General features: G+C 46.2%; 3 protein-coding genes across 4 annotated transcripts; all 3 read right to left on the bottom strand.

The window, feature by feature from the left end:
• Positions 1-154,820: 154,820 nt before the first annotated feature.
• On the bottom strand, positions 154,821-155,786 carry LOC134958739 (Y-box-binding protein 1-like). The gene has a single exon (XM_063941486.1). The coding sequence runs from the start codon at positions 155,784-155,786 to the stop codon at positions 154,821-154,823; it is 966 nt and encodes a 321-aa protein (XP_063797556.1).
• Positions 155,787-282,771: 126,985 nt separating this feature from the next.
• On the bottom strand, positions 282,772-909,954 carry TRABD2B (TraB domain containing 2B). Of its 2 annotated transcripts, none has more exons than XM_063939587.1 (7): positions 909,425-909,936; positions 907,612-908,172; positions 650,564-650,710; positions 560,262-560,436; positions 424,365-424,455; positions 347,214-347,453; positions 282,772-283,561 (listed from the first exon to the last, which is right to left on the bottom strand). In XM_063939587.1, exons 1-7 carry the CDS (start codon positions 909,533-909,535, stop codon positions 283,342-283,344), a joined length of 1,545 nt encoding a protein of 514 aa, XP_063795657.1. In that variant the 5' UTR covers positions 909,536-909,936; the 3' UTR covers positions 282,772-283,341. The 2 variants fall into 2 exon arrangements, with proteins under 2 accessions (XP_063795657.1, XP_063795658.1); XM_063939588.1 differs by lacking the exon at positions 282,772-283,561 and adding an exon at positions 342,009-342,310 and having other exon boundaries at positions 909,425-909,954.
• A 164,931-nt stretch (positions 909,955-1,074,885) lies between these two features.
• Positions 1,074,886-1,128,640, bottom strand: LOC134957585 (protein kinase C delta type-like). The gene is made up of 10 exons (XM_063939589.1): positions 1,128,354-1,128,640; positions 1,125,605-1,125,705; positions 1,122,805-1,122,975; positions 1,122,330-1,122,421; positions 1,114,511-1,114,573; positions 1,112,437-1,112,575; positions 1,108,452-1,108,574; positions 1,094,953-1,095,081; positions 1,090,237-1,090,451; positions 1,074,886-1,075,020 (listed from the first exon to the last, which is right to left on the bottom strand). The coding sequence occupies exons 1-9, from the start codon at positions 1,128,616-1,128,618 to the stop codon at positions 1,090,278-1,090,280; spliced, it is 1,257 nt and encodes a 418-aa protein (XP_063795659.1). The 5' UTR covers positions 1,128,619-1,128,640; the 3' UTR covers positions 1,074,886-1,075,020; positions 1,090,237-1,090,277.
• Positions 1,128,641-1,153,433: the final 24,793 nt, after the last annotated feature.

Here is a 1,153,433-nt window from a genome sequence, read left to right as displayed (position 1 = left end):
AACGAACCCATCATTTCAGTGACAGGGTCTGCCACACGACTGTGACTGAAATGACTGGTTGGTTTGGGCCCCCACCAAAAAAGAAGCAATCAATCTCTCCTTGCACAAACTGGCTTTACAGAGGCAAGATGTCCACCTCCTCCTCATCCTCCGATTCATCACCCCTTTCACTGTGTACATCCCCCTCCTCACAGATTATTAATTCGTCCCCACTGGAATCCACCATCTCAGGTCCCTGTGTACTTTCTGGAGGCAATTGCTGCTGGTGAATGTCTCCACGGAGGAATTGATTATAATTCATTTTAATGAACATCATCTTCTCCACATTTTCTGGAAGTAACCTCATACACCGATTGCTGACAAGGTGAGCGGCTGCACTAAACACTCTTTCGGAGTACACACTGGAGGGAGGGCAACTTAGGTAGAATATAGCCAGTTTCTGCAAGGGCCTCCAAATAGCCTCTTTTTCCTGCCAGTATACGTACGGACTGTCTGACGTGCCTACTTGGATGCGGTCACTCATATAATCCTCCACCATTCTTTCAATGGTGAGAGAATCATATGCAGTGACAGTAGACGACATGTCAGTAATCGTTGGCAGGTCCTTCAGTCCGGACCAGATGTCAGCACTCGCTCCAGACTGCCCTGCATCACCGCCAGCGGGTGGGCTCGGAATTCTTAGCCTTTTCCTCGCACCCCCAGTTGCGGAAGAATGTGAAGGAGGAGCTGTTGACGGGTCACGTTCCGCTTGACTTGACAATTTTCTCACCAGTAGGTCTTTGAACCCCTGCAGACTTGTGTCTGCCGGAAAGAGAGATACAACGTAGGTTTTAAATCTAGGATCGAGCACGGTGGCCAAAATGTAGTGCTCTGATTTCAACAGATTGACCACCCGTGAATCCTGGTTAAGCGAATGAAGGGCTCCATCCACAAGTCCCACATGCCTAGCGGAATCGCTCCATTTTAGCTCCTCCTTCAATGTCTCCAGCTTCTTCTGCAAAAGCCTGATGAGGGGAATGACCTGACTCAGGCTGGCAGTGTCTGAACTGACTTCACGTGTGGCAAGTTCAAAGGGTTGCAGAACCTTGCACAACGTTGAAATCATTCTCCACTGCGCTTGAGACAGGTGCATTCCACCTCCTTTGCCTATATCGTGGCCAGATGTATAGGCTTGAATGGCCTTTTGCTGCGCCTCCATCCTCTGAAGCATATAGAGGGTTGAATTTCACCTCGTTACCACCTCTTGCTTCAGATGATGGCAGGGCAGGTTCAGGTATTTTTGGTGGTGCTCCAGTCTTCTGTACGCGGTGCCTGAACGCCGAAAGTGGCCCGCAATTCTTCGGGCCACCGACAGCATCTCTTGCACGCCCCTGTCGTTTTTTAAATAATTCTGCACAACCAAATTCAAGGTATGTGCAAAACATGGGACGTGCTGGAATTTGCCCAGATGTAATGCACGCACAATATTGCTGGCGTTGTCCGATGTCACAAATCCCCAGGAGAGTCCAATTGGGGTAAGCCATTCTGCGATGATCTTCCTCAGTTGCCGTAAGAGGTTTTCAGCTGTGTGCGTATTCTGGAAAGCGGTGATACAAAGCGTAGCCTGCCTAGGAACGAGTTGGCGTTTGCGAGATGCTGCTACTGGTGCCGCCGCTGCTGTTCTTGCAGCGGGAGGCAATACATCTACCCAGTGGGCTGTCACAGTCATATAGTCCTGAGTCTGCCCTGCTCCACTTGTCCACATGTCCGTGGTTAAGTGGACATTGGGTACAACTGCATTTTTTAGGACACTGGTGAGTCTTTTTCTGAGGTCTGTGTACATTTTCGGTATCGCCTGCCTAGAGAAATGGAACCTAGATGGTATTTGGTACCGGGGACACAGTACCTCAATCAAGTCTATAGTTGGCTCTGAATTAACGATGGATACCGGAACCACGTTTCTCACCGCCCAGGCTGCCAAGGCCTCAGTTATCCGCTTTTCAGCAGGATGACTGCTGTGATATTTCATCTTCCTCGCAAAGGACTGTTGTACAGTCAATTGCTTACTGGAAGTAGTACAAGTGGTCTTCCGACTTCCCCTCTGGGATGACGATTGACTCCCAGCAGCAACAACAGCAGCGCCAGCAGCAGTAGGCGTTACACTCAAGGATGCATCGGAGGAATCCCAGGCAGGAGAGAACTCGTCAGACTTGCCAGTGACATGGCCTGCAGGACTATTGGCTTTCCTGGGTAAGGAGAAAATTGACACTGAGGGAGTTGGTGGTGTGGTTTGCAGGAGCTTGGTTACAAGAGGAAGGGATTTACTGGTCAGTGGACTGCTTCCGCTGTCGCCCAAAGTTTTTGAACTTGTCACTGACTTATGATGAATGCGCTGCAGGTGACGTATAAGGGAGGATGTTCCGAGGTGGTTAACGTCCTTACCCCTACTTATTACAGTTTGACAAAGGCAACACACGGCTTGACACCTGTTGTCCGCATTTGTGTTGAAATAATTCCACACCGAAGAGCTGATTTTTTTTGTATTTTGACCAGGCATGTCAATGGCCATATTCCTCCCATGGACAACAGGTGTCTCCCCGCCTGTTTGTTTGACTTAAACAAACCACCTCACCATCAGAATCCTCCTTGTCAATTTCCTCCCCAGCGCCAGCAACACCCATATCCTCATCCTGGTGTACTTCAACACTGACATCTTCAATTTGACTATCAGGAACTGGACTGCGGGTGCTCCTTCCAGCACTTGCAGGGGGCGTGCAAATGGTGGAAGGCGCAAGCTCTTCCCGTCCAGTGTTGGGAAGGTCAGGCATCGCAACCGACACAATTGGACTCTCCTTGGGGATTTGTGATTTCGAAGAACGCACAGTTCTTTGCTGTGCTTTTGCCAGCTTAAGTCTTTTCTTTTTTCTAGCGAGAGGCTGAGTGCTTCCATCCTCATGTGAATCTGAACCACTAGCCATGAACATAGGCCAGGGCCTCAGCCGTTCCTTGCCACCCCGTGTCTTAAATGGCATATTGGCAAGTTTACGCTTCTCCTCAGACGCTTTTAATTTTGATTTTTGGGTCATTTTACTGATCTTTTGTGTTTTGGATTTTACATGCTCTGTACTATGACATTGGGCATCGGCCTTGGCAGACAACGTTGATGGCATTTCATCGTCTCGGCCATGACTAGTGGCAGCAGCTTCAGCACGAGGTGGAAGTGGATCTTGATCTTTCCCTATTTTTTTAACCTCCACATTTTTGTTCTCCATATTTTAATGCGCACAACTAAAAGGCACCACAGGTATACAATGTAGATGGATGGATAGTATACTTATGGACGACGAGTGACGACACAGAGGTAGGTACAGCAGTGGCCTACCGTACTGCTATATACAGTATAATGGACCTGGTGGACACTGTCAGCAGACTGCTAAACTAGTACTACTAGTATAAAGAAAAAAAGGCACCACAGGTATACAATGTAGATGGATGGATAGTATACTTATGGACGACGAGTGACGACACAGAGGTAGGTACAGCAGTGGCCTACCGTACTGCTATATACAGTATAATAAATGGACCTGGTGGACACTGTCAGCAAACTGCTAAACTAGTATAAAGAAAAAAAGGCACCACAGGTATACAATGTAGATGGATGGATAGTATACTTATGGACGACGAGTGACGACACAGAGGTAGGTACAGCAGTGGCCTACCGTACTGCTATATACAGTATAATAAATGGACCTGGTGGACACTGTCAGCAAACTGCTAAACTAGTATAAAGAAAAAAAGCCACCACAGGTATACAATGTAGATGGATGGATAGTATACTTATTATTATTAATGGATGACGAGTGACTGACGACACAGAGGTAGGTACAGCAGTGGCCTACCATACTGCTATATACAGTATAATGGACCTGGTGGACACTGTCAGCAGACTGCTAAACTAGTACTACTAGTATAAAAAAAAGCCACCACAGGTATACAATGTAGATGGATGGATAGTATACTTATGGGCGACGAGTGATGACACAGAGGTAGGTACAGCAGTGGCCTACCGTACTGCTATATACAGTATAATGGACCTGGTGGACACTGTCAGCAGACTGCTAAACTAGTACTACTAGTATAAAGAAAAAAAGCCACCACAGGTATACAATGTAGATGGATGGATAGTATACTTATGGACAACGAGTGACGACACAGAGGTAGGTACAGCAGTGGCCTACCGTACTGCTATATACAGTATAATAAATGGACCTGGTGGACACTGTCAGCAAACTGCTAAACTAGTATAAAGAAAAAAGCCACCACAGGTATACAATGTAGATGGATGGATAGTATACTTATTATTATTAATGGATGACGAGTGACTGATGATACAGAGGTAGGTGCAGCAGTGGCCTACCGTACTGCTATATACAGTATAATGGACCTGGTGGACACTGTCAGGAGACTGCTAAACTAGTACTACTAGTATAAAAAAAAAGCCACCACAGGTATACAATGTAGATGGATGGATAGTATACTTATGGACGACGAGTGACGACACAGAGGTAGGTACAGCAGTGGCCTACCGTACTGCTATATACAGTATAATGGACCTGGTGGACACTGTCAGCAGACTGCTAAACTAGTACTACTAGTATAAAGAAAAAAAGCCACCACAGGTATACAATGTAGATGGATGGATAGTATACTTATGGACGACGAGTGACGACACAGAGATAGGTACAGCAGTTGCCTACCGTACTGCTATATACAGTATAATAAATGGACCTGGTGGACACTGTCAGCAAACTGCTAAACTAGTATAAAGAAAAAAAGCCACCACAGGTATACAATGTAGATGGATGGATAGTATACTTATTATTATTAATGGATGACGAGTGACTGACGACACAGAGGTAGGTACAGCAGTGGCCTACCGTACTGGTATATACAGTATAATGGAGCTGGTGGACACTGTCAGCAGACTGCTAAACTAGTATAAAAAAAAGCCACCACAGGAGTGTTTTTCAGGCAGACAAACGTATACTGGTGGTCACTGTCAGCAAAACTGTGCACTGTACTCCTGCTATAGCTGCTCCCCAGTCCCCACAATTAAGCAGTGTGAGCACTCAGCACAGATATATCATGCAGCACACTGAGCACAGATATGGTATGGAGCATTTTTTTCAGGCAGAGAACGGATAAAAAAAAACTGGTGGTCACTATCAGCAAAACTCTGCACTCTACTCCGAGTCCTAACAGCTGCTCCCCAATCCTCCCCACAATTAGTAATAAAACAAGCAATCAACTGTCTCTTCTACAATTATAAACGGAGAGGACGCCAGCCACGTCCTCTCCCTATCAATCTCAATGCACGTGTGAAAATGGTGGCGACGCGCGGCTGCTTATATAGAATCCGAATCTCGCGAGAATCCGCAGCGGGATGATGACGTTCGGGCGCGCTCGGGTTAACCGAGCCATACGGGAGAATCCGAGTATGGCTCGGACCCGTGTAAAAAGGGTGAAGTTCGGGGGGGTTCGGTTTCTCGGAAACCGAACCCGCTCATCACTAGTTACTAATGGTAACCTTTGTGACTGTGGTCCCAGCTCTCTTGAGGTAATTGACCAGGTCCCCCCGTGTAGTTCTGGGCTGATTCCTAACCGTTCTCAAGATCATTGATACCCCACGAGGTGAGATCTTGCATGGAGCCCCTGGTCGAGGGAGATTGTCAGTGATCTTGTATTTCTTCCATTTTTTAATAATTGCACCAACAGTTGATCTTTTCTCACCAAGCTGCTTGCTTATTGTCGAGTAGCTCATCCCAGCCTTTTGCAGCTCTACAATTTTGTTCCTGGTGTCCTTAGACAGCTCTCTGGTCTTGGCCATGGTGGAGAGGTAGCAGTCTGACTGTTTGAGGTTGTGGACAGGTGTTTATTACAGATAACCAGTTCAAACAGATGCCATTAATACAGGTAATGAGTGGAGGATAGAAGAGCTTCTTAAAGAAGAAGTAACAGGTCTGTGAGAGCCAGAAATCTTGCTGCTTGGTAGGTGTCCAAATATTTATTTTCCACAAGAATATACAAATAAATTGTTTAAAAATCATACAATGTGATTTCCTGTTTTATTTTTCTTCAGATTATGTCTCTCACAGTTGAAGTGTACCTATGATAGAAATTACAGACCTCTCTCATCTTTTTAAGTGGGTCAACTTGCACAATCGGTGGCTGTCCAAATACTTTTTTGCCCCACTGTGTATATATATACATACACACACACACACACGCATGCGCGCACGCACGCATACATACACACATACATATATATGTACGCAGGCAGGACAGCACTCAGAGACTGGTAAACCATAGAAAATCAGCACAGGACCCTGAAGCTGTTTGTCAACATTTCAGAGTTAGGCTCCTTTAAAAGAGTCTAACTCTGAAACGTTGACATAAATAGGCGGCACGCCACGGACTTAAATAAGGTCAAACTGTATTCCAAAAATGTTTTTCATGGTGCAAAAAACAACGTTTCAAGGCTCTACGGCCTTTTCATCAGGTTATGCATCAAAGGTGAGGTGAAAAAAAAGTATTTTGTTTATTGTATTTCACCGTACAGTCTTGAAACGTTGGCCCTCATTCCGAGTTGATCGCTCGCTAGCTGCTTTTAGCAGCAGTGCAAACGCTAAGCCACCGCCCTCTGGGAGTGTATCTTAGTTTAGCAGAAGTGCGACCGAAAGATTAGCAGAATTGCTTGAAATTTTTTTCCTGCAGTTTCTGAGTAGCTCCAGACCTACTCCTAGATTGCGATCACTGCAAACTGTTTAGTTCCTGGTTTGACGTCACAAACACGCCCTGCGTTCGCCCGGCCACTCCCCCATTACTCCAGCCACTCCTGCGTTTTAGCCTGACACGCCTGCGTTTTTAAACACACTCCCGGAAAACGGTCAGTTTCCGCCCAGAAACACCCACTTCCTGTCAATCACTCACCGATCAGCAGAGCGATTGAAAAGCGTCGCTTGCCCCTGTGTAAAATTGCTTAGTTTTGTGTGAAATTGCTTGGAGTGTGCGCCCTGCGGCCCATACGCATGCGCAGAACAGCTGATTTTTAGCCTGATCGCTATGCTGCGAAAAACGGCAGCAAGCGATCAACTCAGAATGACCCCGTTGTTTTTTGCATCATGAAATTTTTTTTTCTAGAATACAGTTTGACTTTATTTAAGTGCATGGAGTGCCGCCTATTTTTCTTCAATAGAGGTTCTATCACAGGACCCAAGGATTACCAGTTCATTTTATATATATATATATATATATATATATATATATATATATTACACATTTATTTATACATACACAAACTCACACATGTAAACATACATACATACATACATACATACATACATATCATACAAAAACACACATAAACAAAGATGTAAAACTTACATACAGTATGCAGCGCTCTACACCAAGGCTGGGAGCAGAGGGGCGGCCGCGGCAGTGTGAGGACGGAGGGAGCTGCTGTGGCTGAGCATGCGCAGCCAGCAGCTCCTCCGGCACCCGGGACATAATGTAAGCAGGGAGCTGCATAGCTCTCTGCTGTTGCTACAGCTCCCTGTCCGCGATCGCGATTGCGGTCGCGGCTTTTGCTGAGACGGAGACAGCTGTGTCTCCGTCTCAAAACATTTTTTGGAGTCATTGCTGGTGGAGATGCCAGAGCAACCAATCAGATTCTATCTGTTATCTTCTAGAAGTAGCTAAATAAATGTTAAGTAGAATTTGATTGGTTGCTATGGGCAACATCACGAGTTCTAAAAAAAAAACTCTGACCTTAGTAAATGTACCCCTCTGTGCACCACTCTTGTTAAGCTCCTAAATTTCCTGCACGCTAATTTAATAAATGCCAATCTCACCAAAGTTGTTGGATTTTCATGTCTGTGAGGTTTCCTGACCATTACACAGCGGATGTTTCCCGTCTCCCATAAAATAAACATTTTAAAGTAAGCCAACTTCTGCAACTAGATTCACACCTGCAGAGCCTTGTAAACCTGCACGCTATAAACCGTCTCGTAAAAGCAAAAACCAACACAAAGCTTACACAATATTTATTAAGCCATTTTATAAGCCAGGTTTGACATTGAACTATGAGACTGAGTCATGGCACACAATTAAAATCCAACAATGTTAGCTTGTTTAATTATTACAGGAGCGATTTAGGCCTTTATAGATGATAATGGATGTTATGCATGTTCATATCATTGTACCGTCGGAGGAAAAGAACGACGTCATTGTGATTCACAAATTGTTTTCCCTTTAAATTGTTCTTATTGTTACAGATCGTAAAATTCTCTGTATCAATTTATCTTTCTCTTCTTTTATAGGTATTCGGATTAGCTTGTTTGGATAAACTATCCCTGCTTTTTAGTGCTTTGGATGGGGAGGGGTGGATAAGTGTTTTTAGGCCAAAAGGCATAGGATCATTAAAAGTGCTTTACAGCTGAGTACTTAACTGCTACAGCATCGGATAACAAGATGTCAGGGTTCAAGGATCTGAGTTAGGGGGTCATTCAGAGGTAGACCCAGGTAAAGCGTTACCTCTTCGGCCAGGACGCACTGTGTGTGTGTTGCGATGGTTGTAACCAGGAGGGAGAGATTCAGATTTGCATAGTAATCCATGCAGTTTCAATAGGAGATTCTGAGTGGTAACTGGGGGTAAGGAGGCGTGCTAACATTCAGGGGCGTATTGTGGTCAGTGTCATAAAGATGCAATTGCACTGACCGGCGGGGCCAGGGTTAACCCCCCTCCCCCCCCCCCCCCAATGTCTGATGGCCTGGCAGATGTTGCGCTGATAGTGCGTCTTTGTATGCACATTGGCGGTTTCATACCACAGCTGGTGGGCATCTCAATAGGACACCGATTGCCCGTGACATTAGCATAAAGCCACAAGGGTGCTGCAACAAAAGTCACAGCTATTGATAAAGCGTCCACCTCTGAAACCCTTAGACTGTTCTCCAAGAGATGAATACTTCTACTAAAGGGCCGAAGCCAGAAAAATGTTGGGAATGATGTGTGTGCAGGTGTTGATATTGCTAAGTTATATGGATGACTCAAACTGTGAACAGCCCAGTTACTTATCTAGTGGTGTTGAAGTATAACAGATACAGCTGTACTCACTGTTGTATGCATATACACTTTGGTGATGGTTTTGAAGCTTTGAGCAACATGAGGTTCTATAAAGCTCACCAGCCAATGAGTGGATACTGCAAATACGTAACAGGGCAGGTTTGCTGGAACAGCTTTATGTTGCAGGTCTCTCTGAAGCCAAGTGGGAGACTTGTGTCACCACCATATTGTTCCTCAAACAGTCTCTCACTGTACTTTGGGCCGTTCGTGTTTGCATACAATTGCAATTGCGATTTTCTAGGCTATGGAACTACTAATGGTAGTAAGTGCTGCTGCCGCCGAGAAATCAAAAGAGGCGCCCACCGGAGCCTTCGGAAACCCAATCGCAATTGCGTACACATTAGCAGACTATAAGGCTAATTCAGGTTGGATCGCAAATTCGCGATCCAACCGGATTTTTTGCGGTGGTCCAGCGGTCACATGCGCATGCACCCGCACTTTCTACGGGGGGTCACACAAAATGCGTTCGCCTCTGCCTGTCACTCAGGCAGATGCAGTCACGAGGCAGGAGGGGGCGGCAACGCTCCGTTTCCAGGGAGGAGACGGAGCGCTGTGGGGGCGGGGCGACCCGAATGGTAGGCAGTGCGTCGCGAATGGGGACGGATCAGGGGAGTGGTCACGGCGGCTGCGTGACATCACACGCAGCCGCCTTGACAGGTAAAATGGCGCTGGGACTCCTGCGGACGCAGCTAAGCTGCGCCGGCAGGAGTCATCTTTAATTTCTGCTGACAAGCAGAAATTGCAAAGCAATCGCAATTTCTGCTTGTTGAAGGTGGGGGAGGCGCCGGTCAGTATGCTGGGCGGCCTTGCGCAGCGCTGGGCTGCCCCCAGCATGCGAGCAAAAGTATAGCAAATTCTGCTGATTAGCAGCATCTGCTAACCTTACTGAATTAGCCGCTACACGCAAATACAAGGAACATTGAAACTAAAGGTAGACCTATGGCTCTGCAGACTGGGCACACAGTACAGACACCGACACCATGTTACAGCATGTATGAGCTTGCAGCTGACGGCAGATACATGGCCATACACACCTACGTTTTTCCAACCACTTCCGTAAACTCTCCTTTAACACCTACAAATGGTCACTTGGTGTTAATCTTTTCCTTGAAATTCTCATTGCGAGCGAGAGCACAGTGGCACCTTGGCGCAAGCACATTGCGATTGCAGCACATACACAGTCTGCCGATAATCGCTTCATTGCATGATAATCGGCCATTGCGGCCCTAAGTAAAGATCTACAACATGGCTGCAGCACATGTGCAGTAATACATCAGATTGGAGGACAGACCTCACTGGGTCCTAGTGCCCAGCATGTATACACAGTAAGGAGACAATGCAGTAGCACTCTTCTTTCTTTCTTTTTTTTTTTTTGAGAAAAAGTTTTTATTGAATTTTGTAGTTTTAACAAGATATTCGTAAAGTAGGTATTACAGGTGTCACACATTGGCATATAATGCAGTCAATAAGTAACTATCAGTGACAGAGTATCAACTCAGGTACAACAGTGAGTGAGTGGTAGATCAAACAGACGTGTATGTCTGTGTATGGAAAGCCATTAATAGCTAGTGTTATACGTCTGGTATGTACCATAGCTAAGGGTGAAGGAATATCTCTTAGTGGAACAATATAGCTTATAAAAGAGAAGCAGAAAGTGAACTTAGCAATAGAGGTAGAAGAGAAAAAAAGGAAAGCAAAAAAAATAGAAGGGGGGGGTGAGAATTGGGGAGGTAGGTAGGGGGGGATGGTCGGACGGTCCCAGCCGCCCAGGCAGTGCGTCAGATTATCCTAAGTTGGATAGGGTATCGTGATGGTTCCCATCATCTTATATGGTAGTTAGCGGAGGTTCAGCACCGAAGTGTGACGTCCAGGGTGACCACGTAGTGGTAAAGTTATCTGGGGTATCCCGGAGAACCGTGGTTATACGTTCCAATCTATAAGTTTGCCATATAGCATTAGTGGTAGCAGGGATTGTGGGGGGTGACAGAGATTTCCAGTTAGCCGCAATTTGGCATTTGGCCGTATTTAGGATATGCTTAATTAGCTTCTGTTGGTGGCGAGGGGTGTGAGGTACTGGGCGAGAGAGCAGGGAATAGAGAGGTGACATCAGGATCGTCAGTCCAAGGACCCTAAAAATAAGTCTATGGACCCTAGTCCAATATCCCTTAATCTGCGGGCAGTTCCACCAAATGTGCAGCAGGGTACCGCGTTGACCACACTGACGCCAACAGCCATCCGAGCAGGAGGGATAAATTGAATGGAAACGCAATGGCACCAGGTACCAACGATAATATAATTTGTAGGCATTTTCTTTAATTCGGACCGAAATGGAGCTCGTGGAGACTTCCTGCCTAATCTCAGACCACTCATCTGGCGTCAGGGTTTCACCCACCTCCCGTTCCCATGCCATTTCGTGGGGTTCTTTCAGGGGCGAGTTGTGAGCCAACAAGATTTGGTATATAGTTGAGAGCAAGTCTTTAGTTGATCGGCAAGTGCAACAGAGGGATTCAAAGGTCGATTTACCTCCCATGGGCAGTGATCCGGGGGTAGAGGCAAAAAAGTGGCGTATCTGTAAGAATTGATAAAAGGTTGAGCGTGGGAGGGAGAAACGGGATTGCAAGTCGGCAAATGTGGGGAACGTATGTAGCGGAGCAATGTCCAGAAGGAAGAGTGTGTTATGGTTGGTCCATGAACCAAAAGCCAGATGGTTCTCCCCTGGCGGGAAAGCTGGGTTGTTCCACAGAGGGGTGAGTAGAGGATGGAAGGAGCGCAGCCGGTAAAGCCGTGAACAAAGGTCCCATATGGAAAGGGTAAATCTCACTGTGGGCAACAGCGAGGAAGCGGGGGGGGGGACTGTTCGGTCGACACCAGAGCAGGCTATAGGGGGAATATTTGAGGAGTGTGGTAGCCTCCAAATGTGTCCATATTCTGTGTCCAGGTTTGTCGTGCCAAAGAACACACGTGGTTAGGTGAGCAGCTCTATAGTATTTAAGGAGGTCAGGAACCCCTAGACCCCCCTCTAGGCGATGCTTTTGGAGGATTCTCATCTTTACTCTGGGCTTACGCCCTACCCAGATAAATCTGGTAAGGTCTGCTTGGAGATTTTTAAGGATTGAGGTGGGAACGTGGATGGGGAGAGTTTGCCACAGATATAACAGACGGGGCAGTAGAGTCATCTTAACGGCCGTCATTCGTCCAAACCAGGACAGGATATATTTATTCCACTTGGTCATATCGTGTTTAATAGAGGTTAATAATCTGGGGAAGTTGGCAGCATAGAGACCAGAATAGGACTTAGTTAAATAAATGCCCAGGTATTTGAGTTTATCAGCTCGCCAGGCACATGGGAAGGAGGCCTGTAGGAGCCGAAGGTCTGGGTCCGCGACGTGCAGGGCTAGGATTTCGGTTTTGTCTGAATTAATGTTGTAATTTGAAAACCGGCTGTACGTAGCTATCTCCTCCATCAAATGTGGGAGGGAGGTCGAAGGGTCAGTCAGGGTGAGAATGACGTCATCGGCATATAGTGCAATTTTGTGATCGTGGTTTCCCGACATGATACCAGATATGTTACGGTTCAGCCTAATTCTAGCTGCCATTGGTTCCATAATGAGGGCGAAGAGTAGGGGGGAAAGGGGACAGCCCTGTCGGGTGCCGTTACGTATGGGTAGAGGGTCGGAGGAGAGGCCATTGATTAAGATGGAGGCTGAGGGGTTCTGATACAGCGACGTAACGCCTTTATAAAAGGCGCCATGTAGGCCCATATTTAGAAGTGTCTGTTGCAGGAATGGCCAGGCCACCCTATCGAAGGCCTTTTCTGCGTCGAGGGCCACGACTAATGTCGAGAGAGACTTGTCTTGTGCCAACTGGATAAGGTCGATGAGACGTCTAGTATTATCTGCGGCCTGTCTGGATGGAATAAAGCCGACCTGGTCGGGGTGAATGAGGGAGGGTAAAAATGGAGCTAGTCTGTTAGCCAGGATTTTAGCGAAGAGCTTTAAGTCGACATTTAGGAGCGAGATGGGTCGATAGTTCTTCATCTCAAGCGGGTCCCTGTCTGGCTTCGGAATGAGGATAAGGTTGGCCCTCGTGGTGGCTGCATCGAATGAGCCCCCATCCAGGATTGCGTTAAACATAGATTAGAGCATGGGGAGTAGAGAGGCTGTAAATTTTTTATAATATAGAGCAGTGAAGCCATCAGGGCCAGTGGCTGCGGTACGGCGTAGCTGCTGGATGGCCACTGAGATTTCCTCTGTGGAAATGGGGGCATTGAGCGTCGATATGTCCGAATCGGAAAGCTTAGGGAGTTTGCAAGCGGATAGATAGTCTCGGAGCTTAGAGACGTGGTCTGGATCAGCATCTAGAGTGGAAGGGAGGTTGTACAAGGATGTATAATAATCCCGAAATTGGGAGGCCATTCGTGACGGGTCAAACGTAGTGGACCCGTCCGCACAGCGTAGAGATACAACGCGATTTTGAGTACATTTCGCTCTGAGTTTCTGGGCCAGCAGAGTGTCAGCCTTATCTGATTTTTCGTAGAACCTCTGGCGTGCCCATAAGAGTGCCTTGACTGCCTTTTTGGTGAGTATTTGGGATAGCTGACCCTTAACTGCTAGGAGTTTGGAGTACGTTTTCTTTTTGGGGCGGCGTTGGTGCAGAAGGGTCAAGGCAGCAAGTTCTGATTCTAAGACTCGGATTCGTTGAGCTTCAGTTTTCTTCTGGGCAGCCGAAAGGCTTATAAGGTAGCCTCGGATGGTGGCCTTATGAGCCTCCCATATCAGGGAGGGAGGGATGTCTGGGGTCGCATTTTCTGCATAATAGTTAGCTAATGCGGTAGCAATATCAGCTACGGTGCATTTCTTAAGCAGGAGAGATTCATTTAGGCGCCAGAATCGGGTGGGGGGGGGTGAGGAGGATGAGATCTCGAGCAGAACGGCAGAGTGATCTGACCAGGAGATAGGGAGCGTCTGGGCACTGAGGAGTTTACGGGTAGTGTCTCGGTCAATGAACACATAGTCTATACGGGTATAGAGATCATGGGGTGGGGAGTAATGAGTAAATCCTCTCGCTGAGGGATACAAAGTCCTCCAACCGTCATATAGATTATAAAGTGATAAATGTGCTTGTAGACGCTTGGCCAATTTGGCGGGAGTAGAAGCTGTTGGGGCGGGGCGAGATCTGTCTTGGAGTGGGTCCAGTGTGACATTGCAGTCTCCACCAATTATAGTCATGCCCGTAGGGTAGCGGGATAGGCTGTCGAAGAAGGCTGTGAACAGAGAACCCTGCTGCGCATTAGGGGCATATACGGAAGCCAAAATCAGAGGAGCTTGGTTATAGGAACATGAGAGGATAACGTAACGGCCTTGGGGGTCCGAGATAGTATCGTGAACAGTTATAGGGAGGCCTCGACGGATCATAATTGCGGTTCCCCTTCGTTTGGTAGGCATGTTTGAATAATATACATGTGGGAATTGTTTGCAGGACATAGAGGGGTGTGGGGGTTTAAAATGGGTCTCTTGGATCAGTACCACATCAGACTTTTGTCTATTGAATAATTGGATGGCCATGGCTCGTTTGGTGGGAGAGTTAAGGCCGTTAGCATTAGCCGAGATAATTTTCAAGGTCATGGTGGGAAGAACGGTGGGCGACGCAAAGTGAGGGGCGGGGAGGGACCAGACCGACCATGGGGATGGAGAGGAGGAAAGGAGGGATAGGGGAAGAGAGAGAAGGGGAAAGAGTCTGTATGAGAATACAGAGGGGGAAAACCTTTTCCTGTAGAAAGGCCAGGTTTAACACGAAAAGGATAGTCGCCGTCCTGGCGTATCCTTCGGGGGGGGACGTGGAGTCGTGACAGAACGATAAGGAGGGTGAGGAGGAGCATAGGGGGGAGAGGGTATGATAGGAGCGACCAAGTGACAGGGGGAATAGAGGAAGCTGGTAGGATTGCATTATTGAGATAGTTAGGAATAGTATGAGCAGTAGAAACAGAATGAGGAAGAGGGATAAAATATGCAATGATATCAAATACGAAATCGACATCAGTCTAAACAGGAGATTGTGAATAATAACAATAACAAATGTGCACCATGCTAATCATGAACCAACATGAACAAACATGAAAACATACTATAGAAATAAAAATAAAAATAAATAAATAAAATAAATAAAAATAAAAATAAAAAACTGTTTGACTCTCACGCGTAACCAAGTGGATAGCACCGCCCATGGCGTCGCAGCCAGTAGGCCACGCGGAGAGCCTGAAAAATATATATGAATACATGGCAAACCGAGGTATGAAAGCATTCAGTAATTATAGAGAGCACATTTAACAAGGGTAGTAGCATGGAATGCCTGAGATCGTTCAAGTAGAAGACCATTCCGGGGCTGGGGCCCTTGGGCTTGAGATTGAGGGTGACAGCTGATCTTGGGTTGATTCAGGGAGATCTTCAAAAATGCTGAAAGTTTTAAGTAGATCAGCCCCTTGCGTTGGGGTCTTGACTGTGAAAGTCTTCCCATTCTGCGTTACCTGCAGTAAGAAGGGGAAGCCCCATTTATATTTTATGGAATGGGCTCGGAGAACCTTGGTAATATGTGCTAGGTCTCTGCGCTTTTTGAGGGTAGAGGGGGCAAGGTCCTGGAACAGCTGTAACTGGGAGCCCGCATAAGATACCGCCGGTAGACCTCTAGCCGCCAGCATGACTCGCTCTTTGGTGGCGTAGTAATGAAAACGTATAATTACGTCACGTGGCGGTTGTGTCGGAGGCGGTCTAGGGCGGAGGGCCCTGTGGGCACGGTCCAGCTGGAGAAGGGCCTCGGGGACATCCGGCGTCAGTTGTAAAAAAAGGTTCTCCAGATACTCGGGGAGAGAGCTAGAGGACACACTTTCAGGGATGTTGCGGACTCGGATATTATTCCGACGATTGCGGTTGTCCATATCCTCTAGTTGTTCTTTGTACGCTTCCATATCTGCCCGAATATCCAAAAGTTCCTGTTCCACCACCGTTTGAAATTGGCAGACATCGTCCACTTTGCGCTCCAGTGTATCTGTGCGGGAGCCCAAGTCGGCTATTTCGGATCTGAACTCAGTTAAAACCGACCTCATTTCTGACTGGATCGTTTTCGTAACGATAGCCACCACATCCTGAGTGGTCAGTGGGCTGCTGGAGGTGGCGATGTCAGCAGGATCAAAGGATTGTTCAGTTGATGGGGAGCTCCGGGTGGAGGAGCCGGACTTCTCCCAAGCATGCAGAATACCAGCTTTAGGTATCTGAGAGTTCTTGCGGTTCTTTTGCAACATTGTAAATAAGGCGCTTTGTATCAATGTAGTAGAGTAATGCAATATGTACGGCAGAGCCCCCTGTCACTTCGTGGTCGTTATGCTTAAGGAGCCATGAGCTCTATGTGGCTCAGCGAGCGAGGAGAGAAACTTGGTTTGGTAATAGGGTGCAGGTCACACTTGCAGGTCGCTCTTGCGGTGGGTAGGTGGGGTGAGGGCTATCTAAGCACCCGTACTGTGGGACCGCAGCTTTCCTCGTGGTTATCCGCCGGACTCAGGGCGAGGGGGGCAGCCAGGTGTGTACGAGGTAGGACAGGTTGTTATCCCGTCCTAGAGGCCCGTAGAGACCCGGGCAGGGTGTCCCAGGGAGCGGGGAGTGCCTATATTTGACAGGGAGGCACCACCACTGCAGGTTGGGTGAGAGCGACAGCGGGGACCAGCAATGAATGCAGCCCAGGAATGGAGGCCTTCCTTCCACTGATCGTAAATGTGAGAGTTTTAGGAGGGACTGTTGCTGCGTGCAGCCGGATCCCAAGAGATGCGGGGGACCAGGGATTCAATGCGGGGAGAGGGTGGAGGGTAGGCGAATCCGTGCCTCTAGAACGTGGGCTCCCCCCAGGTATACGGCTCAGGATGCTGTGACGTAGGAGGCCCAGGAGTCCTGTGCCGCCGGCCTCGGACAGGCTATTGCTCGCGGGGGTGAGAAAGAGGAGTCGCGGGTCCCACGATAGGCAGTGGGCCGCGTGAGGACTCACCCGTCGGGTCCGAGGGCGTCCAGAGGCCGCTTCGTCCGTCAGAAGGTAGCGAGGGTGGCCGGGGACCTCAGCGGGATCCGACAAGATGGCCGCCGCGCGTCTCCCTCGTCTGTCACGCCGGCTGGAGCTCGTCGTCCACCGGGACGGTAAGCAGGGCTGAGGTACTACAGGTGCCTCCAGGCAATGCCCGCGGCTGTGAGGGGTCCAGGGAGCGGCACCAGTGGACGTCGAGCAGTTTCGCGTCTCTGGGGGTCAGCGTCGGCAGCGTGCAGAAATCGAGGCCCCGGGCTAGGAGGAGCGAGTGGGCCGCAATCCGCAGGAGCTCCAATTTTGCTCCCCGACTCCGCAGCCCACACACGGACAACTCAGAGGGGGACGGAGGGTCTCCAGGTACCTCCTGGTATCAAGAAATATGCAGGAGAGTGGTATATTATTAGCAAGTGCTGCAGGAGCTCTCTGCATGCACATCCACTCTCTTCAGCAGTTAGGCCACGCCCCCAGCACTCTTCTTTCTAACAGAAAATATAGGTTGCCTTATTTATAAGAACAGGGCCGTATTGAGGACACCTATAATCCTGACCAAATACCCCATTCCATTTGCTGAAATGCAGCCCCAAACTTGCAGGAAACCTTCACCATGCTTCACTGTTGTCTGCAGATATTCATTATTGTACCGCTCTACAGCCCTTCGGTGAACACACTGCCTTCTTTTATAGCCAAATATTTCAGTTTTCATGAATAGTTATTTATTATTTATTTATTACCAGTTATTTATATAGCGCACACATATTCCGCAGCACTTTACAGAGAATATTTGGCCATTCACATCGGTCCCTGCCCCAGTGGAGCTTACAATCTATATTCCCTACCATATGTACATGCACATACATTCACGTTAGGGTTCACTTTTGTCAGGATCCAATTAACCTACCAGTATATTTTGGGGGATTGTGGGATGAAACCGTAGTACCCGGAGGAAAACCCACACACGAACAGCAAGAATATACAAACTCCACACAGTTAGGGCCATGGTGGGAATCAAACCCATGACCTCAATGCTAACCACTACACCATCCGTACTGCCCTATTTGAATCGCTTGGCCTTGTTTTCATGCCGAAGGCATGGCTTTTGAGCAGCAATTCTTCCATGAAGACCACTTTTGGCCAGACTTCAGTAAATGGGTGTACATGGGTCCTGCTGGTTTCTGTCAGTTCTGAGCTGATGGTACTTCTGGACATCTTCCAATTTTGAAGGGAAGTCAGCATGATGTGTCTTTCATCTGATGCACTAAGTTGGATCGACCACTACATCTACGTCTACGGTCCTCATAGTTGGCCGTTTCTCTGTGCTTCAATGCTGAGAAATAAAGGCAGGTACTTATCCATCTTGCAATACCATCAGGGAAGCGTCTGCAGGAGGACAATGACCCCAAACATATAGCCAGTGTCATTAAGAACTATCTTCAGCATAAAGAGGAACAAGGAGTCCTGGAAGTGATCATATGGCGAAACATATGAAGAAGAAGCAAGCCTAATCCTCCTGTCTCCTGCCAAGAAGATCTGTGGTTAGTTCTCCAAGATGTTTGGAACAACCTCCCTGCCGAGTTCCTTTAAAAACTACGTGCAAGCGTTCCTAGAAGAATTAATACTGTTTTGAAGGCAAAGGGTGGTCACACCAAATATTGTTTTGATTTAGATTTCTCTTCTGTTCATTCCCTTTGTATTATGTTAATTGATAAAAAGGGACTATTAACACTTCTATTTTTGAAAGCATTCTTACTTTGCAGCATTCTTTCCATACCTACCTATAACTTTTGCACAGTACTGTACCTTAAAGTTCCCATGCCATCATGGAATTTGAGATATTGCATTTACAATTGCTGCGTAACTTATCCACAGCTATTCTTTTCTGTAACTAAACTAGGCTGCCTGCAGTCTACAGTGTTTGGAAAGTCACACTGTACGTGCCCGTTTTCATGTTGAGTCCACTCATAATAACAAGAGGTGGGTGTGTCATCAAGTGGGTGGAGCAAGTCATATGAGGACAATTTGCATCATCAAAACACATCATCATCCACTTCATAGCTGTATTACAAAATCCAGCACACAATCTAAATATATGTTTCCATAAGAGTAAAAACAGATAATTGTTTTTCTCGTAACTACAGAAGGTGGCAGCTGATACAGGGCCTGACTGTAAACCACATGTTCTAGGCTCTCTTATTTCACTGGACCCATAGCAGCCTCATCATTTCGCATCTCAGGAAGGCCTGAAATTCATCTTATAGGTTTTATTTCCCTTCTATCGGCACCAAAGTACACACACAGGTCCCTGCGTGTGTACGGGCCAGCCAATGCAATCACATCGCATTGTTTGCGAACGCCTCTGCTTGATTGACAGGCAGACCCCGCTCGCGGAGCAGCAACGCGGGTTTGTGGGGGCGGGTTGATGCGAACGGGGGTGGGTCGGCACCATTTGCAGGGCAGATGCATGACGTCATATGACTCCGCATTGGGGTCGTCCACATTTGCTTCGACTGCAATTAAATTGTGGTCACAGCCGCTGGGCAGGACATTCAGCATGCTGGGCGGCCTTGCCCTGCTATAGGCGGCCCATAGCTGGCGAAATAAAGGATTGCAGATTCTGCTTTTTACCAGACTCTGCAATCCAAACTGAATAACCCCCAATGTATTAAAGTAAGGCTATTATTTGCTCACATCCTCAAATCAGCCGTATATTTTAATGTCAAAAAGTGGTTGAGTGAAATTTTATTTTGGTGCCAATTTTTATTCTCCCTGAACTATCTCAAGGTCCCCAGTTTTCAGTGTTCTGTTGCTGCACAATAATCACAAGGAAACAGCCTGCACTGCCACTTATTCACAGACTGCTCCTGAATTGCACAATTATGGCAATTATGGGAATTTGAGACTGATGGAGAACATACAGTAAGTAACAGCAATAAGTACAGTAGTAGTGGGCTGGGGCCAGAGGAGCTGAATTCTTCAAATTCCCAGAAGGAGTGGCTAATGAGAATGTAGGAGTGGCTAATGAGAATGTAGGAGTGGCTAATGAGAATGTAGGAGTGGCTGATGAGAATGTAGTAGTGGCTGATGAAAATGTGGGAGTGGTTGATATTATTATTATTATCCTTTATTTATATGGCGTCACAAGGGTTCCGCAGAGCCCACTTACAGAGTACATAAACAAATAAAACAGGAAAACAGCGACTTACAGTTGATGACAGTATAGGACAAGCAGGGGTGTATCTAGGGGTCCGAGCGCCCCTGGCAAAGTGGCTTCCCCCCCCCCCCCCCCCCCACACACACACACACATACACATATTTGAAATAAGGGAGGCGTGTCAAAAAAGTAATGTGGCCTTGTGGGGAAAGCGCATGGCCACTAGAGATGAGCGGGTTCGGTTTCTCTGAAACCGAACCCGCACGAACTTCATGTTTTTTTCACGGGTCCGAGCAGACTCGGATCCTCCCGCCTTGCTCGGTTAACCCGAGCGCGCCCGAACGTCATCATGACGCTGTCGGATTCTCGCGAGACTCGGATTCTATATAAGGAGCCGCGCGTCGCCGCCATTTTCACACGTGCATTGAGATTGATAGGGAGAGGACGTGGCTGGCGTCCTCTCCATTAGAAATTAGATTAGAAGAGAGAGAGAGATTGTGCAGAGTCAGACAGAGTTTACCACAGTGACCAGTGCAGTTGTTGTTAGTTAACTTTTATTTATTTTAATATATCCGTTCTCTGCTATATCCGTTCTCTGCCTGAAAAAAAACGATACACAGCAGCAGCCAGTCACACAGTGTGACTCAGTCTGTGTGCACTCAGCTCAGCCCAGTGTGCTGCACATCAATGTATAAAAGGCAAAGCTTATAATAATTGTGGGGGAGACTGGGGAGCACTGCAGGTTGTTATAGCAGGAGCCCCCAGGAGTACATAATATTATATTAATTTAAAATTAAACAGTGCACACTTTTGCTGCAGGAGTGCCACTGCCAGTGTGACTAGTGGTGACCAGTGCCTGACCACCAGTATAGTAGTATATTGTTGTATGTATTGTATACTATCTCTTTATCAACCAGTCTATATTAGCAGCAGACACAGTACAGTGCGGTAGTTCACGGCTGTGGCTACCTCTGTGTCGGCAGTCGGAACTCGGCAGGCAGTCCGTCCATCCATAATTGTATTACAATATATACCACCTAACCGTGGTATTTTTTTTTCTTTCTTTATACCGTCGTCATAGTGTCATACTAGTTGTTACGAGTATACTACTATCTCTTTATCAACCAGTGTACAGTGCGGTAGTTCACGGCTGTGGCTACCTCTGTGTCGGCAGTCGGCAGGCAGTCCGTCCATCCATAATTGTATTATTATTATAATATATACCACCTAACCGTGGTTTTTTTTTCATTCTTTATACCGTCATAGTGTCATACTAGTTGTTACGAGTATACTACTATCTCTTTATCAACCAGTGTACAGTGCGGTAGTTCACGGCTGTGGCTACCTCTGTGTCGGCAGTCGGCAGGCAGTCCGTCCATCCATAATTGTATTATTATTATAATATATACCACCTAACCGTGGTTTTTTTTTCATTCTTTATACCGTCATAGTGTCATACTAGTTGTTACGAGTATACTACTATCTCTTTATCAACCAGTGTACAGTGCGGTAGTTCACGGCTGTGGCTACCTCTGTGTCGGCAGTCGGCAGGCAGTCCGTCCATCCATAATTGTATTATTATTATAATATATACCACCTAACCGTGGTTTTTTTTTCATTCTTTATACCGTCGTCATAGTGTCATACTAGTTGTTACGAGTATACTACTATCTCTTTATCAACCAGTGTACAGTGCGGTAGTTCACGGCTGTGGCTACCTCTGTGTCGGCAGTCGGCAGGCAGTCCGTCCATCCATAATTGTATTATTATTATAATATATACCACCTAACCGTGGTTTTTTTTTCATTCTTTATACCGTCGTCATAGTGTCATACTAGTTGTTACGAGTATACTACTATCTCTTTATCAACCAGTGTACAGTGCGGTAGTTCACGGCTGTGGCTACCTCTGTGTCGGCAGTCGGCAGGCAGTCCGTCCATCCATAATTGTATTATTATTATAATATATACCACCTAACCGTGGTTTTTTTTTCATTCTTTATACCGTCATAGTGTCATACTAGTTGTTACGAGTATACTACTATCTCTTTATCAACCAGTGTACAGTGCGGTAGTTCACGGCTGTGGCTACCTCTGTGTCGGCAGTCGGCAGGCAGTCCGTCCATCCATAATTGTATTATTATTATAATATATACCACCTAACCGTGGTTTTTTTTTCATTCTTTATACCGTCGTCATAGTGTCATACTAGTTGTTACGAGTATACTACTATCTCTTTATCAACCAGTGTACAGTGCGGTAGTTCACGGCTGTGGCTATCTCTGTGTCGGCAGTCGGCAGGCAGTCCGTCCATCCATAATTGTATTATTATTATAATATATACCACCTAACCGTGGTTTTTTTTTCATTCTTTATACCGTCGTCATAGTGTCATACTAGTTGTTACGAGTATACTACTATCTCTTTATCAACCAGTGTACAGTGCGGTAGTTCACGGCTGTGGCTACCTCTGTGTCGGCAGTCGGCAGGCAGTCCGTCCATCCATAATTGTATTATTATTATAATATATACCACCTAACCGTGGTTTTTTTTTCATTCTTTATACCGTCGTCATAGTGTCATACTAGTTGTTACGAGTATACTACTATCTCTTTATCAACCAGTGTACAGTGCGGTAGTTCACGGCTGTGGCTACCTCTGTGTCGGCAGTCGGCAGGCAGTCCGTCCATCCATAATTGTATTATTATTATAATATATACCACCTAACCGTGGTTTTTTTTTCATTCTTTATACCGTCGTCATAGTGTCATACTAGTTGTTACGAGTATACTACTATCTCTTTATCAACCAGTGTACAGTGCGGTAGTTCACGGCTGTGGCTACCTCTGTGTCGGCAGTCGGCAGGCAGTCCGTCCATCCATAATTGTATTATTATTATAATATATACCACCTAACCGTGGTTTTTTTTTCATTCTTTATACCGTCGTCATAGTGTCATACTAGTTGTTACGAGTATACTACTATCTCTTTATCAACCAGTGTACAGTGCGGTAGTTCACGGCTGTGGCTACCTCTGTGTCGGCAGTCGGCAGGTATCCAATACTAGTATCCAATCCATCCATCTCCATTGTTTACCTGAGGTGCCTTTTAGTTCTGCCTATAAAATATGGAGAACAAAAAAGTTGAGGTTCCAAAATTAGGGAAAGATCAAGATCCACTTCCACCTCGTGCTGAAGCTGCTGCCACTAGTCATGGCCGAGACGATGAAATGCCAGCAACGTCGTCTGCCAAGGCCGATGCCCAATGTCATAGTACAGAGCATGTCAAATCCAAAACACCAAATATCAGAAAAAAAAGGACTCCAAAACCTAAAATAAAATTGTCGGAGGAGAAGCGTAAACTTGCCAATATGCCATTTACCACACGGAGTGGCAAGGAACGGCTGAGGCCCTGGCCTATGTTCATGGCTAGTGGTTCAGCTTCACATGAGGATGGAAGCACTCAGCCTCTCGCTAGAAAACTGAAAAGACTCAAGCTGGCAAAAGCACCGCAAAGAACTGTGCGTTCTTCGAAATCCCAAATCCACAAGGAGAGTCCAATTGTGTCGGTTGCGATGCCTGACCTTCCCAACACTGGAGGTGAAGAGCATGCGCCTTCCACCATTTGCACGCCCCCTGCAAGTGCTGGAAGGAGCACCCGCAGTCCAGTTCCTGATAGTCAGATTGAAGATGTCAGTGTTGAAGTACACCAGGATGAGGAGGATATGGGTGTTGCTGGCGCTGGGGAGGAAATTGACCAGGAGGATTCTGATGGTGAGGTGGTTTGTTTAAGTCAGGCACCCGGGGAGACACCTGTTGTCCGTGGGAGGAATATGGCCGTTGACATGCCAGGTGAAAATACCAAAAAAATCAGCTCTTCGGTGTGGAGGTATTTCACCAGAAATGCGGACAACAGGTGTCAAGCCGTGTGTTCCCTTTGTCAAGCTGTAATAAGTAGGGGTAAGGACGTTAACCACCTCGGAACATCCTCCCTTATACGTCACCTGCAGCGCATTCATAATAAGTCAGTGACAAGTTCAAAAACTTTGGGTGACAGCGGAAGCAGTCCACTGACCAGTAAATCCCTTCCTCTTGTAACCAAGCTCACGCAAACCACCCCACCAACTCCCTCAGTGTCAATTTCCTCCTTCCCCAGGAATGCCAATAGTCCTGCAGGCCATGTCACTGGCAAGTCTGACGAGTCCTCTCCTGCCTGGGATTCCTCCGATGCATCCTTGCGTGTAACGCCTACTGCTGCTGGCGCTGCTGTTGTTGCCGCTGGGAGTCGATGGTCATCCCAGAGGGGAAGTCGTAAGCCCACTTGTACTACTTCCAGTAAGCAATTGACTGTTCAACAGTCCTTTGCGAGGAAGATGAAATATCACAGCAGTCATCCTACTGCAAAGCGGATAACTCAGGCCTTGGCATCCTGGGTGGTGAGAAACGTGGTTCCGGTATCCATCATTACTGCAGAGCCAACTAGAGACTTGTTGGAGGTACTGTGTCCCCGGTACCAAATACCATCTAGGTTCCATTTCTCTAGGCAGGCGATACCGAAAATGTACACAGACCTCAGAAAAAGAGTCACCAGTGTCCTAAAAAATGCAGCTGTACCCAATGTCCACTTAACCACGGACATGTGGACAAGTGGAGCAGGGCAGGGTCAGGACTATATGACTGTGACAGCCCACTGGGTAGATGTATGGACTCCCGCCGCAAGAACAGCAGCGGCGGCACCAGTAGCAGCATCTCGCAAACGCCAACTCTTTCCTAGGCAGGCTACGCTTTGTATCACCGCTTTCCAGAATACGCACACAGCTGAAAACCTCTTACGGCAACTGAGGAAGATCATCGCGGAATGGCTTACCCCAATTGGACTCTCCTGTGGATTTGTGGCATCGGACAACGCCAGCAATATTGTGTGTGCATTAAATCTGGGCCAATTCCAGCACGTCCCATGTTTTGCACATACCTTGAATTTGGTGGTGCAGAATTTTTTAAAAAACGACAGGGGCGTGCAAGAGATGCTGTCGGTGGCCAGAAGAATTGCGGGACACTTTCGGCGTACAGGCACCACGTACAGAAAACTGGAGCACCACCAAAAACTACTGAACCTGCCCTGCCATCATCTGAAGCAAGAAGTGGTAACGAGGTGGAATTCAACCCTCTATATGCTTCAGAGGTTGGAGGAGCAGCAAAAGGCCATTCAAGCCTATACAATTGAGCACGATATAGTAGGTGGAATGCACCTGTCTCAAGTGCAGTGGAGAATGATTTCAACGTTGTGCAAGGTTCTGATGCCCTTTGAACTTGCCACACGTGAAGTCAGTTCAGACACTGCCAGCCTGAGTCAGGTCATTCCCCTCATCAGGCTTTTGCAGAAGAAGCTGGAGGCATTGAAGAAGGAGCTAACACGGAGCGATTCCGCTAGGCATGTGGGACTTGTGGATGCAGCCCTTAATTCGCTTAACAAGGATTCACGGGTGGTCAATCTGTTGAAATCAGAGCACTACATTTTGGCCACCGTGCTCGATCCTAGATTTAAAGCCTACCTTGGATCTCTCTTTCCGGCAGACACAGGTCTGCTGGGGTTGAAAGACCTGCTGGTGACAAAATTGTCAAGTCAAGCGGAACGCGACCTGTCAACATCTCCTCCTTCACATTCTCCCGCAACTGGGGGTGCGAGGAAAAGGCTCAGAATTCCGAGCCCACCCGCTGGCGGTGATGCAGGGCAGTCTGGAGCGACTGCTGATGCTGACATCTGGTCCGGACTGAAGGACCTGACAACGATTACGGACATGTCGTCTACTGTCACTGCATATGATTCTCTCAACATTGATAGAATGGTGGAGGATTATATGAGTGACCGCATCCAAGTAGGCACGTCACACAGTCCGTACTTATACTGGCAGGAAAAAGAGGCAATTTGGAGGCCCTTGCACAAACTGGCTTTATTCTACCTAAGTTGCCCTCCCACAAGTGTGTACTCCGAAAGAGTGTTTAGTGCCGCCGCTCACCTTGTCAGCAATCGGCGTACGAGGTTACATCCAGAAAATGTGGAGAAGATGATGTTCATTAAAATGAATTATAATCAATTCCTCCGCGGAGACATTGACCAGCAGCAATTGCCTCCACAAAGTACACAGGGAGCTGAGATGGTGGATTCCAGTGGGGACGAATTGATAATCTGTGAGGAGGGGGATGTACACGGTGATATATCGGAGGGTGAAGATGAGGTGGACATCTTGCCTCTGTAGAGCCAGTTTGTGCAAGGAGAGATTAATTGCTTCTTTTTTGGGGGGGGTCCAAACCAACCCGTCATATCAGTCACAGTCGTGTGGCAGACCCTGTCACTGAAATGATGGGTTGGTTAAAGTGTGCATGTCCTGTTTTGTTTATACAACATAAGGGTGGGTGGGAGGGCCCAAGGATAATTCCATCTTGCACCTCTTTTTTCTTTTCTTTTTCTTTGCATCATGTGCTGATTGGGGAGGGTTTTTTGGAAGGGACATCCTGCGTGACACTGCAGTGCCACTCCTAGATGGGCCCGGTGTTTGTGTCGGCCACTAGGGTCGCTAATCTTACTCACACAGCTACCTCATTGCGCCTCTTTTTTTCTTTGCGTCATGTGCTGTTTGGGGAGGGTTTTTTGGAAGGGACATCCTGCGTGACACTGCAGTGCCACTCCTAGATGTGCCCGGTGTTTGTGTCGGCCACTAGGGTCGCTAATCTTACTCACACAGTCAGCTACCTCATTGCGCCTCTTTTTTTCTTTGCGTCATGTGCTGTTTGGGGAGGGTTTTTTGGAAGGGCCATCCTGCGTGACACTGCAGTGCCACTCCTAGATGGGCCCGGTGTTTGTGTCGGCCACTAGGGTCGCTTATCTTTCTCACACAGTCAGCTACCTCATTGCGCCTCTTTTTTTCTTTGCGTCATGTGCTGTTTGGGGAGGGTTTTTTGGAAGGGACATCCTGCGTGACACTGCAGTGCCACTCCTAGATGGGCCCGGTGTTTGTGTTGGCCACTAGGGTCGCTAATCTTACTCACACAGCTACCTCATTGCGCCTCTTTTTTTCTTTGCGTCATGTGCTGTTTGGGGAGGGTTTTTTGGAAGGGACATCCTGCGTGACACTGCAGTGCCACTCCTAGATGGGCCCGGTGTTTGTGTCGGCCACTAGGGTCGCTTATCTTACTCACACAGCGACCTCGGTGCAAATTTTAGGACTAAAAATAATATTGTGAGGTGTGATGTGTTCAGAATAGGCTGAAAATGAGTGTAAATTATGTTTTTTGAGGTTAATAATACTTTGGGATCAAAATTACCCCCAAATTCTATGATTTAAGCTGTTTTTTAGGGTTTTTTGAAAAAAACACCCGAATCCAAAACACACCCGAATCCGACAAAAATAATTCGGTGAGGTTTTGCCAAAACGCGTTCGAACCCAAAACACGGCCGCGGAACCGAACCCAAAACCAAAACACAAAACCCGAAAAATTTCAGGCGCTCATCTCTGGCCACACAATAGTACTTCCAATTCAAATTATGCCACACAGTATCACATTACACCACACAGTAGTGTCTCTTATTCACGTTATGCCACACAGTCATACCCCTATAGAAAACACAGTCTATAAAGGGCATATGGGGAATGCAAATAGAAAATGGAAATGTGGACCAGTGCTAATAAATATATTCCTAATTTTATATCGGGAATGCGGTCAAACCACATTTGCCATTAGTATATGTGATCCTGCCCATAGGCACACACATGTACACTTACATACATAGTCACACACAAAACACATACATATGATATACAGTACAGTCACACATGCAGTATATACAAATACAGTCCCATACATACTGTACATTGTTACACACTTATTCACATACATAGTCACACACTAAAACACACATAAATACAGTAAATACTTATACACACACAAACATGCATTCATATATAGTCACACACTAATACACACATAAATACAGTAAATACTTATACACACACAAACATGCATTCATACATAGTCACATACATACATAAATTCAGTCACAGACACACATACCGACAGACTATATAGTATCCCCCCACCCCCCACATTACAGACAGGGTACGCTGACTGCATGTACTTTAGTAGCTCATTGTCCTCTCTCCCTCTCCTCCATGCTGCTGGGCTGCCTGGCAGTGAGTGTCGTGTAGTCCTACCCCTGTGCTTCCACTCCGTCCATGGCCCTAGCCCAATACAGGGCAGTGCAGTCCTGTGCCTTGACCCTCCCCCCCTTCCCCCCAATAATCCAGCCCTGACTGTACCTGGTGACTGTCTGTCACTGCCGGCGCCAGTGTCCAGCGGCACAGCTCAGCACTAGTGATCAATCAGACTCAAAGTAAACTACAGCTCCTAGCAGCCCTTGGTGCTAGGAGCTCCCAGCAACAAGGGCTGCTGGGAGCTGAAGTTTATGTTGAGTCTGATTACAAGCGAGGTGCAGTGCACTGCTGCCGGACACTGACGCCGGCACTAACAGACAGACACCAAGTCTAACAGTACCACTTGGTTTTACCCCCTGGCCATGCATGGCACAGCCGGACGGCGCCCCCTCCTTGCCTGGCGCCCCTGGCGAGTGCCATCCTGGCCAATAGGTAGATACACCCCTGAGGACAAGTACAGAGGAAATAAAACATAGCTATATCAGCAGATGACACTGAAATAAGGATCAGGTGGCAGAAGACTGCAGGATGTGGTACAGTTGAAGATTATTAAAGTAATAAAAAGGATAAGTATGTGTGGGAAGAGGGCCCTGCTCATGAGAGCTTACATTCTAAAGGGGAGGAGTAGACAGACAGGGGTGACACCGATAGGCTACATAGAGAGCATGGAACAGAGGGCTGGGATGAGATTTGGCTGGGTTTGGTGAAGAAGTGGGTCTTGAGAGCCCGTTTGAAGTTTTGTAGAGAGGTGGAGAGTCTGAGGGGGAGAGTATGAGTGATAGGAATGTAGGAGTGGATAATGGGAATAAGGGAGTGGTTGATGGAAATACAAATTATATGTTAGGCAGCTTTAGGTGGCTGCCTATTGGTTCCGGCCCCTGGAGGGCACCACTGATCTCATCTAGCAAAAAACTTCAGCATGTCTCTGTATGCAACCTCCTTTTATACTGCGCTGATCGCTGCTGCGGGTCTAATCGGGTGCAGACGCTACTATCAGGCTGTACCACATAATGCCTCAGCGCTTCCTCCGTGCCCACACACAGTGTCGGACTGGGGCAACAAGGGCCCACTGGGGAAATGCAGTGGAAGGGGCCCATGCTTAAGGATGTGGCCAGGCAATAGTGGAGTGGAGGTGTGGCCAACCACCACAGAGGCCCACGTAACAGTAAGAGAGTGCATGGGCTGGTCCCATAGTCCTGTGCAGTATAAGGTAACATATGTATAATTAAAGTGCACTAGGATCCAGCCTGGAACCTAGTCCCTAGAGGAGGAGGTGAGCCCACAGGCAATGGGGCCCACCAGTGGTTTCCCCTGTGGGCCAGTCTGACCCTGCCCACACGTGTAACATTAAGGCACATAGGAGGTGGATGTAACTTTGGCTCCCGAGAAGTGCCCCCACGTCCGCTCCTCATAGCCCTGATACACCTCCTCTAGACCTCTGGATCCATCATCATATATACACCATAGAAATAATGAATGTTGCAATAATAATCTTTACACTTTTACAGTGTTTCTTTTTCTTTTTCACATTTTTTATTTTTAAACAGGGACATGAGGCAAACAGTCACATGATTAATAAAGACATGTTCCTGATCTCTCCAGTTTTCAACAATAAATTTTACACCTTTACATTGTTTCTTTCTCTTTTTCTTTTAATTTTTTTTATTGTTTTATGTGGTTTTTTTGTGTTTATAAAAATTAACAGAAAGGAAAACTGGGGATTAGGGCTACTAAAAAAAATTACACTTGGCAGTCACCTCATGGGAGTGTTGGAAGAGCTGTTACGCTGCTAATGGGAGTGATGGAAGAGCCACTAAGCTGCTAGTTATTTTTAAAATGTGGACAGTTACATCTAACTCATTGATAATGTAATAACCTAAACCCAGGCAACGCCGGGTACTTCAACTAGTAACTTATAATTCTTAATTAATCTTATAAAGAACAACAGTAACTAAGAAGAGGAAAAAGAAGAAATAAAAGGCAGGAAACAGAAATGTAAGGAGCGTAAATTGGTAGAAAAAGCATAAGGGAGGGTCAGCCGCCATGGCAGAAAAAAAAAAAGAAAGAAAGAAAGAAAATGTCTGCAGTCCATGAATATAAGGGAGAAGAATGGAGTGAATCAAAGTACTTAGGAACTCAGATCATGTGTCTTGTCAGATTGCAGTCATGTAAGTCTTATAATCAGCTGATGACTTCTATTCCAACCAAGGGAAACAGGTGCTAGCAACATCACTGGGCTTGTCTTTTGAAGCGATCAAGATTTCCTTCATTGACATAACATAATCAATCTTATGGAGCCATTCCTTGCCTGTGGGAGATTTGGGAAAGTTCCAAAATACCGGGATTAAAGACTGGCTGAGTAACCAAAACGCGGGGTCTTTAGTTACTTCGGTACCTAAAATTTGCTGCAAGGTGGCAATGACATCAGCCCAGACATTTTAGAAATGAGGCCAATAGTAACTGGTAGAGAGCAGATACCGTGTGAGAGGGAGATTGGGGCGAGATGCAGAGTTTCAAGAAAGAGGTAAGATCCCTCTTGGCAAGGGTTGTCCTGTTTTCTGAACTTGAAAAAATGGCACCTTTGTAGGAACTTCCAAAAATCAAAATGTAGAAATCCCATTTTGCTTGAATCTCTGAAAACTGTTTAATATCGGTATCCTTCACCAGCTGACCGACTCTAAAGAGACCCACAGACGTCCAGCTACAAAAGATACAGGGATTGATAACTGGTAGGAACCTAGAGTTAACCAAAAAGAGGTGAGAGGGCCAATGACCGATGAAATAATTAGTGATGTGCACCGGACATTTTTTTCGGGTTTTGTGTTTTGGTTTTGGATTCGGTTCCGCAGCCGTGTTTTGGATTCGGACGCGTTTTGGCAAAACCTCACCGAAAAATTTTTGTCGGATTCGGGTGTGTTTTGGATTCGGGTGTTTTTTTCAAAAAAACCCTAAAAAAACAGCTTAAATCATAGAATTTGGGGGTCATTTTGATCCCATAGTGTTATTAACCTCAATAACCATAATTTCCACTCATTTTCATCTATTCTGAACACCTCACACCTCGCAATATTATTTTTAGTCCTAAAATTTGCACCGAGGTCGCTGGATGGCTAAGCTAAGCGACCCAAGTGGCCGACACAAACACCTGGCCCATCTAGGAGTGGCACTGCAGTGTCAGGCAGGATGACACTTCAAAAAAATTGTCCCCAAACAGCACATGATGCAAAGAAAAAAAGAGGCGCACCAAGGTCGCTGGATGGCTAAGCTAAGCGACCCAAGTGGCCGACACAAACATCTGGCCCATCTAGGAGTGGCACTGCAGTGTCAGGCAGGATGGCACTTCAAAAAAATTGTCCCCAAACAGCACATGATGCAAAGAAAAAAAGAGGCGCACCAAGGTCGCTGTGTGACTAAGCTGAGCGACCCAAGTGGCCGACACAAACACCTGGCCCATCTAGGAGTGGCACTGCAGTGTCAGGCAGGATGGCACTTCAAAAAAATTGTCCCCAAACAGCACATGATGCAAAGAAAAAAAGAGGCGCACCAAGGTCGCTGTGTGACTAAGCTAAGCGACCCAAGTGGCCGACACAAACACCTGGCCCATCTAGGAGTGGCACTGCAGTGTCAGGCAGGATGGCACTTCAAAAAAATTGTCCCCAAACAGCACATGATGCAAAGAAAAAAAGAGGCGCACCAAGGTCGCTGTGTGACTAAGCTAAGCGACCCAAGTGGCCGACACAAACACCTGGCCCATCTAGGAGTGGCACTGCAGTGTCAGGCAGGATGGCATTTCAAAAAAATTGTCCCCAAACAGCACATGATGCAAAGAAAAATTAAAGAAAAAAGAGGTGCAAGATGGAATTGTCCTTTGGCCCTCCCACCCACCCTTGTGTTGTATAAACAGGACATGCACACTTTAACGAACCCATCATTTCAGCGACAGGGTCTACCACACGACTGTGACTGAAATGACTGGTTGATTTGGGCCCCCACCAAAAAAAGAAGCAAGCAATCTCTCCTTGCACAAACTGGCTCTACAGAGGCAAGATGTCTACCTCATCATCATCCTCCGATTCCTCACCCCTTTCACTGTGTACATCCCCCTCCTCACAGATTATTAATTTGTCCCCACTGGAATCCACCATCTCAGGTCCCTGTGTACTTTCTGGAGGCAATTGCTGCTGGTGAATGTCTCCACGGAGGAATTGATTATAATTAATTTTGATGAACATCATCTTCTCCACATTTTCTGGAAGTAACCTCGTATGCCGATTGCTGACAAGGTGAGCGGCTGCACTAAACACTCTTTCGGAGTACACACTGAAGGGAGGGCAACTTATGTAGAATAAAGCCAGTTTGTGCAAGGGCCTCCAAATTGCCTCTTTTTCCTGCCAGTATACGTACGGACTGTCTGACGTGCCTACTTGTATGCGGTCACTCATATAATCCTCCACCATTCTTTCAATGGTGAGAGAATCATATGCAGTGACAGTAGACGACATGTCAGTAATCGTTGGCAGGTCCTTCAGTCCGGACCAGATGTCAGCACTCGCTCCAGACTGCCCTGCATCACCGCCAGTGGGTGGGCTCAGAATTCTTAGCCTTTTCCTCGCACCCCCAGTTGCGGGAGAATGTGAAGGAGGAGATGTTGACGGGTCACGTTCCGCTTGACTTGACAATTTTCTCACCAGCAGGTCTTTGAACCTCTGCAGACTTGTGTCTGCCGGAAAGAGAGATACAACGTAGGTTTTAAATATAGGATCGAACACGGTGGCCAAAATGTAGTGCTCTGATTTCAACAGATTGACCACCCGTGAATCCTGGTTAAGCGAATTAAGAGCTCCATCCACAAGTCCCACATGCCTAGCGGAATCGCTCTGTTTTAGCTCCTCCTTCAATGTCTCCAGCTTCTTCTGCAAAAGCCTGATGAGGGGAATGACCTGACTCAGGCTGGCAGTGTCTGAACTGACTTCACGTGTGGCAAGTTCAAAGGGTTGCAGAACCTTGCACAACGTTGAAATCATTCTTCACTGCGCTTGAGTCAGGTGCATTCCCCCTCCTTTGCCTATATCGTGGGCAGATGTATAGGCTTGAATGGCCTTTTGCTGCTCCTCCATCTGAAGCATATAGAGGGTTGAATTCCACCTCGTTACCACCTCTTGCTTCAGATGATGGCAGGGCAGGTTCAGGAATGTTTGGTGGTGCTCCAGTCTTCGGCACGCGGTGGCTGAATGCCGAAAGTGGCCCGCAATTCTTCGGGCCACCAACAGCATCTCTTGCACGCCCCTGTCGTTTTTTAAATAATTCTGCACCACCAAATTCAATGTATGTGCAAAACATGGGACGTGCTGGAATTTGCCCAGATGTAATGCACGCACAATATTGCTGGCGTTGTCCGATGTCACAAATCCCCAGGAGAGTCCAATTGGGGTAAGCAATTCTGCGATGATCTTCCTCAGTTTCCGTAAGAGGTTGTCAGCTGTGTGCCTCTTCTGGAAAGCGGTGATACAAAGCGTAGCCTGCCTAGGAACGAGTTGGCGTTTGCGAGATGCTGCTACTGGTGCCGCTGCTGCTGTTCTTGCTGCGGGAGGCAATACATCTACCCAGTGGGCTGTCACAGTCATATAGTCCTGAGTCTGCCCTGCTCCACTTGTCCACATGTCCGTGGTTAAGTGGACATTGGGTACAACTGCATTTTTTAGGACACTGGTGACTCTTTTTCTGAAGTCTGTGTACATTTTCGGTATCGCCTGCCTAGAGAAATGGAACCTAGATGGTATTTGGTACCGGGGACACAGTACCTCAATCAAGTCTCTAGTTGCCTCTGAATTAACGGTGGATACCGGAACCACGTTTCTCACCGCCCAGGCTGCCAAGGCCTGAGTTATCTGCTTTGCAGCAGGATGACTGCTGTGATATTTCATCTTCCTCGCAAAGGACTGTTGGACAGTCAATTGCTTACTGGAAGTAGTACAAGTGGTCTTCCGACTTCCCCTCTGGGATGACGATCGACTCCCAGCAGCAACAACAGCAGCGCCAGCAGCAGTAGGCGTTACACTCAAGGATGCATCGGAGGAATCCCAGGCAGGAGAGGACTCGTCAGACTTGCCAGTGACATGGCCTGCAGGACTGTTGGCTTTCCTGTGTAAGGAGGAAATTGACACTGAGGGAGTTGGTGGTGTGGTTTGCAGGAGCTTGGTTACAAGAGGAAGGGATTTAGTTGTCAGTGGACTCCTTCCGCTGTCACCCAAAGTTTTTGAACTTGTCACTGACTTCTGATGAATGCGGTCCAGGTGACGTATAAGGGAGGATGTTCTTAGGTGGTTAACGTCCTTACCCCTACTTATTACAGCTTGACAAAGGCAACACACGGCTTGACATCTGTTGTCCGCATTTGTGTTGAAATAATTCCACACCGAAGAGGTGATTTTTTTTGTATTTTGACCAGGCATGTCAACGGCCATATTCCTCCCACGGACAACAGGTGTCTCCCCGGGTGCCTGACTTAAACAAACCACCTCACCATCAGAATCCTCCTTGTCAATTTCCTCCCCAGCGCCAGCAACACCCATATCCTCCTCATCCTGGTGTACTTCAACACTGACATCTTCAATCTGACTATCAGGAACTGGACTGCGGGTGCTCCTTCCAGCACTTGCAGGGGGCGTGCAAATGGTGGAAGGCGCAAGCTCTTCCCGTCCAGTGTTGGGAAGGTCAGGCATCGCAACCAACACTATTGGACTCTCCTTGGGGATTTGTGATTTAAAAGAATGCACAGTTCTTTGCTGTGCTTTTGCCAGGTTAAGTCTTTTCATTTTTCTAGCGAGAGGATGAGTGCTTCCATCCTCATGTGAATCTGAACCACTAGCCATGAACATAGGCCAGGGCCTCAGCCGTTCCTTGCCACCCTGTGTCGTAAATGGCATATTGGCAAGTTTACGCTTCTCATCAGACGCTTTCAATTTTGATTTTTGGGTCATTTTACTGAACTTTTGTTTTTTGGATTTTACATGCTCTCTACTATGACATTGGGCATCGGCCTTGGCAGACGACGTTGATGGCATTTCATCGTCTCGGCCATGACTAGTGGCAGCAGCTTCAGCACGAGGTGGAAGTGGATCTTGATCTTTCCCTATTTTAACCTCCACATTTTTGTTCTCCATTTTTTAATGTGTGGAATTATATGCCAGTATCAATAGCAATGGCCTACTACAATATATACTGCGCACAACTGAAATACACCACAGGTATGGATGGATAGTATACTTGACGACACAGAGGTAGGTACAGCAGTGGCCTACTGTATCGTACTGCTATATATTATATACTGGTGGTCAGCAAACTGTGCAAAAATGAAATGCACCACAGGTATGGATGGATTGTATACTTGACGACACAGAGGTAGGTACAGCAGTGGCCTACTGTCCCGTACTGCTATATATTATATACTGGTGGTCAGCAAACTGTGCAAAACTGAAATGCACCACAGGTATGGATGGATAGTATACTTGACGACACAGAGGTAGGTACAGCAGTGGCCTACTGTACCGTACTGCTATATATTATATACTGGTGGTCAGCAAACTGTGCACAACTGAAATGCACCACAGGTATGGATGGATAGTATACTTGACGACACAGAGGTAGGTACAGCAGTGGCCTACTGTACCGTACTGCTAAATATTATATACTGGTGGTCAGCAAACTGTGCAAAAATGAAATGCATCACAGGTATGGATGGATAGTATACTTGACGACACAGAGGTAGGTACAGCAGTGGCCTATTGTACCGTAATGCTATATATTATATACTGGTGGTCAGCAAACTGTGCAAAAATTAAATGCACCACAGGTATGGATGGATAGTATACCTGACGACACAGAGGTAGGTACAGCAGTGGCCTACTGTACCGTACTGCTATATATTATATACTGGTGGTCAGCAAACTGTGCAAAACTGAAATGCACCTCAGGTATGGATGGATAGTATACTTGACGACACAGAGGTAGGTACAGCAGTGGCCTACTGTACCGTGATGCTATATATTATATACTGGTGGTCAGCAAACTGTGCAAAACTGAAATGCACCACAGGTATGGATGGATAGTATACTTGACGACACAGAGGTAGGTACAGCAGTGGCCTACTGTACCGTAATGCTATATATTATATACTGGTGGTCAGCAAACTGTGCAAAACTGAAATGCACCACAGGTATGGATGGATAGTATACTTGACGACACAGAGGTAGGTACAGCAGTGGCCTACTGTACCGTACTGCTATATATTATATACTGGTGGTCAGCAAACTGTGCAAAACTGAAATGCACCACAGGTATGGATGGATAGTATACTTAACGACACAGAGGTAGGTACAGCAGTGGCCTACTGTACCGTACTGCTATATATTATATACTGGTGGTCAGCAGCCTGTGCAAAACTGAAATGCACCACAGGTATGGATGGATAGTATACTTGACGACACAGAGGTAGGTACAGCAGTGGCCTACTGTACCGTAATGCTATATATTATATACTGGTGGTCAGCAAACTGTGCAAAACTGAAATGCACCACAGGTATGGATGGATAGTATACTTGACGACACAGAGGTAGGTACAGCAGTGGCCTACTGTACCGTAATGCTATATATTATATACTGGTGGTCAGCAAACTGTGCAAAACTAAAATGCACCACAGGTATGGATTGATAGTATACTTGACGACACAGAGGTAGGTACAGCAGTGGCCTTCTGTACCGTACTCCTATATATTATATACTGGTGGTCAGCAAAATTATGCACTGTACTCCTACTATATACTGTCTACAATGCAGCACAGATATGGAGTGTTTTTCAGGCAGACAACGTATACTGGTGGTCAATGGTCAGCAAAACTCTGCACTGTACTACTCCTCCTATATAATATTATACTGGTGGTCCCCAGTCCCCACAATAAAGCAGCACACTGAGCACAGATATGGAGTGTTTTTCAGGCAGACAACGTATACTGGTGGTCACTGTCAGCAAAACTCTGCACTGTACTCCTGCTATATATACAGCTGCTCCCCAGTCCCCACAATTAAGCAGTGTGAGCACAGATATATGCAGCACACTGAGCACAGATAAGGAGTGTTTTTTTCAGGCAGAGAACGGATAAAACTGGTGGTCACTGATCAGCAAAACTCTGCACTGTACTCCTCCTATATTATACAGCTGCTCCCCAGTCCTCCCCACAATTAAGCAATAAAGCACAATCAATCAAGTTCAACAATAAACGGAGAGGACGCCAGCCACGTCCTCTCCCTAACATTTCTAATGCACGAGTGAAAATGGCGGCGACACGCGGCTGCTTATATAGAATCCGAATCTCGCAAGAATCCGACAGCAGGATGATGACGTTCGGGCGCGCTCGGGTTAACCGAGCCATACGGGAGAATCCGAGTATGCCTCGGACCCGTGTAAAATGCGTGAAGTTCGGGTGGGTTCGGTTTCCGAGGAACCGAACCCGCTCATCACTAGAAATAATAGAGAGACATTTTAGGGTCTTCCAAAGAGAGAGTGTGTGGGGGATAGCTTAGGATGGGGTGGAGAGAACGTGGGAAGGGAGGGCCGCTACCGCACTATTTCAGGGTGTTGTTTCATGGGGTGGTCTTCTGTTTGCCGGCGGTCGGGCTCCCGGCGCTCAGTATACCGGCGCCGGGAGCCCGACAGCCGGCATACCGACACTTATTTTCCCTCGTGGGGGTCCACGACCCCCATGGAGGGAGAATAAAATAGTGTGGCGCGCGTAGCGAGCCACCGTGCCCGTAGCGTGGCGAGCGCAGCGAGCCCGCAAGGGGCTCATTTGCGCTCGCCAAGCTGTCGGTAAGCCGGCGGTCGGGCTCCCGGCGCCGGGATGCTGGTCGCCGGGAGCCCGACCGCCGGCCAGCCGTAGTGAACCCGTTTCATGCAATAGCCTTCTATTGCAACTTACTGCTTTATGGAGGTCATTCCGAGTTGTTCGCTCGCAAGGCGATTTTAGCAGAGTTGCTCACGCTAAGCCGCCGCCTACTGGGAGTGAATCTTAGCATCTTAAAATTGCGAACGAAGTAATCGCAATATTGCGATTACACACCTCGTAGCAGTTTCTGAGTAGCTTCAGACTTACTCGGCATCTGCGATCAGTTCAGTGCTTGTCGTTCCTGGTTTGACGTCACAAACACACCCAGCGTTCGCCCAGATACTCCTCCGTTTCTCCGGCCACTCCTGCGTTTTCTCCGGAAACGGTAGCGTTTTTTCCCACTCGCCCATAAAACGGCCTGTTTCCGCCCAGTAACACCCATTTCCTGTCAATCACATTACGATCGCCAGACCGATGAAAAAGCCGTGAGTAAAATTACTAAGTGCATAGCAAATTTACTTGGCGCAGTCGCAGTGCGGACATTGCGCATGCGCATTAAGCGGAAAATCGCTGCGATGCGAATATTTTTACCGAGCGAACAACTCGGAATGAGGGCCTATGTCCCTATTCTGGTCTATTCAAGAACTCTGTTTAGAAATATGGCATGATAATGTGTTTTCATGTCCAGCAATTGAAGACCACCCATCTGGTTTGGGCATTATTTTTTATTTTAAAGCAGGAGTGACATGATGTTAACAGTCAAATGATTGAGAAAGACATGTTTCTGATCCCTTCGGGTTTGAATGATTTTTACACCTTTACAGTGTTTTTCCCTTTTTCTTTTTCTACTTTTTTATTTTCATTCAAAATGTCGGGATTATGGTGGTCGGGTGCTGCTGCCAGTATTCTGACCGCCGGCATACCCATACCCAACCCCAAATATCCTCACCAGACCCCATGTATAGCATGTAGTTATATGTATATATATATATATATATATATATATATATATGTATGTATATAGATACTGCTCAAAAAAATAAAGGGAACACTAAAATAACACATCCTAGATCTGAATGAATGAAATATTCTTATTAAATACTTTGTTCTTTACATAGTTGAATGTGCTGACAACAAAATCACACAAAAATTATCAATGGAAATAAAATGTATTAACCCATGGAGGTCTGGATTTGGAGTCACACTCAAAATTAAAGTGGAAAAACACACTGCAGGATGATCCAACTTTGATGTAATGTCCTTAAAACAAGTCACAATGAGGTCAGTAGTGTGTGTGGCCTCCACGTGCCTGTATGACCTCCCTACAACGCCTAGGCATGCTCCTGATGAGGTGGCGGATGGTCTCCTGAGGGATCTCCTCCCAGACCTGGACTAAAGCATCCGCCAACTCCTGGACAGTCTGTGGTGCAACGTGGCGTTGGGGGATGGAGCGAGACATGATGTCCCAGATGTGCTCAATTGGATTCAGGTCTGGGGAACGGGCGGGCCAGTCCATAGCATCAATGCCTTCGTCTTGCAGGAACTGCTGACACACTCCAGCCACATGAGATCTAGCATTGTCTTGCATTAGGAGGAACCCAGGGCCAACCGCACCAGCATATGGTCTCACAAGGGGTCTGAGGATCTCATCTCGGTACCTAATGGCAGTCAGGCTACCTGTGGCGAGCACATGGAGGGCTGTGCGGCCCCCCAAAGAAATGCCACCCCACACCATTACTGACCCACTGCCAAACCGGTCATGCTGGAGGATGTTGCAGGCAGCAGAACGTTCTCCTTGGCGTTTCCAGACTCTGTCACGTCTGTCACATGTGCTCAGTGAGAACCTGCTTTCATATGTGAAGAGCACAGGGCGCCAGTGGCGAATTTGCCAATCTTGGTGTTCTCTGGCAAATGCCAAACGTCCTGCACGGTGTTGGGCTGTAAGCACAATTCCCACCTGTGGACGTCGGGCCCTCATACCACCCTCATGGAGTCTGTTTCTGATCGTTTGAGTAGACACATGCACATTTGTGGCTTGCTGGAGGTCATTTTGCAGGGCTCTGGCAGTGCTCCTCCTGTTCCTCCTTGCACAAAGGCGGAGGTAGCGGTCCTGCTGCTGGGTTGTTGCCCTCCTACGGCCTCCTCCACGTCTCCTGATGTACTAGCCTGTCTCCTGGTAGCGCCTCCATGCTCTGGACACTACGCTGACATACGCAGGAAACCTTCTTGCCACAGCTCGCATTGATGTGCCATCCTGGATGAGCTGCACTACCTGAGCCACTTGTGTGGGTTGTAGACTCCGTCTCATGCTCCCACTAGAGTGAAAGCACCGCCAGCTTTCAAAAGTAACCAAAACATCAGCCAGAAAGCATAGGAGATGAGAAGTGGTCTGTGGTCACCACCTGCAGAACAACTCCTTTATTGGGGTGTCTTGCTAATTGCCTATAATTTCCACCTGTTGTCTATTCAATTTGCACAACAGCATGTGAAATTGATTGTCAATCAGTGTTGCTTCCTAAGTGGACAGTTTGATTTCACAGAAGTGTGATTGACTTGGAGTTACATTATGTTGTTTAAATGTTCCCTTTATTTTTTTGAGCAGTATATATATTTTTTTATATGTATTTTTATGTGCCTGGCTTTTTAGTTGTGATCAATTCTTACTCTGCCTGAATGTTTATACAGCCACTCATATTTTTACCTTCCCTAACCTATATATATTATGTATTGTCTCACTAACTAATTATGCTTCCTTTCTACATTATTACATATTTTTATATTTCACTCTATTATAAAAATATTTATCATCTTGACACATTACCTCCATTAATCTGTGAAAAACCAAGCTAAGAACTATGCGAGTACACATATTTCAGGATCAATGCATTTACACAACAATATTGTCTTGTTTAATGTTTACTGAGGTTACTGCATAGCAAATTTTCAGCTTGTTTTAATTAAGTTTTCATGTGTTATTTTGCACAATAATGAGTATCTATGTTTACAGTATATAATTGAACTTGGGCATCTCTTTACTTAAACAATTACGGTGACTACTGTCAAATTAACACTGCTATTTTTTGCCCAATCCTATTAGTGTTTCTAACATGTTTCGTTGGTCTCCAAAAACATGGCGCTGTTCCTGTGCTGACACACATCCTGAGCTATCCTGTTTCCGGGGGAGTGTCCGGGCGCGGCGAGGTAAGGCTGCACTGTGATCGGCCGAACCGGCGCATGCGCCATGGGCGCTCTGAAGTCAGGAGCAGTGGGGGGCGGAAGTGACGTACGGGCCGGCCGTGACTTATGGCGGTCGCGGCGGGCCGGGGGAAATGATCGCCCACACTGATGGCTACAGAGTAGTGTGGCACGGGTCACTAGCGCCATGGGATACCTAATGTCTATTCGAATACATTTATCTATTCCCTTTCAATTTATTCCTATACACGTATTATTTTAATTCCGGCCGGAAGTGATGTCGCTCCCGGCAGGAAGTGATGTCATTTCCTGTAACATGAAGATTCTGGTCCAGCCCATTATTAGGACTAATTAACAGGGTATAAATACATGCACAGTGGACACAGTCCACTACACTCCTGAGGAAGTCCAGCTACATGCATCGGACGAAACGCGTTGAGTGAGGTTTATCCTGTGGACTGAGACTACATTTTACAGATAAGCTGATTTTATTATTTCATATGGTACAGGCAACTACATACCTAGGAATTTTGTTTCAATAAATGTGTTTTTAAACGTATTACACTATTGGTGCTCCTGCTTTTTATCTTTTATGCATGAGACTAGTCATATGTCAGAACACCACCAAGTTATTTCCTGCCTAGACGATACTGATACCAAGGGAGATAACAGATTCATGACAGAGTGATACACAACTTATCATCAGGTGGTTGGAATTCCACCTAATACGGTACTCCTTCAATTCACTAGAGTGTGGCTATTGGTGAAGGGTACCTAAGATTTGACAATATTACACTAGGACTCACCTATTTTCATTTGTTTTTTTCATATATATATATATATATATATATACAGGGTGGTAACTAGGGGGGGGGCTAGGGGGGCATGCGCCCCCGGGTGCAGGATTTGAGGGGCGCCAAGAAGTTACAGAGGAACAGGGTTGTTTTTTTTGTTTTTTTACTGGCAGTGCTGTGCTGCTCCAGTGAGGCAGCAGACAGCACCCTTGACAATGTCTCTGACCCACCTGTCTGCCCACGGCTGGCTCCAACGCTGTGCGGGTGAGCTACAGTACCTGGGATCTCTTCTATGCCGGCTACTGTCTTAAACTCTCTTCTTTGCCACACAGTGCTGCGACTAGCGTGCGGTGCACTGTACAAGCTATAGAAGCGCACTGTGCTCTGTTAGCAGTATCAACCTCCGCTTTGCCTCCCAGATGGAGGAATTTGATGTAGCTTATAGGGGGATGTAATGTAGTGATGTAGTGTACCATATAGGGCATGTAGTGTAGTAATGTATTGCAGTATATAGGAGCATGTAGTGCACTGACGTGGTGTAGCATATAAGGGGATAAGGGGATGTAGTGTAGTGATGTAGTGTAGCCAGGGGTTAAAGTGAGCCGGAACGGGGCGGAACTGCGTTCCGTCAGTTCCACCAGGAGACGGAACGCAGTTCCGCCTCCCCCGGCTCACCTAACCCGATGTCCCGGGCGGCGCTGCAGGGAGATGCCGGGCGCCCGCTGAGATCGCGTTACCAGCGGGCGCCCGTCTCCCTCTCCGCAGCGGCAGCCGGAGCTCAGTACTGAGCTCCGGCTTCCGGCTCTGTCAGTGCGCGCTATGGGAGAGACGTCATGACGTCTCTCCCATAGTGCCGAGGAGCGGGCAGCGAGAGAGGACTGCGGCAAGAGCGGGGCTTGGTAAGTATGGTGCTCCCCCCCCCTCCCTCCTATATGTGTACCACTAGCGGCGTTTCTACTGGGGGCTAGTTACTGGGGGGCTTTTACTACTGGGGGGCTTTACTACTGGGGCAAACTACAGAGGGGCAAAACTACTGGGGGGGCTTTACTACTGGGGCAAACTACAGAGGGGCAAACTACTGGGGGGCTTTAGTACTGGGGAAAAACTACTGGGGGGCTTTACTGCTGGGGCAAACTACAAGGGGCAAACTACTGGGGGCATTACTATAAGGGGGCAAGCTACAAAGGGGCAAACTACTGGCAGCATTACTACTGGGGGCTAAACTACAAGGGGGCATAATTACAGGAGCTAAACTACTGGGGGTATAACTACAAGGGGGCAAACTACTGGGGACATTACTAACTTTGGCAAACTACATGGGGGCTAAACTACAGGGGCTAAACAACTGGGGGCACAACTGCAGGGGGCATTACCACTGGGGGATAAACTACATGGGGCAAACTACATGAGGGCAAAACTACTGGGGGCATTACCACTCAGAGGCTAAACTAAAGGGGGGGTGGGGAGTAAATTGCTGGGGTCATAACTGCAGGGGCATTACCAGTATGGGCATGACTACTGGGGCTAAACTACAGGGGCTAAACGACTAGGGGCAATACTACACAGGGGCATTACCATTAAGGGCATTACTGATGGGGTGCACAGCTAATGAGGGCATTGTAAAGGGGGCACTTCATAAGGGGCACTACTGTTGGGGGCATTGCATAAGGGGCACTACTACTGTGGGCATTGTATAAGGGGTGCTACTGCTGGGGGCATTACTGTATGGGCCGACAAAGAAGCTGCATTCCCGGTCCGCCCTCCGTCGCTCCACCCCTACCATCGCCGCCGCACTGGAAGCCCAGGTTCCAGACTCCCAGCTGCAGCGGATCTGGGACCAGGCCGGCTTTATTATCCCTGCCGCTGCATCGAGCTCCTGTGACCGCGGCGCTACTAGTTCAAATCTGTCACTGATTGGCTGCCGGTCCGCAGCAGTTTTGAAATATTAGCGCCGTGGTCACAGGAGCTCGATGCGGCGGCAGGGATAATAAAGCCAGCCTGGTTCCAGATCCACTACAGCCGCCCTCAGCCTCTTCTGCCGCCCCGCCCTCGGACCTCTGCGCACCCACAGCCTCCTCCTCCACACTATCTCCGAGGCCCACAGCCTCCTCCACGTCACGCCTACCACAGCCTACTCATCCACAGCACCGCAGACCACCGCCGCTGCTAAACAGGTAATCTAACCTGCTGCCTTTCTCTCTCCCTAGTCCCTACTGTATTCCCTTGCTGTCACTTTCCATGTCCCTGCTGTCACTTTCCATGTCCCTGCTGTCACTCTCCCTGTCACTCTATAATGTGAATTTCGGCTCATACCGTGTGCTATAATGTGAATTTCGGCTCATACCGTGTGCTATAATGTGAATTTCGGCTCATACCGTGTGCTATAATGTGAATTTCGGCTCATACCGTGTGGTGTAATGTGAATTTCGGCTCATACCGTGTGCTATAATGTGAATTTCGGCTCATACCGTGTGGTGTAATGTGAATTTCGGCTCATACCGTGTGGTGTAATGTGAATTTGGCTCATACTGTGTGGTGTAATGTGAATTTGCTTCATACTGTGTGGTGTAATATGAATGTGGCTCATACTGTGTGGTATAAATGTGAATTTCGGCTCATACTGTGAGGTATAATGTGAAAGGGGTCCTACTATTGTGGTGCATAATGTGTATAAGGGGTATATGGTGTGGTAAACTACACTGAAGGGCACGCCCCCTTTTGCGTGGCCACGCCCCCTTGTCAGGAGTGCGCGCGCCTTCGGCGCGCACATAATTGCACCCTTCACTTTTCCATACCCCCACTTCAAAATTTCCACTTGGGTACTACTACTGTGGGCATTATTACTATTGTGTGACCACGCCCCTTTCTTTTTGAGGCCACCCCCCCTTTTTGCTGCGCGCGCAATACCTTTATTACATGGGCACCGTGGGGAGGGGGGTGAGTTCCACCACCTCTCTAGGACCACTTTAAGCACTGAGTGTAGCATATAGGGTATGTAGTGCAGTGCATAGGGCAGTGCCAGATTAAGGTCCACATGGGCCTGGAGCTGACATTTATGAAGGTCCTATTGTGTGCCCCGCAGGGAGGTGTGACCAGCGTTGCGGTGGTGTAACTAGTGATGTGATATGCAGAGCCGGCCCTAGGCATATGCAAACTAGGCAATTGGGGCACAATCAGCCTCTGCTGATTAAAATGATATGCAGCATGCCTATATTCTGTGTGTAAATGCGGCTGTATCTGCATACGAAATGCTACGTTACAGTGTATTCCTGGAAATCACTGTAACGTACCATTCCATATGCAGATACAGCCATAGTCGCACACAGAATATAGGCATGCCACATATTATTTTAATCAGCAGAGGCTGCTTGTGCATCCTAGCCACAAAGTAATGCAAATAAGATGCATTTTCATCAAAAAAAGGTGCCTGACGTTAGCAGAGCAGCCAGCTGACTCATGCCAAGCATCTCCTGCTGCATGGTGTATTGAGGCAAGATGGCTGTGGACACATCTGTATCCAAGCAGAGGCAGCGGTCACAGTGTTAGCAGCCATGTGAGTGCTGTGTGTGGCTGGGTTGGTTGTGCAGTAGTCATGTGTATAAATGCATTAATAATGGCCCTGTGACAGCATATACTGTCCAAGGTCCATTCTGACTATGTTGTAGTAGCTATTGTTCTTAAACAGGGCCAGGTGTGATGTGTTATGCTGGACCAGTCACTAGACACCAATAGCAGGAAGCTGAGAGCAGTTGGAGCCCTCTGAGGTCACATACTGTATGACTATAAAAGGATAAAACAGGGAGTGACTGGCTATCTTCCCCCATCACCAAGGGATTCATTGTGTCAAGATCCCATTGTTCTCCCCTAGGACTGTCAGACACTGGGGCATGCGAACAGCAGGGGGGATCTCCTCATGACTCATCTCTTTTACAGACCTTCATGGAACTCTTCCAATCAGGAGGGACTTTTGGTGGTGGAAATTAGAATGTTGTTTAAAAAGGGAAGGCAAGAGATCACCAGGTGTGTGTGAGTTTGGCTTCTAAAAGCTACTAGTCCTGGAGTCTCAGCTCCTGCTAGTGTGCTGAGGATTTGGCCTGGGAGCATTGTGACTACTGGATTACCCACTTTTCTCTGGATTTGCAGACTTGTTGGCTCTGCTGTATGAACACTGCTTGAAACTCCTGTGATCCTCCACAATTATACTACATCCGGACAAGAGCATGTGGGAAAGTGCTGGGAAGTCTGACGGTAAACTGCTGTTTATTGGGACCTGTTGTTCTTGGGTTAATTTCAACTGTGGTTATCTTATAGTTGATTTAGAGAGCTTGTACTAAGTAAACACCTAATAAATATATTGTTATATCTTTATCTGTCTCCTGTCTGCGTGACCTGACCCAGAAGTCCTGGAGTACACTCTGAGTTTATGCTCTAATACTCCTGGTCTTCACAATTGGTGGCAGACAGTGGGGTCACGCAGTCCCGTCCAGTGGGAAGAGCATAAGGTGCTGTATAGAGATACACCAAGCTCTACAGGAACAGGTTTTAGTAAAAAGTAGCCAATTAACATCAGTCCCATCAGATAACCCAAGAGACATCTCAGGAAGAATGGCTAGTGAAGCTGCAATAGGAGATTTGAGGGAAGCAGAGACATATTACAGGAGGACTAGGAAACAGCAGTTGTTTGAGTTCTGCAAGCTAAAGAAGATCCCCTGTAATGGAACTGAACAAACGGATGTGTTAATCAATCTACTATTGGAGTTTGACAGAGCTCACCCAGGGGAGATTGCTCTAAGTGATGAGGAGGAACAGCAAATCCCAGCAGTGGGGACAAGAATGGGGAGAATGCAGAGACCAGAGGCAACTCCTGAAACATTGGAGCGGTGGATGAAAGCCTTAGGGGACAGAGCTACCTCTAGGGAGAGGGCAGGAGTAATACAAACTGTGCTGGGAGTAAATATCTACCCGGAGGGACCAGCTAGACAGGCTGTGCAAGAAGAAGAAAGCAGAAAGCCACGTCTAAGATATGGAGATGTGCCCAGATTTAAGGAAGAAGAGACAGACATTGATACTCATCTGCAGGTGTTTGAGAAACTGATGACCGTGCACCAGATTGATGAGGAGGAGTGGGCTTGTTATGTGGGACCCAGTTTAACAGGCAAAGCTCAGCAAGCCTATCAATCGCTAGCAAATGAGGATGTGGGAAACTACCAACTCGTGAAGAAAGCCCTGCTGGCAAAATTCCAAGTCACCCCCGAATCCTATCGGGCAAAATTCCGGACACTAAATCGTGGGGGGGATGACTCCCATGCTGAATTTGCCAGACAACTGAAGAGAGCGTGCCAGCAGTGGTGGGATGGACGACATGTGTATTCCCCTGAACAAATCCTGAATGAAGTGGTACTGGAACAATTATTAAATAAAATGGCACCAGAGGTTCGAGAGTGGGTGGCTGACCGTAAACCTCCAAACCCAGAGTCAGCAGCCCGAATGGCAGATGAGTATCTTGCTAACCGGGTCAGATGGAAGGCACCCAGTGTACAGCAACCAGGAACACAGAGAATGAGAGAGACCCAGAAAACCAGACCATTATCTGCCCCCGCTTACCAGAGGGATGCCGCACCTCGACACTCATTAGTGCAACAGTCCTATCCCCACAGATGTTACAGATGTGATCAGCCAGGGCATATGCAGAAGGATTGCACCCGGTCTCGAGGACCTTATGTGGGAGCTCGTCCTGCCCCAGTTAATGTGGTCTACCAACCAGTGGGGGGATTTGAAAGGGAATATCCCCATCCTGATGCACCAGAGGTGATGGATGGTGTATATGTGGTGGACCTGGTAGTGGAGGAGGGACGCCAAACTCCCAGAAACATGAAAGGTCATTTGCAGTCTGTCTGGGTGGATGACCAGGAGGTCCAGGGTTTGAGAGATTCAGGAGCCTCCCTTACCCTCATAGAACCTGACCTGGTGTCGGTAGACAAGATCCTTGAGGACCAAAGGGTTAGAATCGCCACAGCAGGGAATCAAGTTCGAGATATCCCAGTAGCCCGAGTGCATCTGGACTGGGGGGCAGACCATGGCCCTGTGGATGTAGGAGTTCTTAGCGGCCTGCCAGCAAAAGTCATTCTGGGGAATGACCTAGGACAGGGACTGGTCACACATTTTGTTCAAGTGGTGACCAGGAACCAAGCCCGGAGAATGACCCTCTCAACAGAGACAAACTCTGCATCTTCGTCCACCCTGGGGCCCACTCTCACTCAGATCCAACACACTACTGCTTCTGAACCCAATCCACAGGTGGTGAGTATGCCTATCACTGAGAAGGATATGTTTAGAAATAGGAGTACTGTAGTTGACTTGGGGGAGGTAGATAGAAGTGAATTCAGAAAGCTACAGAAAACTGATCCCACTTTAGCCAAACTTCAAAGTGCAGCAGATAGTGGGTTTTCTGACTCTGAAGGGTATAAGGTAGGATGGGTGAACGGGCTGTTGTATAGAATTTCTCCTCATAGTGAGGATCTGGACCATGGCAGTGCCTTAAAGCAATTGGTGGTTCCCCAAAGATATCGACAGCAGCTGTTGACCTTAGCCCATGACATACCAGCAGCTGGACACTTTGGTGTCAGGAAAACTCTTGCTCGAGTTTTGAGAAGTTTTTTTTGGCCCAAGGTATCCCATGATGTGAAGCATTATCGAGCCTCCTGTGATACCTGTCAGAGGTTAGGAGGTGTACCACAAAGAGCCCCTCTACATCCTTTACCTATAATTGGGGAACCCTTTCAGCGGGTAGCCGTAGATATAGTCGGGCCTCTTAAGATTCCTAGTCATTCAGGAAAAAGATATATTCTGACCCTCATAGACTTTGCAACTCGATATCCCGAGGCTGTAGCACTCTCCTCTATAGATGCAGAGCATGTAGCTCAGGCCCTGAGTGACATATTTAGTAGACTGGGCTATCCCCAAGAGATTGTAACGGATCAGGGGGCCCAATTTCAGGGGGAATTGTTACAGACATTATGGGAAAAATGGGGAATACGTCCATTAAGGACCACCCCCTATCACCCACAGACTAATGGATTATGTGAGAGATTTAATAGAACCCTCAAACACCTGTTGCAGGCTTATGTGCAGTCAGTGGGGAGGGACTGGGAAAATGCACTACAGCAGCTCCTGTTTGCATATAGGGAAGTGCCACAAGACTCTACTGGGTATTCCCCCTTTCAATTATTGTATGGCCGCAGGGTCAGAGGACCACTAGATCTAGTCCGTGAAAGCTGGGAAGGAAGTTTTATTGATCATGGTCAACCCATCCTGCAGTATGTGGCACAGATGTGGGAAAGGATGGCGAGGTTAATGGCCTTAACACAAACAAATCTCCAAGGGGCACAGGCCTGCCAATCTGAATGGTATAATCAGAATGCCAGACTCAGGGAATTACACGAGGGACAGAAAGTAATGGTGCTTATTCCTGTACGTAAGAATAAATTACAGGCTACCTGGGATGGCCCTTATACTGTGGTAAAACAGTCAGGCCCAGTGAATTACATTGTGGCCCTGGATAAGGCTGGCCGACAAGTCAGAAATTTCCACATTAATCTTCTCAAAGCTTATGTGGAAAGAAATGTAGCAGCAATGGTAGTATGTTGTCCCCCCATGGAGGCCCCTGAGTTAGACCCCTTACCTGATTTGTTAGAGGAATGCAAGAAGGGCATAGGATTGGAGGCAGTCCAATATGGGGAAAAACTTAGTGTTGCCCAGCGTCAGGACATGGGGGAGGTGTTAATGGCCCAGGTTTTGCAATTTACATGTATTCCAGGGACCACAACCCTCACTCAGCATGTGGTAGATACAGGGGAGGTCAAGCCCATCCGGCAAAAACCATACCGAGTCACGCCTGAGGTAGCAGGCAGCCTAAAAAGGGAGATTGATGAGATGCTGGCATTAGGGGTTATTGTGAAGTCCAATAGTCCATGGGCAGCCGGGGTAGTGTTAGTTCCCAAGAAGGATGGGACCACCAGATTTTGTGTGGATTACCGACGTTTGAATGAGGTGACTGTCACAGATGCATATCCCATGCCCCGGGTGGAAGAGTTGTTGGAGAGATTAGGGGGAGCAACCTATGTAACCACTCTAGATCTTAGTAAAGGATACTGGCAGGTCCCCTTAAGTCCTGAGGCTCAAGAAAAATCTGCGTTTACCACTCCATTTGGGCTTTATCATTTTTTGGCGATGCCCTTTGGCATGAAGAATGCCCCGGCCACTTTCCAAAGAGCTATAGATGTAATGCTGGAAGGGTGTCAGGATTTTGCACAAGCATACCTAGATGACATAGCTATATTTAGTTCTTGCTGGGAAGACCATCTATCACATGTGGCCGAGGTCCTCAGGCGTATTCAGCAGGGTGGGTTAACCATCCGTCCTGATAAATGCCAAATAGGAATGGCTGAAGTGCAATATCTGGGTCACCGAGTGGGAGGTGGTAAGATTAGACCAGAGCCAGCTAAAGTGGAAGCCATTCTAAACTGGCCAAGACCTTCCAATCAGAAACAAGTTAGAGCATTTTTAGGACTAGCTGGCTACTATAGGAGGTTTGTTCCCCAATACAGCACATTGGCCAAACCTTTGACTGACATGACCAAAAAGAAATATGCTAGACAGGTTGCATGGTCCCCTGAGTGTGAGAGTGCATTTGTGGCCCTGAAAGAAGCCCTCTCCAGTGCCCCAGTACTAGCTGCCTCCGACTTCTCCAAGAAGTTCATTGTTCAAACTGACGCCTCTGGTTGTGGTTTGGGAGCAGTGTTATGCCAAGTGGGGGAGGATGGCCGTGACCACCCTGTGGTATATTTGTCCCGTAAACTGGTGGATCGGGAAGTGGCTTATGCCACCATTGAGAAAGAATGCCTGGCCATTGTGTGGGCCTTGAAAAAGTTACAACGGTACCTTTATGGACGAGAATTTACAGTGGTGACTGACCACAATCCACTTCATTGGTTACAAAAGACAGCTGGGGACAATGGGCGATTACTACGATGGAGTCTTGCCTTGCAAAGTTTTAACTTCTCCATCTCTCACAAAAAGGGCCGTGAGCATACCAACGCTGATGGATTATCTAGGAGAGAAGAAGGAAACAGCATCGCACCTGGTAAAGGTCACATGGCTGGTCCAGGAAAAGGATCCAACCCTGCTCCCTTGATTTAAGAAGAGGGAGGTATGTGACAGAATATACTGTCCAAGGTCCATTCTGACTATGTTGTAGTAGCTATTGTTCTTAAACAGGGCCAGGTGTGATGTGTTATGCTGGACCAGTCACTAGACACCAATAGCAGGAAGCTGAGAGCAGTTGGAGCCCTCTGAGGTCACATACTGTATGACTATAAAAGGATAAAACAGGGAGTGACTGGCTATCTTCCCCCATCACCAAGGGATTCATTGTGTCAAGATCCCATTGTTCTCCCCTAGGACTGTCAGACACTGGGGCATGCGAACAGCAGGGGGGATCTCCTCATGACTCATCTCTTTTACAGACCTTCATGGAACTCTTCCAATCAGGAGGGACTTTTGGTGGTGGAAATTAGAATGTTGTTTAAAAAGGGACGGCAAGAGATCACCAGGTGTGTGTGAGTTTGGCTTCTAAAAGCTACTAGTCCTGGAGTCTCAGCTCCTGCTAGTGTGCTGAGGATTTGGCCTGGGAGCATTGTGACTACTGGATTACCCACTTTTCTCTGGATTTGCAGACTTGTTGGCTCTGCTGTATGAACACTGCTTGAAACTCCTGTGATCCTCCACAATTATACTACATCCGGACAAGAGCATGTGGTAAAGTGCTGGGAAGTCTGACGGTAAACTGCTGTTTATTGGGACCTGTTGTACTTGGGTTAATTTCAACTGTGGTTATCTTATAATTGATTTTGAGAGCTTGTACTAAGTAAACACCTAATAAATATATTGTTATATCTTTATCTGTCTCCTGTCTGCGTGACCTGACCCAGAAGTCCTGGAGTACACTCTGAGTTTATGCTCTAATACTCCTGGTCTTCACAGGCCCTCATTCCGAGTCATTCGCTCGGTAATTTTCATCGCATCGCAGTGAAATTCCGCTTAGTACGCATGCGCAATATTCGCACTGCGACTGCGCCAAGTAATTTTACAATGAAGATAGTATTTTTACTCACGGCTTTTTCTTCGCTCTAGCGAACGTAGTGTGATTGACAGGAAATGGGTGTTACTGGGCGGAAACACGGCGTTTTCGGGGCGTGTGGATAAAAACGCTACCGTTTCCGGAAAAAACGCAGGAGTGGCCGGAGAAACGGGGGAGTGTCTGGGCGAACGCTGGGTGTGTTTATGACGTCAAACCAGGAACGACAAGCACTGAACTGAACGCAGATGCCGAGTAAGTCTGAAGCTACTCTGAAACTGCTAAGTAGTTTGAAATCGCAATATTGCGAATACATCGGTCGCAATTTTAAGAAGCTAAGATACACTCCCAGTAGGCGTAGGCTTAGCGTGAGCAACTCTGCTAAATTCGCCTTGCGAGCGATCAACTCGGAATGAGGGCCAATGTGCAGCAAATGTGTAAGTGGCACTATGTGTGTCATTATGTGTATAAGGGCATTAATAATGTGCGGCTTATGTGTATGGTGCATTTCTGTGTGGTATTATGTGTATAAATGCATTACTAATGTGTGGCATTATGTGTATAAGGTGCTCTACTGTGTGGCGTAACGTATAGAAACGACATTACTGTGTGGTCTAATGTGAATAAAGAGCAATATGGTGTGGTGTAATGGGAATAAGGATTAATTCAGTGTGATGTAATGTGAATAAGGGGCACTACTGTATGGCGTAACGTACATATAATGTAAAGTGGTGTACAGTGTGGTGTAATGTGAATTAGGGACACTATCGCATAATAAAATGTGAACACCAAAATGAGGATTTCTATGGGTGAGGGGTGATGCTGCTGGGAAAGGGGGCACTTGCTTACACACTTTCTGGCAGACACCACTTACCAACACATCCAACCCTTAGTAATACAGATTCCACTTACTTACACCAACACACTGCTAGACAGACAGACACACACACACACACACACACACACATACACACCACTTATTGACACACACCACTGACAGCTTACTGGCAAACTCTTACTGATGCACACGTTTAATGACACAAACACCACTTACTGACAGATACCCCTTACAGACATCACTTATTGGCACATACTGTACATACTTAATGACAGACACCCGTTACTGACACAGATACAACTTACTGATACAAATACACAGGCACAAACACCATTTACTGACACAAACAGCCCTTACTGACACAGATACCACTTACTGACACACACACATACTGACTCAGACACCACCTACTGACAAACACAACACACACTTACTGACAGATGCTACTTACTGACACAGACAACACAGATAAATTTACTGACACAGACACCACTTAAATATGGGAGAGGAAACCCACGCGCCTGGTGTGTACTGTAACTTGCCGGGTTTTGCACTCCAGCTCTGCTCTGACATCCATGGAAGCAGGGGCAGATTGGGATGGAAAGCCAGTTGGGGAAATTTCTGAAGCAGACCTAAATAAGGGGGTAGAGCCTATGAGGGGGCGGGGTCCTGATGGCATATCTAATTGGATCTAATGGTATATAAAGAGCATGTGGAAGAGTGTAATGACTTATACAGGCATATGAAGGAGTCTGAAGGCATATTGGGGGCATCTGGATGGTCTTATGGCATATAAAATGTGCTTGGGGGTGCAAGTTGAGACTTTGCCTTGTGACCCACATATCCCCCCACTTCCATCTACTCCAAAACAGCAACTCTCGAAACCAATACCGGATCACACCTTATTATTAGCATTAGCTACTTAACTTCAAACTGTGCTCTCAATCTTCTTTACAGTGCTTTTACAGTGCTGGTGACTGCCCCCTTCCAGCTCCTCTACACTGACATTCCTCCCACTCCGGACCCTCCTCTCCTCCATCATTCTGCTCCTTCCCTCACACTCCGGTCCCTCTTCTCCTCCATCACTCTGCTCCATCCATCACACTCCGGCACCTCCTCTCCTCCATCACTCTGCTCCATCCATCACACTCCGACCCCTCCTCTCTTCCATCACTCTGCTCAATCCCTCATACTCTGGCCCCTCCTGTCCTCCAATATACTGCTCCATCCCTCACACTCCGGCACCTCCTCTCCTCCATCACTCTGCTCCTTCCCTCACACTCCAGCACCTCCTCTCCTCCATCACTCTGCTCCATCCCTTACACTCCAGCACCTCCTCTCCTCCATCCCTCACACTCCAGCCCCTCCTCTCCTCCATCACTCTGCTCATTCCCTCATACTCTGGCCCCTCCTGTCCTCCATTACTCTGCTCCATCCCTCACACTCCGACCCCTCCTCTCTTCCATCACTCTGCTCAATCCCTCATACTCTGGCCCCTCTTGTCCTCCATTACACTGCTCCATCCCTCACACTCCGGCACCTCCTCTCCTCCATCACTCTGCTCGTTCCCTCACACTCCAGCACCTCCTCTCCTCCATCACTCTGCTCCATCCCTTACACTCCAGCACCTCCACTCCTCCATCACTCTGCTCCATCCATCACACTCCGGCCCCTCCTCTCCTCCATCACTCTGCTCCTTCCCTCATACTCTGGCCCCTCCTGCCCTCCATTACTCTGCTCCATCCCTCACACTCCGGCACCTCCTCTCCTCCATCACTCTGCTCCTTCCCTCACACTCCAGTCCCTCCTCTCCTCCATCACTCTGCTCCATCCATCCGACTCCGGCACCTCCTCTACTCCATCCCTCACACTCCAGCCCTTCCTCTCCTCCATCACTCTGCTCCTTCCCTCACACTCCAGCCCCTCCTCTCCTCCATCACTCTGCTCCTTCCCTCACACTCCAGCACCATCCTCTCCTCCATCACTCTGCTGCTTCCCTCACACTCCAGCCCCATCCTCTCCTCCTTCACTCTGCTCATTCCCTCACACCCTGGCCCCATCCTCTCCTCCATCACTCTGCTCCTTCCCTCACACTCAAGCCCCATCCTCTCCTCCTTCACTCTGCTCCTTCCCTCACACTCCAGCCCTTCCTCTCCTCCATCACTCTGCTCCATCCCTCACACTCTGGCCCCTCCTGCCCTCCATTACTCTGCTCCATCCCTCACACTCCGGCACCTCCTCTCCTCCATCACTCTGCTCCTTCCCTCACACTCCAGCCCTTCCTCTCCTCCATCACTCTGCTCCTTCCCTCATACTCTGGCCCCTCCTGCCCTCCATTACTCTGCTCCATCCCTCACACTCCGGCACCTCCTCTCCTCCATCACTCTGCTCCTTCCCTCACACTCCAGTCCCTCCTCTCCTCCATCACTCTGCTCCATCCATCCGACTCCGGCACCTCCTCTACTCCATCCCTCACACTCCAGCCCTTCCTCTCCTCCATCACTCTGCTCCTTCCCTCACACTCCAGCCCCTCCTCTCCTCCATCACTCTGCTCCTTCCCTCACACTCCAGCACCATCCTCTCCTCCATCACTCTGCTGCTTCCCTCACACTCCAGCCCCATCCTCTCCTCCTTCACTCTGCTCATTCCCTCACACCCTGGCCCCATCCTCTCCTCCATCACTCTGCTCCTTCCCTCACACTCAAGCCCCATCCTCTCCTCCTTCACTCTGCTCCTTCCCTCACACTCCAGCCCTTCCTCTCCTCCATCACTCTGCTCCATCCCTCACACTCCAGCCCCTCCTCTCCGCCATCACTTTGCTCCTTCCCTCACACTCCAGCCCCTCTTCTCCGCCATCACTCTGCTCCTTCCCTCACACTCCGGTCACTCCTCTCCTCCATCACTCTGCTCCTTCCCTCACACTCCGGCACCTCCTCTCCTCCATCACTCTGCTCCATCCCTCACACTCCAGCACCTCCTCTCCGCCATCACTCTGCTCCTTCCCTCACACTCCAGCCCTTCCTCTCCGCCATCACTCTGCTCCTTCCCTCACACTCCAGCCCTTCCTCTCCTCCATCACTCTGCTCCATTCCTCACACTCAAGCCCCTCCTCCTTCACTCTGCTCCATCCATCACACTCCAGCCCCTCCTCTCCTCCATCACTCTGCTCCTTCCCTCATACTCTGGCCCCTCCTGTCCTCCATTACTCTGCTCCATCCCTCACATTCTGGACCGACCTTTCCTTCATCACCCTCCTTACTTTACAGCCGCGATGCTCACTAAATGTCAGAGAGAACAGGTCTACAGTGTTGCAGCCGCTCCTTCTCACGTTTCCATGCATGCCCTCTCTACCCCTGCAGGCTGCGCAGCCAGTGTGAAAAATAAGAGAAAAAAGAAAACGGCGCTCCTAGAAAACTATTTTTTTTTAAAGTCTGCCGGAATGCTAATACTGGTTATTAAATAAGCTCTCTGGAAACACAAATTAGGTTAATAAATTAACATTGGCCTCTCTCTGGTAATTCACTTTTTCTACGCCCAGGCATCTACAGGTGAGCAATTTATGACTCTTTGAGCTACAAGTGTGTTGGTGGGGGTGGGGGAGTAGCTATCAATCCATAGCCAGTGCTCCCCGCCGTCATACACAGCACACACTCCTTGCACTTTGTTGTGTTTTCCTGCTCAATGCAGGTCAATAAAAATGATTTTTAACATTACCAGTTATTTATATAGCTCACACATATTCCACAGTGCTTTGCAGAGAGTGTTTGCCTATTCACATCAGTCCCTGCCCCAGTGAAGCTTATAATCTATGTGCCCTACCACCAGGGATGTGCGGTGAGGAAAATGGCTGAGGAAGCACTGGCTAGTACAGGGGTGGGCAATTATTTCAGCTGAAGGGCCACTTAACACTTTCCAATGAGTATTCGAGGGCCGCCATAGGCATGTGCCAAAAATATAGGGGTGTGGCTTCATGGGGAAGGGGCGTGGCCACAAAACAATACAGATTCATATTAGGCTGCACAACAGCCTCTATTATTCAAATTACTCTGCACAGTAGGTAGAGGTCCCTTTTACACATTACGGCAGGTAGAGCCCCCTTTTACACATTACGTCAGACAGAGCCCCCTTTTACACATTACGGCAGGCAGAGTCCCTCCTTTTACATATTACAGCAGACAGCCCCCTTTTACACACAACTTTGAGAGGAGGGGGGTAATCGGGCGTTACAGACATGGCTCTCTGTCAGCTTTGGTGGGGGTGGACTTTAAGTTGTGGCAGGGAGGAGTGGGGGCGGGTGTGGGGCATTACAGCCCACAGGTCACTATAAGCTTTTGGGGTGGGTTGGATTTTAAGATGCTGCGCTGGCAGTGAGAGGGGGAGTGGGCTCAGGCATAACGGCTCAACCTCACAGTAAACTCCTGTGGCTGCGGGGGGGATCGGGCGTTACAGCCTGTGGGTCACATGCTCAAGATCAGGAGGACGGCTTTAAATTGCAGCAGCGACATGGAGATGGGAAGGGGGGTCGGGCATTACAGCCCGCGGCTCACCATTAACTCCGGCGGCAGCAGGGGGATCGGGCAGTATTGCCCGCGGCTCACACTCCATCAGGCGTAGGGGGTAGTCACTGGTCAGGCTGCACTGTAAACTGCGCGCCTGTTGTTGGGACGCTCAGTGTAACCTGAGGGGGTGGTGTCTGGGCTCTGGCGGCAGAGTGGGTGGGATCGGGCATTCTCTATCCCCCCCCCTCCCCTGAACTTATATGGCACCCCACCCCCCTCCCCTGGACCCATAAAGCAGCTTTTAAACAACAGACTCCCTCCCTCCCTGGACACAGGTTGCTGTTTACTCCCCCTACTCGGGACCCCAGCCCCCTCAACAGGCAGCGCCAGCTATGAATCTACCAACCTTTGAGTTGTTTCTTTTTTAAGGACAGATCAGCTCCCGCTGCCCAGATGATCCGCTGCCCGCTGGAGAGCTCAGCTCCCGCTGCACACTGCCCGCATGAGAGATCCGCTGTCCACTGTACAGATCCACAATCTTCTTGATGTGGATCCGCCCCCCGCACCGCCCAGCGCCTGAGACGTCGGAAAGGAAATCCCGGTCAGCAGCCCCTGTGACGTGACCGTGATTTCCTCAGCGGCGCCGCGTCTCTCGGAGCTGCTGTAGCGCAATGAGAAGCGGCTCAGCCAGTCGGGCCGCTTGTCATTGCGCACTGGTGGGGGACAGCGGGCCAGGCAGGATCGGTTCGCGGGCCACATCCGGTCCGCGGGCCGCATGTTGCCCACCCCTAGGCTAGTACCAGAGCCAGATTTACACACAATAAATGAGTCCAAGGGTGCATGTGGGCATTATACACAGGTGCAGCAGTATATACATGTGGGCATTATACACAGGTGCAGCGGTATATACATGTGGGCATTATACACGGGTGCAGCAGTATATACATGTGGGCATTATACACAGGTGCAGCAGCATATATATGTGGGCATTATACACAGGTGCAGCAGTATATACATGTCAGCGTTATACACAGGTGCAGCAGTATATACATGTGGGCGTTATACACAGGTGTAGCGGTATATACACGTCAGCATTATACACAGGCGCAGCAGTATATATACGTGGGCCACAGGTGGAACTACCGCCAGTGCAACCAGTGCGTTGCACTGGGGCCCGCCACTGTCCAGGGGCCCAAAGCATGTAATGAGTCAAACTGACTCATTACATGCCGCTGTGTGCTGCGGGCAACCGCTGCCCGCAGCACACAGCCACCCGGACAGAGAGGAGAGGAGCAGCGGTACGGGGGAGAAGGAGGAGGAGGGAGCCGCAACAGCGCTTTACTACTGGTTGAGGCGCTGCTGCTGCTGGCCCTCTGCTTCACTATAGGCTGTCTTCCGAGAACAGCCTATAGTGAAGCAGAGGGCCAGCAGCAGTAGCGCCTCCACCAATAGCACAGCGCTGCTGCGGCTCCCTCCTCCACCTCCCTCCTCCTCAGTGCCGGCCTGACGCTGAGTAAGGCGCCGCGCTGAGGAGGGCGCCGGGTAGCAGGAGTCAGTCAAACATCGCTGACGGAATTTCAAATGTGGCGCCAGGGGCGGGCCTTAATCACTCAGCTGCTTTAGCGGTCCGCAGCGTTTAGATGCCCTCACTACTGATTCCAGCACCTGAAGTGTGGGACCCTTTCAGCAGCTCCTTACCTCCCCCGAAGCTTCTCCCTGTGTACCGCCTGCACACCCCAGCTGAGCTGAGGCTTCCAGCAGTGACGGAATTACTCCTACAGAGCGGCTTCCCTGCGTAACGCGGACCGGCACCTTGAGTGACGTCACACCTCCGGCTCCCAGGTACAGATCTATACCGCAATCTATACCGCTGTGTATCCTTGCTGTGGCCAACCATAGCTGCCTGACGTGATGTGTAAAAAGGGGGAATCTGCCTGCCGCAATGTGTAAAAAGGGGGAATCTGCCTGCCGTAATGTGTAAAAAGGGGGAATCTGCCTGACGTGATGTGTAAAAAGGGGGAATCTGTCTGCCATGATGTGTAAAAAGGGGAGGCTGTTTGCCGTAATGTGTAACAAGGGGGATGCTGTCTGCCGTAATGTGTAAAAAGGGGGACGCTGTCTGCCGTAATGTGTAACAAGGGCACGCTGTCTGGCGTTATGTGTAAAAAGGGGACGCTGTCTGCCGTTATGTGTAAAAAGTGCACGCTGTCTGCCGCTATGTGTAAAAAGGGCACGCTGTCTGCCTTTATGTGTAAAAAGGGGGACGCTGTCTGCCGTAATGTGTAAAAAGGGGACGCTGTCTGCTATAATGTGTAAAAAGAGGAATCTGTCCACCGTAAGGTGTAAAAGGGTCTCTACCTGGTGTAGTGGTGCTACTGTGTGGCGTAATTTGAATAATGGAGAATACTGGGCACCGTTTTATGAATTGGTATTATTTTGTGGCCACACCCCTTCCCCACGAAGCCACGCCACTATGTATTTTTGCGCGCGCACTGCCCCTGTTTTGCATGCAGGGGTGGGGCTCCGATGCCAATTCTTGCACACAGTACTAAAATGTCTAGTTACGGCACTGTTGCTAGGTATCCATTTCTCTGGCCCTGAGCTGGTCCCCCTCACCAGATCCTCTCCAGGGCTGAGGGGGTGGACTTGGATGGGATGGGGGGGGGGGCAAAGCATTTTGTCGCACCTGGGCCCACCACTTGCTAGTTCCGCCACTGACGTTGGCATTATACACAGGCGCAGCGGTATATACATGGGGGCATTATACACAGGTGCAGCACTATATACATGTGGGCGTTATACACAGGCGCAGCAGTATATACGTCGGCGTTATACACAGGTGCAGCAGTATATACATGTGGGCGTTATACAGGTGCAGCAGTATATACATGTGGGCATTATACACATGCAGCGGTTTATACTGATGTTAATATGTTTTTATTAATTTATGCGACATGCCCCCTTACATATTTAGTTATGATGTCACCTACCCCCATTATATATATTATTTACATTGTACCTATATCCTCCCTTTAAGTTGTGCCTCCTGACCCCCTTTATATTGAACTTTGGCCCTGTTCCTCCTTATATGTGTATGTAACTTTTGCCCACTAACCTCCCCCTTTATATGCAGTATTTCTATGACTTGAGCTGCCTGTCCCCACCCCTTTTATAATATCATTAAATTATGCTCCCATTCCTCTTACTTAATAAATGTATGGATTGACATTGTGACCACTGCTGCACCTACCTTGCTCTTCTACTTTTACTGTTGTACAGTTTGTGACTTTGTGCTGCTCCACACCAGACTGTGTAACATCGGATGCGGGGGCGGGGCTTCGGGTCGGGATGGGGGCGGGGCATCGGGCGGATCCGGGGGCGGGGCCTCGGGCACATTCAGACAGTGGCAGCTACTGTAGTTTTGAATATGCCCACGGGTGGTTGGGACTTCAGCCGGCCGGTTCGGGGTGGATGTGACTGGGCGGCAAGGAGGTGAGTGTGCTGCTGCTGCTGCTGATGATGACAGGATTTTTTTCCTGTCATCACTGGCTGCACTGGAAGGGAGCTCTGTGGGCCTATTTTCAATGGGTGGCCTGGAGCTGCAGCTCCATCCGCCCCATTGTTAATCCGGCCCTGGCATAGGGGCATGTAGTATAGTGATGTAGTTCAGCGTGTAGGGGATGTAGTATAGTGATGTAGTGCAGTGCATAGGGGCATGTAGTATAGTGATGTAGTTCAGCGTGTAGGGGATGTAGTATAGTGATGTAGTGTAGTGATGAAGTGTTATGATATAGTGCAATGTACGCTGGCAGGGCATGTGACGCATTCTGTAGGGCATTTGAGGCACACAGGGGCATATTGTCCAATAGTATCACCTTTTTCAAATTTCCTGGTAATCTGATATTTTAGTCTGACAGTTTGTTTTACTGTTGTTGTTGTTGTTGTTGTTGTTGTTGTTGTTTTTTGTTGTGTGTATATATATATATATATATATATATATATAAAGTGAAATTGGCCTCAGTATCCTATACGATTCCTAACATGCTGGCTAGCATGTATACATAGAGGATAGATGGCACTCAAGGACTTTTAAAGTGGAAGTAAGCAAAGTCACAAAATGTTGTATATTAGCTTGCAATATTCTTTAGCACTTTAAAAGTCTTTGAGTGTTGTTCCTTTTCTCTGTATACTTATAATTATGCAATTCATCCCAGCCCACCTAGTGACCACCTACATCTCCCCTCCAGTAGGTTTTTTTTTTGGGCTGGTTATGAGTGTGCTAGGCTGAAGCTTTGCCTAATTGAGTTTATTAGTATTTAATTTAATGTTCTATGCTCAATGTGACTTTTATGTTTATTAATAACAGTTTCATAATACTGTTCTCTTTAGGTATATAGCACTTAATTAGATAATTCATGCTACTTGTACTTTTACTATTAACACTCTTTATTCTACATTTGTAGCAGTAATATAACTTTTTTGGGAACTTATATGTTTCAGAAGTTCAGATAAATAAGGAACTGTGGCCCAGATTTATCAAGCAGGTTAATAAATGGAGGCCTGTGTGTCTGAGGGCTGATAATTACCCTGCAAACCTTATGCTTATGTATTTGCCCCCAACGTCTGGTGAAACAGTGAGAAGTCTGTATAGCGTTTCCCTTGAGGATTTCACACTGCTAAGATATGTGACTAGCAGTACAACAGATTCTGTAGAGGGATAATTCCAGATATGACCGCTTTTCTCCTAATGCGTTTCATCCAGGATACTTAATAAACCCTTGATTTCATAGATGCCATCACTTTCATTGTGCACTTGCACCATTCCTTTCCTTGGTACTATAGACTTGTCTGAAAATATATCCCTGCATATCAGCAATGCAGAATAGCACACAGTTCCATCTGCACACCCTCCTAAGCTTAACTGCCCCGCTGCCACGCACTAAGGGCCTAATTCAGAGATGGACACAAATTCAATGCGGCATGTAAGCAGCTTTGAATTTCCGTCCAATTTAAAAGAGGAACATGCAGGCGATGTCTCCGAGTCCATTAGCATCTGCAGAGGCTGCGGGCGGCTCTGGGACTGTGTCTTGCGGGATAAAATCCTACGAGACTGAGTGCAGCTGAGCTGCTGAAGAGAAGAGGGAACAGAGACACAGCTAAATACTGTACTCTGGTTCTAATAGACGCGCAGGATTCTGACACCTGTTAGGTAGGTACCCTAATCTCCAACCCCCACTAACCGTAACCCTCGCTGCCAGCAGCCTGACCCTAACTCCCCCCCCCCCCCCTCCTGTGCGTGCAGCCTAACCCTAATCCTCCTCGGTGTTACCTAACCCTAACCCCTCCTCCCCGCAGCCTAAACCTAACCCTCTCACTCCCACATCTTAGCCCTCCCCGGGAATGCCTAAACCTGACCCTCCCCCCCTCCTGCAGCCTATCTATAAACTCCCCCCCTCCCACGCAGCCTAAACCTCCCTTCCCCCCTTCCCACGGCCTGACCCGCAGCAGCCGGCATATATTTACGTGTGGGATCTCAGTGTTCAGGATTCTGGCACCGGCATTGTGATCCATGTCACCATCCAGGGTCGAGATTCCAAGCAGTGTAGGGATTCGGGCATCAGTATTCTGACTGCCGGGATCCTGCCAGGATCCCAAAGAATTCTGAATGTGACTCAAGGTTACAGTAAGTATGCTACAATATAAAAATTTGTAATAGTATTATAGTAATGGCAGCATGCCATTGATATAATAAAGAAAAGAGATTCCGAGAACTACAGCTTTATCGTACAATCACAATTTTCGCTCCTATATGAAATTGACAAGCAGGCACAGATTAATAGAAAAAACCCCAACGACCCAGCCCCGGGGTGGCAGAGGTACAGGGTGCCACTCTGATCACTCTTTTCTGGTATTACATATATATATATATATATATATATATATATATATATATATACACTGCTCAAAAAAATGAAGGGAACACTAAAATAACACATCCTAGATCTGAATGAAGGAAATATTCTTATTAAATACTTTGTTCTTTACATGGTTGAATGTGCTGACAACACAATCACACAAAAATTATCAATGGAAATCAAATGTAATAACCCATAGAGGTCTGGATTTGGAGTCACACTCAAAATTAAAGTGGAAAAACACACTACAGGCTGATCCAACTTTGATGTATAGTCCTTAAAACAATTCAAAATGAGGCTCAGTAGTGTGTGTGGCCTCCACGTGCCTGTATGACCTCCCTACAACGCCTGGGCATGCTTCTGATGAGGTGGCGGATGGTCTCCTGAGGGATCTCCTCCCCGACCTGGACTAAAGCATCCGCCAACTCCTGGACAGTCTGTGGTGCAACGTGGCGTTGGTGGATGGAGCGAGACATGATGTCCCAGATATGCTCAATTAGATTCAGGTCTGGGGAACGGGCGGGCCAGTCCATAGCATCAATGCCTTCGTCTTGCAGGAACTGCTGACACACTCCAGCCACATGAGGTCTAGCATTGTCTTACATTAGGAGGAACCCAGGGCCAACCGCACCAGCATACGGTCTCACAAGGGGTCTGAGGATCTCATCTCGGTACCTAATGGCAGTCAGGCTACCTCTGGCGAGCACATGGAGGGCTGTGCGGCCCCCCAAAGAAATGCCATCCCCACACCATTACTGACCCACTGCCAAACCAGTCATGTTGGAGGATGTTGCAGGCAGCAGAACGTTCTCCTTGGCGTCTCCAGACTCTGTCATGTCTGTCACATGTGCTCAGTGAGAACCTGCTTTCATCTGTGAAGAGCACAGGGCGCCAGTGGCGAATTTGCCAATCTTGGTGTTCTCTGGCAAATGCCAAACGTCCTGCACAGTGTTGGGCTGTAAGCACAACTCCCACCTGTGAACGTCGGACCCTCATACCACCCTCATGGAGTCTGTTTCTGATAGTTTGAGTAGACACATGCACATTTGTGGCTTGCTGGAGATCATTTTGCAGGGCTATGGCAGTGCTACTCTTGTTCCTCCTTGCATAAAGGCGGAGGTAGCGGTCTTGCTGCTGGGTTGTTGCCCTCCTACGGCCTCCTCCACGTCTCCTGATGTACTGGCCTGTCTCCTGGTAGCGCCTCCATGCTCTGGACACTACGCTGACAGACACAGCAAACCTTCTCGCCACAGCTCGCATTGATGTGCCATCCTGAATGAGCTGCACTACCTGAGCCACTTGTGTGGGTTGTAGACTCCGTCTCATGCTACCACTAGAGTGAAAGCACCGCCAGCTTTCTAAAGTGACCAAAACATCAGCCAGAAAGCATAGGAGCTGAGAAGTGGTCTGTGGTCACCACCTGCAGAACAACTCCTTTATTGGGGGTGTCTTGCTAACTGCCTATAATTTCCACCTGTTGTCTATTCCATTTGCACAACAGCATGTGAAATTGATTGTCAATCAGTGTTGCTTCCTAAGTGGACAGTTTGATTTCACAGAAGTGTGATTGACTTGGAGTTACATTGTGTTGTTTAAGTGTTCCCTTTATTTTTTTGAGCAGTGTGTATATATATATATATATATATTATAGAGGTGGGATGCAGCCAAGACAGAGCGGTAGGGGGAAATGGTATCAGGGTCATACCTATGGGCGGGTGAGCGATGCCGCTGCCGGAGGGGCATGGCATAGCAACGGCACTCTCAATCCTACAACAGCATCTGGCATACAGAGTGCCTGGAGGGGCACTCTGCAACCTAGAAATCCTAAGGATGCTGCAGGTGCGGTTATGGCTAAATCCAGGTTGGGGAAAGGACCTCAGACATCACCAGGGGGAGGAAGAAGGCATGAACATGGTACCCGAAATGTACCTTTGCAGGCTCACTATGCTCGCCACGCTTCATGCTCGATTGCTCGTTTCACTCCTCACTACAACAGTAGTTGTTGGTGGGGATAGTGAAAGTGCTTCCCCATCAGCCTTGCTCCTCCCCCTGACATCTGAGGTCTTTTAACCCACTTGGCTCTAGCATCTACCCTGCAGGTGCTCATCTTCTTCCTGGTCACGGGGGCCACGCCCCCTCATCATGACATCATTATGTCAAAGGCACAGGGAGGAAATTAGTCCTGCAATAGCCCTGGCGTGGCTCAGAAAAAGAAGATTGAGGATCACACACACAAAAAACCTGCTAGCATGCAGTTTGTGCACATTATCCTAAAGCTGATATAGGAACCTTTGGATGCATTATGAGTCTTATTTATTTTTTAAGTATTTTTAATGAAATATTGGGGTAGTAATATTGGGCAGTCTTGGGAAAACAGGGACACATGGATGACCTACAGATATTTTTATTAGGCAGACAGATATTTTTGTTGCCCACTAGGGGGTGTAAGGGCCCCGGACTGAGTGGGTTATTCAGAGATGGACACAAATCTTGCTGTCAGCAGCAAGATCTGCGTTCATCTCCTCACATGCTGGGGGTCACCCAGCACAGGGCAAGGCCACCAAGCATATGTGTGGCGACGCCTCACGATTAGACATTGACCCCTGTCTGTGCAGCTTGGCTGTGCTGGCAGATGGCTCACTACCCTTTTTCTTTATCGGAGCGTCTGCTTGTGACGTCAAGCAATCACCCCAAAAACGCTTACGACGCCCCCCGTTCTTCCACCACCATGCACCTGCAATGCAGAAACGCCGCCCCTCCCCCAAACGCCTGCCAATCACCCTGCGGCCGCATCCTTCCCAGATGCAGCCGCAAGCAGAAGGGTCGCGCATGCGCACTGGGGCGGGTGTTCATGTGCAGACCAGATGGACATGCTCGCTGCATACAGACGCACAGCTGCAATGCACATTTATTGTCAAGCTGCTCAATCAGATTGTGATGTCACTCAGGTGCTATAAGGGAGGGGTAAATCTGAGGAAGAAAAAAACGTTTTGCTATCCCTAATGCACACTGAGTGAGAAATAACACTACATAATAATCAGATAATACAGAGATCTTGGTTGCATATATCTGCAGATATAGGGTTAAGCCTACTGGCGTGGCTGGGCTGCTTCAGGTCGGCACACCCTAACACTTTATTAACACTTATTAACACTGGGGTGGCCAGCTTGTGCCAACATGATGGGGTCCTGCATCCCGGTCCCATACCTAGTGTTAGGGTCCCCCAGTGACAGAGACGCCTTGCCGTTCGGCCTGTGGGCTTAACCCTACATCTGCAGATATATGCAACCAAGATCTCTGTATTATCTGATTATTATGTAGTGTTATTTTTCACTCAGTGTGCATTAGGGATAGTAAAATGTTTTTTCAGATGCGCAGCTGCATCCATCTCTGAATCGCCCTCTTAAAATGGTGCTACTATAGTAATACAGCTGGTTCTTTGTTCTGTCAGCGCATTACATGAGCTAAAAGTACAGGGTGTTCGGAAAGTCACTGTGCACTTTTCATAAAGCAGTAAAAACAGTGGAGAAGTGAAACAGTGGAGAAGTTGCCCATGGCAACCAATCAGCATTGAGGTAACATTTCTAATTTGCATATTATAAAATTATACGGAGCAGCTGATTGGTTGCCATGGGTAACTTCTCCACTGCTTCACTTCTCCACTGTTTTCGCTGCTTTATGAAAAGACCCCATATTTTGTTCGGAAAGTCACTGTGCACTTATCTATACAGAGCAGGGCCGGCTCCAGGCATGTTCGAATAGAGCGGCCGCGCGGGGCGCCACCCTTACTGGGCACCGCACGCTGAAGCGGCCATATTCGTGCCTGGAGCCTGGTCCTGTGTCTGTGTGTGCCTCCAGGATCCTGCGCTGCAGCATCCGTCCGGTCTGTCCCTCCCAGCCAGCAGTCAGCACAAAACTACTCAGTATGCGCTATGCGCGCATTGTATAGTTTAGGAAGAGTCCGTCCGTGGCCCTCAGCACTCCCCCTCTCAGCACAGCAGGTACTGTGGGGGCATTTCTGGCACTGTGGGGTCATATCTGGCACTGTGGGGTCATTTATGTATCTGGCATTGTGGGGGCATTTATGTATCTGGCACTGTGGGGGCATTTATGTATCTAACACTGTGGGGCATATCTGGCACTGTGGTGGCATTTATGTATCTGGCACTGTGGGGGCATATCTGGCACTGTGGGGACATTTATGTATCTGACACTGTGGGGGCATTTATGTATCTAGCACTGTGGGGGCATTTATGTATCTGGCACTGTGGGGGCATTTATGTATCTGGCACTGTGGGGTCATTTATGTAGCTGGCACTGTGGGGGCATTTATGTATCTGGCACTGTGGGGGCATATCTGGCCCTGTGGGGGCATTTATGTATCTGACACTGTGGGGGCATTTATGTATCTAGCACTGTGGGGGCATATATGGCACTGTGGGGTCATTTATGTATCTGGCACTGTGGGGGCATTTATGTATCTGGCACTGTGGGGGCATTTATGTATCTGACATTGTGGGGGCATTTATGTATCTGACACTGGGGGGGCACTACTGTAGACGTGTATCTGGCAATATACTGGAGACATTGTGTGTAAGGAACACTACTGTGTTATGTGTAAGGCTGCTAATTATGTGCGTAGAGGGGGTGTGAAAATATATTTATTTATAATGTGATAATATGAAGTTGCAAGGCCACGCCCACTTTCCCAGAGGCCACGCCCACTTTCCCAGTTGGGGGATGGGGGCGCTTTGACATTTTCTCGCTCAGGGTGCTAGTAGGCCTGGAGCCGGCCCTGATACAGAGGTGTTTAGAAACAAAATAAAAAGTATCCAAGTCTGTCTTGATGCTAACGGTGGTCATTTTCAACATTGTTTTTAATTATCATTCGTGTTTACATCATCTCCTATATAATAGCCCTGTGACTCTGTGCCTGGACCTCTAACGCTGGGCGTGGCTATGAGTTCTCATTGGGTTAGCAGCAGGTCTATCACACCCAGTCCACAGCTGATTGGGCGAGAAACACCCTCCCACACAGGTTACATCCAATGGGAGGCTCTGCTTTTGGCTGCTGTGTTTTCACAGAGCAGGATTAGCAATGGGACTGATAGAGCTGCAGCTCCAGCCCCACACCCCAAAATAGTCCCACTGCATCTGCAGCAACACACCCTCCAACAATGTACACATAAACATTGATACACATTCGAAAAGGGAGCGTGGCCACGGGTACAGCAGCGTGACCACACCCCTTTTCATATACTTTCAATGGAAATAATAAAGAAAATCACCCAGCGCTAGCTGATAATATTTAAATATTTGCAGCCTCTGTAGTGGGTATGCTCCTCCCACAATATAGCAAAAAAACTGGAAAAGTTTTTTCCACGAATGGAAAAAGATAGAGGCGCTGATATAGAAATATTATTAATAAACACACAGTATAACAATGTATATAGTTTTTAATTTATTTAAGCAATAAAAATGATTATTTATATTAATACCGGCCGGTAATTATAATCAAAAATATGTCATTATTTGTACAATCCTGAAAATAAACACTTAAAAACAGATAAATTACTGTATCTAAAAATCTATAACAGAGCTACGGTACAGAATGTCCTTTAGAATAAACACGTATCCAGGTGCTAATGATTTGTTACACCAATGCGTGTGCCCAATTTTGTAATTGTAATCACTCTTCCCGTCTGCTGGCAGCAGTTCCTTTATATGCGGACATATCTGGAAATCAAGTGGGTATATTTAATTCAAAGCTGTTTTGTAAGATGCCCAGAATTAATATTGGCTTGTCCAGTGAGGTTCACTGTATGACAGTTTCTTAATCACTGTAACATAGGAGGGGCACAGTTTTTCTTTTTCTTGAAAAGATAGTTATTTAATTAATAATGAGGGAGCTTGTCAGCAGTATTTCCATTGGAGCGAGTTGTATAATGCAGTGCTCACCTCGTTTTCTATGTTGGGCTGTGCACCGCTCCCGGACTAAGCTGCCGGCGCTGCTTCAAGCACTCGTCTCTCCTGCAGCCGTCTCGTAGCTCGCTCCCTCTGTGCTATGGTGTCAGGCTCCACGCTACACGTGAGCCGCACTGCAAGTGTTGCTCCCAGTGCCGCTCGCTCCCGGACTAAGCTGCCGGCGCTGCTTCAAGCGCTCGTCTCTCCTGCAGCCATCTCGTAACTCATTCCCTCTGTGCTGTAATGTCGGACTCCGCACTGCACGTGAGCCGCACGGCAAATGCTGTTCCCAGTGCCGCTCTCTCCTCGGATATCGGTTTACTTTCAGGACATGTAAACCCTATTCATCTCCTCGTATGATGAAATAAATGAAATGCCGGCTTGTAATAAAACGTTTAAAAAGGTTTACGCGTTTCTCTGCCTTTAGATCAAATCGGCAGCTTCCTCAGAACATAGTGAGGTTGTCTGTATAGAGGTGTGTTTTTAAGACATTCATGATTCCATACACCTGTATGGAATTTAAATTTAACCCCTCCTATTTTAACTCTTAAGGTAATCTCCTCAGGGGGTATATTCCCAGTATATTATTACCAATACAGACAGCCTCACATTGCTTATATCTATACACATTAAAACCACAAAAGTACATAGTGTATATATTTATAGTTTCATTAAGATGTGCTTCAATGAACTAAATTATTATTTATATAAACAACATAGATTGTAATATATTCTAAGCAGAGGGGAAGTGAATAATTATAATATCGCCTACCGCTGAATTTAGAATAAATTCTAGTATAAAGAAAAAGAGAGAGACTTCCAAAAGTTAGAACAATTATTTCTTGTGTAATGCCATTATAATATAATTATTTTATAGGAAAACATAGCAGATATAGAGTCTTATTACGTGTATATATATATATATATATATATATATATATATATGGGTATATGGGTCGCACTCACGTTTTAATCATAGTCCATCCGCTGGGGTGTCATCCAAAGAGGTTCTCACGAACATCCAATTGTATATAGCAAAGAAATGGAGCACTCACCAGTCTCAATGTTTAAATATGCACCAGAATTAATATGTTGACAGCATAATTCAGTTGTGCCTATACAGCCTATACAATAACAGATGTACCTTCCAGCATACATGGTATCTCAAACGTTTTCGGTCCTTGCAGACCATCATCAGGAGATTTTCAATAATATTCAAAGAAAGCTGTCTTAACCATTCAACAATCCATCAGCTGCATATCTGGCCATGCCTCACCGGCTCCTTAAATACCCTAAAGTTCAAAAATTCGCGCCAATACGGCGTCATAGTGACCTCATTGTGTGGGCGGAGCCACCCAATCCACACTGAACTGTCACCATTACATATATGTCCAATATATTAGACCTTACCTATTATGCCTTACATATAGCGTTTACGCCAGCATATAATAGATGGACACGTCAAAATCAGACCACATCTTACCCATTATTGTTACCTTTACCTACAGGTGGATTTTACCCACCGCCGGAGGACGCATCGCTGCTTCCTGGAACCCGTGAGCCGCAACACGTGACAACAAGTCACGTGATAGCGGAAGTGACGTTCCGCTTTCGGTTACTAGGTAACCGAAGGACGCTATACTATTTCACAGACCATGTAAACCGCTATATATCACAACAAGACACATAGTAACGGGAGTACCGAGCTACAATAAGTTGCCAAGTAGCCACCAAAACGATCAATTCGTAAAGACTTTGAGTGTGCAAACATTGTTGGTTGCTTAACAACCATACCATTAGATCAAATCTAAGTCTCACAGCAGGTCACATAGTAACGGAAGTGACGAGCTGCATTAAGTAGCCAAGTAACCACCCAATCAATCGACCTGTCTGGACTTTGAGTGTATAAACACTATTAGTTGCATAGCAACCATACCAGTTGATACAATATCACAATCTTAAACGAGGCTACTTATCAAAAATGGACGTATGTCTTATTCATTTCTTAAAGGGGCAAGGACATAATTATTCAGTAATTAAAAGGGAAAGGAGCCGGTGAAACATCGCAGACAATATAACACACATATCCAAAAAAAATTCTTAACCACTAAATAAATCCTTAGACTAAAGAATATATCATCAGACGAAAGACTATATCATACGCCTGTGACCTATCCAAAACTCAATATATATCTTTAGTCTAATACTATAAAAAATACATAAATATTTTTTCTCTCATTTTTTATCTTTTTTTAAATTTTTAATATTTATTTTTTTATTTTTTTATTATTTTTATATTTTTTTTATATATTTTTCTAAAAGTATTATTTAGAAGTGCATTGGTCCTATCTACATTATCTCAAGAACACCCCTAATGGGTTGTTTTCATTAAGTCCATGCGGGGCCAGTGTCCCCAACCTAAAAATCCATCTGGCTTCCAGTTTCTTAAGGATCATAGCTCGATCGCCTCCTCTTATGGGGTCTGGTACCCAATCGATCAATCTGCATCTTAGTGCGGAAACCTGATGGCCTGCTATCAAAAAGTGTTGGGCCACAGGTTTGTCTGTCCGTCCTGAGATCACTGCTTGATGAATAGAGCTCCTGTGGTTCGCCATTCGTTCTCTAAAACTACAAGTGGTCATTCCAACGTAGGCTAAGCCACAGGGGCATAAGAGCATGTAAACTACAAAACTCATTCTGCAGTGCAATTTATAGCGGATCTGGATTGGACTTCCAGTGTGTGGGTGTGGAAATGTGCTCCCAGGCAATAATGATCGACACGTTACACATCCCGCACATTTAAAACATCCAGGTTTTCTAGAATTTAGCCATGTGCTGTCTTCACGTGGTACGAAGGATCGTCCCGGCTGCATCAAAATCTGCCTGAGGTTCCTACCACGCTGGTAGGCCATCATTGGTGATTTATTCATAGTGCCCTTAAACTTTGGCTCAGATTGAATAATCGGCCAGTGTTTTTTGATGGTTTTAGCAATCACGGGAGACCTATCGTCATATTGCGTTACAAAGATCATTCGTCCTTGTTGACGATCTCGTTTCTGAGTCAGTCTCAACCATGCTTTGTTTAGACAGCTTTCTATGACATTCTTCTTGTATCCCCTCTCGAGGAACCGCTCTTTCATCTGTGTGATCTGCAACTCAGCCTTTGCAGAATCCGTATTGTTGCGGAGTACCCTCATGAACTGGGATACAAGAAGAATGTCATAGAAAGCTGTCTAAACAAAGCACGGTTGAGACTGACTCAGAAACGAGATCGTCAACAAGGACGAATGATCTTTGTAACGCAATATGACGATAGGTCTCCCGTGATTGCTAAAACCATCAAAAAACACTGGCCGATTATTCAATCTGAGCCAAAGTTTAAGGGCACTATGAATAAATCACCAATGATGGCCTACCGGCGTGGTAGGAACCTCAGGCAGATTTTGATGCAGCCGGGACGATCCTTCGTACCACGTGAAGACAGCACATGGCTAAATTCTAGAAAACCTGGATGTTTTAAATGTGCGGGATGTGTAACGTGTCGATCATTATTGCCTGGGAGCACATTTCCACACCCACACACTGGAAGTCCAATCCAGATCCGCTATAAATTGCACTGCAGAATGAGTTTTGTAGTTTACATGCTCTTATGCCCCTGTGGCTTAGCCTACGTTGGAATGACCACTTGTAGTTTTAGAGAACGAATGGCGAACCACAGGAGCTCTATTCATCAAGCATTGATCTCAGGACGGACAGATAAACCTGTGGCCCAACACTTTTTGATAGCAGGCCATCAGGTTTCCGCACTAAGATGCAGATTGATCGATTGGGTACCAGACCCCATAAGAGGAGGCGATCGAGCTATGATCCTTAAGAAACTGGAAGCCAGATGGATTTTTAGGTTGGGGACACTGGCCCCGCATGGACTTAATGAAAACAACCCATTAGGGGTGTTCTTGAGATAATGTAGATAGGACCAATGCAATTCTAAATAATACTTTTAGAAAAATATATAAAAAAATTATAAAAATAATAAAAAAATAAAAAAATAAATATTAAAAATTTAAAAAAAGATAAAAAATGAGAGAAAAAATATTTATGTATTTTTTATAGTATTAGACTAAAGATATATATTGAGTTTTGGATAGGTCACAGGCGTATGATATAGTCTTTCGTCTGATGATATATTCTTTAGTCTAAGGATTTATTTAGTGGTTAAGAATTTTTTTGGGATATGTGTGTTATATTGTCTGCGATGTTTCACCGGCTCCTTTCCCTTTTAATTACTGAATAATTATGTCCTTGCCCCTTTAAGAAATGAATAAGACATACGTCCATTTTTGATAAGTAGCCTCGTTTAAGATTGCGATATTGTATCAACTGGTATGGTTGCTATGCAACTAATAGTGTTTATACACTCAAAGTCCAGACAGGTCGATTGATTGGGTGGTTACTTGGCTACTTAATGCAGCTCGTCACTTCCGTTACTATGTGACCTGCTGTGAGACTTAGATTTGATCTAATGGTATGGTTGTTAAGCAACCAACAATGTTTGCACACTCAAAGTCTTTACGAATTGATCGTTTTGGTGGCTACTTGGCAACTTATTGTAGCTCGGTACTCCCGTTACTATGTGTCTTGTTGTGATATATAGCGGTTTACATGGTCTGTGAAATAGTATAGCGTCCTTCGGTTACCTAGTAACCGAAAGCGGAACGTCACTTCCGCTATCACGTGACTTGTTGTCACGTGTTGCGGCTCACGGGTTCCAGGAAGCAGCGATGCGTCCTCCGGCGGTGGGTAAAATCCACCTGTAGGTAAAGGTAACAATAATGGGTAAGATGTGGTCTGATTTTGACGTGTCCATCTATTATATGCTGGCGTAAACGCTATATGTAAGGCATAATAGGTAAGGTCTAATATATTGGACATATATGTAATGGTGACAGTTCAGTGTGGATTGGGTGGCTCCGCCCACACAATGAGGTCACTATGACGCCGTATTGGCGCGAATTTTTGAACTTTAGGGTATTTAAGGAGCCGGTGAGGCATGGCCAGATATGCAGCTGATGGATTGTTGAATGGTTAAGACAGCTTTCTTTGAATATTATTGAAAATCTCCTGATGATGGTCTGCAAGGACCGAAAACGTTTGAGATACCATGTATGCTGGAAGGTACATCTGTTATCGTATAGGCTGTAAGGCACAGCTGAATTATGCTGTCAACATATTAAATCTGGTGCATATTTAAACATTGAGACTGGTGAGTGCTCCATTTCTTTGCTATATATATATATATATATATATATACATGTAATAGACAGCGTGGGCCGCACAACACCGAGAATTTTCAAGAGGGTGCTCGGTCAGAAACTTTTCAATACGAATATCACCACATCATGAGGCTCCAGCTGGGGCTATGTTGTGGATGAGACCAGCACTCCAAAATAGTCAAACAGTTTGTGCCATTTATTGTGCAAATTCAGCAATAATGTACCATCACAAGCGGGTTTGTCTGTGCAAATTCAGCAGTTTTGTAAACATCATTCAGATATATTCAAAGTATCTCACATATCCTGTTAGTGCTGGGGATCCAAATCCTACCCAGCCTGATCTCCCAACAGCTGTTTCGGCTGTCGCCGTCGTCAGGGGAGTGTTACCGCCAGTCTGCTACCCTTGTCACTTTATAACCCCTAAATAATTAAAAACCCGTGCTCACCTGTTTCCGTATTCTTCATTATCCCCGCCAGCTGGAGCCGAAAGGCGCGTCCGCCCCGCCGCCCAGACACCCCGGCGCTCAGTGCTGATGTCATCCGGCTCAGTCCCCTGTTGCCGGGCCACTCCCACTGTTTAGCTCCGTCGCCTCGGTAACAGAGAACACTGTCTTGCCGTGCCACCCCTTCGTGACGCAAGTCCAGTGTTCCCCGCCCTTTTGACGAACGGAGGCAAGCTCATTGGTCCGCCTTTACAAGGGATCCGCCTTTAGTGACGTCAGTCCCCCGCCTCCTCGTATCTAGGCAACAGAGCCCCAGCGCCTGGCGACACCTTCAGCGGGGATTTAGAAAAGAAGAATAGCGGAAACATAGTAGTATCTGCATCCATGAAAATCTAAATATTGAACAATATGTTTCCCTCAAAAATAACTATATACACCATATGGCCAGAATTATTGAATACCCTGTTCATATCAAGTGTTTGCTGAATATTGGTAATCTATAATCCCATCACTATATATCATCAGTCATACATTGTATCTCATGAAATGGGATTTACTGTCCCCACTATTTGACCATCATGTTATCCCATATAGACAACACTCCCGACCATATCGGTAAATAGGTATACATTATATCTTATGTGGAGAAGGTATCCGCTCAAGGAATTCAGCTACCTTGAACAGCAGGCCTGATCCAGACCCACATTGTTTACAAAAAACAAGACAAAATTAATTCCTCATTTAACCCCGCTGGGGCCATTGCATTCAATTGGTAGATCCACCGACTCTCTTGTTTCAGTAACAACTTGTTACGATCACCGCCTCTCCTGAGCGGTGGTATATGGTCCAGCGGCATACACTTAAAGTCCTTTAATTTGTGTCCACAACTCGCAAAATGTCTGGCTACCGGTGGTGTGTTAGTTTCCACTGATTGAAGAGCTTTTTTAATTGAAGACCGATGCATGGAAATTCGTTCTTTTAGCATGCGAATCGTTTTGCCCACATAGATCTTTTTACATGGACATACAATGATGTAGGTCACATATCGGGTTTCACATGTCATCCTGTGTCTCAACACATATTTATCACCCATTGATGGGTGTATAAATTCGTTCCCCGTCAGCATAAAAGTGGGGTTATAAAGTGACAAGGGTAGCAGACTGGCGGTAACACTCCCCTGACGACGGCGACAGCCGAAACAGCTGTTGGGAGATCAGGCTGGGTAGGATTTGGATCCCCAGCACTAACAGGATATGTGAGATACTTTGAATATATCTGAATGATGTTTACAAAACTGCTGAATTTGCACAGACAAACCCGCTTGTGATGGTACATTATTGCTGAATTTGCACAATAAATGGCACAAACTGTTTGACTATTTTGGAGTGCTGGTCTCATCCACAACATAGCCCCAGCTGGAGCCTCATGATGTGGTGATATTCGTATTGAAAAGTTTCTGACCGAGCACCCTCTTGAAAATTCTCGGTGTTGTGCGGCCCACGCTGTCTATTAGATTAACTTCCATGAACTGGATTTGGACTGCACCACGGTTTTAATTACATGTTGTTTTAACCACATGTTGTTTATATTTATTGGGTGTTTATTATATGTAATTTATGGTGTTGGAGCACATTAGGTTGTAGGTGTGTCTTACCTGTTTGTGTATTTGCATAAAACTATGGAATTTAATGCCGGCGACCTTACTGGAACCAAGAGATTTCTGGATAAAGATGCATCTAAAATACTTTTCTCTAATACTGAACAACTAGCTTTTGATTTAGACAGTCCACAAGAAATACATGCTGATCTTTTAAGATTGCGTAAAAGATTGGTAGAACTTGAGCTGCATGGACTGACACTGTCGCAGTACCATAAAGATAATTTAATTCCCAGAGGTTTTAGAATTAAAAATCAACCCACCCTGGGACGTAATTGTAAAGAGTTCTGCAGACAGTGGTGTCTGATTTTAAATCAGTGCAGCTTTGATTTAATGCTCTTGGTTATCCAGCAGGTGAACGCCGACATTAAAATTGTGGAGAAGGACATTCGCTCTTGTGAAACAGCAGGATTAGAGATCATTAAGGCTGACAGTGACACTGATTGGCTATCCAAATTAGATGAAAGTGTATCCACGTTTAAGACAGAATTATTAGCATTCAAAAAGGGTAAATATAAGAAGGTAAAAGAGGACTATAGGGACTTTCGTGTATACCCTTGGTTGATTCCACAGACTAATAGACGCCAGTGGCAAACCAGTCACACATTTAGAAAACGACAACCTAGACAATTCACAGATATTGAATCCAACACTTCACAGAGCGACTCTGACAACTCCGGGAAAACTAAACAACATTTTTTAGGGGGAAAAACGACCACTCGCAGCAGGGTACCACCAGACAGAGATCTGGAAAACCCTGTCGGAGAGGGGGTATCAGGCACAAAAAACCAAAGAGAGAAGAACAGGTCGACCCGCAAATAGCATTGTTCAATCTATCATCCCATGCATTGACTGAGTCGGAGGTTAGTGTGCTTACTAAGGGGTTATCATTTGTTCAAACTCATCGTCAGAAGCCCTTTGACTTTGAGGTTGAGCTGTACAGATTCCACAGACAGCTACGTCTGAAAGAATTTTTTAGTAAACGGGCTACAGCTGAATTTAAGCATACCCCTTTCAAAGTTTAGAGCACCTTTGATCCTCCCTCATCAAACGCATCTATTGAAACATTCATGCGGTTGGTGAGAATGGATACACTACCTATTTTACGAAAGAACAGAATCAAATACTCTAATGTAAAGAAAGAGGAAGCAGCTGCAATTAAAACATTGATAGACAATGCTCAGATTGTTATACGCCCCGCCGATAAAGGCGGGGGCATTGTAATACTTGATAAAACCAAGTACATTAGTGAGGTTATGAGACAGTTGTCAGATACAACTTGCTATAAACAACTACTATTTGATCCGACACTGAACTTCAAAAAAGAAATAGATTCCATCATACAATTAGGACTCAACAATGCATGGATTGATGAACAGACTGAGAAGTTTCTTATCCAGGACTACCCGAGGATCCCACTCTTGTACATCTTGCCAAAGGTGCACAAGAGTTTAGTGGATCCTCCGGGTAGACCTATCATCTCCTCTAGAGGTTCGCTAGGACAACCCCTGTCCCAATATGTAGATTACCACCTACAACCGGTGGTACAACATACTCCCTATTTTGTTAAAGACACGACAGATTTCATTAACAGACTGAAAGAGTTTGGCAGGCCGCCTAGTGACTGCCTTCTGGTGACTCTGGATGTGTCTAGTTTGTACACAAGTATTGATCACACTGATGGCATTGAATCAGTGAGGAAAGCTATTACCACCAGTCCACACTATGTAGGTCCACCAGTTGATTTCTTATTATTATTAATTGAAGTTATTTTGCACAAAAATAATTTTTTGTTTAATAATTCTTTTTATTTACAGTTACACGGAACGGCGATGGGGTCTAACATGGCCCCGTCGTACGCAAATTTATTTATGTATGATTATGAACAGGAAAAGATCATGAATGATTCAATTTTTTCAAATCACATAATTTTTTATGTTAGATTTATTGATGATCTCTTCATGCTGTGGACTGGTGGTGAAAAAACTCTTGTAGAATTTGTAGAGAAGTTGAACAGCAGGCCTGATTCGATTAGATTTACTTATCGTTTTAGTCGGGTGAACATGGAGTTTCTTGATGTTATGGTGGGGATTGAGAAGGGATGTTTTACCACCAACATTTTCAGAAAACCAACCGATAAAAATACGCTCCTTATGGCGTCCAGTTTTCATCCACAACCTTTAAAAAAGGGACTTCCCTATTCACAGCTATTAAGGGTGACTCGCATCACATCGGATCGAACCAAACTGCCGGAGGCTCTGGCGAATATGGGGCAGAAGTTCATTGACCGTGGATATAATCCGGTGGAGGTAAAAGAGGCTGTGACCAAATGTTTGGGACTGAAACGGGAGGATCTATTGATCCCAAAGATCAAACAAGGAGAAGCTGAGCGGCTGGTATTCACAAGCACCTATGCCATCACATCGGGTTTGGTCAAGAAATCGATACTCAAGCATTGGCACATAGTCCAGACTGACCCGTCCTTAAATAGATTCTGCGCCAATACACCCCTCTTCAGCTATAAGAGGAGTAGGAATCTGAAGGAACGTATCTCACATTCAGATGTCAGTCCTGGAACGGTGTCTAATAGCAACTGGCTCAGCTTGCAAAAGGGAGCCTTTAAATGTGGCAGTTGTGCTAACTGCACTTTTATGCTGACGGGGAACGAATTTATACACCCATCAATGGGTGATAAATATGTGTTGAGACACAGGATGACATGTGAAACCCGATATGTGACCTACATCATTGTATGTCCATGTAAAAAGATCTATGTGGGCAAAACGATTCGCATGCTAAAAGAACGAATTTCCATGCATCGGTCTTCAATTAAAAAAGCTCTTCAATCAGTGGAAACTAACACACCACCGGTAGCCAGACATTTTGCGAGTTGTGGACACAAATTAAAGGACTTTAAGTGTATGCCGCTGGACCATATACCACCGCTCAGGAGAGGCGGTGATCGTAACAAGTTGTTACTGAAACAAGAGAGTCTGTGGATCTACCAATTGAATGCAATGGCCCCAGCGGGGTTAAATGAGGAATTAATTTTGTCTTGTTTTTTGTAAACAATGTGGGTCTAGATCAGGCCTGCTGTTCAAGGTAGCTGAATTCCTTGAGCGGATACCTTCTCCACATAAGATATAATGTATACCTATTTACCGATATGGTCGGGAGTGTTGTCTATATGGGATAACATGATGGTCAAATAGTGGGGACAGTAAATCCCATTTCATGAGATACAATGTATGACTGATGATATATAGTGATGGGATTATAGATTACCAATATTCAGCCAACACTTGATATGAACAGGGTATTCAATAATTCTGGCCATATGGTGTATATAGTTATTTTTGAGGGAAACATATTGTTCAATATTTAGATTTTCATGGATGCAGATACTACTATGTTTCCGCTATTCTTCTTTTCTAAATCCCCGCTGAAGGTGTCGCCAGGCGCTGGGGCTCTGTTGCCTAGATACGAGGAGGCGGGGGACTGACGTCACTAAAGGCGGATCCCTTGTAAAGGCGGACCAATGAGCTTGCCTCCGTTCGTCAAAAGGGCGGGGAACACTGGACTTGCGTCACGTAGGGGTGGCACGGCAAGACAGTGTTCTCTGTTACCGAGGCGACGGAGCTAAACAGTGGGAGTGGCCCGGCAACAGGGGACTGAGCCGGATGACATCAGCACTGAGCGCCGGGGTGTCTGGGCGGCGGGGCGGACGCGCCTTTCGGCTCCAGCTGGCGGGGATAATGAAGAATACGGAAACAGGTGAGCACGGGTTTTTAATTATTTAGGGGTTATAAAGTGACAAGGGTAGCAGACTGGCGGTAACACTCCCCTGACGACGGCGACAGCCGAAACAGCTGTTGGGAGATCAGGCTGGGTAGGATTTGGATCCCCAGCACTAACAGGATATGTGAGATACTTTGAATATATCTGAATGATGTTTACAAAACTGCTGAATTTGCACAGACAAACCCGCTTGTGATGGTACATTATTGCTGAATTTGCACAATAAATGGCACAAACTGTTTGACTATTTTGGAGTGCTGGTCTCATCCACAACATAGCCCCAGCTGGAGCCTCATGATGTGGTGATATTCGTATATATATACATGGATACCTCCTATACATGCAAACTTAGTATCAATATACATATGTGTATATACATAATTATGACCATGTATGCGGAAAATAAAATATAGGTTTGTATATATTCCATATTTACATAGACATATAGTTATTTAACACAAATATCCCTAATTATGAAGAGAATATATGCAGATACATGTGCACACATACACACATACGTGGGTGACGCGTGCCCATGAATATAGCTGCCCCCAATAGATATATTTACACCAATACAGGTATCAGATGTTATTCAGCTCTACTGTATCATTAAGTCCATAGGGTACTAGCGTTTCAAGTCTATAGATCCAAAATGCTTCTCTTCTACATAGCATATTGAATCTATCGCCACCCCTTTTTGTACATTTGATGGATTCTATTGCCCTAACATTTATTCTACTGAAAGTATCTGATTTCATGCATTGTGAAATGTGACTTGAAAGGGGATGGGTCTTAATTCCCTTATTTATATTCCGCCAGTGTTCCATGAATCTGGTGTGCAACATACGAGTAGTTCTTCCCACGTATTGCTTGCCACAACCACATTGGATTATGTAAATGATATATGTAGATCTACAATTCATAAAGTTTTTAATAGTAAATATTTTTCCATTACTACTTGAAGTAAAGTCTGTGGTTTTTCTTAAAGCATGTTTACAGGTAGTGCATGTGGATTTCCCACAAACATGGAAACTCTTTGGACGTTCCGGTATCCATGTTTTATTAATAACCTGTTCTTGTTGGTAATTACTCTTAACTAGTAATGATTGTAGATTAGTGGACTTTCTAAAAATTACTGTACCTTCCAAGTCCACATTTTCACGTAGTATATTATCTAATTTAAGTAGAGCTGAATTCTTCTTTATAATAGACCTAATTTTAAATGCACAGTTGTTATATTGCGTAGTAAACAGAGCAGTCCTATCTGTATTGCCCTTACTATCAGGTTTTTTGGAGGTCTTCAAAAGATTTGCTCGATCTATTTGGTTAACCTCTGTTAAGGCCTTTTGTAGTATACTATCCGGATATCCCTGTTCTAGAAATGATTGGTATAATTTAGCCGCCTGTTCCTTAAAACTACTGTCTGTACCACACTTCCTTTTTATCCTTATAAATTGCCCCTTTGGGATATTGATTTTCCATGAATTTTTATGTGAACTGGTGAAATTCAAGTAGCGGTTTTGATCAACCAGCTTAATGTATGTTTGTGTAGTTAATTTGCCCTCGGTAACATATAGCGAAATATCCAAAAAATGTATAAACGTTTCATGTATATTAAACGTAAAATGCAAACCAAACTCATTATTATTTAGATTAGAAGCAAATTGTTGTGCAGAAAATAAATCCCCATCCCAAATAAAAAACAAATCATCTATAAATCTGCCATAGAGGGCGAGGTTCGCTTCATATGCCCCCCCCCCCCCCCCCCAAATATGATGTTCTTCAAATCTACCCATAAAGAGATTTGCTAGGCTCAGAGCGAACCCCGCCCCCTTCGCAGCACCCCGTGTCTGTAAAAAAAACTGAATTAAATGTGAAACAATTGTGACCCAAAATAAATTGTATAGATTGTAAAATAAAATTCCGTAACTGTGTTGACATGTTGATATCTTGTAGGAGGTAGTATTCTACTGCTTTTATTCCCAGTGTATGTGAAATATTTGAATACAATGCCTCTACGTCACACGTCATCAGCAAATAATTTTGTTTCCATGAGACAGTATTCACTAAGTTCAAAAAATGAGTGGTGTCTTTAATATAGGACCGAAGATTTCTTACATGGTCCTGTAAATAGTGATCAACGAAAAGTGATAAATTACTAGTGAGGGACCCCACACCAGAAATTATAGGACGACCCGGGGGTGTGGTGAGGGACTTGTGAATCTTGGGTAAATAATAAAAAGTGGGAATAATAGGATGTGCATTGAATAAAAAATAATATGTTTCCTTAGTTATTGCGCTGTCTTCCAGGCCCATAATTAATAGGTCTGAAAGTTGTTTTTGGAAAAGGGGGGTGGGATCGCGATCCAATTTCTTATAATAGTGTTCATTAGAAAGTTGTCTATTGACCTCGGAAAGATAATCATCCGTATTGAGTATCACGATCCCACCCCCCTTGTCCGCTGGCTTAATGATGATAGTTTTATCAGAATATAAGGTTTTAATTGCTTTTCTTTCACCTTTATTAAGATTATCCTTAAACTTTTTCTTTTCTGACAGTTCACACATGTTTTAAAAATAAGATTTTACTTATCGATAAATCTATTTCTCGTAGTCCGTAGTGGATGCTGGGACTCCGTCAGGACCATGGGGAATAGCGGCTCCGCAGGAGACAGGGCACAAAATTAAAAAGTTTGACCACTAGGTGGTGTGTACTGGCTCCTCCCCCTATGACCCTCCTCCAAGCCTCAGTTAGGATACTGTGCCCGGACGAGCGTACACAATAAGGAAGGATTTTGAATCCCGGGTAAGACTCATACCAGCCACACCAATCACACCGTACAACTTGTGATCTGAACCCAGTTAACAGTATGACAAACGGAGGAGCCTCTGAACAGACGGCTCACAACAATAACAACCCGATTTTTTTTGTAACAATAACTATGTACAAGTATTGCAGACAATCCGCACTTGGGATGGGCGCCCAGCATCCACTACGGACTACGAGAAATAGATTTATCGGTAAGTAAAATCTTATTTTCTCTGACGTCCTAGTGGATGCTGGGACTCCGTCAGGACCATGGGGATTATACCAAAGCTCCCAAATGGGCGGGAGAGTGCGGATGACTCTGCAGCACCGAATGAAAGAACTCCAGGTCCTCCTTAGCCAGGGTATCAAATTTGTAGAATTTTACAAACGTGTTCTCCCCTGACCACGTAGCTGCTCGGCAGAGTTGTAATGCCGAGACCCCTCGGGCAGCCGCCCAAGATGAGCCCACCTTCCTTGTGGAATGGGCCTTGACAGATTTAGGCTGTGGCAGGCCTGCCACAGAATGTGCAAGTTGAATTGTGCTACAAATCCAACGAGCAATCGTCTGCTTAGAAGCAGGAGCAACCAGCTTGTTGGGTGCATACAGTATAAACAGCGAGTCAGATTTTCTGACTCCAGCCGTCCTTGAAATATATATTTTCAATGCTCTGACAACGTCCAGCAACTTGGAATCCTCCAAATCGCTAGTAGCCGCAGGCACCACAATAGGCTGGTTCAGGTGAAACGCTGAAACCACCTTAGGCAGAAAGTGAGGACGCGTCCGCAGTTCTGCCCTGTCCGAATGGAAAATCAGATATGGGCTTTTATACGATAAAGCCGCCAATTCTGACACTCTCCTGGCTGAAGCCAGGGCCAGTAGCATGGTTACTTTCCATGTAAGATATTTCAAATCCACCGATTTGAGTGGCTCAAACCAATGGGATTTGAGAAAATCCAAAACTACATTAAGATCCCACGGTGCCACTGGGGGCACAACCGGGGGCTGTATATGTAGTACTCCTTTTACAAAAGTCTGGACTTCAGGAACTGAAGCCAATTCTTTCTGGAAGAAAATCGACAGGGCCGAAATTTGAACCTTAATGGACCCTAATTTGAGGCCCATAGACAATCCTGTTTGCAGGAAATGTAGGAATCGACCCAGTTGAAATTCCTCCGTCGGGGCCTTCCTGGCCTCACACCACGCAACATATTTTCTCCAAATGCGGTGATAATGTTGTGCAGTCACCTCCTTCCTGGCTTTTACCAGGGTAGGGATGACCTCTACCGGAATGCCTTTTTCCCTTAGGATTCGGCGTTCAACCGCCATGCCGTCAAACGCAGCCGCGGTAAGTCTTGGAATAGACACGGTCCCTGCTGAAGCAGGTCCCGTCTTAGAGGTAGAGGCCACGGATCTTCCGTGAGCATCTCCTGAAGTTCCGGGTACCAAGTTCTTCTTGGCCAATCCGGAGCCACGAGTATCGTTCTTACTCCCCTTTGCCGTATAATTCTCAGTACTTTTGGTATGAGAGGCAGAGGAGGAAACACATACACTGACTGGTACACCCATGGTGTTACCAGAGCGTCTACAGCTATTGCCTGAGGGTCTCTTGACCTGGCGCAATACCTGTCCAGTTTTTTGTTGAGGCGGGACGCCATCATGTCCACCATTGGTCTTTCCCAATGGACCACAATCATGTGGAAGACTTCTGGATGAAGTCCCCACTCTCCCGGGTGCAGATCGTGTCTGCTGAGGAAGTCTGCTTCCCAGTTGTCCACTCCCGGGATGAACACAGCTGACAGTGCTAACACATGATTTTCTGCCCAGCGGAGAATCCTTGCAGCTTCTGCCATTGCCCTCCTGCTTCTTGTGCCGCCCTGTCTGTTTACGTGGGCGACTGCCGTGATGTTGTCCGACTGAATCAACACGGCTGACCCTGAAGCAGAGGTTTTGCCAGGCTTAGAGCATTGTAGATTGCTCTTAGCTCCAGTATATTTATGTGAAGAGACGTCTCCAGGCTTGACCACACGCCCTGGAAGTTTCTTCCCTGTGTGACCGCTCCCCAGCCTCTCAGGCTGGCATCCGTGGTCACTAGGACCCAGTTCTGTATGCCGAATCTGCGGCCCTCTAACAGATGAGCACTCTGCAACCACCATAGCAGAGACACTCTTGTCCTTGTGGACAATTTTATCCGCTGATGTATCTGCAGATGCGATCCGGACCATTTGTCCAGCAGATCCCACTGAAAAGTTCGTGCATGGAATCTGCCGAATGGAATCGCTTCGTAAGAAGCTACCATTTTTCCAAGGACTCTTGTGCATTGATGCACAGATACTTTTCCTGGTTTTAGGAGGTTCCTGACTAGATCGGATAACTCCCTGGCTTTCTCCTCCGGAAGAAATACCTTTTTCTGAACAGTGTCCAGAATCATCCCTAGGAACAACAGACGTGTCGTCGGGATCAGTTGGGATTTTGGAAAATTCAGAATCCACCCGTGTTGTTGGAGCACTACTTGTGTAGGAGGGGTACCTTGACTATCACCTGCTGAGAATACAGCTTGTGAATGGCCTCCAATACCGTCGCCCTGTCGGAGGGAGACGTTGGCAAAGCAGACTTTAGGAAACGGCGAGGAGGGGACTTCTCGAATTCCAACCTGTAACCCTGAGATACTACCTGCAAGATCCAGGGGTCCACCTGCGAGTGAGCCCACTGTGCGCTGAAATGTTTGAGGCGACCCCCCACCGCCCCTGAGTCTGCTTGTAAGGTCCCAGCGTCATGCTGACGCCTTTGTAGAAGCCGGGGAGGGCTTCTGCTCCTGGGAAGGAGCTGCTTGTTGCAGTCTCTTACCCTTTCCTTTGCCTCGGGGCAAATAGGAATGTCCTTTTGCTCGTTTGTTCTTATAGGAACGAAAGGACTGCGGCTGAAAAGCCTGCGGCTTTTTCTGCTGGGAGGTGACCTGGGGTAAAAAGGTGGATTTTCCGGCCGTTGTCGTGGCCACCAGATCCGATAGACCGACCCCAAATAATTCCTCCCCCTTATACGGCAACACTTCCATATGTCGTTTGGAATCCGCATCACCTGACCACTGGCGCGTCCATAAACTTCTTCTGGCAGATATGGACATCGCACTTACTCTTGATGCCAGAATGCAAATATCTCTCTGTGCATCTCGCATATAAAGAAATGCATCCTTTAACTGCTCTATAGTCAGTAAAATACTGTCCCTATCCAGGGTATCAATATTTTCAGACAGTGACTCCGACCAAGCCACGCCAGCACTGCACATCCAGGCTGAGGCGATTGCTGGTCTCAGTATAACACCCGTATGTGTATATATACTTTTTAATGTATTCTCCAGCCTCCTATCAGCTGGATCCTTGAGGGCGGCCGTATCAGGAGACGGTAACGCCACTTGCTTTGATAAGCGTGTGAGCGCCTTATCCACCCTAGGAGGTGTTTCCCAGCGCGCCCTAACCTCTGGCGGGAAAGGGTATAATGCCAAGAACTTCTTTGAAATTAGCAGTTTTCTATCTGGGGTAACCCACGCTTCATCACACACTTCATTCAGTTCCTCTGATTCAGGAAAAACTATCGGTAGTTTTTTCACACCCCACATAATACCCCTTTTTGTGGTACTTGCAGTATCAGAGATATGCAAAGCCTCCTTCATTGCCGTGATCATATAACGTGTGGCCCTACTGGAAAATACGTTTGTTTCTTCACCGTCGACACTGGATTCAGTGTCAGTGTCTGGGTCTGTGTCGACCGACTGAGGTAAAGGGCGTTTTACAGCCCCTGACGGTGTCTGAGACGCCTGGACAGGTACTAACTGGTTTGCCGGCTGTCTCATGTCGTCAACCGACTTTTGTAGCGTGCTGACACTATCCCGTAATTCCATAAACAAAGCCATCCATTCTGGTGTCGACTCCCTAGGGGGTGACATCACCATTACAGGCAATTGCTCCGCCTCCACGCCAACATCGTCCTCATACATGTCGACACACACGTACCGACACACAGCAGACACACAGGGAATGCTCTGATAGAAGACAGGACCCCACTAGCCCTTTGGGGAGACAGAGGGAGAGTTTGCCAGCACACACCCAAGCGCTATAAATATATATAGGGACAACCTTAATAAGTGTGTTCCCTTTATAGCAGCTCAAATATTATAAATATCGCCAATAAGTGCCCCCCCTCTCTGTTTTTACCCTGTTTCTGTAGTGCAGTGCAGGGGAGAGTCCTGGGAGCCTTCCTCGCAGCGGAGCTGGGCAGGAAAATGGCGCTGTGTGCTGAGGAGAATAGGCCCCGCCCCCTTTTCGGCGGGCTTCTTCTCCCGTTTTTTTTTGGAACCTGGCAGGGGTTAAATACATCCATATAGCCCCAGGGGCTATATGTGATATATTTTAGCCAGAATAGGTATATTACATTGCTGCCCAGGGCGCCCCCCCCAGCGCCCTGCACCCTCAGTGACCGCTGGTGTGAAGTGTGCGGAGAGCAATGGCGCACAGCTGCAGTGCTGTGCGCTACCTCATGAAGACTGAGACGTCTTCTGCCGCCGGTTTCTGGACCTCTTCTCTATTCGGCATCTGCAAGGGGGTCGGCGGCGCGGCTCCGGTGACCCATCAAGCCTGTACCTGTGATCGTCCCTCTGGAGCTAGTGTCCAGTAGCCTAAGAAGCAAATCCATCCTGCACGCAGGTGAGTTCACTTCTTCTCCCCTAAGTCCCTCGTTGCAGTGAGCCTGTTGCCAGCAGGACTCACTGAAAATAAAAAACCTAACAAACTTTTTCTAAGCAGCTCTTTAGGAGAGCCACCTAGATTGCACCCTGCTCGGACGGGCACAAAAACCTAACTGAGGCTTGGAGGAGGGTCATAGGGGGAGGAGCCAGTACACACCACCTAGTGGTCAAACTTTTAAATTTTGTGCCCTGTCTCCTGCGGAGCCGCTATTCCCCATGGTCCTGACGGAGTCCCAGCATCCACTAGGACGTCAGAGAAATGTTCTAACGTGCTGTTATAGAAACTCTCAATGAAGGGACCTCTATATTGTAAAGGGTAGAATTCTGATTTTTTTCTTTGTGAAAAACTATTTTTAGTGTCGTATATTTTTATAATATCATCATTATTAGGACCTCCCTCTTTTTGTAGGAGCTCTAATGCCTCAATCGCTACATTATCCTCCTGATCTAGAATAATTGGTGTCCCTACAATTTGTTTCTGTTTAATTGTTTTCAGTGCAAAATAGCGTTTGCGACTGAGAGTTCTAACGTACCTGTTAAGGTCGACAAACAGGCTAAAGAGATTAGGTCTCATAACCGGGGCAAAATTCAATCCCTTTTCAAGTAGGGCAAGTTCATATTCATTTAAACTTTTATCAGATAAATTAAAGATTCCTTTACCAGTAGATTTTATCTTGTGCACAGACTTTTTGTAGGATTTTCGTCTCTCTCCCCTAATCCCCCTTTTCCGTTTTCCCTTGGTCTTTTTTGTCCCCCTCCTGTTAGAAACCTGGAGTCGGGTGGGAAGCGTTTCTCTAAAAAAACTTCACTACGGGGAGACATGTCTAGATCGTCTTCAGTTTCTGACTGTCTGAAGTTTTGATAATATCTCAGTGAGGGCTGGTGAATGGGAGATTCATAATCATTAAGGACCTCATATCTATTTTTGTGCATGAAGTTCACATGTCTATGTGCATCCCTGGGGGGTCTTCTATTTTGAGGACCATAGGCTGATGGTCTTTCTGATTGATTTTTTCTATTATTAGAACCATATCTAGATCGCTGTTTCCACTGTGTATGATATGGTTTTCTATAAACCTCATTGGAGATATTGTAATTTCTCCTATACTCTGAATGGCCCATATTGTTCCTCCTATTGTAACTATGAATTTCCCCTTTTTGGTAATCTTGTCTATCCCTGCTAATTTTGTTTTCCTTACGTGCCACAAGAATTTGTTCATAATTCTCTATCTTTTTATTCACTCTAATGTCTCTCTCTACAAAGTCTGAATTATTATCGAACACTTTTAGTGCCTTCTGTGTAGATTCTATTTCAACCTGTAATTCTTTGACTTTTTCCTCTCTATATTGAATAAGGAGTTTCATGAGATTCTTTGAGCAAGTATCTAAAATCTGATTCCAATCTTCCGTAAATGGTTTATCTTCACTAAAGGTGGATGTTTTTAAGATTCTTAAACCTCTAGGTATTAGGTTGTTATCCAAGTATTTTTGTAAAGTAACTTGGTCCCACCAATGTCGCATCTCTGCTATGCAGAGATGTTCCAATTTGTTAAACAAACTATGCATGCCCAAAGAATCTCCCTCAATCTCCGTAGTTATAATAGATGCTGTATCTTTAAGGGTACCACTTCTCCTTTGCATCCTATCTGACACACATCTCAATGAAGCCATATTGGATCAGCTTGCAGCTAGGTTTGAGCAAACAACCAAAGAAAATAATAAAGAAAATCACCCAGCGCTAGCTGATAATCTTTAAATATCTGCAGCCTCTGTAGTGGGTATGCTCCTCCCACAATATAGCAAAAAAACTGAAAAAGTTTTTTCCACGAATGGAAAAAGATAGAGGCGCTGATATAGAAATATTATTAATAAACACACAGTATAACAATGTATATAGTTTTTAATTTATTTAAGCAATAAAAATGATTATTTATATTAATACCGGCCGGTAAGTACAGTATAATCAAAAATATTTCATTATTTGTACAATCCTGAAAATAAACACTTAAAAACAGATAAATTACTGTATCTAAAAATCTATAACAGAGCTACGGTACAGAATGTCCTTTAGAATAAACACGTATCCAGGTGCTAATGATTTGTTACACCAATGCGTGTGCCCAATTTTGTAATTGTAATCACTCTTCCCGTCCGCTGGCAGCAGTTCCTTTATATGCGGACATATCTGGAAATCAAGTGGGTATATTAATTCAAAGCTGTTTTGTAAGATGCCCAGAATTAATATTGGCTTGCCCAGTGAGGTTCACTGTATGACAGTTTCTTAATCACTGTAACATAGGAGGGGCATAGTTTTTCTTTTTCTTGAAAAGATAGTTATTTAATTAATAATGAGGGAGCTTGTCAGCAGTATTTCCATTGGAGCGAGGTGTATAATGCAGTGCACACCTCATTTTCTATGTTGGGCTGTGCACCGCTCCCGGACTAAGCTGCCGGCGCTGTTTTAAGCGCTCGTCTCTCCTGCAGCCGTCTCGTAGCTCGCTCCCTCTGTGCTATGGTGTCAGGCTCCACGCTACACGTGAGCCGCACGGCAAGTGTTGCTCCCAGTGCCGCTCGCTCCCGGACTAAGCTGCCGGCGCTGCTTCAAGCACTCGTCTCTCCTGCAGCCGTCTCGTAACTCATTCCCTCTGTGCTGTAATGTCGGGCTCCACACTGCACGTGAGCCGCACGGCAAATGCTGTTCCCAGTGCCGCTCTCTCCTCGGATATCGGTTTACTTTCAGGACATGTAAACCATATTCATCTCCTCGTATGATGAAATAAATGAAATGCCGGCTTGTAATAAAAAGTTTAAAAAGGTTTACGCGTTTCTCTGCCTTTAGATCAAATCGGCAGCTTCTCAGAACATAGTGAGGTTGTCTGTATAGAGGTGTGTTTTTAAGACATTCATGATTCCATACACCTGTATGGAATTTAAATTTAACCCCTCCTATTTTACTCTTAAGGTAATCTCCTCAGGGGGTATATCCCCAGTATATTATTACCAATACAGACAGCCTCACATTGCTTATATCTATACACATTAAAACCACAAAAGTACATAGTGTATATATTTATAGCTTCATTAAGATGTGCTTCAATGAACTAAATTATTATTTATATAAACAACATAGATTGTAATATATTCTAAGCAGAAGGGAAATGAATAATTATAATATCGCCTACCGCTGAATTTAGAATAAATTCTAGTATAAAGAAAAAGAGAGAGACTTCCAAAAGTTAGAACAATTATTTCTTGTGTAATGCCATTATAATATCATTATTTTATAGGAAAACATAGCAGATATAGAGTCTTATTACGTATATATATATATATATTAGAGATGAGCGCCTGAAATTTTTCGGGTTTTGTGTTTTGGTTTTGGGTTCGGTTCCGCGGCCGTGTTTTGGGTTCGAACGCGTTTTGGCAAAACCTCACCGAATTATTTTTGTCGGATTCGGGTGTGTTTTGGATTCGGGTGTTTTTTTTCCAAAAACACTAAAAAACAGCTTAAATCATAGAATTTGGGGGTCATTTTGATCCCAAAGTATTATTAACCTCAAAAACCATAATTTACACTCATTTTCAGTCTATTCTGAATACCTCACACCTCACAATATTATTTTTAGTCCTAAAATTTGCACCGAGGTCGCTGTGTGAGTAAGATAAGCGACCCTAGTGGCCGACACAAACACCGGGCCCATCTAGGAGTGGCACTGCAGTGTCACGCAGGATGTCCCTTCCAAAAAACCCTCCCCAAACAGCACATGACGCAAAGAAAAAAAGAGGCGCAATGAGGTAGCTGTGTGAGTAAGATTAGCGACCCTAGTGGCCGACACAAACACCGGGCCCATCTAGGAGTGGCACTGCAGTGTCACGCAGGATGGCCCTTCCAAAAAACCCTCCCCAAACAGCACATGACGCAAAGAAAAAAAGAGGCGCAATGAGGTAGCTGACTGTGTGAGTAAGATTAGCGACCCTAGTGGCCGACACAAACACCGGGCACATCTAGGAGTGGCACTGCAGTGTCACGCAGGATGTCCCTTCCAAAAAACCCTCCCCAAACAGCACATGACGCAAAGAAAAAAAGAGGCGCAATGAGGTAGCTGTGTGAGTAAGATTAGCGACCCTAGTGGCCGACACAAACACCGGGCACATCTAGGAGTGGCACTGCAGTGTCACGCAGGATGTCCCTTCCAAAAAACCCTCCCCAAACAGCACATGACGCAAAGAAAAAAAGAGGCGCAATGAGGTAGCTGTGTGAGTAAGATTAGCGACCCTAGTGGCCGACACAAACACCGGGCCCATCTAGGAGTGGCACTGCAGTGTCACGCAGGATGTCCCTTCCAAAAAACCCTCCCCAATCAGCACATGATGCAAAGAAAAAGAAAAGAAAAAAGAGGTGCAAGATGGAATTATCCTTGGGCCCTCCCACCCACCCTTATGTTGTATAAACAAAACAGGACATGCACACTTTAACCAACCCATCATTTCAGTGACAGGGTCTGCCACACGACTGTGACTGATATGACGGGTTGGTTTGGACCCCCCCCAAAAAAGAAGCAATTAATCTCTCCTTGCACAAACTGGCTCTACAGAGGCAAGATGTCCACCTCATCTTCACCCTCCGATATATCACCGTGTACATCCCCCTCCTCACAGATTATCAATTCGTCCCCACTGGAATCCACCATCTCAGCTCCCTGTGTACTTTGTGGAGGCAATTGCTGCTGGTCAATGTCTCCGCGGAGGAATTGATTATAATTCATTTTAATGAACATCATCTTCTCCACATTTTCTGGATGTAACCTCGTACGCCGATTGCTGACAAGGTGAGCGGCGGCACTAAACACTCTTTCGGAGTACACACTTGTGGGAGGGCAACTTAGGTAGAATAAAGCCAGTTTGTGCAAGGGCCTCCAAATTGCCTCTTTTTCCTGCCAGTATAAGTACGGACTGTGTGACGTGCCTACTTGGATGCGGTCACTCATATAATCCTCCACCATTCTATCAATGTTGAGAGAATCATATGCAGTGACAGTAGACGACATGTCCGTAATCGTTGTCAGGTCCTTCAGTCCGGACCAGATGTCAGCATCAGCAGTCGCTCCAGACTGCCCTGCATCACCGCCAGCGGGTGGGCTCGGAATTCTGAGCCTTTTCCTCGCACCCCCAGTTGCGGGAGAATGTGAAGGAGGAGATGTTGACAGGTCGCGTTCCGCTTGACTTGACAATTTTGTCACCAGCAGGTCTTTCAACCCCAGCAGACCTGTGTCTGCCGGAAAGAGAGATCCAAGGTAGGCTTTAAATCTAGGATCGAGCACGGTGGCCAAAATGTAGTGCTCTGATTTCAACAGATTGACCACCCGTGAATCCTTGTTAAGCGAATTAAGGGCTGCATCCACAAGTCCCACATGCCTAGCGGAATCGCTCCGTGTTAGCTCCTTCTTCAATGCCTCCAGCTTCTTCTGCAAAAGCCTGATGAGGGGAATGACCTGACTCAGGCTGGCAGTGTCTGAACTGACTTCACGTGTGGCAAGTTCAAAGGGCATCAGAACCTTGCACAACGTTGAAATCATTCTCCACTGCACTTGAGACAGGTGCATTCCATCTCCTATATCGTGCTCAATTGTATAGGCTTGAATGGCCTTTTGCTGCTCCTCCAACCTCTGAAGCATATAGAGGGTTGAATTCCACCTCGTTACCACTTCTTGCTTCAGATGATGGCAGGGCAGGTTCAGTAGTTTTTGGTGGTGCTCCAGTCTTCTGTACGTGGTGCCTGTACGCCGAAAGTGTCCCGCAATTTTTCTGGCCACCGACAGCATCTCTTGCACGCCCCTGTCGTTTTTTAAAAAATTCTGCACCACCAAATTCAAGGTATGTGCAAAACATGGGACGTGCTGGAATTTGCCCATATTTAATGCACACACAATATTGCTGGCGTTGTCCGATGCCACAAATCCACAGGAGAGTCCAATTGGGGTAAGCCATTCCGCGATGATCTTCCTCAGTTGCCGTAAGAGGTTTTCAGCTGTGTGCGTATTCTGGAAAGCGGTGATACAAAGCGTAGCCTGCCTAGGAAAGAGTTGGCGTTTGCGAGATGCTGCTACTGGTGCCGCCGCTGCTGTTCTTGCGGCGGGAGTCCATACATCTACCCAGTGGGCTGTCACAGTCATATAGTCCTGACCCTGCCCTGCTCCACTTGTCCACATGTCCGTGGTTAAGTGGACATTGGGTACAACTGCATTTTTTAGGACACTGGTGAGTCTTTTTCTGACGTCCGTGTACATTCTCGGTATCGCCTGCCTAGAGAAGTGGAACCTAGATGGTATTTGGTAACGGGGGCACACTGCCTCAATAAATTGTCTAGTTCCCTGTGAACTAACGGCGGATACCGGACGCACGTCTAACACCAACATAGTTGTCAAGGACTCAGTTATCCGCTTTGCAGTAGGATGACTGCTGTGATATTTCATCTTCCTCGCAAAGGACTGTTGAACAGTCAATTGCTTACTGGAAGTAGTACAAGTGGGCTTACGACTTCCCCTCTGGGATGACCATCGACTCCCAGCGGCAACAACAGCAGCGCCAGCAGCAGTAGGCCTTACACGCAAGGATGCTTCGGAGGAATCCCAGGCAGGAGAGGACTCGTCAGACTTGCCAGTGACATGGCCTGCAGGACTATTGGCATTCCTGGGGAAGGAGGAAATTGACACTGAGGGAGTTGGTGGGGTGGTTTGCGTGAGCTTGGTTACAAGAGGAAGGGATTTACTGGTCAGTGGACTGCTTCCGCTGTCACCCAAAGTTTTTGAACTTGTCACTGACTTATTATGAATGCGCTGCAGGTGACGTATAAGGGAGGATGTTCCGAGGTGGTTAACGTCCTTACCCCTACTTATTACAGCTTGACAAAGGGAACACACGGCTTGACACCTGTTGTCCGCATTTCTGGTGAAATACCTCCACACCGAAGAGCTGATTTTTTTGGTATTTTCACCTGGCATGTCAACGGCCATATTCCTCCCACGGACAACAGGTGTCTCCCCGGGTGCCTGACTTAAACAAACCACCTCACCATCAGAATCCTCCTGGTCAATTTCCTCCCCAGCGCCAGCAACACCCATATCCTCCTCATCCTGGTGTACTTCAACACTGACATCTTCAATCTGACTATCAGGAACTGGACTGCGGGTGCTCCTTCCAGCACTTGCAGGGGGCGTGCAAATGGTGGAAGGCGCATGCTCTTCACGTCCAGTGTTGGGAAGGTCAGGCATCGCAACCGACACAATTGGACTCTCCTTGTGGATTTGGGATTTCAAAGAACGCACAGTTCTTTGCGGTGCTTTTGCCAGCTTGAGTCTTTTCAGTTTTCTAGCGAGAGGCTGAGTGCTTCCATCCTCATGTGAAGCTGAACCACTAGCCATGAACATAGGCCAGGGCCTCAGCCGTTCCTTGCCACTCCGTGTGGTAAATGGCATATTGGCAAGTTTACGCTTCTCCTCCGACAATTTTATTTTAGGTTTTGGAGTCCTTTTTTTTCTGATATTTGGTGTTTTGGATTTGACATGCTCTGTACTATGACATTGGGCATCGGCCTTGGCAGACGACGTTGCTGGCATTTCATCGTCTCGGCCATGACTAGTGGCAGCAGCTTCAGCACGAGGTGGAAGTGGATCTTGATCTTTCCCTAATTTTGGAACCTCAACTTTTTTGTTCTCCATATTTTATAGGCAGAACTAAAAGGCACCTCAGGTAAACAATGGAGATGGATGGATTGGATACTAGTATACAATTATGGACGGACTGCCACGGTTAGGTGGTATAAAAAAACCACGGTTAGGTGGTATATAATACAATTATGGATGGACGGACTGCCTGCCGAGTGCCGACACAGAGGTAGCCACAGCCGTGAACTACCGCACTGTACACTGGTTGATAAAGAGATAGTAGTATACTCGTAACAACTAGTATGACGACGGTATAAAGAATGAAAAAAAAACCACGGTTAGGTGGTATATATTATAATACAATTATGGTTGGACGGACTGCCTGCCGAGTGCCGACACAGAGGTAGCCACAGCCGTGAACTACCGCACTGTACACTGGTTGATAAAGAGATAGTAGTATACTCGTAACAACTAGTATGACGACGGTATAAAGAATGAAAAAAAAACCACGGTTAGGTGGTATATATTATAATACAATTATGGATGGACGGACTGCCTGCCGAGTGCCGACACAGAGGTAGCCACAGCCGTGAACTACCGCACTGTACACTGGTTGATAAAGAGATAGTAGTATACTCGTAACAACTAGTATGACGACGGTATAAAGAATGAAAAAAAAACCACGGTTAGGTGGTATATAATACAATTATGGTTGGACGGACTGCCTGCCGAGTGCCGACACAGAGGTAGCCACAGCCGTGAACTACCGCACTGTACACTGGTTGATAAAGAGATAGTAGTATACTCGTAACAACTAGTATGACGACGGTATAAAGAATGAAAAAAAAAACACGGTTAGGTGGTATATATTATAATACAATTATGGATGGACGGACTGCCTGCCGAGTGCCGACACAGAGGTAGCCACAGCCGTGAACTACCGCACTGTACTGTGTCTGCTGCTAATATAGACTGGTTGATAAAGAGATAGTATACAATACTACTAATATACTGGTGGTCAGGCACTGGTCACCACTAGTCACACTGGCAGTGGCACTCCTGCAGCAAAAGTGTGCACTGTTTAATTTTAATATAATATTATTTATCATGTACTCCTGGCTCCTGCTATAACAACCTGCAGTGCTCCCCAGTCTCCCCCACAATTATAAGCTTTATATACAATACATTGATGTGCAGCACACTGGGCTGAGCAGTGCACACAGACTGAGTCACTGTGTGACTGTGTATCGTTTTTTTCAGGCAGAGAACGGATATATTAAATAAAACAAACAACTGCACTGTCTCTGGTGGTCACTGGTCACTGTGGTCGTCAGTCACTAAACTCTGTCTGCACTCTCTTCTAATCTACAGTATCACAGCAATCTCTCTCTCTCTCTCTCTTCTAAATCTAATCTAAATGGAGAGGACGCCAGCCACGTCCTCTCCCTATCAATCTCAATGCACGTGTGAAAATGGCGGCGACGCGCGGCTCCTTATATAGAATCCGAGTCTCGCGAGAATCCGACAGCGTCATGATGACGTTCGGGCGCGCTCGGGTTAACCGAGCAAGGCGGGAAGATCCGAGTCGCTCGGACCCGTGAAAAAAAAAGTGAAGTTCGTGCGGGTTCGGATTCAAAGAAACCGAACCCGCTCATCTCTAATATATATATATATATATATATATATATACATGGATACCTCCTATACATGCAAACTTAGTATCAATATACATATGTGTATATCCATAATTATGACCATGTATGTGGAAAATAAAATATAGGTTTGTATATATTCCATATTTGCATAGACATATAGTTATTTAACACAAATATCCCTAATTATGAAGAGAATATATGCAGATACATGTGCACACATACACACATACGTGTGTGACGCGTGCCCATGAATATAGCTGCCCCCAATAGATATATTTACACCAATACAGGTATCAGATGTTACTCAGCTCTACTGTATCATTAAGTCCATAGGGTACTAGGGGGCATTTATGTATCTGGCATTGTGGGGGCATTTATGTATCTGACATTGTGGGGGCATTTATGTATCTGACACTGGGGGGGCACTACTGTAGACGTGTATCTGGCAATATACTGGAGACATTGTGTGTAAGGAACACTACTGTGTTATGTGTAAGGCTGCTAATTATGTGCGTAGAGGGGGTGTGAAAATATATTTATTTATAATGTGATAATATGAAGTTGCAAGGCCATGCCCACTTTCCCAGAGGCCACGCCCACTTTCCCAGGAGGGGGATGGGGGCGCTTTGACATTTTCTCCCTCAGGGTGCTAGTAGGCCTGGAGCCGGCCCTGATACAGAGGTGTTTAGAAACAAAATAAAAAGTATCCAAGTCTGTCTTGATGCTAACGGTGGTCATTTTCAACATTGTTTTTAATTATCATTCGTGTTTACATCATCTCCCATATAATAGCCCTGTGACTCTGTGCCTGGACCTCTAACGCTGGGCGTGGCTAGGAGCTCTCATTGGGTTAGCAGCAGGTCTATCACACCCAGTCCACAGCTGATTGGGCGAGAAACACCCTCCCACACAGGTTACATCCAATGGGAGGCTCTGCTTTTGGCTGCTGTGTTTTCACAGAGCAGGATTAGCAATGGGACTGATAGAGCTGCAGCTCCAGCCCCACACCCCAAAATAGTCCCACTGCATCTGCAGCAACATACCCTCCAACAATTTACATATGAACATTGATACACATTCGAAAAGGGAGCGTGGCCACGGGTACAGCAGCGTGACCACACCCCTTTTCATATACTTTCAATGGAAGTTTGGAGAGTCAAAAAACGGTCCAGACCACAAAAAAAGGGACTGTACCTGCCAAAAAGGTACAGCTGGAGGGTATGCCACTGCATCTGCAGCAACTCTCTGTGCTGCAGACAGGGGGGGGGGAAACATCCTTTTACTGCAGCATCCTATATCCTGCTGCCAGTCCGCCTGCCCCCTCCGCCATCAACAATCCCCACTCCCTAGCCGCGGCGCAGGTGGAACAAAAGCTGCTTCGGCCACCGGCATAGATGTGTATGAAAGCTGCACAGCAGAAGGCTTTCATAGCCCTCCCTGGGCCGCATACTCTCTGAGCCCCGTAGCCTTCTCTGCGTGTGATGTTACAGAAGTGCCTGCCAGCCACAGCCGCGCCCAGATCCCCAGAGGCCCTGACTCCGCAACACAGCACCTGGGATGCCGCCTGGAAGCCCCGAGATAACTAATGTAACGGATAGAGTGGGTGATGTCGCGGAGGGTAATGTCTGGACGCTGAATCAATGTAAAAGGTGACAGTGCTGTGCAGTGCAGTGGGTGTGCAGTCAGGGCCGCTGCGGCGGTGTTCGGCGCCCCCCTACAAACTATAAATTTGCACCCTCGCATACTTTACAAAGGCACAGCGCACCTAATACCCCCTGTAGTAGAGACACTTACACATGTAATGCCCCCTGTACCAGGGACTCTTACATATGTAACGCCCCCTGAACCAGTGATGAATACACATGTCATGCCCCCCTGTACCAGTGACGCTTATACAAGTAACACCCCCTGTAGCAGTGACGCTTACACACTTAACACCTCCTGTACCGGTGACGCTTACACACGTAACGCTCCCTGTACCAGTGCCGCTTACACACGTAATGCCCCCCTGTACCATTGACGCTTACAAACTGTAAACACTGGTTTACATACAGGACTAAAGCAACACTTTAAAAAGACATTTCATACACTTTAAATGAAGCCACTGTGGCCGCTATACTTAATCCACAACCTACGTACCTATTACACCATTAGCCTACAGAGTCCCGTACCGTGTACGGACTTTGCGTACAAGCGCCACTCTGACAGTACAAAGTACACTCAGCGCGTACATACCCAAAGATACACCGTGAACCCTTAACAGCTATGCATGCGATAGTAATACACTTTAAACCTTAGCAGGGAAAGGAAAACATGACACCAGATTGTATTTAAACTGCTGGGTTCCGACACCACAACATATTATTACTGAAAGGGGGTTACAATCACAAAGCAATACAATACAAAAGAATAATGGCTACAGTCAATGGTACATACTTTTGGTTTCGCCTGCGCTTCCCGGTCCGGTCCTCAGTCATCAAGGGGGATGACCTTCGGTGTCTGTGATAGTGATCTGGCATGCAGCTGGCTCTTCATACAGTAGATCAGAACATAATACAATAGACACTGTGTGCTCTTCTTCCATTGGTTCGGGGGTGGGACATATCCTGTGCACCGGGGATCATTGGTCAGCTCAAGAAGTGGGCGATAGCTAAGACTTGAGATGTGATTTCTGTTGTTTGCATCTGAGTTCCCGCCCTCTGACCAGTTAAACCCATCACATTAATCATACATAAATCTGGTATTATTAATAACTTAATGTGGTAATATATAATAATATTCTTATTCCCACCAGATTAATGTTTACGTGACTCTGAACAATATGATCCCACACATGATATGATTATCTATTTCCATCCTCAAGATATACATATATCCACATATATCCATATACTCATATATAGGAGTTATATATATATATATATATATATATATATATATATATATATATATATATACAGTATATATACAAACATATACATCTCCAAGAGTTTAGACTATGAATGTTAATATCTCAGATTTCTAAATGTCTGGTTTGTATTTTTGTTAGCTATTGCTAATTGAGTTTCTCCCAGCCTAGGTTCCTGGGTATTGTCTCTTTGTTTGTTTTGTCTTCAGGTGAGACAATGACAATCCAGTACTTATTGCTTTCAATAGAAACTCGGCTACCCTAGTAAACAAAGGTGTTTGCCTTCTTCATAGAATTTCAAAGCTTAGTGTAAATAAGGCCATTGTATTTTAGTCTCTGGGAGTTTTAATTTATGTGTGACCGATCTTCATGCTATTTAGAAGAGGAAGCATTTAGTGTGGGATTTATGCAGTGTATAGATTAGATTTATGATATGTCTTTGTGGCTTTTCCATGCGAGTACAAATTCCACTGTAATTACTCATACCACGCTCTAATGCGCAGGACCGCGGGAGCGACCATACTCAATTTGCGAATATGTGCACGCACAGCCGAATACGTACGCACACGGAGGCCATCTACGTGGTGTTTGTACGTAATGTGTGTGTTGTAATATTTTCTGACTTCGACAGTCCACCCTTTGGCAGTCATCAATAACTGCCACTAACTAATCAATAAAATATTACCTATACAATATATACAAAAGCTTGGATGATCGGGGAAGAGTTGTAGGTGGGAAATGTACGACCTAGTGGGATAGTAAAAAGCATGTATGTATGAATCCATGTCTGAGGGGCATGTATCATTGTGCCGTATATGTTCTAGATAAGCTTCAAGGTATTGCGAAGTATACATTAAATCCTTCTCATCCCATATTAAGGGTCTGTAAATGGGCCAACAACACTACAGAGCTCTTTTTGGCTTCTTGTTCCATCAAATGGGGTGCACATTTAGTTGATGATACATGGAGGGGGAAACATATGTGAGTGCTAGTATATGTGGATATCACCTGTCGACTATGTGTGCAATTAGCTGGAGGTTGCAGAGATGAAGATAAGACACATATATAAAAATACATTCACATAAACATTTTGGGTAGGGCTGACGTCTTTTCCGGATGGATGTATCTGGGCAGAGGGGGAGACAAAGAAAAACGGGTGAAAGAAACAGGTCATGAAATTCATTTGCAATCCTTATCATAACACTGTCTCTATGGATGGGTCATAAATTAAATCTGCTGCTATAACAGCGCCCTCGCTCCTTAGACTCATCAAGTTTGTGCCGTGTTTGCACCGCATTAGAATTTGAACACACCTAAATATCGAACCAATAATTATGACGACTCCCAGGATACAAAGTAGAAACTTCCCCACACTCATAATGACATTCTGAGCCCACTCTCCCAAACCTGAGAACCATTTGCGTGTGTTCAACCATGAGACCCAGCCGGTCAGTTCATTACTCACAGTCGCTAAGGCAAGGTTTTGCTACCTCCTGAACTCCCACTTCAACTGCAAGATATCGTCCATCTTTTGATCGATAATCTCCATTGGGTCGTCAGTGCTGTTTGTAATATAAGTACAGCACTTCACACCATATTGAGATGCCAGGGTAACACAGTACCCACCTGTCACGGCTGTGACATAATTAAGGACCATTCTGTGCTGAATCAGTTCCTTCTTGTAAGCTTGTAACTCCCTTCCCGTATACCTGAAGGTGATGTCATACATCTCAGTGATATTATCTATCAAGTTCGCTAGCGCACGGATATACCTATAATTTATAGTTCCTCTGGTAGTACGAGTAATGTCTAATGCAAGAAGGAACTGAATCCCGGTGGATTCGTGGATCAAATCAGAGGCTGCGTGCTCTGCCCTATCTATGAGGTGTCTCTTGATGATGTGTTCATAGTGAGTATGAGTATAAGGAGCCTGAGCACTGCGGTGAACGTCTTTCATTTTATCATGGGTTATGGTCATGACCTCTGGTAGTACTCTCCCAATATAACACAATCCCTCTGAGCTCGGGGCAAGCCACTTGTACGTCTTCCTCCCACATATGAAATAGGCATCATCTGGGAGAACATAGGGGACATAATATAACATCACCATATTACAAATTTTCCAAGTAAAGAAACCAATCTCTAGTTCTCCCATCTGCTCAGTACAAGTATCGGGCTGGATGATATGAGCACAATACCCTGACGATACTTTTCCAACCCACATGGTCTTGCTTCCACGAGTATAACTATACCGGAAATACCTCCCACTGTTGGCTATTTGGCGTACAAGTTCAGAGTCTATGGGTATCCTATCAGCTCTGTATGAAAAGGTCATTGTCTGGTTATTCCACGTCACTTCCAATTACCGGTTTTCGGTAATTGGACATATTAAAACATAATAAGGACCTGTCTACATGATACTGGTGGAGCTTCATACTAGGAGGCCTAGAGATATTGAATTTCTTGTCCACCGTTCTCCCACTCCGCAATTCGAGTACTTCATCTATTGCTAAAGGGTATGGTACTAATCCTGACTTACTCTGACCTTGAGGTACTTGTGAGCACACCCAGCATTCTGTCTGGTTTAAGACCTTACCCACTAGTGAGTGGTAATCACTCAACGGATGACGGTCCATGTTGATATTAAGGTTGGACTGACATCTCTGGATGCACCCATCTTCTACTATATTCTCACAATTCCTACAAATACAATATTCATCAGACAATAACCCCTCACAGTGCCTCCGAGCTCCCTGACTACCAGAGCGCTTACTGATGCCAGCCTTTACTAAAGTGATGTGCTGCCCCTGAGATCCTACAAATTCATACTCGCCATCAAAACCCATTCCAGATCCCTGCTCAACCTCTTTGGGACCCTCACCAAAACAAACTGTCCTGATCAAAACCAGAATTACTAACAGAACCCGAAACGCAGTCTCTTGTGATCGATCCATTTCGTTTGGGGAAAGAAGGAAAATAAGAAGGAGAAAAGAAAGGAAAATGCAGGGGGAGGTGAAAAAAAGAAAATGGTGCGACAACCGTTCTAGATCTTGTTACTCTCTGTGCTCAGATGCCCTTCAACAGTCCTGCCTCTCAACTTTCCCGGAACAAACACTCCAGTGATACGAGATTCTCTATACTCTGCTCTTTGTTACGAGTTCTCTCCGGGTCAGCGAACTTCTTGCAGTGGGACGAGTGGACCCAAGTCTCTCTTTCGGTGACCTTCAGTGCTGTCATGCTGGTTAACAAGACTTGGTATGGTCCTTCCCACCTGTCTATGAGGCAACCAGAGCGTAAGAAATTTCGAATCATCACATAATCCCCAGGCTCAATGTCATGACAATTATTGTTCGGTAGGTCAGGGATCACCAGCTTTAAATTTCTTTGTTGATTTCTCAGCTGCTGGCTCATCCCAACCAAATATTTCACAGTCACTTCATTATTACATTTCAAATCATCCTGGGGGTCTATCATTACATGAGGTTGTCGACCAAAAAGAATTTCAAAAGGTGATAAGTTAAGGGGAGACCTGGGAGTGGTTCTGATGCTGTACAACCCTAGTGGCAAAGCTTCTGGCCACAGCATTCCAGTTTCAGCCATTAATTTGCTCAGCTTGTTCTTAATAGTGCTGTTCACTCTCTCTACCTTTGCACTTGCCTGTGGACGGTACGGAGTATGCAGCTTGCTATTAATTCCCATCAGTTTGCACATGACCTGAAAGACTTCACCTGTAAAATGGGTACCCTTGTAACTTTCAATTATTCTAGGGATACCATATCTACACACAAATTCCTGCACAATTTTCTTTGCAGTGAACGTAGCAGTTTTTGTGGCAGCAGGAAACGCTTCTACCCAGTTGGAAAATACACCAATACAAACTAACACATATTTCTCTAACGTCCTAAGTGGATGCTGGGGACTCCGTAAGGACCATGGGGAATAGCGGCTCCGCAGGAGACTGGGCACATCTAAAGAAAGCTTTAGGACTATCTGGTGTGCACTGGCTCCTCCCCCTATGACCCTCCTCCAAGCCTCAGTTAGATCTCTGTGCCCGAACGAGAAGGGTGCACACTAGGGGCTCTCCTGAGCTTCTTAGTGAAAGTTTTAGATTAGGTTTTTTATTTTCAGTGAGACCTGCTGGCAACAGGCTCACTGCATCGAGGGACTAAGGGGAGAAGAAGCAAACTCACCTGCGTGCAGAGTGGATTGGGCTTCTTAGGCTACTGGACATTAGCTCCAGAGGGACGATCACAGGCCCAGCTTGGATGGGTCCCAGAGCCGCGCCGCCGGCCCCCTTACAGAGCCAGAAGGCAGAAGAGGTCCGGAAAATCGGCGGCAGAAGTCGTCCTGTTTTCAACAAGGTAGCGCACAGCACTGCAGCTGTGCGCCATTGCTCTCAGCACACTTCACACTCCGGTCACTGAGGGTGCAGGGCGCTGGGGGGGGCGCCCTGAGACGCAATAAAAACACCTTGGATGGCAAAAAATGCATCACATATAGCTCCTGGGCTATATGGATGCATTTAACCCCTGCCAGAATCCATAAAAAAGCAGGAGAAAAGTCCGCGAAAAAGGGGCGGAGCCTATCTCCTCAGCACACTGGCGCCATTTTCCCTCACAGCTCCGTTGGAGGGAAGCTCCCTGGCTCTCCCCTGCAGTCACTACACTACAGAAAGGGTTAAAAAAGAGAGGGGGGCACTAATTAGGCGCAGTATTAACTATACAGCAGCTATAAGGGGAAAAACACTTATATAAGGTTATCCCTGTATATATATAGCGCTCTGGTGTGTGCTGGCAAACTCTCCCTCTGTCTCCCCAAAGGGCTAGTGGGGTCCTGTCCTCTATCAGAGCATTCCCTGTGTGTGTGCTGTATGTCGGTACTTTTGTGTCGACATGTATGAGGAGAAAAATGATGTGGAGACGGAGCAGATTGCCTGTAATAGTGATGTCACCCCCTAGGGGGTCGACACCTGAGTGGATGAACTGTTGGAAGGAATTACGTGACAGTGTCAGCTCTGTATAAAAGACAGTGGTTGACATGAGACAGCCGGCTACTCAGCTTGTGCCTGTCCAGACGTCTCATAGGCCGTCAGGGGCTCTAAAACGCCCGTTACCTCAGATGGCAGATATAGACGCCGACACGGATACTGACTCCAGTGTCGACGGTGAAGAGACGAATGTGACTTCCAGTAGGGCCACACGTTACATGATTGAGGCAATGAAAAATGTTTTACACATTTCTGATAATACGAGTACCACCAAAAAAGGGGTATTATGTTCGGTGAGGAAAAACTACCTGTAGTTTTCCTGAATCTGAGAAATTAAATGAGGTGTGTGATGATGCGTGGGTTTCCCCCGATAACAACTGATAATTTCTAAAATGTTATTGGCATTATATCCTTTCCCGCCAGAGGTTAGGGTGCGTTGGGAAACACCCCCTAGGGTTGATAAAGCGCTCACACGCTTGTAAGGGCTCTACCTTCGCCTGAGATGGCCGCCCTTAAGGATCCTGCTGATAGAAAGCAGGAGGGTATCCTAAAAGGTATTTACACACATACTGGTGTTATACTGCGACCAGCAATCGCCTCAGCCTGGATGTGCAGTGCTGGGTTGGCGTGGTCGGATTCCCTGACTGAAAATATTGATACCCTAGATAGGGACAGTATATTTTTGCCTATAGAGCATTTAAAAGATGCATTTCTATATATGCGTGATGCACAGCGGAATATTTGCCGACTGGCATCAAGTCTAAGCGCGTTGTCCATTTCTACCAGTAGAGGGTTATGGACACGTCAGTGGTCAGGTGATGCGTATTCCAAACGGCATTTGGAAGTATTGCTTTATTAAGGGGAGGAGTTATTTGGGGTCGGTCTTTCAGACCTGGTGGCCACGGTAACAGCTGGGAATTCCACGTTTGTACCCCAGGTCGCCTCTCAACATGAGAAGACGCCGTATTATCAGGCGCAGTCTTTTCGTGGACAAGGTTCCTCATTTCTGCCCCGTGACAGAGGGAGAGGAAAAAGGCTGCAGAAATCAGCCAGTTCCCAGGAACAGAAACCCTCTCCCGCCTCTGCCAAGCCCTCAGTATACGCTGGGGCTTTACAAGCAGAATCAGGCACGGTGGGGGGCCCGTCTCAATGAATTTCAGCGCGCAGTGGGCTCACTCGCAAGTAGACCCCTGGATCCTTCAGGTGATATCTCAGGGGTACAAATTAGAATTCGAGACGTCTCCCCCTCGCCGTTTCCTAAAGTCGGCTTTACCGATGTCTCCTTCTGACAGGGAGACAGTTTTGGAAGCCATTCACAAGCTGTATTCCCAGCAGGTGATAATCAAGATACCCCTCCTGCAACAGGGAACGGGGTATTATTCCACACTGTTGTGGTACCGAAGCCGGACGGCTCGGTGAGACCGATTCTAAATCTAAAATCTTTGAACACTTACATACAGAGGTTCAAATTCAAGATTGAGTCACTCAGAGCAGTGATTGCGAACCTGGAAGAAGGGGACTACATGATGTCTCGGGACATCAAGGATGCTTACCTTCATGTCAAAATTTACCCTTCTCACCAAGGGTACCTCAGGTTTATGGTACAGAACTGTCACTATCAGTTCAGACGCTGCCGTATGGATGGTCCACGGCACCCCGGGTCTTTACCAAGGTAATGGCCGAAATGATGATATTCCTTCGAAGGAAGGGAATTTTAGTTATCCCTTACTTGGACGATTCCCTGATAAGGGTAAGATCCAGGGAACAGTTGGAGGTCGGTATAGCACTATCTCAGGTAGTGTTGCGGCAGCACGATTGGATTCTCAATATTCCAAAATCGCACCTGGTTCCGACGACGTGTATTCTGTTCCTAGGGATGATCCTGGACACAGTCCAGAAAAAGGTGTTTCTCCCGAAGGAGAAAGCCAGGGAGTTATCCGAGCTAGTCAGGAACCTCCTAAAAGCGAGCCAAGTCTCAGTGCATCAATGCACAAGGGTTCTGGGTAAAATGGTGGCTTCCTACGAAGCAATCCCATTCGACAGATTCCACGCACCAGTGGGACCTGCTAGACAAATGGTCCGGGTCGCATCTTCAGATGCATCAGCGGATAACCCTGTCACCAAGGACAAGGGTGTCCCTCCTGTGGTGGTTGCAGAGTGCTCATCTTCTAGAGGGCCGCAGATTAGGCATTCAGGACTGGGTCCTGGTGACCACGGATGCCAGCCTGCGAGGCTGGGGAGCAGTCACACAGGGAAGGAATATCCAGGGCTTATGGTCAAGCCTGGAGACATCACTTCACATAAATATCCTGAAGCTAAGGGACATTTACAATGCTCTAAGCTTAGCAAGACCTCTGCTTCAAGGTCAGCCGGTGTTGATCCAGTCGGACAACATCACGGCAGTCACCCACGTAAACAGACAGGGTGACACAAGAAGCAGGAGGGCAATGGCAGAAGCTGCAAGGATTCTTCGCTGGGCGGAAAATCATGTGATAGCACTGTCAGCAGTATTCATTCCGGGAGTGGACAACTGGGAAGCAGACTTCCTCAGCACGACCTCCACCCGGGAGAGTGGGGACTTCACCCAGAAGTCTTCCACATGATTAAAAACTCGACAGGTATTGCGCCAGGTCCAGGGGCCCTCAGGCAATAAGCTGTAGACGCTCTGGTAACACCGTGGGTGTACCAGTCAGGGTATGTGTTCCCTCCTCTGCCTCTCATACCCAAGGTACTGAGATTGATAAGATGGAGAGGAGTAAGCTCTATATTCGTGGTTCCGGATTGGCCAAGAAGAACTTGGTAACCGGAACTTCAAGAGATGCTCACGGAAGATCCGTGGCCTCTACCTCTAAGAAGGGACCTGCTCCAGCAAGGACCCTGTCTGTTCCAAGACTTACCGCGGCTGCGTTTGACGGCATGGCGGTTGAACGCCGGATCCTGAAGGAAAAAAGGCATTCCGGATGAAGTCATCCCTATCCTGATCAAAGCCAGGAAGGATGTAACCGCAAAAACATTATCACCGCAATTGGCGAAAATATGTTGCGTGGTGCGAGGCCAGTAAGGCCCGACGGAGGAAATTCAACTGGGTCGATTCCTACATTTCCTGCAAACAGGAGTGTCTATGGGCCTGAAATTGGGGTCCATTAAGGTTCAAATTTCGGCCCTGTCAATTTTCTTCCAAAAAAGAACTAGCTTCAGTCCCTGAAGTTCAGACGTTTGTAAAAGGGGTACTGCATATACAGCCTCCTTTTGTGCCTCCAGTGGCACTTTGGGTTCTCAATGTAGTTTTGGGTTCCAAAAGTCACATTGGTTTGAACCACTTAAATCTGTGGAGTTAAAATATCTCACATGAAAAGTGGTCATGCTGTTGGCCCTGGCCTGGGCCAGGCGCGTGTCAGAATTGGCGGCTTTATCCTGAAAAAGCCCTTATCTGATTTTCCATTCGGACAGGGCGGAATTGAGGACTCGTCCTCAGTTTCTCCCCAAGGTGGTTTCAGCGTTTCACCTGAACCAACCTATTGGTGGTGCCTGCGGCTACTAGGGACTTGGAGGCCTCCAAGTTGCTAGACGTTGTCAGTGCCCTGAAAATATATGTTTCCAGGACGGCTGGAGTCAGGAAATCTGACTCGCTGTTTATCCTGTATGCACCCAACAAGCTGGGTGCTCCTGCTTCTAAGCAGACTATTGCTCGTTGGATTTGTAGTACAATTCAGCTTGCACATTCTGTGGCAGGCCTGCCACAGCCAAAAATCTGTAAATGCCCACTCCACAAGGAAGGTGGGCTCATCTTGGGCGGCTGCCCGAGGGGTCTCGGCTTTACAACTTTGCCGAGCAGCTACTTGGTCAGGAGCAAATACGTTTGTAAAATTCTACAAAATTGATATCCTGGCTGAGGAGGACCTGGAGTTCTCTCATTTGGTGCTGCAGAGTCATCCGCACTCTCCCGCCCGTTTGGGAGCTTTGGTATAATCCCCATGGTCCTTACGGAGTCCCCAGCATCCACTTAGGACGTTAGAGAAAATAAGAATTTACTTACCGATAATTCTATTTCTCATAGTCCGTAGTGGATGCTGGGCGCCCATCCCAAGTGCGGATTGTCTGCAATACTTGTACATAGTTATTGTTACAAAAATCGGGTTATTATTGTTGTGAGCCATCTTTCAGAGGCTCCTCTGTTATCATGCTGTTAACTGGGTTCAGATCACAGGTTATACGGTGTGATTGGTGTGGCTGGTATGAGTCTTACCCGGGATTCAAAATCCTTCCTTATTGTGTACGCTCGTCCGGGCACAGTATCCTAACTGAGGCTTGGAGGAGGGTCATAGGGGGAGGAGCCAGTGCACACCAGATAGTCCTAAAGCTTTCTTTAGATGTGCCCAGTCTCCTGCGGAGCCGCTATTCCCCATGGTCCTTACGGAGTCCCCAGCATCCACTACGGACTATGAGAAATAGAATTATCGGTAAGTAAATTCTTATTTTCGAATTCCTACAGGGTGGTAACTGTATGAAGTCGATTTGTATTACCTGAAAAGGTCCATCTGTAGGAGGGATATGGGATGGCTCTGTTGGTATTGTCTTTCCAATATTCTTCCTCAAGCAAGTAAAGCATGTCATTGCTCTCTTACCTGCATGAGAAGAGAATCCTGGCGCACACCAGTAGGCTCTCATCAGCCTGCACATACCCTCTTTGCCTAGATGAGTCAGACCATGTGCCACCTCAGCTAGACTTGGAAGATATGCTCTTGGGGCTACTGGCTTACCGTGTCCACCTGCCCACAGTCCTGAGGACTCCTGGCCATTCCCTTTGTCCTCCAGACTGCCTCTTCCTGTAGGGAACACAAATTTTTCATTTTAGTTTACTATCGTGTGTTATCAGTTGTGTGAAGTAAACCGTCTCTGGATGAGAGGAGAGAGGGGAAAATAGTAAATTTAAAAAAAAAGAAAATGTCAGGTTTGGCATTCACCAACAGGCTGTCACACCATCATGCATATCGGTGTCTGTGCACAGTCTCCCTTCACCAGTATTCTCATTCTCCACCCTTTGTGCATGACCAGGCACACTGCATTAATACTGGTGTCCTTATGTCCTTATACTGGTAAGATATACTGGATTTGGGCAGAGCTCTGAAGGACCGAGTAGGCATGTGGCGTTTGAACTGTAATCGGGTCCATGTGTTGTACCCGCCTGTCGGTGAACGTAAGAGATGAGGAGGAAACTTTGAAGAAAAATCACATAGAGGTTAGTAATAGGTAAGTTTATAGAGGCAAAGAGGATTTTATAAAATTTGACAACTGGATTGGGCACTATGGGGAAGTGATTCTCTACTGTCTATACCCCTAAAAAAAATTCTATGTGTCATATCTCTACTGGCGCTATCCCAGCCATCAATCCAGTGTCCTGTCCATCCTAAGTTCATAGGGAACCCGGTATCTGTGAGATGATTTCCTCTACCTGTTATGGACATGCATCTAGAACAGTGAAATGCAATATTAGTCTTCGTGGGTATCCAACATACTTTGTGCTTCCTGGGCGGGAGCACGCAATATGTATACCATCTCTAACAAAACTCCTGTTATGTTAATCAGGGGCCATTTCTGCTAAAGAAAGAAGCAAAAGTTTAGAGGCCTCCTCTTAACCCCAGCAAGTTCTGTCAAAAGGGTAAAGTTCCATTTATTCTGTTCTTCCTATTAACCGAATCTGTGTTTTCTATATGGCTCGTGATTCCTTACTATATGTCCCTTGATCCCGTCTATGTGTTTAATACTGTGGCTTGTTTTCTCTGTCTAGGGGTCTATATTGACTATGTGTTCTACTATACCTACAATCTTTGGTAAAATGCCCTTCCTTCCTACAAGTGTAACATATTCTAGGTCTTTTCTTACTACCCGGGTTTTGGGGTTTTGGTTGATGAGACTTTGCTGCAAGGGCCTGTAGACTTATTGTCATCAGCTTTTCCTCCTGTTGTTTTCTACGCCTAGCAATATTCTTATGATGTTCAATTGCGCACGCTCTAAGACAAGCTACTGTGGCCCCTCTCCAGTTTGGCAAAGATGCTTGTACCCTGTCCCTAACTGCCTTATTGAATCCGTCCATTAGCACGGAGACAGCCATCTCCCTGTAATTCGCATCGTTCCCTGTATATGATACCCCAATGTATCTATCCATTATTTGCAGGGCCCGATGGAAATATTCAGATGCCATTTCATTTACCCTCTGTTTTATGGAGAAAATTATTTTCCACTTAACAGTAATGGGGAAACACAACTCTAGTTGCCTATTAATTCGTTCTATATTTTCCTGATTGTTTCCGTCAGTCATAGGACTATGCGACTCTAACCTACAATCAGTGATAAATTTTTGGGTGTCAATATTAGGGGGTAGGCACGCTTTTAAAAGTATCCGCCAATCTTTATTAGCTGGTTAATAAGCATTACCCAGATCTTTGATAAACTTTTGACATCTGGCTAAATACTCCCGGGAATCGGGGAATTCTGAAATGATTGACCCCAGCTCAGCTCTGGACCACGGGCAATACATTGCAATATTCCTGGTGAGGATTACTCCCTGACTATCGGTTCCCCCATTGGGAGTTACTATTTCCAAGACAGGATGTAATCCAACCATTCCGTTTCTAATCTGTTTACTGTAGGGTGTTGTTGTCTCTGTGCAATGACCCGTCTCACACTTACCGGTAGCTATGACCTCACCAGTTCTTTCAGTGGGGAACACCGGTACTGCTCTAACTGGGTGGACAGGCCCCACCTGAGTTTCCTGCAAAGCGACTGCCTGAATGAGAGCTGTGATTTGGCTGGATCCTTCATCTTCCTGTGACCTATGACCTTGAAAAGACTTCAAAACAGGATACAACTTGCAAAGGTTAGGGTTAATACATTGCTCTTGCATACTACTATCATTTACAGATGTACCATTGATTATAGCCATCTTATTCCCTTCGACCTGTGTCGGTAATGGTGATTTTGTGTCTTTATTCCTGCTAGGTTTGGAACCTGCTTTACGAGTTTGTTCCCTTTGCATCTCCCCTTCTTGCTGCCATAAATTTAAACAATCCTACATTCTGCAGTACCTCTGGTTCAAACCTGCCCACCTTAGGGAATAGTACCCTATCTTTGTCAGTCATACGTAACCATTCATTGCAAAAAGCCTCTGTGTGTGAACCATTCTTTTCACACATAATAAACCTTGCTGACCCTCTCGGTCGCAATTCTGACCTTTTCGGTCCCACTTCTTCAGCCTGAACCCTAGCTACCAAATGCCCACTGCTTGTGCAATTGGATCCCATCGCGGACTTTTTGCCAATAAACGCAATCCCCAATGCACACTGCAGATAGACATCTAGTGCTTTCAATCGCTCATTCTCCACTGAGTACCACGACTCACTCCAATAGTGAACACCGTGTACCCAGTGAGGCCCTATTGGTTTCTATTTACTGGAAGTGTTAGGAGTGACTTACCTTTTCCAGTAAATATCTGCTGCTGGAGATTTTCCTGAGAGAGACCAGCGAAAACTCCCTATACACTTATACACAAATCACACTTGCGTATGCTCTATACAGCGCAAATGATACAGCGATTCTACGCAAAAAGCTAGTAAAAGGGGTATCAAGTTGCGCTATATATCGCACCCACAAACGCGTGGTCCAATTGCACAGCGTATTGGTACTTGTTACCTATCTGCCGTACAACCACGGGTCGATGTACAAACTGCGACCCTCAGCTCGGAGCGTAACAAAAAACCTTTTTACTTCAATACTACACAATGCACAATTCCCAATTACGCTCCTCTACAAATCTCCTCACGATTTGCGTATTTCAATCTATATTAACGTGAGTCAGCCACCTCACGCCACCAAGCCTCCACTTACTTGGTGTACCACGGGACAGATTTCCGGGGTTCAAATCCACACACACCTACGTTCGCTCACTCAAAAACACTTTGTTTTTTCTGTACAGAAAATTTTAATTCATTCAGATAGGCAGCCTTACCCCAGAGGCAATACAGTGTAAACAAAAGTTTTAGTCTTATGGCAACAATGTGAGAGGGTATGCAAAGTATGGGTGTCTTTGTGTATGCTTTTTGGCGCCCCAAAAAAATTTCACAGATTTTTAAATAGCTTTTTTCCTGTTGTTTTACGGTTTCTACCAGCACCTCTGCAAACCATACAGAGCAGACGTCATCTAATCAGCACACAAGTAGGGTTTTCAGTGTATCCATCGACCACGAAAAGGTTACGTAGGATACTTTCTGTCCACCCTTTTGCTGATAGATTAAGTCTGCTATGACCTGTTAGGCTGTGAGTATGTGGAAATCGGATGAGCCCCCAATTGTAAACGCTGGTTTACATACAGGACTAAAGCAACACTTTAAAAAGACATTTCATACACTTTAAATGAAGCTGCTGCGGCCGCTATACTTAATCCACAACCTACATACCTATTACGCCATTAGCGTACAGAGTCCCATACCATGTACGGACTTTGCGTACAAATGCTGCGCTGACAGTACAAAGTACACTCAGCGCGTACACACCCAAAGATACACCGTGAACCCTTAACAGCTATGCAAGCGATAGTAATACACTTTAAACCTTAGCAGGGAAAGGAAAACATGACACCAGATTGTATTGAAACTGCTGGGTTCCGACACCACAACATATTATTACTGAAAGGGGGTTACAATCACAAAAGAATACAATACAAAAGAATAATGGCTACAGTCAATGGTACATACTTTTGGTTTCGCCTGCGCTTCCCGGTCCGGTCCTCAGTCATCGAGGGTGATGACCTTCAGAGTCTGTGATCGTGACCTGGCATGCAGCTGGCTCTTTATACAGTAGATCAGAACATAATACAATAGACACTGTGTGCTCTTCTTCCATTGGTTCGGGGGTGGGACATATCCTGTGCACCGGGGATCATTGGTCAGCTCAAGAAGTGGGCGATGGCTAAGACTTGAGATGTGATTTCTGTTGTTTGCATCTGAGTTCCCGCCCCCTGACCAGTTAAACCCATCACATTAATCATACATAAATCTGGTATTATTAATAACTTAATGTGGTAATTTATAATAATATTCTTATTCCCACCAGATTAATGTTTACGTGACTCTGAACAATATGATCCCACACATGATATGATTATCTATTTCCATCCTCAAGATATACATATATCCACATATATCCATATACTCATATATATATTCATTGAACCTGTCTCCAGTGCTGTGATTTGTGAGAGATTTATGTTGGATTACACTGGCACGGGGACCTGTTGTGATCTCAGAGTAGGAGTGCCGGCTACGATAAACAGTATGTATTTATGCTCACACTGAGCAGTTGTTGGCAAGGCACCCTCAACCATTGACTGTTATTTTGAAATATCTGTGGACAAGAAAAGCGTAACTCTGATGCTGCGGTTATCCATGCAGGACACATCATTATTTACAGTGACTTCTATGTACTGGGCTGTAGCATAGTCTGGTGTAGTGTTGGTATTATCCACTGTGACTGCAGCAGTGCAATCCAGGTAGCCCCTGAGTTTATCAATATTGCATTACAAACAGAGTGGTTCTCTAACAATTCATATTATTGACAAGATGGAACAAGAACCCATAGTATTTCAAGATCCTCCAGGATGCACGGTGATGCAGTCAGTAAATCTCAGTGAGACATTTGGCTTCACTCCAGCCCAGATAGAAAGTATTTTATATAAGGAAACCATACCTATGAAGGATCAGGCCATGAAAGCTGAGGATTATTTTTTCCAGGTTATGCGATTGAAACGTCGTGAAATTGACTTTGTGCTACACAGTATCTCACTGTCTGAATATTACAGGGAACATAAAATCCCTTGTGGATTTCGGGTACGGAACGTACCGACCATTGGTAGACATAACCCCGACTTTGTCAGAGAATGGTTGGGAATTCTTAACCGTTGTGGTTTTGACCTGATGATCCTTGTAATTGAAGAGGCGAATAGAGAATTAGAGATAACACGCACTAAAATTGCAAATCTGGAATGTGAGAATAAAAAAGTACTAGAAAAGGATACCTCACAGGATTGGATATCCAAAATTGACAAACAATGTGACCAATACCGACGGGAGCTCTTGAAATTTAAGCGGAACAAGAAGGCAATGGTGGACCAGGATTATGATGAAAACAAGGTTTATAGATGGCTAACTGGGGCAGAAACCGATAGGAATTCAAGATCAGCCATGAGAAGGCGACCATGGCAGAATTTCAAACGTAAGGGTGACAAGAGCGGAATGTCCAGCAGTGACAGTGAATTTGTTTTCTCCGAGTCGGAGGACAACTCTATTACAAGTGGGGCCCCTTTAGGCCAAAGGGCCCAAGATGGGGCCAGGGGCTCCAGAAATCTGCCACCCGCAGGGGTGGCCAGAACAAAAGGAATAAGATCTGTCACGCTCAAGAAGAACACCTGATTTTTAACCTTTCAAAAAGTTCTCTTTCTGCTACCGAAATTCAAGTGCTTAACAAAGGGTTAAGCTTTGTACCTACAAACAATGTCTTTGATTCGTTTCTTTATAGTATGTCCAGGTCCCGGTTTGACCCTCCATCACATAACGCCTCTAATAGAACCTTTAGTCGTTTGATGGACGACTCAGTCAATAGATATCTGGCAGCTCCAGCTAGAATTAAATTTAACCTCACGAAGGCGGAACGTGAGGCAGTAGACCAGCTATCCTCCTATCAGGACATAGTGATTAGACCCGCCGACAAGGGCGGGGCTATAGTTGTTCTGGATTTGGACTACTATAGAAAAGAAATTCAATCACAACTGGCGGAGGTGGGAGTCTATCAGAAACTCAAGGGAAATCCGGTCCTGGAATATCAGAAAGAGCTGATGGACATCCTAGGAAGAGCTAAAGAAAAAGGCTTACTTCCTGACAAAGTATTTAAAGCATTATGAGTGGATCACCCCAAGAATCCAGTACTATACACACTGCCCAAGCTTCACAAACATGACTCCCTGCCGCCCGGTAGACCTATTATTTCCGCAAGGGATTCCCTGTATCAGCCAGTGGCACAGTTACTGGATAGCATTCTGCAGCCGTTACTGACTACCCAAGAGACGTTTCTGAAGGACACCACTTCGTTTCTACTCAAGTTGGAAGCTCTTCGAGACATTCCTCCTAACACGTTGTTATGTTGTTTAGATGTTCATAGCCTATATACATCAATCCCGCATCATGAGGGGATGCGAGCTATGAAAGCATTCTTAGGAAGGAATCTTGCTTCTAGTATATTTGATCATGAATTGTTCCTGACCCTGCTCGAGCTTACTCTGTATCGTAATTACTTCTTGTTTGACGGGGAATTCTATCTACAGCTGCGAGGGTGCACGATGGGATCATCGGTAGCACCCTCGAATGCTAATGTATATATGTTCGATCAAGAACACAGGATGTTCTTTAGCAACCCTGCAGTGAGAAGTAAGATACTGATGTATACTCGATACATCGATGACGTGTTCCTACTGTGGGGGGCGGTCTTGAAACCTTTGAGTCCCTAATGTTGGAGATTAATAATTTATCGTTTCCGATCAAGTTCACGTATTCATGCAATAACACTGTGGCTAATTTTTTGGATGTTAAAGTGATGTTGGTTGATGGGGATTATATTCAGAAATATACTCCAAACCCACTGATCGGAACACACTATTGATGGCTTCTAGCCATTACCCTCCCGCTTTGAAGAAGGGCTTACCGACATCACAAATGATGCGGGGGGCCCGTATTACTAGTGACCATGCCAAGGTACCTCAACTGTTGGACGAAATTATTTCCAAATTTGAGCACCGAGGGTATGATAGACAGCTCCTCCAGGTGGACTCTTCTATGTTGGGAAAACGAGCAGATGTGCTAAAGTGAGATGGGCTGAACACATCTATAACATCCGTAAAGGTCTGGATACACAGATGGTTTCGGCCCATTTTAAGAAAATGCACCATTCTAAGGAATGTTTTCTAAAATCTTTCTGTGGAATACAAATAATCCTTCCTAAATGGAGAACGAGGGACGTTGATAAAAGGCTATCACAAACAAAGATGCGCTGGATTCACCGTTTGGGCACTATGACACCAAGGGGGCTGAACGGTGAATTTGAGCTTAAATGTTTTCTGACGTGACCTCTATTCTCTGTGTGGCTTTTCTTCCTCTCTATCCCCTTTGCTATTTGCACATTTATTGATTTTTTTAGTAATAATGGACTCTTGTTTTTATGAGTGATTTATGGTATTCTGCTGATCATGTTTTTTATTGTGTCTTTTTTTGCATGTAATTTTTGGATTTAATGACTTGGAACAATGTCATTACTATATATATGGATTCATAAAAGTTTTTACGGACATTAACTAATAATGAAGTTTGATGGAGCTTTAAGAACTGTGGACGCCGCGGAAACCCTTGTGGAACGCATGACATATGTAGGTGGAACGCACAGGAGGATGTGCCGTTAGTGTGGAACGCAAGTTACACGGACTTCCGCTATGGGTGAACCGCACGGACAACTTCCGCATCCGGCGGAGAGAGTCCGTACGCAAGCGCAGTTTCAATGCGGCACTGGTGAACGCTGATTGAGTTCAGCTGTGGACACTGCCTGAGAGGGTTTAAATACCCAGTGTTAGGATGTTTTGGCCATGCTTCTGACGAAGGACGGATCCCGTCCGAAATGCGTTAAGCGTGGTATTTGTGTTTTTAGATCCCTGGGGACGCATCCGATTACTGGAAGGGTTTTTTTGGTGTTGATTGTGAGCATCCGGAACTCATTCATCATATTCATCCGAAACATCTGGTGATATTCCATTTCCCCTGAGAAAAAGATCCCAGTGATGGTGATGTGCCCCTTGGGGATTGTTTTATGCCAATTTTCGTTTATATTGTTGTAAGTGCAAATCTGTTTAAAATAAATGTGTTCGTTTTAAATACTGCTACACTATGATTGGTTTCTCTCCAAGTGCTTCCCACTAATTCCTATGTTAAGAGGAATAGGGGACACGTTTTACAGATCTTTCCTTACAATCCTTGGTGCTGACCGTCTTCTTTAAGAAAAGCGTCCATGAAGGTGTTCACACTCTATGGAGACTCTGATATGCTGATTTCCTAAGGTGTCTTTGTAAGTGCAAATTTATAAGCAAACAAATGTGCCCACCTTCAAGGACTACTACACTATGATTGCCATTTTTTGAAGTGTATCCTAATTCCTATAAAAAGGAATAGGAAACACGTGTCTTTTAGGTTCATCATACAGTGTGTATAATCACGATCTACATCCATCGGTTGGTGTGAAGATAAATAGAGGATATCATATCTTCTTTTTTTGGTGAATCAAAAATTGTTTTTTCTTGTGGTGTTCATGGTGTTAAGTGTTAACATGGGTCTTGGGGAGCGCTACTATTGATGTACAAACTATATTTCTCCAGCTCCTCCAGGTACAAAAACAGAAAGTGCTCGGGATGCCCCGATGCGAATTGTTGAAGTCAACTAGTAGTAAGGAGAGTACCATTTTACCCTGGAGTAGCGATTATTCGGTAGCTAGTCCCATCATCCACAGGGCCTCTAAGGCTCTTTGGCCCATAGTGGCATCTGACCCTGAACTCCCCGGGCTTAAGAAGATCAGACCAGTCGCGGCGTTTAGGAGGGGTCGGAATTTAAGGGACCGATTGGTACGTACAGATATCACGGGAATGGGGAAGGCGGACGCACCGAATGTTTATCATAAAGCCCCTGGTTGCTACAGATGCCCCAAATGTGCCACATGTCGTCACATGGCGGCGTGCAAGGACTTTAAGCACCCACATAATAATGAAAAAAAGTATAGCATCGGACATGTGATTACGTGCAACACTTCCTTTGTAGTATACGCTATTGTCTGTCCGTGTGGTATTTACTACATAGGCCAGACTACGCGTAAGTTAAGTGAAAGGATGGCGGCACATCGATTGGCCATCAAACTGACACTTGAAGGGAAGACGGTTGACCAACCGGTGGCGCGTCATTTTAAATCAGCTGGTCACAAACTATGCGACCTTAGATACTTTGGCATAGACCACGTACCACTCACGTTGCGGGGAGGTGATAGGGCTAGATGTTTGCTGGAGAAGGAATCAAGGTGGATCATGAGGTTGAATACGTTCGCTCCTTTTGGTCTGAATGACAAGATCAATTGGAATGCCGTATAATTATGACGTTAGTAGGTGCAGGGCTTGATTGTAGGCTATTTGTGCCCCAGCTTTATGGTATAGTGGGGGTGCATCATTAATGATGGGGGTGGCTTGCTTTGCTAGTAGTGCTGTTCTCTGTATTTGGGAACTGCACCTAAGCATTAGCTCCAAATAGATAATGGGTACACGCTTATAATGGTCCACACTGAGTAGTGGCAAGATGTTATGGGGTATGGTAACTGTTTATTTTGTGTATACTGTATTTGTTGTATTGTTTGTGTGTTGTTTGTTTTCTGTAGTTTCTCAGTTATGCTTGGTTTTTGTTCTAGGTCCCTGCCAGGCTTGCGCTGAAAGCCCCGGGGGAACCAGTTTCGGAGCTGCAATACTGGCGATGTCCTGCTCTGCAGACAGTGGGGCTGGTGACGCGCAAGCTGTGCGTTGCCTGGGCAACATGACGTCAGGAGCGGAAACGGAAGTGACTGCAGCAGCCGTGAACGGGAGCCAGGGGGATGGTGGCGGAGTTTGGCCTATACAGGTATTTAAATGTGTGTTTGTCTGTGTCATTTTATCTTGTATGGTACTGAGGACGGAGCGGAAGCTCTGAAATGTGCGTCTACCTGTAATACAAGCTGTGTTGCTTCATTGAACCTGTCTCCAGTGCCGTGATTTGTGAGAGATTTATGTTGGATTACACTGGCACGGGGACCTGTTGTGATCTCAGAGTAGGAGTGCCGGCTGCGATGGACAGTATATATATATATATAGCATGTGGAATCCTGCACTCACATCAGAAGGATAGACAACAATGAGGTGCTCCCTAGTGGGGATCTCCCTATGCGGGTAGACCCACAGTATTTAAACAAAAAGTCCAACAATGTGGAGGTGCACTCGTCGATTTCAAGTAGTCTGCAACTTCATTTTGTTCACAACAACTTTATTTCAGTCGATATTCGGCTCTTTAGGTCGACGTTTCGATCCTCATTCGAGGATCTTTATCAAGACAAGCTTCATTTTATACATAATATTTTCAAAGCATCATACATTGATTACTACAAAAGAACAAAAATGAATAAAATAAATACATACATAAAGCGAAAACAAAAACAAAAAACAAAAAACATGAATGGCTACCACGCCCTCAAAGCATTTGGATATAAAATTCTATTAGCACCAAGTGTGGTACAAAAAACAACAAACAACACCACGTCTCTGTCCATATCCACCAGATGAGCTAAGTGATTGGGTGCAGGTATGCTCATCTGGTGGATATGGACAGAGACGTGGTGTTGTTTGTTGTTTTTTGTACCACACTTGGTGCTAATAGAATTTTATATACAAATGCTTTGAGGGCGTGGTAGCCCATTCATGTTTTTTGTTTTTTGTTTTTGTTTTCGCTTTATGTATGTATTTATTTTATTCATTTTTGTTCTTTTGTAGTAATCAATGTATGATGCTTTGAAAATATTATGTATAAAATGAAGCTTGTCTTGATAAAGATCCTCGAATGAGGATCGAAACGTCGACCTAAAGAGACGAATATCGACTGAAATAAAGTTGTTGTGAACAAAATGAAGTTGCAGACTACTTGAAATCGACGAGTGCACCTCCACATTGTTGGACTTTTGTTTATATATATAAATATATATATATATATATATACACACACACACATACTCCTGCTATTACAATTTGTTAGGAATTATATATATATATATATATATATATATATACAAACACATACATCTCCAAGAGTTTAGACTATGAATGTTAATATCTCAGATTTCTAAATGTCTGGTTTGTATTTTTGCTAGCTATTGCTAATTGAGTTTCTCCCAGCCTAGGTTCCTGGGTATTGTCTCTTTGTTTGTTTTGTCTTCAGGTGAGACAATGACAATCCAGTACTTTTTGCTTTCAATAGAAACTCGGCTACCCTAGTAAACAAAGATGTTTGTCTTCTTCATAGAATTTCAAAGCTTAGTGTAAATAAGGCCATTGTATTTTAGTCTCTGGGAGTTTTAATTTATGTGTGACCGATCTTCATGCTATTTAGAAGAGGAAGCAGACAGTGTGGGATTTATGCAATGTATAGATTAGATTTATGATATGTCTTTGTGGCTTTTCCATGCGAGTACAAATTCCACTGTAATTACTTATACCACGCTCTAATGCGCAGGACCGCGGGAGCGACCATATGCAATTTGCGAATATGTGCACGCACAGCCGAATACGTACGCACACGGAGGCCATCTATGTGGTGTTTGTAAGTAATGTGCGTGTTGTAATATTTTCTGACTTCGACAACACGTAACGCCCCCCTGTACCAGTGATGCTTATACAGGTAACGCCCTCTGTGGCAGTGATGTTTACACACGTAATGCCCCCTGTAGCAGTGCCACTTACACACGTAACGCCCCCTGTAGCAGTGCCGCTTACACATGTAACGCCCTCTGTAGCAGTGCAGCTTACACAAGTAACCCCCCGTACCAGTGACGCTTACACACGTAACGCCCCCCCCTGTACCAGTGACACTTACACACATAACGCCCCCTGTACCAGTGACGCTTACACAAGTAACCCCCCGTACCAGTGACGCTTACACACGTAACGCCCCCCCCCCTGTACCAGTGACACTTACACACATAACGCCCCCTGTACCAGTGATGCTTACACACGTAATGCCCCCTGTAGCAGTGACGCTTACACACGTAACACCCTCTGTACCAGTGCCACTTAGACACGTAACGCCCCCTGTACCAGTGCCACTCATACACGTAATGCCGCCTGTACTAGTGCCGCTTAGACATGTAACGCCCCCCTGTACCAGTGATGCTTACACACGTAGCGCCCCCTCTACCAGTGCCACTTACACACGTATCGCCCCCTGTACCAGTGCCGCTTACACACGTAACACCCCCTGTAGCAGTACCGCTTACACATGTAACGCCCCCTGTACCAGTGCCGCTTACACACGTAACGCCCCCTGTACCAGTGCCGCATACACACATCTCGCCCCCTGTACCAGTGCCGCTTACACACGTAATGCCCCCTGTACCAGTGCCGCTTACACACGTAATGCCCCCTGTACCAATGTCGCTTACACACGTAACGCCCCTTTACCATTGCCGCTTACACACGTAACACACCCTGTAGCAGTGCCGCTTACACACGTAACGCCCCCTGTAGCAGTGATGCTTACACATGTAATGCCCCCTGTACCAGTGCCGCTTAGAGACGTAACGCCCCCTGTACCAGTGCTGCTTAGAGACGTAACGCCCCCTGTACCAGTGCTGCTTAGAGACGTAACGCCCCCTGTACCAGTGCCCCTTACACATGTAATGACTCCTGTAGCAGTGACGCTTAGACACGTAACGCCCCCTGTAGCAGTGATGCTTAGACACATAACGCCCCCTGTACCAGTGACGCTTAGACACGTAACGCCCCCTGTACCAGTGATGCTTAGACACGTAACGCTCCCTGTACCAGTGACGCTTAGACATGTAATGCTCCTGTACCAGTGACACTTACACACATTATGCAGCAGTCACACATACACACACATACACACACAACAGATAGATATATATATATATATATATATGTATATATATATATATATATATATATATACAAACACACACACATGCATACTGTACATACATTACACACATACACAGTCACACATATATACAGTATACACAGACACTGTATATACACACACACATTCACTCTCTTTCCAGACACTTTTCTAATGAAGTCTGGCTGGCCGAAGCTGTAGCAGCTCATCCTCCTGTTGCAGAATGGTCCCATCTAGCTCCGCCCCCTTTGGCTCCCGTCCGGCCACTGAATGTCACACAGGAGAGGGGAGGGGGAGAGGAGGCTTTGTGCTGCCGGCGCCGAGGGGGAGAGGAGTTTTTGTGCTGCCGGCGCTGCTGCATGTGTCACAGCAGCCGGCAGCAGCAGCAGCAGGGATAGCAGCTGCAGCTCAGCATAGGGATGCAGAGCAGGGAGAATGCCTCTCCTTCCTGGTGCCTCCCTGCACTGCATCCCTTTGCTGAGCGGCTAGCACCGCACCTGTGTGTCACTGACACTGCACAGCACCGTCACCTTTTACATAGATTCAGCGAGTCAGTCAGTTCTGCCAGCCAGTCACTATTGTTAGTGCCAGTGTCCCAACGCGCCGCATTACAGGGAAGTAGACGCACTAAATAAACTACAGCTCCCAGCAGCTCTTAGCGCCGAAGCATTCCGGCCCTTAGGGCTGCTGGGAGCTGTAGTTTATTGTGTACATCTTCTTCCCTGTAATGCGGCGCATTGGGACACCGGCGCTAACAATAGTGACAGCCTGCTGTGCGAGTCTCCGGGAGAGCCACTGCCAAAGGGAGGACAGCAGCTTAGCTGCTGACAGGAGGAGAAGCAGGATAAGCATTACCCGCCCCTCCCCGACTCACAGTACCGTCGGGCCCCATCCGCGCCACCCCCACACACACCCTCCAACACCCGCGGTAGCTCCGGATCCCCTCCCCCACCCACAGCGCACCCGTACTTCCCGCCGCACCACTGCATCCGCCCATCCCCCACCCGAGGGCAACCCCGCAACTGCTCCTTCCCCACCCGCAGTGGCTCCGGAGCACCACCCGAGGCACCCACGCACACTTCCCCACCTGCGGCACCACCGCACCAGCCCCTCCCCCACCTGCGGCACCACCGCAACCGCCTCTTCCGCGGCACCCCGGGATCCCATCCGCCTCTTCCCCGCACCCCCTACTCCCCCAACCAAAGCACTTACTAGGTGATTCACCAGGCCCTGCATGCACTGTTCACGCCGTTGCAAGGGGCTTCCACCCCTTAACCATTGCACGCCCTTTGTCCGTGCAATATTTAACCACTCACACAATTTTGATTGGATGTAATACTCCATGTAATAAAAATATTGCACGCCACAAGGGTGTGCAAGGGTTAAGGGGGCTTAGCCCCTTATGACGGTGTGAAGAGCGCCCGTAGGGCGCGATGAATCACCTTGTGTATTATATATTGAAACTTGTGTGTTAATAAATATACATAAGTGCACAGTGACTTTCTGAACACCCTGTATAAACACAGCAAAATCAGTACTAGTTAGTATAAAATGGAGATTTGATAGATTGACTTGTTGTTAGCAGGTTTTGTTGCTGTATCTCCAGTAAAGTTCAAGGATTGCTAGAAATAATGACAACGAGAGAAGCATCATTTATGTACTTCCAAATCTCTGACATTAGCTTTCTGAGTACAAGTTTGCTATTACTCATCTGTCAATTTCTACTGGTTGATGTTAGCCAACATTTCTAAACATACTGTAAGTACAGTACAATGAACTTAGCTAAAATATTGTATCAGCGGTATATTTACTAAAGGTCAATTAAATGGGGGTCAACTGCTATCCTATAACATAGATGAAACTCGATCCAGAATGGTGGCCGACTGCCAGCATTCTCACCCAATCAAACTTGAACGATAAACTTGAGCGACTAACCTCCCTAAGTTAGTAATGCCCCCTCTCAGTACTGGGCAGTGGCGTATCTAGAGAGGAGGAGACCCGTGTGCAGTCTCTGGGTGTGGGCCACCTCCTCTCCCGTCCCGTAGCCGGCAGCAGCATTATTAGCAATCTCTCTGAGCACTAGAGACTCTGGCACAGTGCCAGAGTCTACAGCGCATGTGCAATTCTCCCCCCAAAAATGGCGCAGGGCCATTTTTCCAGAGACCTGCGCATGCGCTGTAGACTCTGACACTGTGCCAGAGTCTCTAGTACTCAGAGTGCTAACAGCGCTGCTGCGGCTGCCGGCTACAGGACTCGGGAGTGGATGGGACCCACACCCGGACACCAGAAAGGTAAGTATATAGAAGAAATGGGCGCAGTGTGTATGGTGTGGGCCCCCTTTGGACCCAGGGGCCCGTGTGCACCGCACACACTGCACCCATTATAGATACGCCACTGGTACTGGGGCCCAGCAAAGCTGTTGGTGGCCCTGCCTATAGTAATGCCTTAGTTTACATTATGTCATATTGTAGTGCCCCCATTTAGCAGTCGTAATTACCATAATCTGCTCTACTGTATAAGCATACATAACATACCATAGCGTGCACACTCCTCAAAGGGCTTCAGACTGCGATTGCGGCTGTTGCAGCGATCAGGTCTGAATTAGGGCCTATATCTGCCACAGGCTTCTATCAGATACCCACATGCTATTATTAATCACAGTTATTCCCCCACTGTATGGACAAAACCCTGCTACTACGCAGTAGTACCCAAAGTAGGACTGCAGCAAAGAAGGCTAATAAGATATTAGCATGCATAAAACGGGGTATTGATGCTAGGGACGAGAGTATTATACTCCCATTATATAAATCACTAGTGAGGCCACACCTTGAATACTGTGTACAATTCTGGGCACCATACTACAAAAAGGATATCCTGGAGCTAGAAAAGGTACAGAGGAGGGCGACCAAACTAGTTAAGGGTATGGAGACGATGGAATACAAGGAAAGGCTTGAAAGACTAGGCATGTTTACATTGGAAAAGCGGAGACTAAGAGGGGATATGATCAACATCTACAAATATATAAGGGGACAATACACAGAGCTTGCGCGGGACCTGTTTTTGGTTAGATCAACACAGAGGACTCGTGGACACTCGCTCAGGTTAGAGGAGAAGAGATTCCGCACAATACGTCGTAAAGGCTTCTTCACGGTAAGGACAATACGTGTTTGGAATTCCCTGCCTGAGGGAGTTGTAATGGCGGAATCTGTCAACACCTTTAAGAATGGGTTAGATAAATTCCTAATGGATAAGGATATCCAGGGGTATGGTGCATAGTCATGCATTATAGTTACTATAAATAGGGATAAAATGCAACGGCTGACAGCAGCATCAGTCAGAAATTTTAGTCAAATCATCATGCATAGGAGACCACAAATAGGTTGAACTCGATGGACAATTGTCTTTTTTTCAACCTCAGATACTATGTTACTATGTTACACAGCCTGGGCAATGTCACTGCTGCCCATACACAGATTGCTTGCATTTCCAGCACATAAGAGACTCATCTGATGCACTGCACTAAGTCACCCACAGCAGTGACCTGGCAATCTCATCCGAAACAGACCATACATATATAACTTACCTGAACAGGGTCCAGAGTCAATATTGTTAAATAGGGCTCTCATTGGTACAGTATTTTCTCCTTTATAAGCTCACAATTATTTCCCCTCTAATTATTCCAAGGTTAAATGTTTTTTTGCTCAATTTTATAGTCTGTTAACTTAATCACATTACAGCCCCTATGTATTACCAAAAATACTGTGGTAGAAGGTTTTATATTTTTACTCACAGTTTATTTTTCAAGGCAAACATTCAAGAGCTCTGCAATATTCTTCATTTAAACAGCTTGATGTAAGATTGGCGCTTTTGAGAGAGTATTGATAAATACTTCTAGCACTTTGCTACATTGTACTGTGAAGATACACGTTGCTTCTGAAAAGGGAGAGATCAATAGCAAAATATAAATACATGAAGTAAGAAAAATAATGTGTTAAGCCCCCCTACCTGGCCACCCATATGCATCATGAATATAAGGCCACTCCTCCTACCTGACCACCCATTTGCCTCATGAATATAAGGCCACTCCTCCTACCTGGCCATCCATTTGCCTCATGAATATAAGGCCACTCCTCCTACCTGGCCATCCATTTGCCTCATGAATATAAGGCCACTCCTCCTACCTGGCCATCCATTTGCCTCATGAATATAAGGCCACTCCTCCTACCTGGCCACCCATTTTCCTCAAGAATATAAGGCCACTTCTCCTACCTGGTCACCTCATATGCCTCATGGATATCAGCTCACTCCCCCTATCTGGCCACCAGATACATATGCATCATGATTACAAGGCCACTCCCTCTTCCTGGCCACCGTATTTACCTGGTGAATTTAAGGCCACTCCCTGCTACCTGGCCGCCAGATTACTCATGATTACCAGGCCACTCCCCCTACTTGGCCACCAGATATGCCTCATAAATACCAGGCCACACCAGGTGCTTTGGGTGAATTCTGGTCAGCTAGTTAGTTGATGGATGGTGTTGGTTTTATTGGATCTATCTGTTAGTGAAGGTAGGAATTACTTTGATGTTTCACTTGACATAAATTTTAATGACTGCTTTAAGATACTCCCTGCTGCTTATTTGGACCTTCTTTGCCAGATTTATCTGTTTCATTGCACACCAGCCAAAGTGGGGAACTGGTAATCCCACCACATACAGACAGCACACAACCGGACTCCTCCAACTTGTGAGAGGAAGAAGGACCGTCAAGTCACCCCCTGCAGCGTTTGGCAGTATGATTTGGGTGCAGGAGAGGCAGGACCTGGGGTCGCTCGGCTCCAGGTCATATAGCAGCCGCCAGTGATGTGCAGTCAGGGTAAGTAGAGCTTCACATGTCATAGACCAGTATACGCCAGAGTTTTGATGATAAAAATGATTTTAAAAAATGCAAAGATGATCTTATAAATATTTTCATCATTTTTATCATCAAAACTCTGGAGTATACTGGTCTATGACATGTGAGGATCTGCTTCCCCTGCTTCTTCTGAGTGTTGGTGTGTGTGTGTGTGTGTGTGTGTGTGTGTGTGTGTGTGTGTGTGTGTGTGTGTGTGTGTGTGTGTGTGTGTGTGTAGATAGATAGATAGATAGATAGATAGATAGACAGACAGACAGACAGACAGACAGACAGACAAACAGACAGACAGACAGACAGACAGACAGACAGACAGACAGACAGACAGATAGATAGATAGATAGATAGATAGATAGATAGATAGATAGATAGATAGATAGATAGATAGATAGATAGATAGACTAACCTTACTATCCCATTAAACCGGGACACTCACGAATTACAGTATACCGTTTCTGTGGCTAGCTGACTTCAAGTCTGCATTTCACCTGGTTTATTCAATACCAGCGTATATAAAACTGTAAGGCGGGCCTGCAAGGTGACATTCACAGGGAATAGGTAATGACATCCACTCGACTTGTTCACACCCGCTGGACGTGTTGGAAAGAGGTTGAGTGGATAGTGAGCGTGGCGGTGCCCTGTGGCACCATTATACCGACAGCCGGACTGCTGAGAACGGAACGGAACTTTTTGGTTTTCATTTCATCTCATCACATTCCACCCAAACCTACTCTTCTGGTTATCCTATCAACTAGGACAACAATGAAGGTGACTCCATACCATTTCTTCCATTGTTTTTCCATTTCACAGAAACATTGCCTGTGTGTTACAGGTGACCATCCTAAGCATCTCTCCTTCACTTCACAGTAATGTCATTGTTAGTGATACATTATTTGGATCAAGCATCAATAGGAAACTTAGGTATAAGAGTCTGGCTGGCATATCACTTATTGCATGACGACCTTGTGCCTGCGCTGTACAGTATGTAGACGGAGCATTTGGTTTTGCTAATGACTTACATAAGACTCCATAAGACTCCATAAGAGGGCATGCCGACATAGCATATTGTTGAATGTTAACATGTATGATCTTAAACTCCATCTATAAATGTTCTGTTGCGAGACTTCCAATGTGCTCAGAAATTTTCTACTGTGTGACAGATGATTTAGTGTATATATATATATATATATACTTGGAGTTCACTATGATATGTATCTGTCATACTTGGCAACATTTTATAACAAGTTCCAGGGATGCTTGGTGGCTGAGCCCCGTACATGGTGGAATGTCATATGTGGATCTTTCTAGGAGGACCTTGGTGCACTACAACTCCCATTGTGTCATGTTTACTGGACTTCATTGTAATGTGATGATTTGTTTTTTATTCATGTTAATTACTCATGTTCCACACGTTTTCATTTATACCACTTAATGTGCACATAACACAGTGTTTATAGATCCTCCAGAAACCCCATGGGGCTGTTTTACTGGTCCATGTCAGGTTTGGCCATCCAAGTGTGAGGTCAAATTGATCAGTAATCCTAGGCCGCAGCTCCAGAGGCGGGATGGGCCTGCGTGTGGCCAGCTGTACAGTGGAGACATCGGATAACAGCCCATGTCCTCTCATGCTTTACAGTGTTTAGTTGCAAAATTGGTGGTGGTGGTGGGTGTTTGGTAGGCTAAAGCACTGGGGCTCATTACAAATATTGGAGTCTATTTACTAAGCCTTGGAAAGGGATAAAGTGGACGGAGATAAGTACCAGCCAATCAGCTGCTAACTGTCATATTACAGAGTCAGACTGGGTTTAAAAAATGACAGGAGGTGATTGGCTGGTACTTTATCTTCATCCACTTTATCTCTCTCCAAGGCTTAGTACAAAGATCCCATTGTATGCAGTGGATGTGGTGGTGATGAAATGGTTAAAAATAGATACTTTTTTGCTGGTGAACTACAGGGCCCAGATATTACACACTTTCCAACTTCCTGGCTGCCAGTTGGGAGGGGTATGGCGCAACCATGTGGGCGGAGCAGATTACATCATTGTAAAGCAGGGGAAAGGGCCATGATGATGGGATTCAGCAGGAATAGCGCCATAAGCTCGTCTGGACTTGTCACTGCACACAGGAAGTGGGCATCAGCGTGTGTGGCACTGAGGCGCTTACTGGAGAGATGCCTACACCTTGGTGCCTGCTACAGTAGCGGATCTTGCTACGGGCACGCAGGATTTTTGCCCAGGGCGACACCTTCCAGAGGGCGCTGCCGCCGTCCGGAGGGCGGCGCCGCCGTAGCAAGATCCACTACCAGTGCCCCCAGTCCTCGGTAGATGCAGTGCAGTGCAATGCGCGATGAAGTCATCGCACACCGCACTGCATTGTGGGAGCGGCACATAGACATTAGGGGTCATGATTGACCTCTAGTGTTTGTGCGGTGCTATGGGAGAGATGTCATGACATTGACGTCTCTCCCATAGATCAGAGGAGCGGCGCCGGCGGCCAGAGACGGAGGGCAGCAACGGTCGGGAATCAGGAGTGGGGATGGTGAGTATTAATTTTTTTATTTTTTATTTTTGTAAGCGGCACAACTCTACTGGGGGCACAAACGGGGGCACAACTCTACTGGGGGCACAAACGGGGCACAACTCTACAGGGGGCACAAACGAAGGCACATCTCTACTGGGGGCACAAACGGGAGCACAACTCTACAGGGGGCATAACTGATCACGCCCCTTTATGAAGCCACGCCCCTATTTTCGCCCAGGGCGCCACAAGGGCTAGAACCGGCCCTGGCCTGCTATCCTTGAGTCTCCAAGACATTGCGGGAGAATAGGCAAGTACTATATGCTCTATCATGGGTTGGGATCGTGTGACCGGCGGTTGGGATCCCAGCGGTCAGCATCCTGATGCCGGGATCCTGGCTGTCAGATTGTTGGTGAGGGTACGAGTGCAACAGAGCCCCATGCGAGCTTGCCAAAGGCGTAGTTACCATAGGTGCAGGAAGTGCAGCTGCTATGGAGCCTGGAGCTGAGAGGGGCCACCTTCCCTGTCACAGTTACATGTGTTATATACAGAGTGTACAGTAGCTACCATAGGTGCAGGCAGTGAAGCTGCTATGGGGCCCAGTGCTGAGAGGGACCACCTTCCCTGTCACAGTTACATGTGTTATATACAGGGTGTAGCTACCATAAGTGCAGGGTGTGCAGCTGATATGGGGCCCAGTGCTGAGAGGGGCCATCTTATCTGTCACATTTACATGTGTTATATGCAAGGGCATAGCTACCATAGGTGCAGGAAGTACAGCTGCTATGGGGCCTGGAGCTGAGAGGGGCCACCTTCCCTGTCACAGTTACATGTGTTATATACAGGGTGTAGCTACCATAAGTGCAGGGTGTGCAGCTGATATGGGGCCCAGTGCTGAGAGGGGCCATCTTATCTGTCACAGTTACATGTGTTATATACAAGGGTATAGCTACCATAGGTGCAGGGAGTGCAGTGGCTATGGGGCCCAATGCGGAGGGAGGCCACCTTTCCTGTCACAGTTAAGGTGGGTACACACTGGAAGATATATCTGCCGATCAATTGATCTGCAGATATATCTATGGACGGATCGGGCAGTGCGTTGAGCATACACACTGCCCGATCCGTCAGGGACTGATGTCATGAACTGGCTGGGCATGTACACACGCCCGCCCAGTTCAGCTGTCAATCACCACCGGCCACCGCAGCATGTGTACGGGCGGTCGACCGACCGCCGTGCACACACAGCGATGCGCCAATATATCGGTAGATATATTGGCTGTCGGCTGTGCTGCAGGGCCGACACGATACGTCTGTGAACGACGGAGTTCACAGACGTATCGGCCGTACACACTGGCTGACGGACCCGCGATATATCGGCCGTTCAAGACCCACGATATATCGGCCTGTGTGTACGGGCCTTTACATGTGTTATATACAACGGTGTAGCTACCATAGGTGCAGGGAGTGTAGCTGCTATGGGGCCAAGTGCTGAGAGGAGCCCACCTTCCCTGTCAGTTACATGTGTTACATACAAGGGTGTGGCTACCATAGGTGCAGGGAGTGCAGCTACTATGGGGCCCAGAGCTAAGAGGGGCCCACCTTCCCTGTCACAGTTACATGTATTATGTACAGGGTGTAGCTACCATAGGTACTGTGACTGCCTACCAGTGCAATGCCTCACCTACTGGTGTGATCTCCACCTCCTGTGACACGATCCTCCTGCTGGTGCTGTGACTGCCTACCATGCTGCATTAGCCTTGCTTACTACCATTGTGGCCAATGCTAACAATTTGCTTAACCCCAATTTGTGTTACATGAGGCCACTTTACTTTCCCAATCCGCCCCTGTCTGGCATGGAAGAAATGTGAATGATAAATCAATGTAAATGTACCAGGAGGTATTGACAAGCCACTAGAAAGTTATCGGAAGATGGAAAACCTTTATAACGTTATCTTATACCGTGAATTTCTTACCCTGTTTCCAAGACAATTTATTAATTTAACTTGATAATTAGGTGAAAAGAAGACATGATATTTTCCAGGAGATGTATCAAGCCGTGGAGAGAGATAAAGTTGAGTATTTGCCCAAATCAAATGAAGCTTCTAACTACAGGTTTCATTTCATGTACTGTGCTAGATAAGTGACAGGAGATGATTGGGTGGTTTGGACATCTGCACTTTATCTCTATCCAAGGCTTGATACATCTCCCCAAGAGTGCTGTATATAAAATTTGTCAAGCTGCTATACAGCAGGCCAGGAGCACCAGCAGGACAGTAGAGTAACAGTCATATCAGTAATAATTTGCGGACCCTGTGAAATTAGCATTCAGTAAAGATGGGAGACTCAGTCAATGAATACATAAAAAATTTTTTAGTTTATGTTAAAATATAAAAATTTTATTATGTGGAATATTTAAAAAATAATATTTGCGAAACATCTCCAAAAACAGTTGGTTTTGGAGGCTGCCCACAAATATTAAATAGCCCCTGAATGTATTTATTGGGGACTGCAATGGATATTGGGGATATCTGTTGCGTTCCTCCTATTTTGATCACAAAAGCAGCCACCAAAAGTTTCTACGCAGTTGGTAAACTGTGAAACTCGCCAAGCTCCAGAATGTAAAGCATTTCTGAGTTTGGCCCGGCAGCTAATGCCATTTCTAAATGGCTTTTGTAGCCTGTGGGCTACATTATGCAATAATTCCCAGGAGAAGGACTTGGGATCCCTCTGCATTACTGTCTGCTCTCACATACGCAGTCTGACGATTGTACATGTGAACTAGCACAGCCGGGGGCTAAACCCAGAAATAAAGTGATCAAATTAGCAATTATTTTACTTCTTATACATTGCAGGGATGGGCATGAGATTGGTACTCATTATGGCATAAAAGCTACACCTCTGGACTCACAAAGAGTCATCCTTCAGCACTCAGGAGAGGAAAACCCCCTTGGGGGGAAACCTCTGGAGAACCATGGCCTCAGGATCGCCCTTCCCTCTGGGCATTAAGAGGTGTACTAATAGAGGGGTCAGTGTAATATCCGAGTGCATGGGATCCCAGTGATTGTAATACCAATGCCGGTATCCCAGTGCAGAAAAGACCGACAGGGGTAAGGGATGTTCTTCCCCCTCCTCACCCCCCTAACCCTGCCTGTCCGCAGTCTAACCTTAACCTCTCCCCTTTGTGCCTAACCCTCTCGCAGAGGTGCCTAATCCTAACCTCCGTCCCTGCTGCCTAAACCTAACCCTCCGTCCCCCACATCCTAACCACTCCCGGGGGTGCCTAACCCTAACCCACCCTACCCGCAGCCTAATCCTAACCTCCCCCCACCCACAGCCTAATCCTAACCCCCCCGTCTGAAGCCTAAACTTAACCCCCGCCTGATGCCTAAACCTAACCCTCCCTCCCCCGCAGCCTAATCAACCCCGGGGGTGCCTTACCCTAACTCACCCTACCTGCAGCCTAACCCTAACCTCCCCCCACCCACAGCCTAAACCTAACCCCCCTGTCTGATGCCTAAACCTAATCTCCCCGCTTGATGCCTAAACCTAACCCTCCTTCCCCCGCAGCCTAACCATCCCAGGGGTTGCTTAACCCTAACCTATCCTACCCGCAGACTAACCCTATCCTCCCCCTACACATAGCCCAACCCTAACCCTCCACCTGATGCCTAAACCTAACCCTCCCTCCCCCGCTTCCTAACTACCCCCCCTCCATCCCTGCTGCCTAAATCTAACCCTCATTCCTACGCAGCCTAACCACTCCCGGGGGTGCCTAACTCTAACCCACCCTACCCGCAGCCTAACCCTAACCTCCCCCCACATGCAGCCTAAACCTAACCCCCTCACCTGACGCCTAAACCTAACCCCCTGCCTAATGCCTAAACCTAACCCTCCCTCCCCCGCAGCCTAACCACCCCAGGGGGTGCCTAACCCTAACCCACCCTACCCGCAGCTTAAACCTAACCTCCCCCCACCCGCAGTCTAAACCTAACCCCCCAGCCTGATGCCTAAACCTAATCCCACCGCCTGATGCCTAAACTTAACCCTCCCTCCCCCGCAGCCTAACCACCCTCGGGGGTGCCTAACCCTAACCTCCCCCCACCTGCAGCCTAAACCTTACCCCCCCCACTTGATGCCTAAGCCTAACCCTCACCCACAGCCTAACCACCCCCTCCTCCATCCCTGATGCCTAAACCTAACCCTCCCTCCCCACAGTCTAACCACCCCCCCCCCCCTCCATCCCTGCTGCCTAAACCTAATTCTCTCTCCCCCACAGCCTAATCACTCCTGGGGGTGCCTAACCCTAACCCACCCTACCCGCAGCCTAAACCTAACTCCCCCGCCTGACGCCTAAACCGAACCCCCCCCCCCATCTGATGCCTAAACCTAACCATCCCTCCCCCATAGCCTAACCACCCCCTGGGTTTGCTAACCCTAACCCACCCTTCCTGCAGTCTAACCCTAACCTCCCCCCACCCACAGCATAAACCTAACCCCCCTGCCTAACGCCTAAATCTAATCCCCCCGCCTGATGCCTAAACCTAACCACCCCGGGGGTGCCTAACCCTAAGCTCCCCCGACCCGCAGCCTAAACCTAACCCTGATGCCTAAACCTAATCCTCCCACCTGATGCCTAAACCTAACTCTCCCTCCCCCACAGTCAAACCACCCCCAGGGTTGCCTAACCCTAAACCACCCTACCCGCAACCTAACTCCCCTCCCCTAAACCTAAGATTGTGGGGAGACGGGCGTCAGTATCCTTGCCCATTCGGAGTTCCAACGTTGGTATTCTGAAGAATGTCGGGATCCCAGTGTCAGTATTCTGACTGCCGTAAACCCGACAGCCGGCATCTTTACCGCATCTCCTAATAGGTAATGCATATGTCCCAACATTTGGATCACCATAGCTATTCAGGGATCACCCACTGCGTGTAGACGAAGAGGAAAAGATGAAAAAACATTGTTAGTGGATGAACAAGCAGAGAGACAAACTGCAAACAGTGGTGTGGTTGTGTAGAGAGAAAAATCTCTTTATATAAATGTGTTACTCTAACTATTGAGGACATGGAAAATGCCTAAAATAAGGACAATTATCCCTAAGGGCCCATTGTTTTTATACAATACACACACTGGGGTAGGGGATACATTTTCTTTCTTATAGTAATAAGCGGGTACCTTCAGAAAATAAATTTGACCAGTAAATAATAAAAGCTGTAAATTGCTAACATTTAGGGAGTCAATCCAATTAGGTATGAGTTACCATTGCTGCAACGTTTCGTTTCAACACCGGCAACGAAACCCAAACTCACACCCTTCGTGGCCAGATTTCAGACTATGGGGCTGCGGGCACTTTTGAGCGAGTTCGGCCTGCCGGAAAGTGTGGCCTGTTGTAAGACAAACTCGCACCTAATTAAATTGACTCCTTAGTTGTTAGATGCGATAAAATGGACAGTACGGATGGTGTAATGGTTAGCATTACTGCCTCACAGCACTGAGGTCATGGTTTTGATTCCCACCATGGCCCTAACTGTGCGGAGTTTGTATATTCTCCCCGTACTTGCGTGGGTTTCCTCTGGGTACTCCGGTTTCCTCCAGCAATCCAAAAATATACTGGTAGGTTAATTGGCTCCCAAGAAAAAAATTAACCCTAGCGGGAATGTGTCTGTGTGATAGGGAATATAGATTGTAAGCTCCACTGGGGCAGGGACTGATGTAAATGGGCAAATATTCTCTGTACAGTGCTGCGAAATATGTGTGCGGTATATAAATAACTGGTAATAAATAAAATAATAATAAATAATAAAATAGTAAAATATAATGGTGTAATTGTGGGCCTGATTCAGTTGTGGTTGTTGAAGCGATCGCTGCTAGGGGGGCATGTGTGGGGCCATCAGAAACCCCACACATGACCCCCAAACCTGTATGTTCAATATTGTGCCCTCCCCCAATCTGTATTGTTCTTCTCCCGATCTGTACATTCTGTATTGTGCGCTCCCCACCCTTCCGATTTTTCTGTATTATGTTCTACACCTCGCAATCCCCAAAAGTGTATGTCCTTCCTCTGTATGTCTTATAGAGTACACCACCATTTCTATGTTTTTGTATTGTGCCCCCACACCATCTGTATGTGCTATACCAAGTTGCCACCTTCTGCATGTTTTGTATTGTCCGCTCTCCCCCACCATAGTCTCTGTTTTGTACTGTGCTCTCAATACCCCGCACCACACACACAATTACACAAGTATGGTAACTTACCTCCTGCATGTTATTCTTCAGTCCTTGCTGCCTCTGCGACCCCTCCCGTCATTTTCAACTGACACTTTGCAGATCTCTTTGCCGGTCACCCGACACTCTGCAAATCTCTTTGCCAGAACTTTGTGAAATGATGATCTAAGTAACCAGAATTTCTTGGTCAGACATACTATGTGCAGAATTGTACTACTACATTTTGTTACGTACTTTCATTTTTATTCATTTGCAATTTATCTATTTTATTGACTTTTTATCCAAAACCAAGATCCTGCCTCATAGAGACTCAAGTTATCTGCTCCAGGGTTTATCTTTCCTAGTGCTAGGACCATGTTAGCATCATACACTGGGCCTAATTCAGACCTGATCACAGCAGCAAATTTGTTCTCTAATGGACAAAACCATGGGGGTCATTCCGAGTTGTTCGCTCGCAAGCTGCTTTTAGCAGCTTTGCACATGCTAAGCCGCCGCCTACTGGGAGTGAATCTTAGCTTCTTAAAATTGCGAACGAAAGATTAGCAATATTGCGATAAGACATCTCTGTGCAGTTTCTGAGTAACTCGAGACTTACTCTGCCAGTGCGATCAGTTCAGTGCTTGTCGTTCCTGGTTTGACGTCACAAACACACCCAGCGTTCGCCCAGACACTCCTCCGTTTCTCCAGCCACTCCCGCGTTTTTCCCAGAAACGGTAGCGTTTTTTCACACACACCCATAAAACGGCCAGTTTCCGCCCAGAAACACCCACTTCCTGTCAATCACATTACGATCACCAGAACGAAGAAAAAACCGTGAGTAAAATTTCTAACTGCATAGCAAATTTACTTGGCGCAGTCGCACTGCGGACATTGTGCATGCGCATTCGCGACTAATCGCTCCGTTGCGGAAAAAAAATAACGAGTGAACAACTCGGAATGACCCCCCATGTACACTGCAGGTGGGGCAGATATAACATGTGCAGAGAGAGTTAGATTTGGGTGGATTATTTTGTTTCTGTGCAGAGTAAATACTGGCTGCTTTATTTTTACACTGCAATTTAGATTTGAACACACCCCACCCAAATTTAACTCTCTCTGCACATGTAAAATCTGCCCCCCTGCAGTGCACATGGTTTTGCCCATTAGAGAACAAATGTGCTGTTGCGATCAGGTCTGAATTTGGCCCAATACCCAGTGTCCAGGTTACAGTCATAATGATAGAGCTACTGTAACTATTGTTTATATTAGAGATTACATTATGTTTATAAGTGGCACTATTACTGTGGATATTATGTGTATAAGGGGCACTACTGTGGTCATTATGTATAAAAATCACTACTATGGTGGGCATGGAATATAAAGCATTATGTATAAAGAGCACTACTGTGTGGCATTAGGTATATAAGGGCCACTACTACTGTGGACATTATGTGTAAAGGGGACACTACTACTATGAGCATTATGTGTATAGGGGCACTACTACTGAGGGCATTATGTGTATAGGGACACTACTATTGTGGACATTATGCATATAAGGAGGACTTCTTATGTTGACATTATGCTTATAAGTGGCACTACTACTGTGGACATTATGTGTTTTAGTGGCACTACTACTGTGCACATCATGTGTATAAGGGGCATTATTACTGTTGACATTATGCATATAAGGGGCACTACTGTGGGAATAATGTGTATAAGCAGCACTACTACTGTGGGCATTATTTGTAAGGGGCATTACTGCTGTGGGCATTACAGATTGAGCCACACTAATCGTGGCTCCATTTGTGCCTGGGCACGCCCGGTGAGGCGGACCGCCGGGAGTGAACGGGGCCGCATGCGTCGTAGACGCACACACGCCACATTCAAAGTGAATAGGAGCGTCTGTGTGCGCTCAGCAGCGGGCCGAGGCGCAGGCACACCGCTCGCACCTGTCTGGGATGTAGCTATGCTCAATGAGCGTGGCTCCATCTGTATGTGAATAATAGGCAATACTGTGTGACGTAATGTGACTAGGGGGCACTACTGTGTGATGTAATGTGAATAAGGGACACTACTATGTGGCATACTATGAATCAGTGGCACTACATGCGGTGTAATGTGAATAAGATTATGCTTTTGTGTGGGGTAATTTGAATTAGGAGTGCTATTGTGTGGCCACACCCATTCTATGTGAGAGCACACCCCTTTTTTCAGGCAGCTCGCTGTCACTTTACAAAGTATGGGAGGGCTCAAATTTATAGTTTGCAAGGGGGCGCCAAACACCCTAGCACCGCCCTTGTCCATCCTATACCATCTGTATGTCCTATACTGAGCTGCCCCCTTCTGCGTGTTTTGTATTGTCTGCTCTCTCCACCATAGTCTCTGTTTTGCACTGTGCTCTCAATACCCCCCACCACACACACAATTACACAAGTATGGTAACTTACCTCCTGCATGCTATCCTCCAGTCCTTGCTGCCTCTGCGACCCCTCCCGTCGTCTTCAACTGACACTTTGCAGATCTCTTTGCCGGTCACCCGACACTCTGCAAATCTCTTTGTCAGAATCCAAATGATGATCTAAAAAACACAGAAGACCATCATTAAGCATAGTACTAGTTTAAGTACAATGAAATGACCATGAGTCAACCAGTTTCCCACATTTCCTTAAACCAAACAACATACTTTCAAAGTTATCAATATCTCATTAATCTATAAGTCACCCATATGTTTTATTATTATGCAAACTAGAACCATAACCTAGAAATAATGACACGTACAACTGTATAGATTGGAAAAAATGGAGGTCACAGCCAAATTTATTAAATTTGAATCAGAATTGTTAATCACCGGTGGCGAAAAAAGCAGTGCCAACTCGGCCATGGCTTAAACTTTTGAATCTTTAAATAAATGGGGCGGAGTTTCCGCCCCTTGCGCAGTCTGTCCTGGGTAGAACCATCTCCCCTTAATTAGCACAGTGCTGGTCCCTCCTTAAGATGGTGACCTGGTCCTCCCCTGAGGTAGTGACCGACTCACCTTTCTCAAAGGGAAAATGCTAGCCAAGCTCTGCTGCGCTAAATTGAGCCGCCGAATAGCACTGCTTTCCGCCCGCTGCGCCTCGCACTTGCTGGAATAATTATAGCTTAATATTCCAACGATAAAAAACTTTCAAAGCACAATTAAAAAACACAATTTTACGAATTTAACTTGCTGGGTGGGTGGGTGGGATCACAAAATGGCAAGAGGAATTTGAAATCCTCTGCCAGCACTTAAATAAACTAATCTAACCCGCCTACCTAACTACTCCCTATTGGATAATGTTTGATTGACATACATCAACAACCTATTAGAAAATATCAACACAAAACCAGATCCAACTAGCTTAGCTACATAACAAACAGGGTGCTTATATTCACTCTATCCTATACAGTCTCTCGTTCTTTTTAAGTCACCCATATGTTTTATTATTACATATATTTGCACACACCATATTCCCCGATATTGCACAAGGACTCCGGTGTATACAAAGAAAGGGCGCTGGATTACCTTATGGAGGAGATTTCTACCCCTATACTAAGTGGATACTGCTGCTCTTTGGTTAAGGATAATTGCATTCCTTATACAAGACAAAATTGAAAAAACATACCCTCCAAGATATAATCTTGGGAGTATACCAAGAGCGCTGTTTCCACCACAATTCCTACTATATTATTTCACAACCGGTTTATATTCAATACTTTTTTATTTTAAAAAGAATGTTTATATAAACATAGTACTTTAAATAGACACAAAGAAATTCATCACATACAATACATGCTGCAGCATAACAATTAATATTTAAAAAAACAAAACAAAAAGACCTAAGAGGCTTATTTGTATCCAAATGAGGCTTGTAATAAAATCAATTTAGCTGGGTAATATCTACATTAAATCAATATGTCCCAGTAGAATGTAGAAACTTTTCATTTCATAGTGATCCAAGATTTGATTAAGTTGATACGTGTATTATCTTCAAAAGTGTCCCAATTTACTTGGATTCCTAATAATGTGTGCACACATACAGTTCTTTATATTCACTGGTGTTTACCATACAGCTGTTGATTTCACCTCCAATACTGGACTCCTTGCTGTTACGGCTCTTTTGGTAGTCGCAAACCATCAGTCATCATCTGTTTCTACTCACAGTGCTCAGGCTCCCTCCGCTGGTATAAGCCCGTATTGCAATTTGCACTGTATGATGCTGTTGCCGACCCCGTATTTCAGCTGAGGAAGCCGCTGAGGGAGCATCAAGGCGGAGAAACGCGTTTTCGTGTGACCGTGGTAACTGATTTCTACCTCCGGAACGCTGAAATACGGGGTCGGCAACAGCATCATACAGTGCAAATTGCAATACGGGCTTATACCAGCGGAGGGAGCCTGAGCACTGTGAGTAGAAACAGATGATGACTGATGGTTTGCGACTACCAAAAGAGCCGTAACAGCAAGGAGTCCAGTATTGGAGGTGAAATCAACAGCTGTATGGTAAACACCAGTGAATATAAAGAACTGTATGTGTGCACACATTATTAGGAATCCAAGTAAATTGGGACACTTTTGAAGATAATACACGTATCAACTTAATCAAATCTTGGATCACTATGAAATGAAAAGTTTCTACATTCTACTGGGACATATTGATTTAATGTAGATATTACCCAGCTAAATTGATTTTATTACAAGCCTCATTTGGATACAAATAAGCCTCTTAGGTCTTTTTGTTTTGTTTTTTTAAATATTAATTGTTATGCTGCAGCATGTATTGTATGTGATGAATTTCTTTGTGTCTATTTAAAGTACTATGTTTATATAAACATTCTTTTTAAAATAAAAAAGTATTGAATATAAACCGGTTGTGAAATAATATAGTAGGAATTGTGGTGGAAACAGCGCTCTTGGTATACTCCCAAGATTATATCTTGGAGGGTATGTTTTTTCAATTTTGTTTTATTATTATGCAAACTAGAACCATAACCTAGAAATAATGACACGTACAACTGTATAGATTGGAAAAAATGGAGGTCACAGACAAATTTATTAAATTTGAATCAGAATTGTTAATCACCGGTGGCGAAAAAAGCAGTGCCAACTCGGCCATGGCTGAAAACTTTTGAATCTTTAAATAAATGGGGCGGAGTTTCCGCCCCTTGCGCAATCCATCCTGGGTAGAACCATCTCCCCTTAATTAGCACAGTGCTGGTCCCTCCTTAAGATGGTGACCTGGTCCTCCCCTGAGGTAGTGACCGACTCGCCTTTCTCAAAGGGGAAATGCTAGCCAAGCTCTGCTGCGCTAAATTGAGCCGCCGAATAGCACTGCTTTCCGCCACATTCGAAGACTCCAGACTACGAAACCACCACCAACAGCCTACCTTCAAAATTCATTTAAACCTTTCAATAATGCTGTGACAAACAACTCCAAACCAGCCTCAGATAAATGCACTCCATCTAATCTGTACAATTCTACCCTCTCGTAACGCAAATCTGGGTGCTTAACCACTTTCCCCTTTAAACTAATAACCAATCTGGAGGTTGCGGCATTGAGCTTCCTTCTTACTTTATCTAACGCCGCTCCCCCTTGGGTGCCCCTCCAAAATCTATGCGGTACTACTTCTGACCACACCACCTTAACCAACGGCCAATGTTCCGCAATTATTTGAAAATCTTTCTTTATGTTGTTAATTAACTCTATACCCTTACAAGTACCTAAATCATTGCCTCCTAAATATTAGAGATGAGCGGGTTCGGTTTTACTCGGTTTTACTCGGTTCTCAAAACGGCATCTAATTGGCTCACGGATGTCACGTGTTTTGGATAGCCAATAAGGGTCGGTTTTGAGAACCGAGTAAAACCGAGTAAAACCGAATCCGCTCATCTCTACTAAATATATCAACAAGCAATCAGGGGCACCCCAATTCTTTTCGCAATCCCAGAGCACACTCAATAAATTGCTCCATCTCATTCCCCGTAGACCTATCCACCTCACTTTAAAAGGGAACGACTTAGATGCCTTGTGCCTGCTGGCCCAATAGACATATGAATGACCCACAATCCACACCCGGCTTCACAATGTCAAAAAACCTGCAGAAAAAACAGCAAAACAAATAAAATTTTATTTAAATTATGATTCAACAACCTTTTAAAACAGGGAGGGATAAAACTTAGTTATTTCGGCGACCCAGATGGAGGTGAACGACACCAAACCTCAAAAATGTTTGTGAGGGAAAAGGTGAAAAGAACTCCAATCCCCCTTTAACGGCGGGTAGCTTATGGCCCTGGGTTTCCTAAATAACAAACTCGCAGGATGCCTCTATTAATGCAACTTATCCCCTCTAATATAGCGCTTGTAAGCATCTGACTTCCACCTTCCCAACCTCTTAATCTCTTCCTTGGAAGAGCCTGCCGCTGCTGCACAAGTCGCTGCTCCTATCCTGAAAGAATGCGTCCCGTAATGCTCTAATGGAAGGCCCAATGCTATTAAACACTTATTAAAAATACTTGTGAATTGAAATTTAGATAAAGGATTCCGATCTCTATGTACCAACCACTGATCCCCCCCCTTTCGGACGAATTCGTCCGTAGGCCTCAGCTATTCTTACTGGGCAGATGCTCGGCTCCAAATGCATAGGAACAGAAATCCATTTACCCCTTCCCAACTGATCCGTTTTGGACCGGTGTATCTTGATAAGAAGCTTATCGCTCCTAACCACTACATTACTCAACAATATACCCGTATCAACTGAACCCTTGTTTTTTGCAACTAGTTCACCTACTCTTAAGGCACCAAAAAAGGCCACTGCAAATGCCAAACTAAAAAGGTTAATCTCGAACTCTCCTATCGCAATACCCGAAACAGCAATAATTAGATCTCCCAAAAGCTCGATGTCAATTGGCCTACGCTCATCTCCTATATTTGCCTGCTCTTTAGACCACCCCTTCATCGCCTTTGATAACATAAAAGATTTAGTTGGGTCGATCAACCCCTCTAAACGTGAAAAATACGAAATTCCTGCTAAAGCTCCTGACATAGCCGCTTTAGAATGACCCTTTTCATGTCCTAACCATACAAACGCTAACATAGCATCCTGTACACTCTTACCACTACCTTCCGAATTCATGTACGCCTGCTAATAATTCCATGCTGCAGAATACGATCTCAACGTCCCAGGTGCCAATGCCTTCAATGCTAACGCTTTCATGCCGGTTTGATGATCTGCCATACAAATTCAGGACATGACAAACCCTCCAATCTAGCCGCTGGAGCTAATGCTCTAAATCTATCCCATTGAAAACGGGACAAAGCATCCGCTATCTCGTTCCTCACCCCAGGCACATGCCTAGCACTTAACTCTATATTCTTCTGCATACACCTAAGGGTTAAATGCCTTAACAACTTCAATACATGAGAACATGAAGACTTTTGATTGTTGATCGCTTGAACTACCCCTAGATTATCGCACCAAAACAAAACCCTTTGATTACCGAGCTTATAGCCCCAGATCTCAACCGCGACAATGATTGGAAAAAGCTCAAGTAGAAGCATGTTATTAGTAAGCCCTTTCACACGCCATTCTTCAGGCCAAGCATCCGCACACCATTCACCTTCAAAATATGCACCGAAGCCTAGGGACCCTGATGCATCTGTGAAAAATTGTAAATCTCTGTTGTTTACTTCTTCTTGCAGCCAAATACAAACCCCATTAAAATCTCTCAAAAATTCTAACCAAACCTTACAATCTTCTTTCAACTCCAATAAAATGCGTATAAAATGGTGCGATTTCTTAACCCCTGCAGTGGCTCTTTCTAACCTACGACTAAAAACCCTTCCCATCGGAATGACCCTACAAGAAAAATTTAATAACCCCAGAAGTGATTGGACCTGTTTCAGAGTCATCTTTTTTGCAGAAATAAAATTCTCCAATAAACTCTTTAAACCATTCACTTTTTCCGCTGGCAATCTACAAAGGCCTGCTTCAGTATCAATTTCTATACCCAGATAAGACAAACGGGTCACAGGCCCCTCTGTTTTTTCCTTAGCTATGGGTACACCCATTACTAAAAAAAGGACTTGAACCGAAAACAGCAATTCATGACATGCCGAGCTACTCGCAGGGCCTGCTAACAAGAAATCATCCAAATAATGAGCTACTCCTGTCTGACCTGTGGCGGCCTTTACACACCACTGTAAAAATGAACTAAAACATTCAAAGTAAGAACACGAAATTGAACAGCCCATCGGCAAACACCTGTCCACATAAAATTGACCTTCAAGCTTGAAACCCATGTATTTAAATGAATCAGGATGTAGCGGCAACAATCTAAAAGCCGATTCTATATCCACTTTTGCTAACATAGCTCCTACACCAAAACCTTGAACCATAGCAACGGCTTCCTCAAAAGACTGATACTTAACGCTACAGAAAGAAGGGTCCAGAGCCTCATTTATTGAGCCTCCCTCCGGATAGGAAAGGTGCTGAATTATCCGAAATTTACCCGGCTCCTTCTTTGGAACTACCCTTAATGGTGAAACACAAAAATCAGCTAAAGGTGGACTTTTAAAAGGTCCACACATACGCCCCAAACTAACTTCAGCAGCAATTTTGGCTTTTACTATTTCTGGATAATCTCTAGCTGATTTAAGATTCCTTCTGGCTAAAACTAATACTGGCCTAACTATTGGCAATTTAAAACCGAACTTAAAACCTTGCAGCAAAAATGCCGCCTCCTCCCTGAGAGGATAGCGGCCCAACCAACGCTCTAAAACTACTACAACTACTGGGGACTCTGCTTTACCTATTAGCGGCCCTCTGCTCCCCTCTACCCACTGATTGAGTTGCGGGCCTGCTGCAATCTTTTGCTGCGTGACCTCCGCCACACAGCATGCAGATATGTCTATATCTACATGTTGTTCCCCTACTGCATTGCGCGTTATTGAACGCGTAACATTTTCCTCTTCCTGCTGTGTTAAAGCCTGGTCTAAACTGAAAGGGCTGTCTACGACCCATCGACTCCGCGAAAGACCTATTACTATGAGTTACCTCCAACCATACCTCTACATCAGTGATTTTCATCCTTCTTTTACTCGCGGCACACCGAACAATATTTTATAATTGCCAAGGCACACCATCAGTTCCCCACAGAAAAAAAACAAAAAACACACATTGGCCCTCATAGTAAAAAAAAAATCACATTGCTCCCCACATAAATCATATTGCTCAGTACAGAAATCCTATTGCTCCCACATTAATTATTCACATTGTTCCCCCCATAAATCCTTATTCTCCCCACATAAATCCTATTGTTCCCCACAGGAGAAAAATAAATAAATATTAGTCCTCCTCCCTGTCCCTCAGTGGCGGGGGTTGTTCATAGTGGAGTGCTGCGAATACTGAGCAGTGGGCGGTCGGGCAGGTGTGGATGTGGGTCGGCAAGGAAAGCTGTGTATGCAGGCAGGAACTGGAAAGATGTGTGTGCAGGTGAGTGGGCTGGCTCGGTGGTGAGAAGCGACGGCCGTGAACTATGATATCACACCGCCGCGTCTTCAAGGCATACGTCATGGCCGGAGCATGACTTATCCTCTAAGAAGAGCCCGGGCACACAGTTCACTCTGAAGGTGCAGGAAGCTGCTCTGGCTCCGCGGCACACCTTGCAACTGGTCGCGGCACACTAGTGTGCCACGGCACACTGGTTGAAAAAGCCTGCTCTACATCTTTAAAACCTAAACTTAGCAATTTCTGACCGTCTTGCTTCTTCCTAAATAATTAATCGTACTGACGCCAAACATTATGCCTAGCCGTCAGAAACATATTATGTATAAGATGCAGATATTTAATTACGCTGAGAAACTCTGATGGACGAGATTCTATATAATAAGCCGCAAAAATATACATCCCCGTAAGCCAATTGGGATAACTCCTCCTTGCCTCTTCTGCAACCGGCCCCCCGGCCTTTGCTGTATCTAGAGCCTTTTTAGCGTTGTGTGTAATTGCGAACATATCTACGAAGCGTCCTTTCTTTATACGCTCCCTCACCTTAGACCTTACTCCCCTCAATATTGCCGTATTTGCACAATGCACACTATCGCCTGACGCATCTGGAGCCGAACTGCCCGCCAAACTGCGCCCTCCCTTTGAAGCCTTACGCTTTCCCCTAAGATGCTGAACGAATGTCCGCATAAATTTACGCGGATTCTCTAGCGAGCTAGACGTATCCGATGACTCGTCAGAATGCGAAGATTTTGCGCTAAGCTGAATTTCTGTAATTATCTTACCAGCTCCTGATGTAGAAGGACCTTCGCCTGCGTCTCCTGCGACCTCCTGTCCCACGTTGTGCGACGCGCCCGCCGCAGCTTGACTTGATGATTGTTGATCCTGCGAAATCCCAATGACTGCTGTCGAATCTAACGAAGCTGTGTGAGATGCTAACACCTGCGGACACAGAGCCGGCCATAGGCATAGGCAAACTAGGCAATTGCCTAGGGCATTTGATATGCCTAGGGGCATCAGCAGCTTCTGCTGATTAAAATGATATGCGGCATGCCTATATTCTGTGTGTAGCATGTTATATGCAGAAACAGCCGTCTCACACAGTATATATATGCATGTTGCATATCATTTTAATCAGCAGAAGCTGATTGTGCATCCTAGCGACATAGCAATGCAAATAAGATGCATTTTCATTAAAACAAATGTGCCCGACTTTAGCATTGAGGCAAGATTTATGAGGACACATCTGTATTCAAGCAGAGGCAGAGGTCACAGTGTTAGTGTGAGTGTTGTGTGCATGTGAGTAGGTTGGTTGTGCTGTAGTGTTCGGAATATGTGTAAGCAGCATTATGTGTGTCATGTAAAAATGCATTAATAATGTGCAACATATGTGTAAGGGGCACTATGTGTGTCATTATGTGTATAAGGGCATTAATAATGTGCGGCATATGTGTAACAGGGTACTACTGTATGTGTGTCATTATGCGTATAGGGGCACTAATAATGTGCAGCAAGTGTGTAGGGGGCACTATGTGTGTCATTATGTGTATAAGGCCATTAACAATGTGCGGCATATGTGTAAGGGACATTACGTGTAAAAGGACATTAATAAAGGTTGTCATAATGTGTAAGGTGCATTATGTTTATAAGGACATTAAAAATGTGTCTCATATGTGTAAGGGGCATTACTGTGTCACATTACGTGTATAAGGTGCTCTACTATGTGGCGTTGCGTATAGAAAGGGCACTACTGTGTCATAGAATGTGAATAAAGAGCAATAGGGTGTGGTGTAATGTGAATAAGGAGCAATTCAGTGTGATGTAATGTGAATAAGGGGCTCTACTGTGAGGAGTAATGTTTATAAGGTAAAGTGATACTACTGTGGGATGTAATATGAATTATGGACACTATCGCATGATCAAATGTGAATAAAGTTGCAGTACTGAGTGGTTTAATTGGAATTGGGGTTACTATTGTGTGGCCATGCCCCTTGCCAGCAAAAACACACCCCTTTTTGGGCTGTGCGCCAAATGTGCGAACTGTTCCTATTTAAAATATAGGGGGTACAAACCCCAAAATAAGGACTGCTATGGATGAGGGGTGATGGTGCTGGGAAAGAGGTGCAAGGTCAGAGGCGGAACCAGCGGTGGTGCTAGGGGGCACCAGCCAAAATCTTGCCTAGGGCATCATATTGGCTAGGGCCGGCTCTGTGCGGACTCATTAAAACAGCGTTACTTCCTGCTTGACCCGCCCCGTCTGACCCATCGGCTGCTACCGACGGTGCCGGCGCTTGAGATTGCACGTTTGGCTGACTCTCTGACTGCATTGGTGATGGGGGTCTAGCTGGTGGAGGAACTTGGGGCAGAGGCGGCAGCCCTATCTGATGAACACCCATAAACTGATTAGGCGCAGGCTGCAACCAATGCCCATATTGAGGGCCTGCCTGCGGGGGGCTCGAAAACTGCATAAACTGCGGAAAAGCAAACGGCTGATATAAATGACTTAACTGCTGGTTATATTGAGGGTTAAAGAAATGCTGTTGCCTTGTTAAAGGCAGATGCGCGACATTTTGCTGGGCCCCTTGACTGAAATACGGGGACCATGACCCTTGCTGGGGTTGAAAATTACCACTTGCCTGCAAATTAACTTGATGGGAAAAAGGGGGAGGGGGGGGGGGTTGCAATCAATCCCCTTGTCCCATCTAAACCTGCCACTGCAGGTCCTGGGGAACTCCTTATACCCCCTGCTGCCCCCCACCCACATTCATGATATTATTATTTTCACCCCCTATGGGAGAGGCTAATATGCTGCCTCTCCCTTGGGGCTCTAATGGTTGTCCGCCCGTCCCTGCAGCTGCGATCCCCTCCCCAGCTCCTAAAGCTGTGGGAGAGGGGCTAACGGCCGCCGTGTCCACCTCCATGGAAACGGGGGCGGGGCTTGCAGCAGCGGGTGCCGATGCACCGGACCCGCTGCTTAATACTGGGGATGGCCGGCGGGGTGTGCTCGCAAGGCTGGCTGGCGCTCCCGACAGCCAGGCCCGCAGCACTGAAGGAGACGGAGAGGGAGGCGGGTGACTCGTCACCGCTACCTCCGTCCGGGCCGCGCGAGCGCTGAGAGCCGCGTGACCGGCTCCCCTTACAGTGAAACACCGCGCTCCCCTCACCGCCGGAGAGGCAGCAGCGGCAGAAAGAGGTCTGGATACCTCAACCAAGCGGCGGGGAGGGGGCGCACTGCGGCGGGGGCGAGGAATATTAATATCCTTGAGGGACTTAGTGGCAGCAGAAATCCTACTCAAGCCTAACCCCCAAAATCACCTCACAAATTTTACTTTTACTAAATACACTTCAAATATATAAGCCACCAGAATAATATATGATTTAACTAAGTTAATTGTAATACTATTAATGAAGGAATAAACTTTTCTTAAAACAATTAAACAGTTTATGAAACACCTGTGGAGTGATACCGAATACTTTACCAGCCCCAGGGATCACAAAATGGCAAGAGGAATTTGAAATCCTCTGCCAGCACTTAAATAAACTAATCTAACCCGCCTACCTAACTACTCCCTATTGGATAATGTTTGATTGACATACATCAACAACCTATTAGAAAATATCAACACAAAACCAGATCCAACTAGCTTAGCTACATAACAAACAGGGTGCTTATATTCACTCTATCCTATACAGTCTCTCGTTATTTTTTTTAATAACTTTTTCATCCCAAAGCTACGATCCTGCCTCATAGAGACCCAGGTTATCTGCATCCCCTGTATGTGTGCTTATCCTCCATACTGCCCTCTTTATTCCTGTAACGCCACATTTTTATTCCTAAATATGTCGTTCCTTCCTGAGCTTCTCCTATTTATGTGTCCTTGTACCTGTATTCCCTGTTCTGTCTATCTTGTCTTGCCTTTCAGTACTGCACTCTGTCTTACTTACCATCATACCCTGCTATGTAGGACTCACCTCCTCCTACCTGTCTTCCTGCATGGAAACTGGAAACGTCAGCAGCTGTAGATAAAATGTTACAGGAAGAAGCTTTGTGATGTCACGGGCTAGTGATGTCACAGGCTAGGTGTGATGTCACAGTAACCAGCAGCAAAAATACAGAGTTACAGCTATCTTACATATACATTTTATACATCAATTATAACTAGAGATGAGCGGGTTAGGATTTACTCGGTTCTTAACGCCAGAATTATCGCAAGTTCTTTTTTTCTGGATTTTTCTTATTGGCTAACCAAAACACATGACGTCCGTGAGGCAATAACGAGATTCGGGTAAATCCGAGTAAAATCGAACCCGCTCATCTCTAATTATAACTGGATTTACATGAGTTTCTAGTTTAAAAAAATGAGACCAGTGTAGAAAATGAAGTATAAGGCAATGTTGTGCAGAGTGCCTCAATATATAGGTAAAGGGAAAACATAAGTGACAGGAATTTCTAGACTAAATCACCACTTATATTTTATAAGGAAAGAAAGCTCTTTATCTAACTGGCTGAATGTAAATCTAGCTCTGATACTCAGTGTCGGACTGGGGCACGTAGGGCCCACCGGGGGAATGCAATGGTAGGGGCCCATGTTTAGGGGTGTGGCCAGTCTGCAGAGGGGGGGTGTCCTGCCACATCATTGGTTTGACAGTGACTAACTATTAGAGAGTGCAACATCTGGGCCCCTTCATAAATATATACAGTAAATTCAGCTGCTGCATGCATGATAATGTACCAGATTAATAACAGCAATGCACTGTAGAAAATACACCATAGTCCAGTATAAGGTAACATATGTATGATGTATAATTCAAGTGCACAGTCTGGAACCTGATCCTCAGAGCAGGAGGTGGGCCCCCAGGTAGTAGGGCCCCCCGGTGGTTTCCCCTGTACCCCTGTGGGCCAGTCCAAGCCTACTGATACTAGCCAGTGCCTCCTGAACCATTTACCTCACTGCATGTCACTGCCACCACACCCCTGCCTTTTTTTAAGTTACATCTTATGTTGCACCCAGCACTGGAAGCCTCCTTTCAGACACATTTTACAGTTGTGTTTGTTGCACAAAATATGTCTTAAGTTAGTGCCACACTGTATGACATGAACGATGAACGATGTTGGGATCTATTTACTAAGCCTTGGATGGCGATACAGTGGACAGAGATAAAGGCCCAAATTTATCAAGCCTAGGAGAGGGATAAATAGCACTGTGATAAAGTACCAACCAATCAGCTCTTTAATGTCACAGGCCGTGTTTGAAATGTTAGGAGCTGATTGGTTGGCACTCTATCACCGTGCTATTTATCACTCTTCAAGGCTTGATACATCTGGGCCAAAGTACCAGCCAACAAGCTCCTAACTGCTATTTTTCAAATACAGCCTGTAACATGGCAGTTAGGAGCTGATTGGCTGGGGCTTTTTCTCTATCCACTTTATTTCTGTCCAAGACTTAGTAAATAAACCCCATTGTTCATTATTTTCCCTTGAACTTCACGGACTCCTGTATGAACGATAATGAATGAGATAGAGCGGCCACACTGAGCGATTTCATGAACGACTGAACGATATGCACCATGTCGTCAATGATATTGCCAGAATTGAGCTGCAGGGACAGACGACAGACTACCTAGTTTATGACCTGCGGTAGCACGCATTGTTCATCATTCGCACCTGGGCGATATACTAAACTATGTCACTCAAAAGGGTGAAAATGAGCGATATAGTTTAAAATATCTTCCAGTGTGGCATTGCCTTAACTCTACATTAGCCTCTCATTATCCATAACACCAATGAACACTGCATGCGTCGTTTGGTTTCTTAGGATCATCACACAGGGGCAGATGTATTAAGCCTGGTGCAGTGATAAAGCAGTGATCAGTGTAAAGTGATAAGGTACCAGCCAATCATTACAGGTTTGAAAAATTAACAGTTAGGAGCATATTGGCTGGTGCGTTATCACCTTGTACTTATCACTGCTTTATCACTTCTCCAGGCTTAATACATCTGCCCTATAATTTTTTAATTGATCCAAATCCATGTAACATTAGATATCATTGTAGTCACAATATTAGCATGAGGCTTAATACAATTATGCTGGGTAAACACTACAACGATATATTGTTTGTTTGAGCAATGAACGATATACCTGTAACAGGCCAGCGGGCGTGTACACCTGATATGTCTATGAACAATGTAATTCACAGACATATCACCCCGACCCTGCAGCACAGCCAATGGTGATATATATATTGCAGATATTGTCTGGCTGTGTACACGGGTGACTTATCAATCACCCGTACACAGGCTGCAGGGACTGATATCACAGCTGTGCGGGCAAATTCAAATGCCCACCCAAGTGTGACGTGTAGCCCAACATATCGAGCAGCTGCTGGTAAGAGTGAATGCTTACCTAATTGGCCACTCTGCCGGCACAACGATGGGTCGTGCCCTTTGTCACCCAGGTGTGTTCCCACTTTTCAAATTTAACAGCTGAATGAACAATAGCCATGGTAAGCAGCCAATCACTAGTGTAATCCTGGTTTTAGCATAAACATTGCACAAACTCTAACACCAACAACAGCTTTATAAGAGCTCAGGTATGTGATTATGCTTTACCGACGTTCGGGATTCCGACCAAAACAGGTGTAATATCTGGTGAAGCGTACCTTGAGTTTCCCGTCTGTCCTGTTCAGCTTGTCTGTCGACCCGTTCCCAGGTGCGGCTCTTGCCGGCTCCGCGTAGACCACCTGTATAGGATTTGGGCAGAAGGGCGGAGATACCCCAGTATGGACAACACCCCCCCCAAAGTGTGTAAGGACCACTACGGTGGGATACAGTAACACAGATTTATTGTAGTAAGATGGGATATATTACACTATCAACATAAGCGCTCCTCAGCATGTCAATACACAGATTATCGTCAGGAAAGCTGATGCAGTAATATTCAAACAATATTTATATTAGTAAGTCACTAGATGGTGCTGTGGATCCAGCAAAAGGAGCCTCAGTCCCTATACACAATCCGGAGAAGTTCAAACGCGCGTTTGCACGGTAATGTTACTGCAGTGATATCTGTTCTTGCACCAAAGGGGAGGCAGGTTAGTGGCTCTTACTCCGTTAAGGTCAGTGTGTCCCTGTAGTCGGGTAGCTGCTGTGCAAGTGGTAACTCTGGCTCAGGGTTATAGTGACCGAGGCACAGTGATGGCTCAGAATCCTGCCTTTACACGGTCCTTGTGGCTGCAAAGGACCTACTCATTAAGGGGTGCAACTCCGGTCATATCAGTGGCATATATATGTATCTGAGGGTCTCTAGGTGGGTATTCTCTGACCAGCAGTGGACAAAAGGGGGGTGGAATACTGTAAGTGCTGGGTCTACCTGTGAGGTGACGATGTCTCCTCCCTCCAGCTCTTCCCCTCCAGTACAGCTGTCCCGTGCTGTGGCTCTTGTCTCCTCTCTGTGCGGTGCCTCCCTCCTTGCAGGCAGCGGCAGGGCGTCTCGGCGCCAGCGGCACTGGCGGTGGTGTTTGCGCCGCTTTCCAGCTCCCGTCCACGGCTCTCCTTACACGCTGGCCGGCGGCTCTCTCTCTCCGCGGGGCTCCGTAGCGCGCGCCGCTGCTCTCGCGTCACTCCCCTTCCGTCCCTCTCTTCAGTGCAGCTGCGGGGCGCGCTCCGTCTTCTCAGCCGCTGCTTCGTCCGTCTCGTCTCTCCCGCCGGAGCTCTCCTCCTCGCGCCAGTCCCGCCTACTCTTCTCCCGCTCTCTGGGCCGCCAATCCCCTCGAGCCTGCAGATTCTTCCATCCTGGGTCCTAGTGCCCTTCCATCAAATCGTCCGGCCAGCTGGGGTTGCCTAGCAACCGGCCAATCTATTAACCCCTGCGGGGACAGCGGTTGCGTTTGCAGTTAGCAGGGATCAGGGGACAGATACTGGGTATCACATATATATCCCCTCTGGAAGATTGTGTGTCCTCACGCATTAGGCAACATGGCAAAAGTTAATGTTACAGTCCTTCAGGACGCGTACAGTAGTAAACAGGTGATCATAATCAAGTTGGGTACCAACACACATATACATTTCAGAACAAAAACATATTTACAGGCCTAGTCACTTAAGGGTATGGCCCCCGAGGATCCCCGCCATTCTGCCACAGGTGGATCCTCCATCTCTGGTACTTTATATCATGGCGTGCAATCTGCAAGGAGCACGTGGGACACCTTTGTCACGTCTCATTGATCTTTGTATAGCCTGCTGTATCCTGAAGGCGAATTCTTCTCCCGTTATAGTTGTGTACTCACTGTTGGTTACAGGCTTCACTTCAGTGGAACAGATCTCGGACTTCTCAGCTGCCTTTGGGATCTCTATCGTGGTCTTTGGTTCAGATGGTGGTATAGCTAGTTCTAGGCTTTTGGATTTCAAGGGCTCCACTATCTTTGTCACTGCCTTGTGGCCCACTGCTTCAGTGCCCCTTTTCTGGTCGGTCACACTGGCATCTGTGTGCTCGAGATTCGCTGCACGGTAACCCACGTCTTTGCTTCTTGGGATGTACTCCCGCTTTGGTTGAGGAGGAAACTGAGGCTTAATCACTTTTTGAAGGCACTGTTGCACTGTCTCACTCTGACCCTTCACAACTGGTCTCTCACTTGTTTCCAGCAGTTCTCTTTGTTTTGGGACTTCAGGTTCTGGTGGTCGGGGCATCTGGTCAGATTGCGGAGTATCTGTGTTAGGCCTACCGGTCTCACTATCACCGTCTTTTAGTTCCTCTCTGCTTCTGCTGCACCAGTAATCAGGCTGATAGTAGAGTGTAGGCTTTCTATAACGTGGATAGCGCCAATACTGGTAACTCTCTGTGGCATGTCTGTTGCCTTGCACTGGAACACCATCAGGACCTGTGACGTTGATGGCCTTTACGCCCCTTTTTCCATTGGTCACTTCAAATTCGACCCATTCCCCGCTTCCTAGGCTTCGGAAGTACTTGTTCCGATGAGTTTTCTGAATGCCTGTATAGTGAACGTATATGGTTCTCTTAGTGTCTGTTCTCCTTATGAAGCCATAGCCACGCGTTGCACTAAACCACAATACTTGGCCTGTTGTCTTTCTTGTTCTGGTTCTTCGATCATCCCCACCAGATGGTACACCCATCACTCCGACTTGATTCTACAACACCAGTCTTGGTCCTGCTTTTCTGGGTCGTTCCTCCCATGGTAGATCTACTATCTCCACTCTTTCGGAGGTCTGTTGACATACGGTGCCTTTCGGAGCATGGAATTGATCGGTCAATCGTCGGCCCGATTCTCTTACTACCTCCCAGCGAGGACGACTCTGCCAACCTTGCTCTTGACGCCATTCTCTGTGTCTATTCCTATCTGGGTCCCTGTCGAGCTCTTCTAATCTCCGGCTCATTTGGGAGAGATTCAATGTCATCTCCGTCAGCCTCTGATTGAGCGTTTCCATAGGATCTGGTCCCGGTGGGGCTTGTGCTTGCTGGAGAACTGCTCCCACTTGGGCTAGTCCGTCTGACTTCATGGGCAGTGTGGTTTCTCTGTAGCTGTCATCTTCACTCCACTCTGAAGACGCGTCTTTCTCGACATTATTACTCTGGTTTTTCCCAAGAATCTGCAGCACCGTCTCTTTGAATTCGGAGAAGGAGCTCCCTGGTTGCTGTCGTCTCTCCATACGCATTTGAGATCGAATCGTCTCTCCTCTTGCCCCTTCCACAAACAGGTCTGTTAACGTTCTGTCTATCCCTTCGACCTCTAGTTCATCCAGAGCCCATATAGTCTTTGCAGCTTCTAGTAGGGCCAGCGCGAAGTCACGCAGTGATTCATCGGGTCTTTGTTTCCTCGCATAAAGGCGGCTCTTTAATTCCACTATGGTCTGGCAGTTGAATATGGTCACCAGCTTCTTGAAGATGCATTCGACGGTCTTCTTTTCACTGTTTTCCCATGCCTTCACTTCCCGTAGTGCCAAATCCGTCAATTGACCCATCACGATCCCTATTTTCTGTTCTTCGGTTAGTGAGTACAGGCGGAACATGGAGTAGATCTTGTCTTTAAATTCTTTGAATGTACTCGAACCCGGCACTTGTTTTCCTGCAAATGTTGGTAACCATGGTGCTCCAAAATAATATGGCATAGTCAACGGTGATGCCGCCATGGTGGTCGTGTTTCTTTGTCCGGGTGACAGTGGTAGCATCCTCCTGCCAGATGCTGATGTGGGAGTAGCGGGAACCTGTGAATCCGTCATCTTGTTCGTATCCTGTTCGCGGACACCAAATGTAATATGTGGTGAAGCGTACCTTGAGTTTCCCGTCTGTCCTGTTCAGCTTGTCTGTCGACCCGTTCCCAGGTGTGGCTCTTGCCGGCTCCGCGTAGACCACCTGTATAGGATTTGGGCAGAAGGGCGGAGATACCCCAGTATGGACAACACCCCCCCCCCCAAAGTGTGTAAGGACCACTACGGTGGGATACAGTAACACAGATTTATTGTAGTAAGCTGGGATATATTACACTATCAACATAAGCGCTCCTCAGCATGTCAATACACAGATTATCGTCAGGAAAGCTGATGCAGTAATATTCAAACAATATGTATATTAGTAAGTCACTAGATGGTGCTGTGGATCCAGCAAAAGGAGCCTCAGTCCCTATACACAATCCGGAGAAGTTCAAACGCGCGTTTGCACGGTAATGTCACTGCAGTGATATCTGTTCTTGCACCAAAGGGGAGGCAGGTTAGTGGCTCTTACTCCGTTAAGGTCAGTGTGTCCCTGTAGTCGGGTAGCTGCTGTGCAAGTGGTAACTCTGGCTCAGGGTTATAGTGACCGAGGCACAGTGATGGCTCAGAATCCTGCCTTTACACGGTCCTTGTGGCTGCAAAGGACCTACTCATTAAGGGGTGCAACTCCGGTCATATCAGTGGCATATATATGTATCTGAGGGTCTCTAGGTGGGTATTCTCTGACCAGCAGTGGACAAAAGGGGGGTGGAATACTGTAAGTGCTGGGTCTACCTGTGAGGTGACGATGTCTCCTCCCACCAGCTCTTCCCCTCCAGTACAGCTGTCCCGTGCTGTGGCTCTTGTCTCCTCTCTGTGCGGTGCCTCCCTCCTTGCAGGCAGCGGCAGGGCGTCTCGGCGCCAGCGGCACTGGCGGTGGTGTTCGCGCCGCTTTCCAGCTCCCGTCCACGGCTCTCCTTACACGCTGGCCGGCGGCTCTCTCTCTCCGCGGGGCTCCGTAGCGCGCGCCGCTGCTCTCGCGTCACTCCCCTTCCGTCCTTCTCTTCAGTGCAGCTGCGGGGCGCGCTCCGTCTTCTCAGCCGCTGCTCCGTCCGTCTCGTCTCTCCCGCCGGAGCTCTCCTCCTCGCGCCAGTCCCGCCTACTCTTCTCCAGCTCTCTGGGCCGCCAATCCCCTCGAGCCTGCAGATTCTTCCATCCTGGTTCCTAGTGCCCTTCCATCAAATCGTCCGGCCAGCTGGGGTTGCCTAGCAACCGGCCAATTTATTAACCCCTGCGGGGACAGCGGTTGCGTTTGCAGTTAGCAGGGATCAGGGGACAGATACTGGGTATCACATATATATCCCCTCTGGAAGATTGCGTGTCCTCACGCATTAGGCAACATGGCAAAAGTCAATGTTACAGTCCTTCAGGACGCGTACAGTAGTAAACAGGTGATCATAATCAAGTTGGGTACCAACACACATATACATTTATGAACAAAAACATATTTACAGGCCTAGTCACTTAAGGGTATGGCCCCCGAGGATCCCCGCCCTTCTGCCACAGGTGGATCCTCCATCTCTGGTACTTTATATCATGGCGTGCAATCTGCAAGGAGCACGTGGGACACCTTTGTCACGTCTCATTGATCTTTGTATAGCCTGCTGTATCCTGAAGGCGAATTCTTCTCCCGTTATAGTTGTGTACTCACTGTTGGTTACAGGCTTCACTTCAGTGGAACAGATCTCGGACTTCTCAGCTGCCTTTGGGATCTCTATCGTGGTCTTTGGTTCAGATGGTGGTATAGCTAGTTCTAGGCTTTTGGATTTCAAGGGATCCACTATCTTTGTCACTGCCTTGTGGCCCACTGCTTCAGTGCCCCTTTTCTGGTCGGTCGCACTGGCATCTGTGTGCTCGAGATTCGCCGCACGGTAACCCACGTCTTTGCTTCTTGGGATGTACTCCCGCTTTGGTTGAGGAGGAAACTGAGGCTTAATCACTTTTTGAAGGCACTGTTGCACTGTCTCACTCTGACCCTTCACAACTGGTCTCTCACTTGTTTCCAGCAGTTCTCTTTGTTTTGGGACTTCAGGTTCTGGTGGTCGGGGCATCTGGTCAGATCGCGGAGTATCGGTGTTAGGCCTACCGGTCTCACTATCACCGTCTTTTAGTTCCTCTCTGCTTCTGCTGCATCAGTAATCTGGCTGATAGTAGAGTGGAGGCTTTCTATAACGTGGATAGCGCCAATACTGGTAACTCTCTGTGGCATGTCTGTTGCCTTGCACTGGAACACCATCAGGACCTGTGACGTTGATGGCCTTTACGCCCCTTTTTCCATTGGTCACTTCAAATTCGACCCATTCCCCGCTTCCTAGGCTTCGGAAGTACTTGTTCCGATGAGTTTTCTGAAAGCCTGTATAGTGAACGTATATGGTTCTCTTAGTGTCTGTTCTCCTTATGAAGCCATAGCCACGCGTTGCACTAAACCACAATACTTGGCCTGTCGTCTTTCTTGTTCTGGTTCTTCGATCATCCCCACCAGATGATGGTTCTTCGATCATCCCCACCCATCACTCCGACTTGATTCTGCAACACCAGTCTTGGTCCTGCTTTTCTGGGTCGTTCCTCCCATGGTAGATCTACTATCTCCACTCTTTCGGAGGTCTGTTGACATACAGTGCCTTTCGGAGCATGGAATTGATCGGTCAATCGTCGGCCCGATTCTCTTACTACCTCCCAGCGAGGACGACTCTGCCAACCTTGCTCTTGACGCCATTCTCTGTGTCTATTCCTATCTGGGTCCCTGTCGAGCTCTTCTAATCTCCGGCTCATTTGGGAGAGATTCAATGTCATCTCCGTCAGCCTCTGATTGAGCGTTTCCATAGGATCTGGTCCCGGTGGGGCTTGTGCTTGCTGGAGAACCGCTCCCACTTGGGCTAGTCCGTCTGACTTCATGGGCAGTGTGGTTTCTCTGTAGCTGACATCTTCACTCCACTCTGAAGACGCGTCTTTCTCGACATTATTACTCTGGTTTTTCCCAAGAATCTGCAGCACCGTCTCTTTGAATTCGGAGAAGGAGCTCCCTGGTTGCTGTCGTCTCTCCATACGCATTTGAGATCGAATCGTCTCTCCTCTTGCCCCTTCCACAAACAGGTCTGTTAACGTTCTGTCTATCCCTTCGACCTCTAGTTCATCCAGAGCCCGTATAGTCTTTGCAGCTTCTAGTAGGGCCAGCGCGAAGTCACGCAGTGATTCATCGGGTCTTTGTTTCCTCGCATAATGGCGGCTCTTTAGTTCCGCTATGGTCTGGCAGTCGAATATGGTCACCAGCTTCTTGAAGATGCATTTGACGGTCTTCTTTTCATTGTTTTCCCATGCCTTCACTTCCCGTAGTGCCGAATCCGTCAATTGACCCATCACGATCTCTATTTTCTGTTCTTCGGTTAGTGAGTACAGGTGGAACATGGAGTACATCTTGTCTTTAAATTCTTTGAATGTACTCGAACCCGGCACTTGTTTTCCTGCAAATGTTGGTAACCATGGTGCTCCAAAATAGTATGGCATAGTCAACGGTGATGCCGCCATGGTGGTCGTGTTTCTTTGTCCGGGTGACAGTGGTAGCATCCTCCTGCCAGATGCTGATGTGGGAGTAGCGGGAACCTGTGAATCCGTCATCTTGTTCGTATCCTGTTCGCGGACGCCAAATGTAATATGTGGTGAAGCGTACCTTGAGTTTCCCGTCTGTCCTGTTCAGCTTGTCTGTCGACCCGTTCCCAGGAGCGGCTCTTGCCGGCTCCGCGTAGACCACCTGTATAGGATTTGGGCAGAAGGGCGGAGATACCCCAGTATGGACAACACCCCCCCCCCCCCAAAGTGTGTAAGGACCACTACGGTGGGATACAGTAACACAGATTTATTGTAGTAAGCTGGGATATATTATACTATCAACATAAGCGCTCCTCAGCATGTCAATACACAGATTATCGTCAGGAAAGCTGATGCAGTAATATTCAAACAATATTTATATTAGTAAGTCACTAGATGGTGCTGTGGATCCAGCAAAAGGAGCCTCAGTCCCTATACACAATCCGGAGAAGTTCAAACACGCGTTTGCACGGTAATGTCACTGCAGTGATATCTGTTCTTGCACCAAAGGGGAGGCAGGTTAGTGGCTCTTACTCTATTAAGGTCAGTGTGTCCCTGTAGTCGGGTAGCTGCTGTGCAAGTGGTAACTCTGGCTCAGGGTTATAGTGACCGAGGCACAGTGATGGCTCAGAATCATGCCTTTACACGGTCATTGTGGCTGCAAAGGACCTACTCATTAAGGGGTGCAACTCCGGTCATATCAGTGGCATATATATGTATCTGAGGGTCTCTAGGTGGGTATTCTCTGACCAGCAGTGGACAAAAGGGGGGTGGAATACTGTAAGTGCTGGGTCTACCTGTGAGGTGACGATGTCTCCTCCCTCCAGCTCTTCCCCTCCAGTACAGCTGTCCCGTGCTGTGGCTCTTGTCTCCTCTCTGTGCGGTGCCTCCCTCCTTGCAGGCAGCGGCAGGGCGTTCTCAGCGCCAGCGGCACTGGCGGTGGTGTTCGCGCCGCTTTCCAGCTCCCGTCCACGGCTCTCTTTACACGCTGGCCGGCGTCTCTCTCTCTCCGCGGGGCTCCGTAGCGCGCGCCGCTGCTCTCGCGTCACTCCCCTTCCGTCCCTCTCTTTAGTGCAGCTGCGGGGCGCGCTACGTCTTCTCAGCCGCTGCTCCGTCCGTCTCGTCTCTCCCGCCGGAGCTCTCCTCCTCGCGCCAGTCCCGCCTACTCTTCTCCCGCTCTCTGGGCCGCCAATCCCCTCGAGCCTGCAGATTCTTCCATCCTGGGTCCTAGTGCCCTTCCATCAAATCGTCCGGCCAGCTGGGGTTGCCTAGCAACTGGCCAATCTATTAACCCCTGCGGGGACAGCGGTTGCGTTTGCAGTTAGCAGGGATCAGGGGACAGATACTGGGTATCACACAGGCATCCTGATGCTAAGAATCCCGTATACTTCCCCACCCCCCTATCCCTCTAACCCTAACCCTCCCTTCCACAGCCCTCAGGCCTGACCTTTGTTAGCCTTGGGCCTAGTGCCCGCCTACTGCATCCACAGGTCAAAGGCCTGAGATTTCCTCATGGGCCTAGCCCCTGATACCTGGTGGTCTCTGGGTTATAAATAGGCAATAGTGGCCCACTGCTACCTACCCTGCTGGGTGGGAGATCCTGCAGTGAGAAACTTCGTTAAGCTCTTTTCCCTTTCCACAACTGCAGAACTCTCTGGTCCTCAGCTTCTGCGCTGGCCTGCACGACAGTCGCCATCCTCTGTGATTTGCCGCCTGCTGGCCTGATCTTGCTGGCTTCTGGCCTCTTCCGCGGCCGCTGGAGCTCTTCTCCTCTTCTGGAGCTCTTCTCTGCTCCCTCTATGCCAGCGTACTGAGCTCTTCTGCTAGGCAGCGTCTAATATAAGACGCTGGGAATGGGCAGAGCTATAAAGTAGCAAGCCCTTATTGACTCACCATGGCCACTTCTCATTGGCTGCCACTCCGCAAGCTGTGATTGGCTTACGGAGGGCGCCAGTTTCAAATCCCCGCAGCCTGATTGGATGAGCTTGAATCCTTTCGGATGCGAGAATATCCACACCAGCATCCCAACGCCACTCCTCCGCCGCAGCTCCTCCGCCTCCCACCAGACCCAACGATGCCACGCACTGGTGAGCAACCCCCGCTCTCTCTTCAGCTGGGCACCCTTCCACATACATTTGATGACAGCTGACCCACTATGATGGAATCCAGGCTCCTGACATTATCGATACTGTACAAATGCATTACTTTATTCTAATCACCGGCAATAGGGAACGATTCAACCTTCTCCATTTCTTTGACACTGGCTTTGAATCTTGTTTTGCCTCCCTTAAAAACACAGTATATACCAGAGCCTGATTAATTTGAAATAAATCAGTATAAAGGAAAATAACTATTAATAAAATTAAAAAATAAATGTAATTGGAAGAGATGACAGCTCAGATCAGCTAATTAATGTATAAGATTATTCCTGCAACCCTGAAGCTTCCCCATGCCTGGAGGACCAAGAATAAATCTCCAAGTTGTCGCTATCTGAAGAGGGATCCAATCAGGGCGGAACTCCCGGAGGCAACGGAGTCCGTTGCCGCCGGGCTCCAGTCCTGAAGAGGGCACCTGGCTCCAACACTGTCCCCCTACCATGCCCTTTCTGCCATCGCTTCCATAAAAGAGCTACCCACCGAGCGGAGGTGGAGCGGCGCCGATCAGCATCAGCGCGGCGCTCCGCCTCTGTGACTGCTGTGCTGTGTGGTCGCGGAGGACCACACACACAGAATAATTTACCCCGAAACTCCGCAAGCCTACCCGTCCGTCACCAGGAGTCCCCAGCAGCCACAGGCAGATTGGCTGGCCCGGCCGTAGACTGCAGATGGCTCCAGGACACATCACCGGGGCTGCCTCCAGCAGCTCAATATACACTTGCGGGTGGTTGGCCACTCCTCTGGGACCAGCGGCCGCCTCAGCTGTTCTAATCCCGGATGTCAGACAGAGGGTTCTGAGCTGCAGGTGCTGCGCATCACGTTACAGGAACCCCAGCATGGGACACAGGAGGCCGTGGGCAACAGGGCTGGCGCTGCTGCTTCTTCTGCAGGTCAGTCACTGTCTGCTTGCCTTGTGTACATCTGCAGGTTACAGCTCCAGCCTCATGTCCTGCGAAATGCTTCACCCCATACCTCTCACCTGCTGGCCCTGACTGCTCCCTATGCCCCATGACTGCTCTATGCCCCCTGACTGCTCCCTATGCCACCTGACTGCTCTCTATGCTCCCTGACTGCTCCCTATGCCCATTACTGCTCTCTATGCCCCATTACTGCTCACTACGCCCCCTAACAGCTCCTTATTCCCCTGACTGCTCCCTATGCTCCCTGACTGCTCCCTACGCCCCATGACTGCTCCCTATGCCCCCTGACAGGTCCTTATTCCCCTGACTGCTCTCTATGCCCCCTGACTGCTCCCTATGCCCCCTGACTGCTTTCCATGCCCTCTGACTGCTCCCTATGCCCCCTGACTGCTTTCCATGCCCTCTGACTGCTATCCATGCCCTCTGACTGCTTTCTATGCCCCTGGATGCTCTTTATGCCCCCTGACTTCCCCTATGCCTCCTGACTGCTCCCAATGCCTCATGACTGTTCCCTATTCCCTTTATGCCCCTGACTGCTCCCTATGCTCCTTGACTGTCCTTTATGCCCCTAGACTGGCCCTATGCCCCCCTGACTACTGCCTATGCCCCTGATTGCTCCCTATGACTCTGGCATACCCCTGACTGCTCCTTATGCCCCCTGAATGATACCTATGCACCCTGACTGCTCCCTATGTTCTTGAAACACTGGCTTATGAGTGCACCTTATGCCCTCTGACTGATCCCTTATGTCTGTGACCGATCCCTATGCCCCTGACACACCTTTGACTGCTCCCTATATCTCTGAGGCACTGGCCTCTGACTGCACCAGATGTCCCCTTTTTCCTGTACCTCAGACCTAGCAGGAAAACTGCCTGACAGCCTCTCCCTCACTGCCTGTCATCATCTCTGTAGCGTCATCCACTGTCTCACCCAGTATCCCACTCCCTGTCACCAAATGCCACTCTGTCGCCGACTATCTATTCATGTCACCTCTCTCTTGCTTGTCAGCCTCTTCCTGTCATTCAGTGCCTCTCCCCATCATCCTCTACATCATCCACAGCCTCCCCCCTGGTGTTATACACTGCATCCACCTATCATACATTCCCATACCCTCCAACATTTTACACTGAAAAATTGGTACAAATTGGAAAAAGGGGCATGGCTGCGGGTAAAGGGGGCGTGGCCACGCCCATTTTCCTATACTTTCAATGGAAGTTTGGAGAGCCAAAAATCGGTACAGACTTTGAAAAAAAGGTACTGTACCTATTAAAAAGGTACAGTTGGAGGGTATGCATTCCCTGGTATCCCCCACTGCCTCTCCCTGGCATCACCGACTGCTTCTCCATCTCCCACTATCTCTCCCTGTCAGTTCTCCCTGTCATCTACTGCCTCACCCCGTCATCCTCTACATCACCCACTGTCTCTCCCTTGGGTCACCCACTGTATCGTGGTGAGAGCATGATGAAAACGAGGGCACTGGGGAAAGGGGGACATGGCTCATGTGAGGGGGGGGGGGGAGGACATGGCTCACATGGGGGAAGGGGTGGACATTGCTAAAACACACTGGGGAAAGGAGGATATAGCTCACACAGGGGAAGGGGGGAAATAGCTTGCAAAAGGAGTAAGGAGGGCATGGCTCACACAGGAGAAGGGGCAGCATATCTCACACATGTGAAGGGGGATGTGGCTCACTAAAGAGGGAAGGGGTGATATCACTCACACAGGGCAAGGGGGGAACATGGCTCACACAGGGGGAAGGGGGACATGGCTCACACACGGACCAGGGAAAGGTGTTATATGGCTCTCACAGGGGGAAGGAATGGGACATGGCTCACACAGGGGCCAAGGGAGGGAGGACAACACATGGGCCCCTAGTTATAATAAAAGGGAAAGACCCGCCAAGCAGTCATGTGAGGGACGCCACAGCCTCAGACATACAGTAATTGAGTTTGTATGTCTTAATTTTCCTATCAGTGCCGATGTGTGTGTTATTTTTCCTATCGGCGCCATTGTGTTTATTATTTTCTTAATAATGTGTTTTATTATTTTTGCTGTAGTGACCTATTTTTTTCCCATTATTTTCACTGTGGTGACCTGTTTATTTTTGTTCGCTGTGGTGGCCTATGTGCTGTATTATTTTCCTGAGGTGGCCTATGTTCTGTATTATTTTTCTATCAGTGCCAATGTGTTTTATTATTTTCCTTCAGGGGCTTATGTGCTTTTTGTGGTGGCCTATGTGCTTTATTTTATATCAGTACCAATGTGTATGGTTTTTTTTCCTATCTGTGCCAATGTGTGTGTCTGTGTTTTTTTAACTACAATGGGGTCTGCAATGTAGTGTAGGGTACAATGGGGTCGGTAATGTAGTGTAGGGTACAGAGGGGTCAATCATTTAGTGTAGGGTGTAAATGGGTCAATAGTTTAGGGTATAGAGGTGTCAGTGATTTAATGTAAGGTATAGAGGGGTCGGTGATGTGATGGCGGGTATAAAAGAGTCAGTTAAAATACTATTTTTTGAGGGGGGGGCACAGCATTTTATCTTGCCTCCGGGCAACTGGGATGAAGTTACGCCACTGGATCCAATAGTGATCGACCTTGGACATATTCCACAGTACAAGGTCTCAAAATACAAATGTTGTCATAGTAAAAGCTGCAAGAAACAGCCATCTTCACCGTTGTCATCTGAGGAACAACAGTCATTGTTGACCTTCCAAAGTTGACCTTTCATCCTTCCATTGTGTCTGAATCTTTGTAACGGCCGTTAGCTCCAGGTTCTGGGACTTTAACACCCTTCCATGATTTTGTTTATAAATGTTGTGTTAATTGTAAAAAAAAATTATGCGTTATGCAGAATGACCTATAAAAGTCAGAAAAACTACTGTGCAAGAAATACATTAAAATAAAAATTTCAATTGCAGCAAGTATCTACAGAACTTCTTATAGTTGGCAACACGCAGTATGTAAATAACATTTTTGGAGTGTCATCATGTGTATCCATTACAGAGGGGACAATACAGTGATATTATGTTTGTTAGCAAGATGTGGCTGGCTTTTAATATAATGCATGTCAAGTGCACAGCTTTCCCTCCATCAGATATACACAGAATTTTGAAGAGGAACTAGAAAAAAAGCCTCCAACAAGACCTTCTTTTGTCTGTGTCGCTGTAGGCTTTTAAAAACATCATTTTGCCTCAAAAAGAAGTTGCAACTTTCTCCTTATCTGCCATTATAATACAGATGAGTGTTGCAAAACAGAGGTGTAAGTGCCAACAAAAAAATCTAACAAGTAGCAATAAAAGAGGGATATATAATAAATTAGTTTCCAACATCTTAGAATGATTTCCAAGGACACGGACCAGGGACATCTCATTTTAAAAGAAAATTTCTTTTTGGGTTTTTTTTTTTTGCATTTTGCTCCTCTGCTAAATGTGAACTGAAAGAGCCTAGAGGCCATTCATATATGGTAAAACTTTTGCTGTATCTAGCCTACAAAATAGGACATTTGTATTGTACTGTATATCTCAGATATATTTTGATTCCACTGGTTGTCACAAGTGTGGAAGGACTTCTCATTTCATGTCAGCATCTGCATGTGAAAACATTGCTGTTTGTTACTATACTAACCTCGCTAGAGATCAACAACCTTTCTTGTCCAGTTAGTAGTGATGTGCACCGGAAATTTTTTGGGTTTTGTGTTTTGGTTTTGGGTTCGGTTCCACGGCCGTGTTTTGGATTCGGACGCGTTTTGGCAAAACCTTACCGAAATTTTTTTGGCGGATTCGGGTGTGTTTTGGATTCGGGTGTTTTTTTCAAAAACCCTCAAAAACAGCTTAAATCATAGAATTTGGGGGTCATTTTGATCCCATAGTATTATTAACCTCAATAACCATAATTTCCACTCATTTTCAGTCTATTCTGAACACCTCACACCTCACAATATTATTTTTAGTCCTAAAATTTGCCCCGAGGTCGCTAGATGGCTAAGCTAAGCAACCCAAGTGGCCGACATAAACACCTGGCCCATCTAGGAGTGGTACTGCAGTGTCAATCAAGACAGGATGGCCCTTCCAAAAAATACTCCCCAAACAGCACATGATGCAAAGAAAAAAAAGAGGCGCACCAAGGTCGCTGTGTGACTAAGCTAAGCGACCCAAGTGGCCGACACAAACACCTGGCCCATCTAGGAGTGGCACTGCAGTGTCAGACAGGATGGCACTTCAAAAAAATAGTCCCCAAACAGCACATGATGCAAAGAAAAAAAGAGGCGCACCAAGGTGGCTGTGTGACTAAGCTAAGCGACACAAGTGGCCGACACAAACACCTGGCCCATCTAGGAGTGGCACTGCAGTGTCAATCAAGACAGGATGGCCCTTCCAAAAAATACTCCCCAAACAGCACATGATGCAAAGAAAAAAAGAGGCGCACCAAGGTGGCTGTGTGACTAAGCTAAGCGACCCAAGTGGCCGACACAAACACCTGGCCCATCTAGGAGTGGCACTGCAGTGTCAGACAGGATGGCACTTCAAAAAAATAGTCCCCAAACAGCACATGATGCAAAGAAAAAAAGAGGCGCACCAAGGTCGCTGTGTGACTAAGCTAAGCGACCCAAGTGGCCGACACAAACACCTGGCCCATCTAGGAGTGGCACTGCAGTGTCAGACAGGATGGCACTTCAAAAAAATTGTCCCCAAACAGCACATGATGCAAAGAAAAAAAGAGGCGCACCAAGGTGGCTGTGTGACTAAGCTAAGCGACACAAGTGGCCGACACAAACACCTGGCCCATCTAGGAGTGGCACTGCAGTGTCAATCAAGACAGGATGGCCCTTCCAAAAAATACTCCCCAAACAGCACATGATGCAAAGAAAAAAAGAGGCGCACCAAGGTGGCTGTGTGACTAAGCTAAGCGACCCAAGTGGCCGACACAAACACCTGGCCCATCTAGGAGTGGCACTGCAGTGTCAGACAGGATGGCACTTCAAAAAAATAGTCCCCAAACAGCACATGATGCAAAGAAAAAAAGAGGCGCACCAAGGTCGCTGTGTGACTAAGCTAAGCGACCCAAGTGGCCGACACAAACACCTGGCCCATCTAGGAGTGGCACTGCAGTGTCAATCAAGACAGGATGGCCCTTCCAAAAAATACTCCCCAAACTGCACATGATGCAAAGAAAAAAAGAGGCGCACCAAGGTGGCTGTGTGACTAAGCTAAGCGACCCAAGTGGCCGACACAAACACCTGGCCCATCTAGGAGTGGCACTGCAGTGTCAGACAGGATGGCACTTCAAAAAAATAGTCCCCAAACAGCACATGATGCAAAGAAAAAAAGAGGCGCACCAAGGCCGCTGTGTGACTAAGCTAAGCGACCCAAGTGGCCGACACAAACACCTGGCCCATCTAGGAGTGGCACTGCAGTGTCAATCAAGACAGGATGGCCCTTCCAAAAAATTGTCCCCAAACAGCACATGATGCAAAGAAAAATGAAAGAAAAAAGAGGTGCAAGATGGAATTGTCCTTGGGCCCTCCCACCCACCCTTATGTTGTATAAACAGGACATGCACACTTTAACAAACCCATCATTTCAGCGACAGGGTCTGCCACACGACTGTGACTGAAATGACTGGTTGGTTTGGGCCCCCACCAAAAAAGAAGCAATCAATCTCTCCTTGCACAAACTGGCTCTACAGAGGCAAGATATCCACCTCATGATCATCCTCCGATTCCTCACCCCTTTCACTGTGTACATCCCCTCCTCACAGATTATTAATTCGTCCCCACTGGAATCCACCATCTCAGGTCCCCGTGTACTTTCTGGAGGCAATTGCTGCTGGTGAATGTCTCCACGGAGGAATTGATTATAATTCATTTTAATGAACATCATCTTCTCCACATTTTCAGGAAGTAAACTCATACGCCGATTGCTGACAAGGTGAGCGGCTGCACTAAACACTCTTTCGGAGTACACACTGGAGGGAGGGCAACTTAGGTAGAATAAAGCCAGTTTGTGCAAGGGCCTCCAAATTGCCTCTTTTTCCTGCCAGTATACGTACAGACTGTCTGACGTGCCTACTTGGATGCGGTCACTCATATAATCCTCCACCATTCTTTTAATGGTGAGAGAATCATATGCAGTGACAGTAGACGACATGTCAGTAATCGTTGGCAGGTCCTTCAGTCCGGACCAGATGTCAGCACTCGCTCCAGACTGCCCTGCATCACCGCCAGCGGGTGGGCTCGGAATTCTGAGCCTTTTCCTCGCACCCCCAGTTGCGGGAGAATGTGAAGGAGGAGATGTTGACAGGTCGCGTTCCGCTTGACTTGACAATTTTCTCACCAGCAGGTCTTTCAACCCCAGCAGACTTGTGTCTGCCGGAAAGAGAGATCCAAGGTAGGCTTTAAATCTAGGATCGAGCACGGTGGCCAAAATGTAGTGCTCTGATTTCAACAGATTGACCACCCGTGAATCCTTGTTAAGCGAATTAAGGGCTCCATCCACAAGTCCCACATGCCTAGCGGAATCGCTCCGTGTTAGCTCCTCCTTCAATGTCTCCAGCTTCTTCTGCAAAAGCCTGATGAGGGGAATGACCTGACTCAGGCTGGCAGTGTCTGAACTGACTTCACGTGTGGCAAGTTCAAAGGGTTGCAGAACCTTGCACAACGTTGAAATCATTCTCCACTGCGCTTGAGTCAGGTGCATTCCACCTCCTTTGCCTATATCGTGGCCAGATGTATAGGCTTGAATGGCCTTTTGCTGCTCCTCCATCCTCTGAAGCATATAGAGGGTTGAATTCCACCTCGTTACCACCTCTTGCTTCAGATGATGGCAGGGCAGGTTCAGGAATGTTTGATAGTGCTCCAGTCTTCGGTACGCGGTGCCTGAATGCCGAAAGTGGCCCGCAATTCTTCTGGCCACCGACAGCATCTCTTGCACGCCCCTGTCGTTTTTTAAATAATTCTGCACCACCAAATTCAAGGTATGTGCAAAACATGGGACGTGATGGAATTTGCCCAGATGTAATGCACGCACAATATTGCTGGCGTTGTCCGATGTCACAAATCCCCAGGAGAGTCCAATTGGGGTAAGCCATTCTGCGATGATCTTCCTCAGTTGCCGTAAGAGGTTTTCAGCTGTGTGGCTATTCTGGAAAGCGGTGATACAAAGCGTAGCCTGCCTAGGAACGAGTTGGCGTTTGCGAGATGCTGCTGCTGGTGCCACCGCCGCTGCTGTTCTTGCTGCGGGAGGCAATACATCTACCCAGTGGGCTGTCACAGTCATATAGTCCTGAGTCTGCCCTGCTCCACTTGTCCACATGTCCGTGGTTAAGTGGACATTGGGTACAACTGCATTTTTTAGGACACTGGTGAGTCTTTTTCTGAGGTCTGTGTACATTTTAGGTATCGCCTGCCTAGAGAAATGGAACCTAGATGGTATTTGGTACCAGGGACACAGTACCTCAATCAAGTCTCTAGTTGGCTCTGAATTAACGATGGATACCGGAACCACGTTTCTCACCGCCCAGGCTGCCAATTCCTCAGTTATCCGCTTTGCAGCAGGATGACTGCTGTGATATTTCATCTTCCTCGCAAAGGACTGTTGGACAGTCAATTGCTTACTGGAAGTAGTACAAGTGGTCTTCCGACTTCCCCTCTGGGATGACGATCGACTCCCAGCAGCAACAATAGCAGCGCCAGCAGCAGTAGGCGTTACACTCAAGGATGCATCGGAGGAATCCCAGGCAGGAGAGGACTCGTCAGACTTGCCAGTGACATGGCCTGCAGGACTATTGGCTTTCCTGGGTAAGGAGGAAATTGACACTGAGGGAGTTGGTGGTGTGGTTTGCAGGAGCTTGGTTACAAGAGGAAGGGATTTAGTGGTCAGTGGACTGCTTCCGCTGTCACCCAAAGTTTTTGAACATGTCACTGACTTATGATAAATGCGCTGCAGGTGACGTATAAGGGAGGATGTTCCAAGGTGGTTAACGTCCTTACCCCTACTTATTACAGCTTGACAAAGGCAACACACGGCTTGACACCTGTTGTCCGCATTTGTGTTGAAATAATTCCACACCGAAGAGCTGATTTTTTTTTGTATTTTGACCAGGCATGTCAATGGCCATATTCCTCCCACGGACAACAGGTGTCTCCCCGGGTGCCTGACTTAAACAAACCACCTCACCATCAGATTCCTCCTTGTCAATTTCCTCCCCAGCGCCAGCAACACCCATATCCTCATCCTGGTGTACTTCAACAGTGACATCTTCAATTTGACTATCAGGAACTGGACTGCGGGTGCTCCTTCCAGCACTTGCAGGGGGCGTGCAAATGGTGGAAGGCGCAAGCTCTTCCCGTCCAGTGTTGGGAAGGTCAGGCATCGCAACCGACACAATTGGACTCTCCTTGGGGATTTGTGATTTTGAAGAACGCACAGTTCTTTGCTGTGCTTTTGCCAGCTTAAGTCTTTTCTTTTTTCTAGCAAGAGGATGAGTGCTTCCATCCTCATTTGAAGCTGAACCACTAGCCATGAACATAGGCCAGGGCCTCAGCCGTTCCTTGCCACTCCGTGTCGTAAATGGCATATTGGCAAGTTTACGCTTCTCCTCAGACGCTTTTAATTTTGATTTTTGGGTCATTTTACTGAACTTTTGTGTTTTGGATTTTACATGCTCTCTACTATGACATTGGGCATCGGCCTTGGCAGACGACGTTGATGGCATTTCATCGTCTCGGCCATGACTAGTGGCAGCAGCTTCAGCACGAGGTGGAAGTGGATCTTGATCTTTCCCTTTAACCTCCACATTTTTGTTCTCCATTTTTTAATGTGCGGAATTATATGCCAGTATCAATAGCAATGGCCTACTACTATATTTACTGCGCACAACTAAAAGGCACCACAGGTATACATTGTAGATGGATGGATAGTATACTTAATGGATGACGAGTGACGACACAGAGGTAGGTACACAGCAGTGGCCTACCGTACTGCTATATACAGTATACTGGTCCTGGTGGACACTGTCAGTAAACTGCTAAACTAGTCTATCAAAAAAGGCACCACAGGTATACAATGTAGATGGATGGATACTAGTATACTTAATGGATGACGAGTGACGACACAGAGGTAGGTACACAGCAGTGGCCTACCGTACTGCTATATACAGTATACTGGACCTGGTGGACACTGTCAGCAAACTGCTAAACTAGTCTAAAAAAAAAGGCACCACAGGTATACAATGTAGATGGATGGATACTAGTATACTTAATGGATGACGAGTGACGACACAGAGGTAGGTACACAGCAGTGGCCTACCGTACTGCTATATACAGTATACTGGACCTGGTGGACACTGTCAGCAAACTGCTAAACTAGTCTAAACAAAAGTCACCACAGGTATACAATGTAGATGGATGGATAGTATACTTAATGGATGACGAGTGACGACACAGAGGTAGGTACACAGCAGTGGCCTACCGTACTGCTATATACAGTATACTGAACCTGGTGGACACTGTCAGCAAACTGCTAAACTAGTCTAAAAAAAAGGCACCACAGGTATACAATGTAGATGGATGGATAGTATACTTAATGGATGACGAGTGACGACACAGAGGTAGGTACACAGCAGTGGCCTACCGTACTGCTATATACAGTATACTGGACCTGGTGGACACTGTCAGCAAACTGCTAAACTAGTCTAAAAAAAAGGCACCACAGGTATACAATGTAGATGGATGGATAGTATACTTAATGGATGACGAGTGACGACACAGAGGTAGGTACACAGCAGTGGCCTACCGTACTGCTATATACAGTATACTGGACCTGGTGGACACTGTCAGCAAACTGCTAAACTAGTCTAAAAAAAAGGCACCACAGGTATACAATGTAGATGGATGGATACTAGTATACTTAATGGATGACGAGTGACGACACAGAGGTAGGTACACAGCAGTGGCCTACCGTACTGCTATATACAGTATACTGGACCTGGTGGACACTGTCAGCAAACTGCTAAACTAGTCTAAAAAAAAGGCACCACAGGTATACAATGTAGATGGATGGATAGTATACTTAATGGATGACGAGTGACGACACAGAGGTAGGTACACAGCAGTGGCCTACCGTACTGCTATATACAGTATACTGGACCTGGTGGACAGTGTCAGCAAACTGCTAAACTAGTCTAAAAAAAAGGCACCACAGGTATACAATGTAGATGGATGGATAGTATACTTAATGGATGACGAGTGACGACACAGAGGTAGGTACAGCAGTGGCCTACCGTACTGCTATATATAGTATACTGGACCTGGTGGACACTGTCAGCAAACTGCTAAACTAGTCTAAAAAAAAAGGCACCACAGGTATACAATGTAGATGGATGGATACTAGTATACTTAATGGATGACGAGTGACGACACAGAGGTAGGTACACAGCAGTGGCCTACCGTACTGCTATATACAGTATACTGGACCTGGTGGACACTGTCAGCAAACTGCTAAACTAGTCTAAAAAAAAGGCACCACAGGTATACAATGTAGATGGATGGATACTAGTATACTTAATGGATGACGAGTGACGACACAGAGGTAGGTACACAGCAGTGGCCTACCGTACTGCTATATACAGTATACTGGACCTGGTGGACACTGTCAGCAAACTGCTAAACTAGTCTAAAAAAAAAGGCACCACAGGTATACAATGTAGATGGATGGATACTAGTATACTTAATGGATGACGAGTGACGACACAGAGGTAGGTACACAGCAGTGGCCTACCGTACTGATATATACAGTATACTGGACCTGGTGGACACTGTCAGCAAACTGCTAAACTAAAATGCACCACAGGTATAGGAATGTAGATGGATAGTATACTTAATGGATGACGACACAGAGGTAGGTACAGCAGTGCACTCTGCACTGTACTTCTCCTATATAATATTAATTATACTGGTGGTCCCCAGTCCCCACAATAAAGCAGCACACTGTGAGCACAGATATGGAGTGTTTTTCAGGCAGACAAACGTATACTGGTGGTCACTGTCAGCAAAACTCTGCACTGTACTCCTGCTATAGCTGCTCCCCAGTCCCCACAATTAAGCAGTGTGAGCACTCAGCACAGATATATCATGCAGCACACTGAGCACAGATATGGTATGGAGCGTTTTTTTCAGGCAGAGAACGGATAAAAACTAAACTCTGCACTGTACTCCTCCTAACAGCTGCTCCCCAATCCTCCCCACAATTATAGTAATAAACAAGCACAAGCAATCAAATCAACTGTCTTCTACTAAACGGAGAGGACGCCAGCCACGTCCTCTCCCTATCATCTCCAATGCACGTGTGAAAATGGCGGCGACGCGCGGCTGCTTATAGAATCCGAATCTCGCGAGAATCCGACAGCGGGATGATGACGTTCGGGCGCGCTCGGGTTAACCGAGCAAGGCGGGAGGATCCGACTCTGCTCGGACCCGTGTAAAAAAGGTAAAGCTCGGGGGGGTTCGGTTTCTCGGAAACCGAACCTGCTCATCACTACCAGTTAGTATTGCAAATGAACACACAACAGATCATTTATGTATAATAAACTAATACAAAGTTGTGACTGTTCTGGTGGAGAGAAAAAGAACTTAAAGAGGAACACTTGCACTAAGAACCTCATTCAGGTTCCGGAGCAGATTCTGCTACTGCTCCCTATCGCATGCAATATCCGGACTCTAGGTTGACACCCCTTGGTCGACAGTGGATAGGTCCGGACTACTCCCCCAAAATGCTGCATCGATGCCCCTACCCCCCCCCCCCCCCCCCACCTTCCCCGAGACAGCCGTCACTGTCAATCACAGTGCGATCACATCCTTCCGGGCCCGTTTGCAATTTTTGGACTTCTGTGATCCAACCTGAATAAGGCCCTCTATACACATATGTGCAAGTAAACATGTTTATGACCCACTTTGGCATTTAGTAAATTAAATATGTACTGTAATTAAGTATACATATTTGGTATCATTTTTAGTGCAGTGGAAGTTGATTGTTTACTAACGTTTCTTAAAACTTTAAATCATCAACTTTTTTTTTTAGAAAATGTCTGATGGCTGTTCTAGCCTCCTGGAGGTACAGCAGATGCCTCCTTTGCACCACAGTAAGCTTTTGAGAGCAAAGTCTCAAAGAGGGAAGGGGACACCCGGCATGGCTGAGACCCCATCACCCCCAAGCCCCTTAACCTCCTGTAGTTCTGTCGCTGCTCTGTTTAAAATAATCAACATTATTTTTAATGGAGAAAAAAAGATAAAACTTTGACAAACATAAAAAACTAACAGGAAAACAGTATACATATAAAATTTAAATAAAATAATTAGTCAAATTTTGCTGCTTCCTAAGCTGTGCTATGTATGTAATTATAGGAATGCTGTTCCCAACTAATAAAGCATAACCCCAATTACATTTAATTTTACACAGCATATTAAATTCTGTAGGCTAGAACTTTGTTATTGCATGTTTACTTTAATATACCTTTATTCTGCTGAAACCTTGCACTTTGTTCACAGTTAACTGATTTTTATATCATGTGTAGTTAAGTATACAGTCTAACATTTTATAGACACACATTACTTTAGGTTATTACAGTGTTAGTATAAGTGGGAAAGAAATATTTTTGTTGCATGTTTCAGTTCTCCTGATGTTTTACAGAGTGATTTCGGGCAGTCATCTTTACAAAAGCACTGTAAACTTCACACACCAAGTGAAGTAAACACTTTATGGGTTATCTTCCTAACTTATTGATGGTAAAAACTAACAAACCAGTGTTAGATGGTCTCTTTTACATGTTGAACTATCTCTCCTCATGTAAAACAGTCACTCCTTCGTGTTGACAATTCTCTCAGCAGTTTCAAAAAAGGTTCCTCTTTTGAGAATTTTTACTGTCCTATGTTGGACATTTTCTTCTCCATGTCAAAAAAAAGTGTCCACATTGAACATTCTCATTCATGTTGAATATTGTCTTATTTATGTTGTGCATTCCCTCTTGTATGATGTACAGTCGCTCATCCATGCTAAATAGTCAGTCATCATGCATGATGGACAGTCTAAGGTATATTGTTCAACCAACCTTGTTTACTATTTCCTCCTCTGTGTTGAGTAGTCTCATCAGTGCTGAAAATTCTTCTCTTCACATTAACCTTTCCTTCCCCCATGTTGAATAATCTCTCCTCCATATTGAACAGCTTCTCATTACTATTGAACAGTCTCTTAAACATGTTGAACAGTCTCTCCTACTCATTGACCAGTCTCTCCTTCATGTTGACCTTTCTCTTCTCCATACTGAGATTCTCCTGTATACAATCTGTCCTCAAATCAAATACTCTCACAATATTCTTTCCTGAATGTGAAAAAGTATGCATATATATTGAACATTTGTCTACATTTTGAACTTTCTGTTTTTTTTTATGTTGAACATTATCTCCTCTATGTTGATTCAACCCTTATCCATATTAAAAAGTATTTCATTCATGTTGAAACGTCTCATGCAAGTTGAACAGTCTATTTCCCATGTTTACCATTCACTTCTTCATATTAATAATTTTCTCCTCTATGTTGAGTATTCTCTCCGCCATGTTGAGCATTTTCTCCCCCATTTTGATTATTCTCTCCACTATGTTGATCATTGTCTCCTCCATGTTGATCATTCTCTCTTCCATGATAAACAGTCTCCCCTACATTTTATGAATCCTCATCTCCATGTTGAACATTCTCCCCTCCATGTTGAGCATCCTCATCAGATGACCATCGACTGATCTACAAACTACAAATGATAAATCAGTGCAATTCAGATGCGCTACTTTAAGAGATATTTGTACACACATACCAAATAAACTCACTTGAAAAGTCCTAGCAGAACTTTTCAATTTACTTTATTATTTACTTGTTTACTCATACATCTAATTTAAAGCAGTGCAGCTGAATACCATTGATACACTCGCACAATGTTGATTCCTGCCTACCGTCTTAAAACATAACTGTCTGCGCTAATTGATTACTTGGTTTCAACAGACGCACTCGTCTATTGATCCAGTTGTGGAGCTCAGCTAGATATGCATGCCAGCTTGGCCTCACTCCTGGTAGACTGGGGTGGTTGTAGAGTTGGATTTCAAAAAAATTATCACCACAACACTGGCATATTTCCACCCATGTGCAGATCTTGTGATGCAACGGTAACATATGCAAAGTATGCACAAGGGGTGTGCAGGGTGTGAGCCAATAAGCAGCCCCAACTGGAATTTGTACTGACCAGATTGTCAGAAACTGATCCCGACCGTGTATCTGGGGGCACAGTAGAACATGCAGTAATGTTGATGGGTGCTCCAATCCAGCGCTGACATGTCATCGCCTCCAAAACGAAGGGAGTGGATTGAGTTGGGGGTGTGGTTATCTGGGAGCATGGCTATGCCACCCACATCCCTAAAAGAAAACTGCTCATGCCTATGAACATAAGCATGTGGCTGGCAACAGGAACACATCACAGACACTTACATCCCACTTGCTCTCATGTTGCAAACCATTTATTTATGTGCAACAAACACATTTGCTATTAGGCATCAATTAAACCACTAAAATATCTTGTGTACAACAGAAACAAAGTCCATCTCATGTGCGCAAAGAGGAAGAAAAATTCTCACAAAAGAATCCTTGGCCGATCAGCAGAGGAAGCACCAATCAGTGTCAGCAGACCGTTTACGAACAGCCAATCACAAATGGTTCCCCAGTACTGGTGACTGTTATCATCATTACCTGCTATTTCCACCTGCCTCTGACCCTCCACAGTTAATATGGCTCCCCAGGCATATATTATATGTGTCTTTTTTCCGGGCTGCATCTATTTACAAATGCGCAAACATGTACTTATGCGAGCATTGTCACCGATACTTTACCTCTGCCAACATCTGTTTGCTGAATAGTTTTTGGGTTACACAGCCATTCTTCTGCCAGGGGACAGAGCTATACTGCCTCCCTTATTACCCCCATACAATAACTGTTTTTATAGTGAGGCATACATTGGCAATTTCATAAATATAAATGTTTCTAGCTGAATACTCGTGCTTCGCTACAGAATTTCAAGTACCGTATATACTCGAGTATAAGCCGACTTTTTCAGCACGTTTTTTTGTGCTGAAAAAGCCCCCTTGGCTTATACCCGAGTCAGTGGAAGGAGGGACGCGGAGGGCACAGCGCGCGGCTCTCCTGTGTCCCTCCTGCGTCTCCGTCTCCGGCGGCGTGTGTGTGTGTGTGTGTGTTAAATGAACTGCCCGTTCGTGAGCTCTGATTGGCTCACGAACCGGCACTTTATTTAATACACACACGCCGCCGGAGACGGAGACGCAGGAGGGACACAGGAGAGCCGCGCTGTGCCCTCCGTGTCCCTCCTTCAGAAGACAACGCGGGAGCGATGGAGGGTAAGTACCCTTCCTGGCACTGTGGGGCATATCTGGCAGCATGAGGGCACATCTGGCACAGTGGGGCATATCTGGCAGCATGAGGGCACATCTGACACAGTGGGGCATATCTGGCATATCTGGCAGCATGAGGGCACATCTGGCACTGTGGGGCATATCTGGCAGCATGAGGGCACATCTGGCACTGTGGGGCATATCTGGCATATCTGGCAGCATGAGGGCACATCTGGCACAGTGGGGCATATCTGGCATATCTGGCAGCATGAGGGCACATCTGGCACTGTGGGGCATATCTGGCAGCATGAGGGCACATCTGGCATATCTGGCAGCATGAGGGCATATCTGGCATATCTGGCACTATGGGGCATATCTGGCAGCATGAGGGCATATCTGGCACTGTGGGGCATATCTGGCAGCATGAGGGCACATCTGGCATATCTGGCAGCATGAGGGCATATCTGGCACTGTGGGGCATATCTGGCAGCATGAGGGCATATCTGGCACTGTGGGGCATATCTGGCAGCATGAGGGCATATCTGGCACTGTGGGGCATATCTGGCAGCATGAGGGCACATCTGGCATATCTGGCAGCATGAGGGCATATCTGGCAGTATGAGGGCATATCTGGCAGTATGAGGGCATATCTGGCACTGAGGGCTGTGTACGGCTAGAGCTGCATTTCCCACCCTAGGCTTATACTCGAGTCAATGAGTTTTCCAAGGTTTTTGTGGTAAAATTAGGTGCCTCGGCTTATATTCGGGTCGACTTATACTCGAGTATATATACAGTATTTCTGTGCATACAACTTTAATTTTGAAGGACTTCCTGGTAAACTAATTATACTTACAACAGGACATGCTCCACCCGCCGCTGCCAATCTTTGTCAGGCCACACCTCCGGATAGGCCTTCCCCGGATTGATGCTTTCAAATTGCTGGCGCTGAGGAAAATAATCCGCCTCCTTCTCTGCCCCGTCCTGTCTCTGATGCTGTAAATGCTGGGATGACAGGACAAGCTTCGCCCGCTGTATGTTAAATATGTAAGGTTTGTAGGGATAGGCTGACTCTACTCCAAAGGACCCCAGGTGTCCTTGCTCAGCTTCTCGCTCTCCTTTGGGCTACTCTTTTGAGGTAAAAAGGTAAAGATTTTCGCACAACACTTAAGGTCACTGGGAGAGCTGCCTGTACACTTTACACAGCAGATAAGCAGCTGCTGACTATCAAGCTTCCCTTTAATGCATTTAAGAGTCAAAATATCTATGTCTTCTTTCCTCCTATTGCTCTCTAAGAGGTTCGGCAATGTTTAGTTCAAGTGACAGGTTAACCTCTGATAATTGAGACACTATCCTCTCCTGACTGGAAATAGGTTGGTTAAGTACTTATTTCTGAAATAAATATATATATATATATATATACCTGATGAAAATGCCGTAAGATTATAGGCATTGAAACGTTGTGGTTCAGATACGTGGTCGTGTGAAAGTCATTGGAGTGCCGCACCCTCTCTAGTCATATATATATATATATATATATATTATATGGAAACGGGGCCTGGACTGCACACCCTAGCTTATTATAATGGGATGTGCTACCTTGCTGGGACTAAGTACTGTAATACTACAACACAGGAACAAAGGGTGCAGGTGCACCATACACCATTAAAAATGATTATAACCATAATATACCTCAAATATTATATTATGGTTATAATAATTTTAATGATGTATGGTGCACCTGCACCCTTTGTTCCTATGTTGTAGTATATATATATATCCTGACGAAAATCTGTGAATAAGATTGAAACGTTGAACTCTATGCTGGGGTCCGTGTGATTCTTACAAGTCGTTCTGAGTGCCGCCTATGCCTGGTATATATATATATATATATATATATATATAAATGAAGACTACGGCACTTAGGTGCAGTTTTGTGATATCTATACCATAAGTATAAGTAACCCTTAACAAGCAGATAAATAACACTTCTCAATATGTTATATGAGCGGCAGCTTATAGTACATACACATGTGCTTGGCATGCACATGTAATTAATTACAGGAATTAGTGAATACAAGCGCCCAAGAGTGTGGTTGGTATATCAAGGTGGATGAAGGTGTCAAGGAAGAGTGTGGTAAAAACTGGCTTAGACCACTTATCTGATAACCAGAGAAGCTTTGCTCAAGCGATACTTCTTTGTTGCTTAGTACATGTGAATAAAGCAAAAGAAAGCAAACATAGTGTGTACCGTTTAAAATTAGGCTCAATTAGGGAACCAGCATATTCCCAGAACGCAATCAATATATAGCCTGAGCAGTGTATATATAAAAAATACAAATATTTAATACACGTAATGACATAAAAATACATAAAAGTACATAAATAGCTGTATAGCATGCGTACAGAATAAGAAATTATATCAAGCTTATCTGTCCATAAACAGCTGAAAAACATGCGTACAGAGTTCAAATTGTATATGGCTTATCTGTCCATAAGAGGAGATGTCCGCAGCTAATCCCAACGCGTTTCGTCCGTCAGCAACAGGACTTCATCAAGGGGATATATATATATATATATATATATATATATAAAAGGCAAATACCACTGATTCATCACAAAATATCCTGAACCATAAGGCTGCACTTCCTTGCCAGTGGCAGTTTTAGAGCAGTTCATTATTCAAATAGGGGATCCACACTCAGCAATGTTTGACAGTGTTTAGGAGTGGCAGTTGATGTGGCTCCGCTATTTGAATAATGGTCTGGTATTTGCCTTTTAATAATAATAATAATAATTTTATTTATATAGCGCTCTTTCTCCAATAGGACTCAAGGCGCTTAACAGATACATAGCATAATATAGTACAGAAAATAAAGAAGTATAGAAAAGCTTTTCATAAAATACAGAAGCATGTAGATACTAAAGGGACATTATGGAAATGCTTGAGTAAACAGGAAAGTCTTGAGTCTACTTTTGAGGGATTCTATAGTTGGGGCCTCTCGCACTGTGCGGGGAAGTGAATTCCATAGAGTCGGAGCCACATGACTAAAAGCTTGACCCCCAGATGAATTGCGGCAGGTTCTAGGCACTGCTAAAAGTCCTTCATCTACAGATCGCAGTAATCGAGTGGGGCTGAAGCTGCTGCATGTACCTTGGGCCCTGGTCATGTAATGCTTTGAAACTAGCGCCTTAAAACACGGGTAAATGCGCGGGGGGCGCGCATTTACCCGTGTTTTCCCTAATTGAAAAGGGTCCCCCTGCAAATTCCCGGGTCAAGTGATCCAGGAATCCTACTCGGGAAGCTTGCCAGGTTGAACACGTGTTCAACCCGGTAAGCTGTCTAGTGTGAACGGGAGCCGTGTCGAGGCGACACAGCTCCCGTTCACAGTGTATGGGAGGGCGGCGCTGGGAGATTATGTGATTTCCCAGCGCCGCCCCTGCCGTGTCACTAGCAGCGTCACCAACCCAGCAATATGTCGCGTTGGTGAGCGCTGTGGGAAAGGGGGCTGTAGCACGGGACGCAACTGTGTCAGGCGACATGGCTGCGACCCGTGCTACAGTGGAAAAGGGGTATCAGTAAGCCAATCTTGAAGATGATTCGCCATCTAACAGGCAGCCAGTGAAGGGAGTAGAGTATGGGTGTTATGTGGCTAGAATGGGGCTGGTCGGTTAACAGCCTGGCAGCTGTGTTTTGCACCAGCTGTAAGCGGTGCAATTCTATTGCTGGGAGACCAAGGTAGAGGGCATTACAGTAGTCTAAACGAGATGATACAAATAGATAGATAGATAGATAGATAGATAGATAGATAGATAGATAGATAGATAGATAGATAGATTAGAGATTCACAGTTTGGTTCTCCAGAAATTCAAATCCACCCAAATTCTTATACATTTTGAAGAAAAAAAATACATGTTTTTTTTAAAAACAAACCAAATCACCTGAGGGTGTTTTTTTTCCCAAAACCAAGACCAAAACAAGATGATAAATTATAACCCAAACCAAAACATTGGGGTCCGCACACATCTCTAATTATAATGGGTGTGGTATATTTTGTCGACATTCACAATGTCGAGATTAGAATGCTGTATATGTAATGGATAACCCGCGCTTTAGAAATAATGTGGAGCTGCTCCTTTAAAAAATGGTAACAATAAAACGGAGTGAAAGGAGCGCTTAAGATGTATGAAAAAAAAAAAAATAATAATAAGGGAAAAAGAAAATAATAATAAATTTAAATGAAAAAGAATTTTTCTGCAAACACCTGTGAAAAGAAAAAATGGTTAGTGAGAAATGTTTACAGCACTTTCGTGCTAATGTGAGTAGTCCTGTGTGGGAGTCCTTTTTATAAATGCCGGCACTTTTGTCCGTACTGCGGCTGCAGTTGGGACGTCTAGCTAACTATCCCTATTGCTGCCTACCTTTCAGTCACGTCCAGACTGTAATTCTTTCTTGCGGATCGCGTCCTGCCGGCTGGTCCCAATGCTGGTGCACGCGCTCCCGTCTTTACACCTGTTCGGCGCAGGTGGGATGACGTCAGGGCTTCACTCACAGATTGTTTGCCAACGCGTTTCGGACTTGCTGGTCCTTAATCCTGCCAGGATTAAGGACCAGCAAGTCCGAAACGCGTTTGCAAACAATCTGTGAGTGAAGCCCTGACGTCATCCCACCTGCGCCGAACAGGTGTAAAGACGGGAGCGCGTGCACCAGCATTGGGACCAGCCGGCAGGACGCGATCCGCAAGAAAGAATTACAGTCTGGACGTGACTGAAAGGTAGGCAGCAATAGGGATAGTTAGCTAGACGTCCCAACTGCAGCCGCAGTACGGACAAAAGTGCCGGCATTTATAAAAAGGACTCCCACACAGGACTACTCACATTAGCACGAAAGTGCTGTAAACATTTCTCACTAACCATTTTTTCTTTTCACAGGTGTTTGCAGAAAAATTCTTTTTCATTTAAATTTATTATTATTTTCTTTTTCCCTTATTTTTTTTTTTTTTTTCATACATCTTAAGCGCTCCTTTCACTCCGTTTTATTGAGATTAGAATGCTGAGCATACAGCATACAGATTTGCGCACAAATCCAATGGTTTCCAGACAAATCCGATGGTCGTTGCACTGCACATGTGCAGAACAAGTTCTGTGTGATCGCTCACAGTCCCCCCTTAGCCACAGCATGATTGACATGGGGGGGTGGAGCGGGACTGGCAATTGAGACCGTTCTTCAAACGGGGTGCATATTGCACCTCAATTATTTATTTTGGTTTCTACTTTATTGTAACAGCTTTTATACTGCATGATATTATCGGGCAGTACAGATGGTGTAATGGTTATCATTACTGCCTCACAGCACTGAGGTCATGGGGCAGGGACTGAGATGAATGGGCAAATATTCTCTGTAAAGCGCTGCGTAATATGTGTGCGCTATATAAGTAATTGGTAATAAATAAATAATAAATAAATAAATAAATAATGATATGTCTTATACATTGCTGTCATATTTTGTGGCGCTTCAATAAAAATGTTTTTGAAAAATTCTGCAAGATCAGTCTTTGGATCCATGCACTGGTCAAACTGCGCAGCTGGGACCTGATTCAGGTCCAGTCACGTTAATATTAAAATCGCAATGTACCGATGTTTGGTACATTGTGTATGTGCCAGACCTGTACTGCACATGTGCAGTACGGGTCCTGTGTCGTCGGACATACAGTAGTACGACTGCAGATGACAGATTTTTGACAGTTTACAGCCGTTTGGGGCCGGGGAGGGGGTGGCAACAGCCTTTGTTTACCAAAACAGAGTGCAGAGGCCAGGATCTCCAGGAGATTTCCTGTCTTCAGCTACAGAACTGCTGCAGCCAGTCTGTGACTCCTCCCGGGTTACTCAGCCGGCCAATGGTGTTGCAGTTGATCTGATGCTGTGTCCTTGGACGCAGCAGTGGATCACACAAGTATGCAGGCAGTAGCGGATCTTGCCACGGGCAAGCAGGACTTTTGCCTGGGGCGTCGCCTTCCGGAGGGCGCCGCACCATGACAAGATCCGCTACTGTGCCCCCCGCTGTGTCCGCTGTGTCCGCCACTGGTCCCCCGCTGTGAATGGAACTAGACGCTACCCGTCTAGTTTCCCTTCGCGGAGAGGACCTTTGCTGTGCGGTGCGCGATGATGTCATCACGCACCGCACAGCATTGTGGGACTGACACAGACGCTAGAGGTTATAATTGACCTCTAGTGTGTATCTGTCCCATAGATCCGAGGAGAGGAGCGACGCCGGTGGAGGTCTGCAGCGGTCGGGAATCAGGAGTGGGGATAGTAAGTATTTATTTTATTTTTTTGTGTAAGCGGCGCTACTCCTACAGGGGGCACAAATGGGGGCACAACTCTACAAGGGGCGTAACTGACCACGTCCCCTGTATGAAGCCACGCCCCTATTTTCCGCCCGGGGCGCCAAAAGGGCTAGAACCGGCCCTGTATGCAGGAGGTGTCTACTTATCCCAGACTTCTCCTGCTGTATTACCAAATCTATGCTCAATCTGAATCACCGCCCTAGTGCCAATAATCCAAAACAGTTCCCACTTATAGGTAGCGAAACGATTGCAACTACTTAGTGATATCCTGGAATCAAATAACTATTTTATGTGCGAACACTGGTATGTACAGTATTTCCCCATCTCTCGAGGGCCCCATAAAAATGTTCTCCTAGATAGTGACTCAAACAAACATTTTTTCAGTCATTACCTTGCAGAGATTTATTGTCTTGAGATAGGATGTTTCAACCTTTGTATGCACGCACAGTAGTTATGGTTTCAGCACTGCCCTTTAAAAAATACAAGAGGACTGTGAGCGCAGCAGCAGATTTATTGCTGTTTTGTGATGATCATATCATATTTAGCAGTTACTCATCAAACTTTGTGCAATAACACACAAATAATACAAGTCACTTCAATAGTACTTCCCGTGCAATTGTGACATCTCTGTCTGCAGTAGTGACCAATTAACTTGCAATAGCTGCAATTACATAACAGAATATAGATAGTGAGGCGCCAAGTGAGTGGCAGAAATATTAACTTGTTTTATCCAAGCGGCAGAGTGGATTAACTAAACATATTCATGCATTATGTTCTGTACGTATGTTATATTGCAGTGATCAATAATGCAATGTAATAAACTGCTTTCAATATCAAAGGAATGGAAAACTGCGTGAAAGAGGAACTACAGCCAGAGAAAGGTATTAGATATGGTGATTTTGTTGGCATATTTGTGTATAGATGGCGGTGGCATGGCAGAGTGATGGCACACACCAGCGGATGCCCTGAGTCAGTAAACAGCCCGATACTATTTACTGTATCAGCAGTAACGTGATTTGTGCATCCGTACTCACAGTTACGCATATACAAATTTTCATCATGGAGCAGAGTATACAGGTCACCAGCCAGTGACAGAATGTGGGTAGCGGTGCAGGATGCAAGTGGTACTATCGGGTGTAGCAAGATGGATTTAGCGGTAAGGGGCTCTCTGGAGCTAACTGCAACACATCCGTGCTCCACTGTGGTGCTCTAACACAGTAACAAGATGGCACAATGCATGCACAGCAGCCTCCCCCTCACTCTGGTCCTTCAGACACTCCCTCACTCTGTGTTCCTCAGCCTCCCCCTGTGTCTCTCAGCCTCTCTCAGCATTCCCCTCTGTGTCTCTTGGCCTCCCCCCCAGGGCAGCCTCCCCTATGTCAGCCTCCCCTCTGTGTCAGCCTCACATTCTGTGTCTCTCACCCCCACCCTCCGTGTCTCTCAGCCTCCCCCTCATTCTGTGTCCCTCAGTCTCCCTCTCACTCTGTGTTCCCCAGTTTCTCTTGTACTCCCCTTCTGTGTCTCTCGGCCTCCTCCCCTGTATCAGCCTCCCCCTCTGAATCTTTAAGCCTTCCCCACTGTGTCTCTCAGCCCCCCATGTCTCTCAGCCTACCCCTGCCTCTGTGTCTCTCAGCCTCCCCCTCACTCTGTGTCCTTTAGCCTTCCCCTCACTCTGTGTCCCTCAGCCTATCTCAGTCTCCCCGTTTATCTCTCAGACCCTCAGTATTCTGTGCTGTCTCTCGGCCTCCCTGTGTCTTCCAACTTTTCTAAGCCTCCCCTTCTGTGTCTGTAATCTTCCCCCCTGTGTCTCCTAGCCTCTCCTTTTGTCTTTCAGACTTTCTCAGCCTCCACCTTTGTGTCAGCCTCCCTCTCTGTGTCTTTCAGACATTCTCAGCCTCCACCTCTGTGCCTCTCGGCCTTCTCCCCTGTATCAGCCCCCCCCCCCCTCTGTCTTTCAGCCTTCCCCTCTGTGTCTCTCAGCCCCCCATGTCTCTCAGCCTCCCCGTCCCTCTGTGACTTTCAGCATCCCCGGACTCTGTGTCCCTCAGCTTTATCCTCACTCTGTGTCTCTCAGCCTATCTCAGTCTTCCCCTTTATCTTTTGGCCTCCCACTCAGTCTCGGTGTCAGCCTCCCCTTCTGTGTCTCTCAGCCTCCCCTCTGTGTCTCCCAGCCTCTTCCTGTGTCTTTCAGACTTTTTCAGCCTCCACCTCTGTTTCCGCCTCCCTCTCTGTGTCTTTCAGCCCCTTTTAGCCCCCCCCCCCCCCCCCCCTCTGTGATAGCCTCCCCCTGTGTCTTTCAGACTTTCTCAGCCTCAACATCTGTGCTCTCGACCCTCTCCCCTTTATCAGCCTCCCCCTCTGTGTCTTTCAGCCTTCCCCTATGTGTCTCTCAGCCCCCCATGTCTCTCAGCCCCCCTCCCTCTGTGTCTCTCAGCATCCCCCTCACTCTGTGTCCCTCAGCCTATCTCAGTCTCCCCCTTTATCTTTTGGCCTCCTACTCAGTGTCTTTCAGCCTTTCTAAGCCTCCCCCTCTGTGTCTCTCAGGCTCCCCTCTGTGTCTCGTAGCCACTCCTGTGTCTTTCAGACTTTCTCAGCCTCCTCCTCTGTGTCAGACTCCCCCTCTATGTCTTTCAGCCTCTCTCAGCCTCCCCTTCTGTGTCAGGCTCCCCCTGTATCTTTCAGACTGTCTCAGACTCCCCCTCCGTGTCTCTCAGCATGGCGCCATCATCCTCAGCCCCCAACCCATGTATCCCCAGTTCAGCCCACACTTACCTTGTATGGCAGGATGCTGAGCTGCTCACTCTCCACAGGTGGCTCGGCACCTCTTCAGTGTCCAGCGGCACGACATCATGATGTCACGGCACTACATCTGCAAAAAAAACTTTATTGTGGCGCTGCCGCAAACTGGCGGCTGTCCGTGCTCTGTTGCCTCCTCTCTCTCTCCTGCAGTGTGTCTGACATGAAACGTAACAAACTGTGGGGCAGATTTATTAAGCTTGGTGAAGTGATAAAGTGGAAGGTGATAAAGGACCAGCCAATCAGATCCTTACTGCCATGTCACAGGCTGGGTTTGAAAAATGACAGTTAGGAGCTGACTGGCTGGTGCTTTATCACCTTACACTTTATCACTTCACCGAGCTTAATAAATCTGCCCCTGTGTTCCGCCTGCTGTAAGGAGGTCAGGCGGTATGGCATACTGGCTACTAATTTCTTAATGGAACGCCATACCGCTTTGTACCGCCCCATACCACCTTACTTGCTTTAACTGCAACTATGGGTGCATGATTCTTTAGATATACTGTGCTAAACACTGCTTCTGCCTTTTTGAGGCCTCCGTCACTCACAATAGTCCGCACTCTCACTACAATTGTGGGTTTACACTCTCCCTGACACCATTCTACTCTGTTGTGTATGCAATGGTTAGCTGGTGCTCATGCCGTATTTCTTCAGGAAGATGGCTACATTTCTATTTTCAGATTTTCCACCATGTTCAGATCTCAAGATTTTTAGCTTCTGACCTGTTTGAGATTTCTGAGTTTTTTGAGTTCTACTGCAATTTTGCTTATTTCTTCACTTTTGGCTTTGCTGACGTAAACGCGCGTCATATCATCGATGAATGTCAGGAAGTATCGGTATCCACTTCTCAATTCCACCTACAGTATATCAGGCCACACACTTCTGTATACATCAGTGCTGGGGTGCCTCAGCTCTGGTTGCTGACTTTGGGAAGGGACAACGGGGTGTGACTGGCCCACAGGGGCACAGGGGATACCCCCAGTGGGTCGCACTGCCTGAGGGCCTATACCCTCCCTAGGGATCAGGTTCTAGAGTGTGCACTTGAATTATACATTATATATGTGATAAATTACACTGCACAGGACTACAGTGTATTTACTACAGTGTATTGCTTTTATTAATTGGGTACATTATGAAGCATGGACTGACAGTATTTACTATATACATTTATCAAGAGACCCAGACCATGCACTCACTAATGGTTAGCCAAGCATCTATAGGAGCTGACCACACACTTAAGCATGGGCCCCTACCATTGCATTAAGCATGGGCCCCTACCATTGCATTTCCCTGGTGGATCCTTCATGCCCCAGTCCAACAGTGCTAGCTCTTACCCATTATATAGCATTCACATGCCAGTCTCTCTGTATTACTCACAGCTATTCGTGCCACCTTTCCGTCACTATCTGAACGTTATCATACCCCAGGTTCAGTTTTCATGAGGCACATATGTGTGCAACATACTGTACACTGCCGTCACATAGAGGACACCAGCTATAGGAAAACACATTATACAGACACCCTTTAACCAGACGGAAGACATGACTCCAACTTTGAGCAACACATGTGCCTATAATCATGACCAATAGAATTAGGTCAATAGAATTTAGCAGACAATGAGCGCACGTAGACTTAATTACCACACACATGGGAAATCAGGGAACTTGTGAAGCTTGTATGCATGAAGCACTTATGTCATGATCTCAGCAGTCGTCAGACTTCGAACGCTGTACTTAGTAACATAGGCCACCAGAGGGCAAACTAACCAAAGCAATGTCAAGCACGTGCAATTTTACACTGACCAAAAACTTCAACGTGAGAATATTTTTCCCCATATTTATTATTATTATTATTATTATTATTATTATCCTTTATTTATATGGCGCCACAAGGGTTCCGCAGCGCCCAATTACAGAGTACATAAATAATCAAACCGGAAAACAGCAACTTACAGTTGATGACAGTATAGGACAAGTACAGGGTAAATAAACATAGTTACATCAGCAGATGACACTGGAATAAGTATCAGGTGGCAGAAGACTGCTGGATGTGGTACATCTGAAGATTATTAAAGTAAGACAAAGAATAAGCACATGAGGGAAGAGGGCCCTGCTCGTGAGAGCTTACAATCTAAAGGGCTGCAACATATAAAGATATTCCACCCTCCCTTTTTAAAATAATACAACAGTGATGACAATTGCTTTTGATTATCATTTATAAATGACATGACATGTCTGTATATACTAAACCTCCCCCCTGCGTTTGCCTATGCAGAATGCACCAGGGCCCAGCTATGGGGGTAATTCAGATCTGATCGCTAGGCAGCGTTTTTTGCAGCCCTGCGATCAGATAGTCGCCGCCTACAGGGGGAGTGTATTTTCGCTGTGCAAGTGTGCGATCGCATGTGTAGCAGAGCTGCACAAACTGATTTTGTGCAGTCTCTGCGCAGCCCAGGACTTATTCAGCCGCTGCGATCACATCAGACCGTTCAGGATCGGATTTGACATCAGACATCCTCCCTTCAAATGCTTGGTCCCGCCTGCGTTTTTCCAGACACTCCCTGAAAACGGTCAGTTGACACCCACAAACACCCTCTTCCTGTCAGTCTCATGCAAACACCCGTGAGAATGGATCCTTTGCACAAACTCGTCACTGACCAGCGATCCCCTTTGCAGCCATCCATCGCGCCTGCGCATTGCGGTGCATACGCATGCGCAGTTTGGATCTGATCGCCCGCAGTGCGAAAACGCACAGCAGAGATCGGATTTGAATTACCCCCTATATCCTGTACTACTCCGTACATAGGCGTGCGCACGGGGGGTGCCTGGTGCGCACAGGCACCCCCTAATATCCGGCACTCCCCATACGCCAGGAGGTCTGAGCCCTGAGGTTAACATTCACAAATGACAAAATAAACTGATACAAGTGTGAAATACAAGATAAATTAGAAGCCCTCCACACCTCTGATTCAGTGGCGTAAGTTTGTCCCAGTTGCCCGGAGGCAAGAAAAATATTGGTGTGTCCCCCCCCCCCCCGGTATCCGTTCAGATGGTCGACCATGTTATGGTCGACAGTCATTAGGTCGACCACTATTGGTCGACATTGACATGGTCGACATGGACACATGGTCGACACATGAAAAGGTCGACATGTGTTTTTTAACTTTTTTTTCTTTTGGGGAACTTTTCCATACTTTACGATCCACGTAGACTATGATTGGAACGGTAATCTGTGCCGAGCGAAGCGAAGGCACCATGCCCGAAGCATGGCGAGCGAAGCGAGCCATGCGAGGGGACGCGGTGCACTAATTGGGGTTCCCAGTCACTTTACGCAAAAAACTACACAAAAAAGGTAAAAAAACTCATGTCAACCTTTTCATGTGTCGATCATGTGTCCATGTCGACCAATAGTGGTCGACCTAATGACTGTCGACCATAACATGGTCGACCATTCATACCGGAACCCCCCCCCCCCCCCCATATATCAACCGTGAGCCAATAAGATGCCGTTTTGAGATCCGAGTAAAATCGAACCCGCTCATCTCTTATTCTAACTGTATGAAGCTACTACAAAACCGTTGCAACTAAGCAGATCTATGTAGGGGTCCAGCCACACACTACATATATCTGCTCAGTCACTCACAATGCTGATTATTTCTCTGACAATTAATTTGCAAGTGTCATATCCAGGATTAGAACCTACAACCTATTACACTGGAAGCATGCACCTTACTGGTGGAGATATCTGCTCTTGCATAGGAAGTATGAGAATTCTAACTACAGTATATGAAGTAGAGATGAGCGGGTTCGGTTCCTCGGAATCCGAACCCGCCCGAACTTCAGCTTTTTTTACACGGATCCGAGCGACTCGGATCTTCCCGCCTTGCTCGGTTAACCCGAGCGCGCCCGAACGTCATCATGACGCTGTCAGATTCTCGCGAGGCTCGGATTCTATCGCGAGACTCGGATTCTATATAAGGAGCCGCGCGTCGCCGCCATTTTCACACGTGCATTGAGATTGATAGGGAGAGGACGTGGCTGGCGTCCTCTCCATTTAGATTATAAGAGAGAGAGATTTACTGGAGCTTATGACTAGGAGGAGTACTGTAGAAGTGTAGAGAGTGCAGAGAGTTTACTAGTGAGTGACCACCAGACAGTGCAGTTTATTTAATATATCCGTTCTCTGCCTGAAAAAAGCGATACACACAGTGACTCAGTCACATACCATATCTGTGTGCACTGCTCAGGCTCAGCCCAGTGTGCTGCATCATCTATATATATTATATATCTGTCTGACTGCTCAGCTCACACAGCTTATAATTGTGGGGGAGACTGGGGAGCACTGCAGTGCCAGTTATAGGTTATAGCAGGAGCCAGGAGTACATAATATTATATAGTGAGTGACCACCAGACAGTGCAGTTTATTTAATATATCCGTTCTCTGCCTGAAAAAAGCGATACACACAGTGACTCAGTCACATACCATATCTGTGTGCACTGCTCAGGCTCAGCCCAGTGTGCTGCATCATCTATATATATTATATATCTGTCTGACTGCTCAGCTCACACAGCTTATAATTGTGGGGGAGACTGGGGAGCACTGCAGTGCCAGTTATAGGTTATAGCAGGAGCCAGGAGTACATAATATTATATTAAAATTAAACAGTGCACACTTTTGCTGCAGGAGTGCCACTGCCAGTGTGACTGACCAGTGACCTGACCACACTGACCACCAGTATAGTTAGTAGTATACTTATATTGTGATTGCCTGAAAAAGTTAAACACTCGTCGTGTGACTTCACTTGTGTGTTGTTGTTTTTTTTATTCTATAAAAATAAAACTCATTCTGCTGACAGACAGTGTCCAGCAGGTCCGTCATTATATAATATATAATATATACCTGTCCGGCTGCAGTAGTGATATATATATATTTTTTATATCATTTATCATCCAGTCGCAGCAGACACAGTACGGTAGTTCACGGCTGTGGCTACCTCTGTGTCTGCACTCGGCAGGCAGTCCGTCCATAATTGTATACCACCTAACCGTGGTTTTTTTTTCTTCTTTATACATACATACTACTACGACATCTCTTTATCAACCAGTCTATATTAGCAGCAGACACAGTACAGTACGGTAGTTCACGGCTGTGGCTACCTCTGTGTCTGCACTCGGCAGGCAGTCCGTCCATAATTGTATACCACCTAACCGTGGGTTTTTTTTCTTTCTTCTTTATACATACATAGTTACATAGACATCTCTTTATCAACCAGTCTATATTAGCAGCAGACACAGTACAGTACGGTAGTTCACGGCTGTGGCTACCTCTGTGTCTGCACTCGGCAGGCAGTCCGTCCATAATTGTATACCACCTAACCGTGGTTTTTTTTTCTTTCTTCTTTATACATACATAGTTACATAGACATCTCTTTATCAACCAGTCTATATTAGCAGCAGACACAGTACAGTACGGTAGTTCACGGCTGTGGCTACCTCTGTGTCTGCACTCGGCAGGCAGTCCGTCCATAATTGTATACCACCTAACCGTGGTTTTTTTTTCTTTCTTCTTTATACATACATAGTTACATAGACATCTCTTTATCAACCAGTCTATATTAGCAGCAGACACAGTACAGTACGGTAGTTCACGGCTGTGGCTACCTCTGTGTCTGCACTCGGCAGGCAGTCCGTCCATAATTGTATACCACCTAACCGTGGTTTTTTTTTCTTTCTTCTTTATACATACATAGTTACATAGACATCTCTTTATCAACCAGTCTATATTAGCAGCAGACACAGTACAGTACGGTAGTTCACGGCTGTGGCTACCTCTGTGTCTGCACTCGGCAGGCAGTCCGTCCATAATTGTATACCACCTAACCGTGGTTTTTTTTTCTTTCTTCTTTATACATACATAGTTACATAGACATCTCTTTATCAACCAGTCTATATTAGCAGCAGACACAGTACAGTACGGTAGTTCACGGCTGTGGCTACCTCTGTGTCTGCACTCGGCAGGCAGTCCGTCCATAATTGTATACCACCTAACCGTGGTTTTTTTTTCTTTCTTCTTTATACATACATACTACTACGACATCTCTTTATCAACCAGTCTATATTATTAGCAGCAGACACAGTACAGTACGGTAGTTCACGGCTGTGGCTACCTCTGTGTCTGCACTCGGCAGGCAGTCCGTCCATAATTGTATACCACCTAACCGTGGTTTTTTTTTCTTTCTTCTTTATACATACATAGTTACATAGACATCTCTTTATCAACCAGTCTATATTAGCAGCAGACACAGTACAGTACGGTAGTTCACGGCTGTGGCTACCTCTGTATCTGCACTCGGCAGGCAGTCCATAATTGTATACTAGTATCCATCTCCATTGTTTACCTGAGGTGCCTTTTAGTTGTGCCTATTAAAATATGGAGAACAAAAATGTTGAGGTTCCAAAATTAGGGAAAGATCAAGATCCACTTCCACCTCGTGCTGAAGCTGCTGCCACTAGTCATGGCCGAGACGATGAAATGCCAGCAACGTCGTCTGCCAAGGCCGATGCCCAATGTCATAGTACAGAGCATGTCAAATCCAAAACACCAAATATCAGAAAAAAAAGGACTCCAAAACCTAAAATAAAATTGTCGGAGGAGAAGCGTAAACTTGCCAATATGCCATTTACGACACGGAGTGGCAAGGAACGGCTGAGGCCCAGGCCTATGTTCATGGCTAGTGGTTCAGCTTCACATGAGGATGGAAGCACTCAGCCTCTCGCTAGAAAAATGAAAAGACTCAAGCTGGCAAAAGCAGCACAGCAAAGAACTGTGCATTCTTCGAAATCCCAAATCCACAAGGAGAGTCCAATTGTGTCGGTTGCGATGCCTGACCTTCCCAACACTGGACGTGAAGAGCATGCGCCTTCCACCATTTGCACGCCCCCTGCAAGTGCTGGAAGGAGCACCCGCAGTCCAGTTCCTGATAGTCAGATTGAAGATGTCAGTGTTGAAGTACACCAGGATGAGGAGGATATGGGTGTTGCTGGCGCTGGGGAGGAAATTGACCAGGAGGATTCTGATGGTGAGGTGGTTTGTTTAAGTCAGGCACCCGGGGAGACACCTGTTGTCCGTGGGAGGAATATGGCCGTTGACATGCCAGGTGAAAATACCAAAAAAATCAGCTCTTCGGTGTGGAGGTATTTCACCAGAAAAGCGGACAACAGGTGTCAAGCCGTGTGTTCCCTTTGTCAAGCTGTAATAAGTAGGGGTAAGGACGTTAACCACCTCGGAACATCCTCCCTTATACGTCACCTGCAGCGCATTCATAATAAGTCAGTGACAAGTTCAAAAACTTTGGGTGACAGCGGAAGCAGTCCACTGACCAGTAAATCCCTTCCTCTTGTAACCAAGCTCACGCAAACCACCCCACCAACTCCCTCAGTGTCAATTTCCTCCTTCCCCAGGAATGCCAATAGTCCTGCAGGCCATGTCACTGGCAATTCTGACGATTCCTCTCCTGCCTGGGATTCCTCCGATGCATCCTTGCGTGTAACGCCTACTGCTGCTGGCGCTGCTGTTGTTGCTGCTGGGAGTCGATGGTCATCCCAGAGGGGAAGTCGTAAGACCACTTTTACTACTTCCACCAAGCAATTGACTGTCCAACAGTCCTTTGCGAGGAAGATGAAATATCACAGCAGTCATCCTACTGCAAAGCGGATAACTGAGGCCTTGGCATCCTGGGTGGTGAGAAACGTGGTTCCGGTATCCATCATTACTGCAGAGCCAACTAGAGACTTGTTGGAGGTACTGTGTCCCCGGTACCAAATACCATCTAGGTTCCATTTCTCTAGGCAGGCGATACCGAAAATGTACACAGACCTCAGAAAAAGAGTCACCAGTGTCCTAAAAAATGCAGCTGTACCCAATGTCCACTTAACCACGGACATGTGGACAAGTGGAGCAGGGCAGGGTCAGGACTATATGACTGTGACAGCCCACTGGGTAGATGTATGGACTCCCGCCGCAAGAACAGCAGCGGCGGCACCAGTAGCAGCATCTCGCAAACGCCAACTCTTTCCTAGGCAGGCTACGCTTTGTATCACCGCTTTCCAGAATACGCACACAGCTGAAAACCTCTTACGGCAACTGAGGAAGATCATCGCGGAATGGCTTACCCCAATTGGACTCTCCTGTGGATTTGTGGCATCGGACAACGCCAGCAATATTGTGTGTGCATTAAATATGGGCAAATTCCAGCACGTCCCATGTTTTGCACATACCTTGAATTTGGTGGTGCAGAATTTTTTTAAAAACGACAGGGGCGTGCAAGAGATGCTGTCGGTGGCCAGAAGAATTGCGGGACACTTTCGGCGTACAGGCACCACGTACAGAAGACTGGAGCACCACCAAAAACTACTGAACCTGCCCTGCCATCATCTGAAGCAAGAAGTGGTAACGAGGTGGAATTCAACCCTCTATATGCTTCAGAGGTTGGAGGAGCAGCAAAAGGCCATTCAAGCCTATACAATTGAGCACGATATAGTAGGTGGAATGCACCTGTCTCAAGCGCAGTGGAGAATGATTTCAACGTTGTGCAAGGTTCTGATGCCCTTTGAACTTGCCACACGTGAAGTCAGTTCAGACACTGCCAGCCTGAGTCAGGTCATTCCCCTCATCAGGCTTTTGCAGAAGAAGCTGGAGACATTGAAGGAGGAGCTAACACGGAGCGATTCCGCTAGGCATGTGGGACTTGTGGATGGAGCCCTTAATTCGCTTAACAAGGATTCACGGGTGGTCAATCTGTTGAAATCAGAGCACTACATTTTGGCCACCGTGCTCGATCCTAGATTTAAAGCCTACCTTGGATCTCTCTTTCCGGCAGACACAAGTCTGCTGGGGTTGAAAGACCTGCTGGTGACAAAATTGTCAAGTCAAGCGGAACGCGACCTGTCAACATCTCCTCCTTCACATTCTCCCGCAACTGGGGGTGCGAGGAAAAGGCTCAGAATTCCGAGCCCACCCGCTGGCGGTGATGCAGGGCAGTCTGGAGCGACTGCTGATGCTGACATCTGGTCCGGACTGAAGGACCTGACAACGATTACGGACATGTCGTCTACTGTCACTGCATATGATTCTCTCAACATTGATAGAATGGTGGAGGATTATATGAGTGACCGCATCCAAGTAGGCACGTCACACAGTCCGTACTTATACTGGCAGGAAAAAGAGGCAATTTGGAGGCCCTTGCACAAACTGGCTTTATTCTACCTAAGTTGCCCTCCCACAAGTGTGTACTCCGAAAGAGTGTTTAGTGCCGCCGCTCACCTTGTCAGCAATCGGCGTACGAGGTTACATCCAGAAAATGTGGAGAAGATGATGTTCATTAAAATGAATTATAATCAATTCCTCCGCGGAGACATTGACCAGCAGCAATTGCCTCCACAAAATACACAGGGAGCTGAGATGGTGGATTCCAGTGGGGACGAATTGATAATCTGTGAGGAGGGGGATGTACACGGTGATATATCGGAGGGTGATGATGAGGTGGACATCTTGCCTCTGTAGAGCCAGTTTGTGCAAGGAGAGATTAATTGCTTCTTTTTTGGGGGGGGTCCAAACCAACCCGTCATATCAGTCACAGTCGTGTGGCAGACCCTGTCACTGAAATGATGGGTTGGTTAAAGTGTGCATGTCCTGTTTTGTTTATACAACATAAGGGTGGGTGGGAGGGCCCAAGGACAATTCCATCTTGCACCTCTTTTTTCTTTTCTTTTTCTTTGCATCATGTGCTGATTGGGGAGGGTTTTTTGGAAGGGACATCCTGCGTGACACTGCAGTGCCACTCCTAAATGGGCCCGGTGTTTGTGTCGGCCACTAGGGTCGCTAATCTTACTCACACAGTCAGCTACCTCATTGCGCCTCTTTTTTTCTTTGCGTCATGTGCTGTTTGGGGAGGACATTTGGAAGGGACATCCTGCGTGACACTGCAGTGCCACTCCTAGATGGGCCCGGTGTTTGTGTCGGCCACTAGGGTCGCTAATCTTACTCACACAGCTACCTCATTGCGCCTCTTTTTTTCTTTGCGTCATGTGCTGTTTGGGGAGGGTTTTTTGGAAGGGACATCCTGCGTGACACTGCAGTGCCACTCCTAGATGGGCCCGGTGTTTGTGTCGGCCACTAGGGTCGCTAATCTTACTCACACAGCTACCTCATTGCGCCTCTTTTTTTCTTTGCGTCATGTGCTGTTTGGGGAGGGTTTTTTGGAAGGGCCATCCTGCGTGACACTGCAGTGCCACTCCTAGATGGGCCCGGTGTTTGTGTCGGCCACTAGGGTCGCTAATCTTACTCACACAGCTACCTCATTGCGCCTCTTTTTTTCTTTGCGTCATGTGCTGTTTGGGGAGGGTTTTTTGGAAGGGACATCCTGCGTGACACTGCAGTGCCACTCCTAGATGGGCCCGGTGTTTGTGTCGGCCACTAGGGTCGCTTATCTTACTCACACAGCGACCTCGGTGCAAATTTTAGGACTAAAAATAATATTGTGAGGTGTGAGGTATTCAGAATAGACTGAAAATGAGTGTAAATTATGGTTTTTGAAGTTAATAATACTTTGGGATCAAAATGACCCCCAAATTCTATGATTTAAGCTGTTTTTTAGTGTTTTTTGAAAAAAACACCCGAATCCAAAACACACCCGAATCCGACAAAAAAAATTCGGTGAGGTTTTGCCAAAACGCGTTCGAACCCAAAACACGGCCGCGGAACCGAACCCAAAACCAAAACACAAAACCCGAAAAATTTCAGGCGCTCATCTCTAATATGAAGTTACGTGTAATTGTCTGAGAAATAACTTCATATAGTTAGAATTCTCATGCTTCCTTTATAGGAGCAAATAGCTTCATCAGTAAGGTGTCTGCTTCCAGTGTATCTATTATAAAGAGGGTGTGATTTGTAAGGTGCAGTGGGAAGTCGGCTACGGAAGAGATACCGGCTGCTGTCAATTAACTTAATTGATTAATGTTGCTGAACACACAGAACCGGAGGAGAAGTGCCCCCCTTCAAAGCAGGAGCCCGGCGGCAGGTGACTCCATTGCCTCCTAGAGTTCTGCCTCTGCTCTGATTACCCCGTTACATGTCATGGTCCAGTCTGTGCGCTTCTATGAATGACATCACAACGTCATTACATGGGACACTGCGCCGGCCCTCCCTGTTGTATCCTATACTTACCGCTGCGTCTAACTAAGAGGAGCGGGAGCTGCCAGCATGGCGAGTGGGAGTGAGACCGCCGGGCAGAAGCACACTGCTGCACAACTGTCCGCTCCCTACAGACACCTTTCTCACACTTTTGGCAGCCGTAGCAGAACTCAATCAGGGATGGAACTGACACTCACTGGCAGCATCCTGCAGTGTGGTAAGCAGCTATGTGTGGTAAAGTAACTCAGTGTATTCTTTATTTATTTTCCATTTTAAAGAAATCCTCTCTGTGTGTAACTCTCTTTCTGTCTCCCTGTCTCTCTGTCTATGTATGTGTGTGTCTCTCTCTGTTTATCTGTCTCTATATATCTGTGTCTCTATCTCTATCGCTGTGTCTCTGTCTGTCTATCTGTGTCTCTGAGTTTGAAGTCTGTCATATTGCTGTCATGACGGTGAGAGGCAATGTGAAGAATAAGGGGAGGGTGAGAGGTAATGCAGAAAATCAGAGGAGGGGGAGAGGTGATGCGGAGCAGCGGGGAGAGGTGATGCGGAGCAGCGGGGAGAGGTAATGCAGAGTATCGGGGGAGAGGGAGAGGTGATGCGGTGCATCTGGGGAGGGTGTGAGGTGAAGCAGAGCACCAGGAGAGGGTGTGAGGTGATGCGGAGCATCGGGGGAGAGGTGATGCGGAGCATCGGGGGAGAGGTGATGCGGAGCATCGGGGAAGAGGTGATGCCGAGCATCGGGGGAGAGGTGATGCTGAGCATCGGGGGAGAGGTGTTGCCGAGCATCGGGGGAGAGGTGTTGCCGAGCATCGGGGGAGAGGTGATGCCGAGCATCTGGGGAGAGGTGATGCCGAGCATCGGGGGAGAGGTGATGCCGAGCATCTGGGGAGAGGTGATGCCGAGCATCGGGGGAGAGGTGTTGCCGAGCATCGGGGGAGAGGTGATGCCGAGCATCGGGGGAGAGGTGTTGCCGAGCATCGGGGGAGAGGTGATGCCGAGCATCGGGGGAGAGGTGTGAGGTGAAGCAGAGCACCAGGAGAGGGTGTGAGGTGATGCGGAGCATCAGGGGAGGAACAAGAGGTGAAATTGTGGGCGGGAGGAGGATTTGCGAAGCTATGTGTAGGATCGTCCACCTAAGAGGAGCAGCTGTAGGAGGAACAGGCGTGACAGGATGGAACCACAGCTAGGCAGGATTAGCACACACCAGTCCAGCACCATTACTGACATAATCATCTGCCAGCCCTCACTGTACTCTATTTAATAACATTTCCTATATTATTTAGTTTGCAGTGAATGCCAATAGGCGGCGAGAGACACGCCTGATGGGCGGCGCTAGACACGCCCAATGGGCGGTGCTAGTCACACCCCTCCAACGGTGCACCCCCTAATAAAATGTCCTGCGCACGCCTATGACTCCGTACACCCACAACTACTGTATATGACCTGGTAGTTGTTACAGTATGTTCTTTGTAAAGTCTGGCAGGAAGGGTGAATTCAGGTTGGTTATGCAAATATTAATCAGGATTCATAATTCATGCATATATGGACCTGGTCAGAATCAACACAAAGACCACAGCAATGTAATCAAGCAATGCTAACCACTCTGTCACAGTGATGCATTTACCCTACGCTCACATAATTTATTTATTTTTAGTTGCTATTAGTAACAGAATGGTCTGCCACATGACACAGCCACAGGCATCTAGATAGGAGGTGACCCATGTTCAGACTCCATCTGGGCCCCCTTCTCTCTTGCTGGCAGCACTGTATACTCTGGGCACTAGGGTCACTAGGGAACCCTAGCGATGTCCCAGAGTCTAGTGTGCATGCGCAAAATGATGGTAAAATGTCAGCCGCGCCATTTTCCTGGTGATTTCTGCAGCGCTGCTGCTGCCGACGACGTGAGACTCCAGAGGGAAAGTATTAAAGAAACGGGTGCAGTGTGTGTGTGGTGCATGTGGGCCCTCGGGGGACTAGGATCCTCTAGGGACCCTAAAGCCCAGAGCTGTACAGCACAGCCGGCTAGAGAGGAGGGGGCCCAGACAGAGGCTGCACATGGGCCTCCTACTGCACCCATTATTAATATGCCAAGGGCCACAGATCACGTGCCACGGTCATGTGGCTAGAGCTGAACTGAAAACCACACTTACCATTGTTTTTCCAAAGGTCTCTGGGAAATTCCGGGGGACTGATGCAGGTGGGTGAGTCACAGGGCATAGTTAATTGCATCACTGATGCCCCCACTCCTGCTGTTCAATGCCATAATTTGGGGTAATCACTGTTCACAGGGAACTGCATCATCAAGCACCTAGACCACCTCACTAGTGTGAGGGCGGATGCTGGGAGACTGGTTTTCCCTCTGGGGAGTCTGGGAGAGCTCAACAATGTTCCTTAATCTCCTTGTAAACCCTGTGTTCACAATGTACATTGGCCTTCCTACTGTATTACTATGTTCTTTGTAAGCATTGCAGCATACTGTATCTGCCGACTTTGGGTCAGCGGTGCGGGGAGACAGGGCGGCTCTTGGAACTGCCAAGTGGTCTGTTCAGGAGTGAGATGTTGAACTTGTATCATCCTGACCCTGCTTCTACTATACAATGACGCAATGACCTGCTTTGGGAGGTGGGTGTCCGCGGGAGCCTCCAGGAGACTTGCCAATTATTTCAGGTGTCCAGGAGAGCCACCCGACACCTTGGAGTCTCCCGGACATTCCAGGTGAGTAAGCAAGTATAACAGGAATAAGACAGCGCTGACTGAGATGGATTGTCAATAAAATTACAATAGTATTTAATGAATTAAGATTACAATAAAATATTTAAAAATAGGTCTCACTGCACTAATGAGTTTTCTCTGACGTCCTAGTGGATGCTGGGAACTCCGTAAGGACCATGGGGAATAGCGGCTCCGCAGGAGACTGGGCACAAAAGTAAAGCTTTAGGACTACCTGGTGTGCACTGGCTCCTCCCCCTATGACCCTCCTCCAAGCCTCAGTTAGATTTTTGTGCCCGGCCGAGAAGGGTGCACACTAGGGGCTCTCCTGAGCTTCTTAGTGAAAGTTTAGTTTTAGGTTTTTTATTTTCAGTGAGACCTGCTGGCAACAGGCTCACTGCATCGAGGGACTAAGGGGAGAAGAAGCGAACCTGCCTGCTTGCAGCCAGCTTGGGCTTCTTAGGCTACTGGACACCATTAGCTCCAGAGGGACCGAACACAGGCCCAGCCTCGGAGCTCGGTCCCAGAGCCGCGCCGCCGGCCCCCTTACAGAGCCAGAAGCAAGAAGAGATCCGGAAAAATCGGCGGCAGAAGACATCAGTCTTCAACAAGGTAGCGCACAGCACTGCAGCTGTGCGCCATTGTTGCTCAGGCACACTTCACACTTCGGTCACTGAGGGTGCAGGGCGCTAGGGGGGGGCGCCCTGAGCAGCAATGTAAACACCTTGGCTGGCATAAATACACCACATATAACCCCCAGGGCTATATGGATGTATTTTAACCCCTGCCAGAACTCACCAAAAAGCGGGAGAAAAGGCCGCCGAGAAGGGGGCGGAGCCTATCTCCTCAGCACACGGGCGCCATTTTCCATGACAGCTCCGCTGGAAGGACGTCTCCCTGACTCTCCCCTGCAGTCCTGCACTACAGAAAATGGTAAAAAAGAGAGGGGGGCACTAATTTGGCGCAGTTTTGATACTAACAGCAGTTATAAAGGGAAAAGCACATTTTATAGTGGTATTCCTGTCTATATATAGCGCTCTGGTGTGTGCTGGCATACTCTCCCTCTGTCTCCCCAAAGGGCTAGTGGGGTCCTGTCCTCTATCAGAGCATTCCCTGTGTGTGTGCGGTGTGTCGGTACGATTGTGTCGACATGTTTGAGGAGGAAAATGAGATGGAGGCGGAGCAATTGCCTATTATAGAGTTGTCACCCCCTAGGGAGTCGACACCTGAGTGGATGAGCTTATGGAAGGATGAGACAGCCGGCTACTCAGCTTGTGCCTGTCCAGGGGTCTCAAACGCCATCAGGGGCTTTAAAACGCCCGTTACATCAAATGGCAGACACAGACACGGATACTGACTCCAGTGTCTATGATGAGGAGACAAACGTGACTTCCACTAGGGCCACACGTTACATGATTGAAGCAATGAAAAATGTATTGCATATCTCTGATAATACAAGTACCACTAAAAAGGGTATTATGTTTGGTGAGAAAAAACTGCCTGTAGTTTTTCCTGTATCCGAGGAATTAAATGAAGTGTGTGATGAGGCGTGGGTTTCCCCCGATAAAAAACTGATAATTCCTAAAAGGTTATTGGCATCGTACCCTTTCCCGCCAGAGGATAGGGCACGTTGGGAAACACCCCCTAGGGTGGATAAAGCGCTCACACGCTTGTCTAAACAGGTAGTACTACCCTCTCCTGATACGGCCGCCCTAAAGGAACCTGCCGATAGAAAGCTGGAGAATATCCTAAAATATTGATACCCTAGATAGGGACAGTATATTACTGACTATAGAGCATTTGAAGGATGCATTTCTATATATGCGTGATGCACAGAGGGATATTTGCCGACTGGCATCAAGAGTTAGCGCGCTGTCCATTTCTGCAAGAAGAGGTTTATGGACGCGGCAGTGGTCAGGTGATGCGGATTCTAAAAGGCACATGGAAGTATTGCCTTATAAGGGGGAGGAGTTATTTGGGGTAGGTCTATCAGACCTGGTAGCCACGGCAACTGCTGGAAAATCCACATTTCTCTGACGTCCTAGTGGATGCTGGGAACTCCGAAAGGACCATGGGGAATAGCGGCTCCGCAGGAGACTGGGCACAAAAGTAAAAGCTTTAGGACTACCTGGTGTGCACTGGCTCCTCCCCCTATGACCCTCCTCCAAGCCTCAGTTAGATTTTTGTGCCCGAACGAGAAGGGTGCACACTAGGTGGCTCTCCTGAGCTGCTTAGTGAAAAAGTTTAAGTATAGGTTTTTTATTTTCAGTGAATCCTGCTGGCAACAGGTTCACTGCACCGAGGGACTAAGGGGAGAAGAAGCGAACTCACCTGCGTGCAGAGTGGATTGGGCTTCTTAGGCTACTGGACATTAGCTCCAGAGGGACGATCACAGGCCCAGCCATGGATGGGTCCCAGAGCCGCGCCGCCGGCCCCCTTACAGAGCCAGAAGACTGAAGAGGTCCGGAAAATCGGCGGCAGAAGACGTCCTGTCTTCAATAAGGTAGCGCACAGCACCGCAGCTGTGCGCCATTGCTCTCAGCACACTTCACACTCCGGTCACTGAGGGTGCAGGGCGCTGGGGGGGGCGCCTTGAGACGCAATAAAAACACCTTAGATGGCAAAAAATACATCACATATAGCTCCTGGGCTATATGGATGCATTTAACCCCTGCCAATTTTTCCTTAAAAAAGCGGGAGAAAGGCCGCCGAGAAGGGGGCGGAGCCTATCTCCTCAGCACACTGGCGCCATTTTCCCTCACAGCTCCGTTGGAGGGAAGCTCCCTGACTCTCCCCTGCAGTCCTGCACTACAGAAACAGGGTAAAACAAGAGAGGGGGGGGGGGGGGGGGGGGGCACTAATTTGGCAGATAAATCTATACAGCAGCTATAAAGGGAAAAACACTTATATAAGGTTATCCCTGTATATATATAGCGCTCTGGTGTGTGCTGGCAAACTCTCCCTCTGTCTCCCCAAAGGGCTAGTGGGGTCCTGTCCTCTATCAGAGCATTCTCTGTGTGTGTGCTGTGTGTCGGTACGTTGTGTCGACATGTATGAGGAGGAAAATGGTATGGAGGCGGAGCAATTGCCTGTAATAGTGATGTCACCCCCTAGGGAGTCGACACCTGACTGGATGGTGTTATGGAAGGAATTACGTGATAGTGTCAGCACTTTACAAAAGACTGTTGACGACATGAGACAGCCGGCAAATCAGTTATTACCTGTACAGGCGTCTCAAACACCGTAAGGGGCTCTAAAGCGCCCGTTACCTCAGATGGTCGACACAGACACGGACACTGACTCCAGTGTCGACGGTGAGGAAACAAACGTATTTTCCAGTAGGGCCACACGTTACATGATCACGGCAATGAAGGAGGTTTTGAACATTTCTGATACTACAAGTACCACAAAAAAGGGTATTATGTGGGGTGTGAAAAAACTACCCGTAGTTTTTCCTGAATCAGATGAATTAAATGAGGTGTGTGATGAAGCGTGGGTTTCCCCCGATAAAAAAACTGCTAATTTCTAAAAAATTATTGGCATTATACCCTTTCCCGCCAGAGGTTAGGGCGCGTTGGGAAACACCCCCTAGGGTAGATAAGGCGCTCACACGCTTATCAAAACAAGTGGCGTTACCGTCTCCTGATACGGCCGCCCTCAAGGAACCAGCTGATAGGAAGCTGGAAAATATCCTAAAAAGTATATACACACATACTGGTATTATACTGCGACCAGCAATCGCCTCAGCCTGGATGTGCAGTGCTGGGGTGGCTTGGTCGGATTCCCTGACTGAAAATATTGATACCCTGGACAGGGACAGTATATTATTGACTATAGAGCATTTAAAGGATGCATTTCTATATATGCGAGATGCACAGAGGGATATTTGCACTCTGGCATCAAGAGTAAGTGCGCTGTCCATTTCTGCCAGAAGAGGGTTATGGACGCGACAGTGGTCAGGTGATGCGGATTCCAAACGGCATATGGAAGTATTGCCGTATAAAGGGGAGGAGTTATTTGGGGTCGGTCTATCGGACCTGGTGGTGGCCACGGCTGGGAAATCCACCTTTTTACCCCAGGTCACCTCTCAGCAGAAAAAGACACCGTCTTTTCAGGCTCAGTCCTTTCGTCCCCATAAGGGCAAGCGGGCAAAAGGCCACTCATATCTGCCCCGGGGCAGAGGAAGGGGAAAAAGACTGCAGCAGGCAGCCTCTTCCCAGGAACAGAAGCCCTCCCCCGCTTCTGCCAAGTCCTCAGCATGACGCTGGGGCCTTACAAGCGGACTCAGGCACGGTGGGGGCCCGTCTCAAAAATTTCAGCGCGCAGTGGGCTCACTCGCAAGTGGACCACTGGATCCTGCAGGTAGTATCTCAGGGGTACAAATTGGAATTCGAGACGTCTCCCCCTCGCCGGTTCCTGAAGTCTGCTTTACCAACGTCTCCCTCCGACAGGGAGGCGGTATTGGAAGCCATTCACAAGCTGTATTCCCAGCAGGTGATAATCAAGGTACCCCTCCTACAACAGGGAAAGGGGTATTATTCCACGCTGTTTGTGGTACCGAAGCCGGACGGCTCGGTGAGACCTATTTTAAATCTGAAATCCTTGAACACTTACATTCAAAGGTTCAAATTCAAGATGGAGTCACTCAGAGCAGTGATAGCGAACCTGGAAGAAGGGGACTTTATGGTGTCTCTGGACATCAAGGATGCTTACCTCCATGTCCCAATTTGCCCTTCTCACCAAGGGTACCTCAGGTTTGTGGTACAGAACTGTCACTATCAGTTTCAGACGCTGCCGTTTGGATTGTCCACGGCACCCCGGGTCTTTACCAAGGTAATGGCCGAAATGATGATTCTTCTTCGAAGAAAAGGCGTCTTAATTATCCCTTACTTGGACGATCTCCTGATAAGGGCAAGGTCCAGAGAACAGTTAGAGGTCGGAGTAGCACTATCTCAAGTAGTACTACGACAGCACGGGTGGATTCTAAATATTCCAAAATCGCAGCTGATTCCGACGACACGTCTGCTGTTCCTAGGGATGATTCTGGACACAGTCCAGAAAAAGGTGTTTCTCCCGGAGGAGAAAGCCAGGGAGTTATCCGACCTAGTCAGGAACCTCCTAAAACCAGGCCAAGTGTCAGTACATCAATGCACAAGGGTCCTGGGAAAAATGGTGGCTTCTTACGAAGCGATTCCATTCGGCAGATTCCACGCAAGAACTTTTCAGTGGGATCTGCTGGACAAATGGTCCGGATCGCATCTTCAAATGCATCAGCAGATAACCCTGTCTCCAAGGACAAGGGTGTCTCTCCTGTGGTGGTTGCAGAGTGCTCATCTTCTAGAGGGCCGCAGATTCGGCATTCAGGACTGGGTCCTGGTGACCACGGATGCCAGCCTGAGAGGCTGGGGAGCAGTCACACAGGGAAGAAATTTCCAGGGCTTGTGGTCAAGCATGGAAACGTCACTTCACATAAATATCCTGGAACTAAGGGCCATTTACAATGCCCTAAGTCAGGCAAGGCCTCTGCTTCAGGGTCAGCCGGTGTTGATCCAGTCGGACAACATCACGGCAGTCGCCCACGTAAACAGACAGGGCGGCACAAGAAGCAGGAGGGCAATGACGGAAGTTGCAAGGATTCTTCGCTGGGCGGAAAATCATGTGATAGCACTGTCAGCAGTGTTCATTCCGGGAGTGGACAACTGGGAAGCAGACTTCCTCAGCAGACACGACCTCCACCCGGGGGAGTGGGGACTTCACCCAGAAGTCTTCCACATGATTGTGAACCGCTGGTAAAAAACCAAAGGTGGACATGATGGCGTCCCGCCTCAACAAAAAAATGGACAGATATTGCGCCAGGTCAAGGGACCCTCAGGCAATAGCTGTGGACGCTCTGGTAACACCGTGGGTGTACCAGTCAGTGTATGTGTTCCCTCCTCTGCCTCTCATACCCAAGGTACTGAGAATCATAAGAAGGAGAGGAGTAAGGACTATACTCGTGGCTCCGGATTGGCCAAGAAGGACTTGGTACCCGGAACTTCAAGAGATGCTCACGGAGGACCCGTGGCCTCTACCTCTAAGAAAGGACCTGCTCCAGCAGGGACCCTGTCTGTTCCAAGACTTACCGCGGCTGCGTTTGACGGCATGGCGGTTGAACGCCGGATCCTGAAGGAAAAAGGCATTCCGGATGAAGTCATCCCTACCCTGATCAAAGCCAGGAAGGATGTAACTGTGCAACATTATCACCGTATTTGGCGTAAATATGTTGCGTGGTGTGAGGCCAGGAAGGCCCCTACAGAGGAATTTCAACTGGGTCGTTTCCTGCATTTCCTGCAAACAGGACTGTCTATGGGCCTAAAATTAGGGTCCATTAAGGTTCAAATTTCGGCCCTGTCGATATTCTTCCAGAAAGAACTAGCTTCAGTTCCTGAAGTTCAGACGTTTGTCAAGGGGGTACTGCATATACAGCCTCCTTTTGTGCCTCCAGTGGCACCTTGGGCTCTCAATGTAGTTTTGGGGTTCCTAAAATCACATTGGTTTGAACCACTCACCACTGTGGACTTAAAATATCTCACATGGAAAGTGGTAATGCTGTTAGCCCTGGCTTCAGCCAGGCGTGTCTCAGAATTGGCGGCTTTATCCTATAAAAGCCCTTACCTAATTTTTCATACGGACAGGGCAGAATTGAGGACTCGTCCTCAATTTCTCCCTAAGGTGGTTTCAGCGTTTCACTTAAACCAGCCTATTGTGGTACCTGCGGCTACTAGGGACTTGGAGGATTCCAAGTTGCTGGACGTAGTCAGGGCCCTGAAAATATATGTTTCCAGGACGGCTGGAGTCAGAAAATCTGACTCGCTGTTTATCCTGTATGCACCCAACAAGCTGGGTGCTCCTGCTTCTAAGCAGACTATTGCTCGTTGGATTTGTAGTACAATTCAGCTTGCACATTCTGTGGCAGGCCTGCCACAGCCAAAATCTGTAAAAGCCCATTCCACACGGAAAGTGGGCTCATCTTGGGCGGCTGCCCGAGGGGTCTCGGCTTTACAACTTTGCCGAGCAGCTACTTGGTCAGGGGCAAACACGTTTGCTAAATTCTACAAATTTGATACCCTGGCTGAGGAGGACCTGGAGTTCTCTCATTCGGTGCTGCAGAGTCATCCGCACTCTCCCGCCCGTTTGGGAGCTTTGGTATAATCCCCATGGTCCTTTCGGAGTTCCCAGCATCCACTAGGACGTCAGAGAAAATAAGAATTTACTTACCGATAATTCTATTTCTCGTAGTCCGTAGTGGATGCTGGGCGCCCATCCCAAGTGCGGATTGTCTGCAATACTTGTACATAGTTATTGTTACAAAAATCTGGTTATTATTGTTGTGAGACATCTTTTCAGAGGCTCCTCTGTTATCATGCTGTCAACTGGGTTCAGATCACAAGTTGTACGGTGTGATTGGTGTGGCTGGTATGAGTCTTACCCGGGATTCAAAATCCTTCCTTATTGTGTACGCTCGTCTGGGCACAGTATCCTAACTGAGGCTTGGAGGAGGGTCATAGGGGGAGGAGCCAGTGCACACCAGGTAGTCCTAAAGCTTTTACTTTTGTGCCCAGTCTCCTGCGGAGCCGCTATTCCCCATGGTCCTTTCGGAGTTCCCAGCATCCACTACGGACTATGAGAAATAGAATTATCGGTAAGTAAATTCTTGTTTTTTACCCCAGGTAGCTTCTCAACCTAAGAAGACGCCGTATTATCAGGCGCAGTCCTTTCGGCCCCATAAGGGCAAGCGGGCAAAAGGCGCCTCATTTCTGCCCCGTGGCAGAGGGAGAGGAAAAAGGCTGCAACAAACAGCCAGTTCCCAGGAACAAAAGCCCTCTCCCAACTCCGCAAAGTCCTCAGCATGACGCTGGGGCTTTACAAGCGGACTCAGGCACGGTGGGGGCCCGTCTCAAGAAGTTCAGTGCGCAGTGGGCCCACTCGCAAGTGGACCCCTGGATCCTTCAGGTGGTATCTCAGGGGTACAAATTGGAATTCGAGACGTCTCCCCCTCGCCGTTTTCTAAAGTCTGCTTTACCGACGTCTCCCTCAGACAGGGAGGCAGTATTGGAAGCCATTCACAAGCTATATTCCCAGCAGGTGATAATCAAGGTACCCCTCCTACAACAGGGAAAGGGGTACTATTCCACACTATTTGTGGTACCGAAGCCGGACGGCTCGGTGAGACCAATTTTAAACCTAAAATCCTTGAACACTTACATACAAAGGTTCAAATTCAAGATGGAGTCACTCAGAGCAGTGATTGCAAACCTGGAAGAAGGGGACTATATGGTGTCTCTGGACATCAAAGATGCTTACCTACATGTCCCAATTTACCCTTCTCACCAAGGGTACCTCAGGTTTGTGGTACAGAACTGTCACTATCAGTTTCAGACGCTGCCGTTTGGATTGTCCACGGCACCCCGGGTCTTTACCAAGGTAATGGCCGAAATGATGATACTCCTTCGAAGGAAGGGAGTTTTAGTTATCCCTTACTTGGACGATCTCCTGATAAGGGCAAGATCCAGGGAACAGTTGGAAGTCGGAGTAGCACTATCTCAGATAGTGCTGCGCCAGCACGGTTGGATTCTCAATATTCCAAAATCGCAGCTGATCCCGACGACACGACTTCTATTCCTAGGGATGATCCTGGACACAGTCCAGAAAAAGGTGTTTCTCCCGGAGGAGAAAGCCAGGGAGTTATCCGAACTAGTCAGAAATCTCCTAAAACCAGGCCAAGTCTCAGTGCATCAATGCACAAGGGTCCTGGGAAAGATGGTGGCTTCTTACGAAGCAATCCCATTCGGCAGATTCCACGCAAGAACCTTCCAGTGGGATCTGCTAGACAAATGGTCCGGGTCGCATCTTCAGATGCAACAGCGGATAATCTTGTCACCAAGGACAAGGGTGTCTCTCCTGTGGTGGTTGCAGAGTGCTCATCTTCTAGAGGGCCGCAGATTCGGCATTCAGGACTGGGTCCTGGTGACCACGGATGCCAGCCTGAGAGGCTGGGGAGCAGTCACACAGGGAAGAAATTTCCAGGGCTTGTGGTCAAGCCTGGAGACATCACTTCACATAAATATCCTGGAGCTAAGGGCCATCTACAATGCTCTAAGCCTAGCAAGACCTCTGCTTCAAGGTCAGCCGGTGCTGATCCAGTCAGACAACATCACGGCAGTCGCCCACGTAAACAGACAGGGCGGCACAAGAAGCAGGAGGGCAATGGCAGAAGTTGCAAGGATTCTTCGCTGGGCGGAAAATCATGTGATAGCACTGTCAGCAGTGTTCATTCCGGGAGTGGACAACTGGGAAGCAGACTTCCTCAGCAGACACGACCTCCACCCGGGAGAGTGGGGACTTCACCCAGAAGTCTTCCACATGATTGTGAACCGTTGGGAAAAACCAAAGGTGGACATGATGGCGTCCCGCCTCAGCAAAAAAACTAGAGAGGTATTGCGCCAGGTCAAGGGACCCTCAGGCAATAGCTGTGGACGCTCTGGTAACACCGTGGGTGTACCAGTCAGTGTATGTGTTCCCTCCTCTGCCTCTCATACCCAAGGTACTGAGAATCATAAGAAGGAGAGGAGTAAGGACTATACTCGTGGCTCCGGATTGGCCAAGAAGGACTTGGTACCCGGAACTTCAAGAGATGCTCACAGAGGACCCGTGGCCTCTACCTCTAAGAAGGGACCTGCTCCAGCAGGGACCCTGTCTGTTCCAAGACTTACCGCGGCTGCGTTTGACGGCATGGCGGTTGAACGCCGGATCCTGAAGGAAAAAGGCATTCCGGATGAAGTCATCCCTACCCTGATCAAAGCCAGGAAGGATGTAACCGTACAGCATTATCACCGTATTTGGCGTAAATATGTTGCATGGTGCGGGGCCAGGAAGGCCCCTACAGAGGAATTTCAACTGGGTCGTTTCCTGCATTTCCTGCAAACAGGACTGTCTATGGGCCTAAAATTAGGGTCCATTAAGGTTCAAATTTCGGCCCTGTCGATTTTCTTCCAGAAAGAACTGGCTTCAGTTCCTGAAGTTCAGACGTTTGTCAAGGGGGTACTGCATATACAGCCTCCTTTTGTGCCTCCAGTGGCACCTTGGGATCTCAATGTAGTTTTGGGGTTCCTAAAATCACATTGGTTTGAACCACTCACCACTGTGGACTTAAAATATCTCACATGGAAAGTGGTAATGCTGTTGGCCCTGGCTTCAGCCAGGCGTGTCTCAGAATTGGCGGCTTTATCCTATAAAAGCCCTTACCTAATTTTTCATACGGACAGGGCAGAATTGAGGACTCGTCCTCAATTTCTCCCTAAGGTGGTTTCAGCGTTTCACTTGAACCAGCCTATTGTGGTACCTGCGGCTACTAGGGACTTGGAGGACTCCAAGTTGCTGGACGTAGTCAGGGCCCTGAAAATATATGTTTCCAGGACGGCTGGAGTCAGAAAATCTGACTCGCTGTTTATCCTGTATGCACCCAACAAGCTGGGTGCTCCTGCTTCTAAGCAGACTATTGCTCGTTGGATTTGTAGTACAATTCAGCTTGCACATTCTGTGGCAGGCCTGCCACAGCCAAAATCTGTAAAAGCCCATTCCACAAGGAAGGGGGCTCATCTTGGGCGGCTGCCCGAGGGGTCTCGGCTTTACAACTTTGCCGAGCAGCTACTTGGTCAGGGGCAAACATGTTTGCTAAATTCTACAAATTTGATACCCTGGCTGAGGAGGACCTGGAGTTCTCTCATTCGGTGCTGCAGAGTCATCCGCACTCTCCCGCCCGTTTGGGAGCTTTGGTTTAATCCCCATGGTCCTTACGGAGTTCCCAGCATCCACTAGGACGTCAGAGAAAATAAGAATTTACTTACCGATAATTCTATTTCTCGTAGTCCGTAGTGGATGCTGGGCGCCCATCCCAAGTGCGGATTGTCTGCAATACTTGTACATAGTTATTGTTACAAAAATCGGGTTATTATTGTTGTGAGCCATCTTTTCAGAGGCTCCTCTGTTATCATGCTGTTAACTGGGTTCAGATCACAGGTTGTACGGTGTGATTGGTGTGGCTGGTATGAGTCTTACCCGGGATTCAAAATCCTTCCTTATTGTGTACGCTCGTCCGGGCACAGTATCCTAACTGAGGCTTGGAGGAGGGTCATAGGGGGAGGAGCCAGTGCACACCAGGTAGTCCTAAAGCTTTACTTTTGTGCCCAGTCTCCTGCGGAGCCGCTATTCCCCATGGTCCTTACGGAGTTCCCAGCATCCACTACGGACTACGAGAAATAGAATTATCGGTAAGTAAATTCTTATTTATAGTCACCATACAAATATAGAGATTAATCACTTGCCGCTTAATCCAATGTCCCCATGGGACCCGCACAATTGGAATGTCCCTTATCCTGGGTTGTTGCACAATCCCCGTGCCGAATACTTGTAATAACGCTGGAGGAATAACTGTCCCAGTAGTGTGGCAATACAACAGGAAAGTCCTCACCAGTAGTGCGTAGTTGTAATGATGTTCGGTCCGTGTCACCCTTTCACTGAATATTCATCACCGCTTGGACCTCTGTGGACTCTGCCAAAAACCCGCTGCTATTTGTACCCACATCCATATAACAAGGACCGAACATCATTACAACTACGCACTACTGGTGAGGACTTTCCTGTTGTATTGCCACACTACTGGGACAGTTATTCCTCCAGTGTTATTACAAGTATTCGGCCCGGGGATTGTGCAACAACCCCAGGATAAGGGACATTCCAATTGTGCGGGTCCCATGGGGACATTGGATCAAGCGGCAAGTGATTAATCTCTATATTTGTATGGTGACTATAAGCTCATTAGTGCAGTGAGACCTATTTTTAAATATTTTATTGTAATCTTAATTCATTAAATACTATTGTAATTTTATTGACAATCCATCTCAGTCAGCGCTGTCTTATTCCTGTTTTTCTTGTTTGTATGTATGATGTTATAGGGGTTACTAGCTTATCTAGACAACTGCTAAATACACATTAATTGGAGCTACAGCTTGAGCGCCCCTTCCAACCCAGTTGGTTATTTCTGTTCTTGAGTAAGCAAGTATGCACTGCAGCCAGGGCAGCCATCAGGGGGGAACTGTGGGGACTGGTGTCCTGGGCCCTTACAGAGAGGGCCCCCCCCCCCCCTGGCTCCTACCACTAATACCTGGAGAGCTGCACCAGGCTGTGATACAGCAGCGGGCTGATGCATAGGAAGGACTTCTTATAACAAGCCTTCCATTACACATCAGCGCTCTGAACCGTTCCTGTAGGTCCACCTATATGTAATATCACACTGTATGACGTCACATAGGGGGTGAGGTGGTGCCGCAGAACCTTTTTTTTTCTTTTTTTTATGTGTGTGGGGGGAAGGGGCTATCTCTTTTGTCAGTCCCGGGCCCCACAATTTCTGATGGCAGTCATGACTACAGCCATTCACAGTACCTACTGATACTTCCACACAGCTCTTTGTATATGGGGGGTCATTCTGAGTTGATCGCTAGCTGAAAATGTTTGCTGCGCTGCGATGATGTAAAAAAACAGCACTTCTGCGCATGCATATGCGGCGCAAAGCGCACGCGCGACGTACTTTCACAACGGCCGATGTAGTTTTACACAAGGTCTAGCGAAGCTTTTCAGTCGCACTGCTGGCCGCAGAGTGATTGACAGGAAGAGGGCGTTTCTGGGTGTCAACTGACCGTTTTCAGGGAGTGTTCGAAAAAAAGCAGGCGTGCCAGGAAAACGCAGGCGTGGTTGGGCAAACGCAGGGCGTGTTTGTGACGTCAATACAGGAACTGAATAGTCTGAAGTGATCGCAAGCGCTGAGTAGGTTTTGAGCTACTCTGAAACTGCACAAAATTATTTTGTAGCCGCTCTGCGATCCTTTCGGTCGCACTTCTGCTAAGCTAAAGTACACTCCCAGTGGGAGGCGGCATAGCGTTTGCACGGCTGCTAAAAACAGCTAGCGAGCGATCAACTTGGAATGACCACCTTGGTCCCATATATGTTTACAATGACATTTTAGGTAAATAAATGACACTAATAATTTGACTAAATACTATGTACTGTATAGGTATGTGGTAGCGAGTAAATAAACTCTTGGATCCTGCAGTCCCCATTATGTTGTATGATGTTGCTAAGACTTAGTATATAAACTATATATCCATCCTCAGCTGACTGGTATGTGCGCTAATTCTCTACAGTGCGAGCACCCAGTGCCGGAGTCTTTTGATCAGGGCACAATTTTGTGTTATAAGAGGAGCAGAATGTATGATAATGCCACCGGCAGCATCTCTTCACATTAAATAGAGTGCGCCCATCTGGTGACTGGGAGATTTGCAGCCACTAATAGGCCGTGCAGACTTAAAAGCAAAACTTATACTTTGGTTGTGAAACAAACCGAAAAATGTAAGTAAAAAAAAGAACATTTCTTTTAAGTTACAATATTACTTTGTAAAGAGCAGGATTTAGCTTTATGCACACATTAACTATTAAAATGTACAGTCCTGTCCCTGGTCTGTCATAAAACACTTTCATCCAGTAATAGTAGGACTTAGAGGCAGATGGCGGCATTATATAAGTTATAAGTAAAGTCGGAAATTGGACAATGGGGGTTATTCAGGTTTGTAACAAACCAAAAAAGCACACTTAATGGGCAAAACCATGTTGCACTGTAGGTGGGGCAGATGTACAGTAACGTGCAGAGTGAGTTAGATTTGGGTGGGTTATTTTGTTTCTGTGCATAGTAAATACTGGCTGCTTTATTTTTACACTGCAATTTAGATTTCAGTTTGATCACACCCCACCCAAATCTAACTCTCTCTGCACATGTTACATCTGCCCCCCCTGTAGTGCAACATGGTTTTGCCCATTAGTGTGCTTTTTTGGTTTGCTAACAAACCTGAATAAGGCTCAATAGCAACAATCTGAGCATGTAAGGAGGGGTGTAGTACGGTATCCCGGCGCTCGGGCTCCCGGCGACCAGCACACCGGCGCCGGGAGCCCGACCGCCGGCATACCGACAGCGTGGCGAGCGCAAAGGAGCCCCTTGCGGGCTCGGTGGCGCGCTAAGCGCGCCACACTCTTTTATTCTCCCTCCATGGGGGGTCGTGGACCCCCACGAAGGAGAATAGTTGTCGGTATGCCGGGTGTAGGGATTCCGGCGCCGGTATACTGTGCGCCGGGATCCCGACATTCGGCATACAGAAGACCACCCGTATGGAGAGAAGACCACCCATATGGAGAGCTGACAGAGCGTCATTACCACCTTTCCATTCCACAAAATTATTATATACCCTATACTGTACAGTATCACATAAATACTTTGCCGCAACACGTTTTAGATAGTATACACAGGCTTGGACTGGCCCACAGGGGTACAGGGGAAACCACCGGAGGGCCCCACTGCCTGGGGGCCCACCTCCTGCTCTAAGAATCAGGTTACAGACTGTGCACTTGAAGTATACCTTATACATATGATACCTTATACTGGACTATGGTGTATTTTCTACAGTGCATTGCTGTTATTAATCTGGTACATTATCATGCATGCAGCAGCTGAATTTAATGAAGGGGCCCAGATGTTGCACTCTCTAATGTTTAGTCAAACCAACGTGGTGGCAGGCCACACCCCCTCTGCAGACTGGCCACACCCCTAAGCATGGGCACCTACCACTGCATCCCCCCGGTGGGCCCTACATGCCCCAGTCCGACACTGAGTATACATATGTGCAGTACACACTGATCTGGTAAAGTGTGCAAATAACATTTACTATCGTTACAAATAAACCTGCCTGCATATGATGGGTTAACCCTTTCGCTGCCAGAGAGGCTATGCAGCGCAGATAGACAACATTTCACGAGTTTTGCATATCTTGTTTTCCTTCCTGTGAATGCGTTCCTATCTAGGCACCAAAAGCTGGATTTAGAGTTTTATTTATTTCTAAACAGATATTTATATAGCGCACACATAATCTGCAGCACTTTGAAATATTTATATTTGGTTAAATGAGGGATTAAAATAAAGGAAAGGTTTTTGCAAATGCATCCAACTTTCCATGAGCCCTGTTGGTGATTGCATGCAAGTGCGTTCACATATAGCACACCAAATCCTAGCTTGAGGCAAGCGCAAAGCACTGTCCCATGAGGTATAATGGACAGTCCTTAAATGGTTGTTAAAAGTATATAACACAATTTCTGTTACGTCCTAGGGGATACTGGGAATCCACTTAGTACCATAGAGGGATATAGACGGGTCCACTAGGAGCCATGGGCACTATAGAAGTTTGATTAGGTGTGCTGGCTCCTCCCTCTATGCCCCTCCTACCAGAATCAGTTTAGAAAATGTGCCCAGAGGAGCCGGTCACATCTCAGGAAGCTTTTCTGCATTTATTTTATAAGTTTGTTATTTTCAGGCAGGACTGGATGGCACCAGCCTGCCTACTTCGTGGGACTTTGGGGCGGCCCAACCTCTCTCAGGGTTAATGGTCCCGTTCCCCGCTGACAGGATGCTAGCTCTTGAGGGAACTATTCGCAAGTCCCACCGCGGCGAACTTACATTCTTGCAGCACACCGCCACCCTTAACAGAGCCAGAAAAATGTAAAGTGGTGAGTACTAAGCTGGCGTCCCGGTTAGCGAGTCACCGGCCATTATGGCGGCATGAGGATACGGAGATGCACGGCTTCTAAACGGGGCGGACTGCATCTCCCAACCGATATCCAACGAAACGCGTTGGATATCGGTATCTCCCAGCCGATATCCAACGCGTTTCGAGATCTCCAATCTCTTCATCAGGGCTTGATGGTGTTACATGTCTCCAGAGATGGCTTTAAAAGCCATCTCTGGAGACATGTAACACCATCAAGCCCTGATGAAGAGATTGGAGATCTCGAAACGCGTTGGATATCGGATCCATTAGGAACTCGAACCTTTCATCTATTGGACATCAACCTTGTGGTTAGCTTAGGAGCCAGAGCAGGGTGAAGTCTGGACCACCCTGCTTGTTATAACACCTGCGGCTCCTTAGCTACCTCTCTGGTATGCTTTCTAACATTTTTGAATTGCGATTTGAGCTGTTTTGAATATTTATCATCACCTATCCAGGGGTTTGTGACCCATCAGTAAGCTTAGGAGCCTGAGCAGTGTGTATCTTTGACCACCCTGCCCCTTTTAACACCTGCGGCTCCTAGCTTACCCATATGGTATGCTTTTACTTATTGTTATATGTTTATGAATGTTTATTGTAATAAATTATACGTATTTTATTGAGACTCATCGGAATTCATATCAGCATATCGATATTGTGTTCACTATTTATTAGATAAGGTGACCATTGCTTTGGTCTTTACATACGACCACGGAAAGAGGGTGCCCCGGTTACACCACTTCACACCATACTCTGGGGTAAAAATGACTATCTGACTGAATTGACATTTTCTGTACAGAAAAACCAAAGTTTATTCGAGTGAGTGAGTGAGCGAACGAACGAACGAACGCAGAAGTGAGTGTATTTGAACTCCGGAAGTCGGGTCCCGTGGTACATCAAGTAAGAGGAGGCTTGGTGGCGTGAAGTGGCTGACTCACGTTAATATAGATTGAAATACGCAAATTGTGAGGTGATTTGTAGTGGAGCGTGATAGTGCATTGTATTGCGAAGTATTGAAGTAAAAAGGTTTTTGTTACGCTCCGGGCTGAGGGTCACAGTTTGTACATTGACCCGTGGTTGTACGGCAGATAAGTAACAAGTACCTATACGCTGTGCGATTGGACCGCGCATTTGTGGGTGCGAGATATATAGCGCAACTGGATACCCCTTTTACGAGCTTTTGCGTAAAATCGCGGTACCATTAGCGCTGTATAGAGCATACGCAAGTGTGATTTGTGTATAAGGTTATAGGGAGTTTTTGCTGGTCTCTCTCAGGAAAATCTCCAGCGGCAGATATTTACTGGAATAGGTAAGTCACTCCTAAACATTTCCAGTAAATAGAAACCAGATTGGGCCTCACTGGGTACGCAGTGTTCATTATTGGAGTGAGTTGTGGTATTCAGCGGAGAAGGAGCGAGTGAAAGCACTAGGTGTCTTTCACCGTCTATTGTATTGTGCATTTGGGGATTGCGTTTATTGGCAAAAAGTCCGCGATGGGATCCAATTGCACAAGCAGTGGGCGTTTTGTAGCTAGAGTTCAGGCTAAAGAGGTGCGACCAAAAGCGTCGGCAAGGTTTATTATGTGTGAAAAATATGGATCACACATGGAGGCTTTTTGCAATGAATGGGTATGTATGACTGATAAAGATAGAGTACCATTCCCTCGGGTGGGCAGCTTTGAACCAGAGGTGTTACAGAATTTTAGGATAAGGATATGTCTGATAAAATCCAAGAAACAAAGAATTAGACATACAGATTGTTTAAATTTATGGCAACAGGAGGGAGATGTGCAAAGAGAATTAGCTCACGCAGCAGGTTCCAAACCTAGCGGGAAAACAATGGCGACAGCACCACCACCACCATATATTGTAAGGGAGAAAGTGGCTACAGACAATGGTACATTGATACAGGATAGGAGAGTAATTGATAAATGTACTAACGCTAACCCTTGCCAGTTGTATCCCATTTTGAATTTTCCCCAGGACTGCGAGCAGGAAGATGAGCCCAGCATGATATCGGCACTCTCTCTAGCAGCCACCATACAAGACACTCAGGTGGGCACAGCCCAACCAACAAGAGCAGTAGTCAGGCCCCCTAGCGGAGGGATAAGTGAGGTCGTGTCCACAGGTAAGTACGGTACCGTACATTATGCAGAAACAATAGCACCTCATATTGTAGAATCAAACCAGAATGATGTCATTTAATTAAATCCTGTCAGGGTGATTGCAGTCCCCAATGGGAAGACTGACGCTCAGGGAGTCACTCCCATCAGGAACATTGCCATGCATTGTCCTTGGTCCCGGGCAGAGATAAGGTCAATTATGTCAGAATTTCCCGATCCCAGAAAAGATCTAGTCGCATGCCAGAGGTTCATTAAAGAGTTAGGTAATGCCAACGAACCCACGAACAAAGATTGGCGAATAGTGCTACGGGTATGTTTACCCTCAAATATTGACCCCGCAAAATTCATAACCGATTGTAAGTTAGACGCAGAAGTACCCCTCACTGATGAATACAATCAGGAGAATGTACGGCAAATCAATCTGCAATTAGGAGTATATTTCCCTACTGTTGTCAAATGGAACAAAATCTTTTCCATAAGACAAAAGGAAGGTGAAACGGCATCCGAATATTTCCATCGAGCACTGCAGGAAATGTCTAGATACACTGGGATCGAGGACATAAAAGATAATGTGCACCATAGGGAGGTAGCTGTTACTGTATTAATGGACGGGTTAAAAGAGGCATTAAGAACAAGAGTACAGACCTCTCTACCAAACTGAAGAGGTATCTCGGTGGCTGCATTGAGAGAGTCCGCTGTTGAGCATGATAGGAACATCATTAAGCACAGGGAGTTACAGGGGGAAAGGCTGATGACAGTGAGTATAGACGCACTTACAAAAAGGCCATATCAGCCAAAACCCCAGACCCCTGATGGTAAGTCACGTGTAGTAACATGCTATACTTGTCACAAGGTAGGACATTTTGCAAGGGACTGTAGGAATAAAGGTACATATAATGTATACCGACCCCCTAGACCAGGATATGAACCACACTACAATGCACATAATTGGGATCAGGGACCACCTAGGAGAAATTATGAGCCACATACAGGGGAAACAAGGAGGTACCCACCAAGGAGAGACTGGCAGGCCTCCGAAAACTCACAGCTACCCCCCCACATATTGTAGCTGCCAATGCGCTGCGGGAGGGTCTCACCACACAATAGGGGTTGGGCCATACCTGTAGTCTGCAGCCAGTGAAGTTGATTGCTAGCCTTGGTAGTGAACCTGAGGTCACGGTTGATGTAGCTGGTGTACCATTACCTTTTCTTGTAGATACAGGGGCGGCCATGTCAGTGTTAAATTCGACAGTAGGTATAAAAACCACGGGTAAAACAATTTCGGCAATGGGAGTAATAGGAACGGTGCAACACTACCCTTTGAGTAGACCGGCAGAGATTACGATAGGGCTCCTGCAGACCAAACACTCTTTTCTGCTGGCTGCATCGGCTCCGACTAATCTGCTCGGCAGAGATTTATTGTGTAAAATGCGGTGTGTCATATATTGTACTCCTGAGGGTGTCTTCTTGGATATACCCGAGAATCACGTTCAAGAAGTGCAAGATATATTAGACACCCCTCAAAGGCTAATGTCGCACTCTGCTGTTATAGACAAGTGTCCTTCAAAGGTAGAGGAAATGATCTCACAAAAAACTGGGTTCCCTTTGGACCAAAGATGGACAAGACACTGGATTGATGGCGAATGTAGCTCCAGTAGTAGTGCAAGTAAAAGATGGTAGGATAGCTCCAAAAATCCCTCAATATCCTCTGAAGCCAGAGGTAGAATTAGGAGTGTACCCCGTCATAGAACGGTTGCTACAACAGGGCATCCTAGTCAGGACGTCCAGCACTGCTAATAGTCCCATCTTCCCTGTGAAAAAGAGTGGGGGGAGGGGTTACAGGCTAGTGCAGGATCTAAGGGGGATAAACAAGATAGTTGAGAGCCAATTCCCCGTAGTGCCCAATCCAGCTGTCATCCTCATGCAAATTCCCTCTACTGCAAAATTCTTCACTGTCATCGACCTCTGTTCTGCCTTCTTTTCTGTCCCTCTACACCCTGACAGCCAATATCTTTTTGCTTTTACATACAGGGGATTACAGTACACCTGGACTCGTCTTCCCCAAGGCTTCATTGATAGCCTGAGTATTTTCTCCCAGGCTTTGCATGACTGTTTACAATCCTTTCAACCTGAGAGTGGATCAGTGCTAATACAGTATGTCGATTACTTATTGTTGTGTTCTGACTCACTCGAATCGTCCTTGAAAGACACGAAACAGCTTCTGTTTCATCTTTCCCAAACGGGACACAAGGTTTCAAAGGATAAGTTGCAGTTATGCCAGACCAGGGTAAAATATTTGGGACATTGCTTGACTCAAGGACTTAGAAACCTCACCGCTGATAGAATACAGGCGATTCGCGACATGACTCTGCCACAAACTCAGCAACAGATCCGCACTTTCCTTGGAATGTTTGGGTACTGTAGAAACTGGATCCCAGGGTTCTCCATACTGGCTTTACCTTTGCAAGAAATGGTCCCTTCAAACAAACCAGAACGGGTCTCGCACACAGATGAGTCCGAACTGGCATTTGAGAGACTCAAACAGTGCCTAACACAGGCACCTGCATTAGGTATGCCAGATTATGGGAAGCCCTTTGAATTATACGGTACAGAAAGTGCAGGGTGGGCGGCAGGAGTTTTAACACAGAGACATGGTGATGCCAGCAGGCCGGTAGCATACTACAGTGCACAGTTGGACACTGTAGCAAGGTCTCTCCCCACTTGCTTGCGAAGTGTTGCAGCGATAGCTTTGCTGGTAAATAAAAGCGAGGACGTAGTGTAAGGACATGACCTGACCATCCATACACCTCATGCAGTATCAGCCTTACTGAACTCCGCCCAAACCAGACATGTCTCATCTGCTCGGTTTACAACGTGGGAATTATCACTGATGGCCCCTTTAAACATCACCATTAAGAGATGCAGCTCACTAAATCCTGCAACTTACTTGCCAAGTGTGCCTGGACAGGCACAAAGGGTGGAGGATGAGAATGATGGTGAAGGAGGATTTAGTATAGATACTGATACGCATGATTGTATGGAGTACCTGAATCAGACTTTCACAGCGAGACCTGACATCAGTGACAACCCACTGGAAGGAGTAGACTTTACATTCTACACTGACGGTAGTTGCCACAGACAGACAGAATCGGGAGACTTGTGCACTGGATATGCAGTTGTAGATGACGAAGGTATCATAGAAGCTGAACCCCTGGGCCCACCACACTCAGCACAAGTTGCTGAGCTGGTCGCCCTAACCAGAGCGTGTGAATTGGCCAAGGGTAAGTCAGCTAACATATACACAAATTCTAGGTATGCCTTTGGAGTGGTGCATGATTTCGGGGCCCTATGGCGCCTCAGAAATTTCATGACGGCAGCTGGCACACCTGTAGCGCATGCGTCCCACATAAAAAGACTTTTAACAGCGATACAAGAACCAGACAGAGTGGCTGTTATCAAGTGCAAAGCACATACTTACAACCAAGACCCAATTTCACTTGGTAATAGCCGGGCAGACGAAGCTGCTAAATCAGCAGCCAGCACCCCCATACAAATGAACATCACACCACTGATGACATTTAACACAATCAACACACAACAATTAAATTGAAATGCAAGATTTGTGTTCATTACAGGAAAAGGCAGTCTGGAGGTCAAAGGGATATGGCCAGGAATCCTCGGGACTGTGGACAGGTGGACAAGGTAAGCCAGTAGCCCCCAGAGCATATCTTCCAACCTTAGCTGAGGCGGCACACGGTCTGACTCATCTGGGTAAAGAGGGTATGTGTAAGCTGGTGAGAGCCTACTGGTGTGCGCCAGGACTCTCTTCTCATGCAGGTAAGAGAGCAATGACATGTTTTACTTGCTTGAGGAAGAATATTGGAAAGTCAATACCAACAGAGCCATCCCATATCCCTCCGACAGACGGCCCTTTTCAGGTAATACAGATCGATTTCATACAGTTACCACCCTGTAGGAATTTAAAATATGTGTTAGTTTGTATTGACGTATTTTCAAATTGGGTAGAAGCGTTCCCTGCTGCCACAAATACTGCTACGTTTACTGCAAAGAAAATTGTGCAGGAATTTGTGTGTAGATATGGTATCCCTAGAATAATTGAAAGTGATAGGGGTACCCATTTTACAGGTGAAGTCTTTCAGGTCATGTACAAACTGATGGGAATTAATAGCAAGCTGCATACTCCGTACCGTCCACAGGCGAGTGCAAAGGTGAAGAGAATGAACAGCACTATTAAGAACAAGCTGAGCAAGCTGATGGCTGAGACTGGATTGTCGTGGCCAGAAGATTTGCCACTAGTGTTGTACAGCATCAGAACCACTCCCAGGTCTACCCTTAACCTATCACCCTTTGAAATCCTTTTTGGTCGACAACCTCATGTAATGATAGACCCCCAGGATGATTTGAAATGTAATAATGAAGTGACTGTGAAATATTTGGTTGGGATGAGCCAGCAGATGAGAAATCAACAAAGAAATTTAAAGCTGGTGATTCCTGACCTGCCGAACAGTAATTGTCATGACACTGAACCTGGGGATTATGTGATGATTCAAAATTTCTTACGCTCAGGTTGCCTCATAGACAGGTGGGAAGGACCGTATCAAGTCTTGTTAACCAGCACAACAGCATTGAAGGTCGCCGAAAGAGAGACTTGGGTCTACTCGTCCCACTGCAAGAATGTCGCTGACCCGGAGAGAACTCGTGACAAAGAGCAGAGTGTAGAGAACCTCGTATCACTGGAGTGTCTGTTCCGGGAAAGTGAGAGACAGGACTGTCGAAGGGCATCTGAGCACAGAGAGTAACAAGAGCTAGAACGGTTGTCGTACCACTTTCTTTTTTTCACCTCACCCTGCATTTTTCCTTTCTTTTCTCCTTCTTATTTTCCTCCTTTCCCCTAACGAAATGGATCGATCACAAGAGACTGCGTTTCGGGTTCTATTAGTAATTCTGGTTTTGATAAGGACAGTTTGTTATTGTGAGGGTCCCAGAGAGGTCGAACAGGGATCTGGAATGGGTTCTGATGGCAAGTACGAATTTGTAGGATCACAGGAGCAGCACATCACTTCAGTAAAGGCTGGCATCAGTAAGCGCTCTGGTAGTCAGGGAGCTCGGAGGCACTGTAAGGGGTTATTGTCTGATGAATATTGTATTTGTAGGGATTGTGAGACTATAGTTGAGGATGGGTGCATCCAGAGATGTCAGTCCAACCTTAATATCGACATGGACCGTCATCCGTTGAGTGATTACCACTCACTAGTGGGTAAGGTCTTAAACCAGACAGAATGCTGGGTGTGCTCACAGGTACCTCAAGGTCAGAGCAAGTCAGGATTAGTACCGTACCCTTTAGCAATAGATGAGGTACTCGAATTACGGGGTGGGAGACCGGTGGACAAGAAATTCAATATTTCTAGGCCCCCTAGTTTGAAGCTCCACCAGTATCATGTAGACAGATCCTTATTATGTTTTAATATTTCCAATAACCGAAAACCGGGAAATTGGGAAGTGACGTGGAATAACCAGACAATGACCTTTTCACACAGAGCTGATAGGATACCCATAGACTCTGAACTTGTACGCCAAATAGCCAACAGTGGGAGGTATTTCCGGTATAGGTATACTCGTGGAAGCAAGACCATGTGGGTTGGAAAAGTATCGCCAGGGTACTGTGTTCATATCATCCAGCCCGATACTTGTACTGAGCAGATGGGAGAACTAGGGATAGGTTTCTTTACTTGGAAAGTTTGTAATATGGTGATGTCATATTTTGTCCCCTATGTTCTCCCAGATGATGCCTATTTCATATGTGGGAGGAAGGCGTACAAGTGGCTTGCCCCGAGCTCAGAGGGATTGTGTTATATTGGGAGAGTACTGCCAGAGGTCATGACCATAACCCATGATAAGATGAAAGACGTTCACCGCAGTGCTCAGGCTCCTTATACTCATACTCACTATGAACACATCATCAAGAGGCACCTCATAGATAGAACAGAGCAAGCAGCCTCTGATTTGATCCACGAATCCACCGGGATTCAATTCCTTCTCGCATTAGACATCACCCGTACTGCCAGAGGAATTATAAATTATAGGTATACCCATGCGCTAGCGAACTTGATAGATAATATCACTGAGATGTATGACGACACCTTCAGGTATACGGGAAGGGAGTTACAAGCTTACAAGAAGGAACTGATTCAGCACAGGATGGTCCTAAATTATATCACAGCCGTGACAGGTGGGTACTGTGTTACCCTGGCAACTCAATATGGGGTGAAGTGCTGTACGTATATTACGAACAGTACTGACAACCCAACGGAGATTATCGATCAAAAGATGGACGATATCTTGCAGTTGAAGTGGGAGTTCAGGAGGAAACACAACCTTACCTTGGCGGCTGTGAGTAATGAACTGACCGGCTGGGTCTCATGGTTGAACCCACGAAATTGGTTCTCAAGTTTAGGAGAGTGGGCTCAAAATGTTATTATGAGTGTAGGGAAGTTTCTCCTTTGTATCCTGGGAGTCGTCATAATTATTGGTCTGATATTTAGGTGTGTTCGAATTCTGACGCGGCGCAAGCACTGCACAAATTTGGTGAGTCTAAGGAGCGAGGGTGCTGTTATAGCAGCAGATTTAATTTATGACCCATCCATAAAGACAGTGTTATGATAAGGATTGCAAATGAATTTCATGGCCTGTTTCTTTCACCCGTTTTTCTTTTGTTTCCCCCTCTGCCCAGATACATCCATCCGGAAAAGACATCTGCCCTACCCAAAATGTTTTTGTGAATGTATTTTAGATATGTGTCTTATCTTCATCTCTGCAACCTCCAGTTAATGGCACACATAGTCAACAGGTGATATCCACATACTAGCACTCACATATGTACCCCCTCCATGTATCATCAAATACATGTGCACCCCATTTGTTGGAACAAGAAGCCGAAAAGAGCTCGGTAGTGTTTGTCGGCCCATTTACAGACCCTTAGTACGGGATGAGAAGGATTTAATGTATACTTCGCAATACCTCGAAGCTTATTTAGAACATATACGGCACGATGATACATGCCCCGCAGACATAGATTCATACATACATGCTTTTTACTATCCCACTAGGTCATACATTTCCCACCTACAACTCTCTCCGATCATCAAAGCTTCTGTAGATATTGTATAGATATTTTTCTGTTTAGTGATTAGATAGTGGCAGTTATTGGTGACTGCCAAAGGGTGGACTGTCAAAGTCGAAAAATATTACAACACACACACCAAGTACAAACCACACACAGATGGCCTCCATGGGCGTACTTGCTCTGCTGTGCGTGCACATATCCGCAATTTGCGTATGGTCGCTCCCGCGGTCATGCGCATTAGCGTGTGGTATGGGTATTTACGGTAGAGTTTGTGAACGCATGGAAAGCTAGCAAAACACATTACATATTTAATCCAAATAGTGCACAATGTACACATAGAATCCCTGCACCACATCAGAAAGTAACAACAGTTTGAATGGTTTCAGAACAAAGAGATTCACCTTTACAGAATAGGAGGGGACAGAACAAGGTCATAAGGTGGTGTTTGGTATCCAGCTGAAGGGTATTTTAAGGGTAAAATTCTGGTGTTGGTTTGAGAAAGATTGCATGTTCCTGCGGATAGTTATGTGCAGGAGCAGAATATAGATATAAACTGTATTTACTTTACATTATGTATGCGGCGGGAATCCAGAGGAGACCACCCACAAGAGCAGTTGGGAAAGACATCGCCTACCTATTCAAACCGACCTATGACCTCTCCTGTACTGTATATGTGCATTCCTGTGTCCAATGGACAAAGAGATTACAGTATCCATTGTATTGCTTTTGGAAGAATTGTATAAAGAGAGCCTGTTGCAGGCCTGGTCAGACACAAGACTCACAAAGTTATCTATCAGATGACCGAGGACCGGCCGGGTTGCGCGAGCTTGTCCACTCACGTATGTACCATTGAATGTAGCCATTTACTCTGTTATATTGTATTGTATTATTTGTATAGTAACCCCCTTTCAGCAATAATCCACTGTGGTGTCGGAACCCAGCGGTAAAATCACAATTGGTGTCGTGTCTTCATTGCCCTGCTAAGGTTTAAAGCGTATTTTCAGTGCATTGCATAACTGTTCAGGGTTTGTGGTGTATCTCTGGGTGTGTACGCGCTGTGAGTACTTTGTACCGTCAGCGCGGCGTTTGTACGCGAAGTCCGTACGCAGTACGGGACTTTGTACGCTAAAAGCGTACAAAGTGCGCAGAGTGTGTGTTAAGTACAGCAGCCGCAGCGGCTCCATGGTAAAGTGTATTTAAGGTGTGTTTAAGGTATAGCTTTCTTTCCTAAGGATATTTCAACATTATCAATATATATATATATATATATATATGTATATATATATATATATGTATCTATCTATCTATATATATATGTATATATATATACATACACGCACACACATATACAGGTTGCGTCCCATGTCTAAAATGACAAAATAGTACGTAATATTATGAAATACAATATTTTTGGAGTGCAACTAAGATAATGACACCTTTGCTTTGTGATGGTTTAATGTACACAAACTTTGTTTAACTTGATCTTCAGGCTATATGTACAATATACGGTGTATCTGAACTAAATGACTTTAGTTTCAGTACACATACTTGGTTTCATGCGTAAAATTATTAAAAATATTGGATACCTTCAGGCTATTAATGAAACATGCTGTAAATGCAATCTGTGTTTAGACTTGAGTCCCATTCCAAAGATATTTCATTATGGTATGCAAATATTCCAAGATACGGAAAAATCCAAATCCAAAATACTTCTGGTCCCAAGCATTTTATATATGGGAGACTCAACCTGTCTTGTATATATCCATACCTCCCAACATTCAGAGGAGGTAAAGAGGGACATTCTGTGCGGCGGAGCACCAAAAAGGGTGCATGGCCTGTGAGAAAGGGTGTGTGGCTTTGCGGGGATGAAACGATCATGGGCCATGCCTCCCATTTTAGTTATATTGGGGTCACAGCCAGTGCTCTGTGAGCTGCTGGCCATGCAACCAGTGCCTCTGCCTCCCAGGAATAAACGCTGTGCGCATGAACTGAGCAGAACAGCGAGTGTGGGAGACTCCCAACGTTCCCCACTGTGGGGACCGGGAGGGATAGCGGGTCAGACCAAAAAAAACGGGACTGTCCAGCGAAAATCAGGACAGTTATGAGGTATGTATATCCATATATATATTTCTATATCTATCAATCTATCTGTCTATCTACGTTAGGTAGGAAATGCCGGCAGTCGAGATGCCGGCAGTCAGAAGACCGACCACGCATCCCAATGCTTATAATCCCGATATGGGGAAGGTACGTTTACTTACTTTACCCCAATACCCCCCTAACCCTCCCTCCCTGCAGCATAAACCTAACTCCCCACCCCACCCCGGAGCATAACCCCAACCCCCTCCAGTGATGCCTAAACCTATCCACCCCCTTCCCACAGCCTAAACCTAACATCACCCCTGATAATTTATTATAATGTACTGCTGCTTATAGGCTATAGTGGCTAATGGCATCTAAAGATGCGTTAGCTAAAGGAGCCAAGATCCAGAATGCTTGGTAAAACTGACACTTTTTCAGTATTAGGAACCCACCTGATGACTTTTACCGTGGCATGGTAGATGGGCATACATTTTTGGCCAGTTGTGCTAAGAACCTCATTTGTACTCCATGTTAAATAGTAGAGATGTGCACCAGAAATTTTTTGGGTTTTGGGTTTTGGTTTTGGATTCGGTTCCGCGGCCGTGTTTTGGATTCGGACGCGTTTTGCAAAACCTCCCTGAATATTTTTTGTCGGATTCGGGTGTGTTTTGGATTCAGGTGTTTTTTTACAAAAAACCCTCAAAAACAGCTTAAATCATAGAATTTGGGGGTCATTTTGATCCCATAGTATTATTAACTTCAATAACCATAATTTCCACTCATTTCAAGACTATTCTGAACACCTCACAATATTATTTTTAGTCCTACAATTTGCACCGAGGTCGCTGAATGACTAAGCTAAGCGACCCAAGTGGCCGACACAAACACCTGGCCCATCTAGGAGTGGCACTGCAGTGTCAGACAGGATGACAGATTTAAAAAATAGTCCCCAAACAGCACATGATGCAAAGAAAATAAGAGGTGCAACGAGGTAGCTGTGTGACTAAGCTAAGCGACCCAAGTGGCCGACACAAACACTTGGCCCATCTAGGAGTGGCACTGCAGTGTCAGACAGGATGGCAGATTAAAAAAATAGTCCCCAAACAGCACATGATGCAAAGAAAAAAAGAGGTGCACCAAGGTCGCTGTGTGACTAAGCTAAGCGACCCAAGTGGCCGACACAAACACCTGGCCCATCTAGGAGTGGCACTGCAGTGTCAGACAGGATGGCAGATTTAAAAAATAGTCCCCAAACAGCACATGATGCAAAGAAAAAAAGACGTGCACCAAGGTTGCTGTGTGACTAAGCTAAGCGACCCAAGTGGCCAACACAAACACCTGGCCCATCTAGGAGTGGCACTGCAGTGTCAGACAGGATGGCAGATTTAAAAAATAGTCCCCAAACAGCACATGATGCAAAGATAAATTAAAGAAAAAAGAGGTGCAAGATGGAATTGTCCTTGGGCCCTCCCACACACCCTTATGTTGTATAAACAGGACATGCACACTTTAACAAACCCATCATTTCAGCGACAGGGTCTGCCACACGACTGTGACTGAAATGACTGGTTGGTTTGGGCCCCCACCAAAATAGAAGCAATCAATCTCTCCTTGCACAAACTGGCTCTACAGAGGCAAGATGTCCACCTCCTCCTCATCGTCCGATTCCTCACCCCTTTCACTGTGTACATCCTCCTCCTCACAGATTATTAATTCATCCCCACTGGAAACCACCATCTCAGGTCCCTGTGTACTTTCTGGAGGCAATTGCTGGTGTGAATGTCTCCACGGAGGAATTGATTATAATTCATTTTGATGAACATAATCTTCTCCACATTTTGTGGAAGTAACCTCATACGCCGATTGCTGACAAGGTGACCGGCTGCACTAAACACTCTTTCGGAGTACTATTTAGGTAAAATAAAGCCAGTTTGTGCAAGGGCCTCCAAATTGCTTCTTTTTCCTGCCAGTATACGTACGGACTGTCTGACGTGCCTACTTGGATGCGGTCACTCATATAATCCTCCACCATTCTTTCAATGGTGACAGAATCATATGCAGTGACAGTAGACGACATGTCAGTAATCGTTGGCAGGTCCTTCAGTCCGGACCAGATGTCAGCACTCGCTCCAGACTGCCCTGCATCACCGCCAGCGGGTGGGCTCGGAATTCTTAGCCTTTTCCTCGCAGCCCCAGTTGCGGGAGAATGTGAAGGAGGAGCTGTTGACAGGTCACTTTCCGCTTGACTTGACAATTTTCTCACCAGCAGGTCTTTGAACCTCTGCAGACTTGTGTCTGCCGGAAAGAGAGATACAACGTAGGTTTTAAATCTAGGATCGAGCACGGTGGCCAAAATGTAGTGCTCTGATTCAACAGATTGACCACCCGTGAATCCTGGTTAAGCGAATTAAGGGCTCCATCCACAAGTCCCACATGCCTAGCGGAATCGCTCCATTTTAGCTCCTCCTTCAATCTCTCCAGCATCTTCCGCAAAAGCCTGTTGAGGGGAATGACCTGACTCAGGCTGGCAGTGTCTGAACTGACTTCACGTGTGGCAAGTTCAAAGGGTTGCAGAACCTTGCACAACGTTGAAATCATTCTCCACTGCGCTTGAGTCAGGTGCATTCCCCCTCCTTTGCCTATATCGTAGGTAGCTGTATAGGCTGCTCCTCCATCCTCTGAAGCATATAGAGGGTTGAATTCCACCTCATTACCACCTCTTGCTTCAGATGATGGCGGGGCAGGTTCAGGAGTGTTTGCTGGTGCTCCAGTCTTCGGCACGCGGTGGCTGAATGCCGAAAGTGGCCCGCAATTCTTCGGGCCACCGACAGCATCTCTTGCACGCCCCTGTCGTTTTTTAAATAATTCTGCACCACCACATTCAATGTATGTGCAAAACATGGGATGTGCTGGAATTTGCCCACATGTAATGCACGCACAATATTGGTGGCGTTGTCCGATGTCACAAATCCCCAGGAGAGTCCAATTGGGGTAAGCCATTCTGCGATGATGTTCCTCAGTTTCCGTAAGAGGTTGTCAGCTGTGTGCCTCTTATGGAAAGCGGTGATACAAAGCGTGGCCTGCCTAGGAACGAGTTGGCGTTTGCGAGATGCTGCTACTGGTGCCGCCGCTGCTGTTCTTGCTGTGGGAGGCAATACATCTACCCAGTGGGCTGTCACAGTCATATAGTCCTGAGTCTGCCCTGCTCCACTTGTCCACATGTCCGTGGTTAAGTGGACATTGGGTACAACTGCATTTTTTAGGACACTGGTGACTCTTTTTCTGACATCTGTGTACATTCTCGGTATTGCCTGCCTAGAGAAATGGAACCTAGATGGTATTTGGTACCGGGGGCACACTACCTCAAGCAATTCTCTAGTTCCCTCTGAATTAACGCTGGATACCGGAAACACGTTTAACACCACCGAAGCTGCCAAGACCTGAGTTATCCGCTTTGCAGCAGGATGACTGCTGTGATATTTCATCTTCCTCGCAAAGGACTGTTGGACAGTCAATTGCTTACTGGAAGTAGTACAAGTGGTCTTCCGACTTCCCCTCTGGGATGACGATCGACTCCCAGCAGCAACAACAGCAGCGCCAGCAGCAATGGGCGTTACACTCAAGGATGCATCGGAGGAATCCCAGGCAGGAGAGGACTCGTCAGACTTGACAGTGACATGGCCTGCAGGACTATTGGCTTTCCTGTCTAAGGAGGAAATTGACACTGAGGGAGTTGGTGGTGTGGTTTGCAGGAGCTTGGTTACAAGAGGAAGGGATTTAGTTGTCAGTGGACTGCTTCCGCTGTCACCCAAAGTTTTTGAACTTGTCAATGACTTCTGATGAATGCGCTCCAGGTGACGTATAAGGGAGGATGTTCCTAGGTGGTTAACGTCCTTACCCCTACTTATTACAGCTTGACAAAGGCAACACACGGCTTGACACCTCTTGTCCGCATTTCTGTTAAAATAATTCCACACCGAAGAGGTGATTTTTTTTGTAATTTGACCAGGCATGTCAATGGCCATATTCGTCCCACGGACAACAGGTGTCTCCCGGGTGCCTGACTTAAACAAACCACCTCACCATCAGAATCCTCCTTGTCAATTTCCTCCTCAGCGCCAGCAACACCCATATCATCATCCTGGTGTACTTCAACAGTGACATCTTCAATTTGACTATCAGGAACTGGACTGCGGGTGCTCCTTCCAGCACTTGCAGGGGGCGTGCAAATGGTGGAAGGCGCCACCTCTTCCCATCCAGTGTTGGGAAGGTCAGGCATCGCAACCGACACAATTGGACTCTCCTTGGGGATTTGTGATTTAGAAGAACGCACAGTTCTTTGCTGTGCTTTTGCCAGCTTAAGTCTTTTCATTTTTCTAGTGAGAGGATGAGTGCTTCCATCCTCATGTGAAGCTGAACCACTAGCCATGAACATAGGACAGGGCCTCAGCTGTTCCTTGCCACTCCGTGTCGTGAATGGCATATTGGCAAGTTTACGCTTCTCATCAGACGCTTTTAATTTTAATTTGTGGGTCATTTTACTGAACTTTTGTTTTTTGGATTTTACATGCTCTCTACTATGACATTGGGCATCGGCCTTGGCAGACGACGTTGATGGCATTTCATCATCGTGGCCATGACTAGTGGCAGCAGCTTCAGCACGAGGTGGAAGTGGATCTTGATCTTTCCCTATTTTACTCTCCACATTTTTGTTCTCCATTTTTTAATGTGTGGAATTATATGCCAGTAATATATCAATAGCAATGGCCTACTGTACCGTACTGCTATATATTATATACTGGTGGTCAGCAAAATTATGCACTGTCCTCCTACTATATATACTGCGCACAACTAAAATGCACCACAGGTATGGATGGATAGTATACTTGATGACACAGAGGTAGGGAGAGCAGTGGCCTACTGTACCGTACTGCTATATATTATATACTGCTGGTCAGCAAAATTATGCACTGTACTCCTACTATATATACTGCACACAACTAAAATGCACCACAGGTATGGATGGATAGTATACTTGATGACACAGAGGTAGGTAGAGCAGTGGCCTACTGTACCGTACTGCTATATATTATATACTGGTGGTCAGCAAAATTATGTACTGTCCTCCTACTATATATACTGCGCACAACTAAAATGCACCACAGGTATGGATAGATAGTATACTTGATGACACAGAGGTAGGTTTAGCAGTGGACTACTGTACCGTACTGCTATATATTATATACTGGTGGTCAGCAAAATTATGCACTATACTCCTACTATATATACTGCGCACAACTAAAATGCACCACAGGTATGGATGGATAGTATACTTGACGACACAGAGGTAGGTAGAGCTGTGGCCTACTGTACCGTACTGCTATATATTATATACTGGTGGTCAGCAAAATTATGCACTGTCCTCCTACTACTGCGCACAACAACTAAAATGCACCACAGGTATGGATGGATAGTATACTTGACGACACAGAGGTAGGTAGAGCAGTGGCCTACTGTACCGTACTGCTATATATTATATACTGGTGGTCAGCAAAATTATGCACTGTCCTTCTACTACTGCGCACAACAACTAAAATGCACCACAGGTATGGATGGATAGTATACTTGACGACACAGAGGTAGGTAGAGCAGTGGCCTACTGTACCGTACTGCTATATATTATATACTGGTGGTCAGCAAAATTATGCACTGTCCTCCTACTATATATACTGCGCACAACAACTAAAATGCACCACAGTTATGGATGGATAGTATACTTGACGACACAGAGGTAGGTAGAGCAGTGGACTACTGTACCGTACTGATATAATATTGGGGGTCACTGGTCAGCAAAATTCTGCACTGTCCTCCTACTATATACTACAATGCAGCACAGATATGGAGCGTTTTTCAGGCAGAGAATGTATAATACTGGTGGTCACTGGTCAGCAAAACTCTGCACTGTCCTCCTACTATATAATACTGGTGGTCCCCAGTCCCCATAATAAAGCACACTGAGCACAGATATTTGCAGCACACTGAGCACAGATATGGAGCGTTTTTCAGGCAGAGAACGTAGATATTTTCAGCACACTGAGCACAGATATTTGCAAGCACATTGAGCACAGATATTTGCAGCACACTGAGCACAGATATTTGCAGCACACTGAACTCAACTGAGAGAACGCTGCACGTCCTCTCCCTATCATCTCCAATGCACGAGTGAAAATGGCGGCGACGCGCGGCTCCTTATATAGAATACGAATCTCGCGAGAATACGACAGTGGGATGATGATGTTCGGGCGCGCTCGGGTTAACCCAGCAAGGCAGGAAGATTCAAGACTGCCTTGGAACCGTGGAAAATGGGTGAAGTTCGGGGGGGTTCGGATTCCGAGGAACCGAACCCGCTCATCTCTATTAAATAGTAGAGTTTATTATAATCTTTCTTACTAATATTCTTAGTGCTAAAGAGTGTGCACCAGCATTTTTCTTTTTCCTGCATGGCACTACAAGTCTCAGCATGGTAGCACCTCCTATTATGTATAAAATCAGGATGTGCAGTCCAACACCCTCCACCCACCTTATTCGAAAATTGTCACTTTATCGCCCCACCCTCATTGAAAGCTATGGAGGCAGCTTTTGCGATCGCAAAGAGAATCTGCGGCAGACCTTTCATACACTGTAGATCCTGGGATGCTAATATATGAAGGTGACCCCTGATAACACCCATTATTGCACAATTATTATTTTTTATATATAAATATAATAATAAGAATAAGAATAATGATATATAATGCAATAACCCATACTAGTTAACTAAAAGAGAATGGAAAACAGTGTTAGAAGTATAAGGGACGGACATGTTTACTGCAATTTAAATATATGTTGTGCATTAATGTCACCGATTTGATAATCTGATAATATTTTGCGGTTTTGTATAAATGTCTACATTCTCAGTTTAAAAGTAAAAAATGTTGATTTTTCTGTGATTAAAATATTTTTGCAGACTGCTTATTGGAGTTATGAACAAATGGAACCAGTTCTCCTTATTTAACAGGAAATCTGAGCAGTTTAATAATTCTCCTAGTTATTTTAAATCTGTAAATGCCTGGGATTAAGTACGCAGGTGATGTGCCAAAATTAAAACATTAGACTTTCTGCACTACAACGCATTCTGTGTGTATTCTAGCGTCCACAGAACCCGGCGCAGTATCTGAGAAGGCTTTTGGTTGTTAAATGTCAACTGTTTACTGGCAAGCGGCAACGTGTTACCCAGTAGGCCTGACATTTTACTATGTCCAAAGACTCGGTTATTAGACATGGTGGGAAATGAGAGGCTCTACACCGATGGAAGGCATTAGGCTAAAACAAGCAAAAAGCCCATCCAAGTATAATAGCTAAATGTCTCCTAATAAGTGCAACACATACCATTAGTAATGAAGCTTACGTAGTGAGTGCTAATGTTTCCCCAGACTTGTGTTTCACACTGGATATTACTGTAAGCACATAAAGTACAAGCCTCCGGTAGCTTGTGAAGGGACGGCACAGCTGCAGTCTGCCAGTACTGTTTTCAATACACCTACGGTGAAGTTAGGAGATCTGGAACCCTGTAGACCATCCAAGAAAAGCATCAGTGTGGCCTTGATTTTGCGGTCAGTGACCAATGCTTACTGTATATATCAAGGGATCCAAAACAGACACATCAGCCGGTGTCTTATTCCCAGTAATGGAATTGCTACTATAACACTACTTCAGAATATTATTTCTCTATATTTTCCAGTAGTAAATTAAAATGTATTTTCAGAATTATTTCCCTTATTGGCGTCTACATGTACTTACAGTATGTAATTTTTATCAAGTACATCTCTTTTATTGGGACTTATGTAATAGCCCAGAGGTTCCCAAACAGTGTGCCGTGGCTACCTGGGGTGCCTCGGGACACTTGCAGGGGTGCCCTGGGTTGGTGGTCCAGGACCAATTCAAGTTATTCATGGTCAATATAATAGGCAAAACCAGTGCTGGTGGCTGCCAGTCATAAAATGTGGCCAAACAGAAGTAAATCTTGTCCCTAACCACACAACTGACCCTAAGGATGACATATAAACGCGATCTACTTAATGTAATATTTATTTCTAAATTTCTCAATAAGAAATTTTTGGCCTAAGGGTGCCATGAAAAAAATTCTGATATTCTAGGGCGCCGTGATTCAAAAAAGTTTGGAAACCACTGTAATAGCCTCTGATTTGCAGTCACGGTGCTATTCCGGCCAGTCATCTCGTATTTTTACAGTGGCTATAATTTAAAACCAGGTTGATATTGCTTTTTAACTAAACAGGGATAAAGGCTGTGATGAGAATGGCCAGAGGGAATATATGAATAGGCCCCTTTCTTTATGTGACGTTTAATTATCATGGTGATAAAATATATTAATGAGGCAGCTTAGCAACACCCAGCCACCTTAGCTGTGAAGGTATGGGGAAGCAAGGGTTAACTTACTGCCTCCCCAGGTAGGTTCTACATAGCAATTTTATCAATGGCAATAACCCTTGTAATGATGTATAGGGCAAAACAAAAACACCCCTATACACATAGATGGATCAGCCGCAACATTTGGCAGCATTATTGTGTTTTCACATGGAGTTGTGCAATAACAGCATTGTAGCCTGGCACATATCAAGAGGTCCCGCAGCTAAAACCTCCATTAGACATAAATGTCAATTATGAGATAGTCGATTGTGCATACCTCCCAACTTTGTAGATCACCGATGTGGGACCCTTCGCGTCCGAAAGGCAAACGCGTCAAACATCAATCTCAAAAATACATATAGGAGAGCTGTGTTTATATTCACATTTATTAGTATCTATGAATAAAATATCTATCAAGCCAAATAAAATATATTGGCAAAATAATGCAACATAGAAAGAAACAATAAAACACTCAGATATTTTACTGTTTGCCTTTATTTGTGTGGTGCCTGGGGAGGTTTGGCTGGAATAGTTTGAGGGGTGCCCTGCGCCACCATAGGTGAACCTCTATAATGTTAGGGTCCTACCCCATGAGGTTACCTTGCCCAATTTATGCCAATAACCTTGTATATAATGTATAATTATTACATTTATTATAATTCTAATGGTTGTAATGGCCTAGATAGGTCTAGAGCACCTGCTCTTTTGTTTCTATGTTGTAGTACTAAGTCTCAGGTAGGTAGCACATACCATTATAAGTAGCTGGGGTGTGCAGTCCAGGCCCCTGCCTCCTAATATACAAACTAATACAACCTAAAAGGTGCGTTTCTCATAAAGGTATTACAGTAAAAGTATTACAGTATATACAGTATTCCTGCATCATCACTACATGTGTTATTATAAGCAGGGGGAAAAAAAGTATTAAAAACAAAGTATTTTGCAATGTTAGTAAAGCTCTTCTTTCCAGATCCAATTAAGTGTGCAATAAGTAAATGCCTAAATAATAAGTCACACAGTATTAACATGCAGATTGGTATGATTAGTATCCAAACGTTAGTACTTGTTAAGCAGCTTTACAGTGGGTACAGTTATATATCTCTCTCACAGCCGTGGGTATAATAGAAGCACGATTAGATATTATAGCAATAGATCATCATGCCCATTTTGAATGGGGATTTCCCCAAAAGCTCACCAGACAGTGTTCCAACTGTGACAGAGGAGATTGCACAAATCCTTCTTGTGTGCTTTATGTTTTAAGCCTTGTGGCTTGTTGCTTACAGTAGACCGCGGGGAGCTGCAGCCTTGTAAGTCTGTTGAACAGCGGCTGTCAAATTCTGCAATCGGCATCCAGGGGAGAGGAACGTGGCCTTGACGCGTTTCTCAGCCTATTGGACAAACAGCTGTTTCATCAGAAGTGGTTTCTCCTTCGCATGAGACTACTATTTAATCTGTACACAACTATTAGAAATCCTCACGAGTTTAACATCACAGCTCTATCGAATCAAGGAGTATGTTTCTGATGCATCTGAGTTCTATGGTTCAAAACATGAAAATATTTTGGTTGTCCTCCACTCAATAATCCCACTTCAAACACCAAAAGATTGACATGATCTTAAAAAGGATATCCCACCACAGCGCTCCTGTATGTTCTTTTAAGATTGTACATAAGAAAATGGTCTGACAGAAACTTTCATGAACAAAAATAATGCTTGCAACCAGCATCCGATCCAATTCCAGGCACGATTTCCCTTCATTTCCCCCAGCAGCTCCGGACACACAATTTGGGGCTCTGGGCATGCGACGGGTCTTTAAATGATCGATGGTGTGCCTCATCAAAAAAAAAAAAAAACCCAGCAAAATGACACTCAAAATCGTACAATGCATCGTATGTACATCAAACATGGTACGATGTGCATACGATTACAACGGATAATATGGGCTGCACATATGATCATTTGATGTGACGTGCGACCCGTGAGACCATGCTTTGCATCGTAATCATGTATAAAACATGTACTATGTGCACACAATGCGTCAATTGATGTGTCAACATCGTGTATTTGTACACAATATCGACCTGATGTATGGCCAGCACAAGTCTTATGATGTAACTGCAGGTAGCTCCGCATTTTTGTTGAACACTTTTCTTATGAGGAAGATTTGAGAATCATCCTGCCCATGGCAGACATTTTGGGAGTTACTGTGCATGGCAGTGATAGCTCTAGAGCACAGCAACAATATGGTGAGTATAGCACTGATTTACATATAAAAGGATGTGCAGCAATATTCCTTGTCTATGACATATTTTGAAGTCATTGTGCGTACTTTGGGCCTAATTCAGACTTGATCGTTAGGCTGTGTTTTCGTACAGCCTGCGATCAGTTTTGAACTGCGCATGCATATGCACCGCAATGAGCAGGCGCGTCAGTCCGCAGCGACGGGGATCGTGGACAGCGACGGGATGTGCAAGAAAACCGAATGCACAGGCGATCGCAAGGTGACTGACAGGAAGAGGCCGTTTGTGGGTGGCAATTGACCGTTTTTAAGGAGCGTCCGGAGAAACGCAGGAGGGACCAGGCGCTTGAAGGGAGGGTTTCTGACGTCAGCTCCGGCCCCGATCATCGCACTGGAAGAGTAAGTCCTGGGTTGTGCAGAGACTCCACAAACTTCTATTTGTGCAGCTCTCCTGCACATGCGATCGCACCCCTGCACAGTGATTTCCCCCTCCCCCTGTAGGCGGCGACTACCTGATTGCAGGGATGCAAAAAACGCACCCCAGAGATCAGGTCTGAATTAGGCCCATTGTTTAATATGTCCCCATGCTTCAATGATCATAGAAATATCACTGAGTCAACTAAATGTACCAGCAGATAAAGAGGATGGTGAGCAACATATCAAACAAATATGTGTATGGCATCAATATATTTAAAAAAGATATTTACAAAAAATGCCAGTGGGTCAATAAGTGTATTCATTTCCTGTACATGACAGGAACAGAGAGGCAAAATACAAATACAAAAAGAAACAAAGTCTACAATATGGGGTAAGTCTTTCCGACACTTTCAGATGAGAATATCCATATACACTTATGAGGTGTGGCTATTAAATAAGAAACTGATGCTATAATTTATGTTTAATTATATTAAGTATATTTTAAAGCCATTCCCCTTCTATGTACTCCCCTTCTTCATCCACACACCTCTGTATTCTTATTTTCCATTGGTCTAAGCCGTGCTGTAGCGGGATCAGTATGATATCCCGGCTGGTGGGATCTCGGCGGTCAGGAGACCGATGCCAGGATCCCAACAGCCAGTGGTGGCAATCACAGCGTGGTTCCTTGTAGTCTCGCTGTGCTCATCATGCTTTGGGCCCGTTGGCGACCTTAGGTCACCACAGGTTTATATTTCCACTCGAATGGTGGCGTGGACCACCACCCGAGTGAGGGATTTCAGCCGGTGGTCGGAATTCTACTGGGTGTCGGGATTCCGACGTTGGTCTCCTGACAGCCGGGATCCCCACAACCAGCAAATTGAATGCAAACCACTGTAGCTCGTTATCTGTCAGCTGTCTCAACAGCTTGTCATTTTCTTCTTTACCTCAGTAACTGATGAAAAATGGGTTTCTTAAATACAGATTTGACTTTAGGGAAAAGAAAGAAGTCACACGGTGCTGGGTCTGGCGAGTATGGAGGGTGTTCTAGCACTGCAATCTGTTTCTCGGCCAAAAACTGCTACAGAGAGAGATTGTGCGTTGTCCTAATGGAGGATGAAACCATTTTTCCACAACTCTGTCCTTTTTCTTCTGATTCTTTCCCACAAAGTTTCTAGAACATTTGTGTAATATTGTTGATTCGCTATTGCGCCTTCTAGTACCCAGTTTGCCAAAATTACACCCTTGATATCAAAGAAGACAATTAACATGGCTTTGAATTTGGATTTGCTTTGATGTGCTTTAAGCAAACTATCTGTGTGAGAGGGGTGAAACTTGCAAAACCGTTTTGGGATAGTCCAAAGTCAATGTTCCCCCAATCCCTTTTAAATTACACACAGTGTCAGACTGGGTCATGAAGGGCCCACCAGGTAGACGTAATCACAGGGACCCACTAAGGGGCATTGCCATATGCTGGAAGGGGTGGGGCCAAATGACCAAAGAGGAGTGTCGAGCCATTATAGGCGCCACCTAGCATAGTACATAGAGATCAAGAGCTCTACCTCGCTGCCCACTTCAAGCTGTTGTATATGTGCCTGCATTACACTGGGAGAGAACAGTAGTATATGCACCTGGGTTACACCAGGAGAGAACAGTAGTATATGCACCTGGGTTACACTGGGAGAGAACAGTAGTATATGCACCTGGGTTACACTACGAAAGAACAGTAATATATGTGCCTGGGTTATACTGGGACAGAGCAGTAGTATATGTGCCTGGGTTACACCGGGAGAGAGCAGTAGTATATGTGCCTGGGTTACACCGGGAGAGAGCAGTAGTATATGTGCCTGGGTTACACCGGGAGAGTGCAGTAGTATATGTGCCTGGGTTATACCGGGACAGAACAGTAGTATATGTGCCTGGGTAACACTGGGAGAGAACAGTAGTATATGCACCTGGGTTACACTACGAAAGAACAGTAGTATATATGCCTGGGTTACACTGGGACAGAGCAGTAGTATATGTGCCTGGGTTACACCGGGAGAGAGCAGTAGTATATGTGCCTGGGTTACACACTGGAGAGAGCAGTAGTATATGTGCCTGGGTTACACCGGGAGAGAGCAGTAGTATATGTACCTGGGTTATACCAGGACAGAACAGTAGTATATGTGCCTGGGTTACACACTGGAGAGAGCAGTAGTATATGTGCCTGGGTTACACCGGGAGAGAGCAGTAGTATATGTACCTGGGTTATACCGGGACAGAACAGTAGTATATGTGCCTGGGTTACACACTGGAGAGAGCAGTAGTATATGTGCCTGGGTTACACCGGGAGAGAGCAGTAGTATATGTGCCTGGGTTACACCGGGAGAGAGCAGTAGTATATGTGCCTGGGTTATACCGGAACAGAGCAGTAGTATATGTGCCTGGGTTATACCGGGACAGAACAGTAGTATATGTGCCTGGGTTACACACTGGAGAGAGCAGTAGTATATGTGCCTGGGTTACACCGGGAGAGAGCAGTAGTATATGTACCTGGGTTATACCGGGACAGAACAGTAGTATATGTGCCTGGGTTACACTGGGAGAGAACAATAGATACACATAAAGACCCCAGTAGAGTGCCAGATACAAATACTGACCACAGTAAAGTGCCAGATACAAATAATGACCCCAGTAGAGTTCCATATACAAATAATGACTCCAGGAGAGTTCCAGATACACATAATGACCCCAGTAGAGTGCCAGATACACATAAGTCCCAAGCAGTGCCAGATACACAAACACCCCCAGCAGTGCCAGATAAACATACGACCCCAGCAGTGCCAGATGCACATATGCCCCCAGCAGTGCCAGACACACATATGCCCCAAGCAGTGCCAGACACACATATGCCCCCACTGTACCAGTTACTCATATGCCCCCACTGTGCCAGTTACACATACTGCCCCCACTGTGCCACCTACACATACTGCCAGCACTGTGCCAGTTACATATACTGCCCCTAGAGTTCCAGATACACATATGCCTCCACAGTGCTGCTCACAGCCACTGCTGCTCTGCTGCTGCTCCTGTGTCTGAGGGCTGGGCAGCGCGCCTCTCCTGCCCCTCAGTCTGACTCTGCTACACACAGTCACCACTGCCGCCCGGGCTCAGCTGCTGCTCCCATGCTACTGCTGCCAGCTGCTCCGTCTGAGGGCCGGGGAGGAGAGTGCAGCGCGCCTCTCTTTGCCGCTCAGTCCAACTCTGGTAGGCTCTGCCCTCACACAAAAGAGGGCGTGGTTAACAATCAGTGGGGCCTACTGGTGATCTCCCCGGTGGCCCAGTCTGAACCTGCTTACACAGTATGGATAAGTAAAGTCTTGTTATTTAATAACCACACCTCATATGTCTTTATTCATTTATAGCCCAAATTAAGGGAAGTAATGTGAAAGCGCCTACATATGCTTTCATTCACAGGACCATCATCATAGTATGGGGAACATACTCAGCAGCAGCAACATCTGCAAGAATGTGAGGCAATGGCGACAGAGGAAGATCATACACTACAACATACAGTAGGTTCAGAAGCACCTGCTGAGGAATACACACTAATGCCAGCCTCAAGGTTCATTGTCCAGATATTCAACCACCACAACAGATCCCTGTAGAGCCAGTGGTAGAGCCATACACAAAAATCCCAAGTATTGTGTATTTACTTTTGTTTAGCCTTTCTCTCCTTCTGTGAATTAGTTACCTCATCTACTGATGACGGCATCCTTGCTTCCTCACTGACTACTGGTATAACAAAAGAAAGAATTAATAAAAATAAAAACACAGCGCTTATTAATCCACCAAAAAATCTATACACATATACCACTTCAATAAATAACAAATCTCTGCAGCTCCTACTGGCGGTGCTGTTCCACCCATTACAAAACAGAGGACATTCCTCTGATGAAACCGCTTGCCCTAACGGCGGAGAAACTCGTAAGGAGGGCATTTTTGCTGGGATTCTACTGACCATAGTCCAACCATCTTCCTTGTGACTGCACGGCGGGCCGACGAGCCGTTCTGATTGGGGACACAGCTGAAGCGGTGCCAGGCTAAGGAGGTCCACTCCCCTTGCAAGAGAAGCTAAAGCCGTGAACAACCGTGACAGCCGTGAGTAACAAGCTCTCCATATTACGGCTGCAAAAACTAGGGGTCGTAGCATACCGCTGTGGTTATTCAGGCAGCCACAGCACTCTCCCCCGTGCTTGGATACAAATTTAAGTGGTAAAACAGAGACTGTAAAAAACTGTTACATAAAGGGATTTGGTGTCCATTGGAGCACTGAGACACAAGTCTGTTACAAACAGTCAGTTGGACTGGTACATATATAGCCTTTTGAGATGGCTTTTTTTAGGAGATATGGACATGGGCCCTCATTCCGAGTTGTTCGCTCGTTCTTTTTCATCGCATCGCAGTGAAAATCCGCTTAGTACGCATGCGCAAAGTTCGCACTGCGACTGCGCCAAGTAACTTTACTATGAAGAAAGTATTTTTACTCACGGCTTTTTCTTCGCTCCGGCGATCGTAATGTGATTGACAGGAAATGGGTGTTACTGGGCGGAAACACGGCGTTTTAGGGGCGTGTGGCTGAAAACGCTACCGTTTCCGGAAAAAACGCAGGAGTGGCTGGAGAAACGGTGGGAGTGCCTGGGCGAACGCTGGGTGTGTTTGTGACGTCAACCAGGAATGACAAGCACTGAACTGATCGCACAGGCAGAGTAAGTCTGGAGCTACTCTGAAACTGCTAAGTAGTTAGTAATCGCAATATTGCGAATACATCGGTCGCAATTTTAAGAAGCTAAGATTCACTCCCAGTAGGCGGCGGCTTAGCGTGTGTAACTCTGCTAAATTCGCCTTGCGACCGATTAACTCGGAATGAGGGCCATGGGCTTGAATCAAATTGCACAATTTTAAAGTATTTTTATTTTGTCTTATGAATGTATTTAAATAAAACTACTATTAAGTAATTGAATGACATTTTTTCAGCGCTCCTATAAATTCTTTTTTGGTATAACAAAAGGCTGACCTTGAAAGGCTTGAAGTAACGTTAAGTTGTGCAGTAGACAGGAAAGGACAGTAATATTAGTAGCAGGAGCATGAAGAACACCACCTGACCTATCATGCCACCTGTATTACCACTTTAAAGGTCCATGTCTGCCACCAAGTTTACATTACCTTTAGTTTGCTCATATAGATTTATGGCTCTATTAATCAATATATCTGTTATCACAAGAAAAAGTCAAATATTTTACATCTGGAAAATTACTATTCTCCATTATTAGCTGCCACATAAAAAACTTTATGGAAAATTATGAGTAAAAATAATAAATAATTGTTTGCAACGATACTGCTGAGCCCAACAAATAGGCTTCTACTACAACAAATACTTCAACAATCGTTGGCAGATCCACAGAACGTCTTGTCTTTGAACCAGTGGCGTAAGTTTGCCCCAGTCGCCCGAATGCATGATAAATGTTGGTGCCCCCCCATATATAAGTTAGCCATCACAATAAAATAGACACCAGCATACCTCTATAGCTCTTCGACAGTGCTCCCTCACCTACCAGCAGGTTTCGATGGAGATGCTTCGACCCAACGGTATGACAATATATACAAAAAACACACATGACTCTTTCACTTACACATACATACACACACACACACATGCTTCTTTCGCTCAAACACACACATGCCTCTTTCGCTTAAACACACACACACGCATGTCTCTTTCACTCACACATGCCTCTTTTGTGTAAACACACACCTGTTTCGCTTAAGCACACACACACACACCTCTTCACTTACACACACGCTTCTTTCACTCACACACACATACCTTTCACTACACACATGCCTTTTTCACTTAAACAAATGCACATGCCTCTTTCGCTTACACACACATGCCCCTTTTGCTTGCACACACACACCCCTTTTAGTTACACACACACACCTCTGTCACTGACACACACGCCTCTTTTATTAACAGTACGCACACCTCTTGCTTGCACACACATGCCTTTCACTTACATACACATCCTTTCACTTACACACACCTCTCGCTTACACACACCTCTTTCACTTACAAACATGCTTCTCGCTTAAACAAACATGCTCTTTCACTTACACACACGTCTCTTTCACTTACACACATGCCCCTTTCACTTACACACACACATGCCCCTTTCGCTTGCTTACACACACACATGCCTCTTTCGCTTACACACAAACACATGCCTTTTTTCATTTACACACACACACTCGCCTCATTCACTTACACACACACGCCTCTTTCACTTACACACACATGCCCCTTTCGATTACACACACGCGCGCTTCTAGCTTACACACATGCCTCTTTCACTTACACATGCCTCTTTCTCTTACACACACACGCCTCTCACACACGCCCTTTTCACTTACACACACATGTCTCTCTCACTTACACACACATGCCTCTTTCACTTACACACATACACACACATGCCTCAACACACATGCCTCTTTCACTTAAACACTCACACACAGGCATGTCTCTTTCAATTAAACACACAACTTTCCTTAAAAACCGCAGACATGCACTTACACCTCACTTAAATTAACACAGTGCTGCCAACATTTATTAAAGTCACCACTGGCACCCCCACATGCACCACACTTGCACAGTGCACCTTGAGGCAGGTGCTGCCAGTGCCTTTCTGTGACTATCAGCCTGGACGGAGGCAGAGTCAGAGAATGCTTCACTCTGCCCTTTCAATTGGATGGGCCTGCGAGGAGCTGTGCGCTGGAGCTCCCCCTAGCTGCAGGCAGTGCCGGCTCCCTGCAGAGATGAGGAGGCAGCTGCCATGTCACCGACACAGCTCTGCTCCTCCATCTGAGAAAATAATACAGCAGCACAGAGGCGATGGATCAGCGGGCAGTGGGAGACAATGGAGGAGAGGTGCCCCCTTCAGATCAGGAGCCCGGCAGCAGCCGACTCCATGCCTCTTAGTTCCACCACTGCTTTGATCAATTTCCACTGGAATGAGATGTACATATATTATTTGCTGTTTTGTCTGTGCTGATTTACAAACTAAGTTTCCCAGCCTGTTAAACCAGATGTGGGGTTCGAGCTTATGAGGTTTTATTCTGTGCAATGTGACGTGTAGCTTTTCCTTTAATACTTAGCACAGACAAGATAGTGTGAAAAGAACCTGTTCAACAACTTTAATATTTGCTGCATGATATCATTATTGTACAGTCTGAGAGTCAGTCTTTACCTATAGACCTTTAGCATTATCGCCCACATTCGCGGAATGCCTGAGACACCTGTCAGAGTGCAGGTAACACACCAACATAATTGCAAGGTGACCATGGGGGTAATTCTGAGTTGAACGCAGCAGGAACTTTGTTAGCAGTTGGGCAAAACCATGTGCACTGCTGGGGGGCAGATATAACATGTGCAGAGAGAGTTAGATTTGGGTGGGTTATTTTGTTTCTGTGCAGGGTAAATACTGGCTGCTTTATTTTTACACTGCAATTTAGATTTCAGATTGAACACACCACACCCAAATCTAACTCTCTCTGCACATGTTATATCTGCCCCCCTGCAGTGCACATGGTTTTGCCCAACTGCTAACAAAGTTCCTGCTGCGATCAACTCAGAATTACCCCCCATGTGTATGATGTTACAATGCTCGTCACAGCATCAAGACACAGCAACCTAACTGGGGGAGGTGATAATACACTGGCCATTATTGTACATCATTTCACATGCCCACTTGAACACACAGATCTTTTTAAACCTGTTCTACGCATTTGCCAGGGGTCTGTAAGCATCTCTGAAATTAATATACTCCAACCTGGCATTGGGAGGTATATACAGTATGCACTAAATCAGTGGTCTCCAACCTTAATTGGGGTGTGACCTATTTGAGAAAAATAAAACCTCTGTAAGAGCTACTAACATTTTTGAAAAATAAAACCTGCCTAATAACGGAATGTTCCTTCTGCTGCTGCCTCTCGCTTGCTCGTTGGATAGGGAAAGTAATCCCTAAGTGCGGGTCCTGCTGTGCAAAAGGTGTGTACAGAACACCCACAGTAGTAGTGCCATACATAATGCCCACGGTAGTGCCACACATAATGCCCACAGTAGTGCCAGATACACGTGATGTCCACAGTAGTGCCAGATACAATGCCCCCAGAAGTGCCAGATACAATGCCTCCACCAGTGCCAGATACAGTGCCCCCAGCAGTGCAAGATAAAATTAACCCAACAGTGCCAGATACAATGCCTCCACCAGTGTCAGATACAAAGCCCCCACCAGTGCCAGATACAGAGCCCCAGCAGTGTCAGATACAAAACCCCCAGCAGTGCCAGATATAATGCCTCCACCTGTGCCAGATACAATGCCTCCATCAGTGCCAGATACAATGCCTCCATCAGTGCCAGATACAATGCCTCCATCAGTGCCAGTTACAATGCCCCCAGCAGTGCCAGATACAATGCCCCCTGCAGTGCCAGATACAATGCCTCCATCAGTGCCAGATACAATGCCTCCATCAGTGCCAGATACAATGCCTTCATCAGTGCCAGATACAATGCCCCCTGCAGTGCCAGATACAATGCCTCCAACAGTGCCAGATACAATGCCCCCAGTAGTGCCAGATACAATGCCCCCAGCAGTGCTCACTGCTGCTGGCTTCTTTTTCTTCTCCTGTAAGAGGTACGGAAGGGGAGGAGAGCAGAGCGCAGTGCATGCCTCTCCTGTGATGTACAGTGAGCGGTGACAGAGTCTCCTGCGGCCATTTGAAATATGGCGCCATTTCGTGAGCCAATCAAAGCTCATGGTCCGGCAGCCAATCAGGTGCTGCCGCTGCCGGTCCGCGAGCTCTGATTGTCTGACGGCCAGCAACATATTAGAAATGAAGGGAGCAGTGCCAGTGACTACCCAAGCTCGTGCGCTGTGCGAGCTACCGAAAATGCTGCGGAGAGCAACTGGTAGCTTGTGAGCGACGGGTTGGCGATCACTGCACTAAATGTATTACATGTACATATGAAAATACGCTACAGGCTTGCAAAACATTGGCGCAAGATGGTGTCCTTATCGCAGTACACTGTCTCACTCTATGGTGACTCCCTGCAAACAAAGTCAAGTGAGGACACATCTGTAAGGGGTGAAACTCCACTCACTGTGCAACCTCTTTAAAGTGCATTTAATATCGTCTTGCTACACAAAATGTATTTTCTTCATCCGGCAACATTTGGGTACAACAAAAGACTTTGTAGGATCTCATAACAGAAGAAGATAAATTGTGCACCCCAAGCTACAAACACACAAAGCCATTTATTTCCTCAATCAAATAGGCACATTATTTTAAAATATACATTACATCACCAAGTAACATTTCAGCTGTGGAGTACAATTTTTAAGAGAAGCATGTTCCCTGTGCCCTTTCTCAAACTGTCCACAAGAGGGAGCGCTGGGGCTTTTCCTTTACACTGTTCTTATTGCTTCCATATGGACCATGCTGCGTTCTTTATAAGACTTTCTTTTTCCCGTTCTTTAATAGCCTACAAAATGAGACACTGTCTTATAGGATTTGATGTTATGGAGATGTTGTTAGCACACTACATACAATAAAATGATGCAGAATTAACATTTAACACATTTATTTGGTATGACAGCAGGTACACCTGGTTGTCATTTATTGAGGTGAAATTGAGTTTGATTTGGTTCTTACTCAGCAAGATTTCCACATTGTTTAGCAAAATGCTGCAGTAAGCAGAGTCAGAATCCTCTGGGGATGCTGTCTCGTGCCATATATAAGCCCATGTGTTTAATATCTATTATCAGTTCATTTGCTGTATATGGTGAGTACAGTACTTGTAACTGGCTGACAGTTTGTAAATTCAATCCTAAGTGTTGCTATGGAATACAAAAATATCCTTAGCTCAGTGTGAAAGATTCAGGCATCTCACCTGTACAGACCATGTCTGTGTAATTATTAGTCATGCCTTGATGATGCTTACCTTGTTCTAGATTCATCAGGGATGGTTGTTTGCCACGGTTATTGCACATTTATATTTTATTAGTTTACTGTGGATATTTTGTATCTAATAATTTAGGTTCAACATCTTACAGGTGATTTAAGTACAGGTTGAGTATCCCTTATCCAAAATGCTTGGGACCAGAGGTATTTTGGATATCGGATTTTTCCGTATTTTGGAATAATTGCATACCATAATGAGATCTTATGATGATGGGACCTAAATCTAAGCACAGAATGCATTTATGTTACATATACACCCTAAACACACAGCCTGAAGGTAATTTTAGCCAATATTTTTTATAAGTTTGTGCATTAAACAAAGTGTGTCTACATTCACACATTTCATTTATGTTTCATATACACCTTATATACACAGCCTGAAGGTCATTTAATACAATATTATTAATAACTTTGTATATTAAACAAAGTTTGTGTACATTGAGCCATCAAAAAACAAAGGTTTCACTATCTTACTTTCACTCAAAAAAGTCCGTATTTCGGAATATTCCGTATTTCGGAATATTTGGATATGGGATACTCAACCTGTATGTGTAAATATAGGTCAATACATAGATCATTCTATTGAGCTTTGCACATTGCCTTTTGCAATGCATTTTTATGGCAAATAATGATACACATACATTTGTTTATGTATATTTGTGTTAGATTGTACGCATGCCGTCAAGCAGTACTCTTTTGCACAATGAGGGCTCAGTGGAACCGGCTGTCCAATTTTTATTACTGGTCATTGCCTTGAATTTGATTATACATTTTTTCAAATGTGAGTCAACGGCACTGCTATGGGAACAAGCATGGCCACAGCACAGGGTAATTTTTTATGTACGGTATGTTTGAAATTAAATATATATTTAATTAACCTGTTTGGTTCTGCTATTATTATTGTTTCCTTATAATATGTAGCTTTTAGACATTCTGTCCGTATGTCATCATTTATTGTATTGTATTTTAAATAAACATGTTAAATGTTATGGTATATGGTTGCTCCAGCTATAAAAGACTGGGAGACGCTATAAGGAAAACCATGATGTTACACCTGAGATCCGACTCTATAATAAACACCTGCAGGTGCTCCTAATTGTCGGAAGACAATGATAAAATCCCCGGAGAGACTAAGGACGTTTACTCTGCCTCTTGACAAAGCCACCCTGTGTGCGCAGAAACGCGTTGAGGACGCAGAGGACATGATTCCTGGAGCCATTGGTGTTTGCATATGATACATTGGTCGATGATATACCATTATGGGGCTCATACACTACTGCATTTGCTTTCTGTCATCCAGCGGCTTTTTGCACTGCCGCACTTGCCGTATAACACCTAGCGGCTACAGAACACCCGCTGAGTCGGGTTATCATCTCCCGCTTTTGCTACCCTTGCCTGTGAGCTGTAGAACAGTGGACAGAGACAAATATTCAGGATTTCATGCCATGCATGCATGCATATTACTAACCGATGACCGAGATAGAGACACACACAGAGATTCCTCCTGAGTCCTGTCCCAGTGTGTAAGTAGTACACTATATAGTGCTGGTATTCTTGCATGTGACAAAATAAATTATTTTATTTTTCTATGTGTATTTTAAGGTTAAGTTGTCTTTGTTACACTACAATACAATTTTATATAATAGTTGTCTTTCAATTAGGTGGAGCTATAAACAGTACCCAACCCATATTAAACTATTAGTTTAAAACTAATATACACCATTGGTTTAAATTTAATATACACAATCCATACTTCCCAACATTACCCATTCCACGAAGGACAAAATGCTCTCTACCTGGACTTCCTTCTTAATTTATGATTGCAATCACCTGTGTTGAAGTACCTTTCTTATCAATTAAATAGTTCAACACAGGTGACGCCAATCATATATTAAGTGTGAAGTCCAGGTAAAGAGTATTTTGTCCCCCCTGCAATGGGACATGTTGGGAGGTATGCACAATCTAATATACACCCTCCACCCTCCACCGGGCCCCCCTGTCTTAAGTGCCCCGGGCCCCCGCAAGGCTTAATCCGGCCCTGCCTACTACGCATATGAAAATAGTTTAGTATATCGCATCTAAAAAGTGATGCATAGCACATCCTGCCCTCAGTTCTTTAAAAAAGTTTTAAACCTGCTACACTCTAGTGCTACACTCTTGTTGGCTTAATTAATGGTCCAGCCATTCTGAAAATACTATACTATGCTACTGTATTTATTGTCTTTCCTGGTGTATATATATGTATAGTGCAAAAAAGAGCCATGCAAAAACTTGAAAAAGTTTATAAAATAAGCATCAATATAAATGGCATAAATACATAGTGCATTTCAGTATGCATAAAGGCATGACACTACACATAACATCAATACTTAGCAAAATACAGCCAGGGTAGTCAGAAAAACACTGTCAGCTCGTGATCCTGTAGAAATGCACAGTCCCATGGCCAGTGATATTGTATCTGTGCATCTGGCAGCCCAACCCACTCTGCCCCCTCCCACTCCGCACCCTTACATTCTCAATCGATCCAATGTGGTCCCTCCATTCCCTGCTCTGGCTCTCCATTTATGTGCCACCTGTACCGCTGCAGCTCTTCCCTTTTTCCCTTCCCAAAATGTCCCATAGACATCTCTGTGCCTCAGCTCTGTTGAGCTTGCTCCAAGTGTCATTGCTGCTGCTGCAGCAGCACTGTGCTTGATGTTGCAAGTATTTGCAAAAATATATGGTGGACAAGGAAATATTTACTCAATAAATAAACATATTTCAATACTCTTATTTATTCAATAAAGAGTTATAGTCTATCTGCTTGGAACCCAGCAAATGATGGTTCAAGAATACTAGTAATGATGAATAGATATTAGATATATAGATACAATTAAATATCAAATAAATATATATATATATATATATATATATATATATATATTACAATACACAAATGTACCCTTATCCTGCGCTCAATAGGGGCTGCACCTCTAGAATAACCCTTCTGCTAGCACAGGGTTCAAGAAACACATAGACAACCAGATTCACAGTGTGCACAGTGATATTAAAAGGTTAAAACAATATCCTATTGTCATTAGGAATCAACCAGCAACCAATGTAAATATATACATAAAAATTTATTAAAATATAACAAATGGACAAAAATAACCCCTATAATACTGTTAATTTCTGGGGCTTGTTGTCCTTATGGAAGAGAGTTCTGATCCCGACGCATTTCGTCCTTAAAAGGACTTCATCAGGGGAAATCAATTAGGAGCTGGTTGAGTGAAGAGGAAAAAAGGAGAACAATATTTTTTTATCCAATATTGGAGATACATTATTACAATATTACATCACAACATAAAATAATTGAATGTACAAAGATAATTTTCCAATTTTTCAAGAATAATTTTAACAAGATCAGATCAATTTAATTATAGAAAACTGATACAGTATAAATCCCTTAATTGGGCTATAACAAAATCACTTGTAATCAATTTAACAATTAAGACCACTAGAGGAAACCATTTAACAAGGTAAGTGGTTACAGATGAAAATTAAACATTTAACATACATAGGGGTATATTTACTAAGGTCCCGATTTTGACCGAGATGACGTTTTTTCTTCAAAGTGTCATTTCGGGAATTTACTAAGCAAAAATCTCGGCAGTGATGAGGGCATTCGTAATATTTTGGAAGTCCTAGGAAAAAATCACGAATCAATACACCATCGGTCAAATACGCCTGCAATTTGGTAGAAATCGGTAATTTACTAAAAAGTGCAAATCACAAACACTGCCGACAATAGCCAAACACTGCCGTGCTGAAATACAATTCGTGAAAAAGTGCTAAAAAAAAACAGACCTGCTTTTTTCCCCCGTGTTTGGATAGGCATGCACGGATCCATGAGATCCGTGCATATTTATCAGTGGGAAGGGATGGGAAAGTGTTTTGTTTTTTTTAAATTGCGTGGGGTCCCCCCTCCTAAGCAAAACCAGCCTCGGGCTCTTTGAGCCGGCCCTGGTTGAAAAAATATGGGGGAAAAAATGACAGGGGTTCCCCCATATTTAAACAACCAGCACCGGGCTCTGCGCCTGGTCCTGGTTCCAAAAATACGGGGGACAAAAAGCGTAGGGGTCCCCCGTATTTCTGAAACCAGCACCGGGCTCCACTAGCCAGATACATAATGCCACAGCCGGGGGACACTTTTATATAGGTCCCGGCGGCCCTGGCATTACATAACCAACTAGTCACCCCTGGCCGGGGTACCCTGGAGGAGTGGGGACCCCTTCAATCAAGGGGTCCTCCCCCCTCCAGCCATCCAAGGACCAGGGGTGAAGCCCGAGGCTGTCCCCCCCATCCAAGGGCTGCGGATGGAAGGCTGATAGCCGTTTTGTCAAAAAATGAATATTGTTTTTAGTAGCAGTACTACAAGTCCCAGCAAGCCTCCCCCGCAAGCTGGTACTTGGAGAACCACAAGTACCAGCATGCGGTGGAAAACCGGGCCCGCTGGTACCTGTAGTACTACTACTGAAAAAATACCCCAATAAAAACATAAGACACACACCTTGAAAGTAAAACTTTAATGCATACATCCACACCTCCATATACACATACTTACCTATGTTCACACGAGGGTCGGTCCTCTTCTCCATGTAGAATCCATGGGGTACCTGTTGAAAAAATACTCACAAAATCCAGTGTAGATGGCTCCTCTTGTAATCCATTTGTAATCCAGGTACTTGTCAAAAAAACAAAACGGATACCCGACCTCGCACTGAAAGGGGCCCCATGTTTTCACATGGGACCCCTTTCCCCGAATGCCAGAAACCCCCTCTGACTTATGTCTAAGAGGGTTCCATCAGCCAATCAGGGAGCGCCACATTGTGGCACCCTCCTGATTGGCTGTGTGCTCCTGTAGTGTATGACAGGCAGCACACGGCAGTGTTACAATGTAGCGCCTATGCGCTCCATTGTAACCAATGGTGGGAACTTTGTGGTCAGCGGTGAGGTTACTTTCGGTCAACCGCTGACCACAAAGTTCCCACCATTGGTTACAATGGAGCGCATAGGCGCTACATTGTAACACTGCCGTGTGCTGCCTGTCATACACTACAGGAGCACATAGCCAATCAGGAGGGTGCCACAATGTGGCGCTCCCTGATTGGTTGATGGAACCCTCTTAGACATAAGTCAGAGGGGGTTTCTGGCATTCGGGGAAAGGGGTCCCATGTGAAAACATGGGGCCCCTTTCAGTGCGAGGTCGGGTATCCGTTTTGTTATTTTGCCAAGTACCTGGATTACAAATGGATTAAAAGAAGAGCCATCTACACTGGATTTTGTGAGTATAATTTTTTCAACAGGTACACCATGGATTCTACATGGAGAAGAGGACCGACCCTCGTGTGAACATAGGTAAGTATGTGTATATGGAGGTGTGGATGTATGTATTAAACTTTTACTTTCAAGGTGTGTGTCTTATGTTTTTATTGGGGTATTTTTTTAGTAGTTGTACTACAGGTACCAGCGGGCCCGGTTTTCCACTGCATGCTGGTACTTGTGGTTCTCCAAGTACCAGCATGCGGGGGAGGCTTGCTGGGACTTGTAGTACTGCTACTAAAAACAATATTCATTTTTTGTCAAAAAGGCTATCAGCCTCCCATCCGCAGCCCTTGGATGGGGGGGACAGCCTCGGGCTTCACCCCTGGTCCTTGGGTGGCTGTAGGGGGGGACCCCTTGATTGAAGGGGTCCCCACTCCTCCAGGGTACCCCGGCCAGGGGTGACTAGTTGGTTATGTAATGCCAGGGCCGCCAGGACCTATATAAAAGTGTCCCCCGGCTGTGGCATTATGTATCTGGCTAGTGGAGCCCGGTGCTGGTTTCAGAAATACGGGGGACCCCTACGCTTTTTGTCCCCCGTATTTTTGGAACCAGGACCAGGCGCAGAGCCCGGTGCTGGTTGTTTAAATATGGGGGAACCCCTGACATTTTCCCCCCCATATTTTTGCAACCAGGACCGGCTCAAAGAGCCCGAGGCTGGTTTGGCTTAGGAGGGGGGACCCCACGCAATTTTTTTTTTTAATTTAACACTGATTTCAGTTTTAACAAAGGTGCACAATGAAGCCCAGCACGGATCTCTCAGATCCGGCCGAGATTCATTGTATTAAAGTCTGCAGAGTTTTACAAGACACTCACGTAAAACACTGCCAAAAAAAAACGAATGACATCGACATCGGTAAAACCGAAAATGCAGAATACGACAGCTTAGTAAATTAGTCGTAATAAATTCAAAAAGTTGCAACTTTACACTTTCGATGTCATTCGTGATTGAACTTTGACCTCAAACGGGAAATTACGAATTTTAGTAAATATACCCCATAGTCTTAGATCATTGAAGGAAGAAAGTATGCATACCATAATTTACTCACAGAGAGCTAATTTAATTGGTCAACATCCAATAGGTGGAGTAATTCTTTCGTAAATTGTGAAGTAAAACCACAGTATACCTTGGTGATATAGTGCTGCCTATAAATGATAATTAAATATCATACAGTATCTAATTTTTAGGACTAATAATTAAGAAAATTTTGTAATTTAATTTACTTACTAAGGAAAAAGAAGATGATCATAAAAATGACCTCACTTCACCGGATAGGAGATTTTGTAATGAACAGTGGACGGTACTAAAAAATAGGATTTTAATACCTACCGGTATTTTCTCCTAGTTCGTAAAGGATGCTGGGGTCCACTTTAGTACCATTGGGTATAGACGGTTCCACAGGAGCCATGGGCACTTTAAGATTTTTCGAGGGTGTGAACTGGCTCCTCCCTTTATGCCCCTCCTCCAGACCTCAGTTATAGGAACTGTGCCCAGGGAGACAGACATTTCGAGGAAAGGATTAACTTTTATACTAATGGTGAGATTCATACCAGCTCACACCTCAACCATGCCGCACAACATGGCATTCAACATAACACACGCCAACAGGCATGAACCATTTGCAGCAACATGCTGAAAACAAATGAAACACAACTTGTGTAACTATAATGAACAAACTGCAGGTAAAGTACGCACTGGGTCGGGTGCCCAGCATCCTCTACGGACTAGGAGAAAAGGATTTACCGGTAGGTATTAAAATCCTATTTTCTCATACGTCCTAGAGGATGCTGGAGTCCACTTCAGTACTATGGGGTTATACCAAAGCTCCAGTACGGGCGGGAGAGTGCGGATGACCCTACAGAACCGATTGACCAAACTTGAGGTCCTCATCGGCCAAAGTGTCAAACTTATAAAATTTAGCAAATGTATTAGACCCTGACCAAGTAGCCGCTCGGCAAAGTTGTAAAGCCGAGACGCCCCGGGCAGCCGCCCAGGATGAGCCCACTTTCCTAGTAGAATGGGCCTTCACCGACTTCGGTATCGGCAATCCTGCCGTAGAATGAGCGTTCTGAATCGTACCTCTGATCTAGCGCGCAATAGTCTGCTTAGAAGCAGGACACCCAATCTTGTTGGGAGCATACAGGACAAACAGAGCCTCTGTTTTCCGTATCCGAGTTGTTTTTGCGACATAAATCTTCAAAGCTCTAACCACATCTAGAGACTTTGACTCAGTGAAAGTGTCAGTAGCTACTGGCACCACAATAGGTTGGTTTATGTGGAAAGATGAAACCACCTTTGGAAGAAAATGTTGGCGAGTTCACAACTCCACCCTATCTTCATGGAAGATCAGGTAAAGGCTCTTGTGAGACAAGGCCCCCAACTCAGACACTCGCCTTGCGGATGCCAAGGCCAAAAGCATCACCACTTTCCAAGTGAGAAACTTCAATTCTATCTACTGCAGAGGTTCAAACCAATCTGATTGAAGGAACTGCAACACCACAATAAGGTCCCATGGTGCCACTAGAGGCACAAATGGAGGCTGGATGTGCAGAACCCCTTTCACGAACGTCTGAACTTCTGGAAAGGCGGCCAATTGTTTTTGAAAGAAAACTGATAAGGCCGAAATCTGGACCTTGATTGACCCCAATCTAAGGCCCGCATCCACACCAGCCTGGAGAAAAAATTTAGAAAAACGTCCCAATTCAAACTCTTCCGTAGGAGCCTTCTTGTTTCACACCAAGACACATATTTTCTCCAAATACGGTGGTAATGTTTAGACGTTACTCCTTTCTTGGCCTGAATAAGAGTGGGGATGACTTCCTTGGGAATACCCTTTCGGGCTAGGATCCGGCGCTCAACAGCCATGCCGTCAAACGTAGCCGCGGTAAGTCTTGATACACACACGGCCCCTGCTGTAGTAGGTTCTCTCGAGGAGGAAGAGGCCGAGGATCTTCTATGAGCAACTCCTGAAGATCTGGATACCAAGCCCTCCTTGGCCAGTCTGGGGCAATGAAGATTGCTCGAACTCTTGTTCTTCTCCTTATTTTGAGAACTTTGGAATCAGTGGAAGTGGAGGGAACACATATACCGACCGAAACACCCACTGGGTCACCAGTGCATCCACTGTTACTGCTTGAGGGTCTCTCGACCTGGAACAATATCTCTGAAACTTCTTGTCTAGACAATGTGCACTCATGTCTACTTGAGGAACTCCCCAAAGACTTGTCACCTCTGCGAAGACTTCTTGGTGGAGGCCCCATTCTCCTGGATGGAGATCGTGTCTGCTGAGGAAGTCTGCTTCCCAGTTGTCCACTCTCGGAATGAAAATTGCTGACAGAGCTCTTACATGTCTTTCTGCCCAGAGGAGAATCCTTGTCACCTCTGCCATTGCCGCTCCGCTGTTCGTTCCGCCTTGCCTGTTTATGTACGCGACTGCTGTTACATTGTCCGACTGGATCTGCACGGGATGATCTTGAAGAAGATGTACCGCTTGTAGAAGGCCGTTGTAAATGGCTCTCAATTCCAGAACGTTTCTGTGAAGGCAGTGTTAGGGTCTCCTGCCCTGTGCTGCCACGTCGTCATGGCAACCGGGAGACAAGTGCTAGCGGAGTAACCTGAGCGCAGCTGATACTCCGGTTCGGGTCTTTTGCTGTGCAGTGGTTATAGGCTCTGTGCATGGCAGGGGATCCGGTGCTGGTTTTTGTGCTCACAGTCTGTGAGGTCTGAGTGGGGCGTGGACAGCACCTGCTTTATAAGGCCTCTTTTCAGGGTAAGCAGATGCTGCTGAATCTTTGTTGGTTAGTCAGTTTCTGAAAGTTAGCCAGTACTGTGTAGCTTTGTATTTGTTTGTTGCTTACTGCAAATAGGCCTGGGGATTTGGTATTACACTCTGCCAATCCAGACCTAGCAGTAAGACTGGAGTCAGTCGTTTAGCTTGCTGGGGTTCTGTTACTACTCTGTGAACTTAGCAAGTTTGCGGCTGTATTCTAAGACTTGCCTGTCTAATCCTGTCTCACTGTGCTAGGTGTCAGGGGTCAGTTTAGTGGCAGAAAGCTGAACCTGTGCACTGCAAGTGAGAATTAGGATTGTGGAGATTCTCCTTGTGTCTATCATTCCATCTCTGACCAAGGAGTTTACTGCCACACCCGTTGGTAACCCTTTAGGGTTTTGCTGTTGCCCTTAGCAACAGCATTTCGGGTTCTCTATGTATTAAAACACAACATCTTGCTTTTCACATCTGAGCAGTTCTAATACAAGGGAGATACCCAGTTCCTTAGCCTCTGGGCTTCTCTGTTCACTTTGTGTGTATTTTGTTACCCTACCACCTTCTGTGTACGTTATGTCATATTCCCTAGTCTGTCTGTGAGTCCATTTGTTTTGCATAACAGTTCAGACACCAGTACTTTCCTGCAGGCACTGGTGTGCATAACATATTCAGCAGCCAAATACTCCTGTTGAAATTTTGTGGGAATATGGAGCATACCCCACAAAATACGTTGCAACAGGTGGTTGATCAGGTGCAGGTCCTGACTCGAAAATTTAATGATTTGTCCATTAAAATGCACACCTCCCAGGCTGCTGGCGGAGCTCCCGCAGCAGCAGCAGCACCTGCAGGGGTTAAGGAGCCGAAAGTAAATCTCCCGGATCGTTTTTCTGGAGATCGCTCGCAGTTCTTTTGTTTCAAGGAGAGCTGCAAGCTATACTTCCGGCTTAGGCCTCAGTCTTCTGGGTCGGAGATTCAGCGGGTGGGCATAGTGATTTCCTTGCTACAAGGAGACCCACAGGTCTGGGCATATGGGTTGCAGCCTGACTGTCCGTCGCTTAAAAGTGTTGATGCTTTTTTTACGGCACTGGGCATGTTGTATGATGACCCTGACAAGACGGCCTCAGCCGAGGCTCAGATTTCGATCCTTAAGCAAGGGCGAAGGCCAGTTGAGGTTTACTGTACGGAGTTTCGGAGGTTCGCCCATGATACCCAGTGGAATGACCCAGCCCTGAGACACCAGTACCGAAGAGGTCTCTCTAACCAGATAAAGGACCAACTGGTACAATATCCCTTGCCTGATAGCTTGGATCAGCTCATGCAGTTATCCATCCGGGTGGATAGACGGCTGAGAGAGCGTAGGCTTGAAAGGGAGACTGAGATTTCCTTCCTTCCCAAGGGAACCTCAGACTCTGAGGAATTTTCCGAGGAGCCTATGCAGATTGGGGCTACCCGCCTCTCCTCGCGTGAGAAGACGCGGAGGAGACAGCAGGGGTTGTGTTTGTACTGTGGGAATAAAGGTCATGTGGTAGTATCATGCCCAGAAAAGCCGGAAAACTTCAGGGCCTGAGGGTGATGGGAAATATCCTGTCAGGCCAGAAGTCAGAATTTCCCAAGAAGACTTTTATCATTCCGGTGACCTTGAAGATCCTCGGTCAAACTGTCAAGACTGAGGCCTTTGTGGACAGTGGGGCCGACGGGGTTTTTATGGACCGCCAATTCGCCCTGAAACACTCTGTTCCCTTAGTACCCTTGGCATCGGAAATTGAGATTTGTGGGTTAAACGGGGAACCATTATCCCAAGGTAAAATTACCTCTTGCACTAGCCAGATTTCTTTGTTTATTGGAGCCACACACTCTGAAAAATTTTCCTTTTATGTGACTGTCTGTACTTTTGCCCCATTGGTGTTGGGGTTACCCTGGTTAAGGGCCCACAATCCTCAATTTGACTGGGTCTCTGGGGAGATTCTTAGTTGGGGTACTGATTGTTTCAGGAGTTGCTTGAGCCTTCCAGTCAGGTTCTCGCAGCTAAGTTTGCCAGGATTGCCAGGGTGTTATGCAGATTTTGCGGACGTGTTCTCCAAAAAAGTTGCAGAGGTACTACCTCCCCATCGCTCCTATGACTGTGCCATTGATTTGTTGCCAAATGCTAAGCTTCCCAAGAGCAGGTTGTACTCCCTGTCACGTCCTGAGACTGAGGCTATGGCAGAGTACATTCAGGAGAACTTGGCTAAGGGATTTATCAGACCTTCACAGTCTCCAGTTGGGTCGGGGTTCTTCTTCGTGGGTAAAAAGGACGGTTCGTTGCGACCCTGCATCGACTTCAGGGAATTGAACCGTATCACGATTAAAAACTCATACCCACTGCCTCTCATTTCGGTCTTGTTTGACCAGCTTCGTACTGCCACCATTTTTTCTAAGATTGACCTACGCGGTGCGTACAATCTAATCCGAATAAGAGAGGGGGATGAATGGAAGACTGCCTTTAATACCCACTCGGGGCATTATGAATATTTGGTGATGCCTTTTGGGCTCTGTAATGCCCCGGCAGTCTTCCAGGATTTCATGAATGATGTGCTCAGGGAATATTTGGATAGATTCTTAGTTGTATACTTAGATGACATCCTAATCTTCTCCCATTCCCTGGAGGAACATCGGAAGCATGTACGCTTAGTCCTCCAGAAACTCAGAGACCACCGGCTTGGGGCGAAGCTGGAGAAGTGCGAATTTGAAGTTCAGCAAATCGCATTTCTAGGATATATTATCTCCCCAGAAGGTTTCAAAATGGAGGGTTCCAAGGTACAGGCAGTCCTGGATTGGGTGCAGCCCACTAGTTTGAAGGCGCTTCAGCGTTTCCTGGGCTTTGCGAATTTTTATAGACGATTTATCGCTGGATTTTCGTCTATAGTGGCGCCCTTGGTGGCACTCACTAAGAAAGGGGCGGATGTTGCTCACTGGTCTTGTGAGGCTAAAGCGGCTTTTGCCCATCTCAAAAGGACATTTGTTTCGGCCAAGGTGCTGCGACACCCAGATCCAGAGCGTCCTTTTGTGGTGGAGGTGGATGCCTCTGAGATGGGTATTGGGGCAGTGCTTTCTCAGATGGGAGTGTCTGATAATCGCCTTCATCCCTGTGCTTACTTTTCCCGTAAATTTTCGCCTGCCGAGATGAATTATGACGTGGGTAACCGGGAATTGTTGGCTATTAAGGATGCACTCGAGGAGTGGAGACACTGGCTTGAGGGGGCTAAGTTTGTGGTCTCAATTCTCACTGACCATAAGAATCTGGCATATTTAGAGTCAGCGAAGCGTCTTAATGCCAGGCAGGCACGATGGGCTTTGTTTTTTGCTCGCTTTAATTTTTTGATAACATATCGCCCTGGGTCAAAAAACATCAAGGCTGATGCGCTCTCGCGGAGTTTTGCTCCAATCCAGGAGACCACCGAGGAGCCGTTGCCCATTGTTTCCCCATCATGTATTAAAGTGGGCATTACCCAGGACCTCTTATCATTAGTCCTTAGAGCACAGGAGCAGGCTCCTCCAGACCTTCCGGTAGGTCTTTTGTTTGTGCCTCCTAGGTTAAGACAGCGAGTGTTCCTGGAATTCCATGCCAAGAAGTCGGCAGGTCACCCGGGTATTGCCAGAACTCGGGAGTTGCTATCTAGGGCGGTGTGGTGGCCCTCGGTGGCTAAGGATGTGGATCAGTGGGTTCGGGCATGTGACATCTGTGCCCGAAATAAGACTCCTAGAGGGGTTCCTGTTGGCCCATTACATCCACTCTCTATCCCATCTAAGCCATGGACCCACATTTCAATGGATTTTGTGGTGGACTTGCCCAAATCCTCGGGGATGACAGCCATCTGGGTTGTCGTTGACAGGTTTTCGAAGATGGCGCACTTCGTTCCACTGGTTGGGCTGCCATCGGCCAGACGCCTGTCTGAATTATTTATGCTGCATGTTGTGCGTCTCCACGGGTTGCCACTTGATGTGGTCTCTGACCGCGGATCCCAGTTTGTGGCCAAATTCTGGAGGGCATTTTGTTCCGATCTCCAGATTTCTGTCAGCTTGTCGTCGGGCTACCATCCGCAGTCTAATGGGCAGACTGAAAGGGTGAACCAGTCCTTGGAGCAGTTCCTCAGGTGTTATGTCTCCAAGTGTCAGACTGACTGGGTTGCTCATCTGTCCATGGCGGAGTTTGCCTATAACAACGCGGCTCACTCTGCTACAGGGATCTCTCCCTTCCTTTGTGTGTATGGGCATCATCCTAAGGCCAATTCTTTTGACCCCCTGGACTCCACGCCTGGTGGTTCCTCTGTGGTTTCGGTCCTTAGAGGTATTTGGCGGAAAGTGAAGAAAGCCCTTGTGTCTGTGTCATTAGTGACCAAAAGGGTTTTTGATAAGCGGAAAAGACCCTGCAGCTTCAAATTAGGAGACTTCGTCTGGTTGTCTACCAAGAATTTGAAGTTGAGACAGCCATCTCATAAGTTAGGCCCCCGGTTCATCGGCCCTTATAAGATCACCAGGGTTATCAATCCGGTGGCATTTCAGTTAGATCTGCCTCGTTCTTTGGGTATCAATAAGACATTTCATTGTTCCCTTTTAAAACGGGCGATTAGTAATCCTTCTTCCAGTGGAAGACCTTCCCCTCTTCTGATACGTGGCCAGAGGGAGTTTGTTGTTGAAAGGATTCTTGACTCCAAGGTGGTTCGGGGTCGGCTGTCATTTTTGGTGCACTGGAAGGGGTATGGCCCGGAGGAGCGGTCGTGGGTGCGCTGTTGTGATCTTCATGCCCCCAGACTGATACGCTCTTTCTTCTCGCAGTTCCCCGATAAACCCGGTGGTAGGGGTTCTTTGACCCCTCGTCAGAGGGGGGGTACTGTTAGGGTCTCCTGCCCTGTGCTGCCACGTCGTCATGGCAACCGGGAGACAAGTGCTAGCGGAGTAACCTGAGCGCAGCTGATACTCCGGTTCGGGTCTTTTGCTGTGCAGTGGTTATAGGCTCTGTGCATGGCAGGGGATCCGGTGCTGGTTTTTGTGCTCACAGTCTGTGAGGTCTGAGTGGGGCGTGGACAGCACCTGCTTTATAAGGCCTCTTTTCAGGGTAAGCAGATGCTGCTGAATCTTTGTTGGTTAGTCAGTTTCTGAAAGTTAGCCAGTACTGTGTAGCTTTGTATTTGTTTGTTGCTTACTGCAAATAGGCCTGGGGATTTGGTATTACACTCTGCCAATCCAGACCTAGCAGTAAGACTGGAGTCAGTCGTTTAGCTTGCTGGGGTTCTGTTACTACTCTGTGAACTTAGCAAGTTTGCGGCTGTATTCTAAGACTTGCCTGTCTAATCCTGTCTCACTGTGCTAGGTGTCAGGGGTCAGTTTAGTGGCAGAAAGCTGAACCTGTGCACTGCAAGTGAGAATTAGGATTGTGGAGATTCTCCTTGTGTCTATCATTCCATCTCTGACCAAGGAGTTTACTGCCACACCCGTTGGTAACCCTTTAGGGTTTTGCTGTTGCCCTTAGCAACAGCATTTCGGGTTCTCTATGTATTAAAACACAACATCTTGCTTTTCACATCTGAGCAGTTCTAATACAAGGGAGATACCCAGTTCCTTAGCCTCTGGGCTTCTCTGTTCACTTTGTGTGTATTTTGTTACCCTACCACCTTCTGTGTACGTTATGTCATATTCCCTAGTCTGTCTGTGAGTCCATTTGTTTTGCATAACAGTTCAGACACCAGTACTTTCCTGCAGGCACTGGTGTGCATAACAGGCAGGCTTCCTGACTTGACCATTTTCCTTGGAAGCTTTCCCCCTGTGTGACAGCTCCCCAGCCTCAGAGACTTGCATCCGTGGTTACCAGGACCCAGTACTGAATCCCGAACCTGTGTCCCTCTAGTAGGTGAGAACTGTGTAGCCACCACAGGAGCGTAATAGCCTGGACAGGATTATCTTCCGGTGCATGTGTAGGTGGGATCCGGACTACTTGTCCAACAGGACCCACTGGAATACTCTGGCATGAAATCGACCACACTGTATGGCCTCGTAGGCCGCTACCATTTTCCCCAACAACCAACTGCATGGATGGATCGACACGCTTGTTGGTTTCAATATTTGTTTGACCATTTTCTGGATTTACAGAGCCTTTTCCACTGGAAGAAATACTCTCTGTACTTCTGTGTCCAGAATCATCCCTAAAAAGGACAATCTTGTCGTTGGTTCCAACTGAGACTTTGGAAAATTCATGATCCAACCGTGTTGTTGGAGTATTGACAGGGAGAGTGCGATGTTCCGCACCAACTGTTCCCTGGATCTCGCTTTTATCAGGAGATCGTCCAGATAAGGAATTATATTGACTCCTTTTTGACGGAGGACCATCATCTCCGCCATCACCTTGGTGAATACCCTCGGTGCCGTGGAGAGACCGAACGGCAACGTCTGGAACTGGTAATGTCAATCCTGTACTGCGAATCTCAGATAAGCTTGGAGAGGAGGATAAATGGGAACATGCAAGTAAGCATCCTTTATGCCTACTGACACCATGAAGTCCCCTTCCTCCAGACTGGAAATCACTGCCCTCAGGGATTCCATCTTGAACTCGAACCTTTTCAGGTAGAGATTCAGATTTTTCAGTTTTAAAATCGGTCTGACCGAGCCGTCCAGCTTCGGAACTACGAAGATGCTTGAATAAAAACCTTCTCCTCATTGTGACAAAGGTACCAGGATAATGACCTGATCCTGACATAGTTTTTGAATTGCCGTTGTTACTGCCTCTCTTTCTGGAAGAGAAGCTGGCAAGGCCGATTTGAAAAATCGGCATGGGGGACGTCTTGAAACTTCAGTCTGTACCCTTGGGACACTATTTGTAAGACCCATGGGTCCAGGCCAGATGTAATCCAAATTTGACTAAAAAGTTTCAGACATGCTCCCACCCGAGCGGACTCCCGCAAGGGAGCCCCAGCGTCATGCTGCAGATTTGGCAGAAGTATGCAAAGAAGGGGGAACCTTTGGCATTTTTGTATTTGTTGGGCCGAAAGGACTGCATGTGAAAGTGATGTGTCTTTTTCGCCGGTGCAGGAGCATAAGGCAAGACTGTCGACTTACCTGCGGTAGCCGCCGAGACTAACGCATCCAGCCCATCACCAAATAAGGCCTCACCTTTATACGGGAGAGCCTCCATATTTCTTTTGGAATCTGCATCAGCATTCCACTGGCGAATCCACAACACCCTCCGAGCCGATACTGCCATGGTAGCGGCTGTTGAACCCAAGAGTCCAATATCCTTCATAGCTTCCAGCATGTATGCGGCAGCGTCTTTGATGTTACCTAACGTTAGGGGTAACTCGTCTCTATCAATCGTGTCAATTTCCGATGACAAGTTATCAGACCATTTTTCAATAGCACGACTCACCCCCGTGTAAGCAATGGTGGGTCCGAGCAGCGTACCATTGGCCACATAAATAGATTTTAACGTGGTCTCCATTTTGCGGTCTGCCGGATCCTTTAGTTAAGCCGTCCCAGGTGCAGGGAGAATCACCTTTTTTGTTAACCTTGACAGTGCACTGTCTAACACCGGGGGTGACTCCCATCTTTTCCTGTCCTCTAAAGGAAAGGATAAGTAATCTGAATCCTTTTGGGAATATTAAATTTCTTGTCAGGATTCACCCAAACTCCCTCAAAAAGAGTATTGAGCTCGTGGGAAGGAGGGAAAGTTACCTTACATTTCTTTTCCTTATAGAAATAAGCCTTCTCCTGAGGTACAGTAGAGGCTTCCGTAACTTCTAAGACCTCCTTTATAGCAACAATCATATATTGTACGCTTTTTGCCAATTTGGGATCTATCCCCCTGGAATCACTATCGTCGACACAGGAATCAGAGTCCGTGTCGGTATCAGTATGTACCATGTTTGTCTTATGTCACCCAGAGGAGTCGCCTGCGGATGAGAAAGCAGAACCCTGAAAAATCACATCTTTCACTGATTTTCTCCAGCTTTCTGCATGAGACTCAGACTTATCTAATCTCCTACTGATATGATTCACACTATCACGTATTTCTTTCACCCAGTCAGGCTCGTGGTATGCCTGCAGCGTCACCACATTACAACTCTGTGTCCCTAAAATGGCTTCCTCAGGGGAAGAACTCCCTGCCTCAGACATGTCACACACGTGCACAAACACACCACAGACACTCCGGGACTTATAGGGGACAGACCCACAGTAAAATCTGTCAGAAGGACGCAAATAGGAGCAGCCAGTTCACAAACCCAGCGCCAGTAACACAATGCCTGTGAAACATAAAATGCCCACTGACATGCAGGGCTTTTTTATAATGTTAATACACAATGTAAAGCACCAATTTCACTGTGCCCCCCCCCCCCCCCCCCCGTTTTGCACCCTGATACATGTATTCAGTAGTGGAGGAGGACCAGCGTTGTCTCTGCAGCCTGAGGAGAGAGAGAAAATGGCGCTGAGCAGTGTGCTGGCTGACTGAGGAGGAAGCTTCGCCCCCGTAATGGCGCGTTTCTCCTCAGCATTTGAGGTAAATTTTTATACTGGCTGGGGTAGGACTGTGCCTCAACATCTTATGCCCCTTCATTTGCCAGTTTTATTAGGTTTCATGCTGCCCAGGGCGCCCCCCACCCCCGCGCCCTGCAGTGCCTGTGTATGTGTGGACAACATGGCGCGCTGCGCTCCTGCCAGCCGCGCGGTACCTTTAGCCGTCACCTTGATTGAAGATCTCTCTTCTAACACTCACCTGTCTTCTGACTTCTGGCTCTGCAAGGGGGGTGACGGCATGCTGTGGGAGTGAGCATCTAGGCACAGCTAGCGTTTACTACCCTTCAGGAGCTAATGGTGTCCTATCAGCCAGAAGCAGAGCCATGAAACTCTTTAGGAAGCTGGTTCCTACTTCTGCCCCCTCAGTCCCAAGAAGCAGGGAGACTGTTGCCAGCAGTCCTCCCTGAAAATAAAAAACCTAACATAAGTGTTTTCAGAGAAACTCAGTAGCGCCCCCTGGAGTGCATCCAGTCTGCCTGGGCACATTTCTAAAACTGAAGTCTGGAGGCGGAGCATAGAGGGAGGAGCCAGTTCACACCCTTGAAAGGTCTTAAAGTGCCCATGGCTCCTGCGGAACCGTCTATACCCCATGGTACTGAAGTGGACCCCAGCATCCTCTAGGACGTATGAGAAATATATGAATTTAAAACTTAGAAAAACATAAATGACTATAATCTTAATAATATTAGATAATGATATTACTTACACAACAGGACTCTGCACGCACGTTTGTATTAAAAGATAGTTACATGCAATACGGATTATGTAATTTATAAGATAGATTGCTCTTGCAAACTATCTTATGTAGGGAAAACAAAAAGGAAAATAAAAATTCGTATCCAAGAGCATCTAAGAAATATTAAAAATAAAGTATTGTCACACAGTTTACCTAGACACTTTTCAGAACATCATAATTCCAATGTGAATGAACTAACTTTTGGGGTGTTTGAACATGTAAAAACTAACGACAGAGGCGGGGATAGAGATCTACTGTTATCCAAACGTGAGGCATATTGGATTTATACTCTTAATACTTTATTTCCCAATGGATTAAATGAAAGTGTAGACATTGTTGCTTTTCTAGGGTAATTTTGGTTCTTTAATTTATTTATATGCATCTAAAGTGTTAATCTGTATAATACAATGTAAAGGCATTGAAGGAATATTGTATTATACCCTTTGGCTTCTCCCCCTTCCAATTATACCATCTGGCTTCCCCTCTTTCCAATTGTAACACTATTGGATGGGGTTAATTTCATTTAAAAATGTTTTTATAAAACCCATTAATTATAATCGCTAAAAATATACGGTTAGATCTTGTTATTTATTACTATTTGCCCCGTTGTGCCCCATTAGGTATATTCTAACTCAATGCGAGGGTGCGAGTCCTGTTGTGCTCCACGATCTAAGTGTAGTGGAGTGCATAGGACCGCGGTGGGCGCATGCGCGGTTAATGCCGTCCACCGATGGATCAGGTGGAACGCAAGCCGCGGCCTGCTTAGGTGAGGTGGAACGCACCTCACACGCGGGACTTGTATAACTAAGGGGAGCGAGTTATGGCTTCCTCAATGCACTGTGCACTATTTTATTAGTATATTTATCACACCCGATTTGGTTACGTATTCTGGAGAGTGTTACCAGCCATGCGTTCCACCGGATTTTGCTGGAACGCATGGCGGAAGTGACACAAGCAGATCTATTTTTTTGTCATTATTAACGTTTTTAATATATTTTCAGAGTTTCACTTTATAGTACTATATAGTAGGCATAATTTTGCACTTTCCATGTTGCGACTACCTTTTTAGTAGGTCTTATTATACTCAGATTTCTTCCAATTGTATTGCACACCTTCTCATTGGTTAATTGCCCCTAAGGAAGTGAGGTAATAAACTAAAGAGTTTAAATAGAGTGGTTCTGTCTCCTTGAGTTCATTATCCATTTGAGAAGAGACAGACACACATCCTATTGGAGCCACACTTTGTAAGTAATTATGATAGGAATACTGCACTTATATGAATTAGTATTATTTAATACATTAAATTCACTTTGGAACAGTTACATTTATTTAATTATCTTTTAAAATTTATAGATATAAATTAATTAAATATTAAAATGTATTTACTTTTAGTGGATGATTATTTGTGATATCCAACATAAAGGACACAATCCTATTAAATACATTGTGTAAGTAATATCATTATCTAATATTATTAAGATTATAGTCATTTATGTTTTTCTAAGTTTTAAATTCATATATTTTTAGTACCGTCCACTGTTCATTACAAAATCTCCTATCCGGTAAAGTGAGGTCATTTTTATGATCATCTTCTTTTTTCTTAGTAAGTAAATTAAATTACTAAATTTTCTTAATTATTAGTCCTGAAAATCAGATATGATATTTAATTATCATTTATAGGCAGCACTATATCACCAAGGTATACTGTGGTTTTACTTCACAACTTACGAAAGGATTACTCCACCTATAGGATGTAGACTAATTAAATTAGCTCTTTGTGAGTAAATTATGGTATGCATACTTTCTTCCTTCAATGATCTAAGACTATGGGCTAGATCACAGGTTCTCAAACTCGGTCCTCAGGACCCCACACAGCGCATGTTTTGCAGGTCTCCTCACAGAATCGCAAGTGAAATAATTAGCTCCACCTGTGGACCTTTTAAAATGGGTCAGTGAGTAATTAATACACCTGTGCACCTGCTGGGTTACCTGCAAAACATGCACTGTGTGGGGTCCTGAGGACCGACTTTGAGAACCCCTGGGCTAGATGCATCATCGCTTGGAAAATGACAAAATGGACAGTGAAAAAGTACCAGCCAATCAGCCCCTAACTGACGTTTTTCAAACACAGCCTGTGACATGGCAGATAGGACCTGATTGGCTGGTACTTTTTCACTGTCCATTTTATCACTTTCCAAGCGATGATGCATCTAGCCCCATGTATGTTAAATGTTTAATTTAATCTGTTATCACTTACCTTGTTAAATGGTTTCCTCTAGTGGTCTTAATTGTTAAATTGATTACAAGTGATTTTGTTATAGCACAATTAAGGGATTTATACTGTATCAGTTTTCTATAATCAAATTGATCTGATCTTGTTAAAATTATTCTTGAAAAATTGGAAAATTATCTTTGTACATTCAATTATTTTATGTTGTGATGTAATATCATAATAATGTATCTCCTATATTGGATAAAAAATATTGTTCTCCTTTTTTCCTCTTCACTCAACCAGCTCCTTATTGATTTCCCCTGATGAAGTCCTTTTAAGGACGAAATGCGTCGGGATCAGAACTCTCTTCCATAAGGACAACAAGCCCCAGAAATTAACAGTATTATATGGGTTATTTTTGTCCATTATTTTAATACATTTTTATGTATATAATTACATTGGTTGCTGGTTGATTCCTAATGACAATAGGATATTGTTTTAACGTTTTAATATCACTGTGCACACTCTGAATCTGGTTGTTTATATATATATATATATATATATACACACACACACATACACATACTGGGGAAGTGTGCTGGTAGCCACTTTGATTTGCACTGTCCAGGAAGTCCCAGGGCCCACGGCATATGTTAAATCGCAACATAGCATTGGTGAGTGACAGCTTGGCAGGAGAGGCTGCTCTCTCCCTTCTCCACGTTTCTCAGCTTCTCCCCAGTAACAGGCTGCTGTTGCCAGGGCCTGACGTTACAATCTACTGTAGGTGACTGGCCCCGGCACAAAACCCTAAAGAGAGGAGCCTTCCTTGCCCCAGATGACGGTTAGTTCATAGCATTCATTCTATCTCTCCCTCCATTCCTCCCTCCCTCTCATTCTCTCTCTCCCTATCCCCCTTATTTCTCTCTCCCTCCCTGTCTTGCTATCATTCTCTCCCTCCCACTATCTCTCTCTCCCCTACCTCTCTCCCTCTCTGTTCCTCTGTCTTCCTCCCTCTCTTCCCCTCCCTCTCTCGCTCCTACCTAGCATTCGTTCCTCAGCTCTCTTGTTAACCTCCTTGTTTTTTTTCTGCTCGTCTCCCCAGTGGAATTTTCCCTTCATGTCCCAGGGAACCCTTTAAACCAAATTTACCCCCTTTCCTCCCTCCTATAGCGACCTCACATACTCTCTTCCTCTACCCTTTACCCTCTGCCTGTCACCCACACCTCTCCCTGTCACCCTCTTCCCGTCACCCGCTGCCTCTCCCCATTACCCTGTCTCTCCCGTTCATCCTCTACCGGTCATCCAAACTCATTCACTCTCTGTTTCTCCCTGTCACCTACTACCCATCACTCACTGTCTCTCCCCATCACTGACTCTTCATCACCCCCTGCCTTTCCCGATTACACTTTCCCTGTCACCCTTTCACCCTCTGCCTCTCCGTCTCCATCACCAACTGCCTCTCCATTTCACCCACTCTCCATCACCATCTCCCTTTAACCCACTGCTTCTCCTTGCACCCTCTGCTTGTCATCCTCTAATCACACTCTGCCTCTCCCTGCAACCCACTGCTTGTCATCTGCACCCTCTCCCTATCATCCTCACCCTCTCCCCATCACCCTCTTACCCTGCTGTCAACTATTTTCCCTTTTCACCCACTGCCTCTCAGTCACCCACTACCTCTCTCTGTCACCCTCTACCTTTCCAGTAACCCATTGCCTCTCCTGCTGTTACCCGTTGCCTTCCCCAGCCACCACTACCTCTCCTCTGTCTTTCTTGCAGCCATTGCCATGAATGACACCTAAGCCTCACCACTCCAGTCTGCCTCACCGTCCCTGTCCTCTTGATGACATGCCTCCTTTTAAATGACCACTCCCCCTTTTCCAACACTTGTACACCCTTTATATTTTCCATGCTCCCATTTAAAAATGTCCACTTTGACCACTTTATATTATCTATATATATGTGTGTGTGTGTGTATATATATATATATATATATACACACAATAGTATAATCCCTTAATGCGCTCTTAGTATATACTACTGAAGTTTTGTTTTCTTGATGTCAGTTAGTAGGTTCTAAATTAGCCAAAATCAATAATGTTATATTTCAAAAAAAGGGCAAGCTTCAACACAGAACGGATCCCTTGTCGATAGAGATCAAAAAGAATAAAGATACAAAAAATATATCTGTGGAGCGCACTTATTTTAGAAACTAATGTAAATAGATTTTTTTACCGGATAGTCTATAAAGAGAGGATGACCTTACACATATAAACACCCATGTTTAAAAAACATACATCTTTTTATTGTAAGAACAATGGTGGTCATTCCGAGTTGTTCGCTCGCAAGCTGCTTTTAGCAGCTTTGCACACGCTAAGCCGCCGCCTACTGGGAGTGAATCTTAGCATAGTAAAATTGCGAACGAAAGATTAGCAGAATTGCGAATAGACACTTCTTAGCAGTTTCTGAGTAGCTCCAGACTTACTCGGCAACTGCGATCAGTTCAGTCAGTTTCGTTCCTGGTTTGACGTCACAGACACTCCCAGCATTCGCCCAGACACTCCTCCGTTTCTTCAGACACTCCCGCGTTTTTCCCAGAAACTGCAGCGTTTTTTCACACACACCCATAAAACGGCCAGTTTCCGCCCAGAAACACCCACTTCCTGTCAATCACATTACGATCACCAGAACGAAGAAAAAACCTCGTAATGCCGTGAGTAAAATACCTAACTGCATAGCAAATTTACTTGGCGCAGTCGGAGTGCGAACATTGCGCATGCGCAATTAGCCGAAAATCGCTGCGATGCGAAGAAAATTACCGAGCGAACAACTCTGAATGAGGGCCAATGTAGTTTAAATTGGCATTTGCATTAAAAAGAATTGATAATGAACATTTCTTTTACATTGATAATACAATTGTGTATTTCAACATTATTTATGTAAAAAAAGGAATAAAAGCGCCAACGCGTTTCGTATTAGCGACTTCTTCAGGGGTGTTTATTTTGAAAAGCTGTATCATTCATAAAGGGTAAGGACTTTAATTAAGCCAATTATTATGCTAGGAATTGTTTATAAAATAGATTTGAAAACTTGAGGAAGGAGACTCCCATGATATGATGACATTTAGTGGGGTTCCTTATTTTAGTCCACCTAATGAATTATACTTTTCTCCAAAATACGTATATATAGGTTGTTTATCAGGCCTCGTTGGATTTATATTCCCACAGTTTTTCTATATGTCTGTATAGCAAAAAAGGATCCACCTATGGGCTGGATGTAAACAATTCCCTTTTGTTTTCCAGCAGTAGTCCTATAGGTCTGCATACATAGGGATTATTGGATTATTTAAAAAACACCCCCGAAGAAGTCGCTATAAGATGAAACGCGTTGGGTGAAAGCTCTTTTATTCCTTTTTTTTACATAAATAATGTTGAAATACACAATTGTATTATCAATGTAAAAGAAATGTTCATTATCAATTCTTTTTAATGCAAATGTCAATTTAAACTACATTGTTCTTACAATAAAAAGATGTATGTTTTTTAAACATGGTTGTTTATACGTGAAAGGTCATCCTCTCTTTATAGACTATCCAATAAAAAAAATCTAATTACATTAGTTTATAAAATAAGTGCGCTTCACAGAGATTTTTTGTATATATTATATATATATATATATATATATATATATACACACACACACACACACACACACACACACACACACACAAAAACCAGAGGGTACTATATAGATGAAAAAGATGATGGTCCTTAAAAATACCCTCTCACCAAAGATCACCTAACATGAAAAAGGCGCAATGGCTGACCAGTACATAATATATATATTTATTTTTTTATTAAAATAAAACATAATTCACAAAAATTGCTTACAGCATAGACAAGGTGACAAAGTATACACAATCACTATACAGTGGAAGTGATGGTATATTCCTGCCTCCATGCTTACGGGTGTGAGCTTAATTAGTAGTGTATGGACATGGCACCAGAAACTGTGCACGTTTCATCCATAAATGGGCTTCTTTAGGGGTAAGAAATATATATGACATAAAATAATTATAATGCAATGTCATAATTGATGTACTGGAAATCATTCATAGCTCATTCATAGTAATAAACCCAAATAGGAAAAATGGCTGGCTGCACAAAAATGGGAATTGGCATCCAGTGGATAAGTGGATCCCGAAAAATGGACTGGATTACTGAAGCAGTAATTTTGAACAGTATGAAAGCGCCCTCCAGGCATATCTGTTCTCCAAGTGCCATATATACATACAGTATATTTTCAGACTGCAAATAACCTAAATTTGCTAATACTGTACATAATTCTAACACTGTATAAACCACTCGAAACAAATAATTTAATCAGATATAACCTGTTTATTTTATTACCACTTAGATATTTTACGTCTTTGTATAAAACAACATTAATTTTGCATGTGTTTGTTTGATAAAGTTGTGCAATAAAGTCATATGAAATATTAATTTAGGTATTTTAAGGCACTACTATAGAATGTTATTGTACACAAGAAAAACAACAAGAATAAATACACTTTTTTCTTTAACAAAGTAATTTACATAGCCCCATAGCACCATGGGAAATAAACGATCCTTCTAGAAAAAGAAGATGTTAAGACAATATATGTGATTGTATTGTGAAAATGTACCCTTCCAGTACTAATGGAGGCCTGAAAATAATAATTATATATAATACTTTACATTGTAACTCCTCCGGCAGTCTTTTTGGTTAGAGCCCTACAAAACTTTTTCTGTTTTCCCAACACATGAGTTTCTCTTTGTCCTTTTATCAAAGGTGGAATTTTGGGCTGGTAATTTGGAAAGCAAAGCAAACGAAAAAATTTAGGAAAACATCTGCACCTGTAATCTGTTGCAGACAAAGAAGTAAATTTACTAAGGGTCGATTTTCTGTTTCATTCAGTTTTGAGGTGATTTGTGGTGATTTTGACAATCATTTACTACAGGCAAAACAGACTCAAAATCTCCTCAAAATCGCCAGAAATTCAACTTCACACACAAATAGAACCTCAAATAGACCATCGGTCCATATACATCAATAGGAAAAGCTCATTTACTAATAGTTTATTTGAAAATAGAACATTAATAGAACCAAAAATTGGCCCAAAAAAATCATAATTTTCAATAGAACCATCAGAAACAGTTCTAATTGATTTTAAATCATGTGGAATTGTCTGAAACCTCAAATTGATGGGAAAAAAAACGTGGGAGAGAAGCATATGGCATACTTTGGCTGTATAATCATGGCGTTTAAAAGGCACAGCAATGATAAAAAAAAAATCATGGATATACAAATTAGCACAGGAATGAAGGTGCTTACAGAGGTTATACAGAGCATGTGACATGTTTTGGCCAATAGGGATGCATTTGTTTAATGAAGTCGATTTTGAGTCGATTTGTGTGTGAATTCAACAGATTTAGAACTTCAAATAGAAATCACAGCACCCTGCGATTTTAAAATGGAACTCAAAATCGACTTTTAGTAAATGAGCTATTTGGAATACAAATACTTTAGTTGATTTTGTGGGGATGTTGGTTCTATTGCGGATGATTTAAAAAGAATTGAATTGACTTTTAGTAAATATATCCCGAGGTGTGACTTAATTCACTCTCTTTCATAAAAGGAGGCATGGTTTATTAGAGCACCAGGCATTCACACATTTATGAAAAAATCCACATTTGTTTTTTTTTCCAAGAAACTTGCACAAATACTGACACTGATTGCCTCGCACAGAACATTACTTAGATAATCCCATTTTAGTCATTTAGTAGCCCCAAAGCACTTACAAAATGGCCGAAGTTAAGGTTGATCAGCATCCTGTAGGCACACAATGAGGTGAGGCAACTGGGCAGAGGAGGCATTGAATGTGCATTTATGATTCAGTCCCTGTAAATTGAAAGGTAATTCTCACTGTCCGACGTGAATGAATACTGAATGTACATAGCATTAGAACTATATATACTGAAATTTGTTTACTATACACATAAGGGGAACTAAGGGGTAGATTTACTAAAACTTCCATATAGGAAAAGGGTTGGTGTTGCCCATAACTACCAGCAATGGCATATCTATATTGGGTGCCGATTGTGTGGTGCACACGGGGCCCTTGGCCAAGGGAAGCCCTGACTGCACACCCTGCACCCAGGTAATTATATTACCCCTCTTCTGTCTCTGCATTCCTGCATTGGCTGGCACTGCAGATTGGCAAAAATCACTGGGAAAATGGCGCAGCGGCCATTTCCTGGTGATTTGCACATGCACAGTAGAGGAATCCCAAGGATCAAGGTACGGGCTCCATCTTCCTGGAGACCTGCCCATGTGCAGTAGACTCTGGCATAAAGAGTCTACTGCGCTGCCAGAGAGCAGGGGGACAACACGGGGACTGCACACAGGTCCTCTTCCCTCTTAAACCTCCTCTGGCATCCAAAGAACATAATAATAATAATAAAAAATGTATTTATATAGCGCTCTTTCTCCAACAGTACTCCAGGTACATAGTATAGACTATTCTAAAAACTGATTGCTATAATCTGATAGTTTGCTATCAGCATCAATTTCATTTTTTCTTTTTTAGAAGTTTTAGTAAATCTACCCCTAAGTTACCAAGCACTTTTTAAAGCAGCAACACTTTTTTTCCCACACAACAAACATTTAAATTTTTGCTCTATATTTAGCGATTGATCAGCTAAGAAAAAATAAGAATTTACTTACCGATAATTCTATTTCTCATAGTCCGTATTGGATGCTGGGGACTCCGAAAGGACCATGGGGAATAGCGGCTCCGCAGGAGACTGGGCACAAAGTAAAAGCTTTAGGACTAGCTGGTGTGCACTGGCTCCTCCCCCTATGACCCTCCTCCAAGCCTCAGTTAGGATACTGTGCCCGGACGAGCGTACACAATAAGGAAGGATTTTGAATCCTGGGTAAGACTCATACCAGCCACACCAATCACACCGTACAACTTGTGATCTGAACCCAGTTAACAGCATGATAACAGAAGGAGCCTCTGAAAAGATGGCTCACAACAACAATAACCCGATTTTTGTAACAATAACTATGTACAAGTAATGCAGACAATCCGCACTTGGGATGGGCGCCCAGCATCCACTACGGACTATGAGAAATAGAATTATCGGTAAGTAAATTCTTATTTTCTCTAACGTCCTAGTGGATGCTGGGGACTCCGAAAGGACCATGGGGATTATACCAAAGCTCCCAAACGGGCGGGAGAGTGCGGATGACTCTGCAGCACCGAATGAGAGAACTCCAGGTCCTCCTCAGCCAGGGTATCAAATTTGTAGAATTTAGCAAACGTGTTTGCCCCTGACCAAGTAGCTGCTCGGCAAAGTTGTAAAGCCGAGACCCCTCGGGCAGCCGCCCAAGATGAGCCCACTTTCCGTGTGGAATGGGCTTTTACAGATTTTGGCTGTGGCAGGCCTGCCACAGAATGTGCAAGCTGAATTGTACTACAAATCCAACGAGCAATCGTCTGCTTAGAAGCAGGAGCACCCAGCTTGTTTGGTGCATACAGGATAAACAGCGAGTCAGATTTTCTGACTCCAGCCATCCTGGAAACATATATTTTCAGGGCCCTGACTACGTCCAGCAACTTGGAATCCTCCAAGTCCCTAGTAGCCGCAGGCACCACAATAGGTTGGTTTAAGTGAAATGCTGAAACCACCTTAGGGAGAAATTGAGGACGAGTCCTCAATTCTGCCCTGTCCGTATGAAAAATTAGGTAAGGGCTTTTATAGGATAAAGCCGCCAATTCTGATACACGCCTGGCTGAAGCCAGGGCTAACAGCATTACCACTTTCCATGTGAGATATTTCAAGTCCACAGTGGTGAGTGGTTCAAACCAATGTGATTTTAGGAATCCCAACACTACATTGAGATCTCAAGGTGCCACTGGAGGCACAAAAGGAGGCTGTATATGCAGTACTCCCTTGACTAGTCTTTACTCCTCTCCTTCTTATGATTCTCAGTACTTTTGGTATGAGAGGAAGAGGAGGGAACACATACACTGACCGGTACACCCACGGTGTTACCAGAGCGTCCACAGCTATTGCCTGAGGGTCCCTTGACCTGGAGCAATATCTGTCCAGTTTTTTGTTGAGGCGAGACGCCATCATGTCCACCTTTGGTTTTTCCCAACGGTTTACAATCATGTGGAAGACTTCTGGGTGAAGTCCCCACTCCCCCGGGTGAAGATCGTGTCTGCTGAGGAAGTCTGCTTCCCAGTTGTCCACTCCCGGAATGAACACTGCTGACAGTGCTATCACATGATTTTCCGCCCAGCGAAGAATCCTTGCCACTTCCGTCATTGCCCTCCTGCTTCTTGTGCCGCCCTGTCTGTTTACGTGGGCGACTGCCGTGATGTTGTCCGACTGGATCAATACTGGCTGACCCTGAAGCAGAGGCCTTGCCTGACTTAGGGCATTGTAAATGGCCCTTAGTTCCAGGATATTTATGTGAAGTGACGTTTCCATGCTTGACCACAAGCCCTGGAAATTTTTTCCCTGTGTGACTGCTCCCCAGCCTCTCAGGCTGGCATCCGTGGTCACCAGGACCCAATCCTGAATGCCGAATCTGCGGCCCTCTAGGAGATGAGCACTCTGTAACCACCACAGGAGAGACACCCTTGTCCTTGGAGACAGGGTTATCCGCTGATGCATTTGAAGATGCGATCCGGACCATTTGTCTAGCAGATCCAACTGAAAAGTTCTTGCGTGGAATCTGCCGAATGGAATCGCTTCGTAAGAAGCCACCATCTTTCCCAGGACCCTTGTGCACTGATGCACTGACACCTGGCCTGGTCTTAGGAGTTTCCTGACTAGGTCGGATAACTCCCTGGCTTTCTCTTCCGGGAGAAACACCTTTTTCTGTACTGTGTCCAGAATCATCCCTAGGAACAGCAGACGTGTCGTCGGAATCAGCTGCGATTTTGGAATATTTAGAATCCATCCGTGCTGTCGTAGTACTATTTGAGATAGTGCTACTCCGACCTCTAACTGTTCTCTGGACCGTGCCCTTATCAGGAGATCGTCCAAGTAAGGGATAATTAAGACGCCTTTTCTTCGAAGAAGAATCATCATTTCGGCCATTACCTTGGTAAAGACCCGGGGTGCCGTGGACAATCCAAACGGCAGCGTCTGAAACTGATAGTGACAGTTCTGTACCACAAACCTGAGGTACCCTTGGTGAGAAGGGCAAATTGGGACATGGAGGTAAGCATCCTTGATGTCCAGAGACACCATGTAGTCCCCTTCTTCCAGGTTCGCTATCACTGCTCTGAGTGACTCCATCTTGAACTTGAACCTTTTTATGTAAGTGTTCAAGGCTTTCAGATTTAAAATGGGTCTCACCGAGCCGTCCGGCTTCGGTACCACAAACAGCGTGGAGTAATACCCCTTTCCCTGTTGTAGGAGGGGTACCTTGATTATCACTTGCTGGGAATACAGCTTGTGAATGGCTTCCAATACCGCCTCCCTGTCGGGGGTAGACGTTGGTAAAGCAGACTTCAGGAACCGGCGAGGGGGAGACGTCTCGAATTCCAATTTGTACCCCTGAGATACTACCTGCAGGATCCAGGGGTCCACTTGCGAGTGAGCCCACTGCGCGCTGAAATTCTTGAGACGGGCCCCCACCGTGCCTGAGTCCGCTTGTAAGGCCCCAGCGTCATGCTGAGGACTTGGCAGAAGCGGGGGAGGGCTTCTGTTCGTGGGAAGAAGCTGTCTGTTGCAGTCTTTTTCCCCTTCCTCTGCCCCGGGGCAGATATGAGTGGCCTTTTGCCCGCTTGCCCTTATGGGGACGAAAGGACTGAGCCTGAAAAGACGGTATCTTTTTCTGCTGCGAGGTGACTTGGGGTAAAAAGGTGGATTTCCCAGCCGTTGCCGTGGCCACCAGGTCCGATAGACCGCCCCCAAATAACTCCTCCCCTTTATACGGCAATACTTCCATATGCCGTTTGGAATCCGCATCCCCTGACCACTGTCGCGTCCATAATCCTCTTCTGGCAGAAATGGACATCGCACTTACTCTTGATGCCAGAGTGCAAATGTCTCTCTGTGCATCTCGCATATATAGGAATGCATCCTTTAAATGCTCTATAGTCAATAATATATTGTCCCTGTCCAGGGTATCAATATTTTCAGTCAGGGAATCCGACCAAGCCACCCCAGCACTGCACATCCAGGCTGAGGCGATTGCTGGTCGCAGTATAACACCAGTATGAGTGTATATACTTTTAAGGATATTTTCCAGCCTCCTATCTGCTGGCTCCTTAAGGGCGGCCGTTTCTGGAGACGGTAACGCCACTTGTTTTGATAAGCGTGTGAGCGCCTTATCCACCCTAGGGGGTGTTTCCCAACGAGCCCTAACCTCTGGTGGGAAGGGATATAGTGCCAATAATTTTTTAGAAATTAGCAGTTTTTTGTCGGGGGTAACCCACGCTTCATCACACACTTCATTCAATTCATCTGATTCAGGAAAAACTACGGGTAGTTTTTTCACACCCCACGTAATACCCCTTTTTGTGGTACTTGCAGTATCAGAGATGTGCAAAACCTCCTTCATTGCCGTGATCATGTAACGTGTGGCCCTACTGGAAAATACGTTTGTTTCTTCACCGTCGACACTGGAGTCAGTGTCTGTGTCTGGGTCCGTGTCGACCCACTGAGGTAACGGGCGTTTAATAGCCCCTGACGGTGTTTGAGACGCCTGGACAGGCACTAACTGAGCTGCCGGCTGTCTCATGTCGTCAACAGTTTTCTGTAACGTGCCGACACTGTCACGTAATTCCTTAATTACGGCCATCCATTCAGGTGTCGACTCCCTAGGGGGTGACATCACCATTATAGGCAATTGCTCCGCCTCCACATCATTTTCCTCCTCATACATGTCGACACACACGTACCGACACCCAGCACACACACAGGGAATGCTCTGATAGAGGACAGGACCCACTTAGCCCCTTGGGGAGACAGAGGGAGAGTTTGCCAGCACACACCAGAGCGCTATATATGTATAGGGACAACCTTACAATAAGTGTCTATCCCTTATAGCTGCTTATATCTGTTATTTTGCCAAATAAGTGCCCCCCTCTCTTTTTTACCCTGTTTCTGTAGTTGCAGGATGCAGGGGAGATTCTGGGAGCCTTCCTACCAGCGGAGCTGTGTGGGAAAAATGGCGCTGTGTGCTGAGGAGATAGGCCCCACCCCCTTCACGGCGGGCTCTTCTCCCGCTTTTTTCTGGAAAACTGGCAGGGGTTAAATACATCCATATAGCCCAGGAGCTATATGTGATGTATTTTTTTTGCCAAATAAGGTAAATTCATTGCTTCCCAGGGCGCCCCCCCCCCAGCGCCCTGCATCCTCAGTGACCGAAGTGTGAAGTGTGCTGAGAGCAATGGCGCACAGCTGCAGTGCTGTGCGCTACCTTATGAAGACAGGAAAGTCTTCTGCCGCCGATTTATGGACCTCTTCTTGCTTCAGCATCTGTAAGGGGGCCGGCGGCGCGGCTCCGGGACCCATCCATGGCTGGGCCTGTGATCGTCCCTCTGGAGCTAATGTCCAGTAGCCTAAGAAGCCCAATCCACTCTGCACGCAGGTGAGTTCGCTTCTTCTCCCCTTAGTCCCTCGATGCAGTGAGCCTGTTGCCAGCAGGTCTCACTGAAAATAAAAAACCTATTTAAACTTTTACTCTAAGCAGCTCAGGAGAGCCACCTAGATTGCACCCTTCTCGTTCGGGCACAAAATCTTAACTGAGGCTTGGAGGAGGGTCATAGGGGGAGGAGCCAGTGCACACCAGCTAGTCCTAAAGCTTTTACTTTGTGCCCAGTCTCCTGCGGAGCCGCTATTCCCCATGGTCCTTTCGGAGTCCCCAGCATCCACTAGGACGTTAGAGAAACTATATTTCCGTGCTGTGCTCTTATATCCAGCCTTTCTGACTATATACACTACACACAGACACTGAGGTTCATGGCTATTTATGTTGTAATAATTCAATACTGTAACACAGGGCACCGATTGCCAACAACACAGTGGACGCAGCCATTTTGTGGGCTTAAGTAATACGATCACTGAGGTAGTTGGCAATTTGTGCTACATTTCTCAATGCTGTCACTGTTTCCCAATGGTGTCACTGTGAATGTATAGTTCACATTCTCATTAATATCGGTTAAGCACTCAAAACAAAATGGCCGTCTCCACTCTGAACTGTACGAAGGAAAAGTCTTAACTGGAGGCAAAACAATAATTATTTTCTCTTCCATTAATACTATTATATATTTTTTTAATTGGTTGCATTGACTGATTTTTATTTTCTTTCATTGCGAATTTATCCAGGCAAAGTTCATGGCAGGATTATACGTTGAAGAATGTGCCGACTGGATCTGCAGAGCTCCGTGTCAAGACGTAATTCTCATCACTGTGATGATCCATAATGTTAATATAACAGGTAAAATGGAGGAGAGAGCCGGGATGCGCTTGCAGTCTGTACTGCTTCGTACGTTCGACAGCTCCACATACACATCAGTCTGTCCATCTTTCTGCTTGGTGAGCCAAATTAGTGACTCTGCAGTCTCCTCTCCATTGATATTTCTGGTGTTCGAAGGCATTGTGGTTGTACTAAAAAAAAAAAGTGACAGAGTTAATACCAGAATCTTCTCAATCAGCAAAGTAACCGATCTCTTACAACAGGCATGTCCAAACTGCGGCCCTCCAGCTGTTGAGAAACTACACATACCAGCATGCCCTGACACAGCTATAGCATTCTCTGACAGCAAAACTGTGTCACGGCATGCTGGGATATGTAGTTTCACAACAGCTGGAGGGCCGCAGTTTGGACATGCCTGTCTTACAACAAAACAGATAAAAAAATATAGCGTCACAGCTTTAGCCGAAGACATGTAAAGGGCTAAAAATGATATTTTGTTAAACCTGTGCTTCGAAAATAAAGGTCACAATTCTGCTCAAATTTGACAAAGGGCGGGATGTATTAAAATACATCGCCGGCCCCCACCACCTACCGCAGCGATGCTAACCACATATGTACTAATATATGCAATTAACATCACAATGCGGTGACAGAGACCCCCCGCAATACCTGTGAGGTGGTGTGCGGGGGGTCTCTGTGGGTTTAGTCACCTCCCAGACCCGGGAGGTGACGTGTGCAGGGAGTCCCCTGGCTCCTCCTTCTCACCCCTGCAGCCGGAAGGACAAATAGCTGTGCTGCGGGGGAGGAGGAGGGGGGGCCGTACCAGCATCACGAAGGCAGCAGTTTACTGCACACAGGTATGCCGGGGGGGTCGTCGTGAGCAGGGTGGCGCTGGATGCGTCGGCGGCTGCGGTAAGAAGCCCATAGGCTTCTATAGGGTATCGCCACCAAAAGATGGCGAAACCCAAGGCAGCGAAAACCACATTTTCTCTTTAGTACATCCCGCCCAAAGACAGACTGTATCACACAAGTGAATTAAAAAGATATTTTAATTTCATTTTAAAATCACCAACTTGGAGCTGGTAACAACTTTCAGCAACTGTAAGACAAAATAAGTACTTTTAAGAAAGTCAACAGAATAAGTTGGGTAAACTTCATTTTATATAAGGGTAAGTGGTTTGACATCACAATCTTCAAGCAAAACAGGATCCTCACATCAGTAAGGTACTGTGCTACTGGGGAACACTGCTCCTTCCACCATCTAAATTTCAGTCTGGTGCTGGCACTCATTCCCCACTCATACCATGACACTGCCCTTGTTAGATGAAGCCCTATACTATTTGCAGAAATAATTTTGAATCCTTTATTTGGCCGATCAGCTGCTGGGCATCCTAGACCAACAAGAGATAAAGATAAATGAGGTGTTCTGTGTTGGAGTATAGCAATAGCTAAAGGTTAAGCTTTACCTGAGTGAGTTTACTGGAGGGATAGCAGATGGCTCTTTATCGTACAATGGTGGTCATTCCGAGTTGTTCGCTCGCTAGCAGTTTTTAGCAGCCGTGCAAACGCTATGCCGCCGCCCACTGGGAGTGTATTTTAGCTTAGCAGAAGTTCGAACGAAAGGATCGCAGAGTGGCTACAAAGTTTTTTTGTGCAGTTTTAGAGTAGCTCAAAACCTACTCAGCGCTTGAGATCACTTCAGCATATTCAGTTCCTGTTTTGACGTCACAAACACGCCCTGCGTTCGCCCAGCCACGCCTGCATTTTTCCTGGCACGCCTGCGTTTTTTTGAACACTCCCTGAAAACAGTCAGTTGACACCCAGAAACGCACACTTCATGTCAATCACTCTGCGGCCACCAGTGTGACTGAAATGCTTCGCTAGACCCTGTGTGAAACTACATTGTTCGCTGCAATAGTACGACACGTGTGCGCATTGCGCCGCATGCGCAGAAGTGCGTTTTTTTGCCTCATCGCTGCACAGCGAACGGATGCAGCTAGCGAACAACTCGGAATGATCACCAATATCACTGTAAACACCCTCTTTACTATGAAAGTGTACCGTCTTATAAATTATTAGTTAATCCTCCATGTTAAGCTTGCCCTACAAATGGTCCTTACATGTTTGATACTTGTACAAAAAAGAATATTTAGCAACATCTCAACCAATCAAACACATCCTATACAAAACATGTATAAGGCTGCAGTAATACTGAGATTATGTATAATCTTGAATCTCAGGACCAAACCTTGATAGTTACCAGGGGACGTAGTTATGTGACCGGTCAGGAGACCGCCAGTCAAATTACCAACCCCTACATCCTGCACGCTCCAAATCCTGTCAGTCGTCATGCCGACTAACAGGGACTATTCCCACTTGTGGGTGTCCACGACACCCATAGAGTGAGAATAGAACCTGTGGCCAGTGCAGGGGGCTTCGTTGTGCTCACCCTCCCCTCCCGCCGGCATTCTGCAGCCGGGATCACGGCATCGCAATGCTGACCGCCGGGATCCTGGCAAACGGTAAGCCATACCCAACGGTAAGCCATACCCAACCCATTACCAGTGCCTCTGAAGTAATTGTGGAAATAAAATCAGACATCAGTGCAATTATTATCATCAGTTAGATATAATATACTCAACATTTGTATGATTTTATTTGTAAAGGGAAACTTTCTGCTCTACCAGTTGACCTGCTATTATCCTTGAGATAACAACATTACTACTGATAGAAGGGTACTACATAATAAGCTTGTACCTCATACAAAAAGGATCATAATAATACAAATATTATGCTTTGTGCCTGGGCTCCAAGGATAAGTACATGTTCCTATCATGCATCCTTAATGTCTAGTGTGATGCAAAAGCAGCTGCCATATTATCATAATTGCTTTATCTGATTTCAAGTGCTGTGAAAATATGTACAATATGTGGCAATTCAGAACAGAGGATTCTGGGAAAGGCTCCACAAACTGAGGTGAAGTGCATGTCACAACCTAACGTCACAATAATGTTTTTTTTACATTTGGCTGAATCACCAGTAGAGCAGGCCTGGCCAACCTGTGGCTCACCAGCTGTTGTGAAACTACACATGCCAGCATGCCCTGCCAATATGTTATAATAGCAAAACTGTGACATGGCATGCTGGGACACGTTAGCCAGGCCTGCACTAAATGCCAGGCCTTCAATAGAGCATACCTCCCAATATTGCCATTTATAACATCGGGACATTGTACGTGCTGACGCTCTGCGTGCCTGAAAAATGGGCAGAGGCTCACAGGAAGGGGCATGCATCACTGTGGGGGCGTGGAAAATCATGTCAGCCCCCAAGCTCTTCCTGCACTGTGAATAGATACCGTGCTATGCAGAGCAGCGGTGACAGTGGTCCCCACCACACACATACACTTTTCCCTCTTCCCGCTGGACAATGCAGCCTGTGGGTGGGGCAGTCGCAGAAAAGCAGAACTCTCCTGCCAAAAGTACGACCAAGAGATGATACACATTCCAAGTGTCTCACTTTACGCCAGACAGAACTGATTTGGAAGCTTCTTCCTATTTATTATATGGGAGGGGAAATGGATGGGATCAGTGTTGGAGTAGGGCTATTTTGTGCCCTGTGAGCCCTGCCCCCTGAATATATTAATATGTAGTGATGTCACACGGGGGGTACAGTATCACCAGGAAGTACAGCACTGTCTGGAGCTTCTTTAGGATTCAGCACTCCTCCGGCATCCATTCTAGGCACCTTGGAAGTCAAAATCAGGTTCCTTGGGCAGTGGCAGTGCTGCCCCCAAGGCCCTGCGTCCTGGGCAAAGACACCGCTTAGCTACCCCTAGTTACGGCCCTGGATGTGATGGTACAGCGCACCAACAGCACTAGTCACTTCCTAGGAAACATGAACTCATTCTTCGTCATGTACAGCCTACTGCTTTGTGGTTGCGCATGCGTGTTTGTCCAAATTTACTGGTGTGCATTGGAGGTGTGCAATGTACATATATGCAGATGTATAACCATGTATTCAAGAGAAAATATAAAATGTCACTTACAGTAAAATATTTCAACCAATATAACCATATATAAGGGTAAAATAATGAAGGGAGTGTGCCAAACATGATGGTACAGTAGGTGTGCATAGTGCTGATAAATGAAATAAGCATTTGAACACTTATGCAAACGACACAGGATCAACCATCATAAAATCCTGTTGTTTTGTCTCTGTCCCTCTTCAGAGACCTGCAATTCGCTGCGTTATGCATGAGGGGTCACAGAGTGCCCAGCCCAACCCGCAATAGCTGTTAGCTGCATCTATACTCTGGGTAGACCGGTAATCGCAGGTCCGTAAAGTGATGCGAATTGCAACATTTTAGTCCCACCCCTTCCCATGGATTCACAATTTTCTGCATTCTGCCATAACAGTGATAGGACCTAATGACACAAAGAGCCCAGCTCCGCACCCAAATGGTCACAGTTATATCCTCTCTGGGTTTCTCCCAAAAAGGAGCAATCAAAAGTTAGCATGTATGCCTCTGTGACACAACAAAAGCTGGTTAGTAATAGTATGCATACCTCCCAACTGTCCTGATTTTCGCTGGGCAGTCCCATTTTTTTTGGACTGTCCCGCTGTCCCACCCGTGGACAGTCCCCCAAAAAATACTAGAGACTAGAATGTGTCATCACGGCCCCCCCTCCTGCTTTACCATGCTCAAATTACAGGCATTGTAAGACAGGGGGCGGGGCTACGATGACGCAATTTGTCCTAAATGATATAATGGTCCCACCCCCTTTCCGTCAGCATGCGGTTGAGTGTGAAAAAAGAGGGGGGTGTAGGTGAATGCAGGGGATTGTGGGCAGCAGACTCCTCTCTGGGAAGCAGTGGCGGATCTAGACTTAACTTTTAGGGGGGGCGGTTTAAGAATGATGACTCCTCCCCATAATCATAGCCCCTCCCACTTAGTAATGCCCTTCCCGTTCGCTTCTAAAATTTCCTATTGTTGCCATTACTAATAAAATGTTGCCAGTTAGTGGAGAGAACCCTGCGCACTGGTGATACAGACTGGCGAATCGCCATTCCTTCCATCAGGGGTGGTAGAGGATAAGACAGTAGGGCAATTTAAACATGCATGGGACAGACATAAGGATATTCTTACAAAGAAATAAGGATCAGATAAGGTTAGAGATAAAAATAATGTAAAAAAAAAAAAAAAAAAAAAAGGGGCAGACTAGATGGGCCAAGTGGTTCTTATCTGCCGACAAATTCTGTTTCTACAGCACACAGAATGAGCCGAAATTCACATTATAGCACACTGAATGAGCCGACATTCACATTATAGCACACAGAATGAGCTAAAATTCACATTATAGCACACAGTATGATCCGAAATTCACATTATAGCACACTGAATGAGCCGAAATTCACATTGTAGCACACTGAATGAGCCGAAATTCACATCATAGCACACTGAATGAGCCGAAATTTACATTGTAGCACACTGAATGAGCCGAAATTCACATTATAGCACACTGAATGAGCCGAAATTCACATTGTAGCACACTGAATGAGCCGAAATTCACATTGTAGCACACTGAATGAGCCGAAATTCACATGATAGCACGCAGAATGAGGGAAAATTCACATGATAGCACGCAGAATGAGGGAAAAATCACATTATAGCACACTGTATGAGGCAAAAATGACGTTATAGCACGCAGAATGAGCCGAAATTGACATTATAGCACGCAGAATGAGGCAAAATTCACATGATAGCACGCAGAATGAGGCAAAATTCACACGATAGCACGCAGAATGAGGGAAAAATCACATTATAGCACACTGTATGAGGCAAAAATGACATAGCACACAGAATGAGGCAAAATTCAGCCAAATAATGCAGGGAGAAGAGGGGGGGGGGGATAGAAATGGGAGACACACACACACACACTCACACACACACTCACACACACTCCCACCTCATAGATGGAGGCCGGGTCCCGCCGCGGTATTGGGAACGGGGTGCAGAGCGGTGCAGCGCGGCGGAGGACGAAGACAGAGAGAGAGCGTCCTGACGCGTGTACAGGAAGGAGGGGGCGTGGTCAGAACAGAGGTCGCTGTACGCGCGTCAGGACGCTCCTCTCTCTCCTCGTACCCCGCCGCGCTGCACCACTCTCCACCCCGTTCCCAATACCGCGCCGGGACCCGGCCTCCATCCCGGTGCCGGTATATGTAGGGGGGGGGCGTTCGCCCTAATCGCCCCCCGCTAAATCCGCCACTGCTGGGAAGCTTGCCTGTTTTTCCTAGGGGGCCGGGAGTATCACTCGAATTTTGGGAACCTCCCGGCCGCTCTGGGAGAGTAGGCAAGCATGCCTTAGTCCCCCCCCCCCCCCCCCACCCCCCATCCACTCAACCAGCAAGACACTTCGTTTCCTGGGTAGGACAGTGTCCGAAAATTAGGACTACCACACTGCACCACAGATGTGTTCTTAAATAAATCTAAGAGTGGAATTCCCCTTTGTATGTGGAAACCTATTTAACAAGTATCCCAGTGATATATATCAGTATAGCAGTGATATTTGTATTTTACTCTCTCTGCTGCACATAAACTAGCTGGCTCACAGATGAGCATAATTTCCACTCTGGACAGTATCACCAGAGCAGCTGAGTATCTTGTCCTGTCTATTTTTTACACACACCTTTATGACAGCCACGTTCTATGTACCGATATTGTGGCACTTTAGAGCGGGTTAGTGACAGCCTGTAAAGCACCTTGCACAGACTGGCAGGCCTAGTTGTCAGAGCTATTTGTGCACAGGCAGATAATCCAGTTATCTAGTGAAGGGCATGTATTGTAAACACAAGCTCTCCAGTCTATCTTATCCAGCTCTTGTGGGCTATGTGTGAGAAAGAATGTTCTTCCTTACAGAATTTAGTAGCACTTCATACAATGTTACTGAGATGAGCAGTGAGCACAGGACACGGTCAACTTTCACAAGGTCAGACAGAAGCATTTATTGAGTAACATTTATTGCTCCTAAATGACCGCTTCATGTTTTATTTATTTTTATATATTTTCTATCTTCTGTTATGTAAATAAACTCAACAGTGATATAAAAGTACACTTATATTCAGACATGAAAATATAGCTTTAAAATTACATTTGAGATATATATATATATATATATATGGTACATGTCAGCACGGCACTGCATATATAAATAACTGTCCCCGTTGCCCTCCATACTGCTGAACCACAGCCGGTCACCCAGATGTGTAGAAAGATGTAAATGGCGACACTCAGGTAAAGAAACACACACGACAGCCGATGTGAATAGCCAACGTTCAAATGCGGGAGCATTGTATGCCCTGATGAAAATGCTTCCGCATTGAAACGTTGGATGTTCACAACGGCTGTCGTGTGTGTTTCCTTACCTGAGTGCCGCCATTTACATCTTTTTATATATATATATATATATATATATATATATACGAAAGCCCTCACACACTCACTAACTGACTGGCTCATCACTAGTTCTCTTACTTCCCGATATGTTAGGAAACTGAATGTAACGTAGGTATACTTCAGGTGGGAAATAGCAAAACTACGTAAATAAAATTTTAATAAACCTCCCCTAAGGGTATGAACAGGGGGTTGACGTCATTACGTCACTACCAATGCTTGGCTTGCGCTGCGTGAAAGATAACCCCCATACAGACAATCGGATCAAAATTTAAATTGCACCTCCAATGTGTAGAATTTAATAATCAACAAAAATGGTCCTGTCACTTGTTACCGAATCTGCTACGGGTGCTCCTCGAGTAACGCCAAGAACCATGGATTAATATTTACTTACATTAAGACGTCTCAAATTTACATTTCTATAGATTTACCAAATTTCTAACACTCATTTATATGTTCAACCGTGAAAATCAGAAACTCCCGTGCGAAGAACGGGTATAACAGCTAGTAGAATGTAGAAAGATAGTGTAAGTACATCACCCATCTACCAAGAAATAATAAGCATATTCTGGTGATTACAATGCCAACACCGCAATACCAAATTTGATAGTAAGTTGCAGGAGGGGGGCTGAACACATGCCATCTGGCAGGATGCGGGGGCTTAAGGGAGTGAGTTGGGGACTCAGATAGGATCACCCAAGATCCCATAACCTGCGGTCTGCAGCAGCCTGAGCCCTGAACCCATAATAATTCCATCACTGGTCACCTACATAGCAACACAACAACCCATACTTGTCTAGTCTTTCGGAACATCTGGGAGACTCCCAAATCTCCGGTGGCTCTCCCGAACACCCAGAAAAGTGAACAAATCTCTTGGAGGCTACCTGAGGTTGCCAGCTTCTTCATTTCCCAAGTGAAATGGGCGGTTCGGGCAGTTTAATTCAACTATTTGCGCTGAATCCTGTCTTCATGGTCCTGCATTACAATGGCGGTAATAATGACACTGTGTAGAGCAAGGGGGCAGGTCCATGAAGATGTAATCGCAGCCTCACACTCCCTATACTGCCCTCTTAGCTGCGCAATGGAGATTGGCAGATTTGATATAACCACACTAGATAATTGTTTTCGCCACAAATACATTTACATGCAGATGACGACTTGCTCTATCTGTCTACCTGACACTTTTTTTTAGCAATCAGGGATTATAAAACTAGCAATGTAGTTACCTACACAAGGGCCCTCATTCCGAGTTGTTCGCTCGGTAAATTTCATCGCATCGCAGCGATTTTCTGCTTAGTGCGCATGCGCAATGTTCGCACTGCGACTGCGCCAAGTAAATTTGCTATGCACTTAGTAATTTTACTCACGGCTTTTTCATCGTTCTGGCGATCATAATGTGATTGACAGGAAATGGGTGTTACTGGGCGGAAACAGGCCGTTTTATGGGCGTGTGGGAAAAAACGCTACCGTTTCCGGAAAAAACGCAGGAGTGGCCGGAGAAACGGAGGAGTGTCTGGGCGAACGCTGGGTGTGTTTGTGACGTCAAACCAGGAACGACAAGCACTGAACTGATCGCAGATGCCGAGTAAGTCTGGAGCTACTCAGAAACTGCTACGAGGTGTGTAATCGCAATATTGCGATTACTTCGGTCGCAATTTTAAGATGCTAAGATTCACTCCCAGTAGGCGGCGGCTTAGCGTGAGCAACTCTGCTAAAATCGCCTTGCGAGCGATCAACTCGGAATGAGGGCCAATGTGCGTGGTGGCAGATTGCCAAAGAAAAAAACATGTCACAAGCAGCAAAAGCAGTACACCCATTGGTGGTCACTCCGAGTTGTTCGCTCGCAAGCTGCTTTTAGCAGCTTTGCACACGCTAAGCCGCCGCCTACTGGGATTGAATCTTAGCATAGTAAAATTGTGAACGAAAGATTAGCAGAATTGCGAACAGACACTTCTTAGCAGTTTCTGAGTAGCTCCAGACTTACTCGGCAACTGCGATCAGTTCAGTCAGTTTCGTTCCTGGTTTGACGTCACAAACACACCCAGCGTTCGCGCAGACACTCCCCCATTTCTTCAGACACTCCCGCGTTTTTCCCAGAAACGGCAGCGTTTTTTCACACACACCCATAAAACGGCCAGTTTCCGCCCAGAAACACCCACTTCCTGTCAATCACATTACGATCACCAGAACGAAGAAAAAACCTCGTAATGCCGTGAGTAAAATACCTAACTGCATAGCAAATTTACTTGGCGCAGTGCGAACATTGCGCATGCGCAATTAGCGGAAAATCGCTGCGATGCGAAGAAAATTACCGAGCGAACAACTCGGAATGAGGGCCATTGGGCCTAATTCTGAGTTGATCGCAGCAGCAATTTTGTTAGCAGTTGGGCAAAACCATGTGCACTGCAGGAGGGGCAGATATAACATGTGCAGAGAGAGTTAGATTTGGGTGGGGTGTATTCAGTGGTGCAAGTGTGTGGGTACGGGTGGGTACGGCGTACCCGTAAGAATTTAGCCGTGGGTACGCCGTACCCACACCGACGGGCCGCCGCTCCTCTTCCCTCCCTCCCTCCGCCGTCCCCACCGCACCGCCGCTGATGTGAGGGAAGGAGAGCGCAGCCTGCACCTCTCCTTCCCCTCAGTCTCCGGCGGGTGTCTCAGTTTAATTCAGCGCCGATCCGTGAGCCAATCAGAGCTCGCACCCGCGAGCTCTGATTGGCTCTCGGATCGGCGCTGAATTAAACTGAGACACCCGCCGGAGACTGAGGGGAAGGAGAGGCGCAGGCTGCGCTCTCCTTCCCTCACACAGACAGGACGGCGACGGCAGCGGTGAGCAGGGGAGGGGGGGGCATGTATACCTGACACTGGGGGATATCTGGCACTGGGGGACTTGTGTACCTGGCACTGGGGCATATCTGGCACTGGGGCATATCTGGCACTGGGGGATATCTGGCACTGGGGGCATATCTGGCACTGGAAGGACATGTGTATCTGGCACTGGGGGCATATCTGGCACTGGAAGGACATGTGTATCTGGCACTGAGGGATATCTGGCACTGGGAGCATATCTGGCACTGGGGGACATGTGTACCTGGCACTGGGGGCATATCTGGCACTGGGGGGCATATCTGGCTTTGGGGGGACATGTGTATCTGGCACTGTGGCCATATCTGGCACTGCGGAGACATATGTATCTGGCACTGGGGCATATCTGGCACTGGGGGCATATCTGGCACTGCGGAGACATGTGTATCTGGCACTGGGGCATATCTGGCAATGGGGGCATACTTGTGTATCTGGCACTGGGGGCATTTCTGTATCTGGCACTGGGGGATATCTGGCACTGGGGGCATATCTGGCACTGGGGGGCATATCTGGCACTGGGGGCCATATCTGGCACTGGGGGGACATGTATATCTGGCACTGTGGCCATATCTGGCACTGCGGAGACATGTGTATCTGGCACTGGGGCATATCTGACACTGAGGGCATATCTGGCAATGGGGGCATACTTGTGTATCTGGCACTGGGGGCATATCTGGCACTGTGGGGGCATTTCTGTATCTGGCACTGGGTGGCAATGTATATTTGACACAGTGGGGGCATTTGTGTATCTGGCACTGTGAGGCAATGTATATCTGGCACTCTGGGGGCATTTGTGTATCTGGCACTGTGAGGCAATGTGTATCTGGCACTGTGAGGCAATGTGTATCTGGCACTGTGAGGCAATGTGTATCTGGCACTGTGAGGCAACGTGTATCTGGCACTGTGAGGCAATGTGTATCTGGCACTCTGGGGACATTTGTGTATTTGGCACTCTGGGGACATTTGTGTATCTGGCACTCTGGGGGCATTTGTGTATCTGGCACTGTGGGGCAATGTATATCTGGCACTGTGTGGCAATGTATATCTGGCACTATTGGGGTCATACGTGTATCTGCCCCTCCCCCCATATGTGTATCACGCCCCCATTTTCATTGGCCACGCCCCATGTGGCATTTGGCCACACCCATTTTTTCTACTTGCACCACTGGGTGTATTCAAACTGAAATCTAAATTGCAGTGTAAAAATAAAGCAGCCAGTATTTACCCTGCACAGAAACAAAATAACCCACCCAAATCTAACTCTCTCTGCAAATGTTATATCTGCCCCCCCCTGCAGTGCACATGGGCCCTCATTCCGAGTTGTTCGCTCGGTAAAAATCTTCGCATCGCAGCGATTTTCCGCTTAATGCGCATGCGCAATGTTCGCACTGCGACTGCGCCAAGTAAATTTGCTATGCAGTTAGGAATTTTACTCACGGCTTTTTCATCGTTCTGGCGATCGTAATGTGATTGACAGGAAATGGGTGTTACTGGGCGGAAACAGGCCGTTTTATGGGCGTGTGGGAAAAAATGCTACCGTTTCCGGAAAAAACGCAGGAGTGGCCGGAGAAACGGAGTAGTGTCTGGGCGAACGCTGGGTGTGTTTGTGACGTCAAACCAGGAACGACAAGCACTGAACTGATCGCAGATGCCGAGTAAGTCTGAAGCTACTCAGAAACTGCTACGAGGTGTGTAATCGCAATATTGCGAATACATCGTTCGCAATTTTAAGATGCTAAGATTCACTCCCATTAGGCGGCGGCTTAGCGTGAGCAACTCTGCTAAAATCGCCTTGCGAGCGAACAACTCGGAATGACCTCCATGGTTTTGCCCAATTGCTAACAAACTTGCTGCTGCGATCAACTCAGAATTACCCCCATTGAGTATACTCAGCTACTAAGTCCCCAGCAGCACGCCAAATAGCAGATGTGTAACCATCAAAGGGTAAACACAAAGTACACAACTGTCATGATGCATATATCATAATACAATTAAATGAAAAGCAAAAAATAGGATTTTGGTACTTACCAGGTAAATCCTTTTCTTTGAATCCATAGGGGGCACTGGAGTACTCTTGGGATATGGACGGCTTAGCAGAACAAAGGCACTGAATATTTAAATTTAGAACTCTCCACCCCTCCATATCCCAGAGTACCTCAGTGTACGACCTCAGTGTTTTTTACTGAGCGAACAGGAACTATATAGAGAGGTTGACAATGGAGAATTCCTATAACATAACGGACAACCACAAAGTTGACACATAACGTTACTGTCAACTAAACAGTTGACACCATAACCGATAGACATTTATAATTTGAACCAATCGGTGAAAATGTGTTACCATAAGCTCCTCTGAGCTTAATACAACCCAGGTAAAACTGCTCTGGGTGGGCGTCCAGTGCCCCCTATGAATTCAAAGAAAAGGATTTACCTGGTAAGTACCAAAATCCTATTTTCTTTTTCATCCACTAGGGGTCACTGGAGTACTCTTGGGACGTACCAAAGCTTCCCTCGTGGGCGGGAGAGCTGTTTGACACCTGTAACAGTAGGCGGCCAAAGCTAGATGCTGATGCCGCAACCGTTTCATAACGTGTAACCGCGCACAAACGTGTGCACTGAAGACTATGTAGCCGCGTCGTAGACGCTTCACGACCAGCTGATCATGACATTCCCACAGAACCTGTGGGATGAGCTATTACTGACGTAGGCGACTGTAACTTAGCCTTAAAGTAAGCCTGACTTGTAGTCATTTTTATCCAACTGGATAATGTCTGCTGAGAAACTGGCTAACCCCAGTTGGCAGCATCATAGAGAACAAACAACGTATCCGTATTACGAACTGTAGACGTTCGGGACATATAGACGCGTAATGCGTGTACCACATTCAGAATTCTAGAATGTGCTGTCAACACAGGAACCACTATTGGTTTATTGATGTGAAAAATAAGAAATCGGAATTCGTCCGAAGTTCTGCTTTGTCATGAGAAAACCCAAATACGGTGGCTTGGAATACAAGGCACCCAAATGTGAAAACAAAACCCTTGCCGAAGCTAAGGCTAGAAGAAAAACGTTTTCCAAGTGAGAAACTTAATCCCCATTTGTTGTAAGAGTTCAAAATATGAAAACTGTAAGAAATCTGAACCCAGCTTCAAGTCGCATGGCGCTGTAGGTGGGATAAATGGAGGCTGCACTTTGATGACACCTTGTAGAAAAGTGTGTACCGACGCAATAGAGTCAAACGTCTTTGAAAATAAATTGACCACACAGATACCTGCACCCTTAGTGCAGATAAACGCAGTTTTTCATTCCACCCCGTGTGTAAAATAACAGAATACGGGTAACTTGAAAGATGAAGTCGGAAACTTCCGAGCTTCACACCCACCTATATAGGCACACCAAATTTTGTAATAATGAGCTGCCGTAAGCGGCTTCCTAGCTCGTAACATGGTTGGTATAACCGATACTGTAATGCCCTATCTCTTTTCTTAAGAGGGCGGTCTGAACCACCACCCCGTCAACCGCAGCGGCGGTACATAGGTAAATAGGGGTAAAAGAACGGTCCCTGTTGTAACAGGTTTGACGTATTATGAGCGGGCAAAGATCGTGTGCGAGTATGATTAGAGAAGCAAGCTCTCCGAAACCCATGAGATATCACTAGTATGACTGTGACGAACTGTCTTATGATCCGTTTTAGCAACGGAGAGAGGCGCGGAAAACGGTGGAGCCAGATACACGAGGCTGTACGACCACGCGAATGTGAGAGCCTCCACCGCCACTGCCCTTGTGATCTGTCGTTCTGTACACATACTGAGCGTTTGTAATTGTGGCAAGATGCCATCATGTATACCTGAGGGTAACCCCACCTGTGTATCCACATGTGAAACACCTCTGGATTTAATGCCCAGTTTTCTGGATGAAAATCCCGACGGGTGAGATCATTCTGTCTAACAGATGTCCACTCCCGGAATGAACCCCGTCGACAACATCACCTTATGGTGTTCTGGGCACTTGAGGATTCGAGCTACCTCCCGCATTGCGATGCGGCCTCTCGGTCCTCCCTGGTTGTTGTGTATGCAACTCCCGTTGCGTTGTCTGACTGCACTTGGACAGACTGAAAGCGAAGCATGTAGTGCATTGTAAATTGCACAGAGTTCCAGGACATTTATAGACAGCAATCTGTCGTGATCCGTTTTAGAACCCCTGTCGCTGACCTTTTTAACTACAACTCCTCAACCTCTGAGACTCTCGCCCAGAGTATAGACACCCTCGCCCCCTGTGGGAAACGCGAGTGAAACCCGGCGAACTAAAGCGCCTTGAAAACACATCATTGTTGCTAATAGGCGAATACACCAATGTATCGATAGTGTGCGTGGCTTTTGCACTAATTGTACTAGATGGTCTGTTCTTTCTGGTGTAGTAGGTAAATCTCTTTGATTGACCGTATGTAAAATCATGCCTAGGAATTGAAGTCGTTCAGACGGAATTAGATGCGATTGTTTTTGAACTTGCACTGCAACCGTGGTGTACGTTAGTAGCGCAAGTAAGAGGAACCTCTGTTGAGACAGAGTTCATATGAGCAGATCGTCTAAGTATGGAACGATTGTCACTGCCAGGGCTCTGAGATGAGCTATCATCACCAACATCACTTTGGTGAATACCCGAGGCGCTGACATGAGGCCAACCGGTAGAACCTGAAACGGGTAATGGTTGTGGCGTATTGCAAAACGCAAGAACCTGTGATGCGGTGACCAAACCGGAATGGGTAAATACGCATTCTGAAGATCAAGCGCAATCATGCAATCTTGTGGCTCCAAATATGCAAATACTAACCGCAGAAATCCATTGTCAAACTGTAGTAAGTGACCTGCAGATTGATACTGCGACGGAGCCCTCCGGCTTTGGTACCCCAAACAGAGGGGAATAAGTAACCCTGACTCTGGTGGTGTACCAGGCCTGGAAATAAAAACAGCTGAAAACAGCAGAGACTGAATGGCCACCTGCCAAAACTCCTAATTTCGTCCGACAGAGGCAGTCTTTTAACCTTTAAATAGCGGATACATCCATGAGTGGATGCCTGGAAACCCGGCAAATGTGTAAAGGCGCACTTCCACAATTGGAAAATCGAGATGGCCTAAGAGGCCGTCAAGCCACTGGCTTGTTGACTTTAGCGCCCTGGCGTTACAAGTCTTGACTGTTTTTGTACCACAGCCTTGAAAAGACTGGATTCTAAAGACTTTAAACGCCGGACCAAAGTATTTCCGTTTTGATACCGGAGGAGGCAATGTTAGACTTTACCAAACAACTTCTGGCCTTGTCGTGCTGAAACTAGCGACGCTAAAAAGCGAGAATCGAGGTAACAGCCGTCAGCAGAAGCTTTACAGAGATACTCTGCAGCTTTTTATTAACGATAAGTGAAACGTGATCGTCATTGTTTCCATACATAGAGCGCCTAGTGACCCAAATGTATCTTGGGTCTTTATAATGTTTGACACAGACGAATTCACCAATGGCGGATTCTCCCATTTAGATGTGGAAACGGGTAAATAGACTTAAATCTTAGTCAGATATTCTAAATAAGAAACTCATTGAAAATCTGTCGTTTATTAAATTCGACGGATTAGATGTTAGAGTCTCCTTAGTCTCTGTAAATTTGAGACATTGACTCACTGGTCATTAGCAATGTATGGTTGCCCAAACCCCGCACTATCTGACTGCTGGTTTAATGTGCCCTGTGAGGTCTGACATAGAATTGTCAGACTGCATTAAATTATAAGACCAGTTAAATTAACACCTTGGTACCCAAAGGGAAATTGTACCTTTGGAAAGACTGAGACTCCTTTGTTAGAGCTTGCGGAATAACTTCCGTCGATCTTACCGCTCCTGTCGAGCGGAGTTAATTTGAATTGCCAATGTTTAACATAGGATCTGGGATTCTGAAAACCTACAAACATAGTGAACATGTGGTAGATTTATGTCTAGTTTAAAAGTATTTTTAGTCTGCGCTGGAGCCTTACTCCCTATGCAGACAGACAACACAATAGGCAACGGACAGACACCTGCACGACTTAGTAAAGTTATTATCTGAAGGTGTGTAATATATATTTATTTATGGCTGAAAACAGTTCACATGGGCAGCCTATGTGAAACCCGAACCAAAATTCCCACTAACACCCCTGCGCCTCTGGTGGCGTAGAGATGTATGGCAGGAATGTTCCGGAATTACAAACTGTAAAACAACAGGAAGCATGGTTAAAATGGCCCCTTTGCCATGCTGACCCTGATAATCACAGAACAAGTTACAATTGCTTCAGTGTTAATATAGCCTATTATACAATGATAATCACAGGTAGGGTACAACACATGCTCTAGTGTGAATAATATATAGGCTCAATAGCCTATTATACAGTGATAACCACAGACATTAATATAGGCTCAATAGCCTATTATACAGTGATAACCACAGACATTAATATAGGCTCAATAGCCTATTATACAGTGATAATAACAGACATTAATATAGGCTCAATAGCCTATTATACAGTGATAATCACAGGGCATGTTACAATACATGCCTCCAGTGTTACAATACATGCCTCACTATCATTAATATAGGCTCAATAGCCTATTATCTAGTGAATACATGTCACATATATATATACATAAACTGTGGCTGCTGTTTTTTACATAACCTTGCCGCTGTAATCCGCCAGATTCCACCGCCCCCCTTCCCCCCGTGCTCCCTGTAACGCTGTGTCTCAGCGGGAAGCCCGGGAAGACTTGCAGGGAGGCTTTCTTGCCGAGCAGCGGAGGTCACCAGGAGCGCTCCGCTTCTCAGCGCTGGTGACTGACGGAGCGTCTGCGGGTGGACGTTGCTAGGCAGCCGGACGGAGCGGCGGCCCGGTTGTCACCCTCTTAGCGCTGGCAACTGATGGAGTGTCTGCGGGTGTGCTGGGCGGCCGGACGTAGCGGCTGGGATGGGCGGCCGGACGCTGTATGGAGCGGCTGGGCTGCCAGACGTAGCGGCTGGGACGCTGTGGCGGGCGGATGTATGAGCGGCGGGAGCGGCATTACAATACTGACCCACATAGCGGGGCGGCAGCCTACGCTGACCGCCCCGTTCCCCAGCCTACCTTACGCTCTGTATCTCCGATCATGGCTGCGACGGGCTTCTATGTGTAAGCTCCGTCCAGCTCTCCAGTCATGGCTGCGACGGGCTTCTATGTGTAAGCTCCGTCCAGCTCTTCAGGTCATGGCTGCGACGGGGCTTCTATCTGTAAGCTCCGTCCAGCTTGCAGGAGACAGTGGACTGCCTGTGGCTGTGAGGGTGCTCTTTGTGAGGACCGACACGCCATGCGCTGCCTTGCAGCGGCACCATCCCGGACCCATGTTTTTCAGAAACTGGGAAGGGATGTGTAAAAATGAAAAAGTAAAAAGTAAAATTAATAAAATCTTCCACAAAGTGTGGGAACTCCCACAAGCCGATGTTAGTGCTGTGAGCACCGAAAAAACACTGAGGTCGTACACTGAGGTACTCTGGGATATGGAGGGGTGGAGAGTTCTAAATTTAAATATTCAGTGCCTTTGTTCTGCTAAGCCGTCCATATCCCAAGAGTACTCCAGTGACCCCTAGTGGATGAAAAAGAAAAGAACAACATAGACATGCCACAAGTAATAAGAAACATTCCACGCATGACTTACAGTAACTAGAAATAAAGACAAATTATTAAATCTGTCCCTATAGATACGCTGCTCATTTAAAACTGCTATGATTTAAAAATTCTAAGCATCACTAATAAAAAGTGCAAATCTGGACTGGCTTTGCAATTAACATTAGTGGCGCTTTAAAATTTGAGGTCAAACCCGCAGAGTAGTGACAGCTTGATTTGTTAATATATCTATATATCTAAATATACAATTTCCAACTGGAAAGTACTTAGAAGTCTATTTCTGATGCGGGATCTGGGTGATAGGTCGACAGTTACTATGTCGACAGTCAACAGGTTGACACCATATGGTCGAGGTGCAATAGGTCAACAGTGACAAAAGGTTAATATGACAATGGTTGACAACACACTAAAAGGTCGACATGAGGTTGTTGTTGTGTTTTTCATTCTTTTAACTTTTTCATACTGGACTCCAATTAGGAATAGAAAGCTGTGCCGAGCGGAGCGGTGTACCTTGCCCGAAGCATGGCCAACGAAGCGAGCCATGCAAAGGGATGCGGTACACTTATTGGGGTTCCACGTGCTAATACGGAGAAAATTACACCAAAATTAACTAAAGAAAAAAACCTCATGTCGACATTTTTTCACACGTCAACATTTTCTGTGTCGAACTTTTGTCAATGTCGACCTCTAACAATTCTAGCAAATGCGACTAGGACCGATGCGCCAATCCTGTCATCTGGAGCCCTGTGCAAACAGCTCTGTCACCCAAAGTGCTGTTTGTCCAACAGGCTTTCTTTTAAACTAGGGGAGCCGCTCAAAGATAGGGCGTAATGAGAGGCCACGCCCCAGTGACTCGTAGCCAATGGATGTGAGTCACTGGGGCATGCGGAATGCGCATGGAATGGAAGCCGGGGCTGGTTGTTAGCTTCACTCCGTCCCTGTTGGTATGTAAGAGGAAGCGATTATAAGATGATTCTGCCAAAAAAAGGTTATCACTGCTTCATAAAAGTCTATTATTACAGCTTAGTGTACTATAAGTGCAGCAATTGAGCTCTAATGCTAATGTAAGGCTGATGTTAAGGTTATTAGGCTAATACCTCTTTCACATCTAAATCCCGGGTCTAATCCGGATAAAGTAAACGGATTGGATATGAAATCACGGTAGTCGGGATCCAGACAATCGGAAGCCTGACAGCAGAAGCCCAACAGCGGAATCCCGACATTCAGAATGCCAATAGATCCCAGTAAGTATTTTCACCCTACTCCTAATCCTAACCCTACTGTAACTCACCCCTCCTGCGACCTAACCCTAACTTTCCCTGCCGCAGCCTATCCCTAACTTCCCCTCCCGCAGCCTATCCCTAACTTCCCCTCCCGCAGCCTATCCCTAAATTCCCCTCTCTCAGCCTAACCCTAAATTCCCCTCCCTCAGCCTAACCCTAAATTCCTCTCCCTCAGCCTAACCCTAACCGTCCCCTCCCTCAGCCTAACCCTCCCCCCCCCCCAAGTGCCTAACCCCAGCCCCAGTACTTACCTCTGTGATCAGTCGAGATTTTGACTGTCCGGACTCTACTGTTGATCTTCTATCGGGATCCCGACTGTCTGTATTTTGACCGCATCCCAAGTGCATGCATTTTCAAGCCACGTCACAGCTGCTCACACCCATTTCTCAATGCATGTTGGACCTGCATTATTCTCAGGTTGTCGCCTTTACACTGCACCCGTGTCTGCCCTGCATGTCACTCCCTTGAGGCGGGTCTCTGCATACACAGCCAATCAGCAGCTCTTAAACATAACCTGGGTAAAATAACCCGTGTCGCACCTTTCACACTGCAGCTTATCAGGGTTGGTCCTGGGAATATCTGGCTCAGCATGAAAGGGGAATAAGGAGTTTAGTATCTTTTTTTTAACACGGATTCTTGACTCTGGAAAACACTGGATTATCTTTGTTCATCAGTTCGCTTAAATACATTATACTCTTTGAACATTAGGGTCTCCTATTTACCAGGATGTAGTGAGGACCCCAGTGGTTGGGAGGCTGGCAGTCGAGATCCTGGCGGTCAAAATACCGACACCGAGATCCCGACCACGCAACCACAGCTATTCCCACTCCGGAGTGTCCACGACACCCGTGGTGTTGGAATGGTACCAGTGGTGAGCCACCAAGCCCGCAAGCGGCGTTGTTGTGCTCGCCACCCTGCCGGCATTCTGGGAGTTGGGATCCCGGCATCAGTATTCTGAACACCGGGATCACGTACCCAACCCTATTTACCATCGGGGGGGGGGGGGGGGGACTGAGATAGAGTCTCTTTTAGAGGATTTATTACCCCATTTAGCCCTTTATTAAAGGAACCCTAATATGCTTTCGGCGTGGAGTTTTGCAGAGTAAAACGGTGCTCTCATAAAAGCCACAGTGCTCTGAAGAGTTACATCTCGTTCATATGAATACCAGGCAAACATTCTGCAAGGTTTTCACGTCACTGCCCACGATGGGTCCTTGTGTAATTGGTAAGCATTTAACTTGGCACACCAAGGAATGGCAACTCCCACTTATATTGAAAAATGGAAAAATACAGGTCCCTGCAGAACAACTAGGCCCATATGTTTTACTAAACAATAATAATATAAGTGGAACTAAATCTTTATTACAAATAGAATATGATTTTCCTTGAAGGAATTATTTTGATTGCACTATTTACAAGTACAAACCTTGAATAGCTCAGTTATCCCATTTATTGTTCTCCGCAATAAATTTACAAGAAACCAATTAAACATTATTAGTGGAAGAATACATAAAACTTAACAGGGCACGTCTCACTCTTTACTGGCAATTGTATTATAGCTGGATTTAAACTGGGCCAAGTATCAGTTACCTTCCATTTATGTTCCTGCCTCCAAATGTCTTCTGTATATATTTTCTCGCCAAACCTTCAATTTACTCATTTTCTGGAAAATAACTTTTATAAACAGGGTGTTGCAGAATTCTAATGTGCCTGGCTACAAGACATCTTTAGCAGTATCTCCCGGCACAGTTGGGTGGCTTCTTCTGTAGGTCCTGATGTCTCATCTGCCTACCAGCCGCTGGGGCATTTAGAGACACTGAAAAATGGTAAAGCACTATCTCTAAAGATCTAATGCCGACACAGATGAAATGCTTTAAATTACATCCCTACTGTGTCGGCACGCCATGTTCAATATTCCGATATCCACAGTGAACTAATACCAAACATCTGGCTTTCCAGGGTACTGTAGGCAGTCTTCGTTTAAGGCTGCATCTTGTCTAAGACTGCAGCCCTTATTTATCAATGAGTAATAAATGTCACTGTGAGTGATAAATTGCACCAGCCAATCCACTCCTGTCATTTTTCAAACACAGCCTGTGACATGGAAGTTAGAAGCTAATTGGCTGGTGCAATTTATCACTCACAGTGAAATGTATCACTTTTGATAAAAAGGGCATACATTCCCCAGAGTACAAACCCTAGACAATGGAGTATATGGGGTGTGAGTTCCTTGAACTGGTGCAAATTCGGGGTTTAAGGATAATTTAAAAGGTAAGACCAGGTTCATTAGGCACCTACAAAGCAATCAGAGTCAAGGAGAGTGTGTTAGCCCTGTTTACTCCAGTGTAAAACAGCTTAAATGCTGGCTATGCTATTTTACTACTTAAATTTTAAATAAAGAATACTTGATTTTATCTAGAATGTAGAGCCGTTAAGTGGCATGAGCCTTTGAGGCTTGAAACAGCTTGAGTTCCTTTCAAAGGCTGCTGTGCAGAGGCGTAGACAACTTTTGATATGAGCGGGAGCAAACATGGAAAATTAAGCTCCTTGGGCCCAGGTGTTTTCTCAAGTGCCCTTTACAAGCCAACCAGAGATCCCACAAGCCACAGCGTTACCCCTCCCCCAATCTGCTTGGGACCAGGGTGCCAAACAGGTACCACTGCAGCAGTGGTGCAGTAATGCACAGATGTATTAAGTCTGGAGAGATAAAGCAGTGATAAGTGGAAGGTGATAACGCACCAGCCAATCAGCTCCTAATTGTCATTTTTCAAACCTTAATGATTGGCTGGTGCATTATCAGTTTCCACTTATCACTGCTTTATCACTTTCTCCAGGCTTAATACATCTGCCCCATTAAGTGTAGTGCACTGCTGACTGACATAGGCAATGATCAAATGCAAATTTCCAGCTGGGAGAGTGGTTGTACCCCTGCACCCCCATTGGCTATGCCACTGCTGCCATTCTTTTCCGATATCATCAGTTACTATATAGTTTAAATATTACTTTATGATTAATTTTGACTTTTTCCTCTCTATTGTTTTATGGGATCCGGTCTCTAGGTCAACAATGTCTACGTCGACCACTATTGGTCGATAGTAAGTAGGTCAACATGACAAAAGGTCGACATGAGTTTTTAACTTTTTTTTATTTTTATTTTCTTAACTTTTTCATACTTCTCGATCTACGTGGACTACAACTGGGACCGGTAACCTGTGCCGAGTGCAGTGGTAGTGGAGTGAGGCACCTGGCCCAAAGCATGGCGAGCGAACACGGTGCACTAATTGGGGATCCCGGTAACTCTATGAAGAAAACGACACCAAATTAAAAAAAAACATCATGTCGACCTTCTTTCATGTCGACCTAGTACATGTCGACCTAGAGTCCCTGTCGACCTACTTACTGTCAGCCAATAGTGGTCGACCTAGACACTGTCGACCTACGTCTAGTCTATCTAACATACCACACCCTTGTTTTATAGTTACTTTATCAACATGTGATATAATGACTGTCTTCCATTACAAGCTGCAATTCAGATAATGCCTGGAGGAAGACGCTTGTTGTGCGTATGCAGGCTACAGTTCCACAGTTCCTCATTTCAAGGACTATGGGGGAAGATTTATCAAACCGAAGAGAGAGCTAAAGTACCAACCAATCAGCTCCTAACTGCCATGTTATGGGCTTTGTTTTGAAAAATGACAGGAGGTGCCTGCTATTTTATCTCTCTCCGTGTTATTTCTCTTCAAGCTTTGATAAATCTCCCCCACCTTGTCGTGGAAAACCACATATTTCAAGATGTGCTATATGGGAGGGTAGAATCATCTATGTTTATGAATATGGAAAGTGTTTTCTGTCATCCAGAGGTACACATTACACAGTTACATATACTAATATCACCAATTAACACAGAGTAAAAACTATTCCACTTCTATCTCCATTGAATCACCTCACAGTTTCCTGGAGTGATGTCAGATTTTTACCATTAAGAAGGGAGGAGAACCAGACAGAATACTGTATTAGCCACCATCGAAGGATGTTTTATTCCCTCAAATAACTGTACAATAGCTGTCATAACCTGGATAAGAATAGTAACCTATAAACTGCACAGGCTCATGCATATAGCCCGTGCCAAGATTTACACTTTATCAGAAGTTGTTAGGAAACAACCAGGTGGTCACCTTAATTTGTAAATCACTGGGTCATATAAAGTGAAAAAAAGTTTTTTTTTTACAGTTATTACACAATTATATATTGGACGTCCAAAACGAAGTCATATAAAATGAAGTTATTTTTGGGGTTTGCAATGTAAAATGTGGCTCTATCTTTTAATAGCTACTGGGGGTAAAATGCAGCCTGCCTGAGTATGAAAAAGCATCTTGAATCATTCAAAAAAAGGTCTATTATTGGGTCTGTAGCCCTAACAGTGTGTGACGCTGTATGAAACTGGTCAGTCTATTTTTGCTCAAAAAGGTAACACTTTGTAACCTCCAATTAGGATACTGGCACAAAGTGTGGCCAACACGCACAGAGACATGACATCCATTGCTAAGCAAAATCACTTAATAGTTGGTGAGTTTTGATGAGATTCAATGGGGAGAATTCAAATGTTTGAAAAGTCAGTTGGCAGGGGCAAACGCAGGATTTACTGGGGGGGGGTTTCCGTAGGAGTGTGTTTGTGTCTGTATATATATATATATATATATATATATATATATATATATGTGTGTGTGTGTGTGTGTGTATAAAAAATATGTATCTGTTTTGTATATTTGTCACACACACACACACATACACACACACACGTATACATTACACATGCACAAAACACACCACTAACATACTATACACACATACTGTACCCGAGGCCAGGCTGAGAGGAGAAAACCAGGTCCTCTGGACAGTCTATGCCAGTGATTGTTTAACCTTTTTAAACTTGTACGTTTTTTTTTTTTTTTAAATCAAATATATCAACAGAAATAAAACAAATACATTCACCCCCACAGTAATAAAACAAAGAAATAGTAATTCCACACACTGTCCCCCGCAGTAAATACACCACTGTCCCCTAAAGTAATTCCACACATTGTACCCCCCTCCACCCACAGTAATTCCACACACTGTGTCCACATAGTAATGCCACACATTGTACCCCCCTACAGTAATTCCACACACTGCCCACATCGTAATTCCACTCATCTTAACCCCTCATAGTAATGCCACACATTGTACCTCCCTTCCCCCACAGTAATTCCACACACTGTGCCCACATCGTTTTTCCATACATTGTAAACAAACACAACAATAATTCCAAAACTATCAATCAATAAAAATAAAAAAATAAAAAAACACTGGCTCCAACCTCAGTTTACAGCTCAGGTTTCCATCTCAGTATTACAGCAGTGAGGAGCAGCACAGAGGCAGAGCATTCCCTCCCAGCATCCTGGTTCCAACCACAACGAAGCAGGACTGGCTGGGCGGGCTAGCTGGCAGGCGACGTAGCGTTCGTGACCTGTGAGTCACATCCGCATCACCATACAAGAGGTCACAGCCGGCTGCTGCGGTGCCCGAGCCCAATGGCAATGACTGCGGCAGCTGGCGTCTCTGGTGGGCGGGCGGGCAGGCGGTGGCCAGGGCCGGGGTCAAATTGTTTGGTAAGCAAATATTTACTTAAGCAAATATGGCGCCCCATGGATTACTCGTGGGAAAAGTCCAGTTGTAGTGATCCTTACATATTATGCCCACAATTGCAGTGCCCCTTACACTATGCCCACAATTGCAGTGCCTCTTATACTATGCCCACAATTGCAGTGTCCATTACACTATGCTCACAATTGCAGTGCCCCTTACACTATGCCCACAGTAACAGTGCCCCTTACACTATGCCCAAAGCTGGAGTGCCCCTTACACTATGCCCACAGTTGCAGTGCCCCAGGATGAGGAGCAAAAGTCACATGGCCCCTTTGCAGCATTACAGCTGGCACAGGCATAAGCATCAGCCCAGTCATATAACTCACCCACAGCTGCAGCTCTGACACAGGTACTCCATCTCCCAACGGGGAGCTTCCAGAACGTTATGATGCTGGGGATAGGCGGCAGCTCAGTACCTTTCTGTCCTCCTTTGACACGCTCAGCAGCAGGTGTCCAGCAACGCACTACAGTAAAGTGAAGTAAGTACAAATACACTACAGCTCCTGGCAGCAAGGGCTGCTGGGAGATGTAGTTTATTTGGAGTTTCTTCACTTTACTGCAGTGCATTGCCGGACACCTGCTGCTGAGCGTGTCAGACGTCTCCGCTCGTGGTGGGCAGGTACTATCCTGGGGGCAGAAAAAACGGACCTGGCGGTGGCTCATCTGACAGCGCTGCTCTATGCAGCGAGCTCTGCCAACAAGAGCTCCCTGCAGCAGCTCTGATCGCGATCGCGGTTTGTAGTAATACGGAGACACAGCTGTCTCCATCTCTTAAAAGAATTTGGCCGATCAGGGGGGGTTTCTGGGTACTCGGAAACCCCCCCTGCGTGCGCCACTGGTTGGGTGTCTGTTTTTTCCTATCTAATAGACAGGAAAAAACAGATACCCAACTGACTTTTCAAACAATTGAATTTCACCCAATGTGTTGCATACTAACCCCTGCTCTGCAGAGCTGCTGAGTTTCACGTGTGTAGCAGCTTTGCCTTTCCTGGCAGCAGAGCCGACCCTAACCAATATGATGCCCTAGGCAAGATTTTGGCTGGTGCCCCCTAGCACCACCGCTGGTTCCGCCTCTGACCTTGCACCTCTTTCCCAGCACCACCACCCCTCATCCATAGCAGTCCTTATTTTGGTGTTTGTACCCCCTATATTTTAAATAGGAACAGTTCGCACATTTGGCGTACAGCCCAAAAAGGGGTGTGTTTTTGCTGGCAAGGGGCATGGCTACACAATAGTACCCCCAATTCCAATTACACCACACAGTACTGCAACTTTATTCACATTTGATCATGCGATAGTGTCCATAATTCATATTGCATCCCACAGTAGTATCACTTTACCTTATAAACGTTACTCCTCACAGTAGAGCCCCTTATTTACATTACATCACACTGAATTGCTCCTTATTCACATTACGCCACACCCTATTGCTCTTTATTCACCTTAGACGACACAGTAGTGCCCTTTCTATACGCAATGCCACATAGTAAAGCACCTTATACACATAATGCCACACAGTAATGCCCCTTACACATATGAGACACATTATTAATGTCCTTATAAACATAATGTGCCTTACACATTATGACAACCTTTATTAATACCCTTTTACACATAATGTCCCTTACACATATGCTGCACATTATTAATGCCCTTATACATATAATGACACACATAGTGCCCCCTACACATTTGCTAGACATTATTAGTGCCCCTATACACATAATGACACACATACAGTAGTACCCTGTTACACATATGCTGCACATTATTAATGCCCTTATACACATAATGACACACATAGTGCCCCTTACACATATGTTGCACATTATTAATGCATTTTTACATGACACACATAATGCTTCTTACACATATTCTGAACACTACTGCACAACCAACCCACTCACATGCACACAGCACTCACACTGCCACTAACACTGTGACCTCTGCCCTCTGCTTGGATACAGATGTGTCCTCATAAATCTTGCCTCAATGCCAACGTCGGAAACATGTTTTTAATGAAAAGGCATCTTATTTGCATTGCTATGTGGCTAGGATGCACAAGCAGCTTCTGCTGATTAAAATGATATGCAGCATGCCTATATACTGTGTGAGACTGTGGCTGTATCTGCATATGAAATGCTACACACAGAATATAGGCATGCCGCATATCATTTTAATCAGCAGAAGCTGCTGATGCCCCTAGGCATATCAAATGCCCTAGGCAATTGCCTAGTTTGCCTATGCCTATGGCCGGCTCTGCCTGGCAGCTTGTACTTATTCTGTATCAGAGAAGCAGCAAAATAGGTATAGAAAATGTTACTTTCAAAGACCTTTTGTGAATAGTACCCATATCCAGGGCTGCAAAGAGATATTGTGGTCCCCGATACTAAGGGGAATGTGGTTATGTCCCATTGTAAATAACGGCGTCTCCAGGAGTGCACTTTGAAGTGTGGTTACACCCAGGGGCGGATTGGGAACAAAAAGCGGCCCTGGAAAAATTTGTCCTAGTGGCCTCACATGGGCAGCACCAGAGGTGTAAGGTCTAGCCATGGGCCATGGCAGCAGCACCCTCCCCACAAGACTTTCCAGATAGTGGACATGTCCAGCATCAAGGGGGAGGTTAAAAAGAAATAAAATGACATATTATGAACACATTATATGATACACCTTTAGAATTTAGGAAACTATATCATTCTTTAGAAAGATATATTTTCTTGCTTATTACACCAACCATATCCCAATCACTATTCACTCAGGCCCTCATTCCGAGTTGATCGCTCCCTAGCTGCTTTTAGCAGCAGTGCAAACGCTAGGCCTCCGCCCTCTAGGAGTGTATCTTAGCTTAGCAGAAGTGCGAACGAAAGGATCGCAGCATTGCTACTAAAAAAGATTGTGCAGTTTCTGAGCAGCTCGAGACCTACTCCTAGCCTGCGATCACTTCAGACTATTTAATTCCTGTTTTGACGTCACAAACACGCCCTGCGTTCGGCCAGCCACGCCTACGTTTTCCCAGCCACTCCTGCGTTTTTATCCGTCACGCCTGCATTTTTACACACACTCCCCGAAAACGGTCAGTTACCACCCAGAAACACCCACTTCCTGTCAATCACTCACCGATCAGCAGTGCGACTGAAAAACGTCGCTAGACCTTGTGTGAAACTGCATCAGATTTTGTGAAAGTACGTCGTGCGTGCGCACTGCGCCCCATACGCATGCGCAGAAATGCCGCTTTCTTTACCTAATCACCGCGCTGCGAACGAAAGCAGCTAGCGATCAACTCGGAATGAGGGCCTCAATCTTATATGTCAGCCAAGCAGGCAGACAGAGCATGCACTAGATCATCTGCAATCACAGGCTAAGTGGCAAAGTCATTTTCATATATGCAAATTATTTTGCATCTTATTCATTATGTCTATAAAAAGGACCACATGTCCTCAAACTAAACAGGCCCCACGGGTGCGTCGGCCCACTGGGGATCTTCCCTGTAAACCCTATGGCCAATCCACCTCTGGTTACACCTCCCCGACAGGTCTTAAGGGTCCTACACACTGGCAGATAACACTGCACGATATGAACGTTCTCGTTCATTAATGAACGAGAACTTGTTCATATCGTGCAGTGTGGAGGCACCAACGTTGAACGATGCGCAGCCCCGCGCTCGTTCATCGTTGGTGCCCCATCGCTTATGCATGCAGGCCAATATGGACGAGATTGTTCATATTAGCATGCACTGCTATGGAGCCGGGTAACAGGGGGAGTGAAGAAACTTCATTCCCCCCGTCACCCCCGCCCCCTGCTGTCGGGTCGCCCGTCTGCCGTATCGGCAGTCGGGCAGCTCGGCAGCAGGTCGCCCAGTCTGTAGGGCCCTTAACCCCAGGACAGACAAAGACACTTTTCCCTCACCTCACATCTTGGCTTCCCTGCCCATATCTTGCTTTACTCTTTATGTTAGCCATGGAAGCTGTGCGGGATGCAGACGTTTTTATAAAGGGACAATCACTTACTTGGTTTTGCCTTGTAAGTGATTGCCCCTTTAAAAAAACGTCCGGGTTCGGCCGGAATCCTGCACGGCTATTACATCCAGACCCAGGGTCCTATCTGTATATAGTTTCTGTATTCTCAACATAGCTGAGTGGGTTTCCTCCCAGCACTCCAGTGTTCTTCCATACTTAAAAGATACTTATAGGTTCACTGACTTTTGATGAAACCGACCCTAGACCGTACACCCAAGTGAATACAAACTGAATGATGATTAAATATTCTCTGTTAATGATAAATAATTAATTGTTAATTCAACATTTGATGTTTTGTAATTACTACTTATAGGGCCTAATTAAGACCTGGTCGTGGCAGCAAATTTGTTAGTAGATGGGCAAAACCATGGGGGTCATTCCGACCTTTTGGCTAAGATCAAGTGTAGTATCTGTTCGAGGGAAACACGGGGTGGAGTACCTGTTCTTACACTAGGAGCGTGAGAGGTTCCTAGATGTGGAATGGAGAAACACCTTGTGGAGTAACATGCTGGGGTGTGGCAAGGCCCATGGTTGAGGGTGGAGAAAAACTGGGCCGAGTATCCCTACTTCGTATGGGCCTAAGGAACCCTTACGTTGGATAGGGAACGGCCTGGTCTAGTATCTACTCTCGTACTGGGGGTGGACCCTGGCATAGAGCAGGTATGAAGCTTGGTCTGGTTGAGAGACTGGGAGCGGCTCGAAGCTCGAGGTGTCGTGATCTAGGGGTTGCACTGGTGGTATCGGCACACCTTTGCACTTTGCACTTTGATGGCACAAGCACCGGCACCTCCCAACTTCTGGCGCACTTTATCCTTTGCCCTGGCCTTTTGGCTAGGGCAAGGACAATTTTTTATACCCCCCCCCCCCCCCGGCCTTTTGGCTGGGGCTTATTTATTTATGCACTAGCACTTATTTTTGTATAGTTTTGTCACGTCACGGTTTTTTGTTTGGGATTTAGGTGAGACCCTTATGGGCCACCCTCTCTCCTAGAGTTGCTGAGGTCCTCTCCACGGGGGGAGGACCAGACGCTGTTTTCGGTCCCCAGGGGGAAGCTTCGGCCAACCCTGGGGACACACGAGGGTCCCTCTGCGCTGCGACAAGGGGGGACCCACAGTTCCTTTTTTCCCCTCAGTAGGCCTTTCGGCTCTGAGGGGTAGGGGAGTAACGGGGCCCTTCTCCTTTTGGAGAGGGTCCAAGAACCTATGCCCCCAGCACGTTTGGCACAGATACTGGGTGATGAAGCACCGCACCTCGGGCTTCAAGTAAAAAACAAAAAACAAACCACAGGTGATGGCAATCATACATTACCAGGAAAGTCCAGGAACAGAGCATTTTCTACCTCATGGAGAGGGTAAGGTAGGCAAATATAGTGCAGTCACAGCAGGCAGGGCCTCACCTTTCATACTCCAGTATATTCCAGAGTTTTGACTATATAAACTATAATTTAGAAGTAAAATCTTTGTATTATTCTAATAATTTTTATAGACAAAACTCACCAAATTTGCAGAGTTTCACTTTGTAAAAATCCACATGCATACCTCTCAACATGACCCTCTCCAGGAGGGACACAATGCTCTGCTTCTGGACTTTTCTCTTAATGTATGATTGTCTGCACCTGTGTTGAACAGGTTAATGGATAAGAAAGGCATTTCACCACAGGTGATGGCAATCATAAATTAAGAGGGAAGTGCAGGAGCAGAGCATTGTGTCCCTCCTGGAGAGGGTCATGTTGGGAGGTATGTGCATGAACTATTGGGTACTTACATGTGTGTGCAAATCTGGCTTTGATACTAGCCAGTGCCTCCCCTGCCATTGACCTCACTGCACATCACCGCACTTTGGGGGTCATTCCGAGTTGTTCGCTCGTTGCCGATTTTCGCAACAGAGCGATTAAGGCAAAAATGCGCATGCGCATGGTACGCAGTGCACATGCGCTAAGTATTTTAGCACAAAACTTAGTAGATTTACTCACGTCCGAACAAAGAATTTCCATCGTTGAAGTGATCGGAGTGCGATTGACAGGAAGTGAGTGTTTCTGTGCGGAAACTGACCGTTTTCTGGGAATGTGCGGAAAAATGCAGGCGTGCCAGAATAAAACGCGGGAGTGTCTGGAGAAACGGGGGAGTGGCTGGCCGAACGCAGGGCGTGTTTGTGACGTCAAACCAGGAACGAAACGGGCTGAGCTGATCGCAGTGTAGGAGTAAGTCTGGAGCTACTCAGAAACTGCTAAGTATTTTCTATTCGCAGTTCTGCTAATCTTTCATTCGCAATTCTGCTAATCTTTCATTCGCAATTCTGCTAAGATACACTCCCAGAGGGCGGCGGCTTAGCGTGTGCAATGCTGCTAAAATCTGCTAGCGAGCGAACAACTCGGAATGACCCCCTTTGAGTGAGCAAACACACTAGTCTATTATGTCACTAATTCTTTCCTCTTCACCCCGTCTGCTCTTACTTTTCAGATACGATTTAAAATAAAACTACTTTATCACCCATACACACTGTCATTATAATGAAAGTATTATCCTGACTGATTATAAAAGTATAAATAATATCCTGCAGATCTGTATAGTGAATGACCAGTGTTCCACGGTGGCCCCAAGCCTGGGGACAGAGCAGGATTAAGGCTCCTAGGGGCATGGAGTACTTAAGACTAGGGGGCCCCATAGAACTAAATATAGTGTATTTACTTAGGCGCTGTAGTACTCAGCTGGACTACGAGGATCGGACGTTGCAGCTGGTCTGCAAAGGACAGGGTCACCCCAAACTTGTCACACGGTAGGTGGTGAAAGTATGACAGTCTGCTAGTGTCTGTGAGCACACTAGCTGCTGGTTACAACAGTACAGGTCTATATAATCTGGCTACACACATACATACACACAACACACATACACCATACAGCATACCTACAATCACACACACATACATCATACAGCACCTATGATTTGCTAACGGTCCATTTATGCCGGGACAATGCTTAGAGGTCCCCGGTTCTCTGCACTTGCAACTACATTCACCGATGCAGGTAGCGGGTGTAAAGAGCCAGGTGCTTCTAAACATTGTTCCGGGCAGAACTGGAACGGAAGCGGTTCCCCTGTCACCCAGTCCAATGCTATACAGCACTAGCCAAGATAGGATAAGAGGAGGAGATTCAGTCACTGCTGGAGTCCATGTGCGTGGAGCTGCTGCTGCTGCACCTGCTCAAGAGCTCCCTTGGCTGTGTGTATAATGTATCCAGTGCAGAGAGCTTTGCTGATCAGACATCTCTGTGCATGCGCTCCGATTGTGCCCACGGACAGGGCCGGTTTTGACCATGCGCTGGTTACGCAGCTGAGTAGGGCACCACATAGAGGAGGGCGCCCTGGCTCAGCCGCGCTAGCGACATGCTACCTGCAAGGCCTGCTGGGAGCTGCAGTTTATTTTGAGTTTCTTCAATATACTGTAGTGAAGTGTGGTGCCGTACACTGGCGCCAATAACACTGCCTGCTGTGCCAGTTTCCAGACAGGAACTGCCAGGGGTGCATACCAGGTAATACTACTTTGGCCATAATGTGTAAGGGGCACTACAACAGTGGGCAAAGTGTAAGGTGCATTAAAACAGTGAGCATAATGTGTAAAGGGCACTACAACTGTGGGCATAATGTGTAAGGGGCATTACTATGATGGGCATAATGTGTAAGGGGCACTACAACTGGGAGACCATGCCCCCATAATTTTTTCAGGCAGGCACTACAAAAGTACTTCAGGGGAAGCTGAAATAATGAGATTTTACTCACCGGTAAATCTATTTCTCGTAGTCCGTAGTGGATGCTGGGTACTCCGTAAGGACCATGGGGAATAGACGGGCTCCGCAGGAGACTGGGCACTTCTTTAAAGAAAAGATTAGGTACTACATCTGGTGTGCACTGGCTCCTCCCTCTATGCCCCTCCTCCAGACCTCAGTTAGGGAAACTGTGCCCGGTAGAGCTGACATTACAAGGAAAGGATTTGGAATCCAGGGTAAGACTCATACCAGCCACACCAATCACACCGTACAACTCGTGATAACTATACCCAGTTAACAGTATGAACAACAACTGAGCCTCATTAAACTGATGGCTCAGAACAAAAAACCCTATAGTTAAGCAATAACTATATACAAGTATTGCAGAATTCCGCACTTGGGACGGGCTCCCAGCATCCACTACGGACTACGAGAAATAGATTTACTGGTGAGTAAAATCTTATTTTCTCTGACGTCCTAGTGGATGCTGGGTACTCCGTAAGGACCATGGGGATTATACCAAAGCTCCCAAACGGGCGGGAGAGTGCGGATGACTCTGCAGCACCGAATGAGCAAACTCAAGGTCCTCATCAGCCAGGGTATCAAACTTGTAGAATTTTGCAAACGTGTTTGATCCCGACCAGGTAGCAGCTCGGCAAAGTTGTAAAGCCGAGACCCCTCGGGCAGCCGCCCAAGAAGAGCCCACCTTCCTCGTGGAATGGGCTTTGACTGATTTAGGATGCGGCAGTCCAGCCGCTGAATGTGCAAGTTGAATCGTGCTACAGATCCAGCGAGCAATAGTCTGCTTAGAAGCAGGAGCACCCAGCTTGTTGGGTGCATGCAGGATAAACAGCGAGTCAGTTTTTCTGACTAGTCGTCCTGGAAACATAGATTTTCAGAGCCCGGACTACATCCAGCAACTTGGAAGCCTCCAAGTCCCGAGTAGCCGCAGGCACCACAATAGGTTGGTTCAAATGAAACGCTGATACCACCTTAGGGAGAAATTGGGGACGAGTCCTCAATTCTGCCCTGTCCATATGGAAGATCAGATAGGGGCTTTTACATGACAAAGCCGCCAATTCTGACACACGCATAGCCGAAGCCAAGGCCAAAAGCATGACCACTTTCCACGTGAGATACTTCAACTCCACGGTCTGAAGTGGCTCAAACCAATGTGATTTTAGGAAATCCAACACAACGTTGAGATCCCAAGGTGCCACTGGAGGCACAAAAGGAGGCTGAATATGCAGCACTCCCTTAACAAATGTCTGAACTTCAGGCAGTGAAGCCAGTTCTTTTTGAAAGAAAATAGACAGGGCCGAAATCTGGACTTTAATGGATCCCAATTTTAGGCCCATAGTCACTCCTGACTGTAGGAAGTGCAGAAATCGACCCAGCTGAAATTCTTCTGTTGGGGCCTTCATAGCCTCACACCAAGCAACATATTTTCGCCATATGCGGTGATAATGTTTTGCTGTCACATCCTTCCTAGCTTTTATCAGTGTAGGAATGACTTCAACCGGAATGCCCTTTTCCATCAGGATCCGGCGTTCAACCGCCATGCCGTCAAACGCAGCCGCGGTAAGTCTTGGGACAGACAGGGCCCCTGCTGTAGCAGGTCCTGTCTGAGAGGCAGAGGCCAAGGGTCCTCTGAGATCATTTTGTGTAGTTCCGGGTACCAAGTCCTTTTTGGCCAATCCGGAACGATGAGTATAGTTCTTACTCCTCTCTTTCTTATTATCCTCAGTACCTTTGGTATGAGAGGAAGAGGAGGGAACACATAAACCGACTGGTACACCCACGGTGTCACTAGAGCGTCCACAGCTATCGCCTGAGGGTCCCTTGACCTGGCGCAATATCTTTTTAGCTTTTTGTTGAGGCGGGATGCCATCATGTCCACCTGTGGCCTTTCCCAACGATTTACAATCAGCTGGAAGACTTCTGGATGAAGTCCCCACTCTCCCGGGTGGAGGTCGTGCCTGCTGAGGAAGTCTGCTTCCCAGTTGTCCACTCCCGGAATGAACACTGCTGACAGTGCTATCACGTGATTTTCCGCCCATCGGAGAATCCTTGTGGCTTCTGCCATCGCCATCCTGCTTCTTGTGCCGCCCTGGCGGTTTACATGGGCGACCGCCGTGATGTTGTCTGACTGAATCAGCAGCGGCTGGTTTTGAAGCAGGGGTTTTGCCTGACTTAGGGCATTGTAAATGGCCCTTAGTTCCAGAATATTTATGTGTAGGGAAGCCTCCTGACTCGACCATTGTCCTTGGAAGTTTCTTCCCTGAGTGACTGCCCCCCAACCTCGGAGGCTTGCATCCGTGGTCACCAGGACCCAGTCCCGTATGCCGAATCTGCGGCCCTCGAGAAGCTGAGCACTCTGCAGCCACCACAGCAGAGACACCCTGGCCCTCGGGGACAGGGTGATCAGCCGATGCATCTGAAGATGCGATCCGGACCACTTGTCTAACAGATCCCACTGAAAGATCCTTGCATGGAACCTGCCGAATGGAATTGCCTCGTAAGAAGCTACCATCTTTCCCAGGACTCGCGTGCAGTGATGCACCGACACCTGTTTTGGTTTTAGGAGGTCTCTGACCAGAGATGACAACTCCTTGGCCTTCTCCTCCGGGAGAAACACCTTCTTCTGTTCTGTGTCCAGAATCATACCCAGGAACAGCAGACGCGTCGTAGGAACCAGCTGCGACTTTGGGATATTCAGAATCCAGCCATGCTGTTGTAGCACTTCCTGAGATAGTGCTACTCCGACCAACAACTGCTCCCTGGACCTCGCCTTTATAAGGAGATCGTCCAAGTACGGGATAATTATAACTCCCTTCTTCCGAAGGAGTATCATCATATCGGCCATTACTTTGGTAAATACCCTCGGTGCCGTGGACAGACCAAACGGCAACGTCTGGAATTGGTAATGGCAGTCCTGTACCACAAAACGGAGGTACACCTGGTGAGGTGGGGAAATGGGGACATGTAGGTAAGCATCCTTGAAGTCCAGTGATACCATGTAATCCCCCTCTTCCAGGCTTGCAATAATCGCCCTGAGCGATTCCATTTTGAACTTGAACTTCCTTATATAAGTGTTCAAGGATTTCAAATTTAGAATGGGTCTCACCGAACCGTCTGGTTTCGGTACCACAAACATTGTGGAATAGTAACCCCGTCCCTGTTGAAGGAGGGGAACTTTGATTATCACCTGCTGGAGGTACAGCTTGTGAATTGCCGCCAGTACTACCTCCCTGTCCTGGGGAGTAGCTGGCAAGGCTGATTTGAGGTAACGGCGAGGGGGAGACGTCTCGAACTCCAGCTTGTATCCCTGAGATACCACTTGTAGAACCCAGAGATCCACCTGTGAGCGAACCCACTGGTCGCTGAAGTTCCGGAGACGGGCCCCCACCGCACCTGGAGCCCCAGCGTCATGCGGTGGACTTAGTGGAATCAGGGGAGGATTTTTGTTCTTCGGAACTGGCTGTATGGTGCAGCTTTTTCCCTCTACCCCTGCCTCTGGGCAGAAAGGACGCGCCTCTAACCCGCTTGCCTTTCTGAGGCCGAAAGGACTGTACTTGATAATACAGTGCTTTCTTAGGCTGTGAGGGAACCTGAGGTAAAAAAGTCGACTTCCCAGCTGTTGCTGTGGATACGAGGACCGTCCCCAAACAATTCCTCACGCTTATAAGGCAAAATTTCCATGTGCCTTTTAGAATCAGCATCACCTGTCTACTGCCGAGTCCATAATACTCTCCTGGCAGAAATGGACATTGCATTAATTCTAGATGCCAGCCGGCAAATGTCCCTCTGTGCATCTCTCATATATAAGACTACGTCTTTAATATGCTCTATGGTTAGCAATATAGTGTCCCTGTCAAGGGAAACAATGTTATCAGACAGGGAATCAGACCACGCTGCTGCAGCACTACACATCCATGCTGAAGCAATAGCAGGTCTCAGTATAGTACCTGAGTGTGTATACACAGACTTCAGGATAGCCTCCTGCTTTCTATCTGCAGGCTCCTTTAAGGCGGCCGTATCCTGAGAAGGCAGTGCCACCTTTTTTGCTAAGCGTGTGAGCGCCTTGTTCACCTTAGGGGATGTCTCCCAGCGTAACCTATCTGTTGGCGGGAAAGGGTACGCCATTAGTAACCGCTTAGAAATTCAAATTACTAGTTTCTTATCTGGGGAACCCCACGCTTCTTCACACAATTCATTTAATTCATCAGATGGGGGAAAGTCACTGGCTGCTTTTTCTCCCCAAACATAATACCCTTTTTTGTGGTAACCGGGTTAATGTCAGAAATGTGCAACACATTTTTCATTGCCGTAATCATGCATCGGATGGCCCTAGTGGATTGTATATTTGTCTCATCCTCGTCGACACTGGAGTCAGACTCCGTGTCGACATCTGTGTCTGCCATCTGAGGTAGCGGGCGTTTTTGAGCCCCTGACGGCCTCTGAGATGCCTGGGCAGGCGCGGGCTGAGATGCCGGCTGTCCCAAAGCTGCGTCATCGAACCTTTTATGCAAAGAGTTGACACTGTCGGTTAATACCTTCCACATATCCATCCACTCAGGTGTCGGCCCCGCAGGGGGCGACATCACACTTATCGGCACCTGCTCCGCCTCCACGTAAGCGTCCTCATCAAACATGTCGACACAGCCGTACCGACACACCGCACACACACACAGGGAATGCTCTGACTGAGGACAGGACCCCACAAAGTCCTTTGGGGAGACAGAGAGAGAGTATGCCAGCACACACCAGAGCGCTATATAACAGAGGGATATACACTAGACAGAAAGTGAATTTTCCCCCTATAGCTGCTTATATCACAATTTTGCGCCTAAATTTATGTGCCCCCCCTCTCTTTTTTACCCTTTCTGTAATGTATACTGCAGGGGAGAGCCTGGGGAGCGTCCTTCCAGCGGAGCTGTGAAGAGAAAATGGCGCTGGCTGTGCTGAGGGAGATAGCCCCGCCCCTTCAACAGCGGGCTTCTCCCGCTTTTTATAACGTTAATGGCGGGGGTTTCTGCACATATACAGTGTTAAACACTGTATTATGTGCTTTTTATTGCCAAAAGGTATATTAATTGCAGCCCAGGGCGCCCCCCCCCCCCCCCCCCCAGCGCCCTGCACCCACCAGTGACCGGAGCGTGTGGTGTGCTGTGGGAGCAATGGCGCACAGCTGCAGTGCTGTGCGCTACCTTATTGAAGACCGAAGTCTTCAGCCGCCGATTTCCTCCGGTTTCTTCCGTCTTCTGGCTCTGCAAGGGGGACGGCGGCGCGGCTCCGGGAACGGACGATCGAGGTCGGGCCCTGTGTTCGATCCCCATGGAGCTAATGGTGTCCAGTAGCCTAGAAGCACAAGCTAGCTGCAGGCAGGTAGGTTTGCTTCTCTCCCCTAAGTCCCACGTAGCAGTGAGTCTGTTGCCAGCAGATCTCACTGAAAATAAAAAACCTAACAAATACTTTTCTTTTTAGTGAACTCAGGAGAGCCCACTAAGTGCATCCAGCTCAGGCCGGGCACAGATTCTAACTGAGGTCTGGGAGGAGGGGCATAGAGGGAGGAGCCAGTGCACACCAGATGTAGTACCTAATCTTTTCTTTAAAGAAGTGCCCAGTCTCCTGCGGAGCCCGTCTATTCCCCATGGTCCTTACGGAGTACCCAGCATCTACTAGAACGTCAGAGAAATATATTCACTTATCAAACAAATTTGGCCCCTGGCTAGCCCTGCCCGCAGGTGTGCCCGGGTGGTGCAGTGATGGAGACAAGGCTATCTGCATCCCTGGAAAACAAATTTGGTCTGCCAAGGGGTTTCCGTACCAATGCTACCAATGGCAGAACTTCATTACAAAACAAATCATGCAAACGACCAATGCTTGATGGCAGGCCTGGGGGTGCCCTCAGAAAAGGGAGGCCCGGGGTAAAGTGTCCACCCCCTTAACCCGGCTCTGCCTGGGGAGCTACAGTATAACCTGACCACTAAATCCGGCCTAGGCCTGCCCACTAGTGTGTATTTCTGTCACTGACCATTAGTACATTATACCATGTATGCGTATGTAAGTAGCCAGGTCCAGGAATGTAAGAATTTACCATGGCAAATGTGAAGAGTTACAGGGCGTCTTGTATCCATATCCATATTCTCATTTCTCTGACGTCCTAGTGGATGCTGGGAACTCCGTAAGGACCATGGGGAATAGACGGGCTCCGCAGGAGACTGGGCACTCTAAAAGAAAGATTAGGTACTATCTGGTGTGCACTGGCTCCTCCCTCTATGCCCCTCCTCCAGACCTCAGTTAGAATCTGTGCCCGGCCTGAGCTGGGTGCTCCTAGTGGGCTCTCCTGAGCTTGCTAGAAAGAAAGTATGTGTTAGGTTTTTTATTTTCAGTGAGATCTGCTGGCAACAGACTCACTGCTACGTGGGACTGAGGGGAGAGAAGCAAACCTACCTGCGTGCAGCTAGCTTGTGTTTCTTAGGCTACTGGATACCATTAGCTCCAGAGGGTTCGAACACAGGGCCTGACCTCAATCGTCCGTTCCCGGAGCAGCGCCGCCGTCCCCCTTGCAGAGCCAGAAAACAGAAGAAGGAGATGAAATCGGCGGCAGAAGACATTAAGGTAGCGCACAGCACTGCAGCTGTGCGCCATTGCTCCCACAGCACACCACACACTCCGGTCACTGTAGGGTGCAGGGCGCTGGGGGGGCGCCCTGGGCAGCAATAAGAATACCTTTTGGCACTAAATACACATAATACAGTCTGGAAAACTGTATATGTGTAAAAAAAAACGCCATTAAGCTATACAAAACGCGGGAGAAGCCCGCCGCTGAGGGGGCGGGGCCTTCTTCCTCAGCACACCAGCGCCATTTTCTCTTAACAGCTCCGCTGGAAGGACGCTCCCCAGGCTCTCCCCTGCAGTATCCTGTACAAGAAGGGTAAAAAAGAGAGGGGGGGGGGGGGCACATAAATTTAGGCGCAAATAGGATAATAAGCAGCTATTGGGAAAAATCACTCATAGTGTAAATCCCTGTGTTATATAGCGCTCTGGTGTGTGCTGGCATACTCTCTCTCTGTCTCCCCAAAGGACTTTGTGGGGTCCTGTCCTCAGTCAGAGCATTCCCTGTGTGTGTGCGGTGTGTCGGTACGGCTGTGTCGACATGTTTGATGAGGAGAGTTACGTGGAGGCGGAGCAGGGGCAGATAAGTGTGGTGTCGCCCCCGACGGGGCCGACACCGGATTGGATGGATATGTGGAAGGTCTTAACAGACAGTGTCAACTCCTTACATAAAAGGTTCGATGACGCAGCAGCCTTGGGACAGCCGGGATCTCAGCCCGCGCCTGCCCAGGCGTCTCAGAGGCCATCAGGGGCTCATAAACGCCCGCTAGCTCAGATGGTAGACACAGATGTCGACACGGAGTCTGACTCCAGTGTAGATAAGGATGAGACAAATGTACAGTCTACAAAAGCCATCCGATGCATGATTACTGCAATGAAAAATGTATTGCACATTTCTGATGTTAACCCGGTTACTACCAAGAAGGGTATTATGTTTAGGGAGAAAAAGCAGCCAGTGACTTTTCCCCCATCTGATGAATTAAATGAATTGTGTGAAGAAGCGTGGAGTTCCCCCGATAAGAAACTAGTGATTTCTAAGAGGTTACTGATGGCGTACCCTTTCCCGCCAACGAACAGGTTACGTTGGGAAACATCCCCTAGGGTGGACAAGGCACTCACACGCTTATCAAAAAAGGTGGCACTGCCGTCTCAGGATACGGCCGCCCTAAAGGAGCCTGTGGATAGAAAGCAGGAAGCTATCCTGAAGACTGTGTATACACACTCGGGTATTATACTGAGACCTGCTATTGCTTCAACATGGATGTGTAGTGCTGCAGCAGAATGGTCTGATACCCTGTCAGACAACATTGATTCCCTCGACAGGGATACTATTTTGCTAACCATAGAACATATAAAAGACGTCGTCTTATATATGCGGGATGCACAGAGGGACATTTGCCTGCTGGCATCTAGAATTAATGCAATGTCCATTTCTGCCAGGAGAGTATTATGAACTCGGCAGTGGACAGGTGATGCTGATTCTAAAAAACACATGGAGGTTTTGCCTTATAAGGGTGAGGAATTGTTTGGGGACGGTCTCTCGGACCTCGTATCCACGGCAACAGCTGGGAAGTCAACTTTTTTACCTCAGGTTCCCTCACACCCTAAGAAAGCACCGTATTATCATGTACAGTCCTTTCGGCCTCAGAAAGGCAAGCGGATCAGAGGCGCATCCTTTCTGCCCAGAGGCAGGGGTAGAGGAAAGAAGCTGCACCAGGCAGCCAGTTCCCAGGAACAAAAATCCTCCCCCGCTTCCACTAAGTCCACCGCATGACGCTGGGGCTCCACAGGCGGAGCCGGGTGCGGTGGGGGCGCTTCTCCAAAACTTCAGCAACCAGTGGGTTCGCTCACAAGTGGATCTCTGGGCTGTACAAATTGTATCTCAGGGATACAAGCTGGAGTTCGAGGTGATTCCCCCTCGCCGTTACCTCAAATCAGCCTTGCCAGCTGCTCCCAGGGAAAGGGAGGTAGTACTGGTGGCAATTCACAAGCTGTACCTCCAGCAGGTGATAATCAAAGTTCCTCAGGGTGAAAGAACCTATGTGTCCCGATCGCCATCTAAAGAAACCGCTATATGAGGATCATAACAGTTTTAACTGTGAGTGCCAGGTACATAACTGCCTATCGACGTTTCCATTATAGACAACTGTTTTTGAAATTTCTACAATATTGGTCTATATGATTGGGGAAATATCAAGAAAGATACCTTTATATGTTTTCTCATACCTCTGCTTGTGTAAGTAAGGTGTGTTTCCATTAGCCTCTCATTATTTACAATACATCCACCCTGGGTTGACTATCCTTCACAGTATATTAAATACCTACCATTTGTTTTAAAAAGACCTCACTACACATTGTTCTGTTTGGTTTTTTTTCTCCACGCATACTGGAGCATCCGGACAGGTCATCTGGAGCAGAACATCTCAGACCTCAACCTTAAGCTAAGTTTAAGCGTTTTTTCTCGCTCTCCCCACCTTCACTACTTGAACGGTAGCGCCATCTAGTACACACAAACACAGATCTTTCTATTACTTTTACCCTTCGGGATAGGGTTACCCGTGTACTTTGCAGGCAGCAACCGTTACACTAGAAGCGCCAAGAAGGACTTCTCCACACCATTTTTTGTCCCCTCCTTCAACAGGGACGGGGTTACTATTCCACAATGTTTGTGGTACCGAAACCAGACGGTTCGGTGAGACCCATTCTAAATTTAAAATCCTTGAACACTTATATAAGGAAGTTCAAGTTCAAAATGGAATCGCTCAGGGCGGTTATTGCAAGCCTGGAAGAGGGGGACTTTATGGTGTCGCTGGACATCAAGGATGCTTACTTGCATGTCCCCATTTACCCACCTCACCAGGAGTACCTCAGGTTTGTGGTACAGGATTGTCATTACCAATTCCAGACGTTGCCGTTTGGTCTGTCCACGGCACCGAGAGTATTTACCAAGGTAATGGCCGAAATGATGATACTCCTTCGGAAGAAGGGAGTTATAATTATCCCGTACTTGGACGTTCTCCTTATAAAGGCGAGGTCCAGAGAGCAGTTGTTGGTCAGCGTAGCACTCTCTCGGGAAGTGTTGCAACAGCACGGCTGGATTCTGAATATCCCAAAGTCGCAGCTGATTCCTGCGACGCGTCTGCTTTTCCTGGGCATGATTCTGGACACAGAACAGAAGAAGGTGTTTCTCCCAGTGGAGAAGGCCCAGGAATTGTCATCTCTGGTCAGGGACCTCCTGAAACCAAAACAGGTGTCGGTGCATCACTGCACGCGAGTCCTGGGAAAGATGGTGGCTTCTTACGAAGCAATTCCCTTCGGCACGTTCCATGCAAGGATCTTTCAGTGGGATCTGTTGGACAAATGGTCCGGATCGCATCTTCAGATGCATCGGTTGATCACCCTGTCCCCAAGGGCCAGGGTGTCTCTGCTGTGGTGGCTGCAGAGTGCTCATCTTCTCGAGGGACGCAGGTTCGGCATACAGGACTGGATCCTGGTGACCACGGATGCAAGCCTCCGAGGATGGGGGGCAGTCACTCAGGGAAGAAACTTCCAGGGACAGTGGTCAAGTCTGGAGACTTCTCTACACATAAATATATTGGAACTAAGGGCCATCTACAACGCCCTGAGTCAAGCAGAACCCCTGCTTCAAAACCAATCTGTACTGATTCAGTCAGACAACATCACGGCGGTCGCCCATGTAAACCGCCAGGGCGGGACAAGAAGCAGGATGGCAATGGCAGAAGCCACAAGGATTTTTCGATGGGCGGAGAATCACGTGCTAGCACTGTCAGCAGTGTTCATTCCGGGAGTGGACAACTGGGAAGCAGACTTCCTCAGCAGGCACGACCTCCACCCGGGAGAGTGGGGACTTCATCAAGAAGTCTTCACACAGATTGTAAATCGTTGGGAATTGCCACAGGTGGACATGATGGCGTCCCACCTCAACAAAAAGCTAAAAAAATATTGCGCCAGGTCACGGGACCCTCAGGCGATAGCTGTGGACGCACTAGTGACACCGTGGGTGTACGAGTCGGTTTATGTGTTCCCTCCTCTTCCTCTCATACCCAAGGTACTGAGGATAGTAAGAAAGAGAGGAGTAAGAACTATACTCATCGTTCCGGATTGGCCAAGAAGAACTTGGTACCCAGAACTACAAGAAATGATCTCAGAGGACCCATGGCCTCTGCCTCTCAGACAGGACCTGTTACAGCAGGGGCCCTGTCTGTTCCAAGACTTACCGCGGCTGCGTTTGACGGCATGGCGGTTGAACGCCGGATCCTAGCGGAAAAGGGCATTCCGGATGAATTTATTCCTACGCTGATAAAGGCTAGGTAAGACGTGACAGCAAAACATTATCACCGTATATGGCGAAAATATGTTGCTTGGTGTGAGGCCAGGAAGGCCCCTACAGAGGAATTCCAGCTGGGTCGATTCCTGCACTTCCTACAGTCAGGAGTGACTATGGGCCTAAAATTAGGTTCCATAAAGGTCCAGATTTCGGCCCTATCTATTTTCTTTCAAAAAGAACTGGCTTCACTGCCTGAAGTTCAGACGTTTGTTAAGGGAGTGCTGCATATTCAGCCCCCTTTTGTGCCTCCAGTGGCACCTTGGGATCTTAACGTTGTGTTGGATTTCCTGAAATCACACTGGTTTGAGCCACTTAAGACCGTGGAGCTAAAGTATCTCACGTGGAAGGTGGTCATGCTGTTGGCCTTGGCTTCAGCTAGGCGTGTGTCAGAATTTCTCCCAAAGGTGGTATCAGCGTTTCATTTGAACCAACCTATTGTGGTGCCTGCGGCTACTCGGGACTTGGAGGCTTCCAAGTTGCTGGACGTAGTCAGGGCTTTGAAAATCTATGTAGCCAGGACGGCTGGAGTCAGGAAAACTGACTCGCTGTTTATCCTGCATGCACCCAACAAACTGGGTGCTCCGGCTTCAAAGCAAACTATTGCGCGCTGGATCTGTAACACGATTCAGCAAGCTCATTCTGCAGCAGGGTTACCGCATCCTAAATCAGTAAAAGCCCATTCCACAAGGAAGGTGGCTCTTCTTGGGCGGCTGCCCGAGGGGTCTCGGCTTTACAGCTTTGCCGAGCTGCTACTTGGTCAAGTTCAAACACATTTGCTAAGTTCTACAAGTTTGATACCCTGGCTGAGGAGGACCTTGCCTTTGCTCATTCGGTGCTGCAGAGTCATCCGCACTCTCCCGCCCGTTTGGGAGCTTTGGTATAATCCCCATGGTCCTTACGGAGTTCCCAGCATCCACTAGGACGTCAGAGAAAATAAGAATTTACTCACCGGTAATTCTATTTCCCGTAGTCCGTAGTGGATGCTGGGCGCCCGTCCCAAGTGCAGACTCTCTGCCATACATGTATATAGTTATTGCTTAACTAAAGGGTTATTGTTATGAGCCATCTGTTACTGAGGCTTAGTTGTTGTTCATACTGTTAACTGGGTATGGTTATCACAAGTTGTACAGTGTGATTGGTGTGGCTGGTATGAGTCTTACCCTGGATTCCAAATCCTTTCCTTGTTGTGTCAGCTCTTCCGGGCACAGTTTCCTTAACTGAGGTCTGGAGGAGGGGCATAGAGGGAGGAGCCAGTGCACACCAGATAGTACCTAATCTTTCTTTTAGAGTGCCCAGTCTCCTGCGGAGCCCGTCTATTCCCCATGGTCCTTACGGAGTTCCCAGCATCCACTACGGACTACGAGAAATAGAATTACCGGTGAGTAAATTCTTATTTTCATACTCTGCTTATTTTGCATAACTGCCTGTTTTAGGTAAAATTTACTGCCCAATCCAGGCTTAGCGCACTATTCCTGGCAGGCTCCTTCAGTTCGTTTTTCCATAGAAAAGATTTAAGGTTGCATTGCTTCTAATAAAGACATAATAAAAATTGTTCCTCACACCTTATAATAAGTAAATCATCTTAATGTCTGTACTTAAATCTTTGTGCCCCATGACACTCATCTCACGGAATAACTGGTAGCCAGCAAGTTAACCCTCAATACACCGGCATAACCCTAGTAGGCAGCTCACTGTTGTATGTGACAGTGGAGACTAGTGGGCAGCACGGATGGTGTAATGGTTAGCATTACTGCATCACAGCACTGAGTCTTGAGTTTAGGTGGTCATTCCGATTTGTTTGCTAGCTGCATTCGTTCGTTGTGCAGCGATGAGGCTAAAAAAAGGCACTTCTGCGCATGCGTACACGGCGCAATGCACACGCGTGACGTACTATTACAACGAACAATGTAGTTTCACACAGGGTCTAGTGATGCTTTTCAGTTGCACAGGCAGCCGCAGAGTGATTGACATGAAGTGGGCGTTTCTGGGTGTCAACCCACCGTTTTCAGAGAGTGTTCGAAAAAACGCAGGCGTGCCAGGAAAAACGCAGGCGTGGCTGGGCGAACGCTGGGCGTGTCTGTGATGTCAAATCCGGAACTGAATGGGCTGAAGTGATCACAAGCGCTGAGTAGGTTTGAAGCTACTCTGAAACTGCACAAAATTATTTTGTAGCCACTCTGCGATCCTTTCGTTCGCACTTCTGCTAAGCTAAAATACACTCCCAGTGGGAGGCGGCATAGCGTTTGCACGGCTGCTAAAAACTGCTAGCGAGCGATCAACTCGGAATGACCCCCTTAATTCCCACCATGGTCCTAACTGTCTATAGTGTGTGCATTCTCCCGGTGCTCGCGTGGGTTTTCTCCAGTTTCCTTCTGTGTGTGTATATGTTATAAGGAATATAGATTCTCTGTAAAGTGCTGTGAAATATTTATGTGCTACTGTATTTAAAATAACTGTTAATAAATAGTAATATAAGTGTTATGTATATGTTTAAAAGTGACAGTGTACAGTACCTAAGAAAGCGCAAAGAGTGGCAGACCGTATGAGGACAGTTTTCAGTGTTGGAATTTCGAATCATGGTTAGAAATATATACATGTTTATAAACAGTTACAGATGCCAAAAACAAATAGTTTATTTTCTCCCTTTAGATGTTTGGTATAAAAAAATAAAAATTAAAAAATAAATAACTTTAGAGCTGTCTATTTTTACAGAGTTTTCATTGCTCCTGGCAACCTCATTGGTGTGAGGAGAATTTATATATACACAATGGCCCTCATTCCGAGTTGATCGGTCGCAAGGCGAATTTAGCAGAGTTACACACGCTAAGCCGCCGCCTACTGGGAGTGAATCTTAGCTTCTTAAAATTGCGACCGATGTATTCGCAATATTGCGATTACTAACTACTTAGCAGTTTCTGAGTAGCTCCAGACTTACTCTGCCTGTGCGATCAGTTCAGTGCTTGTCGTTCCTGGTTGACGTCACAAACACACCCAGCGTTCGCCCAGGCACTCCCACCGTTTCCCCGGCCACTCCTGCGTTTTTTCCGGAAACGGTAGCGTTTTCAGCCACACGCCCCTGAAACGCCGTGTTTCCGCCCAGTAACACCCATTTCCTGTCAATCACATTACGATCGCCGGAGCGAAGAAAAAGCCGTGAGTAAAATTACTTTCTTCATAGTAAAGTTACTTGGCGCAGTCGCAGTGCGAACATTGCGCATGCGTACTATGCGGATTTTCACTGCGATGCGATGAAAAATACCGAGCGAACAACTCGGAATGAGGGCCAATGTTGCTCCTTCTTTCTCAGTTCTTTGGATGGTTCTGGATTAGAGACCACAAAGTAATTAACTCTTTTTGCTACCGGAATGGCTGAAAGAGCAAATGTTTTTATGTACTTCAAAACTTTTAGAGAAAGGATGGGAAAGACGGCTTGCTAACCTTCATATATGTTTAATGTACTGACTTACACACACACCCTTCCATTATTGGTGCACAGAAGTGCAGCACGGATGGCGTAGTGGTTAGCATTACTGCCTCACAGTTTGATTCCCACCATGGTCCTGTGTGGAGTTTGTATATTCTCCCCGTACATGTGTTGGTGTCCTCTGAATATTCCCGTTTCCTCCCACACTCCAAAAATATACTCTCTGTAAAGCATTGCAGAATATGGGGTATATTCAATTGACGTCGAAAGCTGCCGTCTGTCGAAAAGACGTCAGTTTTCGACTTTTTTTAGGTCGGAAGGGGTTCCAACCTATTCAATATATTCGACAAGGAATAGCTGCCGATCCACATGCTTGTGTTTTTCGACCACCTCAGTCCGACATAAAAAAATGTCGGACTGAGATATGGGACCGGGGGCAGGAGAAGGGGAAGAGCCGCAGGGAGAGACGGGGGACAGCCGCGGGCAGACGGAGGAGATCAGCGCTACAGCACAGCGCTGCAGCAGGATGTCTCACAGCCGCGCCGCTCACGGCAGCTTCCACCCGGCTCCAGCAAGTGAGGTCACGCTTGCTGGAGCCGGGTGGACCCTGCCGGGAGGTCAGGTGGCTGTGTGACATCCTCCTGCAGCGCTGCTGTAGCTCTGATCTCCTCCGTCTGCCCGCGGCTGTCCTCGCCGGTCTTCCCGCGGCTACCCTCCCCCCCTCCCCCCTCTCTCCTCCTCTGGGTCCCTCATCTGAATTCGACTTTTTAAAAGTTGAATTGAGATGAGATTTGAATAGGAGTTGTCGGATCCATTCCGACAAATGCATGTCGGAATGGATCCGACCCTAATTGAATATACCCCTATGTGTGCACTATATAAATAGCTGGTAATACAAATAAACAATGTCAACTAAAGAGAGATTATTCTGTATTGAACCATTATATTTATATTATTATATTATATTGTATTTTTATATACTACAGTTATTAATGCAGCTAGATTTACTCTTCAGACAAGTACAGTCATATTTAGAAATGTAACAGTTTCAGCCATATTACAACAGAAGTTCCATTTTTTTAGCGGCCAAATGCTGAACGAAGCAAAATATGTAGCTGAACATTTTTTTTTATTTTTTTTTAATATCACTTATCTTTAAGCAAATTTTGGAAAGAATCTGTTATCAAGAACTTCTTGATGTTCTTCGCTTGGCATTTGCAAAAATGATTTAAAGGTCTGCAATCACAAAATTGAAAAACTAATAGTAGCTTTTTAGGACCCCACGCCATTTTTTTTCGGGTTTTTCCCGTTTTTTCCCGTTTTTTTAAAATCGCGGCAAAATCCATCAAATCGGCCGTTTTTCGCCCGCGGGACTGTCGAATCCGTTTTCCATTGAATATGGTGAATTTCGCCAACCACTTGCCGAAATTGGACGGTCGAATTGTGTCGAATTTAAAAACGGCGATAATTTGCCGCTAATTGCATATACCCCTTAGAGGCTGATTCTGAGGGGTATATTTACTAAGGGTCGATTTTGTCTTCCTGGTGATTTTAAGGTGAATTTAAAAATCAGGTACTATATTTACTAAAGCCAAAACCGACTCAAAATCCCCCCAAAAAAGCAGCAAATAGACTTTATACTGGAAAAGAACCTCAAATAGACAATCAATAATTTTCTATAGACATCAATAGAAAACGCTCATTTACTAACAGTCAGGTTCAAAATCACAGCAAAATCAACCAAAAACAGCGATTATGAGTATATACATCAGAAACAGGTCTATTTGATTTCTAAACCATGCGACACTGCCTGAAACCTCAAAACAAGCCTATAACATAATTTTTGGGAACATGCAAATTGACACTATAATGAAGGTTTTGTGGGTAACACGGTGCATGTGACCAGTTTTGGCCAATAGGGATGCTTTTATATAATCTGGGCGATATTGGAAATGACCAATTTCACAGAAAGACTGATCTGATGAGTTCCATACGACGAGTAAATTCTCATCTGTGCTTGCGTCGTATGCAAAAACTCGCCAATCGTCTCTACGCACAGAGGTCCGACTGTCTCAGGATCAGCCCTGTAGGCTGTAAGAATAGGAGTCTTTAGCATACTGTGATTAAAATCAATTTTAATATTTTAAACCAGGCCTGGCCAACTTGTGGCTCTCCAGCTGTTGTGAAGCCATATATCCCAGCATGCCCTTCCACAGTTTTAGCATTTCCTAACATTTCCTAACAGCAAAACTGTGGCAGGGCTTGCTGGGACTTGTAGTTTCACAACAGCTGGAGAGCCATAGGTTGGCCAGGCCTGTTATAAACGATTCTGGCATATCATTTTTCTATTTTGTATAATAAAGTTGTTAGTTTTTCAATCATGTTATAGTTGTATATTACCTGGTTTCAACACGCCTGGGGAAGTAGACGTAGCAGCGGATACCAAAATGAGTTTACATCTTCTCTTTTGATCTTACCATCCCTTATTTCTACAATAAACATCAGTACAAATACGACAGAGACAGCGCAATAGGGACAGCAGGAGAAAACGCAGACCAGGGATGCCGAAACTGCCGTTGGCCTCAGGTACACAATTTAAATCTAATTGTGATTCTATGTTTTTACACATACAAAGATTTTTATATTAGTTTGGACAAATCTTTTAGAATTACCTCTTCAAGGTGTCAAAGTGACTTAAATCCGTATATATGGATACATTTCAAGTTGTTATTAGAAATTCTACAACACACCCTAATTCATGTGTAATCGCTTAAAGATGTCTTTCCGCGCTGGAAAGAGATGCAATTATGTTTAAACTATTCCACACAGATCAGAACTATGTAATTCTAAAGAGAAACCTGGACATTATTACATGCCAAACAAGGCAAATCCATCCTAAATTGCTAAAACCAACTCTCATTTACAAAGACAATTTGTTTGGGTGGTCTTGTGTGGGATTTAAAACAAGATTACAAGCAAAGCATCTTCTCTACAACAAAAGCCCAGGTTCCTGAAAACATCCCAGAGCAATAGGATTACATGGAGATGATTTTTGTCAGCAAGCATCCTAAGCATAACGGCAATAATTCAATTATAGCCAGACAAAAGAACGCAGTTAACCAGAAAATCCTAATGTTGCAGAAGGAAGTAAATAATTATGAAAGCCAAATATTATATCTAAAGGCCCCGATATATTAGCGATATATTGACGCAATTTTCTGGTCCCCCGGCGGCTGGGACGGGACATTGGGAATATTAAACAAGTTCAAGTCTGCAATTAATAATTTCCCCAATTGTCGATTTCCAGTTGGGTCTTGGAATTGGGGAAACAGGGCTTATACTGTATGTATGCAAAGCTGTATTATCCATAAGGCTGACTAGGCTGAAGCCTAGGGGCCCCGCAGGAACTAGGTGCCCGTAATTTCAGTGTCTGTGTGGCTACTGAAAGTGTAAATGACGGTATAAGCTCTGCTTCCCTAACGTCAGCTGTAGTGGGGTAATAGCATGAAGTGCTGAAGGGGGCCCGAAATACCTGAAAGCCTAGGGGCCCGACCATGGGTTATTTTGGCTCTGGATGTATGGGGGTCCTAAGAAGATACAAATCCAATCCTCAACTATAACTATACTAACTTCTAAGGGGGTTTATTTATTAGTGGTGGAAGTGGGACTCAGAAAAACAGAATTCTTAATGCTGATATCAAGACAACATATGTGTGTATATATATATATATATTTTATATATACATATATATGTGTATATATATATATATATATATATATATTTTATATATACATATATATATATGTGTATATATATATATATGTATGTATATATATATATATATATATATATATATACATACACACACATACAGGTTGAATATCCCATATCCAAATATTCAGAAATACGGAATATTCCAAAATACAGATTTTTTTGAGACTGAGATAGTGAAACCTTTGTTTTCTGTGGCTCAATGTACTCCTCAAACTTTGTTTAATACAAAAAAGAATTAAAAATATTGTATTAAATGACCTTCAGGTTGTGTGTATAAGGTGTATTTGAAACATAAATTAATTGTGTGAATGTACACACACTTTGTCTAATGCACAAAGTTATTAAAAATATTGGCTAAAATGACCTTCAGGCTGTGTGTATAAGGTGTATATGAATTATGAAACATAAATGCATTCTGTGCTTAGACTTTGGTCTCATTGCCATGATATCTCATCATGGTATGCAATTATTCCAAAATACGGAAAAATACGATATCCAAAATACTTCTGGTCCCAAGCATTTTGGATATGGGATATTCAACCTGTATATATAATTTTTTTCCGTTGGGGTGTGGTGAATGGCACTATCATTTTGTGATGGGCGCTGGTAAAGGATCACAAAGGGGTCAATTCTATTCGGCAACTAAAGAATAGCGCCGGGAATTAGCTCCCGACGCTATTCAATTCAGCTAAAGCTAAGTCGGCGATGTCCCGTTCTCGCCGACTTAACAGGTAGTTTTGTCGGGAGAACGGGCATTCTCCGACTTAACTACCCGGCGCGAGGCTGATTCCCGACAGAATCAGCCTCGCGCCGGCCGCGAGGCAGCACTTTTGTCGGGTTTCTTCTCTCATCCCCCGGGGATGAGAGAAGAATTCCCGACAATTGCGGGCAACTAGTAGCAGAATTGAATAGCGTCGGGAGCTAATTCCCGGCGCTATTCTTTAGTTGCCGAATAGAATTGACCCCAAAGTCCATCTCTGACTATGTTCTACCCACAGAAACAGAGCCACTAACCTCATAAGGAGGTGGACTTGCTATTATGGCCAAGTTCCAAAAAATCCAAGCTTTTCTGAGCTATGTGGAAGATTTATCAAATCTTAAAAAAAGAGATCTAATGGAGAAGTTACTCATAGCAACCAATTTCTAGCATAGTCTGTAAAATGACAGAAGCTGACTGATTGCTATTGGGCAATTTTTGCACGTTCTCTCTGTCCGAGATTTAATAAATCTCCCCCTAATGCCGTCTACACACGGTGCGATGCAGGCTAACGGCCGATATTGACTACAGGTATATTGTGCCCGAAGGCATGAACCTCCGATATATATATGGTATCCGGACTCCAGGTCGACAACAAAAAGGTCGACACACCTTAGGTCGCCGCCAATTGGTCGACACACCTTAGGTCGACGTGGACAAAAGGTCGACAGGAACAAGGTCGACATGGAAAAAGTTCGACATGAGTTTTTCACGATTTTTTTCTTTTTTTGAACCTTTTCATACTTAACGATCCACGTGGACTACGATTGGAACGGTAATCTGTGCCGCGCGAAGCGGTAGCGGAGCGAAGGCACCATGCCCGAAGCATGGCGAGCGAAGCGATCCATGCGAGGGGACGCGGTGCACTAATTGGGGTTCCCGGTCACTCTACGAAGAAAACGACACCAAAAAAACATTAAAAACGCATGTCGACCTTTTTCCATGTCGACCTTGTTCCTGTCGACCTTTTGTCCATGTCGACATTTTGTCCATGTCGACCTAAGGTGTGTCGACCAATTGGCGTCGACCTAAGGTGTGTCGACCTTTTTGTTGTCGACCCTGAGTCCCAGACCCTATATATATTGTCCCTGCCTGCACACTGTATTTTTCCTTGCGATGCATAGCAAAGTGTTACCGCACTGTGAAATATACACTGTGTTTTCTATCGATATGGACTATACAGTCCATATCTGCAGATATATCGCACCGTGTGTAGGCCCCTTTAGTTAGAAGGGCCAGACTATAGGCCCCTTTGAGAATAATGGGGACTGCTGTCTGCTTTGTTAGTCTGTGTAAAGCTGCGTACACACCTTTAGGCTGATTGGGTTAAAACTCCCGATCAACCCAGCAGTGCGTCCCCAGCTTGACCCCCTGTCAGCCGGCTGCGAGCGCTGTGCACACTATGCTAGAACTATCTCTGTGTGTACAGGCTTCTATGGGATAGAGATAGGGGCGGATTGGGAACAAAAAGCGGCCCTGGAAAAATTTGTACTAGTGGCCCCACTTGTACTAGTGGCCCGACTTACACCAGAGGTGTAAGGTCTAGCCATGGGCCATGGCAGCAGCACCCTCCCCCCAAGACTTTCCAGATAGTGGGGATGTCCAGCATCAGGGGGAAGTTATAAGGAAATAAAATTAAATATTATGAGCACATTATATGATACACCTTTAGAATTTAGGAAACTATATCATTCTTTAGAAAGATATATTTTCTTGCTTATTACACCAACTAGATCATCTGCAATCACAGGCTAAGTGGCAAAGTCATTTTCATATACTGTATGCAAATTGTTTGGCATCTTATTCATTATGTCTATAAATAGGACCACATGTCCTCAAACTAAACAGGCCCCGCGGGTGCGCCGGCCCACTGGGAATCTTCCCTGTATTCCCTATAGCCGATCCACCTCTGGATAGAGAGGTCCGGCCGACAAATATTAAACAGCACATGAGATGTGATCTCCAGATCCCGGATGTTGCAGGAGCATTATCTAAGCTGTTTCTCGGCTAATGCTCCTGCAATGGTACCTCATACACAGTGATAAAGATGGAAGCCATATTTGTTCATAGGACTCCATTTTGATGTGCGGTGGGGTGAGGCAGAGCCTTTCCTGTCATACCATCGTATACCCAGAGTTTTGACTATATAAAGTATATGATAAATACAAACAATTTATTAGAAATATCTTCTTTGTATTATTCTAATCATTTTTATAGTCAAGACTCTGGAGTAAACAGTCTATGGCAGGTATCTATCTTTTTAACACAGCTCTGATCAAAACTTACTAAATTTCCAGCAGTATATATATACCACTGTACCTGTGTATAATGCCCACATGCACCCTTTGGCTCATATATTGTATGTAAATCTGGCTCTGGTACCAGCCAGTGCCTCCTGAGCCATTTACCTCACTGCACGTCCCTGATGAATACCTATACAATCGTCACGCCATTCACCTGATATTGAGTGATCATGCCGAAGATTGTATACTGTAAGTGTGTACCCAGCTTAGTGCAGGAGATACTGTACAGCTTCTCTTTCCTGCATTAGGTATCTGTTAAATAACATGGATACTGAAATCGTGCAGAAAGTGCCATTTCCGCATAATTTGGGGAGGAGAAAGACATTGATAAATAGCCCCCAAAAGAAGTGAACTAGCAACATTTTTTAGAGGATTAGCCCACTTGAAATGGGAAAATGTAAGTGGGTGGAATGAAGTAAAGAACATATTATTATCAGTCAGAGGATATGACTAACATAACATTGCAACGGACAGTAACTTTAATGTGAATTTTGCAGATATTTGTTTAGAAGAAAGGACTGAAAAAGTAAGATAAACCGTCTAATTTTTAACAAGAAGCAGCTCATGTCTATAGAACGCTGCTACGACTGTTTATCTAGGACAAACAACTGGAAACAACAGAAATACATTATCCCACTATGTACACAGCTGGCAGTATACATAAACACGGTGTTGTGTCGCCCTGAGAAAAGGGTCTATTAAGGACAGTTCCAAGTGCTTGCATGAAGTGCTGACTATCTGGAAGACAGAAAAGTCTGCAGCGGCAATGCAGACAGACATTATTTATACTGACCTAGACAGGCCTATGGAGACCTAACCAGGCTTGTCAGTACACAGCTGCCTTGGGGCAACTAGAGAATACGAATTGCACATGTAATTGTGATACCCTGAAACTGCAGCCCAAATCAACTGTGGCACTACAGGTGCCAGCATGACTTTAATAAAAGTAAAATGTTTGCTGGAGTTGCATAGCACTGTGCCAGCAGCCTACGGCTTGCAGCACAGAAGGAGTTAACAGCACAGCTCATAGCTATACAGATTAGTCTGCAAAATGCAAAGGGCATGACTCACTCATTTGCAGACTCAGAGCGGGAAACACAGAGCGGGAAATCCCAGATAGAATGTGTACCTGGGAATGCAGGGTTATAAAAAGGTTGTCCTGCAGCAGCCTAGAGAGAGGACAGTCAGTGAGGAGAGTGAGCAGACAGTGAGGTGGATTTAGCCAGAAAGATGTAGCCCCAGTGAGGACTCCCCACATGTTTAGGTGGGGAGTGATGCCAGCCACAGCAAAGCACTTGATGACAGAGGGAGACATCGCAGTGTAAGAGCAGCAGTATGCAGAATCCAGTGAAAGGGTGATGCCAGGAGAAAAGTGTGCTAATGGTGTGAGTCTCAAGAGGTATCTGGGTGAAGTGGTCGGAAGCCACGTGGCGTGAGTAAGCGCCCCCATGGAAAAGTATCTCGAGAGGTATCTGGGTATAGTGGTCGGAAAGCCACGCGGCGTGAGTAAGCGCCCCCAAGGAAAAGAATCCTCGCTAAGTAAGAGAGAGAGAGACGGTCACCTGATGTGTAGCACTACTGGTCACAGAATGCCCTGGTACGTAATGCTGTTTGCCATGTATATGCTGCTGCGACTAAGCGATGCGCTGGAGGAGGTGCCCTGATGTGTGATCCACTGTAACTTATGCTTTGTGCTGGAGGAGTGTTCACAAGTTATCCCTGCAATATCCCTGTTTGATGTTTAAATAAACTTTATGCTGTTTATCTGAGATGGCCTGGCGCCCAATTCTTTATGCGCTGCACCGACACCTGTAGTCCACACCCACAATGTACTTGTAGTTAAAGACCTGATTCTTCAGGGGACCCTCTGGTAACTGTGCCTGAACCCATGACAAGCCGGGGCAAGGTAAGGGTGATGTACTATACACAGTGACTGTAGATCTTGCATACCTAATACAGGTGGGCTATTACATTTGGCGTTCACGAACAGGATACGAGCAACCATGGTTACCAACGTGGGGCTCTAAGGGCAATATTTGTGGAGGTGGAACTCATGTAACAGGACATCGGGACTATGCAGTGCACCCGGTCGGAGCAACACCCTTGGGGGCACTGTGTTTGGCCATTTTTGAGTGTCCGAAAGAGCCAAGGATCGCAAGGGGAATGTAGTCCCCTATATCTATTTTCCTAAAGTTGGAGAAACTTGTTTAATGGGAGGGGCCCACGAGAGCCACCTGTCTCTTTTGACCCAGACGTGGGGGGAGACAAGGGCAGGCGAGGGCAGGTTCTCTGTGTTTGGCGCAATTGCCACAAGATGTCTGGAACATTTTACTATCACATGTGACTCTGGACTGTAATTCATTTCAAAACCGCAACAGAATATGTGATTTGTATGTAATGTGATGTTTGACATGCCATGTTTTCCTGAATATGTGATTGTTGTTTTTTCTGTCACATGTACTGTCATTATATGTTATGTTGAAAACTGCTGTTGCGTGAGGACACGCAAGATTTCAGCAGGGGTGCATGCGATACCCTGAAACTGCAGCCCAAATCAACTGTGGCACTACAGGTGCCAGCATGACTTTAATAAAAGTAAAATGTTTGCTGGAGTTGCATAGCACTGTGCCAGCAGCCTACGGCTTGCAGCACAGAAGGAGTTAACAGCACAGCTCATAGCTATACAGATTAGTCTGCAAAATGCAAAGGGCATGACTCACTCATTTGCAGACTCAGAGCGGGAAACTGAGAGCGGGAAACACAGAGCGGGAAATCCCAGATAGAATGTGTACCTGGGAATGCAGGGTTATAAAAAGGTTGTCCTGCAGCAGCCTAGAGAGAGGACAGTCAGTGAGGAGAGTGAGCAGACAGTGAGGTGGATTTAGCCAGAAAGATGTAGCCCCAGTGAGGGCTCCCCACATGTTTAGGTGGGGAGTGATGCCAGCCACAGCAAAGCACTTGATGACAGAGGGAGACATCGCAGTGTAAGAGCAGCAGTATGCAGAATCCAGTGAAAGGGTGATGCCAGGAGAAAAGTGTGCTAATGGTGTGAGTCTCAAGAGGTATCTGGGTGAAGTGGTCGGAAGCCACGTGGCGTGAGTAAGCGCCCCCATGGAAAAGTATCTCGAGAGGTATCTGGGTATAGTGGTCGGAAAGCCACGCGGCGTGAGTAAGCGCCCCCAAGGAAAAGAATCCTCGCTAAGTAAGAGAGAGAGAGACGGTCACCTGATGTGTAGCACTACTGGTCACAGAATGCCCTGGTACGTAATGCTGTTTGCCATGTATATGCCGCTGCGACTAAGCGATGCGCTGGAGGAGGTGCCCTGATGTGTGATCCACTGTAACTTATGCTTTGTGCTGGAGGAGTGTTCACAAGTTATCCCTGCGATATCCCTGTTTGATGTTTAAATAAACTTTATGCTGTTTATCTGAGATGGCCTGGCGCCCAATTCTTTATGCGCTGCACCGACACCTGTAGTCCACACCCACAATGTACTTGTAGTTAAAGACCTGATTCTTCAGGGGACCCTCTGGTAACTGTGCCTGAACCCATGACAAGCCGGGGCAAGGTAAGGGTGATGTACTATACTCAGTGCCATGCAGATTGGCATACCATATACCCGTGGGTATCACATAATTGCTGAGTGTCTTCCGCTTCAAGGAGCGAAGCTTTCTGCGTGCGATCCCCTACACCACCACTCCCCCAACTCAATAGGTTAAATTTTTCGGAATTGCCATTGACATGGCACATGAGTCCAGATGTTGTTTTAAAGGTCTACCTCCACAAACAGAACAAGTGACCCAGATACAATGCCATTGCCAGAAAACCTCAAGAAAGATGTCTGACACTAGGAACCACACTAAAAACAATTCACCTGAAGAGGTAACCAGACCAAAGACACCAGCTGAAATGTGACTACAGATGCCTTTAAGCTACCGTTTTCTATTTAAAATTATGGGGGAGCTCTATCAACTCTTGGAGAGAGACAAAGTAGAGAAATTGCCCATACCAACCAATTGGCTGCTGTTATTTTACAGGCAGTTCTAGGAAAATAACAATTGGTTGGTATGAGCAACATCTCCGCTTTATCTCTCTCCACGATTTGATAAATCTTCCCCTATGTGCTATGGTAATGTTTTAAAAGGACTCCACTTAGCAGAAGTCCTTTATATCGTTGATCAAATTGGCAGGAACACTCCTGGTTGAAATTAAGTGGAACACCCATGTTAGGTCTACTTAGGACCAACTCACCTCATAAGGTACCCATCCTACAAGTCTGCGGGGTCACCAGTATCCCGGGACTCTGAATACACATCCCATTCCATCTGGGAGGGTAACGCCGGCTGCTAAGCGTTTAGAACCCTCTGTCCACTATTTTGTAGTGATAAGCTATTTTAAAGATTTTACTTAGTGAGTATGATATTATAATAAAAATCTTTGTCTTCCACCTTACTCTTTTTGAGATATTGGGCATCATCTTTGGATCATGAATGTGCGTACCTATGAACACATCAGCATTGACAAACCAGAAGAAAGACTCAAACTGTGTTGAAGGGAATTGAACTCTTGAATTATTACACAAAGAGTAAGGACCTCTCATATTCTATAGGTGATTGCAGCATTTTAGAAAATTTTTTTGTATTTAAAGTGCGCGGGGGCACCAGTAACAACAAAAAATAAAAATAGCAGCCTGTTGTAGGTTGGAGATATCGTGCTGATACGTAGGAGTTTTACAAACCTGAAACGTTTTACCAGAGACCATCATAATCACACATCGCCCCATTTGTAATATAATATTTAAAGCGTGTGTCCATGTTGCTTTTTTGGGCTTACACGTATTTATGCTCATTTCCCGTTAAATATTAAGCACAAACATGTGAGCTGGTTGGACTCTCAACAAGATCCATTGCCATCCCGTGCAGGGGCTGATCAGAACATTTGCAGAGCTTGATGACGACAGCGGCCATTTCTCAAATACTTTCCACTGTAAAAAGAAAAACAGTGAACATAAAAAAAAATAATAAAAAACCTCAGCTGAAAGCAGTTTTCCCAACTGGAAACCATTACGCTCACAGCTGTCTCGCTTGATAAATAACCTATATGATGTGAGAGAGTTTTAGAAAATAGTAAAAACACTCAAATGATCAGAACACGTTAAATGGAAAAAGACCATTGAGACTTCTCTGTAGTTAGATCTGTCAAAAAAATGCTGTGTTCATTAAAAATAGAAAACATGAGCAGTAGTGCTTTACAACGCTACTGACACCACATAGCAAATGTATTGCACTGTTCTAAGTAATCAGTCACTGTACCCACTAGTGCCTACAATCCAAATTCCTTTCCACGCAAAGAAACACACACACAGACACGCAACACACTAGGGTCCATTTGTGCCAGAAGCAGTTATGCTACCAGTACGGTTTTGATTGGTGGAACCAAAGCACGCAAACACAGGGAGAACATAACAATTCCAGAAAGGGCCTTTTTTTGGGAATTGAACACAAGACCCCAGCACTATAAGGCAGAAATGTTGATCACTGTGCCGCCACGGTGATTTATGAGCAAGTGTGTTATGGTGAGGTTTATTTCAGTAGGTTAAAATAATTATTAGCCAATAATATGGTCAACTTTGCTTTGTTAACAAATTGCCTAGAAATGATCTCCCAAAAAGTGTGGTAAGACTAAGTACCTTGAGTCCTTGTGAAGTAAAGCACTATATAAATATAAATAGTTATTTTTATTATTAAGACTTATTTTTGCATCGAAGATAAACACACTGTGATCTATCCCTTTGAACACGTGATCATACGGTTTTGCGGCCACCAAAGTTAAATGTGTTTAGACAACTAGAAATTAATCTTAAAAGAGACAGAAAACAGGATATGAATCCTTCTGCTAATATGTAGCAGAGAACACAGAGTGTATTCATAGCTTACTCTACAGCCTACCGTTCACTTTCACAGGTATTGTTTACATCATGGAAACACCAATGGAATGAATGGGCCATTGAAATAAATGGGAAAAGATCACTGGTGAAATCATACTTATTAAACTGACTGAAATCACTACACATAGCATGAATTTGAAGGAAAATTGTTGTCTACTAATAGAACTCAAAGCACTTTATATTATTGCAGAGAGTGTAGGCAGCCATTTTGGGCATGCTCAGTTGAAATTCTACGTAATCAGTCACTGCATCCATTATAGCGTACAATTTTAATTACCTACCACACAAACACAGACAGAGAAAGCCACACTAGGGTGCATTTGTTGCTCAAAGTCAATTATGCTACCAGTATGTTTTCAAACTTTGTGAAAGGAAACTGAGGCGCCTGGAGCAAACCCACCCAAACATGGGGCGAACATCATACAGATAGGACCTTGGTGGGACCTCAGTGCTGGAGGTACAAATGTTGACCACTATATCACCATCATACCACCTTGGTAATTTATGGCCAAGTGTGTTATTAAGGGTAAATTCAATTATATTAAATTCAGTTGAATATATTTGGACAAATAAAAATTATTCTTAATAGAGACAGAAAACAATATATGAGTCCTTCAGCTAATCTGAAGCAAAGGGAGACACAAAGTGTATTCATAGCTGACTCTACAGACTACTGTACCTCTAGTTCTTTTTCATATGTATAGTTTACATCATGGAAAAACCAATGTAATGAATGGGCGGTTGAAAAAAAATGGGAAAAGATCACTGAGTAAACCGTGTTTATTAAACCGATGGAAAGGATTAAAAATAGCATGAATCTGAAGATTTTTTTAAATAACATATCAGATAGCTTGAACAATTAATTCATTTTTCTTTTGGGGAAGGGGGGGGGGGGGGTGATTGGTGTCGATTTTGAGCTGGGGAAAACAACCAATAGTAGAGTTCCCACCAACATATCTATCATTCTCCTTGAATATTAGGACTATACATCAAGTATACTGTAGGTTCTATTTTGAGACTGTCTGAAATGGCTTTATACAACTGCAGCAGATTAAACCACTCACTTTGAGCTTTTCTATAGTAAAAAAAACCTAACATTTTAGCCAGATTTTTTGATAGTTCATGCTGAAAATGTAAAGCGTCAAATCCGCCATATGGCAAGAAATGAGCTCACCGCAAACTCCCGGTTAGAGTCGTGCCGTCTGGCTTTAAAGAGGAAATTATTTTTCTATGTTAATGAAAAGGTATCACATTCCATCTCTGTTATGGAAACAGATCTGATTCATACAGGGAACTTTACCTTTCAGATGCAGTCAGAGGAAATTAAAAGTTTAGTTGTAATGGCAACATTTAGCAATTTTAAATGGACTAAGAAACATTGGGGGTCATTCCGAGTTGTTCGCTCGTTATTTTTTTCTCGCAGCGGAGCGATTAGTCACTAATGCCCTGCGCAATGTCCGCAGTGCGACTGCGCCAAGTAAATTTGCTATGCAGTTAGGTATTTTACTCACGGCATTAAGAGGTTTTTTCGACGTTCTGGTGATCGTAATGTGATTGACAGGAAGTGGGTGTTTCTGGGCGGAAACTGGCCGTTTTATGGGAGTGTGTGAAAAAACGCTACCGTTTCTGGGAAAAACGCGGGAGTGGCTGGAGAAACGGAGGAGTGTCTGGGCGAACGCTGGGTGTGTTTGTGACGTCAAACCAGGAACGACAAGCACTGAACTGATCGCACTGGCAGAGTAAGTCTCGAGCTACTCAGAAACTACACAGAGAAGTCTTTTCGCAATTTTGATAAGCTAAGATTCACTCCCAGTAGGCGGCGGCTTAGCGTGTGCAAAGCTGCTAAAAGCAGCTTGCGAGCGAACAACTCGGAATGACCCCCATTGTGTGACTATATGATATAATGGATTGTGCGAACATATGGTATAATGGATTGTAATGGATTGTATGACCATCATATGATATAATGGATTGAGAGACCAAATTATATAATGGATTCTATGACCATAGGATATAAGGGATTGTGTGACCATGTATCATGGTTGAAAGAGTAATACTTGCATCAAGATCCAATTTCATTATTATTATTATTATTATTAGTAGTAGTAATAATAATAGTAATAACAGCTATTTATATATCTCACATATTTTCCGCACTGCTGTACATAGAATATTTCAGTATTTCACATCATTTCTAAGACCACCCCTTAATTAATTGAAACAACTAAACTCTTTTTCTAATATACAGTACTGCTTGGTTTAGCTACATATGCATCATAAATGAATCATTAGAATGAATGCACATCAGGACTGTATATTACCTATTACTTAAAAATGCCATTAAATATGTACTTTTCTGCAGAAATGTAACAGGAAAGTGCATAGTGCACCCCATGAAAATTACAAGACCCCAAAAAAGTGTCGCTCCATGTAGAAAAGGGCTAGAGGCGCGTAAATCAGGGACTGCACCTGTAAATCTATGTTCTCCATTCCGTTATCTCACTGAAATAATCACATCCCGTGAAACAAAGTCTTGCAGCTGCAAAAGTTGGCGCAATCATAAACATAAATCCATAGACTGCAAGGAACACCCCCTGATCCACCAATTCCACCCATCAGAATTAAAGCCAAAAGGTCGTACTTTAGATGTTATTCCATGCTTGCTGTGTAAGTTGTGAAAGTACTGTAAGTTCACTAATGTTACCTTCCACGTTTGTCACAGTCACTTCCGTCTCCACTACCCCCCCCCCACCCCCCACCCCTTGGAGTGAGGGCTCATCTGCCTATTCACACACAAAGCTCCCTTTGAATATATACTGCCAGTAACGCAATGGTACATTTCAATATTTCCTGCAATGTCTTCCCAATACCTTCTGCCTCTATGATAATGCTCCCTCACCAGCAGCTACTGCCTCTACCAGTGCTACCTAAGTGCACAACACAGAATCATTTCCTTCTCAACCATTGCTAGCTCATAGCTTCTCATAGTGCCATCATTCTTTCCATCAATCTTGTCTCACAGCATATCATAGTATCATCCATGTCTCCAACAATGATGTGTCACAGTACGTTATGGTATGATTGATGTCTCCACCAAATCTGTTTCACAGCATGTCATAGTATTAACATTCTTTCACTCAATCTTGCTTCAAAGCATGGCACAGTATCATCGATGTTTCCACCAATCCTGTCTCACAGTATGGCATAGTATCATCATCTTTCCACCAATCCTGTCTCACAGTAGGTCATAGTATTGGGTGATATTCAGTATGCCGGCTGTTGGGATCCCAGCGCTCAGTATACCGGCACCGGAATCCCGACACCCGGCATACCGACAACTATTTTCCCTCTTGGGGGTTCACGACCCCCCTGGAGGGAGAATAAATAGCCCACAAGGGGCTTATTTGCGCTCGCCCAGCTGCCGGTATGCCAGCGGTAGGGATCCTGGCGCCGGCATACCATACTACACCCCATAGTATCATCATCTTTCCACCAATCCTGTCTCACAGCATGTCATAGTCTCATGATCTTTCCACCAATCCTGCCTCACAGTATGTCATAGTCTCATGATCTTTCCACCAATCCTGCCTCACAGTATGTCATAGTCTCATGATCTTTCCACCAATCCTGTCTCACAGCATGTCATAGTCTCATGATCTTTCCACCAATCCTGTCTCACAGTATGTCATAGTCTCATGATCTTTCCACCAATCCTGACTCACAGCATGTCATAGTACCATTGATCTCCTCACCAAGCTTCTTTAGCCTACATTAAAGATGGACAATTTCTCTCTGTCTTTGTATATCTTCCTAAAATAAAATTTGCATACCAAAAATCTATATAAAGGGATCTGCCAAGGTCTACATGGAATTCCAAGAAATACTGATACCCCAATTCTGCAGACATTCCATATTAAGGGAATACAGAATAATTACAAACCTGTCATCCAAGCGGACCCAGAGGTCATTAAACTGCCGCCTACGCTGGTTTCTGTGGTATTTCCGGTGCCAGTTGCTCTGTTTCCCAAATTCTTCCAGCTGGCTAATACTGTCTGGTAGAAGGAGGTGAGGTGGCAGTAGCTCATCATCTGAATCTTCAGGGAAAGATGATGTGAAGGGCATGTGGTCAAAGTACCTCAATGAAGGGGCATCTGTCACCAGCTCATCAGCTGTGTTTGTACTGAAAACAAATAAAATAAGACAATAAATTGATTTTTGAAAGAGGCAATTCTCCTGTTCTCACAGCCGTGTGATATGCTCGCTTAGACATATCCATATTACTGTTTACGTGAGCTAGACACAATGAACCGTACAAAAAATAAATCTAAAAAATGTTGCCCAATTTGGGTTTCTGTAATAAGCTGCTTTTAATAGTAGTCAACCGGCTCCTGGACACCTGCATCTGGAGAAAGTTGGGAACAAATCTACTGTGACAGGGACAGTATGAACATACCTGGCATGGAGATAGAACAGCAGGGTGGTTGTAAAGAATCCAGGCCAGGTATTCTGTGTGGTCAAGTCTAAGAAACAGCAAGCCTGATTGCAGACACCTGTCAGCTTGTTTTAAAAGGTGTCATACAGAAGGAACAGGGCTCCTGATGGTGAACAAGTCGCCCAAGTGATAGGCCAGGGGGTGGTTACTGTTAGGGGTCCTGAAACTTATTGGGCTCTGGAGAAGTTACACCCTGTTTGCAAAAGACCTGCTGTGAACTGCTATGTGACCTGTGCCTTGGTCCATTGCCGCGGACATTGAAGAACTGCCTGTCTGTGGAAACTGTGGAAAATAAACCTTTCATTTGGAACTTTTACCCGATGTATGCAATCCTTGTAACACTAGATACCGTAACCGTACACCAATAGAAGTCAAGTATGTAGTGTATTGTATAAACCCATAGGGCAAATGTTCAGTTGTAGCATTATGTAGTTACAGTTCCGTGAATGCACTCAGTTTTATGCAGAAGCGCACGGATTTGAGGACGGGAGGTGTTAGCGGAATTCTCCATGACATGAATCAGCAAAGGCTAGACTTCAAAGTGACGATTCAGTATTTCCTCATGGACAAATTTGCTAAACTAAGTGTATAATTTTTTTGCGGTAACAGTTTAAATGACCATGCATACCAGTAGGGAGTCACAGCCTAGGGCAGGGGTAGCCAACCCTGGTCCTCGAGAGCTACCAACAGTTCACGTTTTCCAGCTCACCTAGCAGGTGCACAGGTGCAGTCATTACTAACTGACACATTTTAAAAGATCCACAGTTGAGGAGACCTGGAAAACGTGAACTGTTGGTATCTCTTGAGGACCAGGGTTGGCTACCCCTGGCCTAGGGCATCCTAAGCATATTCTGGGCGCTGAACTTGTCCCTGGTCCGGCAGAAAGCCACCCGTAAAGCTGCCTGGAGCGTCCTTTGCAGCACCAGGTGGTGCAGGACAGCTGGGCGGGAGGGGGGGGGGGGGTCTGAGTTGAGGTCCTTTCTATATTTTGCTCCGAGGACTAAATATGTTTAATTACACCCACGGAACACAAAGCAATATTGAGTCATATATCTTAATTAACTCCCACGTACAAGCTTTAGGCATTAATTGCCTATTTTTGATAATATATGTCTGCCACTAATAGGTTTGTAACGTCAGCACAATTTTATCGATTATGTTCTCTACCCAAAGTCTGTCTACCAGATGCAAGCACCAAGAGCTGGCCTGTAAATGTATCACTTGTTCTTGCATGATTACGCATGTGGTTGTGTATGTTAGCGAGGGTCAAAATGAAAATATGAAATGTATTATATGACATATGTCAAGGTTTCAACACTTCACCTTACAGTATTTATATGACACAAATCAATCTTGCTTTCCACTTATAATCATAAAAAATCAAAACGTGTTTCAAAAGTCTTACATTAATAGCTTACACTCTGTGCACCTTTAATCTCATGACTAATTCAAACCCGATGTCATTCTGTTTATAATTCTCCTTCAGAATGTTTCTTACTAAATCTTAGATCAAGGTATTAACACTCATGGCTTAGGCTCATGTCTAACACTCATACTGTCAATTCAGTCCCACTTTGGTCTTACATTTATTTCTCCCTAAAGATAATCAATTACATGTGTAACGGAAAAAAATAAATGATTGCAATAGGACAAGTTAGCCGGATCGCCTTTTCCTGATTGTATTTCGATTTTTTGGGAAATTTGTATTTAGATTTGATCATAAACATTTTTGAACAGTACTGCCATATTATGGCAATGGGGGTTGATTCTCCAAGTTAAGATACAAACTCTAAAATCATATTACTAATTACTAATATAACCTTAGTTCGGTAGTGTAGTGTTAGTGGCTAAGTATCATAAGTCGGTCTTGGTAGATTTAAAAACAAGGAAGGCTAATGGGCCCTACACATTTACCGATTACACTGAAAGATATGAACGATCTCGTTCCTTAATGAACGAGATATCGTTCATATCTTTCAGTGTGTATGCACCAGCGATGAACGATGCGCGGCCCCTGCTCGTTTATGCCTGTAAGCCAATATTGACAATATCGGCCACATTAGCATGCAGGGCTATGGGGCCAAGTGACCAGGGGTGTGAAGTTTTGGGGCCAAGTGACCAGGGGAGTGAAGAAACTTCACTCCCCCCGTCACCACCTCCCCCGGCTGCTGGGTCATCCTCGGCGGCCAATCGGCCAGTGTGTAGGATCCTTAAGTCTGCAACTTATACTCACAGTGCGACTATCATTAGCAGGGTGATCTATCAGGCCCTGGTACATAGCAAGGGGGGGGCAGGGTCAACCATGAGTGGGTATGGCCATGCCTCGCTTCAGTATCAGGGGCCCTTTGTACTTGCCTTGTGCCCCTATGGAGGGTAGCATAGCCACGCAATCTTGGGGACATGGCTACACCCTTTTTACAGCTCCAAGCACCCAGGCAGGGTAGTATCTGAGTATTTTATACCCATCTAACCCCCCCCCCCCCTTCCTGGTTATGAGCGCTCATAGACTAGACTTGCTTTCTCTTTCCAGGAAGTTCTCTACCACAGCATACAGGCCTGTTTATCAGAGGCTTGCAGGCTTATGTACATCAAGCAAGATACACCCCCCCCCAATATTATATATTCAGGAACTGCCAATGTTTCTGTATGGCAATAGGAACGCGGTCCTACCCACCCCCCTTAATTATCTCCCTTCCTCTCCAATCACCCACACTGCCTTGCAGAGCAGCAATGGCGTACTATACCTCCCACCTTTCCAACTGTGTGACGGACATGTCCGTGAATACAACAGTGGGACAAAGTTCTGAAAATACTGGCTTGCCACGATCAGGACAGTTTGGGGATACAGGATGAGTGTCCAACCAAACAGGCCGCTGATCCCTTTTCTACGGATACCAGCAAACCAACATATTACTTATATATGTACATGGAAAGTACACTCTCTTGTTTCTAAATATCAGGACATAAATTACAATCATATAGGGGGTCATTCCGATTTGGTCGTAGCTGTGCTAAATTTATCACAGCTACGATCACCCTAGTCCGCCCCGCATGTCAGTCCGCCCCCCCCCCCCCCGCACAACCGCACAAGTACAAAAGCATCGCACAGCGGCGATGCTTTTGTACTTGAAGAGTAACTCCCGGCCATCGCAGCTCCTGCGGCTGGCCGGGAGTTGCTAGTCGCTACCCTGGGCCGCAGCAGCTGCGTGTGATGCAGCCACTGCGGCCCGCCCCCCGCATAGTCCGGCCACGCCTGCGTTGGCCAGACCACACCCCGAAAACGGCGGCTAAACGCCGCCATGACGCCTCCTCCCGCCCAGCGTCCGCCTCTGCCTGTCAATCAGGCGGAGGCGATCGCTAGGTAACGACGGCCTTCGGCTGTCTGGCATGTGCTGGCGCACTGCGGCACCACGCATGCGCAGTTCTGACCCGATCGCTGCGCTGCTAACAACTGCAGTGTGCAATCAGGTCGAAATGACCCCCATAGTCCTCACCAAGTCTACGGGGCTCAATCATCATCGGGGGCCAAGTCTCAAACTCACCGCACGTTGTGGTGGCAGATACTTAACTACCAGAGAGATTCAGTATTGCTCCAGTGCTGGGCAGCTGTTCCGAAATGTAGCTGTCACCGCGATCATTATCACTGCTGCAATTCCGGCCGACTGGTTACGCACGCACATAGACAAAGGTTGCTCTGTACCGTGCCAGTGGAGGAGTCTGCACAGATCCCGTTTCGCAAACCCAGGACCTCCTTTCCATAGGAAGGAGCAGGGATCCGAGATCCAGCGCCATCTGTAGAGCAAACTATATACTAGGCCCTAATATTGAATGGGTCCATTTCATAAATCCTGCGGAAACTAGCATTTAATAACAAGTAATGAATGTGCCCCTATATACCAGAACACTAACATATACATATACTGCAGATACAGCTTAGGTTTTAGTTTCCATTAAATTGCAGTGTACTTTTTAGTAAAAGACTAACAATCTTGAAAAACCAACATTTTAATATTAACTAACAAGACTTAAGCTGGCCATACATTGGCCCAGATTTAACAAGCTTTGGAGAGTGATAAATTGCCCAGTGATAAAGTACCAACCAATCAGCTCTTAACTGTCATTTTTCTAACACAGCCTGTGACATGGCAGTTAGGAGCTGATTGGTTGGTACTTTATCACCGTGCAATTCATCACTCTCCAAAGCTTGATAAATATGGGCCTCTGAACGATAATCGTGCAGGTAAGCCTATGAAAGAACTGTCCTAAATGATTATCATTCTGTACATGGACCTGAACGATCATCATTCAAAGCCTGACAATGGCTGGATAATGTTCAAGATCATTTGGTTGTCATACCTGTCCAGGGCCAGACTGCCCATCCGACACTTCCGGCAAATGCCTAATTCAGACCTGATCGTAGATGTGATAAATTTAGCACATCTACGACCAGCTTCAATGACATGCGGGGGGACGCCCAGCACAGGGCTAGTCCGCCCCGCATGTCAGGCCCTACCCCACCGCACAATTACAAAAGCATTGCACAGCGGCGATGCTTTTGTACTCGAAGAGTAGCTCCCAGCCAGCGCAGCTCCTGCGCGCTGGCAGGGAGCTACAAGTCGCTGTCCGGGTCGCAGCGGCTGCGTGTGAGGTCACGCAGCCGCCGCAGCCCGCCCCACGTATGGTCCAGGCACGCCTGCACCCCTAAAATGGTGGCCAAATGCCGCCGGCCCACCCCCTCCCATCCAGTGACCGCCTCTGCCTGCCAATCAGGCAGAGGCGATCGCAGGGCTGAGATGGCCGTAGTTCAGACTTGATCGGCTGCTGTGCGCACAGCAGTGATCAGGTCTGAATTAGGCCCATAGTGCCATTGCTAAGTAATATGGAGGCGTGCCGCGACTCCACGCTCCCCTGACTCGCAGAATGCCTCACGAGCAATTACTGAATGCCCTTTTTACGCTGTGCGTGCCCCGTTGCTAAGCAATATGGGGGTGTGGACTTACGGCACGCCCCAATGAGCAGTGTTCGCGCGCCCCTTTTATGCATACGCCGAAGGTGCAAGAAGTGAAGAACGCACATGGATGCCAGGGCCGTAAAGTAGCCCCAGTCCATCCCTAAACCTGTCTAATCCTCCTGAGCGTCATTCAGCTGACACCAGGCAGTGAATAGCGGCGCTCTGATAACCATGCTGTCGCTCCTGCCCTCATCTATGTTGGCTGGTCATCTACAATAATTGTGCAATTTATGGTCAGCATAACAACCACCTCCCATCTGTCCAGCATTCAGTGGGAAAAGCCTGTTTTCTGGGGCTGTCCTGTTCTCCCACCTGTGGGCTGCAGTGTCCCACAGGGGAAAAGATGGGGAATGGGGAGGTGAACAGAAGACATGGGCACACATCATCTATCTCGGAGAGAGTTGGACACCACCAAACTACCCCCCCCCCCCTCACTAGTGATGCAAATGGGGAGTGAGGTTCCACCGCTTTCCCCAAGGCTCCACCCAATTTTTATGTACTTTACATATGTACATTCCATATTTGAAAGTGTAGCCACATCTGTCTACAGACCTGGAAAGTTTGGTGCATGCCGACAGCAGTCTCTTAATTTGGTACTTTGTATACAGTTCATATGTAAATTATGTGCATGACGCCACCAAAATCAGCACAAGAAATGAATATATAAAAATGTACTCCTTGAATGTTCTAAGGAACATTTGCCATTCATTTGCTTTAAAATCATTACCCGTTGTTTGATTTCTTTGTAGAATTTATTACACCCGTCATTCTTTCCCTTGAAGACTTGCAAGAAGTAATTTAAAAAATGTAGAAAGTCATTAAGTTTAATTTTTTGCAGTATTTATAAAAATTAAATGCACATTTTTATAAACGAAGAAAAAAACACTTTCTAATGTAACCGTTCTGCGGATGTTGAAAATCTGTTAGACAGATCCCAATTAAATCAGAGAAACAAAGATTGTGTAAACACAGTGCGCTAGACAGCCGGGCACTGCACGCTCTGGGACCGGCTGCAACTTAACCCAGTTTATAGAACTTTCATTCAAGAAAGCTTTGAGTCTCCAACTGAGCGCAGTTCACACAGTATAGGAATCCTAATGGTAACAATTAGCAAGCAAATAGTCATGGTTGGTAGACAATGTTCATACAAACGTAACGCTGAGCTCAGACAGCTCCCACTTCACACATACACACAGAGTGTTGGAATTGGGATGAGTGAAAGGTTTATTTACATTACAGGCAGAGTGAGAGCAGGGTAAGACAGTAAAGATGACATCAATTTGCAAATATGTTCCGGTGTGACAAGCCAGGGCTTTAACTGCAGGTTTATGTAAATGGACAGCCTGTCTGAAACACTGCAATTAGAGGTTGTGATTGTATAAGACACATGGTTAGCACGGCTAATACACTTCATGGTCTTTGTTTTTTTTAACAGCCGGAGACCTGGAGCCTTTAATAGTAAACTTGTGAATCTGTTCTGTAAAGTGGAACAGAGGAAATGTATGAAGAGGACGTGGAAAACCTGTACCTGAAGAAACAATAGATAATCACCTGACGCCATCATTTATTAATAACATATAGATGAGACTGGTCTGAGGGGAAGCAGTCATGTGACCGGCGCTCGGAATCCCGTCGGTCACCGTGCCAACGCTGGAATCCCGAGCCCTCAAAATGCCGGCAGTCGTAATTCCTACCCACAAGGTCTACTCCCACTCATGGATGATCCATGACACCCATAGAGTGGGAATAGAACCTGTGACGAGCGCAGCGTTCCACTGCCCCCACAAGGGGCTTTGTTGCGCTACCCCCCTTCCGGCATTCTGCTGCCGGGATCCTGCGGTCGGTATGCTGACTGCCAAGATCCCAGCAGCCGGCAATGCATGCCCAACCCGTTCTGAGTGTATACTGTACGCATGATCCAGGTTTTCACTACTGCTAGTTAAAAAAAAAAATTGTAACAAATAAATTCAATTTAAAAATATATATTCTAAGACCAAAGGATGTTTTAGTTCATTTACTATTGTTGTTGCAGTTCTGAGCTGGAAGTAACAGAAGAAGGAGTGCTTTATATGATGAATGCGGGCCATACAGCTAAGCGCAATTCCCTCTTCTGCCGATGCCGGAGATTAGCAATTATCTTCAAAATCCTACATATTAAAAATTCCCATCTCGCCAATTCCGTTCATTTTTGGGTCAGAATCAGCGAATCAAGGATTTTCCAACATGTTTGATTTTGACAACGACTCAACCCAGTCATCGGCAAAATAGGAATTTGCCGCAATTAATCACAGATGTATGGGCCCTCTAAAATATTGGCACCAAGTAAGGCAGTATTCTCTACCTGCCTCCCAGCCTACAGACAGACAGTGAAGGGCTGTCAGCACGCTGATTGGTGGATGGCTGGAGCTATCTCACTGCTGAGAGTCATACACTGCATGAAAGCATAGGGAGAGAAAGCGCGGGACCGCAGGAGGGTAAGTCCTGATTTTTTTTTAATACGTTCCTGTGGATGGATGGATGGGTGGGTAGGGGCCTCAGTGCATTGCTTTGTCCAGGGCCTACAATGCTGTTAAGGTGGCCCTGATTGGCGAGTGGTATTTCTATACAGCTATTGTGGGTCATCATATACTGGCAGCTGTGATGTCCTTCACTATGTTCATGAAATAAATGAAATGTTCTGGCCCCGGAGATGGTGTTTGTTATCATGAAGTCCATATGCCATTTCCCCAGTAGTTGGGAACACAGCGAGAGATGCAGCACATGCCCCAAGTCTGCCCTCATTTTCTTTTTTTGTAAATAACTTTTTATAAATTCTTTCAGAAAGCATAAAAATGACGCGATGGTTGGTCACATGCTGTTGTAATCAAGTGAAATACTGTAGATCAGAGGTTCTCAAACTCGGTCCTCAGGACCCCACACAGTGCATGTTTTGCAGGAAACCCAGCAGATGCACAGGTGTATTAATTACTCACTGACACATTGTCAAAGGTCCACAGGTGGAGATAATTATTTCACTTGTGATTCTGTGATGAGACCTGCAAAACATGCACTGTGTGGGGTCCTGAGGACCGAGTTTGAGAACCTATGCTGTAGATCATTAGTATCCCTTTCCTACCAAGGTTTGTCTCTTAGGATCACTAATGGTTCTTGAGACAATGTCTACGCAGATTTTAGGGACTTGAGTTATGCTGATAATTTGCTGTTAGAAAACCTACCACTTATATTTGGAGATTTTCACAATAATTAGTCCTTAGGGAAATACAAAAGGTAAAGTGATTTGAATGATATATTTCAGTCCAACTATGGGGGTCATTCCAAGTTGATCGCTCGCTAGCAGTTTTTAGCAGTCGTGCAAACGCTAACAGCCTCCCACTGGGAGTGTATTTTAGCTTAGCAGAAGTGCGAACGAAAGGATCGCAGAGCGGCTACCCAAAAAAATTGTGCAGTTTCAGGGGTATATGCAATTGCGGTCTAATTGCCGAAAATATCGAAAAATGGGTAATTTTCGACACAAAAAACCTGTCGAATTTGATTCGACAATTCAATACAGTACTTTTCGACAAAAAACCTGCCGTTTCATTTTCGACTTTTTTCAATTCGACATTTTTTTCAATTCGACATGTCTGCAATGTTAAAATGCGGCTTTTCGACAAAAGTATATTCAATTGAAGAATGTCGATTCGACAACAGTGCTTTTCGACAGTCATTTCGTCAATTTCATTCCGCCTCATTTTTCTGTCGTGATCTAATAAATTTTTTTAAAAACATGTATTTTTTGGTGCTTTTTTTATTGCTAATAGCATATCTATTTATATTTGAAGGGATTATCTACTTGGTTTGTCTATTTAGGAGCCACAAGTATTATTTAATCAATTTTTTTAAAATATTTTTTTTTTTTTTTTTTTTACTAACTACAATAATATGGAGAGATCAGTGCATGTTTTTCAGTTGGAAGGGGTGTGAAATGGTTAAAAATACTGAAAAAAAAATGCGTGGGGTCCCTCCTCCTAAACATAACCAGCCTAGGGCTCTTTGAGCCGGTCCTGGTTGCCAAAAAACGGGGGACAAAAGACGTAGGGGTCCCCCGTATTTTTAACACCAGCACCGGGCTCCACTAGCCAGAGAGATAATGCCACAGCCGGGGGACACTTTTATATTGGTCAATGCGGCCGTGGCATTAAATCCCCAACTAGTCACCTATGGCCGGGGTACCCTGGAGGAGTCAGGTCCCGGCGGGAGGGTTTCGCCTGTCGAATTGTGTTGAATCCAAAAACGGTCGAATTCCAGACGGAGTTCGACTGCAATTGCATATACCCCTCAGAGTAGCTCCAGACCTACTCCTAGCTTGCGATGACTTCAGACTGTTCAGTTCTGGATTTGACGTCACAAACACGCCCTGCGTTCTCCCAACCACGCCTGCGTTTTTCTTGGAACGCCTGCATTTTTTCGAACACTCCCTGAAAACGGTCAGTTGACACCCAGAAACGCCCACTTCATGTCAATCACTCTGCGGCCAGCAGTGCGACTGAAAAGCTTCGCTAGACCTTGTGTAAAACTGCATCGGCCGTTGTGAAAGTACGTTGCGCGTGCGCATTGCGCCGCATGCGCAGAAGTGCCGTTTTTTTTTGCTTCATCGCTGCGCAGCGAACATTTTCAGCTAGCGATCAACTCAGAATGACCCCCAATAAACCATACAACTATTGTGGTGTGTAAAAAAAAATATATATATATACTATCACTAAAAATTAATGGGAATTTGTGGAAGTAAACAGCAGCACATTGTGCCTCACATGCCAGAACAGCGGTGTCACTTTGCAGCCCTCCATGCCCCCATTGGCCACCTGCAGCCCCCCAAAATGTTTAGGCACTTATGTGCTATTGCAGCTGGTGTTTTCCACCCGGCGGTTTCCCCGATTCTGAACCATGTGCACCACCATCTAGGGTTGGATCATATGACCCGTTCTGCCTACTAGCTTTCAGCAACAAAATGCACAATAAGTATTATATTTACAAACAAAGTGAACATTACATTTTTTTTTAAGGATTCGGGATTCGCAGGAGTCTTTGCAAAGTTTTATTCACTCAAACCACTTGGTAAAGCAGCTGGACCAGTACAAAGCAGATATGTCTTCTACATGCTGGATGAAGGTCTTCATTGCAGCTTCCGGTGACTCAAAACGAATCCCATGCATCTTGCACTTGATTTGTGGGAACACAAAAAAATCGCTGAGGGCCAGGTCTGGACTGTATGGCGGATAACGAAGCTCCTGGATGCGTTCATGGGCTAGAAAATCCATCACTTTCCTGTACTTGTGGGCAGGTGCATTGTCGTGATGGAGAAGGGCACGACCAGCGGGAGTTCATGGACAGCATCTGGAAATGGCTTCTAGCACTTGCAGTAGGCACTGGTTGGCGTACTAGTCCCCAGTCATGGTGTGCTGCTGCATGAGTGGTACGGTAGCTACATGACTAGTATGGCCACAAAAAACAGCAAACATCTGTTTGGCCATGCTGTGCTTATGTCGGAACTTCTGTGGCTGCACACCTCCAACTGGGGTCCACTGGGCCGGCTGTTGTTTGGTCTCGGGGTAGAAACTGTAGATCCAGGATTCATCCCCACTGATGATCTCCCAGACAGAGTTTGAGTGACCACCATCAATCTGGCCGGCATGTTGGCTGATGGGGCACCCAGCGTGCAGAAACCTTGCTCACGTCAATCTTTTCATTGAGTATCATGAGGGTGGATCCCAATGAAATCTAACTCTAACTGAGCCATGTTCACCCTGGTGTCCACCTCACCTATGACTTGCAGGGCACCAACATTGTCCCTCATGATAGCAGACACAGATTGGCTGCAGTGCTCCTCGTCTGAAAAACACTCAAACACAGTGGTTCGGGACGGTGCTTCTTCCCCAAAAGCAGCTCGCAGTCAGTCAAAACTCTCCTGCTGTTACAGACCACTCATGTAGTAGTAGTAGATCATGTCTCTCCAGTGACTTCTGTTGAGCTCCACAATGGGTTTGTGAAGGAAGTGAATGTGCTGACATCTTCGGTGTGCAGAGCTGCTTATATACGGTACTGTGCCTTAACATTTCACAAGAACTTTAGTCAGAGATTACAGTTCACAACCAGACAGTCAGATTGTGTCTATTTACCTATATCCGGAAACTTATTACACACCCCTTGTACTGCTACAGCCACAGGCTATCCTGTTAACCTTCACCTGTCCTCAATAACTGTTCTAGCCATTCTGCAACATCAATCTCCTGCCACTATGAGTGGCCTGCACGAGGAATAGCATTATTAAGCATTCCTGCTTCACTCATACTCCAGCACATACATCTAGCTCAGGGAGCCCTGACCCGAATCCGCAAACCTGTAGTGCTGTGATAGCATGGAATCGTTGTTATGCTGCACAGAATGTTTAGAGACAGCTCTTGATCTCTAGAAGATCAGCTACAGCCATAAGAAATGTAGAATGGAGCCCAGGTGAAGCCTGACATGTCCAGTGCATATAAAAATATTTAGTAGTGGAGAAGTCTAGGTTGCATTCTTCTTTGTTCCATAATTTAAAGTCTTCCTTCCACAGAAGTTGTGAGTTTATAACAAAGTAATATTTATATTTCGGATCCTGATATACTCAATAAAAAGAGAGAATTTAAACAACCTTGCAGCAATAAACAAAGTAATAATTATAATTGAAATGTTGACTTATATTGAATATTATAACATCACAACATAGTTTTTTCTCTTTTTTTTCTTTGGGTTCATTCGGTTCATTATTCAAGGCGATTGGTTTTCAGAAGTGCCCAGCCAGGACTTCTGCGGTGAGTATTCAATTGACATGGGTAGGGTTGCCTTCCACTCTGCTCAGCCCTGCCCAATGGTGGCTTTCCCACTAGGCAGATGCCTAGGGACGGCACCAGCTCTGGGCAGTACAGCGGGCCTCCCTCAACAGCAAGCAAGACAGAAATTCTTCCAACGCTTCTGTGCCTTTCAGTTATGGTACTGTCAGTGTTCCATGGTGCCAGTGCCAAAACTGAAAGGCACAGAAATGTTGGAAGTATTCCTGCCTCGTTTGTTTATTCGCCAGGAAGGGCACCTTCTGGTGGTCTTATATGCTGCTTATGTGGAGGCTATATTAAAGTTAAATATATATTTATATAGATCATCCAATGTGACGCACCTCAACCTTTTTTCAGATAAGCCATTGACTTTCCAAGACTAGAGAGTTGGGAAGTTTGCATTGCCATAAAAAAGTGCTTTCCCTCACCCCCTGGCTGATGTCAAGGGAAGCTGCTTTGCACGTAAATATATATATATATATATATATATATATACAGTTGTGCTCATAAGTTTACATACCCTAGCAGAATTTGAGATTTTCTGGCCATTTGTCAGAGAATATTAATGATAACTCACAAACTTTTCTTTTACTCATGGTTTGTGGTTGGGTGAAGCCATTTATTGTCATACAACTGTGTTTACTCTTTTTAAATCATAATGACAACAGAAACTACCCAAATGACCCTGATCAAAAGTTTACATACCCTGGAGATTTTGGCCTGATAACATGCACACAAGTTGACACAAACGGGTTTGAATGGCTACTAAAGGTAACCATCCTCACCTGTGATCTGTTTGCTTGTAATCAGTGTGTGTGTATAAAAGGTCAGTGAGTTTCTGGACTCCTGAAAGACCCTTGCATCTTTCATCCAGTGCTGCACTGACGTGTCTGGATTCTGAGTCATGGGGAAAGCAAAAGAATTGTCAAAGGATCTGCGGGAAAAGGAAATTGAACTGTATAAAACAGGAAAGGGATATAAAAAGATATCCCAGCAGTGTTCAAACTCTAATTAAGAAGTGGAAAATGAGGGATTCTGTGGAAACCAAATCACGGTCAGGTAGACCAACAAAAATTTCAGCCACAACTGCCAGGAAAATAGTTCTGGATGCAAAGAAAAATCCACAAATAACTTCAGCTGAAATACAGGACTCTGAAAAAAAGTGGTGTGGTTGTTTCAATATGCACAATAAGGAGGCATTTGAAGAAAAAATAAGATTTTACTTACCGGTAAATCTATTTCTCGTAGTCCGTAGTGGATGCTGGGGACTCCGTAAGGACCATGGGGAATAGACGGGCTCCGCAGGAGACATGGGCACATTAAGAAAGAATTTGGATTCTGGTGTGCTCTGGCTCCTCCCTCTATGTCCCTCCTCCAGACCTCAGTTAGAGAAACTGTGCCCGGAAGAGCTGACAAGGAAAGGATTTTGGGAATCCAGGGTAAGACTCATACCAGCCACACCAATCACACCGTATAACTTGTGATAACTTTACCCAGTTAACAGTATGAACAACAACAGAGCATCATCAACCCTGATGCAACTATACCATAACCCTTATTTAAGCAATAACTATATACAAGCATTGTAGAAGAAGTCCGCACTTGGGACGGGCGCCCAGCATCCACTACGGACTACGAGAAATAGATTTACCGGTAAGTAAAATCTTATTTTCTCTAACGTCCTAGTGGATGCTGGGGACTCCGTAAGGACAATGGGGATTATACCAAAGTTCCCAAATGGGCGGGAGAGTGCGGATGACTCTGTAGCACCGAATGAGCAAACACAAGGTCCTCCTCAGCCAGGGTATCAAACTTGTAGAACTTTGCAAAGGTGTTTGAACCTGACCAAGTAGCCGCTCGGCAAAGCTGTAATGCCGAGACCCCTCGGGCAGCCGCCCAAGAAGAGCCCACCTTCCTTGTGGAATGGGCCTTAACTGATTTAGGCAGCGGCAACCCAGCCGCAGAATGAGCCTGCTGAATCGTGTTACAGATCCAGCGAGCAATAGTTTGCTTTGAAGCAGGCGCCCCAAGCTTGTTGGAAGCATACAGGATAAACAAAGATTCTGTTTTCCTGACCTTAGCCGTTCTGGCTACATAAACCTTCAAAGCCCTGACCACATCCAGTGACTCGCAAATCCTCCAAGTCAGTAGTAGCCACAGGCACCACAATAGGTTGGTTTATATGAAAGGATGAAACCACTTTCGTCAGAATTTGTGGGCGGGTCCGCAATTCTGCTCTATCCGCATGGAAAACCAGATAAGGGCTTTTATGTGACAAAGCCGCCAATTCTGACACACACGCCTAGCCGAAGCCAAGGCTAATAGCATGACCACCTTCCACGTGAGATATTTCAATTCCACCGTTTGAGTGGTTCAAACCAGTGTGATTTCAGGAAACTCAACACCACGATAAGATCCCAAGGTGCCACGGGAGGCACAAAAGGGGGCTGAATATGCAGCACTCCCTTTACAAACGTCTGAACTTCAGGCAGAGAAGCCAGTTCTTTTTGAAAGAAAATGGATAAGGCCGAAATCTGAACCTTAATGGAACCCAATTTAAGGCCCAAAGTCACTCCCGACTGTAGGAAGTGAAGGAAACGGCCCAGCTGGAATTCCTCCGTAGGGGCATTCCTGGCCTCACACCAAGCCACATATTTTCGCCATATACGGTGATAATGTTGAGCCGTCACATCCTTCCTAGCCTTTATCAGCGTAGGAATAACTTCCTCCGGAATGCCTTTTTCTGCTAGGATCCGGCGTTCAACCGCCATGCCGTCAAACGTAGCCGCGGTAAGTCTTGGAACAGACAGGGCCCCTGTTGCAACAAGTCCTGTCTTAGAGGAAGAGGCCACGGGTCCTCTGTGAGTATCTCTTGCAGATCTGGATACCAAGTCCTTCTTGGCCAATCCGGAACAATGAGTATTGTTCTCACTCCTCTTTTTCTTATGATTCTCAGCACCCTGGGTATGAGAGGAAGAGGAAATACATAGACCGACTGGAACACCCACGGTGTCACCAGTGCGTCCACAGCTATCGCCTGAGGGTCTCTTGACCTGGCGCAATATCTCTGTAGCTTTTTGTTGAGGCGGGATGCCATCATGTCCACCTGTGGCAGTTCCCACCGACTTGCAATCTGCGTGAAGACTTCTTGATGAAGTCCCCACTCTCCCGGGTGGAGGTCGTGCCTGCTGAGGAAGTCTGCTTTCCAGTTGTCCACTCCCGGAATGAACACTGCTGACAGTGCGCTTACGTGATTCTCCGCCCAGCGAAGATTTCTGGTGGCTTCTACCATCGCCACCCTGCTCCTTGTGCCGCCTTGGCGGTTTACATGAGCCACTGCGGTGATGTTGTCTGATTGAATCAGAACCGGTTGGTCGTGAAGCAGGGACTCCGCTTGACGTAGTGCGTTGTATATGGCCCTTAGTTCCAGGATGTTGATGTGAAGGCAAGTCTCCTGACTTGACCACAGCCCTTCGAAATTTCTTCCCTGTGTGACTGCCCCCCACCCTCGGAGGCTTGCATCCGTGGTCACCAGGACCCAGTCCTGAATGCCGAATCTGCGACCTTCGAGAAGGTGAGCACTCTGCAGCCACCACAGGAGAGACACCCTGGCCCTGGGGGATAGGGTGATCAACCGATGCATCTCAAGATGTGATCCGGACCACTTGTCCAACAGATCCCATTGAAAGGTCCTCGCATGGAACCTGCCGAAGGGAATGGCCTCGTATGATGCCACCATCTTTCCCAGGACTCGCGTGCAGTGATGCACCGACACCTGTTTTGGTTTTAATAGGTCTCTGACCAGTGTCATGAGCTCCTGAGCCTTCTCCATCGGGAGATAAACCCTCTTCTGGTCTGTGTCCAGAATCATGCCCAGGAAAGGCAGACGAGTCGTAGGAATCAACTGCGACTTTGGAATATTTAGAATCCAGCCGTGCTGTTGTAACACTTCCCGAGAGCGTGCTACGCTGATCAGCAACTGTTCTCTGGACCTCGCCTTTATGAGGAGATCGTCCAAGTATGGGATAACTGTGATCCCTTGCTTCCGCAGGAGTACCATCATTTCCGCCATTACCTTGGCAAATCTGAGGTACGCCTGATGAGGTGGATAAATGGGGACATGAAGGTATGCATCCTTTATGTCCAGAGACACCATAAAATCCCCCCCTTCCAGGCTTGCGATGACCGCTCTGAGCGATTCCATCTTGAACTTGAACCTTTTCAGGTATATGTTCAGGGATTTTAAATTCAATATGGGTCTGACCGAACCGTCCGGTTTCGGTACCATAAACATGGTCGAATAATACCACTTTCCTTGTTGAAGGAGGGGAACCTTGACCACCACCTGCTGAAGATACAATTTGTGAATTGCAGCTAACACTATTTCCCTCTCTAAGGGGGAAACTGGCAGGGCCGATTTGAGGTATCGGTGAGGGGGCATCTCTTCGAATTCCAGCTTGTATCCCTGAGACACAATCTCTATCACCCAGGGCTCCACCTGGGAGTGAACCCACTTGTGGCTGAAATTTCGGAGACGCGCCCCCACCGGGCCTAGCTCCGCCTGTGGAGCCCCAGCGTCATGCGGTGGATTTAGTGGAAGCCGGGGAGGACTTCTGTTCCTGGGAACTAGCTGTGTTGTGCAGCTTCCTTCCTCTGCCCCTGCCTCTGGCAAGAAAGGACGAACCTCGGACTTTCTTGCCTTTTTGTGATCGAAAGGACTGCATTTGGTAATACGGTGCTTTCTTAGGTTGTGAGGGAACATATGGCAAAAAATTTGACTTTCCAGCAGTAGCTGTGGAGACCAGGTCCGAGAGACCCTCCCCAAACAATTCCTCACCCTTGTAAGGTAAAACCTCCATATGCCTTTTTGAGTCGGCATCACCTGTCCATTGCCGAGTCCACATGACCCTTCTGGCAGAAATCGACATTGCATTTATTCTAGAGCCCAATAGGCTAATGTCTCTTTGAGCATCTCTCATATAAAGGACAGCGTCTTTAATATGCCCCAGGGTCATTAATATAGTATCCTTGTCTAAGGTATCAAGTTCCTCAGATAAGGTATCCGTCCATGCTGCTACAGCACTACACACCCAGGCCGACGCAATTGCCGGCCTTAGTAAGGTACCTGAATGTGTATAAATGGACTTCAGGGTACCCTCTTGCTTTCTATCCGCAGCATCTTTTAGGGTGGCCGTATCCTGTGACGGCGGCAGGGCTACCCTCTTGGATAAGCGTGTTAAAGCTTTGTCCACCCTAGGGGAGGATTCCCAGCGTAACCTGTCCGTTGGCGGGAAAGGATACGCCATAAGCATCCGTTTGGAAATCTGCAGTTTTTTATCTGGAGATTCCCAAGCCTTTTCACATAACTCATTTAGCTCGTGTGAAGGGGGAAAGGTCACCACCTGCCTTTTTTCCCCATACATATGAACCCTCTTGTCAGGGACTGGGGTTTCCTCTGTGATGTGCAACACATCGTTAATTGCTATAATCATATACCGGATGGATTTAGCCAATTTAGGCTGTAACTTTGCATCATCGTAATCGACACTGGAGTCAAAATCCATGTCGGTATCTGTGTCAACAATTTGGGATAGTGGGCGCTTCCGAGACCCTGACGGCCTCTGCGATATAGGATCAGGCACGGGCTGAGTGTCACGATCCGAGTACTGAGACACTATCTCCCTTCTGGTTGTACGCCCTCCGCGGCCTCCACTGCCTTCCACGTGTCTCAGCATGCACTTGTTGTTTGGCGTCTCCTGTCCTCTGCGGCCGGAGCCGCCATTACTACTATGTTTCTACATTGTGTTCCAAAACAGGTTTTCCATCTTACTTCCAGCATGGGCGCAGCCATGTTGGATGCAATCACATGTTCCAGCTCCTCCAATCTACTGGCTCTGAAATCTGCATAATTGCCCAGCCAATGCCTGAATAGCTGCAGGTATAAGTATCCTGTGTCTGGGCCAGATAGATGTCAGTGCTTCATTTGTCTCCAGTGGTTCCTGTGTGCAGTCTTCTACAGATTCTCCAGTGAACTCTCCTGCATTCAAGCCTGACTCCTCTGTGTTACACTCTGTGGTGTAACACGACACCTCTGTGATTAACCCTCTACAACATCACCTTACTCACCTGTGTCTGTATTCCGGCTTTCCAGCAGCCACTCTTCAACAACTACAGTATTCCAGCGAACCCTAGCTTCATTTACAGTTTACAGAACTTTTCTCTACATTCCAGGTTACTGGTATTAACCAGTTGCACACCTAAATTTCCACTTGTGACTTTCTATTGGTTTTGCACGTTTTATGACTTTTCATTTAATAAAATCACTGAAAGATATTTCCAGTTGTCGTGGTCACGCCTTCGGGCATCCTTGCTACTGTCTTTACGCATGTCCAGGAGTCCCATCGCTCCTCCAAAATTCAGGTACCCGTCAACCCCTACAACTGAGGCTCCCAGTCACGGTCATCAGCCCTCAGTTGTGACACTGAGACCCTGACTGTCCTAAGGCTTCAGCTTTATCCAACCTTTTATGCAAGGAATTAACATTATCATTTAAAACCTTCCACATATCCATCCAATCAGGTGTCGGCGCCGTCGGCGGAGACACCACATTCATTTGCTCCCGCTCTGTTTCCACATAGCCTTCCTCGTCAAACATGTCGACACAAGCGTACCGACACACCACACACACAGGGAATGCTCTTTTTGAAGACAGTTCGCCCACAAGGCCCTTTGGAGAGACAGAGAGAGAGTATGCCAGCACACACCCCAGCGCTATATAACCCAGGAATCACACAGTACCTTAGTGTTAACCAAGTAGCCGCTGTAATAATGATTTTTGCGCCTAATTATGTGCCCCCCCTCTCTTTTTTACTCTCTTCTACCGTGTATCTGCAGGGGAGAGCCTGGGGAGCTTCCTCTCAGCGGAGCTGTGGAGAAAAAATGGCGCTGGTGAGTGCTGAGGAAGAAGCCCCGCCCCCTCAGCGGCGGGCTTCTGTCCCGCGTTTCTGTACAATATTATGGCGGGGGCTCATACATATATACAGTGCCCAACTGTATATATGTCCAACTTTTGCCAAGAGGTCCTAATTGCTGCCCAGGGCGCCCCCCCTGCGCCCTGCACCCTTACAGTGACCGGAGTATGTGGGTGTATATGGGAGCAATGGCGCACAGCTGCAGTGCTGTGCGCTACCTCAGTGAAGACTGGAGTCTTCTGCCGCCGATTTCGAAGTCTTCTTGCTTCTTATGCTCACCCGGCTTCTGTCTTCCGGCTCTGCGAGGGGGACGGCGGCGCGGCTCCGGGATCGGACGACGAGGGTGAGATCCTGTGTACGATCCCTCTGGAGCTAATGGTGTCCAGTAGCCTAAGAAGCAGGACCTATCAGTAGAGAGTAGGGCTGCTTCTCTCCCCTCAGTCCCACGATGCAGGGAGTCTGTTGCCAGCAGAGCTCCCTGAAAATAAAAAACCTAACAAAATACTTTCTTACAGCAAGCTCAGGAGAGCTCACTGAACAGCACCCAGCTCGTCCGGGCACAGATTCAAACTGGAGGAGGGACATAGAGGGAGGAGGCAGAGCACACCAGAATCCAAATTCTTTCTTAAGGTGCCCATGTCTCCTGCGGAGCCCGTCTATTCCCCATGGTCCTTATAGAGTCCCCAGCATCCACTAGAACGTTAGAGAAATAGGCTGCATGGTCAAGTCGCCAGAAGAAAGCCATTACTATGCAAATGCCACAAAGCATCCCACTTACAATACTCCAAACAGCACAGAGACAAGCCTCAAAACTTCTGGAACAAAGTCATTTGGGGTGATGAGACCAAAATTTAACTTTTTGGCCACAACCATAAACATTACATTTGGAGAGGAGTCAACAAGGCCTATGATGAAAGGTACACCATTCCTACTGTGAAACACGGAGGTGGATCGCTGATGTTTTGGGGATGTGTGAGCTACAAAGGCACTGGAAACTTGGTCAAAATTGATGGCAAGATGAATGCAGCATGTTATCAGAAAATACTGGAGGAAAATTTGCACTCATCAGCCCGGAAGCTGCGTATGGGACGTACTTGGACGTTCCAACATGACAATGATCCAAAACACAAGGCCAAGTCGACCTGTCATTGGCTACAGCAGAATCAAGTGAAGGTTCTGGAGTGGCCATCTCAGTCTCCTGACCTCAATATCATTGAGCCACTCTGGGGAGATCTCAAACGTGCAGTTCATGCAAGACAGCCCAAGAATTTACAGGAACTGGAGGCTTTTTGCCGAGAAGAATGGGCAGCTTTACCATCTGAGAAAATAAAGAGCCTCATCCACAACTACCACAAAAGACTTCAAGCTGTCATTGATATTAAAGGGGGCAATACACGGTATTAAGAACTGGGGTATGTAAACTTTTGATCAGGGTCATTTGGGTAGTTTCTGTTGTCATTATGATTTAAAAAGAGTAAACACAGTTGTTTGACAATAAATGGCTTCACCCAAACACTAACCATGAGTGAAAGAAAAGTTTGTGAGTTATCATTCATATTCTCTGACAAATGGCCAGAAAATCACAAATTCTGCTAGGGTATGTAAACTTATGAGCACAACTGTATATATATACTTTGATGACAGCATTGCACACACTTGACATTCTCTCAGTCAGCTTCATGAGGTAGTCTCCTGGAATGGTTTGAATTAACAGGTGTGCCTTGTCAAGAGTCAATCTGTGGAATTACTTGCCTTCTTAATGTGTTTGAGACCATCAGTTGTGTTGTGCAGAGGTAGGGCTAGTATACAGTGAACACCCCTATTTGACTACTGTTGTAATCCATATTATGGCACGAACCATTCAACTCAGCAAAGAGAAATGACAGTCCATCATTACTTTAAGTCATGAAGGTCAGTCGATACAGAAAATTTCACGAACTTTGAAAGTATCCTCAAGTGCAGCTGCAAAAACCATCAAATGCTATGATGAAACTGGCTCTCATGAGGACCGCCCCAGGAAAGGAAGACCAGGAGTAACCTCTGCCGCAGAGGATAAGTTCATTAGAGTTACCAGCCTCAGAAACCACTACTTCACAGCACCTCAGATTAGAGCCCACATAAATTCTTCACAGAGTTCAAGTAGCAGACAAATCTCAACATCAACTGTTCAGAGAAGACTGCGTGAATCAGGCCTTCATGGTTGAATTGCTGCTAACAAGCCAATACTGCGGATGAACAACAAGAAGAAGAGAATTGTTTGGGCCAAGAAACACACGGAATGGACATTAGACCAGTGGAAATCTGTACTTTGATCTGATGAGTCCAAATTTGAGATTTTTGGTTTCAACCATCATGTTTTTGTGAGACGCAGAGAAGGTGAGCGGATGGTTTCTGCATGTGTGGTTCCCACTGTGAAGCATGGAGGAGGAGGTGTGGGGGTGCTTTGCTGGTGACACTGTTGGTTATTTATTCAAAATTCAATGCACACTTAACCAGCATGGCTACCACAGCAGTCTGCAGCGCCATGCCATCGATCCTGGTTTGCGCTTACTGGGGCCATCATTTGTTTTTCAACAAGACAATGACCCCAAACACACCTCCAGGCTATCTAAGGGCTACTTGACCAAGAAGGAAAGTGATGGAGTGCTGCGTCAGACCTGGCCTCCACAATCACCCGACCTAAACCCAATTGAGATGGTTTGGGATGAGTTGGACCGCAGAGTGAAGGAAAAGCAGCCAACAAGTGCTCAGCACCTCTGGGAACTCCTTCAAGATTGTTGGAAACCCATTCCAGGAGACTACCTCATGAAGCTGATTGAGAGAATGCCAAGAGTGTGGAAAGCTGTCATCAAAACAAAAGGGGGCTACTTTGAGGAATCTAAAATATAAAACATATTTTGATTTGTTTAACACTTTTTTGTTTACAACATAATTCCATATGTGTTCTTTCATAGTTTTGATGTCTTCAGTATTAATCTACAATGTAGAAAATAATTAAGATAAATAAAAACCATTGAACGAGAAGGTGTGACCAAACTTTTGACTGGTACTGTACATTATATATATATATATATATATATATATATATACACACACACACACTAGCTGAATACCCGTGCTTCGCTACAGATTTTAATGTATAATACAAATCTTTGACAGGCCATAACTCCAAGCGGGCCTTTCCCGGATTGATGCTGACAAAAGGCTGGCGCTGAGTAGAATAATCCGCCTCCTTCTCTGCCCCGTCCTGACTCTGATGCTGCCCTGCTCAGTGCTGTAAATAACGGGCCAAGCTCCGAACGCTGTATGTTAACTATGTAAGGTTTGCAGGGATAGGCTGACTCTATTCCAAAGGGCCCCAGGTCTCCTTGCTTAGCTTCTCACTGTCCTTAGGGCTCCTCCTTTGAGGTAAAAAGGTAAAGATTTTTGCACAACTCTTAAGATCACTGGGAAAGCTGTCAGAACCCTTTACACAGCAGATAAGCAGTTGCTGACTATCAAGCTTTGCTTTAATGCATTTAAGAATCAAAATATCTATCTCTCTTTTCCTCATATTCCTCTCTGAGAGGTTCGCCTATGTTTAGTTGAAGTGACAGGTTAACCTCTGATAATTTAGACACTATCCTCTCCTGACAGGAAAAAGGTTGGTTAAGTACTTAAAAGACAAATACCACTGACTCATCACAAAATCTCCTGGACGATAGATTAGATAGATAGATAGATAGATAGATAGATAGATAGATAGATAGATAGATAGATAGATAGATAGATAGATAGATAGATAGATAGTAAATTTGGTACTGTAAATAAGGACTCACGAAGCAGGTCTTCCGGTTACAACACAGTGTCTTTACTGGCCTCAGACACTGTAGAGCAGCATATTCAGGCTTGGGCCTGGTCACGCAGGTAGATACAGAAAATAAAGCAACAAACATAAAAAGTCCTAGCACTCCTTATGCTCAGTAGTTATTCTGCTGCCATGCCAATGTCCACAGTCCCTGGCATTGCAAACTGTTCCCTACTCACCAGCCTTTAACAGGAATCAGCGCAATGCACTGTGGGTGTTTGGGAGTTTTAAACCCCTCTCTTGCACCTGATTTCCTGCTGTCTCTGGGTGAACTGGAAAACCCAGATCTGTTTCTCCAGTTGCAGCTGAGCAATTCAGAAAGACCGGAATTATAAATCTGCACTGCAGGTGCAGGTCTTGTATTCCTCTCTCTTAAAGGGAGCTGATCCCACAGAAGTGTGGGCAATTGTGGTGAGACACAAGCCCTCTCGCCACTATATATATATATATATATATATATATATATATATACATGCACTATATAGATAGATAATTATTTTGGCCTAGTCTAGTGTGAATAAATCTAGGCTGCTTTTCTAACACTGTATCCTAGTGTATTAGTGGGGACTGGGGGGGCGTCACCGCCGCTAGCCAGGAACCATCCCTTATACCTACAAGCCTCACCTCTGGGTGGGCTGCACGTGTCTGCTGTGACCATTCATTCGCTCCTGTACCACTCTGCCAACTCCTGCACTGAAGCTGCTTTTGTGTCCGTCAGAAGCGATATTTACAAAACTCTACAAATCTATACGTCCTGTTGAACTTTTTCCCCCTGGAAACATGTGCGGAGTAAAATAAATAACAGATTTAATCTGACTGCAGAGATTGTATTCTTTTCAGAGGACTCATTGAGGAAATCACTTTCCCAAAATGTTTGATATTGTCTGCAGCCGGTGCCCACTAGAATGTATGTGTTTGTTTTTGCTCATTCTGTTTGGTAAGACATCAATATATCTTCTGTAAGACCCTTGTAAAAGGTATTCAGATGATTTTTTTTTTAACCCAGTTGTAAAAAGTTTTCTATATCAAAGGGCGACAGCAGATGCATTAAGTCATTTACAGTACAACACTTACCAAACTGTTATAGACTAGGGGGGAGAAGTTGAGCATAGTAGCCAGCTTCTGTCATTTTATAGACTGTATTAGATGAATGATAACTGGAAAATGATTGGTTGCAATAGCACAATTACTACCACATTACTATATCTTACTTGAAGGTTTGGGATCAGTTTGAGATCCCGGCGGTCAAGAGACCGATGCTGGGATCCCGGAGGCGAGTGCAGTGTGTCCCCTTGCAGGCTTATTGCGCTCACCACGATTCGGGAACGGTGGCGACTGAAGGGTTCTATTCCCCTTCGGGTGGATGTATGGAACACCACCTGTCTTGACCGCAGATTTTGCAGATGTGTCGGGATTCCAGCGTTGATATATTGACCGCCGGGATCCCATCCTGCGGCCAATTGACTGCCTTCCGAAGGTTTGATACATCTCCCCTTTTGATCTGCAGATATATCTATGGACGGATCGGGCAGTGTGGGCTGGTCGCCCGTACACACACAGCGATGCGCCAATATATCGGTAGATATATTGGCCGTCGGCTGTGCTGCAGGGCCGACGTGATATGGCTGTGAACGATGGAGTTCACAGACATATTGCCCGTACACACTGGTCGACGGACCCGCGATATATCGGCCGTTCAATAGAACGGCCGATATATCGGCCAGCGTGTACGGCCCTTTAGAAATCAGTCTACTTAGAAAATTGCTCCCCCCAATTCAATAAATATATTCTAAAGGATGCTTTGGGAAAAAAACATAGTTGTCTATTGTTCCGGAATATCCCTCTGAGACTCCCAAATTTGTGGAATACTGACCAACTTGTGAGGGCGTAATCAAATCTCTGATTACTTGCTGCAAGGGCTATGGCGAGAACTGACCCTACTACTTTATGTACCGAGGTGGACGACACTTGGTAATGTGACTCCCTCGCACGCTACTTACCACTTCTCTGTCCGCCTTGCCTCTGTATGTCCCCAAAACAATGTTTGAAAAGTAAACAAATATTAAATAAGGTAAAATAAAAAAAATCTAAAATAATTCTTATGGTGTCTATTCAATTTCAATTTAATTCTCAACAAGTTTTTTGGCCCATTTTCGACAATGCTGATTCGACTTTAAAAAAGTCGGATCGGCATTGTCAGAAAAGGGACTAAACCTGTCGTTGGAGAGCATCCAACACTAAGGGCGGGATGTACTATAGGGAAAATGCGATAAAAACCCAGTTTTCGGGGGTTTTACCGCATTTTCGTATGTACTATCACCCGACCGCCGCATTTTCGCCCTTGAGGGTATCGCCATCTCTGGATGGTGATACCCTATAGAAGCCTATGGGCTTCTTTTCGCCGGCCGCCGCAACCCGCCGCCTCTGCCGCAGGCGCCTTCCCCCTCCCCCCGGCCTACCTTCCTCCAGGCAGCCTGGACCTGGCTGTCCCCGGCTGCAGGGGGGAGGAGGGGGCGCCGGGGACAGCCTGCTGCCTGCCCAGGGATGTGACGGAGCCCCCCCGCACACCACCTCACAGGTATCGCAGGGGGCCTCCGTCATCGCATTGCAATGTTGACCGCATACGTTAGTACATATGCGACCAACATCGCTGCGATGGGCGGCGATGTATGCCCTATGTCTTTGTATACTTATTCTTCAACTGCATAATAGCAGAGGAAATACAATATAATATATAATAAGTATATGAAGTCTCATGGGTGCCCTCTTCCACAGGCCTTTATATATATACATGACGAAAAGTAGCATACTAGTGCAATAATGACATAAATATGCTCAAATTGTGTTTCCCAAATAATTGTATGGTGTTGTTATAAACTATACAGTGATTACCATTATTTTTCTTTTCATTCTATTTTAGATTTTACCTTGTTATTATAGCAAGGCTGCACAAATCATGGGGCTCCTAAATCAGGCAGAAATCGGGGCAACTCCCCATTTTGTCAACGCCAGGGGATTGGAGAAATCCAATGTTGGATTTTTAACATGTGTTTTTCCATGAACCACAACTGCCAACTGATCGGCAGAACAGGGAATCGGGGCTGCAGACGTATGGCACGCATTACCTTAAAATATGCGTATACTGCTATAACGTTTATACCCTTAAGAAATCACAAGATTGCCCATGATGAAAGCAGTGAATGGTTGCCTTAGCATATAGGGGGTCATTCCGAGTTGATCGCTAGCTGCTTTCGTTCGCTGCGCAGCGATCAGGAAAAAAAATCAGCACTTCTGCACATACATATGCGGCGCAATGCGCAAGCGCTTCGTATTATTACAACAAACTATGTAGTTTCACACAGGGTCTAGCAAAGCTTTTCAGTCGCACTGCTGGCCGCAGAGTGATTGACATGGGCGTTTCTGGGTGTCAACTGACCGTTTTCAGGGAGTGTTCGGAAAAACACAGGCGTGCCAGATAAAAAACGCAGGCGTGGCTGGGCGAACGCAGGGCTTGTTCGTGACGTCAAAACAGGAACTGAATAGTCTGAAGTGATCGCAAGCGCTGAGTAGGTCTGAAGTTACTCTGAAACTGCACAAAATTATTTTTTTGCCGCTCTGCGATCCTTTCGTTCGCACTTCTGCTAAGCTAAAATACACTCCCAGTGGGAGGCGGCATAGCGTTTGCACGGCTGCTAAAAACTGCTAGCGAGCGAACAACTCGGAATGACCCCCATAGTATATTTAAGCTGTTTGTATTGAGGGATAAATAGGCTGGTCTGTGGGGGAAGTGTCATCAAATCGCTTTCTCTATACAGTCATCTTAAATACAGCTGCATGTGTTATAAAGGTATAAACTTATGTGGACAACTCCCTTTATAAAGAATTAGTTTTATATCAAGTAATTGTCCAGTTACCATATGTTCACAATGCACAAAAGACCTGATGGAAAAACCAACAGGGAAGAACAAGACATGACAGAACATTGTTAATACATCGGTGAATTAGCGTTTTAGCAGCGGGGATTACAGAGATGTACCTCTTGTTCTGCTCTATCTCCGCTAGCAGTTATGACCTCACCACATAGGCAGCAATAAAATGCTATTAAAAAAAATCCTGTTAATATCCTACTGTAATACAGAACTACGTATGTTGGAGCCATATACTGTACTGTAGCTACAAGCAACGGGTCAAAAAGTTTATTTCCCTCAGTATTACAAGATTTTCTGAAAACCAAAATAAACATTTCAGGCTGTACACCTCATACCGAAAAGAGAAAGAAAAAAACGACAAGCTTTTTCTTTAATTAAGAAAAATTTCCTCTGGCCTAAAACAGAAGTAATTGAGCCAAATGTATTTCAGATTGTTCATTTGGGCCAAGTTACACACCAATGAAAATTGGAAGTTGTAATTAAAGTTTATACAGTGTGCGGTGGCTCAGCCATGATTCGTGTTTTCACTTCTCCGCTCTGCAGGAGCGCAGTCATTTCATAGCGCTGGCCAAGATCTTCTGTGCCGCTCTTCCACTAAACACGCTGACAGTACTTTCATTGTGTACTATATAAATCTACAGACTGCATTAATGGGGCATGATAATTAACATTAAATATTTCACCTTATTAAATACATTCAACATGCATGTAACACTTCAATATATATATATATATATATATATATATATATATATGTTATAAAAAATGATTATTAGTGATTAGTTATCACTTATAACCCATGATTGTCACCACTTATTTACTAACTGGAAAGACCTGTGTGTTTGTAAGGAATGACATACAACACTCCTAATGGAGATGCTACAGTTCTAGGACTAGAGTGTTGGTGTTACCGATAGCAACCAATCATTTGTCGATCATAACGTCTTAGATATATGATGGCTAAAATTTGACTGGTTGCTATCGGCAACATCTCCTTTGTAGAAACGTTAGTAAATCTACCTAATAAGCTTCCAGTTATTAAAGAACTTTAGCATTTTATGCTGTAGTCACGTCTGTGGCTAAAGGGGTCTATGTACTAAGGGCGACATTTACTAAGCAGTGATAAGAGTGGAGAAGTGAGCCAGTGGAGAAGTGGCCCCATCAACCAATCAGTAGCTCTGTATCATTTTATAGTAAGCAAATTATAGATGTTACTTCAGTGCTGATTGTTTGCCATGGGCAACTTCTCTACTGGCTCACTTCTCTGCTCTTATCACTGCTTAGTAAATGTCCTCCTAAGTCTTGGAGAGAGATAAAGTACCGGCCAATCAGCTCCTAACTGCTACAGTATGTTACAGGCTGTGTTTGAAACATGACAGTTAGGAGCTGACTGGCTGGTACTTTATCTCCATCTACTTTATCACTCTCCAAGGCTTAGTACATAGACCCTTCAATGCTAATGCTGGTAAAAACTAGTGCTGAGCGGGTTCGGTTCGTCGGAATCCGAACCCCCCCGAACTTCACCCATTTTACACGGTTCCGAGGCAGATTAGAATCTTCCCGCCTTGCTCGGTTAACCCGAGCGCTCCCGAACATCATCATCCCGCTGTCGGATTCTCGCGAGATTCGGATTCTATATAAGGAGCCGCGCGTCGCCGCCAATTTTCACTTGTGCATTGGAAAATAAGAATTTACTTACCGATAATTCTATTTCTCGTAGTCCGTAGTGGATGCTGGGAACTCCGTAAGGACCATGGGGAATAGCGGCTCCGCAGGAGACTGGGCACAAAAGTAAAAGCTTTAGGACTACCTGGTGTGCACTGGCTCCTCCCCCTATGACCCTCCTCCAAGCCTCAGTTAGGATACTGTGCCCGGACGAGCGTACACAATAAGGAAGGATTTTGAATCCCGGGTAAGACTCATACCAGCCACACCAATCACACACCGTACAACCTGTGATCTGAACCCAGTTAACAGCATGATAACAGAGGAGCCTCTGAAAAGATGGCTCACAACAATAATAACCCGATTTTTGTAACAATAACTATGTACAAGTATTGCAGACAATCCGCACTTGGGATGGGCGCCCAGCATCCACTACGGACTACGAGAAATAGAATTATCGGTAAGTAAATTCTTATTTTCTCTGACGTCCTAGTGGATGCTGGGAACTCCGTAAGGACCATGGGGATTATACCAAAGCTCCCAAACGGGCGGGAGAGTGCGGATGACTCTGCAGCACCGAATGAGAGAACTCCAGGTCCTCCTCAGCCAGGGTATCAAATTTGTAGAATTTAGCAAACGTGTTTGCCCCTGACCAAGTAGCTGCTCGGCAAAGTTGTAAAGCCGAGACCCCTCGGGCAGCCGCCCAAGATGAGCCCACCTTCCTTGTGGAATGGGCTTTTACAGATTTTGGCTGTGGCAGGCCTGCCACAGAATGTGCAAGCTGAATTGTGCTACAAATCCAACGAGCAATAGTCTGCTTAGAAGCAGGAGCACCCAGCTTGTTGGGTGCATACAGGATAAACAGCGAGTCAGATTTTCTGACTGCAGCCGTCCTGGAAACATATATTTTCAGGGCCCTGACTACGTCCAGCAACTTGGAGTCCTCCAAGTCCCTAGTAGCCGCAGGTACCACAATAGGCTGGTTCAAGTGAAACTCTGAAACCACCTTAGGGAGAAATTGAGGACGAGTCCTCAATTCTGCCCTGTCCGTATGAAAAATTAGGTAAGGGCTTTTATAGGATAAAGCCGCCAATTCTGAGACACGCCTGGCTGAAGCCAGGGCTAACAGCATTACCACTTTCCATGTGAGATATTTTAAGTCCACAGTGGAGAGTGGTTCAAACCAATGTGATTTTAGGAACCCCAAAACAACATTGAGATCCCAAGGTGCCACTGGAGGCACAAAAGGAGGCTGTATATGCAGCACCCCCTTGACAAACGTCTGAACTTCAGGAACTGAAGCCAGTTCTTTCTGGAAGAAAATCGACAGGGCCGAAATTTGAACCTTAATGGACCCTAATTTTAGGCCCATAGACAGTCACGTTTGCAGGAAATGCAGGAAACGACCCAGTTGAAATTCCTCTGTAGGGGCCTTCCTGGCCTCGCACCACGCAACATATTTACGCCAAATACAGTGATAATGCTGCACGGTTACATCCTTCCTGGCTTTGATCAGGGTAGGGATGACTTCATCCGGAATGCCTTTTTCCTTCAGGATCCGGCGTTCAACCGCCATGCCGTCAAACGCAGCCGCGGTAAGTCTTGGAACAGACAGGGTCCCAGCTGGAGCAGGTCCTTTCTTAGAGGTAGAGGCCACGGGTCCTCTGTGAGCATCTCTTGAAGTTCCGGATACCAAGTCCTTCTTGGCCAATCCGGAGCCACGAGTATAGTTCTCACTCCTCTCCTTCTTATGATTCTCAGTACCTTGGGTATGAGAGGCAGAGGAGGGAACACATACACTGACTGGTACACCCACGGTGTTACCAGAGCGTCCACAGCTATTGCCTGAGGGTCCCTTGACCTGGCGCAATACCTGTCTAGTTTTTTGTTGAGGCGGGACGCCATCATGTCCACCTTTGGTTTTTCCCAACGGTTCACAATCATGTGGAAGACTTCTGGGTGAAGTCCCCACTCCCCCGGGTGGAGGTCGTGTCTGCTGAGGAAGTCTGCTTCCCAGTTGTCCACACCCGGAATGAACACTGCTGACAGTGCTATCACATGATTTTCCGCCCAGCGAAGAATCCTTGCAACTTCTGTCATTGCCCTCCTGCTTCTTGTGCCGCCCTGTCTGTTTACGTGGGCGACTGCCGTGATGTTGTCTGACTGGATCAGCACCGGCTGACCTTGAAGCAGAGGTCTTGCTAGGCATAGAGCATTGTAGATGGCCCTTAGCTCCAGGATATTTATGTGAAGTGATGTCTCCAGGCTTGACCACAAGCCCTGGAAATTTTTTCCCTGTGTGACTGCTCCCCAGCCTCTCAGGCTGGCATCCGTGGTCACCAGGACCCAGTCCTGAATGCCGGATCTGCGGCCCTCTAGAAGATGAGCACTCTGCAACCACCACAGGAGAGACACCCTTGTCCTTGGTGACAAGATTATCCGCTGATGCATCTGAAGATGCGACCCAGACCATTTGTCTAGCAGATCCCACTGGAAGGTTCTTGCGTGGAATCTGCCGAATGGGATTGCTTCGTAAGAAGCCACCATCTTTCCCAGGACCCTTGTGCATTGATGCACTGAGACTTGGCCTGGTTTTAGGAGATTTCTGACTAGTTCGGATAACTCCCTGGCTTTCTCCTCCGGGAGAAACACCTTTTTCTGGACTGTGTCCAGGATCATCCCTAGGAATAGAAGTCGTGTCGTCGGGATCAGCTGCGATTTTGGAATATTGAGAATCCAACCGTGCTGGCGTAGCACTATCTGAGATAGTGCTACTCCGACTTCCAACTGTTCCCTGGATCTTGCCCTTATCAGGAGATCGTCCAAGTAAGGGATAACTAAAACTCCCTTCCTTCGAAGGAGTATCATCATTTCGGCCATTACCTTGGTAAAGACCCGGGGTGCCGTGGACAATCCGAACGGCAGCGTTTGAAACTGATAGTGACAGTTCTGTACCACAAACCTGAGGTACCCTTGGTGAGAAGGGTAAATTGGGACATGTAGGTAAGCATTTTTGATGTCCAGAGACACCATATAGTCCCCTTCTTCCAGGTTTGCAATCACTGCTCTGAGTGACTCCATCTTGAATTTGAACCTTTGTATGTAAGTGTTCAAGGATTTTAGGTTTAAAATTGGTCTCACCGAGCCGTCCGGCTTCGGTACCACAAATAGTGTGGAATAGTACCCCTTTCCCTGTTGTAGGAGGGGTACCTTAATTATCACCTGCTGGGAATACAGCTTGTGAATGGCTTCCAATACTGCCTCCCTGTCTGAGGGAGACGTCGGTAAAGCAGACTTTAGAAAACGGCGAGGGGGAGACGTCTCGAATTCCAATTTGTACCCCTGAGATACCACCTGAAGGATCCAGGGGTCCACTTGCGAGTGGGCCCACTGCGCACTGAACTTCTTGAGACGGGCCCCCACCGTGCCTGAGTCCGCTTGTAAAGCCCCAGCGTCATGCTGAGGACTTTGCGGAGGTGGGAGAGGGCTTTTGTTCCTGGGAACTGGCTGTTTGCTGCAGCCTTTTTCCTCTCCCTCTGTCACGGGGCAGAAATGAGGCGCCTTTTGCCCGCTTGCCATTATGGGGCCGAAAGGACTGCGCCTGATAATACGGCGTCTTCTTAGGTTGAGAAGCTACCTGGGGTAAAAATGTGGATTTTCCAGCAGTTGCCGTGGCTACCAGGTCTGATAGACCTACCCCAAATAACTCCTCCCCCTTATAAGGCAATACTTCCATGTGCCTTTTAGAATCCGCATCACCTGACCACTGCCGCGTCCATAAACCTCTTCTTGCAGAAATGGACAGCGCGCTAACTCTTGATGCCAGTCGGCAGATATACCTCTGTGCATCACGCATATATAGAAATGCATCCTTCAAATGCTCTATAGTCAGTAATATACTGTCCCTATCTAGGGTATCAATATTTTCAGTCACGGAATCCGACCATGCCAGGCCCGCACTGCACATCCAGGCTGAGGCGATTGCTGGTCGCAGTATAACACCCGTGTGAGAGTATATACATTTTAGGATATTCTCCAGCTTTCTATCGGCAGGTTCCTTTAGGGCGGCCGTATCAGGAGAGGGTAGTGCTACCTGTTTAGACAAGCGTGTGAGCGCTTTAGCCACCCTAGGGGGTGTTTCCCAACGTGCCCTATCCTCTGGCGGGAAAGGGTACGATGCCAATAACCTTTTAGGAATTATCAGTTTTTTATCGGGGGAAACCCACGCCTCATCACACACTTCATTTAATTCCTCGGATACAGGAAAAACTACAGGCAGTTTTTTCTCACCAAACATAATACCCTTTTTAGTGGTACTTGTATTATCAGAGATATGCAATACATTTTTCATTGCTTCAATCATGTAACGTGTGGCCCTGGTGGAAGTCACGTTTGTCTCCTCATCATAGACACTGGAGTCAGTATCCGTGTCTGTGTCTGCCATTTGAGGTAACGGGCGTTTTAAAGCCCCTGATGGCGTTTGAGACCCCTGGACAGGCACAAGCTGAGTAGCCGGCTGTCTCATGTCGTCAACTGTCTGTCGTAAAGAGCTGACACTGTCACGCAATTCCTTCCATAAGCTTATCCACTCAGGTGTCGACTCCCTAGGGGGTGACAACTGTATAATAGGCAATTGCTCCGCCTCCATCTCATTTTCCTCCTCAAACATGTCGACACAATCGTACCGACACACCGCACACACACAGGGAATGCTCTGATAGAGGACAGGACCCCACTAGCCCTTTGGGGAGACAGAGGGAGAGTATGCCAGCACACACCAGAGCGCTATATATAGACAGGAATACCACTATAAATGTGCTTTTCCCTTTATAGTTGCTGTTGTTATCAAACTGCGCCAAATTAGTGCCCCCCTCTCTTTTTTACCCTTTTCTGTAGTGCAGGACTGCAGGGGAGAGTCAGGGAGACGTCCTTCCAGCGGAGCTGTGATGGAAAATGGCGCCCGTGTGCTGAGGAGATAGGCTCCGCCCCCTTCTCGGCGGCCTTTTCTCCCGCTTTTTTGGTGAGTTCTGGCAGGGGTTAAAATACATCCATATAGCCCTGGGGGTTATATGTGGTGTATTTATGCCAGCCAAGGTGTTTTACATTGCTGCTCAGGGCGCCCCCCCCTAGCGCCCTGCACCCTCAGTGACCGGAGTGTGAAGTGTGCCTGAGTAACAATGGCGCACAGCTGCAGTGCTGTGCGCTACCTTGTTGAAGACAGATGTCTTCTGCCGCCGCTTTTTCCGGACCTTTTCTTGCTTCTGGCTCTGTAAGGGGGCCGGCGGCGCGGCTCTGGGACCGAGCTCCGAGGCTGGGCCTGTGTTCGGTCCCTCTGGAGCTAATGGAGTCCAGTAGCCTAAGAAGCCCAATCCACTCTGCACGCAGGTGAGTTCGCTTCTTCTCCCCTTAGTCCCTCGATGCAGTGAGCCTGTTGCCAGCAGGTCTCACTGAAAATAAAAAACCTAAAACTAAACTTTCACTAAGAAGCTCAGGAGAGCCCCTAGTGTGCACCCTTCTCGGCCGGGCACAAAAATCTAACTAAGGCTTGGAGGAGGGTCATAGGGGGAGGACCCAGTGCACACCAGGTAGTCCTAAAGCTTTTACTTTTGTGCCCAGTCTCCTGCGGAGCCGCTATTCCCCATGGTCCTTACGGAGTTCCCAGCATCCACTAGGACGTCAGAGAAATGATAGTGAGAGGACGTGACTGGCGTCCTCTCAGTTTTATTCAGGTGGCTGCAAATATCTGTGCTCACTGCTTTATTGTGGGGACTGGGGACTCGGGAGCAGCAGTATTATACAGGAGGAGTACAGTGCAGAGTTTTGCTGACCAGTGACCACCAGTATACGTTGTCTGCCTGAAAAATGCTCCATATCTGTGCTGCATTGTAGTATATAGTAGGAGTACAGTGCATAATTTTGCTGACCACCAGTATATAATATATAGCAGTACGGTACAGTAGGCCACTGCTCTACCTACCTCTGTGTCGTCAAGTATACTATCCATCCATACCTGTGGTGCATTTCAGTTTTGCACAGTTTGCTGACCACCAGTATATAATATATAGCATTACGGTACAGAAGGCCACTGCTCTACCTACCTCTGTGTCGTCAAATATACTATCCATCCATACCTGTGGTGCATTTCATTTTTGCACAGTTTGCTGACCACCAGTATATAATATAAAGCAGTACGGTACAGTAGGCCACTGCTCTACCTACCTCTGTGTCGTCAAGTATACTATCCATCCATACCTGTGGTGCATTTCAGTTGTGCGCAGTATATATAGTAGTAGGCCGTTGCTATTGATACTGGCATATAATTCCACACATTAAAAAATGGAGAACAAAAATGTGGAGGGTAAAATAGGGAAAGATCAAGATCCACTTCCACCTCGTGCTGAAGCTGCTGCCACTAGTCACGGCCGAGACGATGAAATGCCATCAACGTCGTCTGCCAAGGCCGATGCCCAATGTCATAGTAGAGAGCATGTAAAATCCAAAAAACAAAAGTTCTGTAAAATGACCCAAAAATCAAAATTAAAAGCGTCTGAGGAGAAGCGTAAACTTGCCAATATGCCATTTACGACACGGAGTGGCAAGGAACGGCTGAGGCCTTGGCCTATGTTCATGGCTAGTGGTTCAGCCTCACATGAGGATGGGAGCACTCATCCTCTCGCTAGAAAACTGCAGTGTCACTCCTAGATGGGCCAGGTGTTTGTGTCGGCCACTTGGGTCGCTTAGCTTAGTCACACAGCTACCTCATTGCACCTCTTTTTTTCTTTGCATCATGTGCTGTTTGGGGACTATTTTTCTGAAGTGCCATCCTGTCTGACACTGCAGTGCCACTCCTAGATGGGCCAGGTGTTTGTGTCGGCCACTTGGGTCGCTTAGCTTAGTCACACAGCTACCTCATTGCGCCTCTTTTTTTCTTTGCATCATGTGCTGTTTGGGGACTATTTTTTTTGAAGTGCCATCCTGTCTGACACTGCAGTGCCACTCCTAGATGGGCCAGGTGTTTGTTTTCGTCCACTTGGGTCACTTAGCTTAGTCACACAGCTACCTCATTGCACCTCTTTTTTTCTTTGCATCATGTGCTGTTTGGGGACTATTTTTTTGAAGTGCCATCCTGTCTGACACTGCAGTGCCACTCCTAGATGGGCCAGGTGTTTGTGTCGGCCACTTGGGTCGCTTAGCTTAGTCATCCAGCGACCTCGGTGCAAATTTTAGGACTAAAAATAATATTGTGAGGTGTGAGGTGTTCAGAATAGACTGGAAATGAGTGGAAATTATGGTTATTGAGGTTAATAATACTATGGGATCAAAATGACCCCCAAATTCTATGATTTAAGCTGTTTTTGAGGGTTTTTTGTAAAAAAACACCCGAATCCAAAACACACCCGAATCCGACAAAAAAATTTCAGGGAGGTTTGGCCAAAACGCGTCCGAATCCAAAACACGGCCGCGGAATCGAATCCAAAACCAAAACACAAAACCCGAAAAATGTCTGGTGCACATCACTAGTAAACTAAAAACCCTTTCCCTGGTGTACCAGCGTGCACCTGAATGTGCAAGGGCAGCGACTCCCACTTTGTGCGTTTGTAGTCGCAACCTTTGATTGCACCATCAGGATTTGCACCAGCCCCATGCAACAGTAGATGCAGAATCTCCTACAGAATATGGCCACCAGTGTATGCGGTTACACGTCTAAAGGGGGGTACTCACGGAGCGATATTCTAAGCAATCTGACTAGATTGCTTAGAATTTCAGCATTATCGCTCCGTGTGTACCCCATACAGCGATAGCGATACGCAGCCCCGCGCATCGCTATCGCTGGTGCTAGACTGGCCTGCATGCAGGCCAATATAGCGGGACGCTCACTTCACCCGCTGGGTGAAGTGAGCGCCCCCCCGTCTCCCCCCCGCACGCTCAGCACAGATCGTGCTGTGCTGAGCGGCGGGAGAGATGTGTGCTGCGCGGTTCGCTCAGCACACATCTCTCCTGCATCGGCCCGTCTATATGGACCTTAAGAGGGACATTTACTAAGCAGTGATAAGAGCGGAGAAATGAGCCAGTGGAGAAGTTGCCCCATCAACCAATCAGCAGCACTGTATAATTTTATAGTTTGCAAATTATAGATTTTACTTCAATGCTAATTGGTTGCCATGGGCACTTCTCCACCGGCTCACTTCTCCGCTCTTATCACGGCTTAGTAAATGTCCCCCTAAGTCTGAAAACCACTCCTGCAACATGCCCATCAGGCCGGAATATCATCATGCATCTGAACAGTCACCTCCCAGTCCTGTCCAAAACATTTCTAGACTCAGGGGGCTTCAATTGGTACTGCGACCCTGTATGTAGACACCGCGGGACCCATGCTCCAGGTGACTTTTTAGTAGAGATGTGCAGTTCGGTTCTCCAGAAATAGGAATCCACCCAAATTTTGTGGATCTGAACAGAACCAAAACCCGGTCCGGACCTCCGGAGAAGATCCATTCCGTGAGTTCTGGTTTGGATCTTCCTGCGGAAGAATTTTAAATATGAATTTTGGGTTTTGGATTGCGAAAATGACATGACTTTAGCTGTTCTTATTGATTTTTATCAATGATTATAGATTTTTAACCAAACCAAAAACCGAATCCAAACCGAATTGAGGTTGGATTTGCCATAACCAAAACCAAAGCACGATGATGAATTAGAACCAAAAGCAAAACACTCTGTCAAAGCACATCTCTACTTTTTAGCAATCTAGATGCACGCGCAGTCGCAAAAACACTACTAATTTCTGTGAACATCGGCATTGCGCACGATGCAGAATCAGACCCTTGTTCTCTATGTTTACGGAACTCTTTATTAGCTTCTCCTATAATCATTTAAAAAAACTGGGAAATATATTATCCAATATTAAATCTGGCAACATTTCTGATTTTGGTGGGATGAGTTTGTCTGGATTTGCAGGGGCATCGGGGTGGCTGCAGGCAGTATGTGGTGGGCACAGGTGCCTCCGCTGCATGCAGCAGTAAAAATAGTATGTGTGATAATGATGGAGACAGGGATAAGCCACTCCCCCTTATTAAAAATTGTGATGCCTCCAGTTTGATGCGTCCATGCTCATCATTCTGATTTACACTTGGCAATGTCGGGAGGTATGCCAATGTACAGTTACGCAATCTTAAGTGGAATGCTTGGGAATAAGGGTTCTAAGGGATTTGTCGCTGACATCTTTTATACTGTAAGTCTTACACTTTATGTAAATATACTTCTGAGTTAGTGTGCCTGCCTTTGCATTAGACGCATGCTTGAGTACACTATTACTATATGCGTGCATTTGCCTACAATGATTTTGTGGTCTCCTTTCCACCATTATCATGTACTGTAGGTTTTCTATTAGCGCCTGTTCACTATTTGCACAGGTTTTGAAGAGGTCTATGTACTAATCCTTTGTCTACTTTTTATCTCACGAACTGGGATATTAAATTTGCCCCGTCACTGTCGGGTGATAAGTCTCGCCGGGGGGGCTATCTAATTGGCCATGATAAGCCGATGCGTGCTGTGGTTTACCAGGGATTTTGATTCACATGCCTCTGGCAGGCGAAGCAAAACCCCGAAAACGGGGCTATATCACCCGAAAACACACAGGTTTCAGTGAACCTGTGTGTTTACAGGTGTAAAAAGCACGTTTTATCGGCCGAGCTAATCAAATAGCCCGACCGCAACACCCGAAGAAACATTATTTTTTTTTACTCCCGATGTCTCTTCGGGGGCAAATTGAATATCCCAGTACGGCTTAAAACATAGACCCCTTAGTCTACTCTCATCATCAACATTTCCTTAATACTCACATTTAGCTGTTTGTTTTTTAGAATTAAATAACCCAGGGATATAACAAGGATTTTGCTACAGTAAGAATCACACTGAGTATCACACCCACACAATTTCTAGAGCTGCACCTACATGCACTTATAACACTACTCTTCATTACTAATTTTTCTACTCCGGCATCTTTAGGGGTGCGATATAGACTTATGGAACAGTGTGGACAATTATCCGCAACGTGTTACTGTGATGTGCGGCTATGGTCATTACAGAAAGGAATTTTTGCCTGTTTTCCAGCACATGTGTATGGGGTACAAACAACGATACTTCGTTATAGAGTTCCTCCAAAACCGGTTTGGCAGCACGTCATGGAGAGTCCAGGTGTCCATTTATACATCACTCATAATAACACAAATCTTTAAATTGCTTTCGCATGCAGCAGCATACACATAGCGACTATTTACACCTAATACTCATCATCATTTGTAGGATGCCAGAAAACTGCAGTCAGATGGAGCAGTTTCTGGTGGGAGAGTTCTTGAAAGATTGAAGGTTGGGTTGAATATGGTCTGGCAAGGGGGAGCTCCATATGTTGGGATTGTACTTAATTCAATCTCCCACTAAGTATAAGTTCTGCAAATAGTCTACTGGGGATTCTCTACTTCACTGGCCAAGTATTCTTATGTGACTTCTGGCTGTACAATTAAAGCTTAAGTTTAACAGCCTTATTTATCAGCCAGCCAAGCATTTGGCCAGTCAGCTCCTGGATACATACTAATCAGCGCACAATTCGTCTTGTATAAATCATGTCAACAGTTGCTGGAAACATGTGAATGCAAACTGGCATCCAAATGCACTAAATAACTACGTGTGCAGCAATTGCTCTATTAAAAACCCAACTGGAAAACTATAAACCATAGAGTGCATCACTACAGGAGATTAAATGCTAGCAAATGTTCAATGGATAACAGTTATTACCAAAAGATGAGTGGGCTGATCTGATCGGTGTGAGGAGAGGTATCCTGGGCTGGTGTGATATGGCTAGTGCAATAAGCTCAGTTGCTGCAGAACCTCCATGGACGGAGGGGTCTGGGACTCAAGGTTGACACCAATTAGGTCGACACCACTTAGGTCGACTCCAATTGGAAAAAAGTTGGCATGAGTTTTTTATGTTTTTTTTGGTGTTATTTTCTTCGTAATGTGACGGGGAACCCCAATTAGTGCACCGTGTCCCTTCGCATGGCTCGCTTTGCTTGCCATGCTTCAGGTTACTGTTCCCAACTGTAGTCCACGTGGATCGAAAGTATGAAAAAGTAAAATAAATTGGAAAAAAAAATGAAAAAAAGTGAAAAACTCATGTCAACCTTTTCCATGTCGACGTTGTTCATGTCAACCTTTTGTCCACGTCGACCTATTTATGGTGTCGACCTAATTCGTGTCGACCTGGAGTCCTGATACCGGACAGAGAGCCGCCTATTACAGTTAGGCTACACGATCCTAAATAGAACATCCCCCTCCCAACTGTCCCGATTTCAATGAGACAGACGTGATTTCATATAATGCACCCCTGTTCCACCACCAGCGTATCTGTCCCAGGTGCATCCAGCAAGTCAAGAGTGATTTAGGAAGAGAGGGAGGTCGGGTGAAGCATATAAATACAGCAGCAGGGCCAAATCAAGGCTGGTGGGGGCCCAGGGGCAATGAATTTGTGGGGGCCCCCACTAGTACAAGTGGTGGCAATTCATGAGCGCGCGCACACACCGCACTGCATCGTGCCACACCTTCTTACCTGGACACTGCAGCATGGACAGGGACAACACGCCACCACACCACCGCACTGCATCAGCAAGAGATGCAGCTGGCTCAAGGGTTGCTGTCTCACAGGATTTTACATCTCTATCACGCGGGACTCCCTCTACACTTATGACATCCTCGGCGGCTGAATAGCTGAGTCACCACAGTGGACTCCTTCTTCAGCATGTGCTGTCTGACTGACTTCATACAGCACTATGTGGGGGCCCCGGGACGACCGCCCCTGTCGCCCCCTCCATGAATCTGGCTCTGTACAGAAGTACGTACTAAGCATAACCACTGTGGACGTGGCCTCACCCACTACGGCATGGGCACACCCATAAAGTGCCGGAGCAATTGTTCTGTGCTCCAGTCCAGACGTCCATAATATTAGGAGGTATAAAGGGATGTGCAATTGCTAGGCCTTCCTCCCCTGCGCTGATCTGCTGCCATCATTTATGGATAATTATATCTTTATTATATTATTTATATATATTACATCATTGGCATATTTCTCACCAGCTTTCATGTGAAAATTGTCATATTAACAATCGAGTTCCAGCTATAAAAATATGGGTAGACATGAAAAGTCCAAATCAATATGTAAAACTGCAGGCCACAAGTCAGAAGCTGCCGCAACGTTTCCACATCATCAATTTTTATGTCACAACACTAAAAATGTCATCGCACTCGCCAATAATCCTGGTTTTCCCAGGTCACACCAGAATTTGGCAGCCAGAAATAGCTTGGTATTCCAGAAACTGAGCAGCGTGGCCAGAAAAGAAGCTGGGCCTATTTCACACCAATTTTCCAATAGGAAATTCTGTATCAAGAGGAATGTATGGCCATACAGTATAGAAAGTTAGTTGGCGTGCAATGACAGATAGAGACAGATGTCTACACAGTAGAGCAGCCAAGTGTCCTACTGCCCACATAATTGTCTCACACTTAAAAAGCGGGTAAAGTTTGCGGAACACAAGTGGGAGATGGAAGAAAAATGGTGGCTGATAGCAACACATCAAGGAGAAGGGTCCACTATAGTTATTGCTATATGATTCCCTGATCCACTATATGATTCCCTGATCCTTCTAAGGGGGTATTCTATTCAATTGTTTGAAAAGTCAGTTGGGTGTCTGATTTTTCCTATCTAATAGACAGGAAAAAACAGATACCCAACCGACTTTTCAATCAAATGAATCCCCCCCTAAGTGTCTGAACCCGTGCACAAGTCTAACCTCACTTTCGAGAAGTGCTTGGAAGCAGTACAAGGTGATTCAGCATGTCCACTCCCATGCACTGTGGAAAGATATCGTCCAGAGAGATATTCAAGTTCCCCTTGCTACGGTATAGTGCTACCAGACCTGGCTGATAAAGTCTCAGGGCCGGATGTACTACATACCTCCCAACTGTCCCGATTTTCGTGGGACAGTCCCGTTTTTTGTGTGTCTGTCCCGCTGTCCCTCTCGCAGGCCGCAGTGTTCCGCGGTGGGGGGCAGTTGGGAGGCTCCTGATAACTCGCTGCTCTGCTCAGTTGAGAGAAGAGCAGCGGTGAATAGATGATGTGAGCATGCGCACAGCGTCTATTCCAGTGAACTAGAGGGACTGGGTGCATGGCCAGCAGCTCACAGAGCGATGGCCGTGCCCCCACTGTGACGAAAATTGGAGGTGTGGCTCGCGATTGTGTCATCCACGCAAAGCCATGCCCCTTTTCATTAGGCCACGCCCCCTTCCCGGCGTCATGCTGATTAGCCGCACAAGGAGTCCCGCTTTCCACAAACAGAATGTTGGGAGGTATGGTACTAGAGCACGAGTTCTGCGGCCATGCGGGATGTTTTTTTTTAAAGGGGCAATCATGTACAAGGCTAGACCACTGAGGGAAGCCAAAAGACAATGACTAAAACCATGAAAGGCATACTAGGGTATTCAATTATCCGCAAATTCACGGCAATTTTTCGCCCGAAAATTTTTTGCGGCAATCGGCCGAAAATTGCCGCGAAAACGCTCCATTTTTCGACCTATTCAATTCCGACCGGGTTTCACGTGAAAATTCTTGCAGTGAAAAGTGCAGGTGAAAATGGGAAAATCAGCCTGTACCCCAAAAAATGCTAAACTAACATAGGAAAACAGAAGAGAAGTGTGTTAGAGATCACATTAGAGAGTTTTTGGGGACTTAAATTGTGTGAAATGGCGGTTATATGCATTTTTTTTAAATGCAAAAAAATGATAGAAAGCAAGTTTTTTTGAGCAAAATAAATGCTCTCATTAAATTTGGGGTACATGAAAATGGGTATAAGTATATATTTGGGTCATTTTAGAGTACTTAAAAAAAAAGTGGAAACAGACCGATTACGCCCATCTGCAAGCCTAAAAAACACCAGTCCCACTCATAAAGCACCCCAATATACCTGTCCCATACCTTGAACCCCAATTTCCATCACTTTTTACTTTTTCACCCCAAAAATGACATGTCATTATTGGCCAATTAAAAATAATTAAAAACTTCAACGTGCCTAATTAGTCATAAAGGGGGGTGTCCCAGGAGTTCTGTACCATATCCAAACATTTTTACCTTAAAATAGTGACTTTTCCCAACTTTTCACCTGCTTCAGAGAAGGTGAAGTGAAATTAGTGAAAACATGATCACCGATAAATTTTCCAGGATAATTGAATAGGCTGTAATTGCATTTCACGTGAAAAGTCCGGTTTTTCACCCGAAAACCGGACTTTTCACGTGAAAAGTCCGTTATCACTGCTAATTGAATATGGCCCATAGAGTGAGCAAATTTGACTGGCATGGCTTTTATTGATGGACAGGATCGAAGGCAGAATCTGAAGCAGATAATAACCACTTGGGCCATCTAGCCTGCCCATGTACATACAACACTTACACACTAGGGTTCATTCTTTTATTTATTATTTTAGTCGGGAGCCAATTTACCTATCAGTATATGTTTATATTGTGGGAGGAAACCAGAGTAGCCAGAGGAAACCCACGCCAAGCACGGGAAGATTAGTAGTGGGAATTGAACCCATGACCTCAGTGCTGTGGGGCAGTAATGCTAACCATTACACCATCCGTACTGCCATCCTAATGGCTGGCTAATGGTCAATCACCATGTACAGTATGTACTTAGATTGGATCCCTTTAGTTAGGGCTAAAACTGCATTGTGTGTTTTTCTTCAAGTGTATTTCTTTTATATGCAATATTAAGATTAGTAATTTGTAATTAAGTATTCAGGAAATGAAGAGTCAAACTGAAATGGAGGAAACTTTAGCACTCTCCCCTATTTATTTATGCAGTCCTATCTGCAGTGCACTGCAAAGATGCTCACCTATTCACTGTTCCCCACTCTGCGCCCCTGATCCCCACTTTATTTTTGCCAAAGAGCCCAAAGCCTCAGTTATAGTCTCACCCTCTTGTACATGCTGTATTAGGAAAATGTGACCAGCTGTAGTGTTGTTTCTTATTGCGACCTCATTTTCAAGCCACTGTAAGTCCGTATAGCATAAGCCTTCCCTCAGGTGTACACTTTATGTAGTTATTCATCCAGGTTTACTTAAAAGATTTGCACTTTCTAGTGAATGTTGGTGGTAAGTGCTAATTACATGTCCCCGGCTACTCGTAAGCCCAACAGATGATTCATCCATGCTTCTCCTAAATGGGGTCTATATAACGGTCTGGTAACTTCTTTCTCCTGCCTTATGGCTGGAGAGAGATAATTACCGCTTCTACTGATCTACCCACAGGTAAACAGCAGATAAATCACATGACTGCACATGTACCAGATATATGGCAGTGCATGCGCTATATAGAGCATTCTGTATCACTTGAACAACTTACCTTTGTTACATAAACATGCTTTCTTTGAAAACTTCTATCTGTGTGGAGTTTGTATGTACCCCTCGTGTTTGCATGGGTTTCCTGAAGTCATCGCGGTCCTCCCATAAGCCAACATACTGGTAGGTTAACTGGCTGTTGCCAAAAGATAACCCTAATGTGTATTATGTGTCCAGGTGATAGAGAATATATATTGTAGGTTCCCAGTAAGCTCCACTAGGGCAAGGACTGTCGTAAATGACAAAACATTCTCTGTAAAGCGTAATATGTGCTATATAATTAACTGTTGCCAATGACATAATAAACTTCTGTCATGTGGCTCTAGTGAAAACATGTTTAGAATTATGCTGAGTAGTGCCTTTTGGGCCTGATATGCAGCTAAAACGGGCGGCATGGCTTTCAGGTATGGCATTTTCTGAGACCACGTTCCTTTCCGCAAGGGCGCACCTCCTTTTCTGCACCAGGCCCTTTGTCCACAATTAGGTCCACTACGTATGATTTATCCATGAAATGACCCTCAATGTACGTCTAGAGGGTGAATTAGGTTATAAATACATAAACTGAGAAGAGGCAGTATGCTGCTGTATGATGGACCAGTAATGCTATCCTCCTGCTAAATAATATACACTGTTATTTACTCCTAAAGCCTTGAGGGGAGAACTACTATGTGAACAGAGACATGGCCCAGTGGGTATTTGCAACTATAAATTTAAAAAATAAAAGCCCAATGGATCTTCTCTTCTCTCAGACTGACCTAATTTGTGAGAGGTAGACCAGGGACAAATGTCCATTTGCCTCTGATTTCCATCCCTTCTGTCAGGGATAAAAAAAATTTTTAATAGAAATAGTAGTAGTAGTAGTAGTAGTAGTAATATTAATAATAAAATAATAATAATAATAATGTTTATTTTCTTATGTAGCACTTTACTGCAAAAGCACTCAAGGTACTTTACATTTGCAGGAAGCAACGCCATATCACAGAGGAGGCAGCCATTTTGGGTGCCCTACAATGATTACAGTGTGCCTGAGTCACATGTAACGCAGTCACAGTTTTGTCCGTTTTCAGCAATGGGAAGCCCTATGTAAACATCCGCCTGTCTACGGACCGCACCACCCTCTGCCCCCTGTCTGTGAGATTAGTCGTCACCACTAATGACACCAATTACACCTATGCAATGCGTGGTGCAGGATCCGGCTGAAAATGGAGTAACCTCTGCATGTGCTCAACCCAGGACAGGTCGCAACACTACACACCCACAACTTGCCCTAGGGGGTAATTCCAAGTTGATCGCAGCAGGAATTTTGTTAGCAGTTGGGCAAAACCATGGGGGTAATTCTAAGTTGATCGCAGCAGGAATTTTGTTAGCAGTTGGGCAAAACCATGTGCATTGCAGGGGAGGCAGATATAACATGTGCAGAGAGAGTTAGATTTGGGTGGGGTGTGTTCAATCTGCAATCTAATTTGCAGTGTAAAAATAAAGCAGCAAGTATTTACCCTGCACAGAAATAAAATAACCCACCCAAATCTAACTCTTTCTGTACATGTTATATCTGCCTCCCCTGCAGTGCACATGGTTTTGCCCAACTGCTAACAAAATTCCTGCTGCGATCAACTTGGAATTACCCCCCATGTCATGTTTCTCCTATGAGTGAATGTCTCGCTGCCGACCAACTACCATGCACATTCAGCCATCAGAAGCTCTAAGTTGCGTGTGTAGGCCGCGATGCATGTGCAGTTTGCTAAGAATCAAAAGATGCTGCCGCATTCAGAATTCCATGCAAGCTCAATGTGTATATAGAATACGAAATATAGAGTGCAAGAAAATCATCCTACCCGTGAAAGTACCAGTGCCGTAAAAGTAAGTTTTTATGATCGTAATGTGCCTCTAACAGAACATCAGATCCCTGCAAGGCCCACGTGATGCACTAATGTACTCCCCATTTACCTGTTCTCTGTAATAGCAATACCTGCTGAGCTGCTACACTGAATGGAAGTGTTGTTACATCACACGATAATGCATTTCTCTATAGAGCTTTCGTTGCTGAAAAAGGAAAAAAGAGAAATCCTTACACCTCCTCAGTGGGGAAGAAAGCCAAATTTCCCCCTTTCCCTCAGTAGAAAGAGACGGTCGCCGGCTGCCAGAGTAATAAAAACTCTGCATGTGACCTGGCAATGTGGCTTCTCTCTACACGCTGCCAGGGCTTGGAGAACCCCGGCTTCTCACCACATCACGCAGGCTAGCAACGTTCCCAAAACTGAAACTCAAATCAATTTACAGCATATTTCCGCAGTCTCACCCCCTGCCAGTGGTGCAAGTAGAAAAAATGACTTATAGGTACTGTGTGCATGCCAAAAAATGTGTGTGGCCAAATGCCACATGGGGCGTGGAAAAATGAAAATGGGGGTGTGATACACATATGGGGGGACCAGATACACATATGACCCCAACAATGCCAAATACGCTCCCACCGTGCCAGATATGCTCCTACAGTGCCAGATGCACAAATGTCCCACGGTGCCAGATGCATAAATGCCCCCACAGTGCCAGATACACATATGCCCCCACAGTGCCAGATATACTCCACAGTGCCAGAAACACATATGCCCCCACAGTGCCAGATATGCCCAAACACTCCAGATATGACCCCACTTTGCCAGATACACATGCCCCCAGAGTGCCAGATATTCCCACCAGAGTGCCAGATATGCCCCCACAGTGCCAGATATTCCCCCACAGTGCCAGATACACATGCCCCCAGAGTGCCAGATATTCCCAACAGAGTGCCAGATAAGCCCCCACAGTGCCAGATACACATGACCCCAGAGTGCCAGATATTCCCCCACTTTGCCAGATACACATGCCCCCACAGTGCCAGATATGCCCCCACTTTGCCAGATACACATGCCCCCAGAGTGCCAGATATGCCCCCACTTTGCCAGATACACATGCCCCAAGAGTGCCAAATATTCCCACCAGAGTGCCAGATATGCCCTCACAGTGCCAGATATGCCCCCACTTTGCCAGAAACACATGCCCCCACAGTGCTAGTTTTGCCCCCCACAGTGCCAGATACACATTTGCCCCCAGAGTGCCGCATATGCCTCTTCAGTGCCAGATATGCCCCCACTTTGCCACATACACATGCCCCCAGAGTGCCAGATATGCCCCCACAGTGTCAAATACACATGCCCCCAGAGTGTCAGATATACCCCCACAGTGCCAGATATGCCCCCATAGTGCCAGATACACATGCCCCCAGAGTGCCAGATATGCCCCCACTTTGCCAGATACACATGCTCCCAGAGTGCCAGATATACCCACACAGTGCCAGATATGCCCCCATAGTGCCAGATACACATGCCCCCAGAGTGCCAGATATGCCCCCACTTTGCCAGATACACATGCCCCCAGAGTGCCAGATATGCCCCCACTTTGCCAGATACACATGCCCCCAGAGTGCCAGATATGCCCCCACTTTGCCAGATACACATGCCCTTAGAGTGCCAGATATGCCCTAGCAGTGAAACTCACCTTTGTTGGTGCTGCCTAGGGCAGGCATTGTCGTATTCTTCTGCTGCTGCTGGGGAGGGGAGAGGAGAGCACAGCATGCACCCCTCCTGCCAACACTCCTGCCCTCAGTCCGGTCTCCGTGTCCTCCTGCGGCAGCGGCATCCTGTAAATTAATTAGATCTGGCGCCTGTCCACGAGCCAAACTGGGCTCGCGGCCTGGCAGCGGCAGCTCCTGATTGGCTGCCGGTCCGCAATCTCTGATTGGCTCACGAACCGGCGTTTCAGTGCACGCCGCGCTGTCCTCTCTTCAACACTGGCGGCTCACTGGCTGCAATGTGTGCGGATGGAGGAACGGCGTACCCACTGTTATACCCGAACACTTGCACCACTGCCCCCTGCTAATATTAAAATGTTTTTAGGTCAATGCATTGTTTACGCACAATGGAGCTGAGGCAGAGCACAACGTACCACGTTTATAAAGCATTTGTGTCCATTTGCACTGCACATTCCCTGGAACCAAGAGTGCACTAGTATGGGCAACACAGAGTCGCACCCATTTCATTAGCAAGTGGAGTCTGCATCATCCGTACCTGCGTACTCTTGGTTCTGAGCATACCTTACACAAATAGAACAGAACAGAACAAGTCTGTAAGGGGGTGTTCCCATGTACGGTGTGCACAGGCGTGTGGAAGTGTAAATACACCAGTTTCCAGACATATCTTTAACAGTGAGTGATAGATCGATCCAGTCATTTGGTCAAAAGTTACCATGTCGACATTCATAATGTCATTTGTTGACACCACCAGTAGAATTTCTACATAGTTCAATATGTCAACTAGCAGCATGTCGGCATCCTCAGGATGTCGACAGGTTCACAATATCACCATGTGAAGGCACAAGGGGGAGGGTAAAGGAAAGGGGTAAAATACTCACCCAAACCGCTGCTCCATCAAATGTCTCCGCTAGAAGTGCGGATCATATAGCCACTGCAGCTAGCGGGACTAGATAAGTGACCGCTGGGCCACCAGGAACATTCAGTCAACATATGTCTACACTGACTGCTCACTGTCAACATGCTAAGCATGTCGACATTTCTCATGCCAACCTGATGAATATCGACATGAGAGCTGTCGATCTAACATACCACATATAGCTGGATGGATGGATGGATGGATAGATAGATAGATAGATAGATAGATAGATAGATAGATAGATAGATAGATAGATAGATAGATAGATAGATATTGCACTTATACAGATTTCTCCTTTCTTCTACGGAACATGTGAAAACAGACCTGGCAGTGGTTTGAGCAGAGCCCCTTCCTATACACCCATACATGTGTTACTCCTTATGCCAGCTATAAGACACTAATGATCTGTTAGATGTGAAGTTTGTGTGCTAGAACAATAATGAGATCTTTTCGGCATGTTCTTCTACTTATTTCAGACCCAGTAAAGTAAACTAATAAACAGGAATCCAACTACTGCAATAAAACCCCAAAACGGTTTGGCTTTTGTCAGCTTCATTTGGAAAGACGGAGCATTCCACGGCAAATCTCCGGCCCGCTCTATCTGCTGGTTTTGAAAGACTTTCACTGGCGGATTCCAATTGCTTGAATACATCACATACTCCAGCTGCTGTTAATTTAGCTGAGGGCAGCTACACCGAACAACAGCAGAATCGGAGGCACCTGTGACCAATGTGTTGGACTTGTCCGATATAAATACTAACATATATGAGCGCACGTATATGTATGTACACTGCTCAAAAAAATAAAGGGAACACTTAAACAACACAATGTAACTCCAAGTCAATCACACTTCTGTGAAATCAAACTGTCCACTTAGGAAGCAACACTGATTGACAATCAATTTCACATGCCGTTGTGCAAATGGAATAGACAACAGGTGGAAATTATAGGCAATTAGCCGAACACCCCCAATAAAGGAGTTGTTCTGCTTTCTGGTTGATGTTTTGGTCACTTTTGAAAGCTGGCGGTGCTTTCACTCTAGTGGTAGCATGAGACGGAGTCTACAACCCACACAAGTGGCTCAGGTAGTGCAGCTCATCCAGGATGGCACATCAGTGCAAGCTGTGGCAAGAAAGTTTGCTGTGTCTGTCAGCGTAGTGTCCAGAGCATGGAGGCGCTACCAGGAGACAGGCCAGTACATCAGGAGATGTGGAGGAGGCCGTAGGAGGGCAACAACCCAGCAGCAGGACCGCTACCTCCGCCTTTGTGCAAGGAGGAACAGGAGGAGCACTGCCAGAGCCCTGCAAAATGACCTCCAGCAAGCCACAAAAGTGCATGTGTCTACTCAAACGATCAGAAACAGACTCCATGAGGGTGGTATGAGGGCCCAACGTCCACAGGTGGGGGTTGTGCTTAAAGCCCAACACCGTGCAGGACGTTTGGCATTTGCCAGAGAACACCAAGATTGGCAAATTCGCCATTGGCGCCCTGTGCTCTTCACAGATGAAAGCAGGTTCTCACTGAGCACATGTGACAGATGTGAAAGAATCTGGAGACGCCAAGGAGAACGTTCTGCTGCCTGCAACATCCTCCAGCATGACCGGTTTGGCAGTGGGTTAGTAATGGTGTGGGGTGGCATTTCTTTGGGGGGCCGCACAGCCCTCCATGTGCTCGCCAGAGGTAGCCTGACTGCCATTAGGTACCGAGATGAGATCCTCAGACCCCTTGTGAGACCATATGCTGGTGCGGTTGGCCCTGGGTTCCTCCTAATGCAAAACAATGCTAGACCTCATGTGGCTGGAGTGTGTCAGCAGTTCCTGCAAGATGAAGGCATTGATGCTATGGACTGGCCCGCCCGTTCCCCAGACCTGAATCCAATTGAGCACATCTGGGACATCATGTCTCGCTCCATCCACCAACGCCATGTTTCACCACAGACTGTCCAGGAGTTGGCGGATGCTTTAGTCCAGGTCTGGGAGGAGATCCCTCAGGAGACCATCCGCCACCTCATCAGGAGCATACCCAGGCGTTGTAGGGAGGTCATACAGGCACGTGGAGGCCACACACACTACTGAGCCTTATTTTGACTTGTTTTAAGGACATTACATCAAAGTTGGATCAGCCTGTAGTGTGTTTTTCCACTTTCATTTTGAGTGTGACTCCAAATACAGACCTCCATGGGTTAATAAATTTGATTTCCAATGATAAATTTTGTGTGATTTTGTTGTCAGCACATTCTACTATGTAAAGAACAAAGTATTTAATAAGAATATTTAATTCATTCAGATCTAGGATGTGTTGTTTAAGTGTTCCCTTTATTTTTTGAGCAGTGTATTTTAGGGACATTTAATATGTAGCTTAGTACAGGTACTTAAAGTGATAATTTTAACTCATTCAATTAATAATGCATATTGATGGCTAATAATTTAGAAATTATTTGTGAATGAATGCCCTAACAACAACATTTTTATGTAATTTTATGATCAGAAATTGACCCAGTAACATATAATGAACAAGCTGAACAGTTCTTTCTTATATTTGTCAAAATCAATAGACCAAGGAAAAGTTGCGTTCACACAAACTCCTGGTGGAAACTCATACTTAGGGACTATTTCAAACGGGATTAATATGACATCCCGACTGTCGGGATCCCTTCGATCAGGAGGCCAACGCCGGGATCCCAACAGCCGGAGTACCGCAGGTGACAATGGTTCCTGCTGGTGACACTGACTATGATTCCTGCAGGTGACATTGACTCTGGATCCTGCAGGTGACACTGACTATGATTCCTGCAGGTGACACTGACTCTGGTTCCTGCAGGTGACACTGACTATGACTCCTGCAGGTGACAATGAGTCTGGTTCCTGTAGGTGACACTGACTATGACTCCTGCAGGTGACACTCACTCTGGTTCCTGCAGGTGACACTGATTATGGTTCCTGCAGGTGACACTGATTATGGTTCCTGCAGGTGACACTGACTATGACTCCTGCAGGTGACACTATGATTCCTGCAGGTGACACTGACTCTGTTCCTGCAGGTGACACTGACTATGATTCCTGATGGTGACAATGACTATCTGATAATGCTGAAATATCCTTAGGAAAGAAAGCTATACCTTAAACACACCTTAAATACACTTTACCATGGAGCCGCTGCGGCCGCTGTACTTAACACACTCTGCGCACTTTGTATGCTATTAGCATACAAAGTCCCGTACTGCGTACGGACTTCACGTACAAACGCCGCGCTGACGGTACAAAGTACTCACAGCGCGTACACACCCAGAGATACACCACAAATCCTGAACAGTTATCCAATGCAATGAAAATACGCTTAAAACCTTAGCAGGGCAATGAAGACACGACACCAATTGTGATTTTACCGCTGGGTTCCGACACCACAGTGGATTATTGCTGAAAGGGGGTTACAATACAAACAATACAATACAATATAATATAACAGAGTAAATGGCTACATTCAATGGTACCTACGTGAGTAGATTCGCTTGCGCTTCCCGGCCCTCGGTCATCTGATAGATAACTTTGTGAGTCTTGTGTCAGACCAGGCCTGCAGCAGCTCTCTTTATACAGTTCTTCCAAAAAGCAATACAATAGATACTGTAATCTCTTTGTCCATTGGACACAGGAATGCACATTTACAGTACAGGAGAGGTCATAGGTCGGTTTGAATAGGTAGGCAATGTCTTTCCCAACTGCTCTTGTGGGTGGTCTCCTCTGGATTCCCGCCGCATACATAATGTACCGTAAATACAGTTTATATCTATATTCTGCTCCTGCACATAACTATCCGCAGGAACATGCAATCTTTCTCAAACCAACACCGGAATGTTACCCTTAAAATACCCTTCAGCTGGATACCAAACACCACCTTATGACCTTGTTCTGTCCCCTCCTATTCTGTAAAGGTGAATCCCATTGTTCTGTTACCATTTAAACTGTTGTTACTTTCTGATGTGGTGCAGGGATACTATGTGTACATTGTGCACTATTTGGATTAAATATGTAATGTGTTTTGATAGCCTTCCGTGCGTTCACAAACTCTACCGTAAATACTCATACCACGCGCTAATGCGCAGGACCGTGGGAGCGACCATACGCAAATTGCGGATATGCGCACGCACGACAGAACAAGTGCACGTAGGGAGGCCATCTGTGTGTAGTTTGTGCGTGGTGTATGTACTGCAATATTTTTCGACTTTGACAGTCCACCCTTTGGCAGTCACCAATAACTGCCAATATCTAATCACTAAACAGAAAAATATCTATACAATATCTACAGAAGCTTTGATGATCGGAGAGTTGTAGGTGGGAAATGTATGACCTATTGGGATAGTAAAAAGCATGTATGTATGAATCCATGTCTGAGGGGCATGTATAATCGTGCCGTATATGTTCTAAATAAGCTTCGAGGTATTGCGACGTATACATTAAAACATTCTCATCCCGAACTAAGGGTCTGTAAATGGGCCAACAAACACTACCGAGCTCTTTTCGGCTTCTTGTTCCAACAAATGAGGTGCACATTTATTTGATGATACATGGAGGGGGAACATATGTGAGTGCTAGTATGTGGATATCACCTGTTGACTATGTGTGCCATTAACTGGAGGTTGCAGAGATGAAGATAAGACACATATCTAAAATACATTCACATAAAATACGTCAATACAAACTAACACATATTTTAAATTCCTACAGGGTGGTAACTGTATGAAATCGATTTGTATTACCTGAAAAGGGCCGTCTGTCGGAGGGATATGGGATGGCACTGTTGGTATTGACTTTCCAATATTCTTCCTCAAGCAAGTAAAACATGTCATTGCTCTCTTACCTGCATGAGAAGAGAATCCTGGCGCACACCAGTGGGCTCTCACCAGCTTACACATACCCAATTTACCCAGATGAGTCAGACCGTGTGCCGCCTCAGCTAAGCTTGGAAGATATGCTCTGGGGGCTACTGGCTTACCTTGTCCACCTGTCCACAGTCCCGAGGATTCCTGGCCATATCCCTTTGACCTCCAGACTGCCTTTTCCTGTAGAGAACACAAATCTTGCATTTCAATTAATTGTTGTGTATTGATCGTGTTAAATGTCATCAGTGATGTGATGTTCGTTTGTATGGGGGTGCTGGCTGCGGATTTAGCAGCTTTGTCTGCCCGGCTGTTACCAAGTGAAATTGGGTCTTGGTTGTAAGTATGTGCTTTGCACTTGATAACAGCCACTCTGTCTGGTTCCTGTATCGCTGTTAGAAGTATTTTTATGTGGGACGCATGCGCTACAGGTGTGCCAGCTGCCGTCATGAAATTTCTGAGGCGCCATAGGGCCCTGAAATCATGCACCACTCCAAAGGCATACCTAGAATCTGTGTATATATTAGCTGACTTACCCTTGGCCAATTCACACGCTCTGGTTAGGGCGACCAACTCAGCAACTTGTGCTGAGTGCAGTGGGCCCAGGGGTTCAGCTTCTATGATACCTCTGTCGTCTACAACTGCGTATCCAGTGCACAGGTCTCCCGAGTCCGTCTGTCTGTGGCAACTACCGTCAGTGTAAAAGGTAAAGTCTACCCCTTCCAGTGGGTTGTCACTGATGTCAGGTCTCGCTGTGAAAGTCTGATTCAGGTATTCCATACAATCATGCGTATCAGTGTCTGCACCAAATCCTCCTTCACCATCATTCTCATCCTCCACCCTTTGTGCCTGTCCAGGCACACTTGGCAAGTAAGTTGCAGGATTTAGTGAGCTGCATCTCTTAATGGTGATGTTTACAGGGGCCATTAGTGATAATTCCCACTTTGTAACCAAGCAGATGAGACATGTCTGGTTTGGGCGGAGTTCAGTAAGGCTGATACTGCATGAGGTGTATGGATGGTCAGGTTGTGTCCTAACACTACGCCCTCGCTTTTACTTACTAGCAAAGCTATCGCTGCAACACTTCGCAAGCATGTGGGGAGAGACCGCGCTACAGTGTCCAACTGTGCACTGTAGTAAGCTACCGGCCTGCTGGCATCACCATGTCTCTGGGTTAAAACTCCTGCCGCGCACCCTGCACTTTCTGTACCGTATAATTCAAAGGGCTTCCCATAATCTGGCATACCTAATGCAGGTGCCTGTGATAGGCACTGTTTGAGTCTCTCAAATGCCAGTTCGTACTCATCTGTGTGCGAGACCCGTTCTGGTTTGTTTGAAGAGACCATTTCTTGCAAAGGTAAAGCCAGTATAGAGAACCCTGGAATCAAGTTTCGACAGTACCCACACATTCCAAGGAAAGTGCGGATCTGTTGCTGCGTTTGTGGTAGAGTCATGTCACGAATCGCCTGTATTCTATCAGCGGTGAGGTGTCTAAGTCCTTGAGTCAAGCAACGTCCCAAATATTTTACCCTGGTCTGACACAACTGCAACTTATCCTTTGAAACCTTGTGTCCCGTTTGGGAAAGATGAAACAGAAGCTGTTTCGTGTCTTTCAAGGACGATTCGAGTGAATGAGAACACAACAATAAGTCATCGACATACTGTATTAGCACTGATCCACTCTCAGGTTGAAAGGATTGAAAACAGTCATGCAAGGCCTGGGAGAAAATACTCGGGCTGTCAATGAAGCCTTGGGGAAGGGAGTCCAGGTGTACTGTACTCCTCTGTATGTAAATGCAAAGAGGTATTGGCTGTCAGGGTGCAGAGGGACAGAAAAGAAAGCAGAACAGAGGTCAATAACAGTGAAAAATTTCGCAGTAGGAGGAATTTGCATGAGGATGACAGCTGGATTTGGCACTACGGGGAATTGGCTCTCAACTATCTTGTTTATCCCCCTTAGATCCTGCTCTAGCCTCTAACCCCTCCCCCCACTCTTTTTCATAGGGAAGATGGGACTATTGGCAGTGCTGGACGTCCTAACTAGGATACCCTGTTGTAGCAACCGCTCTATGACGGGGTACACTCCTAATTCTACCTCTGGCTTCAGAGGATACTGAGGGATTTTTGGAGCTATCCTACCATCTTTTACTTGCACTACTACTGGAGCTACATTCGCCATCAATCCAGTGTCTTGTCCATCTTTGGTCCAAAGGGAACCCGGTATTTGTGAGATCATTTCCTCTACCTTTGAAGGACACTTGTCTATAACAGCAGAGTGCGACATTAGCCTTTGAGGGGTGTCTAATATATCTTGCACTTCTTGAACGTGATTCTCGGGTATATCCAAGAAGACACCCTCAGGAGTACAATATATGACACACCGCATTTTACACAATAAATCTCTGCCGAGCAGATTAGTCGGAGCCGATGCAGCCAGCAGAAAAGAGTGTTTGGTCTGCAGGGGCCCTATCGTAATCTCTGCCGGTCTACTCAATGGGTAGTGTTGCACAGTTCCTGTTACTCCCATTGCCGAAACTGTTTTACCCGTGGTTTTTATACCAACAGTCGAATTTAGCACTGACCTGGCCGCCCCTGTATCTACAAGACAAGGTAATGGTACACCAGCTACATCAACTGTGACCTCAGGTTCACTACCAAGGCTAGCAATCAACTTCACTGGCTGCAGACTACAGGTGTGGCCCAACCCCTATTGTGTGGTGAGACCCTCCCGCAGCGCATTGGCAGCTACGATATGTGGGGGAGGTAGCTGAGAATTTCCGGAGGTCTGCCCATCTCTCCTTGGTGGGTACCTCCTTGTTTCCCCTGCATGTGGCTCGTAACTTCTCCTATGTGGTCCCTGATCCCAATTATGTGAGTAGTAGTGTGGTTCGTATTCTCTGTCTAGGGGTCTATCTTGGCTATGCACTCTACTACTCTTACAGTCTTTGGCAAAATGCCCTTTCTTCCTACAAATGTAACATGTTCTAGGTCTGTCCCAAACAACAGGGGTCCGGGTTTTTGGCTGATGGGGTTTTGCCGTAAGGGCCTGTATACTTACCATCATCAGTTTTTCCCCCTGTGACTCCCTGTGTTTAATGATGTTCCTATCATGCTCGATAGCGGACTCTCTCAATGCAGCCACCGAGATACCTCTTCAGTTTGGTAGAGAGGTCTGTACCCTTGTTCTGAGTGCCTTCTTCAACCCGTCCATTAATACTGAAACAGCTACCTTCCTATGATGTACATTGTCTCTAATGTCCTCGATCCCAGTGTATCTAGCCATTTCCTGCAGTGCTCGATGGAAATATTCGGATGCCGTTTCACCTTCCTTTTGTCTTATGGAAAAGATTTTATTCCATTTGACAACAGTAGGGAAATATGTTCCTAATTGCAGATTGATTTGTCGTACATTCTCCTGAGTGTACTCATCAGTGAGAGGTACTTCTGCGTCTAAGTTGCAATCAGTTATAAATTTCGCGGGGTCAATATTGGAGGGTAAACATACCCGTAGCACTGTTCGCCAGTCTTTGTTTGTGGGTTCGGTGGCGTTACCTAACTCTTTAATAAACCTCTGGCATGCGACTAGATCTTTTCTGGGATCGGGAAATTCTGACATAATTGACCTTAATTCTGTCCGGGACCAGGGACAATGCATGACAATATTCCTGACAGGAGTTACTCCCTGAGCGTCACTCTTCCCATTGGGGACTGCGATCACCCTGACAGGATTTAATTCAATTACATCATTTTGATTTGACTCTACAATGTGAGGTTCTATTGTCTCTGCATAATGTATGGTACCGTACTTACCTGTGGACACGACCTCACTTATCCCTCCACTAGGGGACCTGACTACTGCTCTTGTTGGTTGGGCCGTGCCCACCTGAGTGTCTTGTATGGTGGCTGCTAGAGAGAGTGCCGATATCGTGCTGGGCTCATCTTCTTGTTCGCAGTCCCGGGGAAAATTTAAAACAGGGTACAACTGGCAAGGGTTAGCGTTAGTACATTTTGCAATTACACTCCTATTCTGTACCAATGTATCATTGCCTGTAGACATTTGCTCCCCAACAATATATGATGGTGGTGGTGCGATCGCCATTGTTTTCCCGCTAGGTTTGGAACCTGCTGCGCGAGCTAATTCCCTTTGCATATCCCCCTCCTGTTGCCATAAATTTAAACAGTCTGTATGTTTAATCCTTTGTTTCTTAGATTTTATCAGACATATCCTTAACCTTAAGTTCTGTAATACCTCTGGTTCAAAGCTGCCCACTCTAGGGAATGGTACCCTATCATTGTTAGTCATACATACCCACTCATTGCATAAAACTTCTGTGTGTGAACCATATTTTTCACACATGATAAACCTTGCTGAGCCTTTTGGCCACAATTCTGCCTGAACCCTGTCTAAACGTCTCTTACTTGAGCAACTGGCTCCCATATTTGTGGGTCTCTTCTAATAATTTTAAAAAAACTTCCCACAAACACCAAAATACTCAATATAAGTAGACGGTGGAAGTATACCCGAGCGCCTTCCACTCGCTCTCACCCACGCTGGCCAGTACAACGATACACTGTTGGTAGCGGATCGCAAAATATACCCAACTTAGGGCTCCTATCAGACCTTACACCGTAATTTCTTTTGGTGGAAGTTCTGTTTGGAATATTTTCCTGAGAGAGGCAGTGAAAATTTCCTTTTCGGTATCTTTCAACTGGAATTGTTTGTAGGGTGAAAAACAGAGAAATTAGATAACTATCTTTCACCCTTTCCAGTGAAGCCCACCAGGGAGATTTCCTGAAGTTATCAAAGAAAAACCCCTTTGTCTATACAATCACGTCTGCGTATGCTCTTCCACAGCGCATATGACACAATAATATCACGTTGCGCTGTGCAGAACAAACGGACATGTGATGCAATAGCACAGCCTATAGATACTAGTTATCTATATGCCCTACGATTGCTGTAGACCACCTAGCCTAGACCACTTCAGACCACTAAGAGTTGTATGGGATACCACTCAGTCCACTAAGACCACCTAGTTAATAACGCAGGGTTGCGAACCCTACTCCATCGGGCCTTTACTAACCCAGTGTGTCCACCTAGACCACTTCAGTTCTTGGGTTCAGTATCCACTCATTCCTGCATTCGCTCACTCAAATACACTTTATTTTTCTGTACAGAAAATTAGGATTCATTCAAGTTGGCAGCTTTACCCCCAGAGGCAATTTAAAAAAAATATTTATACTAAATTTTGTTTTTATACTAAATTTCTTTAGAAACCGGGTGGTTTGGTGCTATTGTAGCGTGGCTACTGTCCCACCTTTAAACTAAACGAACCTATCGTGTGGTTTTATTATGCGCGCACAACACTACGCAAGCTTGCGTAATTACACAACCGTGCGTACCTCTCTGTCACGTGGGCGGCCTTGCGCTACGTGCACGTTTTTGTACGCTGTCCTCACGTTCCGTACCACGTATACCAATGTGCGTACGCAATAAAACAGATCACACAACTTCTATAAATGTGAGCAATAAAACTACTATTGCCCACTAAACACAACACAGTTTCTTTCTGTATAAACCTTTACAACTAGGCCAGACTGTGTTTGTGCTTTACGCTTACTTCCTTAAATATTTTTTTTATTTTTTTTAACTATATAGCAACAAATATCTCCGGTTTCACACAAGTCTAAATGAATCTAGCAATCTGAATGTTATGGCAACAATGTGAGAGAGTATGCAAAGAGTATGGGTGCTGTGTACAGTTTTGGCGCCAAAAAGAAATTCACAGATTTTAAATAGCTTTTTTCCTATTTACCTTACGGGTTCTACCAGCATCTCTACAAACTATACAGAGCAGACGCCATCAGCAATCAAGCAGGGTTTTCAGCATCCATCGACCAAGAAAAGGATACGTAGGATACTTTCTGTCCACCCTTTTGCTGATAGATGAAGTCTGCTGTGACCTGTTAGGTAGTAAGTATGTGGAAAACCGGAGAGACCCCAATTGATAATGCTGAAATATCCTTAGGAAAGAAAGCTATACCTTAAACACACCTTAAATACACTTTACCATGGAGCCGCTGCGGCCGCTGTACTTAACACACACTCTGCGCATTTTGTACGCTATTAATGTACAAAGTCCCGTACTGCGTACGGACTTCACGTACAAACGCTGCGCTGACGGTACAAAGTACTCACAGCGCGTACACACCACAAACCCTGAACAGTTATGCAATGCAATGAAAATACGCTTTAAACCTTAGCAGGGCAATGAAGACACGACACCAATTGTGATTTTACCGCTGGGTTCCGACACCACAGTGGATTATTGCTGAAAGGGGGTTACAATACAAACAATACAATACAATATAATATAACAGAGTAACTGGCTACATTCAATGGTACCTACGTGAGTAGATTCGCTTGCGCTTCCTGGCCCTCGGTCATCTGATAGATAACTTTGTGAGTCTTGTGTCAGACCAGGCCTGCAACAGCTCTCTTTATACAATTCTTCCAAAAAGCAATACAATAGATACTGTAATCTCTTTGTCCATTGGACACAGGAATGCACATTTACAGTACAGGAGAGGTCATAGGTCGGTTTGAATAGGTAGGCGATGTCTTTCCCAACTGCTCTTGTGGGTGGTCTCCTCTGGATTCCCGCCGCATACATAATGTACAGTAAATACAGTTTATATCTATATTCTGCTCCTGCACATAACTATCCGCAGGAACATGCAATCTTTCTCAAACCAACACCAGAATTTTACCCTTAAAATACCCTTCAGCTGGATACCAAACACCACCTTATGACCTTGTTCTGTCCCCTTCAATTCTGTAAAGGTGAATCCCTTTGTTCTGTTACCATTTAAACTGTTGTTACTTTCTGATGTGGTGCAGGGATACTATGTGTACATTGTGCACTATTTGGATTAAATATGTAATGTGTTTTGATAACCTTCCGTGCGTTCACAAACTCTACCGTAAATACTCATACCACGCGCTAATGCGCAGGACCGCGGGAGCGACCATACGCAAATTGCGGATATGCGCACGCACGACAGAACAAGTGCACGCAGGGAGGCCATCTGTGTGCAGTTTGTACGTGATGTGTGTACTGCAATATTTTTCGTCTTTGACAATTCCTGCAGGTGACAATAACTATGACTCCTGCAAGTGACACTGACTATGGTTCCTGCAGGTGACACTGACTATGATTCCTGCAGGTGACACTATGATTCCTGCATGTGACACTGTCTATGGTTCCTGCAGGTGACACTGACTATGGTTCCTGCAGGTGACACTGACTATGATTCATGCAGGTGACACTATGATTCCTGCATGTGACACTGTCTATGGTTCCTGCAGGTGATACTGACTCTGGTTCCTGCAGGTGACACTGACTATGATTCCTGCAGGTAACACTGACTCTGGTTCCCGCAGGTGACACTGACTCTGGTTCCTGCAGGTGACACTGACTATGGTTCCTGCAGGTGACACTGACTATGGTTCCTGCAGGTGACACTGTCTATGGTTCCTGCAGGTGACACTGTCTATGGTTCCTGCAGGTGACACTGTCTAAGGTTTCTGCAGATGACACCATGATTCCAGCAGCTGGCACTGACTATAGTTCCTGCAGGTGACAATGACTACAGTTCCTGCAGGTGACACCGACTATGATTCCTGATGGTGACACCTACTATGGTTCCTGCAGGTGACACTGACTATGATTCCTGCAGGTGACACTGACTATGATTCCTGCAGGTGACACTGACTATGACTCCTGCAGGTGACACTGACTATGATTCCTGCAGGTGACACTGACTATGATTCCTGCAGGTGACACTGACTATAACTCATGCAGGTGACACTGATTATGATTCCTGCAGGTGACACTGACTGTGGTTCCTGCAGGTGACACTGACTATGATTCCTGCAGGTGACACTGACTGTGGTTCCTGCAGGTGACACTGACTATGATTCCTGAAGGTGACACCTACTATGGTTTCTGCAGGTGACACCTACTATAGTTCCTGCAGGTGACACTGACTATGGCTCCTGCAGGTGACACCTACTGTGGCTCCTGCCAGAGCCGGCCCTAGGCATAGGCAAACTAGGCAACTGCCTAGGGCATTTGGCATGCCTAGGGGCAACAGCAGCTTCTGCTGATTAAAATGATGTGCGGCATGCCTATATTCTGTAGATACAGCCACAGTCGTACACAGTATATAGGAATGCAGCATATAATTTTAATCAGCAGAAGCTGCATGTGCATCCTAGCCACATAGTAATGCATTTTCATCAAAAATAGGCACCTGCCGTTAGCAGAGTTGCCAGTTGACTCACACCAGTCATCTCCTGCTGCATTGCGCACTGAGGCAAGATCTATGAGGACATATCTGTATCCAAGCAGAGGCAGAGGTCACAGTGTTAGTGGCCATGTGAGTGCTGCGTTTTTGTGAGTGGGTTGGTTGTGTAATAGTGTTCGGCATATGTGTAAGGGGCAATAAGTGTGTCATATCTATGAATGCATTAATAATGTGCGGCATATGTGTAAGGGACATTATGTGTGTCTTTATGTGTATAAGGGCATTAATAATGTATGGCATATGTGTAAGGGACATTATGTGTATAAGAGCATTAATAAAGGTTGGCATAATGTGTAAGGCGCATTATGCTTATAAGGACATTAATAATGTGTGTCATATATGTAAGGGGCATTACTGTGGTATTATGTGTATAAATGCATTACTAATGTGTGGCATTATGTGTATAAGGTGCTCTACTGTGTGGCGTAACATAGAAACGGCACTACTGTATGATGTAACATGAATTAGTGTGAATAAAGAGCAATATGGTGTGGTGTAATGTGCATAAGGACCAATTCAGTGTGATGTAATGTGAATAAAGGACACTACTGTGAGGAGTAACATATATAAGAAAAATTGGTACTACTGTGTGATGTAATATGAATTAGGGACACTATCACATGATAAATTGTGAATAAAGTTGCACTACTGTGTGGCATAATATTGTATTGCCATGCCCCTTGCCAGCAAAAACACACACCTTTTTGGGCTGTGCGCCAGATGTGCGCAATGTTCCTGTTTAAAATATAGGGGGTGGGAACACCAAAATAAGGACTGCTATGGGTGTGGAGTGATGGTGCTGGGAAAGGGGGGCAGGGTCAGACGTGGGACTAGCGGTGGTGCTAGGGGGCACCAGTCAAAATCTTGCCTAGGGCATCATTTTTGTTAGGGTCCCTGCAGGAGACACCTACTATGGTTCATGGTTCCTGCAGGTGACACTGACTATGGTTCCTGCAGCTGACACTATGATTCCTACAGGTGACGCTGACTATGATTCCTGCAGGTGACACAGACTATAAATCCTGCAGCCTGCAGGTGACACTGACTATGGTTCCTGCAGGTCCTGTGCCAGGACAGAAACACTGAATACTCAGTAATACCGCCGCAGTTGTTTTTATAGAAAGAGGTCTCTTCTTGGACTCATAACATAGTGTTATTGGGGGTGAAAGAAAGTGAATCATAATGTTTAGGAGCCCCAGAAGGTCTGTGAAAAGTTACCACAAAGTATTTAAACCTAAAACATAAAACTCTGAATCACAGAAAGACAAAAAAGAAACCTCCCTACAGACAATAATATCTGCTATTGCTGAGGTTCCCTCTAAAGAAGGGCGTAAACAATACATTGATGCAAAAATCAGTGTGGAATCTGATTGTTATAGATCCACGACTATCTGGACAGATTTCTGTGGCGGTATATGGAACAGTACTGTATATTCATTAAAGTACATTGCTGGGTTCAAAAACCACAACATTGTTTCATAATGCACATGGAAGGAGAACAGCATAAACTGGTCATGCATTTTACAAGTACGCTGTTTATGCAAGTGAAGGGGAGCTGTGAGATCAGAGCAGCGGCATTCCGTCCTCTTATGCTGACCATACACTAGACCAACTTTCATCCATGCTTCCAACTAGTTGGCTGGTGGGAAGGAAAATCTTTGAATGTATGGAAGCTAATGACAAATCAGTCATTTGCTCCAAAACCTCAGAAAACAGTAAAAAATGGTCGTTAATAGGTTAAATATGATAACAACTTGTCTGAAAGGCAGTGTTTATCCATTTTTCAGGGTTTGGGAGCAAATTGCTGATTGTCATTTGCTCCCATACTTGAGAAAAATTGGAAGAAAGTCTGAAGGAGAAGGCAGAGTACCTGTTAAACGCATTATCCATTTATCCTATTATTCTTCTACAGTATGGGGGTCATTCTGACCCGATCGCACGCTGCGATTCTTCGCAGCCGTGCGATCGGGTCGGAACTGCACATGCGCAGTGGCCACATTGCGCAGGCGCGTCATAGCCCGGCGACGGCCGTCGCCAGGTACCGACGCCGCTAGCGAAGAAAGCAGTCGCAGCGGCGACCGCAAGAAGATTGACAGGAGGAAGGTGGATCCGGGCGGCAACTCACCGTTTTCGGGGAGTGGTGAGTCCAACGCAGGCGTGTCCAGGCGTTTGGAGGGCGGATGTCTGCCGTCAATTCCGGGACCTGCATCGCTGGATTGATCGCACAGGGTAAGTAACTCTTACCCTGGTCTTCTTTTACAGGAAACTTTTTTTGCATAGCAGGGCTGCACAAGCGTTCGCAGCCCTGCTATGCAGAAATACACTCCCCCATAGGCGGCGTCTAGTTGATCCCATGGGCAGCAAAAAGTTGCTACGTGCGATCAACTCGGAATGACCCCCTATATCCTTTATGCAAGTAGTGATGTGTGCACCGCACTATGGGGCAGATGTATTAACACGGAGAAGGCATAAGGAAGTGATAAATCAGTGATAAGTGCAAGGTGATAAAGGCACCAACCAATCAGCTTCAATATGTAAATTAACAGTTTGGAGCTGATTGGCTGGTGCGTTTATCACCTTGCACTTATCACTGGTATGTATCTTCCTTATGCCTTCTCTAGGTTAATAAATCTGTCCCTATGGGTCTTATTCAGGGTTTGCTATCATACCAAATATTTTTGCAATTGAGCAAAACCATGTTGCACTGCAGGTGGGGCAGATGTAACATGTGCAGAGAGAGTTAGATTTAAGTGGGGTGTGCTAAAACTGAAATCTAAATTGCAGTGTAGAAATAAAATAGCCAGTATTTACCCTGCACAGAAACAATATAACCCACCCAAATCTAAGTCTCTCTGCACATGTTACATCTGCCCCACCTGCAGTGCAACATTGGAGGTAATTCGGACTGCGCGTGCTCCCCAGGAGACAGTGAGATGCTATCAGCATCTCACTGGCTGCGATCGCCTCTGCCGGATTGACAGGCAAAGACGGTCGCAGGGTGGGAGGGGGCGTGCCAACGGTGTTAGAATGCTGTTGGCGGGGCGCGGTCCAGACAATGGAGGCATGTCCGGACCGTTGAGGGGGCTGGCCGTGGCGGCTGCGTGCAGGAGCTGCGCTGGCAGGGATCTACTCGTAAGGTACAAACGCATCGCCGCCGTGCAATGCTTTTGTACCTGTTGGGGGTGGGGGCATGGCCTGACATATTGGGCAGACTAGCCCTGTGCTCGGTGTCCTCCCGCACGTCAGAGTACATGATCGTAGATTTAGCACATCTACGATCAACTCTGAATTACGCACATGGTTTTGCCCAATTGTTAACTTTTTTGGTTTGCTAACAAACCTGAATAACCTCCTATATGTGTATGCAACAGCTCAATAAAAAGATACAATGTATAATATAAAAATGAGCGCTTAATATGAAGAATTATTAGTGTGGCGCCTGTGGAAAAATAGGTTAGATAAATGTTTAGGCTCTTTAATTGAAAGAGTAGTTTGTATACTGTGAGTGAGTCCGCAGCTTTGGCTGCACCTATTTTGACCTTACTAGCCCTACCTCTATACATAGGTGCCATACTAACATTTCTTCATATTAAGCGTTCATTTTTATATTATGCTTTATGCAAATGTTGCTTTCCCTGCCACCTGTCTGAACTAAATTTGAAGCCATTTATAAGAAGTGGTATATATTATTGACTCTTTCTATTGGTAGAACCCACACCAAAAAGGAACATCCCTATTCATACAATGCTGTTACTCACATCATCAGGCCAATTTCAGCTGTGTGCTGATGTCATTTACTACTTGCCGAATTGCGCCATCATGACCCTGTCATCTACTATGAGTAATTTCTCCTGCACTCATCAGAGGCTAGCCTCAAGAATCATGCTCACTTTCACATGTAGATATTAATCATGTCTACATGGATGATATGTCTACATTATTATCCATTGACAAACCATCCCTGGTGGTCTAGTGATGTCTTACCTTCTCCTTGTGGCTGTAGCACTCCAGAGTCTTCTTCTAAGTCCCAGTGGTCATGTGAAGTGCAGTTCCGGAACAAGCATTGGGGAGCGGTGTTCCCGTAAGTATTCTCTCCCTATCCCTAACTATGATCCCTACTCCTCCCCGTAGTGCCTAACCCTAATGCCACCCCATGGCCTAACCCTAACTCCCCCCTGACACACACACACACACACACACACACACACACACACACACACACACAGTCTAAGACTACCCTCCAGTGGCGCCTAACTCTATCGGAATTCTGAGAATGACATTTCACATGGCGGCATTTCAGATATTGTGGACAATGTTGACGTTATGTGGATGTCAACAGGGTGCCTGCTGACATGTTGAACCATGTCGTCAATCCAGTGTCGACATTGTGGTGTCAACCATATGAATGTCACTATAGTAACGGTCAACCATGTGAATGGATCCCCTGTAGCTAATGAGAGCACGTCTCATGCCATGAGAGCAGTGTTGAGGAGCTCTGAGTGGCCAAAGACTGCTAAGTTGCATCTGACACGCCAACTGCTTGGACCTGCATCAAGGTCATCCAGCTTGGTAGTCGAAGGTGGCAGGACCCACTGGACTTGCCCTCTGATATCCCTGTTAACAGAATCTCCCAGAGGAGTAGTCATAAACATCAGAAAATTTGGGAAGAATTAAGAACCTACGGCCACACCCGTACACTTTGTGGCCAGACAAGTAGGGCAATTATCAGAGAAGCTACTGTACTGCAAGGTCAACTGTGACAAAGAACAAACTACAGATGTCAGAGGCTGTGACGAAAGATAATGTGCATGGATCATCCATTTCAAAGCATTCCAGAAGGGACTTTTATGGGGGCGTCACATAAAAGAAGTCCTATACAAAATAAAAAAAATAATAAACCATATATATGCAACTCTTTATGACGAGCAATGTTTTGACCAACCATTATTACAGCTCTTCCCACAGATTCCTTTCCTGCTTTTGGAATCTCTCACAACTGTCCACTAATTTGTTATACATGCGGTTTTGTGCGTAAACTTTAAAACCTTTATTTTTTTAATAGAATGATGTTGTGGTCACGCTGCCTATAATTATGGTCAGACCATTTCTTGTTAAGCCTCTGATGTCTTTCATAATACTTTTAGGAACATTATCCTTGTGATCCAGACAGAACCTGGAAAGTTTAGAGGAATGCAACTGTGGTGGACCTCTAGACATTAGAGGTTCAAATTCAGCCTGTATTGTTCTTGGTCAGAAAACAACTGAGCGTTTATATACTGTATTCAATGTCGGTTGTCAATAAATATTACAGAAAGCGATGACCTGGTGACCACAAGCTCTTGTAGGAAAATAAATGTGTGCCCAATAATCCTTCTTCGCTTTCCTAATTGAATCTTTCACAAAATAAAATACTATAGTCCAACGTTTTACTCCAACATCCCTCTTGGTCTCTGCCTTTCAAATACAAAGGAATCTTTCTGGAACTACAATAAAAAAAGATCACTAGTGTACAATACTGACTTGTTAAACTTAAAGCATCCATGCACATCCAAAATCAATAGCTTGCTTTTTAAATGGCTTGGGCTGGAATTAGACACCGGAGTATGCACTATCGGTGGGGCTCGTTTTAGGTTCAAAAAGTCATCCGAAACGCTGGCTAGACTTATGAGACCACTTTCAGAGCAGCGCGTTTGCCAATATCGGTTGATTCTTAAAAAGAGGTATAGAGCTATGGAATTTGGAAAATAACATGTGGTTAAAAGTATTCTTTAAAGATTTCTGACTGGAAAATAAGACCTGATAGTAGGGGTATACAAAATGTTATTAAAAATGTAAATACATTGAATGAGCCAAAGAGAATACATAACAGATGAGAGACAAGAAAAATGTTAAAGGGATAGTAAAAATAAGAATTTACTTACCGATAATTCTATTTCTCGTAGTCCGTAGTGGATGCTGGGAACTCCGTAAGGACCATGGGGAATAGCGGCTCCGCAGGAGACTGGGAACAAAAGTAAAGCTTTAGGACTACCTGGTGTGCACTGGCTCCTCCCCCTATGACCCTCCTCCAAGCCTCAGTTAGGATACTGTGCCCGGACGAGCGTACACAATAAGGAAGGATTTTGAATCCCGGGTAAGACTCATACCAGCCACACCGTATAACCTGTGATCTGAACCCAGTTAACAGCATGATAACAGAGGAGCCTCTGGAAAGATGGCTCACAACAATAATAACCCGATTTTTGTAACAATAACTATGTACAAGTATTGCAGACAATCCGCACTTGGGATGGGCGCCCAGCATCCACTACGGACTACGAGAAATAGAATTATCGGTAAGTAAATTCTTATTTTCTCTGACGTCCTAGTGGATGCTGGGAACTCCGTAAGGACCATGGGGATTATACCAAAGCTCCCAAACGGGCGGGAGAGTGCGGATGACTCTGCAGCACCGAATGAGAGAACTCCAGGTCCTCCTCAGCCAGGGTATCAAATTTGTAGAATTTAGCAAACGTGTTTGCCCCTGACCAAGTAGCTGCTCGGCAAAGTTGTAAAGCCGAGACCCCTCGGGCAGCCGCCCAAGATGAGCCCACCTTCCTTGTGGAATGGGCTTTCACAGATTTTGGCTGTGGCAGGCCTGCCACAGAATGTGCAAGCTGAATTGTACTACAAATCCAACGAGCAATAGTCTGCTTAGAAGCAGGAGCACCCAGCTTGTTGGGTGCATACAGGATAAACAGCGAGTCAGATTTCCTGACTCCAGCCGTCCTGGAAACATATATTTTCAGGGCCCTGACTACGTCCAGCAACTTGGGGTCCTCCAAGTCCCTAGTAGCCGCAGGTACCACAATAGGCTGGTTCAGGTGAAACGCTGAAACCACCTTAGGGAGAAATTGAGGACGAGTCCTCAATTCTGCCCTGTCCGTATGAAAAATTAGGTAAGGGCTTTTATAGGATAAAGCCGCCAATTCTGAGACACGCCTGGCTGAAGTCCAGTCCACAGTGGTGAGTGGTTCAAACCAATGTGATTTTAGGAACCCCAAAACTACATTGAGATCCCAAGGTGCCACTGGAGGCACAAAAGGAGGTTGTATATGCAGTACCCCCTTGACAAACGTCTGAACTTCAGGAACTGAAGCCAGTTCTTTCTGGAAGAAAATCGACAGGGCCGAAATTTGAACCTTAATGGACCCTAATTTTAGGCCCATAGACAGTCCTGTTTGCAGGAAATGCAGGAAGCGACCCAGTTGAAATTCCTCTGTAGGGGCCTTCCTGGCCTCGCACCACGCAACATATTTACGCCAAATACGGTGATAATGTTGTGCGGTTACATCCTTCCTGGCTTTGATCAGGGTAGGGATGACTTCATCCGGAATGCCTTTTTCCTTCAGGATCCGGCGTTCAACCGCCATGCCGTCAAACGCAGCCGCGGTAAGTCTTGGAACAGACAGGGTCCCTGCTGGAGCAGATCCCTTCTTAGAGGTAGAGGCCACGGTTCCTCTGTGAGCATCTCTTGAAGTTCCGGGTACCAAGTCCTTCTTGGCCAATCCGGAGCCACGAGTATAGTCCTTACTCCTCTCCTTCTTATGATTCTCAGTACCTTGGGTATGAGAGGCAGAGGAGGGAACACATACACTGACTGGTACACCCACGGTGTTACCAGAGCGTCCACAGCTATTGCCTGAGGGTCCCTTGACCTGGCGCAATACCTGTCTAGTTTTTTGTTGAGGCGGGACGCCATCATGTCCACCTTTGGTTTTTCCCAACGGTTCACAATCATGTGGAAGACTTCTGGGTGAAGTCCCCACTCTCCCGGGTGGAGGTCGTGTCTGCTGAGGAAGTCTGCTTCCCAGTTGTCCACTCCCGGAATGAACACTGCTGACAGTGCTATCACATGATTTTCCGCCCAGCGAAGAATCCTTGCAGCTTCTGCCATTGCCCTCCTGCTTCTTGTGCCGCCCTGTCTGTTTACGTGGGCGACTGCCGTGATGTTGTCTGACTGGATCAGCACCGGCTGACCTTGAAGCAGAGGTCTTGCTAGGCTTAGAGCATTGTAGATGGCCCTTAGCTCCAGGATATTTATGTGAAGTGATGTCTCCAGGCTTGACCACAAGCCCTGGAAATTTCTTCCCTGTGTGACTGCTCCCCAGCCTCTCAGGCTGGCATCCGTGGTCACCAGGACCCAGTCCTGAATGCCGAATCTGCGGCCCTCTAGAAGATGAGCACTCTGCAACCACCACAGGAGAGACACCCTTGTCCTTGGTGACAAGATTATCCGCTGATGCATCTGAAGATGCGACCCGGACCACTTGTCTAGCAGATCCCACTGGAAGGTTCTTGCGTGGAATCTGCCGAATGGGATTGCTTCGTAAGAAGCCACCATCTTTCCCAGGACACTTGTGCATTGATGCACTGAGACTTGGCCTGGTTTTAGGAGATTTCTGACTAGCTCGGATAACTCCCTGGCTTTCTCCTCCGGGAGAAACACCTTTTTCTGGACTGTGTCCAGGATCATCCCTAGGAATAGAAGGCGTGTCGTCGGGATCAGCTGCGATTTTGGAATATTGAGAATCCAACCGTGCTGCCGCAGCACTATCTGAGATAGTGCTACCCCGACTTCCAACTGTTCCCTGGATCTTGCCCTTATCAGGAGATCGTCCAAGTAAGGGATAACTAAAACTCCCTTCTTTCGAAGGAGTATCATCATTTCGGCCATTACCTTGGTAAAGACCCGGGGTGCCGTGGACAATCCAAACGGCAGCGTCTGAAACTGATAGTGACAGTTCTGTACCACAAACCTGAGGTACCCTTGGTGAGAAGGGTAAATTGGGACATGTAGGTAAGCATCTTTGATGTCCAGAGAGACCATATAGTCCCCTTCTTCCAGGTTTGCAATCACTGCTCTGAGTGACTCCATCTTGAATTTGAACCTTTGTATGTAAGTGTTCAAGGATTTTAGATTTAAAATTGGTCTCACCGAGCCGTCCGGCTTCGGTACCACAAATAGTGTGGAATAGTACCCCTTTCCCTGTTGCAGGAGGGGTACCTTGATTATCACCTGCTGGGAATACAGCTTGTGAATGGCTTGCAATACTGCCTCCCTGTCTGAGGGAGACGTCGGTAAAGCAGACTTTAGGAAACGGCGAGGGGGAGACGTCTCGAATTCCAATTTGTACCCCTGAGATACCACCTGAAGGATCCAGGGGTCCACTTGCGAGTGGGCCCACTGCGCACTGAACTTCTTGAGACGGGCCCCCACCGTGCCTGAGTCCGCTTGTAAAGCCCCAGCGTCATGCTGAGGACTTTGCGGAGGCGGGAGAGGGCTTTTGTTCCTGGGAACTGGCTGTTTGCTGCAGCCTTTTTCCTCTCCCTCTGCCACGGGGCAGAAATGAGGCGCCTTTTGCCCGCTTGCCCTTATGGGGCCGAAAGGACTGCGCCTGATAATACGGCGTCTTCTTAGGTTGAGAAGCTACCTGGGGTAAAAATGTGGATTTTCCAGCAGTTGCCGTGGCTACCAGGTCTGATAGACCTACCCCAAATAACTCCTCCCCCTTATAAGGCAATACTTCCATGTGCCTTTTAGAATCCGCATCACCTGACCACTGCCGCGTCCATAAACCTCTTCTTGCAGAAATGGACAGCGCGCTAACTCTTGATGCCAGTCGGCAAATATCCCTCTGTGCATCACGCATATATAAAAATGCATCTTTCAAATGCTCTATAGTCAGTAATATACTGTCCCTATCTAGGGTATCAATATTTTCAGTCAGGGAATCCGACCACGCCACGCTCGCACTGCACATCCAGGCTGAGGCGATTGCTGGTCGCAGTATAACACCCGTGTGAGTGTATATACATTTTAGGATATTCTCCTGCTTTCTATCGGCAGGTTCCTTTAGGGCGGCCGTATCAGGAGAGGGTAGTGCTACCTGTTTAGACAAGCGTGTGAGCGCTTTATCCACCCTAGGGGGTGTTTCCCAACGTGCCCTATCCTCTGGCGGGAAAGGGTATGATGCCAATAACCTTTTAGGAATTATCAGTTTTTTATCGGGGGAAACCCACGCCTCATCACACACTTCATTTAATTCCTCGGATACAGGAAAAACTACAGGCAGTTTTTTCTCACCAAACATAATACCCTTTTTAGTGGTACTTGTATTATCAGAGATATGCAATACATTTTTCATTGCTTCAATCATGTAACGTGTGGCCCTACTGGAAGTCACGTTTGTCTCCTCATCATCGACACTGGAGTCAGTATCCGTGTCTGTGTCTGCCATTTGAGGTAACGGGCGTTTTAAAGCCCCTGATGGCGTTTGAGACCCCTGGACAGGCACAAGCTGAGTAGCCGGCTGTCTCATGTCGTCAACTGTCTTTCGTAAAGAACTGACACTGTCACGCAATTCTATAATAGGCAATTGCTCCGCCTCCATCTCATTTTCCTCCTCAAACATGTCGACACACTCGTACCGACACACCGCACACACACAGGGAATGCTCTGATAGAGGACAGGACCCCACTAGCCCTTTGGGGAGACAGAGGGAGAGTATGCCAGCACACACCAGAGCGCTATATATAGACAGGAATACCACTATAAAACGTGCTTTTCCCTTTATAGCTGCTGTTATTATTAGAACTGCGCCAAATTAGTGCCCCCCTCTCTTTTTTACCCTTTTCTGTAGTGCAGGACTGCAGGGGAGAGTCAGGGAGACGTCCTTCCAGCGGAGCTGTGATGGAAAATGGCGCCCGTGTGCTGAGGAGATAGGCTCCGCCCCCTTCTCGGCGGCCTTTTCTCCCGCTTTTTGGTGAGATCTGGCAGGGGTTAAAATACATCCATATAGCCCTGGGGGTTATATGTGGTGTATTTTCGCCAGCCAAGGTGTTTACATTGCTGCTCAGGGCGCCCCCCCCTAGCGCCCTGCACCCTCAGTGACCGAAGTGTGAAGTGTGCCTGAGTAACAATGGCGCACAGCTGCAGTGCTGTGCGCTACCTTGTTGAAGACAGATGTCTTCTGCCGCCGATTTTTCCGGACCTCTTCTTGCTTCTGGCTCTGTAAGGGGGCCGGCGGCGCGGCTCTGGGACCGGACTCCGAGGCTGGGCCTGTGTTCGGTCCCTCTGGAGCTAATGGTGTCCAGTAGCCTAAGAAGCCCAAGCTGGCTGCAAGCAGGCAGGTTCGCTTCTTCTCCCCTTAGTCCCTCGATGCAGTGAGCCTGTTGCCAGCAGGTCTCACTGAAAATAAAAAACCTAAAACTAAACTTTCACTAAGAAGCTCAGGAGAGCCCCTAGTGTGCACCCTTCTCGGCCGGGCACAAAAATCTAACTGAGGCTTGGAGGAGGGTCATAGGGGGAGGAGCCAGTGCACACCAGGTAGTCCTAAAGCTTTACTTTTGTGCCCAGTCTCCTGCGGAGCCGCTATTCCCCATGGTCCTTACGGAGTTCCCAGCATCCACTAGGACGTCAGAGAAATATAGGGTATGTTCTTCTCATGTTACTATGGTGGCCAATCCAGGGATTAACGGGATCGCAGAATGTCGGCAAAAAATTGCCCGGGATTCAATCCCAGGACTGGAAGCTCTAATAATGGGGATTTCAGGATTAGCCAGCACCTTCATTTTTTCAACGCCGGGAAGCGCTGAGCTTCCTCAGGAGGCTCAGACGCTGCTCAGCTCCCCCTGCCCCCCTGGACCTCATCACCTGCACTGCCCCACACCTAACCTCCCCTCAGCAAGTGGTGTTCGGAGGAGGGTGAGTTATGAGGGCTGGGCTGGGCAGGGGGAGAGGGGGGGTTTGGAACAAATTGAGAGAAATCCAATACCAGGTATCACAGGATTGTTTTTTTTTTTTTTTATCCTGATTCCCGGGATTGAAAAAATGGTCCAGTTTTGGCCACCCTACATGTTACTGTGGGTTTAATCTTGGTGTTCAAGTTTCCTCTCACAATCTAAAAACACAATGATAAGTTAATTGGCTGCTGACAAAATAGACTCTAGTGTGTTTTTGTCGTAGAAAATTTAGAATGCAAGCTCTAATTGTTGAAGCCAGAAGAGCACTATTGCGCATTCTCCATGTTGGCTTGCTTAGGGAGGCTTCATTTCCTAGCCAAGATGGCCACTGACTGTACTTCTGTGCATGCACGGCGCCATATTGTCATTGTCAATATAGCTCAGCAAGACCTAGCAATATACTGCATCCACAGCACTGCTTACATCCTGCATGGCTACCAACATACTGTAACTGACTGGTGGTCTGTATGCTCCGCACCATACTGAGATTCTGTACTGTACTGTACATTCATGTTACTGCTAAATAAACTACTGCACTGGTTAAGTACTTGGCTGTTCAGTGACTTCAAGGCATCCGCTGGTGTGCACATTAACTCTGCCATACCATCGCCAACAGTTCACACATATTCCAACACAAATAGGGCAGGATAAAATAGTGTATGCAAAGCGCTGCGCACTATGGCCCTCATTCCGAGTTGTTCGCTCGCAAGCGGATTTTAGCAGATTTGCTCACGCTAAGCCGCCGCCTACTGGGAGTGAATCTTAGCATCTTAAAATTGCGAACGATATATTCGCAATATTGCGATTACACACCTCGTAGCAGTTTCTGAGTAGCTTCAGACTTACTCGGCATCTGCGATCAGTTCAGTGCTTGTCGTTCCTGGTTTGACGTCACAAACACACCCAGCGTTCGCCCAGACACTCCTCCGTTTCTCCGGCCACTCCTGCGTTTTTTCCGGAAACGGTAGCGTTTTTTCACACACGCCCATAAAACGGCCTGTTTCCGCCCTGCAACACCCATTTCCTGTCAATCACATTACGATCGCCAGAACGATGAAAAAGCCGTGAGTAAAATTCCTAACTGCATAGCAAATTTACTTGGCGCAGTCGCAGTGCGAACATTGCGCATGCGCATTAAGCGGAAAATCGCTGCGATGCGAAGATTTTTACCGAGCGAACAACTCGGAATGAGGGCCTATATACATAAATGATAATGGTAAATATAAAAAAGCTTAGCAAACATACAGGAAAAGGTCATTCTACAAAAATAACATTCATTTATCTGCATGTTTTTATTGAGCCGGTTGTATGGACAGTGGAAGCAGCCATTTTGTGGACTGAAGTAGTCATGAAAATGCTGGATTCACTAGAAACTATAACTATCCCAGAGACATGAAGAGGACTATGATGGGCAAATAACTGCTAACTTAATTTTAAAATAAAGAAAGATAGACAGAGTAGAGATTTCCATATCTCTTAATGGTCTATTTTCTCACTGGACTGTTTAGCTTTCCTGGAGCAAAAGAGAAATTGGTCTGTTGGATTGGGGTCAGGCCTTGGCCTTTATGTTCTTACTCTTCTGACAATTCCAGGAGGCCTGAACTTTGAAGACCTCTCCCAGAGACTAGACCAGCCTTTCAGATCCCAGCCACTTTCCCAGTGATGTGGGTAGTCTGGAGGCTTGATGAGGCAGAGTGAAGCAGCAATGGCGCATTCATGGCACCAAGCAATGCCGCTCCCACTTTGACGTCACCCTTTGGGGTCTCCTGGGAAGAGTACTAAAAAGATAGATTTAGTGGCTACTGGCTAGGTTTAATATTGGGGTATGACTTGGAGGAAAAGGGTCATGAACTTGTTTTATCCTAGAACGTGGGAAGGTATAGAGGTATGAAGTACCATTATAATGTATTCAGCTTCTATGAAAGAGAATTATCAAACCTTCTAAATGGACAGCCTTCTAAAGACTGCCCACAGCAGCCAGATTCTAGCTATCCTTTAGTAGAATGTACTACATACAGGATTGATTGATTGATTGATTGATTGATTGATTGACTGATAGATATGAGCAACAGCTTCAACTTGTTCTCTTTAGAAGGTTTAGATAAATTTCCTTCTCAGTCTCAGTATTGTCCAATTGATAGCTATCATTATGGCATCTCTATGCCAGCAACAGCTAATATTGTAGAGCTTATGTATTACATTAGTGTACGCTACATTACCCATATAGCAATTTTCATTGGCATGAATAGATGCCTCCTAAATGGAGTTTTATTGTGAGATGTTGTTTTTCTTGGGATTTCTTTCACTTTAACTATCCAAACCAAGTGGTTTTGCAATACCACAGTGGTTTTCAAACAGAAAAATATTTCCCTTCAAAATAGTAATTTCAAAGCAATATTTTAAGAGTGCTGGACCAGTGCTGAGTTCCTCTTCCAAAACTTTGTCTGTACTGAAAAGAAACTTTATGACTGGTGTATATGAGTGCAGACACTTCTGTGGTAAGACCACCAACACTGCGACAAAGAAGCATCTACTCGTTATAGTACCCGCGGCTGGCTGTCGGAAAGTCTTAGTACCAATGTCTCATTGTCCAACCCGATGGAGGAGAGATGGAGTAAATGGTTCTATCTATCTATCTATCTATCTATCTATCTATCTATCTATCTATCTATCTATCTATCTATCTATCTATTTCTATTTTGTATGTGTCAGTATATGCACAGAATATTTATCTAAATACAACTAAAATATCTACTTTATGCGTGTTGTGGGAGAATTTATTGAATGTATGCTGCTGAATAAAAAAATTCACTCATAGGATTGTAAAGTAACATACTTGTCCCACCAAGCAGCACAATTGTTGTGTCCAATGATTAAGACCCCAGCCATTTGTGAGATATTTAAGACTTCTTCTGTGCTGCTCCTCACCTATAGAATTCTCTATTTTGTCTGAGACTATTCCACATTCATCGAATATTCAAATGGTCCCTAAAAACGCACTTTTCTTAATTAGGAACACTCACACGTGTGGCAGCAATGCTAGCCACCATGCTCCAACACCTTCACAGTTCTATGGACAACTTTCATGTAGAACGTGGGTTGACACTACTTGTGTGAAGAGCTCCATTTTGCCGTTTGCTTAACAATCTACTCAGCATGATCAACAACCGTCTTTCTCCTGTATGAAGGATTATAACCTACAAGGAGTGAAATACCGGCACAGTTGGGGAAATAAGAGAGTTACCAAACCATTTTGATTTTGGCTCCCATTCTTCTTTAACACAAAGGAACACTTTTAACACAATGGCCATAATTTGAAGAAAAAAAAGACAACAATAAAACAAAGCCCAGAAAACCGTGAAACTAAATGGTCTTACTTCTTAAGCGGATGTCCTGCCGGGGTATGCTCCACCTCATATCCAACTTGTTTTAGAACATCAATCACAGTATTATTTCCAAGGAAATGTCCTATGGATGAAAAATATAAAATGTTGTTAGAGCTTGGAATAATTAAAGGGGTCACGGCAGAAAGTTATTATATAGGCTTTAAATTATACCGTCATATAGGAGAACATTAAATGTCACTCAAACTACACAGACTGCTAAAAGTGCTGGAGGATGACGGTCAATGACTTTATGGGAAACTGTAGCTAAATAAACTATGGACACATGCATTAAGGGGTCTATTCATGAAGCAGTGAAGAGAGAAAAGAAGTGAGCCTGTGGAGAAGTAGCCCATGGCAACCAATCAGCTGCTACATATAAGTTTCTAGAATGCACTTGACAAATGTTACTTAAAAGCTGATTGGCTGCCATGGGCAACTTCTCCACTGGCTCACTTCTCTAATCTTTTCACTGCTTCATGAATAGACCCCTTAATCATTCAGCTGAAGAGTTGATTGTTTTGTGCGAGGGCAGGTGAAGAGTAAAATGAGCTTATTTACAGTTCATGGGCCCTCATTCAGCTTCAGTTGCAGTTTTACGATTGCTGCGATCGCATGCTGGGGGCTGCCCAGCACAAGGCAAGGCCACCCAGCATGTGAATGGCCGACATTGTTGTAATCGCAATTCATCGCTGATTTGTGGATGCCCCCTACCTCCGCAGCCAGGCTGCGAAGGCAGAAGCATTTTCAAGCTAGCAGCGGCCGCTCCGAATCCGCCTCCGTTTCCCACTCAAAGCCCACCCAACGCTGCATCACCGCCCCCGCAATGCCTTTCAATCAGGCATAGGCGTTCGCTTAACTGAGATGCAATCACATCTCCCCGCATGTGCACACGCAGAGCGGGTCCTGCACGTGCGCACTGTGGTGGGAATCAGGGGGATGAGGTCGCATCTACGTAGCGACTGCTACTGAATACCCCCCACCATGGTTTGCCCGACATCTTCAGATGGTGTTACTCTACACCCTCCAATGTTGGACCTGCAAGTGGGCATCTCAGAATTTATAAAACCGTCCTTGGCATTACTATAAGACGCAGCTGTGGCAAATGATGAGTCTACACGAGTCTATGAAACAGGCCCACTATTTTGATATATTCGGGTGAATTTTTTTTTTTCTTCCTATGCCATGATATCCTGCAGGGGAAGAAAAAGACTTTTTCAGAAGATATGCGAGAACATTAATATATGTGCCACTGTGACTCTGTAATAATTCTAGGTTTAGGGCTGACTTGTAGAACAGTTTAAGCAGTCTATTCTCTCCACCATTCTCAGTGATCATTCCCTTCATTGTCCTATATGCAATAAAACATAAAAGCCACAAAACTATTATCCTAATTTATTGTGACAGATGGTGAAAACTCCGGCAAAGAGGAGGTCACCGTGTCTCCTTCCATGGGAATGCCGCTGTAAATGAGAGAACAGATGTAGCACACACACACACACACACACACACACACACACACACACACACACAATCACCTTTATTGCTAATGGAGAATTTCACTAACACATAATCACTACACTCAGAGATGTACAGTATGTATAAAGACAACTGGTAACCCATTCATAACCAGATGTTCATCCAAACTTGCTAAACAAAATCAGCCTTGTGTTCCTAATTGAATATATATTTCAAAGTTCCTTGTTCTCCCACAATGTCTGGGAGACTCCATAACTTTGGGGATCCCTCCTAGACTCCCCGCAGAGTACACAAGCCTCCCACACCCACAGTAAATTATGTCATCGTGGCCCTGCCCCAGATGATGTGCATTTCCCACCTGTGCCTCATCCTATCAAATTGCATCCACTCTGCACAGTCCACACATATCCTCACATGTCTTCTCATTCTTCACTTTCCCTTCCTCTCGACCCCGGTTCATCATTGCTGTGTGACCATATCATGCAGCCCACCAAGAACCTTTGCAATCTGGAGAACAACTATGCAATAGGTAGCACCTATCCTTGTGTATCCATGCCTATTTCCCTACAGATTGTAAGCTTACGAGCAGGGCCTTCCTACCTCTATGACTGTTTGTTATTACCCAGTTTTGTTATATCATTGTTATTTCCAATTGTAAAGCGCAACGGAATTTGCTGCGCTATATAAGAAACTGTTAATAAATAAATAATAATGCCGGAGAAACGTTTAGGAAGATATTGGCAAGTATAATATACAGTATTTTGGTTTGTAATGTCACATACTGTAGTTAACACTGAAAAATATCCCAAGTATATTTGTGTAATGTGCAAAGTTTATTGTCCTCTCTAGAGACCTGAAGACCAGGATCCTATTCCAGCTACCAACAGGCATTTCATTTCTAAAATAGTTTGCCCTAGGACTCAAGAATAAACCATTTTGATACTATACTTCCCAAACATCTGTAATTCTCTTCGGTCATGTAAATAATTTCTTTCAAAATACACAAAATCTACCTGTTCTTCTTTAATTGCATCACTGGTTATATTAACTCTGTGGTTGAAATCATTAATAAATGACATGAAAAAAGTACGGCCGGAACTGTCCTAAAGCTGTCTTCAGTTTTACAAACACCACACTACTCTGTATAATTCTATACGTGAGGGGGAATCACATACAAAAATGAACAGATACAACTGGTTCTAAATTCGGAATCTTACTGTATGTAACCAGACTTTAACAAGACCTCCCCCTATCCCCCCCAAAATTCACAAAATGTCATACAATCCTCACAATGGGGCAGATGTATTAACCTGGAGAAGGCATAAGGAAGTGATAAACCAGTGATAAATGCAAGGTGATAAACGCACCAGCCAATCAGCTCCTAAATGTAAATTAACAGTTAGGAGCTGATTGGCTGGTGCGTTTATCACCTCCTTATTCCGTCTCCAGATTAATACATCTGCCCCCCTGTGAACTCTTGGTGCCAAATGTAATAGAGTGAGAGTTTCAAAAAGTGAGAGATTTGGTATTGCAGTTTTTTTTTAAGTGGCAATCATTTACACAGCAAGATCAACCTGGTTTTGCAGTGTAAATGATTGCCACTTTAAAAAAACACTGAAAAACCTTACCAAATATCTCACTTTCTGAAACTCTCATTGCAAGATGTGGATTTTACAGCTTTAGCTTCAGGTCACGTGGGTATCATAACTTTTCATTTCAGCATCATGTAAGCCCAGTTCCTCAGTGCTACTACTGTAGAATATTTAAAAATATTTCATGTTCTGTGGGACAGCATTCATTCCCTTATTTACCATCTGCATCAAAGGGCTAAAATGTATATTTATTACCAGTGTACACATGTCTACATGAATGTCTGATAAAAGTTAGAAGATTTTGGTTTTAGGTCCTAATTCAGTAAGGACTACAATTGCAATCCTTTGCATGTTCATCTGCGACAGCATGCTGTTATCTGCGACGCATGCTAAGTAAGCCTGAGATTGCCGTCACAGTGCGCCTTGCGGGACCAAGGAAACTGAATGTGCGATGCAGTCATTGGCCTCACCACTCCCGGAAAATCTCACTCCCGATGCAGTTCTTGGCTCCGCCACTCCCGGAAAATCTCTCTCCCGCTGCAGTCCTTGGCTCCGCCACTCCCGGAAAATCTCACTCCTGATGAAGTCCTTGGCCCCACCACTCCCGGGGGCCCATCACACATGCAGCCTCCAGCATGTGAGGAGATGGATGCAGATCTGGCTGCATATGCAGCGATCTGCTTCCATCTCTGAATCAGGTTCTTAGGGGCAAATGCATAAAGTCTGGAGAAGTGCTAAAGCGGTGATAAGTGCTAGGTGATAACGCACCAGCCAGTCAGCTCCTAACTGTAAATTTACATAATGGAGCTGATTGGCTGGTGTGTTATCACCTGCTTGCACTTATCACTGCTTTATCCCTTCTTTATCCCTTCTCTAGGGCTAATACATCTGCCCCCTTGTTCCTTATCCAAGTAAATGATGGTGCTGAAATGGCTTCCAACACCTCAACTGAGTTGACTGGACCGGTATCCAGGATGATAGGTCAACAGTGATGAGGTCGACATGAATATGGTCAACACATGAAAAGGTGTACATGATTTTTTTGGAATATTTTTAAATTTCAAGACTTTTTTTTCCATTCTTTACCATCCACTTGGGAAATGCACTAATAGGGTTCCACATGCTAAAAATAAGATTTTACTCACCGGTAAATCTATTTCTCGTAGTCCGTAGTGGATGCTGGGGACTCCGTAAGGACCATGGGGAATAGACGGGCTCCGCAGGAGACTGGGCACTCTAAGAAAGATTTAGTACTACTGGTGTGCACTGGCTCCTCCCTCTATGCCCCTCCTCCAGACCTCAGTTAAGGAAAATATGCCCAGAAGAGCTGACATTACAAGGAAAGGATTTTGGAATCCAGGGTAAGACTCATACCAGCCACACCAATCACACCGTATAACTTGTGATAACATACCCAGTCAACAGTATGAACAACAACAGAGCATCAGACAAACCTGATGCAACCATAACATAACCCTTATTTAAGCAATAACTATATACAAGTATTGCAGAAGAAGTCCGCACTTGGGACGGGCGCCCAGCATCCACTACGGACTACGAGAAATAGATTTACCGGTGAGTAAAATCTTATTTTCTCTAACGTCCTAGTGGATGCTGGGGACTCCGTAAGGACCATGGGGATTATACCAAAGCCTCCAAACGGGCGGGAGAGTGCGGATGACTCTGCAGCACCGAATGGGCAAACACAAGGTCCTCCTCAGCCAGGGTATCAACTTGTAGAATTTTGCAAAAGTGTTTGAACCCGACCAAGTAGCAGCTCGACAACGCTGTAATGCCGAGACCCCTCGGGCAGCCGCCCAAGAAGAGCCCACCTTCCTTGTGGAGTGGGCTTTCACTGATTTTGGATGCGGCAATCCTGCCACAGAATGAGCCTGCTGAATCGTGTTACAGATCCAGCGCGCAATAGTTTGCTTTGAAGCAGGAGCACCCAGCTTGTTGGATGCATACAGGATAAACAGCGAGTCAGTCTTCCTGACTCCAGCCGTTCTGTTAACATAAATCCTCAAAGCCCGGACCACGTCCAGCAACTTGGAATCCTCCAAGTCACGAGTAGCCGCAGGCACCACAATAGGTTGGTTCAAATGAAAAGATGACACCACCTTCGGCAGAAATTGCGGACGAGTCCGTAATTCTGCCCTCTCCATATGGAAAACCAGATAGGGGCTTTTACATGACAAAGCCGCCAATTCTTGACCACTTTCCACGTGAGATATTTTAACTCCACGGTCTTAAGCGGCTCAAACCAGTGAGATTTCAGGAAACTCAACACCACGTTAAGATCCCAACGTGCCACTGGTGGCACAAAAAGGGGCTGAATATGCAGCACTCCCTTTACAAACGTCTGAACTTCAGGTAGAGAAGCTAGTTTTTGTATGAAAGAAAATGGATAGGGCCGAAATCTGGACCTTAATGGACCCCAATTCTAGGCCCAAAGTCACTCCCGACTGTAGGAAGTGAAGGAAACGGCCCAGCTGGAATTCCTCTGTAGAGGCATTCCTGGCCTCACACCCAGCAACATATTTTCGCCGTATACGGTGATAATGTTTAGCCGTCACGTCCTTCCTAGCCTTTATCAGCGTAGGAATAACCTCATCCGGAATCCCTTTTTTTCTACTAGGATCCGGCGTCCAACCGCCATGCCGTCAAACGCAGCTGCGGTAAGTCTTGGAACATACAAGGTCCCTGCTGCAACAGATCCTGCCCTAGAGGCAGAGGCCATGGGTCCTCTGTGAGCATTTCTTGCAGCTCTGGATACCAAGTCCTTCTTGGCCAATCCGGAACAATGAGTATTGTTCTCACTCCTCTTTTCCTTATGAATCTCAGGACCTTGGGTAAGAGAGGAAAAGGAGGAAACACATAAACCGACTGGAACATCCACGGTGTCACCAGTGCGTCTACAGCTATCGCCTGAGAGTCTCTTGACCTGGCGCAATACCTCTGTAGCTTTTTGTTGAGGCGGGATGCCATCATGTCCCCCTGTGGCAGTTCCCACCGACCTACAATCTGCGCGAAGACTTCTTGATGAAGTCCCCACTCTCCCGGGTGGAGGTCGTGCCTGCTGAGGAAGTCTGCTTCCCAGTTGTCCACTCCCGGAATGAACACTGCTGACAGTGCGCTTACGTGATTCTCTGCCCAGCGAAGAATTCTGGTGGCTTCTACCATCGCCACCCTGCTCCTTGTGCCGCCTTGGTGGTTTACATGAGCCACTGCGGTGATATTGTCTGACTGAATCAGAACCGGTTGGTCGCGAAGCAGGGTCTCCGCTTGACTTAGGGCGTTGTATATGGTCCTTAGTTCCTGGATAATGATGTGAAGGCAAGTCTCCTGCATTGACCACAGCCCTTGGAAATTTCTTCCCTGTGTGACTGCCCCCCACCCTCGGAGGCTTGCATCCGTGGTCACCAGGACCCAGTCCTGAATGCCGAATCTGCGACCTTCGAGAAGGTGAGCACTCTGCAGTCACCACAGGAGAGACACCCTGGCTCTGGGGTATCGGGTGATTAACCGATGCATCTGAAGATGTGATCCGGACCACTTGTCCAGTAAGTCCCATTGGAAGGTTCTCGTATGGAACCTGCCAAAGGGAATGGCCTCGTATGACGCCACCCTTCTTCCCAGGACTTGAGTGCAGTGATGCACTGACACCTGTTTTGGTTTTAATAAATTCCTGACCAGTGTCACGAGCTCCTGAGCTCTCTCTATCGGGAGATAAACCCTTTTCTGGTCTGTGTCTAGGATCATGCCTAGGAGAGGCAGATGAGCTGTAAGAACCAACTGCGACTTTGGAATATACTGTATAGAATCCAGCCGTGTTGCCGTTACACTTCCAGAGAAAGTGATACGCTGTTCAGCAACTGCTCTCTTGATTTCGCTTTTATGAGATCGTCCAAGTACGTGATAATAGTGACACCTTGCTTCCGCAGGAGCACCATCATTTTCGCCATTACCTTGGTGAATATTCTCAAGGCCGTGGAGAGACCAAACGGCAACTCTGAAATTGGTAATGACAATCCCGTACCGCAATTCTGAGGTACGCCTGATGAGGTGGATAAATGGGGACATGAAGGTATGCATCCTTTATGTCCCGAGTCACCATAAAATCTCCCCCTTTCAGGCTTGCAATGACCGCTCTTAGCGATTCCATCTTGAACTTGAACCTTTTCAGGTATATGTTCAGGGATTTTAAATTCAATATGGGTCCGACCGAACCGTCTGGTTTCGGGACTACAACATGGTAGAATAATAACCCCCTCCTTGTTGAAGGAGGGGAACCTTGACCACCACCTGGTGAAGATACAATTTGTGAATTGCAGTTAACACTGTTTCCCTCTCGTGGGGGGAAGCCGGCAGGGCCGTCGGTGAGGGGGCATCTTCTCAAAGTCCAGCTTGTATCCCTGAGACACAATATCTATTGCCCAGGGATCTAACAGGGAGTGAACTCTAACAGGGAGTGAACCCACTTGTAGCTGAACTTACGAAGGCGTGCCCCCACCGTGCCCTGGATTTTTGTAGAGGCCTGGGAGGACTTCTGTTCCTGGGAACCAGCTGTGTTGTGCAGCTTCTTTGCTCTGCCCCCGCCTCTGGCAAGAAAGGACGCACCTCGGACTTTCTTGTTTCTTTATTTGAAAGGCTGCATTTGATAATGTCGTGCTTTCCTAGGCTGTGCAGGAATATAAGGCAAAATATCAGAATTACCAGCTATAGCTGTGGAGACCAGGTCCGAGAACCCTTCTCCACGCAATCCTCAGCCTTCTATATGCCTCTTAAGTCGGCATCATCTGTCCATTGCATATTCTACAGGACACGTCAAGCAGAAATCGACATAGCTTTGACTCTAGGACCCAGTATACTCATGTCTCTTTGGGCATGTTTTATATATATATACATATCTTTAATATATATATATCTCTATATATACATATATATATATATATCTATATGCATACTAGGGTCTCAATCTCTGCTGATAAGGTACCTGTCCACGCTGCCACAGTGCTATAAACCCATGCCGACGCAATCGCCGGTCTGAGTAGTGTACCAGAATGTGCACGCTATCTGAAGGATCCCTGAGAATAGCTAGTGCTACCTTCTGGGCAAACGTGACACCCTAGGGGAAGATTCCCATCATATCCTGGCCCTAGTGGGGAAAGGATACTGCCTGAGAATTCTTTGTGGGAAGCTGCAGTCTCTTGTCTGGAGATTCCCGCTCTTTTTCCTCATGAGATGAGGGAAATTTACCTCAGCTTTCTTCCCCTTAACATGTGTACCCTTGTGTCAGGGACAGATGAGTCATCAGTGATATGCAAATCATCTTTTATTACAATAATCATATATTGAATACCTTTCTGCCATTTTGAGTGTAACTTTGCATTATCGTAGTCGACACTGGAGTCAAACTCCGTGTCGATATCAGTGTTTATTATTTTGGATAGTGAGCATTGTGAGACTCTGAAGGTCTCTGTGACATAGGGACAGACATGGGTAGATTTCCTGTCTGTTCTCTAATCTTTTGTGCAACAAATTCACCTTAGCACTTACACATATCCAAACAGGTGTCGGCGTTGTCAACGGAGACACCCTCTCACACACATATTTGCTCTATCTCCTCCTTAGGGGAGCCTTTTACCTCAGACATGTCGACACACACGTACCGACACACCACACACACAGGGGATGCTCTATTTGAAGACAGTTCCCCCACAAGGCCCTTTGGAGAGACAGAGAGAGAGTATGCCAGCACACACCCCAGCGCTATATGACCCAGGAATCACACAGTAACTTAGTGTTAACCCAGTAGCTGCTGTATATATTGTTTTTACGCCAAATTTATGTGCCCCCCCCTCTCTTTTTCACCCTCTCTATCGTGCTTCTGCAGGGGAGAGCCTGGGGAGCTTCCTCTCAGCGGAGCTGTGGAGAGAAAATGGCGCTGGTGAGTGCTGAGGAAGAAGGCCCCGCCCCCTCAGTGGCGGGCTTCTGTCCCGCGATTTTGTGTAAAAATAATGGCGGGGGCTCATGCATATTACAGTGTCCAACTGTATATATGCTGCTTTTGCCAGGAGGTACTGAATTGCTGCCCAGGGCGCCTCCCCCTGCGCCCTGCACCCTACAGTGACCGGAGTGTGTGGGTGTAATGTGGGAGCAATGGCGCACAGCTGCAGTGCTGTGCGCTACCTCATATGAAGACAGGAGTCTTCTGCCGCCGATTTTTACGTCTTCTTGCTTCAACCCGCCGGCCTCTGTCTTCTGGCTCTGCGAGGGGGACGGCGGCGCGGCTCCGGGAACGGACGACCAAGGTTAGGTTCCTGTGTTCGATCCCTCTGGAGCTAATGGTGTCCAGTAGCCTAAGAAGCGCAACCTAGCCGCAGTTAGTAGGTTTGCTTCTCTTCCCTCAGTCCCACGTAGCAGAGAGTCTGTTGCCAGCAGAAGCTCTCTGAAAATAAAAAACCTAACTAAAATACTTTCTTATTAGCAAGCTCAGGAGAGCTCACTAAAATGCACCCAGCTCTGTCCGGGCACAGATTCTAACTGAGGTCTGGAGGAGGGGCATAGAGGGAGGAGCCAGTGCACACCAGTAGTACTAAATCTTTCTTAGAGTGCCCAGTCTCCTGCGGAGCCCGCCTATTCCCCATGGTCCTTACGGAGTCCCCAGCATCCACTAGGACGTTAGAGAAAGGGAAATTTTGACACCAAATTTTTTTTTTAAAAACGCATGTCGACCTTTTCGTGTTGTGACCACTGTCATGTTGACCTAGGAGACCTTTTGACCATGTTGACATTTGCATGTCGACCATTTGCTGTTGACCTAGACACTGTCAACCTTCTGACTTTCAGCCCATTGGTCCATAACCGACTGGACCCACCTGGATTTTCCATACTCTTCCGGACTGGCCGGGAAGATCCCGCCATTGTCAGAGTCCGGGAGTTCAGATGACGCGATTCACGCTAAATCGCATCATCATGGACCCCCACCCCCTGCCAGACAGCTATGATTATGGGAAATGTAATTATTACTTGTTCAATCCATGTGCACTGAAATTTTGTATAAAAGTCAGTATAAATATAATACAAAATAATATGCTTGGAAGATGTCAGACATTGCCTTTTGTGTTATTCAATTATACCTTCCTCCTGAAAATCTTTAAATGAAGTGATAGAAAAAGTGTATCTGCATAAATTAAATCCCTGGCAGTTACCATGCCCTGCTAAAGTATTCACCCCCCTTTGCATTTTTTCATGTTTTGTTGCCTCACAACCTGGGATTAAGATGGATTGTTTGTAGGTTTGCATCATTTCATTCACATAACATGCCTACAACTTTGAAGATGTTTTTTTTTTTTATTGTGAAGCAATCAACAAATAGGACAAAATAACAGGAAACTTCAGTGTGCATAAGTATTCGCCCTCCCTAAAGTCAGTACCTTTTGCGGCAATTACAGCTGCAAGTCGCTTTGGATAAGTTTCTATGAGCTTGCCACATCTTGCCACTGGGATTTTTGCCCATTCTTCAAGGCAAAACTGCTCCAGCTCCTTCATGTTGGATGGTTTCCGCTTGTGAACAGGAATCTTCAAGTCTGATCACAGATTCGCAATTGGATAGAGATCTGGGCTTTGACTAGGCCATTCCAACACATGTAAATGTTTCCCCTTAAACCACGAGTGTTGCTTTAGCAGTATGCTTCGGGTCATTGTCCTGCTGGAAGGTGAACCTCCGTCCCAGTCTCAAATCACAGGCAGACTGAAACAGGTTTTGCTCAAGAATGTCCCTGTATTTAGCACCATCTGTCTTTCCCTTGACTCTAAACAGTTTCCCAGTCCCTGCTGCTGAAAAACATCCCCACAGCATGATGCTGCCACCACCATGTTTCACTGTGGGGATGGTGTTCTTGGGGTGATGGGATGTGTTGGGTTTGCGCTAGACATATCGTTTTCCTTGGTGGCTGAAAAGTTACATTTTAGTCTCATCTGACCAGAGCACCTTCCTCCATACATTTGGGGAGTCATCTACATGCCTTTTAGCAAACTCAAAACGTGTCTTCTTATCTTCAACACTAAGTAATGGCTTTTCTCTGGCCACTCTTCCATAAAGTGGGTGAAAAAAATACATGGATAAAATGACACACTTAGGAAATTATATCTAATTTTAAAACACTTTCTACACTCCGTAACTACCTATGCTTCTCTTATACTTTATTACACCTCACGACTTTCCACTAGTGTGATGCCTTGGGGGGGTTCGTGGCTGGGCTGATTTGGGGGTGCCCTGCGTCCCAGTGTGAACCCCAAAAGTGTTAGGGACTTGCTCGATAGAGGTGACCTCGACGCGGTGAGCAAGCCCATATCATTGGCCAATTATATGCTGACAACCTCTTAGTATATTATATACTGTAATTTATAGTAATGATTGTATAGTGCATCTGCACCCATTTCTTCCCCTGTATTACCATAAAATCTCAGCAGATAGCACCTTTCATTACAACCACTAGGGTGTGCAGTCTAGACCCATTTCCTCTGTATAGTCTATACTATGTGTATAAATACACACCTGAAGTCTGAGATTACTTCATTCTGACTAGCACCCCTCCCCCACCTACCAAACTGATTTTAAGCAGGGACCTACATCTGACTGCACATCAATGATTCAGGCGTAATACAAAGTAAGTCCTATTATTTTCATACAGTGTCAGTCTATTTGGGGGTAAGCATTGGGACGTGGGGTCCCCTGAACTGTTCTGTCTGGGCCACTCCAGGGCATCACACCCTAACACTTATAGTCACTATTTTTTCACTATCTCCTAAGTGTGTCATTTTATCCATGTATTTTTTTCACCCACTTTATATCTAATTTTAAAACACTTTCTACACTCCGTAACTACCTATGCTTCTCTTATACTTTATTACACCTCACGACTTTCCACTAGTGTGATGCCTTGGGGGGGTTCGTGGCTGGGCTGATTTGGGGGTGCCCTGCGTCCCAGTGTGAACCCCAAAAGTGTTAGGGACTTGCTCGATAGAGGTGACCTCGACGCGGTGAGCAAGCCCATATCATTGGCCAATTATATGCTAACAACCTCTTAGTATATTATATACTGTAATTTATAGTAATGATTGTATAGTGCATCTGCACCCATTTCTTCCCCTGTATTACCATAAAATCTCAGCAGATAGCACCTTTCATTACAACCACTAGGGTGTGCAGTCTAGACCCATTTCCTCTGTACACTCTTCCATAAAGCCCAGCTCTATGGAGTGTACGACTTATTGTGGTCACATACGCAGATACACCAGTGTCTGTTGTGGAACTCTGCAGCTACTTCAGGGTTTCCTTTGGTCTCTGTGCTGCCTCTCTGATTAATGCCGTACTTGCCCGGTCTGTGAGTTTTGGTGGCCGGCCCTCTCTTGGCAGGTTTGTTGTGGTAATGTGGTACCATGTTCTTTCCATTTGAAGATGATGGATTTGATGGTGCTGCGGGGGATCATCAAAGATTTGGATATTTTTTTATAACCCAACCCTGACTTGTACTTCTTAACAATTTGTCTCAGACTTGTTTGGAGAGCTCCTTGGTCTTCATGGTGTGATGCCTCTTGCTTAGTGGTGTTGCAGCCTCTGGGGCCTTTCAGAAAAGGTGTGTTTATACTGACAGATCATGTGACACTTAGATTACACACAGGTGGACTTCATTTCACTAATTATGTGACTTCTGAAGGTAATTGGTTGCACCAGAACTTTTGAGGGGCTTCATAGCAAAGGGGGTGAATACATATACACATGCCAATTTTCAAATGTTTAATTATACAAATTATTTTTTATATAAATTTTTCTCATTTCACTTCTCCAACTTAGACTATTTGGTGCATATCCAGCACATAAAATTCAGATAAAAAATAAATAAATTAAATTACAGGTTGTAATGTAACAAAAATAGGTAAAAAGCCAAGGGGGTGAATACTTTAGCAAGGCACTGTAGTACCAGAAGTTAATACAGTACATTAAGATGAAACTATGGTCTGATAATCTTGCTCTGTGAGCTGTCTGTAGTGTTAACATTTGTAAAACATTTAAAAGAATCATATAATAATTATAGTAAGAAAAGGTCTCAGTTGAGCCCTGTTTTATATTTGCCTGCGAGTCTCTCCTGACCCCACTGGGTTCTCTAACCTGGCTGGCATTCTCCAGAGTCAAGTTGCACATTATCCATCACAAGGACGCTATCACCAGGAAAAGAAACAATCTCGAGGCTTTTCTGAAAATGTAAAGAGCCATGCTGAAAAGAAACAGCTCTGTGAAAGTGTTACATGCGTTATCAGAGGACGGCTTGGCAGACTCTCAGCAATCTTGTGCCAGCCAAAGACTAACAGGTCACAGCAAATTCTCTTCTCCTTTCTCACAGACAGGACTGATAATGAAAGTGCTCAGAGTTACTGGATTACCTGCACACACTTCTACCATTCTACCCACCATGGGGACAGAGTATTGTATTCAAGTAGAATCAACCCTATCGTTTATGCCACTTGAATACTAAATCTGGGTACACACTGTCAGATTTTTTTGGGTCGGCCTGACAATCGGACGATTTTTTGGGAAATTGTAGGCACCAATATCGAGTGTAGTATGGTATGCCGGCGGCCGGGCTCCCGGCGACCAGCATACCGGCGCCGGGAGCCCGACCGCCGGCATACCGACAGCGTGGCGAGCGCAAATGAGCCCCTTGCGTGCTCGCTGCGGGCACTGTGTACGCGCGCCACGCTATTTATTCTCCCTCCAGGGGGGTCGTGGACCCCCACGAGGGAGAATATGTGTCCGTATGCCGGGTGTCGGGATTCCGGCGCCGGTATACTGTGCGCCGGGATCCCGACATTCGGCAACCAGAAGACCACCCCCAATATCTGAGCTACACACTTGATTTTTTTTTTTTTAGTTACCAATTTTCTGCCACATCACATGCATTTGCATATGTCCACCCACAAAGATGATAACATAGTGACATGTAAACAAAGGAAATATGGGCAGATTATTCAGAATGCACACACACTGGTTGATATCGGTAGATTGTGGCCAAGATTTTTGGTTTGGGACGACAGATCGGAAAATCGATCGTTTGTATGTGTGGGCATGATTTTTCAGAAATATCGGCGAAACACCGAAACGATTGTTCGTACACACTATTCAATAACTTTGGTCATTCTTCCAATTGTTGGCAAATTGGTCAAATAATTGTATAATGTGTACCTAGCTTTACTGCTGCACTTCCATGTATGCAGGGACCTGTATCTACCCTCTTCTTCACTTTAACCTGGGAAACGTGATACATCTCACCACCTGCTTTTTCTGTTTAATGCCTCCCCACCAAACACATACACACAGGGCCTAATTCAGACATGATCGCACCTCTGCGATTTTCACATGTTAGCTATCAGATTGATGCCACCCAGAGTAAAATACTGCCCCGTGCAAGTCTGCGTACACCGTGCAAAGCTTTGCAAACGCTGGTCAGCTGCAAATCCGTTCGCAACTCACTCACCATCTAGTGATTTTTCCAGTCTGTGCAGCCTGCGCGTAGCCCAGGACTTCCTCCTAGAGTGTAAAAGAAACAGGCGGATCGGGCCGGAGCTGACGTCACACGTCCTCCCTGAAAATGCTTGGGAACGCCTACGTTTTTACAGGCACTCCCAGAAAATGGCCAGTTACCACCCCTAAACGCCTGCTTTCTGTCAATCAGCCTGCGTTTGCCTTACGATCCAAAAAAACGCAGGAATTTTTTGCAGTTTGCCCTCGCGACTACATATTACAATCCATACACATGCGCAGTCGTTCGATAATCGGCCACCGTGCGATTTCGTTCAACAGCGATCAGGTCTGAATTAGGCCCACCGTCCGCAACCATAAAGAGTGGTGAACATAAATTAGATTATTTCAATTAAAGTTCATACTGACCTATTTTGTTGGACCATCCCTCTAGAAGATTCTGGAGAGTGGGTTCAAAGATCAAGTGCAGAGAGCGTGATCTGTGCCATCAGAACCCCCTGCCCCTCGCTGCCCTTGATGGTGTGTATCACATCATTGTGTCACAAAACCATCTTGGTACACATCACACCATCTACTGATACCCACTTTCTATAGGGATAAGTAGCGGAGTCAATGTCTGTCATTCATAATTTTATACGTTTATAACCGTACTATTGTTAGATTCTGATTTTCTGAATCGTGTCTTCGTGCTACAACATTCTACTATGGATGTGTTTTAACGAGTACTATTAAAATCTAAGTTTTAGTTTCACTTGTGTAGGCCCCAAACGATAAAGTACCTTTCTCTTTCTACAAACTATTTTACTCTCACGGGTGCACTTCCATTATTGAACTGTCTTACCTGCATCGGGTGCTAATATTCATACATCTTGGATAGGACCTACCCTCTATTACAATAATCCTTCCTGTGCTTCGGGTGATCCCCTTCCCTCCCTCTACTTGAGGCACAAAAAAAACATCAGGATCATCTAGGCCCCATCCTATTCCTGCTACCAAGAAGTAGAGACGGGTTCCAGGATAGTGGACTACTCTTAAGGGCCCCATACACTAGAACGATATGTCTGAGGCTGAGGTCTGGGCGATTTCCCTTTAACTCTCCCGGGAGCTTTCCGGGAGTGGTTCCATACGATTCCAAACGATTTGGTACATTTTGCATGCGATATATCGTATGCGGTCCCAGCCATGCCTGCGGGAACCAATATATCACGAGTGCAGCACTAGCGATCTAGGGGATCTGATGCATGCGGGGCCGCGCATCGGATTGGATCGGATACACTGCCAAAATGCCCAATTTCACCCAATATATCGGGCCGAATGCTTGAATTGGGCTGAAATCGGGCATTTTCGTTCCAGAGTATGGGGCCCTTTACACCTAAGGTTTGCTGAGTATAGTACTAAAATTGGGGCAGTGAGTGTGTGCTACAAAGTTATTGGGGTGCACCTCGGGAAGGGGAGTATTTAACGCCCGCCAGAGGTCACGCCTAGTGCTTCTGAAGTATTATCATCCTCTAGAATGGGCACTGTCCCATCTAACTTGGGACTATTATGATGCATGGGTATGTGTTTAGGTTTAGCAATAAAGATCTATCCAGAAGGGTAAGTTTTTACATGATTCTCAGGATATGTAGATGCGGAAAGAATACTATACTTTTGTACTGTATCAATTAGAAATTGGAAAGAATATGCTGGTGCTATATACTGTAAGTTAATGTTAATAATACAGATGGAGTATCTCATATCCGGAATGCTCGGAAACAGGAGCATTCCGGATAACAGAATACCTGTTATCCAGACAGGTCTCGGGGGTCCGCAGCGGGTCCGGCACAGCGGCGGCGGGGTCCGGCATGTCGGCAGGTCCTTGGAGTAGTGACGGAATGGCTGCAAAGTCACTCCCCCACCTGTCTGTAATTGGCCGTGGACTCAGTGATGTCATGATGCCGGGCGCGTCGTGACATCACTAAAGGGCTGAAATATTCTGTTTTTTGGGAATATTTCGGTTAACGGGTATCCAGATAACGAATACCCAATCTGTAATATTAATCCACAAAACTGAGAAGAACATTGCAATGAATTCCTTGTTTTGAGTTTCATAAACCTATTTACAATGAGATGTAACCCTTACAGGGGCATTCGTTTTAAACTAAAAGGAATAACTCCGAATCCTGTATTTTGCTTCTACGGATAAAACAATGGGAGTTATTGAAGCAGATGTGGACTCGATGTTCTTGTGTTACATGGATTAGATGGTTTCTTGAGAAATTGCGACTTATCATCAAAGCCCTTCGGTATGGTTCCTGTCCTTGATCATCTACTCAGTGTAAGTATTTGCTATTAAAATAAGTTTTTGTGTAATCATAAACTCAGGTTCTGAATTGGAACAATCCCATAATGTTTTCGGAGAAATCTGTTTCATATGAACTCATTGGAATCCATTGTAATGTGATCAAAGCCTGGCCTACAGTATGTGTAGAAGACTGGTAAACATCAGGCCTAACAAGCGCGTATACAGTACCTACAAACCACAGTAACGCAGAGACAGTTCTAGTAAATGCTTAAGTTGCATTACCATGTTTGTACACAATATAATAATATAGTGAAGAGCCACATACACAAGACATAATGTTGTCTGGACAGTGTTATTACAAATACATTACCTCCAAACTGTCCCGATTTTCCTGGGCATGCCCCCTCAGTGATGGAAATGGGTGGTGTGGCTCGCGGCTGCGGCACTCCTGCGAAGCCACGCCTCTTTGATGAGGCCACACACCCTTTCCCCGGCTGGGCGCGACCACGCCGCGCCATAAGTCCCTCTTTCTCCCATTCCAAAGTTGCAATTTCAATATTAAAGGTAACTAAATACATAGTACAAACAGCTCTTTTCCCCTTTAAAGCTCTCAAGGGAACCGTCTTTCCTGCAGTAGTCCTAACAGACATCTCATTTAACCACTTAACTGACGATTTATTCCGCCAAAAACCGCCCCCGAAATTGTTGTGTTTTTTTATGAGTGAATTAGGTGAAGAATATGACTTTAACCCCATCCCAAATGATTTTAGTTAAAAAAAAAAGGAAAAAAAAGATATATATTTATTTATTTATTTTTTAATCCCCCCCCCCCAAACATCGAAACATCGGTCGGGAACATCGCGACCATCCCGGCTTTCATTTTGAAAGCCGGGATAGCCTGCAGGTATACAGGGTGGGTCTGGGGGTGGCTTGGGAGGGTTCATTTACTCTCCCCAGCGGCTGCCATTGTCTGCAGCCACTGGAGGGGGGAGGGGGGGGATCCTGCCGTGCTGACCGATCAGCAGTGAACGGCAGCATAGCAGACACAGGGGGAGAGTGCAGGGAGGCAGAGGGACCTTACGGTTCCTCTGACACCAGCAGCGGAGGGAAGTTTCTCTTCCCTGCCGCTGCTAACACTCTCTATCTGAATGGTCGCATCCTGTGCGACCAGGTCAGATAGAGCACTTGCAGGCATGGTCGCATCAGCCAGGCAAGTGGTTAATTCATGTGAAGATGGCCATAACTTCATATAATATATAGCTGTAATGATTAGCAGCATGAGGGATCCCTAAAGGTGCATACACACTGAGCGCTTTTCCCCCCTGCCCAGCGATGTCAGCGGGGGTGAGCGGCTTTCCATAGCAGGACGCTATGGAAAGCCGCTCATTCCGCCGTTCATCTACTGGTAATACCAGTAGATGAACGGCGGCCGCCAGCGATGAAGCGGGAGCGCGCATCAGCGCTCACCGCTCATCGTTTGTGCATACACACTGGGCGGCTTTGAGCTGAAAGCAGCTCAACACACCAAAAGTGAGCTACTTTCAACAATTCCACTAAGACATTTTAGCTAAATTAGTTCTGGTCAGTTCGACTATGTTCTAGCCAGACACACACAGGCTGCACCAGTTGGAAGACATACTGTATCAGCTTACACAGATACAATTGAACATTTTTCTAATGTGAACTGCGAACGTGAGCTGCCAATTTAGACCTGCAAAATCCAATAGCCATATATTGCAAATTATCCAGTCAGCAAGTTGAAGACCCTGTGGACAGACTGGGCCAAGCTGACAGAACATCGAACTGGTACCAAGTATTTCAGTATTTCTAATCAGGATAGATGACAGGACAGCGTCTTGGGCAGCCAGCACTGCCTATAGGCAGTCCTCCACTATACTACACTTTATCAGCAATAATTCTTACAAGTGCTTCAAGGGTACTTGCTATGGCTTAGCGTTAGAGAGCTATTCATCTGGGGATTAGTGCTCGCTAGTCTAGGTCATGGTTGGAAAGAGAAGATTTTTTGTTCCTCATTAGGAACATAAGAAATGAATGGGGAAAATGTAGTAAGCAATAAAATGTGACATCCAGCTGTAATTAGTAACATTTCATAACCTGTATTGTACCAGTGTTTGGCACTCAGTGTTTTGTTTTTTTTAAATGTACAGTGGGGCAAAAAACTATTTGGACAGCCACTGATTGTGCAAGTTGACCCACTTAAAAAGATGAGAGAGGTCTGTAATTTCCATCATAGGTACACTTCAACTGTGAGAGACAGAATCTGAAAAAAAAACTAGGAAATCACATTGTATGATTAAACAATTTATTTGTATATTCTTGCGGAAAATAAATATTTGGACAATCAAAAAGTTTAACTCAATACTTTGTAATATAACCTTGGTTGGCAATTACAGAGGTCAAACGTTTCCTGTAGTTCTTGACCAGGTTTGCACACACTGTAGCAGGTTTTTTGGCCCACTCTTCTATGCAGATCTTCTCTAGATCTGTCATGTTTTGGGACTGTCGCCGGGCAACACGGACTTTCCACTCCCTCCACAGATTTTCTATTGGGTTGAGGTCTGGAGACTGGCTAGGCCACTCCAGCACCTTGAAATGCTTCTTACGGAGCCACTCCTTAGTTGCCCGGGCGGTCTGTTTGGTGTCATTGTCATGCTGGAAGACCCAGCCACGTTCCATCTTCAATGCTCTTACTGAGGGAAGGAAGTTTTTGCCCAAAATCTCATGATACATGGCCCCATTCATCCTCTCCTTAATACGGGTCATTCATCCTGTCCCCTTTGCAGAAAAGCAGCCCCAAAGCATGATTTTCCACCACCATGCTTCACAGTGGGTATGGTGTTCTTGGGATGACATTCATCATTCTTCTCCCTCCAAACACGGCGAGTGGAGTTTATACCAAAAAGTTTGATTTTGCTCTCATCTGACCACATTACATTCTCCCAATCCTCCTCTGGATCATCCAGATGGACACTTGCAATCTTTAGACGGGCCTGGACATGTGCTGGCTTAAGCAGGGGGACCTTTCGGGCGCTGCAGGATTTCAATGCATGAAGACGTAGTGTGTTACTAATGGTAACCTTTGTGACTGTGGTCCCAGCTCTCTTGAGGTCATTGACCAGGTCCCCCCGTGTAGTTCTGGGCTGATTCCTCACCGTTCTCAAGATCATTGATACCCCACGTGGTGAGATCTTGCATGGAGCCCCAGGTTGAGGAAGATTGTCAGTGATCTTGTACTTCTTCCATTTTTTAATAATTGCGCCAATAGTTGATCTCTTCTCACTAAGCTGCTTGCCTATTGTCAAGTAGCTCATCCCAGCCTTGTGCAGCTCTACAATTCTGTCCCTGGTGTCCTTAGGCAGCTCTCTGGTCTTGGCCATGGTGGAGAGGTAGCAGTCTGACTGTTTGAGGGTGTGGACAGGTGTCTTTTATACAGATAACCAGTTCAAACAGGTGCCATTAATACAGGTAACGAGTGGAGGACAGAAGAGCTTCTTAAAGAAGAAGTAACAGGTCTGTGAGAGCCAGAAATCTTGCTGCTTGGTAGGTGTCCAAATATGTATTTTCCACAAGAATATACAAGTAAATTGATTAAAAATCATACAATGTTATTTCCTGTTTTTTTTTCCAGATTCTGTCTCTCACAGTTGAAGTGTACCTATGATGGAAATTACAGACCTCTCATCTTTTTAAGTGGGTCAACATGCACAATCAGTGGCTGTCCAAATACTTTTTTGCCCCACTGTAAGTACTTTATCCTCCTAAATGTATTTTACTTAAGGGACCTACACAGTGGACGATATTTAAGAACGATGTGAACGATTTTGTTAAAAAATGCACAATATATCATTCACAGCGTTCAATGTGGAGGCACCGACGATGGACGATGTGCGTCCCCGCGGTTGTTCATCGTTGGCCTTTCATTGTTTATTATTGCAAGCCAATTTGGATTATATAATTGTATGCAATGTGCCTTATTGCTCAGTGTAGATGTAATCAATTGCGAACGATATGGTCAATTCCCGGACACTCCCTTTACAAACTACAAGAGGAACACAGCACAGGGCTGAGGAGCGAGGTGCAGTACTTTAAAAAAACAAAAAAGTAATTAAAGCACACTGTTTTACCTCACTGGTCACTAATGTTTACCACTGACCACCAATGAATACCACCGCCCACCATTAATTACTCGCCTCTTTATAATAAGGCTTACAAATCACCACTACCCACCAATGTATTATCTCCCCAGTGCTACAGAGCAGGTATGCAATGATTTAAAATGGCTGCTGCTATTTACTGGACCCAGAAGTCCTGCAGATGTCCTGCCCACCTTCCTATTAAAGCATGCCCAGTATTTAAATGAACCATAATCGTTCAAATCGTTCATACAAATCGTTTAGTGTGTATGCTCAAAATCTTTACCAAAAACTACCTGAAATATCGTTCATATCGTTCATCGTTCAAATTGCTCAGTGTGCAGGGCCCTTTAGCCAGACAATAAATTGTTTGGTGTCGGTAATGTGTTTTGCCATAGTGGGGTCACACAGGAAATAACAAATTAGATAAATGTAAAAGTGCGCTGTCAGCAGCCGCTGGTAGCGGGATGGTCAAATTTCCTTGGATAAATATAACAAATAAACAGTATGAGAACCAGCGCTTGCTGTAGAATTTAAAACAATCTGGATGGTTTGTTGCAAAATGGATAATAAACAATTTATTTGTCAATACATATTCAAAAGAGTATATATAAAAGGGCATACGTATCAAATAAAAACTGTTAGTAAAATAGACAATGTCATCAAACTGCTAAAATTGATAATGCCAGCAAATTCACACAGGAAATACATGCCAAATTGTAATAATTGCTAATTATCATGTGTGGTTATATTTAGGGCTTTGTAACCGCTGATGGCTGCTTCCTACTGTACCACTATGATCTTCTACAATGACCTTTCCATATCAGTCCCTATAGGTAGTGTGCATCTATCTCTGGTCCCTACATGGAGATGCACTATAGTATGTGCAGATCTACCATCATAAATTATGTTGTTCAGTACAAACAGTGCAAACACCTATATTCCATTGATGGCAGCTCTGATCGTGTCCCACCCAAGTTCTAGCGTAGAAATTCTACCCTTGATATCTCCATGGAAGGTTTCTGTCCTCCCTCAGCTCGCCTTTGGACACCTGCATTTTGGTTTGAAAAGTAACCCACACTAGTCAAACCCTCCGACCAATTGGATATCTATAATAAGTACAGGGTGTGCAGTGCACGTGGTCCCCAGGGTCTGGGGAGACCACGCTACACACCCTGCACCCATATAATTATACTTACCCCTCTGGAGTCCTGTTTCAGCCAACACTAGAGACAGAAAGCACCGGGAAAATAGTGCAGAGGCCATTTTCCTGGTAATTTGTGCATGCACAGTAGAGAAGTCTCCAAGAATAAAGCGCAGGTGCCATGATCCCGGAGACCGGCGCATGCACAGCAGACTCTGGCACAAAGCCAGAGTCTTCTGTGCTGTCAGAGAGGAGGGGGCCTGCACGGAACCTGCACACGGGCCCTCTTCTCTCTTAAACCGCCCCTGCCTCCGGCCTGCCACCTTCCATCCATTCAGACTCACTCTACACATTTTAGCTGAAAACTCCATTTCAAGCATATTACATGCAAATTCCTTTCTATGCATGGTATTCAGCCTATGAATTCTCTAGGACAGTGGAGAAGTGAGTCAGTGGAGAAGTGGCCCATGGCAACCAATCAGCTGCTCTGTATACTTTTATAGTATGTAAATTTAAAATGTTACTTCAATGCTGATTGGTTGCCATGGGCCACTTCTCCAATGGCTCACTTCTCCACTTTTATCACTGCTTAGTACATGTCCCCCTTTGTCCGCTGTGTCTCGGTGATGTCACTGTTTCCCACTGAATTGATTTCTGCATTCTAATGAATATTAGTTGTAGTAATACTCTCTATACATATTCATACCTATTTTTTTAAAGTTAGAACATAACGATATTACCACAGTGAAATAGAAATATGACAAGTCAATATAACATTCGTGTTGAATATACGTTGAGAAACTACAGGAATTATACATCGTTAACTGCAGTTTGCCAAAACATACGTGATAATAACTCAATATTATTCTGCTGTGTCGGCTCCAACGCCAACATGCTACACAAATCCACCGCATTCTTATATAAATATTAGTGGAACGGAAAGTAAGGTTCCTCCCCAGTAAATGGTCTGGTGCATACATATTATTTCCCTATAAGAGCTCTTCTACGTTTGAGTGTCCTCAGCTATTAAAACAAGCTTTTTTGTAAAACAGAGTTTACATAAGGATTTGGTTCCTACACTTATGGAAAGGCTGTTTCTGCTAAATACAGACTTTTCATTTCACCCTGAAATAAGTCAATGTGAATTTAACGTATACAGTAATTTCTTCTGAAAACTAAACCCAGGACCGATATTTAAATTGTCTCAAAAAGGGAAACGACAGGATAGAATAAATAACTATCTGCATTTAACAATAAACAATACCAATTTTGGTACTTGGTAATTAGTAAACAAGTTATGCAGGACGAAGGTCATAAACTGGATCTTAGACACTATGGGGTATATGCAATTCACGGCGAATCGCAGCAATTTTTCGCCGTTTTTTAATTCGACTAAATTCGCCAGGTGAATTCCGGAAGGTGGCTTCCGGAATTCACCATATTCAATGAAAAACGGATTCGCCAGAATCGCGGACGAAAATCGGCCGATTTGGCGGATTTTGCCGCGATTTTAAAAAACGGGAAAAAACGGGAAAAACCCGGGAAAAAAAATGGCGTGGGGTCCCCCCTCCAAAGCATAACCAGCCTCGGGCTCTTCGAGCTGGTCCTGGTTCTAAAAATGCAGGGGAAAAATTGGGCAGGGATCCCCCGTATTTTTAAAACCAGCACCGGGCTCTGCGCCTGGTGCTGGTGCCAAAAATACGGGGGACAAAAAGAGTAGGGGTCCCCCGTATTTTTAACACCAGCATCGGGCTCCACTAGCTGGACAGATAATGCCACAGCCGGGGGTCACTTTTATGCCGTGCCCTGCGGCCGTGGCATTAACTACCCAACTAGTCACCCCTGGCCGGGGTACCCTGGGGGAGTGGGGACCCCTACAATCAAGGGGTCCCCCCCCCCCAGCCACCCAAGGGCCAGGGGTGAAGCCCGAGGCTGTCCCCCCCCCATCCAATGGGCTGCGGATGGGGGGGCTGATAGCCTTTTGTGATAATAAAAAGATATTGTTTTTTCCATTAGTACTACAAGTCCCAGCAAGCCTCCCCCGCAAGCTGGTACTTGGAGAACCACAAGTACCAGCATGCGGGAGAAAAACGGGCCCGCTGGTACCTGTAGTACTACTGGAAAAAAAATACCCAAATAAAAACAGGACACACACACCGTGAAAGTAAAACTTTAGTTCATACGCCGACACACAATAAAGTTACCCCACGCCATTTTTTTTTAGGATTTTACCGTTCCAGCAATAAAAAAATAAATAAAAAAAAATAATATTTTAAAAAATATATAAATAATATTTGTGCCTCCAAAAAAAAAAAGTACCTAATCCCTTCTAATATAAATAGATCTGCTATTCCCAAAAAAAAAAACACAAAAAAAAACATGTTTACATTTTTTTTATTTGTTTTCACCCTCCAAAGTGTGGCGGATTGAAAATGACGAATTTGCTGTCTAAAAGCACTGCTGTCGAATTTCCAAACTTGAATTGAATATGCTTTGGTCGAATTGCAGCACTTATATCATTGCAGAAAAGTCGAATTTGCAAAAATTCGAATTTCAAAAAGTCGAATTTTGAAAGTCCGTTTTTTGGTCGGAAAGCACTGAATTGCATAGGCGAATTTTTTTTTTGGTCGAAAATGACCCGAAATTCGACAATTTCGGGAATTCGACCGCAATTGCATATACCCCTATGTTTATTAATTTAAAACATAATTCCCGAAAGTGCTCAGGTGACCTCTATATCGATTTAATAGGTACGGGGATCCAGGGTTGGACTGGCCCAGAGTGGTACAGGGGAAACCCCAGGTGGGTCCCACTGCCTAGGGGGCCCCACCTCCTCCTCTAGGCATCAGGTTCCAGACCATGTTCTTGAATTATACATTATATATATATATATATATATATACATACATGTTGCCTAATACTGCACAGGACTATGGTTTATTGTCTACAGTGCATTTATGTTATTAATTTAACAGTATCTACTAAATATATTTATCAAAGTGCCCAGCCCATGCATTCTCTAATGGTTAGGAAAATCAATGTGGCCACTGACCACAACCGTAAATATGGGCCCCTACCACCGTGTTCCCCCGGTGGGCCCTTCATGTCCCAGTCTGACACTGCAGGGACCTTGGTATAAATGCTGACTTTTTGGGACTCCCCTCTGGGAGATCCTGGAGTGGGTGGGAGGGGTCCCTGGTGCAACTGCAGGAGGCATGGCAGTGCGAGTCACCCCATTACAGCTCCGTCCCACTGCAAAGGTAGTTGCAACCTTGTTAACCTGATACGTGACTGTCCAACAAAGAAGAGTCCTCGGTATGCAGTTAAGTTGCCGCCAGCCGGGATGCTTGCGGTCAGGATACCGACGCCAGGATCCCCACCGCTGACAATGCTGACTGCCAGAATCCTGGCTAACAGTGGCTATCCCCACTCGTGGAAATAGAACCTGTGGTGAGCGCAGTGAGTCACGGAGCCCGCAACGTGGCAAGCGCACAGAGCCTGCAAGGGGGCTCTTTGCGCTTGCCTCACTGCCGGCAAATTGAAGATCGGGATGCCATTGTCGGTATACTGACGGCCGGCATCCTGATCGTCGGTAAGTCCTACTGATCCCTCCTTAATAACCAAGAATTGTTGGACAACAGAAAATACACAGGTATATGGAAAATACGTCATATTAAAATCGGAGTGCAGTCTGTCACATGCAACTTGGATTTAAACATTAATTTGTTTGACTAGCATTAAATGCTGACTACAACTTCAAGTTTTCTCAACTTGTATGGCTCAACTTCTAGCAATCATATGTATAAATGTAATGATGGGTGTCTTGTTATGTGTACTGGGTGTAATTATCATTACCTAGGGACTATTTATCAAGCCCCATTGAGGGGGTGGGGTGAACAGGGGTTCTCTGCAGCCAATTCATTAAAAAAATGGCATCCGACCTCCTGACAGCGCAGCCAGGCTGCGCTGACAGGGGTCAACCCTAGTTCTGATGCGTCTGCGCATCAAGAGGCAGCCTCACACATGCTGGGCGGCCCCCAGCATGTGAGGAGATGGACGCAGATCTGGCTGTGTATGCAGCAATCTGGGTCCATCGCTGAATAAGGCCCTATGTCCTGCAAAAGTTAATTATAGCAAAAACTGCAGTCCCCGTTATTCTCAATAGGGACTGCGGCCTGGCCCCTATTTAACAAGCTTTCTCACGGCAACTTCGAGCGTTATACAGCGGTATAATATACCAACACTTCTTTTCTTCTGTATCAATAACGTACCACTTGGTGATCAATTGTCTCTAATGCTGAAACCATAGTGGCCTGAGCTATTTTTACAGGTCTTAATAAACTTTGGTCTCCAGAACCATGTCTGTAACTTGTATTTTATCATATACTGTTAAAAAGCATCTAAGATTAAAGCTAAAATAAATGTAAACCTATGAAAATCCCTAAAATTGTCAGTCAGGTAATTTTATCAAATGAAAAAAAGGAGGAGGTTGAAAGGCTCTCCTACTTGGCGCAAAGCAGCCCGTACACTGAAAAATATCAAAATAGATGTCACCACATCTAAACAACAAAATAAAAAAGAAGAAGCTATTCATCTGCCTCCAGAGTGCTCTAACATCAAATGTCACTACATATAAAATAGAAACAAGTGAGAATACATCCCTTTGTACAAAAGATGATTGATGAGTCTCGTTAATCTTCAATCCGAATAAGGGTTCAACTTGGATCTTGAGTTTGTCAACTCGTCAGGGTGGGCTTCTCCAGGCTCATGCAGAAAGGGAAGAACATAAAAAAACAACACACGTGTAGGCCTGGCTTCATAAGCAATGGAGACATAAAACCCTTGGCATATCCAACAAAACGGAGCGTACCCCACTCACACAGATTTTGGTTAATATAAACACATCAGGGTATCTTTAGATAAATGGAAGGGATGCTTCATACACTATTCATCAGGCTATATCAACCTTATCCCTCAATTCGGAATACTTAATTTAGGTGAGATTCAGTAGTTTAGCGTACCTGACACTCACACAGGGTTTAGCTGAAGACTCATATAAAGGTATCTTTATCACTGGTATGAAATGGCAAGATGCGTACCCCAACTCACATGAATCATGAATTGTCGAATCTCATCAAGGTATCTTTTGTTTTCATTTGTTGGATATGCCAATTATGTTTCCATTGCTTATGAAGCCAGGCCTACACATGTGTTGTTTTTTTTATGTTCTTCCCTTTCTGCATGAGCCTGAAGAAGCCCACCCTAACAGGTAGAGAAACTCAGAATCCAAGTTGAACCCTTATTCGGATTGAAGATCAACGAGACTCATCAATCATCTTTTGTACAAAGGAATGTATTCTCACTTGTTTCTATTTTGTATGTAGTGACATTTTATGTTAGAGCGCCCTGGATGCAGATAAATATCTTCTTCTTTGTTTTTATTCTGAGGTAATTTTATCACCCAGCTGCCTGTATCACATCTGATGATCTTACTAGATTGTAAGAATAAGAATTTACTTACCGATAATTCTATTTCTCGGAGTCCGTAGTGGATGCTGGGGTTCCTGAAAGGACCATGGGGAATAGCGGCTCCGCAGGAGACAGGGCACAAAAGTAAAGCTTTCCGATCAGGTGGTGTGCACTGGCTCCTCCCCCTATGACCCTCCTCCAAGCCAGTTAGGTACTGTGCCCGGACGAGCGTACACAATAAGGGAGGAATTTTGAATCCCGGGTAAGACTCATACCAGCCACACCAATCACACCGTACAACTTGTGATCTAAACCCAGTTAACAGTATGATAACAGCGGAGCCTCTGAAAAGATGGCTCACAACAATAATAACCCGATTTTTGTAACTATGTACAAGTATTGCAGATAATCCGCACTTGGGATGGGCGCCCAGCATCCACTACGGACTCCGAGAAATAGAATTATCGGTAAGTAAATTCTTATTTTCTCTATCGTCCTAGTGGATGCTGGGGTTCCTGAAAGGACCATGGGGATTATACCAAAGCTCCCAAACGGGCGGGAGAGTGCGGATGACTCTGCAGCACCGAATGAGAGAACTCCAGGTCCTCCTTAGCCAGGGTATCACATTTGTAGAATTTAGCAAACGTGTTTGCCCCTGACCAAGTAGCTGCTCGGCAAAGTTGTAAAGCCGAGACCCCTCGGGCAGCCGCCCAAGATGAGCCCACCTTCCTTGTGGAATGGGCATTTACATATTTTGGCTGTGGCAGGCCTGCCACAGAATGTGCAAGCTGAATTGTATTACACATCCAACTAGCAATAGTCTGTTTAGAAGCAAGAGCACCCAGTTTGTTGGGTGCATACAGGATAACAGCAAGTCAGTTTTCCTGACTCCAGCCGTCCTGGAACATATTTTCAGGGCCCTGACAACATCTAGCAACTTGGAGTCCTCCAAGTCCCTAGTAGGTGCAAGGCACCACAATAAGCTGGTTCAGGTGAAACACTGACACCACCTTAGGGAGAGAACTGGGGACGAGTCCGCAGCTCTGCCCTGTCCGAATGGACAAACAGATATGGGCTTTTTCGAGAAAAAAACCACCAATTTGACACTCGCCTGGTCCAGGCCAGGGCCAAGAGCATGGTCACTTTTCATGTGAGATGCTTCAAATCCACAGATTTGACTGGTTTTAAACCAATGTGATTTGAGGAATCCCAGAACTACGTTGAGATCCCACAGTGCCACTGGAGGCACAAAAGGGGGTTGTATATGCAATACTCCCTTGACAAACTTCTGGACTTCAGGAACTGAAGCCAATTCTTTCTGGAAGAAAATCGACAGGGCCGAAATTTGAACCTTAATGGACCCCAATTTGAGGCCCATAGACACTCCTGTTTGCAGGAAATGCAGGAAACGACCGAGTTGAAATTTCTTTGTGGGGCCTTCCTGGCCTCACACCACGCAACATATTTTCGCCACATGTGGTGATAATGTTGTGCGGTCACCTCCTTTCTGGCTTTGACCAGGGTAGGAATGACCTCTTCCGGAATGCCTTTTTCCCTTAGGATCCGGCTTTCCACCGCCATGCCGACAAACGCAGCTGCGGTAAGTCTTGGAACAGACATGGTACTTGCTGAAGCAAGTCCCTTCTTAGCGGCAGAGGCCATAAGACCTCTGTAAGCATCTCTTGAAGTTCCGGGTACCAAGTCCTTCTTGGCCAATCCGGAGCCATGAGTATAGTTCTTACTCCTCTACGTCTTATAATTCTCAGCACCTTAGGTATGAGAAGCAGAGGAGGGAACACATACACCGACTGGTACACCCACGGTGTTACCAGAACGTCCACAGCTATTGCCTGAGGGTCTCTTGACCTGGCGCAATACCTGTCCCGTTTTTTGTTCAGACGGGACGCCATCATGTCCACCTTTGGTATTTCCCAACGGTTTACAATCATGTGGAAAAAACTTCCCGATGAAGTTTCCACTCTCCCGGGTGGAGGTCGTGCCTGCTGAGGAAGTCTGCTTCCCAGTTTCCATTCCCGGGATGAAACACTGCTGACAGTGCTATCACATGATTTTCCGCCCAGCGAAAAGTCCTTGCAGTTTTTGCCATTGCCCTCCTGCTTCTTGTGTCGCCCTGTCTGTTTACGTGGGCGACTGCCGTGATGTTTTTCCCACTGGATCAATACCGGCTGACCTTGAAGCAGAGGTCTTGCAAAGCTTAGAGCATTATAAATTTACCCTTAGCTCCAGTATATTTATGTGGAGAAAAGTCTCCAGACTTGATCACACTCCCTGGAAATTTTTTCCTTGTGTGACTGCTCCCCAGCCTCTCGGGCTGGGCTCCGTGGTCACCAGCATCCAATCCTGAATGCCGAATCTGCGGCCCTCTAGAAGATGAGCACTCTATAACCACCACAGGAGAGACACCCTTGTCCTTGGATATAGGGTTATCCGCTGATGCATCTGAAGATGCGATCCGGACCATTTGTCCAGCAGATCCCACTGAAAAGTTCTTGCGTGAAATCTGCCGAATGGAATTGCTTCGTAGGAAGCCACCATTTTTACCAGGATCCTTGTGCAATGATGCACTGTTTTTAGGAGGTTCCTGACTAGCTCGGATAACTCCCTGGCTTTCTCTTCCGGGAGAAACACCTTTTTCTGGACTGTGTCCAGAATCATCCCTAGGCACAGCAGACGTGTCGTCGGGATCAGCTGCGATTTTGGAATATTTAGAATCCACCCGTGCTGTTGTAGCAGTATCCGAGATAGTGCTACTCCGACCTCCAACTGTTCCCTGGACTATGCCCTTATCAGGAGATCGTCCAAGTAAGGGATAATTAAGACGCCTTTTCTTCGAAGAAGAATCATTATTTCGGCCATTACCTTGGTAAAGACCCGGGGTGCCGTGGACAATCCAAACGGCAGCGTCTGAAACTGATAGTGACAGTTCTGCACCACGAACCTGAGGTACCCTTAGTGAGAAGGGCAAATTTGGGACATAGAGGTAAGCATCCCTGATGTCCCGGGACACTATATAGTCCCCTTCTTCCTGGTTCGTTATCACTGCTCTGAGTGACTCCATCTTGATTTGAACCTTTGTAAGTGTTCAAAAAAAATTTTTTTAGAATAAGTCTCACCTAGCCTTCTGGCTTCAGTACCACAATATAGTGTGGAATAATACCCCTTTTCTTGTAGTAGGAGGGGTAATTTAATTATCACCTGCTGGAATACAGCTTGTGAATTTTTTCCCATACTGCCTCCTTGTCGGAGGGAGACCTTGGTAAAGCAGACTTCAGGAGCCTGCGAAGGGGAAACGTCTCGACATTCCAATCTGTACCCCTGGGATACTACTTGTAGGATCCAGGGGTCCTGTACGGTCTCAGCGCCATGCTGAGAACTTGTCAGAAGCGGTGGAACGCTTCTGTTCCTGGGAATGGGCTGCCTGCTGCAGTCTTCTTCCCTTTCCTCTATCCCTGGGCAGATATGATCTTATAGGGACGAAAGGACTGAGGCTGAAAAGACGGTGTCTTTTTCTGCAGAGATGTGACTTAGGGTAAAAACGGCGGATTTTCCAGCAGTTGCCGTGGCCACCAGGTCCGATGGACCGACCCCAAATAACTCCTCTTCCTTTATACGGCAATACACCTTTGTGCCGTTTGGAATCTGCATCACCTGACCACTGTCGTGTCCATAACATCTTCTGGCAGATATGGACATCGCATTTACTCTTGATGCCAGAGTGCAAATATCCCTCTGTGCATCTCGCATATATAGAAATGCATCCTTTAAATGCTCTATAGTCAATAAAATACTGTCCCTGTCAAGGGTATCAATATTTTTAGTCAGGGAATCCGACCAAGCCACCCAGCTCTGCACATCCAGGCTGAGGCGATCGCTGGTCGCAGTATAACACCAGTATGTGTGTATATACTTTTTATGATATTTTCCAGCCTCCTGTCAGCTGGTCCTTGAGGACGGCCCTATCTATAGACGGTACCGCCACTTGTTTTGATAAGCGTGTGAGCGCCTTATCCACCCTAAGGGGTGTTTCCCAACGCGCCCTAACTTCTGGCGGGAAAGGGTATACCGCCCATAATTTTCTATCGGGGGGAACCCACGCATCATCACACACTTTATTTAATTTATCTGATTCAGGAAAAACTACGGTAGTTTTTTCACATCCCACATAATACCCTCTTTTGTGGAACTTGTAGTATCAGAAATATGTAACACCTCCTTCATTGCCTTTAACGTGTGGCCCTAATAAGGAATACGTTTGTTTATTCACCGTCGACACTGGATTCAGTGTCCCTGTCTGTGTCTGTGTCGACCGACTAAAGTAAACGGGCGTTTTAAAAACCCCTGACGGTGTTTTTGAGACGTCTGGACCGGTACTAATTGTTTGTCGGCCGTCTCATGTCGTCAACCGACCTTGCAGCGTGTTGACATTATCACGTAATTTCCTAAATAAGCCATCCATTCCGGTGTCGACTCCCTAGAGAGTGACATCACCATTACAGGCAATTGCTCCGCCTCCACACCAATATCGTCCTCATACATGTCGACACACACGTACCGACACACAGCAGACACACAGGGAATGCTCTTAACGAAGACAGGACCCCACTAGCCCTTTGGGGAGACAGAGGGAGAGTTTGCCAGCACACACCAAAAGCGCTATATATGACAGGGATAGCCTTATAATAAGTGCTCCCTGTATAGCTGCTTTTATAATATAATTTTTGCCACTATTTTGCCCCCCCTCTCTTGTTTTACCCTGTTTCTGTAGTGCAGTGCAGGGGAGAGACCTGGGAGCCGTCCTGACCAGCGGAGCTGTGTAAGGAAAATGGCGCTGTGTGCTGAGGAGATAGGCCCCGCCCCTTTTCCGGCGGGCTCGTCTCCCGCTCTTTAGTGTATTCTGGCAGGGGTTAAATATCTCCATATAGCCCCGGAGGCTATATGTGAGGTATTTTTTAGCCAAATAGGTTTTCATTTGCCTCCCAGGGCGCTCCCCTCCCAGCGCCCTGCACCCTCAGTGACTGCCGTGTGAAGTGTGCTGAGAGGAAAATGGCGCACAGCTGCAGTGCTGTGCGCTACCTTTAGAAGACTGAGGAGTCTTCTGCCGCCGATTCTGGACCTCTTCTTGTTTCAGCATCTGCAAGGGGGCCGGCGGCGAGGCTCCGGTGACCATCCAGGCTGTACCTGTGATCGTCCCTCTGGAGCTGATGTCCAGTAGCCAAGAAGCCAATCCATCCTGCACGCAGGTGAGTTCACTTCTTCTCCCCTAAGTCCCTCGTTGCAGTGATCCTGTTGCCAGCAGGACTCACTGTAAAATAAAAAACCTAAGCTAAACTTTCTCTAAGCAGCTCTTTAGGAGAGCCACCTAGATTGCACCCTTCTCGGCCGGGCACAAAAATCTAACTGGCTTGGAGGAGGGTCATAGGGGGAGGAGCCAGTGCACACCACCTGATCGGAAAGCTTTACTTTTGTGCCCTGTCTCCTGCGGAGCCGCTATTCCCCATGGTCCTTTCAGGAACCCCAGCATCCACTAGGACGATAGAGAAATACTATTAGCAGGGCCCTCCTCCCTCCTGTTTTCACAACCCTCTTCTCTAGCACTTCACTGGGGATGTAGTTGGCATCTCGACACCTCTCTGAATGCAGACTCCAAAATCCTGACAGCTAGAATCCCAAAACTTAACTATGCCAGGGAGGGTAAGGGTAAGGCTGCTGGGGATTGGGAAGAGGGGGGGGGGGAGGGTATTAGGCTGCGATGGGGTTAGGGTTAGGCTGTGGGAAAGGAGGGATAGGCTGCAGAAAGGGAGGGTTTGGTTTAGGCTGCGGGAAAGGAGGTTAGGGTTAATTTAGTTGCACGCTCCTGTCAGGATTATGGCCCCTTCATTGACATCCTTTGCCTACTCAGTCTCCATTTAGCCTGGAAATTCTCTTGCTCACAGGTGTTTGTCTCTTTCAGCGGCTCTACTCTTGCTAGTTGTTCCACCATTCACCAAATACTCCCTCTCTCTGCTTACTTCACAGCTGTATTGTGTACTGAGAATTGTGGTGCTAATTGTTACTTGTGCTCTGTTTATGTTTTGCTTACTATAATGTAATGTAATGTTCTGTGTACCCTGTACCCTGTACTGTTCTACTGGTGTCAGATGTACGGTGCTGTGGACCACTTGTGGTGCCTTATAAATAAAATGTGATAATAATAAATGGCTGAATTTTATGACACTATGGAAAGGCCTATTAGTTATTGTAACTGCAAAAAAACACACACACACACACACACACACACACACACACACACACACACACACACACACTGTACTGCCAAAGAAACAAAGACAAGTTGATATATTTATGAATAACGATGTTCTTATCTACTGTAATATTTCACACTGAAAAGCAACATTCCTTTGAGTAAAAAGCTTAAGAAGAAATATAATAGCATAATAGACTAAGCCATTCCAACTGCTAGCTAATTGGTTGAATTTGTTTTAGGAGAGAGAAAAAAAAAAAGAAGATCCACAGCATAAAAATGCCACAATTTTATGTGCTTTGGCCGACCATTTCCCTGCGTTATATAAGACCTTTGGCATTCACATTAGAGATTACTTCCAGCCTGTGAAAGTCTTCTCACAGCCAAGTCCATGCAGGAAACAAAACACTTTTCATTGAGGGCAATTAACTCAAAAACATCAAAAAGAAATGGGGGAAAAATCATTAAAGTGCTGGAAAGTGTGTGGAATGAAAGGACTATACTTGGAGATGTGTCTAGGTCACGGATTCCCATTGGAAAACAGGCTGTGTGTGCAGAGATGCGGAGTCACCCTGACGCCAACATCCAAAGCAGACAAAGGCCTGAGTCAGTTTGAGCAGTGTCAGCAAATTACGGGGTCCTTTTAGGGAGGTGGGTCAGCAATGTCAGGAAGGGGTCTCCTGGTTCGCCAATTTTGAGTTCAAAGGTGATCTGCATGTTCACAGGCACCATGGATAATGTGATGGCTGAAAGGGGCATTGCTGCCCTGCTGGCGGCAATCACGAGCCAGCGTTTCATCATCAGCTCTCAGGGACAAGTCAATGCTATTCACATCCCCTTGGCAACACATGGGTTAAAAAGATTAACCTTTGCACAACGTACGTACAAACAGAGCAATCCTTATTTTGTCAGCCAAGCGTTTTTGTTCTGCTTGCAAGTCTTGTCAGAGGAAAAAAGAAGGGCTCATTCACAAATATTTAGAAATAAGGATGTACAGGTGTGTTGTGCATCATTAACATTTGTGGGGTGTATTCAATAAGAGTCGGGTCCATTCCGACATGCAGTTGTCGGAATGGACCCGACAACCCATATTCAAAGAGCGGCCAAATCCAACTGTCGGATTTGGCCGTTCCCTGTGTCCTGTCCTGCTGCTGCTGTTAGCGGCTACCGGGTGCATTGACAGCAGCAGTGGGGGGAGCAGAGAGCGGCGGCCGGCGGGGGGAGCAGCGTGCGGTGGCCGGCGGGAGGAGCAGTGTGCGATGGTCGGCGGGGGGAGCAGCGTGAGGGGTTTCCCGACTTGTCGGAAAAAATGTGCCCCTATTGAATAGATCGGAACCCCTTCTGACGTAGTCCAGTCGGAAACTGTTGTCTTTCCGACAAGACTGCAGTTTCCGACTGTTATTGAATATACCCCTGTGTTTTTGTAAGGTGGTGCACTGCTGCCCCGCATGTGTGGCATGTATGGTACTGCTGCATACGCTCGTTTCCTGAAGCATGAGCAGTGAAAAAAACACACAATATGTTCCGTCGATAAGCATATCTTCTACTCAACTTCTCCCTTGCCCGTTTGCCGCTCCCCTAGATTGTAAGCTCTCACGAGCAGGGCCCTCTTCCCTCATGTGCTTTTCCTTCCCTCATGTATACCATCATCTCTTCACCACTACCTACAGTGGCTCCAAACCTTTGGGTTCTGCCATCCTGCTGCTTATTAGGGAACTCTGACTACAGATGCAGCAATGTTTATAAACTTTGCCCATGCTTTGCAATGTTCTGTACTGTTAAAGTGGGTACACACTAGGCGACGTACTCTATGAGCAACGTCGCCTAGTGTTTCACCCTCCCAGGCTGGATGGTCGGCCGTACACACTGAGCGATATGACGTTCATATTGCTCATTGATGTCATGCAGCAGTCGGGCCGTGCAGGAATCTCTTGGATGACAGTCCAGATTGAGCTGCCTGCACAGCCAACAGCGAGGGTCTTTAACGACCCGCGGGGCCGCGCATCGCTGGTCGGCGGCGGCATACACACTTGCTGAGAAAATGAGCGACGTCGCTCAGGAAGGGTGAAAATGAGCGACGTCGCTCAGGAAGGGTGAAAATGAGCGACGTCGCTCAGGAAGGGTGAAAATGAGCGACGTCGCTCAGGAAGGGTGAAAATGAGCGACGTCGCTCAGGAAGGGTGAAAATGAGTGACGTCGCTCATTTTCTTGCCAAGTGTGTATGCACCTTAAGTCACTTCTTTCTTCTTCTGTTAATACTGTGTATGTACTTTATAAGGTGCTGCAGACCCCTTGTAACGCTATATAAATAAAGGATAATAATAATGTGCAAAAGCATGTTTGCACATATTGGAGTATATGCAATTGCGGTCGAATTCCGGCTGGAATTCGACCGTTTTTGGATTCGACACTATTCGACCGTCGAACCCCGTCTGCCGGGACCCGAATTTGACATATTCAATAAAAAACGGATTCGACAGTCCCGCTGTCAAAAAACGGACCAATTGACAATAGTGTGCATCCTGGATTCGACTTCATGGACGGCACAAAAGTGTTAAAAAAACCCTGAAAAAAATTGCGTGGGGTCCCCCCTCCTAAGCATAAACAGCCTCGGGCTCTTTGAGCCGGTCCTGGTTGTAAAAATACGGGGGGGGGGGGAAATAACAGGGGTTCCCCCTTATTTTAATAACCAGCATCGGGCTCTGCGTCCGGTCCTGGTGCTAAAAATACGGGGGACAAAAGACGTAGGGGTCCCCCGTATTTTTAACACCAGCACCGGGCTCCACTAGCTAGAGAGATAATGCCACAGCCGGGGGACACTTTTATACCAGTCCCTGAGGCCGTGGCATTAAATCCCCAACTAGTCACCCCTGGCCGGGGTACCCTGGAGGAGTGGGGACCCCTTAAATCAAGGGATCCCCCCCTCCAGCCACCCAAGGGCCAGGGGTGAAGCCCGAGGCTGTCCCCCCATCCAAGGGCGGCGGATGGGGGGCTGATAGACATGTGTCAGAAAAAAGAATACTGTTTTTTGTAGCAGAACTACAAGTCCTAGCAAGCTGGTACTTGGAGAACCACAAGTACCAGCATGCGGGGGGGGGGGGGGGGGGGGGGGGGGCGGGCCCGCTGGTACCTGTAGTTCTACTACAAAAAAAATACCCAAATAAAAACAGTACACACACACCGTGACAGTATAACTTTATTACATACATGCACACCGACATACACACATACTTACCTATGTTGACATGACGTGTCGGTCCCCTTGTCCATGTAGAATCCACGGGGTACCTGTAAATAAAATTATACTCACAACAATCCGGGGTAGATCGGTCCTCTTCAGAGTTTGTAATCCACGTACTTGGCAAACTAAAAAACGCAAAACACGGACCACGCACTGAAAGGGGTCCCATGTTTACACATGGGACCCCTTTCCCCGACTGCTGGAACCCCCCGTGACTGCTGTCAAAGAGGGTCCCTTCAGCCAATCAGGGAGCGCCACATCGTGGCACTCTACTGATTGGCTGTGCGCATCTAAGCTGTCAGGCGGCGCATAGGCGCTCCATTATATTCAATGGTGGGAACTTTGCGGTCAGCGGTTGACCGCGAGTAACCTCAACCGCTGACCGCAAAGTTCCCACCATTGGATACAATGGAGCGCCTTTGTGCTACAGTGTATCTCGAGTGCGCCGCCTGACAGCTCAGACGCGCACAGCCAATCAGGAGAGTGCCACGACGTGGCGCTCCCTGATTGGCTGAAGGGACCCTCTTTGACAGCAGTCACGGGGGGTCCTGGCAGTCGGGGAAAGGGGTCCCATGTGTAAACATGGGACCCCTTTCAGTGCGTGGATCGTGTTTTTATGTTTTTTTATTTTGCCAAGTACGTGGATTACAAACTAAGAAGAGGACCAATCTACACAGGATTGTTGTGAGTATAATTTTATTTACAGGTACCTCGTAGATTCTACGTGGACAAGGGGACCGAGCCTCGTGTCAACATAGGTAAGTATATGTGTATGTCGGTGTGCATGTATGTAATAAAGTTGTACTGTCACGGTGTGTGTGTACTGTTTTTATTTGGGTATTTTTTTGTAGTAGAACTACAGGTACCAGCAGGGCCGTTTCCCCCTGCATGCTGGTACTTGTGGTTCTCCAAGTACCAGCTTGCGGGGGAGACTTGCTAGGACTTGTAGTTCTGCTAAAAAAAACAATATTATTTTTTTTACCCTTGGCTATCAGCCTCCCATCCGCCGCCCTTGGGTGGCTGGAGGGGGGGACCCCTTGATTTAAGGGGTCCCCACTCCTCCAGGGTACCCCGGCCTGGGGTGACTAGTTGGGGATTTAATGCCACGGCCGCAGGGACCGGTATAAAAGTGTCCCCCGGCTGTGGCATTATCTCTCTAGATAGTGGAGCCCGGTGCTGGTGTTAAAAATACGGGGGACCCGTACGTCTTTTGTCCCCCGTATTTTTGGTACCAGGACCGAATGCAGAGCCCGGTGCTGGTTGTTAAAATACGGGGGAACCCCTATCATTTTTCCCCCCGTATTTTTTCAACCAGGACCGGCTCAAAGAGCCCGAGGCTGGTTATGCTTAGGAGGGGGGACCCCGTGCATTTTTTTTCAGGATTTTTAACCCATTCCCACCCCTTCCCACTGAAAAACATGCTCTGATCTCTCCATATTATTTTAGTCAGTAAAAAAAAAAAAATATTCTTTTAAAAAATATATAAAATAATACTTGTGGCTCCTAAATAGACAGACCAAGTAGATAATCCCTTCTAATATAAATAGATATGCTATTAGCAATCAAAAAAACACAAAAAAAAAACATGTTTTACATTTTTTTTATTAGATCACCACAGCAAAATGAGGCGGACTGAAATTGACGAAATGACTGTCGAAAAGCACTGCTGTCGAATCGACATTCTTCAATTGAATATACTTTTGTCGAAAAGCAGCATTTTTACCATTTTAAAAATGTCGAATTGCAAAAAGTCAAATCTGAAACGGCAGGTTTTTTTACGAAAAGTACTGTATTGCATTGTCGAATCCAATTCGACAGGTTTTTTTTTGTCGAAAATGCCCCATTTTTCGACATTTGCGGCAATTCGACCGCAATTGCATATGGCCCATTGTCTAAAAAACAGAGATTAACATATCTGTCACATAAAATATAGTAAGCTATCAAATCATATTTGAGAGAGATCTCCTAAAATCACCTGTTTTCGAGGATAACCACAAATATTAAGTGACCCCCCCCACCCCCCACCCACCCCCACACACACACTTTATTCCTGACTGATAGCAAGAATGCCGGTCTGGCGGCTCAGTAATGATACATTCACGTGATCAAAGATCAAATTGCGGCAATAAGGACTTTTTTTTATAATTGGTGAAAACCGCAAACAATAATAAATAAGCCACATATACTTTTCACTTCAGTGATTTATTGAAAAGCAGGGATAAAGCTGCTTTCACCAACTGTACACATCTGCTAATGGGTAAACAGGTGTGTGTGTATATTGGAGGGGGAGGGGGGCACTAATTTAATTTTAAAATACTAATTAAAATAAAGTCATCTTCTTAACAATGACATACAGCCGGCACTGTGCCCCCTCCTAGTGACGTTCCTCCTGTACACAGTAGCTCTTGAGCTTGGTGATGGAAATCTAAGTTCAACGTACAGAACAAGAGAGATTTCTTCTCCATCTGTCTGAAATGTGAAGAATGTACACATCTGCCTTCTGACATCTGACACAGATCATCAATACAAGGAATTCCGACCAAGTCAGGACTAGCGCAGCTTTTTGAGCAAAAAAGAGAAACCTTACAGTAATAAAACGGTGAGTGCAGCTGCTTTAGCGGAGGATCCATTCTCCTTTGAACTGTGGTGGGACCATGCTTGAGGACCCCTGTGGTTTTTCAGAAATGCCCAGCTCATACCAGCATTCACTGGGGAGGGAACTTTTTAGATAATGAAGTATTTTTTCATGTGTATCCCAATAAAGACTGAGGGTTTTTTTTAAATTATTACGTCCATGTTTGTATTGTATAATATAGCGACTCTGACGGACTATGTGGTTATATAATTTACTAGTATTACAGACTCGTCAATCGCTGGGTCGCTAGTTATCCCCACACACAACTCCATCCAACTCTATCCTGCCTCTGTCTTCCCATTCCTACCCATCCCACCATGTCCACTCTTTCCATCTCTCGAGCTCCACCCCTCTTCCCATCTCTCTCTCTCCCCCTCCTGCCTCTGATTTTTCCCCTGTCTCTCCCCCATGTGACCACCTGCTCCTGACTACGCATGTCAGGGACAGACATTATATTAGTATTTACTTCTTTTTTAAGTTGTACAGTTGAAGTTGTGTAGTCAAGTTAACTCCGCACAGAAAAAAAAAATCAGGGAATTAGCCAACAACAACAAAAAATTAACAATATATGCATTAAGAATGTGTTAATGTAGCTTTTTAAATTAAAAATACATTCTATGAGCCAGCTGGGTGCTACCATTATTTATTTATTTATAGTTTTACAGTAGTTTTTGGGTTCCGGGAATCTAGAAGCACAAAGCGCCCAAGAACATGAACTGTGGAATTTTGGTGTATACCAGGACCTCTAGAATCTATTTCAATGTCAAACTAGACTCTGCAATTTTTCTTCTTTAGACCTTGCCATATTTCTGTAAAAAACTGACTCATACCTCAAGTCATTACTAATAACAGGAAAAAATACCCCATCAGATATTTAAGGCTGATTTAAATAACTTTATGGTGGTCATTCCGAGTTGTTCGCTAGCTGCATTTGTTCGCAGCGCAGCAATCAGGCTAAAAACCGGCAGTTCTGCGCATGCATATGCGGCGCAATGCGCACGCGCGACCGGGAACAACGGACGATGCAGTTTTGCACTGGGTCTAGCGATGCATTTCAGTCACACTGGTTGCCGCAGAGTGATTGACATGAAGTGGGCGTTTCTGGGTGGCAACTGACCATTTTCAGGGAGTGTTCAGAAAAACGCAGGAGTGCCAGGGAAAACGCAGGCGTGGCTGGGCGAACGCTGGGCGGGTGTGTGATGTCAAATCCGGAACTGAATAGTCTGAAGTGATCGCAAGTGCTGAGTAGGTTTTGAGCTACTCTGAAACGACACAATTTTTTTTTGCAGGCACTCTGCGATAAAAACGTTTGCACTTCTGCTAAGCTAAAATACACTCCCAGTGGGCGGCGGCATAGCGTTTGCACGGCTGCTAAAAACTGCCAGCGAGCTATCAACTCGGAATGACCCCCTATGTACGGCTGTACCATTTTTTTGCACAAGCCCTACTACATCTGTGTACCTTACAGAGCTCAGTCAGACAAAATACGTTCTGCAAATGTACAGTACTTGCGTTTAACGCTAACCTTGTTTTTTTTCCCTGGGCTCACATATGTGTGTTTCAGGATCGTCTAAATGCTCAGCTTTATTTTCCCTGCTCTGCGATACGGCACAAAGTCTATCTGTGGATATAACGGTATTCCATGCGGAAAGCACAGCACAGCTGTGTCACATCACCTGAGAGTTCTACAATGAACCATGAAATATGAACTCATTCTCTAACAACAAAATGCTTAACTCAAGAAATTCTAATGGGGTGCTGGAATGTGACTCACTTTATATTCCCAATTCTGGGACGTGGCTCATAGTGTTTCCCATATTAACGACAAAGATTTACAAAAAAAATTACATAATAAAAAAAGGCAAGAAAATAAATGTAATTTCAGGATTATTTCTATTTTCTGGGTATTATTATTATTAAAAAACTAAGTTAAATAGTTCTACTGTAGTCCTAAGATTGTGTAGTAATTCCTTACCACATGAACATGGGACAATTAGTCAGCAGGTAATTAACCTGCCAGTACTGTATGTTTTTGGAGTGTGGAAGTAAACCCGGAACACGGGGATGAAATCCACTGACACACAGGAAGAACGTACAAACTCCACATAGGTTTGGCCCTGCTCAAAAATAAATGCATGTCCTTGGAGCAGTGAAGCAGCAATGCTAACCACTGTGCCACCTCAGGCCTGATGTCACGTTGAAATGATGCCGGTATGCGGAGCATATCTTGCGTGTTTTCACACCGTACATGCTCCAGCACCGACCGTACACAAGTACAATTGCTGCAGAGTGCAGACAGTTATATGCATTTCAGATGCATCTCTACTTATAGAGGCGTAACTGGGCTGTAACAGGTACTGTTCACGTAACTCAAATTCAGTGAGGGCATGTTGAAGGAACTGCATAGGATGGTGCAAGCACACCCGATGAGCATGACAAGTAGTTAACCAATTGTACAGATAGGGAAGGTTACTGCAGGGGCAGATCCCGGGAACCATCCACCCCTGCCCATAACCACTGTATAGCTGAGCAGGAGCAGTGTCCTTCTCACGGCGCATGATGTGCCATTGAAGCTGTGCTGCTATACAGTGGCCAGTGGTAGTAGGCAAGTGAGAAGTGTTACAGGGGTGAAGGGGGACATCTCACTGATTGCCCTACTCCCGGATCCGCTGCTGGGGTACTGCAACATCGGTATAACTGTGCACCGGCATCGGTATAACTGTGCACTGGCGAAGACATTTATTTATTTTTGAGCGCACAAAACAGGAAGAAGGGGTCTATTCATGAAGTAGTGAAAGGAGTGGAGAAGTGAGCCTGTGAAGAAGTTGCCCATGGCAACCAATCAGCTGCTCCGTACAATTCTATGGTATGCAAATGATAAATGTTACTTCAATGCTAATTGGTTGCCATGGGCAACTTCTCCACAGGCTCACTTCTCCACATTTTTTCACTGCTTCATGAATAGACCCCAGGAAGGTACAAAAAATTGTGTGTTCAACTCAGCATTGAGTGTATTCAAAATACATGAATTCTGCAAGGTTGATAGGATGGTGGAGGAGGGTAATATACTACAAGTCTCTTCAAAAGTTGATAAACTAATAATCTGTAAATGGCTAATTAAAAGAAAAATAACGACCTATATATATATATATATATGGTCAGCAAGAAATAGGAAACTACAGCATGTTACTAGTCTGGATTGTTCACAGATCAGGAGGAAGAGTCTTCTTACACTGATGAGTGCCTCCATGTCTAGTGCGCCAGACTCCTCATGGAGTGAATAAGTTAAGTGCTCCACTTCTAGGAAAAGCCTTGCCATTGGTAAAGACGTCGCTGTAAGGCTGAGTGCTTTCTCTCTTTCAGCACCAGCATGCCTTCTTGCATCTTTTAAATCTCAGCTCTGAAGTACATGTGTGAGCAGCAAATGTATCCTAAACCCATTGGCCCTCTCTTGACAAGGCCTAAATGTATTCTCTTTGGTTTCATTTCAGTTGCCATGGACATGAATGAGGCAATAAGAACTATCCCAACATTCCCTTTATGGGTTCTCATTGGAACTTCTCAGATTCACTTCAAAGTAACTAAATTCCTGAGTACTTTCAGCTGCCAAGCACTTGTAAGGACGGACATGAATCAGCCAAGACGTGGGCCCACAATTCCCACATCAAAGGATTCCCAACAAGACACTCTCTCCTTGGAGTGTAATTAGCATGTTGTAATCTAAACATGCCATTTCTCTTCAATTTATTTTAATTTCTCCCAAGGTGACAAAAGATGTAATTATAGGAGACTGGGGGAGTGTGATGACTGTTTAGAACTCATGGTAAACTGATTACCAAAGTCCATAAGGGTTCTCAGCCTCCTGAAATCCGCTGAAGAGCTGGCACCACGTCTGTGATAATGGCTATTAAAACTGGCTGTGCTATTGAAGCCTCGCCATCGTTTCTTATCACATTCAAATTGGGATTGAAACTAGTAGAAAATATGTTGACAGACAATAGCGTAATGCACCGTTTTGCCTTTTCTACAATGCCAGCTTTGTTTATTCCGGGACACAATAAAATAAATCAGTTGTTAGTTACATGTTGCTAAATTTCTGTGGATGTCTATCCCACATCCCAATTCATATCAAATTACAAACTGCTTTGTTAACAGCAATGCTGATTATGTTGGTATTACCTTTTTATATCCTGTTTATAAAATGAAACAGTAACAGCAGTGGAATTCCATTAATCATGTCTTTTAATGTAAAATGGGCAGCTCGCAGACACCAAAGCCTAACATTTAGATGCAGAGCAGAGAATACCAGAATCGAGTGGGGCTGGGCCCTGAAGGCTGACCTGGCAACTCAAGCAGGGAGCTCGGATTTTTTGGAATTAGGTTTATTTATTGCAGCGTATTTTATTTTTTACACTTTATTGCTGCATCATTACAGATATAATGCATTTTCTATAAGTGCAAAACATACTTCCCAAATCTCCCTGATTGTTAGTGTTAGGGAGACTCCTTGAAACAGCAGCGATCTCCCTGACTGCTCAAAGAGTCTAGAAATCTCCCTGATTGCACCTTACCCCCATTATGTAGCTATTATATACTTGGGGAAAATAAATCAGAGCTACATACATATGGTGTTCACATAACATTGTTTAAAGTCACAATTTTCTTTCTTTTGCTTCGTTTTAGTCAAGATTTAGTCAGTGGATCTCAGTTTTAATTTTAGTCTAATTTTAGTCAATGTTTTAGTGATAACTTTTAAAAACGGTTTAATGATACTGCAATGGAGTTTGATGAAGAACATTTCTCTAAAATTCCCTTGAGAAGTTTGCATACCTTTAACTATGTGTTTCGTAACAATGGTGCACGCAGGGGGGTTTCCGAGTTCCTGGAAATCTCCCCTGAAAAGATAATTTTCTATTTTGAGATGGAGACAGCAGTGTCTCCACCTCAGTAAAAGCCACGATCGCGACCGCGGAGTGCTGCTGAGCCGCGGGCACTAATCCCCCCCCACCCCCCATCCCGCTGGAGACCTGACCTCCCGCACCTGAGCATTCAGCCGTGGGTACTTAGACCCGACACCCCCCAGCCGTGGATACTAAGAGCCCACCGCCGGAGCATGCAGCCGTGGCCAGCATGGATCATCCTTCCCTGGATCTTCTTCCATCACTCCCTGGAGCTTACAGCCGCAGACAGTGGGAGACAGTAGGAGACAGCTACTATACTCACCGCACAACACTGGTATAAATAAATAAATATATATATATATATATATATATATATATACACACACATTAGAGATGAGCGGGTTCGGTTTTACTCGGTTCTCAAAACGGCATCTTATTGGCTCACGGACGTCACGTGTTTTGAATAACCAATAAGAAACATCCGGATAAAACCGAACTGGCGTTAATTCTGGCGTTACATCCGAACCCGCTCATCTCTAATATACTTTTATATATATATATATATATACTAGGTGATTCATCCCGCCCTACGTGCGCTCTTCACACCGTCGTAAGGGCTACGCCCCCTTAACCCTTGCACGCCCTTGTGGCGTGCAATATTTTTATTATATGGAGTATTACATCCAATCATAATTGTATGAGTGGTTAAATATTGCATGGACAAAGGGCGTGCAATGGTTAAGGGGTGGAAGCCCCTTGCAACGGCGTGAACAGCGCACACAGGGCCTGGTGAATCACCTAGTAGGTGCTTTGGTTGGGGAAGTAGGGGGTGCGGGGAAGAGGCGGATGGGATCCTGGGGTGCCACGGGAGGGGCGGTTGCGATGGTGCCGCGGGTGTGGGGGTGTGTGTGGGTGCTGCATGTGGTGGTTCGGAGCCGCTGGCAGTGGGGGAGGAGCAGTTGCGGGATTGCCCCGGGTGGGGGAGGGGGTCCGGAGCTATTGCGGGTGCTGGAGGGGGTGTGTGGGGGTGCAGCAGATGGGGCCCGGAGGTACTGTGAGTGGGGGAGGGGCGGGTAATGCTTAACCTGCTTCTCCTCCTGTCAGCAGCTAAGCTGATGTCCTCCCTTTGGCAGTGGCTCGCCCGGAGACACGCACAGCAGGCAGTCACTATTGTTTGCGCCGGTGTCCCAATGCGCCGCATTACAGGGAAGATGTACACAATAAACTACAGCTTCCAGCAGCCCTAAGGGGTGGAATGCTTCGGTGCTAAGGTTTGCTGGGAGCTGTAGTTTATGTAGTGCGTCTACTTCCCTGTAATGCTGTGCGTTGGGACACAGGTGCTAACAATAGTGACTGGCTGGCAGAACTGTGTGACTGGCTGAATCAATGTAAAAGGTGAGAGGGCTGTGCAGTGTCAGTTGACACTGCACACAGGCCCGGCGCTAGCCGCTCAGCAAAGGGATGCAGTGCAGGGAGGCACCAGGAAGGAAAGATGTTCTCCCTGCTCTGCATCCCTGTGCTGAGCTTCTGCTGCTATCCCTGCTGCTGCCGGATGCTGTCGCACATGCAGCGGCGCCGTCAGCACAAAACCTCCTCTCCACCCTCCCCTGTGTGACAGTCAGTGGCCGGGAGGGAGCCAAAGTGGGTGGAGCTAGATGGGAGTAAGGGGCGGAGCTACATGGGATCATGCTGCAGCAGGAGGATGAGCTGCTACAGCTTCGGCCAGCCAGACTTCATTAGATAAGTGTCTGGAAAGAGAGTGAGTGTGTGTGTGTATATACAGTGTCTGTGTATACTGTATATATGTGTGACTGTGTATGTGTGTAATGTATGTACAGTATGTGTGTGTGTTTGTATATATATTAGAGATGAGCGCCTGAAATTTTTCGGGTTTTGTGTTTTGGTTTTGGGTTCGGTTCCGCGGCCGTGTTTTGGGTTCGAACGCGTTTTGGCAAAACCTCACCGAATTTTTTTTGTCGGATTCGGGTGTGTTTTGGATTCGGGTGTTTTTTTCAAAAAACACTAAAAAACAGCTTAAATCATAGAATTTGGGGGTCATTTTGATCCCAAAGTATTATTAACCTCAAAAACCATAATTTACACTCATTTTCAGTCTATTCTGAATACCTCACACCTCACAATATTATTTTTAGTCCTAAAATTTGCACCGAGGTCGCTGTGTGAGTAAGATAAGCGACCCTAGTGGCCGACACAAACACCGGGCCCATCTAGGAGTGGCACTGCAGTGTCACGCAGGATGTCCCTTCCAAAAAACCCTCCCCAAACAGCACATGACGCAAAGAAAAAAAGAGGCGCAATGAGGTAGCTGTGTGAGTAAGATTAGCGACCCTAGTGGCCGACACAAACACCGGGCCCATCTAGGAGTGGCACTGCAGTGTCACGCAGGATGTCCCTTCCAAAAAACCCTCCCCAAACAGCACATGACGCAAAGAAAAAAAGAGGCGCAATGAGGTAGCTGACTGTGTGAGTAAGATTAGCGACCCTAGTGGCCGACACAAACACCGGGCCCATCTAGGAGTGGCACTGCAGTGTCACGCAGGATGTCCCTTCCAAAAAACCCTCCCCAATCAGCACATGATGCAAAGAAAAAGAAAAGAAAAAAGAGGTGCAAGATGGAATTGTCCTTGGGCCCTCCCACCCACCCTTATGTTGTATAAACAAAACAGGACATGCACACTTTAACCAACCCATCATTTCAGTGACAGGGTCTGCCACACGACTGTGACTGATATGACGGGTTGGTTTGGACCCCCCCCAAAAAAGAAACAATTAATCTCTCCTTGCACAAACTGGCTCTACAGAGGCAAGATGTCCACCTCATCTTCACCCTCCGATATATCACCGTGTACATCCCCCTCCTCACAGATTATCAATTCGTCCCCACTGGAATCCACCATCTCAGCTCCCTGTGTACTTTGTGGAGGCAATTGCTGCTGGTCAATGTCTCCGCGGAGGAATTGATTATAATTCATTTTAATGAACATCATCTTCTCCACATTTTCTGGATGTAACCTCGTACGCCGATTGCTGACAAGGTGAGCGGCGGCACTAAACACTCTTTCGGAGTACACACTTGTGGGAGGGCAACTTAGGTAGAATAAAGCCAGTTTGTGCAAGGGCCTCCAAATTGCCTCTTTTTCCTGCCAGTATAAGTACGGACTGTGTGACGTGCCTACTTGGATGCGGTCACTCATATAATCCTCCACCATTCTATCAATGTTGAGAGAATCATATGCAGTGACAGTAGACGACATGTCCGTAATCGTTGTCAGGTCCTTCAGTCCGGACCAGATGTCAGCATCAGCAGTCGCTCCAGACTGCCCTGCATCACCGCCAGCGGGTGGGCTCGGAATTCTGAGCCTTTTCCTCGCACCCCCAGTTGCGGGAGAATGTGAAGGAGGAGATGTTGACAGGTCGCGTTCCGCTTGACTTGACAATTTTGTCACCAGCAGGTCTTTCAACCCCAGCAGACCTGTGTCTGCCGGAAAGAGAGATCCAAGGTAGGCTTTAAATCTAGGATCGAGCACGGTGGCCAAAATGTAGTGCTCTGATTTCAACAGATTGACCACCCGTGAATCCTTGTTAAGCGAATTAAGGGCTGCATCCACAAGTCCCACATGCCTAGCGGAATCGCTCCCTTTTAGCTCCTTCTTCAATGCCTCCAGCTTCTTCTGCAAAAGCCTGATGAGGGGAATGACCTGACTCAGGCTGGCAGTGTCTGAACTGACTTCACGTGTGGCAAGTTCAAAGGGCATCAGAACCTTGCACAACGTTGAAATCATTCTCCACTGCACTTGAGACAGGTGCATTCCACCTACTATATCGTGCTCAATTGTATAGGCTTGAATGGCCTTTTGCTGCTCCTCCAACCTCTGAAGCATATAGAGGGTTGAATTCCACCTCGTTACCACTTCTTGCTTCAGATGATGGCAGGGCAGGTTCAGTAGTTTTTGGTGGTGCTCCAGTCTTCTGTACGTGGTGCCTGTACGCCGAAAGTGTCCCGCAATTTTTCTGGCCACCGACAGCATCTCTTGCACGCCCCTGTCGTTTTTTAAAAAATTCTGCACCACCAAATTCAAGGTATGTGCAAAACATGGGACGTGCTGGAATTTGCCCATATTTAATGCACACACAATATTGCTGGCGTTGTCCGATGCCACAAATCCACAGGAGAGTCCAATTGGGGTAAGCCATTCCGCGATGATCTTCCTCAGTTGCCGTAAGAGGTTTTCAGCTGTGTGCGTATTCTGGAAAGCGGTGATACAAAGCGTAGCCTGCCTAGGAAAGAGTTGGCGTTTGCGAGATGCTGCTACTGGTGCCGCCGCTGCTGTTCTTGCGGCGGGAGTCCATACATCTACCCAGTGGGCTGTCACAGTCATATAGTCCTGACCCTGCCCTGCTCCACTTGTCCACATGTCCGTGGTTAAGTGGACATTGGGTACAACTGCATTTTTTAGGACACTGGTGAGTCTTTTTCTGACGTCCGTGTACATTCTCGGTATCGCCTGCCTAGAGAAGTGGAACCTAGATGGTATTTGGTAACGGGGGCACACTGCCTCAATAAATTGTCTAGTTCCCTGTGAACTAACGGCGGATACCGGACGCACGTCTAACACCAACATAGTTGTCAAGGACTCAGTTATCCGCTTTGCAGTAGGATGACTGCTGTGATATTTCATCTTCCTCGCAAAGGACTGTTGAACAGTCAATTGCTTACTGGAAGTAGTACAAGTGGGCTTACGACTTCCCCTCTGGGATGACCATCGACTCCCAGCGGCAACAACAGCAGCGCCAGCAGCAGTAGGCGTTACACGCAAGGATGCATCGGAGGAATCCCAGGCAGGAGAGGACTCGTCAGAATTGCCAGTGACATGGCCTGCAGGACTATTGGCATTCCTGGGGAAGGAGGAAATTGACACTGAGGGAGTTGGTGGGGTGGTTTGCGTGAGCTTGGTTACAAGAGGAAGGGATTTACTGGTCAGTGGACTGCTTCCGCTGTCACCCAAAGTTTTTGAACTTGTCACTGACTTATTATGAATGCGCTGCAGGTGACGTATAAGGGAGGATGTTCCGAGGTGGTTAACGTCCTTACCCCTACTTATTACAGCTTGACAAAGGGAACACACGGCTTGACACCTGTTGTCCGCATTTCTGGTGAAATACCTCCACACCGAAGAGCTGATTTTTTTGGTATTTTCACCTGGCATGTCAACGGCCATATTCCTCCCACGGACAACAGGTGTCTCCCCGGGTGCCTGACTTAAACAAACCACCTCACCATCAGAATCCTCCTGGTCAATTTCCTCCCCAGCGCCAGCAACACCCATATCCTCCTCATCCTGGTGTACTTCAACACTGACATCTTCAATCTGACTATCAGGAACTGGACTGCGGGTGCTCCTTCCAGCACTTGCAGGGGGCGTGCAAATGGTGGAAGGCGCATGCTCTTCACGTCCAGTGTTGGGAAGGTCAGGCATCGCAACCGACACAATTGGACTCTCCTTGTGGATTTGGGATTTCGAAGAATGCACAGTTCTTTGCTGTGCTGCTTTTGCCAGCTTGAGTCTTTTCATTTTTCTAGCGAGAGGCTGAGTGCTTCCATCCTCATGTGAAGCTGAACCACTAGCCATGAACATAGGCCAGGGCCTCAGCCGTTCCTTGCCACTCCGTGTGGTAAATGGCATATTGGCAAGTTTACGCTTCTCCTCCGCCAATTTTATTTTAGGTTTTGGAGTCCTTTTTTTACTGATATTTGGTGTTTTGGATTTGACATGCTCTGTACTATGACATTGGGCATCGGCCTTGGCAGACGACGTTGCTGGCATTTCATCGTCTCGGCCATGACTAGTGGCAGCAGCTTCAGCACGAGGTGGAAGTGGATCTTGATCTTTCCCTAATTTTGGAACCTCAACATTTTTGTTCTCCATATTTTAATAGGCACAACTAAAAGGCACCTCAGGTAAACAATGGAGATGGATGGATTGGATACTAGTATACAATTATGGACGGGCTGCCGAGTGCCGACACAGAGGTAGCCACAGCCGTGAACTACCGCACTGTACTGTGTCTGCTGCTAATATATAGACTGGTTGATAAAGAGATAGTATACTCGTAACTAGTATGTATGTATAAAGAAAAAAAAAAAAACCACGGTTAGGTGGTATATACAATTATGGACGGGCTGCCGAGTGCCGACACAGAGGTAGCCACAGCCGTGAACTACCGCACTGTACTGTGTCTGCTGCTAATATATAGACTGGTTGATAAAGAGATAGTATACTCGTAACTAGTATGTATGTATAAAGAAAGAAAAAAAAACCACGGTTAGGTGGTATATACAATTATGGACGGGCTGCCGAGTGCCGACACAGAGGTAGCCACAGCCGTGAACTACCGCACTGTACTGTGTCTGCTGCTAATATATAGACTGGTTGATAAAGAGATAGTATACTCGTAACTAGTATGTATGTATAAAGAAAGAAAAAAAAACCACGGTTAGGTGGTATATACAATTATGGACGGGCTGCCGAGTGCCGACACAGAGGTAGCCACAGCCGTGAACTACCGCACTGTACTGTGTCTGCTGCTAATATATAGACTGGTTGATAAAGAGATAGTATACTCGTAACTAGTATGTATGTATAAAGAAAGAAAAAAAAACCACGGTTAGGTGGTATATACAATTATGGACGGGCTGCCGAGTGCCGACACAGAGGTAGCCACAGCCGTGAACTACCGCACTGTACTGTGTCTGCTGCTAATATAGACTGGTTGATAAAGAGATAGTATACTCGTAACTAGTATGTATGTATAAAGAAAGAAAAAAAAACCACGGTTAGGTGGTATATACAATTATGGACGGGCTGCCGAGTGCCGACACAGAGGTAGCCACAGCCGTGAACTACCGCACTGTACTGTGTCTGCTGCTAATATAGACTGGTTGATAAAGAGATAGTATACTACTAATATTATATATACTGGTGGTCAGGTCACTGGTCACTAGTCACACTGGCAGTGGCACTCCTGCAGCAAAAGTGTGCACTGTTTAATTTTAATATAATATTATGTACTCCTGGCTCCTGCTATAACCTATAACTGGCACTGCAGTAGTGCTCCCCAGTCTCCCCCACAATTATAAGCTGTGTGAGCTGAGCAGTCAGACAGATATATAATATATATAGATGATGCAGCACACTGGCCTGAGCCTGAGCAGTGCACACAGATATGGTATGTGACTGACTGAGTCACTGTGTGTATCGCTTTTTTCAGGCAGAGAACGGATATATTAAATAAACTGCACTGTGTGTCTGGTGGTCACTCACTATATAATATATTATGTACTCCTGGCTCCTGCTATAACCTATAACTGGCACTGCAGTAGTGCTCCCCAGTCTCCCCCACAATTATAAGCTGTGTGAGCTGAGCAGTCAGACAGATATATATAATATTATATATAGATAATAGATGATGCAGCACACTGGCCTGAGCCTGAGCAGTGCACACAGATATGGTATGTGACTGAGTCACTGTGTGCTGTGTATCGCTTTTTTCAGGCAGAGAACGGATTATAAATAAAACTGGTGGTCACTATCAGCAAAACTCTGCACTGTACTGAGTACTCCTAATGCTCCCCAAAATTAGTAAATCAAGTGTCTCTCTAATCTATTCTAAACGGAGAGGACGCCAGCCACGTCCTCTCCCTATCAATCTCAATGCACGTGTGAAAATGGCGGCGACGCGCGGCTCCTTATATAGAATCCGAGTCTCGCGATAGAATCCGAGCCTCGCGAGAATCCGACAGCGTCATGATGACGTTCGGGCGCGCTCGGGTTAACCGAGCAAGGCGGGAAGATCCGAGTCGCTCGGACCCGTGAAAAAAAACATGAAGTTCTGGCGGGTTCGGATTCAGAGAAACCGAACCCGCTCATCTCTAATATATATGTGTCTGTTGTGTGTGTGTGTGTGTGTGTGTGTGTGTGTGTGTGTGTGTATGTGTGACTGCTGCATAATGTGTGTAAGCGTCACTGATACAGGGGGCGTTACGTGTGTAAGCGGCACTGGTACAGAGGGCGTTACGTGTGTAAGCGGGACTGGTAGAGGGGGCATTACGTGTCTAAGTGGCACTGGTACAGGGGGCGTTACATGTCTAAGCGTCACTGGTACAGGGGGCGTTACGTGTCTAAGCGTCACTGGTACAGGGGGCGTGACGTGTGTAAGCGTCACTGCTACAGGGGGCATTACGTGTGTAAGCGTCACTGCTACAGGGGGTGTTACTTGTGTAAGCGTCACTGGTACAGGGGGGGTGACATGTGTAAGCGTCACTGGTTCAGGGGACATTACATGTGTAAGCGTCTCTGGTACATTGGGCATTACATGTGTAAGTGTCTACTACAGGGGTCATTATGTGCGCTGTGCGTTTGTAAAGTATGCAAGGGTGCAAATTTATAGTTTGCAGGGGGGCACCGAACACTTTAGCAACGGCCCTGACTGCACACCCACTGCACTGCACAGCACTGTCACCTTTTACATTGATTCAGCGTCCAGACATTACCCTCCGCGATATCACCCTCTCTATCCGTTACATTAGCCATTTCGGGGCTCCCAGGCTGGCAGGCCAGGTGCTGTGTTGCGGAGTCAGGGCCTCTGGGGATCTGGGTGCGGCTGTGGTGGGGAGGCACTTCTGTGACATCACGCGCAGAGGAGGCTCCGGGGCTCAGAGAGTATGCGGCACAGGGAGGGTTATGAAAGTCTTCCGCTGCGCCGCTTTCATACACATCTATGCCGGTGGCCGCAGCAGCTTTTGTTCCACCTGCGGCATGGCTAGGGAGTGGGGATTGTTGCTGCTGGAGGGGGCAGGTGGACTGGCAGCAAGACATTGGTGGTCATTCCGAGTTGATCGTTCGCTAGCAGTTTTTAACAGCCGTGCAAACGCTATGCTGCCACCTGGGAGTGTATTTTAGCTTAGCAGAAGTGCGAACGAAGGGATGAGAGAGTGGGTACAAAACATTTTTGTGCAGTTTCAGAGTAGCTTCAGACCTACTCAGCGCTTGCAATCACTTCAGACCATTCAGTTCCTGATTTGACGTCATGAACACTCCCTGCGTCCAGCCAGCCACGCCTGCGTTTTTCCGAACACTCCCTGAAAACGGTCAGTTGACACCCAGAAACGCCCTCTTCCTGTCAATCACTCTGCGGCTGCTAGTGCGACTGAAAAGCATCGCTAGACCCTGTGTAAAACTACATTGTTCGTTGTAATAGTACGCCGCACGTGTGCACTGCGCTGCATGCGCATGCGCAGAAGTGGCGAGTTTTTGCCTGATCGCTGCACAGCGAACGAATGCAGCTAGCGATCAACTTGGAATGACCCCCATAGGATGCTGCAGTAAAAGGATTGTTTCCCCCCCCTATCTACAGTGCAGAGACTTGCTGCAGATGCAGTGGCATACCCACCAGCTGCACCTTTTTGGCAGGTACAGTCCCTTTTTTTTTATGGTCTGTACCGTTTATTGACTCTCCAAGCTTCCATTGAAAGTATAGGAAAAGGGGCGTGGCCACGCCGATGTACCCGTGGCCACGCCCCCTTTTTGAATTTGCATCAATGATTATGTATAAATTGTTGGAGTGTATGTTGCTGCAGATGCAGTGGGACTATTTTGGGGTGTGGGGCTGGAGCTGCAGTTCCATCAGTCCCATTGCTAATCCTGCTCTGTGAAAACACAGCAGGCAAAGGGCAGAGCCTCCCATTGGATGTAACCTGTGTGGGAGGGTGTTTCTCGGCCAATCAGCTGTGGACTGGGTGTGATGGACCTGCCACTAACCCAATGAGAGCTCCTAGCCACGCCCAGCGTTAGAGACCCAGGCACAGAATCACAGGGCTATTATATAGGAGATTTGTACATATATATATATATATATATATATGTACATACATATATACAGGTTGAGTATCCCATATCCAAATATTCCGAAATACTGACTTTTTTGAGTGAGAGTGAGATAGTGAAATCTTTGTTTTTTGATGGCTCAATGTACACAAACTGTTTAATACACAAAGTTATTAAACATATTGTATTAAATTACCTTCAGGCTGGGTGTATAAGGTGTATATGAAACATTAATTAATTGTGTGAATGTAGACACACTTTGTTTAATGCACAAACTTAGAAAAAATATTGGCTAAAGTTACCTTCAGGCTGTGTGTATAAGGTGTATATGTAACATAAATGCATTCTGTGCTTAGATTTAGGTCCCATCACCATGATATCTCATTATGGTATGCAATTATTCCAGAATACGGAAAAATCCGATATCCAAAATACCTATGGTCCCAAGCATTTTGGATAAGGGATACTCAACCTGTATATATATATATATATATATATATATACTGTACATATGTGTATGTATGTATGTATGTATGTATGTATGTATGCGTGTGTATATATATATATATATATATATATAAAATGCAGTGGATAAGGTGTTTCTAAGCGACCAATGGTGTCATAGAAATTTAGGGAGACTATATTAAAAAGGTAATATAAATTTAATCAAATACAATTGGCACCAGTAAAAAGTGAATCACAAAGCCACATATAAAAAGAAAACCAATAAAAAATAGGTAAACATATCTCTGGAGCTACATACAAGTACACAAATTCATATACAAAGTAGCACTAAAAGTTGATGTAAGACAGGAGGACCAAATTCCTACTGATAGAAATTGGAGAAAGATCAGCATAAATAATAAATTTCTTAACTTTGAGAAGGTGGGTATATGTCTGGTAGCACCCAACGCGTTTTGTCCTATCTGGACTTCATCAAGGAGGCTATCTATTTATTAATTTAATTTATTTGTCTTATACCTGCACTAACACTTTTGTCTGTATACTAGTACTGAGTGGTTATCGCAGATTGGCGCTGTTAAGCTTTCCTTCTACACACACTTATATATATATATATACAGTACACATACATGGACATATACATACACCCACCCACGGAAACCCCCCTCGCTACATCCTGCGTTTGCCCCTGCGTAATCCAGGCTCAGAAGGCTGAGAATGTGTCACATAATGGGGGGAATTCAAATGTTTGAAAAGTCAGTTGGGTGTCTTTTTTTCCCTGTCTAATAGATAGGAAAAAACAGTCACCCAACTGACTTTTCAAACAATTGAATACCCCCCACGGAGTCTGACTTACCGTAGTACTTCCATAAATCATACACAAATGAATGCCTTATGTTTGTTAGAACAAACAAGAGCAATACACAATCCAATTTCCTTCACAGAAGGTCATATTTACTTTCTGCAAATATCAGAACACATAATTGTTCTTTAAAAATGTAACACCCTATTTCCACTGTTAAATTTTATTTAGTTTTAGTCTTAGCCACTTTTTTTTTTTTTTTTTTTTTGCTTTGTTTTAGTTAAGATTTAGTCAGTGGATCTCTGTTTTTTGGTCTAATTTTAGCCCTGAAAAAAACTAGTCAATGAATACTTTAAGTTAAAATTTTCGTTTAAAAAATTAACACTGGAATATACAAGATTTGGCCTAAAGAAAACAGACAAAAAAAACTTGAGTCAACCATTTTTTATGTGTCGACCGTTGTAATGTCAACCTTTTCACACTATCAACTTTTACCAGTGTCGTCCTTTCATCTGTCGACTTTCAGTACCTGTCGACCTAAACCTGTCGACCTATGGACTGTCTACCTAGACATTGTAGATCTACTACACCACACCCTCCAGACACTCTGACGATCAATAGGCAATAACAAGTGTGGAAAAGGGGACTGAAAGCTTGCTCATTATACCACAAGGTGGGGCAGACATTTACTGGGATCGACGAAAAATGTATCAGCCCAGTTGACAGGGAGAAAGCGAAAAATCCTGGATTCAGCAATGGGAAGAGGTAATTAGTTGGGATGAGATGTGTCAGTCATCGGGGAGGAGATAGCAATAGTCCAATCTAGAGATGACCAGTGAGTGGCTTAGGGTCATCTCTAGAAAGAGGGTAGGGTAAGAAAGAATCATCTATTCCTGAAGATGTATTACAATAATCAACAAGAATGGGAGAGGACCTAAATGAAGAGTTTGTAGGAGAGGGTAGATTCAAGGACAGCAGTTTGCTAGAAAGGAGAGATGGTAGTCAATAATGAGAAGGAGAATGGGAAGGTGATGAGCTCAGTACTAGACAAGTGTAGTTTAATGGGCCCTACACATTGGCCGATCCGCCGCCGAGCTGCCCGACGGCGGATACGGGGCCGCGCATCGTTCATCGCTGAAGCCTCCACACTCAAAGATATGAATGGTAACTCGTTCATTTATGAACGAGATCGTTCATATCTTTGACTGATGTCGGCCAGTGTGTAGGGCCTATTAGAAAGCATTGTAACATCTTGGAAGACATGGCAGAAAGACAGATGGAAGCATGCATGAGATGAGAGGTCAGGGAAGGAGATCTAGATCAGAGTATCATCATCTTAGAGATGGTACTAGAGGCCAAAAGAGCTGATGAGCTCACCAAGGAAGGAAGCATAAAGGAAGAAAAGAAGGGGCCACAAGTAAGGCCTGAGAGATGACAACAGTTAGTGGAAAAGGAGGATTTATGACAGAGACAGAGAAAGAGCAGTCAGAGAGGAAGCATGACTGCCAGGAGAGAGTAGTGTCAGGTAAAACAAGGGAATGAAGGATTTGGAGGAGAAGAGGGCAGTCCACAAGGTCAGCGGGGAGGTCAAGGAGGAAGAGTAAAGAGTAGTGGCCAATTTCAGTAAAATGGAGGGAACAGAAGCCATACTGAAGGTCAAGGAGGGGATAGGAGGAAATATAGGTGTAATGCAGCTGTAGGTATGCGTTATCATGTATATTGCTGAGCCCACAAATTGGCTACAGATAAGCTGTTAAATGTATTTTTTAACATACAAATAAACAAATTGGTTTCCGAAACCTTGAGATAGCTTAAAAGCAGTTTATACCCTATGTTATAAAGAACAGCATAATGTACTTGCTCCTGAAATGTCTAATGAGTAAAACCACATTGTTCCCAAGGGAAATTATCCCTTAATTATGGCTATGCAGTCTTCAGCCTGCAAAATGTGGAGTACATTTATCCTACAAAATATGCAGAACATTTGTCCTACACAAGACGGAGAAAACATGCCTTTGTCCGCCACCCACAACACAATGCAACATACAGCATGGGAGATTTTTCAAGAAAGCAATTATAGCAAGATTTCAGTTACTTATATATTGATGCAAACTGTCCGTTAAGCATCATTTATTTTGAAAATACTTTGTGCTAAATTGGGCAACATAATTAGCTCTAAATGGAATGTTGCTGTATATTGTTAAAGTTTAGAGGGTTACATAAGAAGATATTATCTCCCAAAAACAGGCCCCTAAAGTTTTATTTTTTAAAATATATACAACAAAGTATGCAGCCAATGGTTTATCCCACGGAGACCAAGACCAAAGGCTGTATTTACATTGAGTCTGGGATTAATGCAATGGCATCTTTTAAATGGTAATATTGTGGAGAAGAAGCAACGTGAGGTGGAAGGAAGGACTGCTTTGTGATTCCTGCTTATTTTGTGGAGGAAAAAGGTACCCTGGTATACTTTATTATTAACACGCTTAAAGGGCCAAAGTGCCTACAGTAATCAAAATCAACTGTTTCAGTTATAAAAAGAAGCCAGTTTGGACAACAGTTATGTTAATATCTGTGGCAATGGAGGGGGTATCTGCGACCATATTCATTGAACATTCTAAATTAAATTATGGGGCAAGTGGGATGAGAAGCAGCCCCTACCTACCTACCTGTAGGTACCTTGGCAATACGGATGGTGTAATGGTTAGCATTACTGCCTCACAGTACTGAGGTCATGGGTTCGATTCCCACCATGGCCCTAACTGTGCGGAGTTTGTATATTCTCCCCGTACTTGCGTGGGTTTCCTCCGGGTACTCCGGTTTCCTCCCACAATCCAAAAATATACTGGTAGGTTAATTCGCTTCCAACAAAAATGAACCCTAGCATGAATATGTGTGCTGTACATGTGGTAGGGAATATAGAGTATAAGCTCCACTGGGCAGGGACTGATGTGAATGGCCAAATATTCTCTGTAAAGCGCTGCGGAATATGTGTGCGCTATATAAAATAACTGGTAGTAATAATAATAATAATTATACCTGACATTGCAAAATAAATTGCATTAAAGGGAAAGTATGCAGATGATACAAAGGTATGCAACATGGTAGACACACCAGGAGGGGTAAAACAAATGATTGAGGATCAAGGTAGACTAGAGGATTGGTCAAGAGTCTGGCAATTACAGGTTAATGCCAAAAAAAGCAAAATCATGCAATTGGGTCTCAAAAATCCAAAGGCTAAATATAGTGTTAATACATACCTCCCAACTGTCCCGATTTTCGCAGGACAGTCCCGTTTTTTTGGGACTGTCCATCTATACCACCCGCGGGCCGCAGTGTCCCGCTGTGGGGGATGGGGGCAGTTGGGAACTATTCAGTGGAGACAGAAGGAGAGGGGGCATGCCAGAACCTCAGTGACGAAAACAGGGGCATGGCTCATGATTGCAGGTCCTCCTGTGAAGCCATGCCCCCTTTCCACGGGCCATGCCCCCTTTTCGGGCGGGCGCGCGCAGATGTCCCTCCTTGCCATAGACAAAAGTTTGAAAGTATGTTAATGGCACTATACTAGAAACTACTGAGGAGGAAAGGGATCTAGGAGTCACTATTTCAGGAGACTTAAAGGCAGGTAAGCAATGTAACAAAGCAATGAGGAAGGCTAGTCAGATGCTTGGCTGCATTGGGAGAGGAATCAGCAGCAGAAAGAAGTAATAATGCCACTGTATAGGTCATTGGTACGGCCTCATCTAGAATACTGTGTTTAATTCTGGAGGCCATATCTTCAAAAGGATATTAATACATTAGAGACTGTACAAAGAAGAGCAACTAAAATGGTGCATGGCCTACATCACAAAACTTACACAGAAAGACTAAAAAATCTCAATATGTATAGTTTGGAGCAGAGAAGGGTAACAGAGGACATGATAGAAACTTTCAAATATATCAACGGTTTTAACAAAGTCCAGGAGGGAAACATTCTCCAAATGAAGAGAAGCAATAGGACACAAGGACATGTACTGAGACTGGAGGGGGGGAGGTTCAGGGGAAATTTGAGGAAAAATTACTTCACAGAAAGGGTAGTGGACAAGTGGAATAGCCTCCCATCAGAGCTGGTAGAGGCTAAGACAGTAGAGCGATTTAAACATACATGGGATAGACATTAGGATAGCCTTACAAAGAAATAAGGATCAAATAAGGTTTAAGATAAAAAATATTGTAAAAAAAAAAAAAAAAAAGGGCAGACTAGATGGGTCAAGTGGTTCTTATCTGCCATTAAATTCTGTTTCTATGTTTACCTAGTTACATCTTCAGAATGCATTAAGCTCCCTTAACGACCTACGACTTACCATAAGACATGGACCTGTAACACCAAAAACTTACTAATAATACCAAATAATAACAAATAAAGAGACAATTATTGTTGTTAAAAAAAAATTGTGTTTTTATCAAACTATTAAGGAAAACTAGGAGAGAATAGGGAGGTATGGTGGCGATTAAAGAACGCCAAATAAAACAAACTGACAAATAAACAACCAACACATTCGCTGGTGAACCAACCTCTCTTTGCGAGAGCTAAAGGTGGTCCCACCCAGGCGAGTGGTGCAGCCAAACCAGCAGGGGGTCATCAGCAACCACCAAACTAAAGGAGGGCACGCACATTTAAAAACATAACTAAAAGCAGCTTATAGTTATAGCACAGCCATTCAAACAGCCTAAAACCAAAATACCCAAGCTGAAAACACACATAAAATATCAATAAAACTAAGAAAGTAAACTAGGGCTAGTGGGAGGGAAAACCTCAAGACAAAGAGGCATAACAGGATGTCGAGCTAGTAGATAAGTGATGAGAATAAACACGACCTTTCCTGAAACAACCAATCACAGACACAATTACAACAAACAGTCCACCCACACATAATGCAGAACACCTCTATTTACCATAACCCTGCCCATTTTCTATGATGCCACACCTTTATTGTAGATGGTTATGCTGCTTTTGGTTGCAGAACTATGTGACTCTCCAGGGAAAATCAGCACCGTTGGCGTGTATGCCATGGGCTAGATCTGCTGGGGGGGGGGGGGGGGGGGGGGGTTCTTAATTGATTTTTTTTCCTTGAGGGATAAAACATGTCTAAACAACAGAGGGTTAAAGTGACATCAGACCAGTATATCAACTTCAAGTACTGTAAAACCAGTACTCCATATACAGATGTCTTCTTCTTCAATACAACATGCCAAGGGTTAGTCTCATCGCTGAAAGACATGTTTCATGAATTCAAATTGACCTTTGCCCAGAGCAAAAGCAGTTCAGGAACTGCAGCGCACATTCAGTTTGTGTTGCTGCGCATAGATTTCTGCCGAGGAGCATTGGGTTTGCAGACTACAATGGTGGTCTTTTAACTTATAGGATACTAATAGGGTTTAATTGTTGATGTTTGACCTAAAGCTGACTTTTTAGTTTTGGGTGGAATTGTTCTTTAAATCCATTACTATCAGGGCTCATACACACAAGAGTCTTTCTGATCCTTTCAATGTTCTGCTGTATATTGCACTGCACGTGAACGCAGCTCTGTGCCGGTTTTACCAATATCCATCAGATAATGAATGATGGGGCAGATGTATTAACCTGGAGAAAGCATAAGGAAGTGATAAACCAGTGATAAGCACAAGGTGATAAACGCACCAGCCAATCAGCTCCAATATGTAAATTGACAGGAGCTGACTGGCTGGTGCGTTTATCACCTTGCACTTATCACTGGTTTATCACTTCCTTATGCCTTCTCCAGGTTAATACATCTGCCCCAATGTACACTGGTACAACACATGTAATGCAATGGATCATTAATGGTGCAAAATGACGCTAATGCACATGAACCCTTAGGGGGTAATTCAGACCTGATCGCTTGCTAGTGTTTTTTGCAGCGATGCAATCAGGTCAGAACTGCGCATGTGTATGCAATGCAATGCGCAGGTGCGTCGCACAGGTACAAAGCGGATCGCTGCTCAGCGATGGGTTTGTGCGATGAATCCATTCGCATGGGCGTTCGCAAGGAGACTGACAGGAAGAAGGCATTTGTGGGTGGCAACTGACCGTTTTCTGGGAGTGGTTGGAAAAACGCAGGTGTGTCCAAGCGTTTGCAGGGAGGGTTCCTGACGTCAATTCCGGTCCTGGACAGGCTGAAGTGATCGCAGTGGCTGAGTAAGTCCTGGGCTACTCAGAGACTGCACAAGATCTATTTGTACAGCTCTGCTGCACATGCGTTTGCACACTTGCAAAGCGAAAATACACTCCCCTATGGGCGGCGACTATCTGTTCGCAGCAGTGCAAAAAAACCCTAGCGAGTGATCAGTTCTGAATTAGGCCCTTAGTGCAGTGATTCCCAAACTTTTCTGATTCATGGCGGCAGGGGGCGTCTCTGGAGAGGAGGGGACCCGTGTGCAGACTCCGTGTGTGGGCCCCCTCCTCTCCCGTAGCCGTTGCACTGCTGCTTGCTCACTGACCACTAGAGACTCTGGCACAGTGCCAGAGTCTACAGCCCATGAGCAGGACTCCGAAAAATGGCCGGCGCACGTATGCGCTGTAGACTCTGGCACTGTGCCAGAGTTTCTATTGGTCAGTGCGCTAGCATCGGCGTGACGGCTACGGGAGAGGAGGGGGCCCACACACGGTCAGCGATGGACTCCGGAAAGGTAAGTATAGGAGAAATGGGTGCAGTGTGTGTGCGGTGCGGGCCCCCCTGGACTCACGGGCCCGTGTGCACCGCACACACTGCACCCATTATAGAAACGCCAATGCATGGCAGCCTAGAGCATCAAAATTTCTTTCATAGCACCCCTAAGCCAAAAGTTTCTTATTGAGAAATTTAGAAAGAAATGTTAAGTAAATTGTGTTTGTATGTCATCCTTAGGTTCCATTGTGTGGTGTGGGGACAAGATTTGCTTCTGTTTGTCCCCATATTTTATGATTGGCAGCAACCAGCACTGGGTTTGGCTATTACATTGACCACAATTAATTTTAATTGGTCCTGGACACCAACCCAGGGCACCCCTGCAAATGCCCAGAAGCACCCCAGGGTTGCAAGGGACACAGTTTGAGAACCACTGCCTTAGTGACATCTTGTGCAAAATACCACAAAGCAGATTACATTGTACTTATTGAAAAAATTGCACAATCACATTAAACCAGTGGCTTCCAAACTTTTTTGAATCACGGCACCCTAGAATATCAGAATTGTTTTCACGGCACCCCTAGGCCAAAAATTTCTTATTGAGAAATTTAGAAAGAAATCTTACATTAAGTAGATCGCGTTTATATGTCATCCTTAGGGTCAGTTGTGTGGTGAGGGACAAGATTTGCTTCTGTTTGGCCACATATTTTATGACTGGCAGCCACCAGCACTGGTTTTGCCTATTACATTGACCATGAATAATTTGAATTGGTCCTGGACCACCAACCCAGGGCACCCCTGCAAGTGTCCCGAGGCACCCCAGGGAGCCACGGCACACAGTTTGGGAACCTCTGGATTAAACACATACTTGACAACACTCCCTGATTGTCGGGGAGACTCCCTGAAAAGCAGCAATCTCCCTGACTCCCTGAAGAGTCTAAATTCTGAAGGAGCAGGGGTAGGGACTGGCGGTAAGGCTGCACTGGAAAACAATAATATACAGTAAACTTAAATTTAAAAAAATCCCCATAGATGGATGGTGACAATACCACAGAAGAGGGTGCTCCCTGAGGTCAGTCCCATAGGGAAAGTATTAGGCAGAGGTAAAGAATAAGTACTCCTATTAGTGAAGAACACCTCTCTATATAAAATACATAACTTTATTAACCAAATCTTAAAATACGAGGAACTAAAATGGCATCTTACTGTAGCTCTCTGTCCAGTACATGAGCTTAAGTGAAAATCATAGACAATCGTATACAGAAAACACTAATATGTTGTAGTAAATTTAACAATAAATAAATGAAGGATAAGGAGAGTATACACGAATTGTGTATACCTGGTGAGGTAATAAGGTGAAATATGTGTAAACAGTGGGGGGAAAAAATACAGTACAGTTTTTGTCAGGTCCAAATTAATAAAGCCACATATGCTTATAGACTATAGATCAAAATATCTGTTCTCAAAATAGTTTTTGAAAGCAGGATAACAGAGGCTGTGTACATATAACTGCTATAGGGCTTGTTTACATTTGTATGTAGGTTACTTTTAGGACGCACCTATCAGTTGGAGCAGTATATGTCCAATTTACCTCTGCGCTCTAGGAAAAAGTAGGCAAGTATGATTAAACGGCACATGTCAAAAAAAGCTGTTAAAAATAAGTTCCCAAGCTTCTCATTGGCTTAATTTTTTTTAGCGGAAAGCAAACCACCCTAGTGACCTGCAGAATAAGACACTTTAGCAGTGCCAGATTAAGGTATTCCGGTGTTGGGATGCTGACCTGGTCGGGATTCCGTAGTCTGCGATCTGACGGGCGTCAGGATTCTGGCATCATATTTCAACTGCCGGGATCCAGACAGCAGGGATACTGAATGTATCCCAATAGACATGCAAAAAAAAATAAAAAATAAAAAAATAGGATTTTGATAACCTACCGGTAAATCCTTTTCTCCTAGTCCGTAGAGGATGCTGGGGACGACATAAAGACCATGGGGTATAGACGGGATCCGCAGGAGACATGGGCACTCTAAAGACTTTTCATTGGGTGTGAACTGGCTCCTCCCTCTATGCCCCTCCTCCAGACCTAAGTTGTAGGAACTGTGCCCAGGGAGACTGACATTTCGAGGAAAAGAATTACTTAACTAGTGGTGAGATATCTACCAACTCACACCCTCAACCATGCCGCACACATGGCATTCAACATAACACACGCCAACAGGCATGAACCAATTGCAGCAACATGCTGAAACCAAGAAAACACAACTTGTGCAACTCTAATAACTAAACTACAGATTAAGAACGCACTGGGACGGGCGCCCAGCATCCTCTACGGATTACGAGAAAAGGATTTACCGGTAGGTTATCAAAATCCTATTTTTTCATACGTCCTAGAGGATGCTGGGGACGACATCAAGACCATGGGGTCTATACCAAAGCTCCAGTACGGGCGGGAGAGTGCGGATGACCCTGCAGCACCGATTGACCAAACTTGAGGTCCTCATCGGCCAAGGTGTCAAACTTGTAGAACTTAGCAAATGTGTTTGACCCTGACCAAGTAGCTGCTCGGCAAAGTTGTAATGCCGAGACCCCCCAGGCAGCCGCCCAGGATGAGCCCACCTTCCTAGTAGAGTGGGCCTTTACCGACGTCGGTAACGGCAAACCAGCCGTGGTATAAGCTTGCTGAATCGTATTTCTAATCCAACGTGCAATAGTCTGCTTGGAAGCAGGACAGCCAATCTTGTTGTGAGCATACAGGACAAACAGAGTCTCTGTTTTCCGTATACGAGCCGTTCTAGTGACATAGATTTTCAAAGCTCTAACCACATCTAGAGATTTTGAATCAGTGAATGTGTCAGTAACTACTGGCACTACAATAGGTTGGTTTATGTGGAAAGATGAAACCACCTTCGGAAGAAAATGTTGACGAGTCCTCAACTCTGCCCTATCTTCATGGAAGATCAGGTAAGGGCTCTTGTGAGACAAGGCCCCCAATTCAGACACCCGCCTTGCGGATGCCAAAGCCAAAAGCATCACCACTTTCCAAGTGAGAAACTTCAACTCTATTTTTTGTAGAGGCTCGAACCAATCCGATTGAAGGAACTGCAATACCACGTTAAGGTTCCATGGTGCCACTAGAGGCACGAATGGAGGCTGGATGTGCAGAACCCCTTTCACAAAGGTCTGAACCTCTGGAAGAGAGGCCAATTGTTTCTGGAAGAACACTGACAAGGCCGAAATCTGGACCTTGATTGATCCCAATCGGAGGCCCGCCTCCACACCATCCTGCAAAAAATGGAGAAAACGTCCCAACTCAAACTCTTCCGTAGGAGTCTTCTTGGATTCACACCAAGACACATATTTTCTCCAAATACGGTGGTAATGTTTTGACGTTACTCCCTTTCTGGCCTGAATAAGGGTGGGGATGACTTCCTCGGGAATACCCTTCCTGGCTAGGATACGGCGCTCAACAGCCATGCCGTCAAACGTAGCCACGGTAAGTCTTGGTACACGCATGGCCCCTGCTGCAGCAGGTCCTCTCGAGGAGGAAGAGGCCGAGGATCTTCTATGAGCACTTGTCCAAAAGGTCCCACTGGAATACTCTGGCATGAAACCTGCCAAACTGTATGGCCTCGTAGGCTGCCACCATCTTCCCCAACAACCGAATGAACTGATGGATCAACACACTTGAGGGTTTCAATATCTGTTTTACCATTTTCTGGATTTACAGAGCCTTTTCCAGCGGAAGAAATACTCTCTGAACTTCTGTGTCCAGAATCATCCCGAGGAAAGACAACCTTGTCGTCGGTTCCAACTGTGACTTTGGGTAATTTATGATCCACCCATGTTGTTGGAGTATTGACAGAGAGAGTGATATGTTTTGTAACAACTGCTCCCTGGATCTCGCCTTTATCAGGAGGTCATCCAGATAAGGAATTATATTGACTCCTTTCTGACGAAGGAGAACCATCATCTCCGCCATCACCTTGGTGAATACCCTTGGTGCCGTGGAGAGACCGAAAGGTAATGCCTGGAATTGGTAATGGCAATCCTGAACCGCGAATCTCAGATAAGCCTGGTGAGGAGGATAAATGGGAACATGCAGGTAAGCATCCTTTATGTCCACCGACACCAAGTAGTCCCCCTCCTCCAGACTGGCAATCACTGCCCGAAGTGATTCCATCTTGAACTTGAACATTTTTAGGTAACAATTCAGATCCTTTAGATTTAGGATCGGTCTGACCGAGCCGTCTGGCTTCGGAACTACAAAGAGGCTTGAATAAAAACCCCTCCATTGTTGTGACAAAATCGGCATGGGGGAACGTCTTGAAACTCCAGCTTGTACCCCTGGGATACTATTAGCAACACCCAGGGATCCAGGCCAGACAGAATCCAATCCAGGCTGAAGAGTCTGAGACGTGCCCCCACCCGACCGGCCTCCCGAAAGGGAGCTCCAGCGTCATGCTGGGGATTTGGCAGAAGTAGGGGTAGTCTTCTGCTCTTGGGAATCTGGAGCCACTGTGGGCTTCTTTCCCCTTCCCCTACCTGCAAAGAAGGGGGAACCTCTCGTCTTTTTGTATTTATTGGGCCGAAAGGACTGCATTTGTGGGTGATAGGTCTTTTTTGCCGGTGCAGGCGCAGAGGGCAAAAATGTCGACTTACCTGCGGTAGCCGCCAAGACTAACGCATCCAGGCCATTGCCAAATAAGGCCTCACCTTTATATGGGAGAGCCTCCATGTTTCTTTTGGAATCTGCATCCGCGTTCCACTGGCGAATCCACAACGCCTGCCTAGCCGATACTGCCATGGTAGCGGCCTGTGAACTCAAGAGTCCAATATCCTTCATTGCTTCCAACATGTAGGCGGCAGCGTCCTTGATATTCCCTAACTTAAGGAGTATGTCATCTTTATCAATCGTGTCAATTTCTGATGACACGCTTTCTGACCATTTTTCAATAGCGCGACTCACCCATGCGCAGGCAATAGTGGGCCTGATCAGTGTACCATTGGTAACATAAATGGATTTCAATGTCGTTTCCATTTTGCGGTCTGCCGGCTCTTTAAGAGAAGCCGTGCCAGGAGCAGGGAGAATTACCTTCTTTGTCAACCTGGAAAGTGCACTGTCTAACACAGGGGGTGACTCCCACTTTTTCCTGTCCTCAGCCGGGAAAGGATAAGCTATGTGAATTCTTTTGGAAATACGAAATCTTTTATCATGATTCACCCACATCCCTTCAAACACAGCATTTAGTTTGTGTGAAGGAGGGAGCGTGACTTTGGACTTCTTATCCTTACATAAATACGCCTTCTCCTGAGGTACAGGAGTGGTTTCTGTAACCTCCAACACGTCCCTTATAGCCACAATCATATATTGTATATTTTTTGCCAATTTATGATCTATCTCTCTGGATTCACTATCGTCGACACAAGAGTCAGAATCCGTGTCGGTATCAGTGTTTACAACATTTGCAAATGGTCTCTTATGTGACCCAGAGGGGCCGCCCGCATAAGGAATAACAGCATCCTGAAAAATCACATCTTCCACAGATTTTCTCCAGCATGCAGCCTTAGATTCAGATTTATCTAATCTACGGTTAATCAGATGCATAATGTCACATATCTCTTTCACCCATGCAGGCTCTTGGTGTGCCGGTAGCGCCACCACATTACAACTCTGTGTCCCTAAAATGGCTTCCTCCGGGGAGGAACTCCCTGCCTCAGACATGCCTCACACGTGTACAGCACACCAACAGACACACTGGGACTTATTTTGGGGACAGACCCACAGTAAAATCTGTCAGAGGGACACAGGATAGGAGCAGCCAGTTCACAATCCCAGCGCAAGTATTTTCTGTGAACAAAGTATGTCCACAGCCTAACAGCGCTTTTTAAATAGTAATATACTTATCAAATGCACCACAATCGCTTTGTGCCCCCCCCTTAATAGCACCCTGTACTTGTCAGAAGTGGAGGAGAGGACCAGCGTGTTCTCTGCAGCCTGAGGAGAGAGAGAAAATGGCGCTGAGTAGTGTGCTGGCTGCCTGAGGAAGAAGCACCGCCCCCGCAATGGTGCGTCCTTCAACTTATACAAACACTTTAATATTTATACTGGCGAGGGTAGGGCTGTGCCAGCGGCAACTTATGCCCCCTTTTAGCCAGTTTGAGGTATGTTTCTTGGTGCCCAGGGCGCCCCCCCCTGCGCCCTGCACCCTGTAGTGCCTGTGTGTGGGCAGCAATGTCGCGCTGCGCTCCCGCCATCCGCGCCGCACCTCAGCCGTCACTTACTTGATAGAAGATCATTCTTCTTATACTCACCTGTCTTCTGGCTCTGTGAGGGGGGTGACGGCGTGCTGTGGGAGTGAGCATCTAGACACGGCTAGCGTTCAGTTCCCTTCAGGAGCTAATGGTGTCCTGTCAGCCAGAAGCAGAGCCATGAAACTCTGAGGAAGTTGGTTCTGCTTCTGCCCCCTCAGTCCCACGAAGCAGGGAGTCTGATGCCAGCAGATCTCCCTGAAAATAAAAAACCTAATATAAGTCTTTTCAGAGAAACTCAGTAGAGCTCCTCAGAGTGCATCCAGTCGACCTGGGCACATTTCTAAAACTGAGGTATGGAGGAGGGGCATAGAGGGAGGAGCCAGTTCACACCCAACGAAAAGTCTTTAGAGTGCCCATGTCTCCTGCGGATCCCGTCTATACCCCATGGTCTTGATGTCGTCCCCAGCATCCTCTAGGACGTATGAGAAATATATATATATATATATATATACACATATATATATATATATATACATACTGTGTGTGAGTACACGGCTGGGACACTCCTGGGGAATGCACCTGAGTGACATCACGAGTGCTGGGCTGTCACGAGGCGTGGAGGAGGTGTCGGGAGGGCTAGGGAAGCCTCCCACTGCGCCGCCATCATAGGTAGAATACCAGTCACAGCAGCAGCATTTGATCCACCGTCCTGCGGCTGGCGATGGGGGGTGGGGGGTGGCAAGGTCTCAGACTGTCATTAGAGACTGCAGAAGAAGGAATTTTATGTTTCCTGTCTACTGCAGCACAACATAGCGCACTGCGCAGATGCTGTGGGCCTGTTTGGACAGTGGGACTGGAGCTGCAGCTCCATCGGCCTCATTGTTAATCCGGCCTGGCTGAAGATGTGCGAAGTAGAGGACATCACGTAAATGTCCCAGAAAATGTAAACAAACGCTAGGCTCAAATCTTACCCATTCAGAGAGTCCAGAATTGAGTTTGATCACAAGGGTTTCTGCTTTTCTAACTGCACTTCTACATCAACAACTAAACTGTTTAATGGCTTCTTTAAAATAAGCATATGCACTAACGTTTTAATCCCACGATTACTTTTTTTAAGCCATGTTTGTATTTTATCAAATATTTAGGACAGAATTATCCTCAAAATATGCACAATACCAATTATTCTCTAGAACAGATTACCATACCTCCCAACTGTCCCGATTTTCGCGGGACAGTCCCGTTTTTTGGGGACTGTCCCGCTGTCCCACCCGCGGGCCACAGTGTCCCGCGGTGGGGGGGTCAGTTGGGAGGCTCTAGCGCATGCGCACAGCGTCTATTCACTGGAGACAGAGGGAGAGGGGACATGCCAGCGGCTCACAGAGCGCTGGGCATGCCCCCTCAGTGACGAAAACGGGGGGCGTGGCTCGCGATCGCGGGTCCTCCAGCGAAGCCACGCCCCCTTTTCGGGCGCGAGTGTCCCGCTCCACGAAGTATCAAAGTTGGGAGGTATGGATTACTAGAATACTGTACAGTATACATTAATTTGAGAAATAACTTTATTGCACCCGTAGTACATACATTCCAACTGTGTCGGTTTATACAGCTTGAAAGTGGGTGTTTTTGTGTACATCAGGTGGGGTTTGGGCAAAGCGAAAGTGTGGCTTATTTTTACCGATGTGTAAATGTTGGGAGGTCTGAGATTTTTGCTTTTTCAGGAATGCCTGCCAGTGCATTACAATTACTACATCACACTTATAGATAGCACAAATAAAATATAAGCGGATAAGGATCCATTTTTTTTTATAGATACCTCTGTTGCACTACATATGCCTAAAAAAGCCCCACCTACAATAACAACTCCACACCCACATTTTCATGAAGCCAATCAGCTTTGTAAGTGGATGGATCGGTACTGTTGGGAGTTATGATGTAACCCATAACATAAATGCGTTGGGTATGGGATACCGGCAGACAGGATGCCGACAGTCAGAATACCGACACAGGCAACCCGACTGTTTGAAATCCCGCCAAGAGTGATGCAGTAATCTAACCCTAATCCTATCCTCCCCCCCTCCCATAGCCTAACCCCAACACTCTCCCCAGCAGCCTAATCCTAATCCTCCTCTTGTAGCCTAACCATCCCCTTTCACAACCTAACATTAACCTCAACCCCACCCTCGCAACCTAACTCCAACCCTGCCCTCGCAACCTAACAGAGTCTGCCATGTGGGACCCCCTGAACCCTGGGGCCCCGTGTGCACCGCAGGAACTGCACCCATTATAGATATAACCAGTGACTCTGCATCATACGTACTTTTGTATGCTCAGCTCCCGCAGCATGTTCGGTGGAAAAAACAGGATTTTAATACCTACCGGTAAATCCTTTTCTATAAGTCCGTAGAGGATGCTGGGGACACCAAAAGAACCATGGGATATAGACGGATCCGCAGGAGACATGGGCACTTTAAGACTTTCAAAGGGGGCGTGACCTGGCTCCTCCCTCTATAAACCCCCCCCAGACTCAGTTTGGAACTGTGCCCGGAGAGATGGACATTTTGAGGAAAGGAATTAACAACAAGGTGAGCATCATACCAGCTCACGCCATAAACATGCCGAATAACATGGCATTCAACTGAACACATGCCAACGGACATGAACAAAATTCAGCAACAAGCTGAAGAAACCATAACACAACCTGTGTGTAACCAGAACTAAACTGCAGATACAGTACGCACTGGGACGGGCGCTCAACATCCTCTACGGACTTATTGAAATTTATTTACCGGTAGGTATTAAAATCCTGTTTTCTATTACGTCCTTGAGGATGTTGGGGACACCAAAAGAACCATGGGATTATACCAAAGCTCTATAACGGCCGGGAGAGTGCGGATGACTCTGCAGCACAGATTGACCAAACTCTAGGTCTTCATCTGCCAAGGTATCAAACTTGTAAAACTTAGCAAACGTGTTTGACCCCAACCAAGTAGCAGCTCGGCAAAGTTGTAATGCCGAGACACCCCGGGCAGCCGCCCAGGACGAGCCCACCTTTCTAGTGGAATGGGCTTTTACCGATTTAGGTAACGGCAAACTTGCCGTGGAATGAGCCTGCTGAATCGTGTGACATATCCAGCGGGCAATGGTCAGCTTGGAAGCAGGATACCCAAGATTGGGGGTAATTCCAAGTTGATCGTAGCAGGAAATTTTTTAGCAGTTGGGCAAAACCATGTGCACTGCAGGGGGGCAGATATAACATTTGCAGAGAGAGTTAGATTTGGGTGGGTTATTTTGTTTCTGTGCAGGGTAAATACTGGCTGCTTTATTTTTACACTGCAATTTAGATTGCAGATTGAACTCACCACACCCAAATCTAACTCCCTCTCTGCACATGTTATATCTGCCCCCCCTGCAGTGCACATGGTTTTGCCCAACTGCTAAAAAATTTCCTGCTGCGATCAACTCAGAATTACCCCCTTTATTGGGAGCATATAGCACAAACAGAGACTCTGTTTTTCTAACTGGAGCCGTTCTGGCAACGTAAATTTTCAAAGCTCTGACGACATCCAGAGACTTTTCCTCAGCCAAAGTGCCAGTAGCCACTGGCACTACAATAGGTTGGTTAATATGAAAAGAGGAAACCACCTTTGGCAGAAATTGTTGCTGAGTTCTCAATTCTGTCCTATCTTCATGGAAGATCAAATAAGGGCTCTTGTGAGACAAGGCCGCCAATTCAGACACCCTCCTTGCGGATGCCAATGCTAACAAAATGACAACCTTCCAAGTGAGGAATTTCAACTCCACTTTACTTAAAGGATCAAACCAATGTGATTTTAGGAATGTCAAAACCACATTAAGATCCCAAGGTGCCACAGGTGGCACAAAAGGAGGTTGGATGTGCAGGACCCCTTTTACAAAGGTCTGCACCTCAGGAAGTGAGGCCAATTGTTTCTGAAAGAAAATTGACAAAGCAGAAATCTGCACTTTTATGGCGCCTAATTTAAGGCCCGCATCCACTCCATTTTGTAGAAAATGGAGAACACGTCCAAGGTCAAACTTCTCCACTGGAGCTTTCTTGGACTCGCACCAGGAAATATATTTCCTCCAAATACGGTGATAGTGTTTCGACGTCACACCCTTCCTAGCAAGGATAAGAGTGGGGATGACTTCATCGGGAATACCCTTACGGGCTAAAATCTGGCGTTCAACCGCCATGCCGTCAAACGTAGCCGCTGTAAGTCTTGATAGACGAACGGCCCCTGCCACAGCAGATCCTCGCGAAGAGGAAGAGGCCATGGATCTTCGACTAACAACTCCTGAAGATCCGGGTACCAAATTCTCCTTGGCCAGTCTGGAACTACAAGGAGCGCTGGAATCTGTGATTTTCTTAGGATTCACAGAACCTTTGGAATGAGAGGAAGCGGATGCAACACGTACACCGACGGATACACCCAAGGTGACGTCAGTGCATCCACTGCCGCCGCCTGAGGGTCCCTGGACCGGGAACAATACTTTAGTAGTTTTTTTGTTGTGGCAGGACGCCATCATGTCCATGTGGGGAACCCCCCATAGATTTGTTAGTAGGGAGAAGACCTCCTGATGGAGGCTCCACTCTCCTGGATGTAGATCGTGTCTGCTGAGGAAGTCTGCTTCCCAGTTGTCCACTCCCGGAAGGAAAATTGCAGACAGAGCGCTTACCAGAGTCTCTGCCCAGCGAAGAATCCTTGTGGCTTCTGCCATTGTTGTTCTGCTCTTTGTGCCGCCTTGGCGGTTTATGTACGCTACTGCTGTCACATTGTCCGATTGGATCAGGACAAGCCGGTTTCGAAGAAGATGCTCCGCTTGTAGAAGACCGTTGTAAATGGCCCTCAACTCCAGCACGTTTATGTGAAGAAGAGTTTCCTGACTTGACCATCTACCTTGGAAGGTTACCCCTTGTGTGACTGCTCCCCAACCCCGGAGACTTGCATCCGTGGTCACTAGGATCCAGTCTTGGATCCCGAATCTGCGTCCTTCTAAGAGGTGAGAGCTGTGTAGCCACCACAGGAGTGAGATTCTGGTGTTGGGGGATAGAACTATCCTCCGGTGCATATGAAGGTGGGATCTGGACTATTTGTCCAACAGGTCCCACTGAAACACTCTGGCATGGAACCTCCCGAATTGGAGGGCCTCGTATGCCACCACTATCTTCCCCAGCAATCGAATGCATTGATGAATGGAGACAGTTGGTGGTTTCAGAATGAGTTTTACCAAACTCTGAATTTCCAGTGCTTTCTCCGGAGGGAGGAACACTCTCAGCTGGACCGTGTCCAGAATCATACCCAAAAATGCCAACCGGGTTGTTGGAATTAAGTGTGATTTCGGCAGGTTCAAGAGCCAGCCGTGCTGTTGTAGAAGCGACAGAGACAGTGCAATGTCCTGTACCAGTTTTTCCTTGGACGTCGCCTTTATCAGGAGATCGTCCAAGTACAGGATAATTGTAAGTCCTCTTTTTCTGAGGAGAACCATCATTTCTACCATGACTTTTGTGAAAATCCTCGGAGCCGTGGCCAGGCCAAACGGCAACGTCTGAAATTGGTAATGAGTATCCTGGATTGCAAACCGGAGATAACTCTGATGAGAGGGATAAATGGGAACATGAAGGTAGGCATCCTTTATGTCCAAAGACACCATGAATTCCCCCTCCTCCAGGCTGGAGATCACCGCTCGGAGAGACTCCATCTTGAATTTGAATTTCTTCAGGAAAAAATTTAGAGATTTTACGTTGAGGATTGGTCGTACCGAGCCATCCGGCTTCGCCACTACAAATAGGCTTGAATAAAACCCTTTCCCTTGTTGTGCCCGGGGTCCGGGATCACAACCTGATTTTGACATAATTTTTGTATTGCTCCACAGACTAGAACTCTGTCTGGAAGCGAAACTGGTAAAGGTGATTTGAAAAAACGGCGAGGGGGAACGTCTTGGAATTCCAGTTTGTACCCTTGGGTAACAATTTAACACCCAAGGGTCCAGGTCCGAGCAAACCTAAACCTGACTGAAAAGCCTTAGACGTGCCCCCACCGGTGCGGTCTCCTGTAAGGGAGACCCGGCGTCATGCTGTGGATTTGGCGGAAGCCGGGGAGGACTTCTGCTCTTGTGAACTCGAGGAGGCGGAAGTCCTCTTGCCCCTTCCTCTACCTCTGGTAGCGAGAAATAATTTACCTCGGCCTTTTCTATATTTATTGGGCCGAAAGGACTGCATTTGATAGTGCGGTTTCTTCTGTTGCGCAGGAGCATTAGGTAAATAAGTAGATTTACCCGCTGTGGCCGCTGATACTAAATCAGTAAGGCCATCACCAAACAGTTCCCCACCCTTAAAGGGAAGGGACTCCATATTTTTCTTGGAATCAGCGTCAGCATTCCATTGATGAGTCCATAGCGCACGCCTAGCCGCAATTTGACATAGCATTAGCCTTAGCCCCCAGGAGGCCAGCATCTCTTGCAGCCTCTTTCAAGTACGCAGCCGCATCCCTGATATAACCAAGCGTCTCTAGGATGTTATCCCTATCCAGAGTATCTAAGGGGGTAATTCTGAGTTGATCGCAGCAGGAACTTTGTTAGCAGTTGGGCAAAACCATGTGCACTGCAGGGGAGGCAGATATAACATGTGCAGAGAGAGTTAGATTTGGGTGTGGCGAGTTCAATCTGCAATCTAAATTGCAGTGTAAAAATAAAGCAGCCAGTATTTACGCTGCACAGAAACAAAATAACCCACCCAAATCTAACTCTCCCTGCAAATGTTATATCTGCCCCCCCTGCAGTGCACATGGTTTTGCCCAACTGCTAAAAAATTTCCTGCTGCGATCAACTTGGAATTACCCCCTAAATCCGCAGATAAACTTTCAGCCCATTTTTCAATGGCGCTACTAACCCACGCTGACGCAATAAGCGGTCTAAGCTGCATCCCCATGGTAGTAAAAATAGCTTTTAAAGTAGCCTCCTGCTTACGATCAGCCGGCTCCCTAAGAGTCGACGACTGAGCCGCAGGGAGCGCTAACTGTTCAGACAAGCGTGCTAGGGCTTTGTCTACTGTGGGTGGTATTTCCCACTTATCCCTATCCGCTGTCGGAAAGGGGTATGCCACCTTGATCCTATTAGGAATGAGAAATTTCTTATCAGGTGTATTCCAAATGCCATCAAAAAGGTCATTTAGTTCAAAACAAGGAGGAAAAGAAACCGAGCATCTCTTTTCTTTGTAAATAAGGACCCTCGTTTCTGGTGTAAAGGGGTCCTCGTCAATACGTAATATGTCTTTGACAGCCACAATCATATATTGAATACTCTTAGCCAATTTAGGATCTAATCTAGAATCAGCATAATCGGCACCGGTATCAGAGTCCGTGTCGGTATCTGTGTCATCTAATTGGTCAACACCACGTTTTAGTGACCCTTGTAATAAAGCGTCATCTACTGATCTCTTCCAAATCTGCAGTTGAGAGTCAGATTCAGTAAACTTTTGATTTAATAGAGTAACATTAGCATTTAAAGCATTTAAAGCAGTTAATCAATCAGCAGTACAGGACCCCCAAAACATTTGGTGTCCCCAATAAATTATCCCCCTGAGAGGAAAATTCTGCCTCAGACATGTTGTCTCTCTAACAGCACCCAAAAGAAAGCCTGTGAGGGAACAAAAGGAAAGGAGCCAGCTCACACCCCAGCGCCAAAGTGCAGGTCTGAAAAACACCCTCAAGTGTCACAGAGCTGCAGCGCTATAATATGTATGTAAATAATCTGCCCCCCCCCCCCTCGTTTTATAGCCCCTGGTACTTGCTGCTGTGAGGAAGGACCAGCGCTGCTGCTTGGAGGAGGAAATGGCGCCGACTGAGCCTGGAGGAAGAAGCCCCGCCCCCCAACATGGCACGCTTCTTCCCGCTTATTTTTACATGTTTATCCTGGCGGGGGTTTGCGGGCAGTGCCAGGGCACTGTACAGATATACCAGCCTTATTTATGAGGTATTTTTAGCTCCCCAGGGCGCCCCCAGCGCCCTGCACCCAGCGGTGTGTACAGTCCGGGAGCCTGGCGCGCACTGAGCAAATCACGTTGCGTGGTACCTCTATATGCCGTCTTTGTTGAAGAGAAGATGTCTTTTCCTCACATACTCACCTGTCTTCTGACTTCTGGCTTGAAGAGGGGGGGGGGCGGCAAGCTGTGGGAGCGAGCATCCAGGAGAGCCCGGCGTTCATCTCCCCTCAGGAGCTGAAGGCATCCTGTCAGCAGCAGCAAAGGCCTGAAACTCATTAGAAGTGGGTCTAGACTGCTCTCCCCTCTTTCCCACGAAGCAGGGAGTCTGTAGCCAGCAGATCTCCCCAAAATAAAAAAACTAACATTAAGTCTTTTCAGAGAAACTCTAAGAGCTCCCCCGAGTGCCTCCATCTCGCAGGGCACATTTTCTATACTGAGTCTGGGGAAGGGATTTAGAGGGAGGAGCCAGGTCACGCCCCCTTTGAAAGTCTTAAAGTGCCCATGTCTCCTGCGGATCCGTCTATATCCCATGGTTCTTTTGATGTCCCCAACATCCTCAAGGTCGTAATAGAAACATACAAGATATGCTCTGCAACACCATATATCAACTCTGCATGAGCGCCTCGTGGTTTCTCAGGATTACCGCTGTTCTATTAATGCTCATTAATGAATCTATGTTTTGCTTCTCCTGAACAAACACAAAATAAACATGGCGCCTCATATTTATATGATCATACTTACAGTATATAAATAAACAAACTTTAACACATTCTCCCAATAAACAAAAAACATTAATAGACTTGTGTCAATGCCTATAAGAGGCAAAACTAGTTTCATGCCCAGAAGTGGGTGCCCAGACCTAACCCTCCCCCTTCCCACAGCCTAAACCTATCCCCCTCCCCCCCCCCCCCCCCCTTGGTGCCTCCCACTCCTACCTCCAAGATTTTTCACGTGCTGCACCACTTCTCTGGAATTCCCTACCTCTCCCCCTCAGACTCTCCACCTCCCTACAAAACTTCAAACGGGCTCTCAAGACCCACTTCTTCACCAAACCCAGCCAAATCTCATCCTAACCCTGTGTTCCACATTTTCTATGTACCCCATCTGTGTCACCCCTGTCTGTCTACCCCTCCCCTTTAGATTGTAAGATCTCACGAGCAGGGCCCTCTTCCCTCATGTGCTTATCCTTGGTCTTACTTTAATAATCTTCAACTGTACCACATCCAGCAGTCTTCTGCCTACTGATACGTATTCCAGTGTCATCTGCTGATATAACTATGTTTGTTTACCCTGTACTTGTCCTATACTGTCATCAACTGTAAGTTGCTGTTTTCCTGTTCGATTATTTATGTACTCTGTAATTGGGCGCTGCGGAACCCTTGTGGCGTCATATAAATAAAGGATAATAATAATAACCCTAACACTCCCCTAGTGGTGCCTAACCCTAACTCCCGCTCTCTGCAGCCTAACCCTAAACTTCCCCACCCTGCAGTCTAACCCTAACCCCCCCTCCTGCAGCCTAACCCTAACCCCCGCTCTCTGCAGCCTAACTCTAACCTTCCCCACCCTGCAGCCTAACCCTAACCCCCCCTCTCTGCAGCCTAACCCTAACCCCCCCTCTCTGCAGCCTAACCCTAACCTCCCCCACCCTGCAGTCTAGCCCCCCCCCCCCCCTCCTGCAGCCTAACCCTAACCCCCACTCTCTGCAGCCTAACCCTAACCTTCCCCACCCTGCAGCCTAACCCTAACCCCCTCTCCTGCAGCCTAAACCTAACCCGGCAGTGCATACATATCTTCGGGATCCTGAATGTCGGGATATCTTCGCCGGGATCCTGATCTCTTCTGGATGCCGACGGCGGTATTCTGGCGGCTGTCGGGATTCCGGTGTCGGTATTACAGCTGCCAAGATCCCAACAGCCAGGATCCTGAATGCATACCGCTTAAAAGGGACCATATAACCCCAGAAATTCTATTTCCATAATAATGTATAATATGGGGCAATGTATACAGTTCTGTAAGTAGGGGTGTATGATTGGGGTACAATGGCAATGGAGCAGCCCATCGCCTCTCCTGGTGGCATATGGATGCGCACAACACTCAACTTCCTATGTTAGAAATAGTTCTATGTTACACCTATGCATACTATGAGCAACCAGGAGGGAAAGTTATTGTGTGAGGCTTATCGGACCGCAACAATATTAACAGGATGGCTATGGGAGGAGATACAGCTTATTCAACTAGTGGTCTGCCAGCCAATTGCGTCCCATGAGCCGCTGGAATCTGGTCCACGACCTGATACACTGTATACAGCAGTAAGATCTGCATCAATCTACTTAAATGCAGCGGACTGCCGCCCAGAATGTGTGTGGCGTCACCCCGCGATGCGTCTGCAATTAGCGATTTAAGATCGACCCCTGCCTGCGCAGCCCGGCTACGCTGGCAGGCAGTCCAGCGCCATTTTTTTTTTCTCAGAGCGGTTGCGTGTGACGTCACGCAGCTACCCCAAAAACAGTACGAAAACACCTACATTTTCCGGACCTCACCTGCGAAACGCTACGTTGTAGTCAAGTCCCCCAAAGCCTGTATGCAGCTGCCCAAGTGAAACTGTGGCCCTGCCCCCCTCCTCCCACTTGCCAGGATCAGTAATCGCGGCATTGTAAAGCTGGGGCGGGACCATGATTACGTGATTGTGCCATCAACCCCCCCCCCCCGCTCTGTCCACTTCTGCTGCAACGCTTACACCCCCACCCCCGGCCCCTCCTCACCAACCCTGCTGGAGGAGGCAGAACAGAAGTCGTCAAGTATGGCATTGCGACATGTGTGACAAGCTGCTGTGCATGGAGACATGTGCGAAGGGATGTGTGACAAGATAGCGGGCACGGGGATACGCGTGACAAAATCTGCAATGGAGGAGTCTGATGGCATGTAAAGAGGCATGTGTGGCTCTGATGGCATGTTTAATACACAGTATTTTAGACTTTACTTGTTTTATTGTAGTAAAAAGTCCGGTCCTGCAAATTTCAATACAAACAAATGATAGATAGAAGTATAAGAAGATAACATGAAGAGGTAAGAATTTAACAGGTGCACTCATCTACATATCATCAGTCATATGTATACTAGGCATACAAGATGTCAGGCAGAGCTACAAAGCCCAGTCTCCACAGACACTTAACATCCTGGCAAGCACAGATATACATCTAACAGTCATGAATATTCTTTTTATTCCTCTTCCAGTCCATGGAAAGAAAAAATAAATATTAGGAGAAAGACGGGTTTTTTTTTATTTCTTGAGGTGGGGTTGTCTATTTCGGAGGGACTCATATAATACCTTTACCATCCATGCTTTTTCCAAACTAAACTATCAGCATTTTTTTTTTGTATTTTTTTTTTATTTCATTTATTTTTTAAAAAGGAAAATATGTCTTTCTTAAAACAGAATGATATATTTCTTCATAAATGACGAACATTTCAGAAATCCCATAAAACATCTGGGCTCCGCAGAAATGAATTTTATGAACTTTAATAACAAATTGGAACGTATTTTTTGATGATGATTGTGAAAAAGCATTTCTGGAAATTAAACTATGAGTCCAGACAGGTTAAAAAAACGAAAGAAGAAAGAAAGGAAGAAAAAAAAAAGAGAACTCACATCTTTAAATAACCTCTTTGAAATAAACGAATTCCCCTGGGTTTCAACTTAATTAAGAAACAACATTTTTTTTTTTTTTAAACAAATCAAACATTTTGTTGCTAAAAAGCATTTAAAATAAAATGTAATTTCAGATATCCCAATGGGAAAGCATATTTTAGTAATGAAGTATGTTGCTATAAACTCAGTACTCTGGAAAAATTATATATTCTCAGTTTATTTACACTTCAACAAAGGTACTTTTTAAGAACTGCCAAAACTTCAGTAACATAGGAAGCTACTTAACCCTTTCCAGGCACATGACTAGGGATTCCCCTCGGCCTGTAGGTTTGGGACCACCTCCATAAAATACAGTAGTTGCACCTACCACGTGCACAGTATATTAAAACATAAATTAACAAAATAGGAAACGTATAGTTATTACCATAATCATGGAGCAAAAGTATAGCAAATAGCTTCCATAAATCAATTTAAAAAAATGCTATTTAAATAATATTTTTTTGGCTGAGCTTGAGACTGGGCCTGACCACGTTGGAACAGAACCACGGCCGTGGGAGAGCTATAGGTTGCCTACCTGGCAATATGCAGTGGCTCTATAACTACAGTATGTAGCCCTGATAAGCTTTGTCCTAGGCATGTTTACACAAAATGTAATCATTTGGAAATTCAAACAGGTTTAAAGGGAAGCTAGAGAAAAAAGCCACAGAGAGTCAAACAGAGGGGATGTTATAAACTGCTGTGCACTCCCATAAAATCTGTTTTATAGCAATTCAGTGGCTAATTGAGTTTAGCAATAACACATACTTAACAGCTTGCACTGAAACAAGGGCGATCACTATCTTAGTCAAAGGCTGACTTGACTGGTCTAGCAGATTGTATTTAGTTACTTCGACCCAAGATTAAACGTGACAGTCAAGGTCACATCAAACCTGGGGTGTTTGCTTAAATTATTTTTTTTCTTCAGTGGTGAACATCTGAAAAGTGTTGTGTCTTTAACCATTTCACATAAATGTATCTTACAGCTGTTCCTAATCTCCAGTTTCCACCATTCTTTCAGTGTCTGTTATTAGCAGGCTGATAATACTTATATGTTGTACAGGGGATATGTACGATTAACCGGTAGACGGGATGCCGGCTGTCATGTTTCCAACAGCGGGATCCTGTCTGCCAGAATGCCGACAGCGGGGCGAGCGATAGAAAGGGAGTGATATTCTCCCTCCATGGGTGTCATGGACACCCACAGAGGGAGAAAAGCCTGTGTCGCCGGTATTCCGGCTGTGGCATTTCACCCCTTGTCGGGATTCCGGAATCGGTATTGTGACCGCCGGGATCCCGACTGGTTGTATTTTTAACCACTCCTGTTGTGCAGTTATTCTGCTAAGCAGACGCCTGAACTACTGCATCTCCAATCCCATCTCTGAAATGATAAAATAAATATGTGTGAGTATATATATATATATATATATATACATATACCAGTACGTATATATATATATATATATATATATATATATGTCACATTTTTTGCTGTATAGTCAGCAGCCCCCCATGTGACACAAACCCAGCATTGTCAAGTTTAAACCAAGGAGTATGATTTTCACAAATGCGGACTTTATGGTAATATTTTCTTTTCAGCTGACCTTGGCTTGCAATGATGGCATCTTAATGCGTTTTGGCATTAGAAGTGGATTCAAGAATCACAATGATTTAAGATAGATAGGTCTATAATCAAGAGTGCCACCTGCATGAACTGTGCAATAATGGGCCATTTACAACCGGTTCTAGTACTGAATTAAGAGTTTCCATGCAGCTGCCCAGATTTGTACATTTACTTACTTTTTTTGTATTAAAAAAAGAAAAGAGAAGGAGATTGTGACATTTTCGCTAATAATACAGAATATGCAGCTAAAACTACTGGTGGGCTAGAGTGTGACTACGCACCATAAAGACTCTTCTCCAGATTTGGGACCTTAGAAGGTATGAATGGCTTTAGCTGTTGAGAACTGGCTTATAAATCGGATGGCCGTGTGGATATTTAATATACTGGCCAATCTAATTCACTCTGCACAACATCTTTTTTCCATACTTATTTTTCTTTGAGTTGCAATGTGCACTATAGTATACCTTTCGAAGTAAGTATATATTTTTATGGTCATACCACGTATGTCAAATATTTGCATTTTTCCAAACTTATTTTTTTTTATATATTATTTCTACATCGTACTAAATGAAACCTTATTTATATTTCATGCTAGGTATTTGAGAAAACAATATGGGATGATGAATTTACAGTTTATAACGTGGACACAAGGAAATATCCTATGCAACTTTGGGCCTGATTCAGAGATGAACGGAACTGCGTATTTGGACGCAGTATATCTGAAAAAAATATGCTAATGATGCACCCGCTGGGATTTGTACATAGATGTCCACTGGCGCCGTCTGTGATCCGCCGCTTGTGTACAAGTCGTAAAATTGGTTGCACCATCAGACCTCTGAGCAACCCATCAGAAATAAGATGCCGGAGCCTTTACAATTGGAGATTGAGACACATCCCTAAAGCGTCCACAATACACCTGCGTTGAATATGCCCCATCCCCCGTTACCTTCCACTATGTCGATCAATTGGTAGAACAATTTGCTTTACAACCCCTCTGTATCACCTTTGTATTAGGACCTTTATTTTTTAACCAGGTTGCAACCGAAAAGCAGGTAACGCCTGAACTGTACAATTGACATTCTCACATAGAAATCTAAATTTAGGGTTTGCACTTTCTTTTGACAGCAGTCTTGACATTTTTTATTTTTTACTAGGGCAAATTAATCAGATTGGCCCAGATATATGTCCAAAATATCCCTTACATTGCCATTATAGATAGGGCTGAATAAACACGTTTAGCCAGCCTGACTGACAGCTGCGGAACCCACTGCTGAACCTGAGCTGTCACTCACCATTCAGCCTTTTGATGTTGCTCACCATTGATTCATGGAGCAAAATAATGATTGGCCACGTAACTTAGAAGAGATTGTCCAGCTGCCGTGGATCCATTGCAAAACCTGTGCTTTCCATGGACTAACTTCCCATAATAACAAATATTCAAGTGCAGTTTCTTACAAGTAATCATCTGCAGCTTCGTACAAATGATGAAAAGCAGATGTAGAGACCCCCAAGAGATCTGTTACTTTTGCACTCATCCTCTTTCTCTTTGTTAATTTGCATTGTATGTTTGCAGCTTTTTCCTGTGTTTTGTTTTATTATATGACAATTACACTGTGACTATCCTTACACTGATGTAATATTCTAGGGACCAGTGAATGTCTTTTCACTGCACCCAAGCTGTCCTCATCTTTCCTTTGGTAGACGAAGAAGAAGGGCAGGTGATCACACCTCTCACAAAGCCACTGGAAGACTCAGTGGGAACAGTCCACCATGTACCCTTGACAATGACGTTCCCCGCTCCTTTGCATTGCAGAGATTAAGCTAATAGTATTACATTTACATGCAATATGGAAATGCGTAGGATTATATATTACAAAGGTCTTGCAATGTAAACATTATCCAGCTGTTGTACTCCTCAGTAGAGACTTAGACACTTCTGGGGCAAACCTCCCACAAAGAGGAGCATTCATATGCCTGAAATATGTTCCTATTAACGCTACGAAAGGCCATCTTGTAATTCCCAATTACATCTGCAGTATACTGTTAACAATATCAAGGATAATTGGTCAGTTAAACAATTCAAAAACTGACGTATTTCCTGTATTTAGGCCCTCATTCCGAGTTGATCGCTCGCTAGCCACTTTTTGCAGCCGTGCAAACGCATAGTCGCCACCCACAGGGGAGTGTATTTTCGCTTTGCAAGTGTGCGAACGCCTGTGCAGCCGAGCGGGACAAAAAAGTTTTTTGCAGTTTCTGAGTAGCTCTGGACTTACTCAGCCCTTGAGATCACTTCAGCCTGTCCGGGCCCGGAATTGACGTCAGACACCCGCCCTGCAAATGTTTGGACACGCCTGCGTTTTTCTAAACACTCCCTGAAAACGGTCAGTTGCCACCCACAAACGCCCTCTTCCTGTCAATCTCCTTGCGATCGGCTGCAAATGGATTCTTCGTTAAATCCATCGCCCAGCAACGATTCGCTTTGTACCCGTACGACGCACGTGCGCATTGCCGTGCATACGCATGCGCAGTAGTAACCTGTTTTGGTGCACTGCGAAAAACGGCAGCGAGCGATCAACTCGGAATGACCCCCTTAAAACGGTGCTGAATGTGTTTGCTGAACGACATGTAACATGTTCGCCAACGATGATCAACATATGTGTAAGGCATATAACATGTTTAATGAACGTCTTACATGTCTGTCACAAGTACACAACAAACATGTTTCAACAGTTTGAGGCTTTCTGGACAGTCTGGATAGAACATGATCAAACAAATCTGAACTCTGATCGAATCTTCCAAACTATTACAAATTTGAGAATTTCTGGCAGTTTCTCAGAGTTTTGTGAAGATTTGCCAAACTAAATTGAGAAATATTTTCAAATATACCATCTTTTGGGGTTCAGTATGTTTTGTCGGCATTCACAATTTTGACATTCATTATATAGACGCCGTAATGTCGACAGGTACACTGTGTCAACAGATGAAATGTCAACAGGTTAAATATGTCGACAGGTTCATAATGTTGACAATCATAAGGTCGAGTTTCGAAACGCTGACACAGACAAAGGGAGGCACAGCATATTCTCCATCTTGAACCAAACTCCATCTTGAACCAATGAAACTAATATGATTGGATAGTATTATTTATTATTATTACATTTTATTTATAGGGCGCCACAAGTGTTTCGCAGCGCCGTACAAAGGACAGTACAGGGAGACAAAACTTAGCATAACAGTAAATAAATAACAAAAATGGAGTGCAGGTAACAAAGAGCAACACAGTTCTCAAAACATAATACAGCTTAGATGTAAGTAGCGAAGGAGTAATCATTGTACTACTTGGGGCTGGCGGCCATAGATAGAGATGAGCCTTTACCAGCAGGAGAGAAAGCAGGTAAAGATGGTCGCTGAGTGAAATGTGTCAAGAAGAGGGTTTAGACAAGAGGAAAGAGGGCCCTGCTCTGAAGAGCTAACAATCTAGTGGGGAGGGGCAACAGACAGATGACATGAGGTGCAAGCAAGCAGGTAGAAGCCTGATGGTGGTATGCAAGCAAAGCAGAGATGTCCAAGGCATGGGGCAGGGGGATGGAGGAGCAGCCTAAGGATAGTATGAGATGGAAGAAATCCAAAAGGACACGCACACTGACACATGCACGCACACACGCACGCACGCACGCACACACATAGTGATATGGGATTTTCTTTTAATGCATTTTATCTCTCATTATCCTAATACATTTTTCTGTAAGAATGCGCCACAAAAGGAAGTCTTCTTTCTTTATTTGTTGTTACACCGGCAAACTGTTGACATATTCAAAATGTTGTCAGCCAACATTTCAGCAGGTACATGATGTCAACACCCAATTTTAACCTTAACGCTAACCCTAAAAATGCATACACACTGAGCGTTTTTTGCCCAGCATATATGCACAGCGATGATCGCTGACATCGCTGGGCTGAAAATCGCTCAGTGCATACACACTGAGCGCTTTTTCCCCCTGCCCAGCGATGTCAGCGGAGGTGAACGGCTTTCCATAGCAGATGAACGGCGGCCGCCTGCGACGCGGCCGTACGCGTCAGCGCTCATCGCCGGGGCATACACATTGGGCGGTTTTGAGCTGAAAGCAGCTCAACACACCAAAAGTGATCTGCTTTCAGCTCAAAATCGCCCGGTGTGTATGGGCCTTTAATCCTAACTGTAAAACTTCTATTGTTGACATTTTAACTGTGTCGACATTTAACATGTCTGTATTTTAATTTTGCCGACATTTGACCATGTTGCCATTTTGCAGGTGTAGAAATGTTGGGTGTCGTCTAGAGATGAGCGGGTTCGGTTCCTCGGAAACCGAACCCGCCCGAACTTCAGGTTTTTTTTACACGGGTCCGAGCGACTCGGATCTTCCCGCCTTGCTCGGTTAACCCGAGCGCGCCCGAACGTCATCATCCCGCTGTCGGATTCTCGCGAGGCTCGGATTCTATCGCGAGACTCGGATTCTATATAAGGAGCCGCGCGTCGCCGCCATTTTCACACGTGCATTGAGATTGATAGGGAGAGGACGTGGCTGGCGTCCTCTCCGTTTATAGAGAGTGAGACTAGAGTAGAGAGAGATACACTATTATTTACTTTAGTAATTTTGGGGAGCATTAGGAGGAGTACTACTACTTGCTGAAGTGATAGTGTGACTGTATATCTGACTTGTGGGGGAGACAATGGGGAGCAGTTAGAGTCTGAGAGCAGGAGTACATATTTTAACGTACAGTGCACACTTTTGCTGGCACTCTGCTGCCAGAGTGCCACACTGCCATTGTGACCACACTGACCACCAGTATATATTGTGATTGTCTGCTTAGGAGTACTACTTGCAAGTTGCTGATAGTGTGACCAGTGACCTGACCACCAGTTTAATTAATCACCACCAGTTTAATATATATAATTGTATATAATATATATATAATTGTATATGTATACCACCTACCCGTGTTTTTTTTCTTTTTTCTTTCTTCTTGATACATACTACTATAGTAGCTTACTGTAGCAGTCTGCGGTGCTGCTGAGCTGACAGTGTCCAGCAGGTCCGTCATCAGTCATTACATAATAAATATATATACCTGTCCGGCTGCAGTACTAGTGATATTATATATATATATATATATATATATATATATATATATATATATTAATTTCATCTCATTATCATCCAGTCTATATTGGCAGCAGACACAGTACGGTAGTCCACGGCTGTAGCTACCTCTGTGTCGGCAGTCGCTGGTCCATCCATAATTGTATACCACCTACCCGTGGTTTTTTTTTTTCTCTTTCTTCTTGATACATACTACTATAGTAGCTTACTGTAGCAGTCTGCGGTGCTGCTGAGCTGACAGTGTCCAGCAGGTCCATCATCAGTCATTACATAATAAATATATATACCTGTCCGGCTGCAGTACTAGTGATATTATATATATATATATATTAATTTCATCTCATTATCATCCAGTCTATATTAGCAGCAGACACAGTACGGTAGTCCACGGCTGTAGCTACCTCTGTGTCGGCAGTCGCTGGTCCATCCATAATTGTATACCACCTACCCGTGATTTTTTTTTTTCTCTTTCTTCTTGATACATACTACTATAGTAGCTTACTGTAGCAGTCTGCGGTGCTGCTGAGCTGACAGTGTCCAGCAGGTCCGTCATCAGTCATTACATAATAAATATATATACCTGTCCGGCTGCAGTACTGGTGATATTATATATATATATATATATATATATATTAATTTCATCTCATTATCATCCAGTCTATATTAGCAGCAGACACAGTACGGTAGTCCACGGCTGTAGCTACCTCTGTGTCGGCAGTCGCTGGTCCATCCATAATTGTATACCACCTACCCGTGTTTTTTTTTTTTTCTCTTTCTTCTTGATACATACTACTATAGTAGCTTACTGTAGCAGTCTGCGGTGCTGCTGAGCTGACAGTGTCCAGCAGGTCCGTCATCAGTCATTACATAATAAATATATATACCTGTCCGGCTGCAGTACTAGTGATATTATATATATATATATATTAATTTCATCTCATTATCATCCAGTCTATATTAGCAGCAGACACAGTACGGTAGTCCACGGCTGTAGCTACCTCTGTCGGCAGTCGCTGGTCCATCCATAATTGTATACCACCTACCCGTGGTTTTTTTTTTTCTCTTTCTTCTTGATACATACTACTATAGTAGCTTACTGTAGCAGTCTGCGGTGCTGCTGAGCTGACAATGTCCAGCAGGTCCGTCATCAGTCATTACATAATAAATATATATACCTGTCCGGCTGCAGTACTAGTGATATTATATATATATATATATATATATATTAATTTCATCTCATTATCATCCAGTCTATATTAGCAGCAGACACAGTACGGTAGTCCACGGCTGTAGCTACCTCTGTGTCGGCAGTCGCTGGTCCATCCATAATTGTATACCACCTACCCGTGGTTTTTTTTTTTTCTCTTTCTTCTTGATACATACTACTATAGTAGCTTACTGTAGCAGTCTGCGGTGCTGCTGAGCTGACAGTGTCCAGCAGGTCCGTCATCAGTCATTACATAATAAATATATATACCTGTCCAGCTGCAGTACTAGTGATATTATATATATATATATATATATATTAATTTCATCTCATTATCATCCAGTCTATATTAGCAGCAGACACAGTACGGTAGTCCACGGCTGTAGCTACCTCTGTGTCGGCAGTCGCTCGTCCATCCATAAGTATACTAGTATCCATCCATCTCCATTGTTTACCTGAGGTGCCTTTTAGTTGTGCCTATTAAAATATGGAGAACAAAAATGTTGAGGTTCCAAAATTAGGGAAAGATCAAGATCCACTTCCACCTCGTGCTGAAGCTGCTGCCACTAGTCATGGCCGAGACGATGAAATGCCAGCAACGTCGTCAGCCAAGGCCGATGCCCAATGTCATAGTACAGAGCATGTAAAATCCAAAACACCAAATATCAGTAAAAAAAGGACTCCAAAATCTAAAATAAAATTGTCGGAGAAGCGTAAACTTGCCAATATGCCATTTACCACACGGAGTGGCAAGGAACGGCTGAGGCCCTGGCCTATGTTCATGGCTAGTGGTTCAGCTTCACATGAGGATGGAAGCACTCAGCCTCTCGCTAGAAAAATGAAAAGACTCAAGCTGGCAAAAGCACCGCAAAGAACTGTGCGTTCTTCGAAATCCCAAATCCACAAGGAGAGTCCAATTGTGTCGGTTGCGATGCCTGACCTTCCCAACACTGGACGTGAAGAGCATGCGCCTTCCACCATTTGCACGCCCCCTGCAAGTGCTGGAAGGAGCACCCGCAGTCCAGTTCCTGATAGTCAGATTGAAGATGTCAGTGTTGAAGTACACCAGGATGAGGAGGATATGGGTGTTGCTGGCGCTGGGGAGGAAATTGACAAGGAGGATTCTGATGGTGAGGTGGTTTGTTTAAGTCAGGCACCCGGGGAGACACCTGTTGTCCGTGGGAGGAATAGGGCCGTTGACATGCCTGGTGAAAATACCAAAAAAATCAGCTCTTCGGTGTGGAAGTATTTCAACAGAAATGCGGACAACATTTGTCAAGCCGTGTGTTGCCTTTGTCAAGCTGTAATAAGTAGGGGTAAGGACGTTAACCACCTCGGAACATCCTCCCTTATACGTCACCTGCAGCGCATTCATAATAAGTCAGTGACAAGTTCAAAAACTTTGGGCGACAGCGGAAGCAGTCCACTGACCAGTAAATCCCTTCCTCTTGTAACCAAGCTCACGCAAACCACCCCACCAACTCCCTCAGAGTCAATTTCCTCCTTCCCCAGGAATGCCAATAGTCCTGCAGGCCATGTCAATGGCAATTCTGATGAGTCCTCTCCTGCCTGGGATTCCTCCGATGCATCCTTGCGTGTAACGCCTACTGCTGCTGGCGCTGCTGTTGTTGCTGCTGGGAGTCGATGGTCATCCCAGAGGGGAAGTCGTAAGCCCACTTTTACTACTTCCACCAAGCAATTGACTGTCCAACAGTCCTTTGCGAGGAAGATGAAATATCACAGCAGTCATCCTGTTGCAAAGCGGATAACTGAGGCCTTGACAACTATGTTGGTGTTAGACGTGCGTCCGGTATCCGCCGTTAGTTCACAGGGAACTAGACAATTTCTTGAGGTAGTGTGCCCCCGTTACCAAATACCATCTAGGTTCCACTTCTCTAGGCAGGCGATACCGAGAATGTACACGGACGTCAGAAAAAGACTCACCAGTGTCCTAAAAAATGCAGTTGTACCCAATGTCCACTTAACCACGGACATGTGGACAAGTGGAGCAGGGCAGGGTCAGGACTATATGACTGTGACAGCCCACTGGGTAGATGTATGGACTCCCGCCGCAAGAACAGCAGCGGCGGTACCAGTAGCAGCATCTCGCAAACGCCAACTCTTTCCTAGGCAGGCTACGCTTTGTATCACCGGTTTCCAGAATACGCACACAGCTGAAAACCTCTTACGGCAACTGAGGAAGATCATCGCGGAATGGCTTACCCCAATTGGACTCTCCTGTGGATTTGTGGCATCGGACAACGCCAGCAATATTGTGTGTGCATTAAATATGGGCAAATTCCAGCACGTCCCATGTTTTGCACATACCTTGAATTTGGTGGTGCAGAATTTTTTAAAAAACGACAGGGGCGTGCAAGAGATGCTGTCGGTGGCCAGAAGAATTGCGGGACACTTTCGGCGTACAGGCACCACGTACAGAAGACTGGAGCACCACCAAAAACGCCTGAACCTGCCCTGCCATCATCTGAAGCAAGAAGTGGTAACGAGGTGGAATTCAACCCTCTATATGCTTCAGAGGTTGGAGGAGCAGCAAAAGGCCATTCAAGCCTATACAATTGAGCACGATATAGGAGGTGGAATGTACCTGTCTCAAGCGCAGTGGAGAATGATTTCAACGTTGTGCAAGGTTCTGCAACCTTTTGAACTTGCCACACGTGAAGTCAGTTCAGACACTGCCAGCCTGAGTCAGGTCATTCCCCTCATCAGGCTTTTGCAGAAGAAGCTGGAGGCATTGAAGGAGGAGCTAAAAGGGAGCGATTCCGCTAGGCATGTGGGACTTGTGGATGGAGCCCTTAATTCGCTTAACAAGGATTCACGGGTGGTCAATCTGTTGAAATCAGAGCACTACATTTTGGCCACCGTGCTCGATCCTAGATTTAAAACCTACCTTGGATCTCTCTTTCCGGCAGACACAAGTCTGCTGGGGTTCAAAGACCTGCTGGTGACAAAATTGTCAAGTCAAGCGGAACGCGACCTGTCAACATCTCCTCCTTCACATTCTCCCGCAACTGGGGGTGCGAGGAAAAGGCTCAGAATTCCGAGCCCACCCGCTGGCGGTGATGCAGGGCAGTCTGGAGCGACTGCTGATGCTGACATCTGGTCCGGACTGAAGGACCTGACAACGATTACGGACATGTCGTCTACTGTCACTGCATATGATTCTGTCACCATTGAAAGAATGGTGGAGGATTATATGAGTGACCGCATCCAAGTAGGCACGTCAGACAGTCCGTACTTATACTGGCAGGAAAAAGAGGCAATTTGGAGGCCCTTGCACAAACTGGCTTTATTCTACCTAAGTTGCCCTCCCACAAGTGTGTACTCCGAAAGAGTGTTTAGTGCCGCCGCTCACCTTGTCAGCAATCGGCGTACGAGGTTACTTGTACTCCAGAAAATGTGGAGAAGATGATGTTCATTAAAATGAATTATAATCAATTCCTCCGTGGAGACATTGACCAGCAGCAATTGCCTCCACAAAGTACACAGGGAGCTGAGATGGTGGATTCCAGTGGGGACGAATTGATAATCTGTGAGGAGCGGGATGTACACGGTGATATATCGGAGGATGATGATGAGGTGGACATCTTGCCTCTGTAGAGCCAGTTTGTGCAAGGAGAGATTAATTGCTTCTTTTTCGGTGGGGGTCCAAACCAACCCGTCATTTCAGTCACAGTCGTGTGGCAGACCCTGTCACTGAAATGATGGGTTGGTTAAAGTGTGCATGTCCTGTTTATACAACATAAGGGTGGGTGGGAGGGCCCAAGGACAATTCCATCTTGCACCTCTTTTTTCTTTCATTTTTATTTGCGTCATGTGCTGTTTGGGGAGTGTTTTTTGGAAGGGCCATCCTGCGTGACACTGCAGTGCCACTCCTAGATGGGCCAGGTGTTTGTGTCGGCCACTAGGGTCGCTTAGCTTACTCACACAGCTACCTCATTGCGCCTCTTTTTTTCTTCTTTGCGTCATGTGCTGTTTGGGGAGTGTTTTTTGGAAGGGCCATCCTGCGTGACACTGCAGTGCCACTCCTAGATGGGCCAGGTGTTTGTGTCGGCCACTAGGGTCGCTTAGCTTACTCACACAGCTACCTCATTGCGCCTCTTTTTTTCTTCTTTGCGTCATGTGCTGTTTGGGGAGTGTTTTTTGGAAGGGCCATCCTGCGTGACACTGCAGTGCCACTCCTAGATGGGCCAGGTGTTTGTGTCGGCCACTAGGGTCGCTTATCTTACTCACGCAGCTACCTCATTGCGCCTCTTTTTTCTTCTTTGCGTCATGTGCTGTTTGGGGAGTGTTTTTTGGAAGGGCCATCCTGCGTGACACTGCAGTGCCACTCCTAGATGGGCCAGGTGTTTGTGTCGGCCACTAGGGTCGCTTATCTTACTCACACAGCTACCTCATTGCGCCTCTTTTTTTCTTCTTTGCGTCATGTGCTGTTTGGGGAGTGTTTTTTGGAAGGGCCATCCTGCGTGACACTGTAGTGCCACTCCTAGATGGGCCAGGTGTTTGTGTCGGCCACTAGGGTCGCTTAGCTTACTCACACAGCTACCTCATTGCGCCTCTTTTTTTCTTCTTTGCGTCATGTGCTGTTTGGGGAGTGTTTTTTGGAAGGGCCATCCTGCGTGACACTGCAGTGCCACTCCTAGATGGGCCAGGTGTTTGTGTCGGCCACTAGGGTCGCTTAGCTTAGTCATCCAGCGACCTCGGTGCAAATTTTAGGACTAAAAATAATATTGTGAGGTGTGAGGTGTTCAGAATAGACTGAAAATGAGTGGAAATTATGGTTTTTGAGGTTAATAATACTTTGGGATCAAAATGACCCCCAAATTCTATGATTTAAGCTGTTTTTTAGTGTTTTTTGAAAAAAACACCCGAATCCAAAACACACCCGAATCCGACAAAAAAAATTCGGTGAGGTTTTGCCAAAACGCGGTCGAACCCAAAACACGGCCGCGGAACCGAACCCAAAACCAAAACACAAAACCCGAAAAATTTCAAGTGCACATCTCTAGTGTCGTCACTTTAACTATGTTGACATATGACGTTCGACAGTATTTGACTGTCTACACTGAAATAGCTGACACCACGACTACACTCCCATCCACAGTCATGATGTCAGTACCACCTACTGCTATACACTGACACTACTGTAGCTCTGACTCGTAATGAGGGACAATTAAGAGCTGGCAACATCATTTATACGATCTCAGCAAAACATTATATTTGGGCACATGTAATTACTCTGTATAAATGTTTAGCTTGATGAGAACTGAACCATCCTGCTGCAGGACGTGAATGATTGCCAACATTTTACAGGAACAAGAAATAAATGGAAAAATTGTTTAAAACGATATAGAGTTATTTAAGTCTTTGACTTTATGTATAAAGAGCCTGGCTGCACCCCTGGGTTTCACACAATAAAATGTGCTATAAAGGTTAAAGCAGCATCTTAATCTGTGAACATAAGTGATTTATGTTGCTCTTGTTTACCGTCCGTCTAAAAATATCTTTATAGTTTATTTCAAGCGCCTTCAAACAAGTTTGTAAGAGTTGTTAAAAAAACATGATTATCTCATACCAAAAGTAACAGGAAAAACATACACACAGGAATCATTTACAATGGGCAGGAGTACAAAAATGCTGGTCTTGTACATCTGTGTTTGCACGCACATTTCTGTATATCCCTTCAGTATGTACAACTTTGCATGATACTTATAACCATTCTCAGACGGCATAAGCAACCCCTTTGTGAACTGCACATGTACAATTCAGTAGTTGTGTAAATACTGTAACTTGGCTGGATGCAACCCAATTAGACTCCGGCATATGGACTACTGTACATCAAAGTGATGGAGTACAGAGAAGCCGCACCCTTATAAGGATGGTCACAGAACATCGATTGACCGCCATTGATGGTTTGCCACTTATGGTCGATAGTTTTGTCATCAATGGCAGAGATTGTATGGGTTTCTGCCATCGATTCTATTGAATGTTTTGGATCAGAGTTTTGACCGCTCCCAGCTGCCCACTAAACCCCGCTTATATGGACAGAGCTAATCCAGTGAAGTCTCCATATACCTCCCACATATCCTGATTTTCAGACCTTGAAAGGTTAGAGGACTGCCCAAAATGGGGCATTTTGGGGGAATAGAGGACAGGGTATGGGCCGATTGGAGGAATTACTTATTTTGTACCAATTAAATGTTGAACGGTTTGCTTAGGATTAGACCGACCAGTGAGGGCCTGATTCAGAGATGGGCGCAGTGCCAATGTTTGCCCAGTTGAGCAATTCTTTTTGTACTGCGCATGCGTCAGAGCCGCACTGCACACATGTGGGATTGATTAGCAATGACAGACACAGGCATGAGCGTTACTAGGAAATAATGGTGAGATGGTGCGTCAAACGCATGTTTATCGGGACCGTTTTGGGAGTTTGTCTGAGTGCGGTCTGGACAATGATCGACACAGTCTTGAATAGATAGTCAATAAGTCAACGACGTAAGGTCAACAGGCATTAGATCGGCAGGCCAAAAGGTGTCAATGGTCGACACATGTTTTTTTGGGGGAGTTTTCACATATTTGACAACTATTGTTTGATTTATCATCCACGTAAAATAGGATTGGGAACAGTCATCTGTGCCGAGCGCAGTGGTAGCAGAGTGAGGCATCTTGCCCAAAGCATGGCGAGTGAAGTGAGCCTGCGAGGGTCTATGTTACCACTAATTGGGGTCACAGGTGATGAAACTTGTGTCAACTTTTTTTTGTGAATGACAATTTTCATGTCAACTTTTTGTCCCTGTCGACCTTTTGTACTTTCTACTTTTTACCTGTTGGTCTTCTGATCCTGTTACCCGTTTGACCGTGTCAACCTAATGCCTGTTCTCAGTACAAATACCAGCGGCTGCGGCATGAGCATATTGCAATGCAAGGGATGCAAATGCATACTTTTTTGCATATCGGTTATGCTGACTGCTTTTGGGGTATGGATCATTAGGTTGACCCTAATTAGGTCGACAGTCTAATAGGTCAACCCCATATGGTCGACAGGGAAAAAAGTCAACATGATCAATAGGTAGACGATGTAAAAGGTTGACCGGTACAAAAGGTCGACACATGAAAAGGTCAACATGGAATATGGTCAACACAAAAAATGTTGACACATCATGTTTGTTTTTTGGTGTCGTTTTCACCGTCAAAGCACAGGGAACCCCAATTAGTGCACCGTGTCCCTTTGCATGACCCGCTACACTTGCAACAGGCCTCGCTCCACTACCGCTGCCCTCAGCACAGGTTACTATTCCCACTCATAGTCCATGTGGATGGAAAAATATGTAAAAGTTGAATGAAATGCAAAAAAACTTTAAAAAGTTGTGTCGATCATATACGATAGATGGAGAATTGAAATGAATGGTCAACAGTCATGTTGACTGTTTGAACCTGTCGACCTTTAGTAACTGCCGACTATAAGCACGGTTGAACTTTTACATGTCGACCTAATGCCCACGCCGACCGAATGCATGTCAACCATTAGTGGATGACCTATTGACTGTCGACCTTTTTACTGTTGACCAATAAACCGGATATCCTGCTTTTGCATGTAGCCCACAAATCCAGGAAAACTTAATTTTTATACTTCAATTTAGATGTGAGTTTGCCTCAATCCCTCTTAAATCTGAAGCCGTGCACACTCCTCTACAATCATCGACCCATTCTCCCGATGTCGAGTGATTGGACCAACCTTTGTATAGGTGTGTATGCTGTACTGTTGCAGGAGCGTTAAACGATAAATGGCCTTTAACGGTCCTGAACGGCCGGGATCGGAGACCGCATCTCATGTACTGTTCAATATTTGTCAGGCCGACCTCCCGACACCCATAGAAGCCTGTACAAACTGACCTATTTTATCACAGTGTGTATTGCGCTGCGAGGGGGTTATCAGGAGGTCAAGATATGGGCACACTGATCTGCTGATTGGAAGCGTTCACCCGATCAGCAGAGTGAGCATTAAAGTGTGTACCCAGCTTAATTCTCTGCACATTTTACATCGGCCCCACCTGCTGTGCAACATGGTCTTACCAAGATGCAAAGTTACTTGTTCTTACACCTCAGAACCAGACCTATAAACCATTAATTTCAATTCTCCATCCAGAACTTGCAAAGGTGTCAAGAGCATGTTGGTGGAAGGCCATTTTCTGATTGGACAGAGCCATCCACAAAATCTCTCTGTCTGCTGATAAACAAATACAGCTGGATCTACAGATGGATAATGGAGACAACACTACTCAGATTTTTTTTTTTTAAATTGTCCGGAAAAGTTTTTGAACCAAAATTTAAAAGTTTCCAGTTTATAGAGCAACTCCGACGTCTTGTGTGCAATGCTCTATATTTTTCATATGTAAAAACTTGAATTTTTTTCAAAATTATACAGCAATGTTTTTGATCTTTTATTTCATCTTCCAAACAGATTACTGTCTATTCAGCCTAAAAAAAAACATTAACATCATTCGAACAATCTCTAGTTAAATTCAAAGGCGCTGCATTCCACATGTAGAGATTGGGATGTCCTAGGAAGAGTAATGGTGGTTTGTAAGGAAAACAGTTTATAGAAATTGCGTGACTGGAATAAGCAAATCTGTTCCTTGTAGTGGGAAAGGAAAACAAAATTAAAATGTCCTTCTGGCATAACATGTAATTAATTTACCACGATCATTTGCAGGAATAACAATTCCCCATCCAAACTACACAATGTGGCTTGTAAGCATAAATAATAGTTTGGTTTAAAAGTCTGTCACTGTTCAGCGCGGCTTTGAACATCTACATTGGGCGCCAGGGACATTCTTTCCTGCACATTGGATGAGACTAAAGGACTTTCCAAAACACAAAAGCAATTATCAGTAAGAATGAATCAACAATGACACAATCCATGGGCATTTGCTGCCATTGCCAAGAGACATAGCATATGATTACTGCACCCATTAATCTGGCATCAACCAAGATCAGGATCCCCATTTATGAGGACCGCAGTCCAGCTCCTAAGCTTCAGCAATGCCATTAAAAACTGAGGTGTGATTTTTAACGTACAGTAATATACTGTGTCAGGCTATAAGAAGGGAGTTTGTATTTATCATTTTTATTTGGCTTGGTTCTTCAGGCTGCGATTGATTATTTATAATTCTGCACACTGTCATGAGCTACAATACAAACCAGAGGCTTTGGAATGCTACTCTGAGCTCTGCTTTGCATACTGTATTATCTTCTCCTTCCTCTTCAACACTTTGCATGACATGTTGAAAGAACGTGCCCTTGTAACTGGAAGAAAAATTTTATTTTTACAACCACCAGAGAGATTTTGAAATGGAGATAATGATTTGTAGGAGGGTAGCTAAGAAAAATCACTATCAGAAGCAAATTTAAAGGTACATAACTAACTATTTAAAGAGACAAGATAAGTAAATAGGGTGTGGATCATAGGGTCGACCACACTTAGGTCGACAGTCACTAGGTCAACCACTATTGGTCGACACCTGAAATAGGTCGACACAGTCATTAGGGCGACATGAACAAGGTCAATATGAAAAAAGGTTGACATGAGTTTTTATTTTATTTTTTGGGTGTCGTTTTCTTCGTAAAGGGGAGGTCATTCCGAGTTGATCGCTAGCTGGCTAGTTTTAGCATCCGTGCAAACACTATGCCGCTGACCATTGGGGAGTGTATTTTAGCTTAGCAGAAGTGCGAACGCTTGTGCAGCCGAGCTCTGCAAAAACAGTTTGTGCAGTTTCTGAGTAGCTCTGAACCTACTCAGCGCTTGCGATCACTTCAGCCTATTCGTGTCCGGATTTGACGTCATACACCCGCCCAGCGAACGCCCAGCCACGCCTGCGTTTTTTCAGACACGCCTGCGTTTTTGCAAACACTCCCTGAAAACGGTCAGTTAACACCCAGAAACGTCCCCTTCCTGTCAATCTTCTTGCAGCCGCCAGTGAGACTGAAAACTTCGCTAGAACCTGTGCACAACCACAACGGGCTTTGTACCCGTATGTTGCGCGTGCGCATTTTGGAGCATACGCATGCGCAGAAATGCTGGTTTTTAGCCTGATCGCTGTGCTGCGAACAACGGCAGCTAGCGATCAACTCAGAATGACCCCCAGTGACCGGGAACCTCAATTAGTGCACCGTATCTCCTCACATGGCTCGCTTTGCTCGCCATGCTTCGGGCAAGGTGCCTCGCTGCGCTTGGCACAGGTTACTATTCCCATCCGTAGTCCACGTGGATCATAAAGTATGAAAAAGTTCAAAAAAAGAAAAAAAAATGGGGAAAAAACTCGCGTCAATCTTTTTCCATGTCAACCTAGTACATGTTGACCTAGCGACCATGGTGACCTAATGCATGTCGACAAATAGTGGTTGACCTAATGACTGTCGACCTAGAGACCAGATACCAGTAAATCCTCTACGTAGGAAGTCTCCTAATAATTTTGAAACAGAACATTTCTCAGTCCGTAAAATGGTAGTAAAACCACTATATAAACTTACTCCAAATGCTACTGAGTGCCTCAGAGATCTCAATTCTATACGCAGGGATTTCACAAAGCATGTATATCTGAAGTTTAAAAAAACTAAATCAACTATTTGACATTGCTATACACTACAGTATATTAGATCCTGTATATTACAGCGTTGAGAGTGACAGGCTTACAGATTTGCTCTAAGAAACACATCGGCTACATTGTGGATCCATACATACTGTACTTACATGAGGTTGAGATTTCACAACAAACTTAGAGATGTCTCTGACCTTATTGCGAGATGCGGTCATTAGGTCGACAGTCATTATTGGACGACATGCATTAGGTCAACATGGTCACTGGGTTGAAATGGTAATTAGGTCGACATGTACTAGGTCGACATGGGTTTTTCATAATTTATTTAAAACATAATTTATTCTAGTTTATAATAAGGCTGTAACATAACAAAATGAGGAAAAAGTGAAGCGCTGTGAATACTTTCCGGAAACACTGTACATATTCCAGCATGCCCTGATTCCGTTTTAGCATGTCCCAATAGCAAAACTGTTGCTGCATTCATCTTTACCTCTATCCTGACTAGTCTCCCAGTTCCTGCCGCTGAAAAACATCCCCACAGCATGATGCTGCCACCAACATGCTTCACTGTAGGGATGGTATTGGCCTGGTGATGTGCGGTGCCTGGTTTCCTCCAAACATGACGCCTGGCATTCAAGCCAAAGAGTTCAATCTTTGTCTCATCAGACCAGAGTATTTTGTTTCTCATGGTCTGAGAGTCCATCAGGTGCATTTTGGCAAACTCCAGGTGGGATGCCATGGGATTTTTACTAAGGAGTGGCTTCCATCTGGCCACTCTACCATACAGACCTGATTGGTGGATTGCTGCAGAGATAGTTATCCTTCTGGAAGGTTCTCCTCTCTCCACAGAGGAATGCTGTAGCTCTGACAGAGTGACCATCCGGTTCTTGGTCACCTCCCTGACTAGGGCCCTTCTCCCCTGATTGCTCAGTTTAGACGGCCGGACAGCTCTAGGAAGAGACCTGGTGGTTCCGAACTTCTTCCATTTATGGATGATGGAGGCCACTGTGCTCATTGGGACCTTCAAAGCAGCAGATATTCTTCTGTACCCTTCCCAGATTTTTGTCTTGAGACAATCCTGTCTCGGAGGTCTACAGACAATTCCTTTGACTTCATGCTTGGTTTATGCTCAGACATGCACGGTCAAGTGTGGGACCTTATATAGACAGGTGTGTGCCTTTCCAAATCATGTCCAATCAGCTGTATTTACTGTACCACAGGTGGATTCCAATTAAGCTGTAGCAACATCTCAAGAATGATCAGTGGAAACAGGATGCACCTGAGCTCAATTTTGAGCTTCATGGCAAGGGCTGTGAATACTTATGTACATGTGATTTCTTAGTTTTTTTATTTTTAATAAATTTGCAAAAATCACAAAAAACTTTTTTTCACATTGTCATTATGGGGTATTGTGTGTAGAATTTTGAGGGAAAAAATTAATTTATTACATTTTGGAATAAGGCTGTAACATAATAAAATGTGGAAAAAGTGAAGCGCTGTGAATACTTTCAGGATGCACTGTAGTTTTCACAGCAGCTGGATGGCCGCAGATTGAAGACCCATGCTCTAGAAGAAGCAATTACTGCAGGAATGGTTGGCAAATATACAGTACATACTGTGAGACTTCATTCAATGTGGTGTGTGAAGTTCTAAATGATGGTGCATTGTCTAGTATGTGTAGACCAGGGGTTCCCAGCTACAAAGCAAACTAGCAGTCTAGGCCATATTTGCCTACCTGACCCTCTCCATGAGGGAGAAAATGCTCTGTTCCTGGACTCTCCTGGTAATGTATGATTGCCATCATCTGTGGTGAGCTAGTTAATTGATAAGAAAGGTGTTTCACCACAGGTGATGGCAATCAAACATTACCAGGAAAGTCAAGGAACAGAGCATTTTCTCCCTCATGGAGAGGGTCAGGTGGGCAAGTATGGTCCAGGCTTTAAGGATAGCTTGCGCACAGGTGACCTAATTACTGCAGTTATTTTGATTTAACCATCTGTGTTCAAGCATGGATATCACTAAAACCTGGACTGTTAGTATGCCTTGAGGACCAAGATTGGGAAACACTGGTGTAGACTCATACTTGCCTACCTGACCCTCTCCATGAGGGAGAAAATGCTCTGTTCCTGGACTTTCCTGGTAATGTATGATTGCCATCACCTGTGGTGTGATAGTTAATTGATAAGAAAGGTGTTTCACCACAGGTGATGGCAATCATCCATTACCAGGAAAGTCCAGGAACAGAGCATTTTCTCCCTCATGGAGAGGGTCAGGTAGGCAAGTATGTGTAGACTATAGGCCTGTTTGAAAGTTGTTTGTATGTAAAGGTGAGGCTTGCCTGGCTTATACTGTATGTCCCTTTAACGCTTATATCAGTGTCTGTGTTAGTAAAGTGTGTAGAAGGTTCATGGGTGTAGCAGTGAAGTGGTTAAGAGCATCTCCTCACAACTCTTTAGGACTGGTATTTGCTACTGAAATGTCAGAGGTCCTATGATTCTTCTCTCCTGTGCAGGAATTCCACCATACAAAGAGGGAATTGTTCCAGGATAATTCCCGTGAGTTTATTGCAGGATACTTAGAGTAGATGGGGGTTAAAAGGCATTTCTAATGGGCCCAGTTTGACACTGCAAGCACTTGATATTTCAAGCCAGCTACCATAGGTGATGATAAATACACATGAATTGCAGAAGGTTCAGTGGAATGTCAGAGGTGCCTCAATCAAAGATCCCATTGTATGCTGGGTGACAGGTCACGTGACAAGAGTACATTAACCAATCCTGGGGCTGGAAGATGTTAAGGGGGATAATTATGTGACCCCTCTGAAACCACAACAATCTTTCAGCAGCACTTAGCATGAGATTGACGGACAGTATGAAACACAAACAATAAGAGCAGGGCAATCTGAACCCTGAACTTTATGTGATGGTAGAAAATAATGAGAAAAATAAATATTAGCTCTCAACATGAAATGTAGAGCTGTATTTACTAAATGAGGAGGCCAGCTCCTAAGATAACACTGTTCAGAGGGCAGCGAGAGAATATTTTATGCTTTATTGTTCCTTCTGTCTGGTCTCAAAACCATGGAAGCAGGGTTGTAGGGCAGTGCTGTTGAGACATACCGTACAACTTTCGCAAATAAAAAAATAGGGACAATTTGCATGCCCCTCTCTATCCAGACCAAGCCCCTTTTAAAGATGGTTATCTGAGTAGATTAGCAATTGAGTGAATATTGTGAGAAGTATACATATGAAATCACAATATAGCCAAAACACAAACAAAACTCTGGGTATGAACTCTGGAATTCAGGAATGAACTCTGGAATGAAAATCTAGTAATGTATGGGAGCAAATGACAATCGACCATTTGCTCCTAAACACTGGAAAATGGACAAAATCTGTCCTTCAGATAAATTGGTTAACTCTGTGATTTAAGCATAATATACAGATAAAATACCCGACCTCTACCACTCACCTTAACAATTAAGAACTAGAGATGAGCGGGTTCGGTTCTCCGAGATCCGATCCCCCCCCCCCGAACTTCACCCATTTTACACGGTTCAGAGGCAGCCTCGGATCTTCCCGCCTTGCTCGGTTAACCCGAACGCGCCCGAACGTCATCATCCCGCTGTCGGATTCTCGCGAGATTCGTATTCTATATAAAGAGCCGCGCGTCGCCGCCATTTTCACTCGTGCATTGGAGATCCCTGAAAAGCTCCGTAATCTGTGCTCAGTGTGCTGCAAATATCTGTGCTCAGTGTGCTGAAAATATCTACGTTCTCTGCCTGAAAACGCTCCATATCTGTGCTCAGTGTGCTGCAAATATCTGTGCTCAGTGTGCTTTATTGTGGGGACTGGGGACCACTAGTATATAATAATTATACTTATAGTATTACAGTACAGTAGGCCATTGCTGTATCTTGCAGCTCTGTGTCACTGCAAGTATCCATTCCATATCTGTGCAGCATTTTTGTGAGCAGTATATATAGTATTACAGTGCAGCATTTTGGTGACCCAACAGTATATAGTTGTGTACAGTAGGCCATTGCTGTATCTTGCAGCTCTGTGTCACTGCAAGCATCCATTCCATATATGTGCAGCTTTTTTGTGAGCAGTATATATAGTATTACAGTGCAGCATTTTGGTGACCCAACAGTATATAGTTGTGTACAGTAGGCCATTGCTGTATCTTGCAGCTCTGTGTCACTGCAAGTATCCATTCTATATTTGTGCAGCATTTTTGTGAGCAGTATATATAGTATTACAGTGCAGCATTTTGGTGACCCAACAGTATATAGTTGTGTACAGTAGGCCATTGCTGTATCTTGCAGCTCTGTGTCACTGCAAGTATCCATTCCATATGTGTGCTGCATTTTTGTGAGCAGTATATAGTAGAACAGTGCAGCATTTTGGTGACCAGCAGTATACATATATAGTACAGTACAGTAGGCCATTGCTCTATCTTGCAGCTTTGTGTCACTTCTAGTATCCTGATCAGTGCTCAATATCTGCTGCATTGTTGTGACCAGTATGTATACTGTACTGTGCGACTTGTGTTATACACCTGGTTATTATACATCCTGTAATCTGTACTGAGCGATGTGTGAGATACACCTGGGGATTATACACCCTATATACTGTACTGTGTGATGTGTGAGATACACCTGGGGATTATACACCCTATATTATTATTATTATTATCCTTTATTTATATGGCACCACAAGGGTTCTGCAGCGCCCGATTACAGAGTACATAAATAAACAAACAGGAAAACAGCAACTTACAGTTGATGACAGTATAGGACAAGTACAGGGTAAATACACATAGTTACATCAGCAGATGACACTGGAATAAGTATCAGGTGGCAGAAGACTGCTGGATGTGGTATAGTTGAAGATTATTAAAGTAAGACAAAGGATAAGCACATGAGGGAAGAGGGCCCTGCTTGTGAGAGCTTACAATCTAAAGGGGAGGGGTAGACAGACATGGGTGACACAGATGGTGTACATAGAGAACGTGGAACAGAGGGTTAGGATGAGATTTGGCTGGGTTTGGTGAATAAGTGGACCCCCAGAAGGCACAAGGCAATACTTAACATTGCAACATTTTACTGGGCTATGCAGGAGAAAATTAAAAATAGGGGGGGGGGGGGAAAGAATCGATGATAATAATAATAATAGTAATAATTTTATTTATATAGCGCTCTTTCTCCAATAGGGCTCAAGGCGCTTAACAGATACATAGCATAATATAGTACAGAAAATAATGAGGTACATTTTCATAAAATACAGAAGCATGAAGATACTAAAAGGGACACTATGGAAATGCTTGAGTAAACAGGAAAGTCTTGAGTCTACTTTTGAAGGATTCTATAGTTGGGGCCTCTCGCACTGTGTGGGGAAGAGAGTTCCATAGAGTCGGAGCCGTATGACTAAAAGCTCGACCCCCAGATGAATTACGGTAGATTCTAGGTACTGCTAAAAGTCCTTCATCTACAGATCGCAGTAATCGAGTGGGGCAGTATGGGGTCAGAAGCTGTTTCAGGTACCTTGGGCCCTGGTCATGTAATGCTTTGAAACTCAGTAAGCCAATTTTGAAGATGATTCGCCATCTTACAGGCAGCCAGTGAAGGGAGTAGAAGATGGGTGTTATGTGGCTAGAACGGGGCTGGTTGGTTAACAGCCTGGCAGCTGTGTTTTGCACCAGCTGTAAGCGTTGCAATTCCTTTGCTGGGAGACCAAGGTAGAGGGCATTACAGTCAGGGCCGGCGCTACCACTAGGCAGCTTTAGGCAGCTGCCTATGGGCGGCGACCACTGGAGGGCGGCACCGCACAGTGAAGTAAAGAGAACACTTTTTTTACCATGTGCCTCCCTCAGCCCAGCCAAACTCCTCCTTTTCTTTAAGACTCAGAGGAGCAGCTCGTGGGCGACGCGTCTGTCTTTCTTCAACGTGAGTGACATGACTGATTGTGTAACTAAGTCCCTAATTCATTCTGCAAGTTCTGCAACGCTGCCGTGCCGCCCCTCCACCTCTGCGATAGCCCGTATAGTGTAATGTAATGTTATATTCAAGCTGCTGCCGCCCGCCGCTTGTATGTGCTCCTGAGTCCGGTGTCTGTCCCACATTATCATTATGAGCAGCTATCACTGCCGCTCCCACCCGCGATGGTCTCCCGCGCCATGATAGCCGCTCCGTCATCCGCATCCCCCCATCTCCTCTGCTTTGGGCACATGAAGCAGACCAGTCACCCGCTGGCCTGGTCCGCTCCGCTGCCCGATCGTGTTACCGCTCCTGTGCCGCCTCCCCCCCTACGATCGTCTGCAGCTTCTTATCCGTGCTACCCCCCTCGGCACTCGCGACTCGCTCCCGCATCTGACGCTCACTGAATGGTACCTGCTGCTGCCTCCCCGAGTCCCCCCCTCAGCTATTGTGCTCCCGCTGCCGGCCCCCCCACCGCATCTTGTCCCTAGGATCATCTATTCTCCCCCCCCCCCGCAATTGGGCTCCCACATGATGCCGCCCCCCCTTTCCTTCATCTTGTTACCAGCTCCCCCCATAGCTATTGGGCTCCTGCTGCCCCCCCCCCCCCATCTTGTCCCTAGGTTCATCTCTTCTCCCCAACCCCCCCCACCCCCCCCGCAGCCAGCTCCCCCCCTTGATCAGGAGCACCCAGGGCCAGGAGAGTACTAGGAGGACGTCTCACACACTCCCCCATAGCCTGACACACACATACTGCCCCATAGCCAGACACACACCCACACGCTGCCCCGTAGCCTGACACTCACACGCTGCCCCGTAGCCTGACACTAACACGCTGCCCCGTAGCCTGACACTCACACGCTGCCCCGTAGCCTGACACTCACACGCTGCACCGTAGCTTGACACTCACACGCTGCACCGTAGCCTGACACTCACACGCTGCCCCGTAGCCTGACACTCACACACACTGCCCCGTAGCCTGACACTCTCACACGCTGCCACGTAGCCTGACACCCACACACTGCCCCGTAGCCTGACACTCTCACACGCTGCCACGTAGCCTGACACCCACACGCTGCCCCGTAGCCTGACACCCACACGCTGCCCCGTAGCCTGACACCCACACGCTGCCCCGTAGCCTGACACTCACACGCTGCCCCGTAGCCTGACACTCACACGCTGCCCCGTAGCCTGACACTCACACGCTGCCCCGTAGCCTGACACTCACACGCTGCCCCGTAGCCTGACACTCACACGCTGCCCCGTAGCCTGACACTCACACACACTGCCCCGTAGCCTGACACTCACACGCTGCCACGTAGCCTGACACCCACACGCTGCCCCGTAGCCTGACACCCACACGCTGCCCCGTAGCCTGACACCCACACGCTGCCCCGTAGCCTGACACCCACACGCTGCCCCGTAGCCTGACACCCACACGCTGCCCCGTAGCCTGACACTCACTTGCTGCCCCGTAGCCTGACACTCACACACACTGCCCCATAACCTGACACTCACACGCTGCCCCATAGCCTGACACTCGCACGCTGCCCCATAGCCTGACACTCACACGCTGCCCCATAGCCTGACACTCACACGCTGCCCCATAGCCTGACACATACACGCTGCCCCGTAGCCTGACACTCACACGCTGCCCCATAGCCTGACACACACACACGCTGCCCCATAGCCTGACACTCACACGCTGCCCCATAGCCTGACACTCACACGCTGCCCCATAGCCTGACACTCACATGCTGCCCCGTATTCTGACACACACACAGTGCCCCGTAGCCTGACACTCACACGCTGCCCCGTATTCTGACACACACGCTGCCCCGTAGCCTGACACTCACACGCTGCCCCGTATTCTGACACACACACTGCCCCGTAGCCTGACACCCACACGCTGCCCCGTAGCCTGACACCCACACGCTGCCCCGTAGCCTGACACCCACAGACTGCCCCGTAGCCTGACACCCACACACACTGCCCCATAGCCTGACACTCACACGCTGCCCCATAGCCTGACACTCACACGCTGCCCCATAGCCTGACACTCACACACGCTGCCCCATAGCTTGACACACACAGTGCCCCATAGCCTGACACACACACAGTGCCCCATAGCCTGACACTGACACGCTGCCCCGTAGCCTGACACACACACGCTGCCCCGTATTCTGACACACACGCTGCCCCGTAGCCTGACACTCACACGCTGCCCCGTATTCTGACACACACACTGCCCCGTAGCCTGACACTCACGCGCTGCCCCGTAGCCTGACACCCACACGCTGCCCCGTAGCCTGACACCCACAGACTGCCCCGTAGCCTGACACCCACACACACTGCCCCATAGCCTGACACTCACACACGCTGCCCCATAGCTTGACACACACAGTGCCCCATAGCCTGACACACACACAGTGCCCCATAGCCTGACACTGACACGCTGCCCCGTAGCCTGACACACACACACGCTGCTGACTGGGCAGTGGGTAATTGATGGTGTTGGGGGGGCAGTAGGCAGAAGTTTTGCCTAGGGTGCCGAGTAACCTTGCACCGGCCCTGATTACAGTAGTCTAATCAAGATGATACAAATGCATGTATGACTTTTGGCATATCATCTGAGGGAATTAAGTGCTTGATTCTGGCTATGTTCCTCAGGTGAAAGAATGAGGATTTGATTGTGGCTGATATCTGATGTTTAAGTGTCAAGCCACCATCCAGGACAATGCCAAGATTCCGCACACGATCACTGGTCTGTAATTCTGAATCCCCGAGTGTAATTCCAGTTGGTTGGCTATGCTGCAGTCTTGTCCTTTGATGTTGCGGTCGTATCATAAGGACCTCTGTTTTATCCGGGTTCAGTCGCAGCCAACTGGCGCTCATCCACTCCTGTAGCTCAGCTAGACAGCCATTTAGGGTTGCTATTGGGTTATCAGTGCCCGGAGCAAAGGACAAGTACAGTTGTGTATCATCTGCATAGCAGTGGTAGACCAGGCCATGGCGCCTAATTATTTCGCCCAATGGGAGCATGTATACTGCAAAAAGCATGGGAGATAGTATAGAACCTTGTGGGACACCACATGGCAATGGCACTGGTGGTGATGAGTATAATCCAGACGATACTCTCTGTGACCAGCCTGTGAGAAATGATTTGAACCAGCTTAGGACTGTGCCATCCAGACCACAGAAATGTATCAGTCGCTTAATTAGAAGCCCATGGTCCACGGTATCAAATGCTGCCGAGAGATCTAGAAGGATTAATATTGAACAGTCACCTCTGTCTCTTGCCATCAGAAGATCATTTAACACACACACCAGGGCTGTTTCAGTGCTATGTCTTCTCCTGAATCCTGATTGAAATGGATCATAAATATCATGGGTTGTCAGGTGGGTTTCCAGTTGATTTACAACCACTTTCTCAATAACCTTTCCTAGGAAAGGAAGGTGTGATACCGGTCTGTAGTTGGTCATGCAGTCAGGATCTAAATTAGGTATTTTAAGAAGCGGTCTAACAATTGCTTCCTTTAGGGGTCCAGGAAAAATGCCTGTCTGCAAAGAGCATTGAACAATTTTTGCAAAGACAGGACCAATTATATCCATACAACCTATTAGAAGCTTGGTTGAGGCTGGGTCCAGATCACAGGTGGTGGGACGCAAAATCCGAGCAATTTCAGCAGTGTCCTTTACATCCACTGGGTCAAAGCTGGTCCATGAAGGCAGGTAGCTTATATTTGCAGGCTTTGTAGTTTGGCACTCCTTTGATGGCACTGTGGAGATTCCAGACCGGATGGTGGATATTTTATCTGCAAAGAAGTTTGAAAACTCGTTGCATTTTGCCTGGGAGAGGGTCTCATCAGTCTGCAGGCATGCTGGCTTGCAAAGCATCTCCACTTCTACCACTTTCAAAAAGGTCAATGGAAGCTGAAATAATGGACAACTACCTCATGGAAGCCATATACAGTATACCAAACAGTACTTAGCAGAGTTAGGAATGAGTGCTTATGAAATACAGTAGTAACATTTTGTCATAATATTTCAGAAACTGCATGGCTGGTCTCTTGCACTCTTTTGCTCCAATACACCACCTGCTTTAGGATTTATATTCAAAAACATTATGTCTCCATAATCCCAAAAACGTCAGTCTTCTTGGAAAGTGGTTAGTTCCTTTGTAAGGGAAAGAGAACAAACTTTCTCAAACAACGGTTTCTCAATTTCTTTTTCCTCTGGGAAGGGATTGTGGATTCGCAGGAATACTGTATCTGAGCATTTCTGTAATCAGAAAGCAGAGACTTTCTACAAATGTTTACGAATAATTCCAGTGATTTTGTCATTTTCTTCCAGTGATTTCGACCAATAATACCATTGATTAGAATGAATAATTCCAGTGATTTTGTCATTTTCTTCCAGTGATTTGGACCAATAATACCATTGATTAGAATGAATAATTCCAGTGATTTTGTCATTTTCTTCCAGTGATTTGGACCAATAATACCATTGATTAGAACGAATAATTCCAGTGATTTTGTCATTTTCTTCCAGTGATTTGGACCAATAATACCATTGATTAGAACGAATAATTCCAGTGATATTGAGGTGTTTGTGTCGCTTAGCTTAGCCGTCCAGCGACCACAGTGCACCTCTTTTTCTCTTTTCTTTGCATCATGTGCTGTTTGGGGCTAATATTTTGAAGTGCCATCTTGTCTGACACTGCAGTGCCACTCCTAGATGGGACAGGTGTTTGTGCCGCCCTCTTGGGTCGCTTTGCTTAGTCATCCAGCGACCTCGGTGCAAATTTTAGGGCTAAAAATAGTATTGTGAGGTGTGAGGTGTTCAGAATAGACTGGAAATGAGTGGAAATTGTGGTTATTGAGGTAAATAATACTATAGGATCAAAATTACCCCCAAATTCTATGATTTAAGCTGTTTTTGAGGGTTTTTTGAAAAAAAAACACCTGAATCCAAAACACACCCGAATCCGACAAAAAAATTTCAGGGAGGTTTTGCCAAAACGCGTCCAAATCCAAAACATGGCCGCGGAAATGAATCCAAAACCAAAACACAAAATCCGAAAAATTTCCGGTGCACATCTCTATTAAGAACATATCTAAGTCTAGTTATGTGTAAATTGTTTAGCGAATAAGTCAATGTTCTAAACAAAAACATGCCCTTTTTGTACAGAAATTGGGTCCTCCGTCACCCAGAGCCACAGCACAAAACCACTCTCTCCATGTGGCATTGGGTTCTCGCAGTGGGATCTCTGTATTTGCTGCATGGATGGGTCTGTATTTCTATAAAGTGTTGGCCCAAGGTGTCTAGCTATAAATAGGCAGAGCTAATCGATTGCTCCCACTCTATAGGCTCCTATTGATAGCTGTCTTGAGTGCCTCATAATAAATCTCTGAACGCACTTTCATCATTTGCTTTTACCTAGCACTCTTTTCGATTCTAGATTGCAGAATATATATATATATATATATATATATATAGACACTCTTCCTCCCATCATGTGCTGGCTTAACCGATATCCATGAGACAATTCAGTAGTATACTTTGTGCCTTACGTTTCAATGATTTCAAGGGTTCAAAGGTGAATAACCGTAGGTTGGCCACACAAAATGGCTGCCATCGCTGTGTTTAGCAGGTATATGCACTTTAAGATGGTTAAGTCACAGAGAATCTTGTGTTGTTAACTGGAATATCGGTCCATATTGCAAAAGAAACAAAAAACAGGAATCACATATTGCGATAGCTGCCCAGACCCACTGAGATAATAGGATTTTAGTACCTACCGGTAAATCCTTTTCTCCTAGTCCGTAGAGGATGCTGGGGACTCCAAAAGGACCATGGGGTATAGACGGATCCGCAGGAGCTTGGGCACACTATAAAGAATTAAACTGGGTGTGAACTGGCTCCTCCCTCTATGCCCCTCCTCCATACCTCAGTTAGAAACTGTGCCCAGGAGAGACAGACATTTCGAGGAAAGAATTTATAATTTAAACACAGTGAGTGTTATACCAGCTCACACCACGAACATACCGCAAGACCTGGCCTTCAACAGAATACCAGCCCACGGTATGAAAAACATACAGCTATATGCTGAGAGAATATGTAACACAACCTGTGTGTCAACCCAACCAATAATAAGAAACCACATGCCATGGCATGAACAATGTCAGTGACAGCCTGACAGAGAAGAAACACCACAAAGTGCAACCAAACTCAATAACTGCAGACACAGTACGCACTGGGACGGGTGCCCAGCATCCTCTACGGACTAGGAGAAAAGGATTTACCGGTAGGTACTAAAATCTTGTTTTCTCTTTCGTCCTAGAGGATGCCGGAGACTCCAAAAGGACCATGGGGTCTATACCAAAGCTCCAGAACGGGCGGGAGAGTGCGGACGACTCTGCAGCACCGATTGAACAAACATGAGGAGATTGGATGTGCAGTACTCCTTTCACGAAAGACCGAACTTCCCGAAAGGAGGTCAATTATTTTAAGAAAATTCACAAGGCCAAAACTGCACTGAAATGGAGCCTAACTTTAGGCCTGCATCCCCAACTGCTTGCAAGGAATGGAGAAGAACGACCCAGCCGAAAATCTTCCGTAGGAGCCTTCTTGGATGCACACTAAGACATAGCTTTACGCCAACTACGGTGGTAAGGCTTTGCCGTTACTTCTTTTCTAGCCAGAAGAAGTGTGGAAACGACTTCACTGGGAATACCCTTTCTGGCTAGGATATGGCATTCAATCGCCACGCCGTCAAACGCAGCCACGGTAAGTCTTAATATACGCCCGGATCTTTGTAACAGTTCCTCGCGTAAAAGAAGCGGCCGGGAATCTTCTATGAGTAATCATGAAAACCTGGAAAACCAAGCCCTGCTTGGCTAGACCGGAACAACGAGGATCTCCTGAACCTTTGTTCTTCTTCCGGAATCACCTTCAGAAAAAGCGAAACGGAGGAGACACATAGACTGACTTAAAACGCCCAAGGTGTCACGAGGGCGTCCACTGCCATAGCTTGAGTGTCTCTTGACCTGGAACAATATCCCTGAGGCCTCTCGTTGAGGCAAGACGCCAACATGTCTAATTGAGGTACTCCTCAAAGACTTGTCACTTCTTTGAAAAATCCTCGATGACGACTGTATTTCTCCCGGAAGGGGATCTCGTCTGCAGAGGAAATCTAATTCTCCGTCGTTTACCTCCGGAGCGCAGACCGCTAATATAGCGTTTACCAGTCTTTCCATCCAGCGGCAAACTTTTGCATCTTCTGCAATTGGCGCTGTGCTCCTTGTTCCACCCTAGCGGCTTACTCACGCCACTGCTGTCAAGTCGTCCGAGAGAACTAACACGGGCAGACCACGAATGATATGTTCGTCAAAATTAGCTCCTAATACAGGAAAGCATATTACAGACAAGCTTCCCAACTTGACCTTTTCCTCCGGAAATACGTCGGAGATCTGCATGCATGAACACCAGGATCTAATCTTGGATCCCGAATCTTCGTCCCTCTAGAAGGTGAGAACCGAGCAGACACCACAGGAGCGATGTCTTGGCCATTAGAATCATATTCTGGTGCATGTGCAGGTGAAACCCGGACCACATTTCCAACTGGTCCCTTGAAAACCACTCTGGCATTTGACCTGCTCACCGAAAAGGCCTCTTAGGCCGCACCCATCTGCTTCATTAACGGAACATATTGATGGATTGCCACTGCAAATCTGATCCGACTCTGGGTCCTCAGATCTCTTTCCACAGGAAAAACACAGAACCACAACCGTTCAGTATCTACTCTGATACCCACCTCCAACATCTGCGTCGTTGGGAACCACAGCCATTCCCTGTATTGAAGAATAGTCAGAGAGAAACAACACTTTGCACCACTTGTTTCTTGACCTCGCCTTGAGAGCGTCTCAGTACAGAATAACAATGGCTCTTATTATTGAAAGAAACCATCATACTGCCATCACTCCGGTGAATTGGCAAATACAATCCTGGATATCCAACCAGGTAATCTAAATGCGTAAAACAACGCATTTAAAAGTTTTTTTGTTTTTTTTTAACAGGGGACAGCAGGACAATGTCCTGAACCTGACGCCCTCTGGTATGGCGTCGCGTATTACCTCCCCTTCCAGAGGGGAAACATTAGAAAATCAGTGAGGGGAAACATCTGTAACTCCAGACTGTCCCCCTCTGGATTCTATAATTAACTCACGGGTCCTGGTCTATTCCCGGACTAACTGAAAAGTAGTAGATGAGTCCCCACCGGAGTGGGGTCCAGTCAGGTAGACTCAGCACCATGTGGTGGATGTGTGAGAAACAGAAAACGACATCCGCTTCTGCGAACCTAACAAGGCTGCAGAACACTTACCTTTTCACCTTCCATCTGAACAGAAAAGTAAAAGAGAACGGTATCAAATAAGTTAAAGCGACCGCATCCCACAAAAGAATGCATCACCAACCGTTGTGAGGGTATCTAACTCACGAAGTTAGATTTACCAGCAGTATCCGCCGAGATTGACTGAATAAGGCATCCCCAAACAGCGGCACACCGCCCCAGGGAAAAAAACTCCAGTATCTATCTCTCGGAGTCAGCCTCAGCATTCCCCATGCCACCTGTATACGCACTGCAGCCTGCCGCGATGTATAGAGAAGACCCAACATAAGGAAAATCCCCTATCTCTGTAGGCTAATTCTATCGGATGTCCTTCCAAATATAAACACTCCCTCATGTGCATGTAATGCAAATAAGTCCAAAGAATAGAAATAAAAATAAGATTTTAAACCTACCGGTAAATCTATTTCTCCTAGTACGTAGAGGATGCTGGGGACTCCGTAAGGACCATGGGGTATAGACGGGCTCCGCAGGAGATAGGGCACCTAAAAAGAACTTTGACTATGGGTGTGCACTGGCTCCTCCCTCTATGCCCCTCCTCCAGACCTCAGTTAGAGTACTGTGCCCAGAGGAGATGGACAATACAAGGCAGGATTTAGCAATCCAAGGGCAAGATTCATACCAGCCCACACCAATCATGCCATGTAACCTGGAACATACATAACCAGTTAACAGTATGAACAAACGACAGTAACGGTCCAAGACCTATTCCAACTGTAACATAACCCTTATGTAAGCAACAACTGTATACAAGTCTTGCAGAGTTTCCGCACTGGGACGGGCGCCCAGCATCCTCTACGGACAAGGAGATATAGATTTACTGGTAGGTTTAAAATCTTATTTTCTCTTACGTCCTAGAGGATGCTGGGGACTCCGTAAGGACCATGGGGTTTATACCAAAGCATCCAATCGGGCGGGAGAGTGCGTATGACTCTGCAGCACCGACTGAGCAAACGCTAGGTCCTCATCAGCCAGGGTATCAAACTTGTAGAATTTAGCAAAAGTGTTTGACCCCGACCAAGTTGCCGCCCGGCAAAGCTGTAATGCCGAGACGCCTCGGGCAGCCGCCCAAGAAGAGCCCACCTTCCTAGTGGAATGGGCTTTAACCGAATTTGGTACCGGCAATCCAGCCGTAGAATAAGCCTGCTGAATCGTATTACAGATCCAGCGAGCAATAGTCTGCTTAGAAACAGGTGCGCCAATCTTATTAGCAGCATACAGGACAAACAGAGCCTCTGTTTTCCTAATTTTAGCCGTTCTGGCTACATAAATCTCTAAGGCCCTGACTACATCCAGGTATCTGGAATCCTCCAGGTCACTTGTAGCCACAGGCACCACAATAGGTTGATTCATATGGAATGAAGAAACCACTTTAGGCAAAAATTGCGGACGTGTCCTCAATTCAGCTCGAACCACATGAAAAATCAAGTAGGGGCTTTTGTGTGTTAAAGCCGCCAATTCAGACACTCGCCTTGCTGATGCCAAAGCCAACAGCATGACCACCTTCCAGGTAAGAAATTTCAACTCAACCTTGGTAAGCGGTTCAAACCAGTGTGCAACACCACGTTCAAGTCCCATGGTGCCACTGGAGGCACAAAAGGGGGCTGGATGTGCAGCACTCCCTTTACAAACGTCTGGACTTCTGGAAGAGAAGCCAATTCCTTCTGAAAGAAAATCGAGAGGGCCGAAATCTGAACCTTAACAGAGCCTAATTTCAGGCCCATATCCACTCCTGTCTGTAGGAAGTGGAGAAAACGACCCAGATGAAAATCTTCCGTAGACGCATTCTTGGACTCACACCAAGACACATACTTTCGCCAGATACGGTGATAATGTTTTACCGTCACCTCCTTCCTAGCCTTTATTAAAGTAGGGATGACCTCTTCCGGAATCCCCTTTTTCGCTAGGATTCGGCGTTCAACCGCCATGCCGTCAAACGTAACCGCGGTAAGTCTTGAAATACACAGGGCCCCTGTTGCAACAGGTCTTCCCTGAGAGGAAGAGGCCAGGGATCTCCTGTGAGCATCTCTTGTAGATCCGAGTACCAGGCCCTTCGAGGCCAGTCTGTCGTCTGTACTCTTCTTCGTCTTATGATCCTCAACACTTTTGTGATGAGAGGAAGAGGAGGAAACACGTAGACCGATTTGAACACCCACGGTGTTACCAGAGCGTCTACTGCTACTGCCTGAGGGTCCCGAGACCTGGCACAATACCTCCGAAGCTTTTTGTTGAGGCGTGACGCCATCATGTCTATTTGAGGAGTTCCCCAAAGACGCGTTACGTCTGCAAAGACTTCTTGATGAAGTCCCCACTCTCCTGGATGGAGATCGTGTCTGCTGAGGAAGTCTGCTTCCCAGTTGTCCACTCACGGAATGAAGACAGCCGACAGAGCGCTTACATGATTTTCCGCCCAGCGAAGGATCCTTGTGGCTTCCGCCATCGCGACTCTGCTTCTTGTCCCGCCTTGGCGGTTCACATGAGCCACTGCTGTGACATTGTCTGATTGAATCAGAACCGGTAGGTTTCGAAGAAGACTCTCCGCTTGTCGAAGGCCGTTGTAAATGGCCCTGAGTTCCAACACATTGATGTGTAGACAGGACTCCTGGTCTGACCAAAGACCCTGAAAATGTTTTCCCTGTGTGACAGCTCCCCATCCTCGGAGGCTCGCGTCCGTGGTAACCAGGATCCAATCCTGAATTCCGAACCTGCGACCCTCCAGGAGGTGAGCACTTTGCAACCACCACAGGAGGGACACTCTTGCCCCTGGGGACAGAGTTATTTTCCGATGTAAGTGCAGATGGGACCCGGACCACTTGTCCAGAAGGTCCCATTGAAAAGTCCTTGCATGAAACCTTCCGAAGGGAATGGCCTCGTAGGCCGCCACCATTTTTCCCAGAACTCGAGTGCATTGGTGAACTGACACCCTTTTCGGTTTTAGCAGGTCTCTGACCATGCTCTGGATGTCCTGGGCTTTCTCTATTGGGAGGAAGACCTTCATTTGTTCCGTATCCAGTATCATACCTAGGAACGGTAGTCGAGTTGTCGGAATCAACTGTGACTTCGGTAGACTTAGAATCCAATCGTGTTGCTGGAGCACTCTCAGAGAGAGCGCCACACTGCTCAGCAATTTCTCCCTTGATCTCGCTTTTATCAGGAGATCGTCCAAGTATGGGATAATTGTGACTCCATGCTTGCGAAGGACCACCATCATTTCCGCCATTATCTTGGTGAAAATCCTTGGGGCCGTGGAGAGTCCAAACGGCAACGTCTGAAATTGGTAATGACAATCCTGTACAGCGAATCTCAGGTATTCCTGATGGGGGGCATATATGGGGACATGAAGGTACGCAACCTTTATGTCCAGAGACACCATAAACTCCCCTTCCTCCATGTTGGCTATTATCGCTCTGAGAGATTCCATTTTGAATTTGAATCTTTTTATGTACAGGTTTAGGGATTTCAGATTTAAAATAGGTCTGACCGAACCGTCCGGTTTCGGGACCACAAATAGGGTTGAGTAGTACCCTCTTCCCTGCTGGTGCAGGTGAACCTTGATTATCACTTGCTTTATACACAGCGTCCGAATTGCCGCTAACACTATATCCCTTTCCGATGTGGAAGCTGGTAGGGCCGATTTGAAAAATCGGCGCGGGGGCACCTCCTCGAATTCCAATTTGTAACCCTGGGAAACTATGTCCAACACCCAGGGATTCAGGTCTGAACTGACCCAGGCCTGACTGAAAAGTCGAAGACGTGCCCCCACCGGTGCGGACTCCCTCAGGGGAGCCCCAGCGTCATGCTGTGGGTTTTGGAGCAGCCGGGGAGGACTTTTGTTCCTGGGCACCTGCCGAAGCAGGTGCTCTTATGCCTCTGCCCTTACCTCTGGCGAGGAAAGAGAATCCCCGACCTCTTCTGGACTTGTGCGACTGAAAGGACTGCATCTGATAGGGTGTTACTTTCTTTTGCTGTTGGGGAATATATGGTAAAAAATTTGATTTACCTGCTGTAGCTGTGGAAACCAGGTCCGTCAGCCCATCCCCAAACAATACATCACCCTTATAGGGTAGTACTTCCATATGTTTTTTGGAATCCGCATCACCCGTCCATTGGCGAGTCCATAAGGATCTTCTCGCTGAGATAGACATGGCATTGGCCCTAGAAGCTAGCAATCCAATGTCCCTTTGAGCATCCCTCATAAATAAGACTGCGTCTTTTATATGGGCTAGAGTTAAGAATATAGTATCCTTATCCATATTATCAAATTGATCTGTCAGCTCATCTGTCCAAGCTGCAATTGCGCTACACACCCATGCCGACGCAATTGTCGGCCTTAGCACAGCACCTGTATGAGAATAAATACACTTTAAAGTAGTTTCTTGCCTGCGATCTGCAGGGTCCTTAAGGGCCGCTGTGTCAGGAGACGGTAGCGCCACTTTCTTGGACAGGCGCGTCAGGGCCTTGTCCACAGTGGGGGGTGATTCCCAAATCTCCCTGTCCTGCTTAGGGAAGGGGTATGCCATATAAATTCTTTTGGGGATCTGCGGCCTCTTTTCCGGAGTCTCCCAAGCTTTCCCAAAGAATTCATTTAATTCATGAGATGTGGGAAAGTTAATAATCTGTTTCTTTTCCTTAAACATGTGTACCCTTGTGTCGGGGACCGAGGGTTCATCCTCAGTATGCAACACATCCCTTATTGCCACAATCATACACTGAATGGTTTTAGTCACCCTAGGGTGCAATTTTACTTCGTCGTAGTCGACACTGGAATCAGAATCCGTGTCGGTAGTAGTGTCTTGTGTTAAGGGACGCTTTTGAGACCCCGACGGGCCCTGTGAGTCGGTCCAATCCGAGGATTGACCCCCTGATGTCCCCCCTAATTCAGCCTTATCAAGCCTTTTATGTAAAGATGCCACACTTGCATTCAACATATGCCACATGTCCATCCAATCTGGAGTCGGCACAACCGACGGGGACACACCACTCATTTGCTCCACCTCCTCCTTGGAGAAGCCTTCCGCCTCAGACATGTCGACACGCACGTACCGACACCCCACACACACAGGGATTAACTTATAAGGGGACAAAACCCCAACCAGGCCCTAAGAAGAGACAGAAAGAGAGTATGCCAGCACACACTAGCGCTTAAAAACACTGGAAAAAATATGACCAGATAGCGCTTTTCTATATATAATGTACCAATTCCCACTCACTGCGTCGCTAATGTGCCCCCCTCCTCTTTTTTTCCAGCCTGTGAAGTTCAGCAGGGGAGAGACCAGGGAGCCAGCGTTTTCCTCATGCAGCTTCTGTGGAGAAAATGGCGCTGGTTAGTGCTGAGGATCAAGCCCCGCCCACCCAACGGCGGGCTTCGGTCCAATTAAAATGGCGGGGGATCATAGATTTACTGCCTCCGCAGCCTAATCAATCAGCATGTGCCCAAATGTGAGGTTTATTGCTGCCCAGGGCGCCCCCCCCCGCGCCCTGCACCCTTCAGTGCTGCTCTGTGTGTGTGTGACTGGGAGCAATGGCGCGCAGCTTACCGCTGCGCGCCTTACCTCATGAAGATCTGATGTCTTCTGCCGCCTAAGATGTCTTCTGCCTTCTCATCCGGCTTCTATCTTCGGCATCTGTGAGGACGGCGGCGCGGCTCCGGGACGAACCCCAGGTGAGACCTGTGTTCCGACTCCCTCTGGAGCTAATGGTGTCCAGTAGCCTTAGAAGCAGTGCCCAACTTGACAAGCCAGCTCTGCTTCTCTCTCCTCGGTCCCACGATGCAGGGAGCCTGTTGCCAACAGGACTCCCTGAAAATAAAAAACCTAACAAAATTCTTCTTCAACAGAAAACTCTGGAGAGCTCTCTGCAGTGCACCCATTCTCCTCTGGGCACAAGATCTAACTGAGGTCTGGAGGAGGGGCATAGCGGGAGGAGCCAGTGCACACCCATAGTCAAAGTTCTTTTTAGGTGCCCTATCTCCTGCGGAGCCCGTCTATACCCCATGGTCCTTACGGAGTCCCCAGCATCCTCTAGGACGTAAGAGAAATATCATTTAGCTTCCTGTATCCGATCCTTTGTGACAGGACCCCATGTCGACCAGGAGTTGACTTTCACAGTATTCTCTCCGCCGCGGGAAAAGAATAAACATTCGGACTCCTTGATAGGATGTGAGACCCACTCTTCACGGCCGACCTAGAGCTTTGTCAACAGAGCGACCAGCACATGAGAAGGAATACTATTACTTCAGCATTCATTATAAATCATAATATGAATATACATATTGTAATACACATATACACACGGGATTGGTATGAAATCCCGCCAATCATAATCCCGACGGTCTATATACCGACACCCATTGACCGATGGTCGAAATCCCGACAAGGTCTAAATACCGGCACGGACTAAATACCGACATGTAAAATACCGACAAGGTCTAAATATCGACATGTAAAATGCCGACAGGTCGAAATACCGACATGCATTTTTTGATGTTTTTTTGTGTGTATGTCGACATAAATCAACATGGACACCATATAAAGTGCACCGCGTCCCCTCGCATGGCTCGCTGCGCTCGCCATGCTGCGCTCGGCACACTATTATATTCCCCCTCCAGGTCCACTGGGACGGTAAAGTATGAACAAGTCGGTTTTAATGAAAAAAATCATGAAAAACTTGTGTCGGTATTTCGACCTGTCGGCATTTTACATGTCGGTATTTAGACCTTGTCGGTATTTTACATGTCGGTATTTAGTCCGTGTCGGTATTTAGACCTTGTCGGGATTTCGACCATCGGTCAATGGGTGTCGGTATATAGTCCGTCGGGATTATGATTGTAGGTAAAGTGACTGCATCCCATACACACGTCCCACCTATATATACATATAACATACATATAAGCGGATTTTTCGGAGCCTTCGGGACCCTAGTGACATTAATGTGTTCTGAATGTGTATGACCATGTACTGAATGCCCCAATTGTGGATCTACCAGGAAACATTATAGTCGACCGAAAACCTAGTAATCGTCGACAGCAGGGAGTAGTAACCAGGCAAAATAACATTCTTGCGACCCCGAGGGGTCCGAGGGAATTATACATATATAATTTTAATAACATTCCCCCACAAATATAACCATGTCTGTGCTTGAGCTACAGGCTCATAAAACTGAACCATACAAATGCATATAAAAATATATACAGGTATAAGTTATATATAAGGAAGGCTAGTCAGATGCTTGGCTGCATTGGGAGAGGAATCAGCAGCAGAAAGAAAGAAGTAATAATGCCACTGTATAGGTCATTGGTACGGCCTCATCTAGAATACTGTGTTCAGTTCTGGAGGCCATATCTTCAAAAGGATATTAATACATTAGAAACTGTACAAAGAAGGGCAACTAAAATGGTGCATGGCCTACATCACAAAACATACCCAGAATGACTAAGAAATCTCAATATGTATAGTTTGGAGCAGAGAAGGGAAAGGGGGGGACATGATAGAAACTTTCAAATATATCAAGGGTTTTAACAAAGTCCAGGAGGGAAACATTCTCCAAATGAAGAGAAGCAATAAGATACGAGGACATGCACTGAGACTGGAGGGGGGGAGGTTCAGGGGAAATTTGCGGAAAAATTATTTCACAGAAAGGGTAGTGGACAAGTGGAATAGCCTCCCATCAGAGGTGGTAGAGGCTAAGACAGTAGAGCAATTTAAACATGCATGGGATAGACATAAGGATATCCTTACAAAGAAATAAGGATCAAATAAGGTTAGAGATAAAAATAATATTAAAAATAAAAAAAAAGGGGCAGACTAGATGGGCCAAGTGGTTCTTATCTGCCGACAAATTCTATGTTTCTATGTTTCTATAAGTTAGGTACAGCATGTCAATTTACACCCGGTAATAACAGTTGGTGCCGACAGGGTCACCCACATACTACTGTGTCTAACATACCGTGTTTACTATGAACAAGCATAACATAACAGATCTGTTGACTCAGTATCTACTGTAACAAGTACCAAATAGGCGTCGGCGATGCCGACAGTGAACCCCAGAGTCGTTTGTGACAGAACATTCACACATGTCGACACAAGTGTATATCTGACAGGGAGCACACAGAGAATATACACAAACATGAGTACATGCCCATTTCCAAATCAAATAGTGTTATACATTCCTCCACATAACACTAACAGTATGTGCCCCCCCTTATTTGTGCTGTACACATGTTTTGGCGGGGACATTGAGAATAAATGGCGCTGTATCTTGTTGTGAGGGCTAAGCCCCTCCCCTTATCGGCGCGCGGTAGCCCGCTAATAATATAACCTTTATATGCAGGGGACCATATACAGTGGCTACACACTGTATATGTGTTCTGGAATAGTCAAATAATGTAAAACTTACTGCCCAGGGCACCCCCCTGCGCCCTGCACCAGATACCAGCCGTTGGTGTGTGGGAGCAATGGCGCGCAGCGGGACCGCTGCGATATGCTGGCGGGGGTAGCAGACACGGTGCCCGGCCACCGAATAACAACTTAAGCCAGCCTAAAAGACCTTCAGTAACTTGCTGCCCAGGGCGCTACCCCCCCAGCGCCCTGCACCCTGTGAGTGTGTTGGTGTGTGGGAGCATGGAGCGCAGCGCGACCGCTGCATGTTACCTCCGTTACTGAAGTCTTCTGCCGTCACTGAAGTCTTCTGTTCTTCTAATACTCACTTGGCTTCTGTCTTCTGTGAGGGGGTGACGGCGCGGCTCCGGGAACAAGCAGCTAGGCGAACCAAGTGATCGAACCCTCTGGAGCTAATGGTGTCCAGTAGCCTAAGAAGCAGAGCCCTTAAACTAAGAAGAAGTAGGTCTGTCTTCTCTCCTCTCACTCCCACGATGCAGGGAGCCTGTAGCCAGCAGGTCTTCCTGAAAACAAAAAACCTAACAAAGTCTTTTAGAGAAACTCAGTAGAGCTCCCTTAGTGTGTGTCCATTCATTCCTGGGCACAAAAGTCTAACTGAGGTCTGGAGGAGGGGCATAGAGGGAGGAGCCAGTTCACACCCAGTTTAAATCTTTATAGTGTGCCCAAGCTCCTGCGGATCCGTCTATACCCCATGGTCCTTTTGGAGTCCCCAGCATCCTCTAGGACGTAAGAGAAATTGCACGCGATACCGGAAAATTGACAAGGAGGTCATGTGAGTATCATCTGACAGAACAGCGTTCTGGTTCTATCCCTAACCTGAAACCGTCTCCCTGTCCCAACCTCTTGTGTCTAACCCTAAACACCCCCTTGTAGCCTACTCTTACCTCCCCCCTGGTACCTAACACTAACCATCCTGTCCCGCAGCATAATCTCAATGATGACATTCGGACAATGAGGGATATTCAATTAGTGCCAAGTTTTCCGACAGTTGGAAAATCGGCACTAATTCGACCGTTGGGTATTCAATCGCGGGCGTTTTCAACAGGTTTTTGCTCCGTCTTCGCCATGCCTTTTCGATTTTTTTTTTTGTGGGATCAGTATGGGTGAAAACGGACCAAAAACTGTCGAAAATACCAGCAAATTCGACAAAACGCATGGATCAGCTGCAAATTCGCTGATCCAAGTGGTTTTCGTCCGGCAGGATTTTTCGACAATTCGAAAAATCGGGCCGGCTTTGAAAAGGTCAAATGTGAATTCAACCTGCAAACTGGTGGAAAGTGCCATTTTTTCTACAGGTTGAAAAAACGGTACTAATTGAATACCCCCCCAATGTCTGCATTTCACATGTTGACATTTTGAGCATGTCCAACCAGTATCACTGCGGCAGTGCTGTGCGTAACTTTCTTTGGACGTTAAAGGCAGGCACCCTGCCATGTGAACCACTGCTCGGGGCATCTTCAAGATGCTCTAGGAACCACTGCATTTCCAGGTTCTGTCAGCACCACCCCCTATGGCAACATCACGATGTCATGTGCAAAGAGGGGGCGCGGCTTGCACCTGTTATGGCGCTGGTGTGGCCATCTTATGCCCATGAGAAACAATGACACATCCATAGTAGAGAGTGCAACAGGTAGGCAATAATTCACCACCTACTATTAAAATGACCTTTAAGTTTAATTCATAGCGTTTAATTCACAGCGTTTAATTCAACGCTAGCATTCATAGCATGTAATTAGCACCTGTATGTCAATGCTGACGTGACCTGGTTTCTCCAGACTGGGCGCTTAGGGATGATTTTACCTTCCAAATCTAAACTTTTAGTTTTCTCTTGTAACTGCTCTTATACATACCTCCCAACGTGACCCTCTCCAGGAGGGACACGATGCTCTGCTCCTGGACTTCCCTCTTAATGTATGATTGCCATCACCTGTGGTGAAAAACCCTTTCTTATCCATTTACCTGTTCAAAACAGGTGACAGCAATCATACATTAAGAGGAAAGTCCAAAAGCAGAGCATTGTGTCCCTCCTGGAGAGGGTCATGTTGGGGGGGTATGTCTTATATAGAGTGACCATTTTATCCCTTTTACCTCATATTGGCCTACCTGACCCTCTCCATGAGGGAGAAAATGCTCTGTTCCTGGACTTTCCTGGTAATGTATGATTGCCATCACCTGTGGTGAAACACCTTTCTTATCAATTAACTAGCTCACCACAGGTGATGGCAATCATACATTACCAGGAAAGTCCAGGAACAGAGCATTTCTCCCTCATGGAGAGGGTCAGGTAGGCAAGTATGTTTTACCTGGGACGCTCATGAATTACACAGGTTCTGTGGCTGATTAAAACCAGCTGAAATGTAGGCTTGAAATCAGTCAGCCACAGAACCTGTGTAATCCTTCAGCGTCTCAGGTAAAAGGGATAATATGGTCACCCTATCTTATAACATTATTTAAACATAAAAATGAAACGTACCAGAATTGAGCATTGGTTTAACTTCTGAGCATAGAGGCCTTGTGCCAGAATATTAATTTCCATTCTAACAGCTTAAGTGTACTTGGCTACAATTCAAATTGACAAATGTAAAGATTTCTCTTTAGAAAACGAAGTGTATTCTACTAAAAGGCACTAACGAGGCACACGGCATGGTAATAAGGACAGGCATTTTCAGGCTGTAAGACTGTGTAATCAATTTTAATTTGCTACATATCAAGAGCCAGAGTGTTTTGGCTCGCAGCTACAACTGTGCAAGCCATCTGGACGGTCCACAGTGAATCAGAAAGATTTGCTTGTCTATATTGAGTTTTCCAGCACTGTATCTAACCTGTAATATTCTAGGCAATTTATAACCATTCAGTGAACTAAACTAAAATTGCAGGAATGTAAGCTACACAAAGCATTGCTGCGCAAATCACTTCAAAAGACAATGGTCCTCATTCCGAGTTGTTCGCTCGCTAGCTGCTTTTAGCATGCTGTCATGGTGATGGGCCAATTTTGTGTGGAGGCCTGGAGCTGAAGCTCCATCCGCCCCATTGTTAATCTGGCCTGCCTTTACCAGCCACAGATGACAGCAGGGCCGTAACTAGGTGTGGATGGATGGTGCTTAGCACACAGCGCACATGCGCTGTGGGTGCGCCATCTGCCCTGATTGACAACCACCAGCTGGGGGACAATAGCCGCGGAGACGAACGTACCTTCTGCCCTCTTCTGTTCCCCTATTTGAAGCTGGAGACTCAATTCCCACTGAAAGCAGGCACCCGGAGCCGCGACTTCCGGTAATGATAGAGGAGCTGCGTATGTCAGTCCCTCCAGCCTCCCCTCTCCATCTCCTCCTCTGCGGACAGGACGGGCAACGGCAGCAGAGGGTCACTGATGTGTGAAGCTGTCCTCTGTCTCGGGCACGACGGCTCCCGCTCTGGACCTCTGGCGGACTCTGGTGCAGGGCTGTGGGGACCTTCCCTGTCCATCTCTCTCCCCTCCAACTCGGCACACCCAGGGCTGCTGTGGCTTACACTACCCGTGGCCATTACTGACCCACCGCCCTCATTCCCTTTAGCTGCCCTCCTTCTCTCTGGAAAGTGCTGGGAGATCTTGTTCCCCAGCAGATTGTTTCTCCCTGCTGTCAGCTGGAGCTGGCTCAGTGTCTCCCTAAGCCTCTTGGCTCCCTGTGTGCCTCACAGTTTCCAGTGACTTTACCATCAGTGGAGGCTCCCCTGACTCTCCAGTCAATTTACTATTAAGCCTTCTTTCTGTGAGCGGCTTGCTATGTCATTAACTTGGTGACGTGAGTACACTGAATTCGTTATAATGAGTCTGGTATCCCGAGTTGAAGCATCTTTTGTACAGGTCGCTGGTCTCCGATATCTACCTTCCTATTTACCTTATTGTCCCCATGTCGATCCCCCTCTGTAGCTGAGATGTCCGCCATGACAACCGCTAGCTGCAGCGTTGCCCGCTATAACAGTAGCATTGCACACGGCTCTTCTGCTGATGTACATTATAGCCGGAAGCGCAGCTCGATCTCCATGTGTGCTCCGTCTCGCTCCTCTCCTCTCATGCAGCAGCGGCTCTGCACCAGCCCGGGCCGGAGCCGCGCAGGGCATGCCGGGAGCCGCTGCCATCGTCACATAGGTAGAGAGTGTGTGTGTCCCATGTGCTCCACCCCTCTCTCTCTCTCTCCTTCTCCCCACTCTCTCGGTCTCTCTACCTACCACCTTTCTGTTTCCTTCCCTCCCAACCATATGTCTCTCTTCCTTCCCTATCTCTCTCCCACCCCCTCTCACTTGTGACTCTACCTGCCGTATTGTGTCGAATGGGACTCTACCTGCCGTAATGTGTAAAAGAGAAATCTACCTGGTATAATGTGTGACAGGGGCTCTACCTGGCGTAATGTGTAAAAGGGGCTCTACCTGGTGTAATGTGTGTAAGTGGCGCTACTGTGCAGCGTAATACGAATTGGTATTATTTTGTGGCCATGCCCCTTCCCCATGAAGCCACGCCCATATATTTTTTTTGGGGGGGGCGCCAATGCTGTTTCTTGCACACAACGCTAAAATGTCTAGTAACAAATACAACACGTGAAGATCCACTGCAATACCATCTACAGACAATTGGGCGCAGCACAACCTCATCATTTGCAACTGCATTGGATCCACTGTAATACCATCTACAGATGACAAGTGGCAACACTGACAACTACACACTGTCCTCTATACAGCCTTCTTTGCAAGAACAAAACTGTAATTTCATTTACCTTCTGGTGCTTCATTATCTAGTATTGTTTGCATATTTATTGCTTCGTCCACCGCAATTATACTAGAGATGCGCAGGTTCGGATTTATTTGGTTTTTAACGCCAAAATTAACGCGAGTTCAGATTTATCCAGATTTTTTTTATTGGTTATCCGAAACATATGACATCCGAGAGCCATACATCTGGCCACCGTTTCACCCATTCCCTGACCCAACCGGAGCTGCCGATCGGCGGCCATGAACAAGCGTCAATTCATTCAGGAATCTGAGAAATGCTTTCCTTAGAAACCCCTGATTTTCTGATCCTGAACATTTTTAAGTCAGGATCGGGGAATAAAGATGTTTAAACCTATGGAATATGCCCGATTTCCTACAAGGTGTCAGGGGGATTGGGAAATTGCGACAATCCATGGCAGATGTATGGGGGCCTTCAGACAGGAATCAGTGGCGGTTCTTGCCACGGGCAAGCGGTACTTTTGCCCGGGGCGCCGGCGCCATCCGGAGGGCGCCGCACCAGGGCAAGATCCGCCACTGTGCCCCCCGTAGTGCCCTGCTGTGCCCCCCCCCACTTTGAAGGGAACCAGACGCGTAGCGTCTAGTTTCCCTTCATGGAGAGGACCTTAGTTGTGCGGTGCGCGATGACGTCATCGCGCACCGCACAGCAAAGGTCCTCTCCATTAAGGGAAACTAGACGCTACGGTCTAGTTTCCCTTCGTCTAGAGGACCTTTGCTGTGCGATGCGCGATGACGTCATCGCGCACCGCACAGCATAGTGGCACAGACACTAGGGGTCATAATTGACCTCTAGTGTCTATGCTGTTCTATGGGAGAGACGTAATAACGTCTCTCACATAGATCGAAGAGAACAGAAGAGAGGAGGAGAGGAGAAGAGCGGCGCCGCCGGCGGAGGGGGTCTGGATCAGGAACGGGGATGGTAAGTATACTTTTTATTTATTTTTATTTTCTCTTTCAGCGCGCTGACCACGCCCCCAATCGAAGCCACGCCCCCCATATTTTGCCCGGGGCGCCACAAATCATAGAACCGGCCCTGACAGGAATGTTCCAGATGGGAACAAACTTTAAAAACAGGATTTTAAAAAATAAATTCCAGTGAGAATTTGTACATTTTTCTATATTTTTAATGATTAAATAGTGCGACTGATCTTACTTTTCGCTTCAGATTATGTGATATTTGCGAATTGTTTACTATGGAAATCCCCACATGAGAGACGAATCTGGCAAAATGTCCGTCAGTCTTTTTAACGGCAATACTCTTCTGCCACAGCTGCAAGCTAACATCAGGTACGGAATATACACAATGCGCTGAGATATGAGAGCACAAAGAGTGTGCACATTGTTCCACTCAAAATAGTAAAACAAGCAAAATAATCATGAAGAGATTAAAAAGAGAAGAAAAATCAACAAAGTGCATAAGCTGTGGATTCTGAGGAGGATTGTCAAGGCTCTGACAGTCCCAACTCTGTCTAAATAATTAATCCGGAGCATCTGGAGGGGATAAATGGACTCGGAGGCCCCGGGAAGCTGTGTTTGGAGAACTGGCTCAGTAGTGAGTATCTAGATTCGCAGAGGCAGGGTGTCACTTTCTGCACATTCAGTGCTAGGAGCACCAGCTGTATATATGCCAATATGCAATGCCATTTGCTGCACTGTCACAAGGCTCCCGCCAGCAAAAGGTGCAGAGCAGCTACTGTAAGTGCTAAAACACACTACCCGGCATTTGCCGGCCGGGAAAAAGCCGGACGTCTTTTTCCCGTGCCGGCATTGTAGTTAACAGTGTGAGGGCTAGGGTCCCTTCACACTGCACGGCCCCGGCCCGGCTGCCGGGTTGCAGCCGGGTCTCACCACTGGAAGGTCCAGCGGCCGCCGTGCCGTCTTTGCAGCCAGTGAACCGTGTGTGTGAAGGGGAGCTTTCACACACAACGGTTTTTTCGGAAGCCGTGTCTGATGCTGCACATGCGCACAGCATCACACACGGCTCAAAGCCGTCCTGTGTGAGCGACTCTGCCGGTTTCTCCCGAATGGCAAAAAGCCGGACAAAGTTTGTCTGGCTTTTTGCCATCCGGGAAAAACCGGAGTGTGTGTTACAGCCCTAATAGCACAAGTTATGTGAGTCTGGTAAATGATTCTGGGGTTGATGTATCAAAAATGTGATAGGTTTCAACATTTTTTTTAGTCACTTATAGTGTGTCTTTTTCGATTTTGTTTTCCAAAGTATGTATCGTGGGGTTTTTTTAATCGAAAATGCGATTGTGATAAAAGCCCAAAAATGTGATAATTATCGCAATCTACTTTTCGGTCGTTTTATCCAATTTCGAAAAAATGAAATGAAGTGTGCACGCTCTGTTTCAGAGCTGGACATGTGCAGTGAGTTCCTTGGTGGCGTTCAGCACTTACCTGACCTACTGCAGAAAAGAACAGCTACAGTAGTTTACTATGGGGACACTTGTTAGAAAACTGAAAGGGGAAGGAACTTTTACAAAGACAATGACTGTTATAAACATGTTACTAAGATTAAATTCCACTGGCCTTTAGTAGTGTGTGCTGTTTGGGTGTGGTATGGAAGGTCGACCATACTTGGGTCGACAGTGTCTAGGTCGACCAGTATTGGTTGACAGGGTTTCAAGGTCGACAGGTCAAAATGTCGACATGAGGTTTTTGTTTTTTTAAATGGTGTCGTTTTCTCCGTACAGTGACCGGGAACCCCAATCAGTGTATCATAATCTGTGCCAAGCGCAGCGGTAGCGATCCACATGGATCGTTAAGTATAAAAAAGTTTAAAAAAAAAGAAAAAAAATTGTGAAAAACTCATGTCGACCTGCTGGCCTGTCGACCTAGAACATGTCGACCTAGAGACCCAGTTGACCTAGAAACCCTGTCGACCTAGTTGCTCTCGACCAATAGTGGTCGACCTAAGTGTGGTCGACTTAGAGACCGGATACCATGCTGTTTACTTCCAACAGAACTATTAAGAGTCTCACACACAAAACATCTATATACTGTATACACACATACACATACAGGTTGAGTATCCCATATCCATATATTCCGAAATACGGCATATTACGAAATACGGACTTTTTTGAGTGAGAGTGAGATAGTGAAACCTTTGTTTTCTGATGGCTCAATGTACACTAATTTTGTTTAATACACAAAGTTATGAAAACTATTGTATTTGTCAGTCTATGTGTATAAGGTGTATATGAAACATAAATGAATTGTGTCTATGTACACAAACTTTGTTTAATGCACAGTTATTAAAAATATTGTATTAAATGACCTTCAGGCTGTGTGTATAAGATGTATATGAAACATAAATGCATCCTGTGCTTAGACTTGGGTCCCATCGTCATGATATCTCATTATGGTATGCGATTATTCCAAAGTACGGAAAAATCCGATATCCAAAATACTTTTGGTCCCAAGCATTTAGGATATCAGATACTCTACCTGTATCTATCTATCTATCTATCTATCTATCTATCTATCTATCTATCTATCTATCTATCTATCTATCTATCTATATATCTATCTATCTATCTAATCTACATATATATATATATATATACACAGTATATATGAGATATTTTTTATAAGCATATAATATAAATTTAAACCAAACAACATTAGAACATTTTTAGACTAGTTCAATATATAAAAGTATAAATTCGATACAGGGAGATATTTTTAGCATATTCTTTTTGTAAAAAAAAGTAAATTTAGAGGTGGAACTACAAGAACAATCATGGCCTATTGCTAAACTCGCCAGTAAAAGCTGGTGAAAAAAAATATATGAAAAGTTACAGTCTATTTTCACGATAATCCAATGATGCATAAGGTTCCCATTAATTTTCAATAGAAGTTGGAAACATTAGAAAAAAACAAAAACAGAAAAGTATAATTTAGCGAAAACAAAAACTATAAATAAAATAGAAGAACTTACATACATTCAGATGATACTTAAAAAATGCGAAAAGTATAGAAAAGTGAAATTTATCTCTTTTTTTTTAATAACTGTGGCTACATCAGGCCCTCTGTCTCTGAACCAGGTTACGTGTAATGGCCAACTCTAGCTCACTTTAAAAAGTGAAGAGTGCACTTATATTAACCTATCCCAGGGGTAGGCAACCTGTGGCACTCCAGCTGCTGTGGAACTACACATGCCAGCATGTCCTGCAATAGTTTTGCTGATAAGACATGATAAAAAATGTGGCATGGCATGCTGGGATGTGTAGTTCTACAGCAGCTGGAGAGCCGGAGTTTGCCCATGCCTCTGACATATCCACTCATTGTAAAAGTTAATGTATCATAAATACAGTAGTCCTCTTTTCACAAAGTTATTGCTCATTTCTTTTTTGGAACATAAGGCCTCATTCATGTCTGTACGCTATGGGTGATATTTACGCAAGTGAGCGATTATCGTCAGACTGCGCGTGTGCTGCGATCGCTCTGTACATGTGTCAAGGAGCAATTAAATTGCGGTCTCAGCTACTGCGCCAGCCATTCAGCATGCTGGGTGGCCTTGCCTTGCGCAAGCGATAGAAAGGATTGCAGATTCTATGGAAATGCGATAGCATGCGATAGAAAGGATTGCAGATTCTATGGAAATGAAATAGCATGCGATAGAAAGGATTGCAGATTCTATGGAAATGCGATAGCATGCGATAGAAAGGATTGCAGATTCTATGGAAATGCGATAGCATGCGATAGAAAGGATTGCAGATTCTATGGAAATGCGATAGCATGCGATAGAAAGGATTGCAGATTCTATGGAAATGCGATAGCATGCGATAGAAAGGATTGCAGATTCTATGGAAATGCGATAGCATGCGATAGAAAGGATTGCAGATTCTATGGAAATGAAATAGCATGCGATAGAAAGGATTGCAGATTCTATGGAAATGAAATAGCATGCGATAGAAAGGATTGCAGGTTCTGCTTTTTATCAGAATCTGCAATACTTGCTGAATAACCCACTAGGTGCAGAGAATTTGTATTTTTGTCGCAATCAAGTTGGCATTACTCGTATTGGCAACGGCATTTAAGTTGCACACTGCTGTTGCATGCAAATCCAGCATCTGTATTCAGGGTACCCGCAGACTGTGCTGATGTCACAATCTGGGTGTAAATAGTTGCATTTTCTGTGGCACCTGCAATTTGACCACAAGTTAAGGGCCCTACACACTTGCCGAGGTGCCCGACGGCCGATACGGTGAAGTTTCTTCACTCCCCCCGTCACCCGGCCCCATAGCCCTGCATGCTAATATGGATGAGATTGTCCATATTGGCCTGCATGTTTAAACGAGCCGGCACCAATGATGAACGAGCGCGGAGCCGTGCATCGTTCATCGTTGGTGCATACACACTGAAAGATATGAACGATATCTTGTTCATTAATGAACAAGATCGTTCATATCTTTCAGTGTAATTGGCCAGTGTGTAGGGCCTATTAGTAGTACCAGTATACGTCTCCAGGATTAGGGATACTGCAACTTTTTTTTTTTTCAATTCTTTATTTAGAGTGCTCAAGTAGACAAGAAAAAAATAGGTACTGTACAATGAGCAATGCAAGTGAACTATTTTTGCAGATAGGATAAATACTATTGTAAAGTTGAATGGAAAATAGTAAATAAATAGGGGGTTGGAGAGAAGGGGAAGGGTACAAGGAGAACAGCACTACAGGAAAAGGAAAAGTACCATAAAGAACACCAGATGTTGAACAGAAGATATTAAAGAAAAAAAGGGGGTGCCTATGTGGTAAAAGAAGGAAGATAAAGAGAGATGAAAACAAACAAGTCTGACAAGAAAAGAGTAGGAGCAAGCAAAGCGTACAGTACCATCCAGTTGCACATGGGTCAAACGAAGGTTGAGTGTGCAGGAAGCTAAGGTGAAGGGATGACTTGGGAAAGGCAACTTTTAAAAAATAAATTTTCCCCATTGAAACATTTACCTTAGCCATACTAAGGGGAGATGTATCAAGACTTGGAAGAGATAAAGAAATCGCCCAAAGCAACCAATCAGCAAACAAATGTCATTTATCTAGGAAAGTCTATGAAATGACAGAAGCTGATTGTGCAACTTCTCCACTTTATCTCTCTCCAAAGCTTGATGCATCTCCCCTTAATAATGATAAATGTTTGAGCTTCTTGCAAACACTCTGCAAGCTTGCTCCTACTCTAAAGGACAGACACGTTTAGCTCGATAGAGTAAACATATAGCAGACCTAGCAATTCATCTTGTTAAATGTGAATGTATCCACTGCTAGCACAATTAAATCAGCTCTAATGGTAGGAAGTGCCAGATCAGCCGCTCTGTGCGATATGAGCGTTTTTTTCCCCGAGAATGAGCGCTCTTGTGAATGTCTGGACAGCACTGCAGGGATCACGCATGACCCACGGTCTCAGTCTATAATCTAAACAAGGAAACATTCTGTGTGAACGTATTCTGAATTAATTCTATAATTAATATTAATGGATCTGCCTGTACTGCTTCCGTCAGACTAACGGGGAACAGAAAATTCTTTGTCCGCAGGACGGAGATGAAAGGGGAAACGTTTTGTCAAGTCCTGTAATCCAGCAAATGTATAACATGAGCTTGCTCATGCTCCCTATTTGCATATGGTACCTCCAGCTGGGACAGTGGCCCCTGTGAATGACGGTTGTTACCATCTCAAAGGGCTGGGGGTATAATCTTCCTTTGCAGTCAGCTCTGGGTGTCTGATTTGCATTCAGAAGTGGATTTCAACCTTACTGCCTTTGAAGTGGGTAACGCTGAGTTTAATCCCACTATGAACGCCTCATTGTTTTTTTGGCAGGCCATCTTCTTTCCATGGGGCATGATAACAAAAAATGGTTTCCATGGCATGAAGCAAAATTTGGCTGCTTTATGAATAAACTTTTTTTCCTCTCATCATTCAGGAAATATGCTAAAGAAAGAAATCGCCATCTTGCTTGACGTTCTGCTCAACAGTGTGTCACGATTTGCTTAGTCTCAAAATAGTAAAGTGCGTTGAAATATTCTCACAGCCCTCCACAGCCAACAGCACAAAACCACATCCCAAAGCTTTAGTCAATGATTGACCTGCCAGAGAGATCTCAACAGAGGGGCCTATCAAAAGAGGAGGAGGCCTGTGTGCAGACTCCATCTAGGCCCCCTCCTATTTTGCTGGCAGTGCAGTAGACTCTGGGCACTAGGGTCATTAGGGCATGTGCAGGTCTCTGGGAAAATGGCGCAACAACCATTTTCCCTGAGATTTTTTCTTACAGCGCATGTGCGAAATGCTGGGAAAAATAGCCGCCGTGCCATTTTCCTGCTGATTACTGCAGTGCTGCTGCTGCTGACGTGGGCCTCCGGAGGGTAAGTATTGAAAAATGGGTGCAGGGTGTGCGGGGTGGCCCTATCAAGACCCTTGGGACCTGTGTGAAACGCACACACTGCACCCATTGTAAATACGCCACTGTCTCAACAAGATCTTTAAATGTGAATCTTTAATGTGGGTAAAATACAACAATGGAGTCAATGTATTAACATGCCCGTTATCCTGTGCTAAAAGACATCCTGAATTGCCGCTTATCGCAGTGCTACAGGGTGACTCAGAGTTGAAATATATTAAAAAGGTAATTGTGATCGCACTGCAATTTCTGCTTAATCGTTAAATTTAAGGTTCCCTAATGCCGACGCAGCCCGGTTGCGCCCGCAGGAGACCCGCCGCCATCTTTCTGATGTCATGCAGCCACCCCGATCATGCCCCACCTTCGCTCCGGCATGACCCCGTTTTATAGCAACGCCCCCACAATGCTCCGTCTCTACCTAGGAAACGGAGGGTTGCGCCCCCCCCCCCCCTCGCGTCCACCTCATTTTAGTAATTTTAGCAATTGGATGGCGATTAGCAATCCAGTCTCAATCAGGCCCATAATGCACTGATGAGATCTAATAATACTGAAACATTTGAAGTTGTAAGGTGAATTTAGCTTTGGCTTTTCTGGCTTATATTATCTGTTAGTATGTTATTTACATTTTCCTAGTTTATTTGTTAACATTTATTTAGATATTGCTAACATATGAACCTTAAAAGGAAATAGGTAACCATGTGCATAGCTCTACCTACAATTTGTTTTTGTTTTTTTGTTTTTTTTTTGTAAAGAAGACTTTCAGTGCAAATTTACACAAACACTGATTTATTAGAGTACCACTGTCTTTTTCTCTGTCCCATAATCCATATAACTGCTCCCTGAACCCCCTTGTGTGTATATTTATATGTTATAATCCTACCGAAATACAAGTAGGCAACAGCGAGATACAAAAACTTGGTCTATTGTATGTATTTCTCTGTACAAAACGAAACAAATAAATGTTTTCTAATGAAAGTGCCTTTAAACATTCACAGAAAGAACTATTCACCAAGGAGCCATTACTATGGCTGACATTTGCAAAGACTAATGAAGGTTGTAGATGTCCTTGTTATGGTTCCGGTATGAATGGTCGACCATGTTATGGTCGGCAGTCATTAGGTCGACCACTATTGGTCGACATTGACATGGTCGACATGGACACATTGTCGACACATGAGAATGGTCGACACATGAAAGGTCGACATATGAAAAGGTCGACATGAGTTTTTTAACTTTTTTTGGTGTCGTTTCTTGCGTAAAGTGACTGGGAACCCCAATTAGTGCACCGCGTCCCCTCGCATGGCTCGCCATGCTTCGGGCATGGTGCCTTCGCTCCGCTACCGCTTCGCTCGGCACACTTTACCGTTCCAATCGTAGTCCATGTGGATCGTAAAGTATGGAAAAGTTCCCCAAAAGAAAAAAAAGTTAAAAAACTCATGTCGACCTTTTCATGTGTCGACCATTTTCATGTGTCGACCATGTGTCCATGTCGACCATGTCAATGTCGACCAATAGTGGTCGACCTAATGACTGTCGACCATAACATGGTCGACCATGTGAACGGATACCCCTTGTTATACAGGGAGTGCCACAGTATCTATGGATCAGCATGACTGCAGCTAGTAAAGTCACACTTCTGCAGCTCTCCAGAATCCTCTGGTAATTTGCATACAGATCACTTTACAGGTGTCAGACATTATTTTCCCACAACACAAACAGTATATTGGGAATATTCAGCATTCACTGACAATCCCATGACAACCAGATATTTAATGTAAGCTTGAGACTCGTGGGTTATAATAATACAGACCAAAACAAGCTATACTGGCTTTGTATATTTCATACAAATGTAAATCACAATTCTGTATGTGATAAAACTCAAACTGTACCTGCACCAAATGCAAAGAAGAAACTCTTGTCCTGGTTTTCCCTTAGGAGTCCCATCACCCTTCTCGCCATCCTTTCATTCCTTTTATAAATAAGCTCCTGTCTGAAGTACAGGTCTATCTCCTGAGCAGTAACCTGATCGTTTGTTGGGAGAGTGGTGTTGATAAAATTTGGGACCTGCAACAAAAATAAGGGGGAGGGAATATGGTGAAAATGATAAACTGGCAATAACTTTTTAAACTTGTAATTATTATACCTATTATTATTGAAGCATCACATGTGTCAATAGGAAACAAAAAGATACAAAACGAACAGTCAACATCGGAGACAGACAATGTGCACATCAGTCAATGAAACAACAAATAGAGCAAGAACTCTCAACAGAGAAACTTTATAGTGTATTAGACCATTTGACATAAATCATACCTGCCTACCCTCCCGGAATGGCCGGGAGGCTCCCAAAAATCGGGTGGCCCTCCCGGCCCCCCAGAAAAGTGGGCAAGCCTCCCGCTTACCCTGCAGCCCCTCTATGACCCTCCTCTGCCAACCCACAGCAGAGAACAAGTGGGTGGTCCGAGGGGGTCCGATGACGCGACTCGCGCTGAATCGCGTCATCGTAGCTCTGCTCCCCGCTATACAGCGCCTCTTTTCTCTGCACTGCACAGCAGGGGGCGGACCCACAATGACGCAACCCTGATGCCACGCCTCGGACTGTCCACTTCCCTGTTGGCCATGCCCCCGAACCGCCCATCCTGCTGCCGGCCATGCCCCCATGCACCTACAACGCTGCCTCCTCCCGGAGGAGGGTGCAGCAAAGTAGGTAAGTATGACATAAATATAAGAACAAACAAACAAAAATATTATATCACTCGTCTCCTTTCCCTCCCACCCCAGAGGGGATCTCCCCACACTAATGTTAGGCCACAAACCCATACTAGAATAAAAATATGAAAAACACCAGCCACTTCGTGGGGTAGATACCAAGAGGCAGAATGTAACTACTATGATTATGGAGGGTTATTCAGAGTTGTTAGCAAACCAAAAAAAGTTTGCAATTGAGCAAAACCATGTTGCACTGTAGTTGGGGCAGATGTAACATGTGCAGAGAGAGTTAGATTTGGGTGGGTTATATTGTTTCTGTGCAGGGTAAATACTGTCTACTTTATTATCACACTGTAATTTATATTTAAGTTTGAACACACCCCTCCCAAATCTAAATCTCTCTGCACATGTTACATCTGCCCCACCTGCAGTCAATATGGTTTTGCCCAATTGCTAACTTTTTTTTATTGAATTACAACTCTGAATAACCCCCCCTGGTCTTTTATTGCCATAGATAGGGTGGCAATATAGCTCTCACACATATCAAAAATCAAGCCGTTCAAGATTCTTTATCCAGAACTACTTCTTCCATCCATTTCATACAAAAAAGGTAAAATGTTTTGCCCTGAAAAGAGCAAGGGTGGGGGAAGCAGGGTGGTTCCATGTTTGGAGAATGGCCTTCAGTCATCAGCAAACATCTGCTTCCAGGGGTGATACGGGGATAAGCAGGAAGATTTCCGAAAACGGTCCACATGGGTGTGAGTGGCAGCAAGTTGACCAAGAAACCCTCCACGTACACTTTGACCTGCAGCCAGAAACTGCTAATTTAGGGGCAATGCTAGAGACAGCATCTGAAATGATAGGGCATGGCCTTGTGGCTAGGGGGCATAGCCTCGTGGGCCAAGACCCAGTTTTCACCACTGTGGGTGCAAGCCCAGCTCTCTGTGATCTGCTGACAATGTCTCCTGTCCCCTCTCACAGTGAATAGATGCTGTGCACATGCGTCTATTCACAGAAAGGGTGAGAGAGGGTCTCTCGCCACCCACACACACACACACACACACACACACACACCTCTGGACACGTGTCTCTTATTAATGGTCTTTCTTCCAGTAACAGCAGCTGTAAATTTACTAACCAATAAAAATCACCTCCAACAATAATGTATGGGGCAATTGGAGACAAATGTTTAAGGCAGTGGACATCATATCATGGCCAATGAGGAGTTCCTGCTATACAGCTTGTCATTTCCTAAATGACCCGCAGTTTGTACTTTATTCTATAACTGTAGTGAATAGCAGAGCCAGCCCCTACACCCACCTTAAAATCACATTCCACCCAAAACAGACTATTCATCTTGTGTAGTGTTGAAATTCAAAGCTTTCTACCATGACAAATATGATGTACAGCCGAGTGCAACAGTCATTGTTGGAGCTTTTAAAGCAGACAAGCGCAGAAACGCAGACATTAACTGCGCACAATAACTGTCAATTTACTTTAACTCACAGGAAAACTGTCAAAACATTGGGGACAGAGCACCCAGTAGACCTGTGTAATCAGTCTCTGCAGAGTTTGTTTGATGTAAAAGGACATTTCTTTATGTTCCATAAAACAAACCCTAATTATGATTGATGGAGCCGTGTATAGACCGGCTCATACCCCGCCAGCATGCAGTGCATGTAAAAGGTAGCCATTCACATTATCTAAACATCTGACAAAAAATGATCACAATCAGCACTCATTATACCATATATAGTGCCGTCAGTTTAAATATAGCATTACTCATTCTGCTTTTGTGTTCCTATAGGCAATTAACCCTCTCTCTGACAGACATCTCCACCCCAGCAGTATGGTTATGTTTTCTGCGTAGTTGCATACTCTTTCTACACGTTTATTATTATTATTACAGGTTGAGTATCCCTCATCCAAAATGCTTGGGAAGAGAAGTATTTTGGATATCGGATCTTTCTGTATTTTGGAATAACTGCATACCATAATGAGATATCATGGCGATGGGACCCAAGTCTAAGGGTGTGTACACACGGTGAGATATTTTCTTTCGATTTTGACTATATAGTCAAAATCGCAAGAAAAGTTAGTGCAGATTGCAAGGTGAAAGTCGCCTTGTGATCTCGATTCGATCCCGATGCGCGGTCCCACCAGGTCGGCATCGCAAGAAAAGATAGACTGTGCAGGCAAGTCAATCCTTACTAGATCGGTGTACTATCTAGTTCATCTCACATGTCAATGACATCTCACATAAGCCAAAATCTCACATAAGCCAAAATCGTAAGCACACATAGTACAGATCTCAAGAAAAGTTAAGGTGTGTACACACGGTAAGATCTTTTCTTCCGATTCTGACTATATAGTCAGAATCGGAAGAAAAGATAGTGCAGATCGCAAGGTGACAGTCACCTTGCGATCCCAATCCGATGCGCGGCCCCACGCGGTCTGCATCGGCCGAAAAAATAGGCTGTGCAGGCAAGTCAATCCTGACTATCTCTATAGAAGAGATAGTCAGGATTGACACTTAGCCAAAATCGCACAGAACCAGGATCGCAAGCACACTCATTATGTGCTTGCGATACTGGCTAAGTGCCGACCCGGCCCCCCGTCGCACAGTGAGAATCGGATAAGTCCGAATCTCACCGTGTGTACACGGCCTTAGTCAAAATCTGTGGTATCTGGGCTCCGGGGAGTTCAAGGGAAATCGGGCATAGCAAGGATCTCACTGTGTGTACACACCCCAAGCACAGAATCCATTTATGTTTCATATACACCTTATACACACAGCCTGATGGTCATTTTAGCCAATATTTTTAATAACTTTGTGCATTAAACAAAATGTGTGTACATACACACAATTTATTTATGTTTCATATACACCTTATACACACGGCCTGAAGGTCATTTAATACAATATTTTTATTAACTTTGTGTATTAAACAAAGTTTGTGTACATTGAGCCATCAGAAAACAAAGGTTTCGCTATCTCAGTCTCTTTTAAAAAATTCCGTATTTCGGAATATTCCGTATTTCGGAATATTTGGATATGGGATACTCAACCTGTATTATTATTATTATAAAAAAAAATTTATGAGACGCCACAAGTGTTTCACAGCTCTGTAGAAAGGACAGTACAGGGAGACAAAACTTAGCATTACAGTAAATAAATCACAAAAATAGAGTACAGGTAACAAACCATAAATCCAATCCAAAAATATACTGATAGGTTAATTGGCTCCCAACAAAATTAACACTAGCGTGAATGTGTCTGTGTGTACATGTGATAGGGAATATAGATTGTAAGCTCCACTGGGGCAGGGACTGATGTGAATGGGCAAATATTCTCTGTACAGTGCCGCGGAATATGTGTGCGCTATATAAATAACTGGTAATAAATAATAAATAATAAATCACAAAAATAGAGTACAGGTAACAAACAGCACCACAATTCTCGAAACATAATACAGCTAAGATGTAAGTAGTGAGGGAGTGATCATCGTACTATTAGGGGCTGGTGGCCATCGATGGAGATGAGCCTTTACCAGCAGGAGAAAATGCAGGTAGAGATGGTCGCTGAGTGGGAGAGAGCTGCGAGTGAAATGTGTCGAGAAGAGGGCTTTGACAACAACAGAAAAGAAAGCCGTGCTCTGAAGAGCTGACAATCTAGTGGGAAGGTGCGACAGACAGATGACATGAGGTGCAAGCAAGTGGGAGGTAGCCTGATGGCAGTATGTAAGCAAAGCTGAGATGTTCAACACACTGACGTAATGACATTCTCTTTTTGTCGTTTTGCCTTTCAGCAGGAATAAACTCCAGTTATTACGTTGCCCTTGGCTACCACTTTGGATTAAACATTTTGCAATGAATTGGAATCCAAAACAGCAATGCGCTATTTTACAGTCTGACACTATCAGTTACTGCTACATTACAGAATGATTCTGCATAGTATTAAATCCCCATAAATCTCTGTACAATTAGGGACTTACAACTCACAATCTTTAAAGGGGTCAAAGAAAGTAAAATTGTAAAAAAAAAAACTAAAATAGGCACTCTACTGTGTGTAGGGCACCTTAGTATGTAAAGCAGACGTTGGTGATGACCATGTCATGGTGTTCATCTAATAGTTGGTTTGTAGTAGTTTTGCAGAGTATGATTTTAATAAGAGATCCTTTCTTTAGAATCCTGTTTGTTTACCTTATTTACAGATGTACTGTATAGTCACACGTTTAACAATATACTTGTTATTCAGTGCATTGCCTATACATATACTTTATATAAGGGGCATCAAATTGCATATACTTTATATAAGGGGCTCTACTGTGTGGTGTAATGTGAATTGCTATTCTGTAGCTGCCCAGCTTCCCCACAAAGTTACGGCCTTTTTTTTTAAGTCACGTGCCTGTGGCGCATGCTATCCCTGTTTCGAATAATAGGGGGGGGGGGTGGCACCAATTCTCTATGTGGGACAGGGCACCAAAATGTCTTCTATTGCACAGGCTATGGTCCCATTCCCTGTTGCCAGTGCCTTATATAACAGGTAGGGCTGTAGTGCTGAGCCCCTGCATCTCCCATATCTACCTTCCCTCCAGAATCTCCCAGAGGGTTTGCTTTAAAAGTAGGCATATACAGTATAATAATGACGCAGGACTCAGCTGATAAACTAAAGCCACAAATGAGCAGGGGTTAAAGTGAGTCGGAAAGGGGAGACGGAACCAATTCTGCCTCCTCCGGCCCTCGTAACCCAGGATGTCAGCCTGGCACACAGGGAGATGTCGGGCGCCTGCTGAGATTTTGTTACCAATGGGCGCCCGGCTCTTTCCTCACAGAGGCAGAAGTTCACTCCTGAGCTCCGGCTTCTGGCTCTCGCAGTGTGCAATATGCGTCTCTTTCATAGTTCCGAGAAGAGTATGGCCAGATGCATGGCAGAGGTTGGACGCAGGAGCGGGGCTTAAGGTAAGCATTGTGTTTTAGTATGTGTAAGGGGCACTACTACAGGGGGCATTACTACAGGGGACATTTATACTGGGGACACTACTATACAGGGTACATTATTAAAGGAGGCATTACCCAGGGAGCACTACTACATGTGGAATTACTACAGGGGTCACTCCTAACGGGGCAATACTACAGGCATTACCACTGGGGGCACTGCATAAGGGGCACCTCTACTATGAGCTCTGCATAAGGGGCACTACCACTGTGGGCATTGCAAAAGGGGCACTGCCACTACAGTGGGCTTTGCATAAGGGGTACAACTGCTGTGGGCATTGTATAAGGGGCATTACTGCTGTGGGAATTATTGTATTAGTGGCATTACTACTGCGGCCATTGTGTATAAGGAGCACTAATGTGGGTAATGTGTAAAAGGGGCATTACTGTGTGTCATAACATGAATAAGAGACAATACTGGGGGTGATTCCGAGTTGATCATAACCCTGCAAAAATTTTAGCAGTTTTAGCGTGCTGGCCGGGAGCTACTCGTTGCTCCCCGGCCCGCTGCGGCTGCGTGTGATGTCACACAGCCGCTGAGGCCCACCCCCCATACGGTCCCAAACACCGCCGTTCCGCACCTCCCCCCCCCCCCCGCGCCCAGCGACCGCCTTCAGCCGGTGCATGCGCAGTTCTGTCCCGAACGCACTGCTGTGATAAACTGCAGCATGCGATCGGGTGCTACCGTGCGGCGTAATTTGAATTGGGGATACTATTGCATGACCACGCCCCTTTCTTTTTTAGACCAGGCTCCATTTTAGACCACCCGTGTTTTTTTTTTTTTTTTTTTGGGGGGTGGGGGTGGGGAGTTCCGCCACCTTTCTAGGACCACTTCAAGCACTTCAAATGAGACTAAGTGAGAAAAACAATTGAATGGGCCTGGCATACTAGTACAATAGGCTGGGTGGGATATGAAGTAACATTTTTATTCTTTCCACCAGGCACATGTCCAGCCACACCCACAATTCTGCTAAAGTAGGTGAAGAATGATTTCTCAAGATCAATTTCAAAAATCGTTCCTATAAAAACACTAGGTAAAGAAAAACTTGGCACGCCTGTAAATATTGCATTTCCGCAATTGACATTTACTATTGCTACTTACTATGCATACTTCCGGGCAGGTCCATTTGTGTTGCTGGAGCGCATGCAAGTGTAGAGAATATTCCCATACTTGCTCACTCTCCAAAAATAACACAGGTACCAGAGTATCTACTACAACTGCTGGCGCTATAGAGAACATATTATATTTTATAGGAGAGATTATCACCTACTGCAGGGGAGTACAGGCCTCGCTAGGAACAAGAAAACCCTTACGCTGAAAAAACTTTAATAATCACCGCTCTAGGTGACCTCACATTAAAAATATACATACAGTATATGTATAGATAGATATTATATATATATATATATATATATATTAGAGATGAGCGGGTTCGGTTCGGCGAGATCCGAACCCCCCCGAACTTCACATGGTTTACACAGGTCCGAGGCAGCCTCGGTTCTTCCCGCCTAACACGCAAAACCCGAACGGGGGAAAACATCATCATCCCGCTGTCGGATTCTCGCGAAATTCAGGTTCCATATAAAGAGCCGCGCGTCGCCATTTTCACTCGTGCATTGTACATTGAGCGGAGAGGATGTGGCTACGTTCTCTGCCTGAAAAGCTCAATATCTGTGCTCAGTGTGCTGCATTGTGGTGACCACCAGTATATAGTAGTACAGTACAGTAGGCCATTGTTGTATCTTGCAGCTCCGTGTCAGACTCAGTTCTATTCTACTGATCAGTGCTCAATATCTGTGCTGCATTGTGGTGACCAGTATATAGTAGTACAGTGCTGCATTGTGGTGACCACCAGTATATAGTAGTACAGTACAGTAGTCCATTGCTGTATCTTGCAGCTCCGTGTCGCGTCTAGTATCCTGAACAGTGCTTAATATCTGTGCTCAGTGTCAGTGCTGCATTGTGGTGACTAAAAGTCCAGTGTCTTGTGCTGCATCTTGCTGCTGTAGGGTGCTGTGGTAGTGTCCTGTCACTGTGCATAGGTCATCATCATTCCAGTCACAGTGGTATCTGGTATCTATCTAAATCCAGACATTACTGCCGTCTAATTCCAGATATATTACTGGCATATAATTCCACACATTAAAATATGGAGAACAAAAATGTGGAGGGTAAAATAGGGAAAGATCAAGATCCACTTCCACCTAGTGCTGAAGCTGCTGCCACTAGTCATAGCAGAGACGATGAAATGCCATCAACGTCATCTGCCAAGGCCGATGCCTAATGTCATAGTAGAGAGCATGTAAAATCCAAAAAACAAAAGTTCAGTAAAAATCTAAATTAAAAGCGTCTGAGGAGAAGCGTAAACTTGCCAATATGCCATTTACGAGACGGAGTGGCAAGGAACGACTAAGGCACTCTCCTATGTTCCTCATGACTAGTGGGTCAGCTTTACATGAGGATGGAAGCACTCATCCTCCCGCTAGAAAAATGAAAAGAGTTAAGCTGGCAAAAGCACAGCAAACAACTGTGCATTCTTCTAAATCACAAATCCCCAAGGAGAGTCCAATTGTGTCGGTTGCGATGCCTGACCTTCCCAACACTGGATGGGTAGAGGTGGCTGCTTAATTTTCTCCCGCCACTGGAGCTGCCAGGAAAAGGATAACATTTCAAAAACCACTGGTGGTGATGCAGGGCAGTCAGGAGCGATAGCTGACATCTGGTCCGGACTGAAGGACCTGCCAACGATTACTGACATGTCGTCTACTGTCACTGCATATGATTCTGTCACCATTGAAAGAATGGTGGAGGATTATATGAGTGACCGCATCCAAGTAGGCATGTCAGACAGTCCGTACGTATACTGGCAGGAAAAAGAAGCAATTTGGAGGCCCTTGCACAAACTGGCTTTATTTTACCTAAGTTGCTCCCCCTACAGTGTGTACTCCGAAAGAGTGGTTAGTGCAGCCGGTAACCTTGTCAGCGTTCGGCGTACGAGGTTACTTCCACAAAATGTGGAGAAGATGATGTTCATCAAAATTAATTATAATCAATTCCTCCGTGGAGACATTTACCAGCAATTGCCTCCAGAAAGTACACAGGGACCTGTGATGGTGGATTCCAGTGGGGACGAATTAATACTCTGTGAGGAGGGGGATGTACACAGTGAAAGGGGTGAGGAATCGTACGATGAGGAGCAGGTGGACATCTTGCCTCTGTAGAGCCAGTATCACTGACCTGGTTTGAGGAGGTTGTGGACTCGGGGTTTCTTCCGATGACCGGGAAGTGGAACCGCAACTGGGCCGCAGCAGAGATGGCCAGATGTAAGTCTTCCTTATGCAGGATCTGATCGGCGGACAGGAGGCACGTGCGGACACTGAAGGTCTCCTGAAAGAGAGAACTTGACAGGTGCTGGTAAATCACGGAGGTGCTTGGAGGCACGGAGGTGCTTGGAGGCACGGATGTGCTGGAGGCACGGAGGTGCTGGAGGCACGGGGGTGCTTGGAGGCACGGAGGTGCTTGGAGGCACGGATGTGCTGAAGGCACGGATGTGCTGAAGGCACGGAGGTGCTTGGAGGCACGGATGTGCTGGAGGCACGGAGGTGCTTGGAGGCACGGAGGTGCTTGGAGGCTTGGAGTGCTTGAAGGCACGAATGTGCTGGAGGCACGGAGGTGCTTGAAGGCACGGATGTGCTGGAGGCACGGAGGTGCTTGGAGGCACGGAGCACTGGAGATCACAGGTACAGTTGAACGATGATACTCAGGCGCCGGAGCACTGCCCGGCGCCTGAATTTAAACTTCCCGCCAGGGCCTGATTGGAGGACGGGCTGATGACGTCACCCGTAGCTCCCGAGGACGTCGGACGTGGAGGCCTGCTAGACGGAGCGCCGGACGCCGGGACCCGCCAGCGAGGACGGCCGCACGGAGACCCAGCGCGCCCGGAGAGGTAAGTATGAAGACCGCGGCGCCGTGACAGTACCCCCTCCTCTAGGAGTGGCCCCTGGACCCTTTCCCGGCTTCGTAGGATGTCTAGCATGGAAGATCCGGACTAGTCGAGGAGCCGAGACCTCAGAAGCCTTTATCCAACTTCTCTCCTCAGGACCATATCCTCTCCATTCCACCAGATATTGCAGATTCTTGTGAAGGTAACGCGAGTCTAGAATATTTTTGATCTCGAAGTCTGTTCCTGTTTCAGTCTCCACTGAGGTGGGGCTAGAGGTCTTTGAATGGAAACGATTAAGGACGAGAGGACGAAGAAGAGAAACATGGAAGGCGTTCGGTATACGTAGGTGCGAAGGTAAACCCAGCTTGCAGACCACAGGATTCAGGACTTGTAGCACAGGGTAAGGACCGATGAATCTTGGAGCAAACTTCATGGTGGGCACCTTCAACCGGAGATTACGTGTGGACAGTCATACCCTGTCGCCAACCTTGTATTGTGGAGCGGCTCGCCGTTTCTTATCCGCAAAGAACTTGTACCGGACTGAAACCTTCTTAAGATTAGCATGAACCTTACTCCAAATTTGTCTGAAGTGTAGTAGAGTGGACGTTACGGCTGGAACCTCTTCCATCGGAAGGCTTAGTAATTCTGGAACACTTGGATGGAACCCATAGTTGATGAAAAATGGAGATTCACCAGTGGAAGAATGAAACAAATGATTATGGGCAAACTCTGCCCAAGGTAACAACTCCACCCAGTTGTCCTGTGAAGGGGAGAGATAAAGACGGAGGAAAGTCTCTAGATCTTGATTGACTCGTTCCGTTTGTCCATTCGTTTGGGGATGATAAGCGGAGGAAAACTTAAGTTTAATCTGTAGAGTCGAACAGAGGGCTTTCCAAAACCTTGCGGTGAACTGTACCCCACGATCAGAGACTATTTCCTGTGGCAACCCATGCAACCGAAAATGTTCTTGGATGAACAGTAGAGCTAGTTTCGGGGCTGTTGGTAGACCAGTCAAAGGAACGAAGTGTGCCATCTTCGAAAAACGGTCGACGATTACCCAAACGGTGTTGCAACCCTTGGAATGGGGCAAGTCAGTGATGAAGTCCATGGAAATATGAGTCCAGGGTTTCATAGGAATGGACAGAGGACGAAGCAACCCAGCAGGAGGTAAACGGGGAGATTTATGCTGTGTACACTGGGGACAGGAATTAACGTAATCCTGTACATCCTTCCTCATGGAGTCCCACCAGTAAGATCTTTGCAGAAACTTGTACATCTTCTGGGCGCCGGGATGACCGGAGAATTTGGAGATATGGGCCCACTGAAGTATCCTCAACCGGAATTTGACCGGTACGGACATTCTTCCAGGAAGAGGACCTGGAGTAGTCGAGGCAGCAGAGACAGAAATTGGATTTAGAATTAAACTCCGTTCAAAGGAATCCTCATCATCTGTGGGAGTTTGTGAACGGGACAGTGCATCCGCTTTGGTATTGAAAGTCCCGGCTCGGTATTTGATAATGAAAGAAAATCGAGTGAAGAAGAGTGCCCATCTAGCTTGGCGAGGATTCAAGCACTGTGCGGTTTTGATATACAACAAATTTTTGTGATCAGTGTAAATGGTAGTCACATGTTTGGCCCCCTCTAAGAGATATCTCCACTCTTCCAAGGCAGATTTAATCGCCAAGAGTTCCTGGTCTCCAATAGTGTAATTCCGTTCAGCTGGAGAGAATTTACGAGAGTAAAAGCCGCACGGATGTAATTTCTTATCTGAGGCATACTGAGAGAGAACGGCCCCAACTCCGACCGAGGATGCGTCGACTTCTAGGAAGAAAGGTTCCTCGAAATTTGGTTGTTGGAGTACTGGAGCGGACATAAAAGCTGATTTCAAGTGGGAAAAGGCCTCTATGGCTTCGGGAGGCCACAACCCCGGGTTGGAACCCTTTCTCGTTAGGGCGGTAATGGGTGCAACAATGGTGGAGAAACCTCTAATGAACTTTCTATAATAGTTCGCAAAACCCAGGAACCTTTGTATTGCTTTCAAGGAGAGTGGCTGTGCCCAGTCCCGAATGGCAGAGAGTTTCTCCGGATCCATGCGAAGCTCCTTCCCCGAGATAATATAACCGAGGAACGGTATTGATGTTACTTCAAAGGTACACTTGGACATCTTGGCATAGAGATGATTCTCACGTAGACGGCGGAGTACCTTTTTGATTTGTAATCTGTGTTCAGCAAGGTCTTTTGAAAAAATCAGGATGTCATCCAAATACACCACGACACTTAGATATAACATGTCTCGGAATATTTCGTTGACGAATCCCTGGAAGACTGCAGGAGCATTGCTAAGACCGAACGGCATCACCAGGTACTCATAATGCCCATCCCGGGTATTGAAGGCGGTCTTCCATTCATCTCCCTCTCTGATGCGTATAAGGTTATAGGCCCCCCTCAAATCGAGCTTGGAAAAAACATGGGCACCACGAACTCTATCAAATAACTCTGTGATTAGAGGCAAGGGGTATTTATTTTTGATGGTAATATCATTTAAGCCGCGGTAGTCGATACATGGTCTTAACCCTCCGTCCTTTTTTTTCACGAAGAAAAAGCCTGCTCCAGCCGGGGAAGTAGAGGGGCGGATGAATCCCTTGTGAAGATTGGTTTTGATATAGTCAGACATAGCCTGTGTCTCTGGGAGGGACAGAGGATAAATGCGACCCCGAGGCGGCATTTTTCCAGGGATAAGGTCAATGGGGCAGTCCCAAGCTCTATGGGGTGGTAACTGGTCGGCTGCTTGTTCCGAAAACACATCTCTAAATTCTTGGTATGCCTCTGGAAGAGGTTCCTCCTCCGCCTTAGAAGAAACACGAAGCGGACAAACAGGGGTGAGACAGTTAACGTGACAAAAAGAACCCCAAGACCGAATCTGTGCGGTCTTCCAATCGATATGGGGATTGTGACTTTTGAGCCAAGGTATTCCGAGAACCAGATCGTGATGCATTTCCGGGATCACCAGGAACTCCAAGTATTCTTGATGTAGAGCCCCGACCTGTAGTTTAACTGGAACCGTGCGTTCTGTTATGATACCCTTGGATATCCTAGTACCATTGATGGCTGTCAAGGAAATAGGCCGTTCGATGGACCGTACTTCCAAATTCAGGCTTTGAACACAGAGGGAAGAAACGAAATTCCCTGCAGCTCCAGAGTCCAACAGGGCTTCAAAAGACTTGGAAGTGGCCTTGGTGATTAACGTTACAGGAAGCAAACAGTCCGAAGTGGGAGAAGATTTGGTCGTAACCCCCAACTTGACTCCTCCGGAACAAGCTAGGCCTTCTCGTTTCCCGGACGGGATTTGCAGGACTTGATGAAGTGACCCACAGCTCCGCAGTACAGGCAGAGCTTACCCTCATGACGACGTTGCCGTTCCTCCGGGGACAATCGGGATCGGTTAATCTGCATGGGTTCGTCTGGACTTGGACCCACCGCTTGCCTTGCAGGAGGAAGCCGGAACCTAGAACGATCCGATCGACTACGTTCTCCTCCAAGTTCCTGCATCCGGAGATCTACCTTGACACAGAGGGAGATCAATTCCTCTAAAGAATCCGGAAGCTCCCGAGTGACCAACTCGTCCTTCAGGCGATCAGAAAGACCGTTCCAGAAAGCAGCTCTTAGAGCCTCATTATTCCAACGAAGTTCAGAGGCAATGGTTTGGAAATGAACCACATACTGACCCACGGATCGGGAGCCTTGACGGATGCGGAGTAAGTCAGAAGAGGCCGAGGTCATCCTGCCGGGCTCGTCAAAAATTCGTCGAAAAGACGTGATGAATTCGGAGTAATTGGAAACCAGTGAATCAGAACGTTCCCATAATGGAGACACCCAGTCCAAGGCAGGTCCTTCCAGCAGAGAAATAATATATGCTACCTTGGACCGGTCTGTAGGAAAGTTGTGAGCTAGTAGCTCGAAATGTACCTCGCATTGGTTTAAGAAACCACGACAATTCTTAGGATTCCCATTGTAACGGGATGGCGTAGGCAGCTGAAGGCGCGGAGTGGCACCGGCCGATGGTTGTACATTGCTGGAGGTGGCAAGTGGTGCAGCTACCGGAACTGGTGCCAGAATTACTGAGGCTAGAGACGCCTGAATCTGATCCAGACGTCCGGACAACTCCTGGAGGTACTGCATCACCTGACCTTGTGCCGCTTCCTGACTTTGTACACGGGAAGCCAGGTCCTAGATGGCACTTGAGTCCGTGTTCCGATTCCCCGGGACCATGAGGCCTGAGTATACTATCACTGACCTGGTTTGAGGAGGTTGTGGACTCGGGGTTTCTTCCGATGACCGGGAAGTGGAACCGCAACTGGGCCGCAGCAGAGATGGCCGGATGTAAGTCTTCCTTATGCAGGATCTGATCGGCGGACAGGAGGCACGTGCGGACGCTGAAGGTCTCCTGAAAGAGAGAACTTGACAGGTGCTGGTAAATCACGGAGGTGCTTGGAGGCACGGAGGTGCTGGAGGCACGGGGGTGCTTGGAGGCACGGAGGTGCTTGGAGGCACGGAGGTGCTTGGAGGCACGGATGTGCTGAAGGCACGGAGGTGCTTGGAGGCACGGATGTGCTGGAGGCACGGAGGTGCTTGGAGGCACGGAGGTGCTTGGAGGCACGGAGGTGCTTGGAGGCATGAAGGTGCTTGGAGGCACGAATGTGCTGGAGGCACGGAGGTGCTTGGAGGCACGTATGTGCTGGAGGCACGAATGTGCTGGAGGCACGGAGGTGCTGGAGGCACGGAGGTGCTTGGAGGCACGGAGGTGCTTGGAGGCACGGATGTGCTGGAGGCACGGATGTGCTGGAGGCACGGATGTGCTTGGAGGCACGGATGTGCTGGAGGCACGGAGGTGCTTGGAGGCACGGATGTGCTGGAGGCACGGAGGTGCTGGAGGCACGGAGGTGCTGGAGGCACGGAGGTGCTGGAGGCACGGAGATGCTTGGAGGCACGGAGCACTGGAGATCACAGGTACAGTTGAACGATGATACTCAGGCGCCGGAGCACTGCCCGGCGTCTGTATTTAAACTTCCCGCCAGGGCCTGATTGGAGGACAAGCCGATGACGTCACCCGCAGCTCCCGAGGACGTCGGACGAGGAGGCCTGCTAGACAGAGCGCCGGACGCCGGGACCCGCCAGCGAGGACGGCCGCACGGAGACCCAGCGCGCCCGGAGAGGTAAGTATGAAGACCGCGGCGCCGTGACAGCCAGTTTGTCCAAGGAAAGATTGATTGCTTCTTTTTTGGTGGGGGCCCAAACCAACCAGTCATTTCAGTCACAGTCGTGTGGCAGACCCTGTTGCTGAAATGATGGGTTTGTTAAAGTGTGCATGTCCTGTTTATACAACATAAGTGTGGGTGGGAGGGCCCAAGGACAATTCCATCTTGCACCTCTTTTTTAAATTTATCTTTGCAGAGCTGGCCCTAACCAATATGATGCCCTAGGCAAAATTTTGACTGGTGCCCCCTAGCACCACCGCTGGTTCTGCCTCTGACCTTGCACCTCTTTCCCAGCACCATCACCCCTCACCTATAGCAGTCCTTATTTTGGGGTTTGGACCCCCTATATTTTAAATAGGAACAGTTCGCACATTTGGCGCACAGCCCAAAAAGGGGTGTGTTTTTGCTGGCAAGAGGCATGGCCACACAATAGTAACCCCAATTCCAGTTACGCCACATAGTACTGCAACTTTATTCCCATTTGATCATGCGATAGTGTCCATAATTCATATTACATCCCACAGCAGTATCACTTTACCTTATAAACTTTACTCCTCACAGGAGAGCCGCTTATTCACATTACATCACACTGAATTGCTCCTTATTCACATTACACCACACTCTATTGATCTTTATTCACATTAGATGACACAGTAGTGCCCTTTCTATATGCAATGCCACATAGTAGAGCACCTTATACACATAATGCTACACATTAGTAATGCATTTATACACCTAATTCCACACAGTAATGCCCCTTACACATATGAGACACCTTATTGTCCTTATAAACATAATGCGCCTTACACGTTATGACAGCCTTTATTAATGCCCTTTTACACATAATAGGGATGTTCACTCGTTGCCGATTTTTGCAACGGAGCGATTAAGGCGAAAATGCGCATGCGCATGGTACGCAGTGCGCATGCGCTAAGTATTTTAGCACAAAACTTAGTAGATTTACTCACGTCCGAACGAAGAATTTCCATCGTTAAAGTGATCGGAGTGTGATTGACAGGAAGTGGGTGTTTCTGGGTGGAAACTGACCGTTTTCTGGGAGTGTGCGGAAAAACGCAGGCGTGCCACGATAAAACGCGGGAGTGTCTGGAGAAACAGCGGAGTGGCTGGCCAAACGCAGGGCGTGTTTGTGACATCAAACCAGGAACGAAACGGGCTGAGCTGATCGCAGTGTAGGAGTAAGTCTCGAGCTACTCAGAAACTGCTAAGAATTTTCTATTCGCAATTCTGCTAATCTTTCATTAGCAATTCTGCTAAGCTAAAATTCACTCCCAGAGGGCGGCGGCCTAGCGTGTGCAAAGCAGCTAGCGAGCGAACAACTCGGAATGACCCCCAATGTCTCTTACACATATGCCGCACATTATTAATGCCCTTATACACATAATGACACACATAGTGCCCCTACACATTTGCTGCACATTATTAGTGCCCCTATACACATAATGACACACATACAGTAGTACCCTGTTACACATATTCCGCTCATTATTAATGCCCTTATAGACATAATAACACACATACACATTACACATATGTTGCACATTATTAATACATTTTTACATGACACACATAAATCTCCTTACACATATTCCGAACACTACTGCACAACCAAACCACTCACATGCACACAGCACTCACACTGCCACTAACACTGTGACCTCTGCCTCTGCTTGGATACAGATGTGTCCTCATAAATCTTGCCTCAATGCTAACGTCGGGCACACCTTTTTTATGAAAATGCATCTTATTTGCATTGCTATGTGGTTAGGATGCACAAGCAGCTTGTGCTGATTAAAATGATATGCAGCATGTCTATATACTGTGTGAAACTGTGGCTGTATCTGCATATGAAATGCTACACATAGAATATAGGCATGCCGCATATCATTTTAATCAGCAGAAGCTGCTGATGCCCCTAGGCATATTAAATGCCCTAGGCAATTGCCTAGTTTGCCTATGCCTATGGCCGGCTCTGTATCTTTGCATCATGTGATGTTTGGGGCCAATTTTTTAAGTCCGATCCTGTCTGACACTGCAGTGCCACTCCTAGATGGGCCAGGTCTTTGTGTCGGCCACTTGGGTCGCTTAGCTTAGTCATCCAGCGACCTCGGTGCAAATTTTAGGACTAAAAATAATATTGTGAGGTGTGAGGTGTTCAGAATAGACTGGAAATGAGTGGATATTATGGTTATTGAGGTTAATAATACTATGGAATCAAAATTACCCCCAAATTCTATGATTTAAGCTGTTTTTGAGGGTTTTTTGAAAAAAAACACCCGAAACCAAAACACACCCGAATCCGACAAAACATTTTAAGGGAGGTTTTGCCAAAACGCGTCCGAATCCAAAACACGGCCGGGAACCGAATACAAAACCAAAACACAAAACCCGAAAAATGTCCGGTGCACATCACTAATATATACACACACACAAAGGTTACAGGTGGCACTCAGACTTTAGAACCAGAAAGTTAGAAAACATGGTGCATTTATTTGGTGGTCTGACCACCAAATAATTGCACCCAGTTGAGCTTTCACGGTTCTAAATTCTTTGAGTGCCGCCTGTTACCGTAGTCTACATATTTGGGGGTGCTCACCCCAGTGGACGGCACAAGAGTAAGGTACTGTGTGTGGATGTGGGAGTGTCAGGGATTTGTGTAGACTATATATATATATATATATATGTATATACTGTGTATATATATTTATTATCAGTTATTTATATAGCACACACATATTCCGCAGCACATTTACAGAGAATATTTGCCCATTTACATCAGTCCCTGCCCCAGTAGCTTTCAATCTAGATTCCCTACCACATGAACACACATTCACTAAGGTTAATTTTTTGTTGGGATCCAATTAACCTACCAGTATATTTTTGGATTGTGGGAGGAAACCGGAGTACCCGGAGGAAACCCACGCAAGTACAGGGAGAATATACAAACTCCACACAGTTAGGGCCATGGTGGGAATCGAACCCATGACCTCAGTGCTGTGAGGCCGTAATGCTAACCATTACACCATCCGTACTGTACCGTATATAAGCGCACACATACACACACACTAATACATATATGTGTGCTTGCTCCCAGTGGCGTCGGAATGGAGGGGCGGGGGAGGGGGCAGCATGCCCCCCCCCAAAAAAAAATATATATATATGAGAGCGGCGCAGATGCTCGGGAGCGCTTACCTCCGATTCCTGCGGTGACTTCTCCCTTAAGAATTGTGCTCTGAGCTGCCGCAGCGTGCTATACCCATAATCTCCTATCTAGCCGGCTCTTCACAGATGCATTACTGGGAGGAGACGGAGCTATCTTAGCACTCTCAGCATGGCGACACCTCCTCCCAGTAATCCATCTGTCAAGAGCCGGCAAGACAGGAGATCATGGGTATAGCACGGGACCCGGGGGTAATCGCTGCCCCGCACTTGGGGTGGGGGGGGGGGCGGATGTAATTTTTTTGGCGCCCCCCTCCCCCAACCTCAAACCATTCTGGCGCCCCTGCTTGCTCCTTATTAAGTGATGAGACTTGTTTGTTAAGATTAGTGCAGGAGCTTGTATTGAATATTGGATACATAACAATGACTAATCCTTGCTGGTATCTATTTATATATGCATACCATAGACTGAAACAATGTATTTTAATCTATTTTCCAAAGTCTATTTATGTTGTGTAACAACAAGACTTTTGAGTATTAGTTTTAAACAGAGATGTGTGGGTTCGGATTTACTCGGTTCTTAACGCCAGAATTAAGATTTACCCAGATTTTTGTTATTGGCTTATCCAAAACACGTTACCGTCGTGAGCCATAAGATGCCATTTTGAGATCCGGGTAAATCCGAACATCTCTAGTTTTAAATGTTTTTATTGAATTGCATATTAATTTATAAAATGTGTATTCATATTACCAAATAAGCCTTTTTAATAGGGAACAAGAACACTATTCTATATATATATATATATATATATATATATACACACACACACACACACACACACACACACACACACACACACACACACACACACACACACACACACACACAGTGTTTCCAGGTTTGTGGAGGGGCCAATCAAATAAAAGGCACGTGGGTGTACAACCAAATCACTTATTTATAAAGTTCATAGCTTCAGTCGACGTTTGAATTCATCCACTGAATCTTTCTGAAGACAAGCCTCACATTCACATTAGATTTATCCATTAGACAAAAGCTATATGTACATAAGAATTGATATGCAATAGATACATTGGAATCCACTGGGAGCACCCCAGCCAGAGCCGGATTAAGGGGGGGGGGGGGGGGGGCCCAGGGGGTCAGTACCCCGGGCCCCCCGTCATAAGGGGCCCCCCTACCAAAGCTGCTCTGTCCCGCTCTGATACAGGCAGCAATCTCCAGCCTCCACTGCCAGCAGCAGCTCTCCTGGCAGCAGCGGAGGCTAGAGATTGCTGCCTGTATCAGTCCCGGACCCGTGCTACCGGTGAGGAGGGAGCCGCACGCACAGTCGCGAGCGGGACATTGCACGCCCGCTGGCAGTGCGGAATCCTCCCTCCCTGGCAGCCGGGAGTCTTTCTCCTCCCCGCTGCTTTGTGTGCGTGCGGCGGGGGGGGGGGGTCGGGGGGAATTTGGGTCGGGTCGGGGGTGGTCCAAAGTTTTTTTTTCAATGGCCATGGTCCTACGGCCGGCATTCGGAGCCCCGCCCCTTCGTGGCCGTGTGCCGCAATTCACGGGACACAGCAGAGATAGCGGCGTTAATATGAGAATTCGTGTAGAATCACGTCAGAATGGTGAACTGTGCCCCTGGCTCCCTCCCAGCAATATGTCCTGCGGCATCCTCACCCCTTTCCTCAGGGCAGGCTTCAGTGAGTGTAAGTGTGCACACAGTTTGTGTTCTATATGTGTGTGTGTTTGTGTGTATATGTATTTGTGTATATGTTCTATTCGTTTATATGTATGTGTGTATATTTTGCTATATGTGCATATGTGTTTTATGTGTATGTATTTGTGTGTATGTGGGTGTCTGTGTGCATTTGTGTATATGCGTTCTATGTAACGTGTGTGTGTGTGTGTGTGTGTGTGTGTGTGTGTGTGTGTGTGTGTGTGTGTGTGTGTGTGTGTGTGTGTGTGTATATATATATATATATATACTGTGTGTGTGTATATATAATAAGAATTTACTCACCGGTAATTCTATTTCTCGTAGTCTGTAGTGGATGCTGGGAACTCTGTAAGGACCATGCTGGGAACTCCGTAAGGACCATGGGGAATAGACGGGCTCCGCAGAAGACTGGGCACTCTAAAAGAAAGATTAGGTACTATCTGGTGTGCACTGGCTCCTCCCTCTATGCCCCTCCTCCAGACCTCAGTTAGGGAAACTGTGCCCGGAAGAGCTGACACAACAAGGAAAGGATTTGGAATCCAGGGTAGGACTCATACCAGCCACACCAATCACACTGTACAACTTGTGATAACCATACCCAGTTAACAGTATGAACAACAACTGAGCCTCCTTTTACGGATGGCTCATAACAATAACCCTTTAGTGAAGCAATAACTATATACATGTATTGCAGAGAGTCCGCACTTGGGACAGGCGCCCAGCATCCACTACGGACTACGAGAAATAGAATTACCGGTGAGTAAATTCTTATTTTCTCTGACGTCCTAGTGGATGCTGGGAACTCCGTAAGGACCATGGGGATTATACCAAAGCTCCCAAACGGGCGGGAGAGTGCGGATGACTCTGCAGCACCGAATGAGCAAACTCAAGGTCCTCCTCAGCCAGGGTATCAAACTTGTAGAATTTAGCAAATGTGTTTGAACCCGACCAAGTAGCAGCTCGGCAAAGCTGTAAAGCCGAGACCCCTCGGGCAGCCGCCCAAGAAGAGCCCACCTTCCTTGTGGAATGGGCTTTCACTGATTTAGGATGCGGCAGTCCAGCCACAGAATGTGCCAGCTGAATCGTGCAACAGATCCAGCGAGCAATAGTTTGCTTTGAAGCAGGAGCACCCAGCTTGTTGGGTGCATGCAGGATAAATAGCGAGTCAGTTTTCCTGACTCCAGCCGTCCTGGAAACATAAATTTTCAAAGCCCGGACTACGTCCAGCAACTTGGAATCCTCCAAGTCCCGAGTAGCCGCAGGCACCACAATAGGTTGGTTCAAATGAAACGCTGATACCACCTTTGGGAGAAATTAGGGACGAGTCCTCAATTCTGCCCTGTCCATATGGAAGATCAGATACGGGCTTTTACATGACAAAGCCGCCAATTCTGACACACGCCTAGCTGAAGCTAAGGCCAACAGCATGACCACCTTCCACGTGAGATACTTTAGCTCCATGGTCCTAAGTGGCTCAAACCAGTGTGATTTCAGGAAATCCAACACAACGTTAAGATCCCAAGGTGCCACTGGAGACACAAAAGGGGGCTGAATATGCAGCACTCCCTTTACAAACGTCTGAACTTCAGGCAGTGAAGCCAGTTCTTTTTGAAAGAAAATAGATAGGGCCGAAATCTGGACCTTTATGGACCCCATTTTTAGGCCCATAGTCACCCCTGACTGTAGGAAGTGCAGAAATCGACCCAGCTGGAATTCCTCTGTTGGGGCCTTCCCGGCCTCACACCAAGTGACATATTTCCGCCATATGCGGTGATAATGCTTTGCTGTCACATCCTTCCTAGCTTTTATCAGCGTAGGAATCACTTCATCTGGAATGTCCTTTTCCGTTAGGATCCGGCGTTCAACCGCCATGCCGTCAAACGCAGCCGCGGTAAGTCTTGGAACAGACAGGGCCCCTGCTGTAACAGGTCCTGTCTGAGAGACAGAGGCCATGGGTCCTCTGAGATCATTTCTTGTAGTTCTGGGTACCAAGTTCTTCTTGGCCAATCCGGAACGATGAGTATAGTTCTTACTCCTCTCTTTCTTACTATCCTCAGTACCTTGGGTATGAGAGGAAGAGGAGGGAACACATAAACCGACTGGTACACCCACGGTGTCACTAGTGCGTCCACAGCTATCGCCTGAGGGTCCCTTGACCTGGCGCAATATTTTTTTAGCTTTTTGTTGAGGCGGGACGCCATCATGTCCACCCGTGGCAGTTCCCAGCGATTTACAATCTGTGTGAAGACTTCTTGATGAAGTCCCCACTCTCCCGGGTGGAGGTCGCTCTGCAGCTACCACAGCAGAGACACCCTGGCCCTTGGGGATAGGGTGATCAACCGATGCATCTGAAGATGCGGTCCGGACCATCTGTCCAACAGATCCCACTGAAAGATCCTTGCATGGAACCTGCCGAAGGGAATTGCTTCGTAAGAAGCCACCATCTTTCCCAGGACTCGCGTGCAGTGATGCACCGACACCTGTTTTGGTTTCAGGAGGTCCCTGACCAGAGATGACAATTCCTGGGCCTTCTCCACCGGGAGAAACACCTTCTTCTGTTCTGTGTCCAGAATCATGCCCAGGAAAAGCAGACGCGTCGCAGGAATCAGCTGCGACTTTGGGATATTCAGAATCCAGCCGTGCTGTTGCAACACTTCCTGAGAGAGTGCTACGCTGACCAACAACTGCTCTCTGGACCTCGCCTTTATGAGGAGATCGTCCAAGTACGGAATAATTATAACTCCCTTCTTCCGAAGGAGTATCATCATTTCGGCCATTACCTTGGTAAATATTCTCGGTGCCGTGGAGAGACCAAACGGCAACGTCTGGAATTGGTAATGACAGTCCTGTACCACAAACCTGAGGTATTCCTGGTGAGGTGGGTAAATGGGGACATGGAAGTAAGCATCCTTGATGTCCAGCGACACCATAAAATCCCCCTCTTCCAGGCTTGCAATAACCGCCCTGAGCGATTCCATTTTGAACTTGAACTTCTTTATATAAGTGTTCAAGGATTTTAAATTCAGAATGGGTCTCACCGAACCGTCCGGTTTCGGTACCACAAACATTGTGGAATAGTAACCCCTGCCCTGTTGAAGGAGGGGGACCTTGATTATCACCTGCTGGAGATACAGCTTGTGAATTGCCGCCAGTACTACCTCCCTTTCCCTGGGAGCAGCTGGCAAGGCTGATTTGAGGTAACGGCGAGTTGGGAGTCGCCTCGAACTCCAGCTTGTATCCCTGAGATACAAGTTGTACAGCCCAGAGATCCACTTGTGAGCGAACCCACTGGTTGCTGAAGTTTCGGAGACGCGCCCTCACCGCACCTGGCTCCGCCTGTGGAGCCCCAACGTCATGCGGTGGACTTAGTGGAAGCAGGGGAGGATTTTTGTTCCTGGGAACTGGCTGCCTGGTGCAGCTTCTTTCCTCTACCCTTGCCTCTGGCCAGAAAGGATGCTCCTCTGACCCGCTTGCCTTTCTGAGGCCGAAAGGACTGCACTTGATAATACGGTGTTTTCTTAGGCTGTGAGGGAACCTGAGGTAAAAAAGTCGACTTCCCAGCAGTTGCTGTGGATACGAGGTCCGAGAGACCGTCCCCAAACAATTCCTCACCCTTATAAGGCAAAACCTCCATGTGTTTTTTAGAATCAGCATCACCTGTCCACTGCCGAGTCCATAATACTCTCCTGGCAGAAATGGACATTGCATTAATTCTAGATGCCAGCAGGCAAATGTCCCTCTGGGCATCCCGCATATATAAGACGACGTCTTTTATATGTTCGATGGTTAGCAAAACAGTATCCCTGTCGAGGGAATCAATGTTGTCTGACAGGGTATCAGTCCATGCTGCTGCAGCACTACACATCCAGGCTGAAGCAATAGCAGGTCTCAGTAGAGTACCAGAGTGTGTATACACAGACTTCAGGATAGCTTCCTGCTTTCTATCCGCAGGCTCCTTTAGGGCGGCCGTATCCTGAGATGGCAGTGCCACCCTTTTAGATAAGCGTGTTAGCGCCTTGTCCACCCTAGGGGATGTTTCCCAACGTAACCTATCCGTTGGCGGGAAAGGGTACGCCATCAGTAACCTCTTAGAAATCACTAGTTTCTTATCAGGGGAACTCCACGCTTCTTCACACAAATCATTTAATTCATCAGATGGGGGAAAAGTCACTGGCTGCTTTTTCTCCCCAAACATAATACCCCTCTTGGTGGTAACCGGGTTAATATCAGAAATGTGCAATACATCTTTCATTGCAGTAATCATGCATCGGATGGACTGTACATTTGTCTCATCCTCATCTACACTGGAGTCAGACTCCGTGTCGACATCTGTGTCTACCATCTGAGCTAGCGGGCGTTTATGATTCCCTGATGGCTTCTGAGTCGCCTGGGCAGGCGCGGGCTGAGACCCCGGCTGTCCTAAGGCTGCTGCGTCATCGAACCTTTTATGTAAGGAGTTGACACTGTCGGTTAAGACCTTCCACATATCCATCCAATCAGGTGTCGGCCCCGTCGGGGGCGACACCACACTTATCTGCCCCTGCTCCGCCTCCACGTAACCCTCCTCATCAAACATGTCGACACAGCCGTACCGACACACCGCACACACACAGGGAATGCTCAGACTGAGGACAGGACCCCACAAAGTCCTTTGGGGAGACAGAGAGAGAGTATGCCAGCACACACCACAGCGCTATATAACACAGGGATTTACACTATAAAAAGTGATTTACCCAATAGCTGCTTAAATATCTTATTTGCGCCTAAATTTATGTGCCCCCCCTCTTTTTTACCCTTCTTGTATCAGGATACTGCAGGGGAGAGCCTGGGGAGCTGCTTCCAGTGGAGCTGTGAAGGGAAAATGGCGCTGGTGTGCTGAGGAAGAAGGCCCCGCCCCCTCAGCGGCGGGCTTCTGTCCCGCGTTTTATGTAACTTAATGGCGGGGTTTTTTACACATATACAGTTTTCAGACTGTATTATGTGTATTTTAAGTGCCAAAAGGTATTATAATTGCTGCCCAGGGCGCCCCCCCCCCCCCCAGTGCCCTGCACCCTACAGTGACCGGAGTGTGTGGTGTGCTGTGGGAGCAATGGCGCACAGCTGCGGTGCTGTGCGCTACCTTAATGAAGACAGGAGTCTTCTGCCGACGATTTCATTGCTTCTCTTCTGTCTTCTGGCTCTGCAAGGGGGACGGCGGCGCGGCTCCGGGAACGGACGATCGAGGTCAGGCCCTGTGTTCGAACCCTCTGGAGCTAATGGTGTCCAGTAGCCTAAGAAGCACAAGCTAGCTGCAAGCAGGTAGGTTTGCTTCTCTCCCCTCAGTCCCACGTAGCAGTGAGTCTGTTGCCAGCAGATCTCACTGAAAATAAAAAACCTAACAAATACTTTCTTTTCTAGCAAGCTCAGGAGAGCCCACTAGGAGCACCCAGCTCTGGCCGGGCACAGATTCTAACTGAGGTCTGGAGGAGGGGCATAGAGGGAGGAGCCAGTGCACACCAGATAGTACCTAATCTTTCTTTTAGAGTGCCCAGTCTCCTGCGGAGCCCGTCTATTCCCCATGGTCCTTACGGAGTTCCCAGCATGGTCCTTACGGAGTTCCCAGCATCCACTAGGACGTCAGAGAAATATATATATATATATATATATATATATACACACACACACACACACACACACACACACACACACACACACACACACATAGGTGCGTGCATCAAAGGAAACCCCCCTTCCCAATCCTGCATTTGCCCCTGCGGGGGGAGGTTGCTGGTGGGGCCCCCCCTGTCTTTGGTGCCCTGGGCCCCCCGAGGGCTTAATCCGGCCCTGACCCCAGCATTTGAATTATACTGATGTGAGTGCAGGATCTACGTGGAGATATATATATATATATATATATATATATACACACACACACGTATACTGTATATATATATATATATATATATATTTATTCTTATACTGTATGTGTGTCTATAACTGTAGGTGTACATTTTTTTTATATGATACATTAATGTGAGGTCATCTAGCACAATGATTATTAAAGTACTCCCCAAAAATGTCAGGAAACTCCAGAACTTCGAGGAGCTCTCCCGGATCCTTGGAGTTTGGACATCCCTCCCAGATCTCGTCCACTTCTGCGCAATGATGCAAGCAGGGCTGTGATAATGGGGGTCATTCCGAGTTGTTCGCTCGGTAAATTTCTTCGCATCGCAGCGATTTTCCGCTTAATGCGCATGCGCAATGTTCGCACTGCGACTGCGCCAAGTAAATTTGCTATGCAGTTAGGAATATTACTCACGGTTTTTTCATCGTTCTGGTGATCGTAATGTGATTGACAGGAAGTGGGTGTTTCTGGGCGGAAACAGGCCGTTTTAGGGGCGTGTGGGAAAAAACGCTACCGTTTCAGGGAAAAACGCGGGAGTGGCTGGAGAAACGGAGGAGTGTCTGGGTGAACGCTGGGTGTGTTTGTGACGTCAAACCAGGAACGACAAGCACTGAACTGATCGCACTGGCAGAGTAAGTCTCGACATACTCAGAAACTGCACAGAGATGTCTTATCGCAATATTGCGAATCTTTCGTTCGCAATTTTAAGATGCTAAGATTCGCTCCCAGTAGGCGGCAGCTTAGCGTGTGCAATGCTGCTAAAAGCAGCTTGCGAGCGAACAACTCGGAATGACCCCCAATGTGAGTCAGTGTTAATGCAGTCCCATGCCAGCAGCAAAAAGCAGCATTCCATAACGGTGAATCGGTTCTCGGCTCCAGGATCTTCCAGAGTTAAATCTCACAAAGTCGTCAGTTATTGATTATTCCATGTGAGAAAATGAGTGATCGTTTATATGGGTAAAAATTGACATATCTGCTTTATAGACAACCCAATGGGTAAAAATGGACCTTTACAGACACGCCAACCAGTGATGTGCGGTTGTAACACTGCCGGGGATGGCAGGGTATGTCTAAGTGGTTGAGAGCCAGTGGCGTATCTATAATGGGTGCAGTGTGTGCTGTGCGCACGGGTCCCCTGGGTCCAGAGGGGCCCACACCACACACACTGCACCCATTTCTCCTATACTTACCTTTCCGGCGTCCATCGGTGACGGTGTGTGGACCCCCTCCTCTCCTGTAGCCGTCACCCCCGATGCTAGCGCACTCAGCACTAGAGACATGAGCAGGACTTCGAAAACATGGCGCGGCGGACATTTTTCGGAGTCCTGCGCATGCGCTGTAGATTCTGGCACTGTGCCAGAGTCTCAGTGCTCAGAGCGCTAGCAGCGACGGCAGACAGCGTCCCCTTTTTTACACATTACGGCAGACAGCGCCCCCTTTTTTTACACATTACGGCAGACAGCGCCCCCTTTTTTTACACATTACGGCAGACAGCGTGCCCTTTTTTTACACATTACGGCAGACAGCGTCCCACTTTTTTTACACATTACGGCAGACAGCGTCCCCTTTTTTTACACATTACGGCAGACAGCGTCCCCTTTTTTTACACATTACGGCAGACAGCGTCCCCTTTTTTACACATTACGGCAGACAGCGTCCCCTTTTTTTACACATTACGGCCATGTCCCCCTTTTTTTTAACACATTACGGCAGACAGCGTCCCCTTTTTTACACATTACGGCAGACAGCGTCCCCTTTTTTTTACACATTACGGCCATGTCCCCTTTTTTTTACACATTACGGCAGACAGCGTCCCCTTTTTTACACATTACGGTAGACAGAGTCCCCTTTTTACACATTACGACAGATAGAATAGATAGACAGACAGATAGACAGAAAGCAGTCAGGCTCCTCGGTGCAGCTGCCAGATCCCGGGCAGGGGAGAAGGAGGAGGAGAGAGGGGGACTCGGGAGGCGCAGCAGCGCACAGTAATTGGTGGCGGCGCCGCTGCAGCTGTCCCTCCTCTTCCACATAGGCTGGCCGCCGCTGTGAATGCTGGGATGCGCTTCCCTCATCCCAGCATTCACAGCAGTGGCGGCCAGCCAATGTGGAAGGAGAGGGACAGCTGCAGCAGCGCCGCCACCAATTACAGTGTGCTGCTGCTGCTCCCGAGTCCACCTCGATCCTCCTCCTTCTCCCCTGCTCCCGGAGCTGCTGCTCCTCACCTGGCACACAAAGGCGGCTTGTAATGAGTCAGTTTCACTCATTACAATGCGGCCAGTTGCGCCCTCAGGGCGACTGCGCTGTGTGCCAGGCACACTTGGCACACACATAGTTACGGTCCTGCTTGTAGCCCATCAATTATTAGGTGGTGGAGACAGAGGCTGATTTGAGCAAGAGAGACATAATAGCCAGTACACTAGGTTGCAGTGAAGGGACATTAAACAGGTGGTACTGTATTACTGTATCTGCCCTCTCATTATTTAGTCAGTACATACACCTGTAACACGAGCAGGAACCTCTTTCTACACCAGTGTGCTGCAGCTTTCACTGCCCAAATAGAACAAGAGGGATCAGTACCTTACTGGACTAATGGGCCCAACACACTGGCAGATTTCACTGAATAATATGAACGTTCTCGTTCATTAATGAATGAGAACTCGTTCATATCATTCAGTGTGAAGGCAGCAATGATGAACGATGCGTGGTCCCGCGCTTGTTCATTGTTGGTGCCCCGTCGCTTATGCATGCAGGCCACTATGGACAATCTCGTCCATATTTGCTTGCACTGCAATGGAGCCGGGTGACGAGGGAGAGAAGAAACTTCACTCCCCCCATCACTGCCCCCCGCACCCGGGTCGCCCGCTGGCTGTATCTGCTGTCGGGCACCTCCGGCACATCGCCATATGTGTAGGGTCCTTAACATTTAGATTGAACAAAGCACATATACTACTCCAGATTACCATCTGCAAACTTTCTAGCCAATGACCTTGTGACCCCTCACACACACACTCACACACTCAGCCTGTCCCCTACACACACAGCCTGTCCCCCCTCCCCCCCCTACACTGCCTGCCCCCCCAACACACAGACCCACAGCCTGTCCCCTCCACACACAGCTTGCCCCCCAACCACACACAGCCTGTCCCCTACACACACACACAGCCTGTCTCACCCCCCCCCCACACTAAGCCTGTCCCATACACGCACAGTCTGTTCCTCAAATCCACACACGCACTCACTCACTCTCCCCACCCTCCCCTGTTCCCACTGTGTTACCTCCGACAGAAGTGCAGAGGCCAGGGAAGCGCAGACAGTCACTACAGACCACAGGCAAAGTCGGGGCGTGGCCTAATCACGGACCCATGGTCACGCCCCCTTTGAGGGGAAAACCGATACAGCAATTGAGAATAGGCAGCCTGGCAGGGGAGGTGCTGTACAGGAGCGGAAAAACAGTGCAAACTCACCCGGCTTCCGCTGACGGGCGCTGCACTTGCTGAAAGTTCCGCGGACAGACAAAGCAGCGTGGACCTCCTGCAGGTGTTGCCGGCAGTCCTGCGCCCTCAGTGCACATGCGCTGTGTGCCGGGCACCGCTGGCACACATCTAGTTACGGCTCTGCTAATAATAGAGGTAGGAAGGTCCTGCTTGCAAGCTTACAATCTATAGGGAAAGAGGCATTGATACACAAGGATAGGTGCTTTTTATTGCATAGTTGTCTACCAGATTGCAAAGGTTCTAGGTGAGCTGCATGATATCACAGCACAGCAATGATGAACCAGCGTCAGAAGGAAGGGAAAGTGAAAAAAAGAGAAAATACTTGAGGATATGTGTGGACTGTACAGTGGAGATATAATTGGATAGGAAAGCTTATGAAGGTAGAGTGAGCGGTTCTGGAATGTGATAAACTAGCCTGAAGAGGTGAGTTTTCAGGGAACGCTTGATGGTTTGGAGACTAGAGGAAAGTCTTATTGTATGTGGTAGAGAACAGGTTCTCAAACTCGGTCCTCAGGACCCCACACAGTGCATGTTTTGCAGGTCTCCTCACAGAATCACAAGTGAAATAATTAGCTCCACCTGCGGACCTTTTAAAATGGGTCAGTGAGTAATTAATACACCTGTGCACTTGCTGGGTTACCTGCAAAACATGCACTGTGTGGGGTCCTGAGGACCGAGTTTGAGAACCCCTGTGGTAGAGCATTCCACAGAGTGGGTGCTGCCCGAAGAAAGTCCTGAAATCGTGCATGGAGCGAGTAATGAGTGTGGATGAGAGACGCAGATCTTGTGAAGAGCGGAGAGGTCGGGTTTGGAGATACTTTTGAGATAAGCGAAGAGACGTACGTTGGTGTAGTTTGGTTAATGGCCTCGTGTGTGAGTAAAAGTATTTTATATTGAATACGGTAGAATACAGGTAACCAATGGAGGGACTGACAGAGTGGATCTGGAGACGATGAACGTTTAGCGAGAAAGATTAGCCTTGCCGCTGCATTCAGAATGGTTTGTAGTGGTGAGAGTCTCTTTTTGGTAAGACCAGTAAGAAGACTATTATGTACTCAGTTCATTATTCAAAGAGGTTGTAACTAGCGAAGGAATGGTAGGATCCCCTAACAACGGCAACTCACTCACAATGAGGGGCTTTTGGGTAGAACAAGCTTAGCCTCCCTCAGTTGCAGGGCTTGATCTATATTTGCATAAGTAACTCAGTCCCAGAAGTAAATTCTGCGCTTACATAAAATTCAGTCCTTCAGAACACATCTCTCCCCCGGATTTGTGTTAAACTCAGTCTTTTAGCACCACTTGTGTGGTTTTAATTTGCACAATATGGCGCTTCTGGCTGCGCCCTTTTAAATACTGGTCAGTCTGTGACAAGGGTGGCGGAGGTGGAAGTGCACACTTGCCTGTGGCTGGGTTGTTAATTTCCTACAGTACTTACTCAGACCCAAGCATCGGAGGTATATGCTAGCTGCACCTGCTGCAAATGGCTCCTCGCTGCCTCAAGATGGCCTAGGCATCCACGCCTTCCATTCTCACCATGACTTGTGGTGTACAGTCTCCGGCTACAGTGTCTCAATGCCCGCTCTCCAGCATTTGGGTTCCCGTCAACAACCCGCTGATCTCCTTCAGCAGCACTGCTTTTATCGCCCAGCGTCCTGCGGCTGTCTCCTGAACTCAGCTACAGCTCTGCTCCCCATTCCCCTGCCTTCCAACACCTTCTCGCTCCAGCTTTTTCTTCTTCCCAACAGGCCCCTCCTTCTCCCAGCTGTCCCTGTCCAATCAGCTCTCGTCCCCGAGATCACGTGACTGGACCATGGGCCACACACAACTCCTTCTTTGCCAGCGCTTTTCCCTGCTGCTGCGGTGCTGCAAGCAAGACTCTCTTAATAGCCACACACGCCATTTGTCCGGGGTGCCACACAGTGAGCTCAATGGCTGGGGAGACCCTGGCTAGTATCACAGCCAGATTTACACACACATACAGATGGGTCCACATTTATCTTGACCTTTAATAGGATTAACTGAGACTGGCCACTCGGACTTAATCCCCTGCTGTAATGACTTAATCCCCTGCTGTATTGTTCTCTGTATTGTATTGCATTTGAGAACAATAGGTGAAGGGTTTATGCTAATAAATCATGTTGTGCCTAGGTGCAGAAAACTAGTCAAAATAACTGTGGACCCATCTGTATATGAACTCAATGGCTCTGCACAAATCTATATATTGCAGAACTATAAAAATAATTAGAATCATTTATGTTATAAATATAGTCTTTGTATTATTGTAATCATTTTTATAATCAAAACTCTGGAGTATACGGGAGTATGACAGATAAGGCTCTGCCTCCCCTGCCTGCATGTTACTGAAGCCAACAGTAATTTGGTGAAATAACAACATAAAGCACATGATGAAGACATCTGTCAGTTCAGAGGTGTCTCTCAGTGCGGGATATCTGCAATATGTCCACAAAGGATATACAGACGATGATTCTGCCCTGCAATGTTGCCTATAGTAGTACAATGAAACTACCGACTGTTTGACGCCTGTTGCATTAATCATCGTAACTACATGTAGTTCAATCCCATTCTTAGCATGTGACATTCACCATGATTCACTGCAGTATGGCAGCTGTTGTTACACTGATTTATTTAGGCCATTTGCCTCCTTAACGACCAGACACAGATCAGGAACTTAAGACAAATTCCAAGGCAATTAGCAGCCTGTTAACCACAGTCACAGCTTGAAGCTGCGCTCTAAAAGACTTCATGTCAGGACTACACAGATCTTCCCCACGTGTCTTGTGGATGACAGGCCAACTTTCCTCTTCATTCGTTCAAAAGAGTGAAGGGCTGGTGGTTGTGACTTTAAATTGTAAAACTGGGGCAAGAAATAGTGCAAATGCGCATCATCAGAATAAATACCATCTAATAATCAGGATAGACAACACTTATACCCCTTTCAGACCTAAAACCCCCGGACCCGGGACACTGAGCATTGGTTGAACCCAGGGTTTTTTGTACTTACCCTGTTCACACATAGGTGATGACCCTGGTTATCACCCGGGTTGTCACCATTCACACCATACTCATACCTCCCAACTGTCCCGATTTTCACGGGACAGCCGTTTTTTGGGAGACTGTCCTGCTGTTCCACCCATGATGGGGGGATGCAGTTGGGAGGCTCTGCCACTGTTGGGAGGCATGCGCACAGAATCTATTGATGGAGACAAGAGGGACTGGGGGAATGCCAGCAGCTCACAGAGCGCTGGCCATGCCCCCATAGTGACGGTAAATGGGGCGTGGCTCAAAATTGCAGCTTTACCATGAGACCACGCCCCCTTTTCTGAGGCCACGTCCCTCTTTCTACCTCACAAAAGTTGGGAGGTATGCATACTTACCTACTCTCCCAGAATGGCTGGGAGACTCCCGAAAATGTAGTGGTGCTTCCGGCCACCCGGAAGAGTTGGCAGGTCTCCCGGCCGGCAGCCAAGCCCCCGCAATCACTCAAGTATCCCCCACAGTGGGGGCTATGATGATGCGATCTTGTTGCCACGCCCCCTGCTCCTCCCAATTACACCTCCCTTTGCTGCACTATAAACCGTGCTGAGCCAACCTGGCTGCCTCCTCCCGGTGGAGGCAGCCAGAATGTTGGCAACTATGATTCACACTGGACCCAGGTCTTCCAAAAACCCGGGTCTTCCAGCTTACAATGAGCACTTGGATATAATGTCATCTTCAAGTGCTACTGTCCCCCGCAAATTAATTTAATTTACACACAATCTAGGGCACTGACCCAGGTTGCAAGTGCTGGGAATAACCCTGGTCGGCTGCAGGGTCACGGACCCAGTACTGTCAACCTTGGCCAAACCTTTCAGACAAAAGTTGACTCGGATCAATGTGCATGCACCCGAGGTGTTGGCTTCAGTATTGCTCTATTTTGATAATCATCCTTGTTTACAGACATTGGTCCTGATTCAGAGGGGACTGCTTTTCTTGCCACAACTGCGCTTGTGTATTTATGGCACGACTGCTTCTCAGCCTGAGAAACCCACTGGCATCGGTGCTACTCCATCACGGCATGTTCTAAGACACATCACCATGGCACCAGGGCACTACTGCCCTATGGCAGGAGCAATGTTGTCATCTGAACACGGCCGCCTGTGTCAGTGCAACTGCGTCTTTGGATGTAATTGCTGATTGTGACGTACACCCCCCCTGTTACCTCCCAGAAACAGCCACTGACTGTCACTCTCTCTACGTGCAAGTTCAATTTGCATCTCCGAGCAGTAACCATTGGGAAGCATTGCGCAGTGCAACTCGGACACATGCGCAGTGCAATTGAAAACATAATCCACGCGTGATCTATCAAAGCTACATGCACCTCTGAATCTGGTCCTGTGTGCCTCCAATAGTCCTGATGTGCCAAGTGGTGGGTTCCTGAAAGGGGTGGGGTAGGTCACTAAGTGGTCAGCTGAGACTTAAGATTGTCGGCGAGTCTTGGGCACTTTGGGGTATATTTACTAACATTCGTAATTTTCGGAAAAAGGTCAAAGTTCAATCACGAATGACATCGAAAGTGTAAAACTGCAACTTTTTGAATTTATTACGCCTAATTTACTAAGCTGTCGTATTCGGATTTTTCATTTGTTCCGATGTCGATGTCACTCGTGTTTCTTTACCGTTTTTTACGGCAGTGATTAGCAAAACACTGCCGACTTTATCACAATGAATCTCGGCAGGATCTGTGTGATCCGTGCTGGGGTTCATTTATTTTTTATTTTTAAAATAAACACTGTAAAACGGAGAAAAAAAATGCGTGGGGTCCCCCCTCCTAAGCATAACCAGCCTCGGCTCTTTGAGCCGACCCTGGTTGCAGAAATATGGGGGAAAAAATGACAGGGGTTCCCCCATATTTAAGCAACCAGCATCGGGCTCTGCGCCTGGTCCTGGTTCCAAAAATACGGGGGACAAAAAGAGTAGGGGTCCCCCGTATTTCTAAAACCAGCACCGGGCTCCACTAGCTGGACAGATAATGCCACAGCCGGGGGTCACTTTTATATAGTGCCCTGCGGCCGTGGCATCAAAAATCCAACTAGTCACCCCTGGCCGGGGTACCCTGGGGGAGTGGGGACCCCTTCAATCAAGGGGTCCCCCCCCAGCCACCCAAGGGCCAGGGGTGAAGCCCGAGGCTGTCCCCCCCATCCAATTGGCTGCGGATGGGGGGCTGATAGCCTTTTGTGAAAATGAAAAGATATTGTTTTTAGTAGCAGTACTACAAGGCCCAGCAAGCCTCCCCCGCATGCTGGTACTTGGAGAACCACAAGTACCAGCATGTGGCGGAAAAACTGGCCCGCTGGTACCTGTAGTACTACTACTAAAAAAATACCCAAAAAAAGACAAGACACACACACCTTGAAAGTAAAGTTTTATTACATCCATCCACACAAACATGCATACATACTTACCTTATGTTCACACGAGGGTCCGTCCTCTTCTCCAGTAGAATCCAAGGGGTACCTGTTGAATAAATTATACTCACCAGCTCCAGGGTCCCAGGCTCCTCGTAGCATCCATTTGTAATCCACGTACTTGAATAAAATAAAAAAAACGGACACCCGAGCCACGCACTGAAAGGGGACCCATGTTTGCACATGGGTCCCCTTTCCCCGACTGCCAGAAACCCACTCTGACTGATGTCTAAGTGGGTTTCTTCAGCCAATCAGGGAGCGCCACGTTGTAGCACCCTCCTGATCGGCTGTGTGCTCCTGTACTGACTGACAGGCGGCACACGGCAGTGTTACAATGTAGCGCCTATGCGCTCCATTGTAACCAATGGTGGGAACTTTCTGCTCAGCGGTGAGGTCACTTTCGGTCAACCGCAGGGCAGAAAGTTCCCACCATTGGTTACAATGGAGCGCATAGGCGCTACATTGTAACACTGCCGTGTGCCGCCTGTCAGTCAGTACAGGAGCACACAGCCGATCAGGAGGGTGCTACAACGTGGCGCTCCCTGATTGGCTGAAGAAACCCACTTAGACATCAGTCAGAGTGGGTTTCTGGCAGTCGGGGAAAGGGGACCCATGTGAAAACATGGGTCCCCTTTCAGTGCGTGGCTCGGGTATCCGTTTTATTTTTTAAATCAAGTACGTGGATTACAAAAGGATGCTACGAGGAGCCTGGTACCCTGGATCTGGTGAGTATAATTTATTCAACAGGTACCCCATGGATTCTACTGGAGAAGAGGACGGACCCTCGTGTGAACATAAGGTAAGTATGTATGTATGTTTGTGTGGATGGATGTAATAAAACTTTACTTTCAAGGTGTGTGTGTCTTGTCTTTTTTTGGGTATTTTTTTAGTAGTAGTACTACAGGTACCAGCGGGCCAGTTTTTCCGCCGCATGCTGGTACTTGTGATTCTCCAAGTACCAGCATGCGGGGGAGGCTTGCTGGGCCTTGTAGTACTGCTACTAAAAACAATATCTTTTCATTTTCACAAAAGGCTATCAGCCTCCCATCCGCAGCCAATTGGATGGGGGGGACAGCCTCGGGCTTCACCCCTGGCCCTTGGGTGGCTGGGGGGGGGACCCCTTGATTGAAGGGGTCCCCACTCCCCCAGGGTACTCCGGCCAGGGGTGACTAGTTGGATATTTGATGCCACGGCCGCAGGGCACTATATAAAAGTGACCCCCGGCTGTGGCATTATCTGTCCAGCTAGTGGAGCCCGGTGCTGGTTTTAAAAATACGGGGGACCCCTACTCTTTTTGTCCCCCGTATTTTTGGAACCAGGACCAGGCGCAGAGCCCGATGCTGGTTGCTTAAATATGGGGGAACCCCTGTCAATTTTTTCCCCATATTACTGCAACCAGGATCGGCTCAAAGAGCCCGAGGCTGGTTATGCTTAGGAGGGGGGACCCCACACAATTTTTTTTTAGAAAATAACCACTTACCACACCTTCCCACTGATATACATGCACGGATCTCATGGATCCCTGCATGCCTATACAATCACGGATTAAAAAAGCAGGTCTGTTTTTTTTTAGCACTTTTTTACGAGTTGTAATTTTTCACGGCAGTGTTTTATTTATTTTTGCTTTGCACTTCTTAGTAAATGACCGAGATTTATACTTAAACAGCCGCGTTTTGACCGATGGTGTATTCATTCGTAATTATTTTCATGGACTACCCAAAAAATACGAATGCCCTCATCACTGCCGTGATTATTGCTTAGTAAATTACCGAGATGACACTTTGATGAAAAAACGGCATCTCGGTCAAAATCGGGACCTTAGTAAATATACCCCTTTGTGAGCAAACGTATTTTATTTCCAATTTTATAAAATAAATAAATAAAATAGTCTCCAATGAGAGAGGGGAATATCCTTCTACTCCCCTTTGTACGGTACTACGGAACCAACGTGGTTCCTTATAAATAAAGGATAATAATAGAAACTGCCCAACCCAGTCATGCCAAACAACTGGGTGGGATTTATATTTTTATCTTGGCCAAACCAACATTGTGATATGACCCACTGAATGGGGATATAATTATGTTTATGTAGAGACAAATACATAGAACTGTTATAGGTATCCGGATGATAGGTCGACAGTAAAAAAGTCGACAGTCAACAGGTTGACTGCCCATTTCCATGTCAACATTTTGAACGTGTCAACCTTTTGACTACATCGATCTTGTGCATATCGATCATATGGTGTCGACCATTTGACTGTTGACCTTTTGACTGTCGAACTATTAAACCATAGCCACTGTTACAATGGTACAATAAGATGTATTGCCAATTGGAAAGTAATTAATATAATAAGATTTTAAACCTACCGGTAAATCTTTTTCTCCTAGTCCGTAGAGGATGCTGGGACTCCGTAAGGACCATGGAGATAGACGGGCTCCGCAGGAGACATGGGCACTAAAAACAACTTTAGATATGGGTGTGCACTGGCTCCTCCCTCTATGCCCCTCCTCCAGACCTCAGAGAAACTGTGCCCAGAGGAGACAGACAGTACGAGGAAAGGATTTTTGTTAATCTAAGGGCAAGATTCATACCAGCCCACACCATCCACCGTATAACATGGAATATATGAACCAGTTAACAGCATGAAACCAAACAGCATCAGACTGAGACTGATCAAAACTGTAACATAACCCTTAAGTAAGCAAAAACTATATACAAGTCTTGCAGATGTAGTCCGCACTGGGACGGGTGCCCAGCATCCTCTACGGACTAGGAGAAAAAGATTTACCAGTAGGTTTAAAATCTTATTTTCTCTTACGTCCTAGAGGATGCTGGGGACTCCGTAAGGACCATGGGGATTATACCAAAGCTCCAAAACGGGCGGGAGAGTGCGGATGACTCTGCAGCACCGATTGAGCAAACATGAGGTCCTCATCAGCCAGGGTATCAAACTTGTAGAACTTCGCAAAGGTGTTTGAACCCGACCAAGTAGCAGCTCGGCACAGCTGTAAAGCCGAGATACCTCGGGCAGCCGCCCAAGAAGAGCCCACCGTCCTAGTGGAATGGGCCTTTACAGAATCTGGTAATGGCAATCCAGCCGTAGAATGAGCCTGCTGAATCGTGGGACAGATCCAGCGAGCAATAGTCTGCTTCGAAGCAGGAGCGCCAACCTTGTCGGCTGCATACAGGACAACCAGTGCCTCTGTTTTCCTAACCCGGGCCGTTCTGGCCACATAAATTTTCAATACCCTGACCACATCAAGGGACTCGGAATCCTCCAAGTCCCATGTAGCCACAGGTACCACAATAGGTTGGTTCATGTGAAAAGAAGAAACCACCTTGGGCAAAAATTGAGGACGAGTCCGCAACTCTGCTCTATCCACATGGAAAATCAGATAGGGGCTCTTGTGAGATAAAGCCGCCAACTCCGACACTCGCCTTGCCGATGCCAAGGCCAACAACATGACCACTTTCCAAGTGAGATATTTTAATTCCACCCTTTTAAGAGGTTCAAACCAGTGAGACTTAAGGAACCGCAACACCACGTTAAGGTCCCAGGGTGCCACTGGAGGTACAAAAGGAGGCTGGATATGCAGAACTCCCTTCACAAAAGTCTGGACTTCTGGGAGAGAAGCCAATTCCTTCTGAAAGAAAATGGATAGGGCCGAAATCTGAACCTTAATAGAGCCTAATGTTAGGCCCAAATTCACTCCCGTTTGTAGGAAGTGAAGGAAACGGCCCAAATGGAATTCTTCCGGAGGAGCATTCCTGGACTCACACCAAGATACGTACTTTCTCCATATACGGTGATAATGTTTCGCTGTCACGTCTTTCCTAGCCTTTATCAGAGTAGGAATGACCTCATCCGGAATGCCCTTTTCCGCTAGGATCCGGCGTTCAACCGCCATGCCGTCAAACGTAGCCGCGGTAAGTCTTGGAACAGACAGGGCCCCTCTCTGAGAGGAAGGGGCCACGGATCTTCTGTGCGCATTTCCTGCAGAGACGGATACCAGGCCCTTCGCGGCCAATCTGGAACAATGAGAATTGTCTGTACTCCTCTTCGTCTTATGATTCTCAATATCTATGAGATGAGCGGAAGAGGAGGGAACACATAGACCGACTGAAACACCCATGGAGTCACCAGGGCGTCCACCGCCCCTGCCTGAGGGTCCCTCGACCTGGCGCAATACTTCGGTAGTTTCTTGTTGAGGCGTGACGCCATCATGTCTATCTGAGGCAGTCCCCACTGACCTGCAATCTCTGCGAAGACTTCCTGATGAAGTCCCCACTATCCTGGATGTAGATCGTGTCTGCTGAGGAAGTCTGCTTCCCAGTTGTCTACTCCCGGAATGAAGACTGCTGTCAGGGCGCTTACATGATTTTCCGCCCAGCGAAGAATCCTGGTGGCTTCCGCCATTGCCACTCTGCTCTTTGTTCTGCCTTGGCGGTTTACAAGGGCCACTGCGGTGATGTTGTCTGACTGGATCAGAACCGGTAGGTCGCGAAGCAAATTTTCCGCTTGTCGAAGGGCGTTGTATATGGCCCTCAACTCCAATACGTTGATGTGAAGTCAAGCCTCCTGGCTTGACCAGAGACCCTGGAAGTTTCTTCCCTGTGTGACTGCACCCCAACCTCGGAGGCTCGCGTCCGTGGTTACCAGAACCCAGTCCTGAATGCCGAACTTGCGACCCTCCAGAAGGTGAGCACTCTGCAGCCACCACAGGAGAGATACCCTGGCCCTGGGGGACAGGGTGATCATCTGATGAATCTGTAGACGTGACCCGGACCACTTATCCAGAAGGTCCCATTGAAACGTTCTCGCATGGAACCTGCCGAATGGAATGGCCTCGTAAGTCGCCACCATCTTTCCCTGAACTTGAGTGCAGTGATGCACCGACACCCTCGTTGGCTTCAATAGGTCCCTGACCAAAGACATGAGTTCTTGGGCCTTTTCCATCGGAAGATAAACCCTTTTCTGGTCTGTATCCAGAATCATGCCTAAGAAGGGCAAACGAGTCGTTGGAATCAACTGTGACTTCGGGATATTGAGAATCCAGCCGTGCTGTTGCAACACCCTCAGGGAGAGTGATACGCTGTTCAGCAACTGTTCTTTCGATCTCGCTTTTATTAGGAGATCGTCCAAGTACGGGATAATTGTGACACCCTGCTTGCGCAGGAGCACCATCATTTCCGCCATTACCTTGGTGAAAATCCTCGGGGCCGTGGAAAGCCCAAACGGCAACGTCTGAAATTGGTAATGACAATCCTGTACAGCAAACCTCAGGAACGCCTGATGAGGCGGATATATGGGGACATGAAGGTATGCATCCTTTATGTCCAGGGACACCATATAATCCCCGCCTTCCAGGCTGGCGATGACCGCTCTGAGCGACTCCATCTTGAACTTGAACCTTTTTAAGTATAGGTTTAAGGATTTTAAATTCAAAATGGGCCTTACCGAACCGTCCGGTTTCGGGACTACAAACAGGGTTGAGTAATACCCCATCCCCTGCTGCAGCAGGGGGACTATGACCACCACTTGTTGAAGACACAATTTTTGAATAGCCTTTAACACTCTCTGGGGAAGAAGCCGGCAGGGCCGATTTGAAAAACCGTCGAGGAGGCACCTCTTCGAATTCCAGCTTGTAACCCTGGGAAACAATATCTATTGCCCAGGGGTCCACCTGTGATTGAACCCAGACGTGGCTGAAAAGTCATGCGGTGGATTTTGTAGAGGCCGGGGAGTACTTCTGCTCCTGTGAACTAGCTGTGGCTGGCAGCTTTTTCCCCTTGCCCTTACCTCTGGCAAGAAAGGAAGCTCCCCGCACTCTCTTGGGTTTATGCGACCGAAAGGACTGCATCTGATAATGTGGCGTTTTCTTAGGCTGTGTGGAAACATAAGGCAAAAAAGTTGATTTACCTGCCGTAGCCGTGGAAACTAGGTCCGTGAGACCTTCCCCAAATAATTCCTCACCCTTGCAAGGTAAAACCTCCATATGCCTCTTCGAGTCGGCATCGCCCGTCCATTGTCGGGTCCATAGGGCTCGCCTAGCCGAAATCGCCATAGCGTTGGCTCTGGTACCCAGTAGGCCAATGTATCTCTGAGCATCTCTCATATATAGGACAGCATCTTTAATATGACCCAGGGTCAATAAAATGGTTTCCTTATCCAGCGAATCTATATCAGCAGATAAGGTATCTGTCCACGCTGCTACAGCGCTACAAACCCAAGCCGACGCTATCGCCGGTCTGACTAAGGTACCAGTATGTGTGTAAATAGACTTCAAGGTAGTCTCCTGCCTGCGATCAGCAGGATCCTTGAGGGTTGCCGTATCTTGAGATGGCAGCGCTACCTTTTTGGATAAGCGTGTCAACGCTTTGTCCACCCTTGGGGAAGATTCCCACCGTATCCTGTCCTTAGCCGGGAAAGGATATGCCATAAGAATCCTTTTGGGAATCTGCAGTCTTTTATCTGGAGATTCCCAAGCCTTTTCAAATAATTCGTTCAGCTCATGAGATGGAGGAAAGGTTACCTCAGGTTTCTTTTCTTTAAACATGTGGACCCATGTGATATGCAACACCTCTTTTATAGCAATAATCATATAATGAATACTTTTAGCCAATTTTGGCTGCAACTTTGCATCATCGTAATCGACACTGGAATCAGAATCCGTGTCGGTATCAGTGTCTACTATTTGGGATAGTGGGCGCTTTTGAGACCCAGAAGGTCCCTGTGACATAGTGAAAGGCAGGGCTACAGTCCCTGTACAGTCCCTGGACTCAGCTTTGTCCAACCTTTTGTGCAATAAATTCACATTTGCATTTAAAACATTCCACATATCCAACCAGTCAGGTGTCGGCGTTGCCGACGGAAACACCACACTCATTTGCTCCACCTCCTCCCTAGAAGAGCCTTCTGCTTCAGACATGCCGACACATGCATACCAACACACCACACACTCAGGGAATTCTCTATCTGGAGACAGTTCCCCCACAAGGCCCTTTGGAGAGACAGAGAGAGAGTATGCCAGCACACACCCAGCGCCAATGACCCAGGGGGGGGGAAAAATTACCCAGATAGAGCTTTATTTCTTAAATATATTACACTGCGCCAAATTATGTGCCCCCCACCCCCCCTCTTTCCAACTCTCTGTCACCGTGTTCAGCAGGGGAGAGTCTGGGGAGCCAGCTTCTCAGCGGCGTGCTGTGGAGAAAATGGCGCTGGTGAGTGCTGAGGATCAAGCTCCGTCCCCTCAGCGGCGGGCTTCGGTCCCGCTCGATTTCGTTTAAAACTGGCGGGGGATGTTAGACTATACAGTGCAGAGCCCATATATGTCCTATATAGCCAGAACAGAGGTTTAAATTGCTGCCCAGCCCCCCCCCCCCGCGCCCTGCACCCTTACAGTGCCTGCCCTGTGTATGTTGTGTGGGAGCAATGGCGCACAGCGTTACCGCTGCACGTTACCTCTATGAAGATCTGAAGTCTTCTGCCGCCTCTGAAGTCTTCTTTCTTCTTATACTCACCCGGCTTCTATCTTCCGGCTCTGTGAGGAGGACGGCGGCGCGGCTCCGGAACGAACAGCTAGGAGAGACCTGCGTTCCAACTCCCTCTGGAGCTAATGGTGTCCAGTGGCCTAAGAAGCAGAGCCTAGCAGTTAAGTAGGTCTGCTTCTCTCTCCTCAGTCCCTCGATGCAGGGAGCCTGTTGCCAGCAGGCTCCCTGAAAATAAAAAACCTAACAAAAATGATTTCTTTTCAGGAAACTCAGGCGAGCTCCCTGTAATGCACCCAGTCTCCTCTGGGCACAGTATCAAACTGAGGTACTGAGGTCTGGAGGAGGGGCATAGAGGGAGGAGCCAGTGCACTCCCATATCTAAAGTTCTTTTTAGTGCCCATGTCTCCTGCGGAGCCCGTCTATCTCCATGGTCCTTATGGAGTCCCCAGCATCCCCTAGGACGTAAGAGAAATTGTATTTATACAAAGGAAGATGGGTTCTTGAGGAAAATAGAGGGCCTACATGTGAAGTCCAGAAGACATAATGATCTCTTTACTCTACATTGTCTCCAAGCCTAGAGTATATAGGGGCAGATGTGCTAAGCCTTGTAGAGAGATAAAGTCGAGAGAGATAAAGTACCAGCCAATCAACTCCTAACTTCCATGTCACAGGCTGTTTGAAAAATTACAGTTAGAAGCTGATTGGTTGGTACTTTATCACCGTGCTATTTATCACTCTACAAGGCTTGATAAATCTGGGCCAATTAGCTTGTGTCATTTTTCAAACACAGCCTGTAACATGGCAGTTAGCTGATTGGCTGGTAGTTTATCTCTCTCCACTTTACCTCTTTCCAAAGCTTAATACATCTCCCCACCGTATGTGCCTGTGTTTATCAAAACTTGTGGAAAAGTGAGTCAGTGGAGAAGTTACCCATGGCAACCAATCAGCTGCTCTGTATATGTTTATAGTATGTAAATGATAAATGTTACGTCAATTCTGATTGGTTGCCATGGGCAACTTCTCCACTGGCTCACTTCTCCACTTTTATCACTGCATAGTACATGTCCCCCTTTGTTTGTTATCTGTGGGATTACTGTGCTAGATTGGGCCGCACACTCGCCTGACCTGAGCCCCATAGAGAATCTATGGGGCATTGACAAGAGAAAGATGAGAGACATGAGACGGAACAATGCAGAAGGGCTGAAGGCCGCTATTGAAGCATCTTGATCTTCCATAACACCTCAGCAGTGCCACAGGCTGATAGAATCCATGCTACACCGCATTGAGGCAGTAATTCATGCAAAAGGGTTCCATACCAAGTACTGAGTACATACGCAGGATTATACTTTTCAGTTAGCCGACATTTCTGTATTTAAAATCCTTTTTTTATTGATTTTATGTAATATTCTAATTTTCTGTGATTTTGGATTTGTTTTTTTTTTATGCTGTAAGCCACAATCATCAAAATTACAACAAATAAAGGCTTGAAAATTCTCACTTTGCATGTAATGAGTCTGTAATATATTATTTTCACCTTTTAAGTTGAATTACTGAAATAAATGAACTTTTGCACGATATTCTAATTTTCTAAGTTGCCCAATAGTACTGAAATATTAGCATAAGGCATCACACTTCTAAGCCCGCCCTCAGGCTACCATTGGCTAGTTTCACAGGAGTCCAGGGGTGGGCTTAGAAGGAGTGTGATGTCTTATGCTGAGTCCCGGCTGCCGCATAGCACCTAATATACACAGCACTGCCGATCCCCAGGGGAACCAGCCAGCACTTATAGTACATACATCAGAACCATACTTGCCTACTCTCCCGGAAAGGCTGGGAGGCTCCCAAAAATCAGGTGGCCCTCCCGACCCCCTAGGGAAGTTGACAAGCCTCCCGCAGCTCACAGTGCTGCCAATCCCCGGGGGGAACCAGCCATGGTTATATGTGCTAAGTCCTACATCATATGGTCAGCATTGCGGCCCAGGGGCTGCAGCTGCTGCTGCTCCCCTGGTACCTCCCACAAATGCCCACCTGCCTCTCACTCATTTTGCAAATAAATCCTCACTGCGGCCGCCATCGCAAGAACATCAAAGCACATTGGCCGTGCAACTGATACGCATGACAGCGGCAATAAAATCGCTCTACAGAGTACAACATGGACATTGCAGGCCATCTGTGAATCAGCCCCAGAGCCCCAGACTGGGACAGTTGGCAAATATTCATATACATAGTTTCCGTCATCTCAAATACAATGAATGTGCTGCAAACAGATGTATCCGACCATCTGAAATCCAGCTGTATTTTTATCTACATATATATATTATTTCAATGCATTCCTCCTGGAATTTTTCCACATATAAAGTACCCCAGCAGCTGTTTTGCTGCAGACTTATCCGATCGTCTCCCATACTTTTTATCTTTCATCTGATACGGAGCGTCCTAGCTATTATACCTCATGTCTCGTTATCTTTTTATGAAGAAAAAAAAAAAGCATTAGCATCCAAATCAAACCTATTTTATCATTTAAAAGCATTTTGAAGGATTTCAGCAAGGGATTACAGCAATATCCACAACCATTTCTGCATACCATAAAGATTTCTCCTTTGGTCTACTTGACATTATTCCAAAAAGAGACATTTTTTGTTCTACTGTATATACGTACTTTCATATTTACCTTCAAAACAGAGACAGCTAACATTTAACAATGTGCTTCCAGCATACCTGCCTATATACTCCCTAAACGTCTGGGAGACTTGCACATTTCGGAAGATCTCCTGCACTCCTGTGAGAGTACACTAACGTCAGGGATCCCACAGATATCCCCGGTGAAGCTGGTGGTCCGCAGGCTTGATGACAAGTAGCAACATCGTTAACAGGGCGCAGTGTCGGACTGGGGCATGAAGGGCCCACCAGGGGGATGCTGCTGTAGGGGCCCATGCTTAAAGGTGTAGCCATGTTCCAGTGGGGGCGTGGCCAGCCACCACAGAGGTTTGTATAACCATTACATGTTGTGTGCCCCTTGGTAAATATATAATAACCCAAATTCTTGTGAAGTATAATGTAACATATGTATAATGCATACATCCAGTGCACTAGGATAGTCTGGAACTTGATCCCTAGAGGAGGAGGAGGGCTCACAGGCAGCAGGGCCCACCGGTTGTTTCCCCTGTGTGTCCGACCCTGACAGGGCAGCACAGCACAGCACCCTGTGCTGCCCCACACCCTAAACCTTTGATGTCATTATGTCATGCCGGGGGGAGGGGGGGGGGGTGCAGAGGTGTCGGCTCTGGCAAATATAGCATTGCCTGCACCTCAAGCTGCAGGGTGCCTGCCCGGAGTGTCCATTGGATGCTCCTGTGACTCTGCAGTACTGCTAATGGCTGCAGGGTGCTATTTAGGCTCCCTGCAAGCAACATACAGGTGATACTGTATGTGTCAGCGATGGTGCCACTGCCAGGGTCCTGCACCCTGTGCAACAGCACCGTTTGCCCCAACCCCCCCCACCACCACCACCACCACCCCAGTTACAGCCCTGAAAAGTCGCAAAGTACAGTAAGGAGGGGAGCTGCGATTAGGCGATTTACAGACCAGCAACACATCCATCACACCTCTAACCTATGCAACCCGTCCAAGCACGCATAAACAAGTTAAGATTGAAAACAACAGAAAACAATGTTTTTCATATACAGCATGTAAAATGGACAGATGTTACTAATGTGAGAGAGTAGATTCTCAAATAAGCAGTGTTTTTAATTGCAATAATAAAATTCACAGTATTTCCCTACTGCATTCCTCATCCCTGTGCAAATATTTGGCTGAATAATAAATCACGAGCTCTGTGATACTTATTGCTGCATATCAAAATGCACTTAGTAAATTAAACACTCGCTGAGATACAATTTGTTGATAATCAATTGCATATGTGGACGAGACTCTCGAGCAAGCGTTTGGCCTCAATTACACCAGGACTGATGTGGGTTAAGAGCCTCTCAAATAGGAACGTAAAATCAGAGGGCGATTTCATTACTGTCACTTAAAAATTAATGATACAACGCAGTTAGGAAAGTTTATAAATTTGTATTTAGGAACTGATACAGTACAGTATCCAAGGGTTCATAAGAGAGGCTTTCTGAGCTCCTGGTGGATGAACCTAGATCAGAAGCCTCATTTGCTAGTGTCCTCCATACTAAACAGAGGCAGCAAACTTTATACGTCCTCCAAAAAATGTGTCTTTCTCTTACGTCCTAGAGGATGCTGGGGACTCCGTAAGGACCATGGGGATAGACGGGCTCCGCAGGAGACATGGGCACTTTAAGAAAGAACTTTAGGTATGTGTGTGCACTGGCTCATCCCTCTATGCCCCTCCTCCAGACCTCAGTTTACTACTGTGCCCAGAGGAGACTGGGTGCATTACAGTGAGTGAGCTCTCCTGAGTTTCCTGAGAGAAAGTATATTTGTTAGGTTTTTTATTTTCAGGGAGCCTGCTGGCAACAGACTCCCTGCATCGAGGGACTGAGGAGAGAGAAACAGACCTGCTTTAATGTTAGGCTCTGTTTCTTAGGCTACTGGACACCATTAGCTCCAGAGGGATCGATACGCAGGTCTCAGCCTCGCCGTCCGTCCCAGAGCCGCGCCGCCGTCCTCCTCGCATAGCCGGAAGATAGAAGCCGGGTGAGTATGAGAAGAAAGAAGACTTCAGAGGCGGCAGAAGACTTCAGATCCTCACTGAGGTAACGCACAGCAGTAAAGCTGTGCGCCATTGCTCCCACACAGCACACACAAATGGCAGTCACTGTAAGGGTGCAGGGGGGGCGCCCTGGGCAGCAATAAAACCTCTCTTTCTGGCAAATGTGTATATATACAGCTGGGCACTGTGTATATAAAGAGCCCCAGCTAGGTTTTTTCGATATTTGAGCGGGACAGAAGCCCGCCGCCGAGGGGGCGGGGCTTCTTCCTCAGCACTCACCTGCTCCATTTTCTCCACAGCACAACGCTGAGAGGAAGCTCCCCGGACTCTCCCCTGCTTATCCATGGTGAAAGAGGGTTTTAAAAGGGGGGGGGGGCGCAATATACAGATTACAGCGCTATCTGGGTAAACATATTGTGTGTTTTTTTCTGGGTCATTAGCGCTGGGTGTGTGCTGGCATACTCTCTCTCTGTCTCTCCAAAGGGCCTTGTGGGGGAACTGTCTTCAGATAAGAGGATTCCCGGTGTGTGTGGTGTGTCAGTACGCGTGTGTCGACATGTCTGAGGTAGAAGGCTCTCCTACGGAGGAGGTGGAGCAAATGAATGTGGCGTCTCCGTCGACAATGCCGACACCTGACTGGATGGATATGTGGAATGTTTTAAGTGCTAATGTGAATTTATTGCACAAAAGATTAGACAAAGCTGAGGCTAGGGAACAGCCAGGGAGTCAATCCATGTCTGTCCCTATGTCGCAGGGACCTTCGGGGTCTCAAAAGCGCCCACTATCCCAAATAGTAGACACTGATACCGACACGGATTCTGACTCCAGTGTCGACTACGATGATGCAAAGTTACAGCCAAAAGTGGCTAAAAGTATTCCATATATGATTATTGCAATAAAAGATGTTTTGCATATCACAGAGGAACCCCCGGTCCCTGACACGAGGGTACACATGTATAAGGGAAAGAAACCTGAGGTAACCTTTCCCCCTTCTCATGAGCTGAACGAGTTGTGTGAAAAAGCGTGGGAATCTCCAGACAAAAAACTGCAGATTCCCAAAAGGATTCTTATGGCGTATCCTTTCCCGGCAAAGGACAGGATACGGTGGGAATCCTCCCCTAGGGTGGACAAAGCGTTGACACGCTTATCCAAAAAGGTAGCGCTGCCATCCCAAGATACGGCTACCCTAAGGGATCCTGCTGATCGCAAGCAGGAGGTTACTTTGAAGTCCATTTACACACATTCTGGTACTTTACTCAGACAGGCTATTGCGTCGGCTTGGGTTTGTAGCGCTGTAGCAGTGTGGACAGATACCTTATCAGCGGAGATTGAGACCCTGGATAAGGATACTATCTTATTGACCCTAGGACATATAAAAGATGCTGTCTTATATATGAGAGATGCTCAAAGAGACATTTGTTTACTGAGTTCTAGAGTCAACACCATGTCGATTTCTGCTAGATGAGTCCTATGGACCAGACAATGGACAGGTGATGCCGACTCCAAACGTCATATGGAGGTTTTACTTTACAAGGGTGAGGAATTGTTTGGAGAAGGTCTCTCGGACCTGGTCTCCACAGCTACAGCTGGTAAATCAAATTTTTTGCCTTATATTCCCTCACAGCCTAAGAAAGTGCCACATTATCAAATGCAGTCCTTTCGGTCACAGAGAAACAAGAAAGTACGTGGTGCGTCCTTTCTGGCCAGAGGTAAGGGCAGGGGAAAAAAGCTGCACAACACAGCTAGTTCCCAGGAACAGAAGTCCTCCCCGGCCTCTACAAAATCCACCGCATGACGCTGGGGCTCCGCTAAGGGAGTTCGCCCCAGTGGGGGCACGTCTTCGACTTTTCAGCCACATCTGAGTTCACTCACAGGTGGATCCCTGGGCAATAGAAATTGTTTCTCAGGGTTACAAGCTGGAATTCGAAGAGGTGCCTCCTCGCCGGTTTTTAAAATCGTCCCTACCGGCTTCTCCCCCAGAAAGGGAGTTAGTTTTAAATGCAATTCACAAATTGTATCTTCGACAGGTGGTGGTCAAGGTTCCCCTACTTCAACAAGGGAGGGGATATTACTCAACCCTGTTTGTAGTCCCGAAACTGGACGGTTCGGTCAGACCCATTTTAAATTTAAAATCCCTGAACCTATACTTGAAAAGGTTCAAATTCAAGATGGAATCGCTCAGAGCGGTCATTGCCAGCCTGGAAGGGGGGGATTTTATGGTATCCCTGGACATAAAGGATGCATACCTTCATGTTCCCATATATCCACCTCATCAGGCGTACCTGAGATTTGCGGTACAGGATTGTCATTACCAATTTCAGACGTTGCCGTTTGGGCTTTCCACGGCCCCGAGGATTTTCACCAAGGTAATGGCGGAAATGATGGTGCTCCTGCGCAAGCAGGGTGTCACAATTATCCCGTACTTGGACGATCTCCTCATAAAAGCGAGATCAAGAGAGCAGTTGCTGAGCAGCGTGTCACTTTCACTGAAAGTGTTACAGCAACACGGCTGGATTCTCAATATCCCGAAGTCGCAGTTGGTTCCTACGACTCGTCTGACCTTCTTGGGCATGATTCTGGATACGGACCAGAAAAGGGTTTATCTTCCGATAGAAAAAGGCTCAGGAACTCATGACCCTGGTCAGGAACCTATTGAAGCCAAAACAGGTGTCAGTGCATCAATGCACTCGAGTCCTGGGAAAGATGGTGGCATCGTACGAGGCCATTCCCTTCGGCAGGTTCCATGCGAGGACCTTCCAATGGGACCTACTGGACAAGTTGTCCGGGTCACATCTACAGATTCATCGGATGAGCACCCTGTCCCCCAGGGCCAGGGTATCTCTCCTGTGGTGGCTACAGAGTGCTCACCTTCTAGAGGGCCGCAGGTACGGCATCTGGTGACCACGGACGCGAGCCTCCGAGGTTGGGGAGCAGTCACACAGGGAAGAAACTTCCAAGGACTTTGGACAAGTCAGGAGGCTTGTCTTCACATCAACATCCTGGAGCTGAGGGCCATATACAACGCCCTTCGTCAAGCGGAGACCTTACTTCGCGACCTACCGGTTCTGATTCAGTCAGACAACATCACCGCAGTGGCTCATGTAAACTGCCAAGGCAGCACAAGGAGCAGAGTGGCAATGGCGGAATCCACCAGGATTCTTCGCTGGGCGGAAAATCATGTAAGTGCACTGTCAGCAGTGTTCATTCCGGGAGTGGACAACTGGGAAGCAGACTTCCTCAGCAGGCACGACCTGCATCCAGGAGAGTGGGGACTTCATCAGGAAGTCTTCGCACAGATTGCAAGTCAGTGGGGACTGCCCCAGATAGACATGATGGCGTCCCGCCTCAACAAAAAGCTGCAGAGGTATTGCGCCAGGTCAAGAGACCCTCAGGCGGTAGCTGTGGACGCCCTGGTGACACCGTGGGTGTTCCAGTCGGTTTATGTGTTTCCTCCTCTTCCTGTCATCCCAAAGGTGTTGAGAATAATAAGAAATAGATGAGTACAAACAATTCTCATTGTTCCAGATTCGCCGCGAAGGGCCTGGTATCCGGATCTGCAGGAGATGCTCACAGACGATCCGTGGCCTCTTCCTCTAAGGCAGGACCTGTTGCAACATGGGCCCTGTCTGTTCCAAGACTTACCGCGGCTGCGTTTGACGGCATGGCGGTTGAACGCCGGATCCTAGTGGAAAAGGGCATTCCGGATGAGGTGATTCCTACTCTGATAAAGGCTAGGAAGGACGTGACAGCTAAACATTATCACCGTATATGGCGAAAGTATGTTTCTTGGTGTGAGTCCAGGAATGCTCCTACGGAAGAATTCCATCTGGGCCGTTTCCTTCACTTTCTACAAACTGGAGTGAATATGGGCCTAAAATTAGGCTCCATTAAGGTTCAGATTTCGGCCTTATCCATTTTCTTTCAGAAAGAATTAGCTTCTCTCCCAGAAGTACAGACTTTTGTGAAGGGGGTGCTGCATATTCAGCCTCCTTTTGTACCTCCGGTGGCACCTTGGGACCTTAATGTGGTGTTGAGTTTCCTTAAGTCGCACTAGCTTGAACCACTTAAAACGGTGGAGTTAAAATATCTCACTTGGAAGGTGGTCATGTTGTTAGCCTTGGCTTCGGCTAGGCGAGTGTCGGAATTGGCGGCTTTGTCTCATAAAAGCCCCTATCTGGTTTTCCATATGGATAGAGCGTAATTGCGGACCCGTCCTCAATTTTTGCCTAAGGTGGTGTCATCTTTTCATATGAACCAACCTATTGTGGTGCCTGTGGCTACGCGAGACTTGGAGGATTCTGAGTCCCCGATGTGGTCAGGGCTTTGAAAATTTACGTGGCCAGAATGGCTAGAGTCAGAAAAACAGAAGCACTGTTTGTCCTGTATGCAGCCAACAAGGTTGGCGCTCCTGCTTCAAAGCAGACTATTGCTCGCTGGATCTGTAACACGATTCAGCAGGTTCATTCTACGGCTGGATTGCCGTTACCAAAATCGGTCAAGGCCCATTCCACTAGGAAGGTGAACCAACCTATTGTGGTGCCTGCGGCTACTCGTGACTTGGAGGATTCCGAGTTACTAGATGTGGTCAGGGCTTTGAAGGTTTATGTAGCCAGGACGGCTAGGGTCAGGAAAACTGACTCGCTGTTTACCCTGTATGCATCCAACAAGCTGGGTGCTCCTGCTTCAAAGCAAACTATTGCTCGCTGGATCTGTAACACGATTCAGCAGGCTCATTCTGCGGCTGGATTGCCGCATCCAAAATCAGTAAAAGCCCATTCCACTAGGAAGGTGGGCTCTTCTTGGGCGGCTGCCCGAGGGGTCTCGGCACTACAGCTGTGCCGAGCTGCTACTTGGTCGGGTTCAAACACCTTTGCAAAATTCTATAAGTTTGATACCCCGGCTGAGGAGGACCTTGTGTTTGCTCTATCGGTGCTGCAGAGTCATCCGCACTCTCCCGCCCGTTTGGGAGCTTTGGTATAATCCCCATGGTCCTTACGGAGTCCCCAGCATCCTCTAGGACGTAAGAGAAAATAAGATTTTAAACCTACCGCTAAATCTTTTTCTCGTAGTCCGTAGAGGATGCTGGGCGCCCAACCCAAGTGCGGACTACTTCTGCAAGGCTTGTATATAGTTTTGCTTACTAAAGGGTTATGTTATAGTTTCATCGGTATCGGACTGATGCTATGTTGTTTCATACTGTTAACTGGTTAGTATATCACAAGTTATACGGTGTGAATGGTGTGGGCTGGTATGAATCTTGCCCTTGGATTAACAAAAATCCTTTCCTCGTACTGTCCGTCTCCTCTGGGCACAGTTTCTCTAGCTGAGGTCTGGAGGAGGGGCATAGAGGGAGGAGCCAGTGCACACCCATACCTAAAGTTCTTTCTTAAAGTGCCCATGTCTCCTGCGGAGCCCATCTATCCCCATGGTCCTTATGGAGTCCCCAGCATCCTCTACGGACTACGAGAAAAAGATTTACCGGTAGGTTTAAAATCTTATTTTTTAAACTACCCTGAATAATTAGGGTTTTACTGTGTGTGTACATAGAGATACACTTGTTACATTTCTGGGTTCCAATTATCCTTTTTAATTATGCTACTGTCCCGACAGGTGTGGTATATTTTGTCGACATTCACATTATCGCATTTAACATCAGGTCAACACTGAGCATGTCGGCATGATCACCATTTCGATTATTGACCATTTTTACTGTTTGACCTTCATTGACCATAGTAGCCCTAAGGCTAGAAGAAATGTCAATGGGGGTAATCTCTGACATGCGGGGGGACGCCCAGCACAGGGCTAGTCCGCCCTGCATGTCAGGCTCTATTCTCCCCCCCCGCACAAGTACAAAAGCATTGCACAGCGGCGATGCTTTTGTACTTGACAAGTAGCTCCCTACCTGCACAGCTCCTGTGTGCTGGCAGGGAGCTACTTGTCACTTCCCGGGTCCAGGCGGCTGTGTGTAATGTCACGAAAGCCTCCGCGGCCCACCGGCCGCACGGTCCTGGCACGCCTGCGTTGCCAGGACCGCACCCCTAAAACGGTGGCCAAACGCGCCGGACCGCCCACTCCCACCCAGCGACCACCTCTGTCTGTCAATCAGGCATAGGCGATCGCTGGGCTGAGATGCCGATAGCATCTATGGCATGCACATGCGCACTGCGGCACATGCGCATACGCAGTTCAGACCTGATCACCCGCTGTGTAAAAATGCACCGCTGCATCAGGTCTGAATTAGCCCCAATATTATGAGAATATTTCATATGTCTGTATTCTGTCAATGCTGACATTTTGCATGTTGCCAAAAACATCAGGCATGTCGACATTCTGCTGTCAGGACTGTGAATGGCAACATTTCGACTGTATATGGTGTTGACATGATGGTTCTGCGCCGGAATCACACACTCAACCGAACGAGGCCGCATCTAGTGGGTTTTAGCAAGCAGTACATGCGCCATAGCGCACATACAGTACACATATCTGTGTATCTCCTGGCCATTCTGAGAGTATAGTTGCATTGGCAATCCGTTTGCAATCCATCCACATTCGGACATCCATGCCACTCACAATCAGGCCTTACATATCAATGGGGGTATTCAGAAATGAATGTAGATCGCTGAACACAGATCTGCCTTTATGTCTGCACATACTGGGGGCCGCCCAGCACAGGGCAAGGCCCTCAATATACCCTCAATATGTACTAGCTGTTAATGAGTTGCAATTTACGTATGGACCCATTTATCATTGAATATTTGTAGCTTATTCTATGAAATCACCCATTTTCATGGGGTAAAGGCAAATAATAAGATTTTACTTACCGGTAAATCTATTTCTCGTAGTCCGTAGTGGATGCTGGGGACTCCGTAAGGACCATGGGGAATAGACGGGCTCCGCAGGAGACAGGGCACTTTAAGAAAGAATTAGGACTACTGGTGTGCACTGGCTCCTCCCTCTATGCCCCTCCTCCAGACCTCAGTTAAGGAAACTGTGCCCGGAAGAGCTGACAGTACAAGGAAAGGATTTTGGAATCCAGGGTAAGACTCATACCAGCCACATCAATCACACCGTATAACTCGTGATAAACTTACCCAGTTAACAGTATGAACATCAACAGAGCGTCAGACAAACTTGATGCAACCATAACATAACCCTTATTTAAGCAATAACTATATACAAGTATTGCAGAAGAAGTCCGCACTTGGGACGGGCGCCCAGCATCCACTACGGACTACGAGAAATAGATTTACCGGCTGTTCCCCATGGTCCTTACGGAGTCCCAGCATCCACTACGGACTACGAGAAATAGATTTACCGGTGAGTAAAATCTTATTTTTCTCTAACGTCCTAGTGGATGCTGGGGACTCCGTAAGGACCATGGGGATTATAACAAAGCACCCAAACGGGCGGGAGAGTGCGGATGACTCTGCAGCACCGAATGAGCAAACTCAAGGTCTTCCTCAGCCAGGGTATCAAACTTGTAGAACTTTGCAAAGGTGTTTGAACCCGACCAAGTAGCTGCTCGGCAAAGCTGTAATGCCGAGACCCTTCGGGCAGCCGCCCAAGAAGAGCCCACCTTCCTTGTGGAATGGGCTTTTACTGATTTTGGATGCGGCAATCCAGCCGCAGAATGAGCCTGCTGAATCATGTTACAGATCCAGCGAGCAATAGTTTGCTTTGAAGCAGGAGCACCCAGCTTGTTGGATGCATACAGGGTAAACAGCGAGTCAGTTTTCCTGACTCCAGCCGTTCTGGCTACATAAATCTTCAAAGCCCTGACTACATCTAGTAACTTGGAATCCTCCAAGTCACGAGTAGCCGCAGGCACCACAATAGGTTGGTTCAAATGAAAGGATGACACCACCTTCGGCAGAAATTGCGGACGAGTCCGTAACTCTGCCCTGTCCATATGGAAAACCAGATAGGGGCTTTTACATGACAGCCGCCAATTCAGACACACGCCTAGCCGAAGCTAAGGCCAATAGCATGACCACTTTCCACGTGAGATATTTTAACTCCACGGTCTTAAGTGGCTCAAACCAGTGAGATTTCAGGAAACTCAATACCACGTTAAGATCCCAAGGTGCCACTGGTGGCACAAAAGGGGGCTGAATATGCAGCACTCCCTTTACAAACGTCTGAACTTCAGGAAGAGAAGCAAGTTCCTTTTCAAAGAAAATGGATAGAGCCGAAATCTGGACCTTAATGGACCCTAATTTTAAGCCTATAGTCACTCCCGCCTGTAGGAAGTGAAGGAAACGGCCCAGTTGGAATTCCTCTGTAGGGGCCTTCCTGGCCTCACACCAAGCAACATATTTTCGCCATATACGGTGATAATGTTTTGCTGTCACGTCCTTCATAGCCTTTATCAGCGTAGGAATAACCTCATCCGGAATGCCTTTTTCCGCTAGGATCCGGCGTTCAACCGCATGTCAAACGCAGCCGCGGTAAGTCTTGGAACAGACAGGGCCCTTGTTGCAACAGATCCTGTCTGAGAGGCAGAGGCCATGGGTCCTCTGTGAGCATTTCTAGCAGTACCGGATACCAAGTCCTTCTTGGCCAATCCGGAACAATGAGTATTGTTCTCACTCCTCTTTTTCTTACGATTCTCAGCACCTTGTGTATGAGAGGAAGAGGAGGAAACACATAAACCGACTGGAACACCCACGGTGTCACTAGTGCGTCCACAGCTATCGCCTGAGGTTCTCTTGACCTGGCGCAATACCTTTGTAGCTTTTTGTTGAGGCGGGATGCCATCATGTCCACCTGTGGCAGTTCCCATCGATTTGTAATCTGTGTGAAGACTTCTTGATGAAGTCCCCACTCTCCCGGGTGGAGGTCGTGCCTGCTGAGGAAGTCTGCTTCCCAGTTGTCCACTCCCGGAATGAACACTGCTGACAGTGCTTGCACGTGATTCTCCGCCCAGTGAAGAATTCTGGTGGCTTCTGCCATTGCCACCCTGCTTCTTGTGCCGCCCTGGCGGTTTACATGAGCCACTGCGGTGATGTTGTTTGACTGAATCAGCACCGGTTGGTTGCGAAGCAGAGGCTCCGCTTGACTCAGGGCGTTGTATATGGCCCTTAGTTCCAGGATATTGATGTGCAGACAAGTCTCTTGACTTGACCACAGCCCCTGGAAGTTTCTTCCCTGAGTGACTGCCCCCCACCCTCGGAGGCTTGCATCCGTGGTCACCAGGACACAGTCCTGTATGCCGAACCTGCGGCCCTCGAGAAGGTGAGCACTCTGCAGCCACCACAGAAGAGACACCCTGGCCCTGGGGGATAGGGTGATCAGCCGATTCATCTGAAGATGCGATCCGGACCACTTGTCCAACAGATCCCACTGAAAGGTCCTCGAATGGAACCTGCCGAAGGGAATGGCTTTGTATGATGCCACCATCTTTCCCAGGACTCGCGTGCATAGATGCACCGACACCTGTTTTGGTTTTAAGAGGTCTCTGACCAGAGTCACGAGCTTCTGGGCCTTCTCCTCCGGGAGAAACACCTTCTTCTGGTCTGTGTCCAGAATCATGCCCAGGAAGGGCAGACTCGTCGTAGGAATCAGCTGCGACTTTGGAATATTCAGAATCCAGCCGTGCTGTTGTAACACCTCCCGAGAGTGTGCTACGCTGATCAGCAACTGCTCTCTGGACTTCGCCTTTATGAGGAGATCGTCCAAGTATGGGATAATTGTAACTCCTTGCTTTCGCAGAAGCACCATAATTTCTGCCATTACCTTGGTAAATATTCTCGGGGTGCCGTGGACAGACCAAACGGCAACGTCTGGAATTGGTAATGACAGTCCTGTACCACAAATCTGAGGTACTCCTGATGAGATGGATAAATGGGGACATGCAGGTAAGCATCCTTTATGTCCAGAGACACCATAAAATCCCCCTCTTCCAGGCCCTGAGCGATTCCATCTTGAACTTGAACCTTTTCAGGTAAATGTTCAGGGATTTTAAATTCAATATGGGTCTGACCGAACCGTCCGGTTTCGGAACCACAAACATTGTGGAATAGTAACCCCTTCCCTGTTGAGGGAGGGGAACCTTTACCACCACCTGCTGGAGATATAATTTGTGAATTGCCGCTAACACTACTTCCCTTTCTATGGGGGAAGCTGGCAGGGCCGATTTGAGGTAACGGTGAGGGGGCATCACTTCGAATTCCAGCTTGTATCCCTGAGACACAATCTGTATAGCCCAGGGATCCACCCGTGAGCGAACCCACTGGTGGCTGAAATTTCGGAGACGCGCCCCCACCGCTCCTGGCTCCACCTGTGGAGCCCCAGCGTCATGCGGTGGATTTAGTGGAAGCCGGGGAGGACTTCTGTTCCTGGGAACTAGCTGTATTGTGCAGCTTCTTTCCTCTACCCCTGCCTCTGGCAAGAAAGGACGCACCTCTGACTTTATTGCCTCTTTGTAATCGAAAGGACTGCATTTGGTAATACGGTGCTTTCTTAGGTTGGGAGGGAATATATGGCAAAAATTTTGACTTCCCAGCCGTAGCTGTGGAAACTAGGTCCGAGAGACCGTCCCCAAACAATTCCTCACCCTTATAAGGTAAAACCTCCATGTGCTTTTTTGAGTCGGCATCACCTGTCCATTGCCGAGTCCACAGGACCCTTCTGGCAGAAATTGACATTGCATTTATTCTACAGCCCAGTAGGTAAATGTCTCTCTGGGCATCCCTCATGTATAGGACAGCGTCTTTTATATGCCCCAGGGTCAGCAATTTAGTATCCTTGTCCAAGGTATCAAGCTCCTCAGACAGAGTATCTGTCCATGCTGCTACAGCACTACACATCCAGGCCGACGCAATTGCCGGCCTTAGTAGGGTACCTGAATGTGTATAAACGGACTTCAGGATACCTTCCTGCTTTCTATCCGCAGGATCTTTTAGGGCGGCCGTATCCTGTGACGGCAGGGCCACCTTCTTAGATAAGCGCGTCAACGCTTTGTCTACCTTAGGGGAGGATTCCCAGCATAACCTGTCCGTTGGCTGGAAAGGATACGCCATAAGTAACCGTTTGGAAATCTGCATTTTCCTATCAGGAGAATCCCAAGCTTTTTCACATAACTCATTTAACTCATGTGAAGGGGGAAAAGTCACTTCTTGTCTTTTCTCCCCAAACATATAAACCCTCTTGGCAGGGACAGGGTTTTCCTCTGAGATGTGCAATACATCCTTCATTGCTATAATCATGTAGCGGATGGCTTTAGCCATTTTAGGCTGCAACTTTGCATCATCGCCATCGACACTGGAGTCAGAATCCGTGTCGATATCCGTGTCAACAATTTGGGATAGTGGGCGCTTCTGAGACCCTGACGGCCTCTGCGCTGTAGGATCAGGCATGGGTTGGGACCCTGACTGTCCCAAGGCATCAGCTTTATCCAACCTTTTATGCAAGGAGTTTACATTATCATTTAACACCTTCCACATATCCATCCAATCAGGTGTCGGCGCCGTCGGCGGAGACACCACATTCATCTGCACCTCCTCTGCTTCCACATAGCCTTCCTCGTCAAACATGTCGACACAAGCGTACCGACACACCACACACACAGGGGATGCTCTATTTGAGGACAGAACCCCCACAAGGCCTTTTGGAGAGACAGAGAGTATGCCAGCACACACCCCAGCGCTATATGACCCAGGAATTACACAGTAACTTAGTGTTTACCCAGTAGCTGCTGTATATACTGATATTGCGCTAAATTTATGTGCCGCCCCTCTCTTTTTACCCTCTTTCTACCGTGAATCTGCAGGGGAGAGCCTGGGGAGCTTCCTCTCAGTGGAGCTGTGGAGAGAAAATGGCGCTGGTGAGTGCTGAGGAAGAAGCCCCGCCCCCTCAGCGGCGGGCTTCTGTCCCGCGATTTTGTGTAAAATAATGGCGGGGGCTCATGCATATATACAGTGCCCAACAGTATATATGCCCTATTATGCCAAGAGGTACTTAATTGCTGCCCAGGGCGTCCCCCCCCCCCCCCTGCGCCTTGTACCCTACAGTGACCGGAGTGTGTGGGTTTGATGTGGGAGCAATGGCGCACAGCTGCAGTGCTGTGCGCCACCTCATATGAAGACTGGAGTCTTCTGCCGCCGCTTTTGACGTCTTCTTGCTTCACACGCCGGCTTCTGGCTCTGCGAGGGGGACGGCGGCGCGGCTCCGGGATCGGACGACCAAGGGTGCGTTCCTGTGTTCGATCCCTCTGGAGCTAATGGTGTCCAGTAGCCTAAGAAGCATGACCTATCCGCAGTTAGTAGGTCTGCTTCTCTCCCCTCAGTCCCACGTAGCAGAGAGCCTGTTGCCAGCAGATCTCTCTGAAAATAAAAAATCCTAACAAAATACTTTCTTATTAGCAAGCTCAGGAGAGCTCACTAAAGTGCACCCAGCTCGGCCGGGCACAGATTCTAACTGAGGTATGGAGGAGGGGCATAGAGGGAGGAGCCAGTGCACACCAGTAGTCCTAATTCTTTCTTAAAGTGCCCTGTCTCCTGCGGAGCCCGTCTATTCCCCATGGTCCTTACGGAGTCCCCAGCATCCACTAGGACGTTAGAGAAATTTAGTATCCCCCGAATGTATCACAGAGGGACGGCAGTAGGTATCTCAGATGTTTATTGCGAACCTTCCATTCCCGCCTGCTGCTGCAACCCTCATAGGTTTCTAAGGAGGATGCCATGCTGCCAGATTTACCAAGCTCCAGAATGCAAAACATTAAGAAGATCAGCCCCTGCAGCTAACGCCATATAAAGATGGCATTAGCACACCGTAACCCAATGGTTGCCATGCATGCATGGTCAGTAGGACTGTACAACAGCCACCCAGCATACGTGGTCAGCAGAACTGCATGTGCGCAGAAGCCCTAGCACCACACTGTGCGCAACGCTGGGACTGACTCCTTCTGACTCCTTCCAGAGCCCCTGTCCATGCTGGTGTAGATTAGTACATCCCGCCAAAATAATCGCATCCTGGAACGTGATTCTGGGCACTAATATAGAGCCCAGATCGCACTGCAAATGCGATTCCTGATAAATGGGCCCCTTTGTGTTCCGGCAGCTAATAAGAGTCTGTTTTCCTGCCCGAAAGACAGACACTATTCCTGCTTACAGTATCTCTTCCCCTGCTCCAGCTTTACTGCGCTACTACAGTAAATGCCAGAAGAATTTGCATGACGGCAAGATAAGCTACAAATACTCTGCTTATTTTTCCAGTTATCATTTATCTTTAATAAATGTACTAATGCGCCATGAGAAGGGCCCTCTCAGTCTCATTAAGTCTCTTTATCCCCGTAGGTATCATCTGATTCTCATTTTGTGTTTCATTTAGTGGGGATCATGCTTTCGTTTCAACCTGGCCCCGGAACATCTGCTTCTCAGATTCCAGGTTTCTGCTTCCACTTCTAGTAAGAGTCGGATAGGTGCTTAGACACACTGTGGAATTTTGATTAAGGGAGATCACACGGTATATGCTTTGACATTCTCCTATCCTTCATGTAGCATTATTTTACATTACTCATGAGTTTTGTGTTTTATCACAATTCTTATCGTGATGATACACATTGAGATTGATCAGACAGAGCTGTGACTGTGACCCTATCCATAAAGAATATATTTTTTAAATAAAACATAATGCTTTTAAGATCCGGGGAATTATTTGTATTCTTTAAACCTTCATTAAGACACAAATTAATAAACTCATTTAAGTCCGCAATGTGGATTTAAGCTCCCATTCAACAAAGGAATAAGCATACGGTTTGGAAGAGTAAACCCGTTACCATATCTATTCTTATCTGCTTTCAAAATTATATTTGCCTACTCTCTTGAAATGTCTGGGAGACTCCCGCATTTCTTGGCCTCCTGGATAATTTGCTTCTTCAGGCACTGCCTTCAATGAGCGAGGATGTTCCTTTTAAACACTCCATCTATGACCTCTCAGATAGAAGATCCAATAGTAACCAAGTACCAGTGCCGTAACTAGCTATGTGCGAGAGGAGCATTGCACACAGCGCAATGCGCTGTGAGGCGAAAAAAATCTCTTCATGCACCCGCCGCATAGCTTGTTACGGCACTGCTTGAGTGGAGAGAACTGCTAGTGCGGGTGCTCCCTTATCCATCCTCCTCTCCCTCCGCCCTCTGCACCCCAGCTGCACCGCCGCTGCTCCAGCGTTACTAATGTGCAGGGCCAGCTCGCCCGTTACGCCGAGTACGAAAGCGAGTAAGGCGCCACAGTGAAGAGGGCGGCGGGGAGACAGACAGTGCCGGCGTGGACTGGCAGTAAATCAGGCAGCAGGGATTATTGTCCTGAAGTAGCAGGGGGAAGAGGAGAGAGAGAGCAGTCCATGAGAGAGGTTTGGAGGAGGAAGGAAGCAGGCAGCGGCGGGGAGAGCCTTTTGATGTCAGGCAGTAGCTGCTGCAGGCAGTGAGGGACAGAGCCACCCAGGAGACGGAGAGGCTCTTACACCTGCCCGCAGCCCTCCTCACCTGTCCAGTGCAGCTTCCAGCATCAGAATCGGGCTCCGGAATCCACTGTAGGCACACAGGCGTCTGAAGCAGATAGAGGTCGGCTTGGGAAAGATTAGCTGCCCGGGGTCAGCATCCTGCTGCTTCCCCTACTGCACCTGGCACTGAGTAAGTGGCTCCCATGTTGGGGCGCTATCATTAACCTGTTACTGTCTTCAGATCAAGGGGCTCAGCTCTCCTGATTGGCTGAGTAACTAGTACATCATGGTATACTTCCCCCTATCTGTGTGTGACCCTCCCCCCATATATCTGTTTGTGACATATTACTGGTATGCAAGCAGTTGTCGTTCTCTTACAGTTGGTTGCTAGCTACACTGCCTCCCTGTAACCCCTGCCTCAGTCACCCCTGCCTCCATGGTCACCCACTATCTCCCAGTCACCCCTACCTCAGTCACCCACTGTCTCCCTGGTCACCTATTATCTCACTGTCACCCCTGCCTCCCCGGTCACCCACTATCTCCCTGTCAACTTTGCCTCAGTCACCCACTGTCTCCCTGGTCACCCACTATCTCACTGTCACCCATGCCTCCCCGGTCACCCAATATCTCCCTGTCAACCCTGCCTCAGTCACCCACTGTCTCCCTGTCACACCTGCCTCAGTCACCCACTGTCTCCCTGTCACTCACTGTCTCACTGTCACCCCTGCCTCCCAGGTCACCCACTATCTCCCTGTCACCCCTGCCTCCCCGGTCACCCACTGTCTCTCTGTCACCCCTGCCTCCTCTGTACCCACTATCTCCCAGTCACCCCTGCATCCCCGGTCACCCACTATCTCCCTGTCACCCCTACCTCAGTCACCCACTGTCTCCCTGGTCACCCACTGTCTCCATGTCAACCCTGCCTCCTCTATACCCAGTGTCTCCCTGTCCCCCCTGCCTCCCTGGTCACCCACTATCTCCTTGTACCCTTGGGGGGTACTATTGTGTGAACCTTCTTTGTTTACACACCCATTTTTGCCCTTTCAAACATTTATCCTTTTAAGGGGTGCCAAAATTTATATTCGCTTACCAAAAAAATTAAGCTCAGGCCGGCCCGGCTAATGTGGACGACTGGAGGCGTCACGCGGCAGCAGCTGATCTTGAGGGGAGGAGGCTGATGCGCTGAACATGCTCTTCAGCAATCCCTTCTCCCCTCAGCTGCGCTACTCAGCACCAGGCGTGACGTCACCATGTGCCCCCGGTGCAGCCAGCCAGGAAGCCTCTTCCTCTGCCAGCGTTAGGCACCTGACACGAGGAGCTGCAGCCACGAAAGAGCCGAGGAAGACATGGAGCAGGGACCCTACACCAGTGCCTGTCAGCGCTGGACTCATCCATCCAGGAGTCGGACTTACACCGGCGCACACCACCACCACAGGTTAGGGACAGATAGGGACTTATGAAAGACCCCCTTCCCCCGCATTTCTCTCACCCCTTAAACCTCCCCCCATGTTCCTCCCACTTGTTCCTCACTCACTCTCTCCCTAAACCTCCCCCTGCGTTCCTCACCTGCTCTCTCCCTAAACCTCCCCCTGCGTTCCTCTCACCTGCTCTCTCCCTAAGCCCCCCGCGTTCCTCTCACCTGCTCTCTCCCTAGCCCTCGCCCCACATTCCTCTCACCTGCTCTAACCCTAGCCCTCCCCCAGTGTTCCTCTCACCTGCTCTCTCCCTAGCCCTCCCCCCGTGTGGTCCTCACCTGCTCTAACCCTTGCTCTCCCCTGCTCTAACCCTGCCTAATGTGTAAAAAGGGGCAATCTGCCTACCTAATGTGTAAAAAGTGGACGCTGTCTGTCGTAATGTGTAAAAAGGGGACGCTGTCTGCCGTAATGTGTAAAAAGGGGAATCTGTCCCATAATGTGTAAAAAAGGAGGCGCTGTAATGTGTAAAAAGGGCACGCTGTCTGCCATAATGTGTAAAAAGGGGGACGCTGTCTGCCGTAATGTGTAAAAAGGGGACGCTGTCTGCCGTAATGTGTAAAAAGGGCACGCTGTCTGCCGTAATGTGTAAAAAGAAGGCGCTGTCTGCTGTAATGTGTAAAAAGGGGACACTGTCTGCCGTAATGTGTAAAAAGGGCACGCTGTCCGCCGTAATATGTAAAAAGGGGGACGCTGTCTGCTGTAATGTGTACAAAGGGGACGCTGTCTGCCGTAATGTGTTAAAAGAGGACAATGTGTAAAAAGGGGACGCTGTCTGCCGTAATGTGTAAAAAGGAGGCAAAGAGGCGCTGTCTGCCGTAATGTGTAAAAAGGGGAAGCTGTCTGCCGTAATGTGTAAAAAGGGGACGCAGTCTGCCGTAATGTGTAAAAAGGAAGCAAAGAGGCGCTGTCTGCCGTAATGTGTAAATAGGGGAAGCTGTCTGCCGTAATGTGTAAAAAGGGGACACTGTCTGTCGTAATGTGTAAAAAGGGGCTCTACCTGGTGTTGTGGCGCTACTGTGCGGCGTAATCTGAATAATGGAGACTACTGTGCAACATTATGAATTGGTATTATTTTGTGCCCACACCCCTTTCCCGTTAAGCCACACCCCTATATTTTTTGCACGCGTCTACGGCGCGCACTGCTGCCGGTTTATGTTAGGAGGGTGGCGCCGATGCCGTTTCTTGCACACAGTGCTAAAATGTCTAGTTACGGCACTGCCAAGTACTAACCAATTAAATCCTATAAATTGTAAGCTTGCAAGCAGGACGTTCCTACCTCTATGACTGTTATTACCCAGTTTTGTTTTATCGCTGTTGTAAAACGCAACGGAACTTGCTGTGCTAAGTAGGTAATTCCAAGTTGATCGCAGCAGGATTTTTGTTAGCAATTGGGCAAAACCATGGCCCTCATTCCGAGTCGTTCGCTCGCAAGCTGCTTTTAGCAGCTTTGCACACGCTAAGCCGCCGCCTACTGGGAGTGAATCTTAGCTTCTTAAAATTGCGAACGAAAGATTCGCAATATTGCGAAAAGACTTCTCTGTGCAGTTTCTGAGTAGCTCCAGACTTACTCTTCCAGTGCGATCAGTTCAGTGCTTGTCGTTCCTGGTTTGACGTCACAAACACACCCAGCGTTCACCCAGACACTCCTCCGTTTCTCCAGCCACTCCCGCGTTTTTCCCCAGAAACGGTAGCGTTTTTTCAAACACTCCCATAAAACGGCCAGTTTCCGCCCAGAAACACCCACTTCCTGTCAATCACATTATGATCACCAGAATGAAGAAAAAAACCTCGTAATGCCGTGAGTAAAATACCTAACTGCATAGCAAATGTACTTGGCGCAGTCGCACTGCGGACATTGCGCATGCGCATTAGCGACTAATCGCTCCGTTAATAACGAGCAAACAACTCGGACTGACCACCCATGTGCACTGCAGGGGAGGCAGATATAACATGTGCAGAGAGAGTTTGATTTGGGTGTGGTGTGTTCAATCTGCAATCTAATTTGCAGTGTAAAAATAAAGCAGCCAGTATTTACACTGCGCAGAAACAAAATAACCCACCCAAATCTTACTCTCTCTACACATATATCTGCCTCCCCTGCAGTGCACATGGTTTTGCCCAATTGCTATCAAAAATCCTGCTGCGATCAACTTGGAATTACCCCCTATATAAGAAACTGTTATTAAATATATTGTTATCATACGCAGGGTCAGTATACTAAACAATGATATAAAAAAATATTTGGCTGATTAGTTTTAAGGATAAGCACTTGTTGTTGCAAGTGTGAAGTAGGTAGGGGGAGGTTCCATTCTATCTGACGTCCCACCATGATATTTAGCAGCACCCATCAATGTATGGCTTACTGGTTGTGATGTATCTTTGCCTGAACATTCCAGGAGGCACTTCTTGGCCTTCACTGAGAACTGAATCTCCACCACAGTGTCTATCTTGCAAATATAACCCCTATCCTATTTGCTACATTCACACATGAAGGTTATGAAGTGCAAGCCCTTCTCTGCTCTGGGCAAAGGTGGCGATATTGCTGGGTCTCCTATAACCTCTGTACGGATCAACTGAATAATGCAACATGCTGTCACCCCAGCATCTTGTGAGCACATGTACGGAATGTGCTACTTACATGCACAATGAAAAAGACTGAGGAATAGAGCAAAGCAGACACTAATGTCACTTTGTCAATCTATCGAGTAAACTGTCCCTTTCTAACAAAGGGAAAGATTCATCATAGGGTGAAAAGCCTGTTTTCTCTGGTGATAGATAATAAGAATTTACTTACCGATAATTCTATTTCTCGGAGTCCGTAGTGGATGCTGGGGTTCCTGAAAGGACCATGGGGAATAGCGGCTCCGCAGGAGACAGGGCACAAAAGTAAAGCTTTCCGATCAGGTGGTGTGCACTGGCTCCTCCCCCTATGACCCTCCTCCAAGCCAGTTAGGTACTGTGCCCGGACGAGCGTACACAATAAGGGAGGAATTTTGAATCCCGGGTAAGACTCATACCAGCCACACCAATCACACCGTACAACTTGTGATCTAAACCCAGTTAACAGTATGATAACAGCGGAGCCTCTGAAAAGATGGCTCACAACAATAATAACCCGATTTTTGTAACTATGTACAAGTATTGCAGATAATCCGCACTTGGGATGGGCGCCCAGCATCCACTACGGACTCCGAGAAATAGAATTATCGGTAAGTAAATTCTTATTTTCTCTATCGTCCTAGTGGATGCTGGGGTTCCTGAAAGGACCATGGGGATTATACCAAAGCTCCCAAACGGGCGGGAGAGTGCGGATGACTCTGCAGCACCGAATGAGAGAACTCCAGGTCCTCCTTAGCCAGGGTATCAAATTTGTAGGATTTTACAAACGTGTTTGCCCCTGACTAAATAACCGCTCGGCAAAGTTGTAAAGCCGAGACCCCTCGGGCAGCCGCCCAAGATGAGCCCACCTTCCTTGTGGAATGGGCATTTACATATTTTGGCTGTGGCAGGCCTGCCACAGAATGTGCAAGCTGAATTGTATTACACATCCAACTAGCAATAGTCTGCTTAAAAGCAAGAGCACCCAGTTTGTTGGGTGCATACAGGATAACAGCAAGTCAGTTTTCCTGACTCCAGCCGTCCTGGAACCTATATTTTCAGGGCCCTGACAACATCTAGCAACTTGGAGTCCTCCAAGTCCCTAGTAGGTGCAAGGCACCACAATAAGCTGGTTCAGGTGAAACACTGACACCACCTTAGGGAGAGAACTGGGGACGAGTCCGCAGCTCTGCCCTGTCCGAATGGACAAACAAATATGGGCTTTTTTGAGAAAAAAACCACCAATTTGACACTCGCCTGGTCCAGGCCAGGGCCAAGAACATGGTCACTTTTCATGTGAGATGCTTCAAATCCACAGATTTGACTGGTTTTAAACCAATGTGATTTGAAGAATCCCAGAACTACGTTGAGATCCCACAGTGCCACTGGAGGCACAAAAGAGGGTTGTATATGCAATACTCCCTTGACAAAGTTCTGGACTTCAGGAACTGAAGCCAATTCTTTCTGGAAGAAAATTGACAGGGCCGAAATTTGAACCTTAATGGACCCCAATTTGAGGCCCATAGACACTCCTGTTTGCAGGAAATGCAGGAATCGACCGAGTTGAAATTTCTTTGTGGGGCCTTCCTGGCCTCACACCACGCAACATATTTTCGCCACATGTGGTGATAATGTTGTGCGGTCACCTCCTTTCTGGCTTTGACCAGGGTAGGAATGACCTCTTCCGGAATGCCTTTTTCCCTTAGGATCCGGCGTTCCACCGCCATGCCAACAAACGCAGCTGCGGTAAGTCTTGGAACAGACATGGTACTTGCTGAAGCAAGTCCCTTCTTAGCGGCAGAGGCCATAAGACCTCTGTAAACATCTCTTGAAGTTCCGGGTACCAAGTCCTTCTTGGCCAATCCGGAGCCATGAGTATAGTTCTTACTCCTCTACGTCTTATAATTCTCAGCACCTTAGGTATGAGAAGCAGAGGAGGGAACACATACACCGACTGGTACACCCACGGTGTTACCAGAACGTCCACAGCTATTGCCTGAGGGTCTCTTGACCTGGCGCAATACCTGTCCCGTTTTTTGTTCAGACGGGACGCCATCATGTCCACCTTTGGTATTTCCCAACGGTTTACAATCATGTGGAAAAAACTTCCCGATGAAGTTTCCACTCTCCCGGGTGGAGGTCGTGCCTGCTGAGGAAGTCTGCTTCCCAGTTTCCATTCCCGGGATGAAACACTGCTGACAGTGCTATCACATGATTTTCCGCCCAGCGAAAAGTCCTTGCAGTTTTTGCCATTGCCCTCCTGCTTCTTGTGTCGCCCTGTCTGTTTACGTGGGCGACTGCCGTGATGTTTTTCCCACTGGATCAATACCGGCTGACCTTGAAGCAGAGGTCTTGCTAAGCTTAGAGCATTATAAATTTACCCTTAGCTCCAGTATATTTATGTGGAGAAAAGTCTCCAGACTTGATCACACTCCCTGGAAATTTTTTCCTTGTGTGACTGCTCCCCAGCCTCTCGGGCTGGGCTCCGTGGTCACCAGCATCCAATCCTGAATGCCGAATCTGCGGCCCTCTAGAAGATGAGCACTCTATAACCACCACAGGAGAGACACCCTTGTCCTTGGATATAGGGTTATCCGCTGATGCATCTGAAGATGCGATCCGGACCATTTGTCCAGCAGATCCCACTGAAAAGTTCTTGCGTGAAATCTGCCGAATGGAATTGCTTCGTAGGAAGCCACCATTTTCTACCAGGACCCTTGTGCAATGATGCACTGTTTTTAGGAGGTTCCTGACTAGCTCGGATAAATCCCTGGCTTTCTCTTTCGGGAGAAACACCTTTTTCTGGACTGTGTCCAGAATCATCCCTAGGCACAGCAGACGTGTCGTCGGGATCAGCTGCGATTTTGGAATATTTAGAATCCACCCGTGCTGTTGTAGCAGTATCCGAGATAGTGCTACTCCTACCTCCAACTGTTCCCTGGACTATGCCCTTATCAGGAGATCGTCCAAGTAAGGGATAATTAAGACGCCTTTTCTTCGAAGAAGAATCATCATTTCGGCCATTACCTTAGTAAAGACCCGGGGTGCCGTGGACAATCCAAACGGCAGCGTCTGAAACTGATAGTGACAGTTCTGCACCACGAACCTGAGGTACCCTTAGTGAGAAGGGCAAATTTGGGACATAGAGGTAAGCATCCCTGATGTCCCGGGACACTATATAGTCCCCTTCTTCCTGTTCGTTATCACTGCTCTGAGTGACTCCATCTTGATTTGAACCTTTGTAAGTGTTCAAAAAATTTTTAGATTTAGAATAAGTCTCACCTAGCCTTCTGGCTTCAGTACCACAATATAGTGTGGAATAATACCCCTTTTCTTGTAGTAGGAGGGGTAATTTAATTATCACCTGCTGGGAATACAGCTTGTGAATTTTTTCCCATACTGCCTCCTTGTCGGAGGGAGACCTTGGTAAAGCAGACTTCAGGAGCCTGCGAAGGGGAAACGTCTCGACATTCCAATCTGTACCCCTGGGATACTACTTGTAGGATCCAGGGGTCCTGTACGGTCTCAGCGCCATGCTGAGAACTTGTCAGAAGCGGTGGAACGCTTCTGTTCCTGGGAATGGGCTGCCTGCTGCAGTCTTCTTCCCTTTCCTCTATCCCTGGGCAGATATGATCTTATAGGGACGAAAGGACTGAGGCTGAAAAGACGGTGTCTTTTTCTGCAGAGATGTGACTTAGGGTAAAAACGGTGGATTTTCCAGCAGTTGCCGTGGCCACCAGGTCCGATGGACCGACCCCAAATAACTCCTCTTCCTTTATACGGCAATACACCTTTGTGCCGTTTGGAATCTGCATCACCTGACCACTGTCGTGTCCATAACATCTTCTGGCAGTTATGGACATCGCATTTACTCTTGATGCCAGAGTGCAAATATCCCTCTGTGCATCTCGCATATATAGAAATGCATCCTTTAAATGCTCTATAGTCAATAAAATACTGTCCCTGTCAAGGGTATCAATATTTTTAGTCAGGGAATCCGACCAAGCCACCCCAGCTCTGCACATCCAGGCTGAGGCGATCGCTGGTCGCAGTATAACACCAGTATGTGTGTATATACTTTTTATGATATTTTCCAGCCTCCTGTCAGCTGGTCCTTGAGGACGGCCCTATCTATAGACGGTACCGCCACTTGTTTTGATAAGCGTGTGAGCGCCTTATCCACCCTAAGGGGTGTTTCCCAACGCGCCCTAACTTCTGGCGGGAAAGGGTATACCGCCCATAATTTTCTATCGGGGGGAACCCACGCATCATCACACACTTTATTTAATTTATCTGATTCAGGAAAAACTATGGTAGTTTTTTCACATCCCACATAATACCCTCTTTTGTGGTACTTGTAGTATCAGAAATATGTAACACCTCCTTCATTGCCTTTAACGTGTGGCCCTAATAAGGAATACGTTTGTTTATTCACCGTCGACACTGGATTCAGTGTCCCTGTCTGTGTCTGTGTCGACCGACTAAAGTAAACGGGCGTTTTAAAACCCCTGACGGTGTTTTTGAGACGTCTGGACCGGTACTAATTGTTTTTCGGCCGTCTCATGTCGTCAACCGACCTTGCAGCGTGTTGACATTATCACGTAATTCCCTAAATAAGCCATCCATTCCGGTGTCGACTCCCTAGAGAGTGACATCACCATTACAGGCAATTGCTCCGCCTCCTCACCAACATCGTCCTCCTACATGTCGACACACACGTACCGACACACAGCACACACACAGGGAATGCTCTGATAGAGGACAGGACCCACTAGCCCTTTGGAGAGACAGAGGGAGAGTTTGCCAGCACACACCAAAAACGCTATAATTATATAGGGACAACCTTATATAAGTGTTTTCCCTTATAGCATCTTTTTTATATATTTCTAACGCCAAATTAGTGCCCCCCCTCTCTGTTTTAACCCTGTTTCTGTAGTGCAGTGCAGGGGAGAGCCTGGGAGCCTTCCCTCCAGCCTTTCTGTGAGGGAAAATGGCGCTGTGTGCTGAGGAGATAGGCCCCGCCCCTTTTTCGGCGGCCTCGTCTCCCGCTCTTAACGGATTCTGGCAGGGGTTAAATATCTCCATATAGCCTCCGGAGGCTATATGTGAGGTATTTTTAGCCAAAATAGGTTTTCATTTGCCTCCCAGGGCGCCCCCCTCCCAGCGCCCTGCACCCTCAGTGACTGCCGTGTGAAGTGTGCTGAGAGGAAAATGGCGCACAGCTGCAGTGCTGTGCGCTACCTTTAGAAGACTGAGGAGTCTTCTGCCGCCGATTCTGGACCTCTTCTTATTTCAGCATCTGCAAGGGGGCCGGCGGCAAGGCTCCGGTGACCATCCAGGCTGTACCTGTGATCGTCCCTCTGGAGCTGATGTCCAGTAGCCAAGAAGCCAATCCATCCTGCACGCAGGTGAGTTCACTTCTTCTCCCCTAAGTCCCTCGTTGCAGTGATCCTGTTGCCAGCAGGACTCACTGTAAAATAAAAAACCTAAGCTAAACTTTTCTAAGCAGCTCTTTAGGAGAGCCACCTAGATTGCACCCTTCTCGGGCGGGCACAAAAATCTAACTGGCTTGGAGGAGGGTCATAGGGGGAGGAGCCAGTGCACACCACCTGATCGGAAAGCTTTACTTTTGTGCCCTGTCTCCTGCGGAGCCGCTATTCCCCATGGTCCTTTCAGGAACCCCAGCATCCACTAGGACGATAGAGAAATGTATTAGTTCTCTCTATCAATTAAATGGATTCCCTTAAGAGTTTTACCATACAGCAAATACAAAAACCCTCACTGCACCCACAGGTCTCTGATGGCGGAAAGGGTAACATTTCTGTAAACAAAAACTGACAATTTTCACTGTGATCCATTTATTTGTCAATACCAGTGGGAGAAAGGTGAAATTCAATCAGCAGATCTACCTAACTTTACCTTTGCTCCAAGCTCCTGCTATTCTGCATATTGGCCCTCATTCCGAGTTGTACGCTCGCTAGCTGCTTTTAGCAGCATTGCACACGCTAGGCCGCCGCCCTCTGGGAGTGTATCTTAGCATAGCAGAATAGCCAACGAAAGATTAGCAGAACTGCTACTAAATAATTTGCTGCAGTTTCTGAGTAGCTCCAGACCTACTCCTAGACTGCGATCACCTCAGTCCGTTTAGTTCCTGGTTTGACGTCACAAACACGCCCTGCGTCCGGCCAGCCACTCCCCAGTTTCTCCAGCTACTCCTGCGTTTTTACCTGGCACGCCTGCATTTTCTAGCACACTCCCTGAAAACGGCCAGTTTCCACCCAGAAACACCCACTTCCTGTCAATCACACTACGATCACTCTAGCGATGAAAAAACATAGCTCGAGCTTGTGTAAATCTACAAAGTTTTGGGTGAAAGTAATTAGTGCATGCGCGCTGCGTACCATGCGCATGCGCATTTTTGTAGTTTTTTCACTTGATTGCTGCACTGTGAAAATCGTCAGCGAGCGAACAACTCGGAATGACCACCATTGTACAGTATGGATACTTATTATATAATGTGTGCGCTTTTCCCATGGTTCCATAAGCCACAGGCAAGGTTAAGTTGTGATGGATTATATGGACTATTCTGTAAAATGGGGTGCTCATGGGATCGTATTTTAAGTCTCCTAGTGCAGGTCAGTACTTATCTGGAGCAGTTGGGCTGTGGGGCCCGGTGTTCTGAACCTGAACCATTTAGAATGTTAGGAACCCACCTGATTATAACACCTGGCCGTGGTAGGTGGGCCCTTATTTTTGGCCAAAAATTATGCTAAGAATCTCAATTTTACTCTATATTAAATTGCAGTTTATTATAATTGTTCTGATTGTCAGTTCTTAGTTTTTAGAGTGTGCACCAGCATTTTCTTTATTTTTTTCTGTGCAGTACTTACTGTGTATGTACTCACATAGATGATAACACTGCAAAAAGGACCAGTCTGATAAGTTTAAAATTCCATTAACTTGCTTATTCTCTCGGAACGCCCCAAATTATGAGAAAGCAGGCCACACTCCTGCATCCAGCTGGCTGTTATGAGGGAGTGGTCTCAGCAAAACGTGGGTATGGCTGAAAGAATGAGATATAGTTGGGCAAATTTGGAGAATGACTGGCAGATTGCAGCTCTGGCCAAATAATAATGTCCTTGGTCCTGCCTAAAGAAGAACACTGACTGAGCATTCATTACATAGCAACGAGACCAGCAGCAGATGCCACAGATTGGGGTTTGTTTACACTTAGAAATATTCTTTTTTAACTCGCACTGGATTAATCAAAGAAAATTGAGGCAGATTTTAAATGAGATATCTCATACTCTATTGTATCTCTTAAAGGTTTATCATGCTTAAGATTGGCTGTTGCATCTTAAGATATATCTACTAATGATGCGGCATACTTAATTGGTGCTAAAATTATATATATATATATATATATAATCCAAGTGTTTTCTGCATGCAGCAGAACAGAAAACACGGCACTGCAGGATCGGGTTCAGTAATCAATATTTACTCCTGCAGTGCCGTGTGTTGTGTTCCGCTGCATGCAGAAAACACTTGGATTTTACATAACTATACAAGGGCACGCAGGCAGATGAACTTTTGTATTGGAGTGCCGAACCAACTTGCAAACTATATATATATATAAATATATATATATATATATATTTATATATATATATATATATATATATATACACTGCTCAAAAAAATAAAGGGAACACTAAAATAACACATCCTAGATCTGAATGAATGAAATATTCTTATTAAATACTTTGTTTTTCACATAGTTGAATGTGCTGACAACAAAATCACACAAAAATGATCAATGGAAATCAAATTTATTAACCCATGGAGGTCTGGATTTGGAGTCACACTCAAAATTAAAGTAGAAAAACACACTACAGGCTGATCCAACTTTGATGTAATGTCCTTAAAACAAGTCAAAATGAGGCTCAGTAGTTTGTGTGGCCTCCACGTGCCTGTATGACCTCCCTACAATGCCTGGGCATGCTCCTGATGAGGTGGCGGATGGTCACCTGAGGGATCTCCTCCCAGACCTGGACTAAAACATCCGCCAACTCCTGGACAGTCTGTGGTGCAACGTGGCGTTGGTGGATGGAGCGGGACATGATGTCCCAGATGTGCTCAATTGGATTCAGGTCTGGGGAACGGGCGGGCCAGTCCATAGCATCAATGCCTTCGACTTGCAAGAACTGCTGACACACTTCAGCCACATGAGGTTGATGTCTAGCATTGTCTTGCATTAGGAGGAACCCAGGGCCAACCGCACCAGCATATGGTCTCACAAGGGGTCTGAGGATCTCATCTCGGTACCTAATGGCAGTCAGGCTACCTCTGGCGAGCACATGGAGGGCTGTGCGGCCCCCCAAAGAAATGCCACCCCACACCATTACTGACCCACTGCCAATCCGGTCATGCTGGAGGATGTTGCAGGCAGCAGAACGTTCTCTTTGGCGTCTCCAGACTCTGTCACGTCTGTCACATGTGCTCAGTGAGAACCTGCTTTCATCTGTGAAGAGCACAGGGCGCCAGTGGCGAATTTGCCAATCTTGGTGTTCTCTGGCAAATGCCAAACGTCCTGCATGGTGTTGGGCTGTAAGCACATCCCCCACCTGTGGACGTCGGGCCCTCATACCACCCTCATGGAGTCTGTTTCTGATCGTTTGAGTAGACACATGCACATTTGTGGCTTGCTGGAGGTCATTTTGCAGGGCTCTGGCAGTGCTCCTCCTGTTACTCCTTGCACAAAGGCGGAGGTAGCGGTCCTGCTGCTGGGTTGTTGCCCTCCTACGGCCTCCTCCACGTCTCCTGATGTACTGGCCTGTCTCCAGGTAGCGCCTCCATGCTCTGGACACTACGCTGACAGACACAGCAAACCTTCTTGCCACAGCTCGCATTGATGTGCCATCCTGGATGAGCTGCACTACCTGAGCCACTTGTGTGGGTTGTAGACTCCGTCTCATGCTACCACTGTGAAAGTGAAAGCACCGCCAGCTTTCAAAAGTGACCAAAATATCAGCCAGAAAGCATAGGAGCTGAGAAGTGGTCTGTGGTCACCCTCTGCAGAACAACTCCTTTATTGGGGGTGTCTTGCTAATTGCCTATAATTTCCACCTGTTGCCTATTCCATATGCACAACAGCATGTGAAATTGATTGTCAATCAGTGTTGCTTCCTAAGTGGACGGTTTGATTTCACAGAAGTGTGATTGACTTGGAGTTACATTGTGTTGTTTAAGTGTTCCCTTTATTTTGAGCAGTGTATGTATATATATATATATATATATATATATATATATTGAATGGACAACCCCTTTAAGACCTCCTGATTTTGGGCAATAATCAGTAAGCTGGCGAGTGCCAAACAACTCAATGATCCTAATATGAGAGAGCACGTTAGTGCAGTGACTTGTTCTGATAATCGTTAAACTACCAGGCCATATGGTGTGGCCCCCTTTGAACATAAACGAAGAATTGCTCTTAAGCTTCCAGTTATGAGAGGAATTATGCGTAAAGACTCTGGAAGTCCATATAATTGGGCTTTGTTGATACACATTCCTTTCAAATCTTTTCAGACAAACTAACAAGCCTCTCACTCACGTGGGCCAACCGGGAGGACGTGGCTGTAATCCCATTATTTTTCTGGGCAAATGAGAGCCACGTGTAGAACGATGGGGAGGAGTGAGGGGGTGAATGTGCATCGTTTGGTGACTAGAGGGAAGGTGACCAATGCAGTCAGAATGACAGAAGATTAGGTTCAGGGAAAGACTGCTACGCGCAGAAGTGACTGAAGATACAAGCAGTTTTGCCAGCCCTTAAATATATATTTTTACTGATATCGTGCAAATATAAAATGCATCATGATGTAAAAGCTCCAATATATTATTGCACAGTGGAAAATAATGGACTGCTTGAGTCAGACCAAACTCTGACTCAAAACCTGTGGTGTAATGAACGCTGTTTATAATGTGATAGTGCCGAAAAGCTCTAATTTTAAATCATTTTTTGGATGGGCAAAAATATAATTCATTTTTTACGATCAGTAAACTTACAACCGTTCACTCTTGGATAGAGGTAAATGGTGAAAAACTGTGTATTATATGGCCGTGTTGGGTTGGTAGCACATGAGACTGCCGGTCACCATACCGATGCTGAGAACCCGGCACATAACTAATGTACATCCCGCTGTGTCAATATTCAATAAATATATGTTTGCAACTGAGTCTAAATACGAAGTGCTACGATGCAAAGGCAGCTGCTTTCTGCAACACCAATTAACTTTGTGTTTCGTATACAGATTCAGACTCAGTTGCACACACAGATATACAAGAGTCGCATATCAAAGTACCATGGCCCTCATTCCGAGTTGTTCGCTCGCAAGGCGATTTTAGCAGTATTGCACACGCTAAGCCGCCGCCTACTGGGAGTGAATCTTAGCTTCTTAAAATTGCGAACGAAAGATTCGCAATATTGCGATTACACATCTCGTAGCAGTTTCTGAGTAGCTTCAGACTTACTCGGCATCTGCGATCAGTTCAGTGCTAGTCGTTCCTGGTTTGACGTCACAAACACACCCAGCGTTCGCTCAGACACTCCTCCGTTTCTCCAGCCACTCCCGCGTTTTTTCCGGAAACGGTAGCGTTTTTTCCCACACGCCCATAAAACGTCAATCACACTACGATCGCCTGAGCGAAGAAAAAGCCGTGAGTAAAAATCCAAACTTCATAGCAAATTTACTTGGCGCAGTCGCAGTGCGGACATTGCGCATGCGTACTAAGCGGAAAAACGCTGCGATGCGAAGAAATTTTCCGAGCGAACGACTCGGAATGACCTCCCATGTCACATATTAAATGAATCAGTGCAGTCTTGTGAAGCAGTTTTGTAGCATCGTACTGAGATTAAGGGTGGAATTCAATTATCTGTAATAACATGGAAATTTACAGCGATTTAACTTTTCGCGGCTATCCACAAAAAATTACAGCGCACGCTCCTGTGATTCACCAGAACCAGAGAAAAGGATAAGAAAAAAGGGGAGAGCTGCCTGTACTCCCCCAAAAAAAGCAAAAATCAGTTAGGAAAACAGTATAGAAGTCTATTAGTGGTCATAATGAAAAGATTTGTGGCACTTAAATTGGGTCAAAACATGACAGAAAGCAACTGTTTTTCAGCAAAAATGGTGCTAAAATTAAATTAGTGGTACATAAAAATGCATATAAATATATATTTGGGTCATTTTAAGCCACTTTAAAAAAACAAAACTTTAAAAAACAATTACTCCCACCTGCAAGCCTAAAAACACTTGTCCCACTCATAAAGCACCCCAATATACCATTCCCATTGTACCCCAGTTTACATCCTTTTGCATTTTTTGACCCCAAAAATGACATGTCATTATTGGCTGATTAAAAATAATTAAAAACTTCTTAGTGCTTAATTACTCCTGGAGGGGTAATCCTGACATTTTTACCTTAAAATAGGGATTTTTTTTCCAATTTATCACCTATACATGATAGGGAGAAAAGAAATTTGCAGTAAACCTATGGGGAATTATCACCAATAATTTTTCGCGGACAATTAAATGGGAGCACAGTTTCTACAGCAAAAACAGTATTTCACAGCTAATTGAATTTCCCCACTAAGAAGCAAATTCCTCACTTGCGCCAGGAATCTCGCCCCACATAGTTTATTGAGGCTAGGTGTATGAAAACACATCTGTAATATACCTATGATATTCTGGATTGAAAAGCTTTAAATAGTTTTTTATTTTTTTTAATTTTCTCATACATCCTAGATGATACTGGGGACGACATCAAGATCATGGGGTATAGACGGGATCCGCGGGAGACATGGTCACTCTAAAGACTTTACATTGGGTGTGAACTGGCTCCTCCCTCTATGCCCCTCCTCCAGACCTCAGTTTTAGAAATGTGTCCAGGTCGACTGGATGCACTCTGAGGAGCTCTACTGAGTTTCTCTGAAAAGACTTATGTTAGGTTTTTTATTTTCAGGGAGATCTGCTGGCATCAGACTCCCTGCTTCGTGGGACTGAGGGGGCAGAAGCAGAACCAACTTCCTCAGAGTTTCATGGCTCTGCTTCTGGCTGACAGGACACCATTAGCTCCTGAAGGGAACTGAACGCTATCCGTGTCTAGATGCTCACTCCCACAGCACGCCGTCACCCCCCGCACAGAGCCAGAAGTCAGGTGAGTATGAGAAGATTGAACTTCAATCAAGTAAGTGACGGCTGAGGTACGACGCGGCTGGCGGGAGCGCAGCGCGCCATTGCTGCTTACACACACAGGCACTGCAGGGTGCAGGGCGCGGGGGGGGGGGGGCCTGGGCAGCAAAATACCTCTATAAACTGGCTAATAGGGGGCATAAGATGCCCAGGCAGAGCCCTACCCCCGCCAGTATAAATATTACAAACAGTCTCTGAGGTAAAAAGGGCGGAGCTTCTTCCACAGGCAGCCAGCACACTGCTCAGCACCATTTTCAATCTCTCTCCTCAGGCTGCAGAGATATAGCTGGTCCTCCTCCACTTCTGACTGCAAGTATTCAGGGTGTAAATAAGGGGGGCACAAAGCGATTTGGGTGCTTTACAAATAGGTTTTACTGTGTAAAGAGTGCTGCATGTCAGTGGGCATTCTATGTTCACAGACATTAAATACAGGCGCTGGGGTTGTGAGCTGGCTGCTCCTATACTGTGTCCCTCTGACAGATTTTACTGTGGGTCTGTCCCCAAATAAGTCCCAGTGTGTCTGTGAGTGCTGTACAAGTGTGAGGCATGTCTGAGGCAGGGAGTTCCTCCCAGGAGGAAGCCATTTTAGGGACACAGAGTTGTAATGTGGTGGCGCTACCAGCACACCAAGAGCCTGCATGGGTGAAAGCGCTACGTGACAGTGTGCATCTGATTAACCGTAGATTGGATAAGTCTGAATCTAAGGCTGCATAATGGAGAAAATCTGTGGAAGATGTGATTTTTCAGGATGCTATTATTCATTATGCGTGCGGCCCCTCTGGGTCACATAAGAGACCATTTGCAAATGTTGTAAACACTGATACCGACACGGATTTTGATTCTTGTGTCGACGATAGTAGGTAGGGGAAGGGGAAAGAAGCCCACACCAGCTCTAGGTTCCCAAGAGCAAAAGTCTACCCTAATTCTGCCAAATCCTCAGCATGACGCTGGAACTCCCTTGCGGGAGGCCGCTCAGGTGGGGGCACGTCTCAAACTCTTCAGCCAGGGTTGGATTCTATCTGGCCTGGATCCCTGGGTGTTGCAAATAGTATCCCAGGGATACAAACTACAGTTTCAAGACGTTCCCCCATGTCGATTTTTCAACTCAACCTTGCCATCTTCTCCGCCAGAGAGAGAAGCAGTAACAGCGGCAATCCAAAAATTATGTCAAGACCAGGTCATAGTCCTGGTACCGTTTGTCACAACAAGGGCGGGGTATTTATTCAAGCCTCTTTGTTGTTCCGAAGCCGGACGGTTCGGTCAGACCGATCTTAAATCTAAAAGATCTGAATTTCTTCCTGAAAAGGTTCAAGTTCAAGATGGAATCACTTCGGGCGGTGATTGCCAGTCTGGAGAAGGGGGACTACTTGGTGTCGGTGGATATAAAGGATGCTTACCTGCATGTACCCATTTATCCTCCTCACCAGGCTTATCTGAGATTCGCAATTCAGGATTGCCAATACCAATTCCAGACGTTACCTTTCGGTCTCTCCACGGCGCCGACGGTATTCACCAAGGTGATGGCGGAGATGATGGTCCTCCTTCATCAGAAAGGAGTCAATATAATCCCTTATCTGGACGATCTCCTGATAAAGGCGAGATCCAGGGAGCAGTTATTACAAAACATATCCCTCTCCCTGTCAATACTCCAACAACACGGGTGGATCATAAATTACCCAAAGTCACAGTTGGAACCGACGACAAGGTTGTCTTTCCTCGGGATGATTCTGGACACAGAAGTTCAGAGAGTATTTCTTCCACTGGAAAAAGCTCTGGAAATCCAGAAAATGGTAAAACAGATATTGAAACCATCAAGTGTGTCAATCCATCAGTGCATTCGGTTGTTGGGGAAGATGGTGGCGGCCTACGAGGCCATACAGTTTGGCAGGTTCCATGCCAGAGTATTCCAGTGGGACCTGTTGGACAAATGGTCGGGGTCACACCAACACATGCACAGAAAGATAATCCTGTTGTCTAAAACCAGGATATCGCTCCTGTAGTGGTTGCACAGCTCTCACCTGCTAGAGGGACGCAGGTTCGGGATTCAGGACTGGGTATTAGTAACCACGGATGCAAGTCTCCGAGGCTGGGGAGCAGTCTCTCAGGGAGAGAACTTCCAGGGACGTTGGTCACAACAGGAAGCCTGCCTTCACATAAACGTTCTGGAGCTAAGAGCCATTTACAACGGCCTTCAACAAGCAGTACATCTTCTTCAAGACCGTCCCGTGCAGATCCAGGCAGACAATGTAACAGCAGTTACATACATAAACAGGCAGGGTGGAACGAAAAGCAGAGCGGCAATGGCAGAGGCGACAAAAATCCTCTGCTGGGCAGAAAAACATCTACAAGCTCTGTCGGCAATATTCATTCCGGGAGTAGACAACTGGGAAGCAGACTTTCTCAGCAGACACGATCTCCATCCAGGAGAGTGGGGCCTCCAGCAAGAAGTCTTCGCAGAGGTGACAAGTCTTTGGGGATTTCCTCAAATAGACATGATGGCGTCTTGTCTCAACAAGAAGCTTCAGAGATACTGTTCCAAGTTGAGAGACCCTCAAGCAGTAGCAGTGGATGCACTGGTGACCCACTGGGTGTTTCCGTCAGTGTATGTTCCCTCCACTTCCGCTGATCCGAAAAGTACTCAGGATCATAAGAAAGACAAGGGTTCAAGCAATCTTCATTGCCCCAGACTGGCCAAGAAGGGCTTGGTACCCAGATCTTCAGCAGTTACTCATAGGAGATCCTCGGCCTCTTCCTCCTTGGGAAGACCTGCTGCAGCAGGGGCTGTGTGTGTACCAAGACTTACCGCGGCTACGTTTGATGGCATGGCTGTTGAGCGCAGTATCATAGCCAGGAAGGGTATTCTTAAGGAGGTCATCCCCACCCTTATTCAGGCCAGAAAGGGAGTAACGTCAAAACATTACCACCGTATTTGGAGAAAATATGTGTCTTGGTGTGAATCCAAGAAGGCTCCTTCAGAAGAGTTTCACTTAGGACGTTTTCTCCATTTTTTGCAGGATGGTGTGGAGGCGGGCCTACGATTGGGATTGGGATCAATCAAAGTCCAGATTTCGGCCTTGTCAGTGTTCTTCCAAAAACAATTGGCCTCTCTTCCAGAGGTTCAGACCTTCGTGATAGGGGTTCTGCACATCCAGCCTCCATTCGTGCCTCCAGTGGCACCATGGGACCTTAACGTGGTATTGCAGCTCCTTCAATCGGATTGGTTTGAGCCTCTACAAAAGATAGAGTTGAAGTTTCTCACTTGGAAAGTGGTGATGCTTGTGACATTGGCATCCGCAAGGCGGGTGTCTGAATTGGGGGCCTTGTCTCACAAGAGCCCTTACCTGATTTTCCATGAAGCTAGGGCAGAGATGCGAACTCGACAACATTTTCTTCCTAAGGTGGTTTCTGCTTTTCACATAAACCAACCTATTGTGGTGCCAGTAGTTACTGACACATTCACTGATTCAAAGTCTCTAGATGTGGTTAGAGCGTTGAAAATCTATGTTGCTAGAACAGCTCATATACGGAAAATAGTGGCTCTGTTTGTCCTGTATGATCACAACAAGATTGGCAGTCCTGCTCCCAAGCAGACTATTGCACGTTGGATTAGAAATACGATTCAGCAAGCTCATACTACGGCTGGATTGCCGTTACCGACGTCGGTAAAGGCCCACTCCACTAGAAAGGTGGGCTCATCCTGGGCGGCTGCCCGGGGGGTCTCGGCATTACAACTTTGCCGAGCAGCTACTTGGTCAGGGTCAAACACATTTGCTAAGTTCTACAAGTTTGACACCTTGGCCGATGAGGACCTAAAGTTTTGTCAATCGGTGCTGCAGGGTCATCCGCACTCTCCCGCCCGTACTGGAGCTTTGGTATAGACCCCATGGTCTTAATGTCGTCCCCAGCATCCTCTAGGACGTATGAGAAAATAGGATTTTGATAACCTACCGGTAAATCCTTTTCTCCTAGTCCGTAGAGGATGCTGGGCGCCTGTCCCAGTGCGTACTTTACCTGCAGTTTAGTTATTACAGTTACACAAGTTGTGTTATCTTGGTTTCAGCATGTTGCTGCAATTAGTTCATGCCTGTTGGCGTGTGTTATGTTGAATGCCATGTGTGCGGCATGGTTGAGGGTGTGAGTTGGTAGATATCTCACCACTAGTTAAGTAATTCCTTTCATCGAAATGTCAGTCTCCCTGGGCACAGTTCCTACAACTGAGGTCTGGAGGAGGGGCATAGAGCGAGGAGCCAGTTCACACCCAATGAAAAGTCTTTAGAGTGCCCATGTCTCCTGCGGATCCCATCTATACCCTATGGTCTTGATGTCGTCCCCAGCATCCTCTACGGACTAGGAGAAAAGGATTTACCGGTAGGTTATCAAAATCCTATTTTATGGACCTCTCATCACAGAAAAAAAATAAGCAGAAAGAGTACATCCCAGAAACGTTTTTGCTGTGCTCATTGGGCCTGATTCATGTTTGTAAGTAGAGCAAAAAAAGGAAGCCACTTTGTGTCTGGAACAAACCATGCTGCCATGCAAGGGGAGCAAATACATTTACATTTTTTGTGTGCAGGGTAAATACTGGCTGCTTTTGCATGCAGCCCACAAATGTTAGACAGCTTTATTTGTACACTGCAATTTAGATTTCAGTTTGAACACATCCCACTTAAATCTAAATCTCTTTACATGTGTTACATCTGCCCCACCTGCAGTGCAACATGGTTTTGCCCAGTTGCTTGCTTTTTGCTTTACTTACAAACATGAATCAGGCACATTTTTGCAGCAAAAACAGTGGGAATACTTGCAACATATGCTCCACATACGGGCGTATTTTCAACTCTACATCAGCACCACTGTGTAAAAAAAAAAATGCAGCAGTATACTGTAACAATACATCAGACTTGCCTGCTCTCCCGGAATGGCCGGGAGGCTCCCGAAAATCGGGTGACCCTCCCGGCCCCCCGGAAGAGCAGGCAAGTCTCCCGATTACAGGGGTCCCCCCCTGCCCGGCAGCCCACTTAGCGAGTAAAGTGGGCGGTCCGGGCAGGCGATGACGCGATTCTTGTTGAATCGCGTCATCATAGCCACGCCCCCCTGCTGTATAATGCCGGTAATAGCGGCATTACACAGCGGGGGCGGGGCTTACACGGGACGATCCCGTAGTCACGCCCCCGGCCTGCCTCCGACACCCCACCCCCCGGCCCGCCTACGCCACGCCTCCAGTCCGCCCCCCTCTGCACTCACATCGCAGCCCGCCCCCCTGCCGAACCGACCTGGCTGCTCTCTCCCGGAGAGAGCAGCCAAAAAGTCGGTAAGTATGCAATACATAAAAGAACAATGTGAAACTGTTAGGAGATTGTCCAATTCTTTTTGAATGTGCACTACTATATAAGTACTGTAAACTGCATGGCTGCGGAAGGAGATTGCTAATAATACCCCTTTTACACCTACGAGCACGGGTCGCAGCCGGGAGCCTGACACGGGAGCTGCCCCCTGCTGCGACCCGTGCTCGGTCCCTTTCCCATTAGCAGTCACAACCCGGCATATGCCGGGTTGGTGACGCTTCTAGCTACACGGCAGGGGCGGCGCAGGGAGATCACATGATCTCCCAGCGCCGCCCATCCATACAGTGTAAACGGGAGCCGTGTCGCATCGACACGGCTCCCGTTTACACTACACCCTACCCGGATCATTCCCGTGTCCTACCCAGGTAAATAGCCGGGTAGGATTCACGGGTCACTTGATCCGGGTTTACCCTTTTCCACTTGCCAAAAACACGGGTAAATGCGCGCCCCCGTGCATTTACCCGTGTTTTTTGAGCTAGTGGAAAAGGGGTATAAGAGGACAAACCAGAAGCAGCAATATCTGTAGGGCTAGGACCACATATAGCGGCCAAGCGGGTCCCACTGAACAGGACCCGCTTTGCCGGGAGGAGGGTTTTGTGTGCACACAAATTCTGTTCTGCGATATGCCGCAGAGCAGGATCTGATCAGTGACACACGGGATTTCAATAGAACACAGCACATTGAAATGTATGTGTTCTCAGTGAAATCCCGCCGTCCTGTCATCTGGCTCAACTGCAGCATGCTGCGGTTGGATCTGGCGGCGGCGGGACTGCCGCACGTGTGGATGCCTGCATAGGCGCCCATGTGCAGTCTCCTTACGGTCAAGCTGAACGGGACCTGCTTGGCTATGTGTGGCCCTACCCTAACTGTCACTCATCACCCAATCCTTTCACTTGGGACGGGCCACAAAATAATGGCTGCATGGAGGAGTTGAAGCTATTTAGCTCTAGATGGAAATACAGCTTTAAAATAGATCAGCTAAAAATAAGAATTTACTTACCGATAATTCTATTTCTCGTAGTCCGTAGTGGATGCTGGGGACTCCGTCAGGACCATGGGGTTTAGCGGCTCCGCAGGAGACAGGGCACAATAATAAAAGCTTTAGGATCAGGTGGTGTGCACTGGCTCCTCCCCCTATGACCCTCCTCCAAGCCTCAGTTAGGATACTGTGCCCGGACGAGCGTGCATATTAAGGAAGGATATTGAATCCCGGGTAAGACCCATACCAGCCACACCAATCACACCGTACAACCTGTGATCTGAACCCAGTTAACAGTATGATAACAACGAAGGAGCCTTTGAAAAGATGGCTCACAACAAGAATAACCCGATTTTTGTAACAATAACTATGTACAAGTATTGCAGACAATCCGCACTTGGGATGGGCGCCCAGCATCCACTACGGACTACGAGAAATAGAATTATCGGTAAGTAAATTCTTATTTTCTCTAACGTCCTAAGTGGATGCTGGGGACTCCGTCAGGACCATGGGGATTATACCAAAGCTCCTAAACGGGAGGGAGAGTGCGGATGACTCTGCAGCACTGAATGAGAGAACTCCAGGTCCTCCTCAGTCAGGGTGTGCCCCTGACCAAGTAGCAGCTCGGCAAAGTTGTAAAGCCGAGACCCCTCGGGCAGCCGCCCAAGATGAGCCCACTTCCTTGTGGAATGGGCTTTTACTGATTTTGGCTGTGGCAAGCCTGCCACAGAATGTGCAAGCTGAATTGTACTACAAATCCAGCGAGCAATCGTCTGCTTAGAAGCAGGAACACCCATCTTGTTGGGTGCATACAGGCTAAACAGCGAGTCAGATTTTCTGACTCCAGTCGTCCTGGAAACATATATTTTCAGGGCCCTGACAACGTCAAGTAACTTGGAGTCCTCCAAGTCCCTAGTAGCCGCAGGTACCACAATAGGTTGGTTCATGTGAAAAACAGAAAACACCTTAAGGAGAAATTGAGGACGAGTCCTCAATTCTGCCCTGTCAGAATGAAAAATTAAGTAAGGGCTTTTATATGATAAAGCCGCCCATTCTGACACACGCCTGGCTGAAGCCAGGGCTAATAGAATCTTCACCTTCCATGTGAAATATTTTAATTCCACAGTGGTGAGTGGATCAACCAATGTGACTTTAGGAAACTCAAAACAACATTGAGATCCCCAGGTGCCACTGGGGGCACAAAAGGAGGCTGTATATGCAGTACCCCTTTTACAAACGTCTGAACTTCAGGCACTGAAGCCAGTTCTTTCTGGAAGAAATTCGACAGGGTCGAAATTTGAACCTTAATGGACCCTAATTTTAGGCCCATAGACAGTCCTGTTTTCAGGAAATGTAGGAAACGACCCAGTTGGAATTCCTCTGTAGGGACCTTCTTGGCCTCACACCACGCAACATATTTTCGCCAAATGCGGTGAAAATGTTGTTCGGTTACATCCTTCCTGGCTTCGACCAGGGTAGGGATGACTTCATCTGGAATGCCCTTTCAGGATCCGGCGTTCAACTGCGATGCCGTCAAACGCAGCCGCGGTAAGTCTTGGAACAGACAAGGCCCCTGCTGGAGCAGGTCCTTTCTTAAAGGTAGAGGCCACGGTTCTTCCGTGAGCATCTCTTGAAGTTCCGGGTACCAAGTCCTTCTTGACCCATCCGGAACCACGAGTATCGTTCTTACTCATCTCCTTCTTATGATTCTCAGTACTTTTGGTATGAGATGCATAGGAGGGAACACATACCCTGACTGGTACACCCACAGTGTTACCAGAGCGTCCACCGCTATTGCCTGAGGGTCCCTTGACCTGGCGCAATATCTGTCTAGTTTTTTGTTCAGGCGGGACGCCATCATGTCCACCTTTGGTTTTTCCCAACGGTTTACAATCATGTGGAAGACTTCCCGCTGAAGTCCCCACTCTCCCGGGTGGAGGTTATGCCTGCTGAGGAAGTCTGCTTCCCAGTTTTCCACTCCCGGAATTAACACTGCTGAGAGTGTTATCACATGATTTTTCGCCCAGCGAAGAATCCTTGCAGTTTCTGCCATTTCCCTCCTGCTTCATGTGCCGCCCTGTCTGTTTACGTGGGCGACTGCCGTGATGTTGTCCCACTGGATCAATACCGGCTGACCTTGAAGCAGAGGTCTTGCTAAGCTTAGAGCCTTGTAAATTGCCCTTAGCTCCAGTATATTTATGTGGAGAGAAGTCTCCAGACTTGATCACACTCCCTGGAAATTTTTTCCTTGTGTGACTGCTCCCCAGCCACTCAGGCTGGCATCCGTGGTCACCAGGACCCAGTCCTGAATGTCGAATCTGCGGCCCTTTCATAGATGAGCACTCTGCAGCCACCGCAGAAGAAAACACCCTTGTCCTTGGAGACAGGGTTATCCGCTGATGCATCTGAAGATGCGATCCGGACCATTTTCCCAGCAGATTCCACTGAAAGGTTCTTGCGTGAAATCTACCGAATGGGATCGCTTTGTAAGAAACCACCATTTTTCACAGGACCCTTGTGCAATGATGCACTGATACTTTTCCTGGTTTTAGGAGGTTCCTGACTAGCTCGGATAACTCCCTGGCCTTCTTCTCCGGGAGAAAACATCCTTTTCTGGACTGTGTCCAGAATCATTCCTAGGAACATTAGACGTGTCGTCGGAAAAAGCTGCGATTTTGGAATATTTAGAATCCACTCGTGCTGTCGTAGAACTACTTGAGATAGTGCTACTCCGACCGCCAACTGTTCTCTGGACCTTGCCCTTATCAGGAAAGCGTCCATATTTCTTTTAGGAAGAATCATCATTTCGGCCATTACCATGGTAAAGACCCGGGGTGCCGTGGACAATCCAAACGGCAGCGTCTGAACTGATAGTGACAGTTCTGTACCACGAACCTGAGATACCCTTGGTGAGAAGGGCAAAATTTGGACATGTAGGTAAGCGTCCCTGATATCCAGTGACACCATATCGTCCTGGTTCGCTATCACTGCTCTGAGTGACTCCATCTTGATTTGAACCCTTGTATGTAATTGTTCAAATCTTTTAGATCTCACCGAGCCGTTTGGCTTCAGTACCACAATATAGTGTGGAATAATACCCCTTCCCTTGTTGTAGGAGGGGTACTTTGATTATCACCTGCTGGGAATACAGCCTGTGAATTTTTTCCCAATACTGCCTCCCTGTCGGAGGGAGACGTTGGTAAAGCAGACTTCAGGAACTTGTGAGGGGAAGACGTCTCGAATTTCCAATGTACACCTGGGATACTACGTGTAGGATCCAGGAGTCCACTTGCGAGTGAGCCCACTGCGTGCTGAAACTCTTGAGATGACCCCCCACCGCACCTGAGTCCGCTTGTATGGCCCCAGCGTCATGCTGCGGACTTGGCAGAAGCTGTGGAGGACTTCTGTTCCTGGGAATGGGCTGCCTGCTGCAGTCTTCTTCCCTTTCCTCTAACCCTGGGCAGATATGACTGGCCTTTTGCCCGCCTGCCTTTATGGGTACGAAAGGACTGAGACTGAAAAGACTGTGTCCTTTTCTGCTGAGATGTGACTTGGGGTAACAAAAGTGGATTTTCCAGCTGTTGCCATGGCCACCAGGTCCGATGGACCGCCCCTTTATACGGCAATACTTCCATGTGCCGTCTGGAATCTGCATCACCTGACCACTGTCGTGTCTATAAACATCGTCTGGCAGATATGGACATCACATCTACTCTTGATGCCAGAATGCAAATATCCCTCTGCGCATCTCGCATATATAGAAATGCATCCTTAAAATGCTCTATAGTCAATAAAATATTGTTCCTGTCAAGGGTATCAATATTTTCAGTCAGGAAATCCGACCAAGCCCCCCCAGCGCTGCACATCCAGGCTGAGGCGATTGCTGGTCGTAGTATAACACCAGTATGTGTGTATATACTTTTTAGGATATTTTTCAGCTTCCTATCAGCTGGCTCCTTGAGGGCGGCCGTATCTGGAGACGGTAACGCCACTTGTTTTTATAAGCGTGTGAGCGCCTTATCCACCCTAAGGTGTGTTTCCCAACTCGCCTTCACTTCTGGCGGAAAAGGGTATACCTCCAATAATTTTCTATCGGAGGAAACCCACGTATCATCACACACTTTAATTTATCTGATTCAGGAAAAACTACAAGTAGATTATTCCCACCCTACATAATACCCTTATTTGTGGTACTTGTAGTATCAGAAATATGTAACACCTCCTTCATTGCCCTTAACATGTAACGTGTGGCCCTAAAGGAAAATACGTTTGTTTCTTCACCATCGACACTGAAGTCAGTGTCCGTGTCTGTGTCTGTGTCGACCAACTGAGGTAAATGGGCGTTTTTACAAGCCCCTGACGGTGTCTGAGACGCCTGGACAGGTACTAATTTGTTTGCCGGCCGTCTCATGTCGTCAACCGACCTTGCATCGTGTTGACATTATCACGTAATTCCTAAATAAGCCATCCATTCCGGTGTCGACTCCCTAGAGAGTGACATCACCAATACAGGCAATTTGCTCCGCCTCCTCACCAACATCGTCCTCCTACATGTCGACACACACGTACCGACACACAGCACACACACAGGGAATGCTCTGATAGAGGACAGGACCCCACTAGCCCTTTGGGGAGACAGAGGGAGAGTTTGCCAGCACACACCAAAAACGCTATAATTATACAGGGACAACCCCTTATACAAGTGTTTTCCCTTATAGCATTTTCACATATGTAATCATATCGCCAAATAAGTGCCCCCCCTCTCTGTTTTAACCCTGTTTCTGTAGTGCAGTGCAGGGGAGAGCCTGGGAGCCTTCCTCACAGCAGAGCTGAGCAGGAAAATGGCGCCGTGTGCTGAGGAGAATAGGCCCCGCCCCCTAAAACGGCGGGCTCTTCTCCCGGAGTTTGTGAGATCTGGCAGGGGTTAAATACATCCATATAGCCTCAAGGGCTATATGTGATGTATTTTAGCCATAAAAAAGGTATAATACATTGCTGCCCAGGGCGCCCCCCCCCAGCGCCCTGCACCCTCAGTGACCGCTGGTATGAAGTGTGCTGACAACAATGGCGCACAGCTGCAGTGCTGTGCGCTACCTTATGAAGACTGAAAGTCTTCTGCCGCCTGTTTCTGGACCTCTGGACCTCTTCAACTTCGGCATCTGCAAGGGGGGTCGGCGGCACGGCTCCGGGACGAACCCCAGGGTGAGACCTGTGTTCCGACTCCCTCTGGAGCTAATGGTGTCCAGTAGCCTAAGAAGCAAATCCATCCTGCACGCAGGTGAGTTTACTTCTCTCCCCTAAGTCCCTCGTAGCAGTGAGCCTGTTGCCAGCAGGACTCACTGAAAATAAAAAACCTAACTTAAACTTTTATTCTAAGCAGCTCAGGAGAGCCACCTAGATTGCACCCTTCTCGGCCGGGCACAAAAATCTAACTGAGGCTTGGAGGAGGGTCATAGGGGGAGGAGCCAGTGCACACCACCTGATCCTAAAGCTTTTATTATTGTGCCCTGTCTCCTGCGGAGCCGCTAAACCCCATGGTCCTGACGGAGTCCCCAGCATCCACTTAGGACGTTAGAGAAACACTATTATATAACAAGCTACTGTGTCATTCTAGCAACAGCGCAGCAGAAAGCTGAAAAAAGGCCCCACCTCCACTTTCCAGCTCTCCCTAGATGCTTGACTCCCACAAAGCCTCTCTTCTCCCCACAACCCTGTTTGGTCACACATGACTGTTCCATGAGTTTTGTCATCACTGGGAGCCGGCACCAAGTTGAAGTTGTAATCATTAGATATTTTGTCAAGAAAGTATGGATAATCATCATCCCACCTTCTCCTACAAGGATCAGGTTCCAGACTGTGCGCTTGAATTATACATTATACATATGTTACCTTGTGCTGCACAGGACTATGGTGTATTCTCTACATGCATTGCTGTTATTAATCTGGTACACTATCATAATGCATTGCCATATTTACTATATATATTTATCAAGGGGCCCAGACCATGCACTCTCTAATGGTTACCCAAGGCTCTGTGGCAGCTGGCCACACCCCCTCTGGAGAATGGCCACCTAAACATGGGCCCCTACTACTGCATTCCCCCGGTGGGCCCTTCATGCCCCAGTCTGACACTGAGTGGACAAAACAAATCCCTGAACATGACTGGGAAGGTCCTAGGGAAAACCTAATGTGCGGCAATGTTCAGCAGTACTGTTGTACACTATTTTATATGAGATGATTTGGTATTTGATGTCACACATTCATTCTCAGCACAAACCTGGGAAGTATCGTGGTTGAAGATCACGGAATTAAGGTCTCCGCAGTTGTAATGTTTTATGAGGTCGTCCGTCGTGTAGGGGGCTTGGAAGCTTCCCGCCCTCAGACTCTCATGCTGCAGTAATGTCTGGTTTAAAGCAAATAAAACCTGAGAATAAAGAAAATATTACAATGTTAGAGCTCTGACTGCTTCCATGCATTTCTGTAACAAACAATGGGCACATCTGTGAGACTGTTGCCATACCAACCAACCAGAGTCTTTCTATCATTTTTGTTCTACAGATTAATGAAAGCAAACATCTCATTGGTTGCGATGGACAACATTCCATTAATGTCTCCCATCATCAAGATCCAATAAATACAGTAGATACGTAAATACTGTTTCTCTGGACACCGTTCTTTTTGATGAACACAGCTGCTATCACTGAAATTAAATAACCAAGTTTACCTAATAATATTCAATATAAAAAAGAACAAATATGTAACGCACGGCAACCAATCATTTAGTGGGCCAAATCAGTACATTGCGAGTTGTACTAACAAAAGTCTGGTTGCTATGAGTTACGGTTCACGAATGCGGCTTACACAATATTATTAATTAAGCTGCATTGTAGAGTAGTCTCATCTTGCTGGATTGTAGTCCTGCAGCAAGGCAAATGTTTGTAAAAGGTTATTAAACACAGATAGTCCCTGACATTTGACAGCTGAGTCCTGACATTTGACATTTCTAGGATTAATGGTGTGGATTGGTGCCAAGGCGTGTCCAACAACTGGTAGCTAATTATTTTGTAGGGCTGATCTGAGGGGGAAAAAAATGTGTTTTGGACTGCAATGTCAAGCATCTTTCCCATGGGGATTATGTACATCCATATCTTTAAAACATAATATTACCAGCAAAAAATATCTGCATTGTTGCATTATTATGCGGCAACTCAGAGGAACAAGCCAGCCATCTTGTTTAAAGGGCTAATTGAAGTAGCTTTATGTGACAGATTTTTTGCTTACAAGAATCAAAGTACAGTATGCACACCAAACGGCCAGCCACAGCGGCGAGCATTATGGGAACTGTAGTTTAACAGATGGGGCGTCACAGCTGGCTAAACTTTGGATTGTAAGTGAAATATAAAAGTATGATTAAAGTGAACCTGATTGGATTTGTAACACCCCGGTCCGAAGGTGTAATGCCCACAAATGCGGTGCCGGAACTTAAACTACATGGGATTTAAATAAACCTGGTTCGGTTAAGATCAGAGAGGCAGACCTGCTTTACCCCTCAGACACAATGACAATACAAAGATCAGGAACCAACTCCATTTTATTATTATTTGTTAAAGGTGACAGAGTAGTAACAATTAGATTTAGAACTCTTTGTTAGAATACACAACATAAGGAAAACTTGAAATAGGCTGGCATTGTCTCAGCATAACCCAGTCTCGTATAACCAGCAATAACAATAGGCAGGTGAGTTGTGGAACAGGTAAGCAAGCTGGCGTTGTCTTTATAATATCACAGTCTCGTATAAGCTTTAAACAGGCACTGCTGGGCGGAACTTGCATAAAACAGTCAATAATAAGGCCGCCTTTGAAGTAATAAGCACATCTCTGACGGAACACGCTAATTTCTCTGCGGAGTCCGGCAGCGTCGCGGGCAGCCCTTTCTTCTAGCCAACGTCTTCTGGGGTTGGCGACCCTTTCCAAGCTCCCGTCTCTTCTCCCGCACTCTGGACCTCTGGAACCTTGGTGGGGCAGCGCCGTCTCGGATCAGCAGGTGATGTTGGCGCTCCACGCGAAGCAGGTAAACGATCCGGTCCCAGTCACCTTCTCTCGCCGCTCTGGGCTCACACAGGTCCGGCAACTACATGGCTGTGCTGCTCCGGCTTTGTTTTTCCCATACTCCGGGGGCTTTCTTCTCCCACGCTGTGGGGGTCCTAATAAAGGTTCGGGGTTCTCAGTACCACCCCCGTCCTCTCCAGGCACTGGTTCCTGGGGCCCCGGCAACAGCCCGCCCCAAGGTTCTTCTGCCCTGCAACCTGGGGGCCAATCAAACGGGCCATTTTGCTGGGCAAAGGGGGGGGGGGGGAAGGATTTCACTTGTGGTGTCAATCTACCCATCAGAGGCTGGGTCAGCAGAAGTTCAGATCAACATTCTATTATGGGCTTTGTAGTTCCTCTGTACAATGAGGGGCTAATTAACCTAAGGTGAACTCCTGTGATTTACAAACGTGTAAGGGGTCAATGTTTACACAGGGGAACCCCTATATGTACCCGCACACGTACCAAACACCTAAAAAAAAATATTGCATATACATAAATGGGGGTATTACAGATTTTAATAGCAAAGAACTATTTCACCAGTAGGATTCCATAACTGATAGTTATATAACAATATTTCCTGAGGACACTATACACACAATAATACATATACACACACACACACACACACACACACACTACACCCCCCCTTCATCTGAAAAGTGCAAATCAAGCGCTTGAAGTGCAACTTAAAAGAGTTTTTACAGCTCTTACTGGAAGCACATGAATGTCAACCCTACAAATCAACCCTGACCCTTGTTCATCTAAAGCACATTTCATTCCCCTCACAATTCAGGGTGTTACTCTCCTTTCCAGCTTCCCATGTCCACAACATTACTTACAAATTCCCACTTTGACATGAACAAAACATATCCTGGCTTTGTTCTTTGGAAATGTAAAAGCTGACACCAATTGACACCCAATAATGATAAATTGTGACTGAAAATCTGCTGTGCGTATGGATGTAAAACAAGTGCATCCCTCTGGAGCACACCTTGTGTCACTCTTTGGCTGTTTGAAATATTAGGAGGAATACAGAAATTATCACTGAGATATCAGAATGACTGATATAGCGGATACAGACTTAAAAGGGAGATTTATCAAAGCATGGAGAGCAATAAAGTACCAACCAATCAGCTCCTGTAATTTTTCAAACACAGGGACATGTACTAACCAGTGATAAAAGTGGAGAAGTGAGTCAGTGGAGAAGTTGCACATGGTAACCAATCAGCTGCTCTGTATACTTTTGTAGTATGCAAATTATAAATGTTACGTCAATGCTGATTGGTTGCCATGGGCAACTTCTCCACTGACTCACTTCTCCACTTTTATCACTGCTTAGTACATCTCCCCCACAGCAGCTTGTAAAATGGCAATGAGAATGGTTGGTACTCTCTCTTCAAGGTATGATATATCTACCCCATAATGACAATCACGCAAACTTGGGTAGATGGATACAAGCATACTGAAAGGGCTGCACATGACCCTTAAAATAACGGTTCGCTATGAAACAGCAGATTAGCTTCAGTAATACTGATGTCCAAAATCAATTAATCCAGCAGTTAAAAAATAAATAAAAAGATTTTGCCACATTGATTCTTTCCACCCAATTAAAATAGTTCAGTTATCAAATGAAGATAAAGAATTTGAAAATCTCTGGGAATAAAGAGATTTATTTAAATACTAGAAATGGCAACAACTACACAAAACCACAATTAACTCAAATCACTAATATGAACATATCTATGTTACATTTCGAAGTAGACATTAAACACTGAAACACTAAATACTGATACACTAAAAACTGTAGACAAACTGGATAGACAACGTTATAATATGGAGAGCGTCCATTAACCACTTAACTGACATTTTATTTTGCCAAAGACCGCTCTGAAATTGTCAGGGGGGTGGGGGTTATGAGTAAATTAGGTGAAGAACATGAATTTAACGGGTGTAGTATGGTATGCCGGCGGCCGGGCTCCCGGCGACCAGCATACCGGTGCCGGGAGCCCGACTGCCGGCATACCGACAGCGTGGCGAGCGCAAATGAGCCCCTTGCGGGCTCGGTGGCGCGACACGCTATTTTACTCTCCCTCCAGGGGGTCGTGGACCCCCACGAGGGAGAAAACGTGTCGGTATGCCGGCTGTCGGGATTCCGGTGCCGGTATACTGTGCGCTGGGATCCCGACAGTCGGCATACTGAAGACCACCCAATTTAACCTTATCCCAAATGATTTTAGGAAAAAAAATTAAATAAATATATAGTTTTTCAAATATTTTTCTAAACATTGAATCATTCATCAGGTACATCGCTACCATCGGAACATCGTGAACATCGTGACCATCGCAGCTTTTATTTTGAAAGCCGGGACAGCCTCCAGGTATACAGGGGGTGTCTAGGGGTGGCTTGAGAGGGTTAAATTACACTCCCCAGCGGCTGCCATTGTCTGCAGCCACTTGAGGGAGGGATCCTGCCGTGCTGACCAATCAGCAGTGATCAGCAGCACGGCAATCAGTGGGGGAGAGTGCAGGGAGGCAGAGGGACCTTCCGGTTCCTCTGACAGCAGCAGCGGAGGGAAGTTTCTCTTCCCTGCCGCTGCTAACACTCTCTATCTGACTGGTCGCATCCTGTGTGACCAGGTCAGATAGAGCACTTGCAGGCATGGTCGCATCTGATGCGACAATGCCAGGCAAGTGGTTAAAACATTTTGGGGCTTATTTATCACCATTTGCATCTTGGATGCGGATGTCATGTGATAAAATTGCCCAAACTCGCACTGTGATAACTGATTACATCGCAGGGATGTATCAATTATCACATGCAGGGACAGAGCTTGCGGTTAAGCTCTGTCCCTGCGATGCCTCTTCGCAGCATCATCGGGGTATTTTATCATGCTGCGCATGCGCCGCCCCTTCCAACATCGTCGCTACCGCTGCCACCCGATCGACCCCCCCCCCCCGTCGCGACACCCCCCTCCCCCCCCAGCAGGATAATATACTTTCCAGTCCAGGGAGCGGTGCAGGAAACGCAGATGTGTCATGCCCGTTTTCGGGGCAGCCAGATGACGTCGCCTGAGTTTCCTGCAACGGGAAACATGGTGGCCGTGTGCCTGTATACGCAGCCTGGCCGAATTGCGATTGCATCGATGGGTGATGCTACGAATGTTGGGCGGCCGTGCCCTGTGCTGGGATATTGGGGGTCATTCTGAGTTGATCATAGCTGTGCTAAATTTAGCACAGCTACGATCATTCACACTGACATGCGGGGGGACGCCCAGCACAGGGCTAGTCCGCCCTGCATGTCAATGCCGCCCCCGCCCAAGTGCAAATGCATCGCACAGCGGCGATGCCTTTGCACTTCCAGAGTAGCTCCCGCCCAGCGCAGCTTTAGCGTGCGGAACGGGAGCTACTCGTCACTCCCCGGCCCGCAGATGCTGCGTGTGACATCACGCAGCCGCCACGGCCTGCCCCCCAATGGTCCGGCCACGCCTGCGTTGGCCGGACCGTGCCCCCTAAACGGGGGCTTAACGCCGCTGTCCAGCCCCCTCCCACCCAGCGACCGCCTCTGCCTCAGAGGCGATCACTAGGCAATGACGGATGGAATGCGCCGGCGCACTGCGAGAAACTGCAGCGAGCGATCGGGTCGTAATGACCCCCATTATCAGTAGCAGTTTTCGAATTTTTTTGCAAAACTGCTACTGACTCTAAATAACCCCCTGTATCCAGTTTCATCTTGTGTCTTATTTCCTACTGTACTGGGTCAGAGACAATTGAAACCACAGTCATATTTCTCATTACTATTGCTGAATGGTGAGCAATGCCATCCCAAGAGAGACACTGACCTTGGACCTTTCATATCAAACCAGCTCTCAGTTACAATTTCCTCAAAGACTATTCAGTCTCTCACTTCAAAATAAATACACTTATTAAGTCGGAGTACCCTAAGAAAATGCCACCTAATAAATAAAATGCATGTTATTTACTCAAGGAAATGATGGAAAATTATTACTCAGTCTTTGGAAAATAACGTTTTGATTCCTAAGATTTATGATCCTTCCACGCATGTCCTTCTGAAGCCATTTTTTTCCCCTGAAGTACTGTTCTGTTGCCGAATTTGGTTTTGAAAGAAACCTTTTAAGAGAAGGGTTTCAGCAAACATTAACTGGTGGCAGGCATAATCCAAGCTACTAACAGATTTTGTCAAATGACCTCTTCAGTTTTCTTTTTGCAGCCATAATTAACATGACCTGCCATTAATCAGGACACAATAATGGCAATGTGTGCTTGTGTGGGAGGGAGGAGGTCAGACCTCATTAGTGACGCCTTTGGATTTTGATCACCCGGCTTGGATTAAGGGATATGGGGAAAATATACGCAGCTACTCTTTTGGTGCAACAAGTTTGCTTAATCTAAGATTGTATTTTTTGGCGCACAGTACAGCTGTGAAAGGCAGACAGGTTTAAGAAATACCTAGGATTATGGGATTGATACAGAGCTGAACGTACACTGTGGTATGGAGCGCACATTGTGTGGTTTTCGCACTGTGCAAGCTCCGCAACTGAGTACATGCAAATAGGGGTGATGCAGATGTTGAAAGTGGATTGCGCTACTGCCTAAACTCCATGTGGCTACTCCTCAAGAGAAGCTCCATTTCCTATAACAAGATGGCCTCCGAGGCTACTACTAAGCATATGCAAAGCCATCTTGGGCCTGTGCTAGAGTGCCACAGTGGAAGACGGGGGGCTTCCAGTGAGACCTGTGATTGCCTGAGATATTACTGATGTTTCAGCATACTGCACCGACGTGTATATACACTCACCGGCGTGTGACACCCTGAACCGCTTCATCTACCAATGTATATAACAGTGAGTACGGCTGTAATTGCTTTGCCCTCACTAAAACAACTCCACTGGTTAAGTAACTGGGCTGTTTGTAGTTGTAAGGCATCCGTTGGTGTGTACAGACTTTGTGCTACATTGCCAAGCCTTGCGTACATAGGGGATCATTCCGACCCGATTGCTCGCTGCAGTTTATTGCAGCGCAGCGATCGGGTCGTAACTACACCGGCACTGGCGCATGCCAGCCGTCGTTGCCTAGCGATTGCCTCTGAGGCAGAGGCGGTCGCTGGGTGGGAGGGGGATGGACAACGGCGTTAAGCTGCCATTTAGGGACCGTTGGGGGGGCGGGCCGCGGCGGCTGCGTGACGTCACACGCAGCCGCTGCGACCCAGGGCAGCGAAGAGGTTCTCCCGGCCAGCCGCAGGAGCTGTGCTGGCTGGGAGTGACTCCTGAGATGCAAAAGCATCGCCGCTGTGCGATGCTTTTTCATTTCTGCGGGGGGGGGGGGGTGACACTGACATGCGGGGCGGACTAGCCCTGTGCTTGGCGTCCCCCCGCATGTCTGAGTGCCTGGTCGTAGCTCGGAATGACCCCCATATTTTTGGGACTGTCCCTCTGTCCCACCTGCAGACAGTAGTGTCCCGTGGTGGGTGGCCTTTGGGAGGCTCTTGAGTGTCAGTCGCGATATAAGCCTCCCTTTTTCGTCACTGAGGGGGTACACCCAGCGCTCTGTCCCTCTGTGTACTGTGAACAGACGCATTGCACAGCGTCTGTTCACGAACACAGAGGGACAGAGAGCTCCCACGAAGTCATGCCCCCTTTTGTATAGGCCATGCCCACTTTCACAGCCGCGTGATGAAGTCCATCTTTGCAGACACCTGATGTTGGGAGGTATGCAGCATTGGACATAAGAGTAAACACACCTGTTTTGCAAGTATGTATTTATCTTGTAAGTATTACTCATTGATTAAAACCTGTCGTATTCATGAGATGACTCAAATTTCTTTCCATCATGTCCATAAACCAGGCAGAAGAATGATGGGTTTAACAAGTGATATTCTTGTTATCACTCGTTACGAATGTTAATTGCTGCTCCAACCATTCACCTCCTAACTGTTGTGTGTTTGAAAAAATGACAAGAGATGATTGGTCGGAACACCATTTAACGAGTGACAACAAAATATCACTCGTTGCTAAATCTGCCCCTATGTATCTACAGCTGTCATAGTGAGATATAGGTGTAACACCTGGAGAAACTCTGGTTAAACATACATTAATGTACCAAGTTTAGGACAAATTGCCAGAGCACCGACTATGAAAAACAATGCAATCTAATTCTTAAGCTACACAGCGTTCCTACAGTCTGGGTGATACAATCGGTTGAAAATTCAGCCCCGTCCTCATGTCTTTCCTAATGAGGTTAGACAGTCTGTTCTTAAAAAGGCTAAACAGTTTAGAATAACATGCTATTAATAAGACATACTGCTCTAGTCCTATTTTAATGAATGCCTTGGCTGCCGCACAAATACAAATTAAATATTTAGTTTGAATAAAAATAGTACTGTTGTTTGTTTTATGCGGCTAAAGAGAAACAGTGGGCAATGTTTCTTCTATAAAAATACGGATGTCTTTCTTCTCACATACCCCAGAGAGAAGACAGCTTTGTGTGGTTTGTTTTTAGAGATGAGCGGGTTCGGTTCTCTGGGAACCAAACCCCCCCGAACTTCACTACCCGAGCCCGGATCCGAGTCCGGCTCTGATTTTTCTGCCTGACTCGTAAACCAGAACTAAGCAAAACGTTATCATCCCGCTGTTGGATTCTCGCGGATTTTGGATTCTATATAAGGGGCCGCGCGTCGCCACCATTTTCACTGTGGGATTGGAGAGTGTAGCGAGAGGACGTGTCTCCGTCCTGGGAGGGAAAGTGGGGTGGCGATTCCAGTGCTGTCTTGTGCTGCTCAGTCCAGTGTAGTGTCTCATGCTGCATCAGTCCAGTCACAGTGGTGGTGTCCTCTGCTGCCATATGTCCAGTGTAGCTGTATAAGTCCAGTCCAGTGCAGTGGTGCTGTGTTGTGCTGCATCAGTACAGTGGTGGTGTGTTGTGCTGCATCAGTCCAGTCACAGTGGTGATGTCCTCTGCTGCCATATGTCAGGTGCTGCTGTATAAGTCCAGTCCAGTGGTGCTGTGTTGTGCTGTATCAGTCCAGTGGTGGTGTCTTGTGCTGCATCAGTCCAGGCACAGTGGTGGTGTCCTCTGCTGCCATATGTGCAGTGCTGCTGTATAAGTCCAGTCCAGTGGTGCTGTGTTGTGCTGTATCAGTCCAGTGGTGGTGTCTTGCGCTGCTGGTGTCCAGTGGTACTGCCGTACATGTCCAGTGATACTGCCGTATAAATCCAGCCCAGTGATACTGCAGTATATGTCCAGTGGTACTGCCGTATAAATCCAGTGATACTGCCGTATATGTCCAGTGGTACTGCCGTATACATCCAGTGATACTGCCGTATATGTCCAGTGGTACTGCCGTTTAAATCCAGTGGTACTGGCTTATAAATCCAGCCCAGTGATACTGCAGTATATGTCCAGTGGTACTGCCGTATAAATCCAGTGATACTGCCGTATATGTCCAGTGGTACTGCCGTATACATCCAGTGATACTGCCGTATATGTCCAGTGGTACTGCCGTTTAAATCCAGTGGTACTGGCTTATAAATCCAGTCCAGTGATACTGCCGTATACATCCAGTGATACTGCTGTATATGTCCAGTGGTACTGTTGTATAAATCCAGTGGTACTGTTGTATAAATGCAGTTCAGTGAGACTGTCGTATATATCCAGTGGTACTGCCGTATAAATCCAATCCAGTGATTCTGCCGTATATGTCCTGTGGTACTGTCATATAATTCCAGTGATACTGCCGTATATGTCCAGTGGTACTGCCGTATAAATCCAGCGGTACTGGCATATAAATCCAGTCCAGTGATACTGCCGTATATGTCCAGTGGTACTGCCGTATAAATCCAGTGGTACTGCTGTATAAACCAAGTCCAGTGGTAATGCCGTATATGTCCAGTGGAACTGCCGTATAAATCCAGTGATACTGCCGTATATGTCCAGTGGTACTGCCGTTTAAATCCAGTGGTACTGGTGTATAAATCCAGTCCAGTGGTGCTGCCGTATATGTCCAGTGATAATGCCATATATGTCCAGTGTTACTGCCGTATAAATCTAGTGTTACTGCCGTATAAATCCAGTCCAGTGATACAGCCGTATATGTCCAGTGGTACTGCCGTATATGTTCAGTGGTACTGCCGTATAAATCCAGTCCAGTGATACTGCTTTATATGTCCAGTGGTACTGTCATATAATTCCTGTGATACTGCCATATATGTCCATTGGTACTGGCATATAAATCTAATCCAGTGGTACTGCTGTATAAGTCCAGTGGTACTGTTGTATAAATCCAGTGGTACTGTTGTATAAATGCAGTTCAGTGAGACTGTCGTATATATCCAGTGGTACTGCCGTATAAATCCAATCCAGTGATTCTGCCGTATATGTCCTGTGGTACTGTCATATAATTCCAGTGATACTGCCGTATATGTCCAGTGGTACTGCCGTATAAATCCAGCGGTACTGGCATATAAATCCAGTCCAGTGATACTGCCGTATATGTCCAGTGGTACTGCCGTATAAATCCAGTGGTACTGCTGTATAAACCAAGTCCAGTGGTAATGCCGTATATGTCCAGTGGAACTGCCGTATAAATCCAGTGATACTGCCGTATATGTCCAGTGGTACTGCCGTTTAAATCCAGTGGTACTGGTGTATAAATCCAGTCCAGTGGTGCTGCCGTATATGTCCAGTGATAATGCCATATATGTCCAGTGTTACTGCCGTATAAATCTAGTGTTACTGCCGTATAAATCCAGTCCAGTGATACAGCCGTATATGTCCAGTGGTACTGCCGTATATGTTCAGTGGTACTGCCGTATAAATCCAGTCCAGTGATACTGCTTTATATGTCCAGTGGTACTGTCATATAATTCCTGTGATACTGCCATATATGTCCATTGGTACTGGCATATAAATCTAATCCAGTGGTACTGCTGTATAAGTCCAGTGATACTGCTGTATATGTCCAGTGGTACTGCCGTATATGTCCAGTCCAGTGGTGCTGCCATATTAGTTCAGTGGTGCTGTTCTGTGCTGTATATTATTTACTCCAAATAAAGGGGTTATTAATATTTAATCCAAATAATTTTTACGGGGTTTGCCCTGTGTGATGTAGAGATGCGCTCTCCTTTGCTGCATTTTGTTATTTAACTCCAGAAAAATAATGGGAGAACAAAAATTTGGGGGATAAAATAGAGAAAGATCAAGAACCACTTCCTCCTACTGCTGCTGCCGCTGTTGTTGCTGCTGGGTGTCGATCGTCATCCCAGAGAGGAAGTCGGAAGATAACTTGCAATACTTCAACTAAGCAAATGACTGTCCAATAGTCCTTTGTGAGGAAGATTATATATGACAGCAGTCATCCTGTTGCAAAACGGATAACTGAGGCCTTGACAGCTATGTTGGTGTTAGACGTGTGTCCGGTATCCGTCATTAGTGCAGTGGGACTGCAGTGCCATTCCTAGATGGGCCAGGTGTTTGTGCCGCACACTTGTGTCACTTAGCTTAGTCATACAGCCACCTTGGTGCAACCTTTTGGCCTAAAAACAATATTGTGACGGTGTTCAGAATAGACTGGAAATGAGTGGAAATGAATGTTATTGAGGTTAATAATACCGTAGGATTAAAATTACCCCCAAATTCTGTGATTTTAGCTGTTTTTATGTTTCAGAAATCATCCAGATCCAAAACCAAAACACGAAAGGGTGGTTTTGGCAAAAACAATTCAGATCCAAAACACGAGCATGGAACCAGAACCAAAACCAAAACACGAAAAGTGCCGGCCACACATCTCTAGTTTTTTTAGTTCTTTGGACAGGTCACATGACTTTATTAGTCGTGGCATCTTCAGTGCTTATACCTAACATCCTAAATATTTAGCCGCACCCCTCTCTTCCCTGCACAGGCCACACCCCCAGGCACCAAAACTGCACCTCAGAATATGAGCCTCCGCCCCTTGAGGACAGCAGTACGTAAGCCAACAGCTCTCCCCATATTGAAGGTGAACAGGCATACCAAGGATGTAAAAAGGACAACCTCTATGGAGAGAGTATTGACTGTATAGGAGAGGAAAGAGTTAAACATCTGGGGAGGGGTGGACCTAGCTGTGAGGAAAGTACAGCCTTCTTTAGGGGGAGGGTTTGCTATATATAGGGAAGGCGAGGCCATCTTAAATCTCTTGGTGATTTGCTTTAGGTGAGTGCTGCAGTGCAAGCAAATCTTGTTTATTGTGCGACTATTGCTGTGACACTAGTATATAGTGTGACCCTCACTGTGGTATTCTCATCTCCAGTATCCCCTTACTATTTAATTCTACTTCTCCCCTCCCGGTTTTGTGTCTGCTGGTATGTCCGCTCGCCCCCAGCGCGTGCTAAGGGCCCCGGCTCGGTACCGTGGGTCGGACGGCCGAGCGGGCCCTGAGGCGGCAGGGGCCGGCATGAGGGACGGGGCTCCGTCCCTTAGGGCCTCATCAAACGCGGCCGCAGGCAGCGCTGGCGGGGTCCGGGCGGACTCGCCGCCGGGTGCCGAGTCGGGCACTCCGGCCGAACGAGGGCGGCGTGGGGGACCAGGGGTCCCTTCGGGCCGCTCGAGTATCGGAGGGCGGCGGCCGTCCCCTCCGGGAGCCGACGAGCCCGGGATCATGTCGGGCGCCCGCGGGCACGCGCCCAAGAGCGGCAGACACTGACTCTCCTTCCTCGCCGCGGCCGCCTGTTCGTGCCGGGCGGGGGGGGAGGACGGTTGTGGGAGCTGGCGGTCGCCGCGCGGGGACTATGCAGGAGCCTCGCGCGGCGGCCGAAGAGGAGGAGCAGTGCGGGAGGCCGTTGGCGGGAGGACGTGGGACGCGCGCTCGAGGTGGTCTGTGTGATGCTGGCGCCGCTGCACGCGCACGTGTGCGGCCAGCGGCGTCCGGAGCGAGCGTGGGCGCGCGCAGCGGCGCCAGCATCACACAGACCACCCTCTGCTTCTCCCCGGATGCCAAAATCCGGCAGGGGGAGAGAAAGTTTTAGGGGGGTGCAGCGTGTGCCTCGGGTAGGCAGCGCTGGGAGCATGGACAGGGCGATAAGTGAAGGGGGCACAGCAGGATCAACAAGGGGTGGCCGCCAGCAGCATGCGGGTTCACTCTCCGCTGGTCAGGTGACACGCGGGGGAGCACGCGCGGGGGGGCAGCAGGTCCCTGTGTTTACCGCAGGGCGCAGCGGGTCCCGCGGCGGAAGGGGAGACAGGGAATGGGTCAGCGGCCGCAGGGCCGCGGCACGGGCCGTTGCACACGACAGAGGGTCCTCCCCAGGACCAGGGGATTCTTCTGCTTCCCTGGATGGGGAAGGGGAAGGATCGGAGATTGAGAGCGGCTGGGCCGGCCGGGGGGAACTTGCCTTCGGTTTAGAACATGAGGGGCATGGTCCCCGGGGCGCATCGGGCGGTCGGTGGGCGCGGGCTCGCGCCCAACCAAGGACCGGTCGTACTTCGGGCGGCGTTTCAGGGGGTCGCGCCGCACGGGATCCTCCTGGGGCCATAGCGTCAGCTCTGGCCACGGTGGTGGAGGCTCTGGGGCCATTAGCTGCAGTGGCCTCCCCTAGGGCGATGGCGGATTTCGGCCAGGCTGCGGGACGCGGGGGGTCTGGCATTCGAAGGGCATCAGCGGCGCAGCGAGTGGCACGAGCATGCCGAGAGCTAGGAGCCGCCGCGGCGGAGCTGGAGCGAGGGCCAGACTGGGAGCAGCAGAGGCGCACGGTCGCTGCGCATTCCACGCGGGGTGCCCGGCGTACGCCGCAAGCGCGGGTCGGGCCCTCTTCTGTTTTGTCTTCCACAGAGGGCCGAGGTGAAAAGGATTTGGCAGATTTCGTGGTGGACGATGATTGGACCGAAGAAAACGAAGAATCCGGGTCGGAGAGGTCGATGGCATCCGGTGAGTTGGTACAGTCTATATCAATTTCCACCGCGAGCTCGAGTTCGCGTAGCTCTTCGTCCTCCGCCTCCTCCTCTTCTTTGGCGTCGCAAGCGTCCGACGCTGATAGTACTGCTAGGGCATGGAAGGAGACGAAAAGCTTGCCAAAAGGGCAGCAAAACAGCAGAAGAGGCGTAAGCGGCGCAGGCGAATTAGTGAGGAGGAGCGTAGGGCAAAGAAGCGGCGAGATCTGCCGGGGGTAGTGCGCTGCGAGTACACCGCAGTTATGCGGGGGCTGCGAGACAGCTGCCGCAAGAAGATACGTAGGGGTGACTTTGTGGACTTATTCGGTTTGACTAAGGCCATGAAGAAGGATTACAAAACGGCGGCCGCTACGAAGGGCATGGGGGCAGAAGCTTTCAGGTCTTTTGATAACTGGCTGGCCGGTTTCTGGGTGTTTGCGGCTTGTTATTTGGAGGACAGGCCGGAAGAGCACATGAATATCATCCGATACCTTCATCTCGTGCACGACATGCAGCGCACATCCTCGGGCTCGGAATGGCGGCGATATGACCAAGAGTTTCGGGAGAAGCAGGACGGGCTACGGGTTATGGATTTTGGGTTCAAAGACGTGGAGGTCTGGCTCAAAGTGACCCGGGCATCCCAGCGGGAGGAGGAAACCCAGAAACAGGGAGCAGGTGGGCGTCGCGGGGGGTCCTCAGCGCAGGGAACGGGCGCGGACGGGGGATTTGCCAAGACAGGCGGATTGGCCGTTCGCATGGGCGGGCGGTCTGCCCCTCGAGGGAAATGCTTCGCTTTTAACAGCGGAACATGTTCATTTGGCAAACAGTGTCGTTTTCGTCACTCTTGCCAACAGTGCGGTGGAGCCCACCCAGCCTCCTCTTGTTTCAAAGGGGGGCGACAGGGAAATCGGGGGAAACAACCATACCCTAAGCAGGTCGCGAGCGGGACCGCTCAGCAGAGCACCAACGCCAGTTAAGTTGGAAACGATGGGTAAATGGTTGGGGCTGTATCCCAATAAAAGGGATGCAAAATTTTTGTTAGACGGTTTTAAGTTCGGTTTTCGCTTGCCTGTTGCAAGCGAAGTGTCCGTGCGCGCGCACAGGAACCTTCAGTCTGCCCGAACCTTGCCGACGGTGTTACGGGAGAAAGTGGATAAGGAGGTCAGGTTGGGTAGGATGGAGGGGCCATTTAAGTCACCCCCGGTGGATGACTTGGTCATCTCCCCGGTCGGGGTGGTACCAAAGAAGACTCCAGGATCTTTTCGGCTCATTCAGCATCTTTCTTACCCGCCAGGGGCATCGGTCAACGACGCAATACCACCGGCTTATTGCTCGGTGGTGTATCAGTCATTTGACGAGGCGCTGGAGATGGTCCGCGGCTACGGGAGCGGGGCCCTCATGGCTAAGATTGATGTTGAGTCAGCTTTTAGATTACTGCCATTGCATCCGGACTCATTCCGTTTTATGGGTTTCCGGATTGGGGCGGAGTATTTCATCGACAAATGTCTGCCGATGGGATGTTCCGTTTCATGCTCGTTTTTCGAGCGCTTTAGCACTTTTCTTCATTGGTGCGTGGAGTCGACATCAGGCGGTCACGGGGTTGCACATTACCTCGATGATTTCCTGTGTGCGGGACCGGCCAATGACACAAGGTGCGGCGACTTGCTGTTTAGCACGCGGGCTCTTTTTTACCACTTCGGTGTCCCGGTAGCCAGGGATAAAACGGAGGGTCCGGCCTCCTGCCTATCATTTTTGGGGATTGAAATTGACACCGTGGCGGGAGAGTGTCGCCTGCCCCAGGACAAAGTGTCAAAGCTCCGCGAAACTATTTGCCGTTTCAACGGCTCCCGTAAAGTCACGCTGCGGCAGGCGCAGTCCTTGCTGGGCATGCTGAACTTTGCTTGTCGGGTAATACCGATGGGCAGGGTTTTCTGCCGAAAGCTCGAAAGGGCAACGGCGGGGTGTGCCAGGCCGCATCATTTCGTTCGATTGTCCTCTGAATTAAAAAGGGATTTGGCCGTCTGGGCTTCGTTCCTGGAGGATTTCAACGGGGTGAGCATATGGCAAGCACCAGCCGTTGACAGCGAGAGTTTGCAGCTTTTTACCGATGCTGCAGGTGCCTCTGGATTCGGTTGTTTTTTGGAGGGATCGTGGTGTGCAGCATCTTGGCCGGGAAACTGGCATAGCGAGGGTCTTACAAGAGATCTGGTGCTGCTGGAGCTTTTTCCCATTATGGTAGCGTTGGAAGTTTGGGGCGATCGGTTGGCTAACCGCAGCATAGTGTTCCGGTGCGATAATCTGGGCGTGGTGCATGCGATTAATAATCAGAGGGCGAAATCGCTAGTGGTGCTGCGGGTGCTCGGACAATTGCTTTTGACGTGCTTGCGTAGGAACCTATGGTTCCGGGCGCAACACGTGCCCGGTTTGGAAAACGGAATCGCAGACGCGTTGTCGCGTGGACAGTGGGAGAGATTTTGGGATTTGGCACCTGAGGCCGAAGAGCAGGGTTTTCACTGTCCTGGTTATGTTTGGCAGGTGATCGGGCCGGACTGGAGGGTCTAGCGTTGCGGTCAATCGCGCCGGCCACGCTCAAGGCTTACGGACAAGCTTGGAGTGAATGGGAGGAGTTTGTCCAAGGGCGTCAGCATCAAGGTAAGAGCAGGCATCGGCTGATGCTTTCTTTTATGTGGCAGCTTTACGTCTCCGGTAGGTCACGAGCAGTGGTATCGCGGTATTTGGCAGGCATTTCATTTTTCTGCAAGCTGCGAGGCGTCCCTGACGTAACGAAAAGCGAGGTCCTGCGGAAGGCAATGAAAGGGTGGGCGCGAGTTGCGCCGTCGCCACCGGATAGTAGGCGGCCCATCGATGCGGCTTTGTTGCCGGCCATCATCGAGGCGGTAGGGCGAGTCGCGTCGTCCAGGTTTGAGACGCTTTTGTTCAGTTTGGCGTTCTCAATGGCTTACCACGGGGGCCTTTAGAGTTTCTGAGTTGGTAGCGCCTTCCAAGAGAGCAGATTCGCGCATGCTGGTCGGGGACGTGGTAGTGGGTGAGAGGTCCTTGCTGTGCAGGTTGCGACGCTCCAAGACGGATCAAGTGGGGAGAGGGCGCTGGGTTACAATGGTTCCAGCGCTAGAGGAGAGCGTTTGCCCAGTTGGTCTGGCAAGGCAATATGTGGTGGTGCGACCCGTTAAGGAGGGGTCTTGGCTGTTGCATTATGATGGGCTGCCAGTCACGAAATACCAGTTTCGTTGGATGCTGAGTCGTTGTTTGGCGGGCTTGGGCCTCCCACCCACTGCTTTCGGTACCCATTCCTTTCGCATAGGTGCAGCGACGTCGGCTGCAGCGGCGGGTTGCTCCAGAACTGAAATCCAGGCGGTGGGGCGATGGAAGTCGTCAAGTTACAGACGATATATTCGCCCCGTCACATGAGAGGTCGGTTTGCGCTGGGTGCTTTGTTTAAATGGCAATGTATTATGTTGTTCCAGTTCTGTGATTTTATGGTGTTGTGCGTCTGTTGGTGTTCCCCCTTTTTTATCCTACTCAGGGATTAGCTACTCGCCGTTGCTGGCATGAGTCGGCAGCGGGGGTCTGGAGTTATTTGCGATTTTTTGCCTGACTTGACGGACTGAATTCTAATCTATAATTCGGCTAATTTGGTCTAATCAGAGTCCCTCAGCAGGTCTTTACGTTTCACCTCCAGCTGAGTTATTACATGTGTTTCCCATTTTATACCCCCCCCCCTCCCCTCCCCCCCCCCTTTTTATTTCGTTTGTTTTATTTGATCTTTCCCCTTTGTGTCTTTAATAGCGCTTTAAATTGGCAACGGAACATGGTGCAGTCGGCTAGGCCGTGACTGCTGCAATGGCGAGATCTAAAGTTTTCTTTTTTGGCAGATCCTTCAGTATAAACAATTAATAAGCCTCTTAGTAATCAATTCTACCCCTCTTTTTCCCTTCAGGATGGTTCGAAGACTATTTGCCCGTTTGGGTGGTTGGCCACTCTTACATTTACTGGGCGGCCAGGTTTGTGGCCTCGGAAGGGTCTCAGGCATTGCTAGGAACACAGGGTGTCAGATGGCTTGGCTGGCGAGGAATGATGTGGGGTGAGCTGAGGAGTAGGTTAGTGAGTCAGGCCAGCAAGCATGGAGTCCCTAGGGTTTTGGTTGTCCATCTAGGTGGCAACGACCTGGGGAAGAGGACATCCTTGGATCTGCGGTGGGCCATGATACAGGATCTGGCAAGTGTGACCGCAGCATGGACCAATTGTGTGTTGGTTTTTTCCATGATGGTGCCAAGATTGTGTTGGAGGGGTGTGGCGGATGGTCGCCAGATTGATGAGGCCCGGAAAAAGGTGAACGGAGCGGTGGCAAAGTGGGTGCTGTCCCACGGTGGGAGGGTGGTTCGCCACCCGAGGATACGGTTCAGAGACAGCCACCTTTTCCGGCGCGATGGAGTACATCTATCCAATGAGGGGATGATGTTTTTTCTGGAGGATCTAGGTTTCGCTTTGCAGGAGTTAGGGTAGGTTTATGGTGGCGGTGCGAAAGACTTTGGGGATGAGTCTTTCGCTGTTGGCGGAAAAGAACGGCAGTTTTGTATTGTAGGGAAAACTGTAGTGTTTTTACAGTTTGTTGTGGTTTAGGTGCACTCACCTCCATCGACTTATGGCCGCTTGACCACCCGTCCGGGAAGGCAGCGGCAGGGCACCCAGGAGCGGTGGGTAGTCACTGTGGGGGTTGAGTTGTCACCTATTACCGGTTTATAGTAAGTTTTAGTAAATTTATAGGGTTAGTTATTTAAGGTTAATTCAGATTAATTGAGCCGTTCTTTTGGGCCGCCACCATATGCCAGCTGGAGCGGCATATTAAATTAATTTCTTTATTACAGGTTTCCTAATGGATAGGGACAAATAAATAGCTAGCAATTTTCTGCCAAAATTCAAGTCTCAGTGTCGTTATTTCTGGTTCTAGGTTATGAATGCTTTACTTTCAAAGAAAGGGGTCCACCAAATATCACTAAGATGTTTAAAGCATTCACATATGTGGTTCATACTGTATATCATGTTTCAGCTGACCTTCCTTTTTACAAAAGATCATTTGCAAATGTATACGGCGGAGCATTTATGCACATATAAATTAATGATGTTACTAGATGCCATGATGTCATTACGAGCTGTGATGATGTCACTAGATGCTCATGTATCCTATGCAATGGTTTATTGGTCATCTGTAGTACTGCTAGCCAAGAGTAATTCAGTTTTTGAATCCTATGGTGTTTTTCATACTGTGAAGCAATAGTGTAGCAAAAAGTTTTACAGCAGCTGTGATTGTGACTAGGCCTCAGGAAGTGATCCAAAGTAAAGGCAGCTGATGACCTGTGACAATGGGGGTGCACTTGTCATCACCTCCGCAGTCACATACCGCTATGCGGGTATCCATCCTCTTTCCATTAACTTCGGGGAGTTATTCCATAGACATTAGGCCAGGCTCGGAGGCGGAACTAGTGAGCGGTGGGCCCTGGTGCAACAATATGCTTTGCGATTATCATAATTTACAGTTTATTGTTAACAAATGTTCAGGTCCTTGTCATGAAAGAAATTGCACTGTAGTCCCTAAACCAGGGTTGGACAAACAGTCGATCGCGATCACGTTGCCCATACAGCTGCATTCAGTAAGAATCAGTGACATTACCGGTGGGTGCAGCCCCGCGGATGACCACCATATTTCTTTGGCCCAGTGTTCTTCAGTAGCCAGTAGGAATCAAGGTGATTCCTACTGGCCGCTGTCCCTCTGCGGTCATGTGGTTCAGCGCCAGCCAATAAGAATCAGCGGTCATGTGGTTCAGCGCCAGCCAATAAGAATTATTCTTATTGGCTAAAGCAGTCAGATGATCTAGTCACAGTGACTGTGTAGTACGCCTGTAACAGCGGTACTGCCCGCCATTTACTAGTAATGCGTCGCTGACAGAGAGCAGACGTGTTAGGAGAGCTCTCCATGTGTCACCTTCTTGGGGGGAGGGGCGGGGGGGGGGAATTATAATTCTGGGGTGGTTCTGGAGGCTTAATTGAATAGCAGCTGTAGCTGCAGAGATCCTGTGCCTGCTTTAACATTTATCTGCAAAACTGCAGCGTGCTATGTACTATTTAGCATCATTAAACTCATTGTCCTGTGCCTGCTTAATATCTATCCATAAAACGCAGGGTGCTGTGTGCTAGGGTAGTACATTTTATTTGTTCAATGCCTCATAGCCCCCTAAAAAGTATTGCATTATGATGATTTTGTATTATGGTAGCTCACAAAAGATTTTTGAAATCTAGCGTAGATCCCCAAGTCTGAAAGTCTGGCCACCCCTGCCCTAAACTATTTTCTTGTTAGCTAAAGATTCCATGTAACATGTATCAATTAAGTTGTGCTCCCCACGCTCACACAGCCCACCCCCTGACTTCCCATTTCACTACAACAGAACTTGATAGGTGCTTTTATAACTATAGGGGTATATGCAATTGTGGTCGAATTCCCGAAATTGGCGAATTTCGGGTCATTTTCGACCAAAAAAAAAAAATTCGCCTATGCAATGCAGTGCTTTCCGACCAAAAAACGGACTTTCAAAATTCGACTTTTTGAAATTCGACTTTTTGCAAATTCGACTTTTCTGCAATGATACAAGTGCTGCAATTCGACCAAAGCATATTCAATTCAAGTTTGGAAATTCGACAGCAGTGCTTTTAGACAGCAAATTCGTCATTTTCAATCCGCCACACTTTGGAGGGTGAAAACAAATAAAAAAAATTTAAACATGTTTTTTTTGGTGGTTTTTTTTTTGGGAATAGCAGATCTATTTATATTAGAAGGGATTAGGTACTTTTTTTTGGGGGGGGGGAGGCACAAATATTATTTATATATTTTTTAAAATATTATTTTTTTTTTTTTTTTCTTTTATTGCTGGAACGGTAAAATCATAAAAAAAAATGGCGTGGGGTCCCCCCTCCAAAGCATAACCAGCCTCGGGCTCATTGAGCTGGTCCTGGTTCTAAAAATGCGGGGAAAAAATTGACAGGGGATCCCCCGTATTTTTAAAACCAGCACCGGGCTCTGCGCCTGGTGCTGGTGCCAAAAATACGGGGGACAAAACGAGTAGGGGTCCCCCGTATTTTTAACACCAGCATCGGGCTCCACTAGCTGGACAGATAATGCCACAGCCGGGGGTCACTTTTATGCCGTGCCCTGCGGCCGTGGCATCAAATATCCAACTAGTCACCCCTGGCCGGGGTACCCTGGGGGAGTGGGGACCCCTTCAATCAAGGGGTCCCCCCCCCCAGCCACCCAAGGGCCAGGGGTGAAGCCCGAGGCTGTCCCCCCCCATCCAATGGGCTGCGGATGGGGGGGCTGATAGCCTTTGTGATAAAAAAAAGATATTGTTTTTTCCATTAGTACTACAAGTCCCAGCAAGCCTCCCCCGCAAGCTGGTACTTGGAGAACCACAAGTACCAGCATGCGGGAGAAAAGCGGGCCCGCTGGTACCTGTAGTACTACTGGGAAAAAAATACCCAAAGAAAAACAGGACACACACACCGTCGACAGTAAAACTTTATTTCACACTACCGACACACACATACTTACCTATGTTCACACGCCGACATCGGTCCTCTTCTCCATGTAGAATCCACGGATACCTGAAAAGCAAAGTTCAATATACTCACCTCAGGGTCCAGAGATAAATCCACGTACTTGGCAAAAAAAGAAAACGCAAATACCCGCTCCAGAACGGACTGAAAGGGGTCCCATGCTGACACATGGGACACCTTGCCACGATTGAGACCTGTCAGTGACAGCTGTCACTGACAGGTCTCTAAGCCAATCAGGAAGCGCAACTTCGTTGCGCTCACCTGATTGGCTGATCGCTGTGACAGCGCATCGCACAGCTCCCTCCATTATATTCAATGGTGGGAACTTAGCGGCTAGCGGTGAGGTCACCCGCCAGTCAGCGGCTGACCGGCGGGTGACCCCACCGCTAGCCGCAAAGTTCCCACCATTGAAAGTAATGGAGCGGCTTTGCGAGGCGCTGTCAGAGTACAGACGGCGTCCAGCCAATCAGGTGAGCGCCACGGCAGTAGCGCTTCCTGATTGGCTGAAGGGACATCAGTGACAGGAGTCACGTGATGTCCCGGCATTCGGGGAAAGGAGTCTAATGTGAAAACATTGGACCCCTTTCATTAGTCCGGTGGATCGTGTTCGGTTTGTTTTTTTACAAAGTACGTGGATTTACCTCTGGACCTGGACCTCTGGACGCTGGAAGGTGAGTATAATTTTTTGACAGGTACCCTCGGATCGTCGGAGATCGTTGCAGTCGGCGTGTCAACACAGGTAAGTATGTGTGTGTCGGCGTATGAAATAAAGTTTTACTATCAAGGTGTGTGTGTCCTGTTTTTATTTGGGTATTTTTTTCCCAGTAGTACTACAGGTACCAGCGGGCCCGTTTTTCTCCCGCATGCTGGTACTTGTGGTTCTCCAAGTACCAGCTTGCGGGGGAGGCTTGCTGGGACTTGTAGTACTAATGGAAAAAACAATATCTTTTTTTTTATCACAAAGGCTATCAGCCCCCCCATCCGCAGCCCATTGGATGGGGGGGGACAGCCTCGGGCTTCACCCCTGGCCCTTGGGTGGCTGGGGGGGGGACCCCTTGATTGAAGGGGTCCCCACTCCCCCAGGGTACCCCGGCCAGGGGTGACTAGTTGGATATTTGATGCCACGGCCGCAGGGCACGGCATAAAAGTAACCCCCGGCTGTGGCATTATCTGTCCAGCTAGTGGAGCCCGATGCTGGTGTTAAAAATACGGGGGACCCCTACTCTTTTTGTCCCCCGTATTTTTGGCACCAGCATCAGGCGCAGAGCCCGGTGCTGGTTTTAAAAATACGGGGGATCCCTGGCCGATTTTTCCCCTGCATTTTTAGAACCAGGACCAGCTCGATGAGCCCGAGGCTGGTTATGCTTTGGAGGGGGGACCCCACGCCATTTTTTTTTCGGGTTTTTCCCCGTTTTTTCCCGTTTTTTAAAATCGCGGCAAAATCCGCCAAATCGGCCGATTTTCGCCCGCGACTCTGGCGAATCCGTTTTTCATTGCATATGGTGAATTCCGGAAGCCACCTTCCGGAATTCACCTGGCGAATTTGGTCGAATTGAAAAAACGGCGATAATTGCCGCGAATTCGCCCGCTATTGCATATACCCCATAGACTCTTAAGGGCTGATTCAGTTAGCCACAAGACTCCAATAGTAGTGTCACTTGTTATGTTTCCGCGTAATGTTTTGTAATGATCCATACTTCATAAGGGTGCATACAAAAATTAACCATGTTTTCAATACCCAGTTTGCTGGTAAGGTTAAACTGAAAATCCTTCCTTACTCCTGAAGACAAACTTATTAAATAACAGAAAGTTTTTCTATTGGTTCTTGGACGGAGAAAGCCACACGGTTCTATAAATAACAAAGCAATTATATATCCGTATACAGAAACCTATGTTTAGTTCAAAAGTCAGTTTATCTTGAATCAAAAGACCAACGATGAACAACAAATAAGAATCTTAATGATGAATGGTTACTTCAGTTATGTTTGTGTTTGTGCATTATTTCCAGATACTAAATAACTTGTAATTTAGCTATATAGAGAGGCCCGAACTGTTGTCCCAATCAGATAATGATATAAATAGACAAGATAAAGATAAATAGCATTTAATCAAATGACATAATAAGGCATGACCTTTGACCTTCCCTAAATGCTATGTTTAGGAGTTTGCTCAATAGAAGACATCACAAATTCCTCACAGCTAATTTGCTGACAGTGTTTGCAAATTGTGGCCTGATTTAAACCAGATTTTTAGGGCCTTCACTTTCAGGATCACAGCAAGTCAGAGACAAGATACAGCTACTTGCGTGATGATTACTGATCAGAAAGTAAACATGATATAAAGTATTTATCATATTGTGTCAGGCCGGGGGGGCAGCTTTAGGTGACCAGTGGATTACTGTTTATGTAAATATCATTAGCACGCGCTGTCACGAATGGATCACAGTACAACTGGGCTCAATGCTATCTCCATACTGATTATCTCGTTTGAGGGGTAGAGCATTAAGAGATATACATCACATGAATATAAACCGAAGCGTTATGTACAACTATCCGTAAGAATATGAAAGAGGATTTTGTTGCATACAGTTTGTAGAATGCGAGTTCACATGGTTTAACATCCAGGTATTTTAACATTTTATTGTAAATATACTGTAATGATGCATCATCTACTACTATGTACTATGTAAGGTGCTGCGGACCCCTTGTGGGGCCATATAAATAAATTATAATAATAAAAAATAATCCACAGATTTTAATTAATCCAATGAGCTATTTATCAAATTATTCTAAAAATAACAGATTTTGGAATGGCATAACTAAGGAACAACTTTCACCTGGATTTTATTTAGCGTACTGCGGTTTAACTGAATCAGCAAATGCAAAACCAGATCAATGCAATTTGGCCAACAGGCCTAATTCAAGGTTGATTGCAAAATAAAATTTTCCCCTAATGGGCAAAACCATGTGCACTGTAGGTGGGGCAGAAATAACATGTGCCAACCTGGTTTTGTCTTGTAAACGTTTGCTACGTTAAAAAAAATGTACGAGTTCGGCCGGAGTCTCGGAGCTCCGGCAGGTTTCGCAATCCATTACATCCAGTCCCATAAATCAATAGTATATCTGGTATCCGGACTCTAGGTCGACACTGTATATGTCGACACACATTAGGTCAACGCCTGTTTGGTCGACTTTGAGTAGGTCGACACAGGGCATATGTCGACGCGGCCATTAGGTCGACATGAAAAAAGGTCGATATGAAAAAGATTGACATGAAAAAAGGTTGACATGATTTTTCCACATATTTTTATATATTTTTTTAACTTTTTCATACTTTACGATCCACGTGGACTACAATTGGGAACAGTAACCTGTGCGGAGCGCAGCAAGGCACCTTGCCCGAAGCATGGCGAGCAAAGCGAGCCATGCGAGGGGACACGGTGCACTAATTGGGCTTCCCCGTCACTTTATGAAGAAAATGACACCAAAAAAAACATTAAAAACTCACGTCGACCTTTTTCCATGTCGACCTAATGGCTGTGTCGACATATTTCATGTGTTGACCTAGTCGCTGTCGACCAATAGGTGTCGACCAAATGTGTGTAGACCTAGACACTGTCGACCCTGAGTCCCATAGCCGGCATATCCATCACGTTGCCGCGACAAGTATAGCACTAATATATAAACGTGTCAATGCCCCCTGGAGGGGAGATTTATTAAAGCTTGGGGAAAGATAAAGAACCAGCCAATCAGCTCATTTTTTTAAACACAGCCTATAAAATGACAATTAGGAGCTGACTGGTTATTACTTTATCTCTCCCCAAGCTTTGATAAATCTCCCCATTGGTCCTCAAGTCATTCTAATAGTCAAGGGGTAGGATGAAAATGCGGCAAAACCTCAGAAATTGCCGTTTTCTGAGATTTGCCCACTTACTGCATATGTACCAAGCTCCGGAATGTGATATATTCCGGCGCTTGGATGCTGTGGGCAGCACCATCTGCAGATGGCCTTACCCTATAGAAGCCTATGGGCTTCTATTCCAAATTGCCCCCTGAGAGGGATCCAATCAGATCGTTCCCAGCACCCACCGCGGCGCATGTGTCACTCGGCATATGTGCACAAGGAGTCCCAGGTTAAAACAAGGAATACTGGATCCTAAACCTGGATCCTAAACCCGGATCCTAAACCCAGATCCTAAATCCTTCTATCGCAAAGGACAGCACTTACCGGTAGAGCTGTCCTTTGTGATGCTTTTCACGCACACGGCGCTAGCAAACGCTGGTATACTTGCGATGAGTGGTAGGATGCATCGTAAGCAAGGATGGGTTTTAAGGCTGTTCGTGCTTAAGGACAGGTGACTCAATATAGTACCTCAGTAACTTTAATTTAGTCATCTGTATTCAAGCAAGGATAGCCTTAAAATCTGGGACTGTTAGGGTACCGTGAAAAGAGAACTTGGAAAATCCTGGGTTGTTGTGTATTTAATAAAATCATTTAAAAATGTCGCCCTGAGCCAAATAAATCACCAGCATAAATTGTGTTTTTATATATATATATATATATATACAGGAAAAAAGCATCCGGCACTCTGATTAAAAGGACAAATTGCCTGGGTGCCCTCCATGTAATCGTATACACAAAGTATCCTTCCCCACCTGTTTCTCAGGTGTTTTGCGGCGAAGGAACAGGCGGCACTCCAAGGGCTTGTGTAAAAGCTGGTTTAGTATTCAAAACATGGTGACAAAAAGCAAAAAACAAAATACAGGTATCTTACAACGTTTCAAGGCATGGCAGCCTTTTCATCAGGTAAGTAAACCCTGGTTCGTTTTTGTGTTTTTCTTCACAGCACCAGGGTTTACTTACCTGATAAAAAGGCTGCCATGCCTTGAAACGTTGTAAGATACCTGTATTTTGTTTTTTGCTTTTTGTCACCATGTTTTGAATACTAAACCAGCTTTTACACAAGCCCTTGGAGTGCCGCCTGTTCCTTTGCCGCAAAACACCTGAGCCACAGGTGGGGAAGCATACTCTGTGTGTATATATATATATATATATATATATATATATAAACACACACACACCAACGGGCGGCACTCACAAGACCTGTTGTTAAGAATAATCAGACGGACAGCGTCCCTGCGTTCAACGTTTCAGTCGTGAGACTTTTATCAAGAACAAGTGTGAAGTGACATAAACATACCTTAAATAGTGTGCTCTGTCCAGTGCCCCCGGTTGCGCTTCCGGATGCCGCCTGGCCCCGTCGGATGACGTCACTTCAGCGCGCGCCCACAGTCCGCCCCAGCGTCTCCGGTCACGTGCTGCCCAACCCACGTGATTGCGTCGACAGCCGGCGGGTGGAACGCATCGCCTGTTCCGCTCTCCAGTTGTCAGGGAAACGCCGGGCGGTAACCATGGGGATCTGTAAACAAAGCAGCATAATACACACACAGAGAAATAACAAAAGTGACAACAATGTAACACATACAAAATCACATCAAAGGCAACCCAAAACAAAGTGCGCATGGAGTGTGCATTATGAACGTAAACTGAGCTTCTTGTGACAAATTAACATATTGGGATAAGACCACATAGCGTGGATGTATTGTAAAAGAGTGCGTCTGTAAGAATCAAAAATGATAAGTGCTGTATGAATGCTAAAAATGATAAAAGTGTAGTGCACAGCACTACCTGGTGCAGTAGATTATGCTGAAAATATGATAATACTGTATCAAAATATCCAATGGCCGCAACTGGCTGACCCAGTATAATTAACAGTACTACTTCTGGTAGAGACATCAGAAGCGGCACACCAACATGTGCTGAATGTATATTTATCTAAAAGGTATGGTACATGCGTGGAAATCCCACCCACCTTGTACCTGCCTTTACTTATATTCTAGATCCACTTACTTGTTGCTAATGGTGTTGACCCTTATAAATTGACCCCCTGTGACCCTATAGCATTAAGCTCATCAAGATGTCAATCAAAGGGTTATTACACATGAAGAAAGCAAAAAAAATATCATAACCAATATCAACTACAGCTGTTCTTCTAGAATATGATGATAACAACCTCTTAATGTCTCTGATTTAAAGAAAACAGGAAAAGGACAGAGTCTCGTTCAGACCATAAGGGACGACAGAATTCATTCGGTGGATCCACTTCGCCTCCAATTGTAACAGCTTCCTATCCCTGTCCCCTCCTCGGAGAGAGGGCGGTACGTGATCAATTAACTTGTACACTAGGGAGGATAACGTATGTTTCTTCTCTTTAAAGTGCCGTGCCACTGGTTGGTCAACCGATTTTCCCTCCAGGGCCATACGAATAGCTGATCTGTGATGTGTCATCCTCTCTCGTAGGGTGCATGTCGTCTTCCCAATGTAAACAAGACTGCAGGGACAGCGAATCAGGTACACAACATATCTCGTAGTGCAAGTCAGGACGGGATGGATAGTCATTTTCTTGCCCGAATATGGATGTAGCACATAACTCCCGGTTTCCAAATATCGGCAAGTTGTGCACCCGATACACCTGTAGCCGCCTGCCTTTTTGGTAAGGAAATGCTCTTTGTTGCTTTCAGTTGGAGTCTCAATGTTATTGTGAACTAACCAGTCCTTCAAATTCTTATTTCTTCTGTATGCCATCATGAGTCTTGACCCTTGTAAAGCCTTCAGGGAAGGATCCGAGTTGACGATCGGCCAGTATCTCTTGGCAACTGTATTGATAAACTTAGATTCCGTGTTGAAATTGTTGACAAATATTGTCGTCCGTCCCTTCTCCTTAGATAGGGGCTTCCTCAGCTGTTCTCTACTTAACTGCATGACTTTGGTTTTGGCACAATTAAGTTCCTTCTTAGTGTAACCTCGTGCCATAAACTTTGAACTCATCCGATCAATCTCTACAAGCGCCAGACTATCGTCCGTGGTGATTCTCCGAATTCTCAGGAATTGAGAATACGGAAGACCCTTCTTTAAGGGTACCGGATGGTGACTTTGTGCATGCAGTGCATTGTTGACATCAGTGGGCTTGATGTAGATTGATGTGCTCAATTCGGTCCCATCCCAATGAATGTTGACATCCAGAAAATGGATTTGCTGATGATGACATTCATACGTGAACTTTATATGGGGATGAGCACCATTGATGTCTGACATCATACTTTTGAAGCTGGTTTCCGATCCTGACCACAATAGGAAGAGATCATCAATGTATCTCGTGAAAAAAAGGCAATGTTGCTGGAAAGACTGATGCTGAAAGAACAGGGATTTTTCTATCTGGAACATATAAATGTTCGCATAAGAAGGTGCCACATGCCTGCCCATGGCACACCCTCTGAGTTGAACATAAAATTCCTTATTGAACAGGAAATAATTCCGAGTGAGCGTCTTCTCCATTAGTTCCATGAACAGCTGCACTGGAGGACCATCGTACTCCACTTTTTGTGTAATGAACTCTTCCAGATACCTCAACCCTTCTTCATGCGGGATACTTGTGTACAGCGAGACAACATCTACTGGGGGTAATTCCAAGTTGATCGCAGCAGGAAATTTTTTAGCAGTAGGGCAAAACCATGTGCACTGCAGGGAGGGCAGATATAACATGTGCAGAGAGAGTTAGATTTGGGTGTGGTGTGTTCAATCTGCAATCTAAATTGCAGTGTAAAAATAAAGCAGCCAGTATTTACCCTGCACAGAAACAAAATAACCCACCCAAATCTAACTCTCCCTGCACATGTTATATTTGACTCCCCTGCAGTGCACATGGTTTTGCCCAACTGCTAAAAAAAATCCTGCTGCGATCAACTTGGAATTACCCCCACTGTGCAGAGCATCATGGTCTCTGGGAGCCGATCCAAGCTGCGCAGTTTGTCCAAAAAGGTGTTGGTGTCTTTGAGGTACGTTTTCTCACTCTGAACCAGAGGTTGAAGAAATTGATCTAGGTATTTTGAAATATTGCTGTACAAAGAATTTCTGGCTGAGATGATAGGGCGGCCCGGTGGGGCTTGTAATGACTTGTGAATCTTCGGCAAGCTGTAAATCAGGGGTACCTCAGGAAATTGTATGGTGAGTGCCGCTAGCGTGGTATCTGAGATGCTGCCCTCGGATGCTGCTGAGGTTAATATACGTATCAGCTCTTCTTTGAAGATGTTGGTAGGGTCACCTGATAATTTCCTATACACTACTGGTACATTGAGCTGTTTGTACATTTCTCCCAGGTAAGATTCTGTGTCTTGTACCACCAGGGCACCGCCTTTATCTGCTGGCCGAAATACAATGGTGTTGTCTTTACTCAAAGATCTCAACGCTTGAAATTCATCTTTGGACAAATTCTGATGTATTGTGCAGTTGCCTCTTTTGAAGCGGTCCAAAACGTCCTGATCGACTAACCGTATGAAGCTTTTGATTGACGGATTGAAAGATTGAGGTTCAAAAGTTGATTTTTTTCGGATTGAAGGCACCGGAAGTCCTTGTGTGTCGTCAGATTGTGGAAAAAATTCTCTCAATTTAAGATTTCTGTTGAATTTCCAAATTTCCTTCTTCCACTCAAAGGTGTCGAAAGATGCAGTGGGTATAAAATTCAGTCCTTTGTTCAGAACCCTGAGTTCCAAAGGAGAAAAAGTTCTTTTGGACAAGTTAACCACTATGTTTTCCTCCTGCTTGTGCCTTTCCCTTTCGCACTGGCCGCCGCGCCTCGTGCGCGCCCTCCGCCTTTTGTGGCGCGCGTGATAACCCCTAAAGGGGGTTTCTTTGTAGAGGATGTCTTCATGCTGTCAGCATCACTGTTAGACGTGTTGGTGTCCCCTGATAGATCACTATCGTGTCTGTATTGGCGCCTTCTGTGTGGATACTTGAGTCGCCCTTCACCTTGTGAAGCCCTTCCTGAGATCCAAGAATACACCCTCTCTTCTTGGTAATCTGCGTTGACCTTTGAGAGTTTTTCTTTTTTGAATTTAACCAATTCCCTTTTGTACTCATCCACTTGTGATTTTATTTTCTCCATCCAGTCACATGAGGGATCTTCAAGGAGGGTCTTCTTATGGGCTGCTTCAAAAGATTAAATCTTTTCTTTCACCGGCGGGTGGAACGCATCGCCTGTTCCGCTCTCCAGTTGTCAGGGAAACGCCGGGCGGTAACCATGGGGATCTGTAAACAAAGCAGCATAATACACACACAGAGAAATAACAAAAGTGACAACAATGTAACACATACAAAATCACATCAAAGGCAACCCAAAACAAAGTGCGCATTTAGTGATTCTGATGCGGAGGCCCTGTACTTCAAAGACACACTAACAGAAACAGCCGGGACTGACACGCCAGGTGAACTATTTTCCACTCTTTTTAGACTTAAGAAAAAAGAAGTCGATTATTATTTACATGGTGTCACCCTGACAGATTATCACAAACAAAAGAAAATCCCGCGTGGTTTTAGGGTTAAAAATGTGCCCACCATTGGACGCAATAATGTCGAGTTCTGTAAACGTTGGATAGCCGTGCTTAATAAGTGCGCATTAGATCTAATCCTCCTGGTGATAGAAGAATCTGCCAGGGAGATGAAGGTGGTGAAAGAAAAGATTTAATCTTTTGAAGCAGCCCATAAGAAGACCCTCCTTGAAGATCCCTCATGTGACTGGATGGAGAAAATAAAATCACAAGTGGATGAGTACAAAAGGGAATTGGTTAAATTCAAAAAAGAAAAACTCTCAAAGGTCAACGCAGATTACCAAGAAGAGAGGGTGTATTCTTGGATCTCAGGAAGGGCTTCACAAGGTGAAGGGCGACTCAAGTATCCACACAGAAGGCACCAATACAGACACGATAGTGATCTATCAGGGGACACCAACACGTCTAACAGTGATGCTGACAGCATGAAGACATCCTCTACAAAGAAACCCCCTTTAGGGGTTATCACGCGCGCCACAAAAGGCGGAGGGCGCGCACGAGGCGCGGCGGCCAGTGCGAAAGGGAAAGGCACAAGCAGGAGGAAAACATAGTGGTTAACTTGTCCAAAAGAACTTTTTCTCCTTTGGAACTCAGGGTTCTGAACAAAGGACTGAATTTTATACCCACTGCATCTTTCGACACCTTTGAGTGGAAGAAGGAAATTTGGAAATTCAACAGAAATCTTAAATTGAGAGAATTTTTTCCACAATCTGACGACACACAAGGACTTCCGGTGCCATCAATCCGAAAAAAATCAACTTTTTAACCTCAATCTTTCAATCCGTCAATCAAAAGCTTCATACGGTTAGTCGATCAGGACGTTTTGGACCGCTTCAAAAGAGGCAACTGCACAATACATCAGAATTTGTCCAAAGATGAATTTCAAGCGTTGAGATCTTTGAGTAAAGACAACACCATTGTGTTTCGGCCAGCAGATAAAGGCGGTGCCCTGGTGGTACAAGACACAGAATCTTACCTGGGAGAAATGTACAAACAGCTCAATGTACCAGTAGTGTATAGGAAATTATCAGGTGACCCTACCAACATCTTCAAAGAAGAGCTGATGCATATATTAACCTCAGCAGCATCCGAGGGCAGCATCTCAGATACCACGCTAGCGGCACTCACCATACAATTTCCTGAGGTACCCCTGATTTACAGCTTGCCGAAGATTCACAAGTCATTACAAGCCCCACCGGGCCGCCCTATCATCTCAGCCAGAAATTCTTTGTACAGCAATATTTCAAAATACCTAGATCAATTTCTTCAACCTCTGGTTCAGAGTGAGAAAACGTACCTCAAAGACACCAACACCTTTTTGGACAAACTGCGCAGCTTGGATCGGCTCCCAGAGACCATGATGCTCTGCACAGTGGGGGTAATTCCAAGTTGATCGCAGCAGGATTTTTTTTAGCAGTTGGGCAAAACCATGTGCACTGCAGGGGAGTCAAATATAACATGTGCAGGGAGAGTTAGATTTGGGTGGGTTATTTTGTTTCTGTGCAGGGTAAATACTGGCTGCTTTATTTTTACACTGCAATTTAGATTGCAGATTGAACACACCACACCCAAATCTAACTCTCTCTGCACATGTTATATCTGCCCTCCCTGCAGTGCACATGGTTTTGCCCAACTGCTAAAAAATTTCCTGCTGCGATCAACTTGGAATTACCCCCAGTAGATGTTGTCTCGCTGTACACAAGTATCCCGCATGAAGAAGGGTTGAGGTATCTGGAAGAGTTCATTACACAAAAAGTGGAGTACGATGGTCCTCCAGTGCAGCTGTTCATGGAACTAATGGAGAAGACGCTCACTCGGAATTATTTCCTGTTCAATAAGGAATTTTATGTTCAACTCAGAGGGTGTGCCATGGGCAGGCATGTGGCACCTTCTTATGCGAACATTTATATGTTCCAGATAGAAAAATCCCTGTTCTTTCAGCATCAGTCTTTCCAGCAACATTGCCTTTTTTTCACGAGATACATTGATGATTTCTTCCTATTGTGGTCAGGATCGGAAACCAGCTTCAAAAGTATGATGTCAGACATCAATGGTGCTCATCCCCATATAAAGTTCACGTATGAATGTCATCATCAGCAAATCCATTTTCTGGATGTCAACATTCATTGGGATGGGACCGAATTGAGCACATCAATCTACATCAAGCCCACTGATGTCAACAATGCACTGCATGCACAAAGTCACCATCCGGTACCCTTAAAGAAGGGTCTTCCGTATTCTCAATTCCTGAGAATTCGGAGAATCACCACGGACGATAGTCTGGCGCTTGTAGAGATTGATCGGATGAGTTCAAAGTTTATGGCACGAGGTTACACTAAGAAGGAACTTAATTGTGCCAAAACCAAAGTCATGCAGTTAAGTAGAGAACAGCTGAGGAAGCCCCTATCTAAGGAGAAGGGACGGACGACAATATTTGTCAACAATTTCAACACGGAATCTAAGTTTATCAATACAGTTGCCAAGAGATACTGGCCGATCGTCAACTCGGATCCTTCCCTGAAGGCTTTACAAGGGTTAAGACTCATGATGGCATACAGAAGAAATAAGAATTTGAAGGACTGGTTAGTTCACAATAACATTGAGACTCCAACTGAAAGCAACAAAGAGCATTTCCTTACCAAAAAGGCAGGCGGCTACAGGTGTATCGGGTGCACAACTTGCCGATATTTGGAAACCGGGAGTTATGTGCTACATCCATATTCGGGCAAGAAAATGACTATCCATCCCGTCCTGACTTGCACTACGAGATATGTTGTGTACCTGATTCGCTGTCCCTGCAGTCTTGTTTACATTGGGAAGACGACATGCACCCTACGAGAGAGGATGACGCAGCACAGATCGGCTATTCGTATGGCCCTGGAGGGAAAATCGGTTGACCAACCAGTGGCACGGCACTTCAAAGAGAAGAAACATACGTTATTCTCCCTAGTGTACAAGTTAATTGATCACGTACCGCCCTCTCTCCGAGGAGGGGACAGGGATAGGAAGCTGTTACAATTGGAGGCGAAGTGGATCCACCAAATGAATTCTGTCGTCCCTTATGGTCTGAACGAGACTCTGTCCTTTTCCTGTTTTCTTTAAATCAGAGACATTAAGAGGTTGTTATCATCATATTCTGGAAGAACAGCTGTAGTTGATATTGGTTATGATATTTTTTTTGCTTTCTTCATGTGTAATAACCCTTTGATTGACATCTTGATGAGCTTAATGCTATAGGGTCACAGGGGGTCAACTTATAAGGGTCAACACCATTAGCAACAAGTAAGTGGATCTAGAATATAAGTAAAGGCAGGTACAAGGTGGGTGGGATTTCCCCGCATGTACCATACCTTTTAGATAAATATACATTCAGCACATGTTGGTGTGCCGCTTCTGATGTCTCTACCAGAAGTAGTACTGTTAATTATACTGGGTCAGCCAGTTGCGGCCATTGGATATTTTGATACAGTATTATCATATTTTCAGCATAATCTACTGCACCAGGTAGTGCTGTGCACTACCCTTTTATCATTTTTAGCATTCATACAGCACTTATCATTTTTGATTCTTACAGACACAGTCTTTTACAATACATCCACGCTATGTGGTCTTATCCCAATATGTTAATTTGTCACAAGAAGCTCAGTTTATGTTCAAAATGCACACTCCATGCGCACTTTGTTTTGGGTTGCCTTTGATGTGATTTTGTATGTGTTACATTGTTGTCACTTTTGTTATTTCTCTGTGTGTGTATTATGCTGCTTTGTTTACAGATCCCCATGGTTACCGCCCGGCGTTTCCCTGACAACTGGAGAGCGGAACAGGCGATGCGTTCCACCCGCCGGCTGGCGACGCGATCACGTGGGTTGGGCAGCACGTGACCGGAGACGCTGGGGCGGACTGTGGGCGCGCGCTGAAGTGACGTCATCTGACGGGGCCAGGCGGCGTCCGGAAGCGCAACCGGGGGCACTGGACAGAGCACACTATTTAAGGTATGTTTATGTCACTTCACACTTGTTCTTGATAAAAGTCTCACGACTGAAACGTTGAACGCAGGGACGCTGTCCGTCTGATTATTCTTAACAACAAGTCTTGTGAGTGCCGCCCGTTGGTGTGTGTATGGCTGAGTCTTCACGGTCTCATGGAGGGCACCCGAGCAGAATGTTTCATTGGTCAGTGAAGTGAGTGCCGGCATAACGATTCTGCTATATATATATATATATATATATATATATATATCTATCTATCCTCTCACCACTCGGCGGCACTCCGGACGAATAAATTAGAGACTACAACGTCATCTTGGATTTAATCCAAGATGACGTTGTAGTCTCTAATTTATTCGTCCGGAGTGCCGCCGAGTGGTGAGAGGATATTGTGGGCCGCTGCAATACGGCCGTCACGGAGGGCACCTGGCAAGTTTTTGTTCTGGGACAACAAGAGTGCCGGATCTGGTGGATGTATATATATATATATATATATGCACAGTGTCCACTCAAGTGGGGGTGCACTCTCCAAAGAAGACGTCTTCAATTCAGATTAATAGGATAAAAGTTTAATTCAGTCAAACTTCAGCCTTGTAGGAGTCGACGTTTCGATCCAATTCTTTGAATCTTTATCAAGACCAGCCTATATGTCAACATATTTAAAGGTACATCCATAGAATAACTATATAGGGCTAAATATAAAAGGAAGCCCCACTTGAGTGGACACTGCGCATATTTATGTGGCGCCACCATAGACAGGAGGTTAACCACTGGGAGCACCCCTTGGTTGTTGCGAGTGCAGTATCTTCGCAGATACATATATATATATATATATATATATATATATATTACACATATATGTATGTTCATACATACATACATACATATATATATATATATATATATACATAGACACACACACACACATATATATATTTCTCTGACGTCCTAAGTGGATGCTGGGGACTCCGTCAGGACCATGGGGATTAGCGGCTCCGCAGGAGACAGGGCACAAAAGTAAAAGCTTTAGGATCAGGTGGTGTGCACTGGCTCCTCCCCCCATGACCCTCCTCCAAGCCTCAGTTAGATTTTTGTGCCCGGCCGAGAAGGGTGCAATCTAGGTGGCTCTCCTAAAGAGCTGCTTAGAGTAAAAGTTTGTTAGGTTTTTTATTTTCAGTGAGTCCTTTGGAACTCAGGGTTCTGAACAAAGGACTGAATTTTATACCCACTGCATCTTTCGACACCTTTGAGTGGAAGAAGGAAATTTGGAAATTCAACAGAAATCTTAAATTGAGAGAATTTTTTCCACAATCTGACGACACACAAGGACTTCCGGTGCCATCAATCCGAAAAAAATCAACTTTTTAACCTCAATCTTTCAATCCGTCAATCAAAAGCTTCATACGGTTAGTCGATCAGGACGTTTTGGACCGCTTCAAAAGAGGCAACTGCACAATACATCAGAATTTGTCCAAAGATGAATTTCAAGCGTTGAGATCTTTGAGTAAAGACAACACCATTGTGTTTCGGCCAGCAGATAAAGGCGGTGCCCTGGTGGTACAAGACACAGAATCTTACCTGGGAGAAATGTACAAACAGCTCAATGTACCAGTAGTGTATAGGAAATTATCAGGTGACCCTACCAACATCTTCAAAGAAGAGCTGATGCATATATTAACCTCAGCAGCATCCGAGGGCAGCATCTCAGATACCACGCTAGCGGCACTCACCATACAATTTCCTGAGGTACCCCTGATTTACAGCTTGCCGAAGATTCACAAGTCATTACAAGCCCCACCGGGCCGCCCTATCATCTCAGCCAGAAATTCTTTGTACAGCAATATTTCAAAATACCTAGATCAATTTCTTCAACCTCTGGTTCAGAGTGAGAAAACGTACCTCAAAGACACCAACACCTTTTTGGACAAACTGCGCAGCTTGGATCGGCTCCCAGAGACCATGATGCTCTGCACAGTGGGGGTAATTCCAAGTTGATCGCAGCAGGATTTTTTTTAGCAGTTGGGCAAAACCATGTGCACTGCAGGGGAGTCAAATATAACATGTGCAGGGAGAGTTAGATTTGGGTGGGTTATTTTGTTTCTGTGCAGGGTAAATACTGGCTGCTTTATTTTTACACTGCAATTTAGATTGCAGATTGAACACACCACACCCAAATCTAACTCTCTCTGCACATGTTATATCTGCCCTCCCTGCAGTGCACATGGTTTTGCCCAACTGCTAAAAAATTTCCTGCTGCGATCAACTTGGAATTACCCCCAGTAGATGTTGTCTCGCTGTACACAAGTATCCCGCATGAAGAAGGGTTGAGGTATCTGGAAGAGTTCATTACACAAAAAGTGGAGTACGATGGTCCTCCAGTGCAGCTGTTCATGGAACTAATGGAGAAGACGCTCACTCGGAATTATTTCCTGTTCAATAAGGAATTTTATGTTCAACTCAGAGGGTGTGCCATGGGCAGGCATGTGGCACCTTCTTATGCGAACATTTATATGTTCCAGATAGAAAAATCCCTGTTCTTTCAGCATCAGTCTTTCCAGCAACATTGCCTTTTTTTCACGAGATACATTGATGATTTCTTCCTATTGTGGTCAGGATCGGAAACCAGCTTCAAAAGTATGATGTCAGACATCAATGGTGCTCATCCCCATATAAAGTTCACGTATGAATGTCATCATCAGCAAATCCATTTTCTGGATGTCAACATTCATTGGGATGGGACCGAATTGAGCACATCAATCTACATCAAGCCCACTGATGTCAACAATGCACTGCATGCACAAAGTCACCATCCGGTACCCTTAAAGAAGGGTCTTCCGTATTCTCAATTCCTGAGAATTCGGAGAATCACCACGGACGATAGTCTGGCGCTTGTAGAGATTGATCGGATGAGTTCAAAGTTTATGGCACGAGGTTACACTAAGAAGGAACTTAATTGTGCCAAAACCAAAGTCATGCAGTTAAGTAGAGAACAGCTGAGGAAGCCCCTATCTAAGGAGAAGGGACGGACGACAATATTTGTCAACAATTTCAACACGGAATCTAAGTTTATCAATACAGTTGCCAAGAGATACTGGCCGATCGTCAACTCGGATCCTTCCCTGAAGGCTTTACAAGGGTTAAGACTCATGATGGCATACAGAAGAAATAAGAATTTGAAGGACTGGTTAGTTCACAATAACATTGAGACTCCAACTGAAAGCAACAAAGAGCATTTCCTTACCAAAAAGGCAGGCGGCTACAGGTGTATCGGGTGCACAACTTGCCGATATTTGGAAACCGGGAGTTATGTGCTACATCCATATTCGGGCAAGAAAATGACTATCCATCCCGTCCTGACTTGCACTACGAGATATGTTGTGTACCTGATTCGCTGTCCCTGCAGTCTTGTTTACATTGGGAAGACGACATGCACCCTACGAGAGAGGATGACGCAGCACAGATCGGCTATTCGTATGGCCCTGGAGGGAAAATCGGTTGACCAACCAGTGGCACGGCACTTCAAAGAGAAGAAACATACGTTATTCTCCCTAGTGTACAAGTTAATTGATCACGTACCGCCCTCTCTCCGAGGAGGGGACAGGGATAGGAAGCTGTTACAATTGGAGGCGAAGTGGATCCACCAAATGAATTCTGTCGTCCCTTATGGTCTGAACGAGACTCTGTCCTTTTCCTGTTTTCTTTAAATCAGAGACATTAAGAGGTTGTTATCATCATATTCTGGAAGAACAGCTGTAGTTGATATTGGTTATGATATTTTTTTTGCTTTCTTCATGTGTAATAACCCTTTGATTGACATCTTGATGAGCTTAATGCTATAGGGTCACAGGGGGTCAACTTATAAGGGTCAACACCATTAGCAACAAGTAAGTGGATCTAGAATATAAGTAAAGGCAGGTACAAGGTGGGTGGGATTTCCCCGCATGTACCATACCTTTTAGATAAATATACATTCAGCACATGTTGGTGTGCCGCTTCTGATGTCTCTACCAGAAGTAGTACTGTTAATTATACTGGGTCAGCCAGTTGCGGCCATTGGATATTTTGATACAGTATTATCATATTTTCAGCATAATCTACTGCACCAGGTAGTGCTGTGCACTACCCTTTTATCATTTTTAGCATTCATACAGCACTTATCATTTTTGATTCTTACAGACACAGTCTTTTACAATACATCCACGCTATGTGGTCTTATCCCAATATGTTAATTTGTCACAAGAAGCTCAGTTTATGTTCAAAATGCACACTCCATGCGCACTTTGTTTTGGGTTGCCTTTGATGTGATTTTGTATGTGTTACATTGTTGTCACTTTTGTTATTTCTCTGTGTGTGTATTATGCTGCTTTGTTTACAGATCCCCATGGTTACCGCCCGGCGTTTCCCTGACAACTGGAGAGCGGAACAGGCGATGCGTTCCACCCGCCGGCTGGCGACGCGATCACGTGGGTTGGGCAGCACGTGACCGGAGACGCTGGGGCGGACTGTGGGCGCGCGCTGAAGTGACGTCATCTGACGGGGCCAGGCGGCGTCCGGAAGCGCAACCGGGGGCACTGGACAGAGCACACTATTTAAGGTATGTTTATGTCACTTCACACTTGTTCTTGATAAAAGTCTCACGACTGAAACGTTGAACGCAGGGACGCTGTCCGTCTGATTATTCTTAACAACAAGTCTTGTGAGTGCCGCCCGTTGGTGTGTGTATGGCTGAGTCTTCACGGTCTCATGGAGGGCACCCGAGCAGAATGTTTCATTGGTCAGTGAAGTGAGTGCCGGCATAACGATTCTGCTATATATATATATATATATATATATATATATATATCTATCTATCCTCTCACCACTCGGCGGCACTCCGGACGAATAAATTAGAGACTACAACGTCATCTTGGATTTAATCCAAGATGACGTTGTAGTCTCTAATTTATTCGTCCGGAGTGCCGCCGAGTGGTGAGAGGATATTGTGGGCCGCTGCAATACGGCCGTCACGGAGGGCACCTGGCAAGTTTTTGTTCTGGGACAACAAGAGTGCCGGATCTGGTGGATGTATATATATATATATATATATGCACAGTGTCCACTCAAGTGGGGGTGCACTCTCCAAAGAAGACGTCTTCAATTCAGATTAATAGGATAAAAGTTTAATTCAGTCAAACTTCAGCCTTGTAGGAGTCGACGTTTCGATCCAATTCTTTGAATCTTTATCAAGACCAGCCTATATGTCAACATATTTAAAGGTACATCCATAGAATAACTATATAGGGCTAAATATAAAAGGAAGCCCCACTTGAGTGGACACTGCGCATATTTATGTGGCGCCACCATAGACAGGAGGTTAACCACTGGGAGCACCCCTTGGTTGTTGCGAGTGCAGTATCTTCGCAGATACATATATATATATATATATATATATATATATATATTACACATATATGTATGTTCATACATACATACATACATATATATATATATATATATATACATAGACACACACACACACATATATATATTTCTCTGACGTCCTAAGTGGATGCTGGGGACTCCGTCAGGACCATGGGGATTAGCGGCTCCGCAGGAGACAGGGCACAAAAGTAAAAGCTTTAGGATCAGGTGGTGTGCACTGGCTCCTCCCCCCATGACCCTCCTCCAAGCCTCAGTTAGATTTTTGTGCCCGGCCGAGAAGGGTGCAATCTAGGTGGCTCTCCTAAAGAGCTGCTTAGAGTAAAAGTTTGTTAGGTTTTTTATTTTCAGTGAGTCCTGCTGGCAACAGGCTCACTGCTACGAGGGACTTAGGGGAGAGAAGTGAACTCACCTGCGTGCAGGATGGATTGGCTTCTTAGGCTACTGGACACCATTAGCTCCAGAGGGAGTCGGAACACAGGTCTCACCCTGGGGTTCGTCCCGGAGCCGCGCCGCCGACCCCCCTTGCAGATGCCGAAAAGTGAAGGTCCAGAAACGGCGGCAGAAGACTCTTCAGTCTTCATAAGGTAGCGCACAGCACTGCAGCTGTGCGCCATTGTTGTCAGCACACTTCATAGCAGCGGTCACTGAGGGTGCAGGGCGCTGGGGGGGCGCGCCCTGGGCAGCAATGATAGTACCTTATTCTGGCTAAAAATACATCACATATAGCCCCTGGGGGCTATATGGATGTGTTTAACCCCTGCCAGGTCTCAGAAAAACGGGAGAAGAAGCCCGCCGAAAAGGGGGCGGGGCCTATTCTCCTCAGCACACAGCGCCATTTTCCCTCACAGAAATGCTGGTGGGAAGGCTCCCAGGCTCTCCCCTGCACTGCACTACAGAAACAGGGTTAAAACAGAGAGGGGGGGCACTTATTTGGCGATATGTATATACAGGTTGAGTATCCCATATCCAAATATCCGAAATACGGAATATTCCGAAATACGGACTTTTCTGAGTGAGAGTGAGATAGTGAAACTTTTGTTTTCTGATGGCTCAATGTACACAAACTTTGTTTAATACACAAAGTTATTACAAATATTGTATTAAATGACCTTCAGGCTGTGTGTATAAGGTGTATATGAAACATAAATGAATTGTGTGAATGTAGACACACTTTGTTTAATGCACAAAGTTATAAAAAATATTGGCTAAAATTACCTTCAGGCTGTGTGTATAAGGTGCATATAAAACATAAATGATTTCTGTGCTTAGATTTAGGTCCCATCACCATGATATCTCATAATGGTATGCAATTATTCCAAAATACGGAAAAATCCAATATCCAAAATACCTCTGGTCCCAAGCATTTTGGATAAGGGATACTCAACCTGTATATATTAAAATGCTATAAGGGAAAAACACTTATATAAAGGTTGTCCCTGTATAATTATAGCGTTTTTGGTGTGTGCTGGCAAACTCTCCCTCTGTCTCCCCAAAGGGCTAGTGGGGTCCTGTCCTCTATCAGAGCATTCCCTGTGTGTGTGCTGTGTGTCGGTACGTGTGTGTCGACATGTATGAGGACGATGTTGGTGAGGAGGCGGAGCAATTGCCTGAAATGGTGATGTCACTCTCTAGGGAGTCGACACCGGAATGGATGGCTTATTTAAGGAATTACGTGATAATGTCAACACGCTGCAAGGTTGGTTGACGACATGAGACGGCCGGCAAACAAATTAGTACCTGTCCAGGCGTCTCAAACACCGTCAGGGGCGGTAAAACGCTCATTTACCTCAGTCGGTCGACACAGACACAGACACGGACACTGACTCCAGTGTCGACGGTGAAGAAACAAACGTATTTTCCTTTAGGGCCACACGTTACATGTTAAGGGCAATGAAGGAGGTGTTACATATTTCTGATACTACAAGTACCACAAGAAGGGTATTATGTGGGGTGTGAAAAAACTACCTGTAGTTTTTCCTGAATCAGATAAATTAAATGAAGTGTGTGATGATGCGTGGGTTTCCCCCGATAGAAAATTATTGGCGGTATACCCTTTCCCGCCAGAAGTTAGGGCGCGTTGGGAAACACCCTTTAGGGTGGATAAGGCGCTCACACGCTTATCAAAACAAGTGGCGGTACCGTCTCCAGATAGGGCCGCCCTCAAGGAGCCAGCTGAGAGGCTGGAAAATATCCTAAAAAGGTATATACACACATACTGGTGTTATACTGCGACCAGCGATCGCCTCAGCCTGGATGTGCAGCGCTGGGGTGGCTTGGTCGGATTCCCTGACTGAAAATATTGATACCCTTGACAGGGACAGTATTTTATTGACTATAGAGCATTTAAAGGATGCATTTCTATATATGCGAGATGCACAGAGGGATATTTGCACTCTGGCATCAAGAGTAAGTGCGATGTCCATATCTGCCAGAAGATGTTTATGGACACGACAGTGGTCAGGTGATGCAGATTCCAAACGGCACATGGAAGTATTGCCGTATAAAGGGGAGGAGTTATTTGGGGTCGGTCCATCGGACCTGGTGGCCTCGGCAACAGCTGGAAAATCCACCTTTTTTACCCCAAATCACATCTCAGCAGAAAAAGACACCGTCTTTTCAGCCTCAGTCCTTTCGTCCCCATAAGGGCAAGCGGGCAAAAGGCCAGTCATATCTGCCCAGGGATAGAGGAAAGGGAAGAAGACTGCAGCAGGCAGCCCATTCCCAGGAACAGAAGCCCTCCACAGCTTCTGCCAACTCCTCAGCATGACGCTGGGGCCGTACAAGCGGACTAAAGTGCGGTGGGGGGTCGTCTCAAGAGTTTCAGCGCGTAGTGGGCTCACTCGCAAGTGGACCCCTGGATCCTACAAGTAGTATCCCAGGGGTACAGACTGGAAATTCGAGACGTCTCCCCTTCGCAGGCTCCTGATGTCTGCTTTACCAACGTCTTCCTCCGACAGGGAGGCAGTATTGGAAACAATTCACAAGCTGTATTCCCAGCAGGTGATAATCAAAGTACCCCTCCTACAACAAGGAAAGGGGTATTATTCCACACTATATTGTGGTACTGAAGCCAGACGGCTCGGTGAGACCTATTCTAAATGGGAAATCTTTGAACACTTACATACAAAGGTTCAAATCAAGATGGAGTCACTCAGAGCAGTGATAGCGAACCAGGAAGAAGGGGACTATATGGTGTCCCTGGACATCAAGGATGCTTACCTCCATGTCCCAAATTGCCCTTCTCACCAAGGGTACCTCAGGTTCGTGGTACGGAACTGTCACTATCAGTTTCAGACGCTGCCGTTTGGATTGTCCACGGCACCCCGGGTCTTTACCAAAGCAATGGCCGAAATGATGATTCTTCTTCAAAGAAAAGGCGTCTTAATTATCCCTTACTTGGACGATCTCCTGATAAGGGCAAGGTCCAGAGAACAGTTGGAAGTCGGAGTAGCACTATCTCAAGTAGTTCTACGACAGCACGGGTGGATTCTAAATATCCAAAATCGCAGCCGTTTCCGACGACACGTCTGCTGTTCCTAGGGATGGTTTTGGACACAGTCCAGAAAAAGGTGTTTCTCCCGGAGGAGAAAGCCAGGGAGTTATCCGAGCTAGTCAGGAACCTCCTAAAACCAGGAAAAGTGTCAGTGCATCATTGCACAAGAGTCCTGGGAAAAATGGTGGCTTATTACGAAGCGATTCCATTCGGCAGATTCCACGCAAGAACTTTTCAGTGGGATCTGCTGGACAAATGGTCCGGATCGCATTTTCAGATGCATCAGCGGATAACCCTATCTCCAAGGACAAGGGTGTCTCTCCTGTGGTGGTTACAGAGTGCTCATCTTCTAGAGGGCCGCAGATTCGGCATTCAGGATTGGATGCTGGTGACCACGGAGGCCAGCCTGAGAGGCTGGGGAGCAGTCACACAGGGAAAAAATTTCCAGGGAGTGTGATCAAGTCTGGAGATTTTTCTCCACATAAATATACTGGAGCTAAGGGCAATTTACAATGCTCTAAGCTTAGCAAGACCTCTGCTTCAAGGTCAGCCGGTATTGATCCAGTGGGACAACATCACGGCAGTCGCCCACGTAAACAGACAGGGCGGCACAAGAAGCAGGAGGGCAATGGCAGAAACTGCAAGGATTTTTTCGCTGGGCGGAAAATCATGTGATAGCACTGTCAGCAGTGTTCATTCCGGGAGTGGACAACTGGGAAGCAGACTTCCTCAGCAGGCACAACCTCCACCCGGGAGAGTGGGGACTTCATCGGGAAGTCTTCCACATGATTGTGAACCGTTGGAAAAGACCAAAGGTGGACATGATGGCGTCCCGCCTGAACAAAAAAAAACTGGACAAGTATTGCGCCAGGTCAAAAGACCCTCAGGCAATAGCTGTGGACGTTCTGGTAACACCGTGGGTGTACCAGTCGGTGTATGTCTTCCCTCCTCTGCTTCTCATACCCAAGGTATTGAGAATTATAAGACGTAGAGGAGTAAGAACTATACTCGTGGCTCCGGATTGGCCAAGAAGGACTTGGTACCCGGAACTTCAAGAGATGCTCACAGAGGACTCATGGCCTCTGCCGCTAAGAAGGGACTTGCTTCAGCAAGTACCATGTCTGTTCCAAGACTTACCGCGGCTGCGTTTGACGGCATGGCGGTTGAACGCCGGATCCTAAGGGAAAAAGGCATTCCGGAAGAGGTCATTCCTACCCTGGTCAAAGCCAGGAAGGAGGTGACCGCACAACATTATCACCACATGTGGCGAAAATATGTTGCGTGGTGTGAGGCCAGGAAGGCCCCATGAAGAAATTTCAACTCGGTCGTTTCCTGCATTTCCTGCAAACAGGAGTGTCTATGGGCCTCAAAATGGTCCATTAAGGTTCAAATTTCGGCCCTGTCGATTTTCTTCCAGAAAGAATTGGCTTCAGTTCCTGAAGTCCAGAAGTTTGTCAAGGGAGTACTGCATATACAACCCCCTTTTGTGCCTCCAGTGGCACTGTGGGATCTCAACGTAGTTCTGGGATTCCTAAAATCACATTGGTTTAAACCGCTCAAATCTGTGGATTTGAAATATCTCACAGGGAAAGTGACCATGCTGTTGGCCCTGGCCTCGGCCAGGCGAGTGTCAGAATTGGCGGCGTTTGTCTCAAAAAAGCCCATATCTGATTGTCCATTCGGACAGGGCAGAGCTGCGGACTCATCCCCAATTTCTCCCTAAGGTGGTGTCAGTGTTTCACCCGAACCAGCTTATTGTGGTACCTGCGGCTACTAGGGACTTGGAGGACGCCAAGTTGCTAGATGTTGTCAGGGCCCTGAAAATATAGTTTCCAGGACGGCTGGAGTCAGGAAAACTGACTTGCTGTTATCCTGTATGCACCCAAAAAACTGGGTGCTCTTGCTTCTAAGCAGACGATTGCTAGTTGGATGTGTAGTACAATTCAGCTTGCACATTCTGTGGCAGGCCTGCCACAGCCAAAATATGTAAATGCCCATTCCACAAGGAAGGTGGGCTCATCTTGGGCGGCTGCCCGAGGGGTCTCGGCTTTACAACTTTGCCGAGCTGATACTTGGTCAGGGACACACCCTGACTGAGGAGGACCTGGAGTTCTCTCATTCGGTGCTGCAGAGTCATCCGCACTCTCCCGCCCGTTTGGGAGCTTTGGTATAATCCCCATGGTCCTGACGGAGTCCCCAGCATCCACTTAGGACGTCAGAGAAAATAAGAATTTACTTACCGATAATTCTATTTCTCGTAGTCCGTAGTGGATGCTGGGCGCCCATCCCAAGTGCGGATTGTCTGCAATACTTGTACATAGTTATTGTTACAAAAATCGGGTTATTATTGTTGTGAGCCATCTTTTCAGAGGCTCCGCTGTTATCATGCTGTTAACTGGGTTCAGATCACAGGTTGTACAGTGTGATTGGTGTGGCTGGTATGAGTCTTACCCGGGATTCAAAATCCTTCCTTATTGTGTATGCTCGTCCGGGCACAGTATCCTAACTGAGGCTTGGAGGAGGGTCATGGGGGGAGGAGCCAGTGCACACCACCTGATCCTAAAGCTTTTACTTTTGTGCCCTGTCTCCTGCGGAGCCGCTAATCCCCATGGTCCTGACGGAGTCCCCAGCATCCACTACGGACTACGAGAAATAGAATTATCGGTAAGTAAATTCTTATTATATATATATACACACACACACACACACACACACACAATATATATATATATATATATATATATGATTATATATATGATGGAAAAAGTGTATATAAAATCTTTTGATGGCAATTCTAATTGTTAATGTGCTTGTTGTGCGGGCTACATGTTCAGTAAAAGATTCAACTTCACTCCCATCCAGTAAAACAGACCTTGTTTTCAGTGTCCTGTAATGTAAAAGCCATTCCTTCTCCATGGGGCTTGCCCGATTAATATTGATGCTGTGTAAATATACATATTTGGGGACCAAATTGGCACATGCGGCCATTTCCCTAAACACTTCATAAATTCCTCCCCGGTCCTCTGTTCCTAGAGCCGCATGATGCAGGAAATTTGTGCAGCCACAGACAGCTCTCAGTGTTTGGGAGGCAGCCTTAACACGAGTGGGGGACCCAGCACAGGATCTACTGGTGTGCGAAGCAGCTCTGACTATTAAATGAAACGTGAAAAGAAACATTACTGAGAGAATTCCGATTTCAGATCTGGGGTTTAGGAGCGTAAGGTTTGAATGGGAAGGTATGCTAGTTATTCCTTTATGTGAATTATGAATAGTGATGGTGTCTCAAAAGAGTTTAATGATGGAGGGGTGCCAACCCGACTGTCCTTATAGACAAATAAATTAAACCCCATGTTTCTAAGTATGCATTTAATTACCAGCAGCAGTGTTTCCGAGTATAGTAGTCACCTGCTCTGTCTGGCCAGAGCCTGAGCCAATAACAGCGGGAGGAATATAGAGTAAATACCGCCAGCCTTTCTTTGTAGAACAGTCCTGCTCTGTTCAGAGTCCAATATTACACTTTTTATGTATTAAGAAAATCAAGTAATCATCTGCTGAAAATCAATGGTGTAGTCAGAGGTAACACACAGGAATGGCGTTCCTGCAAGGCTTTTGTTTCAGAAACAAGCGTTCTCTTAAAAATGGCTGCTGTTCATGAAGTACTGTATGTGGTAACTCTTGGTCAACCAGGTCAATCCACCGCCCCCCTTCCTGCATGTGGTCATATTGCTCCCTGAGCCAAGGTAGCAAACAGCTGGATTGCAACGTGTGTGGCACCAAAAGAGGTCACAAATATTTCAACTCAGTGTTTTCAGCAAAATATATGACTATGTACCAGTCTCCTGGTGGCAGTGTAAAGGCAAGGTCTGCAATTATCTGCAGATTATTAGTAAAACAGAAAAGATCTGCTTTGCAAAAGAAGTGAGGGCCTAGTGGTGACATATCTATAATTGGGAGTGCGGTGTACATAGGGGCCGACACTGCACACCATGCAACCCATGATCTTAATACTTATCTCTTCCCGTGATGGCAGTGGAAGCACTGCAATAACTATGATTTGCACAAGTGCAGTAGAAGAACCACTGGGAATATGGCCGCCCTACCATTTTTCTGGAGACCTGGGCATGTGCAGTAGACTTTGGCACAGAGCCACAGTCTATTACCTGGCTAGAGAGGAGGGGACCCGGATGGAGACTGCACAGGGGCCCCTTCCTTGCTTAATACATCCCTGGGGCCTAGAATGGATAAAATGACATGCTGATGTATGCTAAGGACAATATGTAGTCAGCATGGCTACAGTCAAAAGGATGACACCAGAATTTTGAATATATCCACGTCGACAGGGTTAAACATGTCAGCATGACATGTCTACACAGTCAAAATGTCAACAAATGTTATACAGAAATGTTATGTTTAGTTTTAGCATTAGGGTTAAGTTTAGTGTTAGGGTTACAATTAGGTGTTGACATATTGAACATGTTAATGTTTTGGCAATGTTGACATGTTGCATATTGACATTGTGCTTGTTGACATTAATCTGTTGACATTATGTAGTCTACATAACAAAAGTTAACATTAACATACTGATCAATTAAGGTGCGCAGTGCCAAGACAACACTATAACTCCAAACAGTATATATTATAAAATCACTTCATAAATTGTGCATGATACAGTTCTTATATATTTACCTTCAGCAAACAAATGCATAATATATACTGGGATCCGGTCTCTAGGTCGACACTATCTAGGTCGACCACTATTGGTCGACAGTAACTAGGTCGACAGGGTTTCTAGGTCTACGGGGTCTCTAGGTCGACATGTTCTAGGTCGACAGGTCAAAAGGTCGCCATGAGTTTTTAACTATTTTTTTCTTTTTTTGAACCTTTCATACTTGACGATCCACATGGACTACAATTGGGAACGGTAACCTGTGCCGAGCATTGCAAGGCACCTTGCCCGAAGCATGGCGAGTGAAGCGAGCCATGCGAGGGGACACGGTGCACTAATTGGGGTTCCCGGTCACTCTACTCTAAGAAAACGACACCAAAAAAACATCAAAAACTCATGTCGACCTTTTGACCTGTCGACCTAGACCCTGTCGACCTATAGACCCTGTCGACCTAGTTACTGTCGACCAATAGTGGTCGACCTAGACACTGTCGACCTAGTTACTATCTACCTTCCATACCACACCCCTATATACTGTAGGTAAATGCAGACCCATGGACTACATTTTGAAAATAATTCTTTTAATAAAGGGTTTATTTATTATACTTCATCGATATAGAGTTCAGTAGGCCAGAAGTACCAAAGCAAGTTAAACCAAAGGGCCTCAAGTATACTGCCCGAATCTCTGTATTAAAGTATTCAATACATTGTGTTTGGTATTAAACGTTTGCAGTTCCAAATTAATGGAACAATGAGGTGGATCTGTGTCACCTTTAAAATAAATAAAATATAAAGTAATAAATATATATATAGTGTGCAATGCAGGATGAGGGGAAAGTTAGGAACCGATTCAGGTTTACTGCCTGGTGCTAAGCTGTGTAGACTGAATGCATGGCGGGACATTCTCACTGTGCTGCAAAAACTATGTCTGAGTAAGGGAGAAAACATTATTAAAAACAGGCACACTGACTGAGCCAGATGGGCCCTTGGGGCACTAATAACCTCCCTGTCACTTGTTTTGTACATGACCTTTATCCTTTAGAACACTTGTGGTTTCCATGACAGTCAGTCACTTGGTTGATTTTGGAGGACAGTGTCTCACTAACACAGAAAATTACAACAGCCTAACTAAAAATAGATGGTTAAAAATGTGAACTACCCAAAAACAAAAACAGGCGCATCTATAAAGATCAGTTTACTCCAACTGTCACTCTATCAAAAACTGGGTAGCTGAGACTCAAGCAGCATACAAAAAGGGGGATAAACCACAAGGGAGAGAAGAGCACAAATGGGGGTAAAAATAACATATTTATTATCCCTAAAAACAATAAAATACAGATTTTACATACACATACTGTATACAATCCACAAATAAAATACTATAAAAAGTCTTTAGAAGTTAATTACATTTGTCAGTTACTTTAGATGTGCTTATTCTACATTAAAATACCCATCTTACCGTGGACATGTTCTAAAACACGGTCTAGATTAGGCCGAGCGAATATATTATTACTAATGTTTATTATGTATAAAATACAGTAAAAGGTTACAAGGGGACAAGGCTTTAAGATAACTTACTGCAAAGATTTAATTCTGCAAATGAGCAGTTAGGAATACCCTGCATTTTGTACCTGCCATTGGGGCTAATTCAGGTCGGATTGCAAATCGCAATCCGGCCGGAATTTTTGCGGGGGTGCCGCGGGTGCATGCGCAGCGGGCCTTACTGCGCATGCTTCCGCATTTTCTGCGGGGGCCCGCAGAAAATGCGGTCGCCTCTAACAGTCAATCAGGCAGAGGCGATCACGGGTGCGAGGGTGGTGGAAACGCTCCGTTTTCAGGGAGGAAACGGAGCGATGCGGGAGCGGGGCAACCCAAATGGTGGGCTGTGTGGCGCAAACGGGGCGCGGTCGAGGCGGCTGCGTGATGTTACACGCAGTTGCCGTGACAGGTAAGGTGGCACTGGGACCCCTGCGGCTGCAGCTAAGCTGCGCAGGCAGGAGTCAACCTTAGTTTCTACTGACAAGCAGAAATTGTGAGGCGATCGCAATTTCTGCTTGTAGCAGGGGGGCGGCGCCGGTCAGCATGCTGGGCAGCCTTATCCAGCACTGGGCGGCCCCCAGCATGCGTGCAAAAGGATAGCAAATTCTGCTGATTAGCAGCATCTGCTATCCTTACTGAATTGGCCCCATTATGAGTTGTGTAGCATTAGTGCATTTCCCATTTATATTATTCAGCTATATTTGACATAACTTTGGAAAAGTTAAATAGGAAATAGGCTGTGCATAGTTATTTTACCTTTTAAAGGTTGTATTAAACCTACAAATGCTTGTTCTACAGTATTTTTTCCTATTATACTGTGGTTCAGGTAAGTAAAGGACCATCAGGGCACCCTTTGACATATATAAAGTAACAGACTGGTGCACTCGCCAGACCAAGTGTAAGGATCGGCTCATTTCTGCCCACATTAAGGGGCTGATTTATCACCATTCGCATCCAAGGAAGCGGATGGCATGTGATAAAATTGACAGAATCCCCACTGCGATAATTGATAACATTGCACGGATGTATCAATTATCGCATGCAGGGACTGCGCATGCGCCACCACTACTGCCAGGTCAACCCCCGCCGCAACTACACCCCCCCCCCCCACGCACACCGCGGACCCCGCCACGGTAAATATACTTACCAGTCCAAGGAGCCAGTGATCGCTGCTTCTGCAGGGCTGCCTTATCCTGTGCGCTGATGTGACCCCCGGTGCTGTAAAGTGAGCTGTCGTTTTGCAGCGTCACTTTACTGCACCGGTGGTCACAAAGCAACACATAAACCCATAAGCCCGGACCAAAGCACCAATCACCGGCTCCCTGGATTGGTAAGTATGTTTTTGTTTTTTTTTACTTTTTCTTTTGGTTTTAACCAGTGATCAGCTTATGTGTCCATCAGACACACAGAGCTAATCACACTGTCCGGGTCCCACGCAGAGAAAGCTGGGCAGAAGGCAGCATATCACAGGGCACAGTTCGGTGTTTATTTACATTTTTTTTTTTTTAGTAAATTCGGCCACATCGCATTTCCCATTATAAGTATGGGGAATACGATGTGGGTTTACGTTCACGAAAACTGCTCCAAAAGCCCTTTAATACATTTCAGTGATACTAAAATAATATGAAAACGGTGTTAAAACACAATTTTTCTAATTTTTTGAAAAATAATGTTAATAAATAGGCCTCTAAAAGTGATGAATACCTTGGAATTTCTCTTGGGCCATATATGCTACGTGGTTACTGAGTCCTCTGATGAATAAATATTGCAAATCTCTCAATCATTGAACCTAGCGCCTGATTTACAGATTTCTGTAAATTTAATATTTAAGTTAACTCTGATGTTTTGTAAATCTGCGCATACTGTATGCAGGTCTGTTCTACGTCCATCGCAGTGCCTCAAATGACGCAGCATGAATGACTTGGAACGATGCAGAAAACATCGGCCCTGTTTTCTAGGTGTGGCTGGCTCCTTGGATTCACTGGCTTCAGCAGCGTGAACCTTATCCAGGTGGCCCATGTTCACGCAGATGATACGATACTGCGTTTTCGAACACAGCAGCAGCTCAGAGAAGCCGACAATGGGAATCTTTTTACTTGGCGCCTACTACGGCTTTTGCATAATTTAGCACAGCTGCTGCACACAAAGACGTAACAGCTATGCTTGTACCATATTGAACATTGGGGGTAATTCAGAGCTGATCGCAGCAGCAAATTTGTTAGCAATTGGGCAAAACCATGGTCCTCATTCCGAGTCGTTCGCTCGGTAATTTTCTTCGCATCGCAGCGTTTTTCTGCTTAGTACGCATGCGCAATGTTCGCACTGCGACTGCGCCAAGTAATTTTGCTATGAAGATAGTTTTTTTACTCACGGCTTTTTCTTCGCTCCGGCGATCGTAATGTGATTGACAGGAAATGGGTGTTACTGGGCGGAAACACGGCGTTTTATGGGCATGTGGATAAAAACGCTACCGTTTCCGGAAAAAACGCGGGAGTGGCTGGAGAAACGGGGGAGTGTCAGGGCGAACGCTGGGTGTGTTTGTGACGTCAAACCAGGATCGACAAGCACTGATCTGATCGCAGATGCCGAGTAAGTCTGAAGCTACTCTGAAACTGCTAAGTAGTTTGTAATCGCAATATTGCGAATACATCGTTCGCAATTTTAAGAAGCTAAGATTCACTCCCAGTAGGCGGCGGCTTAGCGTGTGTAACTCTGCTAAAATCGCCTTGCGAGCGAACAACTCGGAATGAGGGCCAATGTGCACTGCAGGGGAGGCAGATATAACATGTGCAGAGAGAGTTAGATTTGAGTGGGTTATTTTGTTTCTGTGCAGGGTAAATACTGGATGCTTAAATTTTACACTGCAATTTAGATTTCAGTTTGAACACACCCCACCCAAATCTAACTCTCTCTGCACATGTTATATCTGCCCCACCTGCAGTGCACATGGGTGGTAATTCAGAGTTGGTCGCAGCAGCAATTTGTTAGAAGTTGGGCAAAACCATGTGCACTGCAGGTGGGGCAGATGCAACATGTGCAGAGAGAGTTAGATTTGGGTGGGTTATTTTGTTTCTGTGCAGGGTAGATACTGGCTGCTTAATTTTTACACTGCAATTTAGATTTCAGTTTTAACACCCCCCACCCAAATCTAACTCTCTCTGCACATGTTATATCTGCCCCCCCCCCTGCAGTGCACATGGTTTTGCCCAACTGCTAACAAATTTGCTGCTGCGATCATCTCTGAATAAGACCCATCGTACTTACACACTTAAATGCTTCAGTATTATAATTCGGGCAGTTTACAGCTTCTATTGTAAACCTGTTTACTTTGAATAGTGGACTCACAAAAATAATTAGAGGATCTTAATTTACTATTCCAACTCTGCAATTTTTGAGATTAAGTTTTCTTTATTAATTACGATGTCTTAACTTATCAAAAGCACCTTCAGAATCCTGCACTTTCCATCCATCTTCACTAAACATAGCAGCACACAGCTCATTAGATGTAGTTACATGTGACTGCTGTGGCTTTGGGCAGCCTAGTGGCAAAAGCCACCACTTACCAAACCGCCGGCATGTAAATTAAAGCCTATTCATCACATCCTCAAGCCCCAAACTCACCTTAAATGAATACCAGCTACTTTATTCCCAAATATTTATTGCTTCTAGCTCGACTTATAAAGAAACCACACACTGAAAAAGATCAGTAGTCTGAACAGGCTGTGTTTGTGGAGAAGGAGAAGTGTAGATGAACTAAGGTCAGAGCATGACGTCTCCACACCTTCTAGATCAGCAGTTCCATCACGTAAGGGGACGGCTGTCACTGGCCGGGAGTTTCTGGCATGCAACTGGGATCTTAGAAAACTATAGTTACAAAAAGAAACCGCCGGTTAGGCTGGAGGAGTAATGGCAGCTGCAGAACCCTTTCATTAACCAACTGTACAACACTGAAAATAATACAAACATTGATCTACGTATTATCGGGTATTTATATAGCGCACACATATTCTGCAGCGCTTCCCAGAGAAACTTTCAGTCCCTGTCCTAGTGGACCTTACTTTCTCTGGGGCAGATATAACTAAGTCTTAGAGAGAGATAAAGTACTAACCAACCACCTCCTGTAATTTTTAAAACACCACCTCTAACATGCCAGTTACAAGCAAGCTGATTGGCCGATAATTTATCTCCATCCACTTTATCTCTCTCCAAGGCTTTAGTACATGGGTGTGGTATGGAAGGTAGATAGTAACTAGGTCGACAGTGTCTAGGTAGACCACTATTGGTGGACAGTAACTAGGTCGACAGGGTCTTTAGGTCGACTTGGTCTAGGTCAACAGGTAAAAAGGTCGACATGAGGTTTTTATGTTTTTTTTGTGTCATTTTCTTCGTAGAGTGACCGGGAACCCCAATTAGTGCACCGTGTCCCCTCGCATGGTGAGCGAACTTCGGGCAAGGTGCCTCGCTCCGCTACCGCTTCACTCTGCACGGATTACCGTTCCAATCGTAGTCCACGTGGATCGTTAAGTATGAAAAGGTTAAAAAACAGAAAAAAATTGTGAAAAACTCATGTCGTCCTTTTGACCTGTCGACCTATAACATGTCGACATAGAGACCCTGTCGACAGAGTTACTGTCAACCAATAGTGGTCGACCTAGATAGTGTCGACCTAGTTACTGTTGACCTAGAGACCGGATCCCTTAGTACATAGACCCCCTATATTCTCTACATAGTACATAGATACACACTATGCAACCCATGCAAACATGGCTAGAACATACTAATTTCACACAGTTAAGGCCCTGGTGCAAATCGAACCCATTAACACATTGCTTCGAGGCAGTAATGCTAACCATTACACCAACCATGCTGCCCATATTGATCAGCATACACATTGAAACCAGTTAAATATTCCCTCTAGGAATGCAAATACTTCATATTTCACAAAACACTTTTTCTGACAATATTTTCTCATTGTTACACAAATTATCCAGTTTTTATGTTTAACATGGAATTAGCGTGTCAGAGCGGTCGAATCAGCAGTGAGGTCAAAAGCTCGACATGAGTTTTCCACATTTTTTTTTTTTTCATACTTAACAATCCACGTGGACTACGATTGGAACGGTAACCTGTGCCAAGCTAAGCGGTAGCAGAGCGAGGCACCTTGCCCGAAGCATGGCGAGCGAAGCGAGTCATGCGAGGAACATGGTGCACTAATTGGGGTTTCCCGTCACTTTACGAAGAAAACGACACCAAAAAAAAGTTTAAAAAACAAACAAAAACATTTTGACCTGTCAACCTAATGACCATGTCGACCTATTGTCCCTGTCGACCTGATGCATGTCGACCTTCCATGGTCAACCTAATGACTGTCGACCTAAGTTGTGCCTACCCAATGACCCATACCCTCCCAATCATAGTCCACTTGGACGGTAAATTATGAAAAAGCTGAAAACATTTTTTTTTTTACATTTGTGTCATGTGTCATGTCAACCTTTTGAACCTGTCGACTTTAAGATCTGTCTACATTTTACCTATCGACCTTTAGCGTATCGACCATTTGGAGTCGCCCTATTGACTATTTTTTTACTGTAGATCTAGTAACAATGTTGGATTGTTGATGGTCTGTAATGGCAGTCAGACATCTCAGTTCGTACATTTTGCTGTGTAACTGAGAAGGTAAACAAAATGGGGAAAAAAAGTGCACACTGGGGGGTATCCATGTGTGGACGCAATGGGGGAAAAAATGCGCAAACTTTCATTATGCGATCGCATCTCGGAAGGATGCGATCACAAAATGACCGACAGGTGTCGGGCGTGCGGGGGTGGTGGCACGACGTTGGGGGGGGGGGGGGAGTGGAGCAGTAAACTCGTGTCATGAGCGTTTTTGGGACGGCAAGATGTCGTCGCCTGCGTTTCCTGTGACAGGAAACATGGCGGTGGTGCACCTGTGTACGCAGAGGTCATCATCTATTTCCCGAATCTGCGATGCGATTGCAATATAATTGTGTTTGCAACGCTGGGCGGTGCCATACATGCTGGGCGGCCTTGCCCTGTGCTGAGCGGCCCCCAATTTAGCAAAAACTGCTAAGGACTCTGAATAACCCCCACTGGGCGTTATAAAATGTCCTTCAAATGATGCAAACTAGCCCTCATGCATAGTGCTGTGATGGAAGCCTAGCACAGTACTACACCAATGTCCACTGGGGAGTTGTTGTTTGGAGTAAGGAAGCTTATGGGATGTTTGGCCAATGTGATGCAAAAACCAGAGTGTCTTTTAGTTGTTATAACTGGTAAAGCAATTTAGGGAGAGGCACTATGTACACTCGAAATATGCTAGCGCAATATGTATAAGTAAATATTACAATTACATTTAGGCACAATACATGCACACAGGGGCGGATCCAGACAAAAATGAAAGGGGGGCACCATGATATGGGAACGGTAATAGTTATATTTACATGCACCTAAAGCACGCATGCTCCCAGATAAGGGGTGCGGTATCACAGGGGGCGTGGCCTCACAGAATACGCCATCAGGTAATGATTGGCTGTAGGAGCGCATCCTGGTTTATTGCCAATGTCTCACCCTGATGAAAAGGCTGATTGGGCCTTGAAATGTTGGTCACCTGTTCCATTAGTTATGGGAGCCTGCAAGGCACCCCAGCACAATATAATTATTATAGTTTTTAGTTGGTGGTGGCAGGTGCAGCATACCTTGTTTTGGGCACTGCTCTGAGACTCAGACTGCAGGACACGAACTGCCCATCTTTGATTAGCAGAAGCAGCCAGCTGGATCTCCAACAAGCAGCATAAGACATCTGCAGGACAGCCCTGTTACAATCACACGGGCCGCCTTCTCACAGCTGAGGCTGTGTGACTGCACCTAGCATGGTGGTAAAGGAAGTAGAGATGAGCGGGTTCGGTTTCTCTGAATCCGAACCCGCCGAACTTCAGATTATTTTACACGGGGCCGAGCAGGCTCGGATCTTCCCGCCTTGCTCGGTTAACCCGAGCGCGCCCGAACGTCATCATCCCGCTGTCGGATTCTCGCGAGGCTCGGATTCTATCGCGAGACTCGGATTCTATATAAGGAGCCGCGCGTCGCCGCCATTTTTCACACGTGCATTGAGATTGATAGGGAGAGGACGTGGCTGGCGTCCTCTCCGTTTAGAGTGACTAATAGTACTAGAGAGAGAGAGACACAAATTTTGGGGAGCATAATATAGGAGGAGTACTACTTGCTGCTGATAGTGTGACCAGTGGCAGTGACCAGTGCCACCAGTTTAATGAATCCGTTCTCTGCCTGAAAAAAAACGATACACAGTGTGACACAGTCACACATACCATATCTGTGCTCAGCCCAGTGTGCTGCATCATATACTGTATATCATTATCTGAGTGCTGAGTGCTCACTGCTCACACAGCTTAATTGTGGGGGAGACTGGGGAGCAGTTATAGCAGGAGTACATATTTTAAGTACAGTGCACACTTTTGCTGCCAGAGTGCCACTGCCAGTGTGACTGACCAGTGACCACTGACCACCAGTATTGTGATTGTCTGCTGACCACCAGTATATTGTGATTGTCTGCCTGAAAAAGTTAAACACTCGTCGTGTGGTGTTTTTATAAACGCATTCTGCAGACAGTGTCCAGCAGGTCCGTCATTACATAATATATACCTGTCCGGCTGCAGTACTAGTGTGATATATATATATTTTAATTTTATCTCATTATCATCCAGTCTATATTAGCAGCAGACACAGTACGGTAGTCCACGGCTGTAGCTACCTCTGTGTCGGCAGTCGCTCGTCCATCCATAATTGTATACCACCTACCCGTGGTTTTTTTTTCTATCTTCTTGATACTAGTAGCTTACTTTAGGAGTCTGCAGTGCTGACAGACAGTGTCCAGCAGGTCCGTCATTACATAATATATACCTGTCCGGCTGCAGTACTAGTGTGATATATATATATTTTAATTTTATCTCATTATCATCCAGTCTACATTAGCAGCAGACACAGTACGGTAGTCCACGGCTGTAGCTACCTCTGTGTCGGCAGTCGCTCGTCCATCCACAAGTATACTAGTATTCATCCATCTCCATTGTTTACCTGAGGTGCCTTTTAGTTGTGCCTATTAAAATATGGAGAACAAAAATGTTGAGGTTCCAAAATTAGGGAAAGATCAAGATCCACTTCCACCTCGTGCTGAAGCTGCTGCCACTAGTCATGGCCGAGACGATGAAATGCCAGCAACGTCGTCTGCCAAGGCCGATGCCCAATGTCATAGTACAGAGCATGTAAAATCCAAAACACCAAATATCAGTAAAAAAAGGACTCAAAAATCTAAAATAAAATTGTCGGAGGAGAAGCGTAAACTTGCCAATATGCCATTTACCACACGGAGTGGCAAGGAACGGCTGAGGCCCTGGCCTATGTTCATGGCTAGTGGTTCAGCTTCACATGAGGAGAGCATGCGCCTTCCACCATTTGCACGCCCCCTGCAAGTGCTGGAAGGAGCACCCGCAGTCCAGTTCCTGATAGTCAGATTGAAGATGTCAGTGTTGAAGTACACCAGGATGAGGAGGATATGGGTGTTGCTGGCGCTGGGGAGGAAATTGACAAGGAGGATTCTGATGGTGAGGTGGTTTGTTTAAGTCAGGCACCCGGGGAGACACCTGTTGTCCGTGGGAGGAATATGGCCGTTGACATGCCTGGTGAAAATACCAAAAAAATCAGCTCTTCGGTGTGGAAGTATTACAACAGAAATGCGGACAACATTTGTCAAGCCGTGTGTTGCCTTTGTCAAGCTGTAATAAGTAGGGGTAAGGACGTTAACCACCTCGGAACATCCTCCCTTATACATCACCTGCAGCGCATTCATAATAAGTCAGTGACAAGTTCAAAAACTTTGGGCGACAGCGGAAGCAGTCCACTGACCAGTAAATCCCTTCCTCTTGTAACCAAGCTCACGCAAACCACCCCACCAACTCCCTCAGTGTCAATTTCCTCCCTCCCCAGGAATGCCAATAGTCCTGCAGGCCATGTCACTGGCAATTCTGACGAGTCCTCTCCTGCCTGGGATTCCTCCGATGCATCCTTGCGTGTAACGCCTACTGCTGCTGGCGCTGCTGTTGTTGCTGCTGGGAGTCGATGGTCATCCCAGAGGGGAAGTCGTAAGCCCACTTTTACTACTTCCACCAAGCAATTGACTGTCCAACAGTCCTTTGCGAGGAAGATGAAATATCACAGCAGTCATCCTGTTGCAAAGCGGATAACTGAGGCCTTGACAAGTATGTTGGTGTTAGACGTGCGTCCGGTATCCGCCGTTAGTTCACAGGGAACTAGACAATTTCTTGAGGTAGTGTGCCCCCGTTACTAAATACCATCTAGGTTCCACTTCTCTAGGCAGGCGATACCGAGAATGTACACGGACGTCAGAAAAAGACTCACCAGTGTCCTAAAAAATGCAGTTGTACCCAATGTCCACTTAACCACGGACATGTGGACAAGTGGAGCAGGGCAGGGTCAGGACTATATGACTGTGACAGCCCACTGGGTAGATGTATGGACTCCCGCCGCAAGAACAGCAGCGGCGGCACCAGTAGCAGCATCTCGCAAACGCCAACTCTTTCCTAGGCAGGCTACGCTTTGTATCACCGGTTTCCAGAATACGCACACAGCTGAAAACCTCTTACGGCAACTGAGGAAGATCATCGCGGAATGGCTTACCCCAATTGGACTCTCCTGTGGATTTGTGGCATCGGACAACGCCAGCAATATTGTGTGTGCATTAAATATGGGCAAATTCCAGCACGTCCCATGTTTTGCACATACCTTGAATTTGGTGGTGCAGAATTTTTTAAAAAACGACAGGGGCGTGCAAGAGATGCTGTCGGTGGCCAGAAGAATTGCGGGACACTTTCGGCGTACAGGCACCACGTACAGAAGACTGGAGCAACACCAAAAACGCCTGAACCTGCCCTGCCATCATCTGAAGCAAGAAGTGGTAACGAGGTGGAATTCGACCCTATATATGCTTCAGAGGTTGGAGGAGCAGCAAAAGGCCATTCAAGCCTATACAATTCAGCACGATATAGGAGGTGGAATGCACCTGTCTCAAGCGCAGTGGAGAATGATTTCAACGTTGTGCAAGGTTCTGCTGCCCTTTGAACTTGCCACACGTGAAGTCAGTTCAGACACTGCCAGCCTGAGTCAGGTCATTCCCCTCATCAGGCTTTTGCAGAAGAAGCTGGAGACATTGAAGGAGGAGCTAACACGGAGCGATTCCGCTAGGCATGTGGGACTTGTGGATGGAGCCCTTAATTCGCTTAACAAGGATTCACGGGTGGTCAATCTGTTGAAATCAGATCACTACATTTTGGCCACCGTGCTCGATCCTAGATTTAAAACCTACCTTGGATCTCTCTTTCCGGCAGACACAAGTCTGCTGGGGTTCAAAGACCTGCTGGTGAGAAAATTGTCAAGTCAAGCGGAACGCGACCTGTCAACATCTCCTCCTTCACATTCTCCCGCAACTGGGGGTGCGAGGAAAAGGCTCAGAATTCCGAGCCCACCCGCTGGCGGTGATGCAGGGCAGTCTGGAGCGACTGCTGATGCTGACATCTGGTCCGGACTGAAGGACCTGACAACGATTACGGACATGTCGTCTACTGTCACTGCATATGATTCTCTCCCCATTGAAAGAATGGTGGAGGATTATATGAGTGACCGCATCCAAGTAGGCACGTCAGACAGTCCGTACTTATACTGGCAGGAAAAAGAGGCAATTTGGAGGCCCTTGCACAAACTGGCTTTATTCTACCTAAGTTGCCCTCCCACAAGTGTGTACTCCGAAAGAGTGTTTAGTGCCGCCGCTCACCTTGTCAGCAATCGGCGTACGAGGTTACTTCCAGAAAATGTGGAGAAGATGATGTTCATTAAAATGAATTATAATCAATTCCTCCGTGGAGACATTGACCAGCAGCAATTGCCTCCACAAAGTACACAGGGAGCTGAGATGGTGGATTCCAGTGGGGACGAATTGATAATCTGTGAGGAGGGGGATGTACACGGTGATATATCGGAGGATGATGATGAGGTGGACATCTTGCCTCTGTAGAGCCAGTTTGTGCAAGGAGAGATTAATTGCTTCTTTTTTGGTGGGGGTCCAAACCAACCCGTCATTTCAGTCACAGTCGTGTGGCAGACCCTGTCACTGAAATGATGGGTTGGTTAAAGTGTGCATGTCCTGTTTATACAACATAAGGGTGGGTGGGAGGGCCCAAGGACAATTCCATCTTGCACCTCTTTTTTCTTTAATTTTTCTTTGCGTCATGTGCTGTTTGGGGAGTGTTTTTTGGAAGGGCCATCCTGCGTGACACTGCAGTGACACTCCTAGATGGGCCAGGTGTTTGTGTCGGCCACTAGGGTCGCTTATCTTACTCACACAGCTACCTCATTGCGCCTCTTTTTTTCTTTGCGTCATGTGCTGTTTGGGGAGTGTTTTTTGGAAGGGCCATCCTGCGTGACACTGCAGTGCCACTCCTAGATGGGCCAGGTGTTTGTGTCGGCCACTAGGGTCGCTTAGCTTACTCACACAGCTACCTCATTGCGCCTCTTTTTTTCTTTGCGTCATGTGCTGTTTGGGGAGTGTTTTTTGGAAGGGCCATCCTGCGTGACACTGCAGTGCCACTCCTAGATGGGCCAGGTGTTTGTGTCGGCCACTAGGGTCGCTTAGCTTACTCACACAGCTACCTCATTGCGCCTCTTTATTTCTTTGCGTCATGTGCTGTTTGGGGAGTGTTTTTTGGAAGGGCCATCCTGCGTGACACTGCAGTGCCACTCCTAGATGGGCCAGGTGTTTGTGTCGGCCACTAGGGTCGCTTAGCTTAGTCATCCAGCGACCTCGGTGCAAATTTTAGGACTAAAAATAATATTGTGAGGTGTGAGGTATTCAGAATAGACTGAAAATGAGTGGAAATTATGGTTTTTGAGGTTAATAATACTTTGGGATCAAAATGACCCCCAAATTCTATGATTTAAGCTGTTTTTTAGTGTTTTTTGAAAAAACACCCGAATCCAAAACACACCCGAATCCGACTAAAAAAAATTTGGTGAGGTTTTGCCAAAATGCGGTCGAACCCAAAACACGGCCGCGGAACCGAACCCAAAACCAAAACACAAAACCCGAAAAATTTCAAGTGCACATCTCTAAAAGGAAGTGGAGGAGGAAGTGCTGGGAAACTGTGCGGTGCAGTGAGGGCTAATGAAGCCTTCTGCGCCGTCATAAGTAACAGTCTTACTCAATGCTGGCATTTGAACCCCGCACCTGGGCTGGACTCTGGAAGGCTGGCAGTGGGGGAGGAAGGTTGCGGTGTGAGCAGGGGGAGACTGGTTACCACACTGACTTGCTGTTAGAGCCACGGCGGGTCCTAGTGCCTGCCGGCTCTTTTATCAAATCTAACTGACGGAAATAGCAGTAGTGCTGCTGCTGTTCTCCCTTTGAAAAAAATAAGTGCACCCCCCCCCACCCCCTGGATCCGCCTATGCATGCACATAAAGAATTAAGGGGGACATTTACTAAGCAGTGATAAAAGTGTGAGAAGTGAGCCAGTGGAGAAGTTGCCCATGGCCACCAATCAGCTGCTCTGTATACTTTTATAGTATGCAAATTATACATTTTACATCAATGCTGATTGGTTGCCATGGGCTCACTTCTCCAATTTTATCACTGCTTAGTAAATGTCCCCCTAAATACTGTATTAGCCTCACATATATACTTGTATCAGGTCATCTACTTATTCCCTTATTTATTAACTTTTTACCAAGTCCTAGAATGACACCTTCATCAAAGTGATTATGCACATATTTAATGTACAGTAGGTACATTTATCTAGCATGCCAGTTCTTGTGTGGAATTATGTGTGTGTATACAGTACGAGTGTGTGCGAGCGTATGTGTACGGTATATGTATTATGTGACTAGCATATGTATGTACGTATGTATGTATATATATATATATATATATATATATATATATATCCATACATACAGTATCTATCTATCTATCTATCTATCTATCTATCTATCTATCTATCTATCTGTGTGTGTGTGTAGAAATATACAGACACTAGAAGCTACTGTATTATACTCTCCCCATGATCGAATATTAGCAGCACTAAAGAGACAGAAAACTCATTCTTTCCAGTACAGAACCCCTGTATATATGACATTTTGGACAGGACTGAGAAAGTGGCACACTACAAATTAGCAGCAGTTCATTTTAATGGTTCCCAGGAGTATTTATTTACTGTATATAAAATATTCGCTGTGTGACATCAGTGGAATGAAACGGCAAAAAAAGAAGAAAAAACCCTACGTAAAGAATGATTATTTATCTTGCAGGGAATATTGAATTTCATTTTTCATGTTTCATTCAGCTTGTAAATATAAGCTGTGCGATGTTATATACACTGGTTTTGTTGTAGAAACATAGGATTTGACAGCAGTTGAGAGCAATTTGGCCACCTAGTCGGCCGGCTCCTCATACCTACTATAAAACCTTATATAAACTTTGACTGCTGTGTTCCTGTCCACCCCCTGCACTCTTGTCATTTTTTAGTGAGTTTGTGTTTTTGTATAACATTTCTGATGACGGACTTCTATTTTAGTCATTATCTAAATAAAAGGTCCAACACTGTTGGGCATATAGGGTGCAATTCATGTTAATGCACCATCACGATATCTGTCTGCCCCCGTCCTTTTCTCCTTTTTCTGTATAGATGTGGTGCAAATACAGTTAGCAAAGTTACACTGACATGGAGTACTATTGTGACCATTTAAGAGACACGTTTGGAGAATTGTATTGCCCTTAAGCCGTCAATAGAAACGAGTTAACTACTGTTGATTTTATTAATTACATACCTAATGCTAGAATAAATAAAGGGCAAAAACACCAAAATGCGCAAACCAGGAATGTTTTGGCTATAGGTTCTGGCATTGAGCCCAGCAAGTACCCAGACACTATTGGACTAATGTCCCGGGGAGACACTACTGGACTAATGTCCTGGGGATACACTACTGGACTAGTGCCCTGGGGAGACACTATTGGACTAACGTCCTGGGTATACACTACTGGACTAATGTCCTCGGTATACACTACTGGACTAATGCCCTGGGGATACACTACTGGACTATTGTCCTGGGGATACACTACTGGACTAATGCCCTGGAGATACACTACTGGACTAACGTCCTGGGGATACACTACTAGACTAATGCCCTGGGGAGACACTACTGGACTAATGTCCCGGGGAGACACTACTGGACTAATGTCCTGGGTATACACTACTGGACTAACGTCCAAGGTATACACTACTGGACTAATGTCCTGCTGATACACTACTGGACTAATGCCCTGGGAATACACTACTGGACTAATGTTCTGGGGATACACTACTGGATTAATGCCCTGGGGATACACTACTGGACTAATGCCCTGGGGATACACTACTGGACTAATGCCCTGGGGAGACACTACTGGGCTAATGTTCTGGGGATACACTACTGGACTGACTTCCTGGGTATACACTACTGGACTACGATGTCCTGGTTATACACTACTGGACAAATGTCCTGTGTAACTGTATACACCACTGAACTAACGACCTGGGTATACACTACTGGACTAATGTCCTGGGGATACACTACTGGACTAATGTCCTGGGGATACACTACTCGACTAATGTCCTCGGGATACACTACTCGACTAATGTCCTGGGGATACACTACTGGATTAATGCCCTGGGGATACACTACTGGACTAATGCCCTGGGGATACACTACTGGACTAATGCCCTGGGGAGACACTACTGGACTAATGTCCTGGGCAGACACTACTGGACTAATGTCCTGGGGAGACACTACTGGACTAATGTCCTGGGGATACACTACTGGACTAATGTCCTCGGGATACACTACTGGACTAATGCCATGGGGATACACTACTGGACTAATGCCCTGGGGATACACTACTGGATAGGAGAAATCTGCACTGCTCCCCTGTCACTGTGTACAGTATGTATAAATGTGATTACAAGAGACTGCCCATTGGTGAAAAACAAAGGCTCCCTTTTATTATTTGTGTAAGGGTGCAGATTAAAATATAGCTCCCTTGGTAACTTTTGATATGGATAAATGGGTATCCGGTCTTTAGGTCCACACTCATTAGGTCGACCACTATTGGTCGACATGCATTAGGTCGACATGGTCACTATATCGACATGGCAAAGGTCTACACATGAAAAGGTCGACATGAGTTTTTCAAAATTTTCTATTTTTTTTTTACTTTTTCATACTTTACGAACCATGTGGTCTACAATTGGTAATAGCAACCTGTGCCCGAAGAATGGCGAGCGAAGCGAGCCATGCGAGGGTACACAGTGCACTAAATGGGATTCCTGGTCACTTGACACAGAAAACCACACCTCAAAAAAATAAAAACCTCGTGTAGACCTATTTCAGGTGTCGACCTAGTCACTGTCGGCCAATAGTGGTCGACCTAATGACTGTCGGCCTAGTTACTTTCGACTCAACTATCCACACCCGGATAAATGTGTGTATGAACTAAGGATCACAGTGCAGTGCAGAATATGTTAAACAATGTATTTAGGTAAAATATCAACAAAAATTCAGTAAAATTGTGCACAACGCATTGTTGGAGAGGTTTTAGTCCCCTTAATGTAATGGGCCCTACTGACACGACGATACGCCGCCGAGCTGCCCGACCGCCGATACGGCAGATGGGCGACCCGGCAGCAGGGGGGGGGGAGTGAAGTTTCTTCACTCCCCCCGTCACCCGGCTCCATACCAATGCAGGCAAATATAGACGAGATCGTCCATATTGGCCTGCATGCACAGGCGAAGGGGCACCAGCGATGAACGAGCGTGGGCCGCGCATTGTTCATCGCTGGTGCTTCCACACTCAAAGATATGAACGGTATCTCGTTCATTAATGAACGAGATCGTTCATATCTTTGAGTGATATCGCCCAGTGTGTAGGGTCTATCATACTGTGGGAAGAGTTTATACATCTTCAGTACGTACAGATGGAGCTTACATGGTGTATAAGTTACTATAGCATTTGTCTTACATTGATAGCCAATTGGCTAAATCTTCAGATCTAATTTTTTTCTCCATTGAAGAACAATGGTTGTATACGGTCATGTGTTGACTTTCCATAATACAAATGAGCCCCGAAAAAGCAATACCTTATCCGCATGGACATATTAAAAGATTACATAGAGAATTATATTATAGAGGCAGCTGCATGATTTAACTCATTATGGGGCTCATATAATACAATATTTATTGGTACTATTCCATCTTTTCTACATGTATCATTAAGGTTAACATTGACCAAAAAGGTGTGACCTTGGTGCATAGACACAGCTAAGTTGGATCACAGACAGACTTGTGTTTCGGAGGCACCGTGCGAGACTTCCCAGCCCCAGATTGTGGGAAGGATGTGCAGAAAGTTCCCGCTGAGAGGAAATCAGAAAAGGTTTGACTTTAATGGGCTGTTTATAAAGTGACGCTGCGATAAGCACTTGGTATAACGGGACACCGCAGCACTCACTAACAATACAACTATTGTATTTCAGTGTATTAAAGTCACCTCTAATAAACACATGATGCTGATCCCATTGCACAGTCTGTCAGCTGCCCATAAAATAATCGCTGATAATAAAACCAAACCATCAGGCCGAGGAATGAGGGGGTTTCCCGGAGAGAAACAACAACATTCCTCTAATTTGCTTGTGTTCTCGATCTCACGCATTCATCCGGATAGCGTTATATATAGCTCATTAACCATTTGGAAGAATGGCTGACTTAGTGGTTAGCATTACTACCTCACAGCACTAAGGTCATGAGATCAATTCTCGGTTATAGCTTTTTCTGTGTAGAGTTTATATGTTCTCCATGTGTTTGCATTGCTTCCCTTTTAGGTACTCCAGTGTGTTCACACACTCCAAAAATACATACTGGTAAGTTAATTGGCTTTTAACAAAATAAATAATCATTGTGCGTGTGATGGAGTACATTTCAGTGTGATAAATGGTGCAATAACCCAACTCTGCTCTACTGAAATCAGATAGATCTCTGCATAAGCTCAATATTCGGCAATGCTGATTATAAGCTAACGACGTGCCGACATGTCAAAGTATCCGACATGTGAATGCCAAGTTACGCCCATTGGTAGCTGCAAGTGGATTTACAATAGAGATGCAGTAGACAGACAAAATTGCTCTTAGTTGCGTATGGTCGGCTCGGGAGCATGTTCAGTGCGAAAGACATCCAGAGCCATCCGCAAAACGGAGTTACGTACAACTCTGAAACAGCCACATTGGGTCTTATCCAGAGATGTGCATTACTTCGATATTAACTCACATCTCCAATATTTTTGGCTCTGCAGATGCGCAGAAGCTGTCCTGTGCGTGTGGCGTTTGTGGATGGCAACTGCAGCATTGCAGAAAACGAGGGCATGTCAGCCCCGTTATCTGGGTGCGCTGAAGACGGTGGCAGCATCCTTGGGTGCAGCTTCACTGACTTCAGCAGCGTGAGTTTCCCGGCAATCCCAAGTAACCTGAGGCTTTCTCAGGTGACCAATGTTCATGCAGATAACCCGACGTTACATCTTCAAAAGCAGCAGCGGGTCAGAAGTCAACAAGAGGCGTCTATTGACACAAGACACCTCCTCCAGTATTTGCATATTATCACACCGCCAAAGAAGCAGCAGCAGCGTCCATGTTTGAATAAAGCCCAAAGGGGGTATTAAATTAAGTGCCATTTTTTCGATTGGTCGAAAAAACGGCACTAATTCGACACAATTGCGGGCATTTTTGCCCATTTTTGAATCCATTTTCACCCATGCCGTTAAACTTTTTTTGTCGAATCAGCATGGGTGAAAATTGCGTCAAAAATGGGCGAATTCGCCAAAACATGTGTAACTGTGGCGAATTCGCCAATAGACGTGGTTTTCGCCAATGCTGGATTTTTCAAAAGGTCGAATGTAAATTCGACCTAAAAACGTGCGAAAAGTGCATTTTTTTCGACTGGTCGAAAAAGCGGCACTAATTGAATACCCCCCATAGTGCGTAACCGACCTAGACACACGGAGCTAAGCAGCAACGTACCTCCTAAAACATAATGTATGTCAACATTTTGGCAATTATGAAAAATTACCAACTTATGTGTACTAACCATATTTCTTTTTAGATGCAATTGTAGCATAATTATTTTGCTATCACCCAAATCTTCATAAATTGGTCAAAATGCTGTATATGCTGTGTTCCATATTACATCTTATGTCAGTTAACGGCTGGTAATAGATAATGCAGGGAACGTTATGCTGTCTGCTGGGTGCACTCAGGAAGATGTACGAGGAACCTTCAGCTGGTAATGAAAGGATATTAATAACATGTCACTATTTCAGAAAACTGCTCAAAAGCACATTTGAATTTAAGATTAATAGGTAATTAAATTGTGAATAATCTTTGTTCCAATTTATATCAGAAATAAAACAAAAACCCAGACCCTGTGCTACAGTAGCTAGCCTAGGGTCATTGTGGTGCCGCACCATGGAACCAAATGTTTGCGCTGCTCAAGAACTCCTAGTTCTTTCAGTTACATCTAGGGGGTAATTCCAAGTTGATCGCAGCAGAATTTTTTTTAGCAGTTGGGCAAAACCATGTGCACTGCAGGGGGGGGCAGATATAACATTTGCAGAAAGAGTTAGATTTGGGTGGGTTATTTTGTTTCTGTGCAGGGTAAATACTGGCTGCTTTATTTTTACACAGCAATTTAGATTGCAGGTTTAACTCACCACACCCAAATCTATCTCTCTCTACACGTTATATCTGCCCCCCTGCAATGCACATGGTTTTGCCCAACTGCTAACAAAGTTCCTGCTGCGATCAACTCAGAATTACCCCCCTAGTGTAGATCTGTAGGCCCACATATGAAAAGTGCAGGAGTACTTCCTGACCATCCTGGTGCTTTAGGAATATCTGGCATATTTCATCTTTATATTTTCATCTATATATTTCATTATTTCTTGGTATTAAAGGTATTGAATGCTTTACTTTTGAATAAGGGTCCACACACTATCATTAGGAGGTTTAGGAGAGCGAAATGACAGCATAGGAATGGAGAGAGTTAAACCTCCTGTGAGGGGTGGACCTAACTGTGATGAAAAGTACAGCCAATGTTAGAGAGGGGAGGGATCAGTATATATAGGGATGTATAGCCTAGCTTGGTCTCTCTTGCTGCTGGTTTTCCTTCCCGCCCTCCCACCCCAATTGGTAGAGGTTTTGGCACGGAGTGCCTTGGCTCTGAATTGTTAGCGTGTGTTATCGTTGGCTATTTATCGGCGGAAAAGAACGGCAGGTTGTAATTTGACTGGTTAGTTGCAGTTGTTTGCAGTATTTGTGTGGTTTAGGTGCACTCACCTCCATTGACTTTTAAGGCCGCTAGATCACCCGTCAGGGGGCAGCGTCATCACCCATCCGGGTGGGCAGTCAGCGTGGAGGTCTGAGTCGGGCACCTATTACCTACTTATGTTTTGTGGTAATTAAGGATCGTTTGGGTTTGAGGTTTTTTGAGGTTATCGTCAGTGGAATATAGCCGTTCTTTTTTCTGCCACCATATGCCGGCTGAATCGGCATGTTAATTTAAATTTTACTTAACAGGCAGGGCCGGCCCTAACCAATATGATGCCCTAGGCAAGATTTTAGCTGGTGCCCCCTAACACCACCACTGGTTGCACCTCTTTCCCAGCACCATCACCCCTCACCCATAGCAGTCCTTATTTTGGTGTTTGTACCCCCTATATTTTAAATAGGAACAGTTCGCACATTTGGCGCACAGCCCAAAAAGGGTGTGTTTTTGCTGGCAAGGGGCATGGCCACACAATAGTAACCCCAATTCCAATTACGCCACACAGTACTGCAACTTTATTCACATTTGATCATGCGATAGTGTCCATAATTCATATTACATCCCACAGTAGTATTACTTTACCTTATAAACATTACTCCTCACAGTAAAGCCATTTATTCACATAACATCACATTGAATTGCTCCTTATTCACATTACACCACACCCTATTGCTCTTTATTCATATTAGATGACACAGTAGTGCCCTTTCTATACGCAACGCCACATAGTAGAGCACCCTATACACATAATGCCACACATTAGTAATGCATTTATACACATAATTCCACACAGTAATGCCCCTTACACATTATTAATGTCCTTATAAACATAATGTGCCTTACACATTATGACAACCTTTATTAATGCCCTTTTACACATAATGTCCCTTATATATATGCCGCACATTATTAATGCCCTTATACACATAATGACACATAGTGCCCCCTACACATTTGCTGCACATTATTAGTGCCCCTATACACATAATGACACACATTATTAATACCCTTATACACATAATGACACACACAGTGCCCCCTACACATTTGCTGCACATTATTAGTGCCCCTATACACATAATGACACATACAGTAGTACCCTGTTACATATATGCCACACATTATTAATGCCCTTATACACATAATGACACACACAGTGCCCCCTACACATTTGCTGCACATTATTAGTGCCCCTATACACATAATGACACATACAGTAGTACCCTGTTACACATATGCCACACATTATTAATGCCCTTATACACATAATAACACACATAGTGCCCCTTACACATGTGTTGCACATTATTAATGCATTTTTACATGACACACATAATGCTCCTTACACATATTCCGAACACTACTGCACAACCAACCCACTCACATGCACACAGCACTCACACTGCCACTAACACTGTGACCTCTGCCTCTGCTTGGATACAGATGTGTCCTCATAAATCTTGCCTCAATGCTGACGTCGGGCACCTTTTTTTATGAAAATGCATCTTATTTGCATTGCTATGTGGCTAGGATGCACAAGCAGATTCTGCTGATTAAAATGATATGCAGCATGCCTATATACTGTGTGAGACTGTGGCTGTATCTGCATATGAAATGCTATACAGAATATAGGCATGCCGCATATCATTTTAATCAGCAGAAGCTGCAGATGCCCCTAGGCATATCAAATGCCCTAGGCAATTGCCTAGTTTGCCTATAGCTATGGCCGGCTCTGTTTACAGGTTTTTCTAATGGTTAGGGTACAATAAATAGCTAACAATTTTCTGCCAAATTCATGTCTCCGTGTCATTATTTCTTGGTATTAAAGGTATTGAATGCTTTACTTTTGAATAAGGGTCCACACACTATCATTAGGAGGTTTATGGAAACGAGGTTACAAAGCTAACATCACAATGCATATAGGTGGTCATTCCGAGTTGTTCGCTCTGTAATTTTCTTCGCATCGCAGCGATTTTCTGCTTATTGCGCATGCGCAATGTTCGCACTGCGACTGCGCCAAGTAAATTTGCTATGCAGTTAGGAATTTTACTCACGGCATTACAAGGTTTTTTCTTCGTTCTGGTGATCGTAATGTGATTGACAGGAAGTGGGTGTTTCTGGGCGGAAACTGGGCTTTTTATGGGAGTGTGTGAAAAAACGCTACAGTTTCTGGGAAAAACGCGGGAGTGGCTGGAGAAACGGAGGAGTGTCTGGGCGAACGCTGGGTGTGTTTGTGACGTCAAACCAGGAACGACAAGCACTGAACTGATCGCACTGGAAGAGTAAGTCTCGAGCTACTCAGAAACTGCAAAGAAATTTCTATTCGCAATTTTGAGAACCTTTCGTTCGCAATTTTGATAAGCTAAGATTCACTCCCAGTAGGCGGCGGCTTAGCGTGTGCAATGCTGCTAAAAGCAGCTTGCGAGCGAACAACTCGGAATGAGGGCCATAGTGACGTTATGTTTGTAAGTAAAGCAAAAAAGCAAGCAATTGGGCAAACCATACTGCACTGCATACTGGGGGTAATTCCAAGTTGATCGCAGCAGGAAATTTTTTAGCTGTTGGGCAAAACCATGGCCCTCATTCCGAGTTGTTCGCTCGCAAGCTGCTTTTAGCAGCTTTGCACACGCTAAGCCGCCGCCTACTGGGAGTGAATCTTAGCATAGTAAAATTGCGAACGAAAGATTCTCAAAATTGCGATTACACACCTTTTAGCAGTTTCTGAGTAGCTTCAAACTTACTCGGCATCTGCAATCAGTTCAGTGCTTGTCGTTCCTGGTTTGACGTCACAAACACACCCAGCGTTCGCCCAGACACTCCTCCGTTTCTCCAGCCACTCCCGCGTTTTTCCCAGAAACGGTAGCGTTTTTTCGCACACACCCATAAAACGGCCTGTTTCCGCCCAGAAACACCCACTTCCTGTCAATCATACTACGATCACCAGAACGATGAAAAAGCCGTGAGTAAAATACCTAACTGCATAGCAAATTTACTTGGCGCAGTCGCACTGCGGACATTGCGCATGCGCATTCGCGACTAATCGCTCCGTTGCGAGAAAAAAATAACGAGCGAACAACTCGGAATGACCTCCCCATGTGCACTGCAGGGGAGGCAGATATAACATGTGCAGAAAGAGTTAGATTTGGGTGGGGTGTGTTCAATCTGCAATCTAATTTGCAGTGTAAAAATAAAGCAGCCAGTATTTACCCTGCACAGAAATAAAATAACCCACCCAAATCTAACTCTTTGTGCACATGTTACAGTATATCTGCCTCCCCTGCAGTGCACATGGTTTTGGCCAACTGCTAACAAAATTCCTGCTGTGATCAACTTGGAATTACCCCCATTGGGCAGATGTAGCATGTGCAGAGAGAGTAAAGGGGGTACACACGGAGAGATCCGTGCTTAAAATCTAAGCAATCTTGCTAGATTGCTTAGATTTTAAGCACGGATCTGCCGTGTGTATGCCCTCCAGCGATAGCGATGCGCGGCCCCGCGCCTCGCTATCGCCGATGCTAGATTGAGCTGCATGCAGGCTCAATCTAGCGGGTCGCTCACTTCACCGTTGTGTGAAGTGAGCGGCCCCCCCGTCGGCTTTCCCCCTCGCTCAGCACATCGCGCTGTGCTGAGCGGGGAGAGAGATGTGTGCTGAGCGGTCTGTGTTAAGATCGCTCAGCACACATCTCTCCCGTGAGTACCCCCCTTAAGATTTGGTTGAGGTGTGTTCAAATTGAAATTTAAATTGTAGTGTAAAAATAAAGCTGTCTAACATTTGTGGGCTACATGCAAAAGCAGCCAGTATTTATCCTTCACAGAAGAAAATATAAATTTATTTTATTTTATGTTAAATTTAAAAATAAAGCCCAATGGGCTAAATGAACTCTACAATTTCATCTAAGCACTATACAATATACCAAAAAAAATCAAACATCACAATGTTTACAATATAGGACGTGACAGCCCTTGAGCTTCAAACATCTCCTTCGGAATCATTGTACGTAGACTTCTGTCTGGCGTTTTTGGAGTTAACTCCGCTATACAAATACATTCCATGTTGCCCATAATTCAGCACTTAACTGGTATCGTGATGACTGCAAGTGGAACTGGAAAAAATGTATCATAACCATATGTTCAGTGATAAACTATGGATATGCCATAAGATTAGGGACCATTTCATTCTCCTTTTCATCTCATAAAATAAACATTAACCTTGTTGAGAAATAAAACAAACACGAACAAATGAGCTAATGGGGGTTTGATTATAGATGCATGTGGAACCGCTACTCTGCATTTCTTTCTTCTGCTTCCAAAGTCATAATGACTGCCCTGATTTGACTTATTTGATCAAGATGAATGTCATATGTCTGAGTGTGAAGAATAATTCACGGTTTAAATGGGAGATGGGCAACTGCTGCTGAATTGCAATTTCCAGGACCCTCAGCCTACTCAAACGACGTTGCCTACTCAAATATTAAAGCTTCTTTTGGGGCGTCACGAGCCCAATAGCAAAATTGTACTAGGGGGCTTGTAATATTGCTTTAGCCACCTGGTCTGCCCACTCTGCTTTAAAGGTGAATACACACTTGCCGATAAAATGAACGACGTTGCTCATTTGCACCCTTCCTGAGCGACGTTGTTAACTTTCTCGGCAAGTGTGTATGCCGGCGACGATGACCCTCGGCGCCGGTGGTGCATGCATGCTCAATTTGAACCATCGTCCAAGAGCTGCCTGCGCGGCCTGGCCGCGGCGTGACATCACTGAGCGATATGGTCGTCATATCGCTCAGTGTGTACGGGCGGCGGGCCGACCGCCCGGCCTGTGAGGGGGAAACACTAGATGACGTCTATTGTGTATGCACCTTAAGAGCGTGGACCTCTTCTAAGCACGCAAGCGCTCTTTCAGAATAGCAGAGGAACCCATAAGGGTGAGATAATGACCCATAGCATCCACACCCCCTATCGTTCCACCACAATATCCAGAACTAGAGGGACCCACCGGGGGGCTGTGCTCATATCTTTTACTGGGCTGTGATCATTTACTGGAAGTATAGATAGTAGATAGAGAGGTGAGTAGTAAGCGAAGGAGATTCAATCTACTACCCAGTTATGTCATAATATGGGTCTAAGACAGGAGAAATGAATGACCTGCATCTTCAGCAGTATTTGGCTGCTTGATTTAAAGGGGTAATAATATTTAATACAAAACCAGGTGTCTTTTGTTTTCTATATTATTGCTCCTTTTAATCCAGTAGCCATAACCGCCGAAGACGTGGTGGCTTTCAAAAGCACTGCTTCGTAAATTTACCCCAGGTTGTCATTGTTGCTGGACCCACAGATGTGTTGGTGTCTGGATGGAAGATAAGAGAGTAAATAGATAGTTAATAGGTCGACACAAGGTGGTCAACAGTCAATAGGTTAACAGAGTAAAAAGGTTGACAGAGTCAAAAATTCGACAGTTAAATGATCGAGATAGACTTAGGCCGACAGGGTGAAAATGGCTACAGATTCAAATGGTCGTCATGCAAATGGTCAATATATAAAACGTTGACACATGGTTTTCGGCACTTGAGGGAGAGTTAGGATTAGGCTGCTGGAAGGGACGGTTAGGGTTAGACACCAGTGGGAGGTTTAGGGTTAGGCAACAGGGGGAGGGTTAGGATTCAGCAATAGGGGGAGGGTTAGGATTCAGCAATAGGGGGAGGGTTAGCTTTAGGGTTAGGGTTATGATTAGGGTTCAAATAACAAAAAAAATGTATTGACCTTGTAGGTGTCGGCCATTTTCACATTAGTCTTTGGACCCTGTTGACCTAATTACTCTGTCGACCTATTTAATGCCGATTATCTGGTGTTGAGTGTCAACCTATTAACTGTCTATCGATATACTATCTTTTAATCCACACCCAATGCAATCTAGTAAAAGTCTAAAAGTCTGATACTCCCATACTACTATAGCGCTCTGCAGTTTTAACCCCCCTACTGCATCATACGTGTTGAAAATAATAAGAATTTACTCACCGGTAATTCTATTTCTCGTAGTCCGTAGTGGATGCTGGGACTCTGTAAGGACCATGGGGAATAGCGGCTCCGCAGGAGACTTGGCACAACTATAAAGAAAGCTTTAGACTACTGGTGTGCACTGGCTCCTCCCACTATGACCCTCCTCCGGACTTCAGTTAGGATACTGTGCCCGGAAGAGCTGACACAATAAGGAAGGATTTTGAATCCAGTGTAAGACTCATACCAGCCACACCAATCACACCGTATAACTCGTGATACAATACCCAGTTAACAGTATGATAACAACTGAGCCTCTCAACAGATGGCTCAACAATAACCCTTTAGTTAAACAATAACTATATACAAGTATTGCAGACAATCCGCACTTGGGATGGGCGCCCAGCATCCACTACGGACTACGAGAAATAGAATTACCGGTGAGTAAATTCTTATTTTCTCTGACGTCCTAAGTGGATGCTGGGATTCCGTAAGAACCATGGGGATTATACCAAAGCTCCCAAACCGGCGGGAGAGTGCGGATGACTCTGCAGCACCGAATGGGCAAACTCTAGGTCCTCCTCAGCCAGGGTGTCAAACTTGTAGAATTTTGCAAATGTGTTTGACCCCGACCAAGTAGCTGCTCGGCAAAGTTGTAGAGCCGAGACCCCTCGGGCAGCCGCCCAAGAAGAGCCCACCTTCATCGTGGAATGGGCTTTCACTGATTTAGGATGCGGCAGTCCAGCCACCGAATGTGCAAGCTGAATCGCACTACAGATCCAGCGAGCAATAGTCTGCTTTGAAGCAGGTGCACCGAACTTGTTGGGCGCATACAGGATAAATAGCGAGTCAGTCTTTCTGACTCCAGCTGTCCTGGAAACATAGATTTTCAAGGCCCTGACTACGTCCAACAACTTGGAAGCCTCCAAGTCTTTAGTAGCCGCAGGCACCACGATAGGTTGGTTCAGATGAAAAGCTGATACCACTTTAGGGAGAAACTGGGGACGAGTCCTCAATTCTGCCCTATCCATATGGAAAATCAGATAAGGGCTTTTATATGACAAAGCCGCCAATTCTGATACACGCCTGGCCGAAGCCAAGGCCAACAACATGACCACTTTCCACGTGAGATATTTCAAATCCACGGTTTTTAGTGGCTCAAACCAATGTGACTTTAGGAAATCCAACACCACGTTGAGATCCCAAGGTGCCACTGGAGGCACAAAAGGGGGCTGAATATGCAGCACTCCCTTAACAAAAGTCTGAACTTCAGGTAGTGAAGCCAGTTCTCTCTGGAAGAAAATCGATAGAGCCGAAATCTGGACCTTAATGGAACCCAATTTTAGGCCCATAGTCACCCCTGACTGTAGGAAGTGCAGAAAACGGCCCAGCTGAAATTCCTCCGTTGGGGCCTTCCTGGCCTCACACCACGCAACATATTTTCGCCATATGCGGTGATAATGATTTGCGGTTACTTCTTTCCTAGCTTTAATCAGCGTAGGAATAACTTCCTCCGGAATGCCCTTTTCCTTCAGGATCCGGTGTTCAACCGCCATGCCGTCAAACGCAGCCGCGGTAAGTCTTGGAACAGACAGGGCCCCTGCTGCAGCAGGTCCTGTCTGAGCGGCAGAGGCCATGGGTCCTCTGACATCATTTCTTGAAGTTCCGGGTACCAAGCTCTTCTTGGCCAATCCGGAACAATGAGTATAGTTCTTACTCCTCTTCTCCTTATTATCCTCAGTACCTTTGGTATGAGAGGAAGAGGAGGGAACACATAAACCGACCGGTACACCCACGGTGTCACTAGAGCGTCCACAGCTATCGCCTGAGGGTCTCTCGACCTGGCGCAATATCTTTCTAGCTTTTTGTTTAGGCGGGACGCCATCATGTCCACCTGTGGCCTTTCCCAACGGTTTACAATCATTTGGAAGACTTCTGGATGAAGTCCCCACTCTCCCGGGTGGAGGTCGTGCCTGCTGAGGAAGTCTGCTTCCCAGTTGTCCACTCCCGGAATGAACACTGCTGACAGTGCTAACATGTGATTTTCCGCCCATCGGAGAATCCTTGTGGCTTCTGCCATCGCCGTCCTGCTTCTCGTGCCACCCTGTCGGTTTACATGGGCGACCGCCGTGATGTTGTCTGACTGAATCAGTACCGGCTGGTTTTGAAGCAGGGGTTTTGCCTGACTTAGGGCATTGTAAATGGCCCTCAGTTCCAGAATATTTATGTGCAGGGAAGTCTCCTGACTTGACCATAGTCCTTGGAAGTTTCTTCCCTGTGTGACTGCCCCCCAGCCTCGAAGGCTGGCATCCGTGGTCACCAGGACCCAGTCCTGTATGCCGAATTTGCGGCCCTCTTGAAGATGAGCACTCTGCAGCCACCACAGCAGAGACACCCTGGTCCTTGGAGACAGGGTTATCAGCCGATGCATCTGAAGATGCGATCCGGACCACTTGTCCAATAGGTCCCACTGAAAAGTTCTTGCATGGAACCTGCCGAATGGAATTGCTTCGTAGGAAGCTACCATCTTTCCCAGGATCCGCGTGCAGTGATGCACCGACACCTGTTTTGGTTTTAGGAGGCCTCTGACTAGAGATGACAGCTCCTTGGCCTTCTCCTCCGGGAGAAACACTTTTTTCTGTTCTGTGTCCAGAACCATCCCCAGGAACAGTAGACGTGTCGTAGGGATCAGCTGTGACTTTGGAATATTTAGAATCCAGCCGTGCTGTTGTAGCACCTCCCGAGATAGTGCTACCCCGACCAACAACTGCTCCCTGGACCTCGCCTTTATCAGGAGATCGTCCAAGTACGGGATAATTAAAATTCTCTTCTTTCGAAGGAGTATCATCATTTCGGCCATTACCTTGGTAAAGACCCTCGGAGCCGTGGATAGACCGAACGGCAACGTCTGGAATTGGTAATGACAATCCTGTACCACGAATCTGAGGTACTCCTGGTGAGGATGGTAAATGGGGACATGCAGGTAAGCATCCTTGATGTCCAGTGATACCATGTAATCCCCCTCGTCCAGGCTTGCAATAATCGCCCTGAGCGATTCCATCTTGAACTTGAATTTTTTTATATATGTGTTCAAGGATTTCAAATTTAAAATGGGTCTCACCGAACCGTCCGGTTTCGGTACCACAAACATTGTGGAATAGTAACCCCGTCCTTGTTGAAGTAGGGGCACCTTTACTATCAACTGTTGTGAATACAGCTTGTGAATTGCCTGTAACACTGACTCCCTGCCTGAGGGAGTGGTTGGTAAGGCAGATTTGAGGAAATGGCGGGGGGGAGACGTCTCGAATTCCAGCTTGTACCCCTGAGATACTATTTGAAAGATCCAGGGATCCACCCGTGAGCGAGCCCACTGATTGCTGAAATTTTTGAGACGGGCCCCCACCGTACCTGGCTCCGCCTGTGGAGCCCCAGTGCCATGCTGTGGACTTAGAGGAAGCGGGGGAGGACTTTTGCTCCTGGGAACTGGCTGTATGCTGCAGCTTTTTCCCCCTACCTCTGCCTCTGGGCAGAAAGGACGCGCCCTTTACCCGCTTGCCCTATTGGGCCGAAAGGACTGTACCTGATAATACGGTGCTTTCTTTGGCTGTGAGGGAACATGGGGTAAAAATGTAGACTTCCCAGCTGTTGCTGTGGAAACGAGGTCCGAGAGACCATCCCCGAACAACTCCTCACCCTTATAAGGCAGAACTTCCATGTGCCTTTTGGAATCTGCATCTCCTGTCCACTGCCGAGTCCATAACCCTCTCCTGGCAGAAATGGACATTGCACTAATTTTGGATGCCAGCCGGCAAATATCCCTCTGTGCATCCCTCATGTATAAAAGTGCGTCTTTAATATGCTCTACGGTTAGCAATATAGTGTCCCTGTCTAGGGTATCAATATTTTCCGACAGTGAATCTGACCACGCAGCTGCAGCACTGCACATCCATGCTGACGCAATAGCTGGTCTCGGTATAACACCTGTGTGTGTATATATAGACTTCAGGATAGCCTCCTGCTTTCTATCAGCAGATTCCTTCAGGGCGGCCGTATCCGGAGACGGTAGTGCCACCTTCTTTGACAAGCGTGTGAGCGCTTTATCCACCCTAGGGGATGTTTCCCAGCGTGACCTATCCTCTGGCGGGAAAGGGTACGCCATTAGTAACCTCTTAGAAATTACCAGTTTCTTATCAGGAGAAGCCCACGCTTCTTCACACACGTCATTTAACTCCTCAGATGGAGGAAAAGCTACTGGTAGTTTTTTCTCTCCAAACATAATACCCTTTTTTGTGGTACCGGGGGTAACATCAGAAATGTGCAACACATTTTTCATTGCCTCAATCATGTAACGTGTGGCCCTATTGGAAGTTACATTAGTCTCATCGTCGTCGACACTGGAGTCAGTATCCGTGTCGACATCTGTGTCTGCCATCTGAGGTAGCGGGCGTTTTAGAGCCCCTGATGGCTTTTGAGACGCCTGGGCAGGCACAGGCTGAGAAGCCGGCTGTCCCATAGTAGGTATGTCGTCAAACCTTTTATGCAAGGAGTCGACACTGTCGCGTAATTCCTTCCACAGAACCATCCACTCAGGTGTCGACCCCGCAGGGGGTGACATCACATTTACAGGCATTTGCTCCGCCTCCACATAAGCCTCCTCATCAAACATGTCGACACAGCCGTACCGACACACCGCATACACACAGGGAATGCTCTGACAGAGGACAGGACCCCACAAAGCCCTTTGGGGAGACAGAGAGAGAGTATGCCAGCACACACCAGAGCGCTATATAATACAGGGACTAACTGAATTATATCCCCTTATAGCTGCTATATATATATATATATATATATATATATATATACTGCACCTAAATTTAGTGCCCCCCCCCCCCCCTCTCTTTTTTACCCTTCTGTAGTTGTAGACTGCAGGGGAGAGTCAGGGAGCTTCCTTCCAGCGGAGCTGTGAGGGAAAAATGGCGCCAGTGTGCTGAGGGATTTAGCCCCGCCCCTTTTTCGGCGGACTTCTCCTGCGTTTTTGAAACTCTGGCAGGGGTATTAATTTACACCTATATAGCCTCTGGGACTATATATGGTGTATATTTGCCAGCCAAGGTGTGTAATATTACCCTCAGGGCGCCCCCCCCCCCAGCGCCCTGCACCCATCAGTGACCGGAGTGTGAGGTGTACATGAGGAGCAATGGCGCACAGCTGCAGTGCTGTGCGCTACCTTGGTGAAGACCGAAGTCTTCTGCCGCCGATTTTCCGGACCTCTTCATGCTTCAGGCTCTGTAAGGGGGACGGCGGCGCGGCTCCGGGAAGGTAACATCAAGGTCGGGTCCTGCGGTCGATCCCTCTGGAGCTAATGGTGTCCAGTAGCCTAAGAAGCCCAAACTACCACCTGTTAGGTAGGTTCGCTTCTTCTCCCCTTAGTCCCTCGCTGCAGTGAGTCTGTTGCCAGCAGATCTCACTGTAAAATAAAAAACTTAAATATACTTTCTTTCTAGGAGCTCAGGAGAGCCCCTAGTGTGCATCCAGCTCAGCCGGGCACAAGATTCTAACTGAAGTCTGGAGGAGGGTCATAGTGGGAGGAGCCAGTGCACACCAGTAGTCTAAAGCTTTCTTTATAGTTGTGCCCAGTCTCCTGCGGAGCCGCTATTCCCCATGGTCCTTACGGAGTCCCAGCATCCACTTAGGACGTCAGAGAAAAATGCTTTGAGAAATGCTTATAATATGCAAATAATAATAATGTAATACTGTAGAATAAACACAATGCATTGCAGTGTTCTGCCATAGATCCAAGTTGGCTTGAGGTAAATGTGCTTAATTAAAGCAGCAATACCATATGTTTTTTTTTCTTTAAATATCATTACATTTCATCTTTTAAAAATACATCTGATAGTCACTGTTCTTAACGATTATGCTACAAATCATTACCTCCTTTTCAAGGTATACATTTAAGTTGCTGGCTGTCGAGATCCCGGCATTCAGGATGCTGGCGCCGGAGTCCGGACAGCTGGAACTTTCCCACTTGTGGGTGTCCGTGACACCCTAAGAGTGGAAATAGTACCTGTGGTGAGCGCAGCGAGCCACTGAACCCACAGCGTGCTCGCAAGGGGACTCTTTGCGATCGCCCTGCTGCCGCATACTGGTGGCCAGTATGCCGTTGTTGGAATACTGAATCACTATTCAGTAACTCTATGGAGGCCAAACAAAACTATAGCAGCCACAGGTTCATGGAGCTCAGCTAGTTATGTGAAGGCAGTGGGGGCAGAAAGAGGTGGACAATATCATAGTTAAAACAGAGCTCAGAGGTACATTCCACGCCTCTCTGCTCACTACATAATATGCCATGTGACTGGGGTTGCCATGATAGTCATATGAAACACTGGAAAAATCTGCAGAATTATCAATCTATAATAGCTGTCTGATGAAACAAACCAAGGAGAAAAGGATTATTTTTTTTCATGGTAGAACACTTTCTCAAAGGAAATGGAAGGATAGGCAGCGCTACAAGTGAAGTGATTGAAATGGACAATAATACATTTTATATCAATTTATTAAAAAAACTATAAAAACTATAATTCTTATTCTCTCCTCAGAATAAGCTAATAATAAAATGCATGCACCTTAATCAGTTCATATACATCTATATAGAATTAGACCAATTTGTGTCTGTTCCTGAATGTGTACCCAGGTAAGTCCACAAGTCCCACAGAGGATTTCTAGTATATCAGCACAGTTCGGTTGTTGAATATTTACCGATCACCGTATTAGAGGTGGAAAGGCTTCCGTATGAGAGGTTCCATGCTGGAAATTGAAGGATAGTTCCTTTGATAAAGCTGCAAACTTTTGGGGAGCAGCGAAACGCGTTAGAACCCCTCTGTTCTGCACCACTTCAGTTTCCAAAAATATTCAGTTTCCGGTAAATATTCAACAACCGAACTGTGCTGATATACTAGAAATCCTCTGTGGGACTTGTGGACTTATCTGGGTACACATTCAGGAACAGACACAAATTGGTCTAATTCTATATAGATGTATATGAACTGATTAAGGTGCATGCATTTTATTATTAGCTTATTCTGAGGAGAGAATAAGAATAATAGTTTTTATTGTTTTTTTAATAAATTGATATAAAATATATTATTGTCCATTTCAATCACTTCACTTGTAGCGCTGCCTATCCTTCCATTTTCTTTGTGCATATTTTCAGGAGTGACTTCCCTGGTTTCTTGGCAGCTGCTTGGTGCAGCAACTAATATTGAGCGCCTGTTATTCTTGATAAGAAGTTTACTTGCATCCACACTTTCTCAAAGGGGTGCAATACTGGATCACTACTTGTGTGGGAAGATTATGCTCTCACAAACTTTATTTAAATAGTGTCCCATGACAGAATGCATATTTGACAGTTAAGGGAACGCTCGGCGGGGCCGAGGTCCCAGGTCTGATGGAGGGGTCCAGTGAGGGACTGGGGCCCCCCCGCCCCCGCCTTCCCCCTTACCTGGCAGCAGCAGCTGCAGCTCTTCTCCTCAGCCCAGGTGCAGTGTGGACAGGGAGGCACTTAAAATACAACTTTTTCAGGGTTTTTTGTTCTTCTAAAGATGCATGGCCACACCTCCTGTGATTAGGCCACGCCCTCTGAAAACTACCTGGGCCCAGCCAGTCTCTCTACTGCCCTGGGAACGCTCACCAATACACAAAAAATAATATGTAAAGGGAAGCATTTACTGCGTTTTCATGAAGTGCAAGGGAGGATTCATAATCTAGGTTTACCAGCTATTACTTGACAATGTTCCTCTCAGCAACTGAAAGGAGCTGGTTGTTACACTTTCTTAGAAAAGGTAATATCCTCCTGACAGAAACTGAAAACAAACAAAAAAAATCTTTCAAATATCTTTGTGTTAGACCAATGCAACTGGGAAAATAACACAAGGCCCTTTTACTATTCAGATCTGTACCTTATTCCACCTGGATAAAGGAACTACAGTATCTTGATATATTAATTATTTGGGATCCGATTTGACTCAGTGTGAGCACTCCGCCTGCCCTGTGGTTTGACTGCTTGCAATGAATAAAGTTATTCCTTAGTGTACTGCAATTTTATGACTATTTCCTGATAAACTTTATACAGAGAATCTGCTCTGATTTCTTGGTTTAATGGGGGGGAAGCAATAAGATAGTTTGTAGAAATGCAAACCAGCTACACGGAATGACCCCAAATGCTGAAAAGCTCTTTATATAAAGCATTAATACCACCTTCTCAGTTAAGTTTAGACAGGCTCCCAGAATGGCCGTGTTGGGATTGAAATTGAAGGGGAACATTAAATCATGTGATCTGAATTTACCACACATCTCCTCAAATTAGCACAGAACATGTAACAAATGCCTGACAGTGAAGACTGTCAGCCACTGCAGTTGAGGACATGGCCGTGTGACCCATCAATGTTTTCAGTACGACTAGGTTATCTAAAAGACTGAGGGGTAGCTATATAAACTCTTGGAGAGAGATAAAGTACCAACCAAACTTCTGTCATTTTACAGGCTGCGCTTGAAAAATTACAGAAGTTAATTGGATGTTACATTATCTCTCTCCGCTTTATCTCTCTCCTGAATCCTGTCAGGCGCACAAAGGGCCTGATGCTGAATCTCACTCAAAGCACCTGCACGTTCCCACCCCATTTCACAGTCAGAGCAAACTCAGCAGAGATAGTGCGCATGTATGAACTGCGGTACACACTGGCAAAAAGGGTAGTTTGCCACAGACTGTTAACGGAGAGACTAAGGGGCCCTACACACTCGGCGATGCGCCGCCGAGGTGCCCGACGGCCGATACGGCCGACGAGCAACCCGGCGGCGGGGGGGCAGTGACGGGGGGAGTGAAGTTTCTTCACTCCCCCCGTCACCCGGCTGCATTGAAGTGCAGGCAAATATGGACGAGATCGTCCATATTGGCCTGCATGCACAGCCGACGGGAGATCAGCGATGAACGAGCGCGGGGCCGCGCATCGTTCATCGCTGGAGTCTCCACACTGAAAGATATGAACGAGTTCTCGTTCATTTATGAACGAGATCGTTCATATCTTTCAGAATATCGGCATGTGTGTAGGGCCTATAAGGCTTCCCCTGAGAGTCTGCAGGCTTATGCTGCAGACAGGGTTAAACCTTCACATTCTTCTGCACACACACAGGACAGCTTCACAGGTGGACCACATGGGTGTGATTATTCAGCTAGTGAGTTCTTGGGAGAAGGTATACGTAGCTGTTCTTGTGTTGGGGGTGGGGCAACCAACGCAGAGTTAGTTGGCCGGTGACTAGAGAGGTAACAACAGTGTCTAGTCAGTGTCAAGGCCGCGGGAATACTGATGGTGTGATGGCTGGAATCAGAGACTTGTGCCACAGTATGAAGAAGCCGGCATCCAGCAGATGGAGCCAAAAAGGAGTGGATGGATCCAAAAGGATCCCTTTTCACAACCCGAACATACTTCCTACAGGTAGGAGTAGGGGTCTGGGAATGAGCTAGAAAATTATATAGGACACATGAATACTGTAAATTTGGTATGTATTGCTTATATATGTATATTACACAGTATAATAGTCATATACTTTATGGAGAGTGCAATAAGTACATGTAGGAAAATAATGCAGGACAGTTTCTCTATTGATGCAAGTCAATACGGAACAGAATTTCACAGAAATACGGCACTGGACAGTGACCAACGTCTGAATCACTTTCTAGAAGTTCTCACATCAAAGGAAAGTTAAGTCATTAAAATTGACCCTAATATTCAACACAATAAAAAAATGTACTGATGTCTTGTTGCCCTTTAGGCAAAGTATAATCTAATAACTGATGTGTTTACACTTTAACGCTGGATTAAGACATATCTTTGCCAAGAATTGGAGCAACACAATACTAACCTGGCAGGCAGAACTCAATTATCTGGTCTACCTATTTAAAATAATATTTTTGCAACCTGCATAATTGATCCCTAATGAGCAGGGCCGGCCCTAACCAATATGATGCCCTAGGCAAGATTTTAGCTGGTGCCCCCTAACACCACCACTGGTTGCACCTCTTTCCCAGCACCATCACCCCTCACCCATAGCAGTCCTTATTTTGGTGTTTGTACCCCCTATATTTTAAATAGGAACAGTTCGCACATTTGGCGCACAGCCCAAAAAGGGTGTGTTTTTGCTGGCAAGGGGCATGGCCACACAATAGTAACCCCAATTCCAATTACGCCACACAGTACTGCAACTTTATTCACATTTGATCATGCGATAGTGTCCATAATTCATATTACATCCCACAGTAGTATTACTTTACCTTATAAACATTACTCCTCACAGTAGAGCCCCTTATTCACATAACATCACATTGAATTGCTCCTTATTCACATTACACCACACCCTATTGCTCTTTATTCATATTAGATGACACAGTAGTGCCCTTTCTATACGCAACGCCACATAGTAGAGCACCCTATACACATAATGCCACACATTAGTAATGCATTTATACACATAATTCCACACAGTAATGCCCCTTACACATTATTAATGTCCTTATAAACATAATGTGCCTTACACATTATGACAACCTTTATTAATGCCCTTTTACACATAATGTCCCTTATATATATGCCGCACATTATTAATGCCCTTATACACATAATGACACATAGTGCCCCCTACACATTTGCTGCACATTATTAGTGCCCCTATACACATAATGACACACATTATTAATACCCTTATACACATAATGACACACACAGTGCCCCCTACACATTTGCTGCACATTATTAGTGCCCCTATACACATAATGACACATACAGTAGTACCCTGTTACATATATGCCACACATTATTAATGCCCTTATACACATAATGACACACACAGTGCCCTCTACACATTTGCTGCACATTATTAGTGCCCCTATACACATAATGACACATACAGTAGTACCCTGTTACACATATGCCACACATTATTAATGCCCTTATACACATAATAACACACATAGTGCCCCTAACACATGTGTTGCACATTATTAATGCATTTTTACATGACACACATAATGCTCCTTACACATATTCCGAACACTACTTCACAACCAACCCACTCACATGCACACAGCACTCACACTGCCACTAACACTGTGACCTCTGCCTCTGCTTGGATACAGATGTGTCCTCATAAATCTTGCCTCAATGCTGAAGTTGGGCACCTTTTTTTATGAAAATGCATCTTATTTGCATTGCTATGTGGCTAGGATGCACAAGCAGATTCTGTTGATTAAAATGATATGCAGCATGCCTATATACTGTGTGGGACTGTGGCTGTATCTGCATATGAAATGCTACACACAGAATATAGGCATGCCGCATATCATTTTAATCAGCAGAAGCTGCAGATGCCCCTAGGCATATCAAATGCCCTAGGCAATTGCCTAGTTTGCCTATAGCTATGGCCGGCTCTGCTAATGAGGCTATTTAGTAAAGGAAATTGAATTAAGGAGGAATGCGAAGCAGAGTGCGGGTGCATGGTGGAGGGTTTACATGGGAGTCTGACCATGACAGCTTTACTCTATGATTGTTAACAGTTCATATTTCTATACTGTACCCTATTGCTGATAGACCCACCATTCTGTTGACAGTCAATTACAAGGACATACAAGTGTATTAATGTGCATGGTCTTTTTATAGTGCACTTCGGTAGCCATTGCGCTGCAGCTTAGCACTAGTTTCCCGATTTAATGGCCATATTTTTCCTTTTGAATGTAAAACAACACCCACAATCTGTCTGCATACAAAATATGACGGGCACAGTAGTGCAGGCAGTAGTGAACTATTATGTAGCCTGCATGAACTATTATGTCTTCTAGATATAATATGGTCCAACAACTACAAGAGGACCAATTTTAGCATTTGAGCTCATGATTTACACAGAAAAAAACATATGCAGTAATAATGCATTGCCAGGTACCGTATGTTTGCATTGTAATTCTGTTTTAGTGGATGTCCAAAGTAAGGGATAAAACATTCCTCATTGCCATAGGTACACACTGATGATACTGGTATTTCAAATAGGAAATAGGAATTAAACTAATCGCTTGAGTTGCTCCTACACTTATCCTTACAGGCCAATGCTGATAATATCTGAATCTTTCAGATGCATCTCTTACAACATGCGACAGACATATCATGTTGTCACCAGCTACAGCAAGGGAAAAGAGTCTGAAGAAAGTAACATATCCAGAGACATCCTTTTTTATAATTCCATGCAGGATCAGTGGGCCCCCTTTCTCTGTCCGGGCCCCGGGAGTACAGTCCTGGAAGACCCCCCCCTGATGGCGGCCCTGCATGGACTAAGGGGGTCATTCCGAGTTGATCGCTAGCTGTTTTCGTTCGCAGCGCAGTGATCAGGCAAAAAATCGGCACTTCTGCACATGCATATGATGCGCAGTGCGCACGCACAACGTACTTTCACAAAAGCCGATGCAGTTTCACACAAGGTCTAGCGTCGCTTTTCAGTCGCACTGCTTATCGTTGAGTGATTGACAGGAAGTGGGTGTTTCTGGGTGGTAACTGACCGTTTTCGGGGAGTGTGCTGAAAAACGCAGGCGTGCCAGATAAAAATGCAGGAGTGGCTGGGAAAACGGGGGAGTGGCTGGCCGAACGCAGGGCGTGTTTGTGACGTCAAAACAGGAACTAAATAGTCTGAAGTGATCCGAAGGTAGGAGTAGGTCTGCAGCTACTCTGAAACTGCACTTTTTTTTTGTAGCAGCGCTGCGATCCTTTCGTTCGCACTTCTGCTAAGCTAAGATACACTCCCAGAGGGCGGCGGCTTAGCGCTTGCACTGCTGCTAAAAGCAGCTAGCGAGCGATCAACTCGGAATGAGGGCCTAATATTCTACTTCCTAATCACTGATGGTTTAAGGACGATGTTGAATGGTTTTGCCATTGATGGGAGAGGACCAGATGGTATTCCCCCATCAATGGCTTAACATAAACGAATATTTTTATTACTATTTTTTTACTGAGCTTAGCTCCGCCCCTGACACCCATGAAGCCCCGCCCCCATGTTGTGATTAGCCCACGGGTCATTCACTGTAATAACAGGGATGACCATCGATGGGTGAAACCAACGATAATCAAATATAGCTTAGTTGGTGACCATCCATGGTCACTCCCCGTTTCACCACACCACTCTGATGGCCATCCCTAGTATCATTACGAGGGGTGTGCAATACATTTCCGGATGTGCAGTGCATATGTAGAGTAGACACAATCTGACTGTCTTGTTGTGAAATGTAATCTCTGACTAAATTTCTTGTGAAATGTCATGGCACAGAACCGTATATAAGCAGCACACCAAAGAAGTCAGCACATTCACTTCCTTCCCAAACCCGTTATGGAGCTCAACAGAGGCCACTGGAGAACCATGATCTTCTATAACTACAAGAGTGGTCTGTGACAGCAGGAAAGTTTTAACCAACTGCAAACTGCTTCTGGGTAAGAAGCACCGTCCCAAACCACTGTGTCTGAGTGGTTTGCAGAATTTTGGCATGGGAAATGGACCCTGGAAGCTGAGGAGCGATGCAGCCGACCTGTGTCCACCATCACCAAAGACAACGTTGCAGCCATGCAGGCCATAGTTGAGTTAGACGCCAGGGTGAATGTGGCCCAGCTAAAGAAGGAGATATGCATGTTAATGGAATCCATCCACTTGATAGGTTAGCCGGAGCAAGGTTTCTGCATGCTGGGTGCCCCATCAGCCGACTCGATAGCAGAAGGAGGCTTGGGTGACTTGGTGCCGCAACATGCTGGCCAGGTTTGATGGTGGTCGCTCTCTGTCTGGGAGATCATCAGTGGCGATGAATCCTGAATCTAGAGTTTCAACTCCGAGACCAAACAACAGTCAGCCCAGTGGACTCCAGTTGGAGAATTTCCGATGTGAGCGCGTCGCGCCCAAGCAGATGTTGCTGAGGCCAAGCCTGGTTATGTAGCTACCATACCACTCGTGCAGCAGTGCATTGTCACCGAGGACCAGTGCCTGCCGCATGTGCTAGAAGCCATTTCCAGGCACCGTCCAAGAACTTGCGTTTGTGGTGCCCTTCTCCATCATGACAATGCCCCTGCCCAGGAAAGTGGTGAATTTTCTGGGCCACGAACGCATCCAGGAGCTTTGTCATCTGCCATACAGTCCAGACATGGTCCCCTCCAACTTCTTTGTGTTCCCACAAATCAATCGCAAAATGCGTGGGATTCGTTTTGAGTCACCTGCAGCTGCAGTGGAGACCTTCATCCAGCATGTAGAAGACATTCCTGCTTCGGACTGGTCCAGCTGATTTACCAGGCGGTTTGAGCGCATGCAACTTTGCACAGACTCCTCTGGCAAATACTTTGAAAAAATGTAATGTTCACTTTGGGCCTAATTCAGCATGGATCGCTAAATTGTGAGCGCACTGCATATGCGCAAAGACCAAAGTGCAATTGTTGTGCGTTCGCAGTCTCAGTAAGATGCAATTACAAAGTGATTAACAGGGAGCGACCATTTGTGGAAGGCAACATGGAGTTTGTCTGGAGTGGGGAGTGGTTGGGAAAATGCAGGCGTGTCATGACCATTTGCAGGACATGCATCTGACGAGCTGTGATTGCTGCATTCTCATTAATCTGAGTAGCCCTAAGTCAACCGCAACTGTCAATAGTGCTCGATTTCTGCGCATGCATCGCAGTTATGCGACTGCATACGCATATTTGTGAATGCAGCGGCATGCATCTTTTTGTTTTCTGGGCAGCTCTTCACATGCGTTTTTAGTAGAAGCAGGATTGAGAAAATTACAATTTCTGTCTCAATAGCGATTCCATACTTTTTGTGCATCTGGAAACGTATTGCACACCCATTGCATTATTAAGGACACTGTTGCTTTTGGTGTATATGACAAGCCTTTTATTATGTCTATCTGCTGTTAGATTAATGATAGTAAACTGTAAAGATATGTTAGGATGCCAATATACCAAAAAAACATTGTTGCCTGCATAACATCGGTTGGACCCGCAAAACTGGTCAGTAGTTATTCCAAAGAATCACTGAAGATATGTTACACAATAAATAAATAAATAAATAAATAAATAAATAAAGGGTCTATTTATCAATACTCGCCATTTATTGGCATTACGCGCCTCGCAATTTCGCTATTTTTCTCAGCACTACTTTGTATATATATTTTTACTACATGTTTGGTGTTGCATTAACTTACCCCTCTGGCCTAGCTCTGCATTATGCTGAAGCAGTGCTCCCTTGGGCATAATACTATGAGCAACCGGTAAGTGTGCATAGCACCATCCAGAGATGGGGTCATGTTTCTGAGACAAGCAACGAAAAGTCAATAATAAAATAAATTGCGTGCACACACGGCCAACATACTGTCGCAGGCTAAGGAGGAGGTATTTTATACAAAACCAAAAACAAGACACCAATGGAGAGAGATGAGATTTTTCCACGGGCTGCCTATTTATACTTTTTGAGAAGCAGAAAAAAATAGACCCACTTACTAAAACCAACCCTGAACCAATAAAATAAAAATGATTAAAATTCCTAAAATGGGAAAGTATACCCATGTGTCATATAAAGCACAATTCCTCCGTGAGGGTGGGATCACAGGTTTAAGAGAGGAGAACAGTATTCAATGCATATCGCATACCAAAGGAGAAAAACAAGAGGACGGAGTGCAAAGGAGGTAAGTATCTGCAAGGCATTAAATAATTCCCTTAATCTTTTTTAGAATTACAGCATCCAGTCTCCCCTGGTGGTCTCCCATCCAGGTACTGATCGTGCCCAACAGTGCTTAGCTTCCAAGATCGGCCGGAGTTGGACTTATCCAGTGTGGTATGACTGTAATAATGGTACGGAATCAGAGGTATACTTGGAATGAGAGAGGAGTCATGGAGCTAGTGTGAGAAACCTGCTTACATTATAGAAAAGGTGCTATCTCATATCCTTCGTTGAAGCCATCTGGATGAAAAGTATTCAGTTTGTAGATCCAGTACATCTCCCTCCTGGAGAGAAGGTTGGAAAGATCTCCTCCTCTGTGTCCTAGTGATACCAGTTTCGATGCCCTTGTACGTTTGGTCATCTGGATCTGAGTGGTGACACTGGTGGAAGTGTTTCGATAGCGCATGTGTTAGAACATTATTTCTTATGTTTCTAATGTGTTCTTGAATGCGTAGTTTTAGTGGTCTCTTTGTTTTCCCAATGTACTTCATCTTGCACGGACATTCCAGGAGGTATATCACTGACGATGTGTTGCAGTTAATAAACTGCTTAATTCTGTATTTTTTTTATATCCTATATATTCTTTGTGGTTTTTTTAATATTTTCATTTTTAATGCTTATGTCACTTCATTGTAGTTGTCTTTATCCAATAATACTCCATTTTTATTGTTACGTTCTGTAATAAACTACTGTACAACTTTTGTAATCTTAATTGTCTAGTCCCATACTATACAAGAAATTGTTGACACCATAGGTCGCTTCTAATACCTCACTCTTTTTCCCCTCTATATATATATATATATATATATATATACTGTGTTTTTTTTTGGGGTTGAATCTGCACTTTTCAGTGTAAAGAGAACCAGTGACCAATTCATAAATATCACATAGTGACTTTAGCAGGAGCTGTTCCTGGCAATGTGCAATAATTGGAATGAACTGAGTCCACAATTTATCCCTCACAAGTTGTCTTTATTTCCAGAAAGTAGTTTTCCCTTCGCCCATGCTGTATGTCCAATACTAACAATGCTGCTCCTTAGCTCCATCTTATCCATAGAGACGGGCACTCTGAAAAGCCTCCGTTATGCTGACTGTCAGGTGAGAGATAGATTTGATGAAAGTCTGCTCTGTGTTGTCCCAGGAACTGAGCAAACACAGATGTTACCGTGTCAAGGAGCTCTTTGCTGGGAACACATAGATAAATATTGATCAGCTATTGAGCAGGGAGAGCTGCTCTGGAGTGTCGAGAGGAGAAAAATGAGGAACAGAATAAGGGAAGAAAAGAAGGAATTTTAGAAACTAAAGAGATTTTATTTGCTGACCACAGGAGAGCATGAAATTGCTGCTAATCCCCCCGGCAGCCCGGTCATGGTGGTTTAGCTTTAACAGATTTCTAATTAAATCTGTTTACAGATAAGTGCTGTGTTTACACAATATTCATTACAGCAGCCTTTTGCTATAACTGGTAGTCAGCGAATCTATGCCTGCTATGAGGTCTATGCGGTCCAGCTGTGAATGCCATAAAAGTAATTACGAGATAGTGACAAAGAGCTATTTATCACAAGAATTAGAAATATATTTATTATGAGAGGCAAATTCTTCCAGTCATTCTTTTTGTGCGGTTGGAGCTCATCTTTAGGGAAGACCATCAACGGTTAGCAGCTATTGATGGGCCATAGTTTTGCCATTAATGGTGGAGCTCTACTGGGTGTCAACCCTCAATGGCAGAGAGTCAGCAGTGCGGTGTGTTATCCGGCACAGGTGCCACAGAATTTAGGCATGAACTCGTTAAATCACTCAAGCCTGTCTCTTTTCCTGATTGGCCTGCCACTTCTCTATGTCAGTCTGTTCAGCCCGCTCCCCCTTCCCTGATTGGCCCACTGCATCCTACAGCAGGGAAGAAGATCAATGGTTCAGTCAGTGGTTTCCTGTTCTCCGTTCAATGCCATCAATGTAAAGCGCTAATGGAGACCATCTATGGTGAAACATTTGATGCCCATCCCGATCCGTTTTACAGAGTCTTCTGGATGGATTGGTAATAGCAATCGACCAATAGGAACCAGCAAGAGAAATAACCTATCCAATGAGTGAGACCTGCCTACAGTATGGAGCCAAGTCATTTTGGCTCAAGGTTCTGCTAGGATTTCCAGTCATTTCTGTATGATCATTTCACTGTTGTGGGCTAAAACAAGAAAGATGCTCCTCTCTAGATATCCTGCAATGGGGTTTGGAATGATTTGTAGACATTTCTAATATCGAGGGTCATAATTGTCAGGACACTTGCCCAGCGCTGGCGTCCTAAACACTCACCAGTGTCAATGCGGGTGCAGTGGGGGGTCCGTCGGGTCCTCTGACAGTCTGTGATGATCCCCTGCAGGGTTCCCGGGGTCTCCAGTAACTACTGTGCATACTACTTTCCAAACTGCAGCACCTTCCCAGGCAGATTGCACAGGTGCACAGACTTTAGATTGCAGCAGTCTTCTTAGACCAGTTGGTAACTATTTGTGTGCCTGAGGATTATTCAAGGTCCTGTGTGCAGTCTATGATATTCTCTGACATTGCTGCATTCCATGATTTGCATCCGATCTCCACTTCACCAACCTAAGCCTCAGTCCAGTCAGCCAGTTTCCCTGCAGCCAATCACAGCCCGGCAGGGGGTTTAAAGAAAATCCAGCTGCATGGAGTCTTTCTGTGCATTTTTTGTTGTTGTTGCAGAAAATGCGTCTTTTTTGGCATCGCTATGTGAATAAGACGCACAAGCAGACTCTGCGGCTTAAAATTACTGCAGCTGTATCTGCATCCGAAATGCTATATTACAGTGTGTACCTGGAAAACAGCCATAGCATTTCGTATGCAGAGTCTTCCCCCCATGGAAATATGTTGAGGAATCTGCAACTGTAGCTTATAGTAATGTTGTAGCTTACTGTAGATATATAAAAGAGATAATCATAGCCACTGCCACGCTACCGAGATGTGCGGGGAGGAAGTGGAGGGGGGTGTTCAATGATTTAGTCATGATGACATCTTCATGACAACCTGATCTGGCTCGACCGACTGGAGGGGAAATGCAAGTGGTAATAGGGTCACTGTAGCTTAATGCAGACTGATAGTGCAAGGAAAATAGCACAGGGAGGTTATCGCTGTAACGCTCCATTATCTCAAATCCCACACAATAAATCATTTCGCTTTAATTCACCTCATAGTTAAACATGGATAATATCTAAACAGTCATTATTAATGTACTAAATAACAAAACCAAAAAGAGTGATGTGTGAAGTGACCAGAATCTTCCCCTATCTGCATTCCACACGAAATAAGAGGATATGCGTGATTTCCCAAAATCTGGGCCTCACTACATTGTAACCCACAGCAATTGCTTAACGTGTTCATGTGCTAGACTCTACTGTAGAAAAGTGAAGAGCCGGGCACATCCGTAAAATTGCTAACAGCTTCTGTTTGAGTGACTGTGTGACTTGTCCAATCAGGAGGAGGATGGAATTTTTAGCTCTGCATTACATCTCAAGTGGGACTCACGTACTGTTGCAGAAGGTGTCCAACAAAGGGCACTTTGTGCGGAATACAAACGTTTTACCGGCGTCTGGGATCCCAGCTATCATGATCCAGTCGGTGAGATCCCAGCCATCAGTACGCCGGCAGCGGGGGGCGAGCACTAGAAAGCCTCCTGCGGGCTCACTGCGTTCGCTATGCTGTGGGCACGGTAGCTCGTTGCACTTGCCACAGGTTATATTCTCCCTCTATGGGTGTCGTAAACCCTTTAAATCCCTTTAATGTCTAACTTTGGTGTAGTGGTCATGTAACAGCAGAAATATCAAAGTAAAAAACATTGGGCCTAATTCAGATATGACTGGAGGTGCGCCTTCTGCCGCAAAGTACTGTTTATCGGTGAATGGGTCCTACGACACAGGACAGCAGCAGACTGACAGTGATTGACGGCCTCAGGACTTGGGGAAGTGCAAGAGCCTCAGTTTGTGAAAACGGAGGTGTGTCACTGCCTTTTAGGAGGATAGAAGAGGAGTTGGGCGGAGATTTCCTGGCCCTAGCAACGGTCGGCCTGCACCGCACCATTGGTGCTGCAAGCCACCCAATGGTAAGTCAGTGATCTGATGCTAAGTTCTAGGGCGCAGGTCAGATCACTTCTGCAGCAGGAGGCGTCTGCTTGTAATAGACGCCTCCTGCTGCATTACCATTCAGCACTATCACTACTGCTTCCGAGAAAGTGATAGCAACTCCAACCACGTCTGAATCAGGCCCATTCTGCTTATCACATTAACGGGGACATTTACTAAGCAGTGATAAGAGCAGAGAAGTGAGCCAGTGGAGAAGTTGCCCATGGCAACCAATCAGCACTGAAGTAACATCTATAATTTGCATAGTATAGAATTATACAGAGCTGCTGATTGGATGATGGGTCAAATTCTCCACTGGCTCACTTCTCTGCTGTTATCACTGCTTAGTAAATGTCCCCCTAAGTAAACTACAGTATAATGAAATAATAGAAATCCAAGCATCATTTCACAAGGATATTCTGGAAACGATGGTGGCGATGCAAAGTGGAAGTTAAATCAGCTATAATTGCATATTTCCTCCTGTAAGTTGTGCGCATCTCTGTGAGCAGACTTTTGTTTTATACCTATCATCATCATCATCATCATCAGGGCACATTTGCACCAGCCCAATCTAAGATGGAAAAGATTAAGTTTATGCTTCTAGCGATAGAACAACATCTACGTGTAAGCGCCTCGTCACAGCCTTGTTGGGCTTTCCGGTCGCAACAGGATATCCGACAGAAATGTGTTAAATTTTGTATCATCCATACTTGGATATGCTCAAAAAACAAGATACATGTATGTTCAACTCTTTGGGCCTGAAACCCGATGGTTTGCGCACTACTTTGATGCTATAGATTGTCTGTTTTTACACAGTTTTGTTCTATTACTGTTGTTCAATTTTTAAAGCGCAACAGAATATACTGCACTTTATAAGAAACTGTTAATAAATAATAAATAAATGTTGGAAGACCAGTGCATGCGCCAGAACTGAACTGCGCATGCAACGGTCTTTTACTGCGAGGTCTCTCAGTTCCCCAAAGCTGCTGTCTGACTGACAGGTCACAGCCATTTGGGCGCAGGGTGGGGGTGGGGTGGCCAGTGTTCCCGTTCCCTAGGAGTGCCGAGGACAGGATCATTGGGGCTGATGTATTAACCTGGAGAAGGCATAAGGAAGTGATAAACCAGTGATATGTGCAAGGTGATAAAGCCACCAGCCAATCAGCTCCAATATGTAAATTAATAGTTAGGATCTGATTGGCTGGTGCCTTTAACACCTTGCACATATCACTGGTTTATCACTTCCTTATGCCTTCTCCAGGTTAATACATCTGCCCCATTGTCTTCTGTTGCAGATTTCCTGGCCTCGACTACAGAGCTGCTATGGCCAATCTGAGTAGCCACAGGCTCACTCCGATGACCGATGTTTTTGCAGAGTGATCCGTGAATTGCATCCATCTCTGAATTAGGCCTTTTGTCAGCCTCTATATAAGACATGTAACTTTGAACATTTTAATCCAAAGTATCCACCAACATGCAACAATACTGAACCAATTGTGAAAATATATTTTCACCTTTGGTTCACTATTGTTGCTGTACGTTGGTGGATACTTTGGAAAGGTCCAGCTCATAGACCCCCAGAATGAACATATTCTTAATTAAGTAACCACCACCCACCTTCAATCAATACAAATGGGTAATCTTGTCCTTACCTATCTTTGAATGTGTATCCTATTTTTAAAATATAATATTAAAAGTTAAAATTTAGCAAACTCCTAAGTGTGCCCCAACGTAGGACTCTATTCAGTAAGGATTGCAAATATTGGGGGAGATGTATTAACCTGGAGAAGGCATAAGGAAGTGATAAACCAGTGATATGTGCAAGGTGATAAAGGCACCAGCCAATCAGCTCCAATATGTAAATTAATAGTTAGGATCTGATTGGCTGGTGCCTTTATCACCTTGCACATATCACTGGTTTATCACTTCCTTATGCCTTCTCCAGGTTAATACATCTGCCCCAGTGTTTTTTTAGCAGAATTTGCAATCCTTTTGCTCGCATGCTGGGGGTCGCCTATTGCAAGGCAAGGCCACCCAGCATGCTACCTTGCGCATGCGCCTGCATCATCATTGTATTTTTTGCGGTTGGATCACGAGTTGCAATCCAACCTGAATAGGGTCTGTAGTCTTTCTTTTTTCTTTTTGTTTCACTTACTGTGATATTACTCTGGGAGCACCACCAACCATAGCTATCATTCATATCCCTGTGGCGTCCTATGATTCCTATCCATTGTTGGTTTCCTATGACAACAGCTTTAACGAGAAGCTGTGTCATTATTGTCAGGTGCGGAACCAACCCCGTAACAGTCGCCAAACATTTTAATTGAAGGAGCTAAAATACTATTTAAATTGACAATACTTATCTTTAACTAAGCAAATGGGCACGGGGCCACTTACTCGTGTGTTTGGTAATTCACTCACGCCATCTGTTTTATATCAGATGCTCCCTATTGTTTAACATATCAATGATAAAATGTTCCATATTTATCTTCATTCAAATAAATGTCATCACCAGAGTTCGGAATCCAACTCAAGCTTGAAATTTGGACATCTGCCACGCTTACATCACCAAAACCCCTAAATACTTCTCCATACACACACACATTATATATATATATATATATATATATATATAAAAATACAATGTCCGCACTCCATACAACAGGGGGTCCAGCAGCGGGGTGCTCCAATTTAGATTGTGAATCCAAATATAAAATTTTTTTGAATTGCACACTCACCAATTGATGAATAAAAAAGTTCTTTATTAATAGGCAAATACTCACAAAAATTACATAGCTAACTTCAAGCAACAGAACATCCTTAAGGCAGCTCAGCAAAAAACAGTTTTTTGCTGAGCTGCCTCAAGGATGTTCTGCTTCTGTTGCTTGTCCTGAAGATTGTCCCTAGTGGACCGAAACGTCGACTTTACACATATGCACTTCAGGTATGTAATTTTTGTGAGTATTTGCCTATTAATAAAGAACTTTTTTATTCATCAATTGGTGAGTGCATATATATATATATATATATATATATATATATAGCATGCCGGATGTATGGGATGAGGAAGCGATAAACACAGTCAGACTGAGCGAAAGCAATTATAAAATAAATAATATTTTAAAGTGGCGCAAGTATAAATTTATTAACAGTGTAAATTTACATAAATATACAGTGTAAGATTTCGCTATTAATGTATTTCTGACATTTTCGGAAAATGTATTTCTCTTAATAGTTAAAAAGATAAAGTGGGATTCACTTTCATTTGCACTTATATGTCAGGCAAATTTCTATTCAGCATTGTTCTGGGACATTGAAAAGGGCCACTCCCACCATAATGTAAGGCATATTTTAAAATAAGGGGCCCCAAAAAATGATTCTTTCAGCTCTGACATATCTGTTGTCTCTGCCTTGTATAGAATCTTCCTACCTTTATGCCTGTCTGTTATTACCCAATTGTAGTGTTTAATGTGATCTGCATTACATAGTGATGACCAATGAGTTCTGCTGGACATCAGTAGGTTCTGTATGGCAGACTACAGTTGATCCAATAGACTCTACATCATAATAGTGGTCACCACTGGGCTTTGCATTGTACAGTGGTCAGCTGAGCAATAGACGATAAACAGTTTCTAAACAGGCTCCCATGTGCCTTAAACTCATACTTGCCTAACCTCCCGGAATGGCCGGGAGGCTCCCGAAAAACGGGTGACCCTCCCGGACCCCGGAAGAGCAGACAAGTCTCCCGATATCCGCGGGTCACCCCCTGCCCGCCGCCCACTTAACGAGTAAAGTGGGCGGTCCGGGCAGGCGATGACGCGATTCTTGTTGAATCGCGTCATCGTAACCATGCCCCCTGCTGTATAATGCCGGTAATCGCGGCATTACACAGCGGGGGGGGGGTGGCTTAAATGACGCGGTCCAGAAGCCACGCCCCATTCCGCCTCTGGCTCGCCCCCCTGTCACGTCACCTCACTGCCCGGCCCCCCTGCTGAGCCGATGGGCTGCTCTCTCCCGGAGAGAGCAGCCCAGAAGTCGGCAACTATGCATAAACTCCAAATTCTAAAAATAAAATAAAAAAAATCAACTAGAGCTTTGCATGATGAATTTGTGATGTTGAAATACTCTCCCTATATATAATGGGTTATGGATCAATGGGTGAACCTATATAAGGTCAACAGTCAATAGGTCGATCATTATTGTTCGACATAGACAATGTCGACATGGGAAAAAGGTTGACATAGTAAAAATGTTGACACATGAAAAGGTGAACATGATTTTTTACAATATTTTTGGGAGGTCATTCAGATCTGACCACTGGGCCGCGTTTTTTGCAGCCCTGCGATAAGAGAGTCGCCGCCTACAGGGGGAGTGTTTTTTTTTTTAATAATAGTATTTATTAAATTTTTAGAGAAACAGAAATAAAACTAAGAAGTACAGTACATTTCACAGCAAATATCGACAAAGGTAACCAAAGTGAATGAACTGCAAAAGTTTACAAAATACTTTGACATTTAGAACATAGCGTGCAGGTCGTCCATCGCGTACTCCTAATCTTGGCACCACATCAACAGACAAATAAAATACATAACAGATACAAAACAGAAAAGCACAACTAATAATGCAGAAAAAGAAGAAGGATAGGGAAAGATACAAGACAAAGACACACAAGGGGTAACATAAATACAAAGCTCTTCAATAACCGTGTTCCTAGAGACGGCACAACCAGAGAATGGTATAGAGGATTAGACATAGGTGACTGGTACTATCAGTTAGAATCCGAATGTAGGGAGTGCAATTGTGACAGGTCTGTGGAATCCGTAACAGATATAGTATGACCCTGCCGAACCGAAATTCCCTCCATTTCAGCCAATTCCTCTGCGTTGAGGGAGGTGACATAGAATATACACCTCCCGCTGTTTCAAATAAGAAGTGTTTGTGGGTGTTATTGATAATAGTTCGGATAAGGGGTATTGACTGCGATTTCCACAGCTGTCCGATTACTGCCTTAGTGGAAATAAGGATATGACCAGCCACATATCTATCACAGTTCAGTAAGGGACATGATGAATAATGAAATAAGGCGAACATGGGATTCATTGGCCCCTCCACCCCCAACACCTCCCACATAAGGGAGAACACTTCCATCCACAGCGGTCTCAAAAGCGGGCATTCCCAGAAAATATGTAGAATATTGCCCACCTGTCCACAGTTCCTCCAACAGAGTTGGGAAATCGAGGGCCAAATGCTATGAAGCCGCTGCGGAGTAAAGTACGCCCTGTGACATAATTTATAATACATTTCTCTAACGTCCTAAGTGGATGCTGGGGACTCCGTAAGGACCATGGGGAATAGCGGCTCCGCAGGAGACTGGGCACATCTAAAGAAAGCTTTAGGACTAACTGGTGTGCACTGGCTCCTCCCCCTATGACCCTCCTCCAAGCCTCAGTTAGATTTCTGTGCCCGACGAGAAGGGTGCACACTAGGGGCTCTCCTGAGCTTCTTAGTGAAAGTTTTAGTTTAGGTTTGTTATTTTCAGTGAGACCTGCTGGCAACAGGCTCACTGCATCGAGGGACTAAGGGGAGAAGAAGCGAACTCACCTGCGTGCAGAGTGGATTGGGCTTCTTGGCTACTGGACACTAGCTCCAGAGGGACGATCACAGGTTCAGCCTGGATGGGTCCCGGAGCCGCACCGCCGGCCCCCTTACAGAGCCAGAAGAGCGAAGAGGTCCGGAAAAATCGGCGGCAAAAGACGTTCCTGTCTTCAATAAGGTAGCGCACAGCACTGCAGCTGTGCGCCATTGCTCTCAGCACACTTCATACTCCGGTCACTGAGGGTGCAGGGCGCTGGGGGGGGGCGCACTGAGACGCAATAAAACACGATAAAAATACCTTACATGGCAAAAAATGCATCACATATAGCTCCTGGGCTATATGGATGCATTTAACCCCTGCCAGAATATACAGAAAAACGGGTGATAAGGCCGCCGAAAAGGGGGCGGAGCCTATCTCCTCAGCACACTGGCGCCATTTTCCCTCACAGCTCAGTTGGAGGGAAGCTCCCTGGCTCTTCCCTGCACTACAGAAAGGGTTAAAAAAAGAGAGGGGGGCACTAATTAGGCGCAGTATTAAAACATACAGCAGCTATAAGGGGAAAAACACTTATATAAGGTTATCCCTGTATATATATATATAGCGCTCTGGTGTGTGCTGGCATACTCTCCCTCTGTCTCCCAAAAGGGCTAGTGGGGTCCTGTCCTCTATCAGAGCATTCCCTGTGTGTGTGCTGTGTGTCGGTACGTTTGTGTCGACATGTATGAGGAGAAAAATGATGTGGAGACGGAGCAGAGTGTCTGTAACAGTGATGTCACCACCTAGGGGGTCGACACCTGAGTGGATGTACTGTTGAAAATTACGTGACAGTGTCAGCTCTGTATAAAAAAAAAAAAACAGTGGTTGACATGAGACAGCCGGCTACTCAGCTTGTGCCTGTCCAGACGTCTCATAGGCCGTCAGGGGCTCTAAAGCGCCCGTTACCTCAGATGGCAGATACAGACGCCGACACGGATACTGACTCCTGTGTCGACGGTGAAGAGACAACCGTGATTTTGACAATGCCAAATTCCCTTGTCGTATAAACAACCCTTTATGAAGCTAAGAACACTGTACGCTGTTTGCTTAAGAAATACCGTATGGGTACGCTATCTGCGTAACGATCGCTAAGCCGTAGGCGAGACGCTCAAGCGTCACGTTCGCTCACGGCCCAGTGATCACAGGACACGTTATTGGTTATGTCTAGGGGAATGATTCGCTGTAGCGTAGCCTACGCTCGAGACCACGAGGAGGTCACCAGCGATGCAGACGCTCACAACACTATACCTTTATGTTAAAACCTTATACCAATGAAATACACTGAATACCTTAATGTGAGTACAGGGTGTAAGTGCAACCTTGTGTAACCTGACTAACTACAAAGCTGCTTGAGCGTCACCGACGCTCAAGTGAACACTTAACACTATAGAAAATACACAGATACTGGTTTAGGTTCCAAAGCCTATTAACTATGTATTATAACTAATATACTTGCAAAAAGGAATCACAGTACAAATGATACACTACAGTATAACATAAACCACCTAACCAGATAACTATACAGGAAACACACTACAATACAATACAGTTAAGTTTAAGGAGAAATAAGAGAAGATGAGAAGACAAGAGAGAGAGAGAGAGATTTGAGAGAGATTGGCTCACAATAACATTAAAAGACAATATGGTTGCAGCGAAGCTTACACATGTGAGGAACAATCGCTGCGCAGTTAATCAATGCTGAGAATCTTTGTTTAGAAAGTACTTGAGCTTACCCATGCTGCCTGTCCCTATATACACAACACCCAGCTACACAATCGTCCCTACAATGCCGCATGGGGCAGAAGCTAGACTCCATTTTATTCCAAAATGTCCAAGCCTCAAAACAATGCATATGTTCTGATTTTACAATTCCAAACAATCTAAATCACCTTTCACAATTTCAAGCAAACACAGTATCTCTATAACCAGAGCATATGAGTTATCACAAGACCAGACCACCAGGTACTCACAAGTATCAGCCTGCCATTGCTACCAGCACATATTCAAAAGTACTGCATGGTGGTATTTATGATTAACAAGATCCCAGCTACCATCACAGATTCCACAGGGCACCAACACTAACACCCAACAATCATCACAGCCAAGTTACAATATCCTATTTAAACCAGAAAGCAATATGTCTATATTTCCTTCTATAGCCATGTGATTCTATACTTAGCCTTTGGGAAGGAATTCTGTCCTGGGGATGTAGCCGCCATGCTGCTTGATACTAGCTTAGTTCTGAGTGTCAGTCAGCCCTGTGATCTCCAGTGGGTATATCATACCTGCATTCCAGCTGTGGGGGTGTGTCAACCACAGGAAGTGTGTGTCCCTCCCAGCATGTCAGCCAGCTGCATCAGTGGCCTTGGTTATGTAACACAATGGGTGATGACCAACACATTCCTGTCTAGTGAGAAGCTATTGTTTGGCGAATACAAAACAGAATCCTGTCTGGGTTTTGTTCTATATTCATGATGTCCACTTTCAGTTGAGACAATGACATCTCAGCCCTCATTCTCCTGTATACAAATCCAGCCCCATTTGTAAACACAGGTGTTGGCCCTCCTTATTGAGTCTCAAAAGCTCAGTGTAATTAAAGGCTATTGTACTCCGTCTGCGGGAAAGATACTGATTTGGAGTACAATTGATCTTCAATTACTATTCCTGTGTTTACCTTATGCATGTGTAGATATGAGGCCCTCTTAACATGCAAACTATTGTTTGGGGGATCTCTGAGGTCAAAGAGACATTTGAGACCTACTGATGCCTGTCTCCAACTGTTCAGATGCATGACTAAGTAAGAACAAATAATAATAAATAAATGGACATAACTTCTTATGTCCATAACTATTCGCACGAGCAATTAATACGCTCCAAACCAACACCGGAATATTGCTAATTAAATACTCTTCCGATGGGTACCAAACACTGCTGTATGATTCCTGTTAGACCCTTCGTACGATGCAAAGAGGGATTCCTCAGCTCAGGGACATTCTATTTTAACCAAACTTTCAGAATCTATCAAAGGGACCATGATCTATAAACTACATTAATTGTGAACAGTTGTAACGAATGGGTCGCACGCTACGACTACGTAAACTCTACCGTAAATACGCATACCGCGCCTGCGAGTGCACGCTATTGCGGGTATGCGCCTTCACGGGAGAGCGCACGCATGCGCAGCACGGACCAGTGTGCGGTGCAAATATGGCAACGTGCATAGAGACATTTTTCTGACTTCGACAGTCCACCCTTTGGCAGTCAATAATAACTGCCACAAAACGTTTAAGGAGAAAAATGTAAGTCAGGGGTTAATTGATTTCCATGGTGGGGTAAGGAAGAAGAGAGGAGTAGGTGTGAAAAGGGTATGACCTAGTGAGAGAGTAGAAGCATGTGTGTATGAGTCCATGTTTGGAGGGTCATGTATCATCGTGCCGTACGTGTGGTAAATCAAGCTTCGAGGTATTGCGAAGTATACATTTGAATTCCTTCTTATCCCGTACTAAGGGTCTGTGGATGGGCTGTCAAACTCTACCGAGCTCATTTCGGCTATGGTTGTAACAAAATGGGGATGCACATTTTAGTTGATGATACATGAATGGGGGAGGTATGTGGTTGCTGATATCTGTGCCTGTATTCCCTGTCGACTATGTGTGTTATTACCTGAGGGTTGTAGAGATGAAGATAAAGAACACTTATGGAGAATGCAATGATATTCTATGTCAGGGAAATGTACATCTGTCGTTGAGGTTGTGTTCGGTATCTGTTGAGAGTCGTCTTCTTTGCGCTGTATTGCTCCTTAGGCATGAGCAAATAGCTTTGTCTGAGCCATCAGATTTACAAAAAATGTTGGGCTAGCGTGAGTTTAAAAGTACTAGGGAAACTGGGGATCCATGGCAAAGTTCATCAAGTGTCCATATCATAGGTTGTCAAAACTTCATCTTTGGTGCTTGTCTGTTGTCTGTATAGCGTCTCGTCAACTTCCACGTCCAAGGGGGTCTTTGCATCTTGGAGAAAAGCAGAAAAACAGGTGAAAGAAACGGACCGTATAATCGCATTTTTCATCACATTCTGGTTTCTATCATTGGGTCATAAATCAAATCCAGGTTAATTACAGTTTCCTCACTCCTCAAGCTCATCACTTTTGTACTTTGTTTGCACCTCATTAAAGCCTGCCCGCATCTAAATATCAATCCAATCGATATAACGACACCCAAGATACATAGTAGAAACTTTCCAACATCCATTATGACTCCTTGAGCCCAGTCTCCCAAACCGGAGAACCAATTTCGCGGGTTCAACCATGACACCCAACTAGTCAGCTCATTACCTACAGCAGCAAGGGTGAGATTGTGTTTTCGACGAAATTCCCACTTCAATTGGAGAATATCGTCCATCTTTTGGTCTATGACCTCTACCGGATCCTCGGTGCTATTTGTGATATACGTGCAACACTTTATGCCGTACTGTGTTGCCAATGTAACACAATATCCGCCTGTTACTGCTGTAAGATAATTAAGAACCATCCTATGCTGAACTAGTTCTGTTTTGTAAGCTTGAAGTTCTCTTCCAGTGTATCTAAACGTGTCATCATACATTTCAGTGATATTATCTAACAAATTGGCGAGTGCGGAAATGTATCTATAATTCATCACTCCTCGAGCGGTACGAGTGAAATCTAACGCTACCAGAACCTGAATCCCGGTGGATTCATGGATAAGATCGGAGGCCGGATGCTCTAACCTTTCTGACAGTTGTCTTTTAACTCGGTGCTCGTAATGAGTGTGAGTATAAGGAGCTTGGGCACCACGGTGTATGTCCTTCATTTTGTCATGTGTAACAGTCATCACTTCAGGCAATACTTTTCCAATATAACACAATCCTTCAGAGTTTGGGGCAAGCCACTTGTACGCCTTTCTCCCGCATATGAAATATGCATCATCGGGGAGAACATATGGGACGGAGAAGGACATGACCATGTTACAAACCTTCCAGGTGAAATCTCCTGACCCTAATTCTTCCATCTGCCTAATGCACGTATCAGTTTGTATGATATGTGCACAGTATCCTGGTGATACCTCTCCAACTCTAGTAATCCTATTTCCTAAGGTATATCGATACCGGAAAGATTTTCCTCTACTGGCTATGTGGCGTACGAGCTCTGTATCTGTAGGCATTCTATCTGCTCTGTGTGAAAAGGTCATGGTAAGGTTGTTCCATGACACTTCCCAATTTCCCGGTTTTCTGGGATTGGAGATGTTAAAACATATGAGGGACCTATCCACATGGTATTGGTGGAGCTTCAAACTAGGAGGGCTGGAGATATTAAACCTCCGGTCCACCGGTCTCCCACCACTTAGCTCAAGTACCTCCCCTAACGTTAAAGGAAATGGTACTAGCCCTGATTTGCTGTGACCCTGAGGTACTTGAGAGCATACCCAACAATCTGTTTGGTTTAACACGTTACCCACTAGAGAGTGATAGTCACTCAATGGATGCCGGTCCATATGGATATTAAAACTGGATTGGCATTTCTTTGTTACAGAGCCTACAGATACAACTTTCTTTTTGAACTAACATTCCTTCACAGTTGTTTACAAATAACATGGTTGTTAGATCGTGCCCGGTACTCGCCTTTGCTTGGTGATTGGGTTGCTATTGGAAATTTACACCTCCGTCTCAGTCATCAGGACCTTTCTGGATCCTTTCTCGACCTCACTGGTACTCTCACCGAAACAGACTGCTCTGGTCAACATCATGGTTAACGGGAAAAATCCATATCACAGTCTCTTGGGGCAAGTCCATCTTACAGGAGGAGAAAAGAAGAAATTTGTAAATGGGGTATAAGAAAATCAGTTTGAGGGGGAGAGAACTCGTTACGATAATAAGTTCTCTCGTCTTGTTGTTCTTCTTGTTCTGCTGTCCTCTCAAAGGTGTTGTCTCTCAGTCTTCAAAAACGATCATTCTGGTGATGCAATATTCCTTCCTAACCGACGATCTTTCTGTAAGGAGCAAAAATCTGGCATTACCATTGGTCCAACTGAGGGGTGACATACCATCTTTAAACCATGGAAACATGAGTGAGAAGAGAGAGAAAATAAAAAAAACAAAAGAGATAGAGAACAATTCATGTGCATATATACATTACATAACTCGACAATAACCATCAATAAGAAAAGAGAAACAAAGCATTTTTAAACATTGTAAGAAAACATTGTTAGCATTAGAAAAACATTGTCAGACTTATTAGGCTGTCATATCTATGTGTCTACTGGTCTCCTTGAGCAGTCCCTCCCCACCAGCACCTGCATTACTCCACTGTCTGTATCTGGCCAGAAATACATTGTGGCGGAGGTCATGCTGGGGTTTGGTAGACTTCTGCAAGGACCAAGTGGGTATGCAATGTGTGAATTCTTACCACTACTAGTCAGAGATGGGGATAGAGAGAGGGAGAGAAAAACATTTTTCACAAATACATTTACAACTTTTCACCTGGTCATTCCTGTGTCTTTAGTGAATGACCTCCCACTTCATTAACCGTTACTTCAGGCTTGCCTCCATTCCTAATAATCACCTTTCCTGCCTATGTGATCCTTGATTATAATGGTGTGTATTGTAATTTTGCTCATTTCTTGGTCTAGGGGGTCTAACTTTATGTGGGTTATTACAGTTGCTAGCACAATGCCCTTCTCTTTTGCACAGATCACAAATCCTTAAGTTCCTCCATGTGCCAATGGCCTGGGGTTTTGGTTGATTTGATGCCTCCTCAAACGCTTGGATGCTCATCACCATCAACCGCTTTCCCTGTACCTACCTGATTCCTTGGATACCATGATTATGTCGTTGTCTAGGGAGTTGATATACCTTCTGTGAATCTTTGATCATACAGTTAGATCTTTCCTAGGATCTGGGTAATCAGACATGATTGATCTCAATTCTGTCCGGGACCAGGGATGGCGCATTGCACTGTCCTTGACGGGAATGGTTCCCTGATCGTCAGTCTTCCCATTGGGGACTGTGATCACCCTGACAGGACTAAACTCAATTACATCACCTTGTTTTGGTCTTATAATATGGGGTACATTTGTTTGTGCGTGATATAAAACATTGTACGTACCTGTGGACACGACCTCACCTGACCCTCCGTTAGGGGGTTTGATTATTGCCTTTACCAATTTGGTCGTGTCCACCTGGATGTCTTGTAGGATGGCTTCTGGAAGAGGTGCCGACATCGTTCTGGGCTCACTTTCTTGTTTGTATTCCTGAGGGAGGTTTGACATGGGGTGCAGCTTGCACAGGTTAATAGTTGTACATTCAACAGTATTACAATAATCATTGTTACATTTATTACACTTATTCTTATAATCTATATTACAGTTGCTAAGAGCGTTTTTATTGTTCACCCTTGTGTCTTTCTCTCCGCAATCAACCCCTCTCCTGATGCCACTGTCTCTCCTCTCAAGATAAGAGTCAGAAAAGTCAATAGACTCTTTTTGTAATTCACTTTCCTGTTGCCATAACTGTAAATATTCATAATGTTTATTTTGTCTCTTCGTTGGTTCAATGAGACTTATCCTCCTCCTTAAATTTTGTAACACTACTGGACTGAAGCTACCTATTCTTGGGAATTTGTCCCTGTCTTGTACAGTCATTCTCTCCCATTCATCACATAAAACCTCTGTGTGACTACCGTATTTTTCACACATTACATATCGTGCCGACCCAACTGGTCGGTTCTCTGAATCAACCCGAACCGAGGTTGATCGCCCCCTACCTGAACAACTGGCCCCCATAATCTGCAGGCGTTGCTTATTCCTCCTTGGATCTTTATCTCAAGGTTTTCAGCGAACCCTTACAAACAAACCAAGATGTCCTTGGGCAGGCCGGCGGTGGTGGTTTATCAAGTACCCCACTTACTTCTCGCCCACGTTGGCCTGTGCTGCAATCACTGTAACCAGAGCTGCTGTACCCAACCCAGGGCCCCTGTGAACCTTTATTTACTGGGGCGCGTTCCCCAGCAAGTATCGGTTGTTGGATAGTTCCTGAGTGACCAGCGAACTTCCCTTCCAAAAATAAAAAATTACACAAATCACGTCAGAATGTACAAATAGCGTTTGTGACCACTTTACTCTAATGGTATTAGGTCAGATTACTAACTACTGCACACAATTACGTGCGGTCCAATCGTTCAGTACACGAGCACTACTTGTCATGTACTGAAAGATCAATGGAATCGATGTTTCCGGCCGCGATTCCTTCAGCAAGAGCTTGTATGGCCTATATGGGTTCTGCACCAACACCCCAGGCGTTGTGCCACTGGACTTTTATAGCGGACCTCTTTGTCTATTTTACCTGTTACCTTATGACCTCCTGGTCTGTTACCTTATGACCTCCTGGTCTGTTACCTTATGACCTCCTGGTCTGTTACCTTATGGTCCGCTATACTCTAATGCTCAAATATTATTTAACCAGGGATGCCTCCCTAGCCACCGTATATGTCACTTACACGTATGTCCCTTGACGAGTACCCGGCTTTCCTTTTGGTTCCACCTTACAGTTATATAAACTTTTGTATACAAAACACACTCACTCAACACATGTACACTTTTGTTTCTATATCTATTTCTGCGCAGAAATTTGTCTTTAGCCCAACAGTGTTACCAATTAGGAGCAGGATCTGTTAAACTAAATTTCAGATTCTCCAAAAATAGACTTGCGTTATTTTCCGCGTCGCGTTATCTACCGCTGTGCGTTACTTATCGCCTTTGCGTTACTTCACTTTATCACAACTTGAGCTACGTGGGCGTAACCGGACGCTACGTTGCGTAATGAACGCTGCGTGCGTCTGCCTTTGGATTGCGTACGCTAGTCTTTGTTAGCGACACGTGTACGCAATGCAAAGGATCCACCGTAACACAATATATTTTTATCAATGTAAATGATCCCTGATCATCTACCGCAATCCACACTGACTGCCTTGTATCTCAGACAAACCGTGTGTTGTTCTATACTTTAACTATTACCTCTACTGTGAAATAACAGCAAATCTCTTTTTAGCACTTTCTATCAACTATAAAATTGGCAAACAGGAATAGTGATATACGAAAATGAAACAGAAATGCAGATATATGCGTGCGTACGCAAGACAAAAGAAAAATAAACAGTTTTAAAAGGACACAAGCGTTTTGTTCTTACTTCCGGTTACCGGGTTCCTTCAGCACTCTTTATCTAAGCGAAGCAGACGCTTATCCCGCCAGCACTATGGGACAATCTCCCACCCTTTGCTGGGGGATAATGTCTGCTGATCTACCTAGTGCAGATGTGAGAAGTATAGGACGAGTTCCCAATTGACAATACTAAATTCCCTTGTCGTATAAACAACCCTTTATGAAGCTAAGAACACTGTACGCTGTTTGCTTAAGAAATACCGTATGGGTACGCTATCTGCGTAACGATCGCTAAGCCGTAGGCGAGACGCTCAAGCGTCACGTTCGCTCACGGCCCAGTGATCACAGGACACGTTATTGGTTATGTCTAGGGGAATGATTCGCTGTAGCGTAGCCTACGCTCGAGACCACGAGGAGGTCACCAGCGATGCAGACGCTCACAACACTATACCTTTATGTTAAAACCTTATACCAATGAAATACACTGAATACCTTAATGTGAGTACAGGGTGTAAGTGCAACCTTGTGTAACCTGACTAACTACAAAGCTGCTTGAGCGTCACCGACGCTCAAGTGAACACTTAACACTATAGAAAATACACAGATACTGGTTTAGGTTCCAAAGCCTATTAACTATGTATTATAACTAATATACTTGCAAAAAGGAATCACAGTACAAATGATACACTACAGTATAACATAAACCACCTAACCAGATAACTATACAGGAAACACACTACAATACAATACAGTTAAGTTTAAGGAGAAATAAGAGAAGATGAGAAGACAAGAGAGAGAGAGAGATTTGAGAGAGATTGGCTCACAATAACATTAAAAGACAATATGGTTGCAGCGAAGCTTACACATGTGAGGAACAATCGCTGCGCAGTTAATCAATGCTGAGAATCTTTGTTTAGAAAGTACTTGAGCTTACCCATGCTGCCTGTCCCTATATACACAACACCCAGCTACACAATCATCCCTACAATGCCGCATGGGGCAGAAGCTAGACTCCATTTTATTCCAAAATGTCCAAGCCTCAAAACAATGCATATGTTCTGATTTTACAATTCCAAACAATCTAAATCACCTTTCACAATTTCAAGCAAACACAGTATCTCTATAACCAGAGCATATGAGTTATCACAAGACCAGACCACCAGGTACTCACAAGTATCAGCCTGCCATTGCTACCAGCACATATTCAAAAGTACTGCATGGTGGTATTTATGATTAACAAGATCCCAGCTACCATCACAGATTCCACAGGGCACCAACACTAACACCCAACAATCATCACAGCCAAGTTACAATATCCTATTTAAACCAGAAAGCAATATGTCTATATTTCCTTCTATAGCCATGTGATTCTATACTTAGCCTTTGGGAAGGAATTCTGTCCTGGGGATGTAGCCGCCATGCTGCTTGATACTAGCTTAGTTCTGAGTGTCAGTCAGCCCTGTGATCTCCAGTGGGTATATCATACCTGCATTCCAGCTGTGGGGGTGTGTCAACCACAGGAAGTGTGTGTCCCTCCCAGCATGTCAGCCAGCTGCATCAGTGGCCTTGGTTATGTAACACAATGGGTGATGACCAACACATTCCTGTCTAGTGAGAAGCTATTGTTTGGCGAATACAAAACAGAATCCTGTCTGGGTTTTGTTCTATATTCATGATGTCCACTTTCAGTTGAGACAATGACATCTCAGCCCTCATTCTCCTGTATACAAATCCAGCCCCATTTGTAAACACAGGTGTTGGCCCTCCTTATTGAGTCTCAAAAGCTCAGTGTAATTAAAGGCTATTGTACTCCGTCTGCGGGAAAGATACTGATTTGGAGTACAATTGATCTTCAATTACTATTCCTGTGTTTACCTTATGCATGTGTAGATATGAGGCCCTCTTAACATGCAAACTATTGTTTGGGGGATCTCTGAGGTCAAAGAGACATTTGAGACCTACTGATGCCTGTCTCCAACTGTTCAGATGCATGACTAAGTAAGAACAAATAATAATAAATAAATGGACATAACTTCTTATGTCCATAACTATTCGCACGAGCAATTAATACGCTCCAAACCAACACCGGAATATTGCTAATTAAATACTCTTCCGATGGGTACCAAACACTGCTGTATGATTCCTGTTAGACCCTTCGTACGATGCAAAGAGGGATTCCTCAGCTCAGGGACATTCTATTTTAACCAAACTTTCAGAATCTATCAAAGGGACCATGATCTATAAACTACATTAATTGTGAACAGTTGTAACGAATGGGTCGCACGCTACGACTACGTAAACTCTACCGTAAATACGCATACCGCGCCTGCGAGTGCACGCTATTGCGGGTATGCGCCTTCACGGGAGAGCGCACGCATGCGCAGCACGGACCAGTGTGCGGTGCAAATATGGCAACGTGCATAGAGACATTTTTCTGACTTCGACAATTTCCAGTAGGGCCACACGTTACATGATTGAGACAATGGAAAATGTTTTATACATTTCTGATAATACGAGTACCACCAAAACGGGGTATTATGTTCGGTGAGGGAAAAACTACCTGTAGTTTTCCTGAATCTGAAAAATAAAATGAGGTCTGTGATGATACATGGGTTTCCCCCCGATAACAATTGATAATTTCTTAAAAAGTATTGGCTGTATACCCTTTCCCGCCAGAGGTTAGGGTGCGTTGGGAAACACCCCCTAGGGGGGATAAGGCGCTCACACGCTTGTAAGAACAAGGGCTCTACCTTCTCATGAGATGGCCGCCCTTAAGGATCCTGCTGATAGAAAGCAGGAGGGTATCCAAAAATGTACTCACACACATACTGGTGTTATACTGCGACCAGCAATCGCCTCAGCCTGGAGGTGCAGTGCTGGGTTGGCATGGTCGGATTCCCTGACTGGAAATATTGATATCCTAGATAAGGATAGTATATTATTGCCTATAGAGCATTTAAAAGATGCATTTCTATATATGCATGATGCACAGCGGAATATTTGCCGACCGGCATCAAGTATAAGTGCGTTGTCCAATTCTACCAGTAAAATGGTCAGGTGATGCGGATTCCAAACGGCATTTGGAAGTATTGCCTTTAAAAGGGGACATTTGGGGTCGGTCTTTTAGACCTGGTGGCCACGGCAACAACTGGGAAATCCACGTTTGTACCCCAGGTCGCCTCTCAAAATAAGACGCCGTATTATCAGGCGCAGTCCTTTGTTGGCAAGCGGACAAAAGGTTCCTCTTTTCTGCTCGTGACAGAGGGAGAGGAAAAAGGCTGAAGAGATTACCCAGTTCCCAGGAACAGAAATCCTTTCCCGCCTCTGCAAAAGCCCTCAGTATGACGCTAGGGCCTTACAAACTCAGGCACGGTGGGGGCCCGTTCTCAATGAATTTCAGTGCGCAGTGGGCTCACTCGCAAGTAGACCCCTGGATCCTTCAGGTAATATCTCAAGGGTACATATTGAAATTCGAGACGTCTCCCCCTCGCCGTTTCCAAAAGTCGGCTTTACCGACGTCTCCCTCTGACAGGGAGGCAGTTTTGGAAGCCATTCACCCAGCAGGTGATAATCAAGGTACCCCTCCTGCAACAGGGAACGGGGTATTATTCCACACTATTGTGGTACCGAAGCCAGACGGCCCGGTGAAACCGATTCTAAATCTAAAATCTAAAATCTTTGAACACTTACATACAGAGTTTCAAATTCAAGATTGAGTCACTCAGAGCAGTGATTGCGAACCTGGAAGAAGGGGACTACATGATGTCTTGGGACATCAAGGATGCTTACCTTCATGTCAAAGTTTACCCTTCTCACCAAGGGTACCTCAGGTTATGGTACAGAACTGTCACTATCAGTTCAGACGCTGCCGTAGGGATGGTCCACGGCACCCCGGGTCTTTACCAAGGTAATGGCCGAAATGATATCCCTTCGAAGGAAGGGAATTTTAGTTATCCCTTACTTGGACGATTCCCTGATAAGGGTAAGATCCAGGGAACAGTTGGAAGTCGGTGTAGCACTATCTCAGGTAGTGTTGCGGCAGCACGATTGGATTCTCAATATTCCAAAATCGCAGCTGGTTCCGACGACTTGTCTTCTGTTTCCTAGGGATGTTCCTGGACACAGTCCAGAAAAAAAAAAAAAAAAAAAAAAAAGGTGTTTCTCCCGGAAGAGAAAACCAGGGAGTTATCCGAGCTAGTCAGGAACCTCCTAAAACCGAACCAAGTCTCAGTGCATCAATGCACAAGGGTTCTGGGTAAAAATGGTGGCTTCCTACGAAGCAATCCCATTCGTTAGATTCCACGCAAGAACTTTCCAGTGGAACCTACTGGACAAATGGTCCGGGTCGCATTTTCAGATGCATCAGCGGATAACCCTGTCACCAAGGACAAGGGTATCCATCATGTGGTGGTTGCAGAGTGCTCATCTTCTAGAGGGCCGCAGATTCGGCATTCAGGACTGGGTCCTGGTGACCACGGATGCCAGCCTGCGAGGCTGGGGAGCAGTCACACAGGGAAGGAATATCCAGGGCTTAGGGTCAAGCCTGGATACATCACTTCACATAAATATCCTGAAGCTAAGGGCCATTTACAATGCTCTAAGCTTAGCAAGACCTCTGCTTCAAGGTCAGCCGGTGTTGATCCAGTCGGACAACATCATGGCAGTCACCCACGTAAACAGACAGGGTGGCACAAGAAGCAGGAGGGCAATGGCAGAAGCTGCAGGGATTCTTCGCTGGGCGGAAAATCATGTGATAGCACTGTCAACAGTATTCATTCCGGGAGTGGACAACTGGGAAGCAGACTTCCTCAGCACGACCTCCACCCGGGAGAGTGGGGACTTCACCCAGAAGTCGTCCACATGATTAAAAAACTCGACAGGTATTGCGCCAGGTCAAGAGACCCTCAGGCAATAGTTGTAGACGCTCTGGTAACACCGTGGGTGTACCAGTCAGTGTATGTGTTCCCTCCTCTGCCTCTCATACCCAAGGTACTGAGATTGATAAGATGGAGAGGAGAAAGCACTATATTCGTGGCTCCGGATTGGCCAAGAAGGACTTGGTAACCGGAACTTCAAGAGATGCTCACGGAGGATCCGTGGCCTCTACCTCTAAGAAGGGACCTGCTCCAGCAAGGACCCTGTCTGTTCCAAGACTTACCGCGGCTGCGTTTGACGGCATGGCGGTTGAACGCCGGATCCTGAAGGAAAAAAGGCTTTCCGGATGAAGTCATCCCTATCCTGATCAAAGCCAGGAAGGATGTAACCGCAAAAACATTATCACCGCAATTGGCGAAAATATGTTGCGTGGTGCGAGGCCAGTAAGGCCCGACGGAGGAAATTCAACTGGGTCGATTCCTACATTTCCTGCAAACAGGAGTGTCTATGGGCCTGAAATTGGGGTCCATTAAGGTTCAAATTTGCGGCCCTGTCAATTTTCTTCCAAAAAGAACTAGCTTCAGTCCCTGAAGTTCAGACGTTTGTAAAAGGGGTACTGCATATACAGCCTCCTTTTGTGCCTCCAGTGGCACTTTGGGATCTCAATGTAGTTTTGGGTTCCAAAAGTCACATTGGTTTGAACCACTTAAATCTGTGGAGTTAAAATATCTCACATGGAAAGTGGTCATGCTGTTGGCCCTGGCCTGGGCCAGGCGCGTGTCAGAATTGGCGGCTTTATCCTGAAAAAGCCCTTATCTGATTTTCCATTCGGACAGGGCGGAATTGAGGACTCGTCCTCAGTTTCTCCCCAAGGTGGTTTCAGCGTCTCACCTGAACCAACCTATTGGTGGTGCCTGCGGCTACTAGGGACTTGGAGGCCTCCAAGTTGCTAGACGTTGTCAGTGCCCTGAAAATATATGTTTCCAGGACGGCTGGAGTCAGGAAATCTGACTCGCTGTTTATCCTGTGTGCACCCAACAAGCTGGGTGCTCCTGCTTCTAAGCAGACTATTGCTCGTTGGATTTGTAGTACAATTCAGCTTGCACATTCTGTGGCAGGCCTGCCACAACCAAAAATCTGTAAATGCCCACTCCACAAGGAAGGTGGGCTCATCTTGGGCGGCTGCCCGAGGGGTCTCGGCTTTACAACTTTGCCGAGCAGCTACTTGGTCAGGAGCAAATACGTTTGTAAAATTCTACAAAATTAATATCCTGGCTGAGGAGGACCTGGAGTTCTCTCATTTGGTGCTGCAGAGTCATCCGCACTCTCCCGCCCGTTTGGGAGCTGTGGTATAATCCCCATGGTCCTTACGGAGTCCCCAGCATCCACTTAGGACGTTAGAGAAAATAAGAATTTACTTACCGATAATTCTATTTCTCATAGTCCGTAGTGGATGCTGGGCGCCCATCCCAAGTGCGGATTGTCTGCAATACTTGTACATAGTTATTGTTACAAAAATCGGGTTATTATTGTTGTGAGCCATCTTTCAGAGGCTCCTCTGTTATCATACTGTTAACTGGGTTCAGATCACAGGTTATACGGTGTGATTGGTGTGGCTGGTATGAGTCTTACCCGGGATTCAAAATCCTTCCTTATTGTGTACGCTCGTCCGGGCACAGTATCCTAACTGAGGCTTGGAGGAGGGTCATAGGGGGAGGAGCCAGTGCACACCAGTTAGTCCTAAAGCTTTCTTTAGATGTGCCCAGTCTCCTGCGGAGCCGCTATTCCCCATGGTCCTTACGGAGTCCCCAGCATCCACTACGGACTATGAGAAATAGAATTATCGGTAAGTAAATTCTTATTTTCAGAATGCTGGAGACATTTAGAAATCTTAAAACACATTGAAGAGATATTGTCCCACTCCTCCTCTCGGAGGACTATAGAAAGATCCCTTTCCCATTTGAGCTGCGAGGGAGTTTTACCCTTTTTAGTCAGAAGGACAGTATATTGATACCATTTGGATATCCCACCCCTATGACCAGGGGAAGACAATCTAGAAAACACAGAAGCAGGGAGGGGAACAAGACTTCCCGACCCTCCAGCACAAGAATGAAGCCAGTAGCGCAGTTGCAAGTACTTCAAGAAATCACGTTTTGGTATATGGAATCAGGATTGCAAGCTGTAGAAGGGCACTAGACCTGCTTCCGAACAGAGATCCCTCAAGTTCACAATCCCAGCATCTGTCCAAGCTTTAAGCGCGAGATTGGGTATAGTACCGGCAACAGTTCTAATTGATAAATCGGCCAACGGCAGCAAAATGGTTGGGTCAGACGCAACCACTGAATGCCAAAGCTTCAAGGTGCTTCTAATCGCTTCCCCTGGGCCCTGCCATTGTGGAACACCATGGATAGGTAACAAAAAGAGATTTCTAATGTCAATCAGCCCCAAAAAAGACCTTTCTATGAGGACCCAATGCTTGGTGGTATGCGTGGTGAACCAGTCTCGAGCCTGACTGAGAAGACACGCGGAGTGGTATGCCTCTAAACTAGGGTAAGCAACCCCTCCCACAGTCTTGGGTAAAATCAGGATCTGTCTAGCAATGCGGGGCCTGGACCCCTTCCAAATAAAGTGAGATAAAATTTTATTAGCCCTAACGTTGAGAGGTTTGGGGAAGATACGAGGGATAGCCCGAAACAAGTAGAGAAGTTTAGGGAGCAGTATCATTTTGGTTGCGGAGATCCGCCCCAGCCAGGAGATTTCATGGAGGAACCACTCCTTCATCAATTTCTCAAATGCATTCAATAAAGGCACGTAGTTACAATCATATAGGTCCCCGTCCAGGGAGAGATGGATACCCAAATATTTGATAGATCGCGTTTGCCAACCGTATCTGTACCAGTCTTTGAGCAAAGTCACAGTGCGTGTTATGCACACCAGTGCCTGCAGGAAAGTACTGGTGTCAGAACTGTTATGCACTCCAGTGTCTGCAGGAATGTACTGGTGTTTGAACTGTTATGCAAAACAAATGGACTCACAGACAAACTGGGGAATATGACATAACGTACACAGAAGGTAATAGACAAAATACACACAAAGTGAACAGAGAAGCCCAGAGGCTAAGGAACTGGGTATCTCCTTTGTATTAGAACTGCACAGATGGAAAAAGCAAGATGTTGTGTTTTAATACATAGAGAACCCGAAATGCTGTTGCTAAGGGCAACAGCAAAACCCTAAAGGGTTACCAACGGGTGTGGCAGTAAACTCCTTGGTCAGAGATGGAATGATAGACACAAGGAGAGTCTCCACAATCCTATTTCTCACTTGCAGTGCACAGGTTTTAGCTTACTGCCACTAAACTGACCCCTGACACCTAGCACAGTGAGACAGGATTAGACAGGCAAGTCTTAGAATACAGCCGCAAACTTGCTAAGTTCACAGAGTGGTAACAGAACCCCAGCAAGCTAAACGACTGACTCCAGTCTTACTGCTAGGTCTGGATTGGCAGAGTGTAATACCAAATCCCCAGGCCTATTTGCAGTAAGCAACAAACAAATACAAAGCTACACAGTACTGGCTAACTTTCATGAACTGACTAACCAACAAAGATTCAGCAGCATCTGCTTGCCCTGAAAAGAGGCCTTATAAAGCAGGTGCTGTCCACGCCCCACTCAGACCTCACAGACTGTGAGCACAAAAACCAGCACCGGATCCCCTGCCGTGCACAGAGCCTATAACCACTGCACAGCAAAAGACCCGAACCGGAGTATCAGCTGCGCTCAGGTTACTCCACTAGCACTTGTCTCCCGGTTGCCATGACGACGTGGCAGCACAGGGCAGGAGACCCTAACAGTACCCCCCCTCTGACGAGGGGTCAAAGAACCCCTACCACCGGGTTTATCGGGGAACTGCGAGAAGAAAGAGCGTATCAGTCTGGGGGCATGAAGATCACAACTGCGCACCCACGACCGCTCCTCCGGGCCATACCCCTTCCAGTGCACCAAAAATGACAGCCGACCCCGTACCACCTTGGAGTCAAGAATCCTTTCAACAACAAACTCCCTCTGGCCACGTATCAGAAGAGGGGAAGGTCTTCCACTGGAAGAAGGATTACTAATCGCCCGTTTTAAAAGGGAACAATGAAATGTTTTATTGATACCCAAAGAACGGGGCAGATCTAACTGAAATGCCACCGGATTGATAACCCTGGTGATCTTATAAGGGCCGATGAACCGGGGCCCTAACTTATGAGATGGCTGTCTCAACTTCAAATTCTTGGTAGACAACCAGACGAAGTCTCCTAATTTGAAGCTGCAGGGTCTTTTCCGCTTATCAAAAACCCTTTTGGTCACTAATGACACAGACACAAGGGCTTTCTTCACTTTCCGCCAAATACCTCTAAGGACCGAAACCACAGAGGAACCACCAGGCGTGGAGTCCAGGGGGTCAAAAGAATTGGCCTTAGGATGATGCCCATACACGCAAAGGAAGGGAGAGATCCCTGTAGCAGAGTGAGCCGCGTTGTTATAGGCAAACTCCGCCATGGACAGATGAGCAACCCAGTCAGTCTGACACTTGGAGACATAACACCTGAGGAACTGCTCCAAGGACTGGTTCACCCTTTCAGTCTGCCCATTAGACTGCGGATGGTAGCCTGACGACAAGCTGACAGAAATCTGGAGATCGGAACAAAATGCCCTCCAGAATTTGGCCACAAACTGGGATCCGCGGTCAGAGACCACATCAAGTGGCAACCCGTGGAGACGCACAACATGCAGCATAAATAATTCAGACAGGCGTCTGGCTGATGGCAGCCCAACCAGTGGAACGAAGTGCGCCATCTTCGAAAACCTGTCAACGACAACCCAGATGGCTGTCATCCCCGAGGATTTGGGCAAGTCCACCACAAAATCCATTGAAATGTGGGTCCATGGCTTAGATGGGATAGAGAGTGGATGTAATGGGCCAACAGGAACCCCTCTAGGAGTCTTATTTCGGGCACAGATGTCACATGCCCGAACCCACTGATCCACATCCTTAGCCACCGAGGGCCACCACACCGCCCTAGATAGCAACTCCCGAGTTCTGGCAATACCCGGGTGACCTGCCGACTTCTTGGCATGGAATTCCAGGAACACTCGCTGTCTTAACCTAGGAGGCACAAACAAAAGACCTACCGGAAGGTCTGGAGGAGCCTGCTCCTGTGCTCTAAGGACTAATGATAAGAGGTCCTGGGTAATGCCCACTTTAATACATGATGGGGAAACAATGGGCAACGGCTCCTCGGTGGTCTCCTGGATTGGAGCAAAACTCCGCGAGAGCGCATCAGCCTTGATGTTTTTTGACCCAGGGCGATATGTTATCAAAAAATTAAAGCGAGCAAAAAACAAAGCCCATCGTGCCTGCCTGGCATTGAGACGCTTCGCTGACTCTAAATATGCCAGATTCTTATGGTCAGTGAGAATTGAGACCACAAACTTAGCCCCCTCAAGCCAGTGTCTCCACTCCTCGAGTGCATCCTTAATAGCCAACAATTCCCGGTTACCCACGTCATAATTCATCTCGGCAGGCGAAAATTTACGGGAAAAGTAAGCACAGGGATGAAGGCGATTATCAGACACTCCCATCTGAGAAAGCACTGCCCCAATACCCATCTCAGAGGCATCCACCTCCACCACAAAAGGACGCTCTGGATCTGGGTGTCGCAGCACCTTGGCCGAAACAAATGCCCTTTTGAGACGGGCAAAAGCCGCTTTAGCCTCACAAGACCAGTGAGCAACATCCGCCCCTTTCTTAGTGAGTGCCACCAAGGGCGCCACTATAGACGAAAATCCAGCGATAAATCGTCTATAAAAATTCGCAAAGCCCAGGAAACGCTGAAGCGCCTTCAAACTAGTGGGCTGCACCCAATCCAGGACTGCCTGTACCTTGGAACCCTCCATTTGGAAACCTTCTGGGGAGATAATATATCCTAGAAATGCGATTTGCTGAACTTCAAATTCGCACTTCTCCAGCTTCGCCCCAAGCCGGTGGTCTCTGAGTTTCTGGAGGACTAAGCGTACATGCTTCCGATGTTCCTCCAGGGAATGGGAGAAGATTAGGATGTCATCTAAGTATACAACTAAGAATCTATCCAAATATTCCCTGAGCACATCATTCATGAAATCCTGGAAGACTGCCGGGGCATTACAGAGCCCAAAAGGCATCACCAAATATTCATAATGCCCTGAGTGGGTATTAAAGGCAGTCTTCCATTCATCCCCCTCTCTTATTCGGATTAGATTGTACGCACCGCGTAGGTCAATCTTAGAAAAAATGGTGGCAGTACGAAGCTGGTCAAACAAGACCGAAATGAGAGGCAGTGGGTATGAGTTTTTAATCGTGATACGGTTCAATTCCCTGAAGTCGATGCAGGGTCGCAACGAACCGTCCTTTTTACCCACGAAGAAGAACCCCGACCCAACTGGAGACTGTGAAGGTCTGATAAATCCCTTAGCCAAGTTCTCCTGAATGTACTCTGCCATAGCCTGAGTCTCAGGACGTGACAGGGAGTACAACCTGCTCTTGGGAAGCTTAGCATTTGGCAACAAATCAATGGCACAGTCATAGGGGCGATGGGGAGGTAGTACCTCTGCAACTTTTTTGGAGAACACGTCCGCAAAATCTGCATAACACCCTGGCAATCCTGGCAAACTTAGCTGCGAGAGCCTGACTGGAAGGCTCAAGCAACTCCTGAAACAATCAGTACCCCAACTAAGAATCTCCCTAGAGACCCAGTCAAATTGAGGATTGTGGGCCCTTAACCAGGGTAACCCCAACACCAATGGGGCAAAAGTACAGACAGTCACATGAAAGGACAATTTTTCAGAGTGTGTGGCTCCAATAAACAAAGAAATCTGGCTAGTGCAAGAGGTAATTTTACCTTGGGATAATGGTTCCCCGTTTAACCCACAAATCTCAATTTCCGATGCCAAGGGTACTAAGGGAACAGAGTGTTTCAGGGCGAATTGGCGGTCCATAAAAACCCCGTCGGCCCCACTGTCCACAAAGGCCTCAGTCTTGACAGTTTGACCGAGGATCTTCAAGGTCACCGGAATGATAAAAGTCTTCTTGGGAAATTCTGACTTCTGGCCTGACAGGATATTTCCCATCACCCTCAGGCCCTGAAGTTTTCCGGCTTTTCTGGGCATGATACTACCACATGACCTTTATTCCCACAGTACAAACACAACCCCTGCTGTCTCCTCCGCGTCTTCTCACGCGAGGAGAGGCGGGTAGCCCCAATCTGCATAGGCTCCTCAGAAAATTCCTCAGAGTCTGAGGTTCCCTTGGGAAGGAAGGAAATCTCAGTCTCCCTTTCAAGCCTACGCTCTCTCAGCCGTCTATCCACCCGGATGGATAACTGCATGAGCTGATCCAAGCTATCAGGCAAGGGATATTGTACCAGTTGGTCCTTTATCTGGTTAGAAAGACCTCTTCGGTACTGGTGTCTCAGGGCTGGGTCATTCCACTGGGTATCATGGGCCAACCTCCGAAACTCCGTACAGTAAACCTCAACTGGCCTTCGCCCTTGCTTAAGGATCGAAATCTGAGCCTCGGCTGAGGCCGTCTTGTCAGGGTCATCATACAACATGCCCAGTGCCGTAAAAAAAGCATCAACACTTTTAAGCGACGGACAGTCAGGCTGCAACCCATATGCCCAGACCTGTGGGTCTCCTTGTAGCAAGGAAATCACTATGCCCACCCGCTGAATCTCCGACCCAGAAGACTGAGGCCTAAGCCGGAAGTATAGCTTGCAGCTCTCCTTGAAACAAAAGAACTGCGAGCGATCTCCAGAAAAACGATCCGGGAGATTTACTTTCGGCTCCTTAACCCCTGCAGGTGCTGCTGCTGCGGGAGCTCCACCAGCAGCCTGGGAGGTGTGCATTTTAATGGACAAATCATTAAATTGTCGAGTCAGGACCTGCACCTGATCGACCACCTGTTGCAACGTATTTTGAGGGGTATGCTCCATATTCCCACAAAATTTCAACAGGAGTATTAGGCTGCTGAATATGTTATGCACACCAGTGCCTGCAGGAAAGTACTGGTGTCAGAACTGTTATGCACTCCAGTGTCTGCAGGAATGTACTGGTGTTTGAACTGTTATGCAAAACAAATGGACTCACAGACAAACTGGGGAATATGACATAACGTACACAGAAGGTAATAGACAAAATACACACAAAGTGAACAGAGAAGCCCAGAGGCTAAGGAACTGGGTATCTCCTTTGTATTAGAACTGCACAGATGGAAAAAGCAAGATGTTGTGTTTTAATACATAGAGAACCCGAAATGCTGTTGCTAAGGGCAACAGCAAAATCCTAAAGGGTTACCAACGGGTGTGGCAGTAAACTCCTTGGTCAGAGATGGAATGATAGACACAAGGAGAGTCTCCACAATCCTATTTCTCACTTGTAGTGCACAGGTTTTAGCTTACTGACACTAAACTGACCCCTGACACCTAGCACAGTGAGACAGGATTAGACAGGCAAGTCTTAGAATACAGCCGCAAACTTGCTAAGTTCACAGAGTGGTAACAGAACCCCAGCAAGCTAAACGACTGACTCCAGTCTTACTGCTAGGTCTGGATTGGCAGAGTGTAATACCAAATCCCCAGGCCTATTTGCAGTAAGCAACAAACAAATACAAAGCTACACAGTACTGGCTAACTTTCATGAACTGACTAACCAACAAAGATTCAGCAGCATCTGCTTACCCTGAAAAGAGGCCTTATAAAGCAGGTGCTGTCCACGCCCCACTCAGACCTCACAGACTGTGAGCACAAAAACCAGCACCGGATCCCCTGCCGTGCACAGAGCCTATAACCACTGCACAGCAAAAGACCCGAACCGGAGTATCAGCTGCGCTCAGGTTACTCCACTAGCACTTGTCTCCCGGTTGCCATGACGACGTGGCAGCACAGGGCAGGAGACCCTAACAGTGCGTGGTGAGATATGAATTGGTAGGGCTTCCGTTTTAGAAGTGTTCAATTTATAGTAGGAAATCCTAGAATATTTATCAAGGAAACTATGGAGGGTGGGGAGGGAAGTGTCAGGGCGAGTCAAACAGAGCTAGATATCGTCAGCAAACAAGCTAACCTTGTGAGTCAGTCCTCCTATCTCAGGGCCCGTAACTGTCGCCTCAGACCTGATAGTTTCAGCTAGGGGCTCAATAGCCAGAGCAAATACTGTATAAGGGGCGATAATGGGTATCCCTGCCTAGTGCCATTCGATATAGTGAATCTTCCTGACAGACATCCATTTACAAACACCTTTGCAGAGGGAGTGGAGTGCAGAGCAAAAATCGAGTCTAGGAACCTCCCAGTAAATCCGAATTTACAGCTCTCAGATATCCCCAATGAAGTCTGTCGAACGCCTTTTCGGCGTACAACGAAATAATTAAAAGGGGGGTTTTATGTGCATTGCAGGCTCCATGACGTCAAATACTCTCCGAGTGTTATCTGGGGCCTGCCTGCCCGGAACAAAACCCACCTGATCAGCAGCTATTAGAGATGGTAGAAGCGGGGAGAGACGATTAGCTATAAGCTTTGCAAAAAGGTTAACGTCAGCGTTCAATAAAGCTATAGGTCAGTAATTTTGAACAGATGTAGGAGGCTTAGGGATAGCAACAATTTGTGCTTCAAGCATTTCCCCCGGAAGCCACCCCACATCTGACGCCTCGATAAAAACTGACAGCAGCACTGGTGCCAATTCAGCCTTACAAGTTTTATAAAAATGGGACAGAAAGCCATCAGGCCCAGGGGCCTTATCTCTCGGGAGATTATCGATAGCCGCTTCTAATTCCTTCATAGTCCAAGGGGAGCTAAGGGACAGGCAGGTCACGGAGTCCAACGTTGGAAGGGAGATTTCCTTCAGAAAAGACTGTATTTCAGCCTCCATGGGTAGCGGAGTAGCCGAGGCAGACTGCAAATTATAAAGTTGGGAATAATATTCTGCAAAGGTGTTTGCGATATCATAAGGGTCAGACACCATAGATCCTGTGGAGGAACAAACATAATGGATTCTAGCCCTAGCTCGTCTATTCCGTAACTTTCAGGCCAAAAGACGACCCGCCTTATTACCAAACACATAAAATCCCTGATTCAGTCGTGCAATATTACGGTGCACTTCCCGAAGCGAGAATACATTTACTTTCTCCCTGGCGGCTAGCAAAAGTTTGAAAAGAGACCTATTTTGGGGATCGGCTTTATGCGCCAACTCCAGCCTGGACACTTCTCCTTCAGCCAACACACGTTCCTGTTGTTGAGAACGTTTTGGTCGCGAAGCTGTTTGAATGGCTGAACCTCGTACTACAGCCTTAAAGGAGCACCAGTAATTAAAGATAGATGTATCCTCGGATTTATTAGTGTCAAGACATAACTATATGGAACTTCGTATGGCGAGATAGGCCTCAGTGTGGCTAAGTAAGAAACTCCCCAACCTCCAGGGGCCTGGTGGAACTTTATAGGCCTCCGAGTCCCATACTACCAACAAAGGCGAATGGTCGGACCAGGACATCAGTAATATTCTTATGTCCCTAATGGACGATGACGTATCTTTAGTAGTCAAAACGAGATCAATTCTGGAATACGAGGAGTGAACATGCGAATAGAATGAATAGTCTCTAACTGTGGGATGTTTAGTCCTCCACGCGTCATAAAGGTCATATTCACCCAGCAAGTGGCGAAAGCCTGCATTACTCTCAGGAGTGGTTCGATTCCTAGGCAAGGCACATCTAGTAGGACGAGATCTATCCATGATAGAATCAACGACCATATTAAAATCCCCCAATATCAAAATGGTCCCCCTAGCATGTTTCTGGATCAGAGAGCATAATTTCTTGCAGAATGCTATTTGACCAGAATTAGGTGCATAGCAGGAGACTAGGGTGACCCTAGCATTGTCGAGAAGCCCTAACAATATAAGGTACCGACCTTCAGGGTCTACAATTTGAGAGTCTAGTGTGAAGGAGCAGTGAGAGGAAATTAATATCGCAACACCAGCCTTTTTTGTGGGACCATTCGCCATGTGACAGGTAGGGAAACGATTATCATGGAATCTAGGGGGGTCTAATTTCCTAAAATGAGTTTCCTGAATCGCGACCACATCCGCCTTCATTTTATAGAAGGAGGTCAAAGCTTACTTACGCTTCTGCAGGGAATTCAATTCCTTAACATTGAGTGACACTAACTTGACCATAACTGACTAATCGGGAAGCGAACCAACCGCTCAGTCCACCAGGTGCATACCTGACAATTTCCGTATCCTGAACACTTAGACAGAGTAGATCAGCAATCAAGGGGAAGACCAGACACAGAAGGGGAACAACCAGGGGGAGAAGTAAAGAGAAGACATAGAGAAAAGGAAAGAAACTGACCCCAAAAAGATACAGAGTCAAAGTAAGGCGCCAAGACATCCAGCGCCTCACACTACTAAGTACGGAGGTGTCAGAGGTTAGTGGCCAACCTCCCCGCAGTCAAGCCGCCGAGAAATGCAAAGCTAAGTAATTATAAATTCACATTATCACACAGCATAGATAACAAATAACGGCAGGGCAACATCGACATGATATTTTGAGCAAAACACAAGGCTTATAAACAAACAAATTATCCTAGTGGCAGAGAAAACAGACTGAAACCTATTGTGCATCCTCATCTCCGAAAACAGAACTCTAATCACATAGACAGTCATAACTGGAGAAAGAGGAAGACCATAGCGGAGAGTCAATGCCTATGAGCAGCAAAGGCAAGATCTGTAGCAATTTTGCAGCAAAACATCACAAAACAGTAGTACCAGCTCAACAGCGGCCGGTACTGGCAAATGGACATAACAAAGGCAAGGCCCTATTTCTCAACCGTCGACCAGTCCTGCTGAAGTCGGCGGTCCGGAGAGCCAGTCCCGCGATCACCCCCCAAATTCCACTTGTACAAGAGTCTCATACCGTCCTCTACTGAGGATACAGCAATAGTGGAACCTTCCCTAGAGATCAGCAGACGAGTGGGGAAACCCCACCTATAGACGATGCCAGTTTTCCTAAGTGCAACGGTAACAGGTTGAAAGGAACGTCTCTTGGTGAAAGTGTACTGCGACAAGTCTCCAAAGAGTTGAAGCGGGCCTAAGGCCTCAGCCGTGTCAGACGAAAGGTCTAGCCGCCTTGAGTAGTGACTCTTTAATATGGAAGAAGTGAATTCTCATGAGGACATCCCTTGTCGACCCCTCCGGAGCATTGCGAGCCTTCGGGACCCGATGGATTCGGTCCAGGATCAGATCTGAAGAGGTGGCTGAGGGCAGGAGTTTCTTGAAGACTTCCAGAGTATAGTCATGCAAGCTACTATTGGAAACTGATTCAGGGACCCCCCGGACCTTAAGGTTGTCTCTGCGCGAACGGTCTTCCAAATCCACCACTTTATCTCGCAGAGCGGCCACTTCCCCCTCGAGGGTATCATGAGAGTCAAGAAGGGAGATATGCGAGCCCACCACCTCACCCATCTTTGTTTCCAGTTGACCGGTACTTTCACCCAACTCATCGATAGAGCTTTGGCAGGATTGCAACATTGTCCTAAACTTGGACGCCACCTCGTCCTTAAACTGTCGCAACAAAAGCTTCATGTTGCCCACTGTTAAGGCCTCATCATCCTCCAGACGTGGCGAGGGAGGGGAATCTTGAGTTGGAGAAGCAGTCGCCATAGGAGAGGACCGCGCAGGCGAGGGGCTCGATTCGGTAGTAAGGGCCCCAGGCACCTGAGGCTTGATGCGATAGGGAGAAGGATTGAAAAAGGCAACCTGAGAGATTGGTTTGGAGGCTTTATGCTTCTTAGGAGACATGACGCAGCACCTTCCAGAGAAACTATCAACACCTGTAGAACGGGGGGAGCTCAGCGGGGGCCTCAATCCTGCATTGAAGCGATCATGCCGCGTGTGAAAGTGTCGGCTAAAGTGACTGCAGGGAGACACGAGGGGGGCACATATTAGAGGATGTCACATCCCACTGCTGTAGCGGCAGGCTCGATAGCCGGGGAGGATTGGGACACGTACCAGCACACTCGGCCCCAGTACAGGGAGACCAACCGGCACTCTTAGTATAATAACTCAATCCCACAGTAATATACACTAGAAAGTATGATAACTGAACAAGGGGATATTAATTATAATATGGATGTGCAGGAGCAGCAATTATACATATAGAATTGGCCACTTTGAATGCACAGTGGCATAACTCACAACAGGTCTGTGTGCAAGGATTGGGGCTGCTGAGTGTCAGCTCCTTCACAGCAGCACGCTTCAGGGGAGAGAGAGGCAGGCATCTGGGAGCCAAGACTGGGGATCTCCCGCAGCCGCACACCCCGCACTGCACAGGGATGAGCAGAGGGAGTGAAGGGGGGCCCTCCCGCCCTGCACACTGAGCCGCCGGCAGCCGCGGGCCGGCGTCTGTAGTGGTGCGCGAGTGAAGCAGCGGGGGGGGGATTCACCGGCCGCACGGGGCTGCCGCTGTCTGCGATGCTCGATCCGGACGTCAGCCGCCGGGACCCAGGGGGAGCAGTTGCTGCCGCTGTCGCCTCACGCCACACCTGGACGGAGATCACTTCTTCAGAGCCCCACCGCTGAGCGGCCCACACCGCTTCACTGCCGGTCAGGGGGAGGTTATACTGCAGTCCCCTGCTTCAGATGGAGGGGAAGGCCGCAACCTGTAGGTACCCTAAAAAGGGCCCACCGGCTCCGCAACCCAAACCCCTCAATCCCCAACAGCAGAGGGAGGTATCAGAAGATAATAGGGGGATTCAGGGCTACGTACACCAATTTTAAACTAGGTGAAATAGCAGGTTAATCAGAAGCTCACTGAAATCGCCTCCTCACAGTTCACAGGCTAGACCACGCCCCCAGGGGGAGTGTTTTAACACTGTGCAACTATGCATTTGCTAAGGATGTATTTTAAGGATGAAGTTAGAACCGGAACTGAAACCCATCTCTCCTTTCTTCACAGGTAAAAAAAAAAACATCTTCATGCTTTGTATATCTGAGTTTATCATCTCTCTCTGGCTACACTTTTCACACCACAAGAAAATTTGTCTGCAACTGTCTGTGATCTGTCTCCAATGCAAAATCCCCGCTTAGCCACAGCCCCTCTTGTGAAGCCATGCCCCTTCCATGGGTTGTCCCACAAAGCCACCCCCCCTTTGTGCCCACTGCCACACCAGGTTCAAAAGAGGTGAGTGACGCCTCTGGATATAGTTGTAGCATTTAAGAGCAATATCCTCAATGCCTGCAGTCAGGACTTGGCCTGCAAGCATTTAAAGTATGTATTTGTGAAGGATGTATTATAAGGATGAAGTTGAAACCGGAGTTTGAACTGGATTTGGACTTTGGACTACACTACAATCTCTAATTAAATCTAGTTACACAAATACTGCAACTCAGGATCATTATGTGTCCTCTTCTCACCTCTGCCATGAGAACAGGGCCAATGCCTACTACCCCTCCGTCCGAGAACATCATGACTGCCCCCAGACCTATCCCTCAAGCTGAGCAGGGAACTGAGGGGGGTGAGCATCAGGACCAGGCCCAGCAGGGTCATTTCCATTGGACATTAGTGTGCTCCCCACATCCTCACACCCACCCGCACTGCTCTCATGAGACCAGGACATTTATAATTTTCTCAAACTAATGTTATCACAGTTTTCCTCTGTCTGTTGGTTACTGCAAATGTGTTTTCTCTTCTTTTTCTTCTTACAGCGTACTTCCACCCCACTGTATGCTATTTCTGTAATGTTTACCTCCACTGATTGCACACCCTGCCAGCAGTAACCTACGCAGTGCGCCCCACATGGCTGTTTTGGATGGTTCCTCCGTGGACAGGGTGTGCTTCATTTGGATCTTTCCATACAGGGTATAACATACTACTACACACGTGTCAGTTTGCCCATACATGCATTTGGCCCTTGTATGGCTCATCTCCCACAGTGTAACCTTTGTAGTGCGCCCAACATGGCTGCCTCATTTGGTGCGCTTGTGGATGGGATAAAAAATACATGGACCTGACGGTTTTGTTGGAACCCTACTCTGAACTTCAGGACTCTGCAATTTCCCCATTTTGTGTTATCTCTTCTAGGGGTAGACTATTCCACCATGGGTAATCCTATGCAGCGCGCCCAAGATGGCTGCCGCACCTGGTACCTGTGAGGGTGGAATACACAACCCTTGGAAGTTATTACCCAAAATGGCTACACCAATCCTGTATTATGCTCTGTGTGCTCAAGGTTTTCTTTTATGTCTGTGTGGCTTATCTATTGCTGTATTACTTAAATCTTCTGCATTATGTGCATTGTTTTTGATATCTGTATAGCGTCTTGAGTCCTGTTGGAGAAAGAGCGCTATATAAATAAAATTATTATTATTATTAAGTGCGCGATTGCATGTGTAGCTGAGCTGCTAAAAATAAGTGTGTGCGGTCTCTGTGCAGCCCAGGACTTACTCATCCAGTGCAATTGAATCCTGATGATTGGGGCCGGAGCTAAAGTCAACGCTTGAGCCCGCCTGTGTTTTTCCGGACACTCCCTGAAAACAGTCAGTTGCCACCCACGTATGGCCTCTTCCTGTCAATCACCTTGTGAACGCCCATGCGAATAGATCTTTCGCACCATCCCGTCGCTGACTGGCGAAGCCCGTTGTAGCTGCCCGACGCGCCTGTGCATTGCGATGCATATGCAGTTTGGATCTGATCGCCCGCTGTGTGAAAACGCACAGCAGTGATCAGATCTGAATGACCCCCTTGGTGTAGTTTTCTCCGTAACATGAATAGGAACCCCAATTAGTGCACCGCGTCCCCTTGCATGGCGAGCGAAGGTGACCCGCTCCAGTACCGCTGCGCTCGGCACAGGTTACTATTCCCAATCGTAGTCCACGTGGATGGTAAAGGATGAAAAAGTGAAAGAAAATTTGTAAAAGACTCACGTCGACCTTTTCACGTGTCGACCATTGCCATGTTGACCTTTTAACAATGTCGACCTAATGCATGTCAATCTATAGTGGCCTATAGTCCTCCACCTATTGACTGTCGACCTAACATCCGGATACCTATATACTGTAAGTTGACTGATTAAAGGTGTATACACACGGAGAGAGATTTATCCTTGCAATTTTGACTATATAGGGGGTCATTCTGACCCGTTCGCACGCAGCGGTTGTTCGCTGCGGTAGGCACGGGTCAGAATAGCGCTTGCGCGGTGTGCGCATTGTGCGCCGCTGCCCGGCGACGGACGTCGCCAGGCAATGCAGCGCCTAGCGAGAAGAAAAGACGCAGCGCTGGACGAAAGAAGATTGACAGCGGAGAGGCGGTCCAGGGCAGATACTCACCGTTGGAGGCCGTTTTCTGGGAGTGGTAAGAAGAATGCAGGCGTGTCCAGGAGAACGGAGGGCGGATGTCTGACGTCAGGACCGGGAACTTCATCGCTGGATCCGTCGCACTGGGTAAGTAGCTGCAGGGCTGGTCTTGTTTTGCAGGAAAAATTTTAAGCATAGCAGGGCTGCACAATGCGATCGCAGCTCTGCTATGCTAAAATACACTCCCCCATAGGCGGGGATTAGTTGATCGCAGCAGCAGCAAAAAGTTGCTGGCTGCGATCAACTCGGAATGACCACCATAGTCATAATAACAAGGAAAGTTAGTGTAAATGTGCAAACGGCAAGGTGATAGACTGTGCAGGCAAGTCAATTTTGACTTCCTAGTACAAAGTATAGTCAAAACTGACAGTCAAAATCGCACATAGCCAATAACACAAGCACACAGACAATATACTGTAGCATAGTCAAAATCTCACCGTGTGTATACACCTTAACTGTATAAAAATCATTAGCAGCTGTGTATATTTTATGCATAAAATTATCAGTTTGACCAAGTCTGCAATGGTGAATCCTTTGTTAAGGGCCCTCATTCCGAGTTGTGCGCTCGCAAGCTGCTTTTAGCAGCATTGCACACGCTAAGCCGCCGCCTACTGGGAGTGAATCTTAGCTTAGCAAAATTGCGAACGAAAGATTCTCAAAATTGCGAATAGAAATTTCTAAGCAGTTTCTGAGTAGCTCGACACTTACTCTGCCACTGCGATCAGTTCAGTCAGTTTCGTTCCTGGTTTGACGTCACAAACACACCCAGCGTTCGCCCAGACACTCCCCCGTTTCTCCAGCCACTCCCGCGTTTTTCCCAGAAACGGCAGCGTTTTTTCACACACTCCCAGAAAACGGCCAGTTTCCGCCCAGAAACACCCACTTCCTGTCAATCTCACTCCGATCACCAGAACGGAGAAAAAAACTCGTAATGCCGTGAGTAAAATACCAAACTTCTTAGCAAATTTACTTGGCGCAGCCGCAGTGCGAACATTGCGCATGCGCAGTTTGCGGAAAATCGCTGCGATGCGATGAAAAAGAACGAGCGAACAACTCGGAATGAGGGCCAAGAGTCCTACAACCAGAGTGTAATAGAGCTGAGAGTGGTCAGTGGTCACAAACTCACCAAATACAGTTTACAACAAATACCAATTGTATCATGCCACATACATAAGTGGATGAGAGTAAATGACAATCAACCATTTGCTCCCAAACACTGAAAAATGGACAAAACCTGTCGTTCAGACAAATTGGTTCAATCACAGCTTTAACCAATTTGCATAAACAACAGTTTTTGATAGTTTTTCAGTGTTTTGGAAAAATGGTCGATTGTCATTTACCCTCATCCATTACTATATTTTTTTTATTCCAACCATCCAGATCTGGCAGATAATATACCAGATAATTGTATATTGTATGTCTAGTTATTAGATGGGCACACGCTATACAATTATCTGGCAGATAATCTGCGGTTGGAATGAAAATCTGGTAATGGATGAGAGCAACTGATAATTGACCATTTGCTACCAAACCCTGGAAAATGGACAAAAACTGTTGTTTATACAAATTGGTTAAATCACGGACAGGTTTTGTCCATTTTCAAGGGTTTGGTAGCAAATGGTCGATTATCAGTTGCTCTCATCCATTACCAGATTTTCATTCCAACCACAGATTATCTGACATAATTGTATAGCAGGGCTGGCCAAACCAGTCCTCGAGATCTACCAACAGTTCACATTTTCCAGACCACCTAGCTGGTGCACAGGTGTAGTCATTATTAATTAAGATGTGCTGCATTCATTCCTAACTGACAATTCTACAGATCTCCAGGAGCCCTGGAAAACATGAACTGTTGGTAGATCTTGAGGACCGGTTTGGCCAGCCCTGTTGTATAGTGTATGCCTAGTTTTAGAGTACAGTCACTTATTACAAAATACCCTTCTGTATTAGTTCAACACAAGTAGCGGCAATCGTAAATTAAGGGGGAAGTCCTGAAGCAGAGCATTTAGAGGCCTATTTTTTAACATTATTTTTACTAAAATAATGTGAAAAAGGGTGTTTTCACACCCTTTTCACATTATTTTAGTATCTACTGAATGTATTAAAGGGCATTCGGAGCAGTTGGGAAGCGCGACGCACGTGGGTAGCAGCGACGGGGGGTCGACAGGGCGGCGGCCGTAGCAATTATGTTGGCGGGGGCGGCGCATGCACAGCAGGACATCGGGATATTTTTTACGAAAAATACCCCGATGATGCTGCGAAGAGGCATCGCAGGGACAGAGCTTAACCACAAGCTCTGTCCCTGCGTGTGATAAATGATACATCCCTGCGATGTAATCAGTTATCGCAGTGCGAGTTTGGGCAATTTTGTCACATGACATCCGCATCCAAGATGCGGATGGTGACATATAGGCCCCTTAGTAACTTGTGGATTGGGTCATTTTAGGGGGTATGCTAACAAATGTTTCAAATTACCAATAATCTTGCCTTTACCACGCTACAGTGAACAACAATAATTAGGTACAATACACTATTGCCATCCAGTGCAGCATGCCCACTCCCAGCGCATTAACCATACTTAAACCCACCATATAAACTCTCCTGGTGTTTTAGAAACACAACCATGTCCCTACTTATATGTTAGTGAAATTCCACAATACACCGCAGGTTTTTCCAACATAGAAAGAGACAATATAAAGCAGGCCTTGCCAACCTGTGGCTCTCCAGCTGTTTTAAAACTACAAGTCCCATCATGCTTTGCCACAGTTTTGCTATTAGGGAATGCTAAAACTGTGGCAGGGCATGCTGGGATGTGTAGTTTCACAACATTTGGAGAGCCACAGGTTGGCCAGGCCTGATATAAAGAAACACAAAATACTGAATCTCCTATATAATAGCCCAGATCTGTGACTCTGTGCCTGTGTATATTACGCTGGGCGTGGCTAGGAGCTCTCATTGGGTTAGCAGTAGTGATGAGCGGGTTCGGTTCCTCGGAATCCGAACCCCCCCGAACTTCACCCATTTTACACGGGTCCGAGGCATACTCGGATACTCCAGTATTGCTCGGTTAACCCGAGCGCGCCCGAACGTCATCATCCCGCTGTCGGATTCTCGCGAGATTCGGATTCTATATAAGGAGCCGCGCGTCGCCGCCATTTTTCACTCGTGCATTGGAAATTATAGTGAGAGGACGTGGCTGGCGTCCTCTCAATTTGTTTCAGAGCTTTCAGGGGGCTGCAAATATCTTTATTCTGGGGACCAGCAGTATTATAGGAGGAGTACAGTGCAGAGTTTTGCTGACCAGTGACCACCAGTATTATACGTTCTCTGCCTGAAAAACGCTCCATATCTGTACTCAGTGTGCTGCATATATCTGTGCTCACACTGCTTTATTGTGGGGACTGGGGACCAGCAGTATTATATAGGAGGAGTACAGTGCAGAGTTTTGCTGACCAGTGACCACCAGTATTATACATTCTCTGCCTGAAAAACGCTCCATATCTGTGCTCAGTGTGCTGCATATATCTGTGCTCACACTGCTTTATTGTAGGGACTGGGGACCAGCAGTATTATATAGAGGAGTACAGTGCAGAGTTTTGCTGACCAGTGACCACCAGTATTATACATTCTCTGCCTGAAAAACACTCCATATCTGTGCTCAGTGTGCTGCATATATATGTGCTCACACTGCTTTATTGTAGGGACTGGGGACCAGCAGTATTATATAGGAGGAGTACAGTGCAGAGTTTTGCTGACCAGTGACCACCAGTATTATACGTTCTCTGCCTGAAAAACACTCCATATCTGTGCTGCATTGTAGTGTATAGTAGGAGTACAGTGCATAATTTTGCTGACCACCAGTATATAATATATAGGAGTACGGTACAGAAGGCCACTGCTCTACCTACCTCTGTGTCGTCAAGTATACTATCCATCCATACCTGTGGTGCATTTCAGTTTTGCACAGTTTGCTGACCACCAGTATATACTATATAGCAGTACGGTACAGAAGGCCACTGCTCTACCTACCTCTGTGTCGTCAAGTATACTATCCATCCACATCCATACCTGTGGTGCATTTCAGTTTTGCACAGTTTGCTGACCACCAGTATATACTATATAGCAGTACGGTACAGAAGGCCACTGCTCTACCTCTGTGTCGTCAAGTATACTATCCATCCATACCTGTGGTGCATTTCAGTTTTGCACAGTTTGCTGACCACCAGTATAACTATATATATAGCAGTACGGTACAGTAGTCCACTGCTCTACCTACCTCTGTGTCGTCAAGTATACTATCCATCCATACCTGTGGTGCATTTCAGTTTTGCACAGTTTGCTGACCACCAGTATATACTATATAGCAGTATGGTACAGAAGGCCACTGCTCTACCTACCTCTGTGTCGTCAAGTATACTATCCATCCATACCTGTGGTGCATTTCAGTTTTGCACAGTTTGCTGACCACCAGTATAACTATATATATAGCAGTACGGTACAGTAGTCCACTGCTCTACCTACCTCTGTGTCGTCAAGTATACTATCCATCCATACCTGTGGTGCATTTCAGTTTTGCACAGTTTGCTGACCACCAGTATATACTATATAGCAGTACGGTACAGAACGCCACTGCTCTACCTACCTCTGTGTCGTCAAGTATACTATCCATCCATACCTGTGGTGCATTTCAGTTGTGCACAGTATATATAGTAGTAGCCCATTGCTATTGATAAATTACTGGCATATAATTCCACACATTAAAAAATGGAGAACAAAAATGTGGAGGGTAAAATAGGGAAAGATCAAGATCCACTTCCACCTCGTGCTGAAGCTGCTGCCACTAGTCATGGCCGAGACGATGAAATGCCATCAACGTCGTCTGCCAAGGCCGATGCCTAATGTCATAGTAGAGAGCATGTAAAATCCAAAAAAATAAAGCTCAGTAAAATGACCCAAAAATCTAAATCAAAATCGTCTGAGGAGAAGCGTAAACTTGCCAATGTGCCATTTACGACACGGAGTGGCAAGGAACGGCTGAGGGCCTGGCCTATGTTCATGGCTAGTGGTTCAGCTTCACATAAGGATGGAAGCACTCATCCTCCCGCTAGAAAACTTAAAAGAGTTAAGATGGCAAAAGCACAGCAAAGAACTGTGCGTTCTTCTAAATCACAAATCCCCAAGGAGAGTCCAGTTGTGTCGGTTGCGATGCCTGACCTTCCCAACACTGGACGGGAAGAGGTTGCGCCTTCCACCATTTGCATGCCCCCTGCAAGTGCTGGAAGGAGCACCCGCAGTCCAGTTCCTGATAGTCAAATTGAAGATGTCACTGTTGAAGTACACCAGGATGAGGATATGGGTGTTGCTGGCGCTGGGGAGGAAATTGACAAGGAGGATTCTGATGGTGAGGTGGTTTGTTTAAGTCAGGCACCTCTTTTTTTCTTTGCATCATGTGCTGTTTGGGGACTATTTTTTAAATCTGCCATCCTGTCTGACACTGCAGTGCCACTCCTAGATGGGCCAGGTGTTTGTGTCAGCCACTTGGGTCACTTAGCTTAGCCATCCAGCGACCTTGGTGCACCTCTTTTTTTTTCTTTGCATCATGTGCTGTTTGGGGACTATTTTTTTGAAGTGCCATCCTGCCTGACACTGCAGTGCCACTCCTAGATGGGCCAGGTGTTTGTGTCGGCCACTTGGGTCGCTTAGCTTAGTCACACAGCTACCTCATTGCGCCTCTTTTTTTCTTTGCATCATGTGCTGTTTGGAGACTATTTTTTTGAAGTGCCATCCTGCCTGACACTGCAGTGCCACTCCTAGATGGGCCAGGTGTTTGTGTCGGCCACTTGGGTCACTTAGCTTAGCCATCCAGCGACCTTGGTGCACCTCTTTTTTTTTCTTTGCATCATGTGCTGTTTGGGGACTATTTTTTTGAAGTGCCATCCTGCCTGACACTGCAGTGCCACTCCTAGATGGGCCAGGTGTTTGTGTCGGCCACTTGGGTCGCTTAGCTTAGTCACACAGCTACCTCATTGCGCCTCTTTTTTTCTTTGCATCATGTGCTGTTTGGGGACTATTTTTTTGAAGTGCCATCCTGCCTGACACTGCAGTGCCACTCCTAGATGGGCCAGGTGTTTGTGTCGGCCACTTGGGTCGCTTAGCTTAGTCACACAGCTACCTCATTGCGCCTCTTTTTTTCTTTGCATCATGTGCTGTTTGGGGACTATTTTTTTGAAGTGCCATCCTGCCTGACACTGCAGTGCCACTCCTAGATGGGCCAGGTGTTTGTGTCGGCCACTTGGGTCGCTTAGCTTAGTCACACAGCTACCTCATTGCACCTCTTTTTTTCTTTGCATCATGTGCTGTTTGGGGACTATTTTTGAAGTGCCATCCTGTCTGACACTGCAGTGCCACTTCTAGATGGGCCAGGTGTTTGTGTCGGCCACTTGGGTCGCTTAGCTTAGTCATCCAGCGACCTCGGTGCAAATTTTAGGACTAAAAATAATATTGTGAGGTGTGAGGTGTTCAGAATAGACTGAAAATGAGTGGAAATTATGGTTATTGAGGTTAATAATACTATGGGATCAAAATGACCCCCAAATTCTATGATTTAAGCTGTTTTTGTAAAAAAACACCCGAATCCAAAACACACCCGAATCTGACAAAAAAAATTTTTCAGGGAGGTTTTGCCAAAACGCGTCCGAATCCAAAACACGGCCGCGGAACCGAATCCAAAACCAATACACAAAACCCGAAACATGTCCGATGCACATCACTAGTTAGCAGCAGGTCTATCACACCCAGTCCACAGCTGATTAGGTGAGAAACACCCTCCCACACAGGTTACATCCAATGAGAGGATCTGCCCTTTGGCTGCTGTGTGTTCCCAGAGCATACTTGCCTACTCTCCCGGAAGCTGCGGGAGGCTCCCGTTTTTTTGGGGTAGCCCCCCGCACCCCCGGAAGAGTAGGCAGGTTTCCTGCATCCTGCTTGCACCCTAGTGATGCGGGCAGGATGAAGAAATAAACTCCCGTATACGCGAGTCTGTGGGGTGAGGTAGGGGTTAAAATAACGCCAATGATGTCATAGCCCAGCCCCGCCCTCCGAAGACTCCTGCAGTGTCTCCTCTCCGGGGTTCTCCCGGAGAGGAGATATTAAAAGTCGGCAAGTACTGTATGTCCCAGAGCAGGATTAACAATGGGGCTGATGGAGCTGCAGCTCCAGGTTCACACCCCAAAATAAGCAACATACACTCCAACAGTTTACACATAAAAATCACTACAAATTTGAAAAGGGGGCGTGGCCATGCCCCCTTTCCTATACTTTCAATGGAAGTTTGGAGAGCCAAAAATCGGTACAGGTGATTAAAAAAAAAAAGGTCCTGTACCTGCCAAAAAGGGACAGTTGGAGGGTATGCCACTGCATCTGCAGCAAGTCTCTGTGATGTAGATAAGGGGGGGGGGGGGGGATCCTTTTACTGCAGCATCCTATGTCCTGCTGCCAGTCCGCCTGCCCCCTCCGGCATCAACAATCCCCACTCCCTAGCTGCAGCGTAGGTGGAACAAAAGCTGCTGCGGCCGCCGGCACAGATGTGTATGAAAGCGGCGCAGCGGAAGGTTTTCATAGCCCTCCCTGCGCCGCATACTCTCTGAGCCACGGAGCCTCCTCTGCGCGTGATGTCACAGAAGTGCCTCCCTGCCACAGCCGCCCCAGATCCCAAGAGGACCTGACTCCGCAACACAGCACCTGGGCTACCGGCCTGGAAGCCCAGAGATGGCTAATGTAACGGATAGAGTGGGTGATATCGTGGAGGGTAATGTCTGGACGCTGGATCAGTGTAAAAGGTGACAGTGCTGTGCAGTGCAGTGGGTGTGCAGTGTCACTGACACTGCACAGCACTCTCACCTTTTACATTGATTCAGCCAGTCAGTCAGTTCGGCCAACCAGTCACTATTGTTAGCGCCAGTGTCCCAACGCGCCGCATTACAGGGAAGTACATGCACTAAATTAACTACAGCGCCCAGCAGCCCTTAGCGCCGAAGCATTCCGAAGCATTGAGTGCATGCGGCGCTTTGGGACACCGGCGCTAACAATAGTGACTGGCTGCTGTGCGAGTCTCCGAGAGAGCCACTGCCAAAGGGAGGACAGCAGCTTAGCTGCTTCCAGGACAAGAAGCATTACCCACCCCTCCCCCACTCGCAGTACCTCCGGGCCATGGGCGCCGATTTCGTGGTTGCTAAGCACCCACCAGGTCCGTCCAAGGCAGGCACTACTATTGTGGGTGGCAGGCCGCCACTCACCCATCTTCACCCCCCGGCAGGCTTGCGATGTGATGCACACCCGCGCACCCTTCCGCCCACCCTGCACTGTCCTCCCGCCCGCCCTGCGCTGTCCTCCCGTCCTCGGTCCGCCGACACACACATCATACAGGGACACTGCAAATGGAGGGGGGGGGGAGGGCTGGATGGAAAAGGGGGCAGTGGATAGGCAGTGGATAGGGGTGGGAGGGACATTAGGCTGACACTGGGCTGTACGAGGGAGGGACACTGACTGGACTGGCTAGGGGATTCTTGCTGGGGGCAGTGGGCTGGCTGGGGGAGAGACACTGCAAAGGGGGGCAGTAAGATGGTGGGGGACATTGTGAATGGGTGGGCACTGGGCAGAATGGGAAGGGGGCAGTAAGATGGTCAAGGTGGGTTGGCTGAGAGAGGGGATAGACACTTGGTTGGGGGGGCAGTAATGATGGGGGGACACTGGGCTGGTGAAGGAGCAGACACTGAGATGAGAGCACTGACCTGCTGCTGGTACATTCCTGCCTGGCCCCGCACACTTGCTGGCAATGAGCAAGACACCCAGACCATGAAACCCCTGGCAATGAGCAGGTAATTTAAAAGTAATTAGAAGCTTTACTGTAGTACATAATGTATCACGGGCATTGCAGTGTGTGGCATAATATGGTGCAGGAGGCATTACTGTGTGTGGCTTAATATGGTGGAATTAATGTTTTCCCCTGTGGTGGCCGAGGTCTGTTGGTGCAGGGTCAAAAACTGGGGTCTAAGGTAGTCTTTTCCTGAGAGGCCACGCCCATTTTACCGAGACCACGCATCCTCACCGGTGTGCGTCACAGGTTTGAGCACCCACCAGCAAAATCTGCTCCGGGCCCCATCCGCGGCACATCCACACCCCTCCATCCACCAACCGTGGTGGCTCCAAACCCCCTCTCTCACCCACAGCACCCCGGTACCCGCCCCTCCCCCACCCACTGCACCACTGCACCCGCCCCTCCCCCACCTGTGGTGGCTCCGGACCCCCTCCCCCACCCGCAGCACCACCGCACCAACCCCTCCCCCACCCGCAGAACCCTGCAAACCACCCCTCCCCAACCCGCGTCTCCCCTTGACCCCTCCCCCATCCGCGTCTCCCCCGCACCCACCACTCCCCCAACCACAGCACCTACTAGGTGATTCATCAGGACCTGCGTGCGCTGTTCACGCCGTTGCAAGGGGCTACGACCCCTTAACCATTGCCCGCCATTTGTCCGTGCAATATTTAACCACTCACACAATTATGATTGGAGGTAATACTCCATATAATAAAAATATTGCATGCCACAAAGGCGTGCAAGGGTTAAGGGGGCGTAGCCCCTTACGACGGTGTTAAGAGCGCCCGTAGGGCGCGATGAATCACCTAGTATTGTATAACAAAAACAAACCTATAAAATAACAGGTTATTGCTGTAACACAAATGCAGAATGTAATTCAAACTTAATTAACAACAGGTGTCAAAGCAAAACACTGACACTGATCGCGGACTGCCTGTTATAGGTTTCTAGAGCATTGAGTGGTGAACACAGATTTGTGGATAGGCTCCTATTGTAACTGTTATCACACATGCACAGTACTACACAAATCTTGCACAATACATACTGTAGTTTAATACTCGAAACGGGCGAGGTGAGATGAGGTTTTCTTTGGAGGCAATACAAATAAAAGCATTAGCGGGATGCACTAAAGGAAAAATGCATTTCCATATGTACTAAGCCCTGGATGCCAAGACTTCGGTGCAGAGGGTAACACCGTTTTTTGCTGGCGTTATCCTATAGAAGCTTCTGGCCTTCTTACTGCATCGCGCTGTGTGAGGGACCCAATTTTCCAGGACTTGCTTAGGTCTAACGCTGGTCATACAGCTAAAGATTTATCTGTCAGATCTGGCTGGTCGGAATGACAATTACCATTTGCTCCCAAACTCTGGAAAACAGACAAAAATGGTCAATCAGAAAAATTGGTTAAATCCATTTGATTTAACCAATTTGTCTGAACGACCTTTTTGTCAGTTTTACGGCATTTAGAAGCAAATGGTCAATTGCCATTTGCTCTCATCCATTACCAGATTTTCATTCCAACCAGCCAGATCTGACAGATAAATCTTTAGGTGTATGGCCAGCTTTAAGGTACAGCCAGGGTCTTGATGACCTGGGAAACATCTAAAAAGAAATTGATTTGCCGCGGACAGTAGTGCTTGGAGATGCGATCATCTCCAAGCACCCACTGAATGCTGGAAGACCCCGGTCACTGGAAGACCCGGGCCTGGTGTGAAGGGTGATGGCCCGGACCTGGGAGCTGTTGTCACCTATGTGTGCAAGGGGTAACCCCGAACTTCAACTCGTGCTCTGTGTCTCGGGTACGAGCCAGGTGGAAGCTGGGTAATTATGTCTGAAAGAAGATTAATTGGTCCACATTGGGGATTACATACTGTCCTTTATTTTATACCTACTGTTCTCTTTACCATAGGGAGTAGCATTTGGCCCTCCTTCAAGTGAATGTGATTTCCTATTTTAATGGTACAGTTTTTATTATTGGTACCTTGATGTGTTATTTTTGATTCTCATTAAGGTGGTCATTCCGAGTTGATCGCTTGCTGCATTTGTTCGCTGTGCAGCGATGAGTAAAAAAATCGGCACTTCTGCGCATGCGTGTGCGGCGCAATGCGCATGCGTGAAGTACTATTACAACGAACGATGTAGTTTCACACAAGGTCTAGCAAAGCTTTTCAGTTGCACTGCTGGCCGCAGAGTGATGGACATGAAGTGGGCGTTTCTGGGTGTCAACTGACCGTTTTCAGGGAGTGTTCGAAAAAACGCAGGCGTGGCTGTGCGAACGCAGGGCATGTTTGTGACGTCAAAACAGGAACTGAACAGTCTGAAGTGATCGCAAGCGCTGAGTAGGTATTGAGCTACTCTAAAACTGCACAAAAAAATGTTGCCGCCGCTATGCGATCCCTTCATTCGCACTTCTGCTAAGCTAAAATACACTCCCAGTGGGAGGCGGCATAGCGTTTGCACGGCTGCTAAAAATTGCTAGCAGCGAACAACTCGGAATGACCACCTAAGAACAGCAATTCTTTGTAAAACTACCCAGCGCCCTTTGTCATTAGCCGACCTGTTTCATATACAGAATACCTTCATTTTGTGGGTCTGGGAGACCCAGTGTTTTTGATTTTGTGGCTGCTTGGTTAAGGTTGCGCTTTGATCCATACTACCTCTCTAGCTGCTAAATACAATTAAAAGCCATGGGCACAAATTGCTGGGAAAATGTTAAAAACACCAGCACCTTGTGGACCTAACATCATACATTTTCCTCGCGCCTCATAGAGGAGCGCAGGAAAACGTACAAGCTTGCGGGTAACATATGTAATTCTCGGTGATGCATGCAGCTGAATATTGCGATCGCACTTTGTGGAGAATTTAACTGCCCCCTTAAATTGCATTACAGTTCCTCAGTGTTAATGTAAAATATCACGCCAGTCCACAATTCCGCTAATGTCACAGAAAAGGGCATGACAGCAGGGATCAAATGCTATTTCAGGAATGTCAGCCTCTTGGGCAAGGTTATGGTGTCCTGCATGAACCAGCTGATTCTGTAAGCAGCGTGAGCTGTGTGTTTTGCTAGATTGGTCTTTTCTATGGAATATTCCCACTGTTTTTGCAGAATTTCTCTCTGGAGCTGCATTCTTCCTTAATTGTGGTCAGAGGCCAGATGTTTTTTTTGCCCAAGATCAGTACCTGTAGGTCAGGAGAGGTGAGGAAGAAAATGACATGCACGTGTTCCGCTAACAGAAACAAGGCTTTATTGCACTGCGAGTTAATAAACTGGAGTCCTGATGGGCTGCGGTATACACAGTATATACTTGGGAAGACTTATAATACTAGAATGTCAGCAAACAGCAACAGATCGATGTAGGAACAAAATAACTATATTCTTAATTAAAGGACTTTACTTTTATAGAAACTTTAAATAAAATGCATCAGGCATCAGCATATTTTATTCTCCAGAGTAAAACCTTCATTTTAGAAATCTGCATGTACAAATATGTATGAGAATATCCTCAGGGCCTCATGGCACCCCAATGGTCGAGGTGTCAGGTATATCCATGAGCATACTAGCCTACCCTCCCGGAATGGCCGGGAGGCTCCCGAAAATCGGGTGGCCCTCCCGGCCCCCCGGAAAGGTGGGCAAGCCTCCCGCTTTACGTGCTGCCTCTCCACGACCCTCCTCGGCCGCCCGCAGCAGAGAACAAGTGGGCGGTCCGAGGTGGTCCGAATCGCGTCATCATAGCTCCGCCCCCGCTATACAGCGCCTCTTTTCTCGGCACTGCATAGCAGGGGGCGAAGCCACGATGACGCAATCATGATGCCACGCCCCCGGACTGTCCACTACCCTGTTGGCCACACCCCCGGAATGCCCATCCTGCTGCTGGCCACGCCCCCATGCACCTACAATGCTGCCTCCTCCCGGAGGAGGGGGCAGCAAAGTAGGTAAGTATGTCCATGACTCAGCACAGATGATTAAATCAAATTGACTGACGTGCTAATTAAGTCACCTGTGGCCAGCCAGGATAAACTTAAAACCTGGACCGTTGGGGTGCCTTGAGAACCTCTGGAATATAGTATAGTGCCACTAATTATGCTGACCTATATATACAAAATGTGTAATTCATATCAGTCCCTGTCCCATTTGCAGTTACAGTCAAAACTTCCTAACACACTAGAATACACACTGGGGGACATCCCTGGAGGAAGCCCAAACAGGCAGATAGGGCCCTGGTCAAGAACCGAACTCAAGAACCCAGTGTTATGATGCAGCAATGCTAACTACTGTGCCACCATGATGCCCATGATATTTAAACGTCACCCCCTGTGTTCCTAACTAGGAAGTGGGCGGGATGTTGGAAATCCATTCACTCTTCTGGGATCTGGTGGACTACCTGAAGAATCAGGAGTCTCCCAGAAGCTAAGTATCCATAAGTATCAAAATTGAAATAATTAGCACAATATGTGGATCTTTTAAAATGTTTCAGCCAGTAATGAACACCTCTGCTCCAACAAGGGGGGTAATTCAGACCTGATCGCTGGGCATCGATTTTTGCAGCCCTGCAATCAGATAGTCGCCGCCTACAGGGGGAGTGTATTTTAGCTGTGCAAGTGTGCGATCGCATGTGTAGCAGAGCTGCAAAAACAGATTTTGTGCAGTCTCTGCGCAGCCCAGGACTTACTCAGCCGCTGCGATCATATCAGCCTGTCCGGGACCGGAATTGACGTCAGGAACACTCCCTGAGAACGGTCAGTTGCCACCCACAAACGCCCTCTTCCTATCAATCTCCTTGTGATCGCCCATGCGAATGGATCCTTCGCACAAAGACATCGCTGAGCGGCGGTCTGCTTTGTAGCCATGCGACGCGCCTGTGCATTGCGGTGCATACGCATGCGCAGTTTGTGTCTGATCACCTGCTGTGCGAAAACGCAGCCTAGCAATCAGGTCTGAATTAGCCCCTAGGAGATCTGCAACATGTGCACTGTTAGTGGTCACTGAGGACAGGGGTTGGGAAACACTGCCCCACAGCACATGGGTCTGGGACTCCAGTTCGACAACAAAAAGGTCGACACCAATTGGTCGACACACCTTAGTTCGACATGGACAAAAGGTCGACATGGAAAAAGGTCGACGTGAGTTTTTTATGTTTTTTCTGTGTCGTTTTCTTCGGAGAGTGACCGGGAACCCCAATTAGTGCCCCGCTTCGCTCGCCATGCTTCGGACATGGTGCCTTCGCTCCGCTCCGCTCGGCACAGATTACCGTTCCAATCATAGTCCACGTAGATCGTTAAGTATGAAAAGGTTCCAAAAAAATAAAAAAAATTGTGAAAAACTCATGTCGACTTTTTTCCATGTCGACATTGTTCCTGTCGACCTTTTGTACATGTCGACCTTTTGTCCATGTCAACCTAAGGTGTGTCGACCAATTGGCGTCGACCTAAGGTGTGTCGACCGTTTTGTTGTCGACCTGGAGTCCGGATACCACAGCACATTTAGGGAACCTACAACAGTATCTGTCTGTCCTGCTGCTGAATACAATTGTAGTAAATTAACTTTTGAACTCTCGCTAGGCACAAAACACATGTATAGAAGGAATTGTGTAAAAATTACACATCGTACCTTCCAGTAGTCCTAATATTGGTAGGATTGTCCAAATACTCAGATCCAAAAAGAGTCACTATATATGAGCAAAAGGGGGTAGATCTGTGGGGTTGTTGGTGGTTTTTGTGGCGGTTTGGCATCTCTGGGGTGGAGTTTTTGTTGCATTTAATAATGTAATGAGGCATGGGATATATAGATGTGTCCTCATACATCTTTGCTGCATTCATGCCAAACATCCCCTCTTGAATCTTCTAGCGTTGGGCATCTTTTTGACAAAATTGATGTCTTAGTTACAGCGCAATGCGACTATACACACAAGGTTCTGTTCTGCTCCGTATACAGTCACACACAATATGCAAGAGTCATATATCAAATTAATCAAATCACGTGCTTCATAGCCACACTGCGTTGTGACATTTTCGATAAAATGAGATGTCCAACGTTAGCGGGGGTGTAGTATGGAAGGTAGAGAGTAACTAGGTCGACAGTGTCTAGGTCGACCACTATTGGTCGACAGTAACTAGGTCAATAGGGTCTCTAGGTCGACAGGGCCTTTAGGTCAACATGGTCTAGGTCGACAGGTCAAAATGAGTTTTTTAATGGGTTTTTTTGTGTTGTTTTCTTCATAGAGTGACCGGGAACCCCAATTAGTGCACCGTGTCCCCTCGCATGGCTCGCTTTGCAGATTACCGTTCCAATCGTAGTCCACGTGGATCATTATGTATGAAAAGGTTAAAAAAAAAAAATTGCGAAAAACTCATGTCGACCTTTTGACCTGTCGACCTAGAGGCCATGTCGACTTAGAAATACTGTCGACCTAGTTAATGTCGACCAATAGTGGTCGACCTAGATAGTGTCGACCTAGAGACCGGATCCTGTTAGCGAAGTTGCACGGGACCTGGCAGCTCACTACACCAGGTATCTCACGCTGCATGGCAAATTGAGGTTAGATGTACGAGGACACATCTGTAGAGGTGCACATGAGGAGGTAGAAACCACTTTTGAACACAATGGGGTCATCATGGGGTCACTCCTAGCGATAGCTTCCCCAGAACTAATTCTGAATCCTCCGCAATCTTGGTTCTGTTATTGCAATAATTCATAAATAAAAATAAAAAAATTACAAAAATGTTGTATTCGTTAAAAAAATCTATTGGTTAGTATGCTATTTATTTCTGTATTTATTTCTGTATTTATTTGTAAATATAAAGTGGAACTGGAAATCCAAGCCTGGTTTTTCCGTCAAACTGTGCAAACGTGAAAGGGCAAGCCAGGAAATCCCGTGAGAATGTCCCGGCCACGCGGGAACTGAGCAGGACATTTTCCCAGCTGATTCTCCGACACTTTAACGATAAATTGCAGCAAATATGCGATATCCAATTTGCCAAGAAACGCAACAATTGAAAACTGGCCTTAATCCTGCATATTAATAAACAGACCCCTATAGTTCTCTACTCTGATGATAGTATACTTCATCATGAAATTACACAAACAAAACAAACCTGCATTCTCCACATTTCGCAGTAACAACCTCACCAAGCTAAGACCTTACTTAATGCACTTTTCTGTTGGAATTCCTGTCTGGAAATACTTGACAGCAGCATAAAGCATCAGTAGTAAAGTTGGCAGCAATTAGCAGATTGCAAACAACATTTCAACAATCAGCAGAAGTAATTACTGTGTTTACATCTGGCAGAGATGGCAAAATGAGGATCAGGCATGTCACTGTAACCGGCTCCTTCCAACGCTGCTCTTGAAATACCGATACAATAATGGGGGTCATTCCGACACGATCGCTCACTGCAGTTTGTCGCAGCGCAGCGATCGGGTCGGAACTGCGCATGGCAGTCGTCGGTGCCCAGCGATCGCCTCTGAGACAGAGGCGGTCGCTGGGCGGGAGGGGGCTGAATGGCGGTGTTAAGCCGCCGATTGGTAGGTGCGGTCCGGCCAACGCAGGCGTGGCCGGACCGTTGGGGGGGCATGGTGTGGCGGCTGCGTGACGTATCACGCAGCCACTGCGGACAGAGGCAGCGAGACACAACTCCCGGCCAGCTGCAGGAGCTGCGCTGGCCGGGAGTTACTCCACAGATACGATGCTTTTGTATTTGTGTGGGGGGGGCGGCACTGACATGCGGGGCGCACTAGCTCTGTGCTGGGCGTCCCCCCGCATGTCTCAGTTTACGATCGTAGCTGTGCTAAATTTAGCACAGCTACGATCAACTCGGAATGACCCCCAATATACTGTATTTTATAACTATCCGACAGGGAATTTCTATAGTGGCCTCTGCAGACTTGTTACCACTGGTTTATAGAAATTCCCTGTCGGATTGTTATAATATATACACCAGTGGCAACAAATCTGCAGAGGCCACTGCAAACCTGGATCTTCAGCTGACTCAGGTTTCTAAGCTATCATTACGGGTAGAGTGATAAGTGCTAGAAAAAATGAATCCGTCTTATTGTGGCATATTGATAAATGGGGGGAGGGGGGTTGATTGTGGGAACTGATGCCATCTTCAGATTCATTTAGTTTCCAGAGCCCTGCTCCTTCCTATCACAATTTATCCCGTTAGCTGCTGCTTATTGGACAAGAGCCCCTTTGGGGTCCCTCTGCCTCCTCTGGCGCTGACTGCATGCATGTGTGCAAACTTTTGCCCATTTTCTGGGCTTATGGGACAGCTGCATTTCGGAGCAAGTGTCCTGCTAACACAGCAATACTGAACTGTGGGGGGTAATTCAGACAGTAGCGGATCTAGCCACGGGCAAGCAGGACTTTTGCCCGGGGCGCCGCCTTCCGGAGGGCACTGGCGCCATCCGGAGGGCGCCGCACCGTGGCAAGATCCGCCACTGCTGCCCGCTGTGTCCCCCGTCCGCCTCCGCTGCCGTCCCCTGTGAAGGGAACTAGACGCTATGCGTCTAGTTTCCCTTCGTGGAGAGTAACTTTGCTGAGCGGTGCGCGATGACATCATCGCGCACCGCACAGCAAAGGTCCTCTCCACGAAGGGAACTAGACGCATAGCATCTAGTTTCCCATTCGTAGAGAGGACCTTTTGCTGTGCGGTGCGCGATGACGTCATCGCGCACCGCTCAGCATTCAAGCGGCACTAGCAATGTACAGGGGGCGTAACTGACCACGCCCCCTTATTAGGCCACGCCCCTTTCCTGCCCGGGGCGCTCTGTGCCCTTGGACCGGCCCTGAATTCAGACCTGATCACTTGCTAGCGTTTTTTGCAGACCTGCGATCAGGAGAGAACTGCGCATGCGTATGCACCACAATGCGCAGGCGCGTTACATGGGTATAAAGCAGATCGTTGCTGTGCGATGGGTTTTACGAAGAATCCATCCGCACTGCCGATATTGGCAGGAAGAAGGCGTTTGTGAGTGGCAACTGACTCAGGGAGTGGTTGGAAAAATGCAGGCGTGTCCAAGCGTCAGAAGGGAGGGTGTCTGACGTCAATTCCGGCCCCGTTTAGACTGAAGTGATCGCAGCGGCTAAGTAAGTCCTGGGCAACTCAGAAACTGCACAAAGTTTTTTTGTACCGCTCGGCTGCACATGCGATCGCACACTTGCACAGCTAAAATACACTCCACGCAGGACTGCAAAAAACATCTAGCGAGCGATCATGTCCGAATTACCCCCTATGTCGGTACTTTGGTACCAGCCACTGACTAGATGGATTGGATGCCTTAATTAATTGGGGGGGGGGGGGGGGCATTGGGGCTTTATACTGAATAGGCCCATAAGTGCGGGATGCGGTTAAGATACCGGCTGTCGGTGTCACAGTAGTTGGAATCCCGATGCCAGCATCCTGACACCCATCAGAATGCCGACACCGGAATCACAACAGCCGACAACCGTAAGTATAGCAGGTGGGTTAGGGTTAGGCTGTGGGAAGGGGGGAGTTAGGATACGAGTAAGGGGGGTTAGGTTTAGGCACCACCTGGGGGTGGGTGAAGTTTAGGGTTAGCCACTAAGGGGGACGTTAGGGTTAGGCTGCGGGAAGGGAGGGTTAGGGGGTAAGAGAAAGGGGATAACATACTTACCTTGCCCCTGGCAGGATTTCAAAGATCGGGATGCTGGCGTCGGTATTGTGACCGCCGGTCAAACATACTGAACCCCTGAGTGCTTTACTATGCCTGTATTAAACACTAAAGTATATTTTTGTTACTCTAAATCCTGTGCTACTCGTGTGTATATAAACATGGAAAGATCTGGCCTATCAGAAGCTGTGTTACAGCATTTCACACTTTATAAAAATTATTCGGAAAAAAACTCATTTTCTTTTTGCAGATTGATAAAACAGACTTTATACACAGAGCAGCAAGGTAGGAAAGGCGGTTAAATAATGATGTTTCCATGTCGGTATGTTATTCCCTTCACAGGCTTGGACGCTGTTCCCTGAAAGCATATAACGCTTCTCATCAGCAGCACAATGTATGTATTATTCCAGTGACACTGTAGAATTAGCCATTAGCTCCTGCCTGCAGAACCTTCTTCTCATTGCTTATATATGTCATAAAATGTTCTGTTGTGACTTGAGGTTACATTAAGGTAAATAACATATACCTTGTCCTACGTACAGTACTGGGTAGGTGTGGTATGCAAGGTCACAGTAACTAGGTCGACCACTATTGGTTGACAGTAACTAGGTCGACGGGGTCTCTAGGTCGACATGGTGTAGGTCGACAGGTCAAAAGGTCGACATGAGGTTGTTTCAAACATCGTGACCAGTGCCTGTGCTTGGAGATGAGCTCATTGCCCCGGCTTACCCAGTTTACACTGCACCAACCAAAACCAAGATCCATTCCGGGACCAACCCTGCAAGCTAGCTGGGTTGAATTACCGGGTTAACCCTTTTCCACTGATCCGCTCCGGGGATATCACAGCAATAACCCAGGGTTTTAGCAGCAGTATATATATATATATATATATATATATCTACAAAGCCTTCACCCACTCTTCTCCCTCTTACATCTCTGACCTTATCTCTCTTTACATTCCCACCTGTCCTCTCCGCTCTGCTAATGCACGCCGTCTCTCATGCCAGCGGATTACTTCCTCCCACTCCTACCTACAAGATTTTGCACGTGCTGCTCCCTATCTCTGGAATTCTCTACCTCTCCCCATCCGACTTTCCACCTCTCTACAAAACTTCAAACGGGCTCTCAAGACCCACTTCTTCATCAAACCCAGCCAACTCTCCTCCTAACCCTCTTGTCTATGCTCACTGTCTACCCCTTCTGTGTCACTCCGGTCTGTTAGCCCCCCACCTTTTAGATTGTAAGCTCGCAAGAGCAGGGACTTCTTTCTACATGTGCCTTTCCTTTTCTTACTTACACTTTCTTATACTTCATACTCCCTTTGATGGCAACTTACCCCGGGTTTTCTATACCTGTCCTATATTGTCTTGAACTGTAGGTGCTGTTTTCTTGTTTGCTCATTTGATTATGTACTGTGTAATGGGCGCTGCGGATCCCTTGTGGCGCCATATAAATAAGGGATAATAATAATAATAATAATAATAAAAGGGGTATTACCTGGCAACTTGCTCCAGGTTGTAAAGCAGCATGAAGCTTGTTTAGTTAAGCATAAAAATCCCTGGTATTTAATGCACAGAATACAGCTCAGTATTACACAAGTTACAATATGTGTTTTTTTGTACAAAGTGAGTTTGCGCGATACATTTTTTACTTAAGCTTTCAATTGATTGTATTTAGATGATGTTTGAGTCTGCCCATTGGTCTAGAATGAGTAGCAGAACATTCTATTTATCATAATACAAAGCAAATTTCAGCAAGGTCATGACAACGGTACACATATCAGGTGTGTACAAATCATTTGAAAGGAGTATCTGGTGAAAACTCTTTAACCTTTAAAACCCCCGACCCCTGAACCATAACTCACTAGAGGAAAGAGATAAGATTAGAGCTGATCATTCATAACTTTTTATTTGTTCTAAATTGTGTTGACAGTCGTGAGGATTTACAAGGTGGAATCCTCCAGGCGTTTTCTTTTTTTAAGGGAGCCTAAAAATGCTGATTTCTCAAACATCAAGCTATAGATGACTGCTGGTGGGAGACATATGAATCACAGGCCTGACACCCATATTTTATACATCTGTTTAGTATTGAACGTACTTTCATGTAGAAATGATAAATTGTCTTTTACCGAAACTTTTTCCCCCTGGCGGCTGAGCCCTGTTGCAAAGTGTAGCAACAGCATATGCTTTTGATCTGAGGTCGGAACAAGGTTGTGGAACTTTTTGATATGATTGCTAGCCAGACTTACTTGGCCGTTTATTATAACTGGAAGTGCTAATGTTAATATATCGCAAAGCATGGGATGGCTTGCATGTGGGTAGAGGATAAATAAGACACGATCTATCACAATCATAACAATGCAACCAGTAGCTAAATTTGGACAGCCCTATAGGAAACTTTGCTTATGCCTGTCAGATGCAATTATCATATAGAATTCCCAATATCCTTTCTGCAACTGCAACATTTTAAACATTTTAAGTCATTTGATGAGTTTAAAATAAGTCAGCAAGGGGCAAATGTATCAAACCTTCTAGAGAGATAAAGTTGAAAAACTGCCCACAGTAACCAATTAGTGACTAAAGGTGGGTACACACTGGTAGATATATCTGCCGATCAATTGATCGGCAGATATATCTATGGACGGATCGGGCAGTGTGTTGAGCATACACACTGCCCGATCCGTCGGGGACTGACGTCATGAAGTGGGCGGACGTGTACACACGCCCGCTCAGTTCAGCTGTCAATCACCGCCGGCTGCCGCAGCATGTGTATGGCGTACACACACAGCGACGCGCCAATATATCGGTAGATATATTGGCCATCGGCTGTGCTGCGGGGCTGACGCGATACGTCTGTGAACGACGGAGTTCACAGACGTATCAGCCGTACACACTGGCCGACGGACCCGCAATATATCGGCCGTTCAAGAGAAGGGCCGATATATCACCCAGTGTGTACCCACCTTAACTGTCATTTCATAGAGTGTGTTAGGTAAATGATACCTACAAGCTGATTGGTTGCTACGGGCAACTTCTTCACTTCATCTCTCACACAGGTTTGATACATATCCCTTCAAGTGGCTCTTAGACGATTCAGTTGCATTCGCGATTTGTGAGATAATGAACCTCCAACCATCACTGTCACCGGACCCAGCAGAAGAGGTTGACGTGCCGACTGGGGAAGTAGCTCAATCTTATTTATCAACGAGTTTCAACTAATTAAAACTTGTTGTGTATGATAAATGGTGTGCCAGCCAATGAGCTTTTAACGGTCATGTGTTTGAAAAAAGGAAGCAGCTGATTGGCTGGAGCACCATTTATCATGTGCAATGAGTTTTAAATAGCTAAAACTTAATAAATGAGTCCCATAATTTTTTCAGTATTATTTCATCTTACTGTAACATCTTCCCTCTTATTGCCAATACCTCTTCAATTCATATGATTATACCTATACCTATCTGTAGCTGCTGTTTAAGTAAAATAAGTGTGGTGGTTTGACAACAATCCGGATGAAATGTTTTTCCTTTTCCACTGACATGAAAATCCTGGGTTACTGCACGTAAAACCCATGGAAACGGCTCAAACCCGGGGTCCAGTGACCTGGGAATCCAACCCTGTTAGCGAGCAGGGTTTTCCCAGAAAGGACCTGGGTAATGCTCAGTGTAAAGAGTGACCCAGTTCGATCCGACCCTGGACCTGTTTACTAAGCGGAAAATGCGATGAACCCCCTGTTTACCGCATTTTCCTAATGTACTATCCCTTGGCCGGCAGGACAGCGCTGCGGAGGGGCTTCTCTCCGCAGCAATGTGTGAGGGATCCGATCGGATCCCTCCCAGCATGCCCCGCGGCCGTCCCCGTCCCCCTGCACATGCGCAGACTGACTCCCGGGGCTGAATCCCGGAAGTCAGGCTGCCGCAGCGCATCGCAGAGAACAGCTCTTATCGGAAGAGCTGTCCTCCGCAATGCTGATCGCATATGTAAGTACATATGCGATCAGCATCAGGACGCTGGGCGGCGATGTACATTAGTACATCCCACCCACGAAGAGCCAGTGTTTGGAGATGAACTCATCTCCAAGAGCCGGCATTGGACCTGTGTGCGGTGACGTAGCTGCCGGGTCCAGCCGCCAGTCTGAAAAAGGGTCTCAGCCAGGTTGCATCCGGGTTGGACCACTCTACAAAATCCTGGGTGCAACCTGGCATGTGTAATCTAAAAGGAGTATATGACACAACCAGTTTCTCCACAGCTGTTCCTCCCTGACACCACCACCCATATTCTTTGCTAACATTAGGGATCCTAATATTTCAAACCTTCAAGAGAGATAAAGTGGTGAAGTTGCCCAATAACAACTATCAGCATCCAGCTCTCATTTCATAGACTGTGCTAAAATAAATGAAAACTAGAAGCCGATTGGTTTAACCACTTCACTCCAACTACAGAATAGAAGGTCACTACTGCACAGCTTTTCTCTTATTGTAGTTTTCAGCATAAACGCTTAGAGGCCCATTTATCAACGAGTGATAAAACTCATTGCGTATGATAAATGGTGCTCCAGCCAATCAGCTTCTCTCATGTGTTTGAAAAATGACAGTTGGGAGTGGATTGGCTGGACACCATTTATCATACGCAACAAGTTTTATCATTCACAATGAGTTTTATCACTCGTTGATGAGACCCTTAACCTGTGTACAAGGACAAGTGTTGACTACTGCCAAGAGATTCTGTGCAACAACACAAATGCCAATTGACAAAAGTCTCAAAACTATGGCCCCCATTTATCAACCAGCTATAACCGCGCTCTTCTATTTAAGAAGAGCTTATGCCATGGTGAGCGAATACGGTATTTGCCGCGTCAGCGCTGATGTTTACCTTACATCAGCGCTGACGAATGAACTGTGTACCTGGATTGGTCTCCTACCACGCATGCAATTATGCTAATTCTCGGCACATGCGCGGTAGTGATTTCCAGACGCAGCGGCCATCACTGAGAACTCCTCAGGCTGTCTCTATAGCAACCCGGCAGGCTTGATGCATGCTGGGATTGCTGCGGGAGGGGGGAGCTGGAGCGCAGGACGGACTCCGCTGCAGCGGTGTCATAACGTCTGCCCGGAGCAGGCAAGGCCATTATAGGTAAGCGAGCGCTATTTCAGATATAGCGCTCGTTCTTAAATACAGTTTAGTGTGCCGCAGTATAGGGAAAATGAAAGGCTAATAGCGCTGCTTGTTTAATAGCATTTGGTCCCATTTACCACCAAAAACGTGTTTCTAGCAAGGAAACTCGTTGATAAATGGGGGCCTATGTTCCCCAAGAAAGAAAACTAATACAGGGGTAAATGTATGAAGCAATGATAAGAGTGGAGAAATGAGCCAGTGGAGAAGTTGCCCATGCCAACCAATCAGCATTGAAGTAACATTTATAATTTGCATACTATACAATTGTACGGAGCAACTGATTGGTTGCCATGGGCAACACACACACACATGACAGCACAGATGGGAAAAAAAATGAAAGCTGGCAGACCCCAATTGTTACAATGGGTGGTCATACAACCCCAACCCCCCCACCCCCCACCACATGTCTCAGTAAGGAGTCACTGACTGAGGTATAAAAGCGACAGGAGTAACATGTTAATATGAGTTTCCCTCCGAGCAATGAACAAGTGCGGCCATAAGATCAAATCTCAAGGACTGACCTTGTTGGATTTTATAATAGAAAAGAAAAAAACTAAGCGCTTGGGTGAGAAACACTGCACTGAGATTGTCAGCAGCCTCCTGATAAAGGGAATTGCCAATCCCTTGCATAAACCACTAACCAACAAAATAACAGGTGGCGCTTGACAATCAATTGAAGTATAAAAACATTTATTTAAGTACAATGAATAAGGTTACAACACACTCCCGGGAGAATAAAATAATATGACAAAATTCACAATGATAAAAAATGTGCACTATAATAAGGCTTCTTAATCAATTCCTCAGAAAACCAGTTGTAATTAGTAAACTTATATGCACATATTTAGTAGGTGACAGTGCCTGAAGGATTTTCACTGTATTAAATACACTTTTGATGCAATCAAAATTTAAATATAAAATATAAAATATATGTGTAAATAATTAATGTGATATCATAACATAAGTCACTCACGCCTTAGTATACCAGAAGGTACTGTACACGTCACAAATCCATTGCTGTGGATTGTAGGTTATGAAGGTGCATTGGTGAGTTACCTCCGCTGGGCAGGAGCCTGTTCTGTCCTTGCTCCCTGGTGTCGTCTCGCTGGTCTATCAGAGACACACACCAGAGCCTCAGCGGGTATGTATACGCTGAGGCTCTGGTGTGTGTCTCTGATAGACCAGCGAGACGACACCAGGGAGCAAGGACAGAACAGGCTCCTGCCCAGCGGAGGTAACTCACCAATGCACCTTCATAACCTACAATCCACAGCAATGGATTTGTGACGTGTACAGTACCTTCTGGTATACTAAGGCGTGAGTGACTTATGTTATGATATCACATTAATTATTTACACATATATTTTATATTTTATATTTAAATTTTGATTGCATCAAAAGTGTATTTAATACAGTGAAAATCCTTCAGGCACTGTCACCTACTAAATATGTGCATATAAGTTTACTAATTACAACTGGTTTTCTGAGGAATTGATTAAGAAGCCTTATTATAGTGCACATTTTTTATCATTGTGAATTTTGTCATATTATTTTATTCTCCCGGGAGTGTGTTGTAACCTTATTCATTGTACTTAAATAAATGTTTTTATACTTCAATTGATTGTCAAGCGCCACCTGTTATTTTGTTGGTTATTGGATTTTATAATGTCTGAAGTCTCCTGAGGTTCGACATTGGGGCATACTGTGTAGGAGTTGTTTTAGCAGAACTCTTGCTATGGTCTTGTTCATGACTCTTTGATGTGTTTACCTGACAGCCCCATTAACAAAGCTATTTATCAGCCTGGATGTTAGTGCCACGCAGTCTGAAAACAAATTCTCGGAAATTAGGAATCCAGTCTGAAATTAGGAATGGAGGAAAGACTTGTTTATGTAACCAACATCCTTCACGTTCTCCAGCCTCACTGATGGCAAATCCAAGTGGGATCAGGAAGTTGCATTTATATACACACACACATATATAAACATAGGGGGAGGGAAATAACTCCTTTAAAAGTCATTTAAGTGAAAAGTTGATTTTAGATTATTGCTGAAAAATGTTAGGAGGAGTTTGAGCATAAATATACAATTGAATCGCTTGATTTCCCTTTATTTATGGAGCACAGACTTCTGGGTAATGCAGCGTGGCAGCCTTGTGAGTCAATGCGTTGGCCAGTAGGTATTACAATCAGGGTCGTAACCAGGGGTGTATGAGGGATGCTGTCGGACACGGCACAGGGGTCTGAGGGCTGCACCACTGCTGCCCCACGGCACCTGCATGTGGCTTGCCACTGGTAAGCTGCCCGGAGAGTCCAAGGGTTGCACCAGGCAAGCACCTTGCAACCTGTGGAGCTGCCCGGAGCGTCCTTAGTACACTCTTTATATAATCTACTACCCAGAGACGGTTGCCCCGCCCTCTAGGTGTGACGTCAGGATGTCACGTATTTTGGGGGCGGGGCCGGCACAGGTTGCACTGTTGCCCTGTTACGACGCGGATTACAACATTGGGATGTATGCTACATGGGGACAAATATTTGAGCACTAACTGCATGATAATAACAATACTTCCCCGATTCAAAATCTGTGTCAGCCTCTTGTGACCTTGGACAAGTCGCCTTGTCTCCTCACCTTACATCTTTAGCATCGACAAGTGACTGTAAGCTCCACTGGTTAGGGAAACCAGTACTGTTTATACAGTGCTGCATAAGGATTATATGTGCTACAGAGAAACAATAAACCTAAAGTAATGTTTCTAAATATGGGGATGGGAAACCAATGTAAAATTCCACTCGCTGGGAACATGCTACAGATTTGCCTAAGGTTACAAGTAGCTATATAATAAAATATTCTTCTGGGGCCTATAACATAAGAAGAAAAAATTCCGTGGACAGTTTTATGGGGAGTAAACACTTCATCACTACAGCCGGCTGTCACCAAAACCTGTAGAACAACCAGTGCCGTCAACTGACTGACAAAAATGTCACCGAAAGGATATTTTCCACGACAGCAATTTCTCAAAAGCAGAGAAACTTTTCCGCAATATAGGCTTCCTCTTGGCTCATCACATCATAATACTGCTTCTTCACGTCTTGCCTAGAACTGTGCATCATTGCCATTTATTCTCTTTGTAGTAGTCTTATTGCCAAATCATTTTGTACGCCATGGGTCTTATAAATGTATCTAACATTATTGTGTGCTGTCTTACTTTTCTATTTAGAAGTATAGGCATACTTTCCCACTTTCTATTATCCTTTGGGAGAGTCTTGGAGAGGCGGCAACCCAGTCCAGTGGGTGTGGTGCTGCATTCTCTCATTGTGGACCCCTGCTGTTTAAAGCTGCAACTTGCTGCATTTTACAGTGGGGGCGTGGCTAAACTGTATCGTGGCCCTGCCCCATGCTGGTCAAAGAAGATATTCACTGCATTCTACAGTGGGGGAGGGGGCTAGGTCGTGATTCAGTGCTAATTGCATCATCCAACTACCCACATCCCTTAGTTGGCACCAGGATACTGGGCAAATCTGTGAGGAGGCCAGGCAAGGGGATGTAGTTAAAATGGCGCCGGATGGCATCCCGGAGGTCGAAATACTGATGCCGGAATCCTGAATGTTATTTTAGTGGGACGCCGTGCGGGGAGGGGGATGGGGGTTGTTAGGCATTAGAAGGGGAGGTTTAGGCATAAGAAGGGGAGCATGGGTTATGAAGCAGGGACGGGAAGGGGATGGCTATGTACCGGGGTGAGGGGTTAGGCACTTACAAGGAGAGGTTAGGGTTAGGCACCAGTTGGGGAGGGTTAGGTTTAGGCAGCAGGGAACTGTGGATTAGGGTTAGGCACCAACGGGGAGGGTTAGGGATAGGCACCACTGGGGAGGGTTAGGGTAGGTGGTAGGGAAGGGTTAGGGTACTTTCTGGTGGGGCTGTCCGGATTCTGAAGGACGGAATGCCGCTGTCGGTATTCTGACCGCCGGCATCCCATCCATCAATATATCATACCGAATCCAAGGCAAGATGCCCCAAAATTCAGCACTTTCCCGGATCTTCCGGGATAGGTGGCAAGCATGTAACCTGAAGGTGAGTTGCAGGGTTGTAAATGCTCTGGCATTGCATGCACAAAACTAAATGAATATTTTCGCCTATATGCAGAGTCTTTGGAAATGCACCCATGCCCTATCCATACGCTTACATTGATACTAATCATAGTCATCATGGCGCACGTGTGCCAGCCCTGTACAAAACGCAAAAGTGCAGTAATCCATGGTCACGGATAAGCAATTTGATACAAACACGTCTCATTGGTTGTTGTAGGTCTCTGCACATTAATGGCGCTCATACATGCAGCACTTTTTTTAGATTCCCGGGTCACTGGACCCGGATTAACCCTTCTCCACTGAGCTGCGACCAGGGTTATCACGGCAATAACCCGGGTTTTAGCGTCAGTGGAAAAGGAGTAATAGGTTGGTTATGAATTAGCGTACCGGATCACAGTTTTGTTGGCTGAGACACGCTCCAAAAACGGTCCCAACACCCCTGCATAATTTCCACCACTTCCCATATTAAAAGATCATCAAAGGAAATGTTCTTTCTATCTGTGCGTGCCAATTTAATTGAATTTGTTTGCAAGTCATCCAGAGAAAATATCATCTGTGAAAAATTCCTAACCACTTGTCCTATGGGTACATTGCTCCCAGTGAAGGGATCATGTACACAATTTCATATAAGTGACATGATTCGGGTCCAAAGAAATGTCCAGCTCTCCCTGAAGATGGGCAAGAAGAGTCTTCCAGCTCTGGAAACCACAGTGGATTCCAAATTGAAGACAGAACTGACTCACAGCGAAGCCCATACAATAATTCTAGCTTAGCTGAAATGAAAATTGTTGTGTAGATTTTCACTTAAAATGGAACCATAAGAACCAGTAGCATAAGTCATGGACTGCTGACATCTTCAAGTGGAAGAGGTAGCCCTATACAAGGCTTGTCATACCGAACCATCCTTTGGTTTAAATACCTAAAGAATCCCCCACTTGCTGGATGGTGTAATATCTTTCAGTTGACTCTTTGTGCTGAGGATTGAGAACAGACCACGGTAATATCTTTCAGATGCGACTTGTCTGCCTATCATTAGCTCGTTCCCCTGTGCCATAATCATATGAACAAGACAGTAGAACATCTTGAGCAGATAGAAAACCCCACGGGAGGAATTCTTTACTTGGGAGAACAAGTAGCTTGCTGAGCTGAACATATAAACATGGAGAGCCAAGCAGTCAGAGACACATAAACAGACACCAAGCAGATCAATGAATAGCTCATTTCAGGCAGAAGGGGGTGGTTTCAGGATGTCGGGCGGGTAATAGCCTCCGTAGAAGTGAGAATTCTATGTGCATTACTAAATGCCTGAGGAAGAGATACTTTTTGACATGATGTCGGTATAAATTAAAGGTAAACTACAATCTCCGGGATCCCTCCGTGCAGGTGTTTTTTTTCACTATTGGGTCATTTTATGGGGATGTGGGCAGGGCCGTAACTATGGGGGAGCAAGCGATGCCGCCGCAGAGAGCGCAAGGGCTCTGTGGGCGGCACCGTTGCTGCCCTACAGCCCTTGCTTCTGGCTAGCAGGGTGTCTGAACCCTAAAGCCAGAGCCATTGCTGCAGCACTGCAGGAGAATCCTGTGGACCATCCTGGAGGGTACTCTGCAGTCTCTGCAGCGGATTTGAGCGTCCTCAGGATGCCCCTGGTCAGCACTGCACTTACATGTGCCTCCAGCCCTGCCCCCTCTGCGAGACGTAATGATGTCATGCATTCAATGTCATTCAGGGGGTGAGGCCAGCACGGGCGCATTTGTGCCCTATTATGGCTCTGGATTAAATGCCACAACCACCAGTATGCCCTGGCACTCACTGGTAACCAATCCATCAATGGAAACACGTCTTTACGAGGCTTGTACACTGTAGATCCACATAAGTAATTAATGATTAGTTGTTATTATTATTATTATTATTATTTTTACAGCACCACCATTTTACACAGCGCTGTACAGAGAACTCAGTCAAAATTCCCTAACACCCAAGTACATACTCAAGGTCAGAACCCAGTTAAACCACCGGTATGCTTCCCCCCCCCCCCTCTCCAAAACAAGAAGAGAACATATAAACTCTACACATATGGCCCTTTTAGAGATTAGATTAGAATTTGATGGCATATAAAAACCAATTGGCACATCTAGTCTGCCCATGTACTCACTAGGGTTAATTTTGTTGGGAGCCAATTAACCTACCAGTATATATTATGGATTGTGGGAGGTAACCAGAGCACCTGGAGGAAACCCACGCAAGTATGGGGAGAATATACAAACTCCACACTGTTAGGATCATGGTAGGACTTGAACCCATGACATCAGTGCTGTAAGGCAGTAATGCTAACCATTACACCATCCGTACTGCCTTGAACTTATGACCCCAGTACTGTGAGGCAGCAATGCTGACCAGTGTGGCACTATGAGGCCCACTATATCTTTGGCACCCAAAGCCCCAAGTGTACCAGAAGGAGTCAGGGATGGTTTGCCCCGGGATGGGGAGTGGGGACTAGATTGCCTATGTTCTACATGCCTGCTGGCCCTAGTGTATCCTGCCCTGTGCTGACCAGGTTCTGCACATGTGCAGATTGGATCCTGTGATCGTATCGCCACTAGGGGCACTGTTACAATTACATCTATTGCTGGCCCTCTTTTACCCAACCTCAGAGCCAGAATGGCAGCCACCAGTTGCATTTACATATTCTCAAACTCAGAGAATTAGTTTTCCCCTTCAGAATAATTTATTGAACAGTTCTAGAAAAACAAGATGAAAAGAAACACTATGTATAATAGGCCAGGTGGAAAAAAATAAGAATTTACTTACCGATAATTCTATTTCTCGGAGTCCGTAGTGGATGCTGGGGTTCCTGAAAGGACCATGGGGAATAGCGGCTCCGCAGGAGACAGGGCACAAAAGTAAAGCTTTCCGATCAGGTGGTGTGCACTGGCTCCTCCCCCTATGACCCTCCTCCAAGCCAGTTAGGTACTGTGCCCGGACGAGCGTACACAATAAGGGAGGAATTTTGAATCCCGGGTAAGACTCATACCAGCCACACCAATCACACCGTACAACTTGTGATCTAAACCCAGTTAACAGTATGATAACAGCGGAGCCTCTGAAAAGATGGCTCACAACAATAATAACCCGATTTTTGTAACTATGTACAAGTATTGCAGATAATCCGCACTTGGGATGGGCGCCCAGCATCCACTACGGACTCCGAGAAATAGAATTATCGGTAAGTAAATTCTTATTTTCTCTATCGTCCTAGTGGATGCTGGGGTTCCTGAAAGGACCATGGGGATTATACCAAAGCTCCCAAACGGGCGGGAGAGTGCGGATGACTCTGCAGCACCGAATGAGAGAACTCCAGGTCCTCCTTAGCCAGGGTATCAAATTTGTAGAATTTAGCAAACGTGTTTGCCCCTGACCAAGTAGCTGCTCGGCAAGGTTGTAAAGCCGAGACCCCTCGGGCAGCCGCCCAAGATGAGCCCACCTTCCTTGTGGAATGGGCATTTACATATTTTGGCTGTGGCAGGCCTGCCACAGAATGTGCAAGCTGAATTGTATTACACATCCAACTAGCAATAGTCTGCTTAGAAGCAAGAGCACCCAGTTTGTTGGGTGCATACAGGATAACAGCAAGTCAGTTTTCCTGACTCCAGCCGTCCTGGAACATATTTTCAGGGCCCTGACAACATCTAGCAACTTGGAGTCCTCCAAGTCCCTAGTAGGTGCAAGGCACCACAATAAGCTGGTTCAGGTGAAACACTGACACCACCTTAGGGAGAGAACTGGGGACGAGTCCGCAGCTCTGCCCTGTCCGAATCGACAAACAGATATGGGCTTTTTTGAGAAAAAACCACCAATTTGACACTCGCCTGGTCCAGGCCAGGGCCAAGAGCATGGTCACTTTTCATGTGAGATGCTTCAAATCCACAGATTTGACTGGTTTTAAACCAATGTGATTTGAGGAATCCCAGAACTACGTTGAGATCCCACAGTGCCACTGGAGGCACAAAAGGGGGTTGTATATGCAATACTCCCTTGACAAACTTCTGGACTTCAGGAACTGAAGCCAATTCTTTCTGGAAGAAAATCGACAGGGCCGAAATTTGAACCTTAATGGACCCCAATTTGAGGCCCATAGACACTCCTGTTTGCAGGAAATGCAGGAAACGACCGAGTTGAAATTTCTTTGTGGGGCCTTCCTGGCCTCACACCACGCAACATATTTTCGCCACATGTGGTGATAATGTTGTGCGGTCACCTCCTTTCTGGCTTTGACCAGGGTAGGAATGACCTCTTCCGGAATGCCTTTTTCCCTTAGGATCCGGCTTTCCACCGCCATGCCGACAAACGCAGCTGCGGTAAGTCTTGGAACAGACATGGTACTTGCTGAAGCAAGTCCCTTCTTAGCGGCAGAGGCCATAAGACCTCTGTAAGCATCTCTTGAAGTTCCGGGTACCAAGTCCTTCTTGGCCAATCCGGAGCCATGAGTATAGTTCTTACTCCTCTACGTCTTATAATTCTCAGCACCTTAGGTATGAGAAGCAGAGGAGGGAACACATACACCGACTGGTACACCCACGGTGTTACCAGAACGTCCACAGCTATTGCCTGAGGGTCTCTTGACCTGGCGCAATACCTGTCCCGTTTTTTGTTCAGACGGGACGCCATCATGTCCACCTTTGGTATTTCCCAACGGTTTACAATCATGTGGAAAAAACTTCCCGATGAAGTTTCCACTCTCCCGGGTGGAGGTCGTGCCTGCTGAGGAAGTCTGCTTCCCAGTTTCCATTCCCGGGATGAAACACTGCTGACAGTGCTATCACATGATTTTCCGCCCAGCGAAAAGTCCTTGCAGTTTTTGCCATTGCCCTCCTGCTTCTTGTGTCGCCCTGTCTGTTTACGTGGGCGACTGCCGTGATGTTTTTCCCACTGGATCAATACCGGCTGACCTTGAAGCAGAGGTCTTGCTAAGCTTAGAGCATTATAAATTTACCCTTAGCTCCAGTATATTTATGTGGAGAAAAGTCTCCAGACTTGATCACACTCCCTGGAAATTTTTTCCTTGTGTGACTGCTCCCCAGCCTCTCGGGCTGGGCTCCGTGGTCACCAGCATCCAATCCTGAATGCCGAATCTGCGGCCCTCTAGAAGATGAGCACTCTATAACCACCACAGGAGAGACACCCTTGTCCTTGGATATAGGGTTATCCGCTGATGCATCTGAAGATGCGATCCGGACCATTTGTCCAGCAGATCCCACTGAAAAGTTCTTGCGTGAAATCTGCCGAATGGAATTGCTTCGTAGGAAGCCACCATTTTTACCTTGTCGGAGGGAGACCTTGGTAAAACAGACTTCAGGAGCCTGCGAAGGGGAAACGTCTCGACATTCCAATCTGTACCCCTGGGATACTACTTGTAGGATCCAGGGGTCCTGTACGGTCTCAGCGCCATGCTGAGAACTTGTCAGAAGCGGTGGAACGCTTCTGTTCCTGGGAATGGGCTGCCTGCTGCAGTCTTCTTCCCTTTCCTCTATCCCTGGGCAGATATGATCTTATAGGGACGAAAGGACTGAGGCTGAAAAGACGGTGTCTTTTTCTGCAGAGATGTGACTTAGGGTAAAAACGGCGGATTTTCCAGCAGTTGCCGTGGCCACCAGGTCCGATGGACCGACCCCAAATAACTCCTCTTCCTTTATACGGCAATACACCTTTGTGCCGTTTGGAATCTGCATCACCTGACCACTGTCGTGTCCATAACATCTTCTGGCAGATATGGACATCGCATTTACTCTTGATGCCAGAGTGCAAATATCCCTCTGTGCATCTCGCATATATAGAAATGCATCCTTTAAATGCTCTATAGTCAATAAAATACTGTCCCTGTCAAGGGTATCAATATTTTTAGTCAGGGAATCCGACCAAGCCACCCCAGCTCTGCACATCCAGGCTGAGGCGATCGCTGGTCGCAGTATAACACCGGTATGTGTGTATATACTTTTTATGATATTTTCCAGCCTCCTGTCAGCTGGTCCTTGAGGACGGCCCTATCTATAGACGGTACCGCCACTTGTTTTGATAAGCGTGTGAGCGCCTTATCCACCCTAAGGGGTGTTTCCCAACGCGCCCTAACTTCTGGCGGGAAAGGGTATACCGCCCATAATTTTCTATCGGGGGGAACCCACGCATCATCACACACTTTATTTAATTTATCTGATTCAGGAAAAACTACGGTAGTTTTTTCACATCCCACATAATACCCTCTTTTGTGGTACTTGTAGTATCAGAAATATGTAACACCTCCTTCATTGCCTTTAACGTGTGGCCCTAATAAGGAATACGTTTGTTTATTCACCGTCGACACTGGATTCAGTGTCCCTGTCTGTGTCTGTGTCGACCGACTAAAGTAAACGGGCGTTTTAAAACCCCTGACGGTGTTTTTGAGACGTCTGGACCGGTACTAATTGTTTGTCGGCCGTCTCATGTCGTCAACCGACCTTGCAGCGTGTTGACATTATCACGTAATTCCCTAAATAAGCCATCCATTCCGGTGTCGACTCCCTAGAGAGTGACATCACCATTACAGGCAATTGCTCCGCCTCCTCACCAACATCGTCCTCATACATGTCGACACACACGTACCGACACACAGCACACACACACAGGGAATGCTCTGATAGAGGACAGGACCCACTAGCCCTTTGGAGAGACAGAGGGAGAGTTTACCAGCACACACCAAAAACGCTATAATTATATAGGGACAACCTTATATAAGTGTTTTCCCTTATAGCATCTTTTTTATATATTTCTAACGCCAAATTAGTGCCCCCCCTCTCTGTTTTAACCCTGTTTCTGTAGTGCAGTGCAGGGGAGAGCCTGGGAGCCTTCCCTCCAGCCTTTCTGTGAGGGAAAATGGCGCTGTGTGCTGAGGAGATAGGCCCCGCCCCTTTTTCGGCGGCCTCGTCTCCCGCTCTTAACGGATTCTGGCAGGGGTTAAATATCTCCATATAGCCTCCGGAGGCTATATGTGAGGTATTTTTAGCCAAAATAGGTATTCATTTGCCTCCCAGGGCGCCCCCCTCCCAGCGCCCTGCACTTTCAGTGACTGCCGTGTGAAGTGTGCTGAGAGGAAAATGGCGCACAGCTGCAGTGCTGTGCGCTACCTTTAGAAGACTGAGGAGTCTTCTGCCGCCGATTCTGGACCTCTTCTTACTTCAGCATCTGCAAGGGGGCCGGCGGCAAGGCTCCGGTGACCATCCAGGCTGTACCTGTGATCGTCCCTCTGGAGCTGATGTCCAGTAGCCAAGAAGCCAATCCATCCTGCACGCAGGTGAGTTCACTTCTTCTCCCCTAAGTCCCTCGTTGCAGTGATCCTGTTGCCAGCAGGGCTCACTGTAAAATAAAAAACCTAAGCTAAACTTTTCTAAGCAGCTCTTTAGGAGAGCCACCTAGATTGCACCCTTCTCGGCCGGGCACAAAAATCTAACTGGCTTGGAGGAGGGTCATAGGGGGAGGAGCCAGTGCACACCACCTGATCGGAAAGCTTTACTTTTGTGCCCTGTCTCCTGCGGAGCCGCTATTCCCCATGGTCCTTTCAGGAACCCCAGCATCCACTAGGACGATAGAGAAATGTGCGGTATTGTTGGAAAACATTGTCTAAAGATGTTTTCCCATTTTTATTTTGTATGCGTTTGCCCCATGAAAGCACAATGCATGTTTACAGAGAGCATAACTACATTGTCCTCCCTAGGAAGCTGCTTATCTATACATACTGGAATTTACATAGTGAGTTCTCTGGCTGCTGCGAGTTCAAACCTCTCATACAGGTCAATGTTAAAGTGAAGTGAGAGAGAATAGCAGTGACTTCAAGTTTTCCAGTTGTTATGCTAAATTCAGAGGCAGACAATCGCTTAGAGCAAACTATCCATTTAGCAGAAGACATCTGAACGGTCCCTAAAGTAATGCGTACAGTATATCTAACAGATTCTAACCCTCATGCAACAGGAAATACAGTGTAAATGGTTGCTGGGAGCCAGGGACAAGTGCAGGATTGTGAATCCGCATGTAACAGGTACAGTTTACTGAAAAGTGAAACATAGGGACAGACACAGGGGGGTAAATTTACTAAGATGGAAGTTCTATTTAAGATGGGATGTTGCCCATAGCAACTAATCAGCTTCTACTTCTCATTTATCTAGCACCTTCTAGAAGATAATACCTGGAATCTGATTGGTTGCTATGGGCAACATCCCATCTCAAATAGAACTCCCATCTTAGTAAATTTACCCCAGGGTTTCCACATTTTGTTACAGCAGTCATTACTTTTTTACACATGGGCAGGGCACATATAATACAAACACAAGAATTGTACAGATGAATCTTGCCCCAGCATATGCTGCAAAGTATATTATACAATAAATATGACTTTTGAATGGAAGGGCCCGGCAACACCTGGTGGTCATATGTGGTACTACAGCTGCTGTTTAACAGCCCATGCTGCCTTCTACCTTAACATTCTTCTTTGTAGCTTCATGACCAGTGCTGGTTAAATGATGATAACTTATTTTTTTCTTACCGGTTCTGGAGTTTCTGTTCATATTTTAGGGATTTTTAATATGGTAAATAAGGCTGTCTTTCATGCTATTTTTTTTATAAAAAGGTATTTTAATTGTATGGATAGAAAAGCTAAAATAGATGAAAAGAAAAGCATTAAGTATTAAAAAAATATACACTTTTCCATTATTATTTCAGCAATATTAGTGTACCTCTAAAAACCTGTAATAAACTGTGTTCCCTGATATTATCATTTTTTTGGCACCTAATAAAACATTTAGAGTCCTGACACATTTGCATCACATCACTTAGGTCATGGGTTCCATTCCAGCCATGGACCTTAAAAGCAGTGGCTCCAGCGCAGTCCAAAGTTCAAATAGGGGAGCCACACCAACTGCCACCAACTGTCATCCCAAAATAACGCACTGGCAGTTGGTGTGACACCTATTTGAACTTTGGACTGCGCTGCAGCCCCACCTCTGGAGCCGCCACTGGCCCTAACTGTGTGGAGTTTGTATCCCCCCCCCTCCCCCCCCCCCCGTGCTTGCGCGATTCCTCCGGGTACTTCAGTTTCCTCCCACAATCCAAAATATACTGGTAGGTTAATTGGCTCCCGGTAAAATGAACCCCATTATGTAAGTGTGTGTGTGTGTGTGTGTGTGTGTGTGTGTGTGTGTGTGCAGTGCCAGATTAAGGTCCTCATGGGCCTGGAGCTGAAATTTCTGAAAGGCCTATTGTTTGCCGCCGCAGGGGGTGTGACCAACATGGAGGGGGTGTGACTACTGATATGGGGGTGTGCCCAGTGCTGTCTATATATTTATGTGTGTGTGTTTTCATGTAACCTCTCAATCAATGCGCAGAAATTTCCATCTCTTTTCCCAGACATTTCTGATACCATGCCTGTTAACCACCACATCACCTCTGTGCATACAGTGTAACACATGCGCTGTACCAGTTTTTAGTGATTTCCATCTTATTCAATTAAATCAGTGGTTCCCAAATGTGGTGCTCATGGCACCCTAACAGTCCAGGTTTTAAATCTATCCATGGCTCAGCACAGATGGTTAAATCAAAGTCACTGAGGTCCTAATGAACTCACCTGTGGCCAAGCATGGAGAAACGTAAAACCTGGACCAATAGGGGTACTTGAGTTCCAAGTTTGGGAACCCCTGTATTAGGTTGAGGAAAGGTACTGACTGGACATTATAAAATGTCAAATGTTCATAAAGTCAGAGTTGACATTTTGATTTCTCAGAACATTTGTAAATCGGGTAATAATACAGCACAAGTACAGCAGAATAGGCAGAGATTACAGCACTGTCTCATGGGGTGGTATTCATGTGACCGCCGGTCAGCTGACCGACAGTCACATGACCTCCTCCACCAGCCCGACGGGTCACTGTCCCGATAGTCGGCATGCCGACCAACAGGGACTATTTCCACTCGTGGGTGTCCACGACACCCATAGAGTGGGAATAGAACCTGTGGCGACCGCAGGTCGCCACCGAGCCCGCAAGGGGCTTGCTGCACTCGCCCCTCCCCGCCGGGATCCCGGCGTCGGTATGCAGGAGACCGCCGGTCAGCCGTACTACACCCATCTCATGGGCCTCTCCATTTATACCACCAGAACCATGTGCAAAAGGGGCCAAACTGTATTTGCCCCAACTTGGATCACAAGGCCATGGACATGTAATCGGTCTGGCAGAGATGTACTGCTCTGCTGGTAACAGGAGGGTAATTCGCTGAACAACAAGTGGTACAGGTCCACCCAAACTGAGCTTTTCCAATGGAATGCAAACTAGCCGTAACTAGGTGTGGGTGGATGGTGCTTCGCACACAGCACATCCACCCTGATTGACCACCGCCAGCTGCAGCGCTGCCAGCTATAACAGTAAGATTGCACTCAGCTCCTCTACCGGAAGCACAGCTGCTGCTCCCCGTATGCTCCACCCTGCTCCTTCCCTCTAGTGCAGCAGCATCTTTGCACCTGCCTGGGCCGGAGCCGCGCCTCTTCCCTGCAGGCAGCCTCCCAGGGAATGCTGGGAGCCGGGCAGGGGATGCTGGGAGCCACTCAGGAAATGCCAGGAGCTGCTGCCATCATCACATAGGTAGAGAGATGTGTGTGTTTTGTGGGTGTGTATGTGCGTGCATGTGTCCCATGTGCTCCACCCCTCTCTCTCTGTCTCCTTATCACCACTCTCTCTCAACCTGCCACCTTTCTGTTTCTCTCCCACCCAACCATATCTGTCTCTCCCTTCCCTCTCTCTGCCACCTCCCCTCTCTCTCTCTTGTGACTCAACCTGCCGTCATGTGTAAAAGGGGACTCTTCCTGCCGTAATGTGTAAAAGGGGACTCTTCCTGCTGAAATGTGTAAAAGTGGACTCTTCCTGCCGTAACGTGTAAAAGGGGGCTCTACCTTCCAAATGTGTAAAAGGGGACTCTTCCTGCTGAAATGTGTTTAAGTGGACTCTTCCTGCCGTAACGTGTAAAAGGGGGCTCTACCTTCCAAATGTGTAAAAGGGGGCTCTACCTGCAGTAATGTATGACAGAGGGTCTACCTGGCGTAATGTGTGTAAGTGGTGCTACTGTGCGGCGTAATTTGAATAATGGAGACTACTGTGTAGCGTAATAGGAATTTATATTATTTTGTGGCCATGCCCCTATATTTTTGTTGCGCGTCTACCGTGTGCACTGGCCCTATTTTAAATATTGGGGGGAGTGCTGTTTCTTGCACACAGTGCTAAAATGTCTAGTTACGCCACTGCCAGTAGGGATTATATCATAGCACTGATCAGAAGTTTTGATGACCAGCTAAACTACAGAAAAAATTACATTCCCAACAGCATTCCTCCAACGGGATCACATACCTATGGCATACAATGTAATATGTGCATAATACTGATACAAACATTATATATAATAAGAATTTACTTACCGATAATTCTATTTCTCGTAGTCCGTAGTGGATGCTGGGAACTCCGTAAGGACCAAGGGGATAGCGGCTCCGCAGGAGACTGGGCACATCTAAAGAAAGCTTTAGGATCACCTGGTGTGCACTGGCTCCTCCCCCTATGACCCTCCTCCAAGCCTCAGTTAGGATACTGTGCCCGGACGAGCGTACACAATAAGGAAGGATTTTGAATCCCGGGTAAGACTCATACCAGCCACACCAATCACACTGTACAACTTGTGATCTGAACCCAGTTAACAGCATGATAATAGAGGAGCCTCTAGAAAAGATGGCTCACTACAGCAATAACCCGAATTTTTTTTTTTTTTTGGTAACAATAATTATGTACCAGTATTGCAGACAATCCGCACTTGGGATGGGCGCCCAGCATCCACTACGGACTACGAGAAATAGAATTATCGGTAAGTAAATTCTTATTTTCTCTGACGTCCTAGTGGATGCTGGGAACTCCGTAAGGACCATGGGGATTATACCAAAGCTCCCAAACGGGCGGGAGAGTGCGGATGACTCTGCAGCACCCAATGAGAGAACTCCCGGTCCTCCTCAGCCAGGGTATCAAATTTGTAGAATTTTACAAACGTATTTGCTCCTGACCAAGTAACTGCTCGGCAAAGTTGTAAAGCCGAGACCCCTCGAACAGCTGCCCAAGATGAGCCCACCTTCCTTGTGGAGTGGGCATTTACAGATTTTTTGGCTGTGGCAGGCCTGCCACAGAATGTGCAAGCTGAATTGTACTACAAATCCAACGAGCAATAGTCTGCTTAGAAGCAGGAGCACCCAGCTAGTTGGGTGCATACAGGATAAACAGCGAGTCAGATCTCCTGACTCCAGCCGTCCTGGAAACATATATTTTCCGGGTCCTGACAACGTCTAGCAACTTGGAGTCCTCCAAGTCCCTAGTAGCCGCAGGCACCACAATAGGTTTGGTTCAGGTGAACACTGAAACCACCTTAGGGAGAACCTGAGGACGAGTCCTCAATTCCGCCCTGTCCGAATGGAAAATCAGATAAGGGCTTTTACAGGATAAAGCCACCAATTCTGACACGCGCCTGGCCCAGGCCAGAGCCAACAGCATGACCACTTTTTCTGTGAGATATTTTAACTCCACAGATTTAAGTGGGTCAAACCAATGTGACTTTTGGAACCCAAAAACCACCTTGAGATTCCAAAGCACCACTGAAGGCACAAAAGGAGGCTGTATATGCAGTACCCCTTTAACAAACGTCTGAACTTCAGGGACTGAAGCTAGTTCTTTTTTGGAAGAAAATCGACAGAGCCGAAATTTGAACCTTAATGGACCCCAATTTCAGGCCCATAGATACTCCTGTTTTCAGGAAATGTAGGAATCGACCCAGTTGAATTTCCTCCGTCGAGCCTTACTGGCCTCGCACCACGCAACAGATTTTCGCCAAATGCGGTGATAATATTTTGCGGTTACATCCTTCCCGGCCTTGATCAGGATAGGGATGACTTCATCCGGAATGCCTTTTTCCTTCAGGATCCGGCGTTCAACCGCCATGCCGTCAACGCAGCCGCGGCAAGTCTTGGAACAGACAAGGTCCCCGCTGAAGCAGGTCCCTTCTTAGAGGTAGAGGCCACGGATCCTCCGTGAGCATCTCTTGAAGTTCCGGTTACCAAGTCCTTCTTGGCCAATCCGGAGCCACTAATATAGTGCTTACTCCTCTCCATCTTATCAATCTCAGTACCTTGGGTATGAGAGGCAGAGGAGGGAACCCATACACTGATTGGTACACCCACGGTGTTACCAGAGCATCTACAGCTATTGCCTGAGGGTCCCTTGACCTGGCGCAATACCTGTCGAGTTTTTCCCAACGGTTTATAATCATGTGGAAGACTTCTGGGTGAAGTCCCTACTCTCCCGGGTGGAGGTCGTGCTGAGGAAATCTGCTTCCCAGTTGTCCACTCCCGGAATGAAAACTGCTGACAGTGCTATCACATGGTTTTTCGCCCAGCGAAGAATCCTTGCAGCTTCTGCCATTGCCCTCCTGCTTCTTGTGGCACCCTGCCTGTTTACGTGGGTGACTGCCGTAATGTTGTCCGACTGGATCAACACCGGCTGACCTTGAAGCAGAGGTCTTGCTAAGCTTAGAGCATTGTAAATGGCCCTTAGCTTCAGGATATTTATGTGAAGTGATGTCTCCAGGCTTGACTATAAGCCCTGGATATTCCTTCCCTGTGTGACTGCTCCCCAGCCTCGCAGGCTGGCATCCGTGGTCACCAGGACCCAGTCCTGAATGCCGAATCTGCGGCCCTCTAGAAGATGAGCACTCTGCAACCACCACAGGAGGGATACCCTTGTCCCTGGTGACAGGGTTATCCGCTGATGCATCTGAAGATGCGACCCGGACCATTTGTCCAGTAGGTTCCACTGGAAAGTCTTGCGTGGAATCTGCCGAATGGGATTGCTTCGTAGGAAGCCACCATTTTTACCCAGAACCCTTGTGCATTGATGCACTGAGACTTGGTACGGTTTTAGGAGGTTCCTGACTAGCTCGGATAACTCCCTGGCTTTCTCATCCGGGAGAAACACCTTCTTTCTGGACTGTGTCCAGGATCATCCCTAGGAACAGAAGACAAGTCGTTGGAACCAGCTGCGCTTTTGGAATATTGAGAATCCAATCGTGCTGCCGCAACACTACCTGAGATAGTGCTACACCGATCTCCAGCTGTTCCCTGGATCTTACCCTTATCAGGGAATCGTCCAAGTAAAGGATAACTAAAATTCCCTTCCTTCGAAGGAATATCATCATTTCGGTCATTACTTCAGTAAAGACCCGGGGTGCCGTGGCCCATCCCTACGGCAGCGTCTGAACTGATAGTGACAGTTCTGTACCATAACCTGAGATACCCTTGGTGAGAAGGGTAAATTTTGACATGAAGGTAAGCATCCTTGATGTCCCGAGACCTCATGTAGTCCCCTTCTTCCAGGTTTGCAATCACTGCTCTGAGTGACTCAATTTTGAATTTGAACCTCTGTATGTAAGTGTTCAAAGATTTTAGATTTTAGATTTTAAAATCGGTCTCACCGAGCCGTCTGGCTTCGGTACCACAATAGTGTGGAATAATACCCCGTTCCCTGTTGCAGGAGGGGTACCTTAATTATCACCAGCTGGGAATACAGCTTGTGAATGGCTTCCAAAACTGCCTCCCTGTCAGCGGGAGACGTCGGTAAAACAGACTTTTGGAAACGGCGAGGGGAATACGTCTCGAATTCCAATTTGTACCCCTGAAAATATTACCTGAAGGATCCAGGGGTCTACTTGCGAGTGAGCCCACTGCGCACTGAAATTCATTGAGAACGGGCCCCCACCGTGCCTGAACTTGTAAAGCCCTAGCGTCATACTGAGGGCTTGGCAGAGGCAGAAAAGGGTTTCTGTTCCTGGGAACTGGCTGATCTCTGCAGCCATTTTCCTCTCCCTCTGTCACGTGCAGAAAAGAGGAACCCTTTTGTCCGCTTGCCAACCAGGACTGCGCCTGATAATACAGCGTCTTATTTTGAGAGGCGACCAGGGGTACATCCCCTTTTTTTTGTAAGGCAATACTTCCAAATGCCGTTTGGAATCCGCATCACCTGACCATTTTACTGGTAGAATTGGACAACGCACTTATACTTGATGCCAGTCGGCAAATATTCCGCTGTGCATCATGCATATATAGAAATGCATCTTTTAATTGCTCTATAGGCAATAATATACTGTCCTTATCTAGGATATCAATATTTCCAGTCAGGGAATCCGACCACGCCAACCCAGCACTGCACATCCAGGCTGAGGCGATTGCTGGTCGCAGTATAACACCAGTATGTGTGTAAATACATATTAGGATACCCTCCTGCTTTCTATCAGCAGGATCCTTAAGGGCGGCCATCTCAGGAGAGGATAGAGCCCTTGTTCTTACAAGCGTGTGAGCGCCTTATCCCCCCTAGGGGGTGTTTCCCAACGCACCCTAACCTCTGGCGGGAAAAGGTATACTGCCAATAACTTTTTAGAAATTATCAATTGTTATCGGGGGGAAACCCACGCATCATCACACACCTCATTTTATTTCTCAGATTCAGGAAAACTACAGGAAGTTTTTCCACACCAAACATAATACCCCTTTTTTTTGGTGGTATTCATATTATCAGAAAAGTGTAAACATTTTCCATTGCCTCAATCATGCAATGTGTGGCCCTATTGGAAATCACGGTTGTCTCTTCACCGTCGACACAGGAGTCAGTATCCGTGTCGGCGTCTGTATCTGAGGTAACGGGCGCTTTAGAGCCCCTGTATGAGACGTCTGGACATGCACAAGCTGAGTAGCCGGCTGTCTCATGTCAACCACTGTCTTTAATACAAAGTTGACACTGTCACGCAATTTCAACAGTACATCCACTCAGGTGTCGACCCCCTAGGGGGTGACAACACTATTACAGACACTCTACTCCGTCTCCACATCATTTTTCTCCTCATACATGTCGACACAAACGTACCGACACACAGCACACACACAGGGAATGCTCTGATAGAGGACAGGACCCCACTAGCCCTTTGGGGAGACAGAGGGAGAGTTTGCCAGCACACACCAGAGCGCTATATATATACAGGGATAACCTTATATAAGTGTTTTTCCCTTTATAGCTGCTGTATTGTTTATACTGCGCCTAATTTGTGCCCCCCTCTCTTTTTTTACCCCTTTCTGTAGTGTAGTGACTGCAGGGGAGAGCCAGGGAGCTTCCCTCCAACTGAGCTGTGAGGGAAAATGGCGCCAGTGTGCTGAGGAGATAGGCTCCGCCCCTTTCTCGGCGTCCTTATCATCCGTTTTTCTGTATGTTTTGGCAGGGGTTAAATGCATCCATATAGCCCAGTGACCGGAGTGTGAAGTGTGCTGAGAGCAATGGCGCACAGCTGCAGTGCTGTGCGCTACCTTATCTGAAGACAGGATCGTCTTCTGCCGCCGATTTTCCGGACCTCTTCGCTCTTCTGGCTCTGTAAGGGGGCCGGCGGCGCGGCTCCGGGACCCATCCAGGCTGAACCTGTGATCGTCCCTCTGGAGCTAATGTCCAGTAGCCAAGAAGCCCAATCCACTCTGCACGCAGGTGAGTTCGCTTCTTCTCCCCTTAGTCCCTCGATGCAGTGAGCCTGTTGCCAGCAGGTCTCACTGAAAATAATAAACCTAAACTAAAACTTTCACAAAGAGCTCAGGAGAGCCCCTAGTGTGCACCCTTCTCGTCGGGCACAGAAATCTAACTGAGGCTTGGAGGAGGGTCATAGGGGGAGGAGCCAGTGCACACCAGGTGATCCTAAAGCTTTCTTTAGATGTGCCCAGTCTCCTGCGGAGCCGCTATCCCCTTGGTCCTTACGGAGTTCCCAGCATCCACTAGGACGTCAGAGAAATAAATATATATATATATATATATATATATATATATATACACACACACACACATATATATATATATATATATATATATATATATATACACACACACACACACACACACACACACATATATAATGTGTATATATATACCCTAACCCTACCCTAACCCTGGCGATCGCATGCTGGGGGCCGCCAAGCACATGGCAAGGGCGCTTTGCAGTGGCCTTGTGTGGCATCACGCAGCTGGCCCAAAAAACGACCCAGACCCGCCCCTGTTTTTGCCGCACTGCCCCCGCAAGCAGCGTCACCGCCCTGCGAACGCTTCTGCCTTTCAGTCAGGCAGAGGCGTTTGCATTACTATGATGAGATCGCATCTCCCTGCCTGTGTGTACGTACTGGCCCGATATTCAGGAAGAAGCGATCCATACTGAATAAGGACCATAATACACATTAACCAGCACTCCCAAGACTTGCAGACATAGGGGGTCATTCTGACCTGATCGCTCGCTGCAGTTCATCGCAGCGCAGCGATCAGGTCAGAACTGCTCTGGCGCCGCAGTGCGCCGGCGCATGGCTCTCAGCCAACGGCTGTCATTGCCTAGCGATCACCTCTGCCTGATTGACAGGCAGAAGCGGTCGATGGGCGGGAGGGGGCAGCACGGCAGAGTTTGGCCGCCGTTTTGTGGGCACGGTCCAGCCAACGCAGGAGTGGCTGGACAGTGCGGGGGCGAGCCGCAGTGGCTGCGTGACATCACATGTAGCCGCTGCGACCAGGGCAGCGACGAGTAACTCCCGGCCAGCCGCAGGAGCTGCGTTGGTCGGGAGCTACTCTTCAAGTACAAAAGCATCGCCGCTGTGATATGCTTTTGTACTTGTGCGGGGGGGGGCGGACTGACGTGCGGGGCGGACTAGCCCTGTGCTGGGCGTCCCCCCGCATGTCTGTGTGACTGATCGTAGCTGTGCTAAATTTAGCACAGCTACGATCAGGTCGGATTGACCCCCTTATACTCAGCTGGTTGCCATCACAAGGGTAGTATACCAAGGACATGCTGTAGTTGTGACACTGGGTGTAGGTGCACTGTGCTTAAGAAAGCACTCTCAGACAGCTATATATTTCATAATGAAAATGACTTCATAAACGGGCATTGATACGATGACACACTATAGCTGTCTGAGAGTGCTTTCTTAAGCACAGTGCACCTACACCCACAGTGTCGCAACTACAGCATGTCCTATATTTTTTATTTATTATTTTACACTGCACACATACATATACATTATTGTACAGATGTAGATATTATACAGTACACACATATTGATTTACACACATATAATATATATATATATATATATATATATATATATATATAATAAGATTTTACTTACCGATAAATCTATTTCTCGGAGTCCGTAGTGGATGCTGGGGTTCCTGAAAGGACCATGGGGAATAGCGGCTCCGCAGGAGACAGGGCACAAAAAGTAAAGCTTTTTCCGATCAGGTGGTGTGCACTGGCTCCTCCCCCTATGACCCTCCTCCAGACTCCAGTTAGGTACTGTGCCCGGACGAGCGTACACAATAAGGGAGGATTTTGAATCCCGGGTAAGACTCATACCAGCCACACCAATCACACCGTACAACTTGTGATCTAAACCCAGTTAACAGTATGATAACAGCGGAGCCTCTGAAAGATGGCTTCCAACAACAATAACCCGAATAAGTTAACAATAACTATGTACAATTTATGCAGATAATCCGCACTTGGGATGGGCGCCCAGCATCCACTACGGACTCCGAGAAATAGATTTATCGGTAAGTAAAATCTTATTTTCTCTATCGTCCTAGTGGATGCTGGGGTTCCTGAAAGGACCATGGGGATTATACCAAAGCTCCCAAACGGGCGGGAGAGTGCGGATGACTCTGCAGCACCGAATGAGAGAACTCCAGGTCCTCCTTAGCCAGAGTATCAAATTTGTAAAATTTTACAAACGTGTTCTCCCCTGACCACGTAGCTGCTCGGCAAAGTTGTAATGCCGAGACCCCTCGGGCAGCCGCCCAAGATGAGCCCACCTTCCTTGTGGAGTGGGCCTTTACAGATTTAGGCTGTGGCAGGCCTGCCACAGAATGTGCTAGTTGGATTGTGCTACAGATCCAACGAGCAATCGTCTGCTTAGACGCAGGAGCACCCATCTTGTTGGGTGCATACAATATAAACAACGAGTCAGATTTTCTGACTCCAGCTGTTCTTGCAATATATATTTTTAATGCTCTGACAACGTCCAGTAACTTGGAGTCCTCCAAGTCACTTGTAGCCGCAGGCACTACAATAGGCTGGTTCAGATGAAATGCTGACACCACCGTAGGGAGAAAATGCGGACGAGTCCGCAGTTCTGCCCTGTCCGAATGGAAAATCAGATATGGGCTTTTGTAAGATAAAGCTGCCAATTCTGACACTCTCCTGGCAGAAGCCAGGGCTAGAAGCATGGTCACTTTCCAAGTGAGATATTTCAAATCCACCTTATTTAGTGGTTCAAACCAATGAGATTTTAGAAAATCCAAAACTACATTGAGATCCCACGGTGCCACTGGAGGCACCACAGGAGGCTGTATATGCAGCACTCCCTTCACAAAGGTCTGGACTTCAGGGACTGAAGCCAATTCTTTTTGAAAGAAAATCGACAGGGCCGAAATTTGAACCTTAATAGATCCCAATTTGAGACCCATAGACAATCCTGATTGCAGGAAATGTAGGAATCGACCCAGTTGAAATTCCTCCGTCGGAGCACTCCGATCTTCGCACCACGCAACATATTTTCGCCAAATTCGGTGATAATGTTGCACGGTTACTTCTTTCCTTGCTTTAATCAAAGTAGGAATGACTTCTTCCGGCATGCCTTTTTCCATTAGGATCCGGCGTTCAACCGCCATGCCGTCAAACGCAGCCGCGGTAAGTCTTGAAACAGACAGGGACCCTGCTGAAGCAAGTCCCTCCTTAGAGGTAGAGGCCACGGATCTTCCGTGATCATCTCTTGAAGTTCCGGGTACCAAGTCCTTCTTGGCCAATCCGGAACCACTAGTATCGTTCTTACGCCTCTTTGCCGTATAATTCTCAATACTTTTGGTATGAGAGGCAGAGGAGGAAACACATACACCGACTGGTACACCCAAGGCGTTACCAGCGCGTCCACAGCTATTGCCTGCGGATCTCTTGACCTGGCGCAATACCTGTCCAGTTTTTTGTTGAGGCGAGACGCCATCATGTCCACCATTGGTCTTTCCCAACGGGTTACCAGCATGTGGAAAACTTCTGGATGAAGTCCCCACTCTCCCGGGTGAAGATCGTGTCTGCTGAGGAAGTCTGCTTCCCAGTTGTCCACTCCCGGGATGAACACTGCTGATAGCGCTATCACATGATTCTCTGCCCAGCGAAGAATCCTTGCAGCTTCTGCCATTGCACTCCTGCTTCTTGTGCCGCCCTGTCTGTTCACATGGGCGACTGCCGTGATGTTGTCCGACTGGATCAACACCGGTTTTCCCTGAAGCAGAGGTTCTGCCTGGCTTAGAGCATTGTATATTGCTCTTAGTTCCAGAATGTTTATGTGAAGAGACGTTTCCAGGCTCGTCCATACTCCCTGGAAGTTTCTTCCTTGTGTGACTGCTCCCCAGCCTCTCAGGCTGGCGTCCGTGGTCACCAGGATCCAATCCTGTATGCCGAATCTGCGGCCCTCCAATAGATGAGGACTCTGCAACCACCACAGAAGAGACACCCTTGTCCTTGGAGACAGGGTTATCCGTAGGTGCATCTGAAGATGCGACCCTGACCATTTGTCCAACAGATCCCTTTGGAAAATTCTTGCGTGGAATCTGCCGAATGGAATTGCTTCGTAAGAAGCCACCATTTTTCCCAGGACTCTTGTGCATTGATGTACAGACACCTTTCCTGGTTTTAGGAGGTTCCTGACAAGCTCGGATAACTCCTTGGCTTTTTCCTCCGGGAGAAAAACCTTTTTCTGAACCGTGTCCAGAATCATCCCTAGGAACAGCAGACGAGTTGTCGGCATTAACTGGGATTTTGGAATATTCAGAATCCACCCGTGCTGTTTTAGCACTTCTTGAGACAGTGCTAATCCCATCTCTAGCTGTTCTCTGGACCTCGCCCTTATTAGGAGATCGTCCAAGTATGGGATAATTAATACGCCTTTTCTTCGAAGAAGAATCATCATCTCGGCCATTACCTTTGTAAAGATCCGAGGTGCCGTGGACAATCCGAACGGCAGCGTCTGAAACTGATAGTGACAGTTTTGTACAACGAACCTGAGGTACCCCTGGTGTGAGGGGTAAATTGGAACGTGGAGATACGCATCCTTGATGTCCAAGGATACCATAAAGTCCCCCTCTTCCAGGTTCGCTATCACTGCTCTGAGTGACTCCATTTTGAACTTGAACTTCTTTATGTACAGGTTCAAGGACTTCAGATTTAGAATAGGCCTTACCGAGCCATCCGGCTTCGGTACCACAAAAAGAGTGGAATAATACCCCTTCCCTTGTTGTAGAAGAGGTACCTTGACTATCACCTGCTGAGCGTACAGCTTGTGAATGGCTTCCAAAACCGTCTCCCTTTCGGAGGGGGACGTTGGTAAAGCAGACTTCAGGAAACGGCGAGGTGGATCCGTCTCTAATTCCAACCTGTACCCTTGAGATATTATCTGCAGGATCCAGGGATCTACCTGCGAGTGAGCCCACTGCGCGCTGTAATTTTTGAGACGACCGCCCACCATCCCCGAGTCCGCTTGAGAAGCCCCAGCGTCATGCTGAGGCTTTTGTAGAAGCCGGGGAGGGCTTCTGTTCCTGGGAAGGAGCTGCGTGTTGCTGTCTCTTCCCTCGACCTTTGCCTCGTGGCAGATATGAATAGCCCTTTGCTCTCTTATTTTTAAAGGAACGAAAGGGCTGCGGTTGAAAAGTCGGTGCCTTTTTCTGTGGGGGAGTGACTTGAGGTAGAAAGGTGGATTTCCCGGCTGTAGCCGTGGCCACCAAATCTGATAGACCGACTCCAAATAACTCCTCCCCTTTATACGGCAAAACTTCCATATGCCGTTTTGAATCCGCATCACCTGACCACTGTCGCGTCCATAAAGCTCTTCTGGCCGAAATGGACATAGCACTTACCCGTGATGCCAGTGTGCAGATATCCCTCTGTGCATCACGCATATAAAGAAATGCATCCTTTATTTGTTCTAACGACAGTAAAATATTGTCCTTGTCCAGGGTATCAATATTTTCAATCAGGGACTCTGACCAAACTACCCCAGCACTGCCCATCCAGGCAGTCGCTACAGCTGGTCGTAGTATAACACCTGCATGTGTGTATATACTTTTTTGGATATTTTCCATCCTCCTATCTGATGGATCTTTAAGTGCGGCCGTCTCAGGAGAGGGTAACGCCACTTGTTTAGATAAGCGTGTTAGCGCCTTGTCCACCCTAGGAGGTGTTTCCCAGCGCTCCCTAACCTCTGGCGGGAAAGGGTATAATGCCAATAATTTCTTTGAAATTATCAGTTTTTTATCAGGGGCAACCCACGCTTCATTACACACGTCATTTAATTCTTCTGATTCAGGAAAAACTATAGGTAGTTTTTTCATACCCCACATAATACCCTGTTTAGTGGTACCTGTAGTATCAGCTAAATGTAACGCCTCCTTCATTGCCAAAATCATATAACGTGTGGCCCTACTGGAAAATACGGTTGATTCGTCACCGTCACCACTGGAGTCATCGCCTGTGTCTGGGTCTGTGTCGACCGACTGAGGCAAAGGGCGTTTCACAGCCCCTGACGGTGTTTGAGTCGCCTGGACAGGCACTAATTGATTGTCCGGCCGCCTCATGTCGTCAAACGACTGCTTTAGCGTGTTGACATTATCCCGTAGTTCCATAAATAAAGGCATCCATTCCGGTGTCGACTCCCTAGGGGGTGACATCCTCATATTTGGCAATTGCTCCGCCTCCACACCAATATCGTCCTCATACATGTCGACACACACGTACCGACACACAGCAGACACACAGGGAATGCTCCTAACGAAGACAGGACCCACTAGCCCTTTGGGGAGACAGAGGGAGAGTTTGCCAGCACACACCAAAAGCGCTATATATATATCAGGGATAGCCTTATAATAAGTGCTCCCTTATAGCTGCTTTGTTATATCAAATTATCGCCATAAATGTGCCCCCCCCTCTCTGTTTTACCCTGTTTCTGTAGTGCAGTGCAGGGGAGAGACTTGGGAGCCGTCCTGACCAGCGGAACTGTGAGAGGAAATGGCGCCGTGTGCTGAGGAGATAGGCCCCGCCCCTTTTCTGGCGGGCTCGTCTCCCGCTATTTAGAGAAATCAGGCAGGGGTTAAATATCTCCATATAGCCTCTAGGGCTATATGTGAGGTATTTTTAGCCTTTATAGGTAATCATTTTGCCTCCCAGGGCGCCCCCCTCCCAGCGCCCTGCACCCTCAGTGACTGCCGTGTGAAGTGTGCTGAGAGGAAAATGGCGCACAGCTGCAGTGCTGTGCGCTACCTTTTGAAGACTGCAGGAGTCTTCAGCCGCCGATTCTGGACCTCTTCTGTCTTCAGCATCTGCAAGGGGGCCGGCGGCGTGGCTCCGGTGACCATCCAGGCTGTACCCGTGATCGTCCCTCTGGAGCTTGATGTCCAGTAGCCAAGAAGCCAATCCATCCTGCACGCAGGTGAGTTGACTCCTTCTCCCCTCAGTCCCTCGCTGCAGTGATCCTGTTGCCAGCAGGAATCACTGTAAAATAAAAAACCTAGCTAAACTTTTTCTAAGCAGCTCTTTAGGAGAGCCACCTAGATTGCACCCTTCTCGGCCGGGCACAAAAATCTAACTGGAGTCTGGAGGAGGGTCATAGGGGGAGGAGCCAGTGCACACCACCTGATCGGAAAAAGCTTTACTTTTTGTGCCCTGTCTCCTGCGGAGCCGCTATTCCCCATGGTCCTTTCAGGAACCCCAGCATCCACTAGGACGATAGAGAAATATATATATATATATGCTAGAGTCAGTGTCTTCTTGATTATTGCTTTTTATATCAGCTGTGACAGGCTGGCAGCCAACAGGAGTGACACCTTACCACATAAGGATCAGTCACCCTGCAGAGCTCAGGCCGCCTTCACGGAGCTGCTTGCTCCTCTGTCATTGTGCTACTGCTAGGCTCAGTGGTGGTGGAGTGGAGCGGCACCTCTTTGAAGTCTTGTGCTTCTTTCCCTGCGTTTGCGATGCAGGGCGGTTAGGGCTAGTGAAGCCGTTCGATCCGTCGCTGCTGTGAACGGTAGTCGCGTTCGCGGCAGGGTCACAGCAGGGGGCGGGATCACAGCGGGGGGGGGGGGGGGGCTGAGGGGGCGTGGACAACATTGGTAGGCTGCGCTGCTGTAACAGGAAAGATGTTTTCCTGTGTACAGCAGCAGCACACAGCAGATGCAGTGGGCCTATTTTGCTGGGGTGGCCTGGAGCTGCAGCTCCATCCGCCCCATTGTTAATCCGGCCATGTGTGTGTGCACATGGGGAGGCTAGATGGGCCCAGCGGTTCTTATCTGCCATCAAAACGTTTCCATGTAAGTGCTGTAACTGTCACATCTTGGATAGATGGTGTGGATGCTGACCGTATTCTTGGAGTTGGCATAGACACAGAACAGAGGCGCAGAGTCTAACATACTGTAGCAGTGGTATTCCAATGTACAGGCTGGTGAAATGAAGAAAGTGAGGGCAGGCAGTCAGACTGATCGCTGTGAGGTGTATCAGGGATGTGCGGTGGGGTAAATTGCTCAGGAGGCACTGGCTAGAACCAAAGCCAAATTTACACACAATAGGTGGGATGTATTAACATACATCGTCGCCCATCGCAGCAATGTTGATCACATATGTACTAACATATGCGATCAACATCGCAATGCGGAGACGGAGGCCCCCCGCGATACCTGTGAGGTGGTGTGCGGGGGGTCTCCGTCATCTCCTGGGGGTCTACACACTCCTCGCACGCCGGGAAGCAGCAGCAGGCTGTCCCCAGCTCCTCCTCCTCCCCCCTGCAACCAGAAGGACCTCCGGCTGTGTTGCTAGGGGGAGGAGGAGTTTACCTTCCGGGTCCAGGCTGCCTGGAGGAACGTATGCCAGGGGGGAGGGGGTCAGCATCTGCGACGGGGGGCGGCTGAGGCGGGGGTCGCGGCGGCCGGCGATAAGTAGCCCATAGGCTTCTATAGGGTATCACCATCCAAAGATGGCGATACCCTGTGTGGGGAAAACCCCGACAGCCGGGTCTTAATACATTTGAAAATGCAGTATTACCGCACTTTTCCCTTAGTACATCCCACCCAATATATGAGCCAAAGTCTTCATGTGGGCATTATACACAGGTGCAGCAGTATATACTGCTAGAACGTTGGTGAGTTTTGAGCAGACGTATGCAGAATAGATAGGCAGGGGAGGCACTGCCTCTCCTGTCATAGACATTTTACTCCTGAGTTTTGACTATAAAAATAATTAAAATAATACAAAGAAGATATTTCTAATACATTCTTTGTATTTTTCATATACATTATATAGTCAAAACTCTGGCATATACGTTAGTATGACAGGAAAGGCTCTGCCTCACCTGCCTCACCCCACGTCACTGGTGTACTGGAGAACAGTTATCAGGAATGGGTCAGGAGGACCAGACAGACAATGCGGTACCAGTGGACAAGCAGAATTGGGTCAGTGGAATAGCCAAGATCAGAACCAGGAAATCAATCACAAGGAGCAGTTCCAGGAGAGTAAGCAAGAAGAATCATTAGACTGACCGGATCAGAAAACAGATAATACATTGGGACTTCTCAGAGCACAGATGCTGTAGTAAAGAAATGGCGGCTAATACTCTGGCACTGGATAGAGCCCAGAGACCTCCTTAAATAGGGAGTGGCCCCAATGTCCCTTTCTAACAGTCTCTATGGGAGCACCTGCTGCCACTGGGGAAGAAGCCAGAGCTGCCTTCTCAGACGTCCAACACAGACACCCCAGGGAACCAGTGCCAACAGACCTGGTAGGTATGAACCGGGCTGTGATGGCTACGCAGAGTTGGATGTTAAGTGTAAATACACGTTTTCATTTCCAGGCATATCATTTGCACCAAACAGAGGCTTGTACTAGTGTGCCCTGATGATGATGATGAGCAAATCAAACATACTTACAGGGGCGGGTGGCCCGTATACGACATGATATAGCCCTTTATTAGTGCTGGAGACAGTTTGCGCTCAGTTCTGTACCAGGCTATTTACAGTTATCCGTACAGAGTAACGGGAGCTGAAGCTGGTGAAAGTGCATCATCTTGAATTACTGAACCAGCTCCTTCTAAACCCATGTTAGAAATCCGAGCTCCTTTACAGCCACCGTTCTCGGATGCTGTTGATTTTCTTGGAGTATCGTCCAATATTTAGGCTTGAAGGAACACTTCATCAGGCTGCATATAAACAGTTTTCCTACCTCTCTTCCTGCTCTTCACAGCATTTCATGACCTATCATTTTACACCCGCACTCGCTGCTGAGGTATGTAAAAATGATGAGGTGTGTACAGTTACTTCATCTAATGACTTTCATGAAGCATTTCCAAACCACATGCAGCGGAGTAAAGACGAAGATCCTCGAGCCTTCCATTTACAGTTGCTGCACTGTATCTGATCTTGGACAACTCTGGTGTTGAGGGGCAGAGATCTTGGCTATATGTAAACATTGGTACCGTACTCGATACAGGAAAAGCTGGGGATGGACCCTGACAAACGGACCATCCGAGGGGAGAAACGGCGATATAAAAAATATTATATATTTTAAATGGGAGAATCTCTTTAAAATGAGAAGAAAATAAGGTGGAATATGACATAAACATTCTCCTTCAAGAAGCTGTATCTTTGAAAGCAACTGAAGACAATTGTAAAAAAAAAATATAGAAAATAAGAAAATTAAATTATAAGTGAAAAATGTCGGTTTAGTTGTTTTAATTCCACCTTAATCCACGACCCTCATAAAGCTGTCACCAGAATTTTGGCCATTTTAGTAAATGGCAAAAATTCCTGGTGGCAATGGGGCATCACTTCTTGATATACATCAAAGGCATAGGCGTGCGCAGCACATTTTATTAGGGGGTGCACCATCGGAGGAGTGTGTCTAGCACCACCTTTTGGGCATGTCTAGCGCCATCTATTGACGGTCATCGCAATATAAAAAATCTACCCTTGTACCAATCCTAATAAAGCAGATACATTGTCAGATGTTGTGGTGTGCACCAAACAAACACCCCTGATGGCACTCACTGTAATTACACTGCTCCTCCTCAGCCTGGTCTGGCTCCCCCTCTCTTTCCCCTGCAAGCTCCAGCAGCTTACTTACAAGTCAGTAACTCACTGACACTGACAGTCGCAGACTGGTACTGCCGCTGCTTCTGGAAAACCGAGTGACGTGGCAATGCTGCTGCCGACCGCCTGCCAGTATTTAATTTGTCTTCCGAAGAGGAACGCTGGCTGCATGCTGATCCTCATCAGTGGCTGGCGTTGTCATAGCATAGAAGGAGAAAGGTGGGCATGTGGCGGGTGGGCATGCGAGCAGCATGACGTAATCACATCACATCACGCTGTTTTTGTACATGGAGGTGGAGCCGGGAGTTTGAAAGCCGGTGGCAGTGGAACCCTTGATTAACCCAGGCGTCCGTTCAGTAATGCAGTCCTGACAGGGTGCAGCGCAGAGGGGACAGTAATCAGCCTGCTCGGCTGCATCAGGCATGTGAGATCGGGGAGCCGGACATTAGGGGGTGCCTGTGCGCACCAGGCACCCCCCCTGCGCACACCTATGATCAAAGGGTTATCCTGCCGCCGGTAAGATTAATCGTTTTCACCAGCATGTTTTGCATGGGAATACATTGGTTTAAAAGAAAAAAAAATGCAATGATTATGTTCTGTTATGGTCAATTGGCGAAATAAGAAGCAAACGTTCTATGTAGTGTATATATTTTTCAACTTTGTTTTTTCTTTTATCTTAGTTGAACTTAAAGTTCAAATCTGGGCTTTCAGTTTCACTGGGCACTCTGGCTCATGCATGCACATAACTACTTAGGGGGATATCCTGTTACCTGCGATAATTTGCTCAGACAAAAAGGGCTTTATCAGGCTATCCAATTATAGCCTGTTTTTTTTCATGCAGTAATACTCGATATTGCACAAATACACCTAGGCTCTGCAAAAACACGGGTACCTATGTATTTTCGCGGCCGCAATTGCCTAAAAAATTGAAAATGATCTGGGATTTGGTTTCGCCTGCCTGATAGGATAGCCCCAGGAACGCTAATTAGCCATGGTAATTTACCGTGGCTATTTGAAAATTACCCTAAAGGGGGGTACTCACGGAGCGATCGCTGCTTAAAATCTAAGCAATCTGACTAGATTGCTAAGATTTTAAGCACGATCGCTCCGTGTGTAGCCCCCTCAGCGATAGCGATGCGCAGCCCCGCGCATCGCTATCGCTGCTGCTAGATTGGCCTGCATGCAGGCCAATCTAGCGGGTCGCTCACTTCACCCGCTGGGTGAAGTGAGCGGCCCCCCCGTCTCCCCCCGCACGCTCAGCACAGATCGCGCTGTGCTGAGCGCCGGGAGAGATGTGTGCTGAGCGGTTCGCTCAGCACACATCTCTCTGACATCGGCTGGTGAGTACTGGCCTTTAGAGGGGTACATTAACTCTTACCACTCCCGGGCAGTAGTGCAATACTCAGCTACCTTGACAAAAATTTTTAACAAACTGTTGTGATAAGGGATTTATTTCACGGCTGTGAGAAACGACTATTAAAAAAAAACGTCCTTATCACCATGAAAGTGCTCTAATAATAAATAGTTGTATTAGAAGACGCTCCTTGGCACATGTGCTACATGAAATACAGCACAGGCACCAAAGAGCACATAGTGAGATATTGGACCCTATTCAGTAAGGATTGCAAATACAACTTTTTAGCAGAATTTACAATCCTTTGCCTCCCATGCTGGCGGCCGCCTATTGCAGGCAAGGCCGCCCAGCATGCGAACCGCCACCCCCCCATCTGCGACCCGCACTAATTGCGATCACTCTGCAATTAGTGCACTGTCGCAGAATTTAGGGAAGGCGCCTGCATTGATCGGAGCTAATACGAGTGACGTCACACAGCTGCTCCGATAACGCCGCCGCCACTCCCCTGTTTTCGGAAGCCGACGCCCCCGCAATGCTCTGTCTTGGAACAGAGCGTTGTCGCCCCGTGAACGCCTCTGCCTTTCAATCAGGCAGAGGCATTGGCAAATACTACGGGCGCAAGCAGTAAATGTGGCCGCATGCACGGGACGGGCCCTGAAATTCCGGTTGGATCATGATTTGCGATCCACCCTGAATGAGGTCCATAGTGTACACTGTATACGATAAAAAGATTCTAACATAAACATTTGGGGCCAAATATAATAGAGTGAGAGTTTCAAAAAGTGAGAGATTTGGTAAGGTTTAGCAGTTTTTTTTTAATTGGCAATCCTTTACACTGCAAGAGCAACCTGGTTTTGCAGTGTAAATGATTGCCACTTAAAAAAAAACACCTGAAAAACCTTACCAAATCTCTCACTTTCTGAAACTCTCACTCTATTACATTTGGCCCCTAGCGTTTTATTGATCTACTGCGGTTAGACAGAATTAACATCTTTATAGGTATCTTGGAATAGCTGATGGAATAAACTTTTTCAACTGTAGAACATCGTTAAAACTTAATTTATTTAAAACACAATTGCAGTAGCACATACTCTCTTTGTCATTGTATACAGCATACACTATATTCTATTTTACATTTTTCTCGCCAAAGAGAATCTTCTAAGACATGTACATCTTAAAGACCAGCCGGACCCCCTTCTTCATCTCAACTGGCTCCAAACTGTCCACAGCCATACTTTTACACTTCTGAAATCTTCTTATTTGTGTGCACACACGGTGAGATATTTTCTTACGATTTTGACTATATAGTCAAAATTGTAAGAAAAGTTAGTGCAGATCGTAAGGTGAAAGTCACCTTGCGATCCCGATTCAATGCCGATGCGCGATCCCGCGTGGTCGGCATCGCAAGCCTAGATAGACTGTGCAGGCAAGTCAATTTTGACTATCTCTATAGAAGAGATAGTCAAAATTGACACTTAGCCAAAATCGCGCATAGTCAGTATCGCAAGCACACTCATTATGTGCTTGCGATGCCGACCTAGCCCCTGTCGCATAGTGAGAATCGGGCTTAGCCCGAATCTCACCGTGTGTATGCACCTTTAGGGGGAAGTGACCCCGCTCTTATCCCTATACAATAATACATAGTTGACAGAGAATATGGGTGGCATGCGAGAAGACATTCTTTTTCACTTTTCCGTGACTCAATGCTTGCATTCAAGTAAGGTCAGTGTGTCACAGCTATCCTGTTTGCCGATATACAGTAAAGTGTGGAACGGGAAAAAAATGTGTTGATTGTAGGTTGGACTATCTCTACAAGCATTCTAAGGCTATGATTGCATACATGCATCACGCTGCGCCAGTGAAAGAGAAAGGAGCGCCGTGGCAAGTGAGGAGCTGCGAGAAGAAAGTGAGTAGTGTGTAATTCGGGGGCTGGCTGGTACTGGAGAAGAGTGGCAAAGCAGGGCTGGTGAGGCAGTGGGGGGGGGGGGGGGGGGCTGGCTGGAGAAACAGAAGCGGAGTTTGGAGCTGAAGAAAAAAAAGGGGGTGCTGGGTGGATTAACAGAGGGGAGAGACATAAGGGCGCTGACTAGTGAGGCAGAAAGGGTGCAGGATGCCAGTCAAAGGTGCCAACCTGATTAGACCCTGCATAGTTATTTGAAAAACAGACATGGTAGCAAAACTCTGCCTGACTAAGGGGGTAATTCAGACTTGATCGCAGCAGCAAATTTGATTGCAGTTATACAAAACCCATGTGCACTGCAGGAGGGAGGGGGAGGGGGGGCAGGTATAACATGTGCAGAGAGAGTTAGATTGGGTGTCAAACTAAAATCTAAATTGCAGTGTAAAAATAAAGCAGCCAGTATTTACCCTGCACAGAAACAAAATAACCCACCCAGTTATCAACAAATTTGCTGCTACGATCAACTCTGAATTACCCCATAAATCCCAAACCTACCAAACTATTTTAATACCACGATCAGGGTTTCCAGTGTATTAAATGGCATAAATGGATACTCTTAATAGTCAAGTTGCAACCCTAAAGTTGATGGCACCCTGTAGAGTCACAAAACCTGGCCCAGGATAAACACAGGTACAATTTACGAGCACAGTCTGTGCAGAAGAAATTGTCATCTTTGTTACTGGGCACCTTGCAAATTTCAATCTCTCACTAGAACAGACTTTACGACAGCAAGCGTATTTTACTAGAATAGGTGACGTAGATAAAATCAATATAAAAGAAACTGTTGAAATATAACTGGAATGTTCAGGCAATTAAGGGTACCAGATATCCTCTTTAAAATGAGATACCCCTTCAGTCAATGCATTCGTGTTATGCGCCTGTCCTCTGTTAAAGGGCAGGTCTGGTAGAGTGCACCTGTACACCATAAAGACAGTCATTTTTTTATGGAGAATGGGCAAAGTGTATTCAGTGCTTCATGTTCTATGTTAGGCCTGCAAAATACATTTTACTAGCTAACGCTGTACATTGCTGGCTGTGATACCCTATACACATCTCACAGCCGTTTAGACGTTAACAAAGAATCCTTAACTAAAGCTTTTTTTAATAGAACTGTTAAATTTAATGGACATTTTCACCAGCGTGGCGTGGAAGTAAATTGTTTCATGGTTTATACATATGCCGGATCGTATGGCAGCCTTTCGCACTTAGAGTGGCTTCTGCGAGCACAAACGCTCTTGTGTCCTGGAGAACATAAGGCTTTTCGCGCACAGGGGGTAACGCAGTAAATGGCACTTCCCCGCACCGTGGTTAAATGGATTTAAACGCACGCTAAACACAATGTCACTCTTATATATGAGGTGGTTGGTAAAGAGCTCAGACAGACTGATAAATTCCCATTGATCTACAAGTTTCAGTTTTATAAATGAGGAAATCTGTTTCATAGGCTAAACCTGTCTTTTTAAAGGACCCCTAGTACTTAGTCAAGCAAAACACGGAGAAAAAAGTTAATTTGTTAAATATGAGCAAGGTTAAATGAGTTTCCTTCCCAATGCTGTTAAGTTTCACTCCTTCTAAAAAGAAGTGTCAAGATTTAAGCACCTTCATTTTATTTCCCTAAAAAAGCTCTTTCTAGACAATGGTCCTGATTTAGAGCATTTTTGCACCTTGCGACCATATTTACAGCCGCACAGACTTATACTGCACACACAACGAGGCACAATTGATGATGCCGATTCAGACCTGAACGATGCTGTGCGTTTTCGCACAGCGGGCGATCAGACACAAACTGCGCATGCATATGCACCGCAATGCACAGGCGCGATGCACGGCTACAAAGCGGATCCCCGCTCAGCACAGGGTTTGTGCAAAGGATCCATTCACACGGGTGATCGCAAAGGAAATTGACAGGAAGAGGGTGTTTGTGGGTGGCAACTGACCGTTGGTGTGTCCAAGCGTTGGAAGGGAGGGTTCCTGATGTCAATTCCGGTCCTGAACAGCCTGATGTGATCGCAGCGGCTGAGTAAGTCCTGGGCTGCGCAGAGACTGCACAAAATCTGTTTATGCAGCTTTGCTACACATGCGATCGCACACTTGCACAGCTAAAATACACTCCCCTTGTAGGCGGCGACTATCCGACTGCAGGGCTGCAAAAATCGCAACCCAGTGATCAGGTCTGAATTACCCCCTAGGTGTACACACATGGACAGAGATTGCAGGTGTATACGAATTGAACCATCTATCCACTGAGCACTCTATTAGTGAAATGGGTGATTTGAAGGAGGGTGAGGGGGGCGGGGCTCGTAACACGGCGGCGACTATGCAAATTCACAGAATACATGCGAGTGTAATGGCAGTGTATATGTCTTTCGGACTTCTGTGCTCCATTGTAGCGCGTGGTAATTGGGTGCTGTTTCGTACGGATCTTTTGCACCCAGCAAGGGTGGTGGGGATGATGTCCAGATACTAATAATGATGACGACAACTGTAAAAATATTGTGGGGGGGTAGGAATCCACAGGTAGATGCATGGATCTTTGGCATACATGTATGGTACATCAGCCGTGAATGGGTGTGACCCAGACTGAGGGCCACCATGTTCAGCAATGGTGCAGGTGGACATTAAAAAAAAAAAAAACCCAAAACCAATAACTTAAAGTCAGCTGTTTGCTTGTTACAAGCTGATTTTTATAGCTCACATTTGCAGCCTTCTCCCAATAAAGCCTATTATACTGACATCAAAAATATTATGGAAGTGCCCAAAAAGACTGCTACTGGTTATATGGAAACCCAATCGAATGATAATTTGCAATAATTAAGCTTTCAACAAGCCACAGATAATGAGAAAACGTGTGCCTAGAAACGTCAAACATTTCCATCTGTACCTCGGATCTATGTGTAATTAGTGCATCTTGTAAGACGCTGCGAGCATGGGTCTGCCATGCCACCTACAGTACCTGCTTGCACACATGGCGGGCACATAGACTGTGCCTTAGATTAGCAGCACAGTTTCAGCTATGGATAAAAAATAACTTGCTCTTAAATGAGAATATTTTCTGGTGTTCATCACTATGTTTATTTATACTGAACTTTATTACACATTTGTAAATATTTTCAGTATCTTTCAAAAGCAACATTTTATTAGTGTTTATGTAGCAGCTTTAGGAGCTTGATTCAGAGGTGCAATAGGGCCGGATTATAGGTGGGGCAGATGGGGCGGTCTCCCAGGAGGTGCCACACATTAGGAGCACCAATATTGTTGCAGATGCCGCCGAATCCAGGCAACCGGGTAGAGGCAGTAAGAGGTTAATAGCTCAGCTGATCGCTCAGGCGGGACGGGGAGTTTCAGGTAATCCCTTGGTGCCCGTCACTATTGGCGCTCAGTTAGGGGTGCCAGGCTCATCTGCCATCTACGCTCCGGCCAGCGCGTCTAGGCTCGTCCGGACTGACAATGCTAGGCATGTTTACACTGGAAAAGAGGAGACTAAGAGGGGACATGATCAACATCTACAAATATATAAGGGGACAATACACCGAGCTTGCGCGGGACCTGTTTTTGGTTAGATCAACACAGAGGACTCATGGACACTCGCTCAGGTTAGAGGAGAGGAGATTCCGCACAATACGGCGTAAAGGCTTTTTCACGGTAAGTACAGTACGTATATGGAATTCCCTGCCTGAGGGAGTTGTAATGTCGGACTCTGTCAACACCTTTAAGAATGGGTTCGATAAATTCCTAATGGATAAGGATATTCAGGGTTATGGTGCACGCACTATAGTTACTCTAAAAAGGTATATAAAGCAACGACAGACTTCAGCATCAGTCCAAATTTTTTTTTTTTTTATACAAAATAATCCTGCACAGGAGACCACAAATAGGTTGAACTCGATGGACAATTGTCTTTTTTCAACCTTAGATACTATGTAACTATGAGACAGCCAAATGTTGGGCAGATCTCCCGGACTGCACCGTGGAAGTGGGTGGTCCTAGTGCTTGATGCCGCGATTGCCGGTAAATTACGTTATTTTGGCACCAACAATAATGTGGATCACCGTGCCACCCACCCCATACCTCCCACCAGTGCCTGCCCTTTGGCATATCCTGGAGGGCTTTCAATAAACACCAGCAACTATGAGTTTGGGTATGAGCCATCGTACATGTTATTCCTTTAGCCAAACCTTGCATGGTAACTACAATTCCCCCATACTCTGAAACAGCAACATCATTCTGTAGGGGGCGCATGTTCAGTTATTTTATTTTACTCCAGTTGTTGTTTTTTTCATGCCACATAATGCAATAACATGTTATACATTTGTTCGCAATAAAGTGCAGCATGTGGTTTCAATTGTAGTGCAGTAGCGTGACATGTCGAATTTCAGTTGCGCAGTTCTTGCATTGCATCATTTATTTTACAGTATGCAGCGCATTACACATGTCATTTGTGCTCTGCTGGGGCATGTTCATTTAATACCAATGTAATATATTCATTCTGCAGCACTTGGTGCTAATTAAACATTTTGGTGGCACACTTTACATGCCACACTACGTCATCTTCGTGTCTTGGTGCTACAGTAAAGGCCCCCATCCACTAGTCAGATTTAGGCAGTTTTCTTCAGATTTCGATGCATCTGACCGTCATATCTGAAGAAAAGTGTCACATTGGATGGCTCTTCAGATCCAATGCGCACTCCCGTGTCAGATATATCTGAACTACAGATCTCTGAGGCTGCCCCAACTATTTATCTGAATCTGAAGAAATCAGGTGCACATCGGATTGTTTTTTTTACTTCAGATGTATCTGATCAGATTCTTCTGAAGCGTCACTTGACTGGCATCTCCCTGACCACTCCCACCCACCAAGAGGAGGAACAGCGGCAGCAGCAGCATCAGATCAATCACATGTAGCATGTGTGCATCAGATATATCTGATGCGATCTGGCACATGATATATTGCATCAGATATATCTGAAGTGAATGTAATGAAAATTAAAGCCAGGGTCTGATCCAATTCCCGGGACGCTCCCGGGAGAGTTCAAGAGAAATCTGATGCTATCTGCAGTTCAGACAAGTCTGTGTAGTGGATGGCCACCTTAACTTATTTCTAATAGTCATTGAAAAAACAAACAAACCACCAGCAGTGACAGTGACAGTCCTGGTGATGCAGACAGTGACAGTCCTGGTGATGCAGATAGTGACAGTCCTGGTGATGCAGATAGTGATAGTCCTGGTGATGCAGATAGTGACAGTCCTGGTGATGCAGATAGTGACAGTCCTGGTGATGCAGATTGTGACAGTCCTGGTGATGCAGATAGTGACAGTCCTGGTGATGCAGACAGTGACAGTCCTAGTGATGCAGATAGTGACAGTCCTGGTGATGCAGATAGTGACAGTCCTGGTGATGCAGACAGTGACAGTCCTGGTGATGCAGACAGTGACAGTCCTGGTGATGCAGATAGTGACAGTCCTGGTGATGCAGATAGTGACAGTCCTGGTGAAGCAGATAGTGACAGTCCTGGTGATGCAGATAGTGACAGTCCTGGTGATGCAGATAGTGACAGTCCTGGTGAAGCAGATAGCGACAGTTCTGGTGATGCAGATAGTGACAGTTCTGGTGATGCAGAGTGCTTTGGTCGGTATCCTAAAAGTCCCAATGCGATTTAGGACGATCAAAGCGGCTGGATATCACTATTAATGACTGATTATTGTGGTATCCAATTAGAGGCCATTTTGATCAGCCGAAATTGGACCCACAATTGTACGAAAAAAACACATGGAATCTGGGACAAGTCGTGGCTCCTGCGGCTCCTTATCGAAAGATTTTGACCGGATATCACTATTAATAACTGATGCTCATTATCGCGGTATCCAATTAGAGGCTGTTTTGATCGGACGAAAATGGACCCATGATCACAAGAAAACACATGGACTCTGGGACAAGTCACGGCTCCGGCGACCCCTTATCAAAGATTATGCTTCGGGTGCCTAAGGCACTAGTGAGGCATGGTGCTAGTGAGATACTGTACATTGCTGATGAGAGACAGTACTGGTGAGTGATATTACTAGTGAGATACATTGCTGGTGAGTCACAGTGCTAGTAAGGGATAGTGCTAGTGAGATACATTGCTGGTGAGCAACAGTGCTAGTAAGGGATAGTGCTAGTGAGATACATTGCTGGTGAGCCACAGTGCTAGTAAGGGATAGTGCTAGTGAGATACATTGCTGGTGAGCCACAGTGCTAGTAAGGGATAGTGCTAGTGAGATACATTGCTGGTGAGCCACAGTGCTAGTAAGGGATAGTGCTAGTGAGATACATTGCTGGTGAGTCACAGTGCTGGTGAGGGATAGTGCTAGTGAGATACATTGCTGGTGAGTCACAGTGCTGGTAAGGGCTAGTGCTAGTGAGATACATTGCTGGTGAGGGATAGTGCTAGTGAGATACATTGCTGGTGAGGGATAGTGCTAGTGAGATACATTGCTGGTGAGGGATAGTGCTAGTGAGATACATTGCTGGTGAGTCACAGTGCTGGTGAGGGATAGTGCTAGTGAGATACATTGCTGGTGAGTCACAGTGCTAGTAAGGGCTAGTGCTAGTGAGATACATTGCTGGTGAGGGATAGTGCTAGTGAGATACATTGCTGGTGAGGGATAGTGCTAGTGATATACATTGCTGGTGAGGGATAGTGCTAGTGAGATACAGTACATTGCTGGTGAGGGATAGTGCTAGTGAGATACATTACTGGTGAGTCACAGTGCTGGTGATGGATAGTGCTAGTGAGATACATGGCTGGTGAGTCACAGTGCTGGTAAGGGCTAGTGCTAGTGAGATACATTGCTGGTGAGGGATAGTGCTAGTGAGATACATTGCTGGTAAGGGATAGTGCTAGTGAGATACATTGCTGGTGAGGGATAGTGCTAGTGAGATACATTGCTGGTGAGGGATAGTGCTAGTGAGATACATTGCTGGTGAGTCACAGTGCTGGTGAGGGATAGTGCTAGTGAGATACATTGCTGGTGAGTCACAGTGCTGGTGAGGGATAGTGCTAGTGAGATACATTGCTGGTGAGCCACAGTGCTGGTGAGGGATAGTGCTAGTGAGATACATTGCTGGTGAGTCACAGTGCTGGTGAGGGATAGTGCTAGTGAGATACATTGCTGGTGAGTCACAGTGCTGGTGAGGGATAGTGCTAGTGAGATACATTGCTGGTGAGTCACAGTGCTGGTGAGGGATAGTGCTAGTGAGATACATTGCTGGTGAGTCACAGTGCTGGTGAGGGATAGTGCTAGTGAGATACATTGCTGGTGAGGGATAGTGCTAGTGAGATACATTGCTGGTGAGGGAGAGTGCTAGTGAGATACATTGCTGGTGAGTCACAGTGCTGGTGAGGGATAGTGCTAGTGAGATACATTGCTGGTGAGTCACAGTGCTGGTGAGGGATAGTGCTAGTGAGATACATTGCTGGTGAGTCACAGTGCTGGTGAGGGATAGTGCTAGTGAGATACATTGCTGGTGAGTCACAGTGCTGGTGAGGGACAGTGCTAGTGAGATACATTGCTGGTGAGTCACAGTGCTGGTGAGGGATAGTGCTAGTGAGATACATTGCTGGTGAGTCACAGTGCTGGTGAGGGATAGTGCTAGTGAGATACATTGCTGGTGAGTCACAGTGCTGGTGAGGGATAGTGCTAGTGAGATACATTGCTGGTGAGTCACAGTGCTGGTGAGGGATAGTGCTAGTGAGATACATTGCTGGTGAGTCACAGTGCTGGTAAGGGATACTTTAGTGAGGTCATGCAAACGGAATTGCAGGCTATATTGAGTTGTGTGTACACGGAGATCCATCAGGGTGAACATCTGCATTTGTTGGAACTGACTTGCATTTAACTCTGCATAAACTCCACTGCGAGGAGCACTGCTATAAAAGTTTAATATAAAGGGGAATGTCAGAGATAGTGTAGGGCAGAGGTTCTCAAATGCGGTCTTCAAGACACCCCAACTGTCCAGGTTTTAAGTATATCCATGGCTCAGCACAGATGGTTAAATCAAATTGACTGAGGTACTAATTATGTCACTTGTGGCCAAGCATGAATATACTTAAAACCTGGACCGTTGGGTGCCTTGAGGACCGACTTTGAGAATCTCTAGTGTAGGGTATTTAAAGTGTTATTTAGTCAGTTCTAAGCATGGTTCTGAAAAATTACAGAAAGACCTTTCTTTGGAAATGCCTAGTGTTATAATGGATAATAGATACCATTCCTGTATATGCAAAATATGTAATTTGCAGTTAACGGTGTATCCGTTTTCATAAAAGCTCCCTAATGAATTGTGATAACTGGCTGGCTAATTGTCTAATGTGTTTCCTATCTGCAGATAGGGATTATTCAGGAACTTCTGTGTACAAAAATATGCAGCAGAAATTCTTTCCTCTACTAACCCGATGACACCATTTAACTTCTTTGCAACTGGAGTGGAGGAGCCGGTTTAATATCTTGCTGAGCTCCTAGGATTGATTTATTGCCAGTTGGAAGTGTTTGGGTACTTGCCATCTGATGACTGACACAGTCGGCCAACTGGCGCTTAATAAGCAGAATCAGGTCTGCTAAACTGATTATTCTCAGAATCCTAATGCTTCCCTTAATCGCGGCTTGGCATTTGAAAACCAGGTGTCTGCCTAGTTGAATCATTTTCCCTTTTTTGTCTGGATGATTCTCGAAATGCTTCAGATCTTTGAAAATATAAATTTATAGCAGATAAATATAACCTATTAGTTGGCACTGCCACTCACCGAAGGTCACACAATGGGCATGTACTCTTCTAAATGTATACTATTTTCCACAATCATCCGTTCTGGTATTTTACAGCAGAAAAGGGACAAAAGGCAGGGGCATATTAAAAGAGGAGGGGGCCCCGTGTGCAATGTCTGTCTGGGTCCCCTTCTCTCTAGCCAGCAGCGCAGGTCTCCGGGAAAATAAACAAGAGCACGCATGTGTCTTCGGGAAAATTGTGCGGCGCCCATTTTCCTGCCAATTTCCCTACTGCCCATGCACAAAATGACCACCACACCACTTTCCCGGTGATTTGTACAGCGCTGCTACTGCCGACGTGGGACTCCGGAGAGGTAAGTGCTGAATATGTGCAGGGCGTCCGGTGAGGGCCCCCCTGAACCCAGGGGTCGTGTGACCTGCCCGCCCTGCACCAGCATCGGACTAGCTGACCAAGGAACCGCTTTCAGTCCATTTATGCCAAGACAATGTTTACAAGCACCCGTCTCTTTACACCCGCCACCTGCTTAGCAGGTGATTGTAGGTGCGACTGCAGAGTATTAGGTGCCTCTGAACACTGTCCTGGAAATAAATGTACTGGAAGTGGTTCCCCCTCAGCCAGTCTGACGCAGCCCTGCATCCATTATAGATCAGTGGGATCCCAGGACTTTGGACCAAAAATGTAGGGATTTGAATACCGGGATTGGAAGCGCCAAGATTACAGTGTGCAAGCACAGATTCACTCTCTCTTCCATGCCGAGTCTCCAGCCGCCAGCCACGGGCACATTCCCTGGCCCTGGTTGATGACACACCAGCACATTTTATGACAGCAGTGGGTACACTCCCCAGCCATGATAGAGAAGATCGACCAGACTGGACCAGCGGCTGCTTTTCACTAGCGCATCAATCCTGAGATCCCAGGAGTTTTTTTTTCAATCCTCATTCCTAGGATTGGAAAAATGACCTGGGATTGGCCTCCCTAACCCCAGTGATAGACACTTAAATGGATGTTCTACATATTTATGTAAAATAATAGAATGTAAACTGTTCCCCAGCAACCATGTGTAAAGTATGGAGTTGTTAAAATTAATCAGATGCCATTTCCATCCTATAGTTTAAGAAATTAATAGCTAATTACTAATGGCAACAACTCTTCACAGTTACCAAGGCAAAAGCTTTCGAAACATGCAACTTTCCACAAACAAAATAACATCCACATTCTGCAGAACAGTTTTAAAAATGTGCTCATCCCTACTTGGAGACTATGCAACAGCCGTCCTGCCCTGTATGTCTGTCCTCGCATGATGAATCACTCCTGAAGCTAAGTACCCAACATACTAACCTAGAGATCGCACCAACTTCAATGCACCCTGCTACGGAGGGTTATGGTAACCAGTGTCCTGAATGTTCTAACCGCATGCTCCGCAATAACATGCTGTATTTTATTTTTACATCATAACATCTTATAAATAGCATATGGCTCCCCTCCAAGTGAGACAAAATGTATTTGGTATAAGTTATCTTCCAGAACCAAACCATAAACAATACCGAATATACCTTTGTTTTCACCTAATAAAACACAGATGCCATCATATGATTTCGGTTAGGCACAGCATGCGTATCTCACATCTATACAGGTAGCGTCGTCATGATGGATTAAGTCCACAAGACTTCTTCCCTAGCCATTATTCATAGTGACCTAAGACGAGCTGTTCACTAAGATAGAAAGGTTACCTGACAACACTCCATCACATAATAGTCTGTTACATCCGACCGCCGTCACCAGAACTCAATTAAATCTCTACACGCGCAGAGCCACATTTAGCCGACACAGTTTTATAACTCTGGTCTGGTCTGTTTTACATTGAAAACTCACACATTGCAATCCCCTCTGGTAGATCACTGTGGATTAAACACACATGTAACGGAACAAAGGAGAGAACAGATTCACCATAACACTCAACAGGGTTACAAGGATGTGATGAGTGAGTGTATATCCGTACTAAGAAGAGAATCCCTGGCCTCCGGATTTCTGACCCCAGCTTGCTACAAAGAAAAGAACAATGCTTTCCAGTTCCACTTTATAAAGATAAGTAAGTAAATAAATAAATAAATAGTACAAATGTATCCTTATTTCTTTAAACTATTTGTATCTTACAGATACAGTTACATCATCCTGCATACGTACAATGTGGCTGGTTCTTTAAATGCCAGATCATGTGCTATGATTTATAGCAGGCGTTGGGCTCAATGCGGAGTTGGCTGGAAATCTGATGCCCATGTGCAAAGTTGTACGCATATTGCAATGTGCCCGTCCCCTACCTGTACGCTTGGCTTGTTACTAATAATCATTGTCATTGTCGCACACTTGCACCTGCCCTATTCTAGGTGCATACAATACTTATGGATCCGGCTTACTTATACTTACTGTATATACTCGAGTATAAGCCGACTTTTTCAACACTTTTTTTTGTGCATAAAAAGCCCCCTCGGCTTATACTCGAGTCAGTCATCCCGGCTCCCCGCTCCGGCACTCCCCCGCAGTCTTGTGAAGGAGGGACACGGAGGGCACAGCGCGCGGCTATCCTGTGTCCCTCCAGCGTCTCCGGCGGCAGCGGCGGGTCTATTACATGAAGTACCCGTTCGTGAGCTCTGATTGGCTCATGAACCGGAACTTCATTTAACACACACACGCCGCTGCCGCCGGAGACGCTGGAGGGACACAGGTGAGCCGCGCGCTGTGCCCTCCGTGTCCCTCCTTCACAAGACTGTGGGGGAGCGCCGGAGCGGGGATGGTAAGTTGTTACTTTCACTGGGGGGAGCATATTTGGCACTTGGGGTGCATATGTGGCAGTATGAGGGCATATCTGGAACTGTGGGGGAATATCTGGCACTATGAGGGCATATCTGGCACTGTGAGGGAATATCTGGTACTATGAGGGCATATCTGGCACTGTGGGGGCATATCTGGCACTGTGGGGGCATATCTGGCACTGTGAGGGCATATCTGGCACTGTGGGGGCATATCTGGCACTATGAGGGCATATCTGGCAGTATGAGGGCTGTGTACGTCTAGAGCTGCATTTCCCACCCTAGGATTATACTCGAGTCAATAAGTTTTCCCAGGTTTTTGTGGTAAAATTAGGTGCCTCAGCTTATATTCGGGTCGACTTATACTCGAGTATATACGGGTATGTCCAATTCTACTCTTGTCTTAAAACAAGTCTCTGAACTTTGTTTGTGAGAGAACCAGTGGCAAACCCAGGATTTCTAGAGTGGGGTTTCCAAATGTAATCCACAATCTCCCACTCTGCAGAACATGGAATACAGTATTAATATGCAGCACTATAGATGGTCTATAGTATAGACTGTATCAAACATATTTAAATAATAGAAATAAGATAAGTGGTCAGGAAAAAGTTGAACATACTATAATAAATAAATAAATAACTAAATACACAAACATAATGGAACAAGTACTGCACTTTCTCAGCACACATTCTCCCACCTCATGATAAGGCTCCTGTCTCTTCTTCCTGGTAGCTACTCTTTGGTCCAGTGCACTAATTGAGGACTCAGAACCACACACAGCAAACTTGGTAGAAGAAGCTGCTACCACTGGGCATGTGCAGCAGCTCTGTTATGTCTCTTAAGCTGCATGATGTGGCAGCAGCTCTAGTAATTGTATTATATACCATTGCTATTGTTGTCGTAATTCCAGGAGGGGGTTCCAGGCAACCGGAAACCCCCCCCCCCCCTGCATTTGCCTATGAGAACACCCCATTACAGCCCAGTTACTCCTCTACCGTTGTAAGTGGATTTGTGCTTCAAATGCATACGACTTATATAAAGGGTGTAGAAATGGTTGTGCAATCGGTGCTCTTTTAATTTTGATTACAAAACAACCACTGTTAATTAAATTAGTGAGAATGAAGCTAGGGCTTTCGTACCAGCCACAATATGCAGTATATATGTAACATTACAAACAAAATAAGCCAATCACATAAACACAAGGGGCTGGATGTAATGAAGTCCGGGTTGGCCGGTGGCGCGGGTTCCTGTCCAAACTCTGACTTTTTCTTAAATCGGCAATCATGTACAAAACCATGCCTTGTAAAAAAACGTCCAAGTTCGGCCGGGAACCCGCACCTCTGGCCAACTCGGCCTTTATTACATGTGTGTGCGTGTATATAGGGTAGGGAACATGTATTGTAAACTCCACTGGGGCAGGGACTGATGTGAATGGCCAAATATTATTTCTGTAAAGCGCTGCGGAAAATGTGTGCACTATATAAATAACTGGTAATAAATAAATATTAAATGACATCCGGCCCATCGATTGCATAGCTAGCTATGAAAAAATTAATCCTGTAGCAACATACAGAATTTATGACCATACAGTAAGATCCCAGCACTACTGACTGCACCTCTGCTGTAGATTGGTGCTTTGTTATTTGCTGTTGCATATATTAAGCCGGATGTAATGGCTTGCGAGACGGCCGGAGCTCCAAGACTACGGCAGAACTTGTAAGTTTTTTTTAAAGCAGCAACCAGGTTTTGCCTTGTAAACGTTTGCTGCTTTAAAAAAAAACGTACGAGTTCGGCCAGAGTCTCGGAGCTCCGGGCGTCTCGCAAGCCATTACATCTGGCCCATTATGTTTTTGTGGGCGTGTTTAAGCCAATGTTGTTTTTTTCCACACACGAGACGGGAGGTTGTTTTCTGCTATATTATATAATTATTTGACATTTCATTGACAGTGAATGTGTGTTTTACTCACAACACCAATGGCTTAAAATATGGATGTGAGCATAGCGTAAGACTGCCGTAAGCAGGCACACATACTTCTGGAGCCAACCCGCATGCTTCTTTTTATGCGAATGGCTCAATGTATGGCCTTAAATTCCGCATGTTACTGTAGGATTCATTTTTCCTAGATACATCAATGCAATCATTGTGTTTATATATGATTGCCTTATTTTGGTTGTAATGTTACATAGTTTGCATACTCTACGTTCCTTTGGGTTGTTGTGTATTCTGTCCTGAGAACTCGCTTTATTCCTGCCTAATGGGAGAACGTCCTGCTCCCCTGTCATTACCTTCTTTCCGGGTCCAATTTGCACTGTCACTTCAAATGATCCTCTATCCCCCATAATAAATAACAGTCCTATTTTTTTTAATGTTTTTTTTTCAGAGGTTGGAGAGTCCTGATCCCAGATATCCTGGAGGAAGCAATTTCCAGACTCTAGGAAAACATTAACTCAGATTTGGGAACCGCAAGTACTTATTTGAAATGTTTGTCGCTCTGTTTCATTTTTTTTTTCCTTACTAGTTCCTTGTTTTTATTCGTGTTTCCTTGGCTGTTCCATTGTCAGGGGTCATATGAGCACACAAGGATGAGAGATCAGTAGGTGTAAATACCTACAGCCAAAATGTGTTTTCCACTTCCATTTCTATTATAACTTCTTATAGCGCATACATATACCGCAGAACTTTTACAGAGTATATTTGCCCATTCATGTAAGACCCTGCCCCAGTGGAGCTTACAATCTATTTTGCTTACATCAAGCACATGGGTTAATTATTTTTCTGTCAGGAGCCAATTAACCTATCAGAATATTCTCGAAGTGTGGGAGGAAATAAGAGTACCTAAAGGTACACACGAGCACCGGAAGAATATACAAAGTCGACACAGTTAGGGCCATGGTGGGAATTGAACCCAAGACCTCAATGTTGTGAGGCAGCAATGCTAACCATTATGCCAACCATGCCGCCCAAACAGGCACTTATTGAGTATGTTGAAAGAAAATAAATTACAACAAGGGAAAAGTTAAATTCTGGTGCAAATTCGCATGAATAGGGGCCGTCTTAACAGTAGTGTAGGCCCCTGGGCACAGCAATGCGCTGGGCCCCCTACCCATCCTTCAGAGGTAGGGGTGGGGGGTGCTACCAGCGGCAGCTTTGATGTCCCGCGGGAGGTAGGGGGTGATCTATCTTCTGCTCAGCATGTAGGACCTGGAGCAGTAATTTCTGCTAATTTCGCCTTTATTGCACAGATGGGGCTAAACTGCAAAAGGGGACATTGGGCTGAATGAAGGGGCCCTGGTACATGACTTCCAGGGTGGTATGAGGTGTTTAATATGTAGGGAAGGGGTGGATAGTGGAGTGGGCTCAATATTTATTATTTTTTGGTGGGAGGGCAGCTTGCTTGACTGCAGATATCTCAAGTTACTCAAAATATATTTCTTAGCTTTAAATGGAATAAAAAACTAGAGAGTCCCACCTTTCAGATGGTTCTGGGGACTTGGGGTTCAGATTTCAGGAGCCAGAGCAATTCACCAATGAAAATCTAAAACTGTATATTAGGCGTGTGGAGCTGGAGCAGGGACCAGCTGCTTGAACGCTGATATCTCTGGTTCTGGGCATAGTAGAGACAAGCTGCCAGTGTTCATTTAAAGGGGAGAGTCACAGCTTTTATACCCTCAGAAAAACTCTAAAGGCCCATATAGACGGGCCGATGCGGGAGAGATGTGTGCTGAGCGAACCGCTCAGCACACATCTCTCCCGCCGCTCAGCACAGCGCGATCTGTGCTGAGCGTCCGGGGGGAGACGGGGGTGGAGCTCACTTTACCCAGTGGCTGAAGTGAGCGACCCTGTATGCAGGCCAATCTAGCACCAGCGATAGCGATGCGCGGGGCTGCGCATCGCTATCGCTGTGGGGGATACACACGGAGCGATAATGCTCAAATTCTAAGCAATCTAGTCAGATTGCTTAGATTATCGCTCCGTGAGTACCCCCCTTAAGTCAGACAGAACCTGAGATATCTGGCTGGGAAGAGCAATTAACAGGCTTGGATGGGGACCGCTGGTTTCAAGTCGGATATCTCCGGTTCCCCAGGGCCGATTTTCAAAAATCTGGTACCCCTGGAAAGAGGGGACCCTCAGCTATCAGCCTAGGGCCCTTAAACTCCTGGGGCCCTTGGGCAAGAGCCCATTGAGCCCATACGAAAAGACGGCCCTGTTCCCAGCAATACAATCTTTTACACTGGCTTCACCTTTACCTGGATTTGGTTTGTACATTCCCATTCCTCGTAAAGATAGGATGGAGATGGTCAATTAACTAAACACCAAATTCCACACAGTAAAATGAGCAACAAATTAAATGTAGAAAATGAACACACAACGTGCTGAATATTTTGGTGAATAATGTAAAATTGTATTAATCTTTAAGTATGTACTACGTACTTTAGGGGGACATTTACTAAGCAGTGATAAGAGCAGAGAAGTGAGCCAGTGAAGAAGTTGCCCATGGCAACCAATCAGCACTGAAGTAACAGCTATAATTTGCATACTATAAAATGATACAGAGCTGCTGATTGGCTGATGGGGCCACTTCTCCACTGGCTCACTTCTCTGCTCTTATCACTGCTTAGTAAATGTCCCCCTTAGTAAATGTCCCCCTACAGTATGTCTGTTATTTTGGAACTACTGTACGCATAATTTCTGCATGCAAGGTGCTTGCATGTTTTCTTAAGTATCCTCTGTTGTGTCTTTTATCCACTGGGGTTTAAAAAAATTATAATCCAAGTACACATGCCCCATGTCTAATTGAAAAACGTTTGACATGTGGTTATAAATAGCATTTAAGAAGTCACTGGAAGCTACATTCACATCCCTTACACTTTCATGCAAATGAACTGAGCAGTCAGTGTTCAAACAAATTGCATCACTGCCACAATTTATTTACCAAGGGGGAGATGTATCAAAGCGTGGAGAGAGATGGGGTCTATTCCTGAAGCAGTGAAAAGTGTGGAGAAGTGAGCCAGTGGAGAAGTTACCCATGGCAACCAATCAGCATTGAAGTAACATTTATAATTTGCATATTATACAATTGTACGGAGCAGCTGATTGGTTGCCATGGGCAACTTCTCCACTGGCTCCCTTCTCCACTCTTTTCACTGCTTCATGAATAGACCCCATAAAGTGGAAAGAGATAAAGTACCAACATATCAGCTCCTGTCATTTGTTCGAACACAGCCTGTAAAGTGGCAGCACTTTATCTCTCTCCAAGGTTTGATAAATCTCCCCCTAAGTTACTTGTATTGCACACAAATATTAGTCAGTGCTTTACAGAGTATATGTTTTAGTTGTCAGTCCCTGCACAGTGGACACCTGCAAACGAGGGTTCTTTTCTTGTCATAAGGGAAATGTAAGAATGTAAGTGGGTATGAGGTACAGTAACTATAAATACTATTTTCACTATTTGTGCTTTCTGTTAGCATTTAGGAAGGTATCCTATTAGCAGCGGTCTTGACAGCAAAGCATAATCTGTGGTAAGGAATATCAAGCGGTCACCGGTCCAATTCTGGTCGACCAAACGGCCTGTAATTGTATACCGCAATAATGACCATTGGTCATTAATCGCAATATCTGGTAATTTTGATCGGGCAAAGTGGCATCAGGGTTAATACGATACCGTTCTAAGGGGGACATTTACTAAGCAGTGATAAAAGTGGAGAAGTGAGCCAGTGGAGAAGTTGCCCCATCAACCAATCAGCAGCTCTGTATAAATGTATAGTATGCAAATTATAGATGTTACGATTGGTTGCCATGGGCAACTTCTCCACTGGCTCACTTCTCCGCTCTTATCACTGCTTAGTAAATGTTCCCCTATTAAGTGAGCTAGTACAATGCTGAAAATTGGCACCAGTTTCTATGACGCCTGGAAAGCAAATAATGCGGCAATTTTTAATACTGATGTCTGCTTTAAATATGGAATGTGAGAGGGTTTTTTTTTAAAATAAATTCTTTTAAGAATAGAAAGTTCCAATATTGTGTGGCCGGTGATGACAGGTGATCACAAGTGTAGATGATACACTCATTCTGTGTGCAATGTTAATTGACTAATTGCATTTCAGAATCATCATACTGATACCATTAATTCGTAGCTGAAGCACTATAACAGACTCCTGTATGATATTTTGGTATCCGGTCTTTAGGTCGACATCACTTAGGTCAACACTAATTAGGTCGACCGCTATTGGTCAACATGCATTAGGGCGACATGGTCACTAGGTTCGACATGGCAATGGTCGACACATGAAAAGGTCGACATACGGTTTTCATCTTTTTTTTTCCTTTTCCTTTTTTTTTTCCTTTTTCATACTTTACCATCCACGTGGACTACGATTGGGAATAGTAACCTGTGCCGAGCGCAGCGGTAGCTGGGTGAGGCACCTTTGTAGGAAGTTTGCTTGCCATGCAAGGGGACCGGGTGCACTAATTGTGTTTCCTGGTCACTTTAAGAAGAAAACAACACCAATTTTTTTTTTTAACTCATGTCGACCTTTTCTCATGCTAACCTAATGACCACGTCAACCTATTTCAGGTGCTCGATCTAGTCACTGTCAACCAATAGTGGTCGACCTAATGAGTGTCGACCTAGTTACTGTCGACCCGACGAACCACACCCGATATTTTGGGATCTATTTACTAAGCATTGGATAGAGATAAAGTGAATAGAAATAGAGTAGCAGCCAACCGGATCCTAACTGCCATGTTACAGGCTGTGTTTGAAAAATGACATTTAGGAGCTGGTTGGTTGGTACTTTATCTCTCTTCAAACCTAAGGTGCACATTTACTAAGCAGTGATAAGAGCGGAGAAGTGAGCCAGTAGAGAAGTTGCCCATGGCAACCAATCAGCACTGAAGTAACATCTATAATTTGCATACTATAAAATTATACAGAGCTGCTGATTGGTTGATGGGGCAACTTCTCCACTGGCTCGCTTTTCCGCTCTTATCACTGCTTAGTAAATGTCCCCCCTTAGTCTGCTAATGTCTCACTGCGGCATTTAACCCATTCAGCACTTCAACTTTCTGATTGGAAGAACACAGCGTTTTCAAATGCTATTTTTTCACAACTGCGGGGGCTAGGTTTACTGAGCGGTGGATTATGCAACCCCGAATTTTAAGGCGACAATAATCTTAAATGCAAAAAGCAGGCGAGTTTTGCATTTTATATTGCTGCCATCTTAAATTTCAGGCACAAAGCCACTGCAGTAACTCTATCGTTATACAACATTACATTTAGACTAAAATAAAATCACAATATATAAATGAATAAATAAAGAATCACAAAAAGTCAAAGGACTTTTCCTCCACTGTGACAGCAGTTTTAAAAAAAAATGACAACGTGAATGGGACCCACTATTGTTTTATGTGGGATAGTGATGTAAATGTACCTAGTGATGTTCCCCTGCCAACACTCAATAGCTCTGTTCTGGTCTCGGGGAGTAAGGTTTCAGTATATTCTGGGTGGACAAATGCCTCTGCTTGTGTTTCACCAGATCACAAAGCGCCTGTCAAAACAAGAGTATATTCAGCAACTGATTGTGCCGCTCAGAATTACCCTCATATTTCATTGACTATAAGACTCTCAAGCAGGAGAGGGAGAATGAAATACAAATCACCACCCTATCTGATGGCAGGTGTTTAACACCTTAATGACCAGACCATTTTTCCAGTAATGAAAAAGTACACCCCCCCCCCCCCCCCCCCAAAAAAAAAAAAAGTTGTCAAAGTTTTCCCATCCCTGACCTATTTTACAGAACTAAGGGGGTCATTCCGAGTTGTTCGCTCGTTATTTTTTTCTCGCAACGGAGCGATTAGTCGCTAATGCGCATGCGCAATGTCCGCAGTGCGACTGCGCCAAGTAAATTTGCTATGCAGTTAGGTTTTTTACTCACGGCATTACGAGGTTTTTTCTTCGTTCTGGTGATCGTAATGTGATTGACAGGAAGTGGGTGTTTCTGGGCGGAAACTGGACGTTTTATGGGAGTGTGTGAAAAAACGCTACCGTTTCTGGGAAAAACGCGGGAGTGGCTGGAGAAACGGAGGAGTGTCTGGGCGAACGCTGGGTGTGTTTGTGACGTCAAACCAGGAACGACTAGCACTGAACTGATCGCAGATGCCGAGTAAGTCTGGAGCTACTCAGAAACTGCTAAGAAGTGTCTATTCGCAATTCTGCTAATCTTTCGTTCGCAATTTTGATAAGCTAAGATTCACTCCCAGTAGGCGGCGGCTTAGCGTGTGCAAAGCTGCTAAAAGCAGCTTGCGAGCGAACAACTCGGAATGACCCCCTAAGTGTACCCCAGAAATACATCTTAGAGTATGCTTTGTGTAAGCTCCTAATTTTAAAATGCAAAAGATATGTTGTCTATGCCTGATATTTGTCCGGAAAGAAACGTTTTGCATAGTATTACCTATTTTAATTTTATCCGATGCTGTTTTATAATTGTACGTGGATGCTAGCACTCGTCTGCACAAGCCCTCTGATTTTATAACACACAATGGCTGGGATGTACTAAACGGCAAAATGTCCGAATACACTTACCTCCGGCCGCCCGGACAGTAACAGTAACACCCGTCACTCTGCGCATGCGCAGAATGACTCCAGGGGCCGAAACCCATAAGTCAGGGAGCAGCCGGGGATCGCGAGGGACAGCACATATGCGATTAGCATCGCGACGATGGGTGGTGATGTCACTTTGTACATCCCGCCCATTATGTCAGCATGCGACACAGCCATAGTCAGCCAACAGTGTAGCAGTGTAGCTGGTCCCATAGAGGGCCTTTGGTTGCAAGTCAGCGCTAACAGATCAACAGCAATAGTGAATCACATGTGCACGGTGGCAACTCACCAGTGTAGGTAAGTCCTTATGAATGGTTGCAACCAGTGTCGGACTGGGGCATGAAGAGCCCACCAGGGGAATACAGTGGCAGGGGCCCATGCTTAAGGGGTGTGGCAAGTATCCAGAGGCAAGTACGCAGAGGGGGTGTGGTCAGCCACCACAAAGGCTTGGACAACCATTAGAGAGGACATGGGTTTGTGGAGAGTGCCAAGTTTGATTGGGAAGAGGGTGAATCTTGGTGTAGTTTCCATAGTAACAAACTAAGCCCCCATATTCATCCATGGTCCTGCTCCACCAGGTATCTGGCCCTTTAATGTATAAATCCAATGCACTGTCTGGAACCTGACCCCTAGCAGATGGGGCGGGGGCCTCAGACAATGGAGCACACCGGGGATGTCTCCTGTACCCCCGTGGGCCTGACTGACCCTGGTTGTAAATAGACAGTATTTTTTATTTCAATTCCAGAGATTACACAATGTCTTAATTTTCTGCATACAAGACAGAAGTAGCAGGACTTAACGACAGTGATTGAAATCATTAGCTGGGAGTCTATGGATGACCTTAAATGGCCAGTCCTTTTTTTTGTATTTGAATAACAGATATACCACAACCATTCCATTTTCTAAGGGTGACTTATTTAAATCATTATCGGGTTAATGGTTATACTTTTTCTTGAAATCTTTTATAGGGAATTAGGAATTTTAATTTATTGGGGCAGGAATTTTTATTCCAGTTTTACGACTCCCATGGGTTACAGCCACATTGTGGACTTAGTACAATCCGTTCTATGTGAGCAGTCTCAATCTCATATTAACATACTGGTGTTTTCCTTGCTGCATCAGGAGAATATAGAACACATGCCATTCTGTAGATCTGAGATCCAACACACTCTTACCAAGGTTTTAATCCACCTAATATACATTTACGAGATCTTAGGCACAGGATGCAAGCATGCTGCCAATAAGATATTTGGTTATAATACCACTTAGATAAATACACACGCACACATATAACACACACATGGAACGCCATTTACAAACCATCAGTGGCCGAGGCCCGCACAGGAGCATTTTGCCGAGATGGGTGAAATCACAATTGTCACACAATTTTTTTTTGCCAGTGAAAAGGTTCATTTGCAGAGGCTCAAAATTCTGGTGGAACAATATTCTAGCTCATTGGTTCTCAAACTGTGTGCCCTGGCACCCCGGAGTGCCTCAGGATACTTTCAGGGGTGCATTGGGTTGGTGGTTCAGGATCAATTCAAATCATTTATGGTCAATGTAATAGGAAAAACCAGTGCTGGCGGATGTCAATCATAAAATATGTGGACAACATAAGCAAATCCTGTCCCTCACCACACAACTGAACCTAAGGGTGACATAAAAACATAATTTACTTAATATGTCTTTCTAAATTACTCAATAAGAAAACTTTTGGCCTAGTGGTGCCATGAAAACAATTCTGATACTCTAGGGCGCCGTGATTCAAAAAAGTTTGGGAACCACTGTTCTAGCTGCATGTTTCCATCATTGTCCTGCAGATTTCCATATTTCCTTCCCAATGTATTCACACTTCCCAGTCTACTAGAAGATCTGGGATGGTGCAATTGATTCCAGTGGGTGGTGTGGTTGGGGCAGTTCTAGGTAACACTTGAAGGTTCTAAAGCCATAGGAGTGTGGATTCCGATGTGGCATGTACTCCTTTACACACTGCACCTACCTGCACATCTAGGGGCCTAATTATCACAATCCTCATTTTCTATGAGAAATATTTTTTGCGTCAAATTCTTCACGGGAATTCACCAATAAGCTGTTGCCAGGAGACGTGCTCCGATAAGAGCAGGAAGCAAAGTGACTGCGTAACTCTATCACCTGCTTCCTGTTTGGAGCCTGTGTGTTTATGAGGATTCCTCTCCTAAAATATCCCTGTTACTAGGCTAACGCCATCTTCAGCTTGGTAATTCCGACTAGAAATCTATGGGGGCTGCTTGCAGTCAGAAATGGAGGGACTGCAGCAGACACTGGGGGATCCCTAATAGTTGCAGGTACACTGGATTTCCCGCAAATAGTAAGGGATAAATAGGCCCCCTATGCACACTTCTAGTTTGCAGAGGTGTCTCCCGACAGATATCCAAGCATTCACCTTATGCACTGGTTGGACCATCCAGGCACACCGGAGCAAAGCCAAGCTGTTTGGCCGTACATTGGATGTGTGTGTTGTTAAGGAGACATGTAGTATTTTTATCTACGACATAAGGTGCTCTTCATATATGTCACTGCTTCCTTGTGAATTGATAGGCCTTTCTTTTGAACATTAGTCCAGCCTATAAAATGGCTGTTCCCACTCTGCGTAGGTGGCAGCTTGCTAATAAAATGATTGCAACAGAGTTTCACAAACTGAAACTACAATGGTAAAATATAGTATATTTGACTCTTTGGTATGAAACTGGATTATTCATACACGATCCACCAATCGCCCTAACTTAAAACATAAAGGATGACTCGGACATGCATGCTTTCATTCCCACCCCCGCCACTCCGCCTTTGTTCTCTCTCCCCCCCCCCCCTTCCATTTTTCATTCTTTACTTTCTCTAACTCCTATCTCTTTAAGACTCTAAACTACTATCATACAATCGAATACTAATTAACTGCAAAAAAAACCAAAAAAAAAAAACCCAACAACTAAGAGACTGTGTATTTGGTTAATATGCTTTGTCATTTTATTATTATCTAATGTTAATTATATCTTCTTACAACATAAAACTCAACATATGTACCAAAGTTTTTATACCTGAAGGAAGAAAATGTTAGAAAATATATGCAATGATTCATTGTACTGTTCAACTGTCGATATTCTTTGTACAATTTGCAATAAAAACAAGTTTGTATATATATATATATATATATATATATATTTATATAGTATATTTTATTTGTTTATTGTATGTAAATAATTATACTTTGCGCATCACAACATGGCTCATGTTTACGAAGTTCTAGTTACAAAGCACTCCAATCAATTCACTGTAAAACCTATTTCACATGTTACCTCACTATTCTATTTAGTTCCCATTTTTAGCCACTGAAGTCATATAGTGTACACATTTTGTATTAAAAAAAACACAACAATTATTTCCAGAAAGGGTAAAAAAGGTTAATGGACCGTATCTGAGATACTTCCTTCTTCCTGTGAGAGGCTGACAACATGGAGTCAGTCTAGCACAGTGTGGATCATGAGTGACCTTTGACCTCAATGCTTAAGCGTCTTCCCTGTTGAGGATCCATCTTTCCATAAAAGGTCTGTCATCGCCGATCTAGTTAAAACAACACGCTATACTCCTTTACGCACAAGCGGAAAACTCCCTTTTGGCTATTAAAATAATTACTGACAGAAATTCTTTTACTGCTTTCTGTAGTCATAAAATCTCCAGGCCTTAAACTTTAGTCCATACGGAATATGTTATTTTTTTTTTTGTTTTGTTTTAAGTATTTTCATAGAACTTCAAATTTTCAGGAAACCGGTGATCACACTGAATAAATGTTATTAACTGGACAACTGGAAGCGTAACAAACTTCAGACATTGATAGACAATGAACATATATGCAGAGCACAATTTTTCCTGTATTATATATATATATATATATATATACATAGAGCAGTAAGGCACTCCTGAAAGCTGTATCATCAAAAGCCGGTGCCCCCGTGTAGCATAGCAAATACAACCAAAGAGGACGTGGCACTCACGGCAAAGTACGAATGATCAAACACTCGTGTGTCGTCAGCAACGTTTCAGTGGACACCCCACTATCGTCAGGCTTTATTAATATATAAATAAAAAAACCTTCTGAAAAGTGTCAGATTAGCCTTCAGTTGCAGTCGCTGATATTCATTATGAAGCAGGATGACTGTGATCTAGTCATCTGGCAAATGCATTTTGACAAGGGGCATATTTTGTTTCTCTCGGAGGCCCACACTTTGAAATAATGTCACATTTCCAGACTTGAAGTAGATTTGCTACTCAGAGAGGTTCTTGTCACCTTTTATGCATTTGTTATTTTAAGTCAATCTTGACTAAGTCCAGTAAGGACAACCATATCACCGAATTCTATGTTTGTCTTCTCTGCACTGTCATTCATTTTGGCCAAGAACTGCTGACCTTGAAACTGTATTTTTAACGTACATGAGAGCAAGCCAAACAGGACCCCAGAGAGAGTATCAGTTTTAAGGTTTTGTTATAGCAGGAGGCAAAGCCTTAATAAGATCAGGCAATGCACTTGTTTGCGGCACTTTCTCCCTCTTCCTTTCTGAAAAAATAAGAATTTACTTACCGATAATTCTATTTCTCGGAGTCCGTAGTGGATGCTGGGGTTCCTGAAAGGACCATGGGGAATAGCGGCTCCGCAGGAGACAGGGCACAAAAAGTAAAGCTTTAGGATCAGGTGGTGTGCACTGGCTCCTCCCCCTATGACCCTCCTCCAAGCCTCAGTTAGGTACTGTGCCCGGACGAGCGTACACAATAAGGAAGGATTTATGAATCCCGGGTAAGACTCATACCAGCCACACCAATCACACTGTACAACCTGTGATCTGAACCCAGTTAACAGTATGATAACAGCGGAGCCTCTGAAAAGATGGCTCACAACAATAATAACCCGATTTTTGTAACTATGTACAAGTAATGCAGATAATCCGCACTTGGGATGGGCGCCCAGCATCCACTACGGACTCCGAGAAATAGAATTATCGGTAAGTAAATTCTTATTTTCTCTATCGTCCTAGTGGATGCTGGGGTTCCTGAAAGGACCATGGGGATTATACCAAAGCTCCCAAACGGGCGGGAGAGTGCGGATGACTCTGCAGCACCGAATGAGAGAACTCCAGGTCCTCCTTAGCCAGGGTATCAAATTTGTAGGATTTTACAAACGTGTTTGCCCCTGACTAAATAGCCGCTCGGCAAAGTTGTAAAGCCGAGACCCCTCGGGCAGCCGCCCAAGATGAGCCCACCTTCCTTGTGGAATGGGCATTTACATATTTTGGCTGTGGCAGGCCTGCCACAGAATGTGCAAGCTGAATTGTATTACACATCCAACTAGCAAAAGTCTGCTTAAAAGCAAGAGCACCCAGTTTGTTGGGTGCATACAGGATAACAGCAAGTCAGTTTTCCTGACTCCAGCCGTCCTGGAACCTATATTTTCAGGGCCCTGACCACATCTAGCAACTTGGAGTCCTCCAAGTCCCTAGTAGGCGCAAGACACCACAATAAGCTGGTTCAGGTGAAACACTGACACCACCTTAGGGAGAGAACTGGGGACGAGTCCGCAGCTCTGCCCTGTCCGAATGGACAAACAGATATGGGCTTTTTTGAGAAAAAAACCACCAATTTGACACTCGCCTGGTCCAGGCCAGGTCCAAGAGCATGTTCACTTTTCATGTGAGATGCTTCAAATCCACAGATTTGACTGGTTTTAAACCAATGTGTTTTGAGGAATCCCAGAACTACGTTGAGATCCCACAGTGCCACTGGAGGCACAAAAGGGGGTTGTATATGCAATACTCCCTTGACAAACTTCTGGACTTCAGGAACTGAAGCCAATTCTTTCTGGAAGAAAAATCGACAGGGCCGAAATTTGAACCTTAATGGACCCCAATTTGAGGCCCATAGACACTCCTGTTTGCAAGAAATGCAGGAATCGACCGAGTTGAAATTTCTTCGTGGGGCCTTCCTGGCCTCACACCACGCAACATATTTTCGCCACATGTGGTGATAATGTTGTGCGGTCACCTCCTTTCTGGCTTTGACCAGGGTAGGAATGACCTCTTCCTGAATGCCTTTTCCCTTAGGATCCGGCGTTCCACCGCCATGCCGTCAAACGCAGCTGCGGTAAGTCTTGGAACAGACATGGTACTTGCTGAAACAAGTCCCTTCTTAGCGGCAGAGGCCATAAGTCCTCTGTGAGCATCTCTTGAAGTTCCGGGTACCAAGTCCTTCTTGGCCAATCCGGAGCCATGAGTATAGTTCTTACTCCTCTACGTCTTATAATTCTCAGTACCTTAGGTATGAAAAGCAGAGGATGGAACACATACACCGACTGGTACACCCACGGTGTTACCAGAACGTCCACAGCTATTGCCTGAGGGTCTCTTAACCTGGCGCAATACCTGTCCCGTTTTTTGTTCAGACGGGACGCCATCATGTCCACCTTTGGTAATTCCCAACGGTTTACAATTATGTGGAAAACTTCCCCATGAAGTTCCCACTCTGCCGGGTGGAGGTCGTGCCTACTGAGGAAGTCTGCTTCCCAGTTTCCATTCCCGGAATGAAACACTGCTGACAGTGCTATCACATGATTTTCCGCCCAGCGAAAAGTCCTTGCAGTTTTTGCCACTGCCCTCCTGCTTCTTGTGCCGCCCTGTCTATTTATGTGGGCGACTGCCGTGATGTTTTATCCCACTGGATCAATACCGGCTGACCTTGAAGCAGAGGTCTTGCTAAGCTTAGAGCATTATAAATTTACCCTTAGCTATATTTATGTGGAGAAAAATCTCCAGACTTGATCACACTCCCTGGAAATTTTTTCCTTGTGTGACTGCTCCCCAGCCTCTCGGGCTGGCCTCCGTGGTCACCAACATCCAAAACTGAATGCCGAATCTGCGGCCCTCTAGAAGATGAGCACTCTGTAACCACCACAGGAGAGACACCCTTGTCCTTGGATATAGGGTTATCCGCTGATGCATCTGAAGATGCGATCCGGACCATTTGTCCAGCAGATCCCACTGAAAAGTTCTTGCATGAAATCTGCCGACTGGAATTGCTTCGAAGGAAGTCACCATTTTTTTTACCATGGCCCTTGTGCAATGATGCACTGATTTTAGGAGGTTCCTGACTAGCTCGGATAACTCCCTGGCTTTCTCTTCCGGGAGAAACACCTTTTTCTGGACTGTGTCCAGAATCATCCCTAAGCACAGGAGACTTGTTGTCGGGATCAGCTGCGATTTTGGAATATTTAGAATCCACCCCTGCTGTTGTAACAGTATCCGAGATAGTGCTACTCCGACCTCCAACTGTTCCCTGGACTTTGCCCTTATCAGGAGATCGTCCAAGTAAGGGATAATTAAGACGCCTTTTCTTCGAAGAATAACCATCATTTCGGTCATTACCTTGGTAAAGACCCGGGGTGCCGTAGACAATCCAAACGGCAGCGTCTGAAACTGATAGTGACAGTTCTGTACCACGAACCTGAGGTACCCTTAGTGATAAGGGCAAATTTGGGACATGGAGGTAAGCATCCCTGATGTCTCGGGACACCAGATAGTCCCCTTCTTCCCGGTTCGTTATCACTGCTCTGAGTGACTCCATCTTGATTTGAACCTTTGTAAGTGTTCAAATTTTTTTAGATTTAGAATAGGTCTCACCTAGCCTTCTGGCTTCAGTACCACAATATAGTGTGGAATAATACCCCTTTTCTTGTTGTAGGAGGGGTAATTTAATTATCACCTGCTGGGAATACAGCTCGTGAATTTTTTCCCATACTGCCTCCTTGTCGGAGGGAGACCTTGGTAAAGCAGACTTCAGGAGCCTGCGCAGGGGAAACGTCTCGACATTCCAAACTGTACCCCTGGGATACTACTTGTAGGATCCAGGGGTCCTGTACGGTCTCAGCGTCATGCTGAGAGCTTGTCAGAAGCGGTGGAACGCTTCTGTTCCTGGGAATGGGCTGCCTGCTGCAGTCTTCTTCCCTTTCCTCTATCCCTGGGCAGATATGACTCTTATAGGGACGAAAGGACTGAAGCTGAAAGGACGGTGTCTTTTTCTGCAGAGATGTGACTTAGGGTAAAAACGGTGGATTTTCCAGCAGTTGCCGTGGCCACCAGGTCCGATGGACCGACCCCAAATAACTCCTCTTCCTTTATACGGCAATACACCTTTGTGCCGTTTGGAATCTGCATCACCTGACCACTGTCGTGTCCATAAACATCTTCTGGCAGATATGGACATCGCACTTACTCTTGATGCCAGAGTGCAAATATCCCTCTGTGCATCTCGCATATATAGAAATACATCCTTTAAATGCTCTATAGTCAATAAAATACTGTCCCTGTCAAGGGTATCAATATTTTTAGTCAGGGAATCCGACCAAGCCACCCCAGCTCTGCACATCCAGGCTGAGGCGATCGCTGGTCGCAGTATAACACCAGTATGTGTGTATATACTTTTTATGATATTTTTCCAGCCTCCTGTCAGCTGGCTCCTTGAGGACGGCCCTATCTATAGACGGTACCGCCACTTGTTCTGATAAGCGTGTGAGCGCCTTATCCACCCTAAGGGGTGTTTCCCAACGCGCCCTAACTTCTGGCGGGAAAGGGTATACCGCCCATATTTTCTATCGGGGGGAACCCACGCATCATCACACACTTCATTTAATTTATCTGATTCAGGAAAAACTACGGTAGTTTTTTCACATCCCACATAATACCCTCTTTTGTGGTACTTGTAGTATCAGAAATATGTAACACCTCCTTCATTGCCCTTAACGTGTGGCCCTAATAAGGAATACGTTTGTTTATTCACCGTCGACACTGGATTCAGTGTCCCTGTCTGTGTCTGTGTCGACCGACTAAAGTAAACGGGCGTTTTAAAACCCCTGACGGTGTTTTTGAGACGTCTGGACCGGTACTAATTGTTTGTCGGCCGTCTCATGTCGTCAACCGACCTTGGCGCGTGTTGACATTATCACGTAATTCCTTGAATAAGCCATCCATTCCGGTGTCGACTCCCTAGAGAGTGACATCACCATTACAGGCAATTGCTCCGCCTCCTCACCAACATCGTCCTCATACATGTCGACACAACGTACCGACACACAGCACACACACAGGGAATGCTCTGATAGAGGACAGGACCTACTAGCCCTTTGGAGAGACAGAGGGAGAGTTTGCCAGCACACACCAAAAACGCTATAATTATATAGGGACAACCTTATAATAAGAATTTACTTACCGATAATTCTATTTCTCGGAGTCCGTAGTGGATGCTGGGGTTCCTGAAAGGACCATGGGGAATAGCGGCTCCGCAGGAGACAGGGCACAAAAAGTAAAGCTTTTCCAGATCAGGTGGTGTGCACTGGCTCCTCCCCCTATGACCCTCCTCCAGACTCCAGTTAGGTACTGTGCCCGGACGAGCGTACACAATAAGGGAGGATTTTGAATCCCGGGTAAGACTCATACCAGCCACACCAATCACACCGTACAACTTGTGATCTAAACCCAGTTAACAGTATGATAACAGAGGAGCCTCTGAAAGATGGCTCCCTAAACAATAACCCGAATTAGTTAACAATAACTATGTACAAGTATTGCAGATAATCCGCACTTGGGATGGGCGCCCAGCATCCACTACGGACTCCGAGAAATAGAATTATCGGTAAGTAAATTCTTATTTTCTCTATCGTCCTAGTGGATGCTGGGGTTCCTGAAAGGACCATGGGGATTATACCAAAGCTCCCAAACGGGCGGGAGAGTGCGGATGACTCTGCAGCACCGAATGAGAGAATTCCAGGTCCTCCTTTGCCAGGGTATCAAATTTGTAGAATTTTACAAACGTGTTCTCCCCTGACCACGTAGCTGCTCGGCAGAGTTGTAATGCCGAGACCCCTCGGGCAGCCGCCCAAGATGAGCCCACCTTCCTTGTGGAATGGGCCTTAACAGATTTAGGCTGTGGCAGGCCTGCCACAGAATGTGCAAGTTGAATTGTGTTACAAATCCAACGAGCAATCGACTGCTTAGAAGCAGGTGCACCCAACTTGTTGGGTGCATACAGTATAAACAGCGAGTCAGATTTTCTGACTCCAGCCGTCCTTGAAATGTATATTTTTAAAGCTCTGACAACGTCCAACAACTTGGAGTCCTCCAAGTCGCTTGTAGCCGCAGGCACTACAATAGGCTGGTTCAGGTGAAACGCTGATACCACCTTAGGGAGAAAATGCGGACGCGTCCGCAGCTCTGCCCTATCCGAATGGAAAATTAAATAAGGGCTTTTATAAGATAAAGCCGCCAGTTCAGATACTCTCCTGGCGGACGCCAGGGCCAGTAACATAGTCACTTTCCATGTGAGATATTTCAAATCCACATTTTTTAGTGGTTCAAACCAATGGGATTTGAGGAAATCTAAAACTACATTTAGATCCCACGGTGCCACCGGAGGCACCACAGGAGGCTGTATATGCAGTACTCCTTTGACAAAAGTCTGGACCTCAGGAACTGAGGCCAATTCTTTTTGGAAGAATATTGACAGGGCCGAAATTTGAACCTTAATAGATCCCAATTTGAGACCCATAGACAATCCTGATTGCAGGAAATGTAGGAAACGACCCAGTTGAAATTCCTCCGTCGGAGCACTCCGATCCTCGCACCACGCAACATATTTCCGCCAAATGCGGTGATAATGCTTCGCGGTGACTTCCTTTCTTGCCTTAATCAAGGTAGGAATGACTTCTTCTGGAATGCCTTTTCCTTTTAGGATCTGGCGTTCAACCGCCATGCCGTCAAACGCAGCCGCGGTAAGTCTTGGAATAGACACGGTCCCTGCTGAAGCAGGTCCTGTCTTAGAGGTAGAGGCCACGGATCGTCCGTGACCATCTCTTGAAGTTCCGGGTACCAAGACCTTCTTGGCCAATCCGGAGCCACTAGTATCGTTCTTACTCCGCTTTGCCGTATGATTCTCAATACCTTTGGTATGAGAGGCAGAGGAGGAAACACATACACCGACTGGTACACCCAAGGTGTTACCAGCGCGTCCACAGCTATTGCCTGCGGATCTCTTGACCTGGCGCAATACCTGTCCAGTTTTTTGTTGAGGCGAGACGCCATCATGTCCACCATTGGTCTTTCCCAACGGTTTATTAGCATGTGGAAAACTTCTGGATGAAGTCCCCACTCTCCCGGGTGAAGATCGTGTCTGCTGAGGAAGTCTGCTTCCCAGTTGTCCACTCCCGGGATGAACACTGCTGACAGTGCTATCACGTGATTCTCCGCCCAGCGAAGGATCCTGGCAGCTTCTGCCATTGCACTCCTGCTTCTTGTGCCGCCCTGTCTGTTTACATGGGTGACTGCCGTGATGTTGTCCGACTGGATCAACACCGGTCTTCCTTGAAGCAGAGGTTCCGCCTGGCTTAGAGCATTGTAGATTGCTCTTAGTTCCAGAATGTTTATGTGAAGAGACTTTTCCAGGCTCGACCACACTCCCTGGAAGTTTCTTCCTTGTGTGACTGCTCCCCAGCCTCTCAGGCTGGCGTCCGTGGTCACCAGGATCCAATCCTGTATGCCGAATCTGCGGCCCTCCAATAGATGAGCCCTCTGCAACCACCACAGAAGAGATACCCTTGTCCTTGGAGACAGGGTTATCCGCAGGTGCATCTGAAGATGCGTGCATTGATGTACAGACACCTTTCCTGGTTTTAGGAGATTCCTGACCAGGTCGGATAACTCCTTGGCTTTTTCCTCGGGAAGAAAAACCTTTTTCTGAACCGTGTCCAGAATCATCCCTAGGAACAGCAGACGAGTTGTCGGCATTAATTGGGATTTTGGAATATTCAGAATCCATCCGTGCTGCTTTAGCACCTCTTGAGATATTGCTAATCCCATCTCTAGCTGTTCTCTGGACCTTGCCCTTATTAGGAGATCGTCCAAGTATGGGATAATTAATACGCCTTTTCTTCGAAGAAGAATCATCATCTCGGCCATTACCTTTGTAAAGACCCGAGGTGCCGTGGACAAACCAAACGGCAGCGTCTGAAACTGATAGTGACAGTTTTGTACAACGAACCTGAGGTACCCCTGGTGTGAGGGGTAAATTGGAACGTGGAGATACGCATCCTTGATGTCCAAGGATACCATAAAGTCCCCTTCTTCCAGGTTCGCTATCACTGCTCTGAGTGACTCCATCTTGAACTTGAACTTCTTTATGTACAGGTTCAAGGACTTCAGATTTAGAATAGGCCTTACCGAGCCATCCGGCTTCGGTACCACAAATAGAGTGGAATAATACCCCTTCCCTTGTTGTAGAAGAGGTACCTTGACTATCACCTGCTGAGAGTACAGCTTGTGAATGGCTTCCAAAACCGTCTCCCTTTCGGAAGGGGACGTTGGTAAAGCCGACTTCAGGAAACGGCGAGGTGGATCTGTCTCTAATTCCAACCTGTACCCCTGAGATATTATCTGCAGGATCCAGGGATCTACCTGCGAGTGAGCCCACTGCGCGCTGTAATTTTTGAGACGACCTCCCACCGTCCCCGAGTCCGCTTGAGAAGCCCCAGCGTCATGCTGAGGCTTTTGTAGAAGCCGGGGAGGGCTTCTGTTCCTGGGAAGGAGCTGCCTGTTGCTGTTTCTTCCCTCGACCTCTGCCTCGTGGCAGATATGAATAGCCCTTTGCTCTCTTATTTTTAAAGGAACGAAAGGGCTGCGGTTGAAAAGTCGGTGCCTTTTTCTGTTGGGGAGTGACTTGAGGTAGAAAGGTGGATTTCCCGGCTGTAGCCGTGGCCACCAAATCTGATAGACCGACTCCAAATAACTCCTCCCCTTTATACGGCAAAACTTCCATATGCCGTTTTGAATCCGCATCGCCTGTCCACTGTCGCGTCCATAAAGCTCTTCTGGCCGAAATGGACATAGCACTTACCCGTGATGCCAGTGTGCAGATATCCCTCTGTGCATCACGCATATAAAGAAATGCATCCTTTATTTGTTCTAACGACAGTAAAATATTGTCCCTGTCCAGGGTATCAATATTTTCAATCAGGGACTCTGACCAGACTACCCCAGCACTGCACATCCAGGCAGTCGCTATAGCTGGTCGTAGTATAACACCTGCATGTGTGTATATACTTTTTTGGATATTTTCCATCCTCCTATCTGATGGATCTTTAAGTGCGGCCGTCTCAGGAGAAGGTAACGCCACTTGTTTTGATAAGCGTGTTAGCGCCTTGTCCACCCTAGGAGGTGTTTCCCAGCGCTCCCTAACCTCTGGCGGGAAAGGGTATAATGCCAATAATTTCTTTGAAATTATCAGCTTTTTATCAGGGGCAACCCACGCTTCATCACACACGTCATTTAATTCTTCTGATTCAGGAAAAACTATAGGTAGTTTTTTCACACCCCACATAATACCCTGTTTAGTGGTACCTGTAGTATCAGCTAAATGTAACGCCTCCTTCATTGCCAAAATCATATAACGTGTGGCCCTACTGGAAAATACGGTTGATTCGTCACCGTCACCACTGGAATCAGTGCCTGTGTCTGGGTCTGTGTCGACCGACTGAGGCAAAGGGCGTTTTACAGCCCCTGACGGTGTTTGAGGCGCCTGGACAGGCACTAATTGATTGTCCGGCCGCCTCATGTCGTCAAACGACTGCTTTAGCGTGTTGACACTATCCCGTAATTCCATAAATAAAGGCATCCATTCTGGTGTCGACCCCCTAGGAGGTGACATCCCCATATTTGGCAATTGCTCCGCCTCCACACCAATATCGTCCTCATACATGTCGACACACACGTACCGACACACAGCAGACACACAGGGAATGCTCTAAACGAAGACAGGACCCACTAGCCCTTTGGGGAGACAGAGGGAGAGTCTGCCAGCACACACCAAAAAGCGCTATATATGACAGGGATAGCCTTATAATAAGTGCTCCCTTATAGCTGCTTTATATATATCAAGATATTGCCATTAAATTTGCCCCCCCTCTCTGTTTTACCCTGTTTCTGTAGTGCAGTGCAGGGGAGAGACCTGGGAGCCGTCCTGACCAGCGGAGCTGTGAGAGGAAATGGCGCCGTGTGCTGAGGAGATAGGCCCCGCCCCTTTTTCGGCGGGCTCGTCTCCCGCTATTTTGTGAATACAGGCAGGGGTTAAATATCTCCATATAGCCTCTGGGGGCTATATGTGAGGTATTTTTAGCCTTTATATAGGTTTACATTTGCCTCCCAGGGCGCCCCCCCCCAGCGCCCTGCACCCTCAGTGACTGCGTGTGAAGTGTGCTGAGAGGAAAATGGCGCACAGCTGCAGTGCTGTGCGCTACCTTTAGAAGACTGCAGGAGTCTTCAGCCGCCGATTCTGGACCTCTTCTTACTTCAGCATCTGCAAGGGGGCCGGCGGCGCGGCTCCGGTGACCATCCAGGCTGTACCTGTGATCGTCCCTCTGGAGCTGATGTCCAGTAGTCAAGAAGCCAATCCATCCTGCACGCAGGTGAGTTCACTTCTTCTCCCCTCTGTCCCTCGTTGCAGTGATCCTGTTGCCAGCAGGAATCACTGTAAAATAAAAAACCTAAGCTAAACTTTCTCTAAGCAGCTCTTTATGAGAGCCACCTAGAATTGCACCCTTCTCGGCCGGGCACAAAAATCTAACTGGAGTCTGGAGGAGGGTCATAGGGGGAGGAGCCAGTGCACACCACCTGATCTGGAAAAGCTTTACTTTTTGTGCCCTGTCTCCTGCGGAGCCGCTATTCCCCATGGTCCTTTCAGGAACCCCAGCATCCACTAGGACGATAGAGAAATAAGTGTTTTCCCTTATAGCATCTTTTTTATATATTTCTAACGCCAAATTAGTGCCCCCCCTCTCTGTTTTAACCCTGTTTCTGTAGTGCAGTGCAGGGGAGAGCCTGGGAGCCTTCCCTCCAGCCTTTCTGTGAGGGAAAATGGCGCTGTGTGCTGAGGAGATAGGCCCCGCCCCTTTTTCGGCGGCCTCGTCTCCCGCTCTTAACGGATTCTGGCAGGGGTTAAATATCTCCATATAGCCCCCGGAGGCTATATGTGAGGTATTTTTAGCCAAAAAAGGTTTTCATTTGCCTCCCAGGGCGCCCCCCTCCCAGCGCCCTGCACCCTCAGTGACTGCCGTGTGAAGTGTGCTGTGAGGAAAATGGCGCACAGCTGCAGTGCTGTGCGCTACCTTAAGAAGACTGAGGAGTCTTCTGCCGCCGATTCTGGACCTCTTCTCGTTTCAGCATCTGCAAGGGGGCCGGCGGCGAGGCTCCGGTGACCATCCAGGCTGTACCTGTGATCGTCCCTCTGGAGCTAATGTCCAGTAGCCAAGAAGCCAATCCATCCTGCACGCAGGTGAGTTCACTTCTTCTCCCCTAAGTCCCTCGTTGCAGTGATCCTGTTGCCAGCAGGACTCACTGTAAAATAAAAAACCTAAGCTAAACTTTTCTAAGCAGCTCTTTAGGAGAGCCACCTAGATTGCACCCTTCTCGGCCGGGCACAAAAATCTAACTGAGGCTTGGAGGAGGGTCATAGGGGGAGGAGCCAGTGCACACCACCTGATCCTAAAGCTTTACTTTTTGTGCCCTGTCTCCTGCGGAGCCGCTATTCCCCATGGTCCTTTCAGGAACCCCAGCATCCACTAGGACGATAGAGAAATACCAAATAAGAAGAGATTAGTGTCACCTGGGCCCCTTAGCACCCAACGGGCTATAGACAGAAGCCTGTTGTGCCTAATAGATTAACATGGCTCTAACATGGATATTCAATCCAAGTCCCCAACATATAGAGAACCCTACCTCATACCCAGAGCCAGTCACATTGCACTGATACCTCCTCACTGCTGACCACACTGCAAGTCCCACTGCACACAGATAACGCACTGCTACCAAAGTAGCACACGCCTTTCCTCTACTTATCACACATTGCTACCCATAGGTGGTCATTCCGAGTTGTTCGCTCGCTAGCAGTTTTTAGCAGCCGTGCAAATGCTATGCCGCCTCCCACTGGGAGTGTATTTTAGCTTAGCAGAAGTGAAACGAAAGAATCGCACAGCGGCTACAAAGCTTTTTTGTGCAGTTTCAGAGTCGCTCAAAACCTACTCAGCGCTTGCGATCACATCAGACTGTTCAGTTCCTGTTTTTATGTCACAAACACGCCCTGCGTTCGGCCAGCCACGCCTGCGTTTTTCCTGGCACGCCTGCGTTTTTTCAAACACTCCCTGAAAACGGTCAGTTGCCACCCAGAAACGCCCTCTTCCTGTCAATCACTCTGCGGCAACCAGTGCGACTGAAAAGCTTTGCTAGACCATGTGTGAAACTACATCGTTCTTTGTAATAGTACGTTGCGCGTGTGCATTGTGCCGCATGCGCAGAAGTGCCGTTTTTTTGCCTCATCGCTGCACAGCGAACAAATGCAGCTAGCGATCAACTCTGAATGACCCCCAAAGAGCTTAGCATTGCCAGCTATAATGCACAGGTTGCTGGCTATACTGTAAGAGACACCCAATCCAATCTGTATTCACAAAGACCTCCATTGGCAGCTGGCATTACTGGGCACCTACTCTGCCCCCCCCCAGAGAGTGCTCATGTAGGACCTACATATGACATGACCACTGCCTGAGGTGGATGGGAGGTGTGTGTGGGGGGCCTATTCAATCGTCATTGTTAATTAGCAGGTCGGCACAGATTCCATAGCGATAACTCATGCCATAGGTGCCAAATTGCCAAGCTAGTTTTAAATTTAAATTCAAAGACACCAATCAAAAATGCCCCCTAGTGCATTGATCATCCTGAAAGATTTTATTACATTAGCCCCATCGGTATATTAGGTTCATTTTCATTGTGTCGACATACATGTGAAATGTCAACATAATCAGAATGTCGACAATGTGGTTTAAAGGTAAGTTAACTCTAACCTTAACCACACCCTACACCTAACCCTAACCGCTAAACCCAAGCCCAACCCTAATTTTAACATTTTGACAATGTCAACATTCGATACGTCATCATTCTGTCCATGTCAACATTTCCAGGTGTCAAAAATTATGTCATAATTTTAACCATGTCAACATTCTGAAAGCCAACACTGTCACCTTCAAAAATCTGACTGCATACCAATTCCTATTCTAGTACATTTGAGACATTACAATTTAGTACACTTACATTATATGTTCTCCCTTCCTCATATTTATTTCCTTGATCTTATATCTACAGTATTATTAGATGTACTTCAGCCCTTGCAAGGATCCATTATCCTACCACGATATTTTTGGAATCTCACAATACAATAACATATATGTGTGGTCTAATGACAAAGGGATATGTGTGACACTATTGGGGGTAGGAGTATGATACCACTGGTAGCAAGGGGTTTCCGAAAGTAAAACAGAGCGCAGACAAGAATAAGTCAGATCCAACTCCATAAATTTGTTCACAGCATGTAGAGATGGACCACCTCAAACTATGTCTAGACTATTCCTCCAGATGTGCCAGGCACAATTAAGACCAAAAATGTGTTAGGTTAGTGTCCCTTTAAACCTTTAATTTTTTTTGCTAGTTAGAACTAGACTTGGGCTACAATTTGGTACGATATATCGGCATTTCTAATGATCTGTGGTGAGGTTTCATCATCTATTAGATGTGGATGATGAGTCTCTGGTTCCAACACATGAAAGGAGTTAAAGGGAGGTAATATGTCATTCATAGATAAGTCCGGAAGAAATGCCTTTGTGAGCAAACTAGCAGAAATGTAGTGAGACGGAGGTGCAAGCCTTCGAGATCTTTGCCTAAAGAGAGGGAAAAAAAAGAAGCTGTCCATTTCATCTCAGTCAACAAAGACCCCTGAGCACGTCTCCTCCCCCACAAAGAACACAAGGATCAGGGAGGAATAACTTGAAAGTCTTCTTCATGCAGGGTCTTCAGTGAGGCTTTCTCCGGTAGTGACACAGACCTCTTTGTATGGCTGGTTTTTGTTTTGTGTACTTGGATGGCAGAGAATGGGCTTTATCCTACTTGTCCTGTCACTGATATTTGAACTCCAGCCTAATCATGTTGCCACAAAGGATGGGTTAAAGGAATGTTTGATCAACTAAGATAAAGTGCTCGATAACAGCACTCTCCTTACTTAAAAGACAGTTGACCTCATCCAGTGATAAAGCTGTTTAAAGCCATGTCCCAACACTGTTGTACTAAGAATTAACCCAACTTTCTCTTTCTCTCCCTAATTAGTTTCTCTCAAAGGGAGACTACTGTATTTTCTTTAGAAATGGTTGAATAGTCTTGAAGATTGGTACAAGTTATCTAGTAAAATCTACAATGCTACAAATTGTTTTACTAATTACATTTATAGCCTGAGCTCTAAGAAAAGTAGATTGCTTCATCATTATCATCGTTCTCTTATTCTGTTCTCGTTTTGTTTATGTAGGGCACTGGTGGCGTCGGGTGTTGTATGCAAGGACGACCACACTTAGGTCGACTGTGTCTAGGTCGACCACTATTGGTCGACAGCAAGTAGGTCGACATGGTTTCTAGGTCGACAGGGACTCTAGGTCGACATGTACTAGGTCAAAATGACAGAAGGTCGACATGAGTTTTTGAACTTTTTTTGCTGTCGTTTTCTCCATACAGAGACTGGGATCCCCAATTACTGCATCGCGTCCCCTCGTTGCGCTTGCTTCGCTCGCCATGCTTCGGTTATCGTTCCCAATTGTAGTCCACGTGGATCGTAAAGTATGAAAAAGTTCACAAAATGAAAAAAAAAGTGAAAAACTCATGTCGACCTTTTGTCATGTTGACCTAGAGTCCCTGTCAACCTGGAAATCATGTTGACCTACTTACTGTCGACCTAGACAGTGTCGACCTAAGTGTGGTTGACCTAGAGACCGGATACCGGTGGTGTCACACCTAGAACCTTCAGCAGAAGGTAGGAGAGGTGTGTTTAAAAAGGGTCTGGGACTGAGGGTCGACAGCACAAATGTCGACACACCTTAGGTCGACATGGACAAAAGGTCGACAGGAACAAGGTCGACATGGAAAAAGGTCGACATGCGTTTTTTATGTTTTTTTGGTGTCGTTTTCTGCGTAGAGTGACCGGGAACCCCAATTAGTGCACGGCGTCCCCTCGCATGGCTCGCTTCGCTCGCCATGCTTCGGGCATGGTGCCTTCGCTCCGCTACCGCTTCGCTCGGCACACTTTACCGTTCCAATCGTAGTCCACGTGGATCGTTAAGTATGAGAAGGTTCAAAAAAAGAAAAAAATTGTGAAAAACTCATGTCGACCTTTTCCATGTCGACCTTGTTCCAGTCGACCTTTTGTCCATGTCGACCTTTTGTCCATGTCGACATAAGGTGTGTCGACCAATTAACGTCGACCTAAGGTGTGTCGACCTTTGTGCTGTCGGCCTGGAGTCCGGATACCGTTTAAAAAATGGTAAGCGGCATCTCTACAGTTATAGCACTCATATAGTTAAAATGCTCTAAGTAGTTTTACATCCATATCGGTATCCCATCACTGGCATTGTCATGTCGGCAACATCGGCAGACCTCCCTTACAAAATCCACTACTTGCTAACTGTTGCCTGTAAATGATGTTCAACATGGAGATGCCTATGGTACTCATTGGTTTAATCCAATAGACAGTGTCACAGATACATATGGTGGAATCGTGGAATTGGACCTCCACCACCCACATGTATCTGCCAGTTATGAAAAATCTTTTCAATTGACTGTTGAAAATAAATCGGTTCTGCAATAAAATTGCTTTTACGAGCATTCCCTTCTTTACTCTGCAGGAGTCCAGTATATAGCATCCAACCCTCATACAGAAGTACCCGTGGACCTCACAAGGCGTAGCAGAAATCTGGTTGAGTTCATGAGATAATATCTACAGGTCACCAAAGGTACTTGTGCTATATTTACTCAATTTCCCACTTTCAAAGCTCAGCAAATTACTAAAGATCTGATCTGGATAAATTATTCAAGAGCAACAAAATTAAGACCGTTTTTCGACAATTCCAGTTAATGAACTACGTGTACCATTGATCTGGCTCAAAACGCTATCTAAAATTAACTATTGCAATTACTGTTAATTGACTAACTTTGAACAAAATGAGACAGAGTAAAAAAAGAAATAAAAGAATAAATGTAAAAGTGATTATGCATAAAGAAAAAGTACATAGACTATAAAACTCTCACTGAAGCTTGTCAAATATACTGGATGATTCTTATGGGCCCTACACACTGGCCAAGGTGCTCGACGGCAGACAGACGACCCAACAGCGGGGGGGGGGGGGGGTGACGGGGGGAGTGAAGTGTCTTCCTTCCCGGACGTCACCCAGCTCCATAGCACTGCATGCTAATATGGACGAGATTGTCCATATTGGCTTGCATGTATAAACGAGCCGGCACCAACGACTAACAAGCGCGGGGCCGCGCATCGTTCATCGTTGGTGCCTACACACTAAGCGATATGAAGGATATCTCGTTCATTAATGAACGAGATCATTCATATCGCTCAGTGTAATCGCCAAGTGTGTGCGGCCTATTACATGATAACTAAAGACAATGCTATAATGAGAAAAATTAAAAAGCTTTGTCTAAAGCTGGATACACAGTGAGCAGATTACTCTGCAGATCAGTTAAACGATCCCATCCTTGCAGAGATTATCTGATCTGTGTGAACCCCTTATTGATCTGTTTTTAGCTCACTGTGTACTTTCTTCTATGGGATCGTTCGCATCTTATGAGCTTCTGATAAGATGCAATCTCACAATCCGACCATCTGCAGAAGATCTTGAAGCCATTTAGCTGCTAGCGCTCCTGGATTACTCCTGCATACACACTGCTAGGTACACACTATTCAATTACCGAGCCGATTTTAAATGTATCGGCTGATCAGCCCGTTAATTGCATAGTGGGGATAATTCAGACCTGATCATAGCAGCAAATTTGTTAGCAATTGGGCAAAACTATGTGCACTGCAAGGGGGGGGGGGGGGGGGGGAGAGGGCAGATGTAACATGTGCAGAGAGAGTTAGATTTGGGTGGGGTGTGTTCAAACTAAAATCTTGCAGTGTAAAAATAAAGCAGCCAGTATTTACCCTGCACAGAAACAATATAACCCACCCAAATCTAACTCTCTCTGCAAATGTTATATCTGCCACACCTGCAGTGCACTCAGGGCTGTTTCTAGCCAATTTGGCTCCCAGTGCGAGATTTAAAAATGCGCCCCCCCATGACATAAAAAAATGTGCCCCCCCACACACACCTAGATGGAAAAAAAAACTTACGTGCGCACCTGGCAAGGGGCGTGGCCTCATCTAAATGGGTGTGGCCTCATTTAAATGGGCATGGCCTCGTCTGAAAAGACTACCTCACAATCCAGTTTTTGACCCTGCTCCAACAGATCACGACCACCACAGGAAAGAAAAATTCTACCATATTAAGCCCCACACAGTAATGCCCACTGCACCATATTATGCCACACACCGCAATGCCCTTAATACATTAAATCCCCACACTACGGCAGGCAAGAGTCCCCATTTCACACATTGAGAGAGAGAGAGAGAGAGAGCGAATACTTACAGAGGCGATTACCGCTCTTCGGCCCGCCTCACCAGTCACTCCTCGCGCCGGCCTTTCCCTCTTCCTAACTTAGATCCCCCTCTGTACTCCGCTAGGGGGGGGGAGTTTCGCGTCGTGACGTAACGACGCAACCGCGTCATTCCGTGAAACTCCGCCCTCCGAGCGGGTTACTCGGGGAGAAATAGGAGGGGGAAGCAGGGAGCCACAGTTAGTGCCGCGGCGGGCGCCCAGTGCGGTTGCACTGCTTGCCTGCCCCAAGAAACGGCCCTGAGTGCACTTGGGGGGTCATTCTGAGTTGATAGCTCGCTAGCAGTTTCTAGCAGCAGTGCAAACGCTATGCCGCCGCCCACTGGGGAGTGTATGATAGCTTAGCAGAAGTGCGAACGCATGTGCAGCCGAGCTCTGCAAAAACAGTTTGAGCAGTTTCTGAGTAGCTCTGAACCTACTCAGCGCTTGCGATCACTTCAGCCTATTCATGTCCGGATTTGATGTCATACACCCACCCAGCGAACGCCCAGCCACTCCTGCGTTTTTTCAGACACGCCTGCGTTTTTGCAAACACTCCCTGAAAACGGTCAGTTGACACCCAGAAACGCCCCTTTCCTGTCAATCTTCTTGCGGCCGTCAGTGCAACCGAAAACTTCGCTACAACCTGTGCACAACCACAAAGGGCTTTGTACCCGTACGTCGCGCGTGCGCATTGCGGAGCATATGCATGCGCAGAAATGCAGATTTTTTTTGCCTGATCGCTGCGCTGCGAACAACAGGAGCTAGCGAGCAACTCGGAATGACCCCCATGGTTTTGCCCAACTGCTGACAAATTTGCTGCTATGATCAGGTCTGAATTACCCCCAGTGTTCCTAGCTTTAGGCAATAAATGACAGCTTCTTCAAAATTACAACTGTGGCAGAATAATACCTAAACAATTATAATTTGATTTATTATTCCGCCATACTGCTAATTTTGAAAAAATAAATAAAACAAAAATTAACATTTAAAGTTTCATTTCTCTTTGTAGAGATAATTTTAAAACTAGTATACAGTAGAATCGTGAATCTTTGTAACTGTCCCTCTTCTTGTAATTTACACCTACTGTACTTTCAGAAAGGAAAACAGTTTGTCATAAAAGAGCAAAATGACTTCATAACCATGTCCCACCGATTCATTATGCCAAACCTTTTCTCATACAGTTTTTAAAATGATGTCAATTATTTTAATGACTCCATGTCAAAGACAAAAAGACCAGGAAAGAAGGCGATAGCACAAGATATTTGCCTACTTTTGAAAAGCATTTCATGGAGATTGTGAAAGCTGTTACAGGTAGAAAGTGCTACTATACAGACTCCATGTTGTTCCTGCAGAGAGGCTTCATTCCTTGTACAAAGATGGCTGTGGCGCCATGTTGCCACTGTGTTAGAGGGCCACAGTGGTAGATTGTAGTCTTCCACTTAGCTCCAGAGAGACCTGCACTTACCTGCAATATAGATGCTGTTCCAGTATCCGGCACCACTACCCGGTACCTACATTTACTCCCCAACTGGTGAGCTGTATGACACCCCGCTCCGCGCTAGTGTGTATAACAGTGAGTACGGCTGTGCCTGCTTTATCTCCAACAAAACGACTCCACTGGTTAAGTAACTGGACTATTTGTTGTCTATGGGCATCCGCTGGTGTGTACAGAATCTCTGCTCTATAATTAAGACCGTACACTCATATTTCCAACAAATGCAGCACTTATGCTTGTGGCACTGAAAGGGCATATACTACTCTGCCTGCGAGATGTGTGATAAAACTGACTTATGTACAACTGTAAATGGGCCTGAAATCCGTTACGCAATTCACCACATGTAAATATGGTTTTACTTTTGGCGTTATATAACAGCTAGATAATGCAGGTAAGGTACAAATGTGATAGGTGGCTGTGCTTTCAAACAAGCATTTTAGTTTTGCAAACTATCACATTGAAAAAAAATCTGCAATGGTCAAAGAAAGCGCCTGCACAGATAGCCTATAAATCTAGCCCATGAACACAACGACATCATATGTTTTACCATAGGCGCACTTGTGCATAAAAAAACATGCTGCACTACTATTTTCTAGCATTTACCATGACCCAAGGTTCATGCAATTTGTCACACATCCCCTGTAATGCAACACATATCCTTGGGCACAGATCCCATGTAATGAAGCACACACGCCGTATAATAAAACACACATGCCTTGTAATGGAGCACATATCTCAATCAAATCAGCACACTTACTTACAAATCACTGTAATTCATCACACATCCTTGAACACACATTCATGTAGCCATCAGTGTTATAGACAGCGGTGGCCATTTTCTTGTAGCACAGGCTTTCTTTATCCTTCTTCAAGGCATACCTCCACCTTTTGTAATGTGTAGTCCGGAACGTGCTGCGCCGAAGGCGCGACCGCAGACGGAAAGGGGGCAGAATCTGGCAAAAATGGGTGGGGCCTCAAGATAAGGGCCGAGGCATCGCACTACGACCCCCGTTTTTATATTTTGGGGTCATGCCCAGCGCTCCCTGAGCAGCTGGGCAGCCACTTCCTCTCCTCCCTGATCACTGCTTCTCCCAACTGTCACCCCCCCCCCCCCCGACCCGCGGGATGGACAGTGGGACAGTGTCCGAATAGCGGGACTGTCCCGTTGAAATCGGGACCGTTGGGAGGCATGCCATAGTGATTTCTTCATGGTGGGCAGAGAAATCACCCCACCCCCTCCTGTAGATTTCTCTCCTGGAGACAAGATAACCCTAGAAAAAAGATGCCACTTACCGAAGGTGGGCTCAGGGCCTAGCACTATGCGTCATTAGGCCCCACCCCCTAGCGGTAATACAACAATTTGTGGGTCGCTCGGTAGGGTTGGGACTAATATGATATGATTTGCATAGGATCCGTCATATTGGCCCCACCCCTTCAAGAGTGACCTGTGAATCGCAACATTATCCTCCCGGCAGTGCCAACTTCGTTTGGAAGTGAGCAGGTTGTGGGAGGACAGGCTACTCTTCCAGGGGTGCAGGGGACTGCCCGCAAATTTGGGAGACTTCTGTAATTTCTGGGAGAGTAGGCAAGTTTGCCCCACACACAACTGGCACCCACAGGCAAATGCTTCTCTTGCCTTCAGCAGTTACGCCACTGCCTGATGTAAAGTCAGTAAATGAGGCCTACTGCCCAGAAAATCTCACCAACACTGTAGAAAATGGGAAGCTTGGGTAATCATTATTCTAAAAAAGCAACCTCTATATGTGTAACACATGTTACTTGGTGAGGCGAGATTGCATTTTATTAAAACCTCTGACTCAGGAAAAGTTTTCATTATCCACTAAAAATTGTCCTGACCAAAACAAAAATGACAGAACAATGAAGACTTGCACTCAGAGACGTTCCCTGAGGCCTAAGAAATGAAGCTTTGACCTGGGCTATGGGGAGGCGTTCCTCCCTGTTGGCAGCCCGGATCTGTGGGATGTGATTGGACGTGCTCACTTCAAAGCTGTCCTCACGCAAACTGATCTCTGCTGATTTATCTGGCAGACTCTGATTTACCTTTCTGAACGGTGTCTCGGAAATTCTTCCCTGCAATTCTCTGAGAAGAGGATAAGAAACCTCCATAAAGATTTATAATTTTGGAAATGCTCATCCGTGCACATTCCTGCTGAAATGTTCTAAATTCTAATATGATCAAGATTTAAGATATTTGCTGTATAAATGAATGCACTTACAGTATTTACAACAGCCTGACAATTCTAACTGGTTACAGAGGATTAGAGCAGTCTGACGTTTAGTTAATTTATGCAGTGAAAAGGATGAGATATGTGCTAGATCCCACCACATCATCATACTGCAGCAGTCTGTAGGGTCTATTTACTAAGGGGTCTATTCATGAAGCAGTGAAAAGAATGGAGAAACAGACCAGTGGAGAAGTTGTCCACGGCAACCAATCAGCATCTCCCTTACATTTTATATAGTGTACTTGATAAAGGCTTCCTTCAAAGCTGATTGGTTGCTATGGGCAACTTCTCCACTGGTCCGTTTCTTCACTCTTTTCACCTCTTCATGAATAGACTCCTAAGCCTTGGATGGAGATAAAGTACCAGTCAACCAGCTCCTAACTGTCAGCCAGTTAGGAGCTGATTGGCTGGTACTTTATTTCCATCCACTTTATCTCCATCCAAGGCTTACTACATAGACCCTGTGTATCTCTGAAAGCTTCAATTGCTGCATAACATATACACTAATAATAATACATATTGCCCCTTGGGCTTCATGTTTAAAAAAACAATATGTAACATTAAAGTCTAAAGCCCAAAACAAATGTGTCCTCAGACACTATTGCTGCAGTCTTGCCAAAAATCCCTTCTCAGTGCACCAGGATCCAGGCAACTCGGCTTGTGCCGAGAGTCTTTTTTGCATCTTTTTAGCTTGAATGCGCATCTTATAATCGCAATGTGATGCAACATAACTGTATCACGAGACTGCACTGATTCATTGATATGCAACACATTTATTGTTGTGTGCGTCTGAATCTGTATATGAAGTGCTACAATGCAGCGTCCGCAGCTTATTTTCTCACCAAGTTCCAATGTGCTTCATAAATAAAATTATTCGCATTGAGCCATTGCTGGGACAGTGGCTATAGTAAAACGCTGTCCCAGTGGAGAATCTATAGTAAAGAGACAGATTTCATAACCGTTTTACTTCCGGGTGTGTCCCAGCCCACAGCCGGAAAGGAGGAGTGTATAGCAATTCGGGATGGATCAGAGGATTGGCAACTTTGGGGGGATGGCTGGGTTAACACATCATTAGGCCCTATTATAAATTCTGCTATTCACTGGTCAGCGAGAAAGGGGCAGGGCTAAATGACACCAGTACATATAAGCCCCACCCCTACAAATGGAGCCTTAAATTCTGGGTGTTTTCCCCGCATCTTGCCTGCTTTACTATGGAAGAGTGTGTTACTCAGGAGATATGGACACTTTTTCGTCTGTTTGTGGGACAACCCCAAAAAATCGTGAGTGTCCTGCAACTTCCAGGAGAGTAGATAAGTATGGTTCATTGCCCCATTATGCCATCCCCATAGAGAATTGTTGGGTGCACCCTGGCAACTGATTTTCTATTGAAAGTAGGATGTATCTCTGACCTCTCCTGTGCTACAGTAATGATAAATAGCTTTGCAACTAAATACTGCATAAACGTCCTTTTTCTTAGAGTATAATATATAGCCCCCATTATATTAAGAAAGTAAGCATCGTCTTGAATTGGGTCTATCTCCATCTCTTGTACAGTAGCTCATGTTAAACAAAAACTACCAGTGATTTCACTAGTCATGCAGTCACAAACAGATTGTAAGCTTGCGAGCAGGGCCTTCCTACCTCTATGACTGTAATTACCCAGTTTGTCTTATCATTGTGTCCAGTTGTAAAGCGCAACAGAATTTGCTGCTCTATATAAGAAACGGTTACTAAATATTTTCCATTGACGTCATCCACTAGATAAAATGTTTACAAAAGTCGTTATCTTGCAAGAATTTTTAATGGGCAATGGGGCAAAAAAAAAGCCAAATAACCAGAAAATAATTAAGAGGATGAGAAACAGCAATATTTTATATTGTGATATATTTTTCATTCAATAATGTACTCCACTGGTTGGATTTGTAGGTTCCTCTATCATAAATATTACACATCTGACAGATATCACCAGCAGTACTTGAGTATATCATAGGCAATGTAAACAAGAGATACTCTGTGTGAATCCAGTGGACTATTAATAGTCATTTAACTAGGCTCTATGTAACCAGGCAGTTTATGCTGTTTATACAAGTAATCTGAGGGAGGGTTCGCACAGAAGAATCGCTAAGTACTTCAGCTGACATACTGTACGTGGCACCCTTTTACTCACTATTTTATGACATTTTGTTTCCATATAGAGAATTTGCTGTGTATACTCGGGTAAATATGAACCATGTGTATCAGCTTGGCTTGAAACCGTTTTGTTTAGTCCTTTGCTGGAACGAAATCTGTGGGAAGGTGTTAAATGGTTGAGAGCTTCACCTCAGCTAACAGAGACTGGAGTTTAAATGCCTCTGTATATACTGTAGAACACTGTGCTGGGACACAAACCGGTACGATAGTATTCCAAACACTAAACATTTAATGTATGTTTACTATGAATAGCCCTTTTCTGTATACGTTACCAATTACTGATGGCCTTGATTTTTCCTTCAGAATCTCCAATAGATAAGAAGATGATTCGCAAACATGTTTACACAGTTACATCTCATTTATATTCATTCATTGCAGCATAATCCACACGTTTTTAATCATTTCTCCTACATGTACACATTTGCACATAAGGACGACAGGTAGGGATCCAGTCAGGATCCTGGAGTTCGGGATCCCGGCGGTTGGTCGGTTAGGGTTAGGCTGCGGGGGGAGGGTTAGGGTGAGACTCGCGGGGGGGAGGATTAGCGATTGGCTGCAGGGAGGGAGGGTTAGGGTGTGGCACCACCGGGGAGGGTTAGGCTGCGGGGGTGGGAAGGGTTAGGTTTAGACGCGACCTGGGAGGGTTAGGCTGCGGGGGAGGAGGGGGGGGGGGGGGGGGGGGAACTACATACCTATTACCGGCGGCTGGAATCCCGGCTGTCATGATGCCGACAGCGGGATCCCGGCCACCAGTATGCCGGCAGCGGGGTGAGTGCTAGAAAGACCCTTGCGGGCAAACGCTAGAAAGACCTCTCGCTAGCTCGCTGTGCTCACCACCCTGCGGGCACGGTGGCTTGCTGCGCTCGCCACAAGATCTATTCTCTCTCTCTAGAATTATATGGGTGGTATTCATGTGACCGGCGGTCAGGAGACTGATGGTCACATGACCTCCCCCAACATTCCACCCCGTCACTATCCCGACGGTCGGCATGCCGACCAACAGGGACTATTTCCACTCGTGGGTGTCCACGACACCCATAGAGTGGGAACAGAACCTGTGGAGAGCACCTCGAGCCCACAGGGGGGCTTGCTGCACTGTCCCCCCCCTGCCGGCTATGCTGCCTGGATCCTGGCGTCGGTCAGCCATACCACACCCGAATTATACACGTGTCCTCATACACCGATTCTTTTTGCTGGCGCTTGGAGATGACAGGAAAAGCGGCTCTCCCCATGCTGTGAACAGGTCCCGAGTCAGATGATCCGGGTTACCCGTTTTCACTGCAGTTCGCCCAGGTCCTTCCGTGTAGAACCCTGCTAGGTACCCAGGAAGGATTCCCAGGTGACTGGAACCGGCTGGAGCCATTTCCACTGACAAACATTCTGGGTTGTTGCGTGTTCATGTGTAATAACCTGGATTTTCAAGTCCATGGAGAAGGGGTAAAAGACTCCCGGCCGCCAGAATACCGGCAGGGGGCCCAGGACTATTCCTACTTGTTGGGTGTCCACGACACCCATAGAGTGGGAATAGAACCCGTGGCGAGCGCCGCGAGGTCGCAAGGGGCTTCGTTGTGCTCGCCTCTCTGTCGGCATTCTGGCGGCCGGGATTCCAGCGTCGGTATGCTGAGCGCTGGGATCCCGACTGCTGGTCACCCAATCCCATCCCAAGCAATGTAGTTAGCACAAGCTGGAGAAGGACATATACAAGCCAAAAAAATGTGAGTAATCTGATGGTGGAAAACATCTTTAAGTGATTTTTATGTAAATAGCAAAATTAATGAGCTTTTTTTTCTTGCAAATTTTTGTTTCATAGCCTCTGCCGATGAATACAGCCACATTTACATACCATTGTTAAAATAGCGGCAGATTTTTTACATTCTCTCACAACTGTTTTAATACAAACTCAAGGAATGGGCTGCTATTTTTGGAAAAAAAATATACAATATCATATACTTTGAAGGAATATGACACTTTTTTTCATAAATTAGTTTAACTGTGTGGTTGTTCAGTGTCAAAAAAAATAATCATAAAAATAATATTCTTGTCTCAAGAAACACTTGAAATCTATCTGTAACCTATATGATACATACACTGACACATGTGTGACGCGTGGCCCATTTCCACTCCTATAATGACTATTTTCCAGTTTTATGACGGAACTCCAAAACCAAAGCAAAGCATAAACAGATTTCAGAAACCTCCAAACCATTTTAATGATGTGCAGTTTGTGCCAGAATCCGGTCTACATTACAAAATCATTTTCAATATTTATCTTGTTCTTTTTTTAAATCTAAATATTTTCACTTTGATATCTAATCAATAAATAGGTTCACATGCAATTTAATATAACATTGTTTAAAAAAATAAAATGCTACTTAAGAATAAATGAAGTTTGACGTTCTAGATGGGGATAGTTGTTAAGACAAATCTTCAATATTAAACAAGACACGGTATAAAATTAAACACAAGTGAAGGATTTCAATGTAGGAGTGGGTATGGGACTCAGGGTTGACACCAATTAGGTCGACACCCATTGGTCGACAGTGGGTAGGTCGACACTAGAAAAAGGTCGACATTGCCATTAGGTCAACATAAACAAGGTCGACATGAAATAAGGTCGACATGAGTTTTTTTAAATTTTTGGGGTGTAGTTTTATTAGTGCACCTCGTCCCCTTGCAATCGTAGTTCCCAATCGTAGTCCACGTGTATCGTAAAGTATGAAAAAGACCCCCCCAAAAAGTGAAAAACTCATATCAACCTTTTTTTAGGTCGACCTAATGGCTGGGTCGACCCATTTCTAGTGTCGACCTAGCCACTGTTGACCAATGGGTGTCGACCTAATTGGTGTCGACCCAGAGTCCGGATACCGTAGGAGTTAGGGGAGAAGCCTCATCTTTAGAATTTCCCAGTACATTTAGGGCACTTATTATTAATAATAATAATAATAATAATAATTATTATTATTATTATTATTATAAATATTATTATTATTATTATTATTATCATCATTGTCAAGGTGAAACAATGCTCATTGGCAAGTGGCAGTGGGGAAAACTGGTGGAAAAAATAACACAATAAATAAATAGTTTCCAGAAAATAAAGGTAAAGTGGACACTGTGCACAAGATAGTTTACAATCCAATAATATACATGAGATAAATACATACTTGCCTACCCTCCCGGAATGGCCGGCAGGCTCCCGAAAATCGGGTGCCCCTCCTGGCCCCCCGGAAAGGTGGGTAAGTCTCCCACAGCACTGCAGCTCCCCCGCACCCCGCCCCCTTGGCCGCCCACTTGCAGAGCCCAAGTGGGCGGTCCAAGGGAACCGATGACACGATTCCTGCTGTAATATCGGCACTGTATAGCGGGGTCGTGGCCACACTAATGTGACTGCAAGCGTCACGCACCCTGTGCTGCCTCTGCTACTTAGCCACGCCCCCATGTGACGCCACGCCCTTCCTCCCCCCTGTCGGACCGAGCTGGCTGCCTTCTCCCAGAGGGTGCAGCCAGAAAATCGGCAACCCTGGATAAATAGACACATATGAAATCAAATTTATATTTTAGAAGGCAAAATCATTAAAATAAGACAGACCCATGATCTGAGCAATCCAAGCTCAAATCTGCAGAAACCACTCTCAGATCCATCCAAGCAATATTAATTATTTCTTTAACCATGTCCACACCCACGTTCTGATAGGCCATGACCCTTCCAAGTTCCAAGAGTCAGGACAAAATTAGCTGATTATACCCACATGTGACCTGGCTGTACACCAGCCCTGACAGTGTATATCAGACACCAACTATGGATAACCAAGCTTGGGTGATGGTGAGAGTCCGAGTAGGTGGAACCTCATCAAGAGTGTACACAGAGGATGCTCCCTAAAATGCAGGTCTTTGTAATAAGAATTCTGGCTTCATGCTGTGTTGCCACCTGTTGGGCACAAGTAAAAGGTATGGCACATTTAAGACAGAGGGGGAGATGTATCAAGCTTTGGAGAAAGATAAAGTGGAAAAGTTGTGCAAAGCTCTAATCAGCTTCTGTCATTTTTTAGGGCAGTCTCTGAAATGACAGATGCTTATTGGCTGCTTTGGGTAACTGCTCCACTTTATCTCTCTTCAATACTTGATACATCTCCACCAAAAGCCCTCTTACCCAACTAGAGGACTCACCCCTAAGGCTGTCCATGTCACTAATATTTCCGATTTGCAAACATCCAAAGAAGCAGCTTAAGGTAAAGTTATCTAAATCATAAGTCCCATTTTCCTTTGATTATTCAGTTTATTTTACACTTTTCCCTGCGACTCAGTATTTTGCTAATAGTTACTGTGTCTGGTTATGAGAAGCGAGAGATCTTAAGATGCTGGTTTGTGAATAAATCTCTCCAATGTTTTACTCCCGACAAAAATGACACCTCGAGATTATCACCACATCTCTAGTACAGTTTCTTTTTCTCCTAGCCCGTCGTTATTCTAACAACACAAAATAAATGACAGCTGTAATGATCTGGGAATGGAAACCAGGTGCTTGCTGATTTTCTTTCTCTACAGTTCCTTACAAATCCATTCCCGCAGTGTTACAAGTCAATGGATTACAGTGAATATCTGCAAAAACACAATGCCACGGCGGCACTTGTTCATCAAGATCATGTTATATAGATGTAAACAAAGACCGGCACTCCATCCAGCAACAAAGATAAATCCCGAGGTGCTTCCCAAGGTAAATGAAATTTACATGTATATCAAAAAACAGGCAGCATTCCTTGGCTTTCCAATAAGACACCACACCTCCAAGCGTTATGCCAACGTTTCAGATGTATTTAAGGACAAAACATGTTTAATACATCTGAAACGTTGGCATAACACTTGGAGGTGTTGGTGTCTACTTGGAGGTGTTGGTGTCTTATTGAAAAGCCATGGAGTGCTGCCTGTTTGTCGATATAATATATATATATATATATATATATATACACACACACGAGCGTGGTTCAATAAGAAAAGTAACAAGACCTCTAACGTGTGTAATGTTATGTATCTCATTCTAATTTCCCGCCGGGCCAGAGCAGGTAGACCACAGCTTCCGTTCATGGCCATTAGACGGTGCCTCATGTTAGTCATACAGTCTCAACATCAGTTGTCAAACAATGAGGTGCGGAGTTTGATCAGATTCCTGAGGGATGGGGGTAGTGGCTGTGGGTAAATAGTTCCTGAGTAAATAGTACCCGCTCCCCCACTCTCCAGTGGTGGACTTCACACTAGGCACATAAGGCAAGTGCCTAGGGGTGCCACTTGCTAGGGGGCAACACAGCAGGCTCCCCTTCATGAGGGTCCTGTTAGGCCACTGGCCAGATGATTTTTTTTTTCATTATTGTGGTACGTGAGGTGAGCGGGATGAGGGTGTGGCTGCTGTGGCGGTCTGAGGGCATCGGGACTGTCCCCAACATAAAGGGGCAGTGACATGACGGATGGGGATCAATAACCTTGTGCCTAGGGGCGGCCTAACCCCTAAATTCGTCCCTGCCCCTCTCGGTGCCACTGAATATAGCCCCAAAATCTGATCTCTACAGCCTCTGAGCTGGAACAAAATTAGAATGTTTTTGTGGTGGAAATAGCTGTGCATCGTCCCACCAAGCAGTGGAACCTCTAACCATACTCCCCCTTAACCCCTATCCCAACAGTCTTGCTCCACAGCACAAAATCTGCATGGGTTTGCAATTACTCACTCTGGAGGATAATTGGGCGTTCCAGTGAAAAAGTGCAAGACATTACCAAAGAGGCCTTCATGCATTGCACTTTTGGGTATTATTAATTGCTATTCAAGTGTTCAAGTCAAATATCTCTGAGTTCTTCTGAAGATGAGACAATTACAGTACAAGAAAAAAATTATTATAGTTATACCAAAAAAGAGCTCTAATCACTAGTTCCCCCAGCCTGGGCTAGTTGCCTCTGTTGTGGGGGGACAAACACTGTTTTGCATCAGGCTGCGTTCCCTAGGGGAAAAGGCCTGCATAAAAAACATGCAGGTCCCCTCTGTAAGGAAGAAAAAACCTGGGCTGGGTGGTGCGTGTTGTGAAAATTTGTTAAATAGGCACTACTGGTCCCAGTAAGACCTGGTGAACATTAGTTGCTTGGATACTCTGGCATTTGTAGAACTACCTGCAGATTGTGTCGCTCGGTTGGTTACTCCGGGTAAAGCGTCTGGAGCTATTCAATTGCAGACCTGCAATCAACTCGCTAGTAGTTAATGCTTACTTTTGCTCGCACTTAGAAATAACTTCTGAGAATGGAAAGAGTCAGCTATGAGTACAGCACATCAGCTATAACCTTCTGGTTTATAATGCTTACAGACGTTACAGAATCTGCATATACAGTGTGGTATATTCCAGCATAAACTCGCACGGAATATTGTGTGATTAAAACTTTTGGTAAAAAGCAATGGTTCCTAAACTGGGTGCTGGCCTAGGTACTACAGGGGTACCCTGGGTTGGTAGTCCAGGACCAACTAAAATGATTTATTTTCAATGTGATTGGCAAAACTAGTGCATAACATATGTGGACAAACAGAGCGAATCCTGTCCCTCACCACATAACTAAACCTAAGGATGACATATAAACACAATTTACTCAATTTAATAATTGTTGCTGAACTTTTCCAATACAGAATTTTTAGCCTAGGGGTGGCGTGAAAAATATTCTGATACTCTGTCTAGGGCACCGCGATTCAAAAACATTTGGGAACCATTGGTGAGAAGAACAGGTAAAACTTCATAACATTAGGTGGTGGATTAACCACAAATTTCTGCAGATGAGTACACTGTCACAACTCAAGAACAGTGCCACCTACTGTCCCTCCAGAGTAACTTCCTGAGCAAGACTAAAGCTGGATACACACTATAAAGTTATCTGTCCACTGTTTCTGGTTGGAGTGAACATCTAGTAATGTATGAGAGCAAATTACAATCAACTATTTGTTCCCAAAAGCTGGAAAATGGACAAAAGTGGTCATACAGATAAATTGATTAAATCAAATGATGGATTTAACCAATTTGTCTGAAAGTCAATTTTTTTGTCTGTTTTCTAGTGTTTTGAGGTAAATGCTCAATTGTAATTTACTTCCCTACATTACCAGATATTCGTTCCAACCAGAAAGATTGGACAGATAATCTTATAGTGTGTATCCATCTCAAGGCATGTGCTGAAAGCAGTGCCGTAACTAAGCATTTTAGCGCTATGTGCAAGAAAACAGCATCGGCGCCCCCCTCCCCCCCCCCCATATACAAAGCAGGGCCAGTGAAAAAAATGCAGAGTCCCCTTTTTACACGTTGCAGCAACAGAGACCCCCCTTTTTTTACACATTACGGCAGCACAGTTCCCTTTTTACACATTATGACAACAAATTCACCCTTTTTCACACATACGGCAACAGAGCCCTCCTTTTTTACACAGTATGGCAGCAGAGTTCCCTTTTTTTACACATTACTGCAGGCAGTCCCCCTATTTACACATTACAGCAGGATGTCCCCCTTTTTACACATTACGGCAGGCAGTCCCTTTTTTATACATTACGTCAGCCGCAGGCCCCCCTTTTCACACATTACGGCTGGCAGTCCCCCCTTTTTACACATTACGGCAGGCAGTCCCTCTTTTTCATGCTTTACAGCAGGCAATCCCCCTTTTTTACGCATTACGTCAGGCAGTCCCCCTTTTTTACACATTATGGAAAGCAGTCCCCTTTTCTATGCTTTACAGCAGGCAGTCCCCCTTTTTTACGCATTACGGCAGGCAGTCCCCCTTTTTTACGCATTACTCCAGGCAGTCCCCCTTTTTTACATATTACTGCAGGCAGTCCCCCTTTTTACACATTATGGGTGGGGAGGGAAAGGAAGGAGAGAGTGAGAGAGAGTGTTATACTCACCACCTGTGACGAGCCGGCATGATAGATGCGCCTCTCCTCTCCACACCTCTTCCGTCTTCCTGCGCTGCGCGCTTGGCAGCGCAGGGCATTGTAAATGGGCTGGGGGCGTGCTGGGAGAGACGTCCTCTCTCCCAGCACACGGGGGGAGCGGAGGGGGAGCTGCAGCGCTGCCCGGCTACCTATGTGAGCGGTAGCCGGGCAATGCAGCTGGGGGCCGGCCAGTGACAGGTAGGGAGACGCGCCCAGGACACCTCAGTGCGGCGGCGGCAAAGGCGGGTGTTGCTAGTGGTCCTGCGCCTCCGGCGCATCTGCGCTGTGTGCAAGGCACCACTAGCACACACCTAGTTACGGCGCTGGCTAAAAGGCTGGAGATTGTTCCACATTAACCCCCACTAATACTACATAGGATTTTTATGCTACCAGGCATCAGTGGCTGAACTGAAAACATTTTACAGTTATTTTCACACTCATATTTGGAAATGTCTTAAGAATTATAATTGCAGAAACAAAGCCTATATAATACAACTGTGCCATGCATTTTAACATGTTGCATAAAAGAACATAACTGCCAAATTAAACTTATAACATCTCACCATACCTCCCAACAAGACCCTCTCCAGGAGGGACAAAATGCTCTGCTCCTGGACTTCCCTCTTAATTTGTGATTGTCATCAACTGTGTTGAACTACTTAATTGATAAGAAAGGTGTTTCACAACAGGTGATGGCAATCATACATTAAGCGGGAAGCCTGGGAGCAGTACATTTTTTCCCTCCTGGAAAGGGTCATGTTGGGAGTTATGTATCAATAGTCTACATCATGGGTCTTCAACCTGTGAACCTCCAGCTGCTATGGAACAACACATCCCAGCATGTCCTGCCTCAGTTTTAGCATGCCTTAATACAGTGGTTCTCAAAGTCGGTCCTCAGGACCCCACACAGTGCATGTTTTGCAGGTAACCCAGCAAGTGCACAGGCGTATTAATTACTCACAGACACATTTTAATAGGTCCGCAGGTGGAGCTAAATATTTCACTTGTGATTCTGTGAGGAGACCTGCAAAACATGCACTGTGTGGGGTCCTGAGTGCCGAGTTTGAGAACCTGTGCCTTAATAGCATCATACTTGCCTACCTGACCCTCTCCATGAGGGAGAAAATGCTCTGTTCCTGGACTTTCCTGGTAATGTATGATTGCCATCACCTGTGGTGAGCTAGTTAATTGATAAGAAAGGTGTTTCACCACAGGTGATGGCAATCATACATTACCAGGAAAGTCCAGGAACAGAGCATTTTCTCCCTCATGGAGAGGGTCAGGTAGGCAAGCATGATGTAATGTAATCAATTATAATGGGTGCAATGACATTCTCACTCTTGTATATTGCAATTTATGCAGTGTATTTATGATTATTATATTTTTTTAAGAGGATGGACCACCCTGCTTGCACTGAAAATGCATACCTCCCAACATGACCCTCTCCAGGAGGGACAGAATACTCTGCTTCTGGACTTTTATCTTAATTTATGATTGCCATCACCTGTACTGAAACACCTTTCTTATCCATTACCCTGTTCAACACAGGTGCCAGCAATCATACATTAAGAGAAAAGTCCAGAAGCAGAGCATTGTGTCCCTCCTGGAGAGGGTCATGTTGGGAGGTATGAAAATGTTATCTTGTAGTAATGTACAGACAGCAGACATTGCAGTGTTTCAGAAAGATAAAGTACCAGCCAATCAGCATTTTACAGGCTGTGTTTGTTTATTGGTTGGTACTTTACCACTCTCTACATCAGGCATTCCCAACCACGGTCCTCAAGGCACACTAACAGTGCAGGTTTTAGTGATATCCAGGCTTCATCACAGGTAACTTAATTAGTAGCTCGGTTATTTTGATTTAACCATCTGTGCTGCAGCCTGGATATCACTAAAACCTGCACTGTTGGTGTGCCTTGAGGACCGTGGTTGGGAATGCCTGGTCTACATTATCTCTCTCCAAGCTTGAAGTTACCAATATGGTAAAACAGAAATAAAGGCAGACCAGATGGGCCAAGAGGTTCTTATCTGACGTCAAATCTCCCCCACATTATAAAAAAAATAAAAATAATTGCCAGTGACTACAGAAATGCAAAGTGAAATACTGCAAAAAGGGCTGATTTTTTATCCTGACCTCTGACATATGTAGAGGCCAATATGGTATATAACGGTGTTGACTTTTAGACCCATTAGCAATGAAGGGGTTACAAAAATACCACCAGCTGTAATGAATTCCATAGGAAGAGTAATTAAACAAAACATCTGTGACGTCCTCTGTGGAATCTCTATTTTCACAGCCGGAAGGGTTGATTCATGGTCATTCCTAGACAACGACTAGATGGGTTTATTTAATGACATAAGGGAATGATTTTCTGTAACCTATTTCAACCAATCAAATATCACCATTTACCAGTCTCCTGCAGCTAAGCGAATGATGGCTAATGTCTATTGGTTACCAGGGGTTACAGCACACATGTTCCACTAGCCATATGTGATTAAATAAAACCATGAATCTGTAGGATACCCACTATTGGCATATTATGGGTCAACTGAGCATTTAGCTGCCAGGACAGGGATTCCTGATCGTAATGTTTATAAGAAGGCTATTGCCATTTATATAATAGTTACACAAGCCAAGTATGCACCACTTTTGTCCAAATCAGTTTTATTGGTTTTATTTTCAGCTAATATGGAGCAAAATGTATAATCCATGAGCAGCACAGTGGAGTCCATAACCTGGGTGAGCTGTATCAAGTCATGGAGAGGACAGAGATAATATGGAGAGAGATAAAGTACCAACCAAGGTTCTAACTGCCATGTTACAGACTGTGTAGCGACATGGCAGTTAGGAGCTGATTGGTTGGTACTTTATCTCCAAGATTTGATGCATCACCCCCTGGAGCTGAAGGAGTTAAACCGTTTATCAATAAAAGCCATTGTTCAGTGACCTATGAGAAGAACCTCCTGTCCATTTATCAACACACAATTAACACCCTGCTAATCCTATCAGTGAAATAATCAGTCCTGAGATGTCCTGGGGTGTTATTAGTGAATTGGGGATGAGAAGAGAATAGAGCCATTATGTCCATCAGTTACTAACCTTGTTGGGACTATTACTTTTGTATCCTTACAAAATCTTGGTTCTATGGCTAAACACCTTCAATGTGCCTAACCCTAATCCCCCTAGTGCCTAACCCTCCCCCCTCCCACCCCGAGCCCTAACCCTGAACTAGGGTTACCACCTCATCCCTTTAATTCTGGACACATATTAATTACACAGGTTCTGTGGCTGGCTGACTTCAAGACTCCATTTCACCTGGTTTTAATCAGCCACAGAACCTGTGTAATTAATATGTGACCAGAATTAAAGGGATAAGGTGGTAACGCTACCCTGAACCCCGATACTTACCTTAAGCATCCCGGCTGTTAGTGATCTGGCGCCAGTCTCCTGAGCAGTGTTGGGATACCGACAGCAACCCCATGGGATTGGTCTGGAAGTTACCCCTCACTGCTCTGGGCCAGTGTTGCTGACACAGCTGAGTACTGTTTCAATTTTGATATTGTTTTGATAAATTGTGGCAAAAACTCATTATCTCAGCGATAATTGGCCATGGAAATTCAGCCTTAACACATTATAAAAGTCCCTTAATTACCAAACTTTCAAGGAAATGCCCCTGCTCATTACTGGGTTAACTATACAGTACTAATCACGGGCAGTACGGATGGCGTAGTGGTTAGCATTACTGCCTCACAGCACTGAGGTCATGGGTTCGATTCCCACCATGACCCTAACTGTGTGGAGTTTGTATATTCTCCCGGTACTTGCGTGGGTTTCCTCCCACAATCCAAAAATATACTGGTAGGTTTACTGGCTCCCAACAAAATTAACCCTAGAGTGAATGTGTCTGTGTGTACATGTGATAGGGAATATAGAGTGTAAGCTCCAGTGGGGCAGGGACTGATGTGAATGGCCAAATATTCTCTGTAAAGCGCTGCGGAATATGTGTGCGCCATATAAATAACTGGTAATAAATAAATCTTTGCATCATGTATGTAAAATGCATTTATCACTATCTAATCCTATAATCTTTGATAAAGATGATCTTTTATAATGTACAAAAAGGAAGAATTAATGTGATGCTTAGTGCACATGTGATGAAAGGGTTTAACTGGAAATGATTCTAGGTCGCCAGTGACTAAAAAAAGTGATAACAGCTGAATATGGCGCAGTCATACAATTACTTACAGCGCAAAAATATAAATACACTGTTAATTCTAGTGTAGATTTCTGGTAAATGTTCAAACAACAAAATGAACATTAATTTTCTCCAAATTAGTTTATCTTCTCGTATCATAAAGGCAGTGCCTCCTATGCTGTATTCAACACATAAATGTCTACTCTCCCAGAACTACCAGGAGACTCACAAATTTGGAAAAATTCCCATGGACTTGCATAAGAATAGGGGACCCTCCTGCTTCCAGTTCATTCCCTCGATAAAGTGATTCTCAATGGCATAGGGTCTAATGACACTAAACGCCCTTCTCACTCATGAAGGAGCTCTGAGTCAAATAAAGAGGAATGAGGGGATCTAGGCTGGCAAAGACATGGGCATGATGGAGCTCTGGGTTGGCAAAGAAATGGGCATGATGGAGCTCTGGGCTGGCAAAGAAATGGGCATGATGGATCTCTGGGCTGGCAAAGAAATGGGCATGATGGAGCTCTGGGCTGGCACAGAAAGGAGCATGAGGAGATATGAGACAAATAAAGGGGTATGTGGGGGTTCAATGGCACATAAAGTGCAGTTTTGCCCACACTCTAGGCCACACACGTTGTACGGTAATATGAAAAAGGTGGAACCCTACCTGTCACTAAATGTTACAGAGCTGTTTTCCTTGCCTAATGAGAGAGGCGATGATGTCACATCTCCCAGTATTCCCAGTGCACCAGTGAGGCACCGTGGATGGAGAACCTGGACTCGAGATTCAGTATAAAGAACAGACGGATAAACAAGTGACTGAAGGTGAGCTGTTCTTTGAGTCATTGTACAGTATAGTGATACTGAAGGACCACTGCTTGCTTGAAAATCATAAGTAAAATAAAAATAAAATGATTTGTGCCCGTAGCACTAGACAAACCCACTCTGGAGCAGCACTGCCGAGAGAGTTGTATCTAGAAGCCATAGGGGACCACTTCAAAATGTTGCTATAGGCCACACAAAGTTTTAGCTACGCTCTTGATGATGCCCTACACTTGTCCCATGTATCTCCCCTCCAGGGTCTAAAAAGCAGAAGTCAAGGTACACTTTAAACATGCCAGCAATTATTGAAATAAATGAATAGTTCACCCACAGAAAACTCACACTTGGCATTTTCTAAGTGGCTAATGTTTATTGGGATCCTTTTTCTGATTTGCAAATCATTCCACTGTGTATCGACGTTCACCTTTCACATGCACTGGGCGCCAGGATTTCGGATTACAGATCTGCCTTGTGAGGCAGCAGTGGTTTCCATTACAATCCGGCATTTCAAGCCGCCTGGTGTAACAATGACCCAAGGTACGGATGGGAAGACTGACTTTATGTCTATGGTTTCAAGTCATTGGATATACAGAGTACCAATTAGTTAAAAGTGGTATTAGCTTCTTAACATTATTAGGAAAATCAACAGTATTAAGGAAATACTGACACCACCTGACTACTTTTCGGTGGCATCAACTTAAGGTACGTCTTTGGAAAGTATATTTATTTTTAGCTATCTATAAATAAATGTGGAAACAAAGGAAGCAATTTCCTATATAAAATGCAAACATTTATAATTTACTTTAAGACGCCACCTAGGAGTTGTCCAGATATGTACTACAGTCAGTCAAAAGTCCCATCTAATTCCCATACTTAGCCAAAGTCCTGAGTTAAGGGGATGATTCAGATCTGATTGCTGCTGTTTTCGCAAAGCCGGTGATCAGGTCATAACCGCACATGTGTATGCACCGCAATGCGCACGTGTGTCGGACAACAACAAAGGGCATCCGCAACGGTATAGTGTTAAAAATCCAATGGCACAGGCGTTCGCAAGGTGATTGACAGGAAGAGGCCGTTTGTGGGTGGTAACTGAGCGTTTACTGGGAGTGTCCGGAAAAACGCAAGCGTTTTCAGGGAGGGTGTCTGACGCTAGCTCCGGCCCCAATCAGATCGTTCTGATCGCACTGTAGGAGTAAGTCCTGGGCTGCGCACAGACTGCGCACAGTGGATTTTTGCAGCTCGGCGTACGCATAGGATCGCACACTTGCACTGCAAATTTACACTCCCCCTGGGGGCGGCGACTATCTGAACGCAGGACAGCAAAGTTTGCAGCCCAGCGGTCAGGTCTGAATTACCCCCTGAGCTGGATGCATACTACATTAAAATTGGACTGGTCACGATTTTTGGCGGTTCGGCCCAATAATCTCAGCTTGTGTATGCAGCACCCATGATTATTGTCCCAAAACTAGTCAGATCGGACGACATTTCTCCAAAATGACGAGCTGATATCAAGCACATTTTGTAGTGTCCAGCATTCTCATAGTTAATTTTATGACGTCACAAGCTTTAGGACAGGTAATCGTTTTCACTCCCCCATTTCGGCAGTCGAGATGGTCATACATTTCGGCAGTCGAGATGGTCATACATCTCAGCGCTATTGCTTCCTGAGTCGCCTTGGTAAAGAGGCAAAGCAGGAGCTATAGCATCACAATCCATACATCTACCTGACAGCTCCAAACCAGATCAGACCCAGGACTGACACCTTACCACCAAAGACTGCGCTGCATGCAGCATCCTCAGAGTTGCCATGTGACAACATTCACCAATAACCTTAGTGTGGTTTCAGCACCATGAATGCTGGCACTTTCTAACAGTATTGTGCAAAACATGTTTTAGGAAACATTCAATTAGCAGAGAGTAAAATTTTAAGTAAAATAAGTAAATAGAATGTAAAACTGCGGTTATGCCCCCTGAACAGTGCAGCCCTGGGCTTCTGCCTTGTTGGCCAAAATAGCACAAATACCACTTTCAAAAAAATGATCACTTCAATTGGTTAGAGCTAATGGGGTTGAACACAGAAACAACATACATTTGTATCACGCATAACAGTTGATACTGCACATCCCATTTTGGTTTCTTATGCTGTGCAAAGATTGTTAGATAGGAATGCTCCCAGCAATATTATATATACACAGACTGGGGAACTTGACCTGCCAATCAAAGTCACTGAGAACCGAATGGGCAATTCCAAGCGGTTATGACAGCACTGCCATTATTATAATTGGCGTGTGGATGCCTGGTAAGTAATATCTCTCTGATCGCTATTACCAGCATCCAGACAGGCGGTTTCAAATAACATTGGTTTTCTGCCAGTCGTGTTATTCCTTGGCTGTGACAGAGTTTTTGACCTTAGCAGAAAATTGTCGTTCCAACTCCTACTCAGATGTAAAAGTTGAACCACAACTGCAATCTCTTATGAGACGTTGCTTATTCCTCGGTGTAATTTTCACACCTTCCACTCAATATTATTTCTGGATGAAACTGCGCTTATTTTTCAGCTGTTGTTGAACCACAACTCCCAACAACCTCTGATTTTCTGTGACTTGTTAACTGTAAAAACAGTGCTCAAGCTACACATATATGGACACGGGTGTGGATCTTGGGGTCGACCACACTTAGGTCGACCACTATTGGTTGACAGTAACTAAGTTGACATCTGGAATAGGTTGACACAAGCATTAGGTCAACATGCCAAAAGGTCGGCATGAGGTTTTTTTTTTTAAACAATTGGTGTCGTTTTCTTAGTAGAGTGACTGGGAACTGAGAAAGAGTGACTGGGAAACTCATGTCGACCTTTTGTCATGTCAACCTAATGCATGTCGACCAATAGTGGTCGACCTAATGCATGTCGACCTAAGTGTGGTCGACCTAGAGGCTGGATACCATGGACACACAGCTCACACACACATACAGTGTACTCAGTATGGGTGTAGTATGGTATGCCGGCGGCCAGTATACCGGCACCGGAATCCCGACCGCCGGCATACCGAAAGCTGGACGTGTGCAAATGAGCCCCTTGTGGGCTCTCTGCGCTCGCCACGCTGCGGGCACGGTGGCGCGCTACGCTATCTATTCTCCCTCCAGGGGGGTTGTGGACCCCCAAGAGGGAGAAAAGGTGATGGTATGCCGGGTGTCGGGATTCCGGCGCCGGTATACTGTGCCAGATCACAACAGCCGGCAAACTGAAAACCACCCTATACCCAGGGTTTGACTACCAAGACTTCTAGTAGAACCTCAGCCACAGGCACATATTACTACTTAGGCCCACTCAATCGTTCCTGCAGTAAGGACAAAACTCCCGCTTGAGTCCATTCTCTTTATTGTGCGTTGTGGGTGTCATTTATAAATGACTGGAGAGAAAAATGAATCCATTCATTGTTAGGAAGATTATCTGTATGATAATTTTATTTGCCAGGACAAATGTGTCGACCATATGCGTGTCGACCACTACCATGTCGACAATCTGAACCCTTCAACCTTTTCTCCATGTCACCCTTTTCCAGTGTCAACCTTTCATAGTTTGACCTCTTGTCCATGTCGACATTTTTCAATGTCAACCTAATGCATGTCGACCATATTGTGTCGGCCTATTGAGTGTTGCCCTAGACCTTGTAGGTCTATAGTCCGGATCCCACCTAGACAACTTCAAAACTTTAGGCAGCGACTACACTTTCATGGGCTTTGTAAACCCAGGTCTCAATTCCACAAGGGGGAGATGTATCAAAGCGTGGAGAGAGAGAAAGTACCAACCAATCAGACCCTAGCTGTCATTTTTAAAACACAGACTTTAACATGGCAGTTAGGAGCTGACTGGCTGGTACTTTATCTCTCTCCACTTTATCTCTCTCCAAGTTTTGATACATCTCCCACAAAATGAGTTGTTTCTCCAAATAAGTATTGATCATAAAAATTCACTTCTAACAGGAACTGATACTAATCTAATGTATCTCTACAATGCCATAACGTTTCCGAGGCAACTGATTTATTTCATATTTTGTGTACTTTGCTGTGTTTGCCGTTTGTCTGCTGGTGACGGAGTTTGTGAACTAGGTTCAGTGTCAGTAATACTAGTGAGACCCGACGGATGCTTCATGCAGAGGCTGTGCATACACATACAATGCTGGGAGCACTGCTGACTACAGAGGTGTAGTAACATGTTTTATACAAAGGACCTGGGAGATATTGTAGGGAATTGGCAGTGACCTACAGAGGTACAAACAAAGTGATGTATGAATCTTAAAATATAGATCTCCGTACCAATATCTTTGCTTTTTACACTGCAATTTGTAGGACTTGCTGATTTCAATAATATATAAATAATAAGATTATCCTGAAATGCATCATTTGTATATTCCGTGACAAAATAATCACCAACCAGGCCGTACAGCTGAATTAATGACATGTATCTCCAGTATAGTGACTAAACCTATCACCTTTAAATTGGCCCAGTTTACCAATCAGTGACCCTGCACCCTGTTACAACGCTCCACATTCTGTTATAATGCTCCGCATCCTGATGTTTAAGACTTGCTGATAGAGACAGCACTGATTTATGTGTGTGTGTGTGTGTGTGTGTGTGTGTGTGTGTGTGTGTGTGTGTGTGTGTGTGTGTGTGTGTGTATATATACAGGCACGTGGAGGCCACACACACTACTGAGCCTCATTTTGTCTTGTTTTAAGGACATTACATCAAAGTTGGATCAGCCTGTAGTGTGTTTTTCCACTTTAATTTTGAGGGTGACTCCAAATCCAGACCTCCATGGGTTAATAAATTTGATTTCCATTGATAATTTTTGTGTGATTTTGTTGTCAGCACATTCAACTATGTAAAGAACAAAGTATTCAATAAGAATATTTCATTCATTCAGATCTAGGATGTATTTTAGTGTACCCTTTATTTTTTTGAGCAGTGTATATGTATGTATGTATATATATATATATATATATATAGCCAAGTTACAGTTACTACCTTAGCTCAAAACTTTTAGTAAGTATGTACAGAACAGCTTAGAATGATGTGAATACAATACCAAACTGTCAGCCAAACAAAAACTGTTGCTAATTACATAGCGTGTGCAAGGTTCTAACCTTTATAGTCCAAACCACGAGTTATTATTGTGAATCGGGGCTTGAACCCATTCCTGGTGTTTAATTTGCAAACTTTATGGTTTTAAGTATTGTTTATAAATGTTATGAAAATTAAAATCTAATAACAAATTATAGTTTATTAGCTAGTACAAAACAATTGGTTTGCAAGAAGGTAATCCTGGAGACCCAACTCAAAGTTCTTATCGTTCTCTGTACTGTGACCCGTGTTTCAGCACCATAACAAAATACAGTACTCTACAAGTAATTTTCATCATATGGTGCATGCTCTGTACAGTTTGAATTTCTTACAGTATTACTATTATTAACACTCAAAGCCAAACAATAAATATTTCTTAGTGAGATTTGTAGCGTTAATATTGATGTGTGTCACTTTGATGCGTTACGTGACATAAAGCACAGATAATAGGAAAGTGCCTTATTATATTATAATGCTATGCCACCAATAATAAGATTTAGGTTTGATCGTCAAATTTTGTGAGAACATATTTATCCATATAGCTGCAATAGTTAGCTGCATGGTTATAGATTTCATACAAATGAGAATTAGTATTCATATTTATGTTTATTTCAATTGTGTTTGTAGAACAAAAAGAAGTCAGTGGCTTCTCTTTACTTTGTATTTTAATTAATAATATCACAATTAAGCCGAGAATTTTTATAAAAAAATGTTTTCTCCCAGATATCTCTTCCTAAATCACAGTCAACTGGCCAAACACTAAATGAATTAACATCATGAAATTGTACTTTCATAGGAGGCAGAAACTAGGATTGTTTACAAACCAATCTTATATTTATAAACAATACCCAAACAAACACTTCAATGTGATACAATGTTCTCTACGCCCTGATGGTGGAAGATGGTAAATTACCTCTGATTTGAGAATCCTAATAGTTTAAGAAGGGGATCATGATACTAATTTATTTCCTTCTCTGAAAAGGTATCAATGAAACAAGCTGTCCATTAATGAAAATTCCCACTCATTGTGTCATGATAAAAGCCAGATTGCAGAAAAATGTATGTATTGTGTTACACATGATAAGGTCAGGGCTGGGCGTTGTTATATTTTTCAGTGTTTCTTTGTGATTGTGCTTAAACGGTCATTTAGGATTGCCAAAACTTTGTTGAGCTGGATTTTACAGTACTAATAAGATGCTAATTCCTTGTCCCACCTCAACATTTCATTCTACAATCTTATGACACTACTAACACATCACTGAATTTTTCAGGAATTTAGGGGGATGGCTTAATGGGTATGCCTCAGCTTTACACCACGGCTGAGGACGTTTTTTGTAATGGACCAATATTTGAGCAGGCATATTCGTTATGGACTAGTGAGAAACTTTGTGCCCCATGCCTCAGTGAGGTCAGCTACTGTATTAGGCTTAATTTTCAATATATTGGTTCAGTCCACAAAATAACTCCCTCCACCGTAAATTATAACAGTTATGAAAGAAAATCAGGATCCTACCTGGGACAGGTTTAACCTGTTGAGTGGGTGGCATTGCTCCTCCACTCTCTCCACAGCTCCCGTTTTCTTACGCATCCTGTCGGCTTCTTGAGCCAAGTATAAATCCAGAACTGGGACACCTCTAGAGCGAATGTCAGACTCTGTCAGAGAATTCACCATGAGCATCACCCACACGGGCCTCTTCCTCTCCCAGTTCCCAGCGATGGCATTAAAAAGGTACTCGGCATAGAGACCCTTGCCCCTCTGATCCGGAGTCATCCAGTGAGGCATCATTAACTTCACATACTCCAAGTGCCTCTTGAGTCTCCGGTACAGGTCCCTTGGCAGGACATCCTGTAGATTCTCCCCCTGAGGCAGCATCTGACAGCTGGCCAGTGCCGAGATCGTGTATGGATCTGTCAGGTCCAGCTCAAAATACACATTGCTGCTGTCCTGAAAAGCTTTTTTGGAGTTCTGTGGAATGAAATCCCAGACTCTGGTGTAAGGCACATGTATGGTTCCAAAGAGATAGGCAGGTGGATTCCTCTTGATGGTCCATAAGAAAGAGTTCAACTCCGATTGCTGGGAAATACATACAGTTGTTTGTTAAATCGCTGTTATATGAACATTTTAGAAATATGCATATAAAGTTTAACATGTATGTATGTGTATATGAATATATATATATATATATATGTGTGTATATATACACAAAGTTTAACGTGTGTGTGTGTATATGTATATATATATATATATATATATATATATATATACATACATATAAGATCTCTGTATACAAATATATATAGCCAATTACTACCATATACAGTATATACCAGCATAATAATAATCTATCCTTTTAAATGCAATTGCTAACAGATATGACAATATATTGTGATTTGTGGTGAGGATGAGCGCTGATAACAACTGTTATTTTTGTATTTATCATGGGGGCAAGCGAGGTGACACGTGATGACTTCCTCACTCCCCACGAGCAGCATCTTTTTGCCGGTCATTCCTAGTTCAGAGACACCATGGGGTGCGCAAATAATGGATTGAATCCTCTCACTGCAGATCCTGATAAATAGGATTTGAATCAAAGCTTTTGAGTACACCCTGCCCCCATTGCAAAGCAGATTGTTGAGGTCCAAGAGTTGGATCATTATCACCAATTGCCTGGACCCTGATTTTATCTTATTTATATGACAGAGCAATATAGTACAGTAGTCGATTTACTGACAAAAAATAACAAAACTTTTTTTATTTTATTTACGAAAGTGGCAGAAAATCATCCTGAACAAGAGAAAGGAGCAGTTAGTGGGATACAGAGAGCGTTCAACTCCTCATCAAAAGTGTTATATATATATATATATATATATATATACACACATACATGCTCAGAGACAGATATATATATATATAGTCGATAGATACATATATCTATAAATCTGTATGTCTATATACATACATCTATCTATAGATATATATATGTACACATAAGTGTGTATATATATATATATATATATATATGCATATATTTAATAATAGATAGATATGTATGTACATATATGTGTGTGTGTGTGTGTGTGTGTGTGTGTGTGTGTGTGTGTGTGTGTGTGTATATATATATATATATACACACACACATGCACACACAGATATATGTATATCATTTCCACATTTAAAAGAAACAAAAACATTTTCACATTTAAAAAAACAAGGAGTCACAGCTGGAATGAGAATCCTGCACAGAAGAGCTTGCAATCTATAGAGAAGAGTTTACTAATCAGGAGGGCAGAGAACACACTGTAGAATACACGAGAATGTAACTCACCGACTTGGGCAGCCCACACTGACCAGTGTCCATGGGGAGCCTCCTGCCCAGCACCTCCTGCAGCAACACCGTGCACCATGCTAAGAGGACAGCCACTGTCCAGGTCCTCATCTTCCCCCAGTAAGTGACACGCTGCTTACAGGACTTCTCTCCACATTTAACAAGTGCAGGGAACTTTATCTCAGGCAGCCTGCAGGAATGCCCCGTGCACTCTCAGAGGGGATGGCTCCTCCATGCTCCTTGCCCCTGGCTGGGGAATGATGTGAAGGGGGGGCTCCCAGAGAGATGAGGTGCTGCTGCGGAAAGGGGTGTGCAGGGTGCAGCTATAGACACAGGGGCATGGAGGCGGCTGCTGCTCCGCATGTCAGTATCACACTAGCATGTAACAGCTGGGAAGAGAACTTCAAGTTACTCAGCGTCCCATCCTAAACTCCTTGTCAGTGTTCTCCTCCCACTAGAGGGGGCAGCCACACAGCTCTCCTGCAGCCAGACCCACCCAGATACGGTCACTCAGTGCCCTGCACACTGTGCTAATTACTCCACACAGCTCTCCTGCTGCCAGACCCACCCAGATACGGTCACTCAGTGCCCTGCACAGTACTAATTACCCCACACAGCTCTCCTGCAGCCAGACCCACCCAGGCACAGTCACTCAGTGCCCTGCACAGTACTACCCCACACAGCTCTCCTGCAGCCAGACCCACCCAGATACGGTCACTCAGTGCCCTGCACAGTACTAATTACCCCACACAGCTCTCCTGCAGCCAGACCCACCCAGGCACAGTCACTCAGTGCCCTGCACAGTACTACCCCACACAGCTCTCCTGCAGCCAGACCCACCCAGATACGGTCACTCAGTGCCCTGCACAGTACTAATTACCCCACACAGCTCTCCTGCAGCCAGACCCACCCAGGCACAGTCACTCAGTGCCCTGCACAGTACTACCCCACACCGCTCTCCTGCAGCCAGACCCACCCAGATACGGTCACTCAGTGCCCTGCACAGTACTAATTACCCCACACAGCTCTCCTGCAGCCAGACCCACCCAGGCACAGTCACTCAGTGCCCTGCACAGTACTACCCCACACAGCTCTCCTGCAGCCAGACCCACCCAGATACGGTCACTCAGTGCCCTGCACACTGTGCTAATTACCCCACACGGCTCTCCTGCAGCCAGACCCACCCAGGCACAGTCATTCGGGATCCGGATTGAAAGTCGACAGTAACTAGGTCGACAATGTCTAGGTCGACCACTATTGGTCGACAGTAACTAGGTCGACAGGGTGTCTAGGTCGAAAGGGTCTTTAGGTTGACATGTTCTAGGTCGACAGGTCAAAAGGTCGACGTGAGTTTTTCACAATTTTTTTCTTTTTTTGAACCTTTTCATACTTAACGATCCACGTGGACTACGATTGGAACGGTAATCTGTGCCGAGCGAAGCGAGCCATGCGAGGGGACGCGGTGCACTAATTGGGGTTCCCGGTCACTCTACGAAGAAAACGACACCAAAATAACATTAAAACTCATGTCGACCTTTTGACCTGTCGACCTAGAACATGTCGACCTAAAGACCCTGTCGACCTAGACACCCTGTCGACCTAGTTACTGTCGACCAATAGTGGTCGACCTAGACATTGTTGACCTAGTTACTGTCGACTTTCAATACCACACCCGCAGGTGGAACCTGCTGCATATTATAGTATTCCTATATAATAACGGTCAGTAAGCTTACTGATATAAAAAGTAATTTTTAAATGTTTATTATTATTATTATTATTTAAAGTACACATAAATAATACACAGCACAGTAATGGTAAAGTGGCACAGTTGCTTTGAGTTACCTTTTTTTAAAAGATTGCCTGGAATTATCTTGTCCCTTTTTTTATTTTGTTTATATGAACCAACTGTACTGTACTTTATAATATTCCTAACACTGCAACTCTCGCTACCGGTTATGATTTGGCTTATTTGTTATCACATAAAAAAATACTTGCTGTTTTGTTCATTTACAATTTAAAAAAAATGAACATTTAAAATGCAAATAAATAACGCTGTAGCTATTTTCAGTGAAGGTGTCATGCTGGAGCTTGTAGTGCACCAAGGTCTGCGACACTGAATGGTACATCAGTGATATTTGAAATGTTGGGGACTGTGTAACTGAAGAAATAGGCAGCGTATATTTCTGAAAAGATACAGTTATCCCTATTTTTTTATGATGAGCAGCTGGACACCTCAGATCCTCTTCTTTACACGTGTGAGTCTCTGGGGTGTGGATTATTAGATTTACACTACAGTCAATAGGTCTACCACTAATGGTAGACACGCATTAGGTCGACAGGGTCAAAAGGTCGACATAGAATAGGTAGACAGTAGGAATGATCGACAGGGTCAAAAGGTTGACTTGGAGATGGTTGACACAAAAAAGGTAGACAATTTTTTTACTCACTTTTCTGCCACAAACAAGCCCTATTACTGTACTACATCCTCTCGCATGGCTCGCGACTTCGGGCAAGGTTACAATTTCACGCGTATGGTCAAGTATGAAAAAGTTGGAAAAAATGAAAAATTAATTTAAAAAAGTTCTGTCTACCATATGTGTGTCGACCATTGTCATGTTGACCTTTTGACCCTGTCGACCTGTTAAACTGTCTACCTTTTTAGTGTAGCGCTATAGACCGGATACCAAGTCTCTGTTGTTACTCGTTCTCTGTGTTTATTTTAATACTAGCTTTTTGCCCGCGGCTTCGCCCGCGTGGAGATTTTAACGCAATAAGACTATTTTCATTGCGTCCATCTTCAAGTTTAAGTTCACTACCCAACCCCTAACAGAATTAGCGTGAAGACACATAGCCTATATGTTAACGGACAGTCTAAGGAACATATCAATTTTAAACATGCGTTCAGCAGTTCCTGAGTTTATCTCGTACAAATAACCAAACCAACAAACGTTCCTTCCCGGCGTTGCCTGGGTATTTACATAGAATTTGTCGGCAGATAAGAACCACTTGGCCCATCTAGTCTGCCCTCTTTTTTTTTTTTTTAAATATTATTTTTTATCTCTAACCTTATTTGATCCTTATTTCTTTGTAAGGATATCCTTATGTCTATCCCATGCATGTTTAAATTGCTGTACTGTCTTAGCCTCTACCACCTCTGATGGGAGGCTATTCCACTTGTCCACTACCCTTTCTGTGAAATAATTTTTCCGCAAATTTCCCCTGAACCTCCCCCCCTCCAGTCTCAGTGCATGTCCTCGTGTCCTTTTGCTTCTCTTCATTTGGAGAATGTTTCCCTCCTGGACTTTGTTGAAACCCTTGATATATTTGAAAGTTTCTATCATGTCCCCCCTTTCCCTTCTCTGCTCCAAACTATACATATTGAGATTTCTTAGTCTTTCTGGGTATGTTTTGTGATGTAGGCCATGCACCATTTTAGTTGCCCTCCTTTGTACAGTTTCTAATGTATTAATATCCTTTTGAAGATATGGCCTCCAGAACATAGTAACATAGTAACATAGTATCTGAGGTTGAAAAAAGACAATTGTCCATCGAGTTCAACCTATTTGTGGTGTCCTATGCATGATGATTTGACTAAAATTTCTGACTGATGCTGCTGTCAGCCATTGCATTTTATCCCTATTTATAGTAACTATAATGCATGACTATGCACTATACCCCTGGATATCCTTATCAGATAGGAATTTATCTAACCCATTTTTAAAGGTGTTGACAGATTCCGCCATTACAACTCCCTCGGGCAGGGAATTAATCTAGAATACAGTATTCTAGATGAGGCTGTACCAATGACCTATACAGTGGCATTATTACTTCTTTCTTTCTGCTGCTGATTCCTCTCCCAATGCAGCCAAGCATCTGACTAGCTTTCCTCATTGCCTTGTTACATTGCTTACCTGCCTTTAAGTCATCTGAAATAGTAACTCCTAGATCCCTTTCCTCCTCAGTAGTTTCCAGTATAGTGCCATTAATACTGTATTTAGCTTTAGGATTTTTGAGACCCAAGTGCATGATTTTGCATTTTTTGGCATTAAACTGTAATTGCCAGACTCTTGACCATTCCTCTAGTCTATCTAGATCCTCAATCATTTGTTTTACCCCACCTGGTGTGTCTACCCTGTTGCATACCTTTGTGTCATCTGCAAAAAGGCATACTTTCCCTTTAATGCCATTTGCAATGTCACCAATAAATATATTAAAAAGCACTGGTCCAAGTACAGATCCCTGGGGTACTCCACTGGTAACATTTCCCTCCTGTGAATGCACTCCATTTACCACAACTCTCTGTTTTCTATCCTTCAACCAAGATCTTATCCATTCAATAATCCTAATATCCAATCCCAAACTTTCAAGTTTATTTAGCAGTCTGCGATGTGGAACTGTGTCAAAAGCCTTACTAAAGTCTAGATAAGCTATATCCATGGCTCCACCTTTATCCATCACTTTAGTCACACAATCAAAAAAGTCAATAAGATTTGTTTGACATGATCTCCCCCCAGTGAATCCATGCTGTTTGGGATCCAGTAAATTGCCGGATTTGAGATAATCTTCAACTCTTTCTTTTAAGAATGTTTCCATCAATTTCCCTACTACTGATGTAAGACTCACTGGTCTGTAGTTGTTTGCCTCTTCCTTGCTTCCACTTTTGTGCAGTCCTTCTTTTTGTGCAGTCCCTCTTTTCCAGTCCCCTGGAATTACTCCTGTAGCTAATGACTGGTTGAATAATTCTGTCAATGGTGCTACCAGCACCTCTTTAAGTTCTTTTAGTATCCTTGGATGTATCCCATCTGGCCCCATAGATTTGTCCACTTTCAGCTTTGAGAGTTCTGTTAGGACCTTCTCCTCTGTAAATGTACTTGTTTAATTTTCCTGAATATCCCTGCAACTTAACTGTGGCCCCTTCCCCTCTCTTTCAGTAGTAAATACTGAGCAAAAATAATCATTAAGATGATCTGCTATTAAATTGTCTCCTATTCGTTGTATTCGACTAAATTTGGGCTTACGTGTCATCGAGGCTGTTACCAATCAGCTTAGCGACCCCGAAAACTATGGATTTGACACTAATGACGGTCATGCTGGACATTTTCTTTTTCACCCCTTCTCACCCCCCACTTGGACCGAAACGGCATCGGGAGTGTCACTATTCATCTCAGCGACCCCGAAAACTATGGATTTTTACATATCGCCCCCTTCCCACCCCCACCCCTAGGGGTGCTAGCGGTGTCTTACCCCCACAGTATTTTTTTCCAGATTGTAAGTCATATGTGTTCCAAGTGTGGTGTAAATTGCTCCAGGCATTCCAGAGTTATGCTGGAACATACATACACAGTCCACACATACATCCATTTTTATATATATAGATTTATATTTATTGATGCTGACTATATAAGCTACAAATAGACTGTAGTTGCCAGTATGTTCAGTAAACACTGATTCGCATGCAATGTGGGTGTAGCCGCGCACAGCCGTGGAAGCCTGCGTTACTATTTTTTAGTAATACAAGTTCCTGTTCAACTAATTTGTGACTGGGAAAGCAGATACCTGCGCCACCCATATATTTTAAGCCGGCTGCCGTAATTGCCATCTTAGTATCAGCACATACAGCAGCCTGATGCTAAGTGCAAGCCATCCATTAAAAACAGCCTTCCCTTCTCTGTACAGACGACCAATCACACAAAGCTTTTGATTCTCGCCCCTGCACACAAATGGCACTCCCACAAGTCAGGGTGGTTATATACGATTGCTTTGCTTTGCCACCGCCCACTTCCTGCTCCGAAGCATACTATTTCACCAAAGACGGTTCCGGCCAAGTTGCATCCGAGAATGGAGATCTTCAGTGGTGGATATTAACTATGGGTTCAGGAGTGCAGCCCCCCCAGTAAAATCTGCCACTTCAGTGAGTTCAGCTGAGTCTGTGTGACTGCACTGGCTCAGTGGCTTCACTGTGATTGGCAGTGACTTCTTATTGGAAGTCCTACCTGCCAGTCACCCGCAGGACAGGCAGTCTCACTGGGAGGTGTTTCCTCCATACGGGATTGCCAGACTGGGCTGCAATTAGCAAAGAGCATGCTTTCTGTAGGAGTCCACTCCCTGCCTGAACGTCAGCCCTATCCAGCTTCTATTGGCTTCAGGGGTTGTGCAAGCGTACTCAAGCAGCTGCATTGTGCAGGTGCTGGGACCTGGCTTTCCGGGGTCCAGTTCTCTCCTCTCCCTCTCTGGCAATGGGCAGCGGCAGCCCCCCGCCTGAAAAAGGTAGGATCTTTGCACCCCAGAATCAGTCCCAAGGTCCAGGGCCGGCGACAGGGAAGGGGGGTCAAAGGGGAAACCTGTACTTTGCCCCAAGGATAAGAGGGGCCCCAAAGATATGCCACTTAGTGCCCGACAAGGATGTGAGCGATCTTGTCCAAATAGGGCAGCGAGCTGTATCAGCCTCAGAGTGACAGAAGCCTTTCACAGTGATTGTGCGACGCGAGTGTGCACCCGCTCTTACCAGTCCAGCTCTGTTGCAGGCAGTTACGGAACATGGCAGCAGCTCTGCTGGCCAGGATTCCCGTGCCCTGCGCCAGCCTCTTCTGCTGGGTTGTAAGGGCCACATGGTACATACTGAGCGGTGTTTGTGTCTTGGTACTTGGGAGTGCTGCACAGGTGAGTCTCTCCCCGGGGTGAGAGTGGCTTGGTGATGGGATACAGGGCTTTGGGATGGGGTGAGGGAGCTGTGAATGCAGAATGGAGTCATTGGGGAGAGACAGACTGTGGGGTGTGTGGGAGGAAAGAAAGAGGGAGAAATAGACTGTTGTGTGCGGATGAGATATACATATTTATATATGTACATAGAGTAATAAATATATATTTTTTTGCTAACAGTTTCTTATGTAACACAGCAAATTCAGTTGCGCTTTAATGTATGTGTGTATATATATATATATATATATATATATATATATATACACTGCTCAAAAAAATAAAGGGAACACTTAAACAACACAATGTAACTCCAAGTCAATCACACTTCTGTGAAATCAAACTGTCCACTTAGGAAGCAACACTGATTGACAATCAATTTCACATGCGGTTGTGCAAATAGAATAGACAACAGGTGGAAATTATAGGCAATTAGCAAGACACCCCCAATAAAGGAGTTGTTCTGCAGGTGGTGACCACAGACCACTTCTCAGCTCCTATGCTTTCTGGCTGATGTTTTGGTCACTTTTGAAAGCTGGCGGTGCTTTCACTCTAGTAGTAGCATGAGACGGAGTCTACAACCCACACAAGTGGCTCAGGTAGTGCAGCTCATCCAGGATGGCACATCAATGCGAGCTGTGACAGGAAGGTTTGCTGTGTCTGTCAGCGTAGTGTCCAAAGCATGGAGGCGCTACCAGGAGACAGGCCAGTACATCAGGAGACGTGGAGGAGGCCGTAGGAGGGCAACAACCCAGCAGTAGGACCGCTATCTCCGCCTTTGTGCAAGGAGGAACAGGAGGAGCACTGCCAGAGCCCTGCAAAATGACCTCCAGCAAGCCACAAATGTGCATGTGTCTACTCAAATGATCAGAAACAGACTCCATGAGGGTGGTATGAGGGCCCGACGTCCGCAGGTGGGGGTTGTGCAGGACGTTTGGCATTTGCCAGAAAACACCAAGATTGGCAAATTCGCCACTGGCGCCCTGTGCTCTTCACAGATGAAAGCAGGCTCTCACTGAGCACATGTGACAGACGTGACAGAGTCTGGAGACGCCAAGGAGAACGTTCTGCTGCCTGCAACATCCTCCAGCATGACCGGTTTGGCAGTGGGTCAGTAATGGTGTGGGGTGGCATTTCTTTGGGGGGCCGCACAGCCCTCCATGTGCTCGCCAGAGGTAGCCTGACTGCCATTAGGTACTGAGATGAGATCCTCAGACCCCTTGTGAGACCATATGCTGGTACGGTTGGCCCTGGGTTCCTCCTAATGCAAGACAATGCTAGACCTCATGTGGCTGGAGTGTGTCAGCAGTTCCTGCAAGACGAAGGCATTGATGCTATGGACTGGCCCGCCCATTCCCCAGACCTGAATCCAATTGAGCACATCTGGAACATCATGTCTCGCTCCATCCACCAACGCCACATTGCACCACAGACTGTCCAGGAGTTGGCGGATGCTTTAGTCCAGGTCAGGGAGGAGATCCCTCAGGAGACCATCCGCCACCTCATCAGGAGCATGCCCAGGCGTTGTAGGGAGGTCATACAGGCACGTGGAGGCCACACACACTACTGAGACTCATTTTGACTTGTTTTAAGGACATTACATCAAAGTTGGATCAGCCTGTAGTGTGTTTTTCCACTTTAATTTTGAGTGTGACTCCAAATCCAGACCTCCATGGGTTAATAAATTTGATTTCCATTGATAATTTTTGTGTGATTTTGTTGTCAGCACACTCAACTATGTAAAGAACAAAGTATTTAATAAGAATATTTCATTCATTCAGATATAGGATGTGTTATTTTAGTGTTCCCTTTATTTTTTTGAGCAGTGTATATATATATATATATATATATATATATATATATATATATATATATATATATATTTAAAATTAGAGATGTGCACCAGAAATTTTTCGGGTTTTGGTTTTGGATTCGGACGCGTTTTGGCAAAACCTCCCTTAAATTTTTTTGTCGGATTCGGGTGTGTTTTGGATTCAGGTGTTTTTTTTCAAAAACCCCTCAAAAACAGCTTAAATCGTAGAATTTGGAGGTAATTATGATCCCATAGTAATTTTTACCTCAATAACCATAATTTGCACCGAGGTCACTGGATGACTAAGCTAAGCGACCCAAGTGGCCGGCACAAACACCTGGCCCATCTAGGAGTGGCACTGCAGAGTCAGACAGGATGGCACTTAAAAAAATTGGCCCCAAACAGCACACGATTCGAAGAAAAGAGAAAAAGAGGTGCACTGTGGTCGCTGGATGGCTAAGATAAGCGACACAAAACCTCAATATCACAGGAATTATTCATTCTAATCACTGGTATTATTGGTCCAGATTACTGGAAGAAAATTACAAAATCACAGGAATTATTTGTTCTAATCAATGGTATTATTGGTCCAAATCACTGGAAGAAAATGACAAAATCACAGGAATTATTCGTTCTAATCAATGATATTATTGGTCCAAATCACTGGAAGAAAATGACAAAATCACTGGAATTATTTGGCAAGATCACTGTAATTAATAATTATAAATCACTGATATTAATTGGTAAAATCTCGCTATCGCTTGCCTAGTGAAGTGGAATATAGATGGGATTTTGTACCGGGGACACAATAACTTCATCAATTCTCTAAATCCCACTGCACTAATGGCGGAAAACAGGCGCACGTCTAACAGTGCACTGATTATACTGAGTACTGATTATACTGATCACTGATGATACTATGGAGAACTGACACTGAGCAGCGAGAACAGCACTGGACTATTGTACTGTAGTATACTGGTCCCCACAATGCAGCAAAGATATTGAGCACTGATCCGGAGAATAGAACTGAGTCTGACACGGAGCTGCAAGATAACGCTATGGCCTACTGTACTGTACTACTATATACTGGTGGTCACCACAATGCAGCACTGTACTACTATATACTGGTCCCCACAATGCAGCACAGATATTGAGCACTGATCCGGAGAATAGAACTGAGTCTGACACGGAGCTGCAAGATAATGCTATGGCCTACTGTACTGTATTTCTATATACAGGTGGTCACCACAATGCAGCACTGTACTGCTATATACTGGTCCCCACAATGCAGCATAGATATTGAGTACTGATCCGGAGAATAGAATTGAGTCTGACACGGAGCTGCAAGAAAATGCTATGGCCTACTGTACTGTACTACTATATACTGGTGGTCACCACAATGCAGCACTGTACTACTATATACTGGTACCCACAATGCAGCACAGATATTGAGCACTGATCTGGAGAATAGAACTGAGTCTGACATGGAGCTGCAAGATACAACAATGGCCTACTGTACTGTACTACTATATACTGGTGGTCACAATGCAGCACTGTACTACTGTATACTGGTCACCACAATGCAGCACAGATATTGAGCACTGATCCGGAGAATAGAACTGAGTCTGACACGGAGCTGCAAGATACAACAATGGACAACTGTACTGTACTACTATATACTGGTGGTCATAATGCAGCACTGTACTGCTATATACTGGTCCCCACACTGTACTATTGGTCCCCACAATGCAGCACAGATATTGAGCACTGATCTGGAGAACAGAACTGAGTCTGACACGGAGCTGCAAGATAATGCTATGGCCTACTGTACTGTACTACTATATACTGGTGGTCACCACAATGCAGCACTGTACTACTATATACTGGTCCCCACAATGTAGCACAGATATTAAGCACTGATCCGGAGAATAGAACGGAGTCTGACACGGAGCTGCAAGACACAGCAATGGACAACTGTACTGTACTACTATATACTGGTGGTCACCACAATGCAGCACTGTACTACTATATACTGGTCCCCACAATGCAGCACAGATATTGAGCACTGATCCGGAGAATAGAACTGAGTCTGACACGGAGCTGCAAGATAATGCTATTGCCTACTGTACTACTATATACTGGTGGTCACCACAATGCAGCACTGTAGTACTATATACTGGTCCCCACAATGCAGCACAGATATTGAGCACTAATCCGGAGAATAGAACTGAGTCTGACACGGAGCTGCAAGATAATGCTATGGCCTACTGTACTGTACTACTATATACTGGTGGTCACCACAATGCAGCACTGTACTACTATATACTGGTCCCCACAATGCAGCACAGATATTGAGCACTGATCCGGAGAATAGAACTGAGTCTGACACGGAGCTGCAAGATAATGCTATGGCCTACTGTACTGTACTACTATATACTGGTGGTCACCACAATGCAGCACTGTACTAATGTATACTGGTCCCCACAATGCAGCACACTGAGCACAGATATTGAGCTTTTCAGGCAGAGAACATAGCCACATCCTCTCCGCTCAATCGACAATGCACGAGTGAACATGGCGGCGGCGCGCCGCTCTTTATATGGAATCCGAATCTCGCGAGAATCCGACAGCGGGATGATGACGTTTTCCCCCGTTCGGGTTTTGCGTCTTAGGCGGGAAGAACCGAGGCTGCCTCGGACCCGTGTAAACCATGTAAAGTTTGGGGGGGTTCGGATTTCGACGAACCGAACCCGCTCATCTCTAATAGATATATATATCTCTATATCTATCTATCTCATCTAAGGGGGCCCCAGAGATATCACTGTACCGGGCCACAAGATTTCTGTTGCCGGCCCTGCCAAGGTCTACTGAAACAGCACAATCTTGCGTGCCATGTTTAGACCAACCTGCTCAACTGCAAACTGTCTCTGTGAATCATGTAATCTATGTTACATAGCGTAGTTGAATCAGAGCCGTAACTAGACAGGAAACTGGTGCGCCCCCCCCCCCCCCATCCATACCTAAAATTGGGCCAGTGCCTATGCGCTGTGGGCTGAGCACACTCGGCACACAACTAGTTACGGCCCTGCTGACACACATCGCTACCATCATGTACTAAATAGACCCCCGCAGTGCAGCACCACCACACTACACTACAGCACATTTGCCACACATACAGTGCAGCTTGTGACAGAAGCCTTTCCGGGGGACTGGAGAAGAGTGCCTTGCGGGACAGCTCTCAGAGTCCCAGAGGAACTGGCCACACGCCTCTCGCTGCAGGAAGCTTCTCTGCCTGGCCTCTCACTGAGGAGATACCAGAAGCAGCTGCCACGTCACATGGCTTAGCAAAGGATAACAAAACCTGCCAGCGGTGATGGATCAGCGGGGTGAATGCATTGCCTCGCGGGGTGGGAGGTGGGGGAGGGGTTGCGGAGGATTCTGCAGATGAAGAAGGGAGAGGCCGGACGCCAGAGCCTGTGGCAGTGTTATGTATGTAACACTCTGTTGCACTCTGTGAGCTGCTGGCATGCCGCGGTCCCTCTGTCTCCATGAATAGACACTGTAAGCGCATGTGCACAGCGTCTATGCACCATTCCTCTACAGTAGAGCAGCGACTGACAGAAGCCTCCCAAAAAATCGGGACAGTTGGTAGATTATATATATATAATATATATACACACACATATAATGGAAAATGATTCATTCAGCCTGTTAGATAAAGAGCTTTATTTCTTTATAAAATATGCGCTGATTTAGTCTAGAAATTCCTGTCACTTCTATTTTCCCTTTACCTATATATTGAGGCACTCTGTACAACACTGCCTTATACTTCATTTTCTACACTAGTCTCATTTTTTTTAAACTAGAAATTCATGTATATCCAGTTATAATTGATGTATAAAATGTATATGTAAGATAGCTGTGACTTGGTAGCTTTGCTGCTGGTTACCGTGACATCACACCTAGCCTGTGACATCACTAGCCCGTGACATCACAATGCTTCTTCCTGTAACATTCTATCTACAGCTGCTGACGTTTCCAGTTCAGGAAGACAGGTAGGAGGAGGTGAGTCCTACATAGCAGGGTATGATGGAGAGGGGTAAGGAAGACAGAGTGCAGTATAGTCCGCTGAAAGGCAAAACAAGATAGAACAGAATATAGGTACAAGGACACATAATTAGGAGAAGCTCAGGAAGGAACGACATATTTTGGAATAAAAATGTAGCATTACTGAAATATAGAGGGCAGTTTGGAGGATAATCACACATACAGGGGATGCAAATAAATCTCATTGAGGCAGGATCTTGCTTTGGGATGAAAACTAAATAAAATAGATAAATAGCAAATTGATCAATTTAAAGTATGTTTGGTTTAAGGAAAATTGGAAAAGTGGTCGACTCATGGACATTTTATTGTACTTCTATTTTTATTGTAGTTAAACTAGTACTATGCTAAAGGATAGTCTTTTGTATATTTTTTCATCATTTGCAAAGTTCTGGCAAAGAAATTTGCAGAGTGTCGGGTGACCGGCAAAGAGATCTGCAAAGTGTCAGTTGAAGACTATGGGTGGGGTCGCAGAGGCAGCAAGGACTGAAGGATAACATGCAGGAGGTAAGTTGCCATACTTGTGTAATTGTGTGTGGTGGGGGGTTTGAGAGCACAGTACAAAACAGAGACTACAGTATGGTGGGGGAGAGCGGACAATACAAAACGTGCAGAAGGGGGCAACTCAGTATAGGACATACAGATGGTGTGGGACAGCATGGGCGGTGCTAGGGTGTTCGCCGCCCCCTTGCAAACTAAAAATTTGAGCCCTCCCATACTTTGTAAAGTGCCAGCAAGCTGCCTGAAAAAGGGGTGTGGTCTCACAAAGAAGAGGCGTGGCCACACACTCGTACTCCAAATTCAAATTACACCACACAAAAGCACAATCTTATTCACATTACACCACACGTAGTGCCCCTGATTCATAGTACGGCACATAGTAGTGTCCCTTATTCACATTACGTCACACAGTAGCGCCCCCTAGTCACATTATGCTACACAGTAGTGCCCATTACACACATAATGCCCACAGTAGTAGTGCTGCTTATATACATTATGCCCACAGTAGTGCCCCTTATATACATAATGTCAACAGTAGTAATGCCTCTTATACACATATGTGCTTAGTAGTAGAGCCACTTATACACATAATGCCCACAGTAGTAGTGTCGCTTATATGCATAATGCCCACATTAGTAGTGCTGCTTATACGCATAATGTCTTCAGTAGTAATACCCCCTATATACATAACACCCATAGTAGTGGTGCCCCATATACACATAATGCCCACAGTAGTAGTGCCCCTTGATAAAGCTAAATATTTATCTTATATAATACCCTTTATGAGGTCTAAGAACACTGTACGCTATTTACGTATGGAGTACCGTAAGGGTACGCACGTTGCGTAACAATCGCTTAGCCGTAGTCGAGACGCTCAAGCATCACGTTCGCTCACGGCCAAGAGATCACAGGCAGGCACGCTATTGGCTGCCGACTAACGTAATGATTCGCTATAGAGTAGCGGACGCTCGGGACCACGAGGAGATCACCAGCGGCGCTGACGCTCACAATGTTAAACCTTTATATCTAAACCATAAACAGTGTATTATGCAGTAAGACCTTAGTGTAGTGATAGAGTGTAAATGCAGCACAGTATAACCTTATTAACTTAACTTATTAACTGAGAATACTTAACACTATAAGAAATACACAGATACCGTGCTTAGGGTCCAACGCCTTATATATATATTATGAATGTTATACTTGCAAAAGAATTAATACAATACAATTAGATTGGTAAATGCTCAATTAGCTTAGTGATATCATTCAGGTGCTCGAAAGGAAGGGGTATTTCTGAGCAAGAAAAAAAGCAATTGTTTCCCCAGCACACTGAATGGATAACAGTAACCAGATATAAATCCCACATGATAATAGAATTCAGAGATCTTCGTTACACATATTTGCGCAAATGTGTGGTTAAGCCCCAAAGCCGCATCAAGGCCTCTCTGTATATTTGGGGTCCCTAGCGCTATATCTAGGTGCAGGGTGTGGCACCCCAAAACACCAGAATGAGCCAGAAAGCACAGCGTGACATACCAGTGTAAAAAACTATAGTGTTAATAAATTAGTATTTAAGAAGCCGAAGCTATAGAGGGGGTGATACAAACATGAAATGTAATTAAAAGAGAGAAATAGTGTTAGAAAATTAATAAGTGAAAAGTGTTAATAGAATGTAAAGGTATGCCACACTAAAGCCATCCAGCTCAGCCAGTCCAGAGGCACCACACCTCACACCTCCATTACCCCAATCTGGGTCTAATATTAACCAGCAAGGAGTCACATGATAATGGCTCCTTACTAAAATATGTCTAAGCTAAGAGCTACTTACCTTGGAGCAACCCCATAATGCTCCATGTGGCATGTCAGGGCCTGCACCTCCTCCTAATGCAGAAACCTCTCTGCCTCTCACAACATACATATAGATTGGTAAATGCTCAATTAGCTTAGTGATATCATTCAGGTGCTCGAAAGGAAGGGGTATTTCTGAGCAAGAAAAAAAGCAATTGTTTCCCCAGCACACTGAATGGATAACAGTAACCAGATATAAATCCCACATGATAATAGAATTCAGAGATCTTCGTTACACATATTTGCGCAAATGTGTGGTTAAGCCCCAAAGCCGCATCAAGGCCTCTCTGTATATTTGGGGTCCCTAGCGCTATATCTAGGTGCAGGGTGTGGCACCCCAAAACACCAGAATGAGCCAGAAAGCACAGCGTGACATACCAGTGTAAAAAACTATAGTGTTAATAAATTAGTATTTAAGAAGCCGAAGCTATAGAGGGGGTGATACAAACATGAAATGTAATTAAAAGAGAGAAATAGTGTTAGAAAATTAATAAGTGAAAAGTGTTAATAGAATGTAAAGGTATGCCACACTAAAGCCATCCAGCTCAGCCAGTCCAGAGGCACCACACCTCACACCTCCATTACCCCAATCTGGGTCTAATATTAACCAGCAAGGAGTCACATGATAATGGCTCCTTACTAAAATATGTCTAAGCTAAGAGCTACTTACCTTGGAGCAACCCCATAATGCTCCATGTGGCATGTCAGGGCCTGCACCTCCTCCTAATGCAGAAACCTCTCTGCCTCTCACAACATACATATAGATTGGTAAATGCTCAATTAGCTTAGTGATATCATTCAGGTGCTCGAAAGGAAGGGGTATTTCTGAGCAAGAAAAAAAGCAATTGTTTCCCCAGCACACTGAATGGATAACAGTAACCAGATATAAATCCCACATGATAATAGAATTCAGAGATCTTCGTTACACATATTTGCGCAAATGTGTGGTTAAGCCCCAAAGCCGCATCAAGGCCTCTCTGTATATTTGGGGTCCCTAGCGCTATATCTAGGTGCAGGGTGTGGCACCCCAAAACACCAGAATGAGCCAGAAAGCACAGCGTGACATACCAGTGTAAAAAACTATAGTGTTAATAAATTAGTATTTAAGAAGCCGAAGCTATAGAGGGGGTGATACAAACATGAAATGTAATTAAAAGAGAGAAATAGTGTTAGAAAATTAATAAGTGAAAAGTGTTAATAGAATGTAAAGGTATGCCACACTAAAGCCATCCAGCTCAGCCAGTCCAGAGGCACCACACCTCACACCTCCATTACCCCAATCTGGGTCTAATATTAACCAGCAAGGAGTCACATGATAATGGCTCCTTACTAAAATATGTCTAAGCTAAGAGCTACTTACCTTGGAGCAACCCCATAATGCTCCATGTGGCATGTCAGGGCCTGCACCTCCTCCTAATGCAGAAACCTCTCTGCCTCTCACAACATACATATAGATTGGTAAATGCTCAATTAGCTTAGTGATATCATTCAGGTGCTCGAAAGGAAGGGGTATTTCTGAGCAAGAAAAAAAGCAATTGTTTCCCCAGCACACTGAATGGATAACAGTAACCAGATATAAATCCCACATGATAATAGAATTCAGAGATCTTCGTTACACATATTTGCGCAAATGTGTGGTTAAGCCCCAAAGCCGCATCAAGGCCTCTCTGTATATTTGGGGTCCCTAGCGCTATATCTAGGTGCAGGGTGTGGCACCCCAAAACACCAGAATGAGCCAGAAAGCACAGCGTGACATACCAGTGTAAAAAACTATAGTGTTAATAAATTAGTATTTAAGAAGCCGAAGCTATAGAGGGGGTGATACAAACATGAAATGTAATTCAAAGAGAGAAATAGTGTTAGAAAATTAATAAGTGAAAAGTGTTAATAGAATGTAAAGGTATGCCACACTAAAGCCATCCAGCTCAGCCAGTCCAGAGGCACCACACCTCACACCTCCATTACCCCAATCTGGGTCTAATATTAACCAGCAAGGAGTCACATGATAATGGCTCCTTACTAAAATGTGTCTAAGCTAAGAGCTACTTACCTTGGAGCAACCCCATAATGCTCCATGTGGCATGTCAGGGCCTGCACCTCCTCCTAATGCAGAAACCTCTCTGCCTCTCACAACATACATATAGATTGGTAAATGCTCAATTAGCTTAGTGATATCATTCAGGTGCTCGAAAGGAAGGGGTATTTCTGAGCAAGAAAAAAAGCAATTGTTTCCCCAGCACACTGAATGGATAACAGTAACCAGATATAAATCCCACATGATAATAGAATTCTGAGATCTTCGTTACACATATTTGCGCAAATGTGTGGTTAAGCCCCAAAGCCGCATCAAGGCCTCTCTGTATATTTGGGGTCCCTAGCGCTATATCTAGGTGCAGGGTGTGGCACCCCAAAACACCAGAATGAGCCAGAAAGCACAGCGTGACATACCAGTGTAAAAAACTATAGTGTTAATAAATTAGTATTTAAGAAGCCGAAGCTATAGAGGGGGTGATACAAACATGAAATGTAATTAAAAGAGAGAAATAGTGTTAGAAAATTAATAAGTGAAAAGTGTTAATAGAATGTAAAGGTATGCCACACTAAAGCCATCCAGCTCAGCCAGTCCAGAGGCACCACACCTCACACCTCCATTACCCCAATCTGGGTCTAATATTAACCAGCAAGGAGTCACATGATAATGGCTCCTTACTAAAATATGTCTAAGCTAAGAGCTACTTACCTTGGAGCAACCCCATAATGCTCCATGTGGCATGTCAGGGCCTGCACCTCCTCCTAATGCAGAAACCTCTCTGCCTCTCACAACATACATATAGATTGGTAAATGCTCAATTAGCTTAGTGATATCATTCAGGTGCTCGAAAGGAAGGGGTATTTCTGAGCAAGAAAAAAAGCAATTGTTTCCCCAGCACACTGAATGGATAACAGTAACCAGATATAAATCCCACATGATAATAGAATTCAGAGATCTTCGTTACACATATTTGCGCAAATGTGTGGTTAAGCCCCAAAGCCGCATCAAGGCCTCTCTGTATATTTGGGGTCCCTAGCGCTATATCTAGGTGCAGGGTGTGGCACCCCAAAACACCAGAATGAGCCAGAAAGCACAGCGTGACATACCAGTGTAAAAAACTATAGTGTTAATAAATTAGTATTTAAGAAGCCGAAGCTATAGAGGGGGTGATACAAACATGAAATGTAATTAAAAGAGAGAAATAGTGTTAGAAAATTAATAAGTGAAAAGTGTTAATAGAATGTAAAGGTATGCCACACTAAAGCCATCCAGCTCAGCCAGTCCAGAGGCACCACACCTCACACCTCCATTACCCCAATCTGGGTCTAATATTAACCAGCAAGGAGTCACATGATAATGGCTCCTTACTAAAATATGTCTAAGCTAAGAGCTACTTACCTTGGAGCAACCCCATAATGCTCCATGTGGCATGTCAGGGCCTGCACCTCCTCCTAATGCAGAAACCTCTCTGCCTCTCACAACATACATATAGATTGGTAAATGCTCAATTAGCTTAGTGATATCATTCAGGTGCTCGAAAGGAAGGGGTATTTCTGAGCAAGAAAAAAAGCAATTGTTTCCCCAGCACACTGAATCCATTCAGTGTGCTGGGGAAACAATTGCTTTTTAATACAATACAAGTCATACACTACAATATAACATAGACTAACTAACCAGATAACTACACGGGAAATACAATACAATACAATTACGTTTTAAGGGAAAATAAGAGAGAAAGAGGAGAAGAGAGAGAGAGAGAGAAATGGCTCACAATAACAGTAAGATCAATATGATTGCGGAGAAAACTTACGCACAAAGGGGAACGATCGCATGCGCCTCTGGACATCCAGCTCCCGATTATCAGCAATGAGAACCGTTGAAGAGTGAGCTGGATGTGATCGGCTTGTCTATTTATGCCCCACACACAATACAATTCAATGGTCCCTACAATCTCATTGTTCATTGGACACAGGAATTCCTCCTCGCATTATAACAAAAGGTCATAGGTTGATTCATACAGGTGGGCTGAGACCTTTTCCAACTGTTCAGGTGGGTGGGAAACTAGGTTTCCCGCCGCATGGATAAGTAAGTGCAAATAATAGTAAATGGACATAAACTTCTTATGTCCATAACTATTCGCACGAGCGATTAATCCGCTCCAAACCAACACCGGAATATTGCTAATTAAATACTCTTCCGATGGATACTAAACATCACTGTATGACCCCTGTTGGACCCTTCGTACAATACAAAGAGGGATCTCTCTGTCCAGGAACATGCTACATTAACTAAACTTTCAGAATCTATCAAAGGGACCATGATCTACAAAATACATTATATAGTGAAAATATGTAACGATTGAGTCGCACGCTACGATCACATAAACTCTACCGTAAATGCGCACATCGTGCGCCTGCGGGTGCATGCGACAGCGAGTATGCGCACGCACGGGAGAGTGTACGCATGCGCAGCACGGACCTGTATGAGGTGCAAATATGGTAGTGTGCATAGAGATATTTTTCTGACTTTGACACCCTATACACAATGCCCACAGTAGTGCCTCTATACACATAATGTCCACAATAGTAGTGGCCCTTGTACACCTAATGCCACACAGTAGTGCCCTTTATACATAATGCTTTATACACCTTGCCCATAGTAGTGCCCCTTATACATAATGTCCACATTAGTGCACCTTATACACATAGTGCCTCTTACACATAATGCCAACAGTATTAGTGCTCCTTATACACGTAATGCCCACAATAGTAGTGTACCTTACACATAATGCCCATAGTAGTGCCCCTTACACATAATGCACACAGCAGTAATGCCCCTTTTACACATAATGCACACAGTAGTAGTGCCGCTTATACACATAATGTAATCTAAGGTATTGTATGATACTAACATGGTCCTAGCGCTAGGGAAGATAAAATCTGGAGCAGATAGCTTGGGTCTCTATGAGACAGGATCTTGGTTTTGGATGAAAAAGTCAATAAAATAGATAAATTGCAAATGAATAAAATTGGAAGTATGTAACAAAATGCAGGTTGAGTCTCCCTTATCCAAAATGCTTGGGACCAGAGGTACTTTGGATATGGGATTTTTCCGTATTTTGGAATAATTGCATACCATAGTGAGATATCATGGTGATGGGACCTAAATCTAAGCACAGAATGCATTTATGTTACATATACACCTTATACACACAGCCTGAAGGTCATTTTAGCCAATATTTTTTATAACTTTGTGCATTAAACAAAGTGTGTCTACATTCACACAATTCATTTATGTTTCATATACACCTTATACACACAGCCTGAAGGTAATTTAATACAATATTTTTAATAACTTTGTGTATTAAACAAAGTTTGTGTACATTGAGACATCAAAAAACAAAGGTTTCACTATTTCACTCTCACTCAAAAAAGTCTGTATTTCGGAATATTCCGTATTTCGGAATATATGGATATGGGATACTCAACCTGTAGTACAATTATAAACATAGTATGTTTGACCAAGACATTCTGGTTGTTTAGATCATCATCTGGAAAAGTTCTAGCAAAGAGATTTGCAGAGTGTCGGGTGACCAGTAAAGAGATCTGCAAAGTGTCAGTTGAAGACTATGGGAGGGGTCGAAGAGGCAGCAAGGACTGAAGGATAACATGCAAAAGGTAAGTTACCATACTTGTGTAATTGTGTGTGTGGTGCGGGGTATTGAGAGCACAGTACAAAACAGAGACTATGGTGGGGGAGAGCGGACAATACAAAACATGTAGAAGGGGCAGCTCAATATAGGACATACAGATGGTGTGGGGGCCTGGCGGTGTTAGGGTATTTGGCGCACCCTTGCTAACTATAAATTTTAGCCCTCCCATACTTTGTAAAGTGACAGCAAGCTGCCTGTAAAAAAAAACAACCTTCAACCAATCAGTTACAATCTTTCATTTTTCAAACAGCCTGTAACATGGCAGTCAGGAGCTGATTGGCTGGTATTTTATCTCTCTCCACTTTATCACTCTGCAGGGCTTAACACATCTCCCCCATAAAATAACCAAATTATGACATGGAACAATATGGTATAAATGATGTAAAATAGAGTTGTAACAAGTTACTGTTTCCCCTATCTTTGCATATAATATAGGTGACATAGCCATTTTCCAAGAGTCCTTTTCCTTACTGCACAGGGGCCCTGATACAGATGCGGACGCAAAGCTGCTGTTGCACGAAAGTGGCTCAATGCTTTTTCACTGCACATGCATATAAGCTGCACTGCACAGAAGATGCAATCATGCTCACATAAAGGATCCTATTGCAAAGTGATTGACAGGAAGTAGGCATTTGGGGTGATAATGGGGGTGGCTAACTGTACACAGGAATGGCAGTTCTGTTCATACACCTTTCCGTGAGCATTCATATATTGCCCATTGCGACCTGTGTTTCTGCTGGAGAGCCCTCTGTGTCTAGGAGACTTGCTCACAACTGCTCAGAGCCACTCAGGGTGGACCGCGATGCAATTGCGAATGGCGCACTTGAGATACAATGTAGCGCATAGGCGCACCATTATATCCAATGGTGGGAACTTTGCGGTCAACGGTTGACCGCGAGGTTGACCCCACATAACCTCGCGGTCAACCGCTGACCGCAAAGTTCCCACCATTGGATATAATGGAGCGCCTATGCGCTACATTGTATCTCGAGTGCGCCGACTGACAGCTCAGACACGCACAGCCAATCAGGAGAGTGCCACGACATGGCGCTCCCTGATTGGCTGAAGGGACCCTCTTTGACAGCAGTCACGGGGAGTCCCAGCAGTCGGGGAAAGGGGTCCCATGTGTAAACATGGGACCCCTTTCAGTGCGTGGATCGTGTTTGTCTTTTTTTTATTTTGCCAAGTACGTGGATTACAAACAAAGAAGAGAACCGATCTACCCCGGAATGTTGTGAGTATAATTTTATTTACAGGTACCCCGTGGATTCTACGTGGACAAGGGGACCGACACTTCGTGTCAACATAGGTAAGTATGTGTGTATGTTGGTGTGCATGTATGTAATAAAGTTATACTGTCACGGTGTTGGTGTACTGTTTTTATTTGGGTATTTTTTTTGTAGTAGAACTACAGGTACCAGTGGGCCTGTTTCCCCCCCGCATGCTGGTACTTGTGGTTCTCCAAGTACCAGCTTGCGGGGAGGCTTGCTGGGACTTGTAGTTCTGCTACAAAAAACAATTATTTTTTTTTGACACAAGGCTATCAGCCCCCCATCCGCCGCCCTTGGATGGGGGGGGGGACAGCCTCGGGCATCAACCCCGGCCCTTGGGTGGCTGGAGGGGGGGACCCCTTGATTTAAGGGGTTCCCACTCCTCCAGGGTACCCTGGCCAGGGGTGACTAGTTAGTGATTTAATGCCAGGGCCGCAGGGACCTATATAAAAGTGTCCCCCGGTTGTGGCATTATCTCTCTGATTAGTGGAGCCCGGTGCTGGTGTGAAAAATATGGGGGACCCCTAAGTGTTTTGTCCCCCATATTTTTGTCACCAGGACCAGGCGCAGAGCCCAGTACTGGTTGTTAAAATACGGGGTATCTTCTGTAATTTTTTCCCCGTATTTTCACAACCAGGACCGGCTCAAAGAGCCCGAGGCTGGTTATGCTTAGGAGGGGGGACCCCACGCATTTTTTTTCTGAAATTTGAACCCATTCCCACCCCTTCCCACTGAAAAACATGCACTGATCTCTCCATATTATTGTAGTCAGTTAAAAAAAAAAAAATATTCTTTTAAAAAATCTATTAAATAATACTTGTGGCTCATAAATAGACAAACCAAGTAGATAATCCCTTCTAATATAAATAGATATGCTATTAGCAATCAAAAAAACACAAAAAAAACATGTTTTTAAAATTTTTTATTAGATCACGACAGCAAAATGAGGTGAAATGAAATTGACGAAATGACTGTCGAAAAACACTGTGGTCGAATCGACATTCTTCAATTGAATATACCTTTGTCGAAAAGCCACATTTTTACCATTGCAGACATGTCGAATGTGACAAATGTCGAATTGCAAAAAGTCGAATCTGAAACGGCAGTTTTTTTGTCGAAAAGTACTGTATTGCATTGTCGAATCCAATTTGACAGGTTTTTTTTGTCGGAAATGCCCCGTTTTTCGACATTTGCGGCAATTCAACCGCAATTGCATATACCCCTATAGCTTTTATTATTTACTGGTCAAATTTGTTTTCTGAAGGTACCCACTAATTACTATAAGAAAGAACTCCCCCCCCCCAATGTATGTATTGTATAAAAACAATAGGCCCTTTGGGTTAACTATCCTTATTTTAGGCATTTTCCATGTCCTTAATAGTTAGAGTAACATATTTACATAGAGATTTTTCTCTCTACACACCCACACCACTGTTTGCAGTTTGTCCACTAACAATGTTTTTTCATCTTTTCCTCTTGGCCTACACAGCAGTTGACCTTTGGCAAGTATAGGCAGATATAGGTAAGTATTGTACCCCTCCCATTACCTATAGCTCCCGGGGAGGAGGGAGGGGTTAGATTTAGACTGCGGGTGGGGAGAGGTTAGGGTTAGGCTGAGGGTAGTGTGGGTTAGGGTTAGGCTCCCCCAGGGGTGGTTAGGCTGCAGGGGAGGGTTAGGTTTAGGCAGCGGGGACGGAGGTTAGGATTAGGCCCCTCTGTGGGAGAGCTAGAGTTAGGCACAAAGGGAGAGGTTAGAGTTAGGTGGGGAAAGGGGAAAATACCCCTTACTCACCCCTGTCAGTCTTTTTAGAATTGGGATCCTGGCATCAGTATTACGATCTCCGGGATTCCATGCGCTGGGATAGCATACTGATCCTCCTATTGGTACAACTCTTAATGTCCAGAGGGAAGGGCGATCCTAAGGCCATGGTTCCCCAGAGGTTTCCCCAAAAAGGGTTTTTTTCCTCTCCTGAGTGCTGAAGGATGACTCTTCGTGAGTCCAGAGGTGTAGCTTTTATGCCATAATCAATCTCATGCCCGTCCCTGCAATGTATAAGAAGTAAAATAATCGTTAATGTGATCACTTTACATCTGCGTTTAGACCCCGACTGCGCTACTTCACATGTGCATTCATCAGACTGCGTATTTGAGAGCAGAAAATAGGATTTTAATACCTACCGGTAAATCCTTTTCTCTTAGTCCATAGAGGATGCTGGGGTCACTTCAAGAACCATGGGGTATAGACGGGATCCGCAAGAGACATGGGCACTTTAAGAGTTTCAAATGGTGTGACCTGGCTCCTCCCTCTATGCCCCTCCTCCAGACTCCAGTTTAAGGAACTGTGCCCAGGGAGACGGACATTTCGAGGAAAGAATTTATCGTTAAACCACGGTGAGCATCTTACCAGCTCACACCTCAAGCATGCCGCAGAACGTGGCATTCAACAGAACACAAGCCAACGGCATGAAGAATTTGCAGCAATATGCTGACAAAAAACGTAACACAACCTGTGTGTAACCACAACCAATAACTGCAGATACAGTACGCACTGGGACGGGCGCCCAGCATCCTCTGCGGACTAAGAGAAAAGGATTTACCAGTAGGTATTAAAATCCTATTTTCTCATACGTCCTAGAGGATGCTGGGGTCACTTCAAGAACCATGGGGTTATACCAAAGCTCTACAATGGGCGGGAGAGTGCGGACAACTCTGCAGTACCGAATGACCAAACGTGAGGTCAACCTCGAGCAAGGTATTAAAGCTGTAAAATATAACCCAATGTTTTGCTAAATAGCTGCTCAGCAAAGTTGCAATGCCGAGACTTCCCGGTCAACCGCCCCGGACGAGCCCACCTTTCTAGTAGAATGGGCCTTCACCTATTTCGGTAACGGCAATCCTGCCGTGAGATGAGCATGCTGAATCATACCACAGATTCAGCGCGCTATGGTCTGCTTTGAAGCAGGACACCCAATCTTGCTGGGAGCAAACGGGACAAACAGAGGCTGTGTTCCTAAACGGAGCCGTCCTGGCACCATAAACTTCCAAAAACTCTGACCACATGCAGAGACTTCGATCCAGCGAAGGTGTCCATAGCCACAGGCACCACCATAGGTTGGTATATGTGGAAAGAAGAAACCACCTTCAGTAGAAATTATTGACAAGTTTCCAACTCTGCTCTATCTTCATGGAAGATCAAAAAAGGTCTCTTGTGAGGCCAGACCGCTAACTCAGACACTCGCCTTGTGTATGCCAAGGCCAACCTGACAACCACTTTACCAGTGAGGAGTTTCACTCCGCCTTATGTAAAGGTTCAAACCAATGTGATTGAAGGAACTGCAACACCCCATTAAGATCCCCTGGTGCCCCTGGGGCACAAATGGAGGTTGGATGTGCAACACTCCCTTCACGACAGTCTGAACTTCTGAAAGGGAGTCCAATTGATTCTGAATGAAAACCGATAAGGCCGAATTTGATTGCTGAAAACTCTACCGTAGGCGTCTTCTTGGATTCACACCAAGAAACTTATTTTCTCCAAAATGGTAGTAATGTTTAGACATTACCCCTTTTCTAATCCGAATAAGTGTGGGAACTACTTCCGTGGGAATACCCTTACGGACTAAGATCTGGCGCTCCACCGCCATGTCGCATAGCCGCGGTAAGTCCTAATACACGCATGGCCCCTGCCACCACAGGTCCTCGTGCAATGGAAAAGGCCAGGGATCTCCTATGAGTAATTCCTGAGATCTGGATACCAAGCTCTCCTTGGCCAGTCTGGGACCATGAGGCTCGCCCGAATTTCCTTTTTATGAACCCAGAACTTTTGGAACAAGAGAAAACGTAGGGAATACATATACCGACTGAAAACACCCACGGTGTCACCAGCGCCTTCACTGTTCCTGTTTGAGGGTCCCTTGACCCGGAACTCTGAAGCTTCTTGTTGAGACGAGATGCCATCATTCCTACTTGAGGAAATCCCAACGACCTGTCTTCGAAGACTACTTGGAAGAGGTCTCCCCTCTCCTGAGGAAGTCTGCTTCCCAGTCGTCCACTCCTGGAACAAACATTACTGATAAAACGCTTGTATGTTTTTTCGCCCCGCGGAAAATCCTTGTGGCCTCTGCCATTGCTGTTCTGTTTTTCGTTGTAGAAAATAATTGTAAACGGCCCTTAACTCTAGACCATTAATGTGGTGATCAGTTTCCTAACTTGACCATCTTCCTTGGAAGTTTTCCTCTTGAGTGACTGCCCCCCAGCCTCGGAGGCTCACATCCGTGGTCACTAGGATCCAGTCCTGGATCCCGACCCTGCGCCCCTCTAGGAGGTGAGAACTGCGCAGCCACCACAGGAGTGAGATTCTGGTCTTGTAGGTGGGAACCGGACCCCTTGTCCAACAGGTCCCTCTGGAACACCCTGGCATGGAACTTGCCAAATTGAGTGGCCTCGTAGGCCGCAACCATCTTTTCCAGCAACCGAATGTATTAATGAAATGACACTCTTGCTGGTCTCAGAATTTGTTTGACCAGACTCTGGATCTCCAGAGCCTTTTCCACTGGAAGAACAAAACTCCTTGTAGTTCTGTGTCTAGTATTATTCCCAAAACAGATAACCGCATCGTTAGGACCAACAGTGATTCTGGCAAGTTCAGGAGCTAACCCTGTTGTTGAAGAACTGACAGGGAGAGTGCAACATTTTGCACCAACTGGTTCCTTGAACTCGCCGTTATCAGGGGACCATCCCAGTACGGGATAACAGTGACTCCTTACTAGCGATGGAGAAGCATCATTACCACCATCACCCTGGTGAAAATCTCTGGAGCCGTGGACAGACCCACGGCAACTTCTGAAATCGGTAATGACACCCCTGAATTGCAAACCTCAGGCAAGCCTAATGCGGATGTTCTTTATGTCTACTGAGACCATGGAAACATTTTTTTTTTCCAGATTGGAGATCACTGCCCTGATAGATTCCATCTAGGATTTGAATTTCTTTAAGTAGAAAATGAGGGATTTCAGATTTAGGATTGGTCTGACCGAGCCGTCTGGTTTCGGGACCACGAAGAGGCTTGAATAAAAACCTTCTCCCTGTTGTGATGGGGGAAAACCAGGTCAATGACCTGATCCTAATACAACCTTAGTATTGTGTCGCATATGGGCCCTCATTCCGAGTTGTTCGCTCGGTAATTTTCTTCGCATTGCAGCGATTTTCCGCTAATTGCGCATGCGCAATGTTCGCACTGCGACTGCGCCAAGTAAATTTGCTAAGAAGTTTGGTATTTTACTCACGGCATTACGAGGTTTTTTCTTCGTTCTGGTGATCGTAATGTGATTGACAGGAAGTGGGTGTTTCTGGGCGGAAACTGGCCGTTTTATGGGTGTGTGTGAAAAAACGCTGCCGTTTCTGGGAAAAACGCGGGAGTGTCTGGAGAAATGGGGGAGTGTCTGGGCGAACGCTGGGTGTGTTTGTGACGTCAAACCAGTAACGAAACTGACTGAACTGATCGCAGTGGCAGAGTAAGTGTCGAGCTACTCAGAAACTGCTTAGAAATTTCTATTCGCAATTTTGAGAATCTTTCGTTCGCAATTTTGCTAAGCTAAGATTCACCCCCAGTAGGCGGCGGCTTAGCGTGTGCAATGCTGCTAAAAGCAGCTTGCGAGCGAACAACTCGGAATGAGGGCCATTACCTCCCCGTCCAGAGAAGAATCTCTAATTTGAAAAATTGGTGAGGGGCAGAGGCGTAACTAGGGTTTTCGGAGCCCAGGGCAAGATGGAAAATGGCGCCCCACGCCCCCCCCCAGAAAAAAAACCAAAAGGCGTGCGCGGTGAGAAAAAATGGGCATGGCCACACACCAGAAGGGGTGTGGCCACGCTCCAGAAGGGGTGTGGCCACTGAAAATGGCCCACAGTGCCAGTTACATTGCCCCACAGTGCCAGTTACATTGCCCCACAGTGCCGGATACATTGCCCCACAGTGCCGGATACATTGCCCCACTCAGTGCCAGTTACATTTCCCCACAGTGCCAGTTACATTGCCCCACAGTGCCAGTTACATGCCCCACAGTGCCAGATACATTGCCCCACAGTGCCAGATACATGCCCCACTCAGTGCCAGATACATGCCCCACTCAGTGCCAGATACATGCCCCACAGTGCCAGTTACATTGCCCCACAGTGCCAGATACAATGCCCCACAGTGCCGGATACATGCCCCACAGTGCCAGATACATTGCCCCACAGTGCCAGTTAAATGCCGCACAGTGCCAGGCCCCACTCAGTGCCAGTTACATGCCCCACAGTGCCAGGCCCCACTCAGTGCCAGTTACATGCCCCATTTGGTGCCAGTTACATGCCCCACAGTGCCAGATACATTGCCCCACAGTGCCAGATATATGCCCCACAGTGCCAGGCCCCACTAAGTGCCAGTTACATGCCCCATTTGGTGCCAGTTACATGCCCCACAGTGCCAGATACATTGCCCCACAGTGCCAGATATATGCCCCAGAGTGCCAGGCCCCACTCAGTGCCAGTTACATGCCCCATTTGGTGCCAGTTACATGCCCCACAGTGCCAGATACATTGCCCCACAGTGCCAGTTACATGCCCCACAGTGCCAGTTACATTGCCCCACAGACAGTGCCAGATACATGCCCCACAGTGCCAGTTACATTGCCCCACAGACAGTGCCAGATACATGCCCCACAGTGCCAAGCCCCACTTGGTGCCAGATACATGCCACCCCGTGCCGCCGGACCGCCCCCCCCCCCGTGCCGCCAGACCCCCCCCCCCATCACTTACCGGCCGGTGGCTTCTTGTTGCTATATGAGGGGAGGAGAGCGCAGCGCTGCGCAGCGCAGCGCAGCGCAGCGCAGCGCCTCTCCTTCCCCTCGCCGCTCCAGGTCTCCGGCGGCTGTCTGGCGCGGGTTCGCCAGCCAATCAGAGCTCGCGGACCGGCAGCCAATCAGGAGCCGGTGCGCAAGCTCTGATTGGCTAGCGCCGGAGACCGGACACAGCAGCGCTGCTGGCAGCGCTGCTAGTGCTGGCAGCGGCGGTGAGGGGAGGGAGAGACGCTGCGCTCTCCTCCCCTCACATTTAGGGTTGACAGGGGCGAGTGGGGCATGATGCCCTGGACGCCGGCGGCGCCCCCCTCTCCTGGGCCTGCCAAGGCGCCCAGGGCACGTGCCCCACTCGCCCTACCCTAGATACGCCTCTGGTGAGGGGAAACGTCTGGTAACTCCAGTATGTACCCTTGGGACACTATTCGTAAAAACCACAGGTCCAGGTCCGTTCCAGGACTGACTGAAGAGTTTTTAGACATGGCCCCACTGGTGTGGACTCCCGCAAGAGAGTCCCAGTGTCATGCGGTGGATGTGGCAGAACAGAGGATGATGTCTGCTCCTGTGATCTTGAAAAGTTTGCGGACCTCTTCCCTTTTCTCCCTCCTCTATCTGCAAAGAAAAGGGAATCTGTGTCTATTGGGCTGAGATGACTGCATCCGACAATGATGCGTCATCATCCGTTGTGAGGGAACATAGGGCAAGAAGGTAGACTTACCAGCGTCAGCTGTCGAGATCAAATTAACTAGGCCGTAACCAAACCAGGCTTCACCTTCATAGGGCAGAGACTCTATTTCTTCTCGGAGTCAGCATTAGCATTACATTGGTGAATCCACAACACCCTCCTAACCGAGACCGCCATGGAATTGGCCTGTGAACCCAATAGTCCTATATCCCTTGCAGTCGCACGAAAGTATGCTGCAGTGTTCTTGATATGACCCAACGTAAGGATGGTATCTATATTGGATGACAAGGCATCCGACCAATTTTTTGAATACTACTAATCCCCCATGCGCATGTAATGGCAGGTCTATGCAACGTACGCGTTGGATAGACCTGCCATAACCAGAAAATAACGTTTCGTCCTGCATACGATCTGCTGGATTTGTGACAGGGTCCCGTGCAGAACAGGGGGTGACTCCCACTTTATTCTGTCCGCGGCGGGAAAAGAATAAACAATCAGAATCCACTTGAGGTTTTGAAACCATCTTGTCAGGGCTGACCTAGACTTTCTCACACAGAGCGCTCAGCACATGAGAAGGAGGAATGTTACCTCAGCTTTCATTATAAATATATATATATATATATATATATATCCATATATAGACCCTTTTGTCAGTAACCGCAGGGTCCTCAGTGACGTTAATACGCACTAATCATGTACTGAATGCTCTCTTTTTTTTTTTTGTGGATCTAATCAGGAAACAGTATGGTCGACATAGGAAACGGTATCCGTGTCGATATCAGGGAGTAACTAATCTTTTTTGTGACCCCCAGGGGTCTGAGGGAAATATAGCTATGAACCTGACATCTTCTATAGATATTTCTACGTCTGTGTCTGCGACACAGATTTGTTGCAACCTTACTATATGTATACTGTATATGTATATATATATATATATATATATATATACATATATATAGAGAGCCTTTCTGATATGCATCACATTATCATGACAATTTTCCCCCCCAGTCAGATATTAGTGGTACCGACAGGGCCACCCACACACGATTGTGTCCCTACTATATTTTCCTCTTGGGAAAAACATTCAGCCACCAACATGTTGACACACATGTACCAAGCCCCATCAGGGGTCGGCAGTGCCGACATGGTCACTCCCACAGCCGTTTGTGGGCAGATCACTCAGCCTCAGACATGCCGACACACGTGTACCAAACACCTACCGACATACCAGGCTGTCAAAGTCAGAAAAATATCTCTATGCACGTTGCCATATTTGCACCGCACACTGGTCCGCGCTGCGCATGCGTACGCTCTCCCGTGAAGGCGCATACCCGCAATAGCGTGCACCCGCGGGCGCACGGTATGCGTATTTACGGTAGAGTTTATGTAGTCGTAGCGTGCGACTCATTCGTTACACATTTTCATAATTAATGTAGTTTATAGATCATGATCCCTTTGATAGTTTCTGAAAGTTTGGTTAATATAGAAGGTCCCTGTTTAAAGGAGTCCCTCTTTGTGTTATACGAAGGGTCTAACAAGAGTCATACAGCAGTGTTTGGTACCCATCGGAAGAGTATTTAAGTAGCAATATTCCGGTGTTGGTTTGGAGCGTAGTAATCGCTCGTGCGAATAGTTATGGACATAAGAAGTTTATGTCCATTTCTATTATTTACCCATACTCAGGTATGCGGCGGGAAACCCAGTTTCCCACCCACCTGAGCTGTTGGAAATCGTCACAGCCCACCTGTATGAATCAACCTATGACCTTTTGTTGTGATACGGGGCCGAATTCCTTCATCCAATGGACAATGGGATTGTAGGGACTATGAGATTGCATTGTGTGTGGGGCATAAATAGGCAGGCCGACCATGTCCAACTTCACTCTCATCAACGGTTTTCTGCTGATAACCGGGAGCTGGATATCGAGGCGCATGCGATCGTTACCCTTTGTGCGTAAGTTTCTCTCCGTAATCATTGTCTTACTGTGAGCCAATTCCTCTCATCTCTCTCTCCATCTCTCTCTCTCTCCTTTCTCTTTTCCCTCATATCTCCCCTAGACTAGTATTGAATTGTATTAGATAGTATTGTATTTTGGTTAGGAAGTATCTGTTATATTGTAGTGTATCATTTGTACTGTTATCCCCTTTTACAAGTATATTAGATATAATACAGTTAATAGGCTTTGGACCCTAAACCAGTATCTGTGTATTTTCTATAGTATTAAGTGTTCACTTGAGCGTCGGTGACGCTCAAGCAGCTTTGTAGTTAGTTAGGTTACACAAGGTTGCACTTACACCCTGTATTCACATTAAGGTATTCTGTGTATTTCATTGATAAGGTTTATATGATAAAGGTATAGCGTTGTGAGCGTCTGCGCCGCTGGTGATCTCCTCGTGGTCTCGAGCGTCCGCTACGCCATAGCGAATCATTACTCTAGTCATAGTCAATAACGTGTTGTCCTGTGATCTCTGGGCCGTGAGCGAACGTGACGCTTGAGCGTCTCGCCTACGGCTGAGCGATCTTTACGCAACTAGCGTACCCTTACGGTACTTCTTAAGTAAACAGCGTACAGTGTTCTTAGACTTCATAAAAGGTTGTTTATACGACAAAAGAATTTAGCATTGTCAATTGGGGACTCGTCCTATCCTTCTCATATCTGCACTAGGTAGATCAGCAGACATTATCCCCCAGCAAAGGGTGGGAGGTTGTCTCCCAGTGCTGACGGGATAAGTGTCTGCTTCGCTTAGATAAAGAGTGCTGAAGGAATCCGGGAACCGGAAGTAAGAACAAAACGCTTGTGTCTTTTAAAACTTTTATTTCTCTTCTGTCTTGCGTATACACGCACGCATACATATATCTGCATTTCTTTTTCAAATTTCGTATATCACTATTCCTGTTTGCCAATTTTTATAGTTGATAGAAAGTGCTAAAAGAGATTTGCTGTTATTTCATAGTAGAGGTAATAGTTAAAGTATAGACCAACACACGGCTTGTCTGGGAGACAAGGCAGTCAGTGTGGTGTGCGGTAGATGATCAGGGATCATTTACATTGATAAAAGTAGAAATTGTGTTACGGTGGATCTTTGTTTTGCGTACACGTGTCCCTAACAAAAGACTTGCGTACGCAATCCAAAGGCAGACGCACGCAGCGTACATTACGCAACGTAGCATCCGGTTACGCCCACGTAGCTCAAAGTCACGAAAAAGGTGAATTAGCGCAAAGCGATAGTTAGCGCAAAGGCGATAAGTAACGCACAGCGGTAGATAACGCGACGCGGTAAATAACGCAAATCTATTTTTGGAAAAAACTGAAATTTAGTTTAACAGATCCTGCTCCTAATTGGTAACACCGCTGGGCTGAAGAAAAATTTCTGCGCAGAAATAGGAGTGGAAGCAAAAGTGTACATGTGTTGAGTGAGTGTGTTTTTGTATACAAGTTATACAACTTAGAGGTTGAACCAATAGAAATCTGGTAGGACACACGTGTAAGTGACATATACGGTGGCTAAGGAGGCATCCTTGGTTGAATAATATTTGAGCAAGTAGAGTATAGCGGACTACAAAGTAACAAGACCAGGAGGTCACAAGGTAACAAGACCAGGAGGTCATAAGGTACAAGTAGGTCCGCTATATAAACATACAAGAGGCACAACCCCGGGGGTTGGTGCAGAACCCATATAGGCCATAAGCTCTTGCTGAAGGAATCGCGGCCGGAAACATCGATTCCATTGATCCCTCAGTACATAACAGGTAGTGCTTATGTACTGAACGATTGTACCGCACGTAATTGTGTGTAGTAGTTAGTAATCTGACCTAATACCATTAGAGTAAAGTGGTCACAAACGCTATTTGTACATTCTGACGTGATTTGTGTAATTTTTTATTTTTAAGGGAAGTTTGCTGGTCACTCAGGAACTATCTAACAACCCCACCTTTACTGGAAAGAGTAAGTGTCCTGCGGGTAACCCTCATATGTTCCAGTAAACCGAAGGTTCTTTTGGTAGGGCCCTGTATCGAGTACGCCAGCACCACGTCGGTGTGATCAGGTCGTATTGGTCGAGGTGGGCGAGTGAGTGGGGTACTCGGTAAACCGCCACCGCCGGCCTATTGTGAATAATTTGGTTTGCTGTAAGGGTTCGCTGAAGACCTTGATTTAAAGATCTAAGGAGTAGTAAGCAACACCTGCAGATTATGGGGGCCAATTGTTCAGGTAGGGGGCGATCAACCTCGGTTCGGGTTGATTCAGAGAACCGGCCAGTCGGGTCGGCAAGATACATCATGTGTGAAAAATACGGAAGTCACACAGAATCTTTATGTGATGAATGGGAGAGAATGACTGTACAAGACAGGGACAAATTCCCAAGAATAGGTAGCTTCAGTCCAGAAGTGTTACAAAATTTAAGGAGGAGGATATGTCTCATAAAATCAACAAAGAGACGAATTCAGCATCATGATTATTTACAGTTATGGCACCAGGAAGGTGAGAGTGATGGGGAAGGAGGATTTAATGCAAAGGAAGATACACATGATTGTATGGAATATTTGACCCAAAATTTTACCGCAAGGCCTGACATCAGTGACAATCCACTGGAAGATGCAGAACTCACGTTCTACACTGACGGTAGTTGTCATAGACAGTCAGACTCGGGAGACTTGTGTACTGGATACGCAGTCGTAGATGACCAAGACACCATAGAAGCGGAACCGCTAGGCCCACCTCACTCAGCCCAAGTTGCTGAACTGGTCGCCCTAACCAGAGCATGTGAATTGGCTAAGGGTAAGTCAGCCAATATCTACACCGATTCTAGATACGCCTTCGGGGTAGTACATGATTTCGGAGCCCTATGGCGCCTCAGAAATTTCATGACGGCAGCTGGTACACCGATAGCGCATGCAGCCCATATAAAAAGGCTTCTAACAGCGATACAGGAACCCGACAGAGTGGCTGTTATCAAATGTAAAGCACATACATATAGCCAAGACCCAGTATCCCTTGGTAACAGCCGAGCAGACGAAGCCGCAAAGCTTGCAGCTGCTACCCCCATACAGACAGACACCACACAACTGATGGTATTTAATACCATCAACACACAGAAGTTGTGTGAGATGCAGAATTTGTGTTCCACACAGGAAAGAGCAGTCTGGAAGGCAAAGGGATATGGCCAGGAGTCCTCAGGGCTCTGGACGGATGGACATGGTAAACCAGTGGCCCCCAGGGCATACCTTCCATGTCTGGCTGAAGCAGCTCACGGGCTGACTCATTTAGGCAGGGAGGGGATGTGCAAATTGGTAAGAGCATACTGGTGCGCCCCAGGATTCTCCTCTCATGCGAGTAAAAGAGCAATGTCATGCCTTACCTGTCTGAGAAAGAATATTGGAAAGGCAATACCTACAGAACCATCCCATATCCCACCTGCCGGCGGCCCTTTCCAGGTAATACAAATTGACTTCATTCAGTTACCCCCATGTCGAAATTTGAAATATGTACTTGTCTGTATAGATGTTTTCTCGAATTGGGTCGAAGCATTTCCAGCAGCTACAAATACCGCTATGTTTACAGCTAAGAAAATTGTACAGGAATTTGTATGTAGATACGGTATCCCTAGGATAATCGAAAGTGATAGGGGTACCCATTTTACAGGTGATGTCTTTCAAGGAATGTGTAAGTTGATGGGTATTGATAGCAAGCTGCACACTCCGTACCGTCCACAGGCGAGCGCGAAGGTCGAAAGAGTGAACAGCACTATTAAAAATAAATTGAGTAAAGTAATGGCAGAGACAGGATTGACGTGGCCAGAAGCTTTACCCATTGTTTTGTATAGCATCAGAACCACTCCCAGGTCCCCTCTTAATCTGTCTCCTTTTGAAATTCTGGTTGGTCGACAACCGCATGTCATGATTAACCCTCAGGATGATTTGAAATGTAACAATGAAGTAACTGTAAAATACTTGATTAACATGAGTAAGCAGTTGAGGAATCAAAATGATAATCTGAAGTTGGTGATTCCTGATTTACCAGATAGTAATTGTCATGACATTGAACCTGGGGATTATGTAATGATACGAAATTTTCTACGCTCAGGTTGTCTTATTGATAGATGGGAAGGACCATACCAGGTCTTATTGACTAGCACCACAGCATTGAAGGTTGCTGAGAGAGAGACTTGGGTCCATTCATCCCACTGCAAGAAGGTTGCTGACCCAGAAAAGTCCCGTGATAAGGAACAGACGGTAGAGGTTGTATCACTGGAGTGTCTGTTCCAGGAGGACTGAGGCGGCACCTGAGCCTTGAAGACCGGAAGCAGTTGTCGACTCCCCTCTCCCTTGAAATTTCTTTTTCCCCCTTCTCATTCTTCTCTATTTTTCTCCTCAAAGATGGACTTGCCCCAAGAGACTGTGATCCGGATTTTGATGTTAACCATGATGTTGACCAGAGCAGTCTGTTCCGGCGAGAGTACCATAGAGGTCGAGAGAGGTTCTGGAATGGGTTCCGATTATGATGATGGAGGCGTAGTTTTCCAAGATCAACCTAACCAACAAGCAAAGGCGAGTATCAGAAAACGATCCGATAGAAGAAATTGTGATGGATTGTTAGCTGAAGAAAACTGTATCTGTAGGCTCTGTGATAATTTGGTTGAAGATGGATGCATAAAGAAATGCCAATCCAGTTTTAATATCCATATGGACCGGCATCCATTGAGTGACTATCACTCCTTAGTGGGTAACGTATTAAACCAAACAGATTGTTGGGTATGCTCTCAAGTACCTCAGGGTCATAGCAAATCAGGGCTAGTACCATTTCCTTTAACGTTAGAGGAGGTACTTGAGCTAAGTGGTGGGAGACCGGTGGACCGGAGGTTTAACATCTCCAGCCCTCCTAGTTTGAAGCTCCACCAATACCATGTGGATAGGTCCCTCTTATGTTTTAATATCTCCAATCCCCGTAAGCCGGGAAATTGGGAAGTGTCATGGAGCAACCTTACCATGACCTTTTCACACAGAGCAGATAGAATGCCTACAGATACAGAGCTTGTACGCCACATAGCCAGTAGAGGAAAATCTTTCCGGTATCGGTATACCGTAGGAAATAGGATTACTAGAGTTGGAGAGGTATCACCAGGATACTGTGCACATATCGTACAAACTGATACGTGCATTAAGCAGATGGAAGAATTAGGGTCAGGAGATTTCACCTGGAAGGTTTGTAACATGGTCATGTCCTTCTCCGTCCCTTATGTTCTCCCCGATGACGCATATTTCATATGCGGGAGAAAGGCGTACAAGTGGCTTGCCCCAAACTCTGAAGGATTGTGTTATATTGGAAAAGTATTGCCTGAAGTGATGACTGTTACACATGACAAAATGAAGGACATACACCGTGGTGCCCAAGCTCCTTATACTCACACTCATTACGAGCACCGAGTTAAAAGACAACTGTCAGAAAGGTTAGAGCATCCGGCCTCTGATCTTATCCATGAATCCACCGGGATTCAGGTTCTGGTAGCGTTAGATTTCACTCGAGGAGTGATGAATTATAGATACATTTCCGCACTCGCCAATTTGTTAGATAATATCACCGAAATGTATGATGACACGTTTAGATACACTGGAAGAGAACTTCAAGCCTACAAAACAGAACTAGTTCAGCATAGGATGGTTCTTAATTATCTTACAGCAGTAACAGGCGGATATTGTGTTACATTGGCAACACAGTACGGCATAAAGTGTTGCACGTATATCACAAATAGCACCGAGGATCCGGAGAGGTCATAGACCAAAAGATGAACGATATTCTGCAATTAAAGTGGGAATTTCGTCGAAAACACAATCTCACCCTTGCTGCTGTAGGTAATGAGCTGACTGGTTGGGTGTCATGGTTGAACCCGCGAAATTGGTTCTCCGGTTTAGGAGACTGGGCTCAAGGAGTCATAATGGATGTTGGAAAGTTTCTACTATGTATCTTGGGTGTCGTTGTATCGATTGGATTGATATTTAGATGCGGGCAGGCTTTAATGAGGTGCAAACGAAGTACAAAAGTGATGAGCTTGAGGAGTGAGGAAACCGTAATTAACCTGGATCTGATTTATGACCCAATGATAGAAACCAGGATGTGATGAAAATGCGATTATACGGTCCGTTTCTTTCACCTGTTTTTCTGCTTTTCTCCAAGATACAACGACCCCCTTGGACGAGGAAGTTGACGAGACGCCATACAGACAACAGACAAGCACCAAAGATGAAGTTTTGACAACCTATGATATGGACACTTGATGAACTTTGCCATGGATCCCCAGTTTCCCTAGTATTTTTAAACTCACGCTAGCCCAACATTTTTTTTGTAAATCTGATGGCACTGACAAAGCTATTTGCTCATGCCCAAGGAGCAATACAGCGCAAAGAAGACGACTCTCAACAGATACCGAACACAACTTCAACAACAGATGTACATTTCCCTGACATAGAATATCATTGCATTTTTCGTAAGTGTTCTTTATCTTCATCTCTACAACCCTCAGGTAACGACACACATAGACGATAGGGAATACAGGCACAGATATCAGCAACCACATACCTCCCCCATTCATGTATCATCAACTAAAATGTGCATCCCCATTTTGTTACAACCATAGCCGAAATGAGCTCGGTAGAGTTTGACAGCCCATCCACAGACCCTTAGTACGGGATAAGAAGGAATTCAAATGTATACTTCGCAATACTTCGAAGCTTGATTTACCACACGTACGGCACGATGATACATGACCCTCCAAACATGGACTCATACACACATGCTTCTGCTTTCTCACTAGGTCATACCCTCTTCACACCTACTCCACTCTTCTCCCCTACCCAACCATGGAAATGAATTAACCCCTGACATATATTTTTCTCCTTTTGAAATGTTTTAGAAGGTGGCAGTTATTATTGACTGCCAAAGGGTGGACTGTCAAAGTCAGAAAAATATCTCTATGCACGTTGCCATATTTGCACCGCACACTGGTCCGCGCTGCGCATGCGTACGCTCTCCCGTGAAGGCGCATACCCGCAATAGCGTGCACCCGCGGGCGCTCGGTATGCGTATTTACGGTAGAGTTTATGTAGTCGTAGCGTGCGACTCATTCGTTACACATTTTCATAATTAATGTAGTTTATAGATCATGATCCCTTTGATAGTTTCTGAAAGTTTGGTTAATATAGAAGGTCCCTGTTTAAAGGAGTCCCTCTTTGTGTTATACGAAGGGTCTAACAAGAGTCATACAGCAGTGTTTGGTACCCATCGGAAGAGTATTTAAGTAGCAATATTCCGGTGTTGGTTTGGAGCGTAGTAATCGCTCGTGCGAATAGTTATGGACATAAGAAGTTTATGTCCATTTCTATTATTTACCCATACTCAGGTATGCGGCGGGAAACCCAGTTTCCCACCCACCTGAGCTGTTGGAAATCGTCACAGCCCACCTGTATGAATCAACCTATGACCTTTTGTTGTGATACGGGGCCGAATTCCTTCATCCAATGGACAATGGGATTGTAGGGACTATGAGATTGCATTGTGTGTGGGGCATAAATAGGCAGGCCGACCATGTCCAACTTCACTCTCATCAACGGTTTTCTGCTGATAACCGGGAGCTGGATATCGAGGCGCATGCGATCGTTACCCTTTGTGCGTAAGTTTCTCTCCGTAATCATTGTCTTACTGTGAGCCAATTCCTCTCATCTCTCTCTCCATCTCTCTCTCTCTCCTTTCTCTTTTCCCTCATATCTCCCCTAGACTAGTATTGAATTGTATTAGATAGTATTGTATTTTGGTTAGGAAGTATCTGTTATATTGTAGTGTATCATTTGTACTGTTATCCCCTTTTACAAGTATATTAGATATAATACAGTTAATAGGCTTTGGACCCTAAACCAGTATCTGTGTATTTTCTATAGTATTAAGTGTTCACTTGAGCGTCGGTGACGCTCAAGCAGCTTTGTAGTTAGTTAGGTTACACAAGGTTGCACTTACACCCTGTATTCACATTAAGGTATTCTGTGTATTTCATTGATAAGGTTTATATGATAAAGGTATAGCGTTGTGAGCGTCTGCGCCGCTGGTGATCTCCTCGTGGTCTCGAGCGTCCGCTACGCCATAGCGAATCATTACTCTAGTCATAGTCAATAACGTGTTGTCCTGTGATCTCTGGGCCGTGAGCGAACGTGACGCTTGAGCGTCTCGCCTACGGCTGAGCGATCTTTACGCAACTAGCGTACCCTTACGGTACTTCTTAAGTAAACAGCGTACAGTGTTCTTAGACTTCATAAAAGGTTGTTTATACGACAAAAGAATTTAGCATTGTCAAGGCATATAGGGGACAGACCCACGGTAAAGTCTGTCAGGGAGACACAGATGTAGTTTGCCAGCTCAAAACCCAGCGCTCAATCCCGGTTCTGAAAACCTTTATATAATGTCTCAGACCTGTAGTGCTTTTATAACTAACTTATATTGCACCAAATCAACTGTGCCTCATACCACTCTTTTCCAGTCTCATATGAAGATTTATATGCTGCCCAGGGCGCCCCCCCCCCCCCCGCACCCTGCATCCTACAGTGCCGCTGTGTGTGGGAGCATGGCGCACAGCGCGATCGCTGTGCGGTACCTCAGAAGCCATCACTGAAGTCTTCTTTACTTCTTCTACTCATCTGTCTTCTGACTTCTGGCTCTGCAAGGGGGGTGACGGCGGGCTCTGGGAATGAACACCTAGGCGTACCTAGTGTTCCAAACCCTCAGGAGCTAATGGTGTCCTGTAGCCAAAGAAGCAGGGCCTTTAAACTCACTAGAAGTAGGTCTGACTTCTCTCCCCTAAGTCCCACGAAGCAGGGAGACTGTTGCCAGCAGTCCTCCCTGAAAATAAAAAACCTAACATAAAGTATTTTCAGAGAAACTCAGTAGAGATCCTCAGAGTGCATCCAGTCTCACTGGGCACAGATTCTAAACTGGAGTCTGGAGGAGGGGCATAGAGGGAGGAGCCAGGTCACACCATTTGAAAGTCTTAAAGTGCCCATGTCTCCTGCGGATCCCGTCTATACCCCATGGTTCTTGAAGTGACCCCAGCATCCTCTAGGACGTATGAGAAAGTAATGCAGAGGGATCCCAAGGATCCTTCTCCTGGGAAGAATTGCATAATGTACCCCACGGGTTACAAATGCCATTTAGAAATAGCATTAGCTGCCGTATTCTGGAGCTTGGCGAGTTTCGCAGTTTACCAACTGCCATAGAAATTTTTGGTGGCTGCCTTTGAGATCACAATAGGAGGAACGCAACAGATATCCCCAATGGGGGTCATTCCGAGTTGTTCGCTCTGTAAATTTCATTGCATCGCAGCGATTTTCCGCTTAGTGCGCATGCGCAATGTTCGCACTGCGACTGCGCCAAGTAAATTTGCTATGAAGTTAGGAATTTTACTCACGGCTTTTTCTTAGTTCAGGCGATCGTAATGTGATTGACAGGAAGTGGGTGTTTCTGGGCGGAAACAGGCCGTTTTATGGGCGTGTGGGAAAAAACGCTACCGTTTCTGGGAAAAACGCGGGAGTGGCTGGAGAAACGGAGGAGTGTCTGGGCGAACGCTGGGTGTGTTTGTGACGTCAAACCAGGAACGACAAGCACTGAACTGATCGCAGATGCCGAGTAAGTCTGGAGCTACTCAGAAACTGCACAGAGATGTCTTTTCGCAATATTGCGAAACTTTTGTTCGCAATTTTACTATGCTAAGATTCACTCCCAGTAGGCGTAGGCTTAGCGTGTGCAAAGCTGCTAAAAACGGCTTGCGAGCGAACAACTCTGAATGACCCCCAATATCCATTGCAGTCCCCAATACATACATTCAGGGGCTGTTTAATATTTGTGTGCAGCCCCCAAAACTGACTGTTTTTGGAGATATCTCGCAAATATTATTTGTTAAATATTCCACAGAATAAAATTTTTATATTTTAACATAAACTAAAAAAATGTTTATATATTCATTGACTGAGTCTCCCGTCTTTACTGTATGCTAATTTTATAGGGTCCATAAATTATTACTGAAATGACTGTTAAGGGCCCCATACACTACAGCGACATGTCGGGCCCTCATGTCACATAAGATTTCCTGGATCGCATAGGATACTGTACATCGTATGTGGTCCTTTTGCATACGATGTATCTTATGCGATCCCAGCCATGCCTGCGAGAACCGACATATCACGAGTGCAGCACTAGCGACCTAGGGGCTCCGATCCGATGTATGGCGCATCAGATCGGGTGTAAAACACATCCGATTTGCCACTTTCCATTTGATTTATCGACCCGAAAGGTCAAAATTGGATGAAATTGGGCATTATCGTTGTTGTGTATGGGGCCCTTTACTCCACTGTCCTGCTGGTGCTCCTGGCCTGCTGTATAGCAGCAAGACATATATTGTATATACAGCACTCTTTTACAATTTACAATTTAAAAAAAATTAACATTTAAAATGCAAATAAATACGCTGTAGCTATTTTCAGTGAAGGTGTCATGCTGGAGCTTGTAGTGCACCAAGGTCTGCGACACTGAATGGTACATCAGTGATATTTGAAATGTTGGGGACTGTGTAACTGAAGAAATAGGCAGCGTATATTTCTGAAAAGATACAGTTATCCCTATTTTTTTATGATGAGCAGCTGGACACCTCAGATCCTCTTCTTTACACGTGTGAGTCTCTGGGGTGTGGATTATTAGATTTACACTACAGTCAATAGGTCTACCACTAATGGTAGACACGCATTAGGTCGACAGGGTCAAAAGGTCGACGTAGAATAGGTAGACAGTATGAATGGTCGACAGGGTCAAAAGGTTGACTTGGAGATGGTCGACACAAAAAAGGTAGACACAATTTTTTTACTCACTTTTCTGCCACAAACAAGCCCTATTACTGTACCACATCCTCTCGCATGGCTCGCGGCTTCGGGCAAGGTTACTATTCCTGATCGTAGTCCACGTGTATGGTCAAGTATAAAAAAGAGAGAAAAAATGAAAAAATAATTTAAAAAAGTTCTGTCTACCATATGTGTCGACCATTGTCATGTTGACCTTTTGACCCTGTCGACCTGTTAAACTGTCTACCTTTTTAGTGTAGAGCTATAGACCGGATACCAAGTCTCTGTTGTTACTCGTTTCCTGTGTTTATTTTAATACTAGTATTTTGCCCGCGGCTTCGCCCACGTGGAGATTTTAACGCAATAAGACTATTTTCATTGCGTCCATCTTCAAGTTTAAGTTCACTACCCAACCCCTAACAGAATTAGCGTGAAGATACATAGCCTATATGTTAACGGACAGTCTAAGGAACATATAAATTTTAAACATGCGTTCAGCAGTTCCTGAGTTTATCTTGTTCAAATATCCAAACCAACAAACGTTCCTTACCCGGCGTTGACCGGGTATTTAGAGTTCTATTCATTGTATTCAACTAAACTTGGGCTTACATGTCATCGAGGCTGTTACCAATCAGCTTAGCGACCCCGAAAACAATGGATTTTTACATGTCACCCCCTTCCCACCCCCACCCCTAGGGGTGCTAGGGGTGTCTTACCCCCACAGTGTTTTTTTCCAGATTGTAAGTCATATGTGTACCAAGTTTGGTGTAAATTGTTCCAGGCATTCCAGAGTTATGCTGGAACATACATACACAGTCACACATACATCCATTTTTATATATATAGATTTATATTTATTGAAGCTGACTATATAAGCTACAAATAGACTGTAGTTGCCAGTATGTTCAGTAAACACTGATTTGCATGCAGTATGGGTGTAGCTGCACACAGCCGTGGAAGCCTGCGTTACTATTTTTTAGTAATACAAGTTCCTGTTCAACTAATTTGTGACTGGGAAAGCAGATACCTGCGCCACCCATATATTTTAAGCCGGCTGCCGTAATTGCCATCTTAGTATCAGCACATACAGCAGCCTGATGCTAAGTGCAAGCCATCCATCAAAAACAGCCTTCCCTTCTCTGTACAGACGACCAATCACACAGAGCTTTTGATTCACGCCCCTGCACACAAATGACACTCCCACAAGTCAGGGTGGTTATATACGATTGCTTTGCTTTGCCACCGCACACTTCCTGCTCCGAACCATCCTATTTCACCAAAGACGGTTCCGGCCAAGTTACATCCGAGAATGGAGATCCTCAGTGGCGGATTTTACCTATGGGTTCAGGAGTGCAGCCCCCCCAGTAAAATCTGCCACTACAGTGAGCTCAGTCTGTGTGACTGCACTGGCTCAGTGGCTTCACTGTGATTGGCAGTGACTTCTTATTGGAAGTCCTACCTGCCAGTCACCCGCAGGACAGGCAGTCTCACTGGGAGGTGTTTCCTTCATCCGGGATTGCCAGACTGGGCTGCGATTAGCAAAGAGCATACTTTCTGTAGGAGGCCACTCCCTGCCTGAACGTCACCCCAATCCAGCTTCTATGGGCTTCAGTCATAGAAGCTAAGGGGTTGTGCAAGCACACTCAGGGCTGGCAACAGAAATCTTGGGGCCCGGTACAGTGATCTCTCCGGGCCCCCCTCTTTATATATATATATATATATATATATATATATATATATATTTGAAAAGAGAGCCAGCACCTCCAACTTAATACAAACGTATTTTATGCATTCAAATATTCAATTCCAATAAAGTGCAAAAAAAGTCCCATTCAGGGCTATTTTAAGCATGAGGATTGACTCTGACCACCCTGGCATTTTTAATGATGAGTATAGCTTCATTATCCTCTGCTTATTGTGGAATTTTTTGCACTATTTTTGCACTTTATTTGAATTGAATATTTGAATGCATAAAATATGTTTGTATTAAGTTGGAGGTGCTGGCTCTCTTTTCAAATATTTGAATAACTGCATATGTGCCTGGCACATCCTACAGAATGAACTTTTTTGATGTGTGCAGCCGGGTTTTTGTCTATATATATATATATATATATGGGAATCAAAAAATGGTCAGTGCGCTACTTCCCCTTTATCCACCATCAAAATATATATTAAATAAGTCTTTCCTGTAGTCTGTCTGTTATAGCACCCGAATTCCACAGGAGAACCTATGGATGGCAGCTCCGTCCTTCGAAAGGCCACTAGGTGATAGTGGAAGAAATCTAGAAAAGGAAAATGAAGAACAAGCGCCTGATGGTGCAGTAATTTTAGATTTTGATTTCTGTCACGACAACACTCATATAGGTATTAAGTGTACCAGATGAGGAAATTTTAGCATGCACATCAAAAACTGTTGTCTTCTGTCTATTGCTCACAGCCTGGGGAGTCGGAAAACTTCCAAGATGACGACACGTCACGGGGAGTCTTTAGTCATCCAAAGCTCAGAGTGTAATAGAGTCAGCTCACAGCACAGGAGTTCTAAACATAAGCAAAAAATGTGCCTCTCATAGTGCAATATTGTTGTTGCAATACCGGACCATAAACCAATTTTATAGGTAATGAGTGTACCAGAAAGTAGAAGTATAACAGCACGTCACAGGTGGTCTTTGTCCTCCAAAACTCAATATGCGATTGGATCTATAGTTTAAAGATACAAAATACACTCCTCATAGTGCAGTAAGACCTAATGTGTTGCTGTTTCCAGTATTAATCAATTAATAATATGCGTACCGCATCAAAAGAGTGTTCAGGCATAATACAAGATCTTTTTCGGAACAGGTGTTATACGTCACTGCTAGTGAGCACTCTCATTCCATGGTCCAAACCAGTAGTAATATAAATAATGGTTTTAATTCTCGTATCAAAGATATATAAAAAGAACAATAATCAGAATACAAATAAAAAATGTAGCCATTTTTATTTTTTATTTGTATTCTGATTATTGTTCTGCAAGACCATTCGGCAATTTAGGGAAAGTGCCATCAAAAAAGCATTTGAAAAAGGCCACAGCGAGCAGCCATTTGCTCGACATTGCTTACAAGCAAAGCACGGAGTAGCTAGCATACGTGCCACCCTGATTGATCATGTCCCCATTACACTCAGAGGGGGCAATAGGGGTAGACGTTTACTACAAAAAGAGACATGTTGGATTTTCTCCCTGGGTACACTAGCACCCAGGGGGTTAAATGAGAACATGAGTCTCCAATGTTTTCTTTAAGTATGCTCCTATAAGGGGGTTGTCGCCTGAGGTATTACTTGATTTAATCTTAGCCATTGCTCCTTATTCATGTACTTTTGTGTTAATACCAGGATTGTTGAGCAACATTTGCTACCACTTTGAATGTCTTTTAAATGTTTGTTCTTTACACGGTGGTTTCTTTGTTTGTTTATAGGGTGACTGCTGCAGCGGCGCCTTCGGGACGCTCCTGGCGGTCGCCATGGTTACCCTCCTGTTCGTTCGGCGCTCCCGACACGTCATCGCTTCGCGACGCAACACGTCATCACTCTGCGATGCGGAAGCCAGCGGAGCGGTGCGGCTGGCGGTGGCGCCGACGAACAGGTGAGTATGTTTGTGTTTAATGGATGTCAGTATTTATGTATGTTGGTTTATACACTCTGTTCACTTGCTGTACTTGGCCCTGAGGACGGGGGTTTACCCCGGAACATGTCGGCCTATATGGTCTAAATAAATGACCTAAACTCTTCATCAAAAGCCTGTCTGAGTGCCGCCTTCTTCCAACAAATCTATATATAAGTTGTAACACTGTAGGGGTGCAAGGTGCCTTTTCCTGGGGAATATGGCAGCCCGCAGCAGCTGAGGAACAACACAAGTCCAGTTTCTGGTACAACTGACCCCGGCCAGTTTTATTGAAACAGAAAATAAAACAAACCCCAAAATAAAAATACCTTGCCTGTCCGGCACTAACTAAACATAAGACGTTCCTAACTGTCACTAAACAAAACACAGAGTTCTTCAGTACATACTGTATAGCTTACTTGCATCAGAAAGCGTGTCTCTCACACACAGATCCTGCAGCCTTCCCAGGCAGTCTGCCCATACTAATCAGGTTAGAAGCACTATATCACTCTTACACAGCTGAAACCCTGATTAGCCCTCTGTGAGGCCAAAGACCCGAACTGGGCCCAATGTCTAGAACTCGCCTCTCAGAGCCTTTTCCCAGCAAACTGAAAAGGTTCAGACAAAACAAAAAGCATTTTTCCTAGAAGTTAACATTTTCTAAAACATGTAAGACAAGAACCTGGGACAAATATACCTGCCCTCAAACACTATCCCAGTGTTCTTGTCACATATCCCCCTCCCCTGTTTCGACCTAGGGGCCGGAACACTTGTAGCCCCCAAACAGAAGATGCGAGACAATGCATCTGCGTTGGCCAATTGTGTTCCCGGTCTATGTTCGACAGTAAACTTAAAGTCCTGCAACGCTAGAAACCATCTAGTTACACGAGCATTCTTGCCTCTATTTACATACATCCATTTTAAAGGGGCATGGTCTGTCACTAGTCTGAATTGTCTACCCAAGAGGTAATATCTCAAGGTATCTAGTGCCCACTTAATGGCCAAAGCCTCCTTTTCCACAATGGCATACCTTTTTTCATGCTCATTGAGTTTCCTACTCAAATAAATGATAGGGTGTTCGTCCCCATCTCTGGTTTGGGACAGCACAGCACCTATCCCTACCTCTGAGGCATCTGTCTGTACCACAAATTCTTTTGAAAAATCTGGTGTTATCAACACCGGTTGTGAACACAAAGCCACTTTTAATGCTTGGAACGCCTTTTCTGCATCAGGGTTCCATTTCACCACATTTGACTGCTTCCCTTTGGTAAGGTCTGACAACGGCACCGCTGTGGTCGCAAAATTAGGAATAAACCGTCTATAGTACCCAGTAATTCCCAAAAAAGCCCTTACCTGTTTTTTATTCACTGGACGAGGCCAGTTTTGAATAGCATCAACTTTATTCAATTGGGGCCTAATCAGACCTCTGCCTATGGTGAAGCCCAAGTATTTGACCTCCTCCATTGCGAGGCAGCACTTCTTTGGGTTAGCAGTTAACCCTGCCTCTCTGATTGAGTCCAGTACTGCTTGTACTTTAACCAAATGGGACCCCCAGTCTGTACTGTGAATTACCACATCATCCAAATAGGCAGCTGCATATTTTCTATGGGGCCTCAAAATTTTATCCATCGCCCGTTGAAAGGTTGCTGGAGCCCCATGCAACCCAAAGGGTAACATCTTATACTGGTACAGCCCCTCCGGAACCGAAAAGGCTGTTTTTTCTTTGGCGCTATCAGATAAAGGTATTTGCCAGTAACCTTTGGTCAGGTCCAATGTGGTGAGAAACCTGGCTGTTCCCAGCCTTTCTACAAGCTCATCCACACGGGGCATGGGGTATGCGTCAAACTTGGACACCTCATTTAACTTACGAAAGTCATTACAGAAGCGTATGCTACCGTCGGGCTTCGGGATGAGCACTATGGGACTGGACCACTCACTGTTAGACTCCTCTATGACTCCAAGTTCTAACATGGTTTTAACTTCCTTAGAAATAGCTTCTCGCTGAGCTTCAGGAATCCTATATGGCTTTAAATGAACCCTGACCCCTGGTTCTGTGACAATGTCATGTTTTATTATGGTCGTTCGGCCAGGCAGCTCTGAAAATACCTCCCTATTTTGGATGAGAAATTCTTTAACCTGATTGTTCTGATCAGCTGATAATGTCTCTGACACCTTCACTGCGGGAAGCAACCGGGGTGAAGACACCGAAGGGCAAGGCTCCGCTGACAGAGACAACCTATCTTTCCAGGGTTTGATTAAGTTAACATGGTAGATCTGTTCGGGTTTTCTCTTTCCCGGCTGGTATACTTTGTAATTAACCTCATTCACTTTTTCCCTAATCTCAAATGGACCCTGCCATTTAGCTAGGAATTTGCTTTCCACAGTGGGTACCAAAACAAGAACTCTATCTCCAGGAGCAAATTCCCGTATCTTGGCACTCCGGTTATAGACCCTCTGTTGAGCACTTTGGGCCTGTTCCATGTGCTCTCTGACAACAGGTACCACGGCTGCAATCCTATCCTGCATTTGTGTTACATGCTCAATAACGCTTCTATAAGGAGTGGGCTGTCCTTCCCACGTCTCTTTGGCAATATCCAACAGCCCTCTGGGGTGTCTACCATACAACAAATCAAATGGAGAAAACCCCGTAGAGGACTGAGGGACTTCTCTGATGGCCATTAACAAGTAGGGCAACAAACAATCCCAGTTTTTCCCGTCTCTCTCAACAACCTTTTTTAACATACTTTTTAATGTTTTATTAAACCTTTCCACCAACCCGTCAGTTTGGGGATGGTAGATGGACGTCCTGAGGTGAGTGACCTTAAATAACTTGCACAATTCTTTCATGATCCTTGACATAAATGGAGTACCTTGGTCAGTCAAAATTTCTTTTGGTATTCCCACTCTACTAAATACCTGCACCAGCTCCCTAGCTATCGCCTTGGTTGTGATAGTGCGTAAAGGGACAGCCTCAGGATATCGAGTGGCATAGTCCATAATTACCAGGATATACTGATGGCCCCGAGCAGACTTTAACAAGGGCCCCACGAGATCCATGGCTATTCTGTCAAACGGGACCTCTATAATAGGCATGGGAACTAGTGGGCTCCTGAAATGGGGTCTAGGGGCATGATACTGGCATTCAGGACAGGAAGAACAATATTCAGACACTTCTTTATAAACCCCTGGCCAAAAGAACCTTTGTAAAACTCTTTCAGTGGTTTTTTCTGCCCCTAAATGTCCTGCGGTAACGTGACTATGAGCTAAATCTAGTACCGTTCTCCGATAAGGCTGGGGAACTACCAGCTGTACCACCACATCCTCACCCCTTTTGACAATGTGGTACAAGAGCTCATTACAGATGGCCATGTGGGGATACGTAACCCTGTCACCTGGTACCACAGGTTCCCCATTAACAATCTTAACATTCTCTCTAGCCTTTATTAAGGTAGGATCCTTTAACTGTTCAGACGCAAACAGATCCTTCTTTACCTCCAGGTCAGGCACGCTTTCAGTTCTAACTACTATGTCTCTGTTCCCGGCAAGAGGGTCCTCACTGGACTCCCCATCTGTCACTTCCCCAGCCAAACTAGCAAAAGGCAAAGGGACAGAAAGTTCCGAAGACCCACGTACATCCATAAAATCACCGGTATTATCAACTGGTTTTTTACTTCTCACATCTGTTGATAACCGTGATTCCCACAGTTTCCAAAAATGAGGAAAATCCCTCCCTATTATGGCCTCATGCACCAAGGTAGGGACCAGTCCCACTTTAACCCTTGCTGACCCACAACAAGTTTCTATATTCACCTCAGCAGTGGCATAATATTGGGTATCCCCGTGTATGCAAGTTACCCCAATAGGTATTTGCTGGACCTTTAAGGGGTTCACTAACCCAGCTTTCACGAGGGTAACTAAACTTCCTGAATCTAGCAAGGCCTCTACCCGGTTACCTTCTAAGAACACATCACACATTTGTTTTTCCAGCTCAGGTGAAGGTACCACAGTACAGGCTAACCTAGCAAAGAAAGACATTCTGCGACATTCAAAGGCAGCATCACATTGCATGGGTTCTTGCGTGACTGGGCAATTGGCAATAACATGACCTGGCATACCACACCTAAAACATTTAACCACACGATTATCAACCCATTTGGGCAGCATAGACCGTTCTAGCCCCATTGGCCTGTTTCCAGGGCCAGTGTTTACAGTCTCTCCAGCCTTGCGTTCTCTTAACCGCCCAGCAACGTTTTCCCACGGAACAGTCTTACCAGTCTTTACTGAAGGGCGCTGTCGAGGACCTATGGGTTGCTGGGTGGTCATCAGTAGTTCCTCTGCTGCCAAATACCTCTCTACCATGTCCACTAATTGGTCAGCAGTACCCGGGTTTCCATGGCTCACCCACTTGCGCAGGACCATGGGCAAAGATCTCAAGTAGCGGTCCATGACGACTCTTTCCACCATCTGGGGACCAGTTAATGTCTCTGGCTGCAGCCATTTTTTTGTTAGCTGAATAAGGTCGTGCATCTGGGAGCGCGGAGGCTTCTCCATGGCGTACAGCCAACGGTGCACCCGTTGTGCTCGTACTGACAGCGTGACTCCCAGGCGGGTCAGGATCTCAGTCTTTAGTTTATCATAGTCCCGAGCCTCAGCAGGGCTTAAATCAAAGTAAGCTTTTTGGGGCTCACCTGACAGGAAAGGTGCCAGCAGACTGGCCCACTGTGCTTTCGGCCAGTTCTCACGCTCGGCAGTCCTTTCAAACGTGGTCAGATAGGCCTCCACATCATCAGCCTCTGTCATTTTCTGCAGGAAGTGACTGGCTCGTATAGAACTAGAGCTGGTTGGAGCACTGACGGCCACATCTCCAACCCGAGCTGCAAGTCTCTGCACCACTTCTGTTAAGGCCTCTCTATCCTGACGCTGTTGCCTGTAAAGTTCATCAACAACTGCCTGCTGTTGTCTCTTATTTTCCTCCATTGCCACCTGCTGTAGTCTCCAATTTTCCTCCATTGCCACCTGCTGCTGTCGGTTGGCCTCCTGCTGAGCCGCTGTAGCTTGCAGCAAGGCTTTAAGCAGATCCTCCATGTCAACAGATTTTTCAGGCGGCTTTGCAGCTGCTTTCACCCAGGACATATATCAAACCCTCAGGGGTGAGTCTCAGTAACTTCACACTGGGCTGTATCTGCATAAACCACCGTTTTCTGCAGGCCTCACAAAGCTGCTGCTTTCACTTATGCGCAGAACGGCCTGCTCGCATTCTCCACCAAGTTGTAACACTGTAGGGGTGCAAGGTGCCTTTTCCTGGGGAATATGGCAGCCCGCAGCAGCTGAGGAACAACACAAGTCCAGTTTCTGGTACAACTGACCCCGGCCAGTTTTATTGAAACAGAAAATAAAACAAACCCCAAAATAAAAATACCTTGCCTGTCCGGCACTAACTAAACATAAGACGTTCCTAACTGTCACTAAACAAAACACAGAGTTCTTCAGTACATACTGTATAGCTTACTTGCATCAGAAAGCGTGTCTCTCACACACAGATCCTGCAGCCTTCCCAGGCAGTCTGCCCATACTAATCAGGTTAGAAGCACTATATCACTCTTACACAGCTGAAACCCTGATTAGCCCTCTGTGAGGCCAAAGACCCGAACTGGGCCCAATGTCTAGAACTCGCCTTATCTCTCTCTCAGAGCCTTTTCCCAGCAAACTGAAAAGGTTCAGACAAAACAAAAAGCATTTTTCCTAGAAGTTAACATTTTCTAAAACATGTAAGACAAGAACCTGGGACAAATATACCTGCCCTCAAACACTATCCCAGTGTTCTTGTCACAATATATATATATATATATTTATTTATTAAAGCAAAGCGGAATTTGCTGCTCTCTCTCTCTCTCTCTCTCTCTCTCTCTCTCTATATATATTAAAAAAGTGGAGAAATGGGAGCCTTCTAGTGTCTACAATATAAAGTGTGGACCGAGTGTTAGTAAAAGGACACTACTTATCTGATATAGTCATTCTTCGGTCATACGACCAATTTGAGTATATAAAAGAGATAAGACAAATATAACATAGCGCGTACAGTTTTCATACCATTGTTCACCATAAAATCAGTTGTATATAAAAAAACCTTCTAAGGACAAGCATATCCTACAATTTAAAATCCACAGCCAGGGATATAAAAGGTTTTTCATACAATTTTAATACAACAGATAAAAACAAATGGTAAAAATGCAAGCGTACAAGATAAAAGAAAATTCAAGCTTATCTATCCATATAGAAGATCGGGTACATCTTGTCTCCCATAAATTTCCAAGAAATGGTAAAAATGCAAAGGTACAAGATAATAAGATTTTACTTACCGATAAATCTATTTCTCGTAGTCCGTAGTGGATGCTGGGGACTCCGTCAGGACCATGGGGAATAGCGGCTCCGCAGGAGACAGGGCACAAAAGCAAGCTTTTAGGATCACATGGTGTGTACTGGCTCCTCCCCCTATGACCCTCCTCCAAGCCTCAGTTAGGTACTGTGCCCGGACGAGCGTACACAATAAGGAAGGATCTTGAATCCCGGGTAAGACCCAAACCAGCCACACCAATCACACCGTACAACTTGTGATCTGAACCCAGTTAACAGTATGATAACAATGAAGTAGCCTCTAAAAAAGATGGCTCACAACAATAATAACCCGATTTTTGTAACAATAACTATGTACAAGTAATGCAGACAATCCGCACTTGGGATGGGCGCCCAGCATCCACTACGGACTACGAGAAATAGATTTATCGGTAAGTAAAATCTTATTTTCTCTAACGTCCTAGTGGATGCTGGGGACTCCGTCAGGACCATGGGGATTATACCAAAGCTCCCAAACGGGCGGGAGAGTGCGAGTGACTCTGCAGCACCGAATGAGAGAACTCCAGGTCCTCCTCAGCCAGGGTATCAAATTTGTAGAATTTTACAAACGTGTTCCCCCCTGACCACGTAGCTGCTCGGCAAAATTTTAAAGCCGAGACCCCCTCGGGCATCCGCCCAAGATGAGCCCACCTTCCTTGTGGAATGGGCATTGACAGATTTTGGCTGTGGCAGGCCTGCCACAGACTGTGCAAGCTGAATTGTACTACAAATCCAACGAGCAATAGTCTGCTTAGAAGCAGGAGCACCCATCTTTTGGGGTGCATACAATATAAACAGCAAGTCAGACTTTCTGACTCCAGCCGTCCTGGAAATATATATATATATATATATATATATCTATTTTCAGGGCCCCGACAACGTCTAGCAACTTGGAGTCCTCCAAGTCCCTAGTAGCCGCAGGCACCACAATATGTTGTTTCAGGCGAAACGCTGACACCACCTTAGGAAGAAACTGGGGACGAGTCCGCAGTTCTGCCCTGTCCGAATGGAAAAACAAATATGAGCTTTTTTTTAAGACAAAGCCCCCAATTCTGACAATCGCCTGGCCGAGGCCAGGGCCACAACATGGTCCCTTTCCATGTGAGATATTTCAAATCCACAGATTTGATCGGTTCAAACCAATATGATTTGAGGAATCCCAACACTACGTTGAGATCCCACGGTGCCACTGGAGGCACACAAGGGGCTGTATATGCAATACTCCCCTGACAAACGTCTGGACTTCAGGAACTGAAGCCAATTTTTTCTGGAAGAAAATCTACAGGGCCGAAACTTGAACCTTAATGGACCCCAATTTGAGGCTCATAGACACTCCTGTTTTCAGGAAGTGCAGAAATCGACCTAGTTGAAATTTTTTCGTGGGGCCTTCCTGGCCTCACCCACGCAACATATTTTCACCACATGTGGTGATAACGTTGTGCGGTCACCTCCTTCCTGGCTTTGACCAGGGTAGGTATGACCTCTTCCGGAATGCCTTTTCCCTTAGGATCCGGTGTTCAACCGCCATGCCGTCAAACGCAGTCGCGGTAAGTCTTGGAACAGACAAGGTCCCTGCTGGAGCAGGTCCTTTCTTAGAGGCCACGGTTCCTCTTGGAACAGACATGGTTCTTGCTGAAAGCAAATCCCATCTTAGCTCCCGAGGCCATTAGTCCTCTGTGAGCATCTCTTGAAGTTCCGGGTACCAAGTCCCTCTTGGCCAATCCGGAGCCACGAGTATAGTTCTTACTCCTCTACGTCTTATAATTCTCAATACCTTGGTTATGAGAAGCAGAAGAGGGAAAACATACACCGACTGTTACACCCACGGTGTTACCAGGACGTCCACAGCTATCGCCTGAAGGTCTCGTGACCTAGCGCAATACCTGTCCCGTTTTTTGTTCGGGCGGGACGCCATCATTTCCACCTTTGGTCTTTCCCAACGGTTCACAATCATGCGGAAAACTTCCCGATGAAGTTCCCACTCTCCCGGGTGGAGGTCGTGCCTGCTGAGGAAGTCTGCTTCCCAGTCGTCCACTCCCGGAATGAACACTGCTGACAGTGCTATCACATGATTTTCCGTCTAGCGAAAAATCCTTGCAGTTTTGACCACTGCCCTCCTGCTTCTTGTGCCGCCCTATCTGTTTACGTGGGCGACTGCCGTGATGTTATCCCACTGGATCAATACCGGCTGACCTTGAAGCAGAGGCCTTGCTAAGCTTATAGCATTACAAATTTGCTCTTAGCTCCAGTATATTTATGTGGAGAGAATTCTCCAGACTTGATCACACTCCCTGGAAATTTTTTCCCTGTGTGACTGCTCCCCAGCCTCTCAGGCTGGCCTCCGTGGTTACCAGCATCCAATCCTGAATGCCGAATCTGCGGCCCTCTAGAAGATGAGCACTCTGTAATCACCACAGGAGAGACACCCTTGTCCTTGGATATAGGGTTATCCGCTGATGCATCTGAAGATGCGATCCGGACCATTTGTCCAGCAGATCCCACTGAAGAGTTCTTGCGTGAAATCTGCCGAATGGAAGCGCTTCGTAATAAGCCACCATTTTTTACCAGGACTCTTGTGCAATGATGCACTGACACTTTTCCTGGTTTTAGGAGGATCCCGATTAGCTCGGATAACTCCCTGGCTTTCTCCTCTGGGAGAAACACCCTTTTCCTGGACTGTGTCCAGAATCATCCCTAGGACCAGCAGACGTGTCGTCGGAACAACTGCGGTTTTGGAATATTTAGAATCCACCCGTGCTGTCGTAGAACTACTTGAGATAGTGCTACTCCGACCTCCAACTGTTCTCTGGACCTTGTTCTTATCAGGAGGTCGTCCCTTTGAAGACGAATCCTCATTTCGGTCATTACCTTGGTAAAGACCCGGGGTGCCTTGGACACTCCAACGGCATCGTCTGAAACTGATAGTGACAGTTCTGTACCACGAACCTGAGGTACCCTTGGTGAGAAAAGCAAATTTTGGGACATGGAGGTAAGCATCCCTGATGTCCCGGGACACCATATAGTCCCCTTGTTCCCAGTTCGCTATCACTGCTCTGAGTGACTCCATCTGGATTTGAACCCTTGTAAGTGTTCAAATTTTTCAGATTTAGAATCGGTCTCACCTAGCCTTCTGGCTTCAGTACCACCCTATAGTGTGGAACAATACCCCTTTCCTTGTTGTAGGAGGGGTAATTTTATTATCACCTGCTGGGAATACAGCTTGTGAATTGTTTTCAATACTGCCTCCCTGTCGGAGGGGGACATTGGTACAGCAGACTACAGGAACCTGCGAGGGGGGAAACGCCTCGACATTCCAATCTGTGCCCCTTTGATACTACTTGTAGGATCCAGGGGTCCTGTACGGTCCCAGCGTCATGCTGAGAACTTAGTAGAAGCGGTGGAGGGCTTCTGTTACTGGGAATGGACTGCCTGCTGCAGTCTTCTTCCCTTTCCTCTATCCCTGGGCAGATATCTTATAGGGACGAAAAGACTGAGGCTGAAAAGACGGTGTCTTTTTCTGCAGAGATGTGACTTAGGGTAAAAAACGGTGGATCTTCCAGCAGTTGCCGTGGCCACCAGGTCCCATGGACCGACCCCAAATAACTCCTCCCCTTTTATACGGCAATACATCTTTGTGCCGTTTGGAATCTGCATCCCCTGACCACTGTCGTGTCCATAAACATCTTCTTGCAGATATGGACCTCGCATTTACTCTTGATGCCAGAGTGCAAATATCCCTCTGCGCATCTCGTATATATAGAAATGCATCCTTTAAATGCTCTATAGTCAATAAAATACTGTCCCTGTCAAGGGTATCAATATTTTTAGTCAGGGAATCCGACCAAGCCACCTCAGCTCTGCACATCCAGGCTGAGGCGATCGCTGGTCACAGTATAACACCAGCATGTGTGTGTATACTTTTTAGGATATTTTTCTGATAAGCATGTGAGCGCCTTATCCACCCTGAGGGGTGTTTCCCAATGCGCCTTAACTTCTGGCGGGAAAGGGTATACCGCCAATAATTTTCTATCGGGGGAAACCCACGCATCATCACACACTTCATTTAATTTATCTGATTCAGGAAAAACTACAGGTAGTTTTTTCACCTCATACATAATACCCTTCTTTGTGGTACTTGGAGTATCAGAAATATGTAACACCTCCTTCATTGCCCTTAACGTGTGGCCCTAAAGGAAAATACGTTTGTTTCTTCACCGTCGACACTGAAATCAGTGTCCGTGTCTGGGTCTATGTCGACCGACTGAGGTAAATGGGCGTTTTTACAAGCCCCTGACGGTGTCTGAGACGCCTGGACCGGTACTAATTTGTTCGCCGGCCGTCTCATGTCGTCAACCCACTTGCAGCGTGTTGACATTATCACGTAATTCCATAAGTAAGCCATCCATTCCGGTGTCGACTCCCTAGAGAGTGACATCACCATTACAGGCAATTTGCTCCGTCTCCTCACCAACATTTTCCTCATACATGTCGACACACACGTACCGACATACAGCACACACATAGGGAATGCTCTGATAGAGGACAGGACCCACTAGCCCTTTGGGGAGACAGAGGGAGAGTTTGCCAGCACACACCAAAATGCTATAATTATACAGGGACAACCCTTATATAAGTGTTCCTCCCATATAGCATTTAATATATATGTATATCGCCAAATCAGTGCCCCCCCTCTCTGTTTTAACCCTGTTTCTGTAGTGCAGTGCAGGGGAGAGCCTGGGAGCCTTCCCCTCAGCCTTTCTGTGAGGGAAAATGGCGCTGTGTGCTGAGGAGAATAGGCCCCGCCCCCTTTTCGGCGGGCTTCTTCTCCGGAGATTGTGAAGTCTGGCAGGGGTTAAATACATCCATATAGCCTCAAGGGCTATATGTGATGTATTTTTCGCCATACAGGTATTCTACATTGCTGCCAGGGCGCCCCCCCCCGCGCCCTGCACCCTCCGTGATCGCTGTGGGAAGTGTGCTGACAGACAATGGCGCACAGCTGCAGTGCTGTGCGCTACCTGAGGAAGACTGAAAAGTCTTCTGCCGCCTGGTTCCGGACCTCTTCAATCTTCAGCATCTGCAAGGGGGTCGGCGGCGCGGCTCCGGGACGAACCCCAGGGCGAGACCTGTGTTCCGACTCCCTCTGAAGCTAATGGTGTCCAGTAGCCTAAGAATCCAATCCATCCTGCACGCAGGTGAGTTGAAATTCTCTCCCCTAAGTCCCTCGATGCAGTGAGCCTGTTGCCAGCAGGACTCACTGAAAATAAAGAACCTAAAAACTTTTTCTAAGCAACTCTTTAAGAGAGCCACCTAGATTGCACCCTTCTCGGACGGGCACAAAAACCTAACTGAGGCTTGGAGGAGGGTCATAGGGGGAGGAGCCAGTACACACCATGTGATCCTAAAAGCTTGCTTTTGTGCCCTGTCTCCTGCGGAGCCGCTATTCCCCATGGTCCTGACGGAGTCCCCAGCATCCACTAGGACGTTAGAGAAATAAAGTTTTTAAAAGGCTTATCTGTCCATAATGAGATTCAGGTACAGCAGTTCCAACGTGTTTCGTCAGCAATTAGACTTCATCATGGGGATAGGGTCACATACATTAGTAGGCTCCATCATGGTGTGCCTTTATTCCGGCAGCTTCTCTGCCTGGCCTCTCACTGAGGAGATACCAGAAGCAGCTGCCACGTCACATGGCTTAGCTTCAAAGGATAACAAAAACCTACCAGCGGCGATGGATCAGCGGGGGGAATGCGTTGCCTCGCGGGGTGGGAGGTGGGGGAGGCGTTGCGGAGGATTCTGCAGATGAAGAAGGGAGAGGCCGGACGCCAGAGCCTGTGGCAGGCAGTATTATGTATGTAACACTTTGTGGCACTCTGTGAGCTACTGGCATGCCCCGGTCCCTCTGTCTCCATGAATAGACACTGTATGCGCATGTGCACAGCGTCTATGCACCACTCCTCTACGGTAGAGCAGCGACTGACAGAAGCCTCCCAAAAAATCGGGACAGCTGGTAGATTTTATATATATAATATATATACATACACATATAATGGAAAAATGATTCATTCAGCCTGTTAGATAAAGAGCTTTATTTCTTTATAAAATATGCGCTGATTAAGTCTAGAAATTCCTGTCACTTATATTTTTTCCCTTTACCTATATATTGAGGCACTCTATACAACACTGCCTTATACTTCATTTTCTACACTAGTCTCATTTTTTTAAAACTAGAAATTCATGTATATCCAGTTATAATTGATGTATAAAATGTATATGTAAGATAGCTGTGACTTGGTAGCTTTGCTGCTGGTTACCGTGACATCACACCTAGCCTGTGACATCACTAGCCCGTGACATCACAATGCTTCTTCCTGTAACATTCTATCTACAGCTGCTGACGTTTCCAGTTCAGGAAGACAGGTAGTAGGAGGTGAGTCCTACATAGCAGGGTATGATGGAGAGGGGTAAGGAAGACACAGTGCAGTATAGTCCGCTGAAAGGCAAAACAAGATAGAACAGAATATAGGTACAAGGATACATAATTAGGAGAAGCTCAGGAAGGAACGACATATTTTGGAATAAAAATGTAGCATTACTGAAATATAGAGGGCAGTTTGGAGGATAATCACACATACAGGGGATGCAAATAAATCTCATTGAGGCAGGATCTTGCTTTGGGATGAAAACTAAATAAAATAGATAAATAGCAAATTGATCAATTTAAAGTATGTTTGGTTTAAGGAAAATTGGAAAAGTGGTCGACTCATGGACATTTTATTGTACTTCTATTTTTATTGTAGTTAAACTAGTACTATGCTAAAGGATAGTCTTTTGTATATTTTTTCATCATTTGCAAAGTTCTGGCAAAGAAATTTGCAGAGTGTCGGGTGACCGGCAAAGAGATCTGCAAAGTGTCAGTTGAAGACTATGGGTGGGGTCGCAGAGGCAGCAAGGACTGAAGGATAACATGCAGGAGGTAAGTTGCCATACTTGTGTAATTGTGTGTGGTGGGGGGTTTGAGAGCACAGTACAAAACAGAGACTACAGTATGGTGGGGGAGAGCGGACAATACAAAACGTGCAGAAGGGGGCAACTCAGTATAGGACATACAGATGGTGTGGGACAGCATGGGCGGTGCTAGGGTGTTCGCCGCCCCCTTGCAAACTAAAAATTTGAGCCCTCCCATACTTTGTAAAGTGCCAGCAAGCTGCCTGAAAAAGGGGTGTGGTCTCACAAAGAAGAGGCGTGGCCACACACTCGTACTCCAAATTCAAATTACACCACACAAAAGCACAATCTTATTCACATTACACCACACGTAGTGCCCCTGATTCATAGTACGGCACATAGTAGTGTCCCTTATTCACATTATGTCACACAGTAGCACCCCCTAGTCACATTATGCTACACAGTAGTGCCCATTACACACATAATGCCCACAGTAGTAGTGCTGCTTATATACATTATGCCCACAGTAGTGCCCCTTATATACATAATGTCAACAGTAGTAATGCCTCTTATACACATATGTGCTTAGTAGTAGAGCCACTTATACACATAATGCCCACAGTAGTAGTGTCGCTTATATGCATAATGCCCACATTAGTAGTGCTGCTTATACGCATAATGTCTTCAGTAGTAATACCCCCTATATACATAACACCCATAGTAGTGGTGCCCCATATACACATAATGCCCACAGTAGTAGTGCCCCTTGATAAAGCTAAATATTTATCTTATATAATACCCTTTATGAGGTCTAAGAACACTGTACGCTATTTACGTATGGAGTACCGTAAGGGTACGCACGTTGCGTAACAATCGCTTAGCCGTAGTCGAGACGCTCAAGCGTCACGTTCGCTCACGGCCAAGAGATCACAGGCAGGCACGCTATTGGCTGCCGACTAACGTAATGATTCGCTATAGCGTAGCGGACGCTCGGGACCACGAGGAGATCACCAGCGGCGCTGACGCTCACAATGTTAAACCTTTATATCTAAACCATAAACAGTGTATTATGCAGTAAGACCTTAGTGTAGTGATAGAGTGTAAATGCAGCACAGTATAACCTTATTAACTTAAAAGCTGTTCGAGCGTCACCGACGCTCTGAGAATACTTAACACTATAAGAAATACACAGATACCGTGCTTAGGGTCCAACGCCTTATATATATATTATGAATGTTATACTTGCAAAAGAATTAATACAATACAAGTCATACACTACAATATAACATAGACTAACTAACCAGATAACTACACGGGAAATACAATACAATACAATTACGTTTTAAGGGAAAATAAGAGAGAAAGAGGAGAAGAGAGAGAGAGAGAGAAATGGCTCACAATAACAGTAAGATCAATATGATTGCGGAGAAAACTTACGCACAAAGGGGAACGATCGCATGCGCCTCTGGACATCCAGCTCCCGATTATCAGCAATGAGAACCGTTGAAGAGTGAGCTGGATGTGATCGGCTTGTCTATTTATGCCCCACACACAATACAATTCAATGGTCCCTACAATCTCATTGTTCATTGGACACAGGAATTCCTCCTCGCATTATAACAAAAGGTCATAGGTTGATTCATACAGGTGGGCTGTGACAATTTCCAACTGCTCAGGTGGGTGGGAAACTAGGTTTCCCGCCGCATGGATAAGTAAGTGCAAATAATAGTAAATGGACATAAACTTCTTATGTCCATAACTATTCGCACGAGCGATTAATCCGCTCCAAACCAACACCGGAATATTGCTAATTAAATACTCTTCCGATGGATACTAAACATCACTGTATGACCCCTGTTGGACCCTTCGTACAATACAAAGAGGGATCTCTCTGTCCAGGAACATGCTACATTAACTAAACTTTCAGAATCTATCAAAGGGACCATGATCTACAAAATACATTATATAGTGAAAATATGTAACGATTGAGTCGCACGCTACGATCACATAAACTCTACCGTAAATGCGCACATCGTGCGCCTGCGGGTGCACGCGACAGCGAGTATGCGCACGCACGGGAGAGTGTACGCATGCGCAGCACGGACCTGTATGAGGTGCAAATATGGTAGTGTGTATAGAGATATTTTTCTGACTTTGACAGTGCACCCTTTGGCAGTCAACAATAACTGCCACCTTCTAAAACATTTCAAAAAGAGAAAAATATATGTCAGGGGTTAATACATTTCCATGGTTGGGTAAGGGAGGAGAGAGGAGAAGGTGTGAAGAGGGTATGACCTAGTGAGATAGCGGAAGCATGTGTGTATGAATCCATGTTTGGGGGGGGTCGTGTATCATCGTGCCGTACGTGTTGTACATCAAGCTTCGAGGTATTGCGAAGTATACATTTGAATTCCTTCTTATCCCGTGGTACGGGTCTGTGGATGGGCTGTCAAACTTTACCGAGCTCTTTTCGGCTGTGGTTGTAACAAAATGGGGAGCACATTTTAGTTGATGATACATGAATGGGGGAATATGTGATTGCTGATATCTGTGCCTGTATTCCCTATCGACTATGTGTGTAATTACCTGAAGGTTGTAGAGATGAAGAAAAGACATAATTACGGTAAATGCAGTGGTATTCTATGTCAGGTTAATGTACATTTGTCGGTTGAGGTCTTGTTCGGTGTCTGTTGATTGCAGTCTTCTTTGTGCTTTTGCCCATAAGGTGCGAGCAAAAACTTTGTCAATGTCCATAGATTTACAAAAGTGTTGGGCTAGCGTAATTTTAAAATTTCTAGGGAAACTGGGGATCTATGGCATAGTTCATCAAAAATCTGTGTATAAGGTTGTCAAAACTTCTTCTTTAATCCATCTGTTGTCTGTATATCGGCTCATCAAATTCCTCGTCCAAGTGGGTCTTTTTACCTTGGAGGAAAACGGAAAAACAGGTGAAAGAAACGGACCGTAGAAATCGCATTTTCATCACATCATTGTTTCTACATTTGGGTCATAAATTAAATCCATTGGAATTACAGTTTCCTCACTCCTCAGACTCATTACCCTTGTACTACTTTTGCACTTCATTAAAGCCTGACCGCATCTAAATATCAAACCAATCGATATAACAACACCTAAGATACATAGGAGAAACTTCCCAACATCCATTATGACTCCTTGAGCCCATTCTCCTAAACCAGAGAACCAATTTCGCGGGTTCAACCATGACACCCAACCAGTCAGCTCATTACCTTACAGCAGCAAGAGTGAGATTGTGTCTCCTGCGAAATTCCCACTTCAGTTGGAGAATATCGTCCATCTTTTGGTCTATGACCTCGACCGGGTCCTCGGTGCTATTTGTAATATATGTGCAACATTTCACGCCGTACTGTGTTGCCAGTGTGACACAATATCCGCCTGTCACTACTGTGAGGTAATTAAGAACCATTCTATGCTGTACCAGTTCTGTTTTATAAGCTTGAAGTTCTCTTCCAGTATACCTAAACGTGTCATCATACATTTCAGTGATATTATCTAACAAATTTGCAAGCGCAGAGATGTATCTATAGTTCATCACTCCTCGAGCGGTGCGGATGAAATCTAGCGCACGTAGAACCTGAATCCCGGTGGATTCATGGATCAGATCAGAGGCCGGATGCTCTGTCCTTTCTGTCAGTTGCCTTTTAACTACGTGCTCGTAATGGGTGTGAGTATAAGGAGCTTGGGCACCACGGTGTATGTCTTTCATTTTGTCATGTGATACAGTCATTACTTCAGGCAGTACTTTTCCAATATAACACAATCCTTCAGAGTTTGGGGCAAGCCACTTATACGCCTTCCTCCCGCATATGAAATATGCATCATCGGGGAGAACATATGGGACGGAGTAAGACATAACCATATTACACATCCTCCATGTGAAATCTCCTACCCCTAATTCTCCCATTTGTTTAGTACACGTATCAGTTTGTACGATATGTGCGCAGTATCCTGGTGATACCTCTCCAACTCTCGTAATCCTACTTCCTAGGGTATACCTATATCGGAAAGATTTTTCTCTACTGGCTATGTGGCGTATAAGTTCTGTATCTGTAGGCATTCTATCTGCTCTATATGAAAAGGTCATGGTTTGGTTGCTCCATGACACTTCCCAACTTCCCGGCTTTCGGGGATTGGTAATGTTAAAACATATTAGGGATCTATCCACATGATATTGGTGGAGCTTCAAACTAGGAGGACTGGAGATATTAAACCTCCTGTCCACCGGTCTCCCACCCTTTAGCTCAAGTACCTCCCCTACCGTTAAAGGAAATGGTACTAGTCCTGATTTGCTATGACCTTGAGGTACTTGAGAGCATACCCAACAATCTGTTTGATTTAACACACACTACCCACTAAGGAGTGATAGTCACTCAATGGATGCCGGTCCATGTGGATATTAAAACTGGATTGGCATTTCTTAATGCACCCATCCACAACTACGTTGTCACAGAGCCTACAGATACAGTTTTCTTCAGCTAACAATCCAAAAAAAAATGTTTACAAATAACATGGCTGTTAGATTGTTTCCGGTACTCGCCTTTGTTCGGTGCTTGTGTTGCTATTGGAAATTTACACCTCCGTCTTAGTCATTGGAACCTTTCTGGTGTCAAAACTTCTTTCTCGACCTCACTGGTACTCTCACCGAAACAGACTGCTCTGGTCAACATCAGGGTCAACAGGAAAATCCATATCACAGTCTCTTGTGGCAAGTCCATCTTACAGGAGGAGAAAAGAAGAAATTTGTAATGGGGTACAGAAAAACAGTTTGAGGGGGAGAGAAACTTGTTACGATAATTAAGTTCTCTAGTCTTGTTGTTCTTCTTTTTCTGCTGTCATCTCAAAGGTGCTGTCTCTCAGTCTTCCAAACGAACATTCCGGTGATGCAATATTTCTTCCAAACCAGCGATCTTTCTGTAAGGAGCAAAAATCTTGCATTACCATTTGTCTAGCTGATGTATGACATACCATCTTTAAACCATGAAAACATGAGTGAGAAGAGAGGAAAATAAAAAAACAAAAGAGAGAGAACAATTCATATGCATATATATATTACATAAATCAACAATAACCAGCAATAGGAAAAGAGAAAAAAACATTTTTCGAACATTTTTTTTTAAAAACATTGTCAGATCATCAGGCTGTCATATCTACATGTCCAATGGTTTCCTTGCGCAGTCCCTCCCCACCAGCACCTGCATTACTCCACTGTCTGTATCTGGCCAGGATACATTGATGCGGATAGGTCATGCTGGGGTTTGGTAGACTTCTGCAAAGACCAAGCGGATATGCAATGTTTGAGTCCTTACTAATAATCGTCAGAGATGGGGAGAGAGAGAGAAAAAAAACATTTTTCACAAATACATTTACAACGTTTCACCTTGTCATTCCTGTGTCTTCAGTGAATGACCTCCCAATTTATTAACCGTTACCTCAGGCTTACCATCAGTCCTAATGATCACCTTTCCTGACTACATATCATGGGTGTGGCCCAAAATTCTTCCTAAAAGATCCCTGATTATAATTGTGTGTGTTATAATTTTGCTCATTTCTTGGTCTAGGGGGTCTGACTTTATGTGGGTTATTACAGTTGCTGGCATAATGCCCTTCTCTTCTACAATGATAACAAATCCTTGGCTTTCTCCATGTGCTAGGGGCCTGGGGTTCCGGTCGACTTGATGCCTCCTCTAGTGCTTGGATGCTCAGTACCATCAACCGCTCTCCCTGTGCTTCCCTGGTTCTTTGGATATTTTGGTCATGCTCGATAGCGGACTCTCTTAATGCAGCCACCGAGATACCTCTCCAATGAGGTATAGAGGTTTGTACCCTAATTTTTAGTGTGTCTTTTAAGCTGTCCATTAATACAGACACAGCTACCTCTCTGTGGTGTACGTTAGTTTCAATGTCATCTATACCAGTGTACCTAGCCATATCCTGCAGAGCCCGGTGAAAATACTCTGATGCGGATTCACCTTCTTTTTGTTTTATTGTAAAGATTTTATTCCACTTTACTACTGCAGGAAAATATTCTTTCAACTGTAGATTGATTCTTTTTACATTATCTTGGTTATACTTGTCTGTTAGTGGTACTTCCTCATCTAGCTTACAATCAGCGATAAATTTCAATGAATCAACATCGGGGGGTAAACATGCCCTCAAAACTGTCCTCCAATCTTTGTTATTTGGCTCTGCAGTGTTTCCTAGCACTCTAATGTATTTTTGACAAGCAACTAAGTCTTTCCTGGGATCAGGAAATTCAGACAGAATTGTTCTTAATTCTGTTCGGGAAAAGGGGCAGTACATGGCGATGTTCCTGACAGGAGTGACTCCTGAAGAGTCAGTTTTCCCATTTGGTACTGCAATTACCCTGACAGGATTAAGTCCAGTAACGTCATTCTGAATTGATTCCACGATATGAGGTACATTTGTTTGTGCGTGATGTATAATACCATACGTACCTGTGGACACGACCTCACCTGACCCTCCGTTAGGGGGTTTGATTAAAGTCTTTACCGATTTGGTCGCGTCCACCTGGATGTCTTGTGTGATGGCTGCTGGAAAAGGCTCCGACATTGTGCTGGGCTCACTTTCTTGTTGGTGTTCCTGAGGAAAGTTTAACAAGGGGTGCGACTTGCATGGGTTAATAGTTGTCCATTTAACACTTTCATTTTTATAAACCTTATTACGTTTGTTACATTCATTCTTAATATAGTTACTAAGTGCACTTTTATCGCACCCCATTGTGCCTTTCTCCGCAACCATAATCCTCTCCATTGCCATGTCTCTCCTCTCAAGATGAAAGTTAGGTATGTAAGTTACATTTCTTTGCATGTCACTTTCCTGTAGCCATATCTGCAAACAATCATCATGTTTAACTCGTTGTTTCCAGGATTTTATGAGACAGATCCTTTGCCTTAAATAATGCAATACCTCTAAGTCAAAACTACCTATCCCGGGAAATGGTGCCTTATCCCCCGCAGTCATTCGTGTCCATTCATCACAAAAGGTCTCAGTGTGGGGACCATACCTCCTCCACATTACTAACCGAGCAGACCCTCGGGGTCTGCAAGCCTCTGCAGTCTGAACCCTAACTGCTGAACGTCCCTGTGTTGTGCACTTGGCTTCCATTGTGGACCTTACACAGAAAAACTTCCTAAAATGCACCAAACACAGTCTACGGTGGGAGTTTTCCAAGCTCTTCCACCAGCTTCTTCTGCTCCGGGTATCTCCGGTCCGCCTTCTAGCAGACATGTGTAACCGTTGCAGGCCCTATCTCTAGAGATTTTCCTGTGACCAGTGAAAATTCCCTTCTTTTTTCTTTACACAAATCACGCTTGCATGTGCTTCCCACAACACGTATGAGGGCAATTTACCTCGTATCACGTTGCGTTATTGGTCACACCTACAACCGTGCGGTCCAATCGTACCACTTATAAACACTTGTTGCCCATAAATGGTAGGATCATTGGAGTCTCCCTACTGTGCTCCAAAACAGCCAGAGCGTAATACAACGAAAACTTTATCACACTCTGTTGCACGTTTTCACTCAGACCGTGCTCATCACGTTCCACCAAAGATCACCCAGATCACTCAGTTCACAAAGCGGGATTCAATACACTCATACCGTTTTCAACCCACTATCATTCTTATAGTTTTCTGATCAGAAAAATCATTTCCCGTAGTCTGATAGCTAATCCCCAGAGGCATTACAGTAAAGTAAGGTATTTAAACTAAGTTTTGGAAAAACTGAAATCAATTTGTGCTATTATCACGTGGCTATGCTATACCGCCCCCACTAAAACAATGCTATTGTGCGATTTGAGTTTCGGTGGGCGTACCCAGACGCTCCGTTGCGTAATATACGCTGCGTGCGTCGGCCTTTGGGTTGTGTTCGCGAGTCTCAGCCTTTTGTTAGAGACACGTGTACGCTGGCCACAAAATACAATTAGCACGTTTATTAATGTAGATGATTCTTTTAACTGTAATCATCTACCAAGCCCCACACAGGTCTTTCTTGTATCTCAGGTAAAGCTGTGTGTGTATTTTACAAATTACCCCTTAGTGTATAACTTTTACACTTTAACTATTTAAATAGCGACAAATCTCTCTTAGCACGTTTATCAATTATACAATGGCAAACAGGAGAGTGATATGAATATACACGAAAAAGGAATGCAGATATATGCATGTGTATACAAAACAGAAATAAACAGTTTTAAAAGACACTAGTGTGTTGTTCTTACCTCCGGTTCCCGGATTCCTTCAGCACCCTTTACTAAGCGAAGCAGACGCTTATCCCGTCAGCATTGCGAAGAATATGATCTCCCGCCCTTTGCTGATGGATAATGTCTGCTGAAATTACCTAGCAGAGATATGTGAAGGACTGGACGAGCAGCCAATTGATAAAGCTGAATATTTATCGTATATAAAACCCTTTATGAGGTCTAAGAACACTGTACGCTATTTACGTATGGAGTACCGTAAGGGTACGCACGTTGCGTAACAATCGCTTAGCCGTAGTCGAGACGCTCAAGCGTCACGTTCGCTCACGGCCAAGAGATCACAGGCAGGCACGCTATTGGCTGCCGACTAACGTAATGATTCGCTATAGCGTAGCGGACGCTCGGGACCACGAGGAGATCACCAGCGGCGCTGACGCTCACAATGTTAAACCTTTATTTCTCTGACGTCCTAAGTGGATGCTGGGGACTCCGTCAGGACCATGGGGATTAGCGGCTCCGCAGGAGACAGGGCACAAAAGTAAAAGCTTTAGGATCAGGTGGTGTGCATTGGCTCCTCCCCCTATGACCCTCCTCCAAGCCTTAGTTAGATTTTTGTGCCCGGCCGAGAAGGGTGCAATCTAGGTGGCTCTCCTAAAGAGCTGCTTAGAGTAAAAGTTTTGTTAGGTTTTTTATTTTCAGTGAGTCCTGCTGGCAACAGGCTCACTGCATCGAGGGACTTAGGGGAGAGAAGTGAACTCACCTGCGTGCAGGATGGATTGGCTTCTTAGGCTACTGGACACCATTAGCTCCAGAGGGAGTCGGAACACAGGTCTCACCCTGGGGTTCGTCCCGGAGCCGCGCCGCCGACCCCCTTGCAGATGCCGAAAAGTGAAGAGGTCCAGAAACCGGCGGCAGAAGACTTTTCAGTCTTCATAAGGTAGCGCACAGCACTGCAGCTGTGCGCCATTGTTGTCAGCACACTTCATAGCAGCGGTCACTGAGGGTGCAGGGCGCTGGGGGGGGTGCCCTGGGCAGCAATGATAGTACCTTATTCTGGCTAAAAATACATCACATATAGCCCCTGGGGGCTATATGGATGTATTTAACCCCTGCCAGGTCTCAGAAAAACGGGAGAAGAAGCCCGCCGAAAAGGGGGCAGGGCCTATTCTCCTCAGCACACAGCGCCATTTTCCCTCACAGAAATGCTGGTGGGAAGGCTCCCAGGCTCTCCCCTGCACTGCACTACAGAAACAGGGTTAAAACAGAGAGGGGGGGCACTTATTTGGCGATATGACTATATATATTAAAATGCTATAAGGGAAAAACACTTATATAAAGGTTGTCCCTGTATAATTATAGCGTTTTTGGTGTGTGCTGGCAAACTCTCCCTCTGTCTCCCCAAAGGGCTAGTGGGGTCCTGTCCTCTATCAGAGCATTCCCTGTGTGTGTGCTGTGTGTCGGTACGTGTGTGTCGACATGTATGAGGACGATGTTGGTGAGGAGGCGGAGCAATTGCCTGTAATGGTGATGTCACTCTCTAGGGAGTCGACACCGGAATGGATGGCTTATTCAAGGAATTACGTGATAATGTCAACAGAGACGGCCGGCAAAAAAATAGTACCTGTCCAGGCGTCTCAAACACCGTCAGGGGCTTTAAAACGCCCATTTACCTCAGTCGGTCGACACAGACACAGACACGGACACTGATTTCAGTGTCGACGGTGAAGAAACAAATGTATTTTCCTTTAGGGCCACACGTTACTTGTTAAGGGCAATGAAGGAGGTGTTACATATTTCTGATACTACAAGTACCACAAAAAAGGGTATTATGTGGGGTGTGAAAAAACTACCTGTAGTTTTTCCTGAATCAGATAAATTAAATGAAGTGTGTGATGATGCGTCGGTTTCCCCCGATAGAAAATTATTGGCGGTATACCCTTTCCCGCCAGAAGTTAGGGCGCGTTGGGAAACACCCCTTAGGGTGGATAAGGCGCTCACACGCTTATCAAAACAAGTGGCGGTACCGTCTCCGGATAGGGCCGTCCTCAAGGAGCCAACTGATAGGAGGCTGGAAAATATCCTAAGAAGTATATACACACATACTGGTGTTATACGGCGACCAGCGATCGCCTCAGCCTGGATGTGCAGAGCTGGGGTGGCTTGGTCGGATTCCCTGACTAAAAATATTGATACCCTTGACAGGGACAGTATTTTATTGACTATAGAGCATTTAAAGGATGCATTTCTATATATACGAGATGCACAGAGGGATATTTGCACTCTGGCATCAAGAGTAAGTGCGATGTCCATATCTGCCAGAAGATGTTTATGGACAAGACAGTGGTCAGGTGATGCAGATTCCAAACGGCACAAAGAAGTATTGCCGTATAAAGGGGAGGAGTTATTTGGGGTCGGTCCATCGGACCTGGTGGCCACGGCAACTGCTGGAAAATCCACCGTTTTTACCCTAAGTCACATCTCTGCAGAAAAAGACACCGTCTTTTCAGCCTCAGTCCTTTCGTCCCCATAAGAGTCATATCTGCCCAGGGATAGAGGAAAGGGAAGAAGACTGCAGCAGGCAGCCCATTCCCAGGAACAGAAGCCTCCACCGCTTCTGCCAAGTTTCTCAGCATGACGCTGGGGCCGTACAGGACCCCTGGATCCTACAAGTAGGATCCCAGGGGTACAGATTGGAAAGTCGAGACGTTTCCCCCTCGCAGGTTCCTGAAGTCTGCTTTACCAACGTCTCCCTCCGACAGGGAGGCAGTATTGGAAACAATTCACAAGCTGTATTCCCAGCAGGTGATAATCAAAGTACCCCTCCTACAACAAGGAAAGGGGTATTATTCCACACTATGTTGTGGTACTGAAGCCTGAAGGCTCGGTGAGACCTATTCTAAATCTGAAATATTTGAACACTTACAAAGGTTCAAATCAAGATGGAGTCACTCAGAGCAGTGATAGCGAACCAGGAAGAAGGGGACTATAGGGTGTCCCGGGACATCAGGGATACTTACCTCCATGTCCCAATTTGCCCTTCTCACCAAGAGTACCTCAGGTTCGTGGTACAGAACTGTCACTATCAGTTTCAGACGCTGCCGTTTGGATTGTCCACGGCACCCCGGGTCTTTACCAAGGTAATGGCCGAAATGATGATTCTTCTTCAAAGAAAAGGGACGACCTCCTGATAAGAGCAAGGTCCAGAGAACAGTTGGAGGTCGGAGTAGCACTATCTCAAGTAGTTCTACAACAGCACGGGTGGATTCTAAATATTCCAAAACCGCAGTTGTTTCCGACGACACATCGGCTGTTCCTAGGGATGATTCTGGACACAGTCCAGAAAAGGGTGTTTCTCCCGGAGAAGAAAGCCAGGGAGTTATCCGAGCTAGTCAGGAACCTCCTAAAACCAGGAAAAGTGTCATTGCATCATTTCACAAGGGTCCTGGGAAAAATGGTGGCTTCTTACGAAGCGATTCCATTCGGCAGATTTCACGCAAGAACTTTTCAGTGGGATCTGCTGGAAAAATGGTCCGGATCGCATCTTCAGATGCATCAGCGGATAACCCTGTCTCCAAGGACAAGGGTGTTTCTTCTGCGGTGGCTGCAGAGTGCTCATCTATTAAAGGGCCGCAGATTCGGCATTCAGGACTGGGTCCTGGTGACCACGGATGCCAGCCTGAGAGGCTGGGGAGCAGTCACACAGGGAAAAAATTTCCAGGGAGTGTGATATAGTCTGGAGACTTCTCTCCACATAAATATACTGGAGCTAAGGGCAATTTACAATGCTCTAAGCTTAGCAAGACCTCTGCTTCAAGGTCAGCCGGTATTGATCCAGTGGGACAACATCACGGCAGTCGCCCACGTAAACAGACAGGGCGGCACAAGAAGCAGGAGGGCAATGGCAGAAACTGCAAGGATTCTTCGCTGGGCGGAAAATCATGTGATAACACTGTCAGCAGTGTTCATTCCGGGAGTGGACAACTGGGAAGCAGACTTCCTCAGCAGGCACGACCTCCACCCGGGAGAGTGGGGACCTCATCGGGAAGTCTTCCACATGATTGTGAACCGTTGGGAAAGACCAAAGGTGGACATGATGGCGTCCCGCCTGAACAAAAAACTGGACAGGTATTGCGCCAGGTCAAGAGACCCTCAGGCAATAGCTGTGGACGTTCTGGTAACACCGTGGGTGTACCAGTCGGTGTATGTGTTCCCTCCTCTGCTTCTCATACCCAAGGTACTGAGAATTATAAGACGTAGAGGAGTAAGAACTATACTCGTGGCTCCGGATTGGCCAAGAAGGACTTGGTACCCGGAACTTCAAGAAATGCTCACAGAGGACTCATGGCCTCTGCCGCTAAGAAGGGACTTGCTTCAGCAAGTACCATGTCTGTTCCAACATTCCTACCCTGGTCAAAGCCAGGAAGGAGGTGACCGCACAACATTATCACCACATGTGGCGAAAATATGTTGCGGGGTGTGAGGCCAGGAAGGCCCCACGAAGAAATTTCAACTCGGTCGATTCCTGCATTTCCTGCAAACAGGAGTGTCTATGGGCCTCAAATTGGGGTCCATTAAGGTTCAAATTTCGGCCCTGTCAATTTTCTTCCAGAAAAAATTGGCTTCAGTTCCTGAAGTCCAGAAGTTTGTCAAGGGAGTACTGCATATACAACCCCCTTTTGTGCCTCCAGTGGCACTGTGGGATCTCAACGTAGTTCTGGGATTCCTCAAATCACATTGGTTTAAACCGCTCAAATCTGTGGATTTGAAATATCTCACATGGAAAGTGACCATGCTGTTGGCCCTGGCCTCGGCCAGGCGAGTGTCAGAATTGGCGGCTTTGTCTCACAAAGCCCATATCTGATTGTCCATTCGGACAGGGCAGAGCTGCAGACTCGTCCCCAGTTTCTCCCTAAGGTGGTGTCAGCGTTTCACCTGCACCAGCTTATTGTGGTACCTGCGGCTACTAGGGACTTGGAGGACTCCAAGTTGCTAGATGTTGTCAGGGCCCTGAAAATATAGATTTCCAGGACGGCTGGAGTCAGGAAAACTGACTTGCTGTTATCCTGTAGGCACCCAAAAAAAACTGGGTGCTCTTGCTTCTAAGCAGACGATTGCTAGTTGGATGTGTAGTACAATTCAGCTTGCACATTCTGTGGCAGGCCTGCCACAGCCAAAATATGTAAATGCCCATTCCACAAGGAAGGTGGGCTCATCTTGGGCGGCTGCCCGAGGGGTCTCGGCTTTACAACTTTGCCGAGCTGATACTTGGTCAGGGGCACACCCTGGCTGAGGAGGACCTGGAGTTCTCTCATTCGGTGCTGCAGAGTCATCCGCACTCTCCCGCCCGTTTGGGAGCTTTGGTATAATCCCCATGGTCCTGACGGAGTCCCCAGCATCCACTTAGGACGTCAGAGAAAATAAGAATTTACTTACCGATAATTCTATTTCTCGTAGTCCGTAGTGGATGCTGGGCGCCCATCCCAAGTGCGGATTGTCTGCAATACTTGTACATAGTTATTGTTACAAAAATCGGGTTATTATTGTTGTGAGCCATCTTTTCAGAGGCTCCGCTGTTATCATGCTGTTAATTGGGTTCAGATCACAGGTTGTACAGTGTGATTGGTGTGGCTGGTATGAGTCTTACCCGGGATTCAAAATCCTTCCTTATTGTGTACGCTCGTCCGGGCACAGTATCCTAACTGAGGCTTGGAGGAGGGTCATAGGGGGAGGAGCCAGTGCACACCACCTGATCCTAAAGCTTTTACTTTTGTGCCCTGTCTCCTGCGGAGCCGCTAATCCCCATGGTCCTGACGGAGTCCCCAGCATCCACTACGGACTACGAGAAATAGAATTATCGGTAAGTAAATTCTTATTATCTAAACCATAAACAGTGTATTATGCAGTAAGACCTTAGTGTAGTGATAGAGTGTAAATGCAGCACAGTATAACCTTATTAACTTAAAAGCTGTTCGAGCGTCACCGACGCTCTGAGAATACTTAACACTATAAGAAATACACAGATACCGTGCTTAGGGTCCAACGCCTTATATATATATTATGAATGTTATACTTGCAAAAGAATTAATACAATACAAGTCATACACTACAATATAACATAGACTAACTAACCAGATAACTACACGGGAAATACAATACAATACAATTACGTTTTAAGGGAAAATAAGAGAGAAAGAGGAGAAGAGAGAGAGAGAGAGAAATGGCTCACAATAACAGTAAGATCAATATGATTGCGGAGAAAACTTACGCACAAAGGGGAACGATCGCATGCGCCTCTGGACATCCAGCTCCCGATTATCAGCAATGAGAACCGTTGAAGAGTGAGCTGGATGTGATCGGCTTGTCTATTTATGCCCCACACACAATACAATTCAATGGTCCCTACAATCTCATTGTTCATTGGACACAGGAATTCCTCCTCGCATTATAACAAAAGGTCATAGGTTGATTCATACAGGTGGGCTGTGACAATTTCCAACTGCTCAGGTGGGTGGGAAACTAGGTTTCCCGCCGCATGGATAAGTAAGTGCAAATAATAGTAAATGGACATAAACTTCTTATGTCCATAACTATTCGCACGAGCGATTAATCCGCTCCAAACCAACACCGGAATATTGCTAATTAAATACTCTTCCGATGGATACTAAACATCACTGTATGACCCCTGTTGGACCCTTCGTACAATACAAAGAGGGATCTCTCTGTCCAGGAACATGCTACATTAACTAAACTTTCAGAATCTATCAAAGGGACCATGATCTACAAAATACATTATATAGTGAAAATATGTAACGATTGAGTCGCACGCTACGATCACATAAACTCTACCGTAAATGCGCACATCGTGCGCCTGCGGGTGCACGCGACAGCGAGTATGCGCACGCACGGGAGAGTGTACGCATGCGCAGCACGGACCTGTATGAGGTGCAAATATGGTAGTGTGCATAGAGATATTTTTCTGACTTTGACACCCTATACACAATGCCCACAGTAGTGCCTCTATACACATAATGTCCACAATAGTAGTGGCCCTTGTACACCTAATGCCACACAGTAGTGCCCTTTATACATAATGCTTTATACACCTTGCCCATAGTAGTGCCCCTTATACATAATGTCCACATTAGTGCACCTTATACACATAGTGCCTCTTACACATAATGCCAACAGTATTAGTGCTCCTTATACACGTAATGCCCACAATAGTAGTGTACCTTACACATAATGCCCATAGTAGTGCCCCTTACACATAATGCACACAGCAGTAATGCCCCTTTTACACATAATGCACACAGTAGTAGTGCCGCTTATACACATAATGTAATCTAAGGTATTGTATGATACTAACATGGTCCTAGCGCTAGGGAAGATAAAATCTGGAGCAGATAGCTTGGGTCTCTATGAGACAGGATCTTGGTTTTGGATGAAAAAGTCAATAAAATAGATAAATTGCAAATGAATAAAATTGGAAGTATGTAACAAAATGCAGGTTGAGTCTCCCTTATCCAAAATGCTTGGGACCAGAGGTACTTTGGATATGGGATTTTTCCGTATTTTGGAATAATTGCATACCATAGTGAGATATCATGGTGATGGGACCTAAATCTAAGCACAGAATGCATTTATGTTACATATACACCTTATACACACAGCCTGAAGGTCATTTTAGCCAATATTTTTTATAACTTTGTGCATTAAACAAAGTGTGTCTACATTCACACAATTCATTTATGTTTCATATACACCTTATACACACAGCCTGAAGGTAATTTAATACAATATTTTTAATAACTTTGTGTATTAAACAAAGTTTGTGTACATTGAGACATCAAAAAACAAAGGTTTCACTATTTCACTCTCACTCAAAAAAGTCTGTATTTCGGAATATTCCGTATTTCGGAATATATGGATATGGGATACTCAACCTGTAGTACAATTATAAACATAGTATGTTTGACCAAGACATTCTGGTTGTTTAGATCATCATCTGGAAAAGTTCTAGCAAAGAGATTTGCAGAGTGTCGGGTGACCAGTAAAGAGATCTGCAAAGTGTCAGTTGAAGACTATGGGAGGGGTCGAAGAGGCAGCAAGGACTGAAGGATAACATACAAAAGGTAAGTTACCATACTTGTGTAATTGTGTGTGTGGTGCGGGGTATTGAGAGCACAGTACAAAACAGAGACTATGGTGGGGGAGAGCGGACAATACAAAACATGTAGAAGGGGCAGCTCAATATAGGACATACAGATGGTGTGGGGGCCTGGGCGGTGTTAGGGTATTTGGCGCACCCTTGCTAACTATAAATTTTAGCCCTCCCATACTTTGTAAAGTGACAGCAAGCTGCCTGTAAAAAAAACAACCTTCAACCAATCAGTTACAATCTTTCATTTTTCAAACAGCCTGTAACATGGCAGTCAGGAGCTGATTGGCTGGTATTTTATCTCTCTCCACTTTATCACTCTGCAGGGCTTAACACATCTCCCCCATAGAATAACCAAATTATGACATGGAACAATATGGTATAAATGATGTAAAATAGAGTTGTAACAAGTTACTGTTTCCCCTATCTTTGCATATAATATAGGTGACATAGCCATTTTCCAAGAGTCCTTTTCCTTACTGCACAGGGGCCCTGATACAGATGCGGACGCAAAGCTGCTGTTGCACGAAAGTGGCTCAATGCTTTTTCACTGCACATGCATATAAGCTGCACTGCACAGAAGATGCAATCATGCTCACATAAAGGATCCTATTGCAAAGTGATTGACAGGAAGTAGGCATTTGGGGTGATAATGGGGGTGGCTAACTGTACACAGGAATGGCAGTTCTGTTCATACACCTTTCCGTGAGCATTCATATATTGCCCATTGCGACCTGTGTTTCTGCTGGAGAGCCCTCTGTGTCTAGGAGACTTGCTCACAACTGCTCAGAGCCACTCAGGGTGGACCGCGATGCAATTGCGAATGGCGCACTTGAGATACAATGTAGCGCATAGGCGCACCATTATATCCAATGGTGGGAACTTTGCGGTCAACGGTTGACCGCGAGGTTGACCCCACATAACCTCGCGGTCAACCGCTGACCGCAAAGTTCCCACCATTGGATATAATGGAGCGCCTATGCGCTACATTGTATCTCGAGTGCGCCGACTGACAGCTCAGACACGCACAGCCAATCAGGAGAGTGCCACGACATGGCGCTCCCTGATTGGCTGAAGGGACCCTCTTTGACAGCAGTCACGGGGAGTCCCAGCAGTCGGGGAAAGGGGTCCCATGTGTAAACATGGGACCCCTTTCAGTGCGTGGATCGTGTTTGTCTTTTTTTTATTTTGCCAAGTACGTGGATTACAAACAAAGAAGAGAACCGATCTACCCCGGAATGTTGTGAGTATAATTTTATTTACAGGTACCCCGTGGATTCTACGTGGACAAGGGGACCGACACTTCGTGTCAACATAGGTAAGTATGTGTGTATGTTGGTGTGCATGTATGTAATAAAGTTATACTGTCACGGTGTGTGTGTACTGTTTTTATTTGGGTATTTTTTTTGTAGTAGAACTACAGGTACCAGTGGGCCTGTTTCCCCCCCGCATGCTGGTACTTGTGGTTCTCCAAGTACCAGCTTGCGGGGAGGCTTGCTGGGACTTGTAGTTCTGCTACAAAAAACAATATTTTTTTTTTTGACACAAGGCTATCAGCCCCCCATCCGCCGCCCTTGGATGGGGGGGGGGGGGGCAGCCTCGGGCATCAACCCCGGCCCTTGGGTGGCTGGAGGGGGGGACCCCTTGATTTAAGGGGTTCCCACTCCTCCAGGGTACCCTGGCCAGGGGTGACTAGTTAGTGATTTAATGCCAGGGCCGCAGGGACCTATATAAAAGTGTCCCCCGGTTGTGGCATTATCTCTCTGATTAGTGGAGCCCGGTGCTGGTGTGAAAAATATGGGGGACCCCTAAGTGTTTTGTCCCCCATATTTTTGTCACCAGGACCAGGCGCAGAGCCCAGTACTGGTTGTTAAAATACGGGGTATCTTCTGTAATTTTTTCCCCGTATTTTCACAACCAGGACCGGCTCAAAGAGCCCGAGGCTGGTTATGCTTAGGAGGGGGGACCCCACGCATTTTTTTTCTGAAATTTGAACCCATTCCCACCCCTTCCCACTGAAAAACATGCACTGATCTCTCCATATTATTGTAGTCAGTTAAAAAAAAATATATATTCTTTTAAAAAATCTATTAAATAATACTTGTGGCTCATAAATAGACAAACCAAGTAGATAATCCCTTCTAATATAAATAGATATGCTATTAGCAATCAAAAAAACACAAAAAAAACATGTTTTTAAAAATTTTTATTAGATCACGACAGCAAAATGAGGTGAAATGAAATTGACGAAATGACTGTCGAAAAACATTGTGGTTGAATCGACATTCTTCAATTGAATATACCTTTGTCGAAAAGCCACATTTTTACCATTGCAGACATGTCGAATGTGACAAATGTCGAATTGCAAAAAGTCGAATCTGAAACGGCAGTTTTTTTGTCGAAAAGTACTGTATTGCATTGTCGAATCCAATTTGACAGGTTTTTTTTGTCGGAAATGCCCCGTTTTTCGACATTTGCGGCAATTCAACCGCAATTGCATATACCCCTATAGCTTTTATTATTTACTGGTCAAATTTGTTTTCTGAAGGTACCCACTAATTACTATAAGAAAGAACTCCCCCCCCCCAATGTATGTATTGTATAAAAACAATAGGCCCTTTGGGTTAACTATCCTTATTTTAGGCATTTTCCATGTCCTTAATAGTTAGAGTAACATATTTACATAGAGATTTTTCTCTCTACACACCCACACCACTGTTTGCAGTTTGTCCACTAACAATGTTTTTTCATCTTTTCCTCTTGGCCTACACAGCAGTTGACCTTTGGCAAGTATAGGCAGATATAGGTAAGTATTGTACCCCTCCCATTACCTATAGCTCCCGGGGAGGAGGGAGGGGTTAGATTTAGACTGCGGGTGGGGAGAGGTTAGGGTTAGGCTGAGGGTAGTGTGGGTTAGGGTTAGGCTCCCCCAGGGGTGGTTAGGCTGCAGGGGAGGGTTAGGTTTAGGCAGCGGGGACGGAGGTTAGGATTAGGCCCCTCTGTGGGAGAGCTAGAGTTAGGCACAAAGGGAGAGGTTAGAGTTAGGTGGGGAAAGGGGAAAATACCCCTTACTCACCCCTGTCAGTCTTTTTAGAATTGGGATCCTGGCATCAGTATTACGATCTCCGGGATTCCATGCGCTGGGATAGCATACTGATCCTCCTATTGGTACAACTCTTAATGTCCAGAGGGAAGGGCGATCCTAAGGCCATGGTTCCCCAGAGGTTTCCCCAAAAAGGGTTTTTTTCCTCTCCTGAGTGCTGAAGGATGACTCTTCGTGAGTCCAGAGGTGTAGCTTTTATGCCATAATCAATCTCATGCCCGTCCCTGCAATGTATAAGAAGTAAAATAATCGTTAATGTGATCACTTTACATCTGCGTTTAGACCCCGACTGCGCTACTTCACATGTGCATTCATCAGACTGCGTATTTGAGAGCAGAAAATAGGATTTTAATACCTACCGGTAAATCCTTTTCTCTTAGTCCATAGAGGATGCTGGGGTCACTTCAAGAACCATGGGGTATAGACGGGATCCGCAAGAGACATGGGCACTTTAAGAGTTTCAAATGGTGTGACCTGGCTCCTCCCTCTATGCCCCTCCTCCAGACTCCAGTTTAAGGAACTGTGCCCAGGGAGACGGACATTTCGAGGAAAGAATTTATCGTTAAACCACGGTGAGCATCTTACCAGCTCACACCTCAAGCATGCCGCAGAACGTGGCATTCAACAGAACACAAGCCAACGGCATGAAGAATTTGCAGCAATATGCTGACAAAAAACGTAACACAACCTGTGTGTAACCACAACCAATAACTGCAGATACAGTACGCACTGGGACGGGCGCCCAGCATCCTCTACGGACTAAGAGAAAAGGATTTACCAGTAGGTATTAAAATCCTATTTTCTCATACGTCCTAGAGGATGCTGGGGTCACTTCAAGAACTTTGGGGTTATACCAAAGCTCTACAATGGGCGGGAGAGTGCGGACAACTCTGCAGTACCGAATGACCAAACGTGAGGTCAACCTCGGGCAAGGTATTAAAGCTGTAAAATATAACCCAATGTTTTGCTAAATAGCTGCTCAGCAAAGTTGCAATGCCGAGACTTCCCGGTCAACCGCCCCGGACGAGCCCACCTTTCTAGTAGAATGGGCCTTCACCTATTTCGGTAACGGCAATCCTGCCGTGAGATGAGCATGCTGAATCATACCACAGATTCAGCGCGCTATGGTCTGCTTTGAAGCAGGACACCCAATCTTGCTGGGAGCAAACGGGACAAACAGAGGCTGTGTTCCTAAACGGAGCCATCCTGGCACCATAAACTTCCAAAAACTCTGACCACATGCAGAGACTTCGATCCAGCGAAGGCGTCCATAGCCACAGGCACCACCATAGGTTGGTATATGTGGAAAGAAGAAACCACCTTCAGTAGAAATTATTGACAAGTTTCCAACTCTGCTCTATCTTCATGGAAGATCAAAAAAGGTCTCTTGTGAGGCCAGACCGCTAACTCAGACACTCGCCTTGTGTATGCCAAGGCCAACCTGACAACCACTTTACCAGTGAGGAGTTTCACTCCGCCTTATGTAAAGGTTCAAACCAATGTGATTGAAGGAACTGCAACACCCCATTAAGATCCCCTGGTGCCCCTGGGGCACAAATGGAGGTTGGATGTGCAACACTCCCTTCACGACAGTCTGAACTTCTGAAAGGGAGTCCAATTGATTCTGAATGAAAACCGATAAGGCCGAATTTGATTGCTGAAAACTCTACCGTAGGCGTCTTCTTGGATTCACACCAAGAAACTTATTTTCTCCAAAATGGTAGTAATGTTTAGACATTACCCCTTTTCTAATCCGAATAAGTGTGGGAACTACTTCCGTGGGAATACCCTTACGGACTAAGATCTGGCGCTCCACCGCCATGTCGCATAGCCGCGGTAAGTCCTAATACACGCATGGCCCCTGCCACCACAGGTCCTCGTGCAATGGAAAAGGCCAGGGATCTCCTATGAGTAATTCCTGAGATCTGGATACCAAGCTCTCCTTGGCCAGTCTGGGACCATGAGGCTCGCCCGAATTTCCTTTTTATGAACCCAGAACTTTTGGAACAAGAGAAAACGTAGGGAATACATATACCTACTGAAAACACCCACGGTGTCACCAGCGCCTTCACTGTTCCTGTTTGAGGGTCCCTTGACCCGGAACTCTGAAGCTTCTTGTTGAGACGAGATGCCATCATTCCTACTTGAGGAAATCCCAACGACCTGTCTTCGAAGACTACTTGGAAGAGGTCTCCCCTCTCCTGAGGAAGTCTGCTTCCCAGTCGTCCACTCCTGGAACAAACATTACTGACAAAACGCTTGTATGTTTTTTCGCCCCGCGGAAAATCCTTGTGGCCTCTGCCATTGCTGTTCTGTTTTTCGTTGTAGAAAATAATTGTAAACGGCCCTTAACTCTAGACCATTAATGTGGTGATCAGTTTCCTAACTTGACCATCTTCCTTGGAAGTTTTCCTCTTGAGTGACTGCCCCCCAGCCTCGGAGGCTCACATCCGTGGTCACTAGGATCCAGTCCTGGATCCCGACCCTGCGCCCCTCTAGGAGGTGAGAACTGCGCAGCCACCACAGGAGTGAGATTCTGGTCTTGTAGGTGGGAACCGGACCCCTTGTCCAACAGGTCCCTCTGGAACACCCTGGCATGGAACTTGCCAAATTGAGTGGCCTCGTAGGCCGCAACCATCTTTTCCAGCAACCGAATGTATTAATGAAATGACACTCTTGCTGGTCTCAGAATTTGTTTGACCAGACTCTGGATCTCCAGAGCCTTTTCCACTGGAAGAACAAAACTCCTTGTAGTTCTGTGTCTAGTATTATTCCCAAAACAGATAACCGCATCGTTAGGACCAACAGTGATTCTGGCAAGTTCAGGAGCTAACCCTGTTGTTGAAGAACTGACAGGGAGAGTGCAACATTTTGCACCAACTGGTTCCTTGAACTCGCCGTTATCAGGGGACCATCCCAGTACGGGATAACTGTGACTCCTTACTAGCGATGGAGAAGCATCATTACCACCATCACCCTGGTGAAAATCTCTGGAGCCGTTGGCAGACCCACGGCAACTTCTGAAATCGGTAATGACACAACTGAATTGCAAACCTCAGGCAAGCCTAATGCGGATGTTCTTTATGTCTACTGAGACCATGGAAACATTTTTTTTTTTTCCAGATTGGAGATCACTGCCCTGATAGATTCCATCTAGGATTTGAATTTCTTTAAGTAGAAAATGAGGGATTTCAGATTTAGGATTGGTCTGACCGAGCCGTCTGGTTTCGGGACCACGAAGAGGCTTGAATAAAAACCTTCTCCCTGTTGTGACGGGGGAAAACCAGGTCAATGACCTGATCCTAATACAACCTTAGTATTGTGTCGCATATGGGCCCTCATTCCGAGTTGTTCGCTCGGTAATTTTCTTTGCATCGCAGCGATTTTCCGCTAATTGCGCATGTGCAATGTTCGCACTGCGACTGCGCCAAGTAAATTTGCTAAGAAGTTTGGTATTTTACTCACGGCATTACGAGGTTTTTTCTTCGTTCTGGTGATCGTAATGTGATTGACAGGAAGTGGGTGTTTCTGGGCGGAAACTGGCCGTTTTATGGGTGTGTGTGTGAAAAAACGCTGCCGTTTCTGGGAAAAACGCGGGAGTGTCTGGAGAAATGGGGGAGTGTCTGGGCGAACGCTGGGTGTGTTTGTGACGTCAAACCAGTAACGAAACTGACTGAACTGATCGCAGTGGCAGAGTAAGTGTCGAGCTACTCAGAAACTGCTTAGAAATTTCTATTCGCAATTTTGAGAATCTTTCGTTCGCAATTTTGCTAAGCTAAGATTCACTCCCAGTAGGCGGCGGCTTAGCGTGTGCAATGCTGCTAAAAGCAGCTTGCGAGCGAACAACTCGGAATGAGGGCCATTACCTCCCCGTCCAGAGAAGAATCTCTAATTTGAAAAATTGGTGAGGGGCAGAGGCGTAACTAGGGTTTTCGGAGCCCAGGGCAAGATGGAAAATGGCGCCCCACGCCCCCCCCCCCCAGAAAAAAAAACATACAAAAAGAATCATGTGCGCGCGCCAAAAGGCGTACGCGGTGAGAAAAAATGGGCATGGCCACACACCAGAAGGGGTGTGGCCACGCTCCAGAAGGGGTGTGGCCACTGAAAATGGCCCACAGTGCCAGTTACATTGCCCCACAGTGCCAGTTACATTGCCCCACAGTGCCGGATACATTGCCCCACAGTGCCGGATACATTGCCCCACTCAGTGCCAGTTACATTGCCCCACAGTGCCAGTTACATTGCCCCACAGTGCCAGTTACATTGCCCCACAGTGCCAGTTACATGCCCCACAGTGCCAGATACATTGCCCCACAGTGCCAGATACATGCCCCACTCAGTGCCAGATACATGCCCCACTCAGTGCCAGATACATGCCCCACAGTGCCAGTTACATTGCCCCACAGTGCCGGATACAATGCCCCACAGTGCCGGATACATGCCCCACAGTGCCAGATACATTGCCCCACAGTGCCAGTTAAATGCCCCACAGTGCCAGGCCCCACTCAGTGCCAGTTACATGCCCCACAGTGCCAGGCCCCACTCAGTGCCAGTTACATGCCCCATTTGGTGCCAGTTACATGCCCCACAGTGCCAGATACATTGCCCCACAGTGCCAGATATATGCCCCACAGTGCCAGGCCCCACTAAGTGCCAGTTACATGCCCCATTTGGTGCCAGTTACATGCCCCACAGTGCCAGATACATTGCCCCACAGTGCCAGATATATGCCCCACAGTGCCAGGCCCCACTCAGTGCCAGTTACATGCCCCATTTGGTGCCAGTTACATGCCCCACAGTGCCAGATACATTGCCCCACAGTGCCAGTTACATGCCCCACAGTGCCAGTTACATTGCCCCACAGACAGTGCCAGATACATGCCCCACAGTGCCAGTTACATTGCCCCACAGACAGTGCCAGATACATGCCCCACAGTGCCAAGCCCCACTTGGTGCCAGATACATGCCACCCCGTGCCGCCGGACCGCCCCCCCACCCCCCGTGCCGCCAGACCCCCCCCCCCCATCACTTACCGGCCGGTGGCTTCTTGTTGCTATATGAGGGGAGGAGAGCGCAGCGCAGCGCTGCGCAGCGCTGCGCAGCGCAGCGCCTCTCCTTCCCCTCGCCGCTCCAGGTCTCCGGCGGCTGTCTGGCGCGGGTTCGCCAGCCAATCAGAGCTCGCGGACCGGCAGCCAATCAGGAGCCGGTCCGCAAGCTCTGATTGGCTAGCGCCGGAGACCGTACACAGCAGCGCTGCTGGCAGCGCTGCTAGTGCTGGCAGCGGCGGTGAGGGGAGGGAGAGACGCTGCGCTCTCCTCCCCTCACATTTAGGGTTGACAGGGGCGAGTGGGGCATGATGCCCTGGACGCCGGCGGCGCCCCCCTCTCCTGGGCCTGCCAAGGCGCCCAGGGCACGTGCTCCACTCGCCCTACCCTAGATACGCCTCTGGTGAGGGGAAACGTCTGGTAACTCCAGTATGTACCCTTGGGACACTATTCGTAAAAACCACGGGTCCAGGTCCGTTCCAGGACTGACTGAAGAGTTTTTAGACATGGCCCCACTGGTGTGGACTCCCGCAAGAGAGTCCCAGCGTCATGCGGTGGATGTGGCAGACTGGCAGAACAGAGGATGATGTCTGCTCCTGTGATCTTGAAAAGATTGCGGACCTCTTCCCTTTTCTCCCTCCTCTATCTGCAAAGAAAAGGGAATCTGTGTCTATTGGGCCGAGATGACTGCATCCGACAATGATGCGTCATCATCCGTTGTGAGGGAACATAGGGCAAGAAGGTAGACTTACCAGCGTCAGCTGTCGAGATCAAATTAACTAGGCCGTAACCAAACCAGGCTTCACCTTCATAGGGCAGAGACTCTATTTCTTCTCGGAGTCAGCATTAGCATTACATTGGTGAATCCACAACACCCTCCTAACCGAGACCGCCATGGAATTGGCCTGTGAACCCAATAGTCCTATATCCCTTGCAGTCGCACGAAAGTATGCTGCAGTGTTCTTGATATGACCCAACGTAAGGATGGTATCTATATTGGATGACAAGGCATCCGACCAATTTTTTGAATACTACTAATCCCCCATGCGCATGTAATGGCAGGTCTATCCAACGTACGCGTTGGATAGACCTGCCATAACCAGAAAATAACGTTTCGTCCTGCATACGATCTGCTGGATTTGTGACAGGGTCCCGTGCAGAACAGGGGGTGACTCCCACTTTATTCTGTCCGCGGCGGGAAAAGAATAAACAATCAGAATCCACTTGAGGTTTTGAAACCATCTTGTCAGGGCTGACCTAGACTTTCTCACACAGAGCGCTCAGCACATGAGAAGGAGGAATGTTACCTCAGCTTTCATTATAAATATATATATATATATATATATATCCATATATAGACCCTTTTGTCAGTAACCGCAGGGTCCTCAGTGACGTTAATACGTCTTTAATGTGCACTAATCATGTACTGAATGCTCTCTTTTTTTTTTTGTGTGGATCTAATCAGGAAACAGTATGGTCGACATAGGAAACGGTATCCGTGTCGATATCAGGGAGTAACTAATCTTTTTTGTGACCCCCAGGGGTCTGAGGGAAATATAGCTATGAACCTGACATCTTCTATAGATATTTCTACGTCTGTGTCTGCGACACAGATTTGTTGCAACCTTACTATATGTATACTGTATATATATATATATATATATATATACATATATATAGAGAGCCTTTCTGATATGCATCACATTATCATGACAATTTTTCCCCCCAGTCAGATATTAGTGGTGCCGACAGGGCCACCCACACACGACTGTGTCCCTACTATATTTTCCTCTTGGGAAAAACATTCAGCCACCAACATGTTGACACACATGTACCAAGCCCCATCAGGGTTCGGCAGTGCCGACATGGTCACTCCCACAGCCATTTGTGGGCAGATCACTCAGCCTCAGACATGCCGACACACGTGTACCAAACACCTACCGACACACCAGGCATATAGGGGACAGACCCACGGTAAAGTCTGTCAGGGAGACACAGATGTAGTTTGCCAGCTCAAAACCCAGCGCTCAATCCCGGTTCTGAAAACCTTTATATAATGTCTGTAGACCTGTAGTGCTTTTATAACTAACTTATATTGCACCAAATCAACTGTGCCTCATACCACTCTTTTCCAGTCACATATGAAGATTTATATGCTGCCCAGGGCGCCCCCCCCCCCCCCCGCACCCTGCACCCTACAGTGCCGCTGTGTGTGGGAGCATGGCGCACAGCGCGATCGCTGTGCGGTACCTCAGAAGCCATCACTGAAGTCTTCTTTACTTCTTCTACTCATCTGTCTTCTGACTTCTGGCTCTGCAAGGGGGGTGACGGCGGGCTCTGGGAATGAACCCCTAGGCGTACCTAGTGTTCCAAACCCTCAGGAGCTAATGGTGTCCTGTAGCCAAAGAAGCAGGGCCTTTAAACTCACTAGAAGTAGGTCTGACTTCTCTCCCCTAAGTCCCACGAAGCAGGGAGACTGTTGCCAGCAGTCCTCCCTGAAAATAAAAAACCTAACATAAAGTATTTTCAGAGAAACTCAGTAGAGATCCTCAGAGTGCATCCAGTCTCACTGGGCACAGATTCTAAACTGGAGTCTGGAGGAGGGGCATAGAGGGAGGAGCCAGGTCACACCATTTGAAAGTCTTAAAGTGCCCATGTCTCCTGCGGATCCCGTCTATACCCCATGGTTCTTGAAGTGACCCCAGCATCCTCTAGGACGTATGAGAAAGTAATGCAGAGGGATCCCAAGGATCCTTCTCCTGGGAAGAATTGCATAATGTACCCCACGGGTTACAAATGCCATTTAGAAATAGCATTAGCTGCCGTATTCTGGAGCTTGGCGAGTTTCGCAGTTTACCAACTGCCATAGAAATTTTTGGTGGCTGCCTTTGAGATCACAATAGGAGGAACGCAACAGATATCCCCAATGGGGGTCATTCCGAGTTGTTCGCTCTGTAAATTTCATCGAATCGCAGCGATTTTCCGCTTAGTGTGCATGCGCAATGTTCGCACTGCGACTGCGCCAAGTAAATTTGCTATGAAGTTAGGAATTTTACTCACGGCTTTTTCTTCGTTCAGGCGATCGTAATGTGATTGACAGGAAGTGGGTGTTTCTGGGCGGAAACAGGCCGTTTTATGGGCGTGTGGGAAAAAACGCCACCGTTTCTGGGAAAAACGCGGGAGTGGCTGGAGAAACGGAGGAGTGTCTGGGCGAACGCTGGGTGTGTTTGTGACGTCAAACCAGGAACGACAAGCACTGAACTGATCGCAGATGCCGAGTAAGTCTGGAGCTACTCAGAAACTGCACAGAGATGTCTTTTCGCAATATTGCGAAACTTTCGTTCGCAATTTTACTATGCTAAGATTCACTCCCAGTAGGCGTAGGCTTAGCGTGTGCAAAGCTGCTAAAAACGGCTTGCGAGCGAACAACTCGGAATGACCCCCAATATCCATTGCAGTCCCCAATTCATACATTCAGGGGCTGTTTAATATTTGTGTGCAGCCCCCAAAACTGACTGTTTTTGGAGATATCTCGCAAATATTATTTGTTAAATATTCCACAGAATAAAATTTTTATATTTTAACATAAACTAAAATTTTTTTTATATATTCATTGACTGAGTCTCCCGTCTTTACTGTATGCTAATTTTATAGGGTCCATAAATTATTACTGAAATGACTGTTAAGGGCCCCATACACTACAGCGACATGTCGGGCCCTCATGTCACATAAGATTTCCTGGATCGCATAGGATACCAGTGGCGTGCGTTGAGGTCAGTGGCTGGTGAGGCACTGCAGCCGTAATGTTCGCCGAGTCCTGCGGATGACCCTTACCCATTGAAGTTTCTATAATGGGTGCAGGGGGGCCCTACACTGCACCCATACATTATATTTCCCCCAGTTGCCCGGAGGCATGATAAATGTTGGTACCCCCCCACACCCCCCCAATAGCCTGTGGGCATCTGTGAATCTTCATTGTTTGTTCTTCATTGCCTACTTGAAAAACCAATCAGAAGTTTCCAAAAATGTACTGTACACACCACTTTCACTTACAAACACACACCCTTTATTTACAAACGCTCTCACACACACACACACACATACACACACACACACACCTTATTTAAAAACGCACACACACCTCTTATTTAAAAACACACACCTGTACCCCTCTTTTATTTAAAAAACACACGCGCGCACCGCTCTTTTATTTAAAAACACACATACACCTCTTTCACTTAAAACACAAACACAGGCTGCTGCCAACATTTATTAAAGATGCCATCCTGGCACCCGTACCTGTAGCTATTGGAGCTGAGGAGAGTGCTTCACCCGACCAGCTCTCAATAAAGCCTGAGCGCTGCAGCTCCCCCTAGATTCAGCTTCTTGCAAGCTGTCTCTGTGGATACCAAGAGGTAGCTGCTGTGTCACTGACAAAGCTCCTCCGTCTCAAAAAAGCAGGCACCACCCCGCCCTGCCTGCACTGTAATTCGGCTCCTCAGGGTCGCGGATGGACAATGCATGACCATAGGTGTGCGCATCACATTTCATTAGGGGGTGCACTGTTGGAGGGGTGTATCTAGCACCACATATTGACATTCCTTTCTATTCCATATGCACCTTACCTATGTGGTGGTTTCTCACAACGGGGAACCTCTGAAGAAATGAATTCTACCTGGGAAGACGTCATCCTCAGTCGGTATTCGTGTAGATATCACATGGTCCGGAAGATGCCTGTTAGTGTAGGAATATAACTAAGGTCATCATCATACAAGAGGTTCAACCAGTCTTGTGTCACCTCCTGTACTGTCTCTCAGCCACACCACCTTCTCCCCGCAACATCTATCAGCCACACCACCATCTCCCCCTGCGTCTCTCGCCCACACCATCATCTCTCCCCAACATCTATTAGCCACACCACCATCTCCCCCTGCGTCTCTCAGCCACACCATCATCTCCCCCTGTGTCTTTCAGTCACATCATCATCTCTTCTCTTCACCCTCTCCCCAACTGTAACAGCACGTCGCCTCCTCTGCCCTTATGCCAGCAGCATACTCATGTCAATGTCCTCTCCTTTCATGCACCCCCATATCAGCCTCACCCCCTACGCTTAAGCCAGCTCATGCCAAAGTTTTCCTCCTGCCAGTCCAGTCAGTCAGCCACTGCCACCCTCAGCTGCAAGCCAGCAGATCAGTCACCCACTCCCCTCCCCTCACTCTCCTGGCCCCTCTCAGTCTCAGTGTGTAATGCAATAAATTAAATAAAACAGCGCTGAAGCTGGGATTTGTGTGTTTGAACAGCCCTGAAAAAATAGAATAGTAATAACAATGTGAGGCACGGTGCTTGCTATAATGTATCTATGTAGTATGTGTTTGTAACAATTGTTGCTTTAATGTTGCTAATTGTAGCAGTGCAATACCTGTAAAGAAAAATGGGTTAGTTTAATGTAAACAGCCCTGGGGGACACTGGTGTCTTTCCATGAGGCTAGGTTCCCCGCTCCGTGAAGCCGCTTTACTCCGGCCGCATCTCCTGTGCGCCGTGCTGCGCCCTGGGGCTGCTTGAGATCCCGGCTTGTGTGTCGGCTTTTACGGTGTACTCTATATGAAAGAGTACACTTGGGCTGACACTCTCTTTGGAGGTGCTAGCCTCATGGAGAGACACCAGCGTCCCCCGTTAGCGTGTACAAGGAGACGCGGTTGGAGTGAAGCGGCACCACGGAGCGTGGAACCTAGCCATACGGAGAAACACCAGCGTCCCCCGTCAGCATGGAAAAGGTTGGTAGATTAGGGACAGTTAGGGCTTTAATACATCTTGCCTAACATCCTCATCTCTTCTATACGGCTAACAATGGAACCCTGATTTAAAACCATACAACATACAAAAGGGCTGTTCACATTAAACTAACCCATTTTTCTTTACAGGTATTGCTACAATTAGCAACAATAAAGCAACAATTGTTACAAACACAAGTAATGACAAAAACTATTTAACCCAATGCATTTATATAATGAAGTAAAAAAATAAATAAATAGGTTTTGATCAAATAAAAATTTGACAAATGCAAAATAAAATACAAGAAGTACAAAATATTGAGATAAAACTATTTGTTAATCAAATAAAGTGGTGTGAAATTATGTCTAGCATCTCAATTATTGCCTAAACACCTGAACTAAAGCAGTACAGAAAATGAAGGATAATAGCGCCTGTCCGGTCTGGAAACTGCGTGCATGGCATGGATGTTGGCACGGTACCCACCTGCCTTGCTTGGTGGTGATCATCTCAGTCTGATACCTGTGAAACTTCAGCCAGAGTGGCCTGCTACACAAGTAGACCTGAGCCTTGCCTGGGACTAGCCCAGGCTGCGCGGTGGAGAACTGAAAGTAGGGTGCCCCTTGGTAGGCGTGCCCGTACTGCTGGGTGTATGGGTACCCTGTGCCAGGGTATCCTTGTGGGAATGAGTTGCCCAGGAGGCTGTTGTAAGCTCCATTGGTGATGACTGGGTGGTGAGCCATGTACCGGCTGGGGCTCCCGATGGAGAATGCTGGGTGAGCAGGTCCATGCTGGCTTGGGTAGGGGAACATAGTAGTTGCAGGAGCTGCAGACTTGGACTGACTGGGCTGAGGAGGGAGGAGATAGCGATCTGCTGCAGAGCCATCGAAATTATGACGAATCTCAGACACCCCATCCAAGGCAGGAGACAGCTTACCCCTCTGGTCGTACCCTGGTGCGTCATTGGAGTCAGGGAACCTGTCTGGATCTGATTCGTCATCCCCCTGGTAGTTTTATTCAAAGGTGAACATCTCTCTAGGCTGTCAGCAGTGGAGATAATGGGATGTTCATGCAAAACCAGCTCAGATACGCCTGGATGGGGGTAGCTGCTGCTTACATTGAGGAATTTCTTGGAGAGCATGATAGAGGGAAAGATGCAATGCTCCAGCTGCATATCTAGCACCCAACTACCCCTCAGCCCCCTGTTATTGGAAAGCACTCACACAAAGCTCACATGTAGGGGGGGCACTTTATGTCTTATAGGCCCTACACACTGGCCGATATTCTGAAAGATATGAACGATCTCGTTCATAAATGAACGAGAACTCGTTCATATCTTTCAGTGTGGAGACTCCAGCGATGAACGATGCGCGGCCCCGCGCTCGTTCATCGCTGGTCTCCCGTCGGCTGTGCATGCAGGCCAATATGGACGATCTCGTCCATATTTGCCTGCACTTCAATGGAGCCGCGTGACGGGGGGGAGTGAAGAAACTTCACTCCCCCCGTCACTGCCCCCCCGCTGCCGGGTCGCTCGTCGGCCGTATCCGCCGTCGGGCAGCTCGGCGGCGGGTCGGCGGGTGTGTAGGGCCCTTTAGTAAGTCTAGAACACTTGGTGCTTCCTCACAGAGCTTTGATCCACTTTTTTTTTCCTTGGGAGCACATATTGGCCAGTTTACTCCATGCAGCATTCACTTTTGATTCTGCTGCATGGGGAACTGATGAAACAGCTCCTGCCATTGGTTAACTGCTGACAGTAATTTAATTAGATAGGCATTAATTAGGATAATCACCTGGCTCCTGGTCGCTGGGATGGCAAATTGAGGGGGGGTTGTGTGTGTGCGTGTGCCCAGACTCACTGTGAATACTCACCTTACAGGTGCGGCGTCCTCCCGGTGGTGTGGCCTGCTCGGCGTCTGGGTTGCTGTAACGCTGGCGTCCTCATGGCGGTGGCTGTCCTGGCAGGGGGAGTCCCATGACTGCAGTTACCTCTGGCCATCGGTGGCTGCTGGGCTGTGTTGTCCCTCGTCTGCGCAGGGTGTCCGCCTCCCGGTCTGGCGCTGGCGGATGTCAGGAAGGAGGGGGAGCTCGGCATCCGCGTGGTGGCAGCTGGTCTCTTCTTAACAGCACAGCGCCAAGCAGCAGGGAGAAGCAACAGCAGGGAGCCATGACAACAGAGGGGGGCGGAGCTGGGCTGCCTGTATAGCAGCCTAGGGGAAGACAGACGAGGAGACTGACGGTGGCCAGCACCCTTTCCTGGGGCGGGGGCAGGTACAGAAAAGAGAAATTAAAATAAAACAAAATCTAATAATAACAGGAGATGTAGAGCGATACAGCGGTGGAGATGTGCCCCTGCAGGACAGGAGCCCAGCGGCAGCCAACTCCTCCGTCCCTGGGAGTCCCGCCTCTGGCTGAAAGCACTCCCCTTTCTCAAAGCGGCACTACTATTAGGTGCCGCTTGTGCTGATTTTTTTAATGGGCTTTCACTGCCCAATACTAGGCTCCGCCCCCCTCTTCCGGCCATGTAACAGTGACTGCGGGAGGCACCGAGAGCGGTGCCTCTGCACACTTTTATAACTGCTTTTTACAGGGTAAAACTGATTAAAATAATATGAAGGCTAAAGGAGATATTTATGACACAGAATATGTGTCATAAGTATCTTCTTTGTATTATTTTAATCATTAATATCAGGGGAGGCACTGCCTCCCCTGCCTCCCCTGACTGCACGTCCCTGTAGGATACTGTACATCGTATGTGGTCCTTTTGCATACGATGTATCTTATGCAATCCCAGCCATGCCTGCGAGAACCGACATATCACGAGTGCAGCACTAGCGACCTAGGGGCTCCGATCCGATGTATGGCGCATCAGATCGGGTGTAAAACACATCCGATTTGCCACTTTCCATTTGATTTATCGACCCGAAAGGTCAAAATTGGATGAAATTGGGCATTATCGTTGTTGTGTATGGGGCCCTTTACTCCACTGTCCTGCTGGTGCTCCTGGCCTGCTGTATAGCAGCAAGACATATATTGTATATACAGCACTCTTGGGGATATGTATCAAGCCTGGAGAGAGATAAAGTAGAGATGCCTAAAGCAGTGTCGTAACTAGACATTTTAGCGCTGTGTGCAAGATACAGCACTGGCGCCCCTCCCCCCATATCCATATTGGGGCCAGTGCACGCAAATATAGGGTTGTGGCTTCATGGGGAAGAGGCATGACCATAAAATAATACCAATTCATATTACGCTGCACAGTAGTCTCCATTATTCAAATTAGGCTGCACAGTAGCGCCACTTACACACATTATACAAGGTAGAGCCCCTGTCACACATTACGCCAGGTAGAGCCCCATTGTACACATTATGCCAAGTAGAGCCCCATTTTACACTTTACTCCAGGTAGAGCCCCTATCACACATTACGCCATGTAGAGCCCCCATGTACACATTACAGCAGACAGAGCTCCCTTTTACACATTACGGCAGGCAGAGCTCCCTTTTACACATTACGGCAGGCAGAGCTCCCTTTTATACATTACGGCAGATAGAGTCCCCTTTTACACAGTACGGTAGGTAGAGTCCTCTTTTGCACAGTATGCCATGTAGAGCTCCCTTTTGCACAGTACGGCAGGTAGAGTCCACTTTTACACAGTATGCCAGGCAGAGCTCCCTTTTATACATTATGGCAGGTAGAGCACTTTACACCCACCACCCCCACCCTTAGGGTGTAGTGAACTGTAATGTACTGTAGTATTGTGTAGTGTAATATAGTGTAGAGTAGTGTAGTGGCCTTTTCTGTATTTTCTTACCATGCGTGCCCGTCTGGAACTGTTATTTTGTACAGTGCCCCGTCTGTTTTATTTTGATAGAGCCCCCTGTCTGTTTTATTTTTATAGAGCCCTATGTTTTTCTTTTTTTTTTTTCAAAGTGGTGCTCCTCCTCTGTATTTTTCTTATAGTGCTATACATAGCTACTACATCCACCCACCCCCTCTATGTTTTATTTGATTTATGTGTACTTTATGCTACTTACATCTGTATTTGCCTGCTATAATGTGTACTCCCCCCTCCATCTGTGTGTTCCTGATAGTGATTTGCTGTCCTTCCCCCACCCATGCTTCCCAAATACTGTACTTATCAAGAAAGGTGGTCTTCTTCTGTCTGCATTACATTATGAGTGCCACGCTGTTGCTGTTTGCTGGGACTCAGCGCTGGGGTGCATCTGCTACCTGGACTGAACACTGCAGAGAGGTCATCGGCGCAGCCCTTTCACCACAGGATCGGTGTGAAGCTGCCCGGAGAAAACATGAGCTGCTGCTGCCTGTTATCCCTCAGCAGTGAGTCCCAGGCTGAGACAATGTGTCCCTGGCTCCGTGCACTTGAGAAGGTCTGCGCTTGCAGTGGAGCACTGCCACTCTCACTGCACACCAATGGACGGAAGAGGCAAGCAGGCAGGGTGACAGGTTGGCCAGCGCTGCCGCTAACTACAGCAGCGACCAGCGGTACAAAGCTTGGGGTGCGGGCGCCAGGCACAGGGGAGCGGGAGGAGCAGCCGTCAGGGGTGGGAATATGCGGCCACTCGGGGTGTATGTAGAAGGTGCGCTCACAGAGCAAATGCGCTGTGGGCAATGCACCTTCTGCACACACCTAGTTACGGCTCTGGTCCAGCCTTCCAAGTGCTTTCCACCAAGCACATGAGGAACAGTGTCCCACCTCCTGCGTTCTTGAGATACTTAGTGCTGTGATTGTCTTTCTCCCACCAGGCATATGTCCATCGTGAAGCTTTCTGACAAGCTTGCAATTAGTAACTGTGTAGCTTTTGTCTTTGTATAGTTACATAGTTACATAGTTTGTGAGGTTGAAAAAAGACATCCGTCCATCGAGTTTAACCTATTTGTGTTTTCCTACTCTGTGATATTTTCAAGATTCATTTTATCTGTTGATAAAGTCGGCCGTAGTGTTCCGCTAGATCGTTAATGAAAATGTTGAACAATAGCGGTCCGAGAACAGCCCTTGTGGCACCCCACTTAGAACTTTAGTCCAATTTGAAAAAGTTCCATTTACCACAACTCGCTGCTCCCTATTGTCTAAACATTTATTAACCCAAGTGCATATTGTGCTCCCTAACCCTTGTTCATGTAACTTATAAATAAGTCTCTGTAGCACTGTGTCAAAAGCTTTAGCAAAGTCTAAAAAGATTACATCCACCGCCTTTCCGTGACCAAGGTGTGCACTAACTGTTTCATAAAAGCCTAGTAAGCTTTTTTTTTACATGAACTATCCTTCATGAATCCGTGTTGGTTCCTAATAATAATCTTATTGGCTTTGATGATCTTCTGTACACTATTCCTCAGAATGCTTTCTAGGACTTTCCCCACTATAGATGTAAGACTAACTGGTCTATAATTGCCTGGTTCAGCTTTACTTCCCTTTATGAAGATTGGCACTACTTCCGCTATACGCCAGTCTTTGGGAACCATGCCTGAAGTAAGTGAGTCATTGAAGATTATAAATAGAGGTCTTGCTAATTCGGAGTGTAGTTCCATGAGAACCCTTGGATGAATACCGTCTGGACCAGGTGACTTATTAATCTTAATTTTTTTCATTCGGTCGTGGACTTCCTCCTCACTTAAATAAACTCTAAGTAGTGGGACATTATCCTTAATGGGGTTGGGTGTTAGTTCGTGCAACTGGTCCTCAATTGTAAATACCGATGAGAAAAAGTTATTTAGAGTATCCGCTATGATGTTATCATTTTTTATTAAGACTCCCAGTTTGTCCTTTAAGGGGCCTATACTCTCCTTCTTTAATCTTTTGCTGTTGATATATTTAAAGAATTTTTAGGGTTTGATTTACTTTCCTTTGCTACTAGCTATAGTCCACATTAATACATTTGTGATGAAATAAAAGGGATAATAGAAAACCTGGTGTGCGGGAATTATTACCACCCAAGGACTAGATAGTTATTGTTATATGAAGTAACTGACCACAAAGAATCACAATTCAACTATTATTATCTTTCATTTTTACAGCACCAACATATAGTACACTGAAGGGTTTTATAGAGAACGTTTCAGGCCCCTCAGTCTCTTCACCAGTGAAAGTTACAATTCACCTATTAGAGGTGCACAAACACACACTCCAAGGCTAATTTATTTATTTATTACCAGTTTCTTAAATAGCGCAGCATATTAAGTTGCACTTTACAATAAGAATAACAGTAATAGAACAAAACTGAGTAACAACAGAAAGACATAGAGGTAGGAAGGCCCTGCTCGCAAGCTTACAATCTATAGGAAAATAGGTATTGATACACAAGGATAGATGCTACCTATTGCATAATGGTCCACCAGATTGCAAAGGTTCTTAATGGGCTCTATGATATGATCACCAAGAAATGTTGGCCAAGGGTCAGGAGGATGTGAAAATGAAGATAGACAAAATATGTGAGGTTATGTGTGGACTGTACAGAGGGGATGTAATTAGATAGGGAGGCACTGAAGGTTATGTGGGTGGGTCCGTAATTTGATAAGCTTGTCTGAAGAGGTGAGTTTTCAGGGAACGCTTGAAGGTTTGGAGACTAGAGGTGAGTCTTATTGTACATGGGAGCGTATTCCACAGAGTGGGTGCAGCCGGGATAAAGTTCTGTCATTTTGAGTGGGAGCAAGTAATGCGTTTGGATGAGAGACTCAGATCTTGTGCAGAGCGGAGAGGTCAAAAAGCCACAGGACAGTTAATGTATTGTGCTAACATGAAAGTATCTCTAGCGCTGTGGAAGGGAATTTAATATGACCTTATTGTAGAGAAAGGTGGGATGTGCCTGCGACACTATTGCGGTGATTAAATGTCCCTTATTTAGTGAGGAGAGATGATTATTGCTCCGGGATTGTTTGAAGGAATATCATAGCTTTTACCGTATAAAATGGTCAAGACCTTATACGCAATAATTTGAGCTATAGTAATAAAACAGGAAGGACCAAAATCATCTACATAATTAAAATAATTGTTATTAATTTACCAATGGCATAAAAAATACACCATATACTGTCCAAGATTAAAAATATATGTATATATATATATATATATATATATATATAAAAAAACATTTTCACTAGTATAGACAATAACTGAAAAATATAAATTCATACATTTTTTTTATTTAAAAATACAGTATCAACATGATAAAACTGGTAATAAGTAATAAGTTAATATACACTAGCGTGAAAAAGTCTTTGTCTAAAGCTTATATGTTTGTCTAAAGCTTATATGTTTACTTATATTGCTTATATTGCTCTATCTTAATGAATATCAACTTTAATTGCTCCCTAAAATCATTATTATGATTAGAAACAAGACTTTAGGACTTTACTTCAAATGTACTATAAACACAAGCCTATTTAATTTTCATCGCAGTCCCAAGAGTTTATTGATATGCTTAAGTATTTAATTTAGAGCTGGTCAATAATAAATCTGGTTTGTATGTTGATTAATTTTATTCAATAATATTTTTTAGATTAAATATATTTTTATTAACTGAATATTTTAATATATCTTACTGTTTTTATTTTAATTTACATTTTTACGGTGTTAAAATCAATAATAATAATAACCATAACTTTTTCAAAATGAAGAAAAGATGCGAATATTCACTTGAATTGCATGGTAACATTTAACTCTTTCTGAAGAAGGCTATACTCATCTACGAATTGCTAAAAAAATAAATAAATTCCACAGTCTAGTGTAACGTATGCATCAGCTCGATATAAGAAACAGGTACAAACGTGACAAAAAAACAAACATGTTCTGGACAACACAGGAATGCCTCAAAAAGGGAAGAAAAATACATTATCGTAATGAGTAAGTGAAACCGAAGACTTCCAGCAACTGCAATCAAAGAACTCAATAAAATTAGACCATATCCAGTATCAGTTGATACAGTTAAGAAGTTTGCTTAATGTAGGTCTAAATAATAGCTTAGCTTGCAGCAAACCATTGTTGAGGTCTGTAAGCAAAGTAAATGCCTTCGATGGGCAATGCTGATCCAGCATTGTTCACTGGATCAGTGGAAGATTTTTTTTGGACCAACGAGTCCAAATTTTAACTTTTCAGAACCAGAAGACACCAGTGGTCAGAGAACGTGTGTTAGATAATTGTATAAGTCATACAGTTAAACATGGGGGTGGTCTTCAGTTTGCCAGCTGTCGGGATCCCGGCGCACAGTATCCCAGCGCCGGAATCCCGACAGCCGACATACCGACACCTTTTCTTCCTCTTGGGGGTCCACGAACCCCCTGGAGGGAGAATACATAGCGTGGTGAGTGCTGCGAGCCCGCAAGGGGCTCATTTGAGCTCGCCCAGCTGTCGGTATGCCGGCGGTTGGGATTCCGGCGCCGGTATGCTGGCCGCCGGGAGCCCGGCCGCCGGCATATCCTACTACACTCAAACATGGTGGTGATAATGAAATGATTTGGGCTGGTTTTGGTGGAGTAAAGGTCGGAGATTTAGTTCAATAATATCACCTATGGATAAGAAACAATACCACAGTATTTTAGTACATCACGCTGTACCATGTGGAACTCGAAATATTGGAAAGGGGTTCAACATGCATCAAGATAATGACCCTAAGCAGACATCTAAACTGTGTATCATTTATTCGAAAAGTAAAGAAAAGCAGAAAGGTCTACAAATGATGACATGGCCTCCTCAGTCTCCTAATCTCAGTCCCATTGAGAAACTCATGAATTAGGCAGAAAAGTTTGTGTAATGGCTCCAACAAATACAAAAAACTTATAAAAACAGCTGAACAAGGCCTGGAAAGACATCATTTACCAAACTTTATAACCATTGGTGTCTCGAATGGCCAAATTATGTGAATCAGTGATACGCACCAAAGGAGGACACATTGATGAAAGCCAGATTTTATCTGAAATTTATGTTATACTATAAATCTATAATAATTTGATAATGTTTAGTAACCATATCATGTGAAACATTATTATGAATAAATATTTTCATTATCTCACTACATTTTGTCTTTTATTAATAATTATTTTCCTTGGTCAAAGACTTTTGCACACCAGTGTACCTAAAAATAAAGCTAAAGGTGTGTACACATGGTGAGATCTTTGCTATGTCCGATTTTGACTATGCAATTTCCCTTGAACTCCCCCAGAGCCCAGATAGTACAGATTTTGACTATCTGTGCTTGAGATTTTGCCTATGTATGATTTTGACTAAGTGCCAATTTTGACTATATTTGTACTAGATAGTAAACTAGATAGTCAAGATTGACTTGCGTGCACAGTGTATCTAGCCTTACGATACCGACCCCACGGGAGCACGCATCAGGATCGAATCTGTATCGCAAGCTGCCTAACTCCTTGAGATATGCACTAACTTTTCATAAGATTTTGACTATACAGGTTGAGTATCCCATATCCAAATATTCCGAAAAATTGAATATTCCGAAATACGGACTTTTTTGAGTGAGAGTGAGATAGTGAAACCTTTGTTTTTTGATGACTCAATGTACACAAACTTTGTTTAATACACAAAGTTATTAAAAATATTGTATTATATGACCTTCAGGTTGTGTGTATAAGGTGTATATGAAACAAAAATGAATTGTGTGAATGTACACACACTTTGTTTAATGTACAAAGTTATAAAAAATATTGGCTAAAATGACCTTCAGGCTGTGTGTATAAGGTGTATATGTAACATAAATGCATTCTGTGCTTAGATTTAGGTCCCATCATCATGATATCTCATTATCGTATGCAATTATTCCAAAATACGGAAAAATCCGATATCCAAAATACCTCTGGTCCCAAGCATTTTGGATAAGGGATACTCAACCTGTATAGTCAAAATCTTACAGATTTATCTCACCGTGTGTACACACCATATGATAAAAGAATCTCACGTAAATGCTGCAACGCATTTCACGGCGCCAAGCTGCGTTCTCGCTGCCTGAAGAGTTAGGCCTGTAAATGGTATTAATACTCTGCTGACTGAACTTCTGTATTTTACCCGCGTGCTCACACTGTCTCCAACCACTGCTGGGCTGGATTCTGTACAGCAGGGTCATTAGTATAATTTAGGAACAGACTAGCAGTCTGGCATCCCAAACTCTGTAAGCAATAAGCATCTCAGCTATGTAGCGTCATTAGAGCCACTTTTGATTTACCCCTCAACGGTAGCGTATTGTTGCCTCTTCCCTCCTAAAGCCATCACAGCCAGTTAATCAAATGTGTCAAATGTAACAGTTGATGATATTCACGCTACTACCAGAAAGCAACCCCAGATTTTTGGTATTGATGTCACAGTTGTGTATGCCCAAATCTTATGTTAAATCCATAGTTTGGTTTAGCCTTTTGGTGCTCCTTTCCTTCATAGGGAAAGCAGAGCGTTCTCAGATTTGTATATGTATTCATTCCGTCAGTAAACTGCTTTCCATCACCTTTCAGTGAATGGACACAATGTTCAATAAGTATTGGGACAAAACAACAACTGTATCAAGTCTTCCCGACACTAACATAAAAACAACTTGTGAAATAACGTCAGAAAGAGTCATTGTGCCTCTAATTGGTTTGGATGTTTTCAGTCTGGCTGCCAGTTCTTGTGAGGCATTCAGTATGTATTTCAGCTGTGAGGGACTGATAAAGAAGCCTGTGTTTTAGGCGGGGACCCACCTCTATCTATTGACCTTTCCTCAATATCAGTCTTTGGGACTGTGAATAGTTATTCAGTATTTCTTTATACTCAGAACTAGATAATCAATGCAACAGAGCAGAAAACCTGATCATTATAAATGTGTCTAGTTTAAAGGAGAAAAGGATAGACTGCGCTGATATAGCATCAAAAATATAGTGTCATATAAATTTAGACTGGAATATCTACTTTGTGATTAAGATAAATCCAATGGCTTCTCTTTGTTCACAATAAAATACAATATTTTGTTAAAAGTAGACATACATACAGTATACTGTAAAAACACCTTATAATATTTAACAGTATATTTCTCCGGCAGGGTCCACAGGCTATCCACAGGATAACATTGGGATATGATGAAGCGACAGCGGATTTGCACCAATCGGTCAAAGCTTTTTGGCCTCCCAGCATTCATCGGGCCCGTCCATATATCCCCGCCACCTGCATCAGACAAATTCGTTTTTTTATTTGGTGCGGCAGGAGCCGAACCATGGTCAGAGGGCTGCTGGTTTTTAGCAGCCATAAGCTTTCTTATTTTATTTTTATAGTCTTACTATTTTTTTTGTGATCTTTCTAAAAAGCGTCTTACACGTACCTTTGAAAGAGTCGCTCCAACAACTCTCCGCCGGGCCGCGACAATGCTTACCCACGAGTACAGTGCTGTTTCGGCCGGCGTCTATGTCGGATATACTAGCAGGTCCAGTAGACGTTACAACTCTGTGGCCGGAGCATGGGGAGAAGGTAAGGCATCGGTTCCGCTTAGAGGGGGAAGCGGACACAGCCGCACTGCTTTGGGAGGAGACTACCAAACAGTCGCTGACACGGCTGCCACCTCGGGTGTACCAGCGCTAGCCCTTAAGGATCATAGGCTCCAGGAGTAGTATGAGGCCGCAATCCCTAGGGTTGATGTCAGCAGTGGAGAATCAGACACTCTCCTGGTCGCCCCTCCCCCCCGGTTCATGACCAGTTTACTACGAGTCTCCCGCCATGAACTGTTATCCCGCTTCCGTGTGAGACGCTGTGTACTAAGGGACCCAGTCGCAGCATCGGCGGCTGTGTGACTGGTGCGTCAGTGTTCACTTGGGCGTCTGTTTTCACTACAGGTTCACGGAGCAGCGGTGTACACTAATAGTGTCTGGATCCACTCAGTGTTCGCAGACGTATTGATCGATCCTGGAAGCGGGGTAAGTCTCCCTGTATCCCACTCTACTGAGTATGGGTTATACAGCACTGAGTCTCTATCTACCTTTTGAGTACGAATGGTTGGATAAGTGCATCATTTATATGAGTCTGACAATATTACTGTGGTTTCTTTCGCTATGCATCTGAATACGGTTAAAACTTTTATAAAGTAATCAGTAATATGTTTGTCCTACATACTTGAAATGTATCTGTAGTTGATTATGTGCTCATATTGCTTATTATACATGTATAACAATGTGACTGACTGCTAGTGTGATTGCTGACTTTACTATAATTCTGTCAGTTTTTTTCTATCTATTTCGATCCTCAATGCTGGTGTATATCAGGGTAGGGTCGGATTGAGTCTTAACGTGATTACAGTCACAAATTGTGTAGTAGACTGTGTAAGTGTTGATTATTTATCATGTCTAAGACCGGCAAAGGTGAGGAAGATACACTCACAGCAACACCAACACTCATATCATGTTTGTCTTGCAAAGCTGGGTTAATCTCTCAAGATCTGGTTCAGGATGGTTTGTGTGTAAATTGTTTTAGCTTTCACCAAGGTCTCTTGAAAAGTACAAGGCAGATACAGGTGCAAGCTGATCCCCCTTGGGCTATGTTTGCACAAACATTATCAAGTATAGCTGAGCGGATAATTCCAACTTCTGTACCAGGAATAGGTTACATGATTAGCTTCCCACCTGCGGTTTATCACTTCCAGCAGCAGCCTCTCAAAAGAAACAGGCTGAAAAGCCAGTGGTAAGTAAATCTACCTCTTCACAGTCTACACATGTTTCAGATGAGGATTCATCGGAGGATGAAGGTTCATTAAGCTCTGGTTCTGCATACGAAAAGGAGGAGGTAGGTCTCAGCTCAGTGGACATACAGTAGCTGAGTTAATTAAGGCAATGCAAGCCATTCTATCCTTGGAAGAATCAGCAGAGCCTGTGTTAAAATCCAAGGCACCTGTGTTTAAACATCCCAAAACAGTTAAGACTGAGTTTCCAGGGTCAGATCAGCTGATGGAAATCATGGAAGAGGCTTGGGCTATGCCCAGTAAGAAGTTTAGAATTCCTAGGAAATGGAATTCCAATTATCCTCTTCCAGCTGGGGATTGTTTAAAGAGGGAGATGGCACCCAAAGTAGATACACATGTTATTCGATTAGTGCGAAAATCTACATTACCTCTGCCTTCAACATCATTAAATGATGTCACGGATAGGAGAGTGGATGGTTTAAAAAAAAAAACTTTTTTCCCTGTCTGGGGCAGTCATAAGATCAGCGATGGCTTCAGCTTGGATGGCAAAAGCATTGGTTGCCTGGGCTGAGGCATTGGAAGGAGATCTTTCAATGGCATCTAGAGTGCAAAAATCCCATATGGCACATATAAAACAGGCTGTGATGTTCTTGGAAGAAGCAGCTTTGGATATGGGTACAATTGCCTCCAGGGTATCAGCTTCAACAGCAGCCACTCGCATAGCAGTTTGGCTACGTACATGGAAAGCTGATTCAGAATCTAAAAAGGTTTTGGAGTCTTTACCTTTATCTGGAGATATTCTTTTTGGTAAAGAATTGACAGATATTTTGGAGTCGGAAGCAGACTCCAAGAAAGTAAAGTTTCCTTCCACATACTAATTCAAACCTAAAGTTTTAGCTTTTTGGCCCTTTTGGTCTCAAGGAAAAGCTAAAGGGAAAAGTGACGGCAAACAGCCCCAATACAACAAGTCTGGTAAGACTAAAAAGCACTGGGCAACCAGAGGACCAGTTGGTAAAACAGAAAATAAGCCATCACCTGGGGGATTCCAGGGTGGAGGGCCGACTTTTTCAGTTTGCTCAGATCTGGCAGCAGTCTACAACAGATGCCTGGGTTCGGTTATGCATTTGCCTTCAAGAAACACCTCTAAGGTTTTTTTGTACCAGCCTATCTCGGGTAGAGACGAAGGCCAGGGCTTTGCAAGAGGCAGTTTAGAAATTGCTTCAGTTAGGGGTAATCATTCCAGTTCCTCCTGAACAACGAGGACCAGGGTTTTTACTCCAACCTGTTTCTAGTTCAGAAGCCAAATGGGTCATTCCGGCCCATACTCAATCTCAAAGTACATTTGGGTACCTCGGTTTCATATGGAGACTTTACGTTCCATCATTTTGGCCATGGAGCAAGCGGATTATATGGTATACCTGGATATCCAGGATGCTTACCTACATGTTCCTATAGCACTGTCCCATCAGTGCTATCTCAGGTTCGCTATCCTCCAACAGCATTTTCAGTTCCAGGCCCTACCTTTTGGGTTAGCCACAGCCCCCAGAGTATTTACCAAAATTATGGTGGTAATGGCAGCTTATCTCCAACAGCAGCGGATAAGAATTTTTCCATACCTCGATGATCTTTTATCCTAGCACAGTCTCAGAAATTGCTTCTTTGTCATCTGCAACAGACAATAATGTGTCTGCAGAAGCACGGGTGGCTCATAAATTGGGCAAATTCATCTCTGGTTCTGTCACAGCGAATTACTCACTTGTGGGCTATACTGGATTCAAGCCTTCAAAGAGTATTTTTACCTCTGAACAAGATATCCAAAGTTCAGTCAAGGATTCAGGAGCTGCTATACAGTCAAAGGGTATCAATTCACGCAGCAATGCGTGTGATGGGATTGATGGTGTCAACATTTGACATGGTGGAGTATGCTCAGTTCCACTTGAGGCCTCTGCAGTATCTGATCCTTGCCAAATGAAATGGGTTTCATCAGATGATAAAACGCAGACTATGGTCCTTAAGGTGGAAGTAAGGAGGTCGTTAGCCTGGTGGCATCCCATCTGGACAAAGGGACACCCTTTTGGATATTAGATTGGAAATTCTGGCAATGGATGCCAGTCTCCAGGGCTGGGGAGCAGTGTCAAGAAGATTTTGTTTCCAGGGACAATTGACCAAGGAAGAAGGTTGTCTGCCAATAAATATATTGGAACTTCGGGCCATATACATGGCACTGGTTCAGGCAAAGGACATCCTCCAGGGAAAACTAGTTCAGATCCGCTCGGGCAATGCACCAGCAGTAGCGTACTTCAACCATCAGGGAGGAACTCGTAGCCAAAAAGCTATGAAGGAGGTAAGTCACACACTAAAGTAGGCAGAGCTTCATCATCCAGCCTTGTCCGCAGTGTTCGTTCCGGGAGTCCTAAACTGGGAAGCGGATTTTCTCAGTTGACACGCCATTCAGGAAAGCGAATGAGTTCTACACCCAGAGGTCTTCCAGACTCTAGTCGACAAGTGTGGGTTGCCAGAGATAGATCTCATGGCGTCCCATCAGAACAACAAAGTTCTCGCATATGGGCCAAGAACAAAGGATCCCAGAGCGATCTTTGTTGATGCGCTGTCGGTGAGATGGGACTTTCATCTGGCATCTGTGTTTCCTCCAATTACCTTATTACCCAGGGTGGTGAGAAAGATAAAGCAAGGAAAGGGTGCCGTGATACGAATAGCTCTGGCATGGCCCAGAAGACATTGGTACACAGATCTGCAGAGAATGTCGATGGATGCTCCATTCCTTCTCCCTTAATGTCCAGATCTAGTGACGCAGGGTCCTTGTTATCACAGACATCTGGATCGACTGTCTTTGACGGCGTGGCTCTTGAGACTTCTATCCTGAAGTCAAGAAGATTCTCACAACAAATAATTCAAACAATGCTCAGTGCAAGGAAACCTTCCTCAGCTCGAATTTATCACAGAATATGGCAAACCTATATTCATTGGAGTTTCCAGGGTCTAAGCATTCCTTCAGGCAGGAATGGATAAAGGTTTGAAGGTGACTTCCTTGAGAGTTCAAGTGTCAGCATTGACTGTATGGTTCCAAAAGAAAATTGACAACTTACAGGATGTGCATACTTTTTTCCAGGGAATGCTGCACATTCAAACTCCTTTTGTTCCACCTACAGTGCCTTGAGACTTAAGTTTAGTCCTAAAGGCCCTTCAAGTTGCCCCATTTGAATCACTTAATAAAGTGGATCTTCAATGGTTCACAGCTAAAGTTCTCCTTCTACTGACCATGACGTCAGCTAGAAGAGTGTCAGATTTAGAGGCACTGTTATGTCATCCTCCATTTTTTTATCCAGATGATCTTTGATCTTTTATCCAGATAGAGCAGTTCTCAGAACTAAATTTGGGTATCTTCCCATGGTGGTGTCTAAATTTCACCATAAAAAAGTAATTGTAGTCCCGACTTTCCAGAAACCAGGCATATCTGCGGGAGATGCATCGCTGGACGTGGTCCGTGCCTTAAGTATCTACGTGGATCGTACCAGTGCCATCAGAAAGACAGATTCTCTCTTCATTCTCTACGGATTTCACAAGAGAGGATGGCTTGCTAATAAGCAGACACTGGCGAGGTGCTTCAGATAACTATTTCAGAAGCATATTCTCACGCTGATCTCCCTGTTCCGGCTAATGTCTCTGCTCACTCTACTCAGAAGGTAGGTACATCATGGGCAGCACAACGTGGTGCTTCAGCAGAACAGGTATGTAAGGCTGCCAAATGGTCTTCCATTAACACATTCATTAGACATTATGGCGTAGATACCTTTGCCTCTCAGGATGCTGAATTCGGGCAAAGGATTCTCCTGTCCAAACAGGAGCGTCCCCACAACTAAATTGCTTTGGGAAATCCCAATGTTATCCTGTGGATGACTGTTGGACCCTGCCGGAGAAATATACGTTATGGTAAGAACCTACCATTGATAACGGTATTTCTCCTAAGTCTACAGGTTCCACAGGGATCCCACCCTGACGCACCTGATTTGAGGATCCTTTTACTCACTAACCTCTTCCTTCTTGTACGGAAGGGTGTGCATGTGTGTTCTTCTCGCCTGATTAGGGCTATGTATGATGCTCCTGCCTTGAGCTTTGGGAAAACAACTGATTTGTCTGAGCCAGGAGGTGGGGATATATGGACGGGTTGCATGCTGGGAGGCCAAAAAGCTTTGACCGATTGGTCCAAATCCGCTGTCGCTTCATCATATCCCCATGTTATCCTTTGGAACCTGCGGACTTAGGAGAAATACCGTTATCAACGGTAAGTTCTTACCATAATGTATATTTTCAAGCTGCAAAATCCCTTGACATGTATATATTAATATTAAGAATATATCTGCCCGATAAAGTTCATCACAGTCCTTTTAAGTAGAGCTAAAAAAAAAAAATCTAAGTTCATTACATGAGCCTTCTGATAAAGTGTTTACGAAACGCGTTAAGGCATGGTCTTTTCACATCACTGCGGCGGCACCCACACCCAGTGTAACTACTGCAGTAAACCTGATGCAGGGAAGCCGGCGGTGAGAGCCAGCAGCATGGTGCAGATATCCGGGAGCAGAGAAGCGGGGAGCCTGGTGTGCTGTTTGGTGCAGTATATTTTAATGCCATGTGGTAATCTGCCCACAGATTTTAAATGGTACGGGAAACTATATATCAGAAGTGGAGGTTTTCCTATATCTTTTGAATAAATCTTTTAATGCACTATGGAGCGCTGCCTCTACTTATATTAACATGTATATATTAATATTAAGAATATATCTGCCTGATAAAGTTAATCACAGTCCTTTTAAGTAGATATAAAGAAATTCTAAATTCATTACCGGATGTTATCAGTATCCTGAAGCCGCAGGGATGTTAGAAGGATCATTTCCAGTGGAAAAAAGGTTTAATTTCTACCACAGCTTCTTGATTGGTTGCACTGCTGTGTATTAACCAGTAATTCTGAAGTGTATTACATACCTCCCAACTGGGTTTGGGGCAGCCCAGCATTTGCCAGAATGAGTAGAAATGGGCTCACGCCGTTAAACATCACACAACAGGGGGTGTGGCCTAGTGTGCACATGGCCACACCTCCGGCGTGCGTGAGGAGTACCACAGAACGTTGAAGGTATGCTATTACACAGGATATACAATGTCTTATTTCAGAGCAGCGGGAATATCTGATGCTCAGCACTCTGCGGTATATGGCTGCTGTCTGGCTACAGTAGCCCTGTGTGTTAACTAGAGATGAGCGCCGGAAATTTTTCAGGTTTTGTGTTTTGGTTTTGGGTTCGGTTCCGCGGCCGTGTTTTGGGTTCGACCGCGTTTTGGCAAAACCTCACCGAATTTTTTTTGTCGGATTCGGGTGTGTTTTGGATTCGGGTGTTTTTTTCAAAAAACCCTAAAAAACAGCTTAAATCATAGAATTTGGGGGTCATTTTGATCCCAAAGTATTATTAACCTCAAAAACCATAATTTCCACTCATTTTCAGTCTATTCTGAATACCTCACACCTCACAATATTATTTTTAGTCCTAAAATTTGCACCGAGGTCGCTGTGTGAGTAAGATAAGCGACCCAAGTGGCCGACACAAACACCGGGCCCATCTAGGAGTGGCACTGCAGTGTCACGCAGGATGTCCCTTCCAAAAAACCCTCCCCAAACAGCACATGACGCAAAGAAAAAAAGAGGCGCAATGAGGTAGCTGTGTGAGTAAGATAAGCGACCCTAGTGGCCGACACAAACACCGGGCCCATCTAGGAGTGGCACTGCAGTGTCACGCAGGATGTCCCTTCCAAAAAACCCTCCCCAAACAGCACATGACGCAAAGAAAAAAAGAGGCGCAATGAGGTAGCTGACTGTGTGAGTAAGATAAGCGACCCTAGTGGCCGACACAAACACCGGGCCCATCTAGGAGTGTCACTGCAGTGTCACGCAGGATGTCCCTTCCAAAAAACCCTCCCCAAACAGCACATGACGCAAAGAAAAAAAGAGGCGCAATGAGGTAGCTGACTGTGTGAGTAAGATAAGCGACCCTAGTGGCCGACACAAACACCGGGCCCATCTAGGAGTGGCACTGCAGTGTCACGCAGGATGGCCCTTCCAAAAAAACCTCCCCAAACAGCACATGACGCAAAGAAAAATAAAAGAAAAAAGAGGTGCAAGATGGAATTGTCCTTGGGCCCTCCCACCCACCCTTATGTTGTATAAACAAAACAGGACATGCACACTTTAACCAACCCATCATTTCAGTGACAGGGTCTGCCACACGACTGACTGATATGACGGGTTGGTTTGGACCCCCCCCAAAAAAGAAGCAATTAATCTCTCCTTGCACAAACTGGCTCTACAGAGGCAAGATGTCCACCTCATCATCATCCTCCGATATATCACCGTGTACATCCCCCTCCTCACAGATTATCAATTCGTCCCCACTGGAATCCACCATCTCAGCTCCCTGTGTACTTTGTGGAGGCAATTGCTGCTGGTCAATGTCTCCGCGGAGGAATTGATTATAATTCATTTTAATGAACATCATCTTCTCCACATTTTCTGGATGTAACCTCGTACGCCGATTGCTGACAAGGTGAGCGGCGGCACTAAACACTCTTTCGGAGTACACACTTGTGGCAGGGCAACTTAGGTAGAATAAAGCCAGTTTGTGCAAGGGCCTCCAAATTGCCTCTTTTTCCTGCCAGTATAAGTACGGACTGTGTGACGTGCCTACTTGGATGCGGTCACTCATATAATCCTCCACCATTCTTTCAATGTTGAGAGAATCATATGCAGTGACAGTAGACGACATGTCCGTAATCGTTGTCAGGTCCTTCAGTCCGGACCAGATGTCAGCATCAGCAGTCGCTCCAGACTGCCCTGCATCACCGCCAGCGGGTGGGCTCGGAATTCTGAGCCTTTTCCTCGCACCCCCAGTTGCGGGAGAATGTGAAGGAGGAGATGTTGACAGGTCGCGTTCCGCTTGACTTGACAATTTTCTCACCAGCAGGTCTTTCAACCCCAGCAGACTTGTGTCTGCCGGAAAGAGAGATCCAAGGTAGGCTTTAAATCTAGGATCGAGCATGGTGGCCAAAATGTAGTGCTCTGATTTCAACAGATTGACCACCCGTGAATCCTTGTTAAGCGAATTAAGGGCTGCATCCACAAGTCCCACATGCCTAGCGGAATCGCTCCCTTTTAGCTCCTTCTTCAATGCCTCCAGCTTCTTCTGCAAAAGCCTGATGAGGGGAATGACCTGACTCAGGCTGGCAGTGTCTGAACTGACTTCACGTGTGGCAAGTTCAAAGGGCATCAGAACCTTGCACAACGTTGAAATCATTCTCCACTGCACTTGAGACAGGTGCATTCCACCTCCTATATCGTGCTCAATTGTATAGGCTTGAATGGCCTTTTGCTGCTCCTCCAACCTCTGAAGCATATAGAGGGTTGAATTCCACCTCGTTACCACTTCTTGCTTCAGATGATGGCAGGGCAGGTTCAGTAGTTTTTGGTGGTGCTCCAGTCTTCTGTACGTGGTGCCTGTACGCCGAAAGTGTCCCGCAATTCTTCTGGCCACCGACAGCATCTCTTGCACGCCCCTGTCGTTTTTAAAAAAATTCTGCACCACCAAATTCAAGGTATGTGCAAAACATGGGACGTGCTGGAATTTGCCCATATTTAATGCACACACAATATTGCTGGCGTTGTCCGATGCCACAAATCCACAGGAGAGTCCAATTGGGGTAAGCCATTCCGCGATGATCTTCCTCAGTTGCCGTAAGAGGTTTTCAGCTGTGTGCGTATTCTGGAAACCGGTGATACAAAGCGTAGCCTGCCTAGGAAAGAGTTGGCGTTTGCGAGATGCTGCTACTGGTGCCGCCGCTGCTGTTCTTGCGGCGGGAGTCCATACATCTACCCAGTGGGCTGTCACAGTCATATAGTCCTGACCCTGCCCTGCTCCACTTGTCCACATGTCCGTGGTTAAGTGGACATTGGGTACAGCTGCATTTTTTAGGACACTGGTGACTCTTTTTCTGAGGTCTGTGTACATTTTCGGTATCGCCTGCCTAGAGAAATGGAACCTAGATGGTATTTGGTACCGGGGACACAGTACCTCCAACAAGTCTCTAGTTGGCTCTGCAGTAATGATGGATACCGGAACCACGTTTCTCACCACCCAGGATGCCAAGGCCTCAGTTATCCGCTTTGCAGTAGGATGACTGCTGTGATATTTCATCTTCCTCGCAAAGGACTGTTGAACAGTCAATTGCTTACTGGAAGTAGTACAAGTGGGCTTACGACTTCCCCTCTGGGATGACCATCGACTCCCAGCAGCAACAACAGCAGCGCCAGCAGCAGTAGGCGTTACACGCAAGGATGCATCGGAGGAATCCCAGGCAGGAGAGGAATCATCAGAATTGCCAGTGACATGGCCTGCAGGACTATTGGCATTCCTGGGGAAGGAGGAAATTGACACTGAGGGAGTTGGTGGGGTGGTTTGCGTGAGCTTGGTTACAAGAGGAAGGGATTTACTGGTCAGTGGACTGCTTCCGCTGTCGGCCAAAGTTTTTGAACTTGTCACTGACTTGTTATGAATGCGCTGCAGGTGACGTATAAGGGAGGATGTTCCGAGGTGGTTAACGTCCTTACCCCTACTTATTACAGCTTGACAAAGGGAACACACGGCTTGACAAATGTTGTCCGCATTTCTGGTGAAATACTTCCACACCGAAGAGCTGATTTTTTTGGTATTTTCACCAGGCATGTCAACTGCCATATTCCTCCCACGGACAACAGGTGTCTCCCCGGGTGCCTGACTTAAACAAACCACCTCACCATCAGAATCCTCCTGGTCAATTTCCTCCCCAGCGCCAGCAACACCCATATCCTCCTCATCCTGGTGTACTTCAACACTGACATCTTCAATCTGACTATCAGGAACTGGACTGCGGGTGCTCCTTCCAGCACTTGCAGGGGGCGTGCAAATGGTGGAAGGCGCATGCTCTTCACGTCCAGTGTTGGGAAGGTCAGGCATCGCAACCGACACAATTGGACTCTCCTTGTGGATTTGGGATTTCGAAGAACGCACAGTTCTTTGCTGTGCTTTTTCCAGCTTGAGTCTTTTTATTTTTCTAGCGAGAGGCTGAGTGCTTCCATCCTCATGTGAAGCTGAACCACTAGCCATGAACATAGGCCAGGGCCTCAGCCGTTCCTTGCCACTCCGTGTGGTAAATGGCATATTGGCAAGTTTACGCTTCTCCTCCGACAATTTTATTTTAGGTTTTGGAGTCCTTTTTTTACTGATATTTGGTGTTTTGGATTTGACATGCTCTGTACTATGACATTGGGCATCGGCCTTGGCAGACGACGTTGCTGGCATTTCATCGTCTCGGCCATGACTAGTGGCAGCAGCTTCAGCACGAGGTGGAAGTGGATCTTGATCTTTCCCTAATTTTGGAACCTCAACATTTTTGTTCTCCATATTTTAATAGGCACAACTAAAAGGCACCTCAGGTAAACAATGGAGATGGATGGATACTAGTATACAATTATGGATGGACTGCCGAGTGCCAACACAGAGGTAGCTACAGCCGTGGACTACCGTACTGTATTGTGTCTGCTGCTAATATAGACTGGATGATAATGAGATGTAGTATGTATAAAGAAGAAAGAAAAAAAAAACACGGGTAGGTGGTATACAATTATGGATGGACTGCCGAGTGCCGACACAGAGGTAGCTACAGCCGTGGACTACCGTACTGTACTGTGTCTGCTGCTAATATAGACTGGATGATAATGAGATGTAGTATGTATAAAGAAGAAAGAAAAAAAAACCACGGGTAGGTGGTATACAATTATGGACGGACTGCCGAGTGCCGACACAGAGGTAGCTACAGCCGTGGACTACCGTACTGTACTGTGTCTGCTGCTAATATAGACTGGTTGATAATGAGATGTAGTATGTATAAAGAAGAAAGAAAAAAAAACCACGGGTAGGTGGTATACAATTATGGATGGACTTCCGAGTGCCGACACAGAGGTAGCTACAGCCGTGGACTACCGTACTGTACTGTGTCTGCTGCTAATATAGACTGGATGATAATGAGATGTAGTATGTATAAAGAAGAAAGAAAAAAAAACCACGGGTAGGTTGTATACAATTATGGATGGACTGCCGAGTGCCGACACAGAGGTAGCTACAGCCGTGGACTACCGTACTGTACTGTGTCTGCTGCTAATATAGACTGGATGATAATGAGATGTAGTATGTATAAAGAAGAAAGAAAAAAAAAACAACGGGTAGGTGGTATACAATTATGGATGGACTGCCGAGTGCCGACACAGAGGTAGCTACAGCCGTGGACTACCGTACTGTACTGTGTCTGCTGCTAATATAGACTGGATGATAATGAGATGTAGTATGTATAAAGAAGGGAAAAAAAACCACGGGTAGGTGGTATACAATTATGGATGGACTGCCGAGTGCCGACACAGAGGTAGCTACAGCCGTGGACTACCGTACTGTACTGTGTCTGCTGCTAATATAGACTGGATGATAATGAGATGTAGTATGTATAAAGAAGAAAGAAAAAAAAAACACGGGTAGGTGGTATACAATTATGGACGGACTGCCGAGTGCCGACACAGAGGTAGCTACAGCCGTGGACTACCGTACTGTACTGTGTCTGCTGCTAATATAGACTGGTTGATAATGAGATGTAGTATGTATAAAGAAGAAAGAAAAAAAAACCACGGGTAGGTGGTATACAATTATGGATGGACTGCCGAGTGCCGACACAGAGGTAGCTACAGCCGTGGACTACCGTACTGTACTGTGTCTGCTGCTAATATAGACTGGATGATAATGAGATGTAGTATGTATAAAGAAGAAAGAAAAAAAAACCACGGGTAGGTGGTATACAATTATGGATGGACTGCCGAGTGCCGACACAGAGGTAGCTACAGCCGTGGACTACCGTACTGTACTGTGTCTGCTGCTAATATAGACTGGATGATAATGAGATGTAGTATGTATAAAGAAGAAAGAAAAAAAAACCACGGGTAGGTGGTATACAATTATGGATGGACTGCCGAGTGCCAACACAGAGGTAGCTACAGCCGTGGACTACCGTACTGTACTGTGTCTGCTGCTAATATAGACTGGATGATAATGAGATGTAGTATGTATAAAGAAGAAAGAAAAAAAAAACACGGGTAGGTGGTATACAATTATGGACGGACTGCCGAGTGCCGACACAGAGGTAGCTACAGCCGTGGACTACCGTACTGTACTGTGTCTGCTGCTAATATAGACTGGTTGATAATGAGATGTAGTATGTATAAAGAAGAAAGAAAAAAAAAACCACGGGTAGGTGGTATACAATTATGGATGGACTGCCGAGTGCCGACACAGAGGTAGCTACAGCCGTGGACTACCGTACTGTACTGTGTCTGCTGCTAATATAGACTGGATGATAATGAGATGTAGTATGTATAAAGAAGAAAGAAAAAAAAAACACGGGTAGGTGGTATACAATTATGGACGGACTGCCGAGTGCCGACACAGAGGTAGCTACAGCCGTGGACTACCGTACTGTACTGTGTCTGCTGCTAATATAGACTGGTTGATAATGAGATGTAGTATGTATAAAGAAGAAAGAAAAAAAAACCACGGGTAGGTGGTATACAATTATGGATGGACTGCCGAGTGCCGACACAGAGGTAGCTACAGCCGTGGACTACCGTACTGTACTGTGTCTGCTGCTAATATAGACTGGATGATAATGAGATGTAGTATGTATAAAGAAGAAAGAAAAAAAAACCACGGGTAGGTGGTTTACAATTATGGATGGACTGCCGAGTGCCGACACAGAGGTAGCTACAGCCGTGGACTACCGTACTGTACTGTGTCTGCTGCTAATATAGACTGGATGATAATGAGATGTAGTATGTATAAAGAAGAAAGAAAAAAAAAACACGGGTAGGTGGTATACAATTATGGATGGACTGCCGAGTGCCAACACAGAGGTAGCTACAGCCGTGGACTACCGTACTGTACTGTGTCTGCTGCTAATATAGACTGGATGATAATGAGATGTAGTATGTATAAAGAAGAAAGAAAAAAAAACCACGGGTAGGTGGTATACAATTATGGACGGACTGCCGAGTGCCGACACAGAGGTAGCTACAGCCGTGGACTACCGTACTGTACTGTGTCTGCTGCTAATATAGACTGGTTGATAATGAGATGTAGTATGTATAAAGAAGAAAGAAAAAAAAACCACGGGTAGGTGGTATACAATTATGGATGGACTGCCGAGTGCCGACACAGAGGTAGCTACAGCCGTGGACTACCGTACTGTACTGTGTCTGCTGCTAATATAGACTGGATGATAATGAGATGTAGTATGTATAAAGAAGAAAGAAAAAAAAACCACGGGTAGGTGGTATACAATTATGGATGGACTGCCGAGTGCCGACACAGAGGTAGCTACAGCCGTGGACTACCGTACTGTACTGTGTCTGCTGCTAATATAGACTGGATGATAATGAGATGTAGTATGTATAAAGAAGAAAGAAAAAAAAACCACGGGTAGGTGGTATACAATTATGGACGGACTGCCGAGTGCCGACACAGAGGTAGCTACAGCCGTGGACTACCGTACTGTACTGTGTCTGCTGCTAATATAGACTGGTTGATAATGAGATGTAGTATGTCTAAAGAAGAAAAAAAAAAAACACGGGTAGGTGGTATACAATTATGGATGGACTGCCGAGTGCCGACACAGAGGTAGCTACAGCCGTGGACTACCGTACTGTACTGTGTCTGCTGCTAATATAGACTGGATGATAATGAGATGTAGTATGTATAAAGAAGAAAGAAAAAAAAACCACGGGTAGGTGGTATACAATTATGGATGGACTGCCGAGTGCCGACACAGAGGTAGCTACAGCCGTGGACTACCGTACTGTACTGTGTCTGCTGCTAATATAGACTGGATGATAATGAGATGTAGTATGTATAAAGAAGAAAGAAAAAAAAAACCACGGGTAGGTGGTATACAATTATGGATGGACTGCCGAGTGCCGACACAGAGGTAGCTACAGCCGTGAACTACCGTACTGTGTCTGCTGCGACTGGATGATAAATAATGATATAAAAAATATATATATATCACTACTGCAGCCGGACAGGTATATATTATATAATGACGGACCTGCTGGACACTGTCTGTCAGCAGAATGAGTTTTTTATAGAATAAAAAAACACCACACAAGTCACACGACGAGTGTTTAACTTTTTCAGGCAATCACAATATAGTATACTATACTGGTGGTCAGTGTGGTCAGGTCACTGGTCAGTCACACTGGCAGTGGCACTCCTGCAGCAAAAGTGTGCACTGTTTAATTTTAATAATATGTACTCCTGGCTCCTGCTATAACCTATAACTGCTCCCCAGTCTCCCCCACAATTAAGCTGTGTGAGCACAGTCAGATATTATACATAGATGATGCAGCACACTGGGCTGAGCACAGATATGGTATGTGACTGAGTCACTGTGTATCGTTTTTTTCAGGCAGAGAACGGATTATATTAAATAAAACTGCACTGGTGGTCACTGGTCAGTGGTCAGTCACTAGTAAACTCTGCACTCTCTAGTACTCCTAAGCTCCAGTAAATCAAGTGTCTCTGTCTCAATCTCACTCTCTCTCTTCTAATCTAAATGGAGAGGACGCCAGCCACGTCCTCTCCCTATCAATCTCAATGCACGTGTGAAAATGGCGGCGACGCGCGGCTCCTTATATAGAATCCGAGTCTCGCGATAGAATCCGAGCCTCGCGAGAATCCGACAGCGTCATGATGACGTTCGGGCGCGCTCGGGTTAACTGAGCATGGCGGGAAGATCCGAGTCGCTCGGATCCGTGTAAAAAAAGCTGAAGTTCGGGCGGGTTCGGATTCCGAGGAACCGAACCCGCTCATCTCTAGTGTTAACTGGAGCAGCAGAGATACCCCGTATTCACTTTTGCTCCAGTATAAGTGGCGGCTTTCAGTGACCGCTCTCTGTCTGGCTGTACTGATCCTATGTAATTACCGGAGCAATTGGAATGGTCAATGTACATCTTTAGCTCTGGTGTATACAGTGGTTTTGATTATTCTGCTGTTAACGTTCTTTGAAATAATAAAACGCGCAGACTATGGTGGCCAGTCCCGGGATTGGGATCCCGGGATTTAAGGCCAAAAACGGCTGGGAAGGTCCAATCCCGGGGATTGAGGGATCAGCATTGAGCGTCCACAGGACGCTCAGACGCTGCCCGGTTTCCTCCTTCCGGCTCCCCCGGCGCAGCATGAGGTCACGCTGCGCCGTCAGCCGAGCACTGAGGGATTGCAGGTGGAGATCCCCACCCGCCCGCCCACGGTATACGGTTAGTAATGTGGGCGGGGCGGGGTGGGGCGAGGGGGCAGCCACAAATGTAAGAGCCAATCCCGGGTATCCTGGGAATCCCGGGATTGCCCATTTTTCAATCCCGATACCCGGGATTAAAAAAATGGCCCGGGATTGGCTTCCCTAGCGTTGACCAGAAGAACATCCAACATTGCAGCTACTTTGGACCTTTTAAACTACACAACAGAATTTGTGTTTTTCTGTTTTTGAATGGATTTATATTCATTGCACTTTATACAATCATAGTGCACTTTATCCCAGAGGCAGGGCCGTAACTACGTGTGTGCCGATGGTGCCTTGCCCACAGCGCAAATGCACCGGAGGCGCACCATCGGCAGCACTCACCCCCCGCACGGCCATACTCACTGTGTGTCCCGCCAGCGCTATAGCCTGATTCCCGCGCCGCCTCTGCAAGGTACTCGGGAGCGCTGCATTCCCCCTGCCCGGCTGCTGTCTCAGGCAGTCACTCAGAGTACCGCAAGTGCCGCCTGTCTCCCGCTGCCGCCGCCTATGCCACTGACTCGAGAGCACTGTCACAGGCGCCAGCTCCCAGGTCCTCTGCCTGCCATTGCCGCTGAGATCGTGTTAGTGACAGGGAGCGGCTGACCGCTGGCTGTCTGTAAAGGGAGCTGTCGGAGCAGCGCGCAGCTGAGCTCCTCTTAAGCAGTTCCCGCACTGAGGGAGCCAGATGACACAGGGAGGGAATCGGTGAAGGTGAAAAGCAGTGACTGTCTGTCTCCAGGGCTCCCACGGACTCTGCAGCAGCCAGGTGCCTCATATATCCAGGAGACTCAGTGGAGGGGAGGGTGATATGTGGATGTGTGGGTCTGCTATGGTATGTATATGCCATGTGTATATATGTATGCTGTGTGTATGTTTGAAAGTATGCTGTATGTATGCTTCTGTACAGTATATGCACAGATGTATATATAGTACAGGTGAATCACTGCATGGAATGTAAGGATTTTTAAATGCAGACTGTACTTTCTCAACGTTACAGGGTCAACCATGCCCCATTGTTAGGCTAAATATAGAAACCAAAATACCTTTGTAAATGTATCTTGATTACGGGCCACAGTTGACTCCAAAATATTGAGAAAGTAAAGTCTGCTCTTAAATCCTGAAGTGGCGTGAAAATATATATATTAATGTATAAAATGGGCTCTTCCTGGTGTAGTGGCGCTACTGTGCAGCGTAATTTGAATAATGTAGACTACTGTGCACCGTAGTATGAATTGCTATTATTTTGTGGCCATGCCCCTTCCCCATGAAGCCACGCCCCTATATATTTTTTGCGCGCCTGCGGCGCGCACTGCCCCTATCTTACATGGGGGGGCGCCAATGTCGTTTCTTGCACACAGCGCTAAAATGCCTAGTTACGGCACTGCCCAGAGGGATAGGATTCCAACAGCGGAATCCTGATGGACAGATCCCGGCAGTGGCGGAACTAGCGAGCGGTGGGCCCAGGTGCGACAAAATGCTTTGCCCCCCGACCATCCCATCCAAGTCCACCCCCTCACCCCTGGAGAGGATCTGGTGAGGGGGACCTGCTCAGGGCCAGAGAAATGGATACCTAGTAACAGTAGCGTAACTAGACATTTTAGCACTGTGTGCAAGAAACGGCATTGGAGCCGCACCCCTGCATGCAAAACAGGGGCAGTGCGCTCCGTAGGCGCACGCAAAAATACATAGGGGCTTGGCAGCGTCCCCTTTTTACACATTACGGCAGACAGTGTGCCCTTTTTACACATAACGGCAGACAGCGTCCCCCTTTTTACACATTACGGCAGACAGCGTCCCCCTTTTTACACATTACGGTAGGAAGATTCCCCCTTTTTACACATTACGGCAGACTGCGTCCCCTTTTTTACACATTACGGCAGACAGAGGAAAGAAAGAAAGAAACAAAGAAAGAAAGAAAAAGAAAGAATTATACTTACTGTCTCCGCTGGCTCAGGCACCTCGGTGCAGCTTCTGGCAGAGATCCCGATTCCCGGGCAGGAGAGAGGGAGGAGGGAGGTGGAGGAGGGAGCCGCAGCAGCGCTGTGTTATTGGTGGAGGCGCTGCTGCTGCTGTCCCAGTCCTTCACCATAGGCTGTTCTCCGCCGCTGTGAATGGCTGGGATGCACTTCACAGTGACGGAAGACAGCCTATGGTGAAGCAGAGGGACAGCAGCAGCAGCGCCTCAACCAATAACACAGCGCTGCTGCGGCTCCCTCCTCCACCTCCCTCCTCCTCCTTCCCCCCGTGAAAGTTGCGCTCCTCTCCTCTCCTGTGTGTTGCGAGCGGCTGTGTGCTGCGGGCGGCGGTTGGCCGCAGTACACAGCGGCATGTAATAAGTCAGTTTGACTCATTACATGCTTTGGGCCCCTGGACAGTGGCGGGCCCCAGTGCAACGCACTGGTTGCACTGGCGGTAGTTCCGCCTCTGGATCCCGGTATTTTAACCCTACCCCTATCCCTAACCCACCTCTCCCGCAGACTAACCCTAATCTCTCCCTCCCGCAGCCTAACCCTAATCATCCCCATCCCTGCAGCCTAACCTTAATACTCCCCCTAGTGCCTAATCCAACTACTTACCGGTGGGATCTGTCAGGATTCTGTCCGTCACCATTCCGCTGTTGGTCTTCTGGCTGTCAGTATCGCTACTACTGTGATATTGGCCCTCATTCCGAGTTGATCGGTCGCAAGGCGAATTTAGCAGAGTTACACACGCTAAGCCTACGCCTACTGGGAGTGAATCTTAGCTTCTTAAAATTGCGACCGATGTATTCGCAATATTGCGATTACTAACTACTTAGCAGTTTCAGAGTAGCTCCAGACTTACTCTGCCTGTGCGATCATTTCAGTGCTTGTCGTTCCTGGTTGACGTCACAAACACACCCAGCGTTCGCCCAGGCACTCCCACCGTTTCTCCGGCCACTCCTGCGTTTTTTCCGGAAACGGTAGCGTTTTCAGCCACACGCCCCTGAAACGCCGTGTTTCCGCCCAGTAACACCCATTTCCTGTCAATCACATTACGATCGCCGGAGCGAAGAAAAAGCCGTGAGTAAAAATACTTTCTTCATAGTAAAGTTACTTGGCGCAGTCGCAGTGCGAACATTGCGCATGCGTACTAAGCGGATTTTCACTGCGATGCGATGAAAAATACAGAGCGAACAACTCGGAATGAGGGCCATTGGCCGATTCCCTCCGTCTGGTGTTAATGCGCACATCTTCCTATGTATCTCTTGTATCCTCTGCTATCATCATGCATTGATGGATATAGCTAAAGGAGTATTTGTGTAACCAAAAGCTGATGAGACTTGTAGTTCCACAGTGGCTGGAGACAGTGCCAGATTAAGGTTCACATGGGCCTGGAGATGAAATTTATAAAAGGCATATTGTGTGCTGCCGCAGGGGATGTGATGTGGGGGGCGTGCCCAGTAGTGTGGGGGTGTGTCCTGGATCATGGGTTGTAGCAAGAGCCTTCCTTCAATTGCCACGCCCCCTACACACTTTACTTATAAAGATGTAGCCACGGTCATCCATCTTGGAGCTTGGCATATAAAGTGTGCCCACAACTAGGGTGCACGTGTGCGTCTAAGTACAAGCACCCATAGGAATACATGAGCAGCTCTTCGTGGCGTGTGTGCGTGTTCGGCCGAGCTGCGGGATGGATGAGCGTGGCTACATCTGTATCACAGTGTAATGTGGAAGTCTACAAACAAAAGGAAACCATACTTGTTATCCTGACAAAAAAGGAAAAATGGCGCTTAGTGATCATATGAATTAGAAGCCTATTTACTAAAGAGCATATGGGTCACTAAGCGATATCATGAATGTGACATTGCTATATACACTACTGTATATAAAAAAGAGAGCCCTAACCTTATTAATAGCTACACAAAGAAAATACTAGAGCTAGACCCGATAGTGACTTTTTTTTTAAATTCTCACTATGTACAAAAACTACATGTCACCACCAAGTCATGTGATATCTTGGTGGTATCATGTGGTGTAATGTGGTATCTTGGTGGTGACATGGGGTATCGTGTGGTGTCTTGGTGGAGTCATGTGGTGTAATGTGGTGTCTTGGTGGTGACATGGGGTATCATGGTGTCTTAGAGGTGACATGGGGTATCATGTGGTGTCTTGGTGGAGTCATGTGGTGTAATGTGGTGTCTTGGTGGTGACATGGGGTATCATGGTGTCTTAGAGGTGACATGGGGTATCATGTGGTGTCTTGGTGGAGTCATGTGGTGTAATGTGGTGTCTTGGTGGTGACATGGGGTATCATGGTGTCTTAGAGGTGACATGGGTATCATGTGGTGTCTTGGGGTCATGTGGTGTCTTGGTGGTGACATGGGGTATCATGTGGTGTCTTAGAGGTGACATGGGGTATCATGTGTCTTGGCGGTGACATCATATTTACTTGGTGGTGGCACCGATTAACCAATTTCCCCTACACAGCATTCACCAACATATCCCTGTCAAAGAACCCATTACTCAAGCAACCTCCCGGTGCATTCATTACCCCATCTCTCCCCAATTCCTCCCAACACCCATTAGCACATTCATCCACCCACCCAATCAGCTCCCATAAAGCTCCCCTCACACAGCACCACCCATACTACGCTCAAACTGCACCCATACTACTCTTACACAGCGGCACCCATACTACACTCACACAGCACCCATACTACTCATATACAGCGGCACCCATACTACGCTCACACAGCGGCACCCATACTACACTCACACAGCACCCATATTACATTCACAGAGCACCCATACTACTCTCACACAGCACCCATACTACACTCACACAGCACTCATACTACATTCACACAGCGGAAACCCATACTACACTCACACAGCACCCATACTACGCTCACACAGCGGCACCCATACTACACTAACACAGCGGCACCCATACTACAATCACACAGCACCCATACTACTGTCACACATCGGCCCCCATACTACACTCACAGAGCACCCATATTACACTCACACAGCACCCATACTACTCTCACACTGCACCCATACTACACTCACACAGCACCCATACTATGCTCACACAGCACCCATATTACACGCACACAGCACCCATACTACGCTCACACAGCACCCATACTACACTCACACAGCGGCACCCATACTACACTCACACAGCACCCATACTACTCTCACATAGCGGCACCCATACCACTCTTACACAACGGCACCCATGATACTACGCTGACACAGTAGCACCCATACTATGCTCACACAGCAGCACCCATGCTACACTCACACAGCGGCACCCATACTACATTCACACAGTAGCACCCATACTATGCTCACACAGCACCCATACTACTCTCACACAGCACCATACTACTCTCACACAGCACCCATACTACTCTCACACAGCACCCATACTACGCTCACACAGCGGCACCCATACTACTCTCACACAGCGGCACCCATGACACTACGCTGACACAGCACCCATACTATGCTCACACAGCACCCATACTACACTCACACAGCGGCACCCATGATACTACGCTTACACAGTAGCAGCCTTACTATACTCATACAGCAGCACCTATCCTACGCTCACACAGCAGCACCCATACTACTCTCACACAGCAGCACCCATACTACTCTCACACAGCAGCACCCATACCACTCTCACACAGCACCCATACTACGCTCACACAGCGGCACCCATACTACTCTCACACAGCGGCACCCATGATACTATGCTGACACAGTGGCACCCATACTACACTCACACAGCACCCATACTATGCTCACACAGCACTAGAGATGTGCACTTGAAATTTCTCTAACGTCCTAAGTGGATGCTGGGGACTCCGTCAGGACCATGGGGTTTAGCGGCTCCGCAGGAGACAGGGCACAATAATAAAAGCTTTAGGATCAGGTGGTGTGCACTGGCTCCTCCCCCTATGACCCTCCTCCAAGCCTCAGTTAGATTCTTGTGCCCGGCCGAGAAGGGTGCAATCTAGGTGGCTCTCCTGAGCTGCTTAGAATAAAAGTTTGTTAGGTTTTTTATTTTCAGTGAGTCCTGCTGGCAACAGGCTCACTGCTACGAGGGACTTAGGGGAGAGAAGTAAACTCACCTGCGTGCAGGAAGGATTGGCTTCTTAGGCTACTGGACACCATTAGCTCCAGAGGGAGTCGGAACACAGGTCTCACCCTGGGGTTCGTCCCGGAGCCGTGCCGCCGACCCCCCTTGCAGATGCCGAAGTTGAAGAGGTCCAGAGGTCCAGAAACAGGCGGCAGAAGACTTTCAGTCTTCATAAGGTAGCGCACAGCACTGCAGCTGTGCGCCATTGTTGTCAGCACACTTCATACCAGCGGTCACTGAGGGTGCAGGGCGCTGGGGGGGGCGCCCTGGGCAGCAATGTATTATACCTTTTTTATGGCTAAAATACATCACATATAGCCCTTGAGGCTATATGGATGTATTTAACCCCTGCCAGATCTCACAAACTCCGGGAGAAGAGCCCGCCGTTTTAGGGGGCGGGGCCTATTCTCCTCAGCACACGGCGCCATTTTCCTGCTCAGCTCTGCTGTGAGGAAGGCTCCCAGGCTCTCCCCTGCACTGCACTACAGAAACAGGGTTAAAAAAGAGAGGGGGGGCACTTATGTGGCGATATGATTACATATGTGAAAATGCTATAAGGGAAAACACTTGTATAAGGGGTTGTCCCTGTATAATTATAGCGTTTTTGGTGTGTGCTGGCAAACTCTCCCTCTGTCTCCCCAAAGGGCTAGTGGGGTCCTGTCCTCTATCAGAGCATTCCCTGTGTGTGTGCTGTGTGTCGGTACGTGTGTGTCGACATGTAGGAGGACGATGTTGGTGAGGAGGCGGAGCAAATTGCCTGTATTGGTGATGTCACTCTCTAGGGAGTCGACACCGGAATGGATGGCTTATTTAGGAATTACGTGATAATGTCAACACGATGCAAGGTCGGTTGACGACATGAGACGGCCGGCAAACAAATTAGTACCTGTCCAGGCGTCTCAGACACCGTCAGGGGCTTGTAAAAACGCCCATTTACCTCAGTTGGTCGACACAGACACAGACACGGACACTGACTTCAGTGTCGACGGTGAAGAAACAAATGTATTTTCCTTTAGGGCCACACGTTACATGTTAAGGGCAATGAACGAGGTGTTACATATTTCTGATACTACAAGTACCACAAATAAGGGTATTATGTAGGGTGGGAATAATCTACTTGTAGTTTTTCCTGAATCAGATAAATTAAAGTGTGTGATGATACGTGGGTTTCCTCCGATAGAAAATTATTTGAGGTATACCCTTTCCCGCCAGAAGTGAGGGCGAGTTGGAAAACACACCTTAGGGTGGATAAGGCGCTCACACGCTTATAAAAACAAGTGGCGTTACCGTCTCCAGATACGGCCGCCCTCAAGGAGCCAGCTGATAGGAAGCTGAAAAATATCCTAAAAAGTATATACACACATACTGGTGTTATACTACGACCAGCAATCGCCTCAGCCTGGATGTGCAGCGCTGGGGGGGCTTGGTCGGATTTCCTGACTGAAAATATTGATACCCTTGACAGGAACAATATTTTATTGACTATAGAGCATTTTAAGGATGCATTTCTATATATGCGAGATGCACAGAGGGATATTTGCATTCTGGCATCAAGAGTAGATGTGATGTCCATATCTGTCAGACGATGTTTATAGACACGACAGTGGTCAGGTGATGCAGATTCCAGACGGCACATGGAAGTATTGCCGTATAAAGGGGCGGTCCATCGGACCTGGTGGCCATGGCAACAGCTGGAAAATCCACTTTTGTTACCCCAAGTCACATCTCAGCAGAAAAGGACACAGTCTTTTCAGTCTCAGTCCTTTCGTACCCATAAAGGCAGGCGGGCAAAAGGCCAGTCATATCTGCCCAGGGTTAGAGGAAAGGGAAGAAGACTGCAGCAGGCAGCCCATTCCCAGGAACAGAAGTCCTCCACAGCTTCTGCCAAGTCCGCAGCATGACGCTGGGGCCATACAAGCGGACTCAGGTGCGGTGGGGGGTCATCTCAAGAGTTTCAGCACGCAGTGGGCTCACTCGCAAGTGGACTCCTGGATCCTACACGTAGTATCCCAGGTGTACATTGGAAATTCGAGACGTCTTCCCCTCACAAGTTCCTGAAGTCTGCTTTACCAACGTCTCCCTCCGACAGGGAGGCAGTATTGGGAAAAAATTCACAGGCTATATTCCCAGCAGGTGATAATCAATGTACCCCTCCTACAACAAGGGAAGGGGTATTATTCCACACTATATTGTGGTACTGAAGCCAAACGGCTCGGTGAGATCTAAAAGATTTGAACAATTACATACAAGGGTTCAAATCAAGATGGAGTCACTCAGAGCAGTGATAGCGAACCAGGACGATATGGTGTCACTGGATATCAGGGACGCTTACCTACATGTCCAAATTTTGCCCTTCTCACCAAGGGTATCTCAGGTTCGTGGTACAGAACTGTCACTATCAGTTCAGACGCTGCCGTTTGGATTGTCCACGGCACCCCGGGTCTTTACCATGGTAATGGCCGAAATGATGATTCTTCCTAAAAGAAATATGGACGCTTTCCTGATAAGGGCAAGGTCCAGAGAACAGTTGGCGGTCGGAGTAGCACTATCTCAAGTAGTTCTACGACAGCACGAGTGGATTCTAAATATTCCAAAATCGCAGCTTTTCCGACGACACGTCTAATGTTCCTAGGAATGATTCTGGACATAGTCCAGAAAAGGATGTTTTCTCCCGGAGAAGAAGGCCAGGGAGTTATCCGAGCTAGTCAGGAACCTCCTAAAACCAGGAAAGGTATCAGTGCATCATTGCACAAGGGTCCTGTGAAAAATGGTGGTTTCTTACAAAGCGATCCCATTCGGTAGATTTCACGCAAGAACCTTTCAGTGGAATCTGCTGGGAAAATGGTCCGGATCGCATCTTCAGATGCATCAGCGGATAACCCTGTCTCCAAGGACAAGGGTGTTTTCTTCTGCGGTGGCTGCAGAGTGCTCATCTATGAAAGGGCCGCAGATTCGACATTCAGGACTGGGTCCTGGTGACCACGGATGCCAGCCTGAGTGGCTGGGGAGCAGTCACACAAGGAAAAAATTTCCAGGGAGTGTGATCAAGTCTGGAGACTTCTCTCCACATAAATATACTGGAGCTAAGGGCAATTTACAAGGCTCTAAGCTTAGCAAGACCTCTGCTTCAAGGTCAGCCGGTATTGATCCAGTGGGACAACATCACGGCAGTCGCCCACGTAAACAGACAGGGCGGCACATGAAGCAGGAGGGAAATGGCAGAAACTGCAAGGATTCTTCGCTGGGCGAAAAATTATGTGATAACACTCTCAGCAGTGTTAATTCCGGGAGTGGAAAACTGGGAAGCAGACTTCCTCAGCAGGCATAACCTCCACCCGGGAGAGTGGGGACTTCAGCGGGAAGTCTTCCACATGATTGTAAACCGTTGGGAAAAACCAAAGGTGGACATGATGGCGTCCCGCCTGAACAAAAAACTAGACAGATATTGCGCCAGGTCAAGGGACCCTCAGGCAATAGTGGTGGACGCTCTGGTAACACTGTGGGTGTACCAGTCAGGGTATGTGTTCCCTCCTATGCATCTCATACCAAAAGTACTGAGAATCATAAGAAGGAGATGAGTAAGAACGATACTCGTGGTTCCGGATGGGTCAAGAAGGACTTGGTACCCGGAACTTCAAGAGATGCTCACGGAAGAACCGTGGCCTCTACCTTTAAGAGAGGACCTGCTCCAGCAGGGGCCTTGTCTGTTCCAAGACTTACCGCGGCTGCGTTTGACGGCATGGCAGTTGAACGCCGGATCCTGAAAGGGCATTCCAGATGAAGTCATCCCTACCCTGGTCGAAGCCAGGAAGGATGTAACCGCAAAACATTTTCACCGCATTTGGCGAAAATATGTTGCGTGGAGTGAGGCCAAGAAGGTCCCTACAGAGGAATTCCAACTGGGTCGTTTCCTACATTTCCTGAAAACAGGACTGTCTATGGGCCTAAAATTAGGGTCCATTAAGGTTCAAATTTCGACCCTGTCGAATTTCTTCCAGAAAGAACTGGCTTCAGTGCCTGAAGTTCAGACGTTTGTAAAAGGGGTACTGCATATACAGCCTCCTTTGGTGCCCCCAGTGGCACCTTGGGATCTCAATGTTGTTTTGAGTTTCCTAAAGTCACATTGGTTTGATCCACTCACCACTGTGGAATTAAAATATTTCACATGGAAGGTGAAGATTCTATTAGCCCTGGCTTCAGCCAGGCGTGTGTCAGAATGGGCGGCTTTATCATATAAAAGCCCTTACTTAATTTTTCATTCTGACAGGGCAGAATTGAGGACTCGTCCTCAATTTCTCCTTAAGGTGTTTTCTGTTTTTCACATGAACCAACCTATTGTGGTACCTGCGGCTACTAGGGACTTGGAGGACTCCAAGTTACTTGACGTTGTCAGGGCCCTGAAAATATATGTTTCCAGGACGACTGGAGTCAGAAAATCTGACTCGCTGTTTAGCCTGTATGCACCCAACAAGATGGGTGTTCCTGCTTCTAAGCAGACGATTGCTCGCTGGATTTGTAGTACAATTCAGCTTGCACATTCTGTGGCAGGCTTGCCACAGCCAAAATCAGTAAAAGCCCATTCCACAAGGAAGTGGGCTCATCTTGGGCGGTTGCCCGAGGGGTCTCGGCTTTACAACTTTGCCGAGATGCTACTTGGTCAGGGGCACACCCTGACTGAGGAGGACCTGGAGTTCTCTCATTCGGTGCTGCAGAGTCATCCGCACTCTCCCGCCCGTTTGGGAGCTTTGGTATAATCCCCATGGTCCTGACGGAGTCCCCAGCATCCACTTAGGACGTTAGAGAAAATAAGAATTTACTTACCGATAATTCTATTTCTCGTAGTCCGTAGTGGATGCTGGGCGCCCATCCCAAGTGCGGATTGTCTGCAATACTTGTACATAGTTATTGTTACAAAAATCGGGTTATTCTTGTTGTGAGCCATCTTTGCAGAGGCTCCTTCGTTGTTATCATACTGTTAACTGGGTTCAGATCACAGGTTGTACGGTGTGATTGGTGTGGCTGGTATGAGTCTTACCCGGGATTCAATATCCTTCCTTATTATGCACGCTCGTCCGGGCACAGTATCCTAACTGAGGCTTGGAGGAGGGTCATAGGGGGAGGAGCCAGTGCACACCACCTGATCCTAAAGCTTTTATTATTGTGCCCTGTCTCCTGCGGAGCCGCTAAACCCCATGGTCCTGACGGAGTCCCCAGCATCCACTATGGACTACGAGAAATAGAATTATCGGTAAGTAAATTCTTATTTTTTCGGGTTTTGTGTTTTGGTTTTGGGTTCGGTTCCGCGGCCGTGTTTTGGGTTCGACCGCGTTTTGGCAAAACCTCACCGAATTTTTTTTGTCGGATTCGGGTGTGTTTTGGATTCGGGTGTTTTTTTCAAAAAACCCTAAAAAACAGCTTAAATCATAGAATTTGGGGGTCATTTTGATCCCAAAGTATCATTAACCTCAAAAACCATAATTTCCACTCATTTTCAGTCTATTCTGAACACCTCACACCTCACAATATTATTTTTAGTCCTAAAATTTGCACCGAGGTCGCTGGATGACTAAGCTAAGCGACCCAAGTGGCCGACACAAACACCTGGCCCATCTAGGAGTGGCACTGCAGTGTCACGCAGGATGGCCCTTCCAAAAAACACTCCCCAAACAGCACATGACGCAAAGAAAAAATGAGGCGCAATGAGGTAGCTGTGTGAGTAAGCTAAGCGACCCTAGTGGCCGACACAAACACCTGGCCCATCTAGGAGTGGCACTGCAGTGTCACGCAGGATGGCCCTTCCAAAAAACACTCCCCAAACAGCACATGACGCAAAGAAAAAAAGAGGCGCAATGAGGTAGCTGTGTGAGTAAGATAAGCGACCCTAGTGGCCGACACAAACACCTGGCCCATCTAGGAGTGGCACTGCAGTGTCACGCAGGATGGCCCTTCCAAAAAACACTCCCCAAACAGCACATGACGCAAAGAAAAAAAGAGGCGCAATGAGGTAGCTGTGTGAGTAAGCTAAGCGACCCTAGTGGCCGACACAAACACCTGGCCCATCTAGGAGTGTCACTGCAGTGTCACGCAGGATGGCCCTTCCAAAAAACACTCCCCAAACAGCACATGACGCAAAGAAAAAAAGAGGCGCAATGAGGTAGCTGTGTGAGTAAGCTAAGCGACCCTAGTGGCCGACACAAACACCTGGCCCATCTAGGAGTGGCTCTGCAGTAATGATGGATACCGGAACCACGTTTCTCACCACCCAGGATGCCAAGGCCTCAGTTATCCGCTTTGCAGCAGGATGACTGCTGTGATATTTCATCTTCCTCGCAAAGGACTGTTGGACAGTCAATTGCTTGGTGGAAGTAGTAAAAGTGGTCTTACGACTTCCCCTCTGGGATGACCATCGACTCCCAGCAGCAACAACAGCAGCGCCAGCAGCAGTAGGCGTTACACGCAAGGATGCATCGGAGGAATCCCAGGCAGGAGAGGACTCGTCAGAATTGCCAGTGACATGGCCTGCAGGACTATTGGCATTCCTGGGGAAGGAGGAAATTGACACTGAGGGAGTTGGTGGGGTGGTTTGCGTGAGCTTGGTTACAAGAGGAAGGGATTTACTGGTCAGTGGACTGCTTCCGCTGTCGCCCAAAGTTTTTGAACTTGTCACTGACTTATTATGAATGCGCTGCAGGTGACGTATATGGGAGGATGTTCCGAGGTGGTTAACGTCCTTACCCCTACTTATTACAGCTTGACAAAGGCAACACACGGCTTGACAAATGTTGTCCGCATTTCTGTTGAAATACTTCCACACCGAAGAGCTGATTTTTTTGGTATTTTCACCAGGCATGTCAATGGCCATATTCCTCCCACGGACAACAGGTGTCTCCCCGGGTGCCTGACTTAAACAAACCACCTCACCATCAGAATCCTCCTTGTCAATTTCCTCCCCAGCGCCAGCAACACCCATATCCTCCTCATCCTGGTGTACTTCAACACTGACATCTTCAATCTGACTATCAGAAACTGGACTGCGGGTGCTCCTTCCAGCACTTGCAGGGGGCGTGCAAATGGTGGAAGGCGCATGCTCTTCACGTCCAGTGTTGGGAAGGTCAGGCATCGCAACCGACACAATTGGACTCTCCTTGTGGATTTGGGATTTCGAAGAACGCACAGTTCTTTGCTGTGCTTTTGCCAGCTTGAGTATTTTCATTTTTCTAGCGAGAGGCTGAGTGCTTCCATCCTCATGTGATGCTGAACCACTAGCCATGAACATAGGCCAGGGCCTCAGCCATTCCTTGCCACTCCGTGTGGTAAATGGCATATTGGCAAGTTTACGCTTCTCCTCCGACAATTTTATTTTAGATTTTTGAGTCCTTTTTTTACTGATATTTGGTGTTTTGGATTTTACATGCTCTGTACTATGACATTGGGCATCGGCCTTGGCAGACGACGTTGATGGAATTTCATCGTCTCGGCCATGACTAGTGGCAGCAGCTTCAGCACGAGGTGGAAGTCGATCTTGATCTTTCCCTATTTTTGGAACCTCAACATTTTTGTTCTCCATATTTTAATAGGCACAACTAAAAGGCACCTCAGGTAAACAATGGAGATGGATGGATACTAGTATACTTATGGATGGACGAGCGACTGCCGACACAGAGGTAGCTACAGCCGTGGACTACCGTGCTAATATAGACTGGATGATAATGAGATAAAAATAATATATATATATATATCACACTAGTACTGCAGCCGGACAGGTATATATTATGTAATGACGGACCTGCTGGACACTGTCTGTCAGCACTGCAGACTCCTAAAGTAAGCTACTAGTATCAAGAAGATAGAAAAAAAAACCATGGGTAGGTGGTATACAATTATGGATGGACGAGCGACTGCCGACACAGAGGTAGCTACAGCCGTGGAATACCGTACTGTGTCTGCTGCTAATATAGACTGGATGATAATGAGATAAAATTAAAATATATATATATATCACACTAGTACTGCAGCCGGACAGGTATATATTATGTAATGACGGACCTGCTGGACACTGTCTGCAGAATGCGTTTATAAAAACACCACACGACGAGTGTTTAACTTTTTCAGGCAGACAATCACAATATACTGGTGGTCAGCAGACAATCACAATATACTGGTGGTCAGTGGTCACTGGTCAGTCACACTGGCAGTGGCACTCTGGCAGCAAAAGTGTGCACTGTACTTAAAATATGTACTCCTGCTATAACTGCTCCCCAGTCTCCCCCACAATTAAGCTGTGTGAGCAGTGAGCACTCAGCACAGTCAGATAATGATATACAGTATTACATATGATGCAGCACACTGGGCTGAGCACAGATATGGTATGTGACTGTGTCACACTGTGTATCGTTTTTTTTTCAGGCAGAGAACGGATTAATTAAACTGGTGGTGGTCACTGGTCACTGGTCACACTATCAGCAAGTAGTACTCCGTCCTAAGCAGACAATCACAATATACTGGTGGTCAGTGTGATCACTGGTCAGTCACACTGGCAGTGTGGCACTCTGGCAGCAAAAGTGTGCACTGTACTTAAAATATAGGCCCTCATTCCGAGTTGATCGGTCGCAAGGCGAATTTAGCAGAGTTACACACGCTAAGCCGCTGCCTACTGGGAGTGAATCTTAGCTTCTTAAAATTGCGACCGATGTATTCGCAATATTGCGATTACTAACTACTTAGCAGTTTCAGAGTAGCTTCAGACTTACTCTGCCTGTGCGATCAGTTCAGTGCTTGTCGTTCCTGTTTGACGTCACAAACACACCCAGCGTTCGCCCAGGCACTCCCACCGTTTCTCCGGCCACTCCTGCGTTTTTTCCGGAAACGGTAGCGTTTTCGGCCACACGCCCCTGAAACGCCGTGTTTCCGCCCAGTAACACCCATTTCCTGTCAATCACATTACGATCGCCGGAGCGATGAAAAAGCCGTGAGTAAAATTACTTTCTACATAGCAAAGTTACTTGGCGCAGTCGCAGTGCGAACATTGCGCATGCGTACTAAGCGGATTTTCATTGCGATGCGATGAAAAATACCGAGCGAACAACTCGGAATGAGGGCCTTATTATTTATGTACTCCTGCTCTAACTGCTCCCCAGTCTCCCCCACAATTAAGCTGTGTGAGCAGTGAGCACTCAGCACAGTCAGATATACAGTATTACATATGATGATGCAGCACACTGAGGCTGAGCACAGATATGGTATGTGACTGTGTCACACTGTGTATCGTTTTTTTTCAGGCAGAGAACGGATTAATTAAACTGGTGGTCAATGGTCACACTATCAGCAAGTAGTAGTACTCCAGTCCTAATATGCACCCCAAAATTAGTAAATACTAAATAGTGTCTCTAACTCTCTACTCTCTTCTCTATAAACGGAGAGGACGCCAGCCACGTCCTCTCCCTATCAATCTCAATGCACGTGTGAAAATGGCGGCGACGCGCGGCTCCTTATATAGAATCCGAGTCTCGCGATAGAATTCGAGCCTCGCGAGAATCCGACAGCGGGATGATGACGTTCGGGCGCGCTCGGGTTAGCCGAGCAAGGCGGGAAGGTTCGAACCTGCCTCGGACCCGTGTAAAAAGGCTGAAGTTCGGGGGGGTTCGGATTCCGAGGAACCGAACCCGCTCATCACTACACAGCACCCATACTACTCTCACACAGCGGCACCTATACTACACTCACACAGCACCCATACTATTCTCACACAGCAGCACCCATCTATACAGTGTCGGTCAGCGATGTCCTACTCTTCGGGGACTTTCTATATTATCACATGCTGTGTCACTTGTGATGTGATGAGGCATGTGCGTGTGAAGTGGTTTCCTGTACGCCAACACGATACATCAGTCAGACTGATGCATGACGGTGAGGAGAACCTTAGCTGTGGAGGACAGATTCCAGATTGTATGGTGTGCCAAAATCATTTGCTTCCCATACCAGCATCATCCACCCCAGGATGTTGCCTGACCAGGCTATACCATGGGCCCATGTAATACATATAGTTATACCTTCCAACTGTTACGATTTTCGCGCGACAGTCCCATTTTTTGGGGGACTATCCCGCTGTCCCACCCGCGGGCCGCAGTATCCCGCGATGGGGGTGGGGGCAGTTGGGAGGCTCCTGTACTCGCTGCTCTGGTTAGCAGAGCAGCGGTGAATAGATGCTGTGAGCATGCACACAGCGTCTATTCAGTGGAAACAGAGGGAGAGGGGGCATGCCAGCAGCTCACAGAGCGCCTGGCATGCCCCCTCTGTGACGAAAATGGGGCTCCTCCCACGAAGCTACGCCCCTTTTACATAGTCCACGCCCCTTTTAGGGCGCACACGAAGATGTCCCTCTTTAGGGTACGCAGATGTAGGGAGGTATGCATATTGTGAATATGAGTGGGCAGTTTTATTGTCCCGTACCGTGACAAAGCTGTGCGGTGCTCTCTGCGGCCCTCGGCCCCCATTCCGAGTTGATCGCTAGCTGCTTTCGTTTGCAGCGCAGCGATCAGGCAAAAAATCGGCAATTCTGCGCATGCGTATGGGGCGCACTGCGCACGCGCTTCGTACTTTCACAAAAACCGATGCAGTTTTACACAAGCTCTAGCGACGCTTTTCAGGCACACTGCTGACCGCAGAGTGATTGACAGGAAGTGGGTGTTTCTGGGAGGTAACCGACCGTTTTCGGGGAGTGTGTGAAAAAACGCAGGCGTGACAGATAAAAACGCAGGAGTGGCTGGGAAAACGTAGGCGTGGCTGGCCGAACGCAGGGCGTGTTTGTAACGTTAAAACAAAAACTAAATAGTCTGAAGTGATCGCAAGCTAGGAGTAGGTCTGGAGCTACTCAGAGACTGCACAATCTTTTTTTGTAGCAGCGCTGCGATCTTTTCATTTGCACTTCTGCTAAGCTAAGATACACTCCCAGAGGGCGGCGGCCTAGCGTTTGCACGGCTGCTTAAAGCAGCTAGCGAGCGAACAACTCGGAATGAGGGCCTGCATTCATAACCAGAGAATTGAACAGCTATGTATCATGGCCCTCATTCCGAGTCGTTCGCTCGGTAATTTTCTTCGCATCGCAGCGTTTTTCTGCTTAGTACGCATGCGCAATGTTCGCACTGCGACTGCGCCAAGTAATTTTGCTATGAAGATAGTTTTTTTACTCACGGCTTTTTCTTCGCTCCGGCGATCGTAGTGTGATTGACAGGAAATGGGTGTTACTGGGCGGAAACACAGCGTTTTATGGGCGTGTGGATATAAACGCTACCGTTTCCGGAAAAAACGCGGGAGTGGCTGGAGAAACAGAGGAGTGTCTGGGCGAACGCTGGGTGTGTTTATGACGTCAAACCAGGAACGACAAGCACTGAACTGATCGCAGATGCCGAGTAAGTCTGAAGCTACTCTGAAACTGCTAAGTAGTTTGTAATCGCAATATTGCGAATACATCGTTCGCAATTTTAAGAAGCTAAGATTCACTCCCAGTAGGCGGCGGCTTAGCGTGTGTAACTCTGCTAAAATCGCCTTGCGAGCGAACAACTCGGAATGAGGGCCCATATGTATCATATCTGAACACAACATAAATGATTCATTCACTGTATTTTTATATCAAACTGCATTCAATTTCACAATGATGGTAATCGTAATCAGTGGCAAACGCAGGATTTTCATGGGGGGGTTTCCATACATGTATGTATGATGTATGTGTGTGTGTATATATATATATATATATATATATATACATATACACACACACACACACACACACACACACAGGAATTTTTAGATGCAGACTTCTCAATGTTTTGGGTTCAACTGTGCCCCGTCATCAGGATAAATATACAAAGGTATTTTGGTTTGTATATTTATCCTGACGATGGGTCACAGTTGACAATGAAACGCAGAGAAAATAAAGTCTGCATGTAACAATCCTGAAGTGCTGTGCAGTGATTTGTGTGTCCAGGGGATGTCACACTGGATATTATGCTTATTTTGACTATGGCGTACTGGTGGATGTGTCATTTGGTGGGATTGTATGTGTTTTATACACTTTAATTATTCAATACGAAGTCTCTGAGTGCTGCTGCTTCTTTTTGTGCTGTGGCTGGACCTTCAGAAGGCACCTGGGGCAGCTGTTTAAATGGTGTAGTGCCAGACTACCCACTGATATATATCAACTGCGGCACTCACAGGACTTAGTATATCAGGTATCCATAAAGATGCTCAGCGTCATCCACACATAGTCTCCCGTTAATATGTAGTTGTTTAATTTTTATTTAAAAAATGTATTCAGGACATAGATAAATAAGAGTACATTCTTACCTTATTACCTTGCTTACGTCATTGGGACCCGACGGCCTGCATGCTGGAGGTGATGGTCTCAGCACCGGGTGCCTTTGATCAGAGGCGTCACCGTGTGTGGTGACACCCGGTGCGCCAGTGCGCACCCCTGAGGCAAAAAGGGGCATGATCATACACTTAGGGGGCGTGGCTTCACGGGGATCCTGGAATCATCACTCTGGGGGCGTGCCCAGCATCTCCGGAGATGCTGGGCTTCCCCCAGAGACAGTCTCCGTCCGCTTTCGGCTCCTCTTCTGTGACAGGAGCCGGGTGCTGTAGGAGACTTTCTCACTGCAGCACCTGGTTCCTGTCACAGCGGAGGAGCTGACATTTGGTGTCACACCCGGGTGCGGGCCGCACCCCCCGCACCCGCCTTGTGACGCTGCTGCCTTTGGTTATATAAGGTAAGAATGTACACTTATTTATCTATATCCTGATATAAATGAAATATTGACTACATATTAATGGGAGACTATGTGTGGATGACGCTGAGCATCTTTATGGATACCTGTGATAAAGCCTAATCTATATCCTATATTAAACACTCTAAAAGGTTAAAGAACACAGTACGCGATTGGCGTATGGAATACCGTAAGAGTACGCACGTAGCGTAACGAACGCTTAGCCGTGGACGAGACGCACGAGCGGCACGTTCGCTCACGGCTTAGAGCGTAAAGGCAAGCACGCTATAGGCTGCCGACTAACGTAATGATACGCTATCAGCGTAGCGGACGCTCGAGACCACGAGGAGATCACAAGCGGCGCTGACGCTCACAGAGTTAAACCTTTGTAACTATACCATAAACAATGTACTTATACTGTAAACCCTTGTGCAGTGATAAGGTGTAAATGCAACACAATGTAACTCAGTTAGTTTCAAAGCTGTATGAGCGACTCTTACGCTCTGAGAACCCTTTAGCAATATAATAAACACTCAAATACCGGTCTAAGGGTCTAACACCTTTTAAGGGAGAGAATGAACGTTCAATCGCAAAAGTATACACAATACAAGTTATACACTACCAAACTAACATAGAATACCTAACCGAGTTACTACACGTTAAAATACAACAAAGACACAATTACATTTAAGGGGGGAAGGAGAGAGAGAATGGCTTACAACAAAATAGGAGATAAATATGGTTGCAGAGAACTTACGCACAAGGGGAACAATCGCAAGCGCCTTTCTGGATATCCAGCTCCCGATTATCAGTGATGAGAACCGTTGAGAAGAGTAGAGAGCTGGCCCAGATCGGCTTGTCCTTTTATACACTACACACAATACAGTACAATGGTCCCTATATTCTTATTGTTCATTGGACACAGGAATTCGTCTTCGCATTATAACAAAAGGTCATAGGTTGGTTCATACAAGTGGGCTGTGACTATTCCTAACTGCTCAGGTGGGTGGGAAACTGGGTTTCCCGCCGCATGGGTAATAAAGTGCAAATATAGTAAATGTCCATAAACTTCTTATGTCCATAACTATACGCACGAGCGATTAATCCGCTTCAAACCAACACCGGAATATTGCTAATTATATTCTCTTCCGATGGATACTAAACACCACTGTGTCACCCTTGTCTGACCCTTCGTATCATACAAAGAGGGATCTCTTTGTCTCTGAACATACTACATTCACTAAACTTTCAGATTCTATCAAAGGGACCATAATCTACAAAATACATTATATGACTAAAATATGTTACGATTGAGTCGCCCGCTAGACGCACACAAACTCTACCGTAAATGCGCATATCGTGCGCCTGCGGGTGCACGCAAAGGCGAGTATACGCACGCACGGGAGAGCTCATGCTCGTGCAGCGGGCACACGCATGAGGTGCATATATGGCAATGTGCAGAGTGATATTTTTCTGACTTTGACAGTCCACCCTTTGGCAGTCACCAATAACTGCCACTTCCTAAAACAGTTCAAAAAGAGAAAAATATATGTCATGTATAATACATTTCTATGATTGGGTAGGGGAGAAGAGAAGAAGGTGGGAAAAAAAAGTATGACCTAGTGAGATAGTAGAAGCATGTATGTATGAGTCCATGTTTGAGGGGTCATGTATCATCGTGCCGTACGTGTTTTAAATCAAGCTTCGAGGTATTGCGAAGTATACATTTGAATTCCTTCTTATCCCGTGGTACGGGTCTGTGGATGGGCTGTCAAACTTTACCGAGCTCTTTTCGGCTTTTGGTTGCAACAAAATGGGGGAGCACATTTTAGTTGATGATACATGAATGGGGGGAATATGTGAGTGCTGATATCTGTGCCTATATTCCCTATCGACTATGTGTGTTATTACCTGAAAGTTGTAGAGATGAAGATAAGGAACAATTATGGTAAATGCAGTGATAAACTATGTGAGTTTAATATACATTTGCCGATTGAGGTCTTGTCTTGTGTCTTGTCTTGTCTTGTCTCGATGTACATGTTGACTGTAGTCTCCTTGGGCTTTTGCCAAAACTGCGAGCAAAAGTTTTCTCAATGTCCATAGACTTACAAAAAGTGTTGGGCGAGCGTAAAATTAAAGTTACTAGGGATATGGGGGGTCTATGGCATAGTCCATCAGTTGTCTGTGTAAAAGGTTGTCAAATTCTTCTTCCAAGCGGATGTCTTTGTACCTTGGAGGAAAACAAAGGAGAAACGGGTGAAAGAAACGGACCGTGGAATCACATTTTCATCACAACATTGTCTCTATCGTTGGGTCATAAATCAAATCAGTCGTTGTTATTACAGTATCTTCACTTCTTAAACTCATCACTCGGGCGCTACGTTTACACTTTGTTAAAACCCGAACGCATCTAAATATCAGACCGACCAATATGATGACACCCAGAATACACAAAAGAAATTTCCCTACATCCATGATAATTCCTTGAGCCCATTCTCCTAAACCAGAGAACCAATTTCGCGGGTTCAACCATGACACCCAACCGGTCAGCTCATTTCCCACAGCAGCGAGGGTGAGATTGTGTCTCCTGCGGAACTCCCACTTTAATTGGAGAATATCGTCCATCTTTTGGTCTATGACCTCGACCGGGTCCTCGGTGCTATTCGTAATATAAGTGCAGCATTTTACGCCGTACTGCGTTGCCAGTGTGACACAATATCCACCTGTCACTGCCGTGAGATAATTAAGAACCATCCTATGCTGAACCAGTTCTGTTTTATAAGCTTGGAGCTCCCTTCCGGTATACCTGAATGTGCCATCATACATTTCAGTGATATTGTCTAATAAATTTGCAAGCGCAGATATATATTTATAATTTATCACTCCTCTGGCGGTACGAGTGATATCTAACGTGATTAGGAATTGAATCCCGGTGGATTCATGGATCAGGTCAGAGGCCGGATGCTCTGTTCTTTCTATCAGGTGCCGTTTAACGAGGTGCTCGTAATGAGTGTGAGTATAAGGAGCTTGGGCACTGCGGTGAATATCCTTCATTTTAGTGTGGGATACGGTCATTACCTCAGGCAGTACTTTTCCAATATAACATAACCCTTCTGAGTTTGGGGCAAGCCACTTATACGCCTTCCTCCCGCATATGAAATATGCATCATCGGGGAGAACATATGGGACGGAGTAGGACATAACCATATTACATATTTTCCATATGAAATCTCCTAACCCTAATTCTCCCATCTGTTTAGTACACGTATCTGTTTGTACGATATGTGCACAGTATCCTGGTGATACTTCTCCAACTCTCATGATCCTACTTCCTAGGGTATACCTATATCGGAAATATTTTCCACTACCGGCTATGTGGCGTATAAGTTCTGTATCTGTAGGCATTCTATCGGCTCTGTATGAAAAGGTCATGGTTTGGTTATTCCATGACACTTCCCAATTTCCCGGCTTTCGGGGATTGGAAATGTTAAAACATACTATGGATCTATCCACATGATATTGGTGGAGCTTCAAACTAGGAGGACTGGAGATATTAAACCTCCTGTCCACCGGCCTCCCACCACTTAGCTCAAGTACCTCCCCTATAGTTAAAGGGAATGGTACTAATCCTGATTTGCTATGGCCTTGAGGTACTTGAGAGCATACCCAACAATCTGTCTGATTTAACACTTTACCCACTAAGGAGTGATAGTCACTCAATGGATGCCGGTCCATGTGGATATTAAAACTGGACGGACATTTCTTGATGCACCCATCCTCAACTACACTGTCACAGAGTCTACAGATACAGTTTTCTTCAGCTAACAATCCTTCACAATTTCTCCTATTGTCAATGCTATCGGATCGTTTTCTGATACTCGCCTTTGCTTGATGATTATGTTGTTCTTGGAAATCTACGCCTCCAACTTTGTCATCAGAACCCATTCCAGAACCTCTCTCGACCTCCATGGTACTCTCGCCGGAACAGACTGCTCTGGTCAACATCATGGTCAACAGGAAAATCCGGATCACAGTCTCTTGGGGCAAGTCCATCTTATAGAAGGAAATGGAGAAGAATGAGAAGGGGGAAAGAAATAATTGAGGGAGATGGGATGGGAAGTGGAGAAAAACAATAAAAGGGAACAGGGAATCGACAACTGCCTCCGATCTTATTATTCTCTATGCTCAGGTGCCGTCTCAGTCTTCCTGAAACAGACACTCCAGTGATACAACTTCCTCTACCGTCTGTTCTTTATCACGAGACCTCTCTGGATCAGCAACCTTCTTACAATGGGACGAATGAACCAAAGTCTCTCTCTCGGCAACCTTCAATGCTGTCGTGCTAATCAATTAGACTTGGTATGGTCCTTCCCATCTGTCAATAAGGCAACCTGAGCGTAGAAAATTCCGAGGTTCAATGTCATGACAATTACTATCTGGCAGATCAGGAATCACCAACTTCAAATTGTCATTCTGATTCCTTAACTGTTTACTCATGTTAATCAGGTATTTTACAGTCACTTCATTGTTACACTTCAAATCATCCTGAGGGTTAATCATAACATGCGGTTGTCGACCAAACAAAATTTCAAAAGGGGACAGATTAAGAGGGGACCTGGGAGTGGTTCTGATGCTGTATAACACAATGGGCAAAGCTTCTGGCCATGTCAATCCTGTTTCTGCCATAACTTTGCTCAATTTATTTTTAATAGTGCTGTTCACTCTTTCTACCTTCGCACTCGCCTGGGGGCGGTACGGAGTGTGCAGCTTACTATCAATTCCCATCAACTTACACATTCCTTGAAAGACATCACCTGTAAAATGGGTACCCCTATCACTTTCAATTATTCTAGGGATACCGTATCTACACACAAATTCCTGCACAATTTTCTTAGCAGTAAACATAGCGGTGTTTGTGGCCGCAGGAAATGCTTCGACCCAATTTGAAAACACATCTATACAAACTAGTACATACTTCAAATTTCGACAAGGGGGTAATTGTATGAAATCAATTTGTATTACCTGAAAAGGGCAGCCTGTAGGTGGGATATGAGATGGTTCTGTTGGTATTGCCTTTCCGATATTCTTCCTCAAGCAGGTGAGGCATGTCATTGCCCTTTTTCCCGCATGGGAAGAAAATCCTGGGGCGCACCAATATGCTCTTACCAACTTGCACATCCCTTCCTTGCCTAGATGAGTCAGCCCATGTGCTGCTTCCGCTAAACTTGGAAGGTATGCTCTGGGTGCCACTGGTTTACCCTGCCCATCTGTCCAGAGTCCTGAGGACTCCTGGCCATATCCTTTTGCCCTCCAAACTGCCTTTTCCTGTGTGGAACACAAATTTAGCATTTCACACAATTTCTGTGTGTTGACGGTATTAAATACCATCAGTTGTGTGGTGTCTGTCTGTCTGGGGGTACCAGCTGCTAACTTAGCAGCTTCGTCTGCTCGGCTGTTACCAAGTGATACCGGGTCTTGGCTATATGTATGTGCTTTACACTTGATAACAGCCACTCTGTCGGGTTCCTGTATCGCTGTTAGAAGCCTTTTGATGTGAGCTGCATGCGCTACCGGTGTACCAGCTGCCGTCATGAAATTTCTGAGGCGCCATAGGGCTCCGAAATCATGGACTACTCCGAATGCGTATCTAGAATCGGTATAGATATTGGCTGACTTGCCCTTAGCCAATTCACATGCTCTGGTTAGGGCAACCAGTTCAGCAACCTGGGCTGAGTGAGGTGGGCCTAGCGGTTCTGCTTCTATGGTGCCTTGGTCATCTACGACTGCGTATCCAGTACACAAGTCTCCCGAGTCCGTCTGTCTGTGACAACTACCGTCAGTGTAGAAAGTAAGATCTACATCTTCCAGTGGGTTGTCACTGATGTCAGGCCTTGCCGTGAAATTTTGGGTCAAATATTCCATACAATCATGCGTGTCATCCCCTGTCTTAAATCCTCCTTCACTATTACTCTCATCCTCCACCCTTTGTGCCTGTCCAGGCACACCTGGGAGATACGTTGCCGGATTTAATGCACTGCATCTCTTTATGGTGATGTTTACGGGGGCCATTAATGCCAATTCCCATCTTGTAAACCGCGCTGATGAGACGTGTCTAGTTTGAGCCGAATTTAACAAGGCTGACACTGCATGTGGTGTATGGATTGTGAGGTTGTGTCCTAGCACTACATCTTCGCTTTTCGTTACTAGCAATGTTATCGCAGCGACACTTCGCAAGCATGTGGGGAGGGATCGCGCTACCGTATCTAGCTGAGCGCTGTAGTATGCTACCGGCCTGCTGGCATCACCATGCTTTTGGGTTAGGACGCCTGCCGCGCAACCAGCACTTTCTGTTCCGTACAGCTCAAAGGGTTTCCCATAGTCTGGCATACCTAATGCTGGTGCCTGCGTTAGGCACTGTTTAAGTCTCTCAAATGCCATCTCGGATTCGTCTGTATGCGAAATCCGATCAGGTTTGTTTGATGAGACCATCTCCTGCAAAGGTAATGCTAGAATGGAAAAACCTGGGATCCAGTTACGGCAATACCCACACATTCCTAGAAACGTTCTGATCTGTTGCTGGGTTTGTGGCAGAGTCATGTCTCGAATTGCTTGAATTCTATCAGTGGTCAGGTGTCTCAGTCCTTGTGTCAGACAGTGTCCCAAATATTTCACTTTAGTCTGGCATAATTGCAACTTGTCTTTGGAAACCTTGTGTCCTGTGTCTGAAAGATGAAACAGGAGCTGTTTCGTATCTTTTAGGGATGCTTCCAGTGAATCTGAACACAGTAGTAGATCATCCACATACTGTATCAATATTGATCCACTCTCTGGTTGAAAAGACTGTAAACAATCATGCAAAGCCTGTGAAAATATACTTGGACTGTCTATGAAACCTTGTGGTAATCGAGTCCATGTGTATTGGACTCCTCTGTAGGTGAAAGCAAACAAATATTGGCTGTCAGGGTGCAGAGGTACCGAGAAGAAGGCGGAGCAAAGGTCAATAACAGTGAAAAATTTCGCAGTGGGAGGGATCTGCATAAGGATGACAGCTGGATTTGGCACTACGGGGAACTGACTCTCAACTATTTTGTTAATCCCCCTTAGATCCTGCACTAGCCTGTAACCCCTCCCCCCACTCTTTTTCACAGGGAAGATGGGACTATTTGCAGTGCTGGATGTTCTTACCAGAATGCCCTGTGGTAGCAAGCGCTCTATTACGGGGTATAGTCCTAACTCCACCTCTGGCTTCAGAGGGTATTGTGGGATTTTTGGAGCTATCCTACCATCTTTTACTTGCACAACTACTGGAGCTACGTTTGCCATTAATCCAGTGTCTTGTCCATCTTTGGTCCAAAGTGACTCTGGTATTTGGGATGTAATTTCTTCTACCTGGGATGGACTCCTATTTATCATAACGGTATGTGACATTAATTTTGATGGGGAGTCTAGCATGTCTCGTACTTCCTGAGCGTGATTCTCAGGTATGTCTAAGAATACACCTTCAGGAGTACAATAAATGACGCACCCCATTTTACACAATAAATCTCTTCCCAGGAGATTAGTCGGTGCAGCCAGCAAAAAGGAATGCTTGGTATGCAAAGGCCCTATTGTAATCTCTGCTGGTTTGCTAACAGGGTAGTGCTGTACTACTCCCGTTACTCCCATGGCTGGAATTGTCTTACCAGTGGTTCTCATGCCCACTGTCGAATTTATCACTGATTTGGCCGCCCCCGTATCTACAAGGAAATTTAATGATTTACCAGCTACATCAATTGTGATCTCGGGTTCACTTCCAAGACTTGCAATCAATTTCACTGGCTGCAGATTACAGGTGTGGCCACACCCCTATTGGGTATGGTGACCTCCCTGAATCGCGCTGGCAGCAATTACTTGTGGTGGGGGTAGATGGGAACTATCAGGGATTTGCCAGTCTCTTCTTGGGGGATACCTTTTGGTTTCCCCTGCATGTGGCTCATAGCTCCGCCCTTTCGGTCCTTGATCCCAATGTCTCGTATCAGGTCGTTGTCTATAGGGTTGATATGAATTTTGTATTGGTCTTACTTTACAATCACGTGCTATGTGTCCCTCTCTGTGGCAACAATAACATTTTATACCTGTTGACTTACCCACAGGGGTCACAGTTCTGGGCTGAGGTGGCCGGGTAGTGAGGGCCTGTATGCTCACAGCCATTAACTTATCACTCTGTGACTCCCTGTGTCTGATGATATTCCGATCATGCCCAGCAGCAGCCTCTCCCAATGCATCCACCGACATACCTCTCCAATCAGACCTAGTGGTTTGTATTCTATTCCTTAAAACCTCTTTTAGACCGTCCATTAATACTGAAACAGCTACTTCCCTGTGGTGTACATTAGTTTTAATGTCATCTATACCAGTGTACCTAGCCATATCCTGCAGAGCCCGGTGAAAATACTCTGGTGTGGATTCACCTTCTTTTTGTTTTATTGTAAAGATTTTATTCCACTTTACAACTGCAGGAAAATATACTCCTAACTGTAAGTTGATTCTCTTTACATTATCCTGATTATACTCGTCGGTTAGTGGTACTTCCTCATCTAACTTGCAATCAGCGATAAACTTTAACGGATCAACACTGGGGGGTAAACATGCCCTCAAAACTGTCCTCCAATCTTTATTATTTGGCTCTGCAGAATTTCCTAGCTCTCTAATAAACTTTTGACATGCAGCTAAGTCTTTTCTAGGATCAGGGAATTCAGACATCATTGACCTTAATTCCGTTCGAGAAAAAGGACAGTGCATGGCGATGTTCCTGACAGGAGTTGCTCCTGAAGTGTCAGTTTTCCCATTTGGCACTGCTATTACCCTAACAGGATTAAGCCCAACAACATCATTCTGAGTAGATTCTACAACATGTGGTGAAATGGTTTCAGCATAGTGTATGGTGCCGTACTTACCAGTCGATACGACCTCACCTGTCCCTCCGCTAGGGGCCTTTGATACTAATCTTACGGGTTGAGTCGTGCCTACTGCTGTTTCTGATATGGTGGCTGCTAGGGAGAGTGCTGATATTGTTGTGGGCTCATCCTCTTGGTCACAATCCTGAGGAAAGTTCAAAACAGGGTACAACTTGCACGGATTAGTGTTAGCATTGATTACTTTGGCTACATTATCCTTAACTTCTACACATTTAACATAACCCTGAGTGCCATTCTCTGCAACCAATTTCTCTTCAGGTATGTACGGTGGTGGGGGTGCAATGGCTATCAGTTTCCTGATATGGTTAGATCCAGTGGCTTGCGCCAACCCCCTTTGTATTTCACCTTCCTGTTGCCACAATGTTAAATAATCATAATGTCTAATACGCCTTTTTGAAGATTTAATCAGGCACACTCTTCTCCTTAAATTCTGTAATACTTCTGGGTTAAAACTACCTACCCGGGGAAACTTTTCCCCGTCATGCACAGTCATCCTTTCCCATTCATTGCACAACATTTCTGTGTGATGACCATATTTCTCACACATGATATACCTTGCCGACCCGATTGGTCGGTTTACTAAATCAACCTGAACCTGGGTTGATCGCCCCTTACCTGAACTGGCCCCCATCTCTGCAGGTGCTGCTTTCACTACCTCTGACTTCAAATCAGGGTCTTCGGCAACCCTTACAAAAACCAAGATGCTCGGGGTAAGGCTGCGGTGGGGGTTTTGCTCCGAAGTCCGCCCACTTAACTCCCGTCCACGCTGGCCAATACGGCGACCAAAGTTCCCAGAGGTTCCGTACCCAACCTAGGGCACCTAAGTCCGTCTACTTGCTCGGGCGTGTGGGAGTGTCTTACCCTCCCCAGCAAGTGTCAGTCGCTGGAATGTCCCTGAGTGATCAGGCTACTTCCCTTAAAATAAAAAAAAGTACACAAATCACGTTAACAATGTGCAAGTAGCGTTCTTCTGAATTCAAGACACGCTAATGCACACAATCACATGCGGTACAATCGTATCTGCACACAAGCAACTAATCTTATGTGCGGAACGATCAGTGGAATCGAAAATTTCTGCTGCGAATTCCTTCAGCCCTGAGCTTTGTTGGCCTATATGGGTCTCGCACCAACCCTCTTCGGTTGTGCTCTCTACTTCGAGTCTGCTGTACCTGAACCTCCTGGTCCTTGACCTCCTGGTCTGTTATGTACAGCAGACTCTACTGCTCATTAATATGTCGAGACTAACAAGGGACGCCTCCCAAGCCACCCCACGATATCACTCTCGCTGGTGTACCTCTTTCTACTGGCCTATGGTTCCCACTTCCGTAATAAAAGAGAAATCTTATATATACACACTCTTACATTCGAACACTCTTATTTCTGTACAGAATTCCTTTCATTCAGTAATAGTCTAACCCAGAAGAATTGCAACAGAGAAAGTCTTTTTCTTTTAACTTTAAACTTTTGGATTTGAGATAGATTTGTGTTATTTTCGCGTTACTTCCTTATCGCCTACTAAACAATACTATTGTGCGGTTTGTATTACGTGGGTGTATCCGTACGCTCCATTGCGTAATATACGCTCCGTGCGTCGACCCTTGCTTTGCGTACGCCCTGCCCTTGTAAGGACACGTGTACGCAGACCAAGTACGTCCACAGTAACACACTATACGTTTATCAATGTGAATGATCTTTAACAGTAATCCTTCACTGACCACCACTCAAATCTCCCTTGTATTCTAGGCGAGATTGTGTGCGTGCCTTTTACAATTATTCCCTTAAATATTACTTTTTTTATCTTTTAACTATTAATAACAACAGATGTCTCAGCACGTTTATCACTAGTATGTGGCAATCAGGAGAATGAGGCACGAAAACAATACTAAACAAGAAATACAAATGTGTATGCTTATTGCTTATGCGTACGTTCGCAAAACAGAAACTAAACAGGTTTTAAAAGACAATAACGTACTGTTCCTACCTTCCGGTTCTGGATTCCTTCAGCACTCCTTACTAAGCGAAGCAGACGCTTATCTGGTCAGCACTACGAGGAATATTACCTCCCGCCTTTTGCTGACCGATAATGTCTGCTGAAATTACCTAGTGCAGATATGTGAAGAGCGGGCGAGTCCCCAATTGATAAAGCCTAATCTATATCCTATATTAAACACTCTAAAAGGTTAAAGAACACAGTACGCGATTGGCGTATGGAATACCGTAGGAGTACGCACGTAGCGTAACGAACGCTTAGCCGTGGACGAGACGCACGAGCGGCACGTTCGCTCACGGCTTAGAGCGTAAAGGCAAGCACACTTTAGGCTGCCGACTAACGTAATGATACGCTATCAGCGTAGCGGACGCTCGAGACCACGAGGAGATCACAAGCGGCGCTGACGCTCACAGAGTTAAACCTTTGTAACTATACCATAAACAATGTACTTATACTGTAAACCCTTGTGCAGTGATAAGGTGTAAATGCAACACAATGTAACTCAGTTAGTTTCAAAGCTGTATGAGCGACTCTTACGCTCTGAGAACCCTTTAGCAATATAATAAACACTCAAATACCGGTCTAAGGGTCTAACACCTTTTAAGGGAGAGAATGAACGTTCAATCGCAAAAGTATACACAATACAAGTTATACACTACCAAACTAACATAGAATACCTAACCGAGTTACTACACGTTAAAATACAACAAAGACACAATTACATTTAAGGGGGGAAGGAGAGAGAGAATGGCTTACAACAAAATAGGAGATAAATATGGTTGCAGAGAACTTACGCACAAGGGGAACAATCGCAAGCGCCTTTCTGGATATCCAGCTCCCGATTATCAGTGATGAGAACCGTTGAGAAGAGTAGAGAGCTGGCCGAGATCGGCTTGTCCTTTTATACACTACACACAATACAGTACAATGGTCCCTATATTCTTATTGTTCATTGGACACAGGAATTCGTCTTCGCATTATAACAAAAGGTCATAGGTTGGTTCATACAGGTGGGCTGTGACTATTCCTAACTGCTCAGGTGGGTGGGAAACTGGGTTTCCCGCCGCATGGGTAATAAAGTGCAAATATAGTAAATGTCCATAAACTTCTTATGTCCATAACTATACGCACGAGCGATTAATCCGCTTCAAACCAACACCGGAATATTGCTAATTATATTCTCTTCCGATGGATACTAAACACCACTGTGTCACCCCTGTCTGACCCTTCGTATCATACAAAGAGGGATCTCTTTGTCTCTGAACATACTACATTAACTAAACTTTCAGATTCTATCAAAGGGACCATAATCTACAAAATACATTATATGACTAAAATATGTTACGATTGAGTCGCCCGCTAGACGCACACAAACTCTACCGTAAATGCGCATATCGTGCGCCTGCGGGTGCACGCAAAGGCGAGTATACGCACGCGCGGGAGAGCTCATGCTCGTGCAGCGGGCACACGCATGAGGTGCATATATGGCAATGTGCAGAGTGATATTTTTCTGACTTTGACACCTGACATACTAAGTCCTGTGAGTGCCGCAGTCCCATTTTTTTGATATTAACGCATCTTATCCGTGGGCACCCAAGTGCTACATTTGGAACTGTCTTTGAGTTGATAACATACAGTAGCACAAACACACATAGCTTACATACACATACAGTATACACACACACACACACACACACACACACACACACACACACACACACACACACACCAATAATAGAAAAAAAAACTGCCTCCCCCCAAATACACAGCATACAGACACATAGCAAAGACACAAATACACACCAATAACTGAAAGCACAACCTCCACCCGAACCCCCTCCAGGAATCGGTAACCGGTATGTGACTCACTCGGCTGCTACCTTGCGCCTTCCACGGCAGTCTCTAAGCAAGCACTGCCTGAGAGGAGCTGAGTGTGCGCTGCCGCTGCAGCTCCCCCTGCATGCGGCCGACGGCCAGCCTCCAAGTGACACTGTAAGGAGGCAGCAGCCGAAGACACATTAGATACATCGGCCGAAGCGCCTCCATTTAAAAAATATGTGTATCGGTCAGCAGCGCACTGATAGAACGGCGGCCGGAGGGTTTCTAGGTACTCGGAACCTCCCCTCCCTGCATGCGCGTGTGTTAATAACCCTTGGGAAAGTTTTGAGATAGGCAGGCACCTAAAATCAGCCACTTTGCCTTATGAATTTTCTTACATGTATTCAAAATTGTAACTCAGTAATTGTTTGTTACCCACAGCTGGACGCCCAGTCAGAATTCCATTTAAATTGTGGATTAATGACACATTGAAAAGGATGAAAAACAATTACCCAATTTATGTGTACAGTAATATGGGAACTCTCACAAGTGAGGGGGACACCTCCAAGTTACACTGTCATTTTAGTCCATTGAAATAGTTTGCAAATTTTCCACATTGCAGTTACATATTTTGGACTGAATGATCACAAAACAAGTACAAAGATAGTATTTCCCACTTAAACCAATCCATACAATGATCAAAAGCACCCATTATACCAAATTACCTATTACACCAAATCACCCATTGCACCAAACTATGGGGTAATTCAGACCTGATCGCAGCTGCAAATTTGTTAGCAGTTGGGCAAAACCATGTGCACTGCAGGGGGGTGCAGATGTAACATGTGCAGAGAGAGTTAGATTTGGGTGGTGTGTGTTCAAACAGAAATCGAAATTGCAGTGTAAAAATAAAGCAGCCAGTATTTACCCTGCATAGAAACAACATAACCCACCCAAATCTAAGGGGCCCTACTCATTTGACGATGCGCCGCCGAGGTGCCCGACGGCCGAAACGCGACCCGGCGGCGGGGGGGCAGTGACGGGGGGAGTGAAGTTTCTTCACTCCCCCCGTCACGCGGCTGCATTGAAGTGCAGGCAAATATGGACGAGATCGTCCATATTGGCCTGCATGCACAGCCGACGGGAGACCAGCGATGAACGAGCGCGGGGCCGCGCATCGTTCATCGCTGGAGTCTCCACACTGAAAGATATGCACGAGTTCTCGTTTATTTATGAACGAGATCGTTCATATCTTTCAGAAAATCGGCCAGTGTGTAGGGCCTATAACTCTCTCTGCACATGTTATATCTGCCCCACCTGCAGTGCACATGGTTCTACCCAACTACTAACAAATTCGCTGCTACGATCAGGTCTGAATTACCCCGTATGGGCCTAAGGCCCTCATTCCGAGTTGTTCGCTCGCTAGCCGCTTTTCGCAGCAGTGCACACGCTAAGCCGCCGCCCTCTGGGAGTGAATCTTAGCTTAGCAGAATTGCGAACGAAGTATTCGCAATATTGCGAAAAGATTTTTCTTTGCAGTTTCTGAGTAGCTCCAGACTTACTCTTCCAGTGCGATCAGTTCAGTGCTTGTCGTTCCTGGTTTGACGTCACAAACACACCCAGCGTTCGCCCAGACACTCCCCCGTTTCTCCAGCCACTCCCGCGTTTTTCCCAGAAACTGCAGCGTTTTTTCAAACACTCCCATAAAACGGCCAGTTTCCGCCCAGAAACACCCACTTCCTGTCAATCACACTACGATCAGCAGAACGAAGAAAAAACCTCGTAATGCCGTGAGTAAAATACCAAACTTCTTAGCAAATTTACTTGGCGCAGCCGCAGTGTGAACATTGCGCATGCGCAGTTAGCGGAAAATCGCACCGATGCGAAGGAAAATAACGAGCGAACAACTCGGAATGAGGGCCTAAATCAGATCTGATCGTAGATGCTTTTGCACCCTCTGAGTAGCTCCCTTCCAGCGCAGCTCCTGCGCGCTGGCAGGGGGCTAACCGCCGCGTCCTGGGTTGCAGCGGCTCGTGTGATGTCACACAGCCACCGCGGACCACCCCCGAAACGGTCCAGACACGCCTGCGTTGTTCCAACCGCGCCCCGCCAATTCTAACGCCGATAGCATGCCCCCTACCGCCCTGTGACCGCCTCTGCCTGTCAATCATGCAGAGGCGATCATAGCCCATAGATGCTGTCAGCATCTCACTGGGCTCCCGGGGTGCGCGTGTGCACTCCTCAAAGGGCTTCAGGCTGCGATCGCTACTGCTGCCGCGATCCAGTCTGAATTAGGCCCTATATTGTGAGCTATGCAGTGGTCAAAACTGACTGGTGATTAATGTTACTGAAGATAATAATACTCTAGATCAGGCATTCCCAACCGCGGTCCTCAAGGCACACCAACAGTGCAGGTTTTAGTGATATTCAGGCTGCAGCACCGATGGTTAAATCAAAATAACTGAGCTACTAATTAAGTCACCTGTGCTGAAGCCTGGATATCACTGTTGGTGTGCCTTGAGGACCGTGGTTGGGAATGCCTGCTCTAGGGAAAAAGGCCCAAATTATGTGATTTTTAGCTTTTTTTTTGTCAATTTTGGAAAAAAAAATCCTGATCCATTCACAGTGGTTTGGCAAATCTAAATCCAAAACCGGATGACGAATCAGAGCCAAATCCAAATATAGATCCAGCACAATTGGTACAGCGCACATCTCTAATTAATAAACATATAGTTTATCTGCTTTTTTTTTGCTTTTTTTTAATCATACAAGGCTTCTCCTTACAATACAGTATTTATTAACAGTAGTCATACGTTAAAATATAATGACTAGCACTATAATTTCACCACTCTTACAGGTAAATAATATAATAAAATAGGTTTAATTAGAATTATGCTGCAGAAAGTCTTCCAGTAATGGCCACAAGTCATTCAGTTCACCTAACAATGAAATGCAGTTCGTTCAATGGGGGTAATTCAGAGTTGATCGCAGCAGCAAATTTGTTAGCAGTTGGGCAAAACCATGTGCACTGCAGGTGTGGCAGATATAACATGTGCAGAGAGAGTTAGATTTGGGTGGATTATTTTGTTTCTGTGCAGGGTAAATACTGGCTGCTTTATTTTTACACTGCAATTTAGATTTCAGTTTGAACACACCGCACCCAAATCGAACTCTCTCTGCACATGTTACATCTGTCGTCGCCCCCCCCCCCCCCCACGCAGTGCACATGGTTTTGCCCATCTGCTAACAAATTTGCTGATGCGATAAATTCTGAATTAGGCCCAATATTCTTTTCTCACTGGTTGTAACAACTGAAATATACATAATTATACCACCAACTGCAGGCTCCGTGGTCAGCGTGGGATTCCTCTATTAGGGAGATTACCTCCAAAATGCTGTTGGGTCTCCGTTACCGCCTACAAGTCTTACTAATCATCAGCTGTGTCTAGTAAGAGTCACAGCAAATGGGCGGTTTCCAAACCCGGTCTGGTCACACGGAGATCCTAGCTCACCCCACCCCTCTCCATGTGCAGCTAGCCCGAATACTGGTAGTCTCTATATATACATACTGTACTTGCCAACTCTCCCTGAATGTCAGAGACACTCCCTGAAATAGCAGCAATCTCCCTAACTCCCTGAATAGTCTAGCTGTCTCGCAATCTCCCTGATTGCACCTTACATTATATAGCTGTTATGTACTTGGTATAAAAATAAATTAGCTATGCTATGTAGACAAAAGTGATTTCCCGCGCAAGTGAAATGGTGTGCTCCTGCAGCAGACATGTGTTAGTGAATGTATAAAACAGGTAGAGAGGCACTGATTAGATCATTTACTAATGAAATGGCTTGCCGGAAGGAGCTAACCGAGTTTGGAAAGGCTGCGCGATGTCATGTTTCCAGGGTGGTTCTGGACTGGCATACACAAAATTCAGCAGCCCGGATGCACTGGCCAGCTAAGAGTCCAGATCTTAACCACACTGAGAACCTGTGGGTGGACTTGGAGTGACGGGTGCGTTCTAGACCAACTCGACCTTATTCAGTGTCACAGTTGGTCATTGTACTTAAGGCAGAATGGCAAAACAAACCACCTGCTGTTGTCCAGGAACTTGTGGACAGTTTGCCAAGAAGGGTGTCTGCAGTAATCACTGCACGTGGTGGACCTACAAAGTACTAGGTGTGGTCTGTTAGACAGACGGTTAAAAAGTTGACGTTCAATAGGTAGATACGGTCGACAGGGTCAAAAGATCGACATGGAAAAAAGTTGACAAAAAAGTTACCCTTTCTTGTGCTATTATGCATTTTTAAACATATTTCAACCAAATCCATTGAAATGCGTCCCCTTGTGGTCTCGCTTTGCTCGCGACGCTTGGGATTACTAAAGGTAATAGTTTGTGACATGGATAGTAAATGCAGCAAAAGTTGTAAAAACATGGAAAAAAACTAAGCTATATGTCAACCTTTTTCATGTCGACCTTTTGACTGTCAACCCTATGGTGTCGACCTTTTAACTGTCTATCTAACAACCACCTCCCCAAAGTACTGACATCAGTAAAATCTGGTTGATCTATTTGCTGTCAGTGTCCAATCACTTTTGTCTACATAGTGTATCTATAAAATGGGATGATCAGTGGCAGGTCCTTGCATTGGTTATTAGGCACAATGATCACTATTGCTACATGAATGTTCAAATAAGGTTTCTTGTGGCCCGTTATGTGGAACCACATGTGAGTAGAACACAATGCAGCAATGCTCTGGCAGACCAGCACACGTCCACTGCAACACTGCGCTCATACAGTAGGTGCTGCTTTCCCAATCTCCCTCAAATTCTTTTTAAGAAGTAGGTAAGTATAATATGTAATGCCTCTAGAACCATATGTAATAGTGAATAAGCTGGTGTCCCCTCGTGCACCTCTCACCCCTTTCCTCACGTATATGACAGAGTAAAATCACACTTGCCTTGCAGGAGGCTCACATTTTTTGGGGGCAGTCCCCCGCATTCATGGCAGAGAGGTCACATCTCCCGGATCCCACTTGATGTAAATACAATATATTATAGGGAGCACTTCTGTAGTACTGTATACAGAGAATTACATCCAGTATACAGTATTATAGAAGTGCCGTGGTGCAGCTGTCAGTGACATATACTGAGAATTACATGCTTTATAAAAGATTACACAAGTAGTACTGTGCAGCTGTCAGTGACATATACTGAGAATTACATGCTTACCAAGGATTACACAAGTGGTACTGTGCTGCTGTCAGTGACATATACTGAGAAGTACATGCTTTACAAAGGATTACACAAGTGGTACTGTGCAGCTGTCAGTGACATATACTGAGAATTACATGCTTACAAAGGATTACACAAGTGTTACTGTGCAGCTGTCAGTGACATATACTGAGAATTACATGTTTTACAAAGGATTACACAAGTGGTACTGTGCAGCTGCCAGTGACATATACTGAGAAGTACATACTTTACAAAGGATTACACAGGTGGTACTGTGCAGCTGTCAGTGACATATACTGAGAATTACATGCTTTACAAAGGATTACACAAGTGGTACTGTGCAGCTGTCAGTGACATATACTGAGAATTACAACCTGTACAAAGGATTACACAAGTGGTACTGTGCAGCTGTCAGTGACATATACTGAGAATCACATGATTACAAAGGATTACACAAGTGGTACTGTGCAGCTGTCAGTGACATATACTGAGAAGTACATGCTTTACAAAGGATTACACAAGTGGTACTGTGCAGCTGTCAGTGACATATACTGAGAATCACATGATTACAAAGGATTACACAAGTGGTACTGTGCTGCTGTCAGTGACATATACTGAGAATTACATGCTTTACAAAGGATTACACAAGTGGTACTGTGCAGCTGTCAGTGACATATACTGAGAATTACATGCTTACAAAGGATTACACAAGTGTTACTGTGCAGCTGTCAGTGACATATACTGAGAATTACATGCTTTACAAAGGATTACACAAGTGGTACTGTGCAGCTGCCAGTGACATATACTGAGAAGTACATACTTTACAAAGGATTACACAGGTGGTACTGTGCAGCTGTCAGTGACATATACTGAGAATTACATGCTTTACAAAGGATTACACAAGTGGTACTGTGCAGCTGTCAGTGACATATACTGAGAATTACAACCTGTACAAAGGATTACACAAGTGGTACTGTGCAGCTGTCAGTGACATATACTGAGAATCACATGATTACAAAGGATTACACAAGTGGTACTGTGCAGCTGTCAGTGACATATACTGAGAAGTACATGCTTTACAAAGGATTACACAAGTGGTACTGTGCAGCTGTCAGTGACATATACTGAGAATCACGTGATTACAAAGGATTACACAAGTGGTACTGTGCAGCTGTCAGTGACATATACTGAGAATTACATTCACTATCCCCAAATACAAAGTCAGGAGATTTGTGTGAAAACCAGGGAACGTGCTCTTCTCTTCTTCATCCTCTGTTCCTGACAGAAGAAAATAAAGGAAAATTCAAGTATTTTAAAACCTCCTTGAGCCATGTGAAGCCCCCAGCCACCACTGTTGGAGGTGTTCAGTGATGTAGTTTCCATTACAGAGCTGCAGATCAGGTGTAGGGATGTGAGAGGGGATGCGGTCAGATGGTAGACACTCATTATGTAGACAGTGAGTATGGAGATGGGATGTAGCTAATATACCGGCTGTCAGGATCCCGGCATTCAGGATCCTGGCGCTTGAATCCGGCCAGCTGCTAAAATACCTGCGGCCGGGATTCCCACTCGGGTGGTGGGTCCACGCCACCACCCAAGGGAGAACAGAACCCGTGCACAGGAACCGAAGCGTGGTGAGCGCAGTGAGCCTGTGAGGAGAATCGCTGCCGGTATTGCGGCTGGCGGGATCCTGACAGCCGACATCCCATTAGCCGGCATATCACACTGAATCCTTACATAACATTGCCAGGTGACAGGATCCTGACACGGGTGTAATGCACCTCAGAGCACTGCTACTGTGAAAAGCAGCAGAAGATAGCAAGCAGCAAAGTTGTAAAAACTGGCCAATCAGAACAGGACTTAAAAAATGATCTCCTTCCTCGCCTTGCTGTGAGCGCAAAGACATCAATATAAAGGAATGCACAATTCTGGGGTGTAAACTGCATAATACAGCTGTATTGTCACAGTGAGCCACCCCAGGACACAATTTGGTGCGTTAATAGGATGCAGTTCGTGACTTCCTACTACACTGGTTAGGACACCTGTGGTGCCTGACTGCCCATGCTGCGCAAACCTTGCAGCTGTCTTCCTAGCCCTGCCATAGCTATCCAAAACTGACTCAGAGAAAGTCCTAGGGCGATCACCCACCGACATCCTAGCAGACGCCACATCCACCACAGCATCCAGATCATCTGACAGCTCTTCCTCAGACCCTGCAAATAAAGGAAAATCCTGTTTCTGATGAAACAGCCCCGGGATTGAGGCTGAGAAACGCGTCAAGCACCCCGCCTGGCAATTTGCCCGTTATCCTGCTGACCACTTGCATATGCACGGCTCACATCCAGCAGTACGGCTCGGACGTCTTGGACGGCAAATTCACTGCCCGGCACTCTGTACGGCATATTGCTGACCGCCACGGAGATACAAGATACAGGCTGCTTCCGACAACCGCTCACAAATTACAGAGAGGGAGCGGTCGGTTTCACCATGGAGTAAAGTCTTTTCAGCCATCCACGGCTCCGGTTAGATCGTTCTCGGCTTCAGTGTCGTCAAGTGGGTAGCCGGCGCCCACAAATCACTACACGATCATTTGCACCGTCAGAGGCTGGGGTAAGCATAATTAACAGACTGCTAAATAGCATTCCTGCTTAAAACTGTTATTGTGCCGTATACAACAAAATATACAAAATCAATCACCCCCTGCTAAGCCTCTTTAGTTGTGTTTAACATTACCGGAGCACTGGAAGAGTGGAATTATTAACTGTGGACTTTGCAAATTTCCCTATTATTGATGGACTATTACGTACATTCTTAGCAGCATTTGATGGACCCTTTTTGTCCAGTGAATACAAGTGTGGAGTTTTATACAAAATAAATTGGTCTATTGCAGAGTGTCACATTATGTCATTCTAAATATGAAATGGATACATTGTCATTAGGAGCATTTTTCTAGTGAGTCACAGTAAATTGTTACAGTGTTTTGTGCATATTACGAAGAAGTTTTACATGTTTTTAGTCACAGGATGTTTAATAATAAGAATTTACTTACCGATAATTCTATTTCTCGGAGTCCGTAGTGGATGCTGGGGTTCCTGAAAGGACCATGGGGAATAGCGGCTCCGCAGGAGACAGGGCACAAAAAGTAAAGCTTTAGGATCAGGTGGTGTGCACTGGCTCCTCCCCCTATGACCCTCCTCCAAGCCTCAGTTAGGTACTGTGCCCGGACGAGCGTACACAATAAGGAAGGATTTATGAATCCCGGGTAAGACTCATACCAGCCACACCAATCACACTGTACAACCTGTGATCTGAACCCAGTTAACAGTATGATAACAGCGGAGCCTCTGAAAGGATGGCTCACAACAATAATAACCCGATTTTTGTAACTATGTACAAGTAATGCAGATAATCCGCACTTGGGATGGGCGCCCAGCATCCACTACGGACTCCGAGAAATAGAATTATCGGTAAGTAAATTCTTATTTTCTCTATCGTCCTAGTGGATGCTGGGGTTCCTGAAAGGACCATGGGGATTATACCAAAGCTCCCAAACGGGCGGGAGAGTGCGGATGACTCTGCAGCACCGAATGAGAGAACTCCAGGTCCTCCTTAGCCAGGGTATCAAATTTGTAGGATTTTACAAACGTGTTTGCCCCTGACTAAATAGCCGCTCGGCAAAGTTGTAAAGCCGAGACCCCTCGGGCAGCCGCCCAAGATGAGCCCACCTTCCTTGTGGAATGGGCATTTACATATTTTGGCTGTGGCAGGCCTGCCACAGAATGTGCAAGCTGAATTGTATTACACATCCAACTAGCAAAAGTCTGCTTAAAAGCAAGAGCACCCAGTTTGTTGGGTGCATACAGGATAACAGCAAGTCAGTTTTCCTGACTCCAGCCGTCCTGGAACCTATATTTTCAGGGCCCTGACCACATCTAGCAACTTGGAGTCCTCCAAGTCCCTAGTAGGCGCAAGACACCACAATAAGCTGGTTCAGGTGAAACACTGACACCACCTTAGGGAGAGAACTGGGGACGAGTCCGCAGCTCTGCCCTGTCCGAATGGACAAACAGATATGGGCTTTTTTGAGAAAAAAACCACCAATTTGACACTCGCCTGGTCCAGGCCAGGTCCAAGAGCATGTTCACTTTTCATGTGAGATGCTTCAAATCCACAGATTTGACTGGTTTTAAACCAATGTGTTTTGAGGAATCCCAGAACTACGTTGAGATCCCACAGTGCCACTGGAGGCACAAAAGGGGGTTGTATATGCAATACTCCCTTGACAAACTTCTGGACTTCAGGAACTGAAGCCAATTCTTTCTGGAAGAAAAATCGACAGGGCCGAAATTTGAACCTTAATGGACCCCAATTTGAGGCCCATAGACACTCCTGTTTGCAAGAAATGCAAGAATCGACCGAGTTGAAATTTCTTCGTGGGGCCTTCCTGGCCTCACACCACGCAACATATTTTCGCCACATGTGGTGATAATGTTGTGCGGTCACCTCCTTTCTGGCTTTGACCAGGGTAGGAATGACCTCTTCCTGAATGCCTTTTCCCTTAGGATCCGGCGTTCCACCGCCATGCCGTCAAACGCAGCTGCGGTAAGTCTTGGAACAGACATGGTACTTGCTGAAACAAGTCCCTTCTTAGCGGCAGAGGCCATAAGTCCTCTGTGAGCATCTCTTGAAGTTCCGGGTACCAAGTCCTTCTTGGCCAATCCGGAGCCATGAGTATAGTTCTTACTCCTCTACGTCTTATAATTCTCAGTACCTTAGGTATGAAAAGCAGAGGATGGAACACATACACCGACTGGTACACCCACGGTGTTACCAGAACGTCCACAGCTATTGCCTGAGGGTCTCTTAACCTGGCGCAATACCTGTCCCGTTTTTTGTTCAGACGGGACGCCATCATGTCCACCTTTGGTAATTCCCAACGGTTTACAATTATGTGGAAAACTTCCCCATGAAGTTCCCACTCTGCCGGGTGGAGGTCGTGCCTACTGAGGAAGTCTGCTTCCCAGTTTCCATTCCCGGAATGAAACACTGCTGACAGTGCTATCACATGATTTTCCGCCCAGCGAAAAGTCCTTGCAGTTTTTGCCACTGCCCTCCTGCTTCTTGTGCCGCCCTGTCTATTTACGTGGGCGACTGCCGTGATGTTTTATCCCACTGGATCAATACCGGCTGACCTTGAAGCAGAGGTCTTGCTAAGCTTAGAGCATTATAAATTTACCCTTAGCTATATTTATGTGGAGAAAAATCTCCAGACTTGATCACACTCCCTGGAAATTTTTTCCTTGTGTGACTGCTCCCCAGCCTCTCGGGCTGGCCTCCGTGGTCACCAACATCCAAAACTGAATGCCGAATCTGCGGCCCTCTAGAAGATGAGCACTCTGTAACCACCACAGGAGAGACACCCTTGTCCTTGGATATAGGGTTATCCGCTGATGCATCTGAAGATGCGATCCGGACCATTTGTCCAGCAGATCCCACTGAAAAGTTCTTGCATGAAATCTGCCGACTGGAATTGCTTCGAAGGAAGTCACCATTTTTTTACCATGGCCCTTGTGCAATGATGCACTGATTTTAGGAGGTTCCTGACTAGCTCGGATAACTCCCTGGCTTTCTCTTCCGGGAGAAACACCTTTTTCTGGACTGTGTCCAGAATCATCCCTAAGCACAGGAGACTTGTTGTCGGGATCAGCTGCGATTTTGGAATATTTAGAATCCACCCCTGCTGTTGTAACAGTATCCGAGATAGTGCTACTCCGACCTCCAACTGTTCCCTGGACTTTGCCCTTATCAGGAGATCGTCCAAGTAAGGGATAATTAAGACGCCTTTTCTTCGAAGAAGAACCATCATTTCGGCCATTACCTTGGTAAAGACCCGGGGTGCCGTAGACAATCCAAACGGCAGCGTCTGAAACTGATAGTGACAGTTCTGTACCACGAACCTGAGGTACCCTTAGTGATAAGGGCAAATTTGGGACATGGAGGTAAGCATCCCTGATGTCTCGGGACACCAGATAGTCCCCTTCTTCCCGGTTCGTTATCACTGCTCTGAGTGACTCCATCTTGATTTGAACCTTTGTAAGTGTTCAAATTTTTTTAGATTTAGAATAGGTCTCACCTAGCCTTCTGGCTTCAGTACCACAATATAGTGTGGAATAATACCCCTTTTCTTGTTGTAGGAGGGGTAATTTAATTATCACCTGCTGGGAATACAGCTCGTGAATTTTTTCCCATACTGCCTCCTTGTCGGAGGGAGACCTTGGTAAAGCAGACTTCAGGAGCCTGCGCAGGGGAAACGTCTCGACATTCCAAACTGTACCCCTGGGATACTACTTGTAGGATCCAGGGGTCCTGTACGGTCTCAGCGTCATGCTGAGAGCTTGTCAGAAGCGGTGGAACGCTTCTGTTCCTGGGAATGGGCTGCCTGCTGCAGTCTTCTTCCCTTTCCTCTATCCCTGGGCAGATATGACTCTTATAGGGACGAAAGGACTGAAGCTGAAAAGACGGTGTCTTTTTCTGCAGAGATGTGACTTAGGGTAAAAACGGTGGATTTTCCAGCAGTTGCCGTGGCCACCAGGTCCGATGGACCGACCCCAAATAACTCCTCTTCCTTTATACGGCAATACACCTTTGTGCCGTTTGGAATCTGCATCACCTGACCACTGTCGTGTCCATAAACATCTTCTGGCAGATATGGACATCGCACTTACTCTTGATGCCAGAGTGCAAATATCCCTCTGTGCATCTCGCATATATAGAAATACATCCTTTAAATGCTCTATAGTCAATAAAATACTGTCCCTGTCAAGGGTATCAATATTTTTAGTCAGGGAATCCGACCAAGCCACCCCAGCTCTGCACATCCAGGCTGAGGCGATCGCTGGTCGCAGTATAACACCAGTATGTGTGTATATACTTTTTATGATATTTTTCCAGCCTCCTGTCAGCTGGCTCCTTGAGGACGGCCCTATCTATAGACGGTACCGCCACTTGTTCTGATAAGCGTGTGAGCGCCTTATCCACCCTAAGGGGTGTTTCCCAACGCGCCCTAACTTCTGGCGGGAAAGGGTATACCGCCCATATTTTCTATCGGGGGGAACCCACGCATCATCACACACTTCATTTAATTTATCTGATTCAGGAAAAACTACGGTAGTTTTTTCACATCCCACATAATACCCTCTTTTGTGGTACTTGTAGTATCAGAAATATGTAACACCTCCTTCATTGCCCTTAACGTGTGGCCCTAATAAGGAATACGTTTGTTTATTCACCGTCGACACTGGATTCAGTGTCCCTGTCTGTGTCTGTGTCGACCGACTAAAGTAAACGGGCGTTTTAAAACCCCTGACGGTGTTTTTGAGACGTCTGGACCGGTACTAATTGTTTGTCGGCCGTCTCATGTCGTCAACCGACCTTGGCGCGTGTTGACATTATCACGTAATTCCCTAAATAGGCCATCCATTCCGGTGTCGACTCCCTAGAGAGTGACATCACCATTACAGGCAATTGCTCCGCCTCCTCACCAACATCGTCCTCATACATGTCGACACACACGTACCGACACACAGCACACACACAGGGAATGCTCTGATAGAGGACAGGACCCACTAGCCCTTTGGAGAGACAGAGGGAGAGTTTGCCAGCACACACCAAAAACGCTATAATTATATAGGGACAACCTTATATAAGTGTTTTCCCTTATAGCATCTTTTTTATATATTTCTAACGCCAAATTAGTGCCCCCCCTCTCTGTTTTAACCCTGTTTCTGTAGTGCAGTGCAGGGGAGAGCCTGGGAGCCTTCCCTCCAGCCTTTCTGTGAGGGAAAATGGCGCTGTGTGCTGAGGAGATAGGCCCCGCCCCTTTTTCGGCGGCCTCGTCTCCCGCTCTTAACGGATTCTGGCAGGGGTTAAATATCTCCATATAGCCCCCGGAGGCTATATGTGAGGTATTTTTAGCCAAAAAAGGTTTTCATTTGCCTCCCAGGGCGCCCCCCTCCCAGCGCCCTGCACCCTCAGTGACTGCCGTGTGAAGTGTGCTGAGAGGAAAATGGCGCACAGCTGCAGTGCTGTGCGCTACCTTAAGAAGACTGAGGAGTCTTCTGCCGCCGATTCTGGACCTCTTCTCGTTTCAGCATCTGCAAGGGGGCCGGCGGCGAGGCTCCGGTGACCATCCAGGCTGTACCTGTGATCGTCCCTCTGGAGCTAATGTCCAGTAGCCAAGAAGCCAATCCATCCTGCACGCAGGTGAGTTCACTTCTTCTCCCCTAAGTCCCTCGTTGCAGTGATCCTGTTGCCAGCAGGACTCACTGTAAAATAAAAAACCTAAGCTAAACTTTTCTAAGCAGCTCTTTAGGAGAGCCACCTAGATTGCACCCTTCTCGGCCGGGCACAAAAATCTAACTGAGGCTTGGAGGAGGGTCATAGGGGGAGGAGCCAGTGCACACCACCTGATCCTAAAGCTTTACTTTTTGTGCCCTGTCTCCTGCGGAGCCGCTATTCCCCATGGTCCTTTCAGGAACCCCAGCATCCACTAGGACGATAGAGAAAATACGTTATGAATTTTTAAATAAATAATTATATCGAAAATGATAGCGCTTCATTTTGTTTGATATTCAAATAAAGGAAAAGACCCATCACAGGCCGACAAAGAGGACGGCCCTGCAACAGGATTAGCAGTAGAGACAGGAGAGAGAGGAGAAACCAAAGGCACTGCAGAAGGCAAACCAGCTGTTGCTAAAGCCTGCAACATCTGGGAAACTATTGGGGTCAATTGATCAGCGGAAAGGGGTAAAGGAGACAAAGATGTTTTCTTGGCTGCAACAGGTGACATAGCAACTGACTGGGACAGTAAGGGGTTACCAGCCGACAGACATTAGAATCCCTGTCTCTATGCCTGTGTGGGGTAGGTAAGGGGCATCCTGCCTGCTGAGCAGTAGCCAGGGAGGATACAGCCTGGTTGCCAGCAGCCATAGTGTCTAAAACAGGCAGTGATACAGCAGCTGCAGTCAGGAGGGAAGGCACAGCAGTAGCTGGCACTTGGCTGTCATCAACCTCAGGGAAAAATGGCCTCCGATGCCCTTTCCCCCTAGCCCTCCTGCAGCAAGCATAATGGCAGCCATGATGGGACACCCTACTGGCTGCATTGTGGGTGGCCGGCATCCTGTTTAAACTTTATGCCCCACCTACAACAGGAGAAGCCCAAGTGGCAGGTCCCACAACCACCTCTGAGCTTCGCTCCCGGTTAGTGGCTGCTGTGGGCAGACGCCTGCCGCGTATCAAGCAAGAAGTGCTGACTAGAAGAACCCGGATAAAATAGCCAGACCCCCCCGGGAGCAACAGTGCTGGCCGTATCCAGCTAGCCACAGCATGCTGCAGTCCCATGTCAGGTGACAGAGGAGTCAGTCAGACGGGCAGTGGCTGCGATCTGGCGGTGGTGGCGCTGCATGCTGGTTCACCAAAAGAAGGAGGACAGGGAGAATAGGAAGAACAGATAAGGAGTACAGGGAGCAGCATAAAGAACAAAAGCTAGAGAGAGAGAAATAAAGGCCTGGAGCAACTAAGTAAAGAAAGAAAGACAAATGACAGCAAAAACATTTAAACACCAACTTTATTCAAATAATAAAAATATTTATAATAAATGATTCTTTTATAATAAAAAGAAATGAGCAATGTGACTATACAGACAGTGTCACCTCTGGTACAGCAAAGCTTAGAACCCCATCCCTAAAAAACCCTAACTGGATAAACATAAACTGAGTATCTCACACAATCCCCCCATGTAGCCTCGTAGTTTAACCCACGATAGGCCTACTCTGCGTTCTGTTATTATTGTGTTATGGAAATATATAGTAGGACACTAAAAATTAAAATGTAAATGTAAAAAAAAAAAAAAAGCCGGCCTCCAAACCGCCCCCTCTAGCCGGGCCAATCACACACCTTATTTTGTGTTGTTACGGTTTGATGGAAAAATACATTTTAACTCACTTAGGGGCCCATTTATCAAGAGTTGCATATTGAATGCGATCTGGATTGGATCTTAACACCCAGAATCGCATTGCAATATATGTGAATGTATCACGTGGCACCCGCAGGGACAGGGATCCTGGGCCTAATTCAGATCTGTTCGCTCGCTAGCGTTTTTCGCTGCCCAGCGATCAGGTAACTACTGCGCCTGTGTATGCACCGCAATGCGCAGGTGCACCGTACGGTTACAAAGCGGATCGTTGTTGTGCACTGGTTCTAGAGAAGAAACCAATTGCACAGCCGTTCACAAGGAGATTGACAGGAGGAGGGCATTTGTGGGTGGCAACTGACCATTTTCTGGGAGTGGTTGGAAAAATGCAGGTGTGTCGAGGTGTTTTCTGGGCGGGTGTCAGACATCAATTCCGGGCTCGAATAGGCTGAAGTGATCGCAGCGGCTGAGTAAGGTTAGAGCTACTCAGAAACTGCACAAGCTGTTTTTATACAGGGCGGCTGCACAGGCATTCGCACACTTGCAAAGCTTAAATACACTCCCCTATAGGCAGCATCTATCTGTTCGCAGCGCTGCAAAAAATAGCGAGCGAACAGATCTGAATTAGGCCCCCTGTGCATGCGTGCACAGAGGCATTTCAGACGGAGGGTTCCCAGGGAACCCAGACGGATTTACTTTTTCGCGATCCGTAGCCCATTGGCTAAAATAGGCTATCGCAATCAAAAGATTGCGGTAGCTGTGGGGGTGACCGCAATGCACAGGGGCATTTCCGGCGGAGAGTTCCCAGGGAACCCAGCCGGATCTTCTTTTCGCGATCCATAGCCCATAGGCTACAATGGGCTACCGCAATACTGGAGGGACAATGGGGGTAATTCAGACTGCATTGCTGCATCGGCAGGGATTGCTGTCTGAATTACTATGCGCAATACGCTCGCGCGGTGGTGCACTGTGCATGTGCAGCCAGTGTGATGCAAAAGCATCTCACTGGTGCGATTGCCTCTGATTGACAGGCAGAAGCAGTCACGGGGCGGGAGGGGGCGTGCCAACGGCGTTAGAACGCCGTTGGTGGGGCACGGTCGAAACAATGGAGGCGTGTCTGGACTGCTGGGTGGGTGGGCCGCAGTGGCTGCGTGATGTCACACGCAGCCTCTGCGACCCGGGACATGGCAGTTAGCCCTCTGCCAGCTAGCAGGAGCTGCGCTGGCAGGGAGCTACATGTCAGGTACAAAAGCGCCACCGCTGTGCGATGCTTTTGTACCTGTGTAGGGGGGAGCAGGGCCTGATATGCGGGGCGGACTAGCCCCCGCATGTCAAAGTAAAGGGTCGTAGATGTAAAGGATCGTACATGTGCTAAATTTAGTACATCTACGATTAATTTTGAATTACCCCTAATATTGGGAATGCTTTGCGTTCCCAATATTGATACATTGGGCAGCATCACATCCCCCATAGAAACCTATGGGGAATGTGGCTGCGGGCAGAAATGGAGGGATTGCAGCAGGTATAGCAGAAATATTATTTGATAAATGGGCCCCTAACTATTAAAATGTTAATGTTAAAAAAAATAAAAAAATAAAAATACCGGCCTCCAAGCCGCCCCCTCTAGCCGGCCCATCACACACCTGATGTTATGATTGTATTAAAAAAATGTAAAATTGAAAAATTTAAATTTTTTAAACTTTTAAATAAAATTTACATAATACTAATAAAATCTAATAATTAAAATGTAAATGTAAAATGGTAAATACAAAAATGTAAAAATAGTAAAATTTTAAATTGTTTAATTATAAAATACTTATACCCTCCGACTAAATTTTAAAATGTAAATTTAAAAAATGTTAATATTAAAATTAAAAAAAAAGTTAAATTTAAAAACGTTTAAAAAATAAGAAAATAATAAACAATCTTCCAAGTTGTAATCAATCTTCTCATTTCAGATGTTCTATATAATTACAAAAAAATATATATCAGTACATTGGTAATATCTTAGAACAAGATACAATGTAACATAATATACATCTTTAACTCCATGCAGAAAAAATATAGACTTTTTTAAACAATACTTAGTACAGTGCAACATGACGGCTCCGCAGAACATAAGATGCTTTGTGATGCTTCTTTTTGCAGTAATGCGCTCATTTATAAAGTAAGTACCTGGACCTGCACATCAAGGGGGGCCTATTTCAGTGGTGTGGAGCAACATCGTAATGGGAAAAGCTGGATGGAACAGAGTGTTTGTAGCTAAATGTTGGGTGGCTGCATTTACTGGACACAATGGGGTAAATTTACTAAGATGAGAGCTCTATTTAAGATGGGATGTTGCCAATAGCAACCAATCAGATTTCAGGTATTATCTTCTAGAAGGTGCTAGATAAATGAGAAGTAGAATCTGATTGGTTGCCATGGGCAACATCCCATCTTAAATAGAACTCCCATCTTAGTAAATTTACCCCCATATATCAATAAGACTGAAGGGGCGGAGACTGAGAATCTACAGAGGCATTCTTTGGCTAGCAAGAGGTCACAGAGTCTCTTCCCTGCTTAAGGATCTTTCTTTTACAGGTTCTCAGAAGATGCTGGTAAGTCAGAGATGTTCTTTCAGTAGGACGGCTTTTGTATCAACCAGGCACTTTTGATATAAGTGTCTTACTAGGTGCACAAATACTCATTGTAATAAAAGCATTGATATGTAAAAGGGAAACACATAGTAAGGACGGTCCACATCCCCTACAGTCCCCTCACTCATGATTAATGTCACGTGATGCTTGTTTTAGAATAAAGTGCAATATGGGAAAATAACAGTAATTAATAGTAGGCAGGAAAATAAATTAGTGATACACAAAAGTGGCAAGTTGGGCAAAAAAATAAGAATTTACTTACCGATAATTCTATTTCTCGTAGTCCGTAGTGGATGCTGGGAACTCCGTAAGGACCATGGGGAATAGCGGCTCCGCAGGAGACTGGGCACAAAAGTAAAAGCTTTAGGACTACCTGGTGTGCACTGGCTCCTCCCCCTATGACCCTCCTCCAAGCCTCAGTTAGGATACTGTGCCCGGACGAGCGTACACAATAAGGAAGGATTATGAATCCCGGGTAAGACTCATACCAGCCACACCAATCACACCGTACAACCTGTGATCTGAACCCAGTTAACAGCATGATAACAGAGGAGCCTCTGAAAAGATGGCTCACAACAATAATAACCCGATTTTTGTAACAATAACTATGTACAAGTATTGCAGACAATCCGCACTTGGGATGGGCGCCCAGCATCCACTACGGACTTCGAGAAATAGAATTATCGGTAAGTAAATTCTTATTTTCTCTGACGTCCTAGTGGATGCTGGGAACTCCGTAAGGACCATGGGGATTATACCAAAGCTCCCAAACGGGCGGGAGAGTGCGGATGACTCTGCAGCACCGAATGAGAGAACTCAAGGTCCTCCTCAGCCAGGGTATCAAATTTGTAGAATTTAGCAAACGTGTTTGCCCCTGACCAAGTAGCTGCTCGGCAAAGTTGTAAAGCCGAGACCCCTCGGGCAGCCGCCCAAGATGAGCCCACCTTCCTTGTGGAATGGGCTTTTACAGATTTTGGCTGTGGCAGGCCTGCCACAGAATGTGCAAGCTGAATTGTACTACAAATCCAACGAGCAATAGTTTGCTTAGAAGCAGGAGCACCCAGCTTGTTGGGTGCATACAGGATAAAGAGCGAGTCAGATTTCCTGACTCCAGCCGTCCTGGAAACATATATTTTCAGGGCCCTGACTACGTCCAGCAACTTGGAGTCCTCCAAATCCCTAGTAGCCGCAGGTACCACAATAGGCTGGTTCAAGTGAAACGCTGAAACCACCTTAGGGAGAAATTGAGGACGAGTCCTCAATTCTGCCCTGTCCGTATGAAAAATTAGGTAAGGGCTTTTATAGGATAAAGACGCCAATTCTGAGACACGTCTGGCTGAAGCCAGGGCTAACAGCATTACCACTTTCCAAGTGAGATATTTTAAGTCTACAGTGGAGAGTGGTTCAAACCAATGTGATTTTAGGAACCCCAAAACTACATTGAGATCCCAAGGTGCCACTGGAGGCACAAAAGGAGGCTGTATATGCAGTACCCCCTTGACAAACGTCTGAACTTCAGGAACTGAAGCCAGTTCTTTTTGGAAGAAAATCGACAGGGCCGAAATTTGAACCTTAATGGACCCTAATTTTAGGCCCATAGACAGTCCTGTTTGCAGGAAATGCAGGAAACGACCCAGTTGAAATTCCTCTGTAGGGGCCTTCCTGGCCTCGCACCACGCAACATATTTACGCCAAATACGGTGATAATGCTGTACGGTTACATCCTTCCTGGCTTTGATCAGGGTAGGGATGACTTCATCCGGAATGCCTTTTTCCTTTAGGATCCGGCGTTCAACCGCCATGCCGTCAAACGCAGCCGCGGTAAGTCTTGGAACAGACAGGGTCCCTGCTGGAGCAGGTCCTTTCTTAGAGGTAGAGGCCACGGGTCCTCTGTGAGCATCTCTTGAAGTTCCGGGTACCAAGTCCTTCTTGGCCAATCCGGAGCCACGAGTATAGTCCTTACTCCTCTCCTTCTTATGATTCTCAGTACCTTGGGTATGAGAGGCAGAGGAGGGAACACATACACTGACTGGTACACCCACGGTGTTACCAGAGCGTCCACAGCTATTGCCTGAGGGTCCCTTGACCTGGCGCAATACCTGTCTAGTTTTTTGTTGAGGCGGGACGCCATCATGTCCACCTTTGGTTTTTCCCAACGGTTCACAATCATGTGGAAGACTTCTGGGTGAAGTCCCCACTCCCCTGGGTGGAGGTCGTGTCTGCTGAGGAAGTCTGCTTCCCAGTTGTCCACTCCCGGAATGAACACTGCTGACAGTGCTATCACATGATTTTCCGCCCAGCGGAGAATCCTTGCAACTTCTGTCATTGCCCTCCTGCTTCTCGTGCCGCCCTGTCTGTTTACGTGGGCGACTGCCGTGATGTTGTCTGACTGGATCAGCACCGGCTGACCTTGAAGCAGAGGTCTTGCTAGGCTTAGAGCATTGTAGATGGCCCTTAGCTCCAGGATATTTATGTGAAGTAATGTCTCCAGGCTTGACCACAAGCCCTGGAAATTTCTTCCCTGTGTGACTGCACCCCAGCCTCTCAGGCTGGCATCCGTGGTCACCAGGACCCAGTCCTGAATGCCGAATCTGCGGCCCTCTAGAAGATGAGCACTCTGCAACCACCACAGGAGAGACACCCTTGTCCTTGGTGACAAGATTATCCGCTGATGCATCTGAAGATGCGACCCGGACCATTTGTCTAGCAGATCCCACTGGAAGGTTCTTGCGTGGAATCTGCCGAATGGGATTGCTTCGTAAGAAGCCACCATCTTTCCCAGGACCCTTGTGCATTGATGCACTGAGACTTGGCCTGGTTGTAGGAGATTTCTGACTAGTTCGGATAACTCCCTGGCTTTCTCCTCCGGGAGAAACACCTTTTTCTGGACTGTGTCCAGGATCATCCCTAGGAATAGAAGTCGTGTCGTCGGGATCAGCTGTGATTTTGGAATATTGAGAATCCAACCGTGCTGGCGCAGCACTATCTGAGATAGTGCTACCCCGACTTCCAACTGTTCCCTGGATCTTGCCCTTATCAGGAGATCGTCCAAGTAAGGGATAACTAAAACTCCCTTCCTTCGAAGGAGTATCATCATTTCGGCCATTACCTTGGTAAAGACCCGGGGTGCCGTGGACAATCCAAACGGCAGCGTCTGAAACTGATAGTGACAGTTCTGTACCACAAACCTGAGGTACCCTTGGTGAGAAGGGTAAATTGGGACATGTAGGTAAGCATCTTTGATGTCCAGAGACACCATATAGTCCCCTTCTTCCAGGTTTGCAATCACTGCTCTGAGTGACTCCATCTTGAATTTGAACCTTTGTATGTAAGTGTTCAAGGATTTTAGGTTTAAAATTTGTCTCACCGAGCCGTCCGGCTTCGGTACCACAAATAGTGTGGAATAGTACCCCTTTCCCTGTTGTAGGAGGGGTACCTTGATTATCACCTGCTGGGAATACAGCTTGTGAATGGCTTCCAATACTGCCTCCCTGTCTGAGGGAGACGTCGGTAAAGCAGACTTTAGAAAACGGCGAGGGGGAGACGTCTCGAATTCCAATTTGTACCCCTGAGATACCACTTGAAGGATCCAGGGGTCCACTTGCGAGTGGGCCCACTGCGCACTGAACTTCTTGAGACGGGCCCCCACCGTGCCTGAGTCCGCTTGTAAAGCCCCAGCGTCATGCTGAGGACTTTGCGGAGGCGGGAGAGGGCTTTTGTTCCTGGGAACTGGCTGTTTGTTGCAGCCTTTTCCCTCTCCCTCTGCCACGGGGCAGAAATGAGGCGCCTTTTGCCCGCTTGCCCTTATGGGGCCGAAAGGACTGCGCCTGATAATACGGCGTCTTCTTAGGTTGAGAAGCTACCTGGGGTAAAAATGTGGATTTTCCAGCAGTTGCCGTGGCTACCAGGTCTGATAGACCTACCCCAAATAACTCCTCCCCCTTATAAGGCAATACTTCCATGTGCCTTTTAGAATCCGCATCGCCTGACCACTGCCGCGTCCATAAACCTCTTCTTGCAGAAATGGACAGCGCGCTAACTCTTGATGCCAGTCGGCAAATATCCCTCTGTGCATCACGCATATATAGAAATGCATCCTTCAAATGCTCTATAGTCAGTAATATACTGTCCCTATCTAGGGTATCAATATTTTCAGTCAGGGAATCCGACCACGCCAGGCCCGCACTGCACATCCAGGCTGAGGCGATTGCTGGTCGCAGTATAACACCCGTGTGAGAGTATATACATTTTAGGATATTCTCCAGCTTTCTATCGGCAGGTTCCTTTAGGGCGGCCGTATCAGGAGAGGGTAGTGCTACCTGTTTAGACAAGCGTGTGAGCGCTTTATCCACCCTAGGGGGTGTTTCCCAACGTGCCCTATCCTCTGGCGGGAAAGGGTACGATGCCAATAACCTTTTAGGAATTATCAGTTTTTTATCGGGGGAAACCCACGCCTCATCACACACTTCATTTAATTCCTCGGATACAGGAAAAACTACAGGCAGTTTTTTCTCACCAAACATAATACCCTTTTTAGTGGTACTTGTATTATCAGAGATATGCAATACATTTTTCATTGCTTCAATCATGTAACGTGTGGCCCTAGTGGAAGTCACGTATGTCTCCTCATCATCGACACTGGAGTCAGTATCCGTGTCTGTGTCTGCCATTTGAGGTAACGGGCGTTTTAAAGCCCCTGATGGCGTTTGAGACCCCTGGACAGGCACAAGCTGAGTAGCCGGCTGTCTCATGTCGTCAACTGTCTGTCGTAAAGAGCTGACACTATCACGCAATTCCTTCCATAAGCTCATCCACTCAGGTGTCGACTCCCTAGGGGGTGACAACTGTATAATAGGCAATTGCTCCGCCTCCATCTAATTTTCCTCCTCAAACATGTCGACACAATCGTACCGACACACCGCACACACACAGGGAATGCTCTGATAGAGGACAGGACCCCACTAGCCCTTTGGGGAGACAGAGGGAGAGTATGCCAGCACACACCAGAGCGCTATATATAGACAGGAATACCACTATAAAATGTGCTTTTCCCTTTATAGCTGCTGTTAGTATCAAAACTGCGCCAAATTAGTGCCCCCCTCTCTTTTTTACCCTTTTCTGTAGTGCAGGACTGCAGGGGAGAGTCAGGGAGACGTCCTTCCAGCGGAGCTGTGATGGAAAATGGCGCCTGTGTGCTGAGTAGATAGGCTCCGCCCCCTTCTCGGCTGCCTTTTCTCCCGCTTTTTAGGTGAGTTCTGGCAGGGGTTAAAATTAGAGATGAGCGGGTTCGGTTTCTCTGAATCCGAACCCGCACGAACTTCATGTTTTTTTCACGGGTCCGAGCAGACTCGGATCCTCCCGCCTTGCTCGGTTAACCCGAGCGCGCCCGAACGTCATCATGACGCTGTCGGATTCTCGCGAGACTCGGATTCTATATAAGGAGCCGCGCGTCGCCGCCATTTTCACACGTGCATTGAGATTGATAGGGAGAGGACGTGGCTGGCGTCCTCTCCATTTAGATTAGGGTTGAGAGAGAGAGAGAGAGATTGACCTGAGGCTGTGATACTGTAGAAGAGAGTGCAGAGTTTAGTGACTGACGACCACAGTGACCACCAGACAGTGCAGTTGTTTGTTTTATTTAATATATCCGTTCTCTGCCTGAAAAAAACGATACACACAGTGACTCAGTCACATACCATATCTGTGTGCACTGCTCAGCCCAGTGTGCTGCATCAATGTATATATATATCTGACTGTGCTCAGCTCACACAGCTTATAATTGTGGGGGAGACTGGGGAGCACTGCAGTGCCAGTTATAGGTTATAGCAGGAGCCAGGAGTACATAATATTATATTAAAATTAAACAGTGCACACTTTTGCTGCAGGAGTGCCACTGCCAGTGTGACTAGTGACCAGTGACCTGACCACCAGTATATATAATATTAGTAGTATACTATCTCTTTATCAACCAGTCTATATTAGCAGCAGACACAGTACAGTGCGGTAGTTCACGGCTGTGGCTACCTCTGTGTCGGCACTCGGCAGCCCGTCCATAATTGTATATACCACCTAACCGTGGTTTTTTTTTCTTTCTTTATAGTCATACTAGTTACGAGTATACTATCTCTTTATCAACCAGTCTATATTAGCAGCAGACACAGTACAGTGCGGTAGTTCACGGCTGTGGCTACCTCTGTGTCGGCACTCGGCAGCCCGTCCATAATTGTATATACCACCTAACCGTGGTTTTTTTTTCTTTCTTTATACATACATACTAGTTACGAGTATGCTATCTCTTTATCAACCAGTCTATATTAGCAGCAGACACAGTACAGTGCGGTAGTTCACGGCTGTGGCTACCTCTGTGTCGGCACTCGGCAGCCCGTCCATAATTGTATATACCACCTAACCGTGTTTTTTTTTTCTTTCTTTATACATACATACTAGTTACGAGTATACTATCTCTTTATCAACCAGTCTATATTAGCAGCAGACACAGTACAGTGCGGTAGTTCACGGCTGTGGCTACCTCTGTGTCGGCACTCGGCAGCCCGTCCATAATTGTATATACCACCTAACCGTGGTTTTTCTTTCTTTCTTTATACATACATACTAGTTACGAGTATACTATCTCTTTATCAACCAGTCTATATATTAGCAGCAGACACAGTACAGTGCGGTAGTTCACGGCTGTGGCTACCTCTGTGTCGGCACTCGGCAGCCCGTCCATAATTGTATATACCACCTAACCGTGGTTTTTTTTTCTTTCTTTATACATACATACTAGTTACGAGTATACTATCTCTTTATCAACCAGTCTATATATTAGCAGCAGACACAGTACAGTGCGGTAGTTCACGGCTGTGGCTACCTCTGTGTCGGCACTCGGCAGCCCGTCCATAATTGTATATACCACCTAACCGTGGTTTTTTTTTCTTTCTTTATACATACATACTAGTTACGAGTATACTATCTCTTTATCAACCAGTCTATATTAGCAGCAGACACAGTACAGTGCGGTAGTTCACGGCTGTGGCTACCTCTGTGTCGGCACTCGGCAGCCCGTCCATAATTGTATATACCACCTAACCGTGGTTTTTTTTACTTTCTTTATACATACATACTAGTTACGAGTATACTATCTCTTTATCAACCAGTCTATATATTAGCAGCAGACACAGTACAGTGCGGTAGTTCACGGCTGTGGCTACCTCTGTGTCGGCACTCGGCAGCCCGTCCATAATTGTATATACCACCTAACCGTGGTTTTTTTTTCTTTCTTTATACATACATACTAGTTACGAGTATACTATCTCTTTATCAACCAGTCTATATTAGCAGCAGACACAGTACAGTGCGGTAGTTCACGGCTGTGGCTACCTCTGTGTCGGCACTCGGCAGCCCGTCCATAATTGTATATACCACCTAACCGTGGTTTTTTTTTCTTTCTTTATACATACATACTAGTTACGAGTATACTATCTCTTTATCAACCAGTCTATATATTAGCAGCAGACACAGTACAGTGCGGTAGTTCACGGCTGTGGCTACCTCTGTGTCGGCACTCGGCAGCCCGTCCATAATTGTATATACCACCTAACCGTGGTTTTTTTTTCTTTCTTTATACATACATACTAGTTACGAGTATACTATCTCTTTATCAACCAGTCTATATTAGCAGCAGACACAGTACAGTGCGGTAGTTCACGGCTGTGGCTACCTCTGTGTCGGCACTCGGCAGCCCGTCCATAATTGTATATACCACCTAACCGTGGTTTTTTTTTCTTTCTTTATACATACATACTAGTTACGAGTATACTATCTCTTTATCAACCAGTCTATATATTAGCAGCAGACACAGTACAGTGCGGTAGTTCACGGCTGTGGCTACCTCTGTGTCGGCACTCGGCAGCCCGTCCATAATTGTATATACCACCTAACCATGGTTTTTTTTTCTTTCTTTATACATACATACTAGTTACGAGTATACTATCTCTTTATCAACCAGTCTATATTAGCAGCAGACACAGTACAGTGCGGTAGTTCACGGCTGTGGCTACCTCTGTGTCGGCACTCGGCAGCCCGTCCATAATTGTATATACCACCTAACCGTGGTTTTTCTTTCTTTCTTTATACATACATACTAGTTACGAGTATACTATCTCTTTATCAACCAGTCTATATATTAGCAGCAGACACAGTACAGTGCGGTAGTTCACGGCTGTGGCTACCTCTGTGTCGGCACTCGGCAGCCCGTCCATAATTGTATATACCACCTAACCGTGGTTTTTTTTTCTTTCTTTATACATACATACTAGTTACGAGTATACTATCTCTTTATCAACCAGTCTATATTAGCAGCAGACACAGTACAGTGCGGTAGTTCACGGCTGTGGCTACCTCTGTGTCGGCACTCGGCAGCCCGTCCATAATTGTATATACCACCTAACCGTGGTTTTTTTTTCTTTCTTTATACATACATACTAGTTACGAGTATACTATCTCTTTATCAACCAGTCTATATTAGCAGCAGACACAGTACAGTGCGGTAGTTCACGGCTGTGGCTACCTCTGTGTCGGCACTCGGCAGCCCGTCCATAATTGTATATACCACCTAACCGTGGTTTTTTTTTCTTTCTTTATACATACATACTAGTTACGAGTATACTATCTCTTTATCAACCAGTCTATATTAGCAGCAGACACAGTACAGTACGGTAGTTCACGGCTGTGGCTACCTCTGTGTCTGCACTCGGCAGGCAGTCCATAATTGTATACTAGTATCCATCTCCATTGTTTACCTGAGGTGCCTTTTAGTTGTGCCTATTAAAATATGGAGAACAAAAATGTTGAGGTTCCAAAATTAGGGAAAGATCAAGATCCACTTCCACCTCGTGCTGAAGCTGCTGCCACTAGTCATGGCCGAGACGATGAAATGCCAGCAACGTCGTCTGCCAAGGCCGATGCCCAATGTCATAGTACAGAGCATGTCAAATCCAAAACACCAAATATCAGAAAAAAAAGGACTCCAAAACCTAAAATAAAATTGTCGGAGGAGAAGCGTAAACTTGCCAATATGCCATTTACGACACGGAGTGGCAAGGAACGGCTGAGGCCCTGGCCTATGTTCATGGCTAGTGGTTCAGCTTCACATGAGGATGGAAGCACTCAGCCTCTCGCTAGAAAAATGAAAAGACTCAAGCTGGCAAAAGCAGCACAGCAAAGAACTGTGCATTCTTCGAAATCCCAAATCCACAAGGAGAGTCCAATTGTGTCGGTTGCGATGCCTGACCTTCCCAACACTGGACGTGAAGAGCATGCGCCTTCCACCATTTGCACGCCCCCTGCAAGTGCTGGAAGGAGCACCCGCAGTCCAGTTCCTGATAGTCAGATTGAAGATGTCAGTGTTGAAGTACACCAGGATGAGGAGGATATGGGTGTTGCTGGCGCTGGGGAGGAAATTGACCAGGAGGATTCTGATGGTGAGGTGGTTTGTTTAAGTCAGGCACCCGGGGAGACACCTGTTGTCCGTGGGAGGAATATGGCCGTTGACATGCCAGGTGAAAATACCAAAAAAATCAGCTCTTCGGTGTGGAGGTATTTCACCAGAAATGCGGACAACAGGTGTCAAGCCGTGTGTTCCCTTTGTTAAGCTGTAATAAGTAGGGGTAAGGACGTTAACCACCTCGGAACATCCTCCCTTATACGTCACCTGCAGCGCATTCATAATAAGTCAGTGACAAGTTCAAAAACTTTGGGTGACAGCGGAAGCAGTCCACTGACCAGTAAATCCCTTCCTCTTGTAACCAAGCTCACGCAAACCACCCCACCAACTCCCTCAGTGTCAATTTCCTCCTTCCCCAGGAATGCCAATAGTCCTGCAGGCCATGTCACTGGCAATTCTGACGAGTCCTCTCCTGCCTGGGATTCCTCCGATGCATCCTTGCGTGTAACGCCTACTGCTGCTGGCGCTGCTGTTGTTGCCGCTGGGAGTCGATGGTCATCCCAGAGGGGAAGTCGTAAGCCCACTTGTACTACTTCCAGTAAGCAATTGACTGTTCAACAGTCCTTTGCGAGGAAGATGAAATATCACAGCAGTCATCCTGCTGCAAAGCGGATAACTGAGGCCTTGACAACTATGTTGGTGTTAGACGTGCGTCCGGTATCCGCCGTTAGTTCACAGGGAACTAGACAATTTATTGAGGCAGTGTGCCCCCGTTACCAAATACCATCTAGGTTCCACTTCTCTAGGCAGGCGATACCGAGAATGTACACGGACGTCAGAAAAAGACTCACCAGTGTCCTAAAAAATGCAGTTGTACCCAATGTCCACTTAACCACGGACATGTGGACAAGTGGAGCAGGGCAGGGTCAGGACTATATGACTGTGACAGCCCACTGGGTAGATGTATGGACTCCCGCCGCAAGAACAGCAGCGGCGGCACCAGTAGCAGCATCTCGCAAACGCCAACTCTTTCCTAGGCAGGCTACGCTTTGTATCACCGCTTTCCAGAATACGCACACAGCTGAAAACCTCTTACGGCAACTGAGGAAGATCATCGCGGAATGGCTTACCCCAATTGGACTCTCCTGTGGATTTGTGGCATCGGACAACGCCAGCAATATTGTGTGTGCATTAAATATGGGCAAATTCCAGCACGTCCCATGTTTTGCACATACCTTGAATTTGGTGGTGCAGAATTTTTTAAAAAACGACAGGGGCGTGCAAGAGATGCTGTCGGTGGCCAGAAGAATTGCGGGACACTTTCGGCGTACAGGCACCATGTACAGAAGACTGGAGCACCACCAAAAACTACTGAACCTGCCCTGCCATCATCTGAAGCAAGAAGTGGTAACGAGGTGGAATTCAACCCTCTATATGCTTCAGAGGTTGGAGGAGCAGCAAAAGGCCATTCAAGCCTATACAATTGAGCACGATATAGTAGGTGGAATGCACCTGTCTCAAGCGCAGTGGAGAATGATTTCAACGTTGTGCAAGGTTCTGATGCCCTTTGAACTTGCCACACGTGAAGTCAGTTCAGACACTGCCAGCCTGAGTCAGGTCATTCCCCTCATCAGGCTTTTGCAGAAGAAGCTGGAGACATTGAAGGAGGAGCTAACACGGAGCGATTCCGCTAGGCATGTGGGACTTGTGGATGGAGCCCTTAATTCGCTTAACAAGGATTCACGGGTGGTCAATCTGTTGAAATCAGAGCACTACATTTTGGCCACCGTGCTCGATCCTAGATTTAAAGCCTACCTTGGATCTCTCTTTCCGGCAGACACAAGTCTGCAGGGGTTGAAAGACCTGCTGGTGACAAAATTGTCAAGTCAAGCGGAACGCGACCTGTCAACATCTCCTCCTTCACATTCTCCCGCAACTGGGGGTGCGAGGAAAAGGCTCAGAATTCCGAGCCCACCCGCTGGCGGTGATGCAGGGCAGTCTGGAGCGACTGCTGATGCTGACATCTGGTCCGGACTGAAGGACCTGACAACGATTACGGACATGTCGTCTACTGTCACTGCATATGATTCTCTCAACATTGATAGAATGGTGGAGGATTATATGAGTGACCGCATCCAAGTAGGCACGTCACACAGTCCGTACTTATACTGGCAGGAAAAAGAGGCAATTTGGAGGCCCTTGCACAAACTGGCTTTATTCTACCTAAGTTGCCCTCCCACAAGTGTGTACTCCGAAAGAGTGTTTAGTGCCGCCGCTCACCTTGTCAGCAATCGGCGTACGAGGTTACATCCAGAAAATGTGGAGAAGATGATGTTCATTAAAATGAATTATAATCAATTCCTCCGCGGAGACATTGACCAGCAGCAATTGCCTCCACAAAGTACACAGGGAGCTGAGATGGTGGATTCCAGTGGGGACGAATTGATAATCTGTGAGGAGGGGGATGTACACGGTGATATATCGGAGGGTGATGATGAGGTGGACATCTTGCCTCTGTAGAGCCAGTTTGTGCAAGGAGAGATTAATTGCTTCTTTTTTGGGGGGGTCCAAACCAACCCGTCATATCAGTCACAGTCGTGTGGCAGACCCTGTCACTGAAATGATGGGTTGGTTAAAGTGTGCATGTCCTGTTTTGTTTATACAACATAAGGGTGGGTGGGAGGGCCCAAGGACAATTCCATCTTGCACCTCTTTTTTCTTTTCTTTTTCTTTGCATCATGTGCTGATTGGGGAGGGTTTTTTGGAAGGGACATCCTGCGTGACACTGCAGTGCCACTCCTAAATGGGCCCGGTGTTTGTGTCGGCCACTAGGGTCGCTAATCTTACTCACACAGTCAGCTACCTCATTGCGCCTCTTTTTTTCTTTGCGTCATGTGCTGTTTGGGGAGGGTTTTTTGGAAGGGACATCCTGCGTGACACTGCAGTGCCACTCCTAGATGGGCCCGGTGTTTGTGTCGGCCACTAGGGTCGCTAATCTTACTCACACAGCTACCTCATTGCGCCTCTTTTTTTCTTTGCGTCATGTGCTGTTTGGGGAGGGTTTTTTGGAAGGGACATCCTGCGTGACACTGCAGTGCCACTCCTAGATGGGCCCGGTGTTTGTGTCGGCCACTAGGGTCGCTAATCTTACTCACACAGCTACCTCATTGCGCCTCTTTTTTTCTTTGCGTCATGTGCTGTTTGGGGAGGGTTTTTTGGAAGGGCCATCCTGCGTGACACTGCAGTGCCACTCCTAGATGGGCCCGGTGTTTGTGTCGGCCACTAGGGTCGCTAATCTTACTCACACAGCTACCTCATTGCGCCTCTTTTTTTCTTTGCGTCATGTGCTGTTTGGGGAGGGTTTTTTGGAAGGGACATCCTGCGTGACACTGCAGTGCCACTCCTAGATGGGCCCGGTGTTTGTGTCGGCCACTAGGGTCGCTTATCTTACTCACACAGCGACCTCGGTGCAAATTTTAGGACTAAAAATAATATTGTGAGGTGTGAGGTATTCAGAATAGACTGAAAATGAGTGTAAATTATGGTTTTTGAGGTTAATAATACTTTGGGATCAAAATGACCCCCAAATTCTATGATTTAAGCTGTTTTTTAGTGTTTTTTGAAAAAAACACCCGAATCCAAAACACACCCGAATCCGACAAAAAAAATTCGGTGAGGTTTTGCCAAAACGCGTTCGAACCCAAAACACGGCCGCGGAACCGAACCCAAAACCAAAACACAAAACCCGAAAAATTTCAGGCGCTCATCTCTAGTTAAAATACATCCATATAGCCCTGGGGGTTATATGTGGTGTATTTATGCCAGCCAAGGTGTTTTACATTGCTGCTCAGGGCGCCCCCCCCTAGCGCCCTGCACCCTCAGTGACCGGAGTGTGAAGTGTGCCTGAGTAACAATGGCGCACAGCTGCAGTGCTGTGCGCTACCTTGTTGAAGACTGATGTCTTCTGCCGCCGATTTTTCCGGACCTCTTCTTGCTTCTGGCTCTGTAAGGGGGCCGGCGGCGCGGCTCTGGGACCGAGCTCCGAGGCTGGGCCTGTGTTCGGTCCCTCTGGAGCTAATGGTGTCCAGTAGCCTAAGAAGCCCAATCCACTCTGCACTTCAGGTGAGTTCGCTTCTTCTCCCCTTAGTCCCTCGATGCAGTGAGCCTGTTGCCAGCAGGTCTCACTGAAAATAAAAAACCTAAACTTAAACTTTCACTAAGAAGCTCAGGAGAGCCCCTAGTGTGCACCCTTCTCGGCCGGGCACAAAAATCTAACTGAGGCTTGGAGGAGGGTCATAGGGGGAGGAGCCAGTGCACACCAGGTAGTCCTAAAGCTTTTACTTTTGTGCCCAGTCTCCTGCAGAGCCGCTATTCCCCATGGTCCTTACGGAGTTCCCAGCATCCACTAGGACGTCAGAGAAATCAATGTATTGGCCTATTCCAAGTGCTTGCAAGGAAGGGGGTAGATCCAGACACAAACACAGAATTCCCCCCTCCTATATGATAGTAGTAATGCAGAGAAGTCAGGTTATATATGTAACTGAGTTCTCTACATTACTACTACCATACATGTATTCCAATGCACTTATCACACTATTGCTGTATATACCATCTATGTATATTACATCATACTTCATGAGCGCTGGAATACATTTACCAGCGTCTCTTCCCCTTGGATCACGCACCAGGAGGACCATGATACAACGGATCATGTAGGGTTACATTGCTTCTTCTGAGCATGCAGCAGGTGCACCTTACTCTTCCTCCTCCTCCCTTTGTTCTCCCTCTAGTAACATCCCCGACATGCCCCTTTTCCTCACCCACTGTCCTCCATTCCCCCTCTACCATTGTTATATCTCTTACGCTATATCTCTGTTTATGTAATAATCTGCAGACGGTTATTGTTTCTGCATTGCTTTGTGTGAGGAGCTTTTTGTACAACTTTCCATTAGGAAAATGTATTAATGCTTCTTACAATACTGCTATACCCAGCTCTGTCTACCTTTCTCCTTCTTTATTCTTCCTCCGTTTAATAATTAAAACTTCAATTAAACATGTTTAAAAAATAAGACAAATAAATCCATAATGTACATACCTGCAGAAACTCCAACTCCTGCATCCAGCAGTGCTGCTGCCTCAGCTAGATGTTCTTAGGCCCGGTGCCTTTGGGGGGGTTCTCCAGGTGGAGGTGGTAAATGAGAACCCTGCAAACCGGTCCTGCTCAGCAGCTGTTATTGGCGGATAAAGGGCCTCTTCTGCCTCCATTACTTCTAGATGGTTACGTCTGGAGGCAGAGGGTGGAAAGGTCGGCTACAGAAATAAGAAGTTAAAGTGTATCAGTGATTACTACATCTTTCATATGACTTGTAAGAGAGAAAAAGAGCCAATTACCAAACTTCCTATTGTAGAGGTTATTTACAGTAGTTAAATTTTACACCCTGACAACATATCTATATATAGCTAAAGGAAGAGGCATTACAGGTGCACAAATGTAACACTGTCGCTCAACAGATATATAGGGATATGTTTAATTTGCCGGCTGTCGGGATCCCGGTGGTCAGGATACAGGTGCCGGAATCCCGTCAGCTGGCAATGTCGCCAGACGGAATACCGGCGTTACAGGACTATTCCCACTTGTGGGTGACGATGACACCCATAGAGTGGGAATAGATCCTGTGGTGAGCACAGCGAGCCACTGAGCCTGCAGCGCAGAGAGCGCAGTGAGCTCACAAGGGGACTCTTTGCGCTTGCCCCGCTGCCGGCCGGATGCCGCTGTCGGTATATTGACAGCCGGCATCCCGGCCACTGGTAAATCATACTAATCCCATATATAACCACAGTATTGCAGTAGGCACAAGTTGCTCTGGGGCAAGTAAAGGTGTCTGTCTGCTCTGTGCCCTCAGGAGAAGGCAGCGTAACTACAAGTGCAGAGAGGAGACTGAATTTCCAGAGGATCACTATGGAAAGTGTAAACTTTGCTCTAAAGGCCACTTGGTCTTCCTATGAGCCTATTATGAGCTGCAGGATAATCAGTTACATAAAACAGATAGATAGAGCCGAATTCCCATATGTGACAATAACGTATTGGTAAAGTAGTAATTAAGTCCTTTCTACTTCTATGTGTCCCCTGGTAGAAAGAAAACTCTTAAACATGTGTCTGTCAGTCATTGTTATGTGGCCCTGACCACTAAGAGAACTTATTTTCCATTTTCTATTTATAGTTGTGTAAGAGCAGACATGTTTTATTCATTAAAAGAGGATAGCCCAGTGGCACATTGGTCAGCATTGCTACCTCACAGTGCTGGGGTCATGATCTCAGTTCTCAATCAAGGCTGTATTTGTGTGGAGTTTGGATGTTCTCACAGTGCTTGTGTGGGTTTCCTCAAGTTATCCCAGCTACCTCCCACACTTCTACCACATACTGGCAGGTTAGTAACTAGTGACTGAAATGTACTAGTGTGTATGTGTGTTGTGTGTATGTGTGTTGTGTGCATGTGTGTTAGGGAATTTACACTGTAAGCTCCAATAAGGCAGGGACTGATGTGATGACAACTGCTCTTTGTATAGTTATGCATAACTGGTGGCACTGTATAAATAATAATAAATCTCAATTGGTTGAGTGACAACTGGAATATACATACACATGTGTACCTGTCTCTAGCTCTGTGGGTATAGGGATAGACACTGTATAGATAGACAGTTCATAGTCAACACCAAAAGGTTGACATTTAATAGGTAGACAGGGTCACTAGGTAGACAGTCACTATGTAGACAGGGTCACTAGGTAGACAGTCACTATGTAGACAGGGTCACTAGGTAGACAGTCACTAGGTAGACAATGTCTCAGAAAGACTGAACCAAAAGGCCAACAGACAAATGGTAACACAAAAATATGTAAACACAGTTTTCATGATTTTTCATCATTTTTAGGGTTAGGGTTAGGCACTTGGCAGAGGGTTAGGGTTAGGCTGTGGAAGGGGACAGTTACTGTTAGTCACTAGAATAAGGTTAGGCAGGGGTAGGGTTAGGCTGTGGAAGGGGACAGTTACTGTTAGGCACTAGAATTAGGTTAGGCAGGGTTAGGGTCAGGCCGTGGAAGGGCACAGTTACTGTTAGTCACTAGAATAAGGTTAGGCAGGGGTAGGGTTAGGCTGTGGAAGGGGACAGTTACTGTCAGTCACTAGAATAAGGTTAGGCAGGGGTAGTGTTAGACTGTGGAAGGGGACAGTTACTGTCAGTCACTAGAATAAGGTTAGGCAGGGGTAGGGTTAGGCTGTGGAAGGGGACAGTTACTGTTAGTCACTAGAATAAGGTTAGGCAGGGGTAGGGTTAGGCTGTGGAAGGGGATAGTTACTGTTAGTCACTAGAATAAGGTTAGGCAGGTGTAGGGTTAGGCTGTGGAAGGGGACAGTTACTGTTAGTCACTAGAATAAGGTTAGGCAGGTGTAGGGTTAGGCTGTGGAAGGGGACAGTTACTGTTAGTCACTAGAATAAGGTTAGGCAGGGGTAGGGTTAGGCTGTGGAAGGGGACAGTTACTGTTAGTCACTAGAATAAGGTTAGGCAGGTGTAGGGTTAGGCTGTGGAAGGGGACAGTTACTGTTAGTCACTAGAATAAGGTTAGGCAGGGGTAGGGTTAGGCTGTGGAAGGGGACAGTTACTGTTAGTCACTAGAATAAGGTTAGGCAGGGGTAGGGTTAGGGTGTGGAAGGGGACAGTTACTGTTAGTCACTAGAATAAGGTTAGGCAGGGGTAGGGTTAGGCTGTGGAAGGGGACAGTTACTGTTAGTCACAAGAATAAGGTTAGGCAGGGGTAGGGTTAGGCTGTGGAAGAGGACAGTTACTGTTAGTCACTAGAATAAGGTTAGGCAGGGGTAGGGTTAGTCTGCAGAAGGAGACAGTTACTGTTAGTCACTAGAATAAGGTTAGGCAGGGGTAGGGTTAGTCTGCGGAAGGAGACAGTTACTCTTAGTCACTAGAATAAGGTTAGGCAGGGGTAGGGTGAGGCTGTGGAAGGGGACAGTTACTGTTAGTCACTAGAATAAGGTTAGGCAGGGGTAGGGTTAGGCTGTGGAAGGGGACAGTTACTGTTAGTCACTAGAATAAGGTTAGGCAGGGGTAGGGTTAGGCTGTGGAAGGGGACAGTTACTGTTAGTCACTAGAATAAGGTTAGGCAGGGGTAGGGTTAGGCTGTGGAAGGTGACAGTTACTGTTAGTCACTAGAATAAGGTTAGGCAGGGGTAGGGTTAGGCTGTGGAAGGGGACAGTTACTGTTAGTCACTAGAATAAGGTTAGGCAGGGGTAGGGTTAGGCTGTGGAAGGGGACAGTTACTGTTAGTCACTAGAATAAGGTTAGGCAGGGGTACGGTTAGGCTGTGGAAGGGGACAGTTACTGTTAGTCACTAGAATAAGGTTAGGCAGGGGTAGGGTTAGGCTGTGGAAGGGGACAGTTACTGTTAGTCACTAGAATAAGGTTAGGCAGGGGTAGGGTTAGGCTGTGGAAGGGGACAGTTACTGTTAGTCACTAGAATAAGGTTAGGCAGGGGTAGTGTTAGGCTGTGGAAGGGGACAGTTACTGTTAGTTACTAGAATAAGGTTAGGCAGGGGTAGTGTTAGGCTGTGGAAGGGGACAGTTACTGTTAGTTACTAGAATAAGGTTAGGCAGGGGTAGGGTTAGGCTGTGGAAGGGGACAGTTACTGTTAGTCACTAGAATAAGGTTAGGCAGGGGTAGGGTTAGGCTGTGGAAGGGGACAGTTACTGTTAGTCACTAGAATAAGGTTAGGCAGGGGTAGAGTTAGGCTGTGGAAGGGGACAGTTACTGTCAGTCACTAGAATAAGGTTAGGCAGGGGTAGGGTTAGGCTGTGGAAGGGGACAGTTACTGTTAGTCACTAGAATAAGGTTAGGCAGGGGTAGGGTTAGGCTGTGGAAGGTGACAGTTACTGTTAGTCACTAGAATAAGGTTAGGCAGGGGTAGGGTTAGGCTGTGGAAGGGGACAGTTACTGTTAGTCACTAGAATAAGGTTAGGCAGGGGTAGGGTTAGGCTGTGGAAGGGGACAGTTACTGTTAGTCACTAGAATAAGGTTAGGCAGGGGTAGGGTTAGGCTGTGGAAGGGGACAGTTACTGTTAGTCACTAGAATAAGGTTAGGCAGGGGTAGGGTTAGGCTGTGGAAGGGGACAGTTACTGTTAGTCACTAGAATAAGGTTAGGCAGGGGTAGGGTTAGGCTGTGGAAGGGGACAGTTACTGTTAGTCACTAGAATAAGGTTAGGCAGGGGTAGTGTTAGGCTGTGGAAGGGGACAGTTACTGTTAGTTACTAGAATAAGGTTAGGCAGGGGTAGTGTTAGGCTGTGGAAGGGGACAGTTACTGTTAGTTACTAGAATAAGGTTAGGCAGGGGTAGGGTTAGGCTGTGGAAGGGGACAGTTACTGTTAGTCACTAGAATAAGGTTAGGCAGGGGTAGGGTTAGGCTGTGGAAGGGGACAGTTACTGTTAGTCACTAGAATAAGGTTAGGCAGGGGTAGGGTTAGGCTGTGGAAGGGGACAGTTTGGGTTAGGCACTAGGGGGAGGTTAGGCTAAAATAACAGTGTCAAAAATTTGTCTGTCGACCTTTTGACTCTGTCTACTTATAAACTGTCTAATTAGTGACCCTATTTACCTACTGCATGTCAACCTCGTTGTGTCGACCTTTTGACTGTCTACCTAGACAGTGCCTATCCTTCAATTCACACCCAAATGTACATGTCTGACATCTATACATTATCTGCTGACCGGCATTGAGTAGCTCATGGAAGGTCTGCTTTATACTTACTGGTGCAGGGATGTATGGGGGCTCAATCTCAAGGGCCTCCAAGGCGACCCAGTCGATGTGCTGGAAGAAACGATGGTGGCGGATGTTATCATTATCTCCTGGGTGTTTGGCTGGGTTGTAATTGAAGAGCTGAAAAAGTAATTTGTATTTAATGACTTATACAGCACAGCTGCTCAATACAATCATGTTACAAACATTTCTACTGCCTGGTACAGGGGAATATAAAGTGATTGTTCCATGGCCACAGTATGTTATTACTGAGATTGTATCTGGGGTCTGTAGTGTGTCTCACATTATTACCCCCTCCCCCCTCCATACCACAAACATCTAACCACTGAGCCATTTCTTGTCATATTTGCCCTAATGTTGATTTGTCTGTACAATGTGTGGTCAGGTCTTGCTGTCTGACAATTGTATAGAACTTTGCAAATGAGAATATTACTTCTATACATCGTATTAAATACAACATATAAATATAGGCAACATCATGGTGCACTGAGCCAAGTGGACACGGCCAGAGCTTTCCAATACCTGTGATCACTAGAAAATAAGAATTTACTTACCGATAATTCTATTTCTCGTAGTCCGTAGTGGATGCTGGGGACTCCGTAAGGACCATGGGGAATAGCGGCTCCGCAGGAGACTGGGCACAAAAGTAAAGCTTTAGAACTACCTGGTGTGCACTGGCTCCTCCCCCTATGACCCTCCTCCAAGCCTCAGTTAGGATACTGTGCCCGGACGAGCGTACACAATAAGGAAGGATTTTGAATCCCGGGTAAGACTCATACCAGCCACACCAATCACACCATATAACTTGTGATCTAAACCCAGTTAACAGCATGATAACAGAGGAGCCTCTAGAAAAGATGGCTCACTACAGCAATAACCCGATTTTTTGGTAACAATAACTATGTACCAGTATTGCAGACAATCCGCACTTGGGATGGGCGCCCAGCATCCACTACGGACTACGAGAAATAGAATTATCGGTAAGTAAATTCTTATTTTCTCTAACGTCCTAAGTGGATGCTGGGGACTCCGTAAGGACCATGGGGATTATACCAAAGCTCCCAAACGGGCGGGAGAGTGCGGATGACTCTGCAGCACCAAATGAGAGAACTCCAGGTCCTCCTCAGCCAGGGTATCAAATTTGTAGAATTTTACAAACGTATTTGCTCCTGACCAAGTAGCTGCTCGGCAAAGTTGTAAAGCCGAGACCCCTCGGGCAGCCGCCCAAGATGAGCCCACCTTCCTTGTGGAATGGGCTTTTACAGATTTTGGCTGTGGCAGGCCTGCCACAGAATGTGCAAGCTGAATTGTACTACAAATCCAACGAGCAATAGTCTGCTTAGAAGCAGGAGCACCCAGCTTGTTGGGTGCATACAGAATAAACAACGAGTCAGATTTTCTGACTCCAGCCGTCCTGGAAACCTATATTTCCAGGGCTCTGACAACGTCTAGCAACTTGGAGTCCTCCAAGTCCCTAGTAGCCGCAGACACCACAATAGGTTGATTCAGGTGAAACGCTGAAAACCACCTTAGGGAGAAACTGAGGACAAGTCCTCAATTCCGCCCTGTCCGAATGGAAAATCAGATGAGGGCTTTTACAGGATAAAGCCACCAATTCTGACACGCACCTGGCCCAGGCCAGGGCCACAGCATGACCACTTTCCATGTGAGATATTTTAACTCCACATATTTAAGTGGTTCAAACCAATGTGACTTTTGGAACCCAAAAAATAAGATTTTACTTACCGATAAATCTATTTCTCGTAGTCCGTAGTGGATGCTGGGGACTCCGTCAGGACCATGGGGAATAGCGGCTCCGCAGGAGACAGGGCACAAAAGTAAAAGCTTTAGGATCAGGTGGTGTGCACTGGCTCCTCCCCCTATGACCCTCCTCCAAGCCTCAGTTAGGATACTGTGCCCGGACGAGCGTACACAATAAGGAAGGATTTTGAATCCCGGGTAAGACTCCTACCAGCCACACCAATCACACTGTACAACCTGTGATCTGAACCCAGTTAACAGCATGATAACAGCGGAGTCTCTGAAAAGATGGCTCACAACAATAATAACCCGATTTTTGTAACAATAACTATGTACAAGTATTGCAGACAATCCGCACTTGGGATGGGCGCCCAGCATCCACTACGGACTACGAGAAATAGATTTATCGGTAAGTAAAATCTTATTTTCTCTGACGTCCTAGTGGATGCTGGGGACTCCGTCAGGACCATGGGGATTATACCAAAGCTCCCAAACGGGCGGGAGAGTGCGGATGACTCTGCAGCACCGAATGAGAGAACTCCAGGTCCTCTTTAGCCAGGGTATCAAATTTGTAGAATTTTACAAACGTGTTCTCCCCCGACCACGTAGCTGCTCGGCAGAGTTGTAATGCCGAGACCCCTCGGGCAGCCGCCCAGGATGAGCCCACCTTCCTTGTGGAATGGGCCTTGACAGATTTAGGCTGTGGCAGGCCTGCCACAGAATGTGCAAGTTGAAATGTGCTACAAATCCAACGAGCAATCGTCTGCTTAGAAGCAAGAGCACCCAGTTTGTTGGGTGCATACAGGATAACAGCGAGTCAGTTTTCCTGACTCCAGCCGTCCTGGAAACCTATATTTTCAGGGCCCTGACAACATCTAGCAACTTGGAGTCCTCCAAGTCCCTAGTAGCCGCAGGTACCACAATAAGCTGGTTCAGGTGAAACGCTGACACCACCTTAGGAAGAAACTGGGGACGAGTCCGCAGTTTTGCCCTGTCCGAATGGACAATCAGATATGGCTTTTGTGAGACAAAGCCGCCAATTCTGACACTCGCCTGGCCGAGGCCAGGGCCAACAGCATGGTCACTTTCCATGTGAGATATTTCAAATCCACAGATTTGAGCGGTTTAAAATGTGATTTGAGGAATCCCAGAACTACGTTGAGATCCCACAGTGCCACTGGAGGCACAAAAAGGGGGTAGTATATGCAATACTCCCTCGACAAACTTCTGGACTTCAGGAACTGAAGCCAATTCTTTCTGGAAGAAAATTTACAGGGCCGAAATTTGAACCTTAATGGACCCCAATTTGAGGCCCATAGACACTCCTGTTTGCAGGAAATGCAGGAAACGACCGAGTTGAAATTTCTTCGTGGGGCCTTCCTGGCCTCACACCACGCAACATATTTTCGCCACATGTGGTGATAATGTTTTGCGGTCACCTCCTTCCTGGCTTTGACCAGGGTAGGAATGACCTCTTCCGGAATGCCTTTTTCCCTTAGGATCTGGCGTTCCACCGCCATGCCGTCAAACGCAGCCGCGGTAAGTCTTGGAACAGACCTGGTACTTGCTGAAGCAAGTCCCTTCTTAGCGGCAGAGGCCATGAGTCCTCTGTGAGCATTTCTTGAAGTTCCGGGTGCCACGTCCTTCTTGGCCAATCCGGAGCCACGAGTATAGTTCTTACTCCTCTATGTCTTATAATTCTCAGTACCTTGGTTATGAGAAGCAGAGGAGGGAACACATACACCGACTGGTACACCCACAGTGTTACCAGAACGTCCACAGATATTGCTTGAGGGTCTCTTGACCTGGCGCAATACCTGTCCAGTTTTTTGTTCAGGCGGGACGCCATCATGTCCACCTTTGGTCTTTCCCAACGGTTCACAATCATGTGGAACACTTCCCGATGAAGTCCCCACTCTCCCGGGTGGAGGTCGTGCCTGCTGAGGAAGTCTGCTTCCCAGTTGTCCACTCCCGGAATGAACACTGCTGACAGTGCTATCACATGATTTTTCGCCCAGCGAAGAATCCTTGCAGTTTCTGCCATTGCCCTCCTGCTTCTTGTGCCGCCCTGTCTGTTTACGTGGGCGACTGCCGTGATGTTGTCCCACTGGATCAATACCGGCTGACCTTGAAGCAGAGGTCTTGCTAAGCTTAGAACATTGTAAATTGCCCTTAGCTCCAGTATATTTATGTGGAGAGAAGTCTCCAGACTTGATCACACTCCCTGGAAATTTTTTCCCTGTGTGACTGCTCCCCAGCCTCTCAGGCTGGCATCCGTGGTCACCAGGACCCAGTCCTGAATGCCGAGTCTGCGGCCCTTTAGTAGATGAGCACTCTGCAGCCACCGCAGAAGAAACACCCTTGTCCTTGGAGACAGGGTTATCCGCTGATGCATCTGAAGATGCGATCCGGACCATTTTTCCAACAGATCCCACTGAAAAGTTCTTGCGTGAAATCTACCGAATGGAATCGCTTCGTAAGAAGCCACCATTTTTCCCAGGACCCTTGTGCAATGATGCACTGACACTTTTCCTGGTTTTAGGAGGTTCCTGACTAGCTCGGATAACTCCCTGGCTTTCTTCTCCGGGAGAAACACCTTTTTCTGGACTGTGTCCAGAATCATCCCTAGGAACAGCAGACGTGTCGTCGGAAACAGCTGCGGTTTTGGAATATTTAGAATCCACCCGTGCTGTCGTAGAACTACTTGAGATAGTGCTACTCCGACCTCTAACTGTTCTCTGGACCTTGCCCCTATCAGGAGATCGTCCATTTTCTTTGAAGAAGAATCATCATTTCGGCCATTACCTTGGTAAGGACCCGGGGTGCCGTGGACAATCCAACCGGCAGCGTCTGAAACTGATAGTGACAGTTCTGTACCACGAACCTGAGGTACCCTTGGTGAGAAGGGCAAATTGGGACATGGAGGTAAGCATCCCTGATGTCCCGGGACACCATATAGTCCCCTTCTTCCTGGTTCGCTATCACTGCTCTGAGTGACTCCATCTTGATTTGAACCTTTGTATGTAAGTGTTCAACTATTTCAGATTTAGAATAGGTCTCACCGAGCCGTCTGGCTTCAGTACCACAATATAGTGTGGAATAATACCCCTTTCCTTGTTGTAGGAGGGGTACTTTGATTATCACCTGCTGGGAATACAGCTTGTGAATTGTTTCCACTACTGCCTCCCTGTCGGAGGGAGACGTTGGTAAAGCAGACTTCAGGAACCTGCGAGGGGGAAACGTCTCGAATTTCCAATCTGTACCCCTGGGATACTACTTGTAGGATCCAGGGGTCCACTTGCGAGTGAGCCCCCTGCGTGCTGAAACTCTTGAGATGACCCCCCCCACCGCACCTGAGTCCGCTTGTACGGCCCCAGCGTCATGCTGAGGACTTGGCAGAAGCGGTGGAGGGCTTCTGTTTCTGGGAATGGGCTGCCTGCTGCAGTCTTCTTCCCTTTCCTCTATCCCATGGCAGATATGACTGGCCTTTTGCCCGCTTGCCCTTATGGGGACGAAAGGACTGAGGCTGAAAAGACGTTGTCTTTTTCTCCTTTATACGGCAATACTTCCATGTGCCGTTTGGAATCTGCATCACCTGACCACTGTCGTGTCCATAAACAACTTCTTGCAAATATCCCTCTGTGCATCTCGCATATATAGAAATGCATCCTTTAAATGCTCTATAGTCAATAAAATACTGTCCCTGTCAAGGGTATCAATATTTTCAGTCAGGGAATCCGACCAAGCCACCCCAGCGCTGCACATCCAGGCTGAGGCGATCGCTGGTCGCAGTATAACACCAGTATGTGTGTATATACTTTTTAGGATATTTTCCAGCCTCTTATCAGCTGGCTCCTTGAGGGCGGCCCTATCTGGAGACGGTACCGCCACTTGTTTTGATAAGCGCGGGAAAGGGTATACCGCCAATAATTTTCTATCCGGGGAAACCCACGCATCATCACACACTTCATTTAATTTATCTGATTCAGGAAAAACTACAGGTAGTTTTTTCACACTCCACATAATACCCTTTTTTGTGGTACTTGTAGTATCAGAAATATGTAACACCTCCTTCATTGCCCTTAACAAGTAACGTGTGGCCCTAAAGGAAAATACGTTTGTTTCTTCACCGTCGACACTGGAGTCAGTGTCCGTGTCTGTGTCGACCGACTGAGGTAAAAGGACGTTTTAACGCCCCTGACGCTGTTTGAGACGCCTGGACAGGTACTAATTGGTTTGCCGGCCGTCTCATGTCGTCAACCGACCTTGCAGCGTGTTGACATTATCACGTAATTCCTTAAATAAGCCATCCATTCCGGTGTCGACTCCCTAGAGAGTGACATCATTATTACAGGCAATTGCTCCGCCTCCTCACCAACATCGTCCTCATACATGTCGACACACACGTACCGACACACAGCACACACACAGGGAATGCTCTGATAGAGGACAGGACCCCACTAGCCCTTTGGGGAGACAGAGGGAGAGTTTGCCAGCACACACCAAAAACGCTATAATTATACAGGGACAACCTTTATATAAGTGTTTTTCCCTTATAGCATTTTAATATATATAGTCATATCGCCAAATAAGTGCCCCCCCTCTCTGTTTTAACCCTGTTTCTGTAGTGCAGTGCAGGGGAGAGCCTGGGAGCCTTCCCACCAGCATTTCTGTGAGGGAAAATGGCGCTGTGTGCTGAGGAGAATAGGCCCCGCCCCCTTTTCGGCGGGCTTCTTCTCCCGTTTTTCTGAGACCTGGCAGGGGTTAAATACATCCATATAGCCCCCAGGGGCTATATGTGATGTATTTTTAGCCAGAATAAGGTACTATCATTGCTGCCCAGGGCGCCCCCCCCAGCGCCCTGCACCCTCAGTGACCGCTGCTATGAAGTGTGCTGACAACAATGGCGCACAGCTGCAGTGCTGTGCGCTACCTTATGAAGACTGAAAAGTCTTCTGCCGCCGGTTTCTGGACCTCTTTACTTTTCGGCATCTGCAAGGGGGTCGGCGGCGCGGCTCCGGGACGAACCCCAGGGTGAGACCTGTGTTCCGACTCCCTCTGGAGCTAATGGTGTCCAGTAGCCTAAGAAGCCAATCCATCCTGCACGCAGGTGAGTTCACTTCTCTCCCCTAAGTCCCTCGATGCAGTGAGCCTGTTGCCAGCAGGACTCACTGAAAATAAAAAACCTAACAAAACTTTTACTCTAAGCAGCTCTTTAGGAGAGCCACCTAGATTGCACCCTTCTCGGCCGGGCACAAAAATCTAACTGAGGCTTGGAGGAGGGTCATAGGGGGAGGAGCCAGTGCACACCACCTGATCCTAAAGCTTTTACTTTTGTGCCCTGTCTCCTGCGGAGCCGCTATTCCCCATGGTCCTGACGGAGTCCCCAGCATCCACTAGGTCGTCAGAGAAACTACATTTAGATCCCAAGGTGCCACTGGAGGCACAAAGGAGGCTGTATATACAGTACCCCTTTCACAAACGTCTGAACTTCAGGGACTGAAGCTAGTTCTTTTTGGAAGAAAATTGACAGGGCCGAAATTTGAACCTTAATGGACCCCCATTTCAGGCCCATAGACACTCCTGTTTGCAGGAAATGTAGGAATCGACCTAGTTGAAAATTCCTCCGTCGGGGCCTTACTGGCCTCGCACCACGCAACATATTTTCGCCAAATGCGGTGATAATGTTTTGCGGTTATATCTTTCCTGGCTTTGATCAGGATAGGGATGACTTCATCCGGAATGCCTTTTTCCTTCAGGATCCGGCGTTCAACCGCCCTGCCGTTAAACGCAGCCGCGGTAAGTCTTGGAACAGACAGGGTCCTTGCTGGAGCAGGTCCCTTCTTAGAGGTAGAGGCCACGGATCCTCCGTGAGCCTCTCTTGAAGTTCCGGTTACCAAGTCCTTCTTGGCCAATCCGGAGCCACGAATATAGTGCTTACTCCTCTCCATCTTATAATTCTCAGTACCTTGGTTATGAGAGGCAGAGGAGGGAACACATACACTGACTGGTACACTCACTGTGTTACCAGAGTGTCTACAGCTATTGCCTGAGGGTCCCTTGACCTGGCGCAATACTTGTCGAGTTTTATAAACATGTGGAAGACTTCTGGGTGAAGTCCCCACTCTCCCGGGTGGAGGTCGTGTCTGCTGAGGAAAGTCTGCTTCCCAGTTGTCCACTCCCGGAATGAATACTGCTGACAGTGCTATCACATGATTTTCCGCCCAGCGAAGAATCCTTGCAGCTTCTGCCATTGCCCTTCTGCTTCTTGTGTCACCCTGTCTGTTTACGTGGTTGACTGCCGTGATGTTGTCCGAATGGATCAACTCCGGGTGACCTTGAAGCAGAGGTCTTGCTGAGCTTAGAGCATTGTAAATGGCCCTTAGCTTCAGGATATTTATGTGAAGTGATGTCTCCAGGCTTGACCATAAGCTCTGGAAATTCCTCCTGTGTGACTGCTCCCCAGCCTCGCAGGCTGGCATCCGTGGTCACCAGGACCCAGTCCTGAATGTGCGGCCCTCTAGAAGATGAGCACTCTGCAACCACCACAGGAGAGACACCCTTGTGCTTGGTGACAGGGTTATCCGCTGATGCATCTGAAGATGCGACCCAGACCATTTGTCCAGCAGGTCCCACTGGAAGTTCTTGCGTGGAATCTGCCGCATGGGATTGCTTCATAGGAAGCCACCATTTTTCCCAGAACCATCTCATTGATGTACTGAGACTTGGCTCGGTTATAGGAGGTTCCCGACTAGCTCGGATAACTCCCTGACTTTCTCCTCCGGGAGAAACACCTTTTTCTGAACTGTGTCCAGGATCATCCCTAAGAACAGAAGACGAGTCGTCGGAATCAGCTGCGATTTTGGAATATTGAGAATCCAATCGTGCTGCCGCAACACTACCTGAGATAGTGCTACACCGACCTCCAACTGTTCCCTGGATCTTACCCTTATCAGGGAATCGTCCAAGTAAGGGATAACTAAAATTCCCTTCCTTCGAAGGAGTATCATCATTTCGGCCATTACCTTGGTAAAGACCCGGGGTGCCGTGGACCATCCATACGGCAGCGTCTGAAACTGATAGTGACAGTTCTGTCTGGCGGGAAAGGATATAATGCCAATAACATTTTAGAAATTATCAGTTGTTATCGGGGGAAAACCACGCATCATCACACACCTCATTTAAATTCTCAGATTCAGGAAAACTACAGGTAGTTTTTCCTCACCGAACATAATACCCCTTTTTGGTGGTACTCGTATTATCAGAAATGTGTAAAACATTTTTCACTGCCTCAATCATGTAACGTGTGGCCCTACTGGAAGTCACATTTGTCTCTTCACCGTCGACACTGGAGTCAGTATCCGTGCCGGCGTCTATATCTGCCATCTGAGGTAACGGGCGCTTTAGAGCCCCTGACGGCCTATGAGACGTCTGGACAGGCACAAGCTGAGTAGCCGGCTGTCTCATGTCAACCACTGTCTTTTATACAGAGCTGACACTGTTACGTAATTCCTTCCAACAGTTCATCCACTCAGGTGTCGACCCCCTAGGGGGTGACATCACTATTACAGGCAATCTGCTCCGTCTCCACATCATTTTTCTCCTCATACATGTCGACATAAACGTACCGACATACAGCACAACAGGGAATGCTCTGATAGAGGACAGGACCCCACTAGCCCTTTGGGGAGACAGAGGGAGAGTTTGCCAGCACACATCAGAGTGCTATATATATACAGGGATAACCTTATATAAGTGTTTTTCCCCTTATAGCTGCTGTATCTTTAATACTGCGCGTAATTAGTGCCCCCCCTCTCTTTTTTAACCCTTTCTGTAGTGTAGTGACTGCAGGGGAGAGCCAGGGAGCTTCCCTCCAACGGAGCTGTGAGGGAAAATGGCGCCAGTGTGCTGAGGAGATAGGCTCCGCCCCCTTATCGGCGGCCTTATCTCCCGTTTTTCTATGTATTCTGGCAGGGGTTAAATTCATCCATATAGCCCAGGAGCTATATGTGATGCATTTTTTGCCATCCAAGGTGTTTTTATTGCGTCTCAGGGCGCCCCCCCCCAGCGCCCTGCACCCTCAGTGACCGGAGTGTGAAGTGTGCTGAGAGCAATGGCGCACAGCTGCAGTGCTGTGCGCTACCTTGTTGAAGACAGGACGTCTTCTGCCGCCGATTTTCCGGACCTCTTCTGTCTTCTGGCTCTGTAAGGGGGCCGGCGGCGCGGCTCTGGGACCCATCCATGGCTGGGCCTGTGATCGTCCCTCTGGAGCTAATGTCCAGTAGCCTAAGAAGCCCAATCCACTCTGCACGCAGGTGAGTTCGCTTCTTCTCCCCTTAGTCCCTCGATGCAGTGAGCCTGTTGCCAGCAGGTCTCACTGAAAATAAAAAACCTAAAACTAAACTTTTCACTAAGCAGCTCAGGAGAGCCACCTAGTGTGCACCCTTCTCGTTCGGGCACAAAAATCTAACTGAGGCTTGGATGAGGGTCATAGGGGGAGGAGCCAGTGCACACCAGGTAGTTCTAAAGCTTTACTTTTGTGCCCAGTCTCCTGCGGAGCCGCTATTCCCCATGGTCCTTACGGAGTCCCCAGCATCCACTTAGGACGTTAGAGAAATATATTTATTGGGCTTTGTAAGAAACATTTCTGGAATGATTTGTATTGTCTCCAGTTTGTCTCACTATACAATAGTCTTCCATTCCTTATCTGATTAAGGGCCTAATTCAGACCTGATCGCTAGCAAGCGATTTTTGCAGCCCTGCGATCAGATAGTTGCCGGCTACAGGGGGATTGTATTTTAGCTGTGCAAGTGTGTGAACGCATGTGTAGCAGAACTGTACAAACAGATTTTGTGCAGTCTCTGCGCAGCCCAGGACTTGCTCAGCCGCTGCGATCACTTCAAATATAGACAAAGAAAACCAACTAGCAGCGCTAATAAAGAAATTAATTGAATAGAAGGATTGAGTACTAATTAATGATATTTAATCAAACATAAAAACAATTCACTAGCACAATCATAAAAATATAGATATAAAATCAAACATTACTAAAAAGGGGGGTCACGTTTATGGCTGCCTAATTTGTGTGTAGTCCGTTCCTGATTATTATAGACCGGATAGCAGATAGATGGATAGTTGTCCCTGGACTGACAGCGCAGTCATAGGGTTAAAAGTTATTTACCACAATTGGCCGCTGGAGGTAATAGTCCCTTATAGTTGTAATTGCGGGTCCTCACTGCATCGCGGTATCCTCCTTGGTTAGAAAGGGATAGTGGTAATCCTGTTGTTAACAGTCGGTGCAATGATTTAGCTCAGCACAATGTCCAGTCCTGGTCCGGATACACAAAGGCAGCAATTCTCATAAAGGTGGTGACCCCAATAGCTTGCTTCCTGACACGTTTCGCTGCAGGTCCTGCAGCTTTATCAAAGGACCTTTGATAAAGCTGCAGGACCTGCAGCGAAACGTGTCAGGAAGCAAGCTATTGGGGTCACCACCTTTATGAGAATTGCTGCCTTTGTGTATCCGGACCAGGACTGGACATTGTGCTGAGCTAAATCATTGCACCGACTGTTAACAACAGGATTACCACTATCCCTTTCTAACCAAGGAGGATACCGCGATGCAGTGAGGACCCGCAATTACAATTATAAGGGACTATTACCTCCAGCGGCCAATTGTGGTAAATAACTTTTAACCCTATGACTGCGCTGTCAGTCCAGGGACAACTATCCATCTATCTGCTATCCGGTCTATAATAATCAGGAACGGACTACACACAAATTAGGCAGCCATAAACGTGACCCCCCTTTTTAGTAATGTTTGATTTTATATCTATATTTTTATGATTGTGCTAGTGAATTGTTTTTATGTTTGATTAAATATCATTAATTAGTACTCAATCCTTCTATTCAATTAATTTCTTTATTAGCGCTGCTAGTTGGTTTTCTTTGTCTATATTTGTTATTGGGGGTGACTTACCCAATTTTATAGCAGCAGCTTTGAGCAACAGCACATATAAGCGCCCGATCGTTTATCTTATTGATAATTTTTTTTCTGGCTGCGATCACTTCAGCCTGTCCGGGACCGGAATTGACGCCAGGAACCCGCCCTGCAAACACTTGGACACGCCTGCGTTTTTCCAACCACTCCCAGAAAACGGTCAGTTGCCACCCACAAACAGCTTCTTCCTGTCAATCTCCTTGCGAACGCCCGTGCGAATGGATCCTTCACACAAACCCATTGCTGAGCGGCGATCCACTTTGTACCCGTGCGACGTGCCTGCGCATTGCGGTGCATACACATGCGCAGTTTAGACCTGATCGGCCACTGTGCGAAAACGCAGCCTAGCGATCAGGTCTGAATTACCCCCTAAATATCTTTCTCTAACAAGGATGACTGCAGAGAAAACAGTGGGATGATGCAGTTAGCTGTGTATGAACTCCACTGAAATGCATGTTCTATTTATTAAGCCTATTTATCAAATGGAGAAAAGCCCACGCTCAATGAAAAAACACCCATTTAGATTGTCTACCTAACAAAGGGTCCAATTCAGACCTGATCGCAGCAGCACAATTGTTAAACAAGAGTTAGATTTGGGTGTGGTGTGTTCAAACTGACATCTAAATTGCAGTGTAAAATAAAGCAGTCAGTATTTTCCCTGCACAGAAACAATATAACCCACCCAAATCTAACTCTCTCTGCACATGTTACAGCTGCTCCACCTGCAGTGCACATGGGGGTGATTCAGACTAGATCGCTGCTGTGCGTTTTCGTACAGTCTGCGATCAGGTCTGAACTGCGCATGCATATGCACTGCAATGCGCAGGTGTGTCGGTCTGCAGCTACGTGGAGCGCTGGGCAGCGACGGGATGGTGTGAAAAAAGCAATCGCACGGGCGATCGCAAGGTGACTGTCAGGAAGAGGCCGTTTGTGGGTGGCAACTGACCATTTTACAGGAGTGTCCGGAAAAACGCAGGAGGTTCCAGGCGTTTAGAGGGAGGGTTTGTGACGTCAGCTCCGGCCCCGATCATCGCACTGGAAGAGTAAGTCCTGGGCTGTGCAGAGACTGCACAAACTTCTGTCTGCAGCTCTCCTGCACATGCGATCGCACCCCTGCACAGCGATTTCCCCTCCCCTGTAGGCGGCGACTACTTGATCACAAGGAAAAAAGCGCACCCTAGAGATCAGGTGTGAATTAGGCCCATGGTTTTGCCATTAGAGAACAATTTTGCTGCTGTGATCAGGTATGAATTAGGCCCAATAGTTATAGAATTGCTAATAGTAACTGCAGCCCTCGCCAGAGAAGAGATTAGTCTATTTCCCATAAAGGTACAGTCACAATCTTTCTTCTCTTGACGCCAGTATCATTAAAATAGCATTACACCATAAATATATTGTTTTACTATTTGTTTTCTATTATTATTTTTTTTCATTTTTAAGTGGGCCTGAACAGCCAGGGCTGGGTATTCAGTTCCATTGTGCATGTGTGACCCAGCTTACCACTGAGACTGACCCAGGGAAGAAGTAAGTTAGGCCTTACAGCTCCTGACCAGTAGTGAGAAGCATCTGAGTATCACTCACTGATCAGGGGATATTTTATTAATAAACTGCATCAATACTGACTTTCTGCAACAAAAAAGAGACAGAAAAACTCCCACATCATATGAAGTTATATATAGCCAATTACCTCATTTACAGTAATAATTTATAAATGTAATATCTTATTTACCTCGTCAATGATGTCTCTCACTTCGGTGCCTGGTGCATAAGATGTTCCATTGACCATTTGGCTTAAGATGACAGCGACGCCAGCCCAGTCTTCACCAAAACGGCTCTCCTCGCCTGAACGCACCTACCAGAAGAGAGAGTCAGGATCAAGTTTTTAACAATCACCTCAATTGCTCAATATAAAGGGGCAAACAAGAGACTTTGTTTTGGGGTATACATACATATACTGTATATGTACGTAGATATCTATCTATCTATCTATCTATCTATCTATCTATCTATCTATCTATCTATCTATCTATCTATACATAATAAAGGGATAAAGGGAACACTAAAATAACACATCCTAGATCTGAATGAATGAAATATTCTTATTAAATACTTTGTTCTTTACATAGTTGAATGTGCTGACAACAAAATAACAAAAAAATTATCAATGCAAATTTATTAACCCATGGAGGTCTGGATTTGGAGTCATCCTCAAAATTAAAGTGGAAAAACACACTACAGGCTGATCCAACTTTGATGTAATGTCCTTAAAACAAGTCAAAAAGAGGCTCAGTAGTGTGTGTGGCCTCCATGTTCCTGTATGACCTTCCCTACAACGCCTGGGATTGCTCCTGATGAGGTGGCGGATGGTCTCCTGAGGGATCTCCTCCCAGACCTGGACTAAAGCATCCGCCAACTCCTGGACAGTCTGTGGTGCAACGTGGCGTTGGTGGATGGAGCGAGACATGATGTCCCAGATGTGCTCAATTGGATTCAGGTCTGGGGAACGGGCGGGTCAGTCCATAGCATCAATGCCTTCGTCTTGCAGGAACTGCTGACACACTCCAGCCACATGAGGTCTAGCATTGTCTTGCATTAGGAGGAACCCAGGGCCAACCGCACCAGCATATGGTCTCACAAGGGGTCTGAGGATCTCATCTCGGTACCTAATGGCAGTCAGGCTACCTCTGGCGAGCACATGGAGGGCTGTGCGGCCCCCCAAAGAAATGCCACTCCACACCATTACTGACCCACTGCCAAACCGGTCATACTGGAGGATGTTGCAAGCAGCAGAACATTCTCCTTGGCGTCTCCAGACTCTGTCACGTCTGTTACATGTGCTCAGTGAGAACCTGCTTTCATCTGTGAAGAGCACAGGGCGCCAGTGGCGAATTTGCAAATCTTGGTGTTCTCTGGCAAATGCCAAACGTCCTACACGGTGTTGGGCTGTAAGCACAACCCCCACCTGTGGACGTCGGGCCCTTATACCACCCTCATGGAGTCTGTTTCTGATCGTTTGAGTAGACACATGCACATTTGTGGCTTGCTGAAGGTCATTTTGCAGGGCTCTGGCAGTGCTCCTCCTGTTCCTCCTTGCACAAAGGCGGAGGTAGCGGTCCTGCTGCTGGGTTATTGCCTTCCTACGGCCTCCTCCACATCTCCTGATGTACTGGCCTGTCTCCTGGTAGCGCCTCCATGCTCTGGACACTACGCTGACAGACACAGCAAACCTTATTGCCACAGCTCGCATTGATGTGCCATCCTGGATGAGCTGCACTACCTGAGCCACTTGTGTGGGTTGTAGGGAGGTCATACAGGCACATGGAGGCCACACACACACTACTGAGCCTCATTTTGACTTGTTTTAAGGACATTACATCAAAGTTGGATCAGCCTGTAGTGTGTTTTTCCACTTTACTTTTGAGGGTGACTCCAAATCCAGACCTCCATGGGTTAATGAATTTGATTTCCATTGATAATTTTTGTGTGATTTTGTTGTCAGCATATTCAACTATGTAAAGAACAAAGTATTTAATAAGAATATTTCATTCATTCAGATCTAAGATGTGTTATTTTAGTGTTCCTTTTATTTTTTTGAGCAGTGTGTGTGTATATATATATATATATGCACACACACACACACTATTTGTCTGATCAGCCATAACATTAAAAATACTTGTCTAACATTGAGTAGATCCCCCTAATGCTACCAAAACAGCTCTGACCCATTGAAGAAGGAGCAAGATGTTAGCAGTAGATCCTTTAAGTCCTGTAAGTTGCGAGGTGGGGCCTCCATGGCTTGAACTTATTTTCCCAGCCATTCCCATAGATGCTCAATCAGATTGAGATCTGGGGAATTGGAGGCTTGAACTCTTTGTCCTGATTCTCAAATCATTCCTGTACAATTTTTTCCCACTGGAAGAGGCCACTGCCATCAGGGAGTACCACTGACATTAAGGGTGTATTGATCTTCAACAAAGTATAGGTAGGTGCTGCGTGTCAAAGTAACATTTACATGACTTGCAGGACCCAAGGTTTCCCAGCAGAACAGTGCCTAGGGCATTACACTGCCTCCACCACTTGTCTTCCCATAGTGCATCCTGGTGCTATCTCTATAAATATATAACACACTAACACATACATACACACTAAAACAGTATGCAGGGTGTCTATAATTAAAGTTCACCTATTCCAAACAGTCTACAACAAAAACTACTTATCGTAATGTTGCCTAATTTTCAGTGCATCTTAATGAGGCCATGGGACGGAAATTCATTCACCCTGTACATACATATTACAGGGACATCATATCAGTAGGCTCTACCTCCTTGTGGCATAATGTTGCAATTCATTGGGATATGGGGTTGTCACAGCCCTGTGCCCTAACTGCGGCCACTGGTAAAGGGGACAGGATATATGAAGGTAGAATCAAAATATGTAATAGTTGCTGTCTTGGGGGTATATTTAATAAGTGTTGGAAGCTGCCATCTTGTCAGAAAGACGGTGCTTCCAACAGAAGGGGTTCCGACCTATTCATTAGGGGCCATTTTTTCTGACAAGTCGGGAATTCCCGACTTGTTGGAAAGCTGTCGGATTACACACAGATCAGTGGCTTCACCCAAATCTCTCTCTCTCTCCACCAGTTATATTTGCCCCCCCCCTGCAGTGCACATGGTTTTTCCCAATAGAGAACAAATTTGCTGCTGCGATCAGATCTGAATAAGGCCCTATGTACAGCGGTCCCTAAAATGTGCCTTTCGTAGCCATACTGCACTCTCCAGGCCTGTCTACTGTACTCTCCAGGCCTGTGTGAGTAGCACCCAACTCTGTAGGTGGCCGCATTCATAACGCAGATATTTTGATAACGGAATGGTAACGTGACTATATGCAGGTCTTCATGTGTATGCATTGCACTGCCCCACTGTTTCTATCTGCTAGCATAGCTGTCATCAGTATCCGCACATCTACCCTATGCTCAGTGGGGAAGACCTGTCAGAGATACGTGTCCCTCATGCATAAGCATGACACTGCCACCAGACGCTCCTCTTCTCTGCTTCCGCCCAGTTACCACCCAGAAACACCCATTTCACATATGGAGAGAAATGGGCAACATTCAGACTCAGAATCACCCGGAAATATACAAAGATGCATGTGTGCTACAGTGCATGCCCAGTTTGCCCTTATTGGCTACGTGTGGCCGCATACAGGGATATGTGTACCTTTAGACTAAGGCCCGGTGTATATTCTGCAGAATTTGCAATCCTTTGAATCACATGCTGGGGGCCCCTAGGCAGCCCAGCATGCAGTCCACAGCCCACCCGCTACGATTACGCTGAAATTGCATTTGTACTGCAATTACAGTGTGAACACTGAAATTGTGGATGCCTCCTGCCAGTGCAGCCTGGCTGTGATGACAGGATACCCGCTGCCATTTTTTAGTTCGGATCGGCTGTGTGTGACGACATGCAACTGCCCCAAAAACACCGCCGCCACACCCCCTGTTCACGCTGCCATGCCCCATTAGTTAAGCTCCTGCCCCACAATGCTACGTTTCCGCCTAGAAAATGGAGTGTTGCCGCCTCACGAACATCTCTGCCTGTCAATCAGACAGAGACGTTCAATTTAGTGCGGGTCATTAAAAAAAAAATACGCTCGCATCGCAATCACTGAATGCTTCCCTTACATGAGCACACAGTAGGAAACCCTTTGCATCTCACCTCAGGAGTAATGTCGTCACATCTTCCAGCACAGCCGGTGGCACTCCGGTCTCCATGCATGATGTTACTTGCGAGACCGAAGTCGGCGATTTTGAGGTGGCCTGTTGCAGCCACTAAGATGTTATCTGGCTTGAGGTCGCTGTGAAGAAAATAACATCTTTGTAGACACTGCGCTTTCATACAAACATGATTTATTTTGATACATACATTGATATTGCACTTTATATGTGTTATATATATATGTTCTAAATAATAGTAGCTTTGAATGTATGTTTAGGCGCAAGAACTAGAGTGTCAGTACCTACTGTAATCATTTGTAGGTTAGTGTCCATGTGATTCCACTATGTCATGTACATTTATATGTGTTCAGCAGAATTCTATGTTATTTAATAGTGTAGGCCTACTCGGTCCATTAACCCTTTTGATGCTAATATGTGTGATTACTGCATAAATAATTAGTGATATTGATGTCACACAGGGAGCGACAACTGGAGGCTGCACCTCTCATACCCTCTATCCCTCTATAACCCTAAACTTCCCATCCCCTCCTTCTACCTCCTTCCTCTGCACTTCCCACTCCCTCCTTCCACCTCTGTCCTCTGCACTTCCCACTTCCTCCTTCTACTTCCATCCTCTGCACTTCTCATCCCCTCCTACCACCTCCTTCCTCTGCACTTCTCACTCCCTCCTTCTACCTCCTTCCTCTGCACTTCCCACTCCCTCCTTCTACCTCCTTCCTCTGCACTTCCCACTTCCTCCTTCTACCTCCGTCCTCTGCACTTCTCATTCCCTCCTACCACCTCCTTCCTCTGCACTTCTCACTCCCTCCTTCTACCTCCTTCCTCTGCACTTCCCACTCCCTCCTTCTACCTCCTTCCTCTGCACTTCTCACTCCCTCCTTCTACCTCCGTCCTCTGCACTTCTCACTCCCTCCTTCCACCTCCGTCCTCTGCACTTCTCACTCCCTCCTTCCACCTCCTTCCTCTGCACTTCTCACTCCCTCCTTCCACCTCCTTCCTCTGCACTTCTCACTCCCTCCTTCTACCTCCGTCCTCTGCACTTCTCACTCCCTTCTTCCACCTCCTTCCTCTGCACTTCCCACTCCCTCCTTCCACCTCCTTCCTCTGCACTTCTCACTCCCTCCTTCTACCTCCTTCCTCTGCACTTCTCACTCCCTCCTTCCACCTCCTTCCTCTGCACTTCTCACTCCCTCCTTCCACCTCCTTCCTCTGCACTTCACTCCCTCCTTCCACCTCCTTCCTCTGCACTTCTCACTCCCTCCTTCCACCTCCTTCCTCTGCACTTCTCACTCCCTCCTTCCACCTCCTTCCTCTGCACTTCTCACTCCTTCCTTCCACCTCCTTCCTCTGCCCTTCTCCCTCCCTCCTTCCCTCTATCATCCCTACACCTCTCCTTCCCTCTCTCACCCTGCATGTTAGACCCAAATTGGATGGTAGGGAAGGCACATTCTGGGTGTACATGATCTGGGGTCTCAGTGCAGCCCCCCCAGGACCTGCTGGATGTATATAATTACAGAGCCGGGTGGCAGGTGTGTGGTAAAGTAATAAAATGTATGTAAAAATGTCTAAAAAATCATGTTTCACTCCTCTTCCTCAGGGGTCCTCTCTGACAGCATTAGACAAGTGCAGGAACAGTTTGGCATCACTGTAGTACAGGAGAAAGGGACTTCCCTAAGCAGAGAGCAGGGGTCTCTGAAACTCCGCTTGCAGACCACTAAGCAGCTGCCATGACAATGCCCGATGTGAGGGTGCACAACCAATAGACCCCACGTGATGCTACTGAAAAGCTTCTGGGATAAATGTTACTACAAATATTCCAAAACTCTCCTCACCCACAAATGACATTATAAGACTAGAGCAGGTGTGCAGAGAGATCCTCTGTAAATAAAGATTGTACATTACTGTGGAAGGGAGGCAGCGTGTAACATGTAAGTGGAAGCTATGTGCCAGTGAATAAATGTATAACATGTAGAAAGTATATTACATTTTGCATATTAGAATACATAGTAATATCGCTTTATTATACTATTGTTATAGTGTAACTCTATACTTACCCATGGACGATGCCCTTGGAATGCAGGAATTGAACCCCACATACAAGCTCTGCACAGTAGAATCTGTTGGTTGAATATAAGTTCATGTTACATTGTTAGGATGTGTAAATAATGGCTGAGGGATTTCCAGCCAACACTCCCCACATTTTCTGATAATTTCCCCATTTATTTTGTTTCAAATTTACCAGCTGCCTAATACGATGTTTCTGTGTTACTGCATTAGTGCAAGTCACTATATATTGTATATGGTTATAACTGTTTATGTAAGAGGAGTATTGGGATGCCTTCAAGATGACGCTCACAAAGTATTTTTCTATAATAACAGCTGCTTTATTTATCAGGATGGAAGACAATTTACAGAAACATTTATCTTTAGGGATCCTTATCACTAATCTAGCAGCACTCATCCCTCTATTAGATCGGGCAGGTTGCCCACCCACTGGAAAGCAGCACCTTTATAAGCCATAAGCTCATCCCCAGCTGTTTCCTAAGTGGCTGGTGTTACACCCAAGTTTTATTCTCCCTGAGTTAACTAAAGCACCCCCGTGATGATTAAATACAGTGGCGGATCTTGCCACGGGCAAGCAGGACTTTTGCCCGGGGCGCCGCCTTCTGGAGGGTGCCGCACCATGGCAAGGTCCGCCACTGTGCAGTGTGCCCCCCCCCGCTGTGCCCCCCCCCCCCCGCTGTGAGAAGGGAACCAGACGCTACGCGTCTAGTTTCCCTTCGTGGTGCTGGTCCCCCCCGCTGTGAAGGGAATCAGACGCTAAGCGTCTAGTTTCCCTTCAATGAGAGGACCTTTGCTGTGCGGTGTGCGATGACGTCATCGCGCACCGCACAGCATTGTGGCACAGACGCTAGGGGTCATAATTGACCTCTAGTGCCTATGCTGTGCTATGGGAGAGACGTCATGACTGACGTCTCTCCCATAGATCCGGGGAGAAGAGCGGCGCCGGCAGAGGTCTGCAGGTCTGGAATCAGGAGCGGGCTATAGTAAGTATACTTTTTTCTCTCCATTCAGCGGCACTACAAATGGGGGCGTGACTGACCACGCCCCTGTATTAAGCCACGCCCCTAACTTTTGCCCGGGGCGCCACAAGGGCAAGAACCAGCCCTGATTAAATAAAAGTGTAGAGCCCCATAATAAATAAAATGAAGAGGGCCCCAGTAATAAATAAGGAGTAGGTCCCCTGTTATAAATAACATAAAGTGTAAAGCTCATTTGATAAATAATAGAGTAATGACCAGTGACAAATAACGTATATAGTAGGGTCTCCATGCTAAATAACATAAACAGCAGCACTTTTAGGACCATGTTTCAGGTTCCCCCTAGCAGACCAGGCTGACACTGTGCAGGCTTGGCTCGTACAGAGTATATGCCATTTAGGTGATCTACACTAAAAAGGTCTACAGTCAATAGGTCGACCACTAATGGTCGACATGCATAAGGTCAACAGGGTCAAAAGGTCAACAGGGTCATAAGGTCGACGTGGATTAAGTAGACAGTAGAAAATGTCATCAGGGTCAAAATGTCAACATTGAAACAGACGACCCAAAATAAGGTTGACACAAATGTTTTGGGAGGGAGGTTTTGTCACTTTCCTGCTACAAAAAAAGCCCCATTAGTGTACCGCTTTGCTCGCCATGCTTCGTGCAAGGTGCCTCGCTCCGCTACCGATGTGCTCGGTACAGGTTACTATTCCCGGTCGTAGTCCATATGGATGGTAAAGTATGCAAAAGTTGAAAAAAAAAATTAAAAAATGTGTGTCGACCATATGTGTATCGACTACTGTCATGTCCACCTTTAGAAACTGTTGACATTTTAAACTGTCTACGTTTTACATGTCAACCTTTTGACCATGTCGAGTTAAAGCATGTCAGCCATTAGTGGTCGACCATTTGACTTTAGGTTTTTTAGTGTAGATCTATACCCCGGATACCAGAGTATTAATAACACAATTCTAAGATATGACGCATATAATTCACGCCTTTAAATATTGTGTTATCTGTTTCTACACATCAGGAGATCCCTTTCCACTGAATAAAAAAATAGGGATTTTTGTTTACTTACCGTAAAATCTCTTTCTCTGAGTCCATCTGGGGGACGCTGCGCCGTTACTTGTGGGTTAGAGGTGTGTGGTAGTGGAGTTTGGCACAGAATCTATTAAAAGCTGCCTCCTCCCCCCTCTAACCCCTCCCATCTACTTCCTGCTCAGCCATCACTCAGTTAACGTTTAGCCAAGCCAAAGGAGATAGACCCAAAAAAACAACCAAATAAACCAGACAAAACTACGGGAGGGATCGCAGCGCCCCCCAGATGGACTCAGAGAAAGAGATTTTACGGTAAGTAAACAAAAATCCCTATTTCTCTGTCATCCATCTGGGGGACGCTGCGCCGTTACTTGTGGGATTTCCCAAAGCAAGCTAATGAGAGGAGGGAGACGTTGACGGCATAGCCGTCTGTAAAATACGACGCCCAATAGAGGCAGTCTCCAAACCAAAAGTATGAAAACGGTAAAACTTTGTGAAAGTATGTACTGACGACCAGGTCGCCGCTCTGCACAGCTGCTCAATAGATGCACCACCGCGAACAGCCCAAGATGCTCCAACCGCTCTAGTCGATTGAGACCTAATTGAGTCAGGAACCGAAACATTTGAAGACACGTAAGCCTGTCTGATGGCCGAAGTTACCCAACGGGCCACAGTGTTCTTGGAAGCCGGCCAACCTCGTTTGGGAGCATCAATCAATACCAACAAGTTATCCGTACGACGGAAAGACTTTGTGCGAGACAAATAAATACGTAAGGCCCGAACAACATCCAAGAGGGCCAAATGGGAATTCTCCCCCGGAGAAGACGACGGAGTAAAAGCTGGAAGAACAATGTCCTGATTTAAATGAAATGCCGAAACAACCTTTGGCAGGAAAGAAGGTTTAGTCCGCAGAACCACCCGGTTCTCATGAAACACTAACAAGGGTGGCCTGCAAGAAAGAGCCGCCAACTCAGACACTCGCCTAGCGGAAGCAATAGCCAAAAGAAAAACAACTTTTTGTGTCAGATAACGCAGTTCCACAAATTCCAAAGGCTTAAATGGAGATTTTTGAAGGGCCGTAAGGACCAAGTTTAAATCCCATGGAGGAACCGGAGGAACAAAAGGTGGTTGAATCCGAAGTACTCCCTGAAGGAATGTTTGAACCTCAGGAATGATCGCTAGTTTCTTTTGAAAAAGAACCGACAAAGCTGAAACCTGACCCTTCAGTGAAGAAAGCCTCAGGCCCTTATCGAGACCCTCCTGAAAGAAAGAGAGCAGGCGAGGAAGTCTAAACAAATGCGGAGTCAAGCCCCGCTTTTCGCACCAAGCAATGTAAATACGCCATACCCTATGATAAATGCCGGAAGTCACCGGCTTCCTAGCCCGAATCATCGTCTGTACAACAGAACGCGAAAGACCTTTTGCTTTTAAAATCTTGGATTCAAGAACCAAGCCGTCAAAGCCAGCCGACTTAAATCTGTGTGGCGACAAGGCCCTTGAAGAAGAAGATCTGGACGTAGGGGGAGGCGAAAGTGGTCTCCGACGACCATGCTGCGCAGAAGAGTGTACCACTGTCGGCGCGGCCAATCTGGAGCCACCAGAATTATGACAAGACCTTCTCGCCGAATGCGTTGAAGTAGACGTGGAAGCATTGGAATTGGCGGAAACACGTACCCCAGTTGAAACTGCCATGGAGCTGTTAGAGCATCGATTAGAAATGCTTGAGGATCCTGAGTCCGCGAACCGTAGTGAGGAAGTTTCTTGTTGATTCGAGACGCCATTAGGTCTACGTCTGGCAGTCCCCAGCGGTCCACTAGAGAGAGAAACACTTCCTGGTGAAGTTCCCATTCTCCCGGATGGATCGTGTGACGACTCAAAAAATCCGCTTCCCAGTTCTCGACTCCTGGAATGTGAATTGCGGATATTACGGGAACCCAACGTTCAGCCCACGTGAGAATCTGAGCGACCTCTCTCATTGCGGACCAGCTGCGAGTTCCTCCTTGTTTGTTGATGTAAGCCACTGCCGTGGCGTTGTCGGACTGCACACGAACCGGATGACCCTGTACCATGGTCTGAATCTGAAGGAGTGCGTACCGGATTGCCCTCAATTCCAGAATGTTGATCTGTAATTTTGACTCCTGACTGGTCCAGCGCCCCTGGAAGTGATAAGTCTGGAACACTGCTCCCCAACCGCTGAGGCTTGCATCCGTGGTGATCATCAACCAAGACCAAACCGTGAACGGTGCTCCTTTTCTCAAATTGTGACTCTGAAGCCACCAGTGAAGCGACTGACGAGTCCTTTCCGACAAGCGGATCAACTGCAATTCGAGACGTGGATCCTGTCGAGCCCAACAGCCGAGAATCTGAGCCTGAAGAGGTCGGACATGAAATCTGGCGTATGGAACTGCCTCGAAGGAGGACACCATTTTGCCCAACACCTGCATGCATCTGAGGACCGACACTACCGGTAAGTGTAACAGGGTCCGGATTCTGGCCTGTAGATCCTGAATCTTGTCCGTAGGAAGAAACACCTTCTGGCTGTTGGTATCGAATAAAAGCCCCAGAAAAAAAAATTTTCTGGGAAGGAAGTAACGACGACTTTGGAAAGTTGATTATCCACCCGAACGACTGCAGAGTTTCTGTCGTTAGACGCAGGTTCTGAGTGAGAATTTCCACTGACGGGGCCTTGACCAACAGATCGTCCAAGTATGGAGTTATGTTGACCCCTTGACAACGGAGAACCGCGACGACATGACTCATTACCTTTGTAAAAACTCGAGGAGCCGTAGAAAGACCAAAGGGAAGAGCCTGAAAATGAAAATGCCATGGCCCGACTGCAAATCTCAGAAGAGGCTGATGACCTATCCAAATCGAGACATGTAAGTAGGCGTCTTTTATGTCTATTGAAGCCAAATATTCCCCTGGCTCCATGGCGGCGATAATTGAACAAATGGATTCCATCTTGAATTTTTGGGTTGAGAGATACGGGTTGAGGGCTTTTAGATTCAGAATGGGTCGGAACGAACCATCCGGTTTGTCCACGAGAAAAAGACCCGAGTAAAAACCCCGACCCCTATGAGGAGAGGGCACCGGAATGATTACTCCATTTTGTAAGAGGGTTGCTGTTGCCTGAAGAAGAGCTTGACGTCTGGAGGGATCGTCTGGGAGAGGTGTGACGAATAGCCGGAATGGGGCTGTCTCTTCGAGATCCAACATATATCCTCTGGATATGACCCTCATTACCCACTGATCTGGTTTCGACAGGAGCCACACTTCCCTGAACTGAAGTAACCGAGCCCCAACCTTTATCGATCCCTCCGGAAGACCTGAAGCGTCATGCCTCAGGCTTGTCGGCAGGCTTACTGGCCGGTCTGCGAGTAGCCTGAGATCCTCTACCTCTGAATGCCCCTCTTCGTGGAAATCTGGAGAAGGCACGAAAGGTCTGGAAACTACCTCTGCCCTGTGTACGAAAGGACCGAAACCTTGTAGGTTTCGGTTTGTGAGGAGCAGATGGAAGAAAGGGGCTCTTTCCTCCAGTAGTATCCGAAATAATCTTCTTTAACTCCAAAAAGAAACTCCCCTTCAAAAGGAACTGCCGTCAAGGTCTGCTTTGAGTCCGAATCAGCATTCCAAACCCTAAGCCAAAGAGACCGTCTTGCTGATACTGTCAAGGCAGAAACCCGGGACTGTAGCGCAACAGAATCTAACAAGGCCTCACCTACATAAGTAAGCGCCTCCGAAATCTGTTCTGCTAACTGAATGGCTTCCGACGGATCGTCCGACTGCATTCCAGATACGACCTGTGCTAGCCATTCATCCACGGCCTTAAGGACCCAGGCACCCGCCAGAACTGGACGGAGAGAGACCCCTGATAAAGAAAATATAGATTTTAGTAATGCTTCTATTTTCCTATCGGTAGGGTCTTTTAATGTCACGGACTGTACCGAAGGAATAACCGTAGCTTTTGCCAAATGTGAAATAGAAGCGTCTACCTTTGGGGCTGTCTCCCAAAATTTTGTATCTTCCTCCGTAAAAGGGTATAGAAATTTTAATTTCTTAGGAGCCTGGAAACGAGAATCCGGTTTAAGCCAGGGTTCTTTTAAGATATCCGCAAAGTGAGAGTAAGAAGGGAAGGCAATAACCTGTCTCTTCTGTCGTTTAAAGAAGGGAGAGGAAGTCTCTGCTACTGCTGCATCCTGAATATTTAGAGTCTGACGAATGGCTTCTATTAGTAATCTAACACTTGAACTAGTAGAAAGCTCCTCATCTTCCTAAGTCGAAACTTCTTCCCATTCAGGATCTACCTCCCCTTCCTCCAATGGAGATGTCAGAGAATCTGACTCCTCTCCCGGAAAAGCTATAGCGGGTAACGGCTGCGGTCGTTTAGCAGCAGCGGAACTGCTGGCAGAATTAACAAACTTATTTAAAGAATGGGTTAAATCAGTAAGACACCTGCCCATATTTTGGGCCCACAGAGGCTCCACCTGAGTCTGAGCAGATTCAGCCTCCGACCTAGACTGACGCAAATCTGAAATGGCATCCACCATGTTCTTAACCCATGGGGGCATAGACTGATCCGTGGAACTTCCCTGCTGATCCACCACTGATGCACCAGAGCACGAAGTACAGAGGGTACCTGCGTCAGCACTACCCTTAGCCAGCTTTAAGCCACACTGTGAACAGGAAAAATAAACTACTGAGGCCGTCTTGCCCTTTGTAGCCTTGTCCGGTTTACTGGCCATCTCTATTCTAATTTTTTTAATATATATATAAAAGCAGTAAACATGTACTATGAATCCCTAGACAAGTGACCTAGCAGTTATCTCCAGTGTCCCCAAGAAGACTAAGTGCTATCTTTCACCAGGGCTAGCCCACCATATACTTGCAGTTTAGATGTGACTGTAAGAGAAAACTGTCTCTGGAAACTAGTGTTTAGTATGCGCTTGCACAGCGTCCCCCAGTCTGCAGCCGGATAAGATGGCGCCCCGGAGTCAGAGGAAGCTGCCGAACAGTGTGTGCGCGCGGCAGAGCAAGGCGGGAAGCCGTCCCTGCACTGCTGACGTAACCGCCGCGGCCAGTCCGAAACCGGAAGTTCGGGCTCCCGCGCACCGCTACACACAGCGGTTGTCGCGGTAGCTCTGTACTGGGTCCAGGGAGTGTAAAATACTCTCCCGGACCCTCCGCTAGTCCCCTCCAAATCAGTCTCTCTCACTGTGGGGCGGGGGACAGGGGGGCGGAAGCTCCGATACGGCGGGTGGCTGCTGTTAATAAAATAAGAAGGAAATTAACAGAGGGGACAGCCCAATACTGTCAGTGACAGATTGTGGCTGTCCTGTACCTTATTCTGCCGGCTTGAAGTGGATAAAGGCCCCAGTGACCCAAGTGTGGTGGCCTTTTTCTTCCAGCAGTAGCTCAGAGTGGGATGCTAAACCCACTCCAGTAGTACCTGTCACCTGTAAACAGAAACTAGGTACACTTGAGAAAAAAACTCTTAGAGAAAAAAAAAAAAATCTAAGGAGAAATAAAAACTGTGTCTGTACTCCACAGGCACAAAATAAAAACTGAGTGATGGCTGAGCAGGAAGTAGATGGGAGGGGTTAGAGGGGGGGAGGAGGCAGCTTTTAATAGATTCTGTGCCAAACTCCACTACCACACACCTCTAACCCACAAGTAACGGCTCAGCGTCCCCCAGATGGATGACAGAGAAAGTATATTTATTATATATAATCTATCATTAGGTCCTTCCTCTATCCTGTGGCTCTAACAAGATATTATTCTATGTCCTCACCTTGCACTGGAGATGGTAACAGGCCCATTCCTCTTTAGGAGATGTTCTAAATCACCGCCACTCGCGTATTCCATCCCAAGGACTACGTGTTCCTGTTTATGGGAGAAGGAATAGTGTTATTATACATGGCAGGAAAGTCGGGGGGGGGGGGGGGGGGGGGAGTTGGGCCGTGGGGAATGTCATCTTCTGACCAAAATAAGTAAAGATGAATTATATACAATATTCATTTTAAAAATGTCCTTTGCTTCTTTTCTCCTCATGGGAATATAATGTACAGTCATGGGGAGGACAAGGAGAACAGAGAGAGGACAGGGGAGAAAAGGGGCAAAGAAGTATCTTACTATACTGCAGTTTATGGAACATGTTTACGTGCTACATGTTTAAGTCACAGCAGAAGAAAAGGAGTATATGCACATTATATATATATATATATATATATATACATTTAGCAATAAAGAGGCAGTCACAGCCGTACCTTGGTCTGGTCAGCGAAGTGGCTGTGAATGAGGAAAGGGCACCCAGATGCAAGTTCTAACACTTTCCTCTCCACAAAGGCCATTTCGGGATCTATCTCTAGCAGTTGTTTCTTGCTCATTATCTTTACCGCCAACAACTGACTGGTGTGCGAGTCTGCTGCCAGCAGGACCTAGAGGAAATATTACAGTGTCAGCCTCATTAACAACACAGGGACATAAAGGCAAATACATTGTTGTCCAACAAGGATTATGTATTTAAGTGTTATTAATGTAAAACAAAAAAGAAGAAAAAGTGCAGATGCACATCCATAGTACCAAGTGCTATTCTGGATAATTACAATGACCTCTGCAATCTAACATAGAACAAAATCAAGGTGCTTGGCATACTTTTTGGCCAATAAATACCAGTCCTCCAACCAGCGTCCAGGTGACCTCATCTCTAGTGAGTCCCTAACACTATGATTCAAGTCTGGAGCATGGAACCCGCCAAGCCAGCAAAGCCCAGCAACCCCAAGGCACCATACTAGTGATAGGCTAGAGTGTTAATAAGAAAAATATATGTGATAATGGGTATTACTGTACATATGTGAAAGACAAATTATAATTAAAGTGTTAAACTGGTAAACAAAATACTAACGCATACCTCCCAACATCTGTATCTGCCCAGTTACAACCCCCCCATGCAGCAAAGCCGCGTGTGCCACCAAAATGAGGCATGGCTTATGGGAAAGGGGTGTGGCTTTACTGCAATGCCGCAATTGTGGGCCACGACTCCCATTTCAGTCACAGTTGTGGCATGCCCAGTGCTCTGTGATCTGCTGGCCATGCCTAGTCCCTCTAGCTCCTGTGTATTTTCACTGCTGCTCTATTTTGCACCAAGCAGAGCAGCAGGTGACAGTGGGTCTCCCAACTGCCCCCACCACAGGACACTGCTGCCTGCGGGAGGGACAGCGGGACAGACTCCAAAAAAAGGAACTGTCCCGTGAAAATCAGGACAGTTGGGAGGTATGTTAAAGTGCTAAATTGAGTGTTACAATGTGATGCCCCAATTAGCCAGGCTACACTGACTCAGGGGCCCCTGCACCTCAAGATCACATCCAAGACTGACAAATTGTATAAATATATTCAGGCCTTACCATAACCGTGCCTTTCCCAATCTGTAGTATGTCTGTGCTAAATACCCATGCTAATTAAAAACACCCTTGGGCAGGTGGGAGGGGTGCCAATCCTAGCTAAAGGAGTCTCTACCTTCAAATGTAGACAAGTACATAATATAGTGTATGGAGGGAGGGGGGGGGGGGGGGGCTGGACTGCAAAACCTAATTATACACATGTGTTTATTCAATTTCCCGTGTGGATTACCATATTCCCCTTATTACATCAGACCAAGAAAGAATGAAGATGTTAGGTAAGTATTTATTATGGGCACAGCATTGTTTTTTGAACTATTTATTAGTTATGCTGGCAAGATTTATCTTTTTATAATCAGTGACATGATTGATTTTAATAAGGAACATGATTTATGTGTTTAGTCTCAAGCAGTGGCGTAAAAAGGGTCTGAGCACCCTGTGCCAACCCTGCCATCTTTGCGCATAGGGGGCCACACCTGTCACACACCCATACTTATGGCCCTAAGCTCAAGGGTATACTTTATTTGTTTAGGCCATAGTTTTTTTTTTAGTTATGGATATGATATTTTATGTAATATATTTTTATAGTATTACCCCGTTATCCAATGACCAGGGATAGACGGAGGGGCCTGGATATTTAAATATGAAAACCCATCTGATTTATGGATTGCAAACTGACTACTAAACCACGCTTTAGTATATTTACTGTTTCATTTGTTATAACACTTTTAATGACAGAGACTTTGCACCTTGCAGGTTGATGTCAGTGACGCAGCATTGTACAATGTAATGACACACGCCACACATATAAAAGTGCCACATGCAATAAAGGCAGCATTAATTGAAGTTATAACTGATGCTGCACTGAAAATATAAGAATAAAAGTGGAAATGTAGAGTTAATAAAAGGGGTGACTATAGTGGTAGGAGGTCAGACTTTACACTTTTGTACAGTGCGTCTATCTTTCCATGCTTCTATTACCCCACATACTGTCTCTTTATTATACCACAACCACACCACAGAGCACAATGACGTGACACTGTCACCGGGTGGTCTTCTGTTTGCCGGCGGTCGGGCTCCCGGCGCTCAGTATACCGGCGCCGGGAGCCCGACAGCCGGCATACCGACAATTATTTTCCCTCGTGGGGGTCCACGACCCCCATAGAGGGAGAATAAAATAGTGTGGCGCGCGTAGCGCGCCACCGTGCCCGTAGCGTGGCGAGCGCAGCGAGCCCGCAAGGGGCTCATTTGCGCTCGCCAAGCTGTCGGTAAGCCGGCGGTCGGGCTCCCGGCGCCGGGATGCTGGTCGCCGGGAGCCCGACCGCCGGCCAGCCGTAGTGAACCCCTGTCACCATCACAGCACTATAAATTACATGTGTGATTCCTCCAAAATGGGGATCATTTCACCCTTTACATCTATTTTTACACATCATCTTGTCTGAGGAACAGGGGAGCTGTGTCTGGTCCCCCTTATACCCCACCAGCTGCAGCTGTGGAGGAGCCGCTAGGAGCCACAGAACTGTCTGTGTGGGTAGAATGGTCATTACATGGAATGGTGAATCAAAACTGACACTGACTGAAATTGCACGGCAGCCTTGTTCATCTCTAATAACATCCACAATCAGACATATAGTAAATCCCCTGTGACAACTGAAACCTCATTGCTTACCTTCCCAAAAGCACCTTGGCCTAAGTGATGGTAAAACGTCAGTCTCTGGATGGTGCGAGAGACTGCATTTCTGAGGCAGGGGGATGAAGCACTGCTGGTTCCTAATGGAGGGAGAAAAGGGACATGAGACCATTGCAACAACTCCCATAGATTATACTGTAGAACATTAATAAGTTCACATCTTTATTACAGTAGGAAACCAGGGATATGAAGATTTCCATTCAATTATCCTTCTTCCTACTGAGTGCTCAGTGCAGTCATACATAGTAATTAATACCGCTTTCCCATTGATTTTAGCGGGTCGCACCTGAGACTGTGCACGGGTCCTTCCTTGGTGTGACCTGCTTGAGACCCCTATCTGACTGGCGGCCCCGACACAGCATATAGCCATGTCAATGACGTCACTGCGCACATGCGATGGCCTCCAAGCTCTGCTTACACCCATAAAGTGAATGGGTAGAGGGTCGCATCAGCCCGGCAACCTGTTCACACCGCAGAGCAACTTATTATGTGATATGGAGGCACACTGGGGCATTTTATTTCAGGGAACACTGGGGCATATGTGATTTGGAGATACACTGGGACATATGTGATTTCAGGGGAACACTGGGGTGTTTGATGTGATTTGGGGGCATGGTGTGGCATATAATTTTAATTGGGGGCACATTGTGTCATTTCTTTTTAATTGGGGGCACACTAGAGCATAATATGTAATATGGCTGCACACTGGGGTGTTTGGTGCGATTTGGTGCACAGTGTGGAGTATAATGTGTATTGGGGCACATTGTACAATATAATGATAATTGGGGTCAGTGTGCACAGTATGTGAATTAAGAGCACTCTTTTGCATGGTGGTGGTGGCGGGGAGGGCCCAAAGCATATTTTTACACCTGGGCCCACCACTCGCTAGTTCTGCCTCTGGGGAGAAGTAGTTACCAAACTCCACGAAATATACCTTGACCTCGTTGTGTAATGCCATCTTCAGAAAGGGGAGGGTGTGCAACAAATAATTACTGGCTTAGTATGTTATATGGTCAGAAGATTTATTATATGGTTGGGTGGAGACTTCATCTGGGGGACACTTCGGTCTCACCTTTATTGGATGAGTATATGAGATGGATGCTAGTAGCTGTTTATTCAACCTACCCTTAATGCTTTTAAGTTTAAACTGAGGAAGGGATTGGGGGAGGAGCTTATATACCGCTAGAAAATAGTTATCTCATTAAGTGCTGACGCTTCTATCCCTCATGGTAAGACGTGTCCCCCAGATGAAGGAAAGAGATAATCATGCTTCCATCGTCCTGACCCCAGGTCATTGCTGGGTGACCCCATCATACAGCCCAACAAGAACCTTTGCAATCTGTTGGACCATTATGCAATGTATAACACCTATCCTTGTGTATCAAGGCCTATTTCCCTATAGATTATAAACTTGCGGACAGGAACTTCTTACCTCTATGTCTGTCTGTTATTACCCAGTTTTGTTTTATTACTGTTGTTTCCAATTGTATAGCGCAATGGAATTTGCTGCACTATGTAAGACACTTAATAAATAAATAAATATGATTGAAAGTTAAAAATGTTTATGATTAAGGTGGCAATTCTGTATCCTGTATTTTATAATGCAAAATTATGTTGACAAATATTAATGTAAATTAGTGTATGGGTTTCTCTCACCAGGACTGGATTACAGCAGGGGCAACAGGGGAGGTTGTCCTTGGGCCCCAACACATTAGGGGCCCCCACATACTGCTGTGTCCCCCTGAGCCGGCAGCGTGTAGTGTGGTGTGCGCTTGTCCTTCCGGCTGCTGCTCTGGGATTCCGGCCGCCGGCTACTGCTCCTCCGTGATGGTCTAGGGCTGTGAGTGTATCATGCACGAGGGAGGGGTAGGGGGTCTCCGCAGGGTGTGTAAGTACAGGGGGGAGGGGGGGTACCGGTATCTCCGTGATGTATGTGTTCTGCACGGCGTGGGGGGTGGTATGTGTGTGTGACACGCACGGGGAGGAAGCAGGATCTCCTTGATGTATGGTGGGTTACACACGAGGGGGCCATTTAGCTTCTAGATATAAAACTTATACTGGAAAACTTGGTTTTGCTTTTTAGACTATTGCCGCTTTACATCTAAAGGTTAAGTCGCCAAAATCTCCCGGCTGCCTGCAACCCACAGACTTTACATTTAGCCCATAATCTTTACTTCTAATTCACATTAATCAGTATAGCTAATTACTACCCACTGCAAGTGACTGATGCTTCCTTGTCACTGGCAGCTCCACATTACCCTCTACACATACACTTACATCACCCGCATCCTTATCCTGAGTATCATTACTCTAAACCAGAGCTCTTATTTGTCTCTGATTCCAAAGAGCAGAACTATGGCAGAAACTGATTGCACCATAATACATGTGGTGTAAATGGGGCTTTACCAATACTTGTGGAGGAGATACGATACATAAAAGTTGGGTTGTTATCCATGGGGCACAATATTTTATCCTGGATATATTTCAAACCTTATTACTAATAAATACAGATATTGTCATTTATAAGCGTTCTTGGATTTTGAAAAAAGACAAATACCAGTAAATTACATTATTATGCAAGTAGCTTAGCATGGTGTAAATGAATTCATAGAAATGTATTTTCAGATATTAGTAATAGAGGCCTCAGCACTTGTCTACTATAGTACAGCCTACCAAAATAAATTCAGTGTCTGTATAAAACCAGTTTGTATGTATGGGTTTCACGTACTCTTTCTTTCTGCAGCGCCTTTCACGCTACCATTGCTGGTACTCTCATCTGAGCTGGATGACAATTTTCTAGTTACTCTCTTTCTCTTGATGGAAACTTTCTCATTATCGGAGGAGTCAGAGGAAATCCTCCTCTTCCAGATAAATCTGGGCATGATGTTCATATATTTTTTCTCACAGGTGTTGTAATTAATTGTCTTCTTCATCACTGACATATTAATCGCTGTCTTCTGTCTGGCTCTCTTCTGCATCGCTGTCAACTGCATCAAGTGTCTTATCCAATATGGCCGCCGGTTTCCTCTCTGGTCTAACTGTCACTGTGGCACCAGTGGTTGAAAGTACCACAACTCGGTTGCCATGTCAACAGCTGCCCATATCCCCATGCTACATACATGTTGTATGCTGGGTGTGTCTATGTGCATGTAACATCAATTGGGAGACATGTGTGAAATTAGCACTGGATTAAATAGGGGTTTCCTAAATTATGGGGTAGGAGTCCTTTTATCAATGCAGACTAATTAGAATAAAATGTATCTTATTGAACTGGGTTTATCACTTATTAAATTTTTTTTTATTAAAAACATTAATGGATTATTTATTTATTATTTATTTATACATTATACGTTATTTATATTTATTACGTTATTTATATAGCATACACATGTTGGACAGTACTTCACCGGTAACATTTCAGTTACTGATATCAGCCCCTGTCCCAGTGGAGCTTACAATCTGTATTCCCTATCACAGTGGTACCAGGACATCACACAGGTCACATGTCCCAGTCCCCCGGCAGGTGCCCTGTGTATGACCAGCTGTCACATGTTACATATTTACAGGTGACCAGGAAACAGGAACTGTGTGGGGTCCTGAGGGCCGAGTGTGAGAACCTGCGCCCTATCATATGGACAGTTATAGCAATACCAAATAGTTCTTAAAAAGATAAAACACAGGACAAACAGATGTAAAATAAATCACATTATTTGCACTGAGAGGTGAACACAGATGTGTCTTACAGGTTACACTGAAAACGGCCGCTCAGAGGTGTCAAAAATAAACTAATAAATAAACATAAAAAATCACCTAAGCAGCAGGAGCAGCTAAAGCAGTGTCCAGCTCCTTAGGGCGGGTCAGAGGGTGGGGTATAGTAGGGAGGAGCCTATGCTCCTGACTTGTAACTATTGGTGCCCCAGCCTCCTCCAGCATCATCCACAGATGCGTCCTTTAACATCGATGCAAGGGATTAGTGACATAGCGTGTCTCGTGCCTACGCACGCTCCCGCTCTGCATTCATTACAATGGGCCTAGAGGGGGGTTGCGAATGTACACGGTATACCCTGATGCGTACGCAATGTGGTACAGCTACTGAACGCTGATATGAAAGGATTTATCTGTACCCAGCGGTTCCAGTATCCCTCATGTATGAAGAAGAAATAGTTATTTATTTTATACCTGAACTCAGATGAGTATTTTAGTTTAAACATAGTACTCAGTCATTGACGTGGCAATTCTCATAAATGCTGTTATTGTTACTGGGATACAAGGTCTCACTTTCCTCAGCATCCTACACTGTGTCCAGCAATGTGCGTATCCATTATCATTATCTCTATGTAACCCTTTTATAAACCAGGGATAGCATGGTCCTAACTAAAGGTGTGTACACATGGTGAGATCCCTGCTATGTTCGATTTTGACTATGCGATTTCCCTTGAACTCCCCCAGAGCCCAGATAGCACAGATTGTACAGATTTTGACTATCTGTGCTTGAGATTTTGTCTATGTACGATTTTGACTAAGTGCCAATTTTTACTATACTTTCTACTGGATAGCACACTAGATAGTCAAGATTGACTTGCCTGCACAGTCTATCTAGCCTTACGATACCGACCCCACGGGAGCGCGCATCGGGATCGAATCTGTATCGCAAGTAGCCTTAACACCATGAGATATGCACTAACTTTTCATAAGGTTTTGACTATATAGTCAAAATCTTACAGATTTATCTCACCGTGTGTACACACCATTAGCTAGGTGAAATATGACTCAGTACAACTGATATATTGCTACTAGAGATGAGCAGAACTCAGAAGTCTGGCTGTACATTGGATTCCCATGTAGATGTGACATAGGAGCTTCTCCCAATACATCAGAGCTGGCAATAGATTTTACTGGATCTCTCTTATAAAGGCTACACTATACAAAGTGGCAGTAGCCATCGGGTGGTCTTCAGTATGCTGACTGACGGGATCCCGGCGCACAGTATACCGGCGCCGGCATCCCAACAGCCGGCATACCGACACTTATTCTCCCTCGTGGGGGTCCACGACCCCCCTGGAGGGAGAATAAAATAGCGTGGCGAGCGCAGCGAGCCCGCAAGGGGCTCATTTGCACTCGCCACACTGTCGGTAAGCCGGCGGTCGGGCTCCCGGCGCCGGTATGCTGGTCGCCGAGAGCCCGACCGCCGGCATATCGTAGTGAACCCGTAGCCATCCTCCTATCCATATTAATGTCTCAGGCTGCTGATAGCAGATGATCCTTAGGGTGTGTACACACAGTGAGATATTTTCATTCAGTTTTGACTATATAGTCAAAATCGCAAGAAAAGTTAGTGCAGATCGCAAGGTGAAAGTCACCTTGCGATCCTGATGCGCGGTCCCGCCAGGTCGGCATCGCAAGAAAAGATAGACTGCGCAGGCAAGTCAATCCTTGCTAGGTCGGTGTACTGTATCTAGTTCATCTCACATGTCAATTACAGTCTATCTTTTCTTGCGATACCGACCTGGCGGATCCGCGCATTGGGATCAAATCGGGATCGCAAGTGGCATAACACATTGCGATCTGCACTAACTTTTCTTACGATTTGACTAAATCTCACTGTGTGTACACACCATTACAGGGAAAATGCTTTATCATTTACATATTTTTTCCTTAATGAAAGACTTTAAAATGATATATTTTTTTATTTTCAATTAATTTTTTTACCATAAATTTTGTTTATTTTATTTATTGAGCTTTTTAGTTTATTGTTGTTGCTGAAAGTGGACTCCTGAGGATTCTCAGCTGATGTCTTGTGTGTGTGTGTGTGTGTGTGTGTGTGTGTGTGTATCTGCACTGCGAGTACACCAAAACCTAGTGTACCAAAGTGTGAGTGATGCCGAGGTGTATACAGTATGATCACACTTTGGCTGAATAGGTGTAACTGGGCTGAGACAGGATGTTCTCATATAGATAAAGTACAGAATGTGGACAGGACAGTGGGCTATGCAGCACTGAGCTATTATAGGTCTATTTCCAGGTGTATCTTTTACACTTAGTATAATGTAGGTGCAACTGCAAGCTAAGCCTATACATACACAAAGGATGTGTACATCTCTCCATACAGCTAATTATACACATTTTTTCTATGCATACAGTTCGGGAGCAACATACAGTTCTGGAGCAACATTTCCCTCCACCTCTGCATCAGGTCCCATGTGTTCATTTTCAAACCATCTGTTTCTTTTGGGAGACCAGAATAACATTGGGACCAACAAACCTGGTGTGGAAGTGGCTGTACCTTTTCCTCAATGTCAGTGCTGCTACATTGGAAGCATCCCAGGTTCCGCTGCGTTGGACCAGCTTCTGGCCACTGGTGAGGAGCAATTTTGGTTTCATTTGTTGGTACAGGACCTGTAGCCTGAAAAATGGCACAAAGGGAGGTTACTCTCACTGCTCCAAAGAGTTTTACCAAAGAATACTCTGCACTATACTATCTCCATTGTAGCCAGCAACAACTGTACACCCATCATCCACACCAGAGCCGCAATATGATCCCAAGGCAAGTTTTTGGCTGGTGCCCCTTAGTACCGCTTCTAGATCCACCTCTGACCCTGCACCCCTTTTCCAGCACCAGCACCCCTCACCCATAGCTGTCCTCATTTTGGTGCTCCTACCCCTTATATTTTATATAGGAACAGTGTGCACATTCGGCACACAGACCAAAAAGAAGCATGTTCTTGCTGGGAAGGGGCATGGCCACACATTAGTAACCCCAATTTAAATTAGGCCACAAAGTTGTGCAACTTTATTTACATTTTATCATGCGATAGTGTCCTTTATTCATGTTACAACAAACAGTAGTACCACTATAGCTTATATATGTTATTCCTCACAGTAGTGCCCCTTATTCACATTACACCACACCATATTGCTCTTTATTCACATTACACCACACAGTAGTGCCCTTTCTATACATAACACCACACAGCAGAGCACCTTATACACATAATGCCACACATTAGTAATGCATTTATACACAAAATACCACAGTAATGCTCCTTACACATGACTCACATTATTAATGTCCTTATAAACATAATGCGCCTTACACATGATGCCAACCTATATAAATGCCCTTTTCTCTGACGTCCTAGTGGATGCTGGGAACTCCGTAAGGACCATGGGGAATAGCGGCTCCGCAGGAGACTGGGCACAAAAGAAAAGCTTTAGGACTACCTGGTGTGCACTGGCTCCTCCCCCTATGACCCTCCTCCAAGCCTCAGTTAGATTTTTGTGCCCGACCGAGCTGGGTGCAATCTAGGGGGCTCTCCTGAGCTTCTTAGGAAAAGTTAGTTTTAGGTTTTTTTATTTTCAGTGAGACCTGCTGGCAACAGGCTCACTGCATCGAGGGACTAAGGGGAGAAGAAGCGAACCTGCCTGCTTGCAGCCAGCTTGGGCTTCTTAGGCTACTGGACACCATTAGCTCCAGAGGGACCGAACACAGGCCCAGCCTCGGAGTCCGGTCCCAGAGCCGCGCCGCCGACCCCCTTACAGAGCCAGAAGCAAGAAGAAGTCCGGAAAATCGGCGGCAGAAGACATCAGTCTTCACCAAGGTAGCGCACAGCACTGCAGCTGTGCGCCATTGCTCCTCATGCACACCACACGCTCCGGTCACTGATGGGTGCAGGGCGCTGGGGGGGGGCGCCCTGAGCAGCAATATGAACACCTTGGCTGGCTAAAATACATCACATATAACCCCCAGGGCTATATGGATGTATATTAACCCCTGCCAGATTCCTGAAAAAAGCGGGAGAAAAGTCCGCCGAGAAGGGGGCGGAGCCTATCTCCTCAGCACACTGGCGCCATTTTCCCTCACAGCTCCGCTGGAAGGACGTCTCCCTGACTCTCCCCTGCAGTCCTGCACTACAGAAAAGGGTAAAACAAGAGGGGGGGGGCACTAATTAGGCGCAGTATAATATAAACAGCAGCTATAAGGGGAAAAACACTCTGTATAGTGTTATCCCAACATATATATAGCGCTCTGGTGTGTGCTGGCATACTCTCCCTCTGTCTCCCCAAAGGGCTAGTGGGGTCCTGTCCTCTATCAGAGCATTCCCTGTGTGTGTGCTGTGTGTCGGTACGACTGTGTCGACATGTATGAGGAGGAAAATGATGTGGAGGCGCAGCAATTGCCTATAATGGAGATGTCACCCCCTAGGGAGTCGACACCTGAGTGGATGGGCTTATGGAAGGAATTACGTGAAAGTGTCAGCTCTTTACAAAAGACGGTTGATGACATGAGACAGCCGGCTACTCAGCTTGTGCCTGTCCAGGCGTCTCAAAGACCATCAGGGGCTCTAAAACGCCCGCTACCTCAGATGGCAGATACAGACGCCGACACGGATACTGACTCCAGTGTCGACGATGAAGAGACGAATGTGACTTCCAGTAGGGCCACACGTTACATGATTGAGGCAATGAAAAATGTTTTACACATTTCTGATAGTACAAGTACCACTAAAAAGGGTATTATGTTTGGTGAGAAAAAACTACCTGTAGTTTTTCCTGCATCTGAGGAATTAAATGAAGTGTGTGATGAAGCGTGGGTTTCTCCCGATAAAAAAACTGATAATTCCTAAAAGGTTATTGGCATCATACCCCTTCCCGCCAGAGGATAGGGCACGTTGGGAAACACCCCCTAGGGTGGATAAAGCGCTCACACGCTTGTCTAAACAGGTGGCACTACCGTCTCCTGATACGGCCGCCCTTAAGGAACCTGCTGACAGAAAGCAGAATATCCTAAAATGTATATACACTCACACGGGTGTTATACTGCGACCAGCAATCGCCTCAGCCTGGATGTGCAGTGCTGGGGTGGCTTGGTCGGATTCCCTGACTGAAAATATTGATACCCTGGATAGGGACAGTATATTACTGACTATAGAGCATTTAAAAGATGCATTTTTATATATGCGTGATGCACAGAGGGATATTTGCCGACTGGCATCAAGAGTAAGTGCGCTGTCCATATCTGCCAGAAGAGGGTTATGGACGCGGCAGTGGTCAGGTGATGCTGATTCCAAAAGGCATATGGAAGTATTGCCTTATAAAGGGGAGGAGTTATTTGGGGTAGGTCTATCGGACCTAGTGTCCACGGCAACTGCTGGGAAATCCACTTTTTTACCCCAGGTAGCCCCTCAACATAAGAAGACGCCGTATTATCAGGCGCAGTCCTTTCGGCCCCATAAGGGCAAGCGGGCAAAAGGCTCCTCATTTCTGCCCCGTGGCAGAGGGAGAGGAAAAAGGCTGCAGCAAACAGCCAGTTCCCAGGAACAGAAGCCCTCTCCCGCTTCTGCCAAGTCCTCAGCATGACGCTGGGGCTCTACAAGCGGACTCAGGCACGGTGGGGGCCCGTCTCAAGAATTTCAGCACGCAGTGGGCTCACTCACTAGGGACCCCTGGATCCTTCAGGTGGTATCTCAGGGGTACAAATTGGAATTCGAGACGTCTCCCCCCCCCCCGTTTCCTAAAGTCTGCCTTACCGACGTCTCCCTCCGACAGGGAGGCGGTATTGGAAGCCATTCACAAGCTGTATTCTCAGCAGGTGATAATCAAGGTACCCCTCCTGCAACAGGGAAAGGGGTATTATTCCACGCTGTTTGTGGTACCGAAGCCGGATGGCTCAGTGAGACCTATTTTAAATCTAAAATCTTTGAACACTTACATACAGAGGTTCAAATTCAAGATGGAGTCACTCAGAGCGGTGATCGTGAACTTGGAAGAAGGGGATTATATGGTGTCTCTGGACATCAAGGATGCTTACCTCCATGTCCCAATTTACCCTTCTCACCAAGGGTACCTCAGGTTTGTGGTACAGAACTGCCACTATCAGTTTCAGACGCTGCCGTTTGGATTGTCCACGGCGCCCCGGGTCTTTACCAAAGTAATGGCCGAAATGATGATACTCCTTCGAAGGAAAGGAGTTTTAATTATCCCTTACTTGGACGATCTCCTGATAAGGGCAAGATCCGAGGAACAGTTGGTAGTCGGAGTAGCACTATCTCAAGTAGTGCTGCGGCAGCACGGTTGGATTCTCAATATCCCAAAATCGCAGCTGATCCCGACGACACGTCTTCTATTCCTAGGGATGATCCTGGACACAGTCCAGAAAAAGGTGTTTCTCCCGGAAGAGAAAGCCAGAGAGTTATCCGAGCTAGTCAGAAACCTCCTAAAACCAGGCCAAGTATCAGTGCATCAATGCACAAGGGTCCTGGGAAAAATGGTGGCTTCCTACGAAGCAATCCCATTCGGCAGATTCCACGCAAGAACATTCCAGTGGGACCTGCTGGACAAATGGTCCGGATCGCATCTTCAGATGCATCGGCGGATAACCCTGTCCCCAAGGACAAGGGTGTCTCTCCTGTGGTGGTTGCAGAGTGCTCATCTTCTAGAGGGCCGCAGATTCGGCATTCAGGACTGGGTCCTGGTGACCACAGATGCCAGCCTGCGAGGCTGGGGAGCAGTCACACAGGGAAGAAACTTCCAGGGCTTGTGGTCAAGCCTGGAGACATCACTTCACATAAATATCCTGGAGTTAAGAGCCATTTACAATGCTCTGAGCCAAGCAAGACCTCTGCTTCAAGGTCAGCCGGTGCTGATCCAGTCGGACAACATCACGGCAGTCGCCCACGTAAACAGACAGGGCGGCACAAGAAGCAGGAGGGCAATGGCAGAAGCTGCAAGGATTCTTCGCTGGGCGGAAAATCATGTGATAGCACTGTCAGCAGTGTTCATTCCGGGAGTGGACAACTGGGAAGCAGACTTCCTCAGCAGGCACGACCTCCACCCGGGAGAGTGGGGACTTCACCCAGAAGTCTTCCACATGATTGTAAACCGTTGGGAAAAACCAAAGGTGGACATGATGGCGTCCCGCCTCAACAAAAAATTGGACAGGTATTGCGCCAGGTCAAGGGACCCTCAAGCAATAGCGGTGGACGCTCTGGTAACACCGTGGGTGTACCAGTCAGTGTATGTGTTCCCTCCTCTGCCTCTCATACCCAAGGTGCTGAGGATTATACGGCGGGGAGGAGTAAGAACTATTCTCGTGGCTCCGGATTGGCCAAGAAGGACTTGGTACCCGGAACTTCAAGAAATGCTCACAGAGGACCCGTGGCCTCTACCTCTGAGAAGGGACCTGCTCCAGCAGGGACCCTGTCTGTTCCAAGACTTACCGCGGCTGCGTTTGACGGCATGGCGGTTGAACGCCGGATCCTAAAGGAAAAAGGCATTCCAGACGAAGTCATCCCTACTTTGATAAAAGCCAGAAAGGATGTAACCGCAAAGCATTATCACCGCATCTGGCGGAAATATGTTGCGTGGTGCGAGGCCAAAAAGGCCCCGACGGAGGAATTTCAACTGGGTCGATTCCTGCATTTCCTGCAAACAGGAGTGTCTATGGGCCTAAAATTAGGATCCATTAAGGTCCAGATTTCGGCCCTGTCGATTTTCTTTCAGAGAGAACTGGCTTCAGTGCCTGAAGTCCAGACGTTTGTTAAGGGAGTGCTACATATACAGCCTCCTTTTGTGCCTCCAGTGGCACCCTGGGATCTGAATGTTGTTTTGGGTTTCCTAAAATCACATTGGTTTGAACCACTCAACACTGTGGACTTAAAATATCTCACATGGAAAGTGGTCATGCTGTTGGCCCTGGCTTCAGCCAGGCGTGTGTCAGAATTAGCGGCTTTATCCTGTAAAAGCCCTTACCTGATTTTTCATACGGACAGGGCAGAATTGAGGACTCGTCCTCAATTTCTCCCAAAGGTGGTTTCAGCGTTTCATCTGAACCAGCCTATTGTGGTACCTGCGGCTACTAAGGACTTGGAGGACTCCAAGTTGCTGGACGTTGTCAGGGCCCTGAAAATATATGTTTCCAGGACGGCTGGAGTCAGAAAATCTGACTCGCTATTTATCCTGTACGCACCCAACAAGCTGGGTGCTCCTGCTTCTAAGCAGACTATTGCTCGCTGGATTTGTAGTACAATTCAGCTTGCGCATTCTGTGGCAGGCCTGCCACAGCCAAAATCTGTAAAAGCCCACTCCACAAGGAAGGTGGGCTCATCTTGGGCGGCTGCCCGAGGGGTCTCGGCTTTACAACTTTGCCGAGCTGCTACTTGGTCAGGGTCAAATACTTTTGTGAAATTTTACAAATTTGACACTCTGGCTGAGGAGGACCTGGAGTTTTCTCAATCGGTGCTGCAGAGATATCCGCACTCTCCCGCCCGTTTGGGAGCTTTGGTATAATCCCCATGGTCCTTACGGAGTTCCCAGCATCCACTAGGACGTCAGAGAAAATAAGAATTTACTTACCGATAATTCTATTTCTCGTAGTCCGTAGTGGATGCTGGGCGCCCATCCCAAGTGCGGATTATCTGCAATACATGTACATAGTTATTGTTAACAAATCGGGTTATTGTTGTTGTGAGGCATCTATCCAGAGGCTCCTCTGTTATCATGCTGTTAACTGGGTTCATATCACAAGTTGTACGGTGTGATTGGTGTGGCTGGTATGAGTCTTACCCGGGATTCAAAATCCTTCCTTATTGTGTACGCTCGTCCGGGCACAGTATCCTAACTGAGGCTTGGAGGAGGGTCATAGGGGGAGGAGCCAGTGCACACCAGGTAGTCCTAAAGCTTTTCTTTTGTGCCCAGTCTCCTGCGGAGCCGCTATTCCCCATGGTCCTTACGGAGTTCCCAGCATCCACTACGGACTACGAGAAATAGAATTATCGGTAAGTAAATTCTTATTATACATATAATGCCCATTACACATATGCCGAACACTATTGCACAACCAACTCACCTGCACACACGGCTGCTAATACTGTGACCTCTACCACTGGAGGGGGTGTGATCACAGCATGCTGGGGGCATGGCCACACCTCTTTGGGGTGTGTCTAGCACATGAGAAGCACCCACTCCCAGGAGCATGGCATGCCTCCCAGCCAAGGCAGTAGAGAGCCTAGTTGGGCCCAGGTCATTTTCATGGAGTATGGCCATGCACTCTTAGAAAATAATACAGAGTAAAATGGTATTTTAAGCACTTCCCTGGCCACAATGCAGTCCAGCATGCAGCAGCGTGTGCCGGGCTGAGAAGAAAAGCTGCAGCTACTGCTTCCAGGTACAGTAAGATGGGGGGGGGGGGGGGGGAGAGACGAACTGGGCCCCTCCATCAGAACTGGGCCCAGGTAATTTGTACCCTCACCCCATCTCTCAGTGCCACTGGTCACGCACAGAATATAGGCATGCCGCATATCATTTTAATCAGCATAAACTGCTTGTGCCCCTGCATTTGCTTAATTTGCCTATGCCTAGGGCTGGCTCTGATCCAGACATTATTACAACACAAAGTACATGTACAGTACATGTAATGACTCATTTACAAGTGGCAAAGAGCGGGTACACACTAGAGCGATGGGGATTCGTTCTGACTTCGGAACGAATCCCCGTCAGCCCTAGATTGTGTGTACACACTGGGCCGATGCTAATGAAGGTCGGAACAAACATGTTCCGTCCTCCATTGGCATAATACAGGACGCTAGCGACATTGCTTGGTTTTATGTGCAGCACATAGAGCCAAGCGTACATCGCTAGCGTCCGTATGAAACAGCATATTGTGCCGACATCTCTGTAGTGGTACCCAGCTTAAGTCTTATAAAACCAATGCAGAAACTTACAAGGCTGTTAGGTACAGGGCACTCTCAGTAGCTTCAATACAGGAAACTTGGCGTCTTATCTGGATCTGGATCAAGCATGTACCCTGTGGATGAATAGAGATACAGTACAAGCATAAAAATTGCCCTAGACATAACAGGGCCAATGCAGAGTTTAGCACAGGTCGGCCATAATTGTTATCACATTGCACAGAACTAAATTATATTTCTCATACTCCTAGAGGATGCTGGGGTCCACTTCAGTACCATGGGGTATAGACGGTTCCGCAGGAGCCATGGGCACTTTAAGACTTTTCAAAGGGTGCGAACTGGCTCCTCCCTCTATGCCTCTCCTCCAGACCTCAGTTTTAGAAATGTGCCCAGGCAGACTGGATGCACTCCAGGGGAGCTCTACTGAGTTTCTCTGAAATCAGGATTTTGGTACTTACCGATAAATCCCTTCCTCCGATTCCACAGGGGCCACTGGAGCGTAGTTACAATGGGGAAATAGTAGGCAGTAGTTGGGAGCTGGCACTTTAAAATTCTCACACTGTGGCTAGCTCCTCCCCTACTATCTCCCCTCCAAGCCAGTCTACGTAAAACTGTGCCCGATGAGAGATGGAATAAACAAACCTTAAGGTAGAGGAGGTTAATGACGCTCTGTAAACCAGGAGAACACAAACCAAACCTGGAACAGAACCTGACAAAAAACCAGGCTAGCCTGAACTCAACCAGCAGTCATATGGTGATCTGCAAACCGTTAAACAAAAAACAAGGAGGAACAGCGCTGGGCGGGCGTCCAGTGGCCCCTGTGGAATCGGAGAAAGGGATTTATCGGTAAGTACCAAAATCCTGATTTCTCCTTCATCCACTAGGGGCCACTGGAGCGTAGTTACAATGGGGACGTCCCAGAGCTCCCAAAAACGGGTGGGAGAGCGCTGAGAGTCCTGTAAAAACTGCTCGGCCAAACTGTGATGCCGAGGCCGCAAAAGTGTCAAACTTGTAGAATTTGACAAAACGAATGTCGGTCCAACCAAGTAGCCGCCCGACAAAGTATTCATGGAGACCCCACGGGCAGCCGCCCACGAAGGTCTGACATCGCGCGTAAGGTGCGCTGAAATGGAAAACGGAGGCTCCCGAGCAACCGCCAAGAAGACTGTCTGATGGTCAGCTGTATCCAACAGCCCAGCGTCTGCTGGGACCCCGGCTATTTAGCCCGGGAGAATCGTACAGAACAAAGCAGAAAAACACTTAGTCGAATAGCCTAAGACCTCTGTAGAGAGAGTCGGCGAGCCCTGACAACATTCAAAGAGGACCGAAAAACACTAGTGTCAGATTTATATGAAAAATGGACAAACCCTTCTGGAAGAAACGACCGCTGAGGCCGAAGCTCAGCCGGGGTAGTTGCCAATAGAGTACTCCCTGAAAAAGAGGCCGAACTTACGACCGCAAGGCTAATCTCTTTTGGAAGAAAAACCGAAAAAGGCAGAGACCTAAAATTCAGGTCAGTGTGGTTTGAAGCGCAGCGGAGCAAAACCTCCCAGAGAAACCAAAGATGAATGGTAACTGAAAGAAGGGGAAAACCCCGTTCATTCTTATTATGTCCCATAAAGTCTTCTAGAAGTGGCAAAAGCGAGAAGAGGTAACAGACTTCTGAAATCGAGGTCCAGTAGGCCTAACCGAACCAGGGAACTCCTCCCTTCTGAGGTCTCGAGAACAGTCCCACGGTTAAACGAAACCAGTGTAAGATTGAACAAAGAAAAAGGAGCCTGTTAAAGTAGACAGTCCAGTCGAGGTAGGAGCCAAGGCTCCTCTACTGACAACAGGTGTATCTGTATCTTCAAGTCATGCGTGGCCCCACCAGAGCCACCGAGAGGACTAGCACACATAATCCCCTCCTGTGTTACCGAACATGAGGTAGAAATAGAAAAGGGTTAAAGAGTCAGTCAGAACGCCCTGAGGTCGATCCGAAATCTCCGCCCACAGAGGACCAGCTGACAAAACTCCGGGGAATGTTCCCTCACCCGGGAGTCTGACCTGGTGGCTTGACCTGGAAAGAAGATCGTTGTCCCCCGCTCAGAGAGGAATGTAGGCGACCACTCATTGCGTCGCAACTTGACTGAAGGAATAGAGTACCTGGTGCAGAGGAAGGAAAAATCCTCTGACGGACCGTGTTGAGAAACGTCTACGAGTAGCATAAATTGGATCTGTGTCGAACCAGAAGCTCCTGGATTTCCTCCGGATATGCAGAAGCCACCTAATGCACAGAGTGGGATAGTAGCAGTAGATTTTCCCATTATGGAACCAAAGTCACCTACTGCCCTTGAAAAAGTTATTCTGTGAACTTCCTGAACTCTGCGGGAGCGGAAGAGAGACCGAAAGGAAAGGATTGCCAGTGAAAATGAGAATCCTGTAATGCGAATCTGAGAAAAGTCCGTTGAGGAAAAAACCCAACGGAAATCAGTAAACAGGCAACTTTGAAGACAAGGGACACTTAAAACTCCCTTTCTTGTTCAAACTAGCAATCACAGACTGAAAGGATTCTAAGGCCAGAATAGGCCTGGCCGAGCCAACTGGCTTCGGAACGTGAAAAGAAAACAAAGGTCTGAGAACTGCCCCGATTCAAATGATATGTGAAAAACAGGGATCAACTCCCTTTGCGGCTAGAAGCATATGGAGCGCCGCCTGCAGTATGACTCTCTTGTCATCGTAACTCGGCCGACCCATGTCGAGGGACTCCTGAGACGGTTGTACTCAAAAATCTAGTTTGTAACCGCCCAAGCCTTCTCCCACCGACCTGCGCCTACCCTGGGACCCTCCAGGTGGTAGGAAAGTCTGACCTGTAGTGGGTGTATAGGATGACCTAAAATCAGACTGGACCGAGGATGTTGAACCTCTGCTTCAGCTTTTTTTTATTTTATTTATTTATTTATTTTTTACCCTGAGATCCCCTGGCGACGGAGATATCGCCCGTGTGGAGTCGAAAGCTTGAAGGGGCACGGAAAAAATCTAAAGAAAAGACCGGTAAAGGTCTGTCTTGGAGCTGGGGCAGTAGTAGTAGAAAACAAAGTGGACTTGCCTCCAATGGTTCAAGAAATCATGCAGAAAGTTCCTTCCCCTGAACCCTCTGCCCCATAGGTTTTCATGTTCACCTTGCACTGTCGCAGCCCCAGAGGCCGTCTGGTTAAGACATCCCAAGTGAAAATGCAGGTTCCGAGTCTGCAGACGTGGAGACCTCCAAAGAACATAAAGCAGAATCGTGATTCTGACCTGTACCAAAGTATCAATTGATCCTGATGCGAAACATCCTGTAACCTAGAGGACAATTGTTCCACAACCTACCTGCTCCGGACAAGGTAGAAACCTCGCTACCGTATATGTGTTGGATCCCTGAGCAAGGTTACCTCAGGAAAACGGCAGCTTGTTGGACCGTCGAGACATCGAGGGGTATACCCTGGAGAGGTTCTGATACCATTTGCTGCCGTCTGCGGGGAAAGGATAGGAAAACAAACATTGTTTGATACCTGAAATTGTGTATTGGGGTGTCTGCCGGCCGCCTACCGGAGCTTGGCCAGCTCATCCGAAACTGGACTCCGCCTTCTTTACCTGCAGTATCCGACAAACTGCTGTATAATGCACCTGGATATTCTGAGACACTGGTTCAGACTCCACAGAAAACAGACATCATCAGTATTGTAACATGGAAGGTTAGCAAGGTTCCTTTAGCAACCTGGAGAGGTGAAATGACGTACAAGGTCTCTGGTTAACAGTGACATTACCTGCATAATCTGAGCTGTTCAAAACAGGGGTGTCCTGCAGGTGCGTGGAGGGCTATGCAGATGGCTCCACCGCATACTTCACACCTAAGAGGGAATTCTTTGACTATCCCAGGTGAGACAAACGAAAGGAGAAAAGGTGGGTTAAATAAACACAGCCCTATGTAAGGTCTGCGCTATAATGTGTAGTGACCGACACGATTCAAATAAACTTTCTGGAGCAGCGGAGACCTGAATCAGTAGCGCTGCGCTGTGGGACAGGAGTCTTAGCCCTAGGCTATAGGAGCTCCCCTTAGATACCTGCTACTAGCGTACTGAGCCGCAGCGCTATTTGTCTGATGCCTTACACACATTCCCCAAATGACAAATAGCATTAGTAACTAGTGACACCCAGGAATAATAAAAGGAAGGCAACAACCCGCCTTGTATGTAGTGTACCGCTATTTTAGGTGCACCAGATGTTTCTCGGAGGCTCCGCTGGCTTTTCAAAATGGTGGCCAGCCTGCGAGAACAGATGGAGGAAAATGTTATGTGGCAAGGTGGGGTATTCTGTTATTAGAAAACCTTGCGGAAGTGTTTGCTATATATGGTATTGTAGGGTAAAGAAATACTGCACAGCAGATTTTTAATTATTAATGAGCTGAGCCCCAGCTCCTGTAATAGAGCAGGTTTCCTGATCTACCTGTATGAAATGCAGGGAGGAATGTAGCTATATTTCAGCAGCACAAAGCATGGAAAAGCTAAAAACCCCAGTCTGTTGCCTAGCGACAGTGAGAGTTGGGAGCCGCTGCCGGGGAGCCCGCTGAGTAAAGCGGGAATAGCCTTCACCCCCCCCTCCTCATACCTTATACAAGAAAAGCATCCTCCCTGCACAGCCAGGAGAGGAAAGAAGCCTTCAGCGGCCAGGGGAGCGGGAGACTGTGGAGCGGCGTCATGCTGCAGCGGCGCGGGGAGCGGAGAGAGCCCGCCATACAGAGCGAGAGTTAGCTCCGCCCCCCGCTTCGGCGCCAAATTCAAATCCGCTGTATAGTAAGCGGAAAGCGCCAATGTCTCCCCCGGCCGCCTGTATGCTGCGGCCGGGGAGCGGAGCTGTAAATGTCTCCCCCGGCCGCCTGTATGCTGCGGCCGGGGAGCGGAGCTGTAAATGTCTCCCCCGGCCGCCTGCGGCCGGGGAGCGGAGCTTCTCCCCCGGCCGCCTGTATGCTGCGGCCGGGGAGCGGTTGTAAAGGTATCCCCCCTGCCGCCTGTATGCTGCGGCCGGGGAGCGGTGCATAAATTTAAAATCCTTTCTTCCTGGGCTGTGAGGGTGATTCGAACCCAGGTCTGCCTGGTTGCAGGTAGAAGCCTTAGCCCCTGAGCCACATGGCCTCACTTGTAAAGGGTGCTGTAAATGTATCCCCGGACCGCCTGTATGCTGCGGCCGGGGATGCTCACTTGTATCACTTGTAATGTAACCCCCGGCCGCCTGTATGCTGCGGCCGGGGAGAGAGCCTGAGCCCGCCGAACGGAGCGGGCGTTAGCTCCGCCCACCTGTTCGTCACTTTCATATAAAAAAACACCCTATCGCCCCCCTTACCCGGCTGCCTGTAAGTGGGGAGTGTAAATGTATCACCCCGGCTGCCTGCTGCAGCCGGGGAGTGAAGAGCGCTGAGCCCGCTTACAGAGCGGGCTGAAGCTCCGTCTACATAATGGCGCCAAGTTCAAAATAGTAAGTGCGCCTTTGTACATAGTAAAAACACACATCAGTCTGGAAGGGGGGGAGATTGTACTCACCGCTGTCCTGATGTAGTTCTGTCAGGCAACCGATCGGCCCCGACACGCGCCGCACGCAGCGGTGTCCGGCCACTTTTGATACTCACCGCTGCCGTGCTGCCGGAATCTTCTGCTGGCGGAGCGGCCCCAACACGCGCCGCACGCAGCGGTGTCCGGCCAGCTCAGGAGAGCTCAGTGTCTCCCTCAGCCGGGGCCCATCCCGAGCCGCACGCAGCTGCGATGGGACCCCGCCGGCAGCCTCCCGCGGTGCAGACTGGCAGTGGCAGAGCTGCCAGTCTGTGAGTGTGTGAAAGAAAAATAAAAAAATAAAGAAAAAGAAAAAATTCTTCAGCTAAACCCAAGTGACCAGCTCACATCGGGCACTAAACTAAGACTGGCTTGGAGGGGAGATAGTAGGGGAGGAGCTAGCCACAGTGTGAGAATTTTAAAGTGCCAGCTCCCAACTACTGCCTACTATTTCCCCATTGTAACTACGCTCCAGTGGCCCCTAGTGGATGAAGGAGAAAAGACTTATGTTAGGTTTTTTATTTTCAGGGAGGACTACTGGCAACAGTCTCCCTGCTTCGTGGGACTGAGGGGGCAGAAGTAGGAACCAACTTCCTGAAGAGTTTCATGGCTCTGCTTCTGGCTGACAGGACACCATTAGCTCCTGAAGGAAACTGAACACTAGCTGTGCCTAGATGCTCACTCCCACAGTACGCCATCACCCCCCTTGCAGAGCCAGAAGTCAGAAGATAGGTGAGTGTTAGAAGAGAGCTCTTCAATCAAGGTGACGGCTAAAGGTACTGCGCGGCTGGCGGGATCGCAGCGCGCCATACTGCCCACACAACACAGGCACTGCAGGGTGCATGGGGGCGCCCTGGGCAGCATGAAACCTTATAAAACTGGCAGAAAAGGGGCATAAGATGTGATTTTTCAGGGTTCTGCTTTCTCATCTGCAGGCGACCCCTCTGGGTCACAGAAGAGACCGTTTACAAACACTGTACATACTGATACCGACACGAACTCTGATTCTTGTGTCGACGATAGTGATTCCAGGGTGATAGATCCTAAATTGGCAAAAAACATACAATATATGATTGTTGCTATAAAGGAGGTCTTAGAAGTTACAGAAGCCCCTACTGTACCTCAGGAAAAGGCTTATTTCTATAAGGAAAAGAAATGTAAGGTAACTTTCCCTCCTTCCCACGAGCTAAATACTCTTTTTGAGGGAGTTTGGGTGAATCCTGAAAAGAAATTTCATACTCCCAAAAGGATTCAGATTGCTTATCCTTTTCCATTAGAGGAAAGGAAAAGATGGGAGTCACCCCCGGTGTTAGACAGTGCACTGTCAAGGTTAACAAAAAAGGCGATTCTCCTTGCACCTGTGACGGCTTCACTAAAGGAGCCAGCAGACCGCAAAATGGAGACTACGTTAAAATCAATTTATGTGGCCAATGGTGAGTCGTGCTATTGAAAAATGGTTAGATAACTTGTCATCGGAAATTGACACGGTTGATAGAGACGAGATACTCCTAACGTTAGGTAATATCAAAGACGCTGCCACATACATGCAGGAAGCTATGAAGGATATTGGACTCTTGGGTTCAACAGCAGTACCATGGCAGTATCGGCTCGGAGGGCGTTGTGGATTCGCCAGTGGAATGCTGATGCAGATTCCAAAATAAATATGGAGGCTCTCCCATATAAAGGTGAGGCCTTGTTTGGAGATGGGTTGGATGCGTTAGTCTCTGCGGCTACCGCAGGTAAGTCGAAATTCTTGCCTTATGCTCCTGCACCGGCGAAAAAAACACATCACTCTTACATACAGTCCTTTCGGCCCATCAAATACAAAAAGGCCAAAGGTTCCCCCTTCTTTGCAGGTAAAGGAAAGGGAAGAGGAAAGAAATCCGCAGCGTCTCCAGGATCCCAGGAGCAGAAGTCAACCCCTGCTTCTGCCAAATCTGCAGCATGACGCTGGGGCTCCCTTGCGGGAGTCCACTCGGGTGGGAGCACGTCTGAAACTTTTCAGTCAAATTTGGATTCAATCTGGCCTGGACCCATGGGTCTTACAAATAATGTCCCATGGCTACAAACTGGAGTTTCAAGACGTCCCCCCATGTCGATTTTTCAAATCGACCTTGCCAGCTTCTCTTCCAGAAAGAGAGGCAGTAGCAACGGCAATTCAAAAATGATGTCAGGATCAGGTCATTGTCCTGGTACTCTTGTCACAGCAAGGAGAAGGTTTTTATTCAAGCCTCTTCGTAGTTCCGAAGCCGGATGGCTCGGTCAGACCGATTTTAAACCTGAAAAATCTGAATCTCTACCTGAAAAGGTTCAAGTTCAAGATGGAATCCCTGAGGGCAGTGATTTCCAGTCTGGAGGAGGGGGACTTTATGGTGTCAGTAGACATAAAGGATGCTTACTTGCATGTTCCCATTTATCCTCCTCACCAAGCTTATCTGAGATTCGCAATACAGGATTGCCATTACCAGTTCCAGACGTTGCCGTTCGGTCTTTCCACGGCACCGAGGGTATTCACCAAGGTGATGGTGGAGATCTTCATCAAAAAGGAGTCAATATAATTCCTTATCTGGACGATCTCCTGATAAAAGCGAGATCCAGGGAACAGTTTGTGCAAAATATCGCACTCTCCCTGTCAGTGATCCAACAACACGGTTGGATCATGAATTTTCCAAAGTCGCAGCTGGAACCAACGACAAGATTGTAATTTTTAGGGATGATTCTGGACACAGAAGTACAGAGGGTATTTCTTCTAGTGGAAAAGGCTCTGGAAATCCAGAAAATGGTCAAACAAATATTGAAACCAACAAGCGTGTCGATCCATCAATGCATTCGGTTGTTGGGGAAGATGGTTGCGGCCTACGAGGCCATACAGTTTGCCCGATTTCAAGCCAGAGTGTTCCAGTGGGACCTGTTGGACAAGTGGTCCGGATCCCACCTACACATGCACCGGAAAATAATCCTGTCCCCCAAAGCCAGAATTTCGCTCCTGTGGTGGCTACACAGTTCTCACAGATTAGAGGGACGCAGGTTCGGGATTCAGGACTGGGTCCTGGTAACCACAGATGCAAGTCTCCGAGGCTGGGGAGCTGTCACACAGGGGGAAAACTTCCAAGGAAAATGGTCAGGTCAGGAAGGCTGCCTTCACATAAACGTTCTGGAATTGAGGGCCATTTACAAAGGCCTTCTACAAGCGGTACATCTTCTTCACGATCATCCCGTGCAGATCCAGTCGGAAAGGCGGAACGAAAAGCAGAGCGGCAATGGCAGAGGTGATAAGGATTCTCCTGTGGGCAGAAAGACATGTAAGAGCTCTGTCAGCAATTTTCATTCCGGGAGTGGACAACTGGGAAGCAGACTTCCTCAGCAGACACGATCTCCATCCAGGAGAATGGGGCCTCCACCAAGAAGTCTTCGCAGAGGTGGCAAGTCTTTGGGGAGTTCCTCAAGTAGACATGATGGCATCTCATCTAAACAAGAAGCTTCAGAGATATTGTTCCAGGTCGAGAGACCCTCAAGCAATAGCAGTGGATGCACTGGTGACCCAGTGGGTGTTTCGGTCGGTATATTTTTTCCCTCCACTTCCACTCATTGCGAAATTTCTCAAGATAATAAGAACAAGAGTTCGAGCAATCTTCATTGCCCCAGACTGGCCAAGGAGGGCTTCTGCACATACAGCCTCCATTTGTGCCTCCAGTGGCACCATGGGACCTTAATGTGGTGTTGCAGTTCCTTCAATCAGATTGGTTGAACCTCTGCAGGAGATAGAATTGAAGTTTCTCACTTGGAAAGTGGTGATGCTTTTGGCCTTGGCATCCGCAAGGCGGGTGTCTGAGTTGGGGGCCTTCTCTCACAAGAGCCCTTACCTGATCTTCCATGAAGATAGGGCAGAGTTAAGAACTCGTTAATTTCTTCCAAAGGTGGTTTCGTCCTTCCACATAAACCAACCTATTGTGGTGTCAGTGGCTACTGACACTTTCACTGAGTCAAAGTCTCTAGATGTGGTTAGAGCTTTGAAGATTTATGTCGTAAGAACAGCTCGGATACGGAAAACAGAGGCTCTGTTTGCCCTGTATGCTCCCAGCAAGATTGGGTGTCCTGCTTCTAAGCAGACTATTGCGCGCTGGATCAGAGGTACGATTCAGCACACTCATTCTACGGCAGGATTGCCGATACCGAAGTCGGTGAAGGCCCATTCTACTAGGAAAGTGGGCTCATCCTGGGCGGCTGCCCGGGGAGTCTCGGCTTTACAACTTTGCCGAGCAGCTACTTGGTCAGGGGCAAACACATTTGCAAAGTTTTACAAGTTTGACACCTTGGCCGATGAGGACCTCAAGTTTGGTCAATCGGTGCTGCAGGGTCATCGGCACTCTCCCGCCCGTACTGGAGCTTTGGTATAACCCCATGGTACTGAAGTGGACCCCAGCATCCTCTAGGACGTATGAAAAAACAGGATTTTAATACCTACTGGTAAATCCTTTTCTCCTAGTCCGTAGAGGATGCTGGGCACCCGACCCAGTGCGTACTTTTCCTTGCAGTTTGTTCATTATAGTTACACAAGTTGTGTTACATTTGTTTTCAGCATGTTGCTGCAAATAGTTCATGCCTGTTGGCGTGTGTTATGTTGAATGCCATGTTGTGCGGCATGGTTGAGGAGTGAGCTGGTATGAATCTCACCATTAGTATAAAAGTAAATCCTTTCCTCTAAATGTCCCTCTCCCTGGGCACAGTTCCTATAACTGAGGTCTGGAGGAGGGGCATAGAGGGAGGAGCCAGTTCACACCCTTTGAAAAGTCTTAAAGTGCCCATAGCTCCTGCAGAACCGTCTATACCCCATGGTACTGAAGTGGACCCCAGCATCCTCTACGGACTAGGAGAAAAGGATTTACCGGAAGGTATTAAAATCCTGTTTTTTGTTCCTATCCGTACACTTGGTTTCTTAGCTGTCATTACCATCAGTGCGCACTTGTACCAGCCCTTTTCATGTTGCAAAAGATACGTCTGAAAACGTACAACTTTACATAGCCCTAAGCTTTGCCTGTGTGAGAACAATCTGTTAAAGCCCAGTTACATCTCTCCAGTTGAAAGTGGATTAGTGCCTGAGTTATATATGATTCTGTGCCTGAGTTGTGTATGACTCTGCATCACCCGTAGTTATGAATGTTTGGTTCCAAGTTCTATATCGGCCCCATCATGTGTGCATATTATTTTCACCCCAAACCATAAGAGCCATCATGCCAGGACATTAAGGGGCTGCTTGCACATTTGCCCCCACAGTAAAGGAAGTATATATACTGTATATATATATAGATATAGACCATCTATATAGCGCCTCTCCGGAGAATGACAGAACCCACATGTGTCTCTGCATTTCAGCCACTCTCAGCCAATCTGCATCCACTGCCATAGAAACAGCTCGCTGATTGCCTGAGAGTCAGACAACTCTGGGTGGTAACAGGGAAGTTGCTAGCTAGACGCGGGCATGTCGGCACCCAGAATAGCTATCCAAGGTGGTATGTGCCCCATTCCAGCACCTGGAACAGTCATCTAAGGTGGTCTGCGCCCCATTCCAGAATGGATAGCTAAGGTAGTCTGTGCATTGACTGCCGTCAAACGTAACCGCGGTAAGTCTTGAAATACACAGGGCCCCTGCTGCAACAGGTCTTCCCTCAGAGGAAGAGGCCAGGGATCTCCTGTGAGCATCTCTTGTAGATCCGAGTACCAGGCCCTTCGAGGCCAGTCTGGGACAACGAGTATCATTCGTACTCTTCTTCGTCTTATGATCCTCAACACTTTTGTGATGAGAGGAAGAGGAGGAAACACGTAGACCGATTTGAACACCCACGGTGTTACCAGAGCGTCCACTGCTATTGCCTGAGGGTCCCGAGACCTGGCGCAGTACCTCTGAAGTTTTTTGTTGAGGCGTGACGCCATCATGTCTATTTGAGGAGTTCCCCAAAAACGTGTTACGTCTGCAAAGACTTCTTGATGAAGTCCCCACTCTCCTGGATGGAGATCGTGTCTGCTGAGGAAGTCTGCTTCCCAGTTGTCCACTCCCGGAATGAAGACAGCTGACCGAGCGCTTACATGATTTTCCGCCCAGCGAAGGATCCTTGTGGCTTCCGCCATTGCGACTCTGCTTTTTGTCCCGCCTTGGCGGTTCACATGAGCCACTGCTGTGACATTGTCTGATTGAATCAGAACCGGTAGGTTTCGAAGAAAACTCTCCGCTTGTCGAAGGCCGTTGTATATGGCCCTGAGTTCCAACACATTGATGTGTAGACAGGACTCCTGGTCTGACCAAAGACCCTGAAAATGTTTTCCCTGTGTGACCGCTCCCCATCCTCGGAGGCACGCGTCCGTGGTAACCAGGATCCAATCCTGAATTACGAACCTGCGACCCTCCAGGAGGTGAGCACTTTGCAACCACCACAGGAGGGACACTCTGGTCCCTGGGGACAGAGTTATTTTCCGATATAAGTGCAGATGGGACCCGGACCACTTGTCCAGAAGGTCCCATTGAAAAGTCCTTGCATGGAACCTGCCGAAGGGAATGGCCTCGTAGGCCGCCACCATTTCCCCCAGAACTCGAGTGCATTGGTGAACTGACACCCTTCTCGGTTTTAGCAGGTCTCTGACCATGTTCTGTATGTCTTGGGCTTTCTCTATTGGGAGGAAGACCTTCATTTGTTCCGTATCCAGTATCATACCTAGGAACGGTAGTCGAGTTGTCGGAATCAATTGTGACTTCGGTAGATTTAGAATCCAACCGTGTTGCTGCAGCACTCTCAACGAGAGCGCCACACTGTTCAGCAATTTCTCCCTTGATCTCGCTTTTATCAGGAGATCATCCAAGTATGGGATAATTGTGACTCCATGCTTGCGCAGGACCACCATCATTTCCGCCATTATCTTGGTGAAAATCCTCGGGGCCGTGGAGTGTCCAAACGGCAACGTCTGAAATTGGTAATGACAATCCTGTACAGCGAATCTCAGGTATTCCTGATGGGGGGCATAAATGGGGACATGAAGGTACGCATCCTTTATGTCCAGAGACACCATAAACTCCCCCTCCTCCATGTTGGCTATTATCGCTCTGAGAGATTCCATTTTGAATTTGAATGTTCTTATGTACAGGTTTAGAGATTTCAGATTCAAAATAGGTCTGACCGAACCGTCCGGTTTCGGGACCACAAATAGGGTTGAATAGTAACCTCTTCCCTGCTGGTGCAGGGGAACCTTGATTATCACTTGCTGTATACACAGCGTTTGAATTGAAGCTAACACTACATCCCTTTCCGATGTGGAAGCTGGTAGGGCCGATTTGAAAAATCGGCGCGGGGGCACCTCCTCGATTTCCAATGTGTAACCCTGGGAAACTGACCCAGGCCTGACTGAAAAGTCGAAGACGTGCCCCCACCGGTGCGGACTCCCTCAGGGGAGCCCCAGGGTCATGCTGTGGGTTTTGGAGCAGCCGGGGAGGACTTTGGTTCCTGGGCACCTGCCGAAGCAGGTGCTCTCTTGCCTCTGCCCTTACCTCTGGCGAGGAAAGAGGATCCCCGACCTCTTTTGGACTTGTGCGACCGAAAGGACTGCATCTGATAGGGTGTTACTTTCTTTTGCTGTTGGGGAATATATGGTAAAAAATTTGATTTACCTGCTGTGGCTGTGGAAACCAGGTCCGTCAGCCCATCCCCAAATAATACATCACCCTTGTAGGGTAGTACTTCCATATGTTTCTTGGAATCCGCATCACCCGCATTGGCCCTAGAAGCTAGCAATCCAATGTCCCTTTGAGCATCCCTCATAAATAAGACTGCGTCTTTAATATGGGCTAGAGTTAGGAATATAGTATCCTTATCCATATTATCAAATTGATCTGTCAGCTCATCTGTCCAAGCTGCAATTGCGCTACACACCCTTGCCGACGCAATTGTCGGTCTTAGCACAGCACCCGTATGAGAATAAATACACTTTAAGGTAGTTTCTTGCCTGCGATCTGCAAGGTCCTTAAGGGCTGCTGTGTCAGGAGACAGTAGCGCCACTTTCTTGGACAAGCGCGTCAGGGCTTTGTCCACAGTGGGGGGTAATTCCCAAATCTCCCTGTCCTGCTTAGGCAAAGGGTATGCCATATACATTCTTTTGGGGATCTGCAGTCTCTTATCCGGAGTCTCCCAAGCTTTTCCAAATAATTAATTTAATTCATGAGATGTGGGAAAGTTAATAATCTGTTTCTTTTCCTTAAACATGTGTACCCTTGTGTCGGGGACCGAGGGTTCATCCACAATATGTAACACATCCCTTATTGCCACAATCATACACTGAATGGTTTTAGTCACCCTAGGGTGCAATTTTATTTAGTCATAGTCGATACTGGATTTAGAATCCGTGTCGGTAGTAGTGTCTTGTGTTAAGGGACGCTTTTGAGACCCCGACGGGCCCTGTGAGTCGGTCCAATCCGAGGATTGACCCCCTGATGTCCCCCTTAATTCAGCCTTATCAAGCCTTTTATGTAAAGATGCCACACTTGCATTCAACATATGCCACATGTCCATCCAATCT

The sequence above is a fragment of the Pseudophryne corroboree genome, chromosome 9 (assembly GCF_028390025.1).
Source record: "Pseudophryne corroboree isolate aPseCor3 chromosome 9, aPseCor3.hap2, whole genome shotgun sequence".
In the NCBI taxonomy this organism is placed as follows: Eukaryota; Metazoa; Chordata; class Amphibia; order Anura; family Myobatrachidae; genus Pseudophryne; species Pseudophryne corroboree.
Note: the sequence above shows the minus strand (reverse complement) of the source record. Positions and strands in the feature narration are given on the sequence as shown.

Bases quoted from the DNA above. Each gene is read 5' to 3' on its own strand.
- TRABD2B (XM_063939587.1), bottom strand. From the start codon at position 909,535: ATGAGGACCTGGACAGTGGCTGTCCTCTTAGCATGGTGCACGGTGTTG. The intron at 650,711-907,611 runs GTAGGATCCTGA...CTTTATTCTCAG, and splicing joins ACAGGTTAAACCTGTCCCAG to GTTTTATTTGCTTTAAACCA. The intron at 560,437-650,563 runs GTTTGTGCTGAG...TTTTTGTTGCAG, and splicing joins TCAACCACGATACTTCCCAG to GTCCCAAATTTTATCAACAC.
- LOC134957585 (XM_063939589.1), bottom strand. From the start codon at position 1,128,618: ATGCAGTTGACAGCGATGCAGAAGAGAGCCAGACAGAAGACAGCGATT. The intron at 1,122,422-1,122,804 runs GTACGGCTGTGA...TCCCATAAACAG, and splicing joins ACTTCGCTGACCAGACCAAG to GAACACGTAGTCCTTGGGAT. The intron at 1,090,452-1,094,952 runs GTAAGTATAAAG...TTATTTCTGTAG, and splicing joins CCCCATACATCCCTGCACCA to CCGACCTTTCCACCCTCTGC.
- LOC134958739 (XM_063941486.1), bottom strand. From the start codon at position 155,786: ATGGGTGTACCATCTGGTGGGGATGATCGAAGAACCAGAACAAGAAAG.